The 1,153,433-nt window shown below is 35.6% G+C and overlaps 3 protein-coding genes, 8 long non-coding RNA genes and 3 pseudogenes across 38 annotated transcripts, besides 13 other annotated features; 8 read left to right on the top strand and 6 right to left on the bottom strand.

Moving 5' to 3' along the window:
* Positions 1 to 18,406: 18,406 nt before the first annotated feature.
* LOC105375915 (uncharacterized) lies at positions 18,407 to 25,139 on the top strand. The gene is made up of 3 exons (XR_929080.2): positions 18,407 to 18,513; positions 21,241 to 21,428; positions 25,086 to 25,139. It is a non-coding gene; the product is annotated as an uncharacterized LOC105375915 (long non-coding RNA).
* Positions 25,140 to 108,715: 83,576 nt separating this feature from the next.
* Positions 108,716 to 124,339, bottom strand: LOC107986892 (uncharacterized). The gene is made up of 3 exons (XR_001745720.1): positions 124,309 to 124,339; positions 116,847 to 116,920; positions 108,716 to 108,784 (listed from the first exon to the last, which is right to left on the bottom strand). It is a non-coding gene; the product is annotated as an uncharacterized LOC107986892 (long non-coding RNA).
* Positions 186,405 to 187,604: an enhancer, noted in NCBI's record as "P300/CBP strongly-dependent group 1 enhancer chr8:80031849-80033048 (GRCh37/hg19 assembly coordinates)". NCBI's record gives its function as "activates an origin of replication core promoter dependent on BRD2, BRD4, P300/CBP, MED14 and CDK7 cofactors, with strong dependence on P300/CBP, by STARR-seq in HCT116 cells {active_cell/tissue: HCT116}" and the evidence as "EXISTENCE:reporter gene assay evidence [ECO:0000049][PMID:35650434]".
* On the bottom strand, positions 345,783 to 368,635 carry LOC105375913 (uncharacterized). The gene is made up of 2 exons (XR_929077.2): positions 368,596 to 368,635; positions 345,783 to 364,265 (listed from the first exon to the last, which is right to left on the bottom strand). It is a non-coding gene; the product is annotated as an uncharacterized LOC105375913 (long non-coding RNA).
* On the top strand, positions 360,540 to 403,041 carry LOC105375912 (uncharacterized). Of its 2 annotated transcripts, none has more exons than XR_929075.3 (3): positions 360,540 to 360,617; positions 369,262 to 369,331; positions 402,827 to 403,041. It is a non-coding gene; the product is annotated as an uncharacterized LOC105375912 (long non-coding RNA). The 2 variants fall into 2 exon arrangements; XR_007060973.1 differs by lacking the exon at positions 360,540 to 360,617 and adding an exon at positions 368,964 to 369,138.
* MITA1 (metabolism induced tumor activator 1) lies at positions 369,509 to 502,746 on the bottom strand. 9 transcript variants are annotated; one of them, XR_001745967.2, is made up of 4 exons: positions 501,523 to 502,746; positions 454,068 to 456,127; positions 373,325 to 373,475; positions 369,509 to 369,626 (listed from the first exon to the last, which is right to left on the bottom strand). It is a non-coding gene; the product is annotated as a metabolism induced tumor activator 1 (long non-coding RNA). The 9 variants fall into 9 exon arrangements; XR_001745970.2 differs by lacking the exon at positions 454,068 to 456,127 and adding an exon at positions 398,033 to 398,210; XR_001745965.2 differs by lacking the exon at positions 454,068 to 456,127.
* Positions 399,171 to 399,672: an enhancer, noted in NCBI's record as "NANOG hESC enhancer chr8:79819781-79820282 (GRCh37/hg19 assembly coordinates)". NCBI's record gives its function as "activates a minimal SCP1, AML or CMV promoter by ChIP-STARR-seq in primed H9 embryonic stem cells {active_cell/tissue: H9 hESC(primed)}" and the evidence as "EXISTENCE:reporter gene assay evidence [ECO:0000049][PMID:30033119]".
* Positions 466,696 to 469,689, bottom strand: LINC02605 (long intergenic non-protein coding RNA 2605). The gene has a single exon (NR_157588.1). It is a non-coding gene; the product is annotated as a long intergenic non-protein coding RNA 2605 (long non-coding RNA).
* IL7 (interleukin 7) lies at positions 501,755 to 632,174 on the top strand. 10 transcript variants are annotated; one of them, XM_011517523.4, is made up of 6 exons: positions 501,755 to 502,305; positions 509,010 to 509,146; positions 567,136 to 567,216; positions 568,583 to 568,714; positions 570,691 to 570,744; positions 631,114 to 632,174. In XM_011517523.4, exons 1-6 carry the CDS (start codon positions 502,296 to 502,298, stop codon positions 631,126 to 631,128), a joined length of 429 nt encoding a protein of 142 aa, XP_011515825.1. In that variant the 5' UTR covers positions 501,755 to 502,295; the 3' UTR covers positions 631,129 to 632,174. The 10 variants fall into 10 exon arrangements, with proteins under 10 accessions (XP_011515825.1, XP_011515824.1, NP_000871.1 ...); XM_011517522.4 differs by lacking the exon at positions 631,114 to 632,174 and adding an exon at positions 585,778 to 587,684; NM_000880.4 differs by lacking the exon at positions 631,114 to 632,174 and adding an exon at positions 573,386 to 574,446.
* Positions 515,897 to 516,097: a silencer, noted in NCBI's record as "peak7081 fragment used in MPRA reporter construct". NCBI's record gives its function as "represses an SCP1 promoter by STARR-seq MPRAs in K562 erythroleukemia cells {active_cell/tissue: K562}" and the evidence as "EXISTENCE:reporter gene assay evidence [ECO:0000049][PMID:32103011]".
* Positions 544,637 to 547,873, top strand: THAP12P7 (THAP domain containing 12 pseudogene 7; annotated as a pseudogene).
* C4orf46P3 (C4orf46 pseudogene 3) lies at positions 582,844 to 584,371 on the top strand (annotated as a pseudogene). Its single transcript, NR_077236.1, has one exon. The product of NR_077236.1 is annotated as a C4orf46 pseudogene 3 (transcript).
* On the bottom strand, positions 587,453 to 641,129 carry ZC2HC1A (zinc finger C2HC-type containing 1A). Of its 4 annotated transcripts, NR_156423.2 has the most exons (11): positions 641,054 to 641,129; positions 631,355 to 631,431; positions 628,539 to 628,655; positions 620,610 to 620,751; positions 617,845 to 617,996; positions 609,712 to 609,811; positions 608,705 to 608,804; positions 595,112 to 595,228; positions 592,519 to 592,591; positions 591,890 to 591,997; positions 587,453 to 589,890 (listed from the first exon to the last, which is right to left on the bottom strand). NR_156423.2 is itself a non-coding variant. In NM_001362969.2 (10 exons), the coding sequence occupies exons 1-10, from the start codon at positions 641,067 to 641,069 to the stop codon at positions 589,725 to 589,727; spliced, it is 1,095 nt and encodes a 364-aa protein (NP_001349898.1). In that variant the 5' UTR covers positions 641,070 to 641,129; the 3' UTR covers positions 587,453 to 589,724. The 4 variants fall into 4 exon arrangements, 3 of the variants coding, with proteins under 3 accessions (NP_001349898.1, NP_057094.2, XP_011515841.1); NM_001362969.2 differs by lacking the exon at positions 592,519 to 592,591; NM_016010.3 differs by lacking the exons at positions 592,519 to 592,591; positions 595,112 to 595,228.
* Positions 640,976 to 641,025: an enhancer, noted in NCBI's record as "active region_27546". NCBI's record gives its function as "activates an Ori minimal core promoter by ATAC-STARR-seq in GM12878 lymphoblastoid cells {active_cell/tissue: GM12878}" and the evidence as "EXISTENCE:reporter gene assay evidence [ECO:0000049][PMID:35858748]".
* Positions 640,976 to 641,497: a biological region, named in NCBI's record as "H3K27ac hESC enhancer GRCh37_chr8:79577956-79578463".
* Positions 640,990 to 641,497: an enhancer, noted in NCBI's record as "H3K27ac hESC enhancer chr8:79577956-79578463 (GRCh37/hg19 assembly coordinates)". NCBI's record gives its function as "activates a minimal SCP1, AML or CMV promoter by ChIP-STARR-seq in naive H9 embryonic stem cells {active_cell/tissue: H9 hESC(naive)}" and the evidence as "EXISTENCE:reporter gene assay evidence [ECO:0000049][PMID:30033119]".
* Positions 641,096 to 641,315: a silencer, noted in NCBI's record as "silent region_19309". NCBI's record gives its function as "represses an Ori minimal core promoter by ATAC-STARR-seq in GM12878 lymphoblastoid cells {active_cell/tissue: GM12878}" and the evidence as "EXISTENCE:reporter gene assay evidence [ECO:0000049][PMID:35858748]".
* On the top strand, positions 641,239 to 910,046 carry LOC105375911 (uncharacterized). The gene is made up of 4 exons (XR_007060972.1): positions 641,239 to 642,213; positions 676,792 to 676,904; positions 876,270 to 876,362; positions 900,218 to 910,046. It is a non-coding gene; the product is annotated as an uncharacterized LOC105375911 (long non-coding RNA).
* Positions 641,498 to 642,006: an enhancer, noted in NCBI's record as "H3K27ac hESC enhancer chr8:79577447-79577955 (GRCh37/hg19 assembly coordinates)". NCBI's record gives its function as "activates a minimal SCP1, AML or CMV promoter by ChIP-STARR-seq in naive H9 embryonic stem cells {active_cell/tissue: H9 hESC(naive)}" and the evidence as "EXISTENCE:reporter gene assay evidence [ECO:0000049][PMID:30033119]".
* On the bottom strand, positions 701,951 to 790,878 carry PKIA (cAMP-dependent protein kinase inhibitor alpha). 6 transcript variants are annotated; one of them, XM_017013620.1, is made up of 5 exons: positions 790,750 to 790,878; positions 739,624 to 739,737; positions 734,279 to 734,407; positions 708,683 to 708,860; positions 701,951 to 705,476 (listed from the first exon to the last, which is right to left on the bottom strand). In XM_017013620.1, the coding sequence occupies exons 4-5, from the start codon at positions 708,831 to 708,833 to the stop codon at positions 705,397 to 705,399; spliced, it is 231 nt and encodes a 76-aa protein (XP_016869109.1). In that variant the 5' UTR covers positions 708,834 to 708,860; positions 734,279 to 734,407; positions 739,624 to 739,737; positions 790,750 to 790,878; the 3' UTR covers positions 701,951 to 705,396. The 6 variants fall into 6 exon arrangements, with proteins under 6 accessions (XP_016869109.1, XP_047277909.1, NP_006814.1 ...); XM_047421953.1 differs by lacking the exon at positions 790,750 to 790,878 and adding an exon at positions 748,662 to 771,507; NM_006823.4 differs by lacking the exon at positions 739,624 to 739,737.
* Positions 748,715 to 773,326, top strand: PKIA-AS1 (PKIA antisense RNA 1). The gene is made up of 3 exons (NR_125389.1): positions 748,715 to 748,794; positions 750,619 to 750,719; positions 771,497 to 773,326. It is a non-coding gene; the product is annotated as a PKIA antisense RNA 1 (long non-coding RNA).
* Positions 790,204 to 790,313: an enhancer, noted in NCBI's record as "active region_27545". NCBI's record gives its function as "activates an Ori minimal core promoter by ATAC-STARR-seq in GM12878 lymphoblastoid cells {active_cell/tissue: GM12878}" and the evidence as "EXISTENCE:reporter gene assay evidence [ECO:0000049][PMID:35858748]".
* Positions 790,634 to 790,933: a silencer, noted in NCBI's record as "silent region_19308". NCBI's record gives its function as "represses an Ori minimal core promoter by ATAC-STARR-seq in GM12878 lymphoblastoid cells {active_cell/tissue: GM12878}" and the evidence as "EXISTENCE:reporter gene assay evidence [ECO:0000049][PMID:35858748]".
* Positions 861,434 to 862,030: an enhancer, noted in NCBI's record as "NANOG-H3K27ac-H3K4me1 hESC enhancer chr8:79357423-79358019 (GRCh37/hg19 assembly coordinates)". NCBI's record gives its function as "activates a minimal SCP1, AML or CMV promoter by ChIP-STARR-seq in naive and primed H9 embryonic stem cells {active_cell/tissue: H9 hESC(naive and primed)}" and the evidence as "EXISTENCE:reporter gene assay evidence [ECO:0000049][PMID:30033119]".
* Positions 861,953 to 862,002: a silencer, noted in NCBI's record as "silent region_19307". NCBI's record gives its function as "represses an Ori minimal core promoter by ATAC-STARR-seq in GM12878 lymphoblastoid cells {active_cell/tissue: GM12878}" and the evidence as "EXISTENCE:reporter gene assay evidence [ECO:0000049][PMID:35858748]".
* Positions 867,832 to 868,480: an enhancer, noted in NCBI's record as "OCT4-NANOG hESC enhancer chr8:79350973-79351621 (GRCh37/hg19 assembly coordinates)". NCBI's record gives its function as "activates a minimal SCP1, AML or CMV promoter by ChIP-STARR-seq in primed H9 embryonic stem cells {active_cell/tissue: H9 hESC(primed)}" and the evidence as "EXISTENCE:reporter gene assay evidence [ECO:0000049][PMID:30033119]".
* Positions 908,596 to 908,703, top strand: RNU6-1220P (RNA, U6 small nuclear 1220, pseudogene; annotated as a pseudogene).
* Positions 910,047 to 1,153,433: the final 243,387 nt, after the last annotated feature.

The raw sequence follows: 1,153,433 nt of genomic DNA, 5'->3' as shown, positions 1-1,153,433 counted from the left end.
AGAAAGAGAGATGAGCACTGGTCTTCAACACGAACCCCGCCAGCCTGAGGCTGCCCCAGTGAATGCTGACATCAGGCTAGCTACTGTAAATTCAGTCTCCAGGCCTGCCCCAGTGGCAGGCTGGTCCATGTGGGATTGAATTCTGTAAAGTTGAAGAATACTATATTAACATACAAAAACTAGTAGAGTTTCTATGCACTAATGACAAATTACCTGAAAAAAGAAATAAAATCTCATTTGCAGTAGCAGAAAAAATTCCTGAATAACTTATACATTAAAAACTATAAAACATTGGTAAAAGAAATTGCAGAAGACACAAATATATGAAAACCTATCACATGTTTATGGATTGAAAGAATTAATATTGTTAAAATGTCCGTGCTACCCAAAACTATCTACAGATTCAAGGCATTCTTTATCAAAATTTCAATGACATTTTTCACAAAAATAGAAAACAATTGTAAGATTTATATGGAACCATAAAAGACTGCATAGCCAAAGTCATCTTGAGCAAAAAGAACAAAGCTGGAGCCTTCACAGTGCTTGATTTCAAAATATACTGCAAAGCTATAATAATCAAAATAGCAGTGTACTATTGGAATGGGATAGAGAGCTCAGCAATAAATTCACGCATCCAAGGTCAATTGATCTTCCACAAAAGTGCCAAGAACACACAAAGAGGTGATGGAAAAGCTGGATATCCACATGCCCAGAAGAAAATTCGACCCTTATCTCATACCTTGTAAAAAACAAAATTAAATCAAAATAAAGACTTAAATGTAAGTCCTAAAAATGTAAAAGTATCAGAGAAACATAGGGAAAGAGCTTCTTGACTTTTACCTTGGCAATGATATTTTGAATATGACACCAAAAGCAGAGTCAATAAAGCAAAAACAGATAAATGAGATTGCATCAAACTAAAAAGATTCTGAATAGCAACAAAAAGACTCAGTAGAGTGAAGAGACAATTACGGAATGGAAAATATATTTGCGAACTCTACACATCCAATAAAGGGTCAGTTTCCAAAATATATAAGGAACTCAAACAACTCAATAGCAAGAAAACAAATAACCCAATTTTAAAAATGGACAAAGGACCAAAATAGATATCTCAAAAGAAGACATACAAATGGCCAAAAAGTATATGAAAAAATACCCAAGGTTGCTAATCACCAAGAAAATGCAAATCAAAACCACAATGTGATAGCACCTCACACCTGTCAAAATGGCTGCTATAAAAAAGACAAAAGGTAAGTGTTGCTGATGATGTAGAAAAAGGAAATCCTTGTCACTGTTGGTGGGAATGTAAATTAGTACAGTCATTAGAGAAAACAGCATGGAGTTTTGTCAAAAAAAATAAAAATAGACTTAGCATATAACCCAGCAATCTCACTTCCGGATTTACAGCCAAAGGAAATGAAATCAGTATCTCAAAGAGATATCTGTACTTCTGTGCTAATTGTAGCACTATTCAAAATAGCCAAGATACGATGTCAACCTAGGTGTCCATAGATGGATGAATGGATATATAAAATAGCATACAATGGAATATTATTCAGCCTTAAAAAAGGAGGAAATCCTGTCATCTGTGACAACATGAATGAACTTGGAGAAGGTTATGCTAAGTAAAGCAAGCCAGGCATAAAAAGACTAAATATTGCTTGCTCTCACTTATATATGGAATATAAAAAAGTTGAACTCATAGAAGCAGAGAGTAGAATGATCGTTGTCAGAGGCTGGTTGAATGGGAGAAATGGGGAGATGTTGGACAAAGAGTACAAAGTTTCAGTTATGAGGATGTATCAGGTCTGGAGACCTAATGTACAGCATGGTGACTATGGTTAGTAATACTGTATGATATACTTTAAATTTGCTAAGACAGCATATTTTATTTTATTTATTTTTAAGACAGAATCTCACTTTGTTACACAGGCTGGAGTGCAGTGGCATGATCTTGGCTTGCTGCAGCCTTGAACTTCTGGACTTACGTGATCCTAAGGGAGTAGATTTTAAACATTCTCATCACCACATACAAGAAAAGTCAACTATGTGAGATGATGAATATGTCAATTTTCTTCATTGTGGTAACAATTTGACAATGTATCTATATATCAAAACAGCACACAATATGCCTTAAATATACATAATTTTTATGTCAATATTTCAATAAAGCTGGGGAAAATTTTTAATAAAGTTTTTTAAAAAATTATAAAATTTTATAAAAAATTCAAAAATATTTTTCTATACTATCCATTTGACCAGAATTTATCTGTTAATTTTCATATTTCATTTTAAAGTAATGTGTTTTTTTCCCCTAGAGGATATATGTAGATGATTATTTCACTCGGTGACGATTACGTGCTAGGGTCTAAGTGACTGAATATTTTTGCCTTTAGATATTCATTCCTTTGCATTCACTTATTAAACACACACTAATTTTGTGCCAACTGTTTGCCAGGCACTCAAGGTATTGGGAATACATTGATAAACAAAATTAAAGATAATTGTCCTCACAAAACTTGAGGAAGCAGAGATGGATAATAAACAGCTGCTCAAGTAAATCAATACTTAAAATAATTTCTGATAGTGATAAATGTTATGAAGAGAATAAAACAAAGACAAATGGGTGAATGTGTGTTGTCAGAGATGACCTCTTTGAGGAGACAGCATTTAAGCTGGCACTTGTGTGTCCAGAATCGGTGGGTTCTTGGTCTCACTGACTTCAAGAATGAAGCCGCGGACCCTCGCGGTGAGTGTTACAGCTTTTAAGGTGGCCTGCCTGGAGTTTTTCCTTCTGATGTTTGGATGTGTTCGGAGTTTCTTCCTTCTGGTGGGTTCGTGGTCTCGCTGGCTCAGGAGTGAAGCTGCAGACCTTCGCGGTGAGTGTTACAGCTCTTAAGGCCGCGCGTCTGGAGTTGTTCGTTCCTCCCAGTGGGCTCGTGGTCTTGCTGGCTTCAGGAGTGAAGCTGCAGACTTTTCGCAGTGAGTGTTACAGCTCATAAAAGCAGTGTGGACCCAAAGAGTGAGCAGTAGCAAGAGTCATTGCAAAGAGTGAAAGAACAAAGCTTCCACTGTGCGGAAGGAGACCCCCGCGTGTTGCCGCTGCTAGCGCGGGCAGCGTGCTTTTATTCTCTTATCTGGCCCCACCCACATCCTGCTGATTGGTAGAGCCGAGTGGTCTGTTTTGACAGGGTGCTGATTGGTGTGTTTACAATCCCTGAGCTAGACCTAAAGACTCTGCTCATGCCCAGCAGACTGAGGAGCCCAGCTGGCTTCACCTAGTGGATCCCGCTCCCGGGCTGCAGGTGGAGCTGCCTGGCAGTCCTGCGCCGTGTGCCTGCACTCCTCAGCCCTTGGGTGGTCGATGGGACTGGGCGCCGTGGAGCAGGGGGTGGCGCTCGTGGAGGAGGCTCGGGCGGCACAGGAGCCCACGGAGAGGGTGGGAGGCTCAGGCATGGCGGGCTGCAGGTCCCGAGCCCTGCCCCACAGGAAGGCAGCTAAGGCCCAGCGAGAAATCGAGCGCAGCACCAGTGGGCTGGCACTGCTGGGGGACCTAGTACACTCTCCGCAGCTGCTGGCCCGGGTGCTAAGCCCCTCATTGCCCGGGGCCGGCAGGGCCGGCCGGCTGCTCCGAGTGCGGGGCCCGCCAAGCCCACGCCCACCGGGAACTCCAGCTGGCCTGCAAGCGCCGCAGGCAGCCCGGGTTCCCGCTCGCGCCTCTCCCTCCACACCTCCCTGCAAGCTGAGGGAGCCGGCTCCAGCCTTGGCCAGCCCAGAAAGGGGCTCCTACAGTGCAGCGGTGGGCCGAAGGGCTCCTCAAGTGCCACCAAAGTGGGAACCCAGGCAGAGGAGGCGCCGAGAGCGAGCAAGGGCTGTGAGGACTGCCAGCACGCTGTCACCTCTCACTTGGATTACAGGACAGAAATCCTGGGGAAAAGTATTCCAGGCAAAGGAAACAGTAAGTGCAAAATCCCTGAGTTGGGATTAACTTCCATGTTCTTGGATAGAAAGATGGGGGCAGTGAGCAAAAAGAGGAGTGTATAGTGTGGGGAGGTGGAGAGCAAGGCAGATGACATGGGGTTTTGGTCTCTGCCAGGAGTTTGAATTTGATTGTAATTACAATGGGAACCATCTGCTATATAGTAGGTTAGGTAGTAATATCATATAAGGAATACTTCAGTTGGATCACTTTAGGTGCTATGTAGAACCAAAAAGAAAGTTCACTTGTTAGCTGTTGCTATGTATTCCAAGAGTTCAAGAGACTCGTTGCAGCATCAAAAGTGAGTAATCACAATAACTTTCAGCTGTTTCTATGTATGGGCTATATTCCTTGAAGTCAGTGATTTGGTTCCAAGCCCTCTTTATGATCTCTAAAAATAAGGCAAAGCTAATAAAAACTGAAAATATTAAGTATATAGTCTTATCAGTGGAGTGTGTATTGGAGTTAGGGAAAGTTGAGTCATTATTTTGAAGGGACACAAGCACTTTACTATCCTTATGATTATAATCAAACACCATATTCTGAGCTCCTGGATCATGAAGGTTCCTAGATGATCCTAAGGGTTATTGCTTTCTAGTAGTGCACATAATGATTCACAAGCTAAGCAGACAGAGACTTTATCACTTGATATCTTAAATAAACAGTTTAAACAGGCTAGACCTAGAGTCATGCATCCTACATTGGTCAAGCATCTAAAGACAATTATTTCTGAACAACCATTAGTATTAAAATTATATTTGGAAGTTAATTAAAGGTAGTTTCCTGGCTGTAGATGTTTATGAGCTATTTTTTTCTTTTACCCTGCAAATCTGTAATATGTGCCTGAAATTAACAATATATTAACTTTTAAATGCATAGACTCATAGTTAAAATTACACAAAAATCCACTTAATGAGCAACTTAAATTCATGAATCTCAGGTACATTTATTTTCTAAGTATATCACTCCTTAGAAGATTTTAGTTTGTTTCTCTTGTATTCAAGTATGTCTTTGAGAAAGAAATTTCAGGCATGTCTTTGACACAGGAATTTTTTCATTGTTATATTCCCCACATCATGTTATGACAGTAGGTAAATGATAGCTGTGATAATTTTAAAGGCTCTTCTCTATCTACTATCATGAATAAATATTGTGCCTTATGTGAGTGAAATTTCTTTTTTTGTTTATGTTTGTTTTGTTTTTAATAAGGAAAGAAAAATTGGTTATGGTATAGGAGATTGAGAAGTAAAAAAAAAAAAAAAAAAGACAATTCTTCTCTCATCCCTCAAAGCTTTCCTTCAATAAGTTCTACTGAGTGCCTGCTATGAACTAAGTAGTAACCTCTGTCCTTACAGTGTTTTCAGATTTATCTGAGGCATAAAATTATAAGTAATTATAAGAGTATGTTTTATAATACATCTGAATTCAATTTTAAAGTGATTACTGATACTAAGTGATATATAGAAAAGTTGAGTTTTCACAGAAGATGGGACTTTGAATTGTGTCTTACGGGCTTTAATTGATCTTAAGGTTTGCACTAAATCTACACATTAATGACCTAAAAATTGGAAGTGACCATAGAGTTCACCCAAGCAAAATTTCCACCCAGTGAATGCCACTCTTAGGAATATCATTGACCATTTAGCCACAGCAAGAATCTTTGTGAAATAGGCATCTAAATTTATGAGGCAGAATTTCTACTTGAATGGAGTTCTAATAGTTAAAATGTTCTTTTATTGAATATAGATTTGCACAGTTGTAACATGTCTTAAATCATGTCCTTTTGAGAAACCTAAACCAAATCTAATCTATCTTTCCAGTAGTTGTACTTCAAAAATATTTGAAAGCTATGTTGATCTATTTCTAAAGCCTAATCTAGAACTTTTACCTGTATATATATATTTTATTATACTTTAAGTTTTAGGGTACATGTGTACAACGTGCAGGTTAGTTACATATGTATACATGTGCCATGTTGGTGTGCTGCACCCAGTAACTCGTCATTTAACATCAGGTATATCTCCTACTGCTATCCCTCCCCGCTCCCCCCGCCCCACAACAGGCCCTGGTGTGTGATGTTCCCCTTCCTGTGTTCTCATTGTTCAATGTGTTCTCATTGTTCAATTCCCACCTATGAGTGAGAACATGCGGTGTTTGGTTTTTTGTCCTTGCGATAGTTTGCTGAGAATGATGGTTTCCAGCTTCATCCATGTCCCTACAAAGGACATGAACTCATCATTTTTTATGGCTGCATGGTATTCCATGGTGTATATGTGCCACATTTTCTTACCTGTATATTTTGTTAATGACTCTCTGAAATTTTAGTGCAAGGAACTTAATATGGTGAGATTATTCTTGTTTTTAACCTGTGTATCTAATTTAGTTCTAGCTGTATAATCTGTTCATTGCCTTCTTATATAATTATGATAGATATTTCTTACTTTTGGGTGTATTCTGGCAGTATAGAATTCCATTTCACATGTATCTCATCTGTATTTTTCTATAAACCCATTAGCTACGACATAATACTTTTCCATATTATTTTTGTGTTGTATAAATGATTTAGGAAGAGGATTAAAGTTTGTATTTAATCCACCTTCAACATAAGCATAGAAAGTGTTCCTTGCATATCAACAAAAGAGAAAAAGATACCAAGGCAAGTTTTTTTTAAAGAGCCATTGTTCAATTTTCTTTGCACTCAGTCTGATTTATTTCAGATGCTGCATAACCTAATTTGCACGACTGGATTAAATAACCTAATGAACCCTGACCCATGTGCTTGGGCATTAAGGATGTCAAGTACCCATTTGTGTTTTGTTTATGTCTTCCTTCCTGTTAAATGTCATCTATATTTGGAATCTTTCCAGTGTTGACTTTAAAAAGGAAGCATAGGTCACTTAAATGAGAGAGCAAGCATACAGGAGATGCAGTAAATCAGACCATTACTGATTATGATTGGATCTTGAACATCTTCCAAAACTACTCTTTGCATTCCTTTCCAATCTCTGTTGGTCTGATTGATTTATGATGAAAATTATGATCTCATGTTACAGTCTTCCTTTGGTTTGTTGCTGGTATACTAGCATTCTGCAATGGCAGTTATTATGGGCAGTAATGAAGATGATTAAATTACTATAACCATTTGCAGAGGAGTTTGGGGTGGGAAACTTTATTTTCTTATAAAAGAATTAGGTCCCATTGGAATCACTAATGCAAACAATGAAAATTCACACGCCACTGACTGCAGTACACTTCTGTGGGCAGCTTTGGTCCCACCTAGTTCTCTCTTCTTTCTTGCTTGTAGTTCTCAACAATCACTATGGAATGTGCTGGGAATGTAACATCCTGAGGTAAGGAGAAGCTGGCCAGAACAGTCAGGGCTGTGTTCCGGTGTCCTCTAGAAACAAAATGTTTTCATTTCTTTATCCCAGAGTGTCCTGTGTTTCCCAGGGTATAAAACCCGGGGCAGGCTGCTTTCTAGGGTCCCTCTGCTGTAGTGCAAGTGAGGCATGTGCAGACATGGCCACCCAAGGCAGCTTTTCTGAGCCTTGGGAGACTGCCTCACAATGAACCTTAGGCTTCTGTTGTCGCTTCCTGTCTATCTGTAAGCAATAAACTCACTTATGTAACTTGTTTTGCGTGTGGGTGTTTGGTGTCACGAGACTTAGACGCCTTGGTAACCAGTGCACAATGAACCTGCTTCATGGCCAATTTTGAGCTATTGGCATTTGCTTTTTAAAAATCCCCCCGAAAGTTCTATAATCATCTTGCTATTAGCCAGTATCACAGGAATGCTACTGATGCACCTTTTTTTTCCAGAGATTTACTTTCCAGAGATTTTTTTTTTAAAAGGATAATGCTATATTTACTTGTTAGAATTACATTTTGTCATATAAGTATTTTTTTTCATAAAAATCTCTTTAATTTTGTTTCCTAGTGAATCTAGCTTGGTGCAGATATGTATCTCTTAAAAACCAAGTTGCGAGTTGCTGCTACATGAAACAGTGTCTCTATTATAGGCAGAACTGGATCATAAAAGTCTACAGTGATGGAGAAAACAAAAACACCTTATAGAATTTGGTGACTGGAAATCCCATAGATTCAGACATAAACAGAGGCTCAAAGCCTCTCTCATGCTTATCATTATGGGAGGACAGGCACATTAAGTGGTGCTTTATGGTTCTCATGCACACTTGGAGAGAGTTCTACAAATTCTATCCTTTTCGTCTTATTGGTACATATTGTCAAAGTACCACCTGAAATGCCTGGAATTCCAGCATAATTCATTTCTTGGATGTTTGTTGTCATTCCAGAAAACCAAGACCACCAATCATATCGCCTTGTTAAAGAACCAGGTTGGGCTTTCCCAACCAGCAGCAGCCATCCCTGTTTAAAGCAAAAGTTAAGTGAAACATCTGTAAAAGCAGTGATACTTATGGTAGAGTTACTGATGATAGCATATTTAGCACCTTAATGGGAAGGGAAACATTGAATATTTTCTTGTGCAGTGAATTTGAGAAAATATTATTCCTTTCAATAATTATCTAGAAGCCAGTAATACCTAGAATGAACAAGAATATATTTTTGCTCTTTCAAAATGTGATTAATATTCACCAAATGTCAGCTATGTATGCATATAATCAGATAAGACATACTCAGAGAATTGCCTTGGAAATTATTTTGTATTATCTGAAAGACAAGTAAAATTTAAAATTCTAAGCATAGCCAGAATAATTATTTGATAGTTATATGTAAATATATTAAAGAAATATGTAAATATGAGATAATATATTACTGAATATTAGCAAGTCATTTTTATTCAGGACATTTGGAGCTTTTGCATATAATGAAGTGTGTTGAGAACATTTCGGCTGAGTTAATAGCATGTCTTTAAAAAATATATGTTAAATATTTCTTTTATGTCACACGCTGGGAATTGTTTTGCAAAATGAATTCAAATCATTAAAATTACTTAAATTTATCTAGGTATTTTAAAACCATCTAGAAATTTATTAAACTATTATAAAGATAATAAAACAGATTCAAAGAGAAGTGTCTAGTTGACCATGATTTTAAATCTGAGGAAACAAGAAAGATAATTTATTACAAGATAAAATTGTTTGAAGTCCTAAAAGGGAATATTTAGGTTTGTTATTAGGTATAAAGATTTGTTCTAGATATCACAATGTTATGATGCCTGCAACTGCAGAAACACTGATACAGCTGAAAACGGCATTTTATCGTTGCTTAAAATTTTCAGAGTATTAGAAGAGATAGTAATAAGTAATACAATGTTACATTCTTTTTTGTTTTATTTAACTATCCGCAGAAGGGATCCACATCACATATTATTTCTATTAGTCCATTCCCATGCTGCTAATAAAGATATACCTGAGACTAGTTAATTTAAAGGGAAACCTGGAAAGAGGTTTAATTGACTCACAATTCAGCAAGGATGGGGAGGCCTCAGGAAATGCACCATCATGGTGGAAGGGGAAGCAAACACATCCTTCTTCATATGTTGGGAGCAAGGAGAGGAGTGAGAGCTCAGCAAAGGGGAAGCCCCTTATAAATTCATCAGATCTTGTGAGAACTGACTCACTGTCATGAGAATAGCATGGGGGAATCCGCCCCCAAGATTCAATTACCTGTCACCGGGTCCCTCCCACCACATGTGGGGACTATGGGAACTATAGTTCAAGATGAGATTGGGGTGGGGACACAGCCAAACCATACCGTTCCACCCCTGGCCCCTTCCAAATCTCATGTCCTCACATTTCAAAACACAATCATGCCTTTCCAACAGTCCCCCAAAGTCTTAGCTCATTCCAGCATTAACCCAAAAGTCCAAGTCCAAAGTCTCATCTGAGACAAGGCAAGTCCCTTCCACCTATAAGCCTGTAATATCAAAAGCAACTTACTTTATAGATACAAGGGAGGTACAAGCATTGTATAAATACACCTGTTCCAAATGGGAGAAATTGTCCAAAACAAAAGGCCCCATGCAAGTCTGAAATACAGTGAGGCAGTCATTAAATCTTAAAGTTCCTAAATAATCTCCTTTGACTCCATGTCTAACATCCAGGTCATGGTGATACAAAGGGTGGGCTCCCACAGCCTTGGGCAGCTCTGCCCCTGTGGCTTTGCAGAGTAACAGCCCCCTCTCAACTGCTTTCACAGGCTGCCATTGAGTGTCTGTGGCTTTCCCAGGTGCATAGTTTAAGCTGTTGGTGGATCCACCATTCTGTGGTCTGAAGGACCACAGCCCTCTTCTCGCAGCTCCACTAGGCAGTGCCCCAGTGGGGAGTCTGTGTGTGGGCTCTGACCCAACATTTTCCTTCTGCACTGTCCTAGCAGAGGTTCTCCATGAGGGCTCTGCCCCTGCAGTAAACTTCTTCCATGGACATCCGGGCATTTTCATACATTCTGTGTAATCTAGGCAGAGGTTCCCAAATCTCAGTGCTTGACTTCTATGCACCTGCAGGCTCAACACCATGTGGAAGCTGCCAAGGCTTGGGATTTGCACCTTGGGAAACCACGGCCCTAGCTGTATCTTGGCCCCTTTTAGCCAAAGCTGGAGTGACTGGGATACAGGGCACCAAGTCCCTAGGCTGCACACAGTAAGGGGGCCCTGGGCCTGGTCCACTAAACCATTTTCTCCTCCTAGCTCTCTGGGCCTGTGATGGGAGGGGGTGCCATGAAGCTTTCTGACATGCCCTGGAGACATTTTCCCCCATTGTCTTAGTGAAAACATTCAGCTCCTCAATACTTATGCAAATTTCTGCAGCAAGCATGAATTTCTCCCCAAGATATGGGTTTTTCTTTTATATCACATCATCAGACCACATATTTTCCAAACTTTTATGCTCTGCTTCATCTTGAATGCTTTACTGCTTACAATTTTTTTTTTCTGCCAGATATCTTAAATAATCTCTGTCAAGTTCAAAGTTCCACAAATCTCTAGGGCAGTGGCAAAATGCCACTAGTCCCTTTGCTAAAGCTAACAAGAGTCACCTTTGCTCCAGTTCCCAACAAGTTCCTCATCTCCATCTGAGACCACTTCAGCTGGACTGCATTGTCCATATCACTATCAGTATTTTGGTCAAAGCCATTCAGCAAGTCTCTAGGAAGTTCCAGACTTTCCCACATCTTCCTGTCTTCTGAGCCCTCCAAGTCTCTGGGAAGTTCCAAACTGTCCTACGTTTTCCTGTCTTCTTCTGAGCCCTCCAAACTGTTCCACATTTTTGAGTATTCTAATAGCAGCACCCATCTCTGCTTGTACCAATTTACTGCATTAGTCTGTTCTCATGCTGCTAATAAATACATACTCAAGACTGGGTAATTTATAAAGGAAAGAGGTTTAATTGACTCACAGTTCAGCAAGGATGGAGAGGCCCCAGGGGAAACAAACATGTCCTTCTTCACATGGTGGCTGCAAGGAGAAGAATGAGAGCTGAGTGAAGGGGGAAGCGTCCTATAAAACCATCAGATCTGATGAGAACTTACTTTCAGGAGGATAGCATGGGGAAAACTGCCGTCATGATTCAATTATCTCCCACTGGATCCCTCCCATGACCCATGGGGATTATGGGAACTATAATTCAAGATGAGATTTGGGTGGGGACACAGCCAAACCATATAAGTATTAAAATTATAATAAATAGTAACTTAATTATACATTTTAAAATTACTAAAAGAATGTAATTGGATTGCTTGTAATACAAAGAATAAATGCTTGAGGGGATGGATACCCCATGCTCCATGAGGTGATTATTTCACATTGCATACTGTATCAAACACCTCTTGTACTCCATAAATATATACAATTACTATGTACCTACAAAAATTAAAAAAATGAAAATAAAATACTAAAAAAATTATTCAAAACTGTGATTTTAAATATTATTTATTGCTTTTCTAGCTAACATATCTATTTATTCATTTATTAATCCAATAAATAGAGTGCTCACTATGTATCAGACCCATTTTAGGCACTGGCCATATAGAAGTGAACAAAACAGGGAGTTTCAGCTCTTAATGTGAACAAAATCAATTAAGTATAAAAATCTTTAGTATAAAACTTGATGTTAAGGCTTCAGGAAACAACATTTTCCTTGAGAAGAATAAAGCGACAGAATGCTTTTATATGTGGCATAGCTGACCTGCAATATTTTAGATCTTTTACTTCATATATATATGTATATATATACATATATATATAGATAATCTAAGCTGAAAATCTGACTCACAATTTCTCGTTTACCTAAAAACTATAGATAAACAGCTAGATAAATAGATTGATAAACAGACTAAATATCCTATATCCATGTTCCTCTAATATTCTCCAGAAGGAGTTCAATAATTTGTTGATGGCCAATAATTAGGAAGGATATTTCAGTATGATGTGTGCTAAAACTAAAATGATTTTTGGCAGAATTGCTTTGGTTACCAGATGGATGAACTAAATGATTCTGTCCAACCAATTATATCACTTAGTTTTACGGGGGTTCGCTGTGAAGCTAATTGATCTTGATAGGTTTCTAAGGATATGTTCAAATGCAAATTGTTATAGAGCTTATTTAAAGTCATGCTGTTATACAGTTAAGCTTTTGATAACTTCCACCCTCAGGAGCTTCTGCTTCTTTGATTTGTTGACATGAAAACTTTGACATTTCTAGTAGGTACTTGCACAACCAGTGGAGTAAATGCATTGCTGCCTTCTGAGGAAGTCCTTTCCCTGCTTTCAGATGTCATTTGTTTTGTGATAATAATAATGGTAATAGGCTGGGCGCAGTGGCTCACACCTGTAATCCCAGCACTTTGGGAGGCCAAGGCGGGCGGATCACGAGGTCAGGCGATCGAGACCATCCTGGCTAACACGGTGAAACCCCGCCTCTACTAAAAATACAAAAAATTAGCCGGGCGTGGTGTCAGGCGCCTGTAGTCCCAGCTACTCGGGAGGCTGAGGCAGGAGAATGGTGTGAACCTGGGAGGCGGAGCTTGCAGTGAGCTGAGATAGCGCCACTGCACTCTGGCCTGGGCGAAAGAGCAAGACTCTGTCTCAAAAAAAAAAAATAATAATGGTAATAACAGCAATAGCTAATATTTATTATTTTTAGATAATCACACTACTAATAATAGCAGTAATAATCCTCATTTGTTGACCTATTCTGCCAGGCTCTATGTTAAATGTTTTATGTGTATTATCTCATTTAATCATCCAACCAACTAAGCAAGGTATTTCCTATTGAAAACTGCAGTGCAAGGAGAGGGTAAGTCACAAAGTTAAGCAGACAGTAAGAAGAAATCAGATTTGGAGCAGATTTAAACAACCTCAAAGCCTTTATCTATAATATCATGTTCAAAATAAATCCTCAACCCTTTTACCTACCCTAGTAGAATCTAAGGTTATATCAATCTTGTTTTAACCACAACCAAAATAATATCTGATGTTATGATTCTTTCCAGCAATCTTTATTTTGAGGAATTGTCACTAGAGGTCCTATAAAAGCACAACTGAATCAGTGGATATATAGACAGGATTACCTAAGAATAGTAATTATATAAATTTAGGATTATTCAGGCTTCATTTTAATATTGAGCCAGAAACATAGAAAAACACATGACTTGATTATTAAGTGGGCCTCATAGAACTAGAAATTATTCTTATTTCTTTTAATGTATGAATTACCAAGTTCCATACAATTTTTGAATTGTATATGTACAATTAGAAGGCTGAGATAAGTAAATGGGGCAGCCAAGTTGAAGGGAAAAAATAAACAGAACAATAATAAAACTAAAACTAATTGTGACACACCTAACATACCATATGATCCTGAGATATGCCTGCAAATTTGACTTAAAACTTCCCTAAAAGGCAAAGAAGAGAGAAAATAGAGTTGTTTACAAGATTTAAAGTTTCCAAAATATGAAAAACTAAGCAGTATTCCAAAGAAGCACAGTGTTTCCAGATTCTGAGATATGAGCAAAATTTCTCCTCCAGGCTCTAGTAAAGAGGACAATGTTCTTGTTAGCATTCTGACCCTAGATTATAAAAGTTTGTTCTTAAATTGCCCTCTAATGTTTAATGAAACAATGCTGCTTAAATTTGGATTTATCTGTTACCCAGTGAACTGCTCAGCTAAAAATTATTCCATAAACAGCGTTTCTTCTTGTCTGGCTTCTGACAAGTTTTGAACTGCAAAGAGTTTAGGGTTGTAGTCTCTGGTAAGGATCTGTAATGCCAGAGTTCTATGTACTAATTAAGAGCAATTCCAGTTGCTTTGATATAGGTTTAAAGTTTGTGTTTTGGAGAAAAAGCCATGATCCTAACCAAGTTGCTCATCCAAATGGATGGCTATAGCCCCCTTGAGTGGAACTAGGTTAAGATAAGTAAAAGGATAGAAAAGTTATAGAAACATGTTATGTGAACCTGGGTTGAAAATCTGGTTGAATATTAGTTATGTGAGACTTTAGGCAAGTTATTACGCTTTCTGAGGATATCGGTTGCCTTCCTGAAAATTGGAGACAATGGTAATTATTTCATATGGCTGTAATGAAGAGTAAGGAGATATGGCAAAGACAGAACTGTGTGTACTATGCCAGTATTCTTTTACAGAGAATTTTTTGAAGTTATAACTCTTCCTTGTTACTCATACTTTACCACTTGGTTCTTGGTGTTATTGTATCTGCTGTATCAAATCAAAGTTAGATATAGGTTGTCATGAATAAATAACCATATACACATTCATATCAATGTCTTGCTTAAGGCTATGTGAATTGGGAAGTAGAGGTATTATCCAGTGTACTTGATCAGTGGAAGCAGATGTGCTAACACGTGTGTGTGTGTGTATGAAAAAGAGAGAAAGGAATTCACATGCAGGTATCCAATTACTCTTAGATAGAAAACCTGAAGTGAGGAAACAACGTATGTGTCTGGGTGGCTCTGAGTGCCCTGCTGCAGCTGTGTCACTCCCCGGGTGGATCCTGGACATACTGCTTGCCTCTTGGAGAACCCCTGCAATTGGTATGCCTATATCAACATGGTGCTGAAATATTAGATTAGAAGTGACCAAGGGAGATGCCTGGGGAATGATCCTGTCCTGGTTATCTATCATTATGTAACAAGACAGAAGAGTGAAGGGCTGTGCCTGCAACTGGGACAGTATAACTCCCACAAAATTCTATTGGTCAAAGGTATCACCAATTGTCACCTTGTCACCCAGTTGTTTCCAAAGGTACAAAAAGTACAGAGAGAGTAGGATAGCTTCTGAGAAGAAGCTGAACATGAGAGAATTTGAGTTGAAGTCTGGCTTTTACATTAAAGGTGAAGGTTAAAAGGCAGTGTTGATTTTGAAATCAGGAATTTGCTACTTCAGGCAGTCAGTCACCTGGTTGGTGAGACTGTACACCAGGGAATGGGGTAAGTGACTAGAAAGCTGCCACATGCTGGTGGTGGCTCCTCTGTCTGAGCAGACTGTGAAGGGAAGAAATGCCTTCCCCATTCTGAGCCAGGCCATGGTAGGGTGACCTCTGATGTGTGGGCCCTGGTGCCAGCTGTAGGTAGTAGATTGGGGGAGACACATGTCTGTGATCATGACAGAAGAAAAGAGCCAAATTGCTAAACTGTCACAACCCTGTATTGGTTTCCTATTGCTACCATAACAAATTATCACAAAATTTTTAGGGGCCTAAAACAATACAATTTTATTATGTTACAGTTCTGTAGGTCAGAAGGCAAACACAGGTCTCACTGGGCGACACTCAAGATGTCAGCAGGGCTGCGTTCCCTTCTGGAGGTACTAGGGAAGAATCTTAGGGAGAATCTGTTTTTTTTTTTTTTTTTTTTTTTTTTTATCTTTTCTAGCTTCTTGCGATACTTTCATACTTTGGTTCATGGCCTCCCCGAGTCTTCAAAGACAGTGACGTTGCATGTCTCTTATACTTCCTTTGACTCTGACTTCAGCTGCAAAAGGTTGTCCACATCCAAGGGTTTGTGTGATTAGATGGGTCCTGAATAATCTCCTCATTTCAAGGTCCTTAACTTTAACCACACTGCAAAGTTGCATTTCCTTATAAAGTAACTTATTCTTGGGTTCCAGGGTTAGGATACAGACATATTTGGGACACAGGCATCTGCTTACCACAAACCCTTCAGAGATGAAGAAACCTTATTTTAGACTTTTTCTTCCTGCTTCTCCACTCCAACTCCATCCTTGCCTGTTAATATATTTCTGTGGTGCTAAGTTTCACCATTACTAGTGGCCAAAGTAGTAGCAAATTTTATGCATGGCTAAGGTGTGGCCAATGGTTCTCAATACTGGCATCAAGGGAGATGTGAAAGGTAATTCACATGTCCCTGGTGGGCAGAAAGGATGATCAAAACGGATCCTCAGGCATTTGTGAGCACTCCAGAGAACTAGGAAGTATTTGAAGAAGAGATTCTGGGGGAAAGACTTGGCTTTCTTGCATGAGTATTTGGAGCATCAGAAAGAACAAAATTTGGGAGATTAATTTAAATTTGAACTAATTCTCAAAAGTTGTGAAGCTTGGAACATACCAGTTTTAGTTGAATAAATGCATTGTTCTTTGCTGTAGCTGCTTTTTATGCTACACTGAAATGACTGACTTGCTATTTACAAGAATAAACACCAGAGACACACAAATGCACACACACAGTCACACACATACACACACACAGAGGAATAGAGAAAACCATTTCTAAAATGAAACCTCCGTGGAGTTACTAGATTTAACTTCATTTTTTATTTCCCAGGAGGGAATCTGCAATAGTCTATTAACAGTATCCCCTAGCATATAACATTCTGCAGATGTTCTCTTAATGCTGATTTTTTTCCACACCCAAACATGTTATCAATTATCTGTATTTTCATTTTGGGAGGCTCGACCCAGAAAGACCGTTAACTGTAGTGCTGTTGTAGCATTTCTTCCTATTGTCATCAAGGTTGTAGTAATTTTCACATAAATCGTTTTGAAAAATTTAATGAAAGCATTTTTCTTGTGGAGTTTATTAAAACTCAGTATCTATCCTGAAACAAGGTATACTGGTATTGCACACCCATATATCTTTGACCTGTGAAATTCTTAAAATCGGGATAATGAAAACAGTAACAGCGGGACCAATCAAAATGCAAAAGTGGGGAGAGCAAATGGCAGGAAAGAGAAGAAAATGATATGCATGTTTCTCACATTCTGTGAGAAAGCACTGATTAGCAGCAGGTCTCAACTCCGTAAGAGAATCCATTTTCTAAATTGTTTTGGGGAGCTCTGTTTTGAGCACCAAGTGAAACAGCAAATTAAAAAGAGACTTTCATTTTTGGAAATGCAAAGAAACAAAGCATTTTATAAGTTTGAAATGATCTTGTGTTATTTTCTTTTGTTTCAGTTTTGGCAGGATTTTTGCCTGTGCTAATTTGACATACCCTCCTTAGATATGAACATATGTTAGAGAGAAAAGGAAGAGACTTGATTAAATACTTCATCTGTTCAATGAACCTTTCCTAAATGTGTAGTTGCTCAAATTTTTAAGAGATATTAATTCAATATATGTTTTGGATTTAAATGTTATGCCTGATCAATAAAACAGGCTGTATTCTCCTGTCCTGATGAGCTTGAGTGTGACTCATGTTTATCTTGGTCTGTATCCATTTGCATCCAAGAAATATTAGTCTTATTCGTCTTTTATGAGAGAACTCTTGGCAACAGGGGAGAAGGATACTGGATAATGATTGGTCACCAAAGTATTTCAACAGTTTGCTTCTTGATATAAAAATAAATAGGCTAAATTGACAAGTTTATATGTATCTTATGGTGGCAAGACACCCAGATCCCTGAAGACATCATCCTTCCTTTCAAGAAAGGCCTGGGACAAACTTGAGGAGAAGGTTGGAGGCTCTGTTTTTGGTTGATTTCCTCTTCAAAGACACCAACCTCTATGGACACCAGTGATTCATTCATTATATTACAGTAGGTAGCTAGTCAGGCAACCGAGCAGGGCAGGAGAGGGCTCCCCACGACACACACACCACACACACCAGGAGTGTTGGGAGACCATCAGGTGATGCTCAGGCTGTTGTGAACTGTCTTTCAAAAGTAATAATTGGTCACAGCTGGTGCCAGGGAAAGGCAGTCCCCTAATAGATAGAAAACACCTGAAACTGGTGATCATCAGCTTTCCTATAAGATCGCAGGAGCTGAGCAAGCAGGGAGAGGTAATATAAGCCGGAAGTACGCCAACGTGTAAAACCCCAAGTCAAAAGGTTAAAGCTCGCATTTGATCTCTCAAATTGCCCCGTGGCCCTCTTCTAAGTGTACTTTACATTCGTTCGTTCCTGTTCTAAAGCTTTTAAATAAGTTTTCACTGCTCTAAAACTTGCCTCAGTCTCACTCTATCTTAATGCCCCTCAGCTGAATCGTTTCTTCTGCGGAGGCAAGAATTGAGTTTGCTTCAGACCTGGACAGAACCACTGCCGCTAACATATTTCGGTGCCCTGTGACTCGGAAATGTTCCACCGGTAATATACTTTGGTGCTGCATGTGACTCGGTAGTAAGAGACCTCTATGCCTTGCCTTCTTTGGCTGGAGGTGTTCAACCCCTGTACATGGCTTTCTTCTCCCCTTTCACTCTCCTGTTCACTATCCAGCCCCCAGAACAATTCTTCTCGGGGATAAGTGACTCTGCTCCTTCGGCGGATCTTCAGCTCACCCTGAATGGGCTCGCGGGGTCTGGAAGGACTGTGGGGTCTGCACCGAGTGGTACTGAGGCATTAATGGCCCTCTTAGGAGGCTTGCCAGGGTGGTAGGGCTAAAGCCTAAAACCCTAAAACCGTGCAATGTCTGGGGTTTTCTCTGCATTTTTCAACTAAAATCGGCTCTTTCCCAAGAACCTGCACTGCCTATTCTGTTTTCTGTGTGTGTGTTCTGAAATAGCCTTGCGCACCAGCCAGACTGTCTGACTCAGAGGGCAAGTCGGCCTTTTCTTTGGTTTCATATGGCATGCTGCGTGACTTCCTTCTCTGCCTTAAAAACACACACTCCCTGTTATTCATGAGCCTGCAGCTCTTAATTGCATTGTGTGACAGCAAAGACTCAGGCTCCCTTGCAGATATCCCCCGAGATTTATACTTGTTCTTACCCTACCAGCTCGGATGACCTGCAACCCTCCCCCTGTCTCCTGGCACATTGCTGGGACAGACATTAATTAAAACTCCGGCTCTGCCAGATCCTTATGACTTATCATATGCTTTTCATTCCTGTTATGCCCTAGGGCCGAGTTTTCTGGTGGCTTTTGAAGCAGTTTGTCCAGCTGCGTAAGACCTCACTCTGGCCTTCTAAGGATCCCACCTACTTGCCTTTTTTGAGTTAGCACCCCTTTTGGATGAGGGGAAATTATTTGTTTTCCATTTGTGAGTTCTTACCCCAAGCCCCAAATCCTCCAGAGGTTAGTAGTTTATGTCAAGAGGGCAAATAAGTCTCCTCTCGAATCCTAGGGCTGCTGTTTTTGCGAGCATATGAAGGCTTTCCATGAGTATTCCTCTCACCTTCTCCCACCTCTTCGTGTAGCCTCTCTTTCCCTTCTCAACATGCATCAAGACCTTCAAGGTCATATTTGAAGGGAGGGAAGTCTAGCCCCCTTGGGGCCGTTAGCTGAAAAACAGGCTTCTCATAAAGAACAGGGTAAACAGGAAGCTAAGAAAAGAGATAATTATTTTGTTGCTAGAATGCTCTGAGTGAGAGTCACTATAAGGTCATGGAAACAAGGATATAGGTGAGCCTAAGGCTGCAGGTGCAAGAGACCCATAGGACAGAGATGAAGGGTGGTCCCAGGCTAACAGACCACACCATCAGAACAGAGATGAAAGGTTAGGAATACACAGTAAGATTGGTTAATTCCAGAACCCCAAGGATGAACAGGGGGCCCACTGTTCACTCCAGCATCTCCCCTGTTCTCAAGTGGGTAATTGTGATGAGATGGGACCAAGGGTAAATGGTAAGACAAGTTCATCCCAGAACCCAATGGATGATGGGGGTTGCCCCAACTCAGGGTAATAGGAAAATAGAGGGAACACTCTTACCTTTTTTCCTCTCTTCTCTCTTTGTAAATGGATAATCGTGTCTCCACACCATAGGATATGCCCCTCAGAAGCATCCCTCAAAACTGGGAAAAGTTTGATTCCCTCAAACCTTAAGAAAAAAAAAAACACTTAGTTTTCATTTATAATACTGTTTGACCTAAAAATGAACTTGAAGAAAATTACAAAAGTCAGCTTTGCAACCCAGTGCCCCTGCACAGGAGGTCTTCAGATTAGCCTCCTCAGTATTTTATAACTGAGATCAGAATAAGGAGGGTAAGACTAAGAAAAAGGAGAAATGCATGAATAAGAGGCAGGTTCAATTATTGGCTGCTTTAGAAACTCTCCAGCACCCTCCAGGTGGCCCTAAGGACACTCCTCCATGTAACTGCCATTGGTGTGGGAAACCAGGCCACCAGAAGGCAAATTGTTCCAATGGGATAAATGGGAAAAAGTCCCGAATGGCTTGCCCCCTCTGCCACAAGCTTGGCTTCTGAAAATGGGACTGCCCTGAGGGCCTAAGTTTCCCAGGGACAAAATCCCAATCCCTGATAGCCTTGAACTGAAGGACTCTCTGCTCTGGCTGACTTCTAAATCAGACACTGTCGTCAATAAGACAAAGCTAAGGGAAACTCCGGATGCAGCAAGTAAAATTATAAATTTCCCTTCTGGGTTGAAAAGCTGCCTACTCTGTGCTTGTCTCCTTCTCTGAGCAACTCTCCTCCAAATCCTATTGGGTAATCAGGGCAAATGGCATCCCCTCCCTCCAAAAGAAAAAATTCACACCCCTTTATATTACTTAAGGGACCAAAAAGATTCACACCCCTTTATATTACTTAAGGGACAAATTACCATTTCCCCACCAGTCCTTGGTAATGTCTAAATACCCCACACCTCTTTGTGACACAAATATATTTTCCAAGATAGGTGCTCGCTTAATGTTTACCCAACCTCTGAAGTCATCTTTCTCTATAATAGCCTTATTTCTCCTGGGAAAGCTACCTAAATCTTTAACCAATAACTTCAACTTGGTCAGTCCTACCTCAGGGGTTTAGAAATAGCCAACATTTATTTGGATAGCCTTAGTAAAAATCCAACCAAGCAATCTCTTGAGGGGGTATAAACTTCTACAGTCTGTAGATAACCTTCATATCTGCTCCCCCTTCACAGGCTGCAGTTTAGGCTAACCCTGCTTATTCCTGTAAACCAACAAGGGACCTCTGCAGTTCAGAAGAAACAAGAGGGATCGGCCATCAAGCTCCAGATGATCCTCAGTGAGGGATACTGTCCTCTCAATATTCAAGAGTCACCCTTCTACAGAAGATCCCTAGACTTCCCATCAGTGGGACATGACAGAGGTAAAATTCTGCCCCTGTCTATCTTGGACCTGTCTGGATACTGCTTTCACCAACCCATAGAGCCAACCCCACCCTGACAACTAGCAAGAGGCCAAGACCCACAGAACAACCACCACTGCCCTTCTATCAGCAGGAAGCAGAAGAGTGACCTTCACCCATTTTCCCCAAAAATTGGGGTCTTGGACTCTTGAGGGGGTGATGTTACAGTAGATAGTTAGTCATGGCATAAACAAGGCAGGAGAGGGCTCCCCCTAACACACATCAGGAGTGTCAGATGACTGCCAGGGGATGGTCTGGGTGTTGTTAACTGTCTCTCTAAAGTAACAATTGGTCACAGCCAATGCCAGAGAAAGGCCATATCCTAATAGACAGAAAACACCTGAACTGGTGATCAGCCACCTTAGGAGTTGGGTGAGTGGTGGGAGAAGTAACGCAAGACCCCAGAAGTATGCCAACATATAAAATTCCAAGTCAAAATGTCAAACAATGCACTTGATCTCTCAAGTCACCCGCTTCGCCCTCTTCCAAGAGTACTTTACTTCCATTTGTTCCTGTTCCAAAGCTTTTTATAAAATTTCACTCCTGCTCTGAAATTTCCCTCGGTCTTTCCTTCTGCCTTATGCCCCTCAGCTGAATTTATTTATCTTGAGGAGGCAAGAATTGAGTTTGATACAGACCTGTACAGATTCACTTCTGCTAACAATTACACTTTGCAAAACATGCAAACACTTAAACTTTGCAAAACATGCAGTATTAGTTACTTGGTCCTGATCCAGATACTGATTTTCATTTCACCTTCCATTTCAACTTTTTATCAGGCTGGAGCCCTCTGCTTTAGAAGACAATTTGACCAAACAATTGACGTCTTCCCAGAAAAAGATGTAACACTTAAGTCCTTATCAATACAAATGGGCTTTTAATTCCTAGCTATTGGCCATTTGACAAGAAGTAGACTAGATATGTTCAGCCTTGTTGCTTGCTCTAGAAGCAATAATTCAGGCTTTGAACCAACAGACCAGAGCTTTTGGCCTTGAGTAATAAGACTAAATGTTGTATATTGAGGGCCTGATCCATGACTCTTATTTGTGACTTCTCATATTGTATCTTATTTAATAATCTTCATGATAACCCTTGGAGATATATTTTTTATCATCCCTATTTTACAGATAAAGGAAATGAAGCTCATACAGGTTAAGCCAATTGTTCACACCACAACTGAATGGCAGGGACAGATCTCAATCTGAAAGTGTCTGACTCCAAAGCCTATGACCATTCTATCTTACGCATTATTTTTCGAAGTAGCTGGGCATCATGTAGCATGGCTGGGAACACATGAACTTTTGTTCTGGTTTCAAATATTTTGTCTCATTAGCCATTCCCAGGAATCTACATATAATGTGTCAACAGACAGTGAGGAAATGCTGCAGAAACTCAAGTGTTGTCTAGTAGCTTCAGCCCGCCAACACATTTTACCACAGGTGGGAAATTTAGGACAACAAAACTTCACCTGGCTTCTCATCTTCACAGTTCTCAGTCAATGTCTGAGAGATAAGCCACCTTAGACCTTTACCCATCCTCCTTCCATACATTCTACTCTGTCCTCTTTTTCCCAGCCCTTCCCAATAGTGGTCTCTTCTGCCTTCTCTGAATATTATGTTTCATCTCTAATAAATTCTCCTAAATTCTTTGCCTCTTCTAGAATTCTTTCTCCCTTCTCTGATGAAGTAAAACATATTTATCTTCCCAAATAATTGATGTCATTCCATATGCCTAAATAAGACCGTTCTTTATCCCATGTGCCACGATCCAGAGTTTGGAGGCACCGTGCACATTTTCTAAGGTCCTGTTGCTGCTTCAAACTCTTATCCTTGCATCCTCTTACAAAACATCTTCCTCCCAAGATGCTCACTCCTTCCAGCTTTGCCAGCCTTCCTCTTGGTGCCATCATTCATCTGTAGACATTGTGGACTCTGTGGACATTGGCCTCTAACTCATGGTCCTCCTGAGCTCAAGTCTCCATTTTGAGAAATTTCAGTATCTGTAATGGCAACCTAACAATTTCGTTAACTCCATAAAACTTCACTTTTACTTCACATAATTTACTGACCACTAAAGTTGTACCTGAACTTTTAGTATCATCTAGCATTTCTCCATGTCTGAAATTTTAAATTCTTATGTTCTACTCACTGATCTCACTCAACTTCTTATGCTTTCCAAACTCATGGGGATTTTTCAGGCTGTAAGGGTCCCCATCCCCTTCTCTGCCGCCTCATCAAATGTATCATTTCTATTTTAGAGTCATTTAATGCCATACCATTATGGTCCAGCACTTAATAATTTATCCTGAATCTCAACAACTTGCTCTTTCTTGCTCTGTGAATCTTTTAAAATCCTCCATTTAACTACTAAATACTGTTTGAGAAGATCACACAATCATGTGAGTTTATGCCATTTCTAGTTTGTGACTTCTCATATCAGTTGAGCCCTTCATACTGGTTAATTCTTTTTTCTTGTACATGGTCACATCTTTTTCCAACTCCTATCTTATTTTTCCCACTGAGTGCTGCCTCCTTGAAACTCTTTCCTCCTTACCTTTGTTCACACCACAATTTCCTAATTTTTGTTTTATCCCTATGATCATCCTAAGCTAAAACTTGAAAATCATGTCTGTTTCTTCTCTGTCACCACTCTACAAATCAAAATGTTTGTAGCTTCTGCAAATCTTTCAGATATGTCTTTTCATTATCGCTTGCTGTGATAGAAAAAAAGGCTTGAATTTTTGAATCCTGGATCTGCTACTTTTTAGTTGTATGATTGTGATCAAGTTATTCAACCTTATTTTTCTTATCTGTAAAATGAAACAAATAATAGCAACAAAAATAATGATGATGAGGGTGATACCTATTTTATAGGGTTGTCATAATAAAAACCTAGGTCTGTCTGCTGCTAAGTCTGGGATTTTCATACCCTGCCTTAGCATCTGGTAATTAGGGTTTCTTCCAAAGCATAGTAGTACTACCCCAAAAAGATCCCCTGGCCAGAATTGGGATGACATGAGCTGCATCTGCTGTGTCTAACTAATCATATTCTCTGTTTCACTCCAATGTTTTCCAATTGGTTTTGATACCAGATTACAGCAAATAATGGATTTATAAGGTCAAATATTTTAAAAGACAAAAACATTAAAATACAAAAATAATTCACTTATAGTCTCACTGATGTTCTTGGTGCAGAAAAAAAACTACAATTTTTAAAATGATATAATAGTTAACATTTTTTGAGTGCCCAGTATAAGACCCGTATTGGGCATATTGGGTGGGCACTTGACCCACATCATCTAGTTTATCTTTCAGAGTTGTTGAATTTAGGTGTGCAGGCTCTCCATTCTACAAGGCCACCCCATCTAAAGAAACTATTCTTGTCGGAGGCATCATAAACATATGTATTTATTGTGACAAATTTTGATCTGATGACTGTACAGTGGCTTACATTAATAAAATCCAAATATTTCAGATATCTGAGATGAATATAGACTGTGCCGAAGAGAGGATGTCATTTTCTGGTAGTACAAATGCACTGCAGGGCCTCCTTATTATCATAGTCTTCATCATCATCTTCATCTTGATTGTTTCTTTTTTTGTTGTCCCGCTTTCACAGGTGAGAAACCTGAGATTCGTGGAAGTTAAAAGACTTGTGCAGCATCCACAGCTAGTAAGTGGTAGAATTGTCTGTTGGAATCTCAGCACTACACAACCCTGCACATCTTGCATGGCCCTTGGTTCTGTGCTCAGCACGTAGCAGTTGCTCGAGTGATACCAAAATGAGAGGAGCCAAGACGTTGAGTAGAACAAATTTTTTAAAATGACAAAAACTATCAGAATGTTGAATAAGGAGACTTTGGTAATAGGCAAAAATCAGAGTTTCTGTGATTCTGATTCCATTTATTTTACCCGTGTCCACCTATCTCTAGGTTAATGGTAATAATATAAGATATAAAAATCTTCTTTTAAAAAGAAATTAAACTCCAGAAAAGCCACAACACATTAACTTTGTGAGAGAATCTGGGCACTCGCCATCTTCTAAGCCTTTTTACCAGGGCTGAAGCAGAGGACAATGGTGCTTTTTCCAGGACATGGATCATGGCAGCTTCAAAAGATGACCTGTTAAGGAACACTGGAAACAGATTGTGTTTGCAGCCCCAGTGAAATAATATGAATCATATAGCTAAGCACGTTCAAAGAAAGAGGGAAAAAATGCCCTGGAAGGTTAAACACAAGCATGAAACAGCCTGATCCTAAGACTCTTTGTCACTTTGGGCAATAAGAAATCCTGGCCAAGCAGAGCAGCTGTCCCATGATGTCTTCTCTGCCCGGTCTCTTACCTCTTTCAGATGTGAGATCTAAACACAATAGTTCAAAGAACTGGAAAAGTTTGCTCTGCAATGCTTTTACCTTTAGAGTAAAAAACTGCTAAGATTTATTCCCCTAGCTTTCTACTTTATTTGGAATTTTAGATAAATGTTTTAATAAAGCAGGAAAAGATAATGATCCTGACATCTTTATTGCTTTAATTTCTGGTATTAATAGATAATCATAATGATTGGAATTTATGGCCCAGGATCTATTATGAGCAGGATGATGTGTTTTCAGGTGCTTTCAGCCATAAGATTCTGGACCCTTTGCATATGTTAGGAGTATCCCTTATTATTCCTGTCAGAAGTTCAGAGATGAGTGTGTTCAGGCTGTGACACTGTTTCATTTTCATTAGATTTTATTTAATTGACCCGACTGTATTGGTGAGTCTCATCATGGCTGGCACTGAATATACACATGCATATGTATGTATCATATAAAGGAGGCTTAGAGGAGTTCCCTGGCTCTGAGGGTACAAGATTCCTTCAAGAGTTAAAGTGGTAAAAGCAAATCATTCCCATTTTAAGCAATGAATCAAAGTATTTGAGAAATTTTATTTAGTTAATTCACTGTGAGTTTTCCTGTCCCTCCTAGAAATTAAATTATTTTGGGCAGGTGAAGAGAGGGCTGGAACTCTCATTAAATCTGATTCAAAGCCCAACTTGAAGACCAGTGGTATGAATTGCTCTAGTATTTTTAGTATGTATTCTGATGATATCTATCAAATTTTAAAACATACATAGCAATTATAATGAGTATAGAAATAAATCTAAAGAAATTAAATGAACTATTGGTTTAACATATAATATCCTAGCAATGGAGAAAAAAAGACAATCTAACATAAAAGATATACAAGTCCTTGAAATAAGGAATTCAACAAATGAAATCAGAAAGAGGAGTTCAAAGTCAACTGATTAAAATTTCTCAGAAATGAAGAAAAGACTAGATCAATCATTTGAAAAAACTCTTGATACACAAAAACAAATTGATTCAGAACTGTGAAAACTGAAGGATACACTAGGTAAGTTATTGAACTCAAAGTAGAAAGAAATAAAATTCTTCAGTCATCTAGGCAAAAAATAAATATTTCTCATAAGGAAAGAATTTTCAGGTGATTCCATTTGTTTTCCATAGCATCCTTCAATGGAGTAATGTCTACAAAGTACTGAGGGACAAAAACTGTAATATAAGTTTATCTCATTCATCAAAGTAATGGTTCAAGAATAAAAGCCACAAAAATACTTTCTCAAAGGCGAAAAGAAATATGATACTCAGAAGTCACTCTGGAAAAAAGGAAAAAAGAAAAAGCACTGAAATTCAGCCAAACATGAACTATATCAAAGAAAGAATTCAACAATGGAGCAGCTATGGCAAAATGGCTTAAGGTATTTAATCCAATAAAATATGAAGCCAAGACTAAATAATAAAATAAATTATGATTGCAGATCAGAATGTAAATGCCCCTTATTTGGACAAAGTAAAAATAATGCAAATATTAATATAAAAGACTCAAAAGTAAGAGGGACATGAAATGGAAAGAAATGCAAGAATGCCAATCAGTTTTCTCATCAGAGAAAGTTTTTTCCCTTTTTTCTTTTATTTCATTCTCTTGTCTAATTGCTTTTGCTAGGATTTTCAGTACTGTGATGTATAGGAAGGGTCAGAGTGGGCATCCTCTGCTTGCTAGAGTTCTCAGTGGGAATGGTTCTAACTTCTGCTGGTTCAGTTTGATGTTGGCTATGAGTTTGTCAGACAGCTCTTGTTATTTTGAGGTATGTTTCTTCAATATCTAGGCTGTTGAGGATTTTTATCATGAAAGGATGCTGGATTTTTATTGAAAGCTTTGTCTGCATCTATTGAGATGATCATATGGTTTTTGCCTTTAATTCCATTTATGGAGTGAATCATAGTTGTTGATTTGCATATGTTGAACCAAGACAAAGCTATCTGAACTGGAAATGTATTTTTAAATGCTATAATTGTTATAATCTCAGTACTTCAAATATTATTTTCTTTTTTAAAAAATTTCAGCTTTTAATTTAGATAGAGGGGGTACATATGTAGAATTGTTACATGGGTATATTGGACCCGGGTAGTGAGCATAGTACCCAATAAATAGATCGGTTTTCAACCCATTCCCCCCTCCCCCCCTCCCCTCTTGAGTAGTCTGCAGTGTCTATTGTTTCCATGTTTAAGTTCATGTGTGCTGAATGTATAGCTCCTTCTTACAAGTGAGCACATACACTATTCGGTGTTTTGTTCCTGCATTAATTTGCTTAGAATTATGGCCTCCAGCTCCGTCTATTAATGTATTGCTGCAAAGGACATTATTTCATTCTTTTCATGGCTGTGTAGCATTCCATGGTAACTATGTACCACATTTTGAAAATTCAGTCCACCACTGAGGGGCACCTAGGTTGATTTCTATGTCTTTGCTACTGTGAATAGCGTGGCAATGAACACATGAATTCATGTTCTTTTTTCATGTGCCTTTTTGGTATAATGATATATATTCCTTTGGAGATATACCCAGTAATGGGATTGCTGGGTCAAATGGTAACTCTGTTGAAAGTTCTTTGAAAAATTTTCAATCTGCTTTCCACAGTGGCTGAACTAATTTACATTCCTACCAGCAGTGTATAAGCATTCCATTTTCTCCACAGCCTCGTCAGAGAAATCTGTTGTTTTTTGACTTTTTAAGAGTTGTCATTCTGACTTGTGGTATTTCACTACAATTTTGATTTGCATTTCTCTGATCATTAGTGATGATGAGCCTTTTATCACATATTTATTGGTCATGTGTATGTCTTCTTTTGCCCACTTTTTAGTGGGGTTATTTATTTTAAGCTTGTTGATTTAAGTTCCTTATAGATTTTGGATATTAAGTCTTTATCAGATACATAGTGTGCAAATATTTCCTCCCATCCTGGAGGCTATCTGTTTACTCTATTGATAGTTTCTTTTGATGTGCAGAAGCTCTTTAGTTTAATTAGGTCCCACTTGTCAGTTTTTGTTTTTGTTGCTATTGCTTTTGGGAACATGACCATAATTATTTTGCCAAGGCTGATGTCAAGAAGAGTATTCTCTAAGTTTTCTTCTAGGACATTTTTACAGTTTGAGGTCTTACATATAAATCTTTAACCATCTTGAGTTAATTTTTGTATATGGTGAAAGTAAGGGTCTAGCTTAATTCTTCCACATATGGCTAGCCAATTATCATAGCACCATTTCTTAAATAGGGAGTTCTTTCCTTGTTGCTTGTCTTTCTCAGCCTTGTTGAAGGTCAGGTAGTTTTAGGTGTGCAGATTTATTTCTGGTTTTCATTCTGTTCCATTGTTCAATGTGTCTGTTTTTGGACCAGTACCATGTTGTTTTGGTTACTGTGGTCTTATAGTATAGTTTGAAGTCAGGTAGTGTGATGCCTCCAGCTTTGTTCTTTTTACTTAGGATTGCTTTGGCTACTTGGGATCTTTTTTGGTTCTATATGAATTTAAATTTTTTTTTCTAATTTGGTGAAGAATGACATTGGTATTTTAGTTTGATAGAAATAGCATTTAATCTGTAAATTACTTTGGGCAGTGTGGCCATTTTAACAATATTCATTCTTCTCATCTATGAGCATAGGATGTTTTTCCATTTATTTGTGTCATCTCTGATTTCCTTCAGTAATGTTTTGTAGTTTTCCTTGTAGAGCTCTTTCACCTCCTTTGTTAGCTGCATTCTTAGGTATTCCATTTTCTCTGTGGCTATTGTAAATGGGATTATGTTCTTGATTTGACTGCCAGCCTGGACATTATTGGTGTATAGAAATGCTAGTCATTTTTTACATTGATTTTGTATTCTGAAACCTTGCTAGAATTGTTTGTTAGTGTAAGGACCCTTTGGCAGCATCTTTAAGGGTTTCTAAGTATAGAATCATATTGTCAATGAAGAGAGGTAGTTTGACTTATTTTCCTATTTGGATGACTTTTATTTCTTTCTCTTGCCTGATTATTTTATCTAGGACTCCCAGTACTGTATTCAATAGGGGTTGTGAGAGTGGGCATCCACTCCTTGTTACTGTTATCAAGGGGAATGGTTCTAGCTTTTTCCTGTTCAGTATAATGTTGGCTATGGGTTTGTTACAGGTGGCTCTTGTTATTTTGAGGTATGTATGTACCTTTGAGGCCTGGACTGTTGAGGGTTATAATCATGAAATGATATTGGATTTTATCAAAAGGGTTATCCATATCTATTGAGATAATTATATAATTTTTGCTTTTAATTCTGTTTATGTAGTGAATTACATTTATTGATTTGCATATGTTGAACCAACCTGGTATCCTAGGAATAAAATCTACTTGGTCATGGTTAATTAACTTTTTGATATGCTGCTAGATTCAGTTTGCTAGTATTTTGTTGAGGATTTTTACAGCTAAGTTTATCAGGGATATTGGCCTGAAGTTTTCTTTCTTCATCATGTCTTTGTCAGATTTTGGTATTAGGCTAATGGTGGCTTCATAGAATGAGTTAGGGAGAAATCCCTCCTTTTGATTTTTTGGAGTAATTTCAGTAGGATTGGTAGCAGTTCTTCTTTTTATATCTGGTAGAATTCATCTGTGAATCCATTCAGTCCAGGGCTTTTTTGGTTGGTAAGTTTTTTAAATTGCTAATTCAATTTCAGAGCTTGGTATTGGTCTATTCAGGGTTTCAATCCCTTCCTGATTTGATCTTGGAGATTGTGTTTTTCCAGGAATATATCCATTTCCTCTAAGTTTCCTAATTTGTGTGCATAGAGTTTTCCTAGTATTCTCTGAGGATCTTTCAAGAAAAATAAACAATCTCTGGGAAATACGAGATTATGTAAAGAGACCAAATCTATAACTCACTGGCATTCTTGAGAGAGAATGAGAGAGAATAAACAACCTGGAAAACATATTTGAGGATACAGTCAGTGAAAATTTTTCTAATCTTCCTAAAGAGGTTGACATGAAAATCCAAGAAATACAGAGAACTCCAGCTGGATACTATGCAAGATGATCATCCCCAAATCATAGTCGTTAGATTTACCAGTACACGCAAAAGAAAAAAATTTAAAGGCAGGTAGAAAGAAGTGCCAAGTCACGTATAGAGGGAACCTCATCAGGCTTGCAGCAGAACTCTCAGCAGAAACTTTATAAGCCAGAATAGGTTGAGAGCCTATTTTGGGCATCCTTTAAGAAAAAAAATTCCAAGCAGCAATTTCATATCCCACCAAACTAACCTTCATAAATAAAGGAGAAATAAAATCCTTTTCAGACAAGCAAATGCTGAGGGAATATGTTTCAAGTAGACTAGACTTATCGGAGGTCTTTGTGGGGGTTCTAAACATGGAATTGAAAGAATGACACCTGCTACCACATAAGCACCCTTAAGCACATAGTCCACAGGTACTATAAAGCAATTATGCAATCAAGTCTACATAACAACCAGGTAGCAACACAATGACAGCATCAGAATCATACATATCAATATTAATCTTGAATGTAAATGGGCTAAATGCCCCAATTAAAGGTCACAGAGTGGCTAGCTAGATAAAAAGAAAAGACTCAACCATCTGCTGGCTTCAAGAGACACATGTAATGTCACCCAGAGGCTCAAAGTAAAATGATGCAGAAAGATTACCATGTGGAAAATAAAAAAGAGCAGGAGTCACTATCTTTATAGCAGATAAAACAGACTTTAAAAATAGAATTTTTAATAAAAAGTAAGGACAATAAAGAGCATTACATAGTGACAAAGATACAATACAACATGAAGCCTTAACTATTCTAAATATATATATGCATCCAAATATTGGAGCACCCAGATTTATAAAACAAGTTTCTTCTTGGCCTACAGAAAGACTTAGACAACTACACGATAACAATGGGAGACCCCAACACCCCATTGATGGCATTAGACAGATCATTGAGGCAGGAAACTAATGAGGAAACCTTGGACTTAAACTCAACACTTGACCAATTGGACCTAATAGACATCTACAGAACACTTCACCCAACTACCACATAATACACATTCTTCTCATCAGCACGTGGAACATATTCTAAGATCAACCACATGTTCAGTCATAAAGCAAATCTCAATAAATTAAAAAAATGAAATCATATCAAGCACACTCTTGAACCACAGTGCAATAAAAAGAGAAATGAATATCAAGAATATCTATCAAAACTACACAAATACATGGAAATTAAAGAATTTTCTCCTGAATAACTCCTGGGTAAACTTTAAGGCAGAAACAAAAGCAGTGTTAACAGGAGAGTTTGTAGCCTTAAATCCCTTCATTAAGAAGTTAGAGCTCAAATTAACAATCTGACTTTGCACCTAAGGGAACTAGAAAATAAAAAAAAAGAACAAACCAACCCCAAAACTGAAAGAAAAAAGAAATAACTAAAATTAGAGAAAAACATAGTAAAAATTGGAATGCAAAAATCCATACAAAATATCAATGAAATTGAGTTGGTTCTTTAAAAAAAATTCAAATAAATTTTTCCCCTGAAACTTAGAGGGATATTGTAGAATCATAGATGTTTTGTAATAAAATATTTATTTTGTATATAAAATTAAATAAAATAAATATAAAATAAAAAATAGTACGATAAAAAATAATATAAAAATAAATAAAATAAAATAAATATTTTATAATAAAATATTTATCAGATAGGACTGATAATTTTTTCTGTTTCTTCATTAAATTCAAATAAAATTTAATTATTTTGTGTTTAAAGATATATATTTGAAGATCTCCTTGTTTTAGAGTTATTTCTATAGTGTTATGGATCTATGTAATTGTGAATTTATTTGCCATTCTGAACGTGTTGAATGAGTATGTGTGTATTACATAATCATATATGTACATGTACATATACACACAAACACACAGGCAGATGAACAGACACAGAGAGCTGTTATTGTAGAATAACAATGACTAATATTAATACTATAAAATGCCCTCAACCAATGGCTGAATCATCTGCCTTATATGAGAAGTATGTGCTCCAAGACTACCTAGGGAGATAGGTCCCAACTGGAGACTGAATTAGTAGTAATTTCATTGGTCAGTTTTTCTATTTTTTATTAGAAAATTTCTGATCTGACTACTAGAAGATCTTTTACTTTCACATGTTTCTACCTATACACCTTAACTTTTCCTAGTAGATCTTTGTGACTAAGACATCTGACCACACATTCATAAACTCTAATGATGATGAAGTTTCATGCTCCTGGTCTCTCTGGCCACAGCTGTTTAAGGATGGACATCTACTCCAGCTTGGACAGTAAGCCTCCCGACAAGATTTCTGGTATTTTTATTATGCTCTTCCAGTTTTAGCCTGGCTGGAGCCTTGAATGTAATCTCATGAATTGTGAGGACCACCTACCGTGACATCTAGGAAGCCAAGGATGATGGAATGCAGTGAGACAAGAGACATAAAAGTTGACTTATAGCATCTGTGTGTCCTTTACTGCTCCACTTTTAATTTGTTTCTCTTTTGTTCCTGGCCAACAAGGTGTTTGTGTTTGAACATTGTTATTTTTAAAAAGTTCTGCTTTTATTACTTTTTTAAACTTTTAAGTTCAAGGGTACAAGTGCAGGTTTGTTACATAGGTAAACTTGTGTCAAACCTGAGAAAAACAAGCAATGGGGAAAGGATTCCCTATTTAATAAATGGTGCTGGGAAAACTGGCTAGCCATATGTAGAAAGCTGAAACTAGATCCCTTCCTTACACCTTATACAAAAATCAATTCAAGATGGATTAAAGACTTAAACGTTAGACCTAAAACCATAAAAACCCTAGAAGAAAACCTAGGCATTACCATTCAGGACATAGGCATGGGCAAGGACTTCATGTCTAAAACACCAAAAGCAATGGCAACAAAAGCCAAAATTGACAAATGGGATCTAATTAAACTAAAGAGCTTCTGCACAGCAAAAGAAACTACCATCAGAGTGAACAGGCAACCCACAAAATGGGAGAAAATTTTAACAACCTAGTCATCTGACAAAGGGCTAATATCCAGAATCTACAATGAACTCAAACAAATTTACAAGAAAAAAACAACCCCATCAAAAAGTGGGCGAAGGACACGAACAGACACTTCTCAAAAGAAGACATTTATGCAGCCAAAAAACACATGAAAAAATGCTCACCATCACTGGCCATCAGAGAAATGCAAATCAAAACCACAATGAGATATCATCTCACACCAGTTAGAATGGCAATCTTAAAAAGTCAGGAAACAACAGGTGCTAGAGAGGATGTGGAGAAATAGGAACACTTTTACACTGTTGGTGGGACTGTAAACTAGTTCAACCATTGTGGAAGTCAGTGTGGCGATTCCTCAGGGATCTAGAACTAGAAATACCATTTGATCCAGCCATCCCATTACTGGGTATATACCCAAAGGACTATAAATCATGCTGCTATAAAGACACATGCATACATATGTTTATTGCGGCACTATTCACAATAGCAAAGACTTGGAACCAACCCAAATGTCCAACAATGATAGACTGGATTAAGAAAATGTGGCACATATACACCATGGAATACTATGCAGCCATAAAAAATGATGAGTTCATGTCCTTTGTAGGGACATGGATGAAATTGGAAATCATCATTCTCAGTAAACTATCGCAAGAACCAAAAACCAAACACCACATATTCTCACTCATAGGTGGGAATTGAACAATGAGAACACATGGACACAGGAAGGGGAACATCACACTCTGGGGACTGTTGTGGGGTTGGGGAGGGGGCGGAGGGATAGCATTGGGAGATATACCTAATGCTAGATGATGAGTTAGTGGGTGCAGCACACCAGCATGGCACATGTATACATATGTAACCTGCACATTGTGTACATGTACCCTAAAACTTAAAGTATAATAATAAAAAATAAATAAATAAATAAATAAAAGACACAGACTAACAAATGAATATACAAACATGTTCAATTTCACTTCCATGCAAATAAAAGTTAACAAATTAAAAAAAAAAACTTGTCTCATGGGGGTTTGTTGTGTAGTCTTTGGAGTCTATGTATATTTGTGGTGCTTAGAATAAATAAATCTTTCTATAAAAGTCAGCTTGAGACAGTTTCTTTTCCCCAAATAATCCTTGTTGACATGTGGATTAAATTTTTCGGAAAAAGAAATGTAATAATTTTTTGTAGCATTCACACTAATGTAATGAGGTTTGTAATAAAAGTATCAGTGACTTCAATTCCTGCTATATTCTGAAACCAAAATGTATTTTTACAATTACTTAATTTTTTCAAAAAATATTTATTGAGCTTACTATGAATCAAGCACTTGTGTAGGTACTTGAACAAAACAGACAAAATCTATCTGCTCTTATAAAAATTATATTTTGGTAGAGGAATATAGTCTAGTTTTGGGATAATGTTATAAAGTAAAATATTGGGGAAATTTAGTTAATTTGTGTAATCAAATCTTTTCTTAAATATAAAAAATTGAAAAAGCAAATTAAAAGATCTCTCAATACAATAAGAAAATATATAACTTAAGATTGTAAGGTAAACTTGATGTAATAGAATAATAATAAAATTTTCACACACTTGTATCTTAATGAGGTTACTAAATGAAAATTATGCCTCCAGATTTCAGCTTTTGTTAATACATACAGAGATGAGAAGCTGTTTAGAAAAATTTATTTTCAGATAAATGAGCAAAAAATAAATGTTCAATAAATATTTGCTGTGTAGATGAAGGGAATGTTTCTGGTTTCAAAGAGCTAACACCAAAAGTAGAGGAGAATTCATCATATTCTCAACCTTTTAAACTCTGTAAAAATGTAGACTGAATTTGTTAATTCTCTCTTTAGCTGTATCTAAAACTTATAATATCAATTTAGGTTGATAAATTCAGTGAGGAGAGAAAGAAAGAACATTCCCTACATAGGATAGGATGTGCAAAGGTCCTATGGAAAGAGGGTGTATGAGTACTTCAGTTAGCAAAAATAAACCAAAGTATCCAGAGAATATTCAGCAAAGGGAAGAGTATCTCAAGATGAGGCTGAAAGAATGGATAGGGCCACGTCCTTATAGGCAGGTTGAGGTCTTTGGATTTTATCCTTAGACCAGTGCAAAAATTTAAAGTATTCAAAAGCCATTCTGGTTGCAGGATGACAGTGAATCATTGACGGGCAAGATCAGGTGTATGTAGACCAGTTTAGGGGGTTATTATACTCCAAGCAAGAGATGACAGTAGCTTGAATAAGGCAGTGGAAGTAGGCATAAAGGGAAATTAATGATTTCTAGAGGTATTTAGAAAAGAACATCGACAAGAGATAATTAGGAAAAGGTGATCAGGATGGTTCTTAGCTCTCCATCTTGCACTGTTGCCATCTAGTAATATCCTTCATAGCAATAGGAACACTGGAAGAGGACATGGTTTCAGGAAGAGGGTTGAGTTTATAGTGTCTTAATAGTTTGAAGTACTTTTAAGATATTTGAGAAAATTTGCCAGGTAGGTGGTTGGAGATACAGGCGTGGAACCCAGATGACAGTTTTGGACTAGAGACATAGTGTTGTGAGTTACCTTTGTATACTGGAGGGACTGAATTAGGTTATCCAGGGAAAACATAGAGTTAAAAGATAACAATGTTCAGGCCTGAGACTCAATCTACTAAATTTAGTGTTTGAGTAATGAATGAGGAGTCAGCAGAAAAGATTTGAAGCTGCCAGGTGAAAAGAGGGAGTTTAGAAGAGTGCTATGTGACAGGATTATATGAAGACAATACTTCAAGGAAAGTGTCTTCACTGGTTATTGCTACTGAGAATATAAAAAGAATTGAAAATATCTATTGGATTCACTGATAGGGAGATCACTCATAACCTTAGGGTAAAGTTGGTGGCATAATGAAGATGAAAGCCATATTAGAAAAGTTGACAAAGTAGAAGGTGAGAAAATGTACATAGTGAGAATAAACAACTTTTAAGAAGTTTGTTCTGAAAAGAAGGTAGAGATAGAGCTGTGGCTGAAGGAAGATTTGGGCCCTATGGATGAGAGAGTCTTGTATATGTTTAAATGCTGATGGCAAAGATCAGTTTGAGAGCATCTATTTATATTATTGAGTAAATTCTTATTTGCCTTTTGACATTTTAAACATTTTCATTTGTCATCTAAGCAAGAGTAATAAAACTCTAGTTTTCTACAATTTATTATGATTTTTAAAATGTTTTCTTTCACAATCTTATTTTTTATTCCTACAGCAATACTCTTGGTTAATATTATTTTTATCTTTGCAGCACTGGCCATTCCTGTCGTCTTCAATATGAGTTCTTCCATGCTTACGAAGTGCCTAAAAACAGTAAGTGCTAAATAAATATTTATTGAAGAAATGGTTTAATAATTATTACCTACAAGAGAAAATTAAGGCATTTAGAGTTTAAGTTCTTCACTAAATTTGCACAGTTTTTAGGGGCAGTGTTGGGTCAACTGACTCCATGTTTGGTGATCCTTCCATTTTAGACTGCAGGGCCATTAGAGTTAAAACCAATTTAAAGTTAGTAACTATTGGTTAGATGTTTTGTAGTCATTTTTGTCTTTTTAAGGGACAATTTTCCTAAAACCTTTAAAGGAATAGCACTTTCAAGCAAAACTCAGCAACTGTTGAGTCCTTTAAAACCTTATCCTGCCTGAATAATTAAATTGTGGCCGCTATCACAGAAACAAACGGGATTAGTCATTGCTTTGTAAAGCATGAAGACCATTAAACAGATGCATGTTAAATTAGATTTTAGTAAAATTCCTTAAAGCAGGTTAGCAAACCCAATACAGGTGAAATAATAATTGGGGTATAACAACTAGCGTAACACTTCTTAGATATTTTCTACAATGCCCACTTGCTCACTTATTTCTGAATGATATGAAATGAACAAAACATTTTTTCCATTATGATTAAAATGTAAGGGGGTTGGGAGAGAGAGAGAGAGAGAGAGGGGAAGAGATGAGATAAGGTCATTTTAGTAGCCAAACAGGACATCTTGGGTACATAATCAGGCCCAAATTATGAAAAAATTAAGTATTAATCTGTATGTATCTTATGATACTTCATTTATCATAATGGTGTCAATATTACTGAGCAAAATACCCATTGGTTCAGGTGCATATTTTAAAGGGTAATTGAATTAAATTTATTTAAATACTCTATTTGTATTGTTTAAATTATGTTCCAGCAAAATAATGTCTAATAATGGAATAAACTATGACAAGGCATGTAACTCTAAGCGGCACTCCATTTTCCCTCTCCTCTTCACCCTTGAATACTGTTTCTCTACAAGATTCATTTTCAAATAATTAACTATTCCTTCTGATATTTAATCCCACATTTATAAATAATAAATGTTTGCTTTAATTATTGTCATTTTTAAATTTTAGAAATTATCTTGTAAGTTTGTTTAAGTTCCCTGTATATTACGGATATTAACCCTTTGTCAGATGGATAGATTGCAAAAATTTTCTCCCATTCTGTAGGTTGCCTATTCACTCTGATGATAGTTTCTTTTGCTGTGCAGAAGCTCTTTAGTTTAATTAGATCCCATTTGTCAATTTTGGCTTTTGTTGCAATTGCTTTTGGTGTTTTGGACATGAAGTCTTTGCCCATGCCTATGTCCTGAATGGTATTGTCTAGGTTTTCCTCCAGGATTTTTATGGTTTTAGGTCTCACATTTAAGTCTTTAATCCATCTCTAGTTAATTTTTGTACAAGGCATAAGGAAGGGGTCTAATTTCAGTTTTTCTGCATATGGCTAGCCAGTTTTCCCAACACCATATATTAAATAGGGAATCCTTTCCCCATTGCTTGTTTTTGTCAGGTTTGTCAAAGATCAGATGGTTGTAGATGTGTGGTGTTATTTCTGAGGCCTCTGTTCTGTTCCATTGGTTTATATATCTGTTTTGGTACCAGTACCATGCTTTTTTGGTTATTGTAGCCTTGTAGTATAGTTTAAAGTCAGGTAGCATGATGCCTCCAGCTTTGTTCCTTTTGCTTAGGATTGTCTTGGCTATGCAGGCTCTTTTTTGCTTCCGTATGGAATTTAAAGTAGTTTTTTCTAATTCTGTGAAGAAAGTCAGTGGTAGATTGATGGGGATAGCATTAAATCTATAAATTACTTTGGGCTGTATGGCCATTTTCACTATATTGATTTTTCCTATCCATGAACATGGAGTATTTTTCCATTTGTGTCCTCTCTCATTTCCTTGAGCAGTGGTTTATAGTTCTCCTTAAATAGGTCCTTCACATCCCTTGTAAGTTTTATTTCTAGGTATTTAATTCTCCTTGTAGCAATTGTGGATGGGATTTCACTCATGATTTGGCTCTCAGTTTGTCTGTTATTGGTGTGTAGGAATGCTTATGATTTTTGTACGTTGATTTTGTATCCTGAGACTTTGCTGAAGTTGCTTATCACTTAAGGAGATTTTGGGCTGAGACAACCCCATCAAAATGTGGGTGAAGGATATGAACAGACACTTCTCAAAAGAAGACATTTATGCAGACAACAAACATATGAAAAAAAGCTCATCATCACTTGCCATTAGAGAAATGCAAATCAAAACCACAATGAGATATCATCTCACACCAGTTAGAATGGCAATCATTAAAAAGTCAGGAAACAACAGATGCTGGAGAGGATGTGGAGAAATAGGAACGCTTTTACACTGTTGGTGGGAGTGTAAATTAGTTCAACAAATGTGGGAGACAGTGTGGCAATTCATCAAGGATCTAGAACCAGAAATACCATTTGACCCAGCAATTCCATTACTGGGTATATACCCAAAGGATTATAAATCATGCTGCTGTAAAGGCACATGCACACGTATATTTATTGCGGCACTATTCACAAGAGCAAAGACTTGGAACCAATCCAAATGCCCATCAATGATAGACTGGATAAAGAAAATGTGATGCATATACACTATGGAATTCTATGCAGCCATTAAAAAAGGATGGGTTCATGTACTTTGTAGGGACATGGATGAAACTGGAAACCATCATTCTCAGCAAACTAAGACAGGAACAGAAAACCAGACAACACATGTTCTCATTCATAAGTGGGAGGTGAACAACGAGAACACATGGACACAGAGAGAGGAACATCACACACTGTGGCCTGTCAGGGGGTGGGGGTGCTAGGGGAGGGATAACATTAGGAGAAATACCTAATGTAGATGACAGGTTGATGGGAGAAGCAAACCACCATGGCACATGTATACCTATGTAGCAAACCTGCAAGTTCTGCACATGTATCCCAGAACTTAAAGTATAAAAAAAAATTTTTAGAAATTATCTAGATGATCTTTTAGCTTCCAGTATTTCCTTGGAAAGTTCTGTCATTCTCAATTGTTGTCCTTTTCATTTGACTTTTAATTTTGACTTGTTTGTAGAAGCACTCAGAATTTTGAAGGTGTTCTACTTCAAAGGCCTGAAAGGTGAGAAATTAGCTTTCTATTATGAAAGGTGAGGAAATAGCTTTAATACATTCTCCTCAAACATTCCACCCCCCAAACCTCCAGCATTTTCCACCTATTATTTACTAATATGGCTTTGTCTTTGTAATTTTTTATGGTCTATAGGGAGGTTTTCAGAGATTTAGTTCAGATTTTTTTTCTTGGCTGCATATATGTGAATAAAGAAAAATCTCAATAAGCTGACATCTAAAACAAGTAGGAAGAATATTTTTAAAAATATTTTCTGGTAATGTGGTGAAATAGCATGTGTTGAAATTTATGATATAGACCAGAAGATTATAACCCCATGTTAAAATCATATGGGAACATTCTAAAAAAATATTCAGTTTCTACACCTCAAATTTTAATTCCACAGGTATCCAGAATACTGTGGCCAATTTTATATTTTAAAAGCTATCTAGCTCGTTCTTGTGAACAATTAGTCTTGTGAGACCTGATCTGTCAGTTAATTCTACAGGCATAAAGAAAAAGGATAAATGTAACATATTATTACTTGTTCAAGATGATATTATTTGTTTACAATTCTTACTTACCTCCTGCCCTAGCTATAGCTTTCCTATGGGCAGAGTATACTTCTCTACCCTATTAATTTGGGAGCTTTGACCAATGGCATGTGGGCAGAGGTGGTAGTTTGTCATTTGGGAAGAGACTTGAAGATCCACTGCAAATGTCCACCTGAGTGCTTGTGTTCCTGTACTCTGCTATGAGAAGACCTAACCTACCAGTCTAGAATCAAAGCCAGCCAAAACCAGCTGGCCCCTTAGCCTACCCACTGTAAACCTGTAGATCCATGAGTGGGCAATGCATGCTTGTATTTGCAAGCCACTGAGATTTTGGTCTGTCTGTTATTTACCATGACTGAAGCAACAACTGAAAACATCACTGCCTGTTGGTTATTTTACTCTGCGTTTTTGAAGAGATAACTTACAGGGTTTCGGTTGTCTTAAAAAATAGATAAATGAATAAATAAATAAATAACTACTCTAGAAAAGAATAATCCACATTTCTCTGCCCAAGCGTAAAGGCCAAGGGAATAGATTTAGTCTCTTCTGTTCTGTCTGAGTCTGAGCTTCAGAGAGCTAGTGATGGGGAAAAAAAAAAATCTCTGGGATTTTGATGAGATTAACCTGGCAGAAAATTGCTAAAGTAAAAGGTTGTATCTTAAGGCATCAATCTTTTTTAATCTTAGAGTCCTACTGTGTAAACAAATTGGAAAATAAAAAGGACCACTTGAGTGAAAACAGATTTTATTATTTTTTAAGCTACTCCACAGCTATTAGTGCTGAAATATAGCTGCAGTTTTAATCAAACATTGGTCACATGACTTTACCCAAATTCCTACTTATTCATTAATGGAGAAAAAACAAGCAATCAAAGGAATATATCAGAAAGCACCCAGATTAAAACTTTCAAACTTTTAGATGCTGATTTATGTAGCCAGTTCTACATGGGTATAAAATTTTTTTTTGTTTATGATAATAATCATCTCTTGCCAATTTTTATTATTTGTTACATACTTTTATTATTTGCTATTTATTATTGTTTTATTATTGTTATTTCTTCTAGCCTTCACGTCTATCTCTGACTTCATCCACATTTCCTATATTTAAGGAACTGGTTTTGGTTTTTCAGTGCTTTTGTCTGCTTGTGTTTAATTGTTATTATTTGTAATAGGCAACTCAATGGATTGCAAATGTAAACCGAATCTCTTCAAGTCTCCAGCAAATCTCAGATTGGTGCTAATCTACCCTTTGGCTTTCATAGTTGGGAAATAATTTATCACCATATGATTTATAGGCTATAGATAAAAATAAATAATAACAGTGAATATTAGCAGTTACAGTTTGAAATTATTTGGTATTTGCTATTTTATTTGTGGCTCTTAACCAATGCACCTAGTTAGGGAATAAGAATGTATCATCTAACCTTAGATTATACGCCAAGCTAGGTATTAGGACTAAGAAAGAAACACATCCTAAAATTCCTTTTTAAGTTTGTTTTCGATGAAGAAAACAAGAAAATATTACAGCAAGGAATCTAGAAAACTGTGCCCTTTGGTGTCTATCATTTCACCACTTTAATAATGGTTAGCTTTTTTTATTCTACTGCATGGCCTATTGCCACAAAAATAGAACAAAAGTAATGGTGAAATAACACATGTACTATAAGCTGGTTTAGGAAGTGTCTAAATCTCCTTCAGACTTCTGTTTCTTTATCTCTAAAATGCTTCTTTGGTAAGTCATGTCAGAATCTAATAAGATAAAACATCTAAATGGATTTGGACACATAGCAGACCTCACTGACTGTAGCTACCTTTACTTCTATATTTTTGCCTAAAACAATTTTTGGAAATAAAAGGATGATGAGGCATATATGTTTGCAGAAACAAATTTCCTTAAAATATTTGGGAAAAAATCCTGTAGTTAAAGAAGCTGTCCATCATAGAATTAAACTGTGACTGTGTACAATTAAAATATATTTTCTTAGGAATAAGTCCACATATTGTTATTAGAATAACTAATATTACTCAGTGAGAACCATAAGGTTCCATAAAATTGTGATGGAAATTCTAAATCACAACTTCAATGGACTACATGTGATGTTTATTCTAAATGCAATTTAAGCAAAAGTTATAGAATATTATAGTATATGTAGTACTGCACATACTCAGACATTCAGAATTCAATGCTCTGGCCATGCTGGGTGGTAGAGTTTTTTTGTTTTTATATTACCAAAAAAATAAAGAATGAAGAATTTGTGAAAGAAGATTTCCTGCTGAAGAAATTAGACTTTTTTTTTTTTCTTTTTTTTTTTTTTTTTTTTTTGACGAAGTCTCTCTCTGTTCCCCAAGCTGGAGTGCAGTGGCGCAATCTTGGCTCACTGCAACCTCTGCCTCCCGCGTTCTCCTTCCTCAGCCTCTCGGGTAGCTGGGACTACAGGCACATGCCACCATGACAGGCTAGTTTTTATAGTTTTAGTAGAGACAGGGTTTCACTATGTTGGCCAGGCTGGTCTTGAACCCCTGACCTCATGGTCTGCCCGCCTTGGCCTCCCAAAGTGCTGGGATTACAGGTGTGAGCCACCGCGTCTGGCCACAAATTAGACTTTTAAAAAGTTATTTTGCACTTCTCTCTACTACCCTTTGAAACTTCACTAAAACAACAGCAAAGGATACAAGCACAGTAAACTCATAAACACAAATAATAATAGTAAGAAAAGAAAGAAAGAAAAAGAAAGACAGAAAAAGAAAGAGAAAGACAAAAGACAGAAAAAAGAAAGAAAAAGACAGAAAAAGAAAGAGAAAGACAGAAAAAGAAAAAGACAGAAAGAGAAAGAAAAAGAAAGAAAGAGAGTAAGAGAGAGACAAAGAGAGACAGAAAGAAGGAAAGAAAGAGAAGGAAAGAAAGAAAGAATCAGACAAGGTGAATGAGAGACTTTTGCAAATTCTGGAAAGATAGATAGTTTATGCTGTCTTTAGACAGGAGCTGAGTGTCTAAAGCTATAGTCAGTGAGGTCTGCTATGTGTCCAAATCCATAAAACTCATAGTTTTATGTGGAATAATTAGATTATGTGGAAATTTTAAAATTTTAAAATTTTAAAATTGTGAAAAGGGTGTGCGTATGCGTGTGTGTTTGTTGTTTATCCAAAGTAGAATGTAGTGGAAATCTTTATTGTATTTTTGTTACATCCAGGATATCATAACTCAATAAATAATTGGTGCAAAATAAAATAAAATCCACAAAGATTTGGGAGTTGCATTATTAGACACGTTACTTCTTTTCACAGTGAGGGGAAACCTTATTGATATCTTCTAAAATTTCTCTGAGAAGCTAAGTGTCCATACAAAGCCATGGAAGTGTTAAAGTGTATATTATACATGATATAACAAATAAGGTAATTTATTTGGAGTTGTTTCCACAGAATACGCTGTTTGATATTTCTGTACTCTTTATGGCAAATTAGTTTTGATCATTGTAGATGATTATATTCTTTCTGAGTCATTAAGAGCTATTACTGACATGTATCAAACTGTGTTGAAGCATTGCCATTATGTTTAAAACATATAATTTGTAGATAAAAGTAAAAGTCTGAAGCTTGTCAAATATCCTTTTATTTCATATTGAAAAGTGAAAGCAAATGCTTTAATGTTGAATTATTATAAGATAGAAAAATCAGTGGAAAAATTGATATTTAGTAAAAGAAATGTTATTTCGATAGTTGCAAGGGAACCGCGGTAAAGTCTATAGATGCTTCTTATATGTGGGTATTCTCGCTTTCCTGAGAACACAGGAAGAATCTACTTCCCAGAATCCTTCAGGGCCATATGACTAGTTCTAGCCAGTGAAATGTAAGTGAAATTGATGCATCTCATTTCTGGCTGAAGCTTTTAAGAGCAAGCATGCCACCTCCTTAATCTCTCTTCCTCTTTGGCAGTGACTGTGGAGGCCATTTATTGAAATGGTGCTACTTGAAAAGTAGGCAGCTTGAGTCACCACCTAGAGAAAAGCAGCTCTGGAAAGATATTTGACTGGTGCAAGACTTTGTATGCATGAGAAATAAGCTTTTGCTGTTTAAACGCTTTTGCTGCAGCTGGTATTCACTTACCCTAACTAAAACAGTTAAGACTCATGCAAAATCTGAAGGTAGATTTAAATTTCATTTAACAGAACCATACTTTAATAGTACAGAGATACTCACTATTCAAATGAACTCCAAGGTAACTGTTCCTTTAATCAAAAATTGTTAAAATGTAAATGAGCACCACTCAATTTACATGACGTTTAACTGATAAATCAAATCATAAAGTTATATGATAAAAAAATTAGAAGGTTATGGGGTGAATTTTACTCTTCATTGTTCAGTAGTAGAGTGCTCTCTATTTTTATTTATTTATTTATTTATTTATTTTTATTATACTTTAAGTTCTAGGGTACATGTGAACAATGTCTGGGTTCGTTATGTAGGTATACATGTGCCATGTTGGTTTGCTGCACCCATCAACTCATCATTTACATTAGGTATTTCTCTTAATACTATCCCTCCCCCAGCCCCCACCCGCCGACAGGCCCTGGTGTGTGATGTTCCCCGCCCTGTGTCCATGTGTTCTCATTCTTCAACTCCCACCTATGTTGAGAACATGCAGTGTTTGGTTTTCTGTCCTTGTGATAGTTTGCTGAGAATGATGCTTTCCAGCCTCATCCATGTCCCTGCAAAGGACATAAACTCATCCTTTTTTTGGCTGCATAGTATTCCATAGTGTATATGTGCCACATTTTCTTAATCCAGTCTATCGTTGATGGGCATTTGGGTTGGTTCCAAGTCTTTGCTATTGTGAACAGTGCCACAATAAACATATGTATGCTTGTGTCTTTATAGTAACATGATTTATAATCCTTTGGGTATATACCCAGTAATGGGATCACTGGGTCAAATGATATTTCTAGTTCTAGATCCTTGAGGAATCACCACACTGTCTTCCACAATGGTTGAACTAATTTACACTCCCACCAACAGTGTAAAAGCGTTCCTGTTTCTCCACATCCTTTCCAGCATCTGTTGTTTCCTGACTTAAAAAGTTTGTCTATTTTTTAAATGTTGAATTTTGCTCTTTGATTTATCTGGAATTAGTTATCATGCTTACTTTGTGGGATAAATCTAAGTTCATATTCTCTGTACTGTAATCCAGTTGTCTCAATCATGTTTTTATAAAATATGCTTCATGTTTTTGTCTTTTTAGATTTCTAACCTCATTTTAAAGAAGATGGAAAAGAAAATTAATTCTGCAATTCACTAATAAATGTTTCTGTAATGATAGAGATTGGGGTTCCTTGTATTTCTTCCCCATCTACTCATACACCCTTAAAGTCATTCTTGTCATGAAGTTCTTGCTGTTGAGGAAATCCCTTGTTTATCTCGAGGGACAATCCATTTTTGGATTTGTAACAAGTTCCTCATAGCCTATAAAGAAGATTTTAGACCTAAGATATCATTTGAATGCTAGTTGTACCATTCATTAGCTAAGTGATCTTGGACATGTTTCTCAAATGGCTTGGTCTTCAGTTTCCTCATCTCTGTAGTGGACTTAAAATGTCTGCTTAATTGACTGAGATAATGTATGTAAAATGAATCAATTCATATAAATGAAAATTATAATTTTTGCCTTTTAGGGGCCTTAAAATTCATTTTTAGAAACTGGATTTTTTTATGGTAAACACTGATGATAATGCCAAGTAATGTATGTTACTTGACATTAATCTAGATTTAAACACTGGCTCTACCACTTACAGTTCAGTATTTTCATCTGTAAATGAGAATCTCTATAAAATAAATCTGATAAAATTACTAAGAAAGTTCAATGAAATAATTTATATAAAGTATTTCATAATGCTGTATGGAAATGAATTTTATAGGGGATCAGGGAACAGGGCAGTCCCTAGGAATGGACTGTGGATGCCAAGGCAGGTGGGAGTGGAGCAGGAAAACCTTGAATGACAGCAGAAGTGCAGGCTCATGAGGTTAGGGAATGCACAGGTCACTTAATTTGGCATCTCTGTTTCATAGCCCCATATCTGATACACATCACCCAGCCAACAAATAAAGTGTTAAATGAATGAATACAAAAGATGCACATTCTAGACATTGCAAAAAGAATCATATCAGAAGGATAAAAGGATGAAATACATTTCAAAATATTTTCAAAATTAAAAGTACTCACCAAAACACATTTAAGTAGAGAAGGCAGGGATCCTTGAACAAAATATTGATTTTCTGGCAAAAGAGTAATTATCTCTGTTTTTACTTATTCTTACAAGTAGAAATGATTTATTTCTTCCTTTCAGAGATGTTTTATTCATTGGCATCAACTGGCGGCTACAGAATGCAATCCTGCTGCCTTGTGGATAGTTGCTACAGCAGCTAGGCAAGGTTACTGCATTGAAACATCTACAGTCTTTCTTTTGTAAGATAGTTAGGGGCTTTGGGTTGTTTATACAATGAATCTCCCAAATGAAAATGACAGAAATTTAGAGATAAATGAAAATCTGTTCTCCATTTCAGAGTATAATTACCACTACTGCCCTCACTGACTTTCTGTTTATATCTGAAATCTCTTTGTATCAGCCATTAACAAGGTTAATGCTCATTCATTCTCTCTTCACTTTACCCCACACAGATCTATTTTTACCCTAAATATGAGGACTAGAATACAAAGCCAAAGACATAGAGGATTGAATATATTCTAACATTTTAGCCCTGATTATATGCCAGAGTCATAGGGCTATCAAATAACAGCAATAATCATGGTTAATATTTATTAAAATCCTGCAATAACTTTATACATATGCATGCATAGACACATACAGATATACATATATATGTGCTTATAATATTTTAATCCTAACAACAATACTGCTAGGCTGATAAAACAGATGTTATTTTCCCCACTTATAGAAGAAACAAGCTATTAATTATTGCCTGAATTTCAGAGCCTGTTATTGGTCTATTCAGAGATTCAACTTCTTCCTGGTTTAGTCTTGGGAGAGTGTATGTGTCCAGGAATTTATCCATTTCTTCTAGATTTTCTAGTTTATTTGCATAGAGGTGTTTATAGTATTCTCGGATGGTAGTTTCTATTTCTGTGGGATCGGTGGTAATATTCCCTTTATCATTTTTTATTGCGTCTGATTCTTCTCTCTTTTCTTCTTTATTAGTCTTGCTAGTGGTCTATCAATTTTGTTGATCTTTTCAAAAAAACCAGCTCCTGGATTCATTGATTTTTTGAAGGGTTTTTTTTGTGTCTCTATTTCCTTCAGTTCTGCTCTGATCTTAGTTATTTCTTGCCTTCTGCTAGCTTTTGAATGTGTTTGCTCTTGCTTCTCTAGTTCTTTTAATTGTGATGTTAGGGTGTCAATTTTAGATCTTTCCTGCTTTCTCTTGTGGGCTTTTAGTGCTGTAAATTTCCACATCCACACTGCTTTGAATGTGTTCCAGAGATTCTGGTATGTTGTGTCTTTGTTCTCATTGGTTTCAAAGAACATCTTTATTTCTGCCTTCATTTTGTTATGTACCCAGTAGTCATTCGGGAGCAGGTTGTTCAGTTTCCATGTAGTTGAGCAGTTTTGAGTGAGTTTCTTAATCCTGAGTTCTAGTTTGATTGCACTGTGGTCTGAGAGAGAATTTGTTATAATTTCTGTACTTTTACATTTGCTGAGGAGTGCTTTACTTCCAGCTATGTGGTCAGTTTTGGAATAAGTGCAATGTGGTGCTGAAAAGAATGTATATTCTGTTGATTTGGGGTGGAGAGTTCTGTAGATGTCTATTAGGTCTGTTTGGTGCAGAGCTGAGTTCAGTTCCTGGATATCCTTGTTAACTTTCTGTCTCATTGATCTGTCTAATGTTGACAGTGGGGTGTTAAAGTCTCCCATTATTATTGTGTGGGAGTCTAAGTCTCTTTGTAGATCTCTAAGGACTTGCTTTTTGAATCTGGGTGCTCCTGAATTGGGTGCATATATATTTAGGATAGTTAGCTCTTCTTTACCATTATGTAATGGCCTTCTTTGTCTCTTTTGATCTTTGTTGGTTTAAAGTCTGTTTTATCAGAGACTAGGATTGCAACCTTTGCCTTTTTTTGTTTTCCATTTGCTTGATAGATCTTCCTCCATCCCTTTATTTAGAGCCTATGTGTGTCTCTGCATGTGAGATGGGTCTCCTGAATACAGCACACTGATGGGTCTTGACTCTTTATCCAATTTGCTAGTCTGTGTCTTTTAATTGGAGCATTTAGCCCATTTACATTTAAGGTTAATATTGTTATATGTGAATTTGATCCTGTCATTATGATGTTAGCTGGTTATTTTGCTCATTAGGTAACATTTTAATGTCAAATAAAACAAGTAATCCCTTTCTCTTTGTTTATTCATCCAGATAAGATTTTAAATCATTTTGATGTTTTCTCTAAGATTATGTTGAGTTTTTAAAACTTCGTTTGCATTAAATCTGTCATTGATTTGGAGACTGACAGATATAAAAGATATAAAACTTTTTTACATATAAGTTTGCAGATGTATCTGTAAGTATATTCCCATATTATTTGTCTACATGTATCTATCTAAATGTGTGTATAGATATTGGTATACATTTATTTGAAAATACATAGATGTATGTTTAGATATTTATATGCTTATATGACATTTTTCAAGGCTAAAATTCTAACTAAGTGTCATTATCAGAAAAAATAAAGTGGGGAAAAACATCAAAAAAAAAAAAAAAAAGAAACAAGCTCAGAATGTTTTGGTGATTTCTTAAGGCAAGTCATGTTTTAAGTGGTGGGCCCAGAATTTGAACCCAAGCTCTAGTGTCCACACTCTTTCCACTAGATTCTGCTAACATAATATTCCAAAATGATAGACAAGGATTATAAAACCCACAAATCTCTTCCATTATTGTGATAGATATAATGGATGTGAAGATGCCTGTGTTGATTGGCCAGAAGGCCATGCTGAGTCATTTGCAGATTCCGGGGTTAGAGTCCAGTCTAGCACCTGCTATCAGGGAATGGGCCACAATTTAGCCAGGCTCAGACCCTGGACCAGATGCCAGAAAGTGGGCATTGATGGGTGGCAGCATGACCACCAAGCCATTACATCAAATAACCCAGAACATGCCCTGTTATCTTCTATCTGGATCCCAAAGTTCAAAGTCATTATCTACCACTACTCTAGAGAAAGCTCAACAGAAGTATTATATTGTCTAAACTCCATTTTAAATATTGGCAACATCCTTGATTTTAAAGACTGCTCAAGCCACATGCTATTTTGTAACTCACGGATTCCTAGTCATACTGAATATTTAAGTTAAAAATTAACCCTTTCTGATCCGATTATCTCATTTGCTTTGATGAAACAGGCTACTTTTCTTTCCCAGGATTATTGAGATATGATTGATGAATTTAAATTGTATATATTTAGGGTATATAATGTCATGTTTTGGTATATGTAGACACCATTAAATAATTACTACAGTCAAGCTAATTGACAACCTAAGTGTCTGTCAACAGATAAATGAATAAAGAAAATGTGGTATACATACATGATGGGATATTATTAAGCTGAAAAAAGAAGGAAATCCTCTCACAGCATGCTTTAAATTTATGCAGCATTATCCAGAGACTTTATTCCCTTGTCTTAGCATTCCCCAGCTCCTCAAATCTGGAGCTTCACTTGTAGCCTTCATCCTGCTCCTGTGTCAGTCAGTACTGAGATCTGCCACATTTTATGTCTTGTAGCTAAGGAGCAGGGCTTAGAATTAAGTCAACTTGCCATACACCAAAATCTCTTTGTTGTCAAAAATACATGGAATCCAAAGAAAAGACCTGTCACTGATGTTGCCCCCAGATCGCCTTTCTTTTTCTATCAGTTAATGGCTGTCATGTAACATGTCTTCCTTGAGCTTAGAGATTTAAAACAACTGTCTATTAACTTACAGCTCTGAAGGTTGGCAACTGGGCTTGGATGTACTGAATGGTAATTTGCTGGTCTCCTCTGGGCTCATTTATGCATCTGCATTCAGCTGGCATTTGCTGGCCTCACTCACATATGTGGCAATTGACTCTCATGACTGGGGGCTGGCTTACCATTGAAATGGATACCTCAATTCTCCTCCACATGATCTCTCTTTCATTTGTAAGTAACAAGTTCTGTATCAGTTATACATTGCAGGATAATAAATTATCTCAAAAAGTAGTGACTTAAAACAACAATGACTTTATTAGCTAAGTATAGGTTATTAGATAAATCTATGATTTAGCAACTGGGCCTGGGCTCAGCTGGGTGGTTATTCTGCTGCTTTCAACTAGACTCACTCATGTAGGTATGGCCAGCTGATTCTCAATGGCCTAACGGATTACCTGGCAGTTGGCTAGGGCCAGGTTTTTGTCTGTCATCATTTAGCAAGTTAATCAAGGTGACTACTGGATTCCAAAAGGCAGCATGAGAGGGCAGCCCCAATTTAGAAGAGTTTTTCAAATTTCTGCTTCTGTCACATTTGCCATTACTCCATGAACCAAAGAAAGTCACATGGCCAATCCCATGTTTAATGAGTGGAGAGGAACTCAAAGTCACAAAACAAAAGAATGTGCATCCTGGGATGGGAAGCATTTGTGGCCATATTGCAATCTATTGTAGCCTTTTCACCTTAATTCATTCTAAGAGGTGGCACTTTTGCTTTGGTTCTAGTTCTTTAGTTGTCATTGGTCACAATGATGAACCTTTCAGCTTCCTGTAGTGAGTTTTGACAAAACCTGTAGCCAATCATTTCCTTGGCCTGTGTCATTTTTGAGAATAAAATGTTTCCCTATAATCCAGGACACAAACAGTAGAACTGCCCTGTAGGCACAAAACTCTTGGCTCTTGTTACCTTTTATCACATGCTAGATGGCCACATCCACAGTGTTTTCTGTGGTCTAGGCAAAAGGCTGGTAGGGGCAGGAAAATAAGCTAGGGAGAAGCAGGCAACCACTGAGCATGGTCCACTTTCCACATCTCCCTATTCTAGAGGGATCTCTTTTAGCTATAAAACAGATCTGAGTTGGGTGAAAAAAGCCACAGGAAATGATAGGGAATATTTATCTATTAGTAGAAATAAAACTCATAGAAAGTAGTGTATCTGACTTTATTATAAGTCAGTACCCTAGGCCAAAACAAAGGTATAGAATCAAGTTTTGTGAGAAAGACTTGGAAGTGGTGTTTGAAAGTCTATTAACTCACAAAGTACGGACACAGCTACCAGCTGTACTATTAGATGGATGATTACTTAAACTCAGTCTGACTGCATGCCTAGAGACTATCTTAACAGCAGCTCAGGTATTTTCCCTAGTTTCTGACCTGGGTAACCCACATATCCCCTCAGCTCTCAGGGAAGTCATTCACAGTTGGATATTCTGAGATCACATCAGTTATAAGTGAGTGCAAGTGACCACTCTTTTCCTTTACCCCAGTGTGTGGTACAAATATTAGCTTTTTTTTTCTTGGAAAATTTTGTGGAAAAGGTTAGGAAGCACTGATATATTTAGTTCAACAAAAAATTTGCAGACTACCTTTTACAATATTTTTTACACACTTACAAAGATTCTTTGCTTGACCAAAGTTTAGTCCAGCTTCTTAACCTTCTCCTGGGCCCATCTATGCACTTCTTGTAAAATCCAATTTTAGCAAAGAGCCCTGCTAAGTTAAGTCAGTTTAGCAAAAACTCACAGCCCTCCGTATCTTATCACACATAATATCAGATTAAGTCTCTGGTTCTCCACCATCCTCCAGGTGATGCCTGGTCACCTTGCCTGTCTTCAGCAAGAATCCCTTTAGGTTGATTTAGCCAGAATTTCTCTTACTCCTAATGTTTTCTTTTAGTAATTTTCCATCCACTGACCTCCACCCTGCTGCTTAGCTATACATTTCCACTTGTTCATGCTATATTGAGAGTTGAGCCCAATCTCTCTCCCCCATTGCAAGACTGTTGCAGTGGTCCCTGAATTTATCTCGATGGTCCATAAGAAAGTCTTCCTTACTGTGCTTTAATAGGTGTCATTGAATATTTTTTCTTTAACACACATTTATGTGTTTGTATATTTGTACACACACACTCTATTTACATATTATATATGGTCACTATATATTATATATACTATACATAATATACATCACATTTTTTATATATATATATGTATATATGATCTTCCTATTAACATGCAAACTCCAAGAGAACAGGGATATTCTCTATGTTATTCATCCCTGTACTCTCAGTTCCTTGAATAGTAGTAGCTGGCAATTGCTTGGTGCTCATTATATATCTGTAAACTAAAGCATTCAGGTATATACTAGAGATACAATCATGAATATAACATGACATCTGCACTTGAGAAGCTTGCAGATGAGAAGAAAAGTTTTCATTTCATATACTCTGGCTACATATCTATCTTTGGGGACCGTACATGAGATAGAGGAGAGAATGTGATTTATAATGATTCTCCTGATACTCCCTAGTGTTTGTAATAAAACCTCAATATAATTTCCAGGACTAAAAGGCTCCTCTTGGCCTTCATGCAGCAGCATTCATGCAGCTTTCCTTGAGGCTCAGGTAGGCATGTAGAAGATATTCCAGCTTACGTGCCTGATGATCATCTTGTATTGAGTTAAGAGGAATGTACAAAGTCTATTTTATTACAGGTTAAAGGTTGTGCTTTCTCCACCATTACAGAATCATTCACACAGAATCATTCGAGACAGACCAATTGCCTGCCAAGTAGAATGACTGAGACTGACTGATCTGAGCAGACGTTATAGTCTATAATGGTTTTTCTGCTTCATGTGCAGAAACAGCCTCCAGCTGGACCTAGTTGAGCCAGACTAAATTGCATTTGATTCATTGACTTTGCTGCAATTGGTCTATATAACAATATGGCAGAGACCCAGAACTACAATCGTTTTGTTCACATGGCATTAAAATAATTTGTAGTAAGTAAGAGAGACTGAATCTTTTGGTCTCATTCTTATTTGCTCTTCTTATTTCGAATCATAGGAATACCATTACATACTCACATACATATCAAGAAATTTTAACTGCATCTATGCATGTTGAATCATACTATCATCTTTAGGGAATGTTTTATCTAAAATTTATTTTGTTAATTAGTGTATAATAGTAGTATATTAAATAATGTGATCATTATGTGCCATATATTATTCTATGTGCTTTTCAATCATTAGCTCTTTAAGTCTCACAGAAAACCTCATACAACTAGCCACTATTTGCACCATCCTCATTAACAGCTGATGGCACTGGGGTTGGAGAGGTTAAGTAATCTGTCTAACATCAAAGCTACTAAGTAGTAGCTGGGATTTGAGCTCAAGCTAGAGCTCTTACCTATGCAGCTTACCCCTCCCTCCCTCCCTCCCTCCCTCCCTCCCTCCCTCCCTCCCTCCTTCCCTTCCTTCCTTCCTTCCTTCCTTCCTTCCTTCCTTCCTTCCTCAATCAGCACTTCTTGAGTATCCATTCTTTCTATGCACTTAAGTACAAAGACACATATTTCGGACCCTTAAAAACCTTATACGGAAGTGAGAAAATAATTATGTAAATAAAATTTACATAAAAATATAATGAATGTTCTAATAGATTAGAATAGCACTCTAATATAATGCTCTAAAATAATGGATAGGGTCATATAGGATTAGACCAATGCAATCTCTGTTATGTCAGGCTTAGTATCAGTTCTCTTCACCACTCTATTCTCAGACTGAGAAAACTATTTTAAACTTGAAAGTTATTCAAAAAATATTTGTTGATTGAAACATTGAAAGCAGTCTAACAAAGATGACAGTTGACTTGACCCTGGCCTATAGTAAATTCTCAAAAGTGTCAAAAAGTATTTACCGTAATTATCAAACATTTATCTACTATGGTGATTTACTATGTGCCAAGTATTCTTTTAAGCACTTTGCAAACGCAAACATAGATAAACCTCATAACAATTATCAACCCCATTTTCCAGATGGGAACATAGTTCTGCTGAGAGGTTGAGCAATTTGCTACAAACAGAATGTGGCAGAGCCAGGACTCAAACATATGCAGTCTGGCTCCAGGATCTAGGCTCCCAACTACCACCCAATGTTTCTGAAGAGTGGCGGAAGGTCCAGGCCACCTTTTCCAGTGGCTTGCCACCCAAAACATACATTTTCCTTCTCTTTCAAAATGTTCTGTTCTTTTGTCTTGATATGTATGAAAAAGCATTTTCATCTCCATTTTATTAAAGATGGAAAATTAGGATTCATGCTTTTGGCATATAATTTATATGAATACAAAAAATGTGTTTTATTTGGCTTTTAACAAACCCCTGTTACAGTTGTGTGTACATACATGCATACAGAATTGTAGTGTGTGCTCCAGGATTTTTGATTCTATTATTCCAGTCTGGCTCCTACCTATCTATCTTTGGAATTTTTTCAGCTTGTCCACTTTTACTTCCACCTACAACATCATACACATAAAAAAAAAAACTCAGTGATTAGGCACAGGAAATGTAAATGGTCCTTGACTTTTGGTTGACTGTCCTTGCATTGATTTAAATGCTGTCTGGCTGTATGACCTAGTGCTTCTGGGAAAAACACTTGGAATCAGAGAGAACTTTGCTTGAATGCAGGATTTTCTAATTCTAAGTATGTGACTTTGGACAAGTTATTTAAATTCAAGTGGTCAGTTTCTTTGTCTGACCAAATGACAATAATGCCCATTCTAAGGTTTCATGAGTCAATGTATAGAAAGTGCGTGGCACTGTACCTGGCTCAGTAAATGATGGTGATTATTAAAATAGTTCTAATCTTGGAGAATGATTGCTCTACTTCTGGACTCACATTTCTTCCAGTCATGTCTTAGCACATCATCCTTGGCTTTGCCCCTAAGAAAATATTGTTACCTCCCTCTGTCTTGGGCTTTCTAATAGGACTTTCAAAGGCTGGCTTCTCAGGTTTTAGCCACTTCAGCCCCTGTAACAATGCTATGCATTAACCTATCTTACTGATTGCTCACCATAAGAAGTAAAAATTTCTTGGTATGAATTTCATGGTTTGCTACATTTTGATCCCCTCACCTATATCAAAGTATTTTTACCTCTCTCACATATTTTATTTTCTTCATAGGTATACAACTCACTATTCATTGTATTCTATGTATTTTATGCATTCAAAAAATAGTATTTCCTCTCATTTGGGGATGTACATTTTGCCCTTTTAAATATTTTCTTTCACATTTCAACTTAAAACCGATCTCCTATATTGGTATTCCTCCAATGATTCTAATTCACATCTATTGATCATGTATTAGTTAGATTTTGATTAGAAAAACATAGCCATTGGGAATGATACAGAATATGGGATTTTAAAAAATAGGAATTTGATCATACATGATTGTGACAGCTGGTTAAACACCTTATGTACATCTATTGGTTCTTCATCTGGTTCTGGGAATGAAGTTAGCAGATCAGACAGTGAGGAAGGAAAAATAGACAAGCAGAGGACATGGGCAACAGAACCCACAGAACAACAGAATCCACAGGACAACAGGACCTCTACAGGTCTCTTACCATCAACAAGCCCTTAATGATGGGAGACCTGAAGAAAGGCTGGTACTCTTCATCACAGAGTTAAACAAGCACTGGCCAAGATTTAGAGAAGCATAAAGGGATAAAGGGGTCCAGTTGGAGCTAGAAAAGCTATGAGCCTGGCTGCTACTTTTCCATACCACCCAGGAGAGCCAGATCATGGATGACAAGTGTGAGTGGCAACAGGGCCTAGTGCCAGCGTTGACCTTCTGAGCATAAACTGGACATGGCTGCTTCTGAATTTCAGTTCTGCTTCTGAGACATCGTGCATTATATCTATGTGGCCCACATTAACCAGGAACCATGAAGATAAGAAAACCCTGGAATGCTTAGGTGAATTGGTGCAGCAAAAATTATCTACATTCTACCCCTTGCAACATGGCATTTATATATACTGCTTTTAGCCATTCTTAATTTAACTGTCAAATAAAGACACAAGCAAAATAATGCTTCTGCCTAACACGATATAGCTATCCCTTCTAAAACTGAAAGACTCTTCCATATTGGAAGATATACATTTTCTTTTTCATCTTGTAGCAGAGTTATATTTCCCCTTTGGTAGTCTGTAACTTAAAAACATATTTAAGGTTAATTACTATTCATACTTCTTTATTCTGTTAGATAATAAAAATAGAAGAGGAAGGATAAAAAGTGGCTTATATATGTGTGTATATACAAAAATGTATTCTGAATTACAGACTTACTCCTTATTGTGTAGCAGCAACCTAATTTTTCCTAGTCAGAAATAATCAACCTTCCAATTACAGTGACATCACCTTTTTTAACTTGTTGATTCATGACATGAATCCAAAGTGTCCAGGTAGAAGTCTCCAATTTAAATGTAATAAAACATTTACTTTGTCACCTAGTGGAAGCTCTATTTTCTTGGAAACTAAGACGTTTAGAACAACAAAACCCAGAGTTTAATGGCTGGGAAGCAAAGTTTTTCCTAGGTTACTTGCAGTAATAGTAAAAGATGCCACTTCCATTTCCATCCTTAATTCCAAGACTGCCTATGGAAGAGACAGCTGATTACTGTTCCTGCTTGCTAATTTGCTGCTTCCTGAGGACATGACTCAAACCCATCAGTGTTGTCACCTAGCTGGTGCTATGACTGAGACTTCAAAATGCTATTCCACCATTCCACCAGGCCAGCTGCTTCAGGGTGATGGGGAATGTGGAAGACAAGTGAATTCCATGGACCTGAGTCAATTGTCACACTTCATTTGCTATGAGTTTCTTGTTCAGAGCAATGCTGTGACAAATACCAAGATGTGTAAAAGGAATTCCTTGGATGCACAGATGGAGGTTTTGCTGGAGGCACTGCAGGCAGGGATGGGAAATCAGTATCCAGGATGTGTCTATTCCAGTGAAAACAAAATGCTATCCTTTCATGATAGAAGTGATTGTTTGTTATCAACTTTCCAGTTGGTGGCTCACTGATACCCTGGGAAATGGTATCATATTGAAGTCTCTGCTGGCAGAGTAGATTCACAGCACCAGCTGTAACCACTGTAGCAGTGGCTCTAGCAGATGGAAAACCTTTGTTTCTGCCATAATGGCCACTTCATTCATGAGCTCATTGGCTAAGGAAAGAGACTGACTAATGTCTACTGAATGAGTCATCTTGTCTAACTGATTATTAAGATCTTGTAGTGAAAATGCTTTTTGGTGAACATTTGCATTTGATACATGTATCTTCACACCATGTGCCTATTTGGAGAGATTCATCCACATGTTTCTTCTCTAGACCTCTTTGTCATTAACTATGTTTTTTTTTTTCCAAGTCCCTAATTATCCTACCAAATCATTAGAGGTTGCCCTTGAATAAGTGTAGATCCATAGTTCTGCTCACCTCTCCTCTCAGGCAAAATAAACAATCAGGTATATATTGCTCAAAATTCTGACCACTAGATGGGTTTTCCTTCCTCTGTACCTCAGAGATGTACTAGAAAGTGGCTGTTGTGTTGTAGCTATCCATCTTTGGGTAGAGGCAGTATATCATGGAGAACTACGTTTAAACAGGCACTTTTTTTTTTCTTTCTCAATCAACTCTCCATGTTTGAGAAGGAGGCTGTGATTGATAAGGAGGAGGCAATATAGAACAAAAATGGGCCATGGGCATTTGGGCCACTTGCTTATACAACTTACTTGGATCTTCAGAAACCAAGCTCAATGTCATCTACCATTTTCATTTGATGATGAAATGCTACTTAATTTGCTTTCTCAACATTACCGATTGGTGGGCCAGACAACACCCAGATGTGTAGTTCATTTCACAAGGTAACTTGGTGGTCAATGGTTAGTTGGTAGGTTCCTATTAAGGCCTGGTAGCAAGTCAGAACTGTTTTACAAAAGGACAATAATTATCTGCAAAAGAAAGAATAGCTTTGCTTCAAAATCCTGAGTCTTTGTGAATATGAATCACTTTTGAGGACTGCTGAAGATTGTGTATTCTTCCTATTTGAGAAAGATGCTTCGAGTATGGCCATATCTCATGGGTCCCATAGCCTAAATGATAGAACAATTTGCCCAGCATTCTGTACATGTTGTGGGACCTTCTAATGTTCTGGACCTCCACCAACACTGAAAAATTTTTTAGTTCCTAGGTAAATGGGTCAGAGTAACATGTCCAAATGAGGGATATTTTGCATCCAACATTCAAAAGAATCCAATTAGTGTTCTTTCTTTAGTAGTGGAAGAGGTCAGATGCAGCAATTTGCCATTTTGGAAGGAATATCTTGACATACCTTAGATAAATTTAATGCCTAAAAATTTAATGAAGTGGATGTTTCCCTGAACTTTTGTGGAATTTAATTCTTATCCATTGGCTAAGATGTTTACAGACAATGCTTAGAGTAGTTGTTCTGCCCAATCAGCTATATATTTTAAATAAGATGGATTGTTATGTAAATCTACTGAATGTAGAGTCAATCAAGGTCCCTAAAGACTAAATTATAGCATAAGGCTGGTGAATTCATACAGCCCTGAAGTAGGATAGTGATGATGTATTGTTGGCTTAAGCAGGTGGAAGTAAACTACTTCTGATGGACTTTGCTAACAGGTAAGAAACAGAGAACATTTGCCAGGTCAATAGGCCCATACCATATGCCAGGGAATATGTTGTTTTGCTCTAGTGACAAAACCACCTCTGAAAGAGCAAATGCAATTGGACTTGCCATCTGGTTAAGTTTATGGAAATCCACTGTCATTATCCAAGATCCATCTGTCTTCCACACAGGCCAAATAGACAAGTTAAATACAATGTGTGGTAGGAATCACCTCCCTTGCATCTTTTAAGTTTTTCATGGTGGTACTAATCTTTCCATTCCCTCCAGAATGCAATATTTGTTTCGGTTTACGATTTAGATGGTTCTAAATGGTACTATTTGGTACTGTTAAGTGACTTCTACTTGGCTTTCCCCAACATGTTAGCTTCACTCTACAGGTCAGAAGACCAAAGCAGAAATTCTGCCAGTTTCTGTGTATATCTATTCCAATCATGCATTATGAAATCTGGGAAATTACCCACAGGGTGAGTTTAGAGACTCACTGGTCCACCATGAGATAGACCCAAGCCAAAACTCTGGTAATCTCAGACCTCTATCAACTTTACTGTTACTGGTATACCATGGTGACATGTTGGTCCCTAAGAATTCATTTATATTTAGAGACAATGTCTAGCAATCCCTCAAAAGTATGATTATTTCCTCTTCTATGATGCACAATTACTCTGGCAAAAACCTTCACATCCCTTTGGGGGAAGGCTGGAAGATTTGTATTATAAATTTTCATCTGTGTAATAGGGTTCTTCCACAAGGGCACCTGACCCTCCCTTCATTTAAGGAACTCTATATCTGCAACCAGTTCACATCTGGAAATTTGTTGAAGGGTGTAATTCCTCAATTCTAATAATTTAAGTCAGGCTTCTGTACATTAAAAGTTCTTCTGTGTATACAAACAGGTAAGACTTTAGTATGCTGCTCATCTATTTCAATTTTAGGATTGTGCAATCAACTAACTAATTAGACCATTTTGACTTCTGCTTTGATTCAGTTGCCATTAAAGTGTGCAATAGCGGGATTTGGTTAAACAGTTTTTGTACAGCTGTTGTTTTCATGTCTGGTTCTGGGCCTAAAGATAGCAGAGTAGGGGATAAAAAACAAAAGACAGATAATGAAATGAGGTGGCAAGGATAAACAGAATCAATAAGGATGAGCTGGTATATACATCTCTCTCTCACCACCCCCAACCAAGCCTCTGACTTCAATGATAGTAGTAATTAGCCAAAGAAGCACATACCCAAGATTGGGAGAATGAATGGAGAGCTGGCAGGAGTTTGAGCTCTTGCAATCCCAGCTCCTGCTGGTTTGGTTGTAAAACTAACCAAAACTTTATTAACAACGAAGAAGGAGATTCAACAGGAGCTGAAGAAAAAGCTGCAACAGCATTTAATGCCCAGCCCTGACCAACTATAAGAAGAATATGGCTGTTGTCTCACTTCTGCCTTCCAAATATCAAGCAAAATCTCTCTTGTGGACCATAGTAATAAGGAAATATTATTACTAGTGCAAGCAAATATTACTAGTCCAAGGAAATATTATTAATATATTAATATTAATTAATATTTAATTAATATTAATATTATTTAATTAATATTTAATTAATATTATTTATATTAATATATAAATAATATTAATAATATTAATAATACTAGTCCAAGGAAATATTATTAATAGTCCAAGCAAAAAGTATATCAGACTATATAAAACAGGCAAAAAATATTTTATTCAACGCTATTCCAATAGGAGAGAGAAATCAGGACTCAATCTGAAGTCAACTACACTGAAACAAATAGTGGGAGAGATTTTAAGAGCTGGGGATAGGGTGGGGAATCATAGGCCACCTGTGTTTACTAATTGGCTTTACCCAAAGGAAAAGTAAGTTTTCTCTTATCTTCATGACAGGAGGTAGTTTTACAACTCAGACCAAGGTGCCCACTGAAGCTAAGCTCCTACTCTTCCACAGAGACTGGGCAATAAGGATGCTAACTTTCTTGATGATTATATTTCAAAAGTACGGCTTCCACGTCTTTGAGAAGGACAGTTTTCCATTGTAAAACTGGCAAGAAGCTTTATAAAAGATTTACATATCAAAGGGGCAGAGAAAGAATTCACAATCGCAAGTTTTCTAACATAGAAACTCTAAGAAAAAAAAAGACCAGGACAAGAATCAGGGGGAAGCCTGTCTAAAGTTTAGTTAAGCTGAGGACCATCTTGGTCCCAGGAAAGGGGATTCTAGAATATTTAGTTTTAGCTTAGCTAAGATGATACAGTACAAATCCAGCACAATGACCTTTTATAAACTCCTATTGGGATTATGCTTGCTTTAAGTTCTTACTTGTTTTGAAACTCTATCTAAACTTGGAAATAAAATGAAAGAATGACCACATGAACTTTAAATGTCATACTGGAGCATTGTCATAAGTCCATGTTGGGATTATTGAATTCTCATCATTGTCAATGAAAAGCAGCTATAAACTTATATGATGGATGAGTGTGGCTGTTTCAGTAAATTTTATTTTATTTTATTAAAAACAAAAACAGATAGTGGATCGGCTTTGATCCGCTGGTTGCTGTTTGCCAACCCTTGCTCCAGAGGAATGTAGTTTTGTTTGATTTACCATTTACCATGGTTTAAGGCCTAGACTCTGAAGTAAAATATTAACTTATAGATTTATATGTTGCACATGATTTTTGTCTAAAAGACATGTAATAGTTTTCTCCCCAGTAGAAAAGATAATCCCAATTGTTACAGTTTGATTGCACTACAGGACATTAATCACTTTTTAATCTCACATTGCAATCTTATTTCTGGATTTTCTCTTTCATTAGCTATAAATACTTTAATCTCTCTTATATTCCTTTGAACCAGCCTTACCAACTCCTATTTTCTTCATTATTGTCTTAAGTGAATCTTTGATGTATGTTAACTGTGTATTTGCAGTAAATCCAGATTTTTAAATTTTGGAAACCATGCTTTGATAGTTCTCTAATTGTTTCAGTATTGGACTTCCTGACCCTTTCTCAGAAAGAAAGAAAGAACCTCTCCTGCTAAGCTCAAATAAAAAGAAGAAACAGCTGAGCTGAACCTGTTCCAATGTTTTTCCAAATAAGATCAATTAGTACTCCTCCTGCTAAATCACTCTGGAGACTCAACTTTGCCTGCTATTCAGCAGAACATATCAGACCAAGGCAGAGAGCAGCCCTTGGCTGGTCCTTAGACCAATTGTTGTAACAGTGGGTGTAGCCTAGGAGAGTCTGACCTGGAATTCAGCAGTCCCAAGGGGCTGTTCAGAGAAGTGAGTTATGGTGTGAACTGGACCAGGCATATCCTTCTATCTCCATGGTTCTCTCCCTGTGTACCTAGATCGGCTGCATCAGCATCCCCAAGCAATTGTTAAAATTGCCAGTTCATTATTCCTATCCAAGTTAACTAAATCAGAAACTCTAGAGGTGTAGTTCAGTCAGCTGCATTTTGAGGAGCCCTCCAAGTCCTTTTAATGCAAGCAAAAGTTTGAAAACTTCAGCTCAAAAGAATTTCAGGGGGGGAGTTCAGGCACCCCCTTTTCAAAGAGGTATTTTGTACAAAGCTTAGTCTCTTTCTATAGCATGTACTTTTTTGGGTAAGAGTCTGCCTTCAGTACTTCAAGCTACCACAGGGAGGAGGTTTTCAGGTATATCTTATTTTATAAGTGTGACTTGCTCATTCTTGATAACTTTCCATTAATTGGCAAGTTAAATTTTATTTTACTGCAGAATTTGTCAAAAGAAGGATAAAAATTAATTTGGGAAAGTGGTATGGGCAGGCCAGCCACTTTCCTCCTTGCCCTCTGCAGCTATGCTTTACAGTAAAGTTGTTTTCATAAAGACAAAGATTTAAAATGCATTTCACATCATCTTTGATTCCTTTTCTATCCATAATTCATTTCCATTCAGACATATGACCTAAAGGGAGAAAAGCACAGGAAGAGAATTGTAATGCGGTGTCAGAATGTGATACAAGCATCCGTATACTCAGAGGGGGATACAGAGATTGGCCCTGAGCAGAGCTTTTCATTCAGCTACTTTAAAAGCTATAGTGGGCTTTCTGGAAATGTCTGCCTCAGGATAACCCATTGGGTATGTCTCAAGGCAAGCTAAAGAATGAGTGAACAAATGAGACAAGCAATAATAATGCAGATAGCCTTGTGGGAATTTTTGATATAGTTCGCTAGTGGGGTGAAGCCTTTCCTACAACCATAATTAATCCAAATGGAGATTAACAGATTGCCATAGGAAGTGCTCATGACAATAACACAGTTTCCTCTTGGAAGACCAGGCTTGAATGCTGATCCAGACTACTGGGAAAACCACTTTATGTCACACTGACCTATTCTGACACATGAAGGGCAGAGGGTCTGTGTTTCCTGCACGTCTCGTTACTGTCACACCCCTGGATGTCTTGTCTGCCTTGTCACGCTTGCCTCTTCCCTGCAGTGTAGGAGCATCTCAAGTTAGAGCTCAGATTTACACCAACACAAGGTAGGTTTCCTTATTAGATAATTTCTTTCCATCACCAATATTTCTATTTTCATAAAGCATCAAAAACATGATCTCTGGAGGCAGGATACCCTCGTGGAATAAATATTTCAGGAACACAGCTCTCTTTTTCAATAATCATTGTCTCTCTAAAACAATCAGCAGTTTTGGCCACTTACAGAGGCATCTCTGAGGTAATTCCAGATTCATCTTGGCTCCCAAAACATCTTTGAATAATCTATACAACTTCTTTTGCCATTCAGCAGGGCATATCAGACCAAGGCAGAGGGCAGCCTTTGATCAGTCCTTAGGCCAATTGTCATAAGTGTGGGTGCTGGCTAGGAGAGTTTGACTTGGAATTCACTCATCCCAAGGGGCTGCTCTGACATCTCTGCTTCCTGTCTCCAGTCTCAGAGTTCACACACTGTGATTGTGTCAGCACACAGGAGGCAGATCAGGCTCTAGAAGGTGTTTCAATCTAAATAAAATGAACAAGGAATGATAGCTTAGGTATTAATTTGCAAGAAAAGATAACTACTCATATCACAATTTCAAGATACTTATACTGACTGATGAGAACTAAATTGGAATTAATATTAAATACTGATAGAAAGATTAGTTTAAAAATAGCAATAGGTGTGATTTATTGAATAATTAACATATTCCAGGCACTGTGATAAGTGTTTTTACATGTAATAGAGGATATTTTAAAAAATTACTATTTTATTATTTATTTTTAATCAGCCAATAAAAATTAAATATATGATGTACAGTATGGTGCTTCAAAAATTTTATTTTTAATTGACAAATAATATTTAGTGTATTTATGAAGTACAATATGATGTTTTGATGTGTTTTCATGTGAAATGATTAAATCAAGCCAATTAATAAATTTATCACTTCAAATTCCTATATTTGTGATGAAAACACTTAAAATCTACTCTTAGAAATTTTGAAATATAGAATGCATTACTATTTATTACAGTTACCTTTCTCTGTGATAAATCAGTAAAGTGTTTTCCTCCTACCTAGCTAAAAATTTGTACTCATTGATTAATATCTTTTGTCTCCCCATTCTCCCTCCTCCCCTAGCCACTGGCAACCACCATTCTACTCTCAACTACTATAAGTTTGACTTTTTTAGATTCCACATATACAATTATGCAATATTTGTTTTTCTGTGCTGGGCTTTTGTACAATAGCTAATTTGAGCTAATTAATATATGCATTATCTTCTGTTTTTATCTTTTTTTGTGGTGAGAACACATAAAAATCTACTCTCATCTATTTTCAAATATACAATACATTGTCATTAACTATGGTTACCATGTTGTAAAATGGATCTCTTAAATTTATTCCTCCTATCTAACTGAAATTTTGTGTTCTTTGATAATTATTAATGTACTTATTTCTTTTGTCTTCCCGAGCACCTAACCCTTATTCCAGTGTGCCTAGAGATTGAGACTAATGGTTATAATCTGTTCTCTAGTAGGAAAGCTATAAGAAAGATACTAACTTTCAAAATAAGACTACAGCAAGATGATAATAGTTTTAAAAGCTTTGAACGTCTTGAGAAAAACTTTACATTTATTTATCTTCCACTTTGACAACTCAAGAGCCAAAATTGGCAGACTAGACCAAAAGCTTTACCAAAAAAAAGAGAGAAAGAGTATAAGCATAATAGAGACAGGAAAGCACTGGGCTTTATATTTGCACTACATAAGTGAAGGTCTTATTAAGAGCAGAAAGGAGCTCCATACTCTGTTTTGGGATTCCCTTTGGCTAACCTGAAAAACAGTTACATAGCAAGTGACCCTGAAATTTGCCATCCTGACCTACTCTTGTGTCACATGTCTGGTCAAGACTGGCTGGCTTGGGGGGGAGATGTTATAAGGTGATTCTCCAGCATGGGTGGAGTGGACCACCAGGGCCAGGCCGAATTGGAGGCATAATCAGAGAAAATATGGTTTGAATCCAGTTCCCTTGAACTCCCAGCCTGTGCTCCAAAGGTGGGATGGTCTTAATAGAGATTACCTTTATGCTGACATATCCTGGATAAGCAAATTTATCTGATGCATGCTGTACTGCCACGAACAATGAAAAAATGCTGCCTGATGGGTCAGCCTTCCCTCCCCTTCAGAGGACTGAAAATTCCTCCATTTTCCCATTTTCATAAATAACACCATTTTTTTCCTATTGCACTTGTCATGACATCTCTTCATTTGGTATAATTTCAACATGTGTTATAACTACAATTTTATAGATTTGCCATGGACTATATTTAATTCCTACTGCTTAAGAATGGCAGGCAGGAAGACACAGTTTTTTCCCAACTGTAAAATGATTAGGATCATGCAGTAGCGGAATGAGTAACTTCTGGAAAGGTTTCTATGCTCAACAAAAATGTTCTAATCTCATTCAGGGCATGTGGATTCTTGCTGGCTACATTCACCAGGGGTGGTAGCCCTGCTCTGTCTTGGTCATCTAGTATGCCTTCTGATTTTGGCCTCCCTCATTTAGTGTCTTAAATTCTGGGCTTCTTGTTCCTTTGAGGTCTTAATCTTTGTGCCTGTTGGTTATATATATGACATAAGCATTTTAAAATACATTATTTTTAAAATGTCCTTTTCAATCATTTTTATTATTTCTCCTATAAGTCCTAGTAAAGAAACAAATTAGGCTTTTCTTTCTAGTGTAGACAAGGGAACATGGAGGTTAAATGATGCTATGAAGGAAAGCTGGAGATAAAACAAAGCACTAATACCCAGGGCCATTAACGTGACTTATCTGCCTTATTTGATGTATCCCTTAAAATTTTATCACTTGAAACATGATAAATAAAACATGAGTTTGCATTTAAGCCATTTACATATCTCCTTGCTCTGAGGAAAATGCAGTTGCCCTGATTTTCCTCTTTTTGTTCCAACGTATTTCAGAGCCTAGTTGATGGGACTGGGCTGATAAATGAGATTTCTGGGCTGATGCAAATAGAGTAGTAACCCACTGACCCAGTGCACCCTGAAACTGGACTTGCCCATCCCCAGGCTAAAGGTTCAATTTGATGTGCAATGAGGCAGAAGCCCGAAGAGCTTAATTTCGCATCAATTCACTTTTATTGTTCTCATTGTCTTTGCCCTATGCTGAGATTTTCTGCTATGATTTTTTTTTTTTTTTCCTGCTGGCTGGCCATGGACCTTCATTTTGCATTTTAAGTTAGTTTTATTAACCTTTTCTCTTCCCTAGTTTTGTTTCTTCATGGAATTAGTATATTATTGCTGTATACCCATAATTATGACACTTATTTTGCTTATGTGAAACATGAGGATTAATAAGAGCCACCCTATCTGACAGCTTTGTTCTTAGAGTCTAATAATATCCAATCAAATTTTGTAAAATTATCAAACTCATTACAATTATTATTACTATCACCACTACCACCACCATTACATGCTACATCTACAACTGGTAACTTGTCCTTACTTGAGACCTTTATATTATCAACACCCAGCAGTATTTGGCATTTAGCAAGTATTCAGTACCTGTGGATAAATGATATCCAGTTGATTTTTGACATCAACTACATAACCTTATAATCTGTCTTTTGGGCCACTTTAATTTTTTTCATATTGTTTCTTTTGTTAACATTTATTACAGAATTGAAGCTTAGTGTTTCTGAGAGAAACACCTTTTTTCATTTTATTTCATATGATTTTGATTCTCACGCTGGGTTTTTTTTTTTTCACAGTTGAGAGAATTGTGAGTAGATCCAAGGAACACTCCTGGTTATATAGAAGTGCAGAAATCAGATTCAGTAAATATGAGCTGTTAGGGTCACCGATACAATATCATATTATTTATATAGTTCAGTAATTATTGATTGTCTGTAATAAACAAGGCATTGGTGGGGAAAGTGGTGCAAGGGGCCTGTTGTAGAAAGACCCAGTACAGCACTATTGAGGATGTTAAAATTACAGTCTGGGTGGATAGCCATGTGTCTTCTAAACATTTAGTTTGAATTATATTGTACTGATGAATAAAATCATTCTAATAATCTGTCAATTTATACACCCATTTTTACTAATTGGTTGATTAACTGTATCAGATCAACCAGTTGATTGGAACATTATGAGAAAATAGTACATTGAAACCAAGATCACAGCCAATGCAAGGCAAATCTCTACCTTAGATTATACAGTGTTCCTTATTTGCCAGGAATATAGTCACTGGGTTTGCTGCAGTGATAAGTAGGAGTAAGCCTTTATAGGAGCTACTTTGAATAAAAGCAAAAAAAGGCTTAAAATTAAAGCAAAATCATTTTTAAAGATTAATGTCAAATAATTTATACATGGCCCATTTTTACATTCTCCTGATATTTGAAAATGGATTTTTACATTTACATATGGTAAATTGATGATGAACATATTCATCCAAAGAAATAATTCCTGAGCTAACAAGTTATCCTATACTCAAGTTTTATTTGTAGTTCTTTCTGGATTAAATATTTTAAAAATTTAAAGTACACCTTTGTAGTTGAGAATACTTATATTTCATACTCCACATTCTAATATTGGGGGTGAAATTTATACTTCAGTCCTTAGGAAAAAAGAGAATGCAAGAAGGATTTCTAGCTTCTGTCTATTTCTTACTCAATCTTCTCCAAGGAAAGAGAAATAGCTTTCTTATGGATAGATCATCTCTTATTGTTGTACTTCCAGGGAAGTATCAAAAGCCGAACTGTAGCTTTCCATTTAAATTGTATTCTCTACATTCTTTTATTAAAACAATAAAGTTCATATATTTATCTTATTTTCATCTGCTGAATACTAGTTTTACTTCTTGAATGATTCCTAAGCCAGAGGTATAGGAGAGAAATGTAGTGAATTATAACATCAAACACAAAATATCTGTATTTCTGCTGACCTGTAAAAATAAGCCTTTAAATTGCCACTTAGCGCTTGATTTACTTTCACAAGGAAATTGTAACATAATGCATACTCAATCAAAATATGTGTTTGAACTTATCCTGACTAAAAATACTGTTATGAAGTTATTGGTATTCAAATTAATCAGTCTTCATTGAATAATTTTGGTAGGTTTTATATTAACATTTAAATAAAACATAATAGGTAGTTCTCAATAATTGCATTTACATGCTCTTATTCAGTTTATTTAAATGTCTGGAAAAATATGACGTGTGTGTGTGTGTGGTGATATTATAAACTCTTTAGAGATAACCTTTTTAGTAAATCATTTTACACATAAAATTGACCATATTCCCATCTCCCAATTCAAATCCCTTCATGTGGGCAATAACTGCCTGTTAGAATTATCTGGGGAGCTGTGAGTTAATACCCATTACTGGATTTCTCCTCTGGGAATTCTGATTTAATTATTCTGGAGAAGAATCTGGTTGTGTATAGTTTTCAAAGTTTTACATGTATTTCATATGTACCAAGGTTGAAAACATTATTCTGGATGGTGGGCCTGGGAAGCTCTTTTACAGATTACATGTCAGATTCACCTAGGAGCTGATACCTATAAAAATACACTCAAGGACTTTAATCCCTTACTCATGGGCTCATTATCCTACTGGTTATAATACAGCGAATCTTGGAAGTGGCTTTTTGGTGATTCCAAAGTAAGGTCAGGTATGAGAACCTCAGTTTAGATCATCTCACTTTTCTTACAGCTATTTACTAGCACCATGGACAGCACCCTTAACTTAAAAATTGGGAGCTGGGATCCTGGAATTCTACAATATTTGAGTGAAAACAATCTTTGGGATGATAAAATGTATTATATTTTCTAGATTATAAAATTAAACCGTATAAAAAATTTTAAAAGTTTGCCAAATCCTTGAAAGCAGGGTGAAGTTTCTACAGCCTTATTTCTCATCATTCTTTTTAATTCTCCATCTAACATAGAACATTCCTCATTCTGTGGGACACACAGTACCCATCTCCCAGCTCCCATTCGCGTTGTAAACTCCTCTTCCAGGTTCCAATGTCACTTTCTCAGGAAGTCATCAGTGACTTCTCAGACTGTCAGTTATTATTATATGCTTTTATAAATACATGTTGACACCTTTAACATATTTTATCTCAACATGTAATTATAGACACAGTATTCTGATTATTAAAGTTCTCTCCTGCTAAGCAGTAAACTCCAGAGTCTGTGACTTTTTTTGGCTTATCTTCACATTTTTCCCCCTAGCACAGTGCCAGGCACAGAATAGACACACAATGAATGTTTGTTTAATTGAATTGAATTTATTAGCAACCATAACATGGTGGAATTTTACGCATTCTAATTTAAAAATCTAATAAAATTTCTTGCTCATGTCATTTATTTTTGACTTCAGTGTGCTGTTTATGACCAGTACTAACATGTGCAAGAAGATCTTTTACTATCACATAAAAAGTTCTTTATGACAGTAAGCTGTTTGTTGTTTTCAATTATGTATGAGTTATAAGGAAAAATGTGCTGGCTTGTCAGAAAGCAGATAAATTTTAGTGAATCTATTTAAGAAATAGAAAGACACATTTTCATATTTTCCCTGAAGTTACATATAGTACTATTTGTAGAGAGTTGCAATAGATAGAGAGATATAAAGATATAGAGATATATATGAATATGTGGTCTGCTTCTCTTTTTAATCATCAACACTCATTTATGAAGAATGGTGAAAGCCAAAAATTAATATGCTAACAGAAATGCATTCTTCAAATATTTACATTCAGTCCCTATGTGATCTCATCTGGATATTTAAATTTATTATTTATATTTTATTTGTATAAAGTTAAGGGGTACAGGTGCAGTTTTGTTACATGAATGCATTGTGTAGTGAAGTCGGCTTTTAGGGTAACCATCATCTGAGTAATGTACATTGTACTCATTAAGTAGTTTCTCATCTTTATTCCTCACCATCTGCCCACCCTTTGAAGTCTCCAGTGTCTACTATTCCACAGTCTAAGTCCATGTGTGCACATTATTTAGTTTCCACTTACACATGAGAACTTGTAGCATTTGACTTTCAGTGTCTGAGTTGTTTCACTTAAGATAATGGCCTCCAGTTCCATCTACATTATTGCAAAATACATAATTTTATTCTTTTATATGGCTGAATAGTATTCCATTGTGTATATGTACCATATTTCCTTTATCCACTCATCTGCTGATAAACACTTAGATTGATTCCACATCTTTGCTACTGTGAATAGTGCTGCAATGAACATATAAGTGCAAATTATTTTTATATAATAATTTCTTTTCCTTTGGGTAGATACTCAGCAGTGGGATTGTTGTGTTGAATGGTAGTTCTATTTTCAGTTCTTTGAGAAATCTCTGTACTGTTTTCCATAGACGTTTTACTAATTTACATTTCCACCAACAGTGTATGGGTGTTCCTTTTTCTCTGCATTCTCGCAAACATCTGTTTTTTTTATCTTTTTAATAAAAGCTCTTCTGACTTATGTATGGTGATATTACATTGTGGTTTTAATTTGCATTTCTCTGATAATTAGTGATATTGATCATCTTTTCATATGTTGTTTTTGGCCATTTGTATTTTTTTTTGAAAAATGTCTATTCATGTCATTTGCCCACTTTTTAATGAGGTTATTGGATTTTGTTGTTGCTGAGTTATTTGAGTTCCTTGTAAAATCTGGATATCAGCTCCCTGTAGAATGTATAGTTTTCCAGGCTTTTTTCTTATTCTGTAGGTCTTCTGTTAACTCTGTTGATTACATCTTTTGCTATGCAGAAGCTTTTTAGTTTAATTAAGTTCCAGTTGTCTGTTTATGTTTTTGTTGTTTGTGATTTTGAGGCCTTAGTCATGAATTCCTCACCTAGACTAATGGCAAAAAGAGTTTTTCCTAGGTTTTCTTCAATGCTTTTTATAGTTTCAGGTTTTACAGTTAAGTCTTTCATCCACTTTGTGCTGATTTTTGTACAGGGTGAGACTTAGGGGTCCAGTTCCATTCTTCTGCATATGGCAATCCAATATTCCCAGCATCATTTATTGAAAAGAGTATCCTTTTCCCAGTGTATATTTTTGTTGATTGTGTCAAAGATCAGTTGGTTGCAGATATGTAGCGTTTTTTTCTGGGTTCCCTGTTCTGTTTCATTGATCTTTGTGTTTATTTTTATACCAGTACCATGCCGGTTTTTTTACTATAGCCTTGTAGTATAATTTGAGGTCAGGTAATATGATACCTCCAGCTTTGGCCTTTTTGCTTAGGATTTCTTTTGGTATTCAGGCTCTTTTTAAGCTTCATGTAAATTTTAAGTTTTTTTTCCAATTCTGCAAAAGTGACATTGGTATTTTGATAGGAATTGCAATGAATTTCTAGATTGCTTTGGGAAATATGGCCATTTTCATGATATTAATTCTTTCAATCCATGAGCATGGGATGTTTTCCCATTCATTTGTGCCCTTCATGATTTCCTCAGTTTTTTGTAATTTATCCCTGTAGAGATCTTTTACCCCCTTGGTCTAATATATCTCTTGTTACTTTATTTTTTTGTAGCTATGGTAAATGGGATTGGCTTCTTTGTTCTCAGCTTGATTGTTATTTGTGAATAGAAATGCTACTGCTTTTTGTATGTTGATTTGGGATCCTGAAACATTGCTGAATTCATTTATCAAATCTAAGAGTGTTTTGGAGGTCTTTTGGGTTTTCCAGGTATAAAATCATATGTTCAACCAGAGATAATTTGAATTCCTCATTTCAGATTTGGATGCCTTTTATTTCTTTCTTTTGTCTAATTGCTCTGACTAGGACTTCTAACACTACATTGAATAGAAGTGGTGAAATTGGGCATACTTGTCTTGTTTCAATTCTTAGAGGAATTGCTATCAGCTTTTCTTTGTTTAGTATGATGTTGGCTGTGGGTTTGCCATCTATAGCCTTTATTATTTTGAAGTATGTTCCTTCTATGCCTAGTTTGTTGAGGGCTTTTATTGTGAATGGATGTCGGATATTAGCAAATGGTTTTTTGCATCTATGGAGATAATCATATTGTTTTGTCTTTAATTCTATTTATGTAATGAATCATGTTTATTGACTTGTGTATGTTGAACCACCCTTACATACCTTGAATAAAATCAACCTTATCATGATGTAATAGCTTTTTTTTTTTGATGTACTCTTGATTCAGTTTGCTAGTATTCATTTGAGGATTTTTACACCTATGTTCATAAGGGATATTAATCTGTATTTTTCTATTTTTGTTGTGTTCTTTGGTATCATCCTGATACCAAAGCCAGACAAGGTATCATCCTGATACCAAAGCTTCATAGAATGAGTTAGGGAGGATTCCCTCCTCCTCGACTTTTTGGAAAAGTTTCAGGAAGATTGGTACCAGTTCTTTCTACATTTGGTAGAAGTCAGCTGAGATTTCATATGGTCATGGCCTTTTGTTGTTGGTAGTGGTGGCAGATTTTCTTATTACTGATTCAATCACACTATTACATATTGGTATGTTCAGGATTCCTATTTCTTCCTGGTTCAATCATGGGAAGTTGTGTATTTTCAGGAATTTATTCATTTCCTCTAGGTTTCTAGTTTGTGAACTTATGGTTGTTTTTGGTAGTTTCAGAAGATCCTTTGTATTTCAATGTATTTCAACAATATCAGTTGTAATGTCTCCTTTTTATTTCTCATATTCCTCATATTTATTTACATTTATTTTGATTTTCTTTCTCCTTTTCTTTGTTGTCTAGCCAGCAGTTTAACAATTTTGTGTATCTTCTCAAAGAATCATCTTTTTGTTTCATTGATTCTTTGTTTTATTTTTTGCTCTCAATTTTATTTAGTTCTGCTCTAATATTTGTTATTTCTTTTCTTCTGCTGGCTTTGAGTTTGGTTTGTTCTTATTTCTCTAGTTCCTTGATGTGTGAGATTAGGTTGTTAATTTGTAATCATCCTATTTTTTCAATGTAGGCCTTTAACACTGTAAACTTCCCTCTTAGCACTGCTTTTGCTGTATCTCAGAGGTTTTGGTATGTTGTGTCTGTGTTTTCATTCCTCTCAAAAATTTTTTAATTTTCATCTTAATTTCATCACTGGCTCAAAGATCATTTAGGATTCTGTTGTTTAATTTCCATATATTTGCACAGTTCCAAGAGTTTTTCTTGGTATTGATTTTTAGTGTTGTCTCACTGTGGCCCAAGAAGATACGTAATATGATTTTGATTTTTAAAAATGTATTGAAACTTTTTTGTGGTCTAACATATGGTCTACCATGAATAATTTTCCATGTGCTGATGAGAATAATGTCTATCAGTTGTTAGGTAGACCGTTTTGAAAATGTCTGTTAGATCCATTTGGTGTAAAGTCCAATTTAAGTCCAATATTTCTTTGTTGACTTTCTGTCTCAGAGACCTGTGTAATGCTGTGTGTGGGAAGGTTTTGAAGTCCCCTACTATGACTGCATTGCTGTCTTCCCCTTTTTTAGGTCTAGTAATATTTGTTTCATGAATCTGAGTGTTATGGTGTTGGGTGCACATATATTTAGGATTGTTATATCTGCTTGTTGAATTGTTTCCTTTCTCATTATATAATGACCTTCTTTGTCTTTTTTTTTTTACTGTTTTTGATTTAATGTCTGTGTTATCTGATGTAAACATAGCTACTCCTGCTGCTTTTAGTTTCTGTTTGCAAGGAATATCTTTTTCCATCCCTTTACCTTCAGCCTATATGTGTTTTTACCAGAAAGATGAGTTTCTTGTAAGCAGCATACAATTGGTTTATTAAAAAAATTCATTTCACCAATTTTTATCTTTTAAGGGGAGCAATTAGTCCATTTACTTTCAATGTTAATGTTGATAAATCAGGTTTGTTCCTGTCATAATTGTTTTTTAGTTGTCTTGTGGAATATTTAATCTGTTTCTTCTTTTTTTTTTTTTCCTGTTTGTCCATGTGGTTTGGTGGAATTTTATCATGTGCCCTTTTATTTCTGTCTCTTCCTTCTTCGTGTAATTGTTTAACAAGTCTGTGAGTTTCAGACTTTCATGTGATTTTTATGATGGTGAATATTGATCTTTCATTTCTATATTTAGAACTCCTTTGAACATTTCTCATAGAACCAGTCTACTGGTGGTGAATTACCTCAGTGTTTCCTTGTCTGGGAAAGACTTTATTGTTTTCCATTCATGAAGCTTACTGTGGCAGGATATAAAATTGTATCAGAGTCAGATTTTTTTAGAAAGCTTTTCAAACTGTTTAAACAAGCAATTTAACATGACACATTTCTTATTAGAAAATGGTTATGCACTGATAAATGCATTGCTGTGCAGATGCCCTGGGTTTCCCCTGGCCTTTACTGGAGAGGGTGGCCTTGCACCAGGCAGGTGAGTTTCCAGTGTGACCTTACCTGCCTGGACATCCACATGCCTCCCTTTAAAACAAGATCAATGCAAGATTGCATTTTTCATTATTATGTTACAGACAACAAGTGAAAATATATATATAGGGATGGATAGAAGGCAATTTGTTGAAGTTTTAAAAAAAGGTAAAAAAAAATTTGTGGTTAAATTTTGTTCTTTAAGCACCCTGAAAATAGGATCCTAATCTCTTCTGGCTTGTAAGTTTTCTGCTGAGAACTCCACTGTTAATCTTTTGAGATTTCCTTTATAGATGAGCAGAGAAGATGCTTTTCTTTTACTGATTTTAGGATTTCCTCCTTCATCCTGACTTTAGACAGTCAACTCTCTAAAGTGTGTATCATGATAAAATCCATCTTGCAGCTGGGTGCAGTGGCTCACCCCATAATCCCAGCACTTTGAGAGGCCAAGGAGGGTAGATCACGAGGTCAGGAGTTTGAGACCAGCTTGGCCAACACAGTGAAACCCTGCCTCTACTAAAAATACAAAAACTAGCTGGGCATGGTGGTGGACACCTGTAATCCCAGCTACTCAGGAGGCTGAGGCAGGAGAATCACTTGAAACTGGGATGATGCGGAGATTGCAGTGAGCTGAGATAGTGCCATTGCACTCTAGCCTGGGTAACAGAGTGAGATTCCATCAAAAAAGAAAAAAAAAATCTTGCAATGTATTGACCTGGTGTTTAGCGGGCTTCTTGTATCAACATGTCTAAATCTCTTCTTAGACTAGAGAAGTTATTGTCAATTATTTCCTCAGATAAGCGTTTCCAACTTTTTGTGTTTCTTCTCTCTCAGGAATACCAAGGATTTTTATGTTTGGTTACTTTATGCTTTATGCAGTTTCCATAATTCTTGATGATTCTGTTCATTCTTTTAAAATCTAATTTCTTTATTTTTGTCTGACTGGATTAATGCAAAAACCTGTTTTTAACTTCTGAAATTTTCTCTGCTGCTTGGTCTAGTCTAATATTGAAGCCTTCAAGTGTATTTTATGATTCTTTCAATAATTTTTTCATTTTCCAAAGTTTTGTTTGTTTTTTCTTAAAGATATCAATTTCCTTGGTAAATTTCTTGTTCATATCCTGAGTTGATTTTATGATCTTTGTATTGTTTTTCAGATTTCTCTGAAATCTCATTTAGCTTCTTTAAAATGAATACTTTGACTTCTGAGTTGGTGGAGCAAGATGGTGAAATAGAAGGCTGCACCTTTCAGCCCCCCAAGAAAGATACCAATTTAACAACTATCTACACAGAAAAAAAAAATCATCTTCATAGGAACCAAAAATCAGGTGGGCCCTCATAGAGCCCAATTTTAAGTCAGTATCACTAAAAGAGGCATTAAAAAGATAGAAAAAAAAGGTCTCGAATTGCTGACACCAGCCTTTCCCCACCTCCCAGCACTGATGTCATGGTGTAGAGAGCATCTCTTGGCACAGGGAGGGGAGAAAACAGAAAGTGTGAGGCATTGAACTCAGTGCTGTCCTGTTAGAGCAGGAAAAAAAAACCCTACCAAACTCGGCTGATGCCCACCCACAGAGGGAGCATTTAAACCAGTCCTAGCCAGAGGGGAGTCACCAGTGCCAGTTGCCCAAACTTCAGTTTCTGCAAACCTTGCCACCAAGGGACAAAGCACTCTGGGTTGCTAAGTAAACTTGAAAGCAGTCTATGCCATAAGGACTGAAATTCTTAGGTGTGTCCTAGTGCTGAACTGGGTAAACAGGCAGTGAATTGGTGGGGTGGGCCATGTGACCTACTGAGACACCAGCTGGGATGGCATCACGCCTTCCCTAACTCCAGGCTGCACAGCTTGCAGCTCCAAAAGAGACCCCTTCCTTCCACTTGAGGAGAGCAAAGGGAAGACAGAGGAGGACTCTATCATGTATCATTGATACCAGTTCAACCACAGCAGGATAGGGCACTGGTTAGAGTCATGAGGCCCCTGTTGCAGGCTCTCATTCCCATTTCACATTTCTAGAAACAACCTAGGCCAGAGGGGAACCAGCTGCCTTGAAAGGAAGGATTCAGTCCTGGCAGGATCCATTACTTGTTAATTGAAGAGAACTTAGTCCTTGCACAAACAGCAACAATACCCAGATACTACGTTGAGGGGCTTGGGTAAGCCTCTGAGATTTGCTAGCTTCAAGTACCAGCATGGCCACAGGGGAGTAGAGCACCAAGCAGGCTCTTGCAGCCCCCAGTTTCAGGACTTGATTCTTGGATAGCATCTCTGGACCTGCCCTGGGCCAAAGGGGAACCCACTCCCCTTAAGGGTGAGTCCCAGGCCAGGCAGCATTTATCACAGGCAGACTTAAGAGAACTTGGGCCTTAAGGAAATATTGGTGGTGAGCTGGCAGAACTCCCCATGGCCTGTAGTGTCAGTGGCTGTGAGTGAGGCTTCTCTGTCTTTGAAAAGGGGTGGGAAGAGCGGGAAGGACTGCATCTTGTGATTTGAGTGCCAGCTCAGCCACAGTACAATAGAACACCAGGTAGACTTCTAAGATTTTTGACTCTAGTTTCTGACTCCTAGACAGCACCCCTGGACACATACAGGACTGAGGGAGCTCACCACCCTGAAGGGAAGGACACAGACCTGGCTGGTTTTACCACATGCTGATTGTAGAGCTCCAGGGCCTTTAGTGAACATAGGCAGTAGCTAGGGAGTGGTTACAGCAGGCCTTGGGTGAGACCCAGTGCTGTGCAGGCTTCAGATCTGACCTAGTGCATTTATTGTGGTAGTAGCCACAGGAGTTCTTGTGTCACACCACCCCCAGCTTTTGGTGGCTCAGAGCAGAGAGAGAAACTCCACTGGTTTGGGAGAAAGTAACGCTCTTTACCTGGTTGTCCAGAGAATTCTCTGGGATCTGTCCGAGACCATTGAAGTGGTACCTCTACTGGTCTGCAAGAAACATGGTGTTACTGGGCTTGGGTTGCCCCTCAAAGTACACACAACTTAGATCACAACACCCAGGCTGTTTCAAATATCTAGAAAGCCTTCCCAAGAAGGACTGCTGAAAACAATCCCAGACAGTGAAGAATACAATAAATGCCTAACTTAATGCCCAGACACCAAAGAACATCTAGTAGCATCAACATCATTCAGGAAAACATGACCTCATGAAATGAAGTAAATAAGACACCAGGAACCAATCCCGGAGAAACAGAGGTAAATGATCATTCAGACAGAAAATTCAAAGTCATCATTCAGACAGAAAATTCAAAATAGCAGTGGTGAAGAAACTCAAAGAAATTCAAGATAACACAGAGAAGGAATTCAGAATTCTATCCGATCAATTTAACAAAGAGATGAAGATAATTAAAAAGCATTAAGCAGAAATTCTGTACTTGAAAAATACAATTGTCATACGGAAGAATGCATCAAAACCTTTTAATAGTGTAATTGATTAAGCAGAGGAAAGAATTAGTGAGCTTGAAGACAGGCTATTTGAAAATACACAGAGGAGAAAATAAAAAACAATGAAGAATTTCTACAGGATCTAGAAAATAGCCTCAATAGGGCAAATATAAGAATTATTGGCCTTAAAAAGCAGGCAAATAAAGACATAGGGATAGAAAGCTTATTCAAAGGGATAATAACAGAGAACTTCCCAAACCTAGAGAAAGATGTCAATATCCAAATACAAGAAGGTTAGAGAACACCAAGCAGATTTAACCCAAAGAAGACTACCTCAAGACATGGAATAATCAGACTTCTAAATATCAAGGATACTAGAAGCAGAGAGATAAAAGAAACAAGTAATATACAATGGCGCTCCAATATGTTTGGCAGCAGACTTTTCAGTGGAAACCTTACAGGCCAGGAGAGAGTGTCATGACATATTTAAAGTGCTGAATGAAGAAAACCTTTTACCCAATAATAATATATCTGGCAAAATTATCCTTCAAACACAAAGGAGAAACAAATACTTTCCCAGACAAACAAAAGCTGAGGAATTTCACCAATACCAGATACGTCCTACAGGAAATGCTGAAGGGAGTGCTTCACTCAGAAAGAAAAGGATGTTAAAATGAGCAATAAGTAATCACCTGAAAGTACAAAACTCACTGTTAATAGTAAGTAAACAGAAAAACACAGAATATTATAACACTGCAACTGTGGTGTGTAAGCTACTCATCCTATGTAGAAAGACTAAACAGTGAACCAATCCAAACTAATTACTATAACAACCTTCCAAGATATAGACAGTACAATAAGACAAAAATAGAAACAAACAAAAATCAGAAAGTTGGGGGATAAAGAAGCCATAGAATTTTTCTTAGTTTTCTATTTGGTTGTTTGGTTCTTTTTGTTGTTTTTTATGCAAGCAGTGTTAAGTTCTTGTCAGGTTAAAATAATGGGTTATAAGATAGTATTTGCGAGTCTCGTGGTAACTTCAAATCAGAAAGCAAATAGATATACAAAAAAATGAAAAGGAACTAAACCATAGTACCAGAGAAAATCACCTTTACTAAAGGAAGACAGCAAGGAGAGGAAGAAAGAAGAGAAGAAGACAAAACCATCAGAAAACAAATAACAAAATGGCAGGAGTAAGTCCTTACTTATCCATAATAATAATGAATGTAAATGGTGTAAAACCTCCAATCAAAATACATACAGTGGCTGAATGGATGAAAAAATAAGACCCATTGATCTATTACCTACAAGAAACACACTTCATCTATAAAGACACGCACAGACTGAAAACAAACAGGATAGAAGAAAATATTCCAATGGAAACCAAAAAAGAGCAGGAGTAGCTATACTTAGACAAAATAGATTTCAAGACAAAAAATATAAGAAGAGACAAAGAAGGTCACTTTATAGTGATTAGAGGATCAATTCAGCAAGACAATATAATAATTTTAAATTTATATGCACCCAACATTGGAGCACCCAGATATATAAATGAAATATTATTAGAGCTAGAGAGAGAAATGGCCCCAATACAATAATAGCTGGAGACTTCAATATCCCATTTTCAGCATTGGACAGATCTTCCAAACAGAAAACCAACAAAGAAACTTCAGATGAAATCTACACTATAGATCAAATGGACCTAATAAATATTTACAGAACATTTTATCCAACAGCTGCAAAATGTACATTCTTCTCTTCAACACAAGGATCATTCTCAAGGATAGACCATATGTTAGTGTATTAGTCTGTTTTCACACTGCTATAAATAATTACCTGAGACTGGGTAATTTATGAAGAAAAAAGGTTTAATTGACTTACAAGTCCACATGGCTGGGGAGGCCTCAGGAGCTTATAATCATGGTGGAAAGTGAAGAGGAAGCAAAGCATGTCTTACATGGTGACAGGAGAGAGAGACAGAGAGAGACAGAGAATGCCACACTTAAACCATCAGCTTTTGTGAAAACTCACTCACTATCACAAGAACAGCATGGAGGAAACACCCCTATGATCCAATCATCTCCCACCAGGTATGTCCCCTGATATGAGAATTAACATTTCAAATGAGATTTGGGTGGGGACACACTATCAGGTCACAAAACAAGTCTTAAAACATTCAAAAAAAATTGAAAATATCAAGTATCTTCTCTGACCACAATGGAAAAAAAACTAAAAATTAATTCAAAAGGAATTTTGGAAACTATACAAATACATGGAAATTAAGCAATATGCTTCTAACTGACCAGTGTCTCGATAAAGAATGTATGAAAGAAATTGAAAAATTTCTTGAAAAAAAATGACAATGGAAACACACTGTACCAAAAACTATGAAATACAGCAAAATACAATCCTAATACTAAAATGAGAGAGATTTACAGCTATCGGTACCTTCATCAAGAAAAAGGAAAAATGTCAAAAAACAATCTATGAATCATTTTGAAGAATTAAGAGCAAACCAAACCCAAAATTAGTAGAAGAAAAGAAATAATAAATGTCAGATCATATATAAATGAATTTGAAATGAAGAAAATAATACAAAAGATTAATGAAGTAAAAAGTTTTTTATTTTATTTTATTTTTTATTAAGTTTAGTATTTTTATTTTTATTTATTTTTATACTTTTAATTCTGGGGTACATGTGCACAATGTGCAGGTTTGTTACAAAGGCATTCATGTGCCATGTTTGTTTGCTGCACCCATCAACTCATCATTTACGTTAGGTATTTCTCCTTATGCTATTCATCCCCCAGCCCTCCAACCCTGACAGGCCCTGGTGTGTGATGTTCCCCTCCCTGTGTTCATGAGTTCTCATTGTTCAACTCCCACTTATGAGTGATAGCATGCAGTGTCTGGTTTTCTGTCCTTGTGATAGTTTGCTGAGAATGATGGTTTCTAGCTTCATCCATGCCACTGCAAAGGACATGAAACTCATCCTTTTTTATGGCTGCATGGTATTCCATGTGTATATGTGCCACATTTTCTTTATCCAGTGTATTATTGATGGACATTTGGGTTGGTTCCAAGTCTTTGCTATTGTGAATAGTGCCACAATAAACATACGTGTGCATGTGTCTTTATAGTAGCATGATTTACAATCCTTTGGGCATATACCCAGTAATGGGATCATGGGGACAAATGGTATTTCTAGTTGTAGATCCTTGAGGAATCACCACACTGTCTTCCACATTCGATGAACTAATTTACACTCCCACCAACAGTGTAAAAGTGTTCCTATTTCTCCACATCCTTTCCAGCATCTGTTGTTTCCTGACTTTTTAATGATTGCTATTCTAACTGGTGTGAGATGGTATCTCATTGTGGTTTTGATTTGCATTTCTCGGATGACCGGTGATAACGAGCATTTTTTCAGATGTTTGTTAGTTGCATAAATGTCTTCTTTTGAGAAGTGTTTGTTCATATCCTTTTTTGATGGAGTTGTTTGTTTTTTTCTTGTAAATTTGTTTAAGTTCTTTGTAGATTCTGGATATTAGCTCTTTGTCAGATGGATAGATTGCAAAAATTTTCTCCCATTCTGTATGTTGCCTGTTCACTCTGATGATAGTTTCTTTTGCTGTGCAGAAGCTCTTTAGCTTAATTAGATCCCATTTGTCAATTTTGGCTTTTGTTGCCATTGCTTTTTGTGTTTTAGTCATGAAGTCTTTGCCCATGCCTATGTTCTGAATGGTATTGCCTAAGTTTTCTTCTAGGGTTTTTATGGTTTTAGGTATTACATTTAAGTCTTTAATCCATCTTGAATTAATTTTTGTATAAGGTGTAAGGAAGGGATCCAGTTTCAGCTTTCTACATATGGCTAGCCAGTTTTCCAGGCAACATTTATTAAATAGGGGATCCTTTCCCCATTGCTTGTTTTTGTCAGATTTGTCAAAGATCAGAAGGTAGTACATGTGTGGTGTTATTTCTGAGGCCTCTATTCTGTTCCATTGGTCTAGATCTCTGTTTTGGTACCAGTACTATGCTGTTTTGTTCAGTGTAGCCTTGTAGATAATTTGAAGTCAGGTAGCATGATGCCTCCAGCTTTATTTTTTTTTTTTGATTAGGATTGTCTTGGCTCTGCGGGCTCTTTTTTGTTTCCATATGAAATTTAAAGCAGTTTTTTTCCAATTCTGTGAAGAAAGTCAGTTGTAGATTGATGGGGATAGCACTGAATCTACAAATTACTTTGGGCAGTATGGCCATTTTCATGATATTAATTCTTCCTATCCATGAGCATGGAATGTTTTTTCATTTGTTTGTGTACTGTTTTATTTTGTTGAGCAGTGGTTTGTCGTTCTCCTTGAAGAGGTCCTTTTCATCCCTTGTGAGTTGGATTCCTAGGTATTTTATTCTCTTTGTAGCAATTGTGAATGGGAGTTCCCTCATGATTTGGCTCCCTGTTTGTCTGTTATTGGCATATAGGAATGCTTGTGATTTTTGCACATTGATTTTGTATCCTGAGACTTTGCTGAAGTTGCTTATCAGCTTAAGGAGATTGGACCAAGCGGACCTAATAGACATCTACAAAACTCTTCACCCCAAATCAACAGAATATACAGTCTTCTCAGCACCACATCACACTTATTCTAAAATTGGGCACATAATTCGAAGTAAAACACTCCTCAGCAAATGTAAATGAACAGAAATCATAACAATCTGTCTCGCAGACCACAATGCAATCAAATTAGAACTCAGGATTAAGAAACTCACTCAAAACCACACAACTACATGGAAACTGAACAACCTACTCCTGAATGACTACGGGGTAAATAATGAAATAAAGGCAGAAATAAAGATATTCTTTGAAACCAATGATAACAAAGACACACATACCAGAATCTCTGGGACACACTTAAAGCAGTATGTAGAGGGAAATTTATAGCACTAAATGCCCACAAGAGAAAGCAGGAAAGATCTAAATTTGACACCCTAACATCACAATTAAAAGAACTAGAGAAGCAAGAGCAAACAAATTCAAAAGCTAGCAGAAGACAAGAAATAACTAAGATCAGAGCAGAACTGAAGGAAATAGAGACACAAAATCCCTTCAAAAAATCAGTGAATCCAGGAGCTGGTTTTTTGAAAAGATCAACAAAATAGGTAGACTGCTAAAAAGACTAATAAAGAAGAAAGAGAAAAATCAAATAGACACAATAAAAAAATGATATGGGGGATATCACCACTGATCCCACAGAAATACAAACTACCATCAGAGAATACTATAAACACCTTTACACAAATAAATTAGAAAATCTAGAAGAAATGGATAAATTCCTGGACACATACACCCTCCCAAGACTAAACCAGGAAGAAGTCAAATCTCTGAATAGACCAATAACAGGTTCTGAAATTGAGGCAATAATTGATAGCGTACCAACCAAAAAACGTCCAGGACCAGACGGATTCACAGCTGAATTCTACCACAGATACAAAGAGGAGCTGGTACTATTCTTTCTGAAACTATTCCAATCAATAGAAAAAGAGGGAATCCTCCCTAACTCGTTTTATGAGGCCAACATCATCCTGATACCAAAGCCTGGCAGAGACACAACAAAAAAAAGAGATTTTTAGGCCAATATCCCTGATGAACATCGATACAAATCCTCAATAAAATACTGGCAAACCGAATCCAGCAGCACATCAAAAAGCTTATCGACCATGATGAAGTAGGCTTCATCCCCGGGATGCAAGGTTGGTTAAACATATGGAAATCAATAAACGTAATCCATCACATAAACAGAACCAATGACAAAAACCACATCTCAATAGATGCCTAAAAGGCCTTCGACAAAATTCAACAGCCCTTCATGCTAAAAACTCTCAATATACTAGGTATTGTTGGAACATATCTCAAAATAATAAGAGCTATTTATGACAAACCCACAGCCAATATCATACTGAATGGGCAAAAACTGGAAGCATTCCCTTTGAAAACCGGCACAAGACAAGGATGCCCTCTCTCACCATTCCTATTCAACATAGTATTGGAAATTCTGACCAGGGCAATCAGGCAAGAGAAAGAAATAAAGGGTATTCAATTAGGAAAAGAGGAAGTCAAATTGTCCCCCTTTGCAGATGACATTATTGTATTTTTAGTAAAAAGTTTTTTTTAAGTTAAGCAAAATTGACAAACCCTTAGCCAGAGTAACTAACAAAAAAAAAGAGAAAAGATTCAAATAAATACAATCAGAAATAAAATCAGAAAAAAAGGAGACATTACAACTAATACTGCAAAAATTTGAAGGATCATTAGTGGCTACTATGGGTAACTATATGCCAATAAATTTAAATCCAGAAGAAACAAATTCCTAAACACATACGACCTACCAAAATTGAAGCATGAAGAATTCCAAGACCTGAACAGACCAAAATAAGTAACAAGACTGAAGCCATAATAAAAAGTCTCCCAGTAAGGAAAAGCTGGGGCCCCCAAGGCTTCACTGCTGAATCCAACCAAACATTTAATGAATAACTATTACCAATCCTGCTCAAAATATTCCTTAACATACAGGTGGAGGGAATACTTCTAAACTCATTCTATGAGGCTGGTATTTCCCTGATATTAAATGCGACAAGGACACATAAGAAAAGAAAAATTCAGGCCAATATATCTGATGAATGTTGATGCAAATGTCCTCAACAAAATACTGGCAAACTAAGTTGAACAATACATTAAAAAATCATTCATCATGATTATGTGGGGTTTATCCCAAGAATGTAAGAGTAGTTTAACATGTGCAAATAAATCAACATTCCGTTGATACATTATAACACAGGAATATAGGATAGCAGAATAAAGGATTAAAAACTATATAATCATTTCAATTGATGCTGAGAAACTGTTGGATAAAATTCAACATTCCTTCATGATAAAAACCCTAAAATAACTGGGGATAGAAAGGACTTACCTCAACATAATAAAAGCCATATATGACAGACCTACAGCTAGTATAATACCGAATGGGGAAAAACTAAAATCCTTTTTTCTAAGATCTGAAACATGACAAGGTTGCTCATTTTCACCATTGTTGTTCAACATATAATAATATTGAAGTTCTAGCTTGAGCAATCAGGAAAGAGAAAGAAATAAAGGGCATCCAAATTGGAATGGAAGAAGTCAAATTATACTTGTTCATGTATGATATGATCTTATGTTTGGAAAACCCTAAAAACTGCACAAGGAAACTATTAGAATTAATAAACAAATTCAATAAATTTGCAAGATACAAAATCAGCATGCAGAAATCAGTAGCATTTCTACATGCCAACAGTGAGCAATGTGAAAAAGAAATAAACAAGTAATTCCATTTACATTTGCCACAGATAAAATTAAATACCCAGGAATTAACCAAAGAAATAAAAGATCACTATGATTAAAATTATAAAACACTGATGAAAGAAATTGACGAGGACACCAAAAAATGGAAAAAAATCCATGTTCATGGATTGGAAGAATCGATATTGTTAAAATGTCCATACTACCAAAGGCAACCCACAGATTGAATGCAACTCCTATCAAAATACCAATTACGTTCTTCACAGAAAGAGAAAAAAGATCCTAAAATTTATATGGAACCACAAAAGACCCAGAATAGCCAAAACTATCCTAGGAAAAAAGGACAAAACTGAAGGAATCACATTACCTGACTTCAAGTTATACTATAGAACTATAGTAACGAAAATGGCATGGTACTGGCATAAAAACAGACACATAGACCAATGGAACAGAATAGAGAGCCCAGAAACAAACCTACACAATTATGTGAACTCATTTTCACAAAGGTGCCAAACATATACATGGAGGAAGAGACAATCTCTTCAATAAATGGTGCTGAGAAAACTGGATATTCATATATATATATGAATGAAACTAGGCCCCTATCTCTCACTATACACAAAATCAAATCAAAATGGATTAAAGATTTAAATCTAAGACCTCAATCTATGAAACTACTAAAATACAACATTGGGGAAAATCTGCAGGACATTTGTCTGGACAAAATTTTTTTGAGCAACACCCTGGAAACAAAAATACCCCAAAATACAAAATTTTTGAGCAACACCTCAAAGCAAAAATGTACAAATGGGATTATATCAAGTTAAAAAGCTTCTGCACAGGAAAGGATACAATCAACAAGGTGAACAGGCAACCCACAGAATGGGAGAAAATATTTGCAAACTACCCATCTGATAAGGGAATAATAACCAGAATACATAAGGAGCTAAATAAGAACCCTATAAGAAAAATTCTAATAATCTGATCAAAAAAGGGCAAAAGATTTGAATAGACATTTTCCAAAAGATGACATACAAATGGTAAACAGGCATATGAAAAGGTGCTCAACATCCTTGATCATCAGAGATATGCAAATAAAAACTACAATGAGATATTATCTCACCCAAGTTAAAATGGCTTATATCCAAAAGACAGAAAATAACAAATGCTGGAGAGGATGTGGAGAAAAGGGAACCCTTGTGCACTATTGCTGGAAATGTAAATTCTATGGAGAACAGTTTGGAGGTTTCTGAGAAAACTAACAATAGGGATGCCATATGATCCAGCAATCCCACCGCTGGGGATATAACAAAAAGAAAGGAAATCAGTATGTTGAAAAGATATCTACACTCCTATGTTTGTTGTAGCACTATTCACAATAGCTAAGGTTTGGAATCAACCTAAGTGTCCATGAACAGATGAATGGATAAAGAAAATGTAGTACTGATACATATACACAACGGAGTACTATTCAGCCATACAAAAGAATGAAAGCCTGTCATTTACAAAAAATATAAATGAAACTGGAGATTTTATGTTAAGTGAAATGAGCCAGGCACAGAAAGAAAAACTTTGCATGTTCTCCTTTATTTGTGGGATCTAAAAATCAGGGTAATTGAACTCATGCACATAGAGTGTGAAGGATGGATACGAGAGTCTGGGAGGAGAATCCACCCCCATGATCCAATCACTTCCCACCAGGCCCCACCTCCAACATTGAGAATTACAATTTGACATGAGATTTGGTCAGGGACACAGATGCAAACCATATCAATGGGTGAATAGGTACAAGGCTTCTTGAGTAGCTGGGGTGGCATGGGTGAATGCTAGTGGCAGAAGTCATGCAAAGCTTGTCTCCTTTCTGAGCACTGTGCATTTGTGTCAGCAGATATTGTAATGGGCTATGTGGGTTGGCCTCCAGGATAACAGCTGATGCTTTCAGGTGGGAGACAGGTTTGACAGTAGTAGTCGGGTTTATGCTTGACCTTTTTTAACCAGGAGAAGTACTAGGACATTTCATGTGTTGGGTTGGGCCATGGAACACTCAGTGGTCCTGATCTCATATTCTGCCTCCATGGTGAAGGAGGTGATGTCAGATGGGGCTGGGCTGGGAAAGTGTGCACTCAGGTCCCCCAAGGGCAGGCACAAGCACTGACCCCAATGAGGGACAGGGGCAGTCTAAAATTGGATCCTTAGCTTTAAGCACTATTTATGTGATGATGACTGGCAAATATGTATCTAGTTTGACCTTTCTCTTGACCTCTATGCTGCTATGTCAACTTCCTTCATACTCTACTTCTCCACTTAGATGTAGATAGGAATCTCTATCTTGACATGTCCAAAACTGACTTCTTGGTTCCCATCCGCAAATTTCCGATCCTCCTTCTGCCCCTATTTTCTCCAATGCAGTAAATTTTACTATAATTGATTGAGCTGCTCAGGGAGAATCAAAGTAGTCACTCTAAATTCCTCTCTCTTCCTCAGCACTCATTTCCAGTGAAATTGCATATGCATCACTGTCAGAATATATCCTTTGTCTCACCACTGCTTACCATTTCCAATATCCTCAACTCAGACCAAACTGAATTCCTTTTCTCACTGGTCTCTCTGTGTCTAGTCTTGACCCCTGCAAGGCAACCATGGCAGGTAAATAATCAGATCATGTGGCTCCTATTCTTTAACTCTCCAATAACATCCCAATTCACACATCATGAATGTCATGCCTGAAAAGCTAATATAATATAATATAATATAATATAATATAATATAATATAATGTAATATACTATACTATAATATAATATAATGTAATATAATATAATATGGTTTCCTACAACCTTTTTGATCCCAATCTTCTGCTATTTCCCCTCCCATCATCACTTTGCTCTAGCTCACTTGCCTTCTTTCCAGGAAGGTTCTAAGTATATTCCTGTCTCAGGACCTTTCAAATTTCTGTTCCTTCTGACTGAAATAGACTCCTACCAGTTCACCAGGGTGGCTGTCCTCACCTCATTCAGATTTATTCTCACAGGTAACCTCCCAGAGTAAAGCCTTTCCCCTTGGTAAACTTTTTGAAATAGTATCTTTGTTTAAACCCCTCAATCATGGTTTAATTTATATTCAAAATACTTATGACTACCTGACATTTTATTATATAACGGTTTAAGTTTAACAAATTCTAGCTAAAGGAACCGCAAAGGATCGATGAACCTTCATTATGTACAGTTTCCTTTAAGGTCTGATGGAATTTTGGATGATATGTGTAATTTCAGTGCCAGTGGAAGGAGTTCTCATTGGTAGTGGCAAGAGAGACACCAATGGGCACATAAACAATTTATTGGGACGTGAACAACGCAGTGTGCAGACTTGGTACTGTAAATGGTAGACAAGTTATTTGACAAAAGAATTCTATAAATATTGGTATTTAATGACTTGATTAACTAATTATTATATATTCATACATTACTCGACTCAGTTCCCTATGGAATCCAGTAAGTTTTGGGTGTTCTCTTTTTTTATTTTTTTCTTCCCCTTCAAGCTTGTGTGATTTCTCAATGTTTCCCATGTATCCCATTTAAGAACATGCAATTTTGCACTTTGGAACTGAGGACTTTTCCATGCAGAACCCAAATACCCAAATGGTTTATACCAACAAATATTTTTTGAGTGTCTCTTAAAGAAAAGTCATTGTTCTTGATTAAGTAAAGGATACAAAACAAAATAAGAGCAAAACCAAGCCTGTATGATTCCACTTGTATGAGGTGCCTAAAGCAGTCGAAATCATAAAGGCATAAAGTTGAATAGGGGTTGCCAGGGAATAGTGGGAAGAGAGAATGGGAGTTAATGTTTAATGGACAAAGTTTCAGTTTTGCAAGATAAAACAAGTTCTGGAGATGGTTGTTGATGGTTGCACAACAATGTGAAAGCACTTAGTGCCACAGAAATGTACACTTAAGAATGATTACAATGGTAAATTTCACTTTGTGCACATTTTACTACCAAAAAATTAAGAGATTGTCTCTGCCTTCAAAGAACTCTTAATCTAGTTAGCATGACATGTAAACAGCTTTGGCAGTTTACGAATAAGGCATAAGATCTTTGGCTGTTTATGGATCAGGCTTACTATCCTGGTGAGAGTATGAGGTGGTCACTGTGGTCAGTTCTACCTGGTAAATGTTGTGCTGATTGGAGCCCACAGTCTTGACTCAAAAGTGAAGATATCCACTGAATGAGGCATCTCAATTCAGCTAAGTATACCTTTACAAAATGACTCAGAAAAATGTGCTTGGAAGTCAGTTCTTCTATGTTCAGCAAGATGGGAATGCTGAGCTTTGCCCAGTAAGTCATTCTCATCACTTTGGTAGAATGCTGACAAAGTTTGAAATTGGCCTCTTGCTGTTTTAGATGACCTGGACTTCCTCCCTGTGTTTTCTAGCCTGATCCTGTAGTTCTCACAGACAGGTACTGATGAGGCTTTTGTCTGTTAGTGAATGTGGATTCTTAGTAAAGAATTATGTATCAGGCTTTACTTCATTGTTTGTTTTAATATTTATTTTTATTTTAGTTGAGGCAAAGGACTTTGCAATGCTCTTTAGATAAGGGGACTGACTATTGATTACTGTCCCTAATGCAGCTGGGGCTACTGTAAATACCTAGGAAAGGCAGCAGAGAAGGTTGAAGGTGAAATATATGTGTAGGAGCATAGGACTAACATGAGATAATTATTAATAGGCAGATGTTCAGTTCTACCACAATAGATTCTAATTCAATAGGGCCTAGGTGGTGCCCAGGAATCTTTAGTTTTAAAAAGAACCCTGGTTTTGTTTTGTTTCTTTTTTCCCTTCCAGGAACTGTTAAGTAAGATAAAAAGAAAGCCTATCAGCTTAAGCAGAATGTTTAACAATAGGGTCTATTGGCAACCAAGATAACAGAAATACTTGAGATGGGCCCTTATTAAGCCTCCCTACTGCGGATGAAATATGTAAGTGGTATTTAAAGCTTCAATGACAATGGGACAAAATGAGAAAAGTTAGTAAGGCAGAAAGTTATTTCATTGAGAGCACTAAATCAGGGATCTAAATACAAGATTGACCGAGTTTTTTATTAAACAAACAGTGGTCAGTTATGTCTATTGATAGGACTAATTGATAGAACCAATAGGTTGTCTCAGCATCACTGAAACAATGTTTTTAATCTGTCTGTTTCTTGGCCTGTCTTTAATAAATCTTTTAAAAAATGCTGGTAAGGTCACTGAGGAGCTTTGAAAGGCAACATAATGTAGTAAAAAATAGACAGCTCTAGGGCTGAATTGAGAATGCATTCTTTATTTCCGTACTGCTGTGGTACCACCGTTACCACCAATGACTACAACTTTTATCACTTTCTGTTTTTTTGAGTACTAATAGACACAAGGCATTATTCTAATATTCAGAACAGCAGTTCTGTGTAGGAGTTTTCATATTATTTTGTAGATGAGTGAGCTAAGGCTTAAAGAGCTTAAAGGACTTACTCAGGATCACACAGCTAGTAAGTGATAACATGGATCAAAAGTTTCACCTGACAAATAGTGGATACCTCCCTCATTCTAGCTGGGTGATCTTAGAATAATTTATAATCTACATTTTAATTTCCTTATTTTCCAAGTGGCAATAATACGTTCCTCACAGTGTCTTTATTAGGATTAACAATTCAGTGCCTGATTTATAGGTTATTGAGAAACTAGTAGTATGATGTTGTGGAAAGTTTAGGTATCTCCAAATATTCATTTCCTCTTCTTTTCATAGCATTAAAAAAAAAAAGAAATTTTTACTGGGCATACAGCTTCTCAGATTTGGCGTGCCCACACCCCACCTCCCAAGACCTCTGGGCTTTGCAGCTAAGTGTGGCCGTGTACCAATGAGATGAAGGCTGAAGTATGTGGCAGCTGCCATCAATCTTCCTTTCACACGAATCAGCTGCTTAGTATCCTTTCTTCCACCTCTTCTCTGTCCATTTCTCCACCCTCTTGCTTAGGGATGATAGAGCAGTGATAAGAAAAGGAAAGCCTGGGTCCCTGAGGACCTCTTCCTGGCCTATCAACCTGGCCTGCCTATCTTCAGACCTTTACATGAAAGAGAAATAAACTTTCCTCTTCTTTGAACTCTTGAATAAATATGAGACAAATATTGTAGACTATTTAATATTGTAATATTATTATGTGTAAAATTGCACTAGACATAATGTTATGTATTTTTTGCAGTATGTGATAAAACATGCTTCATATTAATACAGATATATCTATATACATGGAGAGAAGATGGATGAAGAGAGATTTGTTTTAAAGGAGATATTCTATTGGTTCCATTTCTCTGGAGAACTCTGATTAATACACTAATACAAGCCATTTAGAAATTATTTCCCATTGCTGACTTGATATTTCCTTTTTTCTCTGGTGTTGACACTTTAAGATTTATGAATAGCATACTTCAGAAAATTCTGTACATAATCAGTTATCATTCTTTTAGTACCTACTAAATAGTATATATTTACCTCATGAAATTCACCCTTCCAAAACTTTTACCACTGTGAGTTAAATATTGTTGTTCCCTTTACATCTACGCTGAAAAAGATGCTATAATCACTGACACATTCTAAGTGAAATTACATTTAATAAAAATAATTGAAATACATTTTATAGTCTTAATAATATTCTGTTGTTTTATATTTCTCTGAAATATTTAATTCATTGTCCTAAGTGTTTTATTTATTTTAAGTATCTTCTCAAACTATCATTTAGCCTCTAACCTCTATGATTCTAACACTTATCATCAGTATGTTTTATTTTAACATGCTTACTCGTTTATTATGTGTCTTTACACCCTAGAAAGTAAAATTCATGAGAATAGTGAGTCTGTCCATTTGCTTTTCTGCTGTTTCATAAGCACCAAGAGGAGTTTATGCATAAAATATCTGTCGGATAAATAAATTAAGAAAATGACAAAACCAGAATTTCAACCTCAGCAGGTTCACACTGCTTACATAATTACAATTTTTATTATGCCAAGAAAAGGGCAATTTTTGGATTTGGATTTTTTCGGAGCAGGAGGAATTTAGACATGGTAAATGCTAGCTAGCCATGGTAACAGATAAGCCCTAAATAATTCCAAGAGTTTTAATGCTGCAGAAGTTTATTTATTGGTCAATAACTCTTTAATGTGGCTGCTCAGCAGCAGACCTCTGTAAAGTGATTCAGGGATGAAGACTTCTTCCAATTTGGGTTTCCACCATCCCCTAGGGTTTCAATGTCCTTGACTGGCAGACAAAGGTAAAGATTAAGAGAATTTTCCCGAGGTTTCTGGTCTCAGAAGTGACATGCATCATTTCCTCTCGCAATCCATTGACCAGAATCTAGGCACATGGCCGCAGGTAACTACAGAGACATATAGAAATATATTCTAGTTATATGTTCTTAAGAAAAGGGAAACAAGTTTAAGAAAAACCCATGTGTGCCGCAGAAGACAACAGATTACAAACATAGATCATACAATCCTGCAAGGTTGTGATGGGTACTGTATATTCAACTTATTTGTATATCCAATAGCTTTAGCTACATGTTTATGGCATGAATAAAAAAATAACTAGATTATAATCGTAGTCTTGATGAAGGCACCACATTTATCCATCTTTGAACTCTCCCTAGTGCCTAACACAGTTTATCCATCTTTGAACTCTCCGTCATGCCTAGCAAAATTTGATTATTATTTATTAAATTAAGTTATTGAAATTAAATTAGCTAATTAACACAAAATTTCCCATCAACTTGTAAGCACAAGAAGTGAATAGGTTTGACTGATTTCAAAGTGGCTGTGTAGCCATTATTATTGCTGTTCCTACTTGAAGAGAGATGTCTAGTTAACTATCCTTTTCTTCAGGATAGTTCTTCACAGTTCAGGCGAAAATGTAGTTGAGTCATATATTATGTGACAAAATTATAAACATTTATGAACAACAAGAAATGCTACGCAATTGCCTTAGGTTGCCATTCGGTAGAGGCAGAGAAGGAAATGAGAGAGGAGTATGTGAATAGTTATCACAAATATTTTAGTTCTGGCTGATTGATAGATTTGGGGGTATTTCTTATTGTATTAAAAGTAAGTGAATAAATGAATGAATAAAAGCAGACAATTCCACAGATAAATAATCATAGTGAATTATGAACCATGGAATATGATTAATTCAAATTTGTTTCCCTCGATTATAAGGGGGAAAGGAAAGAGTTGTTGTGTTTGCATGCATAATGACCAAATAGTGGGTTTATAGCCTCAGTTCATTTATTAAATTAAAATAACACACAAAAATGTTGCTTGAAATGTGTACGCAAATAATTCATTAAATGAATATTTTATTTTTCCAATGATTTCTTTTTGCGAGTCAGAAATCTCGGCCACATCTGAAATTTATTATTAAAGGTCTAGTCAGTCAACTCATTCTTGAAGAATGCTATTATCCTTTTCTTCTCCTGTTCAACTTTATACTAGGTTTTATTGCCTTCTAAATATTAATACACCTGTATTGGGATTATTAAATTTGGAAAGTATTCACCATCATTCCTGTGCCTAATCATTTCAATCCATGTGGGATTCCCTGCTAACATATCAGTCTCAATTATAAACATGTTTGCTATTCACGTGACTATTTACTTTCCCCATTATTCAGTATTATTTCAACATTCAAAAGGAGATAGTTTTGTTGACATGTTGACCCACAGAGTAGTCAAAATGTCAAACAAAAGTAACATTTCATTTAAAATAAAACTAGATTTTACTGGTGTGTGTGTGTGTGTGTGTGAGAGAGAGAGAGAGAGAGAGAGAGAGAGAGACTTTGCTGAATAAGAGAAGAAAAGTTTCCTTGGGGTGGCATGTTTACATATGCAAAACTTAATTTTTACGTTCATTTCCCATGGTAGTAAGGTTTATCTGTAATTCTAGAGTTAGTATATCTAATATCGGTAGATCATATATCACATTGTACCTGTGCTTCAGGGTTGGCCTCAAAGAGACATCTGTAATAAGACATTGCCATTCTCAGTGTAACTATTTCATATACTAATTTGCCTTATCTCTTTGCAGTGGGCCAATTTGGATTTTGTTTTTCTCCCCTTCTCTATCTTTTCTTTCATTTTACAACTATTCGTTGACAATCCTTTTGTTTTTTCTTTTATGTTTTTTTTTCTTCTTTCCTTTCCTATTTGACTGTCCTTTTCTTTCTTTGTTATATTATAGTTTTTCCAGTTTGGCCAATTTCCATCTTATTTCCATTCAGAATAATTTGGCCTCTGTTATTTCCAAACCTTTTAAAATAAGTTGAAATAAAGATATTCATAAAGATCACTTGCTTCCTGAAATCCACTACTGAGAAGGTCACTCTGGTTTTTCATTCTAAGCTGAGGGCAGAGTGGTTAATATCACCTGTTGAGAAAAATTGAGGTTGCCTAATAAACCAGTCAAATTAGTCTATGATAAAAATTGAATGGACTGATGTCAAGTGGGTTAGATAATGAGAATTAACCAAGTTTTACAACTGGTTTTATTGTTGTGTTTTAGTGTTTGTTTATAACATGCATGTTGTGTGTACGTAGCATGCCTGGCTTTTAGTGCTGGTCTCACCTGTCCTTACTAGCTGGAAGGACTTAGGAAGCCATTTAGCATTCTAGTCTTCAGTTGACTCAGCTATAAAATGGCAGATTTAAGTTGGATTTTTAAGGTCATTTAGTTTGAGAATTCTGTATTTCTTCATGGATTAATTCATGTGCTATTTTATCTTCCTACAGGGTTGTGTGTCTATGTGATTGAAAAGTTGATTCCAAACTGTTATATTAATGCTTTGCGTAGCTCTTCCTAAAAAATAATCTCTAAATAAATCAGTGGTGTTCAGTGGTTGTGGACCTTTGGCTGTGTATCTTTATGCTTTAGCACAGTATAGTAAAAATCTACTGCATGATAAAACCAAGAGTAAAAATCTGAATGTCACTAATTTTTTTTTGAAATGGCAACAAATCATATAGAAATGTGTTCAGAAGCTCAGTGAAAGAATAAATATCGGAAAAATACCCAGTTATCATTAAGAGGGGGCTACACAGGATCTCTCTGGAGAGGAAATAGCCAAGCATAGCCATTATAACTTAGCTGGATGGCATGAAATACATGCAGACTTTTAGCGCCACAGGAATCATTTGAAGGCTGGAAGCTGTCAGGTTTAATGGCTCTAAGTGAATAGGTGAGAAGGAAACTCCCTGAACCTGTTGAAATAGCTTCACAAACAATTCCATTTCTCTCTGATATTTATGTTTGATAGGCAGAAAAGGTTGTTTCTTTTGAGAAAAAGAAGAAGCTTCATGCCTCAGGTTGAAAGTCATCATTTTAGAGCATGACATTTGAAGACATAAGCCCAGTGGGAAAAATGTAAATTAGAAAACAAATGTGCTGAAGGATAACACAATTGAGCATTTTCACCTGAACTATTTTGGCCATGAAGACAATCCATTTACTGAAATAGAGTGAGAATAGTAAGTGATAAGGAAAGGGAGCTGAGGTTTGACCATAAAGAAAACTGTATATATATATATATATGTGTGTGTGTGTGTGTGTGTGTGTGTGTGTGTGTGTGTGTATGTGTATATATGTATACATATGTGTATATATATGTATATACACATACATATACATAAACCTTCTCGTAATATGGACTCAGAAAGGTTAAAGAAAATGACCAATAAACCAGGAAAAAGAACAGAAGCACAATTTTTGACATTGGCACAAATTAGATCACACAATAGACTGTTTTAAGATAAACCCAATTTTTATTGCATATATACTGAAGCATATAGTTAGAACTTGTGTCTTTCATAAGATTCCAATTTCTCTTCCTGCTCCCTAACATATTGATAAAAACCATTAGCCATAGCTAAGAAAGAGTCACATTTCGGTTCAATCTGAAACCATTTTTGGAATAAACATAATTAGATTACAATATATAGAAAGCTGCTCAATAAATTGTTACAAAGTGAACACACTCATATAAATACCACCCAGATAAAGAAATAGAACATTACTAGGATTACAGAAGTACTCCCCAGACACCTTCCAGGCATGACATTCCCACCTCTGCTATCTAGTGACTCTTAACAGATTAGATTTGCTTATCTTAACTCAACATTATGTCTGATTCATACATAGTGTTACATGTAGTAGTTTATTTTCATTGTTTCTAATATTTTATTTTATGAATATATTACAATTTATTTGTCCTGTTTTAATGCTGATAAACATTTGAGCTGTATCAATTGTGGACTACTATGAATAATGCAGCTGTGACCATTCTTTCATATATAGAATATTACTTCTGCATTCCATTGTTCAAAGCACTTACAGATATAGAGCAGATTCAAAAGGAGGGACAATAACCAACTTATGTGTGTACAGAGAAGGACAGAAGTATTGGGGGCAACCATACCACATGAGACTTTTGAAAATTCCACTCAACTTCTCAGCCACTCAGTCACCAATATAGATTACTCAAATGGTTTACAAGAAAAAAGTGATGGCCAACGTTGGCTTCTCTTTTCTTTTAGAGAGTTTGACCCTTAAGTCCTCATGGGATTTCTAACTCTCTGATGCCTTCAGATAGGTTTTTAAAACATTTTTTCCACCTCTTCTAGGTCTGCTTGGGCAGAAGCCTTGTCTAAAACTAGCTATTATGCCTACTACGTTTGAACATTTACTTTGAACATTACAATGTTCAAAGTAAAACAATGGGGATTTTTCTTAATAGGCTAATCATGTGTCACTCACTTGCTCCAAATGCTTTAATGACTTCCTGTCATTATTTATATGTTGAGATCCAATGTTTTTAACATGTCCTTTGAAATAGTGAATGGTTTGACCCCTGCCTAATTCTCATAAAAGAAAATGTCCACCAGAACAGTTAAATAGGCAAGGAGATTTTTATTCAAGGCTATTGCAATAGGGGAGAGAGATTGAACTCAACTCAGTTGAAACAAAAGGCGGTAGAGTTTTAAGCACTGGAGTAATCTAGTGGAAAAGTACTGAAGGACATTAGGGAGGAGGTTGGTTAATGTGATTAGGCCATCCCTGCTTGGTAATGGTCCTTATTTGTTTTAGGCTCCTAGCTTCTCACAGAGACTGGGAAATAGGTGCACTATCTCCTTCAATGATTGCATTTCAAAGGGATGGCTCTGAGATCCTTGAGAAGGACTTTTCTGAGTGGTTGAAGATTTGCATTTCAAAGGGTCTCCCCAAAATTTTTAATTATAAGTTTTCTAAGGTAAGTATTCTAAGAAAAGGAAGATCAGGGGCCTATAGTCAGGAAGAAATCTGTCTAAAATTTAATCAAGTTCAAGGAAATATTAAGGCTCTCCTGGGTGCTGTCCTGCTTCATTTCATCACTTTAGGTTGTTCCCTGCTTCTCTCTCTCTTTCCCAATGAACTCAGCAGGATGCCTTGATATGCAATTCTATCTTAAATGCTTTTTGCAAATCCCTTTGGCCTTTTACTCTGACTTGTGTTTCTACTTGAATGACATTTCCTAGAAAGGCTTTTTTGGACCCACCAATTTAAATTAGGTAGTCTTATTTTAGATATAGATATGAACATAGATATATACATGCTTAAATGTAAAATTATTTGGCTACATGTCCTTATTTAGCAGTACTCAGTGAAGACAGGGATCATCTTTACTTATTCAACATCTAGCATATTACGTGATATACAGAAGGCATAAAATAATTCCTTAATAAAAAGAGGTTCAAGTCTCATTACCTCAGCCAGGTGATCAGGGTCCACATCAACGGTTGTAAGTCATGTTGATGGTATGTACCCTTGGGATGATGTGATGAGAAGAGCTCTTTACCTCTGTGGTCTTCCTTCCCAAAACTCATAACCCTAGTCTAATAATAAAAACAACTTTGGCAAATCTCAATTGAGAGATAGTCTACAGAATACTTGGCCAGTACATCTCAAAACTGTCAAGGTCATGAAACAAAAAAGTGTGAAAAACTGTCATAGCCAAGAGGAACCTAAAGAGATATGATAATTAAATATAATATGCTATCCTGGATGGGATCCTAGAACAGAGAAAGGACATTAGGTTAAAACCAAGTAAATCTGAATAAAGCACAGACTTTAGTTAATAACCCTGTATCAATATTGGCTCATTAACTGTGACAAATGTATTATACTAATTTAAGATATTAATAGAAGGGGAAAGTAGGTACAGGAAGTGTCTGTAGTATATTTCTAATTTTTCTATAAATTATAAATAATTCTAAAATAAAACGCTTATTTAAAAAATACTTGTCTCAATTCAGTTGCTTCCACATAAATGTTTACTGAGCACACACCTGTACCGTAGAGATATAGAAGGGTTATAAGTTATTGAAACTGGGATGGAGTTTAAGGATTTCATGATCCCATTTTCTTCATTTTATTCATGAAGAATCTAAGGTACAAGGGCATTAAATGACTTTCCCAAATTATATAGCCATCAAATGCTTTATTTAAGACTGGACCCTAGATATCCTTACTTTCTTTCCAGTGCTCTTTCTGATATAACTTTCTGCCTTCTGGGATAAAACCTACTTCCTTGAATAAATAACGCAGTTTGGGCCCATTCATAAAACCTGTAAATGTAATGACAGTTTAGCAACTTACATTTTTGACAATTTCTTCAATGTTAATTTCAAGCAATGTCACCAAAATGCAAAATTATATCAGGGAGAGTCTATATCATCTTTTTTGGACTTATTCTGTGAAGGGATACGTTGTTTAAACAATGGGAAACCTGATCAAACTGGCTTAAAGAAATAAGAAAAATTTATCACACATAGCACCCTATTTAGAGGTAGCATGGTTTATGGTTCCAGAATTGGTTAATTGCATGGAACAAGGAGAACTTTCCCAGTAACATAATCATCTGACTTCTCCAACATGTCTCATTGGCCATGCATGTGCTGAATGCCACCTGGAAACTAATCACTGACAAAGGGAATAAAGGAATGTAATTAGCATAATTTGTTTTAGTTAAGATTCAGGGCCGGGCGCGGTGGCTCACGCCTGTAATCCCAGCACTTTGGGAGGCCGAGGCGGGCGGATCACGAGGTCAGGAGATCGAGACCATCCTGGCTAACACGGTGAAACCCCATCTCTACTAAAAATACAAAAAATTAGCCAGGTGAGGTGGCGGGCGCCTGTACTCCCAGCTACTCGGGAGGCTGAGGCAGGAGAATGGTGTGAACCCCAGGGGGCGGAGCCTGCAGTGAGCCAAGATCGTGCCACTGCACTCCAACCTGGGTGACAGCGAGACTTGGTCTCAAAAAAAAAAAAAAAAAAAAAAAAAAAAAATGATTCAGCTTCTGGGCCTTGAAAGGGGCACAGACTTCAATCTTTCCTCAGGTATATGGCCACATAAAAACATACACACACATATGCAAACACACTCACTCTCTGTCTCTCTCTCTTTCTGTATCTTTCTCTCTTTCTTTCCATATATAGAGTTATACTACATATAACTTTATAACACACACACACACACACACACACACACACACACCCCTACTATCTGGTTGTATTATAGTGACCCTAGAGTAACTGTGTGAGGTAAAAAGAATATTTATCTTAATAGGTGCTATACAGATTTAACTCAAATTTTGCTAAGGAAATTCATTCTCTCAGTTGGAGATATAAATAAAATTTCATTTTTTAATAAAAATTGAGCCAATAGAAAAATTCTAATAAAGGCACTATGTTAATAAGCCATTAATTGCTGGTTCACAAAAACATATGACAATGAAGATTTTGCTGTGATAGGTTAACTTAATGAAAGTTTTCTTTTTTTTCCTAAAAAACTGAAAACAGTTTATTATTTGTTTTATATATGTTAGTCCCGTACTCCCCACAGTTTTTAATAGTTGTACTGGATTTATATTATTAGATCACATAGCCATTACATACTATAATTTCTCCCGTTTAATCCTCACTTAATTCTATAAGTTGCTACATGCTATAAGTCACTTAATGTTTTTCACCAGTCTTTACTGATCTTGGTTGTTTGAAGCTTGTTCTGTAGTAGATTCCTTGAGAAGTACTCATGAGGAGAATAGAAACTGAACTGTTATCACTTGCTGTCTGTCTCCTGTATATTTGAATGTTAGTTTTTCTGAATATAAAATATTTGGTGCACTTTTTTTCTTGAGTGTTTTAAATCGGCTATTCAGTTTTCTTTTGGGATAAACTGTTGTTGAAAATTCTAATGACAAACTAATAATCCAATCTATTATGTAAGTCATATGTTCTTTAGTCTAGATTCCAAAAGAATTTTTTCCTTAAATTCCTGTTCTTTTACAAGAATATTTATTTATTGCTTTTGGTTATTCTGGGTTTATATTTTCAAGTGTATATTGTACATTTTCAATATGTATTTTCAAGTCTTTTTTATTTCAGAAATTTGTTTTTGAATTATATTCTTGAGAATTTGTTTTAGTGCTTATCAATACTGGTTTTCTTCTTCAGGTATTCCTATTATCCATATGTTGGGTCTTCTTAACTACTTCAATATTTCTCTCTTTTCCCACATCATTTTCATCTCTTTCTTCATTTGTTTTTGATGTTTAATTTTTTTCTCCTTTTTTCTTCTATTTATTTCAAAGTAGTTATTTACTCGTTTTCTTTTAAGTCTTCACTTCTAAAATAATTTTCTTAATTTCTAATTATTTCTTGAGTGTTACCTCAGTCAATTATTCTAATTTTGGTTTATGTTACTGTCATATTATATTACTTTCTTAATGACTTTAAGTCATTTTGAAGTATTATGTTACAGTTTTGATTGCTTTTTGAAATTTTTTTTCTGGCATGCTTTTCTTTTCTATAGTTGTGCTATACAATATAGTACCAACTAGCCTCACATAGCTATTTACATTTTAATTAGTTAGAATTTAATAAAGTTAAAATTTGGTTCCCTGGGCTCATTAGTCGATAGTCACATGTTCACATGTGTCTAGGAGCCACTATGTTGGATGGCACAGATATAGAATATTTCCATCACCAGGAAAAGTTCTATTGGGCAGACCTGAACTATAAGGATGTTATTGTTTCTTATTTATCTTTTCTCTTAGAGTAACTATCTAAGATATAGACTTCAATACATTCCTGCTGCTCATTTTCATGTTAATTTAGTTTTTTGAGAATGTTAGAAGGAGCCTTGGTTCAGATAGCTGTGCAACTTTATAGAACTCCCTGTTCTCCTTTTGTTTGTTTGCTTATTTTTATGTTGTGCCAAGAAGCATGACAGCTTGATTTCTGAGATTTCTCGCTAATTTTCTAGATCAAGACCATTTCTTTCCTTTGTCTTTTTTTTGGTCCATATCTTGCTTAACTTTTAAAAAATTGTATTTATTTATTTTTTAAAGAAGGGGTCTTACTCTGTTGTCTACAGTAGTGCAGTCATAGCTCATTGCAGCCTCAAAACCCTGGGCTCAAGAGATTCTCTCACTTCAGCCCCTGGGTAGATGGGACTGTAGGCATGTGCCACTATGTCTGGCTATTTTTATTTCTTTTAATTTTTTTAGAGACTGGGTATTACTATGCTTCTCAGGCTGGTCTCAAACTCCTCACTTTAAGCAATTCTCCCTCCTTAGCCAGGATTACAGGCACCACCCACCATGCCTGACCTGCTTCATTTTGATCCCACTGTCACCAGTTTCTCCTCGGTGTAAGTCCCCATCCTAAAAGACACACCTGGCTGGTCAGTTTCCAGTGTGCACAGTGGCTAGACTGCTCCAGCTCTTTTAGGTATTTACTTATGCCCTTTGTACACACAAGATATTAGATTGAGCAAAACTGTCCCAGTGTCATCCCCTATTCTCAAATTGGCTTGCCAAGATTTCCAGTAATATCTGCTGGCTATTTTGAGGCTCTCCTATTCTCTTTTTTTTTAATTTTATTATCATTGTACTTTAAGTTTTAGGGTACATGTGCACAACATGCAGGTTTGTTACATATGTATACATGTGCCATGCTGGGGTGCTGCACCCATTAACTCATCATTTAGCATTAGGTATATCTCCTAATGCTATCCCTCCCCTCTTCCCCCACCCCACAACAGTCCCCGGTGTGTGACGTTCCCCTTCCTGTGTCCATGTGTTCTCATTGTTCAATTCCCACATATGAGTGAGAACATGCGGTGTTTGGTTTTTTGTCCTTGTGATAGTTTGCTGAGAATGATGGTTTCCAGCTTCATCCATGTCCCTACAAAGGACATGAACTCATCATTTTTTATGGCTGCATAGTATTCCATGGTGTATATGTGCCACATTTTCTTAATCCAGTCTATCATTGTTGGACATTTGGGTTGGTTCCAAGTCTTTGCTATCGTGAATAGTGCTGCAATAAACATACGTGTGCATGTGTCTTTATAGCAGCATGATTTATACTCCTTTGGGTATATACCCAGTAAAGGGATGGCTGGGTCAAATGGTATTTCTAGTTCTAGATCCCTGAGGAATCGCCACACTGACTTCCACAATGGTTGAACTAGTTTACAGCCTCGCCCTGCTTCGGCTCACGCATGGTGCACTGCACCCACTGTCCGGCACTCCCCAGTGAGATGAACCCGGTACCTCAGTTGGAAATGCAGAAATCACCCGTCTTCTGCGTCGCTCATGCTGGGAGCTGTAGACTGGACTGAAAGTTTTCTAATAGTTAAAATGAATATCAACATTGTGCTTAAGAATATGGTCTCTGCAGCCTTATTGCCCAGAATCAAAACCTATCTTTGACAATTAATTGTTGTGTATCCTTTGACAAGTTGCTTTATCTCCCTGTGCCTCTGTCTCTTTATCAGCTAAAAAGGAGATAATAATAGCACATATCTCATAGGGTGGTAGTTGTTGTGAACATGAAATAAAATTATAAAGGGAAAGTACTTACAATAGTGCCTGGCATAGAGTATGCCTTCAATACATGTTAGCTACTATTGTTATAATCTAGTAATACGTTTTTTGAGATATTTACACTTTTCCTTTTATTCCTTTTTACCTTCATATTTTATGTAGTTTCATTTATTTAGAGAACAGACTCAAAATTGTCTAAGACATTATACTTCAGCAAAAAAAGGGATCAAAAGAAAACAAATTCTAAAATATTTTAAATTTTTTATGATGACACAAGTTTCAAAGAATAATGTTTTAGAAGCTTGAAAAATAGTAAATAATTGAATTAGCTTTTTTTAGAATAAAATTACATTGACAAAATTTGAAAGTGAACTATATTCTTAAGAGTATGTTCTTTGTTGCCCTATCCCCCAAAATGGGATGATATATATTGTAATCCCAACATTTCTCTTTATGCCTTACAGATGTTATTCATCTCTACATTTTTATGGGAGTGGATTAGGGGGAATTTAGGAAGCTGTAAAGACTGTACCTACTATAATTAATTTCTTAATATGAAAGAATATGTGGGAATGTAAGTCAGTACAGTCGTTATTCACACACAGTGAATGAATATTGGGGGGACGACAATCCTGATATATGGTAGTGACTTGGAAACTGGTTCCCACCTCACCTTCAAGAGGCCTGATGCACAAAGTGTTGCTGGCCTGATTCAGTCCTCAGAGCTGTGTTTTGGGATTAGCAAAATATTTGATGGAGGCTGCTGTCAGCAATGGATCAAGAAGCTGATATTGAGTTGAGTGATGAGAATCTCTGGAGTTCTTTGATGATTAACTAGGAGCTTTGCTAAAAAGATTTTGAGCTGTAGGGTCAGATCTAGACAGACATGAGTCACCATTCCAGCAGGGTGAAGCTTGATAGTGGTTAGGAGTTCTGAATCTGCCCTCAAACTGCCTGGGGTTGAATCCTGGCTTCACTCATCCCTTTCTAGTTGCATTGACCTTGGCAAATCACTTGAAACATCTATGCTTCAATTTCCTCATCTGATTTAAAATAATAATATCTACTTAATAGGGATATGATGGGTAAGTAAAGTAGTGGCTATCTTTCTCTCTAGATAGCTATCATTTCTATATCTATCTATCTATCTATCTATCTATTATCTATCTATCTATCTATCCTCTATCTATCTATCTATCTAAACTGAGATTAATGACTGGCACACAGTAAGTATCCAGGGTCTATTACCATTATTTTTACAAAAGCTCCCATCACATGTCCATTTCTCCCAGAAACCTCAAAGAAGTCAAAGCTTATGAGATGTTGGGATCTCAAAGGCTCTCTCTCTGAGAAGACGGGAAAAGTAAAGACTGCCACGGTATGCATTTACATGGAGTCTTCCACAGGTCTAATTAAATGCTCCCCTTTTTCAAGCCTATCTCATTTGGTTCTTTTAATTTACCCTGAAATATAAGACAGAACTATAATATATTTATATCAGACACTTAATCATTGGGAGATTTAACACAAAACCTGACTTGTGTAAAGGCTTCCATCTGAGTTACTAACACAGCATTGTAATTTAGTGCTGTGTTACCCTGGACCAGCAGGGTGAGAGAGGAAATTCAGCATTCTCATTGGACTAGCTGTCAAGTCATTGACTGCCCTGTCCAAATTGACCTTTAGGGGCCAGGCATTAAAGCACTGTGGTGTGATAATGTCTTCTGTTATTTTCCATAAGTAAGATGATTTAATGTTTGAAATAGAATCATCTTGAGAAAGGCTATTCTAGCTGGAATTTTGTGCCCAGGACAAAGAAGCGGGCAAGGCAGATACAAAGAAATTGTTTTTTATTAGTAAGGAACAAACTGACTTTGATTAATGTAAGCAAATTAGTTTTAATAATCATACTGTGCTCATATGAAGGTAGGAAATTATATATCCATTTAACCATATCCAAAATTAGACACACTAAATGAGGAAGCATTCCTAATCACAGGATGCTATAGGATAAAAATAAAATTCTGTACAGCATTTTATGCTTAAATGGTTAGTATTTTTAACGTTATAAATATTGAAGACAAGGCAAAGCTGCTAACTACCTACTGCTGTAAATGATGGCAATCAATTACTGTAAAGTAGATGGGGTCATCTGCAAAGGGGCTAGAAAAGATCAATACAGTCTCCTAGCAACAGAGCTGCATGCTGCAAGATCCTGCAGCCATCTGGTACCCTTCAATTCCTGACCTGGCCCAATAAGCCAAGGCAGGGTCACTCTGTATTTCCTTAATGCTAACTCAGAGTACATATTTCCCAAAGACAAAAGCATCCATATTTATCAAATAAATATGAGGAGGATTGAGCACCTAATGTACAATAGAGAGCTAATAAAATTATATTTGTGGCAAACGATACTTGATTTGACCTAGATAGCACCATACAAACTATAATTGGAGGTACAAAGAAAATCAGATGCGATTGCTCAGCAAATTCAAATCACAGACATTAACATAATATGGGAATCATCAGGCTCTGAGTCTGGTAGTGTTTATTTTTGTTTGTTATTCTAATCACAAATGATCTTTTTATATGATGATCAAATCCAGAACTGACTAGTTACTTGACTAGGTAAACTATTTCACATCTTGGTGGCTTGGTTTCCTCATCTATATAATGAGTATAAGAATAGTGTTCTAAGTATTAAATTAATGTATGCAGAGGGCTCATAAAAATACCTATCATATAGTTAGCACAATAAATGTTAGTTTCCATGATTATCCTTATGAATAATTGCTGTGATATATGCTAATTTCATTAACTAACTTCATAAATGTTTCCTGAGAGACTGCTCTGTCAGGAATTGCTCTCAACCTGGGTTCCATAGCAGTGAGCATGAGACAAAATCCCTGTTTTTATGGAGGTTACGTTTCTGAGATCAAGTCATTTAATTCTGACATAAGGCACTTGGAATGAATGTCTTAAAATTTCAGGTTACTGCAATGAGCAAAATAATACAAAGAAGGCTGCAAGTAGGGCCAGTAGTATCCACCACAATTTTAGCCTGTTGTATTTTACTTCAAGGAAAAGATTAGGCAAAAACAATGAAAGTTGGAGTCAAATGTCCTTCAATCTTGTGCACAGGCTATTGCTTTTATAATGTGATTTGAAGGGCACTGTTGAAAGGCTTAAGGCTTCCAAACCTTCCATTAACTTTGATATTCTTATTATTAGAATTTCATTCATTTGGGATAAAAATTATAATTCTTGGAACCCACTTGCAATACATACACTTTTCTAGAAAGAATGACAAATATTAAGCCATAATTATCCATTAGTAAAGTGTGAACATCAGCCTACCTGTCACCTAGCAAGGCTGTCATCTAGGAAGATACTGAGGATAACTAGAGAAACAAGTTAAAATGAGATCAGAGTCAGAAGAAGGATAATGGTTTTCCCTAAGGATGGGAAGAGCACTTTTCTGAGCATTGTAGAGGAGGCCCCTGGGCAGCGTAGGGTGGCTGTGAGTACCTGGAAACATGAGAATGAAGGCACTCATAATGAGGAGAATAGTGAGTGGCATTCCTCACCTTATTTCCTAAAACCAGGTAAAACAAGACCAGCAAGAGAAAGAACATATTCCACTGGTTCTTGTTACAGAAAGATGACCTGAATTCCTGTTTCTCTTTGTTATTTACCCACTCTGTAACCCTGAGAAAGTTGTTTAACTTCTCTGAGACTTAGTGTCTTCACTTCTAAAATGGCAATGACAGTATTTATCTTGCAAGACTGTCATAAAGATCAAATAAGATAATATATGTAGAGATTAGCTCATATAATATGCATGTAATACATGAAATAATTAGGAAGATAATAATTTTGTAATTGTCATCATTATCTTAGAGTATAAATGCCCGTAAAACAGGAAGGGAAGATGTACTGGTTTCTCATGCCATTATAGTATCCATGCAATGGACTGAATGGTTGTGTTCCCCCCAGATTCATATGTTGAAATTCACCCCACAAGGTGATAGTATTAAGAGGCAGGGGTGCTAGGAGATGATTAGGTGATGGGGATAAAGCCCTCATGAATGGGGTCAGTGTCCTTATAACAGAGACCCCAGAGAGATCCCTCATCCCTTCTACCATGTGAGGACATAGTCAGACCATGGCTGTCTATGAAGAAGCAGGTTCTCACCCAGATACTGAATGTTCTGGTTCCTTGATCTTTGACTTCAAGCCTTCAGAACTGTGAGAAATAAATTTCTGTTGTTTATAAGCCACCCAGTCTGTGGTATTTTGTTATAGCAGCCCAAACAGACTATCTAGTAGAGTGCAACATTATGTTGAGTGCATATTAATGATATATATTATTTACAGTTAACCCTTGAACAATTAGGGAGTTAAGAGCACTGACTCCCCCAGTAGTCAAAAATCCACATAAAACTTTTGACTCCCCCAAAACTTAACTACTAACAGCTTATTGATGACTGGAAGGTATAGCAATAACAGAGTCAATTAACACATAGTTTGTATGTTGTATTTATTATATATTATATTTTTACAATAAAGAAAGCTAGAGTAAAGAAAATGTTACTAAGAGCATCATATGGAAGAGAAAATATACTTACTATTCGTTAGGTGGAAGTGGATTATCATAAAGGTCTTCATCATCTTTATCTTTTCATTGAATAGTCTGGCTAAGGAAGAGGAGAAAGATAAGGGATTGGTCTTACTGTCTTATAGGTGGCAGAGGCAGAAGAAAATTCACGTGTAAGTGGGCCCACATAGTTTAAATCTATGTTGTTCAAGGGTAAACTGTATATTGTTTATACATATATACATATATTTATAATTATATTTATATATTTATATTTTTATAAGATTATAGACATAAAATTTTATACACATACAACATAAAATGTATATATATAACATACATTATATATACACACATAATGTACACATATATACCCATTATATAAGATAATGGGTACATATGTATAAGTACATATATAAACACACATTATACACACACACACACAGCTTCTAACCAATATATGACTATGTGAGTGCGAGTGCATGCATTGTGCCTAGTGTGCAGGATATCATGAAGAATGCAAAAAAGGTACAAGATGGTCATTGCTCTCAAGTGATTTGCAAACTAGATGGTGAGACAAAAGATGAATGAAAAAAATGGATTGGATAAGGGCAAGAACTAAAGAATTTCCAGGTTGGGAACAGTATAATTCAGGCCAGTGTATGGGATGTATAGAAAACCAGCCAGAGAACAACATAAGTCAGAGAATGAATAGAAGTGAGAGAAATGGCTTGAATCTTTGGTATGGAGCCAGGTACAGGGTGAGGTGGGGCTTAAGAAATGATGGCAAAATTTCATTCATCATTCATTCATCATTCTGCCACAGCCAGAAATACTGGACACACTTACAAAAATGGAATGTAAAGTTCTGAGATTTTTGGCAATAGCAAACACTGGCAAAGCATTGACAATGATAGAAATAATCTGTTACACATACCCTAGGAAATAAGCCATAGCAAAGATGGTTCTTATTTTCCTGCAAATTCATGTCATCATTTCATATCAAAACAATCATTTTCAAGAAAAAAAAGACCATGGAAAAAGAGTCACATTTGGCAACATTATAGTTGCCTTTACTTTTTTCTCTACTCTTATATATTGATTTCCAAATAGAGTTGGCAAATGCAAATTGCAAATATATCGGGGCATTTCATAAACATCCAACACACTTCCAGGACCGCTCAGAACCAAATGCAGAGTCAAAAGTCTGGCAAATAAAATATGAAATCACTCTTAGGACAGATGATAGCCCAAAACTTCTTTATTATTATTATTTGCAGACTTGATGCTCCTACATTGTGGATACTTACTCTGAAGTTAAAGGAAGTCAGTCCACACCTCAGTGTTTGATCCCATCTTAGGCAGATGGGAGCCAGGCTTGTACACTCTGATCCCACAGGAGCAAGGATGTGTGGTAAATAAGAAAATAATTTTAATGGAATTGAACATAAGCCCATCTCAAGCCCTCCTGGCTTGAGAAGGGCAGGCATATCACAAGATCTTACTGACTGTGTTCAGGGACCAGAGGCATTGTTTGGAAAGACAAAGGTATCTACCAACGCCGTGGAATAACAGACAGAACTAATTGTGCTTTACCCTCAGCAACAAACTTTACTTGTTTTTCTTCAGTCTCTTGGCTTAGAAATGGAGTTAATTTGAAGTAAATATTAATAAAATTGAGAATTTATATTTTGGGCATTATTTGATCTGTATTATGTGTATCTGTTTCTACAAATATATAACAACAATTTAAAATAATTCGAAGCACAGACAAGAAATTAGAGGAAATGACATTGCCTTTTTTTCCAAAGGGAGTTCTGTATCATGGAGAGAATTTTAAACAAGATAAAATTCAACGAAAAATCTATCATTTAATACTTAATTTTATTAAAGATTTAGTATCACTCATAGAAATAAAGGATGAAAAATAGGAAACACTATCTTAATGTGATATGGGGTTTATGAACACATGTGGGAGATTGGTTGGGAGTATTTTCCTTAATCATTGAGGCTCATAAATTTATGATTCATTTTACTCATTATTGGACTGCAGTAAAAGGCCTATACTATGTTATTTTTCCCAAAGAAGAAAATACTATTTTCTCACTCATTTATCCTCAGCAAATAATTATTGAGCAATAGGCATTGTATGATTTTGAGAATGTTGCGCAACTTGGCATGTTTTAAGAATTTCTGTTGACTGCCATTAGTTGAAATCCTGCAAAAGTGAGTGACCCTGTAGGCAGACATGATATCAGGCATTTTAGCCCCTGGGAGCCTGTCCAGATTTTCTCCCAGGCCTCTGTCCTAATGTAGACCCCCACACTCTTCCCTATCACCTTGAACACTTGATACTTGGTGTGAAATTTATTATCTTAAGATTTAACATTAACAAAATCACCAGCAATGTATCAATGATAGAATGAGAGATGGTGATTTTATTGGTAGAAAGAAAAGCTGATAGAGTAGCAAAAAAGAAAAAAAAATGTCTGAAGTGTATGACAGTGAGGACAGTTGATAAACAAGGTCTGGATAAACAAAAGGCAAAAGTAATTTTGATATAAGCATAGAGTATCTAATATCAAAAGCCCATGATAGAGATTAAGAAAGAGAAAAAGAGAAAAGAGAGGGAAAGAGAGAGAGAGAGAGATTCTTTTCTTCCTCTTTCTTTAAAAAACTAAATATCAACTCAGATTTCATTAGCATATATTACAATCTCTCCCCAGCAACAGCGTCTCATTGGTCACTCAGTTTCCATGTGATTCCATAAAATCCAGGCCTGCTTTATGCCTGCACACAGAGCCCCACTAGGCCTTTCTTGTTAAGATAAGCGGAAGAAATAGCTTGAGGGGACAGCAGTAGGACCAATTTCTTTTCCCAATTAGGGCCTAATGATCTTCCCTAAGGGTCTACCTTATCAAAAATATCCAGATGGAACAATCTCTTTCCTCCAATTAAGCTCTCATTTTTTTGAAGTAAGATCAATAAAACATTACTGAGATTTTGTTTGCCTAAAATATGAACATGAGCATGTGTAAACTCAAACCTAAATTGCAGAGACACATCTGGAGAAAATGTCTTTGGGCAAAATCTCCCAGGACCTCCTAGAGAGCCAAATTTGATGTCAGGCAGGACTTGATAGAACTGTCTGTCTATTAGGGCTTAATTGTCAGCATGTTGAAAGGAGATTTCTATTTTTAAATTACAGATTTACTTATAAAGAGATTGTATGGCATAAAATAAAAAAATGACACTATAGAAGTTATAAAGGAAACAATTTTAATGTCACACTAAGTTGTTAAATTTTACTGAAAAGAAAAGCAAAATGCTATATCATTCGATAGAAAATTGAAAGATTGCTCAGGATTTTGCACACCTTTTATCCATTCCACATGCCGTAAGAATGCCCAAGCTGCTGCAGCTTTTGCAAAATGCACTGTCCCTGATATTCTGAGTAAGATTTTACTGCCTGGCATGTGTCTATCCTCTTGTCTCTTTGTCATTTACTCTCTCAAGACTGCAGTGTTCACAGAAGGAGTTTAAACTGAACACGTCTTAAGGTAACTGAACAATGTTATGCAAAATCTAACATTTCCTTTTCTTGTGATGCATGATTTCTCCTTGCATAGTGGGTGTCCTTGAATTTGTGTCAAGCAAAGCATTCCTCTTAGTGTCCTATCTCTGTGGAGATGAGAACAAACTACACACTGGCACAGTATTTGTTAAATTTATAAGGAAAAGAAAAACTGTCCACAGCAGGAAGACATCCTCACTCTCACCCATCCTAGTGGAACATCTGAAAAGAGAATTAGGATAGTGCCAAGATGGCGTTAAAAGACATGGATTGTAGCAATTCTATGTGTTGCCAAATTCTCCCCAAAATGTATCTTCCAACAAAAATCTATGCCACTGCAGCCTTAGTATCTGAATATTACTGTTATGAAGATGGGGAATTATTTTTCATCATTGTTCTGGTTTAGAGACAATAAAATATGACATTGTCTCTTTTCCTAGGAACTGACAACAGGGATACGACCTCACAGTGTTTTCACTTTGCTTTGCTTATAACTTTGTTTCCATTTCTCATGGAACAGAGTGATAGGAAGCAGATGTAGTCTGAAAGTTATGTTGACCTCAATTTTCAGTAAGTGGACAAAAATAAAAGATTTTGGAGTCATGGAGGTAGCAGCCATTCCTCATATGTACATGTGGAACTGATTTTAATCCTCACTTTTCTGCTGTGGGTCACAGTTCTGTTGTTTCTATTTGTTCAATAAACATTGATTGAATATTTACTACGCTCCAAGCATGCATGACATTAGCTACTGGGAGTAGGCAGATGAATATTAATTCAGGACCCTTCCCTCTCAGAGTTATTAGGGTCCACAGTTGCACTCATCCATAAATTCATGATGGTAAGAGGTAGAGGAAAACAAGCACAAGGCCCAGAAAAAGGTGCTTACGTCTGGACGGAGGTTTGTAGCAGGAGGCTGTTTGCTCACTTGTAAGAAGCACTGTGGGAAAGGCTGAAGTTGGTGTTAGGATCTATAATCATTCTTCAGAGAATGTGCTCACTGCTACATTCATTACTGACTGAGTGACTACCATGTGTTCTGAGAAAAAAGTTGTAATCTGAGGAATGTGAGCCCCTTTAAGTCATCAGGCCCAGAGAGACGTTAAAACTGTGATAGCAAGTCACTTCCCTCTCCCTTGAGCTAAATAATTAACTCTTGACGTCACTTCCTATGTGAACTCTAGACTAACTGATGCCAAGGAGCCATAAAATGACATACCCTGGATGCCATACTCATACCCCATAGTTCAACAATGTATAGTCAGTCGTAACCACTATTATTTTTGTAAATCAATAAGAAGTCCTGTCAAACAACTTTGTGCCAACCCACTCCTTGTTCCTTGTGGTCTAGGCTGGAGGGGCAGCTGTCATCATGGTAAGTTCTTTTTCAGGTGTTGCAGAAATGCAAAAGGGAAAGTGGAAACCCTGGGGGGTTTCTTTTTTTTTTTTTTTTTTTTTTAGAAGGAGTTTTGCTCTGTCACCAGGCTGGAGTGCAGTGGCGCGATCTCGGCTCACTGCAACCTCCGCCTCCCGGGTTCCAGCTATTCTCCTGCTTCAGCCTTCTGAGTAGCTTGGATTACACGCGCCCACCACCATGCCTGGCTAACTTTTGTATTTTTAGTGGAGATGGGGTTTCACCAAGTTGGCCAGGATGGTCTTCATCTCTTGACCTCGTGATCTGCTCGCCTTGGCCTCCCAAAGTGTTGAGATTACAGGTGTGAGCCACTGCACCCGGCCCCCTGCGGATCCCTTAAGTCTTAGTCTCAGTCCAGTGCTCTTTCATTTCAGCCACGTTCCATTGACTAGAGTCAGTCATGTGGATGAATCCAAATTCAAGGGGCTGTCAGTGCACTATGAATTTTGTGTGAGCATCTACAAAGTTACATGCAAAAGATATGGATAGAGAGGAAAATGAAGAATTGGAGCCAGTATTTCAATTTAACCTCTGAAATTGTCACTTGATGTCTCGAAAGAATCAAGGATTTCAGAAGACAAAGGAAAATTATGGTCAAAGTGAAGATGATGGAAATGAATGTCAAACCTAGAATTTTATATGAGGTTAAACTAATATTGACATATAAGTACAAACTGAAGATGTTATCAGGAATGAAGAATTCATAAAAATTGAACATAGAAACTTCTTGGGAAATAGGCTTTGAAGAAGCATAGTGAAAGAATGAATAAATACAGAAAAACTATAAGGAAAATAGGATAGAATAATACATAAGTAAATTTTATTAATGCTTAAATAACTAAGAATCAAATATGTAAAAACTGCCCACATGATCTACAATTAAAGTCTAAGCCAGTGTTGCGCAATTGACCTCTCTGTGATAAAAATATTTCTTATTTGTACTGTTCAATGTGGAAGTCATTAGTAAAGTGGAACCATTGATCACTTGAAATGTGGTTCGTAAGACTGAGAAACTAAATTTAAAATTTTATTTAATTAAAACAATTTAAAGATTCACATGTGGCTAGGGGCCACATGTGAATTGTTTTGGAAAGCACAAAAGTTATTTGGCAGTGGGAAGTGAAAGTAGCACCAAGAGAATAAATTGAGGTTACGATGTGCTGTGATCTTTGTCTTAATCCTTAATGATGTGAATATTGATACGTTTAATATATTGGTAAGTGAATAGAAATATAGGCACAGGATTTAATAAGTAACCAGAAATGGAAGAGCATGTGATATGGTTGTATGATTGTTGCTTCCAAATCTCATGTTGAAATGTCATCTCCAATATTATAGGTGGGGCCTAGTGGGAAGTATTGGATCATGGGGATGGAACTCTCATGAATGGCTTGGTGTCTTCCCCAAGGTAATAAGTGAGTTCTTGCTCTGTTAGTTCATGTGAGAGCTGGTTGTTTAAAAGTCTGGGATCTCTTCCTGCTCTCTCTTGCTCCTGCTCTCTCTGTGTGACATGCTTGCTCTTTTCCCTTTCTCCATGATTGGAAGCTTCCTGAGGTCCTCACCAGAAGCAGATGCTGGAGCTATGCTTGTGCAGCCTGCACTATCATGAGCCAATTAAACTTCTTTTCTTTATGAATGGCCCAGCCTCGGGTATTTCTTTATAGTAGTGGAAGAATGGACTAACATAGCATGTATAAAATACAAACCCATAGAGGAAAAATCTCCAGTGGAAAAAGAAAGGGAAAGTAGAAGTTAAATAAGTATGATAAGTGGAAAATATGAACTAAGGTGCAGAAGTAAGTCTAATTTTAATAGTGTTTATAATAATTCTGGAGAGGTAAAATGAACAAAAAAATCATATTGGATTAAAAACTATGTGGTCCTCAAAACAAAAGGAAGCATAAACCCTGAACAAAAGGGATGGAAAAGGTTAATATTACTGTAGTCTCTCCATTTAAATAACTATGAAATAGAAAAAGTTATAAGGAAAGATTTTAACTTCTGCCTTCATAAAGAAATATTCCCAATATTCTGAGATTATAGTGAACAAATGATAGATTGCTAGTTTTTCTGGCTTCCCAGCCTCTGAATTCTCTTTCTACATTTGATTGATCTTTCACTGTATGACAGAAAGCCATCCTAATATACAAGCATATAATGCCAGATACTTACTCCTTAATCTCTCCTTGAGTTCTGCCTATTTGTGCACCCACAAATAGGTTTTCTCAGTCTTTGACTGAGAACGTGGGAATGTAAAGAAGCAGGGCCGTGGGATGCATTCTGGAGACAGGTAGCAGAGGTTACATCAAATTTTGAGAGCCAATAGTGGCAGCAGTTCCTGTGGCCACATCCATTCTTTGTCCAGCGGTGGCTGAATCAGCAATACAAGCTTTAGGATCTGTTTCAAGATGCAATGGTGTTTGGGGAGATTTTTCTCATATCCTTAATCTTGTTTCTCTGACTTTTCTTTTTGCTTTTCTCTTTGACTGTTCTCAACACTCCAGCATTAAGATTCTGTAAACTATTCAACATTCTTTAATGTATTTTTGTGCTTAAATCAGTCATGGTTGGCTTGTTTCCTGCAACCAAAACTCCCTATGATATGATAGACTAACAATAACAGAAAATGGTTTTTCTTTCAATATTTCAAGTGGCAGATATGGACTGCCATATTTGCAAAGTAAGAGAAGTACTTGTGTTTTTTATTTCTTGTGTCTGAGTAAGATGCAATGGAGCGTTTCATGAAAACTACATCTATTGTTCTATAATGGACCTATTCTTCAAATGCCAATGTTTTCATTTCTTTTAGAAAAATATATATTCTGGAAGACTTAAAATTCACGTAAGCCTCATCATTGCAGAAAGCAAGGGAAGTCCTGTTTGAGAGAAAGTCCATGTATACCTTGAAAAATGTTGCTTTTCTCAGCAAAGATATTTTCTTGAGCAATTAGTATCCCTTTAAACATCAATGGAAAAACAATTATATTTATATTACATTCCTATATTGCAGAATAAAGCTTAGTAATGGGAACTGTCCTGAGTTAAGTAGTTAGGTCAACTCACTGCATGGAATCTGTAAAACCTGCCATTTCATTTGGAAGGGGTAAAAGCACCATTTAGAGAGGCTGTTCATAGAAGATCAATGAAGATTAAGTAACAGGGCATTTTACAAACCTGCTTTCCTCCTATGCCAGTTTAACAAGGAAAGGAACTGCATAAATTGCTTCACTTTACTAGACCTTTTCAACCTGAAAAAAACAAACACAGAAACAAAATAAAAATGGGATTAGAATGGATTTGAATAATAGCCAAATTCACAATTTCTTTAACTATTGTACACCTATCATAGTATACTCTAGAGCCCTTTAAATTTGGATTCACCGACATGACTGACTTTAGTCCATGCAATGTATTTGAAATGACAGTCTGAGAGTAGGACTTAAGAGACCTCCAGGGTTTCCACTTTTTCCCTTTTGCATTTCTGCCAGCACCAGAGAGAGTTTGCCATGGTTGCTGCTGCCCCTTCAGCTAATAAAAACTATTGATATTATTCAATACTGGTAAAGCTGTGGAGAAACAGTCATTTCATTGGTAGTAGTGCCAAGTTTTTCAATTGTCTCAGATAGTAATTGTTGTGATCTATTAATATATTTATACTATTTCTGGCTAGTAATTTCTTCTCTAGGAATTTATCTTACAGAAACTTTGTCACAGGTGAAAAAATATATATCTTTAATATATATAGTATATAGAATATGACAGAGCTCTTATAAAGAATGAAGTAGGACTATAGGTACTGAAGAATAAAGATATTCATAATATAGTGTTAAATACAAGTGCAGATACAAAACATATGCTATGCTATAATCTAATTTTCTGTATTATTTAATAAAGTTAGATTTTAACTGCTATTTAAAACAATTTATTTTAGGATCAGGGGTACATGTGCAGGTTTGTTATATGGGTAAACTCATGCCATGGGGTTTTGCTATACAGATTATTTTGTCACCCAGGTACTAAGCCTAGTACCCAATAGTTATTTTTTCTGTTCCTCTACCTCCTCCCATCCTCTACCCTCAAGCAGGCCCCAGTGTCTGCTGTTTTCCTTTTTGTGTCCATGTGTTTTCATCACTTAGCTCCCACTTATAAGTGAGAACATGCAGTACTTGGTTTTCTGTTCCTGCATTAGTTTGCTATGTATGATGACCTCCAGCTCCATCCATGTTCCTGCAAAAAACATGCTCTTATTCTGTTTTAATGGTTGCATTATGGCTGTATATGTATCACGTTTTCTTTATCCAGTCTACCATTGATGGGCATTGGGTTGATTTGGGTCTTTGCTGTTGTGAACAGTGCTGCAATTAACAGACACGTGCATGTGTCTTTATGGTGGAATAATCTATATTCCTTTGAGTATATACTCAGTAATGCGATTGTTGGGTCAGATGGTAGTTATGTTTTTAGCTCTTTGAGGAATTGCCACACTGCTTTTTACAGTGGTTGAACTGATTTACACTCTAACTGCTATTTTTTTAATCCTGTGAAAATGACTTGAATGAATTTCTGCCAAATTTGGGGAATATGGCCAATACAAAATTTGGAGGATATGATTTTTAAAAAGCTGTTCAAGATAACCAAAATTACTTTTTAAAAGACTGCTGTTGGTGAAGAGCACTTCAGAGACAGAAGTAGTCACTAATCAGAACAGGTACTCTCATTGATTTGGTATGATATAATTGATGATGTAATATTATTTATAAAAACCAGAAATTGAAAAGAACTCAAATATTCATTTACTGACAAATGAATAAACAAATGTGTTATATACATACAATGGAATGTTATTTGGTATTAAAAATAATCAAATACTGATCTACTTGCTTCCACATGGATAACCCTTGAAAATATTATGCCACCGTGAAAGAAACCAGTTATAAAAGACCATATACTGTATAACTCCACTTATATGAAGTGTCCAGAAGAGTCATATTGATAAGGACAGAGAATAGATTAATGGTTGCCTGGAGAGGGACAGGAATGGGGATATAACTGCTAATGGGGATGGGGTTTCTTGTGATTGTGATAGTTGCACAAGTTTGTGAATACACTTAAAAGCATTGAATTGTACACCCTAAAGGGGGATGTTCATGGTATATGAATTATATCTCAATAAAGCTGTTGAAGAAGAAAAGGAAATATGAGGAGGAGGAGGAAGAGAAGGCAGTGGGTGGTGGGTGATATTGATATCACTATTAGAAAACTGATTGTTCACATAGTTTCTGAGTCAAAGTCAGTTCACAGACCTGCAGCCTGTGATTAAAAGAGAAGCCAGGTTATGTTAAGGAAAACTCCTCAAAAGCTTCAGTAATATTCCACTGATCTTTCTTCAAAGGGTCCTGCCATTTGCTGAATGACGTTTGTCTAGGAAAAGATGAATATCTAGGCTTTTTGAAAATAGTTATATATGATACTAAGTTAATTCTGATTCCCTAAGGAACCCAAACCACATTTAGTCTTATAGAGAGACTGGTGTCTTATAGAGGCTATGTGACAAATGATGCTTTTGCCTTTCTGTTGTCAACACACTGATGATATAATATCAATGTCTCTGCTTAGCTATATCACAATGAAAGCTGGAACACACCAGTAAATTTGGGAAACACTAAAATCCAGACTTCTTTTCTTCCTCCCTCCCTTCCTTCATTTCCTTTTTCTCCCTCTCTCTCCCCTTATCTTTCTCTCTGTGTGTTTCTCTCTCTGTCTCTGTCTCCCTTCTCTTTTTCCTTTTGAGATACAGTTGTTAAGCATTTATCATTATATTGCTGGATAACCATCATCAGTCAGAGGGTATTTATATTTATAAGGCAGAAACAACCATATACATTCATACGCTTGCTCCAGAGTTATGTTAACTCTTCTGCTGTCTTCCTATATTTCACAATGACTTCAATTGTTCCAACATTATATATAACATATAAGGATCCTTAGACCCATTGAGGAGAAGGTGGCAAGAACCTACAGATCAAGTAAGACAAGTACATTCCAGATAGTTTAAGACAGACCCATTGAACATTCAGGCTGCTGGTACTTTGCTGATATCTTTGGAAGTCCAGTGTTTTGAAGCTTATCAGAACATCTTTTCTGAGGTTGAGGACAAGTTTTTGTTCCTACAACTCCTATTATTACTGGCATCACTATGAATGTAGCAAGAAGCTTCTGGGATTTGGAAGTAACATGTATTGCATTTGCGTATATTGATAGGGTTCATTTATTGGCAACGAGAAAAGCTAACAGTTTTGAGGCCCTTGAGTAAGGAAAAGCTCTGCATTATGTTTGAGCACCAGTATAATTACCCATGCTACTTGGACCCTATGATCTAGCATATTAATGGTATTTGTGGTAGATAATGATGATGTTTGGAGTTTCTGGCAAGCTCCATGGCAGATACCTAAGATTATGTAGTAAAGCCATGTTCTTATCAGGTAATTAATGTCCATTGGAAAATACATTTCCCAGTTTCTTTTAGACCCTGGTGGAGATTAAGTGCCTGACCGCAGAATCCCAAAAGATTATATGAGCTGAGCTTCTCATCATAAAGTAGGTATTATCAGATAAGTTTGGTAGGAATATCAGCAATTTATTGTATAATGTAAATATTACATTTGGCATTAAACTAAAGCAGGTCCAGAAGGCATGGGTAAATTGCAGGAACAGATAGTCTAGACTCCTAGGTTACCTCTTTCTGTTGCATGATATTATCCTCTCGGCTCATACTTTTGAGCTTATGGGGGATTACCTATGTCAAAATGTGGAGGAGAAAGGCCTTAGACTTCTTTTACAAATGGGTTGGTGTTATATGTTTACACGAGGAAGAAACTAGTTGTTTCATTACAGCTTAATTCAGGAAGTTAAATCTTTTCAGTAGTTAGAACTGTAGACAATATAGTCAATCAACTACTTTGTATGAAGAGACATAGGGCCTGAGTTATGAATAAACGCTGGGTCCTGGGCAGTACTAATTGCTTCCCTGGTGGGTCACTGAACTGAAAGGCATGCGATAGTAGGGTCTTGTAAAAGGTGTGTAGTGATATATGGGAGAAGTACAAAATACATTAACTACTACCTCTCCCATTAGTGTGAAGGAGAGAGCATTCATTATGGAGGAGAACATCTAACATAATTGGACCAGATGACCTATCCTGTGGATATTAGCTATCCTGTGTCTCTAACCACTTCAGTGTTTCCCCAGTCAGTTCATAACTAGACCAGAGCGGCCATTAAAGTAGAGATGCAGACTGCACATGAGTCTCAGTATAATCGTTCTTTTTCAATTAGGTTAAGCTGGATACTGCCTCTCCTGAGTGCCCAACATGCCAGCAGCAGAAACCAACAAAAACTATTGACTGACATGATGCCATTTCTAGAAATTACAAGCCAGCCACCTGTCTGACTACCACAGAAGAGGCTGAAATTTGGCTTTCTCAGAATAATATGTATGTTGGGCTCAGGTTTGCTTTCTTTGCCAGTGATAGATTTTACAATACCTTACTTATCATCACATTATTTTAGGAAACATTGTCTGAACAGGGGACCAATTTTACATCAACAAAGTATGGCAACGAGATCATGACCATAAAATTCACTGACTTACCAAGTACTTTATCACTTAGAAGTAGCCAGTCTAATAGAATTTTGGGTTGGCTCAGTTGAAGGCTCACATACAGCACCAGCACTAGGACAATCCTCTGTGGAACTGAGGAGCATATCCTCTAGTATACCGTACATGCATTGAAACAATAGCTGCTATGTGGCACAACAGTTACCATAACATTGTGCTCCCCCAGAACTTTGAACCAAAGAGAATAAGTAGGAGTGGCCCCTCTCACCATCACATCTAGAACCTATTCAGACAATTTTTGCTTCCTATGCTCATGATATTAGGCATGACTAGGATGAAGGCTGTGGTTCCAGACAAGAAATATTTTCATCAGGGAATGTAGTAATTCCCACTGAATTGGGTTCTGTGACTAATACTACAGGCCCTGAGGACAGTGAATAAGCAAGCCAAAAAGAAGATAATTCACTGCCTGGAATAATCAATATTGATTACTGAAATGATTTTGGGTTGTTATTCTACCACAGGGATAAGATTGTGTATGTTTGAGACATGGGAATTTCCCTGGGATGATTTTAGTATTACTATGCTGGGTAATAATTGCTAATGGGCATTTGCAGCAATTGCAACCCAACATGGGCAGAAAAAGGAAGGGTTTACCCATACTGAAGATAAAAGTCTAGCCATAAGCAGATTGAAATTGAAACTGGACCTCTTCCTTACACCATATACAAACATCATCTCAAGATGGATTAAAGACTTAAATATAAAACCTAAAACTATAAAAATCCTGGAAGATAACCTAGGAAATAGCATTGTGGACATAAGACCTGGCAAATATTTCATGATAAAGATGCTAAAAGCAATTGCAACAAAAGCAAAAATTGACAAATGGGGCCTAATTAAACCAAAGACCTTCTATACAGCAAAAGAAACTATGAATAGATTAAACAGACAACCTACAGAATTAGAGAAAATATTTGCAAACTGCATCTGACAAAGTTATCTAATATCCGGAATCTATAAAAAGCTTAAACAAATTAACAAGCAAAACACAAGCAACCACATAAAAAATGCAGGCAAAGCTCATGAACACTTTTCAAAAGAAGACACACATGCGCCTAAAAAGCATATAAAAAGATGTTCAACATCACTAATCATTAGAGAAATGCCAATCAAAACCACGATGAGATACCATCCCATACCAGTCCGAATGGCCCCTATTAAAAAGTCAAAAAATAGATGCTGATGAGATTGTGGAGAGAAAAGGAATATTTATATACTGTCAGTGGGAATGTAAATCATTTTAGCCATTGTGGAAAGCAGTTTGGTAATTTCTCAAAGAACGCAAAACAGAATTACCATTTGACCAAGCAATCCCATTATTGGGTATATATCCAAAGGAATATGAATTGTTCTACCATGAAGACACATGTATGCATATGTTCACTGCAGCACTATTCACAATAGCAAGGATGTGGAATCAATGTAAATTCCCATCAACAGTAGACTGCATGCAGAAAATGTGTTACATATACACCATGGAATATTATGTAGTCATAAAAAATCAATAAGATCACATCCTTTGCAGCAACATGGATAGAGTTCAAGGCCATTATCCTAAGTAAAATAAGACTAGAAAACCAAATACCACATGTTTTCACTTATAAGTGGAAGCTGATCATTGAGTACATATGGACACGAAGAAGGAAACAACAGACACATGGGCCTACTTGAAGGTAGAGGATGGGAATAGAGTGAGGATCAAATACTATGCTTATTACCTGGCTGATCAAATAATCTGCACACCAAACCTCCATGGCATGCAATTTACCTATATAAAAAACTTGTACATGTACCCCTAAACCTGAAAGTTTTTTTAAATTTTTTATTTTTTTTAAGATGAAAGCCTGAGCCATTAACCAAACATCTTAGAACAGGAACATTTGGCCTAAGGAAAGGGCAATCTATAATACAATATTTGGTGGAAGAAGCCAATAGATAATGTCAGTTGCAACTTTAGGACCAGCTGCATGAGTGTGTCTGTAATTTGTTTTTAATGCTTTGCTTGCTTTTAGTAATCTAGTTTAGTCTATCCTAGGAAGAATCTACGACGAATTGGACCTGTAGCTTCTTTTTTGAGGATGAAATGAATATATCTTTTTCTCCGCAGTCTTAAAGTAAACGATTCTAACACAAATGAAAAGTGGTAAGTGGAGAAAGAGAGTAGAGGGAGAGGGGGAAGAATGGGAGTGCATATTTAATTTTTTGTTTTCTTTCCAGTTTTTCATTCCCCTTCAACTTTTTATCTAATTAGTTTTTAGAGCAATCTTAGGGTTTCAGTTTGGGCATACCCAGAAGTTGGCACAGCTAGGAAAGAAATGAGATTGAAGAACAAATACTGCCCAGAAATTGCAGCATATGTATTTGCTGCCATTCTGTGGACAGGGAGCTCTGTTCATGTGCCAAGCTAGACATGTTCAAAATGCTAAACTTGGCCAGCAATCAGAATCATTTCTTTGTGGGGTGATTTTTATTATAAGCATGAGCAAAGAAATAAAGATTTGTAAAGTATGGGATGGAGTAGAGGAAAAGTAGAATGGGAAGGGTGTTTAACACCCTTTCACATATCCACTGATAGATGTCAAAGTGTGTAGACTGATGGTGTCATGGCTTGGTGATATTTCCTGAGCACTGTTCACTTCCAGATCATTGAAGTCACATTTTTTCATTCACATTTTCTACGAAGCCATTTATTCAGAGAGAATCTATAAGTTCCAAAAGAGATATGAAAAAGCAATTTTACATTATTAGCATGGCTACTTCCTATATAATAACTCCTGTGTGTGGCTCTAATCCATATATATCTCTATCTCTATCTCTATATCTATGTCTATATCTATATCTATATCTATATCCACATACACATATATACTTATGTATTAGTCCATTCTCACGCTGCTAATAAAGACATACCAGAGACTGGGTAATTAGTTAAAAAAAGAGGTTTAATTGACTCACAGTTCAGCATGGCTGGGGAGGCCTCAGGAAAATTACAGTCATGGCAGAAGGGATAACAAACAAGTCCTTCTTCACATGGTGGCAGGAAGGAGAAGTGCTGTGCGAAAGAAGAAAAGGCCCCTTATGAAACCATCAGATGTTGTGAGAACTCACTCACTATAACAAGTAAAGCATGAGGGTAACCACTCCCAAGATTTCATTACCTCCAACTGGGTCCATTCCATGACACATAGGGATTATAGGAGCTACAATTCAAGATGAGATTTGGGTGGGGACACAGCCAAAGCATATCATTCTGCCCCTGGCCCCTCCCAAATCTCACGTCCTCACATTTCAAAACACAATCATGCCTTCCCAACAGTCCCTCAACGTCTTAACTCATATTGGTATTAACTCAAAAGCCCAAGTCCAAAGTCTCATCTAAGACAAAGCAAGTCCCTTCTGCCTATGAGCCTGTAAAAATCAAAAGCAAGCTAGTTACTTCCTAGATACAATGGATATGCAGGCATTGCATAAATACATTCATTCCAAATGGGAGAAATTGGCCAAAACAAAGGGGCCGCAGGCCCCATGAAAGTCCAAAATCCAAAATATGATCAAGAAATAATAAAGGATGTGAAAAGTTAATTTTATTTTCTATACAATGCTATCCTACCTCTGTAGTATCATCAACAAATTGTCAGTACAAGGAATATAGGAATCATGAAAGCACACATTGATTAGGTAAACAATCACTCATTTTTCTGAATTTAAAATTGTAATGTTATGCAGGGCTGCAGTGATTGGTGTTCAGTGTAAATGTGGGAACACAAATCACTTAAGTGGTGAAAGAAAGTGATTATTTCAAACCAAGACCCAGAGTTAACAGGTCAGAAAGTCATTTGCTTTGTATCTAAGGAGAACAGACAGGTAATAATGAGGGCAGTGGCACCCCATTGATATGGTTTGGTTGTGTCTGCTTCCAAATCTCATCTTGAATTTTAGCTCCCATAATTCCTACTTGTCATGGGAGGAACCTGGTGGGAGGTAACTGAATCAAGGGGCCACGTTTTTTCCATGCTGTTATCGTGATAGTAAATCAGTCTCACAAGATTTGATGGTTTTATAAAGGGCACACACTCTCTTGCCTACTGACATGTAAAACATGCCTTTCCTCCTCCTTCACCTTCACTCATAGATTGTGAGACTTCCCCGGCCATGTGTAACTGTGAGTCCATTAAGCCTCATTTTCTTTATTAATTACCCAGTCTTGGGTATTTCTTCATAGCAGTATGAAAATGGACTAATACAGTACTTTGGTACTGGGAGAGTGGGGGTACTGCTATTAAGATAACCGAAAATGTGAAAGCGACCTCAGAACTGGGTAACAGGTAGAGGTTGGAACAGTTTGGAGGGCTCTGAAGAAGGCAAGATGATATGGGAAAGTTTGGAACTTCCTAGAGACTTATTGAATGGTTTTGATCAAAATACTGATAGTAATATGCTGATAGTAATAAAGTCCAGGCTGGGTCCCAGATGGAGAGGAGGAGCTAATCTGGAACTGGAGCAAAGGTAATTCTTGCTATGCTTCAGCAACAAAAACTGGCAGTGTTTGGCCCCTGCCCTAGAGATCTGTGGAATTTTGAACTTGAGAGAGATGATTTAGAGTATCTAGTGAAAGAAATTTCTAAGCATCAAAGCATTCAAGGGGTGACCTGAGTGCTCTTTAAAGCATTCAATTTTTTTAAATTATACTTTAAGTTCTAGGGTACAGGTGCACAACATGCAGGTTTGTTACATATGTATACATGTGCCATGTTGGTGTGCTGCACCCATTAACTCATCATTTACATTAGGTATATCTCCTAATGCTATCCCTCCCCCCTCCCCCCACCCCACGACAGTCCCTGGTGTGTGCTGTTCTCCTTCCTGTGTCCAAGTGTTCTCATTGTTCAATTCCCACCTATGAGTGAGAACATGCGGTGTTTGGTTTTTTGTCCTTGTGATAGTTTGCTGAGAATGATGGTTTCCAGCTTCATCCATGTCCCTACAAAGGACATGAACTCATCCTTTTTTATGGCTGCATAGTATTTTATTCATTCACTGAGACATGGTTTGGAATTTGAACTTATGTTTAAAAGGAAAGCAGAGCATAAAGGTTCAGTAAATTTCCAGCCTGACAGTGTGGTAGAAAAGAAAAACCCATTCTCTGAAAAGAAATTTAAGCTGGCTACAGAAATTTGCATAAGTAACAAAGTTCCAAATGTTAATTGTCAAGAAAATGGGGAAAATATCTCTAGGGCATGTCAAAGGTCTTCAGAGAAGCCACTCCCATCACAGGTATGGAGACCTAGGAGGAAAAAATGGTTTAATGGGCTAGATCCAGGGCCTTGCTGCTTTGTGCAGTCTCAGGATTTGGTGTTCTGTGTCTCAGCTGTGGCTTAAAGGGGTCTAATATACCGCTCAGGCTGTTGCTTCAGATGGTTCAAGTCCCAGGCTCCTAGTGGCTTTCACATGGTGTTAGGCCTGCAGGTGCACAGAAGTCAAGAATTGACCTTTGGAAACCTCTGCCTAGATTTCAGAGGATGTATGGAAACACCTGGATGTCCAGGCAGAGGCTTGCTGCTGGGGTGGAGCCCTCATGGAGAACCTCTGCTAGAGTAGTGCTGAAGGGAAATGTGGGGTGAGAACCTTCACACAGTGTCCCCACTGGGGCACTGCATAGTGGAGCTGTGAGAAGACAGCCACCATTATTCATACTCCAAAATGATAGACCCACTGACAGCTTGCACTTTGTGCCTGCAAAAGCCACAGACACTTAATGCCAGCCCATGATATCAACCAGGAGGGGAGCTGTACACTGCGAAGCCACAGGAGTGGAGCTGCCCAAGGTCATGGGGATCCACCTCTTGCATCAGCATGACCTGGATGTGAGACATGGAGTCAAAGGAGATCATTTTGGAGCCTTAATATTTGACTTCCCCACTGGATTTTGGACTTTCATGGGGCCTGTAACCCCTTTGTTTTGGCCAAATTTCACCCAAATCTCATCTTGAATTGTAGCTTCCATAATTCCCACATGTCATGGAAGGGTCCTGGTTGGAAGTAATTGAATCAGGGGGCAGGTTTTTCCTATGTTGTTCTCACGATAGTGAATATATCTCACAAGATTTGATGGTTTTATAAAGGGAAGTTCCCATGTATATGTGCTCTTGCCTGCTGCCATGTAAGACATACCTTTTCTTCTCCTTCACTTTCTGCCATGATTTTGATGCCTTCTCAGCCATTCTGAAATGTGAGTCCATTAAACATCTTTTTCTTTATAAATTACATGGTCTCAGGCATGTCTTCACAGCAGTATGAAAATGGACTAGTACACCCATAAAAGTATCCTGTCACTGTATTCCATAAAAAGAGCTCTTTGGCTTTTGGCCTTTGGCTTCCTCCAAAATGTTATGTGAATGTGGCCAGAGTGGAAATTTTGTTGTGGGAGGGAGTAGCCAGAATGTCATCATTGAAACTTCTCTAATAAAACTGAGTTCAACAGATACTAATTGCATTTTTTTAAATTCACTATTTGTATTTCAAAATTAAATCCCCTCACTTTTTAGACTCTTTTCATGTGTACGCAGGTGTGTGCCTACTTAAGCAAATGGGACAAGGAGGCACACATATTGCAAAGAGGGTGCTTGAAGGAAAATCTGAATCTCTTCCATGATAGGGCCATGTTAGATCTGTGAGTCGTACAGAATTAATTTTTTACAATCTGAATAATTAAGGGTAAAATGAAGCCCACTGAATACTGAATGCCTCTATATAGCTCTTTTATGCAGAACATGAAGGTACCATTGGCAGGATGTTTACACATTCTGTTTGGCCTGAACTGCTTTTCAGGTGTAATTATAAACAGCTTTCTTTTCACTCTCAAAATTTTCTTGTTTGGAAGGTAAGTCATGTAGTCCTTCTAACCATGAGGAGAAACACGTTTGAGAGCACAGGCACTGCCCTCAAGAAGCACACTGGTTGAAGAATATACAACCTAGTGTAACTGCTGTGGCTGCTCATGCTCCTCTTTCAAGACACTGAACAGGGCCTTCCTTTGACATAGAACTTTGGAGATCCCCCCATCGATCACCAGTGGATAAAGAAAATGTGATATATCTATATAGATATAGATATAGATATTATATTTTATATATATATATAATGGAATATTACTCAGCCATAAAAAGGAACAAAATAATGGCATTTGCAGCAACTTGGATATAATTAGAGACAATTATTCTAAGTGAAGTAACTCAGGAATGAAAAACGAAATAATGTATAGTCTCACTCATAAGTGGGAGCTAAGCTATGAAGATGCAAAGGCATAAGAATGATACAGTGGACTTTGGGGGCTCAGAGGAAAGGATGAGAGGAAGATGAGGAATAAAATACTACATATTGGGTACAATATACACTGATCAGGTGATGGGTGCACCAAAATCTCAGAAATCACCACTAAATAACTTACTTATGTACTCAGACACCACCTGTTCCCCCAAAACCTATTGAAATAATAAAAAATAACTTTGGAGATCCAATGTTCCTCTGAATTTGGGAAAAAAGACTCTTCTCTGTGAATCAGGGCTGCAGGTCTTTTATAAAATTCTTATATGGGGCTTGACTTCAAAAACAACATCATTTACCTGGGCCTGCATACTTCCACTTGTAAAATGAGAATAGAGCTAGATCAATAGTTTTCTGAAGGAGTCATGGTCCTGAGTTATAGGGGTCACAAGTGTGGGGATCGGAGGGCTCTTGTCTTACTGTCCTTGTTTCAACCAGAGCATCAGGGCTTCTCTGTTTACATTCTGGGTATCTGTCTAAAGTTTCATTTGAATACAAGTTTCTGCATATACTCTATAGAAAAATAATAAATGTTTTAAATTATCTAACAAATGATCCAGTGACTCTGACTGGGTAATAAGAACACTACTACAGGGTCGCTGCTGGAGTGCTTATCCATCCATGTGAACTAGACATTAAGCAGGTGAAGCAATTAAATATTATTCTAAGATCTAGGATAACTGCTTACCTTCCTTCCACATGTAATTGCAATAATTGCTGATAATGTGGCTTGTGCCTTTACAGATTACATGTGAAAAATTGAACTTATTGTATTTCCTTTACAAGAATTCTGGGCCAACAGTCTGGAGGCTGGATTCTTGGCTCAGGCCTGTACCTAACTATTGCTGTGGCAAAGTAAGCTTATTAATGTCTGGTTCTCAATCTAATCATGTATGTGTATGTATTAGTCCATTCTCATGCTGCTATGAAAAAATACCTGAGACTGGGTAATTTATAAAGAGGTTTCATTGACTCACAGTTTAGCATGGCTGGGGAGGGCTCAGGAAACTTGCAATCATGATGGAAGACACCTCTTCACAGGGCGGCAGGAGAAAAAATGAATGCTGAGCAAAGAGGGAAGACCCTTATGAAACCATCAGATCTCGTGGGAACTCACTTACCATCATGAGAACAGCATGAAGGAAACCGCCCCATGATTCAATTATCTCCAACTTGTCTAGCCCTGGACACATGGGGGTTATTTCAATTCAAGGTAAGATTTAGCTGGAGACACAGAGCCAAACCCTACCAGTGCATAAAATTGGAATAACATTTTCTGTCCTTCTGGTCTCTCTTGCTTGTTGCCATTGTCAAGTAAGGTAATAGATGGAAAAGCACTCTGAAAATCACCAAATGAATGCATTTCATTGTTACTTATTAGGATAATTTCTTGGGATGGTTGTTACAATTGTTAAATTTTGTGGTTATTCTGATTATTTTTGAATATTAATCAACTTTAATTCTTCATTATAAACTTCTCTAAAAATGTTATTTTTCAGAAGCATTGTATTGTAGGATAGAACAGAGATATTCTTGCAAGCAAAGGAGACCAGTCCTGCTCATTTTAGACAAAATAGCATTGAGTGTCCACAGGATAAGTAGAAACCCAGATGACAGGGTTTAGGGAATAGACAAATCCACGGAAGCAGGAAAAATACACTAAGCATCTGGAGTAGTTTGCCATCACTTATCACTGTTCCTGTGTTGAATTACCTCTAACTAGGAGTAGGTAATTTTCAAAATATATATCTCTTTGTATAATACAAACACTGAATACTCTGAATGGTCTGTAACTAAAAACCTAGTAGGGCCATACTGGTGCATGACTGCTGGATATTAAGTTTTGCCTCCAATTATTTCTCATGCTTCTGCATCTCTAGCTCAAGACCAAAGTTCTATCCAATAGCAGTGCATTAGATGAGCTTGGGTCACTTGTGGTTAAATAATGGGAAAAGGCTTAGCGAGTTTGTAGCCTGCAGCTTCTGTCAGAACAGAAAAGATGCAATCTCTGACCAAGACTGCACACAGAAGGTATTTGGGCGGCTAATAGTGAAGGGATTTAATTCTTAATAGCTAAAATAAAAAGTGTTCGCAGAAAATGTGGTATTTACTTCCTATCTTGTTTTTCTCATGTGTATTTTGGTAATTGAATTACCTGTTATTTCTCTAAAGTACAGAATAGTAATGCTGAGGTGACAGGTATATATGCAAGACATGGAATTTTAGATGTTGATACTTATTAGCATTGATTTATTCAATGTTATTTCACTGAGCAAACATTAAAATTTAATAAGACAAGGTACAGAAATACATGTGACAGATAATATTTAGCATGTCTGTTTCAGAGATAGAAACATCCTTTAATTTAAGTAAAGAAATGGAATTCCACAGAGAGGCCTTGACACATTTGTAAGTGTAGATGACATATGTAGAATTTTTGGTAGTATTTTGCATATGTGGGTTTTTGATATACAAAGAAAAACTTCTTCCTTCCTATATTAAAGTGATTTCTTTATCTTGTTTCCATGGTAATAATGAATTGGTGTTAATTGTCTGACTTCCCACCTACAATGCAATCTGGGCTAATTCTGCCAGGTTCCAGCTGAGTCTCCAAAGACGAGGACAGGCTCCTAAGTGGCCCAGACTGAGCCTCACTACTCAAGCCATCAGGGAAGCTGGCAATTGCATGGTGACTCAACCTTAAGCCAAGATCAAAACCTAAATACAAAACACAATGCAGAATGCACAAATAGCTATTTCACAAGCTGTAGGTGAGAACTAAGAGTTAACAACAGAATAGAAGAGGAATTTAAAAGAAGCAGGAGAGGAACAGAATGAGTCCTGGAAGTTTACCTGTAATGTCAACAGTTCACCTTTAGGGGCCAGGAAATCAATCATGTCTAGGCCTGTTGGCTATTTCTAAAGGTCGGAATCTGGGAAAATGGATCTGTTTGCATTATCTTACTATTTCAGTTTACAGGCCTGCTTTCAGTAATGAGGGGTCAGGGCCAGAGTCCAAAGAGAGGCTCTCATATACAAGATGTCTAAATACGTATTTAAAAGCTATGTGTAAAACTATCCAACTGTCAAATAAAACATGTTCTATCAAACTCATTGAACAATATACCTTCATAATAAAAAAATGAAAAAATATATGTAAAGCTATGGTTTCTTAGGATAAAAAGTAGCAAAATATATCTGTTTGAATTCAACTTTTATTGTGCATAACTAGGTATTCTGTTAAGAGAAGTTCAATGTTTAAATCAGTAGTAAACACTTATAATTTATAAATTACTATGTATTTATTTATAATATTCTTTTTACTTGCCCGATTATGGTTTTATAATAGATACTTTTGCATACTTTTATTTTTTTAACAGCGATAATGTGAAGGATAAAAAATAAGATATAATTTTGTTCAGTGTATAAACTTTAAAATACGAAATTATAAATTAGAGTACAATAATTTTCATGCATATTAAAAATTAATTTATTCTCAAGTATTCAAATTTTTTGAGGAAATTCAAAAGTAAAATACAACTTATAATTAATAAATATCCATTCTAATGTTATTTAAATAACGAAATTAATATTTTTTGAAAATTTTATTCTTATTGAATTTTTTATTATGAGGAGGCTTCTCACAATTCTAGTTTTCAGTAGGTACTATCATTGCCAATGTGAAAAATTGGTGTCAAGCTTCCTGCATGTTATGTCTATACTGACATACATATATGTATATGTATACACACACACACACACATACACTTAAGAGTACTATGCATTAACATTGAAAATGTTTCTAGGCTACCTTGCATAAATGCTGTAAAGATTCAATTAATTCATAGATATCTGTGGAATTGTGACTTGGAATACAAAGAAAAGGAAAAAAAGATGGATGCCCAGCATACTGGGAAATGATTTTTCATTATGAAATATTCTATTACATTCATGCTCTATAAAAGGAAGAATTTGACAAGGTTTTTTCTCTAGCTCAAAACCTTCTAACATTCAATTTTTTTGCTGTGTTTATTCCCAACGTGGGTAGCAAGACAATCCACAATCCTCAAAGCATTCAGATAGACGCAAATTTTGTTCAAGAACGTAAGGGAAAGTGTATGTGTCGAGGAATGTATCCATTTCTTCTAGATTTTCTAGTTTATTTGCGTAGAGGTGTTTGTAGTATTCTCTGTTGGTAGTTTGTATTTCTGTGGGATCGGTGGTGATATCCCCTTTATCATTTTTTATTGTGTCTATTTGATTCTTCTCTCTTTTTTTCTTTATTAGTCTTGCTAGCGGTCTATCAATTTTGTTGATCCTTTCAAAAAACCAGCTCCTGGATTCATTGATTTTTTGAAGGGTTTTTTGTGTCTCTATTTCCTTCAGTTCTGCTCTGATTTTAGTTATTTCTTGCCTTCTGCTAGCTTTTGAATGTGTTTGCTCTTGCTTTTCTAGTTCTTTTAATTGTGATGTTAGGGTGTCAATTTTGGATCTTTCCTGCTTTCTCTTGTAGGCATTTAGTGCTATAAATTTCCCTCTACACACTGCTTTGAATGCGTCCCAGAGATTCTGGTATGTGGTGTCTTTGTTCTCGTTGGTTTCAAAGAACATCTTTATTTCTGCCTTCATTTCGTTATGTACCCAGTAGTCATTCAGGAGCAGGTTGTTCAGTTTCCATGTAGTTGAGCGGCTTTGAGTGAGATTCTTAATCCTGAGTTCTAGTTTGATTGCACTGTGGTCTGAGAGATAGTTTGTTATAATTTCTGTTCTTTTACATTTGCTGAGGAGAGCTTTACTTCCAACTATGTGGTCAATTTTGGAATAGGTGTGGTGTGGTGCTGAAAAAAATGTATATTCTGTTGATTTGGGGTGGAGAGTTCTGTAGATGTCTATTAGGTCTGCTTGGTGCAGAGCTGAGTTCAATTCCTGGGTATCCTTGTTGACTTTCTGTCTCGTTGATCTGTCTAATGTTGACAGTGGGGTGTTAAAGTCTCCCATTATTAATGTGTGGGAGTCTAAGTCTCTTTGTAGGTCACTGAGGACTTGCTTTATGAATCTGGGTGCTCCTGTATTGGGTGCATAAATATTTAGGATAGTTAGCTCCTCTTGTTGAATTGATCACAAACAAATGGAAGAACATTCCATGCTCATGGGTAGGAAGAATCAATATTGTGAAAATGGCCATACTGCCCAAGGTAATTTACAGATTCAATGCCATCCCCGTCAAGCTACCAATGACTTTCTTCACAGAATTGGAAAAAACTACTTTAAAGTTCATATGGAACCAAAAAAGAGCCCGCATTGCCAAGTCAATCCTAAGCCAAAAGAACAAAGCTGGAGGCATCACACTACCTGACTTCAAACTATACTACAAGGCTACAGTAACCAAAACAGCATGGTACTGGTACCAAAACAGAGATATAGATCAATGGAACAGAACAGAGCCCTCAGAAATAATGCCGCATATCTACAACTATCTGATCTTTGACAAACCTGAGAAAAACAAGCAATGGGGAAAGGATTCCCTATTTAATAAATGGTGCTGGGAAAACTGGCTAGCCATATGTAGAAAGCTGAAACTGGATCCCTTCCTTACACCTTATACAAAAATCAATTCAAGATGGATTAAAGATTTAAACGTTAAACCTAAAACCATAAAAACCCTAGAAGAAAACCTAGGCATTACCATTCAGGACATAGGCGTGGGCAAGGACTTCATGTCCAAAACACCAAAAGCAATGGCAACAAAAGACAAAATTGACAAATGGGATCTAATTAAACTAAAGAGCTTCTGCACAGCAAAAGAAACTACCATCAGAGTGAACAGGCAACCTACAACATGGGAGAAAATTTTCGCAACCTACTCATCTGACAAAGGGCTAATATCCAGAATCTACAATGAACTCCAACAAATTTACAAGAAAAAAACAAACAACCCCATCAAAAAGTGGGCGAAGGACATGAACAGACACTTCTCAAAAGAAGACATTTATGCAGCCAAAAAACACATGAAGAAATGCTCATCATCACTGGCCATCAGAGAAATGCAAATCAAAACCACTATGAGATATCATCTCACACCAGTTAGAATGGCAATCATTAAAAAGTCAGGAAACAACAGGTGCTGGAGAGGATGCGGAGAAATAGGAACACTTTTACACTGTTGGTGGGACTGTAAACTAGTTCAACCATTGTGGAAGTCAGTGTGGCGATTCCTCAGGGATCTAGAACTAGAAATACCATTTGACCCAGCCATCCCATTACTGGGTATATACCCAAATGAGTATAAATCATGCTGCTATAAAGACACATGCACACGTATGTTTATTGCGGCACTATTCACAATAGCAAAGACTTGGAACCAACCCAAATGTCCAACAATGATAGACTGGATTAAGAAAATGTGGCACATATACACCATGGAATACTATGCAGCCATAAAAAATGATGAGTTCATATCCTTTGTAGGGACATGGATGAAATTGGAAACCATCATTCTCAGTAAACTATCGCAAGAACAAAAAACCAAACACCGCATATTCTCACTCATAGGTGGGAATTGAACAATGAGATCACATGGACACAGGAAGGGGAATATCACACTCTGGGGACTGTGGTGGGGTCGGGGGAGGGGGGAGGGATAGCATTGGGAGATATACCTAATGCTAGATGACACATTAGTGGGTGCAGCGCACCAGCATGGCACATGTATACATATGTAACTAACCTGCACAATGTGCACATGTACCCTAAAACTTAGAGTATAATAAAAAAAAAAAAAAAAAAAAGAAAAAAAAAAAAACAAACCTCAACAAGGAAAAAAAAAAAAAAAAAAAAAAAAAAAACAACTCCCTACACAACGTGAGCCTTGCTATAATTTACCAGTCTGACCCTTCTTGAACTTCACCACAAATGCTATTAATGGCCAATGCGGTATTACAACAATAAAGAGAATTTCTTCTATTAGGTTGGTGCAAAAGTAATTATTTTTGCACCAACTAATAGGTTATCAGCATAATTTAGAAGCCATTGTTTCTTTAATCTTTCAAGCCTTTAGCATACTCTGAGTGTTCCCTCCACTAGATGCCATCAGTTTCTTCTACCAGTTGGAGAGAGTTACTATAGACTTTATCAGTTTTCTAGAAATTTGCCTCTGAGAAAACAATTTTCTCTTCAAAACTCAGCCTAGACCTTGCGGGCTGTTACAACTGTTTGATGTAATAAAAGAACCTCCAAACAGAATTGTTGGGAAATTGGAAATTGAGATCTAATTCCACCGCTGATATTCGCTACCCTTATACATCTCAGTTTTCACAGTTACCGAAAAGTATGATCATATGAGTAAGAATGTACAATATTGCTCTTTCTGTGCTTGGCTTATTTCACTTAAAGTCCTCCAGTTCCACTCATGTTGCTGCAAATGACAGGATCTCATTCTTTTTTACGGCTGAATAATAAAAAATTGATCTCATGGAGACAGTGAGTAAAATAGTGGTTACCAGAGGCTGGGAAGGGGAGCACGGAGGGAGAGATAAAGAGAGGTTGGTTAATTGGTACAAAAATACAGTTAGATAGAAGGAATAAGTTCTAGTCTTCTGTAGCAGAGTGGGGCAACTATAGTTAACAAGAATTTATTGTATATTTCAAAATAGCTAAAAGAAAAAATCTGGAATGTTCTCAACACAAAGAAATGATAAATGTTTGAGGTGATGAATATCCCAATTATTCTCATTTGATCATTGCACAGTATATACATGTATCAAAATATCACATGTGCCCCATAAATATGTATAACTCTTATGTGTCAATAAAAAGAAAAGATTGGTCATAAGGTCTGCTTAGATCCAAAATGTTCTGTGATCTTAGGCAGTTCTTTGTGCTGCTCTGACTTGTAGAAAATGATTGTAAACTAGAGGAATTCATTTTAATAAGGCATAAATCTCCTGGTTTAAGCATTAGCCCCTGCAAATCTCATCATTGTTATTTGTTAGTAGTAATCTTTTAATTAAAATCTGCCTAATTCGATCCAAGAGTGATATACAATGAACACTTTAGGCTTTTATTAATAAATGTTAAAATATCTTAATTGCAAAAAAAAAAAAAAAAAAAAAAGAACGTAAGGGAAGATATAGAGAAGCATTTCTCTGGGTATTAGTCAAGGCAGCAGTTTTAGGGTCCTGGGTCATAGTGTACCAGTCCTGAGCACCAGGTCCTAGTAAAATAGGTATTCAGTAATAATTTAGTTTTGTATGTTTGTCATATTTAGGGTCCTCTAAAACAGGGGATCTTTAGCAGGACCCTCTCTTGCATGGCCCTAAGGGTGCTATTCTAGTTAAGAAAAGTAGCATTTATTTCAAATCACTAACGAGTGCTAGAGGTGCAGTTTTCAGTCATAAAAAGAAAAAAGTAAGCCATCCAGAGTTGATGGAACTTTAGCTCTGTGGGGCGGGGTGGGGGCGGGGGGCGGGAAGCAGCATTTAATATGTTGGTGAAGATTAAGGTATTGAGATTTTAATCTGTGGTTGTACTTCCTGTATTATTTCTTCATGGTCATGACCAAGCATATTGCCAGATCTTTTATACTTTTGTGTTTTGGGAACTTTTGCCAAGAGCAAAGCTCATAGACACTAACGAGTTTATGTTTGGTTCCTGAGATGGGAGGAGAAAAAAGAAAGAGGGAGAGAGTACCTTTGGGAACAGCAAAAGGGAATAGAGAGACTTTGACAGACTAGTAGGAGGATGGGGTTGGAAGATTCTACAAGGAGTATTCATTCACATCCTATTTTGTGGCAACATGCAAGAGTGGTATCAAGACTCCAGAAAGGATGGTTTTCTAGAGCACCTGTGCGCTTGGCCATGAGGCAGGAACCATAGCCTCAGAACAAAGTTTCAAATATTGCATAGGCACTGAGAGCCACCAAACGTCAAGAATTCTGTAGGCAGGGACAGAAAGATCTCAATAGTTATCAGAGTAGTGAGAAAAGATGCCTTCTTCTGTTCTGAATAAGGTGATATGAGTGAGAAGGGCTATAGAGTATTAATGCCTGATACTGATTTTCTGGCTTGAAGGCAGATTTAATTTTTTTTATTAAAAATAAAGAAATGTGGTTGCACGCATACTTGAGTTTGTGCTGCAAGTTAATTATCATTGTATGACTTCATTTTTGTTCAGCTCTGTGTATTTTAGGTTTATCTACTAATCATACTCATATAGATACTTGTGATTCAGAGATACTTCAGCAGTATTTAACAGTCTCTGGACATCAATATTTGACATTAATTTTACCATATTGTTGCAACTAGATCATCTACATGTAATCATTACATTACTTTTATCTGTATTTGATTAGTTGTATAGTTTGTAAAAATAAGATCCCTACCCAAATATATATTCTCATTTGGAGATCATATTATCTGAAGATTCACCTTTAAAGATTTTTTTCACTGACCTCTTAAGGCTATATTTTAAAAATATAAATTAACCTTCAAAAGATGGCATAAACTAATATCATATCAATAGGACACCTTAGATTTGAGGAAGAAACCCCATTGTCATGATGATAATGGACTTCCTGGGGACAGAAGAGAACTAGTATATGTAAAGATGCAAAAGTCTACAAAGCAAGAAGCTAATGATTCTATGTGGGTCCAAGCTTGCATTTATAGGCTCCAGTTCAACAGGGTTTCTGATAAATTTTGGCCAATCCAAAGATGCAATAAACCTGGGTACGAGAGCAGGGCTCTACAATCTTTTAAAAGCTTCCCACTGGTACAATCAACAAGAAAGATATGAAGAAATATTCTTTGAGATAGGTGAGAGTGTTCTCTTCTCTCCATTTTGCACCTGATCATTGTTTTCATCTCTCTTTCTGTTCTGTTTTCAGAGGCCAGTGTACTGGGACCACACTATTGATACAGATGTTGTTTACCTCATGGTTGACTTTCTTGACTTTACTTGCTTCTTATGAAATGTATGTGAGGTCAAGCCAGTAGGGTGTATGTGTGTAAAAGTGATTTGCATGCAAATGTGAAGTTGTTTGCAAATGAAAGCTCTATTGACATTTTCCATGCTGAATTATTTTTTCAAATAGAAGAGAATCTCAGTCATAATATTCTTATATACTGTTGGAAAATATGAACTATTCACCTTCTTTGGACTACTGTGAGATAGGTCTTGGTGTTACTTTGAATATGTCAAAAGGCTGACTTCAAAATATTACTGATTGGATACTGTTGCAAATTGTATGCGTGCTTTCTTTTTCTTTCTTGTCTCTATCTTTGTGCCATCTTTAAAATGACAGATTACTACACTGTGGTTAATGTCATTGTCAAATATTTGCCACTTGGTTCGGCTTGTGATGACCAATATAATAATATTAACTAAGTCTTATGCTTCAATACAACTTTTCATGTTTTCCAAGTGTTTTCACACACCTTATCTCCTTCTGTCTTTACTTGATCCTATGAAGTCAATTCAGAAGGTATGATCTTCCCTACTTTATGGTAAGAAAATAGTGTCAGGGCACATGAAAAAATGCTCATCATCACTGGCCATCAGAGAAATGCAAATCAAAACCACAATGAGATACCATCTCACACCAGTTAGAATGGCAATCATTAAAAAGTCAGGAAACAACACGTGCTGGAGAGGATGTGGAGAAACAGGAACACTTTTACACTGTTGGTGGGACTGTAAACTAGTTCAACCATTGTGGAAGTCAGTGTGGCGATTCCTCAGGGATCTAGAACTAGAAATACCATTTGACCCAGCTATATTTTTATGTCTTGATTTTAAAGCAAAGCAATATTACTGGGTATATACCCAAAGGATTATAAATCATGCTGCTATAAAGACACATGCACACGTATGTTTATTGCGGCACTATTCACAATAGCAAAGACTTGGAACCAACCCAAATGTCCAACAATGATAGACTGGATTAAGAAAATGTGGCACATATACACCATGGAATACTATGCAGCCATAAAAAATGATGAGTTCATGTCCTTTGTAGGGACATGGATGAAGCTGGAAACCACCATTTTCAGCAAACTATCGCGAGGACAAAAAACCAAACACCGCATGCTCTCACTCATAGGTGGGAATTGAACAATGAGGACACTTGGACACAGGAAGGGGAACATCACACTCCAGGGCCTGTTGTGGGGTGGGGGGAGGGGGGAGGGATAGCATTAGGAGATATACCTAATGTAAATGATGAGTTAATGGGTGCAGCACACCAACATGGCACATGTATACATATGTAACAAACCTGTACGTTGTGCACATGTACCCTAAAACTTAAGGTATAATTAAAAAAAAAAGAAAATAGTGTCAGGGAATGGAGTGATTGGCCCAAGGTTATAAAGTTAGTAAATAACAGAACCACATAGTAATCTGGACTTTTAAGTTTTATGCTTTTCTATAATAATAATTGATAATTGAAGGACATTTTATTTCAAAAGTATTCTCCCTCATATAAAATTCAGAGTTAGGCTATCTTTTCTTTTAAGCTTGCATTACCTGGGATTTAATAAGTGAGCTTCAGAAGGTTTCCATCAGTCTTATTACCTTAATCTAAGTTCCTAAGCGTTTTCTCATTTGAAGTAAAGATTTCTGCTAACTTATTTAGTCTCCAAATATTCAAATGTTAAGAAGACTGAAAAAAAAACCTATCGTTTCCTTTCACTTTTTCCAACAATTTGTAAACCCCCAACCCCTTTGCTTATAGAACTCTTCTTTCTTTTATACTAGAGGGTACTTGGAAAAAAATAGCAACGAAGCTGAGAGCTGAAACTGAAACAGCAATAAATTCACATGAAATACTTCAATTATGAAGTGCTGCAATCACTTAGTTTTATGAAGCCTCTTGGTTAGAACATTGCAATAGCATTTTGATGTTCCAGAAGCTTCAAAGTGGGTCAGTTTTTACTGTACCAAGGAAAAAAAATGAGATATTAAAATTGTCTGTGGCTGTAACTTTTAAGGCTCTTCTCCATTTCCACCTCACTTCTTTGCAGTGTTAAAATACCAAAATAAAGAGAAAAATGAGTAAAATATTTAATTTACTCATTTATGTACTTGTGATTAATAGTTATTATAAGCAAAAAAGACATAGCTACATTTGCTGTCCATATAATTTTAGAATGAGACCAGATTATTACAGATAAGTAGCATTATAATATTTATTTTAAAGGTGAATTTTGGTGCTATATTTTTATGTCTTGATTTTAAAGCAAAGCAATAAAAAGTAAGTGGCTATATACCTTCACTTTCCACAGATTTATGTTAAGTACTTACTGGGTACAATGCATTCTCTTGGATCTATGTGGATATACATATATACATTAGAAGTTGGGATAAAGCTCTGCATACATTAGAGTTAATCACATATTCAGATAACAACAGTGACTGAGAGCAGCTACTCAGAATTATGCATCTATGTCTGTGCAAACCATAAAAATTGAGAATTATGTAAAAAGTCTCGAAGCCATGATACTCCCATCAAATTGAAATAAAGTATAAAGAAGGCTGCTTTACTTTGGCACTTGTGGCATCCACTCTGGATGGTTGATGACACTCCAACTAATAGTAGGAGGCTCACAGTCTCCCAAGGCCGATGAGAAGGTTGAGAACAATCAGAAAGATTATGAGTAATGAAAATTATTTTTCTATTAAAGTCTAAAGAATAGTTTGTAGAACTAAATCTAGCCAAGCATATGCTTTTTTATTAATCTTTTTATAGAGGAAACATCTGTCATTTAAAGAATTCAAGATATTTATGTGGAAAGACATACCTATTATGTAGCAGTTCTTAAAACCACCTACTGATTGTTTTAACTATGCTAAACTATAACCTTCTTGAACCTGTGTACTACAATGCCTCTGAAATATTGTTGCCAATTATTCTTTTCTCCAAATATACAGCCAGTGCCTGTTGCCAACCTGCTCTCTTTTTTTCCTTCATGTTTTTTCTTAGCTTCATCTCTGATACAAACTCATATATGCACACAAACCACATTCAAAAGGTTGCTGTTTGAGAATTCAACTAGCAACATTTTCTACTCTTTAATTATACTGTAATATAATTTTATTATATTTGTTTGTTTGTTGTGGTTCTGTTTCAAGTTCTGTAGCATTTTCAATATTAGTCAATATATATTATGAAAGGGTGCACTTATGTTTCTCTATAGTAGATACAGTCTATTGGATAGGACATTATAAAAAAAAATTCTAAAAGATTCCTAGTTGATTTTCTTTTTGTCTGAAGACACTGCTGCTAATTATGTTGCTCTGTATCTCTGAATGTGGTTGAAGAAATAAATCAATGTGGAACTACTGGTCCTTATTATACTCTCAGTGTGAATAAGTCATATTTTGCTGTAGACAATGTGAGGCCTGAATATTAACATAAACTTTGTTTTCCATTTTGGTAAACTATTCTCACATCTTTATTGAAACTCTCCAAGTATTTTACTGGATATAAAACTAAAAAGTAAAATCTGATCCCACTTTTTGAAAAACTGAATTGAGACTGATTTTATACATACACACATACAATCACATATACATTTCTATTTAAATTATTGATCAGGAATATCAAATAGATTTCAACTTCCTTCTTAGTCAAATTGATTGATAATAATGGGTTTGAAGATTCTGAAGCCATCTTCAGGCTTAGTGGGAAAGGATGCTAAGATCAATTAGCAATACCTGCTACAGATGCAACAGTGGAAGATGGCATGCCTTGCATATGTTACCTCAACTATGTTCTTTTAGGAACCACTGTTTTCATTCCTTGCACAATGCCTGACAAGTGCTTGGCATCAAATGCTGAATGAATAAATGAATGAATCTAGGCTTTCTCAATTAAAATAAAAACGCACGTTAGATCCACACGAAACAATTGGAAAACAATTATATCCTGGCCTATAAGCTACTGACACTTGCTGAAGAGAAGAGGTGAACTGAGGTGAACTGAGGAAGTTAAATAATATTTGCAGAGGAATTGAGTCTTGAAGACTAGCTAGAAGAACTAGAAGAATGGTTAAGCAGAAAGTTTAGAGAAGGGGATAGAGGAAACAAAATGAAAAAAAGATGTGGAGATATAAATATAGAACTAACTACTGTGTGTTCGAGGTGAAGAAAAGACCTACTAAGAAATATACGGAGTAAGGGAACAATGGAATACTGGGTAAGAAAGGTGTGTGTGTGTGTGTGTGTGTGTGTGTGTGTGAGAGAGAGAGAGAGAAAGAGATAGAGAGTCTGGTGTCAGAGATAGGGACAGATTTTGGTGGACTATCAAACCAAGTTAAAGGATTACAATTGATGTAGAAGAAAATAAATTTTTATTTATTTATTTATTTTATTTTTTTTTATTTTTTTTAGGACAGAGTCTCGCTCTGTCGACCGGGCTGGAATACGGTGGCGCAATCTCGGCTCAGTGCAAGCTCCGCCTCCTGGGTTCATGCCATTCTCCTGCCTCAGCCTCCTGAGTAGCTGGGACTACAGGTGCCCACCACCATGACTGGCTAATTTTTTGTATTTTTAGTAGAGACGGGGTTTCACCATGTTACCCAGGATGGTCTCTGGTCTCGATCTCCTGACCTCGTGATCCGCCCACTTCGGCCTCCCAAAGTGCTGGGATTACAGGCGTGAGCCACCGCGCCCGGCCTATAAATTTTTATTTTAATAGAAAAGTGAAATACTGAATGTGGTAGTCTAGAAGCTTTCTCCTGGCATTAGTACACAAACAGAGTGGATGCAGAAAAACCTCGAGACAGATCAAGAGTACCAAGACAAGATCAAGACAAGAGTATCAGAGGCTTGGGGTGCTAAGGATGGTCCAGTTAGGAATGAGGAGAAAAGGGAAACTATGTAAGGTCTGTTGAAAGTTTAGAAGTTATATTTTTGATAACCTTCATGTAGAGACAAAAAGTAAAGGAAGAAGAAACATTATTCCAAGTTCCTAATCAAATATTATTAAATAATTTGGAATCTCCAAAGCATACTACTAGCGACCCTAGGAGGCTGATGTGGTTAGATACTGTGGCTTAATTGCATATGAGATAAATAGGCTTTGGGTGTTAGAGGGAACTCATGCATATAGAAAGCAAAGACCAAAAACTTTCCTTCCTGTTGTGCATTATGGAACATGAGTTGCTTTGGAGATTGAAGAATAGGAGAGCAGAAGAAAGACATTATAATATGGGGATTAAAAATCTTTTCCTGCTTATTAATCCTGGGCTGCCTTATTTGCTTCTATGTGTAACAACAGCTGTCTGTTACAGGGACGTCAGTAGTGGTGTTTGTAGAGTGGGGTTGAAAGTCTTTCTTCCTTACTCTTACGATTTTCTACGTAGAGAAGAGCAGATGTACTTGGGCAGGATGGTAAAGCACAGTACTTTCATGGCCATTACAACATTTTTTTTCCTGTCACCAAAATATGCTAAAAATGAAGAGGAATTGCAGGCAAGTATTTTAAAAAATGAAAGTATTATACAATAAGATTGTATTTGAGGTTTGTCATGGTTCCTTATTCCGCTCTATGGACAAATCAGTGGTACTTTTGGAATTTGTTGGCTCTGAAGAAGGGAACGTCTGATTGTAAGTTTCAGACAACTGAGCATTGAGTCCCTGAAATAGCAGACCTTCCAAACAGAGCAACAACTAGGCTCAGATCACCAAGTGTGGATTTGAACCTACTGAAACTATAACTAGCAGCTCTGCAAGCTGTTGGCCATGGCTCGATTCTCTACCATCATCGCTTCTCCTCATTCGGCTTTTTCATTGAGGAGCAGTATTGTCCTACTCTCAGGGCCTGCCTCAGATTGCAACCAAATCAAATGAGAGCCAGAAAAGGAAGCCATCCCCAGTAATGCTGGCTTTCCCTCACTTCCCTGAGTTGTGCAGGCACTCTGGCTTCTAGAAATTTCCATTCCAGTTAAAATATTTGCCATGCCTAAAATAAAATATGAGTTTTAATGAAATGTGCTCTGGCAAAATACTAGTGTAGAAAATTACTTTAAGTGTATTCCCAGTCATTTGAACATAGCTTATCCCAGCACCATTTTCACCTGTTTCTTCATAATGTTATAAAAAAAGAAGATGGAGAATAGGGTATTGGAAGCAGAACTGAACAAAATAATTACAAGGTGGTTGGAAATAATTTCATTGTCTTTACTAATTGCTCCTCAACAGAGACTTCTTCCATTCATTTAGGAAAATCAGTCGTTTTAAATACATGTGAGTGCTTGAATACCAGGAAATAATATTTCTTTTTAGGAATGAACATGCTTTTCTGACAAGCTAACAATGAAACTTTCTGTCAGTGTTCCAAATGTATAAAATAGTGTATTTGAAAGTTCTTTCATTGTATCCTGCTAGTTTTTTATGAATTTAATAACTACTTGGTTTAATTCTCATTTTCAACCATCCACATATTCCTGATTCTAATGATGCCTTTTAAGATAAACTAATCATGAAACACAGCCTAAAGAACTAAGTTAATTATTGATTTAGATTTTAATGCCTGCCTCTTCAAATCTGCATGTAAAGCAGTCAGTCACACATCCTAAGCTCCTATATGATTCCTGATGGTTAATTTTTTCTGACCTAAATAGTGGAGCTGACTCAATTCTTTTTCTCATAAAAGTGAGGTTATCCGCAGTTTCAGCAAAATTCTTCCTATTTCATGAGTGAGACAAATCAATATATTTCCCATGCTTTGTTGTATCACAAAGAAAAAAAATATCCATGGCAACTGAAAGCTGAAGCAAAATGTTAATCATTTGTGCTTCTCTTTGACTAGGAAAAACCTCACATTAGCGTATTGGGGAGAGGGCTGGAAGGGAGAAAGTGAGAAAAGTCTACAGAATTGACTATTTGGGCTCCATTAATGTTAGCACAGATTTTATTTTAACCATTGGTAACTGTTCTTGTTTACCTCTCTGCTATCTGTAAATTGTACAATTCTGATAAGAGGATTTCAATTTGCCACTGAAGCACGGAGTTATGGCTTCACTGCTGATGGAGGACAATACCAGCAAATGGCATTTAATGGCTTATTTAAAAGCCATTAGCCGTGTAAATGGAATTAAGGGCTACTTTGGGCTGGTCGGAAACTTATGATTTTTTTCTTAGTATACACTGAAAATTGGAAATTGCTTAAATGTCACCCTATTTTTAAAGATATGGGAGGCTGTATATGATGAGAGATTGTTAGTATCACAGATTTACTGACATGTGGTATTATCAGTCATCCAATGTTCAAATTAGAGATAAGGAAGGAACTGTATATTGTGATGTTAATAAGCATGTATTTAAAATTATGACAATTTGTTCTTATTATGCACTGAGCAATGTCTATGTTTATAAGTTAACTCACTAAATTCTCACAACAATGCTATGAGGTAGGAATTCTTAAATGTCTCCATTTTATAGATGTGAAAACTGAAGCACAGGTAGGTGCTGTCATCTGAATGTTTGTGTCTCTCAAAATTTATTCGTTGAAGCACAATCACCAAGGTGATTTTTGGACCTGGTCACTGGTTCCAGAGACTGTACTCTTCAATCGGCCAGTGGCTGTCAGAAATGCATAATAAAACCACAGGAAGGTCAGTACATTCATTAATTTTCAGGATTCTTTAAAAGATGGATAGTAGGAGAATGCTTCAATAGGCTGAACAAGTTAGACTTTCCCATCCTTACAAGGTTTGTATTTTGCCTCTGGTTCCTGTTCGTCTGAGGAGAGTAATAAAAGAGTTTTAACATGTCTTTCCAAAATAATATAGGATTTTTATAATATAGGGTTTGTATATATATATATGTTTATCATATGTATGTAATATATATGATAAACATTTATAATGAGAGGGCAATAACTACATATACTGACGAACAGATATAGATATAATCAGAGAACACAGGAAGAACTCACATTTATTCAGTACCTGTTTGGGGCCAGGAAATAGTCCAAGAACTTGACATGTATTAGCATGTTTCACCCTTACCATAACCCCATGAAGTAAGTGCTGTGATCTCCTCTCTTATCTTAAAGCTGGGAAATCTGAGGGTCAGAGTAGTTTCATGGCCTGCCCCAGGTCCCATAGTAATGGAACTGGGCTTCAGACACACAGGGTAGCTCTAAGGCCCAATCATCTAACCACTAGCTATATGATAGTTTTAGTTTCCTATAATATTTCTAATTAATAATTCCTTAAATAATAAGGAAGCAAATAAAAAACCTATATGCTAATTGCCCAAATTTACTTTCTGCAACCTGTTCAATTCATGTTTTTTTTCCAATTGTGAGCTTTAATATTCACTGTGACCATGTTTATAAATGTTTGCTAACACAATAATAAAGCTGATAATATAAGAACAGCTCTTCCTTCTCATAGAAATGCCTGTCTTGCAGAGAATTGAAGATACATTTAAAGTAGGATTGGCCTGCCTTCAAGGTCTGTTCTAGCAGATCAATATAAAGATCAATAAAAAAAACAGAATATCTTAGCAAATAACTAGGATGGTTTCTATGCGTTATTTTATTTTAACTAAGGAGAATGTTATCTCTGCTATTGCATCTGACATTTTAATTTAGCCTCTTTCAGTAACTATATTTGAAAGCAAGCATTTTTTTTCTCCATTAGTTACATTTTACTTCAGCTTCGGTACCAAGCTTTTAATCATTCCTCTGACTTCTACAAGCTCAAGTGATTTCAGCTTGCCTGTCACTACTCTCAGGAATCCTACACTTTGGGGTCAATACAGCAGGGATTTCATGACATCCTGAAATGCATTGGCCTGTGGGCTCTACTGACAGATAAGATTTATTACTTGGTGAGTGTAATGTTTTTGCCAATGAGTAAGTACAATGTCCATGATTTCTGAATCAAAAATATTGAGGACGCATCATCCAGCATATGTTCTGACGATTAGATGGAATATATAATATTACTCCCATCAGTAAAATTTATGGCACATTATCAGCTTTTGTGTGAGGGCAGTGTGGGCAGTTGGAAAATACAAAGTGCAATTCTTGATTTCCTTCGTTGATCTCTGCTGGGAGAGGAGACTAACGGGAGAAATGACTTTTTCTCTAAAAATTGAACTCTATGGAGATCCTTCTGTCCTTTCCCTTATCTCCTTCCCCCATTTTTCCCCACACTTATTGAGCGTGTTTTATGAAGCAGAAGCTTTATTAAGCACTTGTAGATTATAGATGAATATTGTCTCTGCCTAACAGGAGTTCATAGTCTATTTGGAGAAAGAGATATTAAAGTGTGCCATTTAAATATGGTGTTCCATGAGGAAGATGAGAGAGGGAATACAAGGCAGAATGGCATTTAAGGAAACCATGTCAAATCGGCTTAAAGATTAATGGAGGAAAAAGGCTCATAGAAATCCCAGGGATGGAGTAGCAACTTCAGACAAGGCTGAATCTTAGAATTCTGAACAATTTCTTTCAAACTTGGCCTCTCTTTCTGTCTTTTAGTTATGCTTTTCTTTCTACTGCCTTTATTCTCAGATAGGCTTTCTTTATCTAGAGACAGCTTTAGGTGTACACCTTACCATTTTAATATACCTAGTAGAAGGGAGAATTTTCCGGCTTATAATTCCAGAGAAGTCCCAGGCTCTATGTTTATTGCCTTAATTGTAAAACATGCTTAGTCCTGTATCATCACTATTGTGTGTGTGTGTGTTTGTGTGTGTGTGTGTGTCTCTGTGTGTGTGTAAAGCTCTGATTGCCCTTATCTGGTTCTTATGCTGCTCCTGGAACCAGAAAGAGGGATTAACCCCAATGTAACCACATGCACTGTGGTTGATAAAGAACCACATTTTGCTGTTGGAAGCTAACATTTGCTGTTGGAAGCTAAAATGGATACTCACTGGGGGAAAAAGAAAACAGAAAAATAGAGTAAGAAAGCAGCTGCCATTCTTAAGTATTTATAGAAGACAGAATGTTATAGTTTGAGAAGATTTGCTGAAAGACAATGGTGGAAGTATATACATAGAAACAACCCAGCAAACCACCAAGGAGGTATGTCCAGGGGATGGTATAGAGCTTAAGTACATAATGTGGCCTTGGATTCTAAACCTATATGGTTGGAATGTTCCTTATGTATAACAAGCCATTAACACCTTTGCTACAGTGAAGATTAGAAGTTCAGATACATTCATTTTATAGTTATAACAATCTGGAGTGACCCGAAAAATATGATGAAGGAAGAGCTGAGTGCTTCTTGCAATTTGGCTCTGTGATATTTGCATGCTTCTCATCTTGAAGGAGAATTTCAAACCAAAAGCAACCCAGAGACTATAAACAAGAAAGGAGGATGACTTTAGTGTCTTTCTTCACTGTATTGTATTCTAAAATAAAGAAGGCAAGGGCAAATATAGTATAATAGAAAAAAGAAAAACAGGAGTTTAAATTTGAAAACTTAATTGTAGTGCTGGTTATGCTACTGATTAGGTAAGTGTATGATGTTGGGGGATTTATTTAATCTCTCTGGGACTCAGTTTTTGTATCTTTAAAATGGAAATTTACATATCTATCTATCCGTCTATCTATCTATATCTTCAGAATTGTTTGAAGATTAAATAAAATATAGATGTAAAAGTATTTTGCAGGCACTAAGGTGGTATTATTAGCATGATTTAGTAGATATGAATTTGTAGATTATACTTAATTATTGATACCTTCTATTAATTGTGAATACAATGTATATTTTTGGCTGTTCATGATTTCCTATAAAAGTAGAGTTTAACATAATGGCATAGCTCAAGTAAAATATTATTAAATATATTTTTCATTCATATGTGTTTAATTAAGTTCTAGGCCTCCAATTGTATATAAAATATTCAGGCTTTAGTTTGAAAACAGTAATATGAGAAGATTCAACATAACCAAAATCTGATGTCCAAAACAGACAATAAGAGCAAACCACAAGAGATACAGTAAATGAGGTAATCTATTGTAGAGTCTAAAAACAATAATAATGATTAATGTGTTCAAGGAATTAATGATAAGATGGAGAATTTTAGCAAAAAAATAGATTTTATAAACAAAATAAACAAACATCAATTCTATAATTAAAAAAACAAAGTAACTGAAATTAGTAACTGAAATTAGTGGGTGAATTTAATAAGAGGTAGGCACAGAGAAAGAGATAATTAGTAACTGAAGGAAATCTTTTTATTCACTTATTTATTTATTTTTGAGACAAGGTCTTGCTCTATTGTTCTGACTGGAGTGCAATGGTATGATCACAGCCCTCTTGACCTCCTGGGTTCAAGTGATCGTCCCACCTCAGCCTCCTGAGTAGCTGGGACTACGGGTGTGCATCCGTAGTGCACGTGGCTAATTTTTGTAAACAGAAAAGATCTTACAACCTGTAAAATATGTAAAAAGATCTAGCATATATACAATTGGAAGTCCAAAGTAAAGGAGAGAGGGAATCATAATAAAACAATATTTGAAGAAACAATGTCTGAGACTTTTTTCAAAACTGCCGAAAGACATCAAACTAAGATTTAAGAAGATCTAGAAAGATAAACATAGAAGAAAACACAACTAAAATCACTAGTGTATACTTCTGGAAATAGGTGTGCTAAATTAAGGAAGTAAAAAATACTGAATGCTCCATTAAATTCAAATTTCAAATAAGTAACAAGTAATTTTGGGGTATAAATATCTTCCATGCAATATCTGGTATATACTTACACCAAAAAATCATTGTCTATCTGAAATTGTAATTTAATTGTATTTTATTTGGCAACTCAATATTTAAACCAAAGGAAACCAAGTAAATATTTTAAAAGCAACCAAAGAGAATGACACGATCCCCTCTAAAAAGCAATAATGAACCAAAAGATGACTATTCAATAGAAACTATGAAGTCAAAAACAATCCAATGCTATTTTCAAAGTTTTAAAAGAAAATAATAGTCAAACTAGACTGCTGCATTCAACAAAAGTATTCATGAAAACAAAGAGAAAATAAGACCATTTTCAGACAAAAAAAAAACCTAGGAAAGGCACGAACTGGCAGAATTAACCTAAATTAAATGATAAAGGGTGTTTTAAAGAAAACATCTACAATTAGCAGATGGAAGCGTGAAGCTGATGAATAAATGAAGCAGCATGGAAAGATTATCTTCTGAATATTTTAAATTAATTGGAACAGTGTATGACTGTAGGGAGTGGGATTGGGAGGTGACTATTGGGAAGAACCATGGGGAAAATTTCTGGCAATGGTAATGGTTTATGTCTTTAAAAAGGTTTGGATTATGCAATAAATGCAATGATCAAAATGCATTGAATGATACACTTAAGATTTATGCATTTTAGTGCATGTAAAAAAAGAAAATATATGCAAAAATTTAACTCTAGTAATTTATATTTATGCTGAAGTATTTAGGAATGAGGTATACTGATATCTGAATTACTTTTAAATACACAAAAAATAGGTGGATGAAAGAATTGATAGATGGATGAATATATGGCTATATTTGTAATAAAGCAAAAAGATTGATAGACTCCAAATGGTGGCTATATGAGTGTTCACTGCGTAATTTTTCAATTTTCCTGTATTTTGAAAATTTTCGTAATAAAATGGTGGAAAATGTAGGTGAATACATGACAATAATATATCATACATCAGGCGGGTTGTGTTAGACTGTTCTTGCATTGCTAAAAAGAAATACCTGAGACTGGGTAGTTTACAAAGAAAAGAGGTTTATTTGGCTCACAGTTCTCCAGGCTGTACAAGAATGGTACTGGCATCTGCATGGCTTCTGGGGAGTCCTCAGGGAGCTTTTACTCATGGCAGAAGGAAAAGGGGGAGTAGGTACACCACATGGCGAGAGCAGGAGCAAGAGAGAGGGTGGGGAGAGGTACCACACGCTTTTAAAAACCAGGTCTCATGAGAACTCAGTATCACGATGACAGCACCAAGCCATAAGGGAATCTGCTATCATAACCCCGATATCTCCCACCAGGCTCCACCTCCAACACTCAGGATTATATCTCAAGGTGAGATTTGGAGAGGACATCCAAGGTATATTAAGGGAGTAAATGGTTATGAGGCTTTTGAATTATCCAGGGAATTTTCAAAGTACAAATTTCAATTAGACTTTAATAATTTAAAAATGCACGTTGTAATCTCTATGTTAATCATTAAAAGAAGACTGTGTTAGAAAATGTATAACTATCAAACTAATAAAAAATAGATTCAAAATAATACATTGAAATAAGGTAAAAATAAGAATACTTAACTCAAAAAAAGGCAAGAATAGAGAGAAAAGTGAACACAAGAAAACTGAGACAATAGAAAAGCAGTACATTTAAATCCATATGTTATAATAATTTCATTAAATATAAATTAAATACTGTAGGCTGACTACAATATCTAGAAACAGTTTTTAAAAATAGATTTAAGGTGTCATTGATAATATTATGTATATACATATGTATTTCTAGACTAAGGAGACCCTGTATAATTAAAATACAAAAATTAAAAATTATTAAACTGGAAAAATAATCATATGCTGTTTATTTTGACCGTGAAGATAGCAAAAAGTTTGAAATTTAAAGTATGAAAAAATATATAGCTTCTAAGCACTAACCAAAAGACAGTTGATGTAACTATTCTAATACTTGTCAAAGTAGAGTTGAAGTAAAGAAGGATTCCTGCAGATAAAGAATAATATTTATTATACTATAAGGAACAATCATCAGAAATAAATAAAAGTTCTTAATTTCTATACACCAATTATATCAACTCAAAGATCATGATGCAAAAATTCACAGAAATAAAAGGAGAAATAGTTTAATCCATAATCATAGTAAAAAATTTAATGTAGTTCTTTCAGTAACTGACAGGATGCATAGATAGCATTAGTAAAGATATAGAAGATTTGAATAATATAAATAACATTTAATAAATTATATACAAATGTATGATGAACATCTTTTTGTATTGCACATGTATTTTACTAAAATTGATCATTAATTTTATCCTTAGCCATTAAGCAGAAGTCAACAAATGTCAAAAGAATGTTACCCTAACAAATGACAAAAAGATAAATAGAAAATCTCCATTTAGTGGACAATAAGCATTGCATGTTTCCATAAGTCATCAGATAATTCAGAATTGTAATGGAAATTAATAACTAATTTAATGCATTTAATTATTTAACAATTAAAATATAATGATTAATTAAATGTTAATAATAAAAATAACAATTAAATATTAATAAATTAATAATTTTCATTATATGTGTGATATCTCATATATATTTCTTGAGAAGAAATACAGGCATTTTAAATTACTTAAAATCTGAATTAAATATGCATTCTTTAAGGGGTCAAGGAGAGAACAATGCAAATATTCATGGTAGTATCAATTTCCAATGAAAAAGTTCAAAAATTTTTAGGTTTTTTATATTATTATTTCTCCTCATTATTTAAATTGTGGAAAATGATGTAGCAAAAAATCCATTCCTTGGTTTTTATATAGTATTCAATAGCTATAAAACGATTTTTTTAGCTTCAAAACCTTGTCAAATTCATAATGAAAAAATGTAGTCAATCCTAATGTCAAAAAATTCTGAGGCACTTTAGAATCATTTAGAAATTACTGATTATTTTAATAAAGAGAGACATTATAGCAGCTAAACCAAAGACATATAGTTGAAAGTATTGATTTAGCATGATGCTTTTAATAATATTAATGTTTCAAATGAAATATTGCACAAACAAAAGTTTAATTATATAATATTTTCAAAAGTATCAAAGGGATTAGAAAAGTATGTGAAGAATAAAATGAAGCAACGAAGAAGAAAAGCATATTTTGATGCTAATGGAATTGCAGTGTCTTGCCATTGCTTTCAACTTTTTCCTTTTAGAAAATTTTAAGAGGGAGGAAAATAACCATTTTTGACTGAAATGTCATGATCAGCCCACCTATGATCCAAAACTAAACTTTAAAATATATTGTTTTTCTACATTTGATACAGAAATCTCACCTTCAAAATTTAAAATGCTAAATGTATGTTTTGGCTTTTTAGCATTCTAGATGTTTATTACAATTCTTTCAATTATATTTGCTATGTACAACTGCAATTCTAACTCAAACTGATGATAACTCAGTAAAGAGTGGTGGATTGATAAGGCAATGATACATGAGTAAGTGAAACATTAAATTTTTTTCTAATGTCAAGCCTGATTCCTTTGAAATATGACATTTTACTTTCAGGAAAAAAAAACTGCTGCACACATTTTCAAATACTCCTGTAGCTCTAAGGGGATATTTATTTTGCTAACTTTACTTTTATTTATTTTTGCTAACTTATTTTTATATAAGTTAACAATTGTTTTAACTGTTATCTTGGGTGAGGTCTGGTGAAACCGGCAGCAGATCAAGAGAGAGAAACTGGAAAGAGTTTTACAGTTTTGTTGTACTCACAGTGCACAAAGAGGAACATGGCACACCATGCAGGGCCACTCAGAGAAGCACCTGTCAGTTATGAGGCAGAGGGAGAAAGGGGAACTATGGAATTTAATGTGGTTTCCATGAAAAGGAAAGGCAAGTGGACTTAGAATTGGCTTATTTGGATAATTTCAGTGAGCTCTGGCCCATAGGGGCTGTCCTAGGTAGTCTGATACCTGGCACTGGGATAAATAACGTGGGTGCTTAGGAGGATGTGAGCACAATTATAGAGGTGGTTGGCAGGTGGGGACTTACCTGGCTTATCTGGCTGCTAAAGAAATATAATTAATTGGCTTTAGCCATAGACTCAAAAGTGGGTCAAAACTGCATTTAAGAAACCATGTTATGAGAGTGGAGCATATAGTTTACCAAATGATAATTCATTAAAAACCACTTCCACAATGCCAAAAGAAAGTCTATTAAATTGAATGGCCACCTCTATCAAAAGCAAGATATTGGAGAATGTAAATATTTAAACTATTTCCATCAGACAAGATGTGTAACTATTTCACGACAAATTATATTCTAGTGACTTTGACTCTCTAATCATTCTGATCAAAATTTTGAATTATATTATGTTTAATAATTTGGTTTGCATAATTTACAAATAATATAATTTGTATATATTTATAGATAATATAATTCCTTTATAGCAGCTTAAATGGACTTGAACTGAATTGAGTTATTTACATTATGTTTAATAGTTTTGTTTCCATAATTTATAGATAATAAATTTGTATATTTTTATAGATAATATAATTCCTTTACAGCAGTTCAAATGGACTAAGACAAATTATATTTGTCTGGATAATTTATAATGAAAAGAGGTTTATTTGACTCACAGTTCTGCAGACTGTACAAGAAGCATGGTACCAGCATCGGCTTCTGGCAAGGGCTTCAGGAAGCTTCCATTCACAGTGAAATGTCGAGGAAGAGCTGGCATGTCACATGGCAAAAAATGGAGCAAGAGAGAGGAGAAGGAGGTGCTAGCCTCTTTTTAAAAATCAGCTCAGTGAGAACTAATAGAGCAATAACTCACTTATTACATCTAGGAAAGCACTAATCCATTCATGAAGGATCTGCTCCCATGACCCAAACACCTCTCATTAAACCCCGCCTCCAATATTGGCAATCAAATTTCAACATGAGGTTTGAAGGGAACAGACTATATCATTCCACCCCTGGTCCCACAAAACTCATGCCCCTCTCACATTGCAAAATATAATCATCCCTTCCCAATAGTCCCCAAAAGTCCTGACTTGTTCCAGTATCAGTTCAAAAGTCCAAAGACCAAACCCTCGTTTGAGACTCAAGGCAAGTTCCTTACAACAGAGAGCCTGTAAAATAAAAAAATTTAAAAAACCACATCAAAATGAGTTATTTACTTCTAAGATACAATGGTGGTACAGGCATTGAGTAAATATTCTCATTCCTAAAAGGTAAAATCAACCAAAAGAAAGGAGCAACAGGCCCTTCTTAAGTCCAAAACTCAGCAGGGGAGACATTAGATCTTAAAGCTCCTAAACAATTCCCCTTGACTCCATGTTCTTTATCCTGGGAACACTGGTTCTGATGGTGGGTCCCCAAGGCCTCAGGCAGTCTCACCCCCATGGCTTTGCTGGGCACAGCCCACATGGCTACTGTCACAGGTTGGAGTCCAATGCCTGTGGCTTTTCCAGGTTGAGGTTGCAAGCTGCTAGTGACCCTGCCTTTCTGGCATCTAGAGGATGATGGCCCTATTCCCACAACTCCACTAGACAGTGCCCCAGTAGAGCCTCTCCATGGGGGCTCCAACCCCACATTTCCTTTTGACATTGCCCTAGTAGAGTCTATTTGTAGGGGTGCTGGTCCTGCAGCAGGCTTCTGCCTGAGCACCTTGGCTTTCCAATATATCCTCTGAAATGTAGGTGGAAGTTGCCAATCCTCCATTACTCTTGCATTCTGCATACCTGCAGACTTAACACCACATGGGGGTTACCGCTGGAGTGGTTGGGATGTAGGGTGCGGCATCCCATGGCAGCGTAGGGCAGCAGGGATGGTCCCCCAAACCATTCTGTTCTAAGCCTGTTGGTCTGTGATGGGAGGGGTGGCCTTGAAGATTTCTGAAATGACTTCAGGGCCTTTTCCCTATTGTCTTGACTACTAGTGCCTGGCTCCCTTTTATTCCTGCTAATCTCTGTAGCAAAGAGTTTCTAAGCTGCACCTTTGAAATGCTCTTTCCTTCCCTATGACATGGACAACCTGTAAATTTTCCAAATTTTTGTACTCTGCTTCCTTTTAAACATAAGTTCAAACTTTTGATCATTCCTTTTCTCCCATACTTAGTCTTAAGTTGTTAGAAGCAGCCACATCACTCCTTGAATAGTTTGTTGCCTAGAAATTTCTTCTGCCAGATACCATATATCATCACTCTTAAGTTCAGCCTTTTAAAAGTCCTAGGGCATGGGCACAATGCAGCCAAGTTCTTTGCTATGGCATAACAAAAGTGACCTTTGCTCCAGTTCCCAGTAAGTTCCTCATTTCCATATAAAACCTCAACAGTCTGGCCTTTGATCTATATATTTGATATGGTTTGGCTATGTCCCCACCCAAATCTCACCTTGAATTCGCATGTTGTTGGAGGGAACTGGGGGGAGGTAATTGAATCATGAAGGCAAGTCTTTTCTATGCTGTTCTCATGATAGTGAATAAGTCTCACAAGATCTGATGGTTTTAAAAACGAGGGTTTCCCTGCACAAGTTTGCTCTCTCTTTGCCTGCCACCATCCATGTAAGATGTGACTTGCTCCTCCTTGCCTTCTGCCATTATTGTGAGGCCTCCACAGCTATGTGGACTGTAAATCCAATAAACCTCTTTGTTTTGTAGATTGCTCAGTCTAGGCTATCTTTTCATCAGCAGTGTGAAAATGGACTGATAAAATATTTATATCAGCATTTTGGTCACAATCACTTAACTGGTCTCTGATAAGTTCTAAACTTTCCCTCATCTTCTTATCTTCTTCTGAGCCCTCCAAACTCTTCCAACCTCTGCTCATTACCCAGTTCCAAAGCTGTTGTCACAGTCTGCTATCTTTATAGCAATGCCCCACTCCTCCATGCCAATTTTTTGTCCTAGTCTGTTAGGGTTGCTTTAAAGCAATACCTGAGGCTGGGTAATTTATAAAGAAAAGAGGTTTATTTGGATAACGGTCTGCAGACTCTACAAAAAGCATGGTGCCAGCATCAATTTCTGGTAAAGACCTCAGGAAGCTTCCACTAATGGTAGAAAGCTAAGGGGAATTGGTGTGTGACATGGCAAGAGAGGGGAGGGAGATTCTAGGCTCTTTTTAACAATCAGTTTTTGTGGGAACTAATAGAGGAAGAACTCACTTATTACTGCAAAGATGGCACCAATCTGTTCATGTAAAAATCTGCTACCATGACCCCCAAACCCCCCATTAGACCCCACCTCCAATATTGGGGATTAAATTTCAACATGAGACTTGGAGGGGACAGATATCTAAACTTTATTGTAATTTTTATTGTTGAAAAAATATATAAGCCAATACCTCAAAACATTTTTACTTGGGAAAGGGTTGTACCATTTCCTTTATTGTAAAAAGAAATAATAAAGATGCCTATTTGATATCACTGCACAAAATATCTGCCCAGGTCAATTTTTTATTTTTGCTTAATAGGCAGAAGTTTCCCCTCCCCCATTTGGAAGCTGCAGTCCAGAATAGAAATTCACCAGAGCATAGGACTCAGAAGGGGAAGGAGTGAATGGAGAAAGTTGATTAGTCCCACAGAGTGTGTACCATGGGACTTTTGCTGCAGATGTCCTCGGTGAGAGGCTGCCAGTGATGTCCCATGGCAGCCACAGGGGAAAGGCAAGAGCAGAGTTAGATCAGCTTTTGTTTTATTTATTCTCTCCTAGCTACACTTGCTGTCCCCTCCCTGTCCAAGGTTGCAGCAGCATGTCCTCCATATCACCCATAGCCTACCCGTTCAAAAACAGCTCTTCAACTCCCTAGATGTATCTCACAGTTTTTATTGTTGTAAGTTAGTTTTAAAAATATTACTTTCTGGCCAACTCAGGTAGATGTGGGACCTTGACAGGATTCCTTCACTAAGGTTTGCAGGTGCTTCATGCCATTGCATTTGAAATTTTAAAGCAGAAACATGAAGTCTGTCCCAGAAATCATTAATAATTTGGAGATTTGTGTGTGGTGCAGGAAACATAGCTGTAGGAAATTGTATTTCTAATTTTATTGTATCCCTGCTTACATTAAAACTTTTCTAGAGGAAAGAGACTATTTTAGTATCCTTCTACCACCTCCATACCTTTATTGCTTAGAGGCTCACCATTGTAATTTAAAAGTGTCAAACTTTATGCAGAGCTGGATGGTAAAAGGGAGTGTACATAATCGTTCAAATTTAACTTCTATAACAGCAAATGTAGAAAGGGGAATCTATAAGGTATTCAGTTCACATCTATGAAAGATTTGATACAAAAGGCCAGCATGCGTAATGCATTGGTGATGCAGAGACATTGATAAGACTCTTTAATACAGTACAGTGATTTATAAATCAGCTGCCACTTACCAACAATTAGAAATTCAATTCAGTTGTAAATGCAACAAACTAGGTAAACATGTTTCCATCTTTTGTATAAATAGAAATACACAGAAATACACCTATAAGCTTTTTGAAGTCATTTTCTTTAAAGACGTAAAGAATACCTATACCATCTACTTTATATTGATTTGTATTTATATATGGCACAGAGCATAGAGGCAATATTTTCAGGGGGGTTGAAAGCCTTTCCAGTGTCTAGGATTCTGAAATAATTCAGTAAAACTAGAAGACAGTCTTCTTTAATGTGCATTTCAAATTTTCTTTATACAGGGGAATGGATGCTACTCTTTGTTTCATTGTCAGTAGCTAAGTAAGCATTAGAAAGCTTAATTAAGATAATATTAATGCTATCCTAGACTTTAGAGACTCAGATGGATTTTTCAGAGTAAGAATTGAATTTCATTTTATCAGGTTTGTGATTTTACTCTGATTAGGTAATTAGGAAAAAACAAAATGTCACATTAGTCTTCTTATTTCTTACAATTGTACTACATTCTTGATTTTGACTTAGGAGAGGAGTACATTTTATCTTCCTATTTGAATACTGACTCAACCAGGTTTTATATTTCTGTGGGATTCTAGATAAACAGCATAAATGTTAGAAATATGAATTTCTGCTTCCTACATCAGACAATCTTTACAATCACACTGAACACAAATGAGCTCTCAACTACCATAGTTCCAGCCAAAGCCTATGTTACTGAATAGTAATAATCAGATTTGAAAACAGCTTGTGAGATGCTTTCTTGCTTTCTTTGTGTATCAGTCGAAATTGCCTTTGTTTGCATGTCAAGAAAAGTGGCAAATAAGAACAACATAATGAGGAGTCCAAAAGAAGGCAGCCCCAGTTGCAGCAGCAGCAGAAAACCCTCTCTGCCCCAGGCACTCACTGTCTTTCCACTCCACCATCCTTAGTCTCTGGCTTTCATCTTCCTGCTTACAAAGATGGAGAGCTATCCAGGCCCACAGAAAGGTAAAGGGAGAAAGACTGAAGGGACAGGCCTTTTAACAGGCTTTCTGGAAGTCCAGCCCAGCCACTGTTGCTTACCTTGCTTCATACCAAACTGGATCACTTAGAAATTGCAGAAGGCAAGGGAGTCTGGGCAGGTGGATTCCTTTAAATGAACATAACCTTCTTTTAAATGAGTACATTGTTTTTTGTTCTTGTGATAGTTTACAGAGAATGACACCGCATATTCTCACTCATAGGTGGGAATTGAACAATGAGAACACATGGACACAGGAAGGGGAACATCACACTCTGGGGACTGTTGTGGGGTTGGGGGAGGGGGGAGGGACAGCATTGGGAGATATACCTAATGCTAGATGACGAGTTAGTGGGTGCAGCGCACCAGCATGGCACGTGTATACATATGTAACTAACCTGCACATTGTGCACATGTACCCTAAAACTTAAAGTATAATAATAAAAAATAAAATAAACTATTCTTAAAAGTAATGTCACAAAATAGTAACTACAGAAAAAAAAATGAGTACATTATGACTCCAAAAATCAAAGTTTTTATAGGAAGGAGGAAATAAGGGATTTTGAGTAGGCAGCTAAGGGTGTGTGCCACACTGCAGTTAGGTGCTGGTGATAGAATTCATTGGGCAGTATCTTAGGGAATGGCTGATGAGTCTGAGTTTCCTAAAATAACCTTGACAATAACTGATAACTAATATGTACATCTGTGGCTGTACTGAGAAAACAGGATCTGTAGCAGCAACAAAAATAGGTAAGTGTTTAGACAAATCCTCTGGTGTCCTTGAAAGCGCAGAATGAGGATGGGAGAAAACACTCAATCAAGAACAAATTTCTCACTAGAGAAAGTGTACTTTAGGGTCCCCGGGTTTTTGGTAAGCACTGTGAAAAAGTACTCACTTGCCACTGTTCTACCTTGAGTTCTTATTGTTGCAAAAAGTTCCAGGAAGAAGCTTAGCCTCAGAAAAAAAAAAAAAAAATTGGATCCAGAGATGCTTTAGTTGGAGATGAACTTTAGCGAACTCTCCCCATACTAAAAATCCACATCCAGGGAGGAGCTTATTCGCTACTTACTATACACACAAGGTATGTAGAAGCATGATGGGTGACCATGCCTGTGCCGCCTTTTCTCCACCTCTACATGCAATGATGCAGCACACCAGTCCAATAAAAGCCATGTTTTCACCCTTGTTAGGGGGCGCTCTCCTTTGGGAAAGTGTCCTCCTTGTCCTCCTTGTTTGCTGCAAGTAATAAAAATTCTCTTATTATATCCTCCCTGGTCGTGGTCATTGGACTATCACCTGCCAACCAATCGAACCCACCCATGTTGTGTGGATAAAAAAGTAATTTAATTGAAAAGCAATTTAGAAAAATTCAGAGTTCGAGGTCAAAACAGACAAGGATGCTCTCCAAGGTTGGAACACTGAATTGGACATTTATCTATCTGTATGGTAACTGATATTCCAGCAAGAGGAATAACAGAAGGGAAACATATCTATTCTGAATATTTCTGTAGAACTAACCATTGGCTTCCCCTAATAACTGTCACTTATGTTTGTTTGGCTTTGACTATTTGCTGCAGTCTTTTCAATGTTTAAGTTATGTGAGTACATAGTAGGTATACATATTTATGTGGTATATGAGATATTTTGGTATAGGGATATACTGTGTAATAATCATATCAGGGTAAATGGGGTATTCATCACCTCAAACATTTATCCTTTGTGTTACCAACAATCTAATTATATTCTTTTAGAAATTTAAAAATTTACAATTAAATTATTATTGACTATAGTCACTCCATTTGATTGCTTTATCACCACCCCTTAGGTTTTGTTTTCTAATATATGCTTTAAGCCTGCTTCACTTTATCACTATGTTCCAAACTTTTGCATCCTTGCCCTCCCATGGATTTTGACCCTGACTACCCAGAGCTCCCCAAAGCGTTCCTCTTCTTTACTACAAGTAATGTAGCCAGGGTTCACCTAGGTCAAGAGCAGCCATTGAAATTTCTTCTTGGCAGGTGAGCAAAGCAACTTCAAAAAAATTAAAAACCCTTCACCAAAGAAGATACACAGATAGCAAGCAAGCATATGAAAAGGGGCTTCACATCATGTCAAGAGGGAAATTTAAAACAACAGTGAGATACCACCATACATCTATTACGGTGGCAAAAATCCAAAACACTGACAACACCGAATGCTGGCAAGGATGTTGAGCAAAAGGAACTCTCATTCATTGCTGGTGGGAATGCTGCATAATGATACAATCACTTTGAAAGGAAATTTGAAAGTTTTTTACAAAACTAAACATACTCTTACTGATGATCTTACAGTTGCACTCCTTGGTATTTACTCAAAGGAGGTGGAAACCTATGTCTGCACAAAAAGCTGCACGCAGATGTGCATAGCAGTTTTATTCATAATTGCCAAAATTTGAAAGCAACCAAAATGACATTCAGTAGGTTATTGAATAAATAAACTGTGATACCACCAGACATTGGAATATTGTTCAGTGATAAAAAGAAATGAGCTATAAAGGCATGAAAAGACACAGTGGAACAGTAAATGCATATTGCTACATGAAAGAAGCCAACCTGAAAGTCTCCATACTGTATGATTTCAACCATGTGATGTTCTGGAAAAGGCAAAACTATGGGGACAGTAAAAAGATCAGTAGTTTCTAGGGTTTTGGGGAAGAGAGGGATGATTAGGTGGAGAACAGAGGATTTTTAGGGAGGTGTAACTATATTGTATGATACTACAATGATGATACATGTCATTATACATTTGTCCAAACCTATAGAATGTATAATACCAAGAGTGAAAGCTAATGTAAACTATGGACCTCTAGTGCTAATAATGTGTCCGTGTAGGTTCGTCATTTGTAGTAGATGTACTCCTGGCTCAGATGTTGATAGTGGGGGTGGCTATGCATGTGTAAAGCCAATAGATATGTGGAAAAATCTTTATACCTTCCACTTAATTTTTGTGTGAACCTAAAACTGCTCAAAAAATTGCAACCAGATTGATTTATTTTTGTATGTTTCCACCTTTATTCTATATCACATGGCAACTCAGTTGTCTCAATCCAATTCATTGAATAGTGCCTGTTTTACACACTACTTTGATATACAACCTTTATCATATATAGGCATACGTTGACGATATTGCAAGTCTGGTTCTACAACTGCAATAAAGCAAATATTACAATAGAGTGAATCACATGAATTTTTGGTTTCCAAGTACATGTAAAAGTTATGCTTACACTATACTGTAGTCTATTGAGTATGCAATGGCATTAAGTCTAAAGCAATGTATATGCCTTATTTTATTTTATTTATGTTTTTTGAATGTAATATTCTAATCTTTTTTTAAATTTTACTTTTAGTTCTGGGATACATGTGCAGAACCTGCAGGTCTGTTACATAGATATACATGTGCCATGGTGGTTTGCTGCACCTATCAACCCATCATCTAGAATGATTTTTTTAAAAGTTTGTACAATAGAATGAATCAAATGTACATTGTAGGAATTTGGAAAATACATAAAAACAACAAAAAGAAAAGAAAAACACCATACTCTCACTGACCTGAGATTACTATTAACATTTTATTTACCTTTCCGTATTAATAAATTTTGATCTTATCTATATCCAGTCCTTAAATAAATTTCTCCAGATGTTCCCAAAATACTTTTTTAAGGCAAACTTGATATAATCTGTTTGTTATGCCACTTGAGGTTTTAAATCTAGTATAATGTTTTCCTAAGACACTGATTTGTTGACTAAATCTACTTAGATATCCTGCAGAAGGCCCTAACTTCTAAATTTGTCTTTTTCAGGGTTGTTCAACAGAATTTTCTATGATGATAGAAAAATTTCATATATATGCTAAACAATAAGGTATGAGATGATATCTCATTGTGGTTTTGATGTGCATTTCTCTGATGGCCAGTGATGAGGAGCATTTTTTCATGTGTCTTTTGGCTGCATAAATGTCTTCTTTTGAGAAGTGTCTGTTCATATCCTTCACCCACTGTTTGATGGGGTTGTTTGTTTTTTTCTCGTAATGGCGATCATTAAAAAGTCAGGAAACAACAGGTGCTGGAGAGGATGCGGAGAAATAGAAACACTTTTACAATGTTGGTGGGACCGTAAACTAGTTCAACCATTGTGGAAGTCAGTGTGGCGATTCCTCAGGGATCTAGAACTAGAAATACCATTTGACCCAGCCATCCCATTACTGGGTATATACCCAAAGGATTATAAATCATGCTGCTATAAAGACACATGCACACATATGTTTATTGTGGCACTATTCACAATAGCAAAGACTTGGAACCAAGCCAAATGTCCAACAATGATAGACTGGATTAAGAAAATGTGGCACATATACTCCATGGAATACTATGCAGCCATAAAAATGATGAGTTCATGTCCTTTGTAGGGACATGGATGAAGCTGGAAACCATCATTTTCAGCAAACTATCGCAAGAACAAAAAAACAAACACCACATGTTCTCACTTATAGGTGGGAATTGAACAATGAAAACACGTGGACACAGGAAGGGGAACATCATACACCAGGGCCTGTTGTGGGGTGGGGGAAGGGGGAAGGGATAGCATTAGGAGATATACCTAATGTTAAATGATGAGTTGCTGGGTGCAGCACACCAACATGGCACATGTATACATATGTAACTAACCTGCACGTTGTGCACATGTACCCTAAAACTTAAAGTATAATATATATAAAAAAAAACAAGGTAACATATTATTCAGAGTTCTCCTGAAAGACAGAACCAACAGGATACATACATAGATACATGAGAGTGGATTTATTGGTGGAATTGGCTTATGGGATTAAGGAGGCTGAGACGTCCCGTGACAAGCCATCTTCAAGCTGGGTACGCTGGGAGGCCAGTCCAAGTCCAAAGGCTTCAAAACCAGGGAAGTTGATAATGTAACTCTTAGTTTGAGACCAAAGGCCTGAAAACCTTGGGGAGCACTGGTGTTAAGTCCTGGAGTTCAAAGGCTAGGGAGCCTGGAGTTTTGATCCCCAAGAACAGCAGAGGACAAGTGTATTCCAAGTCTAGGAGATAGAGAAATTTGCCTTTCATATTTTTGTTCTCTCTGGGCCCCTGGTCAATTGAAAGGTGCCCATCTACACTGAGGATGGATCTTCCCCACCTAGTCTGGCCAGATTCACACAGCAACCTCCTCTAGAAACGCCCTCACAGACACATCCAAATATAATTCTTCACCAGGCTTCTAGGTATTCCCTAATCCAGCTGACACTAAAATTAACCATCAAAGGTAGTCACTTTTCACATGTGGCTGTTGAGTACTTGAAACCTGCCTAGTGTGATTAATTTAATTCAATTCAGATTCAAATTTAAGTTAAATTTGAATTAAAATAGCCACCGTCCGTGGCTTGTGGCTATTGTATTGAACAGTACAGGTTTTGTTGCTTCTTCCCTCTCAGGCTTGGCTTATCCTTCTATTCCTGTATTTCCTGTTAATTGGAAAATGTAGACAGGCCTAATACTAGGCAAATTGGATGGAATACTTCCTGAGGACATTGTATACTGCATATTGTGTTATATCAGGAGACACTTTACTATTTGCTAGGCCAACCATTAGTGATACTAAGATTGACTCCAGGATGGAATGATGACAAAATGGCTCATTCAATACGCAGTCAATTTTCCCCTTGAGTCTAGAAATCCATGGAGTAGCTGGAGTGGAAGTAAACACATGTCTGGTTCATTCTCAACCATACCCTCCAAATTTTTTTTGACACCAATTGATAATTCTTGTGTGTGTCTAATTTTTATAAAGATTGCAGAGTTATGATCTTTTAGCTCTGCCTTTGCCTCTGCATTATTATATTGGCTTTTCCTTTTGTAAAGAAGAGCTTTCCTGATTAACTGGAGCTGTTTGTTTGCTATACATCAACAAAGGTCAACAAAGGTAAATGCTTTCTTTTCCTTCATTTACCATTTTATTTATTTATTTATTTTGAGATGGAGGTTTCATTCTTGTTGCCCAGGCTCGGGTGCAATGGTGCGCTCTCAGCTCACCGCAACCTCCACCTCCTGGGTTCAAGTGATTCTCCTGCCTCAGCCTACTGAGTAGCTGGGATTATAGGCATGTGCCACCACACCTGGCTAGCTTTTTTGTATTTTTAGTAGAGACGTAGTTTCTCTATGTTTGTCAGGCTGGTCTTGAACTCCTGACCTCAGGTGATCTGCCTGCTTCAGCCTCCCAAAGTGCTGGGATTACAGGTGTGAGCCATAGGATGTTTTATAATAACCACCTCAAACGGTAAAATTTTTCTGGCTTTTCCTATTATGAGTACTATGAAGAAATTATGTTTTTTATTAATTCAAAGAGTTTTCAGCTGGGCGTGGTTGCTCACGCCTGTAATCCCAACACTTTGGGAGGCCGAGATGGGTGGATCACCTGAGGTCAGGAGTTCAGCCTGACCAACATGGCAAAACCCCGTCTCTACTAAAAATACAAAAATTAGCTGGGCTTGGTGGCATGCACCTGTGGTCCCAGCTACTCGGGAGGCTGAGACAGGAGAATAGCTTGAACCCAGGAGGCGGAGGTTGGAGTGAGCAGAGATCATGCCACTGCACTCCAGCCTGGGTGACGGAGCAAGACTCTGTGTCACACACACACACACACACACAAAAGTTTTCAACCCACTACAATCACTTTTTTAAGGCCATAGCTTTCCTAACACACCAAGTGCTGATGTGACTTAAAGCAAAAAACCCAAGATGGCCCGTACTGAGTTCTGTATCCACTCCTGGATATAGTGCAAGATACAGACTTAAAGGGCAGAGGAGACAAGAGAAACACATAATAAGTCTTGAGGTGTAAGATAAGGAGCTGTAATTTGTAAGACACCTAATTTTAACTCTCAAGTTAGGGAGAGAGCCCAAAGTGGAATGGTATGATTTCATGTTGGGTCAAACAACATGGAAGTATAGGATGCACATGCTTATACTCCAGTATGTACATGTATATCTGAAAAGACTGCAGTTTGTCATCTTGTAGTTTGCACTGAGCGTTTGTGAATTTCAGAGCATGTGTAGCTTGTTGGGAATGGATTTCCTCTACCAGTCTGGCAGTATTTGGAGGTAAAGACTGAGGCTGAGAAGTGTCCTGGGAGTTTATGTGATATGGGGTAGACATGTCATAATTGGGTTTAGCAATGGATGACTTATATGCTTTGATCTTTCAATGCCCACGATATGATTCTAATGGTAAATTTAAGGTATCAACTTGACTGGATTAAGAGATACTCTGATAGCTGGTAAAGCATTATTTCTGTAGATGCCTGTTAGAATGTTTTTGTAAGAGATGGGCATTTGAATCAGCAACTGAGTAAAAAAGATCCACCCTCATTCAGTGTGGGCCAGCACCACCCAATTGGCCAAGGGTCCAGAGAACAAGAAGGCAAAGGCAAGGCAGATGTGCTCTCTCTAGATCTCTCTCTCCTGGAGCTGGGGCACACTTTTCCCCTACTTTTAGACATCAGAACTCCAGTTTCTCTGGCCTTTGGACTTCTGGACTTGCACCAGCAACTGCTGTGTTCTCAGGTCTTTGACCTGGACTGAGTTTCACCCTAGTTCTGAGGCTTTTGGTCTTGGACTGAGCCATGCTACAAATTCTTTGCTTGTCCAATTTGCAGACAGCCTATCATGAGACTTCTCAGCCTCCATAATCACGTGAGCCTATTCCCCTAACACATCCTTTCTCAGATATCTATATCTGCCTAGCCCTCTATCTCCCTACCCTATTGGTTCTGTCTCTGTGGAGAATTGTGACTAATATGGAAATAATAGTGGTTTCTGATACTTCTAAATTACTTCATAGGTGATAAGGCACATCTCTATATAATACATAGCTTGCTTTTCACACATACACAAATAATTTAGCAACTCAGATTTTATTGTATCCTGATTTTCAGTGAAAAAAAAAAAAGGCCTATAGGAATAACTTGCTCTGATTTTTTCATCTAGCCGCATTGGGATTTAAAACCAAGTCTACTGGGAGGCTGAGGTGGGCAGAACACTTGAGGTCGGGAGTTCGAGACCAGACTGGCCAACATGGTGAAACCCCATCTCTACTAAAATACAAAAAATTAGCTACGCATGGTGGCACATGCCTATAATCTCAGCTACTCAGGAGGCTGAGGCAGGAGAATCGCTTGAAACCGGGAGGTGGAAGTTGCAGTGAGCCAAGATCACGCCACTGCACTCCAGCCTCAGCAACAGAGTGAGACTCCATCTCAAAACAAAAACAAACAAAAACAAAAACAAACAGAAACAAACCCAAGTTAGTCATTAACTCAGTTGATAACAATTTATTCAACACTATTTGTCAAGCCCTCTGTTAGGCACTAAGGACACATTGCTGCACAAGATGGATACATACTGTATTTCCTTCAGGGTAAATAAAATGTAGCTCACAGCCCTCCCATAAACCTGTTCTATAAAGCCACTTAAAAGTATATCTCATACTCACCCCATCATTATATTACCTCATCACTGTCCTTCTTCCAAAAAGCAGTAAATACAATTGCTCTTCTCCTTGTGTTTTCTATCACAGTAAATGTTTACCTAATGGCTCTCCAAGGAACCTGGGAGACAGTCTTCACCTTTCCTAATTACTTCATTATACTGATTCCACCCCCAAGTCCTGAAGGCTGTATTTTCTAATATTTTTTTGATTCCCATACCTCACTTTCTATTTTCATTACCGTTTCCACAGATTAAAGACTTATTTCTTGATTGAACTATTGCAACTATCATTGAATAGGTGTCCCTGTCTTTGATCCATGATTTATGCTTCATGTGGTTGCCATAGTCCTTTTTCTATAATGTATATCTGTTCTTTGAAGATTTTGCTTTCAAACGCTTTTATTAATATCACATTCATTTTTTTTTTTTTTCTGAGGCAGAGTCTTACTCTGTCACCCAGGCTGGAGTGCAGTGGCACGATTTTGGCTTACTGCAACCTCCACATCCTGGGTTCAAGGGAGTCTCCTGCCTCAGCCTCCAGAGTAGCTGGGATTACAGGCATGCGCCACCATACCCGGCTAATTTTTGTATTTTTAGTAAAGACGGGGTTTCACCATGTTGTCCAGGCTGGTTTTGAACTCCTGGCCTCAAGTGATCTGCCCACCTTGGCCTCCCAAAGTGCTGGGATTACAGGTGTGAGCCACCAGGCCCAGCCGACATTCACAATTTTATTGTAAGTCCAAACTTCTTAGCAACAGCCTTCATGATCTAGCTTCTGCATAACCCTATTGTTTCTTGTTTCAGAGGAGCTTGTGACCCACATCACATCCCAAAACTCCACTGTGCTAAAATGTTTGTAGTTCTCAAATGTGGAAATACAGGGTAGCCTTCTTTGCTTCAACCTTCCTCACCACCCCACCAACCTGGAGCTATTTTAGATAATGTGATCAAGTAATTTATTCTATAAACTGGGAACTATTGAGAGTGAAAGAGGAGTTATTAATAATTATTTTGGGAAAGAAAGGTATTTGCTGATTTTTTACCAGGCAGCTAGAATATATGTTTAATCTAAAGGATTCTTCTTTATGCACCTGTAACACCCTGAACTTATCTCTATGATAATATTTACTGCTTTCTATAAAAATATTTGTCTCACTTCTGAGTTTCTTTATTTCAGAGACAAGTCTGTTTTGCTCATCCTTGTCTCCAGAAAGTTTTGCATAGTTTTTGATATCTTGTAGGTATTCAAATATTTTAAAAAGAAATGCTGTTAAACGAACTTCAGGTAGGAACTTCACTGAGCATTTGGAAGTAAATTGAGTTTTGCAGCTACTGTGGTGTAAACACCTCTTAATACTTAAAATACATAGAATCTTGTTGAAATTTGGAAAGGAAACTAGCGGAAGATATTTCTATATTTCAAATTGCTTGTAAGATACTGTTTTTATCCTATGAAATTCATCACTGTAATTCAATGGTTTATGATTAACTTCTTTAGAGACCTTGAAGTAATTCAAGAATATCTTTCTTGAAGATACACTATTTGCTTTAAATAGATAGCCCAATTTAATTATAGATTATAATTATAGACCAGTCTGGGTATTTCAGACTAGTCTACTGCAGAGAAAGCATAAAGCTGGTGGAGACTTCTAGTCTGAGTTCAAAGGCCTGAAAACAAGGAGTCCAAGGGCAGAAGACCAAGGTTCCAGCTCTGGTAGTCAGACAAAGCAAATTCTCCCTTCCTCCTCTTTGTTCTATTTAGGCCCCGGATATACTGAATAATGCCCACCCACCTTGGGGAGAGCAATTTGCTTTACTGTGACTACCAATTCAAATGCTAATGCCTTCCAGAAACACCATTTCAGACATACCCATAGAAATAATGTTTAGCCAAATATCTGGGTACTCCATTATCTAGTAAAGTAGACACATAAAATTAAGTACCCATCACCTTTGTAGCATCACAATGTATTCTGGACAAATTCAACGCTATTGTTGGAAAGCTGCCTTCAACTACATTGTGGATCTGGAGGTAAGAAGACAGTTTATCCCTCGCATCTTAATACTGACGTCCACCCTTATCAAACTATTGTAAAAATACAGGGACTCTCAGAAATCACCTTTGAAGAACTGAAGCTATGGTCTGTCTCATTTACATTCATTTGGGTCTGTTGCAGTCCTCACAGTGGAAAGCAGAAAAATTTTATCCAGCAGAACCCAAGGTACCCTGCTGTTATTCTGCTTCTCAACTTACCATAAGGATTTCTGGGACAATGATTGAGTCCATTTGTCTGTGGCCAGCTACTAGCACATTGACTGCTCCATGGATTATATTCAACAAATGATTTATTGAATGAACAAAAAAGATAAATGTTTATCAACCACCTGGGGGAAATACAAGAAAACATTATATTTTATTATTGTTATGAAGTCCCTTCAACTGCCTTTTGAATGGCCTTTTATTTGATGAGAACTACAACAATAATAATAAAACTTCATCTGATAGTGTGACATAGTATATAAGGATAAATGTGGCAAATTTGGGGAGAAAATAGGGACACTTATTGATATATAAGGATTAATATTTATACATCACTTTATTATAACATTTATGTTTTCCCTCGATGGGCAATAGTGAAAACATGGTGACCTATCTAGGCTACTAATAGTTCTTAAATAATGAAAAGAATAACAATTTATTAATTCTTCAGGGCAAAAGCAGAAGTGTTCTCTTTTTTGTCATTTCAATAGAGAATATCACCGTGTTTCTTTTACTCAATCACCAATTACAAAATCATACAGATGGAATGAACTTGTGACATCTTAATAGCCATAGCTTCCAGCAGAGCTATAATTATATTGTCCTAGAGAGATGAACATCTACTTAGCCCTAATTTTAACATTCTCTAAAGAAAAATATTCCACAGATTGTGCAATAAACTAGTCTGTGTGTAACAATTCTCATCATTAGTGCCTTCCTGATATTCCTGCTGTGGTTTATATGGGTTTTATTTTAAGCAGAAATTAAGGCTGCTTCTAAAGTTAATCCTCAATGTTGGCAATAGATTCTTGGAAATTGTGACTTTAAGCAAAAAGATGTCTAATGAAATCATTTTTTATAATCAACATGATAATGAAAAGATGTTTAACAAAATGACATTATTTGATAACCTGCTATATGTCATTTTGTTTAAAGTTGCAGATTTCAAGTACTGATCCATCATGTTAGGTGAGAACTTGCTGTACATGATGTCAAAATTATTTATCGAAAGGGAAGAGCTCATGCAAACCATGCATTTAGTACAAAAGAAAAATAAATGTCATTTGGCAGAGTTCAACTAGATATTATGTGTGGAGTATGTGTTTGCAAGTGTCTAAATGGATTGTGAATTCCAAACTAACATTCATTAAGCTTGTAAAGTATAATTGATATCATCATTTTAAAACATTTTTTGAGTACTTATTGTGTAGCAGGTACTTTTCTAACCATGTAGATAAACATTTCACTCTCATGGAACTTGCATTCTAGTGTTTGTATATGCATGTGAGGGAGACTTAGCAAATAAACAAATAAATGTAAATATATACGAAGATGCTAAGTAGATAGAGAAATCTACTACACGGGAATACAGAAATTCTAGAATACCAGAGAGGCAGTATTCATTTTCTATGCTGTGTAACATTCTACCACAAATTTTATGGCTTAAAATAATGCTCCCTCACTATCTCACAGCTTTGGTGGGTCAGGAGCCCAGGCATGGCTTGAGTTTTTTGCTTCAGGGTCTCACAAGGCTGCAATCCAGGTATCCACAAAGGCTGCATTCTCATCTTGAGGCTCAAGTGGGGAAGAGGCTTCTTCCAAGCTCATGTAGGTTGTTGGCAGAATTAACTTTATTGTGTGTTGTAGCATTTATGACAGCTTGCTTCTTCACTGTCAATAATGGAAAGACAGATTCTAGAACTGAGTCTGCTAGCAAGATGTAAATATGAGGGTGATATCCAATCATCTTTTCCATCTTCTATGGGTTAGAAGCAAGTCACAGGTCTCTACCACACTCAGGGAGGGAGTTATATGAGGTCATGAACACCAGAAGGTGGGAATCATGGAAGCCACTTGAAAGGTCAGCCTGTCACAGAGGCATCAGACTTTTTAATAGAATGATTAGAGAAATCTTCATTGAGAAGGTGATGATATTAGGTCTAATATTGAAGGAACCGTGGAAGGCAGATACAAGGCTGCTTTTGAGAACAGCATCTCAGATAAAGTGCAAACAATCTAAAGTGAGAGTGTGTTTAGAAAATTGAGAAATAGCAAGGAGGCAAGTGTGGCTGGAGCAGACCAAGTGAGAAAAAGACAGTAGTAGAAAAGTTGAAGTCAGAAGATTAGACATGTACCAGGAATGAGTTGCTGAAGGGGGGAGATTCCATAGGATATTGCAGGAAATTGTAGAAATTTGACTTTTATTCAGAACAAGATCAGATGCCTATGAAGGGTTTAGAGAAGAGGGGTGCTTTGATTTAAAATGTATTTAATAGTATCACTGGCTGAGTACAGGCATAGAAGCGTGCTTGGAAGTATGAGGCCACTGGAGAAGGCAGTAGAGATGATAAAAACTGGTCAGAATCTATAAAATTTCTTGAATTTTCTCTTTTGTTTTTTTTTTTTTTTTTTTTTTTTTGAGAGGGAGTCTCACTCTGTCACCCAGGCTGGAGTGCAGTGTCACAATCTTGGCTCACTGCAACCACTGTCTCCTGGCTTCAAGTGATTCTCATGCCTCAGCCTCCTGAGTAGCTGGAACTACAGGCATGTGCCATCACACCCAGCTTTTTTTTTGTATTTTTAGTAGAGACAGGGTTTTACCATGTTGGCCAGGATGGTCTCTAACTTCTGACCTCAAATGATCTGCCTGCCTCAGCCTCCCAAAGTGCGGGAAATACAGGTGTGATCCACCACACCTGGCCTGCTTTCTCTATTCTGTAGACAAAAAGGAAATTTCAGAATTCGGCACTCAACCTGCATGGTTCAAGTTCCTTCTTTGAAAATTTGGAACTGGACATAAGACAGGCTCAATTTAATCTCCCCAAGTAACTACAACCTGTGAAACTCAGGAGTTTGTAATTGCTATTGTCCACCATGTTGCCTGGAATAACAACAACAACAAAAACATTCAAAAAGAAGAGTGAAGCTTATGCATAGCAAGTATTCTATAAATATCAGCTGTTTTTATTTGGCCTAGCCAGGCAATTAACATTATCCTACTCACTTAAAGGAGACAGAAAAATCAACTTGTGGAAAATCAATTCCTAAGAAAAATTTTTAAAAGAACTTTCCATTTTTTATTATTAACTTACCTTGTTTAATAATTAGCCTTGTTTATTATTAGCCTCAGAAAAGGCTGTAAATCTTTTGTGATGTGGTACATTTTGGTAAAACAGAAGATGTATAACAGCATTTTTATGGTTCTCTAAATCTTTTTTGAGCCTTACCAGAAGTCTTCAAAATTGTGCAACTTGCAGAGAACACAGATATTTTTAAGGATCTTTTGTGGGTATGTATTGTTTTTTTCTTTTTCAAACAACAGAGTGGCCTGTAAAGAGTAAGTTTTGTTTTCTTTCTCTTTTTAAATCCTGAGAAGCTGAGGCAATTAAGTGAAGTTCAAATGCACAGTGATTTCATTTTATTTGAATTGTTACATGACTGCTCAACCCCTGCATCCTGGAGTCTATTATTTCCAAAACCTGCTCTACTTATAAGCAAATGTGATGGTTGTAATTCATTAGGATGGTTTCATTTTAGGTACCTGTTTGCACTTCTAAGCCATTTTCTTAATAGCTAATTGGATGTCATTGATGGTATTAATAAGAGAATGATTTCATTTCCACAAGGCTGTTGGCGTGTCTGTTGCTCTCTCCATAAGCCATCACGGTGCAGGTGTAAATGGGTAACTGGCTTAAAGAATGCAATGACTCTCGCCTTGTTATAGTGTGACCATATGTGGCCAATTATATTTCCTCTGTTTTTAATAATGTGGTTGTTGATTTACTAGGCCACATTCTTCTCTGATCATTAATTTTTACAGGCTTTCATCTTTTGAATTATCCTCACATGGTTGTTACAGCAGCACTTTCTTGCCACCACATATTTTAAGCTTATAAACAGAACACACAATCGTGTTGTTCCTATAGAAACCTTCAAACATTGAGGAATCACAGCTTTGAATCTGTAACTATTATTGTGTATGGGTTCATATCCTGCAATGGCACCTTTTAATCTCCAATGCCTCTAACATCAAGCTGCAGTTAACCTGTATGCCATTAGAGCTAACTGCTTATTTTATTTTCATTTTTAAAATACTTTGGATTAATTCAAACTGTCATGGTGGAAAATCACAATTAACCAAAGGCAGATTCTTCATGACCATAAGTATTTGTTATGGAGAGGAGAGGAGAGAAGTAGCGACTGGGACAATTTCTAGATTTCTTTTTTTTTTTTTTTTTTTGAGATGGGTTCTTGCTCTGTTGCCCAGGCTGGAGTGGTGCAGTGGTGTGATCTCTGCTCACAGCAACCTCTGCCTCCCGGGCTCAAGCGATTCTCCTGCCTCAGCCTCCTAAGTAGCTGGGATTACAGGTGCCCACCATCATGCCCGGCTAATTTTTGTATTTTTAGTAGAGATAGGGTTTTGCCATGCTGGCTAGGCTGGTTTCGAACTCCTGACCTCAAATGATCTGACTGCATAGGCCTCCCAAAATGCTGGGATTACACATGTAAGTTACTGTGGTGATTTCTAGATTTCTTATACATTAATTCACTTACTACTTCATTCAGCTATTATTTATTGAGTAACTCTAATGAAAGGGGCACTAGTCTAGGCCTGGAAGTTGCTACAATGGTAAACAAGATGAAATCTACTACTTCATAATGCTTACATTCTTTTTTTTTCTTTCTTCTTTTTCTTGTCTTTTTTTTTTTTTTTTTTTTTTTTTGTGACAGGGTCTCAGGTGCCCAGGTTGGAGTGCAGTGGCATGATCATAGCTCATCGAAGCCTCAAACTCCTGGGCTCAAGCAATCCTCCTGCCTCAGCCTCCCCAGTAGCTGGGAATATGGGAAAAACAGGTGTGCACCATTAGGCCCAGCAATTTTTGTTTATTTTTTTTATTTATTTTTTTATTTTTTAGAGACAGCATCTCACTATATTGCCCAGACTGGTCTCAAACTCTTAGGCTCAAGTAACCCTCCCACCTTGGCCTTCCAAAATGCTGGGATTATACACCACACACAAATACACAAAACAATGGGATGGGAATAGAGGCAATACGTATGTGGTAATGGTTGTGATTTCAACTAAGGTCAGCTGTGGACATGTTATTATAGTAGAGATATTTGAGCAGAGACTTAATTGGAGTGAGTCATGAAAATATCTGAACGACATTCTTTCCAGGGAGAAAAAAACTGCAAGCACAAATGCAAATATCCCGAAGTGGGAACAAGTTTGACATGCAAGAGTTCCAGTATCCTAGCTCCTAATAACCAAGGAGGGGAGATAAGTAAGTGATGTGAAAGTTGAGATAGGAAGATGAATGGGGGTTGGGGGAAGCAATCATGTAGTGTCTTTCAGACCACAGCAAGAACATGGAGTTTGGTTTTGGGTATGAAGGACTTTGAGCAGGAAAATAATGTGACCTAATTTCCACTATAAGTAAGATTGATCTATTTGTGGTGAAGACAATTAACTCTATCAAGGCAACAGTAGCTCCCGGGACACTCGTTAGGACACTATTGGATTTAGAATCCAACGCTCTTGAAAGATAGAGCCAGCAGGTCTTACTGATGTTTTGAACACAAATTGTGAATGAAAGGAGTCAAAAGTGATGACTAGAGTATTGTATTGTCCTGAGTAAGTAGGATGATGATGATGCTACTTACTGAAATGTAGAAGTCTGAGGAAAGGGAAGTTCTGAGGGGGGGATACGAGGGTTCTCATTTGAACATGTTAAGTTAGAACCATCCAATTAGACATCCTAATGTAGATTTTGCTCATGTGGTTTGATATCTAAGTCTGGAACTCAGAGCATGGGTGGCAGGGAATATAAGCTGTGATTCTAGGAAATCCACCTGTAACGATGCCATCTGTATGAATAACAGAAGCCAGATAAGATGCTGTTGGTGATTTCTAGGATACAGCCCTCCATATATACAAATTGACTTTAAATTGTTTTAGTTATTGGCTTTCACAATAATGCCATATTAAAAGACAACCACAAAGCCTCAGTGACACACAATATTGAGCATTGATTACATATGTTTGGACTGTTGATGGCCAAGTAGGTGGTTTTGCTATTCTTATCTGGGCTCATTCACATATCTGGGGGTTGGGTCACTGTCAGCTGGAGCAACTGTAGTGACTCAGCTCTGCTGCCCCCATCAAGGATGGACAGTGATACTTAGGTTGGAGTAGGATAGAACAGTATCTGTGTCAAGTTTAAGATGAAGCTGATGCAGTATTTATCAATGTGGAATACAAAATGACCCAATAAATGATAACCTCCAACTAAATGGTTGAAGATGCCTGAATCAGAGGGCAATGTGGTCACATTAATCTGTTTTCGAAAATGAATGCTATTAAGTAGGTCTAGATACTTTATCCATATTGATTACTCTCTCCGGGTAAGATTGTCCAGCTTCTTGGTTAGCTTTGGCCAGATATCCTTGTTATTCAGAGTTCATAAGATCACAAGAATTTGACTCCCTTTTTTTGGGGGGGGGGGGGGTGGGGAGATTGTAAGCCCCAGGAAAGCAGTAGTTCTGTCTGTTTTGCTCACTCTTTTATTCTGAGTGCCTGGGCTTTTTTATGGATGCAGGCACTGGAAAATGCTAAATCTGTATTTGTTGATAGATTTGTTCAATGTATGTTTCCATGAAGAATATTTTTCCACCTACTTTGCCTATATTTTTTGAGGGGGCTAGCTGGATTAAAATACTGGAGAAATAAACAATATAATCAAAGAATAGAGAAGTCTAAAAAGAGATTTACTCCTTAGCACTTTTAGAAATAATTTTATACCCTCCACCCTGTCTGCTGATAATATACTTACTTGTGCTGATTTAATGTTAAGCTCTTTCTGCACATCAGGAGGTCCCCAGTAAAAAGTAAAAATAAAAATAAAGTTAAACTCTTCAAGGCTTTTCATTATTATTAGGATGAAGACCTGATAGTCATGCATAGCAATAAAGCTCTGCATGATCTGGCTTCTGCCAACCTCTATCCCATCATCTTGTATCCTTTTCCCCATGTCTCTCTGTACCCCAGCCACATTAGCCTTCTTTCACTTTCTTGGATAAAAAATGGTCCTTATCATTGTTCCAGGACTTTCTTGTGCCTGGAGTCCTGTTGGGAAATGCCTTGTCCCTCTTCAGATCCTAAATGGACTGTCAGAACTCCAGTATAGGCATTCATAAAGTTCAGTGTTTTAACTCCTAACAGTAATCATAGCATAGATAATTACATATTTATTTTTGTATGATTATTTTATTTATGTCTTTCCTTTCTACTGTAGCATTAGCTCCATGAGAAGAGGGAGGGACTATATCAGTTCAACTCACTTGCATTTCCAAGGCTTGTACAGTGCTTGGTACAAAACACAAACTCAGTAAAATACTCTTGTCCCATATACTAGCTTACATCAATGTGATTCTTTTAACTTAAAAAACAATTAGGTGATTCTGAAGAACTCTAGAGGGCTTTATAGAAAGAAATATATATGAAATTACTCATTTGATATCTTCTTCCTATTTCTAGGACATCTCTTATTAAGGTGTCAAAATCATCCCTTTTTTAGATCTTTCCAAAGTTATTTTATCATTAAAAAAATGTGAGAAAGCTTTGACTTGAAAAATCATTAAGCCAGAAGATATTATATTTCTCTTCATACCTGCTTTCTACATGCAAAAACTCTGGAAACTCGGACATGATTTATATTTCCGGGACTGTTAAGAACAAGGGCTTTGCTATAAAATTTGATCATCTGCTATCTCAATTTTTTTAATGAGAAAAATTCTTGAGTCCTAGACCAAGATAAAGAGAATTTTCCTTACATGCTTAAACATATCAGAAAATTTGTAAGTGAAGATAAACAATTATAGAAGACCTGGATTTTTAATATTTATGGAGCTCAAACTGTATTTCTTTTTATAAAGTAAATCTTTCCCAATTATCTACCTATATATCTATTCAGTTATTCTCTTAATGAACATTAAATAGATAGGATTTTTTAAAATCTTATCCAAGAATAGCTTTATCTACTGATAGATAATAACAATATTAGTACAATTGGCTTATTGAGAATAAAACATTACTTGTTACAATCCTTCATTCACACCATTTTATTTGGTTCTAATTCTTGCGATAATTATTTTCCTATTCAGTGACCCTGCATTTCAAGGATACTAAGCCTATCCTTACAAGAATAAACAGATAAATTTCCCTGTGCAGTTGGTAGACTTCTTTTCCAGGACTTCTTCATAAACAATTAGGTAGAGATATTCCTACCTCTTTGCCCCAAAGTGATAGCACATTTCAACTGAAAGTGTGAGAAGAATGTGTTCATTGCTCAAACACAAGCTTCGTCATCAATGGATAGACAACTTTCAGACTAAAATAACATCTGGCAATCTGTCTCCATAAGAATCCTTTCTAGATTTCTTTAAAACTAGCCATGAATCAGAGAAGAAGACGTTACAAAAAATTAATTCTGAGACAACCTATTGCCACATTTGGAGGAATTTCCCTTATTATAATATAAAGCTGGTGGGGTCGATTTGAGAAATACAATTAGTGGCTGCTCTTGATTTATGTCATCAGAAACCCTTTATCCTCCAAAGAAGACAGACAAAAATTTCCCCTTAATTTATCACTTAATCTTTCAACAGCAACAACAATGCCTTGAGCTTCTGCTATGTGCTGGCACTGTAAGTACTGGGGATATGATAATAAAGACAGCCATTATTCTTATCTTTATTGAGCTTCAGTCTTTCAGGAAATTCTGCAATTTTAGAGGTATATAATGATGACACAGACATACAAACTGCTACAGAAATACGCCATGGGAGTAACTAATCTACTGGAAGTAGATTGCAAAATAAAGTAACATCTAATTTGAGATATAAAGAATGAGTAGTTAATGAGACAAGATGGAAATTATGATTATTTCAACAGAATGAGTGTTTAACTTCATGTTGAGATTTTCTTATCAAATAGGCTGGACTAGAAGTCTAATAAATCTTTTCCTACATGTTGCTAGAATTACACATCTGCATATCATCCCAGATGAGATACACCAATTTACCCAATGGTATGAAGGTCTGAAAAGAAGATTGAGTAAGATGCTTTTAGATACTTTTTAAAAGTTCAGTATGACTGGATTATATAAGGTGAGGTAGAGAGCAGTAGAATTGAAATTGAAGAAGTCAGCCAGTGCAAAATTAGAAAGGATCTTCAAACCTTTTTAAGGATTTCAGAAATCATTGCAAAGCAGCAGGAGGACAACTGAGTGCTGAAAGGAAGAAAGATTTGCCTTTTAGAATTATCAACAGGGCTTCGGTGAAAAAAAATAAATTTGAGAAAAGCAATACAAGAGTGAGAATAATAAGATAAAGACAATTATAAACAATGCTCCAAGGATGAGATAATAGTATCCTGGATGGTGAAAATGAAGAAACGTTAACAAATAGATTCTTATTTGTTAGAAGATGAAACTAATAAGCTTTAGCAGTTGGTTGAATGTAGGAATGAAGAGGAATGTCAAATGTGGCTTAGCTGTCTGGACATTTGATGCCTTTCATTGACATAGAAAACCTATGAACAAAAGCAAGTCAGGGAAAGATGAGCTTGATTTTTATTTTATTTTATTATACTTTAAGTTCTGGGATACATGTGCAGAATGTGCAGGTTTGTTACACAGGTATTCATGTGCCATGGTAGTTTGCTGCACCCATCAACCCATCATCTACATTAGGTATTTCTCCTAATGCTATCCCTCCCCTGGTCCCCCATCCCTCAGACAGGCAAAGTAACACAGGAACAGAAAACCAAACACCGCATGTTCTCACTTAAAAGTAGGAGTTGAACAATGAGCTTGATATTTTGCATCTTAAGTTTGTGGTTCTTGTGCTCAATACAAGAGGACATGTACAATAGGAATTTAGACAGACCATTGCCATAAATATGTGAGAGTCATCAATATAAGGAATAGTTGAGGTCTTGGAAATTGCTGAGACTATTCTCTAGAACTACATAGAGTGAAAGAAGGGGGACTAGAACAAAATTCGAGACACACTGATATTTATGGGATATTCAGAGAAATGGAGTTTTGCAAAGGTAAGTGAGGAACACTGGACATCTCCAAAGAGGAGTGATTAGCCAAGTTGGAATTCAGAAAGTCACAAGTAAAAGAGTGTTTGAGAATAAGGGAGTGTCTATACTTCCAGTAAAGTCTGACTCCTCACTTAAGGGATGTATTTTCATCTGACTAAGTAGTGGTTGTTTTTTGAGGTAGCAAAAATGTCTCTACTCACATAAGTCTATATTCATGAAAATAGAGGGAACTTAAGAGCAAAAATTAGAGATCAGAGGCAATATAGATGGAAAATTATAGATTGGAAGTTATGAAGTCCTAAAGTTTGAAGTTTAATAGAAATATTTAGGGGAACATTAGCAAATAACCAACCAGGGCATCCATTCAAATATTTGAAAAGCATTTTTTTTTTGCCTTCATCTAGTTGCTCTCATTTGAGTAAGGATGTATTAACATTTTCTTCTGTAAAGAGGAAAGAGGAGGTTTGTATATGGTAAGGTTGTGATTTTAATTAAGGTCAATATTCTAGTAGAATTTTTTTTATTTAGCTCAGACATCTTTATGAAACATTTTGGGTCAAAATTGTTATTCTAATTTCTATAATACAGGAATGTGAAGTTTCATACTTATTTAGTAAATATTTAATGAAGTGGTATGACAGTTCCTTTTACCATGATATTTCCTTGTATATAGTTAAACAACCTTCTAATAAGTTCATTCATTCAAATAATGAGTTTTTTACTGAGAAACTATTATGTACCAAGTACTGAGTTCTGTGAAACATAAAAGACAAGAATTCCTATCTCTGAGAAGCTTACATTTTGCTATAGGAAATAGATAATAAAAAATTAAGCACTAAAATATAAGAAAATTATGCATTACATTAAAAGATGATAACCGCTATTGGGAAAATAACAGAGTAAAGGAAAATAGGATTGCCAAGGGCAGGATGTAGATGGAATGTCATCCATGTGCTAGGCATTTGCTAGATGCTATTGACTTAGACATTCCTTGCCATCAACAGTCTAGAGATGAAGATATATAAGTAAACAGAACATTGTAGTTTGCTGTGACATCCATGCTGTACTACAGAAGCACAAAACAGGAGTGCCTAATCTAAGCTGGGGGCAAGTTCTAATTAAGGAAGACTTCCTGTGAAAGACAGCACCTTATCTCAGTCTTGAAGATGAGCAAAATTTGGCCAGGCAGCAAGAGGAATGAAGTACATCTTAGAGTTCAAATATATACATATATATATATATGTTGGCCCCTATTTCCAACACCTTTCCACTCCACAGTAGGTGGCAGTAACATGACCCTTACAAATTGGGCTCCTTGATTTACACGACAGAAGGTCAGTTTTAGCTCTTGCAGAGCACATCAATTCTTCTTTAACAAAGAAATGAGGCTATCTCTTCTCCAGCCATGAATTGATTGCAATGAAGCAATTGCCAAAATGTCTCTGAAAACATCAATTTTTTGAGCCTAATGAATATGTCATACATCCATTCCTCTAAACTAGTTCTTCATAAAGTGAGGTACCTAGACCACATTTTCAAAGCTCTCTCGGTGGTGCCATAATTTTGATAGCAGGCTAATATTTGAAAATTTCTTTGATCAATATCTATTATCTCTTGCAAAGCAGTTTCAAACATTGTCTATTTCCTTACCTAAGACTTCCTAAACACAAACCAGGAACCCAACACAATACAGTGCTATATTAATTCACTATCTAGAACAAGTAAATATCCAAATTAATGTTTACAATTTCTTCTGCTGTTAAACACTTCATCGTATGGACTCAGTCATCAATTTCTGTCACTTTTTGCCTTTCTCCATCTCCACCTTCACTTCCCTAGGTTAGATCCTAATCATTTTTGGCTAATCTGCTGAAATCATTTGTTCTCTGTGTTAGAAACAAGGGCTCGGAGTTGCAAAGAAAATGAGCACTCAAACAAAAGACTTCTTAGCAAGGCAAATTGCTTCTGCAGAATGGTGCTGCCTGCATCAGTCACAACAGCAAGAGCACACCGAACAAAGGAGGGAAGGGGTTTTTATCCCTAATGTGGTTAGTCACTGCCTCTGTGTCCTGTCCCCATTAGCTGGAGTCAGATGGCAAAATCTAAACTGACCTGATTGGCTACTGTTTAAAATTGAATCTGTCTCTTTAGGTGGGAAGGGAGAGGCTGTCTGTTATAGTACAAGGCATGTTTGGGCATGTCAGGGTGCGGCAAAGGCAGGAAGGGTAGTTTCAGCGGGAGGGGCGGTTTACAGAATGGGTAGCCAGGAGTAAAGAGGACTCTTTCCAAATAAAGAAGAGATGTGAGTTACAGATTGGGACTGGCGGGAGAAGTTGATTACAGAGCAGGTAGCTTAGGAGAAGGGACAAAGAAGCTGCTCTTGAGAACAAAGAACAAGGAAGTCAGAAATTAAACCTTTGAAGAGGAACTTACTGTATCTGACAATTCCCCCTCCTTTTGATTTTTATAATTCTTCCTCTTCAAACCTTTTTAACATGTCTTGACTCTGTTGTTCTGCTTGGTTTTCTATAAGTAGGAGCTTATCTGAATAAGGCAGGGGGGAATAGAAAAAGGTTTTAGCGAGAGCTGTTTCAATAAGCCTTTGTACTAGGCTTCAGGCACAGGGTATGATACAACATCCTACAAGAATAAGCACACCTATTACAATGGCAAGAGAAGTAAGGATTGAGGACATAAGTCCTTTCCATCTTCCAAACCATTTTTTCCATGAGATCAAAGAAATGGTCATTTACTCTAGAATTTTCAGCCAATTTATTTGCTAGGGTGGTAAGGCCCTGTAAAGCCTTTGTGATTGTTCCATTGGGGGCTGTGTTGTTAGGGATAAAAGTACAGCATTGGACTCCAATCATAACACAGACCCTGTCATTCTCAGGTAATATTATTTCCAGAGCTATTCTATTTTCCCAGGCTATTTGGCTGGTGGGGCCTAATTGTTCAGCTATCCCTTTTATGGCATCTCTAGTACAATTAATAAACTGCTATTGATTATAGTAAATGTGATTTATCCAGTCTACATTTTTTTTTTACAGTTACCCATGAAAACAATATAAATTCAAATCCTGTGGCTATTTGATTTCAGGTTTTAAATTCATTTGGCACCCTTCGTGCAACTCCAGTGGCATCCATATAAATGTGAGGGTCAAAGGACCCATGAAGGGCACTTCTTTTACGATTGTTCTTTTTGTTTGGTTGATAAAATGCCAGGGTGAAAGGGATGGCTAGTTGGATTTGAGCACAAGTGCTGCTTCAGTTACTTGGCAGAGTACCGAATAGTGGCTCACCACAATACCACTATACATCCGCTCTGGTATGAACAAAGGCAGACTGATTGGTTAGCTCTGAAAAGGCTTGGACTCACTGCATAACAATAGGCTTCCAAGGAATGCCAGATTTTCCCCTTGTCATGAGAGACACAAGGTAAAATTGACATTGTTAACCAGAAGCCAGATGACTCTTGGGGGCTGACCTGCAGGGCCTTTAACTTTTGGGAATAGCAGCGAGAGAGTTCAGCATGCCTTATTGCCCCTGGCTGTGGGTTCTTGGAAGAGAGCTACCATACAGCTTATACCCTGTTGGTCTGAGGACCATCCAAGTGGAAAGGGAACAATTTGGGCTTCTGGCCTGCCCATTGCACAAGCATAACAATTGCTCTTATTTAGGGTGCGAACAGAATATTTAATCCATTCCAGCCAGGCATTTACATCTTGATGCCAAGTTTCTATGGCTAGGGTTTGCTTTAAGTCCTTGGCTTCTACTGCAACTACTTTGGTTTTGTCATTGGGTAAGAAACAAGAAATGGAAATAGTTTAATTTGGTGGGCTTGGGGAAGGAGTAGTTGGAGGGGGGAGAAACAAAGAGCATTTCAAAGAAGCCTATGGGTTTTTTTTCCAGTGACATCTGCTCCTAGACCATATAGAGTTGCCAGAGAAAGGGATAGTAATGGAGAATAAAATGGGGGGCGGTTAAGGGAAAGAGAAGAGGAAAAAGAGGCAGACAAATTAGGCTTTTCTTTTTAATGTTACTCTCGTGGGAGCCGGCCCTGGGACAATGGTCCATGGTTTTGGAGAGGGTGAGCCTTCTTGACTCAGGTATGACAGTTCCACCCTTTTTCAGCAGTTTGGACTTCTATCTCAGTTGTGAGGAGCACCAGGTAAGGTCCTTCCCAGGTGGGCTCGAGTTTTCCCTCTCTCCAACTTCTGACAAGGACATAATCTCCAGGCTGGTGTTGATGAACTGGGAATTCAAGGGGTGGAATCTGCACTAGGAGGCCTTGAGTCCTGACTGAGGAAAGGGTGAAGGGTAGACCAAATATGTAGTTTTTGAGATTGGGAACAACAGGGTTGGTGGTTTGAACTATTTGATTAATAGCCCATAGGTCTTGTACTAACCAGTATGACCTGTCCCATTTCCTTACAGGCAATACGGGAGTGTTATAAGAGGACCAACAGGGTTCAAGGAGTCCATCATGGACAAGGCTTTCAATTATAGGTTTTAAACCTATTCTAGCTTTTAAAGGAATAGGGTATTATTTTCTTTTTACTACTTCCCCAGGAATTTTTAACTTGACATGGATTGGAGGAAGCTGTAGCTTTCCTTAATTACCTTCTCTTGACCAGATACTGGGATGGATATACTTTTCATCTATAGTAGTAAGTTTAGAGAGGTGAGAAATTTTCCCTGGTTAATATAGAGGCCTAAACCTAATTCTAGTATTAAATCTCTCCGTAATAGGTTTGTTCCTGCCTCTGGAATTAATAGAAACTTAATATTAACTGATTTGTTTATATATATAACTTTTGTTTCTTTTAAGATCTTTGCTTTAAATCCTTCTCTTTTTACTCCTGAGATATGAAGTTCTTCTTGTGAACAAATTACATCTGATGGGGGATAACAAACAGAAGAGCGAGCCACCCCTGAGTCAATTAAAAAAAGTAATAAGCTCAGAGTTGGGTCCCACCTCTAAATTTATCAAGGGCTTTTGGTGGGACCAGAGGTAGAAAAGACAGAGCCTCTGACCCCCGTATTCTTCCTCAAAAACCATAAGGGGGATGGCTTCCTTTTCTATTTCCCACTTAAGGCATTCTCTTTAAAGTGCCCTATTTTTCCACATTTGAAACATTCGTTTTGTCCTTTTCTCCTTTTTATTTCCTGGCCTTCCTGCTTGATTCCTTTGCCTCTTGTGTAGGATCTGGCAGCCTGGTTCTTGGAAGGCTTACAGGCTCTATTTCCCTGGGCTCCCTGTTGAAGAGCACCCTGTTGTAGGGTGGACAGCATAATTTTTGCATTTTGCTTCTGCCTTTCCTCATCCCTCCATACATACACCTTTTGGGCCTTTCTTAAAAGTTCCTCTATGGGATGGTCTTTCCAATTCTCTGTTTTCTGTAATTTTCTTATAAAATCTGGCCAACTGTTGGTGACAAAGTGGAGTTTTAACATTCCTTGTTCCAGGGGGTTTTCTAATTTTAGGCCAGCTTACTTTCTCTTTTGCTCCTCAAGCCTCTCTAAGGACTCTACAGGTCCTTCATCCTTTCCCTGCTGTATATTAAAGGCTTTGGTAATATTCTGGGTGTGGGGCATCAAGTCTCTAATTTCTTTAGTTATCATTTCCCTTAGATCTCTCGTATTTCCTCAGTGGGCTATTGGAGGGAATTTTATTGTCTTTTTTTTTTTTTTTTTTTTCTGCTTTGCTTGGGGTATTTCCCATCCTGGAAGTTTTAGGTGTTTCCCAGAGTTTTCTGAGTCTATGGGACCCAACCTCTCTTACTAGAGATTTCTTGCAACTTTTTCCCTGGAGACTCTGTGGGGCTCAACCTCTCCTACTAGAGATTTCTTGCACCATTTTCCCTGGAGCCTCAACCCCCACGAGTGGAAATTTCTTGCACTCCCCTACTTTCACTTCACACTCAGTTGTGTGTCTCAATCACACACTTTTAACCTCCAGGATGTCTCAACCACCAAGGAAGTACTTCCCTGCCCCCACGGCTTTTCTTACATTGGTCTGTGCACAGAGTTACCTGATCACTGTGGCATTTATAGGCCTCCTCTTCCTGCGTTGCTGAGAGTCTGTGTTTATTCGTCACACTGGGTGGGTCCAGATTCCTTACCCCTGAGGCCACCACAGTGAGGCAGCAGGATGTGTCTCCTCACGAGAGGTGATTAGAGACCCTTCCCCAGAGGAGAATGGGATCTGGGACAGGTCCCCAAATTGTTAGAAACAACAGCTCAGAGTCACAAAGAAAATGAGCACTCAAACAAAAGACTTCTCAGCAAGGCAAATTTACTTCTGCAGAAGGGTGCTGCCTGTGTCAGTCACGACTGCAAGAGCACACCGAACAAAGGAGGGAAGGGGGTTTTATCCCTAACAGGGCTAGTCCCTGCTTCTGTGTCCTGTCCCCATTTGCTCGAGTTGGACAGCACAATCTAAACTGACCCAATTGGCTACTGTTTAAAATTGAATATGGCAAGTTAGGTGGGAAGGGAGAGGCTGTCCTTTATGGTACAGGGCATGTTTGGGCCTGTCAGGGCACGGCAAAGGCAGGAGAAGGGTAGTTTCAGCGGGAGGGGCAGTTTACAGAATGGGTAGCCAGGAGTAAAGAGGACTCTTTCCAAATAAGGAAGAGATGTGAATTACAGATTGGGACTGGCGGGAGAAGTTGTTTACAGAGCAGGTAGCTTAGAAGAAGGGACAAAGAAGTTGATCTCGAGAACAAAGAACAAGGAAGTCAGAAATTAAACCTTTGAAGAGGAACTTACTGTATCTGACATCTGTGTCCTCTACCTCCAATCTAGCTCAAATTCATTTTCCTTTCTGATATGAAAGTGATATATTTGAAATGAAAATCTGTCAATGTTAACCTCCTGCTTAAAGCTGTCATTGATGTCTTGTTACCTACAGGATAAAGTTTTAGTTTGTTATATGACTGAGGAAATTAACTGTGATCTGTCATTTTCTGTCTCCCCAGAATCATCTACAGCTGTCCCAAACTTACCCCAACCAAATCCTCTGCTAGGGTCGTGTAGCAATATGCACTGTGGAATTTAAACACAAATACACACACACACATACACAGCCCCCACCAAAGCATCACCTATGAGATTAAGCCCAGACACAAGTATTTCTTTAAAATTTCAGTTAATGTCACACCACTGTTCTAGTAACAGTGTGCTATTGGAAGGTCCTGGCCCCCTACCTGGCTCACTTACACTTCAGAGTTTTTGACATTCTTTTCCCTAGGCCTGAAATGCTATTTCTCTCATTATTCCCTTTCTTCACATGGCAACTCCTCATCTTTCAAGGATAGGATTACACATTATTTCCTGGAGTATGCATTTCTTCTTTGTCTCCTTGCCCCATGCTATTAGATGTCTGTGTTCGTGTGCTTGCAAAGCATCCCAGTTAAAGTTCTATGTTATTATTTCTGCCATAGCATTACAATGACTAAAAGTATCAGTCTTATTTTAGACTATAAATTCTGCTATTGCGGAGATTGCAGATTTGTTTTGTTTTTGAAACTTTTAAAAAAGGTAGAAGGAAAATAGGCAATTTGATTTAAAGTGAACAATTGGAAGGAACAGACTTTTCAGACCTGATTAATAGGATTTTAGGAAAAAAATATTATAAAATATTTCTAGTTACCAAATTATTATCTCTGCAGATGTTTATATCATTAAGAGATATTTATTATTATATACTTTATATATATGTACTGATAGACACACAAAGTTGCTAATATGTGTTGAATGCCTTTTATGTACCAGGCACTGTGCTAAATGTATTACCCATATTATCTCACAGTAGTCTCTTAATAATCCTACTAGGGGTTATGATTATTATTTACTATTTTTCAGATGGGATTGCTGAAGATTTGAGAGGTTGGGATACTTGCACATGATACAAAGTTGACCCACTTTATATAAATACAAAATCATTGTGGAAAATGAATGGTTTCCCTGTGCCAATATTCATTATGCAACTGAAGAGACTAGCTGTAACTAATTGTATTTGAAGGTACTTTAGCTTGGAAGCTCCAATGTAGTTCATGATTTTTATAAAGCCAAACTAACAAAAAAAACCAGATTCATATTTCTGGTTTTTATTTCACACTCTAGTGTTAAAATAACAGTAAAAATGTTATCTTTTGAGAAATATTGAACAAAAATCATTTATTTCTTTGTCCTCAAAGTTTAATTTTCTCTATGAATGAGACTTTACTGAGGATGTTTAAATATTGTTTAAAAATACCGTAAATAGGGTAAAACATGAAATATGCATCAGAAGCTACATTGTTGTAAAATCAAATTATTATATCTTATTTAACTTTTTAAATTTTTAATTATTATAGTTGTAAAGTTATTTCTCGTAAAAATGTAGGCATCACAGGTGAAAAATGCTAAAAAAATTACTAGAATTAGCATTGTTTTAGTACTTTATTATTTTATTTTATTTTATATTACTTATTATACTTTAAGTTTTAGGGTACATGTGCACAACTTGCAGGTTTGTTACATATGTATACATGTACTGTGTTGGTTTGCTGCACCCATTAACTAGTCATTCACATTAGGTATTTCTCCTGATGCTATCCCTCCCCTGTTCCTCCAGCCCATGAAAGGCCCTGGTATGTGATGTTCCCCACCCTGTGTCCAAGTGTTCTCATTGTTCAGTTCCCACCTATGAGTGAGAACATGTGGTGTTTGGTTTTCTGTCCTTGCGATAGTTTGCTCACAATTATGGTTTCCAGCTTCATCCATGTTGCTACAAAGGACATGAACTCATCCTTTTTTCATGACTGCGTAGTATTCCATTGTGTATATGTGCCACATTTTCTTAATCCAGTCTATCACTGATGGACATTTGGGTTGATTCCAAGTCTTTGCTATTGTGAATACTGCCACAATAAACATACATGTTCATGTGTCTTTATACTAGCATGATTTATAATCCTTTGGGTATATACCCAGTAATAGGATCACTGGGTCAAATGGTATTTCTAGTTCTAGATCCTTGAGGAATCGCCATACTGTCTTCCACAATGATTGAACTAGTTTACACTCCCACCAACAGTGTAAAAGCATTCCTATTTCTCCACATCCTCTCCAGTACCTGTTGTTTCCTGACTTTTTAATGATTGCCATTCTAACTGGTGTGAGATGGTATCTCATTGTGGTTTTGATTTGCATTTCTCTGATGACCAGTGATGATGAGCATTTTTTCATGTGTCTGTTGGCTGCTTAAAAGTCTTCTTTTGAGAAGTGTCTGTTCATATCCTTTGCCTACTTTTTGATGGGATTCTTTGTTTTTTTCTTGTAAATTTGTTTAAGTTCTTTGTGTATTCTGGATATTAGCCCTTTGTCAGATGGGTAGATTGCAAAAATTTTCTCCTATTCTACAGGTTGCCTGTTCACTCTGATGATAGTTTATTTTGCTGTGCAGAAGCTCTTTAGTTTAATTAGATCCCATTTACCAGTTTTGGCTTTTGTTGCCATTGCTTTTGGTGTTTTAGTCATGAAGTCTTTGCCCATGCCTATGTCCTGCATGGTATTGCCTAAGTTTTCTTCTAGGGTTTTTATGGTTTCAGGTCTGCATTTAAGCTTTTAATCCATCTTTAATTATTTTTTGTATAAGGTGTAAGGAAGGGATCCAGCTTCAGCTTTCTATATATGGCTAGCCAGTTTTCCCAGCACCGTTTATTAAATAGGGAATGATTTCCCCACTTCTTGTTTTTGTCAGGTTTGTCAAAGATCAGGTGGTTGTAGATGTGTGATGTTATTCCTGAGGCCTCTGTTCTGTTCCATTCATCTATTTCTTTGTTTTGGTACTAGTACCATGCTGTTTTGGTTACTGTAGCCTTGTAATATAGTTTGAAGTCAGGTAGCGTGATACCTGCGGCTTTGTTCTTTTTGCTTAGGATTGTCTTGGCAATGTGGGCTCTCTTTTGGTTCCACATGAACTTTAAAGTAGTTTTTTCCAATTCTGTGAAGAAAGTCATTGGTAGCTTGATAGGGATGGCATTGAATCTATAAATTACCTTGGGCAGTATTGCCATTTTGACGATATTGATTCTTCCTATCCATGAGCATGGAATGTTCTTCCATTTGTTTGTGTCCTCTTTTATTTTGTTGAGCAGTGGTTTGCAGTTCTCCTTGAAGAGGTCCTTCACATCCCTTGTAAGTTGGATTCCTAGGTATTTTATTCCCTTTGTAGCAATTGTGAATGGGAGTTCACTCACAATTTGACTCCCTGTCTGTATGTTATTGGTGTATTGGAATGCTTGTGATTTTGCACATTGATTTTGTATCCTGAGACTTTGCTGAAGTTGCTTATGAGCTTAAGATTTTGGGCTGAGACGATGGGGTTTTCTAAATGTGCAATCATGTCATCTGCAAACAGGGACAATTTGACTTCCTCTTTTCCTAATTGAATGCCCTCTATTTCTTTCTCCTGCCTGATTGCCCTGGCCAGAACTTCCAACAGTGTGTTGAATAGGAGTGGTGAGAGAGGGCATCCCTGTCTTGTGCCAGTTTTCAAAGGGAATGCTTCCAGTTTTTGCCCATTCAGTATGATACTGGCTGTGGATTTTTCATAAATAGCTCTCATTATTTTGAGATACGTCCCATCACTACCTAGTTTATTGAGAGTTTTTAGCATGAAGCGCTGTTGAATTTTGTTGAAGGCCTTTTCTGCATCTATTTAGATAATCATATAGTTTTTGTCTTTGGTTCTGTTTATGAGATGGATTACGTTTATTGATTTATGTATGTTGAACAAGCCTTGCATCCCAGGGATGAAGCGAACTTGATCTTGGTGGATAAGCTTTTTGATGTGCTGCTGGATTCAGATGCCAGTATTTTATTGAGGATTTTCGCATCGATGTTCATCAGGGATATTGGTCTAAAATTCTCCTTTCTTTGTTGTGTCTCTGCCAGGCTTTTGTATCAGAATGATGCTAGCCTCATAAAATGAGTTAGGGAGGATTCCCTCCTTATGACTGGAATAGTTTCAGAAGGAATAGTACCAGCTCCTCTTTGTACCTGTGGTAGAATTCGGCTGTGAATCTGTCTGGTCCTAGACTTTTTTTGGTTGGTAGGCTGTTAATTATTGCCTCAATTTCAGAGCCTGTTATTGGTCTATTCAGCGATTCAACTTCTTCCTGGTTTAGTCTTGGGAGGGTCTATGTGTCCAAGAATTTATCCATTTCTTCTAGATTTTCTAGTTTATTTGCGTAGAGGTGTTCATAGTATTCTCTGATGGTAGTTTGCATTTCTGTGGCATCGGTGGTGATGTCCCCTTTATCATTTTTTATTGCGTCTCTTTGATTCTTCTCTCTTTTCTTCTTATTAGTCTTGCTAGCAGTCTGTCAATTTTGTTGATCTTTTCAAAAAACCAGCTCCTGGATTCTTGATCTTTTGAAGGGTTTTTTATGTCTCTATCTCCTTCAGTTCTGCTCTTAGTTATTTCTTGCCTTCTGCTAGCTTTGAATGTGTTTGCTCTTGCTTCTCTAGTTCTATTAATTGTGATGTTAGGGTGTCAAATTTAGATCTTTCCTGCTTTCTCTTGTGAGCATTTAGTGCTATAAATTTCCCTCTACACACTACTTTAAATGTGTCCCAGAGATCCTGGTACATTGTGTCTTTGTTCTCATTGGTTTCAAAGAACATCTTTATTTCTGCCTTCATATCGTTATTTACACAGTAGTCATTCAGGAGCAGGTTGTTCAGTTTCCATGTAGTTGTGTGGTTTTGAGTGAGTTTCTTAATCCTGAGTTCTAATTTGATTGCACTGTGGTCTGAGAGACAGTCTGTTGTGATTTCTGTTCTTTCACATTTGCTGAGGAGTGCTTTACTTCCAAGTATGTGGTCAATTTTAGAATAAGTGTGATGTGGTGCTGAGAAGAATGTATATTCTGTTGATTTGGGGTGGAGAGTTCTGTAGATGTCTATTAGGTCTGCTTGGTGTAGAGCTGAGTTCAAGTCCTGGATATCCTTTTTAACCTTCTGTCTCATTGATCTGTCTAATATTGACAGTGGAGCATTAAAGTCTCCCATTACTATTGTGTGGGAGTCTCTTTGTAGGTCTCTCAGGACTTGTTTTATGAATCTGGGTGCCCCTGTATTGGTTGCATATATATTTAGGATAGTTAGCTCTTCTTGTTGAATTGATCCCGTTACTATTATGTAATGGCCTTCTTTGTCTCTTTTTATCTTTGTTGGTTTAAAGTCTGTTTTATCAGAGACTAGGATTGCAACCCCTGCTCAAAATAAAGGGATGGAGGAAGATCTACCAAGCAAATGGAGAGCAAAAAAAAGCAGGCGTTGTTTTAGTACTTTATATAAAGACATCTGATACATAGTATATGTTCAATAAATAATTTGTTGGGTTAAACCAGATTGGGAAGTTTATTTTAGTGCATTTTACTGAATTGCTATGGTTACATCTCTTCACCCCACTGGACTAGATGGTCTTTGGAGCTATATGTCATATTGTATCTATCTTCATATTCCTTCATATGAAACCCAATGAATAGAAGGTATTTAGTATATACTTATTAATGTAACAGGCCACAAACTTTTAGGTGTCAACACCCCATTGCACTCTTAAAAATTATTTACTACCCTCGAAGTCTCTATTTATGTGGGTTATAGTTAGATATATGTACCATACTAGAAATCAAAATTGAGTTTTTAAAAATAAATTGATTAGTATTTTAAAATAAAAATAATAGACTCACTACATGTTATCTTAAATTGATACCTAATATCATGAAAAATCACCATATTTTCCAAAGCAAAACAACTTGATGATAACAGTCATTGTTTTCATTTTTCACATTTCTTTAATATCTAGTTTAGCAGATATAAAATAGGTAGAATAATCTGGCTTTTCATATCTGCCTGTGCATTCAATCTTTTTTGATATGTTGTTTGAGTTGCATAATATTTTTATGGACTTTAGAGAAAACTGTGGCTGTTCTTGCTTACTGTATCAAAATTCAATTAGTAGTTTCTTAATAGTTCATTGCAATGTAGAATTTGAGTTCATATCAGTAAACTTTTGTACTCTGTTACATTAAAACCTATGCTAGATATTGAATTTTGAAAAGATCTTCTATCCATGCATTGTTTTGCAATACCATCTATTAATAATTTTGAAAACTTTTATCCACTTAGTAATGTTGATCTTCCAAATGTTGATATATTTTGTCACACATTTTTTTTTAATCACATTTGTTAATTTCACCAATGATCTCAACCAAAAGTCTTCAGGAAGCTGTCGGTGGTAGATATACATTTTCCAAATTTCTATTTTAGCTTGAAAGCTGTAATTTTATTATTGACATCAAAGAATGTCTATTGTTTTCCCTGAAGTAAAAATCTTACTTTACTTATTGCTGCCCCAAACGCAAGTCTATATATCCATAGTTTGTCTGTTATTCACTCTTTAAGTAAAAGTGGTTAGCCAGTTAAGTTGGTAATTCAAACAATTTCATTTTTTTTAAATCAAGATAACCATAAAACTTAAATATGCAGCTGGAGTTTTTTTTCATACTCTCCATTTTGTCATAGAGAATGTGAAAAAAATACATGCACAGGAGGGTAGAAATTTAATAAAATTATTAATTTGCTTTGTCATCAAAGGAATTCTTAGGTGAAACAGGCGCATATGCATATACACATACACAAACACACACACACGTATATATATTTTATATATATATGTTATATATACTTTTCCGATGAATGTTTAAAGATGAAGAATATGATGATTTGAACATCACTATCTTGACTGGAGTGAAAGCACCAGCACTTTTACCCAGCATTGTTTTGTACCCTTAATGCAAATGTCAATATAGTGAAGAAAGCAAGTAACATCCTAGTATTATGATGAAATAGGGCATTTTTGTGGATGAAATAATTTTAGAGACTCCCAGGTATTAATAAAACCATAAAACAAGTTCTTTTATGTAATTATTGGGGAAACATAAACCTAATTTTAGTTTATGCTGCCTTATGCAGAATTTGCTGAAAAAGTTTCTAATTTTAAAGATAAAATCTGTGATCTTCACAGATTTTTACACAAATCAAGCAAAAGTGTTGCTAATAAAAGTATTGTTATTACAGTTAGGCTCAAGTCTCTAAGCAAACAACAATTTCTGTTTATTCTACTTCAAAAATAGCTCTGATACATACATAGATTATTCTTCTATCTCTTCTTCTAGCCACCTAAACCAAGCTGCAATATGTAACTTCTGAACTATTATGTTTGCTCCCTAAATATTTTATCTATTGATGTACTTATTCATACAAAATATATTCTTCATAGTAGACAGAGTGATCTAAAAATATAAATCAGATCTAATAAACTCCTTTCCAAAAATCCTCCAGTGGCTTTCGGCTACCAATTGAAGAAAATTCAACTTTCTTGCCATCTCCCACATATTTACATTAGTGCCTTTGTCTCTGACCTCATGTTATACCAGTATTGCCCTCATTCACTATTTGCCAGCTGTCTTACTGAACTTTCTGTTCTTCAAACTGACTCCTTATAGTCTAGAAGAATGTTAAGCACATATAAGATGCTCAGTAACCACTGGTTGACATAATAAATGTGTTGCTTTGAACAATTATGGTAAAAAAGAGCCTTAATCTGATATGAGTTCATTTTAACAGTCTTATGGTCTGAAACCAAGGACAGTGCCGAATAGGCTTTATTTAAAAATATGTATATATTAGGTTGGTACAAAAGTAATTGTGGCTTTTGCATTGTTGGAATTTGCTGTTTGATATTGGAATACATTCTTAAATAAATGTGCTTATGTTATACATCATTTTAATGGGCATTTCCCGCTTGATGTTTTTCTGCTAATGACTTATTACTTGCTGTTTATTTTATATTTATTTTAGACTATGGAAATTATGTTAGACAAAAAGCAAATTTGAGTGATTTTCTTATTCAAGTTCAAAATGGGTTGTAAAGCAGCAGAGACAACTTGTAACATCAACAAAATATTTGACCCAGGAGCTACTAACATACAGTGCAGTGGTGGTTTAAGAAGTTTTGCAAAGGAGATGAGAGCCTTAAAGATGAGCGTATTTGGAAGTTGGCAATGACCAGTTGAGAGCAATCATCGCATCTGATCCCCTTACAACTACACAAGAAGTTGCTGAAGAACTCAACAGTGACCATTCTACAGTCATTTGACATTTGAAGCAAATTGGAAAGGTACGAAAGCTCGATAAGCTGGTGCCTTATGAGCTGAGCAAAAATAATAAAAAAATTTGGTTCTGAAGTGTCGTCTTCTCTTATTTTATGCAATCATTTCTCGATTGGATTGTGACATGCAACAAAAAGTGGATTTTATATGACAACCGGTGATGGCCAACTCAGTGGCTGGACTGAGAAGAACCTCCAAAGCACTTCCCAAAGCCAAACTTGCACCAAAAGAAAGGTCATGGTCACTGTTTGGTGGTCTGCTGCTGGTCTGATCCACTATAGCTTTCTGAAATCTGGTGAAACCATTACATCTGAGAAGTATGCTTAGCAAATCAATGAGCTGCACCAAAAAGTGCAACGCCTACAGCCAGCATTGGTCAACAGAAAGGGCCCAATTATTCTCCACAACAATGCCCGACCGCACGTCACACAACCAACACTTCAAAAGTTGAATGAATTGGGCTATGAAATTTTGCCTCATCCACCATATTCACCTGACCTCTCACCAACTGACTACCACTTCTTCAAACACTTTGACAACTTTTTGCAGGGAAAACCCTTCCACAACCAGCAGGATGGAGAAAATGCTTTCCAAGAGTTCATCAAATCACAAAGCATATATTTTTACGCTACAGGAATAAACAAACTTATATCTTGTTGGCAAATATGTGAGGATTGTAATGGTTCCTATTTTTATTAATAAAGATGTGTTTGATTTAGTGATTTAAAACTCATGGTCTAAAACTGCAATTACTTTTGCACCAACCAGAATATGCTCATGATGTCATGTATAGACAGTGCCACTAACATTAAACTCCTACAATGGGGCAGTTTAGAGACATAGAACTTAAATTTTTTTGCCTACAGTCACACTAGTGAAAATCTGACAAAATCTCTAAATCCTCCCCTCAAGAAGAAAATAAAGCACATCTGTACAATATTTGAAATGTAATGTCAGGGAATTTACAGACACCTTATAGTCCATCCATGGATTACAGAAAAAGCCTGTAGACTTCAAGATGTCCTAAAGCTACATACTAATTGAAAGACAAATTTTACAACAGGTAAACCATTGCTGAGTATCTTGGGACTGAAAAAGATTACAAATACTTCAACCGAGAACTAGAGGGACTTCAAGATCATCTGATCAATATTATAAAATGTAAAAGTTTAGAGATCATCTTCAGGTCCAAACCTTTCATTCTTATTGATATGGTTTGGCTGTATATCCACCCAAAATCTTATCTTGAATTGTAATCCTCATAATCCCCATAATGCCCATGTGTCAAGGGAGAGACCAGGAGGAGGCAATTGAATCATGGGGGTGGTATCCACCATGCTGTTTTGATGATGGAGAATGAGTTGCCAAGAGGTCTGATAGTTTATAAGGGGCTCTTCTGCCTTCACTGAGCACTTCTACCCGTCGCTTCGTGAAGAAGCTGTGAAGAAGGTACCTTGCTTCCCCTTCATCTTCCGCCATGATTGTAAGTTTCCTGAGGCCTCCCCAGTCATGCTGAACTGTAAGTCAATTAAACCTCTTTCCTGTATAAATTACCCAGTCTCAGGAAGCTCTTTATAGCAGTATGAAAACAGACTAATACACTTATCATGGGAAATATGGAGAGGACCAAAGGTTTAAAGTGATTTACTGCCATCGACAATGCATGTTAATGACAGAGCTGTTAAAGGATTCTACATCTTTCGAATCCACATCTTTGCTTTACCACTGCATGAGGCTCCATTTATGTTGGGGAGTTTTGATGAAAAATGCAACTTCAACTGGAATTACTGGTGCAATTGCAATATCACCTGTAAAAGACTTGGCCTCACATGAAGCCTGCTTGATAATTTCTCTAGATCTTTTGCATGTATCATCAGAAGTCACAAAATAATTTTTATGTATACCATATTATATCTATATATACACCCATATATATATATATATATAATTTATGACATAGATATGAAATACCACACAGAGTCTAGAGAAATACTACAAAGGTCTAGAAAAATTATGTGTCTGCATATACTATTACAGAATATATGTCTCAAATATATACCAGAAATATGTGTGTGTATATATATGCATGCACACATTCCAGATTACAAGGAAAAGTTGTGTAAGGGTCCAAGTCTTTAATTCACCCTTGATATGGAAAATTATATAACTGTATCTCATTGGAATGCATAAAAATGAGGAATAAGTAAGAGAAAGATATTTGCATCAACTGTATATCATATGGAGAAGAATTTCAGGCGTTCTGCCATTGGTTGTAAATATACAGCAGCCAAGGACATTTATTATGGGAAAAGCATTATCGTTAGAAGTGCTGTGCTTTGGAACATAGTGTTCAAAGTACATTTTTCTCCTGCCTTTCAGATGATTGCATTTTAAAGAATAATTCAACTAGATTTTTTTTGAAAATTAAATAATCATTGGGCAAACAGTGTTTATACTGGCTGCTTAATTATTATTCTAAAGCATTTTTGAAAATCAATACTTGATAAAGACATAGAGTAATAATGTTTTCCTAACTGGGTAGTTTAAAAAATGCTTTTGCCTGCATCTTTTCATTTGACCATCACAATAATCCTGTATGATAACTGGGAGTTATTTGTTTTCACTTTGAAGATAAATAAAAGTTATCATTGAGTGACTATATATCAAAATAGCATTACAAAAATCTATAATGCCTATTGTTGCTACTATAGTGGGGTAGTAAACAAAATGTAAACATTTATCTAAGAAGCTATTAAATATTTATTTTAAATAAAAAGAATTTTTTTCATATGGCAGACAGTAAATTATTGAAATGGAAGTTATCTAACTCCCCAAGTATAATTATAATCTATTCTTTAATATTATTGTTGATTTTTAAATAGTTTCAAATTAGAGCATAGCATTTCAGGTATTGGCTGAAATTTCAACCATGTGACTTCCACTAAAGACAATAAATGAATAGATATTTCCCAAAATAATTCCTTGTAAACAAACTAAGAGAAATGTACAAATTCTAAATGCATAAGTCTAAATCTTTATACATAGAGGGCATTAACTGAAATCTAATAAATGACTGGGGCTCTGCCACTTGGGATGTTGATGTTTTTTTTTTTTTTCGCTTTAACTACTCAAGAGAACTTTGTTTCTTTAGATTTGTATACATATATGGAAGAGGCAGACAGATGGAAAAGCAACTAATCACGAGGCTGTAATTATTATACACTTTCATTACTTCCTCCAAATGATGACCTCTCACCCTTGGGAAAAAAATGCCTCCTTTACTAGGGCTCCTACTTTGACAAAAAGATGAAGAAAAGCAAGATATTACCAGATCCTCAACTTCTGGCACTTTCTGGCACCCGTACAAGTCTAGAAAATTTCCAAGGAATTATTTTGGGAAGTATCTGTTTCATTAATTGTCTTTAGTGGAAGTCACATGGTTGAAATTTCAGCCAATACTTGAAATGCTATGCTCTAATTTGAAACTATGTTAAAATCAACAACAGTATTAAAGATTAGATTATAACTTTCTTTGAAGAGTTAGATAATTTTGATTCCAAGAATTTACAGTCTCCCGCATGAAGAATTTCCCTTTATTAAAAATAAACAGCTTGTTAGATAACTCAAAAATTATTTCTAATAACAGTATTGATATAGCCTAGATTATATAATTTAAAATAAGACGAAAATTCCCCTTACAGTACCAATAAAAGCAGATTTCTAAATTTGTTTAAAATATAACAAAAAGTTACAATACATAGGCATTATATAAAAGTCTCTAATTTTTTATATCAACGGTAAATTACACAGTAACCATTCTAGGTTAGGTTCACAAAGTATCATTTACTAAAAATGAATACTACAGTCACGTAAATTACATTTATTGATAGAATATTCCTAGCTCTAAAAATCAGACAGAACCTTGAGTTAGTCTGGATTTTATTCTAAGGACAACATGAAGTCATTTGGGACATTTAAACAGTGAGTATCCGGGAATGTGGCAAACTGCTAAGTTTATAGTCATGGCATGTATTCAGCTCCAGCCAGCTGCCTTACAAGAATATAGTTCAATTTCCCATGTTGCCAGATTTTTTTGATTTGCAAAAGAAGAATTTAAAATTTTTAAATTCTCAAGTGTTGGCAACCAATTAAGAAATCATTAAAAAGAAAAAACACTTGGTGGGTAAAGAGAACATGTCTCTAGGCTATATTTAACCAAAGGGTCACTTGTTTGCATCATCAGGGTTGAATTTGCATTTCTAGAAGTCTGGCCCTTTTCTTTTAGTAAAGGAAGACTGAAACCCACTTGGTGGAATATTTTTTCAGTGACACAGTTCTGTTTTGCTATTGGATGTACATCTTGTCCGATTACTGTTGTTTTCTGGTATAAGCTGCTTCTCCATTCTACATAGAGTATTATGTTTAGGGTCATCTCCCTTCCATCTAATGCTGAGTGATAGAGATAGAACACAGTATAGACAACTTTCTGTTGTCATTATTTCCCATTTCTTCATACCAGGTTAGGAATTAGGCATTGGTGTACACAAATCCATAATTTATGTCAATAAAACATAAAGAGAAAAGTTCAAAAATATGTTTAGGTTGGATTTCTATTCAAAGCCAAATAACTGTCTGTGCTGTTGCTATTGGGAGAGAAGTCCAGAAAATATGTGGTCAGCTAAAACATTTTAAGTTAGTTAGAAGATTGAAGTTACATTGATTTTGTTTCTGCTTTTTTTAAAATGTAAACCAGAGCTAGGGATCTCAATCTTCTGAAATATATGATACTCTTAAAATAACTTATGAATTATGTATGAATGGAAATAAGTTATTCCTTATCGCTGTCTGTCAAGTGCCTCACATAGTACTTGAGCTGTCACTTTAGGTGCTCAAAAATGTGCACTGACTCCATACATATCCCAAACAACTTGACTATAAGCTAATGGTGACCAAACTTACTTCAATGACAAGGTTTTACTTTGGAGATAAATATTTTCTTATTTATTTTAACACAAGCTTCTTCTCATTTATTTTACCAGGCCAAACACCCAGAATCACACTTGATTCTTCTCATTCTATTGCATATCCCACTTGCAATTAATAAGAAAATCCTACCAGCACTAATTTCCACATTTTATCTTGGAGCTGCTTCTCACCATCCCTGCCCGTTACCCTCCTAATCCAACCCATGATATTTTGTCTAGGATACTGCAATGAATTTACTATTTGATTTCCTTATTTCTCACTCTGCCCATAATCTATTTTCCGCACAGAAGTTAGAATGATCTATTTAAAACATAAAGCAAATCATGCTCTTCCCCTGATCAAAACACAAGCACTGGTGCAATGGTTTCGTATCACAAATTGAACAAACTCCAAATTCCCTAATATTGTCCTTGATGCTCTATGTAATCAGGTCCTTACCTAACTCTCTGATCTCATTTTTTACCATTATCTCTCTTGGTCACAGTGGTTTGACAATTTAGTCACCTTATTGTTTGTCAAACATTCCAAGCTTATTACTGGCTCTTAACTTCGCATTTGTTCTTCGTTTGCCTAGACCATGCTTCTCCAAGACATTTTCATAATTCATTCCACTTTCCTTTAATAACACCAAGCTATTACTCCCCAAAGTGCCTTTCTTGATTTCCTCATCTGGTAACATGTACTGTTTACTCCCATAACCTTATTTGTTTCTTTCCTGGTACACGTCACAATCAGAAATAATATTTTGTGTTTGTTTAATCTTTAACTATCTTTATCCCTAATGAGAATAGAGGTGTTTTGACACTAAGGATCTCATGTGTCTCGATTCCTGATGTACCTATAGAGAAGATTCTGGTAAAGATATATTGAATTGAATTTATTTTAAATGCAGTTATCTTTGATAAGATTTGTAACAACAAGACTCTAATTGTTTTAGCAGTGGACCATATTTACATTGATAAATTAGGAAGGTCGAAGAGAAATATAAAATCCAGTATTAACCTTCATGTCCTTAAAATTCTGTCACAATTTCTACATCAAACACACAAAACACTCAGTCTTATAAAGTAGGGGAAAATAGAATAGGCAAGAGTAAATAGGTATAATTATTCCTAGGAGAAAAGAAAAAGAAAAAAAGCAGTTTTATTCAAATTTCTTTGGCATTAGGAACAGAACATTTCTTTATGCCGTAGAGAATAATGTGAATAATTCTCTGGCTACCAATTTGGAAATCTTAAAAAAAATCAATTAGTTGTCTTTTAGATGAGCAATAAAGTATTTTTTGTCCCCCTCCAAAAGTCAATCCCAATATTGTTTTTCTCTTGTAAATATTGTGGTCTCAATACTCTGCTGCCACCCCACGAGGTGGCTGTAATTAGGGTGAAGAAACTGAATATAAATAATATTTAAGAACTTCTGTAGTTGTCTATCAGAATACTTTGATTCAAAGCCGTATTTTCATTTTAAGTCTTTTGCTTTTTGCCTCTAATGCTAAGAATGTTTCAGGTCATTTGTCTGTAAAGATGACTTATTTTTATAACTCATTTATATGTATTTCCATAACTTTTATGATTGTTCTATGTAACTCACATTTTTTAAAAGTCAAGTTGGCTAGAAGTAGCCAAAAGCCATCAAAAAGCACTAAAAAACTTTGCCGGTGAAAAATGTTATTTAACACTAAGCTTAATTGTTAATATAATACAATTTTACTTTGATTCTTCAATATAAATATTGAAGTATCATATACCCAACCTTAGGTATATGATATTAAAGAACATTTCAAAGATGGAAATATTATCAGATTTTTAAAGAAAAAAACTAATCTCAATTTTTCAAATTGCTTATTAATTAGGCTAATGTTAAAAGAAGAAGAGGAGGCAGGGGTAGAAGAGGCCAAAAATACAAGAAGGAGAAGGAGAAGAATGAGAAAACACTAATTCTTCAAACTACATTTCATTCTGATAGAGACATCTCAAATTGCAGTTTTTGAAAAAAAAACCTCTAAGATTTTAATCATATAGTAGAGAATATTCTATACATAAATGTAAATTTGGAACATCACACATTTTAAGTGAAACAATGATTCTTCTTAGTACTCATGATGGAAACTAATTAGACTGCTGAATCTGACCAAGAGGCTTATTGACAGGAAAATAAACTTGGAGGATTTTATTTAATCTTTTCTCTCACATTGCTGATATATAGTGGTGAATTTTTTATTTTGCTTGGCCTTTCACTCTAAACTTCAGGAGTGAACAATAACATAGTGAGTCTATGACTTCTCAGCAAAATCCTAAGGACTACAAAAGTGAACTGTTAAACTATTGTGAGCTAAGAACAAATAGCATCATGCTTACCTCATCCACTGAGTTCAAAGTCATGGCTCCACACTGATTGATCATCACTGAAAATCATAATCCCAAACCACTTAATGACTCATTCTGTACCTCCCAAACCTTTCCCCTGTTTTTCTGGAAATGAATGTTTACCATTAGCAAATTTCTGGGCAAATCTCAGAGATAAAGCAAGAATTCCTTTTGCTCGCTTTTTTTTTTTAACTTTAAGTTCAGAGGCACATGTGGAGGTTTGTTATATAGGTAAATTGCATGTCACAAGGGTTTGGTGTACAAATTATTTCATCACCCAGGTATTAAGCATAGAACTCATAAGTTATTTTTCCTGATCCCCTCCCTCCTCCCACCATCCACCATTTGATAGGCCCCAGTATCTGTTGTGCCCCTCTGTGTGTCCATGTGTTCTCATGAGTTAGCTCCCAGTTGTAAGTGAGAACATGTGGTATTTGCTTTTCTGTTTCTGAGTTAGTTTGCTAAGGATAATGACCCCCAGCTTTATACGTGTTTCTGCAAAGGACACGATCTCATTCTTTTTTATGGCTGTATCATATTCCATGGTATATATGTACCACATTTTCTTTATCCAGTCTATCATTGGTGGGCATTTACGTTGGTTTCATGTCTTTGCTGTTGTGATTAGTGCTGCAATAAACATATATAGGCATGGGTCTTTATGATAGAACAATTTATATCCCTGTGAATATGTACCTAATAATGGGATTCTGGGTTGAATGGTAGTCCTGTTTTTAGGACTTTGAGGAATCACCACACTGTTTTCTACAATGGTTAAACTAATTTGCACTCCCAACAAAAGTGTATAAGTGTTCCTTTTTCTCCACAACCTCGCCAGCATCTGTTATTTTTTGACACTTTGAAAATAGCCATTCTGACTGGTGTGAGATTGTATCTCATTGTGGTTTTGACTTGGATTTCTCTAATGATCAGTGATGTTGAGCTATTTTTCATGTGTTTGTTGGCCATGTGTAGGTCTTCTTCTGAAAACTGTCTTTTTATTTACTTTGCCCACTTTTTAATGGAGTTCTTTGTATTTTTCTTGTAAATTTGTTTAAGTTCCTTATAGATGCTTTATATTAGACCTTTGTCAGATGCATAGTTTGTAGAAATTTTCTTCCATTCTGTAGGTTATCTGTTCGTTCTGTTGATAGTTTCTTTTGCTGTGCAAAAAGCTCTTTAGTTTAATCAGATCCCATTTGTCAATTTGTGCTTTTGTTGCAACTGAAGATTGAGACATGAAAAACCATTCAAAAGTTAAAAAAAAGTAGTTTGTTTTTTGAAAATGTTAATAAAATGGACTACTAGCTAGACTAATAAAGAAGAAAAGAGAGAAGACTCAAATAAACACAATTAAAAACAAGGATATTGCCACTGATCCCACAGAAATAAAAATAACCATCAAAGGATATTATGAACACCTCCACAAACTGGAAAATCTAGAAGAAATAGATACAACCCTGGATACATACACCTTCCCAAGACTGAGTCAGAAAGAAATTAAATCTCTGAACAGACTAATAATGACCTCTGAATTTGAATCAATATTAAATAGCCCACCAACCAAAAAAAGTGCAGGACCAGATGATTTCACAGCCGAATTCTACCCAATGTGCAATGAAGAGCTGGTACCACTGGTACTGAAACTATTCCAAAACATTGAGAAAGAGGGACTCCGCCCTAACTTGGAGGCTAGCATCATCCTGATAGCAAAACTTTGCAGAGAAACAACGAAAAAGAAAACTTCAGGCCAATACACTTGTTGAACATCAGTGCAAAAATCCTCAACAAAGCACTGGCAAACCAAATCCAGCAGCACAACCAAAAGCCTGTCCATCACAATCAACTAGGCTTTATCCCTGGGATACAAAGTTGGTTTAACGTACACAAATCAATAAACGTGACTCATCACATAAATAGAACTAAAGACAAAAACCACATGAATCTCCCAATAGACGCAGAAAAGTTTTCTGATAAAACTCAAGACCCCTTAATGTTAAAACTCTCAATAAACTAGGTATTGAGGCAACATACCTCAAAATAATAAGAGCCATCTATGACAAACCCACAGCCAACATCATATTGAATGGGCAAAAGCTAGTAGCATTCCCCTTGGAAACCAGCACAAGACAAGGATGCCCTCTCTCACCACTCCTATTCACCATAGTATTGGAAGCCCTGGTCAGAACCATCAGGTAAGAGAAAGAAATAAAGTTCATCCAAATAAGAAGAGAAGAAGTCAGACTATCTTTGTTTGCAGGGGACATTATCATATATCTAGAAAAACCCATTGTCTCAGCCCAAAAGCTCCTTAGTTAGATAAACAACTTTAGCAAAGTCTCGGGATACAAAATCAATGTATAAAAATTGATGGCATTCCTATACCCTGACAACTGTTAAGCTGAAGCCAAATCAGGAACACAATCCCATTCACAATAGCCACAAAAAGAATAAAATACCTAGGAATACAGCTAACCAAGAAGGTGAAAGATCTCTACAAGGATAACTATTAAAAACTGCCCAAAGAAATCAGAAATGACACAAACAAATGGAAAAACATTCCATGCTCATAAGTAAGAAGAATCAATTTTAAGATGCTCATAGTGCCCAAAGCAATTTATAGATTCAATGTTATTCCTATCAAACTACCAATGACATTCTTCATGGAACTAGAAAAAAGCTATTTTAAAATTAATATGAAACCCCAAAAGAGCCCTAATAGACAAGGCCATCTAAGTAAAAAGAACAAAGCTGGAGGCATCATGCTACCCGACTTCAAACTATACTACAGTGCAACAGTAACTGAAACAGCACAGTAGTGGTACAAAAACAGACATATAGACCAATGGAACAGAATAGAGAACCCAGAAATAAGACCATACACCTACAACTATCCAATCTTTGACAAAGCTGACAAAAAAAGGCAATGCAGAAAGGACTCCCTATTCAATAAATGGTGCTGATGTAACTGGCTAGCCATATGCAGAAGATTGAAACTGGAACCCTGTCTTACACCATATACAAAAATCAACTCAAGATGGGTTAAACACTTAATGTAAAACCTCAAACTCTAAAAACCCTGGAATATAACCTAGTCAATACCATTCTGGACATAGTAATGGGTAAAGATTTCATGATGAAGACAACTTTTGCTTTTTATGGCCACTCTAGATCATTTCTCCTCCCGCCATTCCCAAAAGATGCAGATTTTTTGCAGTGCATGTCATCACATTATGTTACTTGTTCTCTTTCCTTATCACAACCATCTATCAGCCTTCAGGTTACTTGTCCTTTATTCCCTGGAGATTTTAAAGCTGACTCATTGATTATCTTCCCCCACTATTCTTGCACCAATTTGTGTGACTTTAATTATTTGTTAATGATTCATCCAACACCTTGCCTTTCACATTCTTGAATTCCACCCCGGTCAGCTTTATCTACTCCACTTTAGCTACATACCTTCATGGTGGTACCCTAGACTTTCTACCTCTAATAACTCAGGGACTCAAAAATCTTCTTTGAAAACATGTCTTTCTCAGAACAAACCACTAAGTATATTTTTGCCTCATTAAAAAAAAAATACTTCTATGCTACAGGTACTTTTTTTCTAATTGAGATTTCTGTTGACTGATTTTATAACTCTTTTACAGTTGAAACATGCATCTCATTCCTCTCTTTCCTTCCTTACCTGCCATGGCCTGAAATTATCATCACAAAATACCGTATGTTTACTTGCTCTTTGCTTTCTCCATTGTGAAAGCATGTGAAAAGGATCCAAAATATGTTTAAAACCAAGTATTTACTTACTATTTGCCTACACTGCAGTGATTTAACATTATTGAAAAAAATTCACATCAATTGCAATTTAAATTTCTGGTCCCAAAGTTCAATGAGCACAACTTATTTACTGATTTTTATAATTCTCCAAAATGAATATTTTACATCTCATCACTCTGAAACACCTTCCCCTCCTCTATACTTAAGTTAATCTTCTAGCCTACTACTTAACTACGTTAGAAATAGTATAGTGAAACATTATGTCAGAAATTTTCTCATTTTCTCATCAGCAAATCTACCAACCAACCTGAACCCAAATCCATATTTTTTTTCGCCTTACCTCCTATTAAAAGGGAAGAAGTGCTTGCTTCTATCAAAGGCCACCTCCTTTTCTTTCCACAAGATTCAATAGTCAATGTCATCTTAACCACTCAGGAATTTCTGCAATTACTACTTTTTCTCAGATTATAAATTCAGATTTTCTTTCTGGATTCTACACATGTGCATAAAAACATGATTTAATCTCACTCATATTAAAGCAAACAAAAAAACTATACCCTGACTTCCAGCTATAACATGATTTCTCTGAATCTTTTCATAGCAAATTACTCTAAAGTGTTGCTTGAAGTCACTGTTTTTACTTGATTCACATTTTCTGTTTATTCTAGGTGGGTTCTCATTCCCAACTCTTTTGTCAAATCATGACCTCCTTCTTGCTGAAAACAACTGGGAATTCATCATTCTTGATAATATTCAGCATAAACACTCTGCCATCATAAAAATCTTTGCTTTTAAAAAAATCTAATCAATTTAGTAATATATAATTTATATACCATATAATTCCCCCATTTATGGTACACAATTCAATAGTTCTTAGTATTTTCACCAAGTTTCATGAACATCACCACAATATGTTTTAAAATAGTTTCATAATCCCCAAAAGAAACCCCACACCCAGTCACTTCCCATTCTCTGCACACCGCCACACCCTACCAATTAGGCAACTGCTTACTGATATACCTCTTGTCTTTTTTTGATTTGCCTATTCTAGATATTTCATATAAATGAAATCATGCACTATATAGTCCTTTGTGACCAGCCTCTTTCATTAGCATGTGTTTAAGGTTCACCCTTGTTGTAGCATATATAGGTACTTCATTCCTTTTTATTGCTAAATAGTATTTCATTGCATGGATGTGCCACATTTATTAATTCATTCATCAGTTGGTGGACATTTGGGTTGTTTCCAGTTTGGAGCCATTATGAATAATATTGCTATGAACATTTATGTACAAATTTTTGTGTGGACATATGCTTTCATTTCTCTTGGGTATATACCTAACAATGGAATTTTTGAGTCAAATGGTAACTTGATGTTTAACCTTTTGAGAAATTGGCAGACTGTTTTCAAAAGTGGCTTCACTATTTCACATTTTCACAAGTAACTTATGAAGGTTCCAATTTTTCCACATCTTCATTCCTGTGTTTATCTCCCTGTTTAATTATAACCATCCTAGTGGATATACAGTGGCATATCATTGTGGTTTTTGTATTTATTTTCCTTGTTGCTAATCTATTGTTTCATGACAGAAAAAAGTTCTATACGCAGCTTAAAAGAACGAGGTATGATTGTACTGTTATTTCCTTCCAGTTTCAAAAGCCACCACACTTCTGTTGCATATTATTGGGCAGAAGTCACAGTAATCGCAAACTAGATTCGGGGCATTGGTTCTTGGTTACACCCACAAGTAACTGAAAACCATGCCATAATTATTACAAACATAAGAAAGAGTAATACTTGTGCTGATTAGAGAGAAAATGTTATAAACAAAAGATTAGCCCACATTATTAGGGCAATGAAACTATTCTGTATGATTCTATAATGGTGCATATGTTATCATACATTTGTTGAAACCCACAGAATGTACAAACACAGTGAACCCTAATATAAACTATGGACGTTGAGTGATAATGACGTGTCAATGTAAGTTCATCAATTATAACAAATGTCCACTCTGGTGGGCGATGTTGATAATAGGAGAAGCTGTGCACATGTGGATTCAGGGAGTATATGAGAGCTCTCTACTTTCCACTCAGTTTTGCTGTGAACCTAAAACTGCTCTGACAGATAGAGTCTCAAAAAAAAAATCCCCCAAAAATCCAAAAATTTCCTTCAACTTTGCCAGCTGCCCCTCCTCAGTCTCACTGCTGATTCCTCTCACACCCAAACTCTAAATTTTGGAATGTTACAGTTCTACCTATATTCTCTCCCTAGGTGATTTTTTTTCTGTGTGGTTGTAAATACCATTTACATGATGATTACTCCCATACTTTTACTTTCAACACTGAACTTTTCTACCTACTTGACTTCTTTCCATTCAGTTTGTACCTTGAATTTCTTACTTCCAAAATTAAATTATTTATAATGGTACCCTTCATATCCACCTATTTATACCTTTCCCCATATTATCCATTTAATTTAATTATACCGTCATCTATTCAGCCATCTAAGATGCAAACCCAGAATCCATAATAATTTCTCTCATTTTCTTACCATGCATGAGCAGACTGTCAACTTGACATTCAAAATACCATCCAGATATGTTTACCTCTTTGCTGTCAGCCTATTCCACTTCATGACACATGAAGGCAGTAGACACCTATCTTACATCTTTATTTCTACTCATGCCACATCTACAATTTACTCTCCACACAGAAGTGACTACAAGCTTTGTATTAAGTTGATGCAAAAGTAATCACGGCGAAACCCACTAAAAATAATTGCAAAAACCGTGATTACTTTTGCACCAACCTAATGAAACTTAAATTAGAACTTACCACATTCAAGCAGGAAATGTTCTTGTCTTGCACTTAGTGTTTTCTTGAACAAGAAAATGGGGAATGTATAAAGTATGAGGAAGTTGACCTTTATTCAGGAACTTGAAGATACTAAAATCCTGAGTATATTTGGGTAAGATTAGAGAAAGTGGAAACAGTAATTTATTTATAATACTGGATTGGAGGGTAGTTATAGAGAGAGTGTGATTATTTTGCAATCTGTCATTACATACCTCTATTCCTTGGGGTAGTCAAAGTACAAATATCATATCTTAAAATTAGTTACTTACTTTGCTCTTTTGTGGTATTATAGAATTTATTTCTTTAACAAATTATTAGATCAAGTGATGGAGTAAGAAGTTATACAATTAAATGAAGAGAAGAATAAATAACTCAGTTTGTCAATTCAGATAAGTTGCTAGCTACCTGGGCTGCAGCTAACGCACCCGAGAAATCTGGTGGCTGGATGGAGTAATATCTGTAGCTACTCCAGCTCTAATGCCGTGAGAGCCATCTCCAGTGATGTGTAATTACTCCAAATACCAAGTTTTATAAGATCGTTACTGGAAGTATTTGACTTTTACTGCCAGGAAGTCTTTGGCACTTTAAATGCAACTATGTTTTGGTACTTAGGAAAGCTGCCAGAAAGTGAATAAACATTAAGTACAGAAACTTTCTGTTTATTACCAGAGTAAATACCATAAAAGCAGAAGTGACTTTTATCTTTCATACCAAGTAATTAAGTAATTAACTAAACTTGTCTCCTCAAAAATGCTACTCTTATAGACAAATGATCCATTCAGTTTCTGTACAGTTTTTATTAGTGGCTTAAAATAAATGTTTCCACCACCCCAAAATTAAGTAAAGCTTCAAAACAAGGAGCTGAGTTGACACTAGATAGTTCATGTAATAACTTACTGGCTTTCAGCACCAATGAATATAACTTCAGTGCAGGGAGGAAAAAAGAAGCAGTATTGTGTTAAAGGAGTCATAGAAAAACAGGAAAATCAAACTGGAGAAAATCTGTTGACACAGAGATGATAGTCCTGAATCATTTACCTGTTGTTAAAGAAAATGGATTTATATTGGTAATTTCAAGAATTGTTATGTGAAGAAAAAATTGGTCATTGTGAAGCACAAGTCTAACTAATTTTGGTGGCAGTTGTTACTATGACAGTGTTAGTCATACAGGGCAGTGTGTGACATAGCTTAGCATGTCCATGTTTGTAGGTATCAAGGAAGGAAATAATAAATTTCTAGGTGTGGAATTGTATGGAATACTGACAGGCAAAGCAAGATACACAAGTGTTTTCTATCCTTTTGACAACCTCTGCTTACCAAAGGAAAGTGTTCTCATCCACCTGCAGTTTAAAGTTTCAAGTTGTTATGCCATACTGAGATGGCAGATTTCTGGAAGGCAACAGAATAAATATTACTGTGTGACAATTTCAAACAGAAAGAAATAATTTTCCCTTTCATCCTTTATGTGGTTTTGTAACTTTATTGAGATATACTTGAAATATTATATCATATTCATATTTAAAATACTCAATTTGATCAGTTTTGACATATGCATAAGACTTTGAAACAATCACCATAATCAGGAGAGTAAACATTTTTATCACTCCGCAAAGTTTCCTTGTCTCCCTTTATCAACCATCCTCTTCTCCATCCCCATCCTCAGGCAATCACTAGTAGATTGGTAACTGTAGATTAGTTTTGAGAATTTTATAGAAACAGCATCATATAGTATACGTCGTTTTTTGACAGGCTTCCTTAATTCATTATAATGATTTTGAGATTTATCCGTGTTGTTGTGTGTATCTACAGTTTTCTCCCTTTTCTTGCTGAGTAGTATTCCATTCTATGAATATGCCACAATTTGTTTCTCTATTCACCTGTTAATGGCTATTTGGTTTGTTTTCAGTTTTGTACAATTACCAGTGAAGCCACAATGAACATACATGTGCAAGTCTATGTTGATACATACACTTTCACTTCTAATACACAGGAGTGAATGACTGGGTCATATGATAAATATATGTTTAACTTTATAATAATACCAAAACTATTACCTAGAGTGGCTGTACCATTTGGCATTCTTTCTGTAATCTACGAGAGTGATAGTTGTTTTGCATTCTCACCAATGCTTGGTACTGTCATATTTTATTATTACTGTTTTTTAAGGTCTTCTTATGCAGTGGCAACTCATTGTGATTTTAGATTTACATATCCTTTGTGATTTATAATTTTGAGCATTTTTTCATATACTTATGCATTTGCATATATACTTTTGTAAAATATCTCTTCAAATATTTTCTCCATTTTTATTGGGTTATCTTTTTATTATTGAGTTGAAAGAGTCTCTTACATTTTTGGAGACAAGCCTTTTGCCTGATACATGCTTTGAAGATATTTTCTTCCTGTTTGTGGTATTTTCCTAGAGTAAAATTATTTTAATTTGGTGACATTCAATTCATCAGGTTTGTTTTCATATTGTATATTTTTTGTTTGTTTTCTAGTTAAGAAACATTTGCCTATTACCAAATTGCAAAGACTTATTTCTGTTTTCCTGTAGTTTTATAGTTTCATTTTTTAGATCTGTGGTTTGCTTTCACTTTATATCTATATATGGTGTGAAGTAAGGACTTAGGCTTAATTTTTTCCCCATACAGATATTCCACTAGCATGACACCATATGTGGAGAAGACGTTCCTTTTTCCATTGAATTGCCTGGGCACTATTAAAAATCAACTGAAATTACATGTGTGGGTACACTTCTAGACTATTTATTTTACTTCATTGATTTATATGCCTATCTTTTCACTAATACTACATTCTATTGATTGCTATGTCTTCATAATAAATCCAAACTTTTTTTTTCTTAAATTGCGTTTATTATTCTAGTTCCTTTGCATTTTCATGTGTTGTAGAATCAGCTTATCAAATTGGTACAATATTGGAATTGCATTTAATAAGTAGATCAGTTTGGGGAGAATTATGATCTTAATGACATTCAGTTTTTCAGTCTATAAACATGGTATCTCTCTCCATGTATTCGAGCCTTCTTCAGTTTCTATCAACAATGTTGTAGTTTCAGTGTAGATGTAATGATGTACACAATATTCAGTGTAGACAATACATAAATAAATGGGTATGGCTGTGTTCCAATTAAACTTTATTTACAAAAAGTGAGCAGTCGGCTGAATTTGGTCTGGGAGTTAGTAGTTTGCTGACCCATAGTTTAGGCTATTAACATTTAATGTATTTATGAATATGGTTTAATTTATATCTGCCATTTTATTTTTACTCTCTACTTGTCTACTATTTTTATTAAAATCATCTGTTTTTTTCTGTTTTCTTTATGTTGAATTGACACTTTTTCAAATTCTCATATTATTATTGGATTTTTGGCTATATCGTTTTGTATTATATTTTTAATGATTGCTTTTCAGATTATATAATACAAGTTTAAATTTTCAAAATCAACTTAAAGTTGAAATACTTTCCATAAAATGTAGAAACCTTGCAGCAATATAGACCTTTTAATATCCCTCTCCGACTGACCTTTATGTTATGGTTGTCATACAGATTATATCTGTAAGCACTGAAGCTCCATCAGACAATGTTGTAACTTTTCCTTTCACAATAATATGTTTTGTAGTATTAAGCATGTCATTTATTCTGTTATTTTGGTGTCTGGGGTATTACTGACCCTGGGAATGGGAAACCTCCATTCCATGGCCATCCAATTCCTTGAGGTAGTAAACTTGCCTGTGAGTGCACTTTTCATATGCAGACCAACCCAAGAGAAGCCCATGCCCCCATCACTTCCTTTATTGGCCTTTCACAGGGTTTTCATACTCTGGCCACTCTTTCCCTACCCAAATCAACCCAGGACCAGGTACCAGACAACTAGGGACATCCCTATACTCCAGGGCTCACTGAAGTTATTCAAATCAGCCAATCCTAAACCTGCTTGGCCTGCTTACTGTGCCTTGCTCCTTCCTTCCCATGAAAACCACAACATAGGCTCCTGCCCCTGTTTTCCCGTCTCTCCTGCATCCTGACTAACACTGGTACTTCCCTATATGTTTCCGTGTAGCTGAGGTGCCCTCTTCTCTTGAGAGCTGTGAGCAACAAACTCTCTTTTCAATAGCGGTCATCTGATCTTTTGGTCTCATCACACCTTAATAATAATAAAACCTACATTTTAAAACCATATTAAGCAACTTAAGAGGAAAAAGAATTGTCTTTTATTTTTACTTAGCTATTCAATATTTCTGTTGAACTTGCTTTATTCCTGAAACTTCAAGTTTCCGTAAGAATTAGTTCTTTTGAGCTCATGAAGCTTCCCTTAGCATTTATTTTAGAGCACATTTGTTAATGATGATTTCCTTCAGTTTCCCTTCATCAGAGAATATCTATCTTTGTGGCCTCCATGGATTTTGATGAAAAATCAACACTCACTAAAATTATTGTTCCCCAATATGTTATGCTTTTTTCTGTAGAAGCTTTCAAAATGTTTATTTTATCAGCAATTTAATTTATGTATGTATAGGTGTGGTTGTCTTTGTGTTTACCTTTTTTTGTAGCTCACTTGATTTCTTAAGTCTATAAGTGGATGTGTTTCACCAAATTTGAAAAACCTTTATCATATTTTCAAGGATTTTTCTCTTTCTGAAACTCCAAAGACATGTGTGTTAGATTTTTATGTTATATTTTCTCACAGGTACCTGAGACTCTGCTCATTATGTTTTAATGTTTCTTCTCTGTATTTTTAATTGAATACTTTTTGTCGATCTTTTTTATCTTCACTTCCTCTGTTATCTGTCTTCTGCAATTGAGGTTATTCAGTGAGCTTCTTATTTAAAATATTGCATTTTTTTAAGGCTTAAAATTTGCATTTGGTTATTTTCATTGTTTCTCTCTCTGTGCTAAGAATAATTATATTTTCATTTATTTGCAGTATATTTCCTTTTACCTTATGAAGAAAGTTTTAGTAGCTGCTTTATAGTTTCCTTTTGACAGTTTCAACATCTGAATTACCTCTGATGTGTAAAGTTGATTTGTTGATTGTCTTTTCTTTTGGTTATTGGTCACATTTTTCTGATTCTTTGTATGCCAACCAATTTTGGAATTCTTATGTTGTGTAGACGCTGGGTCCTATTATAATGTAATGGAGATGTTTTTCATTTAGCAGGAAATCAAATGGAAAACATATGAACAGAGCATAAGTTCTATATAAGCTTCTGTAGGTAGTTACCAAAACCTCATTTTGCATTCCTTTAGACTTTTCTATGCTCATTGGGTCTATCCCATGCATATATATCATAAAATTAGGCTGAGATTTTTGCAGATTCATACAGAAAATTAGGGGATCCTCTCTCCAGCTTTCTCCTTTCCAGGGATACCCCAACATATTTTGTGCCATCTTTTCCTGATCCTTTGTATAGAATCATGTGTGTTCTATTGGCCTTTTAGCCACTCAATTGCTGAAACCTACCCTTGAGGCAAATCCATGAGAGAAAAAGAAAAGTCTAGGAGACACTTCACCATGCATTTACTCCTTTAACTTCTGACTGCTCTCATATTCTGCCTGCTTTTGTGTATTTTATAGAATTCTCCAATAGTTGTGTTTTTTGTATTTTTTTCCCCAGCAATTTTAGTTTCAATCATTGGGAGGGATACATCATAATAGTCTTACACTGCCACAGTGCAACTGGAATTTTCTTTCCTTTTCTTTGTAAACCATCAATTTTTCTAAAAGAAATGACATTTTAAAATATAAGCAAGTTGGTCAAAAAGCACTTTAATATCAACTCAGGTATCATTGCCTTTTGCAAATGCTTGCAATATCCTTCAAATGGTATCCTGAACTTTTGATTCCCTTCCTTCAAATGGTATCCTGAACTTTTGATTCCCTTTGAAGTAGAATTTTTGGTTTGGTATGGTTTAGAGTTCCAACATTATTTATTCTTCATATGGTACTCAATTCCTTATGTGTAGTTTATTAGCAACACTATTCATTTCTTACCCCAGTTTCATCTTTTTAGTGGTCTTAAATAGAAAGGTTTTTTTTGCACTAGAGTTGAAAATTATGGCTGTGGCTAGAGGAATTCTTTCCTGTTACTAATATTCCTCCTTTGTGATAAGAACTTTACGAGCACATTGTTCCTTGCCTCTTTTTTGCAACCTCAGTTTTTACTTTAGGAAGAGCTATGATTTAAAATAATTGTTGAGTTTGCAATGAAAAATTGAGTAGGCTTAAAAAATCTTATTTTACTACTCTGTCTTGGAAATCAGAATTTTACAGGAAGCAGCTGGCTGACAGTTAGTTTATTCTATTTAGAAGCCAAGAATTGGGAAACCCACATTTTTGCAGACTATAAGCAGTGTGCTGCAATATCAACATCCACTAATGTCTAATTTTGATATTTCATTTTTTTACTTTGTGTTTTAAAATAATTTTTGACTTACAGAAGAGTTGCACATATAGCACAGACAGCCTTTGCCTACCATTCATCCAGCTTCCCCTAATGTTAACATAACATAACATAACATAACATAACATAACATAGCATAATGATAACATAAGCATGGTATGATGATCAAAACTAATAATTAACACTGATATAATACTGTTAACTAAACTACAAACTTCATTCAGAATTCTTCAGCTTTTCCATTATTATTTTTTCTTTTCTAATCTAGGATTTCACAATGTTATATGCCCTTATTTCTACCACTCTGTGACAGTTCTTCAATCTTTCATTCTAATTTATGTATTGATACTTTTAAAGATTATTGGTCAGGTATTTTAAAAAATGCCCATTAACTTGGGTTTGTGTGATGCTTTTTCATGATTAAACTGAGACTCTGAACTTGGGGAAAGAATTCCACATAACCAATATGCCCTTCTCATTCCATCATATCAAGGGCTAGAGGATATCAATACATATGACCAATCCTGATCATTTGGCTAAGGTGGTTTTTGTCAGGCTTCTCTGCTATAAAGTTTTTATCTTTCTCTCCCCAAGTTTGGTTCATCAGAAGTGAGTCACAAAGTCCAGTTCCTACTCAAGAATAGGGAAGTTAAGCTTTACCTACTGGAGGGAGAAGCATCAAGAGATTTGTGGATATATGTTAAATCACTACAGTAACAGTAAATATTTTCAGGGTTTACTTTGGGGTTATACATGTTTCATGTTGCTTCTTAAGCATTTGACCACTAATTATAGAGAAGAGTCACATTTTTTTGCCTTCTTTAGTGGAGGGAGGTGATTAAAATTGTCTAGTGAGTATCAGAGGGTTTTACCTCTATAACTGGGAATTTTTATAAAGGTCTTCTAGGGTACTTGGGTTTGGGTTATTGATAGTTAAATACTCTTTCACAAGTTTTAGTTTCTACAACTTTAGACAACTATTTGCTTGGGCCAAAGAATCTTATTGCTGTAGTGGGTCTCAGAGATATGAAGGAGACTATTTCTTGGGGTCATACACATATTTATTTCCCATAGATAAACAGAGCTTCAAGTTAAGTCTAAACCTATTTTTTTTCCAATTTTCCATGTCTTGCTTCATCTACTCTGAACTTTATTCTTTTCCTCTGGTTCTGAAAATAATTCCTTATATCCCTATACTTTAACATACTTGATCCAATTGATTTTCAAACTAAACCTGTGAGAATGACAGATATCATGGCCTCTAATTTTCAAATGAAAAATATTCCAAGAGGTGAAGATCACACAGCTTCATCTATAAGAACAAAAGCCAGGACTAAACCCAAACTTTGTACTTGTTAATACAGTACTTACTGTATAACACCATACTAGCTTCTATATTCATTAAAAACCACAGAAGCTACTGAATATTCATGTTCCACAAGGTTACATGAGCCAATGTGTAGGAGATATGGAGTCAGGCCCTCTATTGTGTTCTCTCTGTTTATCTGTAGCTTAATGATGGCACTTTCCTTCTGTTTTTATCTTTACAATTATGTAAAATGCTCTCCTGAAGTAGATACCACAAGGTCTATGCTCATTTTAGGTCTTTGTGAAGTGGATCATAAATAAAAATGGTAAAGGACTATGTAGCCATGTCATTCTGGACAGCATGATACTGACTAAAATAATCAAATTAAAGGGATCATGTTTTAACTGATAAGGTGTTCTTCAATGTTATAAGTGAATGATAATGAATTATTACTGGGTTTATGACTAAGGTATCCAAAACATCTCTTCGTTGTCTGATTATTTTAGTCAGATGAGCCATATATTAAGCTCATATTTTATTTTATGGACCACTAAATGTTGAGGCATAGTGGAAAGTGTAAAGATAAGAGTCTATTACACTTTAAACATAAATCCTGAGCTGGAGGATGATGCTTTTAGCACAATGTAGTACAGGATTAAAGGTATGGCCTGCATAATGAAATAGTCTTCCCAATCATACCTCCTTCTCCTTATTTTGTGACCTTGGACAAGTCCCTCCCCTTTTCTCTGCCTTGCTTTCTTCATTTGCAAACTTAATATTAGTGAGGCTTAAATATGACAGTGTTTGTGAAGTACATGGTAGTTCCTGGCATAAAGTAAATTTTCAATATATCCTAGCTATAAGCACATGCTAGAATAGTAGCCATTTTTGAGTCTACTGTGCCAAATGTTTTATATTTAAAATTTCTGTATCAGTCAGTGCAGTTGAAATAATGTGGTCTGGAGTCATATACACAAATTCTTCCACTTAATGGCTTTCTGTAACCCCAGACAATTTATGAAACTTGTGTAAACCTGTTTCCCCACCTGGAAGATGTAAATAAAATAATAAACACATATTGAAAGCTTCTTATATGCCAGTTATTTTGCTGATATATTACCTCCATTATCTTATTTAAAACCTACCCTGCACAATTCGGTATTTAAAGAGGTCTTTTATTTAAATCATCTTGTATCATGTCTGACACATTATTATGTGCTAAATGCAATTTAATTTTCTGCCTCTTTCCCCTATCACCTACCACAGAGTGACATTGACTGATTAATCCACATATTTAATCAATGTATGCACAATGAAATGAGTTCACTCTGCTTTGGTGTTACTGTCTAAAGTTTAGTTTCCTCACTTGCAAAACAGGGATTCATTATACCTACTGTGATTCACTACCTGCAACGTCCCTAACAGCATGCCGGACACCTAATAAGGATTCAATCAGTGATTCATTTTATTTTTTTCCTTAAAACCTTGCTCCCAGACTCAACATCAAGAATGAACTTATATGCTAACTCTTTTGTGTAGTAAGGAACCATGTTATGCAGAGACATTTATGAATAGAGATTAATTATATCAGTCTTCAAGAAGACGCAGTACAGAGTTTGCTATCTACTATTCTGTAGCAGTAAGACTTTTTTCAAAAAGCATTGCGCAAACTCTGATTTTATTTAGATGATCCCCTAAGAAACTTATTAGAAAAACAGTCACCCAAACAACTGCTTGTTAACCAGAGTCCTTAATTTATATGTTCTGGGCTATATTGTCTAAAAATGCTTCCTACTTGGAATGAAAAATATATCACATTTGATTTCCTTCCCAGTTCAGATTATAATAGTACCAAATAAGCAATATATTTTTATGTGCAAACTGTTTGGAGGAACAGAAGGAGACTGTGTGTTTCTCTTTTGGCCTTAGGCAAATCTTTCCATTACTCTAAGCAGAAAGTATAATTTTATCATACACGTGAGATGCTTCTAATGACTAGCTATTACTTTCTACCTACAGATTTGTGTGACGAATGAGTGGTATTTCCTTTCAGTTATTTCTATTTTACACGGGAAATATTAGGATAATTTGGACATTTATTATCCTTTTCATGACCTAGATATGCAATATGGTACTTTCATTAGGAAAACATACGGAAAAGAATCGTAATTTTATTTAGTAATTCAGTTAGTTAATTTTTGTGTATGGAGGATCCTCTAGTTGTAAAATAATGTTGAAGATGAAAAGGAAGAAAGGCCAGAGTATTAAGGCATGAACATTCTTAGGCAGAAAAATCTTTCATGGACACACAGTCTGAAAATAATATTTCTAAATATGTGTCCAGGTTATAAGATAAATACCTTTGTCTTTAAGTACCTGTATGGTACTCCCTGGAATATCTGTTTTGTTTCTTCAAATATGATGAAGGAGCATGAGAACTGGCAAGGTTTTGTTTTGTTTTGTTTTGTTTTGTTTTGAGACGGAGTCTCGCTCTATCCCCCAGGCTGGAGTGCAGTGGCGTGATTTCAGCTCACTGCAACTTCCGCCTCCTGGGTTCAAGTGATTCTCCAGCCTCAGCCTCCGGAGTAGCTGGGATTACCAGCGCCCCTCCACACTTCCGGCCACGATCGGCTAATTTTTGCATTTTTAGTAGAGATGGGGTTTCTCCATGTTGGCCAGTATGGTCTCAAACTCCTGACCTCAGGTGATCCATCCGCCTCGGCCTTCCAAAGTGCTGGGAATACAGGCATCAGCCACTGCGCCCAGCCAGAGAACTGGTAAGCTTTTACTGAGAGAATAAAGTTGTGTTAAGCCCTTACTGTGTTTCTTCCTTGGCATTTGTGCACAGAACACTCAGATTGGATTTTGATTTCAGATTATTACCCCTTCTCTATTCTCAGCCCAGGTATTACTGACGAATTTGACTCTTTCCTTCAGAAACTGGCAGAGACTCTGACTGGCTCCTAGTTACATCGTTGGTTCAAGAATGAACATGTGGCTGAACTAGATCCAATTAGATGAAATGAGGACTCTTGCTGAAATTTTTCAAAGAGAAAATCTCATTCTTTCCTATTGGACGTGGAATGTAAGATAATGTAAAAACTAAAGCTGTCACTGCTGTTTGCTACATTTCTCACAGGTAGCCCAATATTGAGATGGGACAATATGGATAAATAGAAACAGTGTCCGAGTTCTTAATTCAGCTGTGCATAGCCCATCCCTTGACTTTTCTGATACATGTGCTAATATACACTTGTGATTTAAGCTCACTTGAATTTCTGTTACCTGCAACCTTGTTGTTTCAAATTGGTCCCTACAAAAAGGCCACACCTCCCTGTTGTGTTCAAAACAGAAGCTTCCAGTGATCTGCTTCTGCCATCCACAGAACAACAACACTTGGGCACAATAGTTATACAAGAATTATAGAGGCTTATTTCCATATTCAATGCAATTCGGTGTGGAATCACACTAATCAAGTTAGAGGTTCAGCAGAATTTCTCTAGTGAGCTTTAGCATTTCAAGTCTAGCCAGCTTTAGATTTGTGATAAAAGAAGAAAAACATAGGCTTCCTCATTCTGCCTCTAGTTCTCTTGCCTCTATTTCTTTTCTCCAAGGTTAGTAATTCACACACATTCCAAGAGCAAATAATAGTTCTCTGAAATAGCATAGTCTTTGTCCATATTAAAAATATATATTTTTTTTTTCTAAAAACATCAACATCCACAAAGGTTTTCCATGCTAAACAGAAAGGCCTTTACCATTAGCAGGCTGACCAACTTAACTCTTCTCTGTCTCCAGCTTTCCTTTACAGACTAGTTATGTGTGTCCATTAGATAAGCCCAAAAGACACATTAAAGAGGTTTTCAAACAAATTTGTTTTGAAAAAATAAATTCTTCTGCCTCACATAAATGAGAAAATAGTTGCAACTTTAAAAATTAAATTAGTAACTCTTGTTTACAATGTAAACTGGCACAGTCATTCTAGAATGAAGTTTGGCAGTATTTGGTGATATAACCGGGTGTGTATGACACTGCAATCCCACTCCTGAGTTAACATCCCAGAGAAACTCTGGCTCAGGACTTTAACTAGGTTCTGCTCTTCCAGGTGTTTCCCCAGGGGATAGAAAGTAGAAGGCAACCTAGGAATCCATCAATAAGGGAGTAAGTAAAATATGGCAGAGTCAGGCACAATGGGATACGATGCGTCAATCACAAAATATGGATATGTCTCAGAAATATTAACGAAAAGAAACAAAACATGATATACCTTTCTATAAATTAAAAAAAAACACAACCATGGAAAATATAGCACATATTTTGAAAAGGTAAATATATTTAGGGATACAGTTGAAACATTTGAAGTGGGTGACTAATAGAATGGGAGAGAAATAATAGTTGGGTTTGGAAAAAAATTAAAAACAGATTATCATCCACTATTAGGTGAAGAGTACAAGTAAATCAACTTTCTGTCACAGAAATGACAGTAATAGCATAAAAATGAGCTCCTTTTGACATTTTGTATTATTTTTTGTCAGATATAGTTTTGTGAGAATTTATTATACCACAGGTAAAACACTCCTATGTAATAGGAATATGAGCTGGCTATGTTTGAGAATTCCCTTAGTTATCATTAAATGAGGAGACATGAACAAATAGCAGAGCAGGAAATACTAATAGGTTTTCTGACATGTACTTTCAGAATCATTTACTGTGATGAATTACTTTGGGGACATAAAGACTTGCTTATACTATTGCCAAGTTAATATTTCGTTAGAAACTGCATATATATGTGTATATAAGTATGAATATAAATAGTTTCACTTTTTAGTCCCTGTTTTTCTGATTTCAAAGATAATATATTTACCTTATGAAAAGTTTAGGAAATGTTGAATAATTCTGAGAAGAAAATTAAAATAACCTATAGGCATCCATCAGAGGATAAACAATTTGAAACATTTTAGTGGATTTACTTTTAGGATTTTCTGTTCTGTATTTGTGTGTGTTGTACATGCACACACATCATGACACTTTCATATACAGTGAAAGAGAAAAAATGCTATAGTTTTATTGTCTTAGTTCAGGCTGCCATTACAAAGTACCATAGAATGATTTATATTCCTTTGGGTATATACCCAGTAATGGGATTGCTGGGAGGAATGGTTATTCTATTATAAACAATGCTTTGACTAACATCATGGAAAGATACAGATCATTTTTTTCTCTTCAGGATCTTTTCCTACAAGTGCATTTGCTGCGTTAAAGGATACATACATGTTGGTGGTTTTAGGAGTGGGTTAAGTCATAAGGGTGGAATCTGAAGATGCCGTATGAAAGGCTTAAATGTTTTTAAGTATTTTTAAGTTTAGAATATTTTAAATTTAACAGCGAATGTAATGGCACTTTTGGCCTGAGAATATTCAGAGACATGTTTCTAAGGATATTTTAAAAATTATTAAAGAATGATTCTAAGCTGAAGCTAAATAGCAAGGACACTACAGCCAGAGCAACCCATATGAATCTGAGCTCCTACATTTGCCAACTGCATAATCTTGGACAAGTCTCTTAGCTTACTTGTGCTTCAGTTTCCTCATCTATAAAATGTAGATAACAATAGTACCTGTCTCATATATTTGTTTTGAGGATTATGTGTGAGTTTGTGTGTGTGCTTGTGTGTTTGTGTATGCATACATGCTTAGGTCAATGGTTGGCATAGTTATAGCTCTAAAAGCAGCAGTTATCAGCAGGCTCAGTGGCTCATGCCTGTAATCCTAGCACTTTGGGAGGCCAAGGTGGGTGGATCACGTGAGGTCAGGAGTTTGAGACCAGCCTGGCCAACAGGGTGAAACCCTGGCTCTACTAAAAGTACAAAAAAATTAGCCAGGCATGGTGGCGGGCGCCTGTAATCCCAGTTACTCAGGAGGCTGAGGCAGGAGAATCGCTTGAACCCAGGAGGCGGAGGTTGAAGTGAGCCAAGATTGCGCCATTGCACTCCATCCTCGGCAATAAGAGCGAAACTCTGTCTCAAAATGACAAAAACGAAAATAAGAGCAGCAGTTGTTCTTATTAAGATAATTAGACTGAATCCCAAAAACAAGAAATGCCCTGCTATAAATTTGACACCTCTATTAATCTATTGCACTGTCTGGTGTTTGTAAAGTCACTCTGGAGGAGGAATAAGTAGAAGAATGTTATTCATCTATATATGGCAAAACAACAACAACAACAACAACAACAACACACACACACGTCATGGAAAATGTGATTACTTTCATCTATCCTACAGAATTGTGCTACCTTTAATAGTACACAGTGCATTCCTCAAAACTCCCTTTTCTAAGAACATCTAATGCCAAAGAGCAATGATAGGACCACAGTTTGTAAGCTCTGCTGCTTTTCTGTATCCTTTAAATCTGGACCCTCCTCTATCATCTAATGAAAACAAACTGTAATTGCAAAGATAAAATTTAGTGACTGGAACCATGCTGAATTGTAGTTATTTTAACAAGCTCTACCTTTTTAATTAAACATCATGCCTCAGAGGATTTAGTTTCAAATATTTGCTTACAATTTTCTCGTTAAAGATTTCAGCTCCAGATGTTTTTTTTTTTTTAATGGTTTATTGTCTGTTGTCTTCATCTTTCTTTTAAAAATCTCAATTCTTAAATGGCTGCTAACATATTAAAGGTCATTTTATTAAAATAATTTTGTTTTGCAGGAATGAGAAAGCACTGACTTAGTATAGTAGTCACACACCTGTTATATGCAATATACTGTTCCAGACATAGTAATGAATTCATGTAAGTCTATATTAGGACCACTGACTTCACATAGCTTACAGATAATGTGATGAGACATGACATATATATGTCATTTACACATATAATATGACATACATATACATTATAGATGTATATGTATAAAATATTCCATGAAATGTTGGGGTATGATATAAAGTAGATTTTACATAGAGTAAGAGTTTTAGGTAGTATTTAAAAGTTAAGAGCAGTGAGAGAAACAGCCTATGCTGTTGGGGCTTGAGATATCAATTATATGACTTTTCCTACTGAGTTTGAGACCAGTTAACAGAGAAACACAGAAGATGGCAAAAGGAGATCAAAACGTCAGCTTTACTACTGATAGATCAACCTGGAAGATGTAGCTTTAAAGCTGCAGGTAAATGAGCTTCTGAATATTCCATGCCTGTTGTACCTACTGCTCACAAACAACGCCATCCTCGGAAAGGCTCAAAGCAATGCTGGTGTAGCCTGCCTTCCATAGAAAATAGGTTGAGGCAAAACTTCTAGCTAAGGCTCTACTGGTAGAGTCAATCTAAGGACAGCAAGAATGAGGAAAACAAGGGAAATGATTCAGGGAAGGAAGGAAAGCCAGTAACGATGGTGGGTGTCTTGCTAACTTGGTCCAAGCTTTGCATGATAATCTAACAAAGATTTTGCATGATGGACACCTTTCTAACAGATTTCCTTAAACCACAGATACTTGGAACAATGAGCTGAGAGCAAGAAAGGAAGGGAATTTTTTTACTGGCTCATTCCTCACTCCCCTCTTTTGCTGAGCAATGTTTGCCCTGTGGGGCACTAAATCCCTCACACTTATGAGTTGTGTTGTCTGGCTTTCTGGAAAGCATTAGAACCTTTCTCAGCTCTATACCAGGGTACTCTCCAGAACATCTAAGCTCTGGCCTTTTCCTGCTTGGGCTGGACAGTGTCTTCGGATGTATCACTTTTAAGACAACCTGAGTTTACAGTGCTGTGAGGGTTCCTCACCTTTGACTGGCTGGGAGATGCTTGAAAGATCACTTCTAAGATGGCCCTCCTAAGCTACCACTGCAGTTAGCTTTGTTCTCTGTGTGCATCAGGCACTAGGTCCCTGGGAAATAGAGATACATATCAGCCCTTAAAGTGGGTTCTACCAAAGCCCCACTCCCTAAGTTTGGGGTTTAGAAGTAGCACTCCCTAACACATATCTTCAGGGGTTAGAATTAGACAGTAGGTTCTCTCAAAAGAAGCCTACTTTATAAAACCTATCTAATACAACCCTTTGATCCTTTTATATACACCTTATATAAGCTTATATTGGGAGAGTAAAACCAGTTATCTAATATTTCCTTTGAAAATCTGCATCTTAGTTTGCCAGGAATCTCACTCTGGAATTTATTTTTTTTTTTGTATTTTTGTGTCCTAGGCAAATATTCAAATTTGACCTTCTGAAAACCAGAGTACAGTGCTTTAGAGCATGAACCCTGGAGCCAGCTGACTGAGGTCCACCTTTGGCCAAAATTTTCTAGTTGATGTAACTTAAGGCAAATAAATTAGCAACTGTATGCCTCAATTTCAACATTTGTAAAATGAAAATGTTACGGTACCTGATACTATCAGGTGTGAATCAACCAGCAATTGATTTTTAAAATCTCCCTACTGGTTGATGGATGTTCACTGAAATTCTTTCTTCTCATAATGAAGTTTCCAGAATGAAATTACACTACAGAAATGAGATTCCTCCTCCTCTTACAAAATAAAAGCCAAATAAACATGAATTGGTAGTTCATTTACTGCCATGTTTATATTGCTCAATCACAGCAGCAGAATTTCTCCTGAATGTCTAGGTAGAACTCTGAACAGCAGCAGCCTCACTGGAAGGGGTATAGCTCCTTCAGCACTTGAAAGTTAATACGACTGAAAATCAAAGTTCAAAAGATAACAAAACTTTTAAACATTCTCTATAGCTGTCGTTTTTCCCAAAGAAAATCAGTATCCTACATTCCTACCACTCCCGTGTTACTATTGTCTTAGTAAAAATCACAAGGGACCCACCAATGTGACTTAACTCAGTGGTAAATCCCCAGTGCTCACCTTACTTTAATTACTCAGAGCTCTTGACACAGTTTATCACTTCATCTTCCTGAAACATTTTCATTTGTCTTGATTTTCTTTTTATCTCACTGGTCATTCCTTCATAGATTCCTGTGATGCTTCCTTCTTTTCTTCTCAGCTTCTTAATTTTGGAGTGCTCAGACCTTGGTTATGGTTTCTTCTCTACCTATACCACTCCCTTGAAGATTCCATTTAATCTTTTGGTATCATTTACCATCTTTTTGCTAATAAATTACAAATCTATAGTTCTAGCTCTAGCCCCTTTCCTGAAATCTAGATTTATATCTCCAATTGCCTATTCAACATCACAATTTAATGTCTAATATATATCTAAAATAGGAGTTGGCCAAGTTCCTACACCATCCAATTCCTCCATTCCCCCTTTCCCTCCCAAGGAAGAACCTTTCTCTATCATATTTTGACCTCTGTCGATAGTAACTACATCCTTCCAATTGATTAAACCATATCCTTGGGGTCATTCATAAATTCTCTTTTCTCTCATAACTCACATTAAATTAATTTGGAAGTCTTATTTTCTCTACTTTGAAAATATGTCCAGAATTTTTTCATTCCCACGAATTATATCATCATCATCTCCTGGAATATTGCAGTTGCCTTCTAATTAGCTTCTCTCTTTCTCCTCTCACTCCTTCTATTCTATTTCCAATTCAACAGCCAGAGAGTTTTTAAAATGTCAGATTGTATCACTCCTCTGCTCGAAGTTTTAAAATGTCAGATTTTGTCACTCCTCTGCTCAGTTTCCAATAATATTACACACAGATTCAACTTGTACCCTAACAATTTCACTACTGAGTACACACCCAAAAGAAATGAGCTCATATGACAGTAGAAAGACTTATACAATACTATCAATAGCAGCTTCATTCATAACAGTCCCAAATGGAAAACAACTCTGATGTCTGTAAACTTGAGAATCAATTTAAAAAATCATGGTATATTCATGCAATGAAATAATACAGAGCAAAAAGATAATAATTAGCTACCGATGCATACATTAACAGAAATGAAAGTCAAAAATATTGTGCTGAGCCTGAAAAAGCTTGACAAAATACTACATACTGTATGGTCTTTGGAAATTGGGACTACAAAACATTGGGACGATAAACATTTATCTGTATTTTTCTAAAGACTTTAAGAAATTAGAGTTTAATAGTAAAGCTCCTCATGTTAAAAATCAATTATTCTAGTCCTCATGAAAATAAAGAGTTGAAGAATTTTAGGCAAATGCTCTTGAGCCTTTTTTCGTCTGTACCCTTGCCTGTAATTGCATGGGTTCCTATCTGAAAGACAAGGTGTTCCATTCCTGTATATATCACATTTCACCTGGAGGAAATTTAGTCTTTTTTTTTTTTTTTAACAGACTTAGTGCTTGAGAAGGGTGGCCCCATGTCTATGTTTGCTGGGGATAGCCTTAGTTTATATCTGTTATCCCAGAGTGATGATTAACAGTCATCTTTCACTTTCAGAATGTCTCAACTTGAGCAATAAAGTAAACGACTGCCCCATGCTTCAGACATGACATCAAGGGGAGTCATCTGAACCTTTATACTATTCCAAGGTGCCTGATGCAAGAGTTACAAGAACAAGAGACTTATAAATTGAGATAAAATATTTAAATGCATGACATTGTTTGATATAAGAATATATAGTCTATTATCTCCCGCATTGTGGAAGATGGGGAAAGGTATTCATATACATTCAGATTAAAGCCATGTTTAAAATTTTACTAAAAATAGAGGTAAGTGACCGCGCACTGTGGCTAATGCCTGTAATCCCAGCACTTTGGGAGGCCGAGGTGGGTGGATCACCTGAGGTCGGGAGTTCGAGACCAGCTTGGCCAACGTGGCAAAATGGTGTCTCTATAAAAAACACAAAAATTAGTTGGGCATGGTGGCGGGTGCCTGTAATTCCAGCTATTTGGGAGGCTGAGGCAGGAGAACCACTTGAACCTGGGAAGTGGAGTTTGCAGTGAGCCGAGATTGTGCCATTGCATTCCAGCCTGGGTGACAGAGTGAGATTCCATCTCAAAATTTAAAATTTTTTTAAAAAATAGAGGTAAGTTGAAAACCTAAACAAGAATTCATGGCCTATAATAAATACTTTTCTATTCTTTCACTAAAATAGCTAGGATCTTCTGTGTCATCTTGCTTTACCCCAATGATTATGTGAAACCACAAATGTTCACTCCAGGTATCCAGATTTTGATGTCTAGATCTGCTCCTTGGAGAAAAACTCACTCTAAATTTGTGAAATAAAAAAGCAAAGTGAGCCCAGGATATTTTCTTGAGACAAAGCAACTCATTCTGGGTATGGTGATAAAGGAGACAATTAGAAGAGTTAAATTGTATACATTCTAAAAAATAAGAACAATAAAAATGGTTACTATCAAGTGAAAAAAGCTTGATCTATAAAAGGCTAACATAAATATTTCATGATGCTTGAGGGGAACCAATTATAGAAAACGTGTGAGAGAGAAGTTATACACACTAACATGAACCAATTGCTTACTGGATTACCAAACAGATAGCTGTGTGTGATGCTTGGTGCCTGCATGTGTGACCCCCCATCCGGGGTCATCGAGCGAACCCCAGGGAGGCAGGAAGTCTTGGTTTACGATCGTGGTCCTCAACAGATTTAGCCTAAGGACCACCCAAAGAAAGAGGTATTAAGTCAGATTATTGTGGTTTACTGAAGAAAAGTCAGCTTCCAGGACTTTTAGACATTAATGGGGGTCTCTGGGCACGGGTTCTTCCTTATTTCCACAGAATTAAGACATACTGTAGGCAATGGCATTTGGCTCAAGAATATGTACTATATTGGATTTCTGCAATATTTTCAACCAAGGCATACATTATTTACATTCTTCCTAAACAGTGAGTTACAAAACGACTGTGACGTAGCCACAAAAATAAATAAATAAACAACCTGAGATTTTTCAGATCTGGCAAGACCTCACTTCCATTGACACTGTGTGCTGTGTGACCCCCTGTTCTAAACTCTGCAGCCAAAAGAAGCTGACTGAGATGGGCTGTTTTTCATCCTGCTCTGAGGAACCCCATTCTTTCCAGTAATTTTCAGGATATTTGACTAAGTAAATAGAGATTTGGATGTAATCATGTTCACATGGTCTTTTCTGAGCCATCTGTAGCCTGCCTGAAAAAATAAACATTTTTCTCCCTTCTTATCCTTACATAAATAATCTCCATGAAGACATCATGCTTTAACCTGTATTGTCACCTTTTTTCCATTTACTATACTTAAAAGTTTCTTATTACATTAAGATTAGATTAAATTGCAATTTTTAAATTTCTTTGTTACCGTAACATTGATTCCCAAGCCACTTAATAGGTACAGTTAAATGATCTGTCTGTGAGCATGGTAGTGCCTTGTTTTGAGTAATAATTTTTACTAAATTAGCTTTCAAAAAGCATTTAATTCTCATTGCAATGAGGTACAATATAAGTTTCTGCATATTATCATTTGTCCTAAACTAGTGGGTCCATTCTCTCACATTATAGGACTTTCTTATATAGTTTCTAGGACAGGCTCTAATTTTTAGGATCTGGCTATTTGACTCTGAAACCCTTCTAAAGTTAAGAAAATTGGTTGCTGTAATTATCCAGCAAGACAAAGGGAAGATACTCTATTAATATCCAAGTTCAACCATAAATCATTCTAACAATAAGTATTTAGAACACGAAGCAGATTTTATCTAATGCTCAATCAGTCATTTTCCAGCAGATAGATTTTTTTCCTTTTAATTTCTTAGGAGAGTTTCTTTCTCCCAAATTAAATTCCACCTTTCGACAGATGGGTCTTTACCCTGGAGCACAATTGATCACACGAAACGTTTAGTAGAAAGAGTAATGTTATAAATCAAAGTATTCATTACCTTGATCAGATAATCAGGCATGGTATGCTTAACTATAGTCAGTTTTAGATTTTTACTATCTGATTAGCAGACATTATTTTACTTTCTATTAGCTTTGTAATATTACATAAGCTTTTTAGATAGCTTCAAAATGCAAATATGTATTGCTGCTTTAACATATGTTATGATGGAGCATCTAGAGTCAATGAACCTTCATAGATTATTGCAGCTGACCTAGTCACCACCATGATATCTAATTATAATCATTCGTTTAATTAAAACTATTAGTTGCTTTTACATGGATACAGATTAAATTTTGTATTATTGCATGCAGCAAAAAGAAGCAACTCTATTCCTTATTCTTCATTTTGTTTGTACTTCCATTTTCATGGCCTACTTATTAATACACGTTTAATAAAGGCCTTCTGCCACTATAAATGAGGAATATATGACTTTTTAATCATAATACCTGTGATAAAAATGTTAATATAAAAAAGAGACATGAAAGTACGTTTGCTACTTTTTTTCTGTGTTAGAATCAGCCTAGATCTTTGTCTTGACATATATGCAAATTTAATAATTGAACACTTAATAAAATTAATTTAGAATTATTACTTATTTTTAGCTGCCTTTTTTTATTTATGCCTTTTTATCATCAAAACCAAATATTATCTGTTTCTGTTTTCCTTTTTACTCACCTCAGCATACTTAGCATCTATTTCAAAATTATGACCAATGAAAATGTAAATGCATAGATGTGAGCAGCTATTTAGAATGAGAATAAATGGGCCCTTTCAAAAAGCACAATTAAGCCTAGCTACCCTGCTCTCACTCCTTTCCTTCAATTTGTCACAAATGCATTCAATGAAGACAAATACCCAGGGCACACTAAGAGCAAGCTCACTATTAATACATGAGGTCTCTATCAATGATCATAGTCTTTTAATAAATTACACATTATCTTTTCATTCTGCTAAAGAGACAAAATAGTCTCATAGAGGCAAAACTATATGGTCTGATCATATCAATCCCTGAATTTTTTAGTGGTTGAGTGTCTAATTTAAAGACAACCATAAATATTTTAGTCTACTTAAACTCTAATTTAAATCCAAGAAAAAAATTAAAACCAAATAAAGATTTTGTAAAAATGTTATATATCTACATACATATAACATGTAAATAAGCATTATTTCTAATCCATTAATTGCCTTAAAATTAATAAGTAAAATAATGAACACTTCAATAAAAATGGGAAAAACAGACAATTCACGGAAGACATGAAATTGTCCACAAAAGTAGATGATGAGAAAATATTCAATCTATAGGTATACAAATATGCAGAAATCAAAGGAAATATATATACATTTTTGAACTATTTGATCTATAAGGCTTTTCCCTTTTTAAAATCATTTAATCACAATAACCCACCAGGGTGTATTTAGACAACCCGAATCCAAATTTCTGTTAGGTATGCAAATTTGTACAAACCTCTGAAGAGAAATTTTTCATTTTTATAAAAAGTTTTTAGTTTTTATATATGTTTTATAAACATTTTTCACACTCAGTAATTTATCCTAAAGGTTTAGTGGGACATTTGCACAGTTTTAACTACAAGGATGTCCTTAAAGTATGAGAAATGTTTTAAACATCCTAAAACTGAAGATGGGTTAAATACATTGCTATGTGTCTAATTTACAGTTCAAAAAATAGTTCAGTAAAAGAATATGTAATATTATACAAATATATTCATGATATAAAAATTAAAAATCAAGTTATTTATTGTTATATCATTCATCCTCTAATGAAGACTGTCTCTATATTCGCATATATACACACACAAAAGGACTTATTTATGTTAATAGTAATAATTTTCTTAAGAGTGATCTGCATAGTGATTTTTAACCTCCTTCTTCTCCTTATTTATGTTTTCTAATGTTTCTATATTGTCCACCTATATAATAGAATCATATTTTGAAACATTAAAAAGAGGCTTTCTGCAAAATCTTTCTTGTTACCAATGACCCTCCTCTACCATTCCTACTATATCAATAAGTTTTTATATAGACCAAGCTCAGAGGAGAGCAAATGCAGCCCCATGCAGAGCAGTGAGTTAACATTCTGAATGAACTTTTAAAAGCTGATCATAGAAACACGAAAGCAAATCTTTCATTTTCAAGAGCCAGGCTTTGCTGCAAAAGAAAGCAACAAACAAACAAAAAACTAAAAACAGAAAAGCAGCTGAAATATTCCAAAAGGCTAGAACCTAAAAGATGTTGTGGCTAGAGTAATTTAAAAATGGTCCCAGTTTTTCATTCTTACCTATGTTCATGCTCTTTGCATTGACTTTGCAGTTTCTCCTGGTAAGAAGTAGAATCTCTTTCCTCATCCCCTGATTTTTGCTGGCCTTGTGACCTGCTTTGGCTACGAGCATGCAGCAGAAGTAGAAATGCACCAGCTCTGATGTCTTTAAAGGAATTAGGTCTTTCTAGAAGGCAGATTTAAAGTGTGAGAGGGCCGTCTATAGAGAGGACTCTTTGGCAAGGATCTGAGAGTAACCCTCCAGTGTTTAATAGTGGTCCTCATCAGACAGTTAAAAAGCAAACATGCCACTCAGTCATAGAACTACAAGGAAAGAAGTAAATTCTGCCAACAACTTGAGGGAACTTGGAGGCAGATCTTTCCCTAGTCCAAACTCCACATAAGAAGACAACAGTTGTCACTTTGGTTTTGGTCTGTGAGAGAACCCGGCTAAAACATGCTGGATTCCTGACTCACAGAAACTGGGAGATAATAAATCTGTGTTTTAAGCCATTATGTTTGTGGTTATTTGTTAGGCAGCAATAAACTAATACAGGCCCTGAAGCTTAAGCTTCATTAACTTCACAGTAAATAGTGCTCTGACAGTAAGGAAACGGTGTTGTGCAGGAACTCAGATGTAAAGGAGAGCCAGATATTGATGACCAACCATAATGCCTGACGCAGAGGTCATGGCTGCCAGCAGCAGATGCTAGAGCATGATGTTCAAAGTCCAGTTGAGACAAGCCACAGGTCAGTGGAGGCCACAGCACAACATCCAAGAGCAGAAGAGATTGATTAAAACACCAGGTGATAGCACATAGACCTAGTGACCACATCCTTTGATCACCTGGAGAAAAAAGAAAGAAGAGGTGATAGGAGCAGGGAGAGGGGGAGGAAAGGGAGGCTATCTTGTGTAGCCCACATTTAAATCCTTAATTGATCACATTTAAACCAGAAGTGAATGAGATGCTTCAAATTATTAACTTCAAAATTCGTATTATTGGTGAAGTAAAAGCTGACAATCTAAGTTTAATTCAGTGCTGGAGATTTAAATTAAGTAATATTTCGGTACATGCAAGCTGGTGCATGGATATTTAATCTACTGTTTTATCTATCAGCCAGTGATTTAGAAAAGAAAGATTAAATGCTATGTTTGTTTTGTTATTACTTGGTTGAAGAGATAGAGATACAGATATAAAATATTATAATGTCAAGTGTTTAGAGGATCAAGGTAGAGAAAATAAAACTGCAGTATAGAAACCAAGGCTTTGGAAGTCCAGAGGCCCCACTACTCTGAACTGTGAAGTATGCAGGGGAAAGAAGGCATAAGGTGAGAATCATGCAATCATAGCTGCTCAGAATTTAGATATGATTCCTCTAGAGGCTTTATCTAATCTCAGCTATGGCAAAGTGTAAAGAGCTGACTCCTTTTTTTTTTTTTTTTTTTTAAATAAAGCCTTGCTCTGTTGCTTAGGCTGGAGTATGGTGGCACAATCAAGGCTCACCGAAGCCTCAAACTCCTGGCCTCAAGTAATCCTCCCACCACAGCCTCCTAAAGCACTGGGATTACAGGTGTGAGCCACTGTGCCCAGCCCAATATTTCCCTTTTGAAGGTAACTCTTTCTAGCTCAGGTCCTGTGGCTCAATGTAAAATGTTTACACTTTGAGCTTTTAAAGAAGTGCCACCAACCCTTTTCAGAGCCTGGCACAGATAAAATTAACAGCATTTGTAAAGAACAGTGAAGTAACATGGAAAATTATAAGATATGGTAAAACATTTATTAACATTTCTTTATGTTTTATAATTATGAGATAAATAAAATCACAGATTAAAAGAAGACATTACTTAACGAGTATGATTTCAAAAATTAATTTTATAAATTTTAATATGAAACTTAAACTTTCATTCACAAAGAACAGTACCTGGTGAAGAACTTTTAATGATGATCTTTTTAAACGCTTGCTTGTCATCATCAATGCCAACATTGGTTGCCCAAGTAGGTAATACAAAGTTTTAAGAAATTTTAAAACTTTTAAAACTTTACTGTGGTAAAGTTCTATGTAAAATATTTTTTCTTTTTAAAAAAAATGATAAATGTAATTATATTTCCTCCAAACATATGAAGAAATTTTCAGTCAAGTTGAACTTTTCATATTATTTCAAAACAAAGATGAAGCCCTAAATTACACAAAGTACATGTGAGTTTAGAGCTGTCACTGTAAAGATAAGAACACCTCTAAAAGGGCACATAAGTGACAAACAGAGAGATGGGGAGTTCAGTGCATGTCAGGGTCCTCTCCTGTCCCATCCTTTCCATCCTGTCCTCCTCCCCTGAATGGCCACAACTGACTGCTCTTCATACAGATCCACAGGCCACCTGTCCCCTCTGCAGTGGCATTCCCTTCATCTGCCTAAGGAGGCAGCTGGCCACACTGTGAAGCCCCTCCTAACCTAGCTGGGCACAGCCCATTACAATGGAACAGCAAGAGTTAGGGGACCTGCGGCAGTTCCTAATTGGTGTTAGCTTCTTGGGAGACATTGTCAGACCCTGTCACAGACAGGCAGCCTCCATGCTCCACAGGCAAGGCTGCTGGGGCTCAAGGCAGCCAGTTGGGGGGCTCTGGTAGCGGCTACCCTGCTATCCTAGAAATGCCTGATTGAGAATCTCTAAAATGACTCACTGCTATACTTTGTCAAAGAAGTTGATGCGAAAATATTCATAATATCATGAAAAGTCAATTATGCATCTTGTTCCCAGAAGCCTCTGACAATTACAGTAATTATCTAATTGGTATGTGTGCAAACCTTTCTCTACCTAAAATGTGTGCCAAACACAAAGGAAGTGAGAAATGTGAAATATAGCTAAAAATTTCATTTGAAATGCACATTTTACAATGGATATTTCTTCTAAAATCTAAAGGAGTTTTTCTTCCCATTTTGTGCCACTTAACTAGTCAGTGTTTATAAAACACTGTGCTAGGCACTGTGAGGAGTGATGAAGGGAAAAGGGGAATATATGGTTTGATTGCTCAACTCTCAACCAATTAATGAAAGAAATTAAATGGCGATAGAGTACAGCATGGAAATGCAATGGACTTGAGTGGCACTACAACCCCTAGCCCAGCTGCCCCACCGCCGAGGTTGTCTTCTTTCTCATCTCTAACCCTGGGTGCAGGAAGATACAGCATCTGGACAGACTCCACCCACCTGTAAGGAACTGGTGAGAATTTGAATGACATTTACAAAACCATTACTCTGAGCTCCACCTGAGTGCTGAATTAATGGCATAAAATTAAGAGAAAATATTTGGAGAAGTATACTAATTGTTTTCCAGCTCATCACGTATTCAGAATAGAGCAGGTACTTAGCAAGTGCAAATTAGTGCTTTATTCTTCCTTTCGTTCTGCTCCCATTGAGTGTCTTTTCCATCTATTCAATTGTTTCTTAAGTTCCCTACACTTGTCTGTGTTGACGATGACCTAGATGTTGCTAAAATTTACATCAGTAGTTGATGAAATTTGATGCTCTCTCTCTATCTGTACCTATGTTAATATTGATATTAATAAGAAAGATACAAAGGTCTTACCCAGGTAAATCTGAGATAAGATGCAGTTCATGGAGCTGCTATTAATACCATTTCCAGCTCCTCAAATTATTACGTTCTACTCAAGCTTCCTAAAACAAGGTGGCTAACACTGGGAAACATTCCAAACATACTGAAGAGAGTGAGATCCGATGGAGCCACTATTGGGGAACCTGCCCCGATAGTCACGTAGGTTCTTTTCTATTTTCCTTAAGCATCGGCCAGCTTGAGAAATAAAGGGACAGAGTACAAAAGAGAGAAATTTTAAAGCTGGGCATCTGGGGGAGACATCACATGTCAATAGGTTCCGTGATGCCCCCCAAACCGTAAAACCAGCAAGTTTTTATTAGGGAGTTTCAAAAGGGGAGGGAGTATACGAATAGGGTGTGGGTCACAGACATCAAGTGGTCACAGACATCAAGTACTTCACAAAGTAATAGAATATCACAAGGTAAGTGGAGGCAGGGCGAGATCACAGGACCACAGGACCGGGGCGAAATTAAAATTGCTAATGAAGTTTGGGCATCATTGTCATTGATGATATCTTATCAGGAGACAGGTTTTGAGATTAACCGGTCTGACCAAAATTTATTAGGTGGGAATTTCCTCTTCCTAATAAACCTGGGAACGCTATGGGAGACTGGGGTCCATTTCACCCCTACAGCCTCGACCATAAGAGACGGCCATGCCCCGGGGGCCAGTTCAGAGACCCACCCCCCAGGCGCGTATTCTCTTTCCCAGGGATGTTCCTTGCTGAGAAAAAGAATTCAGCGATATTTCTCCCATTTGCTTTTGAAAGAAGAGAAATATGGCTCTGTTCCGTCGGGCTCACCGGTGGTCACAGTTTAAGGTTATCTCTCTTATTCCCTGAACAATTGCTGTTATCCTGTTCTTTTTTCAAGGTGCCCAGATTTCATATTGCTCAAACATACATGCTGTACAATTTGTGCAGTTAACGCAATTATCACACAGTCCTGAGGTGACATACATCCTCCTCAGCTGACAAGATTAAGAGATTAAAGTAAAGACAGCCATAGGAAATCACAAGGGTATTGATCGGGGAAGTGATAAGTGTCCATGAAATCTTTACAATTTATGTTTAGAGATTGCAGTAAAGACAGGCATAAGAAATTACAAAAGTATTAATTTGGAGAACTAATAAATGTCCATGAAATCTTCACAATCCACGTTCTTCTGCCATGGCTTCAGCCGGTCCCTCCGTTTGGGGTCCCTGGCTTCCCGCAACAAGCCACCAGTTGGAGAATCTCTTCAGCTTTGCATTTCACTTATCTTTTGATATATTTTTCTACCAGGCAGTGTAATATGGATTTATAAATCAGTGTAATATCTCCCTTAGGAATCTTTGGCATCATTATAACCATTTGATAGAAAATGCAATGTTTTAAAGATGGAAATTTTTCACTCATATTAAACCAACTATCCATAAGAATGTATTTGATGTATTTGATATTAATGTTTGTGCAAAGTTAAAAAACAGCAGGTGATTGCTTACCAAAGCTAGGTTTAGAATGGTATTTCAAAAGTGTGATTGCTACAGCATTGATGTCTTCCCCACAAAGCAAAAATGAAGAAGTACCCATTTTTATTTAGAATTCTTTATTTATATCATTTGTCTTCTGGAAATTATTTTATCATGAGAATTATCATCTTTTGGTTGATTTCTCTAGAGTGTATCCACTTTAGTGTTAAGCATATATTGATATTATGAATACTAAGCTCTTTTTTTGAAGAATGAGACAATTGTGTTTAAAATTTGTGTTTGTTTCCAAGTTTTCTTTTTAAAATATTAGGGATAATTATTCAATACTATAGGATAGAGAAAAGTTACTTTATATGCAAAAAGAATTTAGAGGGACCCAGTATGCTCTACTTGTGACTATGGTTTTGTTCTTAGATTTTTAAAAAATAAATAGTAGACTTAACTCTTAAAGCAGTTTAGATTTATGGAAAAATTGAGCAAAAAGTACAGAATTTCCATATAACCACTTACTTCTTCCATATCCCCTAGTTTTGCCTACTATAAACATCTTGCATCGATGTGGTATAATTTGTTAGAATCGGTGAGCCAATATTGATACATTATTGTTAACTAAAGTTCATGGTTGACATTAGGGTTCACTCTTGGTGTTATACATTATATGGGTTTTGACAAATGTGTAATGACATATGTCACCATTTCAGTGTCATACAAAATAGTTTTACAACCCTAAAACACCTCTGCATTCTACCTGTTTTTCCTTCCTTCCCTCCCCTGAATCCCTGACAACCGCTAATCTTTTTAATGTCCCCATAGTTTTGCCTTTTTCAGAATGTCATATAGATAGAATCATAGTATGTAGCCTTTGAGATTGGCTTCTTTCAGTTTGTAATGCATATTTACGTTTCTTCCATTTTTTAATGGCTTAACAGCTCATTTCTCCTTAAATTGATTTTTTTTTTTTTAAGATGGATTCTCACTCAGTCACCCAGGCTGGAGTGCAGTGGCACGATCTCAGCTCACTGCAACCTCCACCTCCCCCGTTCAAGTGATTCTCCTGCCTCAGTAGCTCCTGCCTGAGTAGCTGGGACTAGAGGCGCCCGCCATCATGCCTGGCTAATTTTTGTATTTTTAGTAGAGACAGGGTTTCACCACATTGGCCAGGCTGGTCTTGAACTCCTGACCTCAGGTGATCCACCTGCCTCGGCCTCCCAAAGTGCTGGGATTACAGGTGTGAGTCATTGTGCCCAGCCAAAATATTTTTAATGTATAGATGTGCCAGTCTGTTTACCCATTCAGCTACTGAAAGATATTCTGGTTGGTCTCACATTTTGGATTTTGTGTGGACGTAAGTATTCAGTTCCTTTGGTTAAATATGAAGAAACTCAATTGCTGGATTATGTGGTAAAAGTGGGTTTGGTTTTGTAAGAAAATTCCAAAACTGTCTTCCAAGTGGTTGTACCATTTTGCATTCTTACCAGCAACAAATAAGAGTTCTGCTGCCCCACATCCTTGCCATTATTTGGTGCTGACAGTGTTTTGGATTTTGACCATTCTAATCATGTATAGTAGTATCTTGATGTTTTTATTTGCAGTTCCCTAGTGATATTTGATGCTGAGCATCTTTTTATATGCTTTTTTTTGTCATCTGCATATCTTCCTTGGTGAAGTGTCTTCTCACATCTTTTGTCAATTTTTTAAACGAGTTATTTTGTTATTGTTGGGTTTTAAGAGTCTTTATATATTTGAAATACCAGTCCTTTATTCAGATGTGGTTTACAAATATCTTCTCCCAGTCTTATCTTTCCATTCTCTTAACAATGTCTTTTCAAGGCAGAAACTTTTAATTTTAATGAAATTCAACTTATCAGTTTTTCTTTCATGAATCTTTAATGTATAATTTTGAATCTAAAGAGTCATCCCCAAACTCAAGCTCACCTAGATTTTCTCCTATGTTATCTTCTAGGAGTCTTATGGTTTTGTATTTTATTTTTGGGTGTATAATCCATTTTAAGTCACATTTTCTGAAAGGTGTGAGGTCTGTTATCTAGATTCTTTTTGCATGTTGACATCCAGTTGTCCCAGTACCATTTGTTGAACAGACTATTCTTTCTCTTCATGTAATTGCCTTTACTTCTTTATCAAGGATAATTTGACTATAAATGTGTCTATTTCTGGGCTCTCTGTACCATATAGGTTGGAAAATGTTTTCCTGTGGGAAACTACTAAGTGAACTGAGAAAAAGTCGAAGGTAATATTTCAAAGGCACTCTCAAGACTCAGAAAATAATATCCATGTCCACACTTGATAGCTCTGTTTATGAAAGGAAACATAAAAGCCTGGAGTAGACTTCAGTAATTATTCAGTAAATCTATATCTATGGAACCATGCCTAGATTTATACCAAACCACACTATCTTTATTACTACAGCCTTACAGTAAGTCTTGAAGTAAGACAGTATCAGTCCTCTGATTTCACTCTTTTTATTCTTCTCCTTCAGTATTACTTTATCTAGTCTTTGTTTTTTTTTTTTTTTTTTGCTTTTCATATAAGCTCTAGGGTCATTTTGTTGATAGTCTGCAAAGTAACTTGATGGGTTTTGACTGAAATTGCATTGAATCTATTCATCAAGTTAGGAAGAACCGACATTTTGACAATATTGACTCGATTTATGCACATGGAATATCCCTCCATTTGTGGAGATTTTTCATTTTTTAACTCAGAGTTTTGTAGTTTTTTTCATGTAGATCTTGTACATATATGGTTAGATTTTTATGGTTGGTTATATTTATACATAGGTTTCTGTTTTTTTCTTTTTCTTCTTAGTTACAGGCTCAGTGTGTTCACCAGCCTGGACCAAACTTTTGGGCTCGAGTGATCCTCTCACCTCAGGCTCCTGAGTAGCTGGGACTATAGGCATATACTACTGCTCTGCACTATTTCATTTATTTTGCTGCTAATGTATATAGAATTGTGTTTTTAATTCCAAATTACCATTGTTCACTGCTGGTATATAAGTAAGCAGTGTACTTTTTAAATATTACCCCCTTCCTGCAACTTTACTATACTACTTACTAATTACAAGAGTTTGTTGCTGTTATTGTTGGTGGTGGTTTAAGCATGCCATCTACAAGCAGACATTTTATGTCTTCCTTCTCAATCTATATACATTTTACTTCCTTTCCATTTCTTATTGCATCAGCCAAAACTTCCAATGTGATGTTGAATAGGAATGTTGAGAGTGGACATCCTTTTCTCATTCCCATCCTTAGGGGAAAAATATCTAGTTTCTCTCCCTTAGATTTTAAACTATATTTCTGAAATCCTGGAACCAGTCAGTTTTGTGAAGCCATGTTCCCTTATTGTCTAAACAAATACATAGAAACTCTGGCTACTGGTGAAATTAGTGAACTGTGTTTTTTAATTTTTTTGGTTTGCAATATTTTCTTACGTATGTTTTGCAGGATTGTAATAACTCTTGATGGAAAAAAATTGTGGCCAAATAAGTTTCTGAAATACATAACAGAAAAATAAACAGTGTATTCTGTAGACCTACTTTGGGAGACATTGCCATTCCTTGAGCTACGGATGTCATGGATGAACATTATCATCACAAAAGATGTATTGCTAGTCCTTTGTGTACAAAGTCTTGGAGCCAATGCTGCCTCTCTGCCTCCTTCTCCCAGAGGAGTTCTACACAAAGTCATCAGAAAAAGTAGTTGCAATGGAGGGCGTGAGCAGTGCATTGTGCAAATGCTGGCACCAGGAGGCATGGGAGAACAGACGCCTGCTACTGGATGCAGCCATATACGTATGTTTGCAAGGCTGATTCACTGTGTATAACCTTGTGCGGCAAAAAATTCCAAAGAGAAATTATTACTGAAATCGTGATTACTCCAGGGTTTTATGTTCCCTTTCACAGAGCTATCAACTGGAGACATGGCTGCTACTTTCTGAGGCTTTGGAGTGCCTTTGAAATATGACCTTCAACTATTCTCAGTTCACTTAGCAGTTAATCACCCATAAGAAAACATTTTCTGACCTATATACATTTTAAGTGCAACAAACTGGCTTTACTAAAGTATCGCCGGGGACTACAGCTATTTGATGGTGGACAGTGAAATGTCTGATAGAGAAGGATAGAGAGAATTATTTTGACCCAGTTTGGCTGAGCAGTTGGGTCACTAAGAAAGCCCTTCATTCTTACTGTGTCTGGTTTTTTATTTTTCCTTTTCCAGGATCTATGAAAAAGCTGTTATTTCTTCAGGTTATACCTATTTCCACCCAGTGTCCAGGCTGTGCTTTTCTGATACAAGATAACAATAATAAAATGTATTAACTGACATTTATTTACTATTTACTGTGTCCTAAGTGAATTAGAAGTTTTCAGCTTCACACCACCTGCTGCTTTGACAGAGCTGGTTACATGGTCTGGTGCCTCTGAGTCTCCCAAAGGCAGGTTGTCCTGGGTCTCACCTCCAGTGAAACACGTCTTGCGCCATACCTCCAAGCGATGTCCTCTATTTTCTATTTGGATGTCTGGCTTCCAACTCCAATCTACAATTCAATCTTGGATCCATTATATATTGTCTTAGCACAATGTTAACCATCATCATAGATCAAAGTAGCTCATTAAGTTTGCAGATATAAACTGCTACGTTATAAATTGGTGGTCAATAAGCCACCTGTTTTTTCTGTTTTGTTTTGTTCTGTTCTTTTTTGTTTTATTTTCTGGATAGCCTGTGAGCTAAGAATGGTTTAGATGCTCACATTTTAAATAGTTATATCAATACCCACATAATTGCCTTGATTGTGGTTTGTGGCCAACAAAATCTACAATATTTACTATATGCCCCTTTAAGGAAGACATTTGCTGATCTCTTTAGAGATTATATAAGAAATAAAGTCTCAGTGTCTTAGTAAAGTATCTAGCCACATTCTTGGGTGCCATGTAGTTACTTTACATTTGGAAAAAGATATCAATGTTTCTTATTCTTTTTTGGATGATTGATTCCATTGTGTTTTTTAAATTGCGCTAGATAAAAAATTTCTATGTCATATTCCTAATCTTTTTCATCTCTCTTATTCTCCTCTTTTATTCTTTCTATTTATTTTTTTTCTCCTTTCTCCTTCTTTTGAGGGGTAGAATGCTATAGTAGAAATGTCTTGGGCTTCAGAATTAGGGCCTTCATTCACAACTGTGTCAGTCCTTGCTGCTCATCGGGTTCTGCAAGCAGCGTCATGAACTTAACCTGGGAACTGTTAGAAATACAGAATGCCAGACTCCAACCCCAACCTGTTGAATTGGATCTGCATTTTAAAAAGATAACCCACTGATGCCTAAGCACAGTAAAATTTGAGAATATTTATGTCACTTAATCTTCTAGTCACAGTATTACTGTGAGGATTGAAGGAGATAATGAATGTGGTACACTTAGCTCAGGGATGAAATAGAATCTGTGCACTATGTATTGAATTTATATGTTGAAATCTTACCCTGGAGTGCCTCAGAAAGTGACCTCATTTGGACTTAGAGTTGTAATTAGTTAAGATGAGGTCATCCTGGAGCAGAGTGAACCCTGCTCCAACACGGCTGCTGTTCTTACACAATGTTGAAATTTGGGCACACACACACACACACACACACACACACACACGTGTGAATATAAGGCAGACATTGGAGTGATATGTCTACAAACCATAGAACACCAAAGATTGTCAGAAAATCAGCAGAGGTTACTAGAGAAGCGTGGACTCAATTACCTTTTACAGCTTTCAAGAAGGAGCCAGCCGTGCCAACATCTTGACTTTTAGCTTCCAGAATTGTGAGTTAATGCACTTCTGTTGTTAAGCCACCAAGTTTGTAGTACTTTGTTACAAGAGCCCTGGCAAATTAATATACCATGCTCAATTGGAATGTCTTTTTATTCCCGGACCAGAGCATATCTCTTTTACAAAATATTTCTGTTTTTTTTTTCTTTCTAAATTCAAATTTTATTTTAGACTCTTTGTGGATCTTGGAGTACAGGGGAGCAGGTGATATTAATAATACTACATTATTCTTTGTATGAAGCCAAATAACCACTATCAGATTTCGTGCAATGAAATGTATTAGGTAAAGATTTTTGGTTCCAGTTCTTTTTTATTTTATTTTTATTTATTTATTTATTTATTTATTTATTTATTTATTTATTTTTGAGACGGAGTCTCTCTCTGTCACCTAGGATGGAGTGCAGTGGCGCTATCTTGGCTCACTGCGACGTTTGCCTCCTGGGTTCAAGCGATTCTCCTGCCTCAGCCTCCTGAGTAGCTGGGATTACAGGCACTCACCATCATGCTCGGCTACTTTTTGTATTTTTGTAGAGACAGGGTTTCACCATGTTGGCCAGGCTGGCCTTGAACTCCTGACTTCAGGTAATCTGCCCACCTGGGTCTCCCAAAATGCTGGGATTACAGGTGTGAGCCACCACACCTGGCCTCTAATTTTTTTATTTTGTAAATTATACTTTAAGTTCCGGAATACATGTGCAGAACCTGCAGGTTTGTTACATAGGTATACATGTGCCATGGTGATTTGCTGCACCCATCAACCCAACATCTAGGTTTTAAGCTCCACATGCATTTGGTATTTGTCCTGATGCTCTCCCTCCCTTTTCCCCTCACCCCCCAAACAGGCCCTGGTGTGTGATGTTTCCCTCCTTGTGTCCATGTATTCTCATTGTTCAACTCCTTTTTACGAGTGAGAACATGCGGTGTTTGGTTTTCTGTTCCTGTGTTAGTTTGCTGAGAATGATGTTCTAACATTTCTTCATGTTTGCCATTAGAATTTCAATCTACATATTGTTAGTATTAATGTCACATGATATTGGATTATAGTAAAATAATTACCATTTAAATAATTTATTTTATTGGCTTTTAGACTTTATTCGAGCAGAAAAATAATGCCGAGTGGGGTCAATCTGAATCTCGTGTGTTGTATTGACTCCTCCTGACACCACGGTTTCAGAATCGTTGAAACCTGACGTTAATAGAGCCTTTTGGCTCTATCAAACTGGAAACTTCACCTTCTTAAAATGCGGTTGCCATAGAAACAGCAGAGTTCTAGGATTTTTGTTTTCAGAAGGTATTGAAAGACTCAATGCCAATTTATGAGCACACAGCGTGACATATTAACATGTGCAATTCTGTGCTATTTTTAAATTAAAGAGGGGACAAGAAGAAAATGGTACCTAAATGTTGTCACTAAACCCGTCAAGGGACTCTTGTTTAATCCTTATACCATATTTGATTCATTTATTTCTACCCACCCTTTGTTCCAAAAAGTGATTTAGACAGCCTGAGCCCTTGAAGTTGTTACCAGGCAATTGGACAAATATATACAACATGTTTTCATCACTTATAATTACATTCTCTGAAAAGGTTTTTTAGTTGAATCTGAGGCTAAATTTTTGTTGTTGTTGTTTTTTCTCTGTCAGGGCGATAGCTGTACTACTTCTTCATCCTTATCCTAGTGCTGTGTCCTATGGTACAGCCTCGCTTTTAAAAATCTCTTTGTAATCTTTTAATTAAGTCTTTCATTCTGGTACTCCTTTTTACCTGATAAAAGAGGACTGAAACCTCCCCACTGCTTTCTTTATACCTCTCACTATTGCCACATCTCTAAGCATTCAGGAGCAAGGCCACAAGACCCTGTATGTGGAGCTTTGGGGGAGGGCAGTTGTCATGATTTGGAGGTGAAATCTGTGAAAACTGAATTTCTATCTGATCTTCAAACTGATCTTGAATTAGTTAAAATGAAAGAGATAATGTATTGAAATAAGAATGGCTGGTTTGAACTGATCTTCTTAATTAAAAATATCTTGTCCAGGTGTTCAGTAAAATAGGGTTATTTTCATGATTTTTTCCATTGACCTAAAGGTATACTTTAAAAAGATATATTGAACAGAAAGTTAGCAATCGTGTGCAAAGTATAAATACTTTTTATTAGAGTCTTTTCAGGGGGAAGATCATGACACAGTGACCCACGGTGTAGTGGAACTGAACAAATCAGGGTTCAAAGCGTGGCTCTGCCATTTTCTCTAACGTCTCCACGGTAACAACATTTTAATGACACGTAGAATGATTAATTGTGTCAATTCTAAAAGGTACAAAACCATGGTGTCAGGAAGGTATGTATATAAAAAAAAGAACTAACTACAACAACTGAAGTAAGTTATTTAATCTGTTTACCTCCAATCCCTAGAGCTAGGAACCTACCTAGCACATAACAGGTTCTCAATATGTAGCTGCTAATGATGGTCTCACTCAAAGCTTCCATTCGTTTTTCTGTTGAAAGGTGATAACAAAGCTATTCCACAGAATTTTTTGAAGGTTAGTGACATGCATAATAAGATGGCCTGGCACATTACTAAGTTTCAATACATAGCACTATTTCTTTCCCAACTAGATAGTGGGTTACTTGAGGATAGCAGCCACTAATTCTCTGCATTTGTATCCCCAGGTCCTCTCACAGTGCTTTGTTCATGATAGGCACTTAGTATTTGTTGAATGAACAGCTAAAGAAATATAAGTCAGGGCATCCAAAATTGGGTGCCTCCAATGATTGCTCCCTGAACACAGTAACTGATCCAGGTATTGGCACATAACCCAAGTTTTGTAAGAGTACCTACTCACAATTTTTCATTATAATCAGAACTAATGGAAAAGAACTCTCTCTACTTACTTTTTGGTATAGGGTTCTAGGGATATAAGCTTGGTGGCACTTACAACCATAGTTCAGGCTCAAGTGGACAGCCAGGGTCTTAGAAGATAAAGCTAAGAGACAGAAAGGAGTAATGATGAGAAAACAATATAAAATGAGAAAAAGTAAAGCATCCCTACATCCAGACATCCATGAGGCTGATTCTACTGCTGCCCTTTCTGTGGGTGGGTTATGTGAGTGTAATATATTGGGGGACAGATAATGCCACAACTGCATGTGAAATGGGGGATGTTTAATTGAGAAACCTTCAAAGCCTGTGCTTTACAAGAAGAGGTGTGGGACTCTTTGCTCTCTTATCATCCCATGGAAATGTGTACAGAGGCTGTGGGTATGTTGGGCACTGACGATCTCTGCTCCAGGAGAGAGTCACTGATCTCCTACAAGCAAGAGAATAGTCTTGTATGGAGAATAAACATTAAAGGCTCAGGTACCTAGCACTCAGAACCTAGATGCCAGCTTTGTGGGGTCTGAGAGGTTGTCTGGCAACTTTGTATGAAGTCTGGATTTGAGTTGTAGAGAATAAATCCCATCTACACACCACTCCTGGAGAATTAAGTTTGAGTGCAGCTCCTCCTGTTTGTGATCAGGTAATGTGAGCTTCCAAGGCCATAAACTGGATAATCTTTTTTGTTTCTTCACAATGATCTAATAATTTTCCCAATTTTGGCCTAAATTAGCTAAGAGTGGATGTCTGTTACTTGCAGCTAAAGAAGTCTTGACTACTATGGACCTAATTTATGTCAAGGATTGTGTTAGACTTTAAGCACAATATAAGCATGGTTTGAGACTGTGTTGTTCACTGGTATATCTCAAGCACTGAGCCCCATGCATAACATTTAATAGGGATTAATAAAAACACATTGGATACATAATTAACCAGTTTGTATACAATCTCATTTTATCTTCACAGTAGCAGTGATAATCTTCATTTTTACTCAGAAAACTGAGATTAGAGAAGTCAAGACACCTGGTAGGGTAGTAATAAAGTAATAAGTGGTAGGGTTATAATAAAGCCCAGGTCTGTCTCCCAGATACAGCTTTTAATTACTGTCATCTCATCACTGCATAAAAAGTGATTCATAAATCACTAAGAGGTATCAGAATCCAGTGTCCAGGAATTAAGAGTTGAGTTATTTATACTCTGGTAACCCCTGGCTCTGTTGGATGCTATGAACAAAGAGTTCCATCTCATGCCTCCTTGAATTTGTCTTCTTGCAGAGGGAAGTATGTAATTTATGCAAAACTAAGAAACATTTTTCTCCTCAGTGGACAAAAGCTTAAGTGGAAGGGAGAAGAATTCAGATTAGGAAATGTTTCTTGTGACTTTCATATTTCCATGACTATTTTCCACAAAAGTGATTGTGGATATCACAGCAGAAGAACAAGAGTCTATTGAGCGCTGTGGGTTCCTCCCTCTAGCCCAGTCTTCCCTGGCACCAGGCAGGACAAAATCTGTATATTCCTACTCATTTCCATTTGCTGGATTAGCACATAGGACGTACAGGGACCAATAAGTGCTATATTTATATCAGTGTAGCCCACCGATTTTGCTTCAAGTAGAGGTTTGGGGAGGTTCTGAAGACCTGCTTCAATCATTCGTCAGACTGACGCATTTTGGCTGCAGCTGGTGAGCATGACCCAGACCACAAATTTCCCTCTGGGGGAGTAGGCACAGCATCCAGGGTATGTTAGTAGTTGTTATCCAAGCCACCAACCGATGGTTGATATCCTAACCACCCAACAGATCAAATGGAATTGAAATATCCTGTAACATTTCCAAATGAAAGGGGCCCAAAACACATGAACTGTTACACAAAAGAAAATATTTTGCCCACCAACAAGTGGAGAGATTTAATTTTTTTCTCTTCTGTTTGTTCTCATTTCTCCTCTGGAGAAAATAAAAACTGAAACAAAGTGGAGATGACCTCCTACTGGATAGCCAACATCATTTTTCATTTTTTTTCTGTTCCCTTGTTACCAGAATATCTCTGAGAAACAAACAGGCTCCATGGCCTCTATGATATTGCCAAAGCAGTCACGGAAGAGCAAAAGCTGAAATTAATTCATGCAATTTGATATATCCTTCGCCTAACACATAAACATGTAATTTTCATAATTGCATTAATAATACCCTCAATGTATTATATTGAACAAGTTTAAAATCGTGTCAAATATATTAAATTTCATTTGTTTTGTCATTAAACACTTCACCATTCACTTTTATATTTGTCATATTTCAAGTCAAAATCCATGATCACACTATCCCCTACAAACATTTCTGTATTTCTCTTTGATAATATACACTAAAAATAGATATACAATCAAAAAATTTCATTCTAAAATATCTTTCTGATATCATACATTGATTTTATGAGAGCATACACTTCCAATCCACCATGTAGGTATATATTTGATATCAAGACCATAAATGTTATCATAATAAATCAAGACTTTTGCATTAATTTGAGTTATTATTTATGTTTTGTTTTAAAAATTGCATATCTGAAGTTTCCTTAGTGGAGTTTTTTTTTTTTTTTTTTGTATTAGTAGTTCAAAACATGGAAAGTTGGATTTCTCAAAAGAATTACTTTTTCCCAAGGTCTCTAACTATGAATCTTCAGGCAAGAGTTTATCTTCTATTTGGCAATTCATACTTAATTTTTTTTGTCTCACTTATTTGTGAATTTTCAATTGCTAAAAACTGTTTTGGCCTAGCAAATTAATAAATATATTGATAATTTATTTATTTTTATTTATTTATTTTTTGAGACAGGGTCTCACTCTGTTGTCCAGGCTGAAGTGCAGTGTTATGCTTACTGGTGATACTATTTACTTTATAGTGGCTAATTACAGAAGGGCAGCTACTGTTGTCATTAGTCATTAATGTTGTTTTAGTCATTCTGCAAATACATTGAGACATAAAACAGTATATATGTATATATGAAAGAAAGAGACAAGATATTATCTGCAAAAGATAAGATTGAATACTTAAAAATTAAAAGGAATTAACTGAAAATCCTATGGGTTTATAAAATATTTCAGTAAAGTAGCTATATTAAAATTCCAGAAAACATTCATGACATCCTAACATAAGGGAAACAAATGGTAAACAAATAATGCTGAAAGAAATTGTGGTAGATGACGGTGCACTGAGTGGTAGCCATTCTTGAAGCTATTGTGTTGAATATACATGATCTTTACTAACACAGTTCAACACAGTCTCTTGAAGTTGGTTTGTGACTATTAATCTGATATTTGTGTTTTTTCAATTCCCATTACTAAGGAAATACAAAGCAGTTCACATACACCTGGAAAGGACAATAGTACACAGTCAATATATTGCTTCAAATCTATATTACCATGAAATTTGCATTATAATACAACCTGAAGGGAACTTAGTTTTCTTGATATTCCATGGAACATCATGTTGGCCCGTTTATTCATGACATTACGTTTATCATCTAGTGATCAAGAAGTAGCAATACTCTGGATACACTGGTGACTAGTGAAACACATATGTACTGGGAATGAATATAAACACTACAAAGATTAAGAAGTCCACCATATCAATAAAGTTTTTAGGAGTTCTTTAGTCAGGGGCACACCAAGATAGCTTTCTAAGAGAAAATATATTTTGCTTTGCATGTTGTATTGTTTACCATTAACAAGGAGGAATAGCACCTAGTAGACCTCCTTGGATTTAGAAGGTAGTACAAACTACCTTAGGAATGTTTCTTTGACCTGTTTATCAGGTTACTTGAAACAATACCTAGTTTGAGTGGGGTTCAGACCAAGACAGGACTCTGTAGCATACTGAACATATAGTACAAATTGCTCTGCTTCTTGGGCCATGTGACCATCGAATACAATACTACTGAAAGTATTCATGCTAGATAAGAACAACTGCTGGCATGTCTGAGAAATCTCAACAAAAGAGTCACAGTGAGTATCCTAGGTTTCTGGATCAAGAACATGCCTTCTGTTAAAAAAGAAAAAATAATAATTACCATTTGAAAACCATGTCCAATAGCATAACTAGATCCAAAAAACAACTAACAGACCATGGGACATCCAGTGATTGTGTAACCAGAGCTTCCTATTAATAGCTAGATATTGTCAAATCTACCAAAGCATAATGTCAAATAAGCAAAATAGCAACTCATCATATCATGATACTAGTACATTGATAAGGAACAAGACAGTCCAATGGCTCAGCCTAACCCCCCTTAGCCACCTACTCTTGCATTCAATAATTCTCCCTCAGCTTCTTAACTATGGCCTCTTTTCTACAGCCAGCTGATGGGGCAGTGCAATCTTGGGTGTAGTATACGTGGTTATCTCCTTTATGTAGAGGGAGAAGGGACTCTGAGGTAACAATATACACAGACACATGAGCAGAGGTAAATGGTGTGTTTCTAGGGTTAGCAAAATGATGTGATTTGGGGGTTACCATTTAGCCTATTGGCCAAATCTAGCCTGCTGCCTATTTTTGTAAATCAAGTTTTATTGGAACACAGCCACACTCATTTGTTTATGTGTTATCTATGGCTGTTTGAGGACTATTGTGGCAGAGACGAGTAGTTGCAAACCAGACCAGGTGGCTTGCAAAGCTTAATATATTTGCTATTTGGTCATTTACATAAAATGTTTGCTCACCCCTGATGCTGGTCATTAATAAGGGGTGAAAAGAAAAAGATCAGAAGATCAGAGACATGAGTATCTGGGAAATGTGTGTGAATGCAGACATGAAACTTGGCAAAAATTGTGCAGATCTTTGTCTCATCTCATCGCCTGAACAACCGGGTGGAGAGCATGTCTCACTCAGTGGATGTCAGCTAGCTTCCGTTGTCAGACACACCATATCCTGGAATGAAAACTACACATGGGATCAACATCATGGACTCCCTCTCATAAAGGCTAATCTAGCTACTACTACTTCTGTATGGAGGAATATCTATACTTACAAAGAGTGACGTTTCTTAGATACTGGTATTTCCTTTGCTAGAACAACTATTTTGGAGTTTAAAGGAGGCTTATACTCTTGATTGACCAACACGAGATGATCAAATAATATGAGTGCATTATATCAAGGATGCCGTTTTATAGCTCAGGAGGTACAACAACGGGCCATGACCAGTGGATCCACTGATTCTTCCATGTAACTCATAGCCTTTATACAACCAGCATGACAGAGAATTGGAATAGACTCTCAGAGATTCAGCTGTGGCTTCAGTTTGAGGACAACACCCTGTAGGTTTAGAGCACTGTCCCCCGAGTATGTTTGTTAAACAAGTGGTCTTTATAGAGTACTGTCTAACTAATAGGTAAAATGCACAGGTTTCTTTTCTTACCATTACTCTCAGAGACTCCCTTGGGAAATTTGTGATTTCTATCCCTGAGACTTTAACCTATGTATAAAAATAGAGGTGCTGAAACACTGGAGGTGGGTGGGGAGGTGGCAATGGTGATGAGTGCTCCTATTATGGACACAGTATGTGTTCTGCTAAATCTAAATCTATGATTACCACCAAGTCGTTTTGAGTTCCTCATGCTAGTAGACAAGCGGTAAAACAAAATAGCTTTTCTTTACTGGTGGCAGTAATTGGTTCTGATTTTTGTAAAGAGCTAGGATTGCTGAAAAATAATGAGAGTATAAAGAGGACTATATCTGGAACTCTCAAAATACTGAATATTTCTTGGCATTCCCATGTCCCTTGATAATGGGAAAGGCACTGTTATGTCACCTGTGACCTGAAAAGAGCAAGGTAACCTGAGTCTGGGCACACTAAATGATGAAAGCAATGTTTACAACTGAAGTGCTGGCAGAGTCTGGAAGAAATTTAGAATGAATAGCTGAGAAGGCAGATGATAATTACGATTAATTATGCCCTTGGGATGAGCTTTAGACTGTTTAGACCACAGTAAACTCCATTAATCTTTTCATTTTAAGGTTTTTTTTTTTTTTTAGTATGGCAGGGAACCATTTTGATTAATTAACGTCAGAATGGACTCACTGTAAAGCATGAGTGACTCTGAGTGGTAGAGGGGCTGGGTGCAGATGCTATTGATGCCCGAGCTGACATCTCAGCCCACCTTAAAGCTGATCTGCAGCACCAATAAGAACAATGTATGGTATGCTGACAGGATCCTATCTTAAGCACCAAGGTTTCTCTTCTTTTTCTAAAGGCTCCTTCCAGCACTATGAAAGCTTGTTCAACTGCACTAAAGAACAATCTGAAAATATAGAGGAATTAAAATCTCAGGACACATGAAGAACCAGTCATGTTCTACATCATTTTAAAATTAGTCTCCAGTAAGATTGAACTTTGATGGCCAGAGTAGTAACCTATATATTAATGCATCCTTTATTACTTTTTCACAATTTCCGATCTAAAATCTCTCCACCCTTATTTGGGATTTCCAGAATCATCTCTCACCTAAACTATATACATACAAGACTTTTTCTTAGGTCAACTTTTGGGCAAAACCAAACCAAGACAAAAACCCTCTCTGTCTCAGTGTTCATATCTCATATTTCAAGGACAACTGACCCCTGAGACTTTACTGACCAGGCCACAGAATGCCTTCCAATCCAAGCCTATTAGGAAAGAGAGATAATCCTTTTTAGAAATTAATCTTATCTCATTTTCAAATGTTCTTGACATTCTTATATGTTTGAACCAGAAATTATAAATCAGTAAGTTTACCCAGGGTTTTTAAAGCTAGTGGTGCATGTGAGGCATTCATTAAGGGATATTTATGGGTATAATCTATGGAACTATGATTCTGCTAATCTGATTGGAACAATTTTGAAATAAAAAATAGGTATAAATTTTCACTTCCAAGTGTATGTACTAGGTCATAAAATATCAGAGAAGTTAGAAATACAATATAAATAAATGTAAATATATATATATAGATGTAGAAAGATATATACATATATATGTGTATATATATATACATGCAAAGACACAGACATAGATACCAATATAGCATCTGAGGGCTATGGAAGGGGTAAAGTCCAAATGAACTAGAATTCCAAAGAGGGCAAGGACTGTTCCTAAGTGAGCTGAGGATTGCTGCTATGTCTGGGTAGAAATTGAAACTTGGCCTTGGCCTAGGCAGAGGGGAAAATTAGAAAAATTTGAGCAGCATGTAGAGCTGAAATGACAAGTTGCAGACTTGAGAGCTCTCAAATATGCAGCCAGATTTTCACATGGAATTTGCTCAGTTGAGTCTTAGACCATACAGGGCAAAATACTACCCCCCTACACAAAAACAGTTTTAGATGGTTCCACATATAAATGTATAGAGCAAATATCTAGAGTATTTAGAGTAAAAGTAAACAGAATATCTTTATGACCTAAAAGTAGAAAAAGATGGAACACAAAAAACCCACTATTTAAAATATGAATAAATTAAACTATATTAAAATAAAAATGTATCTTCATAAAAAGATAGCATTAAGAGAGTGCCAAACTGCAAAATAGGATTATGTAACAATCTAGCACATAACTAATTTCCAAAACAAATAAAGCACACAAATATATAAATGTATATTTATAAAATATATAATTCAATAATGAAAGATAGCTCAAGAGAAAAAAAATGGAAAAAGGTTTGAATAGCCCTTTCACAAAAAGGATATCCAAATGACAAATATAAATCACAAAAAGTCATCAAAATAGTGCAAATTTAAACCACACTGTGATACGAATACACACCCACCAGAATAACTAAAAGGAAACAACAAACAAAAAATGAAACAAAACAGAAAATACGTAGGCTGCTAGAAGTTACAACCCATTTCTTTTGGAGAAGGGATGAGGGGTAGGTACCAGAACTGAGAGGGGCTTTGGGGATCTTATTAATATTCTATTTTTTGATATGGTTGTTTTCAATGTATGAAAACTTATTGATCTGCATGCTTATTTTTACTTATTTCTATATATTTCAATGGAAAGTTTAAAGAAAAAGATAAATATTGTAACCTCATCTGTTATTAATTAAAGAACATCTGGATTACATGCTTAAAAGATTAGATATTTGTAGGTGAAATACTAAGTTGTTAATAATGGCTGTTTAGGTATGATGCTATGAGTGAATTCTTCTTCTTTTTAAGTATATGTGTTTAATAAGCAAATACAGTTTGAAAATAGAAATTATTTTAAGCTGAAACTGCTTTTTCATAGTGTTAAATTAAATCTATTTACCACATTTTAGTCATGAAAACATAATTAAAAGATATGGGGGAAGGTGGGGATGGCTAATGACCATAAAAAAAAATAGAATGAATAAAACCTACTATTTGATAGCACAATAGGGTGACTATAGTCAATAATAATGTAATAGTATACTTGTAAATAACTTAAAGAATGTAATTGGATTGTTTATAACTCAAAGGATAAATGTTTGAGAGGATGGATACTATATTCTCTATGATATGCTTATTTCACATTGCATGCCTGTATCAAAACATGTCATGTATCCATAAATATATGCACCTACTACGTGCCCACAAAATTTTCAAAAATACCAAAAAATTGTGAAAAGAAAAAAGAAGTAAGAGTAATAAAAAAAAGAGACTTGGGTAGGCTACCATAACGATAGTTTTTAGTATCTCTACATGCCTTTATTATTTAGAGCCATGTTGCTGATATTGTTATTACAAACCAAGCAGTGAATAAGAAAGAGGCAAAAGAAATATGTCTTGGCTGTTTCTCCTTCTCATTGGTCATGATGAAGTTCTTGTAATAGCACTGAAGCTGAGATGCCTTGACCACACATTTTTTTTAACAGCTTTATCAAGGTGTACTTGATGTACAAAAAAAACCTACTGTTCATGTTTAATGTATACTATTTAACATACTGGGATATATGCATCCACTTGTGATATCACTACTCCAATCAAGGTAATAAATATATCCATCCCCTCCCAAAGTTGCCTTTGCCTTTTTTATCCCTTTGTGTGTGTGAGTGTGGTGATAAGACCACTTCACATGAAATCTAGTCTCTTAAAATTTTAGGTATATAATACTGCATTGTAAACTCTAGGCACAATGTTGTACAGAAGATCTCTAGAACTATTTTTAATCATTCCTTCTTTCTCCTTCCAACACATTCAGCATGTTCCCCTTTAGTACAGCTCTAGTCTTACACACTATATTCCAATCTTTCACACTTGCTTGTTCTCCTCTTCCACTAGTCATTTACATGGCATCTTATGAAGTCTTAAAACAATAGCTATCTCCTCAGGAAACACTGATTAACTAACGTTTAAAATTTACCTGAGATCATTCCAACTACCCCAAATTGAAGAAATTTTTTAATAAAGAAAGGAAAGCTTCACATCTTCTTATTTAATTTTTATTTTTAACCAGTAATACAAATTATAATAATATTATTTTATATAGAGAGAAATCAAAGATTAGAAAAGACAAGGTACATGTCAGAAATTATACAGCTTTAGGGGCTGGGCATGGTGGCTCATGCCTGTAATTCCAGCACTTTGGGAAGCTGAGGTGGGCGGATCATTGGAGGTCAGGAGTTTGGGACCACCCCGGCCAACATGTTGAAACCCCATCTTTACTAAAAATACAAAAATTAGCTGGGCATTTTGGTGGGCACCTGTAGTCCCAGCTACTTGGGAGGCTGAGGCAGGAGAATCGCTTGAACCCAGGAGATGGAGGCTGCAGTGTGCAAAGATCACACCACTGCACTCCAGCCATGGCAACAGAGCAAGATTCTATCTCAAAAATGAGTAAATAAATAAATAAATAAATAAATAAATAAATAAATAAGAAAAAAAGAAATCATACAGCTTTATTCAAAGCATTGGCTTCTTATGAAGAATTGAAGTTAATGGGAAAGTAGTCTTTAACAGTAGAGGAAGGAGATTTAGTGTAATCTTGAGCTGCAATTTTCCTAATTGCTAACCTATTTTTTGATCATTCAAATAGTGAAATAAAATAATGTCAACTTAAATTCCAGAACAACCAGTTGAATACAATAAATGACTTATCCATATATTACAATGAGCAAGAAGCCTACACAACATACATCAACATACTGTCAATTGTCTTCATTTCCATCATAGTGGGAACAAATTTGTTTGAAGATTCAAAAGATTCAACAATGACTTCTGGAATCACTAAACTAAGAAGTCATGCTCCCCTCCTCCCAGGCAGTTTCTCTTATGTAAAATCTTTAAGTTGAATGTATTTCCCATTTTGGAGCACTGATCATCTGACTGTTCCACCCTTGTTGCCAATGATTTATAATATGAGAGTAAAGCAACCTTAGGCAACAGAGGACAAAGTCATTGAACATGCAAAAATTCAATAGTATTTTTGGTTAATTTCTGTATTTGTCAGATTCTAACAAGGAAAACAGAAACCACTGTAAGTATTTAAAATAGATATTTTAATTCAGAAAACTAAATGCATAGGTGATATAAGAACCTACAGGATCACTAAGGTAAGCTAGAAATAAGCCGTTGCAGGAAGCCACTGTCATTTCTGGGCTACAGGATGTGGTGTTTCCTGAGACCAGAGTGGGACCACACAGTATAAACTGGAATCAGAGTGGGCTTGTCCATCAGGACCTAGAGACATATGAGACACAACTGCTGCCAAAAAATGCTACCAAAGGCGGAGACAATGTATCTTAGAATCCCTAAACACAATCCCTCAAACAAACACAGTCTCTGAACTCAGATTTATGGGAATATATTGGGAGAGGTTTGGGCACCACAGTAGCAGAATGGAAAGACACATTCTAGATTTACAGTTTGCTGGATTTTCACCCTGCTGTCAGTACACATGCGTGCATGCACATACACACACACACTCACTTCTGAAAGAGGGTGAACCATTGGTTTCAGGGCTAGTCTCAACCTTTGAATTTGATCATTCACTTATCAGGTAACCAATAATCCCTTATTCCTGGCATATGAGAGACTGTTAATAAAAAGTCCCCTGAATCAATGAATAAACTAACTTGAAGCATTTTGAAAGTGGCATATAAGAGATTATTAATAAAAAGCCACCTGAGCTGGGCGCGGTGGCTCACGCCTGTAATCCCAGGACTTTGGGAGGCTAAGGCGGACGGATCACGAGGTCAGGGGATTGAGACCATCCTGGCTAATACGGTGAAACCCCGTCTCTACTAAAAATACAAAAAATTAGCCGGGCGTGGTGGCACAGGCCTGTAGTCCCAGCTACTGTGGAGGCTGAGGCAGGAGAATGGCGTGAACCCGGGAGGCGGAGCTTGCAGTGATCCGAGATCGCGCCACCGCATTACAGTCTGGGCGACAGAGCGAGACTCCGTCTCAAAAAAAAAAAAAAAAAAAAAAAAAGCAAAAGCCACCTGAATCAATGAACGAACTAACTTAAACCATTTGCAAGTGGCAAAAAAACAAATTTGGTAGCAACATGTAATGTTTGTCTAGTTTGTCCTATTTTAGGTAGCATTTAAAATAGACACGATAGATATAAAATCATATACAACTATACGTATATAATGTAACTAAACATACAACTCTCATTTATCTTCTAATATTTTGTCAATACTGTCTAAAATTTACAAGGTAAGATGTTTAATAGTGCTTTTTCTGCTCTCCTGTTTGAACTTCTTTGAGATAGTTTTCTACATTTTTTCATATCCTTTTATACCCATAATTTAACTATGAATTGTTCATCTTTACACAGTAGTGGAGAATAATGTTATGAATACCCAAATAATCATCACCAGAAATTATTCATGTTAACTTTTCTTTTACTTTTAAAATAATCTTTTTATTTTAGAATAGATTTAAATTAAAAAAAGATTGTGAATATAATTCAGAGAATTCAACTACTCCCCATACCCAGTTTCCTCTGTATTAACTAATCTTTCATTTGTAAAGTACACTTGTCACAATACTGAACCAATATTGATACATTATCATTAACAAAAGTCCATGCTTTATTCATTTCTTTTTTTTAGTTTTTATCTAATGCCCTTTTTCTGTCCCAGGATTTTACCCAGGATATGAAATTACTTGTGGTTGTTATATTTCCTTAGGCTATTATTACCTATGATCATTTCTCTGACTTTTCTTATTTTTGAAAACCTTGAGAGTTTTGAGAATTACTGATCAGGTGTTTTGTAAAATGTCCTTCAATTTGGATTCTCTGATGATTTTCTTAGGATTTGAGTAGTACTATGGATTTGGAAGAGGAAGACCACAGAGGTAAAATGCCATTTTCATAATATTATGTCAAGGGTACATACTATCAACATGATTATTATTATTGGTATTAAACTTGATCATCTAGCTAAGGTAATCTTTGTTAGATTTTTCTGCTGAAATGTTATTCTTTTTTTATACTGCTTCTATGCTGTGTTCTTTGAAAAGAAGTCACTATGCATAGCCCACACTTAAGAGCAGAATACCTACATAGATTATTTGAAATTCTTCTGTAAGGAAGACTTGTCCCTTCTCCCTCATTTATTTACATCTGTGTACTTGTGGATATTTATTTTGTGTTGTAGGTTATAATCCAATGCCACTTTATTTTGTTGCTCAAATAGTTCCAGCTTTAGACATTAGGAATTTTTTCAGTAGACTCTTACATGCACAATTGCTGGATTATGTGGTTAAATGATGCTTAGTTGTATAAGTAACTGCCAAACTGCCTACCAAAAAGGTTGTACCATTTTTGCCTTTCCACTGAAACTAAATGAGAGATCCTGGTGCTCTATACCTTGCCAGCATTTGGATGGCCTTTTGAAGACATAGGTAAAATGCCAGGTGTCAATACCTTGAGGGGCTGAGGCAGGTCCTCCAGGATGCTGCATATGTTCTAAATCATCATCAAATGCATAGGACTGTTTCTCCCATAGCTGGGATTCACAAGTCCAGGAATCAAGAGGTGTTAGTGGGAGTGACTCCGTAAACTATTATCACTGATGATCCACTAGCAAAATGTTTGCTTCCCATCCCTACAAACTTAAGATGTGCTTGTTTAGAAGTCTTAGCTCTCAATGGAGGTATGCTTCCATGAGGAGCCACAACAATAATTCCACTGCACTGAAAGTTGAGATGGCCACCTGCCAACATTGTGCTCCTCATACCTCTGAATCAACAGGCAAAGATGGGGATTGCTCTACTGCCTGGGTAGGTGATCTTGATATCCAAGGGCAAATTTTGTTGCTATATACAATAGATATAACTAAGAACTTATCTGTTGTACAGGAGGTATCTTAAGGCATCTCATATTAGTACCATGTCCATGATTAAAGTCAATAGAAAACTATAATAATGCAATTCATACAGGACTACTAGTGGCTCATATTCTCCAAGAATGAAGGTTTAAATCACCCCACCAGGCAAAGACCAATGACTAGCTGAATTGTTTGCTGAGAGTAAAAAGAAAATGAGATGGGTAGTGAAAGACAGTAGCTATAAATACTATATATGGTCATGTGACCAGGTGCAGAAAAAAAGAACTGCAATAGTTACGAGTATTTCTTTCTTTTTTATTATGAAAATATCTGTATATGGGTTAACAACTAATTTCATTTTCTTCCTTCTTTTATCTTTAAAATTTAACATAATATGCGTTTATAATAGTTAACTTTATAGCATAAAAAATTACAGGATAAAGGAGGGTGATGTTACATTCTCTTCTGGGGACAGGATTATTATGTTTTGGATACATGAATCATATTAGCCAGAAGTAAATATTTGTTACTGTCTTTATTTAGAAATTCAGGATGAGTTAAGAAGATGTGTATACGTGCCAAATTGACAGGTGGACTATGATGATGTTTTTGATATGTCAACTTGGCTAGGATTCAGTCCCTAGTATTCAATTAAAGATTAATCTAGATGTTATGAAGGTATTTTATGGGCATTAAAGTTAATAATCAGTTGACCTTAAGTAAAGGGAGCTTTTATTAGATAATCTGGGTGGACCTGAGTCAAGAAGTGTAAAAGTCATAAGAATAGAATTTAGGCTTCCATAAAGAAGTAGTAATTCTGCCTAAGGATAGCAGCTTCAGGTTATGTCTGAGAGTTCAAGTTTGCCCTTCCTGATGGTTTGTCCTGTGAATTTTTTGACTTGCCTACTCAGCCCAACAATTGTATAAATCAGTTCCCTGAAATAACTTTCCTAATATATCGTAATATGTAACTTCTAATATTTATGTTTATCTTGTTGGAAATTAACAGTCAAAATACTTAAAGCTTCATTTTTGTGGTATTACTGCTTAATGGGTTTTTTTTAATTTTCAAATTTTTTCATTGTTGGTACAGAGAAAAACAACTGACTTTTACATATTAACCTTATATCCTCTTAACTTATCATTCTCACTTGTGAGATCCAGGAGGATTTTGTTTCATTTTGTTTTGATTTTACATTTGGTAGATTCCTTGAGGCTTTCTAGATGTACATTTATCTAGAAAGAGCTTTATTTCTTCCATTTCAATTAGTATACCTTTCATTTCTTCGTCTTGTCTTATTGCATTAGCTACAACTACCAGTATGTTGTTGAATAAAGATGGTGACAAAGTATATATGTATATTTTTTGAGACAGGGTCTTGCTCTGTTGCCTAGGCTGGAGTGCATTGGCACGATCATGGCTCACCACAGCCTTGACCTCCTGGGCTCAAGTGATCTTCCCACCTCAGCCTCCTGAGTAGCTGAGACTATAGACACACGCCATCATGTCTGGCTAATTTTTTTTTTGAAGAGACGGGATTTTGCCATTTTACTCAGGCTGGTCTTAAACTCCTGGGTTCATCCAATTATCCTGCCTCAGGCTCCCAAAGTGTTAGGGTTACAGGTGTGAGCCACCGTGCCTGGCCTAAATAATATTTTGGCCTTGTTCACGACTTCAGGGGAGACTTGTCCTATCTCTTACTGTGAAGTATCATGTTAGCTGTAGGCTTCTTAGATATATACTTTATATCAAAGTGGGGACATTCCCCTCCATTCAGAGTTTCCTGAATGTTTTTATTACAAATGGGTGTTGGATTTTTAAATTACTTTTTCTATGTCAATTGATAAGGTCATATGGTTTTACTTTTGGAGCCTCATGATATGGTGGGTTACATTAACTGATTTTCAAATGCTCAACCAATTTTGCACTCCTGGAATGAATCTCCCTTGGTTGTGTTGTATAATTATTTTTATACATTGTTGTACTTGATTTTGCTGAGGATATTTGCTTCCACTTTCATGAGGGATATTGGTTTGTAATTTTCTCGTAATGTCTTTATCTTGTTTTGTTAATAGAATAGTACTGATCTCATAAGGTTGGGAAGTGCTTCCTCTGCTTCTATTCCTAAAATATATTGATAAATAGTCTTATTTATTCCTTAAATGTTTGCTAGGATAAACCAATGAAACCGTCTAGACCTGATACTTTCTCTTTTGGAATATCATTAATTATTGATTCAATTTCTTTTGTGGATATGAAGCTAATTAGTTTATCTATTTCCCTTTTTGTGATTTTTGGTTGTTTCTGTCTTTCAACAGATTGATCAATTTTGTCCAAGTAATCTAATTTGTGGGCACTGATTTATTTGTAGTATTCTTTTGTTAACCTTGTAATGTCCACGAAATCAGTGGTGGTAACATTTTCATTTCTGACACTGGTAATTTTCATTTCTGACAGCGGTAATTTCTCTCCACTTCTTTAGTCTTTGTAGAAGTTAACCAATTTATGGATCTCACAGAATGGCCTTTTGTTCTATTGATATCCTGTGTCCTTTTTCTGTTTTCAATTGCGTTGATTTATACTCTATGTTTCATCATTTTCTTTCTTTTTTCCTGCTTTAGACTTAATTTTCTCTCCGTTCTTTAGTATTAAGTGAATGCTTATAGTTTTAAATCTTTATTATTTTCTAAAATATATATCTAATGCTATATACTTCACTTGAGGCACTGCTTTTGTGACATACCATAAATTTTATAAGTTGGATTTTCATTAAGTTAAATTTTTGAAAATTTCTCTTGAGAACTTTTCTTCTACCTAAGGGTTATTTAGGAGTATTTGCTTAATTTTCAAATATTTGGGATTTTCTGAACTATCTTTTCATTATTATTTCTAGTTTAATTCCATATAGTCTTCATCCTCTTTCTAGTTTCATTAGTCCTCAGAGATTAAGCTTATTTTTAAATCCTGGGGCAAGTTAACTTATCCCTATGTACTCATCATAAGTTGACAAAAACTCAGTATTCTGCCTTTCTGGAAATAATTGAGAATTGATTCATTGTACTCATTTTCCTTTACCTATAATTATCTTACTTTAAATTTTTTATTCAGGGGCTTCTATTACAAAATTATGAGCTGAATATAAGATTTTATCTCTTTTTCCTTCCAAGAAACCATTAAAATCATAGCACAAATTTTTCATAAGGCATACATTTACAATAACAAAGAAAATAAAGAGGAGAAAGCTACCAATAAAAAAAGAGTTTTTAACAGATTTCTAGAGGTGAGAAAGTAGATGGGGGAGTGATGACTGATAAGGTGTGCAGAGGAAGTTGCAGTGTCCACAGCTGTAGATTGAGATGATTTACACAGAAGAATCCTAGAGAGACTCTGGACCTCGTGAAAAGCGAGACTAAGATGTGGAGTTAAAAAATAAGAAGATGAGTTAACAGTCTGTGTATCAAACAGTTGATTTTTCTGTAGCGTGAATAGTTTGCCCACCTTCAAGATGCCACCTTCAGGGCCACCAATCAGATCACATTGTTTTCTCCCTGCAACTGACTTTCAGGGAAAACAGGAACATTTTGCAAAGTTATTTATCTCCACTCCCACATAAAACCCACTAGAATAAACGTAAATGAATAAAATAAGGACAAACAGAGCAAAAGAGGATGTGGCAGCAGAGGGCAGATGTTATCAAATTTTAGACACTGGAATGCTGAGAAACAAGAGCTGATAACAGACTTGCCAGAACAGAGAAACATAAATAGTCTTCACGGATGAAGCCAATAAGAAACAAACCACAGCATTCCCAGAAATTTAGAAGGAGTGGAGGCACCAGAGACTTGGCAGAGGTATGGGCAGTGGGGCTGAAAATAGATTTAGTTGAAAGTGTTAGTAAAAATATAACAACTAGATGCCCAGATTTTCTTTCCTACTGCAGGAAGATAGATGACCTGGGCCAATTTTTACATCAGGCACTGTGCCTAGGGTCTATGATAATTTTAGGGGCCCACAAAAAATGTTTTAATTTACTTTACAGTCAGAACTAAAAAGTGAGCATCATACAACCTGGGTTATATTTGTCTTTATACAAACACAGTCATAAAATATCAATTTTATTTTATATTTTATTTTATGTTATGGAGGAAGGAGTCCATGAAGGTAAAAATGCTTAGTGTCCACAACAGTCATAATGCGACCCTGTGGACAACCGCCACTCTTCCACCATAAGAAGACAGCAGGGATTATTTGATATCAGGAGAGGTTAAAACAAAGAGTTCTACATTCAGCCACTTCATTCACAGAAAAGCAGGCTTATCCTGCTCATAGAGGGAAGAGTAAATGAAAAGTCTGCTTATTAAAAAGTCTGTCTCCTACGCCTTTCTCAACTTGTAGCAAGAATGGTCATACAGAGATTTAAACCACACTCCCTCAATCCCTGCCTCAGGGAAAATCATGGAGAATTCTATTTGAGAGAACTGACAGTTGCCAAAGAAAAGATTTATAACTACCCAAAGAAAAGGCCAGTTTGTCTTGCTGTAGCCCTAGAGTAAAGCCCGTCAGTCCACACTCCTAATCTCATAAAACAGATAGCTCCCAGCTCATAAATGCTTTCATCCAAATTAAGTACAGGACAAAAAAAAATCATCATACACTTTAAACATCTCTAATTTGGGAGGAAAAGCAGAAAAAATGGTGGAAGCAGAGATAATGCTATGCTGGGGGCAGAAAAAGACAATAAATAAATAAATCTGAAGTCAATATTCATAGAGAGACAAAAGACAATAACATTACTTCCTAGAACATACAAAATATGTTGACATTTAAGAAAGTTATTTAGGCAACAAGGTAGGGTTTCTGCATATTAAAAATAAAACAGGCATATTTAAAACATTAAGAAACCATATGGAAGACAATATAGTGTACATCTCCCAGAAAACAGACCAAAAAGAAAAAAGAAATATGAAATGAAAAACTCTGAGAAAATAAGTGAATCAAATTAGGGGGACTAAATTTTCTGAACAATAGGAGTCCCAAAAGATGAGACTAGAGAAATCCAAAGGAAGAAAGTATGAAGGACAGAAAATAAAATTTCTAAAACTTACAAACAAACATTTCTAGATTGAGAGGGTCTGTGAAATACCTAGAAAAGAAATAAAAATACCTATAACATGCGTATTATTTTGAAATTTTAAGACAAAAAGAAATAAAAGTGTAATAGGGTTCTTCAGGAAAACAGAAACAATAGGATATATGTAGACATAGAAGAGGAGATTTATCAGGAGAATTGGCTCACTTAATTATGGAGGCTGAGAAGTCCCACAGTCTACTGTCTACAGGTAGGGAACCAGGAAAACCACTGGTATTCACTCTCAGAGTCCACAGGCCTAAGAATCAGGAGCTGCGTGTCTAGGCCAGGAGAAAATGGATTTCTCAGTCGAAGAAGAGAGAAAGATTTCTTCCTTTGTCCACCTTTCTGTGCTATGCAGGCTTTACATGGATTGATTGATGCCCACCTGCATTGAGGGTGGACCTTCTTTACTCAGTATACTGAAACAAATACTAATTTATTCTGGAAACGCCCTCATAGACACATGCAAAAATAATGTTTTACCAGCTATCTGGGCATTCCTTAACCTGGTTGAGTTGATACATAAAATGAATCATCATAAAAAAGTTTGTAGGAAAAAAAATACATGAAGGTACGTCAAAGTACCAGAAATCAGATTTTTTGCTTGCAATATTAGAAGCTGAAAAAACAAAAATAAATGCCTTCAAAATTTTAAACCTATGATTTTATGTCTAATACGTAAACTATTTCCAACTTATAATTTTATATCCAGCCAAAATATCAATGAATTGTGAGGTTAGAATAAAGGCATTTTCAGATATGCAAATTTGCTAAAGTATTCTTCTCTATACATAATTTCTCAGGGGCTGCTGGACATTAGAGTTCTTCAAATAAGAACATTAACAACAACAAAAAAGAAAACACAGATGTAATAACATAGGAGGAAAGTAAAATGAGTTTCTAAAATGAGAGTAAAGGGAGAATATAACAACAGCTGTGTTATAGGACTACTTAGCAATTACTATATATTGGAGGAGACCAATAAGAGGTCTTCAAAAGAAGATATTGACACTAAGTTACCTGATGTATTTTGAGCTGACTGAGGAAGTTTATACAGCTTTGGACGAGATCACAACAATAAATTAGTTGTAGTTATTGAAACAATTAAGTATATAAAAAATTATTGACACCAAAGAGAACAAAAGTTGCATAATAAAAGAACTATAGTATGCTACATTGCTCAGTTGTGAAGGTCAACATTTACATATAATAGTGAAAACATTAAATATTGATTTTAAAATTTTTATAACTCTATTAATACATGGAGGGGTAGGGAGGTGAATGTGTCTGTATATGGTATAAGGCAACTAAATACTCATTCTCCCAAATCTCTTGAATATGTCTGCCTCTTTTGCACCTAATCACAAGCAACCTAGTCTTTCACCTTCTACCTGGATTCTTCAGACTTCTAACCAGTTGCTCCACCCCCACTTTTTCTTCCCACAGTTGTTCCGCATTCTAGCATTACATAGCCAGTCTGTTTAACAGGCAGGTCCAATCATGTCATGTTGTGACTTTCAAAGGCTTCCCAGTGTCCTTAGGTCAAAAACCAAAGTCTTTAATGTGGCCTTCAAGTTAATGCATGATCTGGATCCTTCCTACTCTAATGCATTATTTTTTACTCCTTTTCCCCTCACTTTCTTTTATTTCTCTAGCCTTCTCACAAAAATGCCATAGAACTTTTTCTGCATAGAGGTGTTTCACATGTTATTCTTTCTTTTTAAGAAAGATTCTCCATCCGCTTCTGCCCCAAATATTTCCTTCCTGTAATTGCCCCACATGCCCCACATATATTGACTCAAAAATCATTTACGCTCAAAGATAGATTTGTTTTCTGATCTTTAATACTAGGTCTTTGTGGCTATTCCCAGTAATTCACTTTTACCAATTCTTTCCAAAACATCATTCTTAGATTCAAAGGAATACTTTTCTATTTGCAATCACATTGTGTTAGTTCAAGTTATAGTTAATTAAATTACATAATTACAATAACAAGTACAACTGGAATAAATGGGTTTAAAAGCAAACTCAACTGATAAGTACATAATTCAATGGGAGGGAATAAAAGGAAGTGATCATATTAGTGAGTAGCCTACTCTTACCAACTACTTAGCCATGGCTTGTGCCACAGTAAGTTTTATAGAGTAATGGAGAGTATCAGACATTCAGTGATATCAGTAAAATAGTGGTCAAAGGAAAAAGCTTCTGTGATATTTCATTAATTCTTTTCTTTCCAATTTTTTATTTTAAATTCAAGGGTACATGTGCAGGATGTGCAGGTTTTTTACAAAGGTAAATGTGTGTCATGGTGGTTTGCTGCACAGATCATCCCATCACCTAGATATTTAGCCCAGCATCAATCAGCTACTCTTCCTGATGCTCTCTCTTCTTCTACCCCCTACCCTCTGACAGGCCCCAGTATGTGTCATTCCGCCCCATGTATCCATGTATTCTCATCATTCAGCTCCCACTTATAAGTGAGAACATGCAGTATTTGGTTTTCTGTTCCTGTGTTAGTCTGCTGAAGATAATGGCTTCTAGCTCCAATCATGTCCTGCAAATGACATGATCTCATTCCGTTTTATGATCACATAGTATTCCATGGTGTATACATACCGCATTTTCTTTATCTGATCTATCATTGATGGGCATTTAGGTTGATTCCATGTCTTTGCTATTGTGAATAGTGCTGCAATGAACATACGCGTGCATGTGTCCTTATAATAGAATGATTTATATTCCCTTGGATGTATATACTCAGTAATGGGATTGCTGAGTTGAATGGTAGTTCTATTTTTAGGTCTTTGAGGAATTGCCACACTGTTTTCTATAATGGTTGGACTAATTTGCACTCCCAAAGATGGTATGTGTTTCTTTTTCTCTGAAACCTCTCCAGCATCTGTTATTTTTTGACACTTTGATAATAGCCATTCTGACTGGTGTGAGATGGTATCTCATTGTGGTTTAGGTTTGCTTTTCTCTAATGATCAGTGATGTTGAGCTTGTTTTCATGTATTTGTTGGCCACATGTATACCTTCTTTTGAAAAGTGTCTGTTCACGTTCTTTGCCCAGGTTTTAACAGGGTTGTTTGTACTTTTCTGGTAGATTTGTTTAAGTTCCTTATAGATGCTGGATATTAGACCTCTGTCAGATGGATGGATTACAAAAATTTTCTCCCGTTCTGTAGGTTGTCTGTTCACTCTGATGATATTTTCTTTTGCTGTACAGAAACGCTTTAGTTAAGTTGGATCCCATTTGTCAATTTTTGCTTTTATTGCAATTACTTTTGGCATCTCCATCATGAAATCTTCACCTGTGCATATGTCCTGAGTGGTATTGCCAAATGTTTTTTATAGGGTTTTTATAGTTTTGGGTTATACATTTAAGTCTTTAATCCATCTTGAGTTGATTTTGGATATGGTGTAAGGAAGGGATCCGGTTTCAATTTTATGAGTATGGCTAGCCAGTTCTCCCAGCACTATTTATTAAATAATCATTTCTCCATTCCTTGTTTTTGTCAAATTTGTTGAAGATCAGATAGTTGTAGGTGTGTGGTTTTATTTCTGGATTCCCTATCCTTTTCCATTGGTCTATGTGTCTGTTCTTGTACCAGTACCATGCTGTTTTGGTTACTGTAGCCTTGCATAGTTTGAAGTTGGGTAGAGTGATGCCTGTAGCCTTGCTCTTTTTGCTTACAGTTGTCTTGGCTATTCGAGCTCCTTTTTGGTTGCATATGAATTTTAAAATAGTTTTTGCTAATTCTGTGAATAATATCAATGATGATAGTTTAATGGGAATGTCATTGAATCTATAAATTGCTTTGGCAATATGGCCATTTTCACTATATTGATTCTGCCTATCCATGAGCATAGAATGTTTTTCCATTTCTTTGTGTCCTTTCTGATTTCTTTCAGCAGCAGTTTGTAGTTCTCCTTGAAGAGGTCCTTCACTTCCCTTGTTAGCTGTATTCCTAGGCATTTTATTATTTTTGTGGAAATTGTGAATGGAAGTTAATTTATAATTTGCCTCTCTGCTTGCCTGTTGTTGTTGTATAGGAATGATAATTGATTTTGTATTCTGAGATTTTGCACATTGATTTTGTATTCTGAGATTTTGCTGAAGTTGCTTATCAGCTTAAGAAGATTTGGGCTGAGACGATGGGATTTTCTAGATATAGGATCTTATCATCTGCAAACAAAGATAGTTTGACTTCCTCTCTTCCTACTTGAATACCCTTTACTTCTTTCTCTTGCCTGATTGCCCTAGCCAGAACTTCCAATATTCTGTTGAAGAGCAGTGGTGAGAGAGGGCATCCTTGTCTTGTGCCAGTTTTTAAGGGGAACATTTCCAGCATCTGCCCATTCAGTATGATGATGGCTGTGGGGTTGTCATAGATGGCTCTTATTATTTTGAGATATGTTCCTTCAATACTGAGTTTATTGAGAGTTTTTAACATGAAAGGATGTTCAATTTTACTGAAGGCCCTTTTTTCATCTTTTGAGATAATGATGATGTTTTTGTCTTTAGTTCTGTTTATGTGATGAACCACATTTATTGATTTGCTTATGGTGAACAGACCTTGCATTGCAGGAAGGAAGCCTGCTTGCTCATGGTGGCTAAGATTTATGATGTGCTGCTAGATTTGGTTTGCCAGTATTTTGTTGAAGATTTTTGCATCAATGTTCATCAAGGATATTAGCTTGAAATTTTCTCTTTTTTACTGTATGTCTGCAAGGTTTTGGTATCAGTATGATGCTGGCTGCATAGAATGAGTAAGGGAGGAGTCCCTCCTTTTCAATGTTTTGAAATAGTTTTAGTAGGAATGGTAGCAGCTCTTCTTTGTACCTCTGGTAGAATTCAGCTTGAATCCATCTGGTCCTGGGCTTTTTTTTGGTTGGTAGGCTATTTATTACTGCTTGAATTTCAGAACTCATTATTGGTCCATTCAGGAATGTAATTTCTTCCTGGTTCATTTTTGGGAGGGTGTACATGTCCAGGAATTTATCCATTTTTTTCTAGATTTTGTAATTTATGTGCATAGAGTTGTTTATAATATTCTCTGATGGTTGTTTGTATTTCTGTGGGGTCAGTGGTAATATTCCTCTTATCATTCTTGATTGTATTTATTTGAATCTTCTCTCTTTTATTCTTCATTAGGGTAGCTAGCAGTGTTTCTATTTTATTAACTTTTTTCAAAAAACCAGCTCCTTGAATCATTGATTTTTTAATGAGTTTTTCATGTCTCTATCTCCTTCAGTTTAGCTCTGATCTTGGTTATTTCTTCTCTTCTACTAGCTTTGGGGTTTGTTTGCTCTTGGTTCTCTGGTTCTTTTAGTGGTGATGTTAAGTTGTTAACTTGAAATCTTTCTAGCTTTCTGATGTGGGTGTTTAGTGCTATAAACTTCCCTCTTAACATTGCTTTAGCTGCATTCCAGAGATTCTAGTATATTGTCTCTTTGTCCTCATTAGTTTCAAAGACCTTCTTGATTTCTGCCTTAATTTAATTATTTACCCAAGAGTCATTCAGGACAAGGTTGTTCAATTTCCATTTAGTTGTGTGGTTTTGAGTGAATTTTCAAATCTTGAGTTCTAATTTGATTGCTTTGTGGTCCAAGAAACTTTTTGTTATTATTTCAATTCTTTTGCATTTGCTGAGAAATATTTTACTTCTGATTATGTGATCAATTTTAGAGTGAGTGCTATGTGGCAATGAGAAGAATGTATATTTTGTTGTTTTGGAGTGGAGAGTTTTCTAGATATCATTAAGGTTCCCTTGCCCCAGAGCTGAGTTCAGGTCCTTAATGTCTTTGTAAATTTTCTGTCTTGATGATCTAATATCGTCAGTGAGGTGTTAAAGTCTCTCACCATTATTGTGTGGGAGTTGAAGTCTCTTTGAAAGTCTCTAAGAACTTACTTTATGAATCTGTGTTTTTCTGTATTGGGTGCATATCTATTTTTGATAGTTAGCTCTTCTTGTTGAATTAAACTATTTATCATTATGACATGCCCTTCTTTCTATTTTTTATCTTTGTTGGTTAAAGTCTGTTTTGTCAAAAACTAGGATTGCAACCCGTGCTTTTGTTTTTCCATTTGCTTGGTAAATTTTCCTCCATCCTTTTATTTTGAGCCTATGTGTGTCTTCACGTATGAGATGAGTCTTTTTCAGACAGCATACAGATGGGTCTTGGCTCTTTATTCAGCTTGCTATTCTGTGACTTTTAATTGAGGCATTTAGCCCATTTATATTTAAGATTATTGTTATGTGTGGATTTGATTCTGTCATCATGATGCTATCTGGTTATTTTGCAGACTTGTCTATGTGGTTGCTTCATAGTGTTACTTGTCTGTGTCCTTGAATGTGTTTTTGTAGTGACTGGTAATAGTTTTCCTTTTCCTATTTAACACTTCTTTCAGGAGCTCTTGAGACACAGTTTGGGTGGTAAGAAATTTCCTCAGCATTTACATGTCTGAAAAGGTTCTTTTATTCTCCTTTGCTTATGAAGCTAAGTTTTGCTGGATAAAAAATTCTGGGTATGAAATTCTTTTCTTTAAGAATGTTGGGTATTAGCTTCCAATATCTTCTGGCTTGTAGGGTTTCTGCTGAGAAGTCTGCTGTTAGTCTGATGGGCTTCCCTTTGCAGGTGACCTAGCCTTTCTCTCTGGCTGCCATTAACATATTTTTTTCTTTCATATTGACCTTGGAGAGTTTGATGATTATGTGTCTTGAGGTTGATCTTCTTATAGAGTATCTTACTGGGGTTTTCTGCATTTTCTGAATTTGAATGTTGGCCTGTGTTGCTAAGTTGGGGAAGTTCTCCTGGATGATATCCTGAAGTATATATTTCAACTTGGTTCTATTCTCCCCATCTCTTTCAGGTACCGCAATGAGTCATAGATTCAGTCTCTTTACATAATCTCATATTTCTCAGAGGTTTTTTTCATTCTTTTTTCTCTAATCTTGTCTGTCTGTCTTATTTCAGCAAGCTAGTCTTCAAACTCTGAGATTCTTTCCTCCACTTGTTCTATTCTGCTATTAATACTTGTGATTCCATTGTGAAACTTCTGTAGTGTGTTTTTCAGCTCTAACAGGTTGGTTATATTGCTCTCTAAGCTGGCTATTTTGTCTGTCAGCCCCTGTATTGTTTTATTATGATTCTTAGCTTCTTTTCATCGGGTTGTAACATGCTCTTTTACCTCAGCAAAGTTCATTGTTATCCACATCCTGGAGCCTACCCCTGTCATTTCAGCCCTCTCAGCCTCAGTCCAATTTTGAGTTTTTGCTAGGGAGATGTTGTGGTCATTTGGAGGGAAAGAGGCACTCTGGCCTTTTGAGTTTAAAGCATTTTTGCATTGAGTCTTTCTCATCTTTGTGGACTTATCTACTTTCAATCTTTGGGGTTGCTGACCTTTGAATGGGAGTTTTGCGGTTTGTTGTTGTTGTTGTTCTTATTTTCTGTTTGTTTCTTTATCTTTTAACACTCTGGCCACTCTTCTGTAGGACTGTTGTGGTTTTTTGGGGGTCTACTCCAGATCCTAGTTGCCTTGGTTTTTTCCCATACTTGGAAGTATCACCAGTGAAGGCTGTGAAACAGCAAAGATGGTAGTCTACCCCTTCTTCTGGAAGCTCTGTCCCAGGGGTGCTGACTTATTGCCAGCCTGAATGCACCTGTAGGAGATGGCTGGAGACCCCAGTTGGCAGCTCTCACCCAGTCAAAAGGAATGGAATCCAAAACCTGTTAAAGAAGTAGTCTGGCTGCTTTTTGGAGGAGCTGCTGTGCTCTGTTGATGATCCCTTCAGCCCCTGATTGCTTTGGGCTCTCCAAGGACCACAGGTTGGACCAGCTTAGAAGCCTGAATGGTCAACGTGGCAGCAGTCTGCTCCACTCCACAGGCACTCCATCCCAGTGAGAAATTAGGGCACTGCTGGCTCTAGAATACAATTAGAGGTGGCTGGAAGTGCAGGCTGGGAGGACCCACCCTGGTGACGAGAAGTAGATCTGGGTTGTGCTTGAAGAAGCATGCTAGCCATGATCTGGCAAAGCTGCTGTGCTGTGCTTCGGGGGGACTCTTCCTTATCTGGACTCCGGGCTCTCCAAAACCCTCAGGCAAAAATTTGACCAATTCAGCTGATTCTACCAAACAGCAGAGATGGTGCCTAGCCCTCCCCCTGGGACCTCTGTTCTGTCTCAGGCAGGCTCCACCCTGTTGCTTGTGGCTGGCTGGAATTCCAAACCACTGGGTCTTATCTTGTGAAGTGCTATGGAAGTAGGGCCCACAGAACAATGCTGCTTGACTCCCTGGACTTAGCCCCCTTCCCAGGGGTATGTGGAGACCTCCAGCCTTCCCTGAGTTGCAGACACATTTGTTGGGAGTAACAGGGGCCAGAGTATGTAAAGATAATGGGTCTCTGTGTGTTCCTGAGCAGCTGCTCTGCCAAGACTCCAGACAGCTCTGTGTGTTGGATCCAAGGCTGTGGTGATGTGGGCTCACAAGGGTATCTCCAGATCCATGGGTTGCAAAGATCCATGGGAGAAGTGTGGTTTCCCAGGGTTGTACAATCACTTACTCCTTCCCATGACTGGAAGTAGGGGGTTCTCTTGGCTCCATGTAGCTCCTGGGTGGGCCATCACCCCACCCTGCTTTTCTTTTCTGGTTCTGGGGAACCAGCCCCCAATAATTCAACGTAGGTTCTTTTCTATTTCCCCTAAGTGTTGGCCTGTCTGAGAAATAATGGGAAAGAGTATAAAAGAGAGAAATTTTAAAACTGGGTGTCCGGGGGAGACATCACATGTCGGCAGGTTCCGTGATGCCCGCTGAGCCATAAAACCAGCAAGTTTTTATTAGCGATTTTTAAACGGGAGGGAGTGTAGGAATAGGGTGTGGGTCACAGAGATCACACGCTTCAAGGGCAACAAAATATCACAAGGCAGAAGGTCAGGGTGAGATCACAAGGTCAGTGTGAAACTAGAATTACTAATGAAGTTTCATGTCCTGCTGTGCATGCACTGTCATTGATAAACATCTTAACAGAGTTCAAGAGCAGAGAACCGGTCTGACTAGAATTTGCCAGAGAATTTCCTAATCCTAGCAAGCCTGGGTGCGATGCAGGAGGCCAGGGCCTGTTTCATCCCTTATCTGCAACTGCATAAGGCAGACACCCCCGAGAGCAGCTATTTTAGAGGACCCCCCGGGAATGCATTCTTTTCCCAGGGTTGTTAATTATTAATATTCCTTACTGGGGAAAGAATTCAGCGATATTTCTCTTACCCATTTTTGGTAATAAGAGAAATACGGCTCTGTCCTGCTTGGCCCCTCAGGCAGTCAGGCCCAGTGGTTATCTCCCTTGTTCCCTGAACATCACTGTTATCCTGTTCTTTTTTCAAGGTGCCCAGATTTCATATTGTTTAAACACAGATGCTTTACAAACAATTTGTGTAGTTAACGCAATCATCACAGTGTCCTGAGGCGACATACATCCTCAGCTTACGAAGATGACGGGATTAAGAGATTAAAGTAAAGATAGGCATAGGAAATTATAAGAGTATTGATTAGGGAAGTGATAAATGTCCATGAAATCTTCACAATTTGTGTTCAGAGATTGCAGTAAAGACAGGCGTAAGAAATAATAAAAGTATTAATTTGGAGAACTAACAAATGTCCATGAAATCTTCACAATTTATATTCTTCTGTCATGGCTTAAGCAGGTCCCTCTGTTCAGGGTCCCTGACTTCCCGCAACACATTCTCGGAGGATCAACTTGTTTTACTAATCAGTTCCAATGTGAGTACCTGGATATTTCAGTTGAAGGTGCTGTATTCACTCACCACTTTTGTTCCTCTCTGTGAGTTCTGCAGACTGCAGCTGCTTCTAATCGGCCATCTTGGCCCAGCCCATTTACTCTTTTTTTTTTTTTTTAATTATACTTTAAGTTTTAGGGTACATGTGCACGACATGCAGGTTTGTTACATATGTATACATGTGCCATGTTGGTGTGTTGCACCCATTAACTTGTCATTTAACATTAGGTATATATCCTAATGCTATCCCTCACCACTCCCCACAGCAGTCCTCGGTGTGTGATGTTCCCCTTCCTGTGTCCATGTGTTCTCATTGTTCAATTCCCACCTATGAGTGAGAACATACGGTGTTTGGTTTTTTGTCCTTGCGATAGTTTGCTGAGAATGATGGTTTCCAGTCCCATTTATTCTTAAAAGCTCTGTGAGGACAGGACAAATCTGCACTGGCTCATCCGTATAAGACTAAATTCTAGCACAGTCAGTATGTGAAACATAGTAGGCATGCAATAAACATTTGTTAAGTAAATGAATTTAAAAATATATGAACATGTTTGTAAACAGTCTTGACTATTGATCATGTATTCTTCACTGATACTGAGTGCAGCATTTCTGCTGACCTTCTCTTTCTTTGACTTTTAAATAATGTCCACAGCAGTCTGTAAATGTGCTGGTGATTGTATTGTTCAAAGCTATAATCCACAAATTAAGTGTGTCTTAGAGCATGATTAAATTCAAAAAAGCAAAATTGCTGGGGAAAATTCATTACTATTATTTAGACAGCTGAACCACTTTTCAAAATATTTGTAACTCAAACTTCTCTTTTAAAGGGCAAAAATAAAAATCATTCATGGTGTAGAGAGGCTACATTGAATTTAAAAAGTTATCACAGCTTAAGAAGACAAAGATAATATATTCTCTGTATAAGAGCATTTTAAAACTCATTTTAGATATAAAATAATTTATAATGTGAAAAAATTGATGTATGGGAATGTATTTAGTAAGTTCATTTTGATTAATAAGAATGAGGTAAAACCTGTAATTTATAAGATTGTATTTCAATTAATATTATAGATACTAATTTTAATTATGCCTATTGAGAAAAAATGGAAAGAAAGCAGGCACACTTCAAACACAAACACAGTAGGGCATACTTGATCTTTCCACTTATGCTCTCTGTTTCATAGTTGCATGTGTTTTCTTTATTACTTATTTATTCTTAATTGCAAAGGTATTACATGCTTGTGGTAACAAGTAAAACTGTAAAGAGAATTATTTAAAAAGTTAATGTATATAGTTAATCTATACACATATACCTGGATATACACTACCTTGATGCAGTCCCTTTATTGCTGTACATAAAAACATCTCATATATCATATATACCTCTAGTAGTTATATGTATGCCTATACATTTGTTACTTTTGCAAATATTGAATTTTGCTTTTTAAAAACCTGAATTTTGCTTTTAAAGGTTTATGTATATTATACAATCAGCATATCAAAAGGATAGCTGACCTCCATGTTTATTGCAACTCTCTTCACAATAGCTGGGATAGATATGGAATCAACATAAATGTCCATCAATAGACAAATGAAAAAATAAAATGCGGTATATACACACAGCGAAATACTCTGCATTCATAAAAGAGAATAAAATCCTGTAATTTGCAGCAACATGGATGAGCCTGGGGGACATTATGTTAAGCAAAATAAGTCAGGCACAGAAAGAAAAACACCACATGTTCTCACTCATATGAAAGTGAAAATAAAACTAAGCATAGTAGTAGGAGTACAATTATGGATATTAGAAGCTGGGAAGTGTAGAGGGTAAGAGAATGGAGAGAGGTTGGTTAACAAATACAAAGTTACAGACAGATAAGAGGAATGAATTCTGTTGTTCTGTAGCACTGTAGGGTGAATATAATTAACTATAATTTATTATATACACTCAAAAACTGGAAGAGAAGATTTTGAATGTTCTCAACACAAAGAAATAAAAATAATAAATGTTTGAGGTGCTGAACATGCAAATTACCCTGATTTGATCATTATGTATTGCATATATGTATTGAAATATTACCATGTATCCCATAAATATGTTCAATCACTATGTGTCAGCTAAAGGTAAAGGGAAAAAATAGTATATTATGATATTCCTTCAGTTTAGTCAGTATAGATATGTTTTATTTTTTAGATCGATTTCACTTTAAGTTAGTATTATTTTACCTACTAAAACTATAAAATTTTAAGTGCCTACTGCTGAAAGACATGGTTGTTAGACCAACAATACTTTTGTTTTATGTTTTTTATTAGAAATCTAGTATGCTAATAATTTAAAATATTTAATATTTCTAAGTAATTACTTGCAACATCTAACAGTATTTATAATTCCAAACATGTGAATGTCGATCAAAGGATATGAAAATCTGTATTACCCTTTATTGTTACCCCCCAAAATTAATAGGATAAATACTTGGATAAATCAATGTCTGCTTCTTACAAATTTTATTATTAAACTCCCTGCCATATTATATTTATTTTTTCTGGTTGTACAGGGTTTAAAGAGTTTGTCAGGAGCTGAGACATGCTAAAATGAGAAAATAAAAGAAAGTTAACAACTAAATTATTTTGCAGCAGTACCCAAATAATTTCTACAAAATTATTCCACCTACACCTAAAATATATTGGCCAATTATGCCATTTCTGCAGGAATCTCAGTATAATAGCAGTCACAGAAAAATTACAATGATAAAGCCTAGAAAAATAGTATCATTTTTCTTTTTGTCATAGTTTAGTTGCAAATATTATTTTAGCAGGCTTCATTTCCTTCTAGGACAATTTACAGTGAAATAAAATGCTTTTTCTTCCCCCCAACTACACACAGATGCAGTGTTTGAAATGCTATTTATTCTGTCCTGCATTCTAAGGAGACTTAAAGCCTTCAAGAAGACAATGTAAAGAGAGATACCTTCTTTCCAGAATTTGTCTCTTAAAATTCTCATGAATAGAGATGAAGCAATAGCAAAGCTTTGAGAGTGCTTGTATAGGATATAGAAATCTACTTCATTTGTGCTCTAGTTGAGGAAGATGAATGCTTTAACCTTGAGACATCCTATTATTTTGGCTCTATGTAAAGGAACATCTCTTGGAGAGAGCTACTACTACAAAAGAAATAGGCAAACATTCCAAATCATATTCATTTGCTGTTGATGCCCGTATAAAAATGTCTACATTCATTGTACTGTACCTTTACATGGTAAACATTTTTACAAGAAGAGCTCCAGAGCCAAATCAACTGCATTTTATCCAGTGACATATTTATCCAAAATATCAAAGTGAAACGTAAGAGCCACTGTCAGCTATAAGCATCTATGCGAGTCAATTTTAAAAACAACATTATATGCCTCCCTCTATGCCACATTCACCTAGGGAATGGAAACAGCAAATTTCAGTTTAAAACTCTATGGAGTCATAATCTGAAAAGAGATTTACATAACCTATAACAAGTCATGGTCGGTAAATTTCTTGCTCACCCTTAAATATATGGTGATGAAAAGCAATTTTTTCACAAAGAATATTCCACTCCAAGCTGACTTTCCCACAAGAAACAGTATCTATGTTTGTATCAGTCAGGAAGAGCTAAATCATACTGAGATAAAAGACAATCTCCCAAATTTCACAGAATTAAAATACCATATGATACTTTCTGCCTCATATGATGTGTCTATTGTGAATCAAGGTGGTTCTTTGTTCTGGATTGTTCATACACTGGAGCTAGAATAAAGAGCAACCCTCTGGAATACTGCTGGACCCGGAGGCAGAACTGAAGAGCTTTGGAGGATCTTGTATCAGCAATTAAATATTCCAGTGAAGAACTTTCATGCATCACTTTTTTTCCCCACTCATTGGTCAGAAGTAGTCATATGGCCCCCATTCAAATACAGAGTCAGGCATTCCAATCCTGAGAAGTTATCGAGTGCCCAGAAGAAAGAGAGCCAGAAATATTTTGCTAAATATTACTAATGAATACTACGGTTCAACATGCTGTTCCTCAAGTACCTTCTCCTTCTCCTGCAGAAATGATGTGGTCACCCTCTCTTCTAGGGAGTTAGATATAAGATGCCATCTGGTCGTGGCATCAAGCGTAAACCCAGTATCTCCGATGTTGTTGATTAGTTTTTTATTTTTTCTAGAATGTTATGCACAGTTGTCTTTACATCAAGTGTATCCCTAACGCCTTTTGATTTGAAGACCAATGAACTAAAAAGTTCTCATCAAACCCTCTATCCAATATCCAGCCCTGGAACAAGGACAGAATAAGTACAATCACACTCCCCCAAATCACAAGATTTTTAACCCAAGCTTATGGTTATTTTGGCAGTAAAACTCTCCTTAAAACTTTGTAGACATCTCACCTATTTAAGTCAGCTTCATATGCAAATAACCACACCCACAGTTATTTTCTAGTTATACTTGTTTAGACTTATTATTTTCTTTGTTAACTTATATTCCATCCTAATCTTTTTCTTCCTGTCTTAATTGTAAATACTTGACCCTTTCAGATTTTGGCTGGCGAGATATATGTTTAGTTTCTTTTTCTTTAGCCATTTTGTTCAAATCAATAGATTTCCTGGATATCATAGGCTTATTTGAGTCTGTACCTGAAGATAGTTCAATCCATTCTGAGATTTCACAATGAACGTGGCAGCCACGTGTTTGAAGCTTGTCACGAGGATTCATTCTAATTGACCCTTATTTGTAAAAAGTTATCTTGGTTTTCCCTTTCACCAGTTGAGGATGATAATCATCTGCCGCTTACAAGGCTCTGTAGCTAAAATTACAAACTATTCTCTTTAATTCCAGCTTGCAAGTTAGCTAATTCTTTTCTGAGCCCCTCTGTCTCGCTTTCTTTCTCCTTGTCAACTATCAATAGTAGCTCACACATTTTTCTAATTTTTTGTTTTCCAGTTGTGAAGCAGGCTCACTCTGCACTGATTACTAACTTGTGTGAATCCAGTGAGTGAGAATATACTCATGGCCACAAGTCACACGGAGCTGATTTATTATTTACAGATAGGTAGCAAGGGACAACAGAAGCCTATGATTTATTGCAAACTAGTCCCCCTACAGCTTAGAAGGGAGGTGGAGTCTTGTCTAAAAGTTGCACACTTGTACCACAGCTGAGAGACTTCAGAAAGCAGCCTGCCCTGGGTTTTATACTCTGGGGTAAGAGGAGTTGCTGGGCTGAAGCATTGAAAAACATCTTGTTTCTAGGCTGGTGACTGGAACAGAACCTAGCTGTTCTGGCCAGTACCTCCCTCCCTATCTGAGAATGTTGCATTCCCAGCACATTCTGGGAGTACTATAAGCAAGAAAGAGAGAGGGAACAGGGTCTGTTCAAGGCCATCTGGATAACTGTTCTGTACCAATCTCTTTCCCTAGACTTACAAGTTCATTTGGTACACTATCTGCATTTAAAGTGAATGAAAACACGTAGATCAAGTTTTATCATGTATTTCATCACCAAATAATATGAATTGTCACCCTTCTAGCTTCAAATATCAGTTCTCTGACATTTTTCTATCTGTTCCCTAAAGTAATGACAGATGTTTTACTGTTTGCTTATGATAATATGCCAATTATAGGTAACACCATCTGTATCAACAGTATAGGTTAAGTTTTGTTGTGATAATTTTTTAATGTAGGGTCTTAAGATCTTATGTGTTTTTTTTTCTCATTTGTAGTATATGCTCACCAAGAGTCAACTGAAAACTCTGTTTGGTCATCCTTATTCTAAAACCCAGGCTGAAAAAAAGAGCTAAAATTCAAAGCATTTCTGAACATTAAAGGGGTCTCTGATCAGTAAACAAATTCTCTGCCAGTAAATGACATAGATTGCTTTTGCCTAGTCACTGGGGAGAACTAGCCTCTCTGCCACACTTATACTAAATATTTTCATTTACCTTTTCGGACACACACTGCACACTTCCCCATGCTATTCTGTGTCCTGGGAGGCTGCTTCCTTATCTTAAGACTTCAAGTTGGGTTCAACCAATAGAAGCATCTGTAGGAGATTGGAAGGCACAGGGAAGGCAGATTGAATTTTTATTGTCCCAGTTTCCTCCATTCTGGGTCACAATGGATTGGCTGTGCTCCTCTTCCAATCAGTCAGCCTTCTCTGTACAGCTACCCTCTCTGGGTTCTATAAACCATATAACCACTCCCTTCCCTTGTCTCTTCAAGCCTAGGGATGGCAGCTCTTTCCTCTTGCTGGCTCTAGGATTCTGCACTGTCATTTATTGGGTTCTTTAAATCCTGCCGCAACTTAGCAATAATCTCATTATTAAAGTATTCTTCTGTTATTCTGTTTGTGTGTGCCCCTCACCTTTTTTTCCCAGGATTTAGACATACACACACACTCACACACACACCCCATCCAACCAAGAGGGAACCAAGCAGTACAATCTACCTACTTCCAGAATAAATATTTGACTGAAAGTATTAATAACCTCCAGGATGTTTTGTTCACCAAAACACCAGTTCTATTCAGAATGATTCTATCACTTTATGAATATGTTCCTACCATAGCAGATTTTGCTCAACTAACTGCATTCTCAATGTACGTCTTTTAACCTGTGCTTTGGCTACCTAAAAAACTCACTTCTTATATAGCCAGTTTAAATTTCCGAGTAAAAGAATTTAGTAAGTCCAACTAGTCATTGCATTCTCATTATTTAGACAGGGTTTTTTTTTTTTTTTAAAGACTATGTTTCCATTAGCTGCTGTCCAGCTTGATATATAGCCTGGTTTCCTTGAGCCTCATGACCTGCCCTCATCTAATCATCTATAGCTGAAAGAGTCATATAAAATAGGACACAGACCTCTGTGATTAAAGTACTATGTAGGACAGATGAAGATCTACTTATAAGTAGTCTGATGGTAGGACATCCCTTCTGTATAGGGCATCCATCCTGGGGTTTAACCTTATAATTAAATCTCAGTTATGAACTGACAGAAAGAAACATTGTCAAGAGGCAATTCTAGCTGACATGTTACATAGTACAGAATGAAATAAAATATAAGAGCCAGACGACGGAAACAGAGAAGTTTTCTTATTAAAATTAAAAAAGGGGAAGTGTGGAACTACACGGCTGTAACAGAGTTTGCATTACTTAGTCTATTGGTTCCCCAAATATGGCCTCTGGATCAGCAATGTTAGTATAACCTACTGGAGAGCCTATTACAAATGCAGATTCCTGGGTCACATCCCAGATTTACTGGATCAGAATCTCTGAGAATGGGACCCAGCAAACTGTGCTTTAATAGTCCTTCCAGTTGATTTTGATGCATGCTAAAGTTTGAGAACCCCAGCCCTAGTTCAGTGCTTCTCAAACTAGTGAGCATTATGATCACCTGCTTGTTAAAATAAAGATTCTGATTCTGTAGGTCTGAGCTGGGCCCCAAGATTCTGCCTGTGTAACAAGCTGCAGGGTGATGCTGATGCTGCTGGTGCTTGAGCTACACTTTGAATATTGAGGCTAAATTGCCATCTCCTTCAGACCAAAGACTCCATCTTGTTATTTTCAGCCTCTGTTCAGAATAAGTCATTTCATGGTGCTGTTAGAAAGAGTATTGTTGGAAACATGTTTGCAGCATTAAAAGGGGCTCATCTAAAAGGAGATTTTGCATCCAGACCATCATGTTTCTCTGACTTACTTTGGCAAATCCACCAACAGATTTTTCCTAATTCTCTAGTACCTTTTTAAAACAAAAACAAAAACTTACCTTGTTTAGCTTTAAGTAGCCACTTCTTCAATAGAAATCCTAAACTCCAAATCCTGACGTCCAAGCTGATGACCACATCACGGTGTTCTCCTGCACAGTATAGACATCTGCTTTCCCACACTGCTAAAGCTCTGCTCCCATGGGCAGCTTCCTCCTGCCCCAACCTGCCAGAAGGCAATTACAATCTCAGACCCTCAACTTCCTTCCTCTTCATACCTCTCACACCAGTAGAAAACACCTATGCAGAATAGTGAGGTAGCTTAAATTGATTTAACCACCAAAGTTTTCTTCTCTCTCACATTAACATTCTCTCTTCTCTTTTTTTCTTACTGATTGCACTCAGTTCTCTCCATAGTTTACCAGAATGCCACACAGAAAGGCTCATCTAGACCCAGTCTCATGATTAACCCTTTCTCCTTCAGGACCACCTTCAGGGATCCAGCTCCTTCAAAACCCTTCAGCATTCTGCCCTGAACTAGAGCTAACATGTAATATGTTTTCTATAAGGTGACAGTGGTTGATAATACTTTATTATAATACCCCATCTAGAGATACTTAAATTTTAACGTAGAACACTCAAAAGGCAACCAAGTAGTTATTAAACTTTGGTGATCATGTGAATCACCTTGGATGCTTATTCAAAATACAGACTCTCAGGCATTGCCTCATACCCAGTCTACTAAAATCTCTGATGATAGGGCACAGTGTTTTGAGTAGGGATTTTTTTCCTGACAGTTCTCAGAAAATGTAGATATTTTTCACAATACTTAAAAAAATCATTAACAAATCAGGAACACAGGAAAGGATATTGTAATTCTCTTGTAAGAATTAAAGCTTACCAATGGACATAGAATCTATCTTAGCTCAAAGAAACTGGACTCCAGTCAAGCAAGAGTAGGAAATTCTTACACACAGAGCTGAAATTCAAGGTCTGCTATTCTGAGATCAAAGACAGGAGAAAAGAACAAGCTCAGCAGTCAGGATGCCATTAGTCAGTCTTGCTTATAGCTGTTTCCATATTTTAAGCATGCTTTTATGGCTCTGTCTGCTGATCAGAATGAGTCATTCTTGAAATTAAAATAAATATTTATAAGTGTTTATGCATGATCTCTTTTATACAAATTCTAGGTGTCTGAAAAAATAAATTTTGAAAGTGAAACTAATAATTGCCTACATGTAATTCACTTTATAGCTGTTAATATTGCTATGATACCAGATATTTTGTTATTCCAATACTAGTCAGTAATGTTCCCTGGCATTGTTTAGTATCTGAATATTCACTATGGGTGAATATGAATTAATTATAATAATATGAACTTCTACCAAAAACAGCAAAAACAAGCAAAATTTGAACAAGCAGACCAAGTAATTTCCTTGATAAAGGGGAAAATCTATGAAGTATCCTAAAGCCCAACTTGAAGATGCTTTTGGAGGCACTCTCATCAATTGGATCAAAATGAAAGAAAATCTTCTGTATCTAGAATATCTGTCAAGAAGCAAATATCAAGACTATCAGATGGGGAAATGAATGCTTTGTATGTTTAAAATTTTCATTTTGAGAATAATTTTTAAATATTTAATATTTGTGAAATGTTTAATATTTTTATATGATATTTACTTCTCATCAGTGTTCCTATATTTTAATATTTTTTGTTCTCAAAGTCTATATTAAGTACAGAACAATTTTGCATGCAATTGAAATATATGATCTTGCCACAATATGTTTGTTAATAATAATAAGCCATGCTTTTGTTATTCTTTTTTACAGAAAACCACTGAAACTTCTAATATAACTGTATCATAAAAATGATTTATTTTTTATTATTATGGTCACATTATTATTTTAAAACATAAACATGTTATAAAAATAAGAAAATAATTTATGATTATACAGGATTATAATTTATATTATGATTTCTCATTCTTAAATCCCAAATCCTAGCAATTTAAAAAAAACAAGTGGGGAACAGGAATATGCATCGTTTGCAAGCACCCCAGGTCATGTTAATACAAATGTCTTGAGTGGAAAACACTGCAAAACACTGCCTTAACCCAATGAGCAGTATAACTCTGCAGTCAATCTGGAGTTTTACGCATTTTAGATGGAAAGACTAGGGTTAGAGGAGCATTGAGGATGAAGGCTTCCTGCTCCTCGCAGACATCCTTTAAATAACACCATAGAGACTGCAGCTACATCAGATTGCTCACATATGATGCGAGGCTATTATTAGCTATATCTGTGGTTTATTTTGATAATTAATGTAAATGACACAGGAAAGCACCTTCTTAGAATATGCCTGATACATGATAATTCCCTTCTTCCTTTCCCCACCTTGTCTACTTAAACTTCCATGAACCCAGAATTCTAAACCCATTTGTTAGCCACATATTTAGGAAATTTATATCTCTTAATAAATCACATTATGCCTCCAAGACATCAACATTAGCCTGCACATTTGCAGGAGGAATATGGGATGAGAATAGCAACAGTGTTCCCACCGGCAGCCATGGGGTGTGTGTTGAATGAGACTAGATTGTCTGGGTTGCTTTGCCTCTGTTAGAATTCAGGTCACACCTTTGCTGTAAACATAGATACTGCATTCTTTACAGCAGACGCCAGACATTTCCAAATTCCTGAACTGATGGCTCTACAAGCTTGTGCTTTGAGAATTACAGTCATAAACACAGAAAAGTGTGCCCATAAACAGTAGTTTAGTACTCTTGTTTGCTTCATACTCTACGCTAATTGACTTAACCAAATGATTTATGTTTATATAAAGTGTAATTTCAAAAGGACATTAAAAAGGATCCAAGCTAATGCATTAAATTAACTTGGCATGAAACAAGCATATCACAAGACATTTTAATCACACAATCTTATGTTTGTAGGTGAGTGTGTGAATTTTTCCATACATAATTTATAGGAGAGTAGGCAGTGTAATGTTAACAGTTAGCTAAATTGTATTAATTAATGTATATTTTCTAATTTGCAAGGCAGTCTTATAAAAAGAAATGAATATGTATTTTCCTATTGAATCAGTTAGTCTACTTGCTTCTTAGATCACTTCTCATCCCCACAGACTCAAGTCACTGACATTTCAGATCATGCTACATCCTTAATTCCTAAATGCATATTTACTTAAAAGTACTTACAATATTTTGTTCTACTGGGGAGGAATGAATCTCTGCAAATGACGGCTGTGTGGACCTGGAGCTTTCAAAGTAATCATGTGAGCTCTCTGCATGTGGATTTATCTTCACAAGTGAATACCCTAGTTTCTCTCCTTTCATGAAGAACAGAACTTCACCCAACTTTTGAATCAGTGTGCCTAGGGTCCAGTCTGTGCCTTGTGCTGAGAATGTGTTCAGTAAATATGTGATGAATGAAAGGACTCATGAGAGTCAGGTACCCATATTCTTTCATTAGGGTTCTGGAAATGTGCTTTCCTCTGCAATGATTCTAGTGTCTCATAGCACTGTCCTGTGGTGGGGGTTATTCTCTATGTATAATCACTGTGTTCTACAGTGAGGGAGCATTGTTTGTCCTTGATTTGGCTCTTGGACTTACCCAGGCTAAATATTACACACCCTCAGCTTATCCTTAGTGTCTCCAGTAAAGCCCAGAATGGGAGGATTTGTTGCTGACGTACAAATGAGTCAACACTGGGCAAAGCTCTCATCCAGGGCATTGTTGAGTGCTGAGTTGGAATCCAGCTGGGGCTGAGTCAACATAGGGCAATTTTTAGATATATTTAGAGTCACATTTATTAGGGAAGCAATTAGCCATCATATGTGGACTTCTTATTCGAACTTTTTCCACTTAAAAAAATTAAGGTATAATTTACATACAGTAAAATGTATTCTTTTTAGTAACGTATAATTCTGCAAGTCTTGATATCACATGGTCATGTAACCCCCACCACAATCACAATATGGAACAGTTTTTTCCTCCCTCAAAATTTCCCATGATCCTTTGTAGTCCAGCACCCTTGGTCATTTCACATTCCCATTAGCAATTTACGTACCTCCTAGACAGTAGTTGGTATATTCAGTCTGTTAAATTTTAGATCTTTTAATAGGTATACAGTGGTATCTATTGTGGTTTTGTTCTTTTTTCTAATGACTTATGATGTTAAGCATGTTTTCATATATTTATTTGATAATTGCATATCTTCTCGGGGGCATTGTCTTTTAATCTTTTGTCTATTTTTATTGAGTTTTTCTTGTCCTGTTGAGTTTTGAGAGTTTTAATAAGCATTCTGCGTATGAGTTCTTACATATGTGATTTGCACATATATTCTTCTTATCTATGTCTTTTCATTCTCTTAACAGTGTCTTTTGAAAAGCAGAAGTTCTTAATTTTGATGAAATGTATTTATAATATTATCTTCTATGGATCACATTTTGGTGTCATTTCTAAAAAAAGTTCTGCCTAACTTAAGGTCATAAAGGTTTTCTTTTATGTTTTCTTTTAGAAGTTTTATGTTTTTAAAGTTTATATTTAGGTCTATGATTTTTTATATTAAGCAATTTTTATACAGATTGAGAGGTATCAATCAAATTATTATTTTTGGCATAGGGATAGCCAATTTTCCAGCACTATTTGTTGAAAAGATAATCCTTTCTCTATTGAATTCCTCTGGTAATTTTGTCAAAAATCAACTAACCATATGTATGTCTATTTCTAAACTCTCATTTCTCTTCAATTCATCTATTTTTCTGCTTTATGCCAATACTATTCTTGACTATCATAATAACTTAATAGTAAGACTTTAAGTGAGCATGAGTCTTCCAAATTTGATCCATTTTTGGCTTTTCACATTTCTTTGTAAATTTTAGAATTAAGTAAGGAGGATTTTATTATTCTGTTTTTGCCTCAGAGATTTTTAGTGTGCACATTTAAAATAATTGGAAATTTCTAACACTAATGCATCACAATGAGATCTGCTTATTGATTACTGGTTCTACATTCTCTAAAGGAGTTACTAATGACCCTTTTTAAAATTTAAAAGAGTCTTAATTTCTGTCTTCATCCACCAGTAATTTTATATCCTCATATTCTCCCTATTTAATAAAAAATCTGATTTCTTCAGATATTATCTTAAATAGAGAAATATAGGAAGTGGTAAATACTTCTCATACTCAGTTACCTCACCTTAGGCGTGAATAAATACATGAAAGCAAGCATTGAGCAGCTCAATTGGCTTCCAAATGTGTCATCTCATAGGCAAAGAAATGTATCTCTGGAAACTTCTCTAAAAAGTATTCCCATTTTGTCTGAATGTTAGAACCATCTGAGGACCTTTTAAAAAGCCTGATGACTATGCACTTACCAGACAAATACATCATGATTTTTAAGGATAGAATCCAGGCATCACTGCTTTGTTTGTTTGTTAATTTGTTTATAAAGCCCCAAGTGTGACTATAACTGGCAATCAAGACTGAGACTAATTGCTCCAAAAGGACACTCAAAAAAAATCTGCAGAATGATAAGAATGTTAAATGTCATATTTGCTACTTTTAAGGTCTTTGATTTTGTAAATTAGTTATTTATTTTTATTATTTATTTATTTATTTATTTATTTTGAGACAAGATCTCACTCTGTCTCCTAGTCTTGAATGCTGTGGCACAGTCTCAGCTCAATGCAACCTCCACCTCCTGGATTCAAGCAATTCTTGTGGCTGAGACTTCTGAGTAAAGGGATTACAGGCATGCACCACCATACCCGACTAATTTTTGTATTTTTTTTAGTAGAGAAGGGGTTTCACCCAGTTGGCCAGGCTGGTCTTGAACTCCTGGCTTCATATGATCTGTACACCTTGGCCTCCGAAAGTGCTGGGATTACTAAATTTATTCTTTAAAAAAGAGTTATTCATTTCTTAATCATTGAAGATACAGTTCAAGTAATCAAGCTTACAAATTCAACAATTAAGAGAAGTATAGAAAATAATAAAACTAAGTTAAAGCTATTGTCACACTTTTCTGGCTCAGTTGAGCATATATTACCTAATTTTTGACTAAAAGAACAAAACAATTTAAACAAGTAGCACAGATAATTGTTTTTTAGGGAAAACACTCATCTAAAGAATAAGCACGTGAGCAATTTGTAGCTTTATAAATAACTTTAAATAGTTTTTTAGACAAAGTTCCTAAGTTTCAGTTGGAACACAAAAACTTTGGAATTTTTTATTTTGGAGTCAGTTCTCAATGCTGACAAACTGATTTGTTTCTTTAAGCTAATAAAAGCAAATCCTAATATCTACATATTTCTATCTATGTATCTATCTAACCATACTTCCCACAGAATGTCTTATTTACAACTTTAAAAACACCAGAAGAAGTTGAGTGTAGTATAGATTATCTTTCTTCAGGAGACATAACATATTTTCATCTCCATTTTATTTTTTCACTCCACCCTGGCAAAGACTTTTTACCTAAATCATGAAGAAATACCGGGAGAGGGGTCAAACAAGATGGCTGAATAGAAGCCTCTACTAATCATTTCCCCCAACAAGAACACCAAATTTAAAAACTATGTACACCAAAAAAAGCACTTCCATAAAATGAAAAATCAGGTACCAGCTTGGCCAGAGCGGGGTAGAGCACCAAACAGAGTCCTAGGATCCCTGATTCCGGGCCTTGGTTCTTGGATCGCATTTCTGGACCTGCTGTGGGCCAGAGGGAGTTCACTGCCAAAAGGGTGAGTCCCAGGCCAGGCAGCATTCGCCACAAGCTAATTGAAGAGCCCTTTGGTCTTAAAAGAACATCAGCAGTAGCCTGGCAGTACTTCTCATGGGTGTGTGCTGATGGTGGCCAGGGGGAGAGGCTGCTCTTCCTGTAAAAAGAGGAGGGAAGAATGGGAAGGACTTTGTCTCATTGTTTTAGTGCCAGGTTAACTGCAGTAGAATAGAGCACCAGGTATATTTCTAAGGTTTTTGACTTTAGTCCCTGGCTTCCTGACTGCAACTCTGGACCCATGTAGAGCATGGGAGAACTCAACACCCTGAAGGGAAGGACACAGACCTGGCTGGCTTCACCACTTGCTGATTGTAAAGCTTTATGGCCTTGAGCAAACATAGGTGGTAACCAGATAGTGGTTACAGCGGACCTTGGGTGAGACCCAGTGCTATAGTGGCTTCACATCTGACCTAGTGTGGTCCCAGTGCTGATGGCCACAGGGATACTTCTGTTACCCCACCATTAGTTCCAGGGAGCTTAGCACAGAGAGAGAGAGACTCCATTTTATTAGAGGAAGTAAGGGAAGAGAACAAGAGTTTCTGCTTGGTAATCCAGGGAATTCTCACAAATCTTATCCAAGACCACCAAGGTGGTACCTCTGTAAGTCTGCAAGAACCACAGTGTTACTGGACTTCTGGTGTCCTCAAATGCAAATACAGCTTGGATCACAACACTCAAGTTTCTTCAAATATCTGGAAAGCTGTCCCAAGGAGGGCAGGTACAAACAAGCCCACACTGCAAAGACTACAAGAAATAACTAACTCTTTAATGCTCAGACATTGATGAACATCTATTAGTATCAAGACAATCCAGAAAAACATGATCTCACTAAATGAGCCAAATAAGGCAGCAGAGGCCAATCCTGGAGAAACAGATATGTGACCTTTCCTATGGATAATTCAAAATAGTTGTGTTGAGGAAATTCAAAGCAATTCAAGATAATAGAGAGAAGAAATTCAGAATTCTGTCAAATAAAAATTTAACAGAAAGATTGAATTAATTAAAAGGTATCAAGGAGAAAATCTGGAGTTGAAAAATGCAAGTGACATACTGAGGAATGCATCAGAGACTATTAATAGTAAACTGATCAGACAGAAGAAAGAATTAGTGAGCTTGAATACAAGGCACTTGGCACGGTGGCTCATGCCTGTAATCCCAGCACTTTGGGAGGCCGAGGCAGGCGGATCATGAGGTCAGGAGATCGAGACCATCCTGGCTAACATGGTGAAACCCCGTCTCTACTAAAAATATAAAAAATTAGCCGGGTGTGGTGGCGGGCGCCTGTAGTCCCAGCTACTGTGGAGGCTGAGGCAGGAGAATGGCGTGAACCCAGGAGGCAGAGCTTGCAGTGAGCTGAGATCGCACCACTGCACTCCAGCCTGGGTGACAGAGCGAGACTCTGTCTCAAAAAAAAAAAAAAAAAAAAAGAAAAAGAAAAAAAAGAAAATATACGATCAGAGAAGATAAAAGAAAAAAGAATAAGAAACAATTAAGCAAGTCTGCAGGATCTAGAAAATAGCCTTAAAAGGGCATTTATAAGCATTATTGGCCTTAAAAATGAGGTAGACAAAGAGATAGGGATAGAGAGTTTATTCAAAGGGATAATAACAGAGGATGTGCCAAACCTAGCGGAAGATATCAATATTCAAGTGCAATTAGGAATCAAAGAGATTTAACCCAAAAAGGACTACTTTAACGCATTTAACAATCAAACTCCCAATGGTCAAGGATACATAAAGGATTCTAAAAGCAGTAAAGGAAAAAAAACAAAGTTTGCTGCTAACATGTCTGGCAGCAAACTTTTCAGTGGAAACATTACAGGTTGAGAGAGAGTGGCATGACATATTTAAAGTACTGAAGGAAAACAACTTTTACCTTAGAATAGTATATCCAGGGAAAATGTCCTTCAAACATGGGGGAAAAATAAAGACTTTCCCAGATAAACAAAAGTTGAAGGACCTAATGAACACTGGACCTGTCCTATGAGAAACACTGAAGCGTTCAATCAGAAATGCTACACACCTCAGTCAGAAAGAAAAGAATAATAATGAGCAATAAGAAATCATATGAAGATACAAAACTCACTGCTGATAGTAAGTACATAGAAAAACACGGAATATTATAACAGTGTAATTGGAGTGTGCAAACTAATCTTAAGTAGAAAAACTAAAGAATGAACTGATAAAAAAATAATAACTCCAACTATTCAAGACACAGACAGTAGAATAAGATATATCTGTATTTATAGATAGATTGGTATTTATATCTAGATATTTATAGATAGATAGATAGATAGATAGATAGATAGATAGATAGATAGAAAAATCGAAAAGTTAAAGAGCAGTAGGATGAAATAAAAGTGTAGAGCTTTTATTAGGTTTTTTTGCTTTGTTTCTTTATGCACTCAGTGTTGTCATCAGCTTAGAATAATGAGTTTTACGATAGTATTTGCAAGCCTCATGGTAATCTCAAATCAAAAAACATACAATGGATACACAGAAAATGACAAGTAATAAATTTAATCATACCCCCAGAGAAAATCATCTTCACTAAAAGGAATACCGGAAGGAAGAGAAGACCACAAAACAACCAGAATAAAAAAATCACAAAATGTCAGGGGTAAGTCCTTACCTATCAATAATAACATTGAATGTCAATGGACTAAATTTTGCAATCAAAAGACATAGACTGGCTGAATGGATAAAAAATCAAGACCCAATTATCTGTCTGCCACAGAAAACACACTTCAACTATACACAGACATATAGACTGAAAATAAATAAATGGAAAAAGATATTCCATACCAATAGAAATTGAAAAAGAGCAGGAGTAGCTATACTTATATCAGACAAAATATTAACATATTTCAAGACAAAAACTATAAGAAAAGATGAAAAAGGTTATTATATAATGGTAAAGGGGTCAATTCAGCAAGAAGATATAACAAATTTAATATATGTGCATCCCAAACTGGAGCACTCAGATATATAAAGCAAAGATTATTAGAGCTAAGGAGAGAGATAAACCCCAATACAATAATAGCTGGAGACTTCAACACCCCACTTTCAGCTTTAGACAGACCTTCCAAATAGAAGACAAAGAATCATCAGACTTGATTTGCACTGTATACCAAGTGGGTCAAATAGATACTTACAGAACATTTTATCCAATGGCTGCAGAATACACATTCTTCTCTTTAGCACATGGATCATTCTCAAAAATAGACCATATGTTAGATCACAAAACAGGCCCTTAAACATTCAAAAAAATGAAATAATATCAAGCATATTCCCTGACCACAATGGGATAAAACTAAAAATCAATAACAAAAGGAATTTTGGAAAGTATACAGACACATGGAAATTCAGTATTCTCCTGAAACACCAGTGGGTCAATGGAGAAATTAAGATGGAAGTTGAAAAATTTATTGAAACAAATGGTAATGGAAACACAACACACCAAAACCTATGGGATACAGCAAAAGCAGTAGTAAGAGGAAAGTTTATAGCTACAAATGCCTTCCTCAAAAATTAAAGACAACTTCAAATAAATAACTTAATGATGCATCCTTAAAGAACTAAAATTCAAGAGCAAACCAAACCAAAAATTGGCACAAGAAAAGAAATAATAAAGATCAGAGAAGAAATAAATGAATTTGAAATGAAGACAACATACAAAAGATCAACAAAACAAAAAGTTGGTTTTTTGAAAAGTAAAATAAATAATTAAATAAAAAATAAAAAATTGAAAAATCTTTAGCCAACCTAGCAGAAAATAGAGAAGATCCAAATAAATAAAATCAAAGATGAAGAAGGAGACATAACAATTAATACCACAGAATTCAAACCATCATTAGTTGCTACTATGAGCAACTATATGCCAATAAATTGGAAAACCTAGAAGAAATACATAGGTTCCTAGATAACATATAATTTACCAAGACTGAATCATGAAGAAATCCAAAACTTAAACAAACAAATAGCAAGTAACAAGATCGAAGATGTAACAAAAATTCTCCCAGCAAAGAAAAGCCCAGGATCAAATAGCATCGCTGCTGAATCCTACCAAACATTTAAATAATAACTAATACCAATCCTACTTAAACTATGAAGAAAAATATAGGAGGAGAGAATATTTCCAAACTAATTCTGAGACAAGTATTATCCTGACACTGAAACCGAAGACACAACAACAACAACAACAACAACAACAAAAACTACAGGTCAATATCCCTGATGAATATTGATGCAAAAATCCTCAACAGAATACCAGCAAACAGAATTCACAATACTTTAAAAAGATTATTTATTATGACCAACTGGGATTTATCCCCAGGATGCAAGATTGGTTCAACACATGCAAATCAATCAATGTGGTACATTATATAAAGTGAATGAATGACAAGAACCATAAGATCATTTTAATTGATAATGAAAAAGCATTTGATAAAATTCAACATCCCTTCGTGATAAAAATCCTTAAAAAGTGGGTATACAAGAAACATGCCCCAACATAATAAAGGCCAAATATGACAGACCCACAGCTAGCATCCTACTGAATGGGGAAAACCTGAAAGCTTTTCCTCTAAGATATGGAAGACAACAAGGATGCCCACTTTCACCACTGTTATTCGACATAATACTGGAAGTCCTAGCTAGAGCAATCAGAAAAAAAATGAAGAAATAAAGGGCATCTAAATTGGAAAAGAAGAAGTCAAAAATCAAATTATCCCTATTTGTAGATGATATGATCTTATATTTGGAAAAAAAATCTAAAGACTCCATCAAAAAACAGTACTATAATGGATAAATTCTGTAAAGTTGCAGAATGTAAAATCAACGTACAAAAATTCATAGAATTTTTATGTGCTGACAATAAACAATCTGAAAGAAATCAAGAACATAATCCCATTTACAATAGCTCCAAATAAATTAAATACCTGGGAATTAACCAAATAAGTAAAAGATCTTTAAAATAAAAACTACTGAACATTTATGGAAGAGATTGAAGAGGAGACAAGAAATGGAAACTTGTTATATGTGCATGGATTGGAAGAATCAATATTGTTAAAATACCCAAAGCAATCTACAGATTCAAGGCAATCCTTATCAAAATACCAAAGACATTCTTCACAGAAACAAACAAACAAAAATTCTAAAATTTACATGGTACCAGAAAAGATCCAGAATACCCGAAGCTATCCTGAGCAAAAAGAACAAAACTGGAGGAATCACATTACCTGACTTCAAATTAAACTACAGAACTATAGTGAGCAAAATGGCATCATACTGGCATAAAGACAGACACATGGAACAGTGGAACAGAATAGAGAAGCCAGGAATAGGTCCATGCATCTACAGCAACTTATCTTTGACAAAGATGCCAAGAACATACGTTGGAGAAAGGACAGTCTCTTCAATAAGTCGTGCTGGGAAAATTGGATATCCATATGTAGAAGAATGAAACTCTACACCTATCTCTTGCTATATACAGGAATAAAGTCAAAATAGATTAAATACTTAAATCTAAGACCTCAAACTGTGAAGCTACTACAAGAAAACATTGGAGAAACTCTCCAGGACATTGAAGAGGGCAAAGATTTCTTGAATAATACCCTGCAAACACAGGCAACCAAAACTAAAATGGACAAATGAGATTACATCAAATTAAAAAACTTCTGCGCAGCAAAGGATACAGTCTACAATGTGAAAAGACAGTCCACAGAATGACAGAAATTATTTGCAAACTGCCCATCTGATGTGGGATTGATAATCAGAATATATAAGGAGCTCAAACAACTCTATAGGAAAAGAAATCTAAAAATCTGATTAAAAAATAGGCAAAAGACTTGAATAGACATTAAGACAAACAAATAGCAAACAAGCAAATAAAAAGCTTCTCAACATCACTGATCATCAAAGAAATACAAAAACTACAATGAGATATCATTTCACCCCAGTTTAAACTGCTTATATCAAAGTCAGGCAATAACAAATGCTGGTGAGAATGTGGAGAAAATGGAACACTCGTACTTGGTGGGAGTGTAAATTAGTACAACCACTGTGGAGAACAGCTTGGACATTCCTCAAAAAAACTAAAAATAGAGTTATATGATCCAGCAAGCCCACTGCTAGGGATATACCAAAAAGAAAGGAAATCATTATATCGAAGTGATATTTGCACTTCTATATTTATTGCAGCACTATTCATAATAGCCAAGATTTAGAAGCAACCTAAGTGTCCATCAACAGATGAATGAATAAAGAGATTGTGTTACATATACACAGGGAAGGACTATTCATCCATAAAAAAGAATGTGATCCTATCATTTGCAACAACATGAGTGGAACTGGAGGTCATTATTTTAAGTGAAATAAGCCAGGCACAGAAAGACAAACATCACGTCCTCACTGTTTGTGAAAGCCAAAAATCAAAAACAATTGAGCTCATGGAGATACAGAATAGAAGATGGTTACTAGAGGCTGGTAAGGGTAGTGTGAGATAGTGATGGGGGGATGGCTAATGGGTACATAAAAATCGTTTTAGAAAAAATAACACTAATGAATAAGACTTAGTATTTGATAGCACAAAAGGGTGACCACAGTCAATAATAATTTAATAATACAATTTATAATAACTAAAAGGTATAATTGGATTTTTTGCAACAAAAGGGATAATTTCTTGAGTTGATAGATACCCCATTTATACTGATGTGATCATTAGACATTGCATGCCTGTAACAAATTATCTCATCTACCCTATGCATATACACCTATTACATGCCTGCAAAAATAAAAAATTAATACAAACAAAAAAGAAGAAATCATTTTATTTAACACTATTCATATATTAATTTTCTTATCAGTTTTCTCAGTGTGAGATGTTGGTTTAATTTATTCACAACCACTATTTTAATTAGGACCTTTGGAAGAGTAGCTTTCCTCAGCAATATTCTACCTATGTCTTCAGCCAATAACCTGCTTATAATATTCCAGAGGTTATTTCCTTAAGGTCTAGCATGTATAATGTGTAATTGAGTAGTTTTTTAAAGTCTCCACTATTAACAGGGCAATAATAAGCATTTTCTATATGCCACATACTGTGCTATGCCTTAAAGATATAAGTAAATAAATAATAGATGGACCCATGGAGTTGTTGACATTACAGTAAATCTGGTACCTATACACCATGGTATATACGATACCTAGGAATACCTAGGAATTAATCAAATAAGTGAAAGATCTTTAAAACGAAAACTACTGAACATCTATGGAATAGAAAGAAATGGAAATTTATTATACATGCATGGATTGAAAGAATCAATATTGTTAAAATGTACATACATTTAACAATACTATACGGCCACAAAAAAAGAACAAAATTGTTTTCTTGCTGCAACATAGATGCAGTTGGAGGGCATTATCCTAAGCAAATTAATTCAGGAACAGAAAACTAAATACAGCATGCTCTCATTTATAAGTGGGGACTAAACATTGGGTACTCATGTAAATAAAGACAGCAACAATAGAAATTGGAAACTACTAGTGGATGAGGAATAGAGGGGAGCAAGAGTCGAAAAACTAGTTATAAGGTTTTATGCTCAGTACCTGAGTGATGGGATCAGTTTTAACCTAAACCGCAGCATCATGTAGTATACCAAAGTAATCTGCACATGTAAGTCTGCACATGTATCCCCTGAATCTAATATAAAAGTTGAAATTATATTAAATAAACCTTCCCAAATAAAAAATAAAACAAAATACCCACTTTGTAAAACCTTTTAACTCTCAAGTGCATGTGCCATCTTAATAAGCATTGTATTTAGATTATTTTTGTAGATAATGGAAATTAGACAAGAAAAAGCTTTAATGAGAGAAAACATTTGTATTTTTAAAGAAACATGATATACCACTATGACTTTGCAACATTTATCACTCTCTCCCTTACTAATCATGTAACTCAACTAAAAATAAACCTCTTAGGAGGAAAAATACATTGGATATTTGGTTTATCGCCTTTATAGGGGAAAACATGTTAGATCATTTTTCTCCCTCTTTCAAAGGTTGTTTTGATGTCATGTGGAAATAGCCCCATTACCTGAGAGATAAAATAAATCAGCTACTGTCTATGCTCTAGTGAATATCCTTCAACGTTCCAATATTTTGCTGTCTTTTTGTACAGTCACACCCATTTAGTAGAATCAAAGGAGTAAACGAATTAAATTAAACATGCAATTTAAAACTCCTACTTAATTTAAATATTGTCATTTCCCGAGGACACAGCTGAGGAAAACACTGCAGTTATGGCACAGATTGAAAAACAAAATCATGCACACCTATGAAATAATCATCTACTGTGCAAAAAATAAAAAAAAGAAAAGAAAAGTAAAGAAAGAAGAAGAAGAAAAAAGGAAATGCGAAAGAATCCATGATTTTGTCCTGAGCTCCTGGACTCCTACTGGAGAAAGAAGGAAGGAAGGAAAGAAGGAAGGAAGGAAAGAAGGGAGGGAGGGAGGGATGGAGGGCAGGAGGTGAAGGGGGGAAGGAGGGAGGGAAGAGGGAAGGGGGAAGGGAGGGAGGGAAGAGGGAAGGGAGAAGGGAGGGAGGGAAGAGGGAAGGGGGAAGGGAGGGAGGGAGGGAGGGAGTGGACAGTGAAGGAAGGAAGGAAAGAAAGAACGTAGACTTTCCACATTGCCCTTTTTCTCCTTTTCCACCTCACTTTCTCTTTGTCAAAAACTCATGAGAAGCGGTGTGAAATCTCAGGATTAGCTCTGTATCAACTGTCGGGAGACCTGACTTTCTTTGATTTTGCTATCATCATGCTTTAGGTGAGCAGATATTCTTCTATGCCTCAATTTTATATTCTGAATACAGTTTTTGGACTATTTTAATATGGCTTATACATTTGGGTATATATAACTCAGCTCTGACCCTCATCTTGTATCATTGATATATCTCTCTAATTTTTGGAAATTTATTTTTGGTCCCACATGATTGTAAGATGACATTAATTCAAAGTAGATTTAGTTGGAAGGAATGTCTGTTTTTCACTAGGTTATTTGTTGTTGCATCATGGATTATTCCCTTATAAACTGACACACTTTAAACTTGATTTCAATTCTTGATTATTTGGCCAAAATTCTACCTCAAGAATTAAATTTGTGCACAGTATATAGCAAACTCTAATTTGTAGATAATCTAGTAGGTAATATCTATTTACCCTCTTACAAGTGTCAGGAGCTATGCATATAAATAATTGTGAAATAAATACTAAGAATTATAAAATCCAATATTGACCCTTATGGTGCTTCTATTTTCAGTGGAAAGGAATGGAAGCATAAAAGTAGACCAAGATGTTTGACAGTGTGTTATAGACTAGAAAGTCTAACCTAGATCAGAGAAAGGCAAAATTTCGTATTGCTTAGGTCACACAACCTGGTTTCCCAGAATAATCGCTGCTTATGACTGTTTCGTGATTTAGGTATTCTCTTTCACTCACAGAATTGTCCAGTTTTAGAAGATAAAAGACTGTTGGAGAAAATTCCACATTGGTATGAAATTTGAATTGTACAGTCCTTCTGTTAGAAAAGAGGAGGAAGATAGAATTAGGAGGCATATGAAAGAATGGTATAAATAAGTGCTTGCTCATTCCACAAATAATTGATTTCCTTCTCTCCATTTAGTCAGAATAATTGGTGTTTGGCATCAGCATTGTCAAATAACTGATCTGTAATCTGTAACTGTGATAAGAATTTGTTTCCAAAATTTCTGAAAGATAAGAGAAAAATATCACAGAAACCAATATTTGGTCTTACTGGATTCCTGTTTTTAGAGGTGGATTGACATAGGGTGAGAGACACAATTTGGAGGAAAGAGCCCCAAATTCAAATGTTTATTTCTGCCATTTATTGGCTCTGTGACCTCATGCAAATTATTTAGCATTTCTATGTCTCCTTTATTTTTAAATTGAGATGGTGCGTATAAGGTTTCAGAATTAAATGTGATAAAACATATAAAAACACACAGTAGAGTGGTTGGCTAATTGAACGTAATCAGTAAAATATTCTAGATTCTATATGTGACACAGCATGGCTAGGCTCTTAAAATATAAATACTTTTATGAACTTTCAATAAAACTATTGCAGTGAAAGCAGCCCTATACTTGACAGCCATTCTCCTAGAGCCAGAAAAATGTAAAATAGGCCAACACATTCCCAACATCAGAAAAGGAAGTTTAGAGCGTTGCTTGACTTGAATATATTGCCTATACCAGATGCCTCTTGGCCTGTGTCAGTACCCCTTAGAAAGTATTAAAGTCATTATTACTGAAAAAATAAAGATAAAATAAAGACAAAATGGAAGTAGTTTCATGATCTGTTCCACGTTGATGACTGCATTCAGATATTCTGACTTCTTCTGGAAGCTTTGAACTGCCTTGATGACTCTTCAGTCTCCAGAGTGCCTTCCTGGCAATAGATCTGTGGTGGCATGAGAGTCTGAAGCTCCTTCTCATAAATTACCGTGAAATTAATCATCATAGTGTGCCCAGTTCTGCCTTTGAGTTAATAGACTTGTGATGAATAAATAATCTTGTTCCAAAATCTTTGCATGTTTACTCCCTAGAGTTCCAAAATCTTTGCATGTTTACTCCCTAGAAGAGTCATCCCATTGATTGTTCCTTTGTTCTGATTCGTAGCTTCCCTTATAAATTTTGGGAAAATACAGTGATATTTAAAAATAGAATTAAAGTTATATTCAGTTAAGAACATGGCTACTACCTGCTATTGGGTTTGAGATCTTAAGACAAATGTTTTAAAATTAAACATTGATGCTTTCTCCTCTACATGGTAAGTGGAATTTAAGCAGATCCCCAAGATCCAGAGATGGTACCATCAGTAAAGTTTCTTAGTAAATATTTAAACCACCCAGAATTTTGTAGCTCATAATGACCAGACTTAGAGTAATGTTTCCAGTGAACAAATTGAGCACTGGAAGATCTAGGTTGAAGCTTCTGCTCTGTCTTTAAGCTGGTGTATGTCTTTGGGCAATTTATGTAACTTCTCTGCTCCTCAGTTTACTCTCTTGTGTAATGAAAGGGTAGGGTTAGACTTTCTCTAAGACCTATCTAAATCTGAAAATTCTATTTCTCCCATTTAAAGTCAATCAGGCAATTCAGACATATTTTTAAAATGCCTATTGTATTCAAGGGACATGCTTAATCTTTTATTGTATACTCATTTTATGACATTATATTTTGCTTCAATATATAATAGTGTCTTGGGATGTAAAGCAATCTTCATTAGTAAAGCCAGTCAATGGGTATTTAGTGCCTGTTCAGTGTCAGCATAACTTCTTATAATTGCTTTTAATCAATTTTATGTCGAATGAATTAAGTCTCTTTTTAAAAATAATTAACACTGTAATATTTTTAAAATCATCAGTTAAAGCATAAGTCCTAGTAACAAAATATTTTTGTTAGAGTTGCTTTTTCCATTTATTTTCCTGAAAAATATCAGGTATTTGCCTTTCTATAAACAAATTATTGCTTTCAATTTTCCAGATACTTTCTTTTCCGTTGAAAATAACTAGAAATGGTGGATAAAATTTTTTAAAGCTTTAAATGCACACATAGGTTGACTAGAAAGTAAGAAATTATGGAGACATGGTGAACATAAAAGTAGCTTTTAGTCCTAATGACATATGGTGAACCCCTGTGAATTGTTATTAACTTTTTCACACAACACTATCCTCTGAATGTTTGTGATGGGGCTTTTGAGGGATGATTAGGTAATGAGGGCAGAGCATTCATAAACTGGACTAGTGCCCTTAAAAAGAGGCTCCAAAGACCTGCCCTACCCTTCTGCCATGTGAGGACACAGCTAGAAAGTGCCATTTATGAACCAGAAAGCAAGTCCTGACCAGACACCAAATCTGCTGGCACCTTGATTTTGGACTTTCCAGCCTCCAGAACTGTGAGGAATAAATTTCTATTGTTTATAAACTATCCAGTTTATGGGATTTTATTATAGCAGTCTGAATGGACTAAGACACAGATGATTGAGACAATCAGATGGAAAACAAAACCCAGGGCCAGCCCAAGATAGGAAGTCTAACTGGAGATCTCACTAAAGGGGATCCCCCACTAACCTCAATCCTCAGTGAAAGAAACTTGCATACCTGTTGATATGTGAAGATGGAAAAAAAATCTTTTTTGAGATGTTGAAACCACAGAATTTTCGAAAGTTCAGAGATTTGCAGTCTACATTTATACTACCTGAGTTTACACACACACACACACACACACACACACACACACACTACAGGGAATTGGGTTTAAAGTAATTTGGCTTGCTTGCTGTTGCTTCCAAGCATATTGCAGAAACAAACACAAACCTCCCAATTCCACAGCTAATCCTAATGTGATTTAGTAAACATTAGCTAAAGTTTCTCATTCCTCCATGTGAGGGCATGGTTGAGTGAAAAACCTATTTTATTGTAACTATACAAGAATTCTATATGCAAAATGTAGAAAGCATCTCTTGGATTTATGCAAAGCAAAACTTGAATAACCATGAGCAGCAGACATGTAACGTGATCCTCTATGAATACTCAGAGATAATGTTCCAAAGTGGTGGACAATGGGTTGGTAGAGACAAACACAAAAAAACAAACGGAAAGACACCCACATACAAAATACACCAGGAATCAAAAATATAATGAATAAAAACTCATCATGTTGAGGAAACATTGACAACAAAATCAGAAGTCAAGAACTTCATATATTCAGTTTATCAGACACAAAATATAAATTGAGAATATTTTGTAAGCGTAAAGATTTTTTTAATTCAAATATGAGTAAAGAGAAAGAGGCTACAAAAAGTGACCAAGAAGATACAGAGAAGAACTAAAGAAAAAAATCTTTAGAAACTATAACAATTAAAATATAAAACTCAACAACAGCCTTTAGACTCACCCCTTTAAACATCATTTAAAAACTGAAATTAGAGCTAAAGAAATCTTTGGAATATATCACAGAGGAGAAAAAATAAAAGAAATATTAAGACACTTGAAAATAGATTAAGAATGACTAGCATATTCTTAAGCAAAGACTGAAGAGAAAGAAATAAAATAATGGTAGGAGGAAATATTTGAAGAAATAAAGCTTTGCCTTTAAGTGAATTTATAAAAAATGATGATCTTGAGATTCAGGAAGGCCTATAAATCCCAAGTATGACTAATACAACATAATGTCACACACAGACAAATAAGTAGCAAAAACTGTGGAACACCAAAGAGATCATAAAATCAAAATGAATGAAAACTAGGCTGAAAGCAGACTTCTAACAGCAACAATAAAAGACAGAAGACATTGATAAGATTATATCTTCAGTATGTTCACAGAAAATGATTTTCAATCTGGAATACATATCAAAATACCATTAAAAATGAGAAGAAAAGACAAATGTTTTAGACAAGCAAAAACAAAAATTGAGTTTGCTGCCAATCATTTACCATTAATTAAAATTAAAGCAGAAGGAAAGTGTTCCTACATGGATATCTGAGATGTCTGAAATACAAGAAGGAGTGATGATTGAATACTGTAAAAAATATTTGGATTAATCAAAACACACAGGTACTGTGTAAAATAATAATAATAAATTGTTTAGGTTAAAGAGAAAATAAGATAAAACAGAAATCCAAAATAATTGAAAAGTGTTGGACACCAAAAGAGTACAGGCTTTCATTTTGGAGTGATGAAACTAATCAGTTCTAAAATCCTAAAATTGATTGTGGTGACAGTTGCAAAACTGTGAATATACTGTGACTATACTAAACACCATTGACTTGCACACTTTACATGGTAAATTGCATGGAACGAAAATTATGTCTCAGTAAAGTTGTTACAAAAATAATATATTATTACACATTTCAGTTAACTCAAATATTTCAAATTTGGTTTCTGTTGAATTCAAATGTGAATTCAATATATTAATAAATAAGAAAAATTATGTGACCATCTCAGTAGATAAAGGAAAACATTAACATTCAATATTCACTCATGATAAAAAAATCAAAAGTTTACCAAACTAGGAAAAAAAAATGCTTTCTTGGTATGTTAAAAATAACTCCGAAATCCTACAGCATGTAAGTTTATGGAAAAAGTAAAGGTTTCCTGTTGATTTCAGGAACATGACACAAATCTTCACCAGTCATCATCCTTTTCATCAGCCTACTGGTGATACTAGGTTATGATATAAGGGAATAAGAAGGAAAGGCCAAGGGATTAGCAGCAAAGAAACGAAACTGTTATTATTTTAACTTGGTGTGTCTATATTGAAGAAATTCCAAGAGAATGAATAAATAAATTGTTAGTATTAATGTGGTTACTGACTATAAACCTACAAAAACTATTACTTTCTCCATTCCAGCAACAAGTAAAAAGAATAATTTGTAAAAAGACAGTAACAACAAGCCACACAACAAAATAGGTAAGAAAAAATCTTACAAAAGATGTACAATCTCTGTATGGTGAAAATTATAGAAATTAATTGGAAAATATTAAATTAAATAAAACTTAAAGAAATATCAAGGAACGCTATATGTATTGGAAGATACAATATTATAAATGTATCAATACTTCCAAATTTATGTAATACAATGCTTTGTTTCTATAATTGGACAGACTAACTCTAAGCTTTATATGGAACAGCGAAAGTCCAAGAGTGGACAATTATTTTGAGGAAAGAAAATGTATGAGAATGTGCCCAAGTATCAATACTTATTTTAAAGGCAGTGTGCTATAAGCTGTGGTTTAGACAAATAGTGCAGTTAAACAAATTATAGACCCCAGAGAAAATTAACACACACATATTTAATTTATGACAAAACTGATATGAAAATTCAATGAAGGGATCATTAGCATTTTAATAAATATTGCTAGGAAAATTGGTTATCCGTGTAGAAAAAAATGAAATGGAGCCTATAGAAAAATCAGTTTAATATGGATTCCATGCATATGTGAAAGACAGCTAAACAATGTTGGAAGAAAATATAAGGCAATATCTTCATGGTAAGACCCAAGAGGCACCAAGATTGATAAATACAGCTATACTAAAATTTAAAATTTTTATTCAAGACACCCCTAAAATTAAAAATTAAGCAATAAGAATGTTTGCAACTGACAAGAGGTTATAATACAGTATATATTAAGAACTCTAATAAATTAGTTTTTAAAAGACAAATATCTCAGTGGAAAAAGGAGCAAAAGAATTAAGTAGCCACTTGCCAAAGGTAGAATCAGGAACGACCAGTGAACATTTGATAATATGTTTAATATCATTAGGAATCACAGAAATGCAAATTTAAACTGCAGTGTGATCAACTGTCACTCCTACTATTGTGGTGCAATAGAAACTGTCATACAGTTTTGGTGAGTATGCCAATTGCTAAAATCTCTTTGAAAAGCCAGTGCATAATATCTAGCAGAGGGGAAGTTCACATGTCTTAAAATCTGATAATTTCACTCTTAGGTAAATGCACCCTCAAGATATTTTGCTCATGGACACTAGGAGACATGAACAACAATGAATAGAGAAATATCACTTGTAACAGAAACTGGAAAGGCAAATGCTAATGTCTAATAGAAAAAAAATGGTGAATTCATGGAGAGTAGTGTGTTAGTGAAAATGAATGAAGCAGGACTTTATGCAAAAATACGCTAGAAAATAAGAAAGATATTTTGAGCGAAAAAAGTGTGCAATAGAAGAACATTATAGAGTAGTAAGATCCCTATTATATAAAATTTTAAAAGATGCAGAAATGATAAAATTATGAAGAAAATCAGGGAAATGATAAACCCCCAAATTTGGTATATTTTTTATTTCAGAAGGAGGAGAGCAAATAGAATAAGTGTAGGGTAAAGAAAGAATGGTCAAAGATAAGGGTAATATTCTATTTTTTAAGATGGTAGTGGTTTCACAGCTGTCTGTTACAATGTTTTCCTTTCTACATACATATAGTATATAAACATTATTGAATGTACTAGACATTAAGTAAAAACATAAAAAGAAAGGAAAAGAAGATATTCACTTCTGTATCTGTTTCGTTGACAATTCACTCTCCAACCAGCATTTTCTGTGAATGTCTATGAGAGACTATATTAAAATAAATTGGATTCTAAAACCAAGTATTCTATTTATTACTTTATGTGTGTTTTATAGGTTTTGCATATTGGTTGGAAAGAAAATAATAATAAATTCAAGTTTCTCTTCTTATTTTGTTGTGATTGAATAGTTGTTGATAAGATGTTGTTCTTCTTGAGGCTAGAGGAAATTAGAACAGGATTATATTGTGCCTTACCCTTTAAAAGTTGCCAGTATGTTTTATTTTAATTATAGGATTTGTAGAAAAACAAATCAGAAAAGTATCATAAACTCTTTGAAGCTTGCTGACAGGTCTTTTGTGCTTTGACAATTAATTTCTGTTTGTTACTTTCTGTAAAATGTATTCATTTCTCTACCCTGCAAGACAAATAGTAGCTAATTACATAGAGTGTACCAAAAAAAAAAAAAAAAAAAATCAGCCAGCTGTGTGACCTTAGGCAAAGTCGTTACTCACTGTCGGTTTTAATTCTTTATTTTTAAAATCCAGAGTGGTGGTCATCAGCTTTAAAATCTTTGTTTATGAAGAAAATCCATGGAGACGGAAAATCTTGCACAAATACACAATTCTCTACAATTACAAATGTGCAAGCTGCATTCTATTACAGGCAATGTGAAGCAGCAAATTAGCTTCAATGGTGTTCACTGCATTGCAGCAGTTTGTAGTGAACAATGGCTTATCTTTTTACAGATAACTGCGAATATGAAGGAGCACGGGATTTCTTGTTCCCATGGAAATATGACCTCAATTAAAATTCTATTCTCATATCTATGAAACTGTGCACAAGTGTCCAAGAATCAAGAATGACACTGAAAAAGCTATTGAGCTTGGTAACAGCCCATGTTCTCCTCCTGCACTGATTTAATTAAGCTTTTATTAACCAGAGGCACAAATCATAATCACTTCTGGAGTATTTTCCAGTTGTATACTCCCAAACTCTACGCTGGAACCACTGAGTCAGAATTGCCCAGGGTGTGGCCCAGGCACATGCATTTTTTGAATGATACATGCATGAAAAATGATTTAATGAAATTCAGCTTCCAGACATGGCGTTCATAGTATCTGTAAGGAACAGCCAATAACAAATTATTGTCATTCATTGGAAATTTTCCTAGTAACTGCAGAAAATAGCAGTGACTATAATGCGAAATGGGAACCTAGAAAGTTGCAAAAAATGATTTGCCCAACTATGCAGCAGCTACAATAAACACCAGGCCTCAAAGCAGCCCATTTATTATTATTCTTTGAAAAAAAATAGTAAAATACATCCTCAAAGTAGGGTGCTTTCCATGGAATAGTATTCTGTGGAATAATAATGAGAAAAGATCTGTTAGATGCCTATACAAGTCAAAGCATTTGCTAGCAACTTTAAATACATTTTTTCTAATTATTGTAAAAAGTTGATTCCCCATGAAAAGGGGACAAAATGGAAGCTAAAAGAGGTTAAGATAGTTTCCCGTAGTGTTGGAACTAATAATTAGCAAAGTCAATAAACTTAAAATTAGGTGTTATGACTGTAAATTTTGCTAGATGTGATGCCAAGTCTATCACTCACTATTACTTGGAGTTTTATCGACAAGGAGAGAAAAAATTCTTCATTGTGCCGCATTTTCTGCTGTTGATATTATAGAACAGAACATGGACAGGAGGAATGTTTTTGTTCTATAGCCATCCCTAGAAGAAAGTTCCATTAAACAAAGTGCATAGGGAGCTTTTCTACCTTCCTTAGGCTACACATGGAGGAAAAATAAGACTCTAAGCCAGTCTGCCTTTCCTGAAAGTGCTATATATATGTGAGAGTGTCTAAGATTTGCCCACAAATATGAGCAGTTGAGAAAGAGAGGGCTAAATACAGTACCTTGAATAAAATGTTGAGCTGGAAAGATCAGAAAACCCCTAAGAAGAGGGGGCAGTGGGAAGTCTTTTAAAGGAAAGGATCAAAGAGAGTCTTTGATGATAGGAGATGTGTTAGTATCTCAGAGCCCATTTAGACAAAAGGGAAAAATGAATTTTCATTCTTTCCAATGAAGTCTGTTCAATCATTACACACACATAAAAAGAAGGCTTTTTTACATGTGACTAAAAAATCAACTACATAGCATAACATAAACAAAACTTGCTGTTTTACATGTATTCAAGCCCCTAAGTCAAAAAAGAGTCACCACCAACCTTCATTAGTTAAATTAAATGTTTTACACCAAGTGTGGCCTTCTTCTAAAGAGTAAATGAAATACTTATAATAGGTTTGTTCCTACTCTCATAACAAAATGTGGATCAGTCTGGCTGACTCATCATTATTCAATGAATACCTTTTGGGTTCTTAGTATATATGGGTGATCAGTAGTATATCATGGGCTTTTCAAAGTGAATAGGATGGGCATCAAAAGTCTCAATTTACAGATGAGGAAACTTAGAAAGACTGAATAATTTCACAATAGCTTTTAGTAGCAAAACTGTGCTTAAAAGACTGATGACTCAAACCGCAATGATGTGCCATCTCACACCAGTTAGAATGGCGATCATTAAAAAGTTAGGAAACAACAGATGCTGGAGAGGATGTGGAGAAATAGGAACGCTTTTACACTGCTGGTGGGAGTGTAAACTAGTTCAACCATTGTGGAAGACAGTGTGGCGATTCCTCAAGGATCTAGAACCAGAAATACCATCTGACCCAGCAATCCCATTGCTGGGTATATACCCAAAGGATTATAAATCATTCTGCTGTAAAGACACATGCACACGTATGTTTATTGCAGCACTGTTCACAATAGCAAAGACTTGGAACCAACCCAAATGCCCATCAATGTTAGAGTGGATAACGAAAATGTGGCACATGTACTCTATGGAATACTATGCAGCCATGAAAAATAATGACTTCGTGTCCTTTGCAGGGGCATAGATGAAGCTGGAAACCGTCATTCTCAGCAAACTAACCCAGGAACAGAAAACCAAACATTGCATGTTCTCACTCATAAACAAACTCATTGAACAAGGAGAACATATGGGCACATGGAGTGGAACATCACACGCCGGGGGGGCCTGTCAGGGGGTAGGGGGCAAAGGGAGGGATAGCATTAGGAGAAATACCTAATTTTGATGATGGATTGATGGGTGCAGCAAAGCACCATGGCACATGTATGCCTATGTAACGAACCTGCATATTCTGCACATGTATCCCAGAACTTGAAGTATAATAATAAAAAAAAGACTGATGACTTCTAGTTTTTCTATTTTTTTCAGGGATTTTCAATGTATGTTTTACAGAATTTAGAGATAAACTATGCAGAAATGGAAATGAAACTTTTTCTAAATTTTTCCAGATGCTACTTCTGCTGAGCATCAAATATGGTAACAACAGCCAACAATTCCAGGTTTCCAAGCTGTCACATGCTTTCAGAAGACATGTCAGCTGCTGGTGTAAAACAGATTAAATTATGCATATTTCAATGAGAAGTGGGCAACAATTTGTTTTCTCCAGCATAAAAACTTCAACAAATCTGATTTGGATTTGCACTCTCTATTTCTGATTTGTACAGCAGCATGACCATGACCACGTCTAAATTTAAAATTATGCATCTTAATGTCATCCACAAATTTCATATTAAAACAAGTAAAGCGATGTCAGTAGTGTTTCCTGATCTTATTTTACACTTCATTTTCCTAAAGCACTAGGTTCAGGTAACAGAGAAATAAGCTATTAAAGACCCAGCTGCAGCATATTGAAAGTCAACATTCTTCAGAACTGGGGTGCTCTTTTGTAGGATATAGTATATTCACTTAGTCAGAATATAACATCTTTTCATATACCTGTTCACCATTTTTATGTCCTCTTTGGAGAAATGTCTGTTAAAGTACTTTGCTCATTTTTAAATTGGGTTTTTGGTTTTGCTTTGTTTTTGCTACTTAGTTATAGGAGTTTCTTATATATATTGGATATTAAACCCTTATCAGACAGCAGATAAGGGTATCAGGTATCAGAAGCCAGATATGGGCTTTCTATTGTGTTTCATTTCTATTTCTGTGAAAATAATTATTTCTATTTTGATAGAAACTGTATTGAATCTGTAGATCACTTTGAGTACTATTGCCATCTTAACAATATTAGCAATATTTGTTCTTCTACTTCATGGACACAGTCTGCCTTTTCATTTAATGGTGACTTCTTTAATTTTTTCATCAATACACTAAGTTCATTTTCAGTGTACAGAAATGCAACTGATTTTTGCATGTTGATTTTATATCTTGAAATTTTATTGAGTTAGTTATTTAGCTCTAATAGGATTTTTTGTGGGGTTTTCTGTGTATAGATTATGTCATCTGCAAACAGAGACAATTTTATTTCTTCCTTTCTTATTTGAATGCCCTTTATTCATGTTTTTTTTTTTCATAACTGCTCTGGCTAGGACTTCGACTATTATGTAGAATAGAAGCAAAGAAAGTAGGCATCCTTGCCTTGTTTCTGGATCTCAGAGGAAAAGCTTTCAGTTTTTCAACATCGACTATGATGCTAGCAGTGGGCTTTAAAATGCAAATAAAAACCACAACGAGACGTCACTTCACACCCGTTAGGATGGTTGTTATTTTAAAAAGGGGGATTGGACAGTATGGGGAGATATTAGAGCTCTAATACATTATTGGTGTACGTGTAATGGTAAGCCACTACGGAAAACAGCACAGAAGGTCTGCAAAAATTTTAAAATATGACTATCTTATGATCCAGCAACCTTACTTCTGGGAATATATCCAAAAGAATTGAAAGCAGGATCTCAAAGGGATATCTACATTGCAGCATTATTCACAATAGCCAAGACATGCAAGCAACCTAAATTTTCAATGGATGAATGAATAAGAAAATGTGTGTGCGTGTGTGTGTGTGTGTACAACACAAAGTGGAATATTATTCATCCTTAAAAAATAAGGATATCTTGCTTATGTGACAATAAAAATGAACCTGTAGGACATTATCATAAGTGAAATAAATCAGTTACAGAAGGATGAGTGATGCATGATTCCACATACATGAACTATTTAAAACAGTCAAACTCATAGAAACAAAATGTAAAATAGCAGCTGCCACGGGCTGGAGCGAGGGGGAAATGGAAAGTTGATGTTCAATGGTGATAAAGTTTAAGTTATGCACTATAAATACATTCTAGAGATCTCTGTACAACATCATATTTTTTACTTAAAAATGTGTTAAGTAGCTCAGTGTCACATTAAGTGTCCCATACCAAAATGTTAAAAAAAATCTATATTCATAAGTACACTTAATGACACTTAACAATTTCTTATTTCTATGACTGAGTTCTACCATTATAGAGATTTTGTCTCTTCCTTTTTATATTTTAAGTTAATTATTTAATTTTAATTATATATATTAATTGTTCATATTTTTGGAATACATGCCATATTTTGATACCTGTATACAATATGTAATAATCAAATTAAGGTACTTAGGATATCCATCACCCCAAATATTGATCTCTTCTTTGTGATGGGAACATTACAAATCTTCTCTTCTAGTTACTTTGAAATATACAATAAATTGTTGTTAACTAGAATTTCCCTCCTGATATGGTTTAGATCTGTGTCTCTGCTCATATCTCAAGTCAAATTGTAATCCCCAGTGTTGGAGGTGGGACCTGGTGGGAGTTGATTGGATCATGGGAGTGGATTTCCCCTTTGGTACTGTCCTTGCAATAATGAGTGAGTTCTGAGATCTGGTCGTTTGAAAGTGTATAGCCCTACCCCCTGCTCTTGCTTCCTCCCCCTCTGGCCATGTGAAGTGCTCACTCCGCCTTTGCCTCGCATCATGACTGAAAGCTTCCTGAGGCCTCCCCAGAAACAGAAGCCACTGTGCTTCCTGTGGAGCCTACAGAACCATGAGCCAATTAAAACTCTTTTTTAATATATATAAATTACCCAGTCTCAGATATTTCTTTACAGCAGTGTGAGAATGGACCAATACATCTACTGTACTACTATTCAATAGTACAGAACTTATTCTTTCCACCTAACTGTATTTTTATACCCCTCAACCAGCCTCTCTTCATCCTCTCTCTCTCCTTTCCTTCTCAGCCTTTGGTCATAACCATACCACTCTTTACCTCAATGAGATACACTTTCTTAGCTCTCACATATAAGTAAGAACATGCAATATTTGTCTTTCTGTGCCTAGCTTATTTTACTTAACATAAAGACCTCCAGTTCCATCCATGTTGTCATAAAAGACAGAATTTTATTCTTTTTGTAGCTGAATGATATTTCATTTTGAATATGTACAACATTTTCCTCATCCAGTCCCCTGTTGATGGACACATAGGTTGGTTCTATATCTTAGTTATTATGAACAGTGCTGTAAAAAACATGAGATTAGCGCTCTTTGATATTCTGATTTCCTTTCTTTTGGCTATATACTTAGCAGTGGAATTGCTGGATTATATTGTAGTTCTATTCTTAGTTTTTTGAGAAACATCCACAATGTTTTCCCTTAATGGCTGTAGTAATTTACATTCCCACCAACAGTGCATGGACATTCCTTTCTTGGTATCTTCACCAGCATTTGTTATTTTTTTGTCTTTTTGGTAATAGCCATTGTAACTTGGGTGAGATAATATCTCATTATAGTTTTGATTTGCATTACCCTGATGATTAATTACATTGAGCATTTCTTCATAAACCTGTTTGCCACTTGTATGTCTTCTTTTAAGAGAGTCTACTCAGGTCTTTTGCCCATTTGTTTAGCTGGATTATTTGATTTTTTTGCTATTGAGTTGTTTCAGTTACTTATATATTCTGGCAATTAATCTTTTTTCAGATGGATAGTTTGCCAATATTTTCTCACATTCTATAATTTATCTCTTCACTTTGTCGATTGTTTTCTTTATGGTACAGAAGCTCTTTAGCTTGATGTAATCCAATTTGCCTATTTTTGGTTTTGTTGTCTATGCTTTTGAAGTCTTACTCAAAAATTCTACAAAGCTATAATAACCAAAACAGTATGGTGGTGCCATAAATACAAACCCATAGGCCAATGGAACAGAATAGAGAATTCAGAAATAAATCCACACAATTACAGACAACCCATTTTCAACAAAGGTACCAAGAACATACATTGAGGAAAGGACAGTCTCTTTAATAAACAGTTGTGTAAAAACTGGATATCTATATTCAGAAAAATGAAACTAGATCCCCATCTTTCACTATGTGCAAAAAGTAGCTCAAAATGGTTTAAAGATTTAAATATGAGACCTGAAACTATAAAATTACTGAAAGAAAACATTGGGGAAATGTTTTCCCCAATGACCTCAAGGATATTAGTCTGGGAAAATTTTTTCTTGATGTTTTTTATAGTGGTAAAATATACACAATATAAAATTCAGCATTTAACCATTTTTAAGTGTACAGTTCACTGGCATTAAGTACATTCATATTGTTGAACCATCATCACCATCCATCTCCAGAACATTTTTTATCTTCCCAAACTGAAACTCCAAGCCCATTAGCTACTAACTCCTCATTTCCCCATACCCTGAACCCCTGGAAGCCACCATTCTACTTTCTGTTTCTATGATTTTTTTTTTTTTTTTTTTTTTTTTTTTGAGACAACGTCTTCCTCTGTCACCCAGGCTGGAATGCAGTGGCTCGATCTCGGCTCACTGCAACCTCCGCCTCCCGGACTCAAGCTATTTTCCTGCCTCAGCCTCCTGAGTAGCTGAGATTACAGGCACATGCCACCACACCCGGCTAATTTTTGTGTTTTTAGTAGAGATGGGGTTTCACCATGTTGGCCAGGCTGGTCTTGAACTCCTGACCTCAAGTGAACCACCTGCCTCAGCCTCCCAAAGTGCTGGGATTGCAGACATGAGCCACTGCACATGGCCTGTTTCTATGAATTTGACTACTGTAGATACCCCATATAAGTAGAATCTATAGTCTTTGTCTTTTTGTGACTGGCTTATTTTACTCATCACAATGTTTTTAAGATTCATCCATGTTGTAGCATGTGTCAGAATTTCCTTCCTTTTGGCCTGGCGCAGTGGCTCACGCCTGTAATCCCAGCTCTTTGGGAGGGTGAGATGGGTGGATCATTTGAAGCCAGGAGCTCCAGATCAACCTTGTCAACATGGCGAAACCCCGTCTCTACCAAAAATACAAAAAATTAGCTGAGAGTGGTGGTGCACACGTGTACTCCCAGCTATACGAGAGGCTGAAGCAGACAAATTGCTTGAACCCAGGAGATGGAGGTTGCAGTGAGCCAAGATTGTGCCACTGCACCCCAGCCTGGGTGACAGAGTGAGACATTGTTTCAAAAAAAAAATTCCTTTCTTTTTAGAAAGCTGAGTAGTACCCTACTGTATTTATATGCCATATTTTGTTTATTCATTCATCAATCCATGGACACTTGGGTTGCTTCTACCATTTGGCTATTGTGAATAATGCTGTTATGAACATGGGTGTTCAGATATTTCTTTGAGTGCCTGCTTTCAATTCTTTTGAGTATATACCTACACATGGAACTGCTAAATCATGTAGTAATTCTATTTCCAATTTTGTGAGAACTACTATGCTGTTTTCTATAATAGCTGCATCATTTTACATTCCCACCAACAGTGCACAAGGGTGCCAATCAATTTCTCCATATCCTTGTCTACAGTTGTTTTCTTTGTTGTTTGTTTTGTTTGTTTTTTGATAATGCTATTCTACTGGGTGTAAGGTGGAACACGTTGTGGTTTTGATTTACATTTCCCTAATAATTTGTGATATTGAGCATCTTTTTATATACAAATTGGCTGTTTGTATGTCTTCTGTGAAGAAATATGTACTCAAATACTTTGACCATTTTTGAACCACATAGTTTGTTTTTTGTTGTTGTTGAGATATGGAAGTTCTTTATATATTCTGAAAATTAATTATTTATCACATATATGAATTGCAAATACTGTCTCTCATTCTGTGAGTTTCCATTTCACTCTTTTGATAGTGCACAAAAGTTTTAAATTTTGATATAGTCAAATTATCTAGTTTTCTTTTGCTGCTTGTGCTTTTGGTGTCATATCTAAGAAATCATTGTCCAATCCAATATCATAAAGATTTCCTGCTATGTTTTCTTCTAAGAGTTTTATGAATTTTAGCTCTTACATTAGGTCTTTGATCTATTTTGAGTTAATTTTCAATATGGCACAAAGTAAGGGTTTAACCTGGTTGTTTTGCATGTGGATATACAGCTTTCCTAACAACATTGGTTGAAAAAATTGCCCTTTCCCCCTTGAATGGTCTTAGTATTCTTGCTGAAAATTATTTGACCATATATGTGAAGGTTTCTTTCCAGGCACTCTATTCAATTACATTGTCCTATAGGTCTGTCTTTATGGCAAAACCCCACTGTTTTGATTACTATAGATTTGTCATAAGTTATGAAACCATGGGGTGTGGGACTTTCAACTTTGTTCCTCTTTATCTAGATGGTTTTGGCTATTCAGGGTGCCTTCAGATTCCATATAAATACTAAAATGGATTTTTCTATTTCTGCAAAAACAAAAAAACCCCTACAGCATTAGTATTTTATTACAATTGCATTGAATCTGTAAGTCACTTTGGGTGTTGTTGCCATGTTAACAATATTAATTCTTCCAGTCTTCATGATAAGTTTCTACAAGAGGTTTTCTTTATTTTTTTTTCAGCAATCTCATAGTTTTCAGTGTACAAATCTTTTGCCTTCATGGTTAATTGTATTTTTAATTATTTTATCCTTTTTGATGCTATAATAAATGAAATTGTTCTCTTAATCTCCTTTTTGGATTGTTCACTGTTAACATATAGAAATGCCAGTGATTTCGTGTGTTGATTTTGTATCCTACAAGTTTGCTAAATTTGTTAATTAGTTCTAACAGTGTGTGTGTGTGATATATATATATCTTTAGCAATTTCTATATATAAGACTATGTCATCTGCAAATAATTTCAGTTCTTCCTCCCCAATTTGGATATATTTATTTATTTTCCTTGCCCAATTCTCTGAATATAACTTCCGGTAGTATGTTGAATAGAAGTGGCATGATGTGCATCCTTACCTTTTTTCTGATTTTAAAGGGAAAGTTTTCAGTCTCTCACCATAGAATATAGCAGTCACTGTAGGTTTTTCATATATGGTCTTTATTATGTTTTCTTTGTTATAGAGATTTAAGAATTCAGGGGAGAAATAATTCCAAAAGGATACTTGATTTTTTTTTTTTTTTTTGGTTCCGCTAAATAGAAACCTCAGATACCAGCTGGCCATGTACAGTGTATCATTAAGAGAACTGGCATAAATTATAATGGCTGGGATAACCAAACCTGATTTCCAAGGATTGAGCAGGAAAGTATAAGAGGAAAACTCAGGTGCCTGGCATACCTCTTCCACTGCCATGATCAGTACAAGAGTTTGACCATATATCATTGCTATATTCATGAAATACCAGTAAGGGCACAGATTCCTCAGGAATGAAAAATTAGGCTACCTCATAAGAAAAAGAACCTCAGTCAATCAAGGTGCCAGCCTAAGGTAAAGGAAAAATGAGTAGAGTACTACCATGAAGAAAGTTATAAATAAGCTAGCTTACTTAGGGCTAGAAATAATTGCTGAGAGAAACGGAAACCATAGCCTCTACTTGTGTTTACTAGCTTGTTCTAATGTATAACTAGTTTCGTCTCTGTTCTTCACTCATCTTCTACTATTTGACTAGAGTGCACTGGCAGGCAGCATTACATTTTCATGTGGTTTATACTTTGTAGTATATCAAGATGAGATCTTGCTCAGATTAGGAGGCAAGGATATTCCTGTGTAGATGTTGGTCTTGGAGAACAGATTTAGGGACCATAATCCCTGGGAGTGGCATTGGGTGCAAGGTGGGAAAACTCTTACTTGAGAACAGAGAATGGCTGCAGATATACATAAGATTATAGCATAATAGTGGGATTTTTCCTACTGTACAAGAATTGATGACTGAGGCTAAAGCTGAAGAGAATGATACAGTATTTCATATTATAAAAATAGTTGAATGCTGCTCTTCCATTATGAATTATCGACAGACAACAGAACTAACACTTCAATCCATAACCATCAACCTAATCCCTCCTTTCTACTCCTGCCCTGCCAATCACCACCACTATCCTGATTTGTAGCATATCAAGATGAGATCTTACTCAGATAAAGAGGCAAAGATATTCTGTGTAGATGCTGGTCTTGGATAATAGATTTAGAGACCATCATCTCTGGAGGTGGCATTGGGTGTAAAGTGGGAAAGCTCTTACTTGAAAACAGAGAATGGCTGCAGGTATATATGAGATTATAGTGTGATAGTATATTGACTGGTCAAAGGTATATAGATAGTATACAGACTGAGCAAGAAGAGAAAAAGAGAGTAAGAGTTATCAGGTAAGCAGTTATTCTCTCCGCTCCCTGAAGCCAAATGTGGGTTGGAGTAGAGATGATGAGAGGGTTGGATCCAAGAGAAAGAATCTGGACAAATACAGACAGGAAAAACTTAGTTTATATTTAGATTACATTCCATTAAATGAATTTCACCATTCAAGAAATATTTGCTTAGCTCTTCCCCAGACACTGTACTTATTCCTGAGATTAACAATGAAAAACATAGAAACATAGAAAATGGAAGAGACAGATCAGTAAATAAAAATAATTATAACACAGCATGAGAAAGTTCATGTGCAGGGCATCAGGAAGCACAGAAGAAAATTATACAATACCTACCCTCGTAAATCAGGACAGAGAAGGCTTCCAAGAGGTGTTATTCAAATACGCCTTGAAGAACAAAAACTCAATTGTCAGTCAGGAAGAGAAATAACCATTCTAGACAAAAGAGAATGGAGGTGGAAGTTGGAGTGTGTGTTTGGAGCGCCTTTCCTTTTTATCTAAAGAATTTGATTTTTTTTTTTTTCTGAAGGAATGCTAGAGAATTTAAACAGAATAATAACATGGTGCTGTATAATTTTAAATAGGTGACTCTAGCGACAAGTTTCTCAACTTCCCCAAAGCTTCTTTGTTATGTATAAAATGGGAATAATAATGTTTATCTCAGAGAGTCACTAAAAAGATAAAATATAATCACCTATAAACTAATTTGCCTGCAGTCTCACTTGCACTGACTAGGTCTTCACAGAGTGTTAGCGTTCTCCCCATCAGTTTTTCTTGTTTTTGATAGCAACACGTAGAACAGAAAAATGGGCATCACACTAGCTAAACAGAGGTGTTTTTTAATATCAGAAATAGGTATGTGATAATGTATTTATTTTCTGTTTCTTTGAGAGCTTCGCTTAAAGAAAAATAAGCTAAAATAAGCTCTCTCCATTAGATACATACCTTTTTTTTTTTTTTTTTTTGACGAAGTCTCTGTCACCCAGGCTGTAGTGCAGCGGCGCGATCTCAGCTCCTTGCAAGCTCCGCCTCCCAGGTTCACGCCATTCTCCTGCCTCAGCCTCCCGAGTAGCTGGGACTACAGGCACCTGCCACCACACCCGGCTAATATTTTGTATTTTTAGTAGAGACGGGGTTAGCCAGGATGTTCTCCATCTCCTGACCTTGTGATCCGCCCACCTCAGCCTCCCAAAGTGCTGGGATTACAGGCGTGAGCCACCGCGCCCGGCCCAGATACACCCTTGTTTTAACCATAAAGGACATTTGTAAATTATGCCACAGTTTTAATTTATTACACAGAATTGTGATTTCCTGTATATGTGTTGATATGGTTTGGCTGTGTCTCCACCAAAATTTCATCTTGAATTGTAATCCCCATAATTCCTATACTCCCCACGTGTCAAGGGAGAGACCAGGTGGAGGTAATTGAATCATGGGGGCGGTTTCCGCCATGCTGTTCTCCTGAGAGTGAGTGAGTTCTCACGAGATCTGACGTTTTGTAAGTGTTTGGCAAGTTCCTCATTTGGTCATCCTCCTTCCTGCCTCCTTGTGAAGAAGGTATCTGCCTCCCCTTTGCCTTCCACCATGATTGTAAGTTTCCTGAGTCCTCCCCAGCCACATGGAACTGTGAATCAATTAAACCTCTTCCCTTTATAAATTACCCGGTCTCAAGCAGTTCGTTATAGTAGTGTGGAAACGGATTCTTTAAGAATCTGTCAAAGACAGAGTTGAGGGTTTTTTTTTTTCCTTATCTAATAATTTTTACTAAACCCACCAAACTGAAAATGTTTTCATCCAGAAATTGGAAAAGCAGGAAAATTTATGAACTTTACCCACAAAATACAGTACCTAGGGTGGAGAAGAAAGGTAGCACAAGGAACTATATCTGCCTTCGTAATCAGTACCCCCTGAAATATGGAGATAATCTTGTTAATCTTTCTCATTGTAAAGAAGCATCTACTCCATAGGAGCTTCATAGATGTAGAAGCAGATGTAGCAGAAATTTTAGAACTACATTCTGCAAAAGAGTAGCAGCTCCATGAAGATATTCAGCACTTAAAATGTGGCTAATATAACCTAGAAAGTAGAATTTTTTAAATTGAGAAATGAAGATTGTATATATTTACAGTGTACAACATGTTGTTTAAAAAGGTGTATACATTGTAGAAAAGGCTAAATAGAGCTTATTAACATATGCATTATCTCACATATTTATCATTTTTGGGGGGAGAAGACTTAAAATCTACTCAGATATTAATTTTCAGGAATACAATACATTGTAATTAATTGTAGTCACCATATTCTCCAATTGACCTATTGAACTTACTCTAACTGAAATTTTAAATCCTTTGATGAACATCTCTGGCTTTGTATCAGGGTAATGCTGGCTTTGTAAAAGGAGTTTGGAAATACTCCCTACTCTTAATTTTTTAAAGATTTTTAGAAGGATTGGTATTTGTTCTTCTTTAAATGTTCAGTAGAAATCAGCAGTTAGGCCATCAGGTCCTGGGCTTTTGTTTCATGGAAGGCATAATTACAGATTCAATCTCCTTATTCTTTGTTGGGCTATTCAAATTTTCTATTTCTTCATTTTATTTATTTATTTATTTATTTATTTATTTTGGGATGGAGTTTCACTCTGTCGCCCAGGCTGAAGTGCAGTCGCGTGATCTTGGCTCACTGCAACCTCTGCCCCCCGGGTTCGAGCGATTCTCCTTTCTCCTGCCTCAGCCTCCCGAGTAGCTGAGATTATAGGCGCCCGCCACCAGGCCTGGCTAATTTTTTTGTACTTTTAGTAGAGACGTGGTTTCACCATGTTGGCCAGGCTGGTCTTGAACTCCTGACTTCAGGTGATCCACCCGCCTCAGCCTCCCAAAGTGCTGGGATTAGAGGCGTGAGCCACCATGCCCGGCCATTATTTATTTCTCATTGGAGATGTTCATCAAAGGGGTGCCAGCTCCCCACCCCAGCCCCTGGTAACCACCCTTCTACTATCTACGATGAGTTCAACTTGTTAATGTTCCGTTTATAAATGAGACCATGTGGTATTTGTTTTTTGTGCTTGGTTTATTTCACTTCACATAATGTCTTCCAGGTTCATCCATGTTGTTGCAAATGGCATGATTTCTTCCTTTTTTAAGGGTGAATAGTATTTTCTTGAATATATGTACCACATTTTCTTTGTCCATTTATTCACTTATGAACATTTAGATTGATTTTATATTTTGACTATGTGTGAATAATATTGCAGTGAATATAAGAGTGCAGATATTTATTTGACATTGATTTTATTTCCTTTGGATATATAATCAATTGTAGAATTGCTGGATTATATGGTAGTTCTATTTTTGATTTTTTCAAGAAACCTCCATACTGTTTTTCATAATGACTAGTTTACATTCCCATCAACAATGTGTGAGGGTTCTCTTTTCTATACATTCCCTCCAACATTTGATATCCTTTGTCTTTTTGATAACAGCCATTCTAATGGTGGTGAGATGATATATCTCTGTGGTTTTACTTTATATTTCTGTGATGATTAGTGATTTTCAGCATTTTTCTATGTAACTGTTGGCCATTTGTATGTCTTCTTTGATCTATGCCCATTTGTTTGCACACTATTGAGTTGTTCAAGTTCCTTACATATGTTGAATATTAACCCCTTATCAGATGTATTATATGTTTTGCAAATATTTTCTCTCATTCCACAGGTTGTCTCTTTATACTGTTGATTGTTTTGTTGGACTGTGCAGAAGCTTTATAATTTGATATAATTCCATTTTTCTACTTTTGCTTTTGTTGTCTGTGCTCTCAGATTTATATCCAAAATATCATTGCCTAGAACAATGTCATGGAGTTTTTCCCATACGTTTTCTTATAGTAGCTTTATGTTTTAAGTCTTATATTTAAGCCTTGAATTCATTTTGAGTTAATTTTGTATATGGTGTGAGATAAGGGTCAAATTTCATTCCTGTGCATGTGGCTATCCAATTGTCCCAACATCACTAATTGAAGAGGCTCTTTTTTTCCCCATTATGTATTCCTGGAAACTTTTTAAAAAAAACAATTAACCATAAATGTAAGGATTTATCTCTGTGATCTGTAATTTGTTTCGTTGATCTATGTGTCTGTTTTTATGACAGTACCTTGATATTTTGGCAATAATAGGTTTGTATAATAGTATATTTTGAAGTCAGGTAGTGAAAGGCTTCCAGCTTTGTTCTTTTTATTCAAGATTGTTTTGGTCACTTGGGTTGTTTTTTGTTTTCATGGAAAGTTTAAGATTGATTTTTTCTATTTATGTGAAATAATGTCACTAGAATTTTGATAGGCATTGCTTTAGGTAGGATGGACACTTTAAGAATATTAATTATTTCAATTCATGAATGTGGTGTATCTTTCCATTTATTTGTGTCCTCTTTAATTTATTTAGTCAATGCCTTATAATTTTCAGCATACAGGTCTTTCAGCTCCTTGGTTAAACTTATTCTTTTTTGTTTTTTTTTTTTTGGTAGCATTTGTGTATAAGGTTGGGGATTGTTTTCTGCATTTCTTTTTACAAATAGTTCATTGTGAGGTTATAGAAATGCCACTGAATTTGTACGTTGAATTCATATCCTGCAACTTACTGAATTTGTTTATGGATCCTAACAGTTTTTTGGAGGAGTTGTCAAGGTTTTCTATATATAAGGTCATATTGTTGGCAAACAAGGATAATTTAACTTCTTTCTTGCCAATATAAATGCCTTTTATTTCTTTCTCATGCCTAATTGCTCTAGCTAGGTCTTCCAGCACTATATCAAGTAGAAGAAATGAGAGTGGGCATCTTTGTCTTGTACCTTATCTCACAGGAAAAGCTGTCATCTTTTCACTGTTGAGTATAATGTTAGCTTTTGGCTTGTCATGTATGACCATTATTTTATATTCCTTCCAAATTTAATTTGTTGAGAGTTTGTCAAATGCTTTGTCTGCATCTGTTGAGTTGATCACATGGTTTTTGTCTTCATTCTGTTAATGTAATGTACCACATTTATAGATTTGCATATGTTGAATTATCCTTGCATCTATGGGACAAATCCTGCTTAATTATGGTGAATAATCCTTTTAAAATGTTGTTGAATTCAGCATGCTAAGTACTTTCTTGAGGATTTTTATATCTATGCTCATTAGGGATATTAGCCTGTGATTTTCTTTTCTTGTAGTGTCCTTGTCTGGCCTTGTTATCAGGGTAATGCTGGCCTTGTAAATGGACTTTGGAAATACCCCCTGCTCTTAATTTTTTTTGAAGGACTTTAGAAAAATTAGTATTAGTTCTTCTCTAAATGTTGAGTAGAAATCAGCAATTAGGCCATCAGGTCCTGGGCTTTTCTTTGATGGAAGACATAATTACTGATTCAATCTCCATATTTTTTGTTGGGATATTCAGATTTTCTGTTTCTTCATGATTCAGTCTTGCTAGGTTCTACATGTAGCAATTTCTTCCTTTCTTCATGTTATATAATTTTTGACATAGAGTTGTTCAGGGAGTAGATGTTTAATTTTATTTAATTTAAATTTTAAAACTAATATCTTATTGTTATTAGAAAAAATGTTAAGTATATTAGGAATGCCTTAGGTATATAAATCTTTTTTGACTGTAATTTTTATTCAATCTAAATACAAATCAAGTATTTCCAATACAATTTAACCTTCAAAATTAAATGTGCTATAAGTGTAATATGTACAAGATTGCAAAGTAAAATGATGTGAAATTTTATATTTTGTACAAATTTTGTACGTGAAATTTTGATTACATGTAGAAATGATACCATTTTGGATATAGTCATTCAGTATAAAATATTTTAAATTAATGTTACCTGCTTCTTTTGACTTTTTAAAGGGTGGCTACTATAAAATTTTAAACTACATATGTGGCTTGCCTTATATATTCATTGGACATGCTTCTATAGCAATGTCACATCAAAATAGATAATTTGGGAGGTGAGAAAAGCAAAGTTCAAAGAAGTTAAGGGCTTTTCCAAGATCACACACCTAGTCAGAGTCAAGGCCAGGTTCTAGAGCTTGTGACTTCCAGTTCAGATTTCCTAGAAAATAAAACACCTTGATGGTCAGCTGCTTAATGCTGTGCTATATCAGAGTGGAGAAAGTTTCAGCAATAACTCTCTATTGATGTTGCTGCATTTTTTATTTTTATATATACTGAAAGAGTAATTGTCAGAAGAGCCATCAATTTTATGCTGTAATAGTGTTTAATTTTAATCTCAAATGGAATCAAACCATGCACTAATTTGTTCTTGTTACACAAATTTGGGCTAGCTCAACAGAAATTTGTGAAAATTTTCTTTGCCCAAATAAGCAAGTCTCTGTTTCTTTTCTTTATTAAAGAAGAAAAGAGCTTTAATTAATTCTTTCTTCCTTTCATCTGAGGAGTAATTGCAATTGCTTTGTGTCAGCTTCCTGTTATTACCATTGCAAAACAGCCTTAAAAGAAAAGTCTTATAATGTCCAGAATGACTCATCAGTATAAAATGGCCAACTCTTTCATTTATAAGATGCTGTAAAAATATACTTTTCCCTAAATGCTCATATTTCCACTTCAGGTAACATCAAATTTGTCCCAAGAATACAAATAGAGGTGCTCTATTAGTTTTCTAATTTGCAAGGTTTCTTTCAACTTCCAGTTTCCTCTCTCTCTTTCCTACTCTCCACCCACTAAATGAAATATAGTTGAGTCCATACTTCAAGGGCTGCTGAATGCTGCAATTAGGAAAGCTCAATGCTTGAAACTCCTTTCATAATACTTAGATCTAATAATGCTTAAGAAAAGCATAAGGGAATAAGGAGATGAAGATTTCTCTATAGAGAGGCTTTCCCTGAAAAAAACCTGAGTGAAAACCAGAAGCTTCAGAGTAGCAATTAAAATCTTGGCTACAGTGACAATAGTTCTAATACTAATTACAAATTTTTAATAAGACAAATACATGCACTCATACAAAATATTTTTGTTAGAGATCAAGTTGACAACGTATACAAATTTTTCCACCCTGAGATCTATAAATGTTTCCTCTGATGTAGTAGGTGTGGCAGGGACATTTAATGGTTGCTGAATTAGCATCCATGAGCTTTCTCACATTTCCTAGCTCCTTGCAGTTATGGGAGGTTACATGGCTGATTCTGTCCAATGGGCTATAAATGGAAATGTATGTGTTAATTCCAGGCCATGTCTTGCAAAACTGGAAGGTGGTTGTGATGTTTTGGGTTGACTATGTTAACTAAGCTAGGACTATGTTTTGAAGAATTTCCTTTATTTTATGATTCTGAGTTAGAGTTGGCAACAAATTCACATAAGGTTTAAAAGTCAGCAGTAAATTGTTGCCATCTCTTTTTGAAGATCTTTGTGATTAGATGCAGTGAAAGATTTATCGGGGGGAGGGTGGGGCCTGTGGGTTTCAGCTTGTCCTCACACTTCATCCTCCACATCTATCTCTCCTTCTTGACTGCTGGGATCAATGGTAAACCCAGGTCCACTGCCAAGTGTAGAGGCAGCAGCCTTCCACACGATTCTCCAGCAGAAGAATCCAGTGGTTTCTGTGAGAAGAAACAGTTGAAGCAGTTTAAGCAGGTCTAGGATTGGCCAGTTTGAATAACTTCAGCAGGTTCTGGGGTGTAGAAGCTGTCTCCAGCTCCTGGAGTGATTGGGGTAGGGGAATGGTGGCCCACAGTGTAAGATCCTGATAAAGCAGGCAGGGAGATGGTGGGCTCCAGCAAGGGAGCTGTTTACCATCTCCAGGAGCTGGCTAGCTCTGAAAGGGACAGGCTCTCCAGGGTCAGCAAGGCCCCAGATGTCAAAACATCAGAAACACATAATTAATAATCCCAGATAGAGAAGCTCTACAGCAGGCATAGTCAACACAAACTTGGAGAGAAACCCTTCATTCCATCCAGAATGCAAGACACATAGAACCAAAGCAAATCATATAAATTAAAAATTAAATAAGAAAAATCTTTATAATATGAACTATCTCTGTTACTCCCAGTCTCAATACCCGAAGATTTCATAAACTATAAATACAAACATATATTTCATTTGTTTTACATATTCTTATATAGGTATACTTTTTCTATATAACTATCTTGTTTACCTAGAACCATTTTTTGAGATCTTTGCACATCAGCTAATATACATTATATACACACATTATATACATATATACCATGTGTGTATGTAGGACTGAATAACTCTTGGCAAATATGGATGACCATTTATGTAAGATAAATTCTTAGAATTGCAATTACTGAGTAAACGAATGATGTCCACACATTAAATTTTGATAGATAATGCTAGTCTGAACCCTTTCAAAGAACATGAACTAATTTACAATTTATTCAATATTGCTAAGAGTACTCTTATTTCTCTATATCCCTGAAAGCCTTGAAAGTCAGAGCCTAAGAGGGCAAAACCGTCTAAGTAGATAACACCCTGGATGATCTGCGTAAAGTTAACACAGACGCCTTTACCAAACCCTTACATAATCAAATGAGATTAAGCTTTGAAATCTGAGTGACAAAGTTTTGGACCAATAAAAGCACAAATTCACTTCATACAATGTATAATAAAAATCAAGGATCTTGCTATCTTCAAAAGACAGCACTGTCAAAAAATGTTAATTTAAAGCAGATTTGAAAAAAATATGAATAATGTTTATAAATGGCTTCTGAGAGAAATTGGGCTTTACAGGAAAGATGATTGTGACTTTCTTCTGCTTATCTTTCCACAGTTCTGTATAGGGAACAGAATATTCTTCTGTATGCCTAATTTACTTTTACATCTTTGGTTTACTGAATAGTAAATTATATAATTGACAAGAATAAATGGCAACATTTAAAATAATTTTAGTTTGCCAAAAGAAATAAAAACATGACACTAAATAAAAGAAATAAAAACATGACACTAAAATTCACACTGTTGGCATGGTTGGCAAATGGAAAACATGTTTAAAGCTAATTCTTTGTTAACTGTTTATTGCCTAATCCCTCACTTTTGTTTAGATTTTCTAAACTAAGTATGATGTTTCTGGGACTGATAAATTACTTTCCATAGCAGATGATTCACTGGAGGTTACCTTCTTCCAGCTCTTTCCCTTAGACACACAAATTATTTTTACTTCAATGTGGACTTTTTTTCATGGTGGGAGGGGGGGATACACTAAGCTGATCTCTTAAAATAAACAATATCTACTTATCTCCAGCTCCTTGGGTGCCCCTTGCCCTGTAAGTTCAGATGATTGAGTCTCAACCAAAGCATAACCAAGAGTTATTTCAGGGCCAAAAATACATCTTTTCCAAGAATTTGGAGGCTAACAGTGACAATCAGGTAGAAGACATTTCTCTACAGCCTGACCTTGTGATGCCAAAGAAGAGGATGAAAAAGGAGGTGCTCAAATGTATTTGAAAATGGAGACTGACTTTTTCAGGCAGGCTTTAGTTTGCCCCTGTTAAAATATGTGTATAATACAGGCTCATTTTTTTTTTTTCAGTTTAGCAGCCTCATGGTCAAGTGAGGAGTAGCATAACTTTTTCATCCTATAAAATGGGCAAATATGAGATGGAGAAAGAGCAGATTATTTTTGTCTCACCTTAGCAAGTCATGTTACTCTTGAAAACTTTAGGAGAAAGGGAGAACTTACATATTACAATATGTCTTGTGCTGCATAAAAAATCTACAGAATTGACATTTCAGAAACTTCTTTTTTTATTTTATTATTATTATACTTTAAGTTTTAGGGTACATGTGCACAATGTACAGGTTAGTTACATATGTATACATGTGCCATGCTGGTGTGCTGCACCCATTAACTCGTCATTTAGCATTAGGTGTATCTCCTAAAGCTATCCCTCCCCCTTCCCCCCACCCCATAACAGTCCCCAGAGTGTGATGTTCCCCTTCCTGTGTCCATGTGTTCTCATTGTTCAATTCCCACCTATGAGTGAGAATATGCGGTGTTTGGTTTTTTGTTCTTGCGATAGTTTACTGAGAATGATGATTTCCAATTTCATCCATGTCCCTACAAAGGACATGAACTCATCATTTTTTATGGCTGCATAGGCATTTCAGAAACTTCTATGCTAAAATAACATAATCACAGTGGGTTTGAGAAGGAAAAAAATGATGCCTTAGAAAATATATATTCCTTTCTGGAGAGATCTACTTTCTAAAAATGATTCTTTGAAAAAATGTTGTCTGGCCAATATCTCATATGTCTCAAAACTATTATTATGTATATGGTTTTCAGGAAATTGGTAAATGTTCACAAGAGCTTATAATCCAAAGAACCTTGGGCTGCATGTAAGGAGATATGAATTCTACCTCTACATATAACACTGTGTGCACATTTGACCACACATATCTCTTATAAAACTTACCAGTTTACCAAGAGAAAGAAACACTTGCTCTATTTTTGCTCAAAAATTTATCCCTAGTCCCTAGCACATAATAAGTTCTTAATATATGTTAGCTGAACGAGATAAAAATTAGCTAATTATACTTTCCTAATTTGGCAAAACATATTTTTATTTTTTAAAAATAAAAACTTCTATTAAAAATGTACAGGCAGAAGAACAGTAAAAACAAAAAGTTCAACTCAACAGCACCATCAATCAAATAGATATAATTAACATATACAGACTACTTCATCCAACAACAGAATATATACTCATCTCAAGTTCCCACAGAACATTCACCAAGATAGACTACATCCTGAGCTATAAGACACATCTTAATAAATTTAAAATAATAAAATTATATGTCTTATCTCAGACTACAATGGATTTAAAGTAGAAATCAATGACAGATAGATAGCCGAAAAAAATCCCCCAACACTTGGAGAATAAAGGATGCATTTCTAAATAACACATGAGTTAAAATGAAAGCTCAAGAGAAATTTTAAGTATTTTGCATTTGGTGAAAATAAAAATACAACTTATCTAAATGTGTGGATGCAGTAAAAGCAGTGCTCACAGGGAAATTTATGGTGTTTATTGCATATATTAGAAAAGAATAGATATCTAAAAACCATGTTTCCACTTTAGGAAACTAGAAAAGGACAGCAAACTACATTGAAAGTAGAAGAAAATAAAAAAGTAGGCAGTAGGAATAAAATAACTGATAAAAATTAGAGCAGAAATTAGTGAAATAGATTAGACAGGAAGTCAATTGAGATTGAGACAGGAAGTCAATAAAGAAAATAAATAAAATCCAAAGTTTACTCTTTGAAAAGATAAATGAGATTGATAAGTCTGTAACCAGGCTAAAAAAAAATGAGAGAAAACACAAATTACTAATATAATAAATGAAAGAAGGGACATTACTACAGAGGCCATGGACATTAAACGAATAATAAAGAAATACCACGAGTAACTCTGTACCCACCAATTTGATAACCTAGATGAAATGGACCAATTCCTTTAAAGACACTATGTGTCAAACTCATATAATAAGAAACAGACAGTCTGAATAGGCTTATGTATATTAAAGTAATTGAATCAATAGTTAATAACCTCCCAAAACATAAACACCAGGCACAGATAGGTACATTGATGAATTGTTCCAAACATTTAATGAATAAATTATACCAATTCTCTACAATGCATTTCCGAAGATGGAAGCAGAGAGAATACTTCCTAACTCACCATGTGAGATCAGCATTACCCTAATACAAAAACAAAAACATTACAAGAAATAAAAGTAACCGATCAATATCTTTCATGAATATAGATGTAAAAATTCTTAACAAAGTATTAGCAAATCGAATCTAACAATGTATAAAAAGAATTATACAACCTGACCAAGTTGGATTTATCCCAGATATGCAAGGCTGATTCAACATTTGAAAATTAATTGATATAATACATTACATCAACAGGTTAAAGAAGGAATATCATATCATCATATAAATAGACATAGAAAAAGTATTTGACAAAATCCAACACCTATTCGTGATAAAATCTCACAGAAACTAGGAATAGATGAAACCATCCTCAGCTTGATAGAGAACATCTACTAAAAACCTACAGCTAACATCATACTTAATGGTGAGAAATTAGAAGCTTTCCCACTCAGGTAAAGAGCAAAGCAAGGATGTCCCCTCCCACTACTCCTTTTAACATCATATTGTAAGTCCTATCTAATGCAATAGACAAGAAACAAATATTAAAACTATATAGATTAAGAAGGGAGAATTAAAACTGTTTTTGTTTGCTCATGACAAGATTATCTGTGCAGAAAATGTGAAAGGCAAAAAACAAACAAAAACTAGAGCTAATAAGCAATTGTGGCAGGTTTGAGAGATATAAGGTTAATATAAAAAAGTCAATCTCTTTCCTATTTACCAAGAATCAACAAGTGAAACTTGAAATTAAAAACACATTACCATGTACATTACCATCCCCCAAAATGAAATACTTAGGTATACATCTTAACAAAATATGTATAAGGTCTGTATATAGAAAGCTGCAAAATCTTGATTAAAAAATCAGAGAAGAACTATATAAATGAGGAGAATATTCCATATTCATGGATAGGAAGACTCAATATTGTCAAAATGTAGGCTCTTCTCAAACTTATCTATAGATTCAATGCAACCCCAATCAAAATCTAGGCAAATTATTTTGTGGATATTGATGGACTAATTTTAAAGTTTATATGGAGAGGCAAAAGACCAAGAATAACCAATTTAATATGGAAGGAGAAAAACAATGTTGGAAGACTGACACTATCAATTTTAAGACTCAATAAAGGTATCGTACTCCAAACACTGTGGTATTGACAAAAATAATAGTCAATAGAGCAGAATAGAAAGCTCAGAAATAGACTCACACAAATACAGTAAAATCATCTTTGACAAAGATGAAAAGGCAATACAATGGAGAAAAAATAGTCTTTACAATAAATCATGCTGGGACAACTGGACATTCACATGAAAAAAAAAATCCAAGATTGCACCAAGATTGCACCACCTGTAGCCTGAGTGACAGAGGAAGACTCCATCTCAAAAAAAAAAAAAAATTCTAAAATATACAAGGAACTGTTAAAACACAGCAATAGATATGGAGCCAGCTTAGAAAGACAAAAGCTGGAAGGAAAACACAAAAATATTGCAATGGTTATCTCTGTGATAGAATCATGGGCAATACTAATTTTATTCTTTATACTATTTTCTGTATTTTCAAATTATTCTACAATTAGCATATTAATAAACTATTAATTAGCACATTTAAAAATGAGGCAAGGTAGGGTGGCTCAATTCTGTAATCCCAGTACTTTGGGAGGCTGAGACAGAAGTTCTCAGGGCCAGGAGTTCGAGATCAGCCTGGGCAATATAGTGAGACTCAATTTCTACAAAAATTTAATTTAAAAAATAAAAAAGAAAATAAACAACCTGATTAAAAACAAAAGACCAGAACAGACACCTTGACAAATAGCACGTGACAACGGTAAATAAACACATAAAAAAGATGTTCAACATTGTGTGTCATTAGAGGATTAAAGATTGAAATAATGGGATATCACTACACACATATTAGAATGACAAAAGTCCAAAACAGTTACCACCAAGTGATGACAAGATTGAGGAGCAGTAGGAACTTTCATTCATTGCTGGTGGAAATGAAAAATGGTATAATCATTTTGGAAGACAGTTTGACCGCTTCTTAAAGAGCTAAACATACTCTTACATGACACAGCAATTGCACTCTACAATATTTATCCAAAGGAATTGAAAACTTATATCCACCTCAAAATCTGTACATGAGCATTTACAGCAGCTTTTTTCATAATTGCCCAAGCTTGGACACAAACAAGATATCCTTTAGTAGATTAATGGAAAAATAAACTGTGGTACATCCAGAGAATGGAATATTATTCAGCTATAAAATAAAATAAACCATCAAGCAATGAAAATACATTGAAGAATTTTAAATGGATATTGCCAAGCAAAGGAAGCCAAATTGAAAAGTCTACATACTATTTTGTACCAAAGATATGACATTCTGGAAAGGGTAAAACTATGATGGCAGTAAAAAAAATTAGTGATTGTCAGGAGATGGGTGAGAGAGGGATGAATAGGCAGAGCACAGAGGATTTTTTAGGGCAGCGAACTATTCTGTATGATACTAAAATGATACATACATGTCCATATATATTTGGGAAAACCCATAGAATGTAAACCAAAAGTAAACCACAATGTAAGCTATAGACTTGGGGTGATAATGATGTGTCATGGTAGTTTTATCTATTGTAACAAAATGACCACTCTGGTGTAGGATATTGATAATGGAGGAATTTCTGCATCTGTAGGTGCAGAAGGTCTGTGGGAACTCTCTGTACTTTCTGCTATGAATCTAAAACTTCTCTAAAAGTATTAATTCTATTGAAATTTTTAAAAATAAAGAAAACTAAGGAAAGAATAATGTGCCAAATAATCAAACGTCAGCATATTTATTCTTACCTTAAGCAGAGAGACTTATGAAGCTCAGAGAAAGTTAAAGCATCAAGAAGGAACAAGAAGGGACACTAGACAAATCAAAATTCAACAGTATTTGAATCTATCTCAGAGTGATGTATTTATATCATTGGACCTGGCCTGGTCAAGTCAGCAAGAAAGCCTTTCCTTTCTGAATGGGGTGTGATGGTTTGAAATGTTTGTGTTCCTCCAAAATTCATGTTGATATGGTTTGGCTGTGTCCCCACCCAAATCTCACTGAGCTGTAACAGTCCCCACATGTTAAGGGTGGGGCCAGGTGGAGATAATTGAATCATGGGGGTAGTTTCCCCCATACTGTTCTTATGGTTAGTGAATAAGTCTCATGAGATCTGATGGTTTTATAAATGTGACTGCCCCTGCACAAGCTCTCTTGCCTGCCACCATGTAAGACCTCTCTTTGCTCTTCCTTTGTCTTCAGCCATGATTGTGAGGCCTCCCCAGCCATGAGGAACTGTGAGTCCATTAAACCTTTTTCCTTTATAAACTACCCAGTCTTGGATATGTCTTCATTAGCAGTGTGAGAACAGACTAATACACATGTTGAAATTTAATTCCCAATGCAAAAGTATTAAGAGATGGGGCCTCTTAATTAGGTGATTAGGCCACGAGGGCTGCATCCTCATGGATGGAATATGTCTCAATAAAAACACTTGAGGGAGCAAGTTTGTTCCTTCAACTCTTCTACCACATGCAGACACAGTGTTTGTCCCTTCTGCCTTGTCAGGACACAGCAAGAGGTGCCATGTTTGAATAAGAAAGCTTTCACCAGCCATCACATCTGATAGTTTCTTGATCTTGGACTTCTCAGCCTCTAGAATGATAAGAAATAAATGCCTATTATTATAAATTACCCAGTTTAAGGTATTTTGTTACAGCAGCAGGAACAGACTGAGACACGGGGCTTTGAATGAGTAGTATTTACTGCAGTGAAACTGTCTTAAGATACCATTGATAACCAAACTCTCTTCTTGTGATTGGCACATTCTTTCTTTAACTCTTGGCAGTTATTTTGATATTTATGCTAGTGTATTATTTTAATCTAAATTTCAGAGGCCAGCCTCAACTGAGCCAATCATTTTTAATCAGGGGTCTGCAATTTTTTTTTGTAAACAGCTAGAAACTTAATATTTTTGGCTTTGCAGAAAATAGATCTTTGTCACACCCAACTTTGCCTTTGTAGCATGAAAACAGCTAGTGACAATAGTAAATGAATGAACATGGCTGTGTTACAATACATCCTTATTTCTATAAACACATGTCGGTCCAATTTGACCCAAAGGTTGTAGTTTGCCAAACCCTGATCTATACAGCAAACACTGAGCTGGAAAAACTTTTCCAGAGAGTATGGCTACTTGTGGAATAACTTATTATTAACAATCCCAATTAATTTTTTCCCTTTTCAAGGGAAGACAATAATATTTAGCTCTAAAATTTTATTACATTTAAAATTCCTTACTCTTAATAGGTAGCTCATTTTATATCTAAAATTCATCTTTGTTTTGTGTAAATCAAAGTATATTTTAAAAATACTACTAAAGCTCATTACTAAAAAGTACATTGGTGTGAATACCCATTAAATGAAGAGCATCCCCTCTAACTAGAACCTGTACCCATCCACTCTTCCTTCCTTCCTCCTATAGTTGAACTGTCAGTGATCTGTAGGCCAATCCCTCTGCTGGACTCCTGAACCCACCTCTCCTGCCTGCTCAAGAACATGGATCTGGAAATTATTTGCTTTTATCTACTAGTTTTCTTTATTTGACCTTCTCTACTGAATAATTTCCACCAGAATATAACATGATACTTCCCTTGTAGTTAAAAAATAATAATCTTTTGATCTCTCTTTCCAAAATTGCTACTGTTCGTTTCTCTGCTCCCCTTCACAATAAAAAACTCCTTCAAAGAATTGTCTGTATGTCTGCAATTTCTCCAGTTCCTTTCTATTCCTAAAACTATTTTCATCGAGTTTACCAATAACTCTCATGGTGTTAAATGCATGGTTGATTAGAGTTTTGCAAACTGCACTTCTGTGCTTTGACCCAGAAATCAGTTATGACCATAGAACAGTTGCCAGAATTGTTGATATGTTCCTAACTCATTAAGTTTGCTGAGAAATTAAGGGTAACAAACACCGTGTTTGGTGAGCATTACTATCTCTGGCCTAATGTCTTACCATAATATTTATTTTGCTATATTGTAACAACTAGACATGATGAGCCCTGCACCCTGTTAAGGCCTCTTTAGAGCCTGAGACACATTGTGTAATTTGTGATGCCAAGAATTCAATCCAAATTTCAGTATGAATTAGTTTCAAAATAGGAACAAACCAAAACAAACAGTGGCTGTATGACAAATTAACCAGTGCAGCACTAATGGTATAGTCCTGGACATTTTTTTTTTTTTTGTATTTAACCATAAGCATCATATTTTTTAAATGGCAATAATGGCATTCAGCAATACTACTATAAATATGCATTAATTATTGAATACCTACAATGTTTCAACCACTTTATGTACATTGTTTCATTTAACATTATTTAGCAGTGATTCATAAAATAGGTCTAATTATCTTCCTATCCTTAATATAGTCTAAAAACCGAAACAAAACAAAATGTCTCGCCTTTCAAGTTGTGAATTACCCAACAAGTTAGATTTTCAAAGCAAGGCGTTTCTAATACTCCACTTGCCCCTTAGGCAAGATTAGTTCAACAACTTTCCGCAATTAAATTTTGCATATTTTACAATTTCCTCCCCTGTCATAAACCCATCTTTCAAGGCCTCCTACTCAGCTTGAATTTTCTAATCCCTGTTGAAATGTAACCATGCTTCTTCCCTAGGGTGCAGCTTCCTGGAGTTAAGCAGGAAACATAATACCTCTGCTCTCCATCCGTTCCTAAAGGCTTCATGTGGTCTACAGCCTTTTCAAATTTCTTTACTACACCTGGAAATCCTACAGGCGGTACACCATAGTGCCACCTGGTGTCCAGCATTTTCCTCCTTTTCTTCTTAAACTTTCAGCACAGATACCTGCTCTCAAGCCTCTAGGGCATGTTGAAAGAAAGATGGGAATGGCCTTGATCTGATATGTTAGAGAAAGTGTTATCTTCCCCTAAAAACTCCACTTTAAAGATACAAAAAGTGGATAGATGTCCTCTAACATGCCTTACTAGGTTCCAGCAATGGCCAAATTTCTCAAAAAGACCTCCCTTCCTGAGCTCTGTACTCTTGTTTCTCTAATCTCCCTCCTTTGATTTCCAACCATTGCTGCCTAAGCATTATTCTGTCCTGCCTAACTCCTTTATGCAGATGACCTGATAATGGTTTCTCTTTGGCCTTTGGATAACTTCTTGGAAGAACCCTTGTTTTAGTGCATTGCAACCTTCTGACAAGCCTCACCCTCCACAAACATATCCTGACCCTGAGAATACTAAAATAAGTCTTGATTCAGCCTGTCATGCTGGCTTCTGTTTGTCCAATCTTTGGTTGTTGAAAACCAAAGATGATAGGGGGAGGGAATTCTACACAAAGCTACAGGTACATGAAGCCAAAGCTGTGAATGCTGCTGCTTTCTCCCAGGCTGACCTCACAGTCATCTTTCCTTCCAGAAGTGTGGCTGAAAATTGGTGGCTCACAGATTACATCCAGGCCAAAGATTTTGTTGATAGTAGTGCCATTTTGTTGTTGTTGTTGTTGTGCTTTTTTCTTTAGTTAGATATTTTAAGATTGTGAACCTGAATTTTTTAAATGGGAAATACACTTTCCAATATGTGTTCTTCACCAGTTTAATATATTTTACCATTTGGTTTTGTCTATCTTGTTCTAAACCTGCTAGGTCTTTGCTGCTGAACTCAGCGGTGCCATCTTGTGCTCGCAAGGTCCTAGAGAGATACTAGTGGAACTGAGCTTTAGTGCCTTGTCCTGTATTGTAGCCTCTCTCAAATATGAGAATATCAGAACCAGATTGGAGGGACGATCTTGATACAACACTTTCAGTTACTCACATTAACCCCAGCAATCTTCCTTGAACCTTTCAAAGGTGTTTTCTCCATTCCTCTTCACATCTGTTTACCATCATTCTCTATTTCTTTCTTCACACTGGTACTCTGGAGAGAAGTTTCTTCTTCTCATTGTCAGGCTTAACACCTACCTTATCTTATGTTTTTATATCATCATCTTCTTATGGAAATTGATCTTGCTCTTCAGTCATTCCATCCCAAATGGCTACTTCCTTTCTGCTTATAGTAAATTCTGATCTCTAGTTTTTAAAAACAGAAAATTTCTCTTCAAATATTTAACCCCTTAAGTGACTATCCCATTGCATTTCCTTATTTACCCCAAAACAATTTGAAAGATAGTTTTATTCTCAACTTGAACTCATCACTATTTTTTTTTTTAGTAATATATGTATTAGAAGCTGACTTTTGCTATCACTCTTCTTCTAAATTGGATTCTCAGTGATCATCAAGGACTTCAGCAAGAAAAATCCAGCAGACTTTGCTCAAAAATGATTGCCTCTTTGCAACTTGCAATACTGCTTATAGCAGCTTTCTTCTTGGAAGGCTTCCTTCCAGTTCTGTGATATTGTAATATCCAGATTTACTTTTTGCTCTGATCATTTCTGGCCTTCTTCTCTGGCTCACTTTTGAACTCCCTAAATATAAAAAATCCTATAAAACTTTGTTCTCAACTCTTTTATCCTCTCTTACTACCCACCCCCCTACCATTTGAATAATCTCATTCCAACTGTTGCAATTTTTGAAATTGCCCTATATGAGTTGTGGCCAATTCACTAAAGTAAGAGTACAAAATATGTCAAATAAGGCCTGGAAGAAAAATTTTTTATTATTCAGAGGTCATATGTTTGCAGCATAGAAAATCCAACTGACTTTAGAGATGAACTATTAAACTAAGGGAGTTCAGTAATATTGCTGGATTCAAGGTCAGTATACACATCAATAGAATTTTACACACCTGACTAAAACAGTTAAAATGTGATAAATATAATAAAATAATAAGGTGACTATCACAATAACAACAGAATATGCCTAAGAAAATCCAACAGAAAATGTAAAAGAGCCTTAAAAACAACAACAAAGGCCAGGTGTGGTGGCTCATGCCTGTAATCTCAGCACTTTCAGAGGCTGAGATGAGTGGATCACCTGAGGTCAGGAGTTCAAGACCAGCCTGGCCAAAATGGCGAAACCCTGTCTCTACTAAAAATACAAAAATTAGCGAGGTGTGGTGGCAGGCGCTGTAATCCCAGCTATTTGGAAGGCTGAGGCAGGAGAATCGCTTGAACCCGGGAGGCGGAGGTTGCAGTGAGCCGAGATCACGCCATTGCACTTCAGCCTGGGCAAAAGAACCAGACCCCATCTCAAAAACAAAACAAAACAAAAACAAACAAACAAACCAACAACAACAACAAAAGAATAAATGGAGGGATGTATTAGTGAATGTGAAATGTTTTACACAAAAATGCAATTTTCCCAAAGTTATTCTTTTAAAAACTCAATTTAAATAAAAATATAACACAGTTCATCATGGAGCTTAATAAGTTGATGATAAAATCCATATACAAGTATTAAGTCCAAGAACAGACAATATTATTTTGAAGAAGTTAAAGGATGAATGAACACTTGTCTTAGAATTAATATAAAGCTATAACAATAAAGAGTATGATACTGTTACAGGAATAGACAAATAGATGAATTGGAAGAATCAAAGAGTACTGAAGCAGATTTATACATATGCAGAACTTGGCATGTGGCACACACACATTATATTGGGAGAATTAGACATCTGTGTTCGTAAAAACTGTACCCATTATGCATCATACATAAATATAAACAAATTATACCTATCGATTATTATTTCTGAGAGTGAAAAAGATCTGAGACATATAAGAACAGATTTTGAGAATTTTTCAACTCTAGTAGGTACCTAAGGATCTATCATATACTGTCTGTAAGTTTATGTGTTTGTAATATTCCACATTTAATAATAAAAGCAGAATAACATTTTAACAGCTTAATTACTGTATTTTTTAATAATTATGGGACAAATTTGGAATCATTACAAATATTTCTTTACAAAAATTATTTAATATGAGAGAGGACAATAAGGTCTTTTTTTTTACAAAATGTTAAAAAGCAATAACCAGTTAGAAACACTATTTTTGAGTACTAAAGAATCTTGTCCCCAAATTTTGTATCAAAATATTACTGTCAGTGAAGATCAAAACGTATTTTACTAATTCAAACAATGCTATATTTTATTTAAGAACTAGAAATTTAGACCTTTTACCTATTTTTACTTACTCCGTTAACTCTCTCTTATTTGTTATTTGACACGTGGCTTTGTGCTTATACATGCCATCCATTTCGTACGTGTGATTAAACCAATATAATTATTTGCTCAAGAAAACTCTATCCTGAAATCTAGAAATAGTTCTGTTTGGCAGTGTACTAAAACAAAAACAAAAACAAAAGTACATGGCCAATAACCTAATGGTTGTAAATGTTTATATTTTATTTATTAGTATCTCCCCATAAAAGATAACTAACTTAGCCATTAACCAGCTTCATTCTTAATGGTGCTCCATAAGAGACAGTAAAAGTATTTCTATTTCCAATCCTAAATTCTCCCCTGAAGTCCAGATTTCTATACACAAGTGTCTACCCTATACTACATTGGAATATCAAATAGATGTTCTAACTTCACAAGAGCTGAAACTCTTCACTGCTGCACACTGCTGCACCAGATGTATTCCTCTCTAAGTCTCCCTCATTTTACTTTATCTACCCAGGAGTCGACCCATGGCAATAATCCTACATTCTTTTTTTTCTTTGTCACAATTGCAAAACAATCAGCAAGTCATGACAACTTTGCCTTCAAAATATATGCAAAATGGATCCACTTTTTCCTTACTTGGTGCTACCTTGCTTGTCTGAAGTATCACCATCTCTCACCTACACATTCCAGCAGACTCCTAGGTGGCCTCCTGCTTCCCTTTTACCCTCCTAAATCCATTCCTTACACAATAGCCAGAATGATCCTTTCTAAAAATGTAAACCACGTCAAATGACTTGACTTGCACTCTAAACAAAATCTGAAGTCTTTTTCTTGTCCCGCCAAGCTTACATAAGCCTACTCCGGCCAACCTTTTCACCCTCTCCCCGCTTTTCTCCCTTCCCTCCTTTCCTTATTCGCTCAATTACAGACACAGTAATCATTCTCTTGCTCTTCTCACACTATGAACCTCAGCACTTATGAATTTACTATTCATTCCTTCCCATTCCTTATCTTTACTGGCCAAAATCTTTGTCTGTTTTATGTCTCATCCCTACACCTAAGGAGTTACCCCTTCAAGGAGGCCCTTCCTTACCATGAAACCACAGTACCACTCCTCAATCACCCTGCACTTCACTGTTCTAACTTTATTTCTTCACACCACATATCACTATCTACAATTATCTTGTCTTTTTCTTTGTCTACTATGTGACTGTCTCCCCAGAACTAGAAACTAAGCTCCACAAAAGAGAAAGTTTGTCTGTCTTTTTCACCAATGTACTCCCAGGTCTAAAAACATTGCCTGGTACATCTACCAAATCCTAAGACATGGGGCCTCAAAACATTGCCTGGCCTTCAAAAATATTGGTCTAAAAAGTGAATAAATTTTTCTTAACATCAGGAACTGAAAGATGATGTTTGACATTACTACTATTTAATATGTTCTGGAAGTACTATGCATTGCAATAAAGCATAAGAAGTAGTTTGAAGCATGCTTAAAGGATAAACAGGAATTAATCAGAAAAATTTAAACAATATTATATACTAAATAATTTTGAAACAATATTATACACTAAATAAGATATATGTATGTGTATATATATATATATGCATATATGTATAGTTGACCCTTGAACAACACAGTGGTAAGAGTGCCAAGCCTTCATGCAGTCAAATTTGCATATAACTTTTGATTTCCCCAAAACCTAACTACTAATAGCCAACTGTTAACTGGAAGCCTTACCAATAACATAAACAGTCAATCATCATGTATCTGTATGATATATGTATTATAAACCATATCCTTACAACAAACTAGGTTAGAGAAAACATCATTAGGAAAATTAATTAAAAAAAGAGAAAATGGTTTACAATACTGTACTATATTTTTTGATACCATAAGTTTACCTTGTCTGTTTACAAGATGCAACTTCCGTCTGAAATGGTAGGCAACCACAGCCGCAGACCTCAATCTATGTCACGTATCAGACAATTTAGCTTTTTCTTGTAATGTCGTGACTTTTCTCTGGTTCTTGGGATCACTTCCAGCATCACTAGTGGCACTTCCTATGGGTCTCACGGTGTTATTCAAGGTTCGCGGTATTGTACCAAACATGATGAAAAATACACAAGAACTGCGAGAGATTACTTTTTACTGTGATACACAATTTACTGGAGAGACGAGCTGCTAACGTAGAGATGATTAGAGACACACTGCATTTAAAGTGGATACTCACAACACGAGCTCACCGCAGTAGCAATAGGAGGTGGCTATGAAATTATTACGGTAGTATAGCATGTACTATAGTCAATTTTATACAGTTATGATTTAATACTGCATCATTGCATCCACTTAACTTGACTGCAAATGGCAACATGTAATGTCTGTGTTTGTGTTTAATAACACTTAACTTTTTACAATAGATTTGTACGTATTTTACAGCAGAAAATGATAAAATAGACTAATATTTAATATATCATGCATTCATGACATTCCTTACATTTTTAAATTTTTTTATTTTTATTTCTGGGCTGTGTGGTTCATCTATCAGTTGTTTTAAATTACTGCAAATATTTTAAAAATTTTAATATATTTATTGAAAAAAATCTGTGTGTAAGTAGACCTAGGCAGTTTAAATCCATGTTGTTCAAGGAGTAACTGTATACACACACAAATATTCATATATAACCAGGGAATATATAACATATGTATTATCAATACATAGTATATAACATTATAACATCTAATACACACAGATATGCACGTATCTCAGCTTTTGTAAAGTTAAAAACTATTTGGGAGAAAATACATTTGTTTTATTCTTTAAAACTAAACACATTTTTGATGTGTCAAAGAGTTGAATATGGAAATAAAACCTCAAGATGATGAAAAAATATGGAAGAAAATTTTGAATATCAAGATGAGGAAAGATTTGTAAGCATCAAAAAACAACAACAAAAACAACAAAAAGAAGTCACAACATAAAAAATTTAAATTTCTGTTCATTGAAAATAATACCATAATTCAAATTAAAAGCAAGTATTGGAGTGAAAACATATTTTTCAAATTAACAGCAGAAAGTGTTTAAGATATTTAATATATAAAAGCCTTATAAAGTCACAAGATATGTGTTGTGTGTGAATTATCAAATTTATTAAAATATAAATGTAAACCACCAAGTATATGGAAAACTTATTTGCCATCACTAGTAATTCACACTTATACCTTATGAAAACAAGATATTTTCATTTCTCAAATTGTTACAGTTTATTTTATTTTATTTTATTTTATTATACTTTAGGTTTTAGGGTACATGTGCACAATGTGCAGGTTTGTTATATATGTATACATGTGCCATGTTGGTGTACTGCACCCATTAACTCGTCATTTAGCATTAGGTATATCTCCTAATGCTAGCCCTCCCCCCTCGCCCCACCCCACAACAGTCCCTGGAGTGTGATGTTCCCCTTCCTGTGTCTATGTGTTCTTATTGTTCAATTCCCACCTATGAGTCAGAACGTGCGGTGTTTGGTTTTTTGTCCTTGTGATAGTTTGCTGAGAATGATGATTTCCAGTTTCATCCATGTCCCTACAAAGGACATGAACTCATCATTTTTTATGGCTGCATAGTATTCCATGGTGTATATGTGCCACATTTTCTTAATCCAGTCTATCATTGTTGGACATTTGGGTTGGTTCCAAGTCTTTGCTATTGTTAATAGTGCTGCAATAAACATACGTGTGCATGTGTCTTTATAGCAGCATGATTTATAGTCCTTTGGGTATATACCCAGTAAAGGGATGGCTGGGTCAAATGGTATTTCTAGTTCTAGATCCCTGAGGAATCACCACACTGACTTCCACAATGGTTGAACTAGTTTACAGTCCCACCAACAGTGTTATTTTTATAATTATCAGTGTCAGAATGAGTTGAAATGAGCGTGTTCAAACACAGCCAGTGGAATTATGAATTCATCCATTTTTAAAAAAAGCAAACTGCATTGAAAGTCTTAACAGGGTTCCTACATCTACTCAACTTCTGTTTCTTTTTCATAAAGAAATGGAGATGGATACATTTCAGTTCAAGATGATATGTTGCAAAGTAACATAAAATATTAAAAAGTAAAAACATCCAAGTATTTTGCAATTATTGGATTTTTAAAATAATGCCACATCTGTAGAACAACTATCAAAACCATACACTTGGAGAACATTTAGCAACATGGGTTGGAGTGTTTTCAATATAATGCAGATGAAAAATCTCAATTATATCCACTTGTTATGAGTTCAAGATAGGCTGGGTTAAGTTATAGTAAAAAAAAATCTCAAATTTAATGACTTAAACAAAATTTTATTTATCATTCTCATTACCTGTATAAAGTGGGTCAACAAAGGGTATCTGCTCATAGTAGTCACTTGTGGTCCGAGACTCACAGAGGATTCATCTCAACAAACAGATGTTTCCATAATCACCATGGCAGGAGGAAGGAAACATGAGGAATCACTATCTGGTTCTTACTACACTTCTGTTCATATTTCACTGTTTATATTTCATGGTCACATCTTCTTTGGAGTGTATGGAGAAATCCAATAATATTATGCATATATATCTTTGAAGAGCTTTGTGCTCCTCAAATTTAAAAACTATATTTAGAAAAAAATCTTTGATAGTATTGTTCTAATGCTGTATGGTGGGTTTATAAGTATTAATTTTATAATTGTGCTATATTTATGTTATGTTATATATGTGAGATAACATATATATATATATCTCACCTATATCAGATATCACATATAAAAAATAAAGTAAAAATGGGAAAGTAATCACAGCATTAAATCAAGAAGATGGGGTGTTAAAGGCAGCCATTCTGTATACTAAAACTTTCTGAGTTATTTTATAAAACATAATTTGAAAATTAAAGTTATCAGATTATAATTCAGTACTTAACTGTATTAATTCAGTACTTAACTGAATTGTTTGAATAAAACTGAAGAAAAAAGGTTTTTTTTCTCTTGTATAAAGTAATGGATTCAATCAAAAAAGAAATTTATTTGTCTCTTCTTTATTTAACTTAAACATTGTGATCTCTGTGATAAAATTACATAGGATGTAGAGCTTACAGTTCGATTTTCAAATGTTAAAATTCAGATCTTTAAGGTAACTCCTATCAATGCAACATGACTAAAACACTTGAAATCACATCCTTTATTGGATAAAATGGTATATATGTGTACATACATACATGGATAATCATACATCCAAATGTGTGTATTCTATGCACCCACATCAACCAAAATGCATGCACTATAATCAGCTAAAAGATAAATAACACTAAAATTTCTTCTTTCTCAATAGAAATTATTTATTTTCACAAACATGCTTCCCACTGGCTGCTAACAAGTAGAGAATAGGGTTTTTTTTTGTTTTTAAAAAAAATGGGTATTGATTTCATTGACCTGTTCTCTAGTCACACACTAATAATTAATAAAGCTGAAGTCACTTTTTTAAACAGTGCTATTCAGCCTGGTCTTGGTGTAACTGCAAAGATCCACTCAGCTCCTTTGTTGTAGTCCATCTTGGCCATAGTTTGTCCTTAACTAGCTCTCTGTTTCAAGTAATTAAATTTTTACTTTATTTTCTGTACCACATGTCCCACTATCCCATTGTCCCTGAGTCACTCACTTGACTCTCTGCCTAATATCTCAGTACTCTGGATTTGTTATCCCACTTTGCTCTTAATTTTTTGCAGAAACAAAGATATAGTCCTTGGTCTTCAAATACCAAACCTGAATCTCTAGTATTAGTTGCTCGAGCCACATAATATTGATTGTCATTCTACCTGACCTCACTCATTAATTTATGGATCCATTCAATCATTCACTCATTTGACAAACATTTACAGATCACATATAGGCCAGGCTCTATGTGAGGTTTTGAGGACATAATAATAGAGACCAACCTTGCTCTTCTATAGTAGCAATGGCCATGAAATATATAATTATGATAAAAATTTAAAGTACTGTAATAAAATATAATCCATTATTCTTGTAGATCAAGAAGGCAGTGATAAACTCTGATTAAAAGGATTGTGGAAGATCTTATGATAGAGCTAACAATGCATCTGGGACTTGAAGAATGATTTGAATTTCACCTCAGCGTCATGAAAGGAAAGGGCATTCCATGGAGTAGAAATAATAACATTTAAATGTGTGGAAATATAAAAGCTCTTATGCATCAAGATCCTACTGTAGACTGAGATGGAGAGAGAGCAATTTTTAAAAAGGGAAAAACAAAAGCTATGAGACCAAATGACGAGATAAGGTCTGAATTTTTTAAGAAGTGAGAAAGGTGATTATTTTTAATTAAACTGTTTTACTTGACTTTTTCATTTTCTTTTGGCAAACTCTGAAAAAGAATTATTCATATAAGTTCAGGTTTATGTGTTATTCCAGGAGACTTAGATTTTTTTTAAAAAAATATGAAATTCACTGAAGGAGTTTACAAAGGGAGTAACATAGTGATTGATATATGTTACTTAAGATCACATTGACAGCCATTCGATGTATTAGTTAAAAGCAAGACTAAGCAGAGAGCCCAATTAGAAGAATATTACAATAGTTCTGAAAAAAATTAGATCCTGCATGAAGCTGAGACAGTGGTAATAGACAAGATAAGTGGTTGGGGACAAATTCAGGAAGTAAAAAGGTAATTGTTCTAATGGGTGGATTTGTTGGGCTATGTAAGAGAGAATGGGCAAGGGAGACAGCATGCTTCATGACTCCCCCTAAGGTCCTAGATTTGATAACAAAATGGAATTTTGGTGCAATAATCATGAGAGAAAAATGTAGAAGGAGGCAGAGGTCATCAAAGTATAAGGTTTGAGCAGAGCTAATGAAGAATTCTGCACAGGAAATGGCGGCTAATGTATCTGTAGGGCATTGTTTTAGGTTATTTCAAAGCAATCGTTACTAATCCATTCACACGGAGCAAAGGAAAAAAATGAGCCATATTAACTTCTGGACTATTTGAGGGGAGGAAGATAAAGAAAGAAGGAAAAAGAAAAGAAGGTACCAATTGCTGGTTATCTCTCTAATCTCCCAGTTATTGCCTCAAGTTGGCATAAGTTATCTAGTTTCTCTTTGGGGTCGATATGGCCAGGGTAGACTAGGTTTGAGAAACAAATAGGTCATTAGCAGAACTGAGAGTGTAGGCTGAAGGAAAGCAAGTAACCTCACTCCAGTGAAGTTCCATCATCTTTTTATCTTTTGTCTAAATGACTGTTAAGTCTAATTAACTAGCCCAGACCTTCCTTCTCAGTACCAGAACAATCTATCGCACCATTTAATTTCCATTTATTAGAATGCCATCCATTTATGATGATATGTCCTTGAGACATGATAAAAGATCAGCTGTCTCCCTGTGCATGAAGAAATTTCTAAGAAATATTGTTATTATGTCACCTTGGGGAAAAGAGAACTTAGGGTCACATAAAACATTTTGGTTTTAATACGCTGCTTTGAGAGAATGTGTACTCTTTGAGAAAATTGAATATAATTGTGTACTAATCCACATAAAAAATTAAGTATCTAATGTTAGTCAAAGTGAGTCTCCATAAGCAAGGCAAATAAATCTCACTGATAAAAAATTCTACTACTTAGAGTAGGTCTTAAAAGAAAAGAAATACATGAAAAGTAAACCTTTTTTTCTGTGTTGTGGTATGTGGAAGTAAAAAAAATCCACTGCTTGAAAGGTCTACATGGGAAACAGTGTCCTCAAGGAAAAAGTTCATTTCAATTAATGTTATACAATGAAAGAAAGATTCACAGAAGTGTTTAAGAACAGATGGTCCCAAATCAGGTAATGGGGATAGGGTTGTGAATATTGCAACAGAGAGGGTTGGACGGTCTCCAAGGAGCACATACAAATTTCTAGGAGTCCCACCTGACTCCTACTAGATAATTATTACTCCAAGTGAGTCTTTGAATACTCTTTTCCTGCTGGTAGTTGGGTGGTCTTACTCCAGGTGCAGGGATTTCCTTTGATTTAAGGAAATGTATGGGTGAATAACCTAGTATTTCAAAATATCACTTAGGAAATTTCATGAAGCTGACTTTCAATGATAGCTTGTTGTTCACTAATACAACCACAACTATGTTAAATAATTCTGTTTTTAAAATATTTTATTGAGATATAATTCACATACTTTTTAAATTATACAATTCAATGATTTTTTTGGTATAATGACAGAGTTATGCAACTATCACGACAATTTTAGAACATTTTCATCATCTCAAAAAAAATTGTGTACTCATTAGTAGTCACTCTACATTTCACCCCAGCCCTTGACATGTGCTAATTTGCTTATCTCTATAGATTTTTCTGTTTTAGACGTCTCATATAAGTGGAACCACATAATAAATAGTCTTGTGTGTCTGGTTTCTTGTACTTAACATTATGTTTTCTTAAAGTCTGTCTGCATTGTAGCATGTATCAGCCCTTAATTCATTTTTTATGGCTAAATAATGTTCCATTATACAGTGTATTGGTTTTCTTGGGCTACTATAACAGAGTACTACACAATGGGTGGCTTAAAACAACAGAAATTTAACAATTCTATCCTTTGAAACATTTTTATACTTTGTACAGCATGCCTCCCTAACTTAAGTTCTCTGACTAGACAGAACACGATCCCTTGTCAGTTATAACAATCTACTGTTTATATGGTTTATTTAAGGATAATCAGACCCATATGAATTTATCTGAGATCCCCCAGTTGATACATGTAATGATGTAGCTTTGTTAACTCAACAAAATTGATTTCAGATTCCAGGATGTAAAGAGTGTTGACAGTCCACTGGGAACCAGGTGACACAAAATATAATGACAGAATCAGCAACAGTAGTGATCAGGGGCTATTCCAAGACTACAAGACTGTAATTATTCCATTGTCACTGAAAATTGTGTTTTATATCACACTTGATACAACTGTCAATAATGAGTGAGTAATAGCATCCTACATACATATTTATGGAGCCATTTTCCTAAGAATTTCAACTAAGGGAAGCATTATTTTCATCACCTGTCAAAACAAAATAGAACAATTACAATAAGACATTAAAATTTTTTTATAGTGATAGGCCTAAAACATATTCAAGATTCTTGGTTTTATTCATCTCACAAATATTTAGTGAGTACTTGTTGTGTACTGCACACTGTGTTAGGCTTTGTTAGGGAACAATACTCTCCTCCAAGAACTAACAACTTAGAACCGATAAAAGCATTCAACTTGAATATATCTCAAAATTCTCCTGCTACCTTGCCAGTCTTGGGTTTATCATGCTGGCTGTTTAGCTTAGTTCCGCCTTGCGTAATCAGGCCACATCTGTGCAGATGCAGTAATTAATTCATATCTGTGGCCTGCCACAAGGAGACATAAATATTAATAGAGCCTTTTATCCATAATTTTAGAGGGTAGCACTTTGGGATTTTTGAGCCTAGGAAAGCCATACCAGAAAAAGAGAGCACAAGGTCAGGGGTACAACTGGCTGGACTAGAAAATCCATCAGGTCAGAATAAAAGAATTAAGAAACTTATGTGTGTTTTAGAATCAATCTTCTAAATGCCCTTCAGAAAATCCTTCTCAGGACACTACTTTATTTAAGCACTGTATTGATTTCCCCCTTATCTTTGGTTTAATTCCAAATTATTTTATGCAACTCCAAAGACCCTGCTTATTTCATGGGGAGGGCCTAACTTTACCCCTGAGCTAGTTTTTTTTGCTGTTCACCCTCCCTGAAACAGTCTTCTCTGTTTCCTCAGTTGGATAACTTATCCTATCTTTTAGGTATAAATGTCATCAACTTCCTCTAATAAATATTCCATGACACCCTCTCCACCAGGGAGTAGATTAGACAGCTTTTTATTCTTTTGCAAAAGAATCCTGTATTTTCCCTACTCTAAAATCATGCTGTAGTATGACTGTCTGCTTATTTTTCTGTAATAAAGGGGTTCATATACTTTATTGGCCAAACAAGTCTATTTTGAGATTAAAAAGAGTATTAAAATAACTATAATCTTATACAAGTTTAAAATAAGTATTTACTAACAAGTGGGGTTTGGGCCTATGGAAGTGTTATAAAATATTTTTGAAATAAAATGTTTCTTTAAGAAAGCAATATCTATTTCTATTCATAAAAGCAAAAGAATATTTGTATTGATTATCAGCACATTAAATAACAAGTAGTATGATTATTTATGTTATATATTCATTTAATTTAAACACCATCTTAGTTGTACAAGTAATATTGGTCATTATTATTCTATTTGTGGACAATGTATTTTTGAAATACAGTTTTATTGTTTTCCATTTTTTCATAAAATTGCCTGCATTTGTTTTCAAAGCTGTGCTTTATGCTAATAAATTTGAAATTGTTGAAACCTTCAATTGACTGGTCTCCATAGAATACATTACTTTTAACTGAGAAAATACCCTCTCTACATGCACTGAAGTACCTAGTAATCGCAAATTATTTTTTGCTAAATACAGCATATTCTCAGATAATGGAAATATATTGTATATTTCAAAAAAAGCTAGAGGAAAATAATTTGCATGTCCTCACCACAAAAAACTGATAAATATTTGAGGTGATGAAATTCTAATGACTCTGATTTGATGATTACACAATCTCTCCATGTATTGAAACGAACAATGTTCCCCATACATATGTATAATCATTATGTATCACAGCTTTTTCTTTTAATATTAAAATGTATACATATTTTAGTCCCACTGTTGTTGTTGTTTTTTTTTTTTTTTTTTTTTTTTTTTTTTTTGAGGCAGTGTCTCGCTCTGTCACCCAGGCTGGAGTGCAGTGGTGCGATCTCAGCTCACTGAAAGTGTCGCCTCCTGGGTTCACGCCATTCTCCTGTCTCAGCCTCCCGAGTAGCTGGGACTACAGGCGCCGCCAATGCGCCCGGCTAATTTTTTGTATTTTTTTTTTTTTGAGTTGAGACAGGGTTTAACCGTGGTCTCGATCTCCTGGCCTCGTGATCCGCCCGCCTCGGCCTCCCAAAGTGCTGGGATTACAGGCATGAGCCACCGCGCCTGGCCTATTTTTTTTTTTAAATGTATTTTATTGTATATATTTGAGGTTTACAACATAATGTTATGGAGTACATATAGATACATCGTAGGAAATATAATGGTTCTAGAGTGAAGCAGATTAGTATATCTATCATCTCACATAACTTGTTTTTTGATGTGACAACAGCAGATAAAATCTACTTAACAAATATCCTTAACACAATTCAATTTTATTTAGTCTTCATGTTGTACATTAGATCTTTAGATTTGTTCATCCTACCTATCTGCTATTGTACATCTTTTGACCTACATCTTCCTCATTTCCTCTCTCCCTCTCCCACCAATGGTAACCACTGTTTCCTTCTTTATCTCTGTGTATTTGAGCTCTTTTATTATTTTATATTTAATATATAATTGAAATCATGCAATATTTTTTTCTCTGTGTTGCTTATTTCACTTAGCATAGGGTCCTCCTGGTTCATGCATGTTTTGACAAATGGTAGGATCTCCTTTTTAAGGCTGTGTAATATTTCATTGTGTATATATACCACATTTTCTTTATACCTCCATCAATGGGCATTTAGGTTCTTTCCATATCTTGACTGCTGCAAATAATGCTGCAATGAACATGGGAATGCCAATCTTTACAAGGTGGTGATAATCTCCTTTTGGTATATTGGTATATATTCAGAAGAAGGATTTCTGAGTCATATGGCAGTTATATTTTTAGTATCTCTAAGACCCTACATATTTCTTCCCATAATGGCTAGATCAGTCTATATTCCCATCAACAGTGCACTGCGGTTACCTTTTCTTCACACCTTTGCCAACATTTTCATCTTATCCATTTGATAATAGCCTTCCTTACTGGTGTAAGGTGATATCTCATAGTGGTTTTAATTTGCATTTCCATTATGATTAGTGATGTTGAGCTCCTTTTCATATACCTAGTGTCCATTTTTATGTTTTCTTTGAAGGTCTGCTCATATCATTTGTCCATGTTTTAATTGGGTTGTTTTTCTGCTATTGAATTATGTGGGTTTTTAAAATAAATTTTGGATATTAGCCATTATCAGATGTATGATTTGCAAAAATTTTCTTCCAGTCTGTAGCCTGCATTTTCATTTTTAAATTGTTTTCTTTGCTGTGTAGAAGGTTTTTAGTGTGATGTATTCCCATTGGTTTATTTTTTCTTTTTTTTATTATACTTTAAGTTCTAGGGTACATGTGCACAATGTGCAGGTTTGTTACATATGTATACATGTGCCATGTTGGTGTGCTGCACCCATTAACTCGTCATTTACATTAGGTATATCTCCTAATGCTATCCCTACCCCTCCCCCAACCCCATGACAGGGCCCAGTGTGTGATGTGATTTATTTTTTCTTTTGTAGCCTGAGCTTTTGGTATGGCATCCCAAAAAAATTATTGCCAAGACCAATGTTGTGGAGTTTTTCCCCTATGTTCCATGAGTTCTATGGCTTCAGGTCTTACACTTAGGTATTTTGTCCATTTTTAGATGATTTTTATCCATAGTGCAAGATAAGGGTCCAATTTAGTTCAAATATCTTAAAAGAGCTCTTGTTTTTGCTTCCATTCAGAGTACTTGTCTTTGGTAGATTTTTTTATCAGACAAAAGTCATTGCAGATGTCTCAATTTATGACTATGGAGATCATGCAAATTTTTTTTTTGTAAATTTTATCCTTTTTGGTATATATTGCAAGTTTATCCAATTAAAAATAGGAGATTTATCAGACTACATCTCACAAGTTTAAATATTCTGGAGTCCAATAATATAATTTAAAAATTAAATGTTTTACATAGTTTGTGCCTTTATTATTTAATTGGCTCCATTTCTACAAGGATCAGTTTCAATGTCCTCCTCTTTACAACCTTTGCTTTTAAGAATTGGAAATTGATAAAGCTTCACAAGCTAAAGCTTTTTGGCATCACAATTGCTAAATACTTTTATTTAAGTTCAGTTTCATAGTACTTCTTCAAGTGCTCAAACACATCTAAATCTAATTGTTGATGACCAGCACAGAGAAAAACTGCATAGCCACCAGCATAATTTAGAATATGTTTGTACTGAAAGCCAGCTTCATCTCAAAAATGCACTACTTTTGTTACCCCAACAACTAGCGTCTCTATTTCAATTAGTAATTATGAATAATTAATAATATTATACATATTATATATAATAGAAATAATAATTAGTAATATTTGTAATTAGTAATTATGAACAATCATGTGCACGACGAATTCCAAGAACATTTCTATTCAGAAAAGTTCAAAAAAGTTTTTTAACTTAGTAAGATTATTGTTTCCATTCTGCATGCTTTGTTTACTGAAACATGATAAAAAAGTTAATCAAATTTTTTTATTCATACCATAACAGCAAAAATAATAATTTTATCTTTAATGTTAAACTTTAAACTACTTTACAATATAATTCACAGTAATGCAAGATACTCAACAAAATGAACTTTGTAAAGTGTTATTTCATGTTTATGACTTTAATGAAAACACAATCTATTAGTGGAATTAACTTATTTTCTATTTGAAGCATCATTTAACCGCTAGTTCATCGGCTAATGGAAGTAACATATAAACAGTTGTTGTTTTATACCTTATACATGCAAAAGATTTCTTAAAACCAACAAAGAGTAAATTACTTTAGAAGAGCAATCATTTAATCTAAATGAAAAGTCAGTCTTTAAAAAGAAATACGTAGGCCAGGCACTGTGGCTCATGCCTGTAATCCCAGCACTTTGGGAGGCCAAGGTGGGCAGATCGCTTGAGGTCAGGAGTTCAAGACCAGCCTGGCCAATATGGTGAAACACAGTCTCTACTAAAAATACAAAAATTAGCTGGGCATGGTGGCAGGTGCCTATAATCTCAGGTACTCAGGAGGCTGAGGTGGGAGAATCGCTGGAACCTAGGAGGTGGAGGTTGCAGTAAGCCAAGGTCACCCCACTACACTACAGCCTGGGTGACAGAGCGAGACTTCATCTCAAAAAAAAAAAAGAAAAGAAAGAAATATGTAAATACACCATCTGAAGTTGCACATGTTAAATTATCATCTTGTGCATAATCTTTCTAAATAACTGTAGGTGCTAGTGATTTGGGGGATGATATACATCACCTTGTTTCCACAGGTTCAATGATATCACTACAGACTCAATTGTTATAGTAAATGTCAACAAATACTTTGTGTAATTTACACATTCATCAACTTTCTTGAGAAATCGAAGTATCTTTAAATTTTCATTAAATATGCATTTTTCAAGGAAAAAGACATCGTTTTGGAAAGGATAGTGGTTGAATTAAATATAGTAAATAATGAACTACTTTCTATATATTCCATGGTAAGACTATTCAGTCTCTATTTCTCACACATCTCATACACAACCATGGTACAAATTAGTTGGTTCACCAAATGACCTAGAAGCAATAGCTTCCAATATTTCTCCCACCACCACCAGGATCCACAAGAAGTTGGTTATCTCCAGGTCACTCATATTAAAGAATTAGTTTTTATAACAGCATTATTGAGATATAATTTGCATATCATAAAAGTATCCCATTTAAAATGTATAATTCAATGGTTTGTAGCATACTCAGAGTTATGCAACCATCACATCACTATTGTAATTTTATAATGTTGTTATCATCCCAAAAAACCCATATTCATTACAAGTCATTCTCCATCCCTTCCCCCATCCCAGCTCTAGGAAATCCCTGATCTATTTCTACTTATAGTTTCCTATTATGGACATTTCATATAAATCTAATTACATAATATGTCACCTTTTGTGACTGGCTTATTTTATTTTGCATAATATTTTCAAGGTTCATACATTTCACACCATGTAACAGTACTTTGTTTATATTGTTAAATAATATTCCACTGTGTGGGTATGCCATATTAAGTTGGTTTATTAGAGAGTATGATGAACACTATTCTTTTCAATGCATCAGAAAAGGATGGGAGAAAGGGAAGCAATTTACTGCTGATTATTTCTGAGATTCAACCACATGTTAATCTGAAAACTCTGTTCATTGCATGCATCTCACACATTACTAATTAAGATGGTGCTGAAAGTAAAAAGTGAAATTCTATCAAAACCATTCCAGTCAAAAGAAACATTAGTAAAAATATTTCTTTAAAATATGAAAACTCAAGAAAAAAATCCTACGCCATATGGGATACTGAGACCACACATGTAAGCCAGGCTTATAGCAGGATTATGGTTGCCCTATCTGTTTCTCATACTGGAACATTATATTTTTTATGAGAATAGTAGATTAGCATAATTCTTGCCATGTAATAGCCTCTCAATATGAATTTTTGAATGAGTTATTGAAGATGTTTTCCCAATAAGTATGTTTATTTCAGTTTTGTGAATTTTTAAATATTTTTAAATTTGTAAGTATTATGGATACATAATAGTTGTACATATTTATAGTGTACATGTGATGTTTTGATAAAAGCATACAATGTGTGTAATGATCAAATCAGGGTAATTGGGATTTCTATTACCTCAAACATTTACCATTTCTGTGTATTAGGAACATTACAATTCCACTTAAGTTATTTTGAAATACACAATAAATTATTGTTAACTATAGCCTCCTTATTGTGCCACTAAACACTAGATATTATTTATTCTATCTAAGTATAGTTTTGTACCCACTAACCATCCCTCTTAATCTCCCCCACCCCACTACACTTCTCAACCTCTGGTAACCACCATTCTACTCTCTACCTCCATGAGATCAATTTTTCTCTTTTTTACCTCCCACAGATGAATGAGAACATGTGATACTTGTCTTTCTGAGTCTGGCTCATTTCACTTAATATAATGTCTTCCAGTTTCATCCATGTTGCTGCAAATGACAGAATTTCATTCTTTTATGACTGAATAATATTCCCTTGTGTATATACCACATTTTCTTTATCTGTTCATCCATTCATGGATACCTAAGTTGTTTCCATACCTTAGCTACTGTGAATAATGCTGCAATAAACATGGGAAAGCAGATGTCTTTTCACATGGTGATGTTCTTTCTATTAGATGTATACCAAGCAGTGGTATTACTGGATCATATAATAGTACTATTTTTCATTTTTTTGAGGAACTGCCATTGTTCCTCATAGTGGCTACACTAATTTACATTTTCACCAACAGTATATGAGGACTCCCCTTTTTCCCATATCCTTGCCAGTATCCATTATTGCCTGTCTTTTTAATACAAAGCCATTTTAACTGGGATGAGATGATATCTTATTGTAGCTTTCATTTTCATTTCCTGATGATTAATGATGTTGAGTGTTTTTTCATATACCTGTTGTCCATCTGCATGTCTTCTCTTAGAAATGACTATACAGTTTTTTTTCTCATTTTTAAATTGGATTATTTATTTATTTTTCCAATTGAGTTGTTTGAGCTCCTTATACATTCAGGTTATTAATCTCTTGTCAGATGGATAGTTTGCAAATATTTTCTCCCATTCTGTGGGTTGTCTCTTCACTTTGTTGATTGCTTTATTGGCTATGCAGATGCTTTTTAACTTGTTGTGACCACATTTGTTCATCTTTGCTTGGTTGTCTGTGCTTTTGAGGTCTTAACTAAAGAAATATTTGCCCAGACCAGTTTCTTGGAGTGTTTCCTCAATGTTTTCTTCTCGTAGTTTTATAGTTTCAGGTCTTAGATTTAAGATTTAAATCTTTAAACCATTTTGATTTGATTTTTGTATATGGGGAGAGATGGGGTCTAGTTTTATTCTTCTGTGTATGAATACCCTATTTTCCTGGATTGAAGAGACTGACATTTCCAAATATATGTTATTAGTAAATTTAATTGTTTGTAAATGTGTGAATATATTTCTGGGTTCTCTATTCTGTTCCATTGGTCTATGTGTCTGTTTTTTATGCCAGTGCCAAGCTGTTTTGGTTACTATAGCTTTGTAATATAATTTGAAGTCAGGCAATGTGATACCTCCAGCTTTGTTCATTTTGCTTGGGATAGCTTTGGCTATTCTGAGTATTTTGTGTTTCTATACAAATTTTAGAATTATTTTTTATATCTGTGAAAAATATAATTGGTATTTTGATAGGAATTTCATTTGAATCTATAGATTGCTTTGAGTATTATGGATATTTTAGTAATGCTGATTCTTCAAATCATGAATATGGAATATCTTTCAAGTTTTTGTGTCCTCTTCAATTTCTTTTATTATTATTATTATACTTTAAGTTTTGGGATACATGTGCAGAACATGCAGGTTTGTTACATAAGTATACATGTGCCATGGTGGTTGGCTGCACCCATCAACCCGTCATCTACATTAGGCATTTCTCCTAATGCTATCCCTCCCCTAGCCCCCTACCCTGTGACAGGCTCTGGTTAATGATGTTCCTTTCCCTGGGTTCATGTGTTCTCATTGTTTAACTCTCACTTATGAGTGAGAATATGCAGTGTTTGGTTTTCTGTTCCTGTGTTAGTTTGCTGAGAATGATGGTTTCCAGATCATCCATGTCCTTGCAAAGGACATGAACTCATCCTTTTTTTATGGCTCCGTTGTATTATATGGTGTATATGTGCCACATTTTCTTTATCCAGTTTAACATTGATGGGCATGTGGGTTGGTTCCAAGTCTTTGCTATTGTGACTAGTGCTGCAATAAACATACACGTGCATGTGTCTTTATAGTAGAATGATTTATAATCCTTTGGGTATATACCCAGTAATGGGATTGCTGGGCCAAATGGTATTTCTGGCTCTAGATCCTTGAGGAATCACCACACTGTCTTCCACAATGGTTGAACTAATTTACACTTCCACCAATGGTGTAAAAGCATTCCTATTTCTCCACATCCTTTCCAGCGTCTGTTGTTTCCTTACTTTTTAATGATTGCCATTCTACCTGGCATGAGATAGTATCTCCTTGTGGGTTTGATTTGCATTTCTCTAATGACCAGTGATGATGAGCTTTTTTTCACATGTTTGTTGGCTGCATAAATTTCTTCTTTTGAGAAGTGTCTGTTCATATCCTTCATCCACTTTTTGATGAGGTTGTTTGTTTTTTTCTTGTAAATTTGTTTAAGTTCCTTGTACATTCTGGTGATTAGCCCTTTGTCATACGTATAGATTGCAAAAATTCTCCCATTGTGTAGGTTGGCTGTTCACTCTGATGATAGTTTCTTTTGCTGTGCAGAATCCCTTTAGTTTAATTAGATCCCATTTGTCAATTTTGGCTTTTATTGCCATCGCTTTTGGTGTTTTAGTCGTGAAGTCTTTGCCCATGCCTATGTCCTGAATGATATTGCCTAAGTTCTGGCCAGGGCAATCAGGCAAGATAAATAAATAAAGGGTATTCAAATAGGAAGAGAGGAAGTCAAATTGTCTCTGTTTGCAGATGACATGATTGTGTGTTTAGAAAACCCCATCATCTCAGCCCAAAATCTCCTTAAGCTGATAACCAACTTCAGCAAAGTCTCAGGATACAAAATCAATGTGCAAAAATCACAAGCATTCCTATACACCAACAATAGGCAAACAGAGAGCCAAATGATGAGCGAACTCCCATTCACAATTCCTACAAAGAGAATAAAATTCCTAGGAATACAACTTGCAAGGGATGTGAAGGACTTCTTCAAGGAAAACTACAAATCACTGCTCAAGGACATAAGAGAGGACACAAACAAATGGAAAAATATTCCATGCTTATAGATGGGGAAAATCAATATCGTGAAAATGGCCATACTGCACAAAGTAATTTATAGATTCAGTGCTATCCCCATCAAGCTACCATTGACTTTCATCACAGAATTAGAAAAAACTACTTTAAATTTCATATGGAACCAAAAAAGAGCCCATATAGCCAAGACAATCCTATGCAAAAAGAACAAAGCTGGAGGCATCATACTACCTGACTTCAAACTTTACTACAAGGCTACAGTAACCAAAACTGGTTACTGATACCAAAACAGATATATAGACCAATGGAACAGAACAAAAGCCTCAGAAAAATGCCACACGTCTACAACCATCTGAGCTTTGATAAACCTGACGAAAACAAGCAATGGGGAAAGGATTCCCTGTTTAATAAATAGTGTTGGGAAAACTGGCTAGCCATATGCAGAAAACTGAAACTGGACCCCTTCCTTACCCCGTATACAAAAATTAACTCAAGATGGATTAAAGACTTAAACGTAAGACCTAAAACCATAAAAACCCTAGAAGAAAACCTAGGCAATTTCTTTAATTAATGTTTTATAGCTTTCTTTGTAGTGATCTTTCACTTCTTTAGTCAAGTTTATTTCTAGGCATTTTATTTTATTTGTAACTATTGTAAATAAGATTAATTTCTTGGTTTCACTGCTGGCATATAGAAATGCTAGTTTTCTTTAACATTGATTTTATATTCTGCAACTTTAGTGAATTTATCAGTTCTAGTCACCTTTCGTTGGATTCTTTAGGTTTTTCTAAATATAAGATCATATCATCTGAAAATAAGGATAATTTGTCCTTTTCCTATCCAATGATCTTTACTTCTTTCTCTTGTTCAACTGCTCCTCCTAAAACTTCCAGCTGTATGCTGAATAACAGTGGTGAAAATGGACATTATTGTCATGGTCAAGATCTTAGAGAAAAGGTTTTCAGTTTTTCCCTGTTCAGTATGATACTAGCTGTGGGTTTGGTGAATGTGTTTTTTTTTTATCATGTTGAGGTATGTTCCTTTTATACCCATTTTTTTAGAGTTTTTATTATAAAGTGATGTGAAATTTTATCAAATGCTTAATTGACATTGATTAAAATGATCATATGGTTTTGGTCTTTCATTCTGTTGATGTGATGTATCACGTTTTTGATTTCTATATGTTGATCCATCCTTGTGTCATTTTGATAAATCCCATTTTATCATAATGAATGACCTTTTTAATGTGTTGCTGGCTTCAGCTTCCTAATATTTTGTTGGGGATTTTAACAATTATGTTCATCTGAGATATTGACCTATAGTTTTCATTTTTCTTGTGTATCTGGCTGGTTTCAGTATCAGGATAATACTGGTCTCATAGAATTAGTTTGGAAGAATTCCCTTTTCATTGATTTTTTTGGAATGGCTGTAATAGAAATGGTATTAGATATTTAAAAGTTTGGTAGAATTCAGCAGTGAAGCCATCAGGTCCTGGGTTTTTCTTTGATGGAAGACATTTTATTCCTACTTCTATTTACTTGTTATTAGTCTATTCAGGTTTTGAACTTCAATCTTGGTAGGGTGTATGGGACTAGGAACTTATTAATTTACTCTAGGTTTTCCAATTTATTGACATACAATTTCTCATAACAGTCTCTAATGATCCTTTGAATATTTGTGGTAACAGTTGTAATATCTCTATTTTCATCTCTGATTTTATATTTAGGTCTTCTCTCCTAAGATAACTTTGCCATGATAAGGTGATGGAGCTTTATCTGAAAGTCACTAGCACAAGCAATGAAATGACTCCATCCCATAATTTATGCCTTATACAAATGTTAATTTCATATTTATTTCTTTGAATTATAATTTATAAGAATATAATATTATACATAAATTAAGATAACACCTACTTTTATACATTATATTTTTTGTAAGTGAATTTGATTTAAATGTATTATTTCATTTAATCTCACATTATCGGTTTTACAGAGAGGTGGTTATCTCTTCCCTGTCACAGGTTGGCTTCCCTAGGAAGCTGACTCTGAAATGGAGATTAGCATACAGGATGTTTATCAGGGAGTATTATGGGCATAAACACATGGAAAAAGAGGAAGCAAAATTGGACAAAGGGAGAATTATAGTCTTGATGAAGGATACAGTTGATCTTAGGGAAGTTCTAAAATTGACATGACCCTTTAGAATTGTCTCAAGTTGTGGGAGAAAGGCAGACTTCATATCTTTCCTTGATGAGTCATTGGGTATGGGCTGCCCAAGGAAGGGGGCAAAATATTGGGCAAGGGGTGTGTCTCCAACAAAGACATTTTCTGTAGAAGGCTAATAGCGGAGACCTGCCTTAGGGAAGTACTTATAGAAGTTTAAAAAACAAGCCCTTTATTTCTACAAGGGATCTGGGCAGCACACTATCTATGACAAACACATTCCATTAATTCCTTAGTTTTTGATAAAGTTTAGAAATATTTTTGGAATATTTTTATTTCTGTCAGTTAAAAGAGAACCAACCTTGTAACTAAGACTGACTTAAATTTTACCTTGGTCCCTGGCTAGTTGTGTAATTTGGAATAAACTCAGTAATTATTCTGATACCCATTTTTTCTTATATAAAGTGAAGGAGACTATATTTGATATATAACAAAATTCTAATATTTATAAGTAAAATTGTGTGGGGTGTGTGGGGGGGTGGAGAGAGAGAGAGAGACAGAGAGAGAGAGAGGAAGGGAGATGAGCCCTATTCAGTTAAAATGAAGAAAAGTAACTATATCAACTCACAACAGATTAGCAAATGGTGGCCCTGTATCATATTCTACAAAGTAAGGGCAGATTGTCAGAGGCACTGAGTTAGTTTTACACTGCTACATAATAAGCCACCAGACTTCATGGTTCAAAACAAGCTACATCCATTTATTAGCTCAGAGTTCAGTAGTTCAGAAGTCCAGCCACGTTTCAGCTGGGTTCTCTGGTCAAAGTCTTACAAGACTGAAATCAAGGTGTCAGTCAGACTGGAGTCTCATTTGGAATGTGAAGTCTTTTTTCAAACTTATTTAAGTTGTTGACAGAATTTAGTTCATTGTAGTTTTAGGACTGAGACACTCAGACCCTAATGATGATTCACCTTCACGGAAATTCAAAATATGGCTATTTGCTTTCTTGTTTGAGGCCATAGGGAGAATGTCTCTCTGATTCTTTGCATTTTAAAACTCTAGACCCCCATTTGATACCTCACCTGAGTAGGACAGACTCTGATTAGATAATTTCCGATCTGATTAACTTAACTGAATGTGGAACTTTAATTATATCTGCTAAAGTCTCTATTGCATATAATAGAACATAATGATGAGGTTGATAATGCATCATATTTACAGGCTTCACCCGTACTCAAAAGCAGTGCATTATACACAATGGGGTAGAAATCTCAAGGATTGTCTTGGAATTCTGCTTGCCATGGGCACACAGAAAATCTCAGCGATAAAGAGGCTGTTGGAGGTAGAGAGGTTGGTCCACTTGTTCTGTCATGTAATAACTCTTAGATACAGGAAAGACCTTGTAATTAAACATTTTCCATCTGAGATTAACACAGAAATCCCTAACCAATAATTCAACTTGACAAGAACAGATTAGATATTTTTCCTGTGCTGAGTATGGATGTAGAGTTGTGAAATGGAAGACAAGGGAAATTTAGAAAGATGTGGAGATTCAAAGTGTTCAACCTTGTTGCATTTGCCACAATATTTACATCCTATTTCTTGGGATTATATTATTTCCCCAGCAGTGGTTTCTTCTTACTTTGAGACATAACTGAATTGAGTATCTCGTTTGCACTGCAACTGCAATTTTGACAGTCCAGTCTTGATATTGGTCCTCAGTTTATCTGCTCTGCCACTTTAGGAGATAAGGGATTGGTTCAAAGTTACCACCAAGGCTTTCTCGTTTTTGATTTATATTCTGAGTTGGAATTTCACAGCCTTTAGTTCCTCTTTTTCGTGTGTAAACTACGTAGGACATCTAGTAAAAGGTAATGTATATACAATATTAATGATCACTATTGTTTTTCAACACCTAAACTACCCACAAAATTTGTGGTTGATTATGTTCCCTGTTACAGGCTGTTGCGGGACCAGCCACTGCCAGGGTCACTTCTGTTCTTGTGTTCAGCTCCAGTCACCCGCACCAGTGACCTCTTCTCTGAAGGTGAGTGCCTCTTTGGAGTCATTGATATCATTTCTTACCAAAGAACCTGATCCAGCCCACTTCAATTCAACAGAAATATTTGTATAAGAGGAAAGATCAAGTTTGGTGTTCTTTTCCTCCCAAGATAAATCCTAGTCCCTGTGTAAATCGCTAACTTCTTCGCACAGGGACGGCTCCTTACACCAAGTGGTATTGCCATCTTTTCAGGCCACAGAAGCTGCTGTTTCAACCTGGTCTGGAGTAATGAGTTTCATAGTGGCTTGAACAAAGAAAATCACTTAAGTGATTAAATAAAAATTTCAAAATTTAGTCCTAAGGTGATTTGCAACTCTCTCTTCACACACAGAAGATATTGATATAATGTCCTAAATGTTCCTTCTTCAGGCATCTATCTTACACACAAATATGAGCATATTCTATCTATTTTGCACCCTTCTTTACTTCACATTATATTCAATTATAATATTTTTCAATGACTTTGTAAAATATAATAATAAATTTAAATGGCCAAATAACATATAAAATCCTTTCAAATTATATTTAACAATTTCATGTCTAACTGTTATCATTGAAATGTTGGTATAGTAATTTTACTATTGATATTTAACTTGATCATGTTGCAGTCTCTTAAATTAAACACACTGATATATGGAGATTTGGAGGATTTTTTTAAGTACTAAAAAAGGAAAATTTATATAACAGAGGAGAAGCTGCAAACTCATGGGCCACTTATATCCCATTTTCTAATAAAGTAGGAGTTTTTTATGTGACATTGTGATGGACTTATTGTTGACATGGGTAAGTTACAGTCACAAGTTATTCAATAAATACTAATTTAGGTGTTACTGTGACGGTAATTTATAGAGTTAAATAAAGTCAATACTCAGTTGACTTTAAGAGACATTATCCTAGATAATTTAGCAGAGCCTCATTTCACCAGTTGGAAAGCCTTAAAAGCAAAGCTGAAGCTTCTCTGAGGCAGGAGAAATTCAACTTGTGGCCAGAATCTGCAGCCCATAACCAAGAGTTCCAGCCTGCCGTATGGATTTTAGACTAGCCTTATCAGTCCCCACAATCATATAAACCAATTTCTTGAAAAAAAATCTTACAATATCTCTCCTACTGGTCTGTTTCCCTGGATAAATGATGATGGATACAGATGTTGCTTCTTGACATTGTTCTAAAGGAACATAATCATATGGATGAGTTTTCTGAATTGTTTCTGGGGTTTGAGAATTTAGTTGCCTCATGTGATTATATTTAAAGGCACTAATGACTATTTCCGGTGATAGAGCATTAGAAATCCATGGTATAATATGACAAAAGAGATATGGAAAATATAACCATTGGACACTTGTGATCAAATACCTGTAGAAGTTGAAGTTGTGGGTCACCATGTATTTGCTACCTTAGAATATTTTTATCAAACCTAAGAGTATCGTGGAGCTGGTCAGTTACTCCTCACTGTTCCAGAAATAAAAGAAGTGCAGGACTTCAAATTCCAGCTCAAGTTCCACCTAAATAATGTAATAGTCTGTTTTTTATGCCCTAAAAGTCACCGTTATCTTTTCTACCTACAGGTCTGAGATTTCTAAAAATTAAACCTGAATCTCCCTGTGAGTGGCTTAATTACAACACAAATTGAATTTCCAACCCCACGAGGTGTTTTCTGTTAAAATGATTGGGAAGGAATGGGATCCTGAAAATTGGAATGAGGGCATATTGACAGATCCCAATGAAGCTGGGGACACTGAACCCTTGAATTTGGACAGTTTTCTTGCTGGGAGAAGCAGCCATCCACCCCTGTCTAAGGAGGTTATCTGTTCTTCCTGAAGAATCTATAATTGCCTTGCAAGGTACTGCTGATTCTTCTTAGGACCTATCTCCACCCACCCCTCTCTGCATCTAGACCTACAATTAGACTTAAGTCTCAGCAGAGCCCAAACGGTAAGGTACAATGAATGACCTGCAAGAAGAACAGAATGATTTTTCCAATTTATACACACATAAATCTGGGGAAATAGGTGTGGGAATGGGTCTTAAGAGTGTGGCATTATGGTGGAAGGAATATAAAGTTGGATTAGTCTGATGTATTACTATGGCTCACTAAGGTCAGTGGTCTAGGAAGGGCTCTAACAGTTTGTTTTGTCCATAGGTTGAAACATGAAACTGAAGGTGGCCTACAATAAATGAAGTTGAAATGTCAGGATTGCCTTGGTATACTATGGAGGAAGGCATCTAAAGTCTTAGGGAGGTTGAAATGTTTGAATAGATTTATCATGTAAGAACTGCTCATCCAATTGGAGAGTCCAGAAGACATACCTTTTACCACAATTATGAGAAATAAATTTATAGGGGGAATCCTAGCATCCTTGAGAGCTCTCTCTTTACTCTTTTCTGCAAGTCAGATATTACAGTGGAAACTGCTGCTATTTGACAGGGATCATCAAAAACCAGATAGTCACCACAATAAACTGCAGAGTCAAAGCAGTTACCAGAATACTGTAACTCCCAAAGACCTACGGCATTAGCTAGTTGATAATGATGTCACTAGAAAAGAAATAGATGGGCAGTCTAATGAATGATGTGTATAGGTGGAAAAGTTCCAGGTCTAGTGAGCAGAAGTCTAATTCAAATCACCAAAACAGAGAGACATAACACCTCAATTAATTTCCAGGCTGAGACAATTTACCACCCCAGAACCCCTTAAATGAAAGGGAGGCTAAGTCCCTTTGAGGAAGAACTCCATTGCACTGCCAAAAAAAATGTGTTTATACTGTTAATCTTTCTTCTGGTCTTTCCTAAAGAGATCTAGTTATTTACCAGTGTGCTTTTGCTTTGGAAAATAGAAATAATTAGACTTTTGGAAGATTACTGAACACTGACTAAAATGACACTAATTTCTGGTCACCCAAAATGTCACTGTGGAGGCATAATAGAGGCTTATGAAGGTTTGGTGATTAATTGATCATTAGTTCATATTTGTCTCAGTGGGTTCAGCATGTCCCTGAACAAGTCCTGTGATTATTTCTCCAGTTCCAGAAGCATTATTGGAATAGACACATTCAGAATGTGACAAAATCTCTACATTGGTTTCCCGACTTGTGAAATAAGGGATATTATGGAAAGAAAAATAATTGGAAGCCACTATAACTGCCTCTACCTAGGAAAATAGTAAACTAAAAGTAATGCTGCAATCCCGGAGGACGTAAAACATGTGAGCATAGTGACTTCCCACCACATCCACATTCAATTCATCTATTTGGCCTGTGCACAAAACAGATGGATCTTGGAGAATGACAGTGGATTATTGTCAACTTAATCAGGTGGTGATTCTAATTATAGCTGCTGTTCCAGAGGTGGTTTCATCGCTTGGGCAAATTAACACATCCTCAGGTATTTGGTATACAGCTATTCACCTGAAAAAAAAATGACTTTTTTGTTTTGCTATATATGTTAGTAAAGATCATTAGAAGCAGTTTTCTTTCAGTTGGAAAAACCAGAAATACACCTTTACTGTTCTACTTACAGGATGCGTCCATTCTTCAGCCTTATATCATCATTTAGTCCACTGGGACCTTGATTGATTTCCCTTTCTGCAGAAAATCAGTCCGTTCCATTGCATTGATGACATTATGCTGATTGGACCTGGTAACCAGAAAGTAGCAACTGCTCTGGACACTTGTGTTTCAGAGGGTGGGAAATATATTTCGCAAAAATTGAGAGGCCTTCCGTATCAACTAATTCCCAGGGTCTAATGGTGAAAGGAAGGTCAAAGTATTCCTTCTCAGGTGAAAAATAAGATTTTTGTATCTGATTGGTCCTCCTACAGCCAAAAAAGAAGCACAATGCATAGGAGGCCTCTTTAGATTTTCAAGGCAGCACATTGTTCTTTTTGTGTGTACTACTCCAGCCCATTTACTGAAAGACCTGAAAAGCTACTAGTTTTGAGTAGAAGCAAGATCAAGAAAGGGCTCTGCATCAGGTCTAGCCTGCTGTGCAAGCTGTTCTGACATTTGGGCCATGTGTCACCAGCAAGCCATGATCCGGAAGATCTGATGACATTTAAAATGTCAGTGTCAGAGAGAGATGCTTTTTGGAGTCTTTGGAAGCCTCTTATAAGTGAATCATAACACAGACTCAGGATTTTAGAGTAAAACTCTGCTATTTTCTGCAGATATGTACAGTAAGTCCTCACTTGACCTGATCTATAGATTCTCAAAAACTGCACCTTCAAGCAATACGCATGTTTCTGGTCACAGAAACATCACCCAACTTTTAAATAAAGATGAAAACGCTTCTAATATTAAATATTAAAATAAATATGGGCTATACACATATTTAAGAAAGGTTAATGAAAACAAGTAAGATAATTGTTTACCCAATTATTCCAGTTCAGGGTCACAAGTGGCTGGAGCCTATCTCAGCAGCTCAGGGTGCAACCCGGGCAGGACCCCATCCATCACAGAGTGCACTCACACACACCCACACTCACTCCAGTGGGGATGATTTAAACACTCCACTTCACCTAACATGCACAACTTTGGGAAGTGAGAGAAGACAGGAGTCCCTGAAGAAAACCCACACAGACATGGGGAGACTGTGCAAACTCCACACAGACAGTAGCCTGAAAGGGAATTGATTTTTTTTTCTTATCAACATTATAACAAAATGACATTATTTGAGGAGAGGTGTATACTATTTTTGAGAAACAGTTTTTGGCTTGGTCCCAGGTCTTAATAGGGACCGAATATATTATCATGGACCACCAAGTTATAATGTGATCTGAGCTATCTATCATGAACTGGTTGCTGTCTAATCTACTAAGCATGGAAGTTAGGCATGCACAGCAGCACTGTGCCAGTCAATGGAAGTGGTATATGTGAGGCTTGAGGTGGCTTTCCGGGCAATGGTAAGTTACATAAGGAAGTAACACAAATGCCCACGGCCCTACTCCTGCTACATTATCTTCTCAATCTCAGCCCACACCAATGGCCTCATTGGGAGTTTCTTATCAGTTAACTGAGAAAGTGAAAACTCAGACCTGGTTTACAGATAGTTCTGCACAACATGCAGCACCAGCCAAAAGTAGAAAACTCCATCACTCTAGCTCTTTTCTGGGACATTTTTGAAGGACAGTGGTGAGGAAAAGTTCTTTCAGTGGGCAGAACTTAGAGCAGTTCACCTCATTGTTCACTTTCCATTGAAGGAGAAATGGTCAGATATATGACTCTGTATTATTCAATGGGGTGAGGCTAATGGTTTGGATGGATGGTTAGGAACTTGGAAGAAACATAATTGGAAAAATTGGTGACAAAGAAGTCTTGGAAAGCAGTATGTATATAGATCTCACAAAATGAATAAAGTGGGTGAACATGTTGGCATCTCTTATGAATCTTCAACAAAGGATTACGTCAACAGAGAATGATTTTAATAATCAAGTGGATAGGAAAAAATGTCTGGATGCCAGTCATCTCTTTCTTCAGACACTCCAGCCACTAACGAGCTCTGAACAAATTGGCTATGATGTCAGGAATGGAGATGATGCATGGGCTCAGAAACATGAAATTATACTCACTGGGGCTTTCCTGACCTAAGTCTATACTCTGCCAGCAGCAAAGACCAACACTGAGTCCTCATAATAGAACCATGCCCCAAGATAACAGCCAACTACCTGATGGTTGCTTGATTACAGAGAACTGCTTTCATCATAGAAGATACATTGTTCTTACTAGAGTAGACACTTCTTCTGAACATGGACTTGCTTTCCTTGCATACAATATTTCTGCCAAAATTAGCACCTGTCGACTTAGAGAATATCTTATCCACCATCACAGTATTATACACAGCTCTGGTCAAGGAACTTACTTTGTAGTGATTAAATGTGGCAATGATCTCATGCTCATGGAATCCACTAGCCTGTTACAAATTGTCTTGAAGTAGCTGACTTTATAGAATGTTGGACAGTCTTTTGAAGACTCAGTTACACTTTCAGCTAAATGGAAATACCTAGCAGGAGTCAGGATAGGAGCACTTTCCTCTAGGATGTGTTAATGCTCTACATCACCATCCATTATATGGTGCTGTTTTCCCTACAGCCAGGGTTTATTTGTCCAGGAATTAAGGAGTGGAAATGGGAGTAACTCTATGCATTATTACCCTTAATGATCTCTCAGATATATTTTTGCATTATGTCTCCTCAACTGTAGCCTATGATGGTCTACAGATCTTTGTTCCAAAAGGAGAAATACTTCCACCAGGAGACAGAACAATGATTGCAGCAAAATGGATGTTGAGGCTACTACCTACCCATTTTGGGTTCCTTGTCCTTCCTAATCAATATACAAAGAGGAAGTTAATCTATTGTCTGGGATAATAGATTCTGATTATTAAGGGGATGCTGGGTCGCTACTACACATGGCGGGAAATAAGATTTTTTAAATGTAAGAAATTCTTTATGATGTCTCCCACATCCTATAGCTAAAACCTGTATTAGTCCATTCTCACGTTGCTAATAAGTACATACCCAAATCTGAGTAATTTATAAAGGAAAGAAGTTTAATTGACTCACAGTTTAGCATGACTGGGGAGACCTCAGGAAACTTGCAATCATGGCAGAAGGGGAAGCAAACACATCCTTCCTTACATTGCGACAGCAAGGAAAAGTGCAGAGCGAAGTTGGAGAAAAGCACCTTAAAAATCCATCATATCTCATGAGAACTCACCCACTATTATGAGAACAGCATGGAGGTAACCGCCCCCATGATCCACTTACCTCCCACCAGGTTCCTCCTATAACACCTGAGGATTATGGGAACTACAGTTCAAGATGAGATTTGGCTGGCAACATAGCCAAACCATATCATTCCACCCTAGCCCCTCACAAAACTCATGTCCTCAAAATTCAAAACACAATCATGTCCCTCCAACAGTCCTCCCAGGTATTAACTCATTCTAGCATGAACTCAAAAGTCCAAGTCCAAAGTCACATCTGAGACAAGACAAGTGCCTTTTCTCAGGTCCCTAGGAGCCTGTAAAATCAAAAGCAATTTAGCTATATAATGGGGACAGGCATTGAGAAAATACACCCATTCCAAATGGGAGAAACTGACCAAAACAAAGGGGGTTCAGGACCTATGCCAGTCTGAAATTCAACGGGGCAGTCATTAAACTGCAAAGTTCCAAAATGATCTCCTTTGACTCCCTGTCTCACATCCAGGTTAGACTGATGCAAGAGATGGGCTCCCACAATCTTGGGCAGCTCTGCCCCTGTGGCTTTGCAGGGTACAGCCCCACTCTTGGGTTTTTTCATGGCTGGCATTGAGTGTCTGTGGCTTTTCCAGGTGCATGGTGCAAGCTGTCTGTGGATCTACCATTCTGGGTTCTGGAGAATGGTGACCCTTTTCTTACAGCCACACTAGGCAGTGCCCAAGTGGGGACTCTGTGTGGTGGCTCCCACCTCACATTTCCCTTCTGCACTGACCTAGCAGGGGTTCTCCAGGAGGACTCCACCCCTGCACCAAACTTCTCCCTGGACATCCAGGCATTTCCATGCATCCTCTGAAATCTAAGCGAAAGTTCCCAAACCTCAATTCTTGTCTTATGTGCCTCTGCAGGACCAACACCAACGCCAAGACCCAACCCAAGAGTTGGGTCTTGCACCCTCTGAAGCAACGACCTGAGCTATACCTTGGCCTCTTTTAGTCACCGCTGGAGCAGCTGGGACACAGGGCTCAGGAAACTTACAATCATGGCAGAAGGGGAAGCAAACACATCCTTTTTCACATGGCAGCAGCAAGGATAAGTGCAGAGCAAAGTGGGGGAAAATTCCCTTATAAAACCACCTGGCGCGGTGGCTCATGCCTGTAATCCCAACACTTTGGGAGGCTGAGGTGGGCAGATCATGAGGTCAGGAGATCGAGGCCATCCTGGCTAACATGGTGAAACCCTGTCTCTACTAAAAATACAAAAAATTAACCGGGTGTGGTGGCAGGTGCTTGTAGTCCCGGCTTCTCGGGAGGCTGAGACAGGAGAATGGTGTGAACCCTGGGAGGTGGAGATTGCAGTGAGCCGAGATGGCACCACTGCACTCCAGCCTGGGCAACAGAGCGAGACTCCACCTAAAAAAAAAAAAAAAAAAAAAAAAAAAAAAAAAATCAGATTTTGTGAGAACTCACTCACTATCACAAAAATAACATAGAGGTAACCACCTCCATGATTCAATTACCTCCCACCAGGTACCTTCAATGACGTGAGGATTATGGAAACTACAGTACAAGATGAGATTTGGGTAGGAACAGAGCCAAACCATGTCAAATCAATGGATACCCACAACCCAATCCAGGCAGAACTGCTAGTGGACGAATGCTTCAGGCATGAAAGTTTGGTTCAATTCACCAGGCAAAGAACCATGACTAGCAGCACTGCTTGCTGAGGGCAAAGGGAATATCAAAAGAGTACAGGAAGAAAGTAGTTATAAATACCAGCTACAAGAGCATGACCAGTTACAGAAACAAGGATTGTAAGAGTTATACGTATTCCTTCCTTATTTTATTTTGAATATGTTTGCATATCTTATTAACCATTTTTTAAAAGTTTCTTCCCTGTCTTATTCCCTTAAATGGCTGTTAACTTTATTTTGCAGTAAGTTACAGGATATCAAAGGAGGAGAGTGAACATCATCCAAGGATTTGGAGTCCTCTTCTGGGAAAAAGGTAAGTATATGTTCTTTTGTGGAAAAAAAAAAAAAAGCAGGCTGGGCACGGTGGATCATGCCTGTAATCCCAGCACTTTGGGAGGCCCAGGCGGGCAGATCACCTGATGTCAGGAGTTTGAGACCAGCCTGGCCAACACGGTAAAACCCCATCTCTACTAAAAATAAAAAAAGTTACCTGGGTGTAGTGGCAGGCACCTGTAATATCAGCTACTCAGGAGACTGAGGCAGGAGAATCACTTGAACCTGGGAAGTGGAGGTTGCAGTGAGCCAAGATTGCGCCATTGCACTCTAGCCTGGGTGACAAGAGTGAGACTTCGTTTCAAAAAAAAAAAAAAAACCAAAAAACAAACAAACAAAACCAAACCAAAACAAAACAAGACAGTTGTGTTATTTTGGGTGGATGCATGACTTTGTTACTCACTTTATTTAGAGTTTGACTTTAGGAATGTTAATGGGTGCCAGACTGACAGGTGGACTATGGTGGTGGTTTTACTGTGTCAACCTGGCCAGGCCTCATCCTCTAGTTATTCAAGTACCAATCTAGATGTTGCTATGAAGCTATTTTGTAGATGTAATTAAATCCTAAAATCAGTTGACTTTTAGTAAAGGGGGTTTTACTAGATAATCTGGTGGGTACTGATTTAATTAGTTGAAAGGCTTTAAAAGCAGAGCTGAGGCATTCCTGAGAATAAACTTATGCTTGTGGACCACAGCTTCCACCTATGCCCAATAGTCCCATTCTTCCCTTACTGATGACTCACCTTATGGATTTTGGAACTTTCTAGGCATTCCCCATAAGCTAATTTCTTGTAACAAATTTCTCAGTATGTATCTCCTAATGGTTCTGCTTTATCTGGTGAACTAGACTGTATTAGTCCATTTTCACACTGCTGATAAAGATATACCCAAGACTGGGAAATTTACAAAAGAAAGAGGTTTAATAGACTTAAGAGTTTCACGTGGCTAGGGAGGCCTCACAACCATAGTGGAAGGTGAAAGGCACTTCTTACACGGCAGCAGCAAGGGAGATAACGTGCAGGGAAACTCTCATTTTAAAACCATCAGATCTCATGAGACTCATTCACTATCATGAGCACAGTGCAAGAAAGACCTGCCCCCATAATTTAATCACCTCCCACTGAGTTCCTCCCATGACACGTGGGAATTGTGGGAGTTACAATTCAAGATGAGATTTGGGTGGGGACACAGCCAAACCATATTATAAACTAGTGTAGACAGATATCACCTGTCTGAGACTACTGAACCTGAATTGGTGATGAGAAAAACTCAAAAAAAGAGAAAATATTTATTAACAACATATTCCTCTTTAAATGTTTGGTAGAATTCACCACTGAAGCCATCTGGTCTTGAGCGTCTTTTTGTTGGGAGATGTTTGATTACCGAAAAAATATCCTTACTCATTATGGATCTGTTCAGATTCTCTGTTTATTCATGGTGCAGTCTTAGTAGCTTGTATATTTCTAGAAATATATGCATTTACTTTAGGTTATCCAATTTGTTTGTATTTGATTGCTCATAATAGTCTGTTATGATCATTTGTATTTCTATAGTATCATTTGCATTCTATTTTATTTATAATTTTTCTTGAGTCTTCTTTTTTTCTTAGCCCAGCTAAGGATTTGTCAACTTTGTTTATCTTCTCAAAAAACCAACCCTTCTGTTTTATTGATCTTTTCTATTGTTTTTCTGAAAATGCAAACCCAAACCACAATGAAATATCACTTCATGCCTGTTAGAATGGCTATTACTAGTAAAAAAACAACAACAACAACAACAAAAAATAACCAGTGTTGGAGAGAATGTGAAGAAAAGGGAATCCTTGTATACTGTTGATGGGAATGGAAATTGGAGTAGCAATTATGGAAAACAGTATGGAGATTCCTCAGTAAATTAAAAATAGAACTACTGTACAATCCAGCAGCCCCTCTTCTGGGTATATATCCAAATAAATTGAAATTAGGACCTTGAAAAGACATCTGCAAGCCCGTGCCCATTGCAACATTATTCACAATAGGCAAGATAGAGCAACAACCTAAATGTTCATAGGTAGATTAATGGAAAAATAAACTGTGGTATATACATACAATGAAATATTACCCTGCCTTTAAAAAAAGAAAATCATGTCATTTGAGACAACATGGATGGACTTGGAGGGTATTCTGTTAAATGAAGTCATCCAGACACAAAATAAACAGATACTCTACAATTTCACTTATGTGTGGAATCTAAAACAAACTCTTAGAGGGATAGAGTAGAATGGGGCTTGCCAGGGTCTAGGAAAATGGGAGAATTGGGGAGGTGGTAGTTAAAGGGTACAAAGTTCCAGTTATATGTAAGAGAAGTAATTTCTGGAAATCTACTATACAGTGTAGTGCCTATAGCTAGCAAAACTCCATTTTATACTTAAAATTTGCTGAGAGGGTAAGATCTACCTTATGTTAATTGTCCATATCGAAAAACAGTGACAACAACAACAAAAATCCCAATAATGATAATAAAGGAGCTGGGAGGAAACTTTGGGAGATGACAGGTGTACTATGGCCTTGGTAGTGGTGATGATTTCATGGGTTTATACTTATCTCCAAAGTCACTGTGAGATTGTATATAAAATAGGTACAGTTTTTAAACATGTCAATCATACCTGAATAAAGTGGTTTAAAGACAAAAACAATATATTCTTCATAAGCAGTTCCACTTACTGTATTTTTTTTCTAATATGAGAGCAATTCTCCAGAAACTTCAGCTGTGGGAAAATAAGAAAATCACTGCCAAAGATTTGGCCCATTGCCTTATAAATTATTGAATATATCGGTTATTAAATTTGTAGCCTACAAAACCACTTCTGAGATAACTTGGCCTGCCTAGCATAGAGTTAAGCTTAGAATAATTTTCTAGCTACCAAATTTCAGGAAGGATTTGATTTTATTTGGTTAATTATGGAGAACAACAAGCTTTATTAGGATTTCATTATAGTCCTCTGAATCCCATGAGATTTCCATAGTTAGAAATGAATTTTTAAAGTCTTGCTGAAATAGCTTCGATTATTTCTTGAGGTTTTTTAAAAATGATACTTTACTTTGGTGGCTTATCTGTTGTTGACCTTAAAGTGACCATAATATACTTTTTAATATTTTCTTCAAAATAATAATGATAAGCACAATACAGTATTTTTAACCATAGGCACTTAGCTGTATAGTAGATCTCTAGAATTCATTCATGTAGCATAATTGAAACTTTATAACCATTGAACAACTCCTCACCTCTCTTAACTTGCCCCTGACAACCACTGTTATATTCTCTGCTTCTATGAGTTTGACTATTATAGATACCTCACATAAGTGTAATAATAAACTATTTACCCTTCTTGAATGGCTTCTTTCTCTTAGCATAATGTCCTTCAGGTTCATCCATGTTGTCTCAAATGGCAGGATTTTCTTTTTTTTAAGGATGAATAATTCCATTGTATACTACATTTTCTTTATGCATTTATCTGTCAATGGAAACAGGTTGTTTTCATATCTTGGCTATTGTGACTAATTTTACAATGAACATGGGAATGAAGATGTCTCTTTGAGATCCTGATTTCAATCCCTTTGAATATATACCCAGAGGTGGTATTGCTGGATCATATGTTAAGAAGGTAGATTTCCTGTTAGGTGTTCTTCCCAGGAAAATGAAAGAAAACAAAAACAAAGGGACACAAAAAAACTTGGAGAAGTTGCATACATCTATTACCTTGAGTGGTGATGGTTGTGTGGGTATTTGCATACATCCAAATTCATCAAATTATACACCCTGAATATGTGCAGTTCTTTGTATATCAATTATACCTCAATAAAGCTGTTAAAATTTAAAAATATATATATAATAAAATAACAAAATAATGATGAAGCCAACACATGTTAAGAATTTATCATATGCAAGGCATTCTGAGAAACTCATCACAAGGATTACTTCATTTAATACTCACATAGTCCTCTGAAGTAGTTGCTATCATTATTCCAGTTTGCAGATGAAGAAATGCAGGCACAGAGAAGGAAAATATTTGGCCATGGGTCACACAGCTAATGGACTTAGTTCTGTATAACTGCAGAACTCATACTGTTAGCAACTGTGGTTGTCTGTAATTAATTTAAAGATAGAATAAGTTAAATCTGGTATTTTCATTTCATAGTGTTTAATGTCCTAATGATTAATTTTTAAGTGTATAAATTAATGTTTTATTATCTTCAAAAGCAAATAAAGCAAGCATTTTTTTATTGCTATGATCCCAATTTTTTCTCCTCTACAAAATTGATAAACAATAATAAAGTGTTCCCATTTCTGATTTATAACATAATGCAAAATGTATTGTTTTCAAATTTCTAAGATAAGAATAAAGTTATTTTCACAATTAAATATTTTAGAAGAAGAAGAGTGGTATTCGGGTATTCTAAACTAATAACTGGCATTTCCTTATTTTCCTTCTCTCCTTCATCTTTCCTTCCCTTTGCCTCTCATTAGCCCACCTTTTACATGTACGTTTGGGTGCTTCTTTCTCGGGCTTATAATCACATAAAGCTTTCTATAATTCAATATTACTCTAAATAGTCATCCTCATTTGAGTGAGACTGGCAAACAGGTAACAAGAACAACATTAGTCATTATTTTCATCTTCTTGACTATTCTCCTTCTCCAAACATCTTTTGCTTCCCCCTTTTAAGAAAGAAATTATGGATATAAGTGCACTTTAATATGTTTACCTAACTGGAGGTTTATGCCATAGCAACATGGCTCAGTGTCTCTTCAGGAGGTATATTCCCTGTCTCCTCCCTTTCCTTTCATCCCTGTCCTTGTATTTGTATGCAACTCTTCCTCTCTCTGACCCCCTTCTTGTTTAACATTCATTCTTCTCTTCCATTCAAGAAAGGAAATGTAGAATGGGAACATAAAGTGGCATTGGAGCAAGACTAGAAGTGCTATGTTTCTCCAGGGAGATCATGCGGCCAATGGAAATACTTTAGTACTGGTGCTTCTTTATTAGCCCAGGGAATTATAAGGGTATTTCAACCTGCTCTTTGTAATAACTCCGGGGAATAATAAACAGGGAAGATCAGGGAGAAGAGCCGCCATGTTTGGTATGGTAAAGCATGCAACGGAATCCATAGAATTTGCCATCTCAGTTTGGAATGTAAGCCAAATATGGCAATTGGAGATGGCGCTCCACCCCTCCGATTCGCAAGATATCCGTCGGTATTTAATCCAGTCTAATTCTGACCCTGAGTGATCATGGGAGAGGAGCCCTTAGTTGCCAGGCTTTCCCTTTAGAATACTGTCTGATTAAATGCGCTCTGTTACTCTGGTAGAAAAAGGGAATTTAAGTAACTGGCACCTTGAAATGCCCTGCAGCTAAAGATAGCTCTAAAATAAATGCATAATTGTGAGCTCCCATGACATGTACAGCACAAGATGTCCGAGTGAAAATTCAAAGTCATGCGCATGTAAGAAGGAATGTTATTTCCCAACCACACACACACCATGCAATTTCATTCAGTGACTAAGAGCTTAGGAGCCAGACTACTTGGTTTCAAATCCTGGCTCAGAGGCCTCCAACTGTGTGATTGCAACCACCCCAAGCCTTGATTTTCTCTTCTGTACACTTGTGATAGCACTTCCCTTATACAGGGGCAAAATTTGGTTATTGATCACACCGCCCAGCACATACAAATTACTCAGTAAATGTTAAGGAAGGAAGAAGATTTAGAGTAGCTGGCTTTCAACACTGGGGGATGTGATTGTTTTTAACCTGGATTGGGGCAAGTTTGTGAGAGACTTTAAAACAACTATAGCAATTGGTAGTTATCCTGGGGCTCTTAGCATTCTAGTTGCTTTTTCACTTCTCTATATCACCCTCCCCAATTTCCCTTAGCAAAAACAAGGACTCTTTTGTATTTTCCTTACCACCATTATGTCTATCATATAGCAAACATTAAGAAATAAGGTGAACAGACTATTTTGGTATCAATTACTCATTTTATTCCCTAATCATAGTTCATGATTCCATCTCTTCCAACAAAAGATCAAGGCCTCTCATTTCTTCTATCAGCCACAGAAAACGAGTTGGACCCAGGCACTGGTGGACACATAATGAGTCTCTGAGTGGAAGAATTCTGTCCTCTCTTTGTTATCCTGTCTACTATATGTGTTGTTTATCCTTCTGAATGAAAAGAGAATTGAACTCCAATTATTCTGGAATTCAATGCTGCAAGAGTTGGCTTGGAAAACTATGTGTCCAACAATGGAAGACTTTGGAGTCCGTGAGAAGAACAGAGTTTTATCTGATTATATAAAAAGATCAGTTCAGGTGCAGCCTCTCCAGCCAAGAGAAGGAGGGCCCTCTCTCTACTTCTTACTGGCTCCTGATAGCATATGGTCTAGGTAGTGCAGAGTGAAATAGAAACATCACCTCAAATTCAGTGGCTCACTGGATCAATTCACTTTAATATATATTTCATAATTAGTTCCTTTACCTCCTCCCCAGATTAAAAAAATCATTTTTATTTCAAATTATTAGTCATAAAGGATGTACTTGAGTCAATATGTAAAATAGAGGGACTTGATAAAGTAGATTTTCTTTAAATTTATCTTGCAAAAGAAAAGTAAAACAGTTTTTCTTTTTAAAAAAAATAGTAAAATCATACAAACTTATGACAGAGCAGGGAGTGGGATACAGGCCTGAACTGCAATGCCAGGTCTTCTACTTAAATGCCATGTACTGCCTCTACTGCAAGACGATAATTACATTTTTTTGTGAGTTTCAAAAAAATGCTATTGTCTTGTGTCTTAATTATTAATTATAGCAAAACATATAGATCTGAATATTTCTTTTTAAAATATTTTGTCTTTATCACAACAGTGAATTTCTTTATTCAATGCTACTGCCCCAAATTAAATTCCCACTAAAACTTACATCATTTAACTGTGACAAAACAACTAGTCAAAATAGTATTTTAGTCCTGTGTAAACAAACTAACTAACAGATAAAGAGAACTTTCACTGTTCAGCTGATTGTCATGAGGCTGTGCTGACTGAGTCAAAGGAAAAGGTAAATAAAGCAAGAGACTGACTTCAATATAAATCAATACTGTCTAGAATCAACATGCAACACAACACTTATGCATTTACCAAGAAATATTTACCATATTTTGTATGTTATAGGAGGGCTGAAAGAAGTATCTTAGCACACAATTGCTGATTAATTGGTGGTATACATGGAGTGAAAGAATCCCAAGGTAAAGAAATGAGTTGGTGATATGGGAAACACACACACACACAAAGAAATATTCTATTAAATACCAAGTCTGTCTTTGTTTTCAGCATAGATGTGGCAACAACCTATTGAAAATTTGGAAGTGAGCTGGCAATATTTAGAAACAAATTTAGCCCTGCTGAGAAATATCCTGATCCAATTACCTGAGTTTATTTCAGAATAAAATAAAGTTGTTAGGAAACAAAGATGTAACATCTTGGGAATAAAATTGTATGTGTGAAGGTGTGTGTAAGCAAGGTAGAGAGAATACAAAAGTCTCTTCAATTCTAAATGATTAGTTGCAATAAACTGTCTTTTGCTGGTGAATATAATAATGAAAAGGCATTAACGAAATTGATTTTTTAAAAATATTGATTGTCACAAAGGAAATCATTGCCTCTATTTCAAAAGTCAGCAATGCAGAAATGAGAAAACCAACCCATAGTAAAACTGCAGAGGTCAGAGGCCAAGTTTTATCTTCTCTGTATGTGCCATAGCATATAATTGGAAGAAAAGACCTGACAAAGGCATATTTCCCAATGGCCCTACTGAGAAGAAAATATCTATTGTGGCTAGAACTATTAAGATCAGGAGGCTTTATAGCAATATTTATTCACCACAGATTAAATTGTGAAAAATCAATATATTTGTTTAAAAAGGTGAATAACAAAAAAAGTATATTGTTTTCTAAATCTCTTTGAAGATTTTCAATAAGGGTGCAAGTTTTTACCCCACCCATTTCCAAACACACACACACACAGACACACACACAAACACACACACATCTCTCCTGTTTTTAAGTGCATGATTGTCACCTACTTTAATTTATGCCAATATCCATGCTAGACCTAGGTGCTCTAATTGGATACAAAAGCAATAATTGTAATGGGATGTGGTTAACCTCTCAAAGGCCTGTTAGTTCACTCAGCTGTGACAGCTGGGGGAAATTAAAGTAGTTCCAATAAATCACTCAAAAGCAGATAGAAACTGCTAATAGAAAGAGAACTTTAAGGAAAAAGAAATATCTGGTAAAAAAAATTCTAGCATTAGAGCTATCAATCTATCATTTATTTAAATCTTACTCTAGCTTCTGTTCCTCCCTAGCATCTTCCATAAAGTATTTTAAAAGAGCAGGCTGAGGTGGATTTTCCTAAATTTGAGTTTCTCTTCTATGGGATTTCTGTGATGTTTTCTTGGCTCAATATTGACCTGATAGTAATTTTTATTAAGGTCCCATGCTTAGCATCAAATACGTGTACACTCACAGACTGAACATTTAAAATGGACCAGCATTATAGCATGGACTCTTGGTATTCACCACTTTAGCATCCCAGACTTTCACTACTCAAAAAACAAAACTCCAAAGGTCCATGAAATCTTGTGATTTTTGATTAAGTGGAGGCAAAAAAACTTTTTAAACTGTTTTGCATTGCAAGAGTAAGGTATGTAGCTCCTGAGTGAATTTAGTTAACTATCCAATACCCTGTTTATATTGTATATATTTTAGAGGAGAAATATTAAGTCATGTTGAGGTTAAATGACTTGTTCTGGGACTATAAGTGGCGGATAGATGGGGTGCATTTAGTCTAGATCTCCTGAACGATGCCTAGCAATAACTAAAATTATAAATATTCCTTCAAAATTACTTTAAAGCTCAATGCAAATCTTCTCTTTTTAAAGAACTTTCCAGGTTTACTTCTGCACATCGGGAAACAAAAATTTTACTTCAAGTTGAAGAGTTGAATTGTTTGAAGCACAGTTAAATGATAATTTTATGTATTTTATACATTTGTGAAATCTATATAACTTGGAGTTATCAACAGATGTTATAGTTAAGAATTCTTGCTGAACTTTGCAAATTATCTTTATTCAAGACAGAATCTGAATGTCAAAACTTTTTTTTGCAATTGGCATCTTTTCTTTTTCAGTTATTTCTCTAGGATTCCACTGTGACATCCTAGCAGAATTCTTTTTATTTATTTATTTATTCATTTTATTATACTTTAAGTTCTAGGATACATGTGCACAACATGCAGGTTTGTTACATATGTATACATGTGCCATGTTGGTGTGCTGAACCCATTAACTCATCATTTACATTAGGTATATCTCCTAATGCTATCCCTCCCCCCTCCCCCACCCCATGACAGGCCCTGGTGTGTGATGTTCCCCTTCCTGTGTCCAAGTGTTCTCATTGTTCAATTCCCACCTATGAGTGAGAACATGCGGTGTTTGGTTTTTTGTCCTTGCAATAGTTTGCTGAGAATGATGGTTTCCAGCTTCATCCATATCCCTGCAAAGGACATGAACTCATCCTTTTTTATGGCTGCATAGTATTCCATGGTGTATATGTGCCACATTTTCTTAATCCAGTCTATCACTGATGGACGTTTGGGTTGGTTCCAAGTCTTTGCTATTGTGAATAGTGCTGCAATAAACATACGTGTGCATGTGTCTTTATAGCAGCATGATTTATAATCCTTTGGGTATATACCCAGTAATGGGATGGCTGGGTCAAATGGTATTTCTAGTTCTAGATTCTTGAGGAATCGCCACACTGTCTTCCACAATGGTTGAACTAGTTTACAGTCCCAGCAACAGTGTAAAAGTGTTCCTATTTCTCCACATCCTCTCCAGCACCTGTTGTTTCCTGACTTTTTAATGGTCACCATTCTAACTGGTGTGACATGGTATCTCATTGTGGTTTTGATTTACATTTCTCTGATGGCCAGTGATGATGAGCATTTTTTCATGTGTTTTTTGGCTGCATAAATGTCTTCTTTTGAGAAGTGTCTGTTCATATCCTTTGCCCACTTTTTGATGGGGTTGTTTGTTTTTCTTGTAAATTTGTTTGTGTTCTTTGTAGATTCTGGATATTAGCCCTTTGTCAGATAAGTAGATTGCAAAATTTTTCTCCCATTCTGTAGGTTGCCTGTTCACTCTGATGGTAGTTTCTTTTGCTGTGCAGAAGCTCTTTAGTTGAATTAGATCCCATTTGTCAATTTTGGCTTTTATTGCCATTGCTTTTGGTATTTTAGACATGAAGTCCTTGCCCATGCCTATGTCCTGAATGGTATTGCCTAGGTTTTCTTCTAGGGTTTTTATGGTTTTAGGTCTTACGTTTAAGTCTTTAATCCATCTTGAATTAATTTTTGTATAAGGTGTAAGGAAGGGATCCAGTTTCAGCTTTCTACACATGGATAGCCGGTTTTCCCAGCACCATTTATTAAATAGGGAATCCTTTCCCCATTTCTTGTTTTTGTCAGGTTTGTCAAAGATCAGATTGTTGTAGATGTGTGGCATTATTTCTGAGGCCTCTGTTCTGTTCCATTGGTCTATATCTCTGTTTTGGTACCAGTACCATGCTGTTTTGGTTACTATAGCCTTGCAGTATAGTTTGAAGTCAGGTAGCCTGATGCCTCCAGCTTTGTTCTTTTGGCTTAGGATTGTCTTGGCAATGCAGGCCCTTTTTTGGCTCCATATATACTTTAAAGTAGTTTTTTCCAATTCTGTGAAGAAAGGCATTGGTAGCTTTATGGGAATGGCATTGAATCTATAAATTACCTTGGGCAGTGTGGCCATTTTGACGATATTGATTCTTCCTATCCATGAGCATGGAATGTTCCATTTGTTTGTGTCCTCTTTTATTTCGTTGAGCAGTGGTTTGCAGTTCTCCTTGAAGAGGTCCTTCACATCCCTTGTAAGTTGGATTCCTAGGTATTTTATTCTCTTTGAAGCAATTGTGAATGGGAGTTCACTCATGATTTCATATCCAGCCAAACTAAGCTTCATAAGTGAAGGAGAAATAAAATCCTTTACAGACAAGCAAATGCTGAGAGATTTTGTCACTACCAGGCCTGCCCTAGAAGAGCTCCTGAAGGAAGCACTAATCATGGAAAGGAACAACCAGTACCAGCCACTGAAAAAACATGCCAAATTGTAAAGACCATCAACGCTAGGAAGAAACTGCATCAACTAAACAGCAAAATAACTAGCTAACATCATAATGACAGGATCAAATTCACACATAACAATATTAACCTTAAATGTAAATGAGCTAAATGCTCCAATTAACAGACACAGACTGGCAAATTGGATAAAGAGTCAAGATCCATCAGTGTGCTGTATTCAGGAGACCCATCTCACGTGCAGAGACACACATAGGCTCAAAATAAAGGGATGGAGGAGGATCTACCAAGCAAATGGAAAGGAAAAAAAAGCAGGGATTGCAATCCTAGTCTCTGATAAAACAGACTTTAAACCAACAAAGATGAAAAGAGACAAAGAAGGCCATTACATAATGGTAAAGGGATCCATTCAACAAGAAGAGCTAACTATCCTAAACATATATGCACCCAATACAGGAGCACCCAGATTCATAAAGCAAGTCCTTAGAGACGTACAAAGAGACTTAGACTCCCACACAATAATAATGGGAGACTTTAACACCCCACGGTCAACATTAGACAGATCAACAAGACAGAAAGTTAACAAGGATATCCAGGAATTGAACTCAGCTCTGCACCAAGTGGACCTAATAGACATCTACAGAACTCTCCACCCCAAATTAACAGAATATACCTTCTTCTCAGCACCACATCACACTTATTCCAAAATTGACCACATAGTTGGAAGTAAAGCACTCCTCAGCAAATGTAAAAGAACAGAAATTATAACAAACTGTCTCTCAGACCACAGTGCAATCAAACTAGAACTAGGATTAAGAAACTCACTCAAAACTGCTCAACTACATGGAAACTGAACAACCTGCTCCTGAATGACTACTGGGTACATAACGAAATGAAGGCAGAAATAAAGATGTTCTTCGAAACCAATGAGAACAAAGACAAAACATACCAGAATCTCTGGGACACATTCAAAGCAGTGTGTAGAGGGAAATTTATAGCACTAAATGCCCACAAGATAAAGCAAGAAAAACCTAAAATTGACACCCTAACATCACAATTAAAAGAACTAGAGAAGCAAAAGCAAACACATTCAAAAGCTAGCAGAAAGCAAGAAATAACTAAAATCAGAGCAGAACTGAAGGAGATAGAGACACAAATCCCTTCAAAAAAATCAGTGAATCCGGGAGATGGTTTTTTGAAAAGATAAACAAAATTGATAGACCACTAGCAAGACTAATAAAGAAGAAAAGAGAGAAGAATCAAATAGATGCAATAAAAAATGATAAAGGGGATATCACCACCGATCCCACAGAAATACAAACTACCATCAGAGAATACTATACATCTCTATGCAAATAAACTAGAAAATCTAGAAGAAATTGATAAATTCCTGGACACATACACCCTCCCAAGACTAAACCAGAGAGAAGTTGAATCCCTGAATAGGCCAACAACAGGCTCTGAAATTGAGGCAATAATTAATAGCCTACCAACCAAAAAAAGACATGCTAGCAGAATTCTTTGGAGTCCCAAAACAGGACGTTCTTGACCACTTGCTGCCTACTGTCTTTGAGTAGCCCAAAACCCACAGACAGCACTAAACTGGGGTGGTGGGGGCAGATTATATGCTGCTGAGTGGAAGAGTTCCCACTCCAGCAGTTGGGAGGGAAAAGACTGCAGCAAGCACACCCCAAGAGGCTTAGGCAGTTCAATCCTAGTGCCAGCAGAGGGCAATCATTTCTGTTCCTGGAAGAAACAACTACATTCTCCCTACATGGAAAGAAGTCAAAAGCATGACTCACAACATTAAGAGGAATAATATCTACAAATCATCATCAACGACAGCCAAATATAACTTATTTAAGGTATTGATTCATATAAGGAAAGAAAATCAAGTTGTAAAAGCAAAAACAGATAGCTTCCATTGAAATAGAACGAATACCCAGCACTTTGCAAGGCTGAGGCGGGAGGATCACTTGAGCCCAGGAGTTACAGATCAGCCTGGGCAAAATGGTGAAACTTCATCTCTACTGAAAATACAAAAATTGGCTGGGCGTGGCGGCCTGCACCTGTATTCCCAGCTACTCAGGAGGCTGAGGTGGAAGGATCACCTGAGCCTGGAAGGCAGAGTTTGCAGTGAGCTGAGATCATACCAGCCTGGGTGACAGAGCCAATAATAATAATACTGTCTCAATAATAGTGTCTCAATAATAATAATAATAACAATAATAATAATAAATAAATAAAACTGATAGAAGAGATGAACAAAATCTTTAAGCAAAACATGAGGTTCTTCAAAGAGACAATTACAGTTCCAAAAAGACTTTCTAGAGTTAACAAATATATTTCTACTATTTAAGAAATTAAATTTTTAAAATGAAAGGAAAGAGAGAATGATGTATGTTAATAAGCCATTTAGGGTTTTCAAAGATTAAGAGAAAAAAGTTGCAACAAAAAGTGAAGTTCTACAGAGCTGTAATTTATAGGTAAAAGAACATGAGGCAGGTGAACAGATCTGGAAGATCTAAGGAGAATATAATAGGTGTCCTCGAAAGAGCTGCCAGACTACAGATAGGAAATGAATCATTAGACAAAAGTTAAAATAAAAAAAGAGGAGGAAGCTACCGTAATTTGTTGAGTCTTCAGATCAAAAGAGACAATGTGCCCTGGGCCGTATTAATGGACACAAACACACACACACATACACACACACCCCTTGACATTGCATGTTAACATTCCAGACATGCAAAGAGAAAGAGAAAATTTTTACAATCTCCAGAAATAAAATTACAAAAGAAGGCTAGATGACACTTTCCAAATCACCTTTCATTAAGAGTAACTTAAAATGTATGAGTACTAGGCTTAATACATGGGTGATGAAATAATCTGTACGACAAACTCCCATGACAAAAGTTTGCCTATGTATCAAACCTGCCCTTGTACCTCTGAACCTAAAATAAAAGTTAAGAAAATAGTAATAAAAATGTATTTGACAAATCCATCTTGAGCCATGTAACAGAGGTTAATCAGAAATGGTGGGGTAGAGGGTACTTGATAAAGTGCCTCATTAACTCTGATAATAATGAGACAGTAACTTGATGAGAATAACACATAGTAACATTTTATGAATATATAATCCATTTACTAAGAAACAGGTTAATTCACTAAATTACTGTACCTACCTGTAATATCGGCTGTGAGAAAGTAAATCATGGTATACACCATTTCTACCATAAAATGAAACTGTGGTTTGAAAGAAAATACCAGCTTTGACCTAATGACTTTAGCTTTAAATATTTGTCTATACCTTGCAAACTGAATTGCTTAGAAATTACTAACCTGATTTACTTCGGAAAGACTCTTCCCTGGTGTTCATCACTGAGAAACTGTAGTGTATGTGTGCAAGAACACAGACTCTGGCCCCAGACCTGCTGGATTTGCATCTTAGATCCACCTCTTACCTGTGTGGTCTCCATGTCCCATCCCTTATCTGTAAAGCCAGTGTACTGAGAGCATTCACCTCACAGAGTGATGGGGAAGGTTAAATAAGTACATAATGCACTTAGAACAGTGTTTGTCACCAACTTAGTGCCACACGAGCATTTACATTATTTTCATTGCTGCTGTAGTTAATGTGTAGTTGGCTGTCATTCAGTGCACCAGTATCCGGCACCAGAAGCAGAGTGGACCCAGCACCCTTCCCACGAGATCATGGGCCACCTCGTGTCAGAACGTTCGGAAACTGAGATTTCCTGGTTTGAAACATTAGTCTAAGGCCAAGGTGAATGAAATAGGGTCAGGTGAAATTTAAAAAACCAAAATAAAAAAACAAACAAACAAATTAAGTTTAAAATACTTAGAAAGTTAGATTGTCAGCCGTTACTCTTACAGCTACCTGCCCGTTTGCCTCCAGAAATTGTTTGCTGACATTCTCGTTCATCCTAATCTACTATGGATTAAAGTTAAAATTGTTTCTAAAATAAAAATAAATAATGTCTTGGCAAGACACAAAAATAATCTAACATGGATAGAACATAAGAGCTTAATGTAAGATATGTTTGTTTTGGAGCTACTCAACTGTTTGCCATATAATTCCTATTTGTTTATTATTGTGGTTTATCTATTTTGGGTGATGAGGGAATGGGTTATATTTTAGATAGCTGCAGTAGTTGTACAGGTCTTCTGGTAAATGAAATACAGCTAAAGAACAATTTTTTCCTGCTAACCAACAATTCTTTCCAGTCTCCCTCACTCTGAACTTGGAATAATCTCTTTTCTCTCAACTCTTTTAGTCACCAAATCTCAGCCTTTTAATTGTCTCATTTATAGTCTCTTCTCCATTTCTATCACCAATATTGTCCTTTTTACTGATGTTTTTATGATAGCAGAATTACTATCAGTCTCCTATCTTGATTTCCTAATTAATCACCAGTACATCCAGTTTCAACATGAACAAGGGACTTTCTTCTCTCAACATAATTTGTCTTTTCTTTTAAATTCTGAATTGCTCAAAGACAGGGACCAGGCCGAGGTGTGGTGGCTCAAGCCTGTAATCCCAACACTTTGGGAGGCCATGGCAGGAGGATCACTTGAGTCCAGGATTTTGAGACCACCCTGGACAACATAGCAAGACCATGTTTCAAAAAACAAATAAATAAATAAATAATTTTAAAAGGACCATGTTATATTCATCTCTATATTTCCATTTTTTTTTTATCAGTTTTAATACCTGATATACAATAATTGGAGGGTATAGGAGTGCGGGTATGGGGAGTTTTTATTTTTAATTTTACTTCCAGGGCTAAGAGTGTTGTTATTAAGCTCAGTGCTTTTACATTATGAAGCTTAGTTTACAAAGCCCTTTCGGGTTATCATGTGCTTGTTTAGGAATCATTGGCTTTCTTTGTTTTTGTCTTTTCAACCTTTTCAAATGTCTACTGCATATGCCAAAGGCAGAATCTAAATCTCTGGATATCATGTGTGACTACTTGAAAACGTGTCTCTCCAACTGTTAGAGACAAAAAGATTCTCTGTAAAAAAAAATATATATATCCTGAAGATAATCTGATTTTAATACTGGAAATAACAATTTTGATGAGTAATTTATGTTAAAGGAAAAAAATATTACAAGTGAGTCATTTCTTTGATGAAACAACAGGTGGCAGCAAAGGGGGTAATATTGGCATCCCTACTTTTCAGAATAATTGGAACCGAAAATTGCTTTTGGAAGTCCATTTTGAATCCTGTCTTAAAACCAATAAAATTTTTGAAATATCAGTATACAGATTTTTAGTAATTATGTTATAAGATATTCTGCTTTTTAAAATAATTCTGTTTGTAGGACAAATGGGCAGAAATGTGGATCTTTTAAGAGTTCCCTTGGAACCTTCATTTAAAAAGACGGGTCACTTTTTGGTAGATCTAAAAAGAAGAAACATAAACCAACTAAACAGATGCTTAGCTTCCAAACAAATGCTCACAGAACCTCTCTCTTGCATTGGCCAAATTTTCTCTTCCTATAAAGCAATCTGTCCGTCACAGCAACATTTCATTGTTTTCAAATCACCAAATTTAGTTTATTGTAAGGTTTGGTATAAGTTGTTTTTTAAAATTCAGAACTAAAATCTTTTGACAGGAAATGCTAAAGTTGAATAAAGATAATTAATGTAGTATAATAGGTATCAGGATTTATCTGGAAAATTAAAAGAGCAATAGCATTGATTCTAATAATTCCTGAGCTTAAAGTGCACTTTGATATGAATTATCTGCATAAACTAATATGTTTTCTCTATTTATGCAATTGTAGCAGTGACAACAGCTCTTTCTGTTAGTGAAATCCTCTTTCATATGTAGTCTTGTTTGTAGAGGAAGCTAAGGTCTGAGGGGGAAGAATCCTCTTTTTACTCAAAGGGGAGCAGAAAGAAAATAGTGAATAGTTATACCAAATCACTGAAGTAGCTCCAGATGTACCAAAAGTAACGATGATTACAAGTCACACACTGAAAGCTACACTCAAGTTTAATTATCAGTACAGTTCTGATACATTTAAGACTTCCTATCCACTTATAAATGTAACTCCCATCTTCTTTCTTTAAAATAAATAACCTGCACTTTTAGAAATGGATTTTAGAGATGGCTTATAGCAACTTTATTTTTTACTTTTCTTTTCTTTTTTAAACTGGAAGTGTGAAGGGAGAAATTTTGCCAGATGACAAGATGATTTCAGGAGAGGTGAAGATCCATGCAGTGCTATAAAATAAGCAGTAATGCATTTATAGTCCCCAGATTTCCTTTCATCATCTCATCCTTTCCTCCTAGTAATGCCACCATTACCCACCTCAGGCCCACGTGCCTTCCTAGTTCTTCTTTCTCCTACTCTTTAAAACTTACTTTGAGATCCCACATTCACACACAACATAAATACGTTGTAACAGAGGCCAAAGCTTTGTGTTAAAGTTCTATTGAGCAGAATTTCATGCTCCCAACTGTCAAATGGAGCGGGACTTAAAAGACATGAAGTCACATGGGAGAGCTAAGGGTATTGAACTGAGACTAAATCATGTAGTTGCCTCTTCCTCTGTTTCCACATACAACTGGCTGAAACCATTGCAGTTACACACAGTCAAACTCATTTCAGACATGGCCATGGTATTTGTCTGCAAGACACATGACTTCTATATTTGCAATAATACGCACACACACAGCCAATACAAGCTGAAGCTTATAATAGACACACATGGCCAATACAACCGGAACGGTTCATTTGAAATGATATGAAGAATACAGGTTTAAAAATGGCAAAGTAGATCTCTAATTTAGCAGTCTTAAGGAACAAAGTCGACAGCAACATTCATGCCTTTGAAGACTTCCTCTCTAAAAACAAATAATGATCTAAGCTGGCTTTGGAGTGTTTGCTTCCATCACACAGCAATGGCTCTCTCCCAAATGGAGAAACTTCTAAAGTCAAAATGTGACTTAACAACAGGGAAAAGATAGTAAGACCAGTGAAAATAGTGGAAAGGCAATCGACACAAGGGAAGAAAGAAAAGAGAGTCATAATAAAGGAATTTTGTTTTCAGAGCAGGAAGAATCACATGCACCAGGACTGTCAGGTTCAGTCAAAAACATGTGGAAAATATGTCCCCTAGTCAGGCCACTCTTGGCAATGAACCATAACTGTGAGTGTTGGGTCAGTATCAAGTTCTCCTGAACACCATGGCTTACAAACAGGAAAAAAAGGAAGCATCTGAGTCAGGTCCCCCCCAAAAAAGGACAACAGTGTGTATGTCCTCATTGTGTTTGGTTATCTCTAAATGAAAATAAATGTGGTGCCCCCTGGATCGCCGCCAGAACAAGGTGATGATATAGAGATGGATTCATGCCACTTTCTGTTCTCTTGTAACTCTTTTAGGAAAGAAAAGTTCTTAGTGCACAATTATATCATTAAAAACAAGAGCTGTAAAGCCCTCATGACAATAACATGCCTGATTCTTCACAGATTGAGAATAATCATGCTTCAAAGCCCATTAAAATCTTGAAGAAACCACAATTTATGAGGTAGAAATTAAGCCACACAAAATAGACAAAGCTATACTGAGCAAAAAGGACAAAATTGGAGGACCCAGATTATCTGACTTCAAGTTATACTGCAGAGCTATGGTAATCAATACAGCATGATACTAGCATAAAAACAGACACATAGACCAATGGAACAGAACAGAGAACCCAGAAGCAAGTCCATACATGTACAGTGAACTCATCTTTGACAACAGTGCCAAAAACATCCATTGCAGAAAGAACAGTCTTTTTAATAAACGGTCCTGGGAAAACTGGATATCCATATGCAGAAGAATGAAACTAGACTGCCATCTCTCACCATATATAAAAATCAAATGAAAATGGATTGAAGACTTAAATCTAAGACCTAAAACTATGAAACTACTACAAGAAAACATGGGAGAAACTCTCCAGGACATTGAACTGAGCAAAAAATTCTTGAGTAATACCCCATAAACTCAGGCAACCAAAACAAAAATGGACAAATAGTATCACGACAAGTTAAAATGCTTATGCACAGCAAAGGATACAATCAACAAAGTAAAGAGGCAACCCGCGGAATGGCAGAAATTATTTGCAAACAATCCATCTGACGAGGGATTAATAACCAGAATACATAAGGAGCTAAAGCAATTCTATAGGGAAAAAATCTAATAAACCAATTTTAAAATGGGCAAAAGATCTGAATAGACATCTCTCAAAAGAAGACATACAAATGGCAAACAGGCATATGAAAAGGTGTTCCACATCATTGATCATCAAAAAAATGAAAATCAAACCTACAATGAGATATCATCTACCCCAGTTAATTATTGCCAAAAGACAGGCAATAACAAATGCTGGCGAGGATGTGGACAAAAGGGAGTCCTTATATGCTGTTGGTGGGAATGTAAATTAGTACAATCACTATGGAGAACAGTTTAGAGATTTCTCCAAAAACTAAAACTAGAGCTACCATATAATCCAGTAATCCAACTGCTAGGGATACACTCAAAAGAAAGAAATAAGTATATTTATGAGATATTTGCACTCCCACGTTTATTGCAGCACTATTAACAATAGCCAATATTTGGAAACATCCTGTGTCCATCAACAGATGAATAGATAAAGACAGTGTGGTTTTCCATTCCTGAGTTACTTCTGTGTTCTCACTGATGTGTAGGAGCTAAGCTATGGGGACGCAAAGGCATAAGAATAATACAGTACTTGGGAGGCTGAGGCAGGAGAACTGCTTGAACCCAGGAGGTGGAGGTTGCAGTGGGCCGAGATCGTGCCACTGCACTCCAGCTTGGGCAACAGAGAAAGACTCAATCTCAAAAAAAAAAAAAGATACAGTAGACTTTGGGGACTTGGGGTGACAAGTGGGAGTGGGGCGAGGGATAAAAGACAACAAATATGGTGCAGCGATACTGTTCGGGTGATGGGTGGCACCAGGAGCTCACAAATCTCCACTAAAGAACTTATGTAACCAAATACCACCTGTACCCCAATAACTTATGGAAAAATAAAAAAAAATTAAAGACAATGTTGTACATATACACAATGGAGTACTACTATTCAGCTATTAAAAATAATGAGATTCTGTCATTTGCAACAACATGAATGGAACTGGAGGTCATTATGCTAAGTGAAAAAATCCAGGCAAAGAAAGCCAAGCATCGCATGTTCTCGCTTATTCGTAGGAACTAAAAATTATAACAATTGAACTCATAGAGATAGAGAGTAGAATGATAGTCATCAGAGACTGGGAGGGGTAGTTGGAAGAGAATAGCGGGGTGGAGGTGGGAATGGTTAATGGGTACAAAAAATAGAAAGAATAAATAAGATCTAGTAATTGGTAGCACAACTATAGTCAATAATAATTTAATTATACATTTAAAAATAACTAAAAGATCGTATGTCTCCATCAAAATATCCCATATACTCCATAAATATACACCTGATATGTACCCAGAAAAAAACATTTTAAAATTACAAAATTTAAAAATTAAAAAAAAATAAGCCACAGATTTGGGACATCTTTCTGTTCAACGCAGTTCAAACAGTTAATCACATTATTGCACAGATACAATCCATAACATAAGATCTTAAATGCGTGGATACAAGCCAATGTCTCTCTAATGACCACATAATGAAAGTGTATATAATTAGGGGTATGAATCCTCACTAGAAAAGTATGTTTCTAGGTTTTGGGTACTAGAACTCCTCCAACTTCTCCAAATAGCTGAGACCACCTAGGATTTCAGGATACAGAGAAGAGAATTTGTTTGATTCATGGAATGTTAGGACATGTAACTGATAATAACAATTATAATATTACTGTTATAGATGACATATAGTATATGCCATGTAGTGAGGGTAAGCCTGTCATGTGAATTATCTCATTTAATTCTCACAAGACCCTATGGAATAGATTCTAAAGTTCCACAATTACTGGATGAACACCCTTGGAGAAAAATCAGTTCTGGAATTCCAAATATTTTGGATTTTAGAAAGGCAATATTAGATAGATAGATAGATAGATAGATAGATAGATAGATAGATAGATACACACACACACACACACACACAGAGCTGTGTGATCCCAGTGTAATCTCATCCATGAACCAATATTGATATATCATTACCCACTAGAGTCCCAGCTATTTTAATGGTTTTTTGTTTTTGTTTTTGTTTTTGTTTTTGTTTTTGTGACGGAGTTTTGCTCTTGTTGCCCAGGCTGGAGTGCAATGGTGCGATCTCGGCTCACTGCAACCTCCACCTCCCAGGTTCAAGCAATTCTCCTGCCTCAGCCTCCCAAACGGTTTTTATCTAACACCCTTTTCCAGGATATCACATTGCACTTAGCTGCCATGTCTCCTCAAGCTTCTCCTGGATTCAGCAGTTCCTCACACTTTCCTTGTCTTTGAATACCTTGGGTTTAGGAGAATACTGGTCAGGTAGCTTGTAGAATGCTCTTCAGCTGGAATTTATCTGCTATATTTCTCATGATTACACTGGGGTCACAGGTTTGGTGGAAGAACCCAGAAGTAAAGTGTTATTCACATCACATCATATATATTATGTGCATACTATCAACATGATCTAACTCTGTTGATAATTAACCTTGCTCACCTTACTGAAGTGATGTTTATTATGTTTCCATTCTGTGTAGATATGCCCGCTATTCCCCATTTTATACTATTTGGAAGGAAGTCACTATACCTAGTTCATGTTTTAGGAGAGAGGAATTATATTACATCTCATTAAGGGTGGAGTATCTACATAAATTATTTGGAATATGTCTGCACAGGAGATCTCTCTATTCTCCCTTATTTATTATTTTCATTTGCTTATGGAATCAAGGAAATTTATTTTACACTTTGGGTTATAATCTAATATCACTTTGTTTTGTTCAAATGATTGTAACTGTGGTCATTGGGAGTTCTGTCACTTGTCTCATCATGTATATCTCCTGTCCCAACCCTAGAATCAGTCATTCCTGTAATTATCTCTGGATCTTTATATTGAAGAATGTTATGAGAAACTAAAATCTGGGTGCTAATATGTGTTCATTGTTATTGGAATTTTTTCCTAGTGTTTCAAGATGACAGAGTAAAAGAAAAATATATTTATACTAACGCACATATATACACATATCTATAAGTATTTCTATATTTAACTGCTATAGTCTGAATATTCATGCTCCCTAAAAATTCATATGTTTTAACCTAATCATCAATGTGCTGATATTAGAAGGTGGGGACCTCTGTGAGGTGATTAGATCATAATGGCAGAGGCCTCATGCATGGCATTAGTGTCCTTATTAAAAAGGTCCCAGAGGCCTGTCTTGTCCCTTCTGCCAGGTGAGAATGCAGCAAGAAGACATCTTCCATGAACCAGGAAGTGAGCCTCACCAGACACAAAATCCACTGTTGCCTTGATCTTGGACTTCCTCTCCTCCAGAACTGTGAGAAATAAATTTCTGTTGTTTATAAGCTACTTGGTGTATGACATTTTGTTATAGCAGCCTGAAATCACTGACTGTAACTACCTGTGTCTCTGTTAATCTAAATGAGTTTTCCTACTGATATATCCAACTCTAATCCATTACCACATGGATCATTCTAGCCTGTTCTCCTTGCATGTCTGTAAATTCTCACTACTACAGTAAAAATCCTGGCTTTGACTATCTACCATCCGTTTACTTATTTCTTCAATTTGAGAGTATATATATATAGTGTTTTCAGATTTTTTAGTCTCTACCCTCATGGAAAATAACTTTATCAGCTAAAACACAGTGCTTATGTACAGTTCCTTTTGACTTTAGTCAGTCTCCACTCATTTTCAGTTACTTAATGACTCAAGACATTTTTCTTCACTCCATTCAGTGAGGATATATCATAAATGGGTAATACAGTTTTATTCTTTTGTCACATTTTTCATTCTACGTTGGAATACTCCAATATCCTAATGATGTTTTTTCATATGTTGAGGTTTACCTTTTGTGCTGTAATCTTCTATGTGCTTTGATAAATGTAGAGTTCCATGAATCCACCATTAAAGTATCAAAATAAAACACAAAATAGTTTCATAACTCTAAACAATGCTGTAAGTTCTTCTATTCAACACTTCCTCCACAAACTCCTAGGAAAAATTGCCCCTATAACTTTGCCTATTCTAGGATGTCATAAAAATGGAATGATATATTGTGTAGTCCTTTCAGAGTGGCCTTTTAATGTCTTATTTATTTAAGATTTGTCAAGGCTTTTACATGACTTGATAGTTAATTCCCCTTTTTCCCTGAATTGCATTCCATTATATGAATACATCCAGTCTATTTATCCACTTACCTATTAAAGGATTACTTCCAGTATTTGGTAACTATGAATAAAGCTGCTATAAACACTTATATTCAGTATTCTCTGTGGACATAAATCTTCAAATCAGTTGGGTAAATGCCTATGGAGTGTGATTTCAGAGTCATATAATAAGACCATTTTGCTTTGAAAAAAAAAACCTGCCTAACTGTCTTACAAAGTGACTGCAGAATGTTACTTTCCCATAAGCAATGACAGTCTTTTTCTTTTTTCTATATAATTGCCAGCGATTGTTATGTCCGTTATTTAGGATTTTAGCTATTCTAATAGATATACATTAATAGGATTTCAATTTGCAATTCTCTAATGGCATGATGTTGAGCATCTTTTTACATGCTTTTTTGATACCTGTATAAATTTTTTGATGAGATGCCTAATTCAAATTTTTTCACCATTTTTTAATCGGGTTATTTGTTTTCTAAGGGTTTTTTTCCCTCTATTTAGATACTCGTACTTTATAAAATATGTACTTTGCAAGTATTTTGAGTCCTCACTGTATTTTTTATTTTCTTTACAATGCCATTCCCAGTGCAAATACTTTTTAATTTAATGAAGTTCAACCTCCCAATTATTTTCATGGATTGTGATATGGGTGTTATAACTATAAACTCATCATCCAACCCAAGATTGTGTATTTTCTTCTGTGTTTTCTTCCAAAAGATGTATAGTTTTGCAATTTTCTTTGGGTTAATAATTCATTTCGAGTTAATTTTAATGTAATGTGTATTGTCTGCATTTAGGTCCTTTTTTCCCCTTTGGCATATGGATTTCCATTGCTGCAGCATCATTTATTGAAAATATTACCTATTCTCAGCTGAGTTGTCATTATCAAAATCCAGTTTACTGTATTTGGGTGGGTCTATCTCTAGGTTACCTATTCTCTTACACTGATGTGTAGAGAAATAAGTCTTGAAATCATTTAGTCTGAGTTTTCCTCTGGTTTTTTTTCTCCTTCTATATTGTATATGGCATTCTAGGTCTCTTGACTTTTCATATGCATTTTACAACAAGCTTGATAATATTTAAAAATTACTGTCCTGGAACTTTGGAATTCAATTGAGTATATATTTCAAGTTGGGAAAAAATGACATCTTAACAATATAGATCTTGCATAGAACATAGAAAATCTCTCCGTTTATTTAGATAGTCTACTTCTTTCATCAATGTCTTGTAGTTTTCTATATACCGGAACTATACATATATGTTTGATTTATATCTAAGTATTTCTTGGTACTATTGTAGATTTTTTAAAATTTCAAATTCCAATTGTTCATTGCTAGTATGTAAGAAAAAATTAACTTTTGCATATTGGTTTTGTATCCTCTAACCTTGTTATGCTTGACTATTAGCTCCAGGAGTGTGTGTGTGTGTGTGTGTGTGTGTGTGTGTGTGTGTGTGTGTGTGTAAATCCATCTGTGAATACAGTTTTATTACTTCCTTTCCAGTACACACACATCTTATTTACTGTTTATGTTTTATTGCATTAGCTAGAACCTGGCAGTACAATGTCAGATAGAACTGGTGAGAGTCTATGTCCTTGCCCTGTTCCTGATCTTGGGGAGAAAATGTATTGCCTCTCACCATTAAGAATGATATTAGCTGCAATTTTTTAATAAATGTAATTTATCAAGTTGAGGAAGTTCCCCTTCTATTCCGAGTTTGCTGACATATTTTATTATGAATGGGTGTTGGAGTTTGTTTTTTGTCAGTTGATATAATGTTGTAATTTAATTCCTTAAGGCTTCTGATTTGGTGGATGACATTGATTAGTTTTCAAATGTCTTTTTATACCTGGAATAAATGCCACTTTGGGATGGCATTTTTTAAATATATTAATATGTAGTTTTGATTTAAAATATTTTGTCACATATTTTTGCATTAATATTCATGAAAGATATAGTTTTCTTTTCTTGTAATTCTTTCTGTAGTTTTCTTTTCTTGTAATGTCTTTATCTGTTTGGGGTATCAGATAAACAAATTGAGCTAGAAAGTGTTCTTTCTTTACTTTGGGATTCTCTAAGTCCTCCTCAGAGAGCTCTTGCAGCTCTTTCATGTAGAATTATATGGAGTCTTACTGTAGCAGCAAAATGTGGAGGATGGAGAGAATTCTACAATCTTCCAATTAAGTCTGGTCATTTAGTGTTCTGTCTCTCAGGGCTGTGGTCTTCACATGTGTTTCCTAGCTTTACTCCTTCTTACTCATTTCACAGAAGAAAAAAAAACAGAAGCAAAGTAGTCGGAGTAAATGTGTCTAAAATCATGAAGAGCTAGGATTTGAACCCAATCAGTAATATGACAGAGCTTTTCTCATAACTTAAATCTTCTCCTGGTTTTCTGAAGCCCGAACTAGCAGAATATTCAAAAGCACACATTTTGGTCAAGGCCTATGTACAATGAAGGAACACCTGAAAAAAATGTTTGCATGCTTTTCCCTTTTCAGCCTATATCTGTCCCACTAATTTTTCGTGAACAAACTGCACTTTAAAGATCACCCTACAGGTCAAGACTCTGACATTCTGTAATCAGATATAAACACAGAACACTTAGCCAGCCAGCTCTGTGGATTTAAGCAATTTAATATCTCTAAACTTAGTTTTCCCAATTGTAAGATGAAGAAAATAATAGCATGAAATTCATAGTTTCCTGAGAAAAATAAATGAAATGATGTCGGTATAGGTCTTAGCATAGTGTTGACATAGAGTAAGTGCTCAATAAATATTAAATAGCATCACTTACAGACTCATAAATTTCATCTTAAAGTGGGCTGAGTATTCAGAATAAAGGAGAAATAAATGTTTATCCAAAGGAGTATTTGGGAATCTGTGAGGAAATAGTTTGATCATCATAATAACTAGGGTTTTATTTTGGTTTTTAGCATTCTGGGGCCAGAGATGCAAATTAACCTGCCACATACAGTCCTATGCGGTGAAGAATTGTCCAAGTCAAAATGTTAATAGTGAACATGGAGAAACACTTATGAAAAAACAGATCAAAAGGAATGACAGAAAGTAGGTACTGAGATAATCAATGCTCTTCTGCTTTGAGGCATATTTCAAATCCATTGATTGTAACACAAAAAGAAAGCAGTAGGATAATTTTAAATATTATTTTCCATTCACATTGGGTACCTAGCACAAAGTACCCTAATTCTAACATAACATGCTATTTTAGTGCCAAATTATTTATTCCATCCCCAACTTCCAACTCCAAAATTCTCCTTTGTGAAATGTTTGCTATTTCATTGGGTTGTTGATTCTCTAAAATGGCTGTGTTTTTCCATGTTTACAGACTTAGCTCTCAATATATCTGCTTTATATAAAATATCTCTATTATTCCAGATTTATTTTTCTTCATCTTATCAACAAAGTGGAAGCAAGAGGACAATCATATAACTTTGAAACTGCAGGTTTTCAAGACATACCAAAGCTATTTCAAAAATGTGAATTAAAAGCAATATAATATTTTATGTTCTAACTATAAGAAGGCAGCTAGCTCAGATTACAGGTAGTGTACACAGATTGCTCTTATTCCTAGTAGATTTAAAATGTATGAACATGGGCCTGGCACGGTGGCTCACGCCTGTAATCCCAGCACTTTGGGAGGCCAAGGTGGGTGGATCACGAGGTCAGAAGTTTGAGACCAGCCTGGCCAAGATGGTGAAACCCCATCTCTACTAACAATACAAAAATTAGCCAGGTGCACTGGCAGGCACCTGTCATCCCAGCTACTCGGGAGGCTGAGGCAGGAAAATCTCTTGAACTCAGGAGGCAGAGGTTTCAGTGAGCCGAGATCGTGCCACTGTATTCCAGCCTGGGCAACAGAGTGAGACTCTGTCTTAAAAAAAAAGTATGAATTTGATAATTTTAAGATATAAGAAATCAGAGACAGTATAGTCTAGTAGTATTGTTTTCACTGTAATGTCGTAAATAAGTAAATGGGCATGATCTTTTGAGCACACACCAAGGTTTCCTAGCACATCCCAGAGTCAGCTCTATATCATGTCCTTACTGGGAATTAATTGTTTCTTCTTCTCTCTGGTTCACAATTATCATTGTGCAAGGAGATATGATCCTATCACTGCCTGTATTCACAGAATCCCTCAAAAATAATAGCTTCTTTTTCATTTTGCTTCTCTCAACATACAGCTCAAGCAATAATAAAATGAATCAATATCTGAAAAGGCAACACTAGCCACTCCACTTCCTTTCCTCTCCACTATCTCTCTTCCAAGGCAACAGCAACAACAAAACATCTCATGAAAATTGCCTTCTGGAAACCATCACACTAGCTCATCAGGCATACCCAAACCTGTCTCACTCCTAGAGCAGATTTGGGGTGGTTCCATGATATCGCTTCCCTAGTATTTCTGCCCTGTACATGAAATGTTAACTATGTGTATCAGTTGGTTCCATGAAATTCAAAGGCTTCTTTTAAATCAAACCAATTATTCTTCTAATACAAGACTTTAAAAAGGAAACACAAGATGTGTTTTGGAAGCACTGAAACAGAAAACCGTGAGTTCTCCTCACTCCAATTATTTATCTTTGAAATCCTGATAGGTTGCTAAAATGGGTTTACAAGCAAGTCTTTTCAGCCCAAGAAGGTCTCAATTATCTTTTTCTTTTTTCTCTTCTACCTCTCAAACTCATTACCCTGGCTATTGTCCTATCCACTAAGACACTATTTCACAGGCATTCCCCAATCTTGGGCAGGAGCACCATTAATTCGAGCATTTTTCTCTCCTCTCTTGGACACTGCTAGACCCACAGGGTACTCTGCACTTAGTAGACATCTCTGCTTTGTACCAAAGACATCATGTTGCCAAAATTATGCAGCATTCTGTTGGCAAAGTTCGGGAGAATACTTTCCTTCTCATCTCTTAGAACGGGAACAAAACTCTGTAGTTTACATCCCAATATCTTGTGTTTTCTAGTAAAATAGAGCTTTTAAACTTTTATATACGGTTATCTTTCTTTGTAGGAACCAGACAATCATCTCGGCATAAGCAAGTGACAGCCAAAACTGTTCTCAGTTTCATTAGTTCTGCCCATCTGAAATTTGGTTACCTGCGCAGGCTTGGTTGGGATAGCTTCTCTCCCAAGGATCTTTTGCTCCTCATGTGAATATACTTCTGATGAAAATATCCCATCATTTCTGATTTTGACCATGAATACAAGGGAGGCACAAATTGGGGACTCCCAGAAATACTTGGGAGGAAATTTGGGGAGGCTAAGAAGTAGTTGTCTGAAATAAAGTCATACGCCAATTGTCAGTGAAACACAAAATACATTTTGGAACATCCAAGTAGGATTACAGTGGGAAGATGTAGGTACAACTTTGTAAATATAATTGCACAATCAAAATGAGTACTAATCCAGGCTCAAAAATCTCATTAGGGTACCAATAAACTCTTACGTCTAAGGTGCCTATGGCAATGTCTATTCTAGTTTTGATTCAAGTCTTCAACTTTCTATCTTCCTCTTTTTACCTTTTATCCTCCTCCCCCTCCCTTTTCCTCTCTCTCTCACATTTGTGTAATATTTAAAAGTATGATTCAGACAGAGTTAAATTTTGATTTCTTACCACATTACTAATCGAATTGTGGTCTGCCAGTGCATGAACTGCTTATTTCTGGCCAACAATAAGAAAAGCACAGAAATAGATATTAACCATTTAGAAACTTGTATTGCCATTGAAGATTACCACAACATTTAATTTTAAGCTTGATGAATCTAGTTATAAAAACTAGAGCTTATTTTTTCTCTTAACTCGGTTTTTCTAACATTTTTTATTAATGTAATGAAGGGATCCATCTGTGACAGATCAGAAATTAAAAAAAAAGAAAGAACCACCACAGGTGATTAGACCTGCCTGAACCTTTTGTAACATTCTTTTAGCAGAAAATGAATGTGTCATATGCATATTGGCTTTTCCGGAATCCATGAGGTGAATGAATTTTCAGGCTTGGATGAGTGTTAGAAACTAAAATAAACTAAATGACCAGAATCACCACCAAAATCAGCCCTCATAATAGTCTGGCACTAATGTTGTTGCTGCCACCGCTATCACAATATAACCAGACCTTGGACCTCAGGGGGTCTGTTGCTGTCACTCACTGTCCCTGAAATAGCATCTTCCCTCTCCCCAGTCCTTTGCATTGCTCACCCTACATTCAAACTACGGGGTTAGAATATCTCATTGGCCACACCAACATCCTTCCAAGTGCCTTCTGAAAATGGCTGTTGGGTCTATGAATACCGGCTGCCACTAACATCTATCCCATCTGTGGTAGTTCACTTTTTCCCAAGAGCCAGCCTCCGTTTACAGGCAATGGAGTAGAAGAAGCTGCTTAGGTAGTCACTGAAGATATTGAAGGAATTTAAATGAGAATTTGACATCCAACATCAAGGAAGCATTCCTAAAGTGTGAGCCACCTACTGTTTTGTGGTAAATGAAACCACTCATATATAATTGCCTGTAGCTCAGGAGTATCTGGGCCCCTGCTGACCATGTTTAATGAAGGACATAAAGCCTTACAATTCCCAGATGCATGAACTCGAATCAATATTGTTCCTTATTGAGTTCTCATTTCCTAAAAAAAAGAGGGGCCATCTTATCTTCAAGACAGTGTTTCCCAGAATCCATAAGAAAGAAATATCAAATCTTCACGGCAGTCGATGAAACACACATAAGATTCTTCAGATTACCCACATGAAATGCTAGCATAGCCTCTCCTTGATATCTTGTTTTCCTTTATAAAACATATATTAATACAGTAATTTCATGTTTTCTCAGAAGAGAGACACAAAATTATGTATCTAATAAGAAGCTGCTATTAAGGAATAAGGCAGAAGAAGCCTATAATAGTTGGAATAAAACACACACAGTAATGTTTCATAGGAGACCTAAAGTACTCATAACTTTTTTGTGTGATAGAAAAAACAATGTTTTGTTGGTGGGAGGTGGGAAGGAAAATAGAATAGGCTTGGGGAGAGCTTGTTGTTTTCTTTACTGCAGAACTGAGTAGGAAATAGTTCCAATGACTTAGCATGTGACAGGCTCTTAGTTATTATTCAAATTAAAGTGAGTTTCTGGAGCATGTCATGTCTGTAAGCCTGACATTTTTAGAAATGACAGTGTGTCTGAGAAAAAGCTTTTAGCATATTCTCAGCGGTAGCTAAATATGAAATGCCAGACTTCTCCCTGCTCTGCTGAATGAATTTTTATGGAGAACTGATGAATGATTACATTATCTTGAGGGTGAAGGAGAATTTAGGATGTCCTTAGTGTATTTTGCTTTAGTCTCCCCTTTGTCCCTATTCTGCAAAGAAGTCAAGTTTAAAACTCACAGAAATGCACAACAATTGTGGTATTATATAAAATTACAATGTCACAAAGTGCTAAAATAATAATAATTCCACTGATGTAGAGAGGGGGAAATAACATTTAGGCAAAAGTAGGTCTAATACATAATATCTTAAGTACAATGTGAAAAACATGGTATGATCTGTAAAAAAAAAATACGTCACTTACCAATATTACAGTTCCAAGTTTCACATTCATGCTCAAATGAAAACTTCTCAAGTGCTGTCCCGTTACAGAAGAACACAAAACATTATTAAAATTCTATGCCTTGGAGCCGGGCACAGTGACTCATGCCTATAATCTTAGCACTTTGGGAGGCCAAGGTGTGAGAATTGCTTGAGGCCAGGAGTTCGAGGCCAGCCTGGCCAACCTAGCATAACCCCATCTCTAAAAAATAAAAATAAATAATTTTTTAAAACCCTGTAACTAGGACTCAAAGCACCAAATTCTACCTGTGTGCTGTCAAGTAAGGGAAAGTCACTCCTTTGACAGACTCCAAGAGTCCTTACCAAAAAACCTAATCTGACTCAGCACTATTGAGATAATCATAGTGGTGTTTTCACCAGGTTGGGCTAGTCTTACAAGTGTAAAAAAGTAAATTATAGCATTCCCAAGTAGGAAGGCACCATACACATCAATCTTTCCAAGTTTAAATGGCCATATTGATGGCATTGGGTAGAAGAGATTATCTGCTTACCAACCTGCTTTCCTGGAAGTTTACAGAAACAACTACCTTTTGCTCTGAATTAACAGAAGTTTTTATTTTATTTTAGGACTATTTCATAAGTACTTTCAGAGTCATTATTCAGAGATCTGCCTAAAAGCCCCCTCTTTCTACAGATGTGAAATAAGGAAAAATGCAGATAGGAGGGATACGTGCATGTTCTCTCCATTGCAATGTCTGTTGTGAGGCGGGAAGGAAAGGGATATGAATTCTATCAAAATTAATGGAATGCTATTTTCATGTCAGCTGATAGAATTTCATGGGGGCTTTTACAAGCAATTTAAAATGCATCCACTTTGAGTGTGCATATTATTACAGGTTGTTGAGTCTGTATGGCTTGTCATTTGAGGCCAAAGCCCATTCCTTATTCATTCTTCCATGCCCACTGCCTTCCACAGTGCCTTGCTAATAGGCTCATACTTCACTTATTAACACTTAATCAAATCTGAATGAATGAAAGAAGACACTGAGATTTAGACTGTCATAAGAACTACATTTTTTTGGCTCAATTTTCCTTCTTCACAAATAATAACAACTATTGTATTAGCTGGTTTCACATGACAGGCAATATTCTAATTGCTTTGGATTCTAACTTATTGAATCCTTATAATGACATTAGGACATTCTACTATTACCTCCACACAAATGTGTAAACTGAGGCAGAAAGAGATTAAGTAACTTGCCCAAGATACTGTAGTTATTGTGTGTATGACCCATAACTTCAACTAAGGCAGCTTGGGTCTGGAGCTGGGTTCTTAAACATTTCTCTATGCCATTGAAGGCACAAGTGAGTTAAAAGGAGGATGGCAAAACTGGCGCCTCTCAAAAATTTTTGGAAGTTTCAGTATCTAAGCAGTTTATTATCTCTTATTACTTTAGCTTTTCACTGAGATCACTTTACCGATAATTCGCTAGACTTCTCATCTTTTAATAAATTTAAAACAAATCTCTTTCCCATAGCACACAACTTTGCAAACTTTAAATACTTCTAATAATGAGAGATAGGCTCTACTTTTTTAAGATAAAATTTTAAAGCAGTATTTCTACCAGTCCTCTTGGAAATCCTACTATATGAGGGATATAATAGAGTGAAATATTTGAAGACATAGTTAAATATGTCTTTTTATTTATTTATTTATTTATTTATTTATTTATTTATTTATTCTATGTGTCTAAAATACAACTTAATATTTTTCATTGCAATAGAAAGTACATCTGCTTCCATGATAAAGCCCAGCCTTTAACTGGCCCCAGACCCTGGTGAGCATGCTCTGGGTATTAAAGCACCGACGGTTGGTATATGTGTGGATTGAGGTGGAGGATGAGGTGTCGGGGGCTGGGTTCTGAAATCCTACTTACTCTTCCAATTTTCAATTTCTACTGGTAATAATTAAATTCACTTAAAAATCCTTGTAGCATTTAAATCTCATTTCAGATTAAACTTGTGGTCATGGTCGTTGTGGTAGTGTCTTTTATTGTTTGCTTTTTGTTTGGCTTTGTGTAGGGACTAATTTCTGTGCTGCCACCTTTCCAAAGTTTGCTTCTAAAAAAATTGCCATTTCCCAGTCCAACTGGATAGAGCAGTGTTGTATTAATGTTTTAAAAGCATTGAATATGGTGTTAGCACATATGCTTTCAACTACCACATATTTTAGGTGTAACAACCAAATCACTTGACTTCATTTGCTTTGTCTTCCTTATTTGTGCTATGGATATCATGCTAGTCCATTTCTTACAGAGTTGTTTCTTCATTCATTAATTTATTTTGCAGGTCAACAAAGAGTTCTTGAGCATCTGCCAGACCAAGTACAGTTCTAGACATCAAAGAACCTACAATGAATAAAGCAAGTCTCTTTCTTCAGGAAAATTACAGCATAATGTTGTTGCAATTAAGTTTTTTTCATGCATGTAAAACCCTCGTGCATACATTTGGCTGATACATACTGAACTCTAAAAACACATTACTACCCATTTTAGTAATTAACATTTGGCATTCGCCTTGCCTATGAGAGTTTAGAAGTAAAAGAACTTATTTTCAGCTCTTAGGCCCTGATTATCTCTGGGGGATCACAAGGACTACTAACTAAAAAAAATGAGGAGTGGGAGAGTGGAGGGAAGCACAGTATGGGTGATTAATAACAATTTTGCTAGAGCTCTGTGAAAAGCTGCATAGAAAGGGTATTTTATATTTGATGTTTGAGCAGAATGTGAGGAACAAGATTTGACAACTAGATAAGAATGGAAGGAGTAATCTGGGCAGAAGGAACAGTATGAGCACAAGCTGAGAGGTGTGAAGCTTCATGGCATGCATGGAAAACAGCAGCAAAACAGTCTGACAGGAGTAGAAAGCACCAGAGATGGCATAGGCAAGGCAAATTATGGCATATTATAAACAGCTTCAAGTGCGATGATAAGTCAGAAGCTGGAAATCATCCTAAATATAATGCAGAAAAATATGAAGGTTTTAAATCAGGAAATGAGAGAATCAGGTGTGCACTCTAGAAATTTAACAGTTAGAAGTACAGATTGGAGTGTGCAAGCCTGGAGATGAGCATGTACATTATGATTTTAGGTAATAGTTTAGGTAACATATAAAGAAGTAGCACAGTGAGGTGAAAGGGTAGATAGATTACAAAATCATTTCAAAGGAGGAGAAAAAAGAGATTTGGTGAAAAGAAGTAGATAAAGAAGAGACTGAGGAAAGCAAATCTTTCCAAATCACCTTTTAATTATCCTTTTGGAGGTGATATTAAATATTGAAGGGGTCAATAGTCCAGAAGGACAGAGAGAGAGAGAAAGGTAGGAAGAAAGAGAGAGAAAGAGCAGAGGTTGAGGGGAGGGAAAAGATGTTTGGAGATAGATGGATGTGATGCCAGTAATTTGGAAATTAATAAATAAATATATATATATATACACATATATATTACTATATATGCATAACATTTGTCATCATTTTGAGAATGTCTGTTGAATGGCTAAGTTGTTATAGTTTTTAAAACTTAGGAACTCAAATAAATCAAAGATGGCACATGCAGAAAGAGGGTACAATGAAGAAATACGGTCCAATTTCACTAAACACAAATAAAATAGATTCACAGATAAAGAGGGCACACAGAGGGACTACAAGTGAGATTAATGTATAAGACCTGAGAACTGAAGACTCACAATTGAAAATGGTATCACGGAGAGAAATACGTATTTTTCTCACACATTTTAGTACATTAAATAGAAAACATAATCTAAAAACTAGGAATTAAAGAAACTCAGTGAAACAGGCATTTATGATTCCACTTTGCATATGAGAAAATTAGGGCTTAGTAGAGGCATCATGGCCGATAAAGAGATCTGACACTCAAACTCCAATCTCTGTCCCTTTTTCTTTTAAATAATTTGAAAGATTTTTCCATTGTATCACTCCTTATCTTTTAGACATCAATAAGATAAGGTATTTAGTGATATCATAGAATACTGACTTACTGTCTTAAATAGAATGAAATGGACTTGGTAGGATACTAACGGAAAGCAATTGAGTTGTTACTTACCATTCCCATTAACACCAGCTACGGCATAATAAAGAATTATTAATATGACCAGCAAAGTCCAACATTAAAACTGAACTTTCTGCCAATTAAAAACATTTGCACTCCTTAGCTTGGGCCTGTCTAAGATGGAAGGTACTGGCTTGTTTTTTCTTTACCTGCTCTAGTTTCTGGCTCCTTCAGAATGAGTAAATTGGGGTGTCAGGGAGAGGGTAGGGGACAGCAAAGGTGCTAAGACACTGGCAGGATTTTAATTTGGTCTTCTGGCTCTTTCTCTCATAAGGTGCTTTTGTGGATTTCTCAGGAATGTCTGTCATCAATGGGGATCTCTCATTACAGTTTCCTGGAGGTGGAAATGCCTCCTTCAGGCTGGCTGACAGCTTACAACAGCCCATCACCTTTCTTATTTTTTATTTTTATTTTTTATTTATTTATTTTATTATTATTATACTTTAAGTTTTAGGGTACATGTGCACAATGTGCAGGTTAGTTACATATGTATACATGTGCCATGCTGGTGTGCTGCACCCATTAACTCGTCATTTAGTATTAGGTATATCTCCTAATGCTATCCCTCCCCCTCCCCCCACCCCACAACAGTCCCCAGAGTGTGATGTTCCCCTTCCTGTGTCCATGTGTTCTCATTGTTCAAAGCCCATCACCTTTCACTTCTGCATCTGGAAATCTGTTTCCAGGCTCCTTTTGAAGCATTCCCCTCACTCTGAGTGGGACCATCTCAAGACATCTCCCTCCATCATCCATCATTGGTGCTGTTGTGACTGGCTCCCAGTGTGGCCTCCTTACTCAGTTACCAACAAACCAACCTGTCTAGAAGTTACCATCTGTCATGTGCTCCCCAACTCACAGGGACATACGTCCCAAATTCTGTGATAACTTCTTGTGAAGCACGGGTGTACCTTGAAACACCTCCTTTCCCATATCCAAGTAAGAACAGAGGCTGTTGAAGTCAGCTTGTAAAATGATCTCCATTAAACAACAGGTCAGTTTCCCTTCCCCTCCATATTTCTCAGGGAAGCTTCTCATTTCTCAGCCACACACATACATAAACATTTTACATCAGAAGTAAAAACTCTGCATTAATTCTGTGTGTGTGTGTGTCTGTGTGTGTGTGTGTGTGTGTGTGTGTGTGTGCTGATTGTCCTACAGCAAATGATGAGCAGTTATGTTTTCTTTCTTTATGGGGCAAGGGGCATCACAGGAAAATAAAAGAATGATGTTCGGTATCTCAAGTTTTAATCTGCACCAAATCAACACTTTATATACCATCCGCCATAATAGGAAAACCAAAAACGAAATATGTAGTCTGTGTCTATTCAAACATGCACTCCTGAAGCCAGTTATAACAGAGGTTCTCATGCTGCAGCTCCTCTTGCCAATATGTTCTGTTCATCATTTCTCCTTTCTTCTTCTTGCCTAGCCTTTTCCTGACTCCCATTCATTCCACTTTTTCTAATGACATTAAAAATAACCTTTTCAACTGTCCTCCCTGAAAAATGATTATTATGGTGGGTTCATAGATCTATTTTTATTGTAATTTAGTCTGTTTCTCTGGCGCATGACAGTAAATTTGTTTTAGAAGTAATTATATCACATGAGCTGAGTCAAGATCCGAAGAGAAATCTGCTATTTCTTGAACCATCTCTATCAACAGCTTTGCATGGGAAACAATATTCAGTCAATGCCATCTTCATGCATGATGGACAGCTGTTATCAACGACAAAAAAATAAAAAATAAAAAATATTAAGATATTAGCTTGAGAAAAAGAAAATTTGCTAACAAAACAATCTCTGTATGGGATATGCATTCTGCATTCATCAATGTGATGATTAAGCATATTTTCAAAGAGAGAAACAGAATGTGATATTAGTATTGCTAGCTCTTATTTTTTACTTTTTAATGTAAATATACAGTTTTTAAATTTTAAGAAATAAAATCTAATACAAAACTACATTCTTATTTTCAGCTCTTGATTTTGGCTTTCTTGTCTTTTGTCAGTAATAACAATATGACCTACCAACCCCCAAATACTCTAGGTCCATTGCACTTCACACTGTTTAACAAACAGGACTGCTGGGCTCTCCCTGGCTTTATAGTGTTGATCATTATGCCAGGCAAGCTTTCAGGTCAGCTGTCTCTCCTACCACCCTTTTCCTCCTGCATTGCCCTGAACACATGCCAATACTTGCACATGCATACAGTCTACATGAATAGTGCTTCCCAAGTGCTTAATGTTTACTGAACAAACAAATGAATGAGTGACTGAATAAAGGTATATTATGGATGCACTCTTGATTTGCTACATAATGAAATTGAAGTCTATAATAAGCACTGTGATTAACCACCTTTTATTTGTGGGCTAACTCATTCCTTTAGCTGCTTTGTAAGAATAGTAGTTGCAAATGATCTCTCTGTTTCCTTCCTCCTCCATACTATTTCCAAATTCTGTTTGATAATCTGGCATTAACAGACTGTTACTTCCTTTGTTCTGGAAACTACTTTCTTCAAACAAAAAATATCAATCCCTCTTTGCATGACCTTTCATTCTCAGCCTCTCAAATGTGGCTACCTTTACTATCAGACAACAAAAATTATTCTCATTAAAACCAACAATAACCTTCCAATTGCTAAATTCAACCATCTGTATTCATCTATATTCAGTCCTACATAACTTTCCTGCAGCACTTGGCACTGTTCATCGTATCTCCCTCTTTCTAGAAACGCTAATTCTGATATCTATATATTCCACTCTCGACATCGTCTAGCAATCCTCTGGCCATTCCTGCTCTTTCATGTTCTTTGCACATCCCATATGTGTTGGGGATCCCAGAGCTATGACCTTCTAATTGTGGAAAAATTACTCTCCCTTGGAGATACACTCCCATAGCTTTAATTTTATGCAGATTTCAACTATGCCTTTAGCTTTCATCTATTTTCCAACCTGTAAGCCAAAATTTCTAATTGTTTACTGGAACAATAAACTTTGAGACTGCACAGCTCCAACTTAATATTGACAACAAAATTCATAACACACACACACACACACACACTATTCTACACATACTTCTATCACAGAGGAATTCTGTTTTGTGTTCACTGGCGTGGACTCTGGTGTCATACTGCTTGGGCTTAAATATTGGCTCTTGCATTGCCAGTTGTATGACTTTGGACAAATTACCTAACCTCCTTGTGCTTCAGTTTCTCACATGTATAGTGGGAATCATAACAGCTTCTCCTTTTTAAGAGTGTTTTCAAGATTAAAAGGGGTAGTTCATGTAAAATATTTAGAATAGTGTCAAGCACATAATAATCACTATAAAGGTGGCCATTTTTAGCCATCATTGTAGTTACCACAACATAATTAACTTTTAAATCTATATAGCCCCACCAAACAGTGTGTTCTATAATGGTAGGAAATATTTCTCTTTCGTAAGATTCCCAAGTAGGTCTTGATACATGAAGGATTTTTAATGAAACGTGTGTGGAATAAGTGAAAACCTTATCTGTATTTTATGTTCTCAAGTTAATGACTTCCCACTATAAGAACCTCAGTTCTACTGTCAACTACCCTCTCAGTCAGTCACTGAAATCTGTTGAGTCTGCATTAGGGACCTCTACTCCTTGTCTCCACTGTCACTGACAATCTTCATTTTACCTGCAATGAACTGAATGTTTGTGTGCCACCAGATTCATATCTCAAGCCCCTAATCCCACTGTGATAATATTTGGAGGTGATACATTTAGGAGGTAATTAGGTCACCAGGGAGGGTCCCTCACAAATGAGATTATTAGTGCCCTTACAGGAAGAGGCCAGAGAGCTCTCTTGTCCTCTTTCTGCCATGTGAGGACACAACAAAAGTCAGCAGTCTGTAACATGGATGACAGCCCTCAACAGAATATGTCCATGCTGATGCCCTGATGACACACTTCCAGCCTCAAGAACTATGAAAAATAAATCTCTGTTATTTATAAATGACCCAGTTTATGGTACATTGTGAGAGTAGGCTAAACCGAATAAGACATCTCACTTGAACTGTTAAAATTACTCCCTAACTGGTTTCTGTAACAAGACCCTTATAGATATCATCCCTAGATTTCTTTTTTAAACAGAAAAAAATCAAGCATGTAAATTCCCAGGTTTAAAGCCTCTCTTGGTTGCCTACTGCCCAGAAAATAAAATCCAACCTCCCCAGTTGACATTCAAGACTTTTCAGACTCTGGTTCCAGCGTACACCATCTCCTGCCACTTCCCTCAAGGCTTCTGCCACACCAAATTTCTAAAATTTCTAAGTGTTCATCAAACATGCCAGGTTTCTATAACCTCCAAGTCTTTGCATAAGCTTGAAAGCTTTCTTTTTCCACTTTTGTCCATTTTCATAATCCTAGGACAGTCTTAGTCATCCTTTAAGATCCAACTCAAATGCTAACATTGCTACAAGCCTTTCCTGACACCCCAAGAGAATTTCTCATTCTCTTCTCAAAGATTCCACAGTGCTTTGTTTCTATCTCTTAACGACATTTATCATGTTACACTGTTTTTATCGTTTACCTGTATGTCTCCTCCATTAAACTACAACAAACTCTTATCACAGTAACTATCTATCTGTCTCCCCCTCCTAAAAAGGCTGACCAGTCTAAGTACCAAAAAAATGATTACTAAACTCATCATCCAATCAATCCACTCGCTCATCAGATATTTTAGCACCTACTCTCTATTTGATATTGTATTATAGTTTTAGCTTAAAAAATAAAATGTTCCTCTATATAAACTAAATTATAAGCTGGCCAAATAAAAAGATTTCCTTCATTTTTTTTCAATTACAGGAAGTAGGTTAATTAAAGAGAACAAGATTACTGGGAGGTTGGTTAGGAGTGTGCAGAGGAGGTGATAATGAGAATTTTTTTTTCCATGGAAGAAGTGAGATTACCACCATTAGGGACATTTTTTATTTCACTGAAGAAGTGTGACTTCCAGAAAATAAAAGGCAAGTGCTGTGAACTCAAGACAATGAATTTATGTCTAGCCTGAGATGCCAACTATTTCCAGGCATGCTTCAAAATCATTTGCTGGGGTCAATCTTGCCTTTCTCCTAACCACTTCCTATATTTTCCCTCCTGTTTCCCCCAACTATCCATGCTGAACATTTTCTGTAGGAAAGCAAGATTAGGCAAGGAAAAGAGGAGATGTGAAGTTTGGTGGTAGGGAAATGCTTTATGAATGACAATGAAGGAATAATTTGTTCTTGCATGTTTTTCATCAATCAATGAATGAGATTTTTATCCCCAGTGTGCCTCAATGCAAGGCATTGGCTTAGTTTTGCTGTCAAACAGTGGTGCCACACACAAGGACACAGAGAAGAGCTGTAGAGGCAACCAGGTACTTTCCACCTTCCCTATACTTAGCAATAGATAGCAAAGGAGTCCTTGTGTTCATTCTGCATTGCCCTTTTAGGAAAAAGATGAGACAAATTCAAGGTAAAGTAATTTAACAGAAAGACTTGTCTACACAAATTCCTAATAAATGAAATGGACAAATGTAGTCGTGGAATGGGGCCTGGATTAAATGCCAAGCACTGCTAACCAACTGTGAGATCTCAGCTGAGGCACTTGTTTTCGCTAGGTCTCAGTTTTCTTCTCTGAAAACAAGGAAAGTGGATCACATGGACATCCCTTTCTGCTTTAATCAGAGGTAAGGTCTGAATAAAGTGCAGAATTCTACATTTCTTCAAACATAGCACGTCAGGAAAAAATGTGAACACAATGAAGTCCAAGCTTAGACAAATGATAATTAAACACATAATTGACAAATAAAAAGGCAGGTAGAATTCTCATTCTTCCATTCTAAATTACAGTTCAAGCTGGTGATTATTTAAGCAAAAATGTAACTTTTAGGAGGAAATTGAATTATTTCCCACTGTAAAGAATTTTTAAGATGGCAAACCTAAAATTAATCATGCCAAGGTTCCTGCTCGTGCTTAAATATATGCATGACTCCATGTCATTTTGTAGTGCCTTCCTGTCCTTGACATAATTTTGTTTTATATACTTAACACAATAAACTCTTTCATAGAAAGGAGAAAATGCCTGCCCTTCTGGAGAATCAAATTATCTAAACTGGGTCCATTGTTATTTCCACAAACAAGTGGAGGAATTATTGCTATATTCCTTAACGATTACAGACAGAGAATACAATGTTTCAGGCCCTTCACCTTTATTCCATCCCTTTCTCAGCAATTACAGACCGAGAATACAATGTTTCAAGCATTTCACCTTTAATCCATCCCTTTCTCACCCCTTGGGAAAGCCCAGCATTAGAAAGAGTCCCTAGTGGTTACACTTTTCACTTTTGCCCCCAAGACCATCTTCGACCTTGATTGTTGGGTTGTTGAGTTAGTCCTCAAGGTCTCTATCTGCAAAGTAGCACTTGATAACCAGCTGAATCTATAGCCCACTAAATTTGCTTGTTCTTATTTTTAGACATTAGTTCCCTAAATGAAATAAATGAGAGTAATATTAGTTACATCAATGACACCACTAAAGCATTCATTGAGCTTCAATAATAAGTGTAACAATAACAATAAAATTTTATGGCTCCTTTTCTCAGAGGAAATTAGAACACTTTACCAACATTATTGTCTCATTAAACCTCATGTCTTTGAAAAATGGTGTAGCATTGTGTGGATGGAAGGGTATAAGCCAGAGAGTGAGACAGAACTGTTTTCCATTTACCTACCTGGAAATCATTTAGGTAATGAGTAAATGAGATAATGTACATAAAGTACATGCCTGCAGGGTAAGTACTCAACACATAATTCTCTTTCCTTTTCTATCTCTCTGCCCACCAGCCATTCTCTCCCTCCCACTGCTCCTGCAACATCCTGTTCCCCATTTTTTTGTTATAGAGTAATGCATGTTGAGACAAGTTTGTCAGGTTTTGTGGGGAAGTTTTAGGTTGTTTTTTGGCCCAGTAATATTCTGATCCCCTCTGAGAAAAAAAAATGCACAAAAGCTTACTATCCTTGTCCATCTGGTATGCATGGGCATGTTCCAGCTCCTAGCTTCAGTAAAGTCTCTAGAGGGTAGGACAAGTAACTCCTCTCTCAGCATTACTCTTACTAGGCAGGTTCAGAAGAGTCTTAAATTTGAGGCATCATAATATCTATACTTTGGGCCCTGGGTGGAAGAAAAAAATCTCTAAGTAGAGTTTATTAGTCTGTTCTCAAGCTGCTGATAAAGACGTACCTGAGACTGGGTAATTTATTAAAAAAAAAAAAGAAGTTTAATGGACTCAGAGTTCCATGTGGCTGGGGAGACCTCACAATCACTGAAGAAGGCAAAAGTCATGTCTTACATGGCAGCAGGCAAGAGGGAATGAGAGTCAAGTGAAAGAGGAAACCCCTTATAAAACCACCAGATCTTGTGAGACTTATTCACCACCATGAGAATAGAAACTGCCCCCAGGATTCAATTATCTCCCACTGGGTCCCTGCCACAACATATGGGAGCTACAATTCAAGATGAGATTTGGGTGGGGACACATCCAAACCATATCATAGAGATAGGCCAAAAACTCATATGGAATGTGATCTACCATTCCAGTAATTCAAGTTGTAATCTGCATACCTGATTCTCTGTGTGTGTGTCCCTGTGGTTGTCCAAAAGCCTTTACTAAAGTCTTATCTAAATGTTGCAGCCCTGTCCTGGGGCATTGTGAGAAAGACTGCATGCCCATGCTACGGCAGGATGTTAAACAGTGAGCAGTGTACCCACTTGAGGCCAGTGTGATGGTGTTGGGGGTGCTGGTGGTGGGTGGAGAAGGAATAATTACAAGAGCGTCTCTACCTTCCAATGCACAGCATCTTGGAATCAAAATCAGATCTTTAAGTTCAATTGACTTTGGCTCACCCTAGAAACCTGAGTGGAGATTGTGTCTCCATTTCCTACCTAGGAGAAGTAAGGTTTTTGGATCTGCAAAATGTGAAGTTTTATCTTCCAGAAGGTAGTGTAATACATGGCATTTTGAAATACATGTAGACAAAATAACTTATCCAGAAAGAGTCAGTCATATAGCTGTGCTCATGCTTTGCCCAAGAGGTATTAAACAGTGTTTCTTCACACATACAATTGTGTAACCACCCAGTAAGTTATTCCTACCTACTGCAAAAACAAAATCAATTCACGGAGACCATAGCATTGCAGTAAAGAAAGAATTTAATTGACACAAGGCCAGCCACTCCACGCGGGAGATGGAGTTATTAATCAAATCAATCTCACCATAGGCACAGAGGTTAGGGGTTTTTCAAAGTTACTTTGGTAAGCAGAGGGCTAAGGCATGAGTGCTGCTGATTGATTGGGGAATGCAATAATAGGGATGTAGAATACAGTCTTCTTGAGCTGGGTCTGCTTCTGAGTTGGGGCCACAGGACTGGTTGAGTAACAGGTCTGGGTGGGGTCATTAGGTAGTCAGAAATGCAAAAGCCTGAAAAGACATCTCAAAAGCCCCGTCTTAGGTTTTACTTATTTATTTATTTATTTTGAGATAGTGTCTCACTATGTTGCCCAGGTTGGAGTGCAGTGGCACAATCATAGCTCACTGCAGCCTTGACCTCCCAGGCTCAAGCAATCCTCCCACCTCAGCTTCCTGAGTAGCTGTGACTACAGGTGCAGGCAACCATGCCTGGCTAGTTACTATACTACAATAGTGATGTTATTTACAAGAGTAATTGAGTAATTTGCAAATCTTGTGACCTCCTGAATAATGGCTGATAATTATTTAGCTAAACCTGCATCATAGTAGAATGCAGGCCCTTCTCATCCTCCTAACTTGGGGGTCTTTCATTAGTTTTACAAGGGCAGTTTAGTTTTGGGGAAGAGCTATTATCATTTAAACTATAAACTAAATTTCTCCCAAAGTTAGCTTGGCCCATCCCCAGGAATGAGTGAAGACAGCCAGCCTGTGAGCCTAGAAGCAAGATGAAGTCAGCCATGTCAGATTTCTCTTTCTGTCACAGTTTTGCAAAGGTGGTTTCACTTGGACAAGCTGACACACCAGGAAGTATTTAGATTTGTGAGATACTGGACTTGATGGTGTCCTAGAAACTTGTGTAGGAAAATAAGTAATGGCTGTAGGAGTTATCTGAATCTTAATGGAATTGTGATGTCCAGTCACTAGCTTGAGAACCACATTCCTTGTCGTAAGAATTGAGCGAACTCCTTGATTCTACAAACACACATGAAAAAAATGAAATTACATGAAACACAGCTTCTGATCAGGGTAAATGGGAGTGTAATGAATAAGCCTTTAGGAAGTCACTACATGGTGCATTGGTGACTGATTAAAGTAGTATTTTAAGATGCAAATTGTATAGCTTGGCTCAAATAATTACAAAGGAAGACAATAATAACGTAATATTACAAAGTTGTAGGTTTTAAAGATGGAGGAGCAAAAGAATGTGTGGCTGCATTTTTAAAAGAGATAGCAAAGCAGAACAATGTGAAATTAGGCAAAAGAAAAGCTGGACTGTTCTCTATGACATTTTCTCAACAGGGAGATGTATTACTGAGGACTAGAGTCTCCCCAGGGCTCCGGTAAATGCTTCACTGCATGTCATTTCACACAAAATACATAAAGCTGCTATAGGAGGTGGACAAGGTGACCTGACAGGTCTCCTGTCTCTAATTTCTGTGATTTAAAGGTTCTGTGCTATTACCCAGCAAGATGCATGGCTTTTTAGTGATTCCATTTGTAAAATGACCCTACAGTTTTTTTCTCTTAGCTTCCACCTTTGCAGAAATCTTTTTTTTCTTTCACCTATGCATTAAAACTCAAAGATTATAGTATTCAGCATCACAGGACTGGGGAATGGTGCAGAAGAAGGGTTAAGCAGGATTAAATGTTTGCTTACAAGGGAAAAAACTTAAGAGTGAAGGAGATGGGAGGAAAGGTGAAATGATCATCACACACTATTAAAAAAAATCACAGTTTCCCTGCATCTAAATGGAATTTTGATTTAGACACCATATTCCTTTTAAGAAAAGCTGTTTTGAGTGCAGAAAAACTGCACATTAATCTTCCTTTTGACAAGACTAAGGAAAAACAAACAAAGGTACTAATTGAACACTGGCTTATTGAAGTTCTCTGACGGCAATTTAATTCTCTAAGAAGTCACAGGGTAGTGAAAACTTTTGGATGATACTGAACATGTCCAACTTGTTAAAAGTCTTTTAATGGCAATTCTGGAATGTCATCTATGTGTTTCATTTACATGATCTATGAAAAGCTTTATCTTTTTGTCCAGATGGACTTGGATTCCCAGTGTGTAAAACCTTCAGAAATCAACCCTTGCCGAGTTTCAACTATAAGTACGAGACTTAGTCTGAATCGTTTCTTTCCTTTTGTAAATGGGGCACAATGTGAATAGTGTGTATCGAAGGTGATTGTGGGTTGCCAGAAAATAAATTTTTACCTGGATTTTAATGCTATAAGCAAGACAAGAACAACATGAGGGCTTCTTCATTAATTACCTACTAAGACAATATTCTATTACAGAAGCATTAGGCTTCAGGGATCATAAAAGCATTTGTGATAAACTCCCTGGTTCTGGGATCCAGAAGGAAGAAAGAAAACAACAATACAACATCAATTCTTCTTATCCAGCCCCCAACCTGTTTTCTTTTCTTTCTGTTACACTCTCAGATATTGTCTTAGAAGCATCAACCAATTTGAAATCCTGATTGTAGCAAAGCAACCACAGGTAACCAAAGAACAAGAAGAGGGAGAGCAATGGTTGTTGGACTTACTGGGACACACGAAACCCTTCGTTTTCCTCAGGACCTGGATGGAATAAGAAATCCTGAGGGTTTGCTGAAAAACAAAACTGTCATTTTTCACATCAGCATCAGTTTGCAACCTTTGACTCTGCTGCTATTTTTCACTGCACACTAGCTACAATGGGCTGGTTCACTGTTTCGCATCCTCTGTTTCATTACTTGTGGGTGTATTTTTCAACATTTTTTCCCTGAAATCTTTGTATATAGCTCTTTGCAGCAGTTATGGTGCAATTTGGTAACTATTAATATGTGTACATATTTATATCTCCACATAGAATATATAATGAGTTCGCAAAGTTTATCCCAGAGTTAGTGACTTCTTAAAATGTTTGTTTAATGAAGAAAATAAATAAATAAACTTGTCAACAGATGTATTGCTGCTTCCCATTATTGTGAGTAAAAGGAATATCTAATCCTGTGAGTACAAGCCAGGGATGGGACGGTTCTGTTTTTGAGGTAATCTTGAACTATTCTTACAATATACTTACAAAGAAGTTGGCAAGCTATTGCTTGGAAACTTCTTGCAGTAGGAATCCTAAGGCCTTACCAGATAGCCAATTTCTTCTGTGCATGACCATTACAAATTTTATATACATGGCTCTGATATACATCTCTTAGAAATGTCCACAGATTGAAATTAGTTCTAGTATATGAATCCATTTGGAAAATAAAAGTTCCCATTAAAATAAGAAACAAGACAAATGTGCTGTAACTGCTATTACTTAACATCATATCAAAAGTCCTAGCCAATATAATAAAACAAAGAAAATAAATAATAAAAAGAAAAATACAAAATTGCCCTTCAAATATACAGTATTCGTAAAAGTTCTGTACAAATGTATTATGATATTTGGTTAAAAAGGAAATGCAGCAAGCTTCCTTATAAAAAGATCAACATATAATCATCAGTATCCATATAAATCAGCAATAAATGCTTATAAAATACAATTGACCAGGGATTTATTTACAATAGCCTCCCAAAACGCCTTAAAATTTAAAAATTAAAAACCTCTCCTTTACCAGCATTCCTCAGAATTCTTTATTAATAACAAATCCTTTCATCCAGGTGCACAAATGAAAATCCCTAGTCACATCCCCAGCGTCTTGCCCAAGATCATTTACAGCCAGCTTCATGGCCGTGTAACCAATGCAGTTGCTTTGAAAAGCACCCATCTACAAAGTAGACAACTTTTCCATCTTCCTTGCTAACAGAACTCTTGTGGTGTTCAGATTCCTATCTCTCAAAGCAGAGGACACCATTCTCAGCTCAGCAGAAAATCCTATAGAAGACTAAGTTAATCATTGACTTTTACCATTCTTTTCACACAGGATTGGTTTTTGGGTAGCCAGTGAGACTGAGAAATGTAACGGTGTTCATCAGAAAGATGTATTGCTTTTAAAATGTTACACCAGCAGCTTTTCAACTAGTTCTTTCCATGTCTGTATGTGATGCCCATGTGGCAGCCACCCAGTTGGAAAGAAGGGAACAAGCCAAAGGACAAAAGAGAAACATTAAGGCTGACTGAGCTGAAAGGTGGAAATAACCCAGATCCTGGATGATTACGGAAACCACTGAGTTGACTAAATCCTTAAGATAGCTACTCTAGAATCCTTGCTGTATAAGAAAATTATATATTATACATGTCTAAGCCATTTGAGGTTTTCACTTGCTTCTGGATCTTCATGACAAAGACATCCAAAACAAATAAAGAAAGCAATAGATTCAGGATATTATTCATGATACATCTAACCACCAAGAATTAGCATCCAGAAACAAAGTACTTATAAATTAATAAAAAACTATAAACAATCCAATAGAAAGATCAGCAGATGATATAAACAGGGAATTTACAGACAATGGCAATAGAATATTCATGAAAATAATATAAAACAATGCCCAACTCAGTAGAAATAAGAGAAATGCAGAGTAAAACTCAGTAAGTATTTTTTCCAACTCATCTGACTGGCAATAGAAAAAGAGGTCTGACAAAATTAAAATGACACGGATGATGGTATGAATAATTATCAACTCTGGAGTCTAATGGGAGAATGAGTTTATGTAACAAATATAAAAACAGTTATACCATGTCTTGCTGAAGATGTCCATATCCTTCAATTCAATAGTTTATCATCCAGATATAATTCTTAATGAAACTCTAGCATAGGTGCATAGAAACACATATACAATAATACCTGTAGCACTTTATGATGTAAAGAGGAAACTGCTTAAATATCTGTCATAAAAAGAATGTAATAATAATATTCATTCAATGGCATAGTATACTGTAGTTGAAATAAATAAAAATACATACAAAACCCAGATACATTTTATACAATATAATAGTGAGAGAGTTAAAAATGCAACACTATCTATCCAGTATAATGTCCATTAATAAGGTTGAAAATATGTAATATATACTCTATTTTGGATGCACAGTTACATGGAGAAACAAAAAAGACACATTGGGATGATAGCACTAGTAGTTTCTTCTGCATCATACAGAGAAGGTCCAAATTTTTGAAATCTTTTGAAGTCTCCATCTTTTAAATTCTTTTGAAATTCAACATTGTAAAAGTTCACATTTCTAAAACTGATCACTTGATTTTCTGAAGAACAGTCCCCCAAAACGCCTTAAAAACTTAAAAATTAAAAACCTCTCCTTTACCAGCATTCCTCAGAATTCTTTATTAATAACAAATCCTTTCATCCAGGAGCACAAATGAAAATCCTTGGTAACATCCCCAGAGTCTTGCCCAAGATCATTTACAGCCAGCTTCATGGCCATGTAACCTATGCAGTTGCTTTGAAAAGAACCCATCCTTTAAATGGGTCCACACTAACTAATGCTGTACTGTTGCTGTCTCAACATTCTTAATACATATTGAATAATGTGTCCTGCATTTTAATTTTGTGCTAGGTTCTTCAAATTATGTAGCTAATCCTTCTTGGATTTGAAACTGGGTTGTCATTCTCTAGTTTATTCTTAATCAATACACTCTTCTCCTTCTCTTTTGAGATAGGCAGGACGCTAGTATTCATTTCTTCAACAAATATCAACTGCATCTCTACTGTGTGCTAGACACTGTAGTAAACATTGAGAATATAATTGACGTGAATAAGGCAATGTTCCCATAATCACGAAGTCTATTTTAGTAGAGATACATATAATAAATTAATTAATAATCAAAAACATAGGCTAGTCATAAATTCAAGGAAGATAATTAAACCGAAGTAATAGGGTTGAAAGTAACTGGTAGCTGCTGTAGATTGGTCAATGAAGGATGATATTAGAAACAAGATCCATTTCCTAGCATGGTTGCTGATTCCTGTAATCTCAGCACTTTGGGAGGCTAAGGTGAGAGGATTGCTTGAGGCTAGGAGTTCAAGACTAACCTGGGCCACATAGCAAGACACTGTCTCCACAAAAAGTAAATTAAGAGAACTTAATTGGGCATGGTGGCACATGCCTGTAGTCCTAGCTACTCGGGAGGCTGAGGTAGGAGGATTGCTTGAGGTTGCAATGACCTATGATTGACCGCTGCACTCAAACCGAGACAACATAGCCAGACCCTGTCTGTAAAACAACTTTTTTCACAGAAGATCTAACTGAGGAGAAGGCATCACTTATGGGAAGGTCTGAACGAATAATGTTTCTCTAAGTTTTACTTTTGCTCTTTATTGTTTATCTTCAGATGAAAAAGAATTGACCAAACAAGAAAAGGAAATATTTATTAGTCTAGGAAATGAATTAATGTTGTAACATTCTCTTCCTCATTATAGATGTTTTTTTTAAAAAAATTTTTGATTTCTGGCTAATTTATTTTTCAAAATGGAAATTATATTCTAAAGATTATTGAGAGAGCTTAGTTTCTCTCATATTGAAATGCCAAAGGAATTTGTCAGTGATTTATGTGTATGTAAATTGAACTCAGTGTGCTTAGTAAAATCTGGCATCATGCTAACTAATTGCAATGAGGATAAGATATAATTGATTAAAATATTGACTTATCAAATCTGGGTTGCCATGTGCTCTACATAAAAAGTGGCACCTGGACTCATGCAATGCAGCATCATTGATCAGAAATTGATTTATAGCATGTGCTTTCCAAAATCAGTAGAAATATAAAATATTATAACTTAGAGGCTTTATTATAGACAAGGAAAGTAAGACCCAGTAGGTTCCTTAGATGGTCAAAGGCAGTTCAGTTCTTGCCTGGTGATTTTTTTTAATTCAAAAACAAGTATAATCGATTAAAGATGAGACATCATGGCACATTTCTATTGAAAATGTGAATCACGGAGCAAGTCAGGAGTGCTTGAAGAAAATTAGATTTTTTGAAATACTGATTACGTCCCACCTGATATTCCCTTACCTTTGCCACATGGAGACCCTAATTCTACCTCTGCATGCAACCCCTCATGCATACTTTATTCAGGATGAAGAACATAAGACCCTTGTTTAATACTAGTGTTTAACATTTTATAATTAAAACAAGGACCCATTAATGAGATCATTTTATTCTTCCTTATATTCCCTGCATGTCTTAAGAGTTGCAGACAGGCTACATTAAATTTCTCTTCACAAAAATAAGGGAAAGATATTATCAGCATATCTTGCTCAATTAATAACAATTTCATTCACATGATTTTTTAGGGAAAAAAATGTTCTCTTATACTGATGATCACTTACTTGTAATTGGAATCTACTTTCCTTCATTTATCAAACTCTACGGTACTGAAAATAACAAATAACCCCCCAAAATTTGAACAAACAACAAGCACAGTCAGAAATAGGAAAATCCCTGGTTTTTAAGTAATTTGGGGAAGTTATGCTCTTGGATTTCTAGTTAGAAATCTCAAGGCATGTTTTCACCTATTTGGAAACTCATTGGCTCCAACTTCTTGGGGAGCCATATTTTTGACACTGGTTATTCATAGACAGAAAATAATTTTCCCAAACTCAGTTACTTTCTAAAAAATCGATGGATTTTTTATGACAGATAGAGGAAGATGTTTAAAGCCCCAAGAATTGGGAGCTGGGTGAGACACCGTCATGGTTTTCAAGCCACAGACCCAGGGTTCCAGAGACAGCCCTCAGCAACAGGATGCCTGTGGGGGTGGAGATGGTGAGGAGTAAGAAAAAACTGGAAGGAGCACCTGGGAGGGCACCCACCTCCTCCTTTCATCATAGTAGACTCTGCTTATTTTTTCTGTATATTGGGATTCAGAGAAAAGTATATATTTAAAAAATTTAAATGATGACAAATCTATTAATCTTTCTTAACCAAGATTTTTGTTGGTTAGGAAAGATGACAAATCTTTCTTAACCAAGATTTTTGTTGTTGTAAGAAACATAAATAAATTTTAAACAAGTTCAAGACGAATACACTCAAAAATAATGAAAGGGCAGGCAGGAAGGCAGGAAGGCAGGAAGGAAGGAAGGAAGGGAGGGAGGGAGGGAGGGAAGAAGGAAGAAAGGGAGGGTGGGAGGGAGGAGGGAGGGAGGGAAGGAAGGAAGGCAGGAAGGAAGGAAGGAAGGGAGGGAGGGAGGGAAGAAGGAAGAAAGGGAGGGTGGGAGGGAGGAGGGAGGGAGGGAAGGAAGGAAGGAAAAAAGGAAGATAAAAAAGAAGAAAGAGAGTAAGGGAGGGAAAGAGAGAGGGAGTTGGGGGATGGGGTTTCTCATAGAATCCCAAGAAGAATACCAACAGCCTGGAGTGAGTATGGCAAAGGCCATGGACTGGAGAGCTGCCCCAGAGCTTCTGCATTTATTTGCCTACATTTCAATAATTCAGCCTCTATAGATCAGTGGCTCTTTGTCCCCCATTCCAAATTCCAAGGAGAATATGATCACCTCAGCTGACTGCTGTGGAACAGTAAACTATGGACAAGGGGAGCAGGTTCACAGGGCAAAAAAGTGACTCCGTAAAGGAGCAGGTCAACTGAAAGGTGGGACTGGCAGGTACCCACCATCCATCCCAGCACTGAGGTTGCTAGCAATTCGGAGAACAGCCATATCACATTGTTGGGTGTGTGGCCAAAGGTCATTGCTATGGGCTGAATTGTGCTCCACCAAAATTCATATGTTGAAGTTCTAACTTTCAGTACCTTCGAATGTGACCTTCATTGAAAAACAGGATTTTTATAGAGGTAATCAAGTTAAAATGAGGTTGTTAGCTTAGGCCTTACTCCAATATGGCCGTAGTCCTTATAAACAGAGAAAATTTGGACACGAATATGCACAGAGGGAAGATGTGAAGATACGGGGAGAATGCCATGTGAACATGAAGGCAACCATCTACAAACCAAGAAGAGAGGCCCAGAACAGAACTTTCCTTCACATCTCTCGGAAGGAACCCACCTTGCCAACACCTTGATTTCTGACTTCTAGCCTCCAGAACTCAGAGAAAAGTTTCTGCTGTTTAAGCCACCTAGTTTGTGGTACTTTGTTACAGCAATCTTAGCAAACTGGTATGATCATTATAAGAGATAGTGTCTCTTTCTGCAGGTTACAAAAATTCATCCCCCCAAAAAGAAACAATTTGAAGAGTCAAGTCACTTAAACTGCTGTGTTATTTCAGGAAAGCCACATAAATGATCAGAGTCCCATTTTCTTTGCCTCATGCCTTCCATGATGCCTCAAATACCTCCAGTTTGGTTATGAGATTTTTGAGGAAGAACTAACACACTATATTTGAGAGTTCTGTAAAGAATGTGAAGCAACCTTAGAATATCTTTTAAGTTCTACTATGAAAAATCAACAACATTGCATCTAGTGGTCTAATAAGACTGTATTAATTTGTTAATGGGAAAATTTATAATGGAAACATTTTAAGCATTACTACTTTCACAATTATACATTAAAGAGGTGGAAACAAACAAGACATCTTCAATTCACAGTGGTAAAACAACCTAAGTTCATAGAATCACTTGCTTTAAAGCTGAATTATTTTCTTCAGCTCAGTAATGATTGCTTTTCCCTTTATTTCTTAAAACATTTCCATTTTGCCTAGTGAGAAGTTAACAGCCAGTTCAGTGATTAATAAGAATCTTTTTAATATTCAAAAACTTGAAAATATCTTGTTATACCTTATATTCAAGTATACTATAACATATCCAAGATAGAAATATTACTACTCTTCATTAAGCCTAGTTTGGGGCTATTTATGGTAACTATGATAGCATAGATGGGATTTCAGTTTCATAAAGCTAGTGTGCTTATAAACACATTCACACACACGGAGCATGTACTTAATCTAATTTAACAGCTCTTGCTGACCTATGACATGCTTTTATTGGTGTAACACTAGATCAGAAGCCATCTTATCTCCATGTTGGATAAACATGCAATTATCGAGTCTGTTACACTTGACATCATAGAACTTGGCTGAGAGATTTTTGTGGGAGATTGCTTTGTGGCAACTTCCTTGAAATCCACAGTGAAACTTGACTTTCTGCTATGTATTTGCAAACACTCACATAAATACAATGCAGTTTCATTAGTTACTAAGTTGACTTTACCCAGATTTCACATAACATACTAACATGATTTTTTCTGAGGAGGTTTTTTTATTATAATTACATTCACTGTATTTGTTAGGTTGAAGAGACAGGTTGGATTTTTTAAAAACTGATCTTAAAAAAACTACAAATCTAGCATACATCTTTTGAATGATCAAACGACTTCTAGTTCTTTGTAAATAACAAATTAGTTCAGCATTGACTAAGTTCACTGATGTCATTTAACAAATGATCTATATCTAGAATTACAAAAAATATCTCTCCTTACATGTTTTTCTCATTATTCTTTCCCATTAAATAATTGAAGCAAATATCTATTAGAGATACTGAGAGAAGGACTTGACAAAAGAGATTCTTTGTTGTAGCTCTCATACTCATTACTTGGACTTAAAAAAAGAGGTTCTTTGTTGTAGCTCTCCTCATACTCATAGCTTCTCTACATAGCTGTTTAATCTGTACCAGACAATGTGCTAAAAAGACAATGCTGCATGTGACCTTACATAAATAGGTAATTTGACTTATACGTTTCCCTACATTTACTAATATTTTATATGTGGTGCTAAAACACGGATTGATTTGTAGTTTATACATTACATAAAGTGTGCAGATTAATTTATACTCCATGTATCCTTTCTAACAGGCATTTAGCCAATGACCTTTTTACATTAGAGCTCCATGCTCAAATTCCAGACTGTTTCTGAAATTATGACAAACTTGCCCTCCATTATTTACATTAGGAGGCTCAGAGTCATTTTATTATATTACCCTTTCTTGATCGCCCCCAATTCAAATCCATTTATGAAACCTTTCTACTTTACTTTTGAAAATTTTTAGCCCTTTTTGTTCTCAGCACCTCTCCATAATGAGGCAAACTTCTTTATTTCTCATCTGCATTAGTACAACGGCTGCCTAACTAGTGCATGTGCCTTGTCTATCTTCTCATCCATCTCTACAGTCAATTTCAATCCGACTTCTATACATCCACCGGAATTGTCTTTCTTAAAAGGAAGACATAATCCTGGCATTCTGTACTCAAAACATTGCACGGTTCGCTATGCCTAACAAATTGCAGACTCCTTGGTATTCCATGCCTTTTAAGTTTTGTCCCCTAACTAACTTTTATTCCTATGCCTTACAGTTCTAACCTACTCTCCTCCTACTTCAGCCTATTCACTATTCTCTGGATATGATCTTTCAAGTCTCCAAACCTTTGCTTATGCCATTTTCATATCATACATATACATATATATGTATACATATAAACATATACAATATATGTTAAAATTTTATAAGAATACCAGGAAGCCATGTATGTTTATATACATCTATGTATATAGATGTATATATAAATATATTTATATATGTGTATACATATATACATATACATATATGCATATATAAATATATGTATACACATATATGCATATAATATGTGTAATATATTAATATATGTGTGTACATATATGTATATGATATGTGTAATATATACATATATCACATATACGTATATTAATATATGTATATATACATAAGTGGTTTTCTGTTATTTTTATAAAATTTTAACAAAACATATCAAGAACATTCAGTAAATAAAGCAACATTTTCCTAGTAGATTTTAATTCTACTCTCATTACAAATGAAGTTCCCCACATAGATATGAATTTAAATTTGGACTCTCTAATCTGAACTGTAAATCTATTTGTCATTTTTGTGTCAATAAAAAACTGTTCAATTGCAATATATTTCTCCTACTAAATTGGGAATTCTTTAATGAGTATACTATTGTCTGTATTATGTAATTTAACAGATGACATTTAACGTGTATTAGTTATATGCTTGTATGATCATTTGATAGTTTTTCCCTCTAGATTGTAAGATCGATGAGAATAGGAAATGTTCTCTTTTGCTTGCTCTGTGTCCCCATCACATAGCACACTGCCTGGAACATTGCAGATACTTAAAGACATATGTTAGATGAATAAACAACAATTGAATGCACATACAAATTTCTAGATTTTAAAGAATATGATACTGAACATTAAAATTATCACACCATGGACATTTCATTCCTTTATACAGAAACAAATAATTGGAAAAGTAATCTTATAGAGTCACTTTGTTGTATCATTTTAGGGCTTGTTGATATTGATAAAATACAGGTCCCCTATGCACACGACTAATATAAATGAAGGCAACTTAATAATCAACAGAGAAAATGATTCTGTGCCCAAGAAACTCTTCTCACTCAAATAGTCAAGATTCAGAGCTTTTAAGACATACTTCCACTACCTCTCAAAATATTCACTATTTTACAGTGGCTGCTTTTGTCTGCAGGTCTTATGATAACCACTTTCTGTGAAAAGAGAGATTAGCTATTTTTAGATAACTGACATTTTCTCTTTGATAACCAGAATAACTCAAATTGTCCTGAAGAATGAGGGCTCTGGATGGAAAGTCGTTGCCTATTGGAAGCATTTTATTTTGGAATAAATGTTAACACAATTTGTTTAGTCTAAACACCTCTAAAGTCTCACTGGCTAGGAAGAACCAACATGATCCCTGTATTTTTTTAAACCAATTATCTCTGGTCATTTAAAGTCCCAGCCAAAGTGATTATTCAGCACTTTTCAGCACCCTGACTGCATTTATGGCATGGGCCTTAATGTCTTCTTTATAACATTACATTACATAGAAACAACCAATGAAAAATTGAAACACATTTAACTTCTAAAGTCCAGGTAAGTATTTAACCTATGATATCCAATCAAATAGTGATTATTCTTCAAAAAATTTAAATATATAATATTTGTCATTATAAAACAGTAATATACTGAATTAATAAATGAGTAAATCAATCAATCATCTGATAATTAGCCATGCAGTCAATGAAGTCAAGTCCTCCGTTATCTGGAGCCAAGCTTCCCAACTTGGCTTAGCACACTTCCTCCCTTGCTGACATTGATGTCTCTCCTTGGAATGTCTTCCATCACCATTTCTGTCAGTTGCAAGCCTCTCCATCCTTCAAGCTGCATCTGAAAGTCAGTCTGGCACAATGACACAGGCTAAAGCTCTGACTTCAGACAAATTTAGTTTTATGTACCTGCTTAGTCACTTTCAAACTCTGTGAGCTTGAATGAGGTTTCTAAACAAACTTTCTAACCTATAAAATACAGGTAATAATCATGTTAACCTGATAGATTTATTTTGAAGATTAAAAGACATAATATATGAAAAATATTTCTAATATTGTAGGTTTTCAATACATATTAGCTTTTTTATTTTGAAGATTAAAAGACATAATATGTGAAAAATGCTTCTAACATTGTATGTTTTCAGTATATATTAGCTTAAGAACATACTGGATGGTATTTACTTTATGACACCTTCCTTGAGTACCAGATCTCCACAGCATAGTAAAGTAGTAGTCTCCAAACTTGTTTGTATCTTAGAATCAAATGTAGGATTATAATCTCTAGGATTGGGGTGGGTGGGACAGAAGCATTTGTAATTTTTAAAGTTTTTTCGGTATTCCAATGTACAGACAAATCTGGGAACTATGGCAATAGTTCCCCAAACTGCTTGATCATAAGAATCAACTGGAATTTTTATTAAATAATGTTAAAAGCCTCTACCCCAGACCTAAGAATCTGAATCTCCAAGACAGAGACACATAAATCAGTATTTTTGATTTATCATAAGTAAGTCTCATGATCAGGCAGGTCTGGAGACACACTATTAGTAGACTGGATGTGTAGTTATATGCCCCATAATGACATTTCAGTCAACAATAGGCCTCATATAGGACAGATTATAATACTGTATTTTTACTGTATCTTTTCTATGTTTAGATATGTTTAGATACATACATACTTATTATTGTGTTACAGTTGCCTGGAGTATTCAGTACAATAACATGCTGTACAGATTTGTAGCCTAGGGGCAATAGGCTGGACCATATAACCTAGGTGTGTAGTGGGCTATACCATCTAGGTTTGTGTAAGTACACTCTATGTTCACTCGACAATGAGATTACCTAACAATGTTTCTCAGAACATATCCCTGTTGTTAAGCAACCAAGGACTGTACTTCTATATTACATTCTCTTACTAATTTATGAACTCTTTTCAGTGCAGGGACAGTGTTTCTTTTAACTCTATATTTCCTAACATACTGGTTACACATATTAGGCATGCAATAAATGTTTGGAGTTGAATTAAGGAACATGAAAGTACAGTGAAGATTATAAATATATCTCCTAATTGAGACATTTCTAATTTGTATCAAAGGGTGGAGATGGAACATTAGTATCCAAATGCAAACAGGTGTACATAATCTGATATCTCAAAAGTGTTGTCATTAGTCTAAACTTTGCCACGACTAAACTTCAGGACCTTGGAAAGCCACTTAGCTTCTCTGGGCCTCAGTTACCTTACATGCCTAATGCTGTCCATATGCACACAGATTAGATTAGATGAGTTCTCTAAGTTTATTCATACTGAATGCCAAGCTAAGTCCACATTTTATTAAGTATGCATGAGGAGAAAGTTAAGCTATATTTTCCTATTTAAAAATGCCTCTCCATTATTCTTCCTGGAAATAATTCCATCACTTTTCTACAGCAAAACATTCATTCACATTTTATGGGGCTTGTTAGTATCTGCAGATGAAATGTGCTCAGAGCCCTGATGCCATTGCCCTTCCTACAGTGGCGGCAGCCTCTGCCACCACACTCTGCCATCTACTTATAATGTCCAAGCTTATTTTTATTCAGGGGCTTCTCTCTCACAGTCTGGTTTGTGAGTTATGTGTCTGCTTTCTGCTTCCTGCCAGAATGTTCACTCCTCACCACTGGATCATTTTTCATCAGTAGAGATACATAATCATCACACTCATTGGTAATTCTCCCTCCATACCAAATGAAAAACATTTATTTTTGTTGTATTTAACTCTATTTCTTCTCGCTTTTCAGTGAATCTGGCTTTAAGATTAAGATGATCATTTATTTTTGTTGTATTTAACTCTATTTCTTCTCGCTTTTCAGTGAATCTGGCTTTAAGATTAAGATGATCAGATTAAGAGAACACATAAAAGATGTTAGTCCCTGGTCTTCCTACTTGCATATTATAACAGAATCAACCTCTGAAAAAATTGGATTATTAACTATTAACTTGATTTATTTTTCATAAGTTTTATGGAAAAAATATAGATACTGAAAAACATTTGATCACGATAAACTTATATGACTATAACAGCATACACGTAAGGGAAAATATATGTGCTAATAAGTATAATTTTTATTTAACATAACTAAAATTGCTATTGTCTTCATTATTTGGTTAATAATGATTTACTTGTTTTAATATTTAGGATAAAAGGGATATTAAGTGAAATTCTAATGATTAAAATGTAAGTAATCTCTGGTATCAAAATATTTTTAAAAGAAAAATATTATAGGAATAGAATCATGATATATGTTTTATATAAGAACATGCTTTTCTTCAGTGTTGCCTTTTGAGAAAATGTAATTGAAGAGGTTATCAAAAAAGGTGCTAAAATTTTATAGCTGAGTCTAACCTGGTCTTCATATCAACACCCATTTCATTTCAGCACATGGCAGACTGAATGTTAGGTGCAGGTTAAATGTCCGTGGTAATTCTGTAGGAAACTGAAATACCCATAGTGACAATGAATCATGTAATATAATACCAGGAATAAAAAATATTTTATGGTGGCTATGCTTCTGTATCTGGGTGAAACTAGAGGAGAAATTTTTCAGTAAGACACCTGTAACCTTATATTGGCCCTAAGTTTTAAAAAATTAATAAATCTCTGTTCAATACTGCTACACATGTTTGAAGATAAAAAGGAAAATGAAGAAGAGCAAAGAATAACTCTCATTTCAATTTTTAAAGTACATATTGAGGACTGACTCTGCAGTAATGGCAATTGAACATACAAAGATAACTGTCAACAACACACGATTTTTGAGATAGATGGTTTTAATAAACCCAAGAATTATACATCTAATTGAGTTCTGTTCCTACATTCATGTGAGTGCCATTCCTCAGGGTAATCATTTTGAACAGATATACAAATTTTCTATAAGTGACATTGCTCAAAACAATTTGGAAATATTTCTTTTGGTAGAGATATACCTCTTCCATATGACAAATTTACCTGTTAGTGATGAGCTCTAATTTTTTATTGTTTTGGTAATATATGCTATTAGCATATATGTATCCATTGCAAAGTGGCTAAAAACAAAGACTGAGTCCAAAATACCTGTGTTTAAGTCCCAACTCTACCAATTTTGACCTGTAAGACTTTGAATGAGTAACTTATCTATACTTAAATTTATTCCTCTCTAACTCTGTACATAATTTTCAGAGAAGTTGCTAGTAGTACATTCACATTCACATAATCACTTACATATCAATATGTGTGTATACTATAATTGTGTATATGTAACATGCTATATAAATGTTTGCCATTATTATTATACTTAATTACAGGATATCCTTCTCTTAATATTTTTTGATGAGAAATTTTCTCTGAACTTATTTTACTTTTTGCTTTGTAAATAATGTCTTTAACCATAAGTATAGTTTTTAAAAATTACAATTTTTTAGAAGTAAAGTTAATATAATAATTTCAATAAAATTCTTGATATGATAATCTCAGTATGGTGAATAATAATTATTGCCTGTTATTTCTTCCACATTGTTTTAGAATCATTTTGAAATGACTTTTAAATTTTTATATAAATTTGAGAGGGGTGGAGCAAGATGGTGAAATGGAAACCTATGACAATGATCCTCCCCACTAGAACACCAGATTTTAACAACTATCTGCACACAGAAGAAGCACCTTCACAAGAACAAAAAATCAGGTGAGCGATTACAGTACCTGGTTTTAACTTCATATTGCCAAAAGAGACATTGAGAAGAGCCACAGAGACAGTCTTGAACCACCAACATCACCCGTCCCCCATTCCTAGCAGTGGCTGGGCAGCACAGTGAGAGATTCTTTGCACTTTCAGAAGGCCGAGTGCAATGACTGGGGTCTTTACATTGAACTTAGTGCTACCCTGTCACAGCAGAGAATAAAGTTCCAAGTTTCTCAGCAAGCCTGACCACTGTGGGCTGAAGTGCTCTGGGGTCCTATGTAAACTTGAAAGGCAGTCTAGGACACAAAAACTGCAACTTGGAGGCAACTCTTAGTGCTAGGCTGCACTTGGAGTCAGAGAAATAAGGTAGCACGTGACCTCAGAGATATCGACTGGCATGACTAAGGGAGTGCTTACATCATCCATCCCCCAATCCAAGGCACTGCAATTCACAGCAACAAAAGTGATGCCTTCCTTCTTCTTAAGGAGAAGAGAGCAAAGAGTAAAGAGGACTTTGTCTTGCATCTTGGTACCAATTTAGCCACAGTAGGATAGGCCACCAGAAAGAGTCATAATGTCCCCATTACAGGCCCTTCCTCCTGGACAATATATCTAGATACACCCTTGGCCAAAAATGAATCCATTGCCTTTAAGAGAAGGACCCAATCCTGGCAAGATTCATCACCTGCTGTCTAAAGAGCTCTTGGGCCCTGAATAACCAGCAGTGATACCCAGGGAGTATGCTGTGGCCCTTGAGATCTGAGATGTGCCGCTGACTTCAGGAGTGACAAAACGTATTCTCTGCAGCTCAGCCACAATGAAGTAAAACAACAACAAGGCTTTTAGGGTCCCCAAGTCCATGCTAAGGCTCTTGCACAGCATTTTTGGACATATCCTGGGACAGAAGGGAGGCATCTACCCTGAAGGGTGAGTCCCAGTCATGGCAGCATTCACTGCAAGCTGACAGAAGAGCCAAGCGAACATCAGCAGTGGCCTGACAAAACCCCTGTGGGTCAGTGGTGGTGGTGGCCACAGGAAGAGGCTTCTTTTCTTATGGAAAGGAGAAGAAAGAGCAGAAAGAATTCTGTATTGTGGTGTGAGTGCCAGCTTAGATGGAGTAGAATAGAATATAAGGTAAACTGCTAAGGTTTTTGACTCCAATCTTTGGCCCCCAGAAAACATCCCTGGATGTGCCTGGGGCCTGGGGAACTTACCATATTAAAGGGCAGGGCCTTGAGCAAGACATAGAGCTATGCTGAATTCAGGTTCCACCCAGTGCAGTCCAAGTGTTGGTGGACACATGGGTGCTTGCATCATCACACTCCCAACTCTGGGTGGCTCAGCACAGGTGAGAGACTCCACTTAGTTGGGAGAAAGGAAGGGAAAAGAAAAACAGTCTCTGCCTGGAAAGGCCAGGTCACCTACAAAGCAAAGCCCCTCAGACTAATAGCGGACCTCTCAGCAGAAACTCTACAAGTCAGAAGAGATTGGGGGCAAATATTAAACATTCTTAAAGAAAAACATTTTCAACCCAGAATTTTATATCCAGCCAAACTAAGTTTCATAAGTGAAAGACAAAAAACATCCTTTCTAGACAAGCAAACGCTGAGGGACTTCATCACCACCAGACCTGCCTTGCAAGAGCTCCTTGCAATTTAGTGATGGAAACACTAAATATGGAAAGGAAAAACTGCTACAAACCAGTGCAAGAACACATCAAAATATAAAGGCCAATAATGTTATGAAGAAACTGTGTCAACTAATGTGGAAAATAACCAGATAGCATTATGATGACACGTTCAAATTCACACATAAATGTAAATGGGCTAAAAGATACACACTGGTAAATTGGACAAAGCGTTAAGACCAATTTGTGTGCTGTATTCAGGAGACCTATCTCACATGTAAAGACACACATAGGCTCAAAATAAAGGGATGGAGGAAAATTTACCAAGCAAATGGAAAGCAAAAAAAAAAAAAAAAAAAAAGCAGGGGTTGCAATCCTAGTCTGTGACAAAACAGACTTTAAGCCAACAAAGATTCAAAACAAAGAGCTAACTAGTCTAAATTTATATGTACCCAATTCAGGAGTGCTCAGATTCATAAAACAAGGTCTTAGAGACCTACAAAGAGACTTGGACTCCCACACAATAATAATGGGAAAATTTAATACCCCAATGTCAATATTAGATAGATCAGCAAGACAGAAAATTAACAGGATATTTAGGACTGGAACTCAGCTCTGCATCAAGTGGACCTAAGAGACATCTACAGAAATCTCTGCCCCAAATCAACAGAGTATACATTCTTCTCAGGGCAAGATGGCATTTATTCTACAATTGACTACATAATTGGAAGTAAAATACTCCTCAGTAAATGAAAAAGAACTGAAATCATAACAAACAGTCGCTCAGACCACAATGCAATCAAACTAGAACTCAGGATTAAGAAACTCACTCAAAACCACACAATTACATGGAAATTGAACAATCTGCTCCTGAATGACTCCTGGGTAAATAATGAAATTAAGGCAGAAATCAAGAAGTTCTTTGACATCAATAAGAACAAGGAGACAATGACTCAGAATATCTGGGACACAGCAAAAGCAAAGTAAAGAGGGAAATGTATAGCACTAAATGCCCACCTCAGAAAGCTAAAAAAATCTCAAATCAACACCCTAACATCACAATTAAAAGAGCTAGAGAGGCAAGAGCAAACTAATCCAAAAGCTAGCAGAAGACAAGAAATAACTAAGATCAGAGCAGGATTGAAGGAGAAAGAGACACAGAAAATCCTCCAAAAACTCAATGAATCCAGGAGCTGGGTTTTTTTTTTTTTTTTTTTGAAAAAATTTTTTAAAAAGATAAATCACCACCTAGACTAATAAAGAAGAAAAAGAGAAGAAGAGACACAATAAAAAATGATAAAGGGGATATCACCACTGACCCCACAGAAATACAAACTATCATCAGAGAATACTAAAAAATACTTCTATGGAAATAAACTAGAAAATATAGAAGAAATTGATAAATTCCTGAACACATACACCCTCTCAAGACTAAGCCAGGAAGAAGTTGAATCCCTGAATAGACCAATAACAAATTCTGAAATTGAGGTAGTAATTAGTAGCCTACCAACCAAAAAAAGCCAAGGACCAGAGAGATTCACAGCCAAATTCTACCAGAGATACAAAGAGGAGCTGGTAGCATTTTTTTCTAAAACTATTCCAAACAATTCAAAAAGAGGGACTCCTCCCTAACTCATTTTATAAAGCCAGCATTATCCTGGTATCGAAACCTGTCAGAGACACAACAACAACAACAACAACAACAACAACAACAAAAACTTCAGGCCAATATCCCTGTTGAACACCTGTGCAAAAATCCACAATAAAATACTGGCAAACTGAATCCAGCAGCACATCAAAAAACTCATCCATCGTGATCAAGTTGGCTTCATCCTTGGGATGCAAGTTTGGTTTACCATATGCAAATCAATCATACAATTCATCACATAAACAGAACCAAAGACAAAAACCACATGATTATCTGAATAGATGCAGAAAAGGCCTTTGATAAAATTCAACATCCCTTCATGTTAAAAACTCTCAAGAAACTAGGTATTGATGGGACATATCTTGAAATAATAAGTTCTATTTATGACAAACCCATAGCCAATATCATATTGAATAGGCAAAAGCTGGAAGCATTCCATTTGAAAACTGGTACAAGACAAGGATGCCCTCTCTCACCACTCCTATTCAACAGAGTATTGGAAGTTCTGGCCAGGGCAATCAGGCAAGAGAAAGAAATAAATGGTATTCAAATAGGAAGAGAGGAAGTCAAATTGTCTCTGTTTGTAGACAACATAATTCTATATTTAGAAAACCCATCATCTAAGCCCCAAAACTCCTTAAGCTGATAAGCAACTTCAGCAAGTTCTCAGGATACAAAATCAATGTGCAAAAATCACAAGCATTCCTTTACATCAACAATAGACAAGCAGAGAGCCAAATCATGAATGAACTCCCATTCATATTTGCTAAAAAGAGGATAAAATACCTAGGAATACAACTTACAAGGATGTGAAGGACTTCTTCAAGGAGAACTACAAACCACTGCTCAAGTAAATCAGAGAGGACACAAACAAATGGAAAAACATTCCATGCTCATGGATAGGAAGAATCAATATTGTGAAAATGGCCATACTGCACAAACTAATTTGTAGATTCAATGTTATTCCCATCAAACTACCATTGACATTCTTCACAGCATTATTAAAAACTACTTTAAATTTCATATAGAATCAAAGAAGACCCTGTATAGCCAAGACAAACCTAAACAAAAAGAACAAAGCTGGAGGCATCACACCACCTGTTTTCAAACTATACTACAAGGCCACAGTAACCAAAACAGTATGGTACTGGTACAAAAACAGACAAATAGACCAATGGAATGGAACAGAGAACTCAGAAATAACACCACACATCTACAGTCATCTGATTTTCAACAAACCTGGCAAAAACAAGCAATGGGGAAAGAATCTTCTATTCAATAAATGATGCTGAGAAAACTGGCTAGCCATATGCAGAAAACATAAACTGGACCCTTTCCTTACACTTTATATGAAAATTCACTCAAGATGGATTAAAGGCTTAATGTAAACCCCAAACCATAAAATCCCTAGAAGAAAACGTAGGCAATACCATACAGGACATAGGCATGGGCAAAGACTTCATGACGAAAATGCCAAAAGCAATTGCAACCAGAGCGAATATTGACAAATGGGATATAATTAAACTAAAGAGCTTCTGCACAGCAAAAAACACTATCATCAGAGTGAACAGGCAACCTGCGGAATGGGATAAATTTTTTGCAATTGACCCATCTGACAAAGGTCTAATATCTTGAATTCATAAGGAAATTAAACAAATTTACAAGAAAAAACAAACAACCTTATCAAAAAGTGAGCAAAGGAAATAAATGGACGCTTCCGAAGAGAAGACATTTTTGCAGCCAACAAACATATGAAAAAAAGCTCAACATCACTGATCATTAGAGAAATGCAAATCAAAACCACAATGAGACACCACCTCATTCCAGTCAGAATGGCAATTATTCAAAAGTCAAGAAACAGTAGATGCTGGTGAGGCTGTGGAGAAATAGGAACATTTTTACACTGCTGGTGGGAATGTAAATCAGTTCAACCATTGTGAAAGACAGTATGGTGATTCCTCAAGGATCTAAAACCAGAAATACCATTTGACCCAGTAATCCCATGACTGGGTATATACCCAAAGGAATATAAATCATTCTACTATAAAGTCACATGGACACATATGTTTATTGTAGCACTATTTACAATAGCAAAGTCATGGAACAAACTCAAATTCCCATCAATGATAGACTGAATAAAGAAAATGTGGTATATATACACCACGGAATACTATACAGCCATAAAAAGAATGAAATCATGTCCTTTGCAGGGACATGGATAAATCTGGAAGTTATCATCCTCAGCAAACTAACACAGAAACAGAAAACCAAACACCACATGTTTTGGTTTGAACATAAGTGGGAGTTGAACAATGAGAACACATGGACACAGAAGGGGAACAACACACACCAGGGCCTTTTAGAGGGTGGGAAGGTGAGGAGAGGGAACTTAGGGGACTGGTCAATAGGTGCAGCAAACCACCATGGCACATGTATACCTATGTAACAAACTGCATGTTCTGCACATGTATCCTGGAACTTAAAAACAAAACAAAACAAAAAAAGTTGGCCAGGCGCTGTGGCTCACGCCTGTAATCCCAGCACTTTGGGAGGCCGAGGTGGGTGGATCACAAGGTCAGGAGATCAAGACCATCTTGGCTACCATGGTGAAACCCCATTTTTACTAAAAATACAAAAAAAAAAATTAGCTGGGCGTGGTGGTGGATGCCTGTAGTCCCAGCTACTTAGGAGGCTTAGGCAGGAGAATGGTGTGAACCTGGGAGGTGGAGCTTGCAGTGAGCCAAGATCATGCCACTGCACTCCAGCCTGGGTGACACAGCGAGACTTCATCTCAAAAAAAAAAAAAAAAAAAAAAAAAAAAGTCACTGTCTAGTATTCCGGAGGAGTCTTCCATATATTATCCAAGACTACCAAGGTGGTATCTCTACAATTATGCAAAAACCACAGTGTTACACAGTGTTATCAGCCTCGGAGCCCAAGTCCGTTTAGTTACCTGTAAAACCTTCCCAAGAAAGACAGGCAGAAAGAAGCCCGGGCTGTGAAGACTACAATAAATATCTAACTGCAATACACAGACACTGAGAAACATCTACAAGCATCAACAACATCCAGGAACACATTACTCCAACAACTGAACTAAGTAAGGCACCAGGTGCTAATCTTGGAGAAACAGAGACATATGATGTTTCACACAGAGAATTCAGAATAGCTCTTTTGAGGAAACTCAAAGAAATTCAAGATAACACAGAGAAGGAATTCAAAATTCTATCAGATAAATTTAACAAAGAAATTGAAATAATTAAAAAGAATCAAGTAGAAATTCTAGAGTTGAAAAGTGCAATTGACATACTGCATAATGCTTCAGAGTCACTTAATAGTAGAATTAACCAAACAGAATAATTAGTAAACTTGAAGACAGGCTACTTGAAAATACGCAGTCAGGGAGACAAAAAAAAATAGAATAAAAGATAGTGTGAAGCACACCTACCAGATCTACAAAATGGCCTCAGTGGGGCAAATCTAAAAGCTATTGGCCTTAAAGAGGAGGTGGAGAAAGACAGGGGTAGAATATTGACTCAAAGGGATAATAACAGAGAATATCCCAAACCTAGAGAAAGATACCAATATCTAAGTGCAAGAAGATTATAGAATAGTAAGCAGATTTAACCAAAAGAAGACTACACCAAGGGATGTAATAATCAGACTCCCAAAGATCAAGGATAAAGAAAGGATCCTGAAGTCTGCTCCAATAACTTTGGGAGCAGACTTTTTAGTGGAAACCTTACAGGCCAGGAAAGAGTGGAAGGACACATTTAAAGTGCTAAAGATGAAAACCTTTTACCCTAGAATAGTATATCCATTCAAAATATTCTTCAAGCATGAAGGAGAAATAAAGACCTTCCCAGACAAACAAAAGCTGAGGGATTTCATCAATACCAGATATGTCCTACAAGAAATGCTAAAGGGAGTTCTTCAATCAGAAAGAAAAATATGCTAATGAGCAAGAAGAAATCATCTGAAGGTACAAAACTTACTGATAATGGTGAGCATATAGAAAACCACAGAACACTATCATACTGTAATAGTAATGTGTAAACTACACTTGTGTTAGGTAAAAAGACTAAAGGATGAACAAATCACAGTAATAACTACAACTTTTCAAGTCATTGACAGTACAATAAGATATAAAGAGAAACAACAAAAAATTAAAAAGAAGTGTAGAGTTTTTATTTATTTTCCTTTTGCATTTTTTGGTTGGTAAATACAATCAGCATTCACCTGTCATCAGTTTAAAATAATGGGTTATAAAATAGTATCTGCAATCCTCATGGTAACCTCAAATCAAAAAACATACAATGGATACACAAAAAATGAAAAGCAAGAAATTAAAGCATACCACCAGAGAAAAATCACCTTCACTAAAAGGAAGACAGTAAGGAAGAAGGAAGAGAAGAAGTAAGGAAGAAAAGAAGGAAGAGAAGAAGTAAGGAAGAAAAGAAGAAAGAGAAGACTGCAAAACTACCAGAAAATAAAAATTAAGATGGCAGGAGTAAGTCCCTATTTATCAACAATAACATTTAATGTAAATGGACTAAGCTCTCCTATCAAAAAACACAGTGGCTGAATGAACGAAAAAATAGGACCCAATGATCTGTTGCCTACAAGAAACACACTTCAGCTATAAAGATGCACATAGACTAAAAATAAAGGGACGAAAAAAATATTTTATGCCGATGGAAACCAAAAAGGAGTAGGAGTAGCTGTACTTACATCAGACAAAATAGATTTCAAGACAAAAACATAAGAAGAGACAAAGAAGGTCACTATATAATAATAAAAGGGTCAATTAAGTAAGAGGATGTAACAATTGTAAATACATATGCACCCAACACTGGAGCACCCAGACATATAAAGAAAATATTATTGGAACTAAAGAGAGAGCTAGACTCAATACAATAATAGCTGGAGACTTACCATCCCCACTTTGATCATTGAACAGATCTCTCAGACAGAAAATCAACAAAGAAATATCAGATTTAATCTGCACTATAGAACACATGGAACTAATTGATATTTACAGAACACTTCTTCCAAAGGCTGCAGAATACACAATTTTCTTCTCAACACATGGGTCCTTCTGTAATACTAAGGATAGACCATATGTTAGGTCACAAAGCAAGTCTTAAAACTTTTGAAAAAGCTGAAATAATATTAAGCATCATCTCTGACCACAAGGGAATAAAACCAAAAGTCTACAGCTAAAGGTATTTTGAAAAGTATACAGATGCATGGAAATTAGACAATATGCTACTGAATGACCAGTGAATCAATGAAGAAGTTAAGAAGAAAATCGAACAATTTCTTGAAATAAATGATAATGGAAACACAACATACCCAAACCGATGGAATATAGCAAAAGCAATAGTAATTGGGAAATTTATAGCATAATTGCCTACATAAAAAAGAAGAAAAATGTCAAGTAAATAATCTAATATGCATCTTAAAGAACTAGAAAAGCAAGAGCAAATCAAACACAGAATTTCCTCAAGAGAAGAAATAATAAGGATCAGAGCAGAAATAAACAAATTTATAATGAAGAAAGCAATACAAAAAATCAATGAAACAAAAATTTGGTTTTTTGAAAAGATAAACCTTTAGCCAGACTAAGAAAGAAAGAGAGAAGATTCAAATAAGTTAACTCAGAGATAAAAAAGGAAATATTACAACTAATACCCCAGGAATTTAAATGATCATTAGTGGCTACTATGAGCCACCATGTGTCAATAAATTAGAAAATCTAGAAGAAATGGATAAATTCCTAGAAACATACAACATATCAAGACTGAACCATGAAGAAATCCAAAACCTAAACAGACCAACAACAAGTAAAAAAATCAAAGCGGTAATAAAAATTCTCCCATCAAAAAAAAAAAAAACAAACAAACGAAAAAAGAAAAAACTGTGACCTGATGTTTTCATTGCTGATTTCTATCAAATATTTAAAGAATAACTAATATCAATTCTACTTAAACTTTTCCAAAAAAAAAGAGTAGGAAATACTTCCAAACTCATTCTATGAGGACAGTGTTACCCTGATGCCAAAACCAAAAAAAAAAGGGAACTATAAGCCAATATCTCTGATGAATATTGATGAAAAATCCTCAAAAAAATACTAGCGAACTGAATTAAACAATACATTAAAAAGATCATTCATCATAGCCAAGTGGGATTAAGCCCGGGGATTCAAGGCTGGTTTAACATATGCAAATTAATCAATGTGATACATCATATCAACAGAATGAAGGACAAAAACCATATGTTCATTTCAATTGATGCCCCAAAAGCATTTGATACAGTTCAACACCTCTTCATGGTAAAAACTGGATATAGAAGTAACATACCTCAACATAATAAAAGTCATATATGATGGACCTACAGCTAGAATCCTACTGACTGGGGAAAACTATAAGTCTTTCCTCTAAGATCTGGAAGAAGATAAGGAGGCCCACTGTCACCACTGTTATTCAATATATTGGAAGTCCTAGCTAGAGCAATCAGACAAGAGAAAAAAAATCAAGGACATCCAAATTGGAAAGAAAGAAGTCAAATTATCCTTGTTTGCAGATGATATAACCTTATATTTGAAAAATATAAATTTGATGGAGACTTAAAGTTTTTCCTAAACACTCCACCAAACAACTATTAGAACTTATGAATTCAGTAAAAATTGTGGAATAAAAAAGCAACATACAAAAATCAGTAGCATTTCTATATGCCAACAGTGAACAATCTGAAAAAGAAATTTAAAAAGTAATTCAATTTACAGTAGCCACAAATAAAATTAAATACCTAGAAATTAACTTAAACAAAGAAGTGAAATATCTCTACAATGAAAACTATGAAACACTATGAAAATAATTGAAGAGGACACTAAAAAATGAAAAGATATTCCATGTTAATGGATTGGAAGAATCAGTATTATTAAAATGTCCACACTACCCAAAGCAATCTACAGATTCAAGACAAACCATGTCAAAATAATAATGGCATTCTTCACAGAAATAGAAAAAATTCTAAAATTTACATGAAATCACAAAAGACTCAGAATAAGCAAAGCTATCTTAAGCAAAAAGAGCAAAAGTGGAGGAATCATATTACCTTACTTCAAATTATACAACAGAGATATAGTAATCAAAACAGCACAATATGGCATAAAAACAGACACATAGATCAATGGAGCAGGATAGAGAACCCAGAAATAAATCTGGACAACTACAGTGAGCTCATTTTCAACAAAAGTGCCAAGAACAAACACTGGGGAAAAGATAGCCTCTTCAATAAACAGCGATGAGAAAACTGAATATCCATGTGCAGAAGAATGAAAGTAGACCCCAATCTCTCATCATCATTTTGATTTATACAAAAGTCAAATAAAAATGGATTAAAGACTTAAATGTGAGAACTCAAACTATGAAGCTACTACAAGAAAACATTGGGGGATATTCTCCAGGACATGATCTGGGCAAAAATTTCTAGAATAATACCCCACAAGCAAAGGCAGCCAAAGCAAAAATGGACAAATGGCATCACAACAAATTAAAAAGCTTCTGCACAGCAAAGAAAACAGCCAAGAAAGTGAAAAGACAACCTACGGAAAGGGAAAAAAAATGTTCGCAAACTACCCATCGGACAAGGGATTAATAACCACAATGTATAAAGGAACTCAAACAACTCTATAGGAAAAACATCTAATAATCCAATCAAAAAATGGGCAAAAGATTTGAATAGATATTTCTTGAAAGAAGACATATAAATGACAAACAGGCATATGAAAAGCTTCTCAACATCATTGATCATCAAAGAAATGAAAATCAAAACTACAATGAGATATCATCTCACCCCAGTTAAAATGGCTTTTATCCAAAAGACAGGCAATTACAGATGCTGGCAAGGAAGTGGGGAAAAAGGAACCCTTGTACATTGTTGGTGGAGAGGTAAATTAGTACAACCACTGGGGATAACAATTTGGAGGTGTCTCAAAAAACTAAAAATAGAGCTTACAACAGCAATCCCACTGCTGAGTATAAACCCAAAAGAAAGGAAGTCAGTATATCAAGGTGATATCTGCACTCCCATGTTTGTTACAGCAGTATTCATAGTTGCCAATATTTGGAAGCAACCTAAGTGTCCATCAACAGATGAATGGATAAAGAAAATGTGGTACATATACACAATGGAGAACTATTCATCCATAAAAAATAATGAGATCCGTTTTTTTTTTTTTTTTTTTGCAACAACATGAATGGAACTGGAGGTGATTATATTAAGTAAAACAATCCAGGCACAGAAAGACAAACATCGCATGTTCTCACTTACTTGTGAGATCTAATTATCAAAACAATTGTACTCATGGAGATCCAGAGTAAAAGAATGGTTACCAGAGGCTGGGAAAGGTAGTGGAGCAATGGGTGGGAAGAGGTAGAGATGGTTAAGGGATACAAAAAAAATAGAAAGAGTGAATAAGACCTACGAATTGATAGCACAACAGTGGGGCTATAGTCAATAATAATTTAATTGCACATTTTAAAATAACTAAAAAAGTATAATTGGATTGTTTATAGGACAAAGAATAAATGACTGAGTGGATGGATATTCAAGTTTCCATGATACAATTATCACCTGTACCAAAACATCTCATATACTCCATAAAGATATAAACCTATTATGTGCATATAAAAATTAAAAATTAAAAAAATATAAATGTATATTTAGGAGAAAATATTTACGTGATAGTTAATCATTCTACATAAGTACATAGCTTGTCCATTTTCAACCTTTCTTTTAATGTTGCTCATTAATATTTTATAGATTACTTTCTATTATTATTCACAAGTATTTTACATTTTTGCTGCAATTTATTATGAATAAAATAAATTTCCGTCATATTTTCTAACAGGCCATTGCTTATGTCTTAGGCTCTTTCCCCCAAAAGCAGATGCTGATCAAGGATTCATATTCATATGCAAGTAATTTATTAAGGAATTGTTCCCGGGTAAAACCAGTAAAGGAGTGGGGAAAAGGAAGGAAGGGAAGGGGTCAAAGCTAAGAAAGGGTAGAATCTCAGGCCTGCAAAAGATAACTTCCACTTGATCCTGCAGGGAACTGTGGAGTGTTAGCTGAGAGTCATGGCAAGGAAGCTAGAACTGTCCTACCTCAGTATGTGTCAATCAGTGATAAATGGATGCACCCACAAAGTACACATTCCCAGCCACTTCTGGATGTCCACTCAAGCAAAGTAGGCATCAGTAACCTGAAGGCTATTACACAAAAATAAGTGTTACAAATGCTAGCTTTTAGGGCAAAAGCACACTAGAGCCATGGCACATAAAAATAGTAAATAAAAAATATTAAGGAGGTCTTTGCAGAATACCCAAATTGTCCACTTCAGTCCAAGCTTTGAACTTCTTAGATCCACTCCCATCATATATTAAGTCCACTCCATCCAAAACAGATTCTTCAAAATCGTGGCTGATCAGAATTTCTAAGGAAAAGCTTAGAAAAAAATCTGCATTTGGAAAAGGAGCGCAATTGTGATTATCACCTGATGTGGTTTAAAATAATGCAGTCCTTTTCAAAGAACCATCACATTTTATATGGGCCAACAGGAAGATATCAATGAGGATGTGAACAGCATCACTGCCCTTCTTTTTTGAGGTCTTTCATGGGCTACAATTATTTCTGCAATTTCCAAAAGAGTACAGTGTTGTTTTGGGTTCAGTATTCTACCTGTGAGAGCTAGCAGGGAGGGAAAGTTCTGGCAACTTTCATTTATCCTTTTTGTACTAATAACCCTCACTCCCTGGCTTAGAGAGCCAGTCTGAGAATACTGCCAATGCCAGTGCCAAGTAGGTCCATTTTAATTATACATTTAGGATATAGTGACCCACACAGAGAGGGTCCATGGACTTACTGGACACTGGGTGATTCATACTTGGTACACGCCTCCATTTCTTAACTATTATAATTGCACATTGGTATTGTGAGTAACCCAAAACTTGTGTTGGTCCCTAAAAGTTTGGATATGCCATTTTCTCCAGTGCACAATCACCCTAATAATTGTCCTCAGGTCACTTTTGATGAGGTCAGAGGAAGAGAAATGGCAGATTCCTATGGCAGTAGAGCAAAACTCTCCTTCAATCAAGAGGCTTGAGTTCTGTAAACTGACTTAAGTCTAGAATTAGGGGAAAGGATGTGGTTCTTCATTGTGGTGACTCAAATCATGGGTTTGGCCTTTAACCTGAAAGTTTTCTTATTATGTATATCAAATAATGCTTTACTGGGTTGAACATTTACTTTGTTTTAGGCACATGTGACTGACCCCTGATAGAGGTCAATCCCACAGAGACCTCTATGGGTAAAAACTTCAACCCCAGTGCACATTATACTTAATGTGCCCACCTAGCCTCTGGCAGTTAAATGGTGCATTATCTTTACCGAAAGCCCAACTCAATGATGGCATCTCCCAAATTATACCTGGCCTATAGAGGGCATCCCCATTTTTCAAGAAGATGGACATTCCCCTAACTAATGAAATTTCTCAATAACTTAATGAAGGGAGTGCCCTTTGGGCCCCTTCAGGAAAAAGCAAACTGTGGGAAAAACTAGTTGCATGTGATAAAGCCATTTCAGTTTGCCTACTTCTCTAAACCTTTGGATTCATTCCTCTATATTACATGAAGGAAGTTCTTGTGTCTCAACATCATTGAGTTACCACTGAGTCTAAGTTTCACTCAACCCCTCTGGTAAAATGTTAGAGCCTCTTCCACCTGCCAAACTAGCACATGAAATTCAGACTCTCTGTTAGATGTACCTGTGTCAATATATTTGGCCTTATCCATTTGTATGCATTTTGCAATTCATTTTGGAATACAAGCTACTTCCTTCCAACTCACTTTCTAAATAACCTCCTGGGGCATGCTGAAAATTGACACTAATCATAAGATGCTAAACACAGGAAGAAGGGCTGCTTCCACTAGCAAAGAAAATTCAGAATGATCCAATGCAATGCTCAATATCATCCAAGTCTTCCCAAATATCTCTATTCCAAGTCTCAGGGTTCCACTCCTTCTCAATCAATGCCCTAACTTCACATGAGCCACTTAATGAAGGTGCAAACTCACCCTCTGCAATCCATACAATTAACTTTAGTTTCTGTTTTTTTTTTCAGAGATATTATCATAGCACATCAAGAAACAAGAGATAAATTTAGATTTTCCATAGGATTTATCTGTTTTTACCTATGGGACCTGTCTGAGAGTCCCATCACCTGAAAGTTTAAGGATGTGAGATATTTTCTTTCTAAAAGTGCTTCTTTGCACTGAGGAGCAACCATCTCATGTCACAGTGTTTTTAGTAATTATTGCAGTCATAAGAGGTAAGCACAGCAAGCATCAAGTGCTGCACATACTTGCTTCACTGAACACTTCACCACCATCAACTGTATATGATAAGTTTGCCAATAATATGTCCTGCATTTCATGACTTATTTGGATACCATTTCCTTTCAGTAAGGATCTGAGCACTGCAGTCAAGCTTAGTTGAAAAGAAAACTGAACCAATCCCCAAACACAATACAAATGTTTGAAAAGACAAACACATACTGGGAGAAAACATTTGCAATGCATTTAACTATAAATGGTTAATATCTAGAATAGAAAAATGAATTTCAACAATTTATAAAAGAAGGACAAACAACACAAGAGAAAATAAGCAAAGCATATTAACTGCCAGTTGTATACAGGGAACTGGCCAAAAATATAGGGTAACTTGATTTATTCAGCATTTAATATTTAAGTAGTAGTTCTCTTTATTTCTATTTTTTGACTTAAATGTAATTTATTGATATTAATATGTCAATATTAATATCTTTTGGTTAATCTCTTCTGGGTACTTTTTCCTTTTGTCATCTTTTTTGGAACCTTAAGTTATTGGGTTTAACTTGCATATAGTTGATAATTTTTAACATAATCTGTAAATCTTTTTTCAGTGGTGAGAATCATCCATTTATATTTATTGTGATTACTGATATATTTGGAATCTTTCTACCATTTTATTTTGTGTTTGCTGTTTGTCCTGCTTTTATAGCATATTTTATTTCCTTTTATACCTTTGTCTAAGGTTAATTTCTCTTCTTTTATTTCTTTTCTCTCTTCTTTCATAATTTATGCACCCTATTTCTATTTTTCTAATGGTTTTCCTGAAAATTTTAATATGAAAATGAAGTTAGTATTTTCTTTTCCTACTCTTTCAAACAACAAAAGAGACCTTACAACACTTTAACTCTGATCAACTCCAACTCATCTTTCATGATACTGTTGTGCAGCATTTTATATCTGACTTATTTAACACAAAATTAGACATTATTGTTTTATATGTTCAATATATGTTCTATATGTTTATTTATACTGGTTATATTTTATATTCTTTAGCATGTGAGGTTTTTTTTCTCCATTTGATATTGCATTCATAGTCTTCCTAGGATAATATTCTTTCCTTTTGAAGTACATCCTTTTCAAGATGCTTTAGTGAGTGTCTATTAGAGATAAATTCAGTTTTTACTTGCTCTAATGTTTTTCACCATCATTCTTGAAAAAATACAAAAATGCCAGATTATTTCTCTCAACACTTGGAAAGATTCCTCTACTGTCTTCTGGCTTCTATTGTTAAGAAATTTGCTGTCAATTTTATACATGTGTAGGATCATTTTTCTGTGGCTTTTTAGAGATCTCTCTACCTTTGGTGATCTGTTAGAAAACAAGGATGAATTTCGGTATGGATTTCATCTTTGTTATATCTACTTAAGACTTATTTAGGTTTTGTCTATGGATGGAACTAGGGGCCATTATCCTTAGCAAACTAACACAGGAACAGAAAATCAAATACTGCATGTTCTCACTTATAAGTGGGAACTAAATGATGAGAACACATGTACACATAGCAGACAGCAACACACACTGGGGCTTTTCAGAGAAATGAGGGTAGGAGAAGGGAGAGTATCAGGAAAAATAACTAATGGGTACTAGGCTTAACATCTGAGTCATGAAATAACCTGTACAACAAATCCCCATAACACAAGTTTACCTATGTAACAAACTTGTAGTTGTACCTCTGAACTTAAGAGTTAAAAAAGAGTCATTTATGCTTCTTTAATACAGAGATTCATGCCTTTGATTGATTAGGAAAAATCTTAGTCTTTATCTGTTTAAATAGATCCTCTCTTTCCTTGTCTCAATTATTTTTTTCTAAAAGTCCTATTAGATATATGTTCAATTATATTTTTCATTACAAGTTCTTTTTGGTTTCTTTATAAAATATTTTTATTGCATATCCTTATTTTTCATATTTTCTGTTGCAGTTGTTCTCATTCAGTGTGGCTAATTTTGTGTATGTGTTTTAATTTTGATTGTGAATTTATATCCAGTATAACCTTTTGGTGGAATGTCCACCAGGCCTGGATAAGGTTACATCCCTTTCCAGAAGATTTACACTTTCCTTCTAACATAACTCAGCATCTTATTTCATGATGTTTATTTTGTTCTTTCTTTCTGTTTGTTTACTTGTCTTTTGCTATGCATGCTATAATTTTGTTTGCTTTTGAAGGAACTTAAGTTCATTTCTCAGCTTGTGTTTCCCTAATCCACAGAAATAGTGTAAATTTGAACACCAAACCAATGTGGTTACACACTCCCAGAACCTTTTTATTGTTTGCCCACTGAAAGTAGTAACCAAAACAAATAAGTATTTTTGTATTCTACCTTTCTTCCTAAGAAGTTTTTCTTTGGTTGTTTTTGTTTTGCTTGGCTTTTTTCCATCTACTCTTTTATTAATATTTTAGCCCTTTTAATTTTCAACTTTCTTCAAGAGCTTTATTTTCAACCTCTCTCTCTTTGCCTAGGTCCAAGGCCTGGTCTTCTGGGAAAGCTTCCTGTTTTTCTGAAACTATTCTGCTGGGTAGTTATAGATTTCAGTTCTATTTCCCAATCAGTTTGCTAACTCTCTTTTTTTTAACTCACAAGGATCCCCTTACGTTATAGTCAACACATTAAAAAAAAAATGGTTTTACTTTACCCACATACAAATCTGCATTGTAGTGAGGCTTTTCCAGACATGTATTCTGCATTATTGCCAGAAATAGCAACCCTGCAATTTTAATTTTAAATTCATCTTTGATTCAAGAGTTCCTTAGAGGATAACTTTTAATTTCTAAGAAGTTGTGAGTATTATTGTTTGATTTTGAGTTTTATTCAAGCGTTATTCTAAAATATGACCTGTACATTTCCCAAATTGGGGAATTTATTGGGATTTCTTGTATGGTCTACTGATAGAGGAGTGCTGGGAAGGGAAGAGGGTGGTGCATTTAAATGATGCAGAGCGGGAGAAGGGAAGTGCTGGCTAGAGGAGGGCGTGGTCTCTAGCTAGGGCTTCACCCTCGGACCTGTGCCCACAGACCTAGGTGAGGACAGGCGCTCCTGCCTTCACGCCCAATGTTGAATTTTCCAAGATCACCCTGGCCCGCCACACCCCATCCTGGGCCTATAAATATAACCCGAGACCCCACTGGGCAGACACACAAGCGGCGGGGGTCGTAAGGAACACATCAGCAGAAGAAGACACAGGCGGCTAGACGTTGGAGGGGCCCACACCAGCAGAAGAGCACACGACAGACACCGGCAGGCGGGCAGGCCATCAACAGGGGGAACTATGCGGAGTTTGGCTGGTATAGTCAAAGGAGAGCCCAGCCCGCAGAGAGGCCTCCAGGGGAAAACCATCTCCCTCTGGCTCCCCCATCTGCTGAGAGCTACTTCCACTCACTAAAACCTTACACTTATTCTCCAAGCCCAGGTGTGATGCGATTCTTCCAGCACACCAAGGCAAGAACCCAGCATATAGAAAGCCCTCTGTCCTTGCGACGAGGTAGAAGGTCTAACTGAGCTGGTTAACACAAGCCTATAGACGGCAAAACTAAAAGAGCACCCTGTAACACACGCCCACTGGGGCTTGAGGAGTTATAAACATTCACCCTCACACACTGCCGTGAGGTCGGAGCCCCACAGCCTGCCCGTCTGTACACTCCCCGCCCGTCTGTACACTCCCCTAGAGGTCTGAGCAGTGGGGCACTGAAGAAGCGAGCCAGTCCCTCTGTCGCACACCCTGAGAAGGGGACAAGGGAACTTTTTCCGTTTCATTAGAGTATCATCAATTTGATAAACATTTTAAGAAAAATGAAAAGGATGAAACATTTTTAAAGAAAGAAATGTCAATTGTCATTCTAATAATTAAATCTATTATATTATGTATGCTTACTTATTTTATGTCCAATCACCTGTCAAAAATTGAAAGTGGTGATAACATGTCCTGAAATGATTGCATTGTTTTACTTTTTTTCCTTCTTCTCTAGCAGTTTCTGTTCTGTATATGTCAAAACCATGTTATTTGCTCGTTGGAGTTTGAGTCTATTATATCTTCAGTGTAGATAGTAACTTTTATCTTTCTTCCCTTTGCTGGTTTTGTTTTGGAATTACGTTTTAATGAATATTAATAGTCTCACTCCTTTATTTAGTTCTTGTTTGCTGAATATACCTTTGTCCATCCTTTTATTGTTTACTTTTTTGTTATTTTTGTTTTGGAGTAACTCTTGTGTATAGTGAGTGCATATTTAGATACACTGGAGTTGCCACATTTTAATCTTTGTGATTTAATAGTGAGTTTAATCTTTTTAAATTTATGGTTGTATCTGAAATATTTAATCATATTAACATCACTGTATTTCATGCACGGTTTATTTTGTGGTTTCTTTCTGTTTCCTTTGTTTTTCCCTATATGGATATTTTGTTTGCTTAATTTCTATAGCAGTTTAGAAGCTACCCTGTTTTATGTTTCTACTGATTACTTAAAAATTTAATATTTAAAATGTATACTGTAATATATACATTTAAAATTGTCTACATCAGTACAGAAGTATTAACTATTGACTTCCTCCTATCATAGATGAGAAATGAAGCATGCTTTACTTCCTCTACCCAAGCCACCAAGCCAAACCCACTTGTTAGTTTTAATAAACAATATTCTGGATTATTAGGTTCAATTTAATATTAATGTATACAATGTATCTTTTTGTTTATAATTGTTTTTATATTTACATGAATTTTTATAGCTGTTGATTAAATACAACAACGTTCAAATAGTTTCAATGCTTACCAGCTGTATACTATAACTTCCTCATTTTTGTGATATCTATTTTAATCTCTTGTTTGGTGAAATATTTTTTTCAAAAGTGAATGTGGCCAGTGTATTTTCTGAGAATCGTCATGTGATAAAAGAACTTTCTGTTGCCAAAGCACAAGACCAATAATTTGGCTGGGTATAGGGATTTTCAGTGGTAACGTTTTCTCTTGAAAAACACTATTCTATTTTTTTCCACCATGCAATTAGTAATGAAAGGACAATTTTGATGTCAGCATTTAAATAATTTTGTATTTTAATGTGGTTTTAAAATGATCAGATCAGAGATCCAGTTGTTTTGAAGGAAACAGTGAGGGTATCAGAACCCTGCATAATAATTCAGGTACCAGCCTTTGCCTCTCTTCCATTTCTTCTGTGTTGTCTTCTCTTGCAAAACAAACAAGCCTTCACAGGATGAGGCTTTTACTATACGCATAGCTGCCCACACCTGAGAGAAGGCGTGGTGCCACCAGGGCCCACCTATGTCATCCTTTATGCTGTCAACTCTGTGCTTAATTTGAACTGTCTATACTAGAAAGAATTTCAGCAGCCTTCCAATTCTACTGGTGGCACCCAGAATAATACATTCAACAAAGAGAAAAGCAATCCAAGTTGTCTGCCCCCTGAAGACTACAAGTCTACTTTGCCTCCATCATTCACTACCTGGTTTAGGTAGTGAAAACTATTTTATTCCCAATCCCCAGTCTTCCATATTCATGTATACTTATGAATCTAACTTTTGCTCTTCATAAAAGGAGATGTGTGGCCCAGGCTGTAGTCTTGCACTACCAGCACAAAGCAAAAACTCCTTAGCATAAAAGCAGATCTCAGAGATCCATGGAATACCTTCTGAATGGGTCTATTTTGACTTTTACTGAACTACACTTTGGTTTTCTATACCATCTGCCTTTCTGAAGGACATTAAAGGAAACCATTCTATGAAACTCACACATTTATTTGTGGTAAGATATTGGTGACGGTAGCTTTAATTATGCTTCACAGTAAGGCTGTCACCTGCAGGTCCAGCCTTAACCTAGATTTTAAAACCTATCTTTTCCTTAAGTAGATAAATTTTAAATACTGTTCTTGTGTTATGTCTTAACCTTCAATTTTACACTATTGTCTCGTAACTCAATTTTAGTAACTGAATCATGCCCCAGTAAGGCTATATCTTTCCCAGCAGGTCTTTGTTCTGTCTTGTCCTTACCAGCCTTCCTGGGTATTAAGGTGCTTTCCATAAACTCAAAATTATATGACAGAATGGTTTCTATCTGGTGCTAGAGGGACTGCCCTGAGATTAGCCCTTCCTGGCCAGTACTTCTCAGCTTCCTGTTCTCCATGCATTTCTTGCTCATTGGCTGCAGCTTTCATCAGAGCCTGCTCATTTCCTACCAAGTGCCCGCTTCAGGGGATTTCCCAGATACTTTGCCGTAACTCAGTGGACTTAATGTGTTCCCAAGAACTTACATTCCTAAGTCCAACCTGTTCCGCCATCCACCAAGCCCTCGGTTCTGATATCACACTTATTTTTTACCAGAACTAAGGCAATTTTCAATTATCTGGATTTGCCTATGGGTATCTAAAGTTTTTATGCAGCAGCAATAAGTATTTGCAAAGGCATTAACTGAATATGCTATAATGTACGAGGGGAGGATTTTCAGGCTCATTGCCAGTCATCTGATACTAAAAACTAGTTTGTTAAAATTGAGATGGTGCCTACTCCATACCACATGACTTTACCTGCTATTAGCAATTGACTGTGCTTAGACAAATGTTTTTCATTTTCCTTAATCATTCTCACAAAGGAAATGATAAGTGGCTATTCTTCACCACTGAGTAACACAAATAAGCAAGAAACACAAAAGTAGCTCAATCTCTTTTGTTTACTGCTAAGTAAACCTTAACAGTATTTCTACAAGGCTTTCCCAGTAAGTAGAAATTTATTGTTATTTTTATTGTATTTAAGTCAAGAAATGTCTATAAAACCCTGGAGGGATGAAATTTTTCAGAAATTCTCTCTGAATAGTCCCTTTAGAAAGTATGAATTGAAAATATCTAATTTCAATCTGATAATAAAAGGATAAAACAATCTGACCCTTTCAATAAACAATTGTTTTGTTTCCATGTTAGTCATTTTACCTTCTTGAAACTTGAGCTTCTATGATGACTTTGCACATAGTTACTTCTATTTATCAGTGAGCATTTATTGAGTGCCTTCTACCAGTAAGATCCTTTGCTAAGCACTTCATTTATGCAACCTCACTCCATTTCACATTAGACCTCCAAGACAAGATAGATCATCATCACCATTTTGTAGATGAGAAAATCGACCCAGATAGCTTCCTAATGCCTCTCACTGTCAAATGGAACTCTAACACAAGAATTCTGGATAGGTAAGGAAAAGAGACCTGATCACTAATATGGAAATATTGACCTGGAGCATAGTGATGCTGTAAAAAATACGTGTTTTATTTTATTTAAAAATAAAACCATCAGGCACTGTTCTATTTTTTTAATTAGTGGGCATAATTTATATTAGTAACTCATTTGGTCTTCATAACAACAGAGGCAATATTATTATCTCCATTTTAGACATGAGAAAACTGAGGTATAGAAAAATTGAGTAACATGCTCAAGATAGGAAGTGGTGAAGCAAAATTTCAGATCCCAGCAGGTAGGCTTCATGGTTTATCCTTGTCTTCACCATGCTAAAAACAATGTTAGGATAACATAGGCAAGTCTGTGCAGATTGATAAGCAGTAGTAATATTTCTTCATAATCTTTCCCACAGATTTGAGAATTTTGAATTTTGCATGTAGCTCCACTGATAAAGAATAACAATGTTTTATGAACCTTTGTCAGGTCTTTTAAAATGTATAGTGAAGGATAAAAATCACTGACTGGTAAAGGAAGTTAAAATGAATGTTCATAGTGCTTTCTCCTTTGGAAAAGATACTTTCTAAGAAATGCATTATTCATTTGGGGGATTATAACAAAGCTGGGACATTTGAATGAAACATATTCATAGAATTATTGAATTTGAAATGCAAAATGTAAAAAAGAGAACACTATCCAGAAGTTGTTTTCTGCAGAAAAATTTTAAATCACTCTAGCTTTAAATCTTACATTCATACATCTTCAGCAATAATGAAGAGTCGTTTATTTGTAAATAAGTGAAATAAATTCCATCTCACGAAATGTACTATTAAAGGCGGCACCAGAATACATGTTTTAAAATTTATTTTATTCATTTATATTTTGCATTTTTGTATCTCCCTGCTTTTCCTTAGGAATTTATTTCTTGGACCTCTATTCAGTCAGTGTCTGCCCCTTGTGGTAAGCTGAGGAGCCAGCAGTCAAATGCCTATGTTCTATGTTCCTGCAGGTTACAGTGTGTGTGGGGCCCCTGCAGTTCAGCACAGAGCCAACCCTCGTTTTCTTAGAAGGTGTGGCAGGTTCAGTGGAGGACTAGGGGAAGGGAAAATAGCAGTTGAGATGTCCCCTGAAGGGAGCTACAGCACGGCAGGGTCTGACACTGGCATCATTTTGGGGCATCTATGATTGCAGCTGGGAAACACGCTTGCCCAGGAAACAATCACGATGGAGTAGAGAAGCTTGCTGTTTCCTCTTTGTGTCTGGGAGACCACATTATTGCTTAGGCTTGTAAGGTTTGAAGGGAAGTGAGCTCATTTGACCTGGTAGAGACCATAATTGATCAATCTGTCAGATACATATTTGTTAGAGAGTGGTTGTGCTTTGTAGAAAAACATAAATCAAAATGGTGACTTCATATATTTAATATTTGACTTTATTTACAAATAGCATGTTAATTATACACAGAGAGATATACACCTAGTTAAAATGCACAGTTATGCTAACACCAAATAGAAAGTATTTTTCTTTGTTCCCAATGCTGATATTCTGGCAATGTCTTTATTAAATTTTTTTGTTAACACATTGAATACATTTGTAAGCAGCCTGGAGAAAATGAGAGGTTAAAGGAAGTGAAGAAAGATGGAATGTATTCACACTGACTCTGAATGAATATATTTCACCTCTATTCATTGCTTATAATTCATTTTTTCTGTTGTGACAAGATCCTACTTATGGAAATACTGTTGACTTCAGCTTAGATATAGAAACTTAAATACCTGACTTCAGTCAAGTGTGTTGGGAAGAAGCAGGACAGCTCGCAGCCTTGTGAAGCAATGGAAGGCAATATATCAACTGAGCAGTTGTGAGTCCTGGATCCACTCCCAGGTGTCTCACTCATCTGCTTCATGGCCTTGGCTAATTTGCTTAACCTTTGTGCCTGACAATTTCCACAGCCACAAAATGGGGTTGATTACATTACTGTGTGAGAAAACTTTCGGACACTTTAAAGTGGGGTACAGAGACAACAGATAAACACAGTGATCCCAGGGACTGCTCCTCCCCAGATCGTCCTGCTAAGTGCTTTTAACACAAAAAAGTATGGAGTTGAGGAGACACAGGGAAACTTTTGGAGATGATGGATATGTTTATTATCTTGATTGTGGTGATAGTATTGCCAATGTATACATAGATCCAAACACATCAAACTGCACATATCAAACGTGCAGTTTTTTTATTTATGAATTATATCTCAATAAAGCCATTTAACAGAGAAGGAGAGACAGAACTCAGTAAGCTATGAATAAACTTGATTGGGAAGGATACTTACAAGACGCTACACATTTAAGAGGTGGGATGTTCTGGGAGATCCAAAACTCATCATCACTGAGGGCAGCCTGCTCTGTAAGGACTTGCTCTGCCTGCAGGAAACAGTTGGATAATTTCCTTCCTTCCCCTTCCACACCCACATAATATTAGTGAAAAAAAATTGGAAGACTTGATTTTCCTAGGGGGAATATTAAATCATAGATGAGAGAAAGAAAATATGACCTCACAATATTATACCCACTCTATTGTCATACATGTGTAAAGCAACAAGTAGTCATTCTCAAACATGAAAGATATCAAGGATTCTAGAACCCAAAGACCCTTCTCAAATAAACTATTTGACAATAAAATTTAGCAAGTTAAGCAATACATCAAAACAAAGAAATATGAAAAGGAGATGTCTCAGCATTGAATTTACGGTTATAAAAAAGAATATAAGTTTTATAAATTGGACAATATAAAAACACAACTTAAGAAAAACTGGGACCTAAGAGAGGAGGTCTGAAAGCATAATTATATTTGCAAAGCATGGCATCAATCAATATTGTCCAAAATTAAAATATAAAGTTAAAATAAAACAATTACTCAAACTTAAAAAAAAACATAAAAACAAGATTATTATTTCATAGCTGTTAATTAAAATGATGTGGCATCTATAGTAGGACAAGATTTTAAGCACTTGATGTACGAAGACACAACATGTGATCCCACAAAAACCATGACACACAGCTGATGAAATCTTTGATTTTCAACTATAAAACATACAAAGCTGCCTACTTAATTACTTTACTCCTTCCCTTTTAGAATCCATATATTTGAGAGCTCCCTCTGGTGGTTGAATAAAATATAATTTTCATATTAGTAATACCAAGAACTTTTAAATAAAATATAAAGCTATGATCTACATTGAAATTACTTCCTGTAGACTACGAAAGCCTTCTTATTTTTAATATGATAGACATCATGGTATAGTGATGACAGTGATTGATGATGATGATGATGATAAAAAGAATTCTTTTTATTCAACTCTGACTCGTGTTTATTGTCACAATAGTAGTTAATGTGTTTGGAAACAACCTGGCAAAAACAAGCAGAGAAGGCAAATTCCTTAGAAACAAATTGTATGTTTTTAAATAGTGCAAAATTTTAAAATTAAATTCTAGAAAGTAAAATGGAAATTGAGAAAACATCCTAGGACTCACAAACAGTACAAAGTATAACATATATTCCAAAGTATAACAAACAACAAACAAACAGGGCATCAAGAACAATGAAGATACTACATAATAACATTTCCATTATTACAACAAATGTGTCTCAACAACTTTTTGTTTTACCTAATTCTTCTATCAATTCTTCTGCAGAGTAGCAAGCAGAATGAAGTATTTCAGTGATACACTTCTTAACCCTAAAATCTCCTGGGGGAATCCTAATGTGCAGCCTCTGCCCTTTAACTGGATCAGGTCTTGTCATTGTCTATAGCCCTCTACCATTACTACATAGGACTGAGTACTTACACAATGATGCCAGGAAGTGCTTTGCCATGGCCAAGCCCTGGTGATTGATCCTGTAAGCACAGGACCTGATTTTCTCCTGAAATGCTGACTTCCACTCCATAGTCTGCCCTGTCCCTTTGCCTAACACTTTGTTTCCCGCTAGGATTTGAAGGCTTTTCTGAACTCTGGGTCGTGTGCCTGAGTCCAGAGACCATATGTAGGTCAGTCCTTTTCTTTTTGAGTCAGTACCATAGGATGAGGGTCCTGCTATCAAGGTTTAGCTCTCTAGGAAAGACTGACAGCCTGGCCACCTTTCCAACCATGCTGTGAATCACACTTTTTGTGCCCTCACTTGTAGGGTGGTATCACTTGGTGTGCACACCTCCAGAGTTAGGAATGAGAGGGATTCAGTATTCCAGTTACTCCAGTCACAACTCCTTCCGGTCATACCCTCCAATGGGGTAGTTTTGACAGTAAGGTCAGTGTTCTCAACCCGACTCTGGCTGAATCCCCAGATTCCAACAAGACCTCAGCCAGCCTAATGCCAAAGATTCAGTTGGGATACCTGCATCCAAGCATATAACTCCAAGTTATTTCTACCACAACAACATTGAGAGTTAGTATGAGAAAAACATTCTACAAACTGTAAATCCCATGTACATTACATATTAACAGCAATTAGCTTTTCATTTCCATTAATGCAGTAGTCCTATCAGATACACTGTGTGCTAAATAGAATCTGTGGGTCTTCCTGAGATTCTGACTATCATGACCAAATGTTTTTCAAACAAAATGTGCTAAATCCTGAAGCAGCCATTGGCAGGGCTCACTCCCAAATAGCTAGTCAAACTGTCAATGCAATAGCACTTGGTAGACGTAGGTAAAAGGTGCTTTGTTGCAACATGTTTTCCAAAGAGAAAGTGTGAAACAACAAGATTCTGTCAACATTTTGATATTTTTAGTGTATATAAAAGAATATCTGCCAATCAAAATAAATAAGGGACAATGGAGAATTAGCATACAATGGAGAATTAGCATACAAAGTTCTACTTGGCTTTGTATTTCTGATGTCTGCAAGAGAGTATGCCCTAATGAAATCTGTCCAAAGGGGTTGTGCCATGTCACAGTTTAATGTAATGGGCTGCTAATACGTAGGCACAATGCCCTTCTTTTTCTGGCTAGATGCACTTAGGTTAGTCAAAGTGTAGAGCAAGTCTGCCCTTAATCACAAAGTTTGCTAAAACACAGCTAAGTAGAAAAGTCAGTGTGCCTTTATGCCTTTAAATACTGAGATTGGCATCTCCGCAGTAGATGTGTGCATATGTGTGTTCACATCTATTTTTCAGTATTGTCTGATTTCATCCTCACAGGCCTACGTTTCAGCTACCTTATAACTTTTCCAATATAAAAAATTCTTTAGCCCCTAAAAAAAAAAAAACCCTTCTGTGGAACATGTGGCCTAATGGTTTCTGTTAACATGAACTTATGCAAACAAAAATTGTCTTCTACAAATGTTCATATTCTATTCACAGAAAAATATAGTAGCCAAATGAGTGCCTTCATCAGGACAACTGGTATAAACTTCAGACTTTCTCCTAAATCATATTATCTGCCAAAAGCCAAGTGACACATCCTACTTTGCAGCCTCACAACACATGTGACTCAAAGCCATGTGTCAGCAATATTACCAGTCACCACATTGGGCAATTAGGGGGTTGCTCTTGATTTATCAAAATTGTGAATGTTTGCTGCTTCAAGGTGGAGGGTTCTGCTGCTTTAATTCAGAACCTTTATGGGCTACAGCTCATATGCTGTCTTAGTTCATTCTGTGCTTCTATAACAGAATATCTAAGACTGAATAATTTGTAATAAACAGAAATATATTTTCTTAAAGTTCTGGAGGTTGAGAAATCCAAGATCAAGAGGCTGGCACCTGGTGAGAGCCCTCTTGCTGCATCATCCTACGGCAGGAGAGCAAAAGAGCACTCAGGTGAGAGAGAGGAAAGGAGGCCAACCACATCCTTTGATCAGGAATACTCACCTGCAATAATGGTGTTAAGCCACACAGGAAGGCAGATCCCTCATGGCCTAGTTTTACCTTAAAGGTCCCACCTCTCAACACCATTGCATCGGGATTGTTTCTAACAAGTGAACTTTGGGGGACACGTTCAAATCACAGCATATGCTAAATAGCAACACCAGAGACATTCCATTCCCAGGTCAATTTCCAACAGAGTACTTAAAACTTTTTCCCTTTCCTCCCACTTGAGAGAATATGTCAGAAATCAGTGACAATGACATCATAATAAACATAACCTAGAACACGTTACATTTTGTATTTTTAAAAACCATATAATATCACAAACTTAGAAATATTAGTAATTTGCAACATATTCTCACAATGACTCACCACACATCCTATGTTAAAAGAGCATGTTTTAAAAGTGTTGGTCTATAGGTTTCATTGTAAAGTGATGGGATTTTTATAGCACTTTACGTGCATTTTTCATTCAATTCTCACAATATCCTTATAAAGTAGCAGGTGAACATATCATTTCCCTCGTATTACAATTTCCTTTCACACATTTATGGGATCATGAATTAAGCATGGGCCAAATATTTGCTGCACAGATACAGGAAAAGGGAGGGAGGGATTACTTTTATAATTAAATTTGCAAGGCTAACATTTAGAAGACTTTTTATTTCTTCTTAACTGCTTCACCTATAATTGCGAAATGATGCTGTTATACCAGTAGTTTTTGGTGTTTGTTATACTAATTTATTTTTCCTTTCTGATAATTTATAGAAAAAATAAGGGCACTAAATTAAATAAGTTCTAGGAAATACTGCATATTATGTCTGTCTTGTAAGTTCACAGTGTTCTTTTGCATATTCATGGTGCTGAAAAGTCTTTCAGTAAGAAGCAACAGACACTGGGGTCTATTTGAGGGTGGAGGGTGGGAGGAGGGAGAGGAGCAGAAAAGACAACTACTGGGTCCTGGGCTGAATACCTGGATGATGAAATAATATGTCAAACAAACCCACGTGACACCTGTTTACCTATGTAACAAATCTTCATATGTAACTCCAAACCTAAAATAAAGGTTAAAAAACAACAACAACAAAAATTAACAACCAAGCTCCCTATCTGAAAAAAACGTCCTTCAGTAAAGAATCATGTTTAATATTGTTTCACTTCTGTTATTAACATTTTTTTGACCATGGAAACTTTTGCTCCTATAAATGCTGTTAACACGATTTGGAACCGACTTCTGTAGAACATATTTTGAGAACTGCTACTTGAAATGTTAACTGTCTCAGGGTTCAAATAATCAAGCGCCCTATAGATGTTTTACTCACTTGTTTTTATATAAAAGAAAAAAATAGGTTACTTCTTGTGAGAATTTCTTATAAAGGATTCCTCTGAGAAACTGAGAGAGATAACTAAAAATAAATACAAATGAGAAACAAAATGTTCATCAATTCTTAAACCAATAAATACTGCCAATGATACACAGATTGAGCATCCCTAATCCAAAAATTCAAAATCCATAATGCTCCAAAATCTGAAAATTTTGAGCAGTGACATGACACCACGAGTGGAAAATTTCACACCTGACCTCATGTGATGGGTCACAGTCAAAGCACAGACACACAGCACACAGTTTACCAAGCATCCCCAAGAGAAAAAAGACCCCCCCCCCACCTGCTTCTGCTGCAATGTATCTTTTCTGAGCACATCATGACAGTTATACCAAACAACCACAGATTGTCCACATGAGTGGCTGAGATAGTGACACCTTTGCTTGCTGATGACTTAATGTACACGAATTTGTTTCATGTACAAAATTATTAAGAATAATGTATAAAATTACCTTCAGACGAGGGTCATGGGGTGTATATGAAACATCAATGAATTTTGTGTTTAGACTCAGGTCCCATCCCCAATATATCTCATTATGTATATTCAAATATTTCAAAATCCAGAAGAAAACCTGAACTCTGTAACACTGAGGTCCCAAGCATTTCAGATAAGGGACACTTACCGTGTATCACAACTTTCTGGCAGGAATCTCTGCTAGATACAGTAAATTTGAATCAGCGTGAAGAAAAACATCGAAGATTGATATGCAACTTCCCTTCCTGAAAATGTGCAGTTTTCAGGGAAGTAATTAGAGCAAATTCTGACACTTCTCACTAACAGTAAGTAATTGGAGAACTGGCTGGAAGCACAGACAGCTTTGGGGGAAATGGGTCTCTGCCATAGACTGTCGCTGCCCCAAGCTAATCAAACTCAGAAAAATGAACAACCACTCCTCCGTATATTGTTATTGTTTGTTTCTTCATTGATTCCACTTTTCTTAAAAGTAACTATTTTCTCCAACATGGCAGTGGGAAAGGGATCCTCAGAATCTAGAGACTTTTGAAGCAAGATTGAGCAATTTTCACAGATGTAAAAGTTATTACTCAAGAAATGGGAGAAAAAATGTAGCTTCAGCACGCTGAAAGCCCACAGGCCCCAGGGCTTTTAACCAACCTGACTTATAATCTATCTAGTTAACATACCTGAATAATCCAAAATCAAAGGCATACTCCTTAGTACCTTCAACGCAGGCCACACACAACCCACTCCCCTCTTCTCCTCCTAGCTCCCTCCACCAACCCACACACACTAGATCTCACACAACACACTAGAACTGAAATTTGGTGCATTCTTTCCTAGCAAATATATAGAGAAAAAATGCAGAAATAAAGCTTTGCATGGCCATAGCTCTTTTCCTACCTGCCCAGGTGCAGCATGACTGAATTTATATTTAAATTTGAAGGATGAATTAAAATGGCAGCCAGGTAAACAGGAGAAACCATGAATGATCTATCCATGTTATTTTAGGAACAAAAGCTGTCTTGTACAGTCTTTATTCAAAGATGAGTACAAGCAAAAAAAAAAAATGTTTTAAAAATATGGCAGAAAGCACAGCATGTGAAACATAGATTAGGCGTATTCTTTGCAAATAGATTTATTTCAGGAAAGAGGATAAAATTTTAAGGAGAAACTGTAGTGTCAAGGTAATTATAAAGCTGTACAATAATATAAGCTATCATATACAGATAATTCTCCATTTTTCAAGTTCCCAGGAAAGTTATTAACTCTGTGTAAAGTATTCAACCCTGTTCATATAAGTTTAAAAATCTGTTTGAAAGACATTTTTTTGTGGAAAAATATAAGTGGACCAAAATAAATCAATAATAAAAGAAAACTGACAGAGCTATTATAGAACAACAAAATGTTGTAGAAGAATTCTTTCAGATTTCAGGGAAGAGTTTACTTCTATGAGCTCAGAGGAAGAAGGAAGGCTTCACATGATTTTATACAAAATTCATGTAACCCCGAAGCAAAACTCAACCAAAACAACCTACAAATAATAAAACCCCAGACCCATTTCAACATAAATTTAACAGCAAAAATTAGTAATAAGATGTTAATATTTGTAATCCATTGCTGTACTGAAATTCTATTAATGACCAACTGATGTTCATTGCAGAACATAAAAATGGTTTAATGCTAAAAGATTTGTTAATATAATTTCTCCCACAAATAGACTGAGGAAAAGAATCTGTAGTCACCATATGTTCTAAAAAGTCATCAAATGCCTATTCAACTTTTTTTAAAACTTCTTAATAAAGACCTTTAGCATATTTTTTAAAGAAAAAAAAAGCTTAAACTAACAGCCAGAAATTTTCTCTCTCACCATTACTAATAATATTCTTCTAGGAAAGCTAGCCAAAGGAATCACTGAAAAATGTTTTCTAAGAATATTAAGTATAAACAATCAAAAGGAGGCATTATATGATAAAGACTCAAAATTTGTTAAATTTTATTTGTAGACAAAATAGTTTGCTACATAAAGAAAACAAGAATATTGACTAAAAGTAACTTAGAGAGTTCAGCAAAGACAATCAGTTGAGAAATTAGTATTTTTAAAGGTAGCTTTTCTATAATAAGGAAACAACTAGTTAAAATAAAACAAAGATATTTCATTCACAATAGCAACTGTTATATGGTAGCCTTACAAACATCAAACATTACTAGGGAGACATAGGACTGGATGTGCTTTCTTCCTTCACTTTCTTATTGTTTAGATTTCTGTATTTTTTTAAAGTGTTAATTTTATTAACAAAAACAAAACATATTAATTATCAAAAACTAAAGACCTATTTTCTTTAAAAACTAAAAAACTAAATACATTAAGATAAACATCAAGATATTTTATCATTATATTTTAATAGATAAGACAATTTAATAAAGATTAACTTCATAGAATTACTTTTTAGTGCTAAAAGAGTCTTTAGAAGACATCTAACTCAAGCCTGCATTTTCAAATAAGAAGTTCAGGGCTTTACTGGTTACAGGATTTGTTTAAGGTTTCTAGTCAATGGCAAAACCATGTTTAAAACTCAGGACTTCTGACTTTGAGTCCACAGTTTCTTTATTTTTTCCTGACTTCTCTTACCCGTTCTACTCCTCATTATACTTACAAGAGTAATTCTTAGCTATTCATGATCTTTGTTCAATTTGACTTAGATTTTAGAGTATTAATGAAACACTCATTCAACTCACACTAATACGTTGAACTTGGAATCAAGATCGGTCAGTGGCTGTTTAGGGATTCGGTGGAGCTTGGCACTGCAAATTCTTGCATTTAGCTTCGCTCATCTGGTACTGACTATTCCGCTACAGCCATAAGGCATTTATTTTCTGCTAAGTTGATATAAGTAAAAATGGGAAAATGCTCCACTTTCTGGGGGCTCCTCTAGCCCTCACTTTCTTTCCTGTTCACCAAAGAACAGAAATATGTAAAGAAGACATTTCCTACACATTCACAAAAGTATATATCCTTCTTGCCCATTCATTAAATATCCAGAATAAAAGGTCTTTATGGCCAGATGCTATCTATTGCTTATTTTAAAATGGTTACATTAACTTATAATCATGTTTCCATAATTCCAATCCACAAACTTGATTCAGAGATAACAGTTCCTTCTTTTAAATCTAGTTATATATCCAAGCTTAGCCAATCATAACCTCCATGGACAGCATTAATTTTTAATATAATAACTAATAACAGTAAGTTACAAAGTGTGAACAACTGGAGACAAGGATGGTATATAAATCACAGGAGTGCAAGCAGCTCAGTTTAGGCAGGGAAAGAGACAGAGGTTCTGGCTGAACTCCTTGGGAAGCAGAGGCAGAAGAGGAGAGAGACTAAGAGCAGAACTCTACTAATTTTTGACCAGCCTGGAAGTACTGAACTACCCTGAGCAACAATGGTCAGAAGGACACCCGTCATGCAGCCCCACCTCTACATTACTTGCATGTGCTGATTATCTAATCCATTCTCTGGATGACTATTTTCATAAATGTCTTTCTCCCTCCTCATGCTCAACACCTCTTCTATTGTCACTCTCACCCAATGGCTCTGCTTTCTACTTTGTTCAAAAAAATATATATAAATAAACTGAAGCAACAGAAGACACTCTAACAAGCTCTCATCATTATATTTGCACCTAGTAACTACCTTCACTCTGTTTTCCTTTGTTATAGATAAACTGCCTGCATTCTTACCCAAGGGCAACTCCTCAATTATTCACTATGTTGCCTTAGGTTACGGTTAACCTATTCAAGGAACCAGCTCCCCAAATCTCTCTTCTTTCTCCTGCAACATCAATTTCCCCATCTCTATATGTTATCATTTCCATCAGCATACAAGTGTACTGTTACTTCTACCATATGAAACACTTTTTTCTTTCTTTCTTTCTTTCTTTCTTTCTTTTTTTTTTTTGAGGTGGAGTTTCACTGTTTTTGCCCAGGCTGTAGTGCAATGACACGAACTTGGCTCACTGCAACCTCCATCTCCCAGGTTCAAGTGATTCTCTTGCCTCGGGCTCCCGAGTAGCTGGGATTACAGGTGCACGCCACCAGGCCCAGCTAATTTTGTATTTTTAGTAGAGATGGGGTTTCACCATGTTGGCCAGGCTCATCTCGAACTCCTGACCTCTGGTGATCCGCCCTCCTTGGCCTCCCAAAGTGCTAGGATCACAGGCGTGAGCCACCTTGCCCAGCTGAAACTAATTTTTTAAATGAAACACATTCATTTCTCTGCTCCTTGTACCTTCATATCCTCCCTTTCTCCTACTCCTGTCACTCTGCTGAACCATGGCTAGATCAAAGTCTTCAGTGACCTCCATATTGCTAAACCACTGGCAGGTTCTTAGCTTTCACCTTATTTGATTACCTAGAAACATTTAAAATGGCTCATTACTTGGCTTTCAAGACAAGCTCCTTATTTTCTTCCTCTCCTACTGGTTATTTCTATTCAGTTTCCGGTGTAAGCCCTTCCTCTTCTCCTAGACCTTTTAATGCCCAAGTGCGCCACAGCTCGGTCCTTTAGCTTCTCCTCTAATTACTTTCACTGCATTGGTCATTTTATCCTGACTCATAGTTTTCAACATCACCCAGTCACAGACAACCTTCAAATTTCTATCTGTAGCTCACAATTCTCCTCTGAATGCCACATCCATATACCTGAAGGTCTAAAATGACACCTACACGTTGGATGAACATATCCAAACAAACATTTTCTTCTCTCCCAAATGCCGCTCCCCTTTCTCATCTCCGTTAATAAAATTATCATCACTCAGGTGCTGACATATAAAACCTTGGACTAATCCTTGACTCCCCCTTGTTCTTCACACCCTACATCCAATCTAATAACAAATTCTGGTTACCCTACCTTCAAATAATCATAGGATCTGGCCTCTTCCTAATATCCTCACTGTTACTACCCTGGAATAAGCACTAACTTCTATTACCTGGATTATCACACCATTTTCCAGACTGGTTTTCCTGCTTTCACCATTTACACACTCCAGCTTGTTCTCAGCAACGCAACCAGAGTGATCAGTTTAAAGTGTAATATCGTGTCACTCTTCTGCTTAAACCAGTGCCATAAATACCTACCCCCTCAAATTCTTACAATTGCCGACAAAGTCCTACTTTTCTGGCCCCACCATTACCCTTCTGATCTCCTCTGCTAATTCTCTTCCCCTTGATCTTTCTTCTTCAGCCACAATGGATTTCCTGGTGTTATTGAAATAAATGAGGAAATTTTTTTTTATCTCAGGGCCTTTGCACTTGCTGTTCTACATCCTACACCCAATCTGTTAACAAATTCTTATGACTCTACTTTCAGTTAACTCCAGAATCCTCACTGCAACCTTTAACCCTCTGGTTATTCCCTAGCCACCTTATGTTGCTTTATTTTTCTTCATAGTACTTGTAACCTTCTTAAATACCATGCAACTTAATCATTTATTAAGTTTCATTGTCTATCTCCCCATACCAGAATAGAAGCCCCATAAAGGCACAAATATTTGCTGATTTGTTCACTGATTTATCCCCACTGCTTAGGGCTATACCTGAAACATAGTAGATAATTAATAATCTTCAAAAAGATAAAATTGGAAAAATAGAACAAGATGTTTAAAAATGGTTTGTGCACTAAGTTTAGAAATATAACTCTGTCAATATTTGGAAAACTTGTATTTAATGCACAAAATATCGTTTTTGCGTGTGTGTTTTTTGTCACCTTCCTCTAGATATTAAAACACAAGGAAATTCACAAAACAATAACGGATAGAGTTAAAGCCCATCATTTTTACTTCTCTCTAATATTAAACCAACAGACCAATTCCATGTAGAGTTTCACTTGCAACTTCCTGGGAAATCAAAATAAAGATTAGTGCTTTGAGCTAGCATCATAGGACCTGTTTTTGCATTTGTTTTCTACAAATGCAAAAAAAAACCAAACTGGTAATGTGGTTGCTATTATCAGCTCTCTGTATTGGCGGTACTAAGAACATCCATCTTCCTTCTTTCCAGAACTATCACAGCCCAGTGCCATCAAAAATTATTTGTAAGGTGAGTCAGGCTAAGGTAAGATGGTGGGATGGTCCATTTAATGAATGAGGAAGACCTGCTTTTAAAGCAGAAGACTATTGACTTGGTAAGTAAACCTACCTCTGACCAGGCTGCATCTGGTTGGGCCCCTGTGTGTATACCTGTGTCACTCTCTCTCTCAACGTCTCTCTCTCTCTCTCCCCTCTTTCTCTCTCTCTCTCTCTGCCCTCTCTGTTTCTTTGTGTGTGTGTGTGTGTGTGTCTGTGTGTGTGTGTGTGTGTGTGTGTGTCTCTGACTCTTTGTCTTGCTGCCTATCTCTGTCTGTCTCTAGGTTTTTCTCTCAGTCTCTCTCTGATTCCTCCTCTATGTCCTCTCTCTTTCTGTCTCTCAGTCTCTCTCTATCATCTCTATTTATAACTCTCTTTTCTTTTCACTCTACCTCCTCTCTCCTCTCTCTCTCTCTCTCTCTCTCTCTCCCCCTTTCTGGTGAAAGCATGCACACACAAACCCATACCTCACCACTATAACTCAGACATACTTCTAATTACACATTTCTGAGTGAGATTTGTAGAATCTCAGTTTTATAGGCTTTTATAGATCTTGTGATTCTCATTAGACGTTTGTGTTAAAGGAGGAACATCTACATGTACTTGGTGAGAGAACCAAGTATTATATCCTAATATAAATTTTAGAACACACCATGTAAGGAAAAATATAGTGAGGTAAGTTTTTAATATCTATGTGTGTTTTTCTCTAAGCATAGTGGAAGTCTCAATGACTGTAAATTACTTATTGTTTCACTTATACAACTGCAAAAAAAATCAAGGGTGTTTCTCATTCGCCTGGCAAAATTCTTCTCGATTTTCAGTTTATTTTACTACCACAGAAAAGTCTGAATGACTCAGTGAATAAATAAATTGCTGACTAAAGAGGTACTGAGGAAGAGAACTGTTTCCTGTTCTACTCACAACCTGCTTGCATTGCCGAGTCAGGCATTTCCCCTTTTGACTTCCACAAAGGTCCCTGCTTCCTGCCTGTACACCTTTGGTGAGCTCTGCAACTCTGGAGTGGACAGACCTCCGGGGGGAGCCAAGTGGCCAAGGTGTCCTGAATCCTCTGAATGGATATTTAACATCATGAGAAGGTAGCTTAAGAAATAACTCAAAAGCAGATCATCAGAGTTGTCTTTTTAATTTAGGAGAAAAAGCCAAGTCAGTTTTAAGACGAATGTATTCATTACAAAGCTATATTCCGACCAGATAGCATGCAACAACATAAATCATAATGGAGTATAGAATTTCATGTTTTAAAAAATAGAAAATAGTATATCCAGAGAAAAACCAACCTATCAGATTTTAGAAGGCCTTTCTCATAAAATAAGAACAAAATTTTTAAATAATTATCGATTACTCAGTATATAATTTTTAAACCTTTGGACATAAAATACATCATAAAGTGATAATAAAAGGCAGTTAATAAATTGGAAACAGTACCAATGACATGAAAGGGTTACTGTAGCCTAATATATAAATATGTTTTATAAATCAACATAAACAGTCTAGTAGAAAAATAGGCAAAGGACATAAACAGCATTTTGCCAAAGAACTAAGTATAATAAATATATAAATGACATATAAGTGTTCAATAATTATATGAAACTTCAAATTCACCAATAATGACAAAAATGAATATTAAAAGTAATTTTCAATAATATCTTTATAATAACCTAGGTTATAATGCAGCACACATTAATTTCCAAATCTCAGTATTTTAGCACAAGAAAATTGAGTTCTCCTTTGTAGCACAATTTTATCACAGGTTGGAGAGGGGCTCCATTTCAGTTACTTAGGGATCCAAATGGAGGAAGGCCCCATTAACGTATAGCTGTTCCATCTGGGACCTATGCCCTTCTTAGCCAATGAGGATGAGAAGAGGTCTGAGAATCACATATAATCTTTTCTCTGCCTTGGCTCAGAAGGCATATCACTTCTGCTCACAATTATTTTGGCTGGTATTAGTTATATGTGTCTCCAATTCCAGCATTACTCTCCTTGCCAATCTCTCAAATTGGCAAAGGAAATAAAGAAGAAAAAGGAAGGAAAAGCAAGCAAGCAAGAAAGAAAGAAAGGAGGGAGGGAGGGAAGGAAGGAAGGGCTGATGAAGATATTTCTTGTCAAGAAAGCAGGTGAGTAAAGAGAAAGAGACATGAAGGTGGATGATATTGTTTGGCTCTGTGTCCCCACCCAAATCTCACCTAGAATTATAATAATTCCCATGTGTCAAGGACAGAGACAAGTGGAGATAATGGCATCATGGGGGTGGTTTCCCCCACACTGTTCTCATCGTATTGAACACATCTCCCAAGATCTGATGGTTTTATAAACAGGAGTTCCCCCTGCACAAGCTCTCTTGCCTGCTGCCATGTAAGACTTCCCTTTGCTCTTGCTTTGTCTTCTGCCATGATTGTGAAGCCTCCCTAGCCCTGCGGAACTGTGAGTCCATTAAACCTCTTTCCTTTATAAATTCCCCAGTCTCAGGTATGTCTTTGTTAGCGATGTGAGAACAGACTAATACAGTGGATGACGCACTTGGAATTCTCCAAGTTATTTAGCTGGGGGATAAAGGATGGTAAGAAATAGGTTGGGGAACTAAAGAGAGGACACCTGATAAAGGTCCTTAAAGACTGACCTTTGTCAGTATGAAGATAATGGTGATTTACCGAAGGATGCTGTGATCAAGTGTGCATCTTGATAGATTTCTCTGGCTACTGTAAACAAAATGGAAAAACTGGAGACTGGGAAATGAAAGAAGATGCTATTGCAGGGAGCAATACAACTATAAATTAGAACAAGAATGTCGACTTCACAACACATTTGGGAATACCTGTTATGTTAACTTAGGAGAGGGAAGTCATATTCCTATGTACACATCTTATAAAAATTTAGTCTTATAAAGCAACTTAATCAACCATATGATGAAATTCACAGTTAATAACGCAGCTGGGACAAGAAGTTTCAGAACATTTTTTTCTGACTATTCACACTATCAAGAACTTATCCCAGCACGTGACTTTTGTTGTTTTTGTTTTTGGATACTGTGTTCTCTTTCAGTTACTCTGATGAGATGGGTTCCTGCAAGCTGCAGGCTTCAGTAAGTTGGTGACCATCAACAGTATGCCTTCTCTCTTTCAAAGGCCCACAGGGTTCATGCAAACCTTTTCTGATTTCACGAAGGGAGTAGGATTCTTAGTGTTGAATTCCTGAAGTAAGATACGTTTTCCTTCTTTTATGTGGTCTTTTAATTATCTCAGTAGAGTTACTTCAAAGCCCATTGTTGCCTTTTGCCTTTCCTCCTCTATCGTTCCTTCAGCTGAGAGACAGCACCATGTAGAAGTTGACAGCACCATGTAGAAGTTAACAGCACAGAATGAAACCAGACTGACAGTATTTAAATACTAGTGCCATTGTTTCATTAGTCCACGACCTTGAGCAAGTTGCTTAACTCCTCTATATATCAGTTTCTTCTAAAATAAGGATTAATAATAATACCTTAATAAATGGCAAAACTAGTCCTGTTCTTTACCCCTTCCTGGATGCATACTCTTGGCACTAGGTGTTTTCACTTGCTCTGTCCAATACCATACGTGGGAAGTAACAGTGTGCATTCCAAACCTAGGCTTTAAGAAGCATTGCCTGCTTCCGCTCTCTTTCTCTCTGTTAGAACCCTCCTATGGCAATGGAAATAAGTCCAGGCTAGCATTGTGAAAATGAGAGAACTTCTAGAGAACAGCCAAGCAGTCCTAACTGAGGCCATCTTATACTCCCAGCACCCATCCAACAAGGCAGCTGACTGTCCACAGGTGAGTGGGCCAAGTCAATGTCTTTTGAACTTGGCCCAGATCAGCAAAAACAGTGGCTTGTGAGAAAGGATAAAAAGGTCTATTGTTGTAATTATGTTTTTACAGTTTTATGTTTTGGGGTAGTTTGCTATATAGCGTTATTTTGGCAATACATAACTGATACCCTATTTCACAGAGTTGAAGCTTAAATGAGTTTATACATGTCAAGTTCTTAGAAGAATAGTTGGTATTTATTAGATATTATTTAAATGTTTGTTTTTATTACTATTTTTGTAGTAGTAATAATAATAGAATAGAAATGGGATTTAGATTGGAAATACAGATCTGAGAACAAGCCTAAACGTGGCCACAGAAAACATGACAATGGATGGGAGCTAGGACAAAACATTTAAAGAGCTAATTTCATCTGATTTTTTTTAAGGTCAATAGGATTTTTATATATATATATATATACTCTAAGTTCTGGGATGCATGTGCAGAACGTGCAGGTTTGTTACATAGGTATACAACAATACCTATGGTGCCATGGTGGTTTGCTGCACCCATCAACCCATCATATACATTAGATATTTCTCCTAATGCTATCCCTCCACTAGGCCCTGGTGTGTGATGTTCCCCTCTCTGTGTCCATGTCTTCTCACTGTTCAACTCCCACTTATGAGTGAGAACATGCGGTATCTGGTTTTCTGTTCCTGTCTTAGCTTGCTGAGAATGATGGTTTCCAGCTTCATCCATGTCCTTTCAAAGGACATGAACTTATCCTTTTTTATGGCTGCATAGTATTCAGTGGTGTATATGGGCCACATTTTCTTCATCCAGCCTATCATTGATGAGCATTTGGGTTGGTTCCAAGTCATTGCTATTGTGAATAGTGCTGTAATAAACATACATATGCATCCGTCTTTAAAGTAGAATTATTTATACTCCTTTGGGTATATACCCAGTAATGGTATTGCTTGGTCAAATGATATCTCTGGTTCTAGATCCTTGAGGAATCGTCACACTGTCTTCCACAATGGTTGAACTAATTTACGCTCCCATCAACAATGTAAAAGTGTTCCTATTTCTGCATGTCCTCTCCAGCATCTGTTGCTTCCTGATTTTTTAATGATTGCCATTCTAACTGGTGTGAGATGGTATCTCTTTGTGATTTTGACTTGCATTTCTCTAATGACCAGTGATGATGACCTTTTTTTTATGTTTGTTGGCCATATAAATGTCTTCTTTTGAGAAGTGTCTGTTCATACCCTTCACCCACTTTTTGAAAGGGTTTTTGCTTTTTTCTTGTAAGTTTGTTTAAGTTCCTTGTAGATTCTGGATATTAGCCCTTTGTCAGGTGTATAGATTGCAAAAATTTTCTCCCATTCTCTAGGTTGCCTGTTCATGCTGATGATAGTTTCTTTTGCTATTCAGAAGCTCTTTACTTTAATTAGATCACATTTGTCAACTTTGGCTTTTGTTGCCATTGCTTTTGATGTTTTAGTCATGAAGTCTTTGCCCATGCCTGTGTTCTGAATGGCATTGCCTAAATTTTCTTCAAGGGATTTTATGGTTTTAGGTCTTACTTTAAGTCTTTAATCCATCTTGAGTTAATTTTTGTATAAAGTATAAGGAAGGCATCCAGTTTCAGTTTTCTGCTTATGGCTAGCCAGTTTTCCCAATACCATTTATTAAATAGGGAATCCTTTCCCCATTGCTTGTTTTTGTCAGCTTTGTCAAAGATCAGATGGTTGTAGCTGTGTGGCATTATTTCTGAAGCCTCTGTTCTGTTCCATTGGTCTATATATCTGTTTTGGTACCGGTACCATGCTGTTTTGGTTAGTATAGCCTTGTAGTATAGTTTGAAGTCAGGTAGTATGATGGCTCCAGCTTTGTTCTTTTTGCTTAGGATTGTCTTGGCTATATGGGCTCTTTTTTCATTCCATATGAACTTTAAAGTAGTTTTTTCCAATTCTGTGAAGAAAGTCAATGGTAGCTTGATCAGGATAGCATTTAAACTATAAATTACTTTGGGCAGTATGGCCATTTTCACGATATTGATTCTTCCTATCCATGAGCATGGAATGTTTTTCCATTTATTTGTGTCCTCTCTTATTTGCTTGGTCAGTGGTTTGCAGTTCTCCTTAAAGAGGTCCTTCACATCCCTTGATAGAAAATTGAAATATACCTTTATTTCTGCTTTGTCTAGAAACCACCCCAAATTTAAAGAAATAAAAATTATAAAATTCCACTGAGGCAATGAGAATAGAAGGGGAGAGAATAGATGTCAACAAATTTTCGAAAGATGAGAGTGGTAACAGACTTAGTAAAAGAAGTGATTTTTTAAAAGTGCCTTCAGAGGTGATCTAATTAGAAGACAATGGGTTTCTCTTAGCAAAAAGCTCTTTTTCAGGTTGTATAGAAGGTGGGAGTGAGGATTGTGGCTAAAAATCAAGATTCTGAAGACAAGTATCTATGCAGCTTAGTGTTGATTCCATTCTCACAACTCTGCCATACAAAGATAAGCTATGACTGTTTCCATTCATCTTCCCAATTGCCTCACAGGAGTCTGAAATTTAGTGAAAAATAGAACCTGAGAGACTCAACTTTGGAATAGCAAGAAGAGTACAGGAAGGACAATTGTGGACAGAGGAAATCAAGGGGGTTAAGGAAAGTCTGCATGCTGAAGAGTAGGCCTTCAGACTCTTCTCTCCCACCATTGATAGCTAGGCTTATCCCAACTACCCCCTTCTAAGAAACAGGAAGAATCTTCTCTGCTTTTAACCACAGAAACAGAAAAAAATAAAGGAAGAGGAAAAAAAGACAAATATATGGAGATAATACAAGCACAAAATTGGCATTTAAATATCTCTCTCTCTCTCTCTGTTTCTCTCTCTTTCTCTGTCTCTCTCTCTGTCTCTCTCTCAACAAAAAAGAAAATACCACAGCCATAAAAAAAAGCAGGTTGGCTGGGCATGGTGGTTCATACCTGTAATCCTAGCTCTTTGGAGGCCAAGGTGGTCAGATGGCTTGAGACCAGGAGTTCGAGACAAGCCTGGCCAACTGGCCAACATGCGAAACCCCATCTCTACCAAAAATAAATAAAAATAGTTGAGCATGGTGGCACATGCCTGTAGTCTCAGCTACACAGGTGGCTGAGGTGGGAGGATCAACTGAGCCCAGGAGGTCAAGGCTGTAGTGAGCCATGATTGTGCAACTGCATTCCAGCCTGGGCAACAGAATGTGACCTTGTTTCAAAAAAACAAAACAAAACAAAACAAACAAATAAACAAAGCAGATTGATATACAAAAATAGGAACAGAGAATAAGAGCTCTTGGAAATTAAAATATACATCAGAAATTTAAATCCAGTAGAAGAATTAGAAAATAAAATCAGAGAAACCTCTCACACATTAAAACAAAAAGAGAAGTGTGGGTAATAGAAGAGAAAGTATAAAAAATTAGAAAATCATCCTAGGAAGCCTCATTATCTGACTAATGGAAGATTCAGGGGAGGAGAGGAAGAAAATGGAGAATAAAAATTTATCAAAGAAAGCTTGCCACAGTTGTAGGACATAAATTTCCACACTTAGAGAGATTAAAGCACAATAAATGAAACCCATAGAATGGCCCATTATCATGAAAGTTTACAAAATATTAAGGACAAAGGTATAATCCTAATAGCTTACACTAAGAAGAAATAAAGCCAAAGTATTGGAACTAAGACTAGAGTTAGACTTCTCAACACCAATACTGGAATCTAGAAAACTGTGGAGAATGCCTTCAAAAAATCTAAGAAAAATTATTTTAGCACAGTAGTTTATAACCAACCAAACTATCCATTAAGTAGAAGAGTGAAATAAGGATAAGAGTATTTTAAGACATACAAATTCTCAAAATATTAATCTCTGTTCAATTTAGAGTGATGGAGAACTCAGAATTCAGAAAAGCCTTTTAAATGAGGAAAACAACAAATTAAGTGAAATAAAAATAAAATCTTAAAAGCAGCTATGAGTTAACAAGAAGGTGGAGAATTAACAGAGCAGAGCCAGTGAGAAGACAAGAACTCCAAAATAAGTAAATTCTAACACTGCAGAGAAAAGGCTCTGAAGTGGAGCTGAGCTTTCTGCAATGTCATGGGGCTATAAGGGAAAAGTCAAAGCCTGGGTTCCACTAAAAATGGAGACTCTAATTAATCATTTATTTCATTAAACTGAGACATAAAAATGTTGTACTTCCATCATAAACAGTAACTATAAATAAACCAATGTTTCCAGACTTTTAGCCTGGTCGTTTGTCATCTGGATAATCCAGAAAATCTTAAAGCTTGAACTGAGATTAAGATGGTCCCAGACTATTATTTCCAGTTACTTGGAAAAAGTAAACAAAAGTCTTCTTTGAAGGAATATGCTTGTCATCATAGATTTCCAATTATTCTTACAAATAATGCTCAAAAACAATGTCCAGCACACTTAAACAGGAATACAGGAAATAAGAATCCAGGAATGAAACCAAGTTGATACAACAGGAAATAGAAACATACCCACAAATGCTTGATATATACTATTCTTGATATACTACGCTTATTATAAATGAAGTATAAGGCTATAAAAACATAAATGCTTATATTATTTAGAAAAAAATAAAATATCAAGTATAAATATTTCAGTATGGTGCTATAAACTATAAAAGTTGACATAGCAAATTTGGAAAACAACCAAATAGAAAATAAATAACAGAAAAATGTAATAACTTTGCAAAAAAATTTCTATGGGATTTATAATTTGATTAGATATAGTTAAAGAAAGAATTAATAAACTAGAAGCAAGATTAGAAGAAACTAAATAGTAGACAAAGGGATGGAAAAATATAGAGGAAGGGGAAGGGACTTTGAGGGTACAATGAGAAAGTGTAACATCTCAGAAATAGAACAAAGTGAATGTGGCAGAGAAAATATTTAAAGAAATAATAACTGAGATTTTCTAGAACTGATAAAAGATACCAAACCACAAATTCAAGAAGTTCTAAGAATCTAAAGTAAATGACTAAAATATTATTAAAAATTATAAATAAAAATAATTCCAAACCTGGACATACCATATTAAAACATTAGAAAAACCAATGACGATTAGAAAAATCTTAAAAGCAGCCATAGGAAAAATGACACTATATTCAAAGGAGCAAAATATCTTATGTCCCAGCGATTCTACAAGCTTGAATAAGTTTTATGATGTATAGCAAGGGTCCCCAACCCCCAGGCCACGGAAGGATATGGGTTCCTAGTCTGTTAGGAACCTGGCCGCACAGCAGGAGGCGAGCAGCGGGCAGGAGAGCACTACCGCCTGAGCTCCGCCTCCTGTCAGATCAGCCGAGGCATTAGATTTTCATAGGAGCAGTAAGCTATTGTGAACTGTGCATGTGAGGGATCTAGTTGCACGTTCCGTATAAGAATGTAACTAATGCCTGATGATCTGAGGTGGAACAGTTTTATCCCAAACCCATCAGCTTCCCTCATCTGTAGAAAAATCGTCTTCCATGAAACCAGTCCCTGGTGCCAAAAAGATTGGGGACAGCTGATGTTAAGTTCCAGTAAGTGAAACTTTAATGCAGGACCAAATACTGTGAGATAGGCCATTCTGTTGTTAGAGAGCTCTAAATGTTAGAAAATGCTTCTTTTGACTAAGCCAATATATCATAACTCTTGTATCCAATAGTATGCTGGTAAATGAGACAATATTTGTATCATTTGCTGATTTCTGAGGTGGAATTAATCTCACTATGGCTTACTTCAGCCAACCAATGGGACGTCACTGTATGCAGAGCTGAGAAGAGATGCACACCATCACCTCTTGCAGGCCAGTATGAGCCAGCTCCAACATACCATCGGATGTATTCCTGATTGTGTATTTTCTTGTCAAAGTTAAATATCCATAATTCCCTGGTTACTTCTTCCATATAGTTGCCTATCTGTGTAATATTCATTCATTCAATGAATATTTATTAAGAGTCTATTATTTGCCAATAAATATTCTAAGAACTAAGTATAAATCAGTCAACAACAACAAAAATCTTCATAGAGCTTAGGTTACAGTAGCGAAAAAGACAAATAAGTAAATGCACAATCTGTCAAATGCTGATAATGTGATGGCAAAAATATGTGAGGGTAAAGTAGAAGGAAAATGCTATTTTATATGGGGGAAGACCATATGATATCTTTCCATTCTGCCTCTCACTCTTTGTCATATGCTATTGATGAATTAGTGAGAAAAAAATAGTGTGAAGACATTTATATTTATGAAAAGTTTAAGAAAAATCTGCATAGAATATAAGCACGATGAAAATGTACTATTGTAAAGCAGAGTTTGCAAATCAAGTGTTTAAAGAACTGAGCCAACATTTAAAACATTGAGATGGTCCAGACAATAGGTAAATTTTCAGCCTAGGCTGCAAGACTGGAAAACCAGGCTATGCTGATCCTGCATTCCAGCATCCTTTAGACATAGCCTGAACTCTCCAGCTACTACAGTGTCCAGCATGCTGTCTGTACTCACTTTACATTACCTACCCAGCACTTGCAGGCATTTGAATTTATAACTCTACCAAAATTAATTCATAATTTTTTCAGAATTCCATTATTTCCTTTTGTTTCTGAGTTTTTTTCTCACTGTTTTCAAAAATCAAACTCATGATCCATGTGCAAGAATTTAAAAAATAACCTGCTGGAGGTTCTAAAACCTACTTTAAGAGAGCTTTCCAAGAAACATTTTGAGGGATGGTAGCATGAGTACAAAAGTATAAATTCAAAAGGTAACCAGTGTGAATGGAAGAAACTGTTAGCAAGTAAATTTTCCAGTGTGTTAAAATACTCATAATACCTTAAAATGATAATTTGAGATACATATTGTGCAGATACTTATATTATTGTTTAATGTGTGTCTATCCCGACACATATTGTTCATTGGTTCATTTTAGAGCACAGTTTCTTCTTGTGATCATTTCTACACTATCAGCATTATGGAAATATAATAAAATATGAATGACATTGTATATTTTGAAATTATTTAATATATATTGGACAATGTGGGGAAGTATGACCAGATTAGTTATAAATCAGTGCAAATATTAATTCATCAATGTGTAATGTGAAAATTATCAAATCATCATCCATCCAATTCTGGCAGAATATTTATCTGTCAATAACACATAACAATTGTACATGTTTGTAGGGCACAATGTGATGTTTTGATACATGTATACATTGCACAATAATCAAATCAGGGTCATTAATATATACATCATACTTCAAACAGTTACCAGTTCTTTAGGGACATTCAAAATCTTCCCTTCTGGCTATTTTGAGATATATAATACCATATTGTTGACTATAGTCCTTCATACTACCGTGCCATTGATCCCAGAACTTTTTCTTCCTTTCTAATTTTAACTTTGTACCCATTGGACAAACTCTCTCTATGCCCCATCTCCCGTACCCTTGTTAATCTCTGGTAATCACTATTCTATTCAACACCTCTATGAGGTCAACTTTTTAAGATTCTGTAGATGAGTAAAAACATGTGGTATTTGTCTTTCTGTGTCTGGCTTATTTCACTTAATATAATGTCATCCAGGTCCATCCATGTTGTCTCAAATAACGACTTCATTTTTTATGGCTGAATGGTATTCCATTATATGTATATATTTTATTATCTTTTTTATTTACTCATTGTTGGACACATAGTTTGATTTTGTATCTTGGCTATTGTGAATAGTGTTGCAATGCACATGGAAGTGCAGATATCCCTTTGACATACTGATTTCATTTCTTTTGGATATATACCCAGTAGTGAGATTGCTGGATTGTATAATCGTTCTATGTTTAATATTTTAAGGAAACTCCATACTGCTTTCCATTATGACTGTAGTAATTTACGTTCCCACCATCACTGTAAAAGGGTTTCCTTTTCTCCACATCCTTGCCAACACTCTTTGTCATCTTTTTGATAATAGCCATTCTAATCAGAGTAACGTGATATCTCATTGGGTTGTATTTTCATTTTCCTGATGATCAGTGATGTTGATTATTTTCCAAATACCCTTTGGCCATCTTTATGTCTTCTTTTGAGAAATGTCTGTTAGGATCTTTCCCCCCATTTTTATATCAGGTTTTTGTTTTGTTTTGCTGTTGAGTTGTTTGAGTTCCTCATATATTCTGGATATTTACCCTTGTCAGATGTACAGTTTGCAAATATTTTCTCCCAATGTATAGGTTGTCTCTTCACTCTACTTCCTTTGTTGCACAGCAGATTTTTAGTTCAAGGTAATCCCATTTGTCTATTTTTTGCTCTTGTTGCCTGTGCTTTTGAGGTCTTAGTCAGAAAATATTTGCCCAGTGCAATGTTGAGAAGCATTTTCCCTATATTTTCTTTAGTAGTTTTATAGTTCTTGATCTTACATTTAAGTCTTTAACTCATTTTGAGTTGATTTTTGGATATGGTGAGAGATCCAATTTCCTCAACACTATTTATTGAGGGGCTGTCATTACCCTATTGTATGTTCCTGGCAATTTGTTGAAAAATTTTGTTGTAGGTGTATGAATTTATTTCTGGGCTCTTTATTCTGTTCTATTGGTCTATATGTCTGTTTTTTTTGTGGGTCAGTACATGCTGTTTTGGTTACTATATCTTCGTAATATATTTTGAAGTCAGATAGTGTGATTTGCTTCATTCTTTTTGCTCAGGATTGCTTGGATATTTAGGGTCTTTTGTGGTTTCATATGAATTTTAGGATTTTTTTTCCTACTTCTGTGAAAAATGTTATCAGTATTTTGATAGGGGTTACACTGAATCTGTGGGTGGCTTTGGATGATGTGGGCACTTTTAAAATATTAACTCTTCCAATCCATAAACACAGGGTATCTTTCCATTTATTTGTGTCTTCCTCAATTTATTTCATTTTTTTAAATTTGCATTGTAGAAATCTTTCACCTCTTTAGTGAAATATATTCCTAGGGGGCTGGGCACAGTGGCTCACACCTGTAATCTCAGCACTTTGGGAGGTTGAGACAGGAGGATTGCTTGAGGTCAGGAGTTTGAGACCAGCCTGAACAGAATAGCGAGACCTCATTTCTATATATATATAACTTTAAAAAAAAATAACTGGGCATGGCGATGGCTGCCTGAAGTCCCATGTATTCAAGAGTCTGAGGTAGGAGGACCATTTGAGCCAGGGAGGTTGAGGCTTCAGTGAGCTGGAATTATACCACCACAGTCCAGCCTGGGCAACAGACTGAGACTCTGTCTCAAAAAACAAACAAAAACCTTAGGTATTTTATTTTATTTTATTTTATTTTTGTAGCTACTGTAAATTGGGTTGTTTTTTCTTCATTTCTTTTTCAGATAGTTCAGTACTAATGTATTAAAAACCTACTGATTTTCATGTGTTGATTTTTTAACCTGCAACATTACTGAATTTCTGTATTAGTTCTAACAGACTCTATTTATCTATCTATCATTTATCTATCTACCTATCTATCTATCTATCTATCTATCTATCTATCTATCTAATCTAGCTATCTGGGTTTTCCCTATATATGATATGTTATATGCAAATAAAGATAATTGGACTTCATCTTTTCCAATTTGGGTGCTTTTTATTTCTTTATCTTGCCAAATTGCTCTGATGGGGAATTCTAGCACATGTTGAATAGAAGCAGTAAAAGTGGGAATTCTTGTTTTTTTCCTGATCTTAGAGGAAAAGCTTCTCCACTGAGTACGACGTTAGCTGTGGGTCTGTCATATATTGCCATTATTGTGTTGAGGTATGTCTACAAAATTTGTTGAGAGTTTTTATTATGAAGAGGTGTTGAATTTTGTTGAATGCTTCTTCTGCATCCGTTAGGATGATCATGTGGTTTTGTCCTTTTTTTCTGTTAATGTGGTGTATCACATATATTGCTTTACTTCCAATAAATCATTCCTGCATCCTGGGATGAATTCCACTTGATTATGGTGGATGACATTTTTAATGTACTGTTGAACTTGGTTTGCTAGTATTTTGTTTAGGACATTTGCTTCTATGTTTGTCAGGTATATTGGCCTGCAGTATTCCTTGTAGTGTCTTTGTTTCTGGTATCAGAATAATGGTGGCCTTGTCAAATGAGTTTGGAAGTTTTCCCTCCACTTCAATTTTCTGGAATAGTTTGAGAAGAATTGGTATTATTTCTTTTAATATTTGGTAGAATTCAGCAGTGATGCCATTAGGTTCTGGGTTTATCTCTGATGGAGACTTATAATTACTGAATCAATTTTCTTACTCATTACAAGTCTATTCTACTTCATAATTTAACCTTGTTAAGTTATATGTGTCCAGGGATTTATCTATTTCTCTTGGGTTATTAAATTTGTTGGAATATAATTGTTCATAATAGTCTCTTACAATCCTTTGTATTGCTGTTGTTTCAGTTGCAATGTCTTTTTCTTTCATTTATCATTTTATTTATTTAAGTATCCTCTTTTTAAAAAAACTTAGTCTAACTAAGGGTTTATTGATCTTATCATTAGCCCTGAGTTATGAAAGCCAACTCTTTGTTTTGTTGATCTTTTGTATGTATTTAGTCTCTACTTCATTTATTATTGCACTTATCTTTATTATTTCCTTCCTTTGATCAATTTTAGGTTTAATTTTTCTAGTTTCTTGAGGTGTAATGTTAGGTTTTTTTTGGAATCTTTCTTATTTTTTGCTGTAGGCATTTATTGCTATAAAATTTCCTCTTAGAACTGCTTTGCTGTATCCCATAGCTTTTGGTATGCTGTGTTTCCATTGTCATTTGTCTCAATAATTTTTTAAATATCTCTTTTAATTTCTTCATTTACTCTGTGGTTATTCAAAAGCATGTTGTTTAATTTCCATGTATTTATAAAATTTCTGAGTTTCCTCTTGTTATTAATTGCTAATTTTACACCATTGTGGTCAGAAAAGATTCTTGATAGGATCTCTATCTTCTTAAGTTTGTTAAAATTTATTTTGTGGCCTAACATATGATCTGCTGTGAAGAATGCTTCATGTACTACTGAGAAGATTGTGTATTTTGCAGCTGTTGGATGAAATGTTCTGCAAATGTCAGTTAGGTCCATTTGGTCTATGGTGCAGTTTAAGTCCAATGCTTCTTTATTGATTTTCAGTCTAGATGATCTATCCATTGTTGAAAGTGGGGTTATGAAGTCCCCTACTATTACTGTATTACAGTTAGAATATTTTAAATTCACAATTCTAAAATATAAATAAACTTCAAAACCAACACCTACACTAGTTTATAGAACATATTTTATGGACTCAATTTATGCAACATAAACTTCCAACTGCCAAGACACAAAATTCTATTTATAATGCTGCCTAGAAACCACCATTAGTCATCATAAATATTGCTATAACAAATAATTCCCACAAACTGAACAGGCAAATAAAAACAAGTGATTCTGAAATACTTTCTAGGAGCAGGATCCTCAATTTAAAATGATTTGTTTGTTTGTTTTTGAGAAGGAATAGGAAGAAAATAAAATCTAAAGCTGATCTAATAATTAAAATCTTTTTCAATTTAATCATACTATTTAAAGGGAAATGTTTAAATAAATGTTTAACACAAGAAGCTAGTTCATATTTAGCTAAATTTTGCTCCTCCTCACAGTCCTATTTTATTATATCTATTTCTCACTCTGGAACAAAACACACACACACACACACAAACACACACATATTTGGCTAACATTAAATCCATCTGGAGACCATTTTTAAAAATAAAGTCTTGTTTTACTTTGATAGTGTTGTCCTACCTAGATTGTATGATGTTTCTGAGTATTAAATATCCCAAGATAGGAACTCTTTCTTATGCTTAGAGCTGCCTTTTGAACATAGCCATATATGCTAGATACCACTGTTGATATCAGATATGCATGATGGAATCATAATAGTGGATTTGTTGTTTAAATTTATGACTAAATTGAATATGTCTAAAAGGGGGAGTCAGTCTACATCTAGAATTTCTTAGTAGTGAGTTACTCTAATCTACGTCCCAGTTGCCAGCTAATGATAACAGAATGAATTAATACATTTAAATGTGATATTGATTATACCCTTACTGAGTAACCATGATATCCAAAGACTGTACTAAATTGAGAATAGAACCACAAATAAGATATGTATCTGCCCTCTGGAGACTGTGAAAGTATAACAATTTGACATGTAACAGTAGAAGCAGCCACTCATTAATTCAACAAACTTACCTTAAACACTTAAGGCAAGACAGGTACTGTGCTAGACTCAAAAGATACCACAAAGAAAAGGGAAGTCTGTGCCTTCAAAGATCCCACATTGTGGGGATACAATTGTCAAAACAACTAAACTATATCCAAGAAGCACTTGAGAGAATAAAGATCTAATCCATACAAGTAATGTTACACAGAACATCCCTGAGGAAATAAAACCTGAGTTAACCTCAAGCATGGAGTGGGAAAGGCTAAAAGTACACCATGTGCAGACGTTGGGAAGCTTGATAGTATGAAAGAATTGAGGTTCTGTCTGGTAGGACATGTAAGTGATTAGAGGATGGCAGAATAAATTATGAAGAACTTTGTATTCCAAGCAGAGTGTCCGTGTACAGTACCTCAGGAAACAGGAAGCCATGGAAAAACTTTAAACAGACAATTTTCTCAAAAACATCTGTTAAGGAGGTTTTTGTAGTTGAGGAGAAATAGAGAAATAGCTCAATCAAAGGCAGCAGAAATGGATGAAATGGGAGTTACTAGCAAGCAGTTGGTATCAATAGGATTTAGTGATTAATTCTATTATACTCAGGTCTATAGCCTAGGTGATAAATATAGTCAAAGTACATACTCAGGGAGGATATAGGGTGGGGAGAATGAGGTAGAAAACATGAGCACATTTTTGTGCATGTTGAGTTTAAGATATATTTAAGAAACTCAGGTAGAGCAGTCCATTGGATTATAGGGTTGGAACATGAAATCATGTATGACTAGATTGAGAATACAACATGTACACAATAAGTGTGATGCTGTGGTTAAAAGCATTGGTGTGGATAAAATGACACATGATAATGCCAAGGGCAAAACTCTGTGGAATAGAAATAATATGGTCAACAAGCAGAGGAAGAAAATCCAAAGAATGAGAAGGAAAGATTAAGTCTGTAAAATTGGAATCAGGAGAGTGATCTCAGGGCAAACACAGGAGGGAAAATATCCAAGAAAGAGAGAGCAAGTGCTAAATGCCTCAGAGATATCAAGTAAATTAAGTGTTAAAATGTACCCAAAGTGCTTTTGCAAGACCACTTCCAAACCAAGTAGTTAGACACAGGGCATTGTTTTAAAAGTTATGGGCCATTCATATATAATTCAGCCAGTATGAAACAACAGCAAAAATATATATGTTTTCTTCTATGGAAAATATTTACCTTTTGGAAGAAGATAAAAAAGGGTCTAAGGTATAAAACAGGTAGAACTTGAACATACAAAACTTCTGTGATATCACTTTCTATACAACTAAAGTTTTCAAAAATACCATAGAAAACAAACATAAGCAAATAAATCTAATCATATATTAAGCTGACAAAATAACCATAAATAGAATGCTGGATTATAAGCCACTTTAGAATACAGGATTTTGATGTCACATATGTCCTTAAAAGGATACATTCATGGAACACAGATAACTATGAAGACAATTTAAGCTTCCTTATAAGTTATACTATTTGGTGTAATATCAGTATGGATATTTTATAGCAACTTTATTTTTAAGTATTTGTTATTAATAAGTAATTAATATTTTCAATGAAAAAAGATAGTTATTAGTTTAAATTAAGTTAAAAAGCTAAACTATTAATTAAAATACAATTGGAAACATGAATGCAAACTCATAACTTTTCTAGCTATAGCCACAGAAATGGCCCAGAAATGTTTAACATTTCTGGTGCCCAGGTTGTAGTTGCTAATTCAATAATCCACTAAAAAAAAATGAGAGTTCCAATGCAATTAACATTTAGGGGACAATTTTCTAAATTTAACCATTTGGATATTAAAGAATTTATTAAAATATAAATGTGGACATCATTGAAAACCAACTGTGTTGCAGAACAATATGTATAGTATGTCATTTGGGTTAAAATTACATATGTATTAGAATGGACCTATGTATATATGTCCATACTGCTAATAAATACATGAAAGGCAGGACTCTCCTTGAGGGCTTTGCCCCTGCAGCAAACTTCCGCCTGGACATCCAGGTATTTCCATACATCCTCTGAAATCTAGGTGAAGGTTCCCAAACCTCAATTCTTGACTTCTGTGTACCTGCAGGCTTGACATCACATGGAAGCTGCCAAGGCTTGGGGCTTGCACCCTCTGAAGCAATGGCCTGAATTATAAGTTGGCCCCTTTTAGCCATGGCTGATGCAGCTGGGATTCAGGGCACCAAGTCCCTAGGCTGCACATAACAGGGGGGGCCTTAAGCCCATGAAAGCATTTTTTCCTCTTAGACTCCAAGGCCTGTGATAGAAGGGGCTGCTGAGAAGGTCTCTGATATGCCCTGGAGACATTTTCCCCATTGTCTTGGTGATTAACATTCTTGGCTTCTGTTACTTATGTAAATTTCTGCAGCTGTCTTAAATTTCTCCCCAGAAAATGGGTTTTTCTTTTCTGTTGCATTGTCAGGCAAATTTTCCAAACTTTTTTGCTCTGCTTCCTCTTGAATGCTTTGCCACTCAGAAATTTCTTCTGCTGGATACCCTAAATCTTCTCTCTCAAGTTCAAAGTTCCACAGATCTCTAGGGCAGGGACAAAATGTCACCAGTCTCTTTGCTAAAGCATAACAAGAGTCAGCTTTGCTCCAGTTCCCAACAAGTTCCTCATCTTCATCTGAGACCACCTCAGTCTGGACTTCATTGTCAATATCACTATCATCATTTTGGTCAAAGCCATTCAACAAGTCTTTAGGAAGTTCCAAACTTTCTCACATCTTTCTGTCTTCTTATGAGCCTTCCAAACTGTTCCAACCTCTGACTGCTACCCAGTTCAAAAGTCAATTCCATATTTTTGGGTATCTTTACAGTAGCACCCCACTCTACCAGTACCAATTTATTCTATTAGTTCATTCTCGCACTGCTAATAAAGACATACCCAAGACAGGGTAATTTATGAAGGAAAGAAGTTTAATTGAGTCAGAGTTCAGCATGGCTGGAGAGGTCTCAGGACACTTATAATTGTGGTGGAAGGGGAAGCAAACAAATCCTTCTTCACACAGCAGCAGAAAGGAGAAGAATCAATGCCCAGTGAAGGGGGAAGCCCCTTATAAACCCATAAAATTTGTGAGAACTCACTATCACAAGAACAGAATGAGAGAAACTGTCCCCACGATTCAATTGTCTCCACCTGGTCCCTCCCACAACATGTGGGGATTATGGGAATTAAAATTCAAGATGAGATTTGGGTGGGGACACAGCCAAACCATATCAGGTGCATTCAAGGAACAGAAATACTATGAAGACAATTTAAACTTCCCTTATAAGTTATATTGTTTGGTGTAATATCAGTATTGATATTTCATAAGAACTTTATTTATAAGAATCTATTATTAATAAGTAAATCAATCTTTTCAATGAAAGTGAAAAGAGCAAAGTTATTAATTTAAATAAAGTAAAAAACTAAACTATTTATTAAAATACAATTGGAAACATGAATACAAACTCATAACTTTTCTAGCTATAACCACAGAAATGGCCCAGAAACAGATCTCCAATGCAAGTAACATTTTGGGAGCAATTTTGGAAATTTAACCATTTGAATATTAGATAAAGAACTTATTGAAATATAAATTGGAGATCATTGACAGAAAACAACCACGTTGCAGAACAATATGCTCTCATTAGGGTTGAAAAAATTTATATACAGTCATACATCACTAAATGACAGCTATTTGTTCTAACAAATGCATCATTAGACAATTTTGTAATTGTGCAATCACAGAGTGTCCTAACACAAACCTAGATTGTAGAGCCTACTACACACCTAGGATATAAAGCATATCCTATTGCTCCTAGGCTACAAACTTGTTCAACATTTTACTGTACTAAATACTGTAAGCAGTTGTAACACACTGGTAAGTATTTGTGTATCTAAACATAAAAAAAAGTACAGTCAAAATACAGTGTTATAATCTTATGGGATGACTGTCATATACGTGGTCTGTCGTTCACCGAAATACTGTTATGTGGTATCATACTGCACATAAACATTTATGCGTGCAGAGAGCAATTATGTAGTAGGGTATTAACAGCATGATTGTCACAAATTATATGAAGTTTTACTTTTTAAAATTTTAATTCCATTTATTAAACACTTATGTTTTGCATGTTTCTGTTTTATAATTTTTAAATGGCTATTTAAGTGGCAACATCAAAAACAACTAGGCAACTAGTTCATTGGTGATTTCAGACATGGTAGACAGAAGTCAGGGTGCAGTGGAGTGGAGAATAATAGGAGCAGAAACAGTAAGTGTAAAACTATGCAGAATGAGCCCAGTATGTAAGAACAGAAAGAGAAAGGAAAGTAACTGAAAGCAGACAGCTCGAAGTTTCCAGGCAGGCACTTGCCTTAGGGCTCTAGTGCTGGCTTTGCTCTCTCCAGAAGGTACTTCTTATTCGCATCCACCATCCACATGGCTCACTCACTCATGTTTTTCACATCTTTACTCAAAAGTTAGTTTCCCACTAAGGCCTATTTAAAATCTTAACACTCTTCCTCCACACTTCACACACAAATTCCCCACCCTGATTCTACTTTTTCCCCATAGAACTTAATAACTATCTAGCATTTTATATAATTGATACTTTATTATGTATTGTGTAGCTCTTTCACTAATAGGTGAACTCAGTTTCAAAGATATTATTTTTGTCTTTTGGACACTGAGGTATCTTGAGTACCTAGAACAGTGTATGGCACATAAGATTACTTGATAACTGTGTGCTGAATTAAAAGAAAAGTTATTTCGGATTGGAGAGACTTGAGCACATTTATAAGCTGAACTTTACTATTTCCAGAAAGAAGGATGAGCCTGATCAATGAAGTGCAGGACAACAGAAGAAATCCTTATGAGATTTCCTTTGATTCTTCAGACAGTATATATAGTACTTTTACAGTAGTAAACAGATAAAACCTGTTCAGGAAATCTTATAGGCCAGTAAAGAGTAAAACTGATTACCATTATGTGTCTTTGCCATTTGGCCTTTATTTCTTTTTCTTTTCTTTTCTTTTCTTTTTTCAAGAAGGAGTCTTGCTTTGTTGCCCAGGCTAGAGTGCAGTGGTGCAATCTTGGCTCATTGCAACCTCCACCTCATGGGTTCAAGCAATTCTCCTGCCTCAGCCTCCTGAGTAGCTGGGATTAGAGGTGTGTGCCACCACACAGGCTAATTTTTTGTATTTTTAGTAGAGATGGAGTTTCACCATGTTGGTCAGGATGGTCTCAAACTCCTGACCTTGTGATCCGCCCACCTCAGCCTCCCAAAGTGCTGGGATTACAGGCGTGATCCACTGCACCCAGCCTGTCCTTTATTTCCAGTAATGAAAGATGCACACTGCTAGAACAAATAGCTATGCAAAAATTTTGGTGGTGCTTTTTCAGAGAAAGAAACTCATTGTCTTGACAATAATGTTTGGGAAACACACAATGTTTGAACCACTACTTATTATCATGATAATCAAAATTCCAGTTAATTCCATTACCTGATATAGTATATTGAAATAGCTGCATTAAATTAGCTGGGCGTGGTGGCGGGCGCCTGTAGTCCCAGCTACTCAGGAGGCTGAGGCAGGAGAATGGCGTGAACCCAGGAGGTGCAGCTTGCGGTGAGCCGAGATCGCACCACTGCACTCCAGCCTGGGCGACAGAGCAAGACTCTGTCTCAAAAAAAAAAAAAAAAAAAAAAAAATAGCTGCACCAAAACAATGGGAAAGTACTGAAAGAGAACTTCCAAAGAAGTGTACTTGCAAGAACAGTTTTGTGATAGAGTTCAATTATTTCCTTTTGCAGTTTCATATTCAATAAAGATGTTACAGGATGAAGAAAAGAAGAAGTTGTATTAATTCAAATTCAGGCCAAGAAAACAAATATTTATTGAGGATATTAAGGGCCTAAAAAGACTCATAAAAAATTTAACGTCATAAAGAAGACAGTAGTTTTAGTCAAGATTAAAACAACATCAAACAGGAAATTGCCCTGCTTGGTATCTCCTGATCTTTTCTAGAGTTAACCCTTGGAGTTTTCCTTGGATTTTTTTCTTTTCTTTCTTTTTTTTTGGCCTTTTAGTACTGATCCATGTGGCTGTTGAAAGTCTTCCATTTTATTGTTTTATGTTTTGGGGATTTGTTTGGTTTTGGATTTTATTTCTAAATCACTGATTTAAATCTGGTAATTATTGGAGAATGACTGCAAAAATCTCTAGTCTCAACCATTGGCTTATTCTTAAATGATCAATACACCTGAACATGCAATATTTTTGTTCTTGTTTTGTTTTTCAGTTAGACCTCATTGTAGGTTATAAGACCATTCAAATAAAGGGAAAACTACATGTATTGAAAAGCTTAAAAATAAAACTCAAATAGCTTAATATAGACAGATATATTTATGTTTGATAAATAGCCCTAATTTCAGCCAAGTGCAGTGGCTCACACCTGTAATCTCAACTCTTTGGGAGGCCGAGGTAGGTGGATTACCTGAGGCCAGGAGTTTGAGACCACCCTGGCCAACATGGTGAAACTCCATCTCTACTAAAAATACAAAACAACAACAACAACAACAACAACAACAACAAAAAACAGCCCAGCGTGGTGGCAGATGCCTGTAATCCCAGCTACTCGGGAGGCTGAGGCAGGAGAATCGCTTGAACCCAGGAGGCGGAGGCTGCAGTGAGCCTAGATCGCGCCACCATACTCCAGCCTGGCCAACAAGAGTGAAACTCTGCCAAAAAGAAAAAAAAAAAAGCCCTAGTTTCATGAAATTTATTTTAGAATAGGAAAGTTATAAAAGTTTCTATTAGTTTAGAGATAGAATCAAAGTGATCTCATTTATCTAATTTAGATAAAAATGTAAAGGTCTCAGAGAATGAAAATAATTCAGAATATCATTTTGAAATGAGGAAAATAACAGAAAATATAAAATTTTACATTATGCTGATTAAAGCAATGTATTACCAAGGAAGATCAGAAAAAAAAAAAACTATTTGGTTACAAAAAACAGAGGGAAGACAAATTATCTCTTTCTCTCTTCTGTAACTGGGACAGACTTATTTTCTTGCCCTTGGAAAGGAGAACCCCAGGTTCATCAGACTTTGGACTCCAAGACTGAGAGTCCAGTACCAGTGGCCCCAAGTTTCTCAAGCTTGTGGCCTTGTACTGATAGGTACACACCATTAGTTTCCCTGGTTGTAAGGCTTTCAGACTTGGACTAAGCCATACTACTGGCTTTCCTGGTTCTCCAGCTTGCAAACGGATGGTCTATTGTGGAACTTCTTAGCCTCTACAATCACATTCTTCTGCTGATTTCCCATTTAAAGGATGGCTTTATAATTATTCATAACGTATCCAGATAGGGAACAAAATGGCAGAGTAGAACTCTCCAGTGATAATCCCTCTGCAGAAACATCAATTTGAATAACTCTTCACATAGGAACATACTTTCATAAGAGCCAGGGAAGCAAGGTGAGAGATCATAGTTCCTGATAGTGGCACAATAATAGGAAAAGATGCATTGAAGAGGGTAAGAAGAACAGTTTTGGATTGTTTGCATCACCCCTCCCCCAAACCCAGGCAGCACAGCATGTAGGGAGATATTGTACACTTAGAGGAAACAGAGGGAAGTGAGCACAGGACTCTGCCTTGGACCCCAACACTGGGCCCACCACAGTAAATCAAGCACTTGGGAGAGCCCCATGGTCCCATATTCCAGACTTGTACCCCTGAAATTAACTTATAGGCCTGCCTTCCCTCATAACCAGTGGGACCACACAGGCTAAGCCTTCAGTCTTACGTGGCAAATTCAATCTCTATCCCACACCACTGAGCTGATGTCAGGAGACCCAGGATCCAGACAGCCCTCTGTAGCAGGCAGGCCTCAATGGCCCTGGACTTCCAGCTCATTCCAGCATTGTGCCTGTCATAGCAGGCTCCAGTTTTCTGGCAGTGCCATGTCAGCCACAGCTGCATTGGAATTCTGGTCTACTCCAGCACTGCAGTGGCATCTGCCCCAGTCTTCTAGCCCACCCCAGTGCTGCACCAATGACAGTGGACCCCAAACTTCTGGAAACAGCAAGCTAGTCGCAATTTCCCCAACTTCTGGCATACATCAGTGCTATGCTTATCACAGGGCTTTCCAAGAAAAAAAAGTCTATAAAGAATAAGATGAGTACCTACTTTAAATACACAGACTTCAATACACAACCACAAAGATCACAAACAATCAATGAAATATATCACTAAAGAGACAAAATAAGGTACCAGTAATAGATGCTAAATAAATAGATGCTAAATAAATTATTTTTCAGGTGTATTAACTACCTGAAAAATAATTCAAAATAACTATTTTAAGGAAGCTTGGAGTACTTTAGGAAAATTCAGAAACACAATTCAATGAAATGAGGAAAACAATGTGACCAAAATGAAAAATTTGGTAGAAAAATGAAAGTAATAAAAAAACCAAACAGAAATTCTGGAGCTGAAAATACAATGAAAGAAATAAAAAATGCACTTGAGAGCATGAACAGCAGAATGATCAGGTAAAGAAAAGAATCTTTGAACTCAAAATTAGGTTATTTGAAAATATACCATCAGAGAATAAATAAATAAATAAGTAAATAAATAAAGCTTACAGCATTTATGGAATAGTCTCAAAAGAACATTAAATGTTCAAGGCATTAGACTTCAAGAAGAAAAAGAGAAAAATAAAGAGGCAGACATCTTACTTAAAGAAATAGCAGCAGGACATTTTCCAAACCTGAACATAGTTGTAAATATCTAGACACGCAAGATCAAAGGTCTCCAATCATATTAAATGCAAATAAGACTACCCCAACATATATGGCAAAACTATGAAAAATCAGTGACAAAGAGAGGATTTGGGAAGCAGCAAAAGAAAATAAACAAATAATATATAAGAAATTTCAATAGAGCTAACAGCAGACTTCTCAGCTAAAACTTTACAAAAGCCAGTAGAAAGTGGGATGATTTATACAAGGGGGAAAAAAAAAGCCTGCTACACGGTTGTCAACCAAAAATACTGCACCTAGCAAAGTTGTCCAGAAATACAGGCATTATAAAGACCTTCCCAGATGAACAAAAGCTGAAGGTGCTCATCACCACCAGAACTGTCTTATAAGAAATGCTAAAGATAGTTTTTCAGTCTGAAAGAAAAGAATGCTGATATGTAACACAAAAACATCTGAAAGTATAAAACTCATGGGAAAAAGTACACAAATTGAGAATACTTTAATATTGTAAAAATGGTGTGGAAATTATTTATATCTTTAGGATGAAGGTTAAAAGATAACACTATTAAAAATAATAGCTAAAATAATTTGTTAAGGGATATGCAATATGAAAAGATGCAAATTGCAACACAAAAAGTTAAAATGTGGAGGGAGAAATGGGGTAAAGTCATAGAGGTTTTTTGGTTTTCTTGTTCTTTTTTTTATTTTAATCAGTTTAAAATAACCTGTTATAAATACAATAAGTTTTTTGTAACCCTCATGGCAATCACAAAGCAAAAACCTGTAAGTAGAAACAGACACACACACACACACACACACACACACAAACACACACACACATGCACGCACAAGCAAGGGGTCAAAACATGTTGCTAGAGAAAAACACTTAGCCACAAAAGAAGACAGCAAGGAAGGAAGAAAGAACAAAAGATCTACAAAACAACTAGAAAATGGCAATGTCTTTACTTATTAATAATTGTGTTGATTAAATTATCCAATAAAAAGATACGGAGTGACTGAATGCATAAAAAAAGACTCAACTATTTTGTGTCTACAAGATCACTTCACCTAAAAGCAAACAGATGCAAAAAGACATCGCATGGAAATGGAATCCAAAGAGAGCAGGAGTAGCTATACCTCTATCAAATAAAAATAAACCTTAAGTAAAATACTGTAGAAAGAGACAAAGAAGGTCATTATATTAATGACTCTTCTTTACACAGGTCATTATATAAATGACCTCTTTAGTAAAAAGAGACAAAAAAGCATCATTATATAATGGCATTTTCAGTAAGAAGATATAACAACTGTAAGTACATATGCACCCAATATCAAAGCACCTAAATATATAAAGCAAATATTAGTAGATCTTAAGGTAGATACAGACTGCAATACAATAATAATAGGGACATCCCACTTTCAGCAACAGAGAGATCATCCACATAGAAAATTAATGAGGAATAATCACTTAACCAATATACTATAGATCAAATGGACCTATCAAACGTATACATAACATTCCATCCAACAGCTGCAAAATACACATTCTTCTGAACTACACATAGAATATTCTTCAGGATATATGATGTGTTAGGCCAGAAAACAAGTCTTAACACATTTTAAAATATTAAAATTGTATCAAGTTTATTTTCTCACTACAATGGCATAAAACTAGAAATCAGTAACAAAAGGAGCTTTGGAAAATTCACAAACACATGCAAATTAAGCAACATGCTCCTGGACAACCAATGGGTCAATGAAAAATTTAAAAGAGATATTAAAAATGTCTTGACACAAATGTAAATGAAAACACAACATACCAAAACCTATGGAATAAAGCAAAAGCAGTTTTAAGAGAGAAGTTTATAGCAATAAAACATAAGATCTCCAATACATACCCTAACACTGTCTCTCAAGGAACCAGAAAAGAAGAACAAACTAAGCCCAAAGTTAGGAGAAGGAAGAAAACAACAAAGACTAGAACAAAAGTAAATGAAATATAGACTAGAAAAAATAAACAAAGAGGTTTTTTTTTGAATAGGCAAACAAAATTGATACCTTTAAGAGAGTAAGAAAAAAAAAAGACTCAAATAAAATCCAAAATAAAAAAGAAGAGACACTGCAACCAATAAAACAAGAATACAAAGATCATACAAGGCTATTAGGAACAATTACACATTAACAAATTGAATAACCTAGAAAAAATGGATAAAAATGATGCATACCTCCTTCCAAGATTGTCAATTATCAAGAAGTAGAAAATCTTAGCAGATCAAAAACAGGTAAGGAGATTGAATCAGCAATAAAGAAGCCTCCCATCAAATAAAAACCCAGGACTGGGTGGCATCATTGCTGAATTCTATCAAACATTCAAAGAAGAACTAATACCAATTCTTTCAAACTGTTCTAGAAAACAAGGAGGATGGAATACTTCCAAATTCATTTTATGAGGCTAGCATTACACTGATACCAAAACCAGATGAAGACACTACAAAAAGAGAAAACTACAGGCAAATATCCCTGATGAACATAGATGCAAAAAATCCTCAATAAAATACCAGCAAACCAAATTCAACAGTACATTTAAAATAGTCATTCACCAAGATCTCATAGGATTCAGCCCAGGGATGCAAGGATGGTACAAAATTCATAAATCAATAATTGTGGTACATCACATTAATAGAATTAAAGGCAAGAACCATATGATCATTTCAATAGATGCAGAAAAAGTGAAAAAATGCAACATCCATTAAAAACATAGGTATAAAATGAATGTACCTCAATACATTAAAGCCATATATGGCAAAACCACAGCTAGCATTATACTCAGTGGGGAAAACTTGAAAGGTTTTTCTCTAAATCTAGAACATGACAAGGATGCTTATTCTTGTCACGTCCATTTAATATAGGACTGGAGGTCCTAGCCAGAACAATTAGGCAAAAGAAAGAAATGAAAGGATCCAAACTGGAAAGAAAGGAGGCAAATTTTCTGTTTGCAAATGACACGGTCTTATATGCAGAAATTATACACATATAATATATTAGAACTAATAAAGGAATTCAGCAAAGTTGCAGGATATGAAATCAACATACAAAAATCATTATTATTTTTATACACTAACAGCAAACAATCTAAAAAAATCAAGAAAAGAATCCCATTTACAATAGCTACAAAAGGAATTAAATACTCAGGATTAAATTTAATCAAGGGGATGAAAGATAGTTACACTGAAAACTATAAAACATTGATGAAATAAATTGAGGAAGACACAAATAAATGGGAATATATTGAATCCTTACGGGTTGGAAGAATTAACATTGTTAAAATATCAACATTACTAAAAACAATCTGCACATACAACACAATCTCTGTCAAGTCACTAATGACACTCTTTACAGAAATACAAAAAGAAATCCTAAAATTTGTATGAAACTGCAAAGGACACCAAAGAGCAAAAGCCATCTTGAGCAAAGAGAGCAAAGCAAGAGGCATCACACTCTCTGACTTCAAAATATGCTACAAAGCTATAGTAACCAAAACTCATCATGGTATTGGCATAAAAACAGAATGTATACCAATGGAACAAAATAGAAACCCCAGGCAAAAATCCACATATTTATAACCAACTAATTTTTGACAAAGGAGCCAAGAACACACAACAGGGAAAAGACAATCTCTTCAATAAATGATTTCAGGAAAATTATATATCCAAATGCAGAAGATTGAAATTAGATTCTTATCTCAGATTATATACAAAATTAACTCAAAATGGATTAAAGATTTAAATGTAAGACATGAAACTATGAAACTACTAGAAGAAAACATAGGAGAAAAACTCCATGACATGGACCTGGTCAATGACTTTTTGGATATGACTCCAAAAACACAGGCTACAAAAGCAAAAATTGAAAAATAGGACTACATCAAACTAAAAACCTTCTGCACAGACAACAAAACAACAGAGAGAGAAGACACCTACAGAATGGAAGAAAATATTTGTAAATGATAGATCTGTTAAGAGGTTAATATCCAAAATATATAAGGAATGCAAACAACGCAATAGCAAGTAAAAGAATAACTTGATTTAAAAATGGGCAAAGGATCTGAACAGACATTCCTCAAAGAAGACATACAAATGATCAACAGATATATGAAAAAAAACGTTTAACATCACTAATCATTGGGGCAATTCAAACTAAAACCACAATGAGGCATCACCTAACTCCTGTTAGAAAGGTCATTATGAAAAAGTCATACAATAATAACTTTAGCTAGGATGTGAATTAAAGGCAACATTTGAACACTGTTGGTAGGAATGTAAATTAATACAGCCATTATGGAAAATGGTGTGAAAGTTTCTCAACAAAATAAAAGTAGAACTACCATATGACCCAGTAATCCCACTACTTGGTATACATCCAAAGGAAATGAAATCAGTATTTCAAATAGATATCTGCAGTCTTGTGTTTATAGCATCATTATTCACAATGGCCAATATGTAGAATCAAAATGTCCATCAGTGGATGAATGAATAAAGAAAATATGTTGTATATACACAATGGAATACTATCCAGCCACAAAAAGAATGCAATTCTGTGGTTTACAATAAAATTGATGATCCTGGAGGACATTATGTTAAGTGACATAAGCCAGGCATAGAAGGACAAATACTGCCTGATCTTATTAATTCATACATAGAATCTAAAAAAGCTGATCTCTTAGAAATAAAGAGAAGAACCATGGTTACCAGGAGCTGGAGTGGTTGTAGGGGAAGTTGAGGAGATGTTGGTCAAAGGATATAGAATTTCAGTTAGACAGAATAAATAAGTTCAAGAGATCTACTGTACAATATGGTGATACAGTTAATAACAATATATTATATTTTTAAAAAATGCTGAGAGTGAAGGTAAGTGTTCTTATCACAAAAATGATAGGTATGTGAGGTAGTGCATATGGTAACTAGATTATTCATTTCACAATTTATATATACTTGAAAACAGACAATTTTATCGGTCAATGTAAAATTAAATTAAAAACATTAAAAATGAGAAAGACATAATTGAAAAACATTTTAGTAAAACATAGTGGAGAATTGTTAGAAAAAGAAACAAGGAAATGAAAGCATACAGCCGACATTTAATAAAATGTTACTCAAGAAATAGATGACACACTGCTCCATGGTTTGAAGAAGAAATCATTGGCACATGAAACTCCATGGCTTAGTGTTTTCGTCTCTTAAAAATTTCATTTTTTGTGCTTTTCTCATTGAAATATATATGTCATTGCCAGATAACATATTAAATTATTTGGAGAAAACATTAATGGTAGTTCCAGGCTTGTAGGATGCCAGTTAATTGACACGTTATTGACATAGAAAAATGACTGATACCCCAGAAACTCAGGGACATACACTATATTTCTAGATTATGATGTCATTACTGTTGCAATAAACCTAATCATTTTACATTGTATATGAGTTAATGGATGTACTAAGAGTCCAATAATAGTCTAAGGCAAAGACAAACCTGGCTTGAACCAAACCTGGCTTGCATCAAACCTGGCTTGCCTGAAGGAAAGGTAGATTGGATTAATTTCTAATCTAAAAATAAAAGGATTTCAACAAGACAGCCTTCCATATTAGGAAGACTTCCATATTAGGAAAAGAAATCTAAAATCTATATTAAATATTAGAAGGCTTCCATATTAGACAGCCTTCCATATTAGGAAAAGAAGTCTAAATCTATATTAAATATTAAAATTTTAACAAGCTTGTCACAACTTTAGATATATCAATATCAATCAGTAGTTGGTTTTGTAACATTCTTGGATGTGAACACAAGTTCGCTCAGATATGGTTCTGTGTAATAACAGCGAGTCAAGACTTGTGCAGTCTGATGTCTCCCTTTTCCACAAGTCATACATGGGTAGAATTTGTAAACTGAAACATATTCTGTTGACTACAGAGAATTCCAGGTTGAAAAAGATAGTAACTGCTCTCCAAGAGCTCATAAGAACAAGTTGACATCTTCATATAGTAACTGGATCATATAAAGGGAATCTATCCAGTGATTTAAACAAAATATGTTTACATTTTTTTCAGTTTGCATGAAGAAATTTGTTGTAGGTGTATTCTTTTCTAATTAATCTTCTATAAAGGCAGTGGTTGAAAGCATAGTCCCTCCAAAATCTAGTACAGTCATGCACTGTATAACAAAGAACTGCCTGCAGGACAGTGGTCTAAGATTACAATGGAGCTGAAAAATGTCTGTCACCTAGTGACATTGTAGCCATTGTAACAACTTAGCACAACCAATTACTCATGTGTTTGTGGTGATGCTGGCATAAACAAACCTACTGCACTGCCAGTCCTATAAAAGTATACCACATGCAATACTGTACAGCACCCAACACCTGATAATAAACAATTATGTTATTGGTTTATGCTTTTACTATACTTTTATCATTATTTTAGATTGTACTCCTTCTACTTATTAAAAAAAAAGTTAACAGTAAAACAGCCCGGGCAGCTCCTTCAAGAGGTATTCCAGGAGAAGGCATTGCTATCATAGGAAATGACAGCTCCATGCATGTTATTGTCCCTGAACACCTTCCAGTGGGACAAGATGTGGAGATGGAAGACAGTGATGATGATCCTGACCCCGTGTAGGCCTAAGCTAATATGTGTGTTTGTGTCTTAGTTTCTAACAAAAAAGTTTAAAAAGTAAGAAAAAAGCATATAGAATAAGGATATAAAGAAAGAAAATATTTTCAACAGCTGTACAATGTGTTTGTGTTTTAAGCTAAATGTTATGACAAGAGTCAAAAAGTTGGAAAAAAATAAAAGTTTATAAAGTAAAAATAGTTAGAGTAAGCAAAGGTTAATTTATCATTTCTCGGAATATATTGTTAAATGATGCAAGACTGTATATAAAAGAAAGCCCTGATTGCCAACAATGCAACATTAGCATATAAAGGGATTGGATAATGCAAATCTATGTAAAAGCTACAGCGGCCCTCTCTGAAAGGCGATTTGGGAAATATTAGACTTCTTTCTTAGACAAGCCAATACTCAATCCAGAATTAGATGAGTGCCGATGGGAACATTTCAGTAAGGAACATAAATTTAGACCCCAGATAGAGAGTGGATTCTGATTGTTTAGAATTATAGAATTTTGGGACTGAAATTAAAGAGGAGGGAGAAATGGAGAGAAAATAAGAAAAGAAATCAACAGAGTATCTTGGGTTTCTTGGTTCCATGCTTTCCCCGTTCTGCAGAACCTAATTTTATCCATTAATATATAAATATGCTCAAGTGTTTCTAATAATTGAAAATAAAAACTTCCATGCCTTTCAAATCATTACCCTATCCCTTTTATTATTACCAAACATTTTGTAAAAGTTATATTCTCTTACTTTATTTCTTTCTTCTCTCAACCCCTGCAAGCTAGTATATTATTTGCATCTACACTGCTCTTCTCAAACTGTTGCCATGAGGATCATGGACAATCTCTGCTCTGCCAAATTTAATAGACACACTTTTCAGTCTCTATCTTATTCAACCTCTTTGTGACATTTGGAAATACTGGCTACTTACTCTATCTTGAAATTCTATTTTCCGTTGCCTTCTGAGACACTGACTTCTGACTTTCCCACTTTGCTGCCTACTATGTATTCGTCTGTTTTGTTGATGGGCACCCCTTTCTCCAGCTACTTTTTAGGGTTGCTCATGCCTCAAGATTCCTGCTAGCATTAGTTCTCTCTTCTGTCTTCTAACATGCAGGTTGAGTAATTGCATTCATTTCCATGGCTCTGGCCATCACTGATATGCTAACATACCCATCTCCAGCAAAGTTCTGACAGTCTGACATGGCTATTTTGATTCAGCCTTCAAAATAAACCCTTCTTCATTTTCTCACTTGTAATGCTCAAAACTGACAGTCTCGTCCTATTCCTGGGCTTCATCCACGGAATCAAGTAAGTTTTATTGTTGAACTCTAGTAAGTCTGCCAGAAACAAATAGTTCACATGTTTAACAGTTGACAGTTTTAGAAAACAATAGAATTTCCAATTTATTTTATGAAACTAGCATAACTGGACAAAACTAGCCCAGTATCAGTTGAATATAAAATTAAAAATAAACATAACCCAATTATGACTATAACTGTAAAATTCTAGGTTAAATATTACCAATTTGAACGTTGCATTATGTTAAATTTATGGTTTATTTAGGAATTCAGCAAAAAAACCATGACCATGTAAATAGACGCTCATTAGTCATTTGGTAAAATTTAAATTTTATCAAATTACAGGTCATCCTCTCATAGCTGCTTGTTTATTGGACAGATAAATTAACCTTTATTGATCCTCATTTAACTATGAAAATGGGCCTATACTACTTTAAACTTCTGATTCAAATAATATATCATGTTTCTCTTTTAATGATATTTTTCATCTTTGAAATTAGATATTTAACATCTGTTTTTCCCACCAAACTGAAATCACCTCAAAGACATACACTGCTATCCACAATGTGTAACTTAACATGTGTGAGTGTGCATGACCATTATAGAATTTTGAAACCCAGTGCAAAATGAAAATAAGAGTCCCTTTATCTAAAAATGAGGAATTTCAATACAGTGACAGCAGAGCATCAAATGAAGTACAAGGCCCTGTGCCAATTACACAGATCATATATCCATAATGTTGGCTGTGTGGCGCTGTGTGTGTGTTTTAAATATGTTGAATGTTATTACTGGAAAGTTAAATAAAAAGAACTTCATACTACCCATAGATAGAATGATAGATAGAATTCATATCACAGACTACAAAAAGTAGTCATATTAAGTTGGGTAAAAATAGTTCAGATATTAATCAAAAAATATTTTCTGGTTTACAATAATTGACTATTCTGACTGAAGACTGTAGAACATTAAAAGATATTGGTTAATGTTCAATAATTTTCTCTTTAAATTGACATCATATAATTTTATTTGAACTTCTTCTAATACATTATATTGATCATTCTGAGAATGTTGTCTTCTCTTTTAAAATTTATTTACCATAATTCATAAAATGTATTTACTATTTTCTCCCTTAAAGGCTTTTCTGTCCAGTTCATTGAGTCTATGAGCAAACATAATAGTAACCATTCCATTTCTTTAATCATAAAACATTAGCATTTTAAAAATTTATAAACATTTTATTCTTGTCCATCTATCTTATAAAAAATAATATTCAGTTTATCAAAATATCAAAAGCTAATTTAAGACTTCATTTTGGATTTTTTTCTAAATGGTATTAATTATCTCACAGACAGAAAAAAAAAATCATTACTTGATGTTGTTAGAATGTGCCCATTTCATATAACCCTAACAATTCCCAAAGCTTTATGAATATTCTCTTCAGAAAGATTCTTTATAGTTGGGGGCAGAATCCAGTGTAACATTTACATTGCCTTTCCTGCAGCTCTGAATAACTTCCTTTCATGCTTCCCAAAAGTTCAGATATGTACAACCCTTATTCTACCTGGATTTATGGTGATTGTGATAAAAGGAAGACGGATTTCCTTTTGTGCAAAGTATTGATGGATGCTCTTTTACTTTGTTCCTGGAAAGTTAAAAAAAGAAAAAGGTGCAGGCTATGAACAGTTACATACTTCAATGCTGCTGTCAGGGATTTAAAATAAATAAATAAATAAATAAATAAATAAATAAATAAATAAATCCCCAACCTAGGCGTGTTTCATTATAGAAATCATTTTTAAAACTCACTCCAGTGTCATGTCTGTCCTCCTCCCCACCTCCCACTCTAGGTTCCAGTCAAATGGAAATATGTGGCTTTTCTCACTCCATTCTGTCTCTCTTTTCCATTTGCTTACCCCCTTCGCTTCCTCTTTCATTCTATTTCCTTCTGCTTTCATGAACTTTCTCTTTCACACATATTCACTGATGCATTCCCACTCACCTGTTCTCTCTTACTCTGTCACCCCCCAGTACTTACTGAATGCCAGCCATGGGCTAAAGACCATAGTAAGTGGACGCTGGGCAGGAAGAGAAAGGCCATTGTGGCTGGAGGATAGTGATGTGGTACCACGAAACGTCAGAGAGGGCAGTGGGGCCCAGATCACCAGGGCACTGAGGGCCTGGTACCCAGTGGGAAGTGACCAGAAGGTGGGGCACAAAATAGAATCAGATATCCTGCTGCTCTGAGAAGAATGAAGGGGTTGTGGGCAAAAGTGAAAGCTGGAAGATCCCTTAGACAGTCTCTATAGTCACCTTAGGGTTAATTTTGGAGGTGGGGCAGACAGGACTTGTCTATGGATTTGATGTGGGAAATGAGACCAAAAAAGGAATCAGAGACCCAAGTTTCAGGCTTGAGCAACTCTGTTCTCCCTAGTTCATTGCCATCCTTTTTTTTCCTTTCTCCTTCCCTCCTCTTCCTTGTTCACGCTATAGCAGAATGTGACATACTCCTTACCAGCCCCAAGTTCATTCCTCTTCAAGTGTCAGTTTAGAAGTCACAGACTCCAGGAAACTTTCCTGAAGTCCCCACACTGGGGCAAAGCCACACACGTACTGTCATCTCCCTCCCGGCATCAGTGTGCACATTATTACTTTATTCACAGGAGTTCCAAGCAGGAGTTTCTACAGCCCAAATGCAGCAAGTCTGTGTCTAAGCTCAGTTAGCTAAGTGAAATTTGGAAAGTTACTTAAGGAAGTCTCAGTCCCCACATCTGTAAAGTGCAGATAAGAAAATGGTCTACCTCACACAAAGTTTTGCATGAGATGATATACATAAAATGCTTAGCACAAAACTGGCAGAGAGCAAATGCTAGATAAATGATAGTCGTTATTATTATCGCTGTTGTTACTGGTTTACATTATCCACCTTCATCTAAGCAGGGTTTCTGCAGAATAGCAGAAACCAAACTAATGTAGCAAATAAGCTACATAATTCAAGCCCAGGAAAAAGTTAACATTTCAGTGGCATGCATTCAAGACGAATAGTTTGATTTATTAGCCAATTCAGATAAATGTGCACGTGGAAGTCATAGTTAAATATTATCGTCAGTTTCCACGTCCTGCGTTTAATTTGGGGTTTGATTTTCCAAATACAACACTTACCAGATTAGGTGGACCCACAGGATTATTTTTCCTTGAGGTCTCACCTGAGCAGGTGCATGTACAGCAGACGGAGCAGAAAGAGACTGATTAGAGAGGTTGGAGTGGTAGAGGGCGTGACCCTCTTAATCATTCTTCACTTCCTTTTTTAAAAGACGACTTGGCATCGTCCACCACATCCGCGGCAACGCCTCCTTGGTGTCGTCCGCTTCCAATAACCCAGCTTGCGTCCTGCACACTTGTGGCTTCCGTGCACACATTAACAACTCATGGTTCTAGCTCCCAGTCGCCAAGCGTTGCCAAGGCGTTGAGAGATCATCTGGGAAGTCTTTTACCCAGAATTGCTTTGATTCAGGCCAGCTGGTTTTTCCTGCGGTGATTCGGAAATTCGCGAATTCCTCTGGTCCTCATCCAGGTGCGCGGGAAGCAGGTGCCCAGGAGAGAGGGGATAATGAAGATTCCATGCTGATGATCCCAAAGATTGAACCTGCAGACCAAGCGCAAAGTAGAAACTGAAAGTACACTGCTGGCGGATCCTACGGAAGTTATGGAAAAGGCAAAGCGCAGAGCCACGCCGTAGTGTGTGCCGCCCCCCTTGGGATGGATGAAACTGCAGTCGCGGCGTGGGTAAGAGGAACCAGCTGCAGAGATCACCCTGCCCAACACAGACTCGGCAACTCCGCGGAAGACCAGGGTCCTGGGAGTGACTATGGGCGGTGAGAGCTTGCTCCTGCTCCAGTTGCGGTCATCATGACTACGCCCGCCTCCCGCAGACCATGTTCCATGGTAAGCGCTCTTCTCCCTTGCGCACAAGTTCGCGCGCCCGACGCGCCGGGGCAATCCCAGACGCGCTGGGGGCCCCTGCTCCTAGGCAAGTCCGGGAATAGCCCGGCCTTGCACTTTGGACCTGCGGAGAGCACTGGCTCTCCCATGGGCAGCCAACAGCCGCGCCTGAGTATCCTGGCACATAGCCACTTGAACCTGGGGCGGCTGCTGCCCCTGGCAGGCTGCGAGTAACAGTCCCCAACGCCTGCTTTCTGTCCTGAGAGGGAACGCTGCAGCCTCCGCGCCGCTCAGCGGTGGCAGCCCACAGCCGGTCTCAGAAGCAGCCAAAGGCTCTCTGTCTGGCGCCCTTCCCGTGCTCCTGGCCGCCCCAAGTTACTCACGCAGGCGGCCCGGGTTCGGCGAGTAGCTGGGCTCTTGCAGCTCAGAACTCCCTAGAGAAGTGAAAGCGAAGCTCCCACGGGACGCGCTTTTAAACCCTAGGGGAACAGGTCTCCGGAAAACCCCATTTTTCCCCCCTGAGTAAGACTGGGAGTTTCCGGCAAGGGCTGTACCTTGCGCCTATTGCTGGGAAACCAGTCCTGGGGCTGGCGCTGAGGAAGGCCAGCTTCTGGGTTTTTTTGTTTTTGTTTTTGTTTTTGTTGTTATTTTTTCCTACGGGCGCTTCTTGATGGAGGCAGAATGAAATAGGCGTGACTCTAACTTCCAGACCAGTATTGAGACCTAATATATCTTATTTGTGCAGAATACGGATTTAGAATGGACAGGGACAGAATTCAGGAGGGTTGGATTCGGATGGCAGTCATATATGACCAATGAAAGAGCCAAAAAACTTACTGGAATTAAAAAAGAGGAAAAAGGATTGTGAGGGGAAAAGATCTGCTTAGGAAAATTGGAATGCTTTACAGTAAGTACTTCCTCAAGCAAGAAGACAGCTGGGGGGAGGGTGCGGGAATAGGAAACTGACTGCTCTTTCTTTTGATGGCTACTCCGTTAGATCAAGACTTCTTTCCACTCTCGTGGGTAAAGAATCAAGAATTGACACAACCAAGGAGTGCCAGCTCAGTAACAAAACAAAGATAGAGAGAGCGGAAAGAATAGCCAACGTAATTATGGAGGACTTCTAAGGAATGTCCTCCCGGAGCTTAATACAAAACTAAAAATTGAGCACAACCCTATTTTCCTTGCAATGCCCATAGTTCTGCAGTTTCTTCTTCTGGATCACCCTTGGTTCTAATCCTTGCAACACCTCTGCTCTAAAGTAGAAAGGTAAACTGAGAAAAGGAAGCTAGCGTGTGCATTTTTCAGAAAAAGCCTTTACTTCCTGAAGCACAGTTATATGAATCATGGGCTATAAGTTTTCATTAGCAGACAAAATATTAAAATTCTAATAATAATGATTATAATGCATGGCTTCCTGAAGTTTGTTTCAAGAAATTTCACTAGAAGCTTGTTCCATTAAGAGTGCACATAATGTTACTCTTTACCCTTTGTCTTTGCCATTTCTTTTGAGAGTTGAAGTAGTTGAGGATCTACTATGTGGTCTCCAACTGTCTTATCTGGTTTGGGTAATTTCATCATATTTGAGGACCAAAAAGTTGAATAGCAATAAAAATAGACTCTACTCGGGAGGCTGAGGCAGGAGGATTGCTTGAGCCTGGAAGTCAAGGCTGCCGTGAGCCATGATCTTACCACTGTCCTCCAGCCTAGGCAACAGAGTGATGCCCTGTCTCAAAAAATAATAATAGAGAACTAATATTAGAAACCCTGAACAAGCATAAAGGAGAATTACAAACTGCATCACGTTAGTGTTTGAATATTTTTTTAAAAAATGGAAAAGGCCATTTCATAGAACGAACTTACGTGTCATATTCACACTCATCTATGTGACTTTTTTTTCTGCTTTTAACCCTGACACATAACCTACTGTAACAAGAACAAATATTTAGTCTCTTTTTCTGAAATAAAAGCATATGATGCAGTTTCACAGTTTGGCCAGGAAGTACCTTAGTGAGGTTCATGCACAGGAAGATGGGTTTTTATGCAATCCCCTTGACTACACATATATGGTTATTTTTTAAGGAAGCAATGTAGTTCAGTGCCTAAAAGCTGAGGTTCTAGACTCTTCAATGTGACAGTCTTGGATTTGAATTCCATATCTATATTATGTACAGGAATTTTCTGACTAGGCATGGTGGCTCAAGCCTGTAATCCCAACACTTGGGGAGGCTGAGGTGGGCAGATCACCTTAGGTCAGGAGTTCGAGACCAGGCTGGCCAACATGGTGAAACCTCGTCTCAACTAAAAATACAAAAAAATTTGCCAGGCGTTGTGGTGGGCACCTATAATCCCAGCTACTCAGGAGGCTGAGGGAGGAGAATCACTTGAACCTGGGAGGCTGAGGTTGCAGTGAGCCGTGATCGCACCATTGCACTCCAGCCTAGATGATAGAATGAGACTCCATATCAAAAAAAAAAAAAAGAGAGAGAAAAATACGAAAGGAATTTTCCTACATGACTGTCTTTGTGCCCCAGATTCTCCATCTATAAATGTGAATAACTTGTAGTACTTACCTACTTCTTCATGAAGTGGTTATGGAATTAAATTATCAGTGAAAATAGGTCTATGCAATGGACATTCAGTAAACACTGGTTTTAAAGACTGATAAAGACTGGAGTTGATGGATTGTAGAAAACTATTTATGTTAACTTTGACCCCCATAACTTAAGCAGCTGAGGATTGAATGTATTATTTGGCTTACATTAAAAACCAACAAGAATTTTTAGACAGACCTCCTTCTGGTTTAACCAAATTCCCTACTGAAAACAAATTCTCCAATTTCAGCCTCTTCAGGGGAAGTAAGGGCAATCCCACAAGCCACGCTTGCCTTGCGTTATTCCTATGGTTTATCTTTTCGGTAACCTAATGAAAAGTTCAGGATGGTGGGGAGTGTGGGTGTGACAACAATGCCAAAAGCACTCTCAAACCAGCCATTCTTAATATGTTACTCTCTATGTGATGTAGGAGAAAGGTCTTCAATTATGGACCAAACTACCAAGCTACATCATTAATGGGAGAGCTGGGAACCTATGAGATGTGGGTCCAAGGCCCTAGGTATGTTTGCAGCATTGTCCGTGAGGCAATTTCAGATCTAAAGAGTTTCTGCATTTGGAGGACCAGGTAGATTCTTAGAATAAGGTGTCTGCAAGATGAAAAAGATCATTTAGTCTGAAGTTTTCATTTTAGAAATCAGGTAAGTGACCTTAAGAGATGCTGTGTCATTTACACAGTCACACAAACCATTGTCTTGGCAAGTCAAAAGTCTCAAGTTTTGACTTGACTACTCAGCCTAGGCTCAGTAGATCGTGGCTCACGGCCATGGCTTACGGCCATGGCTCACGGTAAGATCATGGCTCATGGCAGCCTTGACTTCCAGGCTCAAACAATCCTCCTGCCTCAGCCTCCCAAGTAGAGTCTGTTTTTATTGCTATTCAACTTTTTGGTCCTCAAATATGATGAAATTACCCAAACCAGATAAGACAGTTGGAGACCACATAGTAGATCCTCAACTACTTCAACTCTCAAAAGAAATGGCATAGACAAAGGGTAAAGAGTAACATTATGTGCACTCTTAATGGAACAAGCTTCTAGTGAAATCTCTTGAAACAAACTGCAGGAAGCCATGCATTATAATTATTATTATGAGAATTTTAATTCCAAAACCTCTGTGCTTTATATTGCCATAGTCTGTCTGGGGCTAATTATTCAATGACAACAATGGCAACAGAAAACACTCTTAACAGGCAAGGCAAATTATGTTTTAAAATTGAGAAAGTACGTGTAATATACAAAAAGACTGAATTTTCCAGCAACCCTCATTGGAAAGAATGCACAAAATGCCATCCGGTGAATAAATAGGTTGATTTAAATTTGAGGAGCACTTAACTACTGAAAATTGAGGTGAAGAAGACAGCTAATGCTCATAGCAAGTAAAACAACCTCATGTATTAAAACAAAAGGTGGACCTTTGGAATATTTATGATAATGGTAAAAGTATCCCTTTCACTCTAGCATTTAATTATTTTATTATATTCTCCTTTAAGCTCATTTCAAGTTATATGTTATATAATTTTTCCTCTATCATCTACTCCTCCCGAAGTATACCTTTTGGACCCCTGTAAGATGACAGAGAAAATAAAAAGTATGATTTCATACAATCTATACAAATCTGATTACAAGGTCAGAATCTGGTGAATAATTAGCAATTGATCATCCAAATGTCCATCAGCAGAGGTTTGGATAAAGAAAATGTGGTATGGCCGGGCTTGTAATTACAGCTTGTAATTCTGACACTTAAGGAGGCTGAGGCAGGAAGATTGCTTGAGCCCAGGAGTTCAAGACCAGTCTGTACAAAAGAGTAAGAGCCGTCTGCTAAAAACAAATTTTAAAAAATTAGCTGGGCATGGTGGGGCACCCTGTAGTCCTAGCTACTCAGAACGCTGAGGTAGGAGGATCGCTTGAACCTAGGAATTTGAGGCTTCAGTGAGCTATGATCATGCCACTGCACTCCAGCCTGGGCAGCAGAGTGAAACCCTGTCTCAAAAAGAGAGGGAGAAAAAAAGAAAATGTGGTATATGTATACCATGGAATACTACTCAGCCATAAGAGTTAAGTCGTCTTTTGCAGCAAAATGGATGAAACTTGAGGCCATTATCTAAGTGAAATGACTCAGAAAGTCAAATGCTGCATGTTTTTACTTATAACTGGGAGCTAAACAGTGGTACAGATGGACATACAGGGTGGAATAATAGGCATTGGAGACTTTGAAAGGTGGGAGAGTAGGAGGGGGATAAGGATTGAAAAATTACCTATTGGGTACCATGTTCACTATTCAGGTGATAGATACACTAAAGCCCAGACTTCACCACTGTACAGTATATTAAATATGTATTAGTAAGAAATCTGCTCTGGTCCCCCTTAAATCTATGAGTGTACATTTTTTTAATTGCCAAAATATTTTTTTTAAATTAGCAATTGATCACTGAGGATCTTTAGGTTGAAGGAACAGGAGTAGAAGAGAGAGGCAAAACTTCATTCAGAAGACAAATGTGATTACATGTTATCAATAGATTATGGCCATTTCTAATCGAATCCTGGTAAAGCAACAAATTCAGGTTAGCATCCAAACCTGGCACCTACTATGTATGTGTTACAGAAAGACTAACTTGCAGAACTTTTTGGATATTTATAAATCATATATATATATATGAGATTTTATATATAAAGTTCCTGACACATGGTAGGTACTCAACTAAAGGTAACTAGCATCATCATCATTATCTGTCTCCTAAGTTAATTCATGCTCATCATGCATATAGGCACTTAGTGGCAGAGTTATTAATATATTTGTATAAATAAAATTATCAATTTTTGTTTCTCTTACTATGTTGTCACATATGCAGATGAGAAGTTAGATTTATGTTTGTTTTCATAATTGCTACCCAGAAAATTTTCTCTATTTGTAACAACATGGGTCACTTGATTTATTGGGAGGTGTTATTGATTGTTTTATATGACAGATCATGATATAATAGATGACAATGTTACTGGAAACTTTATGATATCCCTAACAGTCTTCAGGCTGTCACAATATTAGTTCCTTGGGTTTGAAGGAGTGTTGCTTGTACTCTTAATCAGAGAAGGCACACAAGTGAAATATCTTGCATTCAAGTACAATTGAAGTTCATTTGGGAAATTCACAGGAAATACATTGTCAACATGCCTCAGAGTTTACAAAAAGATACAAATAAGACACTATGGCAGGTTTATGAAGAAATAGGTCCCTGTATGATCAGATTTTAATGTTTGTGGGAACCACTGGCTTTCCATCTTTCTGCCTGAAATAATACCATTATTTCAGTCCTTTTGATTAGACAATTGCTCCTAATTGGGAAGAGTTATCAAAAACAGATAGAAATCATTGGTTTCTATCTGAGGATGTGAATTTATTTACAGAGTTTTTCTAACATGACAAGAAGCTGGATAGCGCTGTGTTTGAAAAGAATCTGGGTCTCTGGGGACTCAGAGACAGAAGATAGTGAAAGGATAGGAGAGTAGTCCCAAAATACAAACATAAACTTTGTAAGACTTTTGGGAATGTAAACCCTTCAGGGTTCATTATTAAAAAGAAAGAGTGCACTTACAGTAGTTACAGTGCAATCCCAGGGAGATTAACCTCCCACAGTGTTGCCTCCAAGAAGCAAATAGACATGGACTACCATCAAGGTTTACAAAAATATACAATTACGTGCAGTACATCATAAAATTCCAACAATATGTAACTCTTCGAACTGTAGTGCACCTCTTTACCTGTATATGCCTTTTCTTATGGGGATGTTCAACATAAATTCAAATTGATTAACACCCTGGAGTGTTTTTCAGAAGCAGTCTATGATTTCATCACCCTTGTTTTGCACTTTCCTAAAGAGTAATTGCAAAATAAAAAAGTGAAAGGACGCTATACTCCAAAATGCTGTTCCACTTTGGTTGTTACATAAGTTCAACTTTTGAGGTTCTTCCTGTAGTATCTCCAAACCAAGATGTATTTTTAAAATTATTAGAAATTAGTGGTCCAGTCCATTGAAACCCCACAATCAAATGCAATACGATATAACATTTAGCTCATTCTTATTTACTGTCAAATTTAGTTTCTTTTAGGTATATCTTTGGACTTCCTCCCCTGATCCTTGTTCTGTTGCCAGTAGCATCATCTGATTGTGATATTGAAGGTAAAGATGGCAAACAATATGAGAGTGTTCTAATGGTCAGCATCGATCAATTATTGGTATGTGATTATTTTGTTTTACTCACATTTTCATGCATTGGGAAAATTTGAACCTTTTTGGTATGCAGTTTTATAATCAAGTATTCATCTTTCTTGACAAGAAAGTGAAGTAACTATAGAATAAAATTTAATGAGCTACTAACTGTATATTTTTATAGCTGACATAATTATGTAGCTTAAAAATAATTCTTTCCTCGACTCTAAGATTCTCACAACTATTCATTTCAGTCCTATTTCCCTTTTAGTAAATTTCTTGTAAGCATAATTCAGTATCACTGCCTAAATTTCCTCACCTCCCATTTACCATGTTAGTCCCTGTAGAAGCATTACATTAAGAGTGGGAAAATAACAGAGTAAATAGTTAAGACTTATGGTGAATAGATGTGTATTTTATTTGGCTGTGTGTAGATGCATAGTTATTTATATGTGTGTATTTTATATCTATGTGTAATCAATAATTTGTTATGAGTTAAATTTTCTATTTTTGATGGTTAAAGCTTTTCTAATTAATAGATTTTATACCTTAGAGCCAACTTAGGTTTCTAGAAAATTCGAGCAGAAAGTAGAAAATTCCCATATGCTCTCTCTCTCTCTGCACTGTTTCCCTTATTATCTTACATCAGTATGGCACATTTATTACAATTGATGAGCCAGCATTGATACATTACATAAGTGCATAGTTAACATTAGGATTCATTCTTTATGTTTTATAGTTTTATGGGTTTTGATAAATGTATACCATCACATATCCGTGATTACATATCATACAAATCATATGGTAAAAATCTCCTATCCACCGACTCATCCTTCTCTTTCTTCCCCTGAACTCCTAGTAACCACTGATTTGTTTATGTCTCTGTAGTTTTGCCTTCTTTAGAATGTCATATAGTTAGAATCATGCGGTCTGTATGTGGCCTCTTTAGACTGGATTCTTTCACTTAGCAATGTGAATCAAAGCATCCCCCATGATTTTTTGTGGTTTGATATTTCATTTTTTCTTATTGCTGGATAACAGTCTATTGAATGGATATACCACAACTTGTTTATTTTTTCACTGATTGAAAAATGTGTCACAGTTGCTTCCAATATTTGGAAATTATGAATAAAACTTCTATAAACATATACGTGCAGGGTTTTGTGTGGACATAAGTTTTCAACTCAGGTAAATACCTACAAGCATGACTGCTGGATCATATGGTAAGACTGTGTTTAGCTCTGTACAAAACTGCCAAACTTTCTTCCAAAGTGGCTGTAATATTTTGCATTCTTACCAGCAATGAATGAGATCCTAATGCCTTCCATCTTCGCCAGCCTTTGGTATTATCAGTTTTGCAGATTTTAACCATTTTAATAGGCTTGTCATAGTATCTCAGTGTTGTTTCAATTTTCCATTCCATAATGACATACAATGTTGACCATCTTTTCAGATACTTTTTGCCATTTGTATATCTGCTTTGCTGAGGTGTCTGAACTCACATTTTTACTGAAATCTTAACAATATTGAGTCTTCTTAGCCATTATCATGCACTATCTCTTTTTTAATTTTTTTCATCATTTAATTGTATTATCTGGACAGAGAACAAATGAGTATTACTGTGACAACATTTGTAAATAATTATATGTGTGTAAAACTCTGCAAAAGAAGATGCAATTGAAAATGCAAACTTTCATCAGAGCTTTGTTCTTTTCAGCATATAAATCCTGTAAATATTTTATTAGACTTATACCTAAATATTTCATATTTTAGTGCTATTTTAAATGGTGTGTTTCTAATTTCAAATTTTAGTTGTTTATTGCTGGTACATAGGAAAGCAATTGATTTTTGTATATTAACCTATGTCCTGCAACCTTACTATAATCACTTGTTTGTTCTAGAAGTCTGTTGTTGATTATTAGGAATTTTCTACATAGACAATCATGTCATCTGCAAGAGTTAATTTTTTCCAAGGTTTCAGAGCTGTATCAATACAATGTGATTGATTTATTGTTTTAACAGATAATTAGTCTCTTTTCAATCAGATTGAAACTGAATAGCAAAGGAAAACTCTCTCAAATGTTCATAAGATGGGAGAAATTGTCTAATCTGTCCCCCGACTTTTACTCCACTGTCTCTTCCACATACTCATACTGAAGTGGCATGATGCCTTGAGGAATTTAGTGTTATACCTCTTGTAGGAATATGGAAACTAAAAAGAGATACTGTGCTACACTGTACATTGTAATCCAGAGGTTCCTGATTTTGCCCATTGACAAGAAAAAAAATAGTGCACAGTAAATGGCAATTGCTCCATTTAGATTTCTTGCTAATTTGGACATTGCATTTGATGATGCTACTAAATTAATCTTTTGAGTCAAGATAATATTTCTCATTTAATTTTGTTATCTGGGCAGAGAACAAACTAGTGCTAGTTCAACATTTATAAATAACTATATGTGTATAAAAGTGCAAAATAATATGCTATTAAAAATTCAGTAAAAGGAGAGTTTCATCCAACAGACTCATGACACATTTTTTTGGTGGGAGAATATAGAGGAGCTTATCTCATTAACACACAAAACAAGAACAAGTACATCAGCAGCAATAATTATATTATTTTCAAAAAACAAAACATGGCTACTCTTCTTAAGGAGGTTAATTCACAAGACATGGAAGAGAACACAGCTAATCAGTCCAACTGAGTAGTTCCATAGTAACCTTAAGAATGTTTTCTATACATAGAAGGTGATAAATTTGAGGGAAGGAGAAAGAAAGTCTCAATGAATTATTAATGTCAACATGACTGGTAGAGCAGATTTAGTTACTCATTCATTCAGTGTGGACTAGATGCTTTGCAGACATTACTGTGTTTAAGTCTTGGGGAGACCATAATACTAATAGTTATGAAGTGCTTGTTATGTTCTCAGTGCTTTCCATGTGTTAACTAATTTAATCCTTACAACAGCCCTTGAGAAAGACACTCTTACTACCTCCGTTTCACAACAGAAGAATCTGAGGCCCAGGGTTATCCAGTTTATAAGTGACCGAGCCAGAATCTTTGTCCATGCTCTCTACCCCACTCTCCTACCTCCCAAGGACAATCTCTGTGATAGTTTATTCAATCAGCAAACATTTATTTAGGGCCTGATATGTACAAGTTACTATGAAAAACCCATTTGTGTAGGTGATGTTGGGTTTGGGTGTGGATAGAATGATGGACCAAGTACAGATCTTTTTTCAAGAAGCTTACATTTTGGTGAGTGTTAAAGATTGGTGGTGAATAATGCAAGTTACAGTTTTAAAAGTAGGAAGAGTGACTTCCTGTTTGTTAGATGTCTGCTTATCATCTAACAAATAGACTGGTTGTAAAACAAGCTCAGAAACAAAAAGATGTAAATGGTGTTCTGGAAGTAGTAAAGAAGCAATTTTGGCCTGTGTAGAAGTTTCAGCAAGTTATCCAGAAGGTCTAGCTAAGATGATTGGTAAAAGTGGCTACACTAAACAACAGATTTCAATGTAGATGAAACATCCTTCTACTGGAAACAGGCGACATCTAGAACTTTCATAGCTAAAGAAGAGAAGTCAATGCCTGGCTTCAAAGCTTAAGAGGACAAACTAACTCTCTTGTTAGGGACAAATGCAGCTGGTGACTTTAAGTTTTAGCAAAATATTACTGCTCATTGACAATGCAAAACTAGTCACCCAAGAGTGCTGATGGATATTAATGTTTTCATAACTGCTAATATAACATCTGTTTTTCAGCCCGTGAATCAAAGAGTAGTTTCAACCTTCAAGCCTTATTTTTTAAGCCATGTATTTTTGAGGCTATGGCTGCCAGAGATAATGATTCATCTAATAGATCTGGGCAAAGAATTGAAACCTTGTGAACAGCATTCATTGTTCTGTAGTAGATGTCCTTAAAAACATTTGTGATTCATGGGAGGAGGTCAAAATATCCACATTAACAGGAGTTCGGAAGAAGTTGATTCCAACTGTCATAGATGACTTTGAGGGGTTCAAGACTTCAATAGAGAAAGTAAATGCAGATATGGTAGAAATAGCAAGAGAATTAGAATTAGAAGTGGAGCCTGAAGATGTGACTGAAATGCTGAAATCTCAGGATAAAACTGGAATGGATGATGAGTTGCTTCTCAGGCATGAGCAAAGAAAGTGGTTTCTTGAAATGATTTTACTTTGAGTAAAGATGCTGTGAACATTGCTGAAATGACAAGAAAAAATTTAGGATATTACACAAAATTAGTTGTTAAAGCAATGGAAGGATTTGAGAGGATTGCCTCTAATTTTAAAAGAAGTTCTACTGTGGATAAAATGCTTTCAAACAGTATCACATGCTACAGAGGAATCTTTTATGAAAGAAAGAGTTAATCTATGTGGCAAACTTCATTGTTGCCTCATTTTAAAAATTACTACAGCCACCCAACCTTCAGCAACCACCACTCTGATCAGTCAGCATCCACTAACGTTGAAGCAAGGCCCTCCACCAGCAAAAAAGTTTACAACACCCTGAAGGCTCAGATGATTGTTAGCATTTTTCAGCAAAAAATTCTTTTTAAATTAAAATGTATACATTGTTATTTTAGACATAAGACTATTGTACACATAATAGACTACAGTATAGTGTAAACATAACTTTTATATGCTGGGAAACCAAACAAAATTGTATGACTCACTGTATTGTGATACTTGCTTTACTGCAGTGGAACCAAACCCACAGTATCTCTGAGGTATGCCTGCAATAAATTATGCAATCATTATCACTATCTAATTCTAGAATATTTTCATCATTGCCAAAAGAAATATTCTACCCATTAGCAGTAACTCTTTATTCCCCATCACTAGCCTCTGGCAGCCACTATTCTGCATTCTGCTTTCTGTCTCTAGGAATTTGCCTATTCTGGACATTTCACATCTGTCTTGTATATAATTCATATGGATGATATGCAGCTTTTTGTATTGATCTTGTTTGCCTTAGTATAATGTTTTTAAAATTAATCCATATGATAACAGGAGTTAGTATTTCATTTCTCTTCATGGCTCAATAAAATTCTGTTGTATGGATATGCCACATTTTGTTTATCCATTCATCAATTTCTGGACATTTGGGTTTTCCATTGTTTGGCTATGCAAGTTTTTATACAATTGTCTTGATATGTTCCTAGTAGTCAAATTGTTGGATTATATGGTCACTCTGTTAAACTTTTTGAGAAACTGCAAACTGTTTCTAAAGAGGCTGCACCATTTGCGTTTCTATCAGCAGTTAAGGCTCTGATTTTTCTACTTTCTCACCAAAGCTTGTTATCATCTAACTTTTTATTCTAGCTATCTCTGTGGGTGTGAAGTAGTATCTCATAGTGATACTGATTGGCATTTCCTTGATGACTAATGATGTCAAGCATCTTTTCATTATTGGCTGTTATTATCAGCCATTTTATATATCTTCTTTTGGAGAATTGTTTATTCAAATCTTTCACCCACTTTTAAATTGGATTATTTGTCTTTTCATTTTTATAGTTGTAAGAGTTCTTTATATGCTCTGGATCTTAGACCTTTATCAGATATTATATTTTTTCCTCCCATCATTTGTATTGTTTTTTATTTTCTTGATAGTGTCCTTTGAAGGACATTTTTAACTTTTATGAAGTCCAATTCATTTACTCTTGTTGCCCATGTTTTTGTTTTCATATCAAAGAAACTATTGCTTAATCCAAGACAACAAAGATTTACATCTATGTTTTATTCTAAGAGCTTTATAGTTTCAGTCTCACATGTTGGTCTTTGATTCATATTGAGTTAATTTATGTACGTGGTGTGAGGTAGGGGTCCAACTTCATTCTTTTTCATGTGGCTATACAGTTGTTCCTGCATCTGATATTGAAAATTATATTTTCCCTCATTGAATGTCTGGACACCCTTGTTGAAAATAAATTGAACTCAAATGTATGGGTTTATTTCTGACCTCTCCATGGTAATCCATTGATATATAATCCCTATGCCAGGACCAGACAGTCTCAATTACTGTAGCTTGGTGTTTAGTTTTGAAATCAGTTTTGTCTTTCAATTATGTTTTTATTTTCTTAAAATCATTTATACTGATGAAATTGCTGATATTTATTTTATGGATTGACTACCTTTTTTTAGGGATTAGTATATTAAATAGCTTTATAATTTAAATGCAATCTAAATCTCTCTGGTGATGTCATATCTCTGAGCAATTACTAAACCATGTGACTCCATATACTAGTAAGTATGGTCCAGTGAGTGGCATGGACAGAAGTAATGACAGACTGTAGAGAAGTGGTGGGGAGCTTAAGAGTATTCTCTTCCTTATAGCTCTCAAGATCCGTTTTCATTCTCCCATTAGATTTTGATGATATGCTCATCATTTGGTAAGAGCACATGATAATATATTAAGTATAATGTTATTGATTTATTTAGAGACAGAGTCTCACTCCATCACCCAGGCTGGAGTGCACTGGTGTGTTCTTAGCTCATTGAAATCTCCACCTCCCAGGTTCAAGCAATTCTTGTGCTTCTGCCTACCAAGTAGCTAGGATTACAGGCATGTGCCACCACACCCAGCTAATTTTTGTATTTTTAGTAGAGATGGGTTTTTGCCATGTTGGCCAGGCTGTTCTCAAACTCCTGACCTCAAGTGATCTGCCTGCTTCAGCCTCTCGAAGTGCTGGGATTACAGGCATGAGTCACTGTGCTTGGCCTAAGTATAACTCTGTAATTGTCCTATCTGTTTAAAACATCTTTCCATTCATAATTCCCTTATTTTCTTACTTTTGATATATAATTTTATTTTTATGTAGTGACATCTATATAATAAAATTTCAGATGGTTCAATTTGGGCACCAAGGTGGGAGGGATCAGGGACTGGTGTGAAATTGATACAGAAATAGTTTTCCTATAAAGCCACAAATAAGTGATACTTGGAGAAGAAAGAACTTGTCTTTCCCCCTTGAATAATCTTGGCATCCTCATCAAACATCACTTCACCAGAGATGTATGGGTTTATTTCTGGACTCTCCAATTCCATTTTGTTCATCTGTATATCTGTCCTGGGTCAGTACCAAACTGTCTTTATTACTCTTTCTTTGGATAAGTTTGAAATCGGGAAATATGAATCATTTTACTTTTTTTTTTTTTGAGATTGTTTTGGTTCATGCATAAACTAATTTGGGACCATCATTTTCGTAATAATGTTTAAAAATGCTTGTGGTCCATGAACATGGGATTTTTGTTCCATTTATTTGTATCTTTTAAATTTTCTTTTAACAATATTTTATAGTTTTCAGAATATAGGTTTTACCCTTCTTTTGTTAAATTTATTCCTAAGTATCTTATGTCTCTTTAATGCTATTGCAAATGGAATTTTTTCTTTATTTTAAAATTATCTATGATTTCTAACTCTCCACTCCTTGTATACTTACCTAAGTATGTGTCTTATTTCCCCGTACTAGTCCATATGTATATTAAGGACAGATTTTATGTTTGAGTCATCTTTGTATCTCACAGACTATTAGCCCAGCATCTTACACGTAGTAGTTTTTCAAATGTTTAATTAATAATTTATGGATTGTTAATCAACACCATAAATTAATGAAAACCCAGAGCTAATTTTGAATAATCTAGGAAGCCTGTTTTTTTAACATATGTTCTTTGGAAATTTGTTATGAATTAAATATCAGGTACTTTTTGATATCAATATGAACTAGTTTTGGATGTTATACAATATTTTTTATCCATAAAAAATTATTTTACCTAAATATAACTCACATGGTTGAACTACATAACTCTTAGTCACCACAGCAAAGGCTGTTTCAAAATATAAAGGCTGCTAGAAATGGCCAAACGCTTTCTAGGAATAACTCAGTCTAATTGTAGGCAAATACAGGGCTATCCCTTTATTTTAAGTTGTAAACTTATAAATCTAATGACTAATCGGTTATAATATACTTTCACAACTTCCAATATCTTTAACTGTGACTCTATTCCAGAGGCTTTCACAGATTCAACTTCTGTCTTTGCACTGACAGCTCTCATATAGCCTGAGGTCTACATTTCTCCCATTAACTCTAGGACCATTTAATTCAAATATCTAGTAGATATCTCTACCCAGATGTACTATGGCACCTCATGCATAATAGTCAACTAATTGCCATCACATTTAGCCTGTTCCTGCTTCTGTATTCTCTATCTTAGGTAATTTTAGCATTTTCCTAGTCTTTCAATTCTGAAAGCCTAGAATCATCTTTGATGGCCTTCATCTCATCCATCACCAAATTCTATAGTTTAATATATCATCTTAACACCTGTATTATCCATCTATTCTATAGACTTCTACTACTAGTCTTAGTTCAAGTAGTTGTCAGATCTCACCGGGACCACTTCTGCAGCTGTCAGTGGGCCCTGACTAACCTTCCTGCCTCCCCTGTGCATCTGGCCTTTTTAATGATGCTTGAGTTATCTGTCCCGATTCAAATCTGTTACCATTTTTCTTCTTTTTAAAAACTCTTTAATGAAGTATCTCTCCCCCAGCACCTATCAGGATTTGGTCTTGCATTTGATTGGTTTGCTAACAGAAGTAGCCAAAGAAGGATCAAATTCTAGCCAAATATTGCTTCAAAAATATGTGTAAATAAATGGACAATGTTTAAATAATTGTAGTTAACAAATAAGGAAAATGTAAATTGATTACAATAAAAATTAGTTTTTTAATATCAATTTATGCTAGAGTAAAATATAAATTTCCTGTTTATATGACTCAGTAGCATGACTAATCAGTTGCAATTTAACAAGAGACATTGCTTTTTAAGAGGCAAGGCTTTTTGTTTTATGAATAACTTTTTTCTAGTTATAAAAATTAAAGAAAAATAGACTAATTAAAAGATAGAGACTGCCTGAGTAGATTTTAAAAACCCTACTTTACGTTGCCTAAAAGAAACCTACTTTAAATATAAAGATACATATAGATTGAAAGTAAAAGGATGGGGAATGATACACTATGTTAACACTAATCAAAATGGGAGTAGCTATATTCATTTCAGTCAAAGTCAACTTCAGAGCAAGGCGGACTATCATGGATATAAAGAGGGTGCATTACATAATAATAAAGGGCCAATTATCCAAGAAGACATAAGAATCCTTGCTCTGTACATATCTAAAAACAGCATCAAACTCTGTGAAGCAAAAACTGATAAACTGCAAGAAATACATGTATCTATTATTATAGTTGGAAACTTCACAGCCTTCTGTCAGTAATTGACAGATTCAGCAGGGAGGAAATCAGTAAGGTTACAGATGAACTTGAAAGCACCATAAATCAACTGGATCTAATTGACAGTTATAAAATACTTCATCAAACAACAGCATAATACACATTTTTCTCAGACTCACATGGAATATTCCCCAAAATTGAACATGTACTGAGCCGTAAAACACACCTTAACAAATTTTTATAAAGTACAAGTCATGCACAACATGCTCTCAACCAAAATGTAATTGAAGTAGAAATCAATAAAATAAGAAAAATAGGTGGAAAATTCCCAAATATTTGGAAATTAAAAACACAATTTTTGATAACATATGGGTCAAACAAAATGTCTCAAAAGAAATTTTAAAATATTTTGAATTAAATGAAAAGAAAATAGATATTTGCATGATACAGTGAGAGCAGTGCTTAGGGTATTAAATGCATAGAAAGAAAAGAAAAAGATATAAAATCAATAGTCTAATCTTCCACCTTAGGAAAACAGAAATGAGAAAGAAAATTAAAACTAAATTAATCAGAAGAAAATAAATAATGAAATTAGAGATGAAATTGAGAACAAGAAATTAGTAGAGGAAAATCAATGAAACCAAAACTGGTTCTTTGAAAAGATCAATAAAATTAATAAGCCTCCAGCCAGGCTGACCACGAAAATAAGAAACAAGACACAAACTACTACTATCAGAAGTGAAAAGAGAGCCATCACTACTGATTCCATGGATATTATAAAGATAATGAGGTAAAAGTATTTTGATGGTTAATTTTATGCATTAACTTATCTTGGCCAAGGAACACCAAGGATTGCCAGCAGCCACCAAAATCTAGGAGAAAGTCATGAAGTGGTTTCACCACAGAGCCTCCAAAAGGAACCAACCCTGCCAACACTTTGATGTCAGACTTATGGCTTCCAGAACTCTGAGAGACTAAATTTCTGTTGTTTTAAGCCACCCTGTTCATGGACATTTGTTATAGAAGCCCTAGGAAACTCAAATAAATGGTGACAAAAGTGGACAACATCCTGAAAAAAAATTCACTAACACTCCACTTTGAAGAGAGGCCGTGGAAATGTCTACTGGGGAAAAGCAAGTGAATTGGGGAAATGACCCCTAAATATGGTAGTCTCTATGAAAAGCAAAACACCTCTTTCTCAGTTGGGAGGAAACTTGAAGACCAAATGAGCACTCTTTCCTCATGCAGGCCAGCTCACCATACACCATGATGCACTTTAACAAAAGGTAAATTGTTAAAAAGAGAGCACAGTGTTAATAACAGGGAAGGCTATGCATGTGTGGGGACAGAGAGTATCTGTGGGAAAAAAAACAGTTTTCTTATTCTCTCCCTCAACAACAATCAACATAGGAGACTTCTATGACCAAATGTGTGAGAGTTTTTTTCCTCATATTCTAAGCAAAGAATCAATTCTGCAAAGGACACAAGCTGGCTGTCAATTCAATTATGACACTATCTATCTGAAGACAGCACCACATAGCACAGGTTGAGGCTGTCTTCATGACTCCTCCTTCCCCCTCCACCCCCATTTCAGATGCCAATCACAAACCCTAGGATGTCTAACCTGTGCTTCTGACCAACTGGCTGTACAATGGGGATCCCACAACCTGCTCCTTGGGTTTAACTAATTTGCTAGAGCAGCTCTCAGAACTTGGGGAAATACTAATATTTATCATTTCTTATAAAGGATATTACAAAGGTACAGATGAAGAGATTCATGGGCAAGATATGGGAGAACAGGTCTGGAGCTTTCTTGCCTTCTCTGGGCATGCCACCCTCCAAATACCTCCACATGTTCAGCTATTTGTAAGCTCTCTGGAGAGTTAGGCATGACTGATTAAATCATTGGCCATTGGTGATCAACATAACCTTCAGCCCCTCTCCTCTCCCCAGAAGCTGGGGGATGGGGCCGAAAGTCCCAACCCTCTATTTATGCCTTGTTATCCTAGGGGCTGGGACTGGGGCTGGAGCTGGGGGCTGCCTAGGGGCTGCCAGATACCAGTCATCTCATTAGCACAGAAAAAGACATTCCTTTGGAGGTTTCAAGGATTTTATGGGTTGTGTGTCAGGAATCTGGGACAAAGACCAAACATACAGTCATACGACACAATGTTTCAGTCAATGAGGGACTGCATATACCATGATGGCCCCATAAGATTATAATGGAGTTGCAATATTCATATTGCCTAGTGACATCATATCTGTGGTAATGTCTTAGAATGCATTACTCACATGTTTGTGATGATACTGATGTAAACAAACCCATTGCACTGCCAGTCATATAAAGGTATAGCACAGTAGTGTTCAGTAATGTCCTAGGCCTTCACATTCACTCATGGCTCACTCACTGACTCATCCAGAGCAACTTGCAGTTCTGCAAGCTCCATTCATGGAAGGTGCCCTATACAAGTGTACTATTTTTAATATTTTATACCATATTTTTACTGTACCTGTTCTATATTTAGATATGTTTAGACACACAAATACTTACCATTGTGTTATTATTATCTATTTAGTGCATGCTATGCAGGTTTGTAGCCTGAGAGCAATAGACTATACCTTATAGCCTAGGTATGTAATAGGCTATACCATTTAGGTTTGGGTTCTATGATGTTTGTGCGATGATGAAATCATCTAATGGCACCATTACAATGACACATTTCTCATAATATATCCCCTATCATTAAGTGACACATAACTGTATTTCACAGTATCACAATGTACATGAGGAATCTCTATACCTTCTTCTCATTTTTTTGTGGACCTAAAATTGCTCTATAAAATAGTCTTTAATAAAAAGAGAGAAAGAGGACAGTCCCTGTCCACCAACAAAATTGACCACAGGTTTTCCCACTTCTCAGTGCACTACCATTGCCACATACCCCTTCGCATATAGCTGTGTTCCCAGGCTTTCCAAGAGCACACAGAGCAGATAATACTGTGGCTTCACTTAGAAATTCAACAGAGAAGTGACTGTGATAAGTGAGAAGAGGATCATGAGATATGGAGTCAAATAAATATCAGCACAGAGTGGTCCACTTTAAATTTAAGATGAAAATAACATACAACGATACAGAAATGCCACAGCAAAATAAAAAGACTAAAAGAAACCTAGAATATAAGCATCCATTCTGGAAGGGGGCAGACACGAAGAAACAGAATAAAAACTTTCATTTGTACTTCACGCCATAGTTTTAAAGTACACATGAATTTTACAACAGAATATCAAAGAGTAGTTGATAAAAGAATAGAATGAGATGAAAAAATATTATACAACCAAGGAAATACATTGAAATCCAAAATTATGCACTCCCTCCATTTTAGATGTGACAAAAGTGTTAGCAACAACAAGAAGAATGAACAAAAAATATGAAATAGATTTGTTATAATCACCATAAATGCACAGTAAAAATACAAATACCAAACAGTTGCTGAAACAATAAAAGATAAGAAGAGATGATAGTGATCCATTTTATGAATAATTGTTCCTACCAAAGAAAATTCATCGAATGGAAGAATAAAACAACCTATGATAGAGGAAATTTTTTCCACAAATTGAGGCAAAATGGAATGAACAGTGCTAGGTAGTATATCATGTACTATAAAAATTGATTCAACATGATTGTTACTAAGTTATATCTTGGAAAAGTGACTGAATTTCAAGAGCAAGGAAGAATAATTCTAAAGGTGGAAATGGCAAGTCAGTTGGAGGAGAATCAGAGTGGCTTCAGATTTTTCACATCTAAATGCAAAAGATAATGGAATAATGTCTACAAAATTCTGAGAGATAAAAATGTGGCTCAGAATTTGATACCTAGACAAGATGTTGTTCAAATATAAAGTGCACAGGCAGAAATTTATGTATGTCAGAATTTAGGCAATAGAACACTCATGAGCCTTTTCAAGGAGAAGATGGAGGGGGAGGGGAGCTACTGGATATAAAATCCAACCAACCAAGAGAAAAGTGAAGACACTGTAGTAAAAGGTCAATTGATAGCACAAAATTCACTTCCTTGTAGAATTAGAGTAGCCTCTTCAAAATATATTATATTCTTTTATTTTCCTCATGGTTCTTGCTACTGTCTCAAATTATCATATTTTTAGGACAGAGACTCTCTGTCTTGATAATCCTTGTATCCCCACCATCTAGAATGTTACCTGGTACAGACAAGACCCTTCATAAATATTTATTGACTGACTGAGTGAATGAACATAGTTTACATTAAAAAAAACTTAAATGTTATTTTAAAGTTATAAAATTACAGTGTAGCATAAAATTATATGTTATATCGTGTATATAGTATAATTCAAAATTATGTTGTAAAGATGTTGATATACATAAGTGACTGTGTTAGACACTTCTGGCTGCCATATCAAAGAACCATGGACTTTGGTACTTTGGTGGCTTATAAACAAGAGAAATTTATTCCTCACAGTTCTGGAGGCTGGAAGTCCAGGATTGGGGTGGCATATGGTTGGGTTCTGGTGAAGGACCTCTTCCAGGTTGTGGACTACCAGCTTCTCATATCTTCACGTGGCAGAATGTGAAATTTTCAGATGGCTAGAGAGCTCTCTGGTGTTTCTTTATAAGGCACTACCACCATTCATTAGAGGTTCACCTTCATGACTTAATTACCTCCCGAAGGCCTCACTTTCTAACGACAACACATTGGGGGTTAGGATTTCAACATATGAATTTCGAGGAGACACAAATGTTCAGTTCATAACAGTGACATTTTAAAATCATTATATGACTTATAGTCTTCACCATATTGGCTCTATCAGTGACTTCTCACTATTGGTTTATGTGCTACTCATATATTTACTTGCAGTTTACCTAATGGCTCGCTTATTTTTGCTTAACCAGGTGGTGTTTAGAGTTATGCTCTCAAAACAGAACACTCTCTTCTGACAGTTTGGTTTATCATACTTGGCTGCTTTGCTTTACATATTTCTTTAATAAATCTTTATCTTTGATCTGCCTGTTACCACCCCACTTCAGCTCACTAGAATCTTCGAATATATCCATCTCATACTTCATCTCTCAAATTGTCTCATTAATCACAGGTTATATAGTTGAAATTGATATTTAAAGTTCAAGTAAATAGTTATAAAGTACAGCATATAAGCATTTGTGATTATAAATTTACAGTTGCCACATATGTTAATTGGTAATTAGATCGCTGCTTGTAGGATGGTATATAACCATTACTGCATATTAACCTTAAGACTAATGAGTGAGAGCTGGGCCATGATGGCTGACTAGACACAGTTGCAGTTGGAGGCCTCCACCGAGAATAACAAAAACAGCAAGTGAATCCTGTGCTGGCAACTAAGGTATCCAGGTTCTCTCATTTGGACTGACTAGGTGGTTGGTGCAACTGACAGAAAGCAAAGAAATCAGAGTGGAGTAATGGCCCACCTGCAGGGGGTAAGTGGGACTCCCATCCCCAGCCAAGGGAGGCAGTGAGTGATTGGCCATCCTGCCCAGGAAACCATATTTTTCCGTGGATGGGTGCAACCTGCAAATCAGGAGATTCCCATCATAAGCCCACACCAAAAGGGCCTTGGGTTCCAAGCACAGAGCAGTGCATATTCTCTCAGTGGCCACTGGGCTGGGGTCTGCCTAAGACTACAGAGTTCCTAGAGGGAAGGGTAGCCACCATCGCTATGGCTACCTGCTGCCTAAGATGACTGAACTTAGAAAAGGGGCAGCAACCATCACTGCAGCTCCAGTCTGCCTTTTCCCCTGCTGGTGCCAGAGATATTGGGTGGTTCAGATCCAGGAGGAATTCTCCACAGTGCAACACAGCAGCTGTGGCAGATAATCACCAGACTGCCTCTTTAGGCTGCACCCGGACCCATCCATCTTCACTGCATGTGGCCTCCCTCTGGGAATTTCATCATCTCCAGCCAGGGGTTTACGGACAGAGCTCTGATACCCCTGGGATGGAGCTTCTGGGGGGAGGAGCGGCTGTTGTCTCTGTGGATCAGCAGACTTAGTCTTTTCCCCGCTGGCTCTGAGGAATCCAGGCAGTTCAGACGAGTGGGATTCCAGCCAGAGTGCTTCATTAAGTGGGTCTTTGATCCTGTTCTCCTGACTGGGTGAGACCACCCCCAACAGGGGTCACCAGATACCTTATATAGAGACATTCCCACTAACATGAAGTCAATAACCCTCTGGGATGGAGCTCCCAGAGGAAGGAGCAGTAAGCCATCTTTGCTGTTGCGCAGCCTCCACTGGTGACACCCCCAGGGGTGGGAGAGACCCAGGCAAATAGGGTCTGGAGTGAACCCCCAGCAACTGACAGGAGCCTTATGGAAGAGGGGCCTGACTGTTAAAAGAAAAGCAAACAGAAAGCAACAACAACAACAGCATCAACAAAAAGGCACCCACAGAAACCCCATCCAAAGGTCAGCAGCCTCAAAGATCAAAGGTAGATAACCTCAGCAAGATGAGAAACAGTCAATGAAAAAACACTGACAACTCAAAAGCCAGAGTACCTCTTCTTGAAATGATCGCAACACCTTTCCAACAAGGCACAGAACTGGGCTGAGGCTGAGATGGATAAACTGGCAGAAGTAGGCTTCAGAAGGTGGGTAATAATGAACTTCACTGAGCCAAAGGAGCATGTCCTAACCCAATGCAAAGAAGTTAAGAACCATGATAAAACATTATAGAAGCTGTTAACCAGAATAATGTTTAGAGAGAAACATAAATGACCTGATGGAGCTGAAAAATACAACACAAGAACTTCCCAATGCAACCACAGGTATCAATAGCTGAATAGATCAAGTGGAGGAAAGCACTTCAGAACTTGAGGACTATCTTGCTGAAATAAGACACAAAATTAGAGAAAAAAGGCATGAAAAGAAATGAACAGAACCTGTGAGAACTATGGGATTATGTAAACCCACAAAACCTACGCCTGATTGGGGTACGTGAAAGAGATGGGGAGAATTGAACTAACTTGGAAAACATGCTTTAGGATATCATCCAGGAGAACTTCCTCAACCTAGCAAGACAGGGCAACAGTCAAATTCAGGAAGTACAGAGAGCCCCAGTAAGATACGCCATGAGAAGAACCACTCCAAGACACATGATCATCAGATTCTCCAAGGTTGAAATGAAGGAAAAAAATATTAAGGGCAGCCAGAGAGAAAGGCCAGGTCACCTACAAGGGAAAGCCCATCGGAATAACAGCAAACCTCTCAGCAGAAACCCTACAAGCCAGAAGAGATTGGGGGCCAATATTCAACACTCTTAAAAGAAAAATGTTTCTAACCAGAATTTCATATCCAGTGAAACTAAGCTTCATAAGCAAAGGAGAAATAAAATCCTTTCCAGACAGGCAAATGCTGAGGAAATTTGTCATCACCAGGCCTGCCATGCAAGAGTTACTGAAGGAAGCACTAAATATGGAAAGGAAAAATGATTACCAGCCACTACAAAAACACACTGAAGTACACAGACCAATGATACTATGAAGCAACTACATCAACAAGTCTGTAAAATAACCAGCTAGCATCATGGTGACAAGATCAACTGCACACATAGGAATATTAACCTTAAATGTAAATGGCCTAAATGCCCCAATTAAAAGGCACAGAGTGGCAAGCTGGATAAAGAGTCAAGGTCCACTAGTGAGCTGTATTTAAGAGACACATCTCATGTACAAAGACACATATAGGCTCAAAATAGTAAAATCTACCGAGCAAATGGAAAACAGAAAAAATCAGGGGTTGCAATCCTAGTTTCTGACAAAACAGACTTTAAACCAATAAAGATCAAAAAAGATAAAGGCATTACATAATTGTAAAGGGTTCAATTCAACAAGAAGAGCTAACATCCTAAATATATATGCACCCAATACAGGAGCACCTAGATTCATAAAACATATTCTTAGAGACATACAAAGAGACTTAGACTCCCACAGAATAATAGTGAGAGAATTTAACACTGCACTGTCAATATTAGACAGATCATTGAGGCAGAAAATTAACAAGGATATTCAGGAATTGAACTCAGCTCTGGATCAAGTGGACCTGATAGATATCTACAGAACTCTCCACCCCAAAATAACAGAATATACATTCTTCTTGGCACCACATGGCACTTACTGTAAAATCAACCACATAATTGGATGTAAAACACTCCTCAGCAAATGCCAAAGAACTGAAATCACAACAAACAGTCTCTTAGACCACAGTGCAATCAAATTAGAACTCAATTTTAAGGAACTCACTCAAAAGCATACAATTACATGGAAATTGAACAACCCGATCCTGAATGACTCCTCGGTAAATAATGAACTTAAGGCACAAGTCAGGAAGTTCTTTGAAATCAATGAAAACAAAGAGGCAGTGTGCCAGAATCTCTGGAATGCAGCTACAGCAGTGTTAAGCGAGAAATTTATAAAACTAAATGTCCACATTAAAAAGCTAGAAAGATCTCTAGTCAACATCCTAACATCACAATGAAAAGAACTAGAGAACCAAGGGCAAACAAACCACAAAGCTAGCAGAAGACAAGAAATAACCAAGATCAGAAAAGAATTGAAGCAGATGTAGACATAAAAAACCCTTCAAAATATTAATGAATCCAGAAGCTGGTTTTTGAAAAAAATTAATAAAACAGACTGCTAGTTAGACTAATAAAGAAGAAAAGGGAGAAGAATCAAATATACACAATAAAACGATAAGATAAATATCATCACTGACCCCACAGAAATACAAACAACCATCAGAGAATACCATAAACACCTCTATGCAAATAAATTAGAAAATCTAGAAGAAATGGATAAATTCCTGGACAGATATATACTCCCAAGACTGAACCAGGAAGAAGTTGAATCCTTGAATAGGCGAATAACAAGTTCTGAAATTGAGGCAGTAATAAATAGCCTGCCAACCAAGAAAACCCGCGACCAGACAGATTTAGAGCTGAATTCTACCAGAGGTACAAAGAGGAGCTGGTACCATTTTTTCTGAAATTATTCCAAACAATTGAAAAGGAGGGACTCCTCACTAACTCATTTTATGAAGCCAGCATCATTCTCACACCAAAACCTGGCAGAGATACTACAAAAAAAGAAAACTTCAGGCCAACATCTCTGATGAACGTCAATACAAAAATCTTCGGTAAAATACTGCCAAACCAAATCCAGGAGCACATCGAAAAGCTTATCCACCATGATCAAGTTGGCTTCATCTCTGGGATGTAAGGCTGGTGCAACATACAAAAATCAATAAATGTAATTCATCACATAAACTGAACTAAAGACAAAAACCACTTGATTATCTCAATAGATGTAGAAAAGGCCTTTGATAAAATTCAACATCCCCCCATGTTAAAAACTCTCAATAAACTAGATATTGATGGAACATACCTCAAAATAACAAGAGCCATTTATGACAAACCCACAGCCAATATCATACTGAATGGACAAAAGCTGGAAGCATTCCTCTAGAAAACTAGCACAAGACAAGGATGCCCACTCTCACCACTCCTGTTCAACATAGTATTGGAAGTTCTGGCCAGGGCAATCAGGCAAAAGAAACAAATAAAGGTAGGCAAATAGGAAGACAGGAAGTCAAACTGTTTGCCGATGATGTGATTTTATATCTAGAAAACCCCATTGTCTCAGCCCAAAAGCTTCTTAAGCTGATAAGCAACTTCAGCAAAATCTCAGAATACAAAATCAATGTGCAAAAATCACAAGCATTCCTATACACCAACAATACACAAGGAGAAAGCAAAATCATGAATGAACTCCCATTTACAATTGCTAAAAAGAGGATAAAATACTTAGGAATACAGCTAACAAGGGCAAGTGAAGACCTCTCAGGGAGAAATACAAACCACTGCTCAAGTATATCAGAGAGGACACAAACAAATGAAAAAACATGTCATGCTCATGGATAGGAAGAATCAACATTGTGAAAATGGCCATACTGCCCAAAGTAATTTATAGATCCAATGCTACTCCCATTAAATTACCATTAACATTCTTCCCAGAATTAGAAAAAACTACCATAAAATTCATATGGACCCAGAAAAGAGCCAGTATTGTCAAGACAATCCTAAGCAAAAAGAACAAAGCTGGAGGCACCATGCTACCCAACTTCAAACTACATTCTACAAGGCTACAGCAACCAAAATAGCACAGTACTCATACAAAAACAGACACGTAGTCCAATGGAAAAGAATAGAGACCTCACAAAGAAGACCACATATCTACAGCCATCCGATCTTTGACAAACCTGACAAAAACAAGCAATGGGGAAAGGATTCCCTATTTAATAAATGTTTCCTTAATATTCCATTATTTTAAACATTTATTAAGCATCTGCTAATAGTAATCTGTCAACTCAAATCTGAATGATGTATTCCCCTCTTCAAGAACTCTAGTGACTCAGAGTGGAATAACAATTTTAATGGGACTTTGAAGAATGTATAGTTCTTAAGGAGGCAAAAATGAAAGGGAATGCCATTTCATCAGAGAGGACTATTTGAGTCAAAGCTTCGAATCCTGCCTTTCCATGCAATTTTGCATGCATTTATGAAATGGCTGTTAAAGATTGTGTGCAAGCTGTTAAATAATGAGCACAGGTATAAAAAAGACCAGTTTACCAGACTATGAGGTTTAGTTTTGAAAGAGAGCTAGACTCTTAAATAAAGAATTGCAATGCAATGGGATAATGCTGATAATTACAGTTGAAAATGTTTAGGGATACCAACTAATTTGACCTGGGGGCTTGGTAATTAGATTTAAGTCAATGGCCCCATGTAGCTCTAGAGGAGATTTGGATGTAGAAAAGTTGGAAGGTAGGGTATGGCTAGATTTTGCAAGACCTTACATACCAGGCCGAAGAATGTGAACTTGATCTTTAGGACTATATAATAAGGAGCGATCAGGCTTTTAAACTGCAGCAGTGTAGAATTAAATCTGGGATTTAGAAAGATAATTCATATGCGCCATATAAAATAAATTTGTGATGAAAAGCATTCAGAAAGATAGGTTATTTCAGCATTCGTAGTTGGCACTGTTGAGTATGGCATGTTTCTTTTTAAAAACCATAGTAAAATTTACAGATGGCAGCTGATGTCCTCTGAAAGTTTGGGAGTATGTGATTGATGATATTGTCATTCAATCAGTAATTTTTATTACATGAAAATACAATGGAAAACTCAAAGATTGATAAAATATAGTTCTTGCATTAGGAACAAGCAAATAAAAGGCAGTAGTGAATGCATGGAGTCCTTAAAGGTAGTTTCCCAAAAGGAAGAGTAAAACTGAAATGGCCCCCAGCACCTGGAGAGAAAAAGGAGAAACTGCAAGTTGGAGCAATGAGATGAATGCTAATGCCACAACATAATTACAAAGTCCGTCCTAGTGAAGAAGGAAGGCACTTTCAGATTGCCCTTTTTTATAGGTGCCTGTTGTTGTCAAGGCCTGTTCTCATACCTGGCCAGACTTCCATTAAGTCTGTGCATTCAACTTTGAGGACAATGATGCGTCTAATACTCCCAGGCCTGAATAGCTATTTTATGAAAATTACTATATTGGTATTTTTATTTGTTTTGAACCCACATCTATGCCTGCATTAGATATTATAAACTTTATTATCTAGCTTCTTTACCATGTGCAGATAGAGGTGAATCTCAACTAGACAACCGATGAAGACATTGTCGATCACATAATGATAATATTTGTGCTTCAGTTGTTTTTCTCTTAATGGTGCTTATTATGCAGGTTATTAATTCAAAGACCATCATTGGTATTGAGGAATGTGAGAGTAGGAATGTCATTTATAGAGATGAAAAGTTTCTATTCACCATGAAGATCACAGATGTTTTCATCTGCCAGGGAGTAATTTATACTGCATCTACTTATGTTATGACCCGTGTGGACCCTGTGTCAATATTGAATCTGAATATGCCACTTGCTAGCTATGTGACATTGGATAAATTACTTAATCCTTCTGTGCCTTAGTTTCCTTATTTCTAAAGTGGGGATAAAATTAGGACCCATACTTCATAGGGTTATTTTAAATAAATTAAATGGGCTAATATATGTAAAGCTCATGGAACAGTGCCTGGAACTTAAGCATTCAACAAGTCATAGTTCTTGTCATATTATTAATGTTAGAAATAATGTCTGCAACAATGCTCTCTAAATTTCCTATCTCACATCCTTAAGAACAGATGCAAATAAAAACCTGTAATATTTGAAAATGGCTAGAAATTGTGTGATTTATGAGAGCAAAATTCAAACATACACAATATGATTTTGCATTCACTTTAGTCCCCTCTTATCCAACATTTCAGCTTCTGTGGTTTCAGTTACCCAAAAATCAATGAAGGTTCAAAAATCTTCTATGGAAACTTCCAGAAATAATTCGTAAATTTTAAATTGTGTGCCGTTCTGAGTAGCATGATGAAATCTTGCACTGTCTCACTCTATCCCATCCAAGGGGTGAATCATCCCTTTGTCTAGCAGAACCGGGCTGTGGATGCTACCTGCCCATTAGTCTCATAGTAGCCTTTTAGATTATCAGATTGGCTGCAGAGGTATCTCAGTGCTTATGTTCAAGTCATTCTTACTTTACTTCATAATGGCCCCAAAAAGCAAGAGTAGTGATGCTAGAATATTGTCATAATTGCTCTATTTCATTATTAGGTATTGTTATTAATCTCTTACTGTGCCTAATTTATAAATTAAAGTTTTATCATTGGTATGTATGCATAGGAAGAAAAGTACCGCATATATAGGGTCTGGTACCATGTATGGTCTCAGGCATCCACTGGTGGCCTTGGAAAGTATCCTCCAAGGATAAGGGGTACTACTGTAGAGAATGTAGAAGTGGCTATTTAATAACCACTAAATATTTATTTAGCATGGAAGTGTTTGAAGTAAAATCTTACACAGAGGTCCAGTGAAGTCCCAAGCCCTGACTATCCTGTATCATCCTTACGCTTACTTCTAAGCGCCCCCCCAGTTACCTTATGAAATCCTAGGACTACATGGAATATGATCTATGAAAACCACTGCCCTAGTCCAATGTACTCATTTTGCTTATGAGAAAATTCAAGGAGAGGTTACAGTAAGTCAGTAAAACGCTACAGGAAGAAAAAGGACTGGAAATGAAATGCTTTGGTCAGAGTCCCCACTTTGCCCCTTTGGCTATGAGATGTTGGACAATTCAGTTAACTGCTTGAAAGCCTGATTTTTCCAATTAGAATTTTGATTTTCATAATCTCTGAGATCCATTCCTGCTGTAAAACTATTCAATGTCAGAAATGCACACAGTCATCCACAAACTCTAGTTTGGTGTTCTTTTCATTGCACTGATGTAGAAGTATCGACTACTTAGGAGAACCAAAGAATGAATGCCCTGGATGAATTCCATAATAACCTTTCTGCACATCCAGAGTAGGATATGTATAATTTTGTGACGTATGGCACTGTACCAAGTACAGGTGAATATGCCGTCAGGTTTTCAATAGTTATGCAGTGTGTGTATTTAACATGAACACTGATAGCTAGGCAAATCTGCCAATTGTTGAATCATATAGTTCCTGGAACACCATTTCTTATCCCCAAACTTATATAACCACACCTGGATTAAAGTAAATTAATAAAATACTACGTTGTGTACCTAAGGTGTGTTGGTAAAGCTGGAAAAGGCAACTCATGAATAAAAAATATATATTACCTCCAGAAAAATAAATGTAATGCATACACAACTTTACACAAGTTAAAGAATGGGTTTAACAACTAAGATTTGTTCATTACCCTTTCATGAGACATTCTTTTGTTCTGTATTCATTACATTATTAGATTTTCTAGTGAATTTCACCAATTGATTTTTCTTAAGTTGAGCTTCATCAGAGAAATTCTGTAGAGGTATTTTCACAAATGAAAACTCACAATCACAAGTTTTCTAACTCTTTTGCATAAAAAAGCACTGAGGACACTTTCATGATGATATTATTCTGAAACACCATATTTAAGAATATAGTCATTTTTATTCTTTGTTTGTTCTTTATGTCCTAATGTTCTCTACAGTGGATTCCATCAATATTAATTGTTAAAATATTAACTTTCTATTTCTGCCATTGTTTTATGTACCACAGAGACATGTATTAGAAAACACGCTATGTTATGGGTGTAAGTTAAATGAGAAGCACAGTGCCAATAAATTGCACGAGAATTGCTTTACTTGGGCTATTCTTGGTCATAGGAAGGACTGGGAAATTAATATAGTCACGTTTTTATAGATGCAGAGCTTTTATTAATTAACATACAGTTGTTAATTAGTAGTATATGTTCACCTTTGTTATTAACATAAAATTTAGTACAAAACACTTTTGGGATATTAAATTTTGGTATTAAATATGTCCTATTTCATACATGTTAGAATATAATTAATATATACTTATTGTCATCACAAAGAATCAATGCTAAAGTCAAAAAATTCCAGGTACTTTTTTTCCTTCTTGTTAACCTAGCAATGTTGGGCATTAGATGAAGAAGAGGCAAGGCTACAGGGTTAGATAAGGATCTGCAGTCTTAGTCTTTGCAAATACTTGGTATCTCTTGCCTTCTCAAAACTTAGGCATTGAAAATTATTATAAGTAATGAAATCCAAAATGTTAGATAGGGTAAACACAGTTGAACTCACAAATATATGTTTTTTTTTCTTTTCTCTGCTCTTTTGGTAGAAAATGTAGAACATGATTAATAAGGTTGGAGTTTTTTCTTTATAATTTTTTTCACAGTGGCGTTCCAAACTAAAGAATGCTTGTTTACCTAATATGGCCAAATTGGAGCCAGTACCTTCATTCAGCTAGATTTACCCCAGTTGCATATTTGCAATGAGGCAGAATTCCTACAGACAGCCTTCCTTCTGATTTTTCTGCCTTTGTTCCTCCTCACACTGTGTTTCTCCCATAATTCACATCTACCCTCTACCTAATTGGCTTCTCCAGTCAAAGTGGATAAGCATCTCAGTCAGAAATACATTATGAGAACTTCCCAAACATGTACTAATCGCCACAAACCAAGGCTCAGATCATGCCATATCGCTGCTCAACAACTTTCCTTAGGTTACCACTCACTGGCTATTGCAGGACTAATTCCTTATGTGGGCATTGGAGAAGGAAAATCTGTTCTTTACATTTCTAGCCTACTTGCCACTCTGTATTGCCCCTTACACGCCCAGCACCACAACCAAATTGGATTACTTACTGTTTCCAAAATATGCTCCACATTTTTGTACCTCAGTGCCTTTGCTGTTTTCTCATTGTGGAATTTTCTACTTCCCCTGTCTTGCTCCACAAATCTTCCCGCACCCAAATTTAAAGACAGCAGGAATTGAATAACATCCTTTGTTCAATACCGTTCGTTATGACATTGATGAGAAAAAAGTCCATTTCTGGCCCTGGACCACTGTCTGTGTAGAGTTAGCACATTCTCCCCGTGTCTGTGTGGGTTTTCTCTGGGTACTTTGGTTTCCTCCCACATCCCAAAGACGTGCCCACTGGGTGAATGGGTATGTCGACATGGTCCTAGTCTGAGTGTAGGTGTGTGTGAATGCACCCTGTGATCGAGGGTGTCCTATCCAGGACTGGTCCGTGCTTTGTAATCTGAGCTGCTGAGATAGACTCCAGCCACCTGAACTAGAATAAGCAGTTTGGAAAGTGACCCTGAACTAGAATAAGCAGTTTGGAAAATGAACAAATCAATCAATGTAAATTATTGTCAAATAAAAATTTGTTAAGTAAATGGTCATTATACAAATACACAACAATAAATGATGCAAGACGAAGGTGCTCATCCAGCTGTGAGTCAGCCTTACTTGTTTGTGATTCTTTTTTAACTGTGTGGTGGAAGTGCTCCTGACAGTTTTAGCTTTGCAAACACTTATTTCTTGACTTAATCCACCACCACTATGACCATCGACACTCACTGATTTACAAAAACATGGGTAATTATCTTGTTTTTGTTAATCTTTCTTAAATGTATGTGTAGCTCATATTTAATTCAGTGTTTAATATTAGAAATGTTTGGGGTCTTCATTTAGAAATTTGGCGATGTTTTTGTGATGAGAAATATGCCACAGGATCTTAACTCTTTTTTATATCAATTAACCTACGGTAAAATTGGTTTCTTTGTACAACAGTTTACTTAAAGTCGCAGTTTCCAAGAACCTATCCGTGATGTTAGATGAGGACTTACTGTGCCATTTAAGGTCAAGTTCAGGTTCTACTTTATTCATAACGCAAGTCAAAAGTAGTCTTACTGTTGCACTTTATCTTGAACACTATTAAGGAAGGTATCATTCTATATTTTATGCATAAAATCTGAATATGCATATACATTCAATATTTTTTTTAAAGTAGACATGTAAATGACTAAGCAAACAAAATGTATTACAGGCTATGTCATGTGGTCAGGGCTTAGGATTCAGAAAATAATATGTTGTCTTGAATTTTGCTAGCACTTATATTGTCAACTCTTCTATTAAATTCTGTTGATTGAAAATTTTGAATCAAGCTCACATTACTTATATGACAAATTCGGGTAATAGAAAAAGCATGGGCTTTGTAACCAGGCAAACCAGTATTTGCATGCTAGCCCTGCCAATCATTAGTTTTTCCACTTAGTGTTTTTGTGAATCTGGTTTCTTTGGGATTGTGGAGTGTAATGATAGTGACAGTTGTTAGATATTGCTTGCACTGTCCATTATTCTAGGAAGAAAGTTTCCTGGAATAGGAAATATAACTGATTGTTTTCCCACAGGAGAAGAAGGCACTTCCTCTCCTCTTTGGGGCTAGAAATGACTTACTTTAAAAATCTCAGTTAAGAGAGGACTAAAGCTGTTCCAATGTTATGATTGTATTCCCCTAACTATGTGAAGGTACAGCAGGAGCAAGCCTTTCATTTGTAGCAGTGGCTGCAACAGAAAGGGGGGCAGTTTTTAGAGCGGCCTGGCACAGGGTATTAGTTTTTGAATCCTCCAGGCTGAAGAATGTGTGCTTCCTCAGCATGTGTAAGTATTTGTGTCAGTATGCTTTCATGTATAATTAGTAGAAAACTGAACATAAATGGACTTAAACATTAAAGAGTTATTTAATGGCCTGTATAACTGAAAAGACCCCAGTTGAATGCTTTCAACTGTGGCTTAGAATTTCAACTTAATTTCTTTGCAATTTTTTGACTCTGCGTTTCTCCATGTGGCATTAATCTTCATGTTGTGGCTTACCAGTAGCCACCAGGGTTTCTTTATTCTTCCATATCCAGCAGAATGATAATTCCTTTGCCTATAATTAACTAAGTTCTTAGATGTACTCTGATTGGATTATCTATGAAAAAATCCTTATGTCAGCGGAAGACCCAGGTCTTAACTGCCTTAGACCTTGTTTAATTGAGCAAGTTGCTTTGGTCAGAGAGATGGGATAACCTTTATTTACTTAGTATCTAAGTCTTAGACCAATCAAAACTCAAGCCAGAGCTGGAAGTGGTATTAACTTTCATTAAAAAAATTACTGCTAAATAATGGAGAGAGAGAAATAGGAATGATATGCAATGAAAACCACAATGTCTATTGCGTTGGGAGGTTTTGGAGCTCCAACAGCCAGGAAACAGCTAGGAAAACACTTTCTGACATAATAAGATCTGTCCCCTCTCCACAAATGGAGTGGGAACATTAGTGATTCCCACTAGAGAAGTAGCTTTACCTAGGAAAGTGGTGATTTCATGAAGTTCGTCATTTCTATGACAGCAAGTTGTGGAGACCAAGGAGAAGAACCTGAAGAGTTTATTACAGAACACACATTAGATAACATTATGGGAATTTTCAGAAATTACATGGTGCTTTCAGAGGAGTTTATCTCCATCAGATAGGAACTTAAAGGCTTAAATTATAATAATGTGTGTATAAAAAAAGAAGAGTGATTTTATTATATAATCACTGGATAGACAAAACTGTAAAGATCTCCTATAAAGCAAAAGGAAATAATTTGTGTATCTGTCTACATACTATCTTCCTACCTATCTCACTTGTGTGCGTGTGCGTGTGTATGTGTGTGTGTGTGCGTGTCTTTGCATATTGGTCTGTGTATGCATATGTATATATAATTAAGAGAAGATGATTGATACCATAGACAGAGCAGAGAGCTAATCTATAAATAATAAGTGTTTCTGAAGAGAAAATAGCCCATCAAAACAGAAGCAAAAGTTCAGAATAAAAGAGAGATATATTTCTGTATTAAAATCTTAAACTTGTTGATTATGACTCAAGGGTAAGAGACAAACACTAGGATATATCAAGGTGAATTTTTTCAAGGAAGCATCCTTCCAGTAAGAGAGGGGAAACATGTCGACAAAAGGATACAATTAGGTTAGCCTCTATTTTTTTACCAATGTTTAGCTCCAATTGACCAAGCTCTACTGAATTTTGTGATAACTACTAAGTTTTGTTACTGTGGGTTCACAGTCTTAGACCCAGGCAAATTTTATTGAATGTACCAAGAATAATAAAGACACAGATAGGCCAGCAAGGGTACTGCTTCTTTATTCAATAAAAACCTGACCTTAAGATTAGTCCATTTGGCTTTTGTTGCCACTGCTTTTGGTGTTTTAGACATGAAGCTCTTGCCCATGCCTATGTCCTGAATGGTAAAGCCTAGGTTTTCTTCTAGGGTTTTTATGGTTTTAGGCCTAACATTTAAGTCTTTAATCCATCTTGAATTATTTTTTGTATCAGGTGTAAGGAAGGGATCCAGTTTCAGCTTTCTACATATGGCTAGCCAGTTTTCCCAGCACCATTTATTAAATAGGGAATCCTTTCCCCATTGCTTGTTTTTCTCAGGTTTGTCAAAGATCAGATTGTTGTAGATGTGTGGCATTATTTCTGAGGCCTCTGTTCTGTTCCATTGGTCTATATCTCTGTTTTGGTACCAGTATCATGTTGTTTTGGTTACTGTAGCCTTGTAGTATAGTTTGAAGTCAGGTAGTGTGATGCCTCCAGCTTTGTTCTTTTGGCTTAGGTTTGACTTGGCGATGTGGGCTCTTTTTTGGTTCCATATGAACTTAAAAGTAGTTTTTTCCAATTCTGTGAAGAAAGTCATTGGTAGCTTGATGGGGATGGCATTGAATCTATAAATTACCTTGGGCAGTATGGCCATTTTCATGATATTGATTCTTCCTACCCATGAGCATGGATTGTTCTTCCATTTGTTTGTATCCTCTTTTATTTCATTGAGCAGTGATTTGTAGTTCTCCTTGAAGAGGTCCTTCACGTCCCTTGTAAGTTGGATTCCTAGGTATTTTATTCTCTTTGAAGCAATTGTGAATGGGAGTTCACTCATGATTTGGCTCTCTGTTTGTCTGTTATTGGTGTATAAAAATGCTTGTGATTTTTGTACATTGATTTTGTATCCTGAGACTTTGCTGAAGTTGCCTATCAGCTTAAGGAGATTTTGGGCTGAGACAATGGGGTTTTCTAGATATACAATCATGTCATCTGCAAACAGGGACAATTTGACTTCCTCTTTTCCTAATTGAATACCCTTTATTTCCTTCTCCTGCCTAATTGCCCTGGCCAGAACTTCCAACACTGTGTTGAATAGGAGTGGTGAGAGAGGGCATCCCTGTCTTGTGCCAGTTTTCAAAGGGAATGCTTCCAGTTTTTGCCCATTCAGTATGATATTGGCTGTGGGTTTGTCATAGATAGCTCTTATGATTTTGAGATACGTCCCATCAATACCTAAGTTATTGAGAGTTTTTAGCATGAAGGTTGTTGAATTTTGTCAAAGGCCTTTTCTGCATCTATTGAGATAATCATGTGGTTTTTGTCTTTGGTTCTGTTTATATGCTGGATTACATTTATTGATTTGCGTATATTGAACCAGCCTTGCATCCCAGGGATGAAGCCCACTTGATCAAGGTGGATAAGCTTCTTGACGTGCTGCTGGATTCGGTTTGCCAGTGACAAATGGGATCTAATTAAACTAAAGAGCTTCTGCACAGCAAAAGAAACTACCATCAGAGTGAACAGGCAACATACAAAATGGGAGAAAATTTTCGCAACCTACTCATCTGACAAAGGGCTAATATCCAGAATCTACAATGAACTCAAACAAATTTACAAGAAAAAAACAAACACCCCCATCAAAAAGTGGGCAAAGGACATGAACAGACACTTCTCAAAAGAAGACATTTATGCAGCCAAAAAACACATGAAAAAATGCTCACCATCACTGGCCATCAGAGAAATGCAAATCAAAACCACAATGAGATACCATCTCACACCAGTTAGAATGGCAATCATTAAAAAGTCAGGAAACAACAGGTGCTGGAGAGGATGTGGAGAAATAGGAACACTTTTACACTGTTGGTGGGACTGTAAACTAGTTCAACCATTGTGGAAGTCAGTGTGGCGATTCCTCAGGGATCTAGAACTAGAAATACCATTTTACCCAGCCATCCCATTACTGGGTATATACCCAAAGAACTATAAATCATGCTGCTATAAAGACACATGCACACGTATGTTTATTGTGGCACTATTCACAATAGCAAAGACTTGGAACCAACCCAAATGTCCGTCAATGATAGACTGGATTAAGAAAATGTGGCACATATACACCATGGAATACTATGCAGCCATACAAAAGGATGAGTTCATGTCCTTTGTAGGGACGTGGATGAAATTGGAAATCATCATTCTCAGTAAACTATCACAAGAACAAAAAGCCAAACACCGCATATTCTCACTCATAGGTGGGAATTGAACAATGAGAACACAGGGACACAGGAAGGGGAACATCACACTCTGGGGACTGTTGTGAGGTGGGGGGAGGGGGAGGGATAGCTTTAGGAGATATACCAAATGCTAAATGATGAGTTAATGGGTGCAGCACACCAGCATGGCACATGTATACTTATGTAACTAACCTGCACATTGTGCACATGTACCCTAAAACTTAAAGTATAATAATAATAAAATAAAAAAGATTACTCCATTTGAACAAGATATTAATAAATATCAATAATAGAGAAATGGTGATATAAAACAATCACTATTAAATGCTGCAGTATTTGGTGATTTCTAGATAGCTATTGTAAATATTAAAACACAAAAATAACTTGTTTCACCTAAGCCCTAAGAATATAAAAAGTGCGTGGTTATGGGAGGACTGAGAAAGCTAAAAAGATGATAAATCCCTCCCTTTCATTAGAATGATTAGTGGATATGTATACTAATTAGATTGGTAGAGAATATAATTTTAATAATTATTGGAAAACACTCTTAAAAGAATTATAGTCTTTCAAATTACAAAGAAAAAGGAAAATACAATGTAGTCACTTAAATACCAAAATTATACCAAAATTATAAAATAAAGGAAAAGGAACAAAAAGAAATAGAATGACTATCTGACAATAAATATAAATTATGTTAAACTCCAAAATTAACCTGATTGTTCACACTCACACACACACACTCACTTGTTCACACTGTATGCACTATATAAGAGATAAACACAGACACACACACACACTCACTCACACTGTATGCACTATATAAGAGATAAACCTAAAGTAAAATATCAAAAATTTTTTTAATCCCTTATATAAAATTATCAACTGATCATTAAAAGACAAAAAACTTATAAGAAAGTGGATAAGAACAGACTATTCATAGAAAAGAAGATGCAAATTGTTAATTAACATGAAATGATGTTCATCTTCAAGTAGTTACAAAAATGCAAATGTAAGCTATAATGAGGCATAATTTTTTACTTCTCAGGATTGGTAAAAATGGTAAAGACTGATGACATCTGATCCAAATAAGAATGTAACAGAATGGCCTCCTTTATATGCTGGTAGAAGCACAAATTATTTTAAAAATACATATACCATTTTATTCAGCAAATCTCACTTTTGGGAACTAAGTCTACAGAAATGCAAGCATTAATATAAAATGAGATAACAAACACATACAGATACACATACAAAGATGTCTGTTACAGAATTGTTGGTAGGAGCAAATATTTGACTATTCATCAATAAGTATTGAATAATTTGTGGAACACACTTAATGTGGAATATTACGCAGTTATAAAACAATTGTTCTAGTATGTTTGACCTAGAATGACAGTCATGATATAAAGTGAGAATGATACAAAAATCAAAGTGTAATGTATACACTGTGATCCTATTTTTTAACAAAATGAAAAAGGAAAATACCCTCATAAAACCCTATATATGCATGTATATATGTGTATTTTCTATGCCTGCAGACCTAACACGCATAGGCATAGGATGCTGAGCTGAAAGTATAGAGGTCTCATATACTCCTTGTGCCCACAGACAAATTTCCCCACTATCAACAGTTGCTATCACAGTGGTACATTTATTATGATCAATGACTCTACACATCATTGTCACCCAAAGTCTATAGTTTAGATTAAGATTCACTCTTGGTGTTGTACATACTATGGGTTTTGTCAAATGTCTTCAATCCAAATTATATTACAGAATAGTTTCACTCTCCTAACAACTTCACTGTTCATTCTTTGTGCCTCTCCTATTCATCCACTTGCTCCCTCTTAAATCTTGACAAACCACGAATCTTTTTACTGTCTCTAGTTTTACCTTTTCCAGAATGTTACATAGTTGCACTCAAACTGTATATAGCCTTTTTCAGTTTGGCTTCTTTCACTTAATAATATGCATTTAAGATCCTTCCATGTTTTCTTGTTGCTTTATAGCTCATTTCATTTTAGAACTGAAAAAATATTCCATTGTCTGGAAGCACCACAGTTTACTTATTCATTCACCTACTGAAGGACATATTCATTCCTTCCAAGTTTTGGTCATTATGAATAAAGCTGCTATAATTATTCACATGGGGGTTTTGTGTGGCCACAAATTTTCAAATTCTTTGGGTATATAGCAAGGATTGCTGCATTATGTCGTAAGAGATTGTTTAGTTTTGTAGAAGACCACCAAACTGTCTTTCAAAGTGGCTGTACTGTTTACCTTCCCATCAGCAATGAATGAGAATTCTTTTTGCTTTACATCCTTGCCAGCATTTACTGTGGTCAGTGTTTTGGGTTTTGGCCATTCTAATAGGGTGTCATGGTATCTCATTGTTGTTTTAATTTGCATTTCCCTGATGGCATATGCTGTTGAATAACGTTTCATATGCTTATTTGCTATCTGTGTATCTTCTTTGCTGAGGTGCTTATTCAGGTTTTTTGCCAATTTTTTATTGGGTTGTAAATTGTCTTATTTTAGATTTTTAAGAGTTCTGTATAATATTTTGGATAATATTATTTTACCAGATATGTCTTTTGTAAATATTTTTTCCAGTCTGTGGCTTGTAATCTCATTCTCCTGATGCTGCTTTTTGCAAAGCAGAAGTTCTGAATTTTAATGGAGCTCAGCTTATCAATCACCTCTTTCATAGATCATGCCTTTGGTATTTTATTTAAAATGTCATCTCAATGCCCAAGTTCATCAAGAATTTCTCCTATGTCATTCTCTAAGATTTTTATAATCTTGCATTTTACATTGAAGTCTATGATCCATTTTGAGCTAATTTTTGTGAAAGGTTCAAGGTCTGTGTCTAGATTAATGTTAGGGGTGTGGATGTGAATGTCCAGTTGTCTTAGCACCATTTGTTGAAAAGAGACTGCTCCATTTTATTGCCTTTGCCCGTTTGTCAAAAATCAATGGATTATACTTAGGTGAGTCGATTTCTCAGCTCATATTCTGGTCCATTGATCTATTTGTCTGTTTTTTCACTAATGCTATAGTGTCTTGATTACTGTAAGTTTATGGTAGGTTTTGAAATTGAGTGGTGTCAGTCCTCTAACTTTGCTCTTTTCTTTCAATATTGAATTTACTCTCCTGGGTCTTTTTCCTCTTCACATAAACTTTAGAACCAATTTGTCAATTTCTACAAAATAACTTCCTGGGATTCTGATTGGAATTGCATTGAGTCTGTCCATTCATTTGGAAAGAACTGACATCATGACAATATTGAGTCTTTCTACCCATGACCTGGAATATCTCTCCATTTATTTTTTTCTTTTTTTGATATTATTTATCAGAGTTTTGTAGTTTTCCTCATATGTATTTTGGACATTTTTTTTTAGATTTACACTTAAGCATTTTATTTTTAGGGCTGCTAACATAAAGTGGCAATGGGTTTTTAATTTCAAATTTCACTTGTTCATTGATGGTACATAGAAAAGTGATTGACTTATTTCTCTTGTATCCTGCAACTTTTATATAATTGCTTATTAGTTATCAGAGACTTTTTTACCAATTTAAAAAAATTTTCTACATAGACAATTATATCATCTGCAAACAAAGACTGTATTATTTTGTTCTTACCAATCTGTATACATTTTATTTCCTTTTTTGTCTTACTGCAATAGCTAAGTTTTGCAGTAAGATGTTGAAAGCTGAAGTGAAGGGAGATAGCTTTTTTTTTATTATCAGGAAACCTACAAATTTCTTATTATTAAGTATGATATTAGCTATAGGACTTTTGTAGATGTCCTTTAAGTTGAGGAAGTCCCTCTCTATTCCTAATGTGTTAAAATTTTTTATCATGAATGGGTGTTGAATGTTGTCAAATGCTTTTTCTGCATCTATTGATATGATTGTGTGATTTTTCTTCATTGGCCTATTGATGTGATGGATTAGATTAAACAATATTCCAATGTTAAAACACCTTTGCATACCTGAAATTAAATCCACTCAATTGTGGTGTAGATGATAAGTGCTATCCCCAATAGCAAATTGAATCCAATAATGTATAAAAGTATACAGTTTTATGTGGAGGATTTTTGAATCTATGTTCATGAGAGGTACTTGTCTATAGTTTTATTTTCTTGCAGTGTCTTTGATTTTTGATATTAGGGTAATGCTGGCCTTATAGAATGAGTTGAGAAGTATTCCTCCTGCTCCTGCTTACACACACTGTCAGATAGTGTGGAGCATTGATACAATATTGTCCTTAACTATTTGATAGAATTCAGCAATAAACTCATCTGGGATTAGTATTTTTTGTTTTGTAACATCATTTTTTATTTATTTTCTTGAATAGATATAGTCCTATTCAGAGTTTCTATTTCTTTTTGTGTGAGTTTTGGTAGATTGTGCCTTTTGAGTAATTGATGCATTTCATATAGGTTATCAAATTTGTGGATTTAGAGTTGCTCATAATATTTGTTTATTATCTGTTTAATGTCTATTGGATCTAAAGTGATGTCTCTGTATCATTTTTATATGAACAATTTTCACTTAATACCAATCTAAATCTACTTCCAAATAACATTATACCACTTTATAGGAGGTACAAGTAATTTATGGTAATAAAATATTACTAATTTCTCCCTCCTAACCTTTTATCACTGCTATCATTCATTTCACTTATAAATAAACATATAAGCATAATTGAATACATGGTTGCTATCATTATTTGAAGGTATTAACTTTTATATCAATTAAGAATAAGAAAAACAGGCTGGGGGCGTGAAGATTAACCACCCCATGTGCCATCACTGGCACCAACAAATGCTGTCCAGGGGGCTGCATATTGGCCAATTCTACTCACCACTGACAGTGCTTGTGTGCAGCATCTGGTGGCATGAGGACAGGTGCACCTCACCATAATTTTCACTAACAACCAGAGCCTAAGCCAATGAAGAACTCTCAGACAATGCTGACATTGATCGCATCCAAATAGAACATACAGAGACGACACTACTGTGCTAGCCCAGAATTAAAGCCAAAACATCTTCCCCAAACAATACTATAATTACAGCTACAGGAAAAGTCTTTCTCTATGAAAGAAGCCAATCCATGAAATTAAAAGAGAAACTGTTAAAATAGATGCACAGATAAGGTAAGGACATGAGAAATATGAAAATTCAAGAAAAAAATGACACCTCTGAAGGAATACAATACTTCTTCAGTAAAATATCCCAAAGAAATGTAAATATGTTAAAAAGCCTGAAAAAGAATTCAAAATAATGTTCTTAAGAAAATGCAGCGAGATACAAGAGGACACAGATACAAATACAAGAGGACACAATAGAAAAAAAAAAATGCATTGGGAAGGCAATTCATGTCTTCAATGAGAATTTCAAGAAAGAGAGACAGATATAAAAAAGAACCCGGCGGCTTCTAGCCCGCCCGCCCCTCCCCCGCGCGTCGGCCCTGCCGAGCCGGCCGGCCGGCCTGGCTCCCCTCCCCGGCCCCGACGGGCGGGCGGACTGCCCTGAGGAGGCGGGGAGGGGAGGGCTGGACCGGCCGGCGGGCGGGCGACGATGCCGAACTTCTGCGCTGCCGCCAACTGCACGCGGAAGAGCACGCAGTCCGACTTGACTTGGCCTTCTTCAGCTTCCCGCGGGACCCTGCCAGATGCCAGAAGTGGGTGGAGAACTGTAGGAGAGCAGACTTAGAAGATAAAACACCTGATCAGCTAAATAAACATTATCGATTATGTGCCAAACATTTTGAGACCTCTATGATCTGTAGAACTGGTCCTTATAGGACAGTTCTTCGAGATAATGCAATACCAACAATATTTGATCTTAACAGTCATTTGAACAACCCACATAGTAGACACAGAAAACGAATAAAAGAACTGAGTGAAGATGAAATCAGGACACTGAAACAGAAAAAAATTGATGAAACTTCTGAGCAGGAACAAAAACATAAAGAAACCAACAATAGCAATGCTCAGAACCCCAGCGAAGAAGAGGGTGAAGGGCAAGATGAGGACATTTTACCTCTAACCCTTGAAGAGAAGGAAAACAAAGAATACCTCAAATATCTACTTGAAATCTTGATTCTGATGGGAAGGCAAAACATACCTCTGGACGGACATGAGGCTGATGAAATCCCAGAAGGTCTCTTTACTCCAGATAACTTTCAGGCACTACTGGAGTGTCGGATAAATTCTGGTGAAGAGGTTCTGAGAAAGCGGTTTGAGACAACAGCAGTTAACACGTTGTTTTGTTCAAAAACACAGCAGAGGCAGATGCTAGAGATCTGTGAGAGCTGTATTCGAGAAGAAACTCTCAGGGAAGTGAGAGACTCACACGTCTTTTCCATTATCACTGACGATGTAGTGGACATAGCAGGGGAAGAGCACCTACCTGTGTTGGTGAGGTTTGTTGATGAATCTCATAACCTAAGAGAGGAATTTATAGGCTTCCTGCCTTATGAAGCTGATGCAGAAATTTTGGCTGTGAAATTTCACACTATGATAACTGAGAAGTGGGGATTAAATATGGAGTATTGTCGTGGCCAGGCTTACATTGTCTCTAGTGGATTTTCTTCCAAAATGAAAGTTGTTGCTTCTAGACTTTTAGAGAAATATCCCCAAGCTATCTACACACTCTGCTCTTTCTGTGCCTTAAATATGTGGTTGGCAAAATCAGTACCTGTTATGGGAGTATCTGTTGCATTAGGAACAATCGAGGAAGTTTGTTCTTTTTTCCATCGATCACCACAACTGCTTTTAGAACTTGACAACGTAATTTCTGTTCTTTTTCAGAACAGTAAAGAAAGGGGTAAAGAACTGAAGGAAATCTGCCATTCTCAGTGGACAGGGAGGCATGATGCTTTTGAAATTTTAGTGGAACTCCTGCAAGCACTTGTTTTATGTTTAGATGGTATAAATAGTGACACAAATATTAGATGGAATAACTGTATAGCTGGCCGAGCATTTGTACTCTGCAGTGCAGTAACAGATTTTGATTTCATTGTTACTATTGTTGTTCTTAAAAATGTCCTATCTTTTACAAGAGCCTTTGGGAAAAACCTCCAGGGGCAAACCTCTGATGTCTTCTTTGCAGCCGGTAGCTTGACTGCAGTACTGCATTCACTCAACGAAGTGATGGAAAATATTGAAGTTTATAATGAATTTTGGTTTGAGGAAGCCACAAATTTGGCAACCAAACTTGATATTCAAATGAAACTCCCTGGGAAATTCCGCAGAGCTCACCAGGGTAACTTGGAATCTCAGCTAACCTTTGAGAGTTACTATAAAGAAACCCTAAGTGTCCCAACAGTGGAGCACATTATTCAGGAACTTAAAGATATATTCTCAGAACAGCACCTCAAAGCTCTTAAATGCTTATCTCTGGTACCCTCAGTCATGGGACAACTCAAATTCAATACTTTGGAGGAACACCATGCTGACATGTATAGAAGTGACTTACCCAATCCTGACACGCTGTCAGCTGAGCTTCATTGTTGGGGAATCAAATGGAAACACAGGGGGAAAGATATAGAGCTTCCGTCCACCATCTATGAAGCCCTCCAACTGCCTGACATCAAGTTTTTTCCTAATGTGTATGCATTGCTGAAGGTCCTGTGTATTCTTCTGTGATGAAGGTTGAGAATGAGCGGTATGAAAATGGATGAAAGCGTCTTAAAGCATATTTGAGGAACACTTTGACAGACCAAAGGTCAAGTAACTTGGCTTTGCTTAACATAAATTTTGATATAAAACACGACCTGGATTTAATGGTGGACACATATATTAAACTCTATACAAGTAAGTCAGAGCTTCCTACAGATAATTCCGAAACTGTGGAAAATACCTAAGAGACTTTTAAAAACAGGCTTTCTTATATTTGATATTTGGAAGTAAAAGCCGTAAGGTGTATGTAGGCCACTTAATCACTAAATATCTTTGCCTATAGGACTCCATTGAATACATTAGCCATTGATAATCTACCTGTTTAAATGGCCCCTGTTTGAACTCTCAAGCTTTGAAGACCTACCTGTTCTTCCAGAAGAGAACGTTGAAAGTTCCATGTTTCCTTTTGCGTGATCTCTGTTGACGGCACTCTGGAATTGTTTCAGTTAAGTCATTTTAGACATAGCATTTATTATCACTGTGGATCTCTACTTGTTGGGTGTTATGAATTCTTTGAAAAAATATATTTTGAAGAGGTGTGGGAGGAAGGAATACATTTTATAAAATGTTATAGTTAAGCCCACAATTGACCTTTGACTAATAGGAGTTTTAAGTATGTTAAAAATCTATACTGGACAGTTGCAAGAAATTACCAGAGAAAAGCTTGTGAGCTCACCAAACAAGGATTTCAGTGTAGATTTTGTCTTTCTCAAACTTAAAGAAACAAATGACAAAGTTTGAATGGAAAAGCCTGCTGTTGTTCCACATCTCATTGCTGTTTACATTCCTTTGTGGAGCCTACATCTTCCTAAGCTTTTTAGCAGGTATATGTTGAACACTTCTGTTTCATGGTTGAGACAGAATCAGAGGCCATGGATACTGACAACTGATTTGTCTGGTTTTTTTTTTCTGTCTTTTTTCCATGACTCTTATCTACTGCCTCATCTTGATTTATAAGCAAAACCTGGAAAACCTACAAAATAAGTGTTGTGGTTTATCTAGAAAAATATGGAAAATATTGCTGTTATTTTTGGTGAAGAAAATCAATTTTGTATAGTTTATTTCAATCTAAATAAAATGTGAGTTTTGTTTAAAGCTAAAAAAAAAAAAGAACCCAGCAGAAATCCTGGAAATAAATAATTCAGTGGATGAAATTAAAATATATATATACAATCAAGAGTTCAACAATAGACTAAATCAAGCAGAAGAATTTTTGAACTTGGTCTTTTAAAATAACAAAGCCAGATTAAAAAAAAAGGTGGGGGGGGGAATAAAAGAATAAAAGAGAATGAAGAAAGCCTAATGACATATAGGACACCATAAAGCAAACAAATATTTGAATTTTATAAGTTCCATAAGAATAAGAAAATGGAAATGCCATAGACAACCTATTTATTGAAATAATATCTGAAAAATTCTTCCTTCTTGTGAAGGATATAGACATCTAGATATAGAAAGCTAAAATATCTACTAGTAGATTCAATAAAAATATAAGTGTTCTCCAAGGCACATTAAAGTTACACTGTGAAAGGTTGAAGACAGAGGGAGAATTTTAAAAATAGCAAGAGAAAAACATCAAGTCACATGTTGGGGGAAATCCCATCAGACTAGCAGCCTATTACTCAGTAAAAATCTTGCAGGCCAGGAGAGCATGAGAAACTATATTCAAAGTGCTGAGAGAAAAATGCCAATGAAGAATACTATGCCCAGGAAAGCTATCCTTTAAAAAGGATGGAGAAATAACATCTTTTTCAGACAAGTAAAAACTGAAGGAAATTCATCACTACTAGATCAACCATACAATAAATGCTTCAGGGAGTACAACATCTATAAGTAAAAGGATGATGTCTACTATTTAGAAAGCACAAGAAAGAATTAAACTCACGGGTAGAGCAGATACACTAATGAAAGCAAGAAAGAAATCAAAGCTTGTCACTACAGAAAATGACCAAACTGTAAAGATAAATATTAAAAGAGGAAAGAGAAACAAAGGATATACAGAACATTCAGAAAACAGCTATCAAAATGACAGTAGTAAGTTCTCACCTATTATTAACAACATTGAATGTAAATGGTTTAAATTCTACAATTATAAAGTATAGACTGGCTGAATGGGTAGAAAAGAAAACACAAAAGACCCAATTATATGCTGCCAACAAGAAATTCACATCATGGGTAAAGACACTATATTAGTCTGTCCTCATGCTGCTAATAAAGACATACCTGAGACTGGGTAACTTATAAAGGAAAGAGGTTAAATGGACTCACAGTTCCACATGTCTGGGAAGGTCTCACAGTCATGGTGTAAAACAAGGGAAGAACAAAGGGATATCTTACATGAGGGCTGGCAATAGAACTTGTATAAGGAAATTCTCATTTATAAAACCATGAGATCTCATGAGACTTATTCACTATCACAAGAACAGCATGGGAAAGACCCACAATCATGAGTCAATTACCTCCTACTGGGTCCCTCCCACAACACATGGGAATTATGGGAGCTACAATTCAAGATGAGATTTGGGTGAGGACACAGCCAAACCATATCAGACACAAATAGACTGAAAGTGAAGTGACGGAAACCATATCCCATGCATATGAAAGCCAAAACTTTGCAGGAGTAGCTATACTTATATCGGACAAAGTAGACTTAAAGTCAAAGAACATAACAAGAGATAAAGAGGTCTAGTATGTAATGATGAAGGGATCAATTCATTAACAGGATATAACAATTGTAAATATATATGGACTCAACACTGGAGCACTAAGATATATAAAGCAAATATTATTAGAGCTAAAGAGAGAGATAGACTCCAATACAGTAAGAGTTGGAAATTTCAGCACCCCACTTTCAGCACTGGGGAGATCATCTAGAGAGAAAATCAACAAAGAAATATTGGACTTAATCTGTGCTATAGACCAAGTGGACCTAGCAGGTATTTACGTAATATTTTATCCAACAGCTACAGAATACACATTCTTTTCACCAGCACATGGAACGTTCTTCAGGATAAACCATATGCTAGTCCACAAAACAAGTCTCAAAAAATTTTTAAAAATCAAAATCATGTTGAGTACCTTCCCAGAGTACAATGGAATAAAACTATAGATCAATAATAAGAGAAATTTTGGAAACTGTACAAATACATTGAAATAAAGCAATAGGCTTCAAAGTGATCATTAGATTAATGAAAAAATGAAGATCAAAATGAAAAAAAATCTGAAACAAATGAAAATGTAAACACAACATACCCAAACCTATGGAATATAGTAAAAGTAGTGCTAAGAGGGAATGTTATAGCAATAGCCATCTACATCAAAAAAGTGGAAAGATTTCAAATAAACATCCTAACAGTGCACCACAAGGAACTAGAAAAGCAAGAGGGATCCAAGCCCAAAATTAATACAAAGAAGGCAAAAATAAAGAGCAGAAAAAAAGGAAATAGAAACTAAAAGCTAAACTAAACTAAATAATAAAACTATTAACAAAACAAAATTTTATTTCTTGAAAAGATAAACATAAACCACTTGGAAAATAAAATAAAAATAAAATCCTAGAAAAAATTTAACCAAGGAGATGAAAAGATAAAAAATAAACCACTAGCTGGACTAACTAATAAAGAGAGAAGACCCAAATAAGTAAATCAGAAACAAATAAAGCACACATTACAACTGATACCACAGAAATATAAAGGACTATCAGAGATTATTTTGAGCAACTATACACTAACAAATTGGAAAACCTAGCGGAAATGAATCAATTCCTAAATACATCTACCCTGTCAAGACAGAACCAGAAATAAATAGGAAACATGAACAGACCAATAACGAGTAACAAGACTGAATCAATAATAAAATTCTCCCAAAAAAGAAAAGCCCAGGACCAGATGGCTTTATTTCTGAGTTCTACCAAACTTTTAAAGCAAGACAAATGCCAATTCTTCTCAAGCTATTCTTAAAGAAAAAAACGAAAAGGAGAGAATTCTTCTTAATTCATTCTACAAAGCCAGCATTACCCTGATAGCAATACCAGATAAAGAGACAACCAAAAAGAAAACTACAAGCCAATATGCAAAGTTTCTCAACAAAATACTAACAAACTGAATCTAACAACACATCTAAAAAATAATAGAACATAATAAAGTGGGATTTATCCCAAGGATGCAAAGAAGGTTCAACATACACAAATCAATAAATGTGATACATCACTTCAAAAGAGTGAAGAACAAAAACCATATGATTATCTCAACTAGCACAGAAAAAAAGCATTTGATATAATTCAAGAACTCTTTATGATGAAAACTCTTAACAAATTGGCATAGAAACAAAGTATTGCAACTCAATAAAGGCCATATATTATTAACCCACAGCTATCATCTTACAGAATGAGGAAAAACTGAAAGTCTTTCTTATAATAACTGAATAAGACAAGGATGCCCACTTTTACCACTCCTATTCAACATCTCACTGGAAGCCCTAGCCAGAGCAATTAGGCAAGAGAAAGAAATAAAAGATGTCCAAGTTAGAAAAGAAGAAGTCAATTGTCCCTCTTTGCAGATGACATGATTATACATAGAAAAATCTAAATACTCCACCAGGAAACTCTTAGAACTGATAAATGAATTCAGTAAAGTTGCCAGATACAAAATTAACATACGAGAATCAGTAGCATTTTTTTATATCATAATGAACTAGCTGAAGGAGAAATCAAGAAAGCAATCTGATTTACAATTTTTGCCAGGAAAATAAAATAAAAATAAAAACCTAGAAATAAATTTAACCAAGGAGGTGAAGACCTCTACAATGAAAACTACAAAACACTAATGAAAGACTGAAGAGAATACAAACAACTGTAAAGATATAATATGCCTATGGATTGGAAAAATTAATATTGTTAAAATGACCATACTACACAAAGCAATCTACAACTTTAATGCAATCCCTATCATAATACCAATGACATTTTTCACAGAAAGAGAAAAAACAGTCCTAAAATTTGTATGGAAATACAAAGGACTTGAATAGCAAAAGCAATACTGCTCAAAAAGAACAAAGCTGGAGGTCTCATACTATATAATTTCAAAATATACTACAAAGCTATAACCAAAACAACATAGCACTGGTATAAAAACAGACACATAGACCAAGGGAATGGAATAGAGAAGCCAGAAATAAATCAATGTATTTACAGCCAACTTATTTTTGGCAAATATGAAAGAACATACATGGGAAAATGATGGTCTCTTTAATAAATAGTGCTAGGAAAACTGGATGTTCACAGGCAGAAGAAGGAAACTAGACCCCTATCTCTCACCATATATAAGAATCAACTTGAAATGGATAAAAGACTTAAACATGAAACCCAGAAATATAAAACCACTAGAAGAGAATATAGGAGAAATGCTTCAGAACATTTTTAGGGAAAGATATTGTGGCTGAGATTTCAAAAGCACAAGTAGCAAAAACAAAAAGAAACAAATGTGACTGTATTAAACTAAAAACTTCTACACAGCAATGGAAATAATTAACAGAGTGGAGAGACAACCTATAGAATGAGACAAAATATGTGCAAATTATTCATCCAACAAGGGATTAATTTTCAGAATATATAAGGAATTCATACAGCTCAACAGCAAAACAAAACAACAACAAAAACCTGATTAAAAAGTGAGCAAAGCCTTGTAGCATAGTTTGAAGTCAGGTAGCGTGACGCCTCCAGCTTTGTTCTTTTTGCTTAGGATTGTCTTGGCTATACGGGCTCTTTTTTGGTTCTATGTGAAATTTAAAGTAGCTTTTTCTAACTCTGTGAAGAATTTCAGTGATAGCTTGTTGGGAATAGCATTGAATCTATAAATTGCTTTGGGCAGTATGGCCATTTTCACGACATTGATTCTTCTTTCCATGAGCATGGAATGTTTTTCCATTTGCTTGTGTCCTCTCTTATTTCCTTGAGCAGTGGTTTGTAGTTCTCCTTCAAGAGGTCCTTCACATCCCTTGTAAGTTGTATTCCTAGTTATTTTATTCTCTTTGTAGCAATTGTGAATTGGAGTTTTCTCATGATTTGGCTCTCTATTATTGGTTTATAGGGATGCTTGTGATTTTTGCACATTGATTTTGTATCCTGAGACTTTGCTGAAGTTGCTTATCAGCTTAAGGAGTTTTGGGGCTGAGACGATGAGGTTTTCTAAATATACAATCACATCATCTGCAAACAGAGATAATTTCACATCCTCTCTTCCTATTTGAATATCCTTTATTTCTTTCTCTTGCCTGATTGCCCTGGCCAGAACTTCCAATACTATGTTGAATAGGAGTGGTGAGAGAGGGCATCCTTGTTTTGTACCAGTTTTCAAAGGAAATGTAACCGAACAGCATGGTAATGGAACCAAAACAAATATATAGACCAATTGAACAGAACCGAGGCCTCAGAAATAGCATCACACATCTACAGCCATCTTTGACAAACCTGACAAAAACAGGAAATGGGGAAAGGTTTCCCTATTTAATAAATGGCGCTGGGAAAACTGGCTAGCCATATGCAGAAAACTGAAACTGGACCCCTTCCTTATGCCTTAGAACAAAAATTAACTCAAGATGGATTAAAGACTTAAACATACGACCTAAAACCATAAAAACCCTAGAAGAAAACCTAGGCAATACCATTCACGACATAGGCATGGGAAGACTTCATGACTAAAACACCAAAAGCAATGGCAACAAAGGCCCAAATTGACAAATGGTATCTATTTAAACTAAAGAGCTTCTGCACAGCAAAAGAAACTATAATCAGAGTGAACAGGTTACCTACAGAATGGGAGAAAATGTTTGCAATTTATCCACCTGACAAAGACCTAATATCCAGAATCTACAAGGAACTTAAACAAATTTATAAGAAAAAAATAAACAAACCCATCAAAAAGTGGGCAAAGGATATGAACAGACACTTTTCAAATTTATGCGGCCAACAAACATATCAAAAAAAGTTCATCATCACTGGTCATTAGAGAAATGCAAATCAAAACCACAAAGAGATATCATCTCACACCAGTTAGAATGGCGATCATTAAAAAGTCAGGAAACAACAGATGCTGGAGAGGATGTGGAGAAATAGGAACGTTTTTGCACTGTTTGTAGGAGTGTAAATTAGTTCAACCATTGTGGAAGACAGTGTGGTGATTCCTCAAGGATCTAGAACTATAAATACCATTTGACCCACCAATCCCATATACCCAGAGGATTTTAAATCATTCTACTATAAAGACACATTCACATATATGTTTATTGCAGCTATTCACAATAGCAAAGACTTGGAACCAACCCAAATGCCCATCAATGTTAGACTGGATAAAGAAAACGTGGCACATATACACCATGGAATACTATACAGCCATAAAAAATAATGAGTTCATGTCCTTTGCAGGGACATGGATGAAGCAGGAAACCATCATTCTCAGCAAACTAACACAGGAACAGAAAACCAAAGACCGCACGTTCTCACTCCTAAGTGGGAGTTGAACAATGAGAACATATTGGCACAGGGAGGGGAACATCACACATTGGGGCCTGTCGCAGGGTGGGGGACAAGGGGAGAGATAGCATTAAGAGAGATACCTAATGTAGATGACGGGTTGACGGGTGCAACAAACCACCATGGCACATGTATACCTATGTTACAAGCCTGCACGTTCTGTATCCCAGAACTTCAAGTATAATAATAAAACAAAAGTGAGCAAAGGATGTGAATAGACATTTATGAAACTAAAACATACAAATGGCCAATAAGTATGAGAAAAAATGCTCAAGATCACTAATCACTGGAAAAAAATGCAAATCAATACCACAATGAGCTATCACACCTGTCAGAATGGCTATTATCAAAAAGACAAAAGATAAGTGTTGATGAGGATGTGGAGAAAAGGAAACCATTGGAATTGTTGGTGGGAATGTGAATTAGTACAGCCATTATTGAAAACAGTATGAAGTTTCCTCACAAAATTAAAAATGGAACTAGCATGTGCTCCTGCAATCTCACTACCAAGCAGTTATCCAAAGGAAAGGAAATCAGTCTATTAAAGGGACACCTGTAACTTAATGTTTATTGCAGCAGTATTCACAATGGCTAAGACATGGAATTAACTTAGGTGTCCATCAACAAACAAATGGATGAAGAAAATGTAGTATATATACACTCAATGAAATAACCTTCAGGTATAAAAAAAGTATGAAATCCTGTCACTCACAGCAACACAGATGAGCCTGGAGGACTTTATATTAAGCCAAATCGGTCAGTCACAGAAAGATAAACACCACATGCTGTCATTTATATGTGGGAGCTAAAACATAATTGAGTTCATGGAAGTAGAGAATAAAATTGTGGGTATTAAAGGCACAAAAGGGTAGGAGGGAGGGGACGATAGGGAGAAGTTGGTTAACAGATGCAAAATTATAACTAGATAGGAGGAATTAGCCCTGGCATTCTGCAGCACTGCAGGGTGAACATAGTTTACCATAATTTATTGTATATGCTCAGAAAGCTAGAATAGAGGATTTGGATTGTTCATAACAGAAAGAAATGATGAATGTTAGAGGGGATGGATATGCTAATTACCCTGATTTGATCATTACACATTGTATATCACATATGGAAATATATCACTGTGTCATCCATAAATATGTACGACTATTGTGTCAACTAAAAATAAAAGGAAAAAAAGTAAAAATAAGGGAAAGTATTTATTTTACCTTCACTTATTCTCTGATGTTGTTCCTTCCTTTATTTAGATCCATGTTTCTAACTTATGTAATTTTCCTTCTTCCTGAATAGCTTCTGCTAAGATTTCTTGCAAGGCAGGTTTACTTGTAACAAATTCTCTCAATTTTTGTTTGTCTGAGAAAGGCTTTATTCCTCCTTCACTTTTGAAGGCTAAATTCACAGAGTACATAATTTAAACACTGGTTTTTTACTCTTAACATTTTGAATATTTCATTCCTCTCTCTTTTTGCTTGCATGATTTCTGTGGTGAATTTGGATGTAATTCTTATCTTTGCTCTTCTATAAGTAAGTTGTTTCTTTTCTCCACTTTGCATTCTTTTCTAGATATTTTCTTCATCCCTTGATTTTTCTTTTTCTGTCTCTTCTCCTTTTTTATATTCCCATTACATGTATGCTACTCCTTTTGTAGTTGTCCCACAGTTCTTAGATATTCTGTTCTTTTTTATCAGTTTTTTTTTTTTTGAATTTTTGCTTCTCAGTTTTGGAAGTTTCTGTTGTCCTATCATTAGACTCCAAGATTCTTTCCTCAGCTATGTGAAGTCTACTAATGAGCCCATCAAAGGCATATTTTCTTTCTGTTTTTGATCTTTATCATTTTAAAATTATTTCCTAGAATTTTAATCTCTCTGCTTAAATTTCCTATCTGTTCTTGTCTGTTGTCTAATTTTTTCATTACAGCTCTGACAGCTCTGAGCATATTAATCATAGACTTTATTTATTTTCTTTTTTTGAGACGGAGTCTCGCTCTGTTGCCCAGGCTGGAGTGCAGTGGCACGATCTCGGCTCACAGAAACCTCCACCTCTCAGGTTCACGCCATTCTCCTGCCTCAGCCTCCTGAGTAGCTGGGACTACAGGTGCCCGCCACCATGTCCAGCTAATTTTTTGGTATTTTTAGTAGAGACGGGGTTTCACCGTGTTAGCCAGGATGGTCTCGATCTCCTGACCTCGTGATCTGCCTGCCTTGGCCTCTCAAAGTGCTGGGATTACAGGCGTGAGCCACCACGCCTGGCCTCAATCATAGACTTTTAAAAAGATTTCTGTTCTGATAATTCCAACCTCATGGCCATAGGTAAGTCTAGTCCTTATGCTTGCTCTGGCTCTTCAAACTGTGTGTTTTGCCTTCTAGTATGCCTTGTAATTTTTTTTTTCATAGCTGATTATAATGTTCTGAGTAAAAGAAACTGTGATAAACAGGCCTTTAGTGATGTCACAATACGGTGTGGAAAAAGGGGATGTGTTCTATAAGCCTGTGATTAGGTCTTAGTCTTTTGGCGAGCCTGTGACCTGGACTGTGAACTTTCAGTGCTGCTCTTTTTTTTCCCCTCCTTAGGTGGTACAGGGCAGCCTTCCAACATGTGAAAAACTAGAGGACCCTTGAGCTGGGTATTTTTTTCCCCAGGCAGATCAGACTCTGATAAAACCTCAGAAGGTTAGGCTCTGGTAAAATAGTCACCCTTGAGTTTAGGCCCTTTAAAGGAGAACAGACTATTCAGCTTTTTAGAAATTAGTATTTTTTTTTTGAGACAGGGTCTTACTGTCACCCAGGCTGGAGTGCAGTGATATAAATCATGGCTCACTGCAGCCTTGACCTCCTGGGTTCAAGTGATGCTCCTATTTCAACCTGAGTAGCTGGGACCACCAGCATGTGCCACCATGCATGGCTAATTTTTTTGTAATTGTTTGTAAAGATAGGATCTCACTATGTTGTCCAGGCTGGTCTCAAACTTCTGGGCTCAAGTGATCCTCCCACCTCTGGCTTATTTTATAATAGTTTTTTCCCCTCCTCCTACCAGAAGCACAAGAGGACTTTCTCATCTGATACTTACTGTGAGGACCTAGTAGTTAGAGCTCCTAAAGATCAAACTCATAAAAGTATATAGCCCCCACAACTATGACTGGGTACCCTTGGAGTTTTTAATTCTCTAAGTTGTTTCACACTGAGCCTTCAGCAATTTGCCAATTACAGTTTAATTTTTTCTACCCCCACAATGGTTGCTATGGAGGTTTCTGCTCATGGATCTCTGCTTCAGTAAGTTGTGGTTCTATCTGTTTCTCTAATTTGGGGATCCTCTCTTTCTCTCCAACTTTAGGGCAGTGGTTTGCCCTGTGACCTCACTTCTCTGATCTAAGAAGAGTTGTTGATTTTTTTTTAATGGGTTTAGCTTTTTACTTTTAAGTATGGATTGGCAACTTCTAAGCTTCTTATATGCCAAATGGAAAAGTAGAAGTTCTCAAAACAACTATTTTATACTAATATTTTATTGATTTATATAGTATTAAGTATTATAATTAAATGCTAAGTATAACTTAGTGTTAAGGAATTGACTTAGTCAATAAGCAACTGAAATGGTGGGAGAAAATATACACGAGTACATAAGAAACTAAACTACTAGTTTGGAGTCTTCATTGTTCTCTGGGCATTAGTGAATATGTTTTGACAGAAGGAATAGAAACTATTGATCATCCAGAAAGTCAGTTAAATGACAGTTAAACTTCTGGTAGATAAGTGTGTTCAAGTGTCTACATATGCATTCACATTTAAATATAGGCTTCTACATAGTACCTTTTTCTCTTAATGTTTTATTATAGATTTACCACTTGTTTATGAACATTACCTGAAAACAAATATATCTGCTTAATATTTTATTTTATTTTCCATCATCTATTTTACCATTCCATTATTAGCTTTCTTTTCTATTTTAGCTGTTTTCTTTATGTAGATAAATTTTGAACAAGACTCAATTTACTTGACCTTTTAATTGGCATTTACTATGGACCACCACTTCCTCAAAACAATCCATTCTCTTGGCTTTCCTTCTAACTCTCTGGCTTTACTATTTGTCTATTTGACATCTGTTCCTGAATCTTTGAAAGTCAGCTCAAACGTCATCTGTTTAAAACCTAACACATAATTTATACACTCCACCTCTTCTTCTATTTCCTATCTCAATGGCAACACAATACTGATGGTAACCAGCTTACCATAGTTAGGCTTATAATTTTTGAATTTACAATGGGCTTATTGGAATGTAAACCCATTGTAAGTTAAGGAGCATCTGACTCTTTTGTTGTACTCACCAGACAACTCAAGAATGATCCTTGATATGTCCATCTTGCTTAATTTTTATTTTCAAATCACATTAAATTTGCTTATTTCTCAAATCTATTCATGTATTTCTAGATTCTCTCTTACTATCAAGTGCAATAAATAATTATGTTAAGCACTGACTATGTAATAGCCTCATAAAGATTCACCCATATACTTTCTTGAATCTCTCCAAACCATCTGGCATATGGCTGTTAATATGACCATTGAAAAAAGTAAACTAGAAAAACTGTTCCCATGTTTGTAAGTACAAATACATTAATTATTGCTTTTAGGATTGATACAAAACTTCTTAAAATATCCTTAAGGCCACACATAATTTGGTCTCTTCCAGCTCTGGCTTTATGTCAAACCAGTTCTGTCTCTTCCTCTCTCAGCCATATTCCTACTTTCCCTTGCTCTCTTCTTTCTAGCCACATACAGGCCATGATCCCTCTCTCTTCAAAGTAGTCACCTATACTATTTGCTACTGAATCCCCCTTTTCCCTAAGGTACTTATGATTGAGATCTCTTGTGAAGTATCCTTCTCCGGGAAGTATTCATTGAGGTTTTTAAGTAAAATCTTCTTGTATAGGCTTCATGGCAGCATATATCTTGTATTCATAACAGTTCTCAAGTTGGGAATTGATTGCTGTTATTGGATTAATGTTTTTGCCACCAAATAATAAACTTCTTGAGGGAAGGAGCCACGTATGATTTTGATCCCTGTTGTATTCCTAATACTAAATGGCACATGGTAAATGCTCAAATATTTGATCAAAGAATAAATGACTTTAATTTAAACTAAGAATTAACTAATAAGTCATACTATAATCTGCTAAGCTACCTGACAAATGGTAAAAATTGTAGCAATTGAGATAGAATTCCAGGAACAATATACACCTTTTTCAAATTTCATACAGAGTAGATTTTCTAAAAAATAAGCAGCGCATTTTAAAAGGCCCCCTAAATAAGGCTTCAGATGGCACAAGGCCATGGATAGGTTGTCATAGTGATGATCAGAAATGAAAAATATTTCTACTTTACTTGAGGTAAGGAGTTTGAGGACAGCCTGGCCAACATGGTGAAACCCAGTGTCTACTAAAAATATAAACATTAGCTGGCTTTGGTGGTGCATGCCTGGAATCCAGTTACTTAGGAAGCTGAGGCAGGAGAATTGCTTGAACCCAGGAGGCAGAGGTTGCAGTGAGCCGAGACCATGCCACTGCACTCCAGCCTGGGCAACAGACCCCATCTCAAAAAAAAAAAAAAAAAAAAAGCAATGAAGTATATTTCTATAGGGACCAACTTTATTTATAGCAAGAGACATGAGACTGAATATATTCTATGCCAAAACTTTCCAATCCTTAGAATCAGCCCTACAAAAAGAAAGAAAAAAGAACAGAAAGGAAGCAGCAATCAGCTATGAGCAATAATTAGACATTCGTTTGCTAGCTCTAGCACATGTGACCATGAAGAGTAACTGTGAACCATATTGACTTTCTCTCCTGAAAAGAAAAATATGAAAAAAATTCAGAAGAAAACTGTCCTATCACAAAGAATACAGAAATTGGGTAAGAATGAACAGCTGTTTCATTTCATTACCTTTGCCCTTTTCCACCTTTATTTTTGGACAATTAGTTGATCTAAAAAGCAATAGTTCTCTATCAGTCAGTTTTTGCTACAAACACATACACACACAGAAAGAGAGAAAGGCATACAGTAATATGCATTTACCTTAGGTTCACAGGTATGCAGTTTGGCTGAGTTCGATTACCTCCATGTGTTTCATTCTAAGTCATAAGATGGAAGGAGCAGCTGTATGGGAGTTTTAACATATGCACAAAGATACTCCACCTTACAAGAGGTACAGCTTAAATTCCCTCCTCTTGAGTGTGGATTAGAATTAGTGACTCACTGCAAGCAACTGAATAATGAGGAAATGGCAGTGTGTGACTTCCATGTAATAAAAGACATGGCTTCCTCCTTGCTTTCTCTTACATTGATACTTGGGGGAAAGTCAGCAACTATCTTGGAAGGATATTGAAGAAAGCCTGTGGAGAAACTCATGTGGTGAGAAATTGAGGCATTCTGCCAATACCTGCATGAATAGGTCATCTTGGGAATAGATCCTCTAATCCTGATGGAGTCCAGATGACTACAGACATGACCAACATCTTGACTGCCTCCTCATGAAAGATGAACTAGAAGCTCCCGGTTAGGCAGCTTCCAAATTCTTGATCCACAGAAACTGTACTGAAAGCATCAATTTCTTACCACATGTCTTTTGGACAAACTCAACATTAATGGACAGAGGAGCATACTTCTCTATAGTAGGCTAAATAATGGCCACCCAGATAAAAAAATTCTAATCTGAAAATGTATAAGGTAAAGGAATCTACAGATGTGATTGAATTAAGAATGTTGGTGTGATAAGTTTATTTTGGATTATCTTGGTGGGCCCTAAATGCTATCACAAGTTCCTTCTAAGAGAAAAGCAGGAGAAGACTTGACACCCACACAAAGAAGGTGATGTGAAGATGGAGGCAGAGACTGGAGCCACTAGGCCACAAGCCAAGGAACACTAAGGAATGCTGGCAGACACCAGAAGATAGAAGAGGCAAACAATGCATGCTCTCCCAGAGCCTCTAGAAATGTGAGATAATAAGTTTTTATTGTTTTGAGCCTCCAAATTTTTGGTAATTTGTTACATCAGCCATATGGAATGAAAACATCCTCTCATTTGTTGAGTTTAGATGTTAAATACTGGCTGAACAATAATCTACTCTACTTTAGCATCTTTTCAAAAATAATCACAAAATTTAAAAGGAAAATTATGCACTGGTACTAGCAAAATAAATGAACAAATGAATTAACACAAAATAGGCAAAAGGAAAATGAAGTATCTAGACCAAAGTTTAATTATCCATGAAAGCAATGGAAAATGTGAAGTCTCTAAGAAACCAATGTAAAAAGAGCTAAAAACAATATAGTATGAAAGAAACCAGAAAGAAACAAATGTTCTTTGGATTTTGGAGAAATACAGAGACTAAAATAAAAACCAGAAATGAATACTCCATTAAAACAGGCATATGAAAGACAGGATGGGTAAAAACCACACAAAACGAAATTGTGTGTTTGTGTATATATACGTGTGTACACACATACACGAAAAGAAAAAGTTCAATAGAAGATTCATTTTTTATGTAATTAGTGTTTCTAAAGAAGATACTTAAAATGTAATTTAAAAATTCAAAGATAGAAGAAAACTATGCTGAAATTAAAGAAGATATAATTCTACAAATGTAAAGAACATTATGTATTTTAAGAACTTGAAAGAAAAGGAGTGGGGAAGTGGCCAAGATGGCCAACTAGAAGCAGCTCGTGTGAGTGGCTCTCACAAAGAGGGACAAAAGGGCGAGTAAATACAGCACCTTCCACTGAAACATCCAAGTACTCGCACTGGGACTAATCAAGGAAACAACTTGACCCATGGAGAACATAGAAAACAAAGGCAGGACGACAGCCCACCTGGGCACGACACCCAGCCAGGTGAACCTCCCCTGCCCAGAGAATCGGTGAGTGAATGTGTGACCCTGGAAACCACACTCTTCCCACGAATCTTTGCAACCTCGAGTTGGGAGATCCCCTCTTGAACCCACTCCATCAGGGCTTTCAGTCTAATACACAGAGATACGGGAGTCTTGGCAGAGAAGCTGCTCAGGCACATGTTGGAGAACCAGGAACTGTAGATATTCCACCTTCAGGCTTCCCGGCAAAAGTAACTGCAACTCCAGAAAAGCAGGAGATTAGATCCTTGTGCATACCCTTAGGAAAGAGGCTGAATCCAGTGGGCCAAGCAGCGATGGTCTGTAGGCCCTACTTCCATGGTGCCTCAAAGGATAAGACACATTGGCTTGGAATTCCAGCCAGCCACCAGCAGCAGTGTTGTGCCTACCTGGGACAGAGTTCCCAGGGAGAGGGGAAGGCCACCATCTTCACTGTTTGGGCAAGTCACCTTTTTCAGCCTGCAGACTTTGAAGAGTCCAAACCGATCGGGCAGAAGGGATCCCCCAACACAGCACAATTGCTCTACCAACACGTGGCCAGACTGCTTCTTTAAGCAGGTCCCTGAGCCATCCCTCCTTATTGGGCAGGACCTCCCAACCAGGGCCTCCAGCCATCCCCGCTGGTGTTCTCTGGCCTACAGAGATTTGAAAACTCCCTGGGACAGAGGTCTCAGAGGGAGGGGTGGGCTGACATCTCTGCTATTTGGGTACTGAACCTGTCCAGCCTGTGGGCTTTGGAGAGCCCAAGCCAACAGGCGGTGAAGCGTTACCCCAGCACTGCGCAGCTGCTCTACAAAAGCATGGCCAGACTGCTTCTATAAGTGGGTCCCCAATCCTCTTCCTCCTGACTGGGCAAGACCTCCCAACCAGGATCTCCAGCCACCTCCTGCAGGTGCGTTCCACCTGGCAACAGGTTCATACCTCCCTGGGCCAGAGCTCTTAGAAGAAGTGGCAGGCTGCCATCTTTGCTGTTTTGCAGCCTTCACTGGTGATACCTTCAGCTACCGGAAAATCCAAGGCAACTAGGGACTGGAGTAGACCCCCAGCAAACCACAGCAGCCCTATGGAAAATTGGCCAAATTGTGCCAGGGGGAAAAAAAAAGGTAGGCAACGTCGAACATTGAAGGTAGATTAGATAAGCTCACAGAAATGAGAAAGAATCAGAGCAAGAATGCTGAAACCTCAAAAAGCCTGAGTGCCCTCTTTCCTCCAGCTGACCTCATTACCTCTCCAGCAAGGGTTCAAAATAGCCAGTATAGAGAAGTACTTAATCCTCCTGATAGGGCTGAAAAACACACTACAAGAATTTCGTAATGCAATCACAAGTATTAATAGTAGAATAGACCAAACAGAGGAAAGAATTTCAGAGCTTAATGAAATATGGCAGGCAGACAAATGTAGAGAAAAAAGAATGAAAAGGAATGAACAAAACCTCCGAGAAATATGGAATACCATATCACACCAGTCAGAATGGCTATAATTAAAAAGTCAAAAAATAACATGCTGGCAAGGTTGTGAAGAAAAAGGAATGCTTATACACTGTTGGTGGGAATGTAAATCAGTTCAGCCATTGTGGAAGATGGTATGGCAATTTCTCAAAGACCTAAAGACAGATATACTATTCAACCCAGCAGTCCCATTACTGGGCATATAACCAAGGGAATATAAATCATTCTGTTATAAAGACACATGCACATGTATGTTCATTGCAGCACTATTCACAATGGCAAAGACATGGAATCAAACTAAATGGCCATCAATAATGGACTGGATAAAGAAAATGTGGTACGTATACACCATGGAACACTATGCAGCCACAAAAAAGAATGAGATCAATGAGATCATGTCCTTTGCAGGGACATGGATGGAGCTGGAGGCCATTATCCTTAGCAAACTAATGCAGGAACAGAAAACCAAATACCACATGTTCTCACTTATAAGTGGCAGCTAAATGATCAGAACACATGGACACATACAGGGGAACAATACACACTGGGGCTTTTTGGAGGATGGAGGGTAGGAAGAGGGAGAGGATCAAAAAACAATTAATGGATACTAGGCTTAATACCTGGGTGATGAAATAATCTATACAAAAAAAACCCATGACACAAGTTTACCTATGTAACAAACCTGCACTTGTACCCCTGGACTTAAAATAAATGTTTAAAAAATAGAGAAAGAAAAAGACACTAAAAACATGAAAAGATATGAAAGCATATAACTCACTGTAAAGATAAAGCATAAAATTCACCATAAAGATAAAATATAGTCAAATTCAGAGGGCTGTAATGAATTTGTATGTAATTAAGTGTATACTGTAATTATAGTTTATAAGTTACTTTTCCTCTACTATAAGAGTTAAAAGACAAAAGTATTAAAAAATAACTTCACCTAAAAAAAAGAACTTAGCCAATGTCATGTTTTATACTAGAAAATACTGCAGTTCAGTCTTATAATCCTGGCTTTTCTCTTCTGATTTTCCATATTTATAAAATATTTGAAGAAATTTGTTTCTTATGTACATCTTGACATATGTGATATATGATTTGTTTCTTTTTATTTTTTATTTTTTTCTGAGACAGAGTCTTGCTCTGTTGCCCAGGCTGGAGTGCAGTGGCGTGATCTCAGCTCACTGCAAGCTCCGCCTCCCAGGTTCAAGCGATTCTCCTGCCTCAGCCTCCCAAGCAGCTGAGATTACAGGCATGTGCCACCACACCCGGCTAATTTTTTTTTTTTTTTTTGTATTTTTAGTAGAGATGGGGTTTCACCATGTTGGCCAGGCTGGTCTCGAACTACTGACCTCACGATCTACCCACTTTGGCCTCCCAAAGGGCTGGGATTACAGGCATAAGGCACCATGCCTAGCTGTGATTTGTTTCTTATTTGCATCTGGACATATGTGACATGTGAATAAGAAACAATTATTGGGACTTTGGTCAAGTAATTCTATTCTTTGTTAAATCAAAAGATGGCCATCTAAGTTTCTTTTCAACACCATGTATCTATAATTCTTACTCTGAGCCATTCTTCTGATAGGGCATGAATGAAAAGAATTTTAGAAAGCAACAGTAATTGGCAATCATATAGATCTATATTAGATGCATTAATAAAATGTACTAAGGTCGATGAATTAATAACTGTGACCTCTATAGGAGTCAACCTTTTAAGGGTATAGTAACACATTTACATTCCATATCAAGCATTAGGTAAAAAATAATCAACTGGTATAACATTATCTTTCTGTGGATCTGCCAAAAATAAGTTTTATTAATAACCTAGAACAGCCACCTAACCAATATGGCTTTTTAAATATTCATGTGTCATGCAATTTGCTAACATGTTGCAAGAAATTGGCATTCATTATGTGACATATTGTCTCATACGATATTTTTGGTGAATTGGAAGATAACATATAGAGTAGCTACACGTTTCACCTTCTTTTTTGAAGGATGACATGGTAAAAATTAAATACTCTATGTTTTATCAAAGAAAAAATTATGTATGAGTTATTGTCCTTGGGGTATGGGGAAGTCAACATGAAAATGACTTAATAGGCAAATATTAATTATCCACTAAATTTTCAGGAATATGTACAATGGCAATGTGAAGATAGTTATTGAAAATGTATCTTTTACACTTGAGATGTATGTATTCAGACACTTCTTGCAGATAAAGCTGATAGTATATACATTTTAAAATCAGGGTAAACCCAGACATCATCATGCTTTTCACAGGTGATAAGAGTAATGAATACTTTTCTGAGAGGCAGATGAGGATTCAAAGCCCATGACTAAATCCTGCCATTGCTCCACTTCTTATCCTGTTTCTCTGGAGACATTACATAGGCTAAGATTGCTTTCAGTCCCAGAAGCTCTGATAGCATGGAGTTGCTAGTTTGCTGGACAGAGCTAGTCCAACCCGGTGCATAAGAAAATCTGAAACCTTAGGAGGTTTTTCCTAATATCAACTAAATTATTGATTTAGATAATCTCTACCTTCTTCTACTACATTCCTTGTAAATGAAAAAAAAAATAGCGCACATATCAGTCTGCTTTCTCACTCCTATGTTTATAATACACACATATAATTACACTGTCTCAGGAAAATTCTACCTCAACCATCCCAGAAAATTGGATTGCTAAAAATGTTGTGAACAAATTTCAACCTTAATTCTCACTGTCAATTTCAAAGTACTAATGCAGATGGTTTTATATTCCTTGCACATCCAATTAATTAGTTGTGACTGTTGAAAATACTATGTTGATTATAAGCCTGTAGTCTCAGCTCAACTGAAAAGAGTGTAAAACAGACAACTGATATGAAGGGGTAAAGGGTTTAGGTATGTTATACATTTGTGATTCTTTCTCTTATGTGTTGAGCTTTGTATGGATCCCTTCATTCTAATATAAATTCCTTTTCTTGTTATTTGTTGATGGCAGGAAATTTGACTGAATAACCTCTTAAGTTCATCTCAACTTAATGACTTCACATTTTATAATACTTTGTCTATAAAGCATAACTTCTAAAATAGGTACTTCTATTTCCCTAGATGAGCCAGATTCTCTTAGAGAATTCTGGGATTCAATTATGGGATCTGGGAGGGGCTCTAAATATGGGAGGATTTGTGTATACACTTATTTATCCTTCAACTATAGAAAATGATTCCTCATGCTTAGTCAGCTGAGCCAGGCAAAACTTATTTTCCTTAAAATGCACATATAAATATCAGATATTATAAGATTATTATTTTTTATAATTACAAGATATTAGAAAAGTACTCAGTTTTAACCATATTATTTTATGTTATTTATTACAGGACAGCATGAAAGAAATTGGTAGCAATTGCCTGAATAATGAATTTAACTTTTTTAAAAGACATATCTGTGATGCTAATAAGGTAATGATAATTATTTGGAGTTTGTCATTCAAGCTTGATTTTATAGAAGCTTCTATTTTTTGTGCCTCTGTTAGACAATTATATGAATACTATTAATATTTGCAGCCTGATCACATAATTCCCATTGATTAAATCATACTATGGCCCAATTTTATATTTTTGTTTTACAAATAGTCCTGTGCTTATTAAATAACAAGTTTTTTTTGTTTCACCATTCTATTTTTTACCTTGAAAATACTAGAATTGTCGAATTCAAAGACACACCTATCTCTTATTTTCTTTCTTTCTTTCTTTCTTTGTTTTTTTTTTTGGAGGCAGAGTTTCGCTCTGTCACCAGGCTGGAGTGTAGTGGCGCAATCTCAGCTCACTGCAAACTCCGCCTCCTGGTTTCAAGCGATTCTCCTGCCTCAGTCTCCCGAGTAACTGGGTCTACAGGCATGCACCACCACACCCAACTAATTTTTGTATTTTTAGTGGAGACGGGGTTTCACCATGCTGGCCAGGATGATCTCGATCTCCTGACCTCATGATCCGCCTGCCTCCGCCTCCCAAAGTGCTGGGATTACAGGCGTGAGCCACGGTGCCTGGCCTCTAAATTTCTTATACAGAAAAATACTTGTTAATGTGAATGCTTGCACACATACAAATATAAGTCATTGGTATAATTTAGTTGGAAGCGTCTTGAAAATTTTTCTTTCAATATTTGCTTATCTCTAAATGATTACCACATCTAGTTGGTATAATATTACACTTTAAAAAACCTAAAAAGTTTATATCATTTCTCCCTACAGAAACAAGTGTGCTATTTCATAGTCTTTTAAAAACTCACAGTAGCTAAGTTAGCCTCATGGCATCTCACAACCATAAATTCTTTTTTTTAAATTTCTTAATTTAAATATCTGCAAAACTTATGTTTTAGGTGACTACAGTCCTTTATTTTCTTATTATCAGCTATTCTTCCATAGCTCAAAAGATGCAAGAAATACTAAGAAAAAACCACACATACCTCTTATAATACATTGTTGCTTCCAGAAGTCTTCTCCTTCGGTTATCATGTTTAAAATTGAATAATCTTCTAATATGTTCACACATAAGCGATAAGATCACATAAGCATAATAGAGAAAACAAACTTTAAAAGTCAAGATAATTATTAAACCAAGTTCTAAGAACTTCATGCTGTCACCTAGGAGCCAAACAGTTTTAGTTCTGTTACTTGTCAATCACATGATTAACTGGAATAGAAAGCTGGGGTGGAGGCGGGGCATTACCTAGCAACATAGCTCAAGCTCTAGGCTCCTTAAGAAAGCTTATAATTTCTTAATATTTTATTTGAACCATGGCCCTTCTGACTTTTTCCTATAATAGGAAGGTATGTTTTTATTCCGTGCTGCTCGCAAGTTGAGGCAATTTCTTAAAATGAATAGCACTGGTGATTTTGATCTCCACTTATTAAAAGTTTCAGAAGGCACAACAATACTGTTGAACTGCACTGGCCAGGTAAGCTAAGGACTATTTACTTTGAATAAAAATATTAAATACTCCTGTGCCAAGATACCACTATTCTCTGATGATCACATCCATTATCATAGAATCCTAAGTGTTTATTATCATCTAAAGTTGAAGTATGTTTACTCAATCCTAGAAGAGGAAAGGCTCAGTTTGGAAATACCTATTTATCTCTTGGCTAGAGTGAATTGTTTGTGAAAGGGGAGTAAAAAATAAATAAATAAATTCTTCATTGCCATAATAACTTCCAAGGATACTAGGGTGATATATTGGGTGGGGAATGGTAAATTTCTATATCTAAAACTTATTAATAGCTTTAATCCATATATGTACACATTTACAAGAACTCCTAGTCAATAAAACAGGAAATCAAATGTATTTAACAAATATCTTTATAGGCTTAAACTAGACATAAACATGTCCAACAATTTTCCCTTCTTTAAATAATTTTGATACAAATAGGGCTAATATTTTCCTACTTTTCTACTAGTGGTTATGAACTAAAACAACAAAACCAAATATGGAAGACATCATCTAGAGACTAGACAGCAGTTTCCTTATCTACAAAATGCAGAAAAACATATCTACATTGTGGGATTTGAAAGGATTAAATGGCATAACACATGTAAAGTGCTTAGTACTAAAAAGTTTTCAATATTTAATACAGTGCTTTATTTTATTTGTATTATTTACCTCTTTTTGGATTTTACCAGCTGCCACACAAAACCAAAAGTTTATTTTATGGTTTTAAATATTTTCTTAAATAACATTTTTATGACTTAAAAAAGAATTTTGTTTTGTTTGAGCACTAGTAGTTTCCCATAGAAGGTAAAATGGTAAGATTATCTTTGAATCCTATTGACAGTGATAAAAATGTAGATTATCTATTATATAACTTGGATAGCCTCATTTATCATTGCTTTATGTACTTGATGGAAGCAAGTCTCCTCTTAGTGTGCTGGATTTGCCAAACTTATTTCCAAACTTGCGTCCTTACGTTTGTCCCCTAGAGAGCATTTCTACTTTTTTTTTCTATAAATTGGATCTATTTTGTTCTATGCCTTCAAGGCTCGGCTCAAGATTCATGAAGACTTCCTACTCTAGTCTACCATTTCTTCATTCCTACTTAACAGCGGTTTCAAAGTACTGTCTAATGCAGATAGGTTTTATGTTGCTTGCACATCCAATTAATTAGTTGTGACTGTTGAAAATACTGTGTTGATTATAAGCCTCCACTCTTGGTTCAACTGAAAAGAGTGTAAAACGGAAAACTGATATCACCTCTTGGTCTACTAAGAGGTAAAGGTCTTAGGTATGTTATATATTTGTGATTCTTTCTCTTATGTATTGAGCTTTATATGGATCATCATGTTCCAAAATTAACTGTAGAGAAAGAAAATATGCAAATAATTTAAATCTTTGAAATTAAATTATATTACATTGATTAACTTGATACAAGTCACCTTTTTCTTGAAATAACAAGGCAAGATGTTAAAGCAGTCAGCTACACTGAATTTTCTTCATGAGCCAGGCACGCTACAAGCTTTTTACTATTGTTTTATTTCATTTTGTTTCTGATAAGTGAAGCTTAATAAAATGTATGGCCAGGATTTAACAATTTCTTGTTAACTTTATTTTTATATTGATTAAAATTCAAGTTTTATCTCTGCTACTATACCCTACTATGTTAATTTTTCATACCTCACAGTAGTTAACACAGTACTAGGCAGACCTACAAAATTATGGATTCTGGGTATTCAGAAGACTGAACTATCTTGCTTCTTCCTTTACCCTGATATTCCATTTCTAAATCATATTAATATTTTACTTTCTTAACAATAAGAAATTTAAAGTAGAGTCTCAAATAGATTAGATGAGCTGAAGGCAATATGAAAATTAGCAATTACAAACAACTGGAGGAGCAATGAAGAAATATTCAATATTATAAATGTGACTTTGTTTTTAAGGTTAAAGGAAGAAAACCAGCTGCCCTGGGTGAAGCCCAACCAACAAAGAGTTTGGTGAGAATAATTGTATAATTTTCCTTATGGTTCATCAGGTTTTTACTCAACTTAATTCCTAATTTTTCATTTTGAATTGTTTCCTTCTTATAGCTGGTTTTGAAATAATTTATTATAACATTGATAAAAGGAGAAGCGAGGTGCCCCTCAAAAATTTGATTCCTTTAAATTGCATTTTTAAACCCACTATTTTAAAATAGAAGCTGTTAGGGCAAATACAAAAGCATGATTTTTTTTTTTTTTAGAAGAAGCAGCATTAAAATATTGCAGCTAGCACGTAAAAGAAATGAACAAATAATTTATATAGGAGAAAATAAACTAGATGACAAATACATGAAGAAAAAAAGCCATCCCTGTTAGTTTGTAAAGAAATAAAAATTAAACAATAAGGACTTATCTTATATATACCTCTTTTATTAGTGTAGATTGTACAGTATAAATAATATATAATAGTATATAAACATATATTTATACATATACTACTAGACATTATTAGATAAATTATACAATAATATGGAAAATATTTATGAATGACTTAATAAGGCAGAATACTTAAATGGATCTGACTAAACTTTAAAATGATATAGGTACTAATTAAGTTGAGGCATGGAAAAATGAGCACACCTGGTTCATAAAAGTGATGGATTCTTCTTTTATATTTCCATTATTTGACCAATAGCTACATGGCAACATGGAAATTCCTTACTCTTTTCAGAAAAGCAAAGTGAGCCTGTACACTCTGAGATTTAGGAAATTCTAGGGATTCTATGCAAAGTGGAACATCTGAAGTGAATACAGAAGCTAAAAGCAATATAATCACCCTGAAGGCTTTTCACTAAGAGAATTTGGAAAGTTTAGAAAAGAAAGGTTGGGTGCGGTGGCTCACGCCTGTAATCCCAGCACTTTGGGGGTCCGAGGTGGGCGGATCACAAGGTGGAAAGATCAAGACCATCCTGGCCAACATGGTGAAACCCCGTCTCTACTAAAAATACAAAAATTAGCTGGGCGTGGTGCACGCCTGTAGTCCCAGCTACTCAGGAGGCTGAGGCAGGAGAATCACTTGAACCCAGGAGGTGGAGGTTGCAGTGAGCCGAGATCGCGCCACTACACTCTAGCCTGGGCAACAGAGTGGGACTCCGTCTCAAAACAAAAAACAAAAAACAGAGCAAAAAAAAAAAAACAAAAAAAAAAAAAAAAGAAAAGAAAAGATAACTATTTTCCCAGGATGCAGGGGTAAAACCAAGATTCTCTGTTTTTTACTTTTTAGTGAATGCTTATTCTCGGTGTGCAAGGAAAAGTATGAAATTTTCACATCTGTATATTTCAAATCTGCTTAGGCAAATCAACTTCAACTTGTACTTAAAAAAATTGTCCAGGACCCCCTATTGAAAACAATATGAAAAGTTTGCCTTTATATTTCCCTTTGAGATCTGTTGTTTAATCTTTGAAATGTATTCTTTAAAAAGTATGTGCTAGTGTTACTAAATACATGACAAAAAGAGATCTGAATTTGTGGCCAAATTAAAAATAGGACAGAGGAGCTCAAGATTCAGTCATTATATTTACTTGACATATATTTATTTACTTGACCTTAGCAGCTTATTTATCTTCTTTGCGGATCAGTTTCTTCATCTGTGAAATGAGTTCAAATCATCAAGTTCATATGATGATTAAGCAAATAAAATGAAGTAAATTATGTTAAACACTGAGCACAATATATGACTGAGAGAATACCCAATAACTTGTTATCTAAATTATCTAGTTACCCAATAACTAGTTATAATAGTTTTTATATTGCTTGCACATCCATTTACTTGCTAGTGATTGTTGAAAACACTATGTTGATTTTAACCCTGAAGTCTGGGCTCAACTGTGAAGAGTGTAAAACAAACAACTGATATCACCTCCTGGTCTAGGAAGGGGTAAAAGTCACTGGTATGCTTTATATTTGTGATCAACTAGTTGTTATCTAAGTGAAGAATTACTCTACCCTGCACTATTCCCATTCTCACAGGTCAGAGGACTCAGAGAAATATAACTGAGTCTATACAGAGTTACTCCTTTATATGTCTGTTCATGCCAAGTATCTCTTTCTTCCTACAGGTTGTACAGGTAGCCCTTTTTAAGATTCTTGTCAGGTGCTAAAACCTAGCTTATGAGGCAGGCATCTGACATACTCTGGTGAAGGTTAGTTGTTGGAGGAGACCTTAGGGTACAAGTTCCATCAGCTATATCCTTATTATCTTTGGCAAAATAATCTGAGTATTTTCAATGTTGATTATTCTTCCCACTAAAAATACATTTTTCTACATTAAAGAAACTCAACTGAGTAACCTACAATTACCTTTCTCATGAAATTCCAAACAGTGTTATTATGTCCACTGTTAAACTGTGAAAATGGCGGTCAGCTGATATAGCTCTTTGGAGAATCCTAAGTCTTTAATCACACCAACCTTGAATTTTCTACATGTCAGTTATCACAAAGATAGTTAGAAATCATCGTCTTTAAAATGTCACACAGGATTCTACCTTTTCATTGCACCAGTTTTTCAGTATAAAGTAATATGATGAAAAATAGTATTTTAAAATATATATTTTTGTAAAAATGTGAAGTTTAAACTTTTAAAACTCTATTCTCTAGGAAGAAAATAAATCTTTAAAGGAACAGAAAAAACTGAATGACTTGTGTTTCCTAAAGAGACTATTACAAGAGATAAAAACTTGTTGGAATAAAATTTTGATGGGCACTAAAGAACACTGAAAAATATGGAGTGGCAATATAGAAACACGAACTTTAGCTGCATCCTCCAAGAATCTATCTGCTTATGCAGTTTTTCAGAGTGGAATGCTTCCTAGAAGTTACTGAATGCACCATGGTCAAAACGGATTAGGGCATTTGAGAAATGCATATTGTATTACTAGAAGATGAATACAAACAATGGAAACTGAATGCTCCAGTCAACAAACTATTTCTTATATATGTGAACATTTATCAATCAGTATAATTCTGTACTGATTTTTGTAAGACAATCCATGTAAGGTATCAGTTGCAATAATACTTCTCAAACCTGTTTAAATATTTCAAGACATTAAATCTATGAAGTATATAATGGTTTCAAAGATTCAAAATTGACATTGCTTTACTGTCAAAATAATTTTATGGCTCACTATGAATCTATTATACTGTATTAAGAGTGAAAATTGTCTTCTTCTGTGCTGGAGATGTTTTAGAGTTAACAATGATATATGGATAATGCCGGTGAGAATAAGAGAGTCATAAACCTTAAGTAAGCAACAGCATAACAAGGTCCAAGATACCTAAAAGAGATTTCAAGAGATTTAATTAATCATGAATGTGTAACACAGTGCCTTCAATAAATGGTATAGCAAATGTTTTGACATGAAAAAAGGACAATTTCAAAAAAATAAAATAAAATAAAAATAAATTCACCTAGTCTAAGGATGCTAAACCTTAGTACTGAGTTACATTGTCATTTATATAGATTATAACTTGTCTAAATAAGTTTGCAATTTGGGAGATATATTTTTAAGATAATAATATATGTTTACCTTTTAATTAATGAAATATCTGTATTTAATTTTGACACTATATCTGTATATAAAATATTTTCATACAGCATTACAAATTGCTTACTTTGGAATACATTTCTCCTTTGATAAAATAAATGAGCTATGTATTAACACTGCCAGATTCAGTTAATAAATCTCAACAGAATTTTTAAGATGAGATTTTTAATACTTCACTGCTCTTTAATTTTCTACTTTCATTGAATATATGACCTTTAATAGCCTATTACCAACAATGAATATGAGACATTACCTTCTATGTTAAATTTTAGTCTTTTAAAAGAAACTTGTCTGGAAATGTCTGCAGTCTTCATTCACTGATAAAGGGAAATGGAAACACTATTCTAAGCAGGCCAGAATCTACAAATAGCTGTCAGTTTGCATTGCACTGAACTCACATCCTTCATGCTCTCTCAGCCTCATCACCATCTAGTTATGTGCTGATGGGCTTTATTTGATCTACAGAAGATGCTCTGGTGACACCCTCAGTGTGTGTTGGTAACACCTTCCTGCCTTCTCTCACTTTCCTTGACCCATATGACATTTCACCTTCACTGGTGCGATAGCTGTATAGAATTGTATACACTTCCATACAATTTACTGAACTGCCCCATTAACAGGACTTTGAGTCAAGTATTTTTTTCTGTTTGGTTATCACTGTTAACTCCAGAAAGATGAGTTGATTAACATTTTTTAGAAGCAAATGACTCTTCACCAAGCTTTCTTTCTTCAGATGGACTTTTCTAAGTAGGTTATGCTCCTTCCATCATAAAACATGGTCAACCATGTGGTACACCTCTACCCTGATTACTGGAGATATTGGTAAACCATTAGTTAGAGAAATGAGGGAATTTACATTTCTAAAGGTAAACTCTTGAAACTGTCCTTGAAAATGTTTCCTTCAAGGCTATCTATAATGTTCCCTAACAGTGTTAAAAAAATATATTCTCTCTGATGTTATGGTAAAATAAGGGTCAATATTTTTTAAATGCTTGTTTAAAAACGCTATTAAAATTTTCTTCCTTGGTTTCTGTCATTTGTTATAGTAGATTTGAATTTTTGAGAAAAATTGGACTCAAACAGTGTACTCAGCTTGTACTGTGTGCCAAACGTTTGGAAAAATTACCCACACACTTATGGTTGCATTTCCCTTCTTTGTTTCCTAGCCTCTAACAAGATAGGTTGGCTAATAATGATTTGGGAGAGTATAAGTATATCTACTCCACAATTAGAGATTTATCTCAATAAACATTTTCTTTTAAATATATATTTAAATGCTTTAAGTCAGCATTTTCTAAAGTTTGCCCCAAGAAATGCTAATCCTTGTCAATGCTACAAAAAGAAAAAAAAATAAGGAGGGAAGATACTTATTTTTGATGTGAGTTAAATATTCTCTTGGAGGTTCACAATTCTTATAAGTATATTAAAATCCCTAAAAACTCATTCATGTAGCTGTGAAAAAAATTTAATAGTAATATAGCATTTCTAAAACTTAATTGATTATATAAAACATTTTTACATTAAAAATCCCTAACCTAACACGAGGTTAATATAATTCATAGAATTAAAGCTAATATAACAGCAAGGAGAATCTGCTTTATACAAAGAGTTACGGTTAAAAGTATTTTAAAACAGGTTTTCAGGGAATATGCTGAAGGAAATACTCTTTTCAGGAATAAGATAATTTTCTTAAAATTGATCCATGGGAAAACTGAACTAGAAAAGTTTCTTTGCTTTAGGCCATACTTTCATTGACAGCCAACTTAAGAAGGACATTTTGTTAACCCTACCACGCCATATAAATATTTCTCTAGAAACACGTATCTTGTACTGTAGGTCAGATAATCTTTATGGTGTTCTGTACGGGCAATCTTCATTCATCACGTTCTTACTGCTTAGAATGTTGTTGCAAATTCTACGCCAACCCTGCTTAAGTTTCAAAGGGCATCTCAATTCCTTTTCCTCAATTGCTATGACTTCCATGATAATTCTAGATAATATTAATGTATGTTCCCTTAGTTGTTCATAGCACTTAAGCCTGCATCATTCATTATTATTTGACCAGATTCATCTTAGTACTTTATCTTAAATACAATTTAAATAATCTGTTCATTTGAAATGTTTTATCTACCCTAAAAGAATTATGATCTTTGTCTTCCTTTCAGCTCCTAAGGGGAAAAGCTAGACATATGGTAGTTAGCAAGTCTACAGGAACTGCATTGTGCCATTCTGTTATTAATATCCATTTAAATCATCTAGAAAACACATTTCTACAATAATTTACTTAAAGATGGGTATGATAGCACCAGAAAACATAACTAATTTAGGACAATATGGCCCAACTTTGTGTACTCAAAATCACCATGCATTCTGGGTGCATTCAGGATGATATGGCAGAATTTTCTTTGATTTCTAAATTTCATTTGTTGTGAAACATCTTTTGGCTTTGATTCTGACCAAATAATAGAATCTATGGAAATATCGTAGGACAAGACAATGAAACAAGTAGGTGTATTGATAATTATAAATTCTAACAGTTTTTAATGTCTAAATATAAAAATACATGCAGTCATAGACCCATAAAGTTAATATTTGAGAAAGGTGCTAAATCATCGTTTTGTATTGGGAATAATCTGGGGTTTGATTTGCATCCTTCACATAAAAAGTGGTAAGAATGAAGTACATTTTTCTTGAAAGGCAGCAATTTTCTAAATGGGGGAGAGGTCATTGTTACTTAAGATACTGTTCTAAAAGTGAACTAATTTCATATTCATATTTTACATGAAGAAAGTTAAGGCAAGGGGCAACATTAAAATTTAGTTGTTTAAATTATTGTTGATTACTGATTTATTCTTTTTCTTCAATCTAAGTGTTTCATTCTTTCTGAAGCTTTCCCATGCTTTCCCAGGTGGAACTGATCATTCCTTCATGTATGCCTCCACTGCTCAGCTCAACAAGTAACTCTTAATAACCTACCACCTGTTATCTCTGGGAGAGGGACATATGTTTGCCAATTTCTATCTTCAATGCTTATCACAAATTTTCTTATATTTGAAATAATCTGATTCAAATGAGAACTTTAACCTAAAACTTTAATTGGAAAGACAATCTTATAAAAATCTTATAACATATTCTAGAAATGGTCCAAATACTATCACAAATGGAAGAAGTTCAGCTTGAGGAGCATCCAATCATGTGAGGTAAAAGTCTTCTAGTAGAACCAGCATGATCTTCCAGAAAATTACAAAGTAACCATTATCTACCCCGTCATCTCCTTCTTGCCTGGCATCCCCAGAGCTGAAGAAAGGGAAGAAAAAAAATGGATTTGTTTTTTGCCATGAAAAATCTTAACGTAAAGATTAATGCATCTTGCTGCTTAAGAGAAAGGTGTTACTTTCACTCGGGGTAAATTAAATACTAGGATTGAGACTAATCTGTTCACAGCCAAATAGGGGTTTACTGAAGCTCCAACGTTTGAATAAAGACCACTTATTGGGAAGACGCAACACAAATACATATAATTCATTCACTCAACAAATATTTATTAAGCATCCATCTCTAGTGTGCCAGTTCTGGCCCTGGAGGTACAACAAAGTCCCTGCCTTCATGGAGCATATACCCTAGAAAAGGGAAAACAGTCAGAAAAAAGTTCCATGGGGAGAACATCAGAAAGATTGGTGGAGAAAGGTGGTATTTTAGGTTAGATGAAACAGGAAAGCTCCTATAAAGAGGAGACATTTGAAAATATTTTATTGGTCTCAAATTTTTAACATATAATACATGACTGGCAATATTTACACATTTAATAAATTTAATTGAAGAATCAAAGTGATTTTGCAAGACATCAAAGCAGAATACATCTGCTACAGTACATGATGCCTTCACAGAAATAGAATAGGAAATTATTAAATGTTAGACTTTGAAGTATAGTCTATTGCCCTGAAGAGTTGCAAAGGGAGTAAAAAGCATTCCCATACACTCTTTACCAAGTTTCTGTTCCTCTAATAAGAGATAGTTACATAACCATGGTATATTTATCCAGACTAGAAATTGGCATTTTCGTGTGTGTGATGGTGACTGTGCTGTGCATTGTGGGATATTTAGTGACATCCCTGGTCTGCACCCATTAGATGCCAGTGATCTCCTCCCCCCAAGTACTGACAGTCAAAAATGTCTCTATACTTTGTTTCTTGGAGACAAAAGTTACTACCACTTGAAACCATTGCTCTAGAAGTTGTATAGTTTTATGTTTTACATTTAGGTTCATGACTTATTTGTGTATGAGACATAAAATGTGTATCAAGTTTCATTTTATGCATATGGATATCCAAGTGTTTCATCACCATTTGTTGAAAAGACTACTTTCTCAAATGAATTACCTTTGCACTATTGTAAATTTTGGTAGACTATATTTATGTGTGCATATTTATGGATGCTCTGCTCTGCTCTGTTCTGATGATCTATGTATCCTTTCTCCAATACCACAGTTTTGATTACTATGGCTTTATAACATTTCTAGAAATTGGGTCATTTGAGTCCTCCAGTTTTTATTTTTCAAAGTTGTTTTGGCTATTCTAGTTGCTTTGCCTTTCTATGTACATTTTAGAATCAGTCTATCAAATCAGTAAAAAAAGCTTGTTGGAATATCAACAGAGATTGCAATGGAGACTATAGATTAAACTGGGGAAGAAATGGCATCTGTACTGTACTCTGTTCTTCCTTGGGATTAAGGAACATGGTATATTTCTCTATTTAGTTTTTCTTTGAATTCTTTCCTTAGTGTTTTATAGTTCTCAGCATACATATTCTACAACTATTTAGTTAGATATATGCATGACTATTTATTTGGGTTTGTATGCACATGTGTGCTTTTACAAATGGTATTGTAATATTCAAATTCAGAATTCATAGCTGATATATAAGAATGACTCACTTTTGTATATTGTTCTTATATCCTATGGATATAGGATTATTAAACTCACTTATTAGTTGTAGCGTTTATGGAGTGAGATTTTCTACAAAGACAGTAATGACATCTGCAAAATAGAAATCATGCCTTCTGTGAACATAGAACCTTCTGAAATCTCACTTTTAAAATTCTTAATTTATCTTCTGCATAGCCCCTCCCCCAGCCAAGATGTTGTCAACTTACTTTCTGATGTTTATATTATAAAAATAATAGACATATTGAATTTGTGTTTTAAAATTACCCATTGCCTCCTTATCAGAAGGTTTGGATACATATTTCTCAGGAGTTTGTCACTTTACTGCTATTAAGAAACTCAGCACTAAATTAATAGTCATAAAGAGTTATGATACATTTCTACATTTCCACTTCAAGCAAATTTCAAATTTTCTAGTTTGACTCTTAAAATGTAAACAAATACTTGTTATTGAAATATGTCAATCATTCCTTGGAATGTCAACATGACCTGAAAAGGATTCTGTACTATTCTTCTAAGTGGCCATGTTCTTTAATCATGTGAACTCATTCCTCTGTCCCAACTAAAGGGAAGAGAGAATAGGGCAACTCTCCTAAGTGCAACTAATTAACAGGCTGGCTAATGATCTATTATATATGTCATGCAGCTTGAAAAGATGTGGTGATTTAGGTGTTCTATGCCAGGAATTACAACCACAGTCTCACATGAATTTGCTCCAAATCACAATGAAAAGGAGAGGAAGTTGCAAGGTTTAATTAAGTTGGGCACTGGCAAGCTGAAAGAAAAGGGAAGCAAAAAAGATACACCACAGTGAAGAAGACAACAGAGAATGGACAGATAACTAAGAGAGGCATAGAGGCCCACAGATGTACCAGTCCTTGGAGTTTTCTCAGGACCTAATGGTCTCAGGACCAGTTCTAATCCATATGCACCTTCTGTCAAACCCTTTTTCTCAAGGTAACTGAAAGGATCTCTGTCCCTTATATATGAAAGTTCTATTGAGATTATTTTACACTGAAGAAGGAGGAAATGAGAATGAAAAGCAAATTTATGAACATTAGGGTACTATATTAAGAAACTAGAATTAATGACTAATCTTTGCATCCTAAACAAGACAAAGTAGTTGAGTCGATAACAAACACGCCTTTATTTCTAATGAGTGGGACTAAGGATGAGAGATTAGGGGACTGGAGTGCACTATTAAGGAAATTGATCATTTTGTTTTACACTCAGGTGGGGGAGGAAAGTCTCAGTTTGCTTCAACTCTACATTATACCATGTAATACTTTAAAACTGAGTGCTAAGGATACTTAATTTGATCAATACCTGTGACCACTTTAGGGAGGAATGGGAGACAATTATTTTCTCTTGCTTTTATGTCTCACTAATTAAGGGGCTAAAAAGTATATTCAGGTTATATGTTTAAGCCAGATCAGGTCACTCTCCTATTCCCGTCTTACTCTGAGTAAGCCAAAGTCATATGAATGGCCTCTAAAGCATACATAATCTGGCTGGCTGGTTACATGACTAATTTTCTACTCTTTTCCACACACACACCATTCCAGAGGTACCGGGCTCTCACCACAGAGCCTGTGCACTTATTTAACCCTTTTCATGAAATACTCTTTCCTCTCTTGTACATTTGCACATATCAATCACATTGAATACCCTAACAGAAAGCACTAAATGTTAAAGGAAAATAATCCAAGAAACAAGTATAGTAAACAAAAAAGATATACAATAATGGCTCACCCCTCTTTCAGGTCTGTGCTCAAATATCACTTTTTCAATGAAATCATCCCTGAACACTCTATCTAAAATTGTAACCCTCTTCCACCCTCCCTCACATTTCCCTTCTAACCACCCCCATGCTTTTTCTCCATAGCATTGTCAGAATTTAATATGAAGCATATTTACTTGCTTGACATATTTCTTTTCAATCTTCATCTATTAGGATGTGAACTTAAAAAAAAACAGATTTTTGACTGCTTTGTTCACTGCACCTAAAATAGTGCCTGGTGGGAATTAAATAAAATAAAGTTTTGATCAACATCTAACATGAACATATATCTAACATTATGTAATAAATAATTCATAACATTTACTGAGGCCTATTAAATGTCACAGATTGTGGCAAAGATTTTATACATGTTACTGATAATCCTCAAATTCATCCTGCAAGATACATATAATTATACTCAAAGCATACTTCTTAAATTCAGTCTGTGGTTATCTAACACTACGATTGGGTTAAGGAAGATGTCTTGTTTCAGTATATTGAATATTCTTTCCTGTAAAATATGATTTTAACACATCCCCCATTACTACAGCCACTGTAAAAGGAAAGCACAAGTTAGACCAAATTTGGTTGTTGAAGAGTTTTTGAGTGCAAACAGCAGATCCGAGTCTAATCAGTTTAAGCAAATAATAATAATAATAACTAAAAGCTATTGGGAAATGCATAGAATCTCTGGGAGAGCCAGATAGTCAAGTTTGGAGGCTGTTCAGCCAGAAACAATGCCCAAGTTATAATCACCAACTTGGCACTCTTTCTGGCTGAACAGCTCCAAACTTGGAGGGGAGGACAGTCAGTTAAAGTGCTACCATGGGGAACAGGCCACATGTTGCAATAAGGGTGTCACTTCTTGATGCTCTGCCACAGCTACCTTAGAAGCTCTGTGTCTCTCCACTAAACTCCACCATCCTCACTAGGAAATGGAGGCTGCAGTGTCCATTTCATATTATTTGTTTCAGAATCCAAGTCTGTTCAGTAGTTCCCAAGTCACATGAATACTCCCTCGCTGTAAGAAAGTATAGAAAACTATAAATTCTAGCTACAATTTTGATGCAGTGAGAGTTTCACCATGGAAAATTTGCCAAACATATGATTTTCAAAAGGTGCTAGCCACAATGATGACAAATGCCCATTACAGATAATAACAAAATTTAGATTTGAAATACATCACAAATCAAAATAATTTTTCACTAGAAGACAGGAGTTGGGCAGTGTTTTATATTGTCCAATGTTTTCTACTTAAAATATGGTATCTGAGCCAATAAACGATAAGACCTCTTCCTCCTTGAAAATAGCTTTCGGGTAATGACATCAGTGAGAAAAAATCTTTCTACTGATATAAGAGGGAGAAACATGACAGTGTTTACTAAAAGGGAACGGCATGAGAATAGACTGCCTCAGAGAGGGTATAAAGCTACTCTAGCATACAAGTTGCTTATTCAAATGGCGTTTTGATTTCATTGATAGTAAGACATATGGAAAAACCTATTTTTGAATTTTCAAATTAATAGTTAATTGAATAGCATGTTTCCAAAATGAATCACAGTTAAGGAATTAATGTTTAAAATAAAATTTTAAGTTCCTGATGTTTCTTGAAGAGTTTATGAGTTTTCCCTATAAGAAATATAAGTTTGAGAAGATAAGTAAAAATATATATTTTTAAAACTTTCTAGTTCTTAAAATGTTCCCCTTAACAATAATTAGGAGAAAAATAAAACTTTTTTAAAAAATTAAGCTTTAAATAGGCAAATATATGAAAACAGATCTAAATATTTCATACATATGTAGATATACAGAAATGTAAATATATATTCACCCAAGCCCAACAATAGCATGGCAACATACCTCTTAAATATTTAGATTAACTGTTTTTATTCTATGCTCTATGGAGTAAACCTTTGCTTGTATTACCTGGACTCTTAAAATCATAGGTGATAAAAAGAGAAAGAAAAAAGAACCTGTTTTAAAATGTCCTCTTGCTGGTTGGATTCTGAGCTCCTAGCTCTTCCCCATGGCTGACCTTGAGGAGTTGTGGGTTTCTTCACCAGCTCCCAGAACTTCCCTTTTCTTCCTCATCTTCAAACACCTTTTAGCATCTTTCCCACGCAACCAGTGAGTTTGGGCTGGCCAGTTCTGAGCAGGAACAAGGGCCAAATGGTAGACCTGCTGGAGAAAGTGGAGATGCAGATCAGAGATGCAGCATTTTCATTAACCAAATTTCTTGAGGTCACATCTGCAGTACCAGCTCAAGTGGAATAGCTTGTCTTCCAATGTACAGAAAATGCATGTTTCCTTAAAACCTGGCAGGACCTCTTGAAACAAGGCTATGATTCTTTGAAACCTGATGACTGATTTGGCATGCTTAGTTATTAATGATTGTGTAATAACTCATACTTCCTCATATATGATATTTGCATATGTACTACATGTATAGAATGATCTCTTCCCAGCAGTTCTGTATATACTCAGAATGAAATTTTTCTTGGTTTTCTTGGCCTTTGTGAAAGCAGAAGGCTGACGCTATTTTTGTTGCTGACCAGTACTTGTTTATCCATTAATATTTTCTGCCCTCTAAACTTTTGTATAATCCTTTATGAAAGTTAATTTCATCAGTATATAGTTAATATTAATAGTGCCAAAGTGCTACCAGTGGCAAACTAGGTAGATCGTTATTTATTTTCAACAAGATGCCAAGCATGTCAGAGTTTGAAGTTGAGCTTCAGCTTAAGTACAAACGGAGGTAATTTTAAGGTTGCCAGTGATAGATCCAGTTCCATTAGGTTTAGTTCTCTAGGGCTAATGATTGTTTCTGATTTATTTCTATATCCCTAGCACCTAAAACAGTGTCACACAATAGTCACTAAATGTTTATTGAATAAAAGAGTCGACAAACATAATTAAAAGCTATTTTTCTTCCTATATATAGCATGAAGATTGTAATTGCTTCTCTAGAAAATGTATGAATCCAAACTTTACTAACTTGAGGAAAAACATTCTCTTTACAGAGATTTGAACTTTGATGATGGCTTCTAAATATATATATATATATATATATTTGTACTTCTATATTTTTATAGAAGGCTTTCCTTTGGAAAATGAAAGACTATCTAGAAAGAATGCATGTATTCCCCCCTATTTTTTATGGTTATTATTTTTACAGTTTTTTTGTGGTTGACATTTTTATATGTTTGATTGCTATCTTTAAAGTGCCTTATCAAATTTATGGCTCTGTGCTGTTACCTTTTGAGCTTTGCAAGTTGTTTACATAATAAAGAAGTTACTTTGTTTCCAATGCATCAAACTTAAATGATGTGATTGTTTTTCTATTATTTGACCTTAGTGACAATGTTCTATTTTGCTTGTCCTGTATATATATTACTTTTGGTGTTTTGTATTATGTGTCAAGGATAAGCCAATTAATTCTCTACCATATATAACTTCTGAACATCTTTGATATGGCATCTTAACTCTTTGTAGATATGGAGATATGTACATAACTATATTCTAAAGCCCCACAATGGGGCTATGAAAGGGGACAGATGGATGGGCAAAGAAGAGTTTTGTTTATCATATTAGATCATAGTTCTTGATTAGTTTTCTTAGTTAAAGATCACACATAGGGTGTGGTTTCTATACCAAAGACATGCTTATTTCAGTATAAGAAAAATAGTTTTCTTACACATCCTGAAAATTGCGATTTTTAAAATGTGCAAAATAAATTCTTATTGAAAGCAAAAAATAAAAATTTTAAAATTAAAAAATAGAATGTCCTCTTGAATGAAATTTAGGAAAAATAATTTCGTTAAAATTATACCTCTAGTTGACAGGCCACTTTCAGCAATACAGCTTTTATAAAAATAAACTAGCTTAAGTAGATCACAGGACATTTGTGGACATTAGAAAACAACGTAAAAGGCGGCAGTTTCAGATTAAATATTGCAGATGAACATGAGTAACTCTGAAAAACAGAAACCTATTTGCTTTTTAAAAATTATAATGGTAATGTGCATTTATTTTAAAAATTGACAATATACAAAATATAAAAGATAACTTACCAAATATCCTTTGGTAGAAATAAGCATAATATTGAGAAATATATTTCTAGCCTTTTGTCTTTGCACTTTTTTATGTAATTGGAATATTTTATATACAAACGTTATTTGAAAATTTTTATCTTAGCAATAAAACAACCTTGTGATTCCATTAAAATTATTTAAAATTGATTTAATGGCCAATTTCTTCAATTTTATCACTATATAGTACTATTAATCATGTTTTGCATAAATATTTTCCTATACTTCAGATTATTTCCCTAAGTGTGTCTTAGAAATAAAATTACTAAGTTATGAAGCACAAATGTTGTAAAGGCTTTTAACGTAAATTTAATCGACCTTTTCAAAAAGTATGATCTATTTATATTTCCACCATCAGTACATAAGGGCATTCATCTTAACGCCCCATGACAGGTTTTAAGTTTTATAATTTAAGATTGCTGATTTGATGAGTGAAAATCCGCATTTCACTGTTAACTGTACTTGACACTACTCAGCACTACTGGCCGTCTCCTATCCCCAGCCTCACTGTTGCAAATTCAAAGTAGGTGCATAAGTAGAGGTATTTGGGCAGAGATAAAAGAGAGGAAAAAGTGAGATAAGATTGAATAGCTGGAATTATCAGTAACTTTTACTCAACATCTCTTTTCCTCAGTCCTCAGGACTACAGAAGCAGTTCACATTTTACAGATCAAACGGACGACACACACATTCTTTCCACTGCAAATTGTCCTTTCTCCACTAGAAGGTAAAACAGTTCTTGTTCATACTCTGGTTTCCTCCCAAGCATTGGCACAAGGAAGAAAAGAAAAAATGGGAAATGCTGAGCTGTATAATTTATGGTTATAAGAAGCTCCCTCTTTAATATTTCTGCCGCACTTTTTGGTATCTTCATGATAAACAAAAGTTCCATTAAAATAAATCACTTATTTTTGTCCCATGTTGTAATTGTCTGTTTAGGTATCAGTTTCTCCAAATAAATTGTATCAACTTGAGGGCAGACACTTAATTACATCTTATTATCTCGATCCCCATCATTGCATATCCAGAAAGAGCACATAAAGCGTTTTTCAATGGTAAGTACAAAGCTTTAGCTTTGTGCACCTTACAGTAGTTGATCTAACCACTTATTAGCTCCTATTTAAATAGATGACACTCTTTTGTGTTAGATAATGTTAAATTAGAATAGACGATTGGGGAAAAAAAGATCCTTATCTTAAATGAAACTATAACCTACTAAACTGTGGTAGAACTAAGATGAAATATTAAAGTAATATTTCAAGGAGTATTTACTAATCCATGTATTGTCCATAAGTGATATGCTTGAGATGCATAATTTTGCTAACAAAATATCATGAAGTGTAATTATTAAATATCTCTATCAATTACTGCAATCCTGGTGCCCCAGTTGAGCTGGGCAAAATTTCTAAAATATAAACACATTATTAAAATCACAACAAAACAAAGAAAACTACCCTTATAAATCTCTGTAGTTTCGTGTTGTCAAAAAATCATATGTATATTGCTGAGAGGCCCTTAAAAAGAATAGGCCGTAATATTATGAAATAATTATCCAAATGCACCCTCTAGTGGCTAAAAAGCAATTCACATATGAGCTAAGCAAAACTGTGTTTAAAATGAGGAGCATTGAGTAACATTTAACTGAAATTTTTCTAAATGAAAATAAAAATTGTGGCTTTAATTTCTCCACAGCTCTATTTAATAATATAGTCATTTGAAAAAAATCAACGTACCTCAATACTAAAAAATACTTACCATGTAAAATACATACACATTCAATGAAAATAAATACCCAAGTGTTCTGATGATTCTTTGTTATCTGTGTTTTCTAATATTTTTTCATCTCCAGAGCTTCTACTCATGGTTAAATGTTCACCTCTAACCTAAGGAAAAAAATCAAACATGTCTAATCTGAAATTTCACTAAATTCCTTTTTAATTTTAAATGTGGTCTAAAATATTATTCATCACAAATAACTTTGCCATTAAACTGTATAGCTCTTAACTAGAAACGTCCATGTTTCCTATTAACCTTGACATCACAAATGTTTGTGACTGCTAAATAGTCTATGAAGATAATGCCTTAAAAAACTTGTAACAAAAACATTTCTAATACTTTGATGTCAGAAAACACTTCAATAAAATGGTAATACATTTTAAAAAGCTGATGGCATAAGAATACAGCCAATGAAAAGCTACTTTTTATTTGTAAAAATCTGTTATTTTTGACTTCAAATATTTTATTTATATTTCATTAGGTTCCTATCTTTCTATGTATGGCTAAAAGACATCAGTGAATACGAACTAGCATTTTTATGCTTCATGTCTTTATTGAATAGGTTCAAATATGAAGACATTATTGGTGAAAAAACAAAAAACAAATAGTGGACAAGAAATAATAGTCACCACAATCATCTTTTTCAACCTAACACAATTCAGAATAATACATAAGCAATTTTTACATTTTTAATCTTACAATCATCTTTTATTCTACCATACTGTCAAATACTTGTGAAAATAAATAAAAATAAAATACATGATGCATAGGAAGATTTTTTTTAAAACTGAACTATTGCACAAATCAATGTGAGAATATGCAAGTAATATAAAAATGCATTTAAATATATTGTCACAACATATTTCGTAAGTCATAAATCTATTTCACCTACTGTTTATAATCTCTGGGCTCTGGAACTAGATGATTTCTTACCAACTCATCTCCATGTGGTACATTATAACATTAATTTACTACTGTAAAATTCAGTGAGAAACAAATGTGTGCCAATTATTTATCTATCCTTTCCTTGAGCAGACAAAAAGAATTATGTGGTCTTAAAAAAATACTTGACAAAAAAACAGTGCTCAGTATTAGATAAAACAAGTTTAAAGTTCTTTATATGATTTATAACAGAAGTGATTTAAATGGAAATCTAATATATGCATTCATCTTCTAAATTCATTACAGCTTATTTTAGTTGATGGACTATTTGTTTCTTTGTTTTGACCAATAAGACTGAATAAAGATAACTGAGGGGAAAAAAATTAACAACTAATCAGGAAATAAACTGTAAGTAAAATGACAATTCCTATTAAGTTTGTAACTCCTGCCCAAACTAAACTAAGCTAATAAATTTCAGATAAATTATAAGCCACAATTCTTTACATTGTGTCTTATAGTTGATCAGAATCATAAACAAAAAAAAAAGCTAGGAATTATATAAGAGATTTGTTTGTACCTTTACAGTAAGATCAAAGCTCTCTTAGGTTTGATTGAATAGAAATTACTACAGAATTACTGCCATCAAGGCAATCTACTACTAACTACTATGATATACTGAAAGTGACAATGATTAAGAGCTGTGTCGTGATCAGGTTAAAGAGAAAAAAATAATTAAATTTGTGTGTATGTTTAATTAGGTAAGTCAATTATGCATTAAAACAATACATTTTCAGTGGGTCCTTAATGTGACGTGAATGGTGTTTCAACATTAAATGCTAAAGATGAAAAAAAGAGTAGGAAAATTAGATATTCTCTTAACCTACTCATAACTACATGTACTTCCAAGAAAAAAAAATTCAAATATTTTTTATCTGCATGCTCTGCACTAATGATTAGTTACCACAACTATTATGATTAGGTGACGTGATTTAAGATGCATTAAAATGATTTATTCTAAATTCAGATACAAAAAATTATATGTTTTTAAACATGTAAGATTTTGCAGGGAATTCTGTGCCTTCTATATTAAATAATTACATTTTCAAATACAGCAAAAAATGAACTAGCAAATTAAAACTATCTTCACGGGTTATGGAAAAAGAGGAAAAGTGAAATCTGGAAAAACAATTGGAAGTAAAAAAATATGTTCAACGAATACATACAGAACTAAAAAAAATCAGTTATAAATAGAACAAGATAGATTTGTATTTTTAGTCTTGTGTATTTGAAAAGGAAATTGCATAATTACACTTTTACAAAACAAGTAAGATGTTTAAATTACGTAACTAATAGAGGGGTTTTTTTTTCTCTTAGTTTTTCGGATTTATGAAATAATTTGTTGACATGCTCTACAGGAGTGACCTTAACATACCTAATGGTAACTAAAACTGTTCTCTTTAATTACAAAATTCCCAGCATCTATCCTACTATGATACTATCTGAAGATAGGCACCAATAATACAAATGTTTATCCAAATTTTTTGCTCAAAGTTATACTTATCCTAAAGCTTGAAGGGCTAAGCACTAGAGTATGAGAGTTTGTGGAAATGTACTTAACGTGCTTTAACAACAACAGAAAAGTAACACCTAAATTAATTGTTCCATTTGAAATTATTTTCTGACAGATAAGTGAATATTTCCTTGAATGACACAGTCTGGGGTATCAGATATTTATTATATACAGTATATGTACACATATAAACATACACACATTATATAGCCAAAAGATTACACTTCAAAATTAACTGGAAATGGTATTTCGAGTATTTTTAGCACAAACTAACTAGAGGATGTGCTCTAGCTGTCCAAGCAGCAATAATCATAAACTCTGAACTTGGCTTTTTTTTTTTTTTGAGATTCTATTCATAGAATCATTCTTCGAATGCCACATTCACAGCAAAATTTGGCCCATTCTACAGGGTATTTAGTCCCACACTCATGGCAGAATTTTGGTAAGTTTCCAGGTGAATGTCCTTCAATGCCTTTAATATTTCCACCATTAAGGGAAGATGCACAGTCCCCATCTGGCCTAAAAAAGTAAAGAAACAATGAAAAGATAAAGTTTGTATCAGTAGTTTTCAACCCATAACCCTGGAGAAACAGGACATAAATATAACAATTAGCCTGCTTAATCTCGTTTTTAATATTCCTCTAGTTCAAATTTTAAAAAATCCTTGTTAGTAAATACTAAAATTCTAACATTTTTTTTTAACATTATATTTATCTGTGTTACGAGAATTTACCATGACCAAATGCAGCCATGCTTTCTGTGTTAGTCTGTTCTCACATTGCTATAAAGAACTACCTGAGACTGGGTAATTTATAAAGAAAAGAGGTTTAACTGACTCACAGTTCTGCAGGCTGTACAGAAAGCTTGGTTGGGGAGGCCTCAGGAAACTTATTCATAGCAGAAGGCAAAGGGGAAGCAAGCATGTCTTACATGGTGGGAGCAGGAGGAAAAAAGAGAAGGGGCAGGTACTATACAGTTTTAAACAATCAGATACATTGAGAACTCACTATCACAAGAACAGCAATGGGGAAGTCCACCCCCATGATCCAATCGCCTATCACCAGGCCCCTCCTCTAACGTTGAGGGTTACAATTTGACATGAGATTTGGGCAGGACACAAATCCAAACCACATCGCTTTCCATCTGTTCTTTGTGCTAGGAATTTACTACACTGGGAGCAGAATGAACATTTATGATGTCCTTTCTGCAAACCCATCTCTAAAGAGAACCCAACCATGAGGAAAGATAGAGATCCTTAGGTTTCAAGTCTCTCTCCTTGGTCACAAGGATTGTGAGGTGATGCTTCTAGTATTTATTTTAGTTTTATTATTTAATGATATTAAATTATTGTGATGCAATAAATAACAAACTCTTATGCATGCACTCACAGGGAGGTCTCTATTATCTATTAACAAAACATACTAGGCCGGGTGCGGTGGCTCACACCTGTAATCCCAGCACTTTGGGAGGCCAAGGTGGGTGGATCATGAGGTCAGGAGATCAAGACCATCGTGGCTAACATGGTGAAACCCCGTCTCTAATAAAAATACAAAAAAATTAGCCAGGCGTGGTGGCGGGCGCCTGTAGTCCCAGCTACTCGGGAGGCTGAGGCAGGAGAATGGCGTGAACCTGGGAGGCACAGCTTGCAGTGAGCCGAGATTGCGCCACTGCACTCCAGCCTGAGCGACAGAGCGAGACTCCGTCTTAAAAAACAAACCAAAAAAACAAAAACAAAAAAAAACAGTAATAAAGGTAAAATAGATGCTAGATGAACTATACACTATAACAGCCTTTTTTTTTTTTTTTTGAGATGGAGTCTCGCTCTGTCACTGAGGCTGGAGTGCAGTGGCCCCATCTCAGCTCACTCCAACCTCTGCCTCCCAGGTTCAAGCAATTCTCCTGCCTCGGCCTCCTGAGTAGCTGGGATTACAGGTGTGCAACACCACAACCGGCTAATTTTTCTACTTTTAGTAGAGACAGGGTTTCACCATGTTGGCCAGGCTAGTCTCAAACTCCTGACCTCAGGTGATCCACCTGCCTCAGCCTCTCAAAGTGCTGGGATTACAGGCGTGAGCCACCACAACTCCTCATCCATTCCAGTTTTATCGTGAGACTGCAGCAGTTCAATGACATCTGCAGGCTTCCCTTCTGATTCTAGTTCTTTTGCTATTTTGCTAGTACATCTGCAGTTACCTCCTCCACTGAAGTCTTAAGTCCCTCAAAGTCATCCATGAAGTTTGGAACAACTTCTTCCAAACTCTTATTAATGTGGATATTTTGACCTCCTCCCATAAATCACATACGTTCTTAGTGGCATGTAGAAGGGTTAATCCTTTACAGAAGGTTTTCAGTTTACTTTGCCCAAATCCATTAGAGGTGTACAACTTAAAAGCCAGATTAAAAGAAAAAAATCAGGTTTTCTATAAATAGCTTGTTACTTACTTTTGTGTATGGTCCTTGGAAAACTATCATATACTCAATTTTATTTTAGTTATTGGGAGAGCAGAGCTAAACATACCTGGCTATGTAGCTCTCAGTATATGTTTTTCTTTTGTTTGTAAGCACACCTGGGGCAGGATTTCTTGCCAAACTAGGTGGTGTGGAATTTCGGGGTTTGACATTAGCTCTATAAAAAAGAGGAAAAATAATGGAAAAGTATTGAACAGTGAGCATGTATTTCTCAAATTACCTATTCACATGACTAGAAAGAATACTTAGAAGCTTCAGAGAAGTTCAAAAGATTAAAGTCCCAATAATTATTTTAAATCTGAAAGCAAATAGTAGTTAATATTAAAGATAAACCAAATAATTTTGCATTTACTAATACTATTCTGATAGTAAATAAAATCAACTAAAATATGTATATATGCTTTACATGAAATTTATAAGGTAATCATTCTGAAAGATACATTTTTAAAAACAGTTTAAATTTATATTTCCCTCAAAACATATATTCTGATAAATGCTTACGGATAATGGTTAAATAAACAAACAAGTTTCATTATTCTAGGCATATACGATGTAGTTAAAAAAAGAATTTTTTTGCTAGTCACATTAAAGAATAATATTCAACTTATGAAAGTTCTAAAAAGCAGCAACTAAAATAAATGAGTTAATATAATATTCCCTTTAAAGATTTAATTTTACCAACTGCACAGCCTGGGCTATCCGAAATCAGAGGGACTTCTGGTTGGATCATCCATGAGTCTCCATTTTGAAACTTTAAGAATCAAAGAAGGGTTAGAAAACTAAATGATGATGATATAACACTAAAAGCAGAGGCTTGGGAATTCAAATGAATTTAGATTCAAATGCTAATGCTACTGACAGCTTTGTGACAGCAAGTCTGAGTCTCATCATTTATAAAATGATCACTTATAGAAAGGTTATGAGAAAAAAAGTACAATTCATATAAACATTTAGATAGCTGATGCTAATACTATTACTACTGTTGTTGCCACTATAAGTTAACATTTATATAATAGTGCTTACTCCATGTCAAGTACAATTCTAATTATTTTGCCCATAGAAATTTATTTATCCTAATAATCCTATGAAATAGGTAGCGTTCATAACTCCATTTACAGATAAGACAAATGAGGTAAAGAGCCCCTAAGTAACTTACCCAAGGTGACCCTGCTAGTGTGTTCCAAAGCTAGGATTTAGATGTTCATTGAAGCATAGTTCCCTCCCTCTCTATAGAGCTTTAATCAAATCTTTAAATTTCACAGGTGAACAGTGTTATATGAACAGCAGAATACTTTAAAAAATACCTCCAGATTAGAGGTTCTTAAACTTTAGTTGAAATTTTTCTTACTCTACTTATATGGCAAAGTAGGAGAGAGTACCCTAAAATTGTAAATAGCTGCTTCCAAAGTACATGCAGGTAATAACAACATCCACTATTTTTCAAACAGCCACTACATGACAATTATGAAGCCAGATACTACACATGCCTTATTTAATGTCCCCCAAATCTCAGAAGATATTATTCCCATTTTAAAGTGGAAGCATGTTCAAAGAGATTATATAAATTGTGAGGCTACTACGTGGCCAGAGTAGTACTTGAACTTAAGTGGGCTGTATTACAGAACTCATATTCAATACACAATGCTGTCATTCAAAGTGGTTGCTTTGCATAGTTACTTCTTTAAATTACTTCTAAACTTCAACAAGCAAAGAATCACTTTGGTGCATGAATGGAATGCCCTGCACCTCTTCAAATGCTCACTCCAAGTCCATTCATGAGGTTTACTCTACTCTTGTGTATAGCCTCTTTGGGGATGTTGTAGAACTACTAGAGTCTTTTTCTAGAAATTCAATCTTTAGGAAATCATTGTCAAAGAATGGACTTTAAATAGGAAGAACACTTTTTTTTTTTTTGGCTATAGAATCGTCTTAAGTGCATGAGATATACAAACAATACAAACACACCCATGAATATATACACATAATGTCACCATATCGGTAACTTGAGGTTGTTCAAAATGTTTATATTTAGAGGAAAATATAAGAGATTATCATCATTAATAGCTACCAATATTAAATACCTGTCATTTATTTTTAGTAACATCTAGAATGGCCTTGATCACTTAAAACATCTTGCCCCAGTCTTACACAGTCCACAAATTTTTCTTTCTGTTCAGAATCTGCAAAGCATTACTCTTACTCTGTATCTAGAATCTACCTGTTAACAGCTCATATGAATAATTAAAGAAGGTTTAATTTTGGAATTGTACTTAATCCATCTTACTGCTAGTCACTGTTACTGTGAGATCTGCATCAGAGAGTTCTGACAGTAGAATCAGCAAAATGAAAAACGGCTCACAGCACAAACTCTTCCTGCTAGGATTTATCACTACTTAAAAATAGCAAATGGCTGCTGCTAGTATCTTAAAGACTTCTCCTACCTTTGTTTATCTAGTTAAATTTATTATTACTTTTCATACATACATACTGAGCAGACTGTTGTAGTAGGTGTTGGTTTAAAAGTTAACTAAGTTACTCTGCTTAATATTTTCCACCATTAATAGGTATATTAATTTTTAGGCCCTAATTTCATATTTAAAATGTGGGCTAGAATTGAGACCCAAATTAGTAAACCTTGAAGACTCATGCTGTAGAGTTTCAAAGTAACTGCCATTGCCACACACTCTTTTCAGCCAGCCAGGTCAGAACTGGCTGTGTCATACTCTTCCTCGAGCTTGACTCTTTGGCAGTGTCATACTTTTTCCCGGTTGTAGGCAGAATTTACAACCATCTAACAAAAAGACTAAGGACCCTTGGATTGAAAGTTTCCTAAAATCTTTTCTTTTTCTGGGCTTTTTATAATAGTTCACCATCGGCTTATCTAAGAGATAATCTAACAATATTATATACTGTACAAGACATTATTTTTCTCAAACTCTGCTTTTTAAAACTACTATTACAAAAAACCCTAATTACTACTAAAAAAAACTTCATAAAAATAATTATTAAATGTGACTGCAATTTGAAACCTCAAAAAATTAATATTTAATGGAATAAAATGTATAACCTAAAAAGTTTTATTTAGTACAACAGAAATGCTTACTAAAAATCAAAATGTTTTAAATCCTAGATTATTTGACACATTTTGGCTTAGAAATTATTCAACAGATTTTTTTAAGTATAGGACAGTAAAAGTTATGTTATTCCATTATATAAAGCTTTTAAGGAAATATCTGAAAAATATTAACCAAACTGAGTTACAAATACTTACTTGTAAATAGGTAATAACTCATGTCTTTTGATGGCACTGTCTGATTTTGTATCACTGTCATACAACCTTTGCACAAGTCTTCCCGTTCGAAGTGGAGGGCCTAACTTGTCCATATTACTATTAAAATATATAAAGGTGTACCCATAAGGAGATTGCTACTGCTTCTTTATATAAAGTTTTTTTAAAAGACATTATTCTGGTTCATCAGATATCTACTCCCCAAGTCCTTAATTTTATCTGACTGTCAAGGTAAGAACTAATGTCCAAAAGAATCCTCAGAGAGTTCATACAATGTCCATTATTAGGTCTGAAAATTCTGACTACACAGGCTACCCTACACATCCAAACAAATGTCAAATTATACACAGCAGGGCAATGGAATCAATGAAGAAACTTAGGAAGAACAACTATTTCAAAAAAAAAATCATGAAGCTATAAGTGAACTGAATGCTGTTATTCACAAATGATTTTTCTTCCTCCCAGAATTCATGGAAACTTTCTCTACTCTTCATATTATTTATTTCCGTGCTTTTTAAAATTCCAAAAATAAGGAATTGACTAAATAACATGTACTCCATTTGACTTTCTAACTCCACTGACTTCTAACAAAAAAGTGACTTTATTTCTGAAATGTATCCAAAGTAAAACAGGACTCGGCATGGAAAAAAAAAACATGGATGACAATTCTAAAAATCACATATAATAATGGTAAGGGGCCTATATATACACACACACATTTTGACCAAAATTATAAAGGCTCTCCATCTAGAGGATAGCAGGACAAACTGCAGGTTTGTAGGATATTTCACTGTTTTAAATCAACCAACCAAATAACTGAATCATATAAACTATCACCAACCAACATCTAGTCATAGTAGGAAGCAGGGAAAATTGAATTATGACATTAGGAAACAATCTTATTTGCTACTGAATAACACATCACTGCTTGTTAACTTTAAAAGTCTGTTCTTTTTAAGAGATATTTGCTCACTCATTTCTTTACTTATTCACTGACTATAAACCCTGAGCATCTATTATGAGCATCTATTATGTGTCAGGCACTGTGCTCCATTCTCAGGATGTGGTGGTAAATAAGATAGATCTGATACCTGTTCTTATGGAGTTTAGTGTCTGAAAAGAATGTGTTCATTTTCCTAGATTATAGATATCTAAGAGGAGGGACACATTTTATTAATTTTTGTCTTCTTTCAGTAGCTTATACATAGCAGGCATTTTGTTGAAAAAGTTGATATTAATACTTTGCAGGTGGTGGTGTTTACGTGAGGATTTAAAGTTCTTAAAAGCAGCCTTCATTAAATAAATGTATTAAGTAAAATTTCTAAAATATTTTAAATTAAAATTTGTTTTTAATTTGTTAAAGTACAAAGAAACCCATCTATTGGAATTTTAAACATTCAGATTTTATTCTAATCCTTAATTATCAAAACATTTTTCTTCCAAACAGTGGTTATCTTACATGATTCTGGAAATAAGGATTAAAATTTTTCTTTCTCAGAAAAAACTTCCTGAAATTAAAATTTAGAAAATTTTTGACTATATTTTAAAAACATATTCCTCTTATATGATAAGAAATGGTCAAATCCTACATGTGATACAACAAAGTTCAGTTCAAGAAAGATGTGTAAAATATAATAAAAACCTAAAGGTAATTATCCAATGGAAACATTACATATATAAAAAGATTGCCAATATTTTCAGATTTTGAAAACCTAATTGAAGGACAGGTTCCAGTAATGATTTTAACCATACTTGTATTATAACATTCAACTTGATTTATATGTGTGCATATATATATATGTACATTCAAAACTCAAATGTTACTTAGGCTAAAAGTTAATGAATGCTATTTTTAGGCTATAATCACTTAATAACTTACATTCTAAGTTGCCATTAGGCTATCAAAAACAAAATCTATAAATCTCAATAACAATCAAGATTTTATACATATAATACTTTCACAGGCCTTCAAAATACTCATAGCTGAATGAGTATGGTGACGATATCAACCTATCCCTGATTTGAAATAAACTTTAACATAGGAAAAGTCATTTACTGTTGATACCAGGAGAGTGAATTCACTTACGAAATAAGTAATTTTAGTGTGGCTTACTAGGTACCTTGTAGGAGTGTAGCAAGTACTGTAGATTGAGATATAACAAAAAGATGATTTCTGAAATAATATTGGGAAAAGAATTTACCGGATGGTATTTTGTATCTTTGCACACCTCTGTTGTTATGATGCTATAAGGCAATCTTGTCCAACCAGCAGCTCACAGGCCACATGCCACCCAAGATGGCTTTGAATGGGGCCCTATACAAATTCGTAAACTTTCTTAAAACATTATGAAATTTTTTTTTTTTTTTTTAGTTCATCAGCTATCATTAGCGTTCGTGTATTTTATATGTGGTCCAAGACAATTCTTCTTTCAGTGTGGCCCAGGGAAGCCAAAAGATTGAACACCCCCCTGCTCTAAGGCAGTTTTGAAATGTGTCATACCTCTACTTTTGATCCTAAATTTATCAATCCTACACAAATAATTAGTATCTCAATTCCACAGCAAAGTTAGCTCCCTATCCAAAATCTCCAATCATTGTTATCCACATAAGAAACCGAGGTCTGGAATTCTAGGTTATCACAAGCATTTCTAGATCAACAATAAAAGATAAGTTCATAAAAATTCACATAACGCTCCACACAAATTCATTTCACACACATCAAAAGACTGGATTATGAAAACAGCATGTTTCCTATTCATATAAAAATGTACTCAAAAACTAAAGACATTTACTTCTTAATGTTTTAAATAAGGTATGAGAAACAAAATGCAATTTTTTAAATTAAAAAATGCTCCATACATGCCTTTGGTTGCTCTAATTTTAGGTGTATTACAGTTGCTCTCCAAAGTAAATGTGCTTTTCATAGTAACTAAAAGGAAGTAAATCTCTGATATTTGATAGTTTCACTATTGAAAATTATTAACTGAGATATCCATTTAAACTGGTAATAAGGTACAACTGTGTAAACTCTAGGGAACAATTCAAATGGGGAAATATTTATTTAAAAGATCTGTGTTTCACTGTATTTCTAAAATTTCCTGGTATTAAAGATAATCATCTTTTGGCCGGGCGTGGTGGCTCATGCCTGTAATCCCAGCAATTTGGGAAACCGAGGTGGATGGATCACTTGAGGTCGGAAGTTTGAGACCAGCCTAACATGGTGAAAACCCATAAAAATTCAAAATTAGCCAGACATGGTAGCACACACCTGTCCCAGCTAATGGGGAGGCTGAGGCAGCAGAATCACTTGAATCCAGGAGGCGGAGGTTACGGTGAGCCAAGATCGCACCATTGCACTCCAGCCTGGGCAACAAGAGCAAAACTCCATCTCAAAAAAAAAAAAAAGAAAAAAAAAAGATAATCATCTTTTAGAAGAAGGGAAAAACTTTCTACTTGGGTGTGTTTTGTTGTTTTTTAAACAAATCTGTTAAAATTGACCTAGAAATTGATTTGATTGCTTTTTTTTACATTTAAAAAAAGGTTTAAAAAGGTTGTTTTTGTTTTTGTTTTTTTAATGGAGACGAGTTCTTACTATGTTGCCCAGGCAAGTCTCAAACTCCTGGGTTCAAGCGACTCTCCCACCTCACTCTCCCAAAGTGTTGGGATTACAGGTGTGAGGCACTGCACCTGGCCTAATCCACAAACTGTCTAGAAGCAAACAACCAAACATATGAGAATTTTTCTGAGTGTAAAAATAAATCTCTTTGTGGCATGATTCTATTACAGATCACTGGTATGCCTGATTAAAGTGGACTACAATAAAGATTACATACACCAGACTTTAAATAATTGCAATCCACTGAAATAACAGCATTTACTAATCTCAGCGAATGCTCAATTTATTGAGCATTACACCTGACCAAATGTCTTAATTCAACCTTTACTCAATCCTGAATCATCTGTATAAATCGAAATAACAGTTGTCATACAAACTTTAAGTAATTCTTTCACTGGTACCAGATGATAATTCTGTGACATGCCAATAGATTAACAGATGAGGGAATTAATTTATTATCTTTTTTCACTTAACCAAAAATTTTTTGTTAGCCTAGGCATTCTGCTAGATTTTAGTTACAAATGGAAGCAAGGCAGACATAGTCTTTGCCATCATGGAGCTTACAATCTAGCAAGAGAAACAAATCATTACTTCACTAATTCTTAAAAAAAAAAAAAGAAAAAAAAAGGAAGGAACTCTGTCACTAAATAGACAGCTATGAATGGTTCTAATTTAATACAGTAACACAATGTTCCAGTTAATATAGTAATATATTGGTAGAAATGAGCTCCACAGCTCTCTTTCCAGTAGTTGGAAAGCTTCCTTTAATCTGCAAGGATCTTATACAGAATGGACAATCAGAATTTGAACAGGTATGATTGACAGTTATATATGATGTGGGATAGCCAAAAAATATGTATTCTTCATGGCATTCATCATAAGCAATGCACAACTGACAAAATTATTGTACTCAAAATCTCTGCTTGTTAGCAAAAGCATATTTTCCATTAGTAACCAGGTATGTTGGTCAGATTTTCTTGGATCAGTTGTCAAGGTCTAACCAGAGTCACAGATGTTGTCACAGTCAGACAATATGTCACAGCATGACAAAGAGATACATGCCCAAAGCTATTTAGTGGCAGATTATGATGCAGAAACCTAGTCTTCTAACTCCAAGGTCAGCGCCTCTCTTCATTACACCAGCCAGCTTTACACGTCCTATCTAGGAATACTGTGTCAGTACAATTTAATATTGCCAACTGATAAAATTGCCAGTACTATAGAAATACTGAAAAATATCAGCTTTTAATCTATGATCAACTGTAAGTGAAACTATAAACAACACTATGAACAAATATTGTTACCTAACATGGAGGCCAATTCTCTGTGATATGGTAAAATGACTTTGTAAAATTAAAGCACATATTGCTATGTCTATACTTCACTTAATCATCCAATGAGTCAACTCATTGGAGAAGAAAATAAATCAGATCAGTTTCTTACCACTAAAAGATAAAATTTTTTTACTTTTCAACTACCTGATCTACTGATAAACTGTCTCTTTCTTATGGATAGCCTGTCTCTTGTTTTTGGAAGCACAACAATAAGAAAAATCACTTAACTCAAAAGATATTGTTGGTTGATTTTTTTTTCCTTTTCTATAATGATAATTACATTATATTCCTTTAGGTCTTCCATTTTCTATGTAGTCTGAATTGAGAAGCAAAATGTAGTTACTATCATTTGACAGATATCTTTGTATATATTTCCCACATAAAAACCAAAATGAATGTGAGCCACATATAACTTACACTTGAAAATAACAGGAAAAGGGGTGAGTAAATACAGCACCTTCATCTGAAACATCCATGTACTTGCATTGGGACTAATCAAGGAAACAACTTGACCCACAGAGAACAAAGAAAAGAGAGGCAGGATGACAGCCCACCTTGGAGCGACACAGAGCAAGGTGAACCTCTCTGGCCCAGGGAAGCAGTGAGTGAACGTGTGACCCTGGGAAACCACGCTTCTCCAACGGATCTTTGCAACCCTTGGGTCAAGAGACGCCCTTGTGAAGCCACTCCACTAGAGCCTTCAGTCTGACATACAGATATGGGGAGTCTTGGCAGAGCAGCTGCTCCGGCACAGGCAAAGACCCAGGAACTCCAAACTTCCCAGCAAAAGTAACTGCAACTCCAGCAAAGCAGGATGTTAGACCCCCGTACATACCCTTAGGAAAAAAGGCTGAATCAAGAGGACCAAGTAGAGACAGTCTGCAGGTCTCACTTTCATAACACCTCACAGGATAAGACCCACTGGCTTGGAATTCCAGCCAGCCACCAGTAGCAGTTTTGAGCCTACCTGGGATGGAACTCCCAGGGGAAGGGACAGGCTGCCATCTTTGCTGTTTGGGTGACTCAGCTGTTCTGCAGGCTTTGGAGAGTACAAACCAACCAGAGGCAGAGAGGATTCCCCAGCATAGCATGACTTCTTTACCAAAATGTGGTCAGACTGCTGGTTAAGCAGGTTCCCAATCCATTCCTCATCACAGAGCAGGACCTCACAACTGGGACCTCCAACCATCCCTGCTGGTATTCTCTGGCCCACAGAGAGCCAAAGCCAACTGGGACGAAAGTGGTAACCCAGCACAACACAGCTGCTCTAGGAAAGTGTGGCCACACTGCTTCTTTAAGTAAGTCCCCAATATTGCCCCTCCTCACTGGAAAGAACCTCCCAACTGGGACCTCCAGCCAGCCCTGCAGGTGTTCTCTGGCCTACAGAGATTTGCAAAGTCCCTGGGATAGAACTCCCACAGGGTGTGCAGGCCATCATCTTTGCTGTTTGGGCAACTTAGCAGTTTCAGTCTCTGGGGTTTGGAGAGCCCATGCCGACCCAGAGGTGGAAGTGGTACAACAGCACACCACAGTGGTCCCATAAAAATGTGGCCAGACTGCTTTATTAAGCAGGTTCCCAGTCCCATTCCTCATCACCAGGTGGAGCCTCCCAACTGGAGTCTTCAGCCACACCCACAGGTGTTCTTTGGCTGACAGAGGTTTGAGGCATCCCTAAAATGAAGCTCCCAGGAGGAGGGGCAGGCCACTACCTTTGCTGATTTGTAGCCTTCACTGGTGACACCTCCAGCTACTGAAAAATCCAAGGTGACTAGTGACTGGAGTGGACACCCAGCATACACAAGCAGCCCTATGGAAAAGTAGCCAGAGTTGTTCAAAAAAACAAACCCATCCAAAGGTAAGCAGCCTCAAAGACTGAAGTTAGGTAAGCTCACAAAGATGAGAAAGAATCAGCACAAGTATGCTGAAAACTTAAAAAGCCAGAGTGCCCTCTTTTCCTCCAAGTGACCGCATCACCTCTCCAACAGGAATCAGGCTGAGAATCTCCTCAGAATCAGGCTGAGGCTGAGACAGCTGAAATGAAAGAAGCAGAATTCAGGATACGGACAGGAACGAAGTTCACTGAGCTAAAGCAATACATTGTAATCCAATGAAAGGAAGCTAAAAATCATGATAAAACACTGCAGGAGCAAACAGATGAAATAGCCAGTATAGAGAAGAACATAACCAACCTGATAAAGCTGAAAAACACACTACAAGAATTTCATAATGGAATCACAAGTATTAATAGCAGAAGAGACCAAGCGAAGAACAAATCTCAGAGCTTGAAGACTGGCTTTCTGAAATAAGACACGCTGACAAGAATAGAGAAAAAAAGGATGAAAAGGAATGAACAAAAGCTCCAAGAAGTGTGACATTATATAAAAAGACCAAATCTATGACTGACCGGTATATCTGAAAGAGATGAGGAGAATGGCACCAATTTGAAAAACATATTTCAGGATGTCATCCATGAGAACTTTCCTAACCTAGCTAGATGGGCCAACATTCAAATTCAGGAAATGTAGAGAACCCCAGTAAGATACTCATGAGATGATCATCCACAAGACACATAATCATCAGATTCTCCAAGACTGAAATGAAAGAAGAAATGTTAAAGGCAGCTAGAGAGAAAGGCCAGGTCACCTACAAAGGAAAGCCCATCAGACTAACAGCAGACCTCTCAGTGGAAACCCTACAAGCCAGAAGATATTGGGGACCAATATTTAACATTCTTTTTTTTTTTTTTTTTTTGAGATGGAGTCTCACTCTGTCACCCAGGCTGGAGTACAATGGCGCAATCTCGGCTCACTGCAACCTCTGCCTCCTGGGTTCGAGCAATTCTCCTGCCTCAGCCTCCCAAGTAGCTGGGACTACAGGTGCACACAACCACACCCGGCTAATTTTTGTATTTTTTTTTTAAATAGAGACAGGCTTTCACCACATTGGTCAGGCTGGTCTTGAACTCCTGACCTCAGGTGATCCGCTCGCCTCGGTCTCCCAAAGTGCTGGGATTACAGGCGTGAGCCACCACACCTGGCTAACATTCTTAAAGAAAAGAAATTCCAACTCAAAATTTCATATCAGGCCAAACTAAGCTTCATAAGTGAAGGAGAAATAAAACCTTTTTCAGACCAGCAAATGCTGTAGGAATTTGTTACCACCAGACCTGCCTTACAAGAGCTCCTGAAGGAAGCACTAAATATGGAAAGAAAAGACAATTACGAGCCACTACAAAAACTCAATGAGGTACACAGACCAGTAATACTGTAAAACTGTTAGTTACATAAACAAGTCTGCCAAATAACCAGCTAGCATCATTATGACAATCAAATCCACACACATCAATACTAGTCTTAAATGTAAATGGGCTAAATGACCCAATTAAAAGACACAGAGTGGCAAGTATTTTGATAAAGAACCACGATCCATTGGTATGCTGTCTTCAAGAGACCCATCTCATGCAATGACACACATGGGATCAAAATAAAGGGATGGAGAAAAATTTACCAAGCAAATGGAAAACAGAAAAAAGCAGGGGTTGTACTCCTAATTTCTGATAAAACAGACTTTAAACCAACAAAGATTTAAAAAAAAAAAAAAAAGAAGGGTATTACATAATGGTAAAGGGTTCAATTTAACAAGAAAAGTTAACTATCCTAAATACAAATGTACCCAACACAGGAGCACTCAGATTCATAAACCAAGTTCTTAGAGACCTTCAATGAGACTTAGACTCTCACACGATAATAGTGGGAGACTTTAACACCTCACTGACAATATTAGACAGATTATCAAGACAGATAATTAACAAATAAATATTTAGGACCTGAACTCAGCACTGGATCAAATGGACCTGATAGATATTTACAGAATTCTCCACCCTAAAACAACAGAATAGTGTTCTCATCACCATCTGGCACATACTCTAAAATTGATCACATGGGCCAGGCGCGGTGGCTCATGCCAGTAATCCTAACACTTTGGGAGGCTGAGACAGGCAGATGACCTGAGGTTAGGGGTTTGAGACTGGCCTGGCCAACATGAGGAAACCCTATCTCTACTAAAAATACAAAAATTAGCCAGGTGTGGTGGCACATCCCTGTAATCCCAGCTGCTCGAGAGGCTGAGGCAGGAGAATCGCTTGAACCCAGGAGGCAGAGGTTGCAGCGAGCCAAGATCATGCCACAGCACTATAGCCTGGGCGACAGAGTGAAACTCCATCTCAAAAATAAAATAAAATAAAATAAAATTGATCACATAATTGGATGTAAAACATCCTCAGTAAAAGCAAAAGAACTGAAATCATAACAAATATTCTCTCAAACCACAGAACAATTAAATTAGAAATCAAGATTAAGAAATTAACTCAAAACCCTACAACTACATATAAATTGAATAACCTTCTCCTGAATGATTTTTGGATAAATAATGAAATTAACGCAGAAATCGGGAAGTGCTTTGAAACTTAGAGTACAAAGAAACAACATACCAGACTCTCTAGAACACAGCTAAGGCAGTGTAAAAGGGAAATTTATAGGACTAAATGCCCACATCAAAAGTTAGAAAGATCTCAAGTTAACAACCAAAGATCACAACTAAAAGAACTAGAAAAACAAGAACAAACAAATCCCAAAGCTAGCAGAAGACAAGAAATAGTCAAAATCAGAGCTAAACTGAAGAAGATACATGAAAAACCATTCAAAAGATCAACAAATCTAGGAGCTGCTTTTTAAAAAATTGATAAAATATATAGGCTGCTAGCTACACTAAAAAGAAGAAAATAGAGAATATTCAAATAAACACAATCAGAAATGACAAGAGGGGTATTACCACTTGACCCCATAGAAATACAAGTCATCACAGAATATTATGAATACCTCAATACACATAAACTAGAAAATCTAGAAGAAATGGATAAATTCCTGGACACCTACACCCTCCCAAGACTGAACCAGGAAGAAATTGAATCCCTGAACAGACAAATAACGAGTTCTGAAACTGAGGCAGTAATAAATAGCTTACCAATTGAAAAAAGCCCAGGACCAGATGGATTCACAGCTGAATTCTACTAGATGCACAAAGAACTGGTACAATTCCTACTGATATTATTCCAAAAAATTGAGAAGAAGGGACTCAACTCTAGTTCATTCTATAAGGCCAGCATCACCCTGATACCAAAACCTGGCAGAGACACAACAAAAAAGGAAACTTCAGGCCAATAACCTTGATAAACATCAACAAAATACTAGCAAATCAAATCCAGCAGCACATCAACAAGCTTATCCACCAGGATCAAGTAGGCTTCATCCCTGGGATGCAAGGTTGACTCCGCATATGCAAATCAATAAATGCTATTCATCACAACAAAATTAAAGACAAAAAGCACATGATTATCTTAATAGATGACGAAAAGGTTTTCAATAAAATTCAACATCCCTTCACGTTAAAAACTCTCAATAAACTAGGTATTGCAGGAACATACCTCAAAATATTAGCCACTTATGACGAATCCACAGCCAACATCATACTGAATGGGAAAAAGCTGGAAGCATTCCCCTTGAAAACTGGCACAAGACAAAGATGCCCTTTCTCACCACTCCTATTCAACATAGTTTTGGAAGTTCTGGCCAGTGCAATCAGGCAAGAGAAAGAAATAAAGGGGCATCCAAATAGGAAGAGAGGAAGTCAAACTATCCCTGCTGGCAGATGACATGATCATGTATCTAGAAAACCCCATTATATCAGCCCAAAAGCTTCTTAACCTGATAAGCAACTTTAGCAAAGTCTCAGGATTCTAAAATCAATGTGCAAAAATCACTAGCATTCCTATACACTAATAACAGCTAAGCAGAGAGCCAAATCAGGAACAAACTCCCATTCACAATTGCCACAAAAAGAATAAAATACCTAAGAATACAGGTAACTGGGGAGGTGAAAGATCTATACAAGGAGGACTACAAGCCAATGCTCAAAGAAATTAAAGATGACACAAATAAATGAAAAAATATTCCATGCTCATGGATAGGGAGAATCAATATTGTTAAAATGGTGATACTGCCTAAAGCAATTTATAGATTCAATGCTATTCCCATTAAACTATCAGTGACATTCTTCACAGAACCAGAGAAAACTATTTCAACATTAATATAGAATAAAAAATGAGTCAAACTAGCCAAGGTAATTCTAAGCAAAAAGAACAATGCTGGAGGCATCATGCTGCCTGACTTCCAGCTATACTACAGGGCTACAGTAATCAAAACAGCATGGTACTGGAACATGGACCAGTGGAACAGAATAGCAAGCCCAGAAGTAAGACCACACACCTACTACTATCTGATATTTGACAAACCTGACAAAAATAAGCAATGGAAAAAGGATTCCCTATTTAATAAAAGGTGCTGGGATAATTGGCTAGCAATATGCAGAAGACTGAAACTGGATCCCTTCCTTCCACCATATACAAAAATTAACACAAGATGGATTAAAGACTAATGTAAAACCAAAAACTATAAAAACCCTGGAAGACAACCTAGCCAATACCATTCAGGGCACAGGCAGCAGCAAAGATTTTATAATGAAGATGCCAAAAGCAATTGCAACAAAAACACAAATTGACAAATGGGCTGTAATTAAACTAAAGAGTTTCTGCATAGCAAAAGAAACTATCAACAGAGTAAACAGACAACCTACAGAATGGGAGCAAATATTTGCAAATTATGCATCCAACAAAAGTCTAATACCCAGCATCTATAATTTAACAAACAAACTTACAAGAAAAAAACAAACTTACAAGAAAAAAAGAAACTTACAAGAAAAAAAACAAACAATCCCATTAAAAAGTGGACAACAGACATGAACAGACACTTTTCAAAAGAAGACATACATGCGGTCAACTGTCATATGAAAAAAAGCTCAACATCACTGATCATTAGAGAAACGCAAATCAAAACCACAATGAGGTATTATCTCACACTAGTCAGAATGGCTGCTGTTAAAAAGACAAAAAATAACAGACACTGGTGAGGTTGTGGAGAAAAAAGGAATGCTTATACATTGCTGGTGGGAATGTAAATTACTTCAGCCACTGTGAAAGACAGTGTGGCAATTCCTCAAAGACCTAAAGACAGAACTACCATTTCCCCCAGCAATCCCATTACTGAGTATATACCCAGAAGAATATATATCATTCTATTATAAAGACACACACATATGTTCACTGCAGCACTATTCATAATACTGAAGACATGGAATCAACCTAAATGTCCATCAATGATATACTGGATAAAGAAAATATAGTACATAAACACCATGGAATACTATGCAGCCATAAAAAGGAATTAGATCATGTCCTTAGGAGGGACATGAATGGAGCTGGAGGCCATTATCCTTAGGAAACTAACACAGGAACAGAAAACCAAATACTGCATGTTCTCACTTATAAGTGGAAGCTAAATTATGAGACTACATGGACACATAGAGGGGAACAACACGTACTGGAGTCTTTTGGAGGGTGGAGGATAAGAGGAGAGAGAGAATCAGGAAAAATAACTGATGGGTACTAGGCTTAATACCTGGATGATGAAATAATGCATACAACAAACTCCCTATGACACAAGTTTACCTATGTAACAAACCTGCACTTGTATCCCTGAACTTAAAAGTTAAAATTAAAAAAAGAAAATAATGTGTGCTGTATTTCATTAATCAACTGAACCAGTATATGTAAAGATATAGACATACACCTTCATTCTAATGGTCCTGTGGTAATCCCTTAATTTTCTGATTTATCAAAATAAAAAATAAGTAAATTTCTAAAAATATATGGCTCTATATTAATATCTCCACTGTTACAATTTTTCCCATAACTATTGAAAGTTTAATTATATACTTCATTAAAAGCCATGTAAATATAACAGTAGAAAAATATAAAAAAGGATTAAATTAAGAGAATCACCCCACTGCTTCTATCATACTACACATGGAGTTCAGTAGCTAACATTTTCCTAACAGAATCACCTTATTAAAATTTATATACATACTATAGTTGCAAAATATCCCTTTATAGATTTTCATAATTTACTATTCAAACAAAGCTAGACATTTTGGTGATTTTATTTATTTCTAACATTATAATAAAAACGTGAAAAGAGTCCAGTGTTTACAGTCAAAGATATCCCAATTTATATATTGCGTCTAACTTTAACAGCTATGTGGCTTTGAGCAAACTGAGCTTCTCTGATCTTCTTTTCTCTTGATTATGAAGTGGTTTTAACAAAAATATATGCAAAATGTCTAGCACAGTGCCTGATACATAGTGCTTAGTAAATTATAGTTAGTATAAAAATCGTCAACATTTCAAATTATTTCCTTAGACTAAATTCCCAGAAGTAAAATTATTCAATTTAAGCTATGATTTCTAAGGCTTTTAATACCAGATTATTTTCTAAAATGGTTATACAAATTTAGATACTCAACAGCAGTGAGTGTGCTCCTGACCAGCAAAATGTTAAAAGACAAATGAACTTAGGAAATGAAGATGAATGAAAAAGCAATTATCAAAACATAACAAAACCTTAGTATCGTTTAATTATATACCACTAATAATTATATCCAGTGTAGACTTACCCTGCATGAGGGGCTGCTATCCCTTTATGAGAGGGAGATAAGGTCTGAAGTTTGTTTCCCAAAGAGCTGCTACTTGAAGACACTTTACCTGAAGGAACACCTTATAATAAAAAAGCATTATTTTTAACAATACTCTAAAAAAGGTTACATAAAACAGAGCATCTAACAAAGGAAACAATGCTTTAGTAATAATCTTTGCAACTATAAATCAAGTTTTCATTGAAGACATTTTTTAAATGGCATTTCCAGAGGACGACATATAGCATCCTTCATTTCTAGTTTCTAAATGTCCCTCTTATAATTGATATATAAATAAAGGTACATGTCAGTGGTCAATATCTTCTTCTAACTATTAAGTGTTTGACTACTACGAACAATTGCCCAGTTCAGAAAGCTATGAAGAGCTAGCATAAAATGAGAGGAAAATGCTGGATCAAAGAATCAAGGAAGTACTGGGCTGACTATTCTGAACAGATGACATCAATAACAACATCTGGGGCCAACATTTAAGCTGAAAAAAACAACAAAAAAGTGGCTCGGCACCACGGTGGCTCACGCCAGTAATCTCAGCACTTTAGGAGGCTCAGGTTGGGGGATCACGAGTTCAGGAGATAGAGATTATCCTGGCTAACTTGGTGAAACCCCATCTCTATTAAAAATACAAAAAATTAGGTGGGCATGGTGGCACCCGCCTATAGTCCCAGCTACTCGGGAGGCTAAGGCAGGAGAATCATTTGAACCTGGGAGGCGAAGGTTGCAGTGAGCTGAGATTCCACCACTGCACTCAAACCTGGGCAACAGAGCAAGACTCCGTCAAAAAAAAAAAAAAAAGGTTAAAAGTAGAAACTACTCAAAGTTATCTTATTTTAAAAAATAATTACTTAACTTCTACATCTCTTCTTAATTATAAATCTATCTTAATATTCCAGAATAGACCACTATCTTTATTTCCTGCTCTGCCAACATGGTTTCAAAAACAAATCAAGTTGCTTTTCGGCTATCATTACCTACAACAGTTTTGCCAGCGCCACTTGGCTGCGGTAATCGTGAAGATCCTGATGATGCAGTTCCAGGAGAATTTGACTTTTTAAGTGCGGGTGGCTTATACTAAAATAATGGAAAAAAAATATTAATCAACATCACTTTTTGATTATGGATTGTAAAGTAGTGGTTCAAAACTTAACATTCTTTGGGTTTAGGATTTCAGCCTTACAAGATGAAAAGAGTTGTGGAAATGAATGGTGATGATGGTTGCACATCATTAATGTATTAAAACACTTGTAAGTATACACTGAATTGTATTCTTAAAAACGATTAAGATGGTAAAGTTTATGCTACATGTATTATACCACAGTAAAAAAATAATTGGAAAGAAACAGCTCACATTCCCTTAAATGAACAGTCTTTTCTACTGAATTATACAAATTGAGGAAGTATAGATTAAAATATATCACCTCAAAGGTTTTCCAAACTAGACTCCCTCTCAGATGCTCCACTGCTAAAACAAACTAACAGCAACTTTTTCAGTTCACAGGAAAAAGAAAAAAAGGTCTAACGGAAAAAACTTCCTCAAAGTTAAGATTTTAAACACCAAACAAACATTAGTAGAAAAACTTAGAAACAGCTATGGTGCAGCTTTAAAGGTCAAGATTTTTATATGTTCCTGGATGTGTTTTTATATTCCATATATATAATTCAGCCATATTTCCTACTGATAAAAACCGTAAGATGACCTAGGACCTGAACAAGTTTTACAACAGCTGCATTATGGATTTCCCTGATATGAAGAGAAAGAGCTAATTCTGGCTTCACGATCCTCACCAGACCATCTTAAATTAATGGAGTATGCATTGACCTAAGATCTTTCAGCTTATCTTGGATTTTTATATTTCTCTACTCCTCTAAAGAGACATCTTTATTAATTTTATTTTACTTTCTCTTTTTGAGCCAAATTTTGCTCAGTTACCTGACAATAAAAGTATCTTACTGATCACCTGCTTCAATAGCAAGAAATGAACTTGCCCAGGGTTATGCCCCAACTTCACAGCAGAGCAGGAATTTAGACTCATGCTGGTTCTAGCCCAATGCTTCAACCATAAGGTGAAAATCATACTTGCATATGTGCTTGGAATGTAGCCCAATACGGTATCAAGATTTCATGTGAAAAATTGGTTTTAACGGGCTGGGCACGGTGGCTCATGCCTGTAATCCCAGCACTTTGGAAGGCCGAGGCAGGTGGATCACAAGGTCAGGAGATCGAGACCATCCTGGCTAACACAGTGAAACCCCGTCTCTACTAAAAATACAAAAAATTAGCCGGGCGTGGTAGCGGGCGCCTGTAGTCCCAGCTACTCAGGAGGCTGAGGCAGGAGAATGGCGTGAACCCAGGAGGCGGAGCTTGCAGTGAGCCGAGATCACGCCACTGCACTCTAGCCTGGCAACAGAGCAAGACTCCGTCTCAAAAAAAAAAGAAAGAAAAATTGGTTTTAAATTATCATTTTCAAAAATCAAATCATATTTTATAACCAATAATCAATATAAAATTTAAGATGCACTACTACCAAAAATAGCTAGCTAAAACCAATTTTGAAGTCAAACATTATATCCTTCTAACTCTGTATGTGAATTTTTAAAAAGTTAAATCTTGATAAACGGTCACACAAAAAAAGTAGCATTCACGTTTTGCAGTATTATGCCAGCACCTGAAAAATAGAAAACCAAAACCTTCAGTAAATGTCTTTCAAATTAACAAATGTCTATGAGACTTTGGGAGATGAACCATATAATGATACTGATTTTTTAAAACCTTAGAGGTGCTTCTGGTTTAAAAGGGCATCTGGGCCACTATATATATATAGAGAGAGAAAGACAGACATTAGAAAAGACTTAAAATTATAGCAATAGGGAAAACAAGCTCTAACAAAAATTTGTTAAACTACGAGAGTTATGTCTATAAAAACAGAGTTAATAAAATCAGATTAGGAAACAAGACTGCTGACCCACTCAAACTGTACAATCAAAAAAGAGCAAAATGATTAGCATAAACAAAGTGCGCTGATGTGGCCTATTACATATTGAGAGGTCAAGTCTTTAGGCAGGAAACAGGCAGAAAGGTTCCTGGTAGCATTACATAATGGAGACTAAAGATTTTTATGTATATAATAGGAATTATTAACAACTTAATGGCTTCCAAATACTTAGGCAGAACATGTCTCCAAAAAATGTTTTGCTTTCTCCCTCTCTATATAAGACTTCCCACTATTTTACTAAATTTTATTGTTGAGTTTTCTGAGCTATTCAGAACCTAGAACAACCTTACTTATATCCTATAATATTTCCCATTACTTTAGACAAGAACTAGTCAGGTTAGTTTCCTTTCCGAAAACTGCTTGTTTAAAACATTATTCACCTCCCCCTCGGTATCTTGCTGTTTTCCCTGACCTAGATAATCTGACTCCTTCCTTTCTGAGCTATATTCTATCTATTCTACAACATCAAGCTGAAAGTCTACTGGTATATAAAGACTTTCAGAATGACTCTATCAATCAACGGTTTTGTGTGCTATTATGAAGACTTTCAGAATGACTCTATCAACCAACAATTTTGTATAAATCCATTTTAATGACCAGGAGAATGAAATGATTTTATACAATTACATTCAACGTATTTCTTTCATTCATTATTATTTGGTAATTATTATTTTGTGTTTTTATGCTGCTCACAAATCTCATACATTTCCTTACAAAAATATTTATACAAAGACTAATGACTAATGAAATTGGAAAAAGTCTAAAGAACTTGTAGGACATCCATTTCTGACAAAATGGTAGAACTTACTATTTAGACCAACCTTTCAATTAACAACTAAAAATGCTCAGGAAAGAATAAAAAATCATTGTAAAAGCACTGAATGTCAAATGAGAGGAAAAGAAATTTCCAGGCCAAACCATATGGAATTGTAATAACGACCTGAACATCACATGGATTTGCTGTATAAATTTGCATTATTAGGCTGGTCAAGCAAACTAAGCCAATAATTTAATTTCAAATGTTTCCAGACTGATAAGACTCATAGATACCTAAAAGGAATAAGCACAGCACACATCTTCTCTGGAAGAAGGCATGAATGATAATCATGAATACCGTTTTACTTGTAACAAGCAGCAAAGGTCAATAATAATCAGGGAAATAAGGATATAAGGAAACTGAATGAGAAAAAAAAAAAAACAAGGAACATATCCATACAAGTCACTTGATATTGCTATAATTATCAGACACACATTACAAACAACTATGAGTACTACATTTAAAGAAATAGCAGACAACTATGAAAATATTAATGGAAAATTGCAAACTATAAAAAATAGGAAATTAGAAAAATAGCCAGCCAACTGCAAGAAATTAAAAACACAAAACAGAGATATAGACCAATGGAACAGAACTGAGCACTCAGAAATAATGTCACACATCTACAACTATCTGATCTTTGACAAACCTGACAAAAACAAGAAATGTGGAAAGGATTCCCTATTTAATAAATGGTGCTGGGAAAACTGGCTAGCCATATGTAGAAAGCTGAAACTGGATCCCTTCCTTATACCTTACACAAAAATTAATTCAAGATGGATTAAAGACTTAAGTGTTAGACCTAAAACTATAAAAACCCTAGAAGAAAACCTAGGCAATACCATTCAGGACACAGGCATGGGCAAGGACTTCATGTCTAAAACACCAAAAGCAATGGCAACAAAAGCCAAAATTGACAAATGGGATCTAATTCAACTAAAGAGCTTCTGCACAGCAGAAGAAACTACCATCAGAGCGAACAGGCAACCTACAGAATGGGAGAAAATTTTTGCAATCTACTCATCTGACAAAGGGCTAATATCCAGAATCTACAATGAACTCCAACAAATTTACAAGAAAAAAACAAACAACCCCATCAAAAAGTGGGCAAAGGATATGAACAGACACTTCTCAAAAGAAGACATTTATGCGGCCAAAAGACACATGAAAAAATGTTCATCATTACTGGCCATCAGAGAAATGCAAATCAAAACCACAATGAGATACCATCTCACACCAGTTAGAATGGCGATAATTAAAAAATCAGGAAACAACAGGTGCTGGAGAGGATGTGGAGAAATAGGAACACTTTTACACTGTTGGTGGGACTGTAAACTAGTTCAACCATTGTGGAAGTCAGTGTGGTGATTCCTCAGGGATCTAGAACTAGAAATACCATTTGACCCAGCCATCCCATTACTGGGTATATACCCAAAGGACTATAAATCATGCTGCTATAAAGACACATAAACACGTATGTTTATTGCGGCACTATTCACAATAGCAAAGACTTGGAACCAACCCAAATGTCCAACAATGATAGACTGGATTAAGAAAATGTGGCACATATACACCATGGAATACTATGCAGCCATAAAAAATGATGAGTTCATGTCCTTTGTAGGGACATGGATGAAGCTGGAAACCATCATTCTCAGCAAACTATCACAAGGACAAAAAACCAAACACCGCATGTTCTCACTCATAGGTGGGAATTGAACAATGAGAGCACTTGGACACAGGAAAGGGAACATCACACCCCAGGGCCTGTTGTGGGGTGGGGGGAGTGGGGAGGGATAGCATTAGGAGATATACTCCATGTAAATGACGAGTTAATGGGTGCAGCACACCAACATGGCATATGTACACGTATGTAACAAACCTGCACGTTGTGTACATGTACCCTAAAACTAAAGTATACTACTAATAATAAAAAAAACAAATTAGAAGCTCAATGTTGGAGGGGTGAAGTGGCTATATAACCATCCTACAGGTAGCAGCAATTACAACAAAAAGATTACTGGAAACCACTGGAAAACCTACACTGTACACCCTGGATTTAACCACCTACACTTAGACCTCCTTACTGCTCCCCTCCTAAAAAAGGAAAGAAAGTAAAAACACTTTGCAAAAGAACAAAACAGAAATTGTTATATATTACCTACCATGTCATGTCTAGTTTTCAACCAAACATTACCAGCAAAGAAAGAGAAAACATGATCCATATTTAGCAAAAATGTCAAGTCAACAGAAACTAACTGCAAATGACCACAGGTGGCAGATTTAGTAGTTAAGGATTAAAAAATAGTAATAATAAATAAGACTGAACTATAGGGATTGGAATTGGAGAAATTAAGCCAGGCACAGGCATGTGAATACCACATGTACTCACTTACATGTAGAATCTAAAACAATGGAACTCTAAGCAGCAGAGAACTGAATGGTAGTACCAGAGGCTAAAGGGAGGGGGAAAGGGAAGAAAGAACAAGGAGATGATGATGATGGTCAAAGGGGTAAGTTTTTGTTGTGGTTTTTATTTTGAGATATACTGCATAGCATGGTGAATACAGTAAATGATAATGTATTATACCTTTCAAAATTGCAAAGAGAAAAAATTTTCAAATGTTCTTACCACAAAAAATGGTAAGTACTTGAGGTGATAGTATGTTAATTAGCTTGATTTAGTCATTGCACATTGTATCCATGAATCATGGTATCACTTTGTACCCCATAAATATATACATCTATAATCTGCACGTTTACAATTTCAATAAATATATAAATAAGGCAGTAAGTATAACAATACACATCAAGAGTACTGATAGGCCTATAATATCTAGAGTTACATATATGAAACAATAGCACAAACCTGTCAGAGGTAAATAAAAATATCCATAGATATGGGTAAGTCAAAGATGCATTTTTTATTCCTAGAGCAATCACTTTTCAAAAATGCAAAGAATTACAGCTAGAAAGCCAAAAAAGAAAATGAAATCTTATGAAGACAAAAGGGAAAAGAAATGGTGAATTTTTAAAAAAATTACAAAAGGAGAAAACAGATGGCAGACCTAAACATAAGCAAATCAATAATTGCACCAAATGTAAATGACAGGCAATTTTGACCAACAAGATGAAGTTACTAGATTTGATTTTAAAAAAAGAAATACAAAAACCAATTATAGCAATGCAAAAACACATATATAAGGAATAGAGAGAAAAGAAGTGAGCATAATTATGTTAAAATGGCTATATTCTTATCACATGAAACATACTGCAACACAACAAATATTGCCACAGACAAAAAGGAACAATTTATAATGATAAAAGTGCCAATAAATGGGGAAGATGTAACAATTTATAAATGCTATGCAAACAATAAGAGAACTTCAAAATTTTGAATTAAAAGCTGGCAAAACTAAAGAGAAATGTAAGAAAAGTCATAATTTTAACATATTTCCCTCAGTAATTGATGGAACATCATACACAATGGTGAAAAACAATGCTTTTCACCTAAGAACAGAAAAACAAGGCAAGGAGGTCCACTGTCATCACCTCTATTCAACATTAGTCTAGCCCATGCAGTAAATCACAAAAAAGAAATAAAAGCCAAAAGGTTGGAGGGAAGAAAATAAAACTGTCCTTATTTATAGGTGACATGACTGTATACATAGAAAAGTCCTAAGAAATCTACAAGAAGACTATTATTAGTAAATGAATTTAGGAAAATAGCAGGGTATAAGATTAATATACAAAAATCCAGTTTTTCTAAACAAGCAAAAAACAACTAAAAATGAAATAAAATAAAATTCCATTTACAAGATCATCCAAATACATGATATACTTGGAAAATCTAACAAAACATGTGTATGACCTATATAATATACACTACAAAACACTGCTAAAATAAAACCTAAATGATCAGAAAATATAACAGGTTCATGAACTGAACAACTCAATATTGTTAAAATGTCAATTCTTCTCAAATTGATTTATGAATTTAATATAATCTCAAATGCTAGAAGTCATTTTTTGTAGATGTTGACAAGTCAATTATAAAATGTATATATAAATGTAAATCAAGAATGGCCAAAGTTTTTTTTTTTTTTTTGAGACAGTCTCTTGCTCTGTCGCCCAAGCTGGAGTGCAGTGGCATGATCTAGGCTCACTGCAAGCTCCTCCTCCCAGGTTCACACCATTCTCCTGCCTCAGCCTCCCAAGTAGCTGGGACTACAGGCGCCCGCCACCACGTCCAGCTAATTTTTTGTATTTTTATTAGAGACGGGGTTTCACCGTGTTAGCCAGGATGGTCTTTATCTCCTGACAATCGTGATCTGCCCGCCTTGGCCTCCCAAAGTGCTGGGATTAAAGGCGGGAGCCACTGCACCCGGCTGCCAAAGAAAATTTTAAAAGGAATTCAAGTAGGAAAATTTAGACTACTTGATTTTAAGGCTTATTAAGGTTCACTATTCAGTATAGTGATAATGCGGTATTGACTAAAGGACAGGGATATAAATCAATGGAACAGAACAGCATGTCCTGAAATAAACCCATACATTTATATTCATCTGATTTCCAACCAAGGTGCCTCAGCAATTCATCAGGGAAAGAAAAGTCCTTTAAACAAATCGTGCTAAAACAATAGAATATCCACATAGAAAACAAAAGGAAAAACTGCCCCTTACTTCACACTATACACAAATACCAGCCTGAAGTGATTTACAGATGTAAGAGCTAAAAGCATAAAACTTATAGAAGACATGGGAGAAAAATCTTTGCAATCCTAGTATAGGCAAAGATTTCTTTGATACAAGATAAGGAGCATAAATCATAAAGAATTAATAAATTGGACTTAATCACATTTTAAAATTTTTGCCCCTCAAAAGACATCCTTAAGAAAATGGAAAGCCAAGTCACAGGATGGGAGAAAATATTCTTAATATACATCTGAGAAAAGACCAAGAATATGTAACAAGGTCTTTCACTCGATAATCTAAAAACATGTATACATATATATAATGTTTTTATATATTTTATATATACAAAACGTGCTAAGACAATAGAATATCCACATAGAAAAAGGGAACAATTGCCCCTTCACACTATACACAATTAGCTTGAAATGATTTACAGATATAAGAGCTAAAAGCATACAACTTTTATAGATATATAAAACTATATATCTATAAAAGCAGGTGAGAAAAATATAGTCTAATGTCATGAAAAGCATAAACAATAATCTATGAATGTCCATGAGCCATTTTCTCGTTTATAGCAATTATTAAAACTGAACTTACCACCTGTGTCCGAGAAGTTGGTTTTCCTTTGGTATCTGTAGAAAATTTCCCTTTATTACTAATACGTGCTGCCTGTTCTTTACAGAAATTTATATGTCTATCAGCTGCATTTTCATTGAATCTCCTCTGACAATATGGACATTGAATATAATCTATAACAGATAAAAACGGAAACAGATTAATAGCATAGTACTTGAAACGGACATTAAAAAATCTTAAGTTTCTATGCAGTCATTCAAAAAATATAAGTAATAACATCTGATAAGCAAAAATTCCCATATCCTTATAACTACCCAGTTTTACTTGTCTAAACTTAGTAAAGAGTTAAAAAAAAAAAAAGTCTGCTGGTACATGACTTCCAATTTTCTTCTAGCTTTGAATCAAATGTGTGAAGGAAAAAAAACAAAAGATAAATCCTTAGTACAAAAGAGTAAGCAGAGGAAAAACGTTATTTCTTTTTTGCCTTTATGTTTTCATTTATAATGGATACATACTTTATATAGCAGACTAGTTAGGAAGTAATAATACATGACGTTAAAATACATTTTAAAATACAGGCTCATCTATTAAAATTTTTTATTTCATCAAATGGAAAACTGTCAAGAAATAGTTTACTTATCTTTAAAGTGCTATTTTCTCTTAAAAGTCCCAACAGATGGAAGAAGTGATTAAAATATATCTCACTGACATAATTCAAATTTAAGAAACAGCAAATGTTTCCAAGATAAAATATCTTCCCAAAATGCAAAGCATACTGTAAATTAAACTTCTTTTGAAATTATTCCAGAACCATATTTTGTAGCATTGTAAAATAACTAAATGAGACACTGGGAATAAATGTAAAAATCTGGTAGTGTCAAAAAAGAATCTTAATTTAACAGGTTTACAACTTATTTTAACAGGTTTACTTTTTTGATACAGAGTTTGCCCTTTTCAATTTATATTCATCTGAGCTCAAAAATTTGTCCTCCTTACTACTGGAGTAGGTCTTAAACCTCTCATAAGAAAGAAATAAGCTGTTTTTGTCAGGCCCAAAAGATTAAAAAAACTTCTAAAGCCCAAACGATCCTGAAGAACTGGTACCCTCTCACTCTCTTATATTAGACATGAGAAATGTAGCTATGTAGAGTTAAGACACAATATCTAAATATCTTCAAAGCAGAGAGAAAACTCAAGTTCATGAAGAAAATAAAAGGTAGTATTAAAAGAGGCCCAGGATCAGTTAAAGCATACCAGAAACATTCATTCATATAAGTTAATTATTAATACTCTAGAACAGGGTTTCGCAAAGTATGGCCCATGGGCCAAATCCAGCCTGCCTGTTGCCTGTCTTTGTAAATGAAGTTTTACGGAAACACAGCCATGCTCATTTTATATTTATATATATATAATTTATATATATTTATATATAAATATAGATATAGTTTATATATAAAAATATAGATATAAATAATTATATATTTATATAAATATATATAATTTATTATATAAATATATATTTATTATATAGATATATATTATATAAATATATATATAATTTATTACATGAATATATATATTTATTACATGAATATATATAATGTATTACGTAAATATATATATAATGTCTTACGTAAATATATATAATGTATTACATAAATATATATAATGTATTACGTAAATATATATATAATGTATTACGTAAATATATATAATGTATTACGTAAATATATATAATGTATTACGTAAATATATATATAATGTATTACGTAAATATATATAATGTATTATGTAAATATATATAATTTATTACGTAAATATATATAATTTATTATGTAAATATAAAATTTATTATATAAATATATAATTTATTATATAAATATATATAATTTATTATATAAACATATATAATTATATATAAATATATATATAATTATGTATATATAGTCTATGGCTTATTTGTTGCAATAGAAACCTTATGGCATATAAAATCTAAGATATTTACTATATCTGTAGATATACTATATCTCTCCTCTACAATAAAATGTCAAAAACGATCATATCTAGATTTGCTAAAGAACTTTCTCTTTGTTAGAAAATAAATCCCAATCTAGAGTACTAACATAGCATTAATGTGGCTACCCTGTTACATTAACAACCTCTTTAGGCTGCTCTAATAAGGAATGTCAAAGTGTCAACTTTGTCACTTTAAGTTTTTCGGTATCTCAGTATCTCATACAAGGTTGCAAAAATCTTGCTTTGCTTTTAGTAACAATGACTCAAGCAACTTTTATCTGCTCAATGAGAAAAAATTTAACAATATACAAATTTAAGCCATAAATGTAGTCGAGCCACATGAATTATACATTTTAGGAAAATTATGATTTTTTTTATATCAATCTCAGATGAGAAGATACCAAGGAACCAGGCAACATAATTATATGACTCCTGCTGAATGACTACATTTCAATCCGCAGTGAGCATGGTTAAAATATTTCCTGGAATACTCACATTTAATAGTTACTATAATAATTTTTAAATGATATTATAATGCCTTGTTTAAATAAAAGTATTAAAATAAAAACATAATACACTTCCATGTTCTAAATTAATGTCTTTATAAGCCTACATGACTAGATTACCACCACCATTTTACACCAAATTTTAAAGATTATGCCTCATAACACTCCATGATTGTAAGTTAAGCTTAACAAGTGAAAATTTATAAAAACTCTATCATTATTTTCTTTCCACATGAACATTTCTGTCAACAATATTCCAAATACCAGGATCATAAGAAGGTGGAGGAGGAGGAGGAAGTTTGCCACCCTCTTTGAGGGCCTGATCAAGGCCTTTAGCTGCTCTTATGGTAGCAATGAATTCTTCATGTTTCCTTCTCCAATTAGATGGTTTCTTTGGTGGTTCTGGCTATAAATAAATAAATAAATAAATAAATAAATAAACAAACAGTATCTTTTTAGTATATTGAAATAAAACATCAGATAATTCCATATCATTTTAAATGTTCTCTTATCAGGAGTCCTTAAATGATATCCTTCTCAAATTTATAATTTTAAAGAGAAACTTTATGCAACTACATTGCAATTTTATATTCAATTTCTTAATGTAAGTGTCATCGCGAAAGACACTACTAAACTGCCTTCTGTAGGTGTTACATCTATTTATCCTCCCACTAAGACTGTTGCTGTGGTTCAATGTTCCCTCCAAAACTCATGTTAAAATGTAATTGCCATTATAACAGTAGTACGAGGTGGGGACATCTGAAAGGTGATTAAGTCATTATGGTTCCGCCCTCATGATGGATTAATGCCATTATCCCAGTAGCAGATTAGTTATTGAGGGAGTGGGTTCCTGATAAAAAAGTAAGTCTGGACCCCACTTTCTGTTTCACATGCACACCTGCCCTTCCGTCATGGGATTATGCAGCAAGAAGGCCCTCGCCAGATGCTAGCACTATGCTCCTGGACTTCCCAACCTCCAGAACAGTGAGAGATACATTTCTTTTCTTTATAAATTATCCAGTTTGTGGTACTCTATTACAGCAGCAGAAAAGAGACTAACACAGTGTATTTCCCTGTTTTTCCATAGATCCTCTAACAGAATATATTATCTATCATTTGGGTTTTGAACCGATTAGAAATATGAAAAATAGTCCTCACTTTGTGGATTTAATTGGATTTTCTCTTATAATGATTGAGACTGAGCACCTTTTTAAATTACTAAGAATCATTTAATGTATTGTCTTTACTGTGGACTATTTATATTCCTGCTCAACTTATTTGTTGAGTTATTGGCCTTTAATGTAATAATTTCTAGTAATTGTTTATAGGAAACTATTCCCTCCCTCCCACCAACAATCTGTCTTTTGACCTTGTCTTTGGGTAGTCTTTTACTATGCATAATTATGTTTTAATTACAGTTTAATTTACTGATCTTTTATGGCCTCTGGATCTGCATTAGCCAGGTGCAACCTCACACCAAGGAAAAATAAAATTTTCCCATGCTTCCTTCTACAACTTCCAGTTTCAATTAAAATTTCCTAAATATTTTATTCATGTGGAATTTATTCTGCTGTGTGGAGTGACAAATTGAATCAAATTTCGCTTATTTTTTTAACATGGCTATGCAGTTGTCCTATCCTTTAGTGACTCTCCCCTCCCTGTCCCCCCACAACAGAATTGAAATAACACCTGTATAATCACTAAATTCCTTTCTGAATTTGGGCCTATTTCTGAACTTTCTCTTCCATTCCACGGTTCTGACTATCCTTTGTTAGTACCAGTATTTTCAATATTGAGACATTATATTTTAACATCTGATAGGCTAATATTTTATTAAGCTTTTTTAATCTTTTCCTAGTTCATGTATATAAATTTTTTGATGTAAACTTTTGAATCAACTTGTCTAATTTTTAAAAATTAAGAATCACATTTATAAACAAGTTGAGAAACTTAAAATCTTTATTAGGTCGAGTCTACCTATACAAGAATATGGGATATATTTCTATTTGAAAAACAGTTCATTTTTATCTTTCAGTAGTATTTTTTTACTTTGTGGAAGTCTTGTATCTTTATTATAAAGCTTATTCCTAAATATTTCATACTTTGTGTTGTTCTTTTGCAGAGGGTCCTTTCCTCATTGCTATGTCTCAAGAGCCTGTTTGCTGAGTATATGAAGCTTAGTTATTTTTGCATAGTAACCTACCACATTACTTCCCTTTACTCCTGTTGTTTGTAGTAATTTCTTACTTAATTCTCGGGTTTTCCAGGTATATCATATCTTCTAATAAAGATGATTTTATCTAGTCTTTTCAAATATCTATTGATATAGTTTGGCTGTGTCCCCACCCAAATCTCATCTTGAATTGTAGCTCCCATAAACTCCACCTGTTATGGGGGTACTCGGTAGGAGGTAATTGAATCACGGGGGCAGGTTTCTCCCATGCCGTCCTCATGACAGTGAATGAGTCTCATGAGATCTGATGGTTTTACAAAGGGCAGTTCCCCTGCACACACGCTCTTGCCTGCCATCATGTAAGATGTGCCTTTGATTCTTCTTCACCTTCCACCATGATTGTGAGGCCTCCCCAGACACGTGAAACTGAGTCTGTTACACCTCTTTTTCTTTATAAATTGCCTAGTCTCAGGTATTTCTTCATAGCAGTATGAAAATGGACTAATACAGTAAGTTGGTACTGGTGGAGTGGGGTACTGCTATTAAGATACCCCAAAATGTGTAAGCAACTTTGGAACTGGGTAACGAGCAGAGGCTGAAACAGTTTGGAGGGCTCAGAAGACAGAAAAATGTGGGAAAGTTTGGAACTTCCTAGAAACTTGTTGAATGGTTTTGACCAAAATGCTAATAGTGATATGGACAACAAAGTCCAGGCTAAGGTGGTCTCAGATGGAGATGAAGAACTTGCTGGGAAATGGAGCAAAGGTGATTCTTGTTATGCTTTAGCAAAGAGACTGGTAGCATTTTGCTGTTGCAATAGAGATCTGTGGCTTTAAACTTGGGAAAGATGATTTAAGGTTTCTGGTGGAAGAAATTTCTGGGGAGCAAAGCATTCAAGAGGAAGCAGAATATATAAGTTTGGAAAATTTGCAGCCTAATGATGTAACAGAAAAGAAAAATCCATTTCCTGGGGAGAAATTCATGGCTGCTGAAAAAATTTGCATGAGTAACAAGTAATGGAATGTTAATCACCAAGACAAAGGGAAAAATGCCTCCAGGGCACATCAGAGACCTTCAGGGCAGCCCCTCCCATCACAGGTTCAGAGGCCTAGAAGGGAAAAATGGTTTCCTAGGCCAGGTCCAGGGCCCCCCTACTGTGTGCAGCGTAGGGATTTGGTGCCCTGCGTCCCAGCTGCTCCAGGCATGGCTAAAAGGGGCCAAGGTACAAGTTGAGCCATGGCTTCAGAGGTGCAAGCCCAAAGCCTTGGCAGCTTCCACATGGTGTTGAGCCCACAGGTGCACAGAAATCAAGAGTTGAGGTTTGGGAGCCTCTGACTAGATTTCAGAGAATGTATGGAAACACCTGGATGTCCAGGAAGAAGTTTGTTTCAGGGGCGGGGCCCTCATGGAGAACCTCTGCTAGGGCACTGCAAAAGGGAAATAAGAGATTGGAGTCCACACACAGAGGCCCCACTGGGGCATGCCTAGTGGAGCTGTGAGAAGAGGGCCACCATCCTCCAGACCCCAGAATGGTAGATCCACCGACAGGTTGCATTGTGTGCCTGGAAAAGTTGCAGACACTCAATGCCAGCCCAAGAAAGCAGCCAGGAGGAGGGGGGCTGTACCCTGCAAAGACAAAGGGGTAGAGCTGCCCAAGGCCATGGGAGCCCATCTTTTGAACCAGCATGACCTGGATGTGAGACATGGAGTCAAAGGAGATCGTTTCAGAGCTTTAAGGTTTAATGACTGCCCTCATGGATTTCAGACTTGCATGGAGCCTGTGGCCCCTTTGTTTTGGCCCATTTCTCCAATTTAGAATGGGTGTATTTACCCAATGTCTGTATCCCTATTGTATCTAGGAAGTAACTAACTTGTTTTTGATTTTAGAGACTCACAGGCAGAAGAAACTTGCCTTGTCTCAGATTGAACTGTGGACTTTAGGGTTAATGCTGAAATGAGTTAAGACTTTGGGGGACTGTTGGGAAGGCATGATTGGTTTTGAAATGTGAGGGCATGAAATTTGGGAGTGGCCAGGGACAGAATGATATGGTTTGGCTGTGTCCCCATACAAATCTCATCTTGAATTGTAGTTCTCATAATCCCCACAGGTTGTGGGAGGAACCCATTGGGAGGTAATTGAATCACGGGGGCAGGTTTTTCCTGTGTTGTGCTCGTGATAGTGAATAAGTCTTGCGAGATCTGATGGTTTTATTAAAAAGGGAAGTTCCCCTGCTCTTGTCTGCCGCCATGTAAGATGTGACTTTGTTCCTTCTTCACCTTCCACCATGATGTGAGGCCTCCTCGGCCACATGGAAGTTTAAGTCCCTTAAACCTCCTTTTCTTTATAAATTACCCAGTCTCCGATATTTCTTAATAGCAGTAGGAAAATGGACTAATACATCTATGCATCCAATTTCTTCTTCTTATCTAACTGTATTGGCTGGCACTTATGGTATTGGTTACAGTTTAACCTTCTCCTTGATTTTAATGGGAACTGCCTCTAGTGTCCTCCACTAAACATGATGCTGGCTCACATGCTACAAAGATTTATTTTGTAATATTATTGAGATACCCAACTATTCCTACTATGTCTATATTTTTAAAATCAAGAATTATGTGTTGAATCCACAAAGTCAAAAGATGGTACTTTAAAAGATGGCTAGGTATGACGGCTCATGCCTGTAATCCCCACATTTTGGGAGGTGAAAGTGGCAGAAATCACCTGAGGCCAGGAGTTCAACACCAGCCTGGTCAACATAGTAAGATCCCTGTCTCAAAAAAAAGAAAAAAAAAAAAAAGAAAGAAAAAGGAAAAAAGAGAACTCAAATTATGAAGGAATTAAAAATAATACACAAATATGAAAAAGACAAGAAGATATTATAAAGAAATTGTATGCCAATAAATTTAATAATTATGACAAAATGGGCAATGTCCTTGGAAAACACAACAAAACAGATACCAGAACAAATATAAAATCAAAATGTCATTTATTTTAGAAAATATTTTCCTTCCCACAAAGAAACCTCCTGGCTCAGCTACCTTTAATTTTTAATTTTTGTAGACATATAAGAAAAATCTAGCATCAATATTACACAAACTCTTTCAGGGAATAGAAAACAACGAAACAACTTTCCAAACAGTGTTCCGAGAGCAGCAAAACTCTGACAAAAAGAATGACATTATCTACTTCTCTGATTAATATAAATGCAAAAATCTTAAACGTCAGCAAATTTAGATGTTTGAGATTACTGACTCTTTAACATTTCTTATTTTACAGCAAAATATCTGATCACAACATTCATCTGCTCTGTGATTATTACTCATCTACTGATGTTCTGCTGTTCTTTTCTACCTTTTTTCTCATAGTATCTTTTATCAATGCTGAGCTAATATATTTTCTATTATTCATCGCTTCTATTATTCATTTCTACTATTCAGCATAGATTTCCTGGTACAGCTATTTGCAAGAAGTTTTAGGGAGGAGAGGCCCAGGGTAGCTATACAAACTAGCAGCTCTCCTCTCTGTTGCAACAGATTCAGACTAGTTCCTGCAAATAAGGCGTCTCTGTGTAATTACACCCTGCTTCCCTCAGATCCTATGAGAACCACTTCAAAAAAAAAAAAGGTCACAGCCTTTTATGTTAGGCCCCTCATCTTCAGGAAAGGGATTTTCACTAATGTTTTCTAAGGGCCTCTGCCACTAGGCCTCCTCAACTCTCTGTTCCTACTCCCACCATTCTCTCCCTCCTGACTTTTATACAATTTCAGCCCTGCTCATTCCAGCTGGTAGCTATCCAAATTCCTACAGCTCCTCCCAGTTTCTGTCTTGCCTATACTAAACAAGAGATAAAGATACTATCTGATAAGATCTCTCACCTTTAAGGAATCACTTTTAAGATGAGGAAACCCCTCAACTTTAAGGTAGCAGATTTCCAGAATCCAGCCACAGGCCCCCAAGCAATTTCCTATACCTCCTCTTACGGGTAATTTCTCCTGGATTTCAACTGCTTTGGGGCAATCCTTACATATATTTGATAATCTATGAATTATGCCTACCTTTTGTTTTTCCAAAAATGAAGTTTGTAGTTGCTTTGCCCCACTCTGCTTATGATTTTGTAGGATTTTCTTGATACAGGTAAATATATTAAGAACTACACTTACAACATTCAAATCTTCTAAGACACTGCTTCTCAAACTTTAATGTGCATACGACTCACCCAAGGATGTTCTTAAAATAATTCTAATTCAGTATGTTTGGGAGGAGGCTGAGATTCTGTATGTCTAACAAGTTTCCAAATACTGCCACTATTACTGCTCTGTGGGCCACAGTTTTAGGTAACAAGGCAATAAACCACTTAATACAAAGCAATGGTTTTTACTTTGCTTTTTTTTTTTTTTTTTTTTTTTTTTTTTGAGACGGAGTCTCGCTCTGTCGCCCAGGCCGGACTGCGGACTGTACTTTGCTTTTTTCTAGAATTCAATTTTTAAGTTTACAACCCCAATTCCTTATAAAAGAAACAGGATGACTAATATTCATTGAAATCACCATGGATAATCTTATGTAATCCCTACAATAACCACACAAGATAAATACTACTACTATCACCATGTTACAGTGAACAGAAGCATAATTACATTAAATAACTTGCCCAGAATAATACGGTATGTAGCAAAGTGAAAGTTAAATTCAGACAGTCTGACTCTTGAGCCAATTTTAACACCCACTATATTACACTGCTTCCAAAGATTTGGCAATTTTATCTACCGAAGCAAATTAAAGCTAATATAGGCAGCAGGTAACTAAGAAAAACGTCATATATTGATTTATACAGCTTATTCAAACCCCACCATCCTTACTTTAAATGTTCACAGTAAAAAACAAAAATGAACATCTAATTTTTCTATCATCAAATGATTTTTTATTAGTAAGATTAATTTCCCCCTAGAAAAATGTTCTTATACCACTGGAAGAAGTTATTACCATTAACAGTAGGATTCTGTTTAAAAAACCTATTCAATCAGGTACTTAGCTTAAATCACTTCACTGAAATGATGCTTTTCAACTATGCTGAATAAGTTCTTAAGTAATTTATTCTTAGCAATACACAGTTGGCCCTTACTACCCATGGGTTCCATATTCATGGCTTGTGCATCCATGGATTCAGTCAACCATGAATCAGAAACTTTCAGGAAAAAAATAAATAACCATATAACAATAAAAAGTAACATAAATTAAAGACACAATTCAACAACTATTTACATAGCATTAAATTATAAGTAATCTAGACATAAAGCACATGGGAGGATGTGCATAAGTTATATGCAAATACTATGCCATAAGGAGTTTGAGTATCCACAGATATTGATATCAGAGGCGAGTCCCTGGAACCAATCTCCCACAGATACCAAGGGATTACTATAATATATAACAGATATTAAGGAGAGATTATCACAATAGATTCATTGCTTTGGTTTCAAGAAAGAAAATAAGCTGACAATAACTATATCTGGACACTGAACAACAGATAAAACTTTTCCTTAGAAACATAATATAGATTACAAATCCTGGCAGTCAATATGTCAAAATAAGCAGTATCTATTATGCTAAAATGTCTGTAAATAATGGCTTAACTTTTTGGATGTAGAGATTATCATAATGGTAGAAGATGAAATGAATCAAAACTTAAGTTATATCAAAAGTTTTTAATAATGACTTGAAAAGAATGTGGGACAGCAATTGGCTCTCCAATGCTATAAAAATCTCACTGTAATTGATGGAGTTTGAAACAGCACCTTGGTCTCTTCTTTGAAGTTTAGAAGCTTATTTTTTAAAATAAAATTTGTTTTATAAGCTTCAGATAATTTCTAAACTGAACATATAACACAGAATTGTATTTATTCTTTAATCTTAATGTAGCAGATAATTGTGTTTATTCTTAACCTTACTGTAACAGATAATATAATATTTTTCAACATACATAACACCAAAGTTCATACTGTTCAAAAGGTTATATAGTTACCCTCGGTTTGAGAGGTTTTACTGTTGGAATATCAGTTCCTTCAGCTCTCTGTCTGCTTGAATCAAAAGTCTTCCGTTTTTTAGTTGCAGTCTTCTGGCAAATGGGTCCATGTTTTTTCTGTTAAGATAAAGAAATGCAGCCTATCATTTTCTTTTCTACAGAAGGTAAGACTACAGAACTTTATTTACATTGAGACCAGTTTAAAAATCTGAGACCAAATGAAAAACCTGAATACAAAATAATAAATAAATAAGATACACCTTGCCTTAACCAAATGTTAAGTTGTAAAACGTATATATAATGCACGCTCTAAGTTATCTTTCTCACTAAAAAAAATTATAAACACTCTTCTAACATGTCATTAAGTTATTTAATACTCTTCTCCTAGTTTGTACATTACTAATGTCAGAAGTGTGTGAAAGAGAACAACTCCATCTTAAACAGGAGCTGAGTAAAATGAGGCTGAAACCTACTGGACTGCATTCCCAGATAGTTAAGGCATTCTAAGTCACAGAATAAGATAGGAGATCAGCACAAAATACAGATCATAAAGACCTTTCTAATAAAAACAGGTTGCACTAGAGAAGCCAGGCAAAACCCACCAAAACAAAAATGGTGACGAGAGTGACCTCTGGTCATTCTCACTGCTACACTCCCACCAGCGCCATGACAGTTTGCAAATGCCATGGCAACATCAGGAAGTTACCCTATATGGTTTAAAAAGAGGAAGCATGAATAATCCACCCCTTGTTTAGCATATCATCAAGAAATAACCATAAAAGTGGGCAACCAGCAGCCTTCAGGGCTGCTCTGTCTATGGAGTACCCGTTCTTTCATTCCTTTACTTTCTTAATCAACTTGCTTTTACTTTGCACTGCGAACTCGCCCTAAATTGTTTCCTGTGCAAAATCCAAAAACTCTCTCTTAGTGTCTGGATTGGGACCCTTTTTCTGTAAAATATTTATCTGCCCTGTAACACTAAGAATAAGAAAAAGTAACAAAGTCAAAGTTACTACACTGCAAAAAAAAAAGTCTCCACTAAATGCCTGAACATAGATACTAGAAAAAGAAAATACAAAGAATACATTAGTTTTAGGATTACAAAAGTTAATGTAAGAGTAGTAGTTTGGATTACTAAAGTTAACATAATAGTAATATGCTAATATAAAGTTAACACAAAATAATAGGACAGGTGGTCTGATTTGTGTCCTTCTCCCATACTAATTCTTTTCCTCCCTTCTGGAACTCAAACTTTGCAGTTTTCTTCGCCTAAGATTTTTCTTGAGCTTATCTAGTGTTCTACTACTATTCAGATTTTTTTTTTTAAAGAGTTGTCCATTCATTCATTTATTCAGTTATTCAGTTTAGGGACATTAGAATGGAAGCTGTCTTAAATGACCTCCAATAAGCCAACTGGATAAACATTCTCCCTCCACTATATTAAGCATGATGATTGATGACATCGGTAAACTAAATACTCTTTTTTCTTTTGTATTTTGACAAACACTAAAGAAGGTAGAACTGTCAAACTTTGGGAAAAAATAAAACCTCAAAACTGGATTATTTCGTGTCTTGCAGCCTCTTAGGCTTTCAGTACACAATTAGCAATCAAGTGTTTTACATACTTATTTTCAGTTTTCATTTCAACAACCAAGCACTGTAATTACAGCTCTTAAGTATTTTTAAAAAATGAGGATAGCAGATGACTATCTAGTGGACCCATGTACATATGTTCCTTATTAAGTTATATATGTCAAGTGTATGTGGTGCTTGTTTCCCAACATAATTCAAGTTTCAGGTGTTATAATAACATCATTAAGTTAAATACCACATAAATGAGAGCCAAAAAAGGCACTTTTTTTTTGCTGTGAAATTCAGCTGAACACTCTGAAAAATAATAAATTGATAAGAAAAAAATCATTGAATGTGTGGGCAAGATGTTTTTAAAAGATTACAAAAAAGCCATCATTATTTAAAAGGTGCCTACAGTCAGAAGGACACTTTGGATCATTAATTCCTCACTTTGCTTTAAAGAAACAAACTAGAAATAGTAAGAGGATGCACAGTGGATCATGGCAGAACTTTAATCAGCAGATATACATTCACAGAAAAATTCTGTCTTACATTAAAGTATTAATAAATGTGTATTTGTGTTTGAAGTTAAAATACGTAAGGTACATAGGCATAATTTTTATTATTCCCTATTTAGTTAGCTAACTTTATTAAGATTAGTTAAAAGCGTTTTTATTTGTACTTACTAAGTAGCTAACATATCTTAAGAATGCATAATAAATTTTAGGTGTACTTTTACATTGAAAAAGTCTTTGTCTTTGAAACATCTCAAACATAAATAAGAGCTGACAGAAAAGGATAATTAACTACCATTTACTACTCATCACCCAGCTTCAACAACTCCCAACATTTTAGCTATTTTGTTTCATCTATCCCTGATTTTTTCCTGAAGTACTATAAAGCAAATTACAGACATTATATTATTTTGTATCTGTAAATAATTACTTATTTCTAAGGTATCTGATTTTGTTTTTTTTTTTTTATTTTGTTTGTTTTTGGTAAGAGTCTCGTAAAATGAGGAATACCTTTAAACTTTAACAGAAGAGTTCTGAAGACCAAACTCTGAAGGAAAGAAAGCATTCTGGAAGAATGGCATAGCTGAAATCAAGACCCTTGAACAAAGAATAGTACCCATTAACTCTTCAAAAACTATTCCACGTAAATTCTTCCCATGAGAATTGACCAGAATTATTGAACAATTACAGATCTGTAAAACCATAAAGGTACAAAATCAGTCTACTCACTAATGCTACTGGAAAGAATGTTCTTCCACAAATCTTGCAAGGTAACAATTCTCCAACTTGGACAACACCTCCATTCTCTAAAACAGGAAGGAATTTAATAAATAATTTATATAACTTGAAATTGTGAAACTTCACATTTTAATGTTTTCTCTTAGTTTTATAGGTAAATTATCAGTTTTTGTGAAAAATGTTTTACTGCATTTTGAAATAAGCAAAATTATCTATGAAAAGGAGCATAATACTTAGTTATCAGTGGTGAAAAAGGTCAGGATAAATATGGAGGAGTCATGATTTAAAGATATCCAAACTGATACTGCTGGAAATATCTAGTTTTCTTGTAATTATTTTAAGCAAATCAATTTGTCATATTCTCTTAACTTATAGGCTATCTCTATGGTAAATTACTACATTTTAAGAACAAAATTTATCTTATTAATTTCCAAGGCATGAAGAAATACCATTAGTGATGAGTTCAGTGACTTCCTGAGATGATTTGAAGAATCTAGAATAAAACGAATCTTACTCTGTTTACCACCAAACAATAGAAAGTACAATGCTATAAGATTAAGATCACCTAGTTATGCAAATTACATGTATTATGTGAATTATTATTTTATACATATAATACTTATATTAAGAGTCAGTGGACTAGTAAATGGAGATATTCTGACCTTACAAACAAAATTAAATAAAGAGGTAGCTACAACTTTCACTCAATTATTAATAAAATTAATATAACTATCATGTAACTGAATACAACAAATGTTATTACTAAAAAGAAAAAAAAAGAAACTACAAAAAAAGAAACTGCATTCTTTGTGATTCTGCATAATTCATTTTGTCATTTTATTTTATTTCCAAATATCAAACATAAACTTGTTTTCATAGCTATAATTTCCTAAAAATGATACTTAAACATGTAACATGTTCCCCATAGTTTCTGCTGAATATTTTAGAGATGCTAAAATTCTTTTATCATATGAAAGACAAATAGAAAAACATTTTTCTTTAGAAGTAACAAACTAATTTTAAAAAGTACAATTATATAACTCCATATAACCTGATCCAAGACATTTAGTGAGTTCACAGAGAACTAAACAGGCAAACCAAAATAGATATTGGTAAGAATGCATTCAAATACAGTAACAGAAGAACTGTTTTGTTTTCTCATTTCTTACTCCACTGCCCTACTTGACTGGTGGATAGTGATTACTTTTCATCTCAGATGGAGGCAATGTTGTGTAGTAGCAGTTAAGCAGTCAACACTACAAAAGCAAAGCTAAGATTTGCCTGACTTGTCCTTCTCCAACACCAGGAGCTAAGTTATTTAGGGAGGGCAATCTCATTTATCTGGATCACTTAAGTCCACTAACAATCCAGAGTTACTAAATGGAAACCATTAGGTTCATTTAGATAAGACAGTCTTCAAAATGATGGTCTCAGTAACATCACACGCTAACTAATCTATTAAGCTTGCTTATAGTTTTAACGTATTCCTTTAAATACTAAGCAATGATTTTAAAATTCATCAATACAAAATATTAAAAAGCACCACATATTATACTTGCTTAAAAGTGTATTTGCTTATCTACTTCTTAGATGACAAAGCAAAATCTTATAAAAATTAACTATTGACAAAAATGGATTCAGCACATAGAAAAACCACGTACCAAGCATGTACTAAGTAATATTAACACAAGGACAGAATAACACAATTATTGCTCTCATAAAGCTAACATAATCTATATTATTTACTTATTAAATAGATCTAAGAACCAAATCAACTCCTATTTTTCATACAAAAAATTAAAACATAAAGCAACCAAATATTACCATATAATAATATCCAGTTCTTGACATTAATTTCCACAAGTTATCAAACATGTTTAAAATGTTTTTTTAAAAAACGAAAATTATTATCACTATAAGGCATAAACAGATACAATACCATTTTAAAATAATGCTATTTGGGGATAATTTAAAAGCAATTATCCCCCAAAGAAATATTGTTTAGAGAAGAATGTCATTACTTCACCCAAAATAAAGATATATATAAAACACATATATAAATTTATAATGTCCTCTAATATTAGCTGGTCATAGAGCATAGCACTATAATTGACAAAATATGGCATGTGCATGTGTGTTGATGTCAAGACCTACGGAGGGAACTTCTACCCGGTAGCAAGGTAACAATTCTCCAATTTGGACAACGCTTTCATTCTCTAAAACAGAATACCATCTCACGCCAGTTAGAATGGCGATCATTAAAAAGTCAGGAAACAACAGATGTTGGAGAGGATGTGGAGAAATAGGAACACTTTTACACTGTTGGTAGGAGTGTAAATTAATTCAACCATTGTGGAAGTCAGTGTGGTGATTCTTCAAGGATCTAGAACCAGAAATACCATTTGACCCAGCAATCCCATTACCGGGTATGTACCCAAAGTATTATAAATCATTCTACTATAAAGACACATGCACACGTATGCTTACTGCAGCACTATTTACAATAGCAAAGACTTAGAACCAACCCAAATGCCCATCAATGATAGACTGGATAAACAAAATGTGGCACATGTCTACCATGGAATACTATGCAGCCATAAAAAAGAATGAGTTCATGTCCTTTGCAGGGACATGGATGAAGCTGGAAACCATCTTTCTCAGCAAACTAACACAGGAACAGAAAATCAAACACCGCATGTTCTTATTCATAAGTGGGAGCTGAACAATGAGAACACATGGACACAGGGAGGGGAACATCACACTCCAGGGCCTGTCAGGGGGTGGGAGGCAAAAGGAGGGAGAGCATTAAGACAAATACCTAATGCATGTGGGGCTTAAAACCTAGATGACAGGTTGATGGGTGCAGCAAACCACCATGGCACATGTATACCTGTATAACAAGCCTGCACGTTCTGCACATGTAGCCCAGAACTTAAAGTAAAATTAAAAAAAAAATTAAAAATAATTTATGTAGTTTAAATTGTGAAACTTCACATTATAATGTTTTCTTTAGTTTCATTGGTAAGTTGTCAGTTGCTGTAAAACAAATTTCTTACTGTAATTTGAAGTAAGAAAAATTATCAATTAAAATGGGCTTAAGAGTTACCAGTGGGCAAAAAGACCAGAATAAACACAGAAAAGTCATAATTTAAGGATAACCAAGCTGATTAGTTGGAAATATGTAGTTTTCTTGTAATTATTTTAACCAAATCAATTTGTCATGTTCTTTTATCTTAAAGGTTATCTCTACGGTAAATTACTAAACCTTAAAAACAAAATTTATCTTATTAATCTCCAAGGCATGAAGAAATACTGCTGGTGATCAGTTAAGTGACATACTGAGTTGATCTGCAGAGTGTAGGGTAAAAAAAATCGTTTTCTCTTTATCACCAGATAATAGAAAGCATACTGCTATAAGGTTAAGATCACCTAGTTATGCAAACCGCATGTATTATTTGAATTGTTATTTTATACATATGATACTTATATTAAGATTAATTGGACCAAGGGGTTAAAATATTCTGACCTCACACACACAACTAATTAAATAATAAAGTGGCTGTACCTTTCTCTCAATTAAAATAATCATCATGTGCCTGGATATAAATTTTATTACTAAAATAATTTTTAAAAAAATATTAATAGAATCTTCTACCCAGATCATGATAAATACCTTAGGCCTCAGAGTCAAAAGCCACATTTTGCTCTAATTAAATTCATTAAAAGACATGACAGTATAGTTGAAAAAGCACTGGAATTTGTCTTACATTATCTAACTTCAAGTCCCCAGCTCTGTCACTGAGAACTATGAGTCCTCAGGCAAGATACTTAAGCTCTCTAAGGTTTAGATTTCCTTACATAAAATAAGGAAGTTAAGTTAAATGACATACGGTCCCTTTTTATCTGTAACGTACGGTAATTTAACAAAATCTACCTTAAGACTACATTAGCAAGAAAAGTACATGGAAGACATCTTTCTTACTGACTTTTTAAATAAAGTTTATATATAAGAATGATTAAACCAACTGCAGATGGTAGAACGAATGCTTCAGGTAGTGTACACCACATTAAGGAAATAACTTCCACTTATCTACACAGAGAACTGAGAACCTGAAAGGACCTACAGCAAAGAACTCCTTGTTAGAGAAGCCTTTAAGACATGAATTAGAAAGAAATATATGATAATCATATAGGCAGACTCAGTTTAACAACAGTTAAATGAGGCTAATATCTGCTCAATTTACTTTAAAATTTCAGAGGATCAATTATTACATATAAAAATGTTTCATAACCTACAGAAATAAAAAATATTACTTTCCAAGGCATGCAGGCAATCTCCACTAACCTTTCCTAAGTGGCAAAAACTAGCAAATTTTGCAGCTTATAAAAATACAAGAGAAAGATGATATTCAGAGGGGTGATTATTGGTGAATATTATATCAGAGAGCAAATACTGTTGAAATAAGCACTCAAGGTGATGGATACAACCAAGTCAATAAAGTACTTTAATATTCTAGAACTTTTAAGAAGCCAATCTCTCCTTACAAAATCTATCTGGCACACACTGTTGATTCTGTTATGAGTTGCTTATGTTTTGCAACTTCAAAACCTGCATGATGGTAAGACTTGAAATGGTATCTTTATCTAACACTATAAGTGATGAGAAATAAAGATTTTATTTCAAATAGTTGTGACATTTTAAAATGCATACATTTAAGAACTATGAGAGAACATTTTCAAAGAAATCTTGGAAATTAAGAACAGTTCTGGCCTCCCTTGTGGCATGTCCATCTCCTCACTGCTGGTAAGTCTTATATTCTATCACCGTTCATTTGACTCCTTTAACACTCAACAAATCTTTCTTCTGAAGCACTAAATATGTTATATCACTTTCTTCCCAATATCCTTTCCAAAATCGAATTACTTTCAGATCAATATTATCCAGTGTCTCAGAAGATTTACCCTTTTCAGCTCATCCTAGAAGAGTTTTTGTCTTAACCTAGTCAATGCCTACCCGACTCAACACACAACCTTCATCCTTCACAGCATTTTAGTCACCTACACTCTAGTTCAGCAAAACTACTGCCAAAACAACCAACTCTGGACTTTAAAACACTCAAGTTTCCTCTTTAACCATAGAATTCTACCTCCTACCTTTCTCTAAGTTACTATCTTGATCTCAGAGTGACTTGCTTTTCTTAATAAGTTCATTCCTGGCTGCATGTCCTTTCCTACCCAGTCTGAACATGACCCATCATTTATACTAGGAATTATCCACGAATCCCTTGCTACATGGCCAAATGTTTGGAAAATGGTACATTAACCTAAGTTAAATGGGTTCTCTTAGAGCAGAACTCCCTTAGTCTTAAAAAAAGAAGCTTAGTATGTTGTTATTTGCCCAAATTTATTTTATCAGAAATCCTTTGTACTCCCAAAACCAATGTTCTCCACCAATGTCCTGATGAGCACATTTTTTGAAACACTAACTTACATTTTCTGCTTAGTCCTTCTCTGCCTCTCATTCACTCACTGTCTGAACTGCAGGGAGACATTATCAGGCCAAGCACTATATTGAAATACATCCATTCCGCCGAGTGCGTTGGCTCACACCTGTAATCCCAGCACTTTGGGACGTCGAGGCAGGCAGACCACCTGAGGTCAGGAGTTCGAGATCAGCCTGACCAACATGCAGAAACCCCATCTCTACTAAAAATACAAAATTAACTAGGCTTGGTGGCACATGCCTGTAATCCCAGCTACTCCGGAGGCTGAGGGAGGAGAATCGCTTGAACCCAGAAGGCGGAGGTTGTGGTGAGCCCAGATCATGCCACTGCACTCCAGCCTGGGCAACAAAAGCGAAACTCCGTATCAAAAAAAAAAAAAGAAAGAAAGAAAGAAAGAAAGAAATACATTCATTCCTTGATTCAATAAGTATTTGTTGAGCACCTAGCATGAGGCAGAAACTGTTCTAGGAGGTAGGAGTATAAGGATGATAAAAAACAAATACTCTGATCTTATAGAGCTTTCACTGATCTAACAGGGAAAAAATGAATAAAAACTAATATATAAAATGTTACATGGTGATAACCACAATGAAGGTAGAACAAAGTAAGGGGAGAAGAGATGGTCATAATGCTGTCTTGGAGAAGTATGGATAATCAGGGAAAGTTTGTTTAATAAGGACACAATAATGACATTAAAAAGGAAGGTAACGGATTACTATTTACTAATTGTCAAATCTGAAGCTCTCTTTTGAATCCCCATCCTACTGGGCCTTTCTACAGTCTGAGCCACTGCTGACAAATCTCTTTCACCTTTAAAGTCCTTTCTCTCTTGGCTTCAATGTTTCCTTCGCTCCTCCCAAGCATGCTATGTTTTACCTATACTGGACCTGCTAACATGCTTTTTGTGATTTTCGCCATCTAACAAACACACACTGAGAGGGCCTCCTATGCACTAGGTACTTAGCTAAATGTTTTACATATATTACATTATTTAATACTTAATATAATTTAGGTAGTTACATATTTAATAGCTCCATTTTTTTCATAGCAGGGAAAATAAGGGTTCAGATTAAGTAAACTGCCCAAATCATAGAGCTAAAAAGAAACAAAGCAAGGATTCAAACACAGTCCTCTCCAATATACTGTCTATTAAAATATCTGGCATCCAACTCACTACCAAAAAGCAGTAAATGCTAGATAAATTAATAAAGATAAAGAATTATACAGTAAACTAGTATACATTTATACTACGAAAAAATAAAACAAAACAGAAATTTTGATGAGACACGACTATCTTTAAACCAAGGGCTACACTGAAGAGCAATCAGTCTTCTAATCAAGTTTTAGAGGGCAGTACTAAGATCTAATAATTTCAACAATCCACAAGAGGAACGGACAGTCTGATCTCTGCCACAATTTTTATAACCATTTATCAGGGATATGAAGGGAATGACAATACTGTATATAAGGATAAAATCTGCTTAGATTTTACCATCTCTCCATTTTACAAATAAAAAAAGCTTATAAGAGATTGGAACTCTCTCAAGTCTAGAACTACTTCTATTATCCTTAGATAGATTTTGTGGGGCACAAATTTTATTAGATGAAAAGGAATTAAAAGGTTTTGCTATAACTATCTACAGAATGTAGAAGTGCTCAGATATTGATTCTACAAAAACAGATAACTTATATTTCATTTCAAAGTATAGTGTTTGAGCCTAATACCTCATCTATTGACTATTCAAGAAGCATAAAGACCCTGAAGACCAAAAGTAAAACAAATGGTATATGATTACATGCAAATAACGTAAGTTATAAGAAAGAGTAAGATTATCTTTAATAGAAATTTTCAAGAGTCCATATATTTTCTTGTTTTATAGCCAAGATTAATGTCTGGTAACTGGTTTCAACTAGAAACATATGTCTAATGCCAGAGTACAATATTTACGCAATTACTCTGACACATTAAGCAAACTTTTGAATATTTCTTACTGGATACTGCAATATAATATTTATTAAACACCTTCAAAGTACTAGACTTTAACTTCCAATAGAGGTAAGAAACTACCTAATCTATCACTGTATCAATGTTTCTAGAATGAAAGAATGGATGAATTAATGAACGGTAACCTTAAGACTCAGAGTTTGATATTTGCAAGGTGTGATCTCTTAGGGGAGGGAGAGGGGAGAAGGAGGAAGGAGAGAAAGGCACCATCCTAACTTCAACAGAAAATTCTCAAGAGCTTTTATTAGATTGAACTGCTTGAAATTACCAGAATTCAACTGTTTTGCCCTACATAATTTAGGGCAACTTCACATATTTCAACTCAGTTTATCACAATTAAACACATTATAGTTAATGATAGCATCTTATTTTGTAAAAAAAAAAAATCTAAAAGTAAAGGGCAAGCACTATTAACATCATAAGCTGGGCCCTATAACATCATAAGCTGGACCCATAAAATATGCCTATAAATACAGAATCCTACCTTTGTCCACCTATGCAACTGAGTGTCATAATAGGTTTCCATTATATTTTAAAAACATTCGTAGTAAGGTTTCAATAGTAATATCTTAGCACTGTTAAAATGTAAGGTCCACTAAAATGTAGGTTCGATGAGAGTAAAGCTTTATCATTTTTATTCTTTGCTGCAACCTAGAACCTAAAAAGATGCCCATAATAGACATTTATTTAACAACAAATATTTATTGAGTACCTACTTTGTGTCAGACATTGTTTTAGGTGCCTAGGATACATAAGTGAAAAATCAGATGATGATCTTTGTCTTAATAACAAATGTTGAATAAAATAATAAAAATCTGCAAACTGTTCAAAACACTTTATAGATAATATGTAATAAAACCTTATCATATTATATATGATAATCTCATGAGAATTCCATAACCCATGCTTTAATCCCACCAAGATACAAAAGTATCTTGAAAGTAAAATATACTGTACTATCATTACAATTCCTTATTTCATGGAAACTTGAATTATCTTCCAAAAACACATAAGCAAAAAACAAGACCTTCATTAGGCCATAGCATACTGCAGCTGTCCACAAACGGAAAATTATCAGAATCATTTATCAGAGCAAAAGCACGAAATAAACTTCTACTCATGTTATTACATCTGCTTTTTGGTGAATAGGTGACTGAAAAAGTTACCGGCTACCACTTTGCACTTCATCACACAATGTAGAATATTTTACTCCCTGGCATGCAACAATACACAAGACTCAAAAGCTTCTGCTCATTCTTAATTCCAACTGAATCCGTGTAAACTAGGAGACGGGGGAAAGGAGCTAAATCAAGACAATAGGATCTTTCAATTCTGAAGGTTTGTTCTTCATCATAACAAATTAAAAAATCTTGAAACTGTTGTTGCCAATGCTAGTTATTGTGGTTTTTGTCCTTCCTTTGTTTTTAGGTGAATGCTTTCATTACACAGGATAAAATGGGTAAACAGAATAGAGAAAAAGTGAAAGAACTGGGAACAAAGCAAAATCTGGAGTCATGGTTACAGTACAAAGATAAACCCAAAGATAAGGAACCAATACAGGCTCTTCCTCACACAGCGGCCGTGAATAAGTCATCAAATCCTCCGGGTAATCTATTGTACCGGCTCTAAAGCTGGCCAGTGACACTTCCTTAGGAGATGCTCTGACATCCCTCCGACAGAAGATGCTGTCGAAATGTAAAAAGCCGGTTACCTAGGGAAATCGGCCAAGGAATGTCAGGAGCTCGAGGCTGGAGACACACCCCGGGGCTGCAGCACAAAGTGGCCTGTTGGTGTTAAGGCCGTGGACAATAATGGAGAGAGTCCAGTACAAGGAAAACAAAATCTGGCCAGAGACTGGGATCACTAAAAGGGCACTCAGGAGTCAAGCAAGATCAGAAAATGGTAGGAAGAGACGTGCAGGCGTCTTGCCAGGGGCAGGATCTGGCTCCGGGCGGGAAAGCCCAGTTGAAGACCGTCTGAGGCGGGGCAGCCTGGTAGCGTTAGCTCCACCGCATCGGGGACTGTCCGGTTCCCTTCGGCCCCAGCCTCCGGAGGCGCGGCGGGACGCGGCGAGGTCCGCCGCACCGAACCAGCCCTCGCCTTCCTGCTACTGGTGTCCAGGGTCCCCAGCTGTTTCGGGCCCGCTCTAGCCGTCCTGCCCTCATCCCTTCATCGCCTCACCTTCCAGTCCCTCCATCGCGCCACCTCCTCGAGCTCAGCGAGACTCCTTCAGCAGCGCCCGCCACCGCCCAGCTCTGGCTGTAGCAACCCAGCCGCACCTCCCACCCGCTAACATTCCGAGCTCCCATTGGTTCCGCAACTGCGGGGGCGGGGATCCGTGGGGGCGGGGCCGCGGCGGAGGCGAGGTTCCTGCGGTCTCCTCCTGGCTGCCACCCCTGTCCGTCTCTCCGGGTTACTCTCCAGGGAGCCGGGAGCCGCTTCAGGTTGCAATCTGCGATGCAACGGCGCCTTTGTTTGACTCCAGCCTTGTTTTGCCTCATACCTTATCCTCCTATTTAGAGTACCTCAGCACCTCATGGGCTCCGCTTCACCAGTTCCTCAATCAGTCAATGCCTCTGACTTCTAGCCGCCATCCCTCCCAGTGGATACTTTAAGCAGGCAAGCAAACCAAACAAACGCCCAGCACGCTTGCATGCAGCAATCTCCGTTTTCCGGTCTTTGGTCGCATGACTTGACCTCAGCGTATCCCCTACACTTGATCTTCACACACAGCTTCATAGGTTAAGACACTTTTTTTCCAGAGAAATCATACTTTCTATCTGCGATTGTGGAACTGCGATTGCTCTAAGCCCTTGAAAACAGTTTCCTCACCATGAAAGCTTGGGCCAAAAATTAGAAGTGAAACCCAGCCCTCCCTCTGTCTTCTACTCTTGGCCTACCTTGGCCCTATACTTTATCATCCATAAACCAAAACAGTCGCCTGGCCTGACAATGTTTGATCGGGGAAGTTTGAGTTGGGGAATTAACCTACAACCTGACAGAATGAGGCCCGCCCGTCTCTAACAGAGTTCAAAACCTCCTGAAGATGAAAGTAACTTCAAAACTAACTCAGACCATTTTAACGGTTTTGCTTACAATTACCAGAACTACATTTCTTTGAAAATTTGATTTAGCAATCGTAAACAAGCTGTACTGTTTGCTGACTATAGCGTATCTACTGGCAAGTTACCAGTATTAATGTGTTGTCCATAACAAACCTCGGATTAATGTTATTGTTAATCTGTTTAATTGAAGAGTTTAACTTCATATCTAACTTCATCTACTATGAAATCAGTTACCTTCAGGAAGCAGGATTCCTCCTACTCTCCACTCACATGAAGGTATGTTTAAACAAGCAAACACTTGAGGGGGCATCATCTCTTACTGAGAAGGTGCTCCAAGTGCATTTGAATGTGGTAGAGTCCATCTGTTGTGTGGAGCCATGTAAAGACCACTTCAACCATGCCTCAATGACTCCCTCCGCCCTTCCCTGGTTCCCCTGGCTCTTCTGCTTCTCTGAGATCCTGGGCCTCCTTGGCCAACCCATAGCCTTGCAGGCAATAAGCTACTCTAGACTGGGTGCTGCGGAAAGGTCCTTTTTCTTCCTTAGTGCTACTAAGGCAAAGGTAGAATTTTTGGTTGGGAGGGAAGGCCTTTTAAAAGAGCATTAAGGAGAAAAAAAAGCACACAGAAGAAAATACAAAAATAAGGAAGCCATTATTTTACAAATTACAAGTTCTTTCACTGAAGGCAAGACGAATATTGAGTTGGCTGATACCTTATTCGACATAAAATCTACAGTAACATTAAAAATAATAAAAATAGCATTAAAGAATAAATCATGTGAGGCATGTTTTAGGCCATTTTCATATATTCACAAATCTTCAAAAGAAATCTACAAAGTAGATACTACAATCTTCATTTATCAGAATTAAAATGTTCATTTTCTAGATGTCTCAGAGCAATTAATATTTTGTCAATATTTGTATTATTAGTGGATGGTAGAGCTTGGCTACACTCTTGTCTGTTAAATTCTAAAGCCTATGGTGATTTGATTGGGCTCCTCACTCCCTTTCCTTGCCTTGCCTTTTATTATAGCTGCCTCAAGTGTAAACCCAAGCGTTCAGACATGTTGTTTAACATATATTTGAGTAGGCATTTCTATTGTGAATCTTAATTCTCTAAAACATGATTGCTAGTCTTCCCTACAGGTATCTTCATAACTTTTATGCTTTTGGTCTCTTCATAACTTTTACGCTACAGCTACCCTGGCTCCTGCAGCTTTTCCCTGATTCTGACCCCTGAGTAAAGAGGACTTCTTCCTATCTGCCTTCAATAAGTTCTTTCCTCTGCCGCCTACATACCTAGCCTGAGAGTCTTGTCTTGGCACTGTATCATGACATTACTTCCTCTCCAGTCTAATCCATTTTTCGGCATGCATTCATTCAACAAATGTTTGTTGAGTACCTTCTATGCTTCAAGTCCATTTTATCACTAGCCAGTTACTCAAATGAATGAAACTCAGCTTCTTCTCATGTTTTTAAGCACTTACCTGTACATAATTTTTCTACCTGCCATGTGATCTTGTTAACTGAAAATAACATTTATAGATCAATAAGAATTCGAGATCTTCTGACCTCCTTATCATACAAAAAGGAAAACAAACTTTCAGAGATGTTTCTGACTTGGTCAAGATCACAAAACTAGTACTTAACTGAAATAGATATTGTATCTGTGTTTTATTACATCATACCTTGATTCTTTCCACTTTGCATTATATTGCTTTCAACCACCATTCCCTTAAGCAGATCCACATCTATTCTGCACATCCCAAAAAGCTGAGCAAGCTGCATATAGCTTCTTGTTTCAAAGCTCCAGTCTCTTAAATCCCACACGAAGTTCAAGTCCCCTTTTAGAGAAAGCCATTGGTTCTCATTCATATCATTTGCAGAGCACAACTAAATGAGATTCTGAGTCTCGGTGAGAACTCAGTTTATCACCTCCACTATGTAGGACATTTCTTCCTTCCATGACCAGAAGAGGAATAACCTACCACAATTTAGCATATAAAAATAATTCATACATTTGGTAATCATAAGAAAATGATAATTTTCATCAAAAACATAAGAAAATATTTCCCTTAAAACTGTTCTAGAGGGAGGAAGCATATTCTGAGTTGGCTCTTGCTAGTTTTATTTGAAGTAAAAATAAAATTTTCTAAGTGTTCAGGGGGAAAATAGTGATAGTTTCTCATGGCCTGGAATAATCAGAAAGCATATAGGTAGGCTGTCACGGGTGAAGATTTATTGAAGGAAAAATGTCCTAGACAAGAAACATCAAGAAAAGAAAGAGGGGCTTTAAAAAAGTGAGGAACTTAAAGCAAACTTTACCTACTACATTGATTGAAAGGCTATTCCATTCATAGTGTGATAGCAATTATTCTAGCTCTATGCTTCCCTACTTTCAAACTAATTTTCAGCTGCAAAAAGATCAGTTTTTTTTTTCAAGTTTCGGCTATGATCTTGCCTATCCATCCCTTTGCATCACAATTTCAAATCTTAACTAAAAATCTATTAACCAAAATGTTTATTGAGGTCCTCTCTAGACTAGTCCATTTTTCTGATGCATTCTTTCAACAAATATTTGTTGAGTACCTTCTGTGCTTCAAGTCTATTATATCACTAGCCAGTTACCAAAATGAATGAAGCTCAGCTTCTTTTCTTACGTTTTTAAGTATTTGTCTGTGCATATTTTTTTTACCTGCCATGTGATCTTTTTAACTGAAAATAACATTCATAGACCAATAAGAAATTGAGATCTTTCAACCTTGAGTACAACACTGCTCTAGGCACAACAGAAAGCTTCAAAGAAATCTCTCTGATCTCTAGAAAGTTAACATCTAGTAAAGGAAACCGTGAGCAAGACATAATACAGGGCAAAAGAGTTGTTAATAGTATTAAGTTTTAGATGTTGTGGTACAGCTTATAAAAGCAATTGGTTACAGGAAGTCATTTACATGAATGGAACAATTTTAAAGGTTTTTTAGAAGTAGAACTTAAATTGTGTCTTGAAGAGTGTCATAGGATAGGTAGAGATCACTGAGGATGAGGGAAACATGGCATAATCCTCCTTAAGAAAATGATGCAAGCCTGGCATGTTTTGGGACAATCTAAAGAAGCAAGGAAAATATTTGTATCTATTTTGGTTCATGTGTAACATTTGTTTCTCTTTACATTATACAGCACAAGCATTATGGCTATATAATTTATATCTTTTTAATCTTAGGGGCAAGGTGTTGAGTTAATGATACTCACTAACACACAGTACATACTTCAACTATCCATGCCAAGGTATCTCTTTTATTTTCTTTTTATTATTTGTCATTCATACCCCATTTTCACACAATTTACCAGCCTCCTCACTATAGGCACAATTCTATTACATATAGATGTCTTTGGATAGGTGTGATTCTTTGAAACACATATGGTGCTGTTTTATATATGCATCTGTTTTTAATTTACATAAATGGCATTAGTCTATGACTTTCATTCTGTTTGTAATTTTAATTTTTAAGTAATTTTCATTATTTAATTTTTGAATTTAATGTTTTTTGTCATTCATTCAGAGATTCATCCATGCCACTGTATGAAATACAAGTTTATTGCTTCTGATGTTGGATAATAGCATTTTACCGTATGCATACACCACCACATCTTACTTACTCATTTCTGTAGTGATGGGCACTGAGTTGGTTCTAACTGCTGCTACAATGAACATCTTTGTGCTTGTCCCCTTATGAACCTGGGCTCAAGTTTCTCTGAGATGCATCCTTGGAATAGTTTACTGGATCATATTCACTTCCACTAAGTACACCTAGATTTCTCTCTACAATAGCTATACCAGTGTACATTCCCATCAGCAGTGCAGAGCACTCATCTTTCTATGGCTCAGTAATAGCTGACTTAGCTCTAATTTTTTAATCAAGAGTTGGTCTTTTCTTCATATACTCGCTAATTCAGATTTGACTTTCAATGAATTGCCTGGTTTTGTATATTGAAATTCTCATCTTTTTCTTATGGATATGTAAATTCCTTGTGTATTCTAGATGTTGACCCCTGCTAATTTCAATTATTTAAAAAATCTTTTCCAGTTTGCCAAATACTTGATAATTTTGTCTATGATACCTTTCACTGAACAGAAGCCCATAACATTAATTCTATAAAATCTGTCAATATATTTTCTTTATGAATTGTGCATTTTTTAATTAAAGTTTTCTTCAGATTCTAGATTATTGATGGTATTTGCTCACATGTTTTTGTATTAATGCTATCCTTTTTATCTTTCTTAATGAGGTTTTCAACCCATCAGGAGTCACCTTTGTATATTATATGTGTTAGGAATCAACTGTATTCTGCATATAATGAGTCCATTTTTCCAAAACTATCTCTAAACAGAAAAAGTAAATATAGACGTCACAGAATTACAAATACAAAAATATTATGAACAGCTTTGTTTCTATAAATGTAAAAACTCAGAGGAAATGGATATCATTCTGGATAAAATTAAAAATTGTGACAAGAAACTTGAGTAGAATGAAAACTGTTAATAAATTGAAATGGTAAAGACATCTCTTCACTTTAATGCCCTAGGTGGAGAAAGATTTGCAGGTGAGTTTTACCAAACTTTAAGACACAGATAATTTATATTGTGTCCACATTTTCAATAAAATTTAAAAAGAGGAAAAGCTTATAAAAGCTTATAATTAATTTTTTAACATTAGCATAATTCTGACTCCAAGCAATATAAAAGCAATATATGAAAAATTATAGGATTGTCTGTATATTGTATATACAAAAGTCATAAAAAAGATGTTAGCAAACCATATTCAACCAAATTATTATTAAATAAAATCTATACCAAGAATGAAAGTATAGTTTAATATCAGAAAATACATCTGTAAAATTTTAGCTTTTTTCTACTATTTTGTTTAATCAATAAGAACAATTGACAAGCAATGAATTCTGCATTTGAAATATTTATGATACATTCCAGTGACAAGTTTTGTTATTCTTTGTATTGCTGAATTCACCAAAGATAGGTATATATGATTAATGATGGTGGAAAAAAGAGGGTTGGTATTGACAAGGAAATGTGGTTGGTGTCTAGATAATTTGTAGTAATGCTATTTTATTAATTGTACTCCTTCTAAAAAAACAACCAGTTTGGGTGGGGAATGGATAGGCAAAAGATAAAAATGTATTTCTAGTTTTAAAGACAAAATTCCCTCTTGGATGATTCTACATATTTAGGCATTCATATCTTAATTTGAAACACATTTACCTTGTAACTAGCTTTGTGGTGCATCTGACACTGCAGCAGAAGATTGGCAATAGGCCTGGAAAAAGGGATACAGATAGACTGATGTGGGAGAAGGGCTCTGATTTACAAGACCAGAACACAGCATGAATCCACTGGAGGCCTGAATGGTAGTGAACACAGAACAGAGATAGGTGGATCTGCAGAGGCCACTAACTGTTCTGTTGTTCTCAGAAGAGTATTACTGATATATACCTGAGCATATGGCTGTGGAATAAAAACTCTACTCCCCAGTCTTTCTTGCAGCTAAGAAGTCCAGATGACAAAGAATTCATAACTTCCATGTGCATAATTTTTAAGCATCTTTAAAAAAAGAGAGGGTGAGCCATTCTCCTTCTTTTTGTTCTCCTCTGTTGGCTGGCATTTGGGCAGGATGCCTGAGGCTGGAATAGCCATCTTGGACCATAAGGTGACTTTGGGAATAGAGTCCATTCATAGAAGAGGTAAAAGACTGAGGAAGCATGGATCTCTTGCATCTGGACCATCAATCTCTAAATTTATACAAGGGATAGAAATAATTTTATCTTAAGCAATTTTTTTTTGAAAGAAAAGAAGAGGTAAGGGGGATTGTTCTACATTTATAGCCAAACTTAATCCTCGTAAAACAGAGATTTAGATACAGAGGTAAGAAGACAACAAAAACTGTTTTTCCTAGTTTATTTTGTGTTGCTGGGTAACTCTAAAAATTTGCATAGGTATCAATACCCAGAACTGTTTTGAGAAGTTGTGCACTTCAGCTTTGTCCAATTTTGCCTTTTGTCTCCAGGACAGCCAAGTGTTTTCGGATGTATCTTTCCTTTTGGAGGAAAAGAAACAACAAAACAAGAGAAAACTATCAAAAGTCCTTTCCCCCTTACTTCATTATTAATCATAGCAGCTTCCTAGGGCCTTGAAAACTTGCTTTAAAATGCTATGAAATATTACAAATATTATATAATGTTGATGATGATGTCAGGGTATTTATACTAAAGACAAAGAAAAATTATCCTATTATCAAATCACCTAAATAAATATTTTGACACTTATTCTTGGTTTCAAAACCCTTATGGTTCTTCTTAAAGAACCGTATTAATAAAACAACCAGATTATTTGGTTTCTGCAGCTGCCTTTTAATGGAAAGAGCAATATGAGAAGTCACCCTATAAACATATGCTAATTAATAATATAATTGGTTACTTCGTTTTACTTTAAGAAAAATCTCCAGTTTTTATTGTAGATACACATGTAATTAAAGTTATGTGTTATTAGCTATTTATACAAATGCCATGTTTGCAAACATAACATTCTAGAAAAGTTGCTCGCTTGCATTTTTTACATTGAAAATATACCATTTTATGCATTTATGTATTGATTTCTTAGAGTGTATATCAAAAGTATGCACCTGGCATATTGTCTATCTAACAATTGTCTGCTTGACGTTTCTAAGAGGCAGAGTTTTTTAAGCCTATGTACATTTATGTTTCTTAGCAGCTAATGGATAATCAACAAAACAGAAATAAGAATCTCCTCTGGCTCTGTTTTCAAAACATAGTAAAGTTTATGCTTTCATAAGAAAATAAATTCTAGGTACAAAATATTATCTAAAAACATTAGCGTTCCTTAAGTTATATGCAAATTGTTTATATGAATTTATTTATAGAAAATGAATTTAAATATAATTTAAAGGAACACTAATTTTCAAACAGTTTGAATGTTATAAAAGACTATCGTGGTTATCAGTCAGTTTTTCTTTGAAACTTCTTTGAAATTTCTCTAAAAGTAAGAGAGCTCTTAAAGCTTTGCAGTGCCTCTGTTGTTATTATGAATATTAATGGCCATTCAGAAGTGAAGGTTGTTGTTGCCTTTCCAAAATCTCCTGTTCTGGAAGGGATGTTCACCCCTACTATTGAGAATGTTGGCTGATGATCTATAACTTTGCCCTTCTCATAAAGGGTACTGCCATATCTGAGAGGTTAAGACCCTCCTCTCTGATGGGAAGCTCACAGCCAATGACTAACAGGCGGACTCCATTGATTCAGGCTTGCCTGAAGTTGGTCTTCACGTAAGACTACATTCTTGCTTACCTTTCTTCTCCTGCCCTCAGGACCTAACTTGCTGTCCTCACTCAAAGGGAGCTATTTTTAAATAAATAACTTCCACAAGAATCCTGTCAGCTTCTGAGAAAACTGACCTAAGACTCCTTTACAAAGCGATAATAGCACCAATTGAATGGCCTACTGCTACTATTAAATGTTATTCGATCCCATGCCCAGCTATACTTTTGGTCTGAGATGAAAAAATTTGCCCTGACTTTCACTGCTCTCCTGAATTACATTCTTGAAACCAAGAATGTAAAATACTGATGGCAATATGTAAACAGACTGCATTTTACCCCTGGAGATGTCTAAGAGCTCATAGTAAATAAACAGATCATCAACTATCTATTCAGTACCTTTGACAGTAATTCTCTGCATTTTCATAGAACATTATTGTTTTTAAAAGCTTAGTTTAATACTTCAGTCAATGATATTCAATAAATATTTGCTAAATGACTGGATAAATATGAGTGAATGGGTATGGTCTTCAAAACAGCTAATTTAGGTAAGCAGAGAGGTTTTATTTAGCTCCTAATGGTTATGGTTAATATGTTATTATGCACACCATTTCCCATATAGACTCATGTGATAACCTACTTGTGAAGTAGGTGTTATTCTTTCCATTTTTATGTTGTAGAAACTAAGGTTTACAAATAAATAGTATGTAATGTTAACGATGACATCAGAGGATTTATACTAAAGATGAAGAAGAAAAACTCTCCTATTATCACTTACATGAATATCTTGGCACTTCTTCATGGTTTTAAAAACCTTATGGCTCTTAAAACAATCAGATCCTGTGGTTTCTGAAGCTGCCTTTTAATAGAAAAAGCCGTATGAGAATTCACCCTACAAACATATGCTAATTATGAATATAATTGATTACTTGGTTTTACTTTAAGAACAAGTGACTTTTTCAAAGCTATAGTTAGTAAGTGGCAGGGTTGGATAATGAAAATAAATATTCTGACTTGAGATCCCATTTGTCATAACATAACTGCTTTTTCTAGTTGAGGACACTGAGTCTGTGGAGAATGACAAAAGGGAAGATCCTGGATTTAAGCTCTCTTGAGTTTCAAATCATAACTGATAAATTGTCCTTAAACTGAAGTAAAAGCAAGCCATTTGAGTTATACTTCGTTTCCCTCAATGACAGAATCAATGCATGATGGATAATTTTATGTGTTGACATAGCATGGTCATGTAACCAGAGATTTGGTCAAACATTATTCAGGATGTTTCTGCGGAGGTGTTTTGGGATAAGACTGACGTTTAAATTGGTAGACTTTGAATAAAGCAGATTACCCTCCATAATATAAATGGGCTTCATCCAATCAGTTGAAGGTCTTAATAAAATAAAAACTGACCTCTCTCTGTTCACAAACAAGTTCTATCAGCAGATTGCCTTTAGGCTCAAACTGCAATGCTTCCCTGGTTCTCTAGCCTGATGTGCTAACCCTGCAGATTTTGGACTTAACAAGCCTCCACAGTCATATGAGCCAACCAATTCCTTAAAAATAAATTTCTCACTCTTTCTTTCTATATATACATGTCCTGTTGGCTCTATTTCTCTGAGGAGTTCTGAATGCTTACCCTGTGCTTGCAATGCGTACCAAGGTAAGTAGGCAACCAATTCCTGGAAAGCACAAAGCACAAACAAGAATATGCTCTGAAAGAATGTGCAACCTTAATATGACCTGTGTCCTTATTCAAATACCCTACTGTCTGTTTCTAGTTGGATGTCTCCTTTATTCCCATCCTATTTTCAGAAGTAGCTACTTTATCTCTTAGTATAATGATAATTTGGACCCTGCAGATAGAGACAAACTCATTGCCTCGTTTCCAAAACACAAAAAATCTTTAAAAAAATTTAACAATCTTCTCCTACAACAACTTTACTCTGGAAAGACTCAGAAAGGTTTATTAAAAGACTATTCAACAATGAGTTGTTGGTTGGCTAAACCAAGGACTGGAACTCAAATCTTCTACCTTCTGACCCTTTGCTCTTCAAGCTGTATTTTTGTGCCTTTTTGTAAACAAATTATTACGTAGTTCAGTTTAGGAATTGTAATAATAAAAGCTTTTCCTCCCAGGGAACTTAAAATGTAAATAATTGAGCAAGAATGTATGAAGAATATGGTAATAATACATAATAAATAAATATCATATTGAATATAATTAAGGGCCAAATGAAGACTACAGAAAATAAGTACTAAATATTCTAATTAAAGAGGTTATTATGGGTTGCTTTACCAGGGAAGGATTAATGAGCAAAACCAGGCACTGAAGATGGAAGTACTACAGTAGTTTATAATCTAAATGATGTAATAAGATATAAAAATGATTTAAAAATACATGCTTATGCAACCAACACATATAATGCCAGAATGAAAATTCAGGTCAAAAGAGGCAGAAGAGTTACATGCAAAAATGTCCACATGTCTTAGAATTAGGATAGTTTCCTGTAGGAGATGGATTTTGTATTTTTTGTTCTTGAAGGCTATGTAGGATGATGACAGGCATTTTGAGCAAAGGACTGATCATAGGCTGAACAAAGGTTAAAAAAGCAGGCATAGTAATGTTACTTTCAGAAAATAATAAAAATATGTTTAAAAAATGGAAAATTAATTACACAAGTTTGTACTGAGCACTTATGTGAGAAATACAAGTTGTTATCTTGTGATTACATGCTTTCTGACATTTAAGATTGTCTCAATTGAGAAGAACTAATGAGTTATAAGATCTCTTTATCAGAGATTAGGAAGTGTTCTGATTCTTCAGGAAATTTTCCCTAAAACTTATTTATAAAAAAGCAATTTATGGTGAGACTTGGGATTGGATTGAAGACAAATTAGAAAAGCAGTATGACTTCATATTTTCCAGTTTGAATGATTAAAAGCATGGCAATTATACTAGGAGAAATAGCAAAATTGGCAAAGAAGTTTGTTTGAAACAAAAATATATGTTTGTTAATATATAAGAATAAGAAACCTTACAAAATGAAAAATAAAGCCAAATATTTATGGTATTTTCAGTAATAGATGAGATGTATTTGACAAAGAAAAACTTATTTGTGTTGCTTTTTTAGAAATGAATTGTTAAGGTCATTTTTTTAAGAGATATTTCCACAAGCAAGATTATGAAGAACTAAATGTTTTGGTGCTTTCTGACTAATTAATTAACTACTTGTATATGGGAAATTATAGAATAAAGACAATTGTTAGGGAAACCAGCCCCACACCACCCAGTGTGTACCCCAAGTCCGGCAGAGACAGAGGAGCTAGAAAGAGACAGAATAAGCATTTAAAATGTGGGTCCAGGGGACCAGAGTGTCAGAGCCTTGCTCACGGCCCAGAGCTCTCAGGCTCTGCCCAATTTAATGGTTTACAAGCTCTTTGTTCTTAGGGCAGAGGGGAGGGGGAGGAAGGGATGAGGAAAAGGATTAATCAGTGAAGGAGAACTCGTGAGTCATTCGATAAGATGTATAGCAGTGGTGGTTTCTGTCAATTTCCTTGAGCAAAGGCATGTGTCTAAACTACTTGAGATCTTTAACTTATCAGGACTGAAATCGGTGGGAGCAGGCTTCAGGAGGAGCCAAGATGTTTGATTATACCACACTGCTTCAAGGGAGTGTTATCTCCCTGAGCAACCTGTGGAATGCTGCTGAGTGGTTATGCTCTTGGGGCATAAAGACATGAAGGCAATAAGGAGACTTTTCTCCTCAGAGGCCACCCATGGCTTCCCATGGGTGTCTCACACTGGGGAGACCAAATCAACTGGCACCCCAGAAACTCTCCTTCTGACATGTCCCCCTTTTTTGTCTTTATTAATTTTCTTTGATTAATAACAGCCATTGCTATCATGGCTCGTTCACGGTGTCTGGCTTCTCTCCCAAGGCACCGTCTGCATCTGTAGACTAAAAACAAACAGCATAAACAGACACAAACCAAAATAAAATTTGCAATTGTTGATCCATGTATGGTTTTAATCCACTTTAAAGGATTGGTATTAGAAAGGCCATCAGCGGCTCCAGCAAGAATATCAGCTCCAGGTAACAGGGTGAGATGAGCCTGAGATGCCTCAAAAACTTGCTTTTTCAGTTTATCAATATCTAATATTAAATTATCTTCTTTTCCTTGTACGTGACGTCTAAGCATCTCCCAGTGGTGTTCAGTGGCATTATAAGAGCTAGGAGTAATATAAAAATCAGAAGTATTCCCATCACATTGCATTTGAATTCTATGCTCCAAGCTCATAATCCGATCTCCCATCCAAATTACTGTTTGATGGAGATCATTAATCTGATTTGCCAATTTTTGATCTATTTGGCTTTGGGAATTCCAAAGCTTAGAAGAATTTTTCTGCCAACTATCCACAAAGCCCACAGTTTGAATAGAAGAGTGCAAAGCAATACCAGCAGCAGCAGCAGTAGCTGTGACAGCTATAAGGCCCATGATCATAGCTATTAAAGTAAATATGAATCTCTTTGATCTATTAAGTATTCCTTTTTAGTACCTCAGTGATAATACGTATGGAGGGAGAGGCCTCCCAACGTCTATTGAGGGAAACAGGTATCCAAACTCCTTCTTGGGCCTTAACCAATAAAATGCTATTATCTTTATTAAAGGTGGAATTAATGCAGGTAAAAAGATGACAGTTGAGGCATGATATGGTTTGAGAGTCAGGTAGGATATTAATTTTTCCCACTGCCAACATAAAAGGATGTTTAACACAACTCTGCAATGGGACAGTCTGATTAGGGGTCATGACTACAACAAATGGAAGTTTTTTACTATGGATCTCTGTTTTATATTCTCCTTTCCAAATCCGAATTGGGGTTTGAGCCATCATTAATTTCCACAATTCTGGATGTTCTGGACTTATAATTAGATCAATCATTTTGGGGCTTGGAGGAACCATACCATTCTCCTCCCACTTAATAGGGTAATAATTTGTTTCAATTCTTCTATATAATTTTGGTGCATTATCTGGGGAGTCATTTGCAAAAGGAGTCCCTCTACAATCTTTGCGCTGTCCAGTACAATTTACTGCAAAGTGTCCCCTAGGGGTCCAATCAATGACGATTCCATAGGAATTATTTTGCAGTACAGCAGCACTATTTGCAATACAACCTTCCTAGGTTAGCACCTCTAGCTTTCCAGACCATTTAGTGGCCTTCCTAGGGCAGGGCTTCTTATTAGGTTTAAATTTATTAATCTGGCAATGTGTCATAACATAGCCATGCTCAAGGTATTTAATAGTGTCCAAAGATTGAAATGTTCTTCCACTGATTGCATGAATAGAGGCTTTTGATCCATTATTTGCAGGGACATAAACCATCCAACTTTGTTTATCATAATTTAAACATCTTGCTGCCAGCCCCAGGCAGATGGGAGGAAAGCAATAACCAATGGAAACATTCATTAACATTCCTTCTTCCTCTGGATGAGTAGGACCTCGGTTATCTGTTGGTCCAGGCATCCAGACACTGTCATTAACATTAACCTCCACCTGGGGGTCTAACCATGTAACAGGCCTAATCAGTGGTGGGAATGGAATGTATGCCCAATAAGTGTAATTTTGATCTGCCTCTCCCTTAATAGGTCTAATTGCTGCCTGACATTCTGTATTAGCATTTTCATAAGCAAGCAGCTGAATGATCACATTCCTAGCATGAGAATCCGAAATAGCCTTTTGAGCTGTGTCTTGCAAATGGGCGATCAAATCTGGATAAGCCTCCCTTGGACCCTGTTGAACTGAATTAAAAGAAGGATAAGTAGTACCAGAGTCGTGAATTTTTTCCCAGGCTCTTAGGCATATGAGGTCAACCTGTTCTTTGAGAGTTGTTATTTAAATTAAACACTCTGCTGTGGGAAGTACAATATTTTTGCAGTTTACAGATTTTATATTCAACTTGTCATATCTGACTCCAAAGACACAGTAGTGCTGAAATATCAACTTTACCTCTGATGCTTGGTCTCTTCCCGATGCTTCATGGTAATTTCAATGTGGAAGTCAGACTCTTTTTTTGTATTCCCTAAATACTGTTTCCATAAGCATCTGTATGTAGAGTAGATTTGTAAAAACTGCATCTTAAGAATAGTACACTGAAAATGCAAGTTCTGATCATGATACTTCAAAACTAAAATGTTAAAGACATAGTTGAAGACTCTAGTAGAAGCCTTCATAATTTGATACACAACAACTATTAAATCTTGATTTTAAATAACAAGTTTTTTAACAAACTCATTACACAGTGAAATTAAAAGCATATACTAAAGCCAACTCAGAAATCATTAGCATTCATTATCATTAGAAAGTTGTATTTTAAATTAAGTCACATCTTTGAATTTTTAAAAATATGGATAAAAATGAAAAAAGTATGTCTCCTTTGTTGTTTTAGATATAGTTTCATGTAGATCATTTACAATATTCAAGTGAGTCACAGAACTTTCCACATCTTAGTCCAATAGTTCACTCTTACACAGCTGAGAGTCATCTAGGCAATCGTATCCTGATTTGTAGGAATGTAATATATAAAATTGAATGACATTTAATATTACATGTTTTCTAACTCAGAGAGTAAACATAGGATAAAATAGACTAAAACACAGAATACAGACTAATGTGGTAAAGTTTAATACATGTTGTAAATTTTAGAAAACGAGGATTCTATAAATTGGTTAGATATGAACATCATATTGAAATTAATAGGATTTAGAAAAAAAAATTTAACATTTATTTTAAGTTCAAGGGTACGTGTCCAGGATGTGCAGGTTTGTTACATAGGTAAATGTGTGTCAAGGGGATTTGTTGCATAGATTTTTTTTCATCACCCAGGTATTAAGCCTAGTATCCATTTGTTATTTTCCTGATCCTCTCCCTCGTCTCGTGCCCAGTGTGCATTGTTCCCCTCTATATGTCCATGTGTTCTTATCATTTAGTTACCTCTCACTTATAAATACGAACATGTGGTACTTGGTTTTCTGTTTCTGCATTAGTTTGCTAAGAATATTGGCTTCCAGTTCCATCCATGTCCCTGCAAAGGATATGACCTCATTCTTTTTAATGGCCACATAGTATTCCATGGTGTATATGTTCCACATTTTCTTTATCCAGTCTATCATTGATGGGCATTTGGGTTGATTCCACGTCTTTGCTATTGTGAATAGTGCTGCAGTGAGCATATGTGTGCATGTGTCTTTATAATAGAATGATTTATATTCCTTTGGGGGTATACCCAGTAATGGGATTGCTGGGTTGAATGGTATTTCTGCCTTTAGGTCTTTGAGGAATCGCCATTCTATCTTTCCACAATGGTTGAACTTATTTACACTCCCATCAGCAGTGTAAAAGTCTTCCTTTTCTTCCACAACCTCACTAGCATTTATTGTTTTTTTGACTTTTTAATAATAGCTGCAGGTTACTCTGCAGTGAACAGCAAGAAATAAGTATTCAGACAATTACAGCTGAATGGGGTGGGGAGCAGCTAATGGAACTATTGAAGGGTAATGGAACTATTGGAGGGACTCCCAAATCCAATAGTCTGGTTTGCAGACATGACATACCCATGGGGACCCCAATCAAGTAAGGTGCATTATCGAGCAGAGGTCCTTGATGTGGTGCAGGTTATCTGCATGGGGACCACTGGATGGCCTCAAACATATCGACAGTCCCTTCTTGGACAGCATATAGGAAGATCCTTTCATTAGAAATCTCAGTAAGATTAGTAGTAACAGCAGAAATAAAAGTCAGGTTTGCAAGCTTAGCATCCCTTTTAGGCTGATAGTAAAGATACTCCTGAAGAATGAGAGTAATACACTTATCTTGGGCCAATGTGGAAAAACAGAGAGGAGAATTGCTAGACAATAAAGTCAAGGAGTCATTAAGTTTGACCCATCCCAAATTTTCAGTGAGGGGGTAAGACAGGGGCATCCATCGACCTCCCTCCCAAGAAGTATCATTAGATGACAAAGGCGGGTCAGCATCCCACCATGTAATAACATTGAAAACAGGGGGATTCAGAACATGACTCCAATAAACATGTTCTTGAGCTGAGCCCACCTGGCAAAGAACAAGAATTACCAGCCGTGTACTTTCTCAGAAGCTTCCCCAATTACTGCCAGATACATAAGAAACCAGTTCTCTGCAGTTGCAGGGGCTCCCATGGCTGCGACTGGATAGTTGCCTGTTGATCCAATTTCTTTAGCTGTCCCCAGGTAATGTCAGGTGCCTTCCGACTCATCATCATCATTGTTGGTCAATTCTCCAATGACAGCTCCTTATCATCAGGAGGGGGTTGTTTGGTGGTCTCTAACTAATAATATGGCTTCACTCATTTTATGGGGATTCACTCTAATCCTGTAGTTTGTGAAACACAAACAGCACCTTGACTCCGCTGCAGTGCCTCATAAGCTTTCTCCCAATTCCCTGTACAAATGTCTCAAATTAACACCTTTCTTTTTGTGACTTCAACTGGCTTCATCCTACGATCAATAGCCGTCCAGGCATCTTGTGCAATATTCAAAATATTGAGAGTAAATAAGACCATTGCTATCTGTTCTCGAGGAGAGAGCCCCATATTCCCCCTTTGTGTTTATATAAGATATACTTTAAAAGCTCAATGAGCTCGTTCAACAATGGTCTGACCGGTTGAGTTATAAGGAATACCAGTTTTGTGTTGTTTGTGCCAAAATTGCGATGCATATCCAAATCGAGTGCTACGATAGCAAGGACCATTATCAGTTTTCATAGTTTGTGGAAGACCCAAGGTCATAATAGTTTAAAAAGATGAGCAATTGCATCTTTAGTTTTTTCTCCAGTTCAGGGAGTAGCATGTGTCAGGCTCATATAAGTGTCCATGGTAACGTGGAGAAATTTGAAGCGTCCAAAGGGTGAATGCTGAGTAATATCAGTTTGCCAGATAGCATTAGGTACCAGACCTCGTGGGTTGGCCCCAAGTCCCAATGAAAAAGAGGAGAGAGAATGCTGTTGGCAATCAGGACAAGTTTTAATAATCATGCAAGCTTGAGCAAGTGTCAAAGAAGCTGCTGTTTAAGACTGTGTGCATTCTGATGAAAAAAGGAATGATCAGCTTGAGCTCGCAAAAATGCAGGAGAGTCTGCAAACGACATATGTGGTGGTACCAGAGCATCAGCTCGAGCATTCTCTTCTGATAAGGGACTAGGTAGTCCAGAATGAGAGTGAATATGTGTGATGTAAAGAGGGTGATGATGGGCAGAGAGGAGCGTCTACACTTTGAGAAATAGGGTTAGTAGGGGTTCATTAGTAATACCTTTCAGATGTGGGAGATCTAAATGAATAATACTATACATCACATAATTGGAATCACTATATTTATGTCTTGATGAGAGAAAGTTTGTAAGGCCAATATTAGGACACCTAACTCTGCCTGTTGTGTAGTTGTGAAATCTTTGTGGATTTTTTTTCTGCCAGTTTGCATGGCATCTTGCCACACTATAGCTGCCTTTCCCATTTTTCCTGAAGCATCTGTGAAGACAGTAGTAGCATGAAGCAGGGCTCAGAGGCAACAATAGATACAATTTAACAGGCACAGTTTATAAAAAGTTCAGGAGCTTAGAGGCCGGTAAATGGAAACTGATATTACCAATAAAGTAAGCCATTGCGACTTGGCAATCAAGATCACAAGCTAAGAGGGTATGAAATTGTTCCTTGCTTAAAGGTAGGAAAAGAGTAGCAGGGTCATATCCTGACAATTGGACACAACGTCAGTGTCCCTTTATGAGAAGAGAAGCTATTAAATCTGTAGTCTTTTGCATATGTTTATAAGGGTTATGAGACAGGTAAAGCCATTCCAAAGGAGAGACATCTGTTCCAACTTGCCCAACCATCCCTGTAGGGCTATGAGGGTATTAAAGATAAAAAGATCTATAGGTCTGTCAGAATCTAAATGTGAGACTCACTGTTGGGCCAAAGCTTGCTCCACAGCGTTAAGCTCTGCCTATGCTAGTGGAGAGAGGTCTCACAGCAAATTTAAAGCAGGGCCACCTTTCAAGGTGTCAAAAAGATTAGTCAAAGAATTTGTGGGAATGCCTGAATAAGGGTGTATCCAATTAATCTGTCCTAGGACTTGCTGTAACGTATTAAGGCTTAAGTGCTGTGGGAGAATTATTTTTGTAAGTTGCGACCTAAGAGTAGTAGACAAAATAAGACTTCCTAAATAGAGCCACGGAGCCATCAGCTGAATCTTTTCTTGTGCAATAACAAGACCATACTGTGACATATGCTGTACTACCATTGCATAAAGTTGATGCAGTAATGACTGTTGCTGAGCAGCTATCAAAATATCATCCATATAGTGGAAGATTTTTGCCTGGGGGAAGGATTGACACACAGGAAGTAAAGCTTCATGTACGTAAAGCTGACATATAGTAGGGCTATTCATCATCCCTTGGGGCAGAACTGTCCATTGATAGCGTTCAACTGGCTGCTGATTATTATAAGTGGGAATGGTAAAGGCAAATTTGTCTCAATCCTCAGGATGCAAGGGTATGGTGAAAAAAAAAAAAAAAGACAATCCTTTAGATCAATTACAATAAGAGGCCAGTCTTTGGGGATCATAACCGGAGAAGGCAATCCTGGTTACAAAGGTCCCATAGGAAACATCACAGCATTAATAGCATGGAGGTCATACAATAACCTCCATTTTCCTGACCTTTTTGGAATAGTAAAAATAGGAGTGTTCCAGGGACTGGTAGTAGGCTCAATGTGGCCAGCATCTAGTTGTTCTTGTACTAGACATTGAATATGCTCCAGTTTTTCCTTCTTAATGGACCCCTACTCCACCCATACTGGACTGGTAGTTTTCCACTTGATTTTGATAATTTTCAAAGGAGCCGTGGCCCCTACCAAAAGGGCGGTGGGACAGAGAGGTTTAAGCCCCCCTTTTCTAGGGCATCTTGTCCCCACAGAGAAAATGGAATTTCTAAGATAAAGGGCTGAAGATGGGCGACCTTGCCTTCCCAACCCAAAAGTGGAAGGATATGCCTACTTTTTAACTGCTGTTGATACCCTCCAACACACATGATAAGGCAGGAGAGGAAGACCAATCTGAAGGCCACTGTTTTTTAGCTATAATAGTTTGATTGGCCCTGTGTCAATAATTCCCATAAAAATAACTCCATTAATTGTTACTTCCAAGTATGGACTATGAGATGACACTAAACTACTTCAAAAAACTTTCATGCCTGAGTGGCCGAATCCTGAAGCCCTGTGGTCTCTGTTGAGCATTACCTTGAAGATCAGGAATAAGAATAATCTGAGCAAGGTGAGTTCCTTTAGAGATGGTGTGGACCCCTGACACCTGTGCCATAAGTTTTAGTTCTCCTAAATAATCTGAATCTGTAACTCCAGGGAAAATTTGAATTCCTTTAAGTGTACTAGAAGACCTTCCAATAATCAATCCAAATGTCCCTCTGGGTAATGGGCCATAGATCCCAGTTGAAATCAGCTGGACCCCATCTTGCTCTTTAAGCACCATGTCCGTTATGACTGCGAGGTCCAGCCCTGTGCTGCCAGAGGTGGTGGAAGAGAGGTCATGGATGCTACTTCTGGTCCTGACTCGGGAGGGAAAGCCATCCCCCAAGTTTGGAGATTGGTGTTCCTCCATTGACTTTTCTGGGTGCTGAAGGTCTCACCCCTTTTCCCATTTCCCGATAATGAGTTTCCTTCCTTATCAAATTTTGATTTGTTAGCCCAGTGTTTACATTTACCGCATCACTGGCATTCTTTAGTGGGTATTTTAGGGGCCTTTGATTTCTCTGGGACTCCCTTTTGTCGGCATTCTTTGGCCATATGCCTAGTTCAACCACAATTATAACACGTGGCCCTGGTCATCATTGCAGGAAAAGTCTGAGCCAGATGAGTTGTAGTGCCTACATCCTGGCACAGTTCAGTAAACACACCAATTTCAGTGGCAGTGGCAGTGGCAGTGGCTCGGACTGGGGTTGTTGCTGCCTGACAATCCTTATTTGCATTTTCAAAAGCCAATTGCAACATAAGAAGTTTGGTGGCTTCAGGATGGGGTACCTGTCTTTCGATTGCAGCCAGCAATCAGATGATAAATTTGATGTATGTTTTTGTGGGACTCTGTCTAACTATCACAGAGGAACCCTGGGATTGTCCCATGGGTATTCTCTTCCATGCCTGTATCACCAGCTGCGAGCATTGAGGAAATAGATGACTGTGCACCTGAGCCTGAGCTAAAGCAAAAGGCCCTGTTCCCAATAGCATATCAAGCTGTATTGGGATATTATTATCCAAATTTTGCAAAGATTGCTGCATGGCTAGATCACTATACTCACTCCACTACACAGTATATTCAGCAGCTGAGACCAAAACTTTTACCAGAGTTTTCCAATCATGCAGAATCATCTCATAACCATTTCCCAGAGCCTCAACCATCCCGAGTAAAGGATGAATGTACACCATTTTCGCAGATACTTTTTTTTGACTCCTTAAAGACAGTGACAGGCAAGCTTTCATGCTGTCTCCTGTTATTTTGAACAATGGCAGGGAATGCACCAAAAAGCGCCTCAGGGTCTCCCTAAGTCCCTCCTGGAGGCATCTCTCTAGTAGGGAAGTTTGTCGAGGGGATGCGGCCACCCAGTCATATAGATAGATGTTCGCTGGCTGGAGGTCTTATCCAAGAACCGTCTCTTGGGTGGCCTCCAATCTCCTCAAGGTGGGTGGGAGATGCTGTTGCCTGAACGGGGCCAATGAATGAAGGTCTTCTTAAGGGTGGAGGAAAAGAGGGCAATGGCTTTTCTCTTGGGGGAGGAAAAGGCTCTGGTCCGTCCTCATCATTGCGAGAAAAAGTCTCTTCTTTATGCTGCACTGAAGGGAATAAAGTGGGGGGAGGAGCCCCTCCCTGTTGTTCTGGTTCCTGTGTTTCCTTTCCCTGTAAATCTTCTGAATTCCCTTCAGGTGAAGAAAATGGGCGATCTGACTGACTACGATCTGGAATATAAAGAGGGTACAACGCAGAGCGTACCAGACTCCAGGTGGTTTGGTAAAATTGCCCTGCTCAAATCCTCTTTTCAGGCAGCATCCCACCTGCTCCCATAACTCTAATGTTCCTTGATCAGGGAACCAAGGGCATTCCTGCCAAATTAAAAGCACAAGCTTATGCAAAGCTCCAGACTCTACCGTGAACTGGATAGCCTTAAGTAATTGTTGCACTGTTTTAAAAAATACTTTCTGCTTTTTGGTCAACTCCTAGCCCATGGTAACCCAACCCCTAGTATTATACGGGTTGGTCCTGTCCTGAAAACGGGTCGGGACTGTCCCTTACCGGTATTCCCCGAAGACTGGTGAGTCATCCTACTCCATGCGTTTAACTTAAAGGCAATCATGTCAGGGTCACCACTTGCAGGTTGGTCTGCAGTGAACACCGAGAAATAAGTATTCAGACAATTATAGCTGAATGGGGTGAGGAGCAACTCCTCCAAGGGAGTGCTGCGAGCAATGAGGAAAAAGACGGCCGTCCACCTGAGCCTGAGCTAAAGCATCTACAAAGATGGATCTAAAAAGATCCGTCTGCCACGTATTTATTGAGAAGGTTTGTTGAACTACAATTCAGGCAAACAAGAAATATCTACGAGGTGGCTATTTGTGCTCGGGTCATGAGACGCAAATGGCCTTGTTTATTACATCTAAAAACACTCAAACCACATTCTTAGGTGTTGTGTTCAGCACTCCTTATCACACATCCTGTTCCTTGTCCTGTTTTGAGAGTCAAGGAGTTACAGTCTCATGCACAAACAATATGCACATAGTGCCTCAGCATTTTTCCATGCCTCGACCTCAAATGCCTTGCACATAAGCTTGAATGTGTTGTCATACACTCCCCACAAATAGCCACTCTGATTAGTGTGAGATGGTATCTCATTGTGGTTTTGATTTGCATTTCTCTAATAATCAGTGATGTTGGGCTTTTTTTATGTGATTTTTGGCCGAAAGTATGAGAAGTGTCTTTTCTTTTGAGAAGTGTCTGTTCATGTCTGTTGCCCACTTTTTAATGAGATTGTTTGTTTTTCTCTTGTAAACTTGTTTAACTTTCTCATAGAGCTGGGTATTAGACCTTTGTCAGATTAGATCCCATTTGTCAATTTTTGCTTTTGTTAGAATGGCTTTTGGTATCTTCATCATCACATCTTTGCCAGTGCTTATGTCCTGAATGGTATTGCCTAGGTTTTCTTCTAGGGTTTTTATAGTTTTGGGTTTACGATCTTTAATCCATCTTGAGTTGATTTTTAGAAAAACTAATAAAAAGATTGAGGCTAATAATGTTTCATGTTACTTTCTTTAATAAATGTTGAATTCACTTTTATTTTCTCTTATCTGACTTGTCTTTACCCTTTCTCAATCCCTCATTCTCTTTACCATTTCTCAATTTCTCAAGGCAAAAATTTGAATTGGCTGTTTGCTTAACATCAGCCTTCAATGTAACTTTGTACTGATAATAATAAGCATTGTCTGAAATTTCAGAAGGCAATAAAGTCAGCAACCACTCCTGGAAATATTATCTGGCTGGCTGTGTTTTACTACAAAGGTGGTTAGTTGGATATTCAGTAAATTAAAGGGAATTGATGTAATAAAAATAAACAGCAAAAAGGAAAACAGTGACAGAAATCTCAAATTTAAAAAGCCCATTCTCAGCCAGACACAGTGGCTTATACTTGTAGTCCCAGAACTTTAGGAGGCCACGGCAAGAGGATCACTTGAGCCCAGGAGTTCAAGACTAGCCTGGACAACATAGTGAGATCCTGCCTCTACAGAAAAAAAAAATAACTGGGTATGGTGGCACACACCTGTAGTCTCAGCTAGTTGGCTGAGGTGGGAGGATCCCTTGAGCCTAGGAGGTTGAGGTTGCAGTAAGCCATGATGGCACCACTGCACTCTAGCCTGGGCTACAGAGAAAGATCCTTTTTTTTTTTTTTAAAGTCCATTCTACAGCATTATTAAAAAGACAAAAGAAAGCAAGTGAAGATGTAGAGAAAAGGGAGTCCTTGTATACTGTTGGTGAGAATGTAAATTAGTACAGCCATATAAAAAATAGTATGGTGACTCTTCAAAAAGTTAAAAATAGAACTACCGCTACCATATGATCCAGAGGATATGAAATAGATATGTCAAAGAGATATTTGCATCCCCATGTTCATTGCAGCAATATTCAAAATAGCCAAGAAATGGACATTGTTTCCAACAACAGATGAATGAATTTTTAAAATGTCGCATATATACACAATGGAATATGATTAAGCCTTAAAAATAGGAAATTCTGTCATTTGTGACAGCATGGATGAATCAGGAGGACATTATGTTAAGTGAAATAAGCCAGGCACAGAAACACAAATACCTAATGATTTCACATATTTGGAGTGTAAACATGTTGAACTCAGTGAAATACTAAAATCGTGGTTACCAAAGGCTGAGGGGCAGGGGGGAAATAGGGAGATATTGGTCAAAGGACAACATTTAAATTAGGATGAATAAGTCCAAGAGAGCTGTTGTATATCTTAGTGACTACAGATCATAATAATATATTGTATATTTGAAAATTGCTGAAACAGTAGATTTTAAATGTTCTCACTGCAAAAAAAACATGATAATTATGGGAGGTAAGGTATATGTTAAATAGCTTGATTTACTCATTCTACAATGTATACATATTTCAAAATATCATGTTGTACACTATAAATATATACAATTTTTACTTGTCAATTTAAATAAATATTTAAATTCTAATAAGTACATGAATTTCTGATAAAATAGTAATATAATCATAACTGACTCTCGTTACTTATAACAATGGAAAGCAAGGTCAATTTTATAGGGCTGGATGAGAAAAAGTGATTCGCATGGAGAAGTAGGGAATGGTGGCTAGGCCTGTGGTCTCTAGAGCAGGGTTTGGCAAACTACAGCCCATAGACCAGCTGCCAATAAAATGTTATTGGAACACTGTCATCCACATTAATTTATAAATGGCTGCGGCAAAGCTGAGTATTTACAACTGAGATTGCATGGCCTATAATGCCTAAAATATTCACAATATAAGTTGAAGAAAAAGAACAACAACTAAATAACTATAGAAATAGTTAAAGCTAAAACTCTAAATAAATTTAAATGGATTACTAACAAATATTCGAGCAATCCAAAAGAAAGTAGGAAATAGGAAACAGAGAAACAAGAACACAGAAGATATCAAGATAAAGCAAATAGTAAAATGTTTGATATGTCTCCAAATCCATCAAAAATTACATTAAATGTAAATAGTTTCAATAGATCACTTAAAAGGCAGACTATAAAATTATTACAACAAAAAGAAGCAACTATATGCTGTTTATAAGAAATTCACTTTTTTTTTCTCTTTTTGAGATGGAGTTTTGCTCTTGTTGCCTAGGCTGGAGTGCAGTGGCAGGGTCTCAGTTCACTGCAACCTCTGCCTCTTGGATTCAAGCAATTCTCCTGCCCCAGCCTTCCAAGTAGCTGGGATTACAGGCATGTGCCACCACACCCAGCTGATTTTGTATTTTTAGTAGAGATGGGGTTTCACCATGTTGGTCAGGTTGGTCTCAAACTCCTGCCCTCAAGTGATCCACCTGACTCGGCCTCCCAAAGTGCTGGGATTACAGGCATGAGCCACCGCAACCAGCCAGAAATTCACTGTAAATATAATGATTTGTAGTTTAAAAGCAAAAGGGTAGAGAAATATAAACCATGAAAACACTAATCTTAAGAAACTTTGAGTGCTATATCAACAAATAAAATAGACTTTGCAGCAAGGAAAACTGTGAGAGATTAAGAGTGACCTTACACAATGATTAAAAGCATCAATTTACCAAGAAGTCATATCAATTAGATTATGTACCAAAAAATAGAGCTTCAAAAATGCATGATGGAAACACCGATAGAACTGAAAGGAGAAATGGAGAAGTTAAAAATTAGAGTTGGAGATTTAAACTGTCTTTTCTGGGTAATGAATAGAACAAATATACAACTATTATGTATCCATAAAAATTAAAAATTAAATTAAAATTAGAACAAAGAGACAAAGCAACCATCAAAAATGTTTTAAAAATTAAACAACACTATCCATCAACTGGAACTAATTGGCATTTATGGACACTCTACTCAATAGTAGAAGAAATGCAAATAATTTTCAAGGGCACATGGAAAATTCACCAGAATAAGCCATAATGCTAAAACAAATTAAAATAATTTAAAAAATCAATGCATTATCTACACATAGTGGGATTAAATAGAAATCATTTAAAAAGATGTATGGAAAATCCCCCCAACACACGTACATACCCAGGCATAGTTGGAAATCAAACATGTTTCTGAATAGCCCACCGGGCAAAAGCAAACTAAAACCACACTGAGATATCACTTCATACCATTAGACACCTCTTAGAATGGCTAAAATAAAAACATATTGACAGTACTGAGGATTGGTAAAAATAAAGAGCCATTTGAAGTCTAATATTTTGCTGTTGTGAATGCAAAATGTGACATCTACTCAGGAAAATAGTTTAGAGGTCTCTTATAATGTTGAATATACACTTAACTGTTTGACCTAGCAATGATGCTCCTAAGTACTCATCCTAGAAAAATGAAAACTTATGTTTAAACACAACCGTGTATATGAATGTTTACAGTAGTTTCATTCATAATTGCCCAAAACTGGAACCAACTCTAATCCCATGCAATAGTTGAATAGATAATCTCTGGCACATCCATACAGTGAAAAACTAGTCAGCGATCTAAAAAAAAAAAAAAAAAAAACTGTTGATACCCTCAACAACATAACATGAACAAATCTCAAAGGCATTATGCAGAGGGAAAGAAGCTAGTCTCAAAAGGTTTCATTCTCTGTTAATTCATTTATATGACAGAAAACGCAAGTCTACAGAGACAGAGAACGGATCAGTGGTTGCCAGGGAGTAAGGGTGGCAGAGGAGAAAGAGTATGACTATAAAGGGATATACAAAATATACAAGGAATATTTTGTGATGATGGAAATTTTCTGTATCTTGATTATTATGGTGATGACATGAATCTATGCATGTACTGAAAATTAAAAAACTGTACACAGAAAACCAAATTATTTTATTGCATATAAATTTTTAAAAATTATGGTGGCAAAACAAAATACCAGTTTGTGATTTTTTTTTTTCTTTTTTGAGACAGAGTCTTACTCTGTCGCCCATGCTGGAGTGCAGTGGCACTATCTCGGCTCACTGCAAGCTCTGTCTCCTGGGTTCACGCCATTCTCCTGTCTCAGCGCCGGCCACCATGCCCGGCTAATTTTTTGTATTTTTAGTAGAGACGGGGTTTCACCGTATTAACCAGGATAGTCTCGATCTCCTGACCTCGTGATCTGCCCACCTTGGCCTCCCAAAGTGCTGGGATTACAGGCGTTAGCCACCACACACGGCCTGATTTCTTAATTTAGCTTACTTGCTTTATTAATTAGAATAGGCAAAAAACTAGAAGCAGGCAGAGACTAGGTCAAAGACGAACTTATTATTTCTTCAGGCAGCATAACAGACCTACTTGGTTGACCCTTTTACAGAATATTGGAAGTAAGCGTGCATTTTTAAATGGCTGTAATATAACTAATAATGAGCCCAAACCATATAAATTACTTCTACTTGATAAAATTCTTCTCTTTAATGGTCACATCTGGAGTCTCTTGGTGCATATGCTTTTCCACCGTAATTCAAATATTCCATTACAAACATTTTTAGTAAAAAGTTTTTTATAAATAAAGTTTCTTCCACAGTAGTTTGGACTTGACTGTTTTAAAGTATGTATGCCAAGAGGTGCAACATTAATAACCTTAGTCCTGCTGAATACCAGTACTTCTAGTCCAAGTTCTATCACTATGTAATACCTGAGCAAATCAATAAATACCTCTACCTTCATTTTCCTCATTCATAAAACAAGAGTTTTATACTAACTCTAGGACACATTTTATCTGAAAACATCCACATTTTGTGATCCTAGTAGTATACTGCAGCCTATTTTGGAGGGACAGCTTTGGGCAGTTTTTCCTCTAAGAAAGACATGTTCTTGAAGGCCTACCTCTTCATTGCCTTATTTATTGCCCCATTAGGCAATATAAAGTTAATCTCAAGTACTATTAGTTAAACATTGACTCTGTGTCAAACTGTTAAGATAGGGTGATTATCTGCTTATAAAGGGTATTTTGATTAAATGATATATTTCTGGACAATGACAGATCCATGTTAGAATTGTAATCCTATCTCCTCTCAGCTGTATGACTTTTAACAAGCTCATTGGTTTAAATTTCTCCATCTACAAGACACAGCAGTAGCCCCTAATAAGGGTGTTGTGAAGAATAAATCAAACAGTACATGAATATACTTAACAGAATGCCTCATGCATAATAATTTACTATTATTAGAGTCTTATAAACTCCAATTTCTACTTTTTCTTGATATGAAATAATTGAGCACTGAACAGTATGTATTTTCAATACACAGTAATGATAAGCACAGCATCAGAGGTTCATCCAAAACCACACGTACTGCCACCTCTACCTTTGTAGGAGAAGGGGGCCAGGAAAAGTGTATTTGTCAGAAATATGCTGAAACTGTGAAAGAAAAGAAAAAGAAAATACATCAATTCCTTAAACTGAGAAACTTAAGTCAGTTTCACCTGTTCTGTAGTACCAATAATGTCCATGAAAATGAACATAAAAATAAAACCAAAGAAGATCTAGGAGCACTTTGAAAAACTAAAAAGTCACTGATACTTTAATTAGGCCATCCTATTCCACTGCAAAACTTTGCATTACTCAGCACACACATTTCATACATAAATCTTCCAGTTTTTAGCTATGATCATTTATGTATTCTTTATTGATAACTGTGATGATTTGTAAAGAAGTCCTCCTGTACTAATTTCCCAAGGGGCCATTAAAAATAACCATAAACGTGGTGGCTTAAACAACAGAAATTTATTTTCTCACAGTACTGGAGGACAAAAGTGTATAATGCTGCAGGGTCATGCGTCCTTGGGGTGGACTAGGGAGACTCCATTTCTTGCATTTCTGCAGTCTCTGCCTCTGTCTTCCCATGGCTTTCTCCTCTGTGTGTCTTCCCTCTGTTTGTCTCTTATAAGGACATTTAACATTGGATTTAGGGACCATGTGGACAACCCAGGATGATCTTCTTATTTCAAGACTCTTAACATAATTACATCTGTATAGATTATTTTTCCAAATAAGGTAACACTCACAGTCTTCCAAGGTTTAGTACATAGTCATATATTTTTGAGGGTCACAGTTCAGCTCCAATACCCTGAAAATTACATGTTTCTGATAGTCTTTCAGCTATAGGGTCTTTCCTTTAATCTCTATTCCTTTACTTCTCATGTTCTCCTCGGACTTCCTTTCTTTTCTTTACCACCATCAATTATCATGCCTGATAGAAAATTTAAGTGAATGACTGAGTAGGAGTTACCAGTTTTTCAAAAGCTAAGGTAAGCAACTGTAGTCTAAAAAAAATGATGGTGAAGGCCTTGGTCACTAGTCCAACTATTTCTCTTCATTGATTTTAATCATCCTACAACTATGAAGAGGTTTATGTTAGAGTCCTCCAGACAATGTAGAAGTTAAAGAACTATGATTTTTCTTGAGTAGTGAAATGACAGATCAACATAAACTGGATCTGAACATAAATCACTTGATAAAACGTGTAAGTTGGCCAGGTGCAGTGGCTCACACCTGTAATCTCAGCACTTTGGGAGGCTGAGGCAGGAGGATCACTGGAGCCCAGGAGTTCTAGAAAAATAATAATTTTACAGTGGAGAAACTTGATAAACACTACCTCAGCCAAGATTAGTGTTAAGGTCAACATCAACAGTGATCAGTCGTGGATACCTTTAATACGATGTAATGAAAATGGCACTTTACCTCTGTGGTATTCTTTCCCTGAAGGCATAACCTATAGCCCAGGACCAATCATCAAAAAATTCATCAAGAAAAACATCAAAGAAATTCCAGTTGAAAGACATTCTATAAAATACCTGACCCGTATTTCTCAAAAGTTTCATGATTGTCAAAAACAAGGAAAATCTGAGAAAGTGTCACATGAAAGAAAGCTAAAAAAAGACAGAGTGACTAAATGGTATATGGTTTCCTGGATGAAATTCTGGAACAGAGAAAGGACATTAGGTTGAAACTAAATAAACCTGAAAAAAAGTGTAGTCTTTAGTTAAAAATAATGTATTAATATTGGTTCATTAATTGTAACAAATGTAACATATTAATGAAAGATGTTAGTAATAGGGGAAACATTAGGAGGTATGTGGCAACATTCTGTACTATCTTCCCAAATGTTTTGCAAATTGAACTGTGCTAAAAATAAAATTTATCAAAAATATCACCCGCAGGAGATAAGATAGTTTTTATTTATTAGTTTAATAAATATTTTTGTATCCTTTCCAAGTGGCAGGAGCCAGGCAAAGACCAAGGATACAGAGGTAAGGAATAGTCAGGGATCTTACCTTAATAGACCTCAGGTCACTTAGTGAACATAGCCATTAAGCAGGTGACTAAATATAGAGTGCTATGATAGGTAGTGCTATCATATGTTGAACATGGTTATAATCTTAAGGTTTCTTTGCATTGCCTGAGTGAGGAAACTTAGTTCCCCGCCCCTCCCATCCCCTCCCCTCCTCTCTCAATCTCTCTCATCCTCCCTTCATTTCTTTCCCTTCCCCTTCCCTCAACTACTCCAGCTCACTCTCCTCTCACCTTTTATGATAGACTACCGTTTTATATTTTGTTTCAGTGTCTCATTGAATCTACCATACTGCCAGGCCCTAAGCAAGGGTTTATAAGCATTGCAATTATTATACATGATTTCATAAATGTTTGTTAAATTAAATTAGGTATCCAAAATCCTTAAATGGGTAATTTGAGGAACCGTGAAGGAGAATTTGAAAGCTAAGAGAGGAAGGAATAGTTTATAGCAGTAACTAATCTGTCTGCAAACCAAGGCTAGAAGTACTATAAAGATGATATCTTTTGCCCAACCTACTCATCAAGATGCAAAGCTCATCATTAATATAATTTACATTTATTGAGTAGGAGTTCTGTGCCGCACATACTGCATAATGCATCATACACGTTATCTTAGGGAATCCACCGAGCAATCCCCTGAGATAGGAACTATTTATTCTCCCAATTTTAGGGGTGAGATAACTGTGACTTAAAGAGGTTAACTAGTTTTCTCAAGGTCACATAATTAGCAAATGACAGCTCAGATTCAAACAAAGCTCAGTAGTTCAACTCCAGATCATACTGTCTGAAAAACAAGAATAAAGTATTGACCTCCTTTTTAGTAATAGCCTGCTTCATGGTCTAAAGACCGGGAGAATTGACAGGTAAATACTTATTTTTTAACTACTTCTCTTTCTGTTGTCATTGATTTAAATAATAAATATTCATTCAATTTTTGTAAATAAAATATTTATTTATTGTATAGTTGATCATTGTTGTAGAAATGTCAGTCAATAATTTGTGTTTTGTCAAGTTTCTTAATACACTTCAGACCCTTGAGATTAAAACGACTTCTTTTTAAAACTTTTTAAATTATATATATAATTATACTATAAAATTATACTATTATTTTTATTTGTAATTATTAATATATATTTTAGTAAGACTTCTCAGGATATACTTCAGGAAAAAAATAGAATAAAACAAAAATTTAATTGTATGCCAAGAAATTGATTGATTTTCTCAAAATATACCTGCTGCTTATAATTATTATGTTATCAAATAATTTTTCAAAGGCTAAGAAATGCTAAGACATTGTTTTCAGAATTATATATTTTATTTTCAAAATTGTGGTTAATTTTATAATGTATATAGTCCAGAGGGAATAAAAATTTACTTCTTGCAATGATTAATTTTATGTTTCAATTTGACTGTGCCAAGAGGTGCCCAGATTAAACGTTTTTTTTGGTCTGTCTGTGAGGATGTTTCCGAATAAGATTAGTATTGAGTAGGTGGACCCAGTAAAGTAGATGGTACTCCTCCTCCGTGTGCCTGGGCATACTCCACTTCGCTGAGTACCTGAAAAGAATGAAAAAAAAAAAAAAAAGGCAGCAGAAGAAGGAATTCACTTTTCCCTTCTGCCTGATTGTTTGAGTTGGAACATCTATATTCACCAGCCTTGGCATTGGCACTCCTGGTTCTCAGGACTTTGGATTTGGACTGAATTATATCACCAGCTCGCCTGGATCTCCAGGTTGCAGAGGGCAGATTGTAGAACTGCTCAACTTCCATAATTGCCTCTGTTAATATAAGAGTTAGCATGAACCAATTTCTTATAATAAATTTCTTCCAAAATGTATATCCTTTGGTTCTGTTTCTCTGGAGAATTCTGAATAATGCACTTCTTGTGGAGTAAAAATTTCATAATTCTCATTTGACCTTTATTTAAACTTTAAAAGGATTGCAAATGCTTCGTCATATCTTTTATTTAAGACCAAGTGAAATGAGAGTGTTAGAAATAATTAAACTTCTTTTGACTAATTGGTATTGAATTCACTTTTGTTCAAACAATTCTAGTAATGAAAAATCTCCAAGAATACGTATGAAATAATTCATATTAAGAGATATATACAATGTTAATATAACCTAAATAATATTAGTAACCAGAGCAAGAGAAGAAAAGGTAATGATGCTTGGTCACCCTCTAGTGGCTTTTCATTAGGAATTAGCTAGGGGAAACTGCAGTAGTATGAGAACCACACAAAAAGAAAACATCTGCAAAATTTCTTTTATTAAAATAGTTATAGTTATTGGGGCTTAGTTGGTTACATTTAAACTTCATCACTTTCTAGGATGTAAGTAAACCACTGTAGAAATAGTTAATAACTTTACACTGTTTTGTCAAAAGTTAACTTGTTTTTTCTTTTAAATAAAGGAAAGAAAACATGTTTAACAGCTGCTCATGGAGAAGGGATAATCTTACTCTATACTTATGATTATTAGGGAATGTTCAGTTCATTTTATTTTATTATTCTTATTTAAAATTAACATATTTAGGAATTATGTGTTTATATTTTAATAATGTAACCAGAGTTCATAGTGTTATTTTCTAGATCTTAAAAATAGTGTTTTTCATGAATACATAATTGTCAGTGCCATTTTATATATGTATATTTAAATTTCACATTTCCTAAATTTTGTTTGATTCTGATCAAGGTATAAAGCATGGCTAAAATAAATTCTTAAAATTTGGAAATTAAGTAAAAACTCTAATTCTGGTTATTGAATCCTGTTTTGGCTACTTACTATGATTTGAAGCAAATAACAATAATATATTTATCTATGCCTGCATTCTCATCTGTAAGACAGAAATGTATATCTTCTGAGAAGCAAATAGTATAATATATCTCTTAACAAGTGAGAAAAGATAATTTTAGGATTTTTTCTGAATGCATTTCTATTCGCATTAGCATGAGTTTAGGGTTTTTCTTTTATTTTCAAACAAAGGAATTTGTTTTGTTCTTTAGAGTTATTTAATTTTTTATATTTATTTTAAAATTAGCATTGTTTAACCTATGCTCATAAAGAGTTATGAAATATACATATAAAGTGGACAACTTGTGTTCCATCTGCCATGATTTACAGTTTCCAAGGTTTGTAAAAATTCTCTGTTGCTCTAAAATATGAGGATTTTGTGTAAAATATAAATTGGTAAAAAATAGTATTTAAAGGAAGGATGAAATATTGTAGATGTTTGGAGAGGGCATTAGAAATACTGTAGTTTGTCACCTTTGCCAACAGTTCTAATAAGAGATGGAAAGTGGGAAAGTCATGTAGATGCCATAGGTAGAACATTATTTTATTCATTATTGTTTACTTTAGAGCAAGAAAACAGGAACCTGTGACTAAAAAGAATCTAGATCAATCTTAGAAGTATATTTCTGTACTTTATTCATAGTACAGAAACCATTTAAGGAGTGTAATCTTTAAAACTTCTGCAATGACATATGCCCAGTTCTTGGGATTAGGTAAAGAGTAGCAATAATGCCAACATAGTTACCAAGATAACAGAACTCTAGGCATTCCCATTTCCCATAATCTGGAGGATATTTTCTCTTAAATACTTTTTCATAATCCTAAAGAAAATATATTTAAAATTAAACGCATCACAATTCCCCCCAAAATCTCCCTTCTGAGCTTCTCCAATTTCTACCTATGGTTAGTACCACTCTACAGAACTAGAAAGCAAAATTAACTTCCATCTATGTTTATTTTTTTCCTTGTGGTAAAGTTATTTTGAAAATCAAATTTTGAATCTGTTAAGCATTTTGATTATATATTTTTAAGAGTTCTACTTGATAGAAATGTATAACAAGAAGACCATTTCTATCTCTGAAAATAAGGATAGCTGAGCCTATATGTAAGATTGTTTCTGGAATAATCCAAAGGTTTCTAAGAAAAGCAAGTTAATCCGAATTTTTAGGAAACACTGTAACCAGCAGTAATATTTGCATTCAGAGAGGAAAATAGCTTGATATACGGATAGCCAAAGTTCTGTGTTAAAAGTTGAAACATAACAATCCTAATAATACTTTCAGAATTTCTTTTTTCTGACACATGGAAGAAAACCAGGAGACGGTATCTTTTAGAATGACATGAAAGATGTAGAGCTTCTCCTACCTCCTGGAGTTTTTCCACTCTTAATCATACATGCTATAAGCATAGCTGTGAGGATACTTTCAGGAACTCTAATTCTGAAAGATATCAGAAGAATTGAGTGAGTCTGAAAGGTTTGACACTGAAAAGCCTAAGCAAGAGAAAGAAACAAAAAATGAGGGTTATGTTGCCATGGAAAGCAAAAGAGAACAGAGTATGCCTTGTAGGAGAGGAGAGTGTGATAAGGGTGATAATGTCAAATTGTATTCTATTGTGTATATCTTTATATTTTGTTCTATCTATAATATTCTTAGATTAAAAATAGCTAGTATATGTTGTCATTATGTACAAAATATGAGGATTAATCTAGTTCCTGTTGCTTCCTCTACCTTAGTCAAAAATGAGGTCTATGTCAACAACTGAGTTTTAAAAACTGTGTAAAAAATTTCATGGGTCCATGTGATAGAGATTTATTTATTTAGATTTAGAATAATAGGTAATGAAGGTGCCCTCATTTGTGTGTTTGATGTACAGTTATTGCATGTGAATATCCTTTGCAGTATCCAGTCCCCCATCTCTTCCTGTTCATGTTACAGAACAATGTCTTCATGTTCTTTATTGTCAAATGTGTCATTCTTGATTAAAGTCATACCTCCCATCACAATAAAAAGGTAGCTGTTACTACAATGCCATGCCTCTTTGAAAACTGTTTCAATTTTCAAACAACTGAAAAAAGATCTTGCTGCCACTATGCTTTCCAAATACAATTTTAAAAATCTGGTAATGTGTTTATTCATAATGCTGCCTCATTTATCATTCTACCCATGAATGAATATTGGCTTCCAATATCTCTCTCAAAGTGTGTCACTATGCTTCATTGATCATGCTACAAATTCCAGACTAACTCAAAATATGCAGAAAATGTTAACCATATCCACTTTCTGTTCATGTTAAATTAACTGTTTTTAATTTTATAGTATATATTTCTGCTCTATTTTCTCCAACCATGTCCTCTTTAGGCAGAAATAGCTGCACCCCTAGAATACAATCTCCTTCTGGTTTAATCACTCATTAGTGGTGAATATAGGCCAAGGATCATGTTTAGATTCTCATTTACACAAACAAAAATGTTCAGCCCTCCTCTGTCAGATCTTAAAAATAAACATGGTGTCACAAATTGGCCAGAGACCAGAGAGGACATCAAAATTAGTAAAAAACCTTCTTACTTCAGAGCACATGTTATACCCAACAAAGCACGTATAAAACTGAATATTAGAACTTTTGAAGTAACAGGAATTAAAATAACTAAATCCTATTAGCTTCTTACAAGAGGGCTCCTACTATAGTCTTATTTAATAAAATTAGAACAATTAATATTAAATATATCATGTATGTATGTGTATATATATGTGTGTCAAATAGGATGTTAAGAGATGATTTTTGCAGCAGAAGGAAAATAGAATTTGATATTACAATAGCTGCCCTCAAAGGAACTTATAATTTGGAAGATGAATGTATACACAAGTGCAAAAAGCAACAAACATAGACTGACAGTGGGAAGTACAGGGTTCTGAATATGCTTTAGATTGTTAAAGCAAGACATGTCTACTACAAATATCTGAATCCTTTATGAATTAGAGAGAGATTACAAATTGGATTTCATAATAGTATACGATTGCAAAAATTATTGTTTTATTATAGCATATTTAAGTGTCCTCCTCTGTCCTTTGTTACAGGACCAGTGTCTGTTTTGGAGGCATGGAGTTGGAAATGAGTTGGAGAGATGACGGTAACAGTAGCTTCTAAATATGAACCTGATGCTTATACAACCATTATACCAAAAGTAAAGGTAGCTGTTTAATTCCTTTCTGTGGAGCATGGAAGATTCTTTCTATTTGCATATGCAATAGGCCATTCATAGTTGAATTTGAATATGTAATAGGCCATTCATAGTTGATAGCCTTGGGAAAATGAACTAATTTCTTTACATCTGCATATCCTCTTATATAAAAGGGGATACAAGCATTCAACATCCAAGGCTGCTATGAGGACCAGGTGCAAAGAAGACCTTTTAACACATATTGACCCCTCCTCTGCTTCCTGATTTTCTAAATTATCCATTTGTAACACACTTATTCTCTTAAGGTTGTCCTTGATATTTCTTTTTAGACTAATTTTATCTGCACAATTTTAGGGACTAAAAAGGAGAATGTACAACATAGTTTGTCCAGAAACACGAGTAGATGACTCTTCTTACAGTCAAATTTTGTAGTCCATAAAACATGCAAAATATTTAGTCTATGACAATTTCAGAGCAATGAGACACAGTAGATTCAACCATAATTGAAATCAAAATAATTACCACAGAGATGTATTATTTTTTGCCATATCCTCAGAATAGTAAATCTTTTAAGGCAACTGTAGACACTAGTTAATTTCCTATGAGAGAATGTTCTCTGTGACATTTATAATAAAATCTTCCTTACTAAACTCTACTTATTCTCAATGATATGTTTTTTTTTTATGAAATAAATGTGGCATTCTCAACCAAAGTTAGGAAAGCATAATAATTATGTTTCTCTTTAAATTAAGCTGCTTTCCATCCCAAAAGCAAATACACAGTCCTATTAGGCAACCTGGGACATAAAGGGGCCATTTGGTGTCTTGTGTAACAGACAAAGACAACTGCAGGGCAGCCAAAAGACAGATTTATATCCTGTTAAGAATAGCAGGAAATATTTTAGTTTACAGCAGTATGACACCACTTGTCGTTTCCTTAGGCATACAAGACAAGTCAACTCAAGCCTGTGGATTTTTTGGGTGAATGGAAATAACTCCCTTCTGTGCTTGTTTTTCACTGGAATGCTGACATGTGCAATGCTTGAAAATTCAGATCATCCAGAGTTTACCCTGGCACTTGTAAAGAAGAAACTATTTCAGCAGTACTGCAGTGTCCATTTTCAAGTGAGCAAAAGTGTAGTATGGTAGATGTAGAGAAGAGAAATCACGATTACCTGTTATTTTTCTTAAACTCAGCAGAAATAGTAGAAGAGAACAATCAAGAAATACTATCCCTTCTATTAAAACACTAGAATGTAGACAACTTATAAATTTTAGATTAAAATTCTTCATACAGATCACTAGTTCTCCACAAATGTGAACCTTTCCAAGTCTGTGACTGTGGAAATACTTTGGTCATTCAAGGGCTGTGGCTGTGAGCTATATGTATGTTGTCTGCGTGAGCAAAAATGCTGCCCAGTGAAAAATCAAGTGGAATATGGAGGAATAATTGGCAGTAAAGATAACTGTTTGCTGAGTGCCTAAGATGTGCCAAGCAACTTAAACTCTGTTTGGTTAGGGTTAAGGTAGTCGCTAATTATAAAATTGAGCTGTGGAACCCTGTTAGGGAAAGAAGTTGTTTCAATGTTGGAGTCAGTGAGGTGCCGCTTGTCGGAGAGGTCCCGCTTGTCAGAGAGGTCCCTTGAGTTCCATAATTTTCTTTAGTTCTGAATGAATCCCTGGTTTGTTTGTTTTGTTTTATTCAAAACTTATATGTCTCACATGTCTCTCAGGCTGGATTTTCTAGGAAGCATATGCCATATTTAATGTCTTTAAAACATGCATTCTGTCTGACCTTACATTAACTTTAGGATACATTTTTTTCTATAGGCCAGGAACATTGCTCAATATTTTCAACTATGACTTTCAGTAAAAATGCAGAAACATTTTTATAGTGGATGATTTTTATACTTTCATCAATGCTGAGAGTTGAAAGACAATCTTTTTTTTTTTCTTTTCTTTTTTTTTTTTTTTTGAGATGGAGTCTCACTCTTTTGCCCAGGCCGGACTGCAGTGGCGCTATGTCGGCTCACTGCAAGCTCCACCTCCCGGGTTCACGCCATTCTCCTGCCTCAGCCTCCCAAGTAGCTGGGACTACAGGTGCCCACCACCGCGCCCGGCTAATTTTTTTTTTGTATTTTTAGTAGAGACGGGGTTTCACCATGTTAGCCAGGATGGTCTCGATCTCCTGACCTCGTGATCCGCCCACCTCGGCTTCCCAAAGGTCTGGGATTACAGGCGTGAGCCACCGCGCCCGGCTGGGTTGAAAGACAATCTTAACACCGAGAAGGCATTTTTGAAATGGGAGATTTTAATAATGTGGTTCAAGTGTATTGCATATTGAGCATTTAATCTCACCAAGAGCCGAAGATTTTAGGTCACAAGGAGGTACTATTTCAGTGAGTTCATAAAGCTGCATCTCTCATACAACTTATTTTTCCAAGGAAGACTTTATCAAAAGCTGAATCACAATGTATTCTTATTTATACTTCCTGAAATGTGAAATACCAATATTCTTTAGAGTTTGAAATGGGACTTATAGTCATCCAAAACCAGGACCCCTGGAAGCAGAGACTGGACATTGGCTTATTTCTCCACCTCAGAGTAGGAGGTTTTCCACTTCTCCATTGAGATATGTTCCAGGTCCAGCTGAAGAAGGCAAAAAATGTTCTTCAGATAACTTGTGTAGGCTAACACATGGAGAAATGTGGATTTTCTAAAATTTAATGAAAACCTTGCCAGACTTGGTAGAAAAATAAGAAAATTTTACAAGAGACCAATCTCGCTGACACATATTAATTCAAAAAATACTAAGTGAAATATTAGCAAACAAAATCTATCACCACATTTAAAAATAATAAAGCATTCTGTAGGTTGTCTCATCACTTTGTGGAGTGCATCCCTTGCTATGCAGAAGGTTTTCAGCTTGATGTGATCCCATTTGTCTATTTTTATTTTGGTTGCCTGGACTTTGGAGTTCTTATTCAGGAAATCTTTGCCCAGTCCAATGTCTTAGAGTGCTTCTCCAATGTTTTCTTCTAGAAGTTTTAGGGTTTCCGGTCCTATATTTGTCTTTAATCCATTTTGAGTTGATTTTTGCATGTGACAAGAGATAGGGATCTAGCTTCATTCTTCTGTATGTGAATATCAATTTTCCCCCTACCATTTATTAGCCTGTCCTTTTCCCAATATATATTCTTGATGACTTTGCCAAAAATGAGTTGACTGTAAATGCATGGACTTATTTCGGAGTTCTCTACCCTGTTCCACTGGTTTATGTGTCTGTTTTTATACCAGTACCATGCTGTTTCAGCTACTGTAGCCACTATAGCTTTGTGATATAATTTGAAGTCAGGTAATGTGATGTTCTTTTTGCTTAGTATTACTTTAGCTATTCTGGATCTTTTGTGGTTCTATACAAATTTTAAGCCTTTTTTCCCATTTCTGTGAATAATGTCATTGATATTTTGATAGTATTGCAATGAATCTATAGATTGCTTTGGATAGTATTGACTTTTTAATAATATTGATTCTTCCAATATATGAACGTGGAATATCTTTTCATTTTATTGTGTCCCCTTAAATTTATTTTATCAATGTTTTATGGTATTCCTTGCAGAAATCTTTCACTTCTTTGATTAAATTTGTTTCTAGGTGTTGGAGGAAAATACTTGTAAATTGCTCATTTGACAAGAGATTAATATCCAAAACATATAAGGAGCTCACACAACTCAATAGCAAAAATGAGGGAAATATCTGATTAGACATTTTTCAAAAGAAGACCTACAAATGACCAAAATGCATATGAAAAAGAATACTTGACATTACCAGCCATCAGAGAAATACATATCAAAACTACAATGAGATATCACTTCATCCCAATTAAAGTGGCTTTTTCTTAAGAAGACAGACCATAACTGATACTGGCAAGGATGCAGGGAAAGGGGAATCATCGTACACTGTGGGTGAGAGTGTAAAGTAGTACAGCAACTATGGAGAACAATATGAAGGTTTCTCAAAATCCTAAAAACAGAGCTACCATATAATCCAGCAATCCTACTGCTGAATATATATCCCAAAAAAAGAAAATCAGTATATCAAAGATATAGCTCCACTTCCATGTTTATTGCAGCACCTTTTGCAATAGCCAAGATACAGAATCAACCTAAGTATCTGTCAGTGGATGAATGGATAAAAATATGGTATATCTACACAAGGGAATATTATTCAGCCACAAAAGTGAAATTCTGTCATTTCCAACAACATGAATGAAACTGGAGGACATTATGTTTGGTGAAATAAACCAGGTAGATAAAGAGAGATATGTGTTCTCCTTCAAATGTGGAAGGTAAAATATTAGAACTCAGGAGATAGAGAGTAGAATAATGGTTATCAGAGGCTTGGAAGGGTAGTGGGGAGGGAGGGTAAAGGCGGAATGATTAGTGGGCACAAAACCTCTAGATAGAAGGAATAAGTTTAAGCATTTAGTAGTACAGTGTGAGGACTATAATTAACAATCATTTATTGTATATTTCAAATAACTAGAAGAGTGGAATTGGAATATTTCTAACATAAAGAAATAATAAATGCATGAGGTGATGGTTATCTGAATTATCTTCATTGGATCATTACACACGATATGCTTGCATCAAAATGTCACATATACCCACAAATATTTAAGTGTTAGATATTCAAAAAAATTAAAAGTAAAAAAACTAATGAGAAAAAAACATGACAAAGTGATATTTATTATAGGAATCTAAGGGATATTCAATATTAGAAAACTGTAAATTGAAATCTATCAATTCAAAAGGGTATAGTAAGAAAATAATACTAGCCTCTTCTTAGGTGTAGGAAGGCCTAAAATGCCAATACATGTTTAAAAACCCAAATAAATAGAAATTGATGAACTCCTATTTAACATGATACTTTACAGATACAGTAACTCAAGAACAAGTATCTTACTTAATGGTAAAGTAGCAGAGACTCTCTAGTAAAATGAGCTGTACAAGGATGCCTATTAGCTTCACTGTTATTTCACACTAAGTTGTAAATAGTAGCCTATAAAATAGAGAACAAAAGCATTTAGTGACAACAGTTTTGAAGAGTTAATACTATTTTTTTTTACAGATTTTACAATCATATATCAGAAAAACTAAGAAAGTATCAATGCAAAAATACAACAAATAATTGGTCAATATATAAAAATAAATAGTCTTCATACAGGTAAATAAAACCAGTTAGAATATTTAATGGAATAAAAAGAAATCCCTCTTATGTAGCAAAAAACAAAACATAGTCAGCTAAACAAAAATACAAAAAAATTTCCAAACTTGCCATAAGCATAAAAAGAAATGTCCCAAACCTACGTGACAAAAACTATAAAATACTCCTGTAAGGTGCAAAAGTTGAAATAAATAAATAGAAAACAACTTATATTGCTGAAGAGAAAAACAGATTCAAAGTGATGTCAATCCCTTCTAGGTTAATTTTAAAATTTTAAATAATTCCAATAACCATACCACTATAATTTTTTTTCTGGAGATGAAAATTGATTATAAAGTTCATTTAAAAGAATAAATAAACAAGAAATGGTTAAGAAAAACCTTGGGAAGGGGGTACAATAGCATAGGTGATAAACTATTGTCCTTAGCAGATATTAAAGCATCTTATATTTTTTCTCTATCATTAAAAGAATATGGTGTGCTTAATTGACTGGACATACCAAAAATAGAACAGAAAACAAACTCCAGAAATAGACCCAATTCCATATGAATATTTAAAATAGGACAGTGGTGGCTTTTCAAATATATGAAGTCAAGACAGACATTTTAATAAATGGTATTAGAAATCCATATAAAATAAGATAAATTGCATCTGTTCTGTCATGACAAATTCCAAATTAATCAGAAACTTAAATGTAAAAAGTAAGATTATAAAAGAACCAGAGGAAACATTAGTGAATTCTTCTATAAACTGGGAAATAGAAAAATTCTCCTATGACTCAACACCCAAAAGTAATACTGAAAAACATGGACACATTTGACTACATAAAAAGCATTTTTACATTTTACAAAAATGCCAAAATCAATTTTTTTAAAGGACAACCTGGGAATAAAAAAATTTCCAACTTAGATCACTAACAGAATATCTATCTACCTGTATATTATCTATCTATCTATCTATCTATCTATCTATCTATCTATCTATCTATCTTCTCAAAAGACTAAAGTAAAAGACTAATGGTACTGTAGAAAAATGGACAATGTATCTGGACAGTTCTAATAAAAGCAAAGGCAAATGGTGTATAACTAATTAAACACAAATTCTAACTCTACTGTCATACCTTTCCTCACTTAAAATACTGTGTTAGTGGCCACGCATTATGGCCCAACCTGTAATCTCAGCACTATGTGAGGCAGAGGTGGGAGGATCACTTGAGGCCAGGATTTCAAGACCAGCCTGGACAAAATAGTGAGACCCTGTCTCAGAAAAAAAAAAGAAAAGAAAGGAAAAAGAAAAGCTGGGCTGACCATGGTGCCATGCGTCTATGGTTCTAGCTACTCAGAAGACTGAGAGGGGAGAATTTCCTGGGCCCAGGAGTTTTAGGTTGCAGTGAACCTTAATTGCACTACTTCACTCCAGTCTGGGCAACAGAGTAAGATCCTATTTCTTAAAAAAAATTAAATAAATAAAATAAAAATTAAAATACTCTCTTAGTGATCTCTGTAGAAATTGAACTTTCCTATATTGCCAATTGAAATGTGAAATAGTTCATCCCTATTGAGGGGAATTTGTCAATATCAAGCAAGAGTATATATGCATTTTCACTCAGATTCATAGCTCCTATTCCTAAATGCACACACACACACAAAATTATTCCCAATGATATCTATTACTGTATTATCTGTAGGAGCAAAACATAGGAAATAATTCAGGTGTCCATCAATAGTGAACTGTGATGATATATTCAGACAAGAGAGACTCTGAGATGTAAAAAGGCATGATGGCTATCTCTATGTGGTGCTATGCAGTGAACTCCAGCAAGTATTGTAAATCAAAAATAGCCAGGTGGGAAAAAAAAAGACGTGCATCCCAAGCATCCCAATGCATATGTGCATTTATTTAGAGTAAAAATTGAACAAAATATGAAAAATATAATGGCTACTTATGAGGAAGAGAGGAAATTGTATAGAGGCACAAAGATAGAAACTTGAATTTCTCTAAATATGCTAGAAGAGACTTGAGTATCTGTGGATTTTAGTATGCACAATGGTACTCAAAATAACCCCCCCATTACAATCCTCTCCCCAAATTACAGGGAGGACTGTAATTTGTTTTGGAAACATTAACAAAATTCAGTAAACAACTATATTAAAATTAAAGCGAAATAAATAAATGAATAATACATAAATAAATGACCCTAATTGTGTATGGATGTGAATTCATAACTACATAGGAATAATCTCAAGTGATTTTGTAAGACCTTAATTTAATGGTACAGAGTAGGCTATATTCTGAGGCTAAAAAGACTTGCACAATCCCAACAATCATATTATGTTGGTATGTTTTTTGTATGCGTGTGCACACATATACACCTGAATATATTCTAAATATATAAATAACATAGTACATTGTATTCTTTGACATATTATATATGAAATGTTATTAAGAGAAAAACAGAGATAGAAAAACGGAGTCAGAAAAAAGCATGTGCCTCAAAAGAGTTTCGAGAACCTGACCCTTCACATCAGCCTTTCAACAAATAACTACAAGGCTTGTTCAAAAGCAAGAAAAAAGAGTTTGAAGAGACAAAGCAAACATTAGAACTAGGCTTATATGTGACAAGATTTCAAAAATCTTATACAAGAAACTTAAAATAACTATGATTAGGCTGGGCGCTGTGGCTCACGCCTGTAATCCCAGCACTTTGGGAGGCGGAGGCAGGCGGATCGCGAGGTCAGGAGAGCAAGAGCATCCTGGCTAACACGGTGAAACCCCGTCTCTACTAAAAATACAAAAAATAGCCGGGCGTGGTGGCGGGCGCCTGTAGTCCCAGCTACTCGGGAGGCTGAGGCAGGAGAATGGCGAGAACCTGGGAGGCAGAGCTTGCAGTGAGCTGAGATCGTGCCACTGCACTCCAGCCTGGGCGACAGAGCGAGACTCTGTCTCAAAAAAACAAAACAAACAAACAAACAAAAAACTATGATTAATATGCCAAAGTTACTAATAGCGAAAGTTGATAATATGCAAAACTCGATGGATAATGTAAATATAGAGATACAAACTCCAAGGAAGAACGAAAGGAAATGCTAGAAATCAAAAGCGCTGTGACAGAAATTAGGAATACCTACATGGCAGGGGAGTTGATGAGCTTCCATATGACAGCAGACACTTCCCTAATGAAATTCAAAAAAGTATGATAAAAGTATGAAAAATGGCACAGAATATCCTGGAACTAGAACATTTAGAAAAAAATAAATATAAGCATAGTGGGAAGACTAGAAGAAGAGAGAAAGGAACAGAAAAAATACTTGAAATAACAATGGCTGGGAATTTTAAAAATTAATGACAGACATCCAGACATCAAACCACAGATCTAGGAATCTCAGAGAACACCAGGCAGGATACATACCAAAAAATCTGTACCTAGGTCTATCATATTCAAGCTGTAGAAAACCAAAAACAAGAAGAAAATTTTTGAAAGAAGGCGGAGGGAAAAAAACAAACAGCAAAATACCTTATGACCTTAGCTATAGAGGAAACTATGCAAACAAGAGAGTACCATGCAATATCTAAAGTATTAAAAGAAAAAAACCCAACTTAGAATTCTATATCCAGTAAGATTGTCCTTCAAAAGTGAATGAGAAATAAAGACTTTCTCAGACAAATGAAAGCTGAGGAATGTCATTGCCGGCAAGTCTGTCCTACCAGAAATGTTAAAAAAATTCATAAAAGAAAAATTAAAGAGGTCAGAAACTTGGATCTACATAAAGAAAAATAAAGGGTCAAAGAAGGAATTAATGAAGGTAAAATAAAATCTTTTTCTTGCCTTATTCTAAATTGATTTAATAGAAAACTACTCAAAAGAATAATTGTAACAATGCATTGGGTTATTATAGCACATGGATAAGTAAAATGGATGACAGCAGTGTTAAAGGGAAGGGAGGGAAGAATTGGAAATACTTAATTATAGGTAAGTTGAACTTTATTAAAACTAATAATTTCTTCTGTGTAAAAGATACTGTAAAGAGAATGAAGAGAAGCCATATACTGGGAAAAATTATTTTAAAAAACTCCTATCTGATAAAGGACATGTATCACAATGATAGCAAGAGCTCTCAAAACTCAATAAGAAAACAACCCAACTAAAAAATGGGTAATAGATTTGAACAGGCTCCTCACCAGGAGGATATGCAGATGGTAATTTAGCTCATAAAAATATACACAAAATCATTTTTCATTAAGAAATTACAACTTAAGGCTGGGCACAGTAGCTTATGCCTGTAATCCTAGTATTTTGGGATGTTGAGGTAGGAGGATCCCTTGATGCCAGGAGTTCAAGATCAGCCTGGGCAACAAAGCATGATCCCACCTCTACAAAAAATAAAAATATCAGCCAAGGGTGGGAGGAGCGCTTGAGTCCAGGAATTCGATGCTACAGTGATCTATGATTGCACCACTGTGCTCCAGTTGGGGGGACAAAGTGAGACTGTCTCAAAAAAAAGGAAAAAATTGGAACTTCACAACATAAAACAGTAATGACATCACTACACACCTATTAGAATGAGTAAAATAAAAAAAATGCCAAATGCTGGTGAGGGTACAGAGCATCAGATATTCTCATTCTTTGTTGGTAAGAAGGCAAAACGGTACAATTACTTTGGAGAAAGGCTGGCAACTGTTTTGGAAGGTAAACATAGTTTAACCACTTACTCTAGCAAGCATGCCCTTAGGTATTTACCCAATTGAGTTGAAAACTTTTGTCTACACAAAAGCCTTCATGCAAATGTTTACTGGTCTTTTATTTTTAATTGACCCAAACTGGAAGCAAGCAAAATGTCCTTCAATAGGTGAATGTATAAACAAACTGTGGTACATCTATACTAGGAAATATTATTCAGCTATAAAAAGTTATCAAATCATAAAAGACATGGACACATGCATATTACTTAAATGAATATTGCTAAGCAAAAGAAGCCAGTTTGAAAAGGCTACATACTCTGCTTAAAAATATGTCATTCTGGAAAAGGGAAAATTATAGAGGCAATGAAATATCGGTGGTTGCCTGGAGCTTAGGATAGGGGGACTTGGTAAATAGGTGATGCGTAGATGATGTTTAGGCTGGTAAAACCATTCTGTATTATACCGTAATGATGCATACATGCCATTATACATACATGCCATTATGCATTTGTTAAAACCCACAAGAGTTTACAGCCCAAAGATTTAGCTTTAATACATGAAATTTATGAGTACATATATATATGTGTGTGTATATATATGTATATATATACATATATAAACACACACACACACACACACACACACACACACACACACACACACACACACATATATATTTAAGGAGTCAGAGGATCCCAGGAAAGAATGCAGGCTGTCACAAGACAATCTAACTGAATTAAAAACGCACAAGACAATCTCACTTAGTGTAGTGGTATCTACTTTAGTAACTTTAGAAATAAATGGAGTTTGTATGATTAAAGGCAAAAAGAACAGCATGCATAAGTGTTGTATTCTAGTTGATAAATTTGTGTCCCATGTAGGTATAGGCTAGCAACTGTGACATAGTTACACATGTAAACTGGAATGGGACAATAAATAAATGGATGTTAGATAGTGGGAGCCAATTTTCTCATTGCTGGAATGGGAATTTTTATATAAATAAGGGGAAAAGGCTAAAATGATTCAAGTCATAATGGATTAGAGTTGGACACATTAGTATGAACTTATGTCTAATGTAATATAGATACAGATGATAACATCTAGAAATACTTATAGGTACAAGTTGAGCATCCATCACCTGAAAATCTAAAACCCAAGCTGCTCTGAAAACCAAAAGTTTCTGAGAACCAACATAATGCCACAAGTAGAAAATTCCCCACTTGACCTCATGTGACAGATCACAGTCAAAACACAGTTAACACTTTGTTTCATACAGAAAAATATTTTAAAATATTATATGAAGGCCGGGCGCGGTGGCTCATGCCTGTAATCCCAGCACTTTGGGAGGCTGAGGAGGGCGGATCACGAGGTCAGGAGATTGAGACCATCCTGGCTAATACGGTGAAACACTGTCTACTAAAAATACAAAAAATTAGCTGGACATGGTGGCACGCGCCTGCAGTCCCAGCTACTAGAAAGGCTGAGGCAAGAGAATCGCTTTAACTCAGGAGGCGGAGGTTGCAGTGAGTGGAGATCGCGCAACTGCACTCCAGCTTGGCAATAAAGCGAGACTCCGTCTCAAAAAAAAAATTGTACAAAGTTATCTTCACGCTATGTGTATAAGGTATACATGAACATAAATTTCATGTTTGGAATTAGGTCACATCCCAGAGATATCTATTTTTGTAAATGCAAATATTCCAAAATCCCCCCAAAATTCCAAAATTCAAAACTCTTTCAGTCCCAAGAATTTCAGATAAGAGATACCCAACTTCTGTGCATATATACATAGCTTGGTACACATACATATATTTATTTGTTGTGTCAGATGAGACAGCCTAAAAGAAATGAGACCCCAATAGCAATGGGTGGATCTAGTACCCAGATCTTGAATTCTAATATCGTTCTCCAATTAAGGAATCAGGGCTCCTTGGGGAAAATGGCTGATTCTAGAACTGGGAAGAAATATTCAAGAGGAGCCTAGATCATCTTGTCGTGCCAGAAAGTAAGAAAGTATTAAATTACCAAAACCAAAATGAAAACCAAAACCAAACCCCCAAAATATCTTACACTGGTTTGTGATTGGGGTATGTCAAAGGGGCACAGGAGCTCACTGAAAGAGTTTCCAATGACCAAAGCTAAAACTATTTGAGTAATAAATAAAGAAGCACTGTATTATAATCTAAAACATAACATAAATATCTGAATCTATAAGAACTGAATAAATAAGTTAATGGGAGAGAAGAGATAAATCTCCCATGCAGAAGAACCCCAAAGAAATAATGCAGAAACTCCACCCCAAACGAAGTTGCATGAGTCCCCACAACTTAGTGTGAGCTTCAAATCATGTCTTCTTTATCAAAGGTACAGTACAGCAAAGAGGGAAATTAAAAGAATTACTTTACAAGGGAGAAACCTGACAAAAGTGCCTTCTACTAGGTAATTAAGGTCAACATCAACAGTGATAAGTCAGAGTGATAATACGTATCCTTAATATGACATAATGAAAATGGCCCTTTGCTTTCACAGTCTTCTTCCCTCAAACCCATAACCTCAGTCTAATAGTGAGAAAAACATCAAACATTTAAATTGAGGGACAACCTACAAAACATCTGACTCAATACTCATCAAAACCATCAAGTAATTAAAAAGAAGGAAACTCTGAAAAATTGCCACAGGCAAGAAGAGCCTAAAGAGCTGTGACAAGATGTATACACAATGTGGTAATCTGAGTAAGATCCTAGAATAGAGAAAAGACATTAGGTGAAAACAAGAAAATCTGAATAACATATGAACTTGAGTTAATAATAATTTATTAATCTATCTATCTATCTATCTATCTATCTATCTATCTATCTATCTATCTATCTATCAAGACAGAGTCTTGCTCTGTGGCCCAGGCTGGAGTGCAGTGGTGCCATCTCGGCTCACTGCAGCCTCTGCCTCCTGGGTTCAAGCTATTCTCCTGCCTCAGCCTCCTGAGTAGCTGGGATTACAGGCGCCCCTAACCACACCTGGCTAATTTTTGTATTTTTAGCAGAGACAAGGTTTCACCATGTTGGCCAGGCTGGTCTCAAACTCCTGACCTCAAGTGATCCACCCGCCTCAGCCTCCCAAAGTGCTGGGATTACAGGCATGGTTCATTAGTTCTAATAAATTTACCATACTAATGTAAGATGTTAATAATTGGGGGAATTGTGTGCAAGGTTTATATGGGAACTTTCTGTAATGTATACTCAATCAATCTGCAAATCTAAAACTGTGCTAAATGATAAAACCTATTATTAGGCTGGTTGAAAAGTAATGTGGTTTTTGCCATTAATTTTAAGGCCAAAAGCTGCAATTACTTTTGCACCAACCTAATAATAAAAAGAGTTTCAAGGGACTTAATAATAATTACAGCGTATGGATCTATTATGAACCCAGATTTAACCAACTAACTATATAGTCACTTATGAGACAATTGCAAACTGGAAGGGTGACTATTTTATAATAAGGCATTATTCTTTCTTTAAGTTATAATAATGCTATTATGATTATGGGCAAAACACTATTTCAGAGATGCAAACCGAAGTATTTAAAACTAAAATGATAGGATGTTTGGATCGTCCTCAAAGTAATCCAGTGGGTTATACTTCCTGTGGGAATATAGACAAAAAAAGATTGTCCGAGAATGTTGGAGCTGGATAATGGCTACATGGAAGTTCATTACACTACTTTTTACTTGATATATGCTTACCATTTTCTATCAATATTTTTAAAAATTATAATTCATATTAGAGAGCTATAATGAGTGTTTGTCTTTAGTAATCAAATATATTATCTCTTCTTGTGAATTGTTTCTTCAGTTATTTAAGCAAGCGTTCATCTATGATAATATAACTGTGCTGTATTTCTCAAAAAATAATTTAAAAAAGGGAGAAAGAAAATATTTCTGATAGAGTTTAAAGAAATATCTTGTATACCTGTGTGTTCAGTGGCATGGGTTCAGTTAACTTGTTTGTTATGTTTGTTACCTGTGTTAAAATAATAACCATTCAATCCTCTCTCATCTGCAGACCAGCACTAATCACTAACGTGTTTTGAGTAAAACATAAATATGTTCTGTGTCACTTTCCCAACAGCATCTTCATATTCCAATAAAAAGTGATTTAAGTACTTAATTAGTCTTGGGTTAATTTATCTAATCATTTAAAAATTATGTGATAATCTTAGCTGCTCTTATTGTCTATTGATATGTGTTTCTTGTATTCAAAATATTCTGTAAAGTTTATAAGTATTTAAGTCAAATATTTATTACTTACTCAAAATGCAATATATTTCACCTTTTTTTTCTACTAAGGCAATGCTTCAAAAATTAAGATTGTTGATAATTCATAGTTTAAAAATTTGCTTCAGTTAATTATTGTTTTGGCAAAGTCTCCTTCATTTCTAGCAGGTAGTTCCAGTGCTATGTTTCTGTCAAGGCATGTTTGGTACTTCCCAAGAGGTTTATTCTGTTGCCAAGTAAAGACACTTAAGCAAACAAAAAAGCCTGTATTTTTTTGGCCATATCTGATTGACCAAGGAGATTTTAGATCAGGAAAACTTACATGAAGCATATTCTGATTAGCTAAAGATAACAAAGGCAAACTGTACTATAAGATCTTGGAGTCTTAGGGAAGATATTCTTGATAAATATATTAGAATTGCCAGGCAAACATTTTAATTCATTTCAAATTGGTTTTCCTAAGAATATTTTGAAGCTTATGTGCATATATTAATGGCTCACAAGTCGATTGAGTGAAAAAGGGGACCTGTTGTGTTCCACAGTGTTCTTGGAAGACAGTCATATTGGCTACCACAGTTGACTTGTTCCCTGATTGGTATCAAGCCAACCTACATTGCTTTTCTGAGTAAGCAGTTTTCTAAAACAAAATCTTTTTGTTGTGCTTTAAGAGACACAGGGTACTTTTTTTTCTCTCTTAGAACTGCATATGGCCACCAGGAGGCAGATATCTATTACTTATTATTTGTCATATTTATAGAAATAAAGATTATAAAATAGAAATATAGAAACATAGAAAAACACAGAAATATATAAAGATATACTTTTATTTTTTACTTGTGATATATGAAAGACTGGTTTAATTATTGTTAAGTAACCTGGCTTTCCTATCTGATTGAGAAATATGCTTTATTAAACACAGGTATTTATTCAAAGACACTTATAGTAAATATTTGATTACCCAGAATGTCTGTTATGTGGAGTTTTCTTAGGTCTGGGAGGAAAATACTTTTTATTTTACTATTGTATAAATAATTTTAAAAGTTAGCTTTTCTAGTTGAGTAAATAGATTGACAATCATCATAGCCCCTATATATCTTGTTAAGAATATGTGAGTTTCAGGACTAACTTTTCAGCCAGAAAATACTTCATCAGTGTGAATGAATAACATGTCAGTGTTACGTTAATCACATAATTAATACTATATGTGAAAGTAGGTATTTATTTAAAGACAGCTTTCATGATATATCTAACTAGCAGAAGAGGAGTCTCTCTTAGGCCAGAAACTGGAATGGGAGGAAGAGCCTACAGCTAAAAAGGGGAAATTTTCTAAACAGTACCTAATCTTTCTTTGGAGGACCCCATGCACAAAAACAAAGGCCTGGAGATCCTGGGCTGAGGTTAACTAGATTATAAAAATTTTAAAAAATTAAAAAGAAAAATCTTCCTTTAGTCAGCTGGTCAATCTATACTTTCTGTTTTTCTTCCTTTTGTTCTTCCTCAATGTTTACCAGACTCTGCCTGGTCTCAGTTTTACTCAGGGAGCCAAGAGAATGGGATTTTATCTGCACTTAAATCAGAAAATTATCAAGAAAGTAGCTGTCAGAGGTGCCAAAGGAAATGTCATCAAATGACTAAGTCTGTCCGATGCTTCTTATTGTCCTTCCAGTGCCAATCTCTGATGGCTTTATATTTTATATAATTAAGAGAATTTATGCCCCTTTCTACTATCTAGTGACATTGTGAAACTGCAAAGATAACAGTTGTTAAGAAAAAGTTAGGACTGAATTTCTTATGTTGACTTGAAGATAGTCCTGAAGTATTCTCTCTCTCTCTTTGTCTGTCTCTTTTTCTCTGTCTCTGCATTTCTTTCTCTTCATTTCATAACTCTTGATTCAAATAGTTAATAATACTTTGCTCCACCAAATTCGGATTTTCTACACTAAACTAGAGGAAACCCTCTAATATAAATATTTGATTTGCTGGGATGCAATTAAACTGAGTTTTATGACTGTGGTTAAGTCATTGGATAGCAAGCATCTTGAAAATATCTGACACATATTAGGTGGGAACTCCTTCATATCTGTTCAGTAAATAAATGAATAAAATCTCTGTGCAGATGAGGGTACTAATTTATGAGAGCTAAAAGCCATTTGACTGCTCTCTGAGTCATTTAAGACTATAATCAACATATCTCATATAACGACAAAACAACAACCATATTAGAAGCTAATATTTATTTACATAAAGTGCCAGGCACTGTTCCCAATACTTTACATTTATTGATTAATCTCAACCTTTTAACATTCTTCTTAGGAGCTATCAGTCAACATTCCTAAGAGATGCTATATTATTTCCTTTTACAGATAGGAAACTGAGACTGGGATTGGTGAAGTAAATTGTCTAAAATCATACATTTAATGAGTAAGGAGTATAGATTCTGAGGCTATGGCGATTAAAATAAGCTTTTCATATATTTTTTTTCCAAGTGTTTTCTAAAATTGTCAGTCATTTGGAATTCCACTGGATAGACAGATGACAAATCAAGGTGTCTCTCTGATATTTGGGGAACTCGTAAAATTTCTGATTCTCATGGTGGCAGCAGTTAGTGGAACTGGGTACCACCCACCACCTCTCTCCTAGTTGATGAATGACTCAGAGGTGTCATTCAGTTGATGAATAATAGAGGTGAAGACTACTCTTACCACCAGCATTATTTATGCATCCCTCCTCTCCTACTTTGCCTTGTACCACCTGTTCCTCGCCAATACCGAGGGGCTCCATACTTCCAACAAACTTTAGACTGAATCATATCTAGCAGCTTGAGTCTGGAGCTCATTTCTTTTTTTTCTCTTCCTCCCAAGTAAAGGTGGGTAGTGGCTGAGAGGTGTGCAGGAAGTGCCGGGTAGAGAGATTGAGGAAGAAAGTTGAAACTGGGAGGATGCAGAATGGAGAGCAACTGATTAGGCATTCTTGAAAATTATAAAAATCATGAAGAGATAAAATGAAGGAGAATAGTGATATGTGAGTAGGAGGAGAGGAATGTGGAGAGACACAATGTAAGTGAGGAAGCTCAAGTAGGAAACTGGCAGAAGCAGGCAGGTGGGCTGAGTAGGATGGAGTCAAGAAGGAAGACAGCTGTATTAGGATATTGTCAGATTGATCCACGAAGGGAGAGAACAGATGGTCATGTTTTCCCTTTCTCAACAGCAAGTGCTGTCTTTGCAAAGTCAGACTCATTCAAAATATTCTTGTATGGGCTGGAAGTACAACAAGGCATTGTTCTGAGAGCACAGAAAAAAGCGAGACTGTGAAGCAATTGTAATTCCAGTAAATGACAGGCCAAATGTTGCTGGGTGTTTAATACATCTAGAAGCAGTTTATTCAGGACTTATTAAATCATAGAGCCTAAGGATTCAGTCCACTTTTATGCTTTTCAGATTGGCTAGAGTTAGGAAATATTTTAATTGATGATAACTTTCTGATTATGTCAGTGAGGGAATGCTATTGTATTAAAGGCAACAATTTTGAGTTTTCATAGTAAATATATTTTAAATTACTTAAATCTGAAGCAGGTAAATGACCAACAGGAAGAACAAATGCTGTTTCTACAGAAATTAGCTTATGGGACCAGAGGATCTGTGTGGTAATGAGATGGGCTAGAGCAAAATGTTGGGAAATTATGTACCAAGAAAAGGGGAGTAAGCCTGGGACTTATAGCCTGTTCAGCAGGGAACTGACATCTGTGATACTGGCTTCACAAAGTTGTCATCCATCTGATCTTTTGATAATGAGGGAAAGGAAACTCAGATGAAAAAATAGATGGATAGTTCAGGAAAGGCAAGGACAGGACCAAATCCCTGGGATCATGCAGCTAAGAAGAGCTGAACAGAGGTGGAGCCAGCTTGATGGTTCAGAACTGAATGGAGATGGGACCTGCATGGACGAGGGGATATAGTGGTTTGAAGGACCTGTACTTCCTTGGGTAAACACTTCTAAAATATGAATAGGTTTGCAGGTGAGTTATGATTTTGGGAGCTTCAGGTTGACCTGAGAAACATGACAATAGAACTCCACAGAAGAGTGACTTGCAATGAGCCTTCATAAATGCATTAGGTGACCATTCTGGGCTGAACTTCGGAGCCTACTCTGGAGGGACAGATGAGGATTTAGCATTCACCAGTCTCAGAGGATACAGTTCTTTCTAGTGAGTGATGACTAGAAAGGAACATGACAGGAGCTTCCAGTATGTTAAGATATTTGGATCCTTGATCTGGATGTTGGTTACCTGAGTGTTCATTTTAGAAAAATCCATCAAATTGAACATTTATGGGTACTTTAAAATATTTATTATACTTTAATACAAAGCTAAAAAATACCTATGCCTGAACCTCTCCTTACAATAAAATCAAAATCTACGGAAATTTGGCTGAGTTCTTAATCTTTAAAAAGTTTTCCAGCTGATTTGGACAGGAAACCAGAGTTGAGCATCACTGAGAAATAACTATACACATACATGCACACTGTACACCTCCATCCTGCAAAAGTGAATCCTCTCCTTGTTTAATTGTCAGAAAGCAGAATACGGTATAGAGTTCTGTGCTGTATAATATGGTAGCCAAGACATTTGAAATTTGGCTGGTCTGGATTGAGATGGATCAGAGAAGATGGACATAATTTTTAGTCCTGCCTTTGCAACATAAAACCTACATGGCCTAAGAGAAGGCTCTTAAGTTCTCTGAGTCTAAGACTGCTCACTTATAAGGAAATAAATATATTCATATTTCAGAGTAACTATGAGAAAGAGGTAATATAATCAAGCATCTGAAACATATTCAGAACATAATAGTTACTACTACTCTGAGAAAAGTCTTCTACCCCCTTCCTATGGTGCAATATAAAAAGACATCTTTCTCTTATACTTGAACCACATGTTATGAGTGGAGACAGAGGGTGCCTTTAAAAACTGAGGAGTGAATCAGGGCAAGGGCATGAGTAGGATATGGATAAAGGACAGCAGCAGCTGCTTTGCCAGAAAGAACCCTATCTGTGCCTCATTGTATGCACCTCTGCTGCTTCTCATTTACCCTCTGACATCTCTTTGGCTTTTCCAGCTACTAAATTATTAACCTTTGAATAAGTCCTATGTCTACTTTCATCTCTAGCCCTTAGCCTACCTTAAAAAATTTAACTCTCACTTTCAGAATTCTTTCATTTCTGTGTTAGGCTCCTCAGCACGAGCCTTATCTGCGGCTCAGGGTCCTTGTGTGTGGGACATGCCTTGATGTTTACAGTTTTCTCTGACTGGTCTGGGAGCTGGCCTGCCAGCCACTTCTGAACTATTTCAGGCACACCCTCAAATCCTTACTGACTTTCATTAGCTTTGGAGGCTTCCAGGTCCTTCTCCATAGAGTCTCAGATATCTTCTCCACCTAGTCTAGTGTCTCTCCTCAGGCTTAGCATGTACACACTGTGCTCTGGCTAACAGGGATTATTTTTAAATTATATGATCTTGTTTTCCTACCTGTGTACCTTAGTTTATGTCAGTTTTTCTACACAGAATGCCTAATTTTTCTTTCTTCAGTGAAATACTTATTCCAATAAATAATTTCAGTGATTCATTTTTCATAATATATCCTGTCAAGTGAGGTTTCTTTCCCAGAATCTGTATGGGATGTTCCATGTTCATTTGCTACTATTTAGCAGTTTCAGACATTTATCATAGATATGTATGTGCTTCTGTTACCATGTCTATTAAATGAATATCCTTTAATAAACCATCAGGTCCCCTGTGGCCTCCTCTTTGTATAGAGCCTAATTCAAAAAAGTTTCATCTGAAATCCAGAAATAATTGAAGAGAATTCCCAATATTTACTTACATACCTTTTAGGATATTAAAGATCTTATTCAGAACCTATAAAAGGTCCTTTTCTCTCCTTCCCAATTTTGTTTCATTCTGTATTTTCATTTAAATGTCTTACTTGTCAAACCTCTCAAACTTATTTTAAAAACCCATATCACTGCTTTAAAAATCCTCCTTGTAATTCTTTATTCTAAATTACGCATGTTGACTTAAACATGTTAAACAACTTTTTAAAAATCTGTTTCAACCTTTACCTGGTTTATTCTCAACAAAGGAAACCTCTAGCATTGTTTATCTGAGAATCTTCTTTTTCCTCTTATCTCTCTAACTTGTATATCTGTTCTCCCAATTCTGTGTTGCAAAAGGCCTAGTAATCAGCTGAGAAAAAACTAAATTCTCATTAGATGGTAGAATTGAATAATAGGTTCTTAAAAGGAAGATGGAGTGGTGATGGGGGAAGACTGGAAATACTGATAGGAAAACTATTGTCCCCATTATTATTTCAGTTTTTATTGGTCTATTGGATTCTGTGGTCTTTTAAAAATTTCTCTTTTATTACACCTAATAAAAAAAGACTTAAACTTAGTAAATGCTCAAATTTTATTTCCTAGACAAATTTGATGATTTGTTGAATTGTATTTAGGACTATCTGAGAAGGCAGAATAGGTTTTTTTACCCTTAAAACTTCATGATTATATCTTGGCTTGTGAATTTCAAAGAGGATATGGGATAAAAGAAAACTTAGAAATTCAACAGGACAGTCATAATAGTCACACCATCCTACTCAAACAAGGTGTAAAATGAATCATGGCAGCCAAAGTTTAAACATGTTCTATTAGCAGTAACCTACATCATCACCTTTGTCAGTCTTTTTCTTAGTTTCAGAGTCCAAAAGTTCACAGTACTTCTTTAGTCTTGTTAGATCTCCAAAGTTAATTTTATTACCAGTGTTTTTTTAAAAGATAACACTATTCAGGAAAAGGTCTTTAAGGTTCTATACATGTATATCAGTGAGCTTTCTTTCTTGAGTATATAAAAATGTGTTTCTTAATCCCTTTCTACAATTTTTCCCCCTTTTTTCTGTGAATTCCTGACACTGAGGTTTATTCTATTGTTATTAGAACTCTCATTTCTTTAGGCTGTTTGAGTGCATTTCTGTAAGGCATATTCTCAGAAACTCCAGTGAACTTTTGTTCAAGGCCTGCAAGATCCTTCCTGGAGATCCTCCTCTCTGAACAATGTATTGCTTAGGCCAAAAGAGTAAGATATAACCCCCTTTTGGCTCATCTTAATTCCAGCAAACTGAAGATAATTCCTGCTACAGAATTCCCAGAAATAAATTTACCAAAGGCTTATTTAGCTGGATGGCTTACCTTAATTTGCCCATCTAGTTACGTGTTGTCCTATTGGACATCTCATTTCTCTATGTCTTATCAAATCTTTGTGCGTGTGTGTGTGTGTGTGTGTGTACAAATGCAGCACACCAGTTTGCAATAGAAATTTTAAAATAGTTACTCTTGTATAAACTAAAAAAAATGGTGATAGGAATTAAGTTTTTATCCTCTGCAATGCAATATTCTTGAGACGTCACTATTTTCAACCATGAATTTTATCTCTGAATTGCATTTTCCCTAATCGATCTATGTGTAGATTCTCTCTCTTAACTTCATTATGAGCTTCAGGAGGGCAGATATTATTTATTTACAAATATCTACTGATGTTTGTACTGATTAGCAATAACCTACATAGATAAACAGTGAGTATACAAAGATGAATAAAACGGAGTTGATGCCCTCAAAAAGCTCACACTCAAGGTGGAGAGATATGCATGCAAATAAATAGCTATGATATAGAGATCCATTTGTGGATAAATTGTTAGAGAGCAAGGAGTATAGAATGGCTGATTTCCTAGGGTAGGGCTCGGGAATGGAGATGAGTCAGAAAGACTACCGAAAAGGATGAAATGAGGCTTAGTCTGAAAGGATCAATGAGACTTTGCCCACAAGCATGAAGCACATTTTAGGAACAGGATAAAAGCTAACACAGAGCAAGGAGTTATACACAAATACAATGTGGTACTTATACCGTAAAGTTTGTCTGGCTAAACTTAAGGATTTTTTAATTAGGAGAGATACATGATCAAAATCATGTATCAGAGCAATACATCTGGTGGCAAGATGGCTAGAAAGAGTGCTGGATGAGGCAGGTCATGCTGAGCAGGCCATTGCATAATAATAGATAAGTAATGATTTAAGGGTTGGAGTGCAGATAAAAAGAAGTGAACAGTTTCAGTAGTGAAGAATTAGAATCGATTGACCAAAAAACAAACAAACACACAAATCAGAGGAAGAGGTAACAGCTAAAAGGGCTCCAAAAATTTTGATTTAAGGTCAGTGGAAAATCAGTGCTACCATGATCTGAAATCTGTAGCATATAAGGAAAAGCAGGTTTGAAAATGGGATTATGCATTGGATTTAGTATTAGAACATTGAATTTTAAGATTCTTCGAGCAATCCATGTTCAACTATCCAATAGGTCAGATAATGAGGAGTGACTCCTGGGCTAGAGATCAAGATATGAGATTCGCCATAGGAATATAGTTGCTGATGTGGGAGTGGAGGAAGTCATCTGGAGAGAGAGATTAGAGGAGAGGAATGAGAATGGAAACCCAGGGAACCATGAAATTTAGTGGAGAGGTAGACAAGGAGGAACCAGTCTTAGGTTAGTGAGGAGGTGTCAGAGAGAAACAAACAAGAACTCACTAAATAAAAAACATCTGGAAGAAAAAGGAAGGCAAATGAAGCATATCAAAAAGATTCCATGGTGAACCAGATTAAATGTCATTGAGTAAGCTAATAAAATATACAAAAATGATCCACTCTATTTCGGGTAGATATATTTGTTTAGGTATAATTCAGAGAAGTAGAGCAAGACTGGGATTTTACACATATATGGCTGCTGTTGAGAGGAACAAGTGATATCACTAACATTTATCCAAGAGTAGAATGGAACACAGAACTTTACAACATCACAAAGTAATCTTGCCCATCTATGAATGTCTAGGCTCTGTGTTGGTGCCCAGATATGTGACAACCACTCCTATAAAGAAATGAGCACTATAGGATCTGAGTACATAGCAAGCAAACATTACGGGGAGACTGTGGTCATAGAGCAAGGACATATCCATACATTATGGAAGTTCTATACTAGAGAGAAAGCTGACGTTTTCTTGATATATGTCGATTCTATATAGTTGAAAAATACTATATTATTCAGTGATACTCTGTCATACTAGTATCAATTAAAAATATAAAAACATTAAATTTTATTTTAGGTTAATCTGAGTCCTCTGAATCATCATCACCTTTTAATTTCCACATTGGTCAGAGATTCAATGACTATGGCAGAGACGATGAGCTACTAAAGATGTCATTGATAATGAGAAAAATTTTATTGGAAGCCAAATTGCAAAAGAATAAGAAATAAGGAGGAGAAGAAGCATGAAAATAGGGAGTATACATTACTATTTTGAGAAACAGAAGTGATGAAGCAAATGGGAAATTGAAAACTTGAGCACATTTGTGAAAAAGGGTAAAGTCAGTAAAGAAAAAGGATAATTAAGACATCCTGTTAAAGTCAGAATAAAGTGGTTTAAAAACATCAAATGAAGGAATAAATCTTAGCCTGAAAGTGGGAAGATTCCTCTGTCCCCAGGGACATGAAAAGAGAGAGCTGTGCAGCACTTATGTCTAGATTGAGGTTGCAGACAATGAATAAGCATTGTTTTAAACTTTTTACAGTCATCCAGAAGACAAGTAAAGAGAAGTGAGTGGCCTAATTGACTTTGATGGGGCAGAGATGGCAGAAAGGCAAGAAAATGTGGAACCTGAGGAGCACCTAGGAGAAAGATGAACAATAGAGTCCAGACTAGCAGGAAGGTTGCTGAGGAAGCACCCATATTAACCCAATCAGAAAGAAGATGTGGTGCAAATTAGAAAGTTAATAGGTTATAGTCATATAATTTTGTTAATTTTGACTTTAGTATTAAAGATGAAAAGGATCCTGAATCCCCACACCTGAATTAGACAGATACAAGAAATACACAATGAGTAGAGACACTAGAGGCTCTACAACTTATTTCACTGGTTAGCATTTTGTTGGTCCCAAGTCCCTATGTGGTGTTTTATTCTTGCGATCTGAGTAAGATGAACTTAAGTATTTACATCCCCTTTGCTTTTTGGACTGAAGAACGTGCCTGGATTCAGGCTGAGTGCTGTTTGATGCTTACTTTCTCTTGAGCTCCACCTTGGTCTCTGTTTGGTCATTACTGCCTGTGTGTGGTAAAAATAAAATGATGGAAAGAGAGAAACACTAAGATAAAAGAAGAGCTCTCTTTGCTTCTTTACCCTAAAAATTTACCCTTAATGCAGTAAAACCATGTGCATTACCCTTAATGCAGTAATGTGAGGATTGCATTTTGTTCCTGACTCATTTCAAAGCCTTGCAGTGGAGTGGGCAGGGTGGGTGCATCAGGAAGCCTTGAACTTCTAGATCAGTGGTTCTAAAGTGGTGGGGGTGCAGGTGGGTGGAAGAAAGGTATCAGAGTCATGCAGAAAGTTATTTTAAGAGAGAGTGTTTGTGTATGAATGTATCTATGTGGGGGGTGGGTAGAGGGTGGGTGCTGTAAAAACTTTCCAAGAATTCTGATAAACACCTGTCTTTCTCCTGACTGAATGTCATCTCCCTACAGATGAGCAAGTAAGAACCATAGGCATGGTATTGGGGGTTAAGATCTAGGAGGTGGGATGGTTCTGGTAGATGACAAAGACTAGGAAGTGGGCTACTCGAGTGGAATGGAGTTGAAAATGATTAGAATAAAGGCCAGGAAAGAGTGAAGCTGGAGTCCTGGGTTTGTCCACTGCGGGATGACTGAGGCATATAATTTCTCCTTTATCACCTGCAGCACTCTCTAGCACAAAGTACATAGTGTGAATTCAATAAATACTCTTAATAGACTGTGTACATTTCAGAAAAATGTGTTACTTTTAATTTTCAATTATGTGAGCATGCAACATTGCTAAATACAAAAGTCATACAAGCTCACAAATGACTTCAGAGACTGCCACTCTTGTAATTAAAGAACAATTTAGGGTCTATTAAGACATCATAAATCATAGATCCTTTCCTATTTTCACTTGATGACTACACATTTTCTCCCTACTACTACTGCTACTACAGGTTTCACTTAGAAGCTTTGCTGCCCGGCAGTTACATTTCTTTATCCATTATTGTTTCCCTGAAGAGAAATAGCAGTATCATTCATCTTCTAAAATGGTGCATTACCACAGCATCTAAGTAAGACTCAAGTATAGGGCATTTACCATTGGCTGTTCTGGGAGTATTATCTAAGAATTGGATTTCAATGTCTGTTATTTATTTTTAAAAATATTTCTATGAATTTATGATAATATGTTGGCATAGGATGATTACAATTGATAAAAGGTAAATTTAACAATTTCATGCTTGTTGCAAATAAGTCAAAAAGCCAAAGTCCCCATGTTTGTTGGTAATTAAACAAAATGAGTAGCATGAAACATAAAAAATATGAATCATGCTGTGTTTACAGACCACATGCCAGAAAAATATCTTCTGGGAAATATACCCCCCAAATAAGACATAATTGAATTTCTTTTTTTTAAAAAAGATATACTTTATGTGACCTACTCATATCTGTGTTATTACCCATCCAGGGAGCCTTGAGAACGGCAATTTCTCCTTCTGGGATTCAGTTTCCTTCTGTAAAATATGGAGGCTGAAGAAGTTCATCTCTAAAAGTTCCCTTACAGCTCTGCAGTTGGCTCTAATTTTATGACATGTGCCCTGGAAAGCTCCTTGGTGACAAACATGGGTTCAAATCCTCAGTTCATCACTTACTAGCTTTTTAAGCTTCTAAAGGTTATATTTTATTGAGTGCTTATATTTTAATCTGTGAAATTGGATAAAAATACCACTCTAATAGAATTGTTTGAGGATCAAATGGGAGAATAGGAGCTGCAAAGCCATTAGCGTAAGAATAGTTGGTTAATAGACATCCAATGCCTGTTACTAAACCCAAGGCCCTGGTTTCCTACCCTTTCCTTCTCTCCTTAAAAATTCAAATCCATATGTATTCTTGGCAAATAAAGGAAACTAAAATAAAATTTGAAAGATGCCATGAATAAGCAAAATGTATAGGATGTGGACATTTTAGAAAATTAATTTTTATCTCCCTAGCTTGGGAATGCCTTTGGGTTTGAATATAGCAGACAAAGCAGTAGTAAGAAGTCAAACTAAATCCAAAGCTCCATATGACTTTGCAATTTAGCACTATTTATATATTTAAAGACAAGCATGGCACCACATGCATTAATAACAGTATATCACATAGGAATATAAACCCTCCACATAGACTCAGCACTGGTTCTAAACTTTTCAAAATCACATAAAATCAGTTTGGAATTTCACAACCTTAAGAAAGAAGAGAAGTTTAAATTCACAAGAAACCTATTAAAATATTAAATGAGGATACTGAAAACTGACTGTAGGGGTTTGATGGTTTAAACAGTTTACCAGGGATTGCCTAAAATAACCCTAGGAACCTCTTTTCTCACTTGTAAGTCTATTAATAGGTGATGTGTTTGAATTTTACTGGGCATTTTGGCCCCTGATGGATTAGACAGAAGGAAGCATTCTAAAATTTAATCTTTCCTCGTTCTGCTCTCGGAAAGGCTCACATTATTAATTTTTTTTCTAGTAATATCTGATTGAGTACTAAATGCAACCATGCCCTTATTCCAGTCAGTTGAAATGCCCTGTAGAAGGAGAAGTGAGCAGACTTACCTTTTATCCTGTATGTAATTACATAGAAGGGCTGAGTTTCTGGCACAACCACACAAATTACCTATTGAAATGCTGCTCTACCTACTTCACGTGGCAAGGTATCTAAGCCCTCAAGGACAGCTAAGTGGGCTCGTTATTGTAAAGGGACTCCCATTGTCTGCTATTTGTCCAGTAATTCATGAACCATTGGCATATTACTGGTTCCTTATTTATTACCACTGACAAATGATTTCATAATACTGACCAGAGGGATTACACAGCTCACAAAAACTTTCCATATAAGAAGCACGATGTTAAAACACAGCAGAGGCCATCAAACACAGTATTAATGAGAATTTTGTTAGCTTCTAATGATAATCATTATTGTATCAGAATGCAATTCACACTAATTATTAGTAAAAGTTTACAAACATTAAAAAGTGCATAATAACATTTGGATCTGAGAGGGCTGAAAAAAGACATGAAAACACAACACCAGGGCTTTACTTTTGTGATTGGTGTCCACATGATTGCAAGGAGATTACTTTCTCCACCTGATTCAGCTTAGTGAAGATAAGTTGTCCTCCAAATTTAAATAGTATCATACAGCATTGTGAGAAATTTGATTCCATAGAACAAAATATTTCCAGTCCTTAGTATGATCTTGGCTTTTCTTTTCTACCTTTCCAATTGTCCAAAATTCTCATAAATTAAAATATATATATATATATATATTATGTGGGAGAAGTTCTCCACTTGAGAATAAAACAAATTTGACAGATTGAATTCCAGTCTGTGCAGACACCAAACAGACTGAATTCAGGTGATATTCACATTAATGGATATTTTCAAATGTCTCTATAATAAAGCAATGGAGTCTTGATGAATCTGTTAGACTTAATCAACTCATCAACATACAATGAGCAAGGGGAAAGACTGTGTTTTAAAAAAGGGTGTTCTATCCTGTGTACACCACCACAGTATGGAAAACTAAAATGAAAAGACAGCCCTTTTAAAAATGAGTGGTATAAAAATTCACAGTAATGTACATCATTTTGTTTTTCATAAGCAATCAGAGAAGGGGGCAGTGCTGAGCATATATATTGTACAATACAAAACAGTGTAAATAACACAGCAGTAACACACAGATACGTAATGCTAAAAACAGTGCTTTCTGGATCTTTCTTTTACTGGGTGAACACTTGAGCCAGAGATATTTAAACTCTGGGGTTCAATCAACCCTTCGCAATTAGACACAATTAAATCCTCTGACATTGTGAGGGGCCAGATGCTACAGGAAGAATCATCATCTAGGTCGGAGCTACTCTCTATAAGCATTTCGTCATATGATCAAGTGAAAGGATCCATACAAAAATGACGCCCAAACACAAGCCACATGATTTCAACCATTGCTAATGACAGAGGTAGGGAAAAGTCTGCCTGCAGCCACAGCCTCTGCCCTCATTTTTAACATGATAATGAGCAGGTTCCTGCAATGCAGCACAGCCATTTTCTTTTTCCTCTTTTCACTCATGGAAACAAATGCATTCCAGATACTCCTGGAGATTTGAGACATTTTCAGGTGTGGTCGAGGGTCAAAGTGGGGTGTTAGCTTTCAGATTTTGCTGCTTCTCCCTGGGCTTCCCCACTTTGTTCTGTAGAACTTCGTTGTGCATCTTCTTCACCTTCTGCAAAAGAAAAACGAAAACAGAATAAAGGCAAAATAAAAATGATTGCTTTTATTTACCAACTGTCAATATGTCATATTGGTAACTTCAGAAATACTAAATAGGCCTGAAACCTTGAAGGAACAAGTATATTTTCTTGGTAGTCAGTTCACCACTAAGAAAACAGCTTAAGTTTTCAAGGACTGATTAATTCTGTGAACTTGGGACAGCACGGCTCAAAAACAAAATAATATTCAAATTTTCAGAGTAGTTAGTGATCAGCCAAGCTTTGGATAAATAGCTCAGAAATCTCAAGGCCAGGTCATGTCACTTAGGTATAGTTTCACAGGTTGCAGAAATCAGAAATGTCTTTAAGTAGAAATCAGAAGTGGGAGCATGTTTACCTTTTTATGCCTGATTGTCTTATTTGAAGAAATATTTTAAAACTGCATTTTCTCCTTTTTATAGCACTTGATGATAACCCAGCTAATTTCTCAGAGGTTCTATTAGTTCAAAGTAAAAGCAATAGTTGAAAATGAAAGGACACTATGTCAGCTGGCCAGTCCCTTGTCAAATAGTTACAATGGCCTCTGGTCTGCCCTTAGAGAACATGTGCACAATTCCAATAAAACCACCCTCATAACTGCACCCTCAGTAGCAATCTTAGCCAGTGGTATGGCAAACATTTCAATGCTTTCACTCCATATTAGGTCACTTTATATAAGTGCAAGCTGTTGGCAATTCTAGACTCAGATTCAAATATCTGCATGCGATATTTTGTTATCAGGCAGCCAGTATGGCTTGGCAAACAAAATGTTTTCAGGTGTTGCAATAATATAAACAAATCAATATTTGCTGAGGGTTTGTTATCATAATTCAAATAAAAGCAGGTAAGTTGGATGGCCTATTCTTTGGACCATAATGTTATAAGGCAGTTTCTCCTCTACTCTTAGCAAGTACACACAAAGCACCTCACCATACTCCAACAACATTAAATCTTTAGGGAAATTAAAACCAATTCTTCTACATAAAAATATTTTCTTCTAAAGCAGTACCAAGGGTATGACCAGACATTATATATAATTTTCATGCACTATTTTATTGTGAGAGGCTCGCATGATGTGCAGATGGCCTGGTTCTGAGATGTGTAAATTAAGCATGCAACAAGAACTTGGTAAACAGGAGAAGCTTTTGGTAATCAAAGAAATGAAGTCAAATTAGGGCATATGTAAGACAGTAGAATATTTCAGGATGAAAGTGATTGTATAAATACAAGATGAGGAACTTGACTCCCATGGGGCTTGGGACCCTCTAGATGTCTGGGGACACTTCTCAGGGCTTAGCATTATGCTGAAAACATAGAGACTGTTGCTAAATAGATGCCTGTTAACAAATAAAGGTAAACATGAAGCAACAATATTGTTGAGTATAAACTAAAATGAAGCTGAAACATTTACGAATTACAAAAAAAATTCCTCACAATTCTTAGTGACGTTGAATTTGTCATTATATAATTGCCATTTTTTCTATTTTAGATCTTCATATTATACAGTTATTAGTTTTTTGTACTTAGAATAAACAAAGTTATTGCTTTGTATACTGTTCCTGGTTTTGGACTTTATAATTTTAAGAAAAACAGAAAATGTTGCAAGAGCCTAGTGAATTGCAATTAACATGCAAAAATATTTAGAAAAGAAGACATTTGGAAGTATAAAGATAATTTAAATTATTTTAAATTATTTAATTGTAAAATAATGCATATGAAATTATTTTATTTATATTTATTAATATTACATTTTAATTTATTATTTCAATAATTTATAATAATTTAATATGTTTTCAGGAAAATAAAACAGTCTTAGGGCTAACAATTCTCAACTTCAGGAAAAATAGAAAAAGAAGAAATTAAATTGTACTATGAATAAAAATATCCTAATATTAAGAGCAGCTAAAATTAATGCAGACTATTTAAAGTAGCATATTTGTATGAAAAATAAAATATAAATCTTATGCAAGACTGCAGCAAAAATATATTTATCCATCTCATGTTATGAAATTGGAATAATTCCCCATACAGTCTTTCTCAGAGCTGTTCTGGGAAGTAACTACTGGTAGCAATAACAGCACAACAATGAAACCTAAGATTTATACAGGTCTACATATTCCAAAGTGGTGATGTTAAAGTTTTATTATTAATCTGAATTTGAAAAGACCAGTCTGGGAAATACTGAGCTTTAGCCATTGAATAAAATACCATCCTTATATATTTTAAAGTAATGTTGCTGAGCCATTTCATTAATCTATATATACATATACTCTGACTCAGTTTTCTAATAATCTAAAGGTTTTACCTTAAAAATTCTAACAGCGAAGACATATTGAATAATTAAGAGTCAGAAACTGTGATAAGTGCTTTCCATGCACATAATATCAGGGTTTCCCTAATCATGAATTCTTTTTACTTTTAAGGGTTATTTTTACACAAGTCTTCTCAGGGAAACACATTCAGCTTTGATATCTGCAAAAGCTATGGGTGGAGGAACTATCAGGGGACTTATTCTAATACTCAGAAGTAAAACTGTCAAGTTTTTTAATCCATCAAACTTGTTTTTCTCTTTCATTAATGAAGATAGACTCCTTGGGTAAGAATTCAAGGCCCAGTAAGGAGACAAATTTTTCACAAACCCATTCTATCTGGAATAGGAAACCAAAGACCCTTTTACCTAAGAGTTACTAATGTAACAGATCATTTTACTTCCATTCTTAATAAAATTAGCCCTGGAGACTCTTTTTTACTAAAATTGTTCTTAGAATTGAAGTCTATCAGAATTACCTGTGAATCTTGTTAAATATCTACCTAGTAAATGTTAGAGGTGGCCAATATTGTCAAAGGTAGGAGCTCCAACTTTGTTAAATACTGTACATAAGCAATTTCAGCTTTTATAGAAATTAGGATTTAAAAAAACACACCATGTGTTTTATTGATTGCATTAATAAAATCAGATTAAGGACTCTGCATTTGAGTGGGAAGCCTTCTAAACAGACATCATTGAAAATAGAGCAGGAGTGATTAAGAGATTAGTCTCAGACTTTCATCTTGCCTTAGATTGTTTAAAACTCTTTACATTAGATTACTTTCAAAGATGGCTTTTCGTGCCTTAATCCCTCTTAGTAAAATGCCGCAAATCATTCCATGCTCATAGAGAAATGTGTGCCAGATGACTTACCTGTCTTGTTGATATCAAGACCTGCTAATTTCAAGGCTAATTCATTGCTGTTGCCACTTGCAGAGGAAACCAGGATATCATGTATTGCATTTCTTCTACCTGTTCTTCCTGAAGCAATAAAATCTGCATATGTAGTTTCCACATCAGTCATTGCTACCAAATATCCACATAGCAGGGACTACAAAAGAAAGGAAAATTAATAGGTGAATATAATGGTAGTCAATGCTAAACATTTAACTACCGACTTAGTATATGAATGTGAAACAATTGTCCTGTTTACAAGTTCACAAAACAAGTAATGCCTTTTCTGGTCCTAAGTATTTAGATCAAAGGTCTGGGAACCTTTAATGTACATATTTAAATATGTACATTTTTACATATTTAAATGTAATATTTAATATTCATTTAATATTAATATATTAATATTAAATGTAATAATATTAATTATTATTAATAATTAATAATACATATTATTATGTATTTTTACATAATATACAGTATTATGTATTATATTTGTGTCCATTTGTACTCAGTTTTTAGCTACCACTTATACGTGAGAACGTGCAGTGTTTGGTTTTCTGTTCCTGCATTAATTTACTTAGGATAATGGCCTTCAGCTCCATCCATGTTGCTGCAACAGACATGATCTCGTCCACTGTTGATGGGCATTTAGGTAGGATTATCAAGCCTGATAGTACATATTTAGGCTCTGAGGGTCATATGATCTCTATCCCAACTACTCAACTTTGTCCTTACAGTACAAAAGCAGCCATAGCCAATACGTAAAACAAATGTAATAAACAAACTTTACTAACAAAAATAGAGAATGGGCCAGATTTGGCCTGCATGCCATAGTTTGTTGACATTTAGTTTACATTATAAAATTTTCTTTCTCTAATACCATTTTAGTCATTCTTCAACTCCAGAGAGAACTTGAGATCAGGTGGGGGGTGCTAAGTAAAAAGTGGTTCATCCTAGGGGTAAGCACTAAGTGAGAGCATTGTCTGTACAGTCTGTTAATGAAATGGGCCAAAATTCAGTTTGCTTTTTATTACCACTATGCACCATGCACCAGCAATTCTAAATATTTTCAGTGATCAAATAGCGCTTCCAGTCCAGAAAAACAGCTCCCCACGTTCCCCTTGATAAGTCATTACTTGAGAGGAGTAACAAACACTCTTGATTAAATCTTGGAAATAAAATGTCAAAAGGTACAAAAACTGATTACTCAAAACCCTTTCATTTCTATCATTAAAATGGCCATACTGCCCAAATTCACAGATTCAATGCTATTCCTATCAAACTACCAACGATATTTTCCACAGAATTAGAAAAAAAATTTTCTGAAATTCGTAAAGAACCAAAAAAGAGTCCAAATGGCCAAAGCAACCCTAAGCAAAAAGAAAAAAGCCAGAAGCATCACGCTACCCAAACTTAAGCTATACTACAAGGCTATGGGAACCTAAAACAGCATGATACTGGTATAAAAACAGATACAGAGACCAATGAATCAGGTTAAAGAACCCAGAAATAAAGCCACACTTAAAGCTATCTGATCTTCAACAAAATTGACAAAAACAAGCAATGGCTAAAGGACTCTCTCTTCAATAAATGGTGCTGGGATAACTGGCTAGCCACATGTAGATTGAAGACTGGACCTTTTCCTTTTACCATGTACAAAAATCAACTCAAGGACTAAGTCAATTTCAATTGATTAAAGACTTAAATGTAAAACCTGAAACTGTAAAAACTCTAGAGGAAAACATAGGGAATATTTTTCTGGACATAGGCCCTTGCAAATAATTTATGTCAAAGACTCCAAAAAGAATTGCCACAAAAGCAAAAATTGACAAATGGGACATAATTAAACTAAAGAGCTTCTGCACAGCAAAAGAAACTATGAACAGAGTAAACAAACAAACCACAGAATGGCAGAAAATAGTCTCAAATTATGCATCTGACAAAATTCTAATATCCAGAACTGAAAAGGAGCTTAAATCAACAAGCGGTGGCTCACGCCTGTAATCCCAGCACTCTGGGAGGCCAAGGTGGGTGGATCACCTGGGGTCAGGAGTCTGAGACCAGCCTGACCAACATGGTGAAATCCGTCTCTACTAAAAATACAAAAATTAGCTAGGCCTGGTGTTGGGTGCCTGTAATCCCAGCTACTCAAGAGGCTGAAACAGGAGAATCACTTGAACCCGGGAGGCGGAGATCACAGTGAGGTGAGATCACGCCCATTGCACTCCAGCCTGGGCGGCGAGAGTGAAACTTTGTCTTAAAAAAATAAATAAATACAATAAAAAAAAAGCCAAAAGCAAACAGCTCCTTAAAAATTGGGCAATGGATATGAACAGACACTTCTCAAAAGAAGACACACATGTGGCCAACAAGCATACGAAAAACTGGCCAACATCACTAATCATTAGAAAAATGCAAATCAAAACTACGAGATACCACCTCACACCAGTCAGAGTGGCTATTATTAATAAGTCAAAAATCAACAGATGCTGGTGAAGTTGCAGAGAAAAGGGAACACTTTTACACTACTGATGGGAATATAAACTAGTTCAGCCGCTGTGGAAAGCATTTTAAAGATTTCTCAGTGAACTAACAACTACCATTAGACCCAGCAATCACATTACTGGGTATACACCCAAAGGAATATAAATCATTCTACCATAAAGACACATGCACACGTATGTTCATCACAGCACTTTTCACAATAACAAAGACACAGAATCCACCTAAATGCCCATCAACAGTGGACAAGATCATGTCTGTTGCAGCAACGTGGATGGAGCTGAAGGCCATTATCCTAAGTAAATTAATGCAGGAACAGAAAACCAAACACTGCACGTTCTCACTTATAAGTGGTAGCTAAAAACTGAGTACAAATGGACACAAAGAAGGGAAGAATAGACACCAGGGCCTATTTGAGGATGGAAGGTGGGAGGAGGGTGAGGATCAAAAAACTATAGGGTACTATGCTTATTACCTGGGTAATAAAATAATCTGTACAAACCCTCGAAATATGCAATTTATTCATGTAACAAACCTGCATATGTACCCCTTGAACCTAAAATAAAAGTTGGAAGGTGAAACAAACAAAAATAAACCAAAACCACCTCATTTGTAAAATTCTGAATCTGGAAATTCTCTCCCCTCGTCACAGCCACCTTTTCTTTTTCTTTTCCTCTTATACTCAATGAACCAATTCTTTATACTGATGCTGTCTTTAATTCCTTGAATCACTTTTTAGTTTCCTCTAGGTCCAGTCCTACGTGAATCAGTTACCCACTACTTTATGTAGTTTTTTTATTAGCATCAAGAAGTCCCTTTGATCTACTGTTATCTTTACTTTCGTACCTACACTTCACTGCTGGGAAAACACTACAGTATATTTTCTCTGATCTCAGTACTGGGTGGCTAAGTGTTACCAGAAAAAGTCACAAAATTGTGCCAATTGGCTCAACTAGAAATTTCTGGCTCTATTATTAGTATACACTTGGATGGAGTTGCTCAGAAATTCTTCTGTTCACCTCTAGTTGACTCTTCCTTATGCTGTTCTCTTTGGGAAGGATTCCAAACCCTTTCCAGTCTACACACCAGACACCACCTACCTTAAGAGATGACTCTGCATCTTCCTCTGAGAAGATACGGGACATCTGTTACAAATTCTCTAAAAATTCTTCCTTTTTCAAACAACATTTCTATGTGTAATCACCATTCTTTCTTTTTCGGATGAATTGACCTGCCTTTTTAAGACATGCTATTGATTTTATTTCCTTCCACCTCTAATGCCATTACCCACTGCTCATTAACATGACACATGTTGGAGAATATATTTCCCCCCATTTCTCTCCCTTGATATCCATGTCTAATCACTTGCCAGGTCATACTGATTTTTATTTGATGCCAGTCATATTTAGTCCCTGTAAAACACAGGAAAAACATAGGAACATGCATATCAACCAAATGCTGAGTTTTTCTATTCCCTGAGTTTCTCCACGTCCCAACCTATCCAAAATGCTGCAGTAAGTGTTACCATTTTGCCTTTCTCAAAGGCCTTTCAAGCCTGCTGCACAGCCTATAGAACACATTCTGAATTTTTTAGCATTTCTTTTAAAGCCTTCCATGATCTGGAAAGGACTCACTTTTTTTTTTTTTTTAACTTCAACCACTTGCTCTCATACATGGTATGTTTTAGAATAATGAGCAATATTTTTCCAGAGTTTCTCTGCTGCTGTGCTGGTTCAAGTCTGTTACTCCACCCGTAACAGTTTTTCCCCAACAAACTTTCTTGTTAAAGTAGATTTAGCCCTCAAAACTCAGTCAAACACCATCTTCTCTTTTACCTAATTTCCCTATCTCTTCAGGTAGCGATCTAAAGGTTTGATTTGTACCCTACAGGGCACTTAATTCTAACTAGAGCTATAGTTACTTCTCCTTCTCAATAGATTACTGCATTTTGTTAATATTTTAATCACATACAATTTCTAGCAGAGTTGTTTGCACATAGCCATTGTTAAATAAGAATATGTTAAATAGAACTGACCAATGAGGAAGAAATATATTAATCACCTTTTATCAGTGGCCACAGAAAACTTTCCTGCTTCCTGATTGTACTAAATTACTAAATCCTAAAAATTCATCTACTTCAGTCTAGAAGTTTTTATAGATGAAGGACCTGAGTACCAGATAATTCAAGTGATCTGCCCATATTCACATAGTTAATAAATTAATCTGCCCATAATCGCATAGTTAATGAATTAAGTACTTGGAACTTAAGTCTGCAAAGTTCCTGCCCATGCTTTTTACTTTACCAGGCAGCCTGTCTATGAGTAAGTCAGAGTTTGAATAAAGTTTTTGGAACTTGGAATAATTCAGTGTTATTAATTGTGAAGATATTTTCATTATATGCATTACCATTAACCAACACAGTATTTGGTTTCTGCATTACTTCAAAGGTTTAGAACTGAACATGCACATCAATCTAGCAAATACATCTTATAAATATTTAAGGAGAGGTGGAGTCACAAGAGATATTCAAGCTCTTTTCACAATGATTTTCACTCTTAGTCTCTTTCTATGGCTTTTAAAAACATAGGCTTAGGCCAGGCATGGTGGCTCATGCCTGTAATCCTAGCACTTTGGGAGGCCGAGGCAGGCTGATCAAGAGGTCAGGAGTTCGAAACCACCCTGACCAACATGGTGAAACCTTGTCTCTACTAAAAATACAAAAATTAGCTGGGCGTAGTGGTGCACGCCTGTAATCTCAGCTACACAGGAGGCTGAGGCAGGAGAATCGCTTGAACCCGGGTGGCGGAGGTTGCAGTGAGCCAAGATTGGGTCACTGCATTTCAGCCTGGGTGACAGAGCAAGACTCCGTGTCAAACAAACAAACAGGCTTGAAAAAAGCACGAGTGCTATTATTTCTCATCTGATAACAATGATGTAAAGTAGGAAAACAAATCCTCATTTTTCAGATGGAGAAAATAAGTCTCAGAGATTTTAAGTAACCACTAAATCATACATATTACCATGACTTAAACTATGGGTATATGTCTTTGGGTTTTGTGTAAAGGGCATTGTACTTTGCAGTAAAGGTCCCTGTTTTTTTGCCATTATCATTTCTAACTGCCATGATAATACATATCCTTGTAGGGGTTTATATCTAATTCTCCTTGCTGAAAATAGTTTTTAAAAGATTTGAAATACCAAAAATGAGGCAGAGAAATGTGGTAACATTTTCCATGAGAAGGTATATATAAAAGAAAGTGTCTTGTGTTATGACTTATCTATGTGGGAATTTTAAAAGATCCTGGTGGCAATTCTACTTATATGAGGGTAAGCAACAACTTACTTTGAATTTTCATTTAGTGCACTCCCAAGTAATGAACACATGAAGGAAGAAATGAGGTTATGAAAGACATAAAAGTATATTGTGCTTACTTTTAAAATCTTCATATATAGCTTTCATTTCAATTGAATGAAAGACAATAGAGACAATTGTGAGAAGAGATTATTCCTGTAAAGTTGAAATATATTTTTAGTTCCATGTGCATCCAATTCTGAACCTTTAAAGTAACATAGAAACTAAGCACTGGATATCCAGTTAGAGTAGCCAATATAATTATTATAATAGAAATAGCTATTACTATAAAAGTAATATTTCATTGCTTATTATATTTTCTTTCCCTAGACAATAGATCTATTTTCCAATAAAAGAGCAATAGCTAACAAATAGCACACAACAAATATGTGAATGAAGGAACACATACAATTACATTTTTAAACAAAATATATATTGTATACTCCAGATTTTCTCTATGATTATAGTGCTTTTAGTGAATTCCCCTTAAGTGCTCAAAAATAGATATTTTTACCTGCCTAGTGGCTATTTTTTTTTCAGTCAAGCATTTAGACACAGGTCTTCTAATTTAGTAATATGACTCTGAGAGATAAATATATTTTACATCAAGCATACCTGTATAGACGACTTGTACTTTTGCTTTGAAATTCTGGAGAACAGCCATAAAAATTATGTTTGACAGATATTCACCCCCCAAAATTACAAAATTCAAAAAGAGTCAAATAAATGTCAGCAGCAGACGGAAGTTTAGTAGACCAGCAACTAGCACATATTCTGACTTTATAAAAATAATCAGGACAAAATCTGGAAAACTTATTAAAAGTAGACTTTGATTCTTTACTAGAGTTTCCTGTCTATGTTGCTATAACTGGAATTTTCTAGACATGACCAAATGATAGTATTGAATACAGACAAGGTAATATGGTGTTACTTTTTTGTATCCAGTTATACAAAAGATCCAATTATACTAATATTCAGCCTTATGGGATAGGGAAAAGAGGGAAATGGACATTTTATTATTTAAATACTGAACTATTTAAAGTTGTATTAAATTTTAAAGCATAAATCTCTAAAACCTGACATCTAAAAATTCAATCAAAATCTATGAATTAGAAATAATCTTGCTCTCTCTTTTCTTAATACAGCCTCACTCTCTTACTCTTTAGCAACAGAAGCAATATTGCTGCTCTACAAATTCTTTATATAATGGATTTCAAAACTGAGACTCATGATCTGTGCTGATCTTTTCCTTTTTGTGCCTTCTTTTTAAAATTCCATACACACAAATTATTTGAGAGAATGAAGCATAAGGTATTACTATAGTAGAATTTACAGATTTAGACAGATTTCAAGAGGCTATGAAAAGCATGTACTTACGTCTCCTACGTTAAACAAACTGAAGTGTTCCACATCGATGGATTCTAGAAGTTGGGCCTATGATGTTGCTAAAATGATTTTTATAGTGACATTGAGTCATGAGCCAAATGGTGACTGGGTAACATGCTAATTTTACTCCTGTAAATGGGACACATGAAATGAGACTCACAGACTTGGAGGAAAGAATGGAGAGAATGTCATCAGCATGCGCTGAAGACTTCTCTTTAATCTGAATACTATGATTCCTTTTAAGTAAGAAAGAAAGAAAGAAAATTCCCCTTTTTCCACTATTACAAAATGCAATTATATAACTTCTCAACTTTGACTTTGTGAAATCATGGGAAGTATGTTTAAAGACCTTGAGTAGTTTACTGTGTGTTTAGTGTTTGGTCTACATTAGTATTTCTGAATTGTTTTGGTCTCAGATATCTATTACATGCTCAAAAATTATGAAGAACCCCACTTAGCTTTCATTCTCCAGGGATAAATCTACCAATATTTAACATATGGGAAATTAGAAAAACTGAAAAAAATTAAATAAGTATTAATTCACCTCAAATACTATGAATAAACCCATTACACTTTATATAAATATTTTAATGAAAATAAAATATATTCTCCAAAGCAAAAAAAAAAATAGTGACAAGTATGGCATTGATTTACATTTGCAACTCTCTGGCTTAATTTTGCAAATGTCTGGCTTAATAAAAGACATCTGGTTTCTCATATTTGCTTCTGCATTCAGTATCTCTTAACATGTTGTTTTAGTTGAAGTACATAAGAGAATCTGGCTTAACAGAGATATTATTTTTTTTAGCTGGAAAAGTGAGGAGAATTTTAATAGCCTTTTCAGATAATTATGGCTTTTTTTCAATGTGGAATCTGAAGTCATATGAATATGCTTTCCATACTCTGCCTTTAGAAAGTTCCCATTGTCTTTCTTGCAGTTTGAAATGGTCTTTTGTCCACGCAATTTTTTTCTTTTTCTTTTTTTTTTTTTAACTATCAGACATTGGTCATCTGGAAAATATTGGTACACTGGGTTATGTAAATTTCCCAAACGGTAGCACATTTAATTATACAATATCACACTTGTTGGCAACACCAACTATGTCATCTGAAGAGTCTTTAAGAATTGGGAAACTGACAAGTTCACAGGGGCAGATAATAGGTTTTCTGAAATTATAATTTTTGTTTGAAAGTTCAGATTTTTTCATTGGCAAAAGACACTGTTAGATTTTGCTTTCCTAGAAGTGACAAGCTCACTTTGTTCATTTTCAAGAAAATTTCTGCCAAATGTCCAAGTTTGAACAACTAGTTTGCCTGTCACTTGTTCGTTCAAGTAAAAATGGTGATCCATGAAAATAATGTCTGGCTCAGCTCTCAACCCACAGTTGCACAAGGTGCTTTACTTGTGATAACCACATGTTTGATACACAACAGAAGTGCTTCATGAGATGTCCCATTTCATCACATGAATATTAAAAACATGTGTACTCAAAGGTCGAGATTCAAGAAAATGAATTTTTTTTTTTACTGCTTCATCAAGTACATTCTTAGGTAAACCTGGAACTAAAAAAATACTAATTGTGAGTGTGTAGGGGTGCAGAATACATAGATCACTAGGAGAGTTCAGTGCCACTGACTTGCTTAGTGCAAAAGTTCCAGCAGTTCCCTGCCCACCCCCACCTTGCTTTTGCATCATTCCTGCAAATGTCAGCCTTCTTCCCCACCCCGAATGGCATCATTACTTAATTTCTCCTCTCGAACTTTCTTTAGATCAGACTCAAATACTTTTTCCCCCTACAATGTTTAACACGTAAAAACTTTAAAATGAGAACTCTTTACCTGTAAATGTTTAAAATGTTAGAAGTACTATCTTTCTTTAGAAAATACTTTTATAATTGGGCAACGAGTGACCTCAAAGCTACTCATAAATTCTTATACTCATTCCTGGTTTACCCCTATACTATCCCTAATAAAAACAATTTCTTTCTTTCTTTTTTTTGTATGCTCTTTAAATTTTATTTGTATCTTGCTTTCTTACTCTCCATAGCAAATCTTACCTAATAACTTTGTGGAGACCAAGGTCATCATTCATCTTCAATCCTCTTTCTTTATTATCACATTTAAGGTCATCCATCTCTTTATTCAAGAGTCCTTTTGCCCACCATTATTAATACCTGACTGGTGCTCTTGATTCTATCTTCTTCCTCATTATCATTCCTTCAATTCTGCCTCTTGCTTCTGGAGTTACAATTTTACTTCAGCTACTTCTTTAACACTTTGCAAATTGCTTACATCTTCCCTGTTATAAAATCTTTTATCTTTTAACTCTGCATTTTTTAAATCTTTCTTTTCTTTTTTTTTTTCCTTTCTTTTTGAGACAGGGTCTCACTTTGTTGCCCAGGCTGGGGTGCAATGGAACAATCAACCCTGCATGTTCTTTAAGACATTCATCGCTTTTTCTTTCATTTACTCCCATATAGGAAAAGAGGTAGATACTAATTTTCCCTGCTTCCTCTACACTGCTTTATTTTTAATTCCCCTTGTAATTTTACACATGTATCTATTAACTTAGGAGGACTGTTTTCTCAGGAACTATCACTACAGATTATTCACCAAATAATCTGTACACCAAATAATCTGTACACTAAATAATCACTACAGATTATTCACCAAATAATTATTCACCAAATAATTATTCACTCTTGCAATAGTCTTTTCACAATAGTCATCCATATCAAATTGTATTTAGCGTTTTACACTGCACTTTGTTGTTGTTGTTGTTTATATTTTTTTTGAGATGCAATTTTGCTCTTGTTACCCAGGCTGGAGTGCCGTGGCATGATCTTGGCTCACCGCAACCTCCGCCTCCTGGGTCGAAGTGATGCTCCTGCCTCAGCCTCCTGAGTAGCTGGGATTACAGGCATGCGCCACCATGCCTAGCTAATTTTGTATTTTTAGTAGAGACGAGGTTTCTCCATGTTGGTCAGGCTGGCCTCAAACTCCCGACCTCAGGTGATCCACCCGCCTCAGCCTCCCAAAGTATTTAAAGTACCAAAGCTCTTGGTATTCTCCTATTGGTCTTCTCAACCAGTTCTTATCTTTCCAGTCACACTCTTTCTCCATCTCCAGGTAGAATAAATAACTTTGTTATTGTGTTGATTTAATTCTGTCTTATGTGAGAATTTATTATTTTCATGTTGACCTCTTTATATTATATTTCTGGGTCTTTGATTTTCGAATCCACTACAATGTATGGCACAGAGTTTTGTATTTTGTTCCTAAATCCACAAAATGTATTATGTAGATTGTTCTTGATTATCTTACTCAAGATCCTCCTTGTTTAAGTAACTTGATCGAGGTCATACAGTTGTTCATAGTAAAACTAGGCTGAGAGTATGTGTCCTTATTCTTACCCAGTTCATTTTCCTGTCTAATGAAATATTTTTTATAAACTTAAGAAGATAAACACAGTTATGATCTCTAGCACACTTTCTTTTCTTATATTCACAATTATAACAAAAGATTTTTTAAAATAACAGCAATAGAAAGCATCTAGAATCCCGAGTAATCTAACCTATTTTCACTTCGTTGATGGCTTCCTCTTTTAAGTTTTTTATCAAATATATATGACGAAAGTAGCAAATTAAAGCATGGAATAATTTCTTCTGTCCTTTTGCTAGGGCTTTTTATATCATATATTTAATATTTCAAAGGGTTTATAAATCATTTATCCACTAATCTTTGCAATACCCCTGCTGAGAAAGTCAATTAGCTGCAGAAGTACTGCTGGTTGGCAAGTGACAAGTAATATTACCTGCACATTACAAAAGAAGAAACTAAAGCAGCGAAAGGTTAATCGACTTGACCAATGTCTTACCCAGTCAGCAGCAGTACTGACGTCAGAGAGGGGACCAGGGTTTATTCACATCAAAATCACAAAAGCATTAAGGGCCTGGGGCTGGTGGTGTTCTTTGTTATATAATACTTGCCAAATTATTTGTTTTATCTTTTCCTTTACTGGCTCTGTAAGAGTCCAAGGAAGAAAGATACTTTTAAAATCTATAACCTCTCATTAATCTATGACTTGCCCTCCTATGTTAAATAAATACTTAGATTTTCAAAGGATATTAGAACACTGACACAGTTATCAAAATAACTCATATTAACTTTTTCATCTTTAAAATCAAAAAAAGGATCCAATCAAGCTCAGTAATATTTTCTGGTCTGTTCCAAGATATAATAATGACCATAAGAATAACAAAACAGCTACGGTTTAATAGTGCCTTATGAATAATAACAATAACAAAAACAAATATTACATATGTGCCAGATATCACATCTGTGTATATGGATTATATAATTTAAATTTCTTAACAACTCTCTCAAAACAGTATTCTCATTATCTCACTTTAAAAGATGAAATAGTAAAGGTTTAGAAATCTTAAGTCATGAAACTAATAGGTGATTTAACCATTTACAGTTACCATTTTCCAATGTTTGCAGTGGGGTATAAACTTCCTTCACTTTCTGTTAATGGTTTGCCATCAATATTTCTTTTTAAATATGTAAGTAGTTTACATTATGTTTTGAGGTATTACTCTATAGGGTGATAGTCTATTGATATCTCAACAGTATCTGGGTTTTGAATATTATGATCTCCTATGCAGAGTATTAATTGACACCACCATCTTTTCCTTGATTTCTGTATTTGTTCTACAAACACTTCCTATTCCATCTCCCACAAATCTGGTTTAATTATCCAGGTGATGTTCCTCATATTCAGTTGCCTCACTGTTAGGGCTGTTTTGCCTTGTGATAGTAAAAGCACACTCTGTAGAGACTATGAGTTTGAGAAAGACCTATGAAAATATTGACACCTAAAAAAAAGCTTCCAAAATATTTTTGAAAATGCAAAAGTGAGATTAAAAGCATGTTTTATTAACATTATCAGCACTAATATTACAACTCATGAAATGCATCTCCTACTTAGTTATGTAATAAATTATATTAAATATGTGATTTGGATACATTTTAATATATTTGATAAAATGTAGTGTGGAGCTTCCAAAAGTGCAATTGCCCAGGATGGGAGAAACCTTAAAAATGGCCCTGCTCATAATGAAATAGAAGTGACTTTGATTGGCAGGTTGAGGCAGAGATGGTAGGCCCTGAGAATAAGGGAGCAGGGGTGCAGTGGAGAAGACTGCCTGGTGAAATAGGAGAGTCAGATATTAGTGATTTATTGAGTGGGAAGCATGAAGGTAGAGGATTCTAGGTTGACAATTTTAGAATTGCATCTAGATTTCTAACTTGGATAAATGAGAGGCCAGCACTGTTTAGTGAAGGCAAAAGGAACAGCAACGTGGAAAGTCTAAGAATGCCATTTTAATATGCCACAATGCTACATTTAAGCTAAACTCGGCGATCTTTTCTTTTCTGAGTGAATGAAAATGCATTAATTAAAAACACACATTTCATACACATGTTAATATCTGCTATTCTGCAAGCAAGTATTTTCTGTACAGTGTCTAAATATCTACTCCAATCGAAAAAGTGCTTAAACACTTTAATATGCCTCTTTTCAACCAAAAAGAAAAACAGTTGCTATGATCATGTTTCAACATATTTTAAATCTACACATAATCACTGCCAATTTATAATATCTTCTCTGCAGATGCTAATTTCCTATATAGCATTTTTTATCCCCTTTAACTACCGAAAATGTAATTGTTCAGTATTATAATTAATGTTTTTCATTGCTATTACATGTCTGAACGTTGTTAGAATTTTTTGTTAATCTTTTTATTAATGGAATGCTCTTCAGTACAATGTGTAATACTCTTCTTCTCTGACACTGTTATAAGTTATTTCAAAGATTTTCCATACACTTGTTTTAAATAGAATTTTCAAATCTTTCAGGCTAGTTTAAGTCAGTAGAATAGGCTCTAGAGAAAAGAAAATGCTGTAGAGCAGAAATGTGATTTAAATGTAAGTGTAAATAAGAAAGTATCAATTTGGCTAATGAGAAATATACCCATATATATAAAATATATAATGGATATATCAATCAATAGACATTTCAAAATGAGATTATCCACTGAACTATTTTAAAATATTAATTTAAAAAGTGGTCAAATCGCTATACTAACAAAATAAAAAAATTTTTTATAAGGTAACAAGATAAACAATATGTGTATTTATTTTGGCCAAGAGACAAGTTGTTATCTGGAAAATCATGACATGTTGTATATTATCAAAATTACTATCAATATCAAGCAGCTCTACTATTGACTCTCTTAGCAGAACTAGAAATTATTATTATGACTCTATTCCATTACCAGGAATATTCAAGAAACTATTTAAAATGGTAAACATTAATCTTAACAAATAAAAACCAATCCATCTGAGGAAGAGGTCTCTGTGAACTGAGACGTTAAAAGATCTCAAAATCTTTCCTTTGACTACAATATTAACTACTCGAGATTTATATTTTCTAGTTTGCACTCTAAATTTTAGAAAAGTGTTTTCTGCACAATTCAGGGTACAAAGTAAATACATACAAATAAAAATGCTTGAACCTATTACCTTGTGGTACAAATTAGATAGAATGTCTTTCATATTTACATAACTCTAAGATTTTTATTCCAGCATTATGCATTAGTAATGTTTGTGTCTAATTCCCATAATATTTTGTATCAACCAAACTCATTTGAGTTATAATTAGAAGATCTGGTGCTTATCTTCTAGGCTTTCATCATTGCATGTCACTTCTTTAATTCACACCAACTTTTAATATCTTATAACACAACCAAAGACTCTATAAACACATATAATAAGCACTATGCAAATGACTCAGGATAAAACAGGTTTCAGATGTGAAATTATAGCCATGCTTGGCTATACTTCCATCTAAGTGCTTCATCTGAATAGAGGTGTTCAACCCAACTGCATATATAAATCACCTAGGGTGACTTTTAAACTTACCAATGGCTGGCCCCACTATCAAATCTAATTATTGTCTATATGATAATAATTGTTTTTCAACTGAGAGCTATATTTGATTGGTTGCAAAGGCAGCACAAACACACACACACATACACACACACACACACTTCCCAGTACTTTTAGAATTGTAGAACAGGGTTAATCATAACTACTGAGTTTAAATGTTACTTATCAACATGTTAAAATGCAAATGAGTAGGGGAAAACTAAAAATAAGCTGTTTTACATATATTTTTAAAAGTCTTATAGAAATCCTTAGGAAATTAATATGAAATGGGAAAACATGAAAATCTTGTTGCTTTCTATACTCCCTCGCCTGTGGCAATGCAAACAACAGAAATCATTCTGGGACTTCAATTAGCCCATTGATGCCAGAGGTTGCAAATTTCTTTTTTGAAAAATCAGATTTTGGTGATGACTTTGAGCAGTGGGATATAAATGACTCCCACAAACTTACCGTTCCGATAATGGAACACTAGGCATAAATGGGTTAAGGAAGGTTATAATAGATTAGGTCAAGCCAACATTGTCTCTTTCCCACCTCCCTCTAAGGTATGACAACTCCAGTCCCCACCTTGCTGTCTCCAACTATAATCTCCTCTACTAAAATGTGTTTTTAGACTTACTGTTATACAGTAATTCAACTGTAAAAGACTGCAAATGCAAGCAGAGTCATTTAAAGAAGAAAGGAAAATGCTCTCACCAATTTTTAACACAGAAACAGCATTTCGAGACTTACAAAAAAGTAAAATTGAAAAATATTTCTTACAGCTAATACTTGCAGGTAATGCTATTATGCCTCTCACAAAAGCAAGAGGGATGAGGCATAGAAGGAACGTGGTTTTGAGGGCAATGAAAACAAGCAGTTACTGCAATCTGTTACAAGCTGCATTCAATTGACTAGAAGACAGGGGTTTCAGTGCCATAATTTTTACAATATTTGCTTGCCATCTGATGTTGGGAAAAATATTAATTTCTCTGCACTTCAGTTTTCATGCCTCCAAAATGTGGGTTCTCAAACTAAAGACATATTTCAAAACTTTTCAAGGTCTAAAAATTGCTGACTTTAGTGTCTGTGTGCCCTTCATAAAGGGCAAGTTTTCACAAAGTATGGTATTCTTCTAAAAGGCCTTTGAAGTAAGAAAAACCTATATTTAGAAAGCTCATTCAGTGTCCCTGGGTCTTCTCATGTCTTGCTGCTATTTATAACCAGGTATAGGCCAGTAGACAACAGCTTTGCTTTAACTAAATAAGTGCCCAGGTTTCTGAGAGTTAAAGAGAAGTTTTTCATTTTTCTAAGTGTGGAGTTGAGAAATTGTTGAAAACAGGAATTTTTTTGAACTTGTTTGCTGAATTGCCCAGTTGTTACATGGCCTGACATGGATGATTTAAAAGGTTGCATTTCTGTTTGGATATATAATTGTCACCCTGCTGCTTTATCATCGCCCTCTTACAGGGTAAACATGTTCAACTGTTTTGAGTTTGCGAGTGTGAAAGTTCCTTATGATCTGTTTTTTCTTATGAATTTCATGCCCATTTATTCCAATTTGAGTGCAGGTAGAAATATATAAAGTTCTTGAAGAACGTATTTTCATTCTCATGAATCTTGTTGATTTTATTGTAATACAGAGAACTTTACTAATTTTATAGACATTTGTACAGTAAGAACATCAAAAGAAAACAAAAACATTGATACAGTTTGGCTTTGTGTTCCCACCCAAATCACATCTTGAATTGTAATTCCATAATCCTCACGTGTTGTGGGAGGGACCCAGAGGGAGGTAACTGAATCGTGGTGTTGGTTCCCCCCATGCTGTTCTCGTGATAGTGAGTGCTCACAAGATCTGATGGTTTGAAAAGTGTCTGGCATTTCCCCTGCTTGCACTCATTCTCTCTCCTGCCACCCTGTGAAGAGGTGCCTTCCACCATGATTTTAAGTTTCCTGAGGCCTCTCCAGCAATGTGGAACTGTGACTCAGTTAAACCTCTTTCCTTCATAAATTACCCAGTCCTGGGTATGTCCTTATAGCAGCGTGAGAATGGACTAATACAAACATCATTAGAAAAAAAATCCCAAAGCCTCAAAAAAAAAAAAAAACACGAAATATTGCTGGGATTACATGGTATTAGCAAGAGAGATTAGCACCACTAGGCTAGAAGCCCACTACCATTGTAAACAGCTTTTAACTGTACTAGCTGCCTGAAGAAGGATTATCTGACTCAGGGATGACTTGTCTTTTGTTCATAATTTTAAAAATATGATCTCACACTTACAAAAACGTTGAAATGACAGTAAAAAAGACAGTAAAAATGGCTTATTTCTCAAGCCATTTGAGAGTAAGCTGTCAACACAATGCCCTGTCAACCCCAAACGCTTCCTACAAACATATCCAAATATTAACAAGAAAATCTGACAATTAGCACTGATACATTACTATAGTACTGTCTAATCCTCAGACTTCTTCAAGTTTTGTCAATTATCCCAATAATGCCCTTAATAACAAAAGGATTAGCCTAAAATCACATTTCATTGAGTTGTCCTGTCTTAGTTTCTTTTATCTGGTACATTTTCTTGGATTTCCCTTGAAATTCATAGCCTTAAAACCTTTAAAGATACAGACTAGTTATTTTGTAGGATTTAGCTGTTTGTGTTTGTCTCATGATTAGATTCAGAAGATGTGTTTTTTGGCAGGAAAATCACAGTGAAGCTCTATTCTCACCACATCCTATCAACAGACAATTTGGGCAAACTTTTAATTTGTACCCTTATTGGGATACTAATTTTACTCATTTGATTAAAAGGTGCCACCCAGTCTTCTCCACTGTAAAGTTATTTATTTCTTTTTTAACATTAATACATTTTGTGGCAAGATACTTTGTGCTTATGTAAATATCCTATTTCTCACCAAACATAATGTATTCAATTTATTTATATTGATATAAACTCATTGACCATTTTATTAAATTAACTACAACGAGTTTCTATTATTATTTATTTTGAAGCTCAGATTGTTCGAGATTTGCCCAGGGGAAATCCTTTCAATTTGGCCAATATGTCCTTTGACATCTCTCTGTCATTCTTTGATATGTTTCTTGCTTCTTGGAACAATATGTTCTAGGGTCATCTTATGCTTTCTCTGATCTGAATCAGCCATTTCTCCAGAAAGCTCTGGTTCCTTCACTAGGAGAATTGTATCTAGACACCAAGATCTGGACACTAGGTTTGCTCACTGTTATTGGGGAATAGCTGTCCCAGGCCTTTGCAATAGACTGAGCTACGGGATTTATGTGTATGTAGACATACATACATACATACATGTGAAAACACGTTCATCTACAGTTATATAGTCACACACATATATACCTTACATCTATGTTTAATTCTATATTTGCTAAATATATTGAAAACCAGCACTTTCATTCCCCCATTTTCATCCAGCACCAGAGTTCATTCTAGCTTTTGCCTATATCATACTTCAACTTCCTCCTCAGACAGTGACAAACACTGATTACCTTCATCTTTAATATTCGCACTTATTAGATCAATCTCCCTGTATTTTAACAAATTATTGTTGCTACCACTTTTCTACCCCATTATAACATTCTCCCCACCTAGCACAGACTATAACTATCTGTATTGAGTGGTTGCTGTGGCCACTTCCCCATGTAGATGTCCTTCTCCTTCCAATAACTTTCAACAGCTCACACTATGCTCCTCGGTGCAGACACCCTCCTTCTACTTCTTGGGCTTTAATAGCAAATGCCCAACCTCTGCAATACCCTGTATACCCACCCTGCCCATGGTGACAAAGGCTTACTAGGCCTCATCGAATGGCTTTTGTACTAAATTGTTTAAGAAGGGAAAGGACAAGGAAGAGGATGAGGAAAGGAAAGTGGTAAAGAATGGAGAGAAACAATATTTTTTCCTAGAGAATATTAGAAGTGGTTCTTTAGGAAGTTATAAAGACAATATGCAGTATCAGCTAAATAATTAAGCCTAGATTACATATTCTTTACATATCTGTATCTATATGCTCTGTATCTTTATACCTATGACATATGTATGCATCATTTTATAGCAATATGTGACAAAATTTATAATATTTATCTAAATATTTTAATACTTCGCAACTTAAAAAATTATATAGCACAATTCAATGATTAACAGTTCATTTCTATGAATGGATTTTCAAGTCTCCATGCCAAGAGTGCTTGGGATAGTATCTGTAGTGGTCTTTATTGGATTGTCTTCCTCTTTTGCCACTCAGGATTCATGTAATCTGCTGGTCCTCAATTGCATACCACTGGTGCTCTGCACCAGCCCATGTTTATCTGAACAAATATACCAGCTTGGTATTTCTCAAAGGGTTGTCTGTAAACCATATGCAGCAGAATCACCTGAAGACCTTGTCAAAAGGGATGTCCCCAGGCCATCTTGATTTCCTGTTCAGAATCTTTATGGGTGGAAATGGTTGTCTGGAACTCAACTCAGGTGATTCTTATGCATTAAATATTGAAGCCATGGTGTAACTCACATGTCTACAATTCCTCAGATTTCTCTGTTTAAAATACACACCTTTGCTCTATCACTTTTGCATTTGTTATTTAATAAACTTGCTCATTGCTAAACGTGTAAATACCCTCCAAAGTAAAATGTATCTATCTTTCGCAAAATGTCTCTCACCAAATGCCTCCACAAAATGAAAATGCAACTATCTTCTGAGATCTTATTTTGAGGAATCTTACAGGTCTTCCAGGTTCAGAAAATAACAAGTGCAAAGGTCCTAATGCTGGAAAAGTCTTTTAGGGAAAAACATTCTAGAGGCGAGTGTGTGAGGGGGAAAGTGGTAAATGAGTTTGGACAGTAAGGCAGAAGGAACATTGACTAAGGCCATGTAGGTCAAAGAAGGCAGTTTAATTTTTATTTTAAAAGTGATGGGAGCCAGGGTTTTGGACAGGAATGTTACCTGGTTTAAATTTCTTTGGAAGATTATTCTGGCTATTGTACTTGTTATAAACTAGAAGGACCGTGGCAAGAGGGGAAGGAGGAAGATCCTGTAAGAGACTGCCTGTTGCACTAGGTGAGGCAAGCAATGATGGCTTGCTGTAGGGTGAAGACGGTGAGAGGTAGAGGGATCCAGGACAGATTTTAAAGTTAGAGGTGGAAAGAGTTTCTTATGGACTACATGTAGAAATTGTTGGAAAGTGAAAGTTTAGGGATGAATCCCAAGCTTTTGGCTTGAGCAAATGGAGATGGAAACAACTGGAGTGAAAGTGATAGAAAAAAGTAAACTATTTCATTGTATTTGCTAATTCTGAAATGTCTATGATATATAAAGTAGAGATATTTAGTGGGAAATGGGAATTATGAATCTCAAGCCTGGGAGAGTGGTGAAGGCTAGAGGTATGAATATGGGAGTCATAGTCATCTGCCTATTGAAGCAATGGGACTAGAATAAAACTCATGTGCACAGACAGAAAACCGTAGAGGGCCAAGAATGAGTTTTAGGGCACTCTAGCAATAAACACTAAGAAATGGAGGCATCACAAAGGAGACCAGAAAGAAATGTGAAGTGAGAAAGGAAGAAAACTAGGAGAGTATGGTGTTCTAAAAGCCAGTCAAACAAAGCATCAATGTTGGAAATTATGAGAGCTTATTTTCCAAAGTTTGTTGTATTAATAACTTAAAACTTGATATTCTAACGAGAGCTTTTAGCAAACAAAAAAATAATGATTTTTTTCTACTACAAGTGATTGATTGTAACAGCATAGGAACTGGAAATGTGAAAAAGGCATCAAGAATTTAGGTAGAACATGATTTGAAACAAAAGTGTTCATTTAAGATACAAGTACACAATGTTGAGACATAATATTTTGTCTATCAACTGCAGCTACAGCATGCCGTAAGTGAAGATGAATGATTACAGTTTAATATCAATTTCAGGGGAAAATATTTGAGTCTTCATAATTTTTAAATAGATTTTAAAAATAGGCTTGAGACTTGTCATAAGTGAAACAGAATTTCATAAACGATCATAACAATTTTAGAATCAGAATAAAGTTTACATATGAAATGACTTACTTGAATTCACATGGTTCATTTTTATGGGTGAAGACTAAGACTCAGGTTTTCTGATTACTGAGTATTATTTATTACTTTAACACACTGTCTTGAATATCTTCCAACCATCTATAAGTCATCTATAAAATGACTAAAAAGGGGCTTACCAGTGATATCTTACATTTTAAAATAAAATTCTAAGTAATTAGAACTAGGAGAAATAAGACTCATGAGGATTAAATTGTAAGAACAGCTTATAAGAGGGGGAAAAAGTAAGAGATACATTTCCACATGGACAGATAGGAGATTTTAGGAGAGAAAACAATCAAAACTTTATTTATACATGTTTATATTAGCTTAATGAAACAAAGACAGCCATCATGGGACTAGCAGATAATTCTGAATATGAATTTTTGAATATGAAGACTGGTACAGATTAACATCCAATTACACTAAAGACCAGATAAGGTCTTCATTCTATTACAGCATATCAGGAATAAGGATACCTCTTGATACTTTGGTAAGTGCCGTTTTGGGAGAATGAACCTTACTACAAAGTGAACATTTATGTCAAGAAGTAGTTTAGTATATAAATTGTAGTCGTATATGAATACAACTTAGTAAATTTAGGTATGTCATGAAAGTTATGTTAGGTTACTTTGAAAAGTAAGAAATGACCAGGTTAACTAACTTTTTTTCTTTTTTTTTCAAACTTTTATTTTAGGTTCAGTGGTACATGTGCAGGTTGTTATATAGGTAAACTCATATCAAAGGGATTTGTTTCATAGATTATTTTGCCACCCAGGTACTAAGCCTAGTATCCAACAGTTATCTTTTCTGCTCCTCCCCCTCCTCCCACGCTCTACCCTCAAAAGGCCCCAGTGTCTGTTGTTCCCTTCTTTGTGTTCAGGAATTCTCATCATTTAGCTCCCACTTGTAAGTGAGAACATATGGTTAGGGGAGTGATAGCATTAGGAGATATACCTAATGTAAATGACGAGTTAATGGGTGCAGCACACCAACATGGCACATGTATACATATATAACAAACCTGCACGTTGTGCACATGTACCCTAGAACTTAAAGTATAATTAAAAAAAAGTGAGAACATATGGTATTTGATTTTCTCCTTTTGAATTAGTTTGCAAAGGATGATGGCCTCCAACTCCATCCATGTTCCTACAAAAGACATTATCTCATTCTTTTTTATGGCTACATACTATTCCATGGTGTATATGTACCACATTTTCTTTATCCAGTCTATCATTGATGGGCATTTAGGTTGATTCCATGTCTTTGCTATTGTGAATGGTGCTGCAAAGAACATTTGTATGCATGTGTCTTTATAATAGAATGATTTATATTCCTCTAGGTATATAAAACCAGTAATGTGATTGTTGGGTCTAATGGTAGTTAACTTTTCTTTTTAATGCCAGAATAACTGTTACATAAAATATCTCACTATGCCACTGTCAAAGACAAAATCCTGGGACTGTAGAGGTCCATTGCCTAACCACCTAAAGCTGCACAGTTCACTCATTAGCCACATGTGGATTTTGAACCCTTTAAATGCAGGCTAGTTTGACCCAGGTGCTGAAATTTTAATTTAATTTTATTTTATTTTATTTACATCTATTTTTTCAAAAAAACACGTGGCTAATGGATACAACGTTAGACAGCACTGAGAGCATTCCCATTATCACAGAAACTTCTATGGAACAGAGTTGATCTACAACATTTAAAAACTTTTTACATTTATTCTTCTTTGTTAAGAAAATCGACTCTTATTAACAGGTAATATTAGCAAGATGGTAGATACAAGCTCAAGCTCCAAAAACCTATTTAACTTGATTGAACTTAAATAACAATGAGAAATAAGTATGAAAAGATAAATAGAAAATGAACATAAGATATTCTTCAGAATTTTCCAGAATAGGAAATATAGTGACTATTAAACAGATGAAAAGATTTTCAACCTATTGGTAATTAGGGAAATGCAAACTAAAACTATTAGAGACTGAATTATGTTTCCCAGAAATTCATATGTTGAAGCCTGAGTCCTCAGTGTGACTGCATTTGGAGATAGGCCCTTTAAAGAAGTCATTTAGGTTAAATAAGGTCTTAAACATGAGGCTCTAATCCAATATGACTGGATTCCTTATAAGAAGAAAAAGACTCCAGGGATGCGTGCAAACAGCGAAAAAGCCATGCGATGACATAGCAGGAGGGCAGTAGTCTTCAAGTAAAGGAGAGAGGCCTCAGGAGAAACTAAACCTGCCAACACCTTTCTGGACTTCTAACCTCCAGAACTGTGTAAAAATAAAATCTGTTACTGAAGCCATAGACTCTGTGATATTTTGTTATGGCAGCCCTAGCAAACTAGCACAAAGACCAATTGAGGTTTTATACTAACTAGATTGGCTGATATAACTGGTGAGGCTGTAGAATCATAGGACTGCAACTTGACTGAGTTACTTTGAGTTTCAAAGTTGACTTGCGTAACTTTGAAAAAGATTTTGGCATTATCTTTTAAAGCTGAATATTCAAATTCCCCATGACCCAGCAGTTCTAATCGTGGTTACACATGTTAAGATAAATCTTGCACGTGTATAATAGGAGGCATTAAAATACATGCTCATAAAACATTGTTAAGAATAGATCCAAAACAACTCAAATAACATCAACAGGATAATATACACATTTTTTACATTTGTACAACATTGTATTATACAGTGATAACAATGAATAAACACTAGCTGAAACAAAATAGATATCTTAGAAACATAATAATGTTGAGTGAAAAAAAAGCAAACACAGTTACAGAAAGTATGATGCCAATTTTATAAGCCACAAAACAACCCATACTTAATAAAAAATACATAAAAATTAAATGAATGTTAATATGAAACCAAGAGCAGAGTTACACTTTTTATGACAAAAAAAGAACCAGAGAAAAGCACAAAGAAAGATTCTGCAGCGTTGATTCCAGTTCTTAGTTTTGGTGGTGTGTTTGCAAGAGTTTATTTTTATTATGTTTCATAACTTACATATAACAGATTTGCATGCATTACTTTGCATGTATCAGATACTATATAATAATGTTTTTAAAATAAAAATTTCCCGGTTACCGAAGATAACCCTTAGACATTAATTGTGGAGAAGGAGATCTAATCCAAAACCACAGATACATTTATTTATGAAAATTTTGTACTTAGAGAACTTTCAGCTAAGAAAAGAAATTCTTCCTTTCTCACATGAGAACTTTATGCTACCTAATGAAGCTCCCTACTTTGGGGCAATTTTCTGTCTTTATTTAAGTGATACTAGTCTTTTGGCTGTGTAGAAATTTTAAAAAAAATGATAGCTACATCTCCTGTTCCCAAGAGAATGCAGGAAAAGAATAAGGTGTGGGAGACAATCTTGTAGCTTATTGATAAGTACATACAAAGACAAAAATTGTGCATAGTGAATGCTCCATCTAGCAATTCAGAATTGTTATTAGAAGTATATCTGAATATCATAATTGATAAAATAATAAAATAATCAAATATGAGTAAATGTCCTCTTATTTTGAAACCAGTTTCAGTGTGCTATTTTAGATCACTAGTTCACTTTCACACCTGGGAGAGTGTGTGTGAGTGTTTTGGTTTTGTGGTAACTGGATTATGCTAAATTTTACATTTCCTTCTTTAATGAAATGGATTTTGTTCTCTCTTGGAAATGCAGCAGATAGCAACAGCAGAATATAGAGAAATAGCTGCTGCAGCTGTACTACCCATGGAAAAGTATAAATAACAATTTTAGCAGCTAGTGATTCTGAAATTGCCCTTAACTGTGTCATTATAAAAATGCTTTAACAAATATGTTTTACAGTAAGGTGACTATAGCAAAAAGCAATGTATTGTATATTTCAACATAGCTAGAAGAGAAGATTTTGAATGTTATCCCCACAAAGAAATAATAAATGCTTAAAATGATGGATATACCAATTACCCTGATTTGATCATTATACAATGTATATATGCATTAAACATCACACTATACCCCATAAATATGTACAATTACTGTTATCAGTTATAAATCTGAAGAAAAGAAAAGTTTGCAAGTAATATAGTTAAGAAATTTATCTGATGGATTTTCTCCCCAAGCACTAATCATTGAATAGTACATCTAATGAAGGTACTATGCCTAAATGTAAAGGATAAGATGTAAATTATTAAAAAGCAGTCTCAGAACTAGAAAAATTGTCAGCTATATCAGCAGACTCAGATTCAGGCTTTCATGTCACAGATACTTCTGTCACAGACCTTGGCAAATATGTGTTTTGTGTTGGTCTTATAATTGTCCTTAGAATCATGGGGACTTATTCATTAATTCAAAAAGATTTATGGCCCATATTTTATGTGTTAGTTATAGTACTGGGTTCTGAGACTACAGAAGCCAACACACAAAGCAATCCAAGGACAAACTTTTTCTCTTCATTCATCCATTATTCAGTATGTGTCTTCATTTTGAGTACTGACTAGGGATCAAGTGCTGTGCTAAATGTATATATTAATAAGTATATATTAATATAACTGCAAATGAGAAGATGAGCCACTTATTATGATGTTACTGCTGTTTTTTTCTTTTCTTTCCATAAAATGGGATGTCCTTTTGCCCCAAGTTTTGGACTTAAATTGCAAATGAAAAGAAAATTCTCAGTGGGATGCTGATGTGCATAGATAAATGAAAACAGAGCTCCCCTTTCACATGCTCCATTCACCTCCCTTTCAACTCCCTATACGTGCTCACTTTGATTGTCCCAAGACCAAGATGAGAAGTGCCCCATAGGAACCAAAACAACTTCCTTACATCATTCATTAGGACTGTTCCTCTTAAAGAACTAAATGCCATCATGACCCATAATTTTCATGACCTTCACAGAGGGTCACGGAGACAACCCACGAAAATGATTTGTTTTAAAAGAAAATACTGAAAGGGTTAATCTGCTGCTCCACAGGCCTAACCTCCTGGGATTAAACCACATGCATGGAGCTCACTAAGTGTACTTAGTAACAACAAGCTAAAAATAGAAAAAAGCATCATGCTGTTATTGTATGAGTTTCCCTCCAAGGTTTTGTCTGATAAACATCACAACCTCCAAGGGGATTGTGAACAGGTTCCTTGTAGGGTAGGTTAGATACTTATTGTTTCAGACAGTCACACCATAACCAGTTCTCAGCATACTTATTTTAAGGTAATTAAATGTTTGAGAATTAGTGTTCCTACCTGATTGGAAACCTTCTTGTCTTTAATTCATTGACTATACTAGATCTCTTTTTTCTTGGAGATGACCTTCAGATTTCTATCAGAAATCACTTCTTTGGGGAAACCAGGGCTTCTCAGAAAGTCAGGAAACTGAAATGCAGATAGCAAGAGAAAGGGAAATTATCTGTACATATAAGTTTCATTTTTAAAAATTTTAAGCAAATGTTCAAGCATCCGTCATTTGAACAGTATCATAACTTCAGGAACTTTCGTGGTTATGAGTATGAATTCTCACAACACAAACACGTGATGAGAGTATAGGTTGAATTTTGGGATTTCAAGTCAAGCAGTCTTCAAAAGAGGCCTGGTTAGCCTTTGTTAATTAATTGTGTGTGTGTGTGTGTGTGTGTGTGTGTGTGCGTGCAGCTTTTTTTGTGATGGGGTGGTGGGGAAAGAAATCTGTTGACTACTAGTCAGTGATTTAGCGGGCAAAAAAGGCAAGTTTTCTGTCTTTTCTTTAATATTCACTTTGGTTCTTCAGTCTTCATCTAGATTTCTCTTCTATCTTCACTTAGATCTTCAAAAAATTAATTTGACTAAATTTAGTTCTTCATAAACATTGGAATTTGTTGAAGGATATTTACAGAGACTTTTAATGTCTGTTCAAGCGTTGTCACACACAAAATGTTTGTGTGTGTGTGTGTGTTTGTGTTTGGCTTTTCTTGTGATGAGATGGAGGGAGAGAATAAATCTGTTGACTACTACTTAGAGATTTAGAAAGATGGACAGATTTAGAAAGATGGATATTAGGTTAAAGTGAAGCAAATTATGCAAAAAGGTTCCAACACTGTGATTCTGAAACAATAATAGCAGACTTCTGGGTGACTAAGGAGTAGTCTTCTCAAATTATACTCATACCTGTTATAGACCACCTGTTCACAAATTCTATACTATCATTCATCATTTATGGAAAACAAATGACATGATCTCTCTTTCCCTCCACTTATTGGCCATTCTCATATACCTTTTTTCTAACTTTAATGTCATACTCTTTTCTATCTGATTGAAAACATTAGAATCTAGGAGCGACAGACAATGAGCCAGCCCTCAGCATCTGTACCAGTGATGACCCTGAAAGGCACATTGGCCTATTAGGAGACTAGAAGTGATTTGGGATTGTCTTAGACTGATTTCCCTCAGAAGCAGAGCCTGAGAGAAGAATTTGAATTCAAACTGTTCCTGGAAAGTGAGCAAGGAAACTCAGGAGTAGAGCTGGAATTGAGAATAGAGGCATGAAAGAAAGCCAAGAGAGGCACAGCACTGAACAGGTTACTCTTGGGGGGAACTGTTACAAGTCCCTTAGAGGAGTCCTGTGGAACCCTGAAGAACATTCCTCAGGGTTATCCCCACCAGTGGGTGAGAAAGTCGAAGTATTTATATCCCAAATCCCCTCTGTCAGGGATTGAAAGTTTCAGCCAGATATGTTATCTCCTGCACACTTCTGGCGTGCCCTAAAGAGGTATTTGCAGGTGATAGCACAATTCTATCAGTATGCACTGAAATGCTGAGTGTAGGGGGAGATGTAGGTGGGCCTCTGACAGCATCGGATACAGTGGCAATGGGGTATTAAAGGTTATCTTGTAAGTCCAAATGGATAAACTTTAGTTCCTGGGTTGACAGTTTTCTTTTGAGGTAATTAAGTACTAATGCATTGATAACAATGTCCTCTATTAAATCAAATCAAAGGTCCTAAGTGTCTAATCTCCTGGAAAACTTTGTATCTTGGATACAGTCCTAGTTAAAAAAAAAAAAAAGGAAAAATTAAGATTTCAAGTTGACCACTCATTCATCACTCATTTAACACTCACTGAACACCTAATGTATACCAAGGATTAAGCTAGACTTCAGTGTAACCTTTATTAAAATCATTATCTTAGCATCAAGAATTTACTTTATTGGGGCATCCAGATAGTACAAATTATTACATAGTGTAATGGAAGAGAGAGCAGTCTTAATTCATTCTGTGGACCAATAATAAGTGAGAAATATTAGCAGGTCTTCCTATAGAAGGCAATACTGGAGATGGATGTGTAATGTGAAGGAGAGGTAAATTTTTGAGTCAAAGAGGAGATAAATTCACAGTAGAAAGAAAAAGAATGGTTAAGGAACAGAACAGAAAGAAATGCCATATACAACTGGTATAAAGAGTGCTTAGAGGGGTGTAAAAAAAGAAGACAACAGAGAGCATGGTAGCAGCCAGATAAAGAATGGTTTGTGTATGTATGAAAGAGTGTGGAATTTAATTGTAAGGAAGATGGAAAGCCATTGAATGATTTTTAACAGAAAAGTTCAAGTTAGAGGAAAAGAAGATAGAAAGGTTTATTTGCATAACATGATCAGATATTTGTTTGTTTTAGAAAGGTCACTTTGGAAATACTGGGGCTTGATTGTTGGAGAAGGGTAGTTGCAATCCTAGACACAGAAAGTTTAGTTAATAGTTCATTAATATAAGCCAAAGAAGAAACTGGATATGAAGTTCGTGCATGGCAGTTGTTTGCTTTCAGTACTCGAAGAATGTTATGCCAATACTTCTGACATCCATAGTTTCAGATCCGAAATCTGCTGTCATTTGAATTGGTGTTTCTCTGTAAGTAATGCATTGTTTCTCTCTATCTGCTTTTCAGACTTTTTTCCTTTCTCTTTATGTTTCAGAAGTTCAATTATGATGTGCCTCGGCATGAATATCTTTGTGTCTACCCTATTTGAGTTTTGCTTAGGTTCTTAAATCTGTACGTTTATGTCTTTTGCCATTTTGGGGAACTGCTCTGTCATTATTTCTTCAGATAATTTTTCCATCTCACTGGCTGGCTGTTTTCATTCTGGGAGTTTGATGATATGGATGTTAGCTTTTTATTTTTCGTTCCACAGGTTCCTGAGTTCCTACCCACTTCTTCACTAAGCCTATGTTTTCCTCTCTGTTTTTCAAGTTTGATAAATTCTATTTATCTATTTGGTAAATTCTATTTATCTGTTCTTGAGGTCACTGATCCTATGCTTTGTCATCTCCACTCTACTCTTGAGCCTGCCCAACAAAGGTTTTTATTTTGGTTGTTGTATTTGTCAGCTCTATCATTTTCACTTGGTTTTTATTTTATAACATCTATTTTGTTGCTTATACTTTCTATTTTTTCATTTATTTTAAGAAATACATAATTGCTTTTTGAAACATTTATGTGATATCTTATTTAAAATCCCTGTCACATAATTTCAACAACTGATTTATCTCAGTTTTAGTGTGTGCTGACTATAATTTTTTTTCATTTATTTTGTGATTACCTGGTTCTTGGTATAATTGGTAGTTTTCAATTGTATTGTGAACATTATGAGTAGTATATGACTCTGGATCTTATTTTAACTTATTATTTTTAGAAGGAAGCTCCCCTATATTGGGGTGTAGCAAGAAAGCTACAAGGGTGGGAATGTACAGGTTCCACTGGGCCTTGCTGACACCATACTGGCAACAGAGGGACGCTGACTCACATGGCCTTACTGCAGACAGATGAGGTAGAAGTTTAGCTCCGCCTTTGGCCTTGCTGACACCTTCCCAAGGAGAATGGGACCACTCATACCATGTTGTTGCCTTCAAATGGGAATGGAGGCTCAGCACTCTAACAGACCCCCTGAACCAAGGCAGAGGGAAATGAAGTGTCAACTCTCTTTCTTTACACTACCTTAATTCTATCCTATTGGTGTTAGGTGTGTGTAGAGGCTTAGTTCCTCACTGGTCTCCCCTGACCCCAGGTTTTGAAGGAAAGTACAGTGCCTCCTATACCCAACTTGCAACATCCTGTTGCTGATGGCAAGTAGAGGCGGGGGCTTAGCTCCCCACTGGACCCCATGGCTGTGTGCAGGGAGTCCATTTGTAATTAGCTCTGTCTGGCATGATCTCCTTAAGTCTCCTTCCTGACGGGTGGGGTGGAGGCTCAGCTCTCCATTGAACCACACTGCAACAACTCTGGTGGGGGAACCACAGTGCTGCCTGCTTGTGAAGGGCAAGAGTAGGGTGGTATGCACGATCAACTCCTTACCTGGTCCCTCTGAAACAAAAGTCATGGATCATGTCTGTAACCATGACCTATGGTTTCATTAGGGTTTTACTGGAGAGGTGTACATACTGCCAGAAAGGTTTTCTGTTGTTAGAAATCTCTTTTCTCATACTTTGGCTAAGAAGCACAGAGTTTTCTTGGAGCTTTTTTTGTCTGTGTCTGTTGGTGGTTATGGAATGGAGGCTCCTGTGGTGCCCTGTCTGAGCTATGTGGGAGGCAAAAAGAAAACAGGGAACTCATTGCCAGGTCATTTCTTAAGTCCCGAAGTAAGTCTGCCTTCCAGTTTTCACTATTTGGTGCCTCCTATGCTTATTTATTGTATTCATTTCATAGTTTTAGTGGAAAGTGAAAATACCTGGGAGAAATGCAGCCACTCCATCTTATCAGAACCAGAATTGCGGTGGTCTATTAATGTTAAAAAGTGCTGCTGGCTATAAATTGAAGTTTGACTATATACACCATGCCCTTTAGGAATTATTCTGCTAGACAAATGGCTTCCTAAGGGTTCACAAGGTTATTACGATTTGATTTTCACACTTGCAGAAGTCAAGTGTTCTGTTGAAGGTGAAATTTGTAGATAAGGAAGGCTAGACTGATTCATGAGGTAGTAGATTAGGGTTGGAGACATTAATATAAACTCATCCTTAGCTTGATGTACATATGCATAGCAACATACATAAAAAATTATAGATATGTGTATACACATTGTTAGTATACATACACATATCTCTTCACTCAGTCAGCTAAGACAACCTAGAAACAATGAAACCCCAGTAACAATGAGCAAATATAGCACCCAGATCTTGGTGCTAATACCACTCCCCAGTAAAGGAACTAGAGCTTCCTGGAGAAAGGACCAATTCTAGAACCAGGGCAAGAAATATAAAAGATGGAAGTAGACCATCTGGTAGTGTGAGAAATTAAGGAAGTGATTTTTAAAAACCCACAATTATTGAGCCTGGGAACAATTGAAAGAGTTCATAATGGTTAAGATGGAACAATTTGAGCAACAAAATAAAGTGGTATATAATCCCAAGTATAAAATTAATGTCCACAGATTCTTACTGGCGTAAACAAGGGATTAAATTAATAAATGGCTGGGGGATAGATAAGTCTCCAGTGCAGAAAACTTCCAAATAGCTTCTGTAGCTATTCAAACCAAAGAAGGCGGAGTATAACTCTCTGCTTCTTATTGTTGGCTGAGCGTAGTGATTTCCTTCCAGAGTATAATACAGAAAGAGAAAGAAAGAGTGAAGAAACCTGATGATGACGACTATCTCAGCCAGGTGATCAAGGTTGACATCAGCAGTGATAAGTCATCTTGACAAAATGGCCCTTTATCTCTGTGGTCTTCCTCAAAAGCACACTCCCAATCTTGAGAAAAGCATAAGACACATTTTAGCAGTGGGGCATCGTACAAAATACCTGTCCAGTATTATCCAAAATTGTCAAGGTCTTCAAAAATAAGGAAAGTATGAGAAATTGTCACAACTAAGGGGATCCTAAGAAAACATGACAACTAAATGTAATACAGTATCCTGATGGAATCTTGGAACACAAATGTGACATGATAAGGTAAAAATATAGGAACCATGATCAAAGTATGAACTTCAGTTAATGATAATATATTAATATTTGTTCACTAATTGAAACAAATGTAACATACTAATATAAGTTGTTAATAATAGAGAAAAATGGGTATAGTATGTATGAGAAATCTCTATAATATACTTTCAAATTTTCTGAATTAAAACTGTTTTAAAATATAAAGTCTATTTAAAAAGTCAAGTGTTTTCTTGTTTTATGGTTGTGTTTCTGCAGTCCCCAATAAATATTTGAGTTTGCTTTACCTTACTGATATTGATGTTGAAGAAAAAAACTAAATAATTCTAAAATGGTTGGTAATTCCAATTCAATAAGCAATAATTCCTGGTAACATGTTTTTGGAAGAACTCACTGAATAAATCAAAGCAAACTGTCTTTAAATGCTAAATGTCTTTTCGGTGTTTAATCTTCTTTAAGATTATTGTTTGCCACGGGCATGATTCCACTTCAGAGGGCAGTGATTATCATAAACATTGGTTGTAGGCAATGTCTAATGTACGCTGAAATATTAATGTAAGATGCTGTAATAACTTTAGCTAAAGTATTTTATGTTTTCAGAATGATGTATTGTTATTTCTGCCTATAAAGCCTTTTTAAAATACATTTTCTACCCACCTTTTCCAAAACAGAAAACTCACAAGGAAAAGATACTACAGGATAGTATGCTCATCAATTTGAATTGGAGGCTCACTTTGCTGGCACTCGTGGTTGCCAATGATACTGGCATTTGTATTACTTTTACAGATCCCTTCCTTGGCAAAATCTAATCTCCACAGGGGAAATCTTTGAAACAGCAGGTACCTAAAAGCTACAGAACATATAGCTTTGTAGCTAGATTTATGAAACATTTTACCCAGAAGTATAATATAATGTAAAAAAGGCTATTTTTCTCTTTGCCTTCTGCTACTCAGAGATCACTCACCATCTTACTTTTTAACAGCCAACAAAGACATGTTTCATAAATTAGACTATGAATTTGTAGCTCAACTTTGTATCTTAATATGACTAATTCCATATGATTTTTGTTGGTACCAAATATGTAAATCAACAGGAAATTTTGTGCTTAGCTCTTAAAAATAATTACTATAACTTACTCAATACATTTTTACACGTTTCCTTTGTGTTTCTCAAAACAGCAGTTCTCCTAAGGTGGGCTTTCAGCACATAAGTGAGTTGATCATTTTTTTCCATGGACAGTTTTCTCATCTCTTTTACCATATCAATTTGTTCTACTTTCTTGAAAAGTAGAACTTATTAAATAATTAAATCTTTATCGAACACTGGTGTAAGGCAAACACAAAAGGCAGGCAACTGATCTGTTGGTTTTGGGGTTTTCTTTTGAGTAATGAGGTCAATTAAAATCTCTCCAGATAACAGGTGTTACCCTATGTAGTGGAAATTGTATTTCCTTATGGAAACTCACAGTCAGGAAAATGAAGACCTAAATAATAACAGAAAAGTGATAACATTACTAACAATGCCGTGAGTGCCTGCTTTGTATCTGGTCCTGTAAAAGAAACTATAAACATTATACTGGCAATCCTCATAAAAAAAAACCCTAATTACTTTAGGGTTGTGTATGTAGGTACAAGAGAAAGAGGGAGAGAGAAACTTCAATAAAGGGCTACTGAGAAATAGCAAGAGCACTGCCAGGTATCCTTAATAAATAATTTAGGAGCTTCTAACTATGCAAATAATTATTTGTCATATGGGTGAATATTAAGGATCTTTCAGGTTTAGACTAAGAAGACAAAAGGCTTCCAGAAGTTGAGTCCAAATTTTACACTTATATAAAATCCTTATAACAGAAGACCAAATTATAATTCAATAACTGAAGAGTTTTTAAAATAGTGGATGTGTTCATATCAGCATGGCTTCATCATGTGGATAAGAGACAAGAAATTGGCAGATGCAACCTGCAGATTCATTACTGTTCCTGTGAAGGGCAGGATAATGAATAAAAATGAAAATAATGAAAAATAATGACTAGAATTTTAGGCAGTTTGCTTAATCTCTATTCCAGGAAAAATACAGCAAAAAAGAAAAAAAATCTTGAAATTTTTTCTAAAAACAATTATAAGTGACATTTCTTATTTTTCTGCCAAATAATGTGGAAGTATAATCAGTCAAATAAGTCTGATCTTTTCTGGTAAAATAATTATTTATTTGAAAATGTAAGACGTAATAATCAGAGAGTCTTTAAAAAGGGGCCAAAAAAATCTCCTTTAACATTCTTCTTAAAGAACAAAATTATAAAAAAGAACCATACTAAAAATATTTTAAAACAAAAGTAAAAATTCCCATTACTGTTGCAGAGCTTTTAAATTTTTATTTTTGTTTGATTTTTAATAAATAGTCATGTTTACATAGTTGTCACAAGGCTGACAAATTTGAAATCAGCTCTCTTCAGTAAGCATTATTCTATTTTGCTAGATAGTCTCATAATTATAATTTTAATGACTGTAATTTTCTACTAATTGGATATAATTTGCTTTACTCAATCATTTTCTTATTGTTGAAATTAAATGTGTTTCCATTTTTTTTGTTATTACACATGACAGGACAATGAACACCTTTATATAATGATTTTCTAAATATAAATTATTTTAGTAAATTTCCAGAATTAAAATTAATGAGTAAAAAGCTATGACCACTTTTATCTTACTAGACATTGCCAAATTACTTTTCAAGTTGTTGAACCAAATTAGATGAAGTACATTACCAAAATAAGATATTGTGATATGTGATTACTGATTTTGATAAATTAATCAACTGGACCCTCATGTTCCATTTCTTTAAATTTTTTGATAACTATTAAAGTTGAACATCACATATATATTTAAAATACTAATTGTATTTTCTCTTAATTGTCTTCTCTCACTCTTTTCTGCCTCTTCATAACTTATTCCTAGGTAGCTGGAGAAAAATCACGTGACAGGGCACATCTGTATTCCAATAAATTAATAAACACCAACCACAAATGGGCTTCCAAGACTGGGAATACTGCTCTGACTAACCAGTAAATTCTTTCTCATTCTACTTAAGGGCCATTCTTTTTTTTCTTTTTTCTTTTTTTTTAAATAAGGCTTCCCCACTTTCCTCAAATTCCCATCTTTCTTCTTTACTTCCTTCTCTCAGCTGATGTGTTGCTTTATATCTCATTAAGAAAATAGAAGCCAGTAAATGGCCCACTGTCAAATCCATTTATCCATTAGCATCTTCAGTGATCTTCGTATTCCCTTTTTGTTAGAGTTAATGTGAAAGGCCATTCACACTGTATGTAGTGGTTATTCCATTTTCTCTCATCTGATCAAGAACTTCACAGCACTGAGTCTTCCACAGCCGACCTACTCCTTATAGATTATTCCATAAAAATTCAAACATATTCTAGACCACTAACTCCTATTTAAAATAGTAAAAAGTATATATGCAACATGAAACCTTCCTTGGTCATCCAATATCTTCTTTGTCTCATTCACATCTGTCCTTCTCAAAATTGTTATCTTTATAGATTTTTTTTCCACACCTCATGTCCTATTTACTCAATAGTTTACTTTCTTCTGGCTTCCCTCACTCCAACACCTTTGTCCACTGCTCTGAAATTTCACTTATGAAGGACACCGGTGATCTCCATTTCACCACAGCCAATGGAGAGTTTTTGTCTTTTTATTTCTAGACTCTTTCCTTCTTTTAAAAATAAAGTAAAACAAAAGACAAAAATACTGTTATGCTTTTATACCCTCATAATCTTCTACCTTGGTATATTTTACCACCCCACCTTTAATCTGATTTCTAAATATTTTGTTAGTTCCATTTACATTCAGTGGAATATACAACTGTATGAAGGATTATTCTCCACATTTAATTCTCATAATAATAATACTAGTAACAGTAGTCAAGACTTCTATATTGTTTGGCAGATGCAAGACACTATTCTAAGAGCTTTATTAATGTGATTATTCTTATAAACTTATACATCTTGTATAATTCCCACACTACAAATGAGAAAACTGAGGCATTGAAAGGTTAATTATAATTTATGCAAGATCAGATGACCACTAATTGATGATGCCTCTTGCCAAGTTAATGCTGAAATTTTAGAGTAAGGAAGTTAAATAATGTCTCACAGATTGGCCTTAGAGTCAGCAAAATTTAATTAATTACATGGATAGAACCAGAAAGTAGAGAAAAATTTTGTATTGCATGTGAATTACTAAGTGATGTTAGTAACGATGTATGATTGATTTTAATTGAATGAAGATTTTTTCCTTGTTACATTATTCTTTCAAAAGAGAAATATTTTTTTCATAGTGTCTCTCATTTTTTTTTCATTCCTTCACATATTCATTCATTAATTCAACACTCATTTCCTGAGCATCTACCAGATACCAGTCTCTGTTGAAAGCCTTGGAAGATTTGGTGGTGAATGAACACAAAGTCCTTGCTCTTAAGCAAATGCCCTAGTTGTTGGGAGTGGGGTGGGGGAGGGTGGTAGAGTACATAAGTAAACAAATTGACAAGTGAAACTGGTTAATGGGATAGACAGACACAGAGCAGGCTGGTCTCTCTGGCCAAGGTAGTAGAGTTGGCATCTGAAATGACACTGAAATGATTAGAGGGAAACTGATCTAAGCAGAAGGATCAGTAAATGCAAAGCCACGTGATAGCTACAAGCTTGCTGCATCCCAGGACTTGAAAAAGGCAAACATGCCTGGAACCCATGAAGGTCTGGAAGAGATACTGAAGGGGGCCAGAGCACTTGAGGCCTATAAGTCTTATTAAGTGGTTTATGTTTTAGTGTCTTTGCACTAGATAACCATTAGAAGTTTTAAGCAGGACAAATGTATCATATGCTTTGTGGTTTTAAAGAGATTACTTTGACTGTTGAGTCTCCTATAAAAATAAAATAGCTGTGACTCTATGAAGTGTGGGCTTAATGATAACAAATTTTTTAAGAGCCCAAGAAGCTAAAAAATGACTAGTTCACTGATGATTACCATTAGTCCCAACTAGACTATATTAATATAAGCTTGGTGACCCTGGGATCCTGAGACATATTTTGTTAGGAAAACTCAACTATTTTCAAACTAGCATGATTTCAACAATTGCTAATATTTTTTGGGGTTTCAGAACTATTATTTTATTAACTGGAGGCTCGATAAGAGGTTTTATGTAGAAAAAGGGTAGATAGTTGGCTTCTGTCTATTCTCCCTTTCAGTGGGAGAAGTGATGGTTAAGGGTGATTACTCTGCTGTTGGTGCATTGCCTAAGTTTTAGAACTAATTCAAGCCAGTAAATATTTGCTGAAGAACTATTATATGTTAGAAGGGAGCTGAGAATGGGGATACAAAGAGGATAATTAATAATAGAGCAGCTATTACTAACAAGAGGCAGGTACTGTGCAATGCTTAACGTGCATTATCCCATGTTACATGAATTTACACATTAACCCTGTGAGGTAGGTGTATTTATTATCCTCTTTTCCTGAGAAAACAGATGCTTTTCAAAACATTAAGTGATTTATCTAAGGTTACATAGCTAGTCAGAGATGGAAGCAGTATTTGGACTCAGAAAGTTTGACATCAGTACCAACCACTGTGCTCTACTGACTACAATGGCCCTACTTGAGAAGTTCAAAATCATACATACGTGGGTACAACTGACCCTAAGACTGCCTGGCACAAACTTTGTGGGACAGGCTAGATTTATGTGAGATGTACTTGAAGTGGAGAAGATTGTGACAGAGAGTCACTAAAATATGCTTCCTGTACTAGGAGAAAAAAAAAAACAAAAAAACTTGGCCTAGCCTAGAGCAGTGGGGTAGGCTAATTACATGATGTTGAGGAGGAAGAAGGAGCATTTCTGTCTTTTTTCTTGTCTTATAATTGATTAAATTATATCTGTGTCACGATATCAGAAACAAATTACAGTATAATGGACAGTTTTTGAACCCATCTTAGCTTGTATCCTGGTATATGTAGAGTGTTAGACCAACAGTGGCACCTATATGTAGTTAAATACATTTTAATTTATCTTTAGCCTGAAAGGAAAATAGTTTCTTATATGTATAATTTGGGAGTGTCTTCAGAAAAAATACTTAAAGCCCCCTATCTCAGAGGAAGGCAAATTCGCAAAAGATCTACCAGCAGATGCAAGTCCAAACACACTAATCATTTAGTGAGATTTGTACTGATATACCACGTCTCATGTTGTTTATTTATGGATTTTTCTGGAAGAAGGCTCATAGAGCTCATATATTCTCAAAGAGGTAAAGACCCATGCTGATAAGGTAGAAAGATCTTTGCTCTGGAATTAAATCAGTTTAGGTTTTGCAGCTTACTAGAATTAGGTAACATTCTTAATCTTCCTGAGCCTGGTTTCTATCTACCAATAGAGATAACACTAACACAGAGGGATGTGGTTAAATTAAATGACTCAGATAAAATGTTATGTATCTTTTCAGGCTATCCTGTTAGGACATGCCCAGTAAATGTTAAGCCATCAGCAAATACTCTGCTTCCTTGACATGAATGAAGCCCATTCTCATGTTCTTCATGGTTTTCCTCGGCCATTGGTCTAAATATCAAGGCCATAGTTAAAAATTATCCCTGTCCCTTCACAGTCCATCTGCTTCCCCAAAGTATTCTCCTTGATGAATTGAGTCCCAATATTAGTAATATTCATCACTTTAGTTATTAATGTTCATATGTTTAAGATATTTTAATGTAAGGTAAATCATTACTCAAGAGAATAGCTAAGCTGGCTTTGTCAAAGATTTCAATGAGCTACCAGTACATCTTAATCAGAATTAACTTTCAAAGACAGGGAGAGCAATGATTCAAGGTGTGAATAGAAAAACGTTTTCTTTTTGTACAAAATGTTACTGTCATTTGTTCTGGTGGGGAAAAAGCTTAGAGTTAACCTAATTTACATTTTATGATTAGTTTAAAGAAAGTGTTATATAAATTTAGAATGAAAATAAATCAGTTTTCTTTAAACAGAAATGCAGATTTAAAAATGTCTTTTTATGCAACTGCCAGAAGGAAGCACTGTTTTGTCTGCAAATTCCCAGATTCTGCTCTAGTTTTAAAGGCTAACGACTGTGAAATGCAAATATAATCAGGGTTCCAGATGTGGCAATCAGGAAATGATTTGTGTACCAGCTATTTTTAACAAAAGGCTTGCAAACATGATAAATGAATAGTGAAAGTCAAAATGATATCAAATATGCATGAAAGTAGCATATATATAATTATAAATTACCTTTAGGAATTAATTATAACATTACTTCAGAGAGATTCGTATGATTTATTCCTATGGAGAATGTAGAGTCAGATGATCTAGGTTATCACTTTGGGACTAGGATATCACCAAAAATCTTTATGTTACAACATATGTGATAGAAATGAACACAATTTTACAGGAAGAACTAATCAGATGAATTCAGATTTCATTTGTACTTTGGTATAAATAGATCAAACTGGGTTTTCTCAACTAGATGTATAATAACTACAGATAAAAAGAACTATGCTGGTTTGCCAGAATGTAAAACACTGGCGAAAGTGAGGGGGCTGTATCAATGAGCTCGGGAAAGCAGCTCCATAGCCTCTATCTCCATCACACAGACATTTAGTTCAGATTTGAAAGAGAACTTGAGATCAGTCATTTCAACACATCTCCAAACCAGTTATGTTCAAACATGAAGGGATGGATAGATATCAGTCTATTATTTTTAAACTGCATAAAGGTATAACTCTTCAGTTTTCATCAAAACCACACTTTTTAGGTTATCAGGGTCCACAGTTCTTAAGCAAGCAATGCATGCTTAGTGCTATCTCCCTGCTATAAATAGCTTCTCAGTCTTCCCACCACTGCCCATCCCTTCTCTCCTTAATGTCTTGGTCAAAACCATCCCCCAGGAACCCCTTTCCACTTAATTGCTGATCATGTTGATGTTTTGATCACCTTAGCTACTTCCTAGAGTCGGTAGTATATATGTGAGATTTAACTTTAAAAATACCCATAAAGGGCTGGGCACGGTGGCTTATGCCTGTAATCCTAGCACTTTGGGAGGCCGAGGCGGGTGGATCACCTGAGGTCAGGAGTTTGAGACCACCCTGGCCAACATGGTGAAACCCTGTCTCTACTAAAAATACAAACATTAGCCAGGCGTTGTGGCGCATGCCTGTTATTCCAGCTACTCGGGAGGCTGAGGCAGGAGAATCGCTGGAACCCAGGAGGCGGAGGTTGCAGTGAGCCGAGATGGCGCCATTGCACTGTAGCCTGGGCAACAGAGCAAGGCTCCGTCTCAAAACAAACAAACAAACAAACAAACCCATAATGTATTAAATGCACAGTTTCTAACATAATATGAATATCCAGTAACTGCTGACTAGCATTATTATTATAACATTTACATTAAAACTAATCTGCACTGGTTTAAGTATCGCTTAATGATTGATTCTGTTTCTTTCACACACCTGTTCTTTTACTCCACCTGATGTAAAGGAAATACGTGAACATTTGTTGATTATTAATATGGTTTGGCTGTGTCCCCACCAAATCTCAACTTAAATTGTATCTCCCAGAATTCCCACATGTCACAGGAGGGACCCAGGTGGAGGTAATTGAATCGTGGTCGGGCGGGGGGGAAGGGGGTGGTCTTGCCGTGCTGTTCTCGTGATAGTGAGTACCTCTCACGAGATCTGATGAGTTTATCAGGAGTTTCCGCTTTTGCTTCTTCCTCATCGTCTCTTGCCGCTGCCATGAAAGGAGTGCTTTTTGCCTCCCACCATGATTCTGAGGCCTCCCCAGCCATGTAGAATTGTAAGTCCAATTAAGCCTCTTTTTCTTCCCAGACTCGGGTATATCTTTATCAGCAGCATGAAAACAGACTAATACAATTACCTACAGTGAGAGAGGCAGTGAAAGGTATAGAATTAGTGGAGTTCAAGCCTGAAACTGACCTGGGTTTGAATTCCATCCCTGCCACTTACTTGGACCTCTCTATGCCTCAGTTTCCTTAGTGTTAATTGGAGATAATAGATATTTTAGGGACACTGCAAAGATTATAAATAATTAAACCAATGTTTGGATCCAGAAGCGGTATTCATTACCTGATTTAATGTAAAATATTAGATAATTTGATTTTGTTTTGAGAATCTGACAACTCACTCTGACTGCTCTGCATCCCCTTACTAAAACAACTGTAAACAGCATTTTGCATGTAATTTCAGATTTTTGCTACTACAAAACCAGTTAGTGGAAAAAAGACATCTTAGAGTCTAATTTACATTTATAATTAGCTTAAAACAAAGTGTCACATAAATTTACAAAACCAAATAGTTGGTACAAACAAATCAGACAAAATGTTACAGGGAAACACAGACTACCATCCCGGAGAAGGACAAGCAACATTGTACTACTGTCAAAATTTGGATCAAAACTATGTCTCTGCCAGGTTTCACTTTAACTGGAATTGAAGTTCCTGACATAGCTGTCCCCATCACAGGCATAAATACCCATCAAATAAACTGCAGTTGAACAGCCTCAGTCCCTTTTCTATAAAATGGGTATTTAATAATACCATTTTGACAAGAGCCTTATGAATATTAAGAGAACATAAATAAACTCCCCTAGCAGCTGACAGCCAAGTAATTAATCTTTCAGCCATTTCCTTTCTCTTTTTCCTTTTTTTCCCATGTTCTGAGTTCTTTTACACTTCATGTCCCACAATGCTGAAGTAATTGAAATGCTTTTACTCAGATAATCTCATACAACTTCTAGCATAATAAACAAGGAAAGTTTAATGCATTATTGTTTAAACAATGTCATTATTCTTTTTGGTAACCTGATTTTTCCAAATATGTAACTCTTTGATTCTCCTATAATATAGTATGTCTTATCCATGGGCACAAATTGAGTGTGTGTCAGAAATATTAAGTCCCTGGAAAACTACCAGTGGTGCCATTTTGGGTTCTATTTATATGTTAACAGCTTCCCTAAAACCAAGTTATTATCATTTCTACTCTTCTTCTGTTTTAATGCCCTCAAAATGTGGCTTCTAATTAGTAATTATATTAATTGGCGTCACATTCATTCTTGTTTGCTTTTTTCCTGATCATAACAAGAATTATCTGACTGTGAAGTTGGTGAGATGGGCTTTCTGATAAGGAAGGTTAGGAGGAAAAAAATGACAAGTAGGGTAACATATGCACATACAAAATTAGAGGAAGCTTCAGCAGTAACAAAATAGTGAGAGTCAATTAGTAGGAAGATTTTGTCATGTGTTGCCATTAATTGACCAACTAGAGTAATTAGACTCACAAATAACAGAAAGCAAAGAGTGGCAAATCTATCGTTCCTGCCAGCTTCTTCTGCTAGTCATCAGAACAATTATCTTCTAGTTTATGAAAGGATAAAGATGTAGTATTCAAATTTAAATGTTACCAATATAAGATATGGAGATATGTGAAACCTACTATAGTATCTTCATAAACATAGTTTTATAGCATCATAAATTTCACAGTAAAATTATCCATGAGAAATGTAAAACTCAAACAAAGTTCAGTAATATTTTAAATCTCAAAAATTAAAAAGAATTGCTGACTGTGTCTTGGCACACTTTTCTGTGTTTGTGAAATATGTTAGAGCCAGCCTGTTTTTGATGAAGAGCAACTGTACTGGAGAGAAAGCCTGTATTCATATTCATCGTCATCAGGCAAATCGAGGAGCTGACTTGCTTAGGATCAGTAAGTGCTTTTTTCCTCACTTCTTAACAAAGAACAGAACATTGTGTAAAAAAAAACAAAATCCCATTTTTGTTAAAAATAATAGTAAACAATGGAATGTTAGATAATTGATTTTTTTACTTCCCATATAAAATGATCAATAACTACTACTAAATACTAATTCGTAGTTGTATTAATTGGCATCACATTTATTCTTGCTTGCATTTTCCCTGATCGTAACAAGAATGATCTGACTGTAAAGTTAGTGAAACAAGATTACATGGGCAAGTAGATACTGACTCATGTAAATAACAGTGAGTCATGTTTGGCTGCCTGATTCTGTTAAAAGAAAAATGCATCCATATTCATTCAAAGCAAATGTTCTTTTGGTAACTGAATAAAAAGAATAGGTAGTAAGATCAATTTCTTTTAATTTACATAACTGCTAAACATAAAAGGAAAGGACAAAGGAAACAAACTGTGCTTTCTATCATATTTTATTTTTTTGCTCAACTACTGCCAACATTCTTAACTGATAGTATTACCTGTTTGTGTCCTTTCAGACCAAACCCCTTTACCCACCAGTGCCATAAAACAAAATCATAGTGTTGGGAGACATTTCAAGAAAGTCATTGCTATTGATTTGTCCCTCAAATATGACTTAATATAGCAATAGAATGATTTTGAAGTTAATAGTTTCTTTTCAGTGCATTAATAACTTTAGCAGTTTTAAATGTCTTTTTCTAGAGTGGTTTCTATACAAACACTCTCTCACACACACACATTGACACTCACTTTCCTTTTGTAATTATACACTCAATTCTTCTTGCATTCACCAACACCAAGGCTGCTTTATCCAACTCCTTCTCACTGTTGGCCAGTTTGAGATCAGAAAACAGGGATCAATTTTAATGTTCTCTTCAATAGACCTACATTGTATTTATGAACTAAGAAGTGATTTTTATTTTTGTTTTCCTATATTTTGAGCCTTTTGAATGACTACTTCTCTCCAACTATATGGCTTATAAGATGAGTCTTGTAACTGGGAGAAGCCAAAAAGTTCTGATGCCTAGCAGACTCTTGTCTCTTTGCCTGAGAACCTCAATCCTTTAGCCTTTCTTTTCTATTGAAATTCAAATATCTGTACTTTAAGATCTTAGTCATTTTTTTTTTACCTCAGTCTGAATGATCCAAAAGCAAGTTTTGATGATGTGGAGGAGGGAAGAGAATTTCAGGGCATACAGTTACTGTAAGGGGTATTAGATAACAGAGTGAATTGAGTAATAAATAGACTCAAGGGAGAAAGAAATTCAGAAAGTGCAGCTTGATGAAACTTATGCAAATATATGTTTGTCTAAGGTCTAATTAGTTAGAAGAGAAGTCTCTGAAGGTGACTACTATTCCTTTGTAAAAGTTTGAAAAATGCAACCTGTAAGTGCCTTGTACCCCTTCATATTACAGAATGTATAATATGATTCACACAGTGCAGAAAACGCAGATTGCCATAGACTCAGTCATGCACCATTTTGTACCCTCTCCACTTTGAGCATCAGAAAGTGGATTGTAGAAATCTGGTTCATCTTATTTTAACTTGCTCATTTCTCAAATTTAAAACAATCTTTTATTTTTAAACTAGTCTCTTTAAACCACAAAATACTGTAAAGTTATTCATTGAAAAGAATGTAACATTTACTACTGCAATATATGATGTGCAATTTATTGAGAATGTCTCCTAAATGCATCTTTATGTATTGCATAATCTAAAATTCATATCAGGTATAACTACAATCTAATTCTTGTGTCAACCATGAAAGCCTTTCTTAGAAAGCTGGTGAAATCCTTTGTTACAAATATCAGTCTCTGCTTGTTATTATGTCTGTATTAGTATCATCTGCAATCCTCAGCAGCTTACTTTTCATCCTGGTAAACTTCTAACAGGCCACATCTGAATCATGGATAAAATACAATTTGCAGGGAATTCTCTATTTCTATTCAGAATTTTAAAAATTTTAACTAAATGTGCAAGGCCTTCAACAATTTCTTAGCTTGCCCTTTACCTAAGCCTACTTGCTCCTTAGGTCAATATTAAGTTCCTGGATTTAAATATTGGTGGCTTTCCTCTCAGGTGTTCTCTGTTAAAAGCTTTCTCTTCCTTTAGAATCCTTAGTAAAGGAAGTGGTATTTGCAAGGAAGAGAACAGTGTCTTCCCTACTATTTAGCTGTCAGGACTTTAGGGCTACATGCTAGGTTGCATAGTGAAAACCCTGGCCTGGCGTCAACTGGTGGCATTAAAAATCACTTTTTCACTTCTTTGCAATTAAAATATTTCCACCAATTTATCTTTTCATTAAAAATGGCATGAAGAACCCAGTATGGGAATGGCCCATGATTCTGCTTCTGTGACTTGTGATCTACGACTTGCTCCTTCTAACATCTTTATAAATGCACTCTACATATTGCTGGGTGTCAAGTTTGTTTGTTGATATTGGTTCCCAACACTGCAGTGTCATGGGTCATCTCTGGAAATTATTTCTTTGCTATGTCTATGAAGTATCTCTCCTCTCCTCCCCATCCCGTGTTCTGCTGCCTGTTTAAACTTAACATTTATAAACAGTCCACTGGGTTTGTTTTGTTGATGCACTGGCTGTTTTCCAAGATTTTGTTGTTAATCTTATCTGACTGTTTAAGGATGACCTTTTGTGGTGTTATAAAACTCTGAAGAAAAGGAAAATAGATTTGGTCATCTAACCCTCTTCCAAAGACTGCAAAAAAAAAAAAAAAATCCAGTTGTTTTAAAATAGAGTGGCTTGATACAAAAAGCTGCGGCATATTACATCTGTCTGCATCTGCACGTTTTCAGCTTTCAGGGACCAAAAATTGGCAGTGCAACATATAATCAGACATAAAGGAAAGCCAAAAAGAAGCCAGTAGGGAATTTTTTCTGCCTAATATTCTAACAGTGTTGGTAAATAGGCCTACTACTTCTAGTATTTACATAAGAGACAGCAGTCAAATAACCAATTCAATAAAACAAACAATTCTTCTATGAGAAAAAAAGAATGACACCACTTAAGAGTTGATGGACATAGAATTATTAGATGTGAAGGGATCTTAGAAGTCTTATTTTATAGATGAGGAGTATGAGGTCTAGAGTGGGTAAGTGATTTGATAAAGCCAGAAATAGGACTAGGATCCAAGCCGGGATTCTCTGCCTCCACAGACGGGACCCTGAGTTTATTCCCTGACTGAACTTTTTAGGTGTTTATGCATTATATCAAGACAGCCCACATGCACCAGATTTGTTTCCATTATTACTAAATGAAGCAAGACAGTGCTTTTACGGGTACTGGAGTATAAAGTCAGCCAATGTCAAACTAGTCAAAAGAACTCTAAAAGAGACAGTGCTTTTCAGGCTTTTTTTTTTTTTTTTCCTGCAAATGGGAATTAGATACGTTATGTGTGTATATGTAAATGTATATTCAAATTTAAAAAATAAAAGTACAGTTTTTGAGTTTCTGATAGTTTAAATTATACATAACATCAAAATTAAACCCTTGCAGTCATCAAATATTTTGTAGTGTTTATTTTTGTAAGAGCCTTCCTTTCTTTATGTATCTCTACAATGTTGAAGATAATTAATGGGTCAAAATAGAGATATTATGCATTGTTGAGCTAACTTGGATAAACAATCTTTTTTAAGTGCCTTAAATTATATAAAGACTAAAAGTATCATTATTTATTCTATGGAAAGACACTTAGGTCTAGCTATAAAATAATGCTTAGAGAACAAGTCTTAGGTTAAAATACTCATTCTTCCCATGACACATTGTCTTTTCACGATTTAATTCAAAGAATTTGCCTTTTTAAGGCTCAATTATGTTTCACCATTGTTCCCATGCATGTTCCTGTTAAGGGTGCCTGATTCTGTTGCTAAGCAACTTTGCAGTCTTGTTAGGGCTTAATGATAAACTAATAACTATTTTAAATATGCCTGTTTGGATAAGGCCCCTTTAAGAATATCCTGATACTTCTGTCTAAGAGGCTATACAGACTTTTTCATTTTGACTCACGGGAGCATAAATGATAGAATGATGTTTTCCAGAAGAATTGGAAGAATGCCAACAGTGCACCAGAAAAGCACTAAGTCTTCCTTCCTTCCAGTATGCAACTTCCTTTTTTTTTTTTTTTTTAAGAAAATGGTAAAATCGGTCAAATGACAAGTCAAGGATTTCAAAGAATTGTTAGAAAAATAGATATTTCTTTTATTCAGTAGATTACCATTAGTTTTTTTTCTCACCACAAATTCTTTAGAAAAAGTTTCAAGCCATATTGTTTTGAAAATAAGTATCATATCAGCCCAACATGGGTATTTGAATTTTATGGGACTTTCAGATTGAACTAAATTGTTAATTAAATTCTCTCCACTTTGCTTGCTCTTGTTCCAGACATCTCCCTTCAATTCAGGAATATCTTCCTTTATAATTTTTTTTAACCAGATAGGAATGGCACCAAGCAGCTTTAATATTTCTTGTCCTGACATACAGAGACATATACAGGAACTATCAATACCTCTCCAGCACATAATAGGAGTTAAACAGCATTCTCAATGCACATCTGAAAAACACAGAAAGATTGTTCCCTTAAACGTCTTTCCAGTGATAATAAAACCAAGGAAACAGAGATATTTCATTAGCAAAGAATCACAGAGAATGTTTTAAATACCGGGAAGAGCCCCACTAACTTCCATCTCAATGACCATCCAAACCAGAATTTAATTGCTGAAGGTTCTGCCAAGAAACAGATTCTCCTTGTGTTGACACTCCCTTCAGATGTTTTGGAAGGTACCCCAAAACATTAGCCATTTTTATCCTTCCCTGTCTCTAGCATTTAAATATATATCTAATACTGCATAGATTCTATTTTTATTTTGTGGATGATCCTTTCTTGGGGGTGTCATCTAATATGTAAAGTTAAAAGTTCTGTTTCTTCTATTCTCTAAAAATTAAACGATTACAGTTTAAGTTTACAGCAACAAAGTCTAATGGCTTTATAACTGGGCAACAGAGGTGAGGGTGAGTGTAGCTATATGGCTACTCTGTCAGTTTCTGCACTTATGAAGTGGAGCCTGTAATACTTTTCTTCCAGACGAAGGACTATTTAGATATGCTAACATGGTGTCTACCATATACCATACATTAGACATAAGCTCCTTTTCCTATCTTCACTGGGTATGGCCCACTTTTAGTTGTCTAGGATTTACTAGAACAGTTCATACCTCCAGGAACATGTCTCTGATCATATTCCTTTATAGCATTCATATTACCAAACTAAAGACTCTTCTTTTGTAATATCCACACTCTTATTCCCATATCCTTATTTCTTATCTTATTCTCTGAAATCTTTAAAATTCAGTCAAGTATTAATTGAATTACTATGAGGTGAGGGGCATTACTGTAAATCCTGAGATTACAAACACACAAGATTCTTGCCCTCATAAACTTCATAGTCTCTTGTCAAGAGTAATAAACAGACAAAAACTTGCAATTCATCCAGATAAAATCTGTGACATTGGCAATCCTGTGCCTCCATAGTAACACATAAACCAAACATCGTATGTTCTCACGCATAAGTGGGAGCTAAGCTATGAGGATGCAAAGGCATAAGAATGATACAATGAACTTTGGGGTCTTGAGGGAGAAAGGGTGGGAAGGGGGTGAAGGATAAAAGGCTACAAATTGGGTTCAGCGTATACTGCTTGGGTAATGGGTGCACCAAAATCTCACAAATCACCACTAAAGAATATACTCATGTAACCAAATACCACATGTTCTCCCAAAAACCTATGAAAAAATTAAAAAAACATAAATAAATGAAATATTTAACTCAGATAAGGGAGGATGGGTGATCAGGGGAGTGTCTGTCTTTTCAAGCTTTTTTCTTGCATTGGCAATCAGATCTGAATCTGTGTTCCAGGTTTGGATTGATCAAGACAGCCTTAAAGTTCCCACTTAGCTTGATGAACTGCCGGCAGGTTTCTTCCTTCTGGGACCCTAGGCCTCTAACCACCCTTTTTCAAGATCACTTACTTTAGAAAACTTGGAATTGTAAATTCTTTCTCTGACTCTTTGAGCTGTAAATATTTTACAACCCAAGAATGTCTTTCTGATAGACCTGGGAACCATCTTTTTGAAATGTAATAATCAAGAAAGATAATAATGTTCCTATTTCCCAAACTGCACGAAGGATAGGACCCTAACTTGGCTAAGCACCCATTAGCAAACACAAATGTCTAATCACATTGACAAACTCTACCCTAATATCCTCCAGTATTTTTCACTAGCTCACAGCATCATTTAAAAACTTGCCTCCCTTTTATTTCAGCAGAATTGAGTTCAGTCTTTCTCCCCTATTGAAATAGTCTTGAATACATCTTTGCTTGCCTGTTTAATTCTGTTCTTTAATAGAATGCATTCAGATTTTATACAAGAGGAAGAAACGGATCTTTGCCTAATGTTCTACTCAATGATACCTAGCATTTTGTCATTGTAATTGCTGACTAAAATAAACTCATTGTATTACGGTCTAGAGGAAACTATTTACAATGGCTCTAAACTCTTTGACTAGCAATAAATGAAACCTCAGAGTTCATTTTCTAATTGTAAATACAATTTTTTCAAAAATATATTTCTTTACACTTATGCACAAAATGGACCTTTGTTTCACTGAGACTCTGAGTAGGCTCAAGTAATCGCTTTTCCTAATAGCTTTATTCTTACTTTTTTTTTTTTTTTTTGGTATTTCAGTGATTTCAAGGGTTCAGAATTGTGAGCAAACTTGAGACCAGTTAATCATGCCCATCATTTATAAATTAATAAAGACTCTGCTGATTTTCAGTGAAGCTTATAGGATCAAATAAGGCACTTGGCTTCATGGGCAGTCTTGACTGAGAAAGGATTTCAGATAATTGATGGTTTTATCTAGAACTCTGAATTTTAAAATTTGATGGGAATTTCTAAATCAATTATACAAAATTACAAATAATCTTCAAGAAAGACCATATAGCAAAATTTTCTAAAGATTGCTGTAAAAGTTAAGCTTAAATTTAGTTCTAAGTTAAAAAAACGTTCATCTTGCCACCTTTTTTATTATAAAACTTGTAAAACCAGATTTTTGCCTTTTAGTGTGCATATCTGCTACTCTAGCTTTTTCTCTTCCAAAAAAAGTTTTAGTAACTTACATTATATACATCATGTCATACAACACATAGCATCTGAACATTAAGGAAATATGGGAGAATGACTTTATCTTTTCCTGCTACATTAAAATTATGACTTCAAACTCCTTTGGACAGTTTTTAAAAATATGCCAGTCATCTAAATCACATAAACACCCATATACATATACCCAGTGCAGCTTTCTTGTTTGGAAACAGACTTTTATTGGTGTAAATAAGTGACAGAGTTAGTGTGTTAATTTTGTGTAGTTATAATTTAAGACACCGTAGAAATGTGGTTTTAATGTCAACACATATACCTTTTTCAAATATAATGGAGATTCATGTAACCACCTGATAGTGCATGTATTTGTCCATTAAATAAGGTTTAGAATGTACTTTATTATCTCAATGAATTGAGTATGATAGTATGATATTTTATAATTATATCTTTTATTTCATCATATATTGTAGATGTAGAGTCACTGGTGGGAACTATATCCCCTGCATTATAACAATATAATTATTGGAAAGTATAGTATTCTCTTAATATCTAAGTCAACATGGAATAACAGATTTTCAGCAAAAGGAGGGAGTTGCATATATTTGACCTTTATTGACAGGCCTATTTGTCTCCAGAAATTATCCTATCTCTATACGATTCAGTGTTCTTAAGGAAAACCAAATTTCCTTGCTGTTTAATTCTTTGTTTCCACAAAATACTTTCCAAACACATAGCTATTAGATCTACGTGAGGTGGATGTATGTATCAAAATTTCTTCACAAGCCACTTAACCAAGGTGCTAAGTTTTCCGGAATCCAAAACAAATCAGTTTAAGAGCTAGGTATGCAAAGATCCTGTAATACTCTAGATTCCAATGAGCTGCAGTTTTTATTAACTCCACATTACTAAGGAAAGTTAGATTGGGTCTTTACATTGAGTTTATTTAATTAACATATGGTTAAGAACACAATTTAAATGCAATTACACTAGGAGATCATGACTGGAAATGCATAATAAGGCAATGTATAAAAAATAAAACATCACTCACATATTCCCTAATTGTGTTCTGCTAAAGAGAGAATCTCACCTCCATAATGAGGCTATTAATATACTACATGTTTCTGGTAGTAAGTTCTCATCTTTTAAGAAAATACATCAAACCTTATATCTGTGTAGTTTAATCCCTTTTAAGATATATTTTCTAATAATACTGTTATTCTAATATTTTTTAAAACTTATTTCATACTATTTATCTTAATATATTTGTGAGATAATTATTGAGACATTTTATTAATATTTTATTTAGTCTTAGAATTTCAGAGAAAAGTGAACCTAGAGAGGTACTTCTCCTGGTTCAAACTGTGAACATGAAAATTCTGAATTTAAGTAACTGGACAAAGTAGGTCATGTAGATTAAGAAAACTAAGATGAGCTTCATCTTTCATCACATTTTAGTTGCATTTGGATTAATCTGGGAAACTTCACCCAGATTCAAAAATTAGTAAACCTCCTAATTTTTGAAGGTGGAGAATTTCTACTCTCTGGCTGATTTTTAAAAGGTTGACTAGAAAAGGGTTATATAAATCAAATTAGTGCAAACAACATACTGTCTAGTCCTCTCTCAGTCACCACTTTCCTAATTAAATTTCAAAGTCATTAACTACTCATCTTATGTCTTTAAATTTAGAAAGCCTCAAATTAGCAACAAGTATTCATATGACTCAAAGCAGGAATGGTTTTACAGAATGATTTTGGTAGATTTATATTTTCCTCATTTGTAACATAAGTGGTTAAGATATATAAATTAATTATAGAGAAGTCATATATTTTTCAATGGAAAAAGTCCTACCCCTGTGCTATTTATGGCTATTTGTGTGCAACATTTTAAAAATACTGGTAAGGCCAGGTGCGGTGGCTCACGCCTGTAATCCCAGCACTTTGGGAGGCTGAGGTGGGTGGATCACGAGGTCAAGAGATCAAGACCATCTTGGCTAATATGGTGAAACCCCGTCTCTAATAAAAAAACAAAAATTAGCCGGGTGTGGTGGCGCCTATAATCCCAGCTACTTGGGAGGCTGAGGCAGGAGAGTTGCTTGAACCTGGGAGGCAGAGGTTGCATTGAGCCGAGATGTTGCCATTGCACTCCAGCCTGGCGACAGAGCGAGACTCCAATCACAAAAAAACAAACAAACAAAAAAAAACAAAACTGTTTTTGTTTTTTCTCTTTTTTCTTTTCTGATTCAAACCTTCAGTATTTGTGATGATTAACTGTATGACTAACTAGACAGTAAGATCCTCAAACAGTTTTTAACTTATTAGAATAGTCTTTGAAATAGCATTTTAGTAAGTGGGTGTTGAATGAATGAGTGGACAGATCTCATTCACATTATAATGCTTGGATTTTTATGTAGAAATACAAGGTTTAATTTTGTGGTCAAATGCTTAAAAATGGAAACAGAAGTTAATAATTCCATTTGATTTATAACATGACCTCTGTCTTCAGTAGCTGGTGAAAAAGACTAGTTTTACTGGTGGCTTCAGAAAACAATAAATAGACTAAACGGGTTACAAGAATCAACATATTTATGGCATCTATTTAACTGGTTCGAGAGCTGAATGAAAAACAATCAGGTGCCAATTTCAGTTATGAGGTTTTAACGGCATGGGTTTCAAACTCCGCTCCACATCTCATTTAATTTTAACTCATTTTGTAATGCTTCCCAATCCTGGCACACAGCCCTTATTTTGAGGTAATAGGATTTGATTTTTTTTAACGTTACATTGAATGCTAGAGTCAAAAGTTTGTATGTGACATGAGAAATGTGATACTTTGGATATGTGGCTATTTATGATAAATGCAGCTCTACAGAAGTTTACATGAAACAAAAAATGCCAATTAGAATTTCACCCTTAAAATAATTACAATTTTGTAATTATAATTTAAAATTGTAATTACTGACCGTCTGTCTCTTCCTTCTTAACTATATGGTCCTATATCTAGGCTGACTAATTGTGCAAGATACCGAAAGGTCTCCACTGGATATGCCATTGAAGAAGCAATTTCTCAGGGGAAGCAATTTTGCAAGGCAAAGCAGATTTTACAAGTAGTTTCCAAATAAACTAGTCATGTCCCCAGGACAATCACACAATTAGCAGTTTCAATGTATTAGTTGATGTATTCGACAAAGCCATGGATTTCATTCACTCTTCAGGAAACCTTCATTGTATGAAGATAGCCTCTCTGTGGCTAGTGAGCTAGGTCAGATTTTGTAAACTCTAGCAAACCTGGGCTCACAAAATAATCTAATGAGCATTCTTGATCTAAATTCAAACAGAATGGGATAAAATACATAAATCTTTGCAGGAAGTTTGGACATTGAAAATATCTGTCACTTAAGATGACAATTCAGCTTAATAAATGAGGCAAACGGTACTGATGAAACATGCCCTTTCCAAGGAAGGAGTCACGATGATTTCTATTGATGCTATCAGTATTTCCACAAGCTTCTGTTTCCAGTAGGTTATATATAGTATCATAGAGGAACAGTGAAAACACATAATTGAGTCTTCATAAAGAATCAGAAAAATACTTTAAATCTCCCTTGACAAGAAAACCCAAGCTCTTTTATTGATGAGAATTATTATCATTATAGAATTATAATGTTACTAAATATGTAATTTTTGTATTCAGGGAAGACAGACTGGTATCATATTAGTATTATGTCAGTAAAAGCTAATTAGTATACAAAATATGCTAAGCTTACACTAGGGATTCTAAGTTCTGATCTTAAGGTTATGCCACTTTATCTCAATTTTCCAGCAAAACTGTTTATCGGAGTTACTGTATATTATCCCACACTATATCAGAACTATTTCAAAAGCAATCTTGTTAGTCATCTCCATTAAAAAAAATCCAAGCTATGCCTTTTCTATGAAATTTTTGGTGGTTGCCATGACAATGGTATTTCTATCTCAGCCCACAACTGATATTCTTCAGCTCTTACCCAAAGTAACATGATTTTGCTTGCTAGGTGTCAAATTCTAAGATTCCAAAAGATAGTCCCAACATTTTCTCCAAAGACTGGGGTTGGAAAAACAAAAGCATTACTAAATGTTGAATTTTTAAAAAAATCATTTCTATTTTGAGCACCCTATTATAGGTATTTTCATTTTGCATAATCCTTTCTTTTCATTTTAATAAGGAAGCATATGTTTACTTAGTTGCAATTATAGAAAGCATGTAATTTAGCTTTTTTCTTTATTATTTCCAATAGTGAAAGCATTTTCCATATATTACCGTTTGGGAGATTCTTTAATAATAAAGAATATATGACATATAATGGATATAATCCATATTTAATCAGGCCTCTATTACTGGCTATTTAATGTGTATTTACTTTTTCCTTATTACAAATAAATCTGCAGGTAACATTTTAATAAATATATCTTTTTTTCCTTCTAAGAAATTATTTGAAGACGGGGTTATAATTTGTTTGGCTTGGACAGTAATTATAAAAATGTGAATCTGAATGTGTTTAGATAAGGTACGTACATTAGTCTGTACTCTCTGTTGTTATCTTCTGTACTACACTGGACATTTACATGACCTGCCTGACCTCTGAAAGCATTTAAGTTTTTGATTCCTGGATTAATAGATGAAAAGTATTTTTATGGCTTTCAATTACTTTTATCAAATAGCTCTTCAAAACCAGTAATACCTATATTTCAATGTCAGCAACATTCACTCAAGTGTTTTCCATGTGCTAGGTGCAGTGTAGGCACTGGAAACAGTGCAATAAGACAACAAACAGGGAATTTCAAAATATAGTGTGCTGGAATATGATTCAGAATAGGATGTTAGGTGAACCCATGAGAAGGACAGAAACCAGCCTTTCCCAAAGTAGATTGTGGCCCATTACAGGGAGAAAGGGTGGTGGGCAGGTGAAGTATGGAGGAAAAAGAGAACTTCAGGCAAAGAGAGTACCACATGCAATGGCCTAGAAAATATAGAGCAAAGCACATTGAAATTTCAAGTACTGTGAGAACACAGAATTTAAAGTTAAGTGTTAGAAGACATGAGGCTGTTGAAGTAAGTTGGAGCAAAAACATGAAGGCACTTGTTTGCCACGAGGTAGAAGGTAGTATACATCTACATTGTATAACAGCATAGCAATCCTTAAGTGTCATTTAATAATTTTTGTCTGATTTATTAGCTATATAAGTATATTATAGTAAATGGGTTTTAATATGCATTGCATGTGAGAACATCAAATTCCTGGCATAGTTAATAGCATGAAAAGTGCCACAAAGATCAGAAACTTCCCAGTGCTTGAAAGGAGACTTGTGGAGTTCGACAGCAGCACAGGCCTATGATTAGGGAAATTGGAAATAACGGAGCTGCAGCCATAGGTTGGAACAGTAGAAATGCCTGAAGTGCCAGGATACGGAGTATACTCTGGATATATTCAATGGGCAGCAACACGACATCGTAATTTTAGAGAAAACAAAGTAACAATGAAAGAAAACACCAATTCTCTTAGTTAAAGCAAAATTGAAACTGGCCTGATTTTAGCATTGGAAAACAATCTCCAGGTAGGTGACGGAGGAAAACTGCATCCATTTAGGAATTCTCGTTTTGATTATCACTGGCACCACCATACCAGCCTCTAGGCCTCCACGTTAATGCCTGGGTTTAGGTGTGAACAAAGGATGTTGCATTATTTCACTTCAGTACATATGATATAGTTGAAACATTAAAGAATTGATGGGAAAATAAGAGAATAACTAGAAAAAACAGAGTATGAGAAAAATAAGGTCTGTTTTATAAAAGCTAGTTTATTCCTTTTAGAAGATTGCTAGCCTGGAGTCCCTGAAACTTTAGTTTGTACTCCAGGTATCTGTTAGCCTGGTGAAATAATATGTAAGACATTGTGTGCATTTATACAGACCACATACGAAGGATATGATGGATGATGACCTCTGTCAAAAGACAGAAAAGAAACTTACAATTTGCCCATTAATGCAAGTCAAAGGCATAGGGTGGGACACTTAGAAGCAATGCTACAAGGAATCTGAACAATTTGATCCAAGCACACAGCTCTCTGGGTTGCATTATTTAAAAGCAAATCTTAAAATATCTGGAACCAGGGTTCTGACCTCAGTGTTCAAGGCATGTAGAGTTCTGAGAATCCCTTTGAAATTACACTGAAAATCTTGGGCACACGTATATTTGCGTGTACATTTCTGAGAGGGCACTGAAAGATTCATTAAGCATCACCTTGCTTTAATTCTATGGCACATCTTCATGCTACTTCCTGTGTTGGTTCTCTTCATTTCTGAAGGAGGAAGTTCTCGCTGCTGAAATCTTGGGCATAATTCAGCAGGTGGTGACAGCCTTCCCCTGAAGGAAGAGCCCAACACTCTTCATCTTCAGATGGATACGAGACAGGAAGGAGATAAGACACTTTTGTAAAAGTTGAAATAAAAAATAGAATCTAAACTATGGTGGTATGACTGGGAATACAAAAGAGAGTACAGGTAGGAGGGGCATCTTGGTATTTGGTACACACCACAACATCTTTTTGTCAAGCTGTCATTCTGTCTGGAAAACAAATTAAAAAAAATTGTCACTATTTAATAGGAAGAAAAATGAAACCAAATAATCAGTGCCTAGCATATGATAGAGATACAGCAAATTCTGGAAAAAAAGCAAACATATGCTGGGACTACAAATTTTAGTATTAACAATATATTAATTTGCAGAACAGATAGTGGTTGGCCTTTTACATTTCTGACGTTTACAATATCTTAATTTCTGATCACCTCACATAAGCTCATTTGATCTCTTATTGTTGCAGTGGAGTTTAGAAGTTTGAATTTTGAGATGTGGATGACATATGAAGTTATGAGATAGATGAATATAGGTGCTGGAGCTAAAGAAATAATAGAAAGCTTGGTGAACTGTAGTTGACTACAAATGGACACTGGTTCTGGGGTGAATAGGAAGTGGCCTGAACAGAGAGAGGGCCATAGTACTTCCTAACATTAAGTTCAAACTAGGGCAGTGCAGTATGGTAGTAGAAGCAAAAACAAAGTGGCATAAATACAAGGAGTGGCATGGCTCTTCTTACTGTATTTTTTGAGACAGGGTCTTGCTCTGTAGCCTAGGCTGAAGTGCAGTGGTGCCATCATGGCTCACTGCATCTTCTATCTTTCAGGCTCAAGCAATCATCTTGAGTAGACGGGACTACAGATGCACACCACCATGCCCAGCTGATTTTTTAAAATATATTTTTTGTAGAGATAGGGTCTTACTATGGTGTCCAGGCTGGTCTTGAACTCCTGGGCTCAAGTAATCCACCCACCTTGGTCTCCCAAAGTGTTGGGATTACAGGTCTGAACCACCACACCCAGCCCCTGCCTCTTATACTCTTGAAAGAGAAAGCTAACCTTCTGTTGGAGATGGTAGAGGGAATCTAAAAAAAAAAAAAAAAAAGAGAAATCCAAATTTCAGTTGAGCTGAAGAAGCCAGAAAATGTGAAGAACAAAGAGGGCTGTTTTGTTAGGAGCATGGACATAAAAACAAGTGTTGAAACATGGTTTTGACACTTTAATTACCATTTGAATAATTGTGGACTATCCAGAAAAATATGAACAGTAGTGCACATTAAGTCAACATTGAGGAAAGTGATATATTTATTTGAAATACAATTCAACTGATATTTTGCAATGTTTTAACAAAAGTTCACATTACTATATATATGTAAATTTATGAAATAATCAAAAGTTTAAAGAGAGATCATGTTTAATAAGGATGTGCTATTGCTTAATTCAATGGTTAGAGAAATAAAAGAGTTCAGTGGAAATACATTTCTGTCAGATATTTCCACCTGACAGCTGTTGTATATATGGGATCCAGTATCTGCCTTTCATTTCCCTCATACTTCTTTGAGGTGGGTTTAGCTTCATGATTAAGAGCATGACCCATTGGGTTGAAGCCTTTGGGTCTGAATTCTAGATTGCCACTTGCCAACTGTGCAACTTTTATTTGTAAAATGTGGATAATACTTGTGAGAGTTAAATGCCACTGATAAATAGTAAGTGGTATAAATTTAACTGCTTAAAAAATATAAGAATATTATTTATCAGGAAGAATTTGGAGAGTAGACGATGATAGTAGATGGATTCATAGGGGAAATGCAGAGATGTTGAGGTTGGGCTGAATTGAATTAGAATAAAATTAGAATAAATAGTTTCAAGAAGGTAACAACTGTTTTAAAATTTTGTAAATGTACCTTGTATATATATAATTTTGTCAATTAAAAATAAATAAAATTTGCCAATTTAGTTTGGAATTATCCAGAAATAGCTTAGCAAAACATCTGGTTAATGTGCTATTCAAAATTAATTTTATTTTAATAGATTAAAGTTATATAGGCCTCCTTTGGGAAGAAAACTAATTTTTCTCAAATGTAATAATTATAAAATGTAATAATTATATGTAATACAGATTTTTGTAGATGGAATCATTGTAATTAGAGTATACATATGTGTGACTTTTATGAACACATACAGAATGTCTAAAAAAAAAAAATTTGCGAAAAAAGGAAAACCAGAAAGTAACAACTGAAAGAAGTCCCTGCCCCACCCCCTCTGTCCCTCTACCTGAAAAAGGGGAACGGTTCACAGGAAAAAGAGCAGGAGTTGCAACTGGTGACTTCTGACTGCTTTATATTCTTTGCTGTTAATTTAATATAATTTTAATCCTTTTAGGAAGAGCACAATCTATTCCCAGTATGTCACAGCCTCTCCCATCTCTCTTGGCTTTGAACTGCCCCAATTTGTTTGGCCCTGCAGGGATTTGACTAGGAGCAGCATGCTTGAAGTGCTTTATACACACAATCATAAGAAGCTAAATACTACCATCCAAAATAGATGTGGATATATATTTATGTCTATTTGAGGGACTATCTATACAATATCTCTTTTGAGAAGACAGCAAAAGCTTAGCAGATAGAGTTCTTACCCTCCCTAATACTTGCTAGGGGCAGGGGTAGCAGGGGGGCAGTGGAGCTGGCACCCTCGAGACCTATATTTTTATTTTTCGTTTTCCTCCTAGCATTAGAACTCGTAGGGAAGCAAGTTACACCCTTTTATTGCCTTATTCATTCTCTCCATGCATCTCCTACAATCAGGCTTCTGATTCACTTTTTTTTTTTTTTACTTCATTTCTTCTCTGATGTTGTAATTGTAAGAAGAAAATGAACTTGCCACACTCCTCTTTCTTCTTGACCCCAATGAACTATGAAACTGCTAAATATTTTTTCCTATCTCTTTTATCTAGCAATCTATCCTCAAAGGTGTGAAATCATATAATGTGTAAGACAGAATTGTTCTCTCACATAAAACTGTAGGTGTATGTTTATATATATGCAATTAGAGAAATCTTCACATTCAAATTAAATTCGTAGAGGATCATGCATTATATGTAATATAATTAGGTTTATTACATATAATTATATTACATGTAATTCTAATGTGAGGATTTCTTTAATTAATTTTACCCTTTAAATTTAAGCACTGCAGGTAATAAATATTTTTGTCCTTGTGGACTACATAATCACATATTCTTCATTTTTTTTCCTTTTTTTACCTTTTAAAAATGTAAAAAGCATTCTTAGCTAAGAATGGGTTTGGCTTGTAGATTATAGTTTACTGCTGTGAATTATAGATTGCTTACTGCTGCTTTAAAATAAAAATCTCTGAGTTAGAGAAAAACAACAAAACTCAATAATCAGTATTGATGTTAGATGTTCTACATCTCAAGAAGTACTATGGAGAAAATATACTTATCAATTCCCAAGAAATCTGAGAAACAGAAGTAAATGGAGTCAGATCATTTATGAATAAATCAGACAAGTTTTTAATCCACTTGCTTATACCCCTGAGTCTCCCTTTTTGTTTTATGCAACTGCCATTTCCTGAAGATGATTTCTTCCTTACATCGAGACAGGGTTCTCAGCCTCACCTCAGATTTCCTCATGTGACAAAAGAATTATCATGTTCATTTTCTCAATCTCTTATCACATACCACTTTTATCTTTGATATAGCCCAAATGTTACTGTTCAGAAAATTATTTCTTTTGCCCATTAATTGGATCTCATCAACCTTTTCCTCCAAATGTTTTATGCCACATTTAATTAACTCAAATTACTCACAGCTGATTTCCAGGCCTGCCAATATACCACTTCTGCCTTTCATTACTCACCTTGTTTCTCTGCACTTTTTTGGTCTATCATTTTTGCCTCAAATTTCTCATATTTAAAAAAGCCTCCTTGTCATAGCATGCATAATTCACTCATAGATGTGGAAGAAACAGATGTAATACCTTTCTGCCAAGACACCCACACTCTCTCACAATGCCCAGTCATTTTTCCCTGGGTTGTGTGTAGGATGGGTCATTAATATTTTGACCTATTCAATACTAAGCCACATATGCTACGGTAACACCTCCAAATTCGGCCTGTCTCCCAGGCTGTCAACTTTAGATCAAGCTTTGTCTCTTGACCATCTTTGTTCCCTAGGGGAATAATTTCTAAACTAATTACACCACAAATTTAATATATTACCTCAGCGCACACCAAGAGCTGCCAGATGAGGTAAAGTGCAGAAACAGTTTCTGAAGAGTTTCATCAGGATCTACTACCGTATACCTGACACTTTTCTTAGTATTAGAAGCTTAATATGGCAGTGGTTGTCTTTGTGACAGTTTGGACACCAGAATCACTGTTATTTACTACTCCAAAATAAGCTTGAATGCCTCTTTCCTTCTCCTTGAGAATTATTCTAGTTAGTCTTGAAACTTTGATGTAGTTGATCTTCAAGACAAGTATTGCCATAAATGTCCCTGCACCTGACTTTCAAGAAAACTCATTACTCTCATATTTCCCCAGGATAACTATAGAAGTTTAAAACAATAAAGAGTAGTACCATGAGAGAGAAATAAGGTGGGTTGTTGTTCATTTATTCAATGTTTATGAATAGTTGTCATGCACCAGGCATTTTGCTTTTGATGCCAGAAATAGCAAACAGTTCCTGCTTTCAATGCCTCCCTTAACAAAGTCCATGAGTTTCCATCAGAGAGAATAGTATAAAGAGTGAGTTAAGAGCCAGCATAGGGTATGGGGGTTATATGTCAGCACAGGGACGTAGAGAAAGAACAAGTTTAGGGCCAGCATAGGGTATGAGGGTTATATGTCAGCACAGGGACTTAGAGAAAGAAAAAGTTTATCATGAAATACTTTTGGAGACCAGGACACCTGATTTATGTTTTGAGGAAATTTAGGAGTGTGAAAGACAAGAAGGTTCACAAGTGAACCTTCTAGGCAGCGGCAACAGCATGATTTAAAGCAAGAAAACATGAAGAGCAATGGTGGTTCAAAAGAACTGTCAATAGATAAGTATGTCTGCAGCAGAAGGCCCATTTGAGGCAGTAGCACAAAAGATGCATGCTTGCTAGCAACCAAAATTTGCAGTGGATAATCTACTGTAAGGATGCATCACATTTTTATTTTCTTTCATTCTAGAAGTATTTAGTGAGTGGCTCCTATGTGCCAGTAATTATTGTAGGTAGGTCCTGCAATGAAAAAATAATAAAAAGCCAAGACCCTGATCTCATGGAATTTGCACTCTAGTTGTTGGCGGTGGGGGGTGGGACGGAGAGGGGGTTGGGAAATAAAGTAACTCAAAAATATATCGGTTATCGCATAGAAACAAATATGTGGATAAAATTGAAGACTTTTGGTGGTGCTGGAGGTGGTGTAGATTAGAAAGGGCTTTTTAGACTATCTCTTTAAGGACTTGTTCCCTTGTGGCTTTCCACCTCTTAAAGGCAAGGAAATGTCTACCCTTCAGACAATAGAGAGCAAGTATTGGAAAAATTTAGTCAGTTAAGCTTCAAAGTCTAAAATCTTCATAGAGATAAATTTTGCTAAAAGTTTATAGCTATCTTTTACTGTATCAGAGAATTAGATGGATAAATCCAAATAATTTTCTACCTAGGAAAAAAATATCAGGGTTTGCCATGAAAGAAGCTTATGAGTAAGAAGCTTAAAAAAAAAAAAAACTAAACTAAACCTTGTTACTTGGGGAAATTTTGGGAAGAAAAGAGCTGGTACAGAGGTTTATCAAAGGAAGTGGCCTATAGATCCCTCAGCCCCTTCATAACTGGTCCCCAAAACCCTGAGCTCTATCTAGGTCTATATACTAAGTTCCTCCAGCCATATGCCCTGACACTTCTTAGAGAAGGAAAGGTAAAGTTGTAGACTCAGAAGCATTATTTGAAAGAACCACTCAGATATGGGAGTTGACTGAGATGCCAGGATTAAAATGTAGTGTGTGTGTGTGTGTGTGTGTGTGTGTGTGTGTGTGTGTGTGTGTGTGTATGTTTTCTAGCTACCCAGATAAGTTACAGATTATATAAAAACATATTTTCTTTCTACAGTAGAGTTGTAATCTATTTTGTAATCCTGCTGCAGTAGCAAGATACACAAATATTTCTGGGTAAATACATGGACTATTCGGGGTCAAAGAAACTCTTATATATGCTTTCCCAAAGTTCAAAAAAGAAGATACACAGCTTTTTGAGGAAAAATAATTGAGTAATAATTCTCATGCAATTGTTTCTTCTACCTTCCTTGGATTTTTCCATTTCAGAATGAAATGCAGTTGCCACCTTGTCCTCAGGCTAGTTAATAGTATTTGCACCTTTTTAGACTATGGACTATCACAAATAAAGACAGTAACTAGAATTGGATTGTCTACCTACATCAGACTCCTCTTCTTTTTCTTTCAAAGAAATTTGTGCTCACTACTTCCAGAGTCTCTAACCAGAGCTCAGATGGTTTTCCTTTATTTTCATAGCCTCTCATTGTCTCTGAGGCAGCTGTACTTCTTTCACAAAATACATATATCATGTTTTTGTTGCAATATCATTTTTGTTTGGAATTGCTTTTTTTCTTTATAACTAATGTTGGGTAAGGAACAGCTATCATTTGGCAGTCTTAAATATATTTATAAATAGAAAAATGTATTCTTTTAATTTTAAATAGTAATAGGACAAATTTCAGAAGCTAAAAATATACAGGTCATACCCCACCAGTCTTGATAGGGTTTTGTTTGTGGTTTTTTTGGTCTTGTTTTTTAATAACAGAGGAAATAAATTACCATTATTATTTGAAACTTAGACTGATGCAGAGGGAGGTTAAAAGATTAAACTGTGAGCCTGAGCTTGAGCAGAAAGGTAAGATTGTTCTTCCTGATTCCCTCAGCGAGTCACTGATTCAGAGGACCATTTACAGTCATCACCTGGCAGCGTGCATGGGGCGATTGGTTCCAGGTCACCCCTGTATCAAAACCCGCAGATACCAAAATCCAGGGATGCATACCTCTCGGGTACTCTAAATCCTCTCTAAATTACTTGTAATTCCTAATTCAAAGTAAATGCGATGTAAATAGTTGTTATACTCTATTATTTTATTTGTAATAGTTATCTTTTATTTTTTTGTCTTGAATATTTTCAGTCTGCTGGTTGAATCCATGGATGCAGAACCCCAGATTCGGAGGGCTGAATGTACTTTCGATAGGTTCCTGAGCAGCAGTGATTATAGTCACAGCAGACTGGACAGTTTGGTGAGCAAGTTCAGGGGCTGGCTTAGTGATTCATAGTTCTTTCTTCCTCCTCCCCCAGCAGTTTTGTTTCAGCAGTGATTTGGTCAAATGTGAACCACAAACCAGCAGCAAAAGCATTTTCTAGGAACTTGTTAAAACTGGAAGGCCCAAGGTTGCACTCAGGCTTACTGAGTCAGTCACTCCAAGTGGACCCCATCCCTAAACCTTGAGACTCACTGCTCCTCTTTTGATCTGGGAGAGAAACAGAAAAAAGAAGGAAAAAAAATCCCCAATGTGAGTATGCTGGAAAGTAAATTTGAATAGCTTTTTATATTGGGTACTTACTGTGGGTAATTTACAAACTATTGGAAGGAACCACAAATTCAAACACAGCCAAATTTAAGGTCTCTTTAGCAGAAATCAATCTTACATCATGGCAGTTCTCCCATTCTCCAGTCTTTCACTTGATAGATCACTTCCTCATTAGGATGACCTACAGCAATTCTACATGAACTGCTCTTTACATTTAAACAGTGCTTTCTGTCCTAACATGTCAAAATGCTTGACAAGCAATCAAAAGGTAGCTCACTAATTTTTTCAACTCATGGCAGTAAATAGCCTGCATCTACCATCACTGCTGTTTACTGGTGATTTCTTGGCAGGGAAACTTTAAATGCCTTAGCAATGTCTAGAAAGTCAATGACTAAAGAAAATATTCATTTTGGCTTCCATAGGGCTGTATTTGATGAACTGCTCACTAACTTCTATTATTACGTCTCAAGAATAGATAATGATACTCAGCAAGGGCAAATCCCAAAGAATAGTCTATGCTTTCCTTGATTGAATCTGATTTTTGAGAAATTACATGGCCCAATCTACATTTAATATGATACAAATGCTACTTAACTCCCTGTTATTTCTGGTTGCATATAATTGATACTACTTGAAGAGTAAGAAGCAGAGTCTCACTACACTGGGGACCCTTTGAGAGCCAAGTCTGTGTCTTAGTCATCTTTGATGCCTTAGTGACCAGTACCATACCTGGAATAGTATATGTGATCAGTAACTCAAATGTATGTATTTCTTGAATGTATGGTGCATGAATGAGTCAAGATACCTTTAGCGTTGGAAGCAATCTGTCATGGAGTAGGAGGAGAAAAAGTAGTGAAAAAACTTCTAAATTCTCAAAACCTAGTGCTGAACTGAATGCTGATAATAACTTGACAACGTCCTTTGGCATTGCAGATGTTGAGATACCAACATCTAATCCGCCAAGAAAGAATTTCAGAATTAAAATTTGGGTGTGTTCTTGCGCTGGGGATTTCTCTGACCTACCTTCTGATAGAACTTTGAACCCGAGTCAATAGTCAATATACTAGTTTTTTACTTAAAACTGTAACATTTTAATCTAATTTTGGAGACGTGAAATAAAACTGATGGGAAACTCTTGAAATTTTTATCACTGGAATAACCTAATTTTGAAAACACTGATGGTTAGTTTCTTGAAATATTAATATTACTACAAGTCATAAGTAAAAGCATTCTATCTTAAGTGAGAAACTATAAAGTTGGATAATTACTATTTGAGTTTGTGGCTTGGTTTGAATAAACACTTGCTTGTTTTAAGTAAAAGTTCAGCTGAAGTGACAATCAACCTTTAATCTTGTAAAGCTTCTGTGTTAGATATTTTCTATCTCTAACATGCCAAACATGCATATTAAACTGAGTTTTTTTGCATGCAATTTCTGTACCCTTTTCTTGTGTCTTTTTGTTTGTTTGTTTTGCTTTGTATTGTTTGTTTGTTGGTTTAGATACAGGGTCTTGCCCTGCAGCCCAGGCTGGACCTCCTAGGCTCCAGTGACACCCCTACCTCAGCCTCCAGAGTAGTTAGGGCTATGGCATGCATCACAACACCTGGCAAATTTTTTTAAAGTGCTTTTTGTAGAGATGGGGTCTTGCTATGTTGCCCTGGCTGGTCTCGAACTACTGGCTTCAAGCACTCCTCCATCTCAGTCTTCTAAAGTGCTGGGATTATAGATGTGAGCCACTGTGCCCAGCCCTCTTTTCCTGTTTGAATTTTAAGTACACTTTCATAACAATCTTATTTGAAAATTAGAATGTAGATTGTATACCATTCTGTTTAACATTCTATTGCCAGCACCTAGTACAATAAATGCCTGAAATAAGGTACATAATAAATATGTAATAAAAGTCCTAAAGTATCTTGATTAAAATCTATATCTATTTTAAGTACTTGAAGACAGAAATAGATTCAAACTGCAAACGAACATGTGAATAATCAAGTCAGTGTTAATGTAAGTACAAATTATCTGCTGATTAAGATATGGAAAATGTCTCAGCTTTGGAATTACTTTCTGGTAATCCTGAGTTCAGAGTTATGGCAAGGGCATATTTAGAGCATGTTAATATTTACTGAGACATGTGTAAAGGAAGATGTTGAGAAGAGGGCATGTAAGATTTTCTGGGCTCCAAATGAAACCTGACTCATCTGCAAGGACCAACAGGCAAAAGACAGAAATGAGTCCATTGTTCTCCTAGATGAAGCCCACCCTGGTGCACGGAATGAAAGAGAGGAGAGGACCTTGAAGGTCTAGGCTTCAAGGATACTCACTGCACTTGCTCTCACAAGACCAGGCGCTGGACAAATAAGAATGTGGGCACCATTGCTTTGTATTTTTTTTATTTTTATTTTTTCTGAGACAGAGTCGCTCTGTTGCTCTGTCACCCAGGAGTGCAGTGGTGCCATCTCAGCTCACTGCAACCTCTACCTGTCGGGTTCAAGTGGTTCTCATGCCTCAGCCTCCCAAGTAGCTGGGATTACAGGCACACCCTATCATGCCTGGCTAATTTTTTGTATTTAATATTTTTAGTAGAGAAGGGATACCACCACGTTGGCCAGGCTGGTCTTGATCTCCTGGTCTTAAGTGATCTGCCTGCCTTAGCCTCCCAAAGTGCTGGGATTACATAGGTGTGAGCCACTGCGTCCAGCCTGCTTTGTATCTTTAAATACACAGTGACCCGATGCAATAGTAAAATATGGCTCAGTGAATGTTCAATTAAATCTGACCAATCAGAAAAATTTCTTCCTTTTTTTTTTTTTTTTGAGATGGAGTCTTGCTCTGTCACCCAGGCTGGAGTGCAGTGGCACAATCTCAGCTCACTGCAAGCTCCGCCTAGAAAAATTTCTTCTTTCTTAGGGAAGCAGTTATGATAGAAATGAGCAGGGGTGAGCTGGAGTGGGATGAGGGTGCTTTCCTTTGGCTAAAAGCTCTAAATTTGTTTGTTTGTTTGTTTTGTAATTTCAGCCTAATTTACAACCTTACTAAAATTTATGGACTTTTATAAAAGGTAAAATTTTATTAATATTAAATAAGCTTTGAGTGTTGGGGTGAAAAAATACCTAATAATTTTAAGAAAAGGTAGAATTATTGCTGTGAAAATTACTCAAATTGGAAAAATAACTAATAGGTACTAGGCTTAATACCTGGGTGATGAAATAATTTGTACAACAAACCCCCATGACACAAGTTTACCTATATAACAAACCTGCACATGTACCCCTGAACTTAAAAGTTAAAAAGTTACTTGAATTTTATTTGTTCCAAATATGAGACTGCTATTGAATTACAATTATGGTTATTACTAAATTGAAATTCACTTGCTATCTCCATCTGATATTACCACATACTTCATTAGTGAACATTTAAGACTATTCTATTGAAATCTTTACAAGTCCTTAAATTGAACTTCATTATAAATTATAGCACACCATGTCAACCAGCTAGCAGGAATTTGCCATCTCTCCTGCCTTCTTCCCTCTCTCTCCTCCTTCCCTTTCTTTCCACAAAGCAATTAAATGGCCATACAACAAAGAGTAGGGATCCAAACCCTTATATTAACTATAGGGGTGGAGTGTGGAGTCTCAAAACAGACCACCTGGTGTTTAAATCCTATCTGTGTGCTTTATTAGCTGTGTGACTACAGGTACTTTACTCAATTGTTCTGTGCCTCAATTTGCCCATCTGTCAAAAAGGTAATAATAATGCCTACCTTTTAGGGCTGCTGTTAGGAGAAATTCATTTGGTTTTAGAATAGTGCTTAGCACAGACTAAGCACAATAACTGTTATATTATTTTTCACTTCTATGAATATACAAAACATTAACATTTGTATCCTTAGCCTCAAAAGCGAATGATCACTGATGTGAATAGCTGATCAGCTAAATGGAGGAAAAACGCCATTTCTTCAGTTTCTCATTTTGCTTTTTAAACTGAAAACCATAATCACTAATTTCTGGCATTATCGGTTGTCAATAAACAGTCTCAAGCCATGATATTATTTTTGAGAAGGTTCTGAATGTTTGCAATGAAGAGAACTAAGAAAGGGTAGAACATAAACTTTTTGATTTGGCTGATCCCAAGTGAAAGATGAAATTAATGATGAAAAATGTAAAAACTCCGCTGAAAATTCATACAGAAAGAACCTCAAGTACTTACAACATACTTGAAATTCAAATGACAGCAAATGACTAATTCTTAAATCAGGAACTCTTCACTAAAATTAAAAATATAAATGCTTTCTTGTAGGCGGCGAAAGGGTACTTAGTAGGTGTCAGGCTATTTTAAAAAGCAGGTTATAGTGGTGATATTTCAGAAGCATTAACAAACTAAGGCAGATCTTACAAGTGACCTGTTTTCAAAAAATTTTATCCTTAAGAGAAGCTTAGTAGAAATCCATTAAAACTTCCTAATGCAGTTATAGGAGAGAATTCTGTGAATTTCAGTTATCTTTTAACATGATAGATTATATTACTGCATCTTACCATTAGGTTGCCAATTATATAAATCATGTTCTAGTAAGGACCAAAACTTACTACTTAAATTAGAACTAGTAAATGTGTGTGTGTATAATCAAATGATACAATCTCATGTCAGCATTATGTCAATGCAAACTAGACTGGCATATTTAACACAGGTAAATGATCAGCAATGTCAATGTTTATTTTTTAAGCAATGCAACTCTTTAAATGAAGCCATGGTATACTCAAGAGGAGCTGCTGATAGACACAAAGATATGGTGGAAAAAAAAAAGTTTAATTAAATCTAAGAACCTGTTTAACATGTTCATCTTTGGGTTGATGAAAGTAAATAACCCTTACAGATTTTCCTAGTTCAGGATCCAGTGAGGTTTGTAAGTGAATTTATAACTAGAAGCAGACCAGGCATATTTCCATGTTTATGCTTAACTCTTAAACATACCAGTTCCTATAGGATAGAGGGCAGCACTAGATTGGCCATGGCACAAAACAGGCTTGAATTCTTGCTCTAACACTTAGTAATTGTGTATACTGATTAAGAGAGCAAATTACTACATTTCATGAACTTTGAATTCATTGTCTGCAAAATAAGGACAATTCTAGTTCTGCCAACTTTAGAGAGTTGGTATTGTCCAATAAGACAATGACTATAAAAATGCTTTGAAAATTATGTGATAATTTAAAAATATAATTTATTATCATAATTTTAGGATGAGGGAAAACTTACCTTCTTCTACTATATTTAATATTTTCAAGGCCAGCCTAGATTTTCCAGAAATCTACTAAAAAGTGAACATTTCAACCACACTCTCAGCAATGTTTAGATGGTAAAGAACATCCAAACATGAATTTCTTTTTACGCAGTTCTACAAGTAATATATACACATTGAATAAATTTGGAAATAACGTGATCTCACTGACTCTCTGCTTCTTGATTTAACCATTGATAATTGACTTTTACATTTTAAATTTCCTTTTAATATTTTCCTCCATGTATGCATCATTTATTGTTTAATGCTCTGGTCTTTGCACTTAACATTTTACAAAAAAAATTATATGTTATTTTCTACTCTAAGAATCTTATTTAATAGTAAAGGCAACACCTGTGACCTGTTATGTAAATGAATAAAGTTTAGCTTAAATAATCTAAATATATTCAAAGTTTGTATGTCTTAAAGGATATTCCCATACTTTTGTTTGTTTGATCATTTCATATATTTCAGACTATTTCAATATTTATATTTAAGCATGCACAAATTAGTATTTTTAATTTTTAAGTAAAAATGTTTAAAAAAGACTGATCCACTTGAAAACTGACATAGAAACTCTAGAAAACTTTCTTTTACTTAAGTGAAGTGGTAGATATAAAAGCATTATAGGAATATAGATCATACTTCAGTTTAAAGGAAAATCTGATTAAATACTATAGAATTGTTGCCCACTCCATATTTTGTTAGTAATTGGTAAAATGTGAATTACAGAGAATGAGCATTACTAGTCATCTGTTGATCACACTATTGAGATAACACTGATGTGGTACAATGAATTTGCAAAAAAAGGAAGTAGCAGGTATATTTTATTGTCAAAGGTTGCCTGTCAGTTGGCAAATCATTTTATAGGCTATAAATGATGTTCTAAAATAAATCATTTTGTTAATATCCATATCTGTAAGCTATATCATGGTATGTTATTAATAGGGCAGACACTCTGAACCATGGCTATTTTTGTCTTTCTGATGCATTTATTGGAGACACCAATTACTAGAAACCAGAACAGTAACTCCAGTAACCTTTAAATTAATTTTGACCCTAAAGTTTTAGCAATTTCAACATTAGTTGATGTATTTATACTAAATTAAAATTTCTAAACTAGTATTAAAATTAATACAAAGTTTATATGAAATATGAGTATATAACACTTAATAAAAATGAAAACACTAAAGAAATGTCACAAATATTTGTGTTCTAGAAATGATCCAGAAGGAATTTTTTTTTTTTATAGACGAGGTCTCGCTACAGTACCAGCTGTTCTCTAACTCTTGGCCTCAGGTGATCCCCCCACCTTGGCCACCCAAAGTGCTGAGATTACAGGCATGAGCCACCATGCCTGGACTTGTAATTTTTTTTTTTTTTTTTTTTAGAGACAGGGTCTCACTATGTTGGCCAGGCTGGTCTTGAACTTGTGGCCTTAATGACCCTCCTGCCTCAGCCTCCTGAATCACTGAGATTACTGGCATGAACCACTGCACCCAGTCCCAGATTATATGTATTTAACATTAAGAGAGATGTATTCCAGAGTTAATTTTAGAAACATCACTTCTATTGTGCTTATATCTTCTAATTGACAGGTCTGGCCTTTAAGCATTTTTGAACTGTAGAGCTAATCAGTTATAAAGCGGAAGAAAAACTCAATGATCCAACTAATGGCATTTGTTAAAATAAGCCTCTGTATAATAGTGTTATGAAACAAAGTTAAAATGAAGCAGAAACAAAAATAGGCACCATTAATCAACAAATGGCTGTTTTTTAAAAGTCTAGTTACTAGTATACTACTTGGGTTAGGGTAGTGAGGAAGACTAAATTAAATGCCAGACCAAATTTGGTTCTCTTACTGTACTTGAACAAATTTTAGTATTTTTCGCCTATGTCCTACCTTGGGGCTATTTAACTGCAGTTCTCAGCTTTCTAGCTTTACTAAGAGAAGGCATGTTATTAGCAGTAAGTATAGAAAAAGAACTGAAATGTCCCATGGTACAGTTTTCTCTACTCATTCTCCAAAATGGGAGAAATACCTAAAAAACAGATCTGACAATTCACAAAGAACAAGTCTATATTCTGAAAAACTTGATTTAAAAGAGTACCTTCCAAGTTAGAACTTTGTGAGACACTAAAAAATTATGGCATGAAACATAGATGTACAAAATAATTTATTATGCATAGGACAATGTATTCCTCAAGACAGAAAAGCTGATGGAAGGCCAAATAACTTATGGGTTAAAAAAATAACAAAATGAAACAGGTGCATTTTTCAAGCTGAAAGGCAACTATATTGTTGTTCTTATATAATTGGACAGTAGTTATAACCTGGTAAGATCTAGTTCAGAAAAGCTTAAACAGATAAATATATACTTAAAAATTAATATGACATATAAAGCAATCTGAAATAGGTAAATTCATATTCATACTCATTTATTAAATAAATCACTTTAAAATCTTAAACATATTCTCATAACTTTGAAAAACAAACTGCCAGTGAAAAAATAAGTTTTCCTTGTTAAACTTGGCTCTGGAAACAAAGATTTTTCACATGCTTTTCCAAGCACTTGTCTCTTTATTTTAAATGAAATCCAACTTTCAAGGAATCAAATATTTGAAATAGGAAGAAAATATTAATGAATACATACATAGATACACATATACATAATTATAGTTTATAATATACATAAAATATGTGTAATATATGTGTATACTTGTATGTACATACATGTTTAAAGCAGGTATTTTCATTGTTTCCAACATCTCATCTTAATTCAGACTATGCCCCAAATTTACCCCTCAAGCCTTTGGTAAACAGCCAATCAGTTCAGTATTTAAATAGGGATTAACAATATTGGCTTGGAAATTTAAGACAAACTTACACTGATGATTTATACTTTTTACGTGAAAGAGTGAAGTTATTCTGTTCCCAGGAATACATGAAGAGACTCTACCAACTGCAATAAATTATCACAAATTTGGCTGCAGTTCTTGCTCACCACAAAATTCTCCCCTGTAAATAAATGTGATTTACATATTAAATATAAGGTCCTACACAGTTTTTGTACTTGTTTTTTAAAACCCAAATGGCCCATATCAATAACAGAAATCCATATAAGAAAAATAAAATGTAAAATTGTGTGCTTTTCAAGCCCAACAAAAATTGTCATCATACTAATGTAAATATGTCATTAAAAATGCAACTTTTATAGGCTGGTGTTTCTCCTAGTAAAGATTCCACAGTAAGTGAGGCTCTATTTTTTTTTTTTATTTTGTTTAACAGTTTTGCTATTCATCACATCTAATCAGTAGCACCTAATAATAAACAAGTCCCTGAATAATAATGCTTGCACGGTCTCTGTAAATTCTTCGGGCTTCAATAAAATAGAAATGTATCACAGACCAACAAAAGTATGACCTACAATGGAGTTAGTTTAATTTTTGTTTTTGGACAACTTAATAATATGAAACTTCTCCAATAGTTGCATATTGGAAACAACAACTATTTGAGTTAGCCAAATAGGATCTTCAAAGACTTTTGACATTCCTATTTTATATGGCACTTTGCTTCTGAAATAAGCACCCTTATTTAATGCCCGTAATATCATTTCTGATAATGAGCCAGTGAAACGAGTGATTAGACATGTGGTACAATTCAAAGAAAATAAGGTGAAGGATTGCTAGCCAATTGACTTTTGCCAGGTGATCCAATCAACTACTTGAAGAGTTAAATATAGAAGCTAGGTTTAATTCCCACAGCCACTGCTGATCAGAGCCTAACAACCTCGCATTACAGTGGACCCAACCTCTCCTGACACTGGCAGTGTCTGCATTAAGACATTTTCCAGTGAGATTCAGGGTCATTTCAAGGCTAAGTTTAACTTACATGGGGAGGGGTAGAAAAAATAATTCATGAACATTTGGGAAAAGATGTAGTAATGAGGTCTGGCTGTGTAAATTGTCAGTGGAAATAAAAATGATAAAAATGGAAAACATTAACCTTTACCATGTATATTTCAGACACTTCACTGAGTTCTCCTTTATGTTATCTTCTTTCATCTTCACCACAACTCGGTGATTTTCCTGTTTTAAATATCAGGAAACAACTCACAGAGGTTGAGTAACGTATAAATCACACAGCTAGTAAATGGTAAAGGTATGATTCAAAGCCCACATTCATTTCCTGAAAAACATGATCTAGACATAAGTGGTAGCCAAAATGTCCCCAAATAAATAAATTAAAAATAAATAGCAAAAGGGAGGAGGAAAGCCCAGTGATCAGAATATATTCATGATAATGGTTAGAGCTTTTTGATTGAACTTGAAAATGATTAAAAGCTGCCTGAGAGCTCTAAGAATAAAATTGTTACAACTTTACAGTCAGACATTTTGAGATTAACCTAATTGCTTTGCTTTCATAACACCGTAATGCCATTTTATTTCATTTTCCATTTTATTAGAAAAAATTTAAACATTTAAGTATTGCCTAAAACTGTTAGTGATTTTTCTTTTCTAAATAGATGAGCAAGATGCCAACATTCATCCTCTTATTTAATGGACTGTTTAGTGTCAGATAATTTTAGTGTCACGTTTGAATTTTGTGGTGAAATAGTCATTCCAACATATCTCGTGAAGATGTGACAGGCCCACTATCTCACACCTATATGCAGGTTGAAAACATTTTCAATTGACAGTAACTGTACTTTATCTCTGATTGTGTTCTTTACAATCAATGAGATTGAAAAAGAGATGCAGACAAAAGAAGTGCTGACTAATACTCCATCATTATAATCTCTATCTTGCATTCTGAGTTTTCTAAAAGTCCCCATCTGCTATAGTTGAAAAGGGGAATGTCATGTTTTCCTGCCCTGGGTAAACAGATGGTGCATGGTTAAGTGTCTTGAACTGCTTACTAGATAAATTCCAGACTAAAATATGATTCACCTCTAATTTCCAACTTATAATACCCCAGAGGGAAGAAAGTATGGTTTTAAAAGAACCAGGGAAGAGGGTAGTTCTATCCATAATTTACTCCTACCACATATACTAAAGCAATCACAATGAGCTTGTGTAGAATACCAATCATTTTGTATTGGGGGGTAGCTTTCAGAAATAAATGGTATTAGTTCATTTTGTTGTTCAACTAATGTTTTGTAATCTCCTGTATTAAAGCCATGTACCATACTGGCCATTTGAGTTACAGAAATTTTTATGCTGTTGATATTTTACTTATGAAATAACAATTTACGTTTATTGAATGCTTAGTATATGATGCTGATAAGCTCCCCAGAAATCTTAACATTGATAAAATATATCAAATGCTACTTTTTCATGCTTTGCTTTGAAATCCTGAGTTATTCTCTAATATGGAGAAGATGAAAAAAATGTAATTTAGATTTCTACAGGATCACCAGCTGTATCTTAGCCAACTTTTATCAATGGAGAGTCTCAATAGGTACATTTTTAGTTATCATAAAACTCTTTTTTACTGATTATTAGGTAATTCTAATAAATATGGGCATGTAACAAATAGTTAAGAACATCAGCCCCATTTTATCTCAGCTTGACTCACTGCAGGAAAGCACAAATTTGAAGAAAGCCATTTCCCCAAGAACTACTCACTTCCTTGAGAGCCACGTGAGAGACTAACTTGGATGACAGTGACTTGTCACAATTTATTTTTGATGGCACTAGTTTAAAAAAGTGGTAAAATAGTCTTTTCAGAATGAATCATTTCTAAAAATCCATTATTCTCCAGTGATTATACCTTATAAGTAGAAACCCATATATATAAAAACATATATATTTATATATAAATATAAATGTTTATATATATATAAATATAAATGTTTATATATAAATATAAATGTTTATACATATATTTATATATAAATATAAATGTTTATATATAAATATAAATGTTTATACATATATTTATATATAAATATAAATGTTTATTTATATTTATATATAAATATAAATGTTTATATATATTTATATATATAAACGTTTATATAAACGTTTATATATATTTATATATAAATGTTTATATATATTTATAAATATAAATGTTTATATATTTATATATAAATATAAATGTTTATATATATTTATATATATATAAATATATATGTATAAATATAAATATGTATAAATATTTATATAAATATATATGTATAATGTTCCTTTCCTAAATTGTTAATATATTACCATAGTTACTCTTTAGAATTTCCTGGTCTTTAAATCTAAATTTGTATTTGAGTGATTTTGACAGATTATTTCTAGTGACTCCATTGGATGCCCACTAATTTCAGATTCAATGTTATTTCTGCAAGTCCCAGCAAAATTACATTTTGGAAATGGAAAAGGGGTCTTAACATTCAGGTTATTTTCCTCTACATTTCAATTATCAGAGAAGCTGTGTATGAAAGATCATGGAGAGTTGTGCAAGAATTGCATTAAAGGTATTACTGACTTTTCTGTGTTTATTTGGTCAGATTCTGCAGTATATAAGTGAGGAATGTAGCAGGTTGTGTTGCTGTGACTATTGCAATGACCAAAAAACTGCTGCTTCTACCCTTTGGTCTCATAACCACAGCAGTGCATTAAGAAGGTATGGCCATGGTGTTGCTTATTCAGACAAAGATAAGAATGCTGATTTGTTTTACGTCTGCTTTTCAAAGAGGGTTTAATCAAACAACCATAAAGATAGAGGTAAACCATAGGAGAAATGTTTATTAATAATTCCCCCCACCCCAATCAACTGAAGAAAAAGCATACTTTAAAATGCAGTTGTGACATGTCTAGGGTCAGCTACACTGTGGAGTGTGTCTGTCCAACTAAATAAATGTTCTAGCAACCCTTTAGTTTTAAGTAGATACTCAAACATATATTATAAGACATGTTGCTTCATCTTTGTCCTTTTAGCATTTTAATGTTTAAGTAAAAACTAATGCAATCTCCAGCAAGCCTTCTGTTTCTCCTCTCCTGGCCGATGCAATAGAGACTGTCTTCTGCTGAGGAGGATGGTTAAAAGTCTTGCCAATTCTGTTTATACTTCACATACGCCAAATATTTTGTAGTTTAGCTTCAATAAGACACTGTTATCACTGGGCTTTATTATTCTATTTCAGAATAAACTAAAAATAATACATTAAAGAGAAACTAAGAAAAAAAAATAAAAGATTTACCATAATGTAGGTACATAAATCTGAACAAACAGACCAAATTTTAGATTAGGTTTGATGCAAATAACCTATTGCTGGTGCAAACAAACAAACAAAAACCCTAAAAACTAGCTAGAGATGTTTCTACTATTCCACATTGTTATTACAAGACTTAACTGACATCTATGATGCACTTTGTCATCTATGATAAAAAAATGCATGATTGAGAGACTTTCTCTCTCAATACTTGTGTATAGCATTTTTCCTCCATGAACTGGAAATGAAAAAAGAGAGAATATTTCTTTGCTCGGATCATGTTCAGTTGATTTCCTTATAGTATCTGTATTCATTTTTAAGATAGTATGAAAGGGTTCCAGAACATTCAGTAATACTATCTGTTACAGAATGTTAGGATTTTTATAGTCTATAAACTACAGTATCTAGAGTACTCAAACTATAAATATCTGGGCATAATCTCTGACCCAATAATTCCACTCCAAGCATTCTTTGATCAAAAGTAAAAGTACTGACATATAAAGACATATGGATTAATATACTCTGTTTATTACCACATAACTTGAAGTCACAAAACAATTTGGAATTAAGTAAATGTTTTTCAATGGGTTTTGACCAAATAAATTATGGCACCTTCATAGTGTATATTACTTGACATCTATGGAAGATAATATGGTGGTGTTATATGCTAGCCATGTTTAATGTAATAGACAATGTACTGAAAGTGTTTTGCAATTCAAAATTACCATATGTGTTATATACATACAATGAAATAGTATTCAGCCTTAAAAGGGAATGAAATTTTGATACATGCTGAAATATGGATGAACTTTGAAAACATTTATACTAAGTGAAAGAAGCTAGAGACAAAAGGACAAATATGTATGAAAGGGTTCCAGAACATTCCATAAGTGATTCCACTTATGAGGTACCTAGAATATGCAAATTCATAGGCACAGAGAGTAGAATAGTGTTTACCAGGGGCTGAGGAAATGAACGGTTATTGTTTAATGTGTATAGAGTTTCTGTTTGTGATAATGAGACAGTTCTGAAAACTGATAGTGGTGATAGTTGCCCAACATTGTTAATTATACAGTTAAAAATAGCTAAAATAGTAAATGTTACGTATATTTTACCAGAAAAAAAATTTTAATTATAAAATCTATAAAATATAAACTTACCTGATATGGAGCACATTATAAAGTTTTCATAACATTTTACTTATTTTAGACACTTATATAGTTATAATCTTATTTTGGTACAAAAAAAGGTATTTGGGAAATGTAAAGAAGGTAACAGCTTAAGTTGTCCTTTTGAGTTTTCTATCTTTCCATCTCTGTTTTTTTTTCCAGACTAATGTTGTTCTTGTCACACCTCTTTGAACGCTCTTTAAATACATCAGGAACCGTGCTTGCTAGTACCAGTCCCTTTAAGTATCAGCTGAGAATCTGAATGCATTTTTATGAATCTAAAATGATATGCAGCTCTTTCAGGATGGCACTTGTTTTAGAACCTAGGAGGGATGAACATAAATTATCATTCTTTCCTTAACTTGGCAAAAGCAAATATATTACTGAAGATGGCATTACCATAAAGAAATATTAATATTGAGACAGTTAATAAGTCCATCCTAAGAGAACTGAATATATTCCAAAGTAAACTACACCAATCAACTGCTGGCAATGTTTTCCCACATATGTGGTAGTACAATACTCTTAAGTCTGAGAACAGTTTCTTTTTTGTAAAAATGGCTTTGATTGGAAAACCTTAAATAAGTCATTTGGAATGTGTAACGTTCGGAGCTCCCTTTCCATGCCTTTTTTGTGAATCAAGGTTCTTTGAGTCACTATTTTCACTAGCACTTGCTTCCTAGTCATCAGCTGTCTTCATGTCAGTGTTGGTGAAGGGCTCTCATTTCAGGTCTTAAAGTAAGGAGAAAAACAGAAGGAAAACCTCATCTCAAGTACTGGAAATGTAAGGGCTAATAAAGGACACACATATTGTCCAAGGGAGCACAAATAGATGTTCTTTAACTATTCTGTAAAGAGAGCTTTAGTGAATCCACAAACACCTGCATTTGTATGCAAAATTAATATGTGTATGCTTCTGTATGTACTTGGGGAGAAGATGTACAGACTTTACTGAGTTATCAAAAGTTTGAGATGTTAACCTAAAAGTTTAAAAAGCACTGGAAAGATTAATCACAAAACAACTTGAAACTATTCTGATGGCTCTGACTTTATGTTTTTACAATGTTTTCCCTCACTCTGTTACACTTCAAAGAGCGGGTGGTAATATGGAAAAAATCTCTGCCATTCAGGTGACATCTCTGAGCCTCAGTTTTCTTAGTGTAAAATTCACATATAGTATAAACATCAAATGAGATACCAAAGATGAAAGTCCCTAGATGAGTGGCTTGAAACAAGATAAATGCTCATATGCATAAGGTGCCTTCAATGCAATAATACTGAAAGCAGGTACAATGTCTTCATTAAAGATTGGTTTTGCTATGCTCACCATGCTTTTAGTATCCATTTAAGGACATTTAAGCTCATAATACCTTTTGTAGATTATAATGATTTGAATGTACTCTCAGTATATTTATTATTACTATAATGATTTTTAAAAAACCAAATTAGCATTTGCACATATATTGAGAACTTAACTTGGCTGGTAGAGGAGTGTAGGTAGATAGATTTATAACTCTGGAAAATAACTTATTTCTTCACTAAAATCAAATTGCTGAACACCTATAATACATATATGTAGCTAGACACCATAGAGTTGCAGGTAATAAAAACTTATTCCCAGACCCTGCTTTCAAGAGTTTTTTTTAGAAGAGCAGACAAAGCATGTTCACATGAAAGGATAACCCAAAATAGAATGTGCTATGGGAATTTAAACAAGAGAGGGGCACATCTGGTTGGGGAAGGAAGATGGGTATGGGGAAGGCTTCATAAGTGAGTCAGTATCTGAGGTGAACAAGGTTTCGACATGTAAGAGGATGGGCTAACAGAATAAATGAAAACACATAGGCATGCCACCATGGGGTACAAATTGGAAAGAAGATCCACTTGGTTTAGGTTGGGCATGGGGTACTTTAAGGGAATTAGTGACAAATTAGATTAAGAGATATCACAGTGCCTGATACATAGTACTTAATATTACCTTTTAAACACAAATATTGAATCCAAGAATAACATAGAAGAGGACTTATAAAATGAACAGGGTGAAATATTATAGAAATCTGGCAATTAAGAGGTCATTGGCAACTTTCAAAATAGCACTTTTTTCTACCCATTCTCAGTGGAGTCACTGGTTGAATAGAAATGACATTTCTATTTGAGCCTTATTATTGCTATTCTTTTTCCTTTTCCATTTCAACATTTCTGAACTTTTAAAAAAGTTTTTATTTTTTAATTTGAGACAGGGTTTCATTCTGTTGCCCTGGTTGAAGTACAGTGGTGCCATCATGGCTCACTGCAGCCTCAGACTCCTGGGCTCAAGCAATCCTCCTGCCTCAGCCTCAAATCTTAAGGCTATTTCAATTGTAGTTAATGGCAGTAATGCAGCACCAGAAAAAGATATTTTGTTAGAAGAGGGCAACTTTAACTCCTAAATTTTTACTCTCTAAATATCTGGTAACACTGTCTAGCAGACAAAACTTTTTTTTTTTTTTTTACACAATTGGAGAGCAGTAGACTGACTTCAGTTCTATCTTGTCAAACACAAAAGTGCCTGCAGTTCATTTAGTATCTAATCATTTAGCATCTAATCATGCACGTCCTTCCATTTTTCATTCCTCTTTCAATTCTGAACACCAGCCAATTAGTTTTTCCTCTCCCTAGGAAACATTTTAAGGAAAGGATATAAAGTCATAAATCAGTTTCAGACATAAAATCATACATATATTTCTGCTTAGCCTTCTAAATTTAGAAACTTTCCTCAAACTTGTTTAAACACAACAAAGTCCAAATTCAGGAATCCCTTCAGTTTGATTATCTTCCTCAGTTGTACTAAAATGAAAATTAAATTTTCTAACTTGTTTTCTTTCTTCTCAACAAGATTTCTCCAACTCCAGTCCATAACTTAGTGGGTTCAACTCACCTGCAAAATCACTAGCAAGTATTATTCCACCTTAGGCAGCACCAGTCTCCTAATCCTGAACCTATTTCTTGCCAAAGAGTTTAGTTTCTTCAGAAACTAAATGATAGACACTTCGAATTTCTAACCATCATTAGGATATTCTCACGCACTTGCTCTTCAACAGAAAGGTGACTGTCAACATTACAGAAACTGCATTGTATTTCTAAGATCAATTGTACTAATCTGTATTTCATATACCTTAGGTTATTTAGAATAACTATATTAAAATTCATTATTATTCTATATTAGTATTATTCAGAATAATGATGTATATGGTTAAGTATTTTAATAGTAGAAAAAAGGTGGTAGAATACAGGGTTTGTTGTTGATCTTGTTCTTTGTTACCTCATAGTTAATGTGACTGAGTAAAAATTCTAGAATCTCAAGAAGTTAATATTTCAAACCAAAACCCTGTTTAACACATAATAACAACAACAAAAAAGGAACATAAGGTTATTAAGACCCCAAGGGGCAGTTCCTGGAGTGGATCACTCAGTAGTGGGCTTTGCCCACCCCCTACACCCTCACCCTATGCCTCATATACTGAAGATGGAGACAAAGAAACAAATTCAAATCTTTCTAAAGTGCATTTTGTAAAAACGAAATTTGTAATAGAAAGGCAATAATGATATATAATATGATTAACACGATTTTCCATACTAGTGTCTTTGCTTAAAAATAATATTTGAAGAGGAAAGAAAGAGGTAAAATTTTAAGCTACCAACTCTGCCCCTCTTTTTCATTGATCTTCTAATTTAATTTACTAAAATAAAATTGCATGGCTGTTGAGTCAGACAGTCTCTGTAATTTTAAGTTTAAAGATAACAGATCTTCCTTTAAATAGAACATTGGCACACAGATACCCCACAATCTGGCTTATTGCAACTGTTCTCTGTTGGTGAAGTGGCACGTTTGCAATCCCCATAACAGCCATCTTAACCATTTCACAGCATATTATTCAAATGTACATCTCTAGGTGGCAACAAGGATAGGCACTTGGGCTCAGTAGCAAGGGGTCTGTGGGGAAAATCCTAGGACGAGGGATAGGAACCTGCAAATGGCAAGACAAACTAGAGGATACTCAACCAGAGGCTTAGATTGGGCAGCTCCATTGGCTTTCTGACTGCCTACGAGGAAAACCTCACTGGAAACTCTTTTGAGGTTCTTGAGGAATCCTAGAGGCAAACGGACTCCTCTGCCTTTTGGAAAGGATTTGTCCCAAATCTTAACAGCTAGCTGTCTCAAAATCCAACTGGACTAAAATTGCTTCAAGAAAAACTGGATGGACTGGCATTCACATTTTTACTTCTACCTATGCCTATGCATAGGGAACATCCCTCACACTCCAGTAGATTCTATCTGTCCTCTCTAGCTTTCAAGTAGCCACAGTGACTACAGCGAAGGGAGTTAATGGGATAACATGTTGGTACAGGGCCACAAGCAGGATATTTCATTCCATGCATTTGGGGGAAGGACACAGGTAACAGTATACAGGGAGAATACCGAATAAGAAATCTGTGTGAGGCAATGCCCTTTTTGGGACCTTGACAAAATCAGTCATGGAACCCAGGTGGTGGATAAGAGCTGACGAGAGTTGGTCTGTGAATGGGCACAGCATCTCCGAAAAAGATCAATGAAATGATTGACAGAGAAAATGGCAATTGAAGGAAGAAGCGATGTCAAGTGCTGCTCAACCCAAGCTGAACTCCAGGAGATAAGAGAAGTTTCCCCTCCAGATAGAGGCTCTTTCTAAAGGTTCAGTCTTGAAGCAGGTGTTTTGCCATTGAGAGGGGCACAGACCCATTCTGATAACTGGAAAGGGAGAGGACCAAGGACTACAGGAAGAGGGACGATTTCTGATTACCTCAGGCTGCTGCCAGGGACCTACTGCTCCAAATCCTCAAAATACTCAAGCGAAGGTAAAAGGCACAGAAAGCAAAAGAGTAACTCAAATTATTTTAAATTTTGAGTCCTCTTCACTGTCTACGCGAATCTGGCACTGAAATGGTAGATCACGTTCAAAAGAGTATAGAGGCAAGAACGCCTTCTTTGTTTGCCCAGTAACACTGCTCCTCCAACCTCTGCACTTGGCCGCCCAACATTTCCATCCTAGTTGTTGCTCCTTTTCTCATTGCAGAATGCAGCGGGGTTCTCCCCTTCTTCCCTCCGTGCTGCAAACCCCATTATTAACCAAGCGGAAAGCTCCACGCAGTGCGGCCAGGGCGCACCGGTGCCGGGCTGCTTACCTTCCCCGGACCTAGTCAGCGCAGGTCCCCGCGCACGCCGCCACGGGCCGCAGTCCCGCCGCGCCCGCCGAGTGCTCGGTCAGCTCGCGCCGGCCCGCGCCCCACCTGCCAGCAGCAGCCTCCGCTCCCGCCGCGGAGCTCCGGCTGCATGAAGTCATCCCCGCCCCGGGACGGATCACCACATTCCGCGCCAGCCACGGGGGGAGCGGGGCCGCTCCCGACCCCAGGGAAGGCAGCCTGGAAACGGCGCTCGACGATCGCTGCCCCGCGAGGTTGTGGATTGATTTTCTATTAATGCTTTTACAGCTGCAGCATCGCTGGATTATGGATTGAGAGAGAAGAGCCAGGGGGGCTTTCTCTGCATAGCGTCCTTCCTCCGAGCGCTCCCCCGTCACCCCGGCTGCATGGACTGTTCCATTTGCCCCTGTGGGTTTCCCACCCTCTTCATCTTCCTTATCAGCATTGTTCATTTGGCTGAATTTGAGAGCAGGAATTGTCTTTTAAGATAAACATTCAAGCACTACAAAAACATTTTAAATTGGTAATGAAGCTTTCTAAGCCCTTCATAGCTCTCTCCATCACCCCCGCCCCCGCCAACAGACACACACGCAAACACACACACACACGCACACACGCGCGCACACACACGTATGCACACAGCCAAACCACTCACAATTTTGAAAGCTAGAACCTTTCGCCCTCTCACCTACGTAATAGAACGGGAATCTCCTAAAAGACTGGAGAAGTGGGGCCAACCAGAGAAAGCGCTCAAAGAAACAGTGGGGTGGCCCCATGATTTTGTTGTGTTTATGGTGCACTTGTGCACAGATGTTCCCTCTAACATCTCTTCCTCCTACTTCCTTTGCTCTGGACCCCCTCCCCTCCCTGCCACATAATTGGGCAAACTGTTGTGGTGACAGCTGTAACATTTGGGAATCAAAAAGCAGAGTCTACATTAGCAAATGACTATCTCTCTTTCCCTAAGGATTTATGAAAATTTGCTTTGGGAATGAAATAAGCATGTATTCATATAAGCCCTTTCCTTCTCTTTTTAAATTAACACTAGCTGTTAACAAGACTGTTCTCTCTCCCCCACCCTCCCGTTTTGCTTCTTTCCCAAATCTCTTCAGGTTTGAGGGTTGAATGTTTAAGGAAAAATGGGACTAAATTTGCTCTCTTTGTAGCTGAGCCAGGGTTTCCGCCTAGCTGTTGAGTCATTTTCCAGTCGGGAGGTTCCTTGACACTAGGGTTCTGTGGAATGGAGTTCCCTCTTTTAACTTGCCTTGCTGTTTGAATTGACCGTCACTTGATACAGGCCAGCTTTACACTATGGATTTGTCCAGCAACCTAAACAGTGCAATTGCACAAGGCCAGGGAAGCACCTTTGCTAAATGAGATGTTTCCATCCATCTATCAGTCCCAAAGTTAGGTGATAATGTAGCCAACAGCTTTCCAACAAAACTTAGTTAGAATTCTTGGTCATAGAATATATGCTCTTTGAAAGCTAGAACAGCTTAATTCATCGCTCTGAGACTCACTTTCATAACATTAGCCCGTTAATATTACCATAGAGCAGGAGATTCTTAATCTGTATAAATGGAATTCTATTCATATACTCCTTTTATACAGATTAAGTATAATGGGAAAAATCTCATTTTTAGTTTCACTAACTTCTAACTGAAATTTAGCATTTAGCATGTCCTTTAAACATAATGTAGGCAACAAACCACAAGAATGTTAGGAGTACCTGGGACTTTGTTTCCAATAGAAACAACAGCTAATTCCTTATTGCTGTTTTTATAGATATCTCTATCACTACACTGATGTTATAATCAAATCATCACTACTTTTTTTATTTAATAGACTATATTTTTCAGCTTTGGTGTCCAGAAAAATTGAAGAAATAATACAGGGTGTTCCCATATATCCCATTCCCAGTGTCTCCTATTGACATCATACAATAGTAAGGTACCTTGGTGTAATTCTGGCATTGCTATAAAGAACTACCTGAGATTGGGTAATTTATAAAGAAGGGCTGGTGGTTCTGTAGGCTGTACAGGAAGCATGATTGGGGAGGTCTCAGGAAACCTATAATCATGGTGGAAGGCAAAGGGGAAGCAGGCAGGGCCTACATGGCTGGAGCAGGAGAAAGAGAAGGGGGAGGTGCTACACACTTTTAAACAACCAGATGTCATGAGAACTCACTACCACCAGAAAGCCAAGGGGGAAGTCCTCCCCCATGATCAAGTCACCTCCCACTAGGCCCCTCCTCCAAAATTGGGGATTACAATTTGACATGAGATTTGGGTAGGGACACAAATCTGAACCATATCATTGGGTTACAATCAATGAATGTATACTGATACATTATTACTAACTATAAATAAAGTCTAACTACATTTAAGTTTCCCTGGTTTTTACCTAATATCCTTAAATCTGTTCCAGGCATCCATCCAGGATACCACACTAAATTTAGTTGTCATGTCCCCTTAAGCTCCTCTTAGCTGTGATAGTTTTTCTTGTTTTTGATGACCTTGACAGTTTTGAGGAGTAGTGGTCAAGTATTTGCTGGAAGGCCTCACTGTTGCAATTTGTCTGATGCTTTTCTTATGATAAGACTGGAGTTGCGAACTATTGGCAGGAGAAAGAAAGAGGTAAAGTCCCTTTTCCTCACATCATATCAAGGTGCTATAGTACCGATGTGATTTATGACTGGTGATGTGTTGACCTTGATTGTCTGGCTGAGGCAGTGTTTGTCAGGTTTCTCTACTGTAACGTTATTGCCCATCCCTTCCATACTGTACTTGTAGGAAGTAACTACATGAAACCCAAACCTAAGGAGTGGGACTTTGGCTCTACCTCCCTGAGGGCAGAGTGTGTACATAAAGTATATGGAATTCTGTACAGGAGAGCTGTCTATTCTCTACCAAGTATTCAATTACTTATTGATATCAATATTATAGACTTATGGAGATGTATTATATTTTATGCCTTTGGTAATAATCAATTACTACTTTATTTTGTTGTTCAATTTGTTCCAGTTTTGCCCATTGGAAGCTCTTTCAGTAGGTTCCTGTGCTCCTTTGACATACCCCCTTTGATGTGTGAGTGTGCGTGTGTGTGTGTATGGCAGGAGCAGCAGGGCTGTTAACAATCCCTTACTTTATGGTATTATAAGTTCCTCCAGTCTCAACTTGTATACTTCCTTCTTCATTCCAAGAATCAGCCATTTCTTCATGGAGCCCTTGTTCCTTTTATGGGAGAATGGTAATACAAATCAAGATCTGGGTCCCAGACACAGTCATTATTGGCAGGTCATTTTGTTTAGGCCTTTCAACTAAGACAGTGAAGAAATATATGTGTATACTTACCCATGCATATATACATAAGTATTTCTATATGTGACCATTCTGTGTCTGTATTAAGCTAAATATGAGCACATACTTATGTTTCCAACTTTAATCCTTTAACACATAGATCATTCTAGCCTCCTCCCTTTGCTTGTCTGTAAATTCCTATTCCAATAGTGAGAATCATGGCTCCCATCATTCACTGTTATAATTGTTCAATTTCAGTGTACATGTAAAGCAGTATAAAAATTGTTAACCCTTTCCCACAATATCACAATTTTTAAGTAAATATATATAACTCTCCTATACTGTGTTTAATGAGTTTAAATGCCCATACCTTTGTATATCATGAATTTTGTTTTTAAATATTTTGATAACAGTATTTTAAACTTCGTAGTTTCCTTTCCAATTCTACGTATTATATTTTATGCATTGAAAAGCATCATTTTAAGAAGAGTTATGTAGGTTGCTTCAGATTGTCAAAGGGAGCCATGGCAAAACTTAGAATACAAACTGTAGACTGTTACTGTGAGGCTATAATGAGATGGCATGAAATTGCCACTCCAGAGCTTCAGGGAGCTGATACTCTGTCAGTGTTATCCTTGCATACTTGGGCAGGCTTCTGTCCCCTTTCTCCTTTGCAAGTTCTAAATACCTTGAATGAGAGAACATGTTCAGCCTTCATAATTTATCATTTAGTTGAAGGATTTGCTAGGTATCTCATGCTGAAGATAAAAGTCCTTATAAAGTAAAGAGGCAGGAGGATGAGAAGGTGAAGAGAACCAGAAGGTTGAGATGACTGTGAAGGTTAGAGATTTTGTAGTTGAACAGACTTGGGCTTGGATCCCCACCACTCACAGCCTGACTTTGTCTTGTTTCTGAGATGAAGACAACAATTGTCTCAAGAGTGAAAGATGTTTGATCTTTTCCTTCAAGTTGCCTGAGGCAGTAGGGATGCAACTGTGGCGACTTGGGACAGTCCCAGAACATGTTTTCTTGACCCCCCAGTGTAGTTTCCATCTGCGAAGCCAGACTCACTGAAGATAGTTTCTTGTGATAATATAGATACATTCATCTATCAAAGTATTCTTATCAGGTACTTTTTATTCATGGAAAGGAATCAGTGTGTTGATGGTGTTAAAGACAACAGTCAAAGACATTAAATGGCAGGATTGAACTGCTTCTGATACTCCAGCACGGTAAGAGGCATAGGGAAACCAGAAAGAAAAGGGGAAAGATATTGGGAAATGTCTTATGTCAACATATAGGGTTTGAATCTGTCTTCTTGGAACTTTACATACAGCAATATGTAATTTTTTTTAACCTATGACTTGTTATTGCACAAATTTTTTTTTAAAAAACCCTAAACTTTGGATCTTGACTTTGAGGTCTGCAATGCTTCCTTTCTGATATTCTCAAATTAGAGATCAAATGGCCTAGTGATATCATGAGTCTCAGCAAGGGAAAATGTGAAACCAGAGCCAGAGGCCCTGTGTGCTGGGAGCTGTCAGCATTTAGAAACACTCCTTTGGGTTAAGGGAGTCCTTCCAGAAAGGACTCATTTAAATGCAAATACACTATCAGGAGGAGTAACTGAGTATCTCATTTGCTGCCATTAACAATTTAGCAGAGATTAGATTCTCAGATTTATTATTGAGAGGAGTTGTCAGGGTGATTTGGCCCCAGCATCTGTCACCCCATTTCCTGCCAGGTCTCCTGTTCTCGTCACTCCGTAGGGGTCTGCCTGAAACTGGGAGCTTGGTCTACTAGGAAAGAATTGGGCACTTAGTGAATAATAATCAATATTGTTTTACATAATTTTGACTTAAGAGAAAGGGTAGGAGAAGGATTTCCATGGTAATGGTACTGTGTGTGTGTGTGTCTGTGTGTGTCTGCGAGGCTTTGGCTGATTAATCATGTGCTACAGAAGTCTTACAATTTTATGACAAAGCATCTACTCTTTTAATGAGGTCAGAAAGTAGATCATGTAAAATACATACAAATGTAATGCAAAGCTAGCAATAGAAACAGTTGCATTCAAGTAATCATAGGTAGTAAGAATTTTCTATACTAATATGAAAACATTTTGATATATGATACAGGGAACAAAAATCTATCATTTATGTGAAGATTGGTATTAGATCTTGAAGAGTTTCAGCAGATTGAACAGAAATAGGACAATGCAAGAAGGGGAAGTGACTACAAACAGAACAGAAACTGTTTTGACATTAGGAAGAATTCACTTTGTTGATACTGGTAAGGAGTTGACATAAAATTCTAGGTCTATGTAACACAGCTACTATGCTGTAATTGGAACTCCATATTTAATTGTGCAATGTCTATTTGCTTAGATGACATACCTAGTAAATGGCACATGATGCATTTCATACTGTGGTGTAAGAAATACTCAAATAAACCTTTAAAAAATTATTATGAAAGCATGGGATAAAACAAACTACTTAGGTGATGCTTTACATTTTTTTCACTTTTTTTATTTTAAGAATATGATGAAACCAATAAAATCCCCCTCTCAAGAAAGGTATGGTTTAATGAAAACTTTTCTACTGCAGTGAGTAGATTATCAAATAATATTTATAAAGAATTATGTCTCTATCATTTGTCATCAATGACAAATTTCTTCATCAATTTCTTACCATATACAATTTAGTAAATTATCAAATAATTTTAATAAAGAATTATGTCTCTATCATAATTTTTTTCATCCATTATATACAATTTAGGCTACTAAAAAGGTAAATAAGTTTAAAATAAGCTTCAATGAACTGTGTTCATCAGACAAGTTGATATTCATTCAGCAGATTATTTATGGAGTACAGTGTACTAGTACTGCTGTTCTAATCACTGAAGATACAAACATGGACAAATAAAGCTCTTCTTCATGGATATTTTGTCCAAGTAAAAGGAGACAGAATTTTTACTCTGTTCGTTCATGGCCCTTTCCATCAACTAATATGGCATGATAGTTGATGGAAAGGGCCATGAAGGAGCAGAGTAGGAATGCAGGGCTGGGCGTGGCTCACACCTGTAATCCCAGCACTTTGGGAGGCCCAGGCAGGCGGATCACCTGAGGTCAGGAATTTGACACCAGCCTGGCCAACATGGTGAAACCCCATCTCTACTAAAAATACAAAAATTAGCTGGGCATGGTGGTGCATACCTGTAGTCCCAGCTACTCGGGAGGCTGAGGCAGTAGAACTGCTTGAACCCAGGAGGCGGAGGTTGCAGTGAGCGGAGATCATGCCAATGCACTCCAGCCTGGGCAACAGAGACTCTGAGGCTCTGTCTCAAAAAAAAAAAAAAAAAAAAAAAAAAGAGAATACAGGTATAGGGGTAGTTATATAAGGTGGTAGGGGACACTTGGGCAGAGATTTGAAGACAATGTGAAAGCAAGATATGTGAACACTTGAAGAGGTTCAGCACATGCAACATACAAGTAGGTGAGCATATACATCATGTGTTCCAGGAACTGAAAGTTTACTTTCTTTGTAGTGAAATGATCAAACGGGGAAATTGTTAGGAGATGAGGTTAGAAAGGTAGGTGAGTGAATGTTCATTTAGAGCCTAAAAAGGCAGTGAGATTTGGGGGATTGAGACTTTGTTTTTGAACTTGCTAACTTTGTGTTTCTGATCAGATCTTAGTGGAGATGTGAAGTAGACAACTGGATGTACTAGTCTGAAATTCATGGGAGAGATATCATGGCTGTAGATGAAAATTTATGAATCGTCATGGTACCTAAAGTCTTTAGATCGGGTGAAATCACCTTGGAGGTAAGCGTAGGAAGAGAATAGATGATGTTTGAGGACTGAGCCATGGGGCATGCCAGAGGATCCAGAAGAGGGTATAAAAAGAAGTGAGCAGGGAGATAGGGAAAGTTGTCCCAGAAGCAAAGTGAAAAGGGGTTAGAAGGAGGAGGGAGGGTTTATTGCTCTTACACTGCTAGTAGATTAATATGAGACGTGATAACTGAGTGTAGGATTTGCAACATGGAGATACCTAATTTCCTTGATAAGAACAATTTCTGTATTCTTATCAAAGAACAAAAAAATAGTGTAAATGAGTAAATGAAGTGAAAAAATAAAAGGCAGCCTTTTAAAAGTAGTTTTGTTATAAAAATAAGCAAGAAATGCATAATAATTAGAGCAGGATATAGGAATAAAAAAGGATTTTTTTTTCTTTGAGATGGACATTTTTGTATGCTGTGGGAACAACTAGTAGAGAACAAGTAACTGATGACGCAGGAAAAAAGAGATACTCAGAAGGGATCTAGTGCAGGAGAGAGGATTTGGCCTTAGATCAGAGGACAAGTATTTCTTCCCCTAAAAGAGAGGGGAGGCAGAGCATTTGGCTTCAAGTAGACCCGGATAGGTTGGTAAACTTGATGTTCAGAGCTCTGGGAATTTTGCCTTGCTCTCACTTGTATTCCCAATGAAATAAGAAGCAGCTGAGAATTTAGAAAGATGAATTGGTACTGGAGATGTGAGGAAAGAGAAGTTTTGAAACAGTTGCCTAGTAGGGAGTGAAAGAGAACTGATTTGCGCTGAGTTTTCTAATAAGTACTAGCAAGTTCACTCAGGCTTATGATTATGAATTTAAAAGAGACAAATTAACAAAGTTGCTGGGTTTTCTCCAGCCATGGTTAGCTGCCTGGTGCGGGTGCTGAGTTGACCTAGGGTTCTGTTTCGCTGGGGTTGGCATTTTGTACAGCCAATACAACCGAGAATGATGGCCGTCGGAGCTCGGAGTGAATACAGCGAATGATTCCAATAGGAACCACGGACTCTGATCTGGGTAAACAGGGAACAGCATTAGACTGTGAGCAATAGTCTTATACTTGATTTTAACTTTATGAATCATAAGGGCTGAAAACCCTGACTCATAACAGTGTGTTAAGGGCAAACGCAATTAGAACTCAGTTTACTGTGTTGTAAAGAAATTTTCCATTTTTCTTTTAGTTGAATTCCTGTCTGTAATTTCTTGACTCTTAAGACGGTGATAGCATCTTAGGTGATATATACATTTTTGATAAAGTAATCTCAGAAATATATTTTAAAAATAAAATTTAAAGCTGTCAGAATAGAAATAAGTACAAGAGAGCTTACAGTGTTTTCAAGTGCTTTCCTTATCACTAAAGAGACATTTATATGATTTTGTTACATTTGACTCCAACTTTCAGATATACATACCTCCTTTGGCATTGAAAATAGGAATAAAAAGTAGAACTTAAACAAAAATCTTATCCTCAATGAGCTATACTAGCATTGTTTTCTTTCTAATATGGGCTTAATGTCATTAATGACTCCATTTTTTTTCTCCAAGGAATCCAGTTTATTACTAATTTTCCCTGCATTGTGCATGTGTTGTAAGTTTGCCCCCTTGTGGATGATTTCGGAACTGTCAACATTATTTTTTTTTTCTTGTTTTTAGTAGGAAAAAAGACTGAAAGTGTAGATATTGTCGTAAACGGGAATTATTTTTAAAGAAATGTGGAGACTAACCAAAAGAGGTTCAAATCATTGGACATTTACCTCTCTTCTGTTAGTTTTCAAATTTGCTATTATGTTAAGGTCCCCACTAACTGAATTTGGAAATGATGATAGTCAAATAAGTTAAAATGTTAATATTATCTTATAATAAGAGAATACAGAATTAAAAAAGCTAGTCTCACCATTATTTTACATTAAAAGTCTCAAACTTTTCAACTTAGTAGGATATGATGGCTTTCTTTAAATTAGCTTGAGATTATATAAATATAAATACAAGGCAGCCCGCAATTGATTAATCTTCACTTGCTAGGGTTGCATGTGGAATTATACAAATTATGAGAAATCCCATCCTTGATATTGTGCATACATCAATAAGTCTGACGTTTTATTAATAGTTTTCTATACCATATTAGAAAAAATATCTTTAATGCACTTAACTAAGCATTTGTGACTTGGCTCCTAGAGAGCAAGAAGTAGCATAAAACAATCAGTAATTTTTATTTACTATTTTATTTATAAAACATTATCTATTGATCACTTACTGTGTGCTTGGAACTACTTTATATTCCAGGGATAAGACCCAGTTTCTTTCCTCAAAATAGTTGCAATCCGATGGGGAACAAACCAATTGCAATAAAGTGTTATAAATTTTGCTGCAGAGTTTTGTACATAATATGAGTATACACAACACATTTTAAGTTAATTCTAGAAGAGTAGTTAAGGAAAGCATCATAGAAGAGAGGACCTAAGCTGCCTTGTGAAGTGTTTAATAGTTGAAGAGTTGGAGCCAAGGGATAGAAAGCAGAGGAGTTTAGCCTGAGGAAGGAAATATACACAGAGGTAATCTTGTGGCTTAGTCACCAGTTCTTATTGTGTACACCTGCTGGTAACTTCATCATCATCATCATCATCCTCATCATCATCATCATCATCATCATCATCATCATGCTGGCACTAGTACATACATACTTACTGCCACAAGTCAAATAAGCTCTTAATATATAGTACCTAAATGTTTTTTACCATCCACTTTATATTACAATTATTCTCACTTCACACACAAGAAAATGAGACCTTAGTTAGATTAAGTTACTTGCTTGAGCCTAGGTGTTACACTTTAAACTTTATGCTCTGAACCTCTGCACTTTGCTAGCTAGAATGATTTGTCCATAGGAAGAGCTCAAATACTGGTTAGTAAGCATAATAATTTCATAAAAAGCAAAGCAAAGTAGTCCACTTTGACATTTATGATGCAGGTTAGGGAACATGCTTAAGGGCTTATGGATGAGTAATTAAGATGAGAAATGCTCAAAGAATAGGGAAAATTGTATTATGCATGTATTATGGCAAAAAAAGAATCCTTTCTAATATCTAACTTCCAGTTCATAGTACGATATTTATACTAACACACTTAGGCAACATCAATGGAGTGTTCCCTTCTCCTTTGTGACAGGGCAATGTTGTTGATGCATGGAAAGAAAATTGACATTACCTGCACACTGTAACTCTTTAGGAATAAAACCCTTTGGGATTTTTTTATTTTATTTGTCAACTGGTGTATATGAATCATTTTAGGTGAAGAATTATTGCCTGATTGGAGATACTATGTTTGAATTTTCTACAGATAACAATAAACAACCTCTTTCAGTTTTAAAATACCATATCTGACAAATGAGTTGTTATGCTAAAGAGAGTAATCAATGCCATAATGTGTCTGGAATCTAAAATAAATGAGAAATAGCTAAAGGAACTGGGAATAGATGAAATGAGACAAGACCAGATGGGAACTAGGTGGCAGCTCTAAAATATTTGAGGCATTGTCCTTTGAAAAAAGGGTTAGGCTATTTCAAACAGAAGAAGTTAGACCAGTGAGCCAGGCTTAAGTTCATAAAAGGATGAACATTTTAATGATTGGAACCTTTCAGGAAATAAAATAGACCACATTTTAAAATTATAAACTCCCTGTCTCTTAATATTTCAGCAGAGATTGAAGCTAAGAAGTTGAGAAAGTAAATTCTAAGGGTCTTTACAGTGAGAAAATTCTATGGTTTTCTAACTCCTCATAAATTCGTGTAGTTCATGCATTCCACTCATCATGACACTTAATTGTATAAGGTTTTGAAAAGCCATCATTCAAAGCTGACATTTTCCTCTGCCACACCTTTTGAATCTTTTGTAAATATTATCTTCTACATCACATTTGTAATATTCCTAAACAGGATGCTTCTCTTCATAAGAAATTAAAAGAGGTTCAGAAATTTTCAAACTAAGTTTTTACCAACTGTATTATTAAGCTTAATTTACCAAAACACTTCATACATAAAGGCATGAGTTCCCATATAGCCTTTACTCAGCTTTCTCAAGTGTTTATATTTTACATAACCACAGTACAATTATGGAAGTCAGAAAATTTGCACTGATACCATTCTGCTAACTGCTTTACAGACTATACTCAAATACTGCCTACTGTCTCTTGGTCTAGGTTCATATCCAGGTTCACTTATCTCAGTATTTGCTATACCTCCTCATTCTCCTTCAATCTAGGATAGTTTTTCAGTCTTTCATGACCTTGAGTTTATGGAGAATCCTAGGCAGTTATTTTGTAGAATCTCATTCACTTTGAGTTTGTTTGATATGTTCTCATGGTTAGACTGAGGTTATGTGATAACTGGCAGGAGCACCAAAGGATGTTATGCCCTTCTCAGTGTGCCATATTAGGGAATACAAGAAATGTCTTATTACTGGGTGGTATTAACTTGGATGACTTGTTTATAAGGATAGCAGCAAAATTATTATTTTACCATTTAATATGCATTTTTCTGGGGAGATAATTTTGGATTGCTTGATTATTCTATTTCTTGTTTCATCCTCCCATACCAATTTTAGCAACTGCCAATAATTCCTGTTTCTACCAGTTACTTTGTTGTTTCACAAATGGTCATTTTCTATTCTCATAATTCCTTCAACAGTTATTAATTTAACTGTAAGGAAGCACTGTTCCTTTCCCCTCATTTGCATATTATTTATATCAGTGTATACTTATGGATATTTATTTTATTCTCTGTGTTAAAATCAATTACAATTATTAATTACATCATTGCTCAAATTGTTCCAGATTTGATCATTGGACTCCTTCAAATCATCTCCTGTGTGTTTTTTTTTACAGGGCCATACAATTTTTTGAGTAGTACTTTCCTTTCTTGCACCAGAAAATGCTCCAGTCCTATCTTTTACTTTCCCTGTCCCAGTTCTTAATCCATTATTTCTCCAAGGTGTTCTGGTTCCTTGAACTATATAATAGTAATTACAGGCTGGGCATGGTGGATCAGGCCTATAAATAATCCCAGCACTTTTGGAGGTCGAGGTGGGAAAATCGCTTGAGTCCCGAAGTTTGAGACCAGCCTGAGCAACATGGCGAAACCCCGTCTATACAAAAAAAACAAAAACAAAAACAAAACAAAACAAAAATTAGCTAGATGTAGTGGCACACACCTGTAGCCCATAGCCCCAGCATCTTGGCATGAATTATATTCATTACTAACCAGGTTACCTAATTGCAGACAAAACTAACATATACACATAAACATCTGTTTTTATATTTATTTATATGAATGTATGTTTATATATAGATATCTGTATGATTATCTGTATAAAAGTATGAGTTCAAACTTATATCTGGATTCCAGTCCAACTCAGGGTTTATTTTTCCCTCCTCTCTCACTCTTTCTTTATTTGTAACTTCTTATTTTCTTTCTTTCTTGTTTTATTATACTTTAAGTTCTGGGATGTATGTGCAGAATGTGCAGGTTTGTTACATAGGTATACATGTGCCATGGATGTTTGCTGCACCCATCAACCGCTCATCTACATTAGGTATTTCTCCTAATGCTATCCGTTCCCCAGCCCCTCACCCCTCGACAGGCCATGGTGTGTGATGTTCCCCTCTCTGTGTCCATATGTTCTCATTGTTCAAGTCTCACTTATGAGTGAGAACATGCGGTGTTTGGTTTTCTGTTCCTGTGTTAGTTTGCTGAGAGTGATGGTTTCCAGCTTCATCCATGTCCCTGCAAAGGACATGAACTCATCCTTTTTTATGGCTGCATAGTATTCCATGGTGTATATGTGCCACATTTTCTTTATCCAGTCTATCACTGATGGGCATTTGGGTTGATTGCAAGTCTTTGCTATTGTGAATAGTGCTGCAATAAACATATGTGTGCATGTGTCTTTATAGTAGAATGATGTATAAGCCTTTGGGTATATACCCAGTAATGGGATTGCTGGGTCAAATGGTATTTCTAGTTCTAGATCCCTGAGGAATTGCCACACTGTCTTCCACAATGGTTGAACTAATTTATACTCCCACCAACAATGTAAAAGCATTCCTATTTCTCCACATCCTCTCCAGCATCTGTTGTTTCCTGACTTTTTAATGATCGTCATTCTAACTGGCATGAGATAGTATCCCATTGTGGTTTTCATTTGCATTTCTGTAATGACCAGTGATGATGTGCTTTTCTTCATGTCTGTTGGCCGCATAAATGTCTTCTTTTGAGAAGTGTTTGTTCATATCCGTGCCCACTTTTTGATGGGCTTGCTTGCTTTTTCTTGTAAATTTGTTTACATTTCTTGTAGATTCTGGATATTAGCCCTTTGTTAGATGGATAGATTGCAAAAATTTTCTCCCATTCTGTAGGTTGCCTGTTCATTCTGATGATAGTTTCTTTTGCTGTGCAGAAGCTCTTTAGTTTAATTAGATCCCGTTTGTCCATTTTGGCTTTTGTTGCCATTGCTTTTGGTGTTTTAGTCATGAAGTCTTTGCCCATGCCTATGTCCTGAATGCTATTGCCTCGGTTTTCTTCTAGGGTTTTTTATGGGTTTAGGTCTTATGTTTAAGTCTTTAATCCATCTTGAGTTAATTTTTAAAAACTCTCAATAAACTAGCCATTGAGGGAACGTATCTCAAAATAATAAGAGCTATTTAGGACAAACCCACAGCCAATATTATACTGAATGGGCACAAGCTGGAAGCATTCCCCTTGAAAACTGGCACAAGACAAGGATGCTCTCTCTCACCACTCCTATTCAACATAGTATCGGAAGTTCTGGCCGGCGCAATCAGGCAAGAGAAAGAAATAAATGGTATTCAAATAGGAAGAGAGGAAGTCAAATTGTCTCTGTTTGCAGATGACATGATTGTATACTTAGAAAACTCCATTGTGTCAGCCCAAAATCTTCTTAAACTGATAAGCAACTTCAGCAAAGTCTCAGGATACCAAATCCATGTGCAAAAATCACAAGCATTTCTATACACCAATAACAGACAAACAGAGAGCCAAATCATGGGGGAACTCCAATTCACAATTGCCACAAAGAGAATAAAATACCTAGGAATCTGACTTACAAGGGATGTGAAGGACCTCTTCAAGGAGAACTACAAACCACTGCTCAAGGAAATACGAGAGGACATAAACAAATGGAAAAGCATTCCATGCTTATGGATAGGAAGAACCAACATCGTGAAAATGGCCATACTACCCAAAGTAATTTATAGATTCAATGGTATCCCAATCAAGCTACCACTGACTTTCTTCACAGAATTAGAAAAAACTACTTTAAATTTCATGTGGAACCAAAAAAGAGCCCTTATAGCTGAGACAGTCCTAAGCAAAAAGAACAAAGCTGGAGGCATCATGTACCTGACTTCAAACTATGCTACAAGGCTACAGTAACCAAAACAGCATGGTACTGGTACTGAAACAGATATATAGACTAATGGAACAGAACAGAGGCCTCAGAAATAACGCCACACATCTACAGCCATCTGATCTTTAACAAACCTGACAAAAATAAGCAATGGGGAAAGGATTCCCTGTTTAACAAATGGTGTTAGGAGAACTGGCTAGCCATATGCAGAAAACTGAAACTGGACCCCTTCCTTATACCTTATACTTCTTTCTTTAACAGTGAGAAATGGATTCTCATGATCCACATTCTATTTACTTACTTGTTTAGTCCTAGAATACACATAATAATTTAAGAATTGTGAAAAAAATTAATAAGTTGATATGGTTTGGCTCTGTGTCCCCATCCAAATTGCATGTTGAATTGTAATTCTCAGTGTTAGGGAGGGAGCTGGTGTTAGGTGATTGGCTCATGGGGGCAGATTTCCCCCAGCCATTCTTGTGATAGTGAGTTCTCATAAGATCTTGTTGTTTAAAGGTGTGTAGAACTTCCTTGCTCTCTCTCTGCCTCCTGCCACCATGTGGAGAGGGTGCTTTCTTCCTCATCATCCTTCTGCCATGATTGGAAATTTCCTGATTTCTCCCAGCATGCTTCCTGTATAGCCTGCGGCACTTTCAGTCAATTAATCCTCTTTTCTTCATAAATTACCCAGTCTCAGGTAGTTCTTTATAGCAGTGTGAAAATGGATTAACACACAAGTACAATATTTGTGTACAATTCTTTTTGTCTTTAGCCTTACAGTATGTGTAAGCTCAAAAGTGTATTGTCAAGACACTGTTTCCTAAAGTTTAGGTTAGTTTTTCTGCACTTCAATGTAATTTTGTTATTTGTTTGTAATCAAGTTAGGCTAATTTGTCATGGTTTGTGTTCCATTTTGAGATCTTTCCAAATCCTGCTTGATTTTAAATATTTACCTGGAAATGTACGATTTTCCATTTTTTTAATCTCAGGATTATACAAAAAGGCATACTAATAGAAATGTCATTCCTTTTCATCCCTTCTACTCCATTCTCATTCTACTCTTCTTTCTGCCCAGTTTCTGTCAGCTTCCTGTAGATAATCAATTGCACTAATTTCTGGTTTACCTTTCTACATTTCTTTTTGCACAAATGAGCAGATACATGTCCATTTTCTTACATTTCCTTTTTTTGTTACATGGGAGGTGATATATTTGTAGATACTCATATATACTTTGTCTTTAAGGTATTGTGGTGATCACTCTATATCATTTGATATTCTGCAAATCTTTTCTCTCTCAATGAATGACATCATGATCTGTATACTGACTCAAAGCAAAACCTAGGAATAAGGCTTTATTCTTTATTTTTTTTCATTTTTCATTTAACGTAGAATACATCAGTGAGTTTTCTATAATCTATATTCAAGTGTATATATATATATATATCTAATATATATGTTCTTATTTCTCTTCATTTTCATGGTCATCATCTTAGTCTATGCTACCACAATTTCTCCCTTGTTCTACTTTGAGAAATTTTTATGTAATGTACCATACAAATCTGACCATTTCAACTATTTTCTTTCAAAACTATTTAATGGCTTTCACTTGCATCTAAAATAAAATCAGAATCCTTAGCCTTGTAGATTTTAGCCCCTATCAATCCTCCCAACTGCATCTTGTCTGCATTTCCTTCATGCGGGTATTTGATTATTTACCCAGATACGCTCTAAGATTTCCCATTGCAGGGCTTTTTAGTAGCTAGTTTTTTCATGTAATGTTCTTATTCCTTCTCTTTATCTTGCTTCTTACTCTTTTGTTTCAGCTTTAATGTCGCCTCCTCCTAAAGGCCTTTGCTGCCACCTTTTCTGAAATAGGTTACCACCCCTTCAGTCATTCGTTAGTCAGTTTGTGTCCTCCTCAGCAGCTCATATAAGTAATAAAATGTAGAATTTTAGGTTGATATGTAATTGTTGTACATAACTTTGGGGTATATGTGATATTTTGATACCTGTGTACAATGTACAACGATCAAATCAGAGGAACTGGGATATCCATCACCTCAAACATTTAACTTTTATTTGTGTCAGAAAAATTACAGTTCTTCACTTCTAGCTATTTTGAAATATACGATAAATTATTAACTAAAATTTCCCTTCTATATTATTAAATACTGGACTATATTTCTTTATCTAACTGTATTTTTGTATTCCTTAACCAACTTATTTTTATTCCTTCCTTTGCTGTTCCCTTCCCAGACTCTGGTTAAACACCATTCTTACTCTCTACCTCCATGATACCATTTCTTTTGCTCCCACATTTGAGTAAGAACATGCAATATTTGTCTTTCTGTACCTGGCTTATTTCACTTAGCATAATGTCTTCCAGTTCTATCCATGTTGTAGCAAATGATGTAATTTCATTCTTTTTTAATGGTGGAATGGTATTCCATTGTGTAGATATACCACATTGTCTTTATTCATTCATCTATTGATGGCCACTTAAGTTGATTCCATACCTTGACTATTGTGAATATCTTGCTGCAATAAACATGAGTGTGCAGGCATCTCTTTAATATGCTGGTCTCCTTTCTTTTGGATCTAAGCCCAGCAGTGGAATTGCTGGATCATATGGTAGTTTTATTTTTACTTTTCTGAGGAACTTCCATACTGTCTTCCATAAAGGCTCTGCTACTTTACATTACCACCAATAAAGTGTAGACTAACAGATACTTTTTAATATCAAAATGTAGCAAAATTTTCTTAAAAATGATATTAGTGAAAGCATTATATGATAAGTTTTCTGAACTGTTCATTAACTTGAGAGGGCAATACCATCATGTATCTTTTGTTTTTCACATTAAAATGAACTCAGGTTCCTATTTGCCAGATTGTGTATGTCAATATTCCTCTCTTGTGGAAACCTTCTCTTCTGAATGATTTTGAAACTCTGGACTTTATGCATTTCAAGAGGGTAGCAGGCCAACATTTGCTTAAGTGTGACAAGGATGAACTCTGATCAGGTCCTTCCTGTCACTGCTTATTGATACCACATTGGTAGCTGCAGACATATGGTCTTCCACACCAGTTAGGTAATGCTATCCACTGATCGAGACCCCCCTGTTGATCCAGATCTTTGTGCACCCACCACATTGAGCTTCCAGAGTTTTGCTTATCTCTTATCGAATGACCAAGGTTCACTGGACTCCCAGCGTTGCAATTCTTAGTGTTCACATAATTTATTCCCACAGATAACCATTGTCCATGGCTCAACCAACCTAAAAAATTAGAGCTCTTTAGGCATTTGCTCCTGTGGATCAAGAGCCACTGACTATTTTATTTTCCTTGGGATCTATACCACAGGTATTTAGTTAGAAAATTTTATTTTTTCCCATTTGAAACACATCTTCATGAGGGCTCATAACTAGATCGTATATAGGAGTTATTAAAAGTCATCTCTAAAAGTGATTTCTTACATAGAAATTTAAAAAATCACATCTAATAATATCCTAAAAATAAGATAAATCACAATAAATATGATTTTAATATATATAAGTATATAAAACTTTAATATCTAAAAATATAAATATATATTTATAATGTATAATATGTACATGTATCATTTATGTATATGTATGTTTATACATACAAGTATATATGATATGTTGGCAATAATAGCATGTATTGTGGACATTAAGAGATAATTTTTATTTTCTTTATTTTTTGATATTTACTAAATTTTCTGAATGAACATACTTTACATTCATAAATATTCTAACATAGACATACTTTCCTCAATTGAAATGCAGTAAATTTTAAATACACTCAGTTTGATTCATAACAAAAGGAAAGTGGTAGTTAATTGTACTGGAGATCGCTGGTTTTCCAGGTATTTACTATTTGCACAAATGCAAACTTAGATCTTGTCTTTTCTTGCAAATCTTGTCTTTTCTTGTAAGCATACATACACACACACACACACACACACATGCACACACACACACAACCCATGATTGTTAATTTTTTAGTTTTTGTTTTTCCTTTTATTCTAGTGTGATAAACTTAGGAAACAAAGTCAAACCCCAAAAAAATAAGCTTTAAAAATACATTTGGATAGTATTCTTTTTCTCTGGAACGTTCCTCTAAAGTAATATTGTCATTAATGTCAGTACATATTAATTTTTTTTCCTGGAACATGAATGCATGGTGATGTAGTCACACTAGAAACTGGAATCTAAGTTTTCAAATTCAAATTCTAACTTTAATCAACTGCAGTGTATCATAGTGATTAAAAGCATGGGAATTAGAATTAGACATCTGGGTTGAGTCTAACTTTGCTCCTTACAAGGTGACCTTAGGTGAATCATTTATCTCTCTATGCCTTAATTTCTTCATTTATAAAATGGACATGTTAAAATTATTAATATTCAGATTTAATGAAAGAAATGCATGTTAGGGCTGAGTACGCATGAGGCAATTAACAAAGTGACTAGTTAACATTAGTTGGTATTGTAATTACATTTTCTTTGCATATATGCACGTTTCCATGATTTTCTTGTTATAAATTGTAAAAGTATAGTTTCCTTTATAGGTGAGTTTTAAGATGTAAATAAGGCAATTTAAAATGTCTTGATATTATTTAATTTTCAATGCCTAGCACCAGTATATGCTCTAGATTCATCATCATGAATCAAAACCTGTTGGTAAAACTGTCAAGTTGCCAAAACATTTTCATTAACTGCCATTCATTGAACCTTAAGTCCTAAGAAGGCTTTCTGATGTAGTAAGGCATCTACATTTTATACTATTTAAGAACTAATACCATCACTATTCTATTTTTATTATTAAATATTATCCTTTTCCATTTACTTTGTAAAGTATAAATATTGAATGTCCTGGAATGAGACAAACTATCTTTTGATCTGAAAAAGCGTAGAGAGGCTCAATGCTGTTGAAAGGAGGAAGACAAAGAAGAATAGGGGAAGCGGCATTCCTTCCTCCTTCACAAGAGGGACAGGATATCAGAGCTCTCCATACAGAAACTGAAGCATGCCTTTCTTTCTGAGATTTGAAAGGGAGAGATGCCCTACATTTAAATATCTAGAGTATATCTTCCATTTAAAAATGAACACAGCTAATCAACTAGAGAGGAAGAAGAGGGTAAAATAGCCTGTGAACAAGTCCTTTTTGTGGTGTTAAGTGAAACTAATTATAATGAATACCACATATCTAATGAGTTTAAGAATTCCCCTTGGAAAAACTGGTCTGTCCTTTACATAAAAAGAGTAGAGAGACCAGGGAAGTTATTTGCATGTAGTAGGGCAGATCTACTAACTGCTTAAATCATACTCATTTAATGGCCCAATTCAAAGTCTACCATAATTTTTCATAATATATGTAATTGTATAAATGTAATATAGAGTTATATATGTATACAATGTCAACAAGGTATCCAATCCTCAGTTCTTTGATTAGTCTCCCAACACATTTCCCTTCCCTCCTCTCCAAATACTGAGTGATGATAATTATTTTTAGTTTTTGATTAAAGGAAAAATTGTGAATAGCACAATATTCTTGAGCTACTTAGAGGAATATTAGAAAATCAGAATTTAGTTTCATGTTTGCTTGACTTTCTTCATAAAGTTAACATTATTTATTACTAAAATTTCTGTTTTCTAAATATTGACTTGGTTCATTAAACTAGATTATATTAATGATTTTATAATTTTAAGAATTAAAACTTGATGCCCTTTCCTGTTATTGGCAAATATTTGATTTAAAAAATGTCTCTTTTAGCAATAGTTTATTTTACACATATAGGTCTTTTGAAGTTATATTTTGAGTAAATAATGCCATTAGGTTTAATATTGGCCTTTTTTTTCTTTTTTACTAGTCTTATTAGTAGAAGTGTTTGTTTCAAATTATGCTGAAAAGCAAGGACTCTTTTTGTTATATTTCAGGAGACAGTGTAGAAAGTTTCCATGGGATTAATGAATATCCCCTAAAAAACAAGGAGCCTAGGAATCTACTTTCATAAGAAGCATTTCCCATCATTGTCACTCATGGCTATCTCATTGCTGAACCTGGTAGTCAGCTCTAAGAACTCACTTTCCAACCTGTTATAAGCATTTGGCACAGTCACTTTCTCCCTCCTTGAAGCACTTGATACCTATCACTTCGATGCCACTCTCTTTTAGTTTCCCTCTGACTTCACTAATCACTTCATCTGGGGCTCCTGTATTAGTTAGTTCTCCTCTTCCAAACATTAGACCTCTTCTCTTTACGTATAGGCCCTGCCCTATGTAACTCATACAGTGTTTTGAAGAATTCGTGATATTTGTTACGCTGTGGCAAAGTTGTTAGTAAAACTATTGCTTCTCACATTTTAAAGGATAGCAATGGGCTTATTTAACTCTTATTCCCTATATGGAAGGAAATCTTCAGAAAGCTGTTGTCTTGCTGTTTCTTATTGTTTGAAACAAGTTCTTCAGAAGTGAGATGAACTCAGGCTAGAGCTAGCCAACCTGCAAGCGGAGATGAAAGGGAATATTGCTTTGATAAAAGGAGGTGCTATCTGCCTGCAGCCTGTAATTGAAACTGATTGAGAGTATGATAAGTCAGGACCATTCAGGGCACAAAAATCTGACTGTTATGCTACGTGGAATGGAAGCAGTTACATGCCATGGCTACAAAACAGTAGTCTTTGTAGGAAATATCACTGTGGCCTAAAAACTTTTTCAAGCATTTTCCTTTAAAAGTTAAGACAAGACAATGGGAGCTAATTCAGCAGCAAAGATCAGATTAAGGATAGTACTTTACCATTGTGACAACACCTCTGCAGGTGCTTCACCTCCTCCTAACTTGACTTCTGATTCCAGCCTTTCTGTGTAAGATTTAACTCACTTTGCCTGTTAGTACCTGTATTAGTCAGGGTTTCCAAGGAAACAAAACTAATAGGATATACATCTATATCTATCTGTGTATCTGTCTTTTCTTCCTTCCCTATTCAATTTCCAATCTCTCATGTTTGCACTTTGCAAACAGATTTCCAAATAAGCTACTTGAACATAAGAAAAATCTTGGGCTCTGTGTTGGGTGTAGGGAAGACCTAGCCTAAAACACTAGCCAAAATTGTACTTTTAGAGAACCTCAAGAGAGTTGGGATGGAGTGGAATGAGTGCAATACAGAGGCCAGTACGTGTACTGAGGTTGAAAAAGTTGTGGCTAGATGATAACTTTGCCTGTGATAATTCGCACATGGAGTTAACTGGAAACAAATCTCAACTCTATCAAGTGTTTGAGGGACTTGCTTGCCAATGACACTACAAGCCTGGCTTAAGACAATGTCTGATTCCTAAATCTGCACCAGCAGTAAGTGGCCTGTAAAAGCCCCTAAAAATACATTCTTTTTTGAAGTTCTTGTCAAATATAGCTATGGAAGGTGATAGGCAAAAGAGTTATCTGCAGAAAGTAGAACCAGCAGCTGCGAAGTAACTTATAAAGAAATTGATTCTACTTGCAGAAAAGAACATGTTTGCTACTGCTGTCCAGTGGGATGTATAAATTGCCATGACACTTTTCTAAATGTGAACTCTTATCCTATATTTGTTTTGGGAGCAGATAAGTTTAATTTATAAATTAATTATCCACAAAGAGCTACATTTGTAGAGAGAAGAATCACTACGGGATCCTGGATTTCTTGCTGGATGCACTAAGGTGATGAGGCTTGGTGCTTATCTCTCTTAGAAAGAAAGCGAAAATGTTTTTATTGTAGAAGAAACAATACACGTTGATAATCGAATGACAAAAGGAGTGGACTGGCTAAGACTACTGGTTTCCCCACAGTATCTATTATCTTTTTATACCTTAATGGAATTTGTAATTTTTACCTAGACACAAAAATACTCAGGATAAAGATACTTCCCTTTGCCTCTCCTCTTAGTTAGCATCTCCCTATGCCTATGTTCTGGACACTAGTGTGTGAGCAGAAGTGACTTGTAGAAGTCCTGGGTTATGTCCCAAAGAGAGGAATGGGTCCTTTTATCCCCATTTCCTCCATCCTGGTGTATTCATTATGGATTTGAAAGGTGGAGAATGATCTTAGATTATGAGGATTAGAATCACATCCTAGGGAGAATGGATTAAAAAGCTGAAGTTGACTCTGTCTTATTCAACACCAGAATCACTGTGCTAGTCTCAAACTGTCTACATGTAAATGCTTAAGTGAGAGAGGAAACAAGTTTTTTTAAAAAAATTTTAAATCTTCATGGTATGAGGCCTAAAATTACTAACACGTCTTAAGACAGTGCTGTCCAATGTGAAATGAATGTTTATCTGAAGGGGTCTTCTGGAGAAATGACACTTCAATCCTAAGAGGGAGCTGCAGAAGAGACACATTTTTTTCCTCTCTCTGTGAACATTATCATAGATTAATGCTTAATATTTTATAACTGGATTAAATTGTAGATAATTTAATCTTTATCATTTTCCATCTAGCTATCTTTATTGAACTATTTCAAAATATGCATATTTATATAAATATAAATATTTGCCTTAATTGTGAATCTTTTAATATTGTATTAGGTTTTATTCATACCTGTTCTAATGGGAAGGCACAATTTCATTTAGATGGATATGTACATTTAGCCTCGAGCATCAAAAGTGTATTTAAATTTTTATCTAGCATAGCCTACTTCCTACATGAAATCAGAATATAAATCATAGAGACCAATTCTTTATGTTTAAAAGCTTGTCAATAGAGCAGAAAAGCATAAATGCATTTGTCAATGAATCCTTCACAGGACACATGGTTTACATCCTGAAGCAATATGGGAATTCGTTACTGTGTTGACAAATGATTGAATAAAATCTGTTTATTGTTTTCTTGCCAAATTTACTAGACCAGGAAAGTTAAAAAAGAAGAAAAAAAGCTACAATTTTATAAATATTGATTAAAAAAAGGAGAGTTTACATATTTCATCAAACATCTTATTATATGCTGATTATCAGTGGTTTTGCCATAATTTAAATTCTTTTTAATTACCTTACAAAATAGGTTTACAAAATTATATTGCCGTTATTATAAATAAGAATCATAAAGACACATAGAGTTAAGTGATATAGCCACAGAGAAAAGATATTCAGTAATAGTATGATTTTGCTGATATTAATTTTTCTCAAATGTGTTGTAGTGTATAGATACACGGTGTTTATTGTTTAGGTACAAGTTTTTTCAAGAGAAACATTTAAAACGTATATTTCAAAAAGTATCAAAATGTATTTATAGATTAAAAAGAAGAAAAGAACGTAAAAAATTAAGGTATCAGTATTGAACATTTTTTAAAAAGCCCTTTACATTTTAAGTGATAGCACGTAGAAATCGTATTACAATTTATAACAAAGAAATAATAACTATATTTGTGATTTTCTTGTAAGTGCAATTTTATAGGAAATAGTTGGCCAAGCACACTTTTGGAAATACAGTATTTGGAGAATTTATCTTTTTACTGGTTTTTTAATAATAAATAGTTTTATTTCAAAATGAGCATCTGGATATTATTTTTTTTTTTAAAAGGACAATACAAAAACTTAGAACATTCCTTTCAGTGTGTTGATCCTAAGACCTTGTTAAGGAGTTCTCAGAGACCTACATATTTTCAACATATTTTATTTAACTGTCCGCCTACATTGAATTAGTCATCTCTTTTTGAAATACTTTATATAGTTTTTAAAGAATTTACATATATTCTATGTTCCAAACACACTGTCTACTGCATTTGGGCTTCTGTGTACATTGGGAAGACACTTTTCAAGTAAGAAGACAAAGACTTTGAAAGGAGACCTATTCCTCTAACTATTGATCTTAAAAAATGTACATTTCTTACAGTATAAACCCATTATGTTTTTATTTTGAATATTTTAGTGTGATAATATACAAGTAACATAAAATTTATCATTTTAATCATTTTCAAATGTACAGTTCTGTAGCATTAAGTACATTCACAATGTTGAGCGACCATCACCATTACCATTTCCAAAACTTTTTCATCACCCCACATAGCAACTCTATACCCATTAAGTAATAACTCTCCTATTCATCTTCCTCCCAGGCTCTTGTACCCAATATTTTATGTCTCTATGAATTTGCATATTCTATATATTTTATTTAATTATACAATATTTGTCCTTTTGTGCCTGATTTATTTCACTTAGCATATTTCATGTTTTCAAGGTTTATTAATGGTGCAGCACATATCAGAACTAATTTCTTTTTATTTCAGAATAATATTCCATCATATTTTCATACTACATTTTGTTCATCTGTTGATGGACGCTTGGGTTGTTTCTACCTTTGGTTATTGTGAGTAATGGTACAAAACATTGATGTAAGAATATCTGTTTGAGTCCTTGTTTGCAACTCTTTGGTGTATAATCTAGGAGCAGAATTGCTGTGTCAAATAGTTATTCCATGTTTTGCTTGTTGAAGAACTGCCAAACTGTTTTCCACAGTGGCTATACCATTTTACATTTCCAATAGCAAAATATGAGGGTTCCAATTTCTCTACCTCCTCGCCATTACTTGCTATTTTCCCTTTCATATTTTATTATAGCCATGCTAGTAGGTGTAAAGTGGTATCTTATTGTGGTTTTTATTTGCATTTACCTAATAATTAATAATGTTGTACATCTTTTCATGTGTTTACTGCTGTTTGTATATTTTCTTTGGAGTTAAAATATTTTAAGTTATTTGCCCATTTTTAATTTTCTTTGTCTTTTCATTGTTGAGTTGTAGGAGTTCTTTATATGTTTTGGATATTGAATCCTCATCAGATATATGACATCAAATATTTTCTCCCATTTTGTAGGTAGTATTTGCACTTTCTTAGTAATGTCCTTTGCCGAACAAAAGTTTTCAATTTTAACAAAGTCAGATTTATGTGTTTTCTTTTGTTGCTTGCATTTTTGAGGTGAGAATTTATTGCCAAAGTTATTGCCAAATCCTAGGTCATAAAGATTTATCCCTATGTATTTTAAAGAATTTTATGGTTTTAGCTTTTATGTTTAGGTTCAAAACTCAGGCCAGAAAAACAGTAGACACTGATTAAAAAAAAAAACTACAAACTGAACCAACAGTTCAGTTTTGAACAGTTTGCATAATTTTGTATATGGTATAAGTTATGGGTACAATTAGAACTTTCAGTACAATGTTAAATAACAGTGGCAAAAGTGGACATCCTTGCCTTGTTCTAATCTAAGGAGAGAAGCTTTCAGTCTTTTACTGTTGTGTATTACTTTGGCTGTGTAGTTTTCATAAATGCCCTTTGTCATGTTGAAGATGGTCCTGTCTATTCCTAGTTTTCCAGTTTATGTTTTAATTGTGAAAGGGTGTTGGATTCTGCCAATGTATTTTCTGCATCAATTGAAATTATCATGTGGGTGTTTTTCCTGCTTTCTAATAATGTGGTATATTGCATTGATTATATTTTTTGTTGGACCACTCTTGCATTCCTAGGATAAATCTCACTTGATACAGGCCTTAGACAGTCACAAAGATAATAATGCTTTGACTATATTGTCAAAACATTATTGTTCCACACAACTGATGGTTGTTCGTTCAGTTTTCAGTACTTTTGAGCAATGTCCACTGTTTTTTTTGGCCTGAGTTTTAAATTAGGTAATATAGAGATGAACACCTTGCATCAGCTCTTTATGTAGCCCATCCAAATTAGAGCAGACACAATCATTTGTGAATCAGATCTGCTCTGCTCCTTCTAGTTGCCACCTGTGAATACCAGATTTCCTCTTCTAAATGATATTAGAAGATGGGGTTTTTCAAAAGCAAGTAAAAATGCTACCAAGCTTTCCCACCATTTTTTTTTGGTTGCAATAAACCTTTGACTGTTACTCAAAGTTCTGAAAAAATTGGTTCTGACTGTTCTGCTTGTTTTTGCAATCTCTGGAGAGATGAGAGCTTGGAGCTGTCTACTCCACCATTTTACTGACATCACTCTAAAGCAATGTTTTAAATTATATTTTGAATTTGGGCACACTCAAATTCCTCTTCTGCTCTTTCTTCATTTGCCCACTAGGGACTTTCTCTATTCCTTCCTCCTTCCTAGCTCAGGAAAACAGTTCGCCACACTGTTACAGGAAATTTCCTTTTGCAAAATTCCAAGAGATAAATAAACTTTAGCTAGGGGTGGTGGGGGTGGGCAGTGAGAAGGAGGTATTAAGAGTTACTGCATTTCTCTCTTATCCTTCCTCCACTTCTTACCCTTTTTGTCCTGGTCTAAATATCACCTCCTTTTTTATGGCTACATAGTATTCCTTGGTGTATATGTACCACATTTTCTTTATCCAGTCTATCATTGATGGACATTTGAGTTGATGAGAGAGATCATGTTCTTTGCAGCGACATGAATGGAGCTGGAGGCCATTATCCTTAGAAAACTAAAGCAGGAGCAGAAGACCAAATACTGCATGTTCTCACTTATAAGTGGGACCTAAATAATGAGAACACATGGACACATAGAGGGGAACAACACACAGTAAGGCCTATTGGAGGGTGGAGGGTGGGGGGAGAGAGAGGATCAGGAAAAAAAATAACTAATGGATACTAGGCTTAAGACCTCGGTGATGAAATAGTCTATGCAAGAAGCCCCCATGACACATGTTTGCCTATGTAACAAACCTGCACATCCTGCACATGTACCCCTGAACTTAAAAGCTACATATAAATAAATGAACATCACTTCCTCTAGGAAGCCTGATATGAGTTCCTAGACTTGACTTATTAGCCTATGTATAAGCTCCCACAGTTTTCTGTACGTATCTATTAAAACACTTATCTTTCCACTGTAATGATTTGTTTTAATCTCCTCCTTCATTCTGTGAAGGTAGAGGCCATGTCTGTCTTGTTTACTGTCTAACTGCCATACCTCCTAGTACTGTTTCCAGCACATAGGAGGTACTCAAAAATACTCTGGAATAATTGGGTGGTTGCTAAAAATGAAGTCTATTTTCTTCTTGGCAATTTTCATGTATATATGTATGTCTAATGTGTGTGTGTGTCAGAGGTGGTATGGGTGTATCCCACTGGAACCAAAGTGGGGAGCGCTGGGGCTTTCTTACCTGCTTGCCCAGATGTAGGGCAGAAAGGGAAGAGAAAGTGGTACATTTCAAAAGCTGTCAGCAGTCAAACATAAATGGAGTCAAATGCTTTATTACACGCACTTCTTTTTTGATAAATATTTTAATATCTATCTGTTTCCTCAATTGACCTAATGTACTACAATGACAAATACCATTTCCCTGATTATTTCTGAGTATCAACACTACTTGCAGTGTGTGGCATAAACTAGATACTCAATAATGTCAATTAATGAATGAAGCCACAATTTAATAGTTGACCTATACACATTGTAATAGCTAAATGATTCTGAAGCAATTTTAGAGATGTTATTTGAAGAGTAATTAATAGAGAAACTCCATGGCAGCTGAAGCATTTTATTTTCAAAAAAGAATATGGTGGGAATACATGGAAAATATGTACATACACACATATACACACATACATTGGTCTTCCCTTAAATGGAAAAATCCAAAAATAAACAATTCATAAGTTTTAAATTGCACAACTTTCTGAATATCATTTTGAAGTCTCACACCATCCTGCCATCCTGCTCCGTCCCACCTGGGACATGTGTCTTCATGCTGCATACACAATCTGCCTGTCACTTAGTAGCCCTCCTGATTATCAGATAGACTGTTGAGGGATCACAGTATTTATAATCAAGTAACTATTATTTTACTTAAATTACCTAAAATTACTCAAATTAAATTACCCAAAGCACAAGATTAGTCATGCTGAAAATTTGTATATGCCAAAGAGAAGCCATAAAAGTGCTTCTTTTAACCAAAAAGGTAAAAGTTCTAAATTTAATAAAGAAAAAAATCTTATGGTGAAGTTGCTAAAGTCTCGGTAAGAATGAATCTTCTAGCCATGAAATTGCGAGGAAGGAAAAATAGATTTGCACATAGTACCAAACCCTGTATATACTATCTGTGGTTTCAGGCATCCACTGGGGTCTTGGGACATATCCCCTGCAGATAAGGGGAAACTATGTGTTAAGAGCTTTCTTTGGTTTGGGGGAGAGGAAACTCAGAAACTGTGCTGACTTGAGAAGAGGGAGACTTGAGGTCTGATTCTATTTCTGTCACAAAGTTGGGAGACTCCTTACACAAGTTATTTAATTTCTTGGTTACTATTTAGTCATTTATGAAATGAAAGGGTTGTGATTAATGATCTCTAAAATGTTTTGAAATTCTCAATTCCTATGAATTTGTCTGGCTCTTGGGTTTTTACCCTCACTTGTAATGGAAGAAATAGAGGAGCCTTGAACACTTTAGGTCTAGTATCAATGTTTTTACTGCATTCAGATATAAGTGGTTCTTATCACTGATCCATGTTGACGCTGCCTCATGGGCAGAGAGGTTGCAATGATTTATGAACTTATCCTGTCTGGGCAGATTTACCACTGAGTATTTTATTGATTTTTTTTTTTTAGTTCAGCAAACCTGCTAAAGTTGGTTATTGACCACTCACAGGTTGAATACAGAGACTAAAAGAAATACAAAATTAGAATGAATAGGCCTACATGGAAAAGAGACAAACTTCTTTAAAAAATATCACTTCAAATTTCTTGACATATTAAAAAAATGTAAATTAAATATATGTCTATACACACACTTGTGCACATGCACACAAATTATAAAATAGAGCTCTATGAAATTTCACAGAATATTATCAAGACCCTAGAAACTTCTGTCATGTCCCTTTCTTATCATTACTTTCCCCTAAAGAGTAACTAATACTTTAGCCAATGTATTCATATTAAAAGTTAATTTACATCTATTAAAATATGCTTAAATTATTATTAGTTTCTTTAAGAAAATGGCATACTTAGCAGGTACTAACTCAATTTTCCTTTTTTGAAATGTGAATCTACTTTTCAGATTTACCTTATTCAGTTTGTGTTTATTATGTCTCTTATCCACATAATCTTACTAGTACAAAATGTGATGTGCAAAGTTGACTACCAGGTTCCACACTCACTCTGTAGCATGGTGGTAGTTACACAATTTTTTAACTCACACATGACTAAAGCAAATTTCTGAGACCTGCCTCTGGATTCCAGTAGCTATGACCACTCTCTTCCCTATGTGATGTAAGACTTATTGACCACAGTAGGGCACTTTAAATTTATATATAGGTCACTGGGTTATTTTTTAAGGGCCTGCTGTTAAAACGAAAACATAATCTGGAAAGCTATTAAAATAACTCATAGATAATCTTGACTTAATACATCAAATTTATTTAATTCATCTTATTCAGATATTAGGGGTTAAATGAAGCATAGCCAGTAATTTTTGATAAGTTTACATATATATTGCCAAACGTTATATCATAGGTGGATCTCATGGCTGGCCATAGAGATACACAAAATCCAGAGACCTGCCACTGGCCATAGATAGACACACAAAATTCAGAGGTAAAGGCTCAGTAGGGAGCTATGGCCTGGACCCTTTAAAGCTGTGAGATCCAGAAGTGGGGCAATGGTTGGTTGGGAGTGGTACTGAAAAATAGAATATGAAAAAAGAATATGGATTGGAAAGGCAAAAAAAAAAAAGTTCATCTCTGGTTCAATTTATCTACAGTCAATCATACTGTTTAGTGACCTTAAAACTCAATATCATGTACAATAGCTTTATAGAGATAATCCCCTGCAGAGTCTATTCAAACCACCAACTCAGTAAACAAGACACCATTGCAAGGATGTTCTTTTTGTCTGTTCTAAGGTTTTGTTATTGTCTTGATGATTGGAATTCATGCTGTTTCTGCATATATTGAGGACACAGAGATATGTGTCTGGAATGCATTATAGGAAAAGGAGAAACAGTGAGGAACAAACAGAAAGTGAGAGAAATGACATGCTGTGGTGTGCGCAATAGAGTCAGTAGGAAAACAAGGAAATAGGCAGAGAAAGCTGAATGACTAGAGCTGTCGTATAAAAAGGTGCAAGCACACTAACAATAAAGAAATGTAGCCGCTCTTTGTGGACCATTTACATTTCCAGGACAGGGAAGTGCTATTTGAAATAAAGGCAATCCGGTTAGGTGGTGGAATGCATTTTGTGTCCTAGCTGTGACTGTAGTGGTCAGCTTTCAGAAGAACTATTTAAAAGTGTGGGCCATTTCAGTGTCACTAGTAATCCCACAAAAGGTTGTTCTTGTCAATGAAAATTGGTTACATATGTCCATCTGTAACCACTTGAATAGCCACCAAGCAAAGTACAGTAGATGTTTTCAGAGGGGTTCCTCACTAAATGGTAGGGTAGCAGACAGTGTTGGCTGTCAATCCTCCTCTTCCTGAATAAGAGAATGTTCTTTTTGCTCAGCTAATAGTAACCCATGTGCTTCAGGACCTTTCCTCAACCCTAGGAGTGAAGCTCTATTAGCCAATAGTGATTCTGTTTTCTCTCCAGAGGGTAATTGAGAAATCTTTGAAAATGAATTCAAGTAAGAAGAAACATAATTAGGTTTTAATTTTGAAAAGATCACCTGGGTGCAACATGAAAAACAAATTGGAATGAAGCAAAAGTGGATGTGATGGGACGAGTTAAGGGGCTGCTGCAGTTTTCCCAGTGAGAAATGTGTAGGCAGCTTCAATTAGGGTAAGAGTAGTGGAAATAGATGTGGGTGGATTTGGGAGTAATTTGGAGGTATAAATAATAAGACTTCTATGGGGAATGAGACACTGAGATTTCATAGATGCCCCTTAGATCTTTGGCTTGCAGAATAATGGCTATGATGCATTACTGCATTGGAAGCTACAGAAGTGGATCAGGTTTTAGGAATAAAACTGTTATGGGTTTCGTTTTGGACATATTTGTCTCACCAGAGTGGAGGTGCCGAATTACTAGTTGGATATAGGTTTCTGAAGCTTACAGAACAAGTCTGTAGAGATACACATCTAGGAATTGCCAGTGTAAACAGGATAACTGAAATCATGAGGGTAGCTGAAATCATGTGAGGGAAAGGTCACAGACTAAGATGATGGTGTAGGGCTGAGACCTGAGAAACAATATTTATTAATTTGGTAGAGAAAGATGAGTCTCAAGGGAAGATGAAAAAGAAGAAACCAGAAAAATAGAAGAAAAATCAGGTAAACTGGTATTACAGAAGTGAAAGAAAAAGATGGTTGTAAGAAAAAGGGAGAGGAAAACCAGTGGTAACTTACTGACATAAGGAGTAATCAAAGCCCATAGGATTCAATCACTTCATCAAGATCTTTGATGAAGCGAAAGGGGTTTAAACCAGATTAGAGTAGCAGATGAGTGATGAGTGAGAAAATATATATATATTTAAAAATATATATTTATATATAGAGAGAGACAGAGACAGAGACAGACAGGGTCTTGCTATTTTGCCCAGGCTATAGTGTAGTGGCACAGTAGTAGCTCACTGCAGCCTTGAACTCCTGGGTTCAAGTGATCCTCCTGCCTCGAGCTCCCGAGTAGCTAGGACTACAGGTACATGCCACCCATGCCCAGCTAATTTTTGAAAGTTTTTTTTTTTGCAGAGATGGAGTCTTTCTATGAGGCCCAGGTTAGTCTTAAACTCCTGGCCTCAAAATCCCCTGGCCTCTGCCCCTGCAGAGTACTGGGATCATAGGAGTGAGCCGCTGTTCCCAGACAAAATTAACTGTTTAGAATAAGTTTGACTGTAAAGGAGGAAAAATCGGATGGTATCTGGAAGAGGGATTTTGCAAACAAGTTAGTTTAACTTTCGTTTTCAATATTAGATACACTTGAACATATTGGAGAACATGTTGGATGTAGGAAGAATCTAGCAGAGAGAGAATGACTGAAATTAGCAAGGATGGCTTAAATGATGAGGCAAGTCTCCTCAGGAAACAAGAGGGAGAGGGATTCAGACCACAACCTGGGTAATTTACTTGAGAAGGAATACGTTCTCCACTTTAAGAATAGGGTAGGTATAAAAATATACACGTAGATGTGGGGAGTTAGTAAAAATAATTTTGAGGGAGTTTCTGTTATATGAATGCTTTTTCTCTATAAATTAGCATGTGAAATTATCTTCTGAAAATAAGATTGAAGTGGGAGCATATTACATGTTTGCAGGGAGAGTGAAAGGCTTGACATTGGCAGGTCTTTCTTGGGCAGAAACTGACAGTTTTCTTTGATCTTCTGGTTATTGAGTATGTGAGGTGTGTCTTAGAGTATTTTGCTCTACCAACAAAATCATAATTTAGAAACATTTGTAAATGTAGGTCTCACCTGTTAATCAAGTTTAGCCTGAAGCTGCCTTCTTACATGTTTCAGTTCAGCCTAAAGGTTTTTTCTGTACATCATGAATTATAACAAGTGGAGATGTAAACAGACTATAGCCCACATCTGTGCCAATCACTGAGTGTTAGCCAACAAAACACAGCCAACTGTTAAAACCGTGTTCAAAAAAGGCAAATGCCAAGCTGTAACCAATCCAGTTGTTTCTGTACCTCACTTCCGATTTCTGTATGTCATTTCCCCTTTTTTTTTTGTCTATAAATCTTCTTCCACCATGTGGCTGCTCTGGAATCCCACTAAATCTTCTGTGTTTCTGGGGGCTGCCCAATTTGTGAATCTTTCATTGCTCAATTAAGCTCCTTTAAATTTAATTCAGCTGAAGTTTTTCTTTTTAACACACCATATAGAGTAAATATGTAGGTAGGAGACCTCCACTTCAGCCTCTTACTCAAGTCATGTCCTCCAATCTGAGTTTTCTCAGAATTTAGGAATAGAAATTTTAGGATGTTGATTAAAGTTATTAATGACTTCAATGTTTTACTCTCCATTTCACCAATGATTCTTGCATGTTTTCTCTTTCAACATCCAACCCGGGAAGGAGAAAAGGTTACTTGCATTCTAAAATCCTAATAATTATATTTAGCCAAAATATACTTTGTAGACAAGGGCAAAATATGTTACCATCAGAAACAAATGGATTATGTTTATTTTTATCCAAGTACATTTGAGTACAAACTGATGTAAATTTTTAAGTCTACTGTGTTTCCTTTGTTATAGAATAGCCTTAGTTCATTTACTTATCCAACAAAAATTTATGCTCTAGGCATTATCTTGGGTCCTAGAAATATAGTGATAAACATCAATAATACCTCCATGCCTTTATAAAACTCACATTCTAAAGCATACATTAGATTCTTACAAATGAAAAAATAAATATAAATATAAGATTTGATGGTTCTAATAAAATAAAGCATTGTAAAGGCATAAAATGATAATATATATGAAGGGAAATGGATGTGGCCAATTTAAATAGGGTCCCGGAGACTCTGTCTCTGGAGCTGACATATGAATAGGGGCCTGAATAAAATGATTGAATAAGCTATGCAAAATATAAGCCAAGAAGTTCTCAGCCCAGGAGAGCAGCAAGTGAAAGACACCTGAAGTTGGAATAAGCTTGGTGTGTTTTTGAGGGAAGCAAGAACATAGAGAAGACTGATTCAGGGGAGGGTAGCAGAAGATAAGTTCAGAAAAATACAAAGTAGTAGAAAATGAGTTCACTGACATTGAACACCAGAACCATGGTGAATTGTTTAGATTGAATTCTATGGAAGTGGAATAGTCATTGAGGAGTTTGAGAAGAGGACTGCTGTATATTAATTTCCCTCTTTCAGAGATCACTCTGGCATCTGTTTGAAGGTTTGAAACTCAAGGGTAGAAATCATAAGATTAGTTAGAGGTATTGCATTAGTCACAGTAAGAGATGAGAATGGATTAAACTAGGGTGGTAATGAGTGAGGTGATGAAGAAATACCAAGAGCAGGGTTTGTTTAGAAGATAGTTATGTTGCCTAACTCATTTGTCCTTATAGCAATATATCTTCTTTCTGTTGTACATTTTCAAAGGACAACAGCTGGGCTAAAAAATTATTTAAAAATATTTTAATCTCATGTAAAGTAACTAGATGATTTAAAACTCTAATAACATACCAAGATAATTAATGTCTTTGTAAAATATATTGAGAACAAGAGTATATGAATCAACATGGGTTCAGGGTAGTCATGAATCCATACTACTATCCTTCCCATGTAAATGTGAAGGCAAACTGCTTTGATCTTTTTTTTGTTCTTGGGAGTTGAAAAGAGCATATTCACAAGATTATTCATCACATATCAATTATCAGAAACTATTGTTTTGTTCCAGTAAAAGTGACACATTTACTTAGTAGCTGTGATTAAAAGTACCCCGTGATCAAGTTTCTAGTAGTCTGTTATTAACTTGCATCAGTCCATCTCATTTTTGCAGGGAATACACTGTTGGATTGAAAGAGGAAAAGAAGGGAATCATTACCTCACACTCTTTTAAATCTTCAGTTTCAGAAATCTCTGAAATTTTATCTGGATACCATATTGTTGTGACTTACTATTTTTTCCAAGCAAGCAAAATTTTAGAGACTTCCTGTTAGTCATTTATAGCATCATACTTCTTTTTTTTTTTTTTTTTTTTTTTTCCCAGATGGAGTCTCGCTCTGTCACCAGGCCTCATTGCAGTGGCGCAATCTTGGCTCACTGCAACCTCCGCCTCCCGAGTTCAAGCCATCCTCCTCCCTCAGCCTCCTGAGTAGTTGGGACTACAGGCGCATGTCCACCACGCGCAGCTAATTTTTATATTTTTAGCAGAGACGGGGTTTCTCCATGTTGGTCAGGTTGGTCTCAAACTCCCGACCTTAGGTGATCTGCCCAGTTCGGCCTCCCAAAGTGCTGTGATTACAGGTGTGAGCCACCGGCCTGGCCAGCAACATATCTCTTAATTCAGAGATCTGAGAAGTAATAGGAGCAATATCAGCAAGCAAGTATACCTCTTCTAATTATGAATTCAAGAAACAGAAGGCCAAGTGTGGTAGCTCATGCCTGTAATCCCAGCACTTTGGGAGGCTGAGGCGGGTGGATCACAACGTCAGGAGTTCGAGACCAACCTGGCCAATATGGTAAAACCCCGTTTCTACTAAAAATACAAAAAATTAGCTGGGCATGGTGGCAGGTGTCTGTAATTCCAGCTACTAGGGAGGCTGAGGCAGGAGAATCGCTTGAATCCTGGAGGTGGAGGTTGCCGTGAGCCAAGGTCGCGCCACTGCACTCCAGCCTGGGCAACAAAGCGAGACTCCATCTCAAAAAAAAAAAAAAAAAAGAAAAGAAACAGAAAAATACCCAAAATATAGGTTCCCAGACCAACTAGTAATACTTTAAGATACTTTTGGGGCAGGATTTCATCTAGTATCTGGTCTCCATTACCCACACTCTAATCTGAAGACTATAGTGACATTTCATTTCTCTTGTTGTCAGTGTCAGCTCAGCACTTATATCCATAGACTTCAAAGGATCATGGTATTCCCCTTCTCCAGGGAACAGTTACTCTGTAAATTATTATACTTCTCTTTGAAAAATAAAGACCATATATATTATTGTTTCTATTTTTGTTTATTTGACACAGCTTTACAGAATTCTTTCTCAAGAGGATTTAGACTCCTTTTCTATTGATAGGGCATAAGAATTGACTCAGACCTAGAAACTGGGTGAGTAATTTTGTTTTGCTTTAATATACTTTTTATTTTTGGTGGGTACATAGTAGGTGTATGTATTTATGAGGTACATGAGATGTTTTGATACAGGCATACAAAGCGTAATAATCACATCAGGATAAATATGGTATCCATCACCTTAAGCATTTATCCTTTATGTTTCAAACAATCTCATTGTACTCTTTGTTATTTTTAAACGAACAATGAAATTATTTTTTACTAGAGTCACCCTGTTGTGCTAGCAAATACTAGGTCTTATTTATTCTTTCAAACTATTTTTCTATACCCATTAACCATTCCTCCTTCATCCCCACCTCCCAACTACCCTTCCCAGCCTCTGGTAATCATCTTCCTGCTCTCTATCTGCATGAGTTTCATTGTTTTAATTTTTATCTCCCACAGATAAGTGAGGACATGTAATATTTCTGTTTCTATGCCTGGCTTATTTCACTTAACATAATGACCTCCAGTTTCATCTATGTTGTTGCAAAGGACAGGATCTCATTCTTTTTTGTGGGTATAGTACTTCATTGTGTATATGTACATTTTCTTTATTCATTTGTTGATAGACACCTAGGCTGCTTCCTAATCTTGGCTATTGTGAATGGTGCTGCAGTAAATATAGGAGTGCAAATATCTCTTAAATATACTGATTTCACTTCTTTTGGATATATACCTAGGACTGGGATTGTTGGATCATATGGTAGGTCTATTTTAGCTTTTTGAGGAACCTCCAAACTTTTATTCATAGTCATTGTACTAATTTACATTCCCACCAGCAGTGTATGAGGGTTCCTTTTTTTTCCACATCCTTGCCAGCATTTATTATTGCCGGTCTTTTGGATAAAAGCCATTTTATCCAGGTTGAGATGATATCTCATCATAGTCTTGATTTGCATTTCTCTGATGATCAATGATGTTGAGAACCTTTTCATGTGCCTGTTTCCCACTTGTATGTCATCTTTTGAGAGATGTCTATTCAGATCTTTTGTCCAATTTTTAATCAGATTATATTTTTTCCCATAGAGTTGCTTGAGCTCCTTATATATTTTGGTTAGTAATCCCTTGTCTGATGGGTAGCTTGTAAATATTTTCTCCCACTGTATGGGTTTTCCCTTCACTTTGTTGATTGTTTCCTTTGCTGTGCAGAAGCGTTTTAATTTAAGGTGCTCCCATTTGTTGATTTTTGCTTTGGTTGCCTGTGCCTGTGGGGTGTTGCTCAAGAAGTCTTTGCCTAGACCAATGTCCTGGAGAGTTTTCCCAATGTTTTCTTTTAGTAGTTTCATGGTTTGAGGTCTTAGATTTAAGTCTTTAATCTATTTTCATTTGATTTTTGTATTTGGCAAGAGACAGGGGTCTAGTTTTATTCTTTTGCATATGGATATCTAGTTTTCTCAGCACCATTTATTGAAGAGACTCTCCTGGATGAGAGATTTTGATAATCTATGTAGATAACACCAATCTTTTGCCTGTCAATTCTTGATTTGCTTTTTTATATAAATCATGAAATATTACAGCCTGCTTCCCATCCATCTTATACCTGGAGATAAAGTGTTTTATTACTCTCCACCAAAGACTTCAGGAAAAAGTACCACTCTGGCTTTGCTTCCTGTTGTGGTGTATTATATTCACATTGTCTCTGATAATTACATGTCACCATAAGGTCTCTAATCAATACCTCTATCATCCTCTTTCATATGAAGGACCCAGAAACATTTCAGCATTGTCTACTGCCAGCTCTATCATGAAAAGACAACCTGTACTGAGTTTCTCAATTACCCCTGTGCCCCTTTTTGTCTTAATGAAAAGAACACACCTGGGGATGCCCTGGTGATTATAGTTGTGTGGAAGATTTTCTGTTCTCATGTACTATATTTATTTTAACTTCTCCCTCATCTTAAGCCTTCCAACACCTCCCTCAGTTATCTGCCAAGCCAGTTCTACCATATCATATCATTTGTTCTACCATATTATATCATTTGTTCTACCATATCATATCATATCATTTGAATTACATGTTCAAACTTTAAGAAGCCATTTCTGCATTGTATTAGGATCCACTTCAGGGTAAGTTAAGATTTTACCCATACATATAAGCTTTTTATATGCCAAATCGCATAAAAAAGTAAAAAGTAAAGTACTTTTTTTCTTAGTGGGGACATTATTTCTCTAGGTGTTTATTCCTGTGTATTGCCTGGAAGCCCTGAATAGTTCAGGTGATTTAAGAAAAGGACAAAATTATATATTGACTAGGAAAAAGGAGGCTGTTTTCCCCTAGCAAGTGGAAAAGTATCTCAGAAAGTTAAAATCTTGTGGCACAGGATTCTTAGATATATCTGCCAAGTTTATTACCATATTAAGCCTCTTGGTCCTACTTTCTGTCAGGATTCTGATTTTATTACAGGGAAACTTTTGCGACTATATTATTTATTTCTGTTATTTAAGCCAAGATTTAGTGGTTTGCGTAATCTGAAAAGTGCTTCGTCATGGATATCAATGCATATGAGTGTTGTTGACTTGAACATTTACCTTAATCATTGCACATCAAATTCAACTAAAATATTTTTATAAAATACTCATATCCAGACTCTACCTACAGATATTTTAAATCAATTGTTGAAGAGTAAGGCCTGAACATGGGCATTTTTTGAAAGATTCTTAGAGATTCTGATGTGCAACCAAGATCATGAAGTTCTAATCTACTTTATGAAATTAATATGCTACTAGCATTCTGAAGAAGCATATCTGAATATGTAAAGAAATAACATAAACTTAAAGAAAATACATTGGGGTAGGCAAGTCCTTAAACATATAAACCATTGCCTTGAATTTAAAAATGTTTTTTCAAAACATTTTTAGCAAATATCCTTTTCCATCTCTTCTTTTTAGATTGGCAATCATAAGGATAATTTGCTTCTGGATCAACATGGAAGCTTTAAACATATAAATAAAGCAGGGATATTCTAATATTGGTATTATATGTTGTTTCTAATTAAGTATTGTTTCAAATGGCAAGAATTATTAGGAGGAACTATTGGATGGAGAACACTTTAAATTGATAAGGATTGACACTGATAACTTTTGATGTTTAAGATCATGGAAAATGGAAGAAAAACTCAAATCCCTCTTGCTACTACATTATTTGTTTGCTTAAAACTAAAAATGTGTTGTGATTAAGTCCTTTTGGGCAGTTTTTAAAGACAAGTTGGTATTTTTAGGGGATGATAATGTGAATTGCTAAAGTATGCCAGTCATAACGGTTCTTTCTTTGATGATATAAATACTTAGTATTTTTATTTCTTTGACAGCTTGTTGCATATGTAAAAGGGATGGAACTATACATTTCACTATATACTGGGTATTTTACATATTTATTTAATATTTATATCAGATCTGTGAGGTAATTTATGCTCTTTTCCATATTAGTTTCCCAATATAAAATCATGCTAACAATATCATTTGCCTCATAGGATTATTCAGATAATTAAATAATTTAATACTTATAGAGTCATTGAAAAAACTATTAGTGAATGCTATATAGTAAAAAACTATAGTAAATGCTCAAAAATTATCATGATGGTTGTGATTATTATAATTATGAAGTTAGTATTGATAGTCTCCATTCACAGATAACAGAGTCTCTGAGTATAAGTCAGCCAAAGTCACATATGTCTGAAATAGTAGAACAAGATTTAAACCCAGGCCCAGCTAATCCAAAGTCTTTGTTTTTTCCAATTATTATAGACTGAATGTTTGTGTCCCTTCAAAATTTGTATGTTGAAACCCTAATCCCCAATGTAATGGTATTTGGAGATGGGCCCTTTGGAAAGTAATTAGGATTAAACAAGATCACGAAGGTCAGGCTTTTATGATGGTGTTAGTGCCCTTATGAAAATAAACCAGGAAAGGCCATTTGAGCACATAGAAAGAAGCTGGCCATCTGCAAGCCAGGAAGAGAATCTGCAAGCCAGAATCTAACTAAGTTGGGCACACTGATCTTGCACTTCCAACCTCCAGATCCTGAGAAGATAAATTTCTGTTGTTTAAGTCACTCAACCTATGGAATTTTGTTATGGCAGCCAAATCAGACAAATATACCCATACTCCAGAACGCCCTTTCATTTCATTAATTGAGCTGGTTATCAGGTAACCCAGTGAAGCCTTGAAAGATGAACAAAGCTTTGGCAAGTAGATGAGGTTTTGTTTGCGGGTACAGGGTAGGATAATAAGGGCAGAGGAAATATGTGTAGAAGATAGATATTGGAGTCATGATTATTCTAGCATGCATGGAGGACTTCCAGTAGCTAGAGTATTCCAAAAAAAAAAAAAAACATTTCTCTTAATTTAATTTAATAAATAACTATTCTCTACTATATGCCTGCTATTCTTGCATTTGCCATACAGAATATAGAAAAATTGAATATCTTCCTTTTCTCTAATAAATTTGTATAATTATATAGCAATATGAATAAAATAAGTGCTACACAAATTTATAAAACAGAATTATGCATCATGGTTAAAATAGGATAATAAAATTTAAGAGGCAATACTTAAGCTGAGCCTTGAAGGAGGGAAAAATGACATATTAATAGTAATTAAATAGAGAGAAATGGTTTCTTTGGTTAAAAGTAAATAGAGACCGTGAAGTTTTACTTAGAAAAAAAGTACTTTTGTTCTGCTAAAGCTGTCTTTAAGAAGCCATATTAAATGAAATAGATTCTTGTTAATCTGTCCCTTGGAAAGGAAAGTTAGAAGAAATGGCTGACTTACTTTTAAGATGTAGAGAGTGTCCAGAGGTGACCTATACCTGGTATGACCTTTAGATTCCAGATTATGCTGTCATTAAAGTGGGAACAGCAGTTAGAGCCATCTGTTTAGTGACATTAAGGGCTAAACCTAATGAGCATTTATTTTGTATTTTTTCATTAACTTCAAATATAGTGATAGGCATTGTTCTTTATATATATATAATGTATATATATTATCTATATATAAGTATATATATTAAATGAAGTATGACTTCTAGGTGTTAAGATGTCTGATGAAAATAATTTCATTTAAAATTTATCATCACCGTATTTATAATTTGTTCCTAATATTATAGTGATGATAGTATGTGCTTTGCTAAACAGACATTTTTCTCAGTTCTGTTATGCATTATTTAGGTTAAAAAGAAGGCATGAATTTTGGTCTAGACAACCATATTGAATATTTTATTCATTTTTTGTTTCCTCAATTTTCAGATTTTGAAACTGAAAATTCAAAATTGATCAGAGTTCTATTTCAAAAATATACATAGGTGTGTAGTTATAGTTAAACAATCCTAAAATTCATGTTGTACATAATACTTTGAATTTTGAAAAAGAAAATGAGAAAGATAATAAAATATATTAGGCTCTAAGGAAATAGTGATGTTCCTAAATGTATAGTTATTCATTCCAACTTTATGTTATTCCTTTTTAGCCTAACCAGTTTCAAGTGATACTTTTCATTTCATGGGTTTCCAGTGTTATTTCTTTTTTAGTTAACTTTAAAAAATGACTTTTTTTTTTTTTTGAGATGGAGTTTCGCTGTTGTTGCCCAAGCTGGAGTGCAATGGAGCAAGCTCAGCTAATTTCAACCTCCTTCTCCTGGGTTCAAGCGATTCTCCTGCCTCAGCCTCCCGAGTAGCTGGGATTACAGGCACGTGCCATCATGCCTAGCTAATTCTTTGTATTTTTAGTAGAAATGGGGTTTCACCATGTTAGCTAGGCTGGTCTCGAGCTCCTGACCTCAGATGATTCGCCTGCCTCGGCCTCCCAAAGTGCAGGGATTACAGATGTAAGCCACCACGCCCGGCCTAAAAGTGACTTCTTAGCTGATTTGTATCCATGTTGCCTAGGCAAATCCTAGAACTATGTTTTTCCTCTTGCCTATACTGTCAAGTGCCCAAATTAAAACTATGTCAAATGCTATTTCATCCAGAAAGTCCACAATTAAGGATAGAATATTAGGGGGTGTTGTGTATACTTTCTCTCACAGAGATGATTCATATTATTCTCTGTTTATAGATGAACACCTTGTGAAATATAAGAGATAATCAGACAAAAATATATATATATATATATATATATATATATATATATATATATATATATATATATCACTCTGGGATTTATTACTTCAGACTAAATATACTGAGAATTTTATTGTCCTTGCCTCATCACCATAATTCAATTAGACAGTGTTAAACTCTGTCTCTTCTGTATCTGCCTCTGTCTTTCTCCTGCCCTAACTCCCTTTCTGCCTGATTTTATGTATCTCTTGGTACCATTACTTAAAACCCTGTAAGAATTTACTATCTCTTGTCTACACTTTCTCATTTGCCAAATTTGGGAAACTTAAAGTTTGACAAAAACAGTTGTCATGTAAATAAATCAGTTTTTGAGGGTGGATAGTATCTAGGTGCTTTCCCTGCATTATTTATTTTGACTTGGATACAAGGTCTTAATAATATCTAATCAGTATACTAATTGGGTTAAGGTAAGTTTATTAGAAACTATTAATAAACAATTAGAGTCTAGAAACAGCTGTTGCACTCAGTCTTCATGATTCACACTATTATTTGTTCAGCAATCATATGAAGGTATGTTTCTGTTTATATATTCTGTTAATGGATAGTTTGGAAACTCATTGTTTTCTCATTCTCTGACATTGTTTATTGTCAAGACACCACCTATAATACCCCCAAAACTAGGGAAAGGAGAAAGTGACCTTGAATTAGGCAAAGATTTATTAGATAAGACATCAAAATCATGATTCATAAAAGAAAAAAAACTAGACTTCATCAAAATTACAAAATTTTATTCTTTGGAAGATACTGTTAGGAACATGAAAAGACCAATTATGTCCTAGAAAAATATTTGCAAATTCTATATATATATAAATATAAATTTTATATATAAAAATATATATTTATAAAAAAGGATCCTTATATATATAGGATATATATCATATAGGATATATATGATAAAGTATTTATATAATATATATACTTGGTATTCGCTGTAGTTAAATTCTGTAATGTCACGTTGCTGTGAACTCTGAATTAGTGAATAGTAAGCCATTGCTCCTAGGGAAATACAGGGTTAGATACTTTATACGTGTGAGCCTCCAGTCACAATACCTTCATCAACTGATAAATGCAAACTTTGTTTTGTGTGTGTTTCTTTTAAAGACATCTTACTTAATATACATTGTTGATTCATTAACATTGAACTCATGGCCAACTGCACCATAACTTATGGCTAAACAGAACTCATCTGACATGCATAGTTTCTCTTTAAGACATGACAGATTTCATGCATGAGAACATGAGATAGCACTGAACACTATGCTTCGGTGACATTTTCAAACAGCAAAATTACCCTGAAAAAGCACAAAAATGTGAAAAAAACATAGACTTCATAAAGGACATTTATTTACAGTATAAGAGTTCAAGCAAGAAGGCAGAATATTGCCTTATTCTGTGTCAGCTAGAAACATGCACATTTCAGGGAACTCAAATGTTTTGCTACTCTGTTCATGTCTTTAATGACTGTGAAAGGGAAAGAAGTGTTGATTTTGGGGTTACAAATCAATTTTATTGAGTAGGCAAATTCACAAATACGGAATCCAAGAATAATGAGGATCAACTGTGTATATACATATGTTTTTCGAAACTCAATAGTAAGAAAAACCTCATAAAAATAGTGAAAAAATTGGAGGCACTTTACCAAAGAAGAAACATGAATGACAAAAATGCATATAAAAAGATGCTTGATATAATTAGTCATTTAGAAATGCAAATTAAAACTACAGTGAAATACCACTATATATTTTATTAAACTTTTAGGTTTGGGGGTACATGTGAAGGTTTGCTATATAGGTAAACCTGTGTCACGAGGAGTTGTTATACAGATTATTCCATCACCCAGATATTCAGCCTAGTACCCAATGGTTATTTTCTCTGCTCCTCTCCCTCCTCTTACTCTACATCCTCAAGTAGACCCCAGTGTCTGTTATTTCCTTCTTTGTGTTCATGACTTCCCATCATTTCGCTCCTACTTATAAGTAAGAACATGCAATATTTAAGTTAGTTTCTTAAGGATAATAACCTCCAACTCCATCTATATTCCTGCAAAAGACACGATCTCATTCTTTTTTTATGATTGCATAGTATTCCATGGTGTACATGTCCCACATTTTTTTTTATCCAGTCTGTCATTGATGGGCATTTAGGTTGATTCCATGTCTTTGCTATTGGAGATGACACTATATATTTATCTGAATATTTGACATTTAAAAGTCTGGCTATCCAAAGTATTGATGAGAATCTAGAGCACTGAAAACTCTCATGTACTGCTGTGGAAAAGTAAAATGCTAAATACACCTTGGAAAGCAGTTTGTCAGTTTCTCAAAAATGTAAAAATAATTTGATGATATGATGCATCCATTCCACACATAGGCATTTACCCAGTGAAATTACGTCATACATATATGCATATTCATATATGTGCATATTCATATATGTGCATATTCATGACGTTTTCACTTGTGACAGATAAAAACTAGGAAGCAACACAAATTTCTACCAACAGCTGAGAGGATAAACAAACTGTAGTATGTCCATAAAATAGAATTCTACTCATCAGTAAAAAGAAACTATTGATACAAAAATCACATGGTTGTAACTCAAAATAATTATGATAAATGGAAGAACTGAGACAGTAAAAGTAATAAAATTTCTGAAAATGCAAACCAATCTATACTGACATAAAGAGATCACTGTTTGCCTAGAGTTGACGAGTGGCAGTGAAAGGAAAGAAGGTGGGATTCCAAAGGGCCATGAGGAAACTTTGGAGCTGACTGATGTGTTTCTTATCTTGAGGGCTGAATTAGTTTCACAGCTGTACACATGTTATAGCATGTCAAATTTTCAATTTAAAGGAGGATAGTTCATTACTGGGGGAGCCCGCTCCCAATATTTCAACATGGGTTCTTTCTATTTTCCCTAAGTGTCGGCTTGTCTGAGAAATAAAGAGAAAGAGTACACAGAGAGGAATTTTACAGCTGGGCCTCCAGGGGTAACATCACATGTTGGTAGGTCCGTGATGACCCCTGAGCCGCAAAACCAGCAAGTTTTTATCAGGGATTTTAAAAGGGGAGTGGGTGTATGAACAGGGAGTAGGTCACAAAGATCACATGCTTCAAAGGGCAATAAAGATCACAAGGCAGAGGCAAAATTAGAATTACTGATGAGGGTATATGTCCTGCTGTGCATGTATTGTCTTGATAAACATCTTAACAGAAAACAGGGTTTGAGAGCAGAGAACCGGTCTGACCAAAATTTACCAGGCTGGAATTTCCCAATCCTAGTAAGCCTGAGGGTACTGCAGGAGACCAGGGCGTATTTCAGTCTTTATCTCAACTGCATAAGATGGACCCTCCCAGAGTGGCCATTTATAGACCTCCCCTCAGGAGTGGAATTCCTTCCCCAGGATATTCCTTGCTGGGAAAAGAATTCAGCGATATCTGTCTTACTTGCACATCCATTTATAGGCTCTCTGCAAGAAGAAAAATATGGCTTTATTCTGCCTGACCCTGCAGGCAGTCAGACCTTATGGTCATCTTCCCTTGTTCCCTAAAATCACTGTTATTCTGTTCTTTTTCAAGGTGCACTGATTTCATGTTGTTCAAACACGCGTGTTTTACAATCAATTTGTACAATAGTGGTCCTGAAGTGACGTACATTCTCAGCTTACGAAGATAACGGGATTAAGAGATTTAAGTAAAGACAGGCATAAGAAGTTATAAGAGTATTATTAGGGAAGTGATAAATGTCCATGAAATCTTCACAATTTATGTTCAGAGATTGCAGTAAAGACAGGCCTAAGAAATTATAAAAGTATTAATTTTGGAAACTGATAAATTTCCATGAAATCTTCACAATTTATGTTCTTCTGCTGTGGTTCCAGCCGGTCCCTCCATTTGGGGTCCCTGACTTCCCGCAACAGTTCATACTATGACAATTATACCTTTTAAAACTGATAAACATGTTAGCAGCTTTCTCTGGTGCTAAAAGTATAATTTTTAGTTTTTAAATTTGCTACTGGTTTTATTCTAAAGTTTCTTTTAAAACATATTTTATTTTAGGCTTGGGGGTACATGTGAGGGGTTGTTGCATAGATAAACACATGTCATAGGGGTTTGTTGTACATATGATTACATCACCCAGATATTAAGCTCAGTACCCAATAGTTACTTTTTCTGCTTTTCTCCCTCCTTCTACCCTGCTCCTTCGAGTAGAATCCAGTGTCTGTTGTTTCCTTTTGTGTGTTCATAAGTTCTCATTATTTAGCTCCCACTTATGAGTGAGAACATGTGATATTTGATTTTCTGTTCCTGCATTTTGTTTGCTAAGGATGATAGCCTCCAGCTCCATCCATGTTCCTGCAAAAGACATGATCTCATTCTATTTTATGGCTGCATAATATTGCATGGTGTATATGTACCATATTTTCTTTATCCAGTCTATCATTGATGGGCATTTGGTTGATTTCTTGTCTTTGCCATTGTGAACAGTGCTGCAGTGAACATTCACATGCATGTGTCTTTATGGTAGAATGTTTTATATTTCTCTGGATATGTTTTATATTTCTCTGGATATATACCCAGTAATGGGATCGCTGAGTTGAATGATAGTTCTGCTTTTAGCTCTTTAAGGAATGGCCACACTGCCTTCCACAATAGTTGAACTAATTTACACTCCCACCAACAGTGTAGAAGAGTTCCTTTTCTCCACAGCCTCGCTAGCGCCTGTTATTTTTTGACTTTTTAATAATAGCCATTCTGATTGGTGTGAGATGGTATCTCATTGTGGTTTTGACTTGCATTTCTCTAAAATTATCAGTGATATTGAGCTTTTTTTCATATGCTTGTTGGCTGCATGCATATCCTCTTCTGAGAAGTGTCTGTTTATGTCCTTTGCCCACTTTTTAATGGGTTGTTTGTTTTTCTCTTGTAAATTTGTTTACGTTTCTTATAGATGCAAGATATTAGACCTTTGTCATGTGCACAGTTTGCAAAAATTTTCTCTCATCCTGTTGTCTGTTTATTCTGTTGATAGTTTCTTTTGCTGTACAGAAGCTCTTAAGTTTAATTAGATCCCAATGATCAATTTTTGCTTTCTTTGTGATTGCTTTTGGTATCTTTTTCGTGAAATCTTTGCCTGTTCTTATGTCAAGGTTGGTATTGCCAAGATTGTCTTCCAGGGTTTTTATAGTTTTGTGTTTTACATTTAAGTCTTTAATACATCTTGAGTTGATTTTTGTATATGGTGTAAGTAAGCGGTCCAGGTTCAATGTTCTGCATATGGCTAGCCAGTTCTCCCAGCACCATTTATTGAATAGGGTGTTTTTTTTCCCCCATTGCTTGTATTTGTCAATTTTGTCAAAGATCAGATGGTCATAGATGTGCAACCTTATTTCTGGGCTCTCTAATCTGTTCCATTGGTCCATGTGCCTGTTTTTGTACCAATACCATGCTATTTTGGTCACTGTAGCCTTGTAGTTTGGTTTGAAGTCAGGTAACATGATTCCTCCAGCTTTGTTCATTTTGCTTAGGATTACCTTGGCTATTTCAGCTATATATTGATTTCATATAAATTTTAAAATAATTTTTTCTATGAAGAATGTCATGGTGGTTTGCTAGGAATAGCATTGAATTTGTAAATTGCTTTGGGTAGTATTAGCAATTTTAATGACATTCTTTCTATCCACGAGCATGGGATGTTTCTTAATTTGTGTCTTCTCTGATTTCTTTGAGCGATGTTTTGCAATTCTCATTGTAGAGATCTTTCACCTCCCTGGTTAGTTGTATTCCTAGGTTTTTGTTGTTGTTGTTGTTGTGGCAGTTGTGAATGGGATTGGTTTTCTGATTTTGTTCTCAGTTTGGTTGTTGTTGGTATAGTGGAATGCTAGTGATTTTTGTGCATTAATTTTGTATCCTGCAACTTTGCTGAAGTTATTTATTGTCTGAAGGAGCTTTTGGGCTGAGACTACTATGTGGTTTTCTAGATAGAAAGTCATGTCGACTGCAAACAAATATAGTTTGACTTCCTCTCTTCCTATTTGAATGTGCTTTATTTTTTCTCTTGCCTGATTGCTCTGGCAAGGACTTCCAATACTATGTTGAATAGAAGTGGTGAGAGAAGGCATCCTTGTCTTGTGCTGGTTTTTAAGGGGAATGTTTCCAGCTTTTGTCCATTCAGCATTATGTTGGCTGTGGATTTGTCACAGGTGGATCTCATTATTTTGAAGTATGTTCCTTCAAGACCTAATGTATTCAGAGTTTTTAATGTGAAGAGATTTTGAATTGTATTAAGTCTTTTCTGCATCTATTGAGATAATCATGTGCTCTTTGTCTTTAGTTCTGTTTATATGATTAATCACATTTATTGATTTTTGTATGTTGAACCAACCTTACATCCCAGGGATGAAGCCTATTTGATCATGGTGAATTAGATTTTTAATGTGCTGCTGGATTCAGTTTGCAAGTATTTTGTTGAGGATTTTTACATTGATGTTCATCAAGGATATTGACCTGAAGATTTCTTTTTTTTGTTGTGTCTCTGCCAGGTTTTGGTAGCAAGATGATGCTGGCCTCATAGAATGAATTGAGCAGAAGTCTCTCCTCCTCACTTTTTTGGAATAGTTTCAGTAGGAATGGTTCCAGCTCTTCTTTGTAGATCTGGCAGAATTTGGCTCTAAATCCATCAGGTCTAAATCCATCAGGTCCTGGGCTTTTTTTTTTTTTTTCTTTTTGGTTGGTAGGCTATTTATTACTGATTCAATTTAGGAGCTTATTATTGGTCTGTTCAGGGAATCAGTTTCTCCCTGGCTCAGTCTTGGGAGGGTGTACGTGTCCAGAAATTTATCCATCTCTTCTTGGTTTTCTAGTTTGTGTGCATAGAGGTATTCACAGTACTTTCTGATGGTTATTTTTATTTTTATGGGTTCAGCAGTAACATTCCCTTAATCATTTCTAGTTGTGTTTATTTGGATCTTTTCTCTTTCTGTCTTAGTCTAGTTAGTGGCCTATTCTATTAATTTTATTTTCAGAAAACTAACTCCTGGATTCATTGGTCTTTTGATTTTTTTTTTTTTTTTTCTATCTCAGTTTTCTTCAGTTCAGCTCTGACTTTTGTTATTTTTCATCTTCTAGCTTTGTGGTTGATTTGTTGTTGCTTCTCTAGTTCTTTCAGTTGAGAAGTTATTTTGTTAGTTTGAGATCTTTCTAACTTTATGATGTGGCCATTTAGTGCTATGAATTTCTCTCTTAACATTGCCTTAGCTCAGAATCCCAGAGATTCTGATATGTTGTATCTTCTCATTATTTTCAAATAACTTCTTGATACCTGCCTTAATTTCATTTTTTACCCAAAAGTCATTCAAGAGCAGTCGTTTAATTTTTATATAATTGTATGGATTTGAGCGATTTTCATTGTGTTGACTTCTATTTTTATTGTGCTGTGGTCTAACAGTGTGTTTGGTATAATTTCAGTTCTGTTAAATTTGTTGAGGATTGTTTTGTGGTCCAGTTATGTGGACCACAAATGTCAGTGATTCATAGATTCAGCCTCTTTACATAATGCCATACTTCTGGAAGGATTTGTTCATTCTTTTTAATTCTTTTTTCTTTATTTTTGTCTGACTGTCTTATTTCAGAGAACAAGTCTTTAAATTCTGAGATTCTTCCCTCAGCTTGGTTCATTCTGCTGTTAATACTTGTGATTGCATTTTGAAATTCTTGTGTTATTCAGCTCTGTCAGACCTATTAGGTTCTTTTTTATACTGGCTATTTTGTCCTTCAACTCCTGTATCACTTTATTGTGATTCTTATTTTCCTTGGATTGGGTTTTGCCATTCTCCTGAATCTCAATGATCTTTATTCCTATCCATATTCTGAATTCTATTTCTGTCATTCCAGCCAGTTCAGTCTGGTTAAGGACTCTTCTTGGAGAACTTGTGAGGTCATTTGGAGGACATGTGACACTCTTTGGAGCCCATTTGAGTTATCAGAAGCTGACTTGTCTCTGGTTTCAGTGCGGGGTATGTTAGTAAGGTATTTTTGGTTTTGAAGCTTTGGGGTGTGATCCAGCAGGTGATACATAGGCTTATTTGTCAGTTGGTAGGCTCTTGCTCAGTTGTGTGGCTCCCCCATGTTTCCTCCCAGTTGCAGCCATGTTCCCTCTCAGTGCTCTGAAAGTGTGGGTTTCTCTCCCGCTTAAGTGCTGGCTATCATTCATTACTTGGAACTCCTGGGCTTGCCCACTGCAACTATGGTGTAATCTCATTGTTTATGTTCTTTCCCCAGCTTAGAGGCAGCAGAGGAAGAGATCTTAGTAGTGGTTGTGGCCAAGAGTCATTTGCTTGACTCCTGGGGACCCCAGAGAGATGCAGGTCAGCAATTGCTCAGGGCAATCAGCCCAAGATGGAGGTTCTGTGCTGTGGGCCTAAGCCAGGTGTGCCCTGTCTGGTGAAAGGTCATGGGAGTGTGTGGGAACCATGGGAGATGGACTGGCCTCCTCTCCTAGGGTTGACTGCAGCTTGTTGGAGGTGTGGATAAGGCACTTACAGCGTTTGCTCTTTCATTAGTTCACAGGTGGCAAGGGCATTTCCACTGCAAAGGCAGTGGCAGAGAGCTTTCAGTTGCCCCTGGAGGCTCTGTCCAGGGGTTTGCTGAGTTGGTATGGTATGTTTTCATTCTCATTTGTCTCAAGGACATTTTAAATTTCCATTTAAATTTACTTATTGACCCACTGGTTAAGGAGAAAATTTTGAAATTTCAACATATTGGTAAAGTTTCTGAAGTTTTTCTTGTTGTTGACTTTTGGTCATGTCATTAATGTCACAAAAAATACTTGATATTATCTCTGTCTTCTTAAATTTGATAAGACTTGTTATGAGGGCTAATATGTGGTTTATTCTGGACAACATTCCATGTGCAGTTAGAAGAATGTGTATTCTGCAGCTGTTAGATATAATGTTCTGTAACGTCCTTTAGATTCCTTTGGCCTAAGTTTAAGTCTTATGCTTAATTGACAATTTTTTGTCTAGATGGTTTGTTTGTCATTGCGAGTGGGATGTTGAAGTCCTCTATTATTTTGTTGTATTGTAGTCTATCTCTTTATTTATTAAACTGTAGATCTAATGATATTTGCTTTTTATCTGGGTTTTCTGGTGTCGAGTACATTTATATTTAATTTTTTTTGAGACGGAGTCTCACTCTGTTGCCCAGGCTAGAGTGCAATGGCGCGATCTCAGCTCACTGCCAGCTCCGCCTCCTGGGTCACGCCATTCTCCTGCCTCAGCCTCCTGACTAGCTGGGACTACAGGCACCCACCACCATGCCCGGCTAATTTTTTGTATTTTTAGTAGAGATGGGGTTTTACCGTGTTAGCCAGGATGGTCTCGATCTCCTGACCTCATGATCCACCTGCCTCAGCCTCCCAAAGTGCTGGGATTACAGGTGTGAGCCACCGCACCCAGCTGAGTACATATATATTTATTTTTGTTATGTCTTCTTATAGAATTGATCCCTTTATCATTATATAATAATCTTTGTTTTTTTTTTTTTTACAGTGTTTGACTTAAAGTCTATTTTATCTGATACAAATATGGCTACTTTTATTTGCTTTTGGTTTCCATTTGCATCGTATATTTTTTTCCAAGCCTCTACTTTTTTTCTATATCTTTAATAGTGATGTGACTCTCCCGTAGGCAACAAATAATTGTTGCTTTAAAAAAATTGTTTCAGCAACTTCGTATCTTTTAATTGGATCATTTAATCCATTTACATTCATGTAAAAATGATTGTTAGATAAAAACTTACTGCTGCTATTTTTAAAATTGCTTTCTAGTTGCATTGTAGATCCTTTGTTTCTTTCTTCCTCTCTTGTTTACCTTTGTGGCTTGAAATTTTTTTTTTTTTTTTTTGGTGCTAAGGTTTTTTCCTTTCTCTCTCTCAGCAGTGGAGCCATCAGGTTTGGGTGTGTCTCTTATGGCACTCTTTATTATTGATTGAATTTCCTCACTTATTATTGGTCTGTTTAAGTTTTCTATTTCTTCAGAATCTAATATTGATAAGTTATATGCTATGATTTCTTTCCTTGTCGTTATCATGGTGCTAACATAATGAGTCTTGTAGTTGTAATAGACAATTTTAAGTAGATAGCGACTTAACTTTGGTCACATACAATATCTCTAGAGCTCGCTCCCCATTTATATTTTTGTTGCCTTAACTGTATTTGGCAGCTATTGTTCACAGATTGCAGTGTAGTGTTAAGATTGTCTTTTGGTTTCATTCAAAAAAAGTTTCTTGTCTATTTTTCTTTTTTTTTATTTTTAGTTGGCACAAATTAAGGGAATAAAGATGTCTTCCCTCAGATATCTTTGTGTGGCAGTCTCCACAATTTCAAAAATTATTTTATTAATGAGGGAAGAGGTATATGATATATTTTATGTATTTATTTGAAGTAGGGATGAGTATATTGTTCTTGCATTTAGATTCATTTTTTGCTTTTCCTTACTACTTTATAATTTCCCTTTCATTGTAATGGAATGTTTTTGCTTGGGTTACCTTTTTTAAATTTTGGATTTGGAAGGGAATAAGCATCTGTACAACATATTAATATCAGTGCCTTAAATGAGAGTTTGTGTATTTTTTTGAAAAAATATTCAGTCTAGTTTTTAAACATGTTTAATCCAGTTTAAATTTATTCTCTAGGACTTTAAAGATATTTTATTTATTGTAGCTTGGACTTTTAAAATTACATTAGGAATGTTATTTTGAATACTTTTTGGATCAATTATGTTCATCTTTATTCTTCAGAGAGTTGTGCAAGTGGAATTGGTGTTCCAAATTTTAGACAAAAATTATTGTCATTTCAGATAAAAATTTAAATAATTGTTGGTATTCTTACAAGTAAAACACAGATAATTTATTCATGTATGTATGTATGTGAAAATTTTAGAACATTGGCAATATTAAACTCAGGCCTGACCTCTAAAGAGATCGTCTATTAAATTTGCTTCTAAAAGCTCTCCCTGGCTATTAACACATTTGGACAGAGTGTGGCTGACTTAAGTAATAATGATGACATTACCTTGTTGCCATCTCAAGTCTACTCTACTCTAAAATGATGGTCTTTTAATTTTTTCCTTATTTACCTTCTGTACCAAGCAGATGACGTATATGTTTTTCTGTCTTTATGTCTTTGGTCTTGTACATAATCAGTTGTCACCACTTTGTGAATATTTATAATATACTAACCTTAGCACTCTATCTAAAGAGGAAGCATGAGTAGGATGGTTGGCAAAAAGAATGAGCATACCAACTCGGAACCCACAGACCTGAAAATCGACAACTCAATCATTTAAAATTTCTGTACTTCAGTTTTGTAATCTCTAAAACTGAGAGATCAGATAATCTTAAATATCTATCAATAGCTCTATTATCTATACTTTTGTAGTAATATTTATGATCTATTCTCACTGCATATTTACATAAAGGCAGCTGAAGATTGCTTAGGTCCCTGTGAATCAGAAACAGAGGGATAAACAGAAAAAAATCACTCTTCTGCTATGCTCTTAAAGCATTGTTTATACTCTATTTCTCACCCTATAATTTATATATAAATGATATCCATTATTTAAAGTTTCATATGCAAAGACCATCTGGTCTGTATAATAGCTGTTTCTGTTTTACCAAATATTGATAAATTGTGCAGCTTTATGCTGCCAAATACCTAGGACTCTTTGTCATGGCTTCGTACCAATTTCAAAATGAATATTGAATATAACTATTTAGGGATGAAAGAGTAACAGTAAATAAAACCATATGCTCACTAGTAAAATATTTTTTTTCAGTAACTCTTAGTAGCATGTTTTAAAACTTGATCACACTTGCAACAATGGCAAAGTCCCATTTTCATTTGATTCCGGAAACTATAACTCTTGGGCAGTAAGCCCATCTGCATTAATGGTCCAGGCTGAATTTAGCTTGATTGGTATTTAAAATTAATTATGTAGGTACCAGATGGCCCAAGTTGGCATTTTGCTTGTCACTTTCTAAGGAAATTTTTTTTTTTTTCCGGTGGCAATGAGCAGACTCAAAATGGTGATAACACACCCCTAGGTTCACAACCAACCACTGAAAAGAGGAGAGGACAGGAAAGGAGAGGAATCCAAGTGCCTGCATAGAAAGGATTCACAATTAACTGATGACACTACCCTAGCATTGAAGCACTTAATTTTTCTATCAGTGGTATAGCTTTCTTTAGATTTTATCTCTTGTTTCTACCTCGTTTGCAAGCCTAGTTTCTTAACTAAAGTACTATAGCAAGTTCAGATAACCGTGTTTATCCTCTGGAATCATGCTATGAATATATTAATAGCCTGTGTTTTAGAGAAAAACATTGAAGAATCATCTGGCTTATTGCCTAGAGTAGATTTGCAAACTAGGCGGTAGGTGGTAGAGCAGGGTCATCTAAAAGGAGGTTTTTGAAACTAAGCTAAAGAATGTCAAAATTTTTTTCAATGTAGGAAGTACCAATTCTTCAAAATTATTCTCAGCTGGGCAGTGGAAGAGTTGGAAGTGGAGGTGGTGAGTCTAGTGCTAGAGCTCTGAGTAGAAAGACATTTGCATTAATCCAGCTGGGGTGATGATCAGGATTTCTGCTTGACAGGTGACTGTGGGAAAGGAAGAGAAGGAGCAAGTAAGAATGCCTTTGAAGGAAGAATTCATGACATATGAAATAGGTAATGAGGGGTCTCTGCTACCATCTTGGCTTCTTCAGCTTTTCACATGCTCAGTAAAGATACACAAAGCTTATAATAGATTTGCCGACCCCCATTCTCCACAAGTTCCTGCAGGAATTTTGAAGGCAGTGAAAAAAACTTTTAACAATGAAAGCTAAAACTAAAGGGGCAATAGTTTTACTTCCATTTCCAGGTAAAAATATGCAAATGGGAATTGAGAGCTGGAATTCTCCTTTCAAGGATCACTGGAGTATGTGTTTGCATAAGGGAAAAGTAACAGAAGTCAATTACTGACACTATCTAGGAGAGATGCAAGATCATCATTTACAAAAGAATGTCAGCCGGGCACGGTGGCTCACGCCTGTAATCCCAGCACTTTGGGAAGCGAGATCACCTGAGGTCAGAAGTTCGAGACCAACCTGGCCAACATGGCGAAACCCCGTCTAAAAATACAAAAATTAGCTGGACATGGTGGCAGACGCCTGTAATCCTAGCTACTCAGGAGGCTGAGGCATGAGGATCGCTTGAACCTGGGAGGCAGAGGTTGCAGTGAGCCGAGATCATGCCACTCCATTCCAGCCTGGGGGATAGAATGAGACTCTGTCTCCAGAAAAACAAAAGAATGCCTTTTTATTTCATTTTACAAAATTCTCATCTTTTTTCAGAAATAAGATAAAACGAAAAAATAAAATGTACAAATAAGGAAACATGCTTGGATGTAATCTGAAAAATTGCAGAGCATACATTTTGCCCCTCCTACTACTTTCACACTTATGGAATGGGGTATACTTTTCACAGTAGCCACATGAAGGGACCTGGTGTGCCGCAGAAGCAATAAACCATGGGGTCAAGTTTGAGCAATGAGAGAAAAAGGTAAGAGAGAAGTTTTTATGCTTTCAATGGATTAGGGTTTCTGTAAACCTTGTTTGGAGCTGTATTTTGCAGACAAAACAACTGGCTGATCTTATTGTGCAGCTTTATATTGCTTCCTTTCCCTCCCTGCCTCAGTTCTCCATTACTTTAACTGTATCATCCTATAAAGCACTATCCTTCATGCTTTAGTAAATGAAAGAATCACCTGAAGAACTTTTAAAGTACCCATGTCAAGGCTTGTCCTTAGACATTCTGATTCAATATATCTGCAGTGGGGCCCAAGACCTTGCCATTTTTACAAGTTCCAAGGCAATGCAGATGGACCTGTTGGGCAGACCAGACTTGAGATACTACAGACTAGAGCATTAGCATGTAAGCTTATCTTTAGGCTCAGCTTCCATGTTGTCTGGCTAAGACAATATTATGAGCAAAAAGGTAAATTGGCATGGCAATTACTAAACATTTTACCTATGACTATCTGTGATGAGGTAGATGAGGGAGTTAATTTATTTGGAGCATGGTATCTATTGCATGCAACAGATGTAAGAAAGATGATAATTATGATTGTGAAGTAGGTTGGTTCTTTATTTTTTTATTGAGGAATAATTATGCCTATTTATGAGGTACAATGTGATGTTTTGATAAATGTACGTATAATATAATCAAGTCATGGTACTTATATCTATCACCTTAAACATTTATTATTTCTTTTTTGTGAGAACATTCAAAGTCTTCTAGCTATGGGGAAAATACAATGCATTATTGTTAACTATAGTCACCCTACTGTGCAGTAAGGTATGAGAACATATTCCTCATAACTGTAATACTGTATCTGTTGACTAGCCTCTCCCCATATCCTTCTCCTTCTGTTCTCCCCAGTCTTTGGTAATCATTATTCTGTTCTCAACTTCTATGGGATCAAATTTTTAGATTGCATACATGAATGAGAACATGGAGTATTTGTCTTTCTGTGTCTGGCTTATTTTACTTAACATGTCCTCCAGGCTCATCCATGCTATTGCAAAATTACAGGAATTCATCTTTTTATGGCTAAATATATTCTGTTGCATATGTGTGTATATATATGTGTGTGTGTGTATATATATATATATATATATATATATATATATATATATATATATGACATTTCCTCTACCCACTCATCCATTGATGGGCATTTACATTGATTTCATGTATTTACTATTGTGAATAGTGCTGCACTAAGCATGAAAGTACAGATCTCTCTTCAACATACTGATTTTATTTCCTTTGGGTATATACCCATAAGATGGGTTGCTGTTTTATATCTAGGTCTATTTTAAATTTTTTGAGGGTGCTCCATACTATTTTCTATAATGTTCATACTAATTTACATTCCCCAAAGTACACAAGAGTTCTTTTTTTCATACATCCTCTTCAGCATTTGCTATTTTTAAATTTTTCAATAGTAGTCATTCTAACTGGGGTGAGGTGATATCCCACTGTGGTTTTGATATGCATTTCCCTGATGGTTAGTGATGTTGAGTATTTCTTCATATACCTGTGAGCTATTTGTATGTCTTCTTTGGAGAAAATATGTTCAGGTCTTTTGTCCATTTCGTATACAGATAATGATGATGATGATTATTACTGCTTTGAGTTGTTTGGGTTCCTAAGAAATTCTGGATATTAACTCATTTTTAGATGTATAATTTGCAATTATTTTCCCACATATCTAGCTAGTCTCTTCATTCTGTTTATTGTTTTCTTTGCTGTGCAGAAGCTTTTAGTTTGGCGCAAACTTTTTGTTTATTTTTGCTTTTGTTGTTTGTCCTTTTGACATCTTGTCTAAAATAATCCTTGCCAGACTGACGTCATGTAATATTTTCACTATGTTTTATTCTAATAGTTTTATAGTTATTGGTCTTACAATTAAGTCTTTAATTCATTTTGCACTGGTTTTTGTACATGATGAGAAATGGGAGTGTAGTTTCATTCTTTGTATATGCATATCCAGTTTCCAAGCATCATCCAGCAAAGAAACTGTCCTTTCTCCATTGTATATTCTTGGCACCATTGTTGTAAGTCATTTGGCTGTATAAATGCATGGATTTATTTTAGGGTTCTCTCCTTTCTTTCGCTGGCTTATGTGTCTGTTTTTATGCCTGTATGATGTTGTGTTAGTTACTATACCTTTGTAGTATATTTTGAAATCAGTGCGATGCCTCCAGCTTTGTTTATTCTGTTAAAGATTGCTTTGGCTATTTAGGGTATTTTGTGGTTCCATATAAATTTTAGAATTTTCTTTTTTTCTATTTCTGTAAAAAATGACAATAGAACTCTAATAGAAATTTCATTGAATCTGCAGATATATTTGGGTAGTTATAGATGTTTTAACAATAATAATTCTACCAGTCCATGAACACAAGATGTCTTTCTATTTATTTGCATCTTCTTCAATTTCTTTCATTAATCCTTTATAGTTTTCATGGTGGAGATCTTTTACCTTTTTGGATAAATGTATTCCTAGACATTTTATTTTTTGTAGCTATTGCAAATGAGATTGTTTCTTGATTTCTTTTTCAGATAGTTTTTTATTAGCTAATAGAAATGCTACTAAGTTTTTCATGTTGATTTTGTGTGCTGCCACTTTACTGTATTTGTTTATTAGTTATATATTTTTTAGGGTTTTCTACATATAAGATCATGTTGTCTGCAAATAGGGAGAATTTGACTTCCTTCTTTCCATTTTTGATGTCTTTTATTTGTTTATTTTGTCTCTTGTCAATTTTCTGGCTAGGACTTCCAGTACTATGTTGAATAAAAATGGTGAAAATGAGCATTCTTGTCTTGCTCCAGATTGCAGAGGAAAGGCTTTCAACTTTTCTCTGTTTACTGTAATGTTGGCTGTTGGTCTATCATATATAACCTTTATTATATTGAGGTAAATTCCTTCTGTGTTTAATTTGTTGAGAGTTTTTATCATGAAGTTCTGTTGAATTTTGTCATATGCTTCCTCAGTGTCTATGGAAATGATCTTATGGTTTTCACCTTTCATTCTGTTTAGGTGATGTATCACATTTATTGATTTGTATATGTAAGGCCAGCCTTGCATACCTCGGATAAATCCCACTTGATAATTGTAAATGATCTTTTAAATGTGCTATTGAATTATGATTGCATATAATTTTTTGAGAATTTTTTGAATCCATATCTATCAGGAATATTGGCCAATAATTTTGTTGCTGTATCCCTGTCTGGTTTTGGTATCAGGGTAATGCCTTGTAGAATGAGTTTGGAAGAAATCTTTCCTTTTCAAGTTTTTGGAATATTTTGTGAAAAATTAGTATTTGTTACTCTTTAAATGTTTTGTAGAATTTAGCAGTGAAGCCAATCAGATCTTGGAATTTTGTTTGATGAGAGACTTTTTACTACTGCTTCAATCTCTTAACTCATTGTTGATCTGTTCAGATTTCCTTTTTTTTATTCTGTCATGGTAGATTATATGTGCTGAAAAGTTTATCCATTTCTTCTTGGTTTTCCAATTTGTTGGCATATAATTGCTTAGCATCTTATCATTTTTTGTATTTCTGTGGTATCAGTTGTAATGTCTCCTTTAATGTCCCTGATTTTATTTATTTGAGTCTTCTTTTTTTTTTTTCTTAGTCTAGCTAAAGGTGTTTCAATTTTGTTTTTCTCAAAATAGCAACTGTTTTGTTGATCTTCTGTATTTCTTTTTAAGTTTCATTATTTCTTTTATTCTAGCAATTTTGGGTTTAGTTTATTCTTGTTTTCAAGTTTGTTGAGATGCACCATTAGGTTGTTTGAGATTATTTTTGTTGTTGTGTTTATTGCTATAAACTTCCCTCTTAGAATTGATTTTGCTGTATCCTATAAGTTTTGGTATGTTGTGTGTTCATTTTTATATATCTAAAACATTTTACGGTTTCTCTTAATTTCTTTATTGACCCATTGATTGTTTAGGAGCATGTTATTTAATTTTAATGTATTTGTACAGTTTCTGAAGTTCCTCCTGTTGTTGATTTCTATTTTTTCCACCATTTTAATTCAAAAAGATCCTTGTTATGATTTTGATTTTTTTTTTAATTTAAGACTTATTTCATGGCCTAACATATGATCTATTTTGAGGATGCTCCATGTGCAATTTAGAAAAATGTGAATTCTGCAGCTGTTGGATACAATGCCCTATAAATATCTGTTAGGTCAATTTTGTCCAGAGTGAGTTTTACAACTGATGTTTCTTTGTTGATTTTCTATCTGGATGATCTTATTAATGTAATAAGTCTTATGGTATTATTGTATTACTCTATCTCTTCTTTCAGATCTATTTATGTTTGTGTTATTTGATTAGGTGCTTCAATGTTGGGTGAATGTATATTTATAATTGTGATATACTCTTTTATTGACCCTTTATTATTAATTGCCATGTTTGTCTATTTTTATAGTTTTTGACTTGTAGTTTACTTTATTTAAAATAAGTATATTTAATCTTGCTTTTTTTTTGGTTTTCTTTGCACAGAATATTTTTTCCCATCTGTTCACTTTCAATCTATGTGTATGCTTACAGGTGAAGTGAGTCTCTTGTAGTTGGCATATGATCATGTAATTGAATCTTGGCTTTTTTAAAAAGGCCATTTAGCCACTCTATATCTTTTAGTTGAAGAATTTAATTCATTTATATTCAAAGTAATTGTTGATAGGTAAGGACTTCGTACTGACATATTGTTACTAGTTTTCTAGATGTCTTATAGATTCTTTCTTTTTCACTTACTGTCTTCCTTTGTGGCTAAGTAATTTTCTCTGTTATGTTTTGACTTTATGCTTTTTATTTTTAGTGTATCTATTAAATGTGTTTGCCTTGTGGTTACCATGAGGCTTATGAAGAACATCTTTGTTTTTTTTGTTTGTTTGTTTGTTTGTTTTTTTTGAGATGGAGTCTCACTCTGTCGCCCAGGCTGGAGTGCAGTGGTGCCATCTCAGCTCACTGCAAGCTCCGCCTCCCGGGTTCACACCATTCTCCTGCCTCAGCCTTCCGAGTAGCTGGGATTACAGGCACCCGCCACCACGCCTGGCAAATTTTTTGTATTTTTTAGTAGAGACGGGGTTTCACCGTATTAGCCAGGATGGTCTCGATCTCCTGACCTTGTAATCTGCCCGCCTCGGCCTTCCAAAGTGCTGGATTACAGGCGTGAGCCACCACGCCTGGCGAAAGAACATCTTATAGTTTACAGGTGATTTAAAACTGATTAACAATTTAATTTGTTAAGAAAATTAAACAAAAATACTCTGCCTTAAACACTCTTGCTCCCTGTATTTTGAGTTTTTGATGTCTAATTTATATCTTTTTATATTTCTTATCTCTTACCAAGTTATTGTAGCTATTATTATTATTATTTTTAATCTCTCTACTAAAGATATAAGTGGTTTACCATGTTAGCTTATTCTGCATTTGGATACTTACTTTTACTTATGGGTTTTGTACCTTTGGATGCTGCTTTTGCATGACACACCAGTGTCCTTTTCTTTCAGTTCAATGAACTCTGTTCAGCATTTCTCGTATGGCAGGTCAGGTTGCAACCCATTCCCTTAAATTTTATTTGTCTGGAAATGTATTTATCTCTCCAAAGCTATTTCTGAAGTATAGCTTTGCTGCATACAGTATTCCCAGTTGAGAGGTTGCTTTTTTCCTTCAGCACTTTGAGTTTATCATGTCTCTCTTTCCTCGCCTGTAGGGTTTCTGCTGAGAAGTCTGCTGCCATACATATTGGAATTCCCTTATATGTGTCACTTGCTTTTTGTCTCTTGCTGCTTTCTGAATTCTCTCTTTGTCTTTAATCTTTGAGAGTTTGATAATAATATGCCTTGATGTTATCTTATTTGGATTAAATATGACTGGTGACTTTTGATATTTCGTATCTGGATATTTTTATTTTTTTCTAGGTTTGGAAAGTTTTCTCATTTTTTTGAATAAGCTATTCAACATTTTCATTCTCTAGTGCTTTTTAAAAGACAATGACATGTAGAATTACGCTTTTTGGTGGTGTCCCATAGATCTTATACATTTTCTTCGTTCTCCCTCATTCTTTTTTTCTTTTATTCTCCACTGACTGTATTTTCACAAAGTCTATGTTCAAAGTCACAAATTATTTCTTCAGTTTTATCAGTTCTGCTGTTGACTTTATTGCATTTTCATTTGGCTTATTGAACTTTAATGCTTCTGAATTTATTTTATATTTCAATCTCTCTTTTGAATTTCTCTGCTAAACTTCTGAATTGTTTTTCTGTGTGTGTTTTTTTTTTTTTTTTGAAATTCACTGAGTCTCCTTAAAACAACCACTTTGAATACTTTGTCTGCCAGTGCATTCATCTGTCTGTCTTTTGTTCAGTTGCTGGTTCTTTGTTTTGTCCATTTGGTTAGGCCATCTCTTCTAGGCTTTTCTTATTCCTTGCAAATATTCATCACTGCCTATGCATTGATGAATCAGGTATGCGTTCCAGTATCTGTGGCCAAAATTTGTGACTTTTCTATTTTAGTTGGCTTGTTGACAAGTTCTGAGCTGACTGTCACATTCTATTTAGCACTTAAAGGGGCCCTAAGCCCAGGTTACATATGAATCTTGTGATGTTTCTGCTGCTAATGCAATGTATTACCAGGATGTGTCCATGGGACATCAATGGAGGGTACCTGGGCCATGTGGGAGAGCTAGCCAGGTCTTCAAGTCCAGAAGATCTGTGGACCATGCTTCCTGCAGCAAGGTGCCCCTAAACAGCCTCTCTGTTGTGGCATCTCTTCTGGCAAGTATGAAGAGTCACTGTCAAATTTTGTGCACTGTCAACTCCTAGAGTCGTGTAAAATTTTGTGCACTGGCAGCTGCTAGACTTACCTTCTCTCTTTGTCCCTAGCTGGCCTCAGATGGTTCAGCTCTGTCAGTTTTTGCATGCTTCTCATAGTTTAATGCAAGAACCAGTCTCCAGCAGAGGGACCCAGGATGGTCAGAAAGCTAAAGCCTGCCTCCATCTCACTTTTTCTAGTGTAGAAACCATAAGTACAAGGGAACTTTCCACATATGGTATCATAATGGCTCAGGGGAAGTGGTATCATAGTCATAGAGAATCAATCCCCCTATTGTCCAAGTACAGATTTACATGTCTTTGTAGTCCAAGGAGGTTTTACAGCTTTGCTTGTTTGTTCAGATTTCTGTAGCTTTTGTGAAGATAATTTCATGCATGAACAGTTGGAATTGAGGTTTCTGTCAAGAGATGACTGCTGGAGAGCCCCACTTGCCATCATGCTCCATCTAAGTTGGTTCTTTTAAATGGCATTGAAGATGCAGCTCCTCTCCATCTAAAACTTATTTATGGTGATTGTTTTTTATTGTCCATCTCTTCCTATAAAAATGTAAGCTCCAGAAGGACAGAGAATTTTGTTTTTGTTAGTTGATAGACTTCAATTGCCTAGAATAGTGTCTGACACATAGTAGGCACTCACTAAATAACTGTTAAATCAGAATGCTTTTGCAGAAACCCAAATCAAAGCTCATTAGCTACCACCATTTTAAACCTACTTTTCTTACTGAATTCTTCATTTTGATTAATGACAAACATATCCATTCAACTATCTAAGCTGAAATTCTCTGAGTTAATACATCCTTTAATGTAAGGTCTTATTGTTGGTCAGTAAAAACATCCTCTCGATTTACCTCAAGTATCTTTCTAACTCATATTACTCTTTCTTGTAACTCATTGCCACTGTCTTCATGTAGGATCTCTTCATCTGACTTTGTACTATATCATACCTCTAGAGTGATCTGGAAATAATAGATGAGAGTCAGATATTTTGGCTGGAAAGTCTAGCTTTGCTTTTAATTAGCAGCGTGATTGAGTCTCTAATTTTCTTCATCTGCAAAATGGAGTGACCAATACATCTTCCTCATGGAGTCTTACGAGCATTAAAAAATAACTTATAAAAATGATTAGAAAAGTTATCAGGGCATAGTAAATGTTCAGTAAATATTAAATATTGTTATTTTCAGTCTTTCCTCTTTTGTTTCATGATTCCACTCTTACTAGATTTACTTTTCTAAAGCAGGTTGATCAATCTCAATCTATTAAATATACACAAATTTCATTTTTTACCATCATTTCCATATTACCTACTAAATTTTTAGCTCAACAGTATTACAAATAGGTAGTGAGGCATGTGAGTGGGTGTATGTGTGTGTGTGCTGTTATAACAAAGATAAAGCAAAAGAATAGAGTTGCATTATAATAGAAAAAAATGGATAAAGCAAAGATTAGGGAGAGGTGTAGAAAATTTCCTAGAGCATTTGATTAAAAGGTTGGTAGTTTAAATATATTGCGTAGATATAACAGACTTCTTCTAATCCTACATTTCATGGAGAACAGGAGGAAGATAAAGAAAATCACGTTTAATTCAAGTGTCTTGCTGATGTCTAGTGGTTATATGTGGTATATATGTAGGGAGAGGTGAATGTCATAGTACTTTAGAGGAGAAAAGAATCTTAGAGAATATTTAAATCAATGTTTCTTAGATTGGGTGATTTATGAAATTTAAAAGCAGCAAACAAAATTCTTGTAGTTTCTTTGGTGTTGACCTAAATAATTTTTATCTTCTAAATATTTATAAACATAAAATTAGTATAATTCTAAGCTCCAATAAAATTATACTACCAAGACAAATTAATAAAATAAAATTGTATTGAGGACCTCAGATTAATAATACTAATGTGATAAGTGACAGATGATTTTAATATGTTACATGTGGTTCTTTTGCTAAAATTCAATTTTGTCTCAAACTTGTAAAAGCTGAAAATGATCCTGAATTATTACATATTATTTTTTCTTCGGCATATTTATATTGCCTATACTAATATATGGGAAGGCTCAATTCTCTCACAATTTTATCTCGTACTCCTGTGAAATCTTATGTCTACTGCTTGTCTTGATATGTGTTATTCTTCAATTGGTGGGAAGAAATTGTTTGCATTTTATTCCATGAACTGTTTTTGCCAGACTATTTCAGTTAATGAGATACTGCTTGGCATAAGTACAGATGGAACTATGAGTTCTCAAATTCATGTTTGTTGTGGGTTATGAAGCATCTTACAGATAATACAAAAATGCTGATATTCTTTTTTTAGGGGGTTTTAAAACTTTTATTATTATTTTTAATTAAACAAGAATTATATATACTTATGGGGTACAATGTGATATTTCAACATTTGTATACAATGCATAATGACCAAATCAGGATAATTAGCATATCTATGACCTCAGACATTTATTATTTCCTTGTGTTGGGGACATTAAAAATCTTCTAGCAATTTGAAAATATACAAAAAATTATTGTTAATTATAATCACTGTACAGTGCTACAGAACACTAAACTTATTCTTCCTATCTACCTGTGATTTTGTTTTGGTTAACCAAGTTCTTCATATCCCCTTTCCCCCACTACTCTTTCCAGCCTCTATTAACCACTATTGTACTGTCTGCTTCTATGAGATCAACTTTTTTTTTTTAAATTATACTTTAAGTTCTAGGGTACACGTGACAACGTGTAGGTTTGTTACATATGTAGACGTGTGCCATGTTGGTGTACTGCACCCATTAACTCATCATTTACATTAGGTGTATCCCTTAATGCTGTCCCTCCTCTCTCCCCCCCACTCCATGACAGGCCCCAGTGTGTGATGTTCCCCACCCTGTGTCCAAGTGTTCTCATTGTTCATTTCCCACTGATGAGTGAGAACATGTGGTGTTTGGTTTTCTGTCCTTGAGATAGTTTGCTCAGAATGATGGTTTCCAGCTTCATCCATGTCCCTACAAAGGACATGAACTCATCCGTTTTTATGGCTGCATAGTATTCCATGGTGTATATGTGCCACATTTTCTTAATGCAGTCTATCATTGATGGACATTTGGCTTGGTTCCAAGTCTTTGCTATTGTGAATAGTGCTGCAGTAAACATACGTGTGCATGTGTCTTTATAGCAGCATGATTCATAATCCTTTGTGTATATGCCCAGTAACGGGATGGCTGGGTCAAATGGTATTTCTAGTTCTAGATCCTTGAGGAATCTCCACACTGTCTTCCACAATGGTTGAACTAGTTTACAGTCCCAGCAACAGTGTAAAAGTGTTCCTATTTCTCCACATCCTCTCCAGCACCTGTTGTTTCCTGACCTTTTAATGATTGCCATTCTAACTGGTGTGAGATGGTATCTCATTGTGGTTTTGATTTGCATTTCTCTGATGGCCAGTGATGATGAGCATTTTTTCATGTGTCTGTTGGCTGCTTAAATGTCTTCTTTTGAGAAGTATCTGTTCATATCTTTAGCCTACTTTTTGATAGGGTTGATTTTTTTCTTGTAAATTTGTTTAAGTTCTTTGTAGACTCTGGATATTAGCCCTTTGTCAGATGGGTAGATTGCAAAAACTTTCTCCCATTCTGTAGGTTGCCTGTTCACTCTGATGGTAGTTTCTTTTGCTGTGCAGAAGCTCTTTAGTTTAATTAGATCCCATTTGTCAATTTTGTCTTTTGTTGCCATTGCTTTTGGTGTTTTAGTCATGAAGTCCTTGCCCATGCCTATGTCCTGAATGGTATTGCCTAGGCTTTCTTCTAGGGTTTTTATGGTTTTAGGCCTAACATTTAAGTCTTTAATCCATCTTGAATTGATTTTTGTATAAGATGTAAGGAAGGGATCCAGTTTCAGCTTTCTAGATATGGCTAGCCAGTTTTCCCAGCACCATTTATTAAATAAGGAATCCTTTCCCCATATCTTGTTTTTTTTTCAGGTTTTCAAAGATCAGATGGTTTTAGATGTGTGGTATTATTTCTGAGGGCTCTATTCTGTTCCATTGGTCTATATATCTGTTTTGGTACCAATACCATGCTGTTTTGGTTACTGAAGCCTTGTAGTATAGTCTGAAGTCAGGTAGCATGATGCCTCCAGCTTTGTTTTTTTGGCTTAGTATTGTCTTGACAATGTGGGCTCTTTTTTGGTTCCATATGAACTTTAAAGTAGTTTTTTACAATTTTGTGAAGAAAGTCATTGGTAGCTTGATGGGGATGGCATTGAATCTATAAATAACCTGGGAAGTATGGCCTTTTTCACAATATTGATTCTTCCTATCCATGAGCATGGAATGTTCTTCCATTTGTTTGTGTCCTCTTTTAGTTCATTGAGCAGTGGTTTGTAGTTCTCCTTGAAGAGGTCCTTCATGTCCCTTGTAAGTTGGATTCCTAGGTATTTTATTCTCTTTGAAGCAATTGTGAATGGGAGTTCACTCATGATTTGGCTCTCTGTTTGTCTGTTATTTGTGTATAGGAATGTTTGTGATTTTTGCACATTCATTTTGTATCCTGAGACTTTGCTGAAGTTGCTTATCAGCTTAAGGAGATTTTGGGCTGAGATGGTGGGGTTTTCTAAATATACAATCATGTCATCTGCAAACAGGGACAATTTGACTTCCTCTTTTCCTAATTGAATATACCCTTTATTTCTTTCTTTTGCCTGATTGCTCTGGCCAGAACTTCCAACACTGTGTTGAATAGGAATGGTGAGAGAGGGCATCCCTGTCTTGTGTCAGTTTTCAAAGGGAATGCTTCTAGTTTTTGCCCATTAAGTATGATATTGGCTGTAGGTTTGTCATAAATAGCTCTTATTATTTTGAGATATGTCCCATCAATACCTAGTTTATTGAGAGTTTTTAACATGAAGGCTGTTGAGTTTTCTCAAAAGCCTTTTCTGCATCTGTTGAGATAATCATGTGGTTTTTGTCTTTGGTTCTGTTTATATGATGGATTATGTTTATTGAATTGTGTATATTGAACCAGCCTTGCATCCCAGAGATGAAGCCAACTTGATCTTGGTGGACAAGCTTTTTGATGTGCTGCTGGATTCGGTTTGCCAGTATTTTATTGAGGATTTTTGCATCGATGTTCATCAGGGATATTGGTCTAAAATTCTCTTTTTTTGTTGTGTCTCTGCCAGGCTTTGGTATCAGGATGATGTTGGCCTCATAAAATGAATTAGGGAGGATTCCCTCTTTTTCTATTGATGGGAAGCGTTTCAGAAGGAATGGTACCAGCTCCTCTTTGTACTTCTGGTAGAATTCGGGTGTGAATCCATCTGGTCCTGGACTTTTTTTGGTTGGTAGGCTATTAATTATTGCCTCAATTTCAGAACCTGTTATTGGTCTATTCAGGGATTTACTTTCTTCCCGGTTTAGTCTTGGGAGGGTGTATGTGTCCAGAAATTTATCCATTTCTTCTAGATTTTCTAGTTTATTTGCATAGAAGTGTTTATAGTATTCTCTGATGATATTATGTATTTCTTTGGGATTGGTGGTGATATCCCCTTTTTCATTTTTTATAGCGTTATTTGATTCTTCTCTCTTTTCTTCTTTATTAGTCTTGCTAGCAGTCTATCAATTTTGTTGATCTTTTCAAAAAACTAGCTGCTGGATTCATTGATTTTTTGAAGGGTTTTCTGTGTCTCTATCCCCTTCAGTTCTGCTCTGATCTTAGTTATTTCTTCTCTTCTGCTAGCTTTTGAATGTGTTTGCTCTTGCTTCTCTAGTTCTTTTAATTGTGATGTTAGGGTGTCGGTTTTAGATCTTTCCTGCTTTCTCTTGTGGGCATTTACTGCTATAAATTTCCCTCTACACACTGCTTTAAATGTGTCCCAGAGAGTCTGGTATGTTGTGTCTTTGTTCTCATTGGTTTCAAAGAACATCTTTATTTCTGCCTCCATTTCGTTATGTACCCAGTAGTCATTCAGGAGCAGGTTGTTCAGTTTCCATGTAGTTGAGCAGTTTTGAGCGATTTTCTTAATCCTGAGTTCTAGTTTGATGGCACTGTGGTCTGAGAGACAGTTTGTTATAATTTCTGTTGTTTTACATTTGGTGAGGAGAGCTTTACTTCCAAGTATGTGGTCAATTTTGGAATAAGTGTGATGTGGTGCTGAGAAGAATGTATATTTTGTTAATTTGGGGTGGAGAGTTCTGTAGATGTCTATTAGGTCTGATTGGTGCAGAGCTGAGTTCAATTCCTGGATATCTTTGTTAACTTTCTGTCTCATTGATCTGTCTAATGTTGACAGTGGGGTGTTAAAGTCTCCCATTATTATTGTGTGGGAGTCTAAGTCTCTTTGTAGGTCTCTAAGGACTTGCTTTATGAATCTGGGTGCTCCTGTATTGGGTGCATATATATTTAGGATAGTTAGCTCTTCTTGTTGAATTCATCCCTTTACCATTATGAAATGGCCTTCTTTGTCTGTTTTTATCTTTGTTGGTTTAAAGTCTGTTTTATCAGAGACTAGGATTGCAACCCCTGCTTTTTTTTGTTTTCCATTTGTTTGATAGATCTTCCTCCATCCCTTTATTTTGAGCCTATGTGTGTCTCTGCACGTGAGATCAGTCTCCTGAATACAGCACACTGATGAGTCTTGAGTCTGTATCCAATTTGCCAGTCTGTGTCTTTTAATTGGAGCATTTGGCCCATTTACATTTAAGGTTAATATTATTATGTGTTAATTTGATCCTGTCATTATGATGTTAGCTTGTTATTTTGCTCGTTAGTTGATGCAGTTTCTTCCTAGTATTGATGGTGTTTACAATTTGGCATGTTTTTGCAGTGACTAGTACTGGTTGTTCCTTTCCATGTTTAGTGCTTCCTTCATGAGCTCTTGTAAGGCAGGCCTAGTGGTGAGAAAATCTCTCAGCATTTGTTTATCTGTAAAGGATTATATTTCTCCTTCACTTATGAAGCTTAGTTTGACTGGATATGAAATTCTGGGTTGAAAATTCTTTTATTAAGAATGTTGAATATTGGCCCGCACTCTCTTCTGGCTCATAGTGTTTCCACCAAGAGATCTGCTGTTAGTCTGATGGGTTTCCCTTTGTAGATAACCCGACCTTTCTCTCTGGCTGCCCTTAACATTTTTTCCTTCATTTCTACCTTGGTGAATCTGACAATTATGTGTCTTGGAGTTGCTCTTCTCAAGGAGTATCTTTGTGGTGTTCTCTGCATTTCCTGAATTTGAATGTTGGCCTCCCTCGCTAGGTTGGGGATGTTCTCCTGGATAATATCCTGAAGTGTTTTCCAACTTGGTTCCATTCTCCCCATCACTTTCAGGTACACCAATCAGACGTAGATTTGGTCTTTTCACATAGTCCCATATTTCTTGGATGCTTTGTTGGTTTCTTTTTACTCTTTTTTCTCTAAACTTCTCTTCTCACTTCATTTCATTCATTTGATCTTCAATCACTGATACCCTGTCTTCCACTTGATCGAATTGGCTAATGAAGCTTGTGCATGTGTCACGCAGTTCTCATGCCATGGTTTTCAGCTCCATCAGGTCATTTAAGGTCTTCTCTACACTGGTTATTCTAGTTAGCCATTCGTCTAATCTTTTTTCAAGGTTTTTAGCTTCTTTGTGATGGGTTCAAACGTCCTCCTTAGCTCGGAGAAGTTTGTTATTACCAATCATCTGAAACCTTCTTCTCTCAACTCGTCAAAGTCATTCTCCATCCAGCTTTGTTCCATTGCTGGAGAGGAACTGCGTTCCTTTGGAGGAGAAGGGGCACTCTGATTTTTAGAATTTTCAGCTTTTCTGCTCTGGTTTCTCCCCATCTTTGTGTTTTCTATCTACCTTTGATCTTTGATGATGGTGACATACAGATGGGGTTTTGTTGTGGATGTCCTTTCCGTTAGTTTTCCTTCTAACAGTCAGGACCTTCAGCTGCAGGTCTGTTGGAGTTTGCTGGAGGTCCACTCCAGACCCTGTTCGCCTGGGTATCACCAGCAGAGGCTGCAGAACAGCAAATATCGCAGAACGGCAAATGTTGCTGCCTGATCATTCCTTTAGAAGCTTCATCTCAGAGGGGCACCCAGCTATATGAGGTGTCAGTTGGCCCCAAGTGGGAGGTATCTCCCAGTTAGGCTACTTGGGGGTCAGGGACACACTTGAAGAGGCAGTCTGTCCGTTCTCAGATCTCAAACTCTGTGCTGGGAGAAGCACTACTCTCTTCAAAGCTGTCAGACAGGGACTTTTAAGTCTGCAAAAGTTTCTGCTGCCTTTTGTTCAGCTATGCCCTGCCCCCAGAGGTGGAGTCTACAGAAGCAGGCAGGCCTCCTTGAGCTGTGGTGGGCTCCACCCAGTTCGAGCTTCCTGGCTGCTTTGTTTACCTACTCAAGCCTCAGCAAGGGCAGACGCCCCTCCCCCAGCCTCGCTGCTGTCTTGCAGTTCGATCTCAGACTGCTGTGCTAGCAGTGAGCGAGGGTCTGTGGGCATGCGACCCGCTGAGCCAGGCACTGGATGTAATCTCCTGGTGTGCAGTTTGCTAAGGCCATTGGAAAAGCGCAGTATTAGGGTGGGAGTGTCCTGATTTTCCAGGTACCATCTGTCATGGCTTCCCTTTGCTAGGAGAGGGAATTCCCCAACCTCTTGTGCTTCCCGTGTGAGGCGATGCCCTACCCTGCTCCGTGGGCTGCACCCACTGTCTGACAAGCCCCAGTGAGATGGAACTGGTACCTCAGTTGGAAATGCAGAAATCACTGGTCTTCTGTGTTGCTCATGCTGGGAGCTGCAGACTGGAGCTGTTCCTATTTGGCCATCTTGGAACCCGAAAAATGCTGATATTCTTAAAAGAATAAAACTCTGAGGTAGGAATTGTAAGTCAGGAGGAATATGTCCACTGATTACTCTGAGACTTTAGTTTTACAAGCACTGTTTACTCTAACTTCTTTATATTTTAAATTAGAAAACTGAAACCAGATAAATGAGCTTATATACTTAGGTATCAAATTTAATGCCAATGCTCAGAGTAAGACCAAGGTCTTTATTCTTTCAGGAGATTGTGTTTTCACTAAATCACTTTGTTTTAGACAGAGAAGGAAAGAGAGGAGGAGCTAAATGGTTTTCTCTGCTTTTGCATCAGATTTTAGGTAAGATAATAGCATTTTATCTAGCACTTTTAAAATCACGACTTTGTTAAAAGTGGAGTATTATTTTTAGTCATTTCTGAAACAGCAAGAACAAACTGAATTTATCTATCTATCTGCATTGTATCATCCATCTATAATTTTTAATGTAGGTAATTTGGATCAGTAAGTGAGTTGAAAACAGATTTTAGGGTATTTAATATTATGAATAATTATCCTGATTATTTTTCTCTAACCCCTCATCTAAAAGATATCTTTACCTTGTTCCTGAGTGGTAGGAAATCATACAGTCTTTTATTATTAAGTATGATGTTAGTTCTAGGTTTTTCCCAGGTGCTTCGTTAGAAGTTCATCAATTTTATTTTTCTTCTGAAAGGACTAGTTTTTGGTTTCATTGATTTTCTCTGTTATTTTTCTGTTTTCTCTTTATTTGATTCACACTGGTCTTTTTACTTTACATTGTTTTGGATTTGTTTTGCTGTTTATTTTCTGATGTTTATTTCTTATTAAATCTCTTTTAAAAATTGTTGACTCTTTAAATAAATGTTATGTACTGTATTTTGGAGTTTATAACATAAATAAAATTAGAAGATAGAATAACAAAACACAAAAGCCAAGGTGAGAGAAATGGAAGCATACTATTTCAAGATTCTTATTTTATATATATGGCAATTTAATATCACTTGAAAGCCATATTTTGTTTTGTTTAATTTTGATTGCCACTATAGTATACACTAAACACACACACAAATATTCACACTCACTCTCAAAAAATAAAAAACGACTATAGAGAAATGAGAACAAAAAAGGAAAAAGAGTAGACATATCAGGTGGCAGATTTAAACCTAACCATTATCAATAATTACATTAAAGGAAAATGATCTACATACTTCAGTTAAATATAAGAGATTGCCAAATAGGATATAAAAGCAATATTTATCAAAATGCTGCCTATTATAAACACACTTTAACCAGTTAAATAACCAGTTATATAACAAAAGTAACCAGTTATATAATGAAACATTTAAGTTAAAAGCAAAGGATTGGAAGACATATGTACCAAGCTGGAGTGCCTGTAATAACATCAGGCAAAGTATAATAGATACCACAGCACAAAGAATAGAGCAGGAATAAAGAGTATTATTTCAACATGGCAAATAGGTCAATTAATCAAAAAGAAATAATACTTCCAAATATTTATGCTCCTGAAAAGAGAAATTTAAGATACCTGAGGAAAAATGAGAAATGAGACCACCTACAATTACAGAAGAATTCAGCTTCCCTGTTTTATTATTAGTGAAACAGATAGACAGAAAATCATTCAGATCATAGAGAATTTAACCAACTCTATCAAAAATCTTATGTACTTAATCTCACCTAGTGTAGTTTTTATCTCAAACATTGTGTTTGAAACTTTTGAAGGGTAATTTTGATATTTATCTTCCATCTCTCTACTTAATATGCTCATTTCCACTCTGTTTTATTGTACATATGGTTTATAGTTACAGTGATTACTTTAATGATCTTGTCTACAGTGTTTTATCTGTAAAATATATAGTCTCAATTGATTAATTGATTTTACCTCTCATTATGGGTTGTATTTTTCAGCTTGATTGTTTGCCTGGTACATTTTGATGGGTTATTAGATATTATGAATTTACCTTTTCTGTGCTGCATATTTTTTATTTCTGAAAGTATTCTTGGGATTTGTTCAGTGACATAGGTAAGTCACTTTGAAACAGTTGGGTCTTTTGGATATTGCTTTGTTTTTGGAAGAAGAGTAGTCAAGGGCTAATTTTATATGATCACTGAGGAAACTGAGGTTTGAAATGTTCCCAACACATAGAAATAATTAATACTTCAGGTGATTAATACACTAAATACCTTGACTTGATCATTATTCATTCTATGCATGTAACAAAATATCCCATGTACCCAATAAATATGTACAAATATTATATACCAATAAAATATAATGGGTTTTATGTGTTAAAAACTTTATACAAATTATTATTTTTATATATAGAAAGATATCTTTTTTTTCTTTATGTTGATGCCAAAATTGATCCAGAGTGATATATATAGTCTTATTTTTTTTCATTTTAACTTCAAGAATTAATGCAACTAAACCTCAAACATGTGAAGAGTCAGATGAAAATCATTGACCTCTGTGTGGGACAAAACAGCTGTGGGACATCATGAGAGTAGAATTTTGCTGTGTAAAGGAAGAAATGTTTTAATAGTTGGAACTGACCAAAAACGGGATGAGTTACTCACTATAGAAAATGTTCGATGAAAGCATATGAAGATCGATCATACTAATAAAGATTCCTTGATTTTGAGGAAATCGTGTGTCCCACAGATTCTTACCAGCTCAATTACTCCTAGATGTCAAAGGAAGGTTAGAGTTTCCTTAACCCTAACTAAAGATTTACTGATCATTTTAAAGTGCCACATGCTTCAAATTTCATCTAGAAAAGTAGCACAAAAATCCATAGGCTCAAAGGTGGCAGCGTATGTCTGGCTTAAGTATTTAAAGTTAAAATGCTGAAGATTTGCAATTCTATTTCCTTTATAGACCATTGATAAAATGATTTTCCTATTTTTACAAATGTTCAAAAATAGATTTATCAAAAACCATCACAAAATTCTTTTAATACGTATGAAATCTTTTTCAATTCAAATGCACTGTGTTTTAGGAGCTTACAATACAAATTTCTTAGTTAATTCATCAGAATACTTGTTGAGCACCTTATCATTTGCAAGTACAATGATAAGCACATGGACTGTGTCTTCAAGATGCTCACTGGGAAGTTTTACATCTAAATGAGTAATCATCATGCTGTTTGGTGATTTAAGAAGAGAGGAGTTACTGTCTACGAAGGACCTCCCAGAGGATATGGTAATTTACATGGTCGTTGAAGAATGAGAAATCACCCTGAAGAACTAATATGGATAAGACCATTTCAGCTGGGAAGAACAACATGTTCAAAATAACTAATTTGCATGTTTTGAGAACTGTATGCAATATGATAATGTTGCAGTAAAAATGAGAAAGGGAAACAGTGGAGATGAGGCTGATAGGGCTAGATTATAAAGAGTTTTCTGTGCCATTTTAGTAAAATTAAACTTTATTTTCTAACACAATGGTAAGCCAATGAATTATTTAATCTTACTTTATTACCAAGGTTGTAACAATCAAAACACAAGAAGGTTGGGAAGTCAGGTAACAATAAAGTAGTTCTGAGAAAAAGCACAGATACTGCTCAGAACAAGGAAAGAACAGTAACTTAATAAAAGGAGGAAGGTGGGTTCCATGTTTTGAGGTCAGAGAATATAATTTGCCTATTATGACTAAAATTTTGACTACCCTGGCTAGCATCAAAATAGCACATAAAGCATTGCCTTAATTACCCTCAGGTTGAACTACAGACAATTTAGTTAAGGAAAGGGGGAATATGGCATGCTTTTGATTTTAGGAATTTATAGTCTAGAGGGTCAGCTTACTATTTTTTTCAATTTATATTTTCTGATAGATTACCACCAAAATCATAGAATTTTAAAATCAGTTTAAACTTCATGGATATTATACAAAAATCTGGAAAAGACAGGCAATAGGCAATTAGAATGGGCTATATTCTGGGGGTATTTTATATGTCTTTTTATGTGTTTTACTATGCATCACATGAACTGTTACTCCAACAAAAAACAAGATTTGAAATTAATGATAATTATGATAGTATAAATAAAACAGAATATTTTATAAAAATTAATATATTACAGAAATAGTACACTAGAAATGAGTTTGTTTTCTTAGTCTAAAAATTTGTTGCATTCAGTAATTAAAAGTTTAAAAAAGTATAGTATAATTATTAGTGGGACAAGAAGTTCTTTAATATTGTAATTTAAAGATGGATTTAATGGAAATAAAATAGGTTTAAAGTTGCGACCATGCTTTTGACTATACACAGTTTATCAAAAGTGAAAACTCCCTTACTATGAACCATTTGAAATTATGCTTTCATCACTTCTGGGAGATGTGCTTTTATTACTAGCAGCAGAGAATAAAATGGAAAACTAATTTAGGTGAAAATTATTTTCACAGTAACTCCATTTTAACCAGATAAAAATATCTTTTATAAAGAAAAACTAACATTAATAAATTATGTTATTCTTAATTGCAAAATGTCAAAGAAATAAAAAATATTTATGTGCCATTTTTTATAGAAAACTTTTTTTTATTAATTTGATTTGGGAGAACCAACCATGGATAATTTTATTTTATTTTATTTTATTTTATTTTTTATTATACTTTAAGTTTTAGGGTACATGTGCACATTGTGCAGGTTAGTCACATATGTATACACGTGCCATGCTGGTGCACTGCACCCACTAACTCGTCATCTAGCATTAGGTATATCTCCCAATGCTATCCCTCTCCCCTCCCCCCACCCCACAACAGTCCCCAGAGTGTGATATTCCCCTTCCTGTGTCCATGTGATCTCATTGTTCAATTCCCACCTATGAGTGAGAATATGTGGTGTTTGGTTTTTTGTTCTTGCGATAGTTTACTGAGAATGATGATTTCCAATTTCATCCACGTCCCTACAAAGGACATGAACTCATCATTTTTTATGGCTGCATAGTATTCCATGGTGTATATGTGCCACATTTTCTTAATCCAGTCTATCATTGTTGGACATTTGGGTTGGTTCCAAGTCTTTGCTATTGTGAATAATGCCGCAATAAACATACGTGTGCATGTGTGTTTATAGCAGCATGATTCATAAACAATGATGCCAATCACAAAACGGTGAACTAGAGACGGTATATTGAAAGGGTGGCCTGCCCCTCCACACCTGTGGGCGTTTCTTGTCAGGTGGAACGAGAGACTTGAGAAAAGAAAAAGACATAGAGACAAAGTATAGAGAAAGAGAAGTGGGCCCAGGGGACCGGTGCTCAGCATACAGAGGACCCACGCTGGCACTGGTCTCTGAGTTCCCTTAGTATTTATTCATCATTATCTCTACCATCTCGGAGAGGGGGATGTGGCAGGACAACTGGGTAATAGTGGAGAGAGGGTCAGCAGGAAAACGTGAACAAATGTCTCTGCATCATAAACAAGGTAAAGAAAAAGGTGCTGTGCTTTTGATGTGCTCATACGTAAACATCTCAGTATTGCCACCAGCATGTCTCACCTGCAGCCCTAAGGTTGTTTTCTCCTATCTCAGTAGGTGGAATATACAATCGGGTTTTACACCGAGACATTCCATTGCCCAGGGACGAGCAGGAGACAGATGCCTTCCTCTTATCTCAACTGCAAAGAAGTCTTCCTCTTTTACTAATCCTCCTCAGCACAGACCATTTAGGGTTGTCGGTTGTCGGGCTGGGGGACGGTCAGGTCTTTCCCTTCCCAGGAGGCCATATTTCAGACTATCACATGGGGAGAAACCTTGGACAATACCTGGCTTTCCTAGGCAGAGGTCCCTGCGGCCTTCTGTAGTGTTTTGTGTCCCTGGGTACTTGAGAGTAGGAAGTGGTGATGACTTTTAACAAGCATGCTGCCTTCAAGCATTTGTTTAACAAAGCACATCCTGCATAGCCCTAAAACTTAATCCATTAAACCTTGAGTCGACACAGCATATGTTTCTGCGAGCACAGGGTTGGGGGTAAGGTTACAGATTAACAGCCTCTCAAGCCAAAAGAATTTTTCTTAGTACAGAACAAAATGGAGTCTCTTATGTCTACTTCTTTCTACAAAGACACAGTAACAGTCTGATCTCTCTTTCTTTTCCCCACATATATACTAGACATTTATAGCCTTACAATTTTGTTCTTTTGGCAACAAGTATCCAAGGATATTCCTTCCCTACTAGCCTAAGCTTCTGTGCCAGTACTGGCACAGTTTGGCTCAAGATCCATTTCTCCCCATTCCACTGCTCTGCTTTATGTGCCTGGGAGGCTAATCCCTGCAGGCTGTCAAGTCTTCTTATTAAGATTTCTTTGTATCTCAAGTTTCCTTATTGAGAGATCTGGTAGGGGTCTATTCAGTAAGAGTCATTGGATAGAGATTGGAAGGCAGCAGGAAGAGAGAAGAAAGGGAAGAGAAGTTTCAGGTGTTCCATTTGTGTCTGGAGCCTGAATTGTTCCGGCTCCTCTTAGATAGTATTATTGAAAGAAATGGCAAAAAATGCAATAACTTTTGCACCAACCTAATAGTTACGTAATTCCACCTTCTACCAAGTGACAGCAGCCCCTGGGCTCTTCCCACACTGCCTCACCCATTTCTCTCTTCCACCCAGGATTTAGTAATGGCTCCCTGCTCTTGATAATCTCTGACTTTTTTCCCTGTTCCCTTCTATAATCTGTGTAATAACTTCTGTTATAAATTGAAATATTTTCTTAGATTTCAGTTGAATCAGATATTCAGTTGTCTCGTAAATTGGTTTTTTCTTCCCCAAACTACATAATGAATGTGATAGTTTATTTTATGTCACTTGACTGGGCTAAGGAACATCCAGATATCCAATAAAACATTATTTCTGGATGTGTCTGTGAGAATGTTTCTGGAAGAGATTAGCATTTGAATTAGTAGACTGAATATAGATAATAGCTTTCATTATCTAACCTGCCGAGGGCTCAACTGGAACAAAAACATACAGGAAGAGCAAATTTGCTCTCTCTTCTTGAGTGGGATATCCATCTTTTTCGGCCCTTGGACATCAGCGCCCTTGATTAACAGGACTTTGAATTCAGACTGGGACTTACACTGTTAGCTCCCCTGGTGCTCAGGCCTTCAGACTGGGACTGAATTACACTACTGACTTTACTGGTTCTCCAGCTTGCACAGCAAATCATGGGATTTTTTTGGCCAGGATAATTGCATGAGCTAATTTTTATAACCTCTCTCTCTTTCAAGTGCTGCATAACAATATTTCAGTCAATGAAAGGCTGCATATATGACAATGGTCTCATAAGAATATAATGAAGCTGAAAAATTCCTATTGACTAGTGATGTTGTAGCCATCAGAACACTGTAGTGCAATGGATTGCTCATTTGTTTGTGGTGATGCTGAGGTAAACAAACCCGCTGTGTTGCCAGTGGAATAAAAGTATAGCACATACAATTACATACAGTACATCATACTTGATAATGACAATAAATGACAATGTTACTGGTCTGCTATATATTTACTGTACTATACTTTTTTAAAAATTTGAATCCTTGATTACTGAAGCACCATTTATATATACCTCATCCAATGAATTTAAAATTTCTGCAAAATCAGAAACGTTAATGTTAAATTTCATTCTATATGTTTTGATTCTTACTGGAACCTTTTTAAACTGACACATCATCATTAAAGCATGTTGGAGTGTATTATATGATCAAAAGTTCAAAAATCTCTCAGTACATGTTTCTACAGTAGAAGACAAATTAAGAGCATAAATTTTGGTGTAAAATTGCAGGTGGTCTTTTCCAAAGATGAAAACTCTATACATTTGCCTGTAATGTCCTCTATGAATGTTTTACTTTGTATCAGGATAATTCTGTTTATTCTCTTTACTTACATTTAAAAAATTTTTTTTCCATAGGTTTTTGGGGAAACAGGTGGTATTTGGTTACATGAGTAAGTTCTTTAGTGGTGATTTGTGAGATTTTGGTGCACCCATCACCTAAGCAGTATACACTGAATCCAGTTTGTAGCCTTTTATCCCTCACCCCCCTCCCATCCTTTCCTCCGAGTTCTCAAAGTTTCTCGTATCATTCTTATGCTTTTGCATTCTCATAGCTTAGCTCCCACTTATGAGTGAGAACTTGTGATGTTTGGTTTTCCATTTCTGAGTTACTTCACTTAGAATAATAGTCTCCAATTCCATCAAGGTTACAGTGAATGCCATTAATTTGTTCCTTTTTATGCCTGAGTAGTATTCCATCATATATATATATATATATATATATATATATATATATATATATATATATATATATAAATAATCTCCCACAATTTCTTTATCCACTCATTGATAGATGGGCATTTGGGCTGCTTCTATAGTTTTGCAATTATGAATTGTGCTGCTATAAATGTGTGTGCAAGTATCTTTTTTTTGTGTAACAACTTCTTTTCCTCTGGGTAGATACCCAGTAGTGGGATTGCTGGATCAAATGGTAGTTCTACTTTTAGTTCTTTTAGGAATATCCACACTGTTTTCCATAGTGGTTGTACTAGTTTAGATTCCCACCAGCAGTGCAGAGGTGTTCCCTTTTCACTGCATCCACGCCAACATCTATTATTTTTAAATTTTTTATTATGGGTATTTTTGCAGGAGTAAGGTGGTATCACATTGTGGTTTTGATTTTAATTTCTCTGATCATTAGTGATGTTGAGCAGTTTTTCATATGTTTCTTGGCCATTTGTAAATAAAATACTTAGGAATATACCTAACCAAGGAGGTGAAAGACCTGTAAAGGAAAACTATAAAACACTGCTGAGTGAAATCATAGATGACACAAACAAATAGAAACACATCCCATGCTCATGGATGCGTAGAATCAATATTGTGAAAATGACCATACTGCCAAAAATAACCTATAAATTCAATGCAATTTCCATCAAAATGCCACCATCATTCACAGAACTAGAAAAAACAATTCTAAAATTCATATGGAACCAAAAAAGAGCCTGCATAGCCAAAAGCAAGACCAAGCAAAAAGAACAAATCTGGAGGCATCACATTACCCAACTTCAAACTATACTACAAGGCCAGAGTCACAAAAACAGCAAGGTACTGGTATAAAAATAGACACATAGACCAATGGAACAGAGAACACAGGAATAAACCCAAATAATTACAGCCAACTGATCTTCAACAAAGCAAACCAAAACATAAAGTGGGGAAAGGACACCCTATTCAACAAATGGTGCTGGTATAATTGGCAAGCCACATGTAGGAGAATGAAACTGGATTCTCATCTCTCACCTTATACAAAAATCAACTCAAAATGGGTCAAGGACTTAAAATATAAGACCTGAAACTATAAAAATTCTGGAAGATAACATCGGACAAACCCTTCTAGACATTGGCTTAGGCAAAGACTTCATGTCCAAGAACCCAAAAGGAATTGCAACAAAAAAAAGATAAATAGGTGGGACTTAATTAAATGAAAGAGCTTCTGTACAGCAAAAGCAACAATCAGCAATGTAAACAGACAGCCCACAGAGTGGGAGAAAATCTTGACTCTCTATACATCCGATAAAGGACTAATATCTAGAATCTACAAGGAACTCAAATGAGGAAGAAAAAACAAACAATCCCATCAAAAATTGGGCTAAGGACATGAATGGACAATTACTATACCATACTTTTAATTGTTATTTTAGTATATAATCCTTCTGCTTATTAAAAATAGTTATTTGTAAAACAGCCTCAGGCAGGTCCTTCAGGAGGTATTCCAGAAGAAGGCATTATTATCATAAGAGATATTATGTGTTATTGCCCCCAAAGAGTTCCAGTGGGACAAAATGTGAAAGTGGAAGACAGTGATATTGATTATTCTCACTCTGTGTAGGCCTAGGCTGATGTGGGTATTTGTGTGGTAGTTTTTAAACAAAAAGTTTCAAAAGTAAAATAAAAATACTTAAAAATAGACGAAAACTTATAGAATAAGGATGTAAAGAAGGAAAACTTTTTTTACAGCTATACCAATATGTTTGTGATTTAAGTGTTATTTTAAGAGTCAAAACTTAAAATATTAAAAGGCTTATAAATTTAAAAAGTAACTATAATAGATTAATTTATTAATGAATAAAAAATACTTTTTAAAATATAGTATATCCTAAGGATATAGTGTTTTTAAAGTCTACAGCAGTGTATAGTAATATCCTAAGCCTTCACTTCATTCACTCACCACTCACTGACTCACTCATAGCAATTTCTAGTCCTGCAATCTCTCTTCATGGCAAGCATCTTATACAGGTGTACAATGAAAAAATATTCTATGCTGTATATTTACTGTACCTTTTTAGTTTAGATATGTTTAGACATACAAATACTATGGTGTTACAATTACCTACAGTATTCATGCTGTACACATCTGTAGTCTTGGAGCAATAGGCTGTGCCATATAGTCTAGGTGTGTAGTAGGCAAAACCATCTAGGTTTTTGGAAGTGTACTCTGTGATGTTCACACAACAATGAAATTGCCTGACAATGCATTTCTCAGAAAATATTGTTGTTAAGCAACATATATATATATAGATAGATATATGAATATGTATACATATATGAATTCAAATAGTATATAAATATATGTTACTTAACATGTAATATATTTAAATATATTCAAATAGTGTATATATATGTTAATAGTTCTATTTCTCTGAGGAAACTTAATACAACGAAGTAAAAGCAAGATATGATGTCATTGGAATGGAAAGAGACCATGTCAGTATGTGAGATGAATAGAATTATGATAAGATGGAATTTAAATATTTGAACATTATATAGCGTCTAACATAGGAATCGTCTTGCCCTGCCAGAAGGAGGTTATAGGTGACCAGAGAGCTCTCTTTCATCTCCAGTGACGATGGTTCCCAAGCTTCCATGATAAGTGCTAGTCTCAGACTGGGAGTGGGAGGTCTGTGAACATTTTATCAGGGCAGAAACCATCTCTTTTTTGATAACTCCCATTGGTGATAGGAAACTTTAATACCATTACAGCTGAGGGAGACTTTTGTTCATCCGTGGGATAAATGTTAGCTTTAATAATCTGTCTTGAACAGTGTTACAGAGGCCAAAGGAGGGCAGCATATGCCCAAAGCCAAGCTGAGATTAGCACTGTGATTCTACTGAAAGAATGCTGGAGACCAAGTCCCAAAAGGAGATCGTGACTGATGTTAAACGAGAACAAATTACTACTATTTCCATATATAAGGCCTGTCTCTGAGACTAAAAAAAAAAAAAAGGAAAAGAAAGCAATTCAGGCTACTTTTACTACAACTAAAGTTGATGATGGTGTTTATTTGTTTGATAATTATGAAAATATGGTTATATTCCATAGAGGTGCTAGGTAAACAAAATGAGAAGAGAATAGTGTAAGAATAAAAGCAAATGCAAACCAGTTCAGCAGTTTTATATTTTCCTCTGCCTGTGGCTTTTCCACTAAATAAGAAAAACTGAGAGAAGCGAAGACATATGTCTAGTGAAACTTTCCATCTTTTAGAGAGAGCCCATATTGTATGGATAGAATTTGTAGTGCTCTTCAATTTCTAAACGTCACGAAGGCAAAATGAGAGAAAAGTGAACAGAATTTTGAGAGTGAGTGGGAAGAATTCAGCTTTAGGCATTATCAGGCATCATGTAAGTATCACATTTTCATCATATGAGAAAACTTGAACAATTCAGAAAAAAATCATATAGTCTGAAAAAGTAGATGTCTAATGAACATCTTATAACTCTATTGATATACTTGTAAAATAAAGCTGAGAATACATGTAGTATGAGCCTCAGAATAATAATACAGATAGAACAGAGAAAGCAGAACAAGATATATTTGGTTGAAACTTTTTTTTTTTTTTTGAGATGGAGTCTCGCTCTGTTGCCCAGGCTGGAGTGCAGTGGTGCGATCCTGGCTCACTGGAACTCTGCCTCCTGGGTTCAAGCGATTGTCCTGCCTCAGCCTCCTGAGTAGCTGGGACCACAGGTGCCACCTCCTGCCCGGTATTTTTAGTAGAGACACGATTTTTGGTATTTTTAGTAGAGACACGATTTCACCATGTTAGCTAGGATGGTCTCGATCTCCTGACCTTGTGATCTGCCTGCCTCAAGTTTGAAACTTTTAATAAAACATATTTTTGTAATTTTCAGATTCATTTTGTGGTACTATTTTAAATACCAAATCATCTGATTTATTCTACTACTTTGATTTTGTCTGGGTAGAAAGTCTTTGGATGTTCATTAGCCATTCTTTCTAGTGCATTGATTTGCAATATTCTTCCTATTGTCATTGCTTTTATTTACAAAATAGCATATTCTCTTATTATATCATAACCTTGTGTTTTGAGGCATCTCAGATAATATATCATACTGTCTTATATGCTATTGTACAGTACCACAGGGTGAATACATTAAATAAATATATAAAGCTAAAATATTGCTATGATTGATTTAAAATACTTTAAAAAGCTTTGGTTCTAAAAGCTTTAGTATATGGTTATGTAACATCAAAACATAAATATTTTATTGATTCCAAATTGACAAAACTAGAATTTCACAGTTGCCTACAACTTTAAGGTACATTTTAATCCACTCACTGAATTACCCTTGTAGGCATATGAGCTATGGTTTGTAGTTTGTAGGGTTTCAATTATGGTGAAGGTAATTACATTGCTGAAATAAACTCTCATTCTCTGGATAATTACATCTGGAATAAAAAGAAAATATCAAAAACTTGGGTTCCCCTAAAGAAAAATATCAAAACCTTGGGTTCCCCTGGAGATCAACTTTTCTTAGTATTTTGTTATTCTGGCCTCATGATGGCACCAAAGGGCAGGAAATAATTCTTTTTTGAATTCCAGTTTACTTCCCAAAGTGCAACAAAAATAAATACAATAAGCAAAAAGCAGCTGAATTAGAAAATCTTTCAAATAAGGAAGTTTGGGGTGGGGGGAGTTGGTCCACTTTTGGGGATGCCCTCCCTGGTATGGATTATTACCATTCAACTTTTCTATACACAATACACTTGCTCTAGCCTTTTTCTCAAATTATTTAGTCACCTCCCCAGTATCCTTTCTACTAAATTATGTCCTGTGTTGCAGAAAGGAAAAGGTGCTGATAAAAAATACTTTAAAAATAGTTTAATCTAATCATAACCATGAACTTCTGTTTTAATGGCTTTGAAAGACACAGGATTAGCAGATGGTTAATAACAAGACACTCATAAAAGGAAATAAGTAAAATATAGAAACAAAAGTTTTGTGAGGTGATACCTCACTCATTTTCTAATTTATTATAGAGTAGAAATTTAGAATATAATTTGGCACCATAATAAATCTTACTTAATATTAATGGCAGCGATCTCAGCTGTTGTCTTGTATTTTTCATTGGTAGACAAGACATAGTTAATGTGTGAGTTCAAATGAATATCCCTCTATGTATGAACCTAAATATGTCAAACGTCTGTACTAGGTTTCTGTTATACATTGCGAGAGAATCAAATAGATACTACATGTGTTCCTTTTTTCTTCAAAGGTGCTTGTAACCTAGTTTTAGTGAGAAAAGGTAAGTGCTTCTAAAAATAATTAACAATAAGTCAGTAACAATCTGAAGGCCTTAAATGTTAGTACATAAAATAGTACAAGATGGCTTTTGACTAAGAAAAAATCTTGAAATGCTGTATGATGGCCTTTTGGCCTCCTAAATGTAAAACAAAAAGACATTTTTACGATAAGTAAATTATGTTTGGCTACCCAGCTTTTATAACCTGCACTTGATTTCATCAATCTATGTAATATAAAAATTGCTACATTTATTGTTTCTTCAGTTTTCATAATCCTTTGGGTTGGTGCAAAGATCACCAAAATAATTTATAACACACCTTCTCCTCTGTTCTTTCTAGCTGGGACCATCTCATAATGTTTGTGTACATTCCTGTTGTCTTCTACCTCCCATCCACCGTGTCTCTCTACTGCCTATAACCAGCCTACATAAGGTAAGGCCTTTATCTGCTTCTTCAATGACCCAGGTGAGCTTACTCAAGTAATATTCTCTGTCTTTATGAAATGGGCATTGTCCTTCCCTTTTGTGCTCTTGCATCACCATAGTAAAAAGATAATCCATTACTAAAACTTGTAAACAACAGAATTGTTCTTTGCTGTTGGCTTCTTATTAAATATTGGGTTTGTCAATTTATATATTCTCTCTCCCTTATGATGTTTCAGATACTTGAGGTTAGGCAAGAGGGTACAGTTGCCTACAATTTTAAGGTACACTTTATTCTACTCAATGAACTACCTAGGCAGACATATGAACTATGATTTGTAGGCTGAGAACTAAAACCTCCACCTGATTCCCAACCCCCGAAGTTGAGTCATAGTTGAGGTTTGTCCCTCAACTAACTTTTCTCTTTAAAGGAAATTCCTTCTTAATTGAGTACAGTGCCTGGGTGGCTAAAAGATGGGCTTTGCGCCTCAATAGCTTGAATATTTATTTTTGGGGGGTTGTATTGGTTAGCCTTTAAATGACCATATCCATGAGGCTTATTGGTCTTCTCTTTAAAAAGCAATTATTAGTGGAACCAGCTTGCCAGACAACCAGAAATGCCTAGATAGATGGGCAGATGGAGAGAGAGAGAGAGAGAGAGAGAGAAAGAGAGGAGAGAGTGATTGATTGATTCTTAGAGAGCTCACATAGCCTAGACTCTCACTCTGAGTTTTTGTTTCATTGGAAATAATCTATAGTTTCAGATGATAGTAAAGTAACACAACAAAGAGAAAGTTTACAAACAGAGATAAAAATGATATTCCTCTTTTAAGTTCACTGTTATTTTAATAAGAAATGTTTAAAAGAAAAGTCTGAAGCCTTGTTTGCAGTGGACTTTTCCCGCTGACTTTTGGTACAGGCACTGAGCTATGCTCTTGCCATCTATTCATTTCATTACATGTTTTTAACAAATATATTTCAAATTCAAAGCCCTCTTTTAGGAGATGTTGGAGACACAATTCATGAATTAACAGTGATAGAAGTGTGATTGCATTTGACTGAACTGCAGAGCAAGCAATGCATTTAACACTAGACATTAAAAAGGCACATGGAAAGAAGGCGGAGTATCTGTTAGTCTAGAATCCTTGGAAATTTTCCAAGGATTCACCCAGAACAGAGACCAGGACTTTGAATGACCTTTTTCTGCTCATCTGCTTTAAATCATTTCCATTGTCTTCAGCACACTTCTAATAATGACACTGATTCAAGAAATTTCTAAACCTATAGAAGGCTAATGTAGATAAGATATGAGTCCTGTAATTTTATTATAATTACTTTTATCTGTATCAGCTTCTGGAAATGGAAAGTTTTGCCTGTATTTCATTAAAATTAAGTTACATGATTTAAAAAATTGATGATAGATATGGTTCTTAAAATTCACTTGAGTAGGTTTTCATCCATTGTGGGCAAAATCATAACATAGATTTTGAAATTTGAAGATGTAATACTTTAATATTATTAGTCAAATTGGTGCCCATCTCTAGAGGAAGAAACCACGGAAGAGACCAAAGAAGAAAGAAGTTAACCACTTACACCTGTTTGAAGTCTGATGCTAGACTAAAATCTAGGACTTCCAGACTATTTTTGAGCATTTTTTGTTTAAGTTTCGTTTTTGTCTACATTTTTTTCCTTAGAAAAGTAAAGTCAACATATGTTTGCTAGATAAAGAGGAGGGTATCCTAAGTTCAGAGACATAAAGTCTAATTTTGTGTGACACAAAGTATATGAATTATTTTTTCTTCTTAAATTTATCTTCTTCAAAGATGTAAAGTGTTAAGATATTTTGGGTTTCTTATTATTTAGCAGTCTTTATTATTATCTGTTACAAAAGTGAAAAAATAGCATAATTTTAATGAATCTATAGCAAATAATAAATCTATAATAAATAATAAATCTATAATTATTAATAATTTATTGATGTATTTTAATTAAAAACCAGAATAAATATTGTTTTACTTCAATTCTCCAGGATATTTATGTAAGCAAAGTAAGTTTATATAAAAATGCACATATATGCATATGTGTATGTGTATATATATATATATAGTGCACACAAAAATACATATTTACATATGCATCTACTATTACTATATATATAACTTCCATTATTAATCTAATATTCATAAAGTAGTTACAGTGCTAATATTTCTAAGTTCCTCAGAAGAATATCTGGCATACAATAAGCATTACATGTTTCCATTTAGCTATGATGATGTAGTCGATAATCTAACTAAATTTTAGATCCATAAAGAAAAGTAAAAAACATAGTTTTATTTTACTTTAAAAATAAAACTTTGTGTACAATACAAAAGGATAAAAATCTCTATTATGGCTTCAACATTTCTGAAAGCATTATATCTCTACCAGTCAGTAAATAATAAGTGCTAAATGAGTGGTGTGGAAAATAAGTCTTGTGGAAGTTTAAAAGAAGGAAAGATTGCTTCCAGATGAAACAGTCAGGGAACGCTTTACAAGAGTCAGGATTTAAGCTGTATTTTGAAAAATGGGCAGGATTTAGATTTGGAGAAGCAGAGTAGGGAGGACTGTGTTGAGAGGTTTTATAATATGAGTAAAATGTAAAAGCAGAGCTAAGTTTTCAGTTTTCTCTGCCTTGGGTTTGATGAAATAAGATTAATATATTTAAGTATGAAGTCAAGAGGGAAATGTCCTTTCTCTCTTTCATTGACTTTTGAACTCTCTTCCACTATCACTATAATTTTTTTTTTTTTTTTTTTTTTTTTGAGACGGAGTCTCGCTCTGTCGCCCAGGCCGGACTGCGGACTGCAGTGGCGCAATCTCGGCTCACTGCAAGCTCCGCTTCCCGGGTTCACGCCATTCTCCTGCCTCAGCCTCCCGAGTAGCTGGGACTACAGGCGCCCGCCACCGCGCCCGGCTAATTTTTTTGTATTTTTAGTAGAGACGGGGTTTCACCTTGTTAGCCAGGATGGTCTCGATCTCCTGACCTCATGATCCACCCGCCTCGGCCTCCCAAAGTGCTGGGATTACAGGCGTGAGCCACCGCGCCCGGCCTATAATTTTTTAAAAATAAGTGTCCCTGGACAATATCTTTTCTATTATATTTTATTGGATAATGATATAATCACATCTGTTGCTTGGAAAATAAAATATTTCCATAATTATGATACTATGTTATATTTACAATGTGAAATAAAAGCAAGTGAGTGTGTGTTGTGTTGTGTTGGTGTGGTATGGTGTGTGGTGTGTGTCATTCTATGAAAACTGGGTTTCTCTAATTCATAAAGAAACCAGACAGCTATATTTCTTTTTTTCTTTTTTCTTTTTTTTTCATCAGAGTAGGAAGAAAGGCATTTTCTCTTCTCAAGCAAAATACCGATTGAAATATAGCTGGGCATTGGAAGTTGCAGAGCATACCATGTCTAATAAACTTCATGGAAATCTGGTCACAAGAGGTGGTTCTGGATATAGTTGTTTCCTCAGAAAAAAAAGCTCTGTTCTTGATCTTCCAACAGCCATGTCACCTATATCTTCTTAACTGGCAAGGGACACATTCTTGCATACTCTTCTATGTGCTGGCTAATGAAAGTTCTTTGGCAATTTAATCATTAGTAAGACATATTATGAAAGAATCTTCGGAAAATGAAATTACAAGTGAGTATCTGTTGGGGGAAAAAAAGAGAATACTTTAAATACATATCCAAGCTGAAAATAAATGATTTTGGGATTTTCTGCTGTTTAGGATTATCTGCACCAATGAGCCCCTCTATTCCTTCTTGTAACCAAATGTTGACTTAGTTTGTCTGCTAGAAGTCTACTCCAGCTGCAAAGAGATGAAGTAATGATGGTAGATTCAAGTTAATTGTCAATATAAATCCCTGACTCAGTTATGTATACATATAAAAGTATTTTATTTCCTGTTTTATTTGGTAAAAGTTTTTATGAAACATACTAAGGTAAATTTTAGGTTAACATATAAAAATAATTCTTTATCAAATACCAAATATGGTGAAAATTATCTGCATTTCATTTTCTCTAAATAATGTAGCCTCATCTGTTAATCTACACCAGTTCAATCTGTAATATTTATTACACCCTTTTTGTGAGTAAAATATCCTATGATCACATCACCTTAGGAGTTACTTAGTTGTGATTAAAGCCTAGAATTTCAGCTGGACAAGCCCACAATGTTTGTGGCTCCACTTTGCACCTTAAAACTTGCATTTGCACCTGCAAAAGGCTGAAATGAATAATAAGTCAGCACATGTGTATTCCATTATTCATTTTTTTTTATGAGCAGATGTGGGTGATGTGGGCAAAGAGCTAGATGCATCTTTAATTGAGAAAATCTGTGGAAAAGTTATCCTTAAATCTCTCCTAGGGAATTGACTTAGAACACTATGCACCATGATTTGGAAACTACGAATCAGACCCAAATGTTGACCAGACAACCCAAGCTTGAACACAGGCTGTCGAAAGTGAATATTGCAGACATTAATCCTCAGATTTTTTTTCTTTCAAATTTCTCTATGAATAATACTGTGCCCACTAGTTGTTTTTTTTTTTAATGTTCACTCTAAAATGATACAAACCATCAGGAATAAAGACATAAAACCCAGTGAAATTTATTTGGAGAAAAATAAATTGGATCCCAAACTTATTTTTTCATGCTGTATTTACACAGAAAGAATCTCAAGTTGTGCAATTTAGTTTTTTTTAATTTACATTTAACTGTTGTCTTTGAATATTTAGTCTATAGAATTAACTTGTCAAGTTCCTACTGTTGAGGAGTGAAGGTAAGAGTGAACAAGACACAGACTTTGAAATAAATAAAAGTGAACTCTGTAAGGTTTGGCTATTCTAGAGCTTATACTAATAATATAGCTCTTAGTTAAATCAAAATTTCTGTTTTTAACATAAAGTTGAAAATTAGATTGTTCTATGAAAACAAATGTTAAGACAAAACAATTAAAAATAACTATAGCTACAGTAATTTGTTAATGGTAACACAGTATAAAAAGATGTAAATTGTAATGCCAATAGAATAAAATATTGGGAGAGGAAAAGTTAAAGTTTCCAAAGTTTTAAAATATGGTTGACATTAAGTTGGTATCAGCTTAAAACAGACAGACTTTTATAGCTACAAGATGTTTTGCTTAAGCCCCATTATAACCACAAAAAAGACTTGTAGTAGATACACAAAATTTAAGGGAAAAGGAATAAAAGAATACTTTTATAAAAATTATCAAATCACAAAAGAAGATAGCAAGAGAAAAAGAAACTACAAAATAGTTGGAAAATAATGAATAAATGGCAGTACATCCTTATCCATCAATAATTACTTAAAATGTAAATGGATTATTCAAATGACATAGAGTGGTTGAACGGATTAAAAAAATGAGATCCAACTATATGCCACCTACAAGAGACTCACTTTAGGTTTAAAGGCACACATAGGTTGAATGTGAAGGCACTAGAAAAGATATTCAATTAAATGGTAATCAAAAGAGAATGGGCAGGCTGGATTTATATCATACGAAATAGAGTTTAAGTCAAAAACTATCACAAGAGACAAGGTCATTAATAATGATAAAGGGATCAATTCATCAAAAGGCTATAACAGTTGTAAATATATATGTACCCAATATCAGAGCACCTAAATGCATAAAGCAAATATTGCCAGAACTGAAGGTTGAAAGAGGTAGCAATACAATAACCATAGGGAACTTTAATACCCCACTTTCGACAATATATCGATCATCCAGGGAAAAATAATCAATCAGAAAATATCAGACTTGAATGACAGTAGAGACCAAATGGACCTAATAGACATATATAGAACATATATATAGAATATATATATATTTGAAGCTGTCACAGAACATTCTCTAGAATACATGATATGTTAAGCCACAAAAAAACTCTTAATAAATTCAAGAAAATTAAAATCATATCAAGTATCTTTTCTGATCATGATGGTATGGATCTAGAAATTGATAAAGGTGGAAAATTAGAAAATTCACAAATATGTGGAAATTAAACAACACATTCTCAAACAGCCAATGAGTCAGAGAAGAAATCAAAAGGGAAATAAAACATATATTGAGACAAACTGCCAAAACTTATGAAATGCAGCAAAAGTAGTTCTAAGAGGAAAACTTATAGTGGTAGTTGTTTACATTAATTTGTTTTTGTTTTTGTTTTTAGAGACAGGATCTCACTTTGTTGCCCAGGCTGGAGTGCAGTGGTGCAATGATAGCTAACTATAACCTTGAATCCTTGGGCTCAGATGATCTTCCCAGCTTAGTCTCCCAAGTAGGTAGGACTACAGGCATGGAACACCATACCTACTATTTTATTTTATTTTTTGTAGAAATTGGGTTGCCCAGGCTAGTCTCGCACTCCTGGCCTCAAAGAATCTTTCTGTCTTGGCCTCTCAAAGTGCTGGATTTACAGGTGTGAGCCACTATGCCCAACCTCAAATCTTTCTTTACAGCTAACTTGACACCTCAGAAAAATAAAATAAGCAGAACAAACTAAGCACAAAGATAGACGAAGAAAGGAAATAATAAAGATTAGAACAGAAATAAATAAGGACTAGATTAGAACAGAAATAAATAAGGACTAGAAAAGATCAATAATACTAAGAGTTGGCTTTGTGAAAAGGTAAAGTTGACAAGACTGAATTATAAAGAAAGAGAAGTATGACCAGACTAATAACCAATAAGGAGATTTAATTAGGAGTCAAAAACCACCCAACAAAAAAATGCTCAGGACCTGAAGAATTCACAGGAGAATTCTTCCAAACAATTAAAGGAGAATTAATGCTGATGCTTGCCAAACTTTTTCAAAAAAATTGAAGAGCAGAGAATACTTTCAAACTCAATTTTATGAGGCCACCATTACCCTAATACCAAAACCAGACAAGAATACTGTGAGAAACAAAACTGACAGTCCGATATCTTTGATAAACATAGATCCAAAAGTCTGCAAGAAAATACCAGGAAACCAAATTCAACAGCAGATTTAAAAGATCAGCCATCATGGTCAAGTGAGACTGATGCCTGAAATGCAAGGATAGTTTAACATATGCAAGTCAATAAATGTGATATACCACATTAACAGAAAAATAAAAATTATATGATCATCTCAATAGATGCATAAGAAAATTTGAAAAATTCAACATGATTTCATTATAAAAATACTTAATAATGTATAGAACATAAATATAACCACATGCCTCAACATAATAAAGACCATATATGACAAGCTCACAGATCACATCATACTCAATGGTAAAAAGTTGAAACTTTTTTTCTAAGATCAGGAAGAAGAGAAGACGACAAGGGTGCTCATTCTTAACTTTTCTATTCAATATAGTATTGTAGGTTCCAGTCAGAAAATTAGTCAAGAAAAATAAATAAAATACATTCAAACTGAAAGGTAAAATTGTTTCTGTTTGCAGATATCATAAGGAGGAAAGCCTAAAACCCTACCAACAAACTGTTTGAACTAATTAATCAATGCAGTGAAGTTCCAGAGTACAAAAGCAGCATTCAAAAATCGGTAGAGTTTCAACACACTAACAACAAACTATACAAAGAAGAAGTTAAGAAAATAATACCATTTACGATAACATCAGAAGGAATAATATACTTAGGAATAAATTTAAGGAAGAAGGGGAAAGATCTGTACACTAAAAACCATAAAACATTGATGAAAGGAATTGGAAAAACACTAACATAAAGGTATTCCACGTTCATTGATTGGAAGAAATAATGTTATTAACATGTCCATACTACCTGAAGTGATTTATGGATTCAGTGTAATCCCTATCAAAATTATAATGTTATTTTTCATAGAAATACAATAAAGACTCTAAAATTCATATGGAAACATAAAAGACTCCAAATAGCCAAAGCTGTCTTGAGCAAAAGAACAAAGCTGGTTGTAGTACACTAACTGATATCAAAAGATACTATAAACCTATAGTAGTTAAAACAGCCTGATAATGGCATAGAAACAGCCACATAGACCAGTGGAACAGAATAGAATGCCCAGAAATAAATTCACACATTTATGATCAATTGATATTCAGTAAAAATGCTAGAAACACATAATGAAGAAAGGACAATCTCTTTCAAAATTAGGCTGGGAAAACTGGATATCTATATGCAGAAGATAAAATTAAATCTGTATCTCACATCAGGTATGATTAGTTTGACAAGGCTGCCATAACAAAGTACCACAAAGTGTGTGGCTTAAACAACAGACATTTATTATCTAATTGCTCAGGGGGCTGGAAGTCTGCAATGAAGTTTGCAGCAGCGTCACGCTTCCTCTGAAGGTGCTAGGAAAGGATCTGCTTTTAGGCTTTTCTCCTAGTTTCTGATAGTTCTTTGGTTTGTGGCAGCAGAACTCTAATCTTCACTCAGCATTCTCCCTGTGTGCATGTCTATCCCAGCATCCATGTTTTTTTCCTTTTATAAGGACACTAGTCATATCAGAATATAGCACACCCCAATTACTTCATTTTATCATCATCCCTCTCTAAAGACCCTATCTCTAAATACAGTCAAATTTGAGGACAAACTTGGGATTAGGACTCCAACATCTCTTTTCATGACACAAAATTCAACCCATAATAATGTACAAAAATCAATTCACAATAGATTAACTAAACGTAAGACCTAAACACTAAAATTACTAGATAAAACATAGAAAAAAAGTGTCGACATTGGTCTGGGCAATGATTTGTTGGGTGTGATCCCAAATGCACAAGCAAAAACAAATGAAAAAATAGACATATAGAATTGTGCCAAACAAAGAAGCTTCTGCACAGCAAAAGAAGACACAACCTATGAAATGGAAGAAAATACTTGCAAATCATACACCTGGCAAGGGGTTAATATCAAACAATATATGGAATTCAAACAATAGCAAGAAAGCAGAGAATCCAATTTAAAAAATGGACAAAGGAAATAAATAAACATTCCTCAAAAGAAGACACATGAATGTCCAACAATTATATGAAAAAATTATCAACATTACTAATGACCAGATAAATATGAATAAAAACCACAATAAGGTATCACCTGATACTTGTTAGAATGCCTATTATCAAAAAGTCAAAAGAAAACAAGTGTTGATGAGGATGTAGAGAAAAGGGAACATGTGCACACTGTTTTGGGACATGTAAATTGTTATAGCTATTATAAAAAATAGTGTGGAGGTTCCTCAAAAGTTAAAAATAGGAATACCATATGATCTAGCAATCTTCTGGTTATAAATCTAAAAGAATTGAAATGTATCTTGAAGAGATAATTGCACTCTCATGTTCATTGTAACATTATTCACAATAGCCAAGATATGAAATCAACATTAAGTGTTCATCAATGATGAATGGATAAAAACTTTATTTCTTTTGTACCATCATAAAGTCAAAAAGTCATAAGCAGAAGTATAAGTCAAGGACTGCCTGTATTCTAGAGAAAGATAGAAGTGTATTTTTTTTTCATGTCAACAAAGGGAGAAAGTTTATTGTGTTTTATAAATGCAATCTCCAAAAACTATCTTCCTACACAAATATATACACCAGAAATAGTTTTCTTTCTCTCTCTCTCTCTTTTTTTTTTAGAAGTGTAAATAAGATAGGGCACAAGGATGGAGAAAACTGCAAATTTTCAAGTGGTTTTAAGGAGGCAAAGGACAGCATCAACAGAACTTGTTGAGGGAAATGTTTGGGAGAATGAGTTGAAGTGGCTGAATTCTTGGCTTCCAACTTAAACATTTTGATAGATGATGGTGCAACTGATTGCAGTAGCAATAGCTCAAGTGTTATGTCCTCTTGGAGGCCTTCCCTGAGCCTGCTGCCTCCACACACGCCTTAACCCCCATGGAATTAAGAAGTACGTACCTGTTCTCTGGGTTTTTATAACACTCTGAGGATACCATGTTCATTCTAGTCATCATGTTGCATGGTTTTTCCCATTTGACTCAGGATCTTTGAAGTCTTCTTTTGCACCAATATCTCCAGAAGCTAACAGAATCAAAGGTTCATTTAAATATTTGTTGAATGAGTACAATCACTCATACAAGTGGTAAGGAAGAATAGGGATGAAGAAACACCAGAAAGTAATTTTTATGGCATATGTGCTACCTTGGGGGAAAAATAATTTAGAAATAAGGGGAGCATTTTATTTATTCTTTCTCATAAAGCATGAGATTTAGGAAAACAATTGAAAATTTGGGAAAAGATGACTGGCTACAAATATTATTTTAATAAACAAAAATGTGCTTCTTTGGGCCATGGTTTAAAATACTTCAAGAAGGAATCTTTTCCCGAGGGTGACTGCATCTTTTATATTTATCAAAATATTATGTTATGAAGACCCCTTCAATATGAAAATTCAGTGGCCAGTGGTGGGAGGGAGAAAAAAGACTTGGGTAAATCTACAAAATGTAATTTTTTTGAAAATATTAGGAATGATGTGATAAGGGGATAAAAATGGAGGAAGTACCCAGGACAAAATAATTACAAATGGGGGCAGGAACAGTGGGACTGCTTATGGTATGGAAATCCAAAGTGTGGATCAGAAACCAAGGGAGATTTCACTGGAGGGAACACAAGCACAGCTCATATGAATCACTGTGAGCCTAATGATGCACCACTCATCATTGTCCCTCCCATTCCTCATGTTGTCTGTGCTTAAGACTTCAAGAATTCTTTTTACTCAGAAGTGGGGCAACATCGCTGACCAAACTTTTAGTTCATAGCTCTACATGTGACTGCTATCTTACTCAACCTTTCTCATCTCTCATCCTTTAACACCTAAGCTACCTGTATCATTGAATATGTATCTGTGTATATCCTGTTCATCTAATTATGCATTTATCTGTGAGTGCCTTTATCGATGGAGGCAGTTTCTGAGTGGTTGTATATTACTTCTTTCTACCTTCTTGACACTTCACAAGGAGTCTTGTACATAAAAGACATTCAAAAAGTGTTAAATATGTGACAAAAATGTATGTCATATGATAATTTTACAGTCACTTTATAAGGAGGATGGATTGAGATAACAAATGGGAGGATCTGTTATTTGCTGTCCTTTTGTCAACTTGGAGACTTATAAATGATGACTGTAGGATGCAGTGTATTAGAGGAGATAAATTAATCCACATTTGAAGCAAACAAAAGACATGAAAGGGCCAAGGTGGAAGTGAAGAATGTCAGAGGAAGGAGAAAGAGAAACTGAAAGGCAGAATTTAAAAGGGATAGGAGCTGATGCTGTGGACCTAGCTTGGAAAGAAAACAGAAATTTTGAAGCAAAGTTTTGTGCTCTGAGCTGTAAAAAGTCCTTCCATGAACTCTCTTAATTTTTAGCCAAAAAATACTCCATTCCTTAGAAGGATTCAGTTATTTATTTATATTATCATTATTATTATTATTATTGGTATGGTAGGGAATGAGATAGGCTAAGTCCTGGGTGTGGAGACAAGAACAGAAACTTCCATGGGGTGCAGCTATATTCACATTAGACAGGCAGGTAGGGAGACAGATACAGGAATGGAACCCAGTCTGCCAGGGAGAAGAGCTAATTAGCCCTGAATGGTCGCTCCCTGCCTTTAAGCAAAGAGTCTACTAGGAATGAGAAAAAAAAGAAAGAAAATGGTCATTTTCTGACTATGGTAGTGTGCCAGTGTACCCAGACGAAGAAATGCATGATGCCATCCCAAAGAGAGAAGAGGCTCAGCAGTAGAGTGGAGAGCCATGTAATTGTGTTTCTGCATTCTAAACTCTGTGAGGGTCAGAGTTTCTGATCTTTCCGTCTCATCCATCTTTCCCCCATATTCTCTCTTCTCTTCCTAAACACCGATCAGTTTATCTCAAAATATAAAGTTTGAGATATTAAAATACTAAATATAATATATGTAAAAGTTTAAAATACAGGTACTTGGAACATAATGGACATTCAAATAACATTTATTTCTCTTTCTGTATCTTCAACTGTTCAGGTAGCTGCTGAAATTTTTATTCAATTTTAAATAGAAGATAGAAGGAGTGATGTGACCTACTCTTAACCTAATTTTTAAAACAGGAAAAATTGTTTTTTAATAAGAGAGTAATGGAGTTCTTGTGAGAAGGGCCTTGTCACCTTAGAGTTCTCAATTACTAGTGAATGGAATGCTGGACGGAATTAGACATGTGTCAAAAATGCTATAAAAGGAAAAGTGTAAATTCTGCAGAGATAAGGAGCTCCCAGGCAATATCAACCTAGAAATATGGTCATAGTACTAGATGATGATGGTGATGATGATGATGATGATGCTAATAATAATAAAATACCCTATTGTTCTTTGGCTATCTCTTTAAAATTGTCACCTCTCCCTGCTCTCACTTGTGTCTTAGCTTCCAAGGTGGTAGAAGTTTGTCTCAGTTTCCTCTAACCTATTTCAATAACACTGTGTAGCCATAGCCTACAAAATAACACAAAGTGTGATTTTGTTCCCTTTACCTTTGCCACCGCCAAAAAAGAACATCATTGCTGAAATTCCTCAGCATTAGCAGCCTCTTCGCTGATCACAGGAGGTAACCATTGTCAAAGATTAGGGTGCAATCACAAGGTCAGGACATGTCTGTACCACTTTAATGGTTCTTTTATCTCTTCTTCCTAGGCCTAATAGGATAAGAAACTAGATTGAACTCTATAGAGCTCATCCTATCTACACAGTTTCTTTCAGGAAACTGCTTTATTCCTGTTTCCAGACAGCCAGAGTTGCATAAGATGATTCGACTTTAGTTATATACTCTCTAAAACTTCCACCACAACAGATTTGATGCCACTGCTTGACCCACTAAAAGGGGGGATGAGTTAAAAAGGTTGGGAGGCTCCCAAAATGCATATTAGACTCTAAAATTACATTGATCTTAGTGATAAAGAAAATGGGGAAGGTAATATATGTAGAGAGATATAGCTAGATAGACAGCAATCCAATAAGGCATTATTTTGAAAGAATTGGTGGAAAAGATGGCCTGGATGACATTTAGCTGAGGATGTTCTTTACAGTAACACAGAGCAATGTAAGATACACCAAGGATGCTTAGATCTGCAGTGAAAAAATATATGGACAACAAAAATGCTTTTTAATTTCTTTTTTTTTGGTTATTTTGTTCAATGAATGAAGAATATTAAGGCATGACTACTCACTGAAACAAAAGTTGTAATGCAAAGAGTTCAAGAAAGTAGTTCTACTCAACCATTTCTATTTTGCTTCATGTCAAAAGGAAATATTTTTAGAATCTTTATCTTATTTTAGAATAAGCATTCATATGAAATCATGATTGAATGAAAAGTGTAAAGTGACTACTTAGCAGCTCTTCCAACTCACAACAATGGAGCTCAGTTACTATGAGAACTTGCACATGCGTTTGAAATGTTCTCAGTGATCTCTAAGGATTCGGGGGAACTAGAAGGAAATATGGGAATATAGGAAACAGATACTTGTTACCACCTTTATTAAAGGAAAACTGGGGGTCATAATATATAAATCAATAAACATGTCTTCAGTACCAAGCAAATTCTAGAATGGCTTATCTTATGGGTAATTTGCAAAAATATGAATGATTTAGAATAATGCTAGCCTGAGTTCATCACATACTATACTCTAGGTTAAGCTCAATATTTTGATACATTAGAACAAATTCAAGAAATGTATAAACATAGTCTTTGTATTTTTGCAAGAAATCAGAATAATTTTTCTGTTATGTCCTTTGAGAGGAAATGGAGGAATAGTCTCTGGACTAGATAAAAACGTTTGATAAATTTGCACTCTGTTACATAAAATGGGCTTGGTCATGGGTGTCCTGGATTCAGGGAGTATCTTGTATTTATCTTGATGTACCAGCATGGAGCACATAGTAAATACTCGGAAATATAAATATCTGAGTGAAGAAATAAATATTGAATAAACTCATTAAATAATTTGTTATATAAGCACTTTTGGGTAAGGACAGTGCTAAAAGAAACATTGCAAAGTGGCTTTCTTTCAGATTCCCTGGATATTTCTGTCCAAATGCCTGATGACAATGATGAAGTTGGCTCTGAATCTACTTTTTATTTAGAAACACACTAATGATTATGATCAGTGAGACTGAGACATTTGTGTCAATATTGTGGGTAATTATAAGTCATAGAAAGTGGAAGCTCAGTGATTGACATGTTCTTTTTAAATTTTTTGAATGTGTCCAGATTTTTGTAGAACTATCTTACATTATAAAAATTCTGAAAGTACTGGAAGCATAGTCTCTAGAATTGCAGTTATTTTCTGTATGTGATATGGTGAATAACTTGAAGTTGTATATTTAATGAGCTTGAAATACTTTAACTTAATATATCTCATTTCATTTTGCAATGAGCAAGGAAACTTTGACCTCACAATGAATGGATCAGAGTTGGCAAGGATTGTGCGTGGTAGTTTGGTGATGCAGATTTCAGCTAATGGGCCATGTAATTAAGATGACCAATTGCTAATGCGGTTGGAGAAATTCCAAGAACTCTGATATGAAGCCTACCAATTACAGTACATTTCCCACTACTATCCAAGGGGATTAATAATTCTTTTCATTGGCTTTATTGAAATTCTTCAACAAATTTAAGAATATTTTAATTCATAATGGAAGAAATATAGTATATCTACTTGTACAGCAAAGTACAGGAAATGGGAGAGGCATAGCTCATCTCTAAGTATCTATAATAGTTCTATCTGTACTTCTTCATGTAATAGAACTTTCATAATTATATTTTATCTCACTGATATTAAGTGTATATAAATGAATTCACAATATATTGATCTTTTTTGTCAAGGATTAATAAATAATCCAAATAGAGGTGAAAGGCAAGGGATAACATACATAGATGAGTCAATTCTTTTAAGATATACAGTGTCAGTAAGTAATAAAGAAGATTCTATATAATTATAGCATTTTTCCCCCTCCTTTATTTTCACTGCTAGATTTTCCCTAGGTGCTCAATAAATGTTTATGGAACGAGATTGAATCATCAATAACACAGTCTTAGTAAAATATTATTTTGAAAGGTATAACTCCAGTATTCACCTAAAATATAAGTAATTTAAATCATATAGTTTATCTTTGAATCTCCAGTGCTAAGCACAGTATATGATATTTAATTGTAAATCAATGTATGTTAATTGGAAGAATGCATGAATAAATCCTTTACTTTTCAATTAGCTCTAATTAGAAGTATTTGTTTTGGTAATGTTGTATTACTCTAAAAGAAGACTGAAGCACTTGCAGAGGAATGTCAACATTTATAATATTTGGGTAGTCAGAACTAGGCTGATTGTTTTATATTAATCTTTATGTTTTTATTCTTAAAACATCGAGAAATCAGCAAATATTTAGTTTGTCTTATTTTTGTGTTTTTTTTCTTCAATCTAAATTGTTCTATAACACTTACTAGTATGTTTTTGTGTTCATATAGTACTAAGTGGTAGGAATATAACTGCCTATAAAGACATATATAGTTTTCTTTCTTTCAGTGTCTTCCGTTAAAAACATATAAACATGAGCTAAGCTAAAATAAACATATTTTTAAGTGCATAGCTGAGTTATCAAGACAATAAAGGAAATCTCTCAACAACACAGAAGGAATTAAAAGCTGAAATCAATATTTCAAGACAACATGAAATCTGAAGCTTTTCTTTCGGCATGGGGAGAATACAACAACCTGGAATTTCAGGGACTAGCTAAATGAGGTTCAAGTTATTAGGCCTGCGGAAGAAGAGAAATGAGATCTGAAAATTGTAATTAAATCTTCCTTCTCCAAAAGTGTATACCCTCAGTGAAAGAGCAGGCTGGAAAAATCCAGTGGCAAGGAAAGGAAACAGACATTAAAACCTGGATTTCTTGCCAATAGCTAGAGATGGCGGGGCACGTGGCTCTTAGGAATATATATCATAGGCTTGCTTGCCTCACACCAGTTTGGGGCTTTCATTTATACTAGCTGAGTGGTCAGGAAAACTGGAAGCTGAGATACTAAGTAACAGGGGTCTCAGTTGGTTGGCATATTCTGTCTGCAGCAGAAGCCTTTCTGGAGGGAATCATTCTTAACCTAGGTTCTTTGTATTCTTCCACAGATGAAATGCAATCAAATATGAATGTATAACTATAAGAAATATCAAATACATGCAGTGAAAAAACCAACAGGGAACAATTTAAACCCCAAGGACATCAGATTGAAGTCATTGCTTATAGAATATAAAACAAAAAGAATAAAATGCTCACAGAATTAAATATATATTCAAAAAAGTGGACAAAGGTTAAGAGGATATATAAAGTAACCAAATAAGCCAGGCATGGTAGCACACACCTGTGGTCTCGGCTACTTGGGAATCTGAGCCAGGAGGATTACTTGAGCCCAGGAGTTTGAGGCTGCAGTGAACTATGATTGGGCCACCACACTCCAAACTGGGTGACAGACTGAGACCCTGTGTCTAAAAAATTAAGTAAAAAATAAGAGATAAACAAGTAGAATTGGAGAAGGAAACATTGAAAATTTGGATTAATCAGGGTAGGCAAGGCTATGTTGCAGCAAAAAGCCACCCCAACAACAAAATTTCCTTGTACTCACTTAAAGCCTGCTAAGAGTTAGGTAACTCCCCTTGGCAATTGTCCTCTATGCAGCAACTTAGACATCCAAGCTGAATGAACCTCACAGCTCTGCCATCTCAACATAAGGTTCTCCTCTTGGCTAAAGCTAAGGTATAATTGAAGGGTAGCAAACAGGCTCATCTGAGGTTCCTCTTCAAAGTAGAGGAAAAGCAGGTTCCTCTTCAAAGAAAACTGAAGCACTTGTAGAGGAATGTCAACATTTATAATACTTGGGTAGTCAGAACTAGGCTGACCATCACTGCTCAAAACCCAGCAGACAGCATCATTATCAAGAAGGCTGAAAAATGTGTGGGAACACAGAGAATAATTTTCTTCTGTAGAGTTCTAGAACTAAAACCTATAGTAATTCAAATCAAAATCTCCATGGATGAGTTAAATAGAGAATGTAGCATAAAAGATAAACCATAAACTAAAAAATTATAAACTAATTATAAATTACTATGCAAGAATTAATAATAACATAAGTGCTGCACATAGATGCTAGGATGTAGAAACTTTTTAAAAGATAGCTTAAGTGGCAAAAACGATAACAAGAAGAGCTAACATGTATCTAACTATTCTAAAAAGAGAACAGAGAAGAATGGGGGATATACAATGTTTACAACTTTTTGGCAATTGATAAGAAGTAAAAATTCAGACTCTAAAACCACCACATAAGCTAAACATAATAAATATATAGATATACATATGTAGTCACCGCATGGTGAGGCCACAGAACACCAAAGACATAGCCACTAGAGATAAATATCATCTACAAAGTAGCGAATCAGGCTGAAATTGAACTTCTCAACATCAAAAGACAGTGGGAAAATACTTACAAGTTGTAGAAGTAATATCTGTTGACAAAGAATTGCATATTTCACGTGACAATTTTCCAAAACAGGGTGAAACAAAGATATTTCAAGCAAGCGAGATGCTAAGAGACCTTACCTCACACAAAAATCTAATTTATGAGACAAAAAATAAGAATAAAACACTGGGAAAAATGACAATTATTTCAAGAAGCATATGAAATATTAAAACATATAGACCAATACAAATATGAAAATATTTTCAACTTCATTAATAACCAGAAAAACCCATTTTATTTCTAACCAGACCAAAATTAACAAGTCTAATAAAACCAAGTATTGGTGGAAGGGCATTAAGTCTTATACTCTTTATATGAGAATTGGTTTCTGTAAAATTACTTTGGGAAAAGATTTGTTGTTTAATAATGTTGATATGTAAAATCCATTTATTCTGTGTAATCCTGAGAGAAATTCTTACACATGTATTGCAGAAGAAATGAATGAATATATCCATATTGTTTGGCAAAAAACGCTAGAAATAATCTAAATATCTAAATATCCATTGACAAAACAATGCATAAAATTATGTATATAATTTATAAATATGTTGTATATAAAATTATATATGTAAAACTGTGTGCATTATATATTATATACATGCATGCTTACACATGTGCAGATATAATGGCATGCTATGCAATATTGAAAATAAATTATTTATACAAAGTCCAATAACAAATAAACCTAAGCACTGTTTGTTTATAGCTACACATGTGCATCTGTAAAATCGCAATGGTAGGAAATAGTCCCTACCAACAATAAAGGGCTGGAGAGGAGGATGCATTAAGAGAGAGGTGTGAATAGGACTTCAATAATAATAATAATAGTAATGTATTTCTCAAACTGAATGATAGGATGATTTTTTTCATATAGCACATTTAATAATATATCGTTTTTATATATAAAATATTTACATTCAAAGTACAAATATTACAGTGTTTTCCCTCATGTGTAGAAGTTTACATAAAGTAATGTAAATTTCAACATTGACAAATACTATTGAGAAATGTACATGGGGTTACTATTTAGAATAGGAATAAGCGACTTTAAAACATTTTTATTTTACAGTATGTGCTTGTTTGTTACATGGTTATTAAATGCAAAATGGTGAGGATTGGGCTGCTAGTGTACTTATTACTGAAATATTGAACATTGTACCCAAAAGTATGATGAGCAAGTTCTCCCAACCACCTTCAAAATATCCATGCCCTAAATTCTGAAACCTCTGAATATGTTATGTTACGTTGCAAAAGGGACTTTGCAGTTGTGATTAGGGTCACTGATCTTGATATGGTAGAGATTTCTCTAGATTATATGAGGGGGCTGAGCTAATTATTCTCTAGATTATATGAGGGGGCCAATCTAATTATAATAACCCTTGAAAGCAGAGACTCTCCTGATTGAAGTCAGAGAGAGATGAAGGGGCAGAAGAAAACACAGGACAGATGAGACATGAGAGGTACTTGATCAGTGGTTACTACCTTTGAAGGCAAATGTCCACAGGTCAAGGAATGATGCAGCATTTAGGAGCAGAGAATAATCCCAGGCCATCGGCCATGAGGGAAATAAGAACTTCAGTCCTACAATTGCAGGGAACTGAATTCTTTTAAGAGCCTCCCTGAGTCTAGAAGATTCTCCCTTAGAGCTGTGAAAAAGGAACAGCCCTGCTCACACCACAATTTTGGCCTTGTATCAATCTAAGCAGAGACTCAGCCAAGCCATCTCACTGTTGACCTACAGCAACTATGAGATAAATATGTATTGCTGTAAGCCATTAAGTTTGTGGTAATTTATTATAGCAGCAATATAAATGGATATAGTAATAAACATGAAAACCCACAAAATAAATGCATAATTAATTATTGTGGTAACTACTTAATGGAAAAGAACAGCACACTACAAAAGAGGAAAATAAGGCAACCTGCTTGAAGACACTCAGGACAGAACAAAGGATGAACTTTCTCCATATTCCATTTTTCTTCACTGCAGCTTATCCCTATAATGTCAGCATAGCATTCACTTGAAAAAATGTATAGCACATCTACTAAGTGCAAAGCAATGCAATAGGTACACAGAGATAGTATAGATGAGTTTAGGAGATACCTCACCTTAAAAGGTCACAAGCACAGGTTGGCAAGCCATGGTCTGGGAACCAGATCTGGTCTGCCATCTGCTTTTGTGTGGCTTGCAAACTAAGAAGGATTTTTACCGTTTAAGATGGTTGGAAACAAAATCAAAAGAAGAATTATATTGTGTGGCCTGTAAAAAGTCTATGAAATGCAAAGTTCAGTGTCCATAAATAAAGTTTAAGTGGAACACAGCCACATTCATTCATTTGTGTGCCATCTATGCTTGCTTACATATGAAAATGGCCAAATTAAATAGCTGGAAAAGTGACCAAATGACTGACAAAGGCTAAAATATTCAATGCCTATTCCTTCATAGAAAAAGGATGCCAACTCCAGATCTAGAATGCAGATAAGTCAAGCATATAAATGTTCACGAGAATATGTATAATTGAATAAATGCCATATAGAGCAATTGCATTTGCTTATGCGGATCAGGAAAGGCTACATGAAGCAGCTGACATTGAGATGAGCTTTCAAGGAAATGGAGATAAGATTAGGCATCTCAGAAGTAAGAAGAGATTCCTTGGCAGGCCATGTGCCAACAGAATTATTGTGCTGAATTTTTTCCTCATTCGGTATTTTTCAAATTGAATTCTGTTGTAAAAAATTTGAAAAAGAGAAATCTTTTTTTTTGCTTGATTCCTTAAAATCTTAAGGATAGAAACTCTGATACTAATTTCGTGATTTAAATTATTTGTTTCATATAATAAATTTCTGCTAAAGATGAACCTCTTGCTATCTAGAGCTCTTAAATTTACTGTACCCCCAATGTCATCATTTCTGTAGCACTTTTATTTTTACCAATGATTAAATTAAAATTTTTAGAATGGATTTCTTCTTACCTCCATTATGCTATGCATGTCTCCACTGCCCCTTCTCCCTTTCACTTACTAGAATTACTATCACCACCAAATTCTACCCCCACCCCTGTGTCTGCTCAGAGGCTGCTTTGCTTAAAGCCACAACATCTAACAATCTTTATGAGAAACCCAACTCTTTGCTTCACAGATGCATTTTTTACCTCACAAATTCACTCTTCAAATTCTTCATTTTTTTGTGTTTGTATTTGCTAATATATTTACTAAAGTTTTAGCTGTTTAATGATGGAGTTGAATCTCAAATTGTTTTTATTACCTCCAAATACTATGATAGTTATTAATACTAGAATGAATAGCTGGTTCGTTTCACAGCTCAGTTGCTACAATTGTAGGCTCATCAGTGAAAAGTTATCAAAGCTTTCATGGTGGGAGATCCTGGCTTCCATTCTCCAGCCCTGGTTGAGTAAGTGAATGGTAATACAAATGGTCTGCTTTGCTTTTTTTCTGGATCTCAGCTACATCTAAAGTAAGTGGTGTTCTTGATAAAACCCTCTAAAATTAGAAAGTTGTAGAAATATATGGTAATATGTATCTTAATAATTCAACTTATCATGGCAACACACAATTAAAACTTTCCTTTGGGACTAAAGAGAAAGAATCACAGTCATTTCTAAGGAAGCCAATATATAATGAGAAGAATAATTCAAGTAAATGGGACTGAGTTTCATAAAGAAATGGAAAATAAAAGCAAAAATTTTTAACAAGGAAATTAATTATTACTGCATTTGATGACTTTACAGTTTTTATGACCTTACTTATTAGTTTTTTTTATTATTCCCAATTACAGCAGTATTATTATTTTTTATTTGGTAGGGAAAGAAGTATAGAATTTCTTTCATAAAACCACCACACAAAAAATTATCCTTTTCTAGAATAAGCATAATTTTTATCAAAATTTACTTTATTTTAAATGGAATGTATAATACCATTGATATTACATTCCATTAATATATTGGAAACATTTTGAACAAGGTTAATCAAAGAAGTGTTTTCTTTTTATATGTTTGTATCTATATCAACACTCATATTGACATATTTATATCTTCTGTATCTTATCGTCTTATATATACTTTATAAAATCCTGTAGTAAGACAAATAAGTCTAAGTTTTATACAATCTAAAGAATTGAATCCCAGCCCATGTAAACAACATGTCTTCTGTGCTCACTGTTATAACTAAATTGTATATAGATCATTTACTGTATTTCATTGATTCTAAGATGTCTATTTCTTTTTATTACATTTAATATCTCTGAAATAAGAAGGAAACTTACAGTGGATGACCTATGATAATTCAATTGCTAGCATTTTTTTCTTTCTAGGTGAATCAAAATATAATATACTAATATACTTTTCACAATTGATAGTGACAGATTCAAAGACATATTCAGTTTTAAGACCGCCTTTCAGAGTGTAGGACAGTTTGACAGAAAGTGTTCTTCACCTTGTAATAATGATTTTCCTCTTTTTAAAAAAAAGTTTTAGCTAGTTTAGAGCCAAAGAGCTAGTTTTTTCCAAACCACCTCAAAGGTTACTGTATTGGTTTGCTAGGGCTGCCCTAACAAAGTACCATAAACTAAGTAGCTTAAACAACAGAAATGTGTTGTCTCACAGTTCTGGGTGTTAGAAGTCCAAGATCCAGGTATCAGCAGGGCAATGTTCCCTCTGAGGTGCTAGGAAAGGATCTGTTCCAGGCCTTTCTTCCGGCTTTTGGTTGCTCCTTGGATAGTGGTAGCATAACTCCAGTCTTCACAAGGGATTCTCACTGTGTTCATGTCTGTCTCTTTACATGGCATTCTTTTTATAAGGACACCAGTCATTTGGGATTTGAGGCCCACCCTACTCTCGTATAAATTCAACAAATTACATCCACAATGCCCTGTTTTCAGCCTATTTTATAAGGTCACATTCTGGGGTACTGGAGTTGGGACCTCCACATATGAATTTTGAGGACATATCTCGGCCTATTACAGTGGTTGCATTCTGGTCAATGAAATGTAAGCAAATGTGTTAGCTTCTAGAAGCCTTTATTAACAGGCAATTTTTATATATTCCTCACTACTCATCTTTAATTCTCTCTCCATCTTGCTACCTGGCATCTGAGAACAAAAACGACACTTCAAGTACGTTAGACAAGGGAGCAGGATGAAGTGTCAGTTCCTAAGAACCTTAGAGAGTACAGCTGCCACACCAGCTTTGAGTTTAAGTCATGATTGTTATAAAGCCAAACTTAATTTGACTTAATATATGAGCTTTTCCAACATCAGTTACAATCTTAACTGTACCACTTACTCTCTGTGGTCTATTTACATGTCTCTTATAAGGTTCATTTTCCCATTTGTAAAAGAGCAATAGTCATATCTACTTCACAGTTGGTATAAAAAGTTCTATATGCACAGTACCCAGCATAGAACATTAGAGTTTGCTGTTGTTGTAAATATGAAGACTTCCATTCAAGTAGAATGGAATAAATGCTTATTGAACTTTTAATTCTGTTTTTATTATTTTATTAAAAAAATTGTAAGTATTTAAAAGGGACAGATGTTATCAACTTGCAATAGTATTTGTTCATTCATTTTTTTTCATTCAACAAACATTCAGCACTTTCCATGCACCAGATACTATTTTAGGCAATAGAGATGGTCCAGTGAGCAAAATCAAAATAGTTCTTGCTTCTGCCCCCATGAGGTTTACGCTCAAGTTGGATATGAAAGACTGCAGAAGAAAAGTAATAAGTAATGTTGGTGATGGTTACGCACGTGACCTCTTTTATCTTGAAATGTGCTAAATTGCAGAAATGTGGAGCTGCAGGAGAAAAAGTATCTTGCTTGATAGAATCATCCTAGAACATTCATGGGGTGACAAAGGCATCAGATCCCTTGTCACTTGTAATGAGAGTGGCTTGCCAGCACATCTCACGTTCAAACTAGTGCATTTCAGTGTGAATTTTTCTGATTATGATCACATTAATAGCACTTCTAGTAAAAAAAAAGTCAGTGAAACACAAGATGCTGTCAGCACCTGTAAGTAGATGTTGCAAAATTTAGTTTAAAAAAGAAGGGTTTTAAAAAATTATTACTGACAATAACAATTACAGAAATTATGACTTTTCTTGTGGGTCTTATTGTGAATTATGTTCCATCAATGCTGTATATAAGTAGTTGCTAGACCATTTTTAAAGAGAGTTGCTGTCTCTAACTTCAAAGCTCATTATTTTCGCTATTTGCCTTTTCCTTCTAATAGAGATATTTTTCTTGTATTTTTCTATTTTCCCCACAGGAATACTCTTTTAAACAGATTGCTCTGCTCATATGTTCTGCCTTTGGAATTGGCATTATTATGTTTGGCCCTTTAATGGAAGAATTATTGGAAGTAAGGAAGGTTTCACCTTGAAACAACTAAACCTTGTGTTTGACCATTTTGCAATGAGTAATAACTATTTAGATTGTCATTTATTAAATGTTGAAACTCCAAATAATAAATTTTCACAAAAATATATTTTAGAATTATTCAGATGGTCAATGTTAAATTACTTAATAGTTAAAAGTGAAATTGGTTCATCGTTTGAATAATGTTATTGGAGAAACTGAAAAGTAGAAAAAATAAACTCGAGTGACTTGGTAACAGCCTGTTGGGAGACTGAACACCTGTAGCTTTATTGATATGTAGTTTCTAAAAGTAAAAAAAGCTCAATGCAATAAAAGAATTGCTGTGCTAACATTTACATCTTCTCCAGTATATTCAAGATCAGTGTTCATCATCTGGGCTGGGCTCTGCTCTTCTCAAACTTCTTCAAAGTTACACAGTTTGATTGTCAGTCCAAATACTTAGAGAATGTGTGCAGGTGTACCATACCAATTATCAATAGCTAAACTTGTTTACCAAGATAGAGAACATTTACACAACATAAAAGTATGTATTTTTCTATTGGGCTAAAGGATTCTTATGATTCATAGCTACTGGCAATGAATTTACTTTAAAAATTAACTGATGATTAATGTAGACCTTGTGTTAGGACTGTGGACACTATTCTATTACTGTTTATTTGGAATTACATGGTCTGTGATCACCAACAGCAAAAAATCTGTATGCTAATTTCCTAGCCTACAGTGACATTCAGCTGTGCTTACTTTCCTTTCAGTATGAGGAATGTCTAAAATATTTTCTGACTCTTTGTGCCTAGTAGGAAAAAAGTAAAGTAATTTTAGGGTTGTTGTTTGTGTTAGATTATTAAACTATTTGCCAAGTCTGACTTATAATTACAAAATTCTGTTGAATTTTAGTACCTCTTTTCATCTTCATTCAAAACAGAAGTCATTTCTGAACCTACATGCAGCCTGAGTGAGCACTCATGGGTATATTTGAGCCATTGAAGCATTCCTGGTTATTGACCCTTGGAATGACTTCACTAATGCCCTATGGTATGGAGACCTCAATTCATTTCTAACCTTGCTCATAGTCATAACTGGACTGAATTTAGTGCTTTAATCACATCATTTTACTTCATAAAAAATAATATTTTCCTCATTGTTTTAAAGAAAATTGCATACATTTAACGTTCTCACAGATTGATGTTAAACTGTTGGTAGATGGAATTTGGAGAGAATGAAGTAGACCAGATGTTTTCATAACATTTTTCCTTTTCGAACGTTGTCATGTATAGCCCAAGGCATTTAATGAAGTCATCAAATTGCAGTCAATACCTAAATGTGTTGGAAGAGTGAGTGTTTTGGGGTTCTCTGGCTCATCTTAAGGACTAGATGCTCTAAGAGCTGGAGTAGTAAAGGGGACACAAGGTAGATTCAGATTGGCCTGGGCTCAGCTACTCAAGAGTTTTACTGAAATTGTGATATTAGGATCTTTACCTACCCTCTATGAGCCTAAGTTTCTTTACACAACAGTGATGATGGAAATGAGCAAAAGCACAGTCTTTATTTATTTTGTCTTTTTCTTTTTTTTTTTTGGAAACAGTTAAACACTGTATCCTGATTCCCCTCACTACATGGGATAATTACTTAACCTTTGTAGGAATCACTTTATTCATCTTTAAATTGATTCTAATGATAGTGCTTTTTTCTCAATGTGTTATTGTAAGAAATAAATGAGTTTCTCCAGGTGAAACATTTAGAATGCCACAAGGAATGGGATAAATGCTCAATAAAAGTTGACATTTTAGTTATAATTGTCATGTGTTGTATATGAAAAGGTCGAGAGTTTGGTTTGAGAAGTAAAGCAAGGTATAGATTGTGAAGGGATTATTTTCTTGTTGTGGGAATGACATAAATATTTGCATTTTAGCAAGATATACTGATTGCGTGGACAAGGCTTATTTATGTAAAAGGAGGGCCTACCTTGGAAGGCATGGTGCAAGGTTCACCACTAAAATGGAACAAGTAAAAGTTATATGTAAGAAGAGGAATTTATGTATTTTATGTCATTTTGCAGGTAGGACTAACATCATTTGACAACCAAATAAGTAGAGAGAGAAGTAAGTTGATAACTCTTTTGTACCTTGAGCAATAAAGTCTTATGATGATTGTCAAATATGATAAAGGTAGATGACGGTCCTATTCACAGAAGTGAGAAAAGTAAGAAAAGAAGGTTCGGAAAGATAAAAATTATGAAAGTAATTTTAGAAATTATGTATGCTATGCTGAGGACCAATATACAAGGACAGTGGAAAAAGTGGTAAAAGTTGTTTGGGAAATAGTTAAATAGATCTTTTTGGGAATTAATGAAGATGTTTGAAGAATCGGACAAAACCTGATTTCCTACCAAACACAGCTATGATGTAATTGTTTCTTTGAAAAATTTAAGATGCACTCAGGGAAAGTAGGCAGAAAAAATACTTAAATTTATTATAAATATGATGAATTAAATTAAATAGCTTGTTTCTTAATACTCTTCTAAAGAGAGATGGACTACTTTAATTGTGTGATTATTGAAACAAATGATTACTGAGAATTGAGGTCTGTATAAAGGGCAAAATACTAGATAGAATATTACAATGAAAAGAGAAAAGGGTACTAGGTATCTGGAAGAAAGAAGGAGAAAGGATAAATACAAGGTGGTAACAAAACATTTTGCCTCGTTTGCACTGTAATTAGCGTTGACCTCTAATCCCAGGGTTCAGATACTGTTGATTTTTCCAAAGAAACTGGTTGGTGTAGGTTCTTTCATTCACTCAATAAATACCTGTTGAGGAACTACTATGTTCTGAGCCCTTCTAGGAGCCTAAGATGCAGTGATGAACAAGAGAGTTAAAGGAATCTGCCCCAAAGAACCTACATGGTACTTGGAGGAGAAAGAAAATAAAATCTAAAAGTTAATGAATTAGATAAATATAATAAGTTCTGACTGTGATAGGTAAAAATAAAGGAAATTAACAATGAAACATGATAGACAGTAATGAAGACCTTACCTTGGGTACTCAAGGAAAACCTTATCTGATGAGATACAAAATGTGTTTATATATTTTGCTGTGATTGTTAGAAGAGACATGAGATAGTACCTGGACAGAGATTTTTCAATTAAGGGAAATTTGCTTTTTTCAGAATGAGATACTGGAACATGCTTTTTTTAAAAAAAAGTAAGTAAAATGAGACATACTAGAGCATTCTTACATTTTTTGAAAAATAGGCAAGTATAGAAGAAGAAATTGATGATGTAGAACAAAGAAGATAGTTTCAAATGGAAAGTCTGGTTGGCAATCTGGGATGGGATCCTGAGCACCAAGAGAGAACAAGACCTTTTTTAGGGAATAGACATTTCTTCCTTTCCAGAGGAGGGAAGCTGAGTACACAGTACAGAAGCAGGTAGGTTAATAGTTTTGTTGATAGGCAGATAAAGGACCTCCCTTCTGTTTTTCCTTTTTCTTTTTCTGTGTTTTCTGTTTTATTCCCAGCCATCTATATTATCAAACTTCCAATGCACTTAATTAAAGCTTTTCCCATGAGTAAGAAATTCATCCTAATATAAATGCTGACACACTGAGTGGAGTTTGTGTTTTTTATTTCCAAGTTTAAAGAAAAATGTTTTGAATAAACTCTTAGTCTTATAAGAAGGAATATGCCCAGCACTTAGCAATTTCATGAATCATTGGGCTATGCTGTTGCACATAAGGGAATTTTTAAAGATTATATCTAAAGCATTGCTATTGTAGCATTCTAGTCATGTTTATATGTCTGCAGGGAAACAGTGCATATTTTTATAAACAAAATTTCCTTAACATAGCAAAAGAAAACAGAAAATTGCTTTAAAAAGAGCACAAAATGCAAAGTTAGCAAAAATTTTCTATACTGAAAAAAGAACCGTTGTTGGAAATGTCAATCTCATCTTTACCTAAGTACAAAATTTTGATGTACTGGAAAAACTCAAAATTCAGTGAAATTTAATTCGATTAATATGATAAGTATTCTGAGAGGTCTGCATCTCATAGGTGATTTAAGTGAATTATGTTGCTAATTAGTCTAGCAATCATAATTCAGTATACTGGTGGATGCTTAAACCCTATTTCTTAAATACAGCACAGAACTTGAATGGTTTTGTTGTTGTTATTGTTAGTTGTTGATTCCTTACTCTCTCTAGGACTCAGGTAACTGGAAATGTACCTATACCATAATTTTTTACTATTTGTAAACCCCATGGACATAACATTTTGCATATCAAAGTTAACCAAATTATTGCCATGGAAAAATCTAATAAAACACAGCGTTAATTAAAACTTTAACTTTCTAATTTCCATACCATAATTTAATTGTCAGCCCACGTTAGGTTTCCTCTCTTTGATTCATGTCTCACTCATCTACTAATCCATTAATTAAACAAACATTTGCTGAAATCAAATATGGTAGCATTAGACGTATAGAAGAGAATAAGACAGCAGAGCCCTTGGACCTTATGAACCTATTGTTTATTGGATAAAATAGACATTTAACTAATAATTTCAGGCACTATCAATGATAAAAAACTGGGAAACACAAGGTTTTGTGAAGTACAAAGCTAGCCTGGGTTTCACACACCAGAAGAAACATGGAAAGTCAGATAGAAACGTGGACATTGTCTGTCCAACCAATCATTGACCTTACTTTTCAAACACCACTTCTCAAATAGTTGGCTGGGAAAAACTCTTGTATAATTTTGGAGAATGATTGTATTCTGTATACTTGGCCTGTGTAGATTAATAACTTAAGCTCATAGAGCAAAAATTATCCTCATTTATATATAATTACAGCATATTTAGTTCAGTCTGATAATGAAACTTTATCCACAGTTGTCCAAACATCTTGAATCTAGAAATAGTTATGGGTCTCCAAACAAATCATTCCTAATTTGCATGTGGTAAATGTAATGACAACTTGAGAACTAGCTCCTACATAAATAATGTCAGAAGATATATCAGTGTTTCTAATTTGTACTCTTCTTTTTCATTTGGCAGATAAACATTTTCAATGGAGATGATGAAATCAGTGCAGACAAGGCTGCTTTCATTTAGAAAGATGAATGAAAAACATACTTCTTAACTAGTGGATTGGCAAACAGACTCAAAGATTTTTAAAAATCTGGCTGTTGTCTGCCTGATTTAAATATGTGAAAGTATTGAATTTAGAAGGCTTACTTTTAAACTATTTTAAAATAGGAAATTATTGTATGAGAAGGCTTGATAGCCTTTGTTTAATCAGTATCAAGAGATATAAAACTTTTGCAATGTTCCATGTCACAAGAAAATTTTTCATGTGACCCTTGCTAAATGACTGGAGTTGTATGAAACTGTTCCACATTTTAATGAACCAGTATGGATAGCTGCGTCTGTGTATAATATATTATATAAGAAATCATTTTGAAATGTATGCAAAGAACTCAGTTTACCAAATCACAGTACTGCTGCTTTTCTGATTTATTTACTAAAAGTAAATTTTTAAGGTGTTGCAGAAAATTAAAAAAGTAAATTCAGGTGGATTTTTAATTTATTTCAAATAATAAAGAGCTCAGTTCTTTTACCTATCCTAAGTTACTAGTTATTGTCTGTCTGTATAGTAAGTCTTATATATGAGATAACTTAAATCTTTGTAAATTAGAAAAACATATGTGCACATATGCATATATGTTATATATATATCAGTCATATATAATTTGTTATTCGGGATAGTCACAAAGATCAAAGCTTATGCATTTAATAAAAATACAAATTAATTGATTGATAGTATCAAATAATGTTAGAGCTGTTAATGGCAGAGAGAAAAATGTAGTCTGAAATTGCTAGTTAGAAACAAACCAAGAGAGGGCATGACATGCCAAAGATGATGTGAGGAAGATGTATAAATTGAGACTAGAATGTAGGCTATGTTATCTATCTGTCTATCTATCTATGTATCTATCCATCCATCCATCCCATGGCCATTCATTTATTGAGAGTCTGCTATGTGTTAAGCATTTTGCATGAAAATGCATGTATATTACAGTTCCCAGTCCCTTGCTTTACATGCTATTGTTTAGGAATACCTACTCAAATAGGTATCCCTATTTCAACGCTTTGCCTTCTTCACAAAAACATTAAAACATATTAGAGAGTAAATGGGAAAAAAATAGATTTGGAAGATTAGTTTGGGAAATCTATCAAGAAATAGAACAAAAAGTCAAATAGAAAAAAGAGAGAAAATTAGAAAACTCATACAAGACATGCAATATCTGCATAATACAATTTTCAGAAAGATGGAGCAGAGAAAAGGTAGAGGGAGAAATCATGAAAATAGTTTTCTGAAGACAAAGGACATAAATTTCTTTACCTAAAAGGCCCACCAAGCACACAAGATAATGGATTAAATTAAACAAATCATGGTAAAGTTAAGAACACCACTTAGGAGCAAAGATATGGTTCTAATTGTTCACAAAAAAGAGGGAAACAAATAATAAACATGTATAGTATTGAGAATTATAATTACTTTAGAATTTTGAACATCAACTCTGGAACCTAGATTGATGAATTCATATGTTCAACATTTTCAAGGAAAATGAGATCTAACCTAGAATTCTATATATGTGCAAACTTAATAAAGTTATTGGAGAGATAAAGGATCTTTAAACATTTTGCTTTTCACATGCCATTTCCCAGGAAGCAACTGTAATATATTCTTCACAAATATGAAGTAGAAAACCAAAAATAAGAAACATGTGGGACAAAGAAAGTAAGAGATTCAACCCCGGAGAGAGGTTAAGGGAACCCCCCGGGTGCTATTAAAGGCAGAAAGCAACCTGAGGGTTGTGCCCCAAGCACAGAGAGACCCAGCCCAGATTTCAACAAGGTCATGAATGTGTCAATCCATATAGTTTAAAACCTCACCACATAACATCCTTTCCCCCTGATGAGCGGATCAGCACAGTAAAAGTGAATGGATCTCACTTTAATTGATGAGATGTAAAGACGATACCGATTGGATGAGACCATGAGGAGACAATAAAGGTCACGCTAAAGCTGGCTTCTACCTTTTGAGTCTCATTTTAGCAAGAGACTTCGGATTCCTGCAGAGTATAATTCAGAAAAAACCTGCAAATTTACTCTAATCAAAGAAAGCAGCCTCTATATGGCACACGCTCATATATGCCTAAACTACCCTTGAAACAAAAAACTGGTAGCAGTGACTGACTCTAGGAAAGGGAATTGGGTATCTAAAGCAAAAAGAATGTAAGAGAATTACTTTTCATTCACCAGTTACTTTTGAATTTTATTCCAAAGGCATGTATTATCCAGACAAATGATGAAAATAAAAAGATGGAAATAAAATGCACCACCCCCCAGAGTGTTTAGTCTTCTTAAATGTCTGTTTGAGGTGTTCAGAAGCTCATCAGCTCCACAAAGATTCTTCAGAAACAGAGTGATGCTAGGTTATGCCTAGTCCAGCGTGTCTGAGCCTAAACATCCTCGGAAGCCAGAACAGGCACCTAGGCCTTATTTATTTGTCAGCAGAAAATGAGTTCAGAAGAGGAGGCCTCAATATACCTAAATGTAATAAGGAACAACAACTACAAAAGGTAAAGAAAGAAAAAAAAAATTCCTTAACAAAATTAATTGGAAGGAATGAAGAGGATGGTGGTAGAAGAAATTATGTGTGCACTGAAATCATTTAAAATGCTGGAATAATTTACATATAAATTTCAAAATATGTATGAATTTTTAAGGCAGTGGAATATATTTAATTTTCACAGGAAACACAAAGCTCTGCTAATGGGTTTCATTTTTGAAAGTGCTTATGTTTTTGTTTAGGAATTAATGCAAAATTTACCATGTTTTTATTTCACTTATGCTAAAGGATAGAGGATCTTTTTTAACTAAAGAAAACCAGCAAAAATGTGACAACTTGTAATTAAGCTTAATCTTACATATCAGCAAAAAGTCATGACTCACGGTTCATCTATTTATCTTGATACCTTAGGGCTTATCTGTTTATCTTGCTAGTCATCTTGCTGCATGATGATGTTCATCTATGACTTGAGGTTCGTCTATTTATCTTTCAGCAACATTGTAACATTGAAGTTGCAACATCAATATTAATATTGCCCAAGTATGCTCTTGAAATGGCCCCTAAACAAATAGCAAGTCTGTGTCTATAACTTTATCCTCTATAATGTTTCAAATTTTATACTATATGAGTAGATATTAAATGCTCATGTCCACAGAATATATTTCTAAAATTAGAATGGCACAGAGAAGATTAACATGGTGTTTACACCAGGATGCTGCGAAAATTTGTGAAGTCTTCAATATTTTTACATAAAAACTAGGAGAATTTGTTGCTAGCAAACCAGTTCTACAAGGACTAATAAAGAGATTCCTTTAGATGTAAATAAAAGGAAACTATACAATAAACTGAATACTTATAAAGAAATGAAGAGCACTGATGAAGGTAACTATATAGGTAAAAGTTAAAAACAGTATAAATGTACTTTTTGTTTGTGATACTTTTTTTCTCCTCTCTGATTTAAAAGACAAGTCTATAAAATGTATGTAATACTTTTTTCTCCTTTCTGATTTAAAAGACAAATTTATAAAGCAGTAATTATAAATCTGTGTTTTTGAGTATATGATGTATATAGATGTAGTTTTTATGACAATACAAGCACGAAGGCAGCTGATGGAATAAAACTTCTTAGAAGCAAGTTTTTTTAATATCATTGATATTAGGTTGGAATTAAAAATAATTAGTGTGAGTTAAGATGTTAATTGTAATCCTTATCTCAGAAATGTAGTTAACAGATAAGAGTTTAGAAGTGGCCATTAGAACATAACTATTTTACAACAAAGAATGCAGTGATAGAGGAAGAGGAATCAAAAAAGATACAAGACATATAGAAAATAGCAAAATGTCAGACATAAATTCTAAATGATTAGTAATACACTTGTTGTAATAGAATTAAACATTTCAATCTAAAGGCAGAAATTTTAAAATGGATTTAAGAATATACAAACATATGCTTTCTACAGTGATACACTTTAGATTCTAGGACACGTGGAATATAAAAGGGTGGAAATAGATATGCCATTAGAATAGTAAAAAAGAAAAAAATTGGAAGTGGCTAAGCAAATATCAGACAAAATATACTTTAAGATGTAAATTTTTGTTAGAGGCAAATAAATTTTAATAATGGTGAAATGATTGACCCAACAAGAATATATAAGAATTATAAATATATATGCCCCTAACAACAGAACCTAAAAATACAAGAAGAAAAAATGGACATGATTGAAAGGAAAAATTAACAGGTCTTCAATAGTAGCTGAATATTTCAGTACTTCACTTTCAATAACAGAACAACTAGACGCAAAATGCAAAAGAAAAAGACTTAAACAACACTATAAACCAACTAGACCTAACAGATATCTATAGAACACTAACCAACAGCAGTAGAAAAAACATTCTTTTCAAGTTTACATGAAATGTTATTCAGGATAGAACATATGCCAGGTCATATGATGAACTTTAATAAATGTAAAAGGATGTAAGCAATATAAAGTATGCTCATTGGCAACAATGAAATTAAATTAGAATTTATTAACAGAAAAAAATTGTGAAACTCACAAAAATGTGGACACAGTTCAGTCCTAAATAAATAATGGGTCAAATCAGAAAATTAAAGTGGAATTAGTAACACTTTGAGATAAATTAAAAACAAATAAAAACTCATGGGATACAATGAAAGCAATATTTATAGCTATAAACATCTTTATTAAAAGGAATATCTCAAATCAATAACATAATGTTCTGCCCTAAGAAACTAAAAAAGAAAAACCCAAAGCAATTGGAAAAAAATTAATAACAATGACCAGAATGAAAACAAATGAAATAGAAAATAAAAAAGCAATAGAAAAATAAATGGAAGCCAAAGTTGGTTCTTTGAAAAAGTCAGCAAAATTAACAAAAACATTGTATTGGAGGCTCGAGCTAGGAATATTAGACAAGAAAAATAAGAGGCCTTTAGATTGAAAATCCAGAAATAAAACTATTCACAGATAATATGATCTTGCATGTAGAAAATTCTAAACAATCCACAATCTATTAAAGTTTATGAACCTATTTGGCAAGATTGCAAAATGTAATATATATGAATCAATTATACTTCTATTCACTTGCAATGAACAATCTAAAAAGTAGGAGAAAAAATATATTTACAATAGCCTCAGAAAGAATAAAATAATTAGAAATAAATTTGAGAAATGAAGTGCAAGATTTGTTTACTGGAGACTAAATAACATCATTGGAAGAAATTGAAGACCTGAATTAGTGAAAAAACAGCCTGCCTGTGTTCATGAATTGCAAGACAATTCTGTTTGGCTAGTAATACTTGCCAATTGATCTACAGATTCAACACAATTCCTAGTATAATACCAGCTGCCTTTGTTGCATGTATTGAAAAGTTGATCTGAACATTTGTATGGAAATGCAAGGAACCTGGAATAGTTAAAATATGAAAAAGAAGTCCAAATCTGGAGAAGTTACACTTCCCAATTTCAAAACTTACTACAAAGCAACAGTAATCAAAATAGTGTAATACTGGTATGACAGTAGATATATATGTTGGTGGAATAGAATTCAGAGTCCATAAATCAATACATCTATGATCAATTTGATTATCAACAAGGTTGCCAATATAATTTAATGAAGGAAAGAATCATCTTTTCAACAAATGGTTCTTCAGTGACTGATAGCCACATGCAAAAGAATTTGATGCCTACCTCACATGTTCTACAAAAATTAAAATAGGTCACAGATCTAAATATAAATATGTATACACATATATATTAGAAGAAAACATAGGCATAAGTCTTCATAACCTTGGGTTAAGCAACAGTTTCTTAAATATGACACCAAAAGCATAATCAACAATAGAAAAAATAGATAAATTGAACTTCATTACAATTCAAACTTTTTATGCTTCAAAGGGCACCATTAAGAAAGTGAAAAGACAATAAATAGGATGGGAGAACATATCTCCAATTCATATACCATATATCTGATATCAAGGAGTAGAATGAAGAATATAAAATAATTTGTATAATGCTACAATAAAAACACAACCCAATTTAAAACTGGGCATCAGAATTTGAACAAGAGTCTCTCCAAAAAGATATGGTACAAATGGCTAATATGCACTTGAGAAGGTGTGTGACATTATTAGTCATTAGGAAAATAAACATCAAAACTACAATGATATACCACTTCACAAATTGTTTTTGCAATCTTGTTTATAAGCTGATTCTAAAATGCTTATGAAATGGCTCTAATAAAAAAGATGAACAATAACGAGTGTTGGCGAGGAATGAGGACTGCAGAAGTTGGAACCCTCAAATCCTGCATGCAGACACTTTGCAAAGCAGTTTGACAGTTGCTCAAAAAATTAAACAGAGTAATATGACTCAATAATTCCATTCTTAGGTATATACTAAGATAACTGAAAACATATCTACATAAAAACTTGTACACAAATATTCATAGAAACATTAATCATTATAGTCAGCAAGTGGAACCAAACCAAATTTCCGTCAATTGATGCATGTATAAATGTGAGGTATATTCATACAATAGAGTGTAATTCAGCCATGTAAAGCATTCAAAGACAGATACATGCTATAACATGGATGAGCCTTAAAAACCTTAGCTAATTGAATAAAGCCAGACATAAAAAACCACATATGGTATGATTCAATTTATATAAAAGGTCCAGAATAGGCAAATCCCTAGAGACAGACTGATTAGTTGTTGCACAGGATTGAGGAGAAAGAGGGTTTAGGGAGTGACTGGTAATGAGTCTGGGGTTTCTTTTTGTAGTGATGAATGTACTCTGAATTAGACTGATGATGTTCACACAGCTTTGTAAATATGCTAAAAGAATCACTGAATTGTATACTATAAACAAGTGAATTTTATTGTATGTGAAGTGTATCTCAATAAAAGTAGTTAAATATTAATTCCACCAATTAAATTAGTGTATGATGATTAATTTCTCATTTTATATAGTGATTATTGAATATAATATAAAATATACAGTTTCTGTAGCAATGATGCTTTACAACGGTTACTATTTTGGTTTAAAACAGGAGTCAGAGTACTCCTTTAAAGAAGCATTTTCCAAATTGTAGGAGTCAGATTAGTTTATATCCATGAGGTTTAGACATTATTATTTATTTGACCCAATTAAAGAAAATATAACTTTCTTAACACCTAAATTAAGGTAGATATTTTAAAATTGTTTTCAGAGAGGATGTTTGTAGTTCAAATGATTTGGCTATATTTCACTAGCATTATTACAAGGTGTTCAACCATTGGCTGGGCTCCAGTAGCATCCTCAGTTCCTTTATTCCATTGGGATACTTACCTGAAAGCCACTGTTTCCTTATATTTCAAAGATAAATCAAGTAGAGAAATAAGTAAGTAATAAAAATATAAAAAAATCTCTCCTTGCACCTGTAGTCCCAGGTACTCAGGAGGCTGTGACAGGAGGATCACTTGAGCCCAGGAGTTTGAGGCTGCAGTGAGCTATGATTGGGGCCCCTGCACTCCAGCCTGGGTGACAGAATGAGATCCTGTCTCTAAAAATAAACAAACACAAACATAAAAATCTCTTCCTTTTTTCTCCATCCATGATAATGCTCTTCTCTTGCCAATTACTTTCTGGAAGTGATTTCATGTTTCTTGGACTCTTTACGTGTGTATCCACAGTAGAGCAGAGCAAACTGCCCCTTCCTGAATGCATTCATGCTTTTTCCATTTATAGAATTATTTATTTTCCTATGTCACTCAGAGTTTATCCATTCTCCTAGATATGCATTTTTCCTGTGCATTTGCGCATCATAGGAAGATAAATTCTATTCTTGATAATGGTAACCTGGTTATTGAGTCACAGAAAGCTATTATTCCTACAATTTTTCATTGGTGAGTAAGTTCTGTGGAGGTAGAATTTTATGTTGTAAGTATAAGATTTTTCTAGACTCAAATTACTTCTCCCTTGCAATAGAAATTGACCAGTGATGTGTGCTGCTGACTTTTCATAATCAATGTATATATAATCCATTAAGTTATTACATATAATATTGGTCAGAAAAGCATCCTGTGAAATTTAAACTCCCTTTTATTTTCATGGTATGGCGTGGAATCAACTTTTATTGCCCTCTAGTGGTGGAATCTGTGAACTGCATATTTAGATGTCTGGGACAGCGTATTTTTAAGGTGTAAAGTAGGTTGCTCAACTCCATGGGTAAGGCTAAAGAGTAGATGGGAAACATTCAGAGTTATTGAAACTGATTAATGATGCCAATAATTTGATTGTAGAAGTTTTTAAAAATATAACATATTTACTGTCTTTTTGTCACATAATCGTATTTCATGGGAAGGATATTGAAATCTTTCTTTCCTTCAGAGTAAAAGAACAATAATTAAAGATTTTCTTCACTTGGACCAAATATTTTTTTTCTGAATATATAAACTTACATTGGGGCTTGACATCTCAAAAATGTTTCAAAATATTTTGCCATCCAAAAATATTTTTAAAATTTCAAGTTATAATTTAATTCTACCTAAAATTAGGTATATAAATTGATGTATAGTCACTTAAGTGTTGTATACTATAGTTTCAGACAATTCCCTCCTTCATATATTTTTCTTCCCTTCAACAAATATATGTTGAATGTCTAGTACAAGTCAAGGAGCTCTATGTGAAATTGTAATGTTGGTAAAGCTTGATTTTGACTTTGCAGCCTATGTGGTGATACATTTTCCCCCAAGTGTATGAAAGATGGTGGTGGGAAGAGGCTAGGCCTGTTTCTGTGGAACCCAAATTTTCTTTGCCAACTGCCAACTTTCAGTATTAGAAAAAGATTTCCTTCGTTAGAAAGGGTTTTGAGTTGATAAAATGCAAGTATTTCTATAAAAATGCAAGTATTTTCAAAGTGTGTAAAATATAGGGCATTATGTGTTTTTCTGAGTTGGTATGAGTTGAATTTCATTGGCGCAAACTGGAGTCTCTCTGTTATATGTGTATGTGTGTGTGTGTCTGGGCATGTGAAGGCATGAGCGTGTGTGTGTAAATCTATTGAGGATACAAAAAAGACCCTGGATGGAAACAGCAGTGCTATAGAAAAGGGGGGAAGAGTATAAAAGACAAACTTAACCTACTTAGTTTCTCCTTGCCTAGGGGTAGTCTTATTTTCTAGGATTCTTTCATGATCTATTTACTAAATGCCCAGTGTCCCTAGGTGCCTCTGTGAGTCTTACAAACCTCTCAGTAGCCTATGTGTGGGAGGTGGAACCTTGACATTTTGCCTATTCGGGTTTCCTTTCTCTGAGAGTTTTTCTCTGAGCTACGTGATAGGTAGATTTCTGGTGAAAAACTGTACTCATTGTTAACAAGAAATGTCTGACTTAATGATTCAAACAAATAAAGAGTATCTTGACTCAAGTGTGAAGCACCTCTAGGCTTCATGTAACAGAGATACTTTGAGACAGGAAGATCTTTCAGTATCCACTAAGATCATAGTACAATACTATTGAGTAATTTGAAGTCTAACCTTGTTCAAATGTGGGAAGATATATCTTGGATTGCATCATTGTCTGCTTATCCCCTTACACACATATCAAATAGCTTAAAGTTTAAAAAAGTAATACTAGAAAAAAGTCTGTGTTTAAGGTAGGCATGTTATTATGTTTATTTTCCCCGGCACATAGTAGATAAAGGTGTACCTTAGAGATACTGTGGGTTTGGTTCCAGACCATGGCAATAAACAAATACCACAATAAAACAAGTCACACAATTTTTTTTTTTTTTTTTTGGTTTCCCAGTGCCCATAAAAGATATATCTGGAGGGGCAAGGTGGCTCATGCCTGTAATCCCAGCACTTTGGGAGGCCTATGGGCGGATCACGAGGTCAAGAGATGCAGACAATCCTGACCAACATGGTGAAACCCCGTCTCTAGTAAAAATACAAAAATTAGCTGGGTGTGGTGGTGCGCCTGTAATCCTAGCTACTTGGGAGGCTGAGGCAGGAGAATCGCTTGAACCCAGAGGCAGAGTTTGCAGTGAGTCAAAGATCACGCCACTGCACTCCAGCGTGGCGACAGAGTGAGACTCCATCTCAAAAAAAAATTATATTTATACTATACTGTTGTCTATTAAGTTCACAATAGCATTACATCTAAAAAAACAATGTACACCTTAATTAAAATATTGCTAAAATACACAAAACTCACTGAGTAGTAATCTTCTTGCTGGTGGAAGATCTTGCCTTAGTGTTGATGGCTACTGACTGATCAGGGTGTTGACTGTGGTGATTTCTTAAAATACACCAACAATAAAGTTTGCCACATTGATTGACTCTTTGTTTCACAAATTATTGCTGTATAGCATGCAATGCTATTTAATAACATTTTACCCAGAGTAGAATGTTCTTCAAAATTGGAGGCAATCCTCTCAAACTCTGCTGCTGCTTTATCAACTAAGTGTGTGGAATATACTTAAATTATTTGTTCTTGTTTTGACAATGTTCGTAGCATCTTGATCAGGAGTAAATTCTGTCTTAACAAACCACTTTCTTTGCTCATGTGTAACAAGAAACTCTTCATCCATTCAAGTTTGATCGTAACATTGCAGCAATTCAGTTACATCTTCGGGCTCCACTTTGGATTCTAGTTCTCTTGCTATTTCTACCACATCTGCAGCTACCTTCTTCACTGCAGTCTTAAATGCCTCAGTCATCATGAGGGTTGAAATCAACTTCCAAAATCTATTTAATGTTGATGTTTTAAACTCTTCTCATGAATCACAAATGTCCGTAATGACATCTAGAATGGTGAGTCTTTTTCAGAAGTTTTCAAATTTATTTTGCCTAGATCAATCAGAGAAATCACTATCTATGGCAGCTGTAGTGTTATAAAATGTATTTCTTAAATAATAAGACTTGAAAGTAGAAATTACTCCTTGATTCATAAGCCGCAGAATGAATGTTGTGTTAGCATAAAAACATTACTCTCTGTGTACATCTCTATCAGAGCCCTTGGATTACTCGCACATTGTCAATGAGCAGTATCTTTTGAAAGTAATCCTTTTCTTCTGATCAGTAGGTCAACAGTGGGCTTAAAATATTTGGAAAACTGTGTGGTAAACAGATGCGTTGCCATCTAGGCTTTATTATTCTATTTATAGAGCATAGGCAGGGTAGATTAGATTTAGTATAATTCTTAAGAGGCCTAGGATTTTTAAAATGGTAAATGAACATTGGCTTCAGTTTAAAGTCACCAGCTACATAAGCTTCTAAAAAAAAAGCTCGTCCTTTGAAGCTTTGAGACCAGGCCTTGACTTTTCCTCTGGCTAAGACAGTTCTAGATGGCCTCTCCTTCCATTATAAAACTGTTAAGTCTACACTGAAAATCTATTGTTTAGTGTAGCCACTTTCATTAATGATTTTAGCTAGATCTTCTGGATAGCTTGCTGCAGTATCTATATCAACACTTGAGGCTTTACTTCGAACTTTTTATGTTATAGAGATGGCTTCTTTCCTTACACCTCAAGAACCAGCCTCTGCTAACTTGAAACTTTTTTTCTGCTGCACTTTTTTTTTTTTATTCTCTCAGGCTTTATAGAATTTGAGAGAGTTTAGGACTTGCTCTGGATTAGGCTTTAGCTTAAGGGAATGTTGTGGCTGGTTTGATTTTTCCACGTAGACCACTAAAATTTTCTGCGTATCAGAAATAAGGCTGTTTCACTTTATCGTCATTCGTGTGTTCACTGGATTAGTGCTTTTAATCTCCTTAAAGAACTTTTACTTCATATTCACAAATAACTTCGGTGTTTGGTTAAAAGGTGCCTAGTTTTGGGCCTATCTTGGCTTTTGGCATGCCTTCCTCACTAAACCTAATCATTCCAGGCTTTTGATTTAAAGTGAGAGATGTGCAACTCTTCCTTTACTTTAGACACTCAGAGAACACTGTGGAATTATTAATTGTCCTAATTTCAATATTGTTGTGTCTCAGGGAATAGAGAGGCCTGAGGAGAGGGAGAGAAATAAGGGAATGACTGGTTAGTGGTGCAGTCAGAATACATATGACACTTGTCAATTAAATTCACTGTCCCATATGGGCATGATTCATGGCGCCCCTTTCGTTACAATAGTAACATCAAAGATCACTGTTCACAGATCACAATAACAGATATCATGGTAATGAAAATGTTTGAAATATTACAAAAATTACCAAAATGTCACACAGAGACACATGCACATGCTGTTGGAAAAATGGCATCAATGAATTTGTTCAAGGCGGGGTTGCCACACACCTTCAATTTTTAAAGAACACAATTATCTGTGAAGCACAATTGACACGGTTTGGCTGTGTACCCACCCAAATCTCATCTTGGACTGTAGCTCCCCACAATTCCCACATGCCATGGGAGGCATCCATTGGGAGGTAATTGAATCATGGGGGCAGGTCTTTTCCCTGCTGTTTTCATGATAGTAAATAAATCTCAGGAGATCTGATGGTTTTATAAAGAGGAGTTCTCCTGCACCAGCTCTCTCTTCTCTGCCACCATGTAGGATGTGACTTGCTCCTCCTTGCCTTCTGCCATGATGTGAGGCCTTCCAGCCCTGTGGAACTGAGTCAATTAAACCTCTTTTCTTTATAATTTACCTAGTTTCAGGTAAGTCTTTATCAGCAGCATGAAAATGGACTAATACAACAATAAAGTGTGGCACAATAAAGGAAAGCTCAATAAAAGGGGGTCTGCTTGTATTTGTTAAATCTTATCTTCGTAAATAATAAAAATTTAAAAGATATTTTACTTACCAGAGTACCTCAAATTTTTACCTTTTGCTTTAGTGTAGGGACTGATAATGAACAACTTAGAAACTATTGTCCCATGTTAATTTTTCTGATTTGAGAATTGCTGAGAGTAGCATTTCGATGGAAAAAGTCCCAAAGAGAACTGTAAGTAGAGTAAGGGTATTTACGTTATTCTTCCTCATAGTTCCATTTGTTGGTTTTCAGCGTCTAACTTTGAAAAGCTGCCTGAGGCTGCCGAGAATCTACCACAAGGATCACAGCTCTACTGCTCCCAGACTCATCCCAAGCTGGAGCAGGAGCCAGGCCAGCTGTTCAGGCTCACTCCTGGTCTTTGGTATGCTCAGGGCAGCGGCTTTTCTCCACCAGCCTCACCATTTGACTCTTTATCATCATGAAAACTCAGTCAGGTCCTGCAAATGGCCAAAGTAACAATAGGCAAAACCTAAGTGTTTTTATCACGGAGAGAAATCTCTGCTGCTGGTGATAGATCCCAGCAGTAGATAAGATTTGGGCTACACCCCACAGGTAGAAAGCCCACCATTTAGGGAGGAGCTGCTTTGAATATGGATCAAATAATTAGAAAACTGACTCCTAGATCACTAGGCAAGAGTCCACTCATCTGTCTTAGGCATCCCACCGTAGATATGAACAGGGAGAGAGTAGAAAAGGAGGCTTCTCAAGGCAAACAGTCATCATAAAACCCATTCTTCTTTTTCTGTAAAAGGGAGAGTATGCAACTCAGCTTCAGAACCTGAAATCCAACAATGACATGTAGCACCAACAGTAAAGTACAATTGCAGCAGGAAAAATATCAGTGGAAAGCAGACGAGAACAAAATGTTATTTAGAATGAGATTAAATAGTTCTACATGTTTGGGTTTCAAAATAATATATCTGTAAACCTTGAGGTTTTAAAAATTATTTTTATTTTTAATTGACACATAATTGTACGTTTTTAGGGGGTGCAATGTAATGTTTTGATACATGCATAGATTGTGTAATGAATGAATCAGGCAATTAGTATATCCATCACCTCGAACATTTATCATTTATTTGTGGTTGCAATATATTATACCTTGAATCTTAAGAGCAAAACAAAATTGGGCCTTTTGTTTTCTTTTAGAAAGTATTGAGGAAGTAATAATATTTTGGGAACTTTACTAACAATGGAGACAATTAAGCAAATAATTGTAAAAATTTTCTTCTGTGAAACATATAATTTTCTGAAGACAAAGGGAAAAAAACAGGGTGCTAGATGATGAGGAGAGCATGAGGTGTCAGACAAATTTTCTCTTTTGTCTTCTTTTGCCTGTATATTTTCCCAGGCTTAAAGAAGTAGTAAAATTATGCATGTAAGATTGAATTCATATACATATTTCATAATTATGAAATTTAATTTCCACAGTTATTTCAGATGGCAGACAAGGCTGTTTGCTTAAGCTGAGACTCCTTTTAACAAAACTCTTGAAGAAACTAACAATTTTGTAAGCCAACTTGTTTATTCTGTGAGTGACTTGGCTGCAAGAGTAGACTAAACTGCCCTTTTAACTATACTATTTGTACTCTTACAGATCTGGGAGTTGCCATCTCTGAAACCAGAAAAGTGAGAAAGGGAAGTTGAAAGAGACAAAGGATCTAAATGTGGTATCTTTGCAGATCTCAAAGGTCAGGTGGCAGGTGCATTTCCAATGGCTTTAAGGAGGGAAGATAAGGTGTGGTTTAATGGTCTACCTGGAAATTCAAATTCTAGTCTGTGCAGTGTGAAGATTATTTCACATTAGGTAAATCACTGATGAGTCATGCCCCAGCACATACTCAGTGGTTTTCCAATTTCGATTTTATTTTGTACTCTTAGAAAGTAATACTTATGAAGGATTTTACAATTGCTAGGTTCAATTTTGGGTCAAGGCTTTGATGTTTGTACTGACACCAAATACCAAACCTTGGAAAACAGAGAAAGAAGAAATTGGTGAATTTTTACTCAATTCAAGAACTCACCATTTTTTTTTCAATTAGTATAATAGTTCTAACTGATTGTTTCATAAGAAAAAATAGAAAATGAATCATTATGAGTCTGAATGAATACTTTGTATCTTATCTATTCTATTAAAACTAAAAGATGAGCTAAAAATTTTAGGTATTAAAATATACATTTTTGTAATGAAATTTGTTGTAACACTTCCCTTAATTTTAAATTTAAATGGAGCCCAGCCCACAAGCATTTGTTTATAAGCAATAGATTGGGCAATAGTTTTTGGGATAATTCATTTTATAATCTGAGATTGTTAATGCTACCTCTATTTTCTACCTCCACATTTCTAATGTGTTACTATTAATTTAGATATAATAGATTTGTTTCTGTAATTTCTTTATGGTCAATCATATACTGAGCAACAATAATTTTGAAAGCAGCTGTGTGGAAATGGGGAGATAACAGTGAATTTATGTGAATAATACTGGTTTCTTAAAGGAGATTTTGATCTCATTGGAAAGATGTGCCATATACAGTAATCTCAGGGATCAATTAATTAAATGGGTCTGAAAGCAGAGGTTCCTGAAAATGGGTAGAGAATGGAGGATATGAGTTACAAAAATCCTATGTTGAATCCTGGAACTAATGACTTGGAGAACTCTTTATACTTTTTCATGACAGTGTTGTCAATGCAAACAAGATGGGAGAATACACAATAATTGCCAGAATAGATTGTATTAGTCTCACACTGCTAATAAAGTTTTACCTGAGACTGGGTAATTTATAAAGGAAAGAGGTTTAATTGACTAATTGTTCCACATCACTGGGAAGGTCTCACAGTCATGGCAGGAGGTGAATGAGGGGTAAAATTACATCTTACATGGTGGCAGGCAAGAGAGCGTGTGCAGGGGGACTCCCCTTTATAAAAAATTCAGATCTTGTGATATTTATCATGATACTTATCATGAGAACAGCATGGGAAAGGCCCACCCCCATGATTCAATTACCTCCCACTGGGTCCCTCCCATGACACATGGGAATTATGGGAGCTACATTCAAAATAATATTTGGGTAGGGACAAAGCCAAACTGTATCATTCCACCACTGGCCCCTCCCAAATCTCATGTCCTCACATTTCAAAATGAATCATGCCTTCCCACAGTCCCCCAAAGTCATAACTCATTTCAACATTAACTCAAAATTTACAGTCCAAAGTTTCATCTGAGACAAAGCAAGTCTCTTCTGCCTATGAGCCTGTAAAATCAGAAGCAAGTTACTTCCTAGATACAATGGGGCAGGGGGTTGGTAAATACGGCCATTCCAAATGGGAGAAATTCACCAAAATAAAGGAGCTACAGGCCCCACGCAAGTCCAAAATCCAGTGAGGAAGTCAAATCTTAAAGCTCAAAAATGATCTTCTTTGACTCCGTGTCTCACATCCAGGTCACCTTGATGCAAGAGGTGGGGTTGTATGGCCTTAGGCAACTCTGCCTCTGTGGCTTTGCAGGGTACAGCTCCTCTCCTGGCTGTTTCACAGGCTAGTGTTGAGTGTTGGCAGCTTTTCCAGGTGCACAATGTAAGCCGTCAGTGGATCTACCATTCTGGGGTCTGGAGGACAGTGATCCTCTTCTCACAGCTCCACTAGGCAGAGCTCCAGTGGGGACTCTGTGAGGGATTTGTACCCCACATTTACCTTCTGCACTGCCCTAGCAGAGGCTTTCCATGAGGGCTTTGCCACTGCAGGCCACCTCTGCCTGGACATCCAGGCGTTCTCATACAACTTCTGAGATACATCCTAGTCAGAGGTTCCCAAACCTCAATTCGTGACCTCTGTGCACCTGCAGGCTCAACACCATGTCAAAGCTTCCAAGACGTGGGGCTTGCACCTTCTGAAGCCATGGCCTGAGCTGTGCCTTGGCCCCTTTTAGCCATGGCTGGAGCAATTTGGAAGCAACCAAGTCCCTAAGCTGCACAGGGACCCTGAACCCAGCTCAGGACACCATTTTCCTCCTAGGTCTCTGAGCCTGTGATGGGAAGGGCTGCTGTAAAGGTCTCTGATAAGCCCTGGAGACATTTTCCCCATTGCCTTGATGATTAACATTCAAATCCTTGTTATTTATGCAAATTTCTGCAGTAGGCTTGAATTTCTCCCCAGAAAATGTTTTTTTTTTCCCTATTGCATCATCAGACTGCAAATTTTCCAAACTTTCATACTCTGCTTCCCTTTTTAACATAAGTTCCAATTCCAAACCATATCTTTGGAAGTACATAAAACTGAATACTTTTAACAGCACCCAAATCACCTCTTGAAAGCTTTGCTGCTTAGAAATTTCTTCTACCAGATACCCTAAATGAAGTCTCTCAAGTTCAAAATTTTGCAGATCTCTAGGACAGGGGCAAAATGTTTCCAGTCTCTTTGTTAAAGCATAACAAGAGTGACCTTTTCTCCAGTTCCCAGGAAGTTTCTCATCTCCATCTGAGATCACCTTAGTCTTGACTTCATTTTCCATATCACCATTAGCATTTTGGTGAAATCCATTCAACAAGTCTCTAGGAGTTCCAAACTTTCCCACATTTTCCTTTTTTCTTCTGAGCCCTCCAAACTGTTCCATCATTGGCCCGTTACCCAGTTCCAAAGTTGCTTCCACATTTTCAGGTATCATTACAACAGCACCCCACTACCTAGTACCCATTTACTATATTCACCTGTTCTCATGCTGCTAATAAAGATATACCTAAGACTGGGTAATTTTAAAGAAATAGGGTTTAATTGACTCACAGTTCCACACGGCTTGGGAAGCCTCACAATCATGGTGGAGGGCAAATGAGGAGCAAAGTCACATCTTACATGGCGGCTGGCAAGAGAGCGTGTGCAAGGGAACTCCCCTTTATAAAACCATCAGATCTCATGACATGTATTCACTATCATGAGAAAACACAGAAAAGAACTGCTTCCATGCTTCAATTGCCTCCCATTGGGTCCCTCTCATGACATGTGGGAATTATGGGAGCTACAATTCAAGATGAGGTTTGGGTGGGGAAACAGCCAAACCATATCATAGATTTAACTTAATTTCAGCCTAGGTGGTCATTTCTAGGCTTTGAATATATGATAATTTAAATGTTGCCCAAACAGTAAATTTATTTTAATACTAAAAGTGAAAAAATGTCACAGTAAAATCTATACTGGTTTTCAGAAAAAAAGCATATATTTTTGTATTATATTGATACTACTCCATTTGCCCCAGACCAAGCACACGCCATCCCTCTTTGTTGTCTTCTTCTAGGTAAGATTTAAAATCCTTTTTATTGTTCTTGTCTATTTTACCACTCACAGACCTCAGGTCAGTCTGGGTTCCAGAGTTCCAGATTTAGAGATGTGAGACAGAATTATAATTAGAATTATTGGCTAGAAAAGAAGACTCCTAGCTTAAGAATGACTTTATTCTTTCATAGAGCTCAGAAGAACAAATTTCAAATCTATCTGCATTTACAAAAAATGTTTTAGTATGCAAATTTCCAAATAGCTACAGAATTAGAAAAAAGTAGAAATGTTCATCAATCAGTCTCTTTAATATCAATTACTGACCAAATTACAAATGTATTTTCTTTATACCCTATGTTACCATCACCATAAGCCCAGAAATTCTGAAGCATATTCCAAACTTCTTTTTCTCAGTAAAAATTTTAGTATGTATATTTCTATATTGTAAGAACTCAATTTTTTTAAAACGTAGCCACAATGTCAATATCACACACCCCCAAATAACAATAATTCTTTAAAATCAATAAATATTCAGACATTTCACATTTTCTTGATGGTCTTATAGATGTACTTTAATTTTCTTAACCATTTTTAAAATACAAATCCAAATACAATATATTTTAAACTATAAAATTTAAAAAATTCCATCTGTTTTTATTTTCTTGCAATTATTTATTTGTTGTTGAATCCAAAACAGTCATCCTGTAGAATCTTGGCTGGATTATGCTGATTGCTTCCCCTTCACGCTTGTACATTTACCATGCTCTTTTGACCTCTATATGCTGTCAATTGGTCAAAAAATCTATAGGGTTGAACCAGATTCAGGTTTGATTTTTTGGCATTTTTACTTTGTAGGTGATGTTGATTAATTCCAAAGGAGTTTTCAAGCATCTGGTTGTCTGATTTTGATGTCACAGCCATTAATGATCAATGGCTAGATCCATAACCTATTAAAGAATGCCAAGAGATATTCTACTAATTGTATTACTATTCTTTCTTTATTAGCTAGAATGTTGTCCTTAAGTATTTGGCTTCTCTGAGTTTCAGTGCAAATAGGAATGGCTGGGTGATTGCTTCTTTTAAAAGAAAAGAATGCTTCTTTAGAAAAAAAGATTTATCAGTTTACAAAAAAAAAAAGACTTTAAAGCTTTTCCTAAAGATGATCAATTGTTTCATTTCTTTTATTTTTTTAAATGAGGTTATTATAATTATCAGTCCTGAAACTGTCTCATCTTAGAAACATAGATTCTATACAAGTGGCCCTGGAGTCCTTTTAAGATGTTCTCAGGAGATTTTGGTTGTCTTCTAAGCTTTCTGGAAACATCTTGTTCATTTCGTATTCTGGATTTAAAATTAGCTATTTCTCCAAGGAGACGTCATCCATTGTGTTTATACAAACTTGAGTTCCTTTTAGTTTAACCTTCATTCAAGAAGTGATTTAAAAAAAAAACAGATTATTACACCTTATACTAAAATTAATTCAAGATGGATTAAAGATTTAAATGTTAGACCTAAAACCATAAAAACCCTAGAAGAAAACCTAGGCAATACCATTCAGGACATAGGCATGGGCAAGGACTTCATGTCTAAAACACCAAAAGCAATGGCAACAAAAGCCAAAATTGACAAATGGGATCTAATTAAACTAAAGAGCTTCTGCACAGCAAAAGAAACTACCATCAGAGTGAACAGGAAACCTACAGAATGGTAGAAAATTTTCACAATCTACTCATCTGACAAAGGGCTAATATCCAGAATCTACAATGAACTCCAACAAATTTACAGGAAAAAAACAACCCCATCAACAAGTGGGTGAAGGATATGAACAGACACTTCTCAAAAGAAGACATTTATGCAGCCAAAAGACCCATGAAAACATGCTCATCATCACTGGCCATCAGAGAAATGCAAATCAAAACCACAATGAGACACCATCTCACACCAGTTAGAATGGCGATCATTAAAAAGTCGGGAAACAACAAGTGCTGGAGAGGATGTGGAGAAACAGGAACACTTTTACACTGTTGGTGGGACTGTAAACTAGTTCAACCATTGTGGAAGTCAGTGTGGCGATTCCTCAGGGATCTAGAACTAGAAATACCATTTGACCCAGCAATCCCATTACTGCATATATACCCAAAGGATTATAAATCATGCTGCTATAAAGACACATGCACACGTATGTTTATTGTGGCACTATTCGCAATAGCAAAGACTTGATACCAACCCAAATGTCCATCAATGATAGACTGGATTAAGAAAATGTGGCACATATACACCATGGAATACTATGCAGCCATAAAAAATGATGAGTTCATGTTCTTTGTAGGGACATGGATGAAGCTGGAAACCATCATTCTCAGCAAACTATCCCAAGGACAAAAAACCAAACACCGCATGTTCTCACTCATAGGTGGGAATTGAACAATGAGAACACATGGACACAGGAAGGGGAACATCGCACACTGGGGCCTGTTGTGGGGTGCAGGGAGGGCGGAGGGATAGCATTGGAGATATACCTAATGTTAAATGATGAGTTAATGGGTGCAGCACACCAACATGGCACATGTATATATATGAACAAACCTGCACATTGTGTACATGTACCCTAAAACTTAAAGTATAATAAAAAAAAGATTATTTACTGAGTTCTTTCAACTTTCTTTTTAAATCTTCCTATTCTTCAATCATTTATTTCTGAATTTTGCTAATTCTGTTTTATGTTTTTTTTTTAAATTTTTAGTTGACACATAACAATTGTACTTATGGTGTACAATGTGATATTTTGATATTTGTATGCACTGCATGATGATCAAATCAGGGTAATTAGCATATCCATCACTTCAGAAATTTACTAAATCTTTGTGGTGGGAACATTCAAAATCCTATCTTCTAGGTATTTTGAGATATAAAGTACCTTACTGTAAACTACAGTCACTCTGCTGTACAATAGAACACCAGATTTTACTCTTTTTGGTAATTGTAACTTTGTACCCTTCGAAAACCTCTCCTCTATCCCCTCTCTACCTTCTTTTCCTAGTCTCATGTATCTGTTATATTCTCTACTCTTATGAGATCAACTGTTTTTAGATTCCATATATGAGTGAAATCATACAGTATTTCACTTAATGTAATGTCCTCCAGTCTTATTCAAGCTATTCCAAATAGGATTTCATTCTCTCTCTTTTTTTTTTTTTGAGGCATTCTCACTCTGTCACCAGGCTGGAGTGCAGTGGCACAATCTCGGCTCACTGCAACCTCCGCCTCCTGGGTTCAAGCGATTCTCCTGCCTCAGTCTCCCGACTAGCTGGGACTACAAGCAGGTGTGACCACGCCCAGCTAATTTTTGTATTTTTAGTAGACACGGGGTTTCACCATGTTGGCCGGGATGGTCTCAATCTCCTGACCTCGTGATCCACCCGCCCCAGCCTCCTAAAGTGTTGGGATTACAGGCTTCAGCCACAGCGTCCCGCCTCTTTCTCTTTTATGACTGAATAGTATTCCATTGTGTATATATGCTACATATTCTGTATCCATTATACATTGTTGGACACTAAATTTGATTCTGTTTCTTGGCTATTGTGAATAATGCTGCAATGAATTTAGGAGTGCAGATATCTCTTTGACATACTGATTTCATTTCCTTTGTATATATACTCAGTAATAGGATTGCTAGATCATATGATAGTCCTATTTTTAATTTTATGAGCAACCTCTATACTGTCTTTCATAATGGTTGCACTAATTTACATTCCTTTCAACAGTCATGTTTAAATTCGCTATATCACTGTTTAAATTCCTATATCCTTTTTTGAATTATTAGGTAACAGATTTTGTCTCTTTTGTGAGCATGTCTTTCTGACGTGATTCAGTATGTATTAGGACTTTCTTCCCATTCTTATTTTCCTTTATTTCCCCACTACTAAATTTCTTTAGAATTTAACTAGACTACTTTTCTGTTGCCCACTTTTAAAAATTTAATTTAAATTAATTTAATTTAATTTAATTTAATTTGTTTTTTGAAATAGAGTTTAGCTCTTCTTGCCCAGGCTGGAGTGCAATTGTGTGATCTTGGCTCACTGCAACACTTGCCTTCTGGGTTCAAGTTATTCTTCTGTCTCAGCCTCCTGAGTAGCTGGGATTACAGGTGCCCATCACTACGCCTGGCTAATTTTTATATTTTTATTAGAGGCAGGGTTTCACCATGTTGACCAGGCTGGTCTCGAACTCCTGACCTCAAGTGATCTGCCCGCCTTGGCATCCCAAATTGTTGGGATTACAGGCATGAGCCACTGCGCCTGGCCTGTTGCCCAGTTTTAAATAAAATGATTTCCCCTTTAGGAGGGAAAGGTAGATCAGAATATATTTCCTAGCTTCAAAACACCAGTGTTCACTTTCTTCTATTGTTTTCATAATGTGATTTTTTTTTTTAAAAAAAAAGGCCTTATAATTTCTAAAATCTTCCTCCTTTGCCCTCCTTTTTTCAGGACCTTCACTTTCTCTGTCTTGTTAAGCATGGGAATTTGTTCTGGAAGGGTGCTTTGGTTTGGTAAAGTGTCAAGGTTTCATTAACACTAGACCACTTTAGCACTCTCAGACCATCTTGCAGTTCTTGCACTCACCTGCAAATTGGAGTCTTTAATGCCAACTCTTAGTTTCTGCTGCTGTTCTCAGTGAATTCTTCATGGCAATTGTGGAATTCTCCTACTCTCTGAAATAATATAATTACATCTTCTTCCCCCAACTTCCTTGCACAGTGGAATACCACATGTAGGTCTTTTTGCTGTCATTGCTTTGTCCTCACGTGGTAGTATGTTGCAGTTCATTTGGACATCATATTATTGATATTGTCAGCAAATTTTTGGTTTTGCTATCGTAGTTTTTTTCTTTCTTTGTGTGTGTGGGTGTATCTTATGGGGAAGGAGTAGGATATTCTGAGACAGAAACACCTTCTCTGTAGCCACCATAATTCCCAGAATCCTTTGACATTCATATTTAAAATTAAATTATAGGACTCATTATTTTAATCCTCATTACATTTTACCTGTTCCTTTTCCTGGCGGCAAGTTGCCCCATAGCTCCCCTGCTTCAGTATAATGACATGATTGGGCACTATCCCATTTGGGGGGCTCTTTCTGTACTACGTTTCTCCTAATCATGGCAGTTTTGTACCGTCTGCATAAGATAGGGAATTTAGAAAATAAAGAAAACTGCAGGCTTAATGGCCGATAATGGATTAATATGTCATTTTTCTCAGGTAAAATATCCTAAGATGCTTTAGACTCAGGGTTTAAAATGAAACCTCTCCTTTCCTGGAATCACATTGCAAAAGTGAATGTCCACATAAAGTACACCCCGACTTGAAAGCAAGAGGTAAAACACTTTTAGAGCTTCAAAATTTACAAGGTTATTATAATTCTGCATTACTTTTTATGGTAAATGAAGCAAATCAATTTGTGACAAGGAATTAGAGTTTACTAAAACAGTTATTTTTAAGCCTATGAATATATATATTTAAATTGAAGAAAGGTGTTAAAGCTATATTAGCTGTTATCTCTTTTATGGAATCTGGGAGAAAGGGATACTCATTTGAAGAAAAAGGTGGTATAAAATTGGGAGATAATCTAATGCTAAAGTACTTGTATCTATTGCTATATTATAAATCACACCTAAACTTGGTAGTTTAAAATGGCAAGCATTTTATCTGCTCATAATTTGTGAATTAACAATTCAAGCTGATGTTCGCTGGGTGGATCTACATTGATTTCACTGGAGGTTACCCATTAGTCTATTATCAGCTAGCAAATCAGATGAGGCTGGTTGCTCTCACAGGTCTGGCCACTGGGGCTGACTGTTGGCCAGGCCAGGTGTCTCCATCAGGCTACCTCAAGCTTCTTCAGATGGCAAGTGTTCCATAAGGATAAGCTCTGGTTCAGAAGAGCCGTCCAAGCCTCAGATGTTAACATACCATTCGGCCAAAATGAGTCACATGACTGAACCTAGGGTAATGTGGGTGAGAACCACACAATGGTGAGGAATACAGTGTGGCATGATTCATTGGGGGCCAATATTCTAACAATCTACTGCAATAATTATACAAAGGAAAACAACTCTGAAGGTAGCTGATGAAAATAAGTATGTGTGAGAGGGTTGGCATGAGGCAAGAGGCAATTATCAAGGGCTACCAAAGTCTGGAAGATTCTGTTATTTTTTGAAAATCTATCAGGATTAAAGTAGTTATGTAGTAGCCATGTTCTTACACCAGAGGATGGGACACAATTGAACATCAGGGATGTTCATCTCTCTTCTTCCATCTTTTCAATTTCATCATGTTCCTTTCACTTGGTATATTTGAAAAATAGATCATCATGTACTTGTAAGGTACATGGATTCACTTCAATCAAGGAGTGGCCGAGGTGAACATCCTCATGACTCAGCGGGATTGGATCGCAGGCACACAATTCCATGTATAATGTAAACACAGCTAAGTAGCCATACCATGGGAAGGCCATCACTTGGCTCTACACCACTATTGTCTGTAAAAGGTGTAATTGCCTTGCTGACTCTGTATAGATGCACTTGTGCCCAGATAGAGACAGCCAGAGCTGTGTTCATCTTGCGGATGGACAGGGGAGAGCCAGGACACAGCTGGGCTTGCTCATGCCCAGAGAGAGAAGAGTTAAGCTACTGATCCTAAAGGAAGAGCCGGCTGCGCAGCTGTGTGTGGGAGCGGCCAGAGCAAGCAGCTGAGACAGAGCAGACAGGGTGAGAGAGCTGCTGCTGAGAGAGCTGCTGCTGAATAAAACCATATTTTGATTGCCTGTGGCCCCCCCCAGGGGTTCTTTCAGCTATTAGCCACTAATCCGCCCACTCCCCTCAGACTTCAGCTGGGGCTGGAACCTAATAGAACTCTTTATAAACTTATTTTTTCAAAGAAATTTTGACCTCATCTCTATGTGCTGTACAATGAACATACTATAGCAAAACAACAACAAAAAATCTTTTATCTGGGAAATCTTTTATTCTTACTATGTGAAATCCTGTGTACCCAGCACAATTAAGAGCTATTAAGAACAACATTTGATCAAAGTTTAAATAGCATCCTTCCTTCTCTAAAACTGAAAATAAGAATCCTTCTGATTCCTAGAGGGTTATTTTCTCCAATAACAAGAGCCGGCTGAGGCCATTTCTTGCTAGTGGAATCTGTGCATAGTGGCTCATGTCTGACTGACCTCAGGTCTTTATTCACATTATCCCCGGTGAATGTGACGGATGGGAGAGCCCTTGTGGTTTGGCCCACCAATATTGTTTCTGATGAAGGTTAACAGCGTTGCCCACTCTAAATCTTACACAGCAAATTGCTGACATCTGGTGTTTCCTCTCAAGTTTACCAGATTTTCTACTGTAATTCCAGTGTTTACACAACATAAAAACACAGACATTGAGCTTATGAAAGCATTTTGTATCCATAACACTGCTCTAGAGAACTGTTTAACATTTCTGAATGATTGCATTAAATAAAGTCTAAGTAAACTAATAGTTATAAAGCTATTGGTTGCTTTAGAAATAGTGGTCACTGATAAGCTCAAAATTGTTTCTTGAATTTATTAATAGGAGCAAAAATTTGCTCCTAATTCCCTTGGGGGAAGGTTGTTGCTTTGTTTGACACTGATTCACCTTAGAAATTTACGGGTACCTTTACTGGCTGTTTGTTTTTTTTTTTGTTTTTTTTTTTTTTGCATTCAATGCACCATTGTAGTTCTGTCCTCATATCATCTGGGTATCTGTTACTGCCACTGTCACCTGGAACCTGGGACAAGAAAAACAAAAAAGGAAGGTAAACACGTTTAATCATTAAGGATTGTAGCATACAACAGAATCCTTTTATCTACTGTTCTTAAGAAATAATAATTATAATCGCTTATAGCCCATTCAGTGGGAACTTGGGAAAATTTTGGAAGTCTCTGTGTTTCACACAGTTATTTCAGGAGGGGGATGTTCCCCGGTAACTCTAGGTTCTCCTCATGTTGAACGGGGAAACTTTCTATATTGAAGTAGTCATCTTTTTCCTGAGCATTTTCTGTTTTCTCTTATTGGAGACTTGTAAAACGCATACTAGACAATGTAGGAAAAGGACGAGATGGAGGAGTCATGAGAAGAAATAGAAATAGAAGGAGTCTTGGTTTGTAAAGCACACAAGACAGATAATATTCTCTGATTCCATTTGGTTCCCACCTGCACCTCCTTTAAGGAATACATCAGCATTCTGACTGGTCTATGCATCTGCTAATTGGATAGAACACTGTAACTGTATTGGCATTTTTAAGAAGCATTGATGGTCACTCCGGAAACTGTGGTTAGAGCTTCTGCAGCTGAAGTGCTCAGGAAAGAAACAAATATACTTAATGTAATATGCTTAATCTGTTTGTCCTAATTAACATTTATTCCTTGCAAGAGGTTGATTTCTGCTTTGACAGAGAGTAATGTAACTCTTGTGTCCTCCAAATAATAAAGCCAGGATTAAAATATCTCAACTTTTCATCCTTCTGAAGAAACACGTAAAATTTAAAGTTCTTTCTAATTGCTTCTGTTTAGAAATCCTGAAGACCATTAGCTGAGCTAGTTAAAGCACAGAGTTAATGAGTGTCATTTTCTTTCTTTTCCTACCGCAGCATGAAGCCCCACCCAAAGTGTGTACCATTTTCCACATGACAGGCAGGTAAAAAAGTGCAAATCTGTCACTACTAAGCTGTAAGACAGCTACAAATATTTCTCTTCAAATTAGCATTGATGAGAGTCTTTGTGGAAAAGAACCTCCTTTTTTTTGGTAGAATTACAATAAAATGCAAGTTGCTTTTACCTTCATTTCCACTACTATAACATAATTTTATAGTGAATATCAGCATTTTTGTGGTCTTCTAATAACATATGCAGTTTTTACAATAAGAAATAAAAGATTTTAATGCTATTTTTCAAGAAGCATTTTCTAGAGGCAAGATTCACTCCCACCTAGGGGGAACTAATGCATGCCTCTAAGATCTGAGGAATCAGCTGGAACAAATTTTATCATAAAATGTTAAATTTTTTTTCCTACCGGCTTCTTAAAGAAACTTGATTATTACTTCTTCTTGTCAGAAATTACTATATGGTAGCCATTTGCAGAAGTAACTCTGGGGTAGGTGTCTGGTGGCCTGGTCACTTCTGATAAAATACCTATTGTTTTCAGGGGCTTGCACAGGTTTTCTTTAAATGAATATATTTGATAAACTTTACTTAGAAGTTAATTAATCTAAAAATAGGTTTAATACCTACTTGTGAAACGATGATATAAAATAATTATTGGTCACTTCTTTTTCTGATTGATACCTCTTTTTGCCAAACAAAATTCTGTACTTAGAGCAGTTAATATCACCAATCTTACCTCTTTGATTATTTCATAAAGGCATTTCTTGAGGAAAGAGCTCACCCTTTCATTAAATGAACTTCAGTCCATGAAGTAAAACTTTATTAAAATTAGGTCAGCTCCTAATGCCAGTGTGATGCAAATCAGTATCCCCTGTCATTCGACTTTCTGGCAGGATAGGACCAACAGTATGGTGTGGCTTATTAAGGGCCCTACCTCAACAGGGTTCCATTAGGTTGCTCTCTCACTTTGAGGAATTATTATTAATATTATTATTATTATTATTATTTTTGAGACTGAGTTTCGCTCCAGTTGCCCAGGTTGGAGTGCAATGGCATGATCTTGGCTCACTGCAACCTCAGCCTCCAGGGTTCAAGTGATTCTCCTGCCTCAGCCTCCCGGGTAGCTGGGATTACAGGCACCTGCCACAACACCCAGCTAATTTTTTGTATTTTTAGTAGAGATGGGGTTTTGCCATGTTGGCAAGGCTGGTCTCGAACTCCTGGCCTCAGGTGATCCTCCTGCCTTGGCCTCCCAAAGTACTGGGATTACAGGTGTGAGCCACTGCGCCTGACTGAGGCATTTTATTTTAACACTATCTTATACCATATTCTGTAAAACAATATAAATCTTTTTCTGATTCTAAAATAATTAAGCTTTTCTCTTGGTTTGCCTTCTCCTTTTCGTCAGGTGTCTCCTCTCGATTCTCTGCCTTTATCTGAGTTTCAGAGCAGCAGCATTATACAGCAGTGAGACTGATGATTTTTGAAGTCAGACAAATACAGGCTTTCATCCTGGCTTCATCACTTACAATTTAACCCCTGGTATATTCATAATAGAGCTGGCTGTTAGTGATATTTTGCTTCAAATTTTCCCAGGTTTGTTTGCATTGTAACAGAGGATCATAATGTTTTGAATGAGGGTGAGTGGAAAGGAAGAGCAGGAAAGTAGATCTGAAATACAAGTCAAACTCCATGGAAGTAACCCTGCCTGAATATTGTCAGTAGAGTAAGAGAGGGAGGCAAACAAATAAATTGTTCACAAAACATATTCTTTAGAAGTGTAGAGTTTGCAGGAAAGCCTCATTGCAAAGAAATCGTATTTGTTTTCCTAAAACAAGATGTTTTGTTGGAAAAGTAATATTGAATACCTACTTTTTATTAATCCACCATATTGGGTACCTTCTGTAGTTCCATGTCCTATCTACACTTGGTACTATGAACACTACATAGAAGAGGATGCTTAGTCTCAAAGGTAATGAGTAAGAGAATTCCAGAGCCTTTGTGGGGTCCATTCTACCCCAGACTTCCCTTGCTTGTGCTGTTCATAGACTAGGTGCTTAGGAAGCTAGAATCAATAAATAACTCTTTCAAGAGGCTTTTGACATATATTAGATAATAGGAAAGTATAGCTCCTATATGGTTTGGATGTTTTGTCCTCTCCAAATCTCATATTGAAATGTGATCCCCAATGCTAGAGGTGTGGCCTGGTGGGAGGTGTTTGGGTCTTGGGGCTGATCCCTCATTAGTGGCTTGGTGCCCTCTCCAAGGGGAATGACTGAGTTCTCCCTCTAATCATTTATATATGATCTGATTGTTTAAAAGTGCTTGGAACCGCCTCCTTCCTTTCTCGCTCCCTCTCATCATGTGACATGCTGACTCCCCATTTGCCTTTTACTATGATTATAAGCATCTTAAAGCTCTCACTGGAAGCTGAACAGATGTGGGCGCCATGATTGCACAGCCTGCAGAAACTTGAGCCAAATAAAATTCTTCTCTTTATAAATTACACAGCCTCAGTTGTTTCTTTATAGCATGGCAAAACAGACAAACACAACTCCTGACATACAGACGAGCACTTCATCTGAAGTAGAGACAGAACATATGCTCATCTAATATTACTTAAATTACCTTTATATTACCTTTTTGAATCAGCCTGCCCACATTTTCTTGGTATTTTCCTCTTTCCTAGTTTCCTCTACTTGTACCTCTTTTCTTTTTCTCTTTTCCCATCTGAAATGCCTATGGTCTCAAAAGTAATTACTTCTTTAAGAAAGTTTTCATGGATACTAAATGCTACCTAATGGAAGCCATAAGCATGGGGTCTGCTAGCAGTTAGAGTGGAATAATACATATGCCAGGTTGAATCAAGTGGGAGAGAAGGTTAATCATCCTTTTAAATTGGCAGTGTTACTGGAGGTGGATTAATATGCTTTTTGAATCCCTTATGTGCTGTAAAGCTCCTCAATCACAATCACTGTGTTCGTGGTTTAGGTTTTGAATTAAAGGTGTCTCTTGCGGTCAGCTGGTCCAACTCCCTTAATCTCTCTGGCCATATTAGGTGATAGATTTCTCATTTTAATACATAATCTATTTTAGAGGCAGTATTGACTAAACCAGACTCTAATGTGGCCACCTTGAAAATGGAAGAAACTCTCTGCTGATGATTACTCTTAACTCTTTTCACTGTGAATGTAGTCCTTGACCTATGTAGTGTGGAAACACTGAGAAAAGTAGAATATTCCCATGTGCCTGTGGAGCATGGAGCGCTCTCAGTTTGTCAGCTCTGTGGCAGATCAGGCTTTGACCAGATACCAAAGAACAAAATGTGAAATTGGCACCAGCCAGCCTCTCCATTACACAGGATCCCTATTTAAATTTGACAACCAGAACATTGTACAATTTGAAATTTCTTTACATCTGTTTTTCTTTTGTTTCTTCTTTGAGAATGAAAGCTTTGAGAAGCTTGTTCAATAATTCAGATGTTTGATGGTGAGGTTTAACAAGATCTATCAAGTCAGTCACCAAACATTGACAAATGTTTACCACTCCCCCAGGTGTTATGCTGAGGACCCAGGGGCATCTCAGAGAGTGGCCCTGCACACTGACTGTATTTACAATAAGAGCTTTATAGCACTTTTTCTACATGTAACCAAGGCTCAGGTAAACACAAAACATTGATTTGAGTCTGAAGTAAACATAACTGACTTAGGCAATACCTTCAGTTCTGAGAACAATTTTGTCCCAAGTAAAAATTTTCCCATGGAACCGAATCCTGTCATCATTCTGTTCACTTAATATTTGATCATGATAATCCTAGCCTCTTTCAACCTTTAGCGAGGAAACCAACATAAGTCAGTGGTTGTGCTGGTCCGTGGTCCATAGGTAATGATGTGATACCATTGAAGATGAGAGCCAAGAGTGGAAAAGGCAGTTTTGCATACGTTAAATAAGACAGGATATTTTTTAGAAAATAAGTAGAAAAGTTTGGTGCAGTGTGGAGGAAAGAGCTAACAGAAGTTTTTTAATAGGCAAGGGTTTTTTTTTAATATTATGTTTAGCAGTTGTTTACAAGATAAAATTATAAAGGAAGCAACTATATACATGAAGGCCGTAAGAACACTAACTTTGCAGGATGCTTATCTTGTTATTTTTTTTTTTTTCTTTTTTGAGACAAGATTTGGCTCTATCATCCAGGCTGGAGTACAGTGGCGTGATCTTGGTTGTTGGCTCACTGCAACCTCTGCCTCCTGGGCTCAAGCCATCCTCTGATCTCAGCCTTTTGAGTAGCTGGGACTACAGGCACCAGCCACCATGCCTGGCTAATTTTTGCATTTTTTGTGGAGATGGGATTTTGCCATGTTGCACAGGCTGGTCTCAAACTCATGAGCTCAAGTGATCCTCCCACCTCAGTGACCTTGGTATTTTGATGGCACATTCTATAGTAATAGAAGTTAAGAAAGGAAGAATAATCTGAAGTCATTTAAATTAACGGTTTGCAAATTATGAGGTTACAAGGTACCTGAATTCAATTAGACAAGATTTGTTTAGCACCTACTATATGGCAAGCACTATGTTTATGTGTCAGGGTTACCAGGATAAACAGCTCAGAGAACTCCAAAGGTACTGTAAGAGCTACATAAACAATTAATTATAAGCCAATAGGGGTATGCTATTTAATGCATCATGAAAACATAACTCTGCAAAACAGAGGAGGAAGCAGATAACCCTGCTCAGAGATGTGGAACAGGACATGAGTAATAAAGAGATATTTAAATTGAATTTTGAATGTGAGTAGGAATTTTCTAGTGAAGAAAAGGTAAAGGACATATCAACCAGAAGGGACAACCTGGAAGTGAGAAACACACATACACACACACACACACACACACACACACACACAATTACAAAAGAGACTTTTTTGATTACAGCATAGGGTGTATGCTTCTGCTTGGTGGAAAATAAAGCATCAAAGGTAGGTTGAATTGGAAGTATAATAAAATTTTATATTTTCTATGAAAATGATAGGTATTTTTCAACAAAATTGGTTACTTATGAATATTATAAAATAGAAGCTGTTGAGTAAGGTGTAAAAGAACACTAAAGCAAAGTAATACCAAGCATATGGCTTATTGGTCAAAATTTTTAAAATTTGTTTTCCATGTTAGACAGTATTACAATTCTTTAACTTTTTTTTTTTTCCTGAAGCAAGGCCATTTAGTGAAAATGTGTGGTCTTTTTTTTATTTTTATCTTGGGAAGTTTTGCTTTAACTTTTACTCTGTTTAAAAATGCAAAATCTAATCATTATGAAGTTTGGATGCCTGGAGTACCTGCTCATATTCTTTCTTTAACATGATAGGGTTAAAGGGAAGGGTTGTATAAGTTTGCAAAGTAAAAAAAATTTATCTCTTATGTTTGTCATTTCCATACATGGACCATAAAATGGACCAATTTTAGGCTTATTGCATAAAAATCATTTGAGTAACTTGTTAAACCTCATTGCCACAGATTCTGATTAAGTAGCTCTCAGAAGATACCCAGAAATATGTATATTGAATTCGGATGACAGGATGATTATAGTGCACAGATAGCTTTTGGAAACCATAGTTCTATGGTCTGTCAAGAATTCAGAGGGATCATGAATGCTATGAAGGAAGTTTAGGAAAAGATTCCTGTTAGTTGAGATCAACAAGAAGGTGAACTTTTGGAGTTCAGAAGATAATTCAAAGTTCCAATTGAAATTATTTCTATTTATCCATTCGTTCATTCACCTAGTCCCTTAACAAATATTTTTTGGAAATCTAATGTGTTCCACACATGGTACTAAATTGTGGTAATACAGTAATGAATAAGATACCATCCTTGCCATTAGAGCTGAGATCATCCATAAAGGGCAGAAGACAGTTAAAAAGCAACATATTTACCTCTTGGGCAACAAAGAGTGCCCAGTGGAAGAGAATGATAAAGAAAGTCCAGAGATAGGAGGAAAAAGTAGTAGATAAAGATGTGTTATTGTTGTTACCATGAGAGACTTTTGAGATGGAAATTTTGATCAATAACATTAAATGTTGCAGAAACTTGACATACGACAAACAATATTCATTCTGTTTAGCTGCAAAGTAGTTGCGAGTGCATGCAATTCCAGTGGAGATAAGTAAGAGGAAAATAGCAAGATTGCAGTGAGTTATGAGGTACATGAAAGGAGAGAAAATATGGACAATGAGAATAAGTGAAACTTTTGGTAAGTTCTGCTGTAAAATTGGGAAGAGAGAAAAAAGTATTGGAAGGATGATTTATCATCAAGCATGACCACTTTTTAATGGGAGAAAGGAGTGGGCTTTCATGTGTTCATATGCCAAAGTGAAATTGCTAATAAAGGAAAGGTTTAAAGATACAAGTGAGATGAGAAAATAAATGGAAAAAAAAGCCAACAAAGGGAGAATAGATATTAAAAATTACATAGAAAAGTTGTGCTTGTACATAAAGAGAATTAGTTGGGGTGTTTTTGCCTTATGGCATATGTCTTCTCTGTGAAATAAGAGTTTGGTGGGAGGTGGTGTCACCTGGAAAGTCTGTGCTCATGAAATACCCTACATGCTCACCTACATTTCTCATCCTCCATTGCTGTTAGACTGATGTTCTTTGATTAATTCTGGCCAATGGCAAATGTGAAAAATGATGTTATCACTTCTGAGTTGAGGTCAATGGGAACCATTGTCCTTCCATCTGTCTAGTCCCCTACCCCAGAGATACTAGAGGCCATGTATTCCAGATGGCATGGCTCTAAAATGAATCGGAACTACCTGATCTGTAATGGGCTTTACTTAGCAGAGTAATAACTTTTTATTATTTTCTACTGAGAGTCTTGAGTTAAATAGATCCTCCCCTGTGGGAGCTGGAAGAGAGTGGTGAAGACTAAAGTAGGGAAATGAAAGGAGAAAGAGAGAGAGAGATGCTGGGAGCCTATGAAAGGTGCCAGGCAATTGAAGAAACAAATATATTAAATGGTATGCTAAGACACTGGAGTAAGAGAGAGTGAGTATATAGGAGATGAGAAGAAGACCATCTGTATACAATACCAAGAATTAAGGATTACATAGAGAAACAATGTAAAAAAAAAAAGAATGGTTAGAAATTCAGGTGATATGTCAGAAGAAATTATAACATTACCATGAGATGTATAGAAATGTAATTTAAAAATAAATATCAATAGATTCAGTTGTTTCCAAAAGGGTTACACAAATGGAAAAGAAACTTTTTGATTTGATGAACAAAGCAAATCAACATAAAAGGAGCCACTTCAGTAGAGTTGTGGGAGCAGATGCATTGTTATAGCAAGGGAATTATGAATATGACATGAGGAAAGTTTGACTTCACTTCTAAGAAATGACAATTAAGCAGTACAGAGGGCGTTTCAAGGAAAGGGCTAATGAAAGAAAACATTATCTTTAAATTTTTTTTTTTTTTTTTTTTTTTAGTTAAGGAAACTTGGACAATTTTTAGGCCAAAGAAAAGTTAGTAATGAGAGACTAAAGATAGAGAAAACTATCTTAGGAAATCATTATGGCTTGAATTGTGTCCATCAAATTCATATATTGAAGGCCTCACTCCCTGTGTGACTGTGTTTGCAGAAAGAAGCTTTAGGGAGGTAATTATGGTTACATGAGGTCACATGGGTGGGGCCCTAATCCAGTATTAGGATTAGGGCCTAATAGTGTGTGTATAAGAGGGATAGACACCTGAGGTCTCTCTCCCACTGTGTACATACAGAGGAAAGGCCTCCTGAGTACACAGTGAGAATGCAGCCATCGCCAAGCCAGGAAGAGAAACCACACCAGAAACCAACCCTGATGGCACATTGAGCTCTGATTTCTAGCCTCCAAAACTGTAGGAAAATTAATTTATGTTGTTTAAATCACATAATCTGTGTTGTTTTGTTATAGCAGCCCAAGCTGACTAATACAGACCTTTATGTACATACATTGTAACATATAAAGGAAAAAAAATATTGTGAGCCAGAGACTGTATCTTGAACAAAAGTGCATCAACATGTGATATTTACGACTTTATGCATTTTGTCAGGGAGATGTGAAAAAGAGGCAGTCAAATAGCACTTCTGCAAGTGGACTTTTCTCATCCTTATAAAAGTGACCTAGAGGGTGGAGGATAGGTTTTGAGAGAAGCACGATGAAGTTCTCTCTTTGAAACAGTATTACAATAGCAGCCACTGAAAGGCACACCACTAAAATACTGTCTTCACGACAGTCACAGGAGATCATCTGCAAAATGTTATGTCATTATAAAGGGGAGTATAGAGAAATATAAATAAAAATTTTAAAGTTTACTTGAACATTACTTTTTTTCATTTTTTTGATGTGTGATTTTTTTAACAAAGATTTTAATTTTAGCATTTGTATTCTGAGAAAAAGGTTGTTTGGCATTTTGAAAACAAATCACTTCAAAAAATAACATTTAAAAATTTTGAGACCATAGTATAGACTCATTTTACTTATTTGAAAATTATATTTTTAATTATAATTGGAAGGTGTGATGTTAAACTTTATTATTTCCCATAGCTTTCTAAACACCATGTTTATATTTTGCTTCAGTGTATTTCACCTGAAAATAGTCTCAAGTTTCCACAAAGTCTTTGGTTTCTTATACTCCTACTACCTGTCATTACCAAAGCGACTGAGTAACTGGTACCATTTTTCTCATGTTAGATTCACCTTGGATGATAATTAAACTCAACATTTTAGGAAATTTAATAGATATTCCAGTTCTGGAAGCTTAATTGGATCTTCCCTTTTTCAAACATATTTTATTCTGGAGAGAATGCTTTGTGTTTGAAGCCTTCTCGCCTCAAAAGAAAGGGTTCTTTTCTCTTTGAATATTTTTTCTACTAGAAGGTTTGGTGCCCCAGGGCTGACCCACCTAAGGTCCCCATTGTTAACACCTGTATTATATCTACTGGTTTGGGGTTTCTTTTCATATTTAACAGGCATGCCATACTGCTTTCATGTATTTTTTTTCTTTTTCTTCTCCATCCTAAGATCATCCTGCTCTGCTCCTCTGCTTTTTCCCTAAGTCTCCTTTGACCACCTAACGTGGCCTGTTAAGTCTACACAGCGGTGCTACAGGGATAGTAAAAGTGGACCTACTCATGGTGCACGTGTTCTTTAGAGAATTTCTCTTTCCGAGTAAATACTTCTTCCCTTTGGGCAGTATTCCATCTTTTCCTCTTTAGATCTTAAAAATATATTCCATGAGGCCTGTCATTTAAACCTGCTCCTGGGACAGATTACAAACTATAAAAGCTCCAGGAAGAAAATTTGAAATACAAGGTAGCGTATGGAAAGACACAAAGCAAGTGACAGAAAAACTCCAAGGGTTTGAATGTTCAGTAAAAAAACACTAAAGATTCTTTCTTTTTAGCATATCTTTTGATCTTAAAATTCAAACTGTATCTCTCACCTAATAAGACATTTTGAAAAGAAATTGCAGGGCTTACTGGTTTGGGCTAAGGTGGGGAAGAATCATGGGAGTGGGCCTGACCGCAATATCATCGTGATTTTAATCGTCGCTGAAATGCAAAAGAAGGTCAGTCACAGAAAATGCAGCACTCTCTGCATAATAAGAAGACAAGTATCTCTTGCTAACTAAATATTCTGCAAGCTATAAATAGTACTTTCATAAGAGGAGACCTTACAAGTGATGTCCCTATTTCAGTGTTTTTCTACCTCTGCTACTTTTTGGAAAATTTTAAAAGTAAAAAAGACAGTTAAAGTTGAACAGAATAGGAAAAATCTTTCCTTTTTTTTTTTTTTAAATAACTTGGCCATCAAAAAATGATTGTTCAAGTTTTCTATAGACTTTGTTCCAAATTAAGATACACAGAAATGTGTGGCATGGTATATTGAAAGAGCATAAGCTTTGGATATGGAAAGACTTGATTTTAATTTCTGGTTTATCTACCATAGATGGTATAATCTGAGTCTCAAATTTTTGTCTGAAAAATTGGGAAAATTATTATACAGATCCAATAGGAAATTTACAGAAAATGATATAAAGTACTTATAGTACAGTACATCTGGCTAATAAAGCAATTGTTCCTTTAATATTTTTGAGGGTCTATTATTATCTAGGAACTATGGTGTTGTTGCATTTTTAAAATCAGAAATTAAGTTCTGAATTGCTAAAAATATTTCTCTATTACATGCAAAAATGGCTTTAATAAGCAGAGCAAGTGTAGATTTGATAGAATATTTTAATTGTCCTTTGAAGAACAGAAAAATATTGACTACAAAAGATCATGAGGCAACATCTTTCTTTTGTCTTTACTTTTTAATTATTTATTCCATCATTAACCATTTCAAGATTTTGTTAAGGAGTTTGAGGTATATTTATGGTTGAACAAAAGGTCAAAGACAGGAGGAATAAAAGTATAGAATATAAAAATATTGTAATGTCATGCAATAATTACTTATTTTGATATTTTGAGCACTGAAGATAATTATTATACATTTTAAGACAAGAAGCAACTAATTTAAAAGTAATTGCCAACATATGAACACTTGTGATAAATAATTGGTTTGTTTGAATTATAAAAAAATAAAAAATATAAAAATTAATATTCTCAGTAATAAAATTAGAATTATTCCAAATAATATTACTGATCTGAGAAATACATTCACGAGGAAAAACAAGAAATCTCAATAAAAGTTAAATAAAGAAATTTAGACATTTATGATTTTAAACTACTGAAATAAGCAATTTAAATGTCAGACTAGCTAGCTGTACAGGGAACATATAAATGATCCACAATGTAAGTGTATTTCTCAGGATAACACAAAATGAATCCAACTCAATGACAAAAAAAAAATAAGCAACAACTGAAATTATATGAATTTTAAACATACCAAGGAAAGGCAGTATAATATATACAAAGTAATTTGTAACTGAAAATGGCATAGTATTCTTGAAGATAAAACTATATAGATATGGAAAAAGAACACTGTCATGTTTGCTGTTTGCTAAATTATGTAAATAAGTATTTTATAGCATTTTCTATTTGCTTTTAAAAAAACATGAGGCAGAATACAGAAAATGATTGTAAGACACAGAAGCCATCTCTTTCATAGTTGTTCTATTACGTGCTGGGTATTGCACAGAATTAGACTGCCAATAGATATTTATACAGAAAAGGTCCTGGAAATCAGATCCTGTTCTTAACCATCTACCTTTTTCAAAGGACAAAGCAAGGCTGAGGGGGAATTTATGTATGGCTTAATATAAGGGTTTGGCTCAAAGTCCCAGGTAAGAATAACAAAGAGTGTGACTGGACTAGTATATGGATCTCTTTTGTCTAGAGGATTTTGATTGGAGGGACCCAGAAAAAGCCTGGCCAAAAGTCCCACTCTGTCTTGATCTACATTGAAGGCCAAAATTTAATTTTTACTCTTTTTAAGTTGGGGGTCTGGGATTGAAAAGAGACAGAAATAGAAAGTTAGCTGAATATTTTCCCATTTGTCCACAAAGAAGCTGGATTCTAGACCTCTTTAATTATCTACTTTTTATGTAATATCTAGGAATTGCATACGATAAGCATAAAAGACCTCAGCTGCATGGTTAAACTAAATGTTCTTGCCTTAATAAAACATAGCAGTACATCCTTTTCAGATTGAGTCAAGAAGGGACTAAGAGAGATTACTTTGAGAGATCCTTTGAAAAGTTAACAGGTAAATTTATAATTTCTATTTACAGATGAGAAAGGCAATATAGTTTGTAATTTCCACTTGCCACTCTCCTGTAGCAAATCTTCCTACAAGTTTTGATTCTTAACTTCTTATCTCAGACTTCCTTTTATATCCAAGATATAAAAAAAGATTTATCTTTCTTGTGGAGATAGAATATATTGTTATAAATAGAAATTCTTGGAGGTTTTACTCAAAAGACATCTATTGAATTTATACATTGTGTCATATATTGTTTTAGGCCTGGGAGGATGTTGGAAGCCAGTTGTCCATGGGTTCCTTGTATTTCTGCATATCTTGCAAGCAGATGTATTGAAAGGTTTTGTTCCAGGCTGGACCTGGTGGCTCACGCCTGTAATCCCAGCACTTTGAGAGGCCAAGGTGGGCTGATCATGAGGTCAGGAGATCGAGATCATCCTGGCTAACATGGTGAAACCCTGTCTCTACTAAAAATACAAAAAATTAGCTGGTCGTGGTAGCAGGCACCTGTAGTCTCAGCTACTGGGGAGGCTGAAGCAGGAGAATCGCTTGAACACATGAGGCAGAGGTTGCAGTGAGCTGAGATTGCACCACTGCACTCCAGCCTGGGGCAAAAGAGTGAGACACTGTCTCAAAAAAAAAAAAAAAAAAAAAAAAACATTTCGTTCCAGACTGTATTTTCAGAGGTATTTGTATAGTAAGTAGCTTTGGAAGGTAGATAGTTCCCCCGCTCCAGAACAAAAGGAAGGTTTGTTGCATAAGAAAAATAATGCTTCCCCCCAGGGCAAAGGTTTGTTTGTAGCCCATTGCAAAATATTTGAGTTCTTAATTTGGGGGTTTCTTATTGTAGTGCTTAATATTGAGTGTCAACTTGATTGGACTGAAGGATGCAAAGTATTGATCCTGAGTGTGTCTGTGAAGGTGTTGCCAAAGGAGATTAACATTTGAGTCAGTGGACTGAAAGAGGCAGCCCCACTCTCAATCTTGGTGGGTACTACCTAATCAGCTGCCAGTGCAGCTAGCATAAAGCAGGCAGAATAAGTTGCAAGGACCAGACTTGCTGAGTCTTCGGCCTTCATCTTCCTACCGTGCTGGATGTTTCCTGCCATTGAACATCAGACTCAAGTTCTTCAACTTTTGGACTCTTGGACTTCTACCAGTGCTTTGTCAGGGGCTCTCAGGCCTTTGGCCACAGACTGAAGGCTATACTATTGGCTTCCCTACTTTTGAGGTTTTGAGACTCGGACTTGCTTCCTTGCTGGGCAGCTTGCAGACAGCCTATTAGTAGACATATGTCTAGTAATTTTACTAGACATATGTCTACTAATGTCTTCCTTGCTCCGCAGCTTGCAGACAGACTAGACTTCAGTTTGTAATCTTGTGAATCAATATTTCTTATTAAATTAATAAGAATTAATATTTCTTATTAAACTTCCCTTCATATATACATCTATCCTATTAGTCATGTCCCTCTAGAAAACCCTGACTAATACACTCATCTGTGATGTAAATTCACCATGTACATAGTACCTACCTGGGTTGCAGTGCATTCTTGAGGGACCGGAGAGGCAAGGGGAATTGATACAAACATTAGCTTATGCTTCTTGCTATGCAGTGAGTAATAGAGTCCATTGTCACTGAACCAGAAATCTGTGTCTTCTGCCAGTATCCATAAAACTGTTAAAGGCTAATTTGATAGGGAGCAGTTCGTGTAAACTCATAGACCTTTCATAATTCCTAACAGATGGAAAAGTAAACAAGACAAACAATACTTATGTTCCTATAGCTTAAATTCTAATTGGAAGTGAACAATAAGCAATTAAATAATCAGTATATTATTTCAGATGAGAACTTGAAAAAAGTACTCTGATAACTGCTGTGAAAATATAAAGCATGGGGAGCTTCACTTCTGGAATGGCAGAGTAAAGTCTTAGAAAAATCCATTTCTCCATAGAACTAATGAGAACACTGGCAAAAGCTGTCAAAATGATTATGTTCAGAACTCCAGAAGTTAACCAAAGTCTTGCAACAATCCAAGGAGCTATTACCTCCCAAATGGTTGGATGTTTATAAGAATAGCAAACCTTGTGGAGCTTTAACTTGCCCTAACTCTCCCAACTCCTTTCCCCACCTTGGTGGTATTCTTGAAAGTCAATAGCCTCACAACTACTATAGCTGTGAAAACCAACAATGTAGCAGCCACTGGAAGGAACAGGATGGGTTTAGATCTCCCCAAAAGCCCCCTACAAATAAAATTATCACGATTTGACTTCCTGGCAGGTCTCTATAAAGACCTAATCAGTTTGTTTCTATTTGACATGACAGAGATTTTACTGTGTCCACGTAGTCCTATGCATAGAACAGTTTTCAGAAACAATCAGTGGCAATTGTTTAACATCAATGTGTCTGAGGTAACATTACCAGTTTGGGCTAAGAAGAAGCTCACCAAAAAACCTAAAAGGGAAAAACAGAGTATAAGATGTCAAATGGGGCTTTGAAAAGCTCCAACAAATTTCTGGAAAAGCAGAAGTCCACATGCATGTGTAAGATTGCACATATCAAGGCTGTGTGCATGCTCAGGAAAGGCCCAGAAGGTCCTAAACTCTCATTAAAGATGACCTTGAGGTTCTTCAGAAGCAGCAAGTGAAGGCTAAGGCAGAGTTAGAAAACGTCTTCCTGAGTTTTAAAGGGGTGCCCCGATACATAAACAGAGACTTTTGCAAAAACTTTGGAGCCTTATTGGTTTAAGGTATTTTAAAAAGTCTTTGTCCAATTGCTATCTGACTATTAAGCTAAAATGAACAGTGACTTCAGTGGCTGCATAATAAAATAATGTAGACATTGCTGAATTACCTCAGGAAAACACCAGATACAAAAACAAATGTTGGGGGAAGATTTCTGGTTTCCAGATATGACACATTATTTTAATGAAAATTTATTGTTTTCAACACAAATTATGAGACATGTAAAGAAATAAAGTATATTATACAAACTATATTTTGTCAGTAACAAAGGAAATCAAAGCAGCTATTAAAACTATGTTTGAAAAAAATCTATAGGAAACCATATCTAAAGAACCAAAAAATGTGGAGAACAACGTATGACCAGATAGAGAATATCCAAATACAGCCCTCTCTAGTCTTTCTGTCTTATGCAAGAAGGGAAAAACTGAGAAGCACTAATGAGGTCACAGCCTGGGGCACATTCTTAACAAAAGCCTGAGACCTAATCATGGTGCTATAGAACACTTCCCTTTCCCTACATTCTACCACCACATCAGTAATGCTCCTGTGTAATAACAGGGGGACACAAGTTAAAGAACCACATGTCTCAGACCTTATTTAAGAAGTCATTAGAAAAACCAAAAGATAAAAGGGGAAACAAAATCAAGGAAACCAGAGGAAATTTTAGCCTCTAACAGTCACAGCTACAGCAAACAATAAGCACCAAATAACTTCTACTCAGATGAACATAAAACCTCATACTAAGGACCTGTTTATCTCTGTTCCTTTTACTTAGCACATCAAGACCAGCTTTTTACGAAAAAATACAAAATGTACTGAAATATAGAAAAACATAGTATGATGAGACCAAGCAAGCATCAGAGCCAGACCTAGATATGACAGAAATGATGGAATTATTAGATTGGGAATTTAGTGCAATTATGATTAATATGCTAAGAGCTCTAAGGGAAAAAGCAGAAAACATATAAGAACAAATGGATCACATAAAGAAGAACAATAGGAACTCAAAGAATAAAAAAGAAATGCTAGAAATAAAAAACACTGTAAAATAGAGTATGTATTTGATTAGTTCATCAATAGGCTAGACAACTGAGGAAAGAATCAGTGAGTTTGAAGAACTTTCAGAACTTAGATGCAAAGAGAAAAAAGAATGAAAATAACCCAGGAAATGTAAAAACTGTGGGACAATTACAAAAGGTGCAATGTATGTGTAATAGAAATATCCAAAGTTGGAAAAAACATACAAACAGAAGAAATGTTTGAGGGAATAATGACTAAGAATTTCCCAAAATTAACAGACACCAAAACACAGTTTCAGGAAATTCAGAGAAGAGAAAGCAGGATAAATACCAAAACATTTGCACCTAGGCACATTATTTTCAAACTGAATAAAATTAAAAACAAGAGAAAGTCTTGAAAGAAGCCATAGGAGAAAGAAAATCTTACTTTTTTGTGATTAAAAAGTGAAGAATTACTTTAAATATCTATTAAGAAACCATGCAAGCAAAGACTCACTGAAAGACAGAAAAGCACGGCATGATGAGACCAAGCAAGCATCAGAACCAGACCTAGGTATGACAGAAACGATGGAATTATTAGAATGGAAATTTAATGCAATTATGATGAGGGGAGTGAAATATTTAAAATATTGAAATGAAAAACTAACAACCTAGAATTTGGGAACCAGAGAAATCATCCTTCCAAAGTGAAAGAGAAATAAATGCTTTCTCAGTAAAATGAAAAGGAATTTGATGGAATTTGTGGCTGACAGACCTGCCTTGCAAGAAATGTTAAAAGAGGTTATTTGGAAAGAAGAAAAATGATATGAGTCAAAAACTTAAATCTACATAAAGAAAGGAAAACCATTAGAGGAAAGTTAGTGAAGTCATGTTGATAGCTTGAAATCAGCCATGATGGAAGTGTGTTCATGGAGGAAATTGTCAAATGTTACAAATAAGAGACTCAGAGCTACAATCCTCTGTCCCTGCTGAAAGGTTTGTTGAAGATTTACTACCACCCACATGATGCAAATCTTATTCCACTTTTCTTCTGTTTTTCAGGTGATTATCTTTCAAAGTAATACATACATGAGCCAATAATTTTATCTCTCTGTCTGATTTTATGGGAATACATCTCCAAATTATAGCAATAGATAGTGCATTGCCATATTTACAATTCAGGAATGAGTTTCCGTTTCTTTCCTTGGTCTTAAGTTTGAGTATGTTATTGTTGTTATAATTGTTGTTATTGTTTCTTCTTGTCCTACTGCTCTTACTCCTCCTCCTTCTTGTGATGATGATGAATATGATCATTTTTCTCCAACAGATAGTAGTTTCGGAAGATACTGTATCAGGACTGTCAGCTACATACCTTCTTAAAACAGAATTTCTGCCTATAGGTTTTAAAACATTTAATTATTTTAAAGTAAAAATGCTCTCACATCGTACAAACATCAGAAACTATTAAAAATGTAGTAAATTCCACTTTTGTTCCTACCTCTACCCACTTAGTTTCTATCCTCTCCCTCAAAAGGTAACTCTAGTTATTACTTATTTTCATATTCTGTAGCCATTAGTTTTTAAATGTACATACAAGCCAATGTTAATATATTTTTTTCTCTTTCTTTTTAACACAAATTCTAAATGCCATATTGGATACCACATACCTTGTTTCTTTCACTTACTGTATCTCAAGATATTTCTTTATCTGTAATAGTGTATTTGTTCAGTGCATGTTACAACTGCATGGTATTCAGTTGTATGGGTATACCATAACCTACTCCTGTGTTTTATTCTTCTCAGTGAATGTACACTCTACCTTTCCATTTGCTATATAGTTAAACACCTTAGTGTCATGCTTGACTCCTCCCTTTCAAACACCACATTCAATTCCTTCACAACTCTTGGCTCTACCTTGCAAACACATTCAACATGTACTCACTTCTCACTAGTTTCACCACTTCCACTCTATCCCACACTGTCACTGTATTGTAAGAATAAAATACAGTGACAAGTCATGCCTTGACATCTCTGAGTCCCACTGGGCTCCGAAGGCTTAAATGTGAGTTCCGCTGATCTTGTTATATATGCCCCATACCCAATGGGAAAGGTCCCCACCCAGCTATTTTCTGTATCGGTAAGACCAGCTGTACCCCCAACTGAATCTCAGTCTAGCAGTTTTCACTTCCCTGCCAGTCTACAAAGTTATTCAAACAAAGTGATCATAACCTTCAGAAAAACACATGATGCATATCACCCACTTGTTACTGCAAAGCCCACCTCCCACAGCACCTGCTGTAGGTTCCTGAGTGCAAGCTCCACGTGGCCCTGCATGGTGTGTGGTGTGTTCCTCTCCTGGGCTGCATCTGTGACTAGCAAACTGCCGTCAACCTTAACTGTCATGTGTTTGGCCATTTCATAGTATGTAGGATAAGTAATCCATCCTTCACCAATGAGGTGAATAGGAGATGGTCAGAATAATTGTCATTCATTATTGTTTTTGCTGCCACAGACATTCTCCCCCTACCCTACTAAATGCTTTCAACATCACAATCAGTTTGTTGAAACATAAGTAACATCTTACATCTTGAAAGTCCTCTGGTATAATCCATCCAATGGCTACTCCTTTCACATAGAGTAAAAACCAAAGTCCTCACAGAGGCCAAAGCCCTACACATTCTAGCTATGATATTTTTCATTGATCCCCTTACCTAACACTCTTCCTTTCATTCAGTCTGATCCAGACACACTTGCCCTCTTGCTGTTCCTTTCTGATATGTTCCCACAAAGTGGGATACCAAAGATGGACTGGTGGAAGCAGACTACCTCGTTTAATGGAAATTACAGCAATTTTTTTTAGAACTTAGACCAACCCATTTATTTTTATTTTTTTTTATTTATTTTATTTTATTATTATTATACTTTAAGTTTTAGGGTACATGTGCACAATGTGCAGGTTAGTTACATATGTATACATGTGCCATGCTGGTGTGCTGCACCCATTAACTCATCATTTAGCATTAGGTATATCTCCTAAAGCTATCCCTCCCCCCTCCCCCAACCCCACAACAGTCCCCAGAGTGTGATGTTCCCCTTCCTGTGTCCATGTGTTCTCATTGTTCAATTCCCACCTATGAGTGAGAATATGCGGTGTTTGGTTTTTTGTTCTTGCGATAGTTTACTGAGAATGATGATTTCCAATTTCATCCATGTCCCTACAAAGGACATGAACTCATCATTTTTTATGGCTGCATAGTATTCCATGGTGTATATGTGCCACATTTTCTTAATCCAGTCTATCATTGTTAGACATTTGGGTTGGTTCCAAGTCTTTGCTATTGTGAATAGTGCCGCAATAAACATACGTGTGCATGTGTCTTTATAGCAGCATGATTTATAATCCTTTGGGTATATACCCAGTAATGGGATGGCTGAGTCAAATGGTATTTCTAGTTCTAGATCCCTGAGGAATCGCCACACTGACTTCCACAATGGTTGAACTAGTTTACAGTCCCACCAACAGTGTAAAAGTGTTCCTATTTCTCCACATCCTCTCCAGCACCTGTTGTTTCCTGACTTTTTAATGATCGCCATTCTAACTGGTGTGAGATGGTATCTCATTGTAGTTTTGATTTGCATTTCTCTGATGGCCAGTGATGGTGAGCATTTTTTCATGTGTTTTTTGGCTGCATAAATGTCTTCTTTTGAGAAGTGTCTGTTCATATCCTTCGCCCACTTGTTGATGGGGTTGTTTGTTTTTTTCTTGTAAATTTGTTTGAGTTCATTGTAGATTCTGGATATTAGCCCTTTGTCAGATGAGTAGGTTGCGAAAATTTTCTCCCATTTTGTAGGTTGCCTGGTAACTCTGATGGTAGTTTCTTTTGCTGTGAAGAAGCTCTTTAGTTGAATTAGATCCCATTTGTCAATTTTGGCTTTTGTTGCCATTGCTTTTGGTGTTTTAGACATGAAGTCCTTGCCCATGCCTATGTCCTGAATGGTAATGCCTAGGTTTTCTTCTAGGGTTTTTATGGTTTTAGGTCTAACATTTCAGTCTTTAATCCATCTTGAATTAATTTTTGTATAAGGTGTAAGGAAGGGATCCAGTTTCAGCTTTCTTCATATGGCTAGCCAGTTTTCCCAGCACCATTTATTAAATAGGGAATCCTTTCCCCATTGCTTGTTTTCTCAGGTTTGTCAAAGATCAGATAGTTGTAGATATGTGGTGTTATTTCTGAGGGCTCTGTTCTGTTCCATTGATCTTATATCTCTGTTTTGGTACCAGTACCATGCTGTTTTGGTTACTGTAGCCTTGTAGTATAGTTTGAAGTCAGGTAGCGTGATGCCTCCAGCTTTGTTCTTTTGGCTTAGGACTGACTTGGTGATGCGGGCTCTTTTTTGGTTCCATATGAACTTTAAAGTAGTTTTTTCCAGTTCTGTGAAGAAAGTCATTCGTAGCTTGATGGGAATGGCATTAAATCTATAAATTACCTTGGGCAGTATGGCCATTTTCACGATATTAATTCTTCCTACCCATGAGCATGGAATGTTCTTGCATTTGTTTCTATCCTCTTTTATTTCATTGAGCAGTGGTTTGTAGTTCTCCTTGAAGAGGTCCTTAATGTCCCTTGTAAGTTGGATTCCCAGGTATTTTATTCTCTTTGAAGTAATTGTGAATGGGAGTTCACTCATGATTTGGCTCTCCATTTGTCTGTTATTGGTGTATAAGAATGCTTGTGATTTTTGTACATTGATTTTGTATCCTGAGACTTTGCTGAAGTTGCTTATCAGCTTAAGGAGATTTTGGGCTTAGACAATGGGGTTTTCTAGATGTACAATCATGTCGTCTGCAAACAGGGACAATTTGACTTCCTCTTTTCCTAATTGAATACACTTTATTTCCTTCTCCTGCCTAATTGCCTTGGCCAGAACTTCCAACACTATGTTGAATAGGAGTGGTGAGAGAGGGCATCCCTGTCTTCTGCCAGTTTTCAAAGGGAATGCTTCCAGTTCTTGCCCATTCAGTATGATATTGGCTGTGGGTTTGTCATAGATAGCTCTTATGAATTTTAGATATGTCCCATCAATACGTAATTTATTCAGAGTTTTTAGCATGAAGGGTTTTTGAATTTTGTCAAAGGCCTTTTCTGCATCTATTGAGATAATCATGTGGTTTTTGTCTTTGGTTCTGTTTATATGCTGGATTACATTTATTGATTTGCATATATTGAACCAGCCTTGCATCCCAGGGATGAAGCCCACTTGATCATGATGGATAAGCTTTTTGATGTGCTGCTGGATTTGGTTTGCCAGTATTTTATTGAGGATTTTTGCATCAATGTTCATCAAGGATATTGGTCTAAAATTCTCTTTTTTGGTAGTGTGTCTGCCTGGCTTTGGTATCAGGATGATGCTGGTCTCATAAAATGAGTTAGGGAGGATTCCTTCTTTTTCTATTGATTGGAATAGTTTCAGAAGTTATGGTACCAGTTCCTCCTTGTACCTCTGGTAGAATTCAGCTGTGGATCCATCTGGTCCTGGACTCTTTTTGGTTGGTAAGCTATTGATTATTGCCACAATTTCAGAGCCTGTTATTGGTCTATTCAGAGATTCAACTTCTTCCTGGTTTAGTCTTGGGAGGGTGTATGTGTCGAGGAATTTATCCATTTCTTCTAGATTTTCTAGTTTATTTGCGTAGAGGTGTTTGTAGTATTCTCTGATGGTAGTTTGTATTTCTGTGGGATCGCTGGTGATATCCCCTTTATCATTTTTTATTGCATCTATTTGATTCTTCTCTCTTTTCTTCTTTATTAGTCTTGCTAGCGGTCTATCAATTTTGTTGATCCTTTCAAAAAACCAGCTCCTGGATTCATTAATTTTTTGAAGGGTTTTTTCTGTCTCTATTTCCTTCAGTTCTGCTCTGATTTTAGTTATTTCTTGCCTTCTGCTAGCTTTTGAATGTGTTTGCTCTTGCTTCTCTAGTTCTTTTAATTGTGATGTTAGGGTGTCGGTTTTAGATCTTTCCTGCTTTCTCTTGTGGGCATTTAGTGCTATAAATTTCCCTCTACACACTGCTTTGAGTGTGTCCCAGAGATTCTTGGTATGTTGTGTCTTTGTTCTCGTTGGTTTCAAAGAACATCTTTATTTCTGCCTTCATTTCATTATGTACCCAGTAGTCATTCAGGAGCAGGTTGTTCAGTTTCCATGTAGTTGAGCAGTTTTGAGTGAGTTTCTTAATCCTGAGTTCTAGTTTGATTGCACTGTGGTCTGAGAGACAGTTTGTTATAATGTCTGATCTTTTACATTTGCTGAGGAGAGCTTTACTTCCAAGTATGTGGTCAGTTTTGTAATAGGTGTGGTGTGGTGCTGAAAAAAATGTATATTCTGTTGATTTGGGGTGGAGAGTTCTGTAGATGTCTATTAGGTCCGCTTGGTGCAGAGCTGAGTTCAATTCGTGGGTATCCTTGTTAATTTTCTGTCTCGTTGTTCTGTCTCATGTTGACAGTGGGGTGTTAAAGTCTCCCATTATTATTGTGTGGGAGTCTAAGTCTCTTTGTAGGTCACTCAGGACTTGCTTTACGAATCTGGGTGCTCCTGTATTGGGTGCATATATATTTAGGATAGTTAGCTCTTCTTGTTGAATTGATCCCTTTACCATTATGTAATGGCCTTCTTTGTCTCTTTTGATCTTTGTTGGTTTAAAGTCTGTTTTATCAGAGACTAGGATTGCAACCCCTGCCTTTTTTTGTTTTCCATTTGCTTGGTAGATCTTTCTCCATCCTTTTATTTTGAGCCTATGTGTGTCTCTGCACGTGAGATGGGTTTCCTGAATACAGCACACTGATGGGTCTTGACTCTTTATTCAATTTGCCAGTCTGTGTCTTTTAATTGGAGCATTTAGTCCATTTACCTTTAAAGTTAATATTGTTATGTGTGACTTTGAACCTGTCATTATGATGTTAGCTGGTTATTTTGCTTGTTAGTTGATGCAGTTTCTTCCTAGCCTCGATGGTCTTTACAATTTGGCGTGATTTTGCAGTGTCTGGTACCGGTTGTTCCTTTACATGTTTAGTGCTTCCTTCAGGAGCTCTTGTAGGGCAGGCCTGGTGGTGACAAAATCTCTCAGCATCTGCTTGTCTGTAAAGGATTTTATTTCTCTTTCACTTATGAAGCTTAGTTTTGGCTGGATAGGAAATTCTGGGATGAAAGTTCTTTTCTTTAAGAATGTTGAATGTTGGCCCCCACTCTCTTCTGGCTTGTAGAGTTTCTGCCAAGAGATCCGCTGTTAGTCTGATGGGCTTCCCTTTGTGGGTAACCCAACCTTTCTCTCTGGCTGCCCTTAACATTTTTTCCTTCATTTCAACTTTGGTGAATCTGACAATTATGTGTCTTGGAGTCGCTCTTCTCCAGGTTTATCTTTGTGGCGTTCTCTGTATTTCCTGAATCTGAATGTTGGCCTGCCTTGCTAGATTGGGGAAGTTCTCCTGGATAATATCCTGCAGAGTGTTTTCCAACTTGGTTCCATTCTCCCCGTCACTTTCAGGTACATCAATCAGATGTAGAGTTGGTCTTTTCACATAGTCCCATATTTCTTGGAGGCTTTGTTCGTTTCTTTTTATTCTTTTTTCTCTAAACTTCCCTTCCCGCTTCATTTCATTCATTTCATCTTCCATCACTGATACCCTTTCTTCCAGTTGATCGCATCGGCTCCTGAGGCTTCTGCATTCTTCACGTAGTTCTCGAGCCTTGGCTTTCAGCTCCATCAGCTCCTTTAAGCACTTCTCTGTATTGGTTATTCTAGTTATACATTCATCTCAATTTTTTTCAAAGTTTTTAACTTCTTTGCCTTTGGTTTGAATTTCCTCCTGTAGCTCGGAGTAGTTTGATTGTCTGAAGCCTTCTTCTCTCAACTCGTCAAATTCATTCTCCGTCCAGCTTTGTTCCATTGCTGGTGAGGAACTGCGTTCCTTTGGAGGAGGAGAGGCGCTCTGCTTTTTAGAATTTCCAGTTTTTCTGCTCTGTTTTTTCCCCATCTTTGTGGTTTTATCTACTTTTGGTCTTTGATGATGGTGATGTACAGATGGGTTTTTGGTGTGTATGTCCTTTCTGTTTGTTAGTTTTCCTTCTAACAGACAAGACCCTCAGCTGCAGGTCTGTTAGAGTTTGCTGGAGGTCCACTCCAGACCTTGTTTGCCTGGGTACCAGCAGCGGTGGCTGCAGAACAACGGATTTTCATGAACCGCAAATGCTGCTGTCTGATCGTTCCTCTGGAAGTTTTGTCTAGAGGAGTACCCAGCCGTGTGAGGTGTCAGTCTGCCCCTACTGGGGGGTGCCTCCCAGTTAGGCTGCTCAGGGGTCAGGGGTCAGGGACCCACTTGAGGAGGCAGTTTGCCCGTTCTCAGATCTCCAGCTGGGTGCTGGGAGAACCACTGCTCTCTTCAAGGCTGTCAGACAGGGACATTTAAGTCTGCAGAGGTTATTGCTGTCTTTTTGTTTGTCTGTGCCCTGCCCCCAGAGGTGGAGCCTACAGAGGCAGGCAGGCCTCCTTGAGCTGTGGTGGGCTCCACCCAGTTCAAGCTGCTTTGTTTACCTAAGCAAGCCTGGGCAATGGCGGGCGCCCCTCCCCCAGCCTCGCTGCAGCCTTGCAGTTTGATCTCAGACTGCTGTGCTAGCAATCAGGGAGACTCTGTGGGCGTAGGACCCTCGAAGCCAGGTGCGGGATATAATCTCCTGGTTCGCCGTTTTTTTAAGCCCATCGGAAAAGCGCAGTATTAGGGTGGGAGTGACCCGATTTTCCAGGTGCCGTCTGTCACCCCTTTCTTTGACTAGGAAAGGGAACTCCCTGACCCCTTGCGCTTCCTGAGTGAGGCAGTGCCTCGCCCTGCTTCGGCTCCTGCACAGCGCACTGCACCCACTGTCCTGCGCCCACTGTCTGGCACTCCCTAGTGAGATGAACGCGGTACCTCAGATGGAAATGCAGAAATCACCCGTCTTCTGCGTGGCTCACGCTGGGAGCTGTAGACCGGAGCTGTTCCTATTTGGCCATCTTGGCTCCACCTCCCTAACCCTTTTTTTCATGAAGTATTTTATCAGGGATAATGTTTACAATTGTCAGTGCAGGAGATAATTTGATTTTAATCAATTTTATTATGGTTGTACAATTTTCTATAGACAATGCACACCTGATCACCTGCACCCATGGTGAACTTCTCCCACCAACTTATGGCATGCTTCTGTTTCTATAGTAGAGTGTTGGCACTGGCTTTTCCCTTTACCTAAAATGTTTTGTTTTTTTTTTTCCTTTGAGTCTCACACACCTTGTATTTTCACTTCTTTCAGGCAGTGGCTAAGATGTCATTCTCTCAATAATTTCCCTGTGACTATCTACTTAAAATGACTATCTTGATCCTGTTCTCTCTGTGATTGACTTTAAATAAGAGAGATTTTAAATTCAGAATAGAATGTTTGGTAAATATCTGTTTTGTCTCTTAAGATCCAATTTTGCTTCAGATTATAGTCCTATTTTATACTCACTTTCGAAATATCACAAAAGACAAGAATTTTTGGAAAGCATTTGGGTAAAATCCTACTAGCTGTCAATTTAATTACATACCTTAGAGATACAAGTTAACCTTCAGAACTTTAACTTTAGAAATAAAGCTGGGATGAGAATTTCTGATGGAAATTAAATTGTACTTTGCTGCTCATCCAGAACTGCGACGCCAATATCCATTATGAAAATACCTAGAATGTACTGATATTAATGATAATAATAATTGCTTGACCACTTACCATAGGAGATATATATATATATATATATATATATCTCCATATAATCTCCATAGGAGATTTATATATAGTCAGACTGTATATAGTCAGCTATATATATATAGACCTATAAAAGCATATATATATATATATATATATATATATATATATATGCTTAAGTAAGTTGACCATGGTCACCAGGCTGGTGAATGTCAGGGTTTTAGCTGAGGTCTACCTCTGTCAAAAGCCCATGACCTTAATTAGAGCACTGTGCATCCCCTCTGTAGAAGTGATCATGCCATGGGAACAGATGTCAGCATCAATTAATAATATCAGAACATTAGTTTTGAATAAATGAGAACACATCTAGACTCAGTTTAAGGAGGAAAAACAAAACACTAAATATTCTGTTCATAGATTTGGGTTAGCAGTGCAGGGGGTCTGTAAGCCACAGTCTACTGATGCTATGACCTACAAACATTAGCAACTTGACAGGTAGAAATACAGCTCCTGATCTAATGTTAATGTAGTAAATTTAAATGCTACTGAACACTACGTTGGTAACAGTAAGCCAAAGGACTGCAGTCACTTGCATGAAATGTATAAATAAGGGTTTTGACTTACATGTTGTCGCAGGCATAAATTCAGTTTACTCTTTCTAAAAGGCAGAACTTGGCTATGAACATTAAAGATGACTTGTATGACCATGTTAATCTTTCCACCTCATATTTCAATTTTTATGGGAACTTTATTACTTAATAATGTATCTCCAAGCTCTCCTTTTGTAGCCCTGCTGCCCATTACTTGCCTAAACTACACTCTGTCATTACTTATAGCAGTTTTATGCCTCATATACTACACAGCCTGTGATGGCTGTCTTCCTAATAAATTCTTCATCACTTTCAATATAATCATCTGCATTGCAGCTTCATTAATATCCTTTCATTCAAAGATCCAGGTAGGTGACATCCCGCTGAGGAAAGCCTTTAAAAGAATTAATTAGGACACAGAAACCTGTTTCTGGGCTTTAGTCAATGTCATGAAAAAAATGCAGTTACTTACATAAGCTTTTGAATAACAGATTAATTAGGAACATCTTTATATGGAGAAATAGATGATGTATTCATGACATGATTTTCACTGCAACAATAAAATGCAAAAACTCAATACTCAATCAAGTTTAAACCTGTGTTACCTTGATGTGTGCATGTTTCTGTGACTCAGAAACATTCACTACAGTGTGGTTCAAAAGATTATTTCATTGCACTCCTGCCAGAACCTCTACATTTAAAATGAGCCCACATATCTGTGGCTTTATCTACATAGTAAATGTAGGTAACCCTCTCAAACGTTTTACCTTGTAGCCCAGATACCTTGATTCACTGCAGTCATTGTTTGGGACAGAATTCATCAGCTAGGTTGTATTCAAACTGAAAGCCAACACTCCCTTTTCCTTCACTTTAAAGTAATATTTTATTGTATTTGGGGAGGGTGCCAAGGCTACCATAATCTAGAAGATGAATATTTTGAAATTATTGACTCTCAGAGGTGAAAAGGATGAACATACCTTTGACTCTAAATTAGAATTATATTGGGATAAAGGAAATTCCATAGAAAACAAACTTGGGATTGGGTAGGTAGTGGCAAGGTACATGTGATAATAACTCGGGGGGGGGGGGAATCCCAAACTGTCTGAATGATAAAGGGAAATTAATATTTTTCATAAAAGAAGTCAATGCATTTGATAGATACATATTGAATTCTCATGTCTGTTTAAGAGTTGATTTGGTAATGAAAACTCCATTTAGGTTTTGTGAGATATAGATAAGGCTTAGATGAGAATATTAGCCAATTAGGCTAGTATGGGACAACAGCAGTCAATTATTTGATATGTAAATTGTAGTATATGTACACACTAAGATACCATATAGCAATGAGAATGTAAAAACTCTATACACTAAAGTATAAATGAAGATCACAAACGATGCTGACTAAAAAAATAGACCTATAAAAGCAGAAATGCTATATTGTTATATTTATATAAAGTTCAAATAACAGGCAAAACTGATCAAATTCCCCAAACACAGCTCCTGGAAACCAATTATTTCAAAACCAATAGTTTCGCCTTTTGTAAAATGTCATATAAATAAAATCACATTGTATATAGCTTTCTGTATCTGGCTTCTTTCACTTAGTGTAATGTTTTTTAGTTTAATTCATATTGTTGCACACATCAGTAGTTTGATTTTACTTATTGCTCAGTTGTTTCTTTGCTGAGATTCTCATTGTAGGGATGTACAATGACTTATTTATTTACCTACAAATGGTTGTTTGGCTTCTTTCTAGCTTTTGGTCATTATGAATAAACCTGCTATAACCATTTTTGTAGAGGTTTTATGTGGATTTGTGTTTTCAATTATCTTGGGTAAACATCCAGAACAGTGATTGCTTGATCCTATGGTAAATGTATGTTTAACTTTGGAAGAAACTGCCAAACCTCTTTTCCAATGTGCCAAACTTGCTCTACCATTTTGCATTGCCACCAGAAATGTATGTGAGTTTCAGTTGCACTGAATTTCACAGCAGCTGTATTTACTTGACAGTATTATTATCTATGTCTTTTTAATGTCTGTGGGATCAGTAGTGATGCTTCACTTTCATTCCTGGTGTTGGTAATTGGTGTCATTCTCTCTCTCTCTTTGCCCCTCTCTTTGTCTTTTGCAGGTCAGCCTGTCCATGCTTTATCTATTTTTAATTTTTTTAAAAAAATACTCAGCCTTTTATTTTATGAATTGTATTGATTGATTCATTGGTTTTCTCTAAGTTCATTGATTTGTAATTTCATCTTTATTATGTTCTTCTTACTTTAGGTTTAATTTGCTTTTGTAAAAAACATTTAGTGATTTTTTTTTCCAGTGGTCTTTCTGTTACTGATTTCTGGTTTTGACTTCCTGTTTAATACTTTTATGATCAGAAAGTCTAGTTTATTTTAGTTCAATTATTCTACATTTGTTTTATGGCTGAGAATATAGCTTGTCTTAGTCAATGTTCCACGTAAAAAGGTGTTATATGTTGTATTTAGGTAGTTGTCTTATAAATGTCAGTTGGGTCAATTTGATTGATAGTGATGTTCAGATGTTCTATACCCTTACTGATATTTTTGTGTAGTTCTTTTGTTAGGTGCATACACAACTAAGATTTTTTTTTTTTTTTTTTTGAGACAGAGTCTCTCTCTGTCGCCCGGGCTGGAGTGCAGTGGCAGGATCTCAGTTCACTGCAAGTTCTGCCTCCCAGGTTCACGCCATTCTCCTGCCTCAGCCTCCCAAGTAGCTGGGACTACAGGTGCCCGTCACCATGCCCGGCTAATTTTTTGTATTTTTAGTAGAGACGGGGTTTCACCATGTTAGCCAGGATGGTCTGGATCTCCTGACCTCATGATCTGCCTGCCTTGGCCTCCCAAAGTGCTGGGATTACAGGCATGAGCCACCACGCCTGGCACAATTAAAATTTTTATGTGTTTCTGATTATTTCTCCCTTTTATCATGTTGTAATATTCATATTTATACCTAGTAACATTCCTGGTTTTAAAGTTTATTTTGTCTTATACAAATTTAGCTACTCTAGCTATAATTTCTGATATATCTTTTGATATATACATATTTACTTTTATAGGTAACATGTATATCTTTATATTTACATTACATATATTGTAGTCAGCAATGAGTTGGGGCTTGACAATTTTTGCCTTTAATTTGAGGTGCTTTAAACATTATATTTAATGAAATTATTGATATGGTTCAATTTTAGTCTACCATCTTGCTATTTACTTTTAGTATCTTCTGTTACTTTCCCCTACTCTTTCCCTTATTTTGAATTAATTAAGCATTTTTAATTCTATTTTATCTTCACCACTGGCTCATTATTCATTTAATTTATTTTTTGTGGTCTTTCCAGGGCTTATAATACATAGTTTTAAATTATTTGAGAATACCTTTAAATAATTTACTACTTCATGTGTAGTTTAAGAGTATATTTGCATTTCCCTCATTCTATTATACTATTTTGCCAAACATTTTACTTCTAAATATGTTAGAAATGTTGCAATAGATGGTTAGCAGTTTAGCTTTCTACAGTAAATGATCTTTATACTTTTTAAAAATTAAAAAAACTATTATTATTTAATTGATTGATTAATACATACAAGTTTTAGTATTCTTTTTTTTGTGTAGATTCAGCGTTCCACTTCGTATCTCAATTCTTTTATCTAAAGATAATCTTTAATATATTTTGTATTCCAAATCTACACATAATAATGTTTTTCAGATTTTACGTGTTTGAAAATATTTTATTCTGCTCTAATTTTTTAAGATTTTTTTTTTAACTGGGTATAGTATCCTTGATTGGATATTAGCTTGTTTTCTTTCAGTATTTAAAAATATTATTATATTGTCTTCAGATTTGCATGCTTTCTAACAAGAACTCTGCTTCACTTTTACCTTTGCTTACTTTATACACATTTTTTTACTGTTAGTCTGTGTTTTGTCTTAGTCTGTATGTGCTTCTATAACAAAATACCTTAAACTAAGTAGCTTATAAACAACAGATACTTATTTCTCACAGTTCTAGAGGCTGAGACATCTAAGATCAAGGACATGGCAGATTCTATGTCCAATGAAGACCTGCTTCCTAATTCATATACAGCCAAATTTTGCCATTACCTCACAGGGTAGAAGGTGTGAGGGATCTTTCCGGGGCCTTACAAATTCCATTCATGACGGCTCCATCCTCATGATCTAATAACCTCCCAAAGATCCCACCCCTAAATATCCTGACATCAAGGATTATGTTTCAGCATGTGAATTTAGGGAAGACACAAACATTCAGAGCATAGCACTGCTTCTAAGATGTTTTTCTTGACCTTTGATTTGACTTTGGGGTGTGTGTGTGTGTGTGTTTGTGTGTGTGTGTGTGTCCTACTTTGGGTTCTCAGAGCTTCTTTCATGTTGGTGTCTTTCATTAGTTTTAAAAAATTTACATGTACCCTAAAACTTAAAGTATAATAATAAAATTAAATTAAAAAAATTTACAGCGTTACCTGTTTAATGCTTCTGCTCCATTTTCTCTCTCTTGTCCCATGGAACTCTAATTTCTGCGTCAGATCATTTAGTTTTGTCCCAGAGCCCTTGAATTCTCTCTCTCTCTCTCTCTTTCCCTCTCCCTCTCTCCCTCTCTCCCTGTATTAATTTTTCTCTTTATTTTACCCTTTGATTAATTTCTATTGTCATATTTTCAAGTTCATTGATTCTTTACTTGTGTTCACTTTTCTCATGTCTGGCAAAAGGTTAGTTCATCTCTGACTTTTAATAATTTTCCAGCATTTTTATTCTCCATTTAACATTTTTATAGTTCAACTTTCTGCTGAAACTCCTCATCCATTTATGCTTGTTCACATTTCCTAACAGAGCCTTTAAAAATAGTATTTTAAAGTTAGTAATTATTATATTAATAATTATACCTAATGCCTTGTTTTTCTTTTTTTTCTGAAAAAAGTTATTGTACTAACATGATATAACATAGAATTTGGTAATTATAGCTATTTTAATGTCCCTGTTTGATAGTTTCAACATTTGGCTCATTGCTGCATCTGGCCTTGTTGATTGTCTTAAATCTACACAATGGGTTATTTTAAACAAATTATGTATGTTTTTCAATTCTAATTGATTGTCAGACATTGTGTGTAGAATAATTGTGAGAACTGAAATAAATATTATTTATAACTAAAAATGGGCAAGCTACTTCTTTCAAGCCCTTTGAATCTGCATTTGATTCAATCTACTTATAGCCGAGCTTGATTTGAGTTTTCTTGTTGCTATTATTACTCGACATCCACCACAGGCTTCAAATTCCTTCAGCAGCAGGTTGCTGTTATCTCATATTTTGTGTGGACCCATGGGTGCTGAAGGATTTCTTTCAGTGTTCCTGCTCTATCTTCTGCTTTCAGTCAAAGGATGTCTACTGCTTTCATTGAAGGGTGTCTCCCCATGTTCCTCCCCTCCCCCGCTGGTGGAGTGCTACTGCCTCTCACCTGGCCCTGGAATGCTGGTCAGTGGAGAAGGGCTTCTCAGTTCACCTTGTCCAGTCTTTCACAGGCCATGCCTGTGTGCCTAGGCCTCTCGGGGATAGTTCTTTACAGAGTTCCTTACGCTTCCTTCTCCCATCCTTTGCAGTGTCTCTGATCCGTGGGTGCCTTGCATGAGTTTTCGCCCCTTTTCTCGGCGGTAGCAAAACCTGCTTTGTAACGTTTCAGAACCCTGAGCCTAAGGGGTTGTTTGCCCCTGTTCTAGTAACACATACATACACTTTCTATTTCTACCTTTCCCCAGAAGCAATGGATTTTTGCTTGATTCCTGAGGACGAGAAGATTTTTCTTCCTTTCCCCAAAATGTGGTATAGATTTTTGCTGCTACCATTCCCTACGGCCCAAGAAATAATAGGATTTATTGTTCCTCCCTCAGTCAATGAAGCCTCTTCGGTCCTATAGGAGGGTTCAGAGAAGAAGGGGAGGTCTGACTGTCTTCCAGTGGTAGCTGATAACCTTCTGCATGCCTGTTGAGAATTTTTAAACGTTATTATTTATAACACTACATCCTTTATTTTTAAATGGTTTGTCATGAAGGTATTCATAGTTCATTATTTCTTTAAAAACTGCCTTATTTTTTATTAATATTCTAGTTGGAGAGACATTATCTCATTATGTATTTATGCATATATTTATTTACTTTTTATCTATTTTAATGACAAAATACATTTAATGACAAAATACATTTTAATGACAAAAATAACATTTTGTGTATCTTATAATTTCTGCAAGGAATAAGTTTTGCTTTTACTGATACTTTATATTGTATTTTTGTCTTTTTTTCCTGTAATTTCTAATATCTTTTTTACTTTTTCTGTCTACTTCTATAAATTGGTGGTGTACTTTTTAAATTCCTTAAGTTGGATGCATTGTTCATGTTTCATTCTTTCTAGTGTAATTATTTTCTAGTGTATTATTTTAGAGTGTATTGTTTTCTTGTATTCTCTGTTTCTTTCTCTTTTAGAGTGTATTTCCAGTGTGTTATTCTTCTGGTGTAATTATAGGTTGCTGCAAAAGTAATTGCAAAAGTAAAATAGATTGTTTAAAAGTAATTAAAAACCTTTAATGGCAAAAACCACAATATTTTTGCAACAACCTATATAGGAATATATGTTTATTTAAGTATATAAGATTATAATTGACTTCAAAATACCTTGTTAATTGCCAATACAAATTTTGTTTTAGTTTTTTATCCTTTTTTTAAAAAAAACTAACAAAGGATAAGATACAATATATATATACTGTAAGGTACAAAACTTTTAAAGTATTATACTCCCTCAAATCACTTTATAAAAATTAATATATTAGGCTCTGCTTCCAAAAAGCTCAAATTAACACAGTTAATATTTAAAGTTAATTGACATCCCTCCAAAGCAATACAATGACTTTGAATACTTTAATTCCTATAACTTTCCTTTGACTTACATTGTCCGATATTTAGTACTACCTTATTTCATGAGCCCCTACATGCAAAATTGTAGTTACCATCTTATACAATGAGTGTATATGGCTCTTGTAAATCTAAAGATTCCCATGGAGGTTTACCAATTTTTTGTTTACTGTAATTTCTTTACTATCATAACATCCTCTGTAGATGTTTTCCTCTATAAGTTTTGTCTTTAAACACTCTTGATTAACGTTTCTTATTGGTAAACTTTCTTAGTTTTTACTTTCCTGAAAATGTCTTTATTTGACATTCTTTCTTTAATGATAGTCCTGATACCAGTGGGCTAGGGGAGGTCCCCAAATGCCAGTGGCACCTTGACTCTGGCCAGTGTCCAGGCTCTTGACACCATCACAAGAAGGAATTCAGGCATGAGTCAGAAAATAGTGAAAATACAAACATTCTTGCAAAGTGAAAAGTACATATTCAAGAAAGGGGAGTGTGGGTGTTCTCAAGAGAAAGAGTTGCACAATGGAGTTTCGGGCTTCTACCTATCTGGTCCACTTTAACCAAGGTGCGGAGTATTCATGAAGATTCCCAGAAAAAGGTGAAGATTTCTCAGAAGTGTGGTGCCACTCAGTTTTACACCAAATATGAGTGTTCCTGGAACTGCCATGGAGCTGGTGGGTGTGTGATTTAAGATATTAATGAGCATATAATGAGGTCCTAGATGAAAGTTAGGTCAAATCCAGCACCAAGTTGGGTCTGGTAAGTCTTAGCCAGCTTTGCCCACACACTGTTTTTCAGGTTCTTATCAGTCTGTAGCTTATGCAGCTGTTTCAACATGTTCCTTTATGCATGTCATGTAAAACTACTGCCTGGAATTTTCCATTATCCTGCCACCACCATGAATTGTTCCTGTCTCAGTTCCCCTGAGTGGATTCCAAGATATTCTTAAAATTTATCCTTTCTCTATATTTTGAAGATATTTTGTATTGCATAGTAGCTTTCATTGTTGCTGTTAAGATGCCATTGTCATTATTTATGGGTAATCTGGTCATTTTAGGCTTTTTTTAAAGCTTCTTTTTTATCTCTTCTGCCCTCATATCCATATGGCTGAGTAAAATTCTTTTCTGCCGAGGATTTACTAGGTTTCCTGAATGGAATTATCCCTGTCTTTTGTCATTTCTGAAAAATTCTCAACCATTATCTGCTTTACATTTAGCCCAATCTTCCTTCTCTATTCTCTTGTCTGAAACTTCTACTAAACCTCAACTCTTTCATTCTATTCTCCATATATTTAAACCTCTTATTTTTTCCCCATCTTGTTGTCTAGTCTTTGCAATTTCTTTAATTTTACTACACTTGAATTATGCTTCTGGTTCAGTAATTTTCTTTGTATAATCTACTATTTAACCCATCAAGATTTAATTTTGTTCGTTGTATTTTTGGGTTCCAGAAACATGATTAGTTTTAAAATTGGCCTGATCTTTATGTCAGTGCTCATTCACAAATTGGTTTACTTTGTGCCAGGTACTTGGTAGGCACTTGGAATACTTTAGTGGAAAATAAAAACAGACAAAACAAGATCACCCATTGGATACATTGTGTGACAAGATAAGCTGTAATTTTAGGAAAAATAAAGAGTCAATTGAAGGTGAGAACTGTTATGAAAAAAGAAAACACACAGTAAAGCATGAGCACAGTACAAGGTATTGGTAGTGCTGTGGTCAAAAGATGCCTGTCATTTGGAAAAGAGTGGTCAGTGAAGGTGTCATTAAGAAAGTGAAATTTGAACAAGATGCTAAAGGTATGAGAAAGTAAAGATGTAGATATCTGGGTGAAAGATCCAAGCAGAAGTGTTAGCCAATGCAGTTACTAAAGTTGGTGGAAAGAAAGCAAGGAGACGACTGGAGCATATATTTAAGGAGGGAAAAAAGGTAGGAGAGGTAATTGCTGCCAGATCATTTAGGGCTATGCAGGCCATTGTGAGGACTTCAGCTTTGTTCTGAGTGAGATGGGAGCCATCACAGGGCTTATGCAGAGAAATCACCAGATCTCACACATTATATTAAAATGATCACTCTGTACTCTGCTCTCAGGATAGACAGTAGCAGGTCAACAGTAGATACATATCTTATGCTTGGCTCATGTTTCTATTTGTATGTTTTACTTTTTAAACATTTTAGACATATATATTTTGTATTCTTCAACAAACTGACATCTGAAATTACTGCTGCTGTAATCACATTGATTATTGATTTGTTAACTCTTGCCTATACTGCTTTTCTTTTTTCCTGGTTTGTAATTTGGGGTTATAAACTTATTGCAAGGAGGAAGGCTTTACCAATGGACATATTAGGATATCTACATTAGCATGTTTCCCCCCCTGTAGGGGAAGCAGCCATCACCTAACCTGCTGCCCCTCTTCAGGATTACCCAATCAGTACCCTGTACCTAGACATTCCTTTATATGGAAGCAGGGTGCTGGTCCGTCGCTTCACCTCAGGCTCTTCTTCCTTATTAGGAGAAACATTTTCTCTGCTCTGTCTACACAGTGAACTTCCCTGTATTGCTTAAGTGGTCATAGGGCACCTGGCCAGCCCCACCAGTATATCTGCCTCCAATGGGAAGAAAACAGGGTCTTTGCACTGAGATGGGTACATGTAGTCCATTGCCATGCCTCAGCTATTGCAAGGGACCCGCTGACTATGGGAGACCAATGCATACTACAAATGCTGGCTTTGCTGCATCTCTTTGTGAGTAAAGCACTGCTTCAACCAGTGTCCTGTGTACTGAGTCCTCACTGGCGATTCCGAACCTGCAGGGAATGCAGGGGGCCTATGTCTGTGTGCTTCTACTTCTAGTGATTAGCATTCTTATGATCTGTGCCATCTGCCATGTGGTGGGAGTCTTCATTTGGAACTGGGAGCTGGGTCTTCCCGCAGCTACCCTTTGGTAACAATTTATATGCGCAGCTCAATGCCCTCTAGTAAAGATTTATTTTTTTGCAGCTCACGTGTGCCCTAGTAAATTATTAATCCAGGACAAATTAAATTTGTTGGTTTAGGGTTGTTTAAATCACACTGGTAGTATGTTATCTTGCCTCGCTATAAAGCAAAAGCAATTTTTCTATTCCCTGCTTTCTCTAAGGGTCCTGATTGTATATGGGAGTCTACATTCTGGACTCACTCTTTGAATAGGCTTAAGACTTTGTTTTCTGGGCCTTAGGCTTTTTAATGTTCAAGTCCATTGATTTCAGGAGTCAACAAGTACCCCCAGGAAACACATAGGTAGACCTTCAATCTCCTACTCTGGTTTCCATTTAATTTTTATTCACAGCAGATTTTATTTTTCTACAGCTCAGCAATGCTTTAAAAAAATTTTTTTTGCTCCATTTTATTCCTATTACTATGAAGAGGTCTTTTAAGACATTTAGTCTGCTATGTTGAAAAAAACCTATCATAAAAGTTATGTTAAAGAGTAATTGAATATATGATAAACACATTTTTTTTTTTTGAGACAGAGTCTCGCTCTGTCTCCCAGGCTGGAGTGTAATGGCACGCTCTCGGCTCACCGCAACCTCCACCTCCTGGGTTCAAGCGATTCTCCTGCCTCAGCCTCCCAAGAGCTGGGATTACAGGCACCCGCCATGATGCCTGGCTAATTTTTGTATTTTTAGTAGAGACAGGGTTTCCCCATGTTGGCCAGGCTGCTCTCAAACCCCTGACCTCAGGTGATCTGCCTACCTTGGCCTCCCAAACTGCTGGGATTACAGGTGTGAGCCACCGCGCCTGGCCAATAAACACATTTTAAACTATAAAATTAAAGTGAATAAAACTCAAATACTACAGATAAAAATGATACAGTAAAAAATGATTAGAAATGTTTTTATTTATAGAATACAAAAATGAAAACATTTATATACATTCATCAAAATTGTAAAATGGTAAAGAATAAATATGTAATAAAACCTTAAGTATTAAAACTTTGCAAAGAAAAATAATATTACTTTACTTTGGAAAATTATTGCTACAAGATAATGTTACATATTAAAATAGTTTCTTCTATAAACATGCCTACATTTTCTTCTAAATTTGTTATTTAAGATACATATACTAGACTTAGACTGTGTGAGTTTAACTCCCTGCTTTATCATATTTCTCTCTGTGTGACCTTTAAAGTATATTTAATTACTGTGCAGTTCAGTCTCCTCATAGGAAAAAGAATTATTATAATAGCAGATTCATATTTTGTTTTAGGAGGATAAATGATATAATATAGAGAAAGAAATCAGCCAATTTGTAGTATATATTATTAGTAAAAATTTAGTAAATGTTAACTATTGGTTTGATTATTAATTTAGAAGAGGAGAAAGTGTTTAATATTGGCAACAAAGTCCAGGCATCCACACTTCTCTGTGGAATTAGACACACTTGTACCAGATCTAAAACATAACTGGCTTTCAGCTGTGATCTCCTGGTTGCACAGGTGCTGCTGGTAGGTTCCTGAGGTTTAGCAATAGTGGCAGACAGTCCAATAGGGAAGCTTCAATGGTAGTAATACAACTTTCTTTTAAAATTCTGACAGGACTGAAAGCCTTGACAATGTTATAAAATCTTTTGTTCCTTGTATTCCTGGTATTCTGTTAGTCTTGCTTGCTAGGTCAAAACCAGTAGGATACTTGCTTGCTCAGAGGAGAACTTCAAATATTCCTCGGCAAAGCATTCAAAAGGTGCATATTACAATGACTTTTAGTTTAACTAATGCTACTCCATGGTTAGTCAGCCATATTCATTGATTTTTTTCATTCATTACATTGCATGATTGTTTCTGTGGGCGCTGCAAATATGATGATAAGTCCTCATATGTGCCTAAAATTTTGTGGTCCTTTCCTCACAGTTAGTTATGGGAGCAAACACTGAGGCTTTGTTCTCTTTTCAGGATCTAACTTTATCTATTCATTGATTCTCCTTTTATTACATACTAGCTTTTAGATTTCTGGCATTACAATAACATGGCCCTTTGAACTGTGTTGGGGTTATATTCTGCCTCAAAAGCAATCACTTGCTCTAGCTTACATTTCCACAGAAGAGCCATCCAACCAATGAACAATGCTATTAAGAAAAATAAAAAAAAAGCAAAATAACAAGTCTGTGTTTTCAAAATTCACTTATATATATTTTTTTCTGGTAGTTAATGGAAATCAGTGTGTTTAAATTCAGTTGCCACCTGCTGTGATCTTCTCAAGATATAATTGTTAATGGAAGCTTTAACAGTTAAGAAATAAAAGCAAAACTTTATTAAGAAATTAAATATCATTAAGAAGTAGAAGCCACAATTCTAAGCTGAAAAAACTTTAAAATAGACTAAGACGCAAAAAATAGAACTGTCTACTTTTTTATTACAATTCTAATTGGACATGAGCTGCTTCAGGTTAAATTGGAGTCTATAATGTATCTCTTTGGGGAATCTATATAAAATTATTTATATGAGAATTGGCTATAATATAATTGTTAAGAAAAAGTAAAAAATTTATCAAAAAGGCAAGTTTAATGCTTTTTAATACACTGGAAGTTTCTCCTTAGAAACAAAACACCCCCATCCAAAAAAAACCGTTTCCTTTTTCAGCTGTCTCCCTAGACAGTTCTTGTTCTTAGCAATGAAATGTGTGAAGAAGATTGGTTACCCTTGTGTTTTTCATTTCCATTTCATAACCTCCCACTCCTTACTTAATTATCTCCAATCCGGCTTCTTTTCATATCACTTCAGCAGAAGAATTCTGGCTCAGGCCACCAGTGACCTCCAGATCACTCATTCCTTGGGCCATTTTTGCAGGTGTCACTTTATATGACCTCTCAGCAGCATTTAACATCATTGACTTCCTTTCTTCTTGAAAGATTCTGTATTTGGCTTCCACGACAACAAACTCTATTTTTCTCCTTCTCCTGACAATTCCTGCTATCTCTTCTGTAGCTCCTTGACAGATTCATCTTTTTTCTAAAGCCAGGAATGTATGGAGTTCCTCAAGATAGAAGACTCTACATGTATATTCTCAGCCTATGTCTCTTATTTGAAGTCCAGACTCATGCATTCCATGACCGCCTCGAAATCTTCTCTTAAATACTCAAAGGCACCTCAAACTCATTATATTCAAAATGCATCCATAATCTTTCACCACTCCCAAACTGATTCTTTTCTGTTGACCCTACACTTGGTGAATGGCCTGCACTCCATTTTTTCACCAAAGTCCAAAAACAAGGATTTATCCCTAATACTTTGCTCTCCCTCATATCACTTCTCTAATTTATCTGTAAGTCCTTTTAATTGTACTTTGTAACTAACTCTCAAATGTGATAAATTTTCTGCATCACTACCAGTATCTCAATAATCCAAGCTGCCAGCAACCTTTCCTAAATAGATACATGATTTATTTGTAGAAGTACCCCCACTGAATGTTCACAATTCTATATCTACTCTGAAGCTAAAATAAGATTATATAAATGTAAATTTTATCATAACAGTCCCTGCCACATCACCTGGCAATCCTTCAATGGCTTCTCATTAATCTTGATACATAGCTAAAAGTTATAAAACATAGCCTAGATGGTCTTTTATTATCTGGCTGCCGGTGATTCTCCAGGTTTATCTTTCATCTTTTCCTTGGGACCTCTTTCTGGCTTCTATTAGTTCTTCATAGCAACTACCAAAATAACAGATACCACTCAATAACAACAACAAAAAGAAAGAAAACATAACATTTCTTGCCAAGTAATTTCAAAGCATGTTGTCTCTCATAATGGTTATCTTATATGGGGTTTTAGAAATCAAGGAGTTCTGGAGGTGGAGAATTTGTAGGTCCAAAAAGTTTAGGAATTGGCTGGCTGTCAGATGTGCGAGCGTGGTTTCTGAATATGGCTGTAGCTCAATGACTTTCAGAAGTGTAAGCACTGGAGTGAGGCTTTTGCTGATAGACTAAGTGTCAGAAAAGTGTCGCAGATTGGTTGGCATTCAGAGGTGTGGTTATTGAAATAATTGCATGGTTACAGGTGAAATGGGACAAATTTAAAGCCAGATCTGGTAGTTCATAGCTCAGTATGGGGCTTTAGCCAAAGGATAATCAGTCTTTTCCTTTCTCGAATTTGGAGGATAGGAAGATTTTGCTTTTATCCCAATGATTTTTCCTGCCCCACGTCAACTGCACATGCTAATGTTTCTTTCTGGAATGTTTTTCCTGCCAATACCTCATTTTTTTCAAAAACGAATTTCTTGAGAAATGAGAAGGCTTCTCCCTTATGGTCATGGAATTGATACTAACTCTGAATCCTTTCAATTGTTTCTCTTTCAAGTGGAAAAATCTAACAGAACATGGAGTCCTGCTTACATCTTACTGTTCTGTACTGTGTTGCATGGCTTATCCTCTCCCTGAAAGGAAAACTGGTGATTTATTAGCTTTTAAATTCTTATAATGGAATTAGGCAAGGGATAAAGAGACTGAAATAGAAGTTTAGTCAGGTCACCTATAGTGGCTGACACAAAAGGTAAAGCAGATAATAGAGCCACAGAGATTTTCCACAGGAAGACGAAAGATAATAAATCTTGTTATTATGACTTACATTAGGTAGGATGGTGGCTGCTGATGTGTTTATATATATAATTTATGTGTATATCTGTATATATTATATATATTTTATATATGTATATATATTATATGTATTTATATATGTATATATATTATATATATAGTATATATGTGTATATGTGTGTTTGTCCCTATTAAAACTAATGTTGAAATTTGATTCCCAGTGTGGTGGTGCTGGGAGGCGGGGCCTAGTGGGAAGTGTTTTGGCCATGGGGGCAGATTCCCCATGAATGGCTTGGTACCATTCTTCTGGTAGTGAGTGAGTTGTTGTTAAGGAGAGACTATGCTAGTTCTCATGGGAATGGATTAGTTCCCACAAGAATGGGTTTTTATAAAGTCAGTATACTGCTCTGGTTTTGTCTCTTAGCACAGGCTTACTTCTCCTTTGGCCTTCTCCACCATGTTAAAATGCAGCACAAAAACCCTCAACAGAAACCAGAGCCTTGTCCTTGAACATCCTAGCCTGAAGAACTGTGAATGAAATTAACCTCTTTTCTTTATAACTTACCTTATCTCAATATCCTGTTATAGCAACACTAAATGCACTAAGACATCGCATGGGTGAGATACTAGCTGATCACATTTGTCTTGACATAAAGTTATCACAGGCAGAATTAATTCTTATTCTGTGTATCATAGATGAGTCTAAGCTATACCTCTTAAACTAGGATTAAACAAACAAATATTTTTCCCCAGAAATCTCAAACATTCAAAAATCACTTATTACTCTATGTAATTTAACAGTAACCAAAATGTGACAGCTAAGTTACTGAGAGTTTACAATGTATAGGACACAGCTCCATAAGCTTTATAAGTTTTTAACTCTCTAAATCCTTAGAACCAGCTTATGAGGCATATACTATTGTTATTCTCTTATAAGGATGAATAAACATTGGACAGAGAAGTTAATTAATCTGTCCAAAGTCACATAGCTAGTAAGTAGTGAAGTCAGAATTTGAATCCTGTTGTGTAGTGGACAGTGATATTCCAGATGTATATAAATAAAAAAACGTGTAATGTGCCTAGGTAGCAAAAGACCACAGACAGTTACACAGAATTTCTTACAAGCCCTGGATGGCCCATGTGCTTCAGAAAGCTGTAGTGACTATAAATGTCACAGAGTCAACTGAGGGAAAACAGCCTCAGAGTGCAGCCTGAAAGGGGCTTTGCAGATAGCAACCTGGAACAACACAGTATTGATTAGTTGACTGATACCTGGGGTGTGGATGCACACATGGACATCTTAGAAAATACCTTTGTAACAGATAACACTGAGGGTAAAACACATCTGTTCCAAAAACTTCGCATTTTATTTTTCCCTCTAGAATGCCAATGTAACAGAAATGGTGGGAAGAAAGAATACTGACATAACTGAGTTAGTTTTTGATACTTGGGAGGTATGAAGTTGTAAAATAAAATTAAGATTATTTAGAAAACCAGGAAGAATTTTTTTTATTTCTTACAAACATTTAGGGACTGAGCTTTGTACATACTATAAAGGTTTATACATTTGTGTATCTTATACTAAGACAAAATCCATAGCTTTTCTTTGATTCTCAAAAGAGTATGTGACTATCTCAAAGATTAAGATGCTCAACTATGAATTTCTCCAAACTTAGGTATTTACAGGTATTAATCATTTGAAAGAAGGGCAAATAAGCAATTTTACAACCATAGTAGTGATTTTTTTGGCCTAGATGAAAGGAAGATAAGAGGATGAGATCACAGAGATAAGGTAGGACATTTTTTATCCTAAAGAAAGGAAGTCAAGAGAAAGATTATGAGAGGGAACTAGAAAGCGAGTGCCTGTTAGATGTCATTTCATAGAGAAGAAAATGCTCTAGGTCAGCATTGTGCAAAAGGAATATAATGTAAGCCACATTGTAAGTTTTAAATTTTCTAGTAGGCACATTAAAAAATAGTTAAAATTAATTTTGATAATTTTATTTAACATAATACATCCAAGATATTATCATTTAAACATGTAATAAATATACAAATATTAATGATCTTTTACATTTTGTTTTACAATATTGTCTTTGAAATTTAAGTATTTTACAATTACAACACATCTCAAGTTAAGTACTACATTTTCACTGAAGCTTTTCATCTATATTTAGATTTTGTGAAATACATAGTTGAAAACATGGATGTCCACATCCAAGTTTATGCAAGCCTATCTAAATGTTTTATAATAACTGAATAGAATGTTAACTTTGAAATCTAAAATATAATTGATAAAAATTAAGTAAAATTAAAAATTTAGTTATTCAGTGTCCTTAAATTTTAATTTCTCAATAGCCACATATAGTCAATGGCAATTGAAAAACACAGATACAGAACATTTCCACCATTGCAAATTGGCTCTTAGTCACTCATTAAGTAGTTTTGTTACATTATCTTGTTAGCTTATTCTATCTCTGGTCTTTTGTTCATAATTTTCTCTCTCTATATGACAATATTCCCAACCCCATTCCCCCCGCAATTTTTCTTTTTATTTTCAATTAGGAAAATGTTTTATTTTTCTTGGTCAGGTAGAAAGGTCTTTAAAAAAAAAAAAAAAGAAAGATTCAGCTTGGTCTGCCTTCCTCTTCCCAAATACAAAAAAACAAAACAAAACCAAAAAAACACCTATACTATGAATGACTAACCTTAAACTAATGCATATTTTGTAGCTTATACAGATTCACATAAGTTGAATATGGTATGCAAGAGGAACTATTTATGTTCATTTACATATTTTTGCAGTTGAGGATATCTAGTTTTGAATAGTTTGTGTACCAAAATCATTTTATAAATTATCAGCACATAACACGAAAGAACATAAATAATTTTCATTTATGTAGTATCCTATGATACTAAATTTGGGACCTCCAGTGTTAGGTGCATATATGTTTAGGATTGTCATATTTTCCTGTTGGACAAGGCTTTTTACCATTATATAATGTCCCTCTTTGTCTTTTTTAACTGCTGTTGGTTTAAAGCTTGTTTTGTCTGATATAAGAATAGCTAGCCCTGGTTGCTTTTGGTGTCCATTTGCATGAAATGCCTTTTTCCACCCCTTTACTTTAAGTTTATGTGAGTCCTCGTGTGTTAGGTGAGTCTCCAAGGCAGCAGACGGTTGGTGAACTCTTATCCATTTTGCAGTTTTGTATCTTTTAAGTGGAGCATTTAGGCCATTTACATTCAATGTTAGTATTGAGATGTGACGTACCATTTATTCATCATGTTATTTGTTGCCTATGTATCTTGGTTTTTTGTTTTTTTGTTTTTGCTTTTTAAATTTTATTTTTATTTTATAGGTCCTGTGATATTTATGACTTAAAGAGGTTCTGTTTTGATGTGTTTCCAGGATTTGTTCTGAGATTTAGAGCTCCTTCTAGCAGTTCTTGTAGTGGTGGCTTTATAGTGGTGAACTTTCTCAGCATTTGTTTGTCTGAAAAAGACTGTATTTTTCCTTCATATATTAGGCTTAGTTTCACTGGATACAAAATTATTGGCTGATAATTGTTTTATTTGAGGAGGATGAAGATACGGCTTTTATCCCTTCTAACTTGTAGGGTTTCTGCTGGTAAATCTGCTGTTGATCTGATAGGTTTTCCTTTATAGGTTAGCTGGTGCTTGCATCTTATAGCTCCTAAGATTCTTTTCTTCATCTTGACTTTAGATAACTTGATGACAATGTGCCTAGGCAGTGATCTTTTTGCAGTGACTTTCCCAGGTGTTCTTTGTGCTTCTTGTATTTGGATGTCTAGGTCTCTAACAAGGCTGGGGAAGTTTTACTCAATTATTCCCCACAAAATGTTTTCCAAACATCTAGATTTCTCTTCTTCCTCAGGAACACCAATTATTCTTAGGTTTGGTTGTTTAACATAATCCCAGACTTCTTGGAGGCTTTGTTCATATTTTCATATTCTTTTTTTGTCTTTTTTGTATTGGGTTAATTCAACCTTGTCTTTGAGCTCTGAATTTCTTTGTTCTACTTGTTCAATTCTATTGCTCAGACTTTCCAGAGCATTTTGCATTTCCATAAGTGTGTCCAATGTTTCCTGAAGTTTTGATTGTTTTTTCTTTATCTATCTATTTCCTTGAATATTTTTCCCTTCACTTCTTGCACAGTTTTTTGGATTTCCTTACATTGGGCTTCACCTTTCTCTGATGCCGCCCTAATTAGCTTAATAACTAACCTCCTGAATTCTTTTTCAGGTGAATCAGGGATTTGTTCTTGGTTTGGACTCATTGCTGGTGAGCTAGTGTGATTTTTTTGGGGTGTTAAATAGCCTAGTTTTGTCATATTACCAGAGTTGGTTTTCTGGTTCCTTCTCATTTGGGTAGGCTCTGTCAGAGGGAAGGTCTAGGGCTGAAGGCTGTTGGTCAGATTCTTTTGTCCCATGGGGTGTTCCCTTGATATAGTACTCTTCCTCTTTTCCTATAGATGTGGCTTCCTGAGAGCCAAGCTATAGAGATTGTTATCTCTCTTCTGGGTCTAGCCACCCAGCAAGTCTACCAGGCTCCAGGCTGGTACTGGGGGTTGTCTGCATGGAGTCCTGTGATGTGAACCATCTATGGATCTCTCAGCCATGGATACCAGCACAGTATTTGGGGTGTCTCCTGGGTCCTGCAGGAGCAGCTACTTCCTTCATAGGGTGTATAGGTCCTCTTGGGATTCCTGATTTATTCTTGTAGTCATTCTGCAGCTAAAATCTACCACATGAGCCTCTGCACACTGCTCTATCTGTTCTAGTGGGAGCTGCAATCTAGTCCTGCCTCCAGACCACCATGGTGATCCTCTGGTCTGAACTTGTATTTTAAATATGAAAATCTACACAGACTTGCTGGTACACCCCAGTCCCTGACAGGGTGATCCAGGCTGGGCTCCAGGGTCCCAGGGACCACAAGGAGGGTGAGTCGGGGCCTGGGAGGGACTGAGGGCCCAGCACTGGCTGCAGGGGCCTCAGAGTCTTCCCGGTCACACCAGGGAGCCACCTGTATGGAGCAGACAGGGCTGGCAGAACAGGCCCAGGATGCATGGCCACAATAGTTGTGAGAGATGAAGCCAGCTGGACTTCCTGGGTCGAGAACTTCCTGGACTTGGAGAACTTTTCTGTCTAGCTAAAGATTTGTAAGCACACCAGTCAGCACTCTGTAAGAACTCACTAATCAGTGCTCTGTGTCTAGCTAAAGGTTTGTAAATGCACCAATCAGTACTCTGTAAAAACGCACCAGTCAGCACTCTGTGTGTAGCTAAAGGATTGTAAACACACCAATCAGCCCTCTGTAAAAACGGACCAATCAGCACTCTGTAAAATGGACCAATCAGCGCTCTGTAAAATGGACCAATCAGCAAGACATGGGTGGGGCCAAATAAGGGAATAAAATAAAAGCCGGAGCCAGGCGTGGCAACCCGCTTGGGTCCCCTTCCACCCTGTGGAGGCTCTGTTCTTTTGCTCTTCACAGTCAATCTTGCTGCTGCTCACTCGTTGGGTCTGCACTACCTTTATGGGCTGTAACACTCACTGTGAAGGTCTGTGGCTTCACTCCTAAAGTCAGCGAGACCACGAACCTACAGGGAGGAATGAACAACTCTGGACTCACCACCTTTAAGAGCTGTAATGCTCACTGTGAAGGTCTGCGGCTTTACTCCTGAAGTCAGGAAGACCACGAACCCACCAGAAGGAATAAACTCCGGACACATCTGAACATCTGAAAGAACAAACTCTGGACATACCATCTTTAAGAACTGTAACACTCACCGCGAGGGTCCACGGCTTCATTCCTGAAGTCAGCGAGACCAAGAACCCACTGGAAGGAACCAATTCTGGACACAGTTGGGTCCGCATCCAGTGGGAGGGCTCAGGTGGACTTCGCCAGAGAGTTAAGAGAGGGAACATGGAGCCTTTAATGTAGTATCCTATGATACTAAAACTTGGTTGCAGACTCACGTATTCTTGATCATAATTCTAAACTGATTGAAGAAAGAAGTTATTAAACAACTTGTAGGTGTAAAATAATTGCTAATTAAACATCAGTGATAATTACTAACAGTGATGAAGATTCCTACTTATATTCTTAGGTCTTAGCATAGTTCGTATTCAATAAATGTTTGTTGAATGTAATTACACTGATGTAATCAATAACATTTGGAAAACTTTTCCAATAAGTAATAACGTCCTAGAAACTGATGTTTCTCTGCCAAAGCTTTTGGCAGTGTCACCATGGGAATTAAAGAACTCATTAGAAGGTGTCAAAATTATTTAAGTATGTTATTTGTACTATGCTACCTGAAAAAAGTATACTTTTTCCTGAATTATATTTAGTATTTATTGACCAAGTATTTTATATGTCACTTTTTTTTACAAAACCAGCAAGTTAATATCTGATCTATAAGAAAATGAGAGGTGTACTGACAAAATGTTCTTGTTTCAATGATTTTAAATGAATGTTACAAATGTTTATGAAAAACATACTCAATTTTATTGAAATAAATGCATAATTTCACAAATAAGGTTGGCTCCATTAACATGAGGCAATCTAGTCTTTGCTTTAAATTAGCACTTTATTCAAGAACACATTCTCTTTCTTCTCTACTTAAGAATTTTGATATTGTTTGGTTTTTGGACTTCTGTGACTGTTTTATCAATTCGACTTAATTTTCTTTCAGCTCTATTTGAAAATAGTCAAAATAAATATTTCTTTCTGGACTGAAAGGAAGCTTCTCTATTTTTTAAAATTTCCTTCATCATATTATTTGGGGCTCCTCAAAGAAATAGAACCAATAGGATACAGATAGATGGGTAGATAGATGTATAGATAAATAGAGATAGAGATATGTTTATTATAGGAATTGATGAAGGCAATTATGGAGGCTGAGAAGTCACACAATATTCAGCCTGTAAGCTGAAGAACCAGGAATTCTAGTGATGTAATTCAGTACTAGTCTGGTGGCTACACAACTATAAGCACAGAGGTCTAAGGTTGAAGAAGATGGGTATCACAGCTCAAAGAGTGAATTCACCCTTCTTCTGCCTTTTTGTTCTATTCAGGCCCTGAACAGACTGGATGATGCCCACCCACACGGATGAAGGGCGGATGTTGTTTACTCAGTCTGCTGATTCCAACGCTAATCTTTTCCAGAAACACCATCACAGACACACCGAGAAATAATGCTTTATCACCTATGTGGGCATTCTTGAGCCCAATCAAGTTGCCACATGAAATTTACCATCACACCTACCTGTCCACCTCTGCCCACACCTACTTTAAGTTTAACCCAATAATAAATGAGACTTAATCTCATTTTTAGAGCCCTCCAATGAAAAATTTGTTATTGTACTTCATAAGACTTTTTGATATTTAACAGGTCTCAAGAAAGATTTTTTTTGGCAAAAGCCATACTTACACAAAGAAGACATGGGTTTTAGACTGACTTTGGCCCTTTCTACCTGTAGGGTCACATACTTTCACAATATGGACAAAATGATGCTACTGTGCCTTTCCCACAGGATTGCTGTATAAATCATTTGTGAATTCTAAGATTATTGAGATGATTATGCTTATGAATATCTTATTATATAATAACTTTTCCCATTTTAAAAAGAATTGCATTTATAGACATAAATGACTAAGGTGGCTTTTAAAATTCCCGAAGAAAATCTTTTTAGATATATACCATTCTAATGACTTGTATTTATTAGACAAGTCTGGATTTAAAAATGGGAGTTTATAGTCATTTAAGCCAACTAATAATAATATCTAAGGAGCCTGGATGAGTAAAGACTCTTCAATTCACAGTCAAATGCCAAGTGAGGCTTATATTTTCGTTAGGAAAGTTTCGCCAGGGTGATTGTTTTAATTACTTTTATTGGAATAACAGTAGCTAATAAAGCAATCCAGATTGTTACCAAGCTCAGTAGGAGAGAAAATAATAGGATGTCTTCACATCTTATGACTAGAAATCATGTCCTCAGATACTTTGTTTCTTCCTCTTTCATTGTGGTGTGAAAAGTAGAAAGAAAGCTCCCCTCTGCAGGGGAAGTTTTATAGAGATGGTAACCTGGTTATACTCTGTCTTTTAGGAATCCTTGCAGAGTTGGGAATAGCACATTTCTCACTATATATATATATATATATATATATATATATATATATATAATATATATATGGTAATTTTTGTGTGGATTTATATTACCTTTGATCCCCAGACATTGTTTGAAAAACTTGAGGAAGGAGGAAAAAGAATCAGATGGTGACGGAACTCATGTGGCTGACTGAGGTGACTAAGATGGCACCCTTCTGGTTGTGTGATGCTTCAGAAAGATTCCTTTGTACAGTCAGCAGGAAAAGAGTGTGATGCTTCAGAGAGACTTTTTTGTACAGTCAGCAGGGAAAGAGGGTCTTTTTTATTTTAAATAACAACAACAATACAATCTTCTTTTATCAATAGTATATTATAAAATCTTAAGCTCATTAAAAAATTTCAGCAGAATAGTCTTGTTTCTTTTTTCTTCCTTTATATCTAGCTTTTGATTATTAAAAAACTCAAAGGGGGCCATGTGCTTTTGAACCACAGTGCAGGGAGGGACAGGGGAAGGAGTATTTTGAGACTGCTGGATACAATATTCTATTAGAAAAAGAGCCAGTGTACCAGATTAAATTTTCCATTTCCAAACTTTAGAGATTTATTTCTCCAAACAGTTCATCTGGTAGGAAATTTGCTAGCAGAGCTCATTAAGAGAGAAAGGGGTTTTTTCTAATATTTCAGAAAAAAAGTGTGAATTTTCTGAGTGTAAAAATATAACACTTCACAAGATATGGGATTTCAAAAGCTCTTCATTATCTTTCAATATCCCCTGTAGAGGGTATTTATTGTACTGAATCAGAGTAATAACCAGGATTCAATACATCTATCTGTTGAAATTTGGTATTTCAGTGTTTTCATTTTGTTTTTGAAATCCTTGACTTTAGAACTTTCTGAATGTGTGTTTCTGGGATTTTGTGTACTGCAAGTGTTCAAGTATCTATTAGCCATACAGAGAGCAAAATAATGCCTTTTAGCAAATCTAAAAAAAAAATGCCTCAGACGGAGAAATTTAAAAACAAGTACATCTTAGAAAGGGTAATTTGTATGAATGGGTAGAGAAGGAAAAAAAGAAATAGAAAAGCAACCAGCAACAAATGAAATGTGTTAAGTTCCCTCATTTAAAGGTATACAGCAATATAGCAACATTGAAAAGTGTATTGTCTATACCGGGATATATATAGTGATATTAGGTTTAGGGCTTATTTGTTGTACTGATGGGCTTCCAAAATAACTAAATCTGTCTGTTGTCAATGTTATAGTATTCTAAGTAGTCTTTAACTTTCCTGGTTAGTTGAATAGCAGGACATTTTGGCTAGAACTGAAGTCAGCAGTTCACACAGCTGGGGGCTGGGACAGGATTAAATGTCTCTCATTTAAACTGAAATTAGAGACTACAGTCCTGGCATTGAAATGATGTCTTTCCCATATTGGTCACCTTCCCCCCACCATCCCTATACTCAAATATTTGCAAAAACCTCAAGAAAGATGACTTTCTTGATCAATCCCATCAATTCTTAGTAAGATGGAGATTCTGACTCCTTCTTGAGGCTGGATTCTAAAGCCACTGTCCACTGTGCCAGACTATAGGAAACTTGATATTGTTTTGTCTCAATACTGGTTGAGCATATGGGCTACCTCACTGCCAATCAAACCAAAACAGCACAGCTATTCTCACTGCTGCCCAAAGGGAGAAGCCTGCAACCTTGTTCAGGATTCTTCTCCAATATCATTTTACCCGAGATATCTTTTCTGACCACCCTATGTGGAGTAGCACCCTTTTTTATAGTGCTGATAGCATCACATATACCAATTTGTTTGTTTCTTTTTCTGTCCCCACCCCCACAACTTTATTTGTCAGTTTCTAGAGACCAGGAGCATCATTTTTTTGTTCACTGCTACATATCTCAGGGTCTGCCTATATATCTCTGACTCATGGCAGAAACTCAAAAAATATTTACTGGGTGAATAATGAATTAATTTCCAGATTTCCTCTTACAAATAACATATAAGTTAAGATATTTTTGTAGCAATTCTAGTTGGAAATATCAGAGGATTTTTTTAGGACACATTTCTAGGTTTTTCATACAGATTTACAATTTATTTTCCTACATTTTTGGGGAGTTTCAACTCTCCTCATGAATGCCATTTTTCTGATCCTGTCCTGGTACTGGATATAGCATTATTTTTAGCTATCCAACTTAATAATACAAAAATGTTATCTGATCTTAATTAGCAATTACTTGATTATTCATGTTTTAAATATTCCAGCCAACATAATGTAAGTATCTCATATAAAACCAAAAAGACATTCTTTCCTTTCTTCAAATGAGTAATACCTAGTTCTTTCAATACAACTAACAATGTCTTTAGGGAAGGTCTATTACTTCTCTTTTAATATTATAATTTCATGCTGACATTGTACAAATTTAGAATGTTTGCTTCTTGAAATATTGAGAATGTAGTCTCAAGAATCCTTCCTACTAATAACACATCAAAGTGTCGAATAAAATAAACCTTCTTTTATGTAAATAGTATAAATAGCTGTGATTCCAGAACTTTAAGGAAAATGCCTAGGGATCAGAATTAAAAATACAAAGAAAAGTTCAGGCCATAATACTAAGTAAGCACTAAAACCACTTTTGTACCAAAGGCATTTGACTACAGCAGAAATTTAAAGGCTTGGGTTTTAGGTTTTCAAAGCTATGTAGGGCAAGTAGGCTCTTTCCGTTCTCAGAACTGAGTATTTTGTCAATGCAAAAAAGTACTATATATGGGGTGCTGGTCAGAGCGCATCCTTACGCTGAAGATGGCCTCATAAGCTCTCAAGGGAAGTCCCCTCCTTGATTCCAAGCCTCGATTTTCAACAAGCCATTTTACTTTTCTATAAGGCCAGCAGCTTTTGAATAATGATTGCTTTAGTCATTTGCTATGAAACTTTCAGTGATAATGGCTGTATGATTTTCCCCTTAGCCATTCTCTTATGAACTTCTCTGTGAAGTGAGTTGCTGAGTTTAATATAATGATGGGTGGAAGACCAAGACAATCCATGCTGATGGAGTAAGGGAGAGCAAGGAAAGAAGATCCAAATCCACAGTTGACATTTATTCTCAGTCTGAAATTCTTCTTAGCTGTACCAGTGCGGTGAAAATTAAATTATTTAAAATAAAATAAAATTATTCTTGGCATTACTGTAAGTCTAAATTTTATAAATTATTTTTTCTATTAGGTTATCTGACTCTTTACTGGAATGTAAATTTCATGTGAGTATTTACCTTTTCCATTCTATTCACTGTGGAATTCCCAGGTGTTAGAGGAGTATTATGGCAGATAGTAACTGATTAATGGAATAAGGAAAAAATATTATTTCTGCATGATGAAAGATGTCTGGTATAACCCATCTGTTACCAGATAGTGAGCCAGTTACAGAACTTTGGAGGACTTAGGAGCTGAGGAAGAGTTACAGAACATTATGAGCTGCTACTTAATGTTCTCACATTCTGATTCCATTGTAAGTGGTGCATCACATACCTCTTCCCTCACACTCCTTCTCACCAATATTCTGCTTGTTTTTCCTAAATAACTGACTGGTAAATTCCCCAGATCCCAGGATTCTAATCTCAACTGTTCTCCTTCTGGGAAGAATGAGCACCATTGGGATGATTTCTATTCCCACTCTCTTAGGTGGTCTCACAGGGCACTATCCTCTTAAGTCATAGGAGGTTCCCATGAGGCTATAGAAAAAGTTTTACCCAGAGCCAAGAGAAAAGTTTTTTAAAATATTGTTAAACACACAGTAACACTTTATTGTATGGTCATGCTTTTGCTCCTTGTTTAAGAAATATTTTTCAGCTGGGCATGGTGGCTCACACCTGTAATCCCAACACTTTGGGAAGCAGAGGTGGGCAGATCACTTGCAGCCAGGAGTTCAAGACCAGCCTGGCAAACATGACAAAACCCCACCTCTACAAACATACAAAAATTAGCCAGGCATGGTGTCACGTGCTGTAGTCCCAGCTACTCGGGAGGCTGAGGCAGGAAACTCACTGGAACCCTAGAGGTGGAGGAGGTTGCAGTGAACGGAGATTGCACCACTGCACTCCAGCCTGGTGACAGAGCAAGACAACCAATAACAATAACAACAACAAACCCAAAACTTTCTCTATTACAATGTCTAAAAGATATTTACCTATATATTTTCCTTAAGAATTTTTAAATGTTTTAAAAAGAATATATAAATCCCTAATCTACAGAGTTAATTTGTTGACTCTTTTTTTTTGGAATTTAATAATTCTCATAGCGAATATATTTTTGCAGCTCCATTTATTATCACCCGTCTCACACTGATGTGACAGGCTGCCATTTTTACATATGAAGTCCCATACATATGTGGGTCTTTTTCTGAGTTCCTGATTCATATTTTTCTGAGTTCCCTATTCATATATATATATTTCATATATATATATATTTCATATATATATATATATATGGGAGATATATATATATATATAGGGGAGATATATATATATATATGGGAGATATATATATATATATATGGGAGATATATATATATATCTGAACAAGGGGATATGTATTTATAGATATAGATATATCTATTTATAGATATATCTATTTATAGATATAGATATAGATATCTCCTCTTGTTCAGTGTTGCACAGTACCAATTGCTATTGCTATCACTGTGGCTTCACAATAAGTCCTTTTATCTGTTTAGGGGAAGTCACTTGTCCTTCAGAAACATTGTAGCTATACTTGCCCCTTATTCTTCCATGTATATTTTAAAATACTCTTGTTAAATTCAACAAACTTTTTTTTTTTTGCAGATTACAGTGGTGTTTTGTTGAGACTATAGATTCATTTGGAAACAATATATTCATAATAATAAATCTTCTTACTCAAAAAATGAATATAAGATTAATATATGAAAATCAGTAGCATCTCTGCCCTAACAGCAAACAACTGAATATGTAATTGGCAGGAAGACACTATTTCAATAGAATTTAAAAAAGTCAGTATGAATTTTATTTTCTAAAGGTCTCTCTGAATACCTTGAAAATGTATTCTCAGTTACTGAGTCTTCAAAAGTGTTTATCTTTCTTTTTTAATTGAAAAATGTTAGACTGAGCTCCAGATATTCTAAGATCAACTGTTTCTTTCTGAAGACTTCTAGATATTTCTTAAATATGTGCTAGAATTAAATTTTGCTGTGGAGAATCTGAGACGAATGTATTTTTTCTTTGAATAATTTGACCATTTTGCTCAGATGCCCCAAGGATTTTCTTAACTTGGAAATCTAGTGATATTAGAATATGCATTATTGTTGATCATCCTATTAATGTTTGTGGTCTTTTAATACACAGATCAAAGTCTTTATTCCCCAAATTTTATATTATTATTAATATTTATAATCTGTTCTGATAATATGGATATATCAGTTTAAGAGAGGCATGTGTCAAATTATCTCACTCTGACAGAAAACACTGTTTTGTAGACCTCATTTTTTAATGAAAATTTAACTGATATTAAACTGTAGGTTCACAATTCTTTTACCTCAATACTTGAAACATAATTTGTTGTAGTCTGGTGACAATTTTTGTTTTAAAAAAGAATAAATATGGTCTACAGGCACTTTTTCTGCAATTTTAGCAACGTCATCTTCGTTGCCACTATTATCACAATCACCTTGAATCAGAACCATTTTGTCTATTTCACCAATGGCCAATGAATGAACAATTAAGTCCTTATTATTGATGTTAAAATCTTCTTATATCCAATTCTTCTGGCCTACTGATGGACTCTGATGGTATATATTTTTTACATATATAAGGAGATCAGACATCATTTTTTTCTCAGTTGACACAGAATCCTTTAGAGTCATCACCTTGTTTATCATCATCACTGGTCATAGTAAGAGGTCAGAGGTTGTGCCAGGCATGCATGCATAACTAACTGTGTCTTTAGAAACTGTGTTCCGAGCATTTACAGCAGCAATATTGCATGCATCGGGCTAAACTCCTTTTGAAAAATTTCCATGCCCATGCCTTTATTCACTGCTGCTAGGATGCTGTTTAATGAAGTGTTTTTATATTTACTCCTAATTGATCAAAGGATACCCTCATCATATGGCTAAATTAATAAAGTCATATTTAGGGGAAAGTACATGACATAACAATTATTTTTGATGAGAATTTCAGCTGAAGGATGAGCAGAACATTTGTCAAGGAATTACACAATATTGCAGTTGTCATCCTGTTCAACTTACCTGCAGGGAGCGTGAACCAAGCTGCTGGTACAAAGTGTTTGTGAAACCAATCAGAAAAGATGTTTCTGGTGGTCCATGCCTTTTCATTAGCATAGTAATGGACTGGTAAGAAATACACTTTTTAAAATAGCAAGGATGCAAGTTCTTGCCTATTACAGCAAGTTTACACTTTATGCATACCTGATGCATTAGCACATCCCAGGACAGTTATTCCATCCTTGGTATAAGCCCCTTGTAGGGGCTCTCTCATCAGCCATAGTCAGTGTCTTTCTGTGGCAATAAGGCCAAAGTAGTGATGTTTCATCATGCTATAAACTTGTTCTGGCATCAGAATATCACCAGGGATGACTTTGGCAAAGTTGTCAAAGAATTTCGCCACTGCTTTGTGATCAGCAGATATTTTATCATTATAAGTTGTTAACAATTTAAGGTTGTGTATTTTCTTAAATTTCTGCAAGCAGCCTGTTGAATATTCACAGTTCTCTTAAATTTTAAGTTCACTGTGATAGAACTTTGTTTGTTTCATGACCAGCATATCACTAAGTGGCATGTATTCACTGTGATGCTGATGGATCCACTTTTTCAATACACTTTGAAGATCTTCATTTTTAGCTTTATGTAATATTTTCCTATTTTTAAATTAACTTATGATGATCACTCTCAACTCAGAATTCTAACAGTTTATTCTTCTGTTTTTTCATGTTATATATGGTGGTTATTCCAACACCATACTCCACTATAAGATGTTTCACACTTAAACCACTGTCTAGTTTCTCCAACAGCTTGACTTTCTGTACTATAAACATAAATGCTTTCTCTTTTTCTTATCATTATTACTCATAGGGGTATCTGTAGATCTTTTTGACATTTTTCAATAGCACCTTTATAGCACAGAGCAGAGAATAAGCAAAACAAACATAGTGAAAAAATGTGCGTAAGTCTTGGCCCCACATGGGACATGGTGGGACACCTGCCATTGGCATTTCGGCCGGCACATGGATCATTTTATTACCCTTTGTGGGAAAATATTGGCGGGCGTGGAAAAGATATATTGCAGATGAAGTGGTCTGGGAAGGCATTTTTTCCTTGAGGATGTTGAATAATCTGTATGTTGTGCATCTGCGTTTTGACTGTTACAGGTCACATGAGGTCAGATGTGGAATTTTCCACTTGTGGCATCATGTCAGCACTCATCAGATTTTGGAGCATTTCAGATTTTGGATTTTTGGATTAGGGATGCCAAATCTGTATTTTCTTTCCAAATATGCTCCTCCTCCATTTTATCCTTCTGGTTAATGACAATCATAACGCAAACGGTCACTCAAGCTGTCATAGGGTAGTGATTCTCCACTCTGCCCCTCAAGCTCTTACCCATTTTTACACTGTACAACCTGTTATTCCTCATATTATGTGATTGCTTTCTCTAGGTTGTCTTTACTTCTCATCCAGATCTTTGATATTGCCTTTAATTTTGTTCTGTATGTCTTGTCATTTTCATTCAGCTTCATGATTTATCATACCTAATCCTTAAGTATATTTTATAGCTTAGAAAATAAAGTTCAAAATATTATGAATGCTATTCATGATTCTTTCTGTTCTGGGTCTTTTCTCACTTCTGCCATTATGTCTGGTCTTTTTTAATACTAAAATTCTAACAGTCACCTTCTTTGCTGATCCCACTGATAGTAATATATTTTTCTTCTAGTTCCCCAGAAATTTGTTATTGCTCAAAGCCCCTTTCTATTGAATATAATTTCCAAGGTGAACATAACTTTGGTCCCCTTTTGTCTCCTAGTCAGATTGAGAAATGTATTTAATTGTGATTGAGGCTAAAGCATTTGAGTATAATGAAGTTCTAGTTCTCTATTTCTACATAACTAACCATGCTAAATCTTAGTGGCTTAAAATAACGATCATTTATTTTGATCAATTATCTTCAGTTTGGGCTGGGCTCTAGAGCAGTCTGCCTCTGCTCCCTCAGTGGTTACCCTTCACAGGACCTCTCTACAGGCTGCTTGGGTTTCCTCACTATATGGTAACAGGATTTAGGACACATTGTAAAAAGTCATTGTTACAGCCAGTTTGGGAAAATACAGTCATCCATACATGGCTAAAATTCTAGGCAAATTAATAAATGCAAATAAATGGTTTCTACATATATTAAAACTTTTAATTAAAAAGTAAAGTTATAAAATTTTTTCAATTCTTGTGAGCCAGTGACATGGTTCCAGCTTTAATAAAATATTTTTAAAGTAATACAATTATTACTGTACATTTCCTGGCTTTTATCATTTCAGTTTTAGTGGTTGCATTAATGGTTTATGTGGAGAGTTTGAAAACAGAGCAGCCATTAATATTAGATAAGTTGTAATTTAATTGGTAAATGATAAAATGATAATGACTTGTAGGAATGTCCTAATTTTGATCTTACTAATAAAATATATTATTGTGAATAAGAAATAGTTATTTTATTTTCCAATGATAATTTATAATAAAATATTGAAATAAAAATATTGAAAAAATATTGAAAGAAATAAATGGCCTTAAATAAGAATAGAAGATCTTTTCTTTCCTGTCTTGAATTAAATTTTCTCCTGGATCTCTTAAAGAACTTATAACTAGCTTTTGACCCAGCAATCCCATTACTGGATGTATATTCAAAAGAAATACATTGTTCTACCAAAAAGACACAGGAACTTGTATGTTCATCACAGCACTATTCACAATAACATTGACATGGAATCAATCTAGCTGCTTGTCAATGGTGAACTGATTAAAGAATACGTGGTATGTATACCTTATGGAATATTGCACTGCCATAAAAAAGAATAAAATCATGTCCTTTGCAGCAACATAGATGCAGCTGGAGGCCATTAACCTAAGCAAATTAGCCCAGAAACAGAAAATCAAATACCACATGTTCTCACTTATAAGTGGGAGCTAAACATTAGGCACTCATGGGCATAAAGATGGGAGCAATAGGCACTGGAGAATACTAGAGGGAGGAAGAAGGGGGAGAGCAAGTATTGAAAAAACTAACAATTGGGTACTATGCTCACTATCTGGGTGATGGGATCAATCATACCCCAAATCTTGCATCCTATGCAGTATATCCACATAACAAACCTGCACACGTGGCCCTGAATCTAAAATAAAAGTTGAAAATAAACAAATAAACAAATAATGACTGATGAATCTACCTCAAAAATCTTTTTCCTTCTTATTTTTCTTTACTTCTTCCTCCCTCTATCCCTTCTCTTCTTCCTATGCTCTTTTCTCTATTCTCTCTTTCTGTATTCCTATTTTTCTTTCTTCTGTAATTTTCCTTTTATTGATTAGAAACACCCCTGCCACCAACAACAAAAAACCTAGTTTTATAACCATTTTATGGCATGACTGGTTTATCACAGCAGATTTTTTCAATAAATAAAATAAGGTAAAATATTTGCAAGTCTATGGATGCTATGGGAAATTCTCTTTGAAAGTTTTGAGGAGCAAAGATTATTTTTAACTATCCTGTGGAGCCTCTAAATTTAGTTATACATATATATGATTTTTTTCCTCAAATCAAGAAGAGTAGCGAGAGAACGCTAAAGTAAGATTCAATCTGGCTTCATTTTAAATGAACATAATATGTAAATTGGGAAGATAATATGATTATACTCCTTTATGAAAAACAGTGTACCATATGTTCACTTACCTTTCTGTATATGTTCAATCATTTTATTAATTTTGTATGTTGAAAGGGAGTTATTTTATTATAAATTTTATGTGTGTTTTCATATGTGGACTATTTGTATCTTTGAAACTTCATGGCATTTATGATATTATCAATGTAAAATATGTCTGATTTTTATCCCTGTACAAAAGATGACAAAAACAGCTGTGCAAGCTTAACATTTTAAGGAAAATTATGCATTTCACACATTCCCCTTCACTTATCAATTACACATGCATAACGTGAAATTTCAAATACACACACGCTGGACATTTTGTATCAACTCTGATGTCTGAAACAATAAGGAGGTATACTAGTCTGGACCATTCTAGGTCCTCATGAAAAGAAAAATAGAATGAACAAATTCTGGGCACATATTTACATGATACAGATGTATAACAGAGTCACAGTGCATGCTGTCACGAAGGTATGAAGGGTATCAATTACTGTGTCCAGGATAAATATCCTTGTAGAGCTCTGTGGGTCTGAAACATGAATTAAATGCCATTTGTGGCATTTTGATTAGACATGCTAGAGTCTGTACTTCATTCCCTCCTTTACTGCAAGTGTTTTAATATCTTTCACTGTATTTATGGTTAAAGATGGTTACCGTGATTTTGAATGTGTATGTTGGTGTTTGTATATGTTTTCATGTTGTGTGATGACTAGACTAACAATGTATGAGTTATTTGAGAAATAAATGTTTAAATACTATAATTATTTCTACATGTGTAATTTTTCCTAGTTTTATGAGAGGTGAAAATATGTGTATGGATGGTAAGAAATTAAATTGTACTGATATTAAAATCCACAGGATTTTTTTTTTGCATATACTGTAACATTTAATTATTTTTTGCCCCGTTGAGGGATCTTATGTTAATCATAGTGATTAGTGCTTAGTGATGTATCCCTATTTTTGACATGTAAGCTTATAAACACTATATATATTGGCACTGCTAAGAGCAATAGCTTCTTAGTCTCTTAAGTCATTATGGAATCAGTTCATTAGACAGCCAATAAATATTTTGTACCTCTAAAATATGTAAGACTTTATGCTATATTTTGTTTAAAAGTTTTAAAAAGGTAGCTGAGGTTTTCCCTCTGTAGACAGATGTTGGGCTAACCCTGATGATCCTGATGATAATTTACAGTTGTTTCAGCAATGTTGTATTAGTTTCAGCAATTTGCTACATCGGAATTGAAATAAATATACCTCTCTTTTAAGTTACATCATGCATGAACCTTATGCTTTCTTCAATTTGTTCCATTCAATGCATGATAGAATTAAGTGAGATCATGTTCTTTTCAGGAATATGGATGGAGCTGGAGGCCACTATACTTGGCAAACTAACACCCAAACAGAAAACCAAATACTGCATATTCTCATGTATAAGTGGGATATAAATGATGAGAACTCATGGACAAATAGAGGGGAACAACACACACTGGGGCCTATCAGAGGGAGGAGGTTGGAAGGAGGGAGTAGAAAAGGAAAAATAACTGATGGGTACTAGGCTTAATGCCTGGATGATGAAATAACCTACAGTACAATAAATCCCCATGACAAAAGTTTACCTATGTAACAAACCTGCACTTGTACCCCTGAAATTAAAATAAAAGTTTTTAAAGAAGAATTTGGTAGAAAGAAGTAAAAGCACACATGTGGATCTCACATCATACTCTGGCTTTGTCTCAACACCTAGTGGCGAAAATTAGAGGAAATCCTCCATTTTCCTCATATTATATTCTCATGGAGGAGGGACTTTAGTGAGAATACTTGTGACTTAGCTTTCTACCAATCTCTATTTCTTCCTAAGGAAGGAAGAATAACCTAACCTATTAGAGAATCTGAAAGAAGAGATAGATGTGCATAGCTCATGTCTCCTGGGCTTCACTATTCTAGGCCAGAATGCACAGAGAGGGTGTATTCTATTCTATGCTTCTGCATGTGGGCAGCCTCATAAATGTTCAGATGTAGTTTACTGAACTTGAATATTAGTATATAGAATCTAATGTTCTATAGCAAACCCATATTATGACAGTAACCATCTGTTGACATAATCTTATTCACAAGTAAACATTTATTGAATGATTATTATTTGCCAGATTATATATAAAGTGAAAAAAAGATGTTTTCATCATCTAATTACATTCTGCTAGAGGATACAGAGAAGTAGACAACCGAGCCATCTACCTATGAAGGAGGGCTTGAGAAAGAGGCTCCCAAATCAAATTTTTCCACAAGCCCAATTATTAAATAATTTCATTTATAATTTTACCTTTTTTGGCTTTCAGAGCTTAATGAGAACCTTAAATATACTATATAGAGTATATACTATATAGTATATTAATAGCATATTAGTATATACTCTATATAGTATATTAGCATATAGTATATACTATATAGTATATTTAACACTCTGTTCAATTACCAAAGACCACACAAAAGCATTGCCACCCTGATGTTCATCATTTATGTTGGCATGCAATATGTACAAGAACGCTTATTCCTTCATTCTTACACTCTTCCAGGCCTTAGGGACATCAAATGGGTACACAATAACTTGTTTGCTTACTTCTGTATATCTTCTCTGATCCATACCCCTTTTCTGTTTGGCCTATCTCTGTTTTTTATATCAGCCTCTTACTCCTAATAACACAACTGTATACATAACTAGTGATTTGGCAATGATATGTTATATAGTTTATAAAATGCATAGTCTACTGAAATCAATTTATAAATGGGATCTTCCTCTACCAATGAATCATAAAGTATTGAATGCACTGTGTTCTTTGGATGTGTGTGTGTGTGTGTGTGTGTGTGTGTGTGTGTGTGTATGTACATGATGAACATACGTAGCTTTTGTGTTTTCAAAAACCTTCATATTAACTGTTATGTTGGTAATTGTTAGGCTTAGTTGTCATGTATAACTTATTCTGATATTATTTTTTCCTTTTGAAGGACTAGAAAATTTTTCTTGGGAGTAAAATCTTGAGTTATTTCAAAGTTAGTTCTGGGGTAACTCTTACTTTACCCAGGAGATGTAGCAGGTTGGAGATCAACAGTCCATGTAATGTGACTCACCTGTGTTGAATGTATATGACACAGAGTACATTCTCATCTTATTGTTTACTGAGATCTTTCACTGAGCTTAACAACAGGTCTTCATTTTTGCTCTTTATATTTTAGAGGTCAAAGAGATTTGGTTTAATTTATAACATCAACTTGTGTACATCTTTGAATTATTTTGCTCACTTTGCAGTCTCCTCTCATTACAGAAAAGCAGCTCCTTTTAATAATTGTCTCAGTTTTCATAATCATGGATTTTGAGGTTTTATATATAGATTTAATCTATTTTCAATAAAGCTGGCAAAGAGATTTTATGTGACTTTGTTATCTACAACCCTATAACTTTAACTTTTATCAATGAAATTATTACTACAAAGTTTTGAGAAATCAACTCTGTTCTAAAATGAAGTTAATGTTCTTAAATCAATAATGTATGTGGCAAAAGATTGTTATAACTAAATATTGAAAGAAATACAGTTTTAAGTTGTAATACACCCTAAACACTCAATAAACACTGGTAACTGGAGGCAGTTGAGTGCGGTGGTTAACTGATTTAAAAACAGAGACACTAGTACTTGAATTTTAGCTCTGACATTAACTAGATATTGGACAAGTCATTTAACCTCTGTGAAAGTGGGGTTGTTCAGTTGTTCTAAAATGGTGATAATAAAATTTCAAGAGATAATCATCTGACTTAATTTAATGTACTCAAAGTGTTTAGCATTCAATTTGTCCTGAATATTTGGAGTTACATGACAAACGTTCAGTGGTATTCATGATGATGATGGGGGAGATGATAATGAAGGTGACGTTGATTGAAGCAGAAAGAAATATATTGGAGATGTTTCCGAGCTAGGCTGTTTGGTGCTCAGGCTGACATTAATCTTCTTTCCCCCATATTGACAACCAGGGATGCTTGTCCATCTAGTAAGATCCCATGTGATTCAAGATGGAGAAACTTCTCTTCTGTGGCTCTAGATATATGGCAAATCCAGAGCAGAGAGCAGAGATAAAAGGTTAATTAGAAGCAGATATTCTAGTATGAATAAGGGGAGTCAAGTCCTGAGAAAATGCAGTATGGCGGAGACAAAGAGGAAACAAGTATCATCATCACCAAATGAGGCAAAGAGTATGAGTATAATGGAAACAAAGAGCAAAGTATTAGATTGCTTCTCCGGAATTTGTATTTGTACTTACTTGTAAGTGCGGAATGTACTTCCAGTTAAAAATTGAGGGCTCCAGCTTATAAAGATATTATATTGTTAAGAGTTGAAGACATGAAGGCATGCCTACCACAGTGCCTGGTATACGGTAATTAACAGCAAATATTTAATACATATTTACAGATGAAGTATTACTTAACAAAATATTTGAAAGTAGAGAATATACAAAGAAGATGGAAGTTTTGGTTATAACTAGAAAAAAGATAAAAACTATTAACCAATATATTCCAATATGCTGATATTTAGTTTTTTTCTTTCTTTTAAAAATTATTTTGTAAAATTTTTGTTGAGAATTTTTATTGCTAATTTGGTTTTTAATTTCAATGCATTTTCTTTTTACACTTTAATTTATTTTTTAATTTACTTCATGTTGTAACTCTTGATTTATTTATACTCTACAGTTGTTTGAATAGCATTTTCTTACGGAGACACTGTAAATTACGAAGGCAAAGTAAAACGGGGATTTTCAACTTGTTTTAGTTTGTTGCTGGTTGAATCTTTTAAACTTGATTGGCTTATGTAACAGAGATCTTAAGATGACCATGAATGATCCCTGCCTTCTGATATTTACGCTCATACATAATTATATCTCCTTGAATATGGAAGGGAACTGTGACTTTCTTCTAACCAATTGAATTTAGCAAACGCATGTCGCTTCCACGATTTTGTTATGCTATATAAGATAGCATCTTCCTAGCAAATTTCTTCTTACTTTCCTTTGATATTTAAGGAAGCAAACTGCCATGTTTTGAAATATTGGTGGAAATGTTAGGTAGCAGAAAACCGTGTGTGGGCTCTAGGACATGACAGTGGTCTCAGACTGATATCAATGAAGAAGCCGGGCACTCAGTAATACAGCTGCAAGAAAATGAATTCTGCCAACAGCACTTCCCTCCTAGCCAAGCCTTCAGAAGAGAACACAGCTCAGCTGATACTTTGCAGCCTTCTGAGATACTGAGCTAAAGACTCACTAAGACATAGCCAGAATCATGATCTGTAGCAATTATGAGATGATAACCTAAAGTTGCTGAATTCATGCTAATTTATTATGCAGCATAGAACAAAAATATACCCATTTCATTAAACTTATTTCCCATTTTATATACAGAAAATTTTCTTAGATAATAGTTTTACATATTACTTACCTTACTTTATTTTGTTTTTCCTTTTTCAAGGTCTCTGTGGTTAATTTGGATCTTTTTTACTTCTCTTATTTTAATCATTTTGATCACATTTACTTAGTTCTTATTTTATTTTTATTTTCATGATAGTTTTCTCATTTTAATTTTGTACTCTTTATTGAACTTACTTTCAAATCTGTTGTTTATAGATACCTTATAGTTTAATCTCCATTTCTGATGTTTTTTAATCCCAAGGCCAATTATCTCTCATTTCATTACTTCTTTTCATTTTATCTATTTATATTATTAGTTTTTAAATGTTTGATTCAAGATTTTTAAATATATTCCTAGATGTTTATTTAATGACACTTGACTCAATTACAGAGTTGAATTTCTTCTTCATCATCATTCAATTCCCAAGGAGAATTTTAAAATTAGCCAAATTGTTTGGATTCTCATCTCCTATACAATAGGTTATTCAAAATGTGTTTTGACTGTATTAATTTAATTAAACATGCTTTTAGCTTATTTAATGCCATAAAATTTTAGAAATAGCTTGAATTTTAAAAGTATAGTATAATGTAGCTCCTTATTGCTCTTGAAGAAGCTTCTTTCTCACCGCTGGGCAATGTGATTGCTTTGGTGTCAAACAAAGATTATTGACTAAATTTTCATGTACTGTTTCTATCAATGTGAAGAATTATTTTGATGTACATCTTCGTGTAAAAAAAAAAAAACAGATTCCTTTGGCAAAAGTTAAGAGTGTCATGAAAAACACTCTTCTTTATTGTTAGTGAGTAAAAGCTAACAATAAGAACTAGAATACCCATTGGAATAGGAACTTCTATTTATTGGCCATGACTTGAATTTAGAAAAATAGATAGGGAGAGTGGCTCAGTGGAAACTATCTTTGTCAAGCATATCTTCCTTGCCTAATTTAAACGTTAACTTTCCTTAAACTAGTTTTATTTTCTCGTGAGTCTGATTCTAGCCTTCATGCTTTTCCAAGAATAGAAATATTGTTTTTCAACAAAAGACCTCTGTTTTAAAGCAAGAACAATGGTAGTCAAAATTTAATCTATGGATAAAGATAATATGGTATATGTATACCATTGAATACAACTCAGCTATAAAAAGAAAGTCTTTGCAGCAACATAGATGGAACTGGAGACCATTATCCTTAATAAAGTTACACAGAAACAGAAAGCCAAATACTCCATATTCTCACTTATAAGTCGGGACTAAACCATTGGTACATGTAGATATAGAGAGTGGAATAATGGACATTGGAGACTACCACAGGTAAGGGAGTGGGAGGAGGGTGAGGGTTGAAGAATTACCTATTGGGTACAATGGTCACTACTAGGGGGATGAGAACACTAAAAGCCCAGACTCCACCACTGTGAAATAAATGCATGTGAGAAACCTGCCCTTGTATCCCTGAAATATGTATTTTAAAATAATACCATTTTTTCCAAAACAGTAACAGACCATAATTTCAACAGTTTGTTAACTGGCACAGTATGGAAGAGTGTGTTTATGAGTCATCACAATCTTGGTATTGGCTAAGGTTACTTCTAACTAAAGACTTAATACTAAAATTACTTTTAATTTATTTAACTATATTATGCATTAAAATTACTTAAAGGGAATTTCAAGATTTTATTTTGTTTTTATTTGAACTTTAAATGGCAATTTTAGGAAGAAAAAATTTGACAAATATTTGCAACTATAATTGGATTTGAGACCTTTGTTTAATTCATTTACTATTAATATATTTGTCATGCTTTCTGAGTAATGTAAACTTAATTCATAGAAATTTGATGTTACTGTCATTCTTAATGTTAAGAGAATGTTGATAAAAGAAAAATTCCTATCGTTTCATATTTGACATTTAATTCTTAGGTTTTTTTAAATAATTTCAACTCACTTTGGAGAATAGTTGCAAATTTTTCATCTTTCTTCTCCTGTTTGAGCTTTTTCTTTTGTGCCCTGTCTTATTCTTTCAATTTTAGCTCCTATGAATTGAAGTTGGTTTTGGAGATGGCTCCAAAATATAAAAAGAAATTTAGTGTTTTTCCAGATTACTTATAGAATTGAAAGCCCTATTGAGAACTCAACTTTAGATAGTGACTTTGGTAAGAATATGTAGATAGATAGATAGATAGATAGATCCATTTTTATGTGTATGTATGTGTGTGTGTGTATATATATATACACACACTACACTGATATATATATATATATATATACACACACACACACATAATTTTCAGAATTAGTAGACAGCAACAAACTGTTTACTATCTATGAAAATTCTTTTTCTGCTTGGTGGCTTTACTCTATATTGTGGGTAATTGTCCATCTTCATAGGATTTTTCTATTCCCCACTGTTTAGAATGCTGTAGAAATTACTTTTGATGGTAAGATATGTAAAAAATTTGTTTTTTTTTTTCCTGAACTCGTGTTTCCTGGAAAAAATTATTTTTTTTTAATTTTGCATGCAGTCAAAATTATCTTAAAGCCAGACTCCATTTTCTTGAAATATCCATTTTATTTTCCTGAATGGACTGAATGAAATATGCACTTCAGGAATTGTTCAGAGAAAAAGAGAAAAAAAAAAAAAACAGAAGGGAAAGAGATATTGTTGTCATTTCTAGTAAACTACTCTACAGAAAAATATATATAACTATTTTTTGTTGAAGCCCATATAACCATTATGGAACTTCACTGACCTACAACCAACTACTTCAAATAATATATATAAACAGCATGCAGCAATACTTTAGCTTGTCATTTTTAATTTCTATACTTGTGCGTCTATATCTTAGCAAAGTCTCAGCTCACTAGCACACTGAGCTATGTAGTGGATATAATCTGAATCAAAGCACAATTGCAAAAATATCAAACATGATCAAAAAGAGAAAATCACTACAAAGGAGAATTCACCACGGTAACTCTTTGCAGTTCCCAACTCAGAGGCCTAGTAGCCTCATCAAAGATACAAGAGATGGAAAAGGCCCATTAGGTCATCAAACCTATCCCCTCACCAAAGAAAGAAAATGAATTCAAGCAACCCTATCTGCTGGCTTCAAACCAAATTCAAGATAGAAAGACCCTGCTGCTGCTCTTGACACATTATTTCATGACACTGGATGTCATTTATACAAAAAACTGAAATGAATTGTCTGCCCCCAGCATCCTAGAATGATAGAATAGACTTTGAGAGCTGGAAGGTACCTGAGCCCAGCCTCCTCATTTTGTAGAAAAGTACCCTAAGGACCTGAGAGGTTAAATGACTAGCTCAAATCCACAAAGCCACTCACAGCTGGACTAGTATTAAAACCAAAGTTTCCAGACATAACTAAACTGCTATTTCTAGCAAGTAATTCTTGTTTGAAAAAATATTGTGGTAACAGCCTATTCTATACATTATATTTAACACGTTTGGATTTGACTTATTTTTTGTGACCTAATTTTTAAAATTCTAACTTTGAAGTGGTCAAATCTAGGTTTTCACATTCAGAACACTAACTTTCACAGTTGATATTGACTCCAGTAACAGATTTCCATTGTATGCCAAATTCCTTCTTTTCTGCTGGGCCCAAAGCAATCTACAGAAATATAATAGCTTCATTGGTTGACTATACATGTGAAGGGAATGAAGATAGTACAGTATCTAGATTTAAAGATTTACCAACACATTATCCCACCCTCTATTCCAAAAAACCATTGGAAAAGTTATATTGTGATATATTTAAATATTTTACTAATGGATAAATGGGAAAAATAGATGGCCTTGGAAGACCTCTGGCATTTACTGAGGGGATCTCTTGCCAGACTTGTTTTAGAATGAGGTACAAAATCAGATGCCTGCAGTGCCCAGGCAGGTGAGAAGAGTGAGCTCAGCTGAGCTAGCGGCCATCAAGCTCTGAACCCAAGAGAGTAGTGGCTACTATTGGGCCTAGAGGACAGATGGCTGGTGGTAATGCAGGTCCAATATTGTAAGACCTTATAGTTTCAAGAGAAGCTGGAATTTGTAATTTTTATGAGAAATTTTCCTGATTTTTAAAACACCGTTTAGGTTAAATAAAGCAATTCTGCAGGCCAGATAAAGTCAACAGATTAATAGTGCCATAGGCATTTGCATACTATACTGTACCATTATAAAAGCAATACTACATGTTTTCATAAAAGCTGAGAAAACTAAAGTCGGAGTTTAACAATTAATTATATAATTAATATTTAATTAATAATTAACCAATAAAGGAACTGCTGGGTTCTAGGATTCTTTAAACCAATGTATGATCTATGCCACTTTTATGCAAGTTCTCAAAGTAGAAAAAAAAGGTTTTGATTCACACTATTGTCTTATTTCTTTGTAATTTATTATTTCTTTTCAAAAATGTTTTTGAACTACAGTTAGGGGTTTTAGCTAGTAGATTTGAATTTTTAAAAAAGAATCTTAAAATATGTGACATGAACATAGATTCAGGGATAAATTCCTGTTATTTTGAACAATTATATTATCCAGTTAATAAGAATTTTATGTTTTAAGTAGTTTAAACATTATTCTTCATAATAAGGAACACATATGGAGTTTTAGGGTTTATTAGCTTCTTTGAACTTCAGAGCACATAGCCATTAGCATCACTGGGTAGGCTTTTTAAACACAGTTTGTCGTAAAATGTTCATATTATTCAAAGCAGTCTACAATCTCTATCAAAATACTAATGATAATTTTCACAGAAATAGAAAAAAGTCTTAAAATTTATATGAAATGCAAAAGACTCAGAGAGCCAAAGCAATGTTAAGGAAAAATAACGAAGCTGGAGGCATCACAATACCTGATTCAAACTATACAGTAAATCTATAGTAACCAAACAGCATGGTACTGGCATAAAATCAGACACAGACCAATGGAAATGAATTCATACATTTATGGCCAATTGATTTTTTACAAATACACCAAGAAAATACATTAGGGATATAACAGTCTTTTAAATAAATGGTCCTGGAAAAACTGGATATTTACATGCAGAAGAATGAAACTAGACTCCTACCTCTCACCACATTAAAAAATATCAACTAAAAATTGACGAAAGACTTAAATTAAGACCCGAAACTATAAAACCACTAGAAGAAAACATAGGGGAAACATCTCATGAGATTGGATTAGGCACAATTTTTTTTCAAATAAGACTGCAAAAACATAGGCAACAAAATCGAAAACAGACAAGTGGGATTACATCAAAACAAAAGCCCCTGCACAGCAAAGAAAACAATCAAAGAGGCAACCTACACAATGAAGAGAAGTATTTTCAAATTATATATCTGACAAGAGGTTAATATCCAAAATATATAAGAAACTCAAAAAACTAAAGAGTAAAAAATGAAAAATTGGACAAAAGATCTGAATAGATATTTTTCAAAAGTAGACATACAAATGGCCAACAAACACATAATAATATGCTCAATATCACTAATCATCAAAAAATGTAGACGAAATTACAATGAGATATCACCTCATCCTGGTTAGAATGGCTATTATCAAAAAGACAAAAAATTAACAAATGCTGATGAGGATGTGGAGAAAGAGGAACTTACACACTTTTGATGGGATGTAAATTAGTATAGCCATTATAGAAAACAGGAATTCTTCCAAAAATTGAAAATAGAACCCCCATATGATCAGTAATCCCACTACTGGATATACATCTTAAGGAAATGAAATCAGTATTTTGAAGTGATACCTGAACTCGTGTTTACTTCAATGCTATTCATAATAGCCAAGATATGGAATCAACCTCAGTGTCCATCCGTAGATGAATGAAGAAAATGTGGTCCATATGTATATACGATAGAATACTATTCAGCCATAAAACAGAAGGAAATAAGATAGACCTGGAGGACATTGTGTTAGGTAAAATAATCCAGGCATATAAAGAAAAACACCGCACAAATCTCACTCATAAATGAAATATAAAAATGTTGATCTCATAGAAGTAGAGATTAGAGAATAGTGGCAACCAGAAGCTGGGGAGGGGGTGGGGTGAGGGGAATGAGAGAGTCTGGTCAATGGGAACAAAGTTATATTTAAACAGGAAGAATAAATTCTGGTGTTAGGCAGTAGAAAATGTACTGTATACTTCAAAATAGCCAGAAGAAACAATTTTTGATTTTTTGTCACCATAAAAAAATTATAAATGTTTTAAATGATGGATATGCTAACTACCATGATTTGGTTGTTATACAATGTATGCATGCTTTGTATATCACACTGTACTCCATCATTTTGTACAATTATTATGTATCAATTATAAACTTAAAAAAATAGAGCTGAGAGTTCAGCCTAGGTGATCTCAGTGGCAGAACCTGCTCTCTAAAACCGACATCGAAATGGTTTCGAAGAAAGGCAGAGATGTCATTGGAAAGCTCTATGCTTGGATTTCTATTGGAATTGAAAGAAGTAAGTCTCAGGTGTGTTTATTTTTAACAAATGTTAGGTTTGTTTTGTAACAAGTATAATTCCAGGATTTAAAATTACATTGCCCCTTCACTCCCTCTACACACACACACACACACACACACACACACACACACACACACACACACATTGCTGGACTCAACTCTCAAAATTTTTAATTCAGTCGGACCTGGTGTGGGGGATAGGGTGCTTGATAATCTGCATTTCTAAGTTCTCAAATAATTCTGACACTGCTGATCTGAGGATAATATTTTGAAAACCATGGTTTTAGAGGATGGCGCATTTCAAGGTATATTTGTAGAGTCAATCAGACTCTTCTTGCAATGTCAGTAAGCTATAGAGATGGTACATGATGGGAGTTGTTGGTTCAGAAAATATCTACAAGCATCTGTTCAACTAGTTGATCAAGATTAACTATTTTTAGAATAATCTTGGTAATTGCTAACATTTCTATAAGGGTTACTTTGTGCCAGGTTGTGCTCTAGTTACCTGACACACTCATTCAATCTTCATAACATTCCTGTGATTACCATCCCCATTTTACTGATAAGGCAAACTGAGGCACAGAAAAGTAAAGTTGTCCTAGTTATGCAAGCCAGTAAGTGATGATGTTGGGATTTAAATCCAGGGAGTATGGCTCCTGACCCCAAGTGCATAACCCCTACACTATACTACTTCTCAAGATAATGACTTCTTTCTAACATTTGTCTCAATTTGTTTGGGTTTATTCCATGAGCCCAGTCTTATATTAGCTTAAAAAGTATAGCATAAACTATATTTTCAGATAAGTCTTTACTGGGCAGTCTATTATTTAGCACATGTACTCAAATCAGAGGTGTTATATAAATCTGATAATAGATGCTAAAAGCCAATTGAGTACAAATAAATATCCCCAGTGCCCATTTCTTCACTGAGTTGCATTTTGTGACTGGAAAATGAGCATAGTTTATGTTCCAGTCAGGACAACCACATAAGTTTATTTTTGCACAAAGCATTTTTGGAAAACAGGTTTTATCATTGCATCAACATTCATTATGGTAATTCTCCTTAAATACCACTTTACAATGCTGCTGGCTCCTTTATTTCCTTAATTGAGGTTTCCAGAGGGTGTGTGTGTGTGTGTGTGTGTGTGTGTGTGTGTGTGGTCTTGTGTTTGTCTTTAAACCTCCCATTTTTTTCTTTCTCAAACTTTTTTTCTTTTTTTGTTCCATAAATGTTACTACAACGCTATGTTTGCACAAGAATTAGACAAAAAGTACTGCCTTGGTCTATTCACATGATTGCTTTAGCGTGTTTGAAGCAGTATTTTGGAGCCAGACATAATCACATTCTGCAGTTCCTCACCTTATTAACTGACAGAGCACTGTTCCTATTAGACAATTGATCCTGGGCAGATGAAGCCATTAAAAACAGTACTGATTAGCTGAAGAGAGGCGACAGCAATGCAGGCTGCCTCACTTCCTTTTATGCTTAGGGAAGTTGATGTTCCAGACAAATAATCATTGATATGCAGTCTGCCTTAATTGTGGTTGTTAACAGCCAGTATTATAATGGCAGGCTGACAATTTCTGTCTAGTCTATTGTATGTTTATTTCAGAATCCAAGAACCACTGGGTAATCTTTTTGGTTAACCTGAACTTCATAGAATGCATTTTATAATATCCCTGAAATACAAACTCCACAGTTAATCCCAGTTTTGGAGTTATTTGGTACGTATTTTCAGGTGTTGGATGTTTAACCTAGATGAGCAGAGCAAGGTGCCCAAAACCATGTGGACATATAGCACAGCATATTTAGGTAAGGAACAGCTAGACAGCTAGGCTGGAGAAACACACACACACACACACACACACTCACAGAGAGAGAGAGAGAGAGAGAGAGAGACACCTTAGAGAGAGAGACAGAGAGAGACCTTATGGTGTCTACTGTGTTTTATCCCAAAGCAAGAACTTTTTGGTGTAGATTCTAATTTGACTCAATCAAATTAGTAGTATAACACAAAGCGAGGTTAGGCTATATAAGACTAAAATAAAAGTTATTTCATTCCTTTTATTTGTGTTCATAACAAACATTATATCATAACTATATATGAATTGAAATTTGTCTTGAGCTTAAGATATAATTAGCAAATATCTGATAAAATCTCAATATTGCCGTCCGTTTTCACACTATATGTCCTTTGCAAAACCCAGGTCTTCTATTAACTGATAAAACATTAAGTTAATTGTCTCAAAGGACAATGTTCCTCAGCATGAAACTATTACAAAAGCATGTTCAGACTACAAACCTTCTTGTTCTGAGTGACTGGTGTTTCCAAAAGACCTTCAGCCTTTCCACAGAGGGCATGCATAGAAATTATGGCCTTTGTATGTATCAGTAGAGTCAAAGAAGAGGATGCTTGGGACAAAGGAGACTTGCCTGGAAGTCTAGGCCTTTCTATGACCACAAGAGCTGAAGAATTGGGATGCATCATCTTAGCACATACATCTGTAGCTTTTCCTACTGTGCCATACTGGTTAGGCAGTTCTGAAGGAAAGTGCATTGTGGCAATAATTGGAGTGACTGAACCACAAAAATAGTCTCCCCTACCTCACAAAAACTAACAAACACACACACACACATATACACACACACTTTCCCTCCAAGTCATTCAGAACAAGTATTCCTGCTATAAACCATCCTCCATTATTTCTCATCACTTTTAGGTTATGAAACAACTTCTCTTCTGGTAAAGAGTAAGGGGTATGTTTTGCTTTTTTAAAATTGCTGCTTCCTTCTCGGTGTGCTGGTGCATGCCTGTAGTCCCAGCTACTTGGGAGGCTAAGGCAGGAGGATCAATTGTGCCCAGAGGTTTGAGGTGGCAGTGAGCTACGATTGCACCACTGCATTACAGCCTAGGTGACAAGAGAGCCTGACTCAAAAAATAAAATAAAATGAAATAAAATAATAGAATAAAATAGTCCAAGAAAAAAAAAATACTGCTTTCCCATCTCTCATTTCTGTCTTGCTAATGGTTGTTACATCCTTTGCTGAGTTATAACTGCCTGTTGGTTGTTCAAAGACATTACACCTTCAAGACTCTGCTCAGCTGTGAATTTTCTATGCTACTGTAAATATATACCTTGTCTCCAAACCAACTTTAAAAAATTTTGTTTATTATCAAATCCTTTTATTAGCAGCAAATTACAGATGTCCAGTTTAAAAAGTCCCTAGTGATTTGTCTGACCAGAGTGGAAGTGAGGGGTTTGGGGCTGTCAGGCAGTGGGGGTAATAATATAAAAGCCAACATTATGTGTTGTGATAATTCTACTAACACCAGCAGAAACATGTAAGTTCCATTTTTTTTTACTTTAATATATTCGCATGTGCATTTTATAAACATTTTATTTAGTAACAGTTATTGATATACAGAAAAAACACAAAGATAGTATGGAACATTCCCATATATCTAACACTCAATTTCCCCTTTCATTAACAGTTTGCATTAGTAAGGCATTTTTATTACAATTACCAAATTAAAAATGATTTGTTATTATTAAATAAAATTCAGGCTGCATGCTGTGGCCCAGGGCTGTAATCCCAACACTTTGGGAGGCTGAGGCAGGTGTCTCTTGAGCCCAGGAGGTCTAGGCGGCAGGGCAAGACCCCCTCTCTTTAAAAAATTAAGTAAAAAATAAAATTAAATAATGTCTATACTTTATTCATATTTCATTGGCTTTAACCTGATAGCTTCTTACTGTCCCCGGGTTCCATAAAGGATTTCATCTTACATTTAGCCATCATTTCTCCTGGGCTCCTCTTGGCTATGACATTTTCTCACACTTTTCTTGTTTTTTATTACTGTGATGGTTTTGAGGAATATTGGTCAGATATTTTGTAGAATGTCCCTCATTTGGGATTTGCCTAGTGTTTTCCTCATGATTAGACTGGGAATTATGTTAGCGGGAAGAAGACCACAGAGGTAAAATACCCTTCTCATCAAGTCATTTCAAGGGTTCATACTATTAACAAGACTTTATCACTGTTGATGTTGACCTTGATCACCAGGCTGAGGTAAGGTTTCTCAGGTTTCTCTACTGTAAAGTTATTCTTTCCTCCTTTTCCCTACTCTAATCTTTGGAAAACAGTCACTATGCATAGCCCACACTTAAGGAGTGAGGAGTTATCCTTCTAAGAGGATTATCTACGTAAAACATTTAGAATTTGTTTATTCTCCTTTGCTTATTATTTATTTATTTAATTATTCCTTTATATAAGCATGTACTCATGACCATTTACTTTACACTTTGGGTTATAATTCAATACTATTGTTATTTAGTTTCTCAAATTGTTTTAGTTTTGGCTATTGGGACCTCTTTTGGTTAGTTCTTATGTCATTTTAGGATATCCCTGCATTGTAAGATTTTAAAAATCCACTTTCTTCTTCTTTTTTTTTATTTTAAGTTCTGGGATACATATGCAGAATGTGCAGTTTTGTTACATAGGTATACATGTGCCATGGTGGTTTATTGCACCTATCAACCCATCATCTAGGTTTTAAGCCCCACATGCATTGGGTGTTTGTCCTAATGCTCTCCCTCCCCTGGCCCCACACCGCCTGACAGGCCCCCTTATGTGATGTTCCCCTCCATGTGTCCCTGTGTTCTCATTGTTCAACTCCCACTTAATGAGTGGGAACATGTGGTGTTTGGTTTTCTGTTTCTGTGTTAGTTTGCTGAGAATGATGGTTTCCAGCTTTATACATGCCCCTGCAAAGGACATAAACTTATTTTTTTTATGGCTGCACAGTATTCAATGGTGGACATGTGCCATGTTTTCTTTTTCCAATCTATCATTGATGGGCATTTGGGTTGGTTTCAAGTCTTTACTATTGTAAATAGTGTTGCAATAAACATACGTGTGCATATGTCTTTATAGTAGCATGATGTATAATCCTTTCGGTATATAGTCAGTAATGGTATTGCTGGGTCAAATGGTATTTCTGGTTCTAGATCCTTGAGGAATCACCACATTGTCTTCCACAATGGTTGAACTAATTTACACTTCCACTAACAGTGTAAAAGCATTCCTATTTCTCCACAGCCTTGCCAGCATCTGTTGTTTCTTGACTTTTTAATGATCACCATTCTAACTGGTGTGAGATGGTGTCTCATTATGGTTTTGATTTGCATTTCTCTAATGACCAATGATGATGAGCTTTCTTTCATATGTTTGTTGGCTGCATAAATGTCTTATTTTGAGAAGTGCCTGTTCATATCCTTCACCCACTTTTTAATGGGGTTGTTTGTTTTTCTCTTGTAAATTTGTTTAAGTTCCTTGTTAATTCTGGTAAAATCCACTTTCTTGTAATTATAATTTCTTATAACTTTCTTATAATTAAATACAAGATGCTCCTGGCTCTTGCCTATTCTACTAGTAGAATCATTGCCTATTCTACTCCTAGAATCTGCAGTTTCTCCAAGTCACCTTGGTATGTTTTATTGGAGAATAGCATTAAATATCAATAGATCAATAGTTGGGTACTAGTTATGCTCATGGCTACTGGGGTGTCATTTCTTTTAGGCCCTCTCAGCTGACAGAACAAATAATTGTGTATGCATATACTAACCTATATATACACTAACATGTTTATATGTACATGTCTATAAATATTTCTATATGAAACCATCTGTATTAAGATACACATGAGTTCACACTGATGTCTCTAACTATAATCCATATTGACAATATTGACATTCTCACCTGATATTAAAGGAGTTACTAGACTCCAAGTACAAAGTCAACTCACATTTAATTATCATTCTTGCTGCACAGCTCTTAAATTCTCCTTTTTGCACAAATCATTTTCACTTCACCTAAGAAAATACTTAATTTCTTTCTCTTGGATTTCTAGGCCACTTTTGTGAGACTCCATCATTTCCTCTGCTTCCATATTTATATACAAATTATTTGAGAAAACAGTAATAATACTCCAGGTTCACACCTTCCTGAAAACACGCTTATTACACACTTTAGGTGTTATGGCCTTGGGTGGTAAATTCATTTTTAAATATATTATCTGCACACCTATTAGACATCTTTGAGTATATATGTGTTTGTTGTTTATTTTATACATATACAGCTATATGGAAGTAAACAGTCAAATATTAATTGAGAACCAATCATGGGTATCATTGTCATAGAATTATAATATTTCAGGGCAGAAAAGAATATTAGAAACCATCTATTCTCTTCCTTTTCTTATTCATTTACCCTTTTAGTAATATTCCCTATTCACACATTGCTGAAATACCACGTTTATTTTAATAAGCATCCCCAAAAAGCTCCTTCTCTTGTAACTTTCTGTAGTAAATTCTATTATCTTGTGCCATGACATGTATTGGATATTTTAATAATTGTGCCATCATCTATAAATGTAGACATTTCTTAAATGTTTAGACTTAGTTACATAAATGCCTTTATTGGTCAGCTTGTTGTCAACAAGTGAATTGAATATATTTTCATTTTCACAGTTCAGAAGTTGTTACAAAATTAAAATGAAGATATGCTTTAGTTATTCTTTGCCAGGTTGTTTTTTTTATTTCTTTTGAGCACAAAATGATAATGAAGAAAATAGCATCTAAGAGAAACCCTGAAGATCAAAGTCCACAGAAAGTTGCCAAAGACAAAATTGAATCCCAAAAAAGCCAAAAGTTGAAGATCTCCTGATCCAAAGAATCTGGAAATAATTAAAATGTATTTCAATGGAAGTTCAATCCAGGCCATTTCACTGAATTCATAAAGCAAGAAACGTAGCAAGAATATCAGCATTCAGATATCATATAGGACATAAAAATTAAGTTTGCAAGTCCTAAAATACCCACTTATAAGAAGAGAGAAATGCGCTAAGGAAAGAATAAAGATGGTTGCTCAGGCAGAAATAAGCTGACAGTCATTTATTGAGGCACTACTCATCTATAGGATGAAAAGCTAACTAGAAAAAAATTCAATTTCACTTCATTTGTTCACAATACAGAATTTACTGAACTGGTGCTAGAAAGAAGCTGAGGATACAAACAGCCATGAAGTTGATTATTTTACTTATTCAATCCTCCCCTCTATCTGATCCTTAGTGACAAATGGCTTGAGTTTGAGAAAGTTCAGAGAATCTACTGCTGGTTCTTTATGCATTAATTTCTGAGACATTCTTCTGCCCTGTTGGTGTTTGGGAAACAGGTATACTCAAAGAATTTCAAACTAAGAATGATAAGAACTGTGTTTTAATATTGATCTTTTAATCTATGAAGTATTTAGTTAATCACATGACCTTCCTGAATCTCATAATGATGGAAAATAAACCATGATCTATAAACATGTATCAGGCACCGACTATTCACTGGACATTGTGTTATGTTCAGGTGTTAGAAAGGTAAATATGAATCATTTTCCACTCAAGCTGTCCTATCTAGTATTCATGTTAATCATGTAAGCAACTACACTGCCATGTGACAAACATTATTATACATGTTCTAGGCAGAGTAATACAATCTATACAAAAATGGAAAGTTAAACAAAAACATGATATGTTTGTGAAATTTCAAAAAGTTTATAGTATTTGAAACTTGGATTGTATGACAGGAGTTTAAGAGATGATATCATCCTAAACCATTTGGAATTTATCTTATAGTCAATGCGTAGTTATTAAAGAATTTGATAAAATTTGCATTGTGGCAATATAGTAGTGCTAAAGAGGATAGAATTTGGAGTAGGACGGTTGGAATCCTGAAAGAAGGTTGTTGAGAGTCTATTTCCACAGTGCAAATAAAGGTTGTTGGATTAAAAAAAGGGAGATGATGTATTGAAAGATGTTACAACTTCTTCATGAAGGGTTTTAAAGATTCTGTGAGATGATAGAAGCAAAGGGGACTTTTAAGATGTGAATCATTTCATTAGGAAAACCTAACACAAGGTCCTAATTTTAAACTCTCATATTGCATAGTATCAAACAGGGAGATATAACTGGCTAGTTTGAATTTCTGGTGATGCTGTCACATCTTTTCTCTGCTACAAATCCATATTTGAGTTTACCAAAACATAAATTTCTATAAGTCAAAAAATCATTTTCTGGATGACAGTTTCACTTTATTAGGGTCGGTTTGCCAAGATGGATTTGATTGCCTGATCTTGGGGTTAGTGTCCACCCTGTGGATGCCTGTGTGTGTGTGTAAGGGGTTGCCAAGTTCCTATGACTGGTCCATACAATTGAATTGATTGGCATTTTCTCCAAAGCAGAATACTCAGTCTTCTCAAATTGAATTAAACCGAGGTCAAATTCACCCTCGGTTTAATGTCACTTCTTGACAACCACAGAGAAAGAATTGGATACTCTTTATTCTCTATTCATAGTGCTTTGAAGTTACCTTTCTGGATATATCATTCTTTATTTATTCACCAAGTATTTATCAATAACCTGCAATGTGTCAACACTGTGTAAAGCACTAGACACATAGTAGTGAAGCAAATACACATAGTCCTTTTTCTCTTCCACCTTATAGCCTTAGATCCAGTTTGTTTGTCTTTCTTTAGAGACAAGGGCTTAAATTCTTATTGGAGGCTCTAACAGTATTTCACACATTTTGACCTGAAAAAGAACACACACCCCAATGTAAAATAGTAAAGAACTCTCTTAGATCTTCGTTCCTCAAACAAATGTTCAGGTCAGATCAGATTGCTTTGGGTCTCATTAAACTAAGCGTGTGTGTGTCGCCAACCTAGAGCACCATTTTTATTTTCCAAGAGTAACCCTTGATTTTGCTCTGTTTTATCTTGAAAGACCTTTCTCATTTTGATTAGTTTTACTTTATTCTATCATGAGAGAAAAAAATGACTTGCATGAATAAACTTAAACTAAAATAAAATAACGAAAGAATATTTTTGAGCCTAAAATAATTAACCATCTGACCCTGTGGGAAACACACTGCATTCTTTGCTTTTGTTGAGAGGAAAACACAAATTATTCACTAAAGAATTAAAAACCCTTTCATTGTTGTCAGCCTCTAATTTATTTCCCTCCAAGTACTCCTGGATACTCAGTTGAGGTTGAAAAACTTCTCAGCATTTATCTATATTACTAGGACTGATTTTATGAAAGTCAAAATGTAACAAAGTATAATATAAATTTTAATGAATAAATTTTTTAAAACTTTATTTTAAAATAAAAAAAGCAATTGAAGGAAAAGTATGGGAAATCATTTGGAGCTACACAAATAATTCTTTTCCTGTGAATATTTTAAGTAGATATTTCATAATGAAAAATATTTGTGGGGTTGTTTTCTATTTTTAGAATAAATAAGGAAGGTTCTTTGTAGGTGTTTCTGTAAATTATTTACAGACATGTGTACTGAAAATTTTAAATGCCAAAGTGCCCAGTAAAACATTCACTCATTCATTTATCAAACTTTTATTGTATTCTTTTTGTGTATCAAACACTGTCATCTGAGTTATGGAATGATATTTTAGAAAAAAAATTGCTTGTGTTGTCAAGGAATTATATTTAGTAAGAGAGTCAAAATATGTACACACATAACTATAAAATAAAGCAGGAATATTTCTGACAAGCATGAAAAAATAATGCTCTGCATTGAGCATGTTTAAAAAATCTTGAAATTATGAAATATTTAAAACATACAGATTATTTTAGTGAATAATAAACATTCATGTTTACATTATTTTAACAAATGTTGACATTCTGACTTATTTACCACTTGTCCTTTTATTTTTTTAAATAAATATAATGCCACATAAACCATTAAAGCTCATCCCTATTCCATGCTGATCCCATCTTTCTCCCTAAGGTAACTTCTTTCCCGAGGTTGATAAGTCATCTCTCCCACCATTTTTAATGTATTCATTATATAGTCATACTCCAACAAAATATGGTTCTATATATTTTCAAATTTAACATGAATGCTATGTTTTTGTATTGTTTGGATAATTTTTCCTATAATATTATTCCTTCAATGTTCCATTCTTCCCAAAGTTTTGCATTTAACTGCACTGATTCTGTTCAATGAGGTCTATTCCTGTTGCCTGCCTCTAGTGACCTGTCTCACACAGCTTACTAATAGGACCATTTATTGAGATTTTCACCTTGTGCCAATTGCTGTTCTACACTTTTGCAAGTAATAAACCATTTAGTTCTCATAGCAAATCTCTAGGTTAGATAGTATTGTCACTTCCATTTTGGTGAAGAGGGCCCTAACAGAAGCACTTTGCCTAAAGTTACGTAATTAGTAAGCGATTGAATTGCTTTTGAACTTAGTATGTATAGTTTCAGAACCCAGGATCCTCACTTCACATATGCTGTTGTGTGACCTGCCAATTCATATCTTTTGTTCTATTATTATTTTGCCATAGCTGTAATTTTCTTATTTATAAGAGGTTATTTCTGAAGAGATTAATCTTATAACAACTGTCATTAAAATATATTTTTCCAATATGAGAATCATCTTCTATATTTGTTTCAGTGAGTTTTATTGTAGAAAGATTATGTTTTTAAAATAATAAATGATGTCAATTATTTTCTTATTAGTGCTTTTTGTGACTTGTTCAGGAAATATTACTGTATTTTTTATACAAATGCATAAAGTCCCTCCCTAATATTTTTGTACAAACATATAAAAATATTCTTTACATTTTCTTCAAAATTTTTGTCAACATTCGTGTTTTTATATCTTTAATTTATCTGTAACTTATTTTTACACAGACAGAGGTAAGGATAATTGCCTTTCAATGTGAGTAGATAACTGAATAGTGATGAGTAGTTTATTTATGGGTTCTGTATTCAAGTACAGTAGTAAATCAGCATGTCGTGAACCATCATCCTATTTTAATGATTACTGCAAAATCTATTCTGATATTTGAAAAGTCAAATTCTCTCTACTTATTATTTTTTCATAGAAATTGCCGTATAAAATTTGTTTTAGCCTTTTAATCTTCTATAAAATTTTAAGGATAAAATTTCACGTTTTTCCCCTAAGAACGCTATACCAGTTTATTACTAAGTACTTTTTTGTTATTGTTCCCATTGTGAATTGTATACATTGTATTATTATATTTTTTCTGATTGAGTTTTACTGATGTGTAACAAACTTCTTATTTTGTGGATCATAAATCCATGAAATTGCTGACAACTTTTTAATTCCAACAGACTGCCTGCAGATTCTTTTCGTGTCCAGCAGGAGTAATGATATTGATGGAAGAAAACGGCAATTTTCCTGCCTTTCTACTTCTAATAATATTTTTATCCTGGATTTATCGCATTTGTAGGAATTGAAAAATATTTTGAATACTTATTGAATATTTATTGCATTGTGTCGGAAGTGAAAAATATTTGACCTAAAGGAATGTTTCTAACATCATCATTAATATGCCTTTTTACCTTTTTTTTTTCTTAACTTTTGTGTAGGGATTAGGTAGTTCTTTATCAGTTCAAACATTTTTTACCCCTATGTTTCAATTTTTTAACAAAAATGACTTTTAAATATTATCAAAACCACCTTCTCAACATTTTATACCAAGCACACAAAAAAGTTAAATCTACATCTAGACATATTGATATATATCTAGAGATTGGATACATCTAGAAGTCAGAGATCACCAAAGGCAAATAGAAATTCATAAGTCAGCCTGAGAGGAAAAGTTAGATTACCCACTTACGAATGACCAATAAAAACAGCACAGCCAACATGTAACAATTCACAAGATAAAAGCGTGACATCTTAGGCTGGGCATGATGGCTCACGCTATTAATCCTAGCATTTTGGGGGGCCAAGATAGGAGGATCACTTGAGGCCAGGAAGTTGAGACCAGCCTGGTCAACATAGTGAGACCACATCTCTATATAAAAAAAAAAATAAATATGACATCTTAAAGGGACTATGAGAATAAAACCACAATATAGATTCAGTGTACCTAAATAGAACTTCATGAAAAGAAGGCAAATTATCTCAAAATAATAGTTTCTAATATATCTTAAGTAAAGAAATATCTAAATAACATGTATAGGTTGAAGGAAAATGATCCCAGAAGACAAATTTGGGATGCAAAAAGAAATACAGCACAGAGAAATTATTAAAATACTGTGTAAAGATAAACTGAAATTCTTTTTGGTGTGACAGCAATGTTTATAATAACATACAGTAATAATCATCATTGGTACTTGGAATGGTTAAATGGATAAAAATAAAGAAAAATAGCCAATAAATTTTCTCCATCAATAAATTTGGATGGAGAATCAAAGTTAAGAATTCTAAAAAGTTATTTGGAAAGAAGGTTAAGATATAACATTATACTTTGATATACATACATTGTACATTTTTAAGAATAATCACTATTAGAAAAGAACAAATGAGTGAACTCCCAAGCCAATAGAGAGAAAATTTTGAGTATCAAAAACAGATTTCAAAGTGCAAACTATTGGTTATGTAAAATAGAAAAGACAATATTTTTTAAAACTCTAGGAAGGAGTGGGGCCAATAAAAAATGATGAAATACATAATTTGTAATAAAATTTAAATATATCATTCAATATAATATAGGTAAACAAATTGACATATAAACATGTTATCAAACACATTAAAAATAAATAAAACAAGATGAGGCTTTGCTTTGGATGATAATGTGTCATAAAATGCAGAGTATAACTAACGTGACCCACTGCAGTAACTTAAACAAATATACAAAAGTTTATCATTCCTTTTATTCCCCCCATCCATTTCCTTCTGAACAAGTCCGTTTTAAAGCTGTTAGGTTGCACAGGAGAAGGTAAGCATATCTATGCCTGGAACAATTTGGAAGGGGTGTGGTGAGGTAAAGAAACTGTCCATGTGGGAGTTTTCTTAGCACAGGCTGTTAAGGCCCAAACATAGGAAGCAAGGTAACCATGCAGTATTTGTGGGTGTGGGGTTGTGTAGTAGCAAAGCTCTGATGTCTCATGCCAGTTGGTTTCTCTAACAGAGAAGGACATCCATGAGCAGAAACCAACTGGCATGAGACATCAGAGCTCCCCTTAGGATGGGAAGGAATGCAGGAATACCGTCACAGGATTTCTCAGGGTAAGGCTGATGCCACTTGGGAGAGTCGAATTTGCTTTGTCCTAGAGTGAAGGAGACAAAAGAGACATGACCACTAAAGACAATGTGCAAATCTTAGCATTCTGGGGACATTTAGTGAAACTTGGGTGGAGTCTGAGGATTTGCTGGTGGTGAGCAATGTATACTTTTCTGCTTGTATGGTATAGTAGTTACATAGGAGGATGTCCCAGATTATAGCAAAGGGACACTAAATTATTACAAAGTGAACGAGTACCTAGTTGGCTACTTAACCTCAAAACGGTTCATGAAAAAAATTATATGTATGTACTATACTTGCAATAATTCTGTAAAGTACAAAAATGTATTAAATCAGGACCATCTCTAGGCTACCTGGCTCATTTATGAATTTTTATCCAGATTTTAGCCAGTATCTCCTATAGGGCTTGGACTAGCAGAGGTTTGGGGGATTTCAGCCCCCAAACATCTCATTTGGTCCTATCCTTTTGTGTAGTTTATAAACTGTGTAATCATACGTGTCAGCCCTGCATTCAAAAGAATGTTTTATGTGGAATGTTTTATGCAGAAATAGAGACCTACAGTAATTTATTTGAAAGAGAATATGATTTCTAAAATCACTTCAAATTTTTTCACTTACTTTTAAGACTTTGGTTTACTTAAATGAGATTCTCAAATGTTAAAACAGAGAATACAAATTATGCTGAACTCATTTATCTTCAAACAATGTTTGTAGAAAAGAAAAGTGCCTATTAGAAATATTAACAGTATTCTGTTTGCTATCTCTCTCCTTTGGAATACATTTAATTATAAATATAAATTATATATATCATTTAGAAACAATATGTTTAATAATTTAAGGATTAACTATGAGTCAAAATAATTTGTTTAGTCTAGCAATAAATTAATTGCAAGTTGTTCAGAGAAGTGTACACAACACACAATAAATATTTATTATGTGTTGAATGAGACAGAATATAAAAGAAGTTAACAGTTTGGCAAACATTTATGCATTAAAAGCTCTTATTATTTGCTTAGGCATGGAGTTAATTTGAGATAAAATAATTAAAACCTAACACAAACTCTATTTCTGAATTTGTATTTTTAGATGCTAGGTATGGGATGATTTTATCATGAAATTAAGTATGAATTAGAAAAGCTCAAATTTGCTTATTCTTCCTCACACCCTCAATAGACCATTAATTCCTAGAAGGGGTGTCTCCCGCATTAAGGACTAATCAATTTTTGCAAGGCTTTATAAAATTAACCCTATTGGCATTAGCCATTTAGTATTTTAATTGTCCCTGTAATGCTCAGTCTTCTGACCTCATTGACATTTTATTTATAAATAAATTTATAAAATTACATTTTATTGTAATTGGAAATCAAAATGCCTAAGACTGTGGTCTAAAGAGAAGCCATCAACATGTACACTGAGAAGCTTTCCTTTTTAGAGTCCATTACAGTATCCTTGCTCTTTGAGTTGTTCCTTCTTCTAGGTACTCATAAGTTTAATATTTCTGAGTCTAACTCTATTACAAGCTCTATGATGAAGTTCAACCATGGAGTCATGAAAGATGGCTTCACCATTATTGATATCAAAATGATAACTAGTGATATTCTCGTCATATTACCCAAATAAAATTGTATAAACCAGGCAGGGCGCGGTGGCACACGCCTGTAATCCCAGCACTTTGGGAGGCTGAGGCGGGTGGATCACCAGGTCAGAAGTTTGAGACCAGCCTGACCATCATGGTGAAACTCTGTCTCTACTAAAAATACAAAAATTAGCCAGGCATGGTGGCGTGTGCCTGTAATCCCAGCTACTCAGGAGGCTGAGGCAGGAGAATCATTTGAACCAGGGAGGCAGAGGTTGCAGTGAGCCAAGATCACACCACTGCACTCCAGCCAGGGCAACAGAGCGAGACTCTGGCTCAAAAAAAAAAAAAAAATTGTATAAACCCCAAATTTACCAAGGTACATCTCTGGTTTTATCTTCTTTGGGTAAAATTTTTAATATGTCCCTCATTGTTCTGGAAATAAATTCTTAGAGTAGAAATTGCTATATCAAAACTTTGAGACCTTTTATAAAAACGATTGAAAAAATTCCACCTAGAACATTGTAACAAGTACATTTTTATCAGTGAAAAATCAGAGATTCCATTTCATAAACTTGCCCACATATGATATAATAATTTTCAAATTTTTAATTTTAATGAAGCAAAATAGCCACTAAATAATTAATTTGGTGTCTCTGTTTAACAGTAAACTTGACCTTTTTATTCATTTGTATTTTGAATATCCTTGTTAGAGATTAAAATTTCTAATTTTCATTAATTTTTATTCATATTCCATATCTTTTTTCTATCAAAATGTTGGACTTCTCTGTATAATGTTATATATATATGGGATTCTAATGAATATACAGAGAATATATACATATTATGTGTATATATGTAAGTGCACATATAATACATAATGTAATAAATACATAATATAATAAAACCATTTTCTCAGTGTGACATTTACCTTTTAGTTATATTATTATAATAGTTTGTCCTGATGTACTTATTTCATTTACTTTTTGTTTTTATGGACAAAACTTTTTATAGCTTCTGACTATGGTATTAAACCTATAAAGGCTTTCTTTATTTTCTGTGTACATAATATTATGTATATTTTCTTTTATTTATTCGTCTTTTTTTTTTGAGACGGAGTTTCACTTTTGTTGCCCAGGCTGGAGTGCAATGGCATGATCTGAGCTCACTGTAGCCTCTGCCTCCCAGGTTCAAGCGATTCTCCTGCCTCGGCCTCCCAAGTAGCTGGGATTACAGTCATGTGCCACCACGCCCAGCTAATTTTTGTATTTTTAGTAGAGAAACCATGGGGTTTCTCCGTGTTGGTCATGCTGGTCTCGAACTCCCAACCTCATGTGATCTGCTCACTTCGGCCTCCCAAAGAGTTGGGATTACAGGCATGAGCCACGCTCCTGGCCTATTTATCTATTTTTTTTTTTTTTTAAGATAGAGTCTCACTCTTTTGCCCAGGCTGGAGTGCAGTGGTGTGATCTTGGCTCACTGCCACTCCTGCCTCCCAGGTTCAAGTGATTCTCATGCCTTAGCCTCCAGAGTAGCTGGGATTACAGGCGTGCACCACCATACCCACCTAATTTTTGTATTTTTAGTAGCAACAAGGGTTTACCATGTTGCCCAGGCTGGTCTCGAACTCCTGGGCTCAAGCGATTCACTCACCTTGGCCTCTTAAAGGGCTGACCTGATTATAGCCATGAGCCACTGTATCCAGCCTAATATTATACATATTTTCTTACTATACTTTTTGATTTCACATTTTTATATATAAACTTAATCTATAGAATCCCGAGAACGTTAGTTATTTACCTTAAATCATAGATCTGTTCATTTACTCTTTTTTGCTTCTTAATGTGGATTATTGCCTAGGCAATCAATCTCATCCAGTCCTCTGACTGAAAAGCATCTATAAACTGATCCCTAATTTAAATTTCCAGTTTGAGTCTTTCTTCCTAGTGCTAAGCATATGTTCAAATGCCTTCTTGAATATCCAAAGGAATATAAATCATTCTATTGTAAAAACACATGTACATGTATGTTTATTGCAGCACTATTCACGATAGCAAAGATATGGAATCATCCTAAATGCCCATCAGTGATAGACTGGATAAAGGAAATATGGCACACATACACCATGGAATACTATGCAGCCATAGAAAAGAAGGAGATCATGTCCTTTGCAGGAACATGGATGGAGCTGGAGGCCATTATCCTTAGCAAAGTAACACAGGAACAAGAAACCAAATACTGCATGTTCTCATGTTTAAGTGGAAGCTAAACGATGAGAACACATGGACATGTAGAGGGGAACAACACACACGGGGGTATGTGTTGGGAGGGTAGAGGGTGGGAGGATGGAGTGGATTAGGAAAAATAACTGAGTACTAGGATTAATGCCTGAAAGATGAAGTAACAAACCCCCATGACACAAGTTTACCTATGTAACACACCTGCACTTGTAACCCTGAACTTAAATGTTTTTTTAAAAGAAATCTCCAATTAAGCATATTGTAGACAAACTTAAAATGCTCAAGATGAAGTTCTTGATCATCTGCATCAAACAAACAAATTTCCTACACCTGACTTTGTCATCTCATAAAGTAATATCACTGAACAATGTAGAGATCACTATTAATCCCTCCATTGCCTGCACCCCAAAAATCCAACTCAACAAGCTGTCTTATCAATTTTAACTTCAAGGTATATCTTGAATCTGACCACTTCTGTTTGTATCATCTGTCTTCTACCTCATCCAAATCACTATCATTATTTACCCAGATACTGCGTTGGCCTCTTAAATAGTGTCTCTGCTTTTGCTATTGTCTCCATTAATGTCTTCTACTTACAGAGTGATTTAAAAAACAAAAAAAAAAACAAAACACTTATTAGATGTTGTTATTCCCTTGTTTAAAATCATTTATTTTCCTTCCTTCCTTCCTTCTTTCCTTCCTTCCTTCTCTCCTTCCTTCCTCCCTCCCTCTCTCTTTTTCTTTCTCTCTTTCTTTCTTTCTTTCCCTTTCTTTCTCTTTCTTTCTTTCTGTTTCCTTCTTTCTTTTTCTCTCTTTCTCTCTTTCTCTCTTTTCTCCTCCCTCCCTTCCTTCCTTCTTTCCTTCCTTCCTCCTTTCCTCCCTTCCTCTCTTCCTCCCTCTCCCTTTCCCTCTCCCCTCTCCCTTTTTTTTGGTTTGTTTGTTTTTTGTTTTGTTTTTTGAGACAGAGTCTCACTCTGTTGCCAGGCTGGAGTGCAATGGCGCAATCTCAGCTCACTACAACCTTTGCCTCCCAGGTTCAAGCGATTCCCCTGCATCAGCCTCCCGAGTAGCTGGGACTACAGGTGCGCGCCACCATGCCTGGCTAATTTTTTCAGTTTCACTAGAAACTGAAGGAGCCAAGAAAATCTGTATTAATAATCCAGAGAAGATGCAGAAGATTGGAGTTGTATCCCATGGGGATAGAACTAACTTTGGGGAATACCAACCCTCCCACTCTGCAAAGGGAGGCAAATGGTACACACACACACACACACACACACACACACACACACTTCAAATGCCATTAGTTACTATTTGAGGTATATTGGTGTGTATTATTCTCTATTGCTCTGGCTGGCAGAAAAAATCCTCAGATACAAAAATATCGGTACAACCACTGACCTGCTGAGTATCTGAAATGGTGGAGTTCAAATTATATGGGCACTCACAATGCTTGCCCTGTGTAATCTGATTTTTGTGTGTATTTCCATTCTAATCTCATGCTGCTCAATCCTATTTTACTATGCTCTGGAAGTACTAGCTTCATTTATATTTTAAATTCTTTTTTTACATTTAAATTATTTCATTTTCTCTTTTTACTTCTTATTCTTTAGGACTCAGATTAAATTTCACCTCCTCAGGAAAGTCTTTTGGTATAAATCTCAACAAGATGTATTCCACTGTCACCTTGTGTTGCAGAAGTGCATTTCGTAGAATCAATGCACTCTACTTTGAGAGTGGTTGGTCTAGAAACCAATGATGGGTCTAAAAACACAGGACAATCCAGTCTCCCTGGCCATAATAATTCGTTTGAAAATAGGCATGTGTGTATTAAAGAATTTGACCTTACCCAAAACCAGAACTTTCCTTTGTCCTTGGCTTCTAGCTGGTAATGTATAACATGCTAGATAAGAGTATTTTTTTTTAGGTAAGGGGCTGACCACATTGGCTTATATGGCGGGGGCTGCCTACACCAGAAAGACAAACTAATTGTTGAGGATAGGGGATTTGGTTCACATGTTACCAGTCAATCTGGAGACTGAAAAAAACATGTAAGCAATCAATCAACCATGCCTATAAAAAGGACCACAACCACCCTCCACCTCCCCCGCAAGCAACAACAACAAAAAACACATCTCTGAACACGAAGGCTCAGGTGATTTTCCCTCACTGGCATGTGCTGGGAGGGGAGCACATTCCAGCTTTATCAAAAGGACAATGAAAGCTCTGCATTTGGAACCCTCTGCCTTATGCTCTTCCTTGGACAAATTTTGATCTGTTTCTGTTCCCCATACTAAACTATAACTATAAGTACTTTAAAGCTTCCCAGTGAATTCTGTCAGTCTTTCTAGCAAACTGTCAAATCTGAGGGCGGATTGGGGAACTCTCCAAACTTGTAGTTGGCCTCAGAAGTAAGGGAATTCTTGAGAGTTTTGCTCTCAAACCTCATAGTTTGGCTAACTCTGGATAGTATGAAATCTAGGCCAATGTATAAGCCTTCAAATCACTCTTGTCTTCTGTTTTTCTCTCATGCCCAACAAATAAGCAATCAATACATCCTGCTGACATATCCATATCCAGAAACCAACCTCCTGTTCAAGTCCCACCACAGCTCTATTTCAGGCTACCACTATGTCTTACCTGGATTATTAAACTAGTCTTTTAGTAGGTTTCCTTGCTTCTACCTTGACTTCTTAAAATGTAGTCCCAACACAGTAACCAAAGAGATATTTCTGAAACATAAATCTGATGTGATGTATTGAATTAATGTCAAAATATACATTGTCTCTCTGTATGGGCTCCTTCCTTCCTTCCTTCAAAGTCCTTCACCACAGGGTTCCTGCTGGGTGAGGATTGTACTTTTCATCTCTCTTATGTCAGACTTGGACATATTATTTAATTTGAAAGATGAACCATGAGTATAGGTGATTTTTTTTTTTACTTCTAAACAGAAGTTTAAATAACCATTGCCCAATTTCATCATCTATCTTCTCTTTGCCACATCATAATGCAGTAGTCACAAATAAGTGCTGGTGTTTCATACTGGATCCTAAAGAAAACATAGAGGGGAACTGCAGCTAACATGTAGCTGGTGCACACTGGATACAAGAGAAATTTATTGTTAAAAAAAGGAAATTTTTGAATTGTGTGTTAAAGAAACATTATATTAAAAAGCTTATTGATACAGAAATTAGTACTAGGAGTGGGATGTTGATATAAAAACACTAACAAAAAATTATTTGGATTTGATTTCAAGGACAGGTGGACAATGATAAGAAAACTATTATTGGGATTTGATATGAAATATGACAACATATGATATGAGTAGTAAAATATTTGGTGTAGCTGTCAATTATAATAACCAGTAAAATATACCAAGTGAACTTATGGTTATAGATGAGGAGATTGGGATAGAATGCTCTTAGGATGCTTTAGTTGCTACTGACAAGAATATAAAAGGACTTGAATTGAGAAAAGAACTAAGGGAGGGAAAATGAGAAAAGCTGCAACAGAGATGAAAGAATAGGAGAATACAGACAATGCAAAAACTCGGAGACAACATGGTTCAAAGTTGCAAGTATTTCTTATCTACATATTAAAAAGAATACCAATATAAACAAAAGCAACAAAGGGTATTTAAATCTTGACCTTTTCGCAAGTGACAAATAAGTCATCTCTGGTCTCAGGGAAAAGACATCAGGAAATGATTGCTAACAGAACTATAATAAATTCTGACTGCTAAAATTAAGTATTAATATTTATGTTTTTCTTGAAAAGTACTGTGGTCTATTAACACATAGATTGTGCTACAATCAAATAGATAAAAATTTTACTTTTTAGTATGTCATGTCTGTAATGTGCACTGTTCTCTATGACACGACTGATATTAAATTTTCCTTCATCTTGTATCCAACCATAAAACAGACAAAATGCACAAGGAAATTCTTCCCCTGCCAATGAAAAATAGGACATACAAAAGTTTGATTTTTAAGAGAAGAGAAAAAAAAATCAGTAAACTTCCCAGTTGCATAAACTTCCTTCTTGATACATTTTCCTAATTATAATGCAAGTAGTAAGATTGCAAGAAGATTAAGGTGCTCAAACTTATTTGAAAAGGCAGAGATTAAACTTCTGAGCTAATGAAGTGGCTGGATTTGCAGGGCAAAGAATAGGAAGGAGGGAGATGTGCAAGTGCTGGATAAGGGTCCATAAGTTTACACAAGGATTCCCACATGTTCTTGGTCAAAAGCTGGGCTGTAAGTGGGCAAAGTGAAACTCTATGAGGCCTACCAGGGAACAGCTGTTGCAGCAGTGATGGCATAATAGAGATATCAGAAGTTGAATTGGAGTTCCAGCCCAGCCAGACTAAAGTGACTTCACTAATTACATTGGGCATGCTGTCAAACCCCAAGAAAGACTGTGCTTTAGTAGTAAGAAACACACCCTAGGACTAGGCATGAAATCAGTGTAGATCCACTCTGTCAAAGAAAAAAGGCAAACTTGACAGAATCAAAAGGAATCACTAGCAATTTATTTTCCTATTAGTGTGAAACTCAATACCTTTTAGAGAGAGACAACATAATCTAAAGTGACTTAAATACGACATTGATGGTTTCCAATATATTAATAAATATAAGTAGACATAAGAAGTGAGAATTGGGACTCATAATAGATAATAAAACAGAAACACACCTCAGCATAACCTCACATATAATAGACCTAAATATACTACTAACAAATGTAGCAGACAAGGGCTTTAAAATAAATTTTATAAATATATTTAGATTCTTAAAGAGTAAGCAGTACTCATTCCACTTGCCATAGTATATATCTATGTGTTTATAATCTGTCCTTTCTCGCTAGAATAGCATGTCTTTGAATAGATTAACTTATCTATTGTGTTTCATTGCTGTAAGTACTTACCAAGAGTTCAAAAATACTTATTGAAGGAATGACTTAACATCCATAATCCTGGCTGGGCATGGTGGCTCACACCTGCAGTCCTAGCATTTTGGGAGGCCGAGGCAGCTGGATCATTTGAGGTCAGGAGTTCAAAACCAGCCTGGCCATGGTGAAACCCTATCTCTACTAAAAATAAAAAAAATTAGCCGGGCATGATGGCAGGCTTCTGTAATCCCAGCTACTGAGGAGGCTAAGACAGGAAAATCGCTTGAACCCAGGAGGTGGAGGTTGCAATGAGCCGAGATCATGCCACTGCACTCCAGCCTGGGCAACAGAGTGAGACTCCGTCTCAAAAAAAAAATCCATAATCCTAATATTAGGTATCATAGTCAATATAATATACTCCAAGGTAATGAAAAATTATAAACATACTGAATCAAGTAGCATCCCAAATAATTATTGTGGCTCTAGTAATAAAATTAAGAATGTTCCCTTTCCTCTCCTGAGTCCCAGAAGTAACATAGGGAATGTCATTGGCATCAGGTATAATTCTTACATGACAAAAGCTAGTGCTAATTTCCATCATATTTCATGTCTTTCCCTCAATATACCTAAATATACTAACAATTGCAGCAGACAAGGGGTTTAAAACAACTTTCATAAATATCTTTAGGTTTTTAAGAAAAGTATCTAAGCAGCACTTATGACCACTTGTCATATTATGTATCTATTTGTTTATCATCTGTCTTTTCTCACTAAAATAGTAGAATAGATTGAATAGATTATTTATTGTGTTTCATTGCTGTGAGTAATGGCAAGAGCTCAAAAATGTTTGTTAAAGGAATGAGTTAAAAGCATGCATGAATTCATGTATGAATGAATAAGTGAATGAGAAATGTAAAACACTATGAAACAATGGTGCTTTCCTGCCCATAGAGGTAGTTCTTAGGGGTTTTAAAACAGTTCAATAAGAATGGAGGTAAAATGCAATGATGTGAATATTTTCATGCTTCACATTAGACTAGGGTATATGACTTGTGTTTCTTTATGGCTGTTAACAAAATATCAAAGTTTTAAGAAAAGACAGGATCAGTAACAGCCATCCTGAGCTATATTGGAGTTTGAGGCAAAATAAAAACATCAATAATATTCTCCTTTTACCTGATTCTTTTTCCCTTTTTACCTGAAAGATTTTTTCCTCTTATTCTCACTGTCTTTTCCTCTCTCTTTACTCTTATCTCTCTGTGTTTCTATCTCTCTTATCTATTTTTTACTTTCTCTTATTTATTTCAGTTTCTGCCTACTAATAGTTTCTTATAAGTTATCCAACAATACTCCTAGTGTTGGTTTGTCCTTGACCAATAAGGGTTTTGGGGAGATCTATTTGTATAATCTTTCAATTTCAGTTCACTTTTCTGAAAGAAAAATCTGATAAGTTCAGGTTTTTATGAGTACATTGTATGTCACTTGCTGTCTGTGTACTGAACACCTGTTTTTACACATTCATTCACATGTGGCCTGGTTATGGGACCAATGGTGTTGTGTTGAAAATTGTTGTCTTTGTTGGGTTCTCCCAGAAGCAGAACTTGAGCCAAGGATGTAAGTTCATTAACTACTTTGTTGGTTGACAGGTGCAGGAAAAAAAATTGTAGGGGAGTAGCAAATGAGTGCTGAATAGAATATATTAGCTATATAACTGTCTTCATAAGTGGTAAGTTTCCAGTGATAAAAGGAGTGCAACAACAATGTGTACTAAAAGGCCATAAAACGGCTAACCTCACAGGTTGAGGCTCTGACAAGGCTGTAAAGAGGAAACTATTAGAGGAATTATTTCTAATATCTAGATTGGTACAGAAACAAATGCCCTAAGTACAAATGTTCCTTATGGGTACCTGCTTTAGGGATTTGTAAGAATTTTACAATCACAATTATAATAATTTCATAAACAATCAATATACATTTATATCATTTTTATATTTAGTGCTTATACATATTCTAAATACATTAGGTATCCTGAGAGTACTCCTGTGCTACAGAGAGGGAGCAGGACATTTATTGGTTGTGCCATGCGTTAACAATGCTGCTATGAAACAGAGTCATAAGTAAGCTGAGGAAATACAGGCTCCCTAGGCAACTACTGAATTATAACCTTTCTATTAAGAATACTAGATCCTGGAGCCAAAAACTGATCTATAGATTTCATTAAAGAAGAGTTAAATGATATAACCCTATTCTTCGAGTTGGCAGAAATGCTTCAATGTTCTCCTAACATTCCAAAAGAAGGCCTCCAGTCCAGTTTTGCCAATATGAAGTAATATAAGCTTGTCTCTAACATTTGAAGAGTTCAAATTTATAGTTAATGATGAAGTTCTAGTCTAAACAACATCTTTCTTTCATTTTATTTTACAAAGGTGGAGGGGAGATATCATTTAATTTACATTTAGATTATTATTATTATTATTATTTGAGATGGAATCTTGCTCTGTCACCAGGCTGGAGTGCAGTGAGTGGCACCATCTCGGCTCACTGCAATTTCTGCCTCTCGGGGTTCAAGTGATTCCCTTGCCACAGCCTCCCGAGTAGCTGGGACTACAGGCACGCACCAACCCGCCTGGCTAATTTTTTGTATTTTTTTAGTAGAGACGGGGTTTCACCATGTCAGCCAGGATGTGCTGGCTCAGCCTCTCAAAGTGCTGGGATTACAGGCGTGAGCCACCACACCAAGCCTACATTTAGATTCTTGAAGATTAATATTCTAATGGTCTTAGTTGGGTTTCTTCCAAAACCAGAGCCTGAGAGAAGGACTCAGATGCAGGCATTTGTTTTGAGGAGCAGGTGTAAAGGAGGGGTGGAGGTATAAAACAAGGAAGAAAGAAAACTAGCAAAGGGAGCTCTATTGTGCTCTTATCATTGTGAACAACTGTGTATTTGTCTCACTGGGGGGTCTTCTGAGGACTCAATACAACACACCTCAGAATTGCCACTTCAGAAATAGAAGAGAATGGAGCATTTACTTATTGGTTGTGGCTTGTATCCAAGGGTGTTAACGCCTCTGTGACTCAACACCTGACTGGCTTCAGTAAGCCTAAGTGAGCACTTGTGGTTTCAGATAAACTTGAGGCAAAAAAAGTAGAAAGAATTGGTAGGCACAGAAGGTGAAATTTTGTCAGAGTACATGGGAACTGCAAGTGACATTGGGGTGGGTCAAGGTGATGTGACGGGAAGCATCAAAAGCCTGTGCCCCAGTCCCTCCCTGCTTATTTCTCAGATCTACTTATGCTGCATGTATTTATTCCATTCTCTTACTAACCCTTCAAATAAAACCCAGTGGCAATCTCCCAAAAGGACTTAAGATCAAAGAGTTATTTGACAAGTTATAATCCTTACTGCTACAGCTGATCCATAAATTATATTTAATTATATTTAATAATTGTCATTAATCTTCTCCACAACCATTCCAGATTTATCTCCCCTCCAGCTGGCACTTCCTCTGGTGCATGTAGGTAGCTTTCCCGGTGGAGTGAATTAGACCTTCCCTGAGAAGGCTCTTGGTTGCCTTGCCTTTTTAAGTATGTGGTTGCTGCAATTACTCATTCACTATTAATTGCTTTATAGAGAAACTTCAGTCCTTTTGTCTTAGTCTTCTTGGGTTGCCATAGCAAAATACCATAGACTGGGTGGATTAAACCATAGAAATTAATTTTCTCACAGTTCACAAGGTTCAGAAGTGTAACTGCCCAATGGGTTCACCTTACCCACTGCCTAAACAGCCGATTTCTCAAGACGGGGGAATCACTATAGAGAAATAATTAACGCAGAGCCTGCTGTGTGGGAGACTGGAGTTTTATTATTACTCAAATCAGTGTCCCCAAGCATTTGGGGACCACAGTTATTAAGGATAACTTAGTGGGTGGGGGAAGCCAGTGATCCAGGAGTGCTTGATCAGAGATGAAATCATAGGGAGTTAGAGCTGTCTTCTTGCACCCAGGCAGTTCCTGTATGGGGGTCACAAGATCAGATGAGCCTGTTTATCGATCTGGGTGGGGCCAGCTGATCCATCAAGTGCAGGGTCTGCAAAATATCTCAAGCACTGATCTTAGGAGCAGCTTAGGGAGGGTCAGAATCTTGTAGCCTCCAGCTGCATGACTCCTAAACTGTAATTTCTGATCTTATGGTGAATATTAGTCCTACAAAGGCAATCTAGTTCCTAGGCAAGAAGGAGGACTGCTTTGGGAAAGGGCTGTTGCCATCTTTGTTTAAACTAAACTAAGTTACCGTCTTTGTTTAAACTATAAACTAAGTTTCTCCCAAAGTTAGTTCAGCCTAGGCCCAGGAAAGAACAAGGACAGCTTGGAGGTTAGAAGCAAGACGGAGTCAGTTAAGTTGATCTCTTTCAGTGTCTCAGTCATAATTTTGCAAAGACGGTTTCAGAAGTACACAATCAAGTTGCCCACTGATTCAGTTCCTGGTGAGAGCTCTCTGCTTACATACGGCCACAGTCTCCCTGTGTTCTCACCTGGCCTTTCCTCAGGGCATGCATGTGGAAAGAGAGATATCTCTGTTTCTTCTTATAAGGCCACAGTTCCTATAGAATTAGGACTCTGCCCTTATGACTTTATGTAACCTTAATTACCTTTTAAAAGCCTTGTCTCCAAATTTAATCACATTGATATTAGAGCTTTAACATATAAATTGGGGGATGCGGTGGGGATGGGAGCACAATTCAGTCTATTGCATATTGTGGGAACGGTTGTTTCAATGTCTATATTTCATCCTGGGGTACGGCACCTCAACCCCATAAAGCATAGTCCCTGAGTTGGTCCCTAAGTAGAAACTTTAAAAGGCCATTCACATATTCTAGAAGAGTGGCTGCTTTCAGGTGAGGCAGTATATGTTGAACTCTTAAAAATTTATGCTCTTAAAATACTGCTATATACCCGATACATGATAGGTAGCTGCAGTTCTAGAATTACGTTATAACCAATAATAAAACACTCATCTTCATCAATGACTCCATACAATTCTAAAATCGACTTTTCAAATGAAAACCATTTTACTACCTCAAATAAAACACATTTTCAGATGTTTAAGAACCTTGGGTTCTTAATGTGATTCCCCTCTTGGGTCTTCCCAGAGATTCCAAAAACAGATTTTTTTTTTAATTTTTTACTAGTAAAATGTTTAAACATATTAAATCTATCTGGTTGCATGGTTCAAGAGGCAAGAAAGGTTACAACTCAGCCTGGATCTGAATCACAGTAGGTCTTGTTCTAAACAGCTGCTTAAAAAAAGTAACTTCTGAATCCCTTGATAATCAGTTTGGAGGAGTATTTCAATGTGCAGTATATTCTGCCTACAAAACTCAAGGAAGCGCACTGTGCCCCTTTCATACTGGTAGGGTATATATGTGCGATGACTTGTGCTTTGTCTTAGATGAAATGTACTGGCCTGCCTCACAACATTGTGCCCCTAAAAGTTTTATTCAAGTAGCAGTCCCTGAATGTTTCAGGGGTTTACCTTCTACTCATTAGTATAAACGTTTCTTACTAGGACATTTAAGATCGTGTCCATGAACATTTCACCAGGTAAAATTACAATAATGGTGTCCATATATGAGACCAGAGTGATGTGCTGCAGAATATCAAATCAATCAATGTTTTTTCAGACTGTATTCTGAGAGAGAGTAGAAAAGTTAACATAGCTCTTAACAAGAACTGCTAATATTGACATGTAAATGAAAAATACATTTGATCCTATTTATACCAGTGAAACAAAAACACTTGTTATATCATATACTAAAGACTGTGTTACTCTCCTCTAGTGAAGCTACTCCATGAAGTATCTACAGTAATACCTGAAGGTGGCTGGAGAAAAGGCTTAGCTGGGGAAACTGTGCTAGAGACATGCAAGTGACCATGATGATGGAGATAGGGATGACTATGGTTGTGAGAGAGATGTTTTCCACCATCTAACACAAAGGCAGATAGGACGCTAGAGACAGCTGAGGTCTCTAGGTCAGAGCACGAAGGCGCAAGTTCTTGGATACTTGCTGAGGACTGAAAAAGTAACAGGTCAGAAGAACAGGATGTCACTAATTGTGTTCCTCTCCAGTTCTTTCAAGAGATCAAGAAAGAAACAGAAATCTAGACAGAGAAGGTGAAAAAGAGAAGACCTAACAGAGAGCTAAGAAAGGTAGGGGATCTCTTCATTGTAATAGAAATTGTAATAGAAATGAAACTAATCAAGATGAATGCACTATGGTACCATGTTAAGACTCAAGATAATGGATTCAAACATGTGTCTTATATAGGTTTGATGATATTAAATGATTATTTTATTATACTTAGACTTCAACCTATTTAAATTGGATTCTTTAATGTTGTTTCACCATAACACAAATAGCATGAACTTATATTAATCCTATGTAATAGACTGATCATGCAGCATATCCACAAGAGGTTAAAAAACTATGCCATTTTCTGGAATTGAAGGTATTGCATTATTTTATCAATCATTCATTCATAAAAAAGAAAAAGTAAGTAATATAATATTATTTATATGTGCATATATGTATGCACATACATACATATATTAATTTTAATTAAGTAATAATAATCTGTTTTGAAAGTAACCGAACAAGTTGGTGTCCTATAGGTGGGTCTCAAAGCAAGAGAGATAAGGCCCAAAGGAAAAATAAACAAAGAGTTTTAACTATATGTTTGATTTTGGCTGCCTTATTGACCCCTGCATACCTGACTGGCAGAAACAGCTTAGTGGAACCTAGAAAAATCTCACGGAATCATGGGGATTGGATAAAGGTTCTAAGAGCCAGGATTTGGGGGTGTAGGAAATATAAAGCAATATTGGCTACAATAATTTAGGAATTGATAAATTCTATTTTTAATATGTAAAAGGACTTATAGGAAATATAGATAGAGGAGCTATAATACAGTCAGAGAATCTGCAACATACTAAAAAACTCAGAAGAAACCCTTATAATCCAAAATATGGAAACAAATAACAATTGTCTCCACAAAGTAATTCACACCTATGCTTTATTTATTTCAACTCTTTTTTTCATTTACAAAAAACAAAATGTGTAGCTCACTCCCAGAGCTCATTTAATTTTACGTAAACATGTGCTTTGAGGCTGAAGCAAATCTGACTGATTTTCAATGTGAAAATAAAATATAAAAATTGTTCTTGGAGTTATTTCTTAATAGAACTAACATCAGAATAGTCTGAATCATCAGAATCATCTATTTTGGAAAAATCAGATTCATCAAATGAAACAAGTATTCGAGAATGATGTTAACATCATGCGCAGGAATGCCACATTTTCTAGAATTTGACACTTTCAGCAATCAAGAATCACTATATTTGTAAATGGGAGTACTGCTACCAAAACCAGAATGCTATAAATAGAATGATGTCTCCTGTTCTCAAAGTCAATATACTAGAGCAATGCAAAACTAATAATAAAAGTGAGATATTTTTGTGGCAAGTTTATTGCGGGGTAAATGCTGCAGCTGCAAGTGGCACTGGGAAGTATTCTCAGGGCAAATGGGAAAACAGTTAAATTATTTTTAAATCAGTTGCACTAATTTATAATCTCAGTTTACCTATGCTATATAAAAATGTAAGTTCTGCCTCTAATTCTGCCTTTAACCTGCAATTGGAAAATATTTGCACATTTATACATCACTTAGAAATGAATACATACGTGTTCTATATTCAAGTGAAAGTGAATATAGCTATACATTTTTCAGGCTTATCATATCACTACATTAAGGGCTGTGACTTTAAAGTTAGGAAGACCTGAGTTTTAATCAACTAGTGCTATATTTGTGACAAATTAAGAAATATAATCCTTAAACATCTTGCATTCTTCAATAGTGATAGGCATAGGATTATTGTTGATAGTGTTTTTGTGAGAATTAAATGACATTTTATGCATATCCTTCTAAGTATAGTGCCTTGCACAGGATAAATCTTGAATTAACTTGTCACTATTATTATCAAACCTTGAACTTCACAATGCTTTGTCTCTCTCTAGACCCTGCCAAGTTAATTATAACTGAATTTTGTATCTGTATTACTCCATTCTCACACTGCTATAAAGAACTGCCCAAGACTGGATAATTTAGTAAGGAAAGAGGTTTAATTGACTCACAGTTCAGCATGGTTGGGAAAGCCTCAGGAAACTTACAATCATGGTGGAAGATGAATGGGAAGCAAGGTACCTTCTTCACAAGGTGGCAGGAAGAAGAATGAACACAGGAGGGACTCCCAAACACTTACAAAACCATCAGATCTCATGAGAACTCACTCACTATCACAAGAACAGCATGAGGGATACTGCCCCATGATTCAATATCTCTATCTGGTCTCTCCCTTGACACTTGGGGGTTATGGGGGTTACAATTTAAGATGAGCTTTTGGGTGGGAGCACAACCAAACCATATCAATATCTTTCTATTTCTTATTACAAGATACTTTATTGCTTAATCTTTAACTGTTTCTTTAGCTTCATCTCTCAGCTACTTTATACACATATGCTCTAACTATATTGGAAATGTGTGATATTTAGCAAATCTTGTTTAAATATTTTTGCAGAAGTTTCTTTCTCTACTTGAAGTGGTTTCTTTCACCCTTTTTATCCTCCCCACCCTTCCCTGCCCACACATATGATAGCTCATTCTGTTCTTCAAGACTCAAGGACTCTAGATTAAGTTCTTTTAGCAGTTGTGTCTAACTCTTTGAATGCAAGGACTTTTTTGCTTATCTGTGGTGGTGGATATAATGAAAACCATGAATCCTTTTCTTTAGCTCATTGGCTCCCGTTAGTGTTAGTGTATTTTATGTATGGCCCAAGAGAATTCCAAAGTGGTCCAGGGAAGCCAAAACTTTGGACACCCTTGCCTTTAATGCATTTCTATAACATCTCTGTCTCTCTATATCTCTATCACTTACAACTCAGTATTTCTTTGTGTCTCTATTGTTATAAATTGGGTGCTTAGCAGAGCCATCATAAGACAGTCAATTAGTGAATGACCTTGAAAGAAAAACAGAAAGAATAGAAGAAAGTATAAAAAGAAAGAAAAAAGAAGAGAGGGAAGGAGGAAGAAAAGATGGAGGGAAGGAAGGAAGGAAGGAAAGAAGAAAAGAAGGAAAGAAGGGAAATGCTTTTGGATACCAACCCCTCAAAATTTGTTTTTATTGGCTGGGCATGGTGGCTCATGCCTGTAATCCCAGCACTTTGGGAGGCCCAGGCGGGCAGATCATGAGATCAGGAGATTGAGACCATCCTGGCTAACATGGTGAAACCCCATTTCTACTAAAAATACAAAAAAATTAATCAGGTGTGGTGGCGGGCGCCTGTAGTCCCAGCTACGCTGGAGGCTGAGGCAGGAGAGTGGCGTGAACCCAGGAGGCAGGGCTTGCAGTTAGCCAAGATTGCAGCACTGCACTCCAGCCTGGGCGACAGAGCAAGACTCCGTCTCAAATAAATAAATAAATAAATAAATAAATAAATAAATAAATAAATAAATGTTTTTATTAAAGGATGGAATTACTAGAGGGAAACTGAGACCTCCTTGTTGAAGACATACATCTGAAGCCAAAAGTTAACGATGGAAATGTTTTATCAGTTTGCTCCAAGGCATCAAAATCCTTTTATCCAAACCCATCTTCTCTTTTATTCCTGAACAACCTCTTGGCTCACTCTTCAAACACATCTTGAGATCAATGCTGTGTACTTGGCCGTGATCATAGCAGTGATCCTTCTTGCCCTGTGCTTTGCCCATCTTAATTGTTCAGCATAGATCCCTGCTAGCAGCTTGTATTTCATGCCAATCCCATTGGCTGTGGCAAGAGAATATGAAACATAAAATTCATAAAATTTATCAAGGACATCTAGGCTATTTAGTTTGATAGTGACATCTGAAAAGGTGTAGCTTTCATGATATTATAAATAAATATTTATTTCATGAATGTCTATGGCAGTTGAAAGATTTTCAGCTTTGGAATTGCTTTTTAAACTAAGGAATGTTACTAATTTTTAGACACAAAGCGCCTGCTTAATGCCTACCATATAATTAAGAATAAGTTTAAAGTTAATAATTATAGTGTTTGCTCCCTTTTATAGTGTTTCAACAATAAATAAATTATTTAAACAATATAAAAATACATTATGCTTTCCTTATTCTTCCCTCCCATTCCTTTGTCAACCACCTGGCAACTACTGATCTTTTTTTATTGTCTCTATAATTTTGCCTTTTCTAGACTGCCATGTAGTTAAAATCACATAGTATGTAGCCTTTTCAGATTAACTTCTTCCACTTAGCCATAGGCATTTAAGATTCTCCATGTATTTTTGTATCTGGTTGGTCATGTCTTTTGATTGCTGTATAATATTTTATTGTATGAATGTACCAAAGTTTATGTATTCACCTATCAAAGGACATCTTGGATAATTTCATGGTTGGCAATTATGTATAAAGCTGCTATTATATTCTGCTTATTGTGTGGACATAAGTTTTCAATTCATTTTGCTAAATACCAAGGTATGTGATATGGTTTGGTTGTGTATCCACCCAAATCTCATCTTGAATTGTAGTTCCCATAATCCCCCCATGTTGTGGGAGGGACCTGGTGGGAGGTAATTTAATCATAGGGGCAGTTACTCCCATGCTGCTGTTCTTATGATAGTGAGTGAGTTCTGATGAGATCTCATGGTTTTATAAGGGGCTTTTCCCTCTTTGCTCAGCAGTTCTTCCTGCTGCCATGTGAAGTAGGACATGTTTCCTTCCCCTTCAGCCATGATTATAAGTTTTCTGAGGCCTCCCCAGCCATGGTGAACTGTGAGTCAACTAAACTTCTTTCCTTTATAAGTTACCTAGTCTTGGGTATGTCTTTATTAGCAGTGTGGAAATTGACTAATTACAGTAAATTGGTACCACAGAAAGTGGGGTGCATCTGACAAGATACCTAAAAATGTGGAAGTGACTTTGGAACTGGATAATAGGCAGAAGTTGGAACAGTTTGGAGGGCTCAGAAGAAGACAGGAAAATGTGGGAAATTTTGGAACTTCCTAGAGATTTGGAAGGCTCAGAAGACAGGAAGGTGAGGGAAAGTTTGAAACTTCCTAGACACTTGTTGAATGGTCTTGACCAAAATGATAGTGATATGGACAATGAAGTCCAGGCTAAGGTGGTCTCAGATGGAGATGAAGAACTTCCTGGGAACTTGAGCAAAGGTGACACTTGCTATGCTTTAGCAATGAGACTGGCAACTTTTTGTCCCTGCTCTAGAGATCTGTGGAACTTTGAACTTGAAAGAGATGATTTAGGGTATATGGCAGAAGAAATTTCTAAGCAGCAAAGCTTTCAAGATGTGACAGAGCATAAAAGTTCAGAAAATTTGCAAACTGACAATGTAGTAGGAGAGAAAACCCATTTTCTGGGGAGAGGTTCAAGCCCCCTGCAGAAATTTGCATAAGTAACGAGGAGCCAAATGCTAATCACCAAGACAATAAGGAAAATACCTCCAGGACATGTCAGAGACCTTAGCAGCAGCCCCTCCCATCACAGGCCAGGAGACCTAGGAGGAAAAAATGGCTTCCTGGGCTGGGCCCAGATTCCTTTTACTGTGTGCAGCCTCAGAGCCTTGGTGCTCTGTGTCCCAGCTGACCCAGCCATGACTAAAAGGGAATAAGGTACAGCTCAGGCCATTGTTTCAGAGGATGCAAACCCAAGCCTTGGCAGCTTCCATGTGTTGTTGGGCTTACATGTGTGCAGAAGAGAAAAATTAAAATTTGGGAACCTCTACCTGGATTTCAGAGGATGTATGGAAATGTCTGAATGTCCAGGCAGAAGTCTCCTGCAGGGGCAGAGACCTCATAGAGAGCCTCTGCTAGGGCAATGTAGAAGGGAAATATGGGGTCAGGGCCCCCCACAGAGTCTGCACTAGGGTGCTGCCTAGTGGACCTTTTAGAAGAGGACCACCATCTTCCAGACCCCAGAGTGGTAGATCCACCAACAGCTTGCACTGCATGCCTGGAAAAGCTGCAGACACTCAACACCAGCCTGTGAAACAGGCAGGAGGGGGCCTGTACCCTGCAAAGCCACAGCAGGGGAGCTGCCAAAGGCCCTGGGGGCCCACCTCTTGCATCAGTGTGACCTGGATGTGAGACATGGAGTCAAAGAGATTATTTTGAAGCTTTAAGATTTAATTACTGCCAGACTGAAAAGGGGAATTTTGATGGACAGACCGTGTAAAACACCAGACCAAAAAAAAAAAAAAAAGATTTAATTACTGCTTTGTCAGATTTCGGACTTGCATGGGGCTTCTAGCTCCTTTGTTCTGGCCAATTTCTTCCATTTGAAATGGGTGTATTTACCCAATACCTGTAGCTCCATTGTATCTTGGAAGTAACTAACTTGTTTTTGATTTTACAGGCTCATAGGTGGAAAGAAACTGCCTTGTCTCAGATAAAACTTTGGACTTGGACTTTTGAGTTAATACTGGAATGAGTTAAGCCTTTAGGGAACTGTTGCAAGGACATGATTGAGTTTTGAATTGTGAAGACATAATATTTGGGAGAGGCTAGGGTGGAATGACATGGTTTGGCTGTGTCCCTACCCAAATCTCATCTTGAATTTTAGTTCCCATAATCCCCACATGTTGTGAGAGGGACCAAGTAGAGATAATTGTATGATGAGGGTGGTTTCCCCATCCTGTTCTCATGATAGCAAGTTAGTTCTCACAATATCTGATGGTTTATAAGGGGTTTCCTCCTTCACTGGACATTCATTCTCCTTCCTGTCGCTATGGGAAGAAGGACATGTTTGCTTCTACTTCTGCAATGACTGTAAGTTTTTTGAAGCCTCCCAGCCATGCTGAACTGTGAGTCAATGAAACCTCTTTCCTTTATAAATTACACAGTCTTGGATATGTCTTTATTAACAGCATGAGAATGGACTAATACAGTGTGCAACTGCTAAACTGTATTGTAAGTGTAGGGTTAGCCTTGTAAAACATTGTAAAACTGTCTTCCAAGGGGGTGACACAATTTTACATTCCAACCAACCATGAATAAGAATTCCTATTGCTCCACATCTTCTCTAGTATTTGGCATTGTCACTGTTTCAGATTTTGAGGTGTTTGTATCTTTTGCCCATTTTTTTTTAATTGGGTTGTTAATTTTCTGATTGTTGAGCTTTAATTGTTCTTTGTATATTATGGATTATCAGATAAGTGTTTTGAAATTACCTCTGAGTCTTTGTATTCTCTTAATAGTCTTTAATACCAGTATTATACAGAGCAGAAATGTTTAATTTTAATGAAGTCTAATTTATCAATTTTTCTTCCCTAGACTGTACTTTTGGTGTTGTATCTAAAAAGTCATTGCCAAACCCAAAGTCATCTATATTTTCTCACATATTATCTTCTAGATATTTTACAGATTTTGTTTTGCATTTAGATCTATGGTTTTAAACAAAATATTATATTTTCTTGACCATTTTAGATTGTCAATAATAATGTCTTTATTATAATTGTCTAAAAATAGTCTTTAGAATAACACTTTCTTGGTTCTAAAGTTTGATGTACCCACTTACATGGGGTGACCTTTGTTAGGCTAATTAAATTCTCTGTGGTTTTATTGACTGTAAAGTAGAACTAATGATAGTGCCTACAAAATAAGGGTAGGATTACTTGGGATAATACATTTAAAGTATTTTTAGAACACTTAAATGACTCAATAAATGATAATTAATTACAATCATAATAATAATTGTGTTGTAGCATAATGACGCACTGAGATTTGGAAAACTTTTTCTCCACCTTTTATCTTGTTTTATCTCCTTCATGTCAGGCTCTGATATTTCTTACAACTGGCATGGTCCTGACTCTGACAGTCATAATCAACCCTAACTACCAACTCTGCTCTGAGGTTGTGAAGTTCTATAGAATTATGTCTAAAAGAGAAGTAAATTACAAGTAGATAAATAATGAGGTAATTTTCTTTTGAGATACAATGTAGCATATAGGCTTTGTGATGTGTTTTTTAATCTCAAATATTTTCTGTTTTCTTAATGGTTGTATTAATGCTAAGGAAAATTGGACTATAAATTCAAATACATGTGTTAATGCCTTTGTTATAATTAATAGCATATCCTATACTTGCACAGAAATAAATAATATGCTAGAAAATATAAACATGACATGAGCAGTTCTTTATCTAAACTATAATAATATTATTCTTTTATCACATTGTTAAGTTGTATGTGTTAGGTATTGACAAAAGTCCATTATGGGGTAGTGCCCAGTACATAGAGCCTCTCACAACTGCTCCCTTCATTCAGAATAAGGAACCTACTCTTCATTTTGTATGTTACCTTCCCATGACCTGAGCCAATACAAAGATGGGTAAACTTGGGGAGGTATGTTCTTCTTACAACTCTAAACAGGAAGCATAAATAATGGTTATTTTCTCCAAAGAGTTGAATATGTAATATATAAACCCTGGAATTCTGAGATACTATTTTTATTATACTGACTGGATGATCAATAAAGTTGACCTACAAAAAGAGATAACAGAACAGACACACGAAGAGAAGCTCTTATGAATATTGGAGTGTACTGTTGGCCTGCCTGATAAGCAAACTCCAAAGGCCAACCTGCATTTTGGTTTCAGCCTTCAATTAGGCACCCCTGCACTCCCATTGTATTAGTTCATTTTTATGCTGCTGATAAAGACTTACCTAAGTCTGGGAAGAAAAAGATGTTTCATTGAACTTACAATTCCACATGGCTGGGGAAGTTCTCACAGTCATGGCAGAGGCGAAAGGTACTTCTTAACATGGTAGCGGCAAGGGAGGATGAGGAAGATGCAAAAGTAGAAACCCCTAATAAAACCATCAGATCTTGTGAGACTTATTCACTACCATGAGAGCAGTATGGGGGAAACCACCCTCAAGATTCAAAGTATCTTCTACTGGGACCCTCCTGCAACATGTGGGAATTATGGTAGAACAATTCAAGATGAGATTTGGATGGGGACATAGAGCCAAATATATCATTCTGCCCCTGGACCCTCCAAATCTCATGTCCTCACATTTCAAAACAAATCATGCCTTCTCAACAGTCCCCCAAAGTCATAAATCATTTCAGCATTAAATCAAAAGTCCATAGTCCAAAGTCTAATTTGAGATAAGGCAAGTCCCTTCCACCTATAAGCCTGTAAAATCAAAAGTGAGTTAGTTACTTCCTAGATACAATGGGGGTACAGGCATTGGGTAAATACAGCCATTCCAAATGTGGGAAATTGGCCAAAGCAAAGGGGCTACTGGCTCTATGCAAGTCCAAACTCCAGCAGGGAAGTCAAATCTTAAAGCTCCGAAATGATCTCCTTTCACGCCATGTCTTGCATTTGGGTCATGCTGATTCAACAGTTGAGTTCCTATGATCTTGAAAAGCCCTGCCCCTGTGGCTTTGCAGGGTATAGCTTCCCTCCCAGCTGCTTTGACAGGCTGGCATTGAATGTCTGCAGCTTTTCCAGGCACACAGTGCAAGCTGTTGGTGGATCTACAATTCTGAGGTCTGGAGGATGGTGGCCCTCTTCTCACAGCTCCACTAAGTGGTGCCCCAGTAGGGACTCTGTGAAGGGGCTCTGACCCCACATTTTCCTTCTGAACTGCCCTTGCAGAGGTTTTCCATGAAGTGCCCTGCCCCCACAGCAAACTTCTGCCTGGACATCCAGGCATTGCCATACATCTTCTGAAATTGAGGTAAAGTTTCCCAAACCTCAATTCTTGACCTCTGTGCACTCACAGGCTCAATATCACATGGCAGCTGCCAAAACTTGGTCCTCTGAAGCCATGGCCTGGGCTCTACATGGGTCCCTTTCAACCATGGCTGGAGTGGCTGGGAAGCAGGGCACCAAGTCCCTAGGCTGCACACAATACAGGGACCCTGGGCCCAGCCCATAAAACCATTTTCTTCTAGACTTGTGATAGGAGGGGCTGCCATGAAGATCTCTGACATGCCCCGGAGACTCTTTCCCATTGTCTTGAGGATTAACATTCAGCTCCTCATTACTTATGCAAATTTCCGCAGCCAGCTTAAATTTCTCCTCAGAAAATGGGATTTTCTTTTCTATTGCATTGTCAAGCTGCAAATTTCCCAAACTTTTATCCCGTTTCCCTTTTATAAAACTGAATGCTTTTAACAGCACCAAAGTCACCTATTGAATCTTTTCCTGATTACAGATTTCTTCCATGGGATACCCTAAATCATCTCTCTCAAGTTCAGAGTTCCATACATCCCTAGGGCAGGGGCAAAATGCTGCCATTCTCATTGATAAAACAAACAAGAATCACCTTTGCTCCAGTTCCCAAGTTCCTCATCTCCATCTGAGACCACCTCAGCTTGGACCTTATTGTTCATGTCGCTACTAGCATTTTTATTTTGACAAAATGTCATTCAACAAGTCTCTAGGAAGTTCCAAACTTTCCCACATGTTCCTATCTTCTTCTGAGCCCTCCACATTGTTCCAGCTTCTGCCTGTTACCCAGTTCTTCCACAATTTTGGGTATCTTTTCAGCAACGCTCCACTTTACTGGTACCAATTTACTGTATTTGTCCATTTTCACACTGCTGATAAAGACATTCCAGAGACTGGGAAGAAAAAGAGGTTTAATTGAACTTACTGTTCCATGTAGCTGGGGAAGGTCTCACAATCATGACGGAGGGTGAAAGGCACTTCTTACATGGTGGTGGCAAGAGAGAATGAGGAAGACGCAAATGTGGAAACCCCTGATAAAACCATCAGATCTCATAAGACTTATGAAAACAGTATGGGGGAAACCGCTCCCATGATTCAAATTATCCCCCCTGGGTCCCTACCACAACATATGGGAATTATGGTAGTACAATTCAAGATGAGATTTTGGTGGGGACACAGAGCCAAACCACATCATCCATTAATAAAACCTTTCCTTTCGCTTAATGTTTGTTGATATATGTAGCTTCTGTTAATTGTAATAACAAAGAAAAGCCTTAGATATAAGTTGGGTAAATAAAAGTAGTGGCACGGTTAATGGGAAGATGTGTGGAAAACGGAAACTGCCACCAATGTAATCTTCTTGACTTCTCAGTTCTGCCTTGTTCAGAGACCTCAACTCCAGGGAGTCCTGCAGAATGTTTCCTCACCAGCTTAGGTTCCCCTTGACTACAATACTGTGGGAGTTGGGGTTCTTATTATTTTATTCATTAATTATAAAGTAGAAGAATTCTGAAGTTAGAATTCATCCAGACCAGTAATACTCACTTGGTTATGCATCAGAATCTTTGTGTTATTTTTTTAACCATACAGATGTACAGTTCCTACCCCTGAAATTCTTGATAGGGTCTGGGAATCGATAATATTGCAAAGCTGCAGAGTTGCTCCTGATGGTGGTTTGAGAATTGCTGCTCTAGACCTAGTAATTCTATTCGTAAACCTTTTTTAAATTTTGAAATTCTGTTGTGCCCAAACCCTGGGTATTTAACTTTCCTGTTCATTGAATCTCATCCTCTTTTCTTTCACCATGAGGCATAGGAGGCATAGTTTCATAATCACTTTTATTTCTTTCAGGCAATTTTTCTATTTTTTTCTTTTTCTTTTTCTTTCTTTGTTTCTTTTCTTTTTTTTTTTTTTTTGAGACAGGGTCTCACTCTGTCACTCAGGCTGGAGTGCAGTGGTATGATCTTGTCTCACTGCACCCTCCGCCTTCCAGGTTCAAGCAATTCTTCCACCTCAGCCTCCAGAGTAGCTGGCACTACAGGTGCTACCATCACGCCCAGCTAATTTTTCTAGTTTTAGTAGGGACAGGGTTTCATCATGTTGGCAAAGCTGGTCTTGAACTCCTGACCTCAGATGATCACTGCCTCAGCCTCCCAAAGTTCTGGCATTACAGGCATGAGCCACTATGCCCAACATTTTCAGGTCATTTTTCCAGCCCCAACTTCATTTTTCTTCTTACTTTAGACATCATAACTTCTAAGAAGTTTCTGGTTCACATAGGGTCATGGTGCTTTCTTTTCAGAAACAATTTAATATAATTAAACAATTTCAATAATTCCACTGCTAACTAAAGTATCTACAAGTCACCACTTAATGGAAGATCACTATCCATTCTTTGGTCTTTTCTCATTTTGTGTTTTCAACATTGAGAGCTGGGAAATTCTGATTTGTTCCATGCTTTATACATTGGTTTTTATTTCAGTTTTGATGGAGAAAGTCAAAAAACTCTATTGGTTGGGACCAGTACAAAATCCTGTTACTTAATGGATGCCAACCCCTTAGTGTTTCTAGGCAATTTTTTTATGCCTCATTTTCCCTCCTCATTGCATTCTTCACTGAAACTCTCTCTAACTGTCTCCACTACCTCAACATCCCAAGTGACTTTTGACCTCAGCACATGGCTTCATCACCTTCTTTTCTGAGATAAAAATCAATCTCGTATGAGTTCCCTTACTTTGCTTTCTCTCTACCTGAAACTCTGTCTGTCTTTAGTTTACATTTCGTTTTTTGTTCTGATCTTATAGGAGGACCTGCTCCTTTTCTTTAGGGACTAACTCCTAGATTTGTGCTCTTTGTCTTATCTTCCCTGTCTTAGACCCTTATTGTGTCAATTATTCTTGCTAGCATCTTTCATCTTTTGTTCTCCACTGGATTCCTACCCTGTGCTTTCAAATATGTTTTTGTCTTCCCATCCTTGCACAAAGGACGTTGCTCCATAAATATTTAATGAAGTGATATTGAATTGAATTGAACTTAATTCCTCAAGCTCACAGAGTTACTAGTGGCATACCCAAAAATTAAAACCCAGGATTTCTGATTTTAGTTCAACATTTTTTTCTGAAGATAAACAAACATTTCTTAAAGGAATGTTTTAGAACTAACTACCATTTGAAATTTAAACCCAGTGACTATGTTTGCTGAAGTGTAAATGTTTGATTCACTAAAGTATATTATTTGTCTACTCATCAGTAAAATAGTATTGATCCTAATACAATATGATATTTGGTCATTAATCTCTCATGTTATACATTATACATGTAAATGATTCGTTACAGAATTGGAAACATATTAGTCATGTATGATAGATAAACTAATGTGAAGGGTTTATTTTATTATATCATTTAAATGTTGTTATAGGTTAATTTAATACCATATACTTTTTATTCATTATGAAATTGATTATTACTTAATAGCTCACCATGGTTACCTCTTGGAGATGCTAGAGAAACAGTCACTATTAATTTAAAATCAGTTATAATAGTTGAATAAAGAAACATTATCTTTTTTTTCCTGTCTAGAAAATAAAGACTTAGGATGAAAACAATGCATCACTTTTTAGAATTAAAATCTATTCTGAGAAAAATTATGCCAGTCACACACCTGCAGAACAAACCTCTGACCAGACATAATTCTATTAGATTAATTTATTGGTTAACTCTTCTTGGGCTGCTGTAAACATAGCAGGAGCCAGACATGAATTACAAAATAGATTCACATGACATAACCAGATGTCCAGAATTTTGATGTTAAATAAAGGAGCATTTTCTTGAACAGGAGCTCAATTTCTTGGCTCTTGTTTATATAGGGTCATGATGTTTTCTCTTTGAAAACAATTTAGTATAATTACACGATAGCAAATGTTAAGAAAAGCATTTGTATGTAGTAGATTTATGACCATATCCTCTCAATCTTTAGCTTTGAATTCTGAATTTTGGCAGCTGTTTAGACAGTCACATATCTAGAGATAATAAGTACTGTTTAGGATTTCTCTTTTTTATTAATTTGACCAAATTTTGGTTTTATACATCTCAAAATTATGTAAGAAAATAGATTCAGACTGTACTTTCTAAAAATTGGGTGTACATGGTTTTGCAAATACCTGAAAACTTTGCTTGGATTGACTGTAAGGTCATAGTTTTCATGTTTATGTCAACAAATTTTCTATCCTTTCTAATTCTAAGCTTTTATCACACATAATTTATATTAACTTTATAAGAATTATTAAATTAAACTTCAAGATGAATGAGAACTAAACTTCTGTGTCTTTAGGTTGCACATAATACTTATCCATAGCACTGATTTCAATACTTGATGCTTTCACCACCATATCAGAATAAAGAGACAGGAAAATTGTATATGTTGCATATGAGTTTGATTTTAGAGTTTAGAATTGGATTATTAACCAATGGCTTGTACAAGACCACAAGGGATCTTAAGTAGACTTAGCTGGGATGTTGATATGTTTCATCAAGTCAACTCTAATATTTCTATTTTGTCACTAGGAGAAGAAGGGTTTATATAAGAAATCCATTATTGATATTATATTCAATCTTTGCAAAATGTATTATTAAAACATATATATTTCACTTTGGTCATGAAAATAATGATCATAAATAATGTAACAAGTGTATAATAAAACAGGATGCATGCTTTGGTTTTATGGAAACATTAATTTCCTCCATCATCAGTGTCACCTACTAATGTTTACATCCTGTTTAGGAGAGAGGAAAAGGGCAAGAATGCCATTTACCCTCTGCATGGCATTGTGGAACATATTGCTTACAGGATAAGATCTTTCCTAGTATCTCCTAATCAGCACCACCCAATTAGATATAGAAATAGAATGGGATCTGGTGAAGAGAAGCAGATCCTCAGAGAATCTGGGAGATTTTCCTATGGGTAGTATTATTCTTATAGTTCTAAACTTCAAAAGTTCTTTTAAATATATTGGGAATGCTCATTCTTTCCTTTTTAGCTCATCACAGTCTATATCACGAAACATTTTAAGATCATCATTCTAATATAATTTTTAAATTACACATTTTATTTTAGAATAATAATGTTTTGCATATTAAAAGGTCTTTGGCATTTTTGATACATCATCACAACTTTATATGTGTACTCTAGTTTTCAATTATTTGATTTGTACTATTTTAGTCATCAAAAATAAAGAAGAAATGAGAAGATATCTCTTACCACTCTAATTGTTCTCCCTGCTTCAGTAACACTGGCCCCTTTTTATGTATTTATTTATTTATTTTAATTTGTCAAGCCGGTTTTTGTCTCTTAGGCTTTTCACATGCTATTCTTTCTGCAGAAATACACTTCTTCCACTGACTGTTTCTCATCATCTGGTCTCTGTTCAAATTTCTCCTCCTCTGTGAGGAATTATCCGATTAATCTTTCTAACATTGCTTTCTGCACCCACTCTATCTTTGTGACACTTAGCAATATCTGACATTATTTTTATTTAGTGACTTATTGTCTTTCTCTCCCACTGGAGCATGAAGTTCCTTAAATAAAAACATTGCATCTTATTTACTGCTTTATTTGCATTACCTAGAATATCTGTGACTGGAACATTTTTGATACTCAAAATAATTTTTTGACTGAACAAATAAATGGATGAATGAATTGATCAATGAATTAATCCATGTTATCTTGCCTTAATAAATCCACTAACATAAATAATAAATATTGCAAATATTACATTTATTTACTAAAGCTACCATCTCAGTCTCCTGAAAATGATTACTAGTTCCAATTCCTTTCACTGAAACTGAGATAAGGCAATGACATTATCTGCCTTAAATGAACATCAGAATTTTCCAGTCTTAGAAATACTAATACAAATTTAAGAGAAAAAAACATGTTCCAAACAGAAGCAGCTTATTGAATTTTTATTGGTTAAAATTCTTTATTGGTTAAAATTCTTTAATCTGATTCTTCTATTTCTATTCAACTTTTATATATGAATATATGGTAATTTATATGGTTACATGGAGAAGGTAAGCAATTGTCAAAGGACATACCAAATTTGGAATTAGAAAAAATTGTCAATTTTTCTTTAACATTAATGACCATGAATGTCAAAGCAGGCAAATTAATTAGTGTGGTGCAATTGCCTTACATATCCCAACATTCAAATTTAAAAATAATTTGTCTGATTTTGAGTTTGTACTTTAGTTCCTTTCACATTACAGGGATTTGATAGGTGTTTTTAGAGAATGCATAATAGCATCTTAAAATTTTCATGGACCTGTATATTGAAATCTAAAGGAATCAATATTGGCCCTGGTAACTACCTAGATCAACACTGCCCAATAGAACTTTCTGTGTTAATGGAAATGTCCAATAACCTATGTTATCTGGGATGGTAGCCACTAGTCATATGTGGCTCGCTAGCACTTATGTAGCTAATGTTACTGGGGAACTGGTTTTTAAATTGTGTTTAATTTTTACTAACATTAATTCAAATATAAATGATGACATGTGGCCAATGGCCACCATGTAGACATTACAATGTTACTTGTGAGGGATAGTGATTTTTAACAAATCAAGTTGTATCTGCTTACAAAGCTTCACAGTTGTCCCAATGTTTTGGATGTGAAAAAACTTGATTTTAGTAAAATAATTTTAACTTAATCTGTGACTGGGCCCCACAGGATACTTGGGTTCTATACCGCATTCCGCTATGGAACATTTCCCATCCAAGTTTAGATGTGATACCCAATAAATTTCCTTCCAAATAGAAGATTCTGTGATATTTTAAAAACTAATATGAAACCATAGTCATTTCATGGATAATTCTTTTTATTATTTCTTTTGTGTTGATTTGGGCGAAGATGTTGAATTGTGAGAAGAAAGGTAGTTCACAAATCTAAAAGGTCTGTGTCATATAGAGGCCTAAGTAAATCTTTCCTAGTTTTATCAGTTCATTCTTATCCAGAACTATCACCTGGGGCACTTTAGTGTTTACAATAAAGTAAAAGTAAAATATAATAAGAATACAATAAAATGCAGAAATATTATGCAATACGATAAATTAAAAGCACTTTTTGAAAAAAATGTTTTCTACAGTGTTAAAAAATATTTGTATGGAAGTAATGCCCCTGTAATATATAAAAATTGTAATAATACAATTAACATGAACTGGGATGAAGTAAACATTATATTCTTACTTTGTTTCCTTTGAGCTCGAGCTATGGTGTCAAACAATACCACTGATAGTACTTTTTATAAGTTGCTTATTTAATTGTTTCATATGTTCATAACAACTAGACACACCTTAGAGAGCTGTCTTGAACTGAATTGGAAAATATATTAAGAGTGTGCATCATCGTACTGGACATGTAGTAAGCATGCAATAAATGTTGTTTTCTATGTTTCTTATTTTCTCATAGTCATTATAGCCACTGATAAGAGATCAAAGCAAGAAAGAGGATTACCCCTTGTTTTTTACCTGTGAATGCAGGTAACTTCTTTGGAAAATCAGTGTACATATATCTGTAGCTGTTATAGACAATAGAAAGAAGACTGCCATTTTAACATAACAGGGATACAATGTACTAACTCTATGAAGATGTCACTTCTTTTAATAGGTACATTTGCCAAGTAAACCCTGATTTTGAAGAAAAATAGTCACCTATTAAATGCAAAATATGATTCACATTACATAAATACACAAAAGAAGACATTTTTATTTTCAAATGTCCATGTATAGAAGGTTACAGAAGATGATGTAATCTCTGTTAAGTCTTTTTTCATAGAACATTATAGAGTAAAATGTTGGAATGGTAGAAGGAGGAAGAAACTAAAAGATGCTTGAATTTCCTGTTTGTATCACTTTTACCTGAACATATTTTTCTGCATGTTCATTTCCTTTGTGTGCTTTTCTTTCTTAAAGAATAAAAAAAAAATCTGCCTCATGAAAATGCAAGAGAGTCATCCCACATAAAGACCATCTTTAAAATGCGCATTATTTATTTGACAGACTGTAATGGCTGTTTCAGGGATATTATGGGCTGTCACGTGAATATGTATTTTAGAATGAATACTACTGTACAAATACGGTGCTTGCACAATGCACATCAAAAAATATAACCTAATAAAATGCCTTTTGAAGATTAGGCAATATATAAGGATATGCTGGAGATGGAAAACCCAGTTGAATTAAAACAGGAAAAGGTCTTAAACCCAAATGATACATAGGTCAACTTCTTTGGGAGGTAAGGGAGTGGAAAAGGAGAAAAAAATATTCAATCCTAACTTAACTTTGTAATGTAATAATATTTTCAGCTTTTGATTTTGACATTAAGTAAAATAGAGTTTTTGGAGAATATTTTTATTTGGTTGATATTGACAAAGAATGAGTGTTTTAGAATTTTATTTTACTTATAACATTTTGGGCCCAGTTACCAGACTCAAGATTATTAATAAATTAGAATATTTAATTATGGAAAGTTTATTTTAAGTTAGAATTAAATAATTCATGCACTTATTTTGTGTGTCTGAGATTGTCTGTAATTCCTATGGTTCGGTATTAAGTTCCTTAGTATCTGTAAGATGCAATGGATACAAATCCTTCCCTGAAAGAGTTTGTGGTCAAGGAGGAAGTTACAACATGAGTATGTCTTACTATAATAACAGGCTGAAAACAATAAGGGCTTTAAGGGACATATAGATAAGATGTTCCAACAGTCATATAGGAAATAAATACAAAGAACAATATGGCATATCTACAATAATGACAGATGAAAATCTTTTGTGTTTGGGTCGCATTTCATCAATAATTGTGTTTTGAACCTAGTTACCTTTACCCATGTCTTACCCAATATTGCATACCTTTCTCAATGTTCAAGAAGTTTGGGTTTTGTTGTTGTTGTTTGAGACAAAGTCTCACTCTGTCGCCCAGGCTGGAGTGCAGTGGCGTGATCTCGGCTCACTGCAACCTCCCCACCTGGCTTCAAGCGATTCTCCTGCCTCAGCCTCCCAAGTAGCTGGACTTACAGGTGCCCTCTACCACGCCCGGCTAATTTTTGTATTTTTAGTAGAGGCGGAGTTTTGTCATATTGGCCAGGCTGGTCTCGATCTCCTGAGCTAGGGTGATCCACCTGCCCCAGCCTCCCAAAGTGCTGGGATTACAGGAGTGAGCCACCGCGCCCAACCTGAATTTTGTTTTTTGTTTTGTTTTGTTTTGTTTTTGTTTTAGACCATGAAAAAATAAACTCTATCAGCATTGTTATGCCTTACATTTTTTTTGGGGATGACCAAAGTTTTCTAATTCAGGTTATTCTAATAAATCTAAAAAAATTGATGTGATACATAAGCTTCAAGTAAATCATTGATCTTAACTTTTAGTAGATATCTTTTCTTATTTTATCCTTTTTTTCTGTCCCCCTTTATGTCCCCCAAAATTGTCAAAATAGACAATTTAGTATTTGCTGAGATATAGATAATTCCACCAATCAAAGATCCTATGTTTCTAAAGTTTCTCAACAAACAGAATTTTTCTGAAGTACATGTTCATTGAACTTCAGAAAAGTTTACAGCACCCGGAATAAGGACTTGAAATTAAAGAAAACAAAATCTGGCACAACTGCCAAAATTATTGAAATTAAAAGATTTTAAAATATTTACCAGCCACTTATTTAGGTCCAGACTCTCCTTCAGAACTACAATGTAATCCATGCATGCACTTTTAAATTCTCTGGTAGTGACATTAGAAAAGTGAAAAAGGTGAAAATAATTTTAATGCTATATTTCTAACATTATTTCAACATGTGGTTGATTAATGATATACTTCATATTCTATTTTTTTCATGTTAAGTCTTTGAAACCTAATATATATTTTATACTTACGGTACAAATTAATTCAGACAGGCCACATTTGAAGTCCTCGATAGCCTCTTGTGGGTACAGGTTTCCTTACTGAGCAATGCTGGGCTAATATTTTCAGTATGTTATTTAACTCTCACAGCCATCCTGTGAGGAATCTATCATTAATTCCCTTTTACAGATGAGAAAACTAAAAACCAGGAAGTATAAGTCACTTCACACAGCCAAAAAGAGATGGAAATTAAACAATTCCAATTGTATTAAAATCCTTTCTTTTCATATCTTTTATTATAGTGATATTTTATGAAGTTTAGATTTTAGAATTTGGACTTCCAGGTAAATAATTTTTAAACTAAATTGCATATTTCCTAGAAATTTTTATTTTCTAAAAAATAAAGGACTCTTTTTGAATTGCACTCACAAATGGCTTTCAAAAGTAGGCAAACCTGAAACCATTTCCTTGTTTCATAGCCTTTATTGAATTCCGATTTGTTCTATTTCAAATCATAAATAACATATAATTGAAATTATTCCTTTGACTATATACCTTTCCCTGGAGTCTCCTAAAGACATAAGCCTATTTTGTGTTATATTATTTTTTTCTAAGATTCGTGATTTTTCTAATTACAGTGCAATATTTATTTGCTCACTAAAGTTCCTCTTAACTGTTTCCATTATTTTGGTTGTTGCTTGGAATTTCTTATTGGTATGAGTCTTGTCCTCATTTTGTTATTTTTATTTTAGAGACAGGGTCTTGCTATGTTGGTTAGGCTATGTTGCAGTGGATGTTCACAGCTGAGATCATAGCACACCACAACCTCGAACTCTTGAGTTCAAGTGATCTTCCTGCCTTAGTTTCCCAAGTAGCTGGGACTAGATGTGAGAGAACTACCACACCAAGCCATTGTCCTCATCTTTAAGTGAAGAGACTCAAAGGCTGACTATGATATATGATGAAAATTCATCTTCTTTCTATAGCAAAGATCTAATAAGAGAAAATGTGCCAGCATTTATCAGGGGAGATTTGGGCAGGTGTATTATAATTTCATTGTCAACAATAAATGTGTAACCCTAGGAAATTTGTGACACCGTGGATTCTCTTCTCCTGTGAGATCCTATTTAAGCAAAAAAGAAAAAAAAAACCTTTCTGAAGACTTATCCTATATTAAATTTGTCCTAAACCAAAGAATATAATATGTTCAGAGGAAAAGAAGGCATTTTTTTGTTTTCTGGAAGCTTATTACAGAGTGTGTAGAGGATAGGTACAACCAATTTATTAGGAAAACTAAATCCTAACAGGAGACAGAAGTCCTAAATTTTAAAGAAAGTATTTGAGGAACGTAAGTAAGATGTGAATTAATTCTGATGAGATGAATTTAAGAACCAGAGAGCAGGTTGGAGGTGATGGACCATGAACCTAGATGGGGCATCAGAGATATCCAACCCATTAATAAGCTGGACACCCTCTGTTTAAGTATATAATATTTACCCAATGTTTAATGACCCAGTCTCCCTAATTCTGGTAGTGGAGGGAAACTCTCTGAAGTCTTAGATATGCACTTTATTACTTGTTGATTATAATCCAGAAGCATGTCTTTCTATATATCAGAGATCTATCCCAATCCCACATTCTTCTTCATAGCCTTTTTTTTGTTATTATTGTTGTTCCTACTTATTAGTCATTAAGCAGATATTTAAAAACAAACAAACAACAGGAACAAAATAATGGAGCTTCACATTTGTCTGTTTTATTTTGCATGAAATTCTTTCTGCAGTTAGGAAGTCACTTGCAACCAGCTCTCAGAATGATTGAATTGCATGAAGTAGAGCCACATTCCTGAATGCATGTCTGATCTTATAGACCATAGGTGTTTCTTTTTTACCTTTTCGGTTGCTTGCGTAGTGTCTGTTTTTTTCTTTTCCCTTTTTGGCTGCTTATGACCGACTTCTATTCCTTTGTCAATAGGATTTCAAATTGGTTCTCTTCCCTTTTCTATACTTTGTGGTCAGTGTGTAATTAGGGACATTGTCAAGGGGAGCTCATGAAAGACAAACTAGGTAAGTGGAAGTTCCCTTCCTGGAACTTGAAACTTGATCAGAGAGAGTGAGCGACTGAAAATGTTTGGAGTTTAACTTTCCATGTTGTGGTACATGATCTCTACTGTTCCATCCATAGAACTACTGTGGCAGTTTCTGCATCCAGGTCTTTATTTCCCCAATTCTGCAAGTTTTAGTCTATGTGAGCACTTGACTTCCCTTTAAAAATTACCTTTTGCTTAATATAGCCGGGGACAATATCTAGCGCTTTTAATCCAAAGAGTGTTAATTGATATACTAATCAAGTTAATAGAAATGAATTGGATTTTTTGCCTTGATTCCTGAGAAAGTTATTTAATTTCTTTTGTCTTCTGTACAATGGAGATATTGACACTTAAGTGAAAGTTATTTGGGACTATCACGTGAAAGGATATAAAGTGCTTGGTTCAGAGCAAGTGTTCAGAAATGGTAGGAAATATACAAAGTGCTCAGTTTCTGTGTGTGCATTTATATGTGTGTGTTTTACTATATATATATTTTTAAGATATGTATAGACACATACACATATAAATATACTTTGCATTATACATATTTAAACCTACTATATATGTTATATAAACACATGCACACACATATAACCTAGCACTTACATGTACTTATATCTCTGTGTGTGTATATGAGTGTGTAGTTAAGTATTGTGAGTTTTCATGGCTCTGTCAATTATCTGGAGTTGGTGTTTGAACAATAACACACTTTGCAGTTGTTAAAAGTCCTTAGTAGATTTCTTGTTCATGCCTTTTACTGGGTTTAAGAAATTCATTTGGCACTACATTTTTGAGATAGGAGTTAAGTTATAGTTTTCTGAGGTTCCTGTTAAATTCTTTGGGTCTGTTTGATGTAACCCTGGTGCTAAATAGTATATTGTTTTTTATCATAATTAGTGTTTTGATGAGCAATTTTGCAGGCTGATTCTGCCCATTATTTCTTGCCCTATTATTTCTTACTTACAAAATACAAGAAATTAACTTTTAAGGGTTTTTGATCATGTATCTGACTCCAGTAGTAGAAAAATACTGAAATTTTAGCATCAAGCTAAAAATGCTTCATTTTCCTAACAGAGAAACATCGATAATGAATCAATACTATTAGATTGATTATTCCTAAAGCATTTGTTTGCAAAACCTGGGTTATATTTAAAGGAAAATATGGATTAAGAAAACAAAACATGAGATTACAAACTGCACAACTACAAAAACTTGAAGGGAAGAACAACATTCATAGTTCATAACTCTTTGTCATTCATGGATATAGTATCAACTGCTAGATTTTACCAAGCCCTAGGCTCATCGATGTTATATTTCCTTCATCAATTTGTCCAGCTTGTGGTACAATAAAACATGCCTCTTAGCACTAGCTGTTGCCAGAGCCTGAAAATTTTATATTTTTTGTAGTATTTAATATAAAATAATAGCATTCAAATGTCAGCATTTTAAGTAGTAAGAATTTTAACAAAAATATTGAAAAGAGTATAGTAAACAAATTTTCCATTAAGGCATATTCTTTGAAGACTGGAAATGCTAAGTCTCACAGGAATGTTACATGTTGCCATCTGTAGGAGGAGATTACAAACATCTTGACTTCCTAAGAAAAACAGACAAGCAAATAAAACAAAAATGGCTTTTATATATTGTGTACAATGATTAACCTTAGAAATCGCAAACATACACAAACATGGCCACTTAAGTATTTAGTTTAGTTTGATATATGTAATTTAAAAAAATTTTAGTACAAACTATGTTTTGCTCAAAAATTTGTGTGATTAATGCATCGATTTAACTTCCCAATGTAGACTGCTGCTAGGCAGATTCTGATATTATTTATTTTTATTAGTTTATAATATGTCAATTTTTCTTGCTTATCTGTCAACTCCCAGAAAAATACATAAATCAAAAATGTAGCAATGTGGACACTAACAAGGCATAATTATTGTAGGGTCTGTCCTCCTTTAAAGAAAAAATACAATTACCTACGAGAATGCTGCTGGGATTAGGTCAGAATTTGCATAATACTGACTCATATTTTCTTAACAATTTTAATATCAGACAATAGCTTTTGCAAATCTATAATCCCTTATTATATTCTAGCTTCACTTTTTGGGCTCAAATAAGGAGTTCAGTCAAAACAAGATGGTTATTAGAATCTAACCCATGGAAAACTTTAATTACTCAGTGGCATGTTATTAAGATTAGGTCAGGATTTTATAAATTTTATATATTTAACACAAGGCAATTAAGCTTGCCTAAATGTAATTTTTTAGAGTTGAAATATTCATTTTTCTATAGATAAATATTTAATAGAAAATACTTCAATCATTGTGCAAGCTTAAGGAAAAAAATTCTACTTCAGCATAATCTCTAAACAGCAGTTCTAAGACTGGTGTTATTAAGCGGTTAGAAGGCTAACAATCAAGAGATGATGAAAATTTGGAAAATGCTAACTGCTATAAAATAATAGCTGCTAATGTGGAGGATTACGAAACACCCAGTAGCAGAATAAGTAAGAAATAGATCCTTTCTGAAGTCCTGAAGTCTGGGGGTGAGATCTGGGGTTAAGTAACCGTGATATATTTATAGAGGGCAAGGGATCACCATAAAATAAAGCAGCAAATAGTAAAGAAGTCAATGTAAAAGAGAGGCCAGGGATTTAGGGTATAGAGATCATAAATTTTCATCTATATAAACAGCCTGTGTACCTCAGGAGTTGAGGTTTAGCTATAATTTCAGGTCTGACCTATAGGCCTTCTGTGTTCACAGTGCATGCACGATCAAGATGCCATCTAAGGAGGTGTAAAAAAAGGGAAAGAAAGAAAGGAGAAAAAAAAGCTTTCAGATCTGTGTGATTTACTCATTTAATCATCTCCAAATCCATCCCAAATACAAGAGCACAGTAGTTGAGAAGATTTTATTGTCTCACTAAATTAACGTTTAATTCTTACCATAGCATATCCTATAAACAAGAACAGTGAATGATGTCTTCTAGACCATGTTCGTGCAAAGGAAAATTGTTAAGTTTTTATGCATGTCTTCTCAGAAGGTCATTTTACCTTTCTCTATATAGTTCAGAAATCCATATTTACATGTTTAAATTTTAAATTTGTATTTTAAAGCCTGCTTAAAACTTAGTGGATTAAAAAATCTCAGTGATAAAATGAGCTTGTTTAATGGTTTAACAGAAGCAATAAAAGCAAGCAAATCAACATGAAAGAAGAACTATTAAGTATTTAGCTTTTAGATGTTACCCTGAAACAGAACACTGAGTGGCTTTAAAAAGAATAAGTAATCTTCATGAAGACTTTGACTTTTTATTTAGGGACATTGATGTTAATATATATAGGCACTAAAATAAACTTTCTGTTCTAAATTGTCACTGAATGAGCAAATCATATTACTATACTTGTGTGTGTATGCAATATATAGTCTAGATAGATATGTAATCTTTTTATCTATGTGTGTCTGTGTATGTGTGTGTGTATATATACATATATACACACACATATACACATGTACACATATAGATATATACATATAATATATAATATATACATATATTATATATATGTCATATCAATATATATGTCACAGATATGTCATGTTTTTCTCTGTGTGTGTATATATATGCATATATATACACACATACATAGAGTATATATACACATGGTATATATACAGTGTGTATATATATATACAGTGTATATGTTTTAGGGATATAAAATGTACCATATACACACAAACACTCTCAAACACACACACACTTACAAATACACGCATACACATAATTCCTACCAGAGTATGCCAAGCAATAGTTAACATAAAAGTAATTTCAGTAAATGATGTATAGTGTTTATTTTTTATTGTGAATAGTTAATTCAGTATTTTTAAATTAAGATCTCAGAAAGTATACCTCAAAAACATTCACTTGAGTGTTCAATTATTAATTTTTAAAGCCTTAGATTTGTTTTTCTAGACATGTTATGGTATCACTTGTATTCTCAACATAAAAAATGCAGGGATTTCTCTCTTTTTACCACTGTGAGGAAATATAAATGCATTAGGAAAGTTGAGAATGATCTTTAAAATAACAAAATCTGTTGAAGAGCTCTCATGGCCTGCCTTGGTTGGCCCTGAAGGGCAGGGCTCTTTGCTTCTTCCACTAGGTTGCACTGTTGTACAGAAAAACAAAACAATGCTTGTTGTGCTCTGCCGCATAAGCATAGCTGCATGCTGTGAAGAAACTTGTAAATGCTATTATGCTGATTTTACCAACAGAAAGAAAGAAGATTAAGATAGGAAAACTGACATTTGAACATTTGTGTAGAGTTTCCTTGAAGGTAGGCAAAACACACTAAATTTTATTTTTTGTAGTGAAGGAAAGGGTGTGAATAAAGGTTAGGGAAGAAATGTTGGTCAACAGTCCTCCAAGATGAAATGGCCTCCTTTCATATTCCCTTAGATGTTGATCCTTCCAGGAAGTGGCAAATCTAATGTTTCTCATCATTTTTCCTCTACAATCAGGTATTGTTGAAATGTAAAATTCCATGAAGATGAACTATAGATTTTCCTATTGGTGTCACATGGAGATGGCTAATGACTATGTTTAAGTGGGTGATTATGGCTATCTCATTTATTCCTTTTTCCCCCATGGCATCATTTGAAATATTGATCTTCTTATATGAATGAATAAATTAATGAATGAATAAATAGAAGCAGAGTTCCTTTATACTAGTTCATATTATTCAAACCTTATTAACAGAACAGTTGTAGCAATTCCCTTGTATCTGCTAGCATACTTTTCAGTCTACATATGGGCTGTACTTTATCAAGGAAATTACTTACAGAGAATCTAGTAGGAGGTGGGAAAAAAGCTACTCCTTTAGTTCTGGTGTAAATCAATGGGAATTTTTGCTTCATGGATTAGCACCTCTTGTATCCCTCATCTCTTTAGGGCAGTAAGCTGAGACAATCATAATGAAGACCAGAACTATTGGCTACCACCATCACAAAACTTTTCAGGGGAATAGGTCATCAGAAAGACCTGAGTCTGGAACTGGTTATTTCAGTTGGCTTGATGTAAGTCCCACATTTGGTAATTGACCTACTTTAAGGTTTTGAATATTTTACTAATAACTTTCAGCTACCTAATTAATTTCTTATTGTTTTATGAATATAACAATGAAAACCTGATAAACTTTTGGATCAAAGGGCAGAAGGGAAAACAAATCCAATGAATTATACAAGTATACATTGCATGTGTATTAACTCACATATGACATGGACTTTAGGAATTATGCTTATGAAAAATCATGTGTCTCATTTTTTGGAATAAAGGCCTTGTGGGATTTGTGTAATTAAAATTTTCCCCAAAAGGCTGCTTTCCTTTGGCTACTATCTTTAGATAAGGCTTTACCTTTATATCTTGCAGACACATAGATTGCATTCATTTTTAACAGTTTCCAGGAAATGAAATTTTATAGTTTTATTTCATTGTCAGCATTTCCCTTTATAGTCAAGCTCTGATCTACACAGTGTAGTTGGTCAGTTTCCTTTCAAACTGTATTCCAAAAAAAAATTGAAGTTAATTTTTTTGTGAACTTAAAAGTTGTTTATATATTCTTTTACTTTTTCTCTTTTGAGTATGCCTATTCCTTTAGACTCTCATTGAAGGTGCTATTGTCCAACATTTAAAACACTTAAAATATGACCAGTAGAGTAGCTGCAATTTGATTGGCATTCAATAAACATTGAATGGGAAAATACATGTATTTACTAGGGATCTTCTCTTTCCTGAGCCCTTACTATTTGTCAATTGCCCTGGGAAGTATTTTACATGCATTATCTCATACGACTCATACTATCAATGTAATGAAGAGAGTATTATACCCAGTGTTACATATAAAAAATGAGGCTTAGTGTGGTTAAAGCATTTTCCAAGGTAGTGAAAAATAAATTTAGGATTTCAACTTAAATTTGTTGTCTGCTCTTACAACTCTGAGAAATTAATGTTTTTTAATTAAACTTTTCCATGACTCCAGGCTCAATCAAAGTGCATTTATTGAGCACTTACTCCATGCCAAACTCTAATGAGATTATAAATACCAAAAAATAAATTTTCTAACCTTGAAATATGTATGATAAAGTTGGGGAAAGAGATAGCAACTTTCAGAAAGTATCTGAAAGCAATAAGAAATTAGGTACTTCATTATATGGTAAATATTCAAGTCCTCTTGGCATTCAGAGAAGAAAAAATCATTGTTGGATAACAATTTATCATTCAGGATAGAAGCCATTAATTAAACCATTTATTCAGCAAGTATTTAGAATCCATCTGTCAAGTACTGGCAAGGTATTAAAGTAAAACGCATTACATTCAGATACAAAGCATTCAAAGCAGATAGAACTAAAGAATTCTTGAGGGAAGCCAAAGAAAATAAGAAACATCATACTGAGGCACTGATCCTAGGGAAGTGGTGATTCTAACCTGGCATGAAAAAAATTATTATCTATTGAGGCCTTTGGTGGAAGGCTAGGATGAAATGTTCAAAAATTATCCAATCAGCAATTATGTCATACTAAAGATTCATAGGCAGGAAAATTTAAGGGGTGTCTAAAAAATTCATTGCTGTGTGGGATGGATTTACTGAGGTTGAACATGGAGGAAATAAGGTCACTTGTTCTTTAATTTTTTTGAAAGCATAGAATGCCTCCTGAATTTCCATGAATTCTCACTAATACATTTTAGAACCATACCTGATTATATAGGATCATCCTTTCGTAAGACAGAATGTCATTAATCACCGTTATATCATTAGTTCCTAGCACGGTGACTATGACATAATTCATACTCACTAAACACTCATGTTATTAAAATTAATCTGGATTTCTCATGGACTCACCCATACCTTAAAATTTCAAGTGAATCCAAATGTATCAATATGAAATAAATATTTCCTGGCCATTATATACTTTTTCCTCTCTCCCTCAAGTATTGACTTTTCTGTATTACTAACTTGATTCGTGGTTTCTCAATAGAGTAAAATTTTTTATTAAAATATGTATTTGCAGAAATATCTGTGTGATATCCAGAACTGATACTGTTTGCACTAATCTATAAATTTTATTGTCTTTTAAAAGAGAAGGACTGCAAATTTATCTGGAGTCTAAAATAGTGATTTAGTTTAAACATTTACTAAATGTATAGTGGATATAAATACTAGCTGTATAAAAGACGGTAGAAATATTAGACTTGGGCAGTTGGATAGAAGACCACATCTCAAAATAATGGACATGAATTCTTCATCAATCACGTAAAATGGTGCATGACAGGAATACCAATTACATTTTGAAATGCACGTGTAAGTGTGTGGGCAAACATGAAATACAAATCTGTTACAGTCGGTTCAAATTTCTAAAAATTGTTTATCATTTAGCATGGACTTCAAGTCATATCTTTTAAATTCTCCTTATAAAATGATAAAAGAACTCAAAACGACCATACTCCAAGGGAGGACTGAGTCAACTGGCCCAGTTTATCAAAAAGTATAATGGAAATATCCAAGAAACAGAATTTAGAGAAATATGCAATGTATACTCTTTTTTCTTCATTTAAAGTTGGCTAATAATTCCAATGTATGCATTAGACTACTGTTATTGGTTCTATTGCTTTTGCAAATGCACAATGTAAAATTCCTAAGAAGAAAGATGTTCTGAAGTAAATATGAAAGTATGGCTAAATCCCTGGTGCTTTCCAAGACTTCAGGAAGGTTTAGACTTTTAAAAATGAAAAAAACGTTACAGAGGGGAAAGGTAGTGGTTGCATAAATTGAGTAAGGCCTTAAATAAGCCTTATTTGTTCAGGTTCTTTCTTATGTAGGACTTTTTTCCTCACTTGTTTCTCTTTGTATGGAGAAAATTGCTGTTTATGAATTTCCACATATTCTCTCCTTACCAATCAACATCACTAAGCCCCTACTTGTTCAGCTAATATTTTAATTTTTAATTGAATGGCCGATTCCGTTGGGTTATTCTTGCTGGTAAGAGACCCTAGTCTCAAACATTTGATGAACAGGATAAGTACACCAACAGAAAAGTCCTTGTGTTCCTGTATCGTAGACATTACCTGCTCTGTAGGCAATATGGACAATAAAACAATGACTTTGGCCAATAAAATTCACCTGAATGTACTTGCCCAATAAGTGCATCATAGAATTGTGGTAGCTAAAGATATACAATAAACTAGTCCAGCAATAGTGACTATGTGCTTCTTCATATCAATGTAGGTCATATCTAAATAAAACATGTAATAACAGAAAAACTCTCTCCACGAAGCACATAGATATGATTAATATGTTGACAGTAAATCCTGTATCAAGGTGTGCACACACAAAACCTTTAAAACACATACACACACTCATGATTATTTGGAATGTTTAATAAAAAATATAATATGAATCAAACATACTTTAATGTACCATGTAACATATATATCGCAGTTATTGACATGGATAATGTTCCTTTTTCCTTCAAAATCCTGACCCTGAACTTTCTGCTCATCCTTCCCCCTCAGGATCCCTCTCCCAGATTCTCCCCTTGACCTTACAAGTGTAATTTCCCTTGGCTAAAGCTACTTTATATTTATTGTAATAACTCTGACTCTTACTCTGTCTTTCAATCTCTTTCAGTGGAAACAATAAACTGACTGATGGCTAGAAAATTAGCTCAGGGAACTCTCTCTCTCTCTCACTTTTCTCCCTCTCTCTCTCCTCTCTTCTTCCACATACTTTTCTTCTCTCACTTTTCCTTGTTAGGCTAGTGGACAAATTTAACCTGTGATGATCACATCCTCATCCTTTTCATTTCTAGCACTTCTATAGCTTGTGACCAAGGTTTCTCATTAGAATTCAGTGGGTAGGAGTCTGTGTATAAAGTCCTTTGCATGTTATGCATACAAAGTTACCAGTCAAAATATATCAGTTATCTCTTCCCTTGTAACACCTCACTGCTAGAAACATAAAAACATATAAGGTTACCTTTCTTGGGATTTTGAAAAAATAAAATCATTTTAACCTCTCCATTTTGTGTTTTGTGAAGGGGGAAATAGCTGTGGCATCAACGAAATATGGGTCTTTTTATTAAGGAAATCACAGCTATAAAAATGATAAATATTAACAACAGAAGACAAGTAATGGCAATAGAAATAGAAATATAATTTTTAAGCTTGAACTGCTCCATTGGTCATACATCCTGATCACAGGGAAATAAATCATAGCTAAAATGTTAAATAACATGTTAAAAGTAATGCTCTTAAAACAATTGAATGCTGCAATCTTCTGTATGATAAGCAATTCAGAGAATAGCATGATTTTATTTTGTGCAGTTTTGAAATTTAAAACACAGTTTGGCTTCATGTTGTCAATGATTTCTTTAACTTAAGTCTTCTATGCTTTTTGAAAAGGTTAGACATGTTTATTAAATGCCCAGTTAATACAATTTATATAATTATTTAACATTGTTAAATCCAAAAATTAAATACTGTAAAATAGGAAAGAATCAAATCTATCTAGATTAAGAGTATCTGTACATAATACAGATTATTGTATAGTACTATTGCTAGCAGGAGAAGCACTGTTAGTGTTATGGCATAACGTGCCCCAATGATGAATTGTAAACCAAACTGGGAATGAGGAAGAGCCTCTGTAGCTCCCTTATACGCTGTATTGAAAACCACTGCCCTATTGGAGACTCCATTACAGAGTGTTCCAGCAGTGGTTTTCTCCTTGTTCCTTCCTTTTCAAAGATAAAGCCCAGGAAGATTTTGCATGTGACATTTCTCCTAAAGTCACCAGCACTACTTTTATTGACATTAAACATTTTCTGGATTGAAAATTGAGTGGATTTTTATAAGGAGATCTTAATATTTAAATTACTTTTTTGGTAGTTTTGTTTTTAGCAAAAATTGGCCTCAGCTTTGAAGAGGCTGCTCTGGTAAAGAATAATCTGAAGCTCTAGACATGAACTGGAAAATTGAAAGCTTGAGACCTCAATCTCGTCTAGAAGCATGTTTTGATTGGCTTTCACAGTACTTTTCTAGGCAGAGTATTTAAAATATCAAAATAGCTGCCAACATATAAAATTAGAAGATTTACATAGAAAAGCAGATTTGCAGCTTCTTCTTAAGAAATCCGAAGCTCTGACAACACGGGACTCACTTCTCCACAAAGCAACAGTCAGCAAAAAGTACATGATGACTGCCCTTTACAAAGAACATCTCTCTTTAGGTTACCAGGGTTCCCAAGCTCATTGCTCCCAGCATTGTATTCCAGTGTCAGCTGTGACTTATCATTATCACATCTGTACTTCTGCTTATCTTATACTGTACCCACTTCATTCATTTGTCATCAGCTTGACTCGTGTAGGTATTTAAGTATGTGACAGCAATCCCAGAACTGATGTGATAGATCCAAGAGGAGAAAGATGAATTGTCTAGGTGTGCTATAAGGGAAAAATGAAAGTTACTTCTGACACATGGTCATACTTGGATTGAAATTTAGGCCTATTTAACTCCAATGCCTATGCTTTATCTGCCACCACACAACCTTTTCTCATCCAGTCACTCTTATTCATTCAATAGATCCCCGCATCATTCAGAACTATTGAATAATCAAATAATGAGTCAGATTTTAAAATCATAATTTCAAGATTTCGAGTTTCTATTTCTATGTACCACATATACATCTTGATAAACTGACCTGAGCCTTGTAAAGGAGATCATCCTCACCCCTTTTAATTTCTGAAATTACCAAAAAATTCTTTAAGGTAGCCAGGAATCATCCTTTGAATGTGCATATTAACATATAATGATATGATGTTTGTATGATACAGGCATTTTCATATTCAGTACCGCCTTAGTGGTTTTAGTCAGACCACATTGTGAAATGTGCGGGACCTGCATTATCTCCTCTAAGACTTTGAACATATTTCTAGGACATTGTTTACCAGAGTGCACTTTTATTTACTTGCACAACTGTTTCCTTCTCTAGACTAGGGCTGCCCAATGTAACTTTCTGTGATTATGAAAATGTTCTTTTTTTTGCACTAATACAGTAACTGCTAGCTACTTATAACCAATGATCACTTGAAATTTGGCTAGTACAACTGAAGAACTTAATTTCTAATCATATTTGATCTCAAATAATTTAAATTGGAATAGCCACATATGCTTAGTGGCTTCAGCTACATGACTGTAGACTGCAAACTCTCCTGGACTGGAATCCGGACTGTATGTTTTTCTATCTTTGACATCTTGTGCAAGGGGCAGTGGACATATATTGAATGGATAAATAAAAGCAACATATAGAGAAGCAGAACATATGGTAGTAAAAAATTAATTAATTGCATAAGTATCAGTAAGTCCTTTTACAAGAGAGTGCTTGAATATGGGAATTTGGGATGACTTCCAATAGAAAAATGTGACTGAGGGACAGATAGTAATGGATGGTGGTAGCTAATTATTTGTGTATAACAGGCCCTTCTGAACTCAATTTTCTTTTTAGTTTAGGGGAAAACTGTAATGAGGTGAAAATGGACAGAGAAGAGATAGTTCCATTTATGATCTCTCTGGTTTTTCGTGTGTCTAATATTATAATCATGAAACAGAAGGAGTATTGCCTACATCTCATACTATTACTAAACACGGCTTATTCTTAGGAAACCTTTCAGACTTTGGATTAGAATAAATAGGTGCACATTGAATTATTTTGAGGCATGCAATAGTGATAGTCACTAAAATGTAAAATATTCCTTATTTGTTTGCCTTTACGCAGTTAAGCCAGCAAAGCAGAGTTTTGGGTGCTAAAAATCCCTTCTAAATCTAAATAAGGATCACCTTATTTCAATCAGTTTAATATTCTAGACTGCTTTTTTCAGGATATAAAAATGAGTCCTTTCAAAACCGGAAATTTTTTAGGATATTTTAATGTACAAAAAGTTTAATGATTCAGCCTTATGCAAACTCCAGTTACTAATTCATGGGCCTGAGAATCATAGTAAACAGGTGAATAGAAATAGTTGGTTCCAGTAGGCCAAAAAACAATATTACACTGTGTTTTTACTTATCACAGAGCTTAAAAAAGAGTAATTGCTCAATAAAAGTACTCTATAATTAGTCTCAAAAATGATTCTCATTTTCCATCTTGGGCTCCATTTTTCAGAGCTCTTTGAAGACAGTCCTATAGTTTTTATCTTCCATGAACATTTGATCTCATGGCCTTGTATAATATCGAATTTCTCGTATAGCAGACATGTTTGTGTTTGGGTAGGACCAATAATTAGAGTGGTTTAAAGTTAGTGTCCCTTATTAGCAGATGGGTGAAAGGGCTCACTTCCAAATATTCTCTTCATTTTAAATTTTTTTTAAAAGTTGATTCAGACAAAGAGGTAAGAAAACTAAAGCCTTATTAGATTTTAATGTAATGCAGATACAGCCTGAGAGGGGTTAACTATTTTAGAGAATACATGAAATTTCAATACTTACCTTTGAGGTACCATTTTAAATTCCTTTCCACTTACTTTTTAAAGCACTTTAGGTCTGTTTCTGCTTTAAAAATTTAGGTCAAAATAATTTCAGATTAAATTAATTTTCTTTACCCACAGAAGACTAAAGTTAGCTCAAACATAGTTATAAATTAACAAGAACCTCTCTTTTTCTAGCTCTGTACTTGCTACTGATAGAGTTTTGGTCAACTTGATATGAATGTCTGTACATTAAAGTTTTATGTTCTCTTCTCCAAGATTGTTATTGTTAGTGTTCAATTGTAACTGTAGTGAAAGTTTTGGTAGACAGTGACTGTAGTTTCAGAAATCAAGCTGTTTCCTATCCAATTATGATGCTCAATTATGTGTTCCCTCCAATGGAGCACATCCATTCTTTTTTAAGAACTTAGTGATGATGCTAGTGTTCAGTGTGCTGATTCTTCTAATCTGACAATAGAAATTACCCAAGCTATAATTCAAATTGTGGCAAATTCATTTAGATTCAAAATGAATCTTGAATTATGTTATCTTTGTAGAATTTTTTTTGGTCTTTGTCTATATGAGGCATGTGGCATGCATGCATCATTAATAGAAGCCTTTTTGTAACTGAACACATTTGAAAATTAACTTCAATTCATATATGCTGCAGAAATAAGAAACAGTAGGTTTCTACATAGGACAAGGAATCGGAAGCTGATGACTGATAATGACTTTCCCCACTATAAAATCATGTAACCTCCATTTGCCTTTGTAGAAGGGCAATGAGCTTTTAATTGAAAAGGCCTATATGCCTTCTACAGTTAAAATACTGCATATAAACTCTTGTTTCTAGTAGCCTAAAATGATACCAGTAAACTGTCAATGAGTACCATGAGTTTATTCTGATTTCACCATCCCTCTTTTACCTTAAGATGTATATCCTAAATACGATCCGTTGAAGAAATAGTGTCATTGTCAACATGATATCAGATTCAGTAAATTAGAATTTTATTATAAATGTTTTTTCAAATTGATTGTTTCCATAAACATCTTTCAGACTCCTTTTTTAGTATGCAAAAAAGCTATAATGTCAATGTCTTGTTAGCCAAAATTATTATGATTTTATGATTTTTGCCTATGATAATCCTGTTTTTTAGAATGATATTTATTTGAAGGAAAAGTATTAGTTTACAACAGGTAACTTTGTATATATATGTATATATTTAATTGAAGCCAATTTATTGGATATTTTTGGTTTAAGAGTTGCAAATATTAAGAAGCTTCAACAATCTCAAATGCTTATATTGCCTTTTGTATTCCATTTATTTTATGTTTTGAGGATGATTGAAAGTAAAAGAGTTTAACTCACATATGCTACCTAAAAATTAACTCCTTTGTTCTCTCCAGGCGTGGTGGTGCACATCTATAATCCCAACCCTTTGGGAGGCTGAGGTGGGAGGACTGCTTGAGTCCATGAATTTGAGACCAGCCTGGGCAACATAGTGAGACCCTGTCTTTATAAAATATAAACAAAATTAGCTGGGAGTGGTGGTGCATGCTTATAATCCCAGCTACTCAGGCTGAGGCAGGAGGATGGCTTGAGCCTGGAAGGTTGAAGCTTCAAGGAGCTGGGATCATGCTTCTGCACTCCAGCTCGAGTGACAGAGACTCAACCTCAAAAACAAAAACAAAAACAAAAACAAAAACAAAAACAAAAAAAAGACCTTTGTTCTCCCCTTCAGTGTGTTTCTGTAGTGCTCACAGAAAGAGCAGTGCCTTTAAAAGCATATTCTGTTATTTTTTCTGAAACTTCGTTCTTGATAGACTCTCATACCAATTTGAAATCCATTTACATACATATACCCTAATTTTGTAACTGTTGGCCCCTCTGGTTTCTTCATATACTATATTTAATAAATCCTAACTTTCATGTGAGAGGGCTGTATACTAAAGAATTTTAGAACCTTAAGTGACATTTTAACAAGTACTTTTCTGTATTTTTTTAATCCCTTTAACAAGTAGTTATCCAGCCTTCTTTTCCATATCTGGTTAAATACTAATTAAATATTTAAAATGTGTAAGAACACTCCTAGGTTCTGGGTACACTGCAGTGAACAAATAAACTAGTTCTCTATAGTCATAGAACTTACGTATCTCTCATCTCCCTCTCTCTTTCTCTTTCTTCCCCCCCATGTGCTCAGTTTGTTGAAATCTTGCTCTCAGCATTTGATTACAGACTTAAAAAAGTACATTTACATTTAGTGTTCTAATTTTTGATATTTGGACATTTGTGTTGCCTACTTTTAAATTTTTATTTAACAAATATTGGATATGGCACAGCCATAGTTGCTGAAGAATCCTGCTTACATTAAAACATTTTTAAAAGGAGCAGATGCTTTTTTTTGTCTGTTTGCAGTAGAACAGCCTTTCATTTTCCCATGATAGATACTCCATTGCTTTCAATTTGAAATTCCCGATAACAGACAGCATGACCAAATGAATACATCCTTTTAAGATAATCTCATCAAACCTTATTTTCCTCAGAGGAAGATAATAATTTGCTCTCAGGGCTGTTTAAAGATTAAATGATATGAAGTAGATGCAAATTCCTGGCATATCACTGAATGAAAATTCTTTTTCCCTCTTTAATTTACTTGGTGGATTTTACCTATAGCAACTATTCATTCATTGTTCTAGTTCTGCTCCTTAGAGTTGTACAGAAAAAAAAATCCTTTATCCATATATAAATTATTGACATATTTTACAGTCATCTCTTCTTCTCACTAAATTTCTCTAAATCCTTCAATGTGTTCTTAAACTCTACAGTAAAGCATTTACTCACCAGACACAGATAGGTTGCATCTGATAGGACTTTAGTTTGTTCATGTCAATGTGGTTCAGTCACTGAACACAATGTTCTGGAAGTGATCTGACTTATGCAAGGTAAAACCAGTTGATCATTTATCTCATTTTAAGCCATTGGATGTCTATAAGGATAACCCTGGTATAGACACACTTTTTAAATAAGCTTAGACACTCTCTTGACACATTTTGAATTACGGTCAATTAATCATCTTTCATTTAGTTTTATCTGAATTTCTCTGAAGACTATGCCTTGTCATCCTTTTATTTTCACGATTGGTTTTTGAAACAAAGAATATCTTTATATACAATACATTTCAGTTCTTCATTAACCAATCCCATATATTAGTTGAATACCCACTATATGGCAACTGTAGTTTAGGCAATCCTCTGCATACAGAGTTTGAAAAGAAAATTAAGATACAGGCATGCCCATGTGGACCTCACATGCAAATAGAAGAATGGATGTGTAAAAAGCTAAAATTGGTGCTGTAGATGTTCACTTTAAGTCTCAAAGACTCCAACCACTGACATGCCTCTGAGAATTTGAGAAGGCTTGGACTGAATGCTGAGTAAAGTGTATAAAGGGGTCAGCAAAAATCCATGGTGGAGTGAAGTGAGGTAAGGATGGGGCATACTAGGCAGAGAATGAAGCATGGATGAAGAAAGAAGAGGTGAAGTTCAATTTGGATGTGGTTTGGGTACATGGCTGTTACTTGAGAGGAAATGATCAATCCAGAAGGTGAAGGGGCTTGAATGACAAAATAAGTAAGTAAATAAATAAGTGGCCCATATTTACCTGTGGGAGTGTGCTAAAAAGAATTCAAGGTCATGAAGACATTATTTAACCTTTTAGAATATTTTATATAGCTTAGAGTACACAATGAAGTAGGGGAAATTAGTGATTAAGAAATCATTTATTATTATATATTTTTATTATACTTTAAGTTCTAGGGTACATGTGCACAATGTGCAGGTTTGTTATATATGTAAAATAAATTAAAAAATTAAACATAAAAAAAGAAACCATTTAAAAGGCTATGGCAATATTTTAGATGACAGATGATGAAGGCCTGAACTAAGGTATTGTTTGCATTTAATTATATCTTTTCTGCATATTATACATACAAAATTATTGATCAAAAGATTTATTTTGTGTAATTCCCTATAATACCTCCCTGTTAGAAACAGAGACACCATTCCAGGCTGACTACTACTTATCTATCATTATATTTTGGTACAGCTAGAAATTCACCCAAATTATTATCATTCTGTTTATATCTTTGCATTTAATCTATAAAGATAGAATAGAATTGTGAAATTGTACCTGTTACAAGTCCTCATTTCTTTGCAATTTTGAAAAGGAAACTAATTTCCATTGAAAACAGTAGGTTCAAATTATTACATAGACTGCAAGTAATTTTTAAATACTTTTTTTTTTTTTGAGACGGAGTCTCGCTCTGTGGCCCAGGCTGAAGTGCAGTGGCGCAATCTTGGCTCCCTGTAACTTCTGCCTCCTGGGTTCAAGTGATTCCTTTGCCTCAGCCTCTTGAGTAGCTGGGATTAGAGGCACATGCCACCACACCTAGCTAATTTTTTGTATTTTTAGTAGAGATGGGGTTTCACTATGTTGGCCAGGCTGTTCTTGAACTCCTGAACTCTGGCGATCCACCCACCTTGGCCTCCCAAGTGGCTTACAGGCGTGAGCCACGGCGCCTGGCCTTAAACACCTTTTTTTTTTTTTAAGTTGTGAACAATATGTCTTTATGTAGGTACATATATACACATACATATGTATATATTTACACACACTATATATCTTCCATGAATATTGAAATAGTAGAAAGATATATATATATTTTGAAACCAGGTCTCTGTCACCCAAGCTGGAGTGTGGTGATCCAAGCCCAGCTGACTGTAACTTCAAACTCCTGGGCTCAAGCTATCCTCCCACTTTAGCCGCCCAAGTAGCAAGGACTAGAGGCATGAATGACCACATTTGGCTATTTTATTTTTTTAATTTTTGTAGACTCAAGGGTCTCGTTATGTTGCCCAGGCTGGTCTTGTCTCCCGGTCTCAAGCGTTCCTCCTGCCTTCTCCTTTCAAAATATTGGGATCACAGGCATGAGCCACTGCACCCAGCCTGAAATGATTGACTTTTGCTTTAACTCTAAAAGGAAAATTATTTCCAAAGTACAGTTTTGATTTGTTTAATCATTTGGAGAGGCTTGTCAAAACCAAAACAAAAATACAAGACTTGTTCAGTTTTTGATATTTCATTAAAATTCATACTTCTGAACAATCTTATTTTAGCGTCTGGAAGGACCAGTTCCTTTATAGACAATAGAAACAAACAAAGCCACAATAAACAAATCACCTATATTTACCTTCAAATTATGTTTCATAAATTGTTTAATAGCATGTTGCGTGTCAAATAGTTTTACAAAGCCTGTATTTTCTATAAGAATTATTTTAGAATTTTATAAAAGAATTTTCTCTAAGAATAAAATTTTTCAATTGGCCAATATAAAACCAATGTAGTAAAACCTGAGAAGGCTCATAGTTTCATATTTCCAAATCTGAACTCAGAACAGACTTCCAAATAGTTTTACAGAAACCAAAACTTTTGCTGCTATGTCACCAAAAACACACAAACATACAAATGAGTTCTTTTCCGTAAAAAGACTATATAAATACAGTTTGTGGATTTTTTTTCCTCTTAACCTTTGTTTCTTTTCTCCCTCTCATTTGTTCTTAACCATCCCACTCTCTTCTATTCTGTCTTTCCTTTGTGTCTCTCTCCATGTTTTCTTTCTTCTCCATTGTTTAATTTCTTATTTGTTTTATCTCCCTATCCATCTTCCAGGGCTATGTCTTTCTGGAGTCTCCCTTGTCTCTTTTTTTCCCCTTGTAGTGTGCTTAATATGCCTACTCTCTTTCATTTTTAAGATTTGCTTTTTAGTTCTTGTTCTTTACTTCGGTCTTACTTGAATTGAATTTTTATTTCTCTTATTTCTCTGTTGCTTTCTCCGACTCTTTTGTTCTGGATCCTATGTGTATTTCTCTGATGGGGTATATTTTTTTCTGACTCTTTCTTTGGTCCTTTTGCAGGTTTCCTATATTTTAACTTTTTCATTCCCTTTCCAATTCCACTGATGTGTTCCACATTTTCCTTCCGGATTCTTCAATTTTTCTTTCTTATTTTTTCTCTTGTATATTTTATTATCCTTTTAGTAAGTCATAGTGACAAAGCAATAATGAAATAGTTTCAGGTACTATTTCACTGAAAATAACATAAAAGTATTGATTTTTCATTGTATTGTTTTTATCTGATGAACTTCAATGGATGTAATAGAAGTACGCTTCTTTTTTAAGAAATATACAATTTATGAAATGTGTAAAGATTGTTATATGTGCTGTATATCCTATTCATCTTTCTATAGCTACCTGGAGAAGCTTAACTCTTTGCTTAGAAGACAGAACTGATATTAGTGACAAAGTTCAGAAACTGAATTCAGACTGTCCTTTGATGGAATTGATTTACAGTTTTTTGCTTTTGTCTATGCAGTTCAGAGAAATCTTAACTTAATCCACATGTTTTGTGCATGCATACCAGAAGGCTCTCCCCCTTTATTGGTGGGTGCTGTAAATGTCTCAGGATGGATGAGGGGAAATGATAATGCTGATCTCTCTCATCATAGCTTATAAGTTTATTCCAGCATGTGATGCTACTTTATGCCTGTCAGGGAAATATTACCTAGATAATTGTTACTAATGAAAAAGGTGCAACATTATCGTTTATCTTTGCCCCTGTGAATTAGAACACTACATTAATCTTGCCTTTATTAACAAGTAAGGCATTTTGTCCCATGTGATGCACCAAATATAAAGCAAAATGTTTACCATAAATGCTACGGCTTCACCGATTTATTCAGAGTCAACAAAAATGAAAATACCGTATGGCTGTAATGCAGGCAACTACTTGAGAAGTATGGCCACTACTTTGTAGTCTTGTGTCAGAAGTACTTCTTTTTAGGCTATTGGACTGTTAGTATTGCTTGGGCAAGACAGATTTTCCAACTCTGTATGCGTGTGTGTGTGTGTGTGTGTGTGTGTGTGTGCGTGCGCTACACTGCATTACAAAGCACCATCCCTGTATGGTGCTATAATTAACACTGGCCTTATTCTATCTTGGTTTTATGTTAAAGTAAGTTATCTAAATAAATCCATAAACATATATGCATGTATAAATGAATAAATAAATATTGGCATATATAAATGGGAAGAATTTCTTCTTCTTGCCTCAAAAAAATGAAAGCCCTGTGTGGGAGAGGGGCAAAATTAAAAATACATAGTAGCATTATGGGTTTTTGTTTTTAATTTTTAATTGTGGAAAATTTTTATCAACTACTAGGACTTTTTAGTGAGAATTTAAAATATATAGGTATCTTTAAAAGGTTATGTCTTTCTGCATATCTCTATATCTGTAGCTCTGTATCTACTTTTATATGTATTTTGTGGGACTGAAAGCAGTCTATTCTGACTTGAGGAAACACATACATATGTACATACATACACACACATATACACATTGGGAAAGTACTACGGATGAAAGACATTGAGTAATGCTTAAAAGAAAGTGTATATCTTGGATGACAGATTTTTAAAAATATTTTTAAAAATACTCTTTATTTTACCAAAGGGAGTAGATGAGGCTAATGAAAATTACTTTCAAAGACTGCATGTTGATTACAGCTTTACAACTTCTGATAATTAAAAAAATTGAGACCTTTCAGTTTTAAAAATAAAATCTGCAGTTACACAGATAAAAGCTGGTGTCTGATATTCACCTAGAAAAGAAAACAATAATGTAATTCTCCTAACAGATTATTTTTAAAAATGAAAGAAGTTTATTTGTTGAGAAAACATAGAGTAGGACACTTTAAAGTTTTTCATCTTTCTTAATGTACCTAAATTCTCCTGATACTTTTCTTTTAACACTTGCTTAACTTTTGGCTAGCTAAGTGAAATTTGACAGCTATTGAGTAGCATGATTAATTATTGAAGGGCAGTTATTTTATAACCATAGTTTTGGAAGAAAAAGCGATAAAAAGTCACCAAAATATAACATTAAAAATAGAAATGTTTTATTTGATGTATCATGATAACTGACCCCTTGATGTGTGTGCTGCAAAAACCCACAAAATTGCCTACTAAACATTATGTTTTCCACAACCAAAAGAAACTGCAAGTTAAGCTCAAACTGAATTGAAATAGAGTCACACAACTTTATGGATATAACCAGGCAGAAATGTATTACATAATCAATGCTCACAGTATGTATTTACACTAAAGATATAGTAAAATGCGTGTTTTATTTATTTAAAAATATTTTACTTAAGTGTTCTATTTTGTTTTGTTGTCATCACAATGAATATTATTTCATTCAATGTAGTTGCATACGTCAATATCATCGTTCAACTTCTGAAAACATTATTATAAGAAAACAAAATAACTTTTACAATTAAATAAAGTACATTCTCACTCTTCATTTAATTATTGAAGCTAGAAAAATCTAAAAAAATCTTCCAGCTGCAAATAGTATGAATTACGTGGCTAAAAAAATCTTGTGTTCTTTTTTCTGAATTATTGTACAATAGAAATTTTGATTCTTAAATATGACTTTAGAGAAATAGAGTTTTTTCTGCACATGAGGTAGTTATTAATAAGAGAAATAGCAAGTATAAGATATGATGATTGGTAAATCTTTCATGCCTCTGCATTTATTTGCAAATTAATTCTAAGGCAATATATTTTTCCTTTAGATATTATTATTTATTTTTTTAAAAATTTAACAGTCCTATGTTCGATTTTATACTTTTCAGAAAGATTTCTTTGTATTACATATTAATTTATTTAGTATTTTTCTGCATTCAGTGTAAAATTTAGAAAACTCACAAAAGCTGTGTATTTCAAACAACAGTCCCATTATAATAATGCAAGTTCCTGTGGAAACATATTCCTAAAAATAAAACATTTAGAAATTTTTATTGAAATTTTTAAAAGAAAAACTACCTCTTTGTATAACCCATCTAAATTAGTTTATGGATGTGATACATAGGCAACATATGTAACGTACTTTATCACTTAGCTTATGTTTTATTTTAAATTTATTGTTTTAAAGCATCTTTTGGATACAACAGCATCAACAACAACTCTATTTTAAAGCTTTGCTATTTACCCCTCTATCCATCCCCAACTATTAGAACTATCCACATGTTTTTGGGAAGAGGGGAAAAACATATAATTGAACATCTGGAAATTTTAGTGACTTAAAATATTGTCTTACATGTTGAAGAATATTGAGAAACGGGTGGGTCCAATATGGTTAAAATAAGAGTCGTTAGTGGCTTTCACATGGTGTCTGGTACAAGGTATTCTACATTCAGTAGTTCATTCTGCAGTGGTGTGCCACTTACACCCTACATCTCACCATAACTTTAACAAAGCATTGTTCCTGCTATAGATCTGTGAGTGGAAATGACTGACTCACTTTCTTGGCTTTGATGTCTCCAGTAGCAATTTATCCTGGTGTGTTAAATGTGAAGGTAAAACCATTAAAAGCGGTGCACACCAGAGGTTTGGTTTCATAAACTCGTTATTTTTCTTTTCCTTTTCCTCTCTTCTTTTATTCTTTTTTTTTTTTAAGGGGAAAACTACTTTTTAGTACCTAGGCATGAAAGAAGCACAAAATGAGAATTTAAAATCATAAAGCCTGAATGGAATTTGTATCATTTCCTTTTCTTGCTTTAGCCTTTGTTACTATAATACAAATGTCATGGAAGTAAGAATAAAACATCTCAGGCATTAGGATTGAATGATAGCTCATTCATATGACAATGACTGAACTGAGGACGGAACATTTCTCAGAATGTAGCCATTCTCGTGGCAAAGATTATAACGACAAGGAGAAATGGTAGAAAATTAAACAATTCTTGGATCTTTATAAAGAAATCTTATGAGTTTCCTCTAAGGTAGTGCTATATATTATATTAGCTAAGGAGTAAAATGGAGGAGAAAAAAAAAAAGCCTTCGTTATGTCCAAATCAAACTTGTTCAGCTTGATTGTTGAGAGAGGAGCCCGCTTAGGAAGGTCTCTGTTTCGACCAGTAGATGTCGCCCCAAGCAACAGAAATACCCTAGGGGCTCAGAGCTGATTAGGATGATAGAACCACAAAGGACACAATTTAAAACGCACACACACACACACACACACACACACACACACACACACAGAGAGAGAGAGAGAGAGAGAGAGAGAGAGAAAGCTCATCAGTGATAAATTTTGTATTTTAGTAAAGCATTAGATAATTTGGGTTTTAATTTTCTCTAAACAAAATCCTACACATTCTTGCCAGGATGAAGGGTGTGTCTAATAGGGTCCCGGGAGCGTGGCTTTGACAGCATAATGCTGTCAGGACCTGTAGCTACCCAGCTTTACTTCCCTGTTGGATTTATTGGGCCTGTTGCTCCCTTGGCAAGTGGCTGGAATTGCTTTTTAACCCTTGCCTGGACTTCGACTCACTTTGTGATCTGGGTTTACACTGAATATGAAACATTTGCTGGGGGAGGGTGTGTACTGTTTCTACTGCTACCGTTTAGGAGCTGTGGGGGCAGTGAGGGGTGCCAGTTGTGGGCACTTTCTCTTGTCTCTCTGTCTTTCACAGGGTGAATAGAATTATTGGTTTTTAATTTTTTTTCTTCTGCTTATCTCAAAGACACTATACCTGAGTACTGTTTGTGTGTGTATTTGTGTGTGCGTGTGTGTGTACACATGCTCTACTCCAACATTTTTCTTCATTTAGTGATCTTTACAAATCATATACAATAAACCATTCTCTCGTGAGCAGCTTCAGCTTGAAATGCAAATGCCACAAAAAGCACATTTCTTTTCACCCAAGAGCCTCATTCAATCTCATGTGGGCACTCCTCATTCTGCAACAGTTCACCTGGGGTTAAGTCGTGTACTTTCAGGGAAGATGACAAGTTAGAAAAGTTTATGAGGTCACAGAGCCTTCCTCCAGTCAACACAATACACATTTCCTCCATGTATTTTGGAGACTCCTTAAATGTCTTCTGTTTAATGAGTTTAAGTGGATCAAGGCAGGAGTGACTTAAAACCATTTGTATTTTAAAATCTCCATTTCAATGTCTTTACTGTAAATGCTGGATGACGGTTCTGTATCTAATGACAACGGCCTAATTTATTACAGCCAAGTGTGTGCTGTGTAACCCTGTTAGCGAGAGCTCTCTTAATTCCTGTGCAGGATGGCTTCACCACATTCTACCCAAACTTAAAGGGGACTTTTAACATCGACTGAAATTCAGATAACCCGAGGTGATATGTTTAGCTTGTCCTGAAGCTTGTCCTAAGAGTGTTCTGGCTTTTTCTGTGTCCCTTGAAGTGCTGGTAAAGGTGACAGCCTCACAGATCTCTTTTGTTCCAGTCTAAAAAAATCAGTCAGTTTTCCATTAGTCTTCACTGGCTCTTTTGAACACCAGGCTTTTATTTCACACTTAAAAGAAAATCTGTCAAGTATTTTGGTCACCAAATATATCCTACCTACAAATGTCAGATGGTGATGATTAGATTCTATATACTAGACACCTATTTAAAAAATCCAGTGTTCTGTCACTCTAATTCTGTGCCTTTAAAATAATGACCATTATTTGCAATACTTATGATATTTTGTAGTCTGCTTGGCTTTATGTGTGAGAAAAGGTTGGATAGTATATATATGTAATGTCAGAAATATTCTATAGAAAGAACACGAGCAAATGAAAGGTAAACAAAGCTGATATATTTTCTCTTAAAAAGTGTGGGTAAAAAAGCATGGAATAGCAGATGAATTTATTTTATTTCAGATGTAAAAATGATAGAGCAAATTGATAACTATTTTCATCTGAATATAAAATCTGACTATAAATTTTAAGAAAAACTACATATTATAAAGCTAAATGTGATGTTGTCCCTTTAAATGTTCTATCCTTTGCAGCTTTGCTTGTCTCCCTGGCTCCTAAGATTGCCTGATCCTCTTTTCTGGAATTCTTTCAATTAGTTTTGGATCTGTCACCCTAAAGTCTCTGAAATTGCTTATTCGAAGAGATTTCAATATTTACTCTGATGACATTTTTGATTCTCAACACATAGGAATTCTTAGCAGTTTTGAATTTACTTTGTATCCTTTAGTCCATATAAATCTGGCAATCAAGATTTCTCTCAGTTTAATTTGCTTTCTGTTGAGGATTTAAATGATATTATCCTGAAGCTTTAGCCAACCACTTCCAGCCCCTAATCCTTGGCCTTCCTCACTGGTAAAAGGCTGTTCTCAGTTCTCTTGGTTCAGTTTAACCCTCCTAGTTAATCTCTGACTTCTGGTAAATTGCCATCATGTTTAAAATCTGCAATTGTAACTCTCTTAAAAAAATCCTGTTCACGAAGGACAATATGACTAACTTATATCATCTTATTTTTTAATTTAACTAAGAGCGGTGGAAGAAAGTCACTGCCGATCAGCTCTAGGAATATCTTAACTGTCATCAGATCTAGAATGAATTTCAGTCAGGATTTTTGTCCTTTCATAGCACATAAATTGCACTCCTTAAAGTTAGAAATGGTCTGGCTGTCTTACTGACACTCTCAGGCTCTTATAGTTTCTGCTTCTAGGCTTTTGGCTGGGCAGCTGCTGCCTTCCAACAGGAAATTTATTAAAATGCATTTCAATCCTACAAAAGTCTATCTGGCATTGGTTATTAATTTTGCTTTTCATTTAATTCCAGTTTCCTTTAGCCAGGACTAGTCAACAGATTATGTCCTTTGCATAACAGAGTCCCTTAAGGGTTAGAGCTGAATGCTTTAAAGATTTATACATTAACACATACACAGTTCTGGAAGATGCATTCTGCTTAGCCATATACATGTAGATGACATACAGATCATTTATTCCACTTTAAGCAATATTGTACAAGTTCATTTTAGTGGATCTGTTTACATGGATAGCTGACTTACTGTGGGGAAATTGCCAACATTTTCTAAAATTGAATCCAGATAAGACAGAATTCCTTTTGATTGGAACTTATCCCTAGTTCGATCAACACTCTTCCGTCACGGTGAAATTTGGCAACTCATTCATAGCACTGGTCCCAAAGGGGAAAACCTTGGTTTTATGCACAACTCTACTCTGTCATTTATGAATCGTGTAAATATAAATATTAAACTGTCATATTTTTCTTTAAGGAATATAGCAGGGATAAAGTAAATAATATCTACTCAAGATACGGAAGTGTTGCTTTCTGATTAGCACTTTTCATTTATAGTACTGAAATTCCTTAGTATTTGAATGAATAGAGCAAGCACATTCTAAATGTATACATTTTAATACTAATTTTGGGAAAGCTAACAGTATTTTACTTCCTAACAATGGCATATTGTACTTGATTTATTCTCTGAATGGAATGTCCTTGAGAGAGGAATAGATTTGATGACCCCTTGGTGACAAAGTTCTTACTGTGCCATGTTCTTGTTAGCTAGATAACTAGAAAGTATAACAGAGGACAACACTGAACATTTCCCACAATGGAAATTCCAATTTTGGTTAAATTGTGATAAGAATTTTGAGAATCACAACAGGAATATCCAACTGTCAGTGGATCAGAAGCTGTTTTTTTTTTAAATGTTACTACCACACTTTCTTATAGCTTGATGCAAGTAAGATAATACATAAATTCCAATGAACAGTCAGCAAGGATGCACATGATTAACAACTGGGTCTATTTTCAAGCAGAAGCTCACTTTTGCTGTTAAAAAATATGCAATGAGGAGGGTTTCTATTAAAGTTGTGTTTAGGGATGCTATTTGATGAGGATATACAGTTATACAGATTCTGCCCAGAATCTGGATGTTCATCCTGAGGACTATATGCAAAGGCAGTGAAACAGGGTAAAAATGGCACTGCATTACCATCTGAGCTATTGAGCATCAGATCTGAAAGCATTCCTTGGATGGATTAAGTTAGACCTCAAGGAGATCCTTTTCTAGATTTGTGAAAGTTAAAAGTCTAGAACAAAGGCAAACTGAAAGATACCTCTTGTAGTCCACACTTTCTTTCTTACACATCCAGTGGTTATTTGATCTTAGTGATTTACATATTAAATTTATAAATTTGGCCAGGCGTGGTGGCTCACGCCTGTAATCCCAGCACTTTGGGAGGCCAAGGCGGGTGGATCACAAGGTCAGGAGATCGAGACCATCCTGTGAATGGTGAAACCCCATCTCTACTAAGAATACAAAAAATTAGCCGGGTGTGGTGGCAGGCGCCTCTAGTCCCAGCTACTCTGGAGGCTGAGGCGGGAGAATGGCGTGAACCCGGGAGGCGGAGCTTGCAGTGAGCCGAGATTGCGCCACTGCACTCCAGCCTGGGCTACAGAGCGAGACTCCGTCTCAAAAAACAAAAACAAAAACAAACGTATAAATTTATGGTCTAGATTTTTATTATATACAAGGTGACATGATGTACTTACAAGCATGATTTATAAATGGAAAAGACTAGAAACAACCCAAAAGTCCATTAATAGGGGGATAGTTAACTAAGTTATGATATACCTAGTCAGTGGAATGCTATGAAGCTGTTTAAAAAAATGAGAAAATATAGGGAAATGGAAAATTCTTCATAAAATATTAAGATTAAAAATGTATACAACTGTGGTTACATGTTATTTTTTGTGTCATAATGTAAGGAAAAAGACTTGCATGTATTTGTATTTATGTAAGAAAATAGTGGAAAGACAAACCAAAAGTATAATAAAAATGTTATTTTGGAGGTGATGGGAACAGAAAAGGAGTAAGAGTAAAATTTGTACTCTGGAGCTTTTTATAGTCCATGTCTTTTCAATGTAGTGCTTTTCAAAAAATTAAATGGAATAAATTGTATTCATATGTAGTAGTTACTGTTCTCCCTAATATTTAATTATTAAATTTCTTTCACAACTTTCATGAAAATTTTGTGGCTCTCAATATAAACAATGGGAGCAATTTGTCATATAGTATGTATGGTTCCCACGAAACGCAGCCCTTGTCATTAAATTCAGGGGCCATGCACAATGGTTCATGCTTGTAATCCCAGCACTTTGAGAGGCTGCTGCTGGAGGATCACTTGAGCCCACGAGTTTGAGACAAGCCTGGGCGACATAGGGAGATCCTGTCTCTCCAAATAATTTTAAAAAATTAGCTGGGCATGGTGGCATGTGCCTGTAGTCCCAGCTACTTGGGAGGCTGAAGTGAGAGGGTTGTTTAAGCCCTGGTGGTTGAGGCTGCAGTGGGCCGTGATTGTGCCACTGCACTCCAGGTTGCGCAAAAGTGAAACCCTGTCTCAAAAACAAACAAACAACAAGAACAAAAGCACACATGGTCTACGGTATGTAGTTGTATGACCTTATGAAAATAATATATTTTCTTAGACTTCAGTTTGCTAAAATGGAATTGTGAGTGCTTCACAGGATTGATGTGAAGATAAAATTATACCATCTAGGTTAAAATGAAGGCTGTTTACTTTGGCTGTTACTATGGTTACTGGAAGAATCAACTTAAGAACATTTATCTAGAAGTTTCCTTTAGGGAAAAGAAAGTCTAGTTTTTTTTTTCATTATTTGGTGTATCCATTTCATTAGAAGTCATGGGATTATCTTGGCAGTTACCCAAAGACACCATATGCTTTTCCCCTCACTCATACTTGCATAAAAGATACATGAAAACACTTGACAAATGATAGCCCTAGATAAATACAAATGCAGACATGGGTGCAGCTGTTTAATTTCTGGTTGCTATTTGCTTCATATTTATGGTAACATAGTACATTATAAGGACTGGCTAGAATATACTTTAAAACTCTTGGCAACTCTGTTGCTTGCAATCTATATGAGGGTTTTGCATGACTGAAGGTGGACTAGGTCAGATGAAACCAGGGTCAGAACTGTGATGACCTCTAATGCCTTGTCTGAGATGGCTCCACACTGTACAAAAGAAAAAGAGCTTTCTTCATGTGTCCTGAAATCAATCAGTTTGAATAAATAAAGACTCCTTAGACGGAGAAGGAGGAGAAACAGCATAAGCTATAGTTTCTATCATTATTATTACTGGTAAATGGAGCAAGGTTAAAAAAGAATAGAAAGTATAGTAGCTTATAATAATGTTTTCATAGTCCTGGGCAAGGCTGTGATGCATGCGTAGTTGCAGAAATGAGAATCTGGGTTGCTGGAACAGAATTCTCTCTCACCCTATCTTTCTTCCATTTTGATTCTTCCTTTTCTCTCTCAACCAGGAGTTTACCATCAGCCCTCAGTATTACCTTATAGCGCTCTGTCCAGATACCTTCTTCAAGGACTGACCCAGCCTTCCACCAATTGCTGGGTAAATTGGTTGCTGAAGACTCACAGCTGCATTATTCACTGGGCATTGCTCTGGCAACAGAGAATTGCCCAAGGTTAATGCTCCTTCACTAGGTGATGGTGGGATAGCGATCCACTGCCTCAATTAGGAATAATTCTGTAGTGACATCCAAGTTCTCCACATGATTGGCTAAGTCCACCATTGTATCACATGGAGGGTCAATTTCTTGCTTTCTCTGCCCCTGCTTTCCTCATTTCCTAACCAGTGGAGCTGCTAATCACCTCCCCAATAAACCTGAATGAAACTCAAGGATTTTTTCCTGATAACCTAATCTAAGATAAACCTAGTGGTAGCTTTAGTAATGGTAGAAGTGTCTGTGTTTGACTTTCACTGCTTCTGAAGTCATGAACAATTAAGTATGCTCCTCTAAGCTCAAGGGCCCTGAGATACAGGATCAATTTGGTTTATCCTCTGCCTCTAGTCATTCAGTCATTTCAAGGTGTCCCTTCTAGATTTGGGCTACAACTCTTGAAGCCTAGAAAACATTTCTAAAAATCCTCAGAATAATTCTTATAAAATATGTTATTCTCCAGAGAGCAATTTGGAATTTCTAGGCTGAACTTAATTTAAAGAAAGAATCATCTTCAAGTATTGTCTTAAATTTGACTTTATGCTTGTTTCAGACCAACATCAACCCCAAGATTGGTCTTAGATTTTTTCGTATTTCCCCTAGATTTTGGTCAATATTTGATTAAGTCACTAATGGAAAAACCTGTCTTCAATATCCGACTTTTCATCATTGAAGAGATGTAAGTTGTATCCTTATGGCTACTACTAAGGAACTAAAAATGACACTAAGTGATACTTATTTCTTTTTCTGAATCTTTACTGACTCATAGCCATTATTAAATACTAGCTCAAGTTCCACCATATGCCAGAACCCTTTTCTGACTAGACCATTCTCTTCCCGATTGTCTTCAATTTTGAAATTCTGGTAGTGGTAAAACCATTATGACTTAGCAACTGCTAATATATTGACTTAATTTCCTTTACTGTTTCCACAACTCCAAAAGTAGATGAAAGAATTTTTAAAAATGTTTTTGTTATTCTTGCCATTCACTAGAGTATGTAGTATAGGAGTCGTTAAACCTACAACAATCAATCAATTCTTACAATAACAGGTAGTTAATCTGTGAAAAAGAAGGCTGAAATCTACATGATACAAATTATATGTTTTACTCTATAGAAAGGAAGTTTAGTTTGGGCGTGGAACTGTGGTTAGTGGGTAGCACTTTTACAACAAACTTGAGTTCAAATCCTGGAACCACAAGATTCCAGCTGGTGACTTTGGCAAATCACTTAATTCCTCTGAACTTTAGTTTTCCCCACTTTAAATTTAGAATTGTAGCTATCTATATCCCAGAGTTATTGGAAGCTTGATGGCTCACAATGAATACAAAGCACTTAATGCAGTGATTAAGGAATTATTATTATATCAAAATATTACCGGTACAAAATCATGAATTAACTATTGTAGAGAGAAGAGTATAATATTGTATTAAAGTGGTATGAAAATCAAACACCTTTCTAAGATTTTACTATTTTTTAATTTTTTCTAATTATAAAGAATGTAGATCCTTAAATAGAATGAAATATTTTTAGGAAAAGGCTTTAGGTCAGAACATAGTCATGCAAATCTTCCTTCCAGATATCTTGAACATTTTGATCAATGGAATAAAATAGAAGACACAAAATGAGATTTTGTACCCATATGCTCATGTTAGATCTTCACCATCCACTCTTCCCCATTTCACTTCTCTATGCCTTTATTTATGATACTCTGTGAAATCTCCTCTAGCTACATCCTGTTTTTATAGTCTCTGTCTCTTACACAAACTCTGAGTCAAGATTATCATCTTTCAGGCCCCAGACTTTAACGTTTTCTCTTCAAGTAAAGCTGGAGAAAGAGTTGAAGGTGGTCCATTGTATTAGTTACATATTGCTGTGGTACAAATTAACACGAATTTAGCAGCTTAAAACAGCAAACGTATACTGTTTCACAATTTTTGTGGATTAAGGATCTAGACATGACTCAGCTGAGTGCATCTGGTTAAAGGTCCCTTATGAGGTTGTAGCCAGGTTATCATTCTCATCTGAAGCAAAGGTCTTGTGTTAGTCCATGTGAATTGCTATAAAGGAATACCTAAAGCTGGGTAATTTATGAAGAAAAGAGGTTTATTTTGGTTCATGATTCTGCAGGCTGTAGAAGAAGCATGGTACTGGCATCTGCTCCTGGTGAGGCCTCAGGAAGTTTACAATAATGGTGAAAGGCGAAGGGAGAACCAGTGCATCATATGGCAAGAGAGGGAGGAAAAGAAGGGGGGCAGGTGTCACACTTCAGTGACACTGAAGTGTGGGAAATCACTCATTACCATGAAGACAGCACCAAACCATTCATGAGGGATCCACTCCCATGACCTAAACATTTTCCACCAGGCTTGCCCTCTAACATGGGCAATCACATTTCAACATGAGATTTGGAGGGGAGAAAACATCCAAACCACATCAGGTATCATCTGAAGGCTTGACTGGGGGAAAACTGTGTCCAAAGCGACTCATATGACTGTTGCAAGGATTCAGTGGCTCTTCGGTTATTATATGGAGGGCCTTGGGTCCTTACTGAAAATTGGCGAGAGGCCTCCCTCAGTGCCTTGCCATACGGGTTTCTCCACAGACCAACTCACAATATGGCAAAGTGACATTTCATTACTTTATCACATTCTCTGCACATTCTGTTCACTTGAAACAAGTTACCAACTCCAATCTTCACTCAAAGGGAGGGGATTATAGATGAGCATGAACACAAGAAGGCAGGGATCACTGGAGTCATCTAAGAGACTGATCACCACACCAGTCATGATTGAGAAGCACTCTCTTTACTATGCTGCACCAATAGTAACATGTTAAATATAACACTGCCTTTTTTTACTGGCTACATTTTTTGATATATTTTCTATAATGTCTATCATAATTGTTTTCCAAGGATCCCTCATCTGTATAAATTTGGTCAAAATTTTAGCATTTTAAATGTTGTCTGGAGCAAAGTGACTCATGGTGTGACTGGAAAATGAGAGGTCTTGTTTATTTTTATCCTGGATGCATCATGTACTTACTATTGTTGACTCTAGCTTAGAGAGTTGCCAAATAGCTGGTTCTTTCTCATTTATAAAAATAAGGCAACAATTTTAGCTTACCAATGGCGGGGCTATGAATAACAATTTTTTAAAGCACTTCTCTGTAGTGCTTTGAAATCACCCATGTGTTCATATTACCCACAACTTTTAAACAAAAATAAAAACAACTAAAGCCACTTTTGCACTTGGGGTTCATAGATATATTTTAACAATTTACTGGAAAGAAATTCTTAATTCCATTTTCTTAATCTTCAGGTAACATTTACAGTGAGCTTGGGGATTCCTATTAGTACATGCACTTCATTTGTAAATAAGAAGCATTCTAATAGAATAAATAATCAATTCAGTATAATTAACATGAACAGAGAACCAGCTTTTTAAGCCTGGTACTCCATACTCTGTCACTCCATTTTGTCTTAAATATGAGTCTTTTAGACAGTTGATGACAGCTATCTCAACTTGGAAATGCAATACCAACATTTATTGAATTGAAAATAGACCCTTCAAGCCATATTTTGGCATTGCAAAGTTAAAATTAGACCCCACTTCAAACAGGTTTTTTAAATGAGGAAGCATCCCTAACAAAGGACCTTGCATCCCACTGAACATTGGACCATTATGCTAATTGGAATGGCCACTGTATAAGTCTTGGGTGGATCTGAAGAAAGTGGTAGTTATTCTTGCCTGAGTTTCCAACCACACTCATTTTGCTAAATTGCATTTTCTTTTGGAAAGCAGTCTGATAGGCTACAAGTGTTACTAATTCTATTAAATACTCCCTTCTTTCATATTTAATGATCAAAAAACTTAACCACTGTCTATTTTAAAATGATGTATTTCCATAAACAGATTGAGATACTTGAATAACCATCTCATGGTAAATAGTTTTTCTTGAATGACCACCCTATTCCTTTTAATTTTTCTAAGCTGAAATTCTAAGTTATTCAAATGGTAAAATTATGTTTAGAGAAATATGTAATTATATAGTTGGTTGGGATAATTCACTTTGAAAATTGACAGGGATGATATATATGCTACAGGCTCAAATCTAACCAGTCTTCTAACAGTGTTTGCAACATACATATTCATTCCCACTCTTCCTTCCTCTTTTCCTTCTGCTTTTCAAGTGTCTGTGATCCAGAAGGACTTGTCCATATCCTCTTGAGGGAGCATGTCGAGAAAAGCAAAGCTATGGCAGATAATTGGAGACAAGTTATTTTTAAAAGCCTAATGAACCTTATTTTTATCTACTGATGGAGCCCTTTCAAAAATACACACACGCACACACACACTCTCTCTCTCTCTCTGTGTGTCTGAGAGAGAGAGAGAGAGAAATATTTGCCAATATAATATGTAACACAGAGGGAAATTTTAACAGGTTTCATTTTATACTATATTACTGATCAAAAATGTCCAGACTTTTATCTTTCTTCCATAATTATGCTTCTTTTGTACTGTTTCCACATTTTCCCCACATTCCTTCTTTTTCTTTACTTAAGGTAATTCTCCACCAACATTATAACATTTTATTTTTGTTCATCATTCTCCATTTCTTCAACAGGGTAGATCAATTAGGGAGAATTTATAATATACATGATACGGTTTGGCGTTGTCCCCACCCAAATCTCATCTTGAATTATAGCTCCCATGATTCCCATATTTCATGGGAAGGAGCCAGTGAGAAGTAATTTAATTATGAGGTAGGTTTTCTCATGCTGTTGTCATGATAGTGAATAAGTCTCACAAGATTTGATGGTTTTATAAAGGGCAGTTCCTCTGAACACACTCTCTTGCCTGATGCCATGTAAGGCATGCTTTACTCCTTCTTCACCTTCCTCCATGATTATGAGGCCTCTTCAGTCATGTGAAACTGTGAGTCCATTAAACCTCTTTTTCTTTATAAATTGCCCAGTCGGGTATTTTCTTCATAGCAGTATGAAAATGGACTAATACAGTAAACTGGTACTGGTATAGTGGGGTACTGTGATCAAGATACCCCAAAATGTGGAAGCAGCTTTGGAACTGGTTAACAGGCAGAGGTTAGAACAATTTGGAGGGCTCAGAAGAACATAGGAAGATGTGGGAAAGTTTGGAGCTTCCCAAAGACTTGTTGAATGGTTTTGATCAAAAAGTCCAGGTTGAGGTGGTCTCAGATGGAGATGAGGAACTTATTGGAAACTGGAGCAAAGGTGATTCTTGCTATGTTTTAACAAAGAGACTGAAGGCATTGTGCCCATGTTCTAGAGATCTGTGGAACTTTGAATTTGAGAGAGATGATTTAGGGTATCTGGTGGAAGACATTTTGAAGCAGCAAAGCATTCACGATGTGACTTGGGTGCTTCTTAAAAGCATTCAGTTTTATTCATTCGCAAAGATATGGTTTGGAATTGAAACTTACATTTAAAAGGGAAGCAGAGCGTAAAAGTTTGGAAAATTTGCAGCTTAATAATGCGATAGATAAGAAAAACCCATTTTCTGGGGTGAATGAAATTCAAGCTGGTTGCAGAAATTTGCATAAGTAATGAGGAGGTAAATGTTAATCACCAAGGCAATGGGAAAAATGTTTCCAGGGCATATCAGAGGTCTTCACAGCAGCCCTCCCATCACAGGCCCAGAGGCCTAGGAGGAAAATATGGTTTTATGGGCAAGCCACAGTGCCTTGTTACTTTGCAAAGTCTCGGGGCTTAGTGCCCTGCATCCCAGCCATGGCCAAAATGGGCCAGTGTACAGCTCAGGCAATTGCTTTAAAGGGTGCAAGCCCCAAGCTTTGGTAGCTTATATGTGGTGTTGGGCCTGAGGTACACAGAAGTCAAAAATTGAGGTTTGGGAATCTTCACCTAGATTTCAGAAAATGTATAGAAATGCTGGGATGTCTAGGCAGAGATGTGCTGCAGGGACAGAGCCCTCGTAGAGAACCTCTGCTAGGGCAGGGAAGAAGGGAAATGTGGGGTGTGAGCCCCCACACAGAGTCCCCACTGTGGCACTGCCTAGTGGAGCTGTGAGAAGAGGGGCACCGTCCTCCAGATCCCAGACTGTTAGATCCACTGACAGCTTGCACCGTGTGCCTAGAAAAGCCACACTCAATTCCATTCAATGAAAGCAGCCAGGAGAGGGTCTGCACCCTGCAAAGTTATAGGGGTGGAGCTGCCCAAGGCTGTGAGAACCCACCTCTTGCATCAGCATGACCTGGCTGTGAGACATGGAATCAAAGGAGATCATTTTGGAACTTTAAGATTTGACTGCCCTGCTGGATTTCAGACTTGCATGGGGCCTGTAGCCCCTTCATTTTGGTCAATTTCTCCTAGTTGGAATGAGTGTATTTACCCAATGTTTGTATCCCCCTTGTCTTTTGATTTTACAGGCTTATAGGTGGAAGGGACTTGCCTTGTCTCAGATGAGACTTTTGACTGTGGACTTTTGAGTTAATGCTGTAATGAGTTATTAAGTATTTGATAGACTATTGAGAAGACATAATTCATTTTGAAATGTGAGGACATGAGATTTGTGAAGAGCCAGGGGTGGAATGATATGGTTTGGCTGTGTCCCCATCCAAATCTCATCTAGAATTGTAGCTCCCGTAATCCCCATGTGTCATGGGAGGGACCTGGTAGAGGGTAATTGAATCACAGAGGCAGGTTTTCCCATGCTGTTGTCATGATAGTGAATAAGTCTCATAAGATCTAATGGTTCTATAAATGGCAGTTCCCCTGCACATGCTCTCTTGCCTGCCACCATGTAAGACATGCTTTTGCTCTTCTTTCACCTTCCACCATGATTGTGAGGCCTCCCCAGCCATGTGGAACTTTAAGTCCATTAAACCTCTTTTTCTTTATACATTACCCAGTCTCAGAAATTACCCAGTATTTTCTTCATAGCAGTATGAAATAGACAAATACAATACATATTGGTATTTTTAAACAGAAATATATAGTGTATCAAGTTTGTATATGTCTTCATTTTACATTTTTATAACCTCATATTTTTATTATTCTTCCATGTCTTTTATTTTCATGTAACATTAAGCCTTTGTTTATTTTATCATCTTTTCTCATTTGCAATGAGTCCATGTCATGCCACAAGTAACTAGACATCCTGAAGCATTTTTTTTCTTTCAATAATTTGGTGTTTGTCTTGTTTTGACTTTTTCCTTTTCGTTGAGTTACTTTCTTACTTCCTGTCCTTCTTTTAAAGTAAAAATTATTAAGAAGAAGATCTTGAATGATAGCTCTTCCTTTGTTCTTTTTTTCTGGTTGGATTGCTCACACAATAAAAATGCAAAACACTGTATATAAAACAAAAGGCAAGGGTGTTTGTTTGTATCTTTGTATGTTTGTTTGTTTTTGAGATGGAGTCTCACTCTGTCACCCAGGCTGGAGTGCAGTGGTGGGATCTAGGCTCACTACAACCTCTGCCTCCTGGGTTCCAGCAATTCTCCTGCCTCAGCCTCCCAAGTAACTGGGATTACAGGCGTGTGCCTCCATGCCCAGTTAATTTTTTTATTTTTAGTAGAGATGGGATTTCACCATGTTGGCCAGGCTGGTCTCAAACTCCTGATGTCGTGATCCGCCCACCTTGGCCTCCCAAAGTGCTGGGATTACAGGCGTGAGCCACAGCGCCCGGCCAAGGCAAGGTTTTTAACAAATGTTTCTTTATACAGCCTATTAAATAAAAAAGGCAATAACTAATGATCTATGAATATTTTATGTATATATGTGTGTATATATATGAGTATACATGCACATGAGTGCACACACACACACACACAGTTCAGAAATCCCCCTTTCTAGAAATGACACTGCTAAGAATTTGGTTTGCATGATTTAAGATATTTTAAATAAACATATAATTCTTCATTTCTGCATGTATTTTTCAAATGTGTACATTCAGTTATTAAATTGGTTTATACCCTACAAAATATTTTGCATATTATTTTCACTTAAAAAGTTATTTTGATGCCTATACTTGTTAGAAAATATGCATGAACGTACATTTTTTTCTAGTCCTGAGCTATCTCAGTGCACCATAATTTATGTAATAAATACTCTGCAGATGGGCATTTAGACTACAACCAATGAATTTCCATTATAAACAATGTTGCAGCAGCAACATATTTTTGGAAATCTCTCTTGATCATGGGAATATTCTTATATGATAAATTTCCAAACTAAAATTGCTGTGTCAAATAGTCATGCTGATTTTGCTTCTAAAACATTATACTCATTTATATCCTTAACATTATAATGTGTAAGATAACTATCATTATAATTTCACCATCCACAACTTACAAAGTAATATTTAGGTTTTAGTTTCTGATTTTTGTTTATCCCTAGTAAATCTGGACCTATGTTTCCACATTTATTTTTGATTTTTACAAATTTTCTCTGAAATGCCAACATTTTTTGTCTAATTTTTAAATATTTTTTATCACTTCCCATTGCTTTATATTACATGAATAAAGTTTATTTTAAAACTTTTCTAAAGTATAGTTTATCCCAGATGATAATATTAGCATAATGATTTATAAACATGTATTATACCAGTGGAAGTTTATTTAAAAGTAAAGTAAGTCAGTAATAATTAAGCATTATGCTCAAGAAAACAACAGTTGTTGTAATAATCTCCTGTCCAACAATGAACATTTTTTAATGGCATTTCAAATCTTGGGGATTTCTCATGTAATTCAAAACACTCCATCAGAATTTTTTATAAGTCAATTTGTTTTAATTTTTCTTATGTCCAAGTAAACTGCTTTCCACAGGTAAGAATGTGCTGTGTCTTGAAGGGTTTTCTTGTGATTTGGGTGCTTTGTTCTCCAATTTGTCAAGTATGTTGTAGGAATTATAGTACTTTTTGCCTGATATAACCTTGTAAGTTTTCCTAGTTCACATAATTTGGAACATCTTTACTTCCACAACTGCTACTGCTTCTTGTCCCCTTCCCTTTCCCTTTCGCTTTCCCCTTTCCATTTCCCTGCCCCTTCTTTCCCTCTTCCTCATCTTCTTTCTCCCATTATTTCAGTGGTGACAACTGTGCCAGATTATTCAGGTGTCGTTTTTGTAAAATGTTAGCATGCATATTGCTCCTTGTCACACCTGGTTACTTCGTCCATGTTGGAAACTTTTCGAGAAACTGGGATGAGTTGATCATGTATTCTTCAAGGTAATAAAATGCTAGTTCAATTTTGGTCATTTTACTGCTTACCTAAATATTATAAATACCTTAAAAGAAAGGTATGGAATTGTGTCTCATCCAACAAAACCTTCCTTTTCTCTTTTAGTCCTTTTAAAAGTTTATAAAATAAGAAAATTGAGACATGTGTGCTCTCATGACAATAAATGCATCCTACCTGGATGTTAGTTCTGTACTTGTGAAGGAGTCAACTGCTAGAAAAAGGGGTTATAGTAGGTAATGGAGACATGGATGTACAAGAAGTTAGCCTGGAATTCTTTTGAATTCAATTTAGAGTCGAGAATCCCTTTCTGGTCTTTACTTACTCATCTCTATCCCTCACATAATGACACAGTTGTATAAGAAGTACTTCTACTTATCTACAAGTTTACCAGCACAGTAAGCTATGAGAGTTTATACAAATTACTGCTGAGTAAAATTAAACATTACTTGGAACTCTTATTGCTTGAGTTCTGGCATATCTTGGCCAGTCCAGGTTAAGATTATTCTTAAATAGAGACACCTCAAGACTTTCTGAAAACTCCACTAGGTATGATCATTAGGGAAAGTTAGAAATCTTGATGCTTAGATTCCTTTATTAAACCACCTAATATTAACTAAAATATACTAAAATATATATTCAATATAAATTTTATTAAAAATATATTTAAATATTTATATTAAATATCTTAAAAATAAATATCAGTTGCTTAGAAAGTGCCATACCTGTAATACTGTGAAGATATAAAATTTGTCTCTAATACTTAAATGCTTGCCTATGGTTTAGCACCCTAGAGTTGCAACCCTCTAGAAAATATTTATCCAAAAACTGTGGCTACCATAGTTGATAATATACTTTAAAGAATACATTTGAGAAAAATCAAAGCATGATGATACTAACCAACTTAACATCTTCCAGATTAGTGCGGTATATGAAAGGTGTGTGTGTGTGTGTGTGTGTGTGTGTGTGCTGGTCTCTCTGAGCTGAAAACATAGTACTTGCTGTTTCCAATGCAAGAGTTGAACACAGTAAATTATAGGCGAGGGGTGGTTAGTCCATTTCACTGTCAGTGTGCTTGTCAGTGGTATTTTTTTCTCCAAATCTTTGTCAGAATTTCTTAGCTAGTTATTAATAAATTTCAGGTAACCTTTAGGTAAGTCTCTTAGCCTATTTCTGTCTCCTTTTTCCTCTATGAGAAGAAAAGACAGATGCTTAGTTTGATATGCCTAACATTGTTGAGAAAGCCATGGTGAGAATGCTGAAGAGTCTGGAGGAATAAGAGGAATTCTGAACTCTGTGAAGAAAACATGAATACCAAAGAAAACCAGGCCATCTGTTTCGTATTAACATAAAATTCCATATAGAGTAAGAAGTGAAAAACTGAGGGTAGGATTCAGAATTTAACAAGACCATGTTATTTTTTAAAATGTTAACACTACATAAATATGGTGTATTTACTAAATTGTACTAATTTGAGCATTCTTGTGAATTTCTATTTTGTTATGTTTCCTGGTCTTTAAAAGAAAATAGAATTCCTTTAAATTCAAATATCAATTTGTCATAACTTCTTTATTCACATTTCCTCAAATGTTTTAGACGGATGTCTGAAATTCCTACATGATGCCCCATGAATTTAGATTTGGTCCCCTGAACCCCCAATATAGTTGTAAAAGGGAGATACTGTCACTGCTTAGAGTCTCCTGGGCTCATTGTCACATCAGATTCTGAAGCACATATATTCAAATATATCTTAAATACCTAATTGTGGTCAATTTCTTGGCAACAAGAAATCTTCTATATTTATTTCATAATAAGCCTTCTCTTATTTCATTAAAATTTATAACTTCTCAATGATTATATTTCATAATTAAATAAAGATGCTTTCCACACCCCACCCTATGGAGAATGTACTATTGTGCCAGTAAAATAATGACTTTGATGGCTAGAGTTCATGTGTTTGAGAGTTTTAAGAATCTCTTAGAATATCCTGGTGCAGTCACCTTTTACCACCACCAAATGGTTTCTTCTCGTTTTGCTTTATGTGGCAAATTTCATATGAGGCTTTTTGGGGCTGTTTTGTGGCTTCTTCATCTGGGGCTAAAATGTTTGTTGCCTTTGCAATTTGCACTGATTGCTTAAGAAAAGAATGGTTTGTTTTGCAAGGGCTGCTTTTAGTTTAGTGGGTTCTGTGCATAGTTAGCTACAATGTTTTTATTTTGTGGTGATGGTCCAGATTGTGTTTTTTGGAGGTATTTATTGCTTTCTTACAAATTACACATATTGTGAAAGAGCTGTTTTTATCCATATACAGAGAAAAGATAAATACAGTCAGTGATCAAATGAAAAAACCCAATGAAATAAGCTTATATCACACTGTCAAAGAAAAATAATGGCGTCAAGAAGGAAAAAAGAAATACTTTCTAGAATGCTTGTCCCAAATATTAGAATATTTCCATATTTTAAATTACTGTTCTTATACTTAATGTTATTGTGATATTCCTAACACCTTCAGGAGGAAAATCAACTTGTGTGATCTGTTCTGTGGTAAACAAGACTAATGCTAACATCATATCACTGTGTGTTACATAGTATATGATGTATAGTGTATGCCAGTGGTGTTTATAAACATAGTATCATTTAGATCTTAATACAGCTTGTTGAAAAATTATTTTCTTCTATTTTACTAAGAAAGAAACTGAGCCTCTAGAAGTTAAGTAATTTGGCAAAGTTCACATGGCTAGTAGCAGGCCAGAATTTAAACAGCTTTGATTGATTCTAAATCATCTGCTTACTTTGCTGTGCTCCCATGATCTTCCTAAGAGCAATTACTCCAATATATTTATGTTGCCAATTGAGAAACCTCTTGTTACTGATTATTTTTACAAGTAGCTTTATGATTTTTAACTTATATAATTCCAAAAAGGAAATATTAAATCTAGACCACAAAAATAATGTAAAATTAGTTATTTCATCACCATCCAAAATGTCAAATGTAAACACAGCATTGATCAGATTGATGTCTGATGAGTTGTATGATTGCTTTCTTCAGACACAAAAAATAAAAAATAAACAGTGAATTTAAAAAGCTAGCACCTCAGCATTTGTACACCCATTGCTTATTAAATATATCAGCTGTGGCATCTTCTCTCCGGTGAAAGAAGACATTATTCCACAGATAAATATGGGTAGGGATGAATAACCCAGAATAATATTTGTTTGTCTTCACTGGCAGAGTAATGACCGTGATTCTCTATGCTTTCTTGGTAACTTTTTATATTTTTACATGTTTCCCATTTGAATTCCAAATATTTTGTCTACCTCTTTCCCAACTTCACCATGAGTATCTTGAGACCAAAGACTGGTTTTGGCAGATTCTTATTCCTTTTCTCACTGTTAGGTGCATGGTAGTATTCCTAGCACATAGAAATGGTTAACACTTAGAATTTGTACAAAAATTGCTGCTTGAATGAATGTCTTTAAATTCAACAATGTAATGATAAGATCTGAAGCTGCATTAGTTCTTCATTGTCTACCTGCATTGCGTATTTCTATCTGTTATTGATAATATCAATGACTATGTTAAGTTATTGATAGAACCTCAAAATTTCTGATTACTTAAAATAGGCTTTTTTTGATGATACTGATAATGATAACTATGATTATTGTTGACATTTTTGAGATTATCAACAATGTCATCATCACCACCACCACCTTCTAAAAAGATAACTAAGACAGATTCAAACTGAGGATAAAAACACAACATGAATCAGAGTGGGTCATAATAACTAGAACAAAGAGAAAAGAATCATACATTTATTGTGAAAGAATACGAGATTTACCTTCTGAAGATCAGTATGCCTGCTTCCGCCACATAATTGCTGAATGATCTTGGCTCTGTCCACTTAACCTATTTAGGTTTCATTATCTTTAAAATGGGAAAAATTATGATTCCCAAATACATCTCTTCTAAGGATCAAATAGGACATTCTTTTTAAAAGACCTTTGTAAACCATAAATATTAAAGATATCCATGCTAGCTAATATTATTCCTGTAATTTCTGCTCCAAAGGTATGAGTAAATATAATTTAATTGCTGGTTCTCTGGAAGACTCTATATTCTCTGTTTGTCTGAGCTTAATTAATTTTTAATCTTATTAAATAGATTGATATTTTATTCCTAGTATGATGGGGACTGCTTAGCATCCCAGATTTTCCAAGAGATTATATTTATTCCTGCATTTCTTACTCTGATTTCCTGTCTCTGATAAATTCATTATATCAGATATTCTCTTGCTTCCTGTATCTCTAGGGATCTTTGTAAACATCTTTACTCTGTGATACCCCCTCCACATTGACTCATCTCATAAGACAAGAGTAGCGCAAAAATCTTCTGCAAAACAGACTTAGAATGATGATTTCAAGTAGAATTTTAGAATGCATACTAGGTAGAAACTCAAAAGTTGAATGTCAATCATTAGTGTAAAAATAAAAAGAAAACAGTCAATGAACCTTCTGCACCCTGGTAGATTTTTTTTTCTTAGCTATTCCTGTTTTCTTTAGATGATGACTGCTGTCTTCCTATCTTTCTCTCCTTAGCAATGCTTTTCTTCCATCCCTCCACTTCTCTGCCAGTCCTGTTTTGGCCTTCTTGGAGAAGAAGCACTATACTTGTTAAACTGCTCTGAAAATGAAACTAACAGAACAATACAGCCTGTATTGATATTTTCGCTTTTGTTTTTTGCCTAAAAGGTAGAACAGTTCTATCCCCAAATGAAATGTGGCTTTTTAAAATAGTGAACTCATATAAGCTGAAGACAGTTTTGAAACGAATATTTCTTTGTTTTCTGATGTTTATGTCAAATATTTGAGATAAAAATGTACAAATGACCCTTACTTTTCCTATTCCATACAGCTTGATTTTGCCTTACTTTTGAAAAATATAACATGAGTCAAAATTTGTAAGAACTTTTAAAAATTTATTTACTATTTACTATGTTCCATGCTGGCACTGTACAATGGAGCTATAATGAGAAATCACTATGTAATTTAAAAATTTTGTAGTACAGTATCCGTGTTAAAAAAAGGAAAAACAGGTAAAATTATTTTAATAATATATTTGAACTCAGTATATATAATATGTAACCATTCCAACATGCAATCACTATAAAATATTAATGAGATATTTTGTATCCAACATGCAATCACTATAAAATATTAACGAGATATTTTGCATCCTTCTTTTTTATTAAGTCTTTGAAATCTATTGTGTTTTAACACTGTATGTCTCAGTTCACATGAGCTACATTTGGAGTGATCAATAACAACAGGTGACTAGTGTCTATTCCACAGCCCAGCACAGTTCTAAGCACATGAGTGTTGCATGTCTCTATAAATCTCACAATGGTCTGTATTAATTCCATGTGACAGATGAAGAAAGGGAAACACAGAGAAGCTAATTAAGTTGTTTAAATTCACACATTCATATTAAAGCCAGATATTGAATTTAGCTTGTGACTGCAGAGTTTTCAATCTCAACATTATGTTCCTACTTCTTTACTTCACTATTATTAATATTTGGCCAAATCTTTGATAAAACTGAGTTAGGTCCTCTTCTTTCTCTTTTTACTGCTTGTATGAATTTGGTAAAGAATGCTGAATTGACATATCTCTGGACTAAAATATTTTTGCGGTCAGAATGTTATTATAAGAATAGATTTAGGTTGCATAAGCACACGATGTTCTTTTGAAATGATGTACCTTAACACTGCCCCAAAGGGATTTTATCTATGCAATTCTTGGCCCTTCTACTGAATCAATCAAAAAGGGAATTGATTTGTGGGTGGGAAGTGTGGTGGGTTGAGTTCAGGAGCAAGCCTACCACATTTTAGTAATTACTGGTTTCATGTTAATTTAAGAAATCAAAGTTGTATCTGATATCATTATTCCTTCCAACATACTTATGTTTTCTTCTTTAAAAAGGAAAAAGAAAGTTATGTTTGTAAGGTAGTTCACTCAGCTGGCAACAGTATTCTTTTAAAAATTTAACATAATTTGTTTATAGTGGATAATTTATTTTTTCAGGAATATTTGTTTATGATTTTGCCAATAATTATATAGAATTATTTAAACAGATCATCTAGCTTTACAAACACTAATACACTTACTTTTTATCCATAAGGTGCTAAAAATATTTCAAATAAAAACCTAAAATATCTTTACTGGCATTCTCGTGAAGTCACTATAATGGGAAACATTCTCCCCAGGCTACAAGTGAGAAGTGGAAGTTGAATGACGTTCACAGCCTCAGAAGCTCGTGGTGATGGAACCACTGGAGGGCTTCAAGTGGGCTCAATCAGCAGTCATTGCAGATGCAATCCTTTTTGAGTAAACTGCTCCTTCTAGATTTCCTGCAGCTCTTCTGGTTGCGTCATGCCCACTGACATGTTACTGGCCTTTGACAGTCTTTGGTGTAAAACTAGGAGGTATGCTGAAAGGGAGGGTGACATCCACACATCTCTTTTGCTGACTGTCTGTATGAGAGAGATGTGGCAGACAGAAAGTCCTGTGTAGTTTACTCAAGAAAGAATGAGTTCCATCTGCTCACTATGCAGGCTCTCCTTGGGTACACAGTAAGGGCTTTCTCAGTGCCTATATTTAATTTACACACAAAATACAGGCTTTTCTAAAACCCTCACCACATTTTACTCTGTCTGCGTAATTCAGAATGTTTCCCTTCGTGAATCACACGTTGAAAAAAATAGTGCTCCACCCACATAAACTATTAATTTATTTACATGAGACTAAAGATAATACACTTGTGTAGATACACACACACATGCACAAAAATGTATGTATTTTAACAAACTCATGTTCAAGATTTGATTTTGCCACTGCCTTCCCTTTGCCACTAGACTCTGGGTTTTAGCACTCCTCTTGCCTGGAACTGCTATTCAAATAGTTGTGCAGATCTTTTGTTGTCTACATTTACCAAATAATCTCTCATTACTCAGAGGCCTGATTCCAAAGTACATTTATCAAATAGTCTCTCAGTGTTCAGAGGCCCAATTCCAAAGTCCCAAGAAAGTAAAATTACCCAAATCATCTCCTTTGGCTAGGCTTATCGGTCTGAAAATTGGCTGTATATGAATTGACTGCCCAGTACACACCCCATTCCAATGAGCCCTGGATAAAGGACAGCTTTGTGCAAGAAAAGGGATAAACATATCAACGATTCCTTCAGACAGTGACAGGAGGGGGGCAGAAACAGTTCCTGCCTCTCTCTTTTAAAAACTTATACCTTGATTTTCTTCTCTCATTCTCTCTCTTCATCCCTCTCTTCCTCTCTCTTTCCCTCTCCCTACCACACCCAGTGATAACTATTTACTAAACTTGTAATGGGTTGACCCATAGCAGTGCTTTAGCCCATTCTAACTATTTGTTTTGCTATCCCTCTAAATCCCTGTGTTAGATTTAAGTAATAATAACGAACACCAAAAAATCTGATCAAACCCAGCCAATATTTTGTTACTGTCCTGGTGGCCTTTGTATCCTAAAGGTGTGCAGGTTAGATAAGATAATTAAGTAATAATGAATTAATTTCTTTATAGAGAAAGGAACTATATTTATGGAGAATATAATATATTTCAGGTATTTGCATGTAATCTTTAAATGAAGCCACCAAGAAGGACGTTGTTGATCTCCATTTTGCATTTGCTTAAACAGACTCAAAAATAGCAAGTTCTTTTGTGTAAGTTCAAGCAGATAGTCATGGGCAGTGATGTAATTTGAGTTCAGGTTCCTCTGATACTGCATTGCTTACCTTTTCTGTTACATTCTTTCATTCTATAAACAGAAAATCAATCTACTTGAGAAACCAGTTTTTCAAATTTCGCTCAACTTAGTCTTTTTTTGGCAAACATTATTCGTAACCAGAGAATTACTGCAGAGGATATGAGAACATTTACCTATCCTTCCACTCCAATTCACTGAAGAGAAAAACTGTTGGGTTAAAGGGGGAACATTGTTTGACAAAATCATTGCAAAATCTTTGTCTATTAACAGTTTCCTAAAGGGTTCACTAATATGCTGGATAGTAAGGAAGGTGGCCTTCTTTTACAATTATCTTTTATAATAGTAATGATAAAATTCCTTCTGGGAACATTTCATGACCACATAATTGATTATTTTTTTGCTTTTGATGTTATTTTCCACATCTATAATGCATACAAATATAAAATTATGAACATTAATATAATTTTTAATCAAATTCAAATTATTAAAATAGGTATATCAAATGGTTCATTTGTATCCCAATGTGAATTGTCTTTTTATTTTATTATCACTATTGAGAAAAGAAGAAAAGTGTCATCAAGATCTACTTATCAGTTTCATTAGTAATACTGTTTATCATGATCCTATGGTTTAAAGTTATAAAAACATTTTGCCAATTATTATATTTTTGCATTTGATATTATATTATTCCATGCTGCTTCTGTTTTTACTCTCCATATCTGCCCCCACAAACATCTCTCCCATTTCTGTAACAGCCTTAAGGGAATTCTGGCAAGAACCAGTCGAGAAAGAATAAGAGATATATGAGTCACTTCCGACCCTACAATTAACACATGAGGAGAGAACTTAGTGAAAACAATAACTCCTCAGGCATATGTGGTTTTTGTTTTTAGGCCAACATACTTTCCCTCTGAGTTCATTAGCTGCCATTTTGTAAATGAACCTTTTGCTTGCAAGCATCAGCTTTAAGTGTTTTAGCAAATTGGAATTCACACTGCTCTTATCATTTAATTTAAGGGAATGCTCTGCACTGGATCTAAAGGATTTTTAAAGAACTACTCTCATTGGCAAAGCCCCAGGAAATCACTAAGAAACTATTTCTTAGGGAAATGCAACCCAATAGTATTTGGCCTATGCATAAAATATATATTTATTTTATTTATTAGTTACCAACATTTTATGGCCATGCTAAAAATGAGTTGTAAATTCTGTGATGCCAGTGATTTTAGAATTACGGGTAGATCACTATTTAGTGCATTATGGAATCAATTTGGATGGTAGGGACGGGCAATGAGAAGACAAGACCAGAGTGCATTGCATACAGGGAAGATGATCTTTGTATGTTGGTAGCAGTGAGCATTGAATGGAAAAGTGGCATGCATTGCTGTAAGTAAAAATAAGCTCCTTACTGTGAAATAGTTTTTCAGTTACATCTACATATTTCTATCTATCTATAAATGGATATATGTATGTATGTCTGCTCTAAATCACTATGTAAAATATATTTCCCTATAGATCACTGTATAAATATTTGAAAATGTAGAATAAATCAATAAGCATTTTAAATATAAGTAGTTCTTTTTTTCTCTATTGCTTCAGAGACTGGAGTACTAAATGAATAATCTACTTTATATATGTCCAAATTTAATCAATAAGTTAGAGATTGGCAATTTTAGATTTCTTATACTTGCTCAGGTCTACAGCAACTTTTAGAAAACCTTTAGTGAAAAAGGATTCCTAATTAATCTCTCGTTGCTGAAAAGTTTCTCTGCAACATTTTTAATACTCTAGAAAAAATGAGTGCAACAATTATAGGAAACTGAATGATGCAAATAAAATTAGACAATAGTGGCCCCTGTATGTGTGTAAATATGTATGCATGTGTGGGGGTATGTGTGTTTATGTATATATGTGCATGTGTGTGTAAATATATACATATATACACATATGTGTATATGTATGCATATACACATGTGTATATGCCTACGTATATACACACATGTGTGCATATATACACATATACATATGTGTATGCATATATGTGTATGTATGTATGCGTATATACACACATATGTGTATGTATGTATACACATATATGTGCTGTGAAGAAAAATTACACTGGAGTTAAGTGAAAAAGACTATATTCTGGACACTGCAATAAGGAAGAGAGATTGAACTCAACTTCCCTAAAACTAAGGGCAGAAAAGATTTTAAGGGCTGGGGTGAGCTAGTGGGAAAGTGCCAGATTATGTGATAGGGAAGTTTGGTCATGTGATTAGGCATCTGTGTTTGCTAATAGTTATTCATAGGAGTTAGGTTCCTATCTACCTATAGAGTTTGGGAGATAGTGGCTTTATTTTTCTTGATAATAACCTGACTTCCAGGTTTTTGAGAAAGATATTCCTGAGTTGTAAAACCGGCAAGAGGCTTGTAAAAGAGTTACAGTAAAAAGGGCCACAGAAGGAATTTACAATTGCAAGCTTTCAAATGTTAATGCTCTAAGAAAAGGGAGGTCAGGGTTGTATAGTCAGGAAAGGACTTGTCTAAATTTTAAGCTTAGTCAACCTAAGGGAATGTTAAAGCCATCTTGGTTTATAGGTAGATAGATAGATAGATAGATAGACAGACAGACAGACAGACAGACAGACAGATAGATAGATAGATAGATAGAAATGTTAAAACCATCTTGATTTAGATAGATGGAAAAATTATATATATTTATGTGCGTGTGTATGTGCATGTATATATACACGGAGACAGACAGACAGCGAGAGTCTGAATCTTTCAACAGGCAAGGAAGAAGTATTTTTCATAAAATATTTTGGAGATTATTTTTAAATGAAGGCATTTCTTAGAGTACCTCGAGTAAACTTTCGAAACACGTATTTCAAAACCCTTATGTGTTTAACATCTGGTTTATACAATCCAGGAACTCCTAAAAAATGTGAATATTATAGATTATTCATCATTTACAATTGCCCGGACTTCTGCATTTTTCCTATAAATACAAATAATTGACTATAAGCTTTGCAAAGATGTGCTTTACCTAATTTCTCTGAAATCATAAAATGTGGCAATTGAAATTAACCAGTTTCCCCCATTACCTCTTTACTAACTGTTCATGCTTCTACTTAGGCATTGATGGAGATAGCATAGCTCAATTTAAATTTAAAGTAAAGGGACTAAACAAGATAGTCCTATCCCTTTCTCCTTAGAGGGTTTTTCAGGTCAAGGATTTCTACCATGAAAATATTAAACCAAATTTAGTGGTAAAATGAATCACTACTATCATTAAAGAAAGCAACCCCAGCTTCCCTGGAATATAAACTGCTTATCTGAGAAGCTGCTCAGATTTAAATCAAGTCAGAGTGGTTGCCTTTTTAATTTTTAGTTTGGGTCTCTTACTTCACGTTATTGTTTCTCATTCAACAGCATCTCGATTTGTGTTGCAGATTATCCAGTTCATAGAGACCTTGTTGCCCACCAGTGGCATCGCTCCAGACAAAAAGCCTCTTTGATTGTATTCTTTTCCCACCCAGTCTCATCGCAATGTTAAAAAGTCCATTACATCACAGAGCACATTTTTTAGTCCAGACTATGTCTTCCAATTTTGGCAGACATCTATTTCTCTATTTTTGTGAAATGTATTAAGAAGCAGTATTTAATTGTATTAATTGAGTATATAATACCAACAAAAAGCATTCATTTTCAAAGCTCGAATCCTTAATACTTGCTGTGCCCTTGGCAGAAAATACTCCTTTGCTACTTTATTCCCTTAGTCTGTCTACCTCATATATCAGGTAAGAAAGCATTTGCCCAGGGATGCCTTTTCTCCTCTGACAGAGGATGACAAGTATCCCTGTCTTATGACCTCGTAGTACCCATCTGTGTTTACTAGAAATTGTAATTATTTATTAGTCTGTAGGTGCTAGGAAAGTATGGACAATGCTTGCATTCCCCAACTTTGTATTACTAGCACGTAATACAGTGCCTGGGACATAGTAGACGTTTTATAAATACCTAATGGTTAATGATAATCAAATGAATAAGTGTGTCATATTCAGAGTTAGAAAGTGAGACAATGGAAACTAAGCAGGAAGGAAAATCAACATGACAGCAGACAGAAGATTTCCTTTATTCTACTATGATAAATCTATTTTGGTAAGTAGTATGTATTAATGTGAACATGTTTTTATCCACAATTCGGAATCAAACATTAAATATTAAAAATAATAGTATATTTCCAGTTCCTCCCCAATTCCCTTAAAGTCTATATTTGGCATGTGATCCTATTGAATTGTACTGTTTTAAACTATTTCTTCAAATTGTTGAGGTCATATTATTACTATGTTGAATTTTGATCTTGACATTCAAAGTGTTAATCAGTCTTTCCAAATAAAGAGAACTGTAGATTACCAAATTCACACACTTTTCTATCATCCAAGTCATTGATGAAATGAATAAATAAACAAATGAATAAATGTGTTAGTAATAAGATAAATTGATGAATAATATTTAGAAGTTGTGATACACTTACGAAGTCATAATATTCCAAGCATTTCATAAACACATTTATACTTATATCCTTCTCATTACTTATATATCTTAGAATTACACTTAATTTTATCAGCAGGGATATAGGATATAACTTCTTGAGTATACTGTGATAATATGTATAGAAACATTTATAAATGGGTAAGAGTTATGCCAAGGAAAGAGAAAAAATGTTAAAAGCTAGTGCTATATTCTTGACTCAGGTCATATTTAATGTTATTTATTATATCTTTTATTACATACATACACATACACAAACAGTCATACATTCTCACTAGCTTGGTATCATTTACATTATTATAATTTCAATTTCCTTCCCAATTCCCTTAAAGTCTATATTTGACATGTGATCCTATTGAATTGCATTGTTTTAAACTACTCCAATTTGTTGAGGTCATATTATGGTCATGTTGAATTTTGATCTTGACATTCAAAGTGTTAATCAGTCTTTCCAACTAAAGAGAACTGTAAATTACCAAGTTCACAGACTTTTCTATCATCCAAGTCATTGAAGAAAATAATAAATGGCCCTTGGCCCACAACTGACCTCTACATAATAAAACTTCTGTCCACCTTGGATGACAAAGAATAATTAATGACTTTGATTGTTCTACCTATTTTGTTTCCAACAAATAGATCTATGGTGCTGATCTATTTGGATCAATTTGTGAATGAATTCAATTATTAATAATTTTATAATTTTAATATTTAATTTCTGATTTCAAATTGTGAATGAAAACATATTAACATTAATGCCTACTACTTAACAAAATAGATTTATCATAGTAGAATAAAGTAAATCTCTGCCTGTTGTCATGTTGATTTTCTTTCTTGCTTTGTTCCCATTGTCTCATTTTCTTACTCTGAATATGACAGCTTCATGCAATACTTCCTTTCCCAGCTGCCATGCCACAAAGAAGTCTTTGAGATTATAATAGGCTATAATCTTTGATGGAAAATAAGATAAATATGTTTGTGCATTCTTAATCACAAATCTGTCTCTTAGAGAATGAAATTATTTCACTTGTTGCTTGCTTATGAGGACTTCTTTCTCTGAATAAACAAAAATTTATTTTGTTCATTTATGCAGTCATCTCTTTACAGTTCTTTTTTTAAAATTATTTTTCCGTAAGTTATTGGGGTACAAGTGGTATTTGATTACACGAGTGAGTTCTTTAGTGGAGATTTGTGAGAACCTTGAGCACCCATCATCCGAGCAGTATACAGGGCACCGTATTTGTTTTATTTTATTCCTCACCCCACTCCCACTCTTTTCTCCAAGTCCTCAAAGTCCATTGTATCATTCTTATGCCTTTTTATCCTCATAGCTTAGCTGCCACATATCAGTGAGAATATATGGTGTTTGGTTTTCCATTCCTGAGTTACTTCACTTAGAATAATGGTCTCTAATCTCAACCAGGTCATCGCAAATGCTGTTAATTCATTTATTTTTATGCCTGAGTAGTATTCCATTTATATATATTTATTATATAATATATATATAATAATATTATGTGTATTATATATATAATCCCAATACTGGGAATATATATAATATATATTTATATATTATATATAATATATAATATAATATAATAAATATTATATATATTCCCAGTATTGGGATTGCTGGATCAAATGGTAGTTCTACTTTTAGTTCTTTAAGGAATCTCCACACTGTTTTCCATCATGGCTGTACTAGTTTACATTCCCACCAGCAGTGTAGAAGTGTTCCCTGATTGGCGCATCCACACCAACATCTACTTTTTAAAAATTTTTTTGATTATGGCCATTCTTGCAGGAGTAAGGTGCTATTACATCATGGTTTTGATTTGCATTTCGCTGATCATTAGTGATGTTGAGCATTTTTCCATACATTTGTTGGTCATTTGTATATCTTCTTTTGAGAATTGTCTATTGATGTCCTTAGCCCACTTTTTGATGGGATTGATTGCTTTTCTCTTACTGATTTGTTTGAATTCATTTTAGATTCTGGATATTAGTCCTTTGTGAGATATACAGATTGTGAAGGTTTTCTCCCACTCTGTGGGTTGTCTGTTTACTCTGCAGACTATATTCCTTTTGCTGTGCAAAAGCTCTTTAGATTAGTTATTTATTTTTGTTTTTATTGCAATTGCTTTTGGGTTTTTGGTCATGAAATCTTTACCTAAGCCAATGTCTAAAAGGGTCTTTCCAATATTATCTTCCAGAATTTTTATAGTTTCAGGTCTTAGGTTTAAGTCTTTTATCCATCTTGAGTTGACTTTTGTATATGGTGAGAAATGAGGATTCAGTTTTGCTCTCCTACATGCGGCTAGCCAGTTATCCCAGCACCATTTGTTGAAAGGGGGGCGTTTCTCCACTTCATGTTTTTGTTGGCTTTGTCAAAGATCAGTTGGCTAGTAAGTATTTTGGTTTATTTCTGGGTTCTCTATTCTGTTCCATTGGTCTATGTTCCTATTTATACCAGTACCACACACTTTTGGTGACTATGGCCTTATAGTATAGTTTGAAATCAGGTAGTGTGATGTCTCCAGATTTATTCTTTTTTCTTAGTCTTTCTTTGCCTATGCTGGCTCTTTTTTGGTTACAAGTGAATTTTAGAATTGTTTTTTCTAACTCTGTGAAGAATGATGGTGGTATTTTGATGGGTATTGTGTTGAATTTGCATCTTTACAGTTCTGCCTCTCTCTTCTTGTTTGTATATTCCTTAAAGACAAATAAATATTCATTCATCTTTGATTCCTAGTGCCTAGCACACTTAGTAGCTTCTAATAAACATTTGTTTAATAAATTAAATACTATTATAAAATCAAGCAGGAAAATTTGGGAGTTCTAGATAGTCAACATAAGGTAAATTAAAGGGCCCCTCTGCAGTCTAAATACAAGATACTTAGAATGGAATGGATAATTAAACAGGCTGACTAGTTGACAGCTAGTATTTATTCAATTTTAAAATGTTATATTATGAATATTCCTGGATGCACCTTGAAATAGATAGATCTGAAAATTTGTGCCTTTTTTTTTCTCTTTGATGCTCACTAGGTAACTGTGTAGGTTTCCAGGCTCATGGCCTCCATTGCTTCCTCAGAATATTTCTCTAATATCTTAATGTCATCATTTTCAGGAAGCCAAGACATTTTAAAGGAAAATAACAGTAGATTTTTTTTTTCATTTTCTAAACTACATGGAAAAATACATGAAAAACATACTTATTTACATTTTTCAACAGATCTAGATTTCATGGGATTTTACCTGGCTTACAAAAGAAAAAAACTAATCAATGTAATAAGATGCATATATGTATATAAAATTAGCATTCATTAGAAATTCAATTAAAATTAAAATTCATTCATTTTTAAAATAAAAATGAAGTTAATAAATATTTCCATTACTGATTTGCAAACTTTCAATAAAAAACTAAGCTTAGGTATTTCTAAGTCTTTTTTACTGCCATTTAAATATATTATCTAAAATTCATCATAGCAGAAACATGGGCTGCATGTTAAAATATAAAGACAAAAATTCATTATTTTTACCACTTTAGGTGCTTTCCATGAACAACAGATGACTTCTTTAAATATTTGCAGTAATGTCTAATTAAAGTTGCAGCAGTGGATGCTGCAACTTACCCTATATTATTTATACCTGAGCAAGATATGTTTTAATAATTTTAGTATTTTATTGGCCTTTTCTTCCATAATAAATAATCTCTTTTCTTTCACTATAGAATTTGGATTTTGATTTCTAATCTTCAAGTTTGCTTTAAGTAAAATTCTACTTTTTTCTATCAGGCAACTAAATTTTGATGAGAAAATTTACTCCAACAAATATTTAATTAACTTAATATTAGGAATAATCCTAAGATAATTACTTTGTTTTTGTAAATGTGCTGTCGTTTTCAAGAAGGCTAAACGCACAAATGCCATTTTTAGTAGGAAGTTATAAATATATTCTACTTCAAGGAGAGTTAAAAAAAAGTTTATACCAGTGATTCAACAAATATTTTAAAGCATATTTTAACAATATTTCTAAAGAATTTAAAACAAATTGTGTTTGTGGTGACCATCAATTAAAGATGTAAACTGAATTCTGATATTTTTAAACATAATTAAACAAAAGAAAAGCTGTGCATAAGTAGCATGTTTTATAAAAATAATTGGCTCAACTAAGCTATAACAGCTCATTCTCATTTCTAAATTCTAATAAAGAATGTATAGAAATAGTAAGGTCAACTTATTTCATAATATAGGTATTCATGCGACAATTATAATTTCTACACACATGCCCATATTGTTTAAAATTTTACTAATACTGTTTGTACAATGACTCATGCTGTGAAAGAAGAAATGAGGAACACTACAGAAATTGGGTAATATGAAAATAATATTGTCAAGTCATGTAGGTATGTTTTCTCAAATTTATGGTACAGAATTCAGTACTTGAAACAAGAATTTTATTCTCTACTTTGGAATAAAAAACAAAAAATAATGAGGTCATATTTACAATAGCCTTATCACCAAGACCACTTTTCCAAACTAATTTTTAAAGTTACGTTTATTATTTGAATGTTGTGTGTGTGTGAACAAACACACAAACACGCACATTAAATAAGGCATTATAGGTGAACTTGTCACCTTTTTTCTCTTCTCCACTCTAATATCACTCTCATTTTTCATTTTCGTAAGCAGCTAGTATCATTAATTTGATATGAATGCTTCCAAATAATACTTTAATATTTTTACTGTATTCAAATGAATTTATGAACAATGTGTGATTGCTTTGAGTCTTCAATTGTTCTTAGTCTTTAAAATTTGCATGTTATTATACCAAATACATAATTCTGAAAAACATTTATAATATGTATAATTAATTATTTTGAGTATGGAACTGCATCTTATAAATGTTTCATATGTGTCTTCTGTAAGCAGCATGTAACTGGAATTCTTAAATCTATTTTTATTGTCTAAAATCACATGTATTGATTATTGATATATGTTGACTTAATTCCTTATTTATTTTGGCATGTTTTTTCTTTCCTGCATTCTTCTTGTTTAATTACATTTTTATTCTCTTTTTAAAAACTAAAATTATTCTTTATTTTTGTGATCCTTAATGTTTTTGAATCCTATATGCAATATCCACTTCTAGTATTTTCAGAAAATTTCAACATGCATTTCTAACTTTATAAAGTCTAAAGCTAATTATTATCTCATCTTCCTCCTAAACAGTACATAGGACCCAGAAATGTTAAGTCTGAGTTCTAATCTTCTGATATTCTAGTTCTACTTTGTTTACCTATGTCCTATTTACTATTTTTTATACTTATCTCTTATTTAAATTCACCCCAAATTGCTAATGTCTTAGCTTGCCATTGATCATATCACCTTACTTCTTTTTTGTTGTTGTTTTTCTTTCTCACTGAAGACTATTCTTTGTGCAATGATTCCCTAATCTTAGCTAAAACACATGAGAATTATGTGGGAAGTTTTAAAAACTTCCAACATTCAGCTACCAGCCCAGATCAATTAAATAAAAAATTATCAGGGTGCTGTTTCAGGCATCAGAATATTTTTAATGCTCCCCACACAACTCCAATGGATGGTTAACACCACTGCTTAGTCATTTTTTCAGTTAGAGTCTGTTGGTGGTAATACTCTTTGTTGCTCCATTAATAAAAATGTCTTTATTTACTTTTTGTTCCTGAATGAGTTTTTAAGTGGATATAGGATTTTAATATGGACAGCTACGTATCTTCAGTACTTTGAAGATATTGTATTGTTTTTCAGCATCTATTTTGTTTTTGAGAAAACAACAACTGTTTTTTTTAAATCCAGTCTTATTAATTGGGCGTGGTTGCATGTACCTGTGGTCCCAACTACTTGGGGGGCTGAGGTGGGAGGATCGCTTGAGATTGCACCACTCTACTCCAGCCTGTGTAATAGAGCCAGACCCTGTCTTAAAAGAAAGAGAAAAAACCTCCAGTCCTCTTATTTCCAGTTCCCCCTTGAATTATTAAGTATTACTTCAATGTTGAATTTGCTTTTCCCCTTAAATTCTTGGATCACAAATTTCTCCATTTCTCTTCCTAAGCTTGTTCAGTTACTGTTTGTTATTTTTTTTTTTTTTATGTTGCCATGTTTTGGTCACTTTATGTGTTTAGATGAGAGAAGGAATTTCTAGCATCAGCTCAGCCTGTTTTATTGACTGAATGCTTGGCCTTTTTGTTTGCTTGTTAGTTTGTTTTTGGTATATCACTAACTTAAATAATATGAATCTTGCATTCACTATACCCTCCATCTCTCTTGAAATATCTGTTTTTGATTAGAATATAGTTTAAACCATCACTAGCACCGCTTTTTTCTACACGCAACTTCACAGAGTTCCCATATGCATAGAACGATCTCCTACTTTATATCAAATTAACTGGCATCCTCTCTCCTTTGTTTTCATTGACTTCTCAGTTTTACTTCCAGCAGAAGGACTGTGCCTAAAACTTTTATATCTTAATGGATCCAATAGTCAGGACTTAAATAAATTTCTGTGTCACAGAGTCATTTGTCTTTATACTGATTTACATTCTTTGTGCATATTTCCATGTTATATGTCTAATGTAACATTAAGGGAGTTAATTTGCTAACTGTTACATCTAATAAATATTCAGCAGAATATTGTCATTTAGGGTTTTTTCATTATTTCTACAATTAACATCAACAACAAAAATAATAGTAATATAAAAAACAATTTTCCACATATAGCAGTCTCAGTCTTTTCTTTAATGCAGGAGAAGGCCCTTCACACTCTATTTGTCAGTTTGGCTTTAAGGTTTTCATTTTGTTGGCTAGAAGACAGATAAAGGGGATTACGGACAGAACTGAGCCTGGTTTCTGCTAATCTCCAACTTGAATTCTTTCAAGGGTTGCAAAATATGATTCAAGTATTTCACAAGCCTTTATAACCTCAGCCAGACTTTGTCATCTGTCTGGAATATGTGCCATCATGGGTGGATTTGGAACTGACATTTTCTATCTCTGATCTCAACTGTATAAATGTTTGTTTAGAATGACTATCAACATAGCACACAGGCACTTTCTCCTCTGATGTATAGATGATAGAATCATACTTAACTGGGGACCTATGGATTGGGCAGGCACAAACCATCAGAGGGCAATGAAGCAAATTTTCAGTGAACTAAGATTTTATATTTTTCCATAGGTAGAATGTACAACAGATTCTTCTGTTCCAGAAAACCACTTCTTATGATTTGGTTTACATTCCAGGTATCTCATACATACAGCCATATATTTGAATCTATAATGGTGAATTAGTTTTCCCAAATATCTTGTACATGGAGCCTCCTTTTACTTTGGAATTACATTAAGATTCTCTTTTTCTTTTCTATTGTCTTCCCTTGGCATCATTTTGGAAAACTGTTTTAAAGCATAAGAAAAAATTTTAGGCAATATTATATAAATATCTTAACACTTATTTGATGAATTAATACATTTGAAGTTGTGACTCATGTTTATTTAATGAAAATCAAATTAAATTGATATGACTATCATTTATCAATAACTTATTTCTTAAAATACACAGTATATTATATAAAATCTGTAATCTTAAAAAATGGACTTATCACCTCAAATAGTTGAGCAAAACTTGAAAATGATAAGGATTAAAATGATTGACATATCACAAACATAGAAGCTTGAAGAGCTTGGAAGAATTTTAGAGACCCCTATTTCTCTCAATAAGAAAATGAAAGCTGACACCTTAGCGAGTTTTGGAAATTCTGCTTAAAAGTATCCAATTTTCCCTTAGAATTAAGGGGTAACTTAAAATTTTCAATTCTGTTAATCACATGCATATTTTCATTTTTTCAACAAACTTTTGGAAAATCTACCTTTTACTATGCATTGGGCATGTACTGGGCTACAGAGATAAATAACATAGTCTGCGGTCTCAAATCACTGAAAGACATAATGATCAAATATTAATCTATGCTAAAGAACCTAAAAATAATTCTGTAAAGAATTATTTCATAACGTTAAATTTAATAAATTACATAAATATTTTTGAGATTGAAAGCCTTGTTTTAATTTTAATAATGATGATGAATGATGATTATAAAGTTTTCATGGAGCAAAATAAAAAGTTGGTAATGTGACATAAATTTTGTCCCCCAAGGTGATTTCATTGTCATTTCCATTGTTGTTGTTACTGATACAAATTTTTGGGAACTATTGGAAAATATCTGAAAATCAGTATCTAATCAAAGAGAAGGGGAAAAACTCTGATAATTAGTGCATATTAATAACCAGTAAATTAGAAATGTGCTCACATGCTAGAAAACACTATTGTGAAAGTTTTGCTTTCTTAAAGCTTTAATAATGAGTAAGAGTTATCTAGGTGACACGAGTGTGGGAAAGTATGCTAACTCAGTGGCTAACTAGGTGTAATGGATTGGTTGGTAAAATTTGGAATTGTTCCTTGGTATTAAATCTCACTTAGACTTCTGCTCCTGGCCAAGATTGAGCAATAGGAACTGGATTTGCCCCCCTGCCTAACAGAACTAAGAAAAAAAATGTATATATTAAGCAATGGTTTGTAGATATTGGACAACAAGCAGCACAGGACAATGGATTTTATTAGATTGTTAATTATGAAATTATGATAACCATTGATAAGCCAGTGGGATGATGTCTGTCTAAAGACAGTAAAATGTTAAGACAAGTCCCTGGTCATCTGTAAAAAAATAAAACTAGATTCCATTTTTACATTTATTAATAACATGAATTATATACAATCTAAAATTACCAAATATAAAAAGAAGGAAAATATAACCCATAAGAAGGAGAAAAATCATAGAAAGATAGAAAAAAATGATGCATATATATATATATGTAAACAGACATTCAAACAGTAATTGTGACTAATTTTTATTGGTTCATAAGTTTAAAGGAAAGTATCAACACCATAAAGAGAGAAATAAAAGCTATAAAATGATCCCAAAATTATTTTATTTAATTTTTAAGATATAGTTAAGCTGTCCCCTGGAAAAAGCGATATAAAATTATTATATTTCCTTTTGTGAAAAACAGGCAACAATATAAAATCTAAATGGGCAGATAATCTTTAAAAACAATTAATTTTAATATATTATCAAACTCAATTTGTCTTTTCACTGACAACACTCCCTGCAAAAATTATAAGATTTTCAGGATATTAGTTGGAGGGTAAGATGCCAATATTTTTAATGGCTGTAGAAATGAGGGTCAGTAAATTGTTTCTTTGAACTTGAATACTTGAACTTGAAAATCATGCCCTTTTGCCAAGGTGAGCTTATTATAGGTAACTGTATTTCAGAGCAGTTCAAAAACAATAGAGTATACTATTCTGGTGTTATCCTGCATATACGTGTGTATGTGTATATGTATGTGTGTGTGTGTGTGTATATATATATATACATATATATATATATAGTGTGTGTGTGTGTATATATATGTGTGTGTGTATATATGCTATTTATCTATATTAATATCTACATGTATATCTCCTAAAGATCTGTGTTATATATAATAAAGTCGTATTTGTGACACAGCTATTGTGGTAGTTCCTGGCAAAGTAAGAATTACTGTTCATTATAGTCCCCTTTATCTAAAAATGTGCAAGAACAGAGAAATGAGCTGAAGATTTAAACCATCTTGTGACTGTAGTTGTGTTTTCAGTAATTTTAGGAAAGATGATTGATTTATTATAAACGATTATATTTTTCATTTATTAGATAGAATCAAAATGAATCAATCTGAAAGGCTTGTCCAAGAAGATAACATCAGTGGTTCTCATCTTATGAAAAGAAGTGTATCACTGGCAAACTATTAGAAAAATATATACACTATTATAATAGGTTGGTTATTTTTGGTTAAATAAACAAAAATAGGAATATTTCATAATTAATTGTATAATTGATTCCAAATGTTATTGCAACATAAAAGTATAAGTACATATTATTTATCAGTTTTTCTCTCCAAGTGAAAGAAAATGGCATTCCCATTGTCACTGTCGATATTCTGGGAAAGAAAATATAAAGGTGAATTCCATCTGATATAAATCTCTAAATAGGCTGTTAAAGGGAAATGGTTTGGCGTTCTTCTAAGAAGATTCTGGCAAGAATTACACTGGTTTTCATTAAACTCTTGAAGAGGGTGTAAACTGTGCATGTTCTGTCTAACACTGTGATCACCTGACAACCATCGTCAAATTAACACTGCAAAAATTAAGACAACTGGGCATATGATCAGGCATGTGTGAGCCCAGACATTGCTCATTCTTTGATTACACTGTCACCACTATCTTACTACAGAAAATTGCATCCTAATAACAGTGATGAGATCAAGATATTCCAACTGATTTGAATATTTTCAGCTGTAACATTGCTCAGCTCAGGTTTCCTTTTCCCTATATAATCCTTTATTTTCATTCATATGATGTTGCCACTTGATAAAATTTTAGCATCAAAAGGAAATCCACTAAAAATAGTCCTTTGAACAACAACAGTTTCTAATATGGACCAAGAATGGTATCAAAATCATCACATTATGTCCTAGGCTACAGTAATAGTAATAGTTTCACAACACTACAGTGCTTACGAAAGTCATATCTTAATGACAGAAGGGGACTGATGGATGCTTAATGGCTACAGGTGAGCTTCAGCATAATGACAGCACCTTTTTTAAGACTACAAGAAATGATAAGTTCTCGGTTTGTAATTTGTGTGCATGCTTTTTGCTTTTTCTTCTATTCGTATTTAAAATTTGATTACTCTGATACCTAGGAATCCAACTTACAAGGGACATGAAGGACCTCTTCAAGGAGAACTACAAACCACTGCTCAATGAAATAAAAGAGGATACAAACAAATGGAAGAACATTCCATGCTCATGGGTAGGAAGAATCAATATCGTGAAAATGGCCATACTGCCTAAGGTAATTTATAGATTCAATGCCATCCCCATCAAGCTAACAATGACTTTCTTCACAGAATTGTGAAAAACTACTTTGAAGTTCATATGGAACCAAAAAAGAGCCCACATTGCCAAGTCAATCCTAAACCAAAAGAACAAAGCAGGAGGCATCATGCTACCTGACTTCAAACTATACTACAAGGCTACAGTAACCAGAACAGCATGGTACTGGTACCAAAACAGACATATAGACCAATGGAACAGAACAGAGCCCTCAGAAACAATGCCGCATATCTACAACTATCTGATCTTTGACAAACCTGACAAAAACAAGAAATGGGGAAAGGATTCCCTATTTAATAAATGGTGCTGGGAAAACTGGCTAGCCATATGTAGAAAGCTGAAACTGGATCCCTTCCTTACACCTTATACAAAAATTAATTCAAGATGGATTAAAGATTTAAACGTTAGACCTAAAACCATACAAACCCTAGAAGAAACCTAGGCAATACCATTCAGGACATAGGCATGGGCAAGGACTTCATGTCCAAAACACCAAAAGCAATGGCAGCAAAACCCAAAATTGACAAATGGGATCTAATTAAACTAAAAAGCTTCTGCACAGCAAAAGAAACTACCATCAGAGTGAACAGGCAACCTACAAAATGGGAGAAAATTTTTGCAATCTACCCATTTGACAAAGGGCTAATATCAGGAATCTACAATGAACTCAAACAAATTTACAAGAAAAAACAAACAACCCCATCAAAAAGTGGGCAAAGGATATGAACAGACACTTCTCAAAAGAAGACATTTATGCAGCCAAAAGACACATGAAAAAATGCTCATCATCACTGGCCATCAGAGAAATGCAAATCAAAACTACAATGAGATACCATCTCACACCAGTTAGAATGGCGATCATTAAAAAGTCAGGAAACAACAGGTGCTGGAGAGGATGTGGAGAAATAGGAACACTTTTACACTGTTTGTGGGACTGTAAACTAGTTCAACCATTGTGGAAGTCAGTGTGGCGATTCCTCAGGGATCTAGAACTAGAAATACCATTTGACCCAGCCATCTCATTACTGGGTATATAACCAAAGGATTATAAATCATGCTGCTATAAAGACACATGCACACGTATGTTTATTGTGGCACTATGCACAATAGCAAAGACTTGGAACCAACTCAAATATTCATCAATGATAGACTGGATTAAGAAAATGTGGCATATATACACCATGGAATACTATGCAGCCATAAAAAATGATGAGTTCATGTCCTTTGTAGGGACATGGATGAAGCTGGAAACCATCATTCTCAGCAAATTATCGCAAGGACAAAAAGCCAAACACTGCATGTTCTCACTCATAGGTGGGAATCGAACAGTGAAAACACATGGACATAGGAAGGGGAACATCACACACCGGGGCCTGTTGTGGGGTTGGGGGAGGGTGGACGGATAGCATTAGGAGATATACCTAATGTTAAATGATGAGTTAATGGGTGCAGCACACCAACATGGCACATGTACACATATGTAACCTGCACATTGTGCACATGTACCCTAAAACTTTAATTAAAAAAAAAGAAAAAAAAATTTGATTACTCTGGTTTCCATTAAAATAATTGAACTAGTAATATTTTTCTGTATTGTATCTTGTTTATCCTTCTTGATTAGCTAAATATAATTAATTTCAGATAAATTAATTTCATCATAAAAAGATCATACAGGGATATAGAAATCTTACTGTGAATGAGGTGATTAAAAGGCCTAAAAATCTGTCAGATTTGCAGAATTAATTCCATTTTGAAAAAAACATTGGTAAATTTAACTTTCTAAATAGTGTTTAGAAGTTGTATACAAAATAGTTTTTAGCACTCATAGCTAACAATCATTTTATGTATACATTCCTATTTATAACATTGTTTTCTAATTTTAATGAGATAATATTTATGGTAGAATATTTGTAATATACAGGAAATTATGAAAGGGAATGAAAACTTGTAATCTTATCACCTACAAAAAAAAACACGATTAATGTTCTGTTGTATCCTTACAGTATTCTGTGGACTCTTGTGAGTTCTTTCATTTATCCTACCTTATAGATTTTATGCAGTCACTAACTTTCTTAAACTCTGTAACCTCTTTATATATACCTGCATGACTGTATATGACCTATGAAGCCTATCTCGCTTTATCTCCTATTTCTCCTTACCTCCCTGACTACAATCCAGACACCCTGACTTCTGTTCTATGCTTTCTCTGTCACCCTTCCACAGGTTTTACAAATATTTCTTTACATTATGCAGGTGTCTGCTTAAAAACTATTTTTAATAAGATATTCTGACGCTACTACAACACAATTAGAACTTCCTCACTCCATCCTTCTCCATGATGTCACTTGTTTGGTTTTTATTTTTGTTTTCATTGTCGTTGTTGTTGTTGTTAAATAGTAGGTACCTCTGCTCAAAAATATTTTATTTTATTTTTTTATTATACTTTAAGTTTTAGGGTACATGTGCACAATGTTCAGGTTTGTTACATATGTATACATGTGCCATGTTGATGTGCTGCAGCCATTAACTCGTCATTTGCATTAGGGATAGCATTAGGAGATATACCTAAAAATTATTTTAAACTTCTACTTGTAGGTATATATTTTGTTTTCTGACTCTAACAGCAAGAATATATACTCTGTTAAAGTAGGAATCTTGTTTATCCCTAGGGCTTACAATATTGCCACACACAAAAGACATGCTCATAAATTATTTGTCCTTATTGAAACAGGACTGAGCTTTTCATTTACAAGCACCTGCTTCTACATCACATACAAATTATTCACTAGAAATATATAAAAGGCCAACAAAATAACAGCTTTGAAAACACAGAAGAGCCTACCAATAGATTTTTAGTATGCCTTTCCAATCAAAAATATTTAGAAGTAAGGGAGAAAAGTTATATGAGCATGTGAGAATTTTTTCGGCTGCATTTTCCTAGCTCAATGATTCTGCAACTCTGAATTCACAATGAGATCTTCAGTTTTGCTTTAAAAAAATTGAAATTGAGATTAGAATTGGGATTTTAATTTCTATGCTGCTGGAGTTTTGCCTCTGCATAGAATATAAAAAATTTCAAAAATATTTCTCCCAGACTAAGAATTATCTCATGCCAGTGGCCCTCCTAGGGACTGGTAGAAACCTAGGAATATCTGGCCCTGAAAGCTGACAACAAGCATGGTGCCAGGACTCTTGATGACTGGTGTGTTTTTTGTTTGTTTGGGTTTTTTTTATTTGTTTTCAGGGAAAGGAAGATGTTAACACTAAGAGAAGTTTGCAGGCAGGCATTTAGTAGGCACTAGGAGGGGAATTCTCTCACACCAGTGGCCCTCCTAGGGGCCCCTAGAAACCCATGAATATCTGGCCCTGAAAGCTGACAGCAAGCTTTCTGCCAGGACTCTTGATGATGTGCGGTTTTCTTTCAGGGAAAGGAAGATACTAACACTAAGAGAAGAAAAAAAAATATTAACACAATGAGAAAAAAAATCCAGACAAAATACAAAATAGTCATTTTTCATGAACCCTTCAGAATGCTGATACTTTACATGAACCAAGTAATATAGACATAAAAAGAGACACACCTGTAAGGAGAGATGAGACACAGGACTGGTGTGACTTTTGATGAAGAGGCTTCTTGCCTGTTGTAACTGAAGTGAGTAAGAAGAAATGAGCTACTTTTTTCAATATCTGTTGTAGATAAAATGTAGGTCGGTTTCAGTCTGAAATAAATGGAAGAGTGAAATACAGAAGTATAGGGACAGAGAGAGAGAACATAAATCTAAGTTATCAACATCAGGAATAAAAAAGAGGACATTAATACAGACAGAAATTATTAATATCGGAATATCATAGATGTTATGAACAATTCTTGAGGCACTAATTTTGACATTTTTAATGAAAGGGACAAAATAGTAAAAACACACATAGACACAAAACTTAGCAAAGCTGACAGAAAGAGAAACACAAAATCTGATAAGCAGATAAGTCTACAAAGGTAACAAAATCTATTAAGGAAACTTGCCCCATGAAGCATATCTCAAGCACTGGTGGCTTTACTTGTGAATTAATCTGAATATTTAAGAAAGAAATAATAATATTTTTGAAACAATTTGTCCCAGAGAATAAAACATTATAAATATTTTCAAACTCTTTATGTAGAGCTAGGAAAATATTAATGATAAAATGTGACAAGACTATTATAGGAAAATAAAATTATAGACAAATCAAAAATATAAAACTTTAAAATTATTAAATAAATTAATCTACAAAAAGCACAAATAGCATTTTTAAAAATCACCCATTTATGTATAAAAGCTGTTATCAACTAAGAAAACATTAGAATTTATTTCTTGTGATTGAGGATATCTGCATGAAATCTTATAGAAAACATCAGACTCAAAGATGAAATCTGAAAAGATTTCCACTGAGAATAATGTCCATGGCTACCACTTCTCTGCAACATTGTACTGAAGGTACTGTCTTATGAAATAGAGAAAACATATTTATGATGAAGACATGAAAATTAAAGTGGAAAAAAGATTATTGTCATTATTTGCAGATAAAATAATGTGCACCTAGAAAATTGAAAAAGGAAGAAACTTAGTTGAAAATAAGAATCAATCGACATCAGTAAACAAATCTTCATTATGCAAACCTTGATTCCACTTCCATATATTATCCAGAAATATTTTAAGAAGTGAATATATATAATTCATTATACAATTAAAATCGAACGTCTAGGAATAATTCTAACAAAAAGCATATATAATCTTTTCTCTAAAATCCACAAAATATGTTTGAGATAATTTTTAAAAGACCTAAGTTAATAAAGGATATGTTTTATTTATAATTTAATGACTTGATATTTTAAAGATCTATCTTTAGAATCTCCTATAAATGTATTGCAATTTCAATTTAAATCTTAACATATTTCCTTTCTTTCTTCTTTATTTCTTCCTTCTTCCTTCCCTTCTCCTTCTCCCCTCCCCTCCCCTCCCTCCCTCCCTCCCTTCCTTCCTTCCTTTTTTCCTTCCTTTCTTCCCCCTTCCTTCTTTCCTGTCTCTCTCTTCCTACAGTAAATGCCAAAAGCTAATTACAATATTTAAACAGATTCTGGGAAGATGGTAAAGTAGGAAGCACCAGTCATTTTTCTCCACACCTAGCCAACAACTACACAAGCAGAATCTGTCTAATGAAACTATTTTGGAATTCTGGAGTCTATTAAAGATTGCAACTTCCAGGAAACAGTGTGGATAGTAAATTGTGGTTAATTTAGGTCAATTATAGCCCTTAGCTCAGTAGCAGCAACTTTATTCTGCACTTTCCAGTCCCATGACAAGCAGCTGCGCATGCATCTTAGAAGTCACTTCCATGTAGCTTGTGCTAATCCGAGTGAACATAGGAACATTGTCCTTCATGAAATTGGAGATCTGTGTTCTGATTTGTGTTTCTTATCAAGTAGGTGTAGACGCAGAGGTGGGCAGCCATTTATGTACCCTACTTTTATTCTTGCAAGTACCTCCCCTCTGACTAAAGTGACTTCAAGAGGATTTAAAGGACAAGCACCCTCGCCTCATTTATTTTTCTTTTTCCTTTTTTTTGGGAACCAGACTGTCATGGTTAATACTGAGTGTCAACTTGGTTGGATTGAAGGATACAAAGTATTCAACCTGGGTGTATCTGTGAGGGTGTTGCCAAAGGTGATTAACATTTGAGTCTGTGGGCTTAAAATGGTAGACTCACCCTTAATCTGGGTGGGCATAATCTAATCAGCTGCCAGCATGGCTAGAATATAAGCAGGCGGGAAAATGTGAAAAGATGAGACTAGCCTAGCCTCCCAGCGTACATCTTTCTACTGTGCTGAATACTTCCTTCCCTCAAACATCAGACTCCAGGATATTCAGTTTTGGGAGCTCGGATTGGCTCTACTTGCTCCTCATCCTGCAGATGGCCTATTGAGGGACCTTGTGATCATGTGAGTTGATACTTAATAATCTCCCCTTTATATATATATTCCACCAGTTCTGTCCCTCTAGAGTACCTGGACTAATACAGGTTTTGGTACCAGGAGTGATTCTAGAGAAATAGAATATTAAGGATAGAGTTCTTTTGTTGGTTTTGGGGTTTCTGGAGTTGACTGCTTAAGATGATTAGACCCCAAAATGCTAAGGACTCTATTTCTAATAGTATAGAGAACACTGATAGTCCTTGGTATTAACTATTTAGAGAGTTGTGTAAAATTAATGCGTTTGACACTCGGGATTCATCCCTCATGAGAGGTAAGGAGTTTTTAGGCTCTATACATAATACCTTTGACCATATGTGAAGAACCAAGGAACATAATGAAGCTGGTTGGTTGCTCCTAAGTTCAGTGGACAAAGTGATGAAAGACAATGATGAACTCAGGGATTCTATCTCCCAGCTTCAGAAGCAGATACTGAGCCTCAAATCTGCTAAGATTGCCCTGAGTGAGAGTCTTATCTCCTGTAGAGAAAGAGCTGAAATTGTGGAAAAACAGACACAAGTTCTTATCATGCGAGTGGCTGACCTGTAATGAAAGGTGCATGTACAGCCTCACCAGGTGTCTACTATTAAAGTGAGGGCATTGATTGGAAAAGAGTGGGACCTAGCAACTTGGAATGCGGATGTGTGGGAGGACCCTGATGAAGCTGGGGACACTGAGTTTGTAACTCTGATGAACATTTTTGCCAGAAGAAACAGCTTCCCTATCTCAAGTATGGCAACATCCACTCCTTGACCCATACTGCCATCAGCCTTTCCACGTTTTTTTTGCAGAGATAAACCCTGCGCTGCCTGAGGCAACAGTGATGACCTCCTCTGAGGTAGTTGCCAGGAAAGATAATGTCAGTTCTCCTCAGGAGCCACCCCAAACACCCCTGTTTGTTCTAGACCTATAACTAGACTACAGTCCCAACAGGCCCCTAGAGGTGGGGTTGAGAGTGTGACCCATAAGGAGGTGTGCTACACTTGAAAAGAACTGCTTTAGTTTTCTAATTTATATAAACAGAGATCTGTAGAACAGGCATGGGAATGCATATTAAGGGTGTGGGATAATGGTGGAAGGAACATATAATTGGATCAGGCTTAATTTATTGATTTGGGCTCACTAAGTAGGGACTCTGCATTTAATGTTGCAGTTCAGGGAGTTAAAAAATGTTCTAATGGGTTATGTGCTTGGTTAGCTGAAATACAAATTAAAAGATAGCCCACTGTGAGTGAGCTGGAAAGACCTGATCTCTCTTGTTTTAATGTAGGAATAGGGATCCAATGGCTTAGAGAGATTGGGATGTTGGAGTGTATTAGTCACTTTAGATCTACACATCCTAGCTGGGAGGGCCCAGAAGATATACCCTTAACCAATGCCTTATGAAATAGATTTGTGAGGGCAGCATCTGCATCTTTGAAGAGCCCAGTAATTGCTCTTCTCTGTATGTCAGATCTAACAGTGTGAACCACAGTCATTCAACTACAACATTTAAATACAATGAGAATAATTGAACCCTGAGGTGGCAGGAGCCAAGTGGCAGCACTCCACCGTCAAAGGCACTGTAATGGACAGAAAAGACAAAGTGGCAGTCAGAATAGCCTGATTTATGTAGTCCTCTGGCATTGGCTAATCGTGGTGTTCCTAGAAGTGAAATTGACAGGAAGCCTACTGCATTCCTACTTTTTTTATACAAGCAGAAATCTTCTAGATTAAATGGACAAAAGATTAATTTGAATTATAAAAACAAAGAATCATGACCTCTCAATCAATTTCCAGACTTGAGCTAGCTCACATACCCAGAAAACCTTGAATGAAAGGGAGGCTGGGTCCCCTTGTGGAAGGACCCCACTACATTTCCAACAATTTATGCAGTGAATCTTTCTTCCATCCTTCCTGAATGAGACCTCTGGCCTTTTACCAGGGAAACTGTGCATTGGGGAAAAGGAAATGGCAGAAATTTCAGGGAATACTGAACACTGGCTCTGAGCTGAGGTTGATTCCAGAAGACCCAAAACGTCATTGTGGTCCTCCAGTTAAAGTAGTGGCTTATGGAGGTCCAGTAATTAATGGAGTTTTAGCTCAAGTCTGACTTAGAGTGGGTCCAGTGGGTCCCCTGACTCATCCTGTGGCCATTTCCCCTGTGCCAGAATGCATAATTGGCATGGACATACATAGCAGCTGGCAGAACCCCCATACTGGCTCCTTGACTGGTAGGGTGAGGACTATTTGATGGGAAAGGCCAAATGGAAGTCATTAGAGCTGCCTCTACCTAGAAAAATAGTAAATCAAAAACAATATTGTACCTCTGGAGGGATTGTGGAGATTAGTGCCACCATCAAGGACTTGAAAGACACAGGGGTAGTGATTCCAACCAAATCCTTATTCAACTCTCCCATTTGGCCTGTGCAGAAGACAGATGGATCTTGGAGAATGACAGTGGATTATCATAAACTTAACCAAGTGGTGATTCCAATTGCAGCTGCTGTACCAGATGTGGTTTCATTGCTTGAGCAAATTAACACACCAGCTGGTACCTAGTATGCAGCCATTGACTTGGCAAATGCCTTTTTCTCCATTCCTGTCCATAAGGACCACTAGAAGCAATTTGCCTTCTGCTGGCATGGCCAGCAATATACCTTTACTGTCCTACCTCAGGGGTATATCAACTCTCCGGCTTTGTGTAGTAATCTTATGTGGAGAGACCTTGATTGCTTTTCTCTTCTGCAAGATATCACACTGGTCCATTACATTAATGACATTATGCTGATTGGATCCAGTGGGCAAGAAGAAGCAAACTCACTGGACTTATAGGTGAGACTCATCCATGCCAGAGGATGGGAAATAAATCTCAGTAAAATTTCTAGGGGTCCAGTCGTGTGGGGCCTGTCTAGATATTCCTTCTAAGGTGGAGGATAAGTTGCTGCATTTGGCCCCTCCTAAACCAAGAAAGAAGCACAATGGCCAGTGGGGCTATTTGGATTTGGAGGCAACACATTCCTCATCTGGGTGTGTTACTCCAGCCTATTTATTGAGTGGCCCAAAAGGCTGCCAGTTTTGAGTGGGGTCCAGAACAGGAGAAGGCTCTACAATAGGTCCAGGTTGTTGTGTAAACTTCTCTGCCACTTGGGCATATGACCCAGCAGATCCAATGGTACTTAAGGGTCAGTGGCATATAGGGATGCTGTTTGGAGACTTTGGATGGCCTCCATAGGTAAATCACAAAAGAGACCTCTAGGATTTTGGAGCAAAGCCCTGTCATCTTCTGCAGATAGCTTCTCTACTTTTGAGAGAGCGCTCTTGACCTGGTACTGGGCTTTGGTGGAAACTGAACGTTTGACTATGGGTCAACAAGTCACCATGTGACCTGAACTGCCTATTATGAACTAGGTGCTTTTGGACCAACCTCACCATAAAGTGGGTTGTGCACAGTGGCATTCCATCATCAAATGTAAGTGGTATATACGTGATCGGGCTCGAACAGGTCCTGAAGGCACAAGTAAGTACATGGGGAAGTGGCTCAAATGCCCTTGGTTTCCGCTCCTTCCACCGTGCCTTCTCTCCCCTAGCCTGCTCCAATGGCCTCATGGGGAGTTCCCTATGATCAGTTGACAGAGGAAGAGAAGGCTACAGCCTGGTTCACAGATGGTTATGCACGATCTGCAGGCACCACCTGAAAGTGGACAGCTGCAGCACTACAGCCCGCTTCTAGAATATCCCTGAAGGACAGCAGTGAAGGAAAATCTTCCCAGTGGGCAGAAGTTCCAGCAGTACACCTGGTGGTTTTAAACTACTTAATTTTGGGGTAGTATGTTGCATAGTAATGGGTAACCATGACAATATATGAGATAAAATAGAAAGAAAAGTCTAAGAAAATTTCCACATTTCTGACTCAGTCGAGTGAGCAAATTTCTATATCTTATTTTTAATTATAAAATGGTTGGAGTTATCAGAAAAAGCACTTAATATGGAGGAGGTATTAAGACAAAACATTAGGGAGTAATATTTTAACATAGAGCAGATTTCCCAAAGAAGGGAGTAATCAATAGCAAAAATTGCTAAACCTAAATCAATTGAGATGTAAACTACAAATACAAATATACAAATAATACAAATATATACATATATCACATTTGGAATGATGTTGATGACCAAAATCATTGTCTATCTGGTGTCTTTTCTCTCCCTATGGCCACCCAATATGTTTTATTTCTTTTCACTGTTCAATCCTACTTGAATTCAATTTTTATTTCATGTATCAATGACACAATACGCCAATTGTGAAAAGGAAACTGAAATACCCTGTGAAGGTACTTCTGAACTTCTGGCTGCCCAGAATTCAGAAACATATTCTAGATTAAAGGGGGAATCTCAGAGCAACACCACTAGGATACCAAAGTTGCATCTCAGGTACTCCCCAGATTTAATCACAACCAGTACATGACAAATCAAATGTATGCCATCTTTACTTCCCCATCAGGGCATTCAAGTGCGTGTAGTTTCCTTGGGTCTTATCTCTTCTCAACTGCCCTGGCTTCAGTGTCATTCCTGCTCCTATACTGCCTTCCCTGGTTCTCTCTACTTCTTCCCCTCTCTAGTCTCAAGTATTCTGGCCTCATGGATAAGATTGAAAACTTTAAAATACATAGCCATAAGCCAACAAGAAAAAAAAATAGTACAAAAGGAAATTGAATATACGTCAATTTTAAAGATTATAAAATTAAGTTGTAAGTGAATTATGTGTCTCCATTTAAAATTGGCCAAGTTAATTTGGTACCCTATTTCTAACTAATGATTGCAATATTGTTTTTGTACTAATTAAAATCTTTGGTGGAAAGTACAATATGAAAATGTTTAAGTTTGGGGACCATGTCTGCAACTTCCATAAAGACTAAGTTTAGTGTTCATAATATATAAAGTATATCTGCTCCTACTTAAGAAAGAACAAACCAATAGGAAAATAGGCAAAAATAAATAGCCAATTCACAAAGAAAAAAAAAACAAAGTCACTCAACTGTATTAATAATTAAAGAATACAACTTAATATAACAATGATATATGATTTGCCCTATTTAGGAGGAAAATTAATAAAAGTTATAGTTCACCAGAAATGAAATGTAACTTAATCTTTATCCAAGGACTGTCTTTGTACATATCCAAAAATATATAAAGTAAAAATTATTAGACATAGAAAGTTGATTAAAAATACTGCATTCATAGTGGTATATTTTTCAGATGAAATGGACTAATAGATACATTTAAAAGGATATAGGGTATCGTTTTCCAAACCTGGCTTCAAATCAATTGGAAAAAGTTCTTTAAAAGTTTTGTGCTTGGACCCAACTCCCTAAATTTACATCAGAATCTCTGTGTCTAGGATTGCTTCGCAGCCGTTATTTAAGAGGAATGTAAGTGTGTAAAGATATAAATAAACCACAATTGGTCATGTTTGATCATTCCTAAAGCAGGGTGAAAGATAATTTTTTAAACTATTTTTTAATTGCAATTAAAAAATCAGAAACTCTGCCTGGAAGGTTATTTATTTAGAAATAAATAAAATTTTACAGAATATTTGTAATTATAAAAACAGTATATTGAGCATATTTATTCCCTCATACAGATCTTACTTACACCCATTCATTGTTAAACATTTACCCCATGCACTTTATTGCTTCTCTTCCTTCTCCCTCCTCCCTAGCTCTACCTCTATTTTTTTTAAGATCTATATTCATTCAATTGGGCATAGGCTAAATACATTTTATATTCCATATCATTTAAGTCATATCCATACTATTTTCACTCTCTAATGTTTTATATTATTGGAATCATATTATTATTTATTTTTTCTAATTTTATACTGATGTCTTCTAACAACGTTTCTGCTCTTATAAGAGCCTATATTAGTTCTACATTTGTACACTATTATTATTTTATTAGAAAGCATATATTGTTGATAAATGTTTGTTCTCTGAGGGCTATTCCTTTTTTATATATGCTTTTCATCTGCTTTTTGCTTAACTTTCTCCTTTTGATTTTCAGTATATGTAGGTTCTATGTAGTTTCTAATGAATGTTATTTAATTATGGACTGGGCTATACTTTGTAAACAATAGTGGGAAAAGGAGGATCTCGTCAAAAAAAACCCTATCTAATCAAATTTTTCATTCTGTTGGCCTCAGGAACACATGACCTGTCTCTTTTGAGGGATTCAAGAGGTTACCTATGTTAAAGATTCCCTGTGTGCTGTAATCTGGTAGTCTCCAGATCTCCTTCAAACTCTTCCCATATAACCGCCAGAAAGGATTTTAAGCTAGGATGCTGGGCTATAAATATGAGAAATAGCATGTTAGAATTGCTTTTCCCTCTTCAGCAACACGTCACTTGACATTTAACAATATGAACTGGGATTGTTACTAGGGGATTTAAAAAAAATTTACATGGCTGATCTACACTTCTAAATCTCATTGCCTTAAAAAAGTGATCGTTAGATAGATAATTTGGAGCTATATAACTTATTTAGGGAAACCTATATTCAATTCTAGGCTTGAGGAAAGAACTTGTTTCTGTGATTTAAGTGCAAACAAGTATCAAGTACTTAGAAGAATTCATTTATATGTTTATGGTTGTGAAGGAGGAGAATAGGTTCTGGAGACAGGGAGCCTTGACTTCAGCCTCCTATTGGTCACAGGACAAGTCTTTATTTGCATAGGGTGTAACCACTTCAGCCTCTGATTGGTCATGGGCCAAGCCTTCACTTCAGCCCCCAATTGGTTGCGGGCCAAGTCTTCATTTACATAGGGTGTAACCAATAGGAAACCTCTAAAGGGTACTTAAATCCCAGAGGATTTGCAACTGGGACTCTTGAGCCACTTGCTTGAGCCTGCTCCTGCTCTGTGGAGTGTAGTTTTGCTGCAATAAATGTGTGTTTTTGTTGATTCCTTCTTTTATTGTTTTGTTTGTGTCTTTTGTTCAATTCTGTGTTTAACTCACCAAGAACCTGGACAACTCTTGTCAAGACCCTCCCTCACCAGCAATATATTTTGGTGAGCCAGCCAGAAGGCAAGCCAAAATTCTGGGATTTTTTTTTCTTTATTTTTTCCTCTCCCCCCTGCCTTTTTGTTTCTGTCCTTTACTTTTTTTTCAGTCTTTCAGCATCTGTTTCCCAGTAGCTCCTTGGTAATTGAGGGCAACTGGCTGGGTCCATTCTCTGCTGTTACCTGACGCCCAGTGAGTTAATGGGGATAGCTGCCCTTCCCTGAGGGGGGAAAGACTCTTTTCTTTCCTGGTTATAGTCCATGATCCCTACATGTGATGCAGTTGACAGAGGTAGCTCATCTAGTGTGAACTCACACATGTTTAGGGTGACTTAAACCCTCGTTTCTCATGCTAAATTCTCCTATAGGATTAGCCTGTAATGGCAAAATATAGTGTCTCTTAGGTGTTTTGACCACCCTTCTCCTACTCAATGTATTCACTTGGCTGAGGATCTTTGGGGCCCGCAAGCTTTAGAATACGTTCTACATCTTGGACCTCCACTGAAGGGATCTTGTCTCTTTTGGTATCATCATATTATTTGTATAGATTGGCCTGCCCTTGCACAAGACCCACTGTCATGGTGGTGGATTTTTAAACATTCCTTCTCTTGTCCAGGGCCTGAGTGGAATAGTCAACCCTACTCTTTCAATGTTCATGACCAAAATCCACCTGAGAAATTAGTCATAATCTCCATGAGAAAAGAAACTCAACCAGCCTCCAGGTCCTGTCATTAAAGTTTATAGGTAACACTCTAGTGGAATGGGAAGCATGGGAAAGCATAGTCTTATAAAATTATAGGGACATTAGAAGTCAAGGCCTTCATCTATGGACAAAAGGAAAGCTCATACTGGGCCATCAATGGTGGAGAGAACCTTCCCAAATTGGTACTGGCTCCCATCTAAGGTCAGGGATGTCTGACACACTAAGATGAAGGCCTAAATAAGGACACCCTTGGGGACCTCGGGGCCCAGAATTTTTCCAGGGGGACACCCCAGGTAGAATTTGGGTCGCCAAATAAGCTAGACACACTTTTTTCTTCCAGACCACTATGGACAACTTTCCATACATTCCACCTAATTCTTCACTTGGCTGCATCCTCAACAATTGGAATCAATTTAACCCTGATAATCTAAGGAGAAAACATCTGATTTTTTACTGTAATACTATATGGCTCCAATATCAGCTGGACAGCCAGGAATAATGGGAGTCCCCTTCCCATTATAAGGGATTAGCGTAATAATACTAAGTTCTCATCCCACTCAGAGGGAAAAAAACTATTCAACTCCCACTCCAGCCCTATTACACCTTAGGGAAGTCGCAGGAGCCGAGGGTTAAGTCTAAGTGCATGCTCATTCTCCCTAACTGACATACAACAATGCAAAGAAAAGCTAGGAAGCTATTCACAGAACTGCAGAAAATCTGCAGATGGTTCCAAACTTTGACCTTAGTCTTTGTTCTCTCATGGAAAGACGTCCAATTCATTCTAGCAACCTGTTGCACCTCCTTGAAAAGGGAACATTTGTTTAAAAAAAGCAGAGTCTTACTCTATTGCCCAGGCTGGAGTGCAGTTGTGCAATCTCTGCTCATTGCAACCTCCAGCTCCTGGGTTCAAGTGATTCTTTTGCCTCAGCATCTTGAGTAGCTGGTACTCCAGGCACACACCACAACATCTGGCTAATTTTTGTATTTTTAGTAGAGATGGGGTTTTGCCATGTTGGCCAGGCTGGTCTTGAACTCCTGGTCCTAAGTGATTCGCCTGCTTCAGCCTCAGAAATGAATCTTTGAGGCTGCCCACTGGTAAGCAGACAATTTATTCACCCGAAACCCTCAGGGCAATTACCCAGGCTCAGACACAGTCACCACTACTGATCCTAATTGGGACAATAACACTTCCATAGGAATGGACAACCAGACCAAATTTCTTGAGGCTCTTATTGGAGGAATGAAAAAAAGAATAAGTTGGTAGATTATAATAAAGTAAAGGAGGTTACACAGGCAAGGAGGAAAATCCAGCCATATTTTATTGCAGGCTGGGGAAGCCTTTAGAAAATATACCAATCTGGACCCTTCCTTTTCAGAAGGCGGTGTTGAGCCCTCTTTTATTCCTAGTATTACTACCTCCAGTATGAAGTCTTTTTTTTAAGTGATTACTCTATCCGGAAGTTTATATATTTTATCGATGCTTTAAATAAACAAATAATCTATATCGTATCATTTTCAAGCCCAAAGAAATGTATAAGGCCTATAATTTTGATATTTTTCAATTATTTTAAGGTTATAAGCATGTAAAATACTGTTTATATGTGAGAATACATATAAATACCACTAGCTAGCTTATTTTGAAGAGAGATTCTCTAAATTTTTGTCCAGAGTAGATTGATTGCGATTTCTTTGGTGTGGTTCTCAATACCTTGCCTCAATGTTTTAAAGCATATAAAAATTTGAATACTGTTTAACCATATGTATTTGTTTGTAGGCTAATATTTGTAAGGATTAAAAACGTTACAGCCCCTTTTAAGATTCAGTAATATTAATAAAATTTGAGATATATAGGGTTGAAATACAACACATTAAGATAAAAATTGTTAAATTATACAGCTGTAGAGCAGAAAATAAAAACCATGTTCTAAGGGGGCAGGAAAAGTGTTAAGTGCACCATGAACTACCAACCATGTGCATCAGCGACTGGGCGGAGAGTAGGGAGAATTACAGGATGGTTAAGGGAGTGAGCTGTGGAGTCTAACTCTATGTGAACATGAATATTTAAACTATATAGTGCCACCATTTATCCATCTTTACAATGGGGATAGTACTAAGTTTTTGTTTGCTTTTCTTCTCAGTTGACTGGGTTATTTCCTCAGTCTGTCTTCTTGCCACTCTCGATGCCCACATGAGAAGAACTAAGGTAATTTCTAACAGCAGGAGGCTCCTTAGAAAAAACAGAAGACACCACAGAAATTATTTTAGGAGAAAACTCTGTTTTCCTCATGGAACCCCAAGAACTTTAAACTGACAGGTCCCTTTCAAAATCTAAGGCTCTGCTCTGTTTTGCATCATGTTACCTGACCTTTTTGACTTTTGAGAGCATCAGAAATTACTTTAGTAGGGGAAAAAGATATAAAGAAAGTTATGGATATGAATATGTATTTATGGTAAGGAAGTTTATGAAGAAAAGAAATTTTATATGAGAAAGGATCTTGTATGGCAAATTCTTGTCCTAAAGTAGAATAACTAATTATTTAGGAAAGAGGGAAATATAGGATAGGTCAGAAAATCCAAGCATGTCATAGATGGCCTGTGGAAGTTGTGATAAGATTCATAAAATGGGAAAGAAAAAGTTAATAACTGCTGGATTTTCCTTTGTATACAAGTGCTGTGTGTGTGATGTTTATATAAAGTAACTCTAATTAATTGGCTTAAAAGCTACCCCCTAGAGATTAATCTGTCACATGATCATGTAAGCCATGCAATTGCCAGGCTGCATCATTTAGAAAACTTATACAGTTTTCATGGAAACCATCTCTAGTTAAGGGCACTTCAGAGGATACACAGTCTAAGTACTTTCAAGGTAGACCCGCTAGCAGTGTTCACATATTCCCTTAGGAAGACTGTACTAACCCTGAGACATCTAGTTGCCTTTTGGTGCCCCAGTACGAAAATACCTCTTGGTAGTTGCTGGTGGACACTAAGTGTAACTACCTCCACTGGGAAAACAGAACTGCTGGGGCAACTCCAGATACTTCCTAAGGCCCTTTCCAGCCTTTAGCTGGGGCCACCTTAGCAGGGGCCACCTTAGCAGGGACCTTAACTACTTGGGAAAGCGAAAACAACAAGCTAACTCATATGTTCACCATAGAGAAAAATTTTTTGTTTTGAAAAACAATGAGTCTTTTTCCTGTATGCAACCAGTTCCTGCTTATGTTTATCAGCCAATTGAACTGGAACCTGTACAAGTGTTTGTTTAGCCCACCAAATCAATATAGCTTCCACAATAGCCAGTCTCTACTGCAAACACCAGGCACAAAAGAGCCATCTAACTCATACCCATTTTGGTAGGGCTAGGATTAACTGCATGAGTAGGATCAGGAGTTAGTGGGCTTGCAGTTTCCCTACCCTGTTACCAACACTTGTCCAAGGATATCTCAGACAGCTTGGAAGACATTGCCCAAAATATTGTCACCTTACGAAATCAGATCGACTCTTTGGCAATAGTTGCTTTACAAAATAGAAGGGAACTGGATCTCCTAACTGCTAAAAAAAAAAAAGTGGCTTATATCTTTTCCTAGAAGAAGAATGTTGTTTTTATGTCAACCATCAGGATTAGTAAAAACTGTCACATGAAAATCACTCACCAGGCCTCTAAAATATAAACACAGCTGTCTGAGTTATGGGGCTCCTGGTAAAGGGCACTTAGTTGAGCTTCATGTCTTCTTCCCCTAGCCAGCCCATTTTTAATAATTATACTTGCATTAATTTTTGGACCATGTTAAATCTTTTAACCAGATTTATTTCTTCTCACCTAAAAACCATTAGGCTTCAAATGATCATGCAGTAGGTCTTTCAGCCAGTTCCAGGTGATGATGCCAGCCCTGGCCCTCAAGAAGTCACCTTGTCCCCAGTAGAAAGAGTACCATTGTCCCCAGTAGGTAGGAACTGCTCCCCAATTAGAATGAAGCAGTTACAGAAGAAAAACAGTTAGTCACTCTGCCTCCCATAAAGATTTATGGGGATCACATCTCTCAGGAGGAAATGATGCAGGAGAATAAGATCTGGAGACAAGGAGCCTTCACTTCAGCCTCCAATTGGTCATGGGACAAGTCTTTATTTGAATAGTGTGCAACCTCACTTCAGCCTCTGATTGGTCGTGGGCCAAGTCTTCAATTAACATAGGGTATAACCAATAGGAATACTCTAAAGGGTCCTTAAACCCCAGAAGGTTGTTTGACCTTTATTAATGAAGCATATTAGAAAACTCGCAGTGCAATTCTTTAATGGAAATATGCAGCAACCACTCAAGTCATAAGTGTGTAACAGCTGTGAGTTTGCAAAATGAGTTGTTACCTTCCACAGTGTAAAATCCAGAAAAAAAAAGATGACTAATGTGAATCTACAAGGTTTCACGTAGCATGTCACAGTGGGAATCTTAATAATCTTCTGCCTGGATTGTTGTCTAAGACTCCCATTTTTGGTTTCATGAGGTGTGACTGTTAGCTAAGCTGGAGATAATTTGAGACTAATTACTAGCCGTGTCAATGGCAATTCTCCTACAATGATCAACCATATTTTCTCTATTGAAAAATCATTTCTTGGATAACAACTGTAAACGTAAAGAGGTTTCAGCTGTTTCTTCCCCTAGAAGAAACCAAGCATCACTCAACTGGAGATAAAATCTCAGAGTTTATTTGCACTGAAAATAGGTTGAAAGGATGAAAACAGCAGACTAATGTATTAATAGTAAAGTATATAAGGGAAGAACTCAGTTCTAATCGTTTATTTTATCAAATGCACTTAAAACAGTGCAGAGGCATATGTCGTGGGTGTTCAGCTAAATGATCGACTTAGATATATACTTATTATTATGTTATCTTGCTTTTCTTATTTCTTATTTCAGCACTTTAGTGGAGCAACTTGAACAATAACCTCTCAGTACATCTTTAAGCTATTTTGCTTTTTTGAGAAATATTTCTTAAAAGGAAGTCTTTCCAGTGGAAATATAAGAAAAACAAACTAGAATTGATTATTTTATAGCAGATGCAATATTTCCACTTTATTTTAATGATTCCCATTATGATATAATTGATACCTATAATGTAGACACAGTGTATTGTATTAACAATGTTTTCCATTTTAAAAGTCTCCTTAGGTTTGAACTTCCATTTGACAAATGATTTCTAAGGCACTAAATTGTATATATTTTACTAAATATGTACAACTATTAAAGCTAGTCAAAATTTCCTTCAGGAGAAAAACTTTCCCTGCCTGAAGAGAAAATGAGGAATAGATAAACGTATTTGTTTTAATAAAATAGGAACCTTATATATCACATGGTAAGGTGTGTTAGAATATTTTATGAAGTTGCTTTAAGCTCATTGGAAGCCATTGTACCTAAGTAGCCCGGTTTAATTATTAGAAAAATCAGCTTCTTTGGTATACTATTGAGTGAAAACAGTTTATCATACAGTCAATGGCTTTGTTACCAAGTTGAGTTTAGTAAAAAAAAAATTACAGATAGAGCCACTGAAGCATATGTCCCATGAAACTTGACCTATATGGAAGTGAGAATTTGGTATATAGCTCGTAAGTGAAACATTAGAATGTTATTGGGTAGAAGAACTGCAAGCTGTTATCCAAAGGCAACTGCCAGAAAGAATCTCATGTAAACTGATAAATTAAAGATACTGCACCATTTTTCCTTTTGTTTCTTTTATTGAATACAATTACTTAAACATGCTTTCCACATCACCCCATGGCATGCAAAAATATAGAAATTAAAAATATATATTTTATACAATGTTTTTCCCCAAAGATCCAGCTTTCTTTACTCGTTATTACAACAAAGTAAGGAATCCATCTAAAATTACTATTGTTTTGTCAAAAAGATTCAAAAAGCTAATTTCTATAAATTGAAAATGGATAAAGCACAATTTAAGTATCATTAAAAATAAATGCATCAGTATGGAATAATAATTCTAAAAAATAAATAAATACATTAAATTGAAACATATCAAACTTGTTTAAATTCATGGAGTTTATTATTGCTATTAAGAAACAACAATAGCAACAAAATCCTGGTTGGTCACCTTTAGAAGAAAACAGAGAATCAACTTATTACTTTGAATATGGGTAAAAGGAGGAAAAAAGAGGGAGAGAAGGAAGATGTAAGAGTAAGCAAGCATTTTTTCATATTTTTGTACAAGAACTGTACTTTTTCTGTTGTTGTTTGTTTGTTTGTTTTGAGATGGAATCTAGCTCTGTCGCCCAGGCTGGAGTGCAGTGGCGAGATCTTGGCTCACTGCAACCTCCACCTCCTGGATTTAAGCAATTCTCCTGCCTCGGCCTCCTGAGTAGCTGGGATTACAGGCATGTGCCTCCACGCCTGGCTAATTTTTGTATTTTTAGTAGAGATGGGGATTCACATTTTGGTCAGACTGATCTTGATCTCCTGACCTCATGATCCTCCCGCCTCGGCCTCCCAAAGTGCTGAGCTTACAAGCATGAGCCACTGCGCCCGGCCAAAAACTGAACTTTCGAGAACAGAAAGTTGATAAAGGAAGTCATGAAAATACCAACACTATGAGTTCTATTCCGTAGGATGACTGCCACCAGTCAGTGGATTTCAGAATTAGGTAAAATGAATGGAGAGACTGCCCTATATCAAGAAGAATTCAAGAAGCAAAACAAATTGTGTGTTGTGTTGTCCTAAGTTTAGTTTGAACAAATTGAGAAAACTAAATTATTAACATAATTGGGTGAATATGATTATGGGCTTGGAATTAGATGATACTAAAGAATTATTTTTAGGGTTTTTTTAAGCTTTTGTTTTAAGTTTGGGGTACAAGTGCAGGTTTCTTACATAGGTAAGTTTATGTCATTGGGGTTTGTTGTACAGATTATTTCATCACTCAGGTGCCCATTAGTTATTTTTCCTGATCGTCTCTCTCCTCCCACCCTCCACCCTCTGAAAGGCCTCAGTGTGTGCTTTTTCCCTCTGTGTGTCCATGTGTTGCCATCACTTAGCTCCCACGTATAAGTGAGAACATGCAGTATTTGGTTTTCTGTTCTTGTGTTAATTTACTAGTGTGTGAATAGCACGTGGTTGTGTAAGAAAATGTACACATTTTTAGAGATGCATAGTGAACTAGGTAGAGGTGACAAAGCATATTATCTGATGTATGTTTTATAAATATGTTAAAATATGGTTTTTAGACCAGTAGTATCAGCCCTACTTGTAGACTTATTAGAAATGCAGAATCTCAATATCCACCACAGATATATTGAATCATAATTTTCATTCTAAGAGAATCCTCAAGTAATTTTTATGGGCATTAACTTTTTTTAAGTTCTGATTGTACAAACTCCAACAAAGAAGAAAAGACAAAGAAAATTATGGAAGACAATGTGGCAGAATTTTCGTAAATGTTAAATTGGGGAAAGGACATGTAAAACTCATTGTATCATTATTCCTACTTTGATATGCTTTAGAAATTTTTATTATTAAATCTAAAAATAATATTTGAAAAATACAACACAGGATTCAAAGTTCAACAGACAAATTTGTATAATTTCTTCTGCATTTATTCTTGCTCTGTCTTTGAAACCTGCATAATTTTTATTTATTTATTTATTTATTTTTATATACTTTAAGTTTTAGGGTATATGTGCACAACATGCAGGTTTGTTACATATGTATACATGTGCCATGTTGGTGTGCTGCACCCATTAACTCGTCATTAACGTTAGGTATATCTCCTAATGCTATCCCTCCCCCCTCCCCCACCCCACAACAGGCCCCGATGTGTGATGTTCCCCTTCCTGTGTCCATGTGTTCTCATTGTTCAATTCCCACAAACCTGAATAATTTTAAAATTCAAATCTACTATATAAATGTCAAAAGGAAATAAGCTGTTATGCTACTTAAACTAAAGAGTATACTGGAAGGTAGAAAATTTAATAAATAAGGATAATTTTTCCCAAAATTTATGATAAAGTGGAAAAATATGTCATGAAATTACTAGACTGTTCAGCCTTAATGTATAAACACAAGTTGTGGTTCAGAATAATATAATTACTTAAAACATAACTCTAAAAATGAGATTTTATTATTCACCTTGGCAAGAAATCAATATTAAAGTGTACTATATTTTATGATTATAGAATCAAAGAGCTAGTAATCATTGAAACAGGAATAACTAACATTAAATTGGGTAATTCTCAAAATACTCAGAAAATAATGGTCAATTTGTATTATTGTGTGTAAACAGAACTGTGAAATTCTTTTTCTATATTTAACAGAATAGAAAAATACCTTCACATGAAAGTTCAAAGGGCTTTACAGATACAGCACGGTTAACTTGAAAGACAAAAAATGACAATTTCCATGCATGTAGCACATAAAACATATCTTCAGCACACTTCAGAGCAGCTCGTGTAAAATAGCATAACCAATATTGTTCTTATGCATATTCAAATTATCAACAAAATTAGGGAAAAACAGAGGACAAAATCATTTTGTGTTATATAGCTGTAAATGCACTTTCTAGAGGATAATGTAAACTTATTTCCATGTTTCTTTGTGTTTGAAAGTATTATTTTGTTCAGTAGTATTTTTAAAAATTATTATTGTAAAGTAAATATCTCCCCAGGAAAGTGTCTACCTTTTCCCTTCCAAGTAACACAATGGACATATTTACAGAAAGTTATCACTAAACTTCATATTACTGAAGTACATCAAATCAGAGCCCTGAGTGTTAATTGAATTTTCTAGATTAGCAATCTAAGAACTTTATTACACTTTTGTTGAAGATCCTACTTTAGTTTTTGTGGGTTTTATTAATATTTTCTCCATTGAAATTAAAACAGCTTTAGTAAATTATAAAATAGATCAATTTTTAAAAGTTAATTCAATTAAAAATAAGAAGTCTATTACATATAAGTCTAAATAATGTAGTTTCATAAAAATGACCATATTTTCAAGGACAAAAATATCAAGGATAAAATTGGCATTATTTCACATTTTTACAAATCTCAGGAGGTATACAATCTGGAAAACTCTACTTGTGAAATAATGAGAATAAAAAAAGGCAATGATGTCTTAGTATTATTATGAGAATTGTTTTAGCCTTACAGACCCCCAGGAGTCTCTGAGCAGCATATTGAAATTGTTGTTCTAATTTAATTCTGGATCATTGTTTTGAATCGAAGGATAAGATTCATGCACTTCCCGCCGGGCATGGCGGCTCACACCTGTAATCCCAGCACTTTGGGAGGCAGAGGAGGGTGGATCACCTGAGGCCAGTAATTCGAGATCAGCCTGGCCAACATGGTGAAACCCCATCTCTACTAAAAAAAAAAAAATACAAAAATTAGCTGGGTGTGGTGGCACGGGCTTATAACCCCAGCTACTTGGGAGGCTGAGGCAGGAGAATCGCTTGAACCCAGAAGGCGAAGGTTTCAGGGGGCCAAGATCATGCCATCCCACTCCAGCCTGGGCAACAGAGTGAGACTCCATCTCGAAAAAAAAAAAAAGATTCATACATTTCCTAGACAGAGTAAAAACTATATTGAAACAGCCAATTCTATTCCTTAGTTAAGGAAATGCATCTTTTAATAATTCACTTGCTCATTGAGCAAATATCTATTTAATAACTATTTTTAACAGATATAGGACAATGGACTGGTGGTCCAAAAATAAATACATGTGTCCATGAACCCTTCCCCCAACATTCCCTCAATTGATTTATGTTCTGATAGAAAATACTTGTACACATAAATGATGAGACACTAAGCCATGATGAGTGTTGTGGTATTTATGTACAAAAGGTGACAGAGATAGGCATAGGAACAGTACATGCTTATATTTGAGTGAGACAGTGTGAAAAGATGTGAAGGAAAATTTATCAGAAGAGGCAGGTTAAAATATTAAAGCAAATAATGAATTTGGAAGACAGCAGTTAGAAAGATGAGGTGGAATGAAAGTGTGAAGAGTAATAGGAAAAGTTGAGCCTGTAAATATAACTTAGCAAATACTACAGCATAATTCATTTGGGGAAATATAAGAAATTCACTATTGCTAAAGTATAGAATTCCACGAATACAGAATAATAAGATGGGGAAAAGAAGAGACAGGAGATGTGTCTAAAGGATTAAGAGACGGTCAGAAAAGTAAGGCTCATGCAAGATGTATTCACAAGTTAGAACATTCTGGAGTTTCACCAGAGAATTTTATTTATTATTGAATAATAATATAAATACAGAAAGGTATACAACTCTGTGAATTGGCTTCTATGCATACTTTGATACACGTTTTTTACTGAAAATATGAATATATTCTGTTGGTACTATACCTTATAGGGGAAATTTTGAATCATCGACTCTGTATATGTTCAATTTTAGCAGATGCTCGGAGTTTTTAAAAATGCGTACCAGCTGCTGTACGTTTTCAACAATACTTGAATTGTTCCACGTTTTGCAGTTTAGTGATTCTAGTTGGTTTACATTAGTATTTCAATATAACTTTAACTTTCATTTGTAAAATGGTTAATGAAGTTGGGCATCTATTTTATATGTTAATATGGGGATTTGAATATCATTTCAGGAAGTGTCTGTTAAAGTCTTTATTTTTCTATTGGGTTATCTATGTTTCTCTTACAAATTTGCGGGAGTCCTTTGTTTGTTCCTTTCTCAGATAAATGTGATTGGAGAGGAAACTATCCCCAATTCTCTCTTCATTGACATTTGGTAAGTAAAAGTTGTAAATTATAATAAATTCTTCATTGACATTTGATGAGTGTAAGTTGTAAATTATAAAATAGATCGATTTACCCATTTTAAAAAATTGTATATTTACAACATCTTGTCGATTTTAAGATATCTGTCTTCTCAAGGACTTAGGAAGATATGTTTCCAGTTGCTTACTAAAAACTTTATTATGTAAGGTTTACGCTTAATACACAATCTATTTGGAATTTATTTTTGTGTATGGTGTGAGATAGGGGTTTGATATGTTTTGTCCCCATATAGAAAACAATCAGCACAGGTTATTATTGAAATAATTACCTTCTTTCTAATGTATTGCAGCATCACTTTTCTCATAAAACATATCGATGTATATATAAAGTCTGTTTCTGAACTCTGTATTTCCTTCCATTGATCTATTTCTTTGTTTGCACAGGTATCTCATTCTTTAATTATTACAGCTTTAAATTCGTCTGGTGGTGTCTCTAGCTTTCTTCTTTTTTTCAGATTTTCTTGGCTATGCTTGACAATTTGCATTTTTATGGAAAATATTTTCAAATTTTTATGTGATAAAATATACATAAAATTTACTGTCCTAATCATTTTTAATAGTATAGTTCATTGGAATTTAGTACAATCACATTGTTGTGCATCATTGCCACCATCCTTCTCCAGTACTCTTCATCTCATAAAACTGAAACTGCATACCTATTAGACAATAAATCCCATTCCTCTCCCAACAGCCACTGGCGATGACCACTCTACTATTTGTTTCTATAACTTTTGACTACTCTGGGTGCCCTCATAAAGTGAAAACATACGGTATCTGAACTTTCATGACTGGCTTATTTCACTTAGCATAATATCCTCAAAGTTCATTCATGTAGTAACATATGTCAAAGAATCCTTACCTTTGAGGAGGAATAACATTCCACTGTATGTGTATACAACATTTTGCTTATCCATCCATCTGTCCACACTTGGGTTGTTTCCATCCTTTAGTTATTGTGAATAGTGCTACTATGAACATGATTGTACTAATAACTCTTCAAGATTCTGCTTTAAATTATTGTGGGTATATATCCAGAAGTGGAAGGACTGGATCATATGGTAATTATATTTTTGCTTTATGAAGAGCTGCCATACTGTTTTCTACAGGGGCTGTACCAGTTTACATTTTCACCAACATTCCCACCATTGTGGTGGCCAGCAACTGAGGAGGCTGAGATAAGTGGATTCCCTGAGCCCAGGAGGTGGAGGTTGCAGTTAGCCAAGATTGCGTCACTGCACTCCAGCCTAGGCAACAGAGTGAGACCTGTCTCAAAAAAAAAAAAAAAAAAGAGTTAAATTAAAAAATAAATAAAAGTCATTTGACCATATATGTGATTGTTTATTTCTTGCTCTCCATCTATTCTATTTACCTATATATCTATCTTTATTCCAGTACAATGCTGTTTTTATTATTGTAACTTTGAAAAAAAATTTTAAAATCTAGAAGTGTGATCTTTAACTTTTGTTCTTTTTCAAAATTGTTTGGGCTATTTGGATTCTCTTGAGATTAAATATGAATTTTAGGATAGATTTTTCTATTTCCACAAAAAATTCCACACCATTTGAATTTTGACAGAGATTGCAATTAATCTGTAGTTCACTTTGGGTAGTATTGAAATTTTAACAATATTAAGTTTTCCAATCCATGGACATGGAATATCTTTCCATTTGTTTATGTCGTATTTAATTTCTTTTAGCAATGTTTTAAAATTTTTATTGTGCAGATCTTTCACTATCTTCGTTAATTCTTAAGTATTTTATTCTTATTGATGCTATTGTAAATGGAATTGCTTTCTTTACTTCTTTGTCAAATTGTTCATCATTAGTGTATACAAATGCAACTAATTTTGCATTTTGACTGTGTAACCTGCTACTTTGTTAAATTTATTTATTCTGACAGGGGATTTTTTGGTGGAATGTTTAGGGTTTTCTACATATAAGATTATATTATCTGAGAATAGAGATAATTCTTATTCCTTTCCAGTTTGTTTGTTTCTTTCTTTCTTTCTTTCTTTCTTTCTTTCTTTCTTTCTTTCTTTCTTTTTCTTTCTTTCTTTCTCTTTCTTTCTTTCTTTTTCTTTATTTTATTTTATTTATTTATTTATTTGTTTATTTTGACTATTGGCTCTGGCTAGAGCTTCTAGTACTGTGCTAAATAGAAGTGGTAAAATCAGGTAGCCTTGTCTCGTTTCTGATCTTGGAGAAAAAGCTCTTAGTCTTTCATCATTGAGTGTGATCTTGATTATTGGCTTTTATATATAATTTTTATTATGTTGAGTTAGCTTACTACTGTTCCTAGTTTATTAACCTTTTTTTTTTCCTGGAAAGAGACGTTGAATTTTGTCTAATGGTTACTCTGCACCAGTGGAATTATTATGTGGATTTTGTTCTTCATTCTGTTAATGTGATGTGTTATGTTAATTGATTTTCATAGTTTGCACCATCGTTACATTACAAGAATAGATCCCACTCATCATGATATATAATCTTTTTAATATACTGATGAATTTGGATTGCTAGTATTTTGATAAGAATATTTTAACCAATGAGTATAAGGTATATTGTTCGGCAGTTTTGGGGGGGTGTTTACTTAGTTTGTTTTTCCCTGTGTACTATTTTTTTATGGCTTTGGTATCAAGACAGTGCTGGCCTCATATAATGAGTCAGAAAGTGTTTACGTTCCCACGTCTTGAAATTCCTGAAAAAGTTTGAGAAAGCAGAGTTAGTTATTCTTTAAATGTTTGGTAGAACCCACAAGTGAAGGTAATAGGTCCAGGGCTTTTATTGGTCAGAAAATTATTGATTACTGATTCAATCTTCTTACTAGCTATAAGTCTACTTAGAATTTTCATTTTTTATTTCAGTATTGGTAAGTTTTGTGTTTCTGTAATTTTTTCCATTTAATCTAGGTTATCCGATTTTTTGGTAGATAGTTGTTCATATAATCCATTTAATTTCTGTAGATTCAGTAGGAATGTCCCCACTGTCATTTCTGATTTTAGTATTTTTTCTTAGTAAATCTTCTTAAATGGCTGTAAATTCTATTTATCTTTTTGAAGAAGCAGCTTTAAAGAAAATTTCTCTGTAGTTTTCTACTTTCTATTTCATTTATCTCTGCTTATTCATTATTATTCACTTTCTTCTGGTAGCTTTGGGTTTCATTTTTTCTTCTAGTTTCTTTTTTGATTTGAGTTCTCTCTTTTAAAATGTAAGTTAATGTAAACATTTATAATTATGGTTTTCTCTCTCAGCACTGCTTCTGTTGTATTCCATAAATTCTGGTATGTTGTGTTTCCATTCTCATTTATCCCTATTGTAGTAATATCTACATGTCCCATAATTTTTTTATCCATTGGTTGTTTAAGGGTGTATTGTTTAATATTTAATATTAAATTTGTGAATTTTCCAGTTTTTCTTCTGTTGTTGATTTTTAACTTTATCCTTTATGATTAGAAATTATACTTTATATAATATATATAGCTCTATATATCTAAATATATTAAGAATTAATTTGTGGTCTAACATATAGTCTATCCTGGAAAATGACTTACATGCACTTGAGAATAATGGATATTCTGTTGTTCTTGAGTAGAGTGTTCTATATATGTCTGCTAGATCTAGTTGGTTTACTATGTTGTTTAAATTCTCTATTATTTTCTTATCTTTTGTCTGGCCTATTATTGAAAGTGGGGTGCTGACATCTCCAAATACTATTATACAACAGTATTTTTCTCACAGTAATTCTGTCAATTTTTGTTTCACATTTTTTGATGATATATTATCAGATACATGAGTGTATATGAATGTTCATAATTATTATATATTCTTATCTTATTGAACCATTAATTAATATGCAATGACTTCTTTGTCTATTGCATACTTTTTTCATTAAAAGCTTTTTTTCCTTCTGATGTTAGCCTAGTTACTCTCATTCCATTTTGGTTAGTATTAAAACAGAATATTTTTTCTATTCTTTCACTTTCAACCTGTGTTTTTTTATCTAATGGAAGTCCCTGTAAATAGCACAGAATTGGGCCTTTTTTTAAATTTTTTTCTTGCCAATTTCTGTCTTTTAATTGGAAGGTTTAATCCATTTGCATGTAATGTAATGATTGATAATAAGAGATTTACTTATTTCATGTTTGGTATTTGTTTTCTATATGTCTTACAGCTTTTTTATTTCTCCTTTTCTGCATTAATGTGTTGTTTTACGCTTAATTTTTTTGTAGTGAAAGGTTTCAATTCACTTATCATTTGCTTTTGTATATATGCTACATATAACTATTTTTTGTGGTTAACATTAAGACTACATTAAAATCCAGAAGTTGCAATACTCTAATTTGGATTTATACCAGCTTACCTATAACATACAAAATATCTGGCCCTTTACAGTTCCATCCTTGCCCCTTTCAGTTATTGATGTCACAAATTTCAATTATTCATGTCACAAAACTTAAACATGTTTTGAAACATAAATTAATTATTTTTAATGCATTAGTAACTTATGTAGAAAACAAAATATAGAGTTATAAACCAAAGTTACACTAATACTAGCTTTTAGCCTAATAATTATACTTAATATGTTAATCTCTTACATCACGTGGGAAACAAAAGGTGAAGTTACAAATTATGCTAAAGTAATACTAGTTTTTATACATACCCATGTATTTACCTTTACTTATGTTTTATTCTTCATATTTCTTTGAATTGCTGTCTAACATCCTTTTATTTCAACCTGTAGAACTCTAGCACTTTTTGCAGGACAAATCCTGTAGTAATAAACTACATTAGCCTTAATTTGTTCAGGAATGTCATAATTTTTCCATCACTTTCAAAATACGGTTTTATCAAAAGTAGCATTTTAGGTTGACATTTTTTTTTTCTGTTAGCACTTTAAAGATATTAGCCCACTGCTTTCTGGCCTTCCAAGTTTGTATTAAACAAATCTGTTATAATCTTATTGAATGTCAATTGTATGTGGTGAGTCACTTATTTCTCTATGTTTTCAAGGTTTTCCCTTTTGATTATAATGTTTCAGCGTGGGCCTTCTTTCGTTGTTTCTAATTTTGTTCTGTTGTGTGTGTGTGCTTCTTTGATATTTATGTCTATCATCAAAGTTGGAAAGTTTTGAGCCATTATTTCTTTAATAATCTCTATGTCTCTTTATCTCTCTCTTTTCCTACTGGAATTCCCTCGATGTGCATCACATCAATTATGCTTGATGATATTCCACAAGTTTCTTAGACTCTGTTCACTTTTCTACATCTTTTTTCCCATATATTCCTTAGACTCAATAATTTCAACTGTTCTATCATCAAGTACACTAATTCTTTATCTGTATGCTAACAGCAGCCTTTGAATCCCTCTAGTAAATTTATTATTGCAATTATTATGCTCTTTAACACTATAATTTCTTTTTGGTTTCTTCTTTTTCTTTTATTGATATTTACATGTTGTTCATATATTATTGTCTTGACTTCCATTGCATTTTCCTTTAGTTCTTTGGACACTTTTAAGACAGCTATTTAAAAGTCATTGTATACTAGGTCTGCCATATATTTCTTCTTGGGGAATGTTTCTGTGTGTGTGTGTGTGTGTGTGTGTGTGTGCGTGAAACTTTCCTGTTTCATTGTATAACTTGTGATCGTATTGCATGTGATGTCCTTGCTTTTCCAATATATGCAGTGACTTTTAAATGTTCTAGTCTTTAAAGTCTGTGTATTAGAGTTCTCTAGAGGGACAGAACATATATATATATATATTTATATTTATATTTATTTATATATAATATATAAATATATATAATAGTTATTAGTTATGTGCTTTATATATATTAGTTCTGTGCTTTATATGTATTAGTTCTGTCCCTGTCTAGAGAAAAAAATATGTATTTACTATTAGTTCTGTCCTTTATATATATATTTATGTATATATAAATTATATATTATATATATAAGGGGGAGTTCTGCGCTTTATATATATACATATGTGTGTGTATATATATGTGTGTGTGTATATATATATATGTGTATATACATATATATATGTGTATATATATATAAAGGGGAATTTATTAAGTATTAACTCATATGATCACAAGGTTCCACAATAGGCTGTCTGCAAACTGAGGAGTTAGGAGAGCCAGTTTGATTCCCAAAACTGAACAACTTGGAGTCCAGTGTTCCAGGGCAGGAAGCATCCAGCACAGGAGAAAGAGGTAGAATGGGAGGCTAGAACAGTCTCATCTTTTCATATTTTTCTGCCTGCTTTTCATATTCTAGCCATGGTGGCAGCTGATCAGATGGTGCCCACCCAGATTAAGGGTGGATCTGCCTTTCTCAGATCACTGACTCAAATATTAATCTCCTTTGGCAACACCCTCACAAAAGCATCCAGGATCAATATTTTGTATCTTTCAATCCAATCAAGTTGACACTCAGAATTAACTATCACAAGTCCACCCCTTGTCAACTTAAACCCATACACATCTTCTGGGATCATAAATAATCTTCAAATATGGTGAATAATAAGATCATAATTACACCTAACATAATAAAACTGTACTTCATACAACCAGAAATGTACCAGTCCCCAACTTTTTGTTACATAAAGTTAACAATACTTAAATGCTGATAAGAAGTCAATAAATCTTATGTCATATGATAAAGGAGAAAGGAAATAAAATGAAGATATTTTCTTAGTACACGTGTATACGTGCACAAACATGTTTTCACAAAAGAAGGAGGAAATACTCTTAATGTGTACAGTCCTCGTTTCTGCAGCTGGTAATGATGACTACCTTCTTCTACTACCCATTCTGTACTCCCTTTGCCATCAGCTAGTATCTCAGCAGGTCATGTTTTTTTTTTTCCTGGTGGAGTATCCAAACCTTCATTCCTGAAGGGTCTAGGACATTTGTAGTCCTGCCTGAATTGGGCTGTTGTAGTTTCCCATTGACCTTAATCACAGGGAATGGTAATACTAAGAGACCCCTAAAGGATCTCCTATATTCTGTGCATACTCATCCTAACCTCCATTGCGGAGTAGTAGACTGATTTAATCTTGAGAGTCTGGGTCAATCACCCCAGCTAGGACTGTAACTCCCTTCTTAGCCTGTTGACTTAAACATAGGAGGAGCGGAAAGTGTCCAGGTGGCAATCTTAACTTCCAGTTTAATGGAATCATTGTGTCTCCTGGTGGCAGCATTCCGCCATCTGGAACTAACACCTCTAGGCCAGCAGAAACTAATGCCATGGGAACAGGAATCAAAAATTTTGCTAGTGGAAACTGCAGAGGAGAGTTAGAGAGAATTTTTTTTTTATTTTTATTTTTTAAGGAGTTATTTATTTTATTTTATTTTATTATTATTATACTTTAAGTTTTAGGGTACATGTGCACAATGTGCAGATTAATTACATATGTATACGTGTGCCATGCTGGTGTGCTGCACCCATTAACTCGTCATTTAGCATTAGGTATATCTCCTAATGCTATCCCTCCCCCCTCCCCCCACCCCACAACAGTCCCCAGAGTGTGATGTTCCCCTTCCTGTGTCCATGGGTTCTCATTGTTCAATTCCCACCTATGAGTGAGAACATGCGGTGTTTGGTTTTTTGTCCTTGCGATAGTTTACTGAGAATGATGATTTCCAATTTCATCCATGTCCCTACATTAGAAATAGTTAAATTGTGGGAATGTCATGCTATAAATAAGACACCACTCTGACATGACTTGAGTCCCACTTTGTCTTTAGCTTTTGTTTTGTTTTAGTGTAAATACTCTCATTGGTGTACTATCTTCTGGGCAGGTGCAGCCGCTCACACATTCACTGTCTTGAAAAGGAGCCACATTAGAACAAGTTGCAGGGTTGGAGGGTCCACATTCTTTGTAGATATGTTGTTCTGGACATCTGTGTGTTTCTGGAGAAATATAAAAATATGTGTACACGGATATTAGAGGAAATTAAATGTAATAAATACACACTCTTCTAAGGAGGAGCTTTTCAAATGGAATTCTTTGAGTCTGAGTTACAAGGTAGAAGTCAGCCTTTAAAGGTACTCAGTACAACTAAATTATGCCAATTTCTTGTGCATTACTTTATGATACAATATCTAATTTACAGGAAATATATATTTTCTGTAATTTCATTTCATCATAAGTTGAAATTTATATTCTACTTGTATTATGAGGATTGACTTAAGCATATGTGGAAAGTATGTTTGTATATGAAGCTTGTATTTACATTTTATTAATCTTTTTGAAAGAAAATGATAGTACTAATCAGTATACATATGATAAATTGTCCAGTTATTTTTTACAGAATTTACTCATGGTTTTCAGTGACTTTTTTTGATTGTAACGAGTACAACATTTTAAATTAGATCTTAACACAAAGCACTGCAATTTGAGGTGAGTCACATCACCTAAAGGAACCTGTTTCCTTGTAAGTACATGTGACAAACGAGACTTCATCATCTCTAGGATACACTTCCAGGGCTTAGAATCATTTGAGATTACATTGCAACAGCTTAACTTCAAAGTATTGTATACCTATGTATCAAACCTGCATGTTGTGCACATGTACCCTAGAACTTAAAGTATAATAAAAAAAAAAAAGAAAAAAATTTTGCTAGTGGATCCCTAGGGGCAATGGTGAGTGGTGCCACTTCTACTTCCATCCCTTGATTCCTGGACCCGTGAATTCAGTGATGGGAGAAACAGTACCATATATTGGATGCTGATGCAGAGCATATATGGCCTTCTGCAGAATTTTGCCCCAGACCTGCAAAGTATTTTCACCTAGTTGGCACAGTAATTGTGACTTCAAAAGGCTATTCCACCATTCTATCAATCCAGATGCTTCAGGGTGATGCGGAACATGGTAAGACCACTGAATTCCATGAGCATGAGCCCACTGCTGCACTTCTTTAGCTGTAAAGTGAGTGCCTTGGTTAGAAGCAATGCTGTATGGAATACCATGATGGTGGATAAGGCATTCTGTGATTCCATGGATGGTAGTCTTGGCAGAAGCATTGCATGCAGGATAGGCAAACCCATATCCAGAGTAAGTGTCTATTTCAGTGAGGACAAATCTCTGCCCTTTTTATAAGAAAAGATGTCCAATATAACAACCTGCTGCTTGGTAGCTGTCTGATCACCCCAAGGACTGGTGCCATATTGAGAGCTCAATGTTGGTCTCTGCTGCTGGCAAATTGGGCACTCAGCAGTGGCCATAGCCAGGTCAGCCTTGATGAGTGGAAGTCCATGTTGCTGAGGCCATTTGTAACCTCCATCCCTGCCACCATGGCCACTCTGTTCATGGGCCCATTGGGCAATGACAGGGGTGCCTGGAGAAAGAGGCTGAATGGTGTCCACAGAACTGGTCATCACATCCACTTGATTATTAAAATCCTCCTCTGCTGAGGTCACCCATTGGTGAGCACTCACATAGAATACAAACATCTTCACAGTTTTTGACCACTCAGTGAGATCCATCCACATACATCTTTCCCAAATTTCTTTATCACCAATTTTCTAATCACGCTTCTTCCGAGTCCCTGATCATCCAGCCAAACCACCCGCTACAGCCCGTGAATTAGTATATGATCACACATCTGGCCATTTCTCCTCCCATGCAAAGTGCACAACCTTCTTTGTGTTTCACCAGTGAGGGTCTGCCAAAGGCCCCAAATAGCTTCATTATCTGTCACTGACACCTGAAGCACCACTGGATCTGCTGGATCGTATGGCCCAAGTGGTAGAGCAGCTTGCACAACAGCCTGGACCTATTGCAGAGCCTTCTCCTGTTCTGGACCCCACTAAAACTGGCAGCCTTTCGGGTCACTCAATAAATAGAGGGCTGGAGTAACACAAGATGAGGAATGTGTTGCCTCCAAAATCCAAACAGGTTCACAGGGCTTTATGCCTGTTTCTTGGTTGTTGGAGGGGCCGAATGCAGCAACTTATCCTTTACCTTAGAAGGAATTTCTCAAAAGGCCCCACACAACTGTACCCCTAGAAATTTTACTGAGGTAGAAGGTCCCTGAATTTTATTCGGATTTATTTTCCATCCTGTGGCATGCAAATGTCTCATCAGTAAGTCCAGTGTTTGCTACTTCTTGCTCACTGGATCCAGTCAGCATAATGTCATCAATGTAAAGGACCAGTGTGATATGTTGCAGAAGCGAAAAACGATTGAGGTCTCTCTGAATAAGATTATGACACAAAGCCAGAGAGTTGATATACTCCTGAGGTAGGATAGTAGAGGTACATTTCTGGCCTTGCTAGATGAAGGCAGATTGCTTCTGGTGGTCCTTATGGACAGGAATGGTGAAAAAGACATTTGCCAAGTCAGTGGCTGCATACCAGGTACCAGGAGATATGTTAATTTGCTCAAGCAATGAAATCACATATGCTATTGGAGTCACTGCAGCTGCAATTGGAGTCACCACTTGGTTAAGCTAATAATAATCCACGGTTATTCTCCAAGATCCATCTGTCTTCTGCACAGGCAAAATTGGAGAGTTGAATGGGGAAGTGGTGGGAATCACCACCCCTGCATCTTTTGATTCCTTGATGGTGGCACTAATCTCTGCAATCCCTCCGGGGATGAGATATTGGTTCTGATTGACATTTTTCTAGCTAGAGGCAGGTCTAATGGCTTCCAAGTGGCCTTTCCCACCATAGTACCCCTCACCCTACCAGTCAGGGAGCCGATATGGGGTTCTATCAGCTGCTATGTATGTCTGTGCCAATTATGCATTCTGGCACTGGAGAAATAATCACAGGATGAGTCCGGGGGTACACTGGACACACTGTAAGTTGGACCTGAGCGAAAACTCTATGAATTATTGGACCTCTGTAAGCCCCAACCTTAACTGGAGGACCACAATGATGTTTTGGGTCCCCTGGAATCAATGTCAGCTCAGAGCCAGTGTCCAGTAGTCCCTGAAATGTCTTTGTCCTTTCCCTAATGGACAGTTTCCTTGGTAAAAGGCCAGAGGTCTCGTTGAGGAAGGATGGGAGAAAGATTGACAGCATAAATTTTTACTAATGTAGTGGTGTCCTTTCTTAAGGGGACCCGGCCTCCACTTTATTCAAGGGGTTCTGGCTCTGTAAACTGGCTTAAGTCTGGAAATTGATTGAGGGGCTGTGATTTCTGTTTTTATAATTTAAATTAGTCTTTTGTCCATTCGACCTAGAAGTTTTCTGCTTGTATTAATTAAGTAGGAAATGCAGCTTCCTATCAATTTCACTTCTAGGAACACTGTGATTAATTAGCTAATGCCAGAGCTCTACACAAGTCAGACTATTCTGATTCCCACTTTGCCTCTGCTGTCCATTACGGTAGCTATGCCCACCATGCCTTTGACGGTTGAGTGCTGCCACTTAGTCCCTGCCACCTCAGGATCTAATTATTCCCATTGTATTTAAATTTTGTGGTTGAGTGACCACGGTTCCCACTGTTAGATTTGACATACAGAGAAGAGCAATTACTGGGCTCTTCAAAGATGCAGGTGCTACCCTCATACATCTATTTTGCAAGACAATAGTGAAGAGTATATCTTCAGGACCCTCCCAGTTGGGAAGAGTATCCCAATCTCCCTAAGCCTTTGGATCCCTTCCTCTACATTAAACCAAGGGAGATCAGGCATTTCCAGCTCATTCACAATGGGCCATCTTTTAATCCATATTTCAGCTAACAAAGCATATAAACTATTAGAACCTTCTTAACTCCCCATGCTGTAACATTAAATGCAGAGTCCCTACTTAGTGGATGCAAATCAATAAATTCAGGCTGATCCAACTCTATGTTCTTCCTCCATTATCCCACACCCTTAATATACATTCCCATGCCTGTTCTACAGATTTCTGGGAAACAGAAGCAGTTCAAAATTAGAAAACTCAAGCAGTTCTTTTTGAGTATAGCACACCTCCTCATGGGTCACACTCTCAAACTCACCTCTTGGGGCCTGCCGAGACTTTAGTTATAGGTCTAAAAGCAAACAGGGGTGTTGTGGGTGGTTCCCAAGGAGAACTTACATTATCTTTCCTGGCAACTGCCTCAGAGAAGGCCATCACTGTTGTCTCAGGCAGCGCAGGGTTTATTTCTTAGGCAAAGGTGAAAAGATTGATGGCAGCATGGGTCAAAGAGGGGATGTTGCCACTACTGGGGATGGGGAAGCTGTTTCTTCTGGCAGAAATGTTCATCAGAGTTACAAACTCAGTGTCCCCAGCTTCAGCAGGGTCCTCCCACACATCCCCGTTACAAGTTGCTGGGTCCCATTCTTTTCCAATCAATGCCCTTACTGTAACAGTAGATACCTGGTGAGGCTGTGCATGCACCTTTCATTGCAGGTCAGCCACTCACATGATAAGAGTTTGTATCTGTTTTTCCACAATTTCAGCTCTTTCTCTACAGGAGATAAGACTCTCACTCAGGGCAATCTTAGCAGATGTCAGGCTCAGCATCTGCTTCTGAAGCTAGGAGATGGAATCCTGAGTTCATCATTGTCTTTCATCACTTTGTCCACTGAACTTAGGAGCAACCAACCAGCTTCATTATGTTCCTTGGTTCTTCACATATGGTCAAAGTTATTATGTATGGAGTCATTAAACTCCTTGCCACTCATGAGCAGTGAATCACGAGTGTCAAATGCATTTATTTTGCATAACTCTCTAAACAGTTAATGCCTGCCAATGACTATCAGTGTTCTCCATACTATTAGAAGTAGAGGCCTTAACATTTTGGGGTCTAATCATATTAAGCAGCCAACTCCTAAAACCCCAGAACCAACGAAAGAACTCCATTCTTAATATTCTGTTCCTCTAGAACCACTCCTGTACCAAAAACTCCTCTCTCTCTCTCTCTCTATATATATATATATATATATATGAGTTTATTAAGTATTAACTCACAGGATCACGAGGTCCCACAATAGGCTGTCTGCAAACTGAGGAGTAAGGAGAGCCAGTCCAAGTCCCAAAACTGAAGAACTTGGAGTTCAATATACCAGGGCAGGAAGCATCCAGCATGGGAGAAAGATGTAGGCTAGGAGTCTAGGCTAGTCTTGTCTTTTCACAGTTTTCCACCTGCTTCTTATATCTAGCCATGCTGGCAGCTTATCAGATGGTGCCTACCCAGATTAAGGGTGGGTCTGCCTTTCCCAGCCCACTGACTCAAATGTTAATCTCCTTTGGCAACATCCTTATTGACACATCCAGGATCAATACTTTGCATCCTTCAATCCATTCAGGTTGACACTCAGTATTAACTATCACAGCTAGAAAACTGGGCTTGATGGAATTGTTTATCAGAACATCTATGTTTTGTGATTTTAGAGTGGTTGGACTGCCTACAATGTAGCTCAGTGCTTTCATAGAGGGTGTTCCAAGGATCAGGGAGTAACACATTATTTTCCCCAAGGCCTATGTATGAAAATAGCATTGTATCACGTCTCCTGCACTCTTTTAGTCAAATCAGCCATACAGACAAACCCATATTGAAAGACAGGAAACTCCAACTCTGAGTAGATGCAAAGAATCTGTGGCCATGTTTGATCAACCACATGTGTCTACTAAGTATTATAGTTTCTGGTTTTCTAGTATCCTTATGGTTTCTTAAATGTATCCACTCCGCTCATCCGCACTGGCACATTCTTACTCCAGCTTTCAAAACACGTAACTTAATTAAGCTACATTGTAATCAGGGTCAACTTGTTGAAACCATTCAATGGTTCCTAATAGGGAAATATCCATTCTTGGCAAAGTATACCACTGCATCTATGATCTTGCTGCTGCTTAGTTACCCAATGCTATTTCTTGATTTGTCACCCATCCCCAAAATTTACCCTAATCTTCAGACTGGATAAACTATTGAAAATTCTATGAAGAAAACAATTTGCCTTAACCACTTATCTCCACTTATCTTTGAAGATTTTGTTCCAGTATGGCTTTTGTTTGAAGTCTTTACTGAACACTCCTCCATTCTAAGGTAAATTGACCACTTCCTTTTTCATACCCCATGGCTCCTTGTAATTGTTTCTAGCATCAGTATTTATTGGCATTTATCTTTACATAACTGTATGCACTTGTCTTTAAGCACATTAAAAGTAATCACTCTATTACTGTGTCTTGGTCATATTTGTAATCGCCTGCCTCATTTGGTCCCTTCATTGACACCTAAGAATTTTTAGTTAGGTAAATAAATATAGAATAATGAGAGAACATGTCTTCCCCCTTCATATTGAGTCAAGTAGATAGACGGCCAGGAAACAAACACACAGTGAAGAAGAAAATGTAAACATACAAACAAACAAAATTCAGATATTGAGAAAGAATACAAAATTCAAGACAAAGTGTAAGACTTGGGATAAAATACTGACCTCAGAATGTGAATAAGAATGAACAACATCTTAAACTTTTTCAACAATGAAGGCCTCTGGCAAGAGCTAATTTAAGAGTCAATCACTTATTGTCCAAGTTAAGTTATAAATCAAGGAATCTCTAAACCAAAATGAACATGCATTTGTATTCTATGTAAACAATGAAAATGATTCAAATTAGTCTACTAGGTTATTATGTTTTGAAAGCAAATGACAAGTACCTGCATCCCAAGAAGCTTAGGTAAAAGAAATACAAGATGGAATCTATTGTAAAAAAGTGTAATTTAGCTTCAGGGACAACTGGCACTAAGGACTTGAAAAATACCAGAACTCTCCTTTTTCTTCCAGTATCTTAAACCTGATTTCTTTCTGAGTATACTTCATTTTCTCAGGTCTGCTCTATGTTGGATAGGAAATAGGGCCCCTAGTAGACCCCATCTTTCTTCATAACACCACCTATGGGAGAGAGTATAATTTTTTTTTCTATCTTTCTCTCTCATGCTAAGTGCACAGATCCTGAAAATCTTTCAACAGGTACAATTTATACACATGCTCACTGTAAGATGAATATTTAGGCTGGGGGTAAGGATGAATTGTGCTGTTTTACAGAGCTTAATTCAAATGTACACTATGAGCTGATCGATAATGGAAAGAAAGACAGGCTCCAAAGAAAGATTATATTTATTAAAATCATGCATAGTGGAAGCAAACTTTTCCACCAAAGGAAAATTACTGTTATAGAAAGACAACAACTGGTATACACTACATATCTTGTATCTGCTAGAAAATCAA

Source organism: Homo sapiens, chromosome 8 (assembly GCF_000001405.40).
Source record: "Homo sapiens chromosome 8, GRCh38.p14 Primary Assembly".
Classification (NCBI taxonomy): domain Eukaryota; kingdom Metazoa; phylum Chordata; class Mammalia; order Primates; family Hominidae; genus Homo; species Homo sapiens.
Note: the sequence above shows the minus strand (reverse complement) of the source record. Positions and strands in the feature narration are given on the sequence as shown.

Excerpts from the sequence above, each read along its gene's own strand:
- IL7 (NM_000880.4), top strand. Across the intron at positions 568,715-570,690 it reads TGTTGAACTGCACTGGCCAG|GTTAAAGGAAGAAAACCAGC; the intron begins GTAAGCTAAGGA and ends TTTGTTTTTAAG. Across the intron at positions 570,745-573,385 it reads CCCAACCAACAAAGAGTTTG|GAAGAAAATAAATCTTTAAA; the intron begins GTGAGAATAATT and ends TCTATTCTCTAG.
- ZC2HC1A (NM_001362969.2), bottom strand. Across the intron at positions 620,752-628,538 it reads TAAAACCTCTCAAACCGAGG|CCAGAACCACCAAAGAAACC; the intron begins GTAACTATATAA and ends ATTTATTTATAG. Across the intron at positions 609,812-617,844 it reads CAACTTCTCGGACACAGGTG|TATAAGCCACCCGCACTTAA; the intron begins GTAAGTTCAGTT and ends CCATTATTTTAG.
- PKIA (XM_017013620.1), bottom strand. The coding sequence starts at position 708,833 with ATGACTGATGTGGAAACTACATATGCAGATTTTATTGCTTCAGGAAGA. Across the intron at positions 705,477-708,682 it reads TCTTGATATCAACAAGACAG|AAGGTGAAGAAGATGCACAA; the intron begins GTAAGTCATCTG and ends TTTCTTTTGCAG.